We start from the raw sequence: 1,083,570 nt of genomic DNA on the forward strand, positions 1-1,083,570 counted from the left end.
TGGTGTTCCAACAACCTGGAAGAATCCTGTTTACTCTGGCAAGATAGTCTTAAAACATATAGGAAGGCCCTCCGTAATGCCAGAGCAGCTTAATACTCATCATTAATAGAGGAAAATAAGAATAACCCCAGGTTTCTTTTCAGCACTGTAGCCAGGCTGACAGAGAATCATAGCTCTATTGAACCATGTATTCCTATAGCTCTCAGTAGCAAAGACTTCATGAACAGATAAAATTTTAACTATTAGAGAAAAAATTAATCAAGTCCTGCCTTTAAGCGGTGCCGACTTTTCTTCAAACACAGGAACCTTGGATACAGCTGTAGAGCCTGATGTGTGTTTTGGCTTCTTTGCTCCTGTCAACCTTCTTCAGCTGACTTCAACGATTAATTAATCTAAGCCATCAACCTGTCTCTTAGACCCCATTCCAACTAGGCTGCTTAAAGACGTTTTACCCTTAATTAGCACTTCTTTACTGGATATGATCAATCTGTCTTTATTAACAGGCTATGTGCCACAATCCTTTAAAGTAGCTGTAATTAAACCACTTCCTAAAAAAGCCCACTCTTGATCCTGGGGTTTTAGCCAACTATAGACCTATATCTAATCTTCCCTTTCTTTCTAAGATCCTTGAGAAAGCAGTCGCCAATCAGTTGTGTGACTTTCTAAATAATAGTATATTTGAGGATTTTCAGTCAGGGTTTAGAGTGCATCATAGCACAGAGACAGCACTGGTGAAAATTACAAATGACCTTTTAATTGCATCAGACAATGGACTTGTCTCTGTACTTGTCTTGTTAGAGCTTAGTGCTGCATTCGACACCATTGACCATCACATCCTATTACAGAAACTGGAACATGTAATTGGCATTAAAGGAACCGCACTAACACAAACCGCTGGTTTGAACCCTATCTATCAGATCAATCTCAGTTTGTACATGTTAACGGTGAGTCCTCCATGCACACCAAAGTTAGTCATGGAGTTCCACAAGGTTCTGTGCTTGGACCGATTCTATTCTCCTTATATATGCTTCCTCTAGGCAGTATTATTAGGAAGCATGCCATAAACTTTCATTGCTATGCAGATGATACCCAATTATATCTATCAATCAAGCCAGATGAAACTAACCAGTTAACTAAACTTCAAGCATGCCTTAAGGACATAAAGACCTGGATGACCTGCAACTTTCTGATGTTAAATTCTGACAAAACTGAAGTTATTGTACTTGGTCCCAAACACCTCCGAGACACATTATCTAAAGATATAGTTACTCTAGATAGAGTCAGAGTTATCTTTGATCAGGATTTATCCTTTGATACTCCCATATGAAACTAACTTCAAGGACTGCCTTTTTTCACCTACATAATATTGCAAAAATCAGGCACATCCTGTCTCAAAATGATGCCGAAAAATTAGTGCATGCATTTGTTACTTCTAGGCTGAACTACTGCAATTCCTTATTATCTGGCTGCCTGAATAAGTCCCTTAAGACTCTCCAGTTGATCCAGAATGCTGCGGCACGTGTACTGACAAAAACTAGGAAAAGAGATCATATCTCTCCAAAATTAGCTTCTCTGCACTGGCTCCCTGTAAAATCCAGAATAGAATTTAAAATCCTTCTTCTCACCTACAAAGCTTTTAATGGTCAGGCACCATCATATCTTAAAGATCTCATAATACCATATTACCCAACTAGAACACTGTGCTCCCAGGATGCAGGGTTACTTGTCGTTCCTAGAGTCTCCAAAAGTAGAATGGGAGCCAGAGCCTTCAGTTATCAAGCTCCTCTTCTGTGGAATCAGGTCCCAGTTTGGGTTCGGGAGGCAGACACCATGTCCACATTTAAGAGTAGGCTAAAGACTTTCCTCTTTGATAAAGCTTATAGTTAGGGCTGGCTTGGATGAGTCCTGAACCATCCCTTAGTTATGCTGCTACAGGTCTAGACTGCCAGGAGACTTTACATGATTCGCCTCTTTCCTCTCTCCTTCTCTCCCTCTCCATCTGTATGCATTTTTATCCCATTACTGCATGTTATTAACTCAACATCTTCTCTCTCCCGTAGTTCTGTGCTTTCTCTTTTCTCTCCTCTCTCCTTCTGTCGTTTTCAGCAGGTATTTCTGCCTCCGGAGCTGCGCGGTCTGGGTCTGTGGTTGTGGGCCGCCTGCTGCCCCCGTCTTCCTGCTCGACAACTGCTACTACAGTTGTTGTTATTGGCTCCGTTACTGATGCTGACATTATTTTCCCATAGCTGTCATTCCTATTATTACTAATTTATTAATATTAACACTATAATTACTATTATGCTATTTAAAAAAAATAAAAAATTCTACGTGGTCTTTGCATTGTGCCTCCCTCTCTCCCCACCCCCACTCCCCCAAACCCCTCCTCTCTCTCTCTCTCTCTCTCTCTCTCAAAACCTAACACGGCAGCGGTGGATGGCCGCCCACCATTGAGTCTGGTTCTGTCCAAGGTTTCTGCCCTCTTAAAGGAAGTTTTTCCTTGCCACTGTCGCCAAATGCTTGCTCATGGTGGGAATTGTTGGGTCTCTGTAATTAATATTATAAAGAGTACGGTCTAGACCTGCTCTATAGGAAAAGTGCAATGAGATAACGTTTGTTATGAATTGGCGCTATATAATAAATAAAATAAACTGAATTCGCACTTTTCCGCTTTTACAAAGAGCTTGTTTTCCAGCAGCCTCTGCAACACCAGGCGAACATGGGAGACATGATCAGACTTGGACCGGGAGAAAATGAGAATATCATCCAGGTAAACGAAGACAAAGTGATTCAAGAAAGTCTTGGAAAACAGCAGGGGCATTAGTAAGTCCAAAAGGCATGACCAAGATGATCTGGCAAAGACTGAAGTGTAGAGCTGCAGAGTCTTGATTGTAGATGTGCCTCAGGTGTGCAGCAGGGAGAGCGGGAGAGTCAAGTGGAGATTAGCGGAACCATGACAGTTTTGAACACACCATGAGCTTTGCCGTCATTCTGCCCTCAGGTCTCTTGATTTTAATGAGCCCATGTTCTCTCTTCTTGCGCCACCCTCAGGACAAACTTCCTTGCCTTACAACTGGCAAAGCTCTAAGAATAGATTTCTGTTCTACAGGGGACAGCTGTGTAGTTCCCACTTAGTGTCTATGAGAGTAGGAGGGCTCCATGTTTCGACCTGGAACTACCATTATTCAACACTGCCAGAACTGGTCAGTCAGTCGAAAAGCTTATGGAAGTATATTCCAGAATTTTTTTCTATAATAATCAAAATTGAAGTCAGAGGGGATTCTTTGCCTTTTTGTGTCCAGTTTGTGTGAGCATGGTGTGTGGCAGTGTGAGGGTGTGGATTGCCCACTCACACCTTGTGGAGTTTTCCTATGCATGGGGGCGCTGCATCACCTCTCAGTGGGTGTGTGACAATGAGTATGACTGTGGCAATGGTTCAGATGATGTCTGCCCATCCACCTGCTCTCCATAGCAATTCCGCTGTACCAGTACACCAAGGTGAATCCAAATTCAATGTACCAAGCACAATTTCTATGTGAGGAGATTAGGAAGACTAAGAGATCAAGCTTAACTACGATAAGTCAACCATGAGGTCATAACCTCAAGCCTTTATTAGTGGAGGCACTAATAAAGTGAGGATTTTTTTTACAAAATAGACTTGGCATTTGTTACCACACTAATGGATTAGCTCTTAGGATACCTTTCATGGAATGGATTCCCATGAAAATTTAAAATCTTAATGACATAGTGAACCATCTAGTGCCACCAACAGGCTGAAATTTGCACTTGTCCAGTTTAGTTTGTCACAGTGTACCTGTAAAAATACTGATTGAATTCATGCAACCATGGGGTTACAATGTTACAGTAAACAGTTAATGCTAAATGTCATGTGCTAAGATGTGTATAGTTAGAATGTGAAAGCAGCAGTGTGAATGTTTTTGTTTGTTTGTTTGAAATATGCTCCAAAGCATAATGTTATCTGAATGTGTGTATCATTTTTAAAATCATAATGCATGATATATTTATAATATATATTATATTAAGGTGCATAACATTGTAATGTGATCATACAGAGCAAAGCACAAATGTCAACAATTGCTTCCAGTCATGCACAGGCTGTACAATACTGGAAAACAGGTCATATTTTGTCTCCCACAACGACAACACCATGACCAAATGTGTACAAAGTATCATCATTAGGTGGAAAAGGCTGTTATACCTCACATCAGCTATGTATTTGAGCCACTTTCACCACCAGTAACATCAATAATACCATGTCACTACACATTCCCATATTTATAAAGCTAAGTAAACATAAACCGATATTCCCAAAGGTAATTTCAGTTGGTGGCCCAAAAATCTTCAAAAGAAAATGTGAATGAATCCTTGTTTCCACCCACTACTGTAATGTGATTATTAAGAGTTGGTTCATTGAGATAAGCAGTAAATGGCTCCAATTCTCCAGTTGAGTGCCATTCATGGATGTATTATTAGAACTGAATACCAGACCCAAAGATGGCGCCTATTCATTCCAGTGAGAATTGCTCGCTTGGCACATACCCCAAAAAAGTTTTCTAGCTTCCAGGTTTACTTCTGGGGTATGTGGCCCATTGAATATGCGCAGTAGTGTTTCTCCTGCTGGCCCTGACCACGAGTTCCCGCTCAGCCCATAGACTTTACATTGTGATGACGTCATGGATGTTTAAATCGCTTTTCTCGGCTCGAGGAAAGTTTTACAAATATAAAACCTCCATGGATCAAAAAATCATAATAGAAACAGTCATAATTGACTTTGTTTGCAGTTTGAGATGTCCTGTTAACAGTTTTACAGACATTTCTTTTATAATGATGGCCTATGGGGAAAATGCTTTTTAGGCCACATGGGTATTTTACCATTGCATTACCATGGTTGGCCACTGGAAAAAATTGGAAGCAAGGCTGAGTGGCGGCGCCGTATCCAGTTCTTATTATACATCTATGTTGTCATTATACCACTGCAGAATAAGAGGGCGCAACAAGATGTAATTGAGTGTGTGCTAATCAAACGGTGAAAAAACTGTAGAAAACACGATGGAAATATAACATTTATGCTTGTTTCATGTATTAATGTGAAGAAGGTTACAGTCTTCTCATCGCTCCACACAGATCTGACAGATCACAGGTCTGCCGCTATTATTAAAATCGAAAATGCGCATAAAAACAGGTGAATAGAAACCCAGACTGCTCAGCTAGCATGATACCTAAGACAAGAAAGTAACCAACATTACCTAATGTTAAGCTGGCTACAGACTGATAAAATAATACAGCACATCACAAATATAACATTATCTAATGTTAGATCATTGATAGTTAACTACTACATACATGCAAAATGTCATGCAGGCTAATAGGCAGCCTGGGCATGTGGGGAGTGACTAGCTTTTTGAGCTAAGCTAGCAGCTACAGGCTGACAAAATGTTTTTTTTAACCCATTACAATATCACAGATCGGTAAACAAAAACAATCTACGTGCACCAGTTCAAACATAACATTCTTACTATTACTGAGACGGAAGTTATGTGTAAACATACCTGTGCACTGATTTTCTGTCTTCTCCACTCCTGCACCTTCTTCTCCATGGACTTCAAAACTCTGTCTCCTGTCTACTAACAGTGGATGTTGCCAAGCTGTCACTCCGATTGTGGCTGGCCAATAGGAATGTGTCTTACATCTTTCAGTGTAGGTCCCGCCCACGAGAGTCAGCTCAACATCAAGCAATACGTTCGGTTTCAAAAGCAAAGCTTTTGGTTTCAAAAGCAAAACCTTTCATTTCAAAAGCAAATCTTTTGGATTTGCATGAATACATTTTTAATCACAAATTTATTTTACTTGCAATAAAACATTTTTGGATTCTAGTGTCGATAGTTTTACTCTCAAACCTATTCTGTTTGAACTTATGATATAGACACAAAAGTACCCTCATAGCTGTGGTGATTGCACTTAATGCTTTGAGAATTGTAACAGTGTTTCAGACAATGTGCTTAAGCAGTTGAGGAAAAGAGTATTCTGGGAGGTGACATTTAGGCCTACTCTTCGTTTATCTGGACGGAATAATGATGTGTGTGTATGGCAAAATACAAATTCATTTGACTCGGTTTTGTCTGATATAATTGTAGTGATTGATATTATTTTAGTTTTATTCGTGACAACATTTGTGTAAATTAAAAAGAACATGCTTGGTTTTAAAATGGTGAATAGAATTTCACTTTACAGAAATCAGAATCAGAAATACTTTATTGATACCCGAGGGACAACTCTTTTGTTACAGCAGCTCACTATCACGTCAGTGCACACAGGAATAGAAGTACTAAGCAAAAAATATAATACACTATAATACAGGTCAGAAAATAAATTAAGTACCAAGTAGATATAAGTATAAATTTAAAATAAGTGTGAAGTACAAAGTGGGTTTACCGGTTGAAGATAATAATACAGTATAAAGTAATAGTGCATGAACTGTCAAGTTAAGCTTATTAAGATTATAATGAGACAGGGGATATTGCACAGCAGTAATAGAAGTATGAATAAATATCAATAAATAAAGAATTTTAAACTAAAAAGAGTATATTGCACAGCAGTATAAACAGAGAATATTGCACAATTATGTTAAATATTGCAGAAATGTTAATGATGTTGATGTCCAGTTTAATGACTTAGGGTCATATAGACTAACGCTTACATTGTTGACTGCCTAATAGCTGTTTATAACGGCAATGCAGACCTCTAAAATACATGCTAGAACGAAATCGTTCAGTTCACAGGTGTTGTAAATGCAGTAAATACATATGACATTGGCAAGCGTCTGAAGTTCTGGATGTGGGCGGAGCTGGACGTCCAACCCTGCCTTGCCAAAGCCGGTACACGGTACTACTTGAGCAGACCACATCTTCTTCATCGCAGGACTGAAGGAGAGTTTCTATCCTCAGGCCATCCGGATCCTCAACACACACACTTCACTTTAACGAAAACGTCCACACACACAAACACTTTTGAAATACTGCACACACTGTTTCTGCCACTTTCAATTGCAGACCAGGTCACTTTAGCTGTAAATACTGGTAGATTCTGGTAACTGGTAAGATTTGTATGTATATATAGTTTTTACCTAACTTTAAGATTTGTGTATAAACAGTTTCATCTTGCACTAGTAATTTTATTTTATTTTACTCTATTACTGATTTTATTGTTTTTTGATCCCTTTGATATTCTTGCACAATAACAGAGCATCCCCTTCATTTTACTGCATGTTATATCTCTGTGTATGTGACAAATAAAGAACCTTAACCTTGAGCTGAGAAAATGGTAACCTGATGAGGAAGTCATAATAGACATTTTTCAGACATTTAATATGTAATAGCAGGAAAAGCACAGGTGCAACAAATAACCATATTTATGGCTGCATTCCATCTAGGTGTCCGGTTTTGAGACAGTGGAATAAGCCATCATTAATGTTATTAGTTACACCTTTGCTTCTCTTCAATGACAATAAAATATCTGCTGTAAAAAAAGGCAAGGCAGAAAAAACACATCTGTTAAGATATGTTACTCTTTGTACTTTTGTGATAAAACCAGTAAATCAGTGACATGCGTAGTGTAAAAACAACAGACTGTATAAAATAGGAAAAAACAAAGTGTAAGAGTAGCATATGTAGAGAAAAGTCGGCAAAATGACTCATAGTTACATGGCCATATCAGCCCAAGTAAGGCTGTGTCTGAATTAAGTAATGGTTTTTAATTTTCTTCTTTCTTCTTTCAAAAGTTACATGGTCTCGCATCAAAGCCCCGACACACATATGGTACACTCACACATGTTTTCACTTATGGGCTAATTAAACATTCTCTCAGGCAGACTGTAATTGATTGACATCACTCTGACTCTTCTCTTAATTTTGTCACACCTGTTAAGGCGGAACAATTTACACCTTCATCGTTCTTTTAAATATAGTATATGGAGTTAGCTCTGCCCAACGTTAGCCTGAAATCAGCCGATTGAAAACAACTGTGTAGTCGTTTGACATTTCTGAAACAAAGAAACAAACAAACAAGTTAAACACAAATGAGAGTTTTAGTCCATTTTATTTCATGTTCAACAATCACATCACTAATTAACAAGTAATCACAATAAACACTTTTTTCCAAACCAAAAAATAAAATTAAAATTAATAGGGGGAAAAAAATTAAAATAAAAACACAAAAAACAACAAGAAGGTTCTGCAAATGACATAAGTAGTCTACCTAACACATCCCACTGTTGTTTTTCAGCATGCTCTGTATGTACAGTAGGTGTTTGTTAGCTAGTGTTACACTTGCATGTCTGGTTTGTGTGCCATTGTGGTAGATGAAGCTCTACAATGCTCCTTGGATACATTACTGAAGAGCATTTATTACACAAGCCAAACCTGAAAACTAAAGTTAGTCTTCTTAGCCTTAGACAAGGATGTTTTAGAGATGTGTGACTCTCCAGGGCAGGTTGCTGCTTTTTGAGTGCCATAAGTAGCAGCCAATATGTTTTGATATGCATTACTCGCCAATTTACAGGCCTATACATTGAGCTCTACACTAACGCTTTGTTCAGACTGCAGGCAAATCACACTTGTTTGTGGTAACAACGTAGGCGTCAGTAACTACGTACTGTACGCTGGCTTTCCAACATGGAAGCATGAGAAATGGAGATCCATCATCTCGTCCTCCAAACTATCGCGCTCTCAAGTCGCGTTGCATAACTCCTCCGTCGCACCAGAGAAACTCAGTTACAGAGGAGGCTGGTATACATTACGATGTTCTGTGCTGCAGTCACATGGTTGTATAAAGAGAAATGGATTCAGCGTTGGAGGCGGGGCTCCGTTCATTCCTATGAAAGCTGTTCAGTGGTGGTATAAAATTAACCAGATCTTCGGCATATGCTTCCGCATTGTGCAGCCCATAGAGCAAGTGCACTAGAGAATCTGCCGGCCGAGCCGACTAACTTCCTCTTTAGCCCTCTGCTAACTTGAATGGGGATAAAATTATTTAATCATATGGCTCTTCTAGACTTTCCAAACGTTAACGGAACAAATGGATCAAATTCTGATAGTGAAACAAGTCATTTTTCGCAGCTTGTGACAATCAAAACAATTGAACCACCATTTTACAGTAATGTAAGTCTATGGGGAAAAGTATTTTTGGGCCAGTGTGCATCATGTGACAGACCTGGACACTGTAATTACACGGTTTGGAAAATTTGTCAAATTGGCTTCAAAACCTGCCACACTTCCTGGGGGCTTGTGCAATCATGGCTCTGAAGCACTTCCGGCACTCTGGATTTGACGTTGACGTTGTGTATTGCGTTTGACACTTTGAAATCCGATTTGAGTGGTCAGAGTGTCCGGACTGAGACGCATTTGTAGAAATCCGATTGGAATCTCATTTATCCGATCTGATCACTTGCACATAACAGTGTGGACAGTCTGTCTTAAAGAGCTGATTTGACATACAAATATGATTTGCCTGCAGTTTGAACAGAGCCTTACTGCCTGCTTGAACAAGAAATCCCCTGTGCCCACTGTGATATATAGCATCATGTGTTTCAGGTGCATTAGCTTCAGTCCCATTCAGCTTTGTTCTTTTAACATATGAACCTGCAGAGGTCACTGTGATCTGAATGAAATGTTTACCAGCTAGTCAGAACATTATTCTCATCTCTAGACTGCGCTTGCAGGCAAGACTTAACTGTGTGTTGGCATAATTGTGCACTACAAATTATTATTTTTCAACAGTTCAACATTTATAAATGCTGCTGTTAGAGTGCTTAAATAAAATCAGATTTTATGAGATGTTAAAGGGACAGTTCACCCCAAAATCAAAACTATTGTTTTGGTGTGAGCTGAGTGCCATATAGTTCCATTATATTCAAAAAAGGCAGACATCTCTAGGGCCGATATCTCCAAAACTCGGCAACTCACACCAAAACAATCTAGATAGATAAATAGCACTACAGGTAAGAGGAAAAATATGTAGTTTTGATTTTGGGGTGAACTGTCCCTTTAAAGACTTTCGAAGTGTTGTATTGGGTTCAAATATTGTTGTGCACACCCTTGAAACTCCAGCACACAGTTGGTGAAACTGGCTGTCACAAATCAAAAGTATAATCCTTTCAACTATGAGAGTACAACCACCATGAGGTTACAGGAACATAATGATAAATACATATACAAAAGTGTTGCATCTTAAGTACAATATATCTCAATAGACATTCTTTCACTTCAGTGGCCCCTTTCTAATGAAAAAGGCAGACCTTTTCAATTTGTCATACTAATAATCAGAATAATAGCCATGATAAAACACTGGACATAAAAGCTGTTTTGAACAAACCATGAATCTCCCCACCCACTAAACCCCCCTGATGTTGTTGCTGTACTGTGTTTTGTTCTTTTTTTAGGGCCATAAAGAGTGCATCAACAACAAAATATCTATATACATCTGTGTGCAATTTCATAAGTGGTGGTAAGTAAAAACTCTGGGGTATAAGCAAAGCTAAAACTTGGCTGTGGACAGGCACAAGGACAAATTTAGCTATGTGATAGCTGTGGTACAAACAAAGCAATTCAACTATTTGATTCTCTTACTCAACCCTCAACTGGCAGAAAAGCATTCCAACATCTGCATGTGAAACATTACCACTTTCAGAAGACATTAATTGAAAGTATTGCCCATTTTTATTAAAAAAAAAAGCAACTGGATCTTTATTTTCTTATATTAAGTTTAAAGGGAATCCAATATAAAACAAAAATAATGATTCTGAATTGAACTGTGTTTTATGATGAAAAATAGAGAAAAAATGAGGGTACTGTAATTCAGTTTATTGCTCTATTCATGTCATCATGCAAAAGGTAATTCATAATTAAGTCATTTAGGATCACTTGTTCATAGAGGGGTATTTTAATTGGTAATTAAATACCACCACTCCATGACATTGAGCCCTCTTTGAGCTTTAAAGCATTAAGGTGCAATTTAGTTCTGTCAAAGCTTCTTTACAAATCATTACTAAAGTGACAACTTGAATAGAAAAACTCAGGAGTGTTTTTGTAGTTTGATGTTGTCTCTAGGGTGCAGTCAATAGAGCTTTGGTCTTAAAATTTAAAAATAACCTGAAGACCTGAAAATGAAACAAAAAGAAGATACAATTGTTAAATTTCTGCCAGGGCATTTGCCATCATCCTGCTTGCTTTTCACTGAATTTTCTTCATTTTTAATCTTTACTCAGATGAAATGAAAGAATTGCAATCAAGATGTTGTATGCAACAACATCTTCATTACAATTCTTTCAATCAAGACTGGAAGTTGTTTTATCCTGTTTTACTAGATATACTGTATGTTATAACTAGTGCTGGTGATTGAACTTTGATACTTTACTTGTATCAACTGAAATGTGTCCATAGCATCGAAAAGTCAAACCAAAGGTTGGCATCAAATGTTTGGCCAGATTCATGATCTTCACCTATTATTATTTGATTAACACATTCACAAGGTGGACAGAAACATGACTCCAAATAAATGCTAATGTTGCTCTGTCTGCTGGACGTGTAAATAGGTAATAGGCTGTTTGCTAACATGTTCGCCATAACAACTTCATATGGCGATGTCTATTTTGTGTTAAAAAAAAAAATGCAAGTTTAAGATGTCCACAAAAGTATGTTTCATATCAGTAGCAAAACTGATATTGAAAAATTCCAGAGATACCCAGCCCTTGTTATAACACTATTCTTAAAACTGAGTGAGGAAGTGATACAGTGATGGTTGACAAGTGATTAATGAGCAGAATCAACTTCACTAGGCCAATGATTTCCTAGCTGAAATACTGAAATAAAATACTACTAAAAAATCTGAAAAATTGTTAAAAATACCAATCCATGAGTAGTCCATCTCTGTATGTTTGAGCCATGGAGTTTGGAGCCACTGTATACAAATCTGCTCCTAGTTTAGAGTGGTAGAATTAAATCATGAAACTGGAAGAGGTGAAACAACAACCATCAGAAACCAGATCTTCCTGCCCATCTGCACTAAAAAATCATTTGAGTAACAACACATCAACTGTCTAGGACTGCCCCAGAGATGCACATATGATACCAAACCACAACACTTTGAGTCATACTGCACATAGGCTTTCAGCTCTGGGCATGATATTATGTAATCTGGCTATGCATTATAAAGGCAATTGGAGGCAACAGTTGAATAGATTGCTATAAGAGAAGCCACATTATGTTCCACTGCCAATACTCTAACAAGAAAGTGCCCAACACATATTAGATCTGTTTTTGTATTCAGCTGAAGCTTTAATCAACTGCCAAACATGCTACCATAACCCTCATAGAAACACCTGAAATGTGACAACAACCATGACTACACACAACTACTAGGACAGCTTGATTTACAGAATTCCCTTAAAACAGCAATACTAGGTTGCCCCTAGTGTTATATGTCTGTTTTGTCAACTATGATTTTATTTTTCTCTGAGCAGTTTTCAGTGTGAGCCTGCTTCATCCTTCATCCTCATTTATTGCAGTTTTCACGTAAGAAGGACAGGAGGCACATACGAGATACACAGCTCCTTTGACTTCAGAGACGTTTCCTATCCACAGCATTTAAACATCTTTCTCATCTCCCTCTGGACTGCAGGCTCGGTTAAAGCTTCTCTACTTTAGCAAACTCCCTCTATTGCATTTAAAATACTTTCAGGTTTCAACATGTCTTTTGCTATTTTGCCATAAATGTAAAACACACCTCAAATGCTTCTTTTTCACCCTTGTAGCAACAGCTCATTCCTCACTTTCTTCTTCATTCTGAATATCATCTCCTTCTTCACTGTGTGCCTTGGTTTACAAGAACCTGTGCGTGTTTCCAAGATTGTTCTGAGTGCTATCGGAAAAAAAGACCGCCCACTGTATTGCTTGTACAGGAAGACACGTACAATAAATAAATAAAACCTTGTTTTAAAATCAAGAAAGAGAAGAAAGAAATAAGAAAACTTGAGAAAGACAGAAATAAGATCCGAACAGAACACCAAAGCTAATTTTTACACAATTTTGTCACTCAAACACATCATCACAAACACAGAGAATAAGCGTTAAACATCCTAAAAGGGTTCAAACAGCCTACTTGTTGTCTAGCTTTTTTGTTTGTCAGCTTGTTTATGGTAAGTGATAGTGAAGAGAGAGGAAACGATGAAGCAGATGAGATGTACAATGAATTACTACGATGTTATTGAAGCAGAGAGTAAGTGGTTTTTGGGAACAATGGCCCCTAAACTCACAAGGAAATGAGAAGCTATGTGTGTGACAGAAGCCATAGGTGAGTCTGAGAGGGTTTCCACGCTGTTCATTTGACCAATGAAGTGAACGGTGCTGTTATTTGGTGTGCGGAGATGAGATGCAGGGTCAGAGACCACCACCAGGCTGTGGGTAAAGAGGATCAAAGTGATTGATTCCAGGTCAGCCAGCTTGGAGAAGGCCCAACCAAATATGTGAGAAAAGCGCCTCATTTCCCTCCACACAGATTCCCACCAAGCTTAGTCTACAGTCACTTCAGCCAAATATAGGAGGGTAGGGATGGCAACGATGGTGCATGATGATGAGCTCAGATGTGAGAGAAGAGGCATGATAACATGAAGTTGATACTGGAGTGGCAGAACTATTGGATGATTCAAACATTTGTAATGACATATATAAGATAAAAGGGGTTTTCAGAGCTAGATGGAGGCAATGATTCAATGAGGGAGACACTGCGAGGAGTCAGGTGGTGCTGGTGGTTTTGGTGTAGAGAATAGGAGGAACTGTGTGGGTGGGAACTGTTGTTGTCCTGGGGGGCTGGCCAGGTGATGATGTCGGCGCCATGGTCAGCACGAGAGCGAGCATTCTCGCGGAAGTTGAGCTTGAAAAACTCAATCTGCAGCAGAAAGGTTGGAAAGAAAGGGGCAAAGAAAATGGGATTGAGGTAAGATAGGAGATAGGAGAAGGTGGGGCGGGGGAGGTGGTGATGTTGTGGGGGATTGAGATGAGGAGGGCAGAGGGATAGCAGAATTAGATGCCTGCAAGATAAGAAGTCAAAGGATGATGGTGTGATCAGGTGCTTTGGACTGCAGACATCATGAATACAGTACAAACAGAGATACAGATTTACACTCAGTGCAGTCAAAAAGACTTTAATGATGAACAATTTGATCTTAGTTAAGGAATAAAAGTAAACTCCCACACACTGTTACCACTGGGCATCATTGGCTTTTCCCGTACATCTCCTCCTCCCGTGTTTGCTACATGGGAATCAAACCCTGCACTGACAGCAGATGAGGCACACACCCAAACTTACTTGTCTCTGGGATGCGGGAGTCCAAAGCCTGGGGCTCCCGGAGGGCCTCACTACCACAGGGAGCTCCCTCCTTCAGCCCATTCTCCTGGGCAGCAGGGCTCCCTGCCTGCCCTGGCTCGAAGCCTGGGGCTGGGGCAGCTGTGCCACTCAAAGGAGTCCCATTACCCTCTGTTGTCTCCTGGGCACCCTCAGCCTAGAAACACATAGTGTAGTGCGTGTCAGTGGGTGGGTGTGGGGATGAAACAACCTGGCTCCAAATCTCATATAACTACATTTGTTGTCTTTTGTGAAAGACAGAATATAGTTCTGTATGTAGTTATTTACAAACAATTCAGGTAGACAGTTTGTGATTGTAAAAATCTGGCAAGGCCAGTCTAAGGTGGAGGGAGATGGAAAAAATAACTGGAGTATATAACATTAAAACTGAATAACTGAATATGCCTAATGAATTCAATGATAGAAAACAAATTGTAAATTCAAGCACATCCTATCAAAAAAAGCAGATGCAAAATGTAAAATGTGTTGATTATATTAATTATATTTTTCCAGAACTGTAAAACCTTCTGCATGATCTCATATACATATCTGTAAAAATGCTGAAATGATATTATTCTACCTTGAACAAATTAAATGTAAAAGGACCTCAAGAGTTGCCACTTCTCATAGCAGATAACAACAAAACATAAACTTATCAGAACAAAACCCAGGAGAAAGCATGTAAATACACAATCAAAGAGGCCTGAATGGCTTTATACTTTACGCACAGTTCAACAAACTGTAAGAACACTCCTGCAGAAGTAAAAAAGTCTGAGTTACAGCTGTGTAGATTGAAACACCCTAAATGCTTCTCATCACTTGTACTGACTTTATAAAATCATGTTTCAATCAGTAGATTTATCAGGCAGGCTTAAAGGACAAGGCTGGCAATATTCTAGATTTTTCTTACTGTCAACAAATCCCATGAAAGGACCCAAACCAACAATATGTTAGTCTGTCTATTAGTACTTTCCGACTTCCCTATCCTATCTGTGGCACTCATCTTCAAGCCCATTGGTTCCTACTGAAGGAAGGAACCATTGGATTTGGGGCAGCAGGACAGTGTATGTGGGATTGAGTCAAAATACACTACAGTATGTGTTCATGGTAACGAAGGAACATGTCACCTAGTGCAACAGTGTGGCTAATTGATGTGTTTTAAATAGTTTTTAGACAACAATGGAGCTCTATGGCACAGAGGAATAATATATATTAGGCTTTGGATACACACACAATACTTGTTAGTGTAGTTGGTTAGGTTTTTTCATGGAATTTGTTGACAGCAAAAATAATATAGATATAATAGATATACAAAGAATATATTGCCAGCCTTGTAGTTTAAAAAGCTAAAAAAGCACAACTGCTAAACATCTAAAGACACCCATCAGTTGGAGACTCTTGATAGTAACACATCATGAGAAAAGGTGTGGGGCATTGTTTATTTAAGCCTACACAGTTCTAGAATACAAAATAGATATTGTATGCATGGTATACAGTCTTTCCAACAAAAACAAATACAAATAAGAGCAGCAAAATAACTGTTTTGTTGTTGGTATAAAGAGCATGTTTCAAAGCTCTACAAATCATTTTTAAAAATAGACTTCAGTTAACACTTATCAAAACTTATCAAACGAATGCTATTTTTAGCTGTCCTTATGATTATGCGTCTTCAGTTGGAGGGTGCAGATGGGCGTGCAAAATAGTGTGTGAAGATGAGAATGTGAGTGAAGGATGAGATCATGCAGTCATCATGAAACACAGATGGGCTGCCATAGGCTGAGGGAACCGGTGACAATATTTCTGATCAATTTGTCAAAAATGTCTTTTCTTTCTAGTTCGTAGTAGTTCGCAAGCCCATCCCACATAATAATCCAACCCATAATTATGTATCTTAAATCCTTTTTGAAATGTTTAGTATTTTTATGTAACGTTAAAGAGGAGGTATTGGCAGAAATGGAATATAATTTTCATAAGTATGTTTTCATTAGTGTATAGTCGCCTGAAAATAAGAATAATTGTGTTACCATTACCTTAGAATAAGCCGTTTATATCTCTTCCACGGAGGTCGCTATGTTGCACCGACATGTTTCTACACTAGCCCAGAACGGACAAAACAATCACTGGCTCTAAATAAGGCCTTTTGCGTTTTTCGCGGCCACCGTAGTTTCTCCTATACGCTTGGAACGGGAGGATGATCCGAGCGGTATTCAAATGGTTGCAAACTGCAATTTCATCGCTCGATGCCACTAAATCCTACAATCCTCCCTAAGTTGTTCTCTGAAGTGCTGAGCTATTACTTTATTTAAGACCAGATGCTCTTAAAAACTTTTTCAGGCTTGGGATCCGAGAGTGAAATCTGTCTCTCATTCTGGGCAATTGGTCATATGCTTACAAAAACACTGTAGACTTCTCAGTAACATACAAGCAACCATTGTAGAAATATTGTGAGAAACCCACAATCAGAAACTAGATTAAATGTGAGTAGATGTGCAGCCGTACATGTTTTATATTTATAGGAGGGAGTAAATAACACCGCAATGGTCTGCTTTTATCTGGACACATTGCTCAGTTGCATTTTATGAATATAATAATGAAAGTGAGTCATGCAAAACCTGATTCTCTTCTTCCTGATCCTGATCTTCATTTGTGATTGGCTGGCTCATAAAGTAACAGTGTGTACACAGACTAAAAGATGTCTTCATGTGTGATAATCTCACCTTGATGTTTCCTCCACCAGGTAAATGACTCACATTGTCCACGGAGCCCACTTTGGACTGAGCCTTTTCCCTAAAGCTCACTTTGTGGGACTCAATCTTCACGTCGCCACCACCTGCAGCACACATGGATAATCAGTCTGATGATCATACACATGCATGCATGGACACAGCATGTGCAAAACAGCTACAGCTTCTAAACGGCCTTCTTTACTGTAAACCAGCTAATCTTGTGTTCATATATATTATTATAAATGCTGTTGCTAGAGATGAGTATGGCTTTTGACACCAGTGATAATGCTATCCAAATCAATACACTTAATAAAACAAACCTATCATGCTTACTGTAAGCAACAAAGGTGTCCCACCATTTCCCAATTATTTTTAAGACCCTGTTTAAGTTTGATGCTTAAAATATTCACACGAAAGAAAGTCTGATTTAATAGCTCTGTATTCCAATGTGACATGGTCACTACAAAATTTGAGAGGGATTTTTAAACATTTAATATGTAGTATATATTATGGATCCACTATATACAAATGCATATACACTTAATTGCCAATTTATAGTTACACCTAGCTAAAACTAATGCAGTCTAATCCAACTGCCCTGCAATACACTGCATTGCATTATACTTGAAAAGTATTTCTAATATTTAGTCTAACCTCACTGATATAAATGGGGTTTAAAAAGTTGAATCAAAACCTCTCTAGAACATTATAACCCTCATGAAAGTAGGATTTATTGCAGGACTGTGGTATTAGACTGCATTAGTTCTAGCTAGGTGCAGCTAGTATAACTGGCAAATCAGTGTACATGGACAAGACTTTTGAGCACCATGTATTAAATAAAGTGATGGATCAGCTAATAAGTTTTTTTCCAGCTCACCAGGCTTGTGCTTGATGTTGTCCTTGGAGCCGCACTTTGACGTCACCTTACTCAGATCCACCTTCTTGTTGAGTATCTGCACCTGTCAAATGACACACAGGCCTTTTTATCATGAGTGTTTAAAACATTTTACAGGGATATGGGCCCCTTGATAGTTTCATTTTTAAGGGCTATTTCTTCTTCATCAGGATGAGCAGTGCTCTCCAAAAGACTAGGAGCCAAATCAAGTGGTGGAACACAAACTGTTCTCCATATTGTGGCAATTATGCAATGGCAAAAAACAAGACAAATTCAGATTGCAACTTCATGATCATGCTGCTTCCATTACAATGTGATGCTGCTGATCGTTAAGAATTCAGACATATTGCAAAGACTTGATTCCAGCCTATAATTTTTGAAGTGAACATAGATTTCGATGTGTAGAAAAATAATTTTAGACATGTGCTGAAAAAATGCCAGACATCAAAAGAAGAATCCCAGATTTGATCCCAAATTTACCTCTCTGCGGTACTGCTCACAGAACTAGACAATCTTAACAGAGACAGAGACAATCAGAGGCCAGTGGTGTTTGTTTGCTTGACTTTATTATTTGTTTAGTAAGTTAGTGACAGGGCAGGACAACACAGGAAGAATTTAAGGAAGCAAGGGACTGTGAAGCGGGTTCTGGGGAAGGGCTGGTACATCAGGCTTGCTAGCATGCTGTCCAATAATTCCCTTGACTTCCAAAGGTCCAACCCGAGAGCAGCACTAAGTGTTGGTGGCCTTAAGTACTGTAGCTTGACTTGACCTTTTTTAAAGGCTGACACTTTTCATATACTGCACAACTTACTCATGCTGGCACCGATAAGGACTGAGGACTCTATTTTTATTTGATAAGTTTCCATTTTTAGGAGTGAAAAATAGATGAAAACACAATATTTCATCTTTGCTCTGTTGTTCCTTCTAGCCATTTCATCAAGTCGAATTTGTCTGACTAATTGGCCGATGCATATGGGCTCTGGTTGTGGGCCAGGCAGTACTTACATTCCCTCCACCAGGAAAATGCTTCATATTGTCCTTGGAGCCCAAGCGTGAAGTGATGTGGCTGAAGTCCACCTTTTTGGAGACTATTTGAACCTATATGGACACAGCATAGCAGCAAGAGGGGAGAGGAGAGCAGAGCAGAGCAAGGGAGGGGAGAGGATGACACAAGAGGAAGTGAAAAGAGAGGAGAGGAGAAAAGAAGAGAATAAAAGAGAACATAAGAGGAAAAGAAAAGATAACAGAAGACAAGAGGATAACAAAGAAAAGAGTGGTGGAGAAGTCACCATCACAGGTAGGGTTAGAAAGGAAAGGACAGAAGGATGGAGCTAGGTTCACCTGGGCAAAATGGAACATGGCTACAAATATCTTAACTATTTTTGGTGCGCTTGATCTCAACTGCTGGGCAGTTAAGCTGTCTGAAATGGTAAATCTTGCTTGTGTTGCTATTTGAATTGTGACAGTGACAGACATCCAAAGGGACTGGAGGGTGTTCAAATGCTGTTTCACCCAAGTCTGGAGAAAAGGAATGCAGAAGCTACTGAATGCCACACAGAATCAATTTTAATGAGCACACACATGCAGCACAACATAAAAATGTTATTGACACAGATTGACAATTGACAAAACCAACATTAATACTGTAGTATAATGAGCTTACAAACCAAACCTCCAAGTTAGCTGTTACAATTGTAGTAAAACTCATTGCATATCTTCCCACTCACTCCACATTGTCACAGCTTTATCAGCTGTGGGCTCCAGCACAGTACCATGACAGTAATAATATCCTCCATGATCCCAGACCCTTTTACACAAGCAAAAGACCAACCAGCAGGAGTTGCTACTGCAGCGACAAGGACATGATCCCTCACCTGCTTCCCACTGATGAACACTGCCAGTTGTGCTTGATGGGGAAGCACCACTGCTGGGGGACTCTAGTAGTGGGCCAGTGCTTTTGTACCAGCATCATAAATTGTTATATGGAGTGAAGACTTACAGTATAATACAGTAAATTAGTGTTGAGAGAGGGTTGTGAGAGGGTTGACTGATTTTCATTTAAGTGAGACACTGCTGCTAGCTGTTTACTACTTCAGGATATGTCATGCACTGAAAGAATCATTTTATGCATTCAGAATTTGGACATGTGCCCTTAAACCCATTACATGCAGATAATAGATTTTAAAGGAAAATATACCTTATAGACCATATGAGTTTTTTGTATGTTTTATGCTTTGAATAGAGATTTTATGCTTTCTAGAGCACTGGTACCCTGGAAGTAGGGTAGAAAAGCTGCTTCAAATTGAGCCATTTTACATTACAAGATTAACGGAACCAATGGCTATCCTAAATAGCCACTGCTGAGATCTGATAAATTAAGTGAAACCAAGCTAGAATGTAGAGTGATGATGACATTAGGTAGTAATACTAAGTCATCTTTCTTTGCTTTCTAATATCAAAGCTCAAGGTAATGCCAACACTCAGGAGCGAATTCCAAGTCAGCAGTCAAGAGAAACTACAACCTAGGTCAAGGTTAATTACCATCATGGCTCTCTAACCAGGATGCTAATTAACCAAGAGAACAGGCTCCTCTGTCAGAACAAAATAAGGGGACAGAAATAATTTATGGCTCATGTAATTATAATTATATGTATTTCTGTCTGAATCCATGTTGAGAATGGCTATGATAACTATATCATAATATAAGACGAGTGAATAAATGGGTTTGAAACTCTGTACTTGTGTTTGAAAATGTGAAATGTAACAGTAAAAGATACAGTAGGTGCTTATATTACCCAAAAGCCTGGCTTTGTGCCCTCAAATAAACAAATAAAAAATATGAGAGGTGGTGAAAAGAAAATAGCAAATTATGTATAAACAGAAAAGAGAAGTGGGAGTTAGAGTATGTGGTGATGGTGGATGGTGGTGGAAAGGGAGGATGGAGAGGGAACTCACTTTGCCCTGGCTCGTTTCTTTGGAGGCGACGCCCCTGCTCTCAGAGGCAGATGACACCTGGGGAGATAAGCCCACCCCGGGTCAACAACAACACCTCATAACAACACACAGGAAGAGGAGGCAGTGCAGGAAGTGCAAAGAATTATGTATGAGGGTGGAGGATGAAAAGTAGAAAGAGAAAATGGGATTGAGATAGGGGAGAACTACATGAAAATTTGTGTCCATGGACATGCATTTTCCATTTTTTTCATGACACTCAGCACAACTTTCAAACTAATAAGGATGAACGTTGTATAAAGAGTGACAAAGTCCACATTGAAAAGAAGTTGGGGTGGATGGATGGTTCAAACGCAGGACTTTCACACAGGAATCGAACCCAAGTCCAATAGTCAATGTTGATTGTTTTAAGAAAGTAGCCTATTTGTTCTAACCCAAACCAAGTAGTTTTGGTGCCTAAACTTAACCAAATTAATCAGTGTTGATTGTTTTAAGGAAGTATTTATTATAACCCAAACCATGGTCTTTTTCTAAACCTTAACAAGTAGTTTTAGTGCCTAAACCTAACCAAACTGCGACTGTCATCTGAAATGTTTCTCAGCAAGCTTTATTTTGAAAGTCTAACCAAATGTTGCATATTTATTATTGCTATATTGACTGAAAAAAAAAAAAAACATATGGTGCAGGCATGAAAGATACTTCCAATCGAAATACATTAGTTTGAAAGAAAAATATGTCAATTTGTCAAGAAAAATATGGAAAATTCGTGTCCATGTACATGAATCATATAGATTAAATTTCGGGACTATTTGCCGTCCGAGACTGTGTTGCAATAGTAGCTACGAGCCTGACATTGGTGAGTATATTGCTATCATAACCTTAGTGCTGCATGCGACACCACTGACCATCACATCCTATTACAGAGACTGGAACATTCAATTGGCATTAAAGGAACCGCACTAAACTGGTTTAAATACTATCTATCAGATTGATCTCAGTTTGTACATGTTAATGATGAATCCTCCAAGCACACCAAAGTTAGTCACAGACTTCCGCAAGATTCTGTGCTTGGACCAATTCTATTCACCTTAAATATGCTTCCTTTAGGCAATATTATTAGGAAACACTCCATATACTTTCATTGTTATGCGGATGATACCCATTTATATCTATCGATCAAGCTGGATGAAACTAATCAGTTAGCTAAACTTCAAGCATGCCTTAAGAACATAATAACCTGGATGACTTGCAATTTTCTGATGTTAAACTCTAAAAAAACCAAAGTTATTGTACTTGGCCCCAAACACCTCCAAGATACATTATCGAAAGATATAGTTACTCTAGATGGCATTGCCCTGGCCTCCAGCACCTAAGGAACCACAGAGTTATCTTTGATCAGGATTTGTCCTTTAACTCCCACATAAAACAAACTTCAAGGACTGCCTTCTTTCACCTACGTAATATTGCAAAAATAAGGCACATCCTGTCTCAAAATTACCCGAATAAGTCCCTTAAGAGTCTCCAGTTGATCCAGAACGCTGTGGCACGTGTACTGACAAGAACTAGAAAAAGAGATCATATTTCTCCGAATTTATCTTCTCTGCACTGGCTCCCTGTAAAATCCAGAACAGAATTTAAAATCCTTCTCCTCACCTACAAAGCTCTAAATGGTCAGGCACCATTGTACCTTAAAGAATTTATAGTACCTTCTAACCCCACTAGAACAATGTGCTCACAGAATGCACAGTACTTGTGGTTCCTAGAGTCTCCAAAAGTAGAATGGGAGCCAGAGCCTTCAGCTATCAAACTCCTCTCCTGTGGAATCAGATCCCAGTTTGGGTTTGGGAGGCAGACACCATCTCCACATTTAAGAGTAGGCTTAAGACTCCTCTTTGATAAAGCTTATAGTTAAGGCTGGCTCAGGTGAGTCCTGAGCCATCCCTTAGTTATGCTGCTATAGGCCTAGACTGCAGGGAGACTTCCCATGATGCACCTCTCCCTCTCCATCTGTATGCATTTTTTTTATCCCATTCATACATGTTACTAACTCAACATAACTCTCTCCCATAGTTTTGTGATTTCTCGTCTCTTTCCTCTCTCCTTCTATCGCTTTCAACAGGTATTTCTACTTCCGGAGCTGCAGAGTCTAGATCTGTGATTGTGGGCCACCTGCTGCCCCCATGTTCCTACCTTCACAACTGCTACTACAATTGTTATTATTAGTCTTATTACTATTATTATCATTATTATTCCTATCACTATCATTCCTATTATTATTATTACTTTATTAATATTACCACTACCATTACATTATTATTTTAGGTGGAATTTGCATAGTGCTACTGTATTCTTTCGCTCTCTCTCTCTCAATCCACCACCCACCCTAAGTCTGGTTCTGCTCAAGGTTTCTGCCTCTTAAAACTAAGTTTTTCCATGCCACTGTCGTCAAACTGCTTGCTCTTGGTGGGAATTATTGGTTCTCTGTAAATAATATTATAAAGAGTACAGTCTAGACCTGCTCTATAGGAAAAGTGCAATGAGATAACTTCTGTTATGATTTGGCACTATATGAATAAAAATGAACTGAAAGATTTAATTGAATAACCGATAGAAATAAATGTCAAAAATACAAAAATAAGACCCATGTTTAAATAACCCAAAATATCATTTAAACAGCTGAGGCTCTTTAAGAGAACAGGCTTCCTCTCTGCTGTTTTTTAGTGAGGAATCACAAGAAGCCAGTGTCACATGTTAAATAGGCCTTGTAGCTACATTGCCTGTTAGTTGAGTGGTGGCCAGTGTCAGAAAATACATGAATTAAAAGCAAAACACCTGTCTAGAGGTATGAAAGCTGCTGATGAAGCCACAGTAGGACCTACCTTCCCTCCTCCAGGCTGGTGCTTCATGTTGTCTGTAGAGCCGATCTTAGAGCGGGCGTTACGGATGTTGGGGGCCAGTGCTGTGCCAGGTCGAGCTGTGGTCCTGGAGGTGGTGGTGGTTGTGGTTGAGGAAATGGCCCGGGAGGCGCGGGGCACTGGGGGCTTCTTTTCTGGTACTGTGCCAGCGGTGGAAGATGGTGTGGCCGGTTTTGCTGCTTTGGTTTGGGTGCGAGAGGCAGCAGTGGTGGAAGCAGAGCTGCGGGTGGTGGTGGTGGTCTTGGGCTTGGTAGAGTCGGCTGGAGGGAGAGTTTAAAGTGTTTCATTGCAAAACTAGATATCCATTATTTGAATGATCTCACTTAAGGAGACTGGGATAAAATGTATTTTTGTTTCTGTCTCGCTCTTTTGGTTGCAAAGACCAATTTAAAGAAATAGTTTGACATTTTGTGAAATTCGCATCCTTGCCGAGAGTTACATGAGAAGATCGATATCACTCTCATGTGCATTAAGTATGAAGCTGGAGCTAGGAGCTGATTATCTTAGACTGGAAACAGGGAAACAACTGACTTGCCTTTCTTCAACGTTCCAAAATATATCTACAAAACCCTTTAAAGCAGATTAATTCACATGTTGTATCTCATTTGTTTAACCAGTAAACAAACAGAAACATAAAAACAACAATTTGTGGTTAGGGGAGTTATGTGCTACAGAAGGTCACTGTGGCTGCAGTAAAAGTAACTTCCCATAAAACCACAACTTGTCATTGTTACATTTCCGTTTGTGGACAGATTAAACAAACAAGGTGGTGTTGATAGGCATATTTTGGATGTTTGGACACAGCCAGATTAGCAGTTTCCCCCTGTTTCAAGTCTTTATGCTAAGCTAAGCTTAGCTCCAGCTATATACTTAATGCACAGATATGAGAGTAGTATCGATCCTCTCATTTAATTCTCTGTATTTAAGTATTTCCCAAAATGTTGAACTATACCTTTAAAATCTTTAAGATGCATTCTATACATCTGGTCTGGCTGAACACAAAGAGAATAGGATATAAAGTCAATGCAAATATGCAAGTGGACACAAACAGATGACATGAAATGAGACTAAGGTGCATCAGTGCTATTTGAAAATATTACAATTTGAGTCAACCCTGAAAGATAAATGATGCAAGTTCCAGAAGGGAAAGTAAACACAACAAAGAAATGGTAGTAAAACAGAGATAGAAAGCAGACCTGAAAGGTTCAACCACAGCCTGTACAGAGGCTATTCCTCTTTTCTACCCACAAGAGGTTAAAAATGACAGTGGCAGGAAGGCATACAAACAGCAACTCTTTAAGGAAAGACCAGAGATATTCTTTTCTGACCTGTACAAGAGTGGAGATGTCAGCAATCTAAATGGTAAATGGACTGTAGTTGTATAGCACCTTTGTAGTCTTCCGACCACTCAAAGCGCTTCACACACAAAAATTCACATTCACACACTGATTGCAGATGCTAACTACTCATCAGTCCAAAGAAACTAACTAAACATTCACACACACACCAAAGGCATAGCCCTGGGGAGCAATTTGGGGTTCAGTGTCTTACCCAAGGACATGTGGGCTGGGAGAAGCCGGGATCAAAACGCCAACCTTCTGCTTGGTGGATGACCTGCTCTACCACTAAGCCACAGCCACCCAATCAGATCTTCCTTGCAGAGCAGCCACTAGCATGGCACTCCACCATAAGTGCCCACTACCCCTCTGTGAAGAAAGAGGGGCTCTGTAATGGCTGGAAAATCAAAATCAAGAATCATATAAGAACGGAACTGTCATAGTGCATGGGAACCTCAAGCAATTTGAGCTGGATGTTCTCCTTATAAAGGAAAGGGCCCAACATGAGAAATCTGCCCCCACTGACAGCATCCACACACTGGCAGATACAGACACCACCCCCACTCCCAACTGCCCCACTACCAACCAGACCCCTGAGGAGAATGAGCCCACCAGCCCAGAACAGGCCCAGGACCCCCAGCTGAACCACACCATTACTGACATGAAGGTGAAATTCACAGAGTTGGAGAGAGAGCTCGTACAATTGAGAGAACTGATCAGCCAACAACCAACCCATGACACCAGTACAGAAAGACTCCTTTACCTTCAACACAGAGCTGACCAAGCTGAGGCAGAACAGAGAGAGCTACAGGAGAGAGCTGACCACCCTGAGTACTGAGGTAAGAGAGCTGCAACAAGACAAAGAGAGCCACATGGCATGGCTGACAGTTCTGATGGAGAGAGAGAGAGAGAACTAAGAGGAGAGAGAGAGCGCTACAGGAGAGAACTGACTATGTCAGAGGAGCTTCAGGAGAGAGAGAGCTACACAGGCCCTGAAAGAGCAGCTGGACTCACCCAGACCACAACCAGGACCCTGTGAGCCCCACTGAGAGCAACCAACCCACCAAATCAACAGCCTCCCTCTACCCCCAGCTCCACCTCTAGTCCACAGACTACCCAGATCTCCCCCATCCCAAAGATCAACACCACCCCCAGCTTCATCCCCAGCCCACAAATCAACACCACCCCTCATCCCTCCAGACCAGCACAGCAGAGAAAGAAGCCAGACATTGTAATCCTCATCGACTCCAATGGCAAATTCATAAATGAAAAGAAATTTGTCCCCACCCACACAGTGGCTAAAATCTGGTGTCCAAACACCCAACATGCCATGAACATGCTGTCAGAGGAGCAGCTGGGATCCCCAGGACACATCATCATCCACACTTGCTCCAACGACCTGAGGAGGCAGCAGGAGAGAGTGCCACTCAGAGGAGTGATAGAGAAAACCTCCACCACCTTCCCCCACAGCAGAGTGATCATGCTAACTAACGAGGCACCACACTGGACCATCACCCAGACAACCCCATGGAGACCAGATCATCCTCATCTTCCTCCACACCATGGCCCACTAAGACCCCACCAGGGCAGCTATGATCCCTCTCAAGCCAGACCAGAGCCACTCAGGGGCCCCACCCCAACCCCAGTGACAGGATCTACACCCAGGCTTACTGAGTTATGCTCAGGCAGTGAGGAGAGCAGCAGGCCCAACCTTCACCACCATCCCTGTCCCTGAGCCCACCCACACACTCACTTAGGTAGATAGGTCAGGTACCACAGGAGACAACTCACAGGTTCTTATTGTTTGTTTTTGCTCTCATACAGTAAAAAAAACAAGTGTTATGTTGTATAAAAGTGTTAAAGTCGTTTCACATTAATGAAACCCCATATGTTTAATGTGTTCTTATCTCTTGTTCTTATCTCTGTTTAATGTGTTCTTATAGTAGAATGTAATTTTTTGAGTTTTAAGCTAAATGAAAGCTAAATAATTTGTTATTTCATGTTAGAATGTCCAGGGTCTGTGGTCCTCTGCTTTTGGCCTTAAAAGCAGGACCCCAGACTTCACGAAAGAGTTAGGAGATGCAGATGTGATGTGTGTTTTGCAGGAGACTTGGAGTAGAGGAGAAATTTCCACTGGTTTTCCCTTAGGCTACAGAGAGATAGTATTCCCATCCACCAAACTAAGGAGGAATGCTGATTTGGTACAAGGGAAACCTTGTACACTCAATAGAATTAATCAAAAAAGCCGAATTTTCAATTTCAATTTTTCAAAATAAAAAGAGAGGTTGATGCCACAGCATATATCCCAACATCAGAAGCCCCTTATTATAATGAAAATAGTTTTTCCATTCTTGAAGATGAGATCAATCACTACCAGGCCCAGGGAAGCGTACTGATCTGTGGGGACCTTAATGACAGGATAGGTATAGAACCAGATTCTATTAACCCATAGGGAGACAAACATATACCTGGCCAAATCAGCATTCCCCTCCCTTCACATCCCCAGTCTGTACATCGTCAACGGTCAGCTTTGAGGGGACTCCTTTGGTCACTACACACACACAGCTGTCCTCCTGGCAATAGCACAGTAGATTATAGCATAACAGACCAAGATCCCCTCTTTCTGAGAGCGTTCATGGTCAGCCCATAACACCCTTATCTGATCATACTAAAATTACACTCTACATTAGAAAAACAGTAACCCTCATGCAGCAGAACCCAGTAAACTGAACTGTATAAAACAACCTTATAGATGGACAAACAATAGCAAGGATAACTACCAGAAAGCAATCAGATATCAACAATTTAATCTCAATTAGACCATTTTCTTTCCACCTCATATTCCCACAGTAATGATGGCTGGAATCAGGTGGTAGCAATATTAACAACATATTTGACAATGTGGCAGACAACCTGAGAAACCCTGAGCTCCACCTCCAACACTGAAATTATACAGAACACTCAGAACTAAAAGGGAGCAGCATGCACAGCACCAACTTGATATAATTGAAGAGTCCATTGACTCAAATAATTTCTGGAAAAAATGGCACTTTCAGCAAACCACACAAGAAAGAATTGGCTATTCAAAATGGTGAAATGAGGAAAAACCTTTGACACCATTTCAATCTGGACATTAATGATCTCAGAGACAAGGGAAGAAGGGCTTTCTATGCTATAAAAAGTCTTCAAACATAGACATACCTCTTAGTATCTGGCTCAAAATATTTAAATATATAATTGAACCAATTTTACTGTATCGTAATGAAGTGTGGGGTCCTCTTGTAAATCAAGACTTTGAAAAATGGGACAAACACCCAATCAAAACCCTGCACACTGAGATTTTTTTAAGATCATTCAATGGATGATGAGCTGAACTAGGTCAATTTCCCCTTTTAATTGGGATATAAAACAGGGCAATCAAATTTTACAAACATCTAAAAACATGTGACCCCAATTCCTACCATTACAAAGCTCTCCATTGCCAAGAGGAGAAAATACAGAGGAGTCCCCTCAGCCAACTGTGGCAGACTATCTGACCACCGTGACTAATCAGAAACTGTCAGTGATCACAGCCTGGCCATAGAGACTGGCCGACACAGGCAGACCTGGCTGCCTAGAGAAGACAGGCAAATTCCAAGATTTTGATACACTCTCTGACCAGACTAAAATACAACATCTACTTGTAGAAAATAGTGTCAGCGCCATAGGAACAGCAACCGTCAGTGCATGTCACAGCCTAAGAGACAACAATTCATGACAGCTGTAGTTAGTCTCCTCACAGCTCACACTCTGTCTTTTGATTTACTTTTCTTCATGTGTTTTTACATTTGACACTTACGATTTTGTATTAATATATTGGTGTTAACTGTTTCTTTATTGATTCTAAACAAACATTATTTACTTCTACATACAGTAGACCTAAGACACACACACACACACACACACACACACACACACACACACACACACACACACACACACGCACACACACACACATACAGATTATATTGGCCTAGCCAATCTTCAGTCATCAAACAATCTTTCACAAACACACACACAAGCACGCATGCACACATACTCACACATGCACACACACGTGCATACAAACAAACACACACACGCAAAATACATGTTTACTGTTTTCTTCCATTTTCTTGTTCTTTTTATTATTTATTTATTTTACTTGATGAATTGCATTTTTTCCATCTCTTGAACTGTATTTACCCATAATGCTTTGGTAATATTGTTCACTCATGCCAAGAAAGCATACAGAATTGAAATTTAATTGAATTGACAAAAAGAAAGACAACCAGGCATAGGGGGGATCCTCTTCTTTCATCACAGAAAACCCTAACCAATGAAGATATTAAACCAACAACATGCCTGCAGAAAAATCAACAATTAAATGTCCATGAATTGCTTGTGTAAATTGTATGGCCTGTGTTGCTTGTTTTGTAAGAGGTCACAAACATGGTAAATATACTATACTATATACTGAAAATGCAAGGTGAAAATCACAATTTTTTTGTTTTGGGGGGGAAAGGTTCAAACAACATTTATTTTGAATGCCTTGGGGTCACTCATAAAGTCATTCCTTCCTCCTCATTTTGCTATATGTCAGCTTTTTCTTCAGAGTGCTGAGGCATGGTGAGCCATCTGTTGTCAATACTCCCTGATTGTCTTTGGTATATCGCCTACTCACTCCCGTTAAGACATGTTTAATTGAGGAAATCCTCCCACTTGCCTCCCTGTTTCTAAAGAGTAATTTGATTTGCCGTATGAACCCTTGCAGATTAGACAACCCGAGGCTGTTTCAGCAGGAGTTGCTAACTCCTGTCAACAGCAATGGGACAGTAATCCACAGACTGCTGTGGTGATGGTTTTTAACTCTCCAGGGCCTTTCAGCAATAAAGCCTCTCTCTCTCTACAAGCCTGCCCAGCGTTGTCATGTTTGGACAGTGTGTGTAGCAGTGTCAAACTCTTGCTAGCAGCTCTCCTTTTGCCAAAATATAACTAATCTGTAAAGCTGTAGGAAGAGAGAGAGTGGGGAGGCAAAACTGAGGAAAGGATTACAGAAGAGGAGAGTGATGACGTGCTGCAGTAAGCGTATTGTCTCATTTCTGGTCGCTGGTGCTTGTGTGTTACTGGTAGAGTATTTATGCTGCTCTAGCTCATCCCAGTTCATTTTGTTCGATTATTCATTACATAGGCTAATGATCTGCTATACATTTAAATGTACACTAGTTCTGCTCAAACACTCATAGCTCTCTCCTTCTTTTAGCAACTTTCTCGTTAATCCCACAGTTTACATGCTATTCAGCTTCGCTAGCTACCATTCTTTAGCTTAGCAGCTAGCGATGGCTTCTCTCTCTCCCGCTCTCTCTTGCTCAGTGTGTCAAATGTTTAGTTAATTCTCTGCCTCCGGGAGGCTGGGTGACTGTCCGAAGGAAGCATAGCCCTATGCTGAAGCCCATGGTTCACCACCAACCTGTTCACGTTTCTAACAAGTTCTCCCCACTCAGCGACACACCCGCTGAGAAACCAACTCTAATTATTGGCAGCTCCATTTTGAGAAACGTGAAATTAGCAACACCAGCACCCATAGTCAAATCTATTCCTGGGGCCAGAGCGGGCGACATTGAATCCTATTTAAAACTGCTGGCTAAGGATAAGCGTAAATACAGTAAGATTGTTATTCACGTCGGCGGTTAACGACTCATGATTACGCCAATCGGATGTCACTAAAATTTTATGTTGTGTGTACATATGTAAAAACAATGTCGGACTCCGTAGTTTTCTCTGGACCCCTGCCAAATCTGACCAGTGATGACTACCCGCTGGCTGCTGAGATGGTGTCCAGCTAATGATGTGGGCTTTGTAGATAATTAGCAGACTTTCTGAAACCTGGCTGGGTCATGAAGAATATGTTAGCGTAAATGAATCCACTCCGCCCAGTCATATTGATGCTCATATTGCTCGAGGCACCGGCCGAGGAGGTGGAGTTGCAGCCATCTTCAATTCAAGCCTATTAATTAATCCTAAACCTAAACTAAATCATAACTCAACAGCCAATTCTATTTGTTATAGTGTACCGCGCTCCTGGTCCTTATTCTGAATTTTTATCAAGTTTAGTCCTTAAAACAGATAAAATAATTTTTGTAGGTGATTTTAAAATTCATGTGGACGTTGATAATGATAGCCTTAGTACTGCGTTTATCTTGTTATTAGATTCGATTCGATTGGCTTCTGTCAGAGTGAACATAAACCCACTCACTGTATAAACCACACCCTTGACCTTGTTCTGGTATATATATATATATATATATATATTGAAATTGAACATTTAATAGTCTTTCCACAGAACCCTTTTTTATCAGACCATTATTTAATAACTTTTGAACTCCTATTACTGGACCATTAGGCAAAAAATCCTACACTAGATGTCTATCTGATAGTGCTGTAGCTAAATTTAAGGAAGTGATTCCATCTGCATTTAATTCAATGCCTTATCTCAATATAACAGAGGACTCCTATGGTAATTTCAGTCCCTCCCAAATTGATAATCTTGTTGATAGTGCTGCAGGCTCACTGCGAACGACACTCAACTCTATTGCCCCTCTAAAATAGAAGATAATACAACATCATGAAAACTTGCAAGGAAATGGCGTTTCACCAATCTAGAAGAATCTTGTTCAGTCTGGCAAGATAGTCTTAAAACATATAGAAAAGCCCTCTGTAATGCTTCAACAATTTCTTCATTTAAGCCATCAACCAGTCTTTTAGACCCCATTCCAACTAGGCTGCTTAAAGAAGTTTTACCTGTAGCTTGCACTTCTATATTAGATATGATCAATCTGTCTATAACAAGCTATGTACCACAGTCTTTTAAAGTAGCTCTCTTAAAAAGCCCACTTCAGGGGTTTTAGCCAACTATAGACCTATATCTAACCTTCCCTTTCTCTCAAAGATCCTTGAGAAAGCATATGCCAATCAGTTGTGTGACTTTCTACATAACAATAGTTTATTTGAGGATTTTTAGTCAGAATTTAGAGTGCATCATACCACAGAGACAGGTTCACCAGGTTTCACACTGGTGAAAATTACAAATGACCTTCTAACTGCATCAGACAATGAATTTGTCTCTGTACTTTTCTTGTTAGATCTTAGTGTTGCATTCGACACCATTGACCATCACATCCTATTACAGAGACTGGAACATGTAATTGGCATTAAAGCAACTGCATTAAGCTGGTTTAAATCCTATTAATCAGATTGATCTCAGTTTGTAAATGTTGTACAAAGTTAGTCACAGAGTTCCGCAAGGTTCTGTGCTTGGACCAATTCTATTCACCTTATATATCCTTCCTTTAACACTAGAACGGCCACGATGGTCATTTTGACCGTTTTGAAATTTATATGTGCAATAACTTTGAATAAAAAAATACAATCTTGCTGGTACCTGACCTTTCGTAAAAGTATTTGTATTTTTATTTGTATTTTTATTTACAATAAGTTTTATATAAATTAAACAAAAGGCAAAGAAAATATGATCATTTTTACCTATTTCGGCCATACACGGTCATTTTGACTGCAGTGACTTTCGCGCTATTCTATTGTTCTATTGTGCTGGCCCCACAGCACACACGGCTCACGGCCTTCTTGTGTGTTTTTGACGATGGCATGCTGAAACACATCAGGGACTGCACTGTGGCTGACGCACATCAGAACCGTGGTGACAGCCCATGACCTGACAATTTTGGCTGGCTGCAGATGTCAATTCAAAATACATGCTGAACAGGGCTCGGTTTCTGGGAAAAAAGGAGACGCAGAGCAGCGGTTAGTTCGTGGGAGACAGTGTGGAGCTGAAACTGGGGAGCCATTCCTGAGTAAGGGAAGAAATATTACCAGATAATTTCTTCACTTCTCTGAAACTGGCCACCGCCTTACAGGCCAAGAAGACCAGCCTGGTTGGCACCCTGGGAAAAACTAAGCATGAGTCGCCCCCCTCCGCAAAAGAGCAAGCGGGGCTGTTCAGCACAAAAGGTGTTAAATGTGTAGATGCGAAGCTCACCATCTACCAGGGAAAGCCGAGGAAGAATGTATGTATTCTGAGCTCCGTGCAAACAAGCGTGGGCATCACCGATGGGCTGAAGGCAAAGCGGGAGTCGGTGACACTGGTTTAAATATAGCGTATGCAATAATTACGGTTTACTATATGCGATGATATGAATATTGATAAATGTATAATTAAACTTTTTTAAATGTATATTTTGGTGTTATTTGTTTTTTAAAAGATATCCTAACACAATAAATGCATTAATCTCCCATTTGGGTAATTTATCATTAGAGATTATAGAGTTTGGAATCTAGCGGTCAAAATGACCGCTTACGGCAATTCTAGTAAGTTTGGAATTCTGGCACTTCTAGTGTTAACAATATTATGAGGAAACACTCCATAAACTTTCATTGTTATGCGGATGATACCCAATTATATCTAATCCAAGCCAGATGAAACTAATCAGTTAGCTAACCTTCAAGCATGCCTTAAGGACATAAAAACCTGGATGACCTGCAATTTTCTGATGTTAAACTCTGACATAACTGAAGTTATTGTACTTGTACTTGTACACCTCCGAGACACGACATAGTTACTCTAGATGGCATTGTCCTAGCCTCCAGTACCACTGTAAGGAATCTCAGAGTTACCTTTGATCAGAATTTATCCTTTAACTCCCACATGAAACAAACTTCTAGGACTGCCTTCTTTCACCTACGTAGCATTGCAAAAATCAGGCACACATCCTGTCTCAAAATGATGCAGAAAAACTAGTCCATGCATTTGTTACTTCTAGGCTGGATTATTGCAATTCCTTACAATTCCAAATAAGTCCCTTAAGACTGTCCAGCTGATCCAGAATCCTGCGGCACGTGTACTGACAAGAACTAGGAAAAGAGATCATATTTCTCCAATATTAGCTTCTCTGCACTGGCTCCCTGTAAAATCCTGAATAGAATTTAAAATCCTTCTCCTCACCTACAAAGCTCTTAATGGTCAGGCACCATCATATCTTAAAGAGCTCACAGTACTTTATTACCCCACTAGAACACTACACTCCCAGAATGCAGGGTTACTTGTGGTTCCTAGAGTCTCCAAAAGTAGAATGGGAGCCAGAGCCTATCAAGCTCCTCTCCTGTGGAATCAGATCCCAGTTTGGGTTTGGGAGGCAAACACCATCTCCATATTTAAGAGTAGGCTTAGGACTCCTCTTTGATAAAGCTTATAGTTGGCTGGCTCAGGTGAGTCCTGAACCATCCCTTATTTATGCTGCTATAGGCCTAGACTGCTGGGAGACTTCCCATGATGCACCTCTCATGTATTCTTATTCCATTAATGCATGTTACTAACTCGACATTTTTTTGTGCTTTCTCGTCTCTCTCCCCTCTCCTTCTGTCGCTTTCAGCAGGTATTTCTGGAGCTGCAGAGTCTGGATCTATGATTGCAAGGCACCTTCTGTTGCTGCTCGACAACAGCTACTACAATTATTATTATTAGTCTTATTACTATTATTATCATTATTATTACTATCAGTAATGTATTAATAATGATATTACCACTACCATTATATTATTTTAAAATTCTATGTATAATTTGCATTGTGCTACTGTATGTGTCACGGACACGCCAGGCTCCGCGATCATCCAATCACAGCACACTCCCTCATGAGAGTACTAACCACACACCTGCTCCCTATCACACACACCTGCTCCCCATCAGCACCTCCTCACCACCAGTATAAAGGCACCCTACTCACCTCAGCCAGTTGTCCGGTCTCATTAATACTAAAGACTCTTCCCATTGATGAAAAACGCCTTTTGGATTACTTCCCGTTCCTACGCCAGTGTGCACTTCCACTCCAGTGTTCCTTTGACCCATGTGTTTTCCTGTCTCAAGAGTGTGTTGCTCCGGTTCCCAATCTCCAACCCCATTCTACAAGGACGGTTTCAGTATTCCACTTGATCTTCTATACTGCTCCATCACCCCTCACTTGGCAGCATTCTGTGTACTCATTGCTGTGTTCAATAAAACTACATCTGTCTACACCTTGGTGTCTCCTGCCCTTCTGTCCGTAACAGTATGCCCACTTACCTCCTGCTCTCTCTCTCTCTCTCTCTCTCTCAACCCATCTGCCACTGCCGGATCACAGAAGTCCAGGCCTGTGCCGAAGAATGAGTCTGGCTTCCTTTTCTAACACTTTCCCAATAACTCAGATAAACAAAAACTGGAGACACTCAAAATAAGTCACTGGCGAAGATCAGAGTTCAATGCAATAGAGTTTATTCTTTCACAAGAGATAAACCCGAGCCCAGTACTGAACTGAACACACAGCTCTGTGCACTGTTATTGTATAGCCCAAAAACGTCCCTCCTTCTCTGGTGGATTCTCCACCTATTTTTCTAAGAATTATCCAACTTTTCCATGAAACAATGGTGTCATGGTTATATAACTGCTCTCCGGAAAGTACTGGAAATCTTCCTTGAGCTCGTCTTAATGGAACCAGGAAAGAACTTGATTTTTCCTGTCTCAGTTGTTTCAGACCAGTTTTCTGACACTATAATTGGGCTCTGGAAAGTACTGAAAACCTTCCATGATCTCATTCTAATGAAGCCAGGAAAAAAACGGATCCCTCCTGTCTCAGTGTGTTTCAACTGTATTTTTTAAATACTAAATAGTTTTTTTTGACAGTGTCACCTGTCAGAGGGCTCAGTAGATTTATGACAGCACAGCCTGATGCCCACCGCAGGGCTTAATGATAAGTCAAAACATCATTTAACATGAATACTGGGTTTCAATAGGAATGCTTACCCAACCTTTGGCACATTTCATCATGTGTATTAATATATGTGTCACATGACATGTATTTTTTGTTTCCAATTAAATTTTCATTTGGCTATGTTTTTATTTGACTCTTACTGTGTGCTTAAATGACAAACTACAGGCAGAGGCTGATAGTTTCTTTTGAGCGTCTCCTTTTTCTGTATGAAGTGAAGGGAGTACTGTAATACCTGTAGAAGTCTTCAGAGTGCCGGGCTTCTTCTCCTCTCCTGATTTGCTGTCTGTCTTCGAAGCTGAAACACAGATGGTGTATAATGATATGACTCAATAATTTGCAATATTACTACTGTAATCCATCAAAAAATAAACCAAATGCACACTTTACCACTTTAAAGCTCCACATAAAAATACTGATAATCAAAAACATGTGTGTGTATACAAGTATATCTGTGTGTGACAATGTCTGCCATACCCAGAGGCTTTTTGACTGCAGTGGTAGTAATGGTGCGAGTAAATGCCGTTGTGTGCACTGATGTAGCAGTTTTACTGGCTGCTGTGATAGCAGTTCCATTTTTGGTGGCAGCAGTGGATCCTGCTTCATTTGAGGCGGCAGTGCTGGCCTTTGGCACAAGGGGGCACTTCTCTGTGGTTGCCTGAGGAGAGGGAGAAAAATAAAAACATGGGAGACGTCAGGTGAGGAAAGAAAGGAAAGACAATAAATGAAGACAACCATTGTCAGCAGCAGTAAATGCTACAAATCAATAGAAAACCATCATCAACAAATCAAATGCTGTTAGGACTAAAGTGTGTCATAATACAACTTGTGTATGTCAGGCTGCTGTCAGCAGTTCAGGCAAATGTTCAGTGTTTTCACTGAGAAATTCAGCTCAAAGATTTTGACCTGATGCTTGTAAAAGGTAGAGTCCAAGGTGCTCCATGACAATTGCACATTTCATTCAGCAACATATTTCCCCCCATAATCCCTAGGATGATGCCACGCTTCACATACAGCTGAGCCATCCTGCAACAAGCTGGCCATGCTGAACTGAGTCATCCTGCACACCTGGGCGCTGAGAGGCTAAATAAAGGCTGTTAATTTATTGGTTGTGGTGGCACACTGGTTGCAGTTAAGGAGGCCACCGAACGAGGGTGATAGAAAGCTGATGGGTCTTCTTCTTCTTCATGCTCTGTGCCATCAGAGCATGAAGAAGTGAAATAAAGTAATCAAGAACTCAATGGAATGTAATAACAAAAATGTCCAGTTTTAGAGATTTGTTCTTGTAGCAGGCAAGACCTGAAGCCACAGTAATATGATATTAATCCAGTGAAACTGATCTCATAAGGCAAGGTTTTATATTACTTGAAATATTTGACCCACACAGCTCTAATCTACTGCATGAAGGTAAAACATTTTTTTTTTGGGAAAAGATTAGTTTTTTGTAAATACAAACAGGAAACATGGAGAGAGGGTTTCAACATGCAACAAAGTATCTTTTTTTGTATCTTTGCACTAGGCCACCAGAATGCCTCAGAAAAATCAAATCTTAAGATCATGGTGGCAGTATATGGAATTTTCTATAACATCATTAAGAGTTTAAACACTGTAAGTAATACCTTTATTAATGGTAAATAAATAATTTACTGATGTTGACAAGTCTCACCACAATTTAAGTATCTGGAGCTTTCGGTCGTACCACATGATCTTCCTCAGCAGATGAATTTTGCACAGACATCATAGATTGTGGATGTTAAAATTAAAATTTTGGTTCCCTTTAAGGACTTCTCATCAATTCTCTGTTCTGGAGCTTTTTTAAATCCAGTTTCTAAATTTGAATTTTTAAGTTAACAAGGACGCAATGCAATTCAATTTTATTTATATAGCGCCAATTCATAACAGAAGTTATCTTATTGCACTTTTCCTATAGAGCAGGTCTAGACCGTACTCTTTATAATATTATTTACAGAGACCCAACAAATCCCACCATGAGCAAGCACTTGGCGACAGTGGCAAGGAAAAACTTCCTTTTAAGAGGCAGAAACCTCGAGCAGAACCAGACTCAATGGTGTGCGGCCATCCGCCGTTGCCATGTTAAGTTTTGAGAGAGCGAGCGAGAGAGAGAGAGGCAGAGAGAGGAAGAGAGAGAAAGAGGTTTTGAGAGTGAGATTTAGAGAGAAAGAGAGGTTTTGAGAGGGGGAGAGAGGGAAGCACAATGCAAATACCACCTAGAATTTTAAAATAATAATAATGTAATGTTAGTAGTAATATTAATATTAATAAATGAATAATAATAGGAATGAAAGTCATAGGAATAATAATGATAATAATAGTAACAGAGCCAATAACAACAACTGTAGTAGCAGTTGTCGAGCAGGAACACGGGGGCAACAGGTGGCCCACAACCACAGATCCAGTCTCTGCAGCTCCGGAAGTAGAAATGCCTGCTGAAAGTGACAGAAGGAGAGAGGAGAGAAACGAGAAAGCACAAAACTACGGGAGAGAGAAGATGTCGAGTTAATAACATGCAGTATTGTGATAAAAATGCATACAGACGGAGAGGGAGAGAAGGAGAGAGGAAAGAGGTGCAACATGGGAAGTCTCCCGGCAGTCTAGACCTATAGCAGCATAACTAAGGGATAGTTCAGGACTCACCCAAGCCAGCCCTAAGTATAAGCTTTATCAAAAAGGGAAAGTCTTAAGCCTACCTTTAAAGCCACATGATATGATTGAAAGTTCCAGAACAGCTACTAAATGGACTTTGTGACACAATTGTTTTGTCAACCACTGTTTCCAAGGTTGTATAAATAGTTTTACTAATTGATTTATCATTTACTAACACTTTATAGATCAGTTATTAATAGGAACAACATTTGTGTTGTGAAAAACCCCTTTGGCTGGTGTTTACAACATATGCTCCCCAGATCATCACTTAACAGATTATTGTCAGAACAATTTATTAATTACTTATTAACACTTGAAGGCTTATTAAAAAGTGAGAAACTCATGACCCTTCATTAATGACTTTGTAACGTTTGTTGTTTCAAGTTTGTAAAAGCATGTGTTGTGCTAAAGGAGAACAAACAGAGACCAAAGGTATTTTTCAAAACCTGGCAACACAAAATGTGCAGCTTATAACTGCTCTATAAAGTATTAGTAAATGATAAATAAATTAGTAAAACTATTAATAAAACCATTAGTTACAACTTAACTAATAAACCAATTGTAAAGGATGCTTTATTAGAAACCCATAATTTGGTCAGACTTGACCCAAACCCATCAGGTGTGTTCTTTTAAATGTCCATGTGCAGTTTGATGAAATTCAACCTTATCTCCTCTGTTTGGAGCTGAGAGGGAAAAAGGTATCAACAGCACTTGAAGGAGACCTACAGTATATAGCCCTTTTATTATGCTGCTGGTGAGCATCCAGCATGCTGAGGTGTTGATGAAATCCTCTGTGGATCCAAGTGTGTTGTTCTGCATCCTTTGACAGACATCCTGACAAGTGAAACTTACCTTGGGTTTGACATCATGTTTAGTGATGGTGGTTGAGGATGCAAGGCGGCTGCTAGAAGTGGTGGAGGGCCGCTTTGGACCAGCAGCAGCTGTAGATGGTGCCTTGGCTATGGCTGTTTTTTTTTCTGGGGTGGAGGTGGTGGTGGAGGGTGTGGGGCGCTTAGTAGGGGCTGTGACTGAACCACCAGCAGCTGCAGGACTCGGGCGCTTTTTGGTCGCAGCACTCGGTTTGGTTGCCCCGGCAGCAGGCTGTGAAGCAGGGCCGAGACATACAGGAGGCATGGAAGACAAAATAAGGAGGGAAAGCAAAGAAGAGAAAAAAATAAGGAAAATGGATGATAACGGCAGTGGTGAAGCAGCACAAGCACCATTATAATCATAAATGGTCTAATAAAAATGTAGTGAAGTAATAATTAGCATTGGTGGCGCAGAGTTAGAGTGGGTCGCCCACTAATCAGAAGATCAGCAGTTCGATCCCTGGCTTCCCCCAGCCTGCATGTCGAAGTAACCTTGGGCAAGATACTGAACTCCAAATTGCTCCTGTGAGTGTGTGTGAATGATTAGTTTCTTTCTGATGAGCAGTTGCCACCTTGCATGGTAGCCTCTGCTATCAGTGTGTGAATAGGGTGAATGTGACATGTAGTGTAAAGCGCTTTGAGTGGTCAGAAGACGAGAAAGGTGCTATACAAGTACAGTCCTTTTACCAATTGATTGCTTTTTTAAATTAGTAATATGTAATGAGTAATTTATTAAATTTCTGGTAACACTGTATTTTACTGCCCATTTAGCATTCATAAACATTATATAAACAATTAGTAAAACGTTGATAATACACAATAACACACTAAAGTGTAGTTGTAAGCAGATGTCAGATCATTTCTAAGTGTTTATTAATGTCTACAACTCCTCCTTTGAGCCATCCGTACAAAAAGGTCTATAAAAAGTTAATGAATCCTTGATAACAATAAAATAAAATATTTATAAACATTTTAACCTGCTGTACAGCTGTTCAAGAGTTAATAGATGGTTTATAACGACTGTAAAATTGCTAAAAGCCAATAAAGAAATATCTTAATTGTTATTTTTCAAGTATTTGCCCAACACTGTCACATGATTAATTGATGCACTATACTGTATATAAAGAAACAGGAAACAACCTCAGACAGCACCCTGATGAAGTCAAAACAGATGAAAAAGTTTGGAAATAAAGCATGGAATACTGGAAGAGCTGTGCAAGGTGTAACTAACTTAACTTTAACCTTGATTCTCATGTCGGAAGTGAGTCTGTGATGTAATGTCTTAAATTATAACACAGTGATATAGGTTTTAGTCTAATGTGGTCTAGTCTGACCAATGTTTGTTTTCAGTATAGAGTCTGTGGATCCTATCAGCACTATATAAGGAGAAACATCACATACTTATAGCTCATGATAAATCCTACCTTGGCCTTCTTGTCTGCACTTGCCACATCTCTGCTCAGTGTGGCGCTGCTTCCATTAGTTGCAGGTTTTGCTTTTTTAGCCTTCTCTCCTCCATCTGCTTTTGCAGCCTTGTCCTTCTTGTCATCCTTTTTCTCCACAATCTTTTTGTCGGCCTGTATTTTGTCCTGCTTCTCTTCCTTTTCACTCTTCTTTGTTGGTTTTTCCGCTGGCTGCCCAGGCAGTTTCTCCACCTCATCCTCTTCCTCCGTCTTCTTGGTTTTGTCTGTGCCCGCCTTTTCTTTCTTGGTTTCTTCCATCTCTGCTGTTGTCTTTGTCTCTGTGTCAGCCTTCTTCTTCAGCTTGTCATAACTGGTATCAAGCTTGATGGGTGTCGGCTGTTGCTCTGGGGTCTTTTCCACTTTGTCCATGTGCTGCTCGTTGCCATCCTTCATCTCTGTTTTCTCAAGCTTCTCAGGGTTTTTGTTCTCTGTTTTTTCTTCAACGTCGGACTTTTCGTTATTTTCGTCCACTTTTTCCAGATTCTCTGTTTTCTCCACTTTGCTCTCTACTTTTTCTGTCTTCTCCACTTTATCTGTCTTCACCAATATTTCTGGTGATTCGTCTACCTTGTAAATTGTATCCTCTTTTTCTGCCTTCTGCTGCATTGACTCCACTATCTCTGTCTCTTGCTCTTTTTCTTTCCCCTTTTCTGTCTCCTCTTTTTCTTCCACCTTTTCTGCCTGTTTCTCTGTGATCTTCACTTCTGTTTCTTTTTCCTCTTCAACCTTTACTGCCTCTTTGTCTTCCTCTTTTTGTGTCTCTTTCTGTTTTTTCTTCTCTGTCTCTTTCTCCATCTTGGCTGGAGTCTCACTGCTTGTGTATTCAACCTTCAAGCTCTTCTGCTCAGCTGTATCCAGAGGGTCAAACAGGTCCACCTTCTTTACATTGTCTTCCAGCTTCTCCTCCTTCTTCACCTTCTCTATTGTGTCTGATTTTACTGGAAAGAAAGGTGATTTTAATTAGAAATCACACCAATATATTATAAATAATACCGGCAGCAGGTAGCCCAAGTACTCACTTGGTGCCACAATAACATCCTCCAGCTCAATACATTCAAAACCCATAAACTCTTCTTTGACTTGAGGCACAGCACACCCCTAATCTCCCATACATATCTCAGGTGAATACTCAGTCCACAGACACATATGAAAGAATAGGCCCCTGGGCAAAGATGCATGAAATGCCCCCAGCGCCACATTGCTCTCAGTTGTTCTGCATCTTTTTCAGGAACATTTTGCAGGTTAACCATAACTGTAAAATGCTGCCATTTGTTGAAAACAGCACCTGAGCTTCAGTATTTTGTTCACACTGGAGGAAAACAGAGGCTGTCTAACTTCTTTTCAAAGCTTCCTGCCACAGTAGTTCCACACTGGTACTTGTCTACACAGATATTACACAAAATACTGTAGGGTACAATACAAAATATTACAGAAAATCATTAAGGAAGCAGGTTATATTTTCTAAAAGCAGAGCTAATCAGCTGTCAAACAGATTTAAATTGCTTTACTAATTTTAATGTCGGCTCATTGTAGCCCAAGTATGCACTGTGTAACTGTATTATGTAGAAAAAAAAAACAGGAAAAAAACAACAGAACATACTCAATATTAAAGAATCTGGAGTAAAAAACCCCAAATGTAATCAATCTCCTTTTTTGACTAAGCTCTTTGATTTCTCAATTTGATGTCTCAATATTTGATTTGATTTTGATGTCTCAATATAACAGAAGAATCTTATGCAAAGGCAGCCCCTCCCAAATTGACCATCTTGTTGACAGTGCTGCAGGCTCACTGCAAACAACACTCAATTCTATCGGCCATCTAAAAAAGAAGATAACAAAGAAGGTTAGCTCTATGGTATAACCCCCAAACCCACAAATTAAAGCAAACATCACGAAAACTTGAAAGGAAATGGCGTTTCAGCAACCTGGAAGAATCTTGTTTAGTCTAGCAAGACAGTCTTATAGGAAGGCCCTCCGTAATGCCAGAGCAGCTTACCACTCATCATTAATAGAGGAAAATAAAAACAACCCCAGGTTTCTTTTCAGCACTGTAGCCAGGCTGACAGAGAGTCATAGCTCTATTGAACCATGTATTCCTATAGCCCTCAGTAGTAACGACTTAATGAGTTTCTTTAATAATAAAATTTTAACTATTAGAGACAAAATTCATCACGTCCTGCCATTGAACGGTACCGATTTATCTTCAAACACAGGAACCTTAGAAACAACTGTAAAATCTGATATATATTTTGACTGCTTTGCTCCTATCAACCTTCTTCAACTAACTTTGACGATTAATTCATCTAAGCCATCAACCTGTCTCTTAGACCCCATTCCAACAAGGCTGCTTAAAGAAGTTTTACCCTTAACTTAGCATTTGATATGATCAATCTGTCTTTATTAACAGGCTATGTACCACAATCCATTAAAGTAGCTGTAATAAAACCGCTTCTTAAAAAGCCCACTCTTGATCCTGGGGTTTTAGCCAACTATAGACCTATATCTTACCTTCCCTTTCTCTCTAAGATCCTTGAAAAAACTGTTGCCAATCAGTGTGACTTTCGACATAACAATAGTTTGAGGATTTTCAGTCAGGATTTAGAGTGCATCATAGCACAAAGACAGCACAGGTGAAAATTACAAATGACCCTTTAATTGCTCAGACAATGGACTTGTCTCTGTACCTGTCTTGTTCGATCTTAGTGCTGCGTTCGTGCTGCGATTCTATTCACCTTATATATGCTTTGTTTAGGCAATATTATTAGGAAACACTCCATAAACTTTCATTGTTGTGCAGATGATACCCAATTATATCTATCGATCAAACCAAAAGCCTGAAGTTATTGTACTTGGCCCCAAACACCTCTGAGACACATTATCGAAAGATATAATTGCTGTAGATGGCATTGCCCTGGCCTCCAGTACCACCGTAAGGAACCACAGGAGTTATCTTTGATCAGGATTTATCCTTTAACTCCCACATGAAACAAACTTCAAGGACTGCCTTCTTTCACCGACGTAACAAAAATCAGGCACATCATGTCTCAAAATTAGGCTGAAAAACTAGTCCATGCAATTGTTACTTCTAGGCTGGATTATTGCAATTCCTTATTATCAAACTGCCCAAATAAGTCTCTTAAAACTCTCCAGTTGATCCAAAATGCTGCGGCACATTAACTAACAAGAACTAGGAAAAGAGATCATATTTCTCCAATATTAGCTTTTCTGCACTGGCTTGCTGTAAAATCCAGAATAGAATTTAAAATCCTTCTCCTCACGTACAAATCTCTGAATGGTCCTGTGGAATAAGGTCCCAGTTTGGGTTCAGGAGGCAGACACCATCTCCACATTTAAGAGTAGACTTAAGACTTTCCTCTTTGATAAAGCTTATAGTTAGGGCTGGCTTGGGTGAGTCCTGAACCATCCCTTAGTTATGCTGCTATAGGCCTAGACTGCCGGGAAACTTCCCATGATGCACCTCTTTCCTCTCTCCTCCTCTCCCTCTCCATCTGTATGCATTTTTATCCCATTACTGCATGTTACTAACTCAACATCTTCCCTCTCCCATGGCTTTGTGCTTTCACATCTCTCTCCTCTCTCCTTCTGTCACTTTCAGCAGGTATTTCTACCTACGGAGCTGCAGAGACTGGATCTGTGGTTGTGGGCCACCTGCTGTCTCTCGTGTTCCTGCTCGACAACTGCTACTACAGTTGTAGTTATTGGCTTTGTTACTATTATTGTCATTATTATTCCTATGACTATTATTCCTATTATTATTAATTTATTAATATTAATATTACTACTACCATTACATTATTGCTATTGCATTGTGCTTCCCTCTCCCCCACCACTATTCTCTCTCTCTCTCGCTCTCTCTCTCTCTCTCTCTCTCTCTCAAAACCTAACACGGCAGCGGCGGATGGCCGCCCAACATAGAGTCTGGTTTTGCCCAAGATTTCTGCCTGTTAAAAAGAAGTTTTTCCTTCCCACCAAGTGCTTGCTCTTGGTGGGAATTGTTGGGTCTCTGTAAATAAATAAATAATGTTATAAAGAGTACGGTGTAGACCTGATCTATATGAAAAGTGTAATGAGATAACTTCTGTTATGAATTGGAGCTACATAAATAAAACTGAATTGAATTTATTTGAAGTACGTTAGGTCAAGTTTAGCCAAGAAGTCAGTTTGTGATGGATGTTTACAACTGGTAAATTTGGTAATGGTTTGACCATTCACCTTTGTTTTCTCTCACTAATAAGTTTGACTAATCAGGAGGTTGATTTACAACCTGTCTGATCATCTGCTTCTTTTCTTGCCCTTTCGGAATTCTTTTTATCAATGTCGCAGTATTTCCAACTTCGTGAGTGAGTACAATTTCATTACCAATAGGAATGATGGCCGAAACTACGACAATAAGAGTCATGTTGTATGAAACTGGAATTATCATTTAAATGGTGACGTCACCCTTTTGTGTACTGAAGCCCACACATGTATCACAATGGTGCTGATCAACTGACTTATTGGGCTTTTCCTTTCAGCTTTTATAGCCTCTGCTTTCTCTTCCAGAAGAGACATACATAAACATAGAAAGCTAAGGAGGGATCAAGACAAGGGAATTGTGGTTTAAGGCTTTGAGTAGAATGAAATTACATTGTTAGCTTGCATAACATACAGCAACCCCAGACCTGAAACAGTGACAGACATGAAACCAAACAGAGTGAACACAAATAGGTGACGATATACAAGAAAAAACAATACTGACCTAAATAAAGTCAGACAGTAAAAAAAGGGACAAACAAGGCCTTCTTTTTCTATACTGTAAACAATGAGACTCAGGGGATCAACTTGATCCTCTAATTAGGGTAGAAATTTGATATGTGGAAAGCCCGGTGAAAATGGCTTTATTAAAGCAAACAGCAGGAGGTGACACCCAACCTACCCATTCTCACACTCTTTACTGTGTGACTCTTTTTCACAGTGCTCTTCCTTTCTTTTACTCTTTTTTGCACTGCTCCTTTGTCCATTTTCCACTTTTTTATCTTGTTCATCCTGTTATTAAAAACACTGTAAGTCATCACCGTTTGTCTTCAGTGACACAATTCTGCCACTCTTTTTAACTTGATGTCATCACGGCAGACAGAAACATTATCAGGCACAAATGAAAAAAACACAGACAGAACTGTTATTAAAGTAAATAAAAACAAGAGAATGGAGGATAAAAAAACATCATTGTAGCTAAAATTATCTTCTTGTCTTTCTCTCCTCCCCCTTTATTGGTTTCTCTCATCTTAACCTTCTCTCCTCCTTTCTCTTTCAGGCTGTGGTCCATGTGCCTTTCTCATTACTCTTTTCCCCACTTCGTTCTTTCTCTCACTTTCTGTTTTTCACCCAATCCTGCAGCTTCAATTCGTACCAGAGAAATGCTGACCTAGTGATTTTCTCAACCCTTTGACCAGCAAATTCTAGCAACAAATGTGATGAAGATAGCACTAAAATCTCAGAGCAATGGGACCAGAGGGAAACACAGATATTACATGAGCTCAGAGTGTGAACTGTCTTGGAATTGTTGCTGGATTTGTTCTTAATTGGTACGTACAAATGATTTGAAGGCCCAGTACACCCATGGAAAACCACAGGTGCAAATAATAAAATTAAATATAGTCACAAGTGGAAATTTGTGGGTTTCAGCCTGTACAAAGCCGAACAAAGTCACTTCAGCTACTTTAATTCTGATTGAAGAAGGAGTGAGACCAATCACACTGATTTATACTCGGATTTGTGTTATTCCACGCACACGTTTTGCATTTGTAGCGCTCCCTAGTGGTCGATTTGAATGAAACTTTCTGGGTTTGTTTCCGGTACTTATGTGGACATTATGTGTGATTAGCCCAATGGTTATTGACTTTGGTTTATTTATGTGGTGAGCCACGCCCCATTTAAAGTTCATTGGTCAACATCTTGAAAACTAAATAAGATAGCAACAAGCTTTATAAAACTTTTGATAAGCTTCGTCCAATGATGATCCACCAAAAATTTGGTAGCAATCAGACCTGCGGTTTAGGAGGTGATGTCACAAATGTGTTTTTCAAAATATTCAAAATGGCAGAAAATCTAGTTAGGCGGACTTTAGTGGTCCAAGAGGCTTTTTTGCAAAGCACATTGAATTGGACTTGTGAGAGTCATTTGCCATGTGTTTTGGCCACAGCACGAAGGAGATGAATGACACTTTCTGTGTCCACTATGTGGCTCGAGAGAACACCCACTAATTATACGTTATGTTCTAGTATATCAAGTGTAAACCACACCATGAAAATTTCATGTATATCAAATAATGATTGTCACATAAGGCTTACTTCCTGTTGCTAGTAGGTGGCGCGATGATCATAACTGCTAATTTGCATGTAGATGTCCTCAGGCCAGGACTCTTATCGAACATGTGAAATTTGGAAAACATCTGACGCTGTAGAGCCAAGGTAGCACAGTTACAAATTTCAAAACATCAAATCAGTTGGAATAGTTACTAATTTTTGAAACTTTGAAGAACTATTTATTGCGAAGGTCTTTAGATTACACTGCCCAAATTTGAAATCAATCGGAACGATTCTCTAGGAGGAGTTCGTATGGAGCCTGTAAATTGTGAAAAATGGCATGAATTGCACAGTAAATTAAAAATGTCTGACTTCCTATTGGGTTTAGAGTATGGCTCCAAGAGGCTTTTTTTTTTACATTTAGAGATGATACATATGCCTCCTAAATTTCGTACATCTCAGTGAAACATAGTGCGAGGGCTACATCGTTGACATTTTGTAGGGGGTGCTATCGAGCCATTTTGCCACACCCATGTGAAAGACCAATATCAGACAACAAAATACAATGCTTCTGTGCCAAGTTTCGTGAGATTTCAAACATCCTTAGCCCCTCAAAAACAGCTTTGTTTTTCATGGCAAATAATGGGTTGCCATGGCAACTGCATTTGATAAAATCTCAGGAGATTCACAATATAGCATCATCAAGGTCTTGAGGCTTTTCTGCCCAAATATGAGGTGAATCTGGTTAACCTACTAGGGGTAGTTTGTAAAAGTATAGGGCCTGTAACTTCATATTGCCAGTAGGTGGTGCTATGACTATGACTGAATATTGGCCAGTAGATGTCTTCAAGGCATGACTCTTATCAAACATGTAAAATCCGGAAAACATCTGACCATGTGGAGTGGAGTTACAAGTGGAGTTTCTTTTTCATGTCGAAATTCGCCGAGTCGCTACTTCCTGTTTCATAGCGAAACATGGAAATTTGAAGCCACGCCATGGACACGCCGTTCAACTTATACTCTTTGAAGAACTTTTGATCATGAAGGTCTTGAGATTACACTGCCCAAGTTTGAGGTTGATTGGATCAATTCTATAGGAGGAGTTCATTAAAGTACAGAGACTGTAAATGACGGAAAATGGCCTAAAAGTGCCCATTCAATTCAAAAAGGCTGACTTCCTGTTGCATTTAGGGTATGGCTCCAAGAGGCTTTTTTTTAAGTCTAGAGATGATACATCTGCCTCCCAAATTTCATACATTTAGCTCAAATTTAAAGGTGGGGGCTTTGACTGTAGGGGACGCAATTGAGCCATTTTGCCAGACTCATGCATGAGACCCGTATCAGATATCTATTTCACTTTTTCATTTAAAAAAATAAAAACCATAAAGATAATAAACTCAAACATACAATAGGGACCTCGCAGGAGTTGCTGCTTGGACTCTAATTAAAGATGCAAGCAGTGATAAACGGGCCCTCGGACCTTACCGCACGTTGTGTTGAGCTGAGGATGCGGTGTTGTTGACGGATGTTGGTCGACGCGGCTCTGAATTTTCATGTGTTTTGGACACTGCATGGAGATATTGAATGTCACTTCCTGTGTCTGCTATGTGGCACTAGAGAACACCCACTAATTATAAGTTATGTTCCAGTATGTGAAGTGTGGACCACACCCTGAAAATTTCATGTAAGACTAGACAATGTACACTCAAGTTACAACAACTTCCTGTTTCACGGGGAATAATGTGTCGCCACGACAACAGTGTTTGAAGGAAACTCACAATCTTCACAATGAAGCATCATCATTGCGCGCATGCGCCAGCCTGCATGCTGCCTGTTGCTGTAGCTCCGTCTCGTCATCTTACTTTTTCCAACTTTTAGCTTTCCTTTTTCTTCCAAACTTGAGTAACTTGTGTGTAAGTATAATTTAAACTACGCTCTTTACAAAAACGAGAGTAGAAAGAGTTTTAGTACTTCACTGCTGCAGATCAGCTGTTTGGTTGTATTGTTTACACCAGGGAACAACTGATCGCGCTGAAGCCGAGCGGCATGGCGCCCAGGACACCCGATTTCCCTACTGAGATCTGGAGGAGGACACACCGAGGATGCAGAGGTGGAACGAAGCGGCGAGGGAAGAGAGAGGGGTGCAGACAAAAGAGACTTAAGAACAAGAGATTTAAGCCGTGTCTGCCTTCTCTCGTCATGGGCAACGTGAGATCACTGGCGAATAAAATGGACCAGCTAACGGCGTTAGCCCGGAGTCAGACGGAGTTCCGTGAGTGTAGTTTGATGTGCTTCTCAGACAAGGCTACACAAGGATATCCCGGACCATAACGTTTCCATTGACGGCTTTCAGACTGTTCGGGCCGACAGGGATCACACCAGGAGTGGTAAGCGGAAAGGCTGCGGGCTCGCTGTTCTAATTAACAACAGATGGTGTAACCCTGGTCACGCTACTATCAAGAAGAGTATCTGTATCCCGGACATTTAACTGTTAGCTGTGGGACTCTGGCCATATTAACTGCCACGTGAATTCTCACATGCCAATGTTGTGGCTGTTTACATCCCCCCCTCTGCTAACCCGGCATCAGCGTGCAACGCCATTCACACCGCCATAGCACAACTCCAGACTCAACACCCGAGTGCACTCATATTAATCTTGGGTAACTTCAACCATGTCAGTGTTTCAACAACACTGACTAATTTCACCCAGTATGTGAACTGTCCTACTAGAGAGGAGAGGACACTGGACCTGCTGTATGCTAACGTTAAGGACGCATACAGCTCTTCCTCCCTCCCCACCCTGGGTAGGTCGGACCACAACCTGGTTCACCTCAAACCCTGCTACGTGCCTCTGGTTTAAAGGCAGCCCGCTACCACAAGGACAGTGAGGAGATGGTCAGAGGAGGCCTATGAGACACTGCAGGAATGTTTTGAAGTGACAAACTGGGATGCACTCTGTGAGCCTCATGGAGAGGACATTGACGGGCTCACTGAGTGCATTAGTGGCTACATTAACTTCTGTGTGGACTGCAATGTCCCAACTAAGATGGTCCATTGTTATCCAAATAACAAACCGTGGGTAACAAAGGACATTGAGGACATCCTGAATGCCAAAAGGAGGGCCTTTACTGATGGTAATAGGGAGGAGGCAAGGGCAATCCAGGCTGACCTGAAAGTGAAGATCAGGGAGGCCAAGGAGAAGTACAGGAGGAAGCTGGACTGGAAACTACAGCAGAACAACATGAGAGAGGTCTGGAGCGGCATGAAGAGCATCACTGGCTTCAGACCGACTGGCAGCAGAGGAGTTGAAGTCAGCTTGGCAGGGCCAACGAACTTAATCTGTTCTTTAACAGATTCGACACACCAGCTCCTGCTCATCCCCCCTCTAACTCAGCTGCTGTCGGCCCTCAGACTCCTCTGTGTCCACTGCTCCCCCCTCCCCCATCTTCCTGGGAGAGTCCTACTCTATGCTATGGAGCCATTTTGCAATGCCCATGCGAAAGACCCACAAAATCCGTACATTTTCACCACTTCTGACAAGTGTGCAAAGTTTCATGAGTTTTGGAGCATCTTTAGCCCCTCAAAAGTGCGATTAATTTGGAGGAATAATAATAATAATAATTCCTTGCATGCCAATAGTGGTCACTGTTCAAGCCCGAATCCTAATTCTTACAAATACAATAGGGACCTTGCAGCGGGCGCTACTTGGGCCCTAATAATATTAATAATACTAAATAATAAATAACAACAGGGTCTTCACTAAAAAAACGACAAAAACGTTGTGGTTTGAACCCTAATGATGGCTGAATTCCATGTAGCTAAGCAGCTACAGTTCAAGGAACCTGGTGTTCATGCTGGCTCACTGTCACACTGTCATGGCTTACTGGGACACTACTATTACAATATATGACAATTGTCATAGTAGGAAAAACTATGACATTTATATTTATTTATTTATATTCTCCATTTAACTTTGTTTCACCTAATAGGGTAGGACAAATTACACTTTTATCATTATTCTTACTTCATGGACTACATGTCCCATTATCTAATCCTATTGTACTGTAAATATGACCACCTTCAACCTGAGCAGAGGTCTAATCAGCAAGAGTAGTAAAAACACCTCTGTGAGTGAGCACATCATTTCAGAAAACTTGTCCATTCACCAATTTTTCTCTGCTTTAGAATTTGCTTTTAGGCACCAATTAAATTCACGAGTGGCCCTGGCTTGCTGTATGAGTGATGGTCAAATGGTCTTTCTCCAAAGGGGAAAAAAGCACTTCAAGTTATGAAGTTCTTTTTACTCTTTGGTGACACAACTTACTTGCAAATTTTACGGCTGGACTGTCTTTGAAGTCCCTGTTTATTTGCCCCTAAAAGTCAATATACTGACTGTACATACAGTGGTGTGAAAAAGTGTTTGCCCCGTTCCCGATTTCTTATTTTTTTTAACTTTTTTGCATGTTTGTCATACTTAAATGTTTCAGATCATCAAACAAATTTAAATATTAGTAAAATATAACATAAGTAAACACAAAATACAGTTTTTAAATGAAGGTTGTTATTATTAAGGGAAAACAAAATCCAAACCTACATGGCCCTGTGTGGAATAGTGATTGCTCCACCTGTTAAAACATAACTTAACCGTGGTTTATTACACCTGAGTTCAATTTCTCTAGCCATACCCAGGCCTGAATACTGCCAGACCTGTTTTCAATCAAGAAATCACTTAAATAGGACCTGCCTGACAAAGTGAAATAGACCAAAAGATCTTCAAAAGCTAGACATCATGCCGAGATCCAAAGAAATTCAGGAACAAATAAGAAAGAAAGTAATTGATATCTATCAGTCTGGAAAAGGTTATAAAGCCATTTCTAAAGCTTTGGGACTCCAGCGAACCACAGTAAGAGCCATTATCCACAAATGGCGAAAACATGGAACAGTGGTGTACCTTCCCAGGAGTGGCTGGCCGACCAAAATTACCCCCAAGAGCGCAGCAACGACTCATCCAAGAGGTCACAAAAGACCCCACAACAACATCCAAAGAACTGCAGGCCTCACTTGCCTCAGTTAAGGTTAGTGTTCATGATTGCACCATAAGAAAGAGACTGGGCAAAAATGGCCTGCAATGGCAGAGTTCCAAAAAAACCCAAAAACCACTGCTGAGCAAAAAGAACATTAAGGCTCATCTCATTTTTGCCAGAAAACATCTTGATGATCCCTAAGACTTTTGGGAAAATACTCTGACTGACGAGACAAAAGTTGAACTTTTTGGAAGGTGTTTCCCATTACATCTGGCGTAAATGTAACACCGCATTTCAAAAAAAGAACATCATACCAGCAGTAAAATATGGTGGTGGTAGTGTGATGGTCTGGGGTTGTTTTGCTGCTTCAGGACCTGGAAGACTTGCTGTGATAAATCGAACCATGAATTCTGCTGTCCAAAAACTCCTGAAGGAGAATGTCCGGCCATCTGTTTGCAACCTCAAGCTGAAGCGAATTTGGGTTCTGCAGCAGGACAATGATCCAAAATACACCAGCAAGTCCACCTCTGAATGACTGAAGAAGAACAAAATGAAGACTTTGGAGTGGCCTAGTTAAAGTCCTGACCTGAATCCTATTGAGATGCTGTGGCATGAACTTTAAAAGGCAGTTCATGCTCGAAATCCTCCAATGTGGCTGAATTACAACAATTCTGCAAAGATGAGTGGGCCAAAATTCCTCCACAGCGCTGTAAAAGACTCATTGCAAATTGTCGCAAACACTTGATTGCAGTTGTTGCTGCTAAGGGTGGCCCAACCTGTTATTAGGTTTAGGGGGCAATCACTATTTCACACAGGGCCATGTAGGTTTGGATTTTGTTTTCCCTTAATAATAACAACCTTCATTTAAAAACTGCATTTTACTTGTGTTATCTTTGACTAATATTTAAATTTGTTTGATGATCTGAAACATTAAATGTGACAAACATGCAAAAAAGTAAAAAAAATAAGAAATCAGGTACGGGGCAAACACTTTTTCACACCACTGTATGTACAGTCAGTATATTGACTTTTAGGGGCAAATAAACAGGGACTTCAAAGACAGTCCAGCCGTAAAATTTGCAAGTAAGTTGTGTCACCAAAGAGTAAAAAGAACTTCATAACTTGAAGTGCTTTTTTCCCCTTTGGAGAAAGACCATTTGACCATCACTCATACAGCAAGCCAGGGCCACTCGTGAATTTAATTGGTGCCTAAAAGCAAATTCTAAAGCAAAGAAAAATTGGTGAATGGACAAGTTTTCTGAAATGATGTGCTCACTCACAGAGGTGTTTTTACTACTCTTGCTGATTAGACCTCTGCTCAGGTTGAAGGTGGTCATATTTACAGTACAATAGGATTAGATAATGGGACATGTAGTCCATGAAGTAAGAATAATGATAAAAGTGTAATTTGTCCTGCCCTGTGTGACAAACATGCAAAAAAAAAAAGAAATCAGGAACAGGGTAAACACTTTTTCACACCACTGTATGTTAGATATAGCTAGCTAGCAATGTATGCACGATTCTGTTTAAGTGAGTTTGTTTGACAGATTAGCCTCTGGCTGATCTAAAAACTTACCAGGAACTGCAGTTCTTTCTGTTTTTCCCTCCATTTTCTCACATTTTTCCTCTTGTCTCTACATGTTTATTAAGTGCAGCCATACCCTCTCGGCAAAGGCGCAAATGTTGCTCAAGATGGAAACATTTTCAAATCACATAGTCGCGTCTTTGCCTCAGTGTGCACCACCCAGGGCGAATTTGTGTCCACACTAGGTTGGCAGAAAGTACAGTTTTGCAGTGCACCATTGCTCTGCATGGGTCACAAAGCCCAGCACAGCCCCTGCTAAAGGTTTTAGCTGGATTTCAACCTGCTGCATTAGCAGAGCTGCTGAGGCACCAGGATGCTCTAGGATTGCTTAACTCTTGTATAACATATGGCTCAGGACTGCAGAGAACAATGAGCATTTGGGTGCACATTTGAAGGTTTCATTAGAATAATGATAACACAGCTCATTTAGGTTGGACTCTCCTCAAGCTTTTTTTTCTTTATTATTAAAATAAGCTCTTCAAGTGATCTCGTTTTTTTTTTTTTTTTTTTTTTTTAGAAATGTAGGTTAAAAAAGGCATGTCTGACATTTGTAAAGCTATAATTGGGATTTATTCATTTACATGACATACATATGCCTATACTTAAGAATGTCTTTGCTTCTTTTTGGGAAAATTTACACTGGTCTTTTCAGACTTTTTGCATTACACTGACCTAAGATCAGTTTATGTAAATGTTTTTCTCATCATTGACGCTACTATTGAAAAAGTTCATTATCTTTATCTTCCATAAGGAATATAAAGCAAAAAAAAAGGGGTTTAAGATGAAATTCCAATCAACTAAGGTTTCCATCCTTAATAAACTATTCAGAACTAAAATCTGAGGCCTTCATTTGGCTCCTCAAGTGGATTATGTAAATCAGCTCTTACAGATGCTGTTTCATTAAAACCCTGTCACTCTTTGCTGCACAACACTTGAAGATCTCTGGCTGGGTGGAGTTTGTCAGCACTCACAACAGCTCTCAGTAAAGTGAAGGCTACACTCCATCACTGCCCTTTGGTAGCACATCAAACACATTGGACACTTTAAAGTGGTTTGGAAGTGGTAGAGTGAAGAGTAGACTTTGTGGTTTATTGTTCTATCTGAAGTGTGAGATCCTCTGTCTTAGTAGACATATTAAGACTCAATGGCAGCTCAGTTATGATACAGTTACAGCAGTCTGCAGTGAAGTTGCTCAACCCTTTGAACCATAGAGTGTACAGATTGTTTTTTAATGCAATTTATTATTATTTGGATTAATGCTTGTATGACCACAGGTTGTTGACACACTGCTGACAATGGAAATTTTTTTTTTAATGGATTAAGCCTTATGTGTCTATTGTCTTTCCTTTTTTAATCTCCATTTGGGATGTATATGCTTTGAATCAACTACAGCTCCCACCATGCTTTGGGTGAAGATAACCATTGCCATTGAGTCAGTAAATTTGCTGTGGGCTACAACTGAGCCCAGCTGTTTTTAGCCTAAAGTTATATATTACATCATAAAAATACTACATTTTGGCAAATCTGCACCTTGGATAGTGATTCTGCTTTAGCTACTAGCAATACCTGATGGCGCTGTAACCATGACAAGAAAAGACAGACAAGAATCAACTGGTTTACTTTTGATACTCAAGAAAAACTCAAAATTTGATGATTAAGAGCTGAAGTTTGAAGGTTAATTTTTTTTTTACCTGAGTTCTAAATTGATTTATGAAAGTTTATACTCAGTGAAAATCTGCTATCACTGAAAAAACTAAGTTGCGCTTATTCCAGTAGTGTGTGAAGTCTATATATTCTAGTTTGATTGAAATATGATACTAAGAGGAAGAGGTGAAAAATGCAACAAAGATTAAAAGGTGCCCACATGCACAAATATACAAACATTAATGCAAGACATTCGAATATACAGATACATACTGACAAACATATTCACACAGAAAAAATAATGGTAATAATAATAATAAGCCCACAAGCAGACAAAAAAACAAGTATTCAAACAAATAGACAGACTGTGCTGTCTTTCAGCACTGTGACAACCATTAGCAAAAGCAAACACATGGCTACGTCCCAAAGCCATTTACTACAGCAGAACATTCAACTCAGTGCACTTGACGGAACATTATGTGACAATTATCTGCTTGATTTTGAGAGTAAAGGCGGCTGAAAATCTCCCTGAAACCAGGAAATATTATGAGACAGAAACAATTTGACATGGCAGAGATATACACACTGACTCAGGGCATATGTTTAGCGTGGAACTTGCTTTGTGTCTGTTGAAATACAAGTTGATGGACTGACCTCTGACCTCTTTTGGTATGACTTTATCTTAATCCCTTCTTTTCAAATCTGGGGGATCTCTGCTTTGTGCAGTACTTGACTTCATTAACACTCATTCTGAATTTTCCCATCTTTCTTTCATCTCTTCTTTGTCAGTGTTCCTCCACTGTTAATTCCCTCTATTCTTTATGCCCTCCCTATTTATCCAAGCAAGGTTCAATCACATCCTATACTTTCTGTTTTCCATCCTTATACATTTATTTGCATCTCTCCATCCATGTCCATCCATCCATCCATCCATTTTCTACCGCTTGGTCCCGTTAGGGGTCGCGGGTGACTGGAGCCTATCCCAGTGACTTTGGGCCTTAGGCAGGGTACACCCTGGACAGTGGCTCCATCCATGTCTTTTTCTTTATTTCCCATTTTTTTCTTTCTACACCACCCGATCCTCTTTCTTCTTTTTCTGTTTCAAATCTGCTTATCCTTATTTCCCACAACCCCTCTGCAGAGACGGAGGTCAGACCAAGCTATAGTATTGCACATGTGCAGCTCATATAATAGACTTGCACGGATTGCCTACACTACATCACTGTTTGGGGAAAACATCATATCTACATAAGGTCATTCTTTCAAGGAAAACAGTCATGTATTTTTGAGCTTATAAAAGGTTTTTACAACAACAGGAGCTACACAAATTTGACCATGACCTTGGTAAGAAAGCAAACAAGATGCATTAATACAACACACAGCCAGTGGCTATATGACTCTGCCATGCTCCTGTTTAGACTTCAGGGGGCAGAAAATAAAGATCACTGCCCCTTTAATACTCCAGTGGCCAGACTGGCAGCCTCTGCCACACTCGGCATTGTGGTGGGCAGCAAAAGCAACCGCAGCGTGCCGGCAAAGAGGAAAAGAAAGACACAAATCGACAGACAAAAAGAGGAGAGAGAAAAAGTGCGAGACAGAGACAAAATTAAACAAAGATGGTCATCATAGAAAGCACCACCGTATTAGGCCACACTTCCCAGTCAATGCCTCGGTTTTGGCTCAGAGGGGGTCAACATTTGACGTGACCCACTTTCAGCCATCTTGGCTCTGCCTGTCTTCACCAAGAATCTAATGAGCATTCGGAGCAACAGGAAGACAGAAGAAAGAGCTAGAAAGAGACGGCATTGTAGACTAACAGAAAATGAAGGAAGCATAGAGTATGAGAGAAAATGAGGCTAGACAAAGACAGAGCCTCCATCAGCTGTGTTAATCTGACCCTGCACACAAATGTCAGGTGGTGATAGACATTTTCATGCACATGAACAGACACACTCAGTCGCACATGAAGACAGCCACCTGTGTCCACAAATGCAAAACTAAGACAATATACCTATTGTCCCAGTATTAACACACTATTAAATTAATCTATTCACACACTCCGTACAGTTTGTGGCAGATCTGTATCTAAAATGGGCACGCTTGTGTTTGACCAACACAACGAGACAGATACTGCCATCATGGAATGTCAAGTAGCCTGTGGGGGGCTACTCCATTGCTGTCAACTTCTCTCAGCTTTTCATTCTCTTTTTTACTCTCTGTCTCTGTCATATTTTTTTAAGATTTTAGTTGTATACTCTGTCGTGCATTGTACCATGATTAATTTTCTTTTTCTTTTTGAAAATGTCCACAATGACTGAAAAGACAAGAGTCTAATCTATCAATTCATATATTACATGTTCATATTCACAAAACTCACAGTACTAGCAGTCTATGAAAGTTATACATAGTGCTAGTATCCTGCAAACAGGACTGTGGGCAGTAAAATGTTTACCTTCAAACTCAGTTTCTCCAAATCAACATGTTTAGCAGTCAACTTTGACAGATGGTGAACAAGCACAGTTAAATGGGGGAGACTACAAACATGACCTCCACCTACCATCCACTGTGATGAAGGGGTTAGTGCTGGAGTTCAACCCAAGGTTGGAGTTCAACCCAATATCCCCTGCAACTGTCAGTTTATTGCCATCTCCAAAGTTTACACCTGCACTAGTGTTACGTTTAGTATCCGCTTCATTGCTGTCATACTCAGCATCTTTAACCATGTTAGATTTGCTACCAGATTCCCCTTCAGTGTTGGAGCCTACAGACAGAGCAAAGCTGGTATCCATACCGCTGAACCCATTGGGGCTGGGAAGATCAGGAAGCACAATGTCACCTGGTTCCTTCTCTTCCTTAAAGCCCTCCACTGGGTCCTCTAGTGGTAACAGAGGAAAGCCAGCATTGCCATCCTTCAGTGGTGGGAATGGGGAGAGGCAGAGGTGGGGTTCAGGTGGAGCTTGCCGCAAGTCGATGTGTGTGGTGCCTGCTGCCGAGATGGTGGGCGGCAGAGTCGGGGGCTGATCTTCTGCGACAGTCAGTGAGCGCTTCATGGAGTGTGGTGAGCGACGCGGACCACCCATAGGTGACACCAGTTGGTCCAGCCCTGCCCCATCTCCACCAGGGTATTTTTCAGGCAGCTCTAGACTGGTTGGTACCAACAGGTGGGAACATTCGGACATTGCACGGCGCATAGCCTTCCTCTGATGCTGAGCTCGCCCCATAAAACAGGGCTCCAACTCCTCCTCCTCTTCTTCTTCTTCTTCTATCTCCTCCTCCTCACTGTTGTCTCCTGAAGAGCCCTTGGATAATTGTTGGACCCCCAAGGCTGCCCTGGCTCCAGGCACAATCTTGTCGCCCCTCTCCAAGTGGTTGTTGTCATTAACTCCAATGACGCAGTAGTTAGGGGCCACCTGGGGCATGGCGACCTTTGGGCTGGATTCAGCAAAACTGGAGTTGTTCCATGGTTCAGATGGAGAGTCTCCATCTACTGGAGATGCCTCCATCAGTGAGGCTCCCAGTGAGTGTTGAGGCATTGCACTATTGGGTGATGACAGCTCCATATGCCTGGCTGGGGATCCAGGAACTGGTGGCAGGGAGACCCTGCTGGTGCCCCCACATCCCAGGGCAGAGGGCAGTCTGCCTGGGGAAACTGGGGAGGGAGATGGGGAGGAAGACAGAGGGCTGTCTGGGCTTTCCCCTGCGCTGCCCAGTGATGCATTACCCAGCGAGTTGCTTCCGTAGATGCCCCAAACCCTGCCCAGCACCTTTCGCTCCGCATCCATGCTGCCCATGCCTGGCTGCTCAAAGAAGCACAGCTTGTCTTCATCTGTGAGTCCAGTCGGCACCAGAGCCCCGCCACCTACCATCAAGCCCTGAGGGGTGCCCATGTCCATGCCTGAGGGGTGCTGCCAATCCCAGCTCTGAGCCGGCACAGTGGGCGACAGGGATGGCACCTTACTCAGCTCACTGCACTCTGAGTGAGGAGAGCCAGACTGTTGATCGGAGAGAGAAGACATGCTGTCTCTCTTTTCTATTCTCTTTCTCGCCCTTTTCTTTGTTTCACAGTCTTTCTTTCTTCGTTTCAGTCTTAGGTGTCTGAAGGTAATTTTCTTCCCTTCTTCCTTTGTTGTCTTGTGCTGTTCCTTTTCGATCAGTCACTCAGGTGCGTGCTACACTTTGTGTGTGTGTGTAGTCTCTCGTGCTGTGCCTCCACTGTGAACTCAAACACACACTGAGGGTGAACTCGATGTGCAGCTCTCTCCCTAGTTCCCTCCCTCTTTTCTCTCTCTCTTTGGCTCTCTCACTGATTATTACTGTTGTCATGTGACCCACTTGTGGCTGCCAATTGGCTGCTGCCCGTTTCCAGGTCCCACTCACTGTGGTGGAGTGAGTAAACCCCCTATCCTCTAGTTCCCTTTCACCCCATGTTTTTCTCCCCTCGACCCCTTTCTTTCTCTTGGTCTGTCTCATGGTTAAACTGCATACATACACACAGCTCTGTCTTTCCCCAGGGAGGACTTAGCTGAGGCTGAGGTTGGTGCTTCGGAGGGAGAACTCAAGACCTTTCCAAACCATGCACACTCTACACACCTCCAAGCCTGCATGTACGCACACACACCCTGTGTCAGCCCTCTAGAGCAATGCAATGAATTTATCTCCATCTGATCTGTTACTACACTTTCACTTTGCTTCACACACCTTCTCTGTACTTTTAGCTCCTCTCCTTTCTCTGACCCGATGCTGTGCTTAATGTAAAATATAAAATGCTCTAGGCTCAAATCTTAAAGCCCGGGGTCTAGTCTACTGTCTCTCTGGGAATGCTTTGTAAAACCTCCTTACAAACAAGTACATGGTCCTTGATGTAAGGCTGCAGAAACCCTCTGCTCCACCATGTGCGGGTGTGACATTGCAAGAGAGAGGGATGGATCAGAAGACAGATAGCGACAGCAGGGGCCAGGAAGACTAAAGAAATAATAGTATAAACAACTGTGTGTGTAAATATGTGAGACTATGTGAATATTTTTAGATGATTGCATGTGTCTTAACAGGTAGGTCTACCTAAGCATGTGTGCAACAATAAATGCATCTCCCAGCGTTTCCAATCTAAGTGCTCAGTATAAGAGGGAAGAAGAAGAGGCGGAGATGGAAAATAGAGTTATGGGAGACGGATGAGGCGTAAAGTCTTTCAGAGACCTTGTTGTCTGTCAGACTACATCAGGTCACATGTGGAGAATCACACTCCATTACCCCCCATACGCTCATACACACACACTGGGATAATCAAACACAGAGGCTTTGCAAAATACACAAAAACATGCAAGTTCTCACACACAATTCTGACTTACTCAGATGAACACACTGAGTCAAGCCTGTAAGGATTTAACAGGAACTCAGCTTAGCATCTTGCACAGAAACACTCAATTTCCGCTATTCTGACTTTGTGAATCACACCAAAACTGTGATTTCCAATGAAATGACATGAAAGTGGCAAACTGTTACTAGAGCAGTGGTGATTGAACCAGTCTGTAGCAGCCACATAGTCACAGGTGTGCCCGGATGTGCATATGCCATCTAAATCTCAAGCTGGCACACCCAGCATAATCATAAAAAATGTATTAGTTATGTATGAGTTACCTGCAAATTTAAAAAAAAAATATTTCTTACACTATTGAAATTCATTGAAAAAAGAATAGACTAATGGACAGAGAGACTTCCCTGTCACTTGTAATGAAAGTTCAAAGTTCAAATGAGCGCAGGGTGGGCGCCACCTTGCTATTCAACTGGTGGTCAGTGACAAATCACGGCAAGCTAGCTAGCTAGCGTTAGGCCTACAGATTTAATTAAAAATGAAAAGATGTCAAAACAAAGCAAACAAGGCTCTTCTGAACACGTGTTTTTTAAGAGGCCAGGCATTGAGAAAGAGGAAGACACAACAGCAGTCAGAAAAGAGCCGTTGAGAGAAAACTCGGACACGATGCCGGGGATGTTCCTCCATCCTCCAGCTCCTCTAACACAAAACCAACCACTCCAGCCACGGCCCCGGGACAGTCAGATGCCGCTGTAACGTTAACTGTTATGGATTTATCAGCAATAGACGAACCTGCATGTCAGCCTAAATTACTCTCATTCCTGCTCACGACAAAAGCAACAGGTAGATGTTTCTCATCTGAATGGTACAACAAGTAGAGCCTACTCTTGGCTAGAATATAGCATCAAACAGGACACTGTATTTTGTCAGTCATGTTGCCACATCAACAAGGATTCTGATAGGTTTGGGAAAGTATGGTTTGAACAGTTTATCTATGTTTTCATTTGAAAAAGAGCTGACAGACAATTTGGATTATGATGAAATTATTTCATTTTATTATTATTATTCAAGACCAAGCCCCGCCGTCTTGCACTGTGATGCTGTGGTATGTAGATTACATTGCTCCTATAGTTTCCTGACTTGTAATGCGCTTTTTGTATAAATTGTGCATTTTGATGGTAGCAGTAATTTTTTTAAATGGGACCCGCTGTTGCGGCATAGTGTGTTCTTGGCTGAGGGATTGTGAATGTAATGGTTGCTTATAAATGAAGCTGAACTTTGTCACACTTTGCTATATTGTTGGATACATGATGCTTACTTAGTTTATGTAGACTAAGTGGCACACTGTAAGTTTGTTTGTTTTTGCTGTGTTGTGGCATTGTGCAAATAGCTTATAGGCTTAGCCTAAAAAAATGTATGGTTGTGTGGTTACCCTTGCTATTAGAAAATCTGATGTGATGTAGTTGCATGTTCAATGCTGCAGATGTTCAGTGAGTAGACCACTGCAGTTGCCACAACTCCAGGTTTGACATTGCTTTTATGCAACAGTTGTGCTATAATGTTTTTGGGGAAATCATTGCAGCATTAGCCTAAATTAAAAACATAATGTTAAGGCTCGCCACTGCCACCTTATTTCTTGAAACTATCACAAGTTGCTAAGCAACAGTAAACAAAACCAGCCGCCTGCAATCAATACAATGTATAAAACTGATAGAAGGCAAATACTCTGAATAATATTTTAATTATATCTTAAATTAAGAGTAAAAAAACTTATTGTTGATCTACAGATCATGTTTTACTTTGGTTCTTGCACACAGTATCTCCCACAGGCCCACCTAAATTAATATTCCTGGCTACCCCACTGGTCTGTAGGAATTAATTGTGCAACAAGGGGGTTAATGATGCGTCACTGAGCGATTTACTGTAGTTTGTGCTCAGGAAACTATAACTGAAAACCGCCTGCTTCATACATCAAGAACTTAAGAACTTATTTACCTCAACTGCAGAGAAACAGGCCTATATTAGAGAGTAAGTTTATTTCTTACTAATAAGTAAGTAAGTACTTACTAGTTTTTAGATTTGATCATATTTTAGTAAGACATCTCCTTGTTTTCTGATGGCTCCTGTTTTAATTTGCTGTTGATACTGTTTGCTGTTAATGCAAACGCAACACTTCCTCCATGTTGAATTCTTGTCTTAATAAGATAATAGTGATAATGTACATGTAAGATAATGTACAGCACAAATTCTATCAGTACAGCCACATATGACTATGTCATACTTACCACTGGTGCTTTGTATTTTTGAGGGAAATACTGTTCTCATTCACTAATTAATTCGAGCTGCTTCTACTTTTTAATTTTTTTGATCGGTCTTGAGCTACTGTCATGAACAAACTCACATTAAAAGCCAGGGAATCATCATAAGGCACAAACCATAAACTCTATGCAGGTGCTAGGAATCTGCACAAACAAACAAAAAATACCTTCACACATTGGTTTTCCTCAGGTAAATCAGAATCAGCTTTATTGGGCATACAAGGAATCTGACTCTGTTTTTTTGCTCTCAATGTACATACACAGAAATAGAAATACAGCTGAAATACAAGGACAACAAAGCCTGACAAAGGTAAACATAAGCATCCAGCTATTATGTACATACAAGTTGGTGAAAGAAGATAAATATACAGAAGAAGTATATATAAAAAATTCAATAATAAACAGCAACCTACCATGTCTATATAAAAGTCAGGTCTATACAGCGGCTTAGGTATATATTTGACAGTGGTATGCACATGTTAAAAAAGCAGTGTGTATGTCAACTATAAATATAAAATATATACAGTGTCAGATTATTACTGTGACTGTAAGACTGATGTTAACTGTTAACTGAGTGATGGCCTGTGGAAAGAAGCTCTTCTTGTGTCTGGTTGTTTTGGCGTACAGTGTTGTGTAGTACCCACCAGATGGGAGAAGTTTGAACAGGTTGTGTACAGGGTGTGATGGATCTGCACTGATTTTTCCTGCTTTTTTTACTGACTCTGGACATGTATAAGGCCTAAATGGAGGGCAGGTTGACACCAGTGATTCTTTCTGCAATCCTGACTGTCCGTTGTAGTCTGTTCCTATCCTGTTTAGTGGCCGGGGGCTATGGGCTGCATGATTTCCTTAAAACTGTGACATCTGTACAACAACCTTTGTTTATATATAAGTAGATTCCGCCTCCCCTCGTTTTCCCCGATATCTCTATTACGCAGTCCACTCGGAGGAGTTGGAAGCCTGGCATATGTAGTGTAATGTCCGGGATGTCACCAAGCCAGGTTTCAGTGAAGCACAGGGCGGCAGATCTGCAAAAGTCTGTTTGCTCTGTTGAGGAGCGGACATTTGCCAGATGTATTTATGGGAGCGCAGTCCGAAATCCCTGCTCTCGCAGTTTAACAAGCGCCCCAGCACGCTTTCCCTGATGGCAAATGCCAGAGAGAGCTGTTGCTCCTCCTCCAACTAAAAGCTCTGTAAAACTTTCCAGTTCAGTGAAAAACGGTGAAAAAGTTTGACCAGTGGATTGTCGGATGTTTAAAAGTGTATCTCTAGTGAATGTGGTCAGAGAGAGAGAGCTGAAAACTTTTAAATTTTTTGTCAAAAATTTTTTTTATATAGCGCTACTTCATAACAGAAGTTATCTCATTGCACTTTTCATATAGAGCAGGTCTAGACCGTACTCTTTATAATATTATTTACAGGGACCCAACAATTCCCACCACGAGCAAGCACTTGGCGACGGAGGCAAAGAAAAACTCCCTTTTAACAGGCAGAAACCTTGAGCAGAACCTACAGGCTCAGGGTGGGCCGCTATCTGCCTCGACCAGTTGGGTTGAGAGAGAGGGGAAAATTGGGTTATTGATAAAATACATGAATTGTGAATTGGGTTATGATAAAATACTTGTGATATACAGCAGGTAAAATAAGTATTGAACACGTCACCATTTTTCTCAGTAGATATATTTCTAAAGGTGCTATTGACATGAAATTTTCACCAGATGTTGGTAACAACCCATGTGATCCACACATGGAAAGAAATCAAACCATAGATGTCCTTAAATTTAAAGTTATGTATAATAAATGTTAAATGACACAGGGAAAAAGTATTGAACATGCTTACTGAAATTCATTTAATACTTCGTACAAAAGCCTTTGTTGGTAATGACTGCTTCAAGATGCCTCCAGTATGGAGAACCGAGTTGCATGCATTGCTGAAGTGTCATTTTGGCCCATTCTTCCACACAAACAGTCTTCAAATCTTCTATGAACTCTGATCTTTAGATCTTTCCATAGATTTTCAATTGTATTAAAGTCAGGTGATTGGCTGGACCATTCTAGCAGCTTTATTTTCTTTCTCTGAAACCAATTGAGAGTTTCCTTGGCTGTGTGTTTGCGATCATTGTCTTGCTGAAATGTCCACTCGCGTTTCATCTTCATCATCTTGGTAGATAGCAGCAGATTTTTATCAAGAATGTCTCTGTACATTTTTCCATTCATCCTTCCTTCAATTACATAAAGTTTGCCTGTCCACAAGTGGTCCTTGGCTCTTGAACAACTCTTCTGATAATTCTTTTCACTCCTCTGTCAGAAATCTTGCGAGGAGCACCTGGTTGTGGCCTGTTCATGGTGAAATGATGTTCTTTCCACTTCTGGATTATGGCACCAACAGTGCTCACTGGAACATTCAGAAGTTTTGAAATCCTTCTGTATCCAATGCCATCATGCCATACCCATCATGAGATGTTTCTTTTGTGACACCTTGGTAATGAGACACCTTTTTATAGGCCATCAGCTGGGCCTGAACCAGCTGATATTAATTTGCACTGACAAGGGGTGGGATTACTTTCTAATTACTGATTGTCTATGCTGCCTTTTCGCACCTCCCTTTCTTCATGTGTTCAATACTTTTTCCCTGTGTCATTTAACATTATAACACATAATTTATTGACATCTATGGTTTGATTTCTTTGCATGTGTGGACTTCATGAATTGTTACCAACATCTGGTGAAAATTTCATTTCAATAGCACCTTTAGAAATATAATTACTGAGAAAAATGGTGACGTGTTCAATACTTATTTTACCTGCTGTACAAACATCCTCAATTATTCAATAAAAATGTATATTCTGAGAATGCTGTGCTATATTCATAGATTCATATGCTTTATAGCTAACAAATGAATGAAATATCTGCAGGAAATGTTGAGTTTTGATGACAGTAAATTAACAACAATCAAAAAACGTCAAAGTAGACGCTACTGAAATTAATCAGTGAGTGAAAGCAGTGTTTCTGTTAAAAAGAGAAACTCAGAGACATAAAGTGGTGAGTACAACATGACTCTTCTGTTATACTGATGTAATTAATGCTGTGAACATGTAGATAATGATGAATTCACCATGTGAGCCATTATACTACAGCTAATTTAAATGTTTTTTGCCCGGCCTTTATACGCTCCTGGCTTTAATTTGTTAATTGCGGACAAGCTATTAACAAACCTCGGAGTGAGACAGAAATATACTTGAAAATAATGTATTTATAGTATTAAAGTGTTGGGATTCATGTAGGACAGGTTTGGTTATTAGCAAAAATATCAAAGATATTTATGAATATTAATAGAATTATTAATATAATCAAAATTATGAACATGGATTAATAATTACGGTGCACCACCCTGGGATCAGGGACCAATAACCAAATGTGGAAAACAGTATCAAGGTGGCTGTCCACTCTAAAATGCTGATATTTAAAGAACTATCTTATATTAATAATAGTGGACAGTGAAGGGTGAATCCGAGCACTGTCAGCTGTCACTACAACGCATAAACAAAATAACCACAGGCAACTGCTCTTTAAAGGTCAATAGAGTTTATTTAACCTCAGCACTGATTAATAATCAATAACTTCAGCCAACAACCACTATCGTCTATTCTAAACACAATAAGCATACAACAATCAGCAAGCATATAGGGTGTGTATGTTCGTGTTTAGGTCTGTCTGTCTGTCTGTGTGTGTGTGTGTGTGTGTGTGTGTGTGTGTGTGTGCGGGACAACAGAGAGGGGGGATGTGAGGAAGACTGCGGATCTGTCACACACAGATCCAAAATGGCGGGCAGGCCCGCGAAACTCAAACAAAGGGGAGAGCCAAAATGGAAGACACGCTCCACTAGTGTTGCTAGTTATGTTACCACGCTATCTGGGTCATTTGAGATGTGTGTGTAAAGGTGTGTGGGTTAGTAAGGAGGAAAGAGAAAGGAAAGCACACAGAGTAAGGCACAAGAAATCTCAAATGCCATGGCAAAGCACAATAGCTGTCCCCTTATCACACAGGAACCCAGCAGCCAACTTTCATTCAACAGCCATTACTGGACTTTGGTCTGATAAAGCACAGTTATTAGCTTCCACAGTGGCTATAGAACTCACACAGTTAAACGGCCCGGCGGCGTGGTACCAATACACAATGTAACGTGCTAAGCACGATAACACACAGCAGAAACAGGACACAGCGGCCTGCTACTTTTCACAATACTGCAAAACACTATTCACAACAAATTAAGTTTAGATGAATATAGTTATAAAATCTCTCTGCCCAGACACAAGCCCCTTACTTGATAGTGATTTAATGTGTCCTCTCAGGTTCAACTACTGACAGGGCAGCAGTGAAACTACGGAAGGAGCAGCAGTCGACTTTAAGTGGGGAGAGAGAGGGGCTCAGTGGTTGTCTTTTTCACGGTGAAGAAATGGTAAAATTTGTATCTTCCTTCTGCAGGCAAAGATTGTTATGTGGAGTATAACAATCGGGATCCAAAAAGTGTTTCAGAAAACACAAAACAGTCTGTTGCTTGTCCAGCGAGTTAAGACCATCCTAAGACCTTCATTGTTGAGCGTCTCCTGTAGTAACCAGTTACAGTGGAAAGACAGCGAATTGTCTTTGCACTCTGCTTTTATGGAGATGATGACGTTATGGCCGGGGCGCCGGGATTTCCTGCGCTCTGTTTGGCGGCTCGTCCAGCAGAAATCCAGTGTTTAGATTCAACTGAGATCTGGCGTCTAAATGTGAATTAACGGCTGGTGAAGATTTGGTGCTATTTTACTGTCTGGCCTTTGTTTTCCATTCATGCCTTTAAGTCAAGACTTTACCTTTTCCAAGTAGGCCGTTGTCTTTGTTTTCCATACGTGGTGAGGCCCAACAACAGATGCCCAGCTATCAGATGGTGTCAATATATAATTTTATGGCTACACACATCAAATACATGTCAGTATACACAAACTGTCAAAGGGACTGTTGCATATAGATGGATCATCTGAGGCTACCCAGGATGCATTTTAGGCAAAGGTCAGTATGTGATGGGAAAGTATGGGTAGGCAAGAGGGAGAGAGATGGGCTTGTTGGCCTGGGCAGAGCTTTGTATGTGTGTGTGTTTGTGTGTCCAGTACCAGTCAAAACAGCCAGCGGTTACAGGCTTGCCTGTGGATGGTAGTTTGGACTGAACGCCGGCAGAAAACAATGACTTATAACAGGCAGACAGGCAAACAGGGACAGCGCGAGGGATGGCGGGACAGAGGGTGAGGGGGATACAGACAGATGAGGGCAGAAAGGGAAACAGAAGCAGCGAATAGGGATAAATGGAGGGAATGTCTGTGAGGACTGAGTGTGGAAGTAGGGATGACAGTTGGGCATCATGGGGAGGAAAAGAGTAAGAGAAGGAAGAAATTATCAGGAGGGAGACAGAAGCAAGTACAAGAAAAAAGTAGGTGAAGGATGGAGAGGAAGGAAAGAAAGGGAGATCAGATTGTCGAAAGACGAGGAGAGGAGAAAGAGGTGAAGAAGTATGGCAAGAAGGGGAAAAGTGAAGAAAAAAGATAAAGGATGGAAGTGAGGGTAAACAGAAAAGTTGGACTGGAATGAGGGCGGTGGAGATTTGAAGTGGGTACACATGTCGCCTCCTGACACCATCACAGGACAGGACACAACAAGACACAAGGCTAAAGGGTACAATGCTTCTGTCTGGTTTGTCCACTGTATCTTGCTTTTTGCTTAAACAAACAAGAGACTCGGAAAAGTTCTCTGCCTCCCTTGAGCAGTTGCACTGAATGCAAATTAAGCACACTCAATGTTACATCAATGCACACATGCATGTGTCCTTTGAGGGCCATTAAATCTAAAACCATATCCACATCCTACCTTTAGCATAACCCTAACCTTTACCTTCTTTAATCCTAATGTCATAATAATTGTAAAACCTGAAGATTGGCCAAAATCAACCTCACTTTGCAAATACTAAATACCAACTATGAAGGTTCATTTTGAGTTCTAAGGGTTTACTAAACAAAAGCACAACTACAAATGGTTCTTAATACCCAGAGGAAGCATTGCTTCATGAAACATTAATGCACAAGAGCATTGTTTTCATTGCACGTTTTCCCACTGGAAAAAAGAGTCACAACAAGCTGGCATTGGAAAAAGGAAAAGTGGGTAGTCACTGAAAAGCAAAAGTAACCACTCTAATAGCACATTACGGGGAAAGACAGAAAAAATTAGAAAGAGAAAACCTCTCTCTGGCAGCCCATAGACAAAACTGAAAAAACAAATGTATAGATATCTATAGGAACTACAAGACATAAAATAGTATTTTTTTTGTGTCTAGTCTTTGATCTGATAACTGCTGGTGATAACATGCATCAAACCATGTGTATAGTATTAACAATATGGACCAGAGCTAAAGCTGTGAAAAATTCAAATGAGAACTCTGTCTAACATGACAAAACATTTCTGGACCATGATTTAAAAATGCAGTAGGCATGTCCCAACTGCAAATCAACTAAAAACAACTATTAAACAGCCATCAATTTGTGCTTGATAAGATACAGAATATTTAGATTTTTCTTTAGTTCACCTTTTAAACAAATACAACCACAAAATACCTAATTTATTCTGAATAATTTATGTTTATGACAGCCTAAATACAGATACAATCAAAAAATCACCACAACAGATCAAATTTCAATGACTGATTCTAGCAAAAGAATCCATCTTCTTCTTTAGAAATGTTTACGCCATACAGCAGTTGACAGTCCAGTCAATTCTATTTATATAGGCCAGTATCACAAATTTGCCTCAAACAGCATTGCAGTCTGTACAGCATACGACACCCTCTATCCTTGATTTGAATACAGAAAAACTCCACAAAAAACTCCACAAAAAATTTTTAACAGGGAAAAAAAAGGAAGAAACCTCAGGAAGAGCAACAGAGTAGGAATCCCTTTCCCAGGATGGAAAGACATGTAATAGATGTTGTGTGTACAGAATAGACCAACATAGTAAAATTACAGTATGAACAATCATGACAAAATTAGAAATAGATTGTAAACATATATGAAGAATGGATCCGGGAGGAGCTTGAGCAACTCGGTGGACAGGTATTAAAAACATGACATCTCTACAGGCAAAAATGAGACAATGCCAAGGCGAGAGACAATGCCATCCTAAGAACCCTGCTCTCTCATATATACACTGCATATGTGTTTTTATATCTTATAAATAGAGAAGTAATGCCCCATTCTTCTGAAAGTGTTCCATCTGATTTACCATGTTCATGAATGCACATCATGTAGGACAGGAGAGCTCTGTTGTTGTTATGGCAGCACACTGTGAATGGCGGGACTTTGCTTCAGGAAAGTGGCATTTTCATCACAGTGCATGCAGGTTTGGTATTTTGGTGACCTACCATGAGCTTGACTTCAAAGAAGTGTGAGGAGACGCGCAGCAGGAGGTGTGTCACTAACAATCATGCAGCAGAGTTCAGTTTTAGGGGTTGCACTTGTGCAAAACAGTTTTGGGCTATTTTTGGTTTTCCCACGTGATGCCTGTTTGACCAGGTCATCTTCAAAATTTGGAAAAGCATTTGGTGGATGATATATTGCCACAAAGTAGTGCATGCACATCCCATTATTCTATCAGGTAGGTGGGAGCATTAACTCAGTGTGCATGCGCCTTTTTATTGATATTGTGGATAATTATTTGGCCAGTTTGACTGACATTTTGAAATAAAACCTTAAAAAATATGTAGATATAAAAAGTATATACACATTTATACCATGGCCACTGAACATTCTCAGCCCTGACAGGTTGGCAGGTGTGGATTAACTTTTAGTAACTGGACAGTATAACAGGACACCTATAATGGAAGAGATTGTTCCATCCATCCATTTTCTTCCACTTATCCGGGGGCAGGTCGCAGTGGCAGTAGGCTAAGCATGGTAGGCCAGATGTCCTTCTCCCCAGCAACATTTTCCAGCTCCTCCTAAGGAATCCTGAGGCGTTCCCAGACCAGATGAGATATATAATCCCTCCAGCACGTTCTGGGTCTATCCCAGGGTCTCCTACCAGTTGGACATGACAGGAAAACCTCCAAGGGCCCAGGAGGCATCCTGATCAGATACCCAACCCACCTCAACTGGCTCCTTTCGACACAAAGGAGCAGTGGCTCTACTAGTAGAGTAGTGATTGTTCGCAGTTCTAAATTAATGCACCAGTATTACACTGTAGGTGAGGACAGCAATAGTGAGGTTTAGCTAAAGACCTTGGAAGTAGGGTTTGTGTTACCAATGATAAAAAAATGGATAAAAGGCTTCTCAGTGGGAACCATGCCATTACAATAATGAAATGTAAAACTTACCCTTACGTGGCTGTGAAAGTTGGAATCCAAAAAAGAACAGTCAGTATAAATCAGAAACTGGCTGGTGGATGCTTTCTGTTTGCAGCCAAACTGTTCCTGTGATTTACCGCTGGGTCTGATCTCAATGACTAAAGCACATTTGTGGGAAATCTTATCAAAATATCATACCATAATAATTCAAGCAAAAATCTCTTCATTGACCTTTGTAGTACTGATGAATTACACAGTGAATATGTTAACTGTTATATTCATCATTTTAAGATGAATAAACTTGATTGGCCAGACTGATTTAGAAGATAAGATTTTGTTCTAGAATTTATCCTCCTAACAGCAGCAGCCTGATATCATCATCAAAATATATAAAAGACCCATAACATTGCATTGGGTGACACAGTCCTCTATGGCATGGAGGAGTAAGCTATATCAGTGCTGCTACACAGACAATACATGTTAGTATGAACAAATCATTTTTACTTTTGGTCGCTTCAGAGGAAGAGTTGACAATATAACATAATTCCTTCATCAAATGTCATGAATATAATCCAACAACTGTAGCCTATTTCCCTGCCTGCTTGTCTACCCATCCAGTATGTCTAACAAATTATGTGCTGAATGGGTTCACAGGAGATCTGAATTTCTTTCCTTCAGTCCACCCATCAATCTATTCCAAACAGCTCCTGATGGTGCCTACATGTTTGGACTGTCACCACAGTTAGAAAGCATTTCTCCACCAAAATGCTAACCACCTCAATCACTGTACAGTCACATCAGTTACAGCATGTTCCATTCCCCAGTCCTGTCTGTCTGTCTGCATCACAAAACCCTGATCCCCCCCATAACTACATCACAGAATCACTGTCACTTTTATATATCACACCTACACAGACAGACAGACAGACAGGCGTGAACACAAAATATTTAGGTAGACGTGCTGGCAGGTGGGTAGACATGCTCAAGGCCGGGGTACTGTTGCTGCCTCTGTGTCACATCTGTCGTTTATTTTTCAAATTTCTTTTCTCCCTGTCTGCTTGCCTCTTGAAGTAATGACACCAGAGTCCCATGGGAGCACACACACACACACACACACACACACACACACACAGCCTACCAAATAGATGACCTCACTGTGTCTGACTGGTTGGCTGGCAAAGACACTCAAATATACACACACATACTATCCAAAGTATTATATAACCCCACAGGGTGATAGAAGCATTGTGCCTAATAACCTGTGCATGGCCCTAGGAGGACATACAGACAAGACAAAAGCTGTGGCCAATAAAAGGGCTACATTCTACCTTTGACTGTAACAGGAAACAGCTGTTTTCCACAATAAAACATTGAAGTTTGAACAGTGCCACACCAAAAAGCAACAGCATGGGTGATGTGTCTGTTAACTGGGGAAAAACAAATGGTTATGTTACGGTTTGTTGTGGGGGTGTCTCTTTTTAGTGCCACACTGCTTGTTCCAGGGTTGAGTCTAATTGTTACCATTTGAGACTGTGAGTGATTTGACTATCCATGCTTTAATGGATGGTGACGCTTCAGTGTTCACCGTGTTTGTGGTATTTCCGATCTTTGTTGGTAGAGATTTTTGACAGTTAATAGTAAATTTCCTCAATTTGTTTATCATGTCGCAGTTTAAGTGTCATCCACTGCATGGCCAAACAAGGGTTTAAGTTCCTAAAGTATTGGTACACAACATATAATCTCAGCAGGGGGTGTTGGAGAAATAGATGATGGAAGGAGACAGACAGTCTTTAGTCTATTTATAGCTCAATTGCATCTGCTTCGCAGTCCGTCACAGCACCCCCTTTTTCGCTAAACATCCATTGTTTCCTCTGTAGCCCCTCTTCCCATTAGTCGCCAAAGCAACTGCCTCCTGTTGCTATGGCAACTGGCTCCTCTCGTCAGTGTGCCAGCTCCAGCAATGTAGGGGGTTGAGATAAATGGTTCACAGGGTTGTTTGGTGGTAGTGGGTAGTGGGGGTATTCTCTGAAGAATCAGGGGCTGATGGAGGGAAGATGGATTATGGCACCTAAAGCTAATAGTGTGTGTGTATGTGTGAGGAGGGGGAGGGTTAGTGATATGCTACATACATCAGGGAGGGTATTCCACTATGCTAATCTACTCTGCCTCTTGGCACAGGTCAAAGAGTTTCCTCCAGTCAGTGGTGTCTTTGTATTAATTAATTAATTTGTACAGTCATCAGTCAAGAAAGCAGGTCCTTGGAAACCAGTCTAATGACGGAGAGATGAACATGGAGATCTGTACTTGGCTAATGCACAACAAATAAGTGCTGACATGGAAAAACAGGCACACATGTATAGTACATACACATGCAGACAAAGAGATAATGTTTCTTTCAGAAGCGAGAGTAAGTGGCAAATTTAGGCAACAGCATTCAACATCACCAGCTCAGCTGGGCTCAGGTGATTACCAGTGGTGGAAGAAGTATTCAAATCCTTTACTCAAGTGAAAGTACCAGTATACAATAATGTAAAATACACCAATATAAGTAAAAGCCCTGCATTCAAAATCCTTACTTAAGTATAGATGTATTTTCAGCAAAATGTACTTCAAGTATCAAAAGTTAAAGTACTTGTGCTGCAGTAAAATGGCCCCCATGACTGATTTGTTATTATACATGAGATTATTAGTTTGTAGATTGTTAAGATTGATGCATCAGTGAGTAATGAGCATTCTACTCTTGTAGCTGATAGAAGTGGTGCTAGTTTTAACTCTATATATACAGTTAGGTAGTTCAGTCCAATGGTTTCCAAGGGGTTAGACCCCTCTAAAGGGTCACAAGGTAAATCTGAGGGGTTGGGAAATATTTTATGAGAGAAGAAAGAAGAAAAAACTATGTTCTGCTACACATATTTGTATTCATTTTTAAAAGCTTTTTTCTAATCTTAGCTTTTTTGTAAAATATTGGATAATTTGACCTTGAACAGTTATTTACACGGGTCAAGATCTCTCTCTCTCTCTCTCCAACACGGCAGCGGCAGACGGCTGCCCACCCTGAGTCTGGTTCTGCCTCTTAAAAGGGAATTGTTGGGTCTCTGTAAATAATATTATAAAGAGTACGGTCTGGACCTGCTCTATAGGAAAAATGCAATAAGATAACTTCTGTTATGAACTGGCGCTATATACAGTGGAGTGAAAAAGTGTTTGTCCTCTTCCTGATTTCTTATTTTTTTTGCATGTTTGACTAATATTTCAATTTGTTTGATGATCTGAAACATTTAAGTGTGACAAAGATAACACAAGTAAACACAAAATGCAGTTTTTAAATGAAAGTTGTTATTATTAAGGGAAAACAAAATCCAAACCTACATGGCCCTGTGCGAAATATTGATTGCCCCCTAAACCTAATAACCTTAGCAGCAACAACTGCAATCAAGCGTTTGCGATCCAAAGAACTGCAGGTCTCACTTGCCTTAGTTAAGATCAGTGTTCATGACTCCACCATGAAAAAGAGAAAAAAAACAGCCCCAGACCATCACATTACCACCACCTATTTTACTGTTGGTATGATGTTCTTTTTCTGTTACTTTAAGGCTGATGTAATTGGACACACACCTTCCAAAAAGTAGTTTGCCAAAAGTCTTGGGGATCATCAAAATATTTTCTGGCAAAAATGAGACGAGCCTTAATGTTCTTTTTGCTCAGCAGTGGTTTTCGTCTTGGAACTCTGCCATGCAGGCCATTTTTGCCCAGTCTCTTTCTTATGGTGGAGTCATGAACACTGACCTTAACTGAGGCAAGTGAGGCCTGCAGTTCTTTGGATGTTGTTGTGGGGTCTCTGAATGGCTGAAGAACAAAATGAAGACTTTGGAGTGGCCTAGTCAAAGTCCTGACCTGAATCCTATTGAGATGCTGTGGCATGACCTTAAAAAGGCAGTTCATGCTCGAAAACCCTCCAATGTGGCTGAATTACAACAACTCTGCAAAGATGAGTGGGCCAAAATTCCTCCACAGCGCTGTAAAAGACTCATTGCAAATTATCGCAAACGCTTGATTGCAGTTGTTGCTGCTAAGGGTGGCCCAACCAGTATTAGGTTTAGGGGGCAATCACTATTTCACACAGGGCCATGTAGGTTTGGATTTTGTTTTCCCTTAATAATAACAACCTTCATTTAAAAACTGTATTTTGTGTTTACTTGTGTTATCTTGGAAGAATATATAAATTTGTTTGATAATCTGAAACATTTAAGTGTGACAAAAATGCAATAAAAAGAAATCAAGAAGGGGGCAAACACTATTTCACGCCACTGTAAATAAAATTTTATTTCATTGAATGAAACCATGTGAGAAGTGACATCTGAAATGTGACAAGGGGCCCCAACCGGACACTTGTTTTTTTAAGGTGTCACAAGTAAAAAAAGTTAGGAACCACTGGTTTAATCTTTAACAATGCATTGTATTGTATAAACTCATCTTTTTTTATGTAAAGTCATAATCTGAGTAGTAACTATAGTTGTCAGATAAATGTAGTGAAGTAAAAAGTTATTTTTTTCCCTCTCAAATGTAGAAAAAAAGTAAAGTAGCATAAAATGGAAATATTTACTTGTACTAAAGTACAAGTAAGAAGCAAGAAGTACACATAGGCAGCACTACTGTACATGGTTAACTTCCCAATAAAAACCCTAACTTTACCTTGAGCCACACAAGCCCGGCGGACAAAAATGATTCGATTTCAACAAAGTTCATCTTCCAAAAGAAATTATTCCTATCCTATGTTTAAAATGCGACTAAGACATTAGTGCCACAGGAAAATTAACAAAGGGCTGCTGAGATAAGACTCTTCTCCCTGTAATGACCATGAACGTTGACCAGCCGGCCAGTCTCCCCCCCAAGAGTGGGCCCTTACATCTCTGAAAAGTTGGAGCATATTTGTCAAGTAGGCATTACTTTGATAAATGGACCACATATTTGAAATCTAAACCATTAACTTCATGCCTAAAAATCAAATTTTGTGACACAATTACTGTTGAGATATGAACATTTTAACAACTTGGCTATCCTAGCCATCGCCCATCGCCTTTCCACTGCGACTCCAGTTGCTACAGGAGGTGATCTGCTTTCACCGTTGAACTTTAAATCCCTAGGTGAAGGTCTTAACTTGCTGGATGAGAAACAGATCGTTATCCACTACATAGCAATCTCATATACCTGCAAAAGGGAGATACGGCTTTAACTGTTTTCTTCACGGGAGAGAAGGATAACTGCTCTTTTCCCACCTATACCTGCATCACATGCTTGTTGATTGTTGTATGCTTTTATTGTGCTTAGAGTAAATAATAGTGGTTTATTGGCTGACATTTATTGATTATTGATCGGTGCTTAAGTTAAATAAACTCTTGTAGAAAAGGTTTCAGTCGTAGTCATCTGGACACTGTTTTCAGAATCAAGACGTTTCGAGCCGAAACGTCTTGAAACAGTGTCCAGATGACTACGACTGAAACCTTTTCTACGATACAACACTCCTGGACGAATGAGGGACTACACCGTCTTAAATAAACTCTATTGTACCTTTAAAGAGCAGTTGCCTGAGGTTATTTGTGTATGTGTTGTAATAACAGCTGGATGTGACGGTCAGTCCTCGGATTCACCCTTCACTATCCACCTTATTAATGTAAAATAGTATTGTCATTTCTAAGTGGACAAACCCCTTTTCACGCTTTGGTTATTGGCCCTTGAGCCCAGGTTGGTGCCCGTAATATTAATCCATATTAATAGTTTTATTAATATTAATAAATGTCTTTGATATTTGCTAATAACCAAACATGCCCTACCAGATTCCCAGCATGTTATTTTCAAGATGTGTGATGGCTGAGTGGAGGGCAGTGGAGCATTGCAAACTTTTTAAGTACAGGAACGACTGTGGCTGTCTTGAAGCAGGTGGGAACACTCTCCTTTGATATGTTGAAAATGTCAGTAATGATATCAACTAGCTGGTTGGCACATGTTCTTAGTACACGGTAGGGATGTTATCAGGCCCAGCAGCTTTACTTATATTCACTCTCAGCAGGATTCTTTACACATCCGCTGTGGATACTGACAGTGGCCGGATCTCTGGAGGCAACAAAGAGTAGACTTGACAGCTGACTCTTTGTTGAGGAGATCAAAGGGAGCTTAAAATGTATTAAGCTCATCTGACAACATGGCCTCGCACATGCGCTCCTGCTTTTGTAGCCTGTGACGGTCTAGATTGCTCGCCACATATCTTTGGTGTTGTTGGTGTTGAGGTCTCTCTCCAGTCTCTCTTGATGTCTCCGCTTTGCCTCCTTGATGCCAGCTTTCAGTCTTGCTCTGGCATTGCTGTAAGCTTCCTTGTGCCCTGACTGAAAGTCAGCTTTTTTGGCTCTGGATAGGGCCCTCACCTCTCCATTCATCCAGGCATTCTGGTTGGGGAATGATTTTGTCTTTGTGATCACCACATCATCAACACATTTGCTGATGTATAATGTCACTGATGGTATATATTCCTCAAGACTGATATGGTTCTCCTGGGTGGCGGCATCTCTGAACATGTGCCAGTCTGTGCACTCAAAACAGCCCTGTAGAGCTGCTGTAGCATCATCTGTCCACACTAACGTTTTTTCTGATGGTTTGCACCCTTTTACTTAGCTGGGAATAAGTAGGCAGGAGAAGCAGGGAAATATGGTCTGACTGACCAAAATGGGGGTGGGGGAGGGCTTTTTAGCTGCCAGAAATGTTTGTATATACATGGTCCAGGGTATTACTTCCCCTGGTGGTGGTGTGGACCTGCTGATGGAATTGAGGTAAAACATGGTGTAAGACATGGAAACGGATGACCAGTTGAAGATAAATCACATACGGCCGACATGATGCCTGTTAAATGCTACAATGCTATCTGTTGTCATGCTATTACTACCCTAGCCAAAAACTAATGTTAGCTACATTCTAACATGGCGCTATATACAGTGGAGTGAAAACTTATACTTGTGTTACGACGGTGAAGCCTGTGGTCTGCTAATTTCCTGGCTGTGTTTTCGAGTTCCCGAACCAGATCCACGGTTTATTGCCCAAAATTCTTCAAAATAAGACGGTGTAGTCCCTCATTCGTCCAGGAGTGTTCTATCGTAGAAAAGGTTTCAGTCGTAGTCATCTGGACACTGTTTTCAGAATCAAGACGTTTTGGCTCCCATCTGGATGTCATTCTCAATGGTGTTACCATATTCTAATATTTACAATGCTCTGAGGAAGTAGTGGCTCTCACCATTATACACCGGTAAGCTCAGTATTTAAAAAAGGTGAGAGTGCATAGGTTTAAAATAAGCAAAGTTCCTTATGCTGAATTGCAGGTGATGGGTGTAACATTCATGGGTCTTCAGACTGTGGTGGAAACGCACACAACAATGGGCTGAAGGAACTTTTTAGTTCCTTGAAAAGTAGCTCCTGGAAATAAAAGTTCCAGGTACTTTGGGTGGAAACACGGCTTAATTATTTAGTTTTAAAATCCAAAATGGATCCAAATGCTTTCCTTCTTTGATTACTAACTCGAGATAACTCTAGTGTGTGTGCACTATATGATGTAAAGGTGCTGCACGCCTGTGACACAGTTCTGCCTTTTATGTTAACATAACATTATTAATGACATACAAAATACATTTTTAGCAATTAATTTATTCAGAATCACAAAAGCTCACAATTGTGATTTATGAGTGAATACATTTTTCTCCCAAACCAATTAGTTTTGCAGGTATTTGGTCATAAAGCAAGGTATTGGACAAACCTTGACCTGACGAATACCAAATTCAATAATTTAATCCTTTTGGGAACATGAAAATCTGTAACAAATTTCATGGCAATTCATCTAGTAGCTGTCAAGACATATCATCCTGGACTAAAAATTTCCTGCTGGTGAGGATAAATTAAGAGTTAGAGGATCGCCAAAGTCATTGAAATTCATCTTCTGGAGGCCACAAATGTCTGTACCATATTTTATGATAATCTATCCAATATTTGTCATGATATCTCCCTCTAGACCAAAGTTCTTGACCAACCGTCATTGCCATCCCTAGACCGCTGCTGCTAGCGTGGCTAAAAACAGGGACTATCAAAGTTTTTGTTTTTCACTTATTATATAATGATACTAAATGGATATCAGAAAGTAACATTGCCTGGATTGCCAATTATTGAATAAAAAGAATTTCATATCCATGGCATATTTGCACCAAATTGACAAGCTAATACCCCAATTAAATGAAACAAAAGAAAACTAAATGAGGTTTTCTGTCCAAAGGTAGCACAAATTTATTGCTAGCCTACAGTTCCTGTTGTTTGGTGTTACTGGACAAAGTCCGTTCCCTGATAATAAAACAAATTCAGCTCTTTATTAAGCCTCAGGTGGCATTTCTATTCAATTCCCAGTCTGGATTTGTCAACCTGTGTCACAGCCAGACACTGCTGTAAGATTATTTTCAAACCAGTCAGCTCAGTCTCTGTCCCATCTGTTTCACTCTCCTCCTCCTCCTTTTAAAATACAGCTTTCAATTTTTATAGCAAACTGTAAATGGTGAAAGGTGCTTGACACATTTCAATACAATTTGACACACACATGCCGGGAAATTGGACTTTGCATATTTCAATGTAGAATGTGTGATTGTCTGGTACTCAGCTCAGACTGCTCTTTGATGGCACAAAGTCAAAACATTTTATCTGTCTTCACTGCTCCTCTCTCCATCTCTGTCCCCTGCTGGTTTAGGATATCTCCATGTTGCACAGACTGGTACAGAAATGCACCAGTCCCTGTCTTGTTTACTTGTTTTGCATAATTAAGATGCCGAAAGGGGAGGCCTTGTTGTTTGACAGCCTCTCACTGAGGTTTGTGCAGTGCAATCACTTACTAAAACCTACTACCACAAAAACCTAGACAGTTGCATGCCTGCTCCGTTTCTACATTTTGTAATGCTACTACCTATACTGCTCCATGAGCTTTCACCCTGCTTGTGTTCCAATTTGTTTCCTCAGACTTCCATTATAAATGAAGGGATGGACTTCAGTGCCAACAGTCTTTGCTGAATTATTGTCATGGCAACAACAAATGACAATACTGTCTGCAACATACAGTACCAACTGCCTTAAGGTCAATTGACTCAAACTGATTCACAGTGCCACTGTCCAGGGTGTACCCTGCCTAAGGCCCAAAGTCACTGGGATAGGCTCCAGTCACCCGCGACCCCTAACGGGACCAAGCGGTAGAAAATGGATGGATGGATGGATGGATGATTCACAGTGCACAGAGGAAAAAAACCAAGAACAAGGACTGGGAAAAAGTAAAATAAAAAATCATATGCTCAACGACTCAATGCTTCAGAAGAAAATATATGATCAGGTTAGGCACAGTTAAAGGCCAATGACTAAAACATGTCTTTTAATTTGTCTACTAATAGGTTCAATAGAGCGAGAAAAACTGAGAAAAGTTTAGTTTTAGGATTTTAGGGATTAGATTTGGTCTGATTTATTTGTTTGTCAACCTTCAAATCAAATCAAAGATTATTTGGATGTGACTTGACAAAAGAAGACAAAAAAAGAGTTTCCACTCGTGGATCAATAAAGTATTTCTGATTCTGATGAGGAGTAAGCCCAAATAATTTGGAATTGTTAACTCATTAAGCTAGAGAAGGTTCTGGGCCATCCAGGATTTGATGCTCTGAAGACATTTAATGAGGTTTGTTAGTTTAATTATTAGGCTCTAGATGTAGGTAAATGTGGGTGTCATCTGCATAACAGTGAAAAGCAATGCTGTGTTTTGGGATAATAACAGAGAGTATATAAATTTAGAAAAGAATGGGTCCAAGTATAGAACCTTAGGGTATATGGGGGCTGAGGATTTCAAATTGAAAAGTTTCAGAAAAGATCCACCATGAGATACTCCATTATTAATAGGTATTTTATTTTATTTCCAAACTTTGCAATAGCATGTAAAACCTGTCCACTGGTTTTTCTGCCTTTTGACAGAATAAGGGCATACAATTGTTAGTTCCCCTCCAGACACATTTTAAAGCATGTAAAAATACTCTGCTATGAATAAAAACATTTTTAACATGGTTTTCCCACATAAAAAGTTACAATTTTTAAAAAAAACCTGAAAAGGGGCTGGAAGCACATGTACTCTTTCTCCCTCATTGAGAAATTCTAGATCTATGAATGCCCCACCCACCACCGCTGCTTGTGCTAGGTTGACCGGTGAAAGAGCAGTGCGAATCAAGATGGCTAGTATTAGAGGAAACATTGGAGAGATTCAGTCATAGCCTACATATTTGAGCCTCAGTCAGACACAGACTCAGATGAGGAGTCTGTTGTGCACCAAAATCAGCGACTAGCAGGTGTATCAGAATGGTAAGTGTAGTTAGCATCTTTTATTTGTTTATGTTGTTTGTTAGCTTGTAACTGGCAGTGGCTGACAGAGGAGTTGACATATAATAGTGTACTGTAAAATTACAAATTGTTTTCTAAATACATGTGGATGCCTTTTGTTTTTTTAAGGCTTGTGTTGGTAGATTAATTGGTATTTCTGCCTGGTTATCTAAAACCCCATCCTCAGAGAATGTGGACATCCTACTAACAGGGAACAATGAGAGCCAGCTAGTTTACAGGTAGCTGCAAACTGAATGTCAATACCTACTGCAATGAAGAATGTGTAAAATAACTGATATTTATCCAACTGGAAACAATTTATCAATCAATTTCTAGAATAGAATCCAGTAGTTAATGGTGGTGCCTGCCTGTGTTGTGACACAGGTTAAACACATTTAAAGGTTTGAATATTTGTGTGCTGAATGTTGTAGAGGTATCATTGGCTTTAAAGCAAAATCCCAAGAACCAAGCTATAGCACTAATGATAAAATATGTAATTTAGGAAAGACTTTTCTCATACCCTATAAAGCTGACATTTTTTACTTATCTTGGCAGGACACTGAAAACATACTGTACATTATGGACCTACTTGTTTGCTTTCCTGCTGCCTAAACAAAGGTCAGAACATAAAGTTGCTTAACTAAATTGGAAATCAGGTCAACATATTTTCACAGAGTAAATGTTTTAGAAGAGCACAAAAGAGATTAATTATATGGGTATAGACTATATACAGTAGATCTATGGTATTCAGTTCTAGCAAAGCAAACTTTCAAACATGAAACAAGTCATGTTTTGCACAAGTTTGGAGTAAGAATCAAACCTTAATGGTACGTGCTCTATCAGGTGTGCTACCAACACATCAACTTTTTTTGAATTAAGTTTTTTTTAGCCACTTGGGGGCAGCGGAACAAGCTGTAAACAAAATGACATATTATCATCTTATAAAGTGGTTATGGTGAATGTGTTCGCAAACAATTAGCTATTTACACATCCAGCAGACATAAAGCATCATTAGCATTCATTTGGTAGTCCTGTTTATGGCACCTAACAAGTGTAAGTCTAATATTCACTGCCATTTTAGCTCTTCTTTAGTCGCCACCAACTCCTGAGAAAAATATCTGGCTCTTTAGCTGCTCCACTTTGTTCACCAGCTAGTTTCTAACTATGTCTATTTGCTGTTTGGTGCTGCGCAGGTAGTATACAGTGGGTTTTAGAGCTTTTTCACTAAAAACAGCTGCCTGCTGCTGCTGAAAGGTTGATGAGAGCAGTGAGACTGAACAACAGTAAATTGCTTGACGCAAAACCAAACAATGAGCTAAAAAGCAGCTAAAATGCTCTGTGAAGCTGAGGGAACAGCAGAGTCTGGGAATAATTCTCTGTGGGTTCGACACAACAAGTGACCCCTTTATATTTTTATATTTGTCATTTGATCATTGACTGTGTAATATAAAAATATCAGTGCGGCTTTAAGTCTATTTTATGTAATTTTAGCCAACTAGACCATATTACTAGACCATATTCTTCTGGAAGTTGTATTCAGTACACAGTGTCTTTGCATTATTTATATATACATTTGGTTTTTGGAGATGTGTTGGTTATGTATGCATACGTTTTGTGTCTACATATAACCATAGGTAGACACAAAACTAGGCACAAAAATCCACTCTGAAGCTACACCAATCCCTGCTAGTTCGACTTTACAAATACATTTGAAAATGTCCCAACCTGTCCCACATTTGTACAAATCTTTTTCCAGTTCTAAAAAATACACAATGATAAATTGTAAGTATTATGTATCTGCTTCAGTTGGTAGCTTGCTGGCTCTTTCTATTGTTAAACCGACAGGTGTGGATACAGAGGATCTACCACCACACTGTTTAGCGCTGATGTATTCCCTCACCCATGTCACACCCTTGTCCACATTTGTCTGTCTCGCTCTCAATTTTTCTATCAAGGCTTAATACCTCTCTGAATCTCCCTCTAGCTTATTCCTCAATGTTTTAAACATAGCCCTCCCTAAGGTTTATATCGTTTTCCATCTAGGCTTCTCCCTCTCTTTTTTACTTCTGTAAATATCTTTCTCATCACAAGAAGGGTTTATAAATTATTCTTATCCATTCCCTCACAGCATTCTTTTTACCTCTTCATGTTCCTTCATCAATCCCTCAAGTCTTCCACAGCATCCTCTCTTCTTCCTTTATCCTTTGCCTCTCTCTCTCTCGTGGTACATAAACAATATTTTTCTATCCCTGCACCCCTCTTGTATATCCCTCTGTTTCTCTCAAAAGTATCTGAACGCCTTTTTTGTTTCTAACTCCAATTTCTTATGCTCACCTCATGGTACTGTACTTCCCTGTATGTAACCCTCCAAAGTCTCTCTTCTTGCTCTTTATTGTGCTCCACATGCCTTCTTATAATTTGTACAAGGCTTAAATACCACTCCTGGTGACAAAGACCCACCCCTGGACACTGACAAAGGGTCTCATTACACAGGGAGAAGACAGAGCCAGCTGGGTTCAGCAGTTTGTATTGCTCTTTCTCTCTCATATGTACACACATTTATACAAGTACACAAAGGTGTACCCAAAAACACATAATGTACATCAAATCTGAAGGACATTTACTGCTGTCATTGCTTGCATGGCAGTAGTAAATGGTTGGATCATTGGTTGCAACATGCACACAAACAGCAAATACACACATGTATGGAGGCCCACATGACACACACACACATCACCGAAACATATATACATTCACACAAGACATAACCACTCTGTGTATGACAAACAGATTCCGCACAATGCTCTTGCTCAGCATCACTATTTATTAATCATACTAACGTTTTGGACCTTCGTCAAGAGTTATCTTAAATAGGTAATGCTCCGCACACTCTGTGTACACAGGTGTGGGACAATTATTCTCCTGTGGGAGTGTCTATAAATTGTGTACAACATGTGTACAATATGTCACATTATATTCCACATATGTAGCAAAAATTAAAAAAGAAAGAGAAAGGAAAAACAATACCATAAGTAGCTCTACAGAATCCTGAAACTCCTTAGAGCATGACACGCCATGGTATCTCGTCATTCAATCCTTTGGGGGATAGAGTTTGTAAATTAAATATCCAATATACTTCTCTTCTATTAAGTATTTTATCAATGTTACCTCCCCTCTCTGGCAGAGTCACCTTTTCAGTGCCCTAGAACCTAAATGATGAGATATCATGTTTGAAGTCGTTGAAATGTACTGCTATTGGGTAATCTCTATCATTTCTCCTAATGGAGCTCTTATGTTCACTTATTCTCGGCTTTAATGAGCATGATGTTTTACCAACATAGGATAACCCACAAGGACTTAACTATGCCCGGCTACGGTGGCAGCAAGGTAGCCCAGTTAGCCAAGGTAGCTACTGTAGGCAAGGTAGCTAAGCAAGGTAGCCAAGACATCCTTCTTCCCAGTAAGTCTTCCAGCTCCTATTGGGGGATCCCAAGGCATTCCCAGGCCAGATGGGATAGTTAATCCCTCCAGCGTGTTCTGAGTTTGCCCCTAGGTCTTCTCCCAAATGGACATGACATGGGGGCATCCTTGTCATTTGCCCCAAAACAACTTAATGAAAATTCTTTCCTAAGCTCCTTCTGGATGTCTGCGCTCCTAACCCTTCCTCTAATGGTGAGCCCAGGCACCCTGCAAAGGAAACTACTTTCAGCCACTTGTATCAACAATTTCATCCTTTTGGTCATTACCCAAAGCTCATGACCATAGGTAAGGGTTGGAAACACAAGTGTCACAACAGCCCAATGAAGCCAAAAGGACAACATCATCTGCAAATAGTAGTGATGCCAGACTGGGCCAATCACATCTCTTACTGGGCTGGCCCCACCCACCTCTATTCAGATTCTTTACTTAAGTAAAAGTACTAATACCACTCTGTGAAAATACTCCACTACAAGTAAAAGTCCTGCATTCAAAACTAATTAAGTATAAATATGTATTATCAGCAAAATCTACTAAAACTATCAAAAGTAAAAGTGCTTGTTGCTGAATTTTGCACTCAAGCCCTCAACTGTCTGCGTCTTCTGTTAATCATTCTATAATCATCCCAGTGACTAGTCTTGGGGCAGCTGGTAGAGTGGGTCATCCACTAATCTTAAGGTCGGCGGTTCGATCCTGGCTTCCCTCCAGCCCACATGTCGAAGTGTCCTTGGGCAAGATATTAAACCCCTCGTGAGGGCTGTGCCTTCGGTGTGTGTGAGTGATTAGTTTATTTGGACTGATGAGCAGTTGCACCTGCCATCAGTGGGTGAATTTAATTTGTAGTGTGAAGTACTTTGAGTGGTCGGAAGACAAGAAAGGTGCGATACAAGTACAGTCATTTCCCATTCCATTTAGTCTCAATAATGATGCATGAAAAAACACAACAAAGTCACAAGAGAAATTAAAATAGGACTCACCTATGGTGGAGAAGCGACCAAGGCAGCAATCATCACAGACCATGGAAAGTAAAATCAACAAAAACAACAATTACCATTTGATATTGTTTAAAAGTTATACTCTCAGGATACACACCAGGATGTGAACTGTTAATGCCTAACAACCAAGGGGAGCTAACATGAAACCAACAAAGCTTTTTCCTTCAACATTCTTTTCTAGGAGAAGTTGTAAAGAAACAGGCAGCTAGCGAGAACAGTGAAAACAGAGTTAATTGGACACCTCACCCCTGGATGCAAAGGAAACAGAGCATGATTACAGTGTTAACACATACACCTGGACAGAAGAGGAAAAGAGAAGGTTGGTTTTGATTTGGTGAGAACAAAAACTCCTGATTGGTTAGTAGTAGCACACTCTTCAACAGCAGCACTGTTAATCATGAAAACATCCCAGCAGTATATCATTGGGAATTAAGAAACTCATAGATTAAAGTCAAGCCAATCCACAGCCTCAGTTGGTCAACACTTGAGCCCATGCATTAGTCACTCACAAACAGTCCAAATTAAACAAGCCAAAAAGCCCCAGCCAAGTTTTAGACAATTTTGTCCAAACAAGGGACAATACAAATGGGTCTAATTATCCATCTAATCCTTGATGAGTAAAAGAACCCAAGCAATCGATCCTGCCCAAATTTAAATTATTTGAAATCAGTTTCAAATAACATCATGCATGACAGTCTTTATTTATTTACTCTATATTTAACTTCTATTTTGTCCATGGCTGACTGCAACCAACCTTCGATGATGGGGGTAACTGGAGGGACCATGGCTGGTTCTTCCATGGGATCAGCAAAGCTGGGAAAGAAGGGCTTAGCTGCAGGGTTAAGGCCAGATCCTTGAATTCCCAGAGGGGTGACTGATGGAGGGGATGCTTGTGGAGGGAACTTCTTAGCTCCTGGGGAGGTGGGACTCTTTACAGAGGAAGATGGGGAACGAGACTTCTTGAATTGTTTTTGGGTCGATTTGACATCTTTGTGCTCTTTGGGTTGGAATTCCTGTGCTGTGGTTTTGGGGGAGCGGAGAGGGGCTGGGCTAGGGGTGTCTAAGGACAGCCCTATGGTTAAAGGATGACATGAAGTGCTAATGTCACTGAAGTCAAATAGCTCGCTGTTGCTGCTCATGTGGGAGTCATTCAGGAGCCATGAAGCATCTGAAGGTGAGAGAGGTGGGGCTGAGGCTAACACCTCACCTTTTGGGGAAAGGCCTAGGCTTATCTGGGAGGCAGGGCTGAAAGCTGAGGTGTCTCCCTCAGGCATGTCTTGCACACAAAATTCTTGGAGGGAACTGGTGTTGTCAAACATCCCGCTGTCAACCATATCACCACCCATTGCTTCATTCTCTGGAGAGAAAGGTGGCGAAAAGACCTGGCTGCTGTTACCCAAGCTGGCATTTTCGGTATCCATCAGGAAGTCAAATGGATCAACAGGGCGAGGGGCCATGCGGAAGGAGCAAAGTGTTGCATTGTTGGTGGTGGAGGGCATAGTGAACGAAGCAGCTGTGGCTTTCAGCTCGCTGTTCAGGACCAATGGATTGATGGAAGGAGCTGTTGGGGAGAACAGGTCCTGGGACACGGGGGAAGGGACCAGGTCTTCTTCTGGGTAGACCTCCTTTTTCCAGGAGCTCTGGCTGGTGTCCATGTCTGCAAACGAGGCTTCCAGGTTTGCCTGAACAGAACTCCGTAGATCTGTCATCACCTCCTCTGTGATTTGAGAGGTCGCTGCGGACACAGAGACAAACGGTTCCGGCATCACTCCCCACTCCTCTGGAAGCTTCTTTCTGCTCTTCCCCCTCTTCCCCCGGCCTCCACTCTTCCCAAGCTCCTCCTCCCAGCCACAGTCTCCTCTCTCCCGCCTTGGACAAATCCTGTGGTAGACCTGCTCTGATGAAGGAGTGTTTTCTCCCTGTGCTTGCACCTCAGGGAGACCCCTGCTCTCAAGGTGTTCGTAAGATCCCTCATCTTTCTGTCGCCTTTTCTTCTTCTTCTTCTGTTTTCGGCCTGATCCATCTCCCTCCCTTTCATCGCCTCCAGCATAAGCGTTGCTCTCTCGGCTTGGCCAACTGTCAGGTGGGTCATCAGGGCTAACTGCGAGATGGCCTGCATGGCGACTGATCACCGTGGAGACACTGGGGGTGAAAGGGAGGTCTGTCGGTAGGCAGCCAGCCTCATCTGGCCAGCAGTCACTTAAGGAACCTTGTTGTGGGTGAAGAGGGGAGAATTTAAAGTTGGTGGAGATGGATATGTGCATTTGAATTGGTTCCCTTAGTCTAACTCAAACAGAAAATAATACATAGTCTAAAAACAATATAACAAAGATCATAACACTGAAAGTACAGAATTATTTAAATCATAGTAGCTAGTATAGTAATTTTATATTCGCTGAGATGGTGGGAAGGCTGAGAAGACAGCATAGAAGCCTCTGGAGGAATTCAATCCAAGGCCAGAAGAGGTGCGTGTTGTTCCAGATAGACGAGCCTTAATCACTACACGCTTTGTGGATATGAACTGTAGGAGTGCTTTTTCTTCATTTATCTTACACCCTTTAGTCAAACAAGCAAAAGTGTGTGTTTTGTTGATCTTAAAACATAATCAAATAAAAATCCACCCCAAGCTGTATTTCAAGTCTTAAAATTCCTTCTGCGTCAATGCTGATTTAGTGAGTGAGTTCTTGGAGGAATGACAATCAAACACATATAGACACAAACATGCTGGAGAGTAATGAATTAAATGATATAGAGAAGTGGTACTTTTGGGTGGCTGACTCACTGCAGCCTGGGGGCTAGTACAGAGTGTACGCTCACGCTGAAACTATTGAGAAGAAAAAGAGCTCTGTTTGAAATCAAAACAGAGAGCGAGAGTCAGGTGTGTGCGTTTGTGTGTAGATGCAAATAAGGTCACATAGTACATATACAGTGTTCCACATTTACATGCACATGGACAAAGAGACAGACAAACAAAAACAAAAAGACTGCTTAATGGTCCCATAGAAAGGAGGTCAATTACAGATAACCGTGCTGTAACTAAAACAGCCTGGTCTTGGGACATTCTATAATAAAGCTCAGGTAGACAAAGAGTAGAGGGGAAATTGCCCACTGAGACAGGGTTTTTCTTCTGCTTTGGCCAAGGTTTGTCTCTAGTTTTCAGTTACACACATACACACACACATACAGAAGAAGAGCTAAAGTGGAGCAGCTGTCAGGCCCCAAACATTACAGTTGCTCTCTGGTGTGCCATATTTCATATTACCAAACCCATGACAGAACTCTGCTCTCTATACTGTAATTGGGAGAGGCAGAAAAAGACATCAGCCAAATGGATCAGAATGTTAGAATTAGTCTGGGGGCACTGTATGTGCATATACTGTATTACTTTATAGTTTCAAAGATAGTACAAATTTAAAATACAAAAGAGCAGCATATAATGTGGTTCCTTCTATTCTCATAAGACGATATTACACACTGGAAAAAGCTAAGGCTTGGGGTGTTTGAATCAAGTTAGTAGTTAATAGTTAGTAAAAAAAAATAATTTTGAATCCAAAATTGAATAGTTCAGAATTAAGAAATAAACTGAATAAGAGTTTTCCTTTAGTGTCTTATCAAATACAAATTCAATAAACTGTCCCAAAAATGCTATTAATAGCTCTGGTGAAAACCGTTTAAAGAGTAATATTCAAAACAAAATTGTTCTTAGAAGCAGTGATCTATCATCTGCCATGTAAACACGTGTACTGCTACTACAGTTGTTGTTATTGGCTCTGTTACTAATAGGGACATTATTTTTCCTATAGCTGTTATTCCTATTATTACTAATTTATTAATATTGACACTACAATTACTATTCTATTTAAAAAAAGAAAATTCTACGTGGTCTTTGCATTGTGCCCCCCATTGTGCTCTGGACTGTGGCCTGAATGGTTGGTTGAACTGTCACTGGTTGGTATAGATATTCTTGGTTTAATTATTGGGAGTTCAGACAATTTATCTGCTTAGAAAATTGCAATAAACTGCAAGTACATTTAGGTGCGTAAGGGATTCATAATGCTGGTAGTCCAATAAATCTGGTAAATCTGGTTTATTCTTCTGCTCTATATCAGGGTCAGAGTCCCTTCAGGTTTTCAAAAATCTGCACTCTACATCTTGTAAAATAGGGTTAGGTTGGTGGTTGCTGCATTGTTGAGTCACCATGTGTTACCTAGGAGTTGACACACATAGAAGTAGAGAGATTATGCACACGTGTGTTGTTAGTTGCAGTTAAACTGAAGCACTGCTCAGTTGTAATGATTCAAACATTCCTGTTGTTTCTTTGGTCTCTGGTAGTTAATAGTTTAGCAGCAGGGGTGATCCAACAAACCAGATTCTGGTTTATGTAAGATCAACTGATCAAAGATCAACTGTACTAATAACTGGTAAATGACCTTTGCTGTTTGTGGTTCCCAATGACTGGATTGCTCACTGCATTGCCTCAGGGCTTTACAGTACTATAAATTCTCAAATAGTGGCTGAACATTTATTTACCTTAATGGTAGAACAAACCAGGCCTTTATTTGGAACAGGATTATATTAAATACACACCTTGATTCCTAATTTCCCCTGTTCCCTAGTTAATGTAAATATAACACTTCCATGTTTACATGTTGTTTTGATTAATTCATGATACATTTCCACAGCACTAATTCCATCAGTACAACAACAAAGTCATGTCATGTTCACTATTCTGCTGTTCTGAGTTTATTTTCTCTAACAGAAGTTTTCTGACAGAAGTTTTCATCCACTCATTGTTTCCAGTTGTTTTCACTTTGCTGTTTTTTTAACCGTCCATGAAACGCAACATTTCCTGAGAAAATGCTTCATATTAAAAGTAGGGATGCACCGATCAGATATGCTGAATTGGTATTGGCACCAATACTGACCTTAAGTGCATCAGGTATCTGCCATGAGGTGACATTAAGTACAGTTTCTTTGTCAATGTCATTATTAAATTCAAATTCAAGTTCTATGTTGTGAGCTATACAGATTTTAAATGTGGAAAGAAACCTGGTTTCAGGATGGTAGCCTGTAATGGCAGATTAGCAGACTCTGAGTTGAGGTATCAGAATTGGTATCAGGAAACATTAGATCGGTGCACCCCTAATTAAAAGTCTTCCAGTGGTTCAACAGGCACAATCCCTGCTTTTCCAGGTAGACTTTTAATTTTAAAAATCTGCAGTGTGCAAGTGTTGAGTTCCATTGACAGTATCTTAACAGCAACCTAACAAAACTGCATAATATTTCTGTTAAAAAGATAAACTCAGCAACAGTTTGGTGTGCATGACATCTGTGGTACTGATGGAAATACCGAATTTGGCCTGTAAGCCATTATAGTTCAGGTAATTTCACTCCCCCTTAATGTGTTTTACCCAGCCTTTATTAGTGGCTGGCTTTTATATATTCTGGCCAGCAACTATTAATTGATTATTTGAATACCAGTTTTTATTTGAGAATTTACAGTTTTTTGCAGAACTGTTCTTTAAGAAGACAAGAAGAAATAGCTTAAAATGAGCATCAGTCCATGTGATGAGGGTTTACATTTGTTTCATTTTATTGTATGATTTCTACTCATCAGTACCTGCTGGCTATTTGATGACAACATCCATCTCCTTATACCCATAAACCTTCAGTTTTGGGGTCTTAGAAGAGGAGCAGGCCCTGTACTTTTAGACATCTTTCCACAGGCATAACCACTCCAATACCAACCAACCGATATTTCCCCCCTTGCTCTTATTTAGTACAGAGGCACACCTGCTGTGTAGCAGTGCACCATTGGAGATCAGCTGCTGTGATGCTTCGTGCATCGTTCCACTGGCCACATAGGATGTTAGCATGGATCTACTAGATGACACAAGCCACAGCATGGTGAGAACTACAACTCCATGCTCTCTAGGATCAGATGTGCACTGAACTGGAGAGCAGGGATGGAAGCAGGGCAGGCTGTGGTGGTGGGAGGGGCTGGTCAGGGGGCTGGTCAAGAGAGCAGGCAGTAAGAGACACAGACAGCTTCTCTCTCTAGGATAAATACATACAGATATCCACACATGCAAACACACACAGACTAAACACATACAGCATATGACTAGAAGCCATGGCATAATGGCACACCCTATACATATCAGCATCAGATGTGCATTGACCTTGAGGTGGATGACTAAATCACATTGGAGCCGGAGTGTGTGTGAGGATATAGCTATGGAAAAGCAAAGACAGACAGCTGCTCTGTATACTGCACCCCTCTGTGGAACAAATCATCAGATGTAAACACCTCTTTATTCAAGAACTGTAATGTGCAAACAACGCTATGGAAGTGGCTCATATTACAGTAGTTTAAATAGCAATTAGCAGTATTTGTCAGCTATTACAGGGGTCTAGCAATTAATACTTTGGTATATGATTTTTTAAAGCAACATGAGACAACTATAAGCAGTACCCAGGAGGTCATATCATCTGTGAGCAAATTGCAGGAGGATTGGTGAAAAAAAATCTGAATTGAAATTAGTATGGAAAAAATCTTGAAGTCATGACATCATATGCCAAAAAGTGCAACACGCATAGCAGTGTTTTCAGTAGTTACATCTCTACTTCAGAGTTGAAGCTTAGGTTCAACTCTGGTGGTCTTTACCATGTGATTTAACATTTAAGTATACCAGAAACTTAAAATACCATTGTATTTCAGTTTGGTTGGGCCAGCTGAGAAAGTCTATGAAGAAAAAAAGAGTAAGACTCTCTCTTCATCACTTCTGCCCAGATGCCCCTAAGCAAGGTACAGAGGCTCCATTTGCTCCAGTTAATTGGCTGAGTTGCCTTCTGTACATACATTTCTGATTATCAAGCACAGCCTTGTTGAAGAAGAGCAGGTTAATAGTGACAAAGTTTTCTTTTAACTAGATACAAATATCTATGGCATGTGAGTTCATCTGCATGTGTCTTACCTGCTGACAGATCCAGAGGGCTGCGAGGAGCCTGGGGTTCAGGCAGCATGGGGCTGTGGGGCTCTTTAGGGGCATTTGAGCCCCCTGGGTGTGTGGGATGCTGGGGTTCCGCTATACTTGGAACCCTCTCTGCTGAGAGGGGTATAGACCCCACCTCCACATTCACCCCCATCCCGTCAGGCTGGGAGAAACCTGACAATCAAAGGCAGACAAACAGATACAGTATATAGGGTCAGTGTTGGGGGATTCTCTTAGCACTGATGCTACTGTTGTTAAAAATACACCAGCAATAATCCAAGGTGGTCAATAGTTTTTCTTTTAATGGAGAGTAGTCTTCCTTTTTAACAGAGGGTAGCCCAATGACATCATGTAATAGTCTTCCGACCCATAGGGAATCTGTCTTGTTCCTAGTAGCCTGCAACAGCACAGTGTTTAGCTATAGTAGGTTTTAAACCACTAATAAGGTGGAAAAGGATATTCTCTCTATTGGTTCATCACAACATGAACAGATCAAAGTAAAGTACTGTACATTGACAAAACAAGGATAGAGCAAGAGAAAAAGAGGGAACAAAACAATTAAAAGAAGAAAGAAGGCCAAAGAGGGCAAGGTACGAGATGAAAAGACGCAGCAGCAAGAATGACTCAGACAAAACAACACACACAATCTACACAGCTCCTGGGGATACTCTGTGTCTGTGTGCGTGTGTATGTGGTCTAAACATGTACAGTATTTGTGAAAGAAATTGTCAGAGCCTGGGTGAGATTATGAATGTGTGTGTGTGTCTACAATATGTGTTTGTTGTCTAAATACACATGAATGAGTGAGATTAGTCAAGATTGTGCGTGTGCATGAGGCTGTGGTGTATAAACTAAATTGATCGAAATTGGGTTAGAAAGTAATTTTGTGGGCATTCACTGTTGCAAGTGTCAACTGTATGTGTATTTTTATAGGAATGTGTGTGCGTGTGCGTGAGAGAGCGAGGGCAAAAGAGTGTGTGTGTGGGTTGAAGCCTGGAGCAGTAATTCGGTGGCCCAGAAACGACAGATCTCATTAAGGAAACAGTGAGAGCTGGGTATGCAGAGGTTGGCATGGTGAAAGGCATAATTCAGCCTCATAGCTCATACTGAGTGTGTGTGTCACTCTGTGGAGTACCAGCAGATACCAAGCTAGTGACAGCTACAGTTCTGCATGCAGCTAACAAGCTTTGCCTCACCACAAGCAATTTATCAGGGTGGATTTTACGACCACAGATTCAAGGCCAGTTGTTGGACTGAAGTGACATTTTTTATGAGAAAGAAAATCTAATGAGCAAAGAGATTTGGGTACTGAAATATCATTATGTTCGCTCTAATGATCCTCAATGATTGAATGTTATATGTGTTTGTATATCTGTATTTTTAAAAGGAGCTGTACGTGACATTCGCTGCCACTAGATCTCGCACTAGAGCACCAAGATCTCAGACCAAAACAAATGGGCACTATGGCCCACCAGACTCCATTGAGAAAAATAGTAATTTTACCTCGCAGATCATCGTAAAACACAATTCATTATTATTACAATATTCTGGCTCTACGCCTCAGCCAGCAGCCACAAAATGGGCAACAATGGCTGCAACGTAATCCTTGGGGACAAATTCGACCATCAAAGTAGCCTACGTCATTAAAAATGACAACATTATTAAATGCATTAAATGCAACATGACAACATTATGGAAAGGATGCCTTTAGCGATAGACCTTTTTGTTAAATAGTAAGATCCTTTTTGTTTAACCAGAAACAGCTGTTATATCTCCACCAGACGCCACCAGAGTTATCTCATTGCACTTGTAATTCAATCCAATTAAATTTTATTTATATCGCGCCAATTCACAACAGAAGTTATCGCATTGCACTGGGTAAGCATTCTATCTCCCATAGCTTCCATATGCACCAACAACACTTCTTCAGCTTCCTTCCCTTACTTAGGGGTACCAGACAGGACTGCCCCCTTTCCCCCCTCCTATTGATGATCTTTTGGTCTTTTTATCCAGAGCCGATTCTTTAATCCCACAAATGCTCTCTTGATCTTTAAGAAGTTCAGTGTGATATCAGGCTACAAGTTGAATTTGTGCAAAAGCGAACTATTCTGTTAACACAGCCGCCCTTCAGATTCCCTTGAACTCCTTCCAGTTCAGGATGGTCAATGACCAGTTTACTTATCTTGGTATCAAGATCACCAGGAAATATTCCAGTCTTTTTCATAACAACATAGAGAACCTTGTGCAAAAAATCAAATCCTCCTTTGCCCACTGGAAACGCCTGCCCCTTTTACTAATTGGTAGAGTTAATGTAGTGACGATATGTACGGTATCTGTTTCAGTGCTTGCCCCTTGTTATTCCCAAATCGTTTTTCTCAAAATTAGACAGTCTTATTTTAGACTTTGTTTGGAATGGCAAGGCTCCCCGCATAGGCAAAAACATCTACAGAAGCCCAAAAACTTAGGCTTAGCACTGGCAAATTTTCAAACGTACTATTTGGCTGTGGCTTCTATACTTGATACATGCCGCTAACCCTAACCCATCAGAAAGGGCCCAGATTGAGGAAGCCTCTTGTCACCCAGTCATCTCATCCTCTCTTTTGTGCTCCTCTCTCCCATTATCATGAAATAAGGTGTGCAATAACCAACTCGTACGACACTCCCTTAAGATTTGGGTTCAGTTCAGTTTACCTATCTCCACACTCCACTGCTGGCTGTCATCATAAATAAAGACATTCCCATTCATCTCGTTGTCCTCTGCCTGTTAGTCTGTGACAACAACGGCTTCATTGTCTTATGTTGTTTAATGGTGCATTCTGCAACTGACCTAACTCAATTCCTTAACACAGGGGTTTTCAAAGTGTGAGACTGTGGGCCTCCCCTCCGACAAAGCTTAGAAAAACGTGACCACTATTAGCTTAGTTCAATTCCTGGATGTCTATGGGATCATGTAGCTGCTACTTGATCCCATAGACATCCAGGAATTGACATAAAATAGCCTAATACTGCTGTTTGACATAATTTAAAACTGCATGTAAATATAAAAAAGGGCTGATTCTAAGTAAGAAATTGTATAATTCCTCAGAACTATGTCCAATTTAGAGATATTTAGGCAATCCTGAGCATGGTTCCCCTTTGATGTCTAATAAAAAATCTGTTTGTTAGAAATCCTTCATGAACATCGTTTTCACCTTAAGTCTCTGAGCCTCCCCTAAAACTGTCTGGCACCCCCCAGGGTAGGCCCACCTCCCACTTTGAAAACCCCTGCCTTAACACATAATAGTCCAACATATACATACAACTGCCAGAAATAGAAATGTTATCTCAATATATTTTCTTGATACAGAGTAAAACAACAACTCTCTTTTGGCTGTATTTTGTCCTTAACGTCCAAAGCTCAAATTTCAAAAGAAAAAAAGTCCTAGTCCAACAAGTCCGTAGTATGTAAATAAAGTCATTAGATGGGCAACAGATGTTTCAACAGAAAGCACCATGATGAAATTATGATGTGACACTGTTTCTGTAATGGCACATGATGATGAAGAAAACGTTTGCATTGCCAGCTCAGTTAAAAGCAAAGATGTGTTACCACTGTTACCACTACTCAGTACTTCAATTCAAACTAATTTGTGCTGCTGTTGCAAGCTAAAATTTTTCTAAGGCTAGTACTATCACTTAGTTTCAGTGGTGAAAAATAAAGGCTTGCAGAATGGATATAGTACAAGTAGTACAAATGGTACAGCATGGTGGTACATAATTCTGTAGTTTATCGTGAGTGACACACTGTGTCCTTTTTCTGATTAATTTATGTTATTATTTTTAAAGATTAAACATGATAATTAACTTTAGTTTTTTTGCTATTTGATAACCACTAATAAATAATGCAATTTGTATAGGGGCAAGTAAATTGACTTGGCAGTAGATTTCTGAAGTGAAAAAAAAACAAAAAACCTTAACATTGAACCCTGCTACTGCCATCTAAACATTTCAAATTACATTTTAAGCTCAGGTTTGTGAAGCACTGGTCAACTTAATGTTGGAAAAGTCCACTATAAAAGGGAATTATGTTTATTATTATAGTAGTGATTAGTACTGCTGCTATTATCATAGTAGTGGTACCAGCATCAGTGTTAATGCCGTATTGCTGTGTGGCAGTAAAAATATTGGAAGTATACCTGAAAAAGTTCCTATCCGGCCAGTATCCATCATTTGGGCAGGGCTGGTCTGAGAGCCTAAAGGATCTGAATGACCTGCCATGGAGGCTGGCAAGAGGGAGACAAAGAACAACAGAAAGAGAGTCATGGAAGAACAGGAAAGGGCAGGAAAATAGAGAAAAAGTGGGAAGGAAGAAATAGTTCAGGGCGATTAATGACAAAGAGGCAACGATGGATGAAAGGAGGAGAAAGGAGAACAAGAAGGGAAGGAATGGGAGGTGGTGGTTGGGCATGTGGGCATTAATAATTTAGAATGGGTGAGTTGGAGGCAGACAACAAGGAAACAAACAGAGAAAAGGTGTTGAAATCAAACTTTACTATATTTTTGGATATATGAGTACAATATTGTTCTGAGCACTGTACTGCACTAAGAAGAAAAGCTCTGGTTTTGCCCCCATGGTAAATTGTTGTATATATGTATAATTATATATATGTACACCTTTTGCCTGTACATATTACGTATGTTCTCTGCTTATCTTTGTTTAGCTTTGTTGTCTTTGATTAGTTGTATATTTATATTTGTATCTTAAGATCTATTGACAACCACAGACAAATTCTTTGTATTTGTCAACATACTTGGCCAATAAATTTGATTCTGGTTCTGATAAAATGAAAAATGATTCATTATTTTGATCTTGAGACCCTAGAGACTAACATGTCCCAGAGTTGAGATGAAGTCATTATTTTGCATGTCACATAGTAAGTCTCAAGTCTTGGCTATTAGTAAATAAGAATGAAGTCCCAAGTTAAGTTTCAGTTTAAGTCTGAGTCCTAAACCAAACCTTTGTGTGTCTACTGGTGTGCATTGCCAAACGCACATTTCCCTTCTGCTCCTGCAACATGATTGGCTGCTTTCAAATTGATTCAAAGTTGATTGGCTGCATACAAGTCTGAAGTCCAAGTGAAGTCATGAGTCAATGGTCATGAGTCAAAATCGAATCTTTAAAGTCAAGTCTAAGGGCACTAAATTCTGGTCATGTGTCGAGTGCACACATCTGTTAATAACTGTTCATTCGTTTAGATAGTAATGATTTGGGGTGGCTGTGGATTAGTGGGTCGTCCACTAATCGGAAGGTCGGCGGTTCGATCCCGGCAACCCCCAGCCCACATATCTAAGTGTCCTTGGGCAAGATACTGAACTCCAAATTGCTCCTGAGGGCTATGCCTACAGCGTGAGTGTGTGTGAGTGATTAGTTTCAGTTGTCACCTGCCGTCAGTGTATGAATGTGTGTAAATGTAGCAAAAGAGTTTCCCCTCGGGGATCAATAAAGTATTTCTGATTCTGATTCTGAATGGGGTGAATGTGATATGTAGTGTGAAGCGCTTTGTGGTCGTAAGACTAAAAAGCTGCTATATAAGTACAGTCCATTTATCATTTAATGCTAAAGCTATCTATTTCAGTTCATTTGGAAGGGTGACTTTGGAGCAAAATTATTGACCTTCGTACCTGATAAGAAGTCTGTAGCCAAGGCCTGCTGCTGGTCAAGTGAGCGTGGCCACACCTCTCCCTGTGGCTCTGGGCGCAACGCTGATGTCTGTCTCCCCACGGTCAGCTTACAACCTGCAGTGACAACATGGAGCATCGAACATCAGTTCCCCCTCTTTGCTGATGATGCACCACTATACAACTGTAATTTAATGACACAGGGCTATTGAAATCACAATCCACTGAACACAAATCCACACACACTCACAAATTACTCACACATAGGCATTTACAAAACATAAACACTTCTACATAGTGGAATCTATCACACATAAAATGCTCACATACACAACACATGTACCTGCACTCTCACCTGCTAAATTTCCTCCCAAAACCAGATATCCCAGTCCCATACACCTCAACATTCAGTGGTGTTTGCTATGTACTGCTCAGTGCCTCTGTCTCTGTCTGTCTCCACTGCAGCCTCAGCTGGCTCTGAGCTACTAACACTGTGAACCTCCAGTGTCACACACACACACACACACACACACACACACTCGCCACACAAAGAGACACACACACAAGAATGCGACCACAGTCGGAGAGTCTGGGTTTTGTGTGACGTTTCACTAGCTGTCTGGTTCAGGTTCCAGGTCCCGCCAGCTAGCGCCTCCCCTCCCACTCCTTGAATTCCCACAGCCCACTCCTTCCCTCTCTACTCCAGTAGTCACCCTTCAACTCCCAGTCTCCAACCAGAGATCCTGACTGGACCGCAGAGGCCAGAACCCCCGACTGGCAGATTTACTGTGGCTGTTTGGGTGTGGAAGATAAAAATGGAAAGAGGAGAGGAGGAAAAAACACAGCAAGGGAAAGGCAGGGTCAGAGAGGAGGGTGAAGGGTTGAATGGAGTAGAGGTTATAGGACAGCAAGGGAGGAGAAAAAAGCAGGAAAGAGGATTTACAGAATGAGTAAGGGAAAAAGACAAGGTGGAAACATCAAAATAAGGGAGTGATGAATGGAGGAAAGGAAGGAAAATGGATAGGAACAGGAAGGAAGGAAGGTAGAGGAGTAACGGAGGGAAGGGAGAAGTGGAAGAGAGAAGGAGGGAGGCACTGATGGCAACCCTTTCTCAGCAGTGCTCACAGACGGTGACACTGAGGCGAACAGACAGGACGCAACCCAAAGTAACAAACGCTTCCATATATCAGACACACACAGGGGCTATAGTAGGGTGTGCATTGTCTGTCTCGACAGGACACAGAAAGCACTCCATCGGCAGGGTCACCAATTGATTCAGAAACACTAGTGCAGTAGCACTTGTCCTTATGGTCACATTTGTGTCTGTCTGCCTGTCTTTGTGTTACTCTCTGCCTTGTGAACACGATTTTGGGTAAATAGCAGGAGACACGCAAAGTCACAGTAGACTTCTCATATGGCTAAGGTGGTCAAAACGAGTGCACCTAAATGCACTGAGCGTCTTTTGCTCTTCTTAGTTAAATCAGTGAAGCTAAAACGTTACAGGAAAACAGGTCGATGTTTCCCCCACAGTGCTGTGCTGCTGTCCAAGGTGCTGATATCAGACTAAGCTGTTTTGAAAGGGCAGTCAGGGCACTGGTGTGAAAACCTCTAACATCTCTCCCTATTTGAATCTTTATCCCTTATTGAACAACTGGGGTTGACTTGGGTAGATCACAGTCTTATTTAAAGCTGTGGCCAGAGGGTGTTTTTTTAATGGGGGGGTGGGAGGTTACACAAATGCATAACCTCAAAGCGGGTAGCTGTTTGGTAAGTACCCATCACTCAAAGAAAACATCTCTTAGCAAAATTAGCAACAATATCAATAGACTGAGTTGAAACAACTACAGAGTTAAAGTATATGTCTATTATAGTGGTACTTAAAAGAATAATCTCAGTATTTTTTCATTTGTCATACCTGTTGTAACATTGTATTCACAAAGTTAAATGCAATCTGGGAACGCAGCAACATAGTCCAACAGAGCAAGAAAAATAGGCAGTCAGAAACTAATACAGGTTTTAAACAATGTCTTAGGTTAGCTAACCACATTTGGTAGGTGAAATCATTACCCAGATTGTGCATTGTAAACATCCATCACAGTTTACAGATCTACTTCCTGGCTTAACTTTGACCTACTGTGGTTGTAGTTGTGCTCACACAGATTTCCTGTTCAATGAGGGAATTTTACCAACATTTCAGGTGTGCTCATTTTTGGTTTTGCATCAAAATAAAGTGGTTTAGATCGGTGGTTCCTGACCTTTTTTGTTTGACATACCTCCACAGCCCTACAAGATGGGCTCAAGTACCTCTTCATCATACCCCTTCTATAGATGGGATAGCTTCATCACATTGTTCAAGAAAACACAGTGGTCGTGGTGGATACATGTTGTGCTTGAGAACTGATATTCATTATAATTTAATCCACATTATATGTAGATGTTTAAATTTGGCGTCTTTTTATATTTGTTTTTTCAGTAGAAAGGGTGATCCTAAAATGTTTTAATCTAATAGGCTTTTCACACTGCATATTTGTAGCCCAGGGCTATCCTTAGCCTACTAGCCTACTATCCCTGGGTTGAATGTCTGTTGACTAATGTTTACATTCTAGAATGACACGTGATTACTCGGTTTACTTTAGCCCTGTTTCACACTGGCACCTTTTAACCCCGTGTTTAGTCGATTTTCAGGGGATAACCCCGGAAACTCAGCTAACCCTGCTCCGGTGCAGGGCTAGCAAGACCTAGCTGGTCACCCAGCTGCTGCAGCTGGGTGGCGGAGCACTGGTGCAGGCAAGTCGCGGATTAGTAGGCTGAAGACTGGCCGGTAGAGGTGCAGGCTGAGGGCTGGCAGGTTGGGGTGCAGGCTGATGACTGGCTGACAAATCCACGACTGGAGGGCCGAACGCTTCCATGAAGTACGTTACAAAACTGTGAAAGGATTGGGTGACGGGTCCATGTCGTGACCATATGGATTCTGCCCAATGGAGTGCTGGTCTGTGGAGCAAGTAGATTAAGAAGGCCACCTTGGATTGCTCGTTGGGATACAGTTGCGGCTGCATCTCTAGGACCAGGGAACACAGTAATAGGAATCTGTCGCAGTCTTCTGCTGAGCCAGAGAAGGCCGCTAGTTGGACGATAAGGCTGAAATACACCGGTGGTGGCTGGTGGTGGATGGGTGGAGAGATATCGTCAGAGACCCACCACCTGGTCCTGGAAGGGGTCTGCGGAGCTCATGGCTGTAATCCTTTTGGTATTGGTCCGATCGCTGGAGAGGGAGATCACTGGAGAAGGAGATTGCTGGAGAGGGAGATCGTTGGAGAGGGAGATTGCTGGAGAAGGCGATCGCTGGAGAAGGCGTTATGCCGAGTAGCATGGGGAGTCCTTGTACCAAACAAGGTCGGACACTGGCTGAGGTGAGTGCTGGGTTTTTATGCTGGCTGTGATTAGGTGCTGATGGGGAGCGGCAGTGTGATAGGGAGCAGGTGTGGATGATTAACCGATGGTGGAGCTTGGCGTATCCGTGACAGTGTGTTTGTGTTTTTTGGAACATGTCCCATGAATTGTTCATTCTGAACTGTTCTGGCAGAACATTTTCACATTGGAGCACATATAACCAGTACTACTGACTCCCAGTTTAACTGAGGGACCTGTTATGTACAGTTTATATACTGTACTAGCATGCTTTTCAATGTAAAAATCAGTGTTCTCAGAACTTAAGATATCATCAAGTCTACAGTTTGTGCTACATTATGTTTGGCAGAGAGTTATAAATCTGCACATTTACTAAATACTTACCTAAACCATACAAGAAACAGAAAAATGTGTGATTTAAAGCTGCAATCTGTAACTTTTGAATGTTATGTCTCGCTCAAGCATTCAGAGGTACATGAATATATTACTTCTATAGCAAAGTTGGTGTAGTTGTGGAAACTTGTGTGGCAGCCTGCTGTTTTCTGATGAATGAAATTACAAACATAGTGCAGGAGGTGTCACTGGCAATGAGCTAGCTGTAGGGATGCCATGATAACGTTTTTTGCCACCGATACAGATTGCAGATCGTCTTCGAGCCATATCAGCTGTTACTGATGGTTTTTTGTTTTGTTATAGCAGCTGGTATAGCAGTATCAAGTACTGAAAACAGTCCCTTTTTTAAGTGCTTAAAAAGTCCTTGAAATTCAAATGAACCACATAAAGCTGTCATATATTTTGTCCAAAGTTTTGTTCAAGTCATTCTAATTAAATTGCCCTCAGAAATCAGAAATCAGAAATAGCTCAGCTTCTTCTTTTTTTAAATTCTGATGCGTCACCATCTCTCCCTCTCTGACTCATCAATGGCTCTCTCTATCCTTTCTTCCTTGCCTTGATGAGCCAGTTACCAAAAACTAAATATGCCAGGGAAGTGTAAATTTAATCCAGCATGGCTGGAAACTGATCTTTATAGCGAATGGCTTTTTGGCTGCTCTGTTTTATACCAACTGCTGACTACTCACTCCTCCTAGCTGGTGTGACAGTTTAACTGGTGGTCAAATTAACTGGTGATATTCCCAGATGTGTCGTAGGCGTGGCTTGAGGATCCCTTGTCTACTAACCAGGAAATACGTACCGATTACTTTGCTTATGTAAGTAATGTATATTTATGTAGATATTTTTGATTCATAGGCTTCTCCAACCTGCAAATTAGTTTAAAGTGAGGACAACAGGTAATGACAATATAGGTGACTGTGTCGATGCCTGTTCAACACTGCAAACGTCAATAAATCGCTCAACTGTTCAATAAATCGCTCAAATGTTCATGTTGTTAGCCCTATATTGTGTCATGATCGTTTTTAATGTGTTTGTACCTACATAAAGCCTATAAGTGAAACAGTCTGAGGTATTTGTTGATGCCCAGTTGAAACGCAGTGTGGAGATCGCTGTTAGCTGTGGCAGAGTGCGTAACTTGTGATACAACATTTTAACATCGATCATGCTTTATATTCCACACTATCTGTTATGGTTTACAAAGTTGTCTCGTTGTCAGTCTTATATTTGTATCTATGTCGTCATTAAACTAACGTGAACTTGATTTGAGAACAGTTTAAACTTTCTTACAGCCTGTAAGTAAAACATACAGTCTGGAGTGTATGTTTATACCCAGCTCGAACGCAGCATGGACTGAGCTGTGTCAAAGTGTGATACTGTACGGCCAGATTCACTTGTGATACAACATCTGTAGGCTATCTACCATTGATCATGTTTCATATTAAAGTCTACAGACATTTATCTCACTTATCACAACTGTTTTCTACACAATTCAGCACACTCTTTCATCCACATTAGACAATGTAACTCGTTTTGCAAATGGGGACAGATGATGGATGCACAGGTGTAGAAACTAAAATCAGTAGGGAGTGGTACACTCTATACTATGTAAATTCGGCTAATATGTCTCAACTTTGTGGGTTTTTGAGTAAACTGGACAGTGAGTACACAGTGATTAGACAGTGAGATATAGTTATAGTTAAAACCCACAGTGCCATCATACTCTGTTACTATTGGCCTGGAATGGAGGAGGACATTTGCAAGTGGGTGAGTTGGTAATCTTCAAAATGCTGAGGTGGAATTCAGCAACTGTACAGAGGACATTACACATAATTTATAACTTATAATTCATCCACATTACATACATTCCTACCATGGAGCATTGGGGAGTGTAATGTGTATTTTGCAAATGCAGAAAGCATGTAACACTTAACTCATGTTTTCAGTTATCGTCATAACTTCAGTTATCGTCATAACTGTTAAATTATTAAACTCGGGATTGTGGGGAGGAAAGCTCAGGGGCTGATATTGATGAATGGGTAAGAAGCTTGATTCAACTGCAGACCAACATTTGGCTGGAAGACTGGGCTCCACCTTGGATGAGTTACCTGAACTCTCACAGTCATGCAGCTATATCTAGTTTAATTCACCTTACTTGCATGTCTTTACACTTCTTCTGAGCACACTGGTGCAGCTGAAAGACCACAAGAACACACTGACACCACACAAAGGACCACAGCTAAGATTTAAACCCAGAATCTGACACACATTGTCACACAATTTTAAGAACTAATATAGTATAATGATTGATAAAGATTAAGACTCTGGATGAGTGACGTGAACCTGACAAAATGTTTGACAATAATCTAAGGTCTGTTTTTTCCCCATGTCACATTGAGTGCACCACCTGCAGTATGTGGTACCACACACTACAGTGGTGTGCAAAAGTGTTTGCCCCCTTCCCGATTTCTTATATTTTTGCATGTTTGTCACACTTAAATGTTTCAGATCATCAAACAAATTTAAATATTAGTCAAAGATATGTAAACTTTGTTTGTTTTTTACACCACAGCTGGTGTGTTGCCTATGTTAAAGATTTGATTTTGGTGGGTCTAAATGATAAAAGGTAGGAAATACCTTAACTGCAGGGATGACAGCCAGTGGTCCCTTCCTACACATGGAGAGTCTGGTCAAAAGGTACCTCCTCAACCACCCTCCCTCACTCCTGGCGGCTGCCGAGTGGGTGCAGCCAGGCTCAGTGGGGGAGTGCTAGGAATTTATAGTAAAGTGTTACCTGGTCTTCCTCATAGACCCAACCCAATACCCGACCGACCGGTCTAGGGTGGCCTATATAGCGCTCCGGCTAACCGGCCCAGCACTGTGCTGGGCGGGGTCCCTGGTTGCACGTGAGGAGACGGTCCTCAACTCTCTGGGCCGGTTCATAACTCTCCTCAGCAAGTTTGGGCCACCAGACATATGGTCATCAGCTAGTCATCATCCTAAGCCTCCACCTCCCAGCAGCTCGCCTGCTCCGCCTCCCATCTGCTCGCCTGTTCCGCTGCTCAGCGGCTCGCCAGTTCCAGTACCCGCTGGATCGCCGCCGCCGCCAGCCTCGGGTTCCGAGGCCCACCCGTTTCCCAGCTCCTGGCCGTCCGCCCGAGGTGACCAGCTCCACCCGGGTCCCAGCTCCGGGCCGTCTGCCCGAGGTGACCAGCTCCACCCGTCTCCAAGCTCCTGGCCATCCGCCCGAGGTGACCAGCTCCACCCGTTTCCCAGCTCCTGGCCGTCCGCCCGAGGTGACCAGCTCCACCCGGGTCCCAGCTCCGGGCTGTCTGCCCGAGGTGACCAGCTCCACCCATCTCCAAGCTCCTGGCCATCCGCCCGAGGTGACCAGCTCCACCCGTTTCCCAGCTCCTGGCCGTCCGCCCGAGGTGACCAGCTCCACCCGGGTCCCAGCTCCGGGCCGTCTGCCCGAGGTGACCAGCTTCACCCGTCTCCAAGCTCCTGGCCATCCGCCCGAGGTGACCAGCTCCACCCGGGTCCCAGCTCCGGGCCGTCCGCCCGAGTTCCCAGACGCCACTCCGGTCCCAGCTCCCGGCCGTCCGCCCGAGTTCCCAGGCGCCACTCCGGCCCCAGCTCCCGGCCGTCCGCCCGAGGTGACCAGCTCCACCCGGGTCCCAGCTCCGGGCCGTCTGCCCGAGGTGACCAGCTCCACCCGTCTCCAAGCTCCTGGCCATCCGCCCGAGGTGACCAGCTCCACCCGTTTCCCAGCTCCTGGCCGTCCGCCCGAGGTGACCAGCTCCACCCGGGTCCCAGCTCCGGGCCGTCCGCCCGAGTTCCCAGACGCCACTCCGGTCCCAGCTCCCGGCCGTCCGCCCGAGTTCCCAGGCGCCACTCCGGCCCCAGCTCCCGGCCGTCCGCCCGAGTTCCCAGGTGCCACACCTGCTCAGACTCCGACCAGCTTGGCTTGCTCCCTATGGTGGACAGGCCACCACGTCGGGGGAGAGGGTTTTCGGCCCTCCCCCGAGCTGGCCGTGGAGGGGGGGGTACTGTCACAGTTATGCCAGGCCTCACAGCCTGTAATCACCCACACCTGCTCCCAATCCCACTCCTGCTCCCCATCAATCCCAATCACAGCCTATCCATCTCTGTGTCCCGTGTCTGTTAGTAACCGTAACACCTTCTCCATCTGTATGCATTTTTATCCCATTACTGCATGTTACTAACTCAACATCTTCTCTCTCCCGTAGTTCTGTGCCTTCTCATTTCTCTCCTCTCTCCTTCTGTCACTTTCAGCAGGCATTTCTACCTCCGGAGCTGCAGAGACTGGATCTGTGGTTGTGGGCCACCTGCTGCCCCCTGCTACTACAGTTGTTGTTATTGCCTCTGTTACCATTATTGTCATTATTATTCCTATGACTATCATTCCTATTATTATTACTTTATTAATATTAATATTACCACTACCAGTACATTATTACTATTTTAAAATTCTACGTGGTATTTGCATTGTGCTTCCCTCTCCCCCCCCCTTCTCTCTCTCTCTCTCTCTCTCTCTCTCTCTCTCTCTCTCTCTCTCTCAAAACCTAACAAGGCAGCGGCGGATGGCCGCCCACCATTGAGTGGTTCTGTCCAAGGTTTCTGCCTATTAAAAGGAAGTTTTTTCTTGCCACTGTCGCCAAGTGCTTGCTCATGGTGGGATTTGTCTTGGGTCTGGTCAGGGGGATGGTGTCAGGACTGTCCCATTGTCTCTTAAAGCGACAGTAGAACTCATTCAGTTCATTGGCCAGGCGCAAGTCTTTAATGGAGTGGGGGGCGTTTGGTTCCCTTCCAGACAGAAGCAGAGTCGTTGGCTGAGAACTGGTGTTGTAGTCTCTCAGTTGTTTGGCTTCTCTCAATGCCTTGCTAAACCTGTACTTTGACTCCCTAAACCTGTCCCTGTATCCAGTCTTGAATGCCTCTTCCTTTTGCAACCTTAGCTGTCTGAGTTAAGTTGTGAACCAGGGTTTGTCATTGTTGTAACTCACCCTGGTGCGTGATGGTACACAGCAGTCCTCACAGCCTCTGTAACCTGAAAACATCCCAGTCAGTTCAGTCCAAGCACACCCAAAGGTCCTCCATAGCATCACTGGTCCAGTGCTTTGATGGCCTCACAACAGGTTTACAGAGCTTTAATTTCTGCCCGTATGTAGGAATCAGGTGGACCATGACGTGGTCAAAGTTCCCCAGTACTTGAACCCGCTAGCTTAACCAAGAACCTCATGGCGCAGCATTTAATTGTTTATTTTTTACCACAACTCATCAATTCCAGTGTTCCTCTGTGCCCCTAGGCAGGTTTCAATGTGAGCAGGGCGTCTCACTCACACACACATCTACAAGTTTACAATAAAGTACAGGCTGTTTCTCTTCTGATTTTCAAAGCGTTACATTGTGTTTTTACTGTTTTATCTGAGTTATGTTTTACCATTCAGCAACAGGTCTTCTCCCTACAGTGTCACCCACCTTGGAAAAGGGCTTGTACAATAGAGATTAAAGGGTTGCCTATCTGAGGATAATGAAATCTCTTGGGTCTCTCTTTGTGTCTTTGTGATGGTCGGAGGAAGCTTTCAGCTTCCTGGTTTTCAACAGTATCATGTTGACTGTCTGTATTAACATTTTTGTGTTCTCTGATTTCCATCTCATTAGATACACTTCTTGGTCCTGGATGTCTCTCTTCACCTCCTGATAAGTCAGATGTTTTTCATGGTTCCTCAGGAGATGTGTTTAGGATATCAACAGGTTCACCAGGTGCTTCAGATAGACTTGTATTTTCAGGTTATGCAGAGACAATTTTTCCATCAGGTAGATATTTCTGAGGTAAGTGATCAACAAGAAACTCGTTTTCAATTGTAATTACCCCATCTGGGTCAGCAGGATTTGTCACGTCCAGTTCCACAGGGATTTCAGGTCAGTGAGGTTCTTCAACTGACTGATGGACTGAAGTAGATTATGTACATTCCTTACTAAGACCCTGTCTCAGATTTCAAGGCCTGAGGTAGTTACGGCAAATCAATTGCCTTTCTGATTTGTCAGGAATTGTTCATTCCTTTAACTTCTACAAAATATATACATATAACTTTTACAGTAAATGAATTGCTGAGTAAAGTGAACTGTGGAGGTGGGTATGGGTAGCTGTCAGCTGCCTGAGAGTGATAAACAATTTTTTAAATCCCTATTTGATACTATTGCTGTAGAAACTGAGGGCATATGTATATGTGGAGGAGACCTCAATGTGTTAATGGACTAAGACCTTGACACAACTAGTTTTAAGAGAACTAAGAAACCCATCACGAAGTTGGTGAAATATACATGGAAAGGAATGGGCTTTTTTGATATGTGTAGGGACCTTCATCCTCTGTGGAGACACTTTAGTCATTACTCAGCAACACATCCTGTTTACTCTAGAACTGATTATTTTTTCTGACAGAAAGAGAATAGGGATAGAATACAAAGATGTCAAATTGGAGTGCCTTTACCTGAAGGTATACATGAGTTTCAGACGGAAAGATACAATATGGAGATTAAACGTGGGAATAATAAACAATTAGTCGGTTGTTGAGCAAATCAAAGCTGATATTCAGAGCTATCTGGAGGAAAATAATAATGGTGAGACAGACCCAGCTATATTATGGGACACAATAAAAGCAGTCATACGAGGTAAATTGATTACAATTATAAGTAATCTTTAAAAAAAGAAAAATTAACACAATATAAGATACTTTTAACCAACCTAAGGCAACTGGAACAAAAACATAAAGGAAAAACTGACCAAAAACCACAACAAATGAGAGATGAGAAAGAAAATTAATGATCTACTCCAACAGTAAGTAGAAGACAAAAGCAAGATATTTAAAACAAAATTACTATGAATTAGGCCCTAAAGCTGTCAAGTTATTGGCAGGACGATTACGGAAACAACAGACAGAAATTATGGTCTATAAACTGCATGATCCAATAATCAACTTAAATATGAACCAAAAGAAATTGAAAATATTTTCAGTTTTCAATTTCAAAAACTACTTCAGAGAGCTCTACACTCAATCATCTGCCTCAAATCAAAATGATAGTAAAACATTCCTTCACTCCTTGGACCTACTCTCTATAGGTACAATGCAAAATGAACACATAACGGCAATGATAACTACAGAAGAAATCCAGAAAGCAATAGGAAAACTACAAACAAACAAGGCACATGGGTGGTACAAAAAACTTGAAAAAGAACTGTCCCCTCTACTCCTCACTACCTTTAATTGGATCTTGACTAAAGGTATTACTCCCCCCTCGTGGAAGGAATCGATAATTACAGTACTCCCAAACCACTAAAGGATAAGGAATATGCCAAAATTATAGGCCAATTTTAAATGTTAATTACAAGCTCTACACCTCTGTTATATCAAACAGGCCAATCATTATCAGACTATATAGATAAATACCAAACTGGTTTTGTTCCCGGTAGTCAAACATAAGACAATATCAGAAGAACGTTGCACATCATACACAGAATACATATAAATAATTTACCAGCAGCTTTGAGTAGCCAGGATGCAGAAAAGGTATTTGATAGGGTCAATTGGGAATTTTTATATCTAACATTCTGGATTTAATAAAAAGTCAATAAAATGCACCAAGTCTATCTAAATCAAACCCACAGCTAGAGTAAAAGTTTCTTTGCGAACAATGTTATGATCTACTTGAAAGATCCAGAGAACTCCTATATGCAACTTCCGTTTATATTCAGGTTACAAAGCTATATCGAAGCAACTATAGATATACTGATATCAACATAAGGAAAGATATTGAAATTATTTATCCATCCATCCATCCATCCATCTTCTTCCGCTTATCCGGGGCCGGGTCGCGGGGGCAGCAGTCTAAGCAGGGACTCCCAGACTTCCTTCGCCCCAGACACTTCCTCCAGCTCCTCCGGGGGGATCCCGAGGCGTTCCCAGGCCAGCCGAGAGACATAGTCCCTCCAGCGTGTCCTGGGTCTTCCTGGGCCGCCCCGGTGGGACATGCCCAGAACACCTCCCGAGGGAGGCGTCCAGGAGGCATCCGGATCAGATGCCCTAGCCACCTCAGCTGGCTCTCTCGACGTGGAGGAGCAGCGGCTCTACTCCGAGCTCCCCCCGTGTGACTGAGCTCCTCACCCTATCTCTAAGGGAGCGCCCAGCCACTCGGCGGAGGAAGCCCATTTCGGCCGCTTGTATCCGCGATCTTGTCCTTTCGGTCACTACCCAAAGCTCATGACCATAGGTGAGGGCAGGAGCGTAGATTGACCGGTAAATCGAGAGCTTTGTCTTTCGACTCAGCTCCTTCTTTACCACAACGGTCCGATACAGCGCCCGCATCACTGCAGACGCTGCACCGATCCGCCTGTCAATCTCACGCTCCATCCGTCCCTCACTCGTGAACAAGACCCCGAGATACTTAAACTCCTCCACTTGGGGCAAGGACTCCCCACCCACGCGAAGAGAGCAAACCACCTTTTTCCGGTCAAGAACCATGGCCTCAGATTTGGAAGAGCTGATTCTCATCCCAGCTGCTTCACACTCGGCTGCAAACCGTCCCAGTGCATGCTGCAGGTCCTGGTTTGAAGAAGCCATCAGAACGACATCATCTGCAAACAGCAGAGATGAGATCCTGTGGTTCCCAAACCGGACACCCTCCGGCCCCTGACTGCGCCTAGAAATTCTGTCCATATAAATTATGAACAGAACCGGTGACAAAGGGCAGCCCTGGCGGAGTCCAACATGCACCGGGAACAGGTCTGACTTACTGCCGGCAATGCGAACACAGCTCCTGCTCCGTTATACAGGGACCGGACAGCCCTTAGCAAAGGGCCCCGGACCCCATACTCCCAGAGCACTCCCCACAAAGCGCCCGGGGCACACGGTCGAATGCCTTCTCCAGATCCACAAAGCACATGTGGACTGGTTGGGCAAACTCCCATGAACCCTCGAGCACCCGATGGAGAGTATAGAGCTGGTCCAGTGTTCCACGACCGGGACGAAAACCACTCTGCTCCTCCTGAATCCGAGGTTCGACTATCGGACGAATTCTCCTCTCCAGTACCCTGGAATAGACCTTACCGGGGAGGCTGAGAAGTGTGATCCCTCTGTGATTGGAACACACCCTCCGGTCCCCCTTCTTATACAGAGGGACCACCACCCCGGTCTGCCAGTCCAGAGGCACTGTCCCAGACTGCCACGCGATGTTGCAGAGACGTGTCAGCCAAGACAGTCCCACAACATCCAGAGACTTAAGATACTCAGGACGGATCTCATCCACCCCCGAAGCCTTGCCACCAAGGAGCTTGCCAACAACCTCAGTGACTTCGGCCAGGGTGATGGATGAGTCCGCCTCGGGTCCCCAGCCTCCGCTTCCTCTTCGGAAGACGTGACAGCGGGATTGAGGAGATCCTCAAAGTATTCCTTCCACCGTCCGACAACATCCCCAGTCGAGGTCAACAGCTCTCCACCCGCACCATACAAGGTGTTGGTGAAGCACTGCTTCCCCCTCCTGAGCCGTCGGACGGTTTGCCAGAATTTCTTTGAGGCCGACCGATAGTCCTCCTCCATGGCCTCTCCGAACCTCTCCCAGTCCTGAGTTTTTGCCTCTGTGACCGCACGGGCTGCAGCACGCTTAGCCTGCCGGTACCTGTCAGCTGCCTCGGGAGTCCCACGAGCCAACAAGGCCCGATAGGACTCCTTCTTCAGCCTGACGGCATCCCTTACTTCCGGCGCCCACCACCGTGTTCGGGGATTGCCGCCGCGACAGGCACCAGAAACCTTGCGACCGCAGCTACGAGCCGCCGCGATCGACAATGGAGGTGGAAAACATGGTCCACTCGGACTCAATGTCCCCAACCTCCCCGGGATCTGGGAGAAGCTCTCCCGGAGGTGTGAGTTGTAGACCCTGCTGACAGAGGGCTCCGCCAGACGTTCCCAGCAGACCCTCACGATACGCTTGGGCCTGCCAAGTCTGTCCGGCTTCCTCCCCGCCAGCGGATCCAACTCACCACCAGGTGGTGATCGGTTGACAGCTCCGCCCCTCTCTTCACCCGAGTGTCCAAGACACGCGGCCGGAGGTCAGATGATACGACAACAAAGTCGATCATCGACCTCCCGCCTAGGGTGTCCTGGTGCCACGTGCACTGATGGACACCCTTGTGCTTGAACATGGTGTTAGTTATGGACAAACTGTAACTAGCACAGAAGTCCAACAACTGAACACCGCTCGGGTTCAGATCAGGGGCCGTTCCTTCCGATTACCCTCTCCAGGTGTCACTGTCGTTGCCCACGTGGGCGTTGAAGTCCCCAGTAGAATAACGGAGTCCCGGGTGGTGCACTGTCTAGTACCCCTCCCAGGGACTCCAAGAAGGCCTGGTACTCTGCACTGCTGTTCGGCCCGTAGGCCGCCACAACAGTGAGAGACCTGTCCCCCACCGAAGGCGGAGGGACGCGACCCTCTCGCTCACTGGGGTAAACTCCAACACGTGACGGCTGAGCTGTGGGGCTATGAGCAGGCCCACACCAGCCCGCCGCCTCTCCCGCCCGGCAACGCCAGAGAAATGGAGCGTCCAGCCCCTCTCGAGGAGACGGGTTCCAGAGCCCAGGCTGTGCGTGGAGGCGAGGCCGACTATATCTAGCCGGTAACGCTCAACCTCCCGCACAAGCTCAGGCTCCTTCCCCCCCAGCGAAGTGACATTCCATGTCCCTAGAGCCAGTTTCTGCGTCCGGAGATCTGGTCGCCGAAGCCCCTGCCTTCGACTGCCGCCCAGATCTCTCTGCACCGGCCCCTTACGGATCCTCCTGCGGGTGGTGGGTCCACGGGAGGACGGCCCCACGTCGCACCTTCGGGCTGTGCCCGGCCACCAGGCGCTCGCCGTCGGGCACCCACCCCAGGCCTGGCTCCAGGGTGGGGCCCCGGTAGCGCCAATCCGGGCGACGTAACTGGCCTTGATTTTAAATAATCCATAAGGGTCTTCTGAAGTTATTTATTATTATTATTATTATTATTGATTTATTTTGTAGTGTGCTGCTTCATGTGTCTTGTTTAGTTTTACTTCCTGTCTTTGTTTGCTTTTCCCGCCATTTTTGATTATCTGCCTCGCCCTGATTAGTTTCACCTGTGTCTCATTTTCTCGCCTCACCTGAGTGTATTTAAGTCTGTGTCTTTGTTCTGTGTCAGTTCATCTTGGTTCATGTGCCTTGCATTCCAGCCAATGTTCCAGTGTTTTGGATGTGCTACTTCGGTTTTTGGACTATCTGCCTGTATTTGGACTTTTGATTTTCTGCCTGCTCCTATTAGATTTGTTTTCCTGTGTTTGGATTGCCATTTCATGGTTTTGATCTCTGCCTGCCTGACCACACCTGTAAGTCTTTGTACTTTGACTTTTATTAAACCATTGCACTGCACCAGCTCTGCTTCTGCCTCTGTGTCTGCAATTGGGTCCAATTCCTTGTGTTTCCTGTTGCCTGGCTTGAACTATGATAATAAAAAATGAGGTAGACCTAGACTCAATAACATAATTTACTCTAGATACATGGTATTCCATTGTTAAACAACTAAAATTGGTAGAGGAGCTTGGACTGTTTAAAATGGGTTGCTTTTGATGGTGAATTTAAGCCAGGAAGGTCTGACTTCAGATTTAAATAGTGGATAGGAATGGCCATATGCACGGTTACTCAAAAGGGTGAGAAGTTTTCAAGATTTAAAAAACACATGATATAACAAATCAGGACTTATTTAGATATTTACAAATGAGGGACTATTTAAAAAAAATAAATAAAAAAAAAATAATTAAAAGTGAGGACGAAATACATCCTATCATAGGTGCTTGTACAACCATATGGTAATGTTATTGTCAGTGTCAATCCTTTATTTTTGTTTGATGGAATCTAGAAAGGATTCAATGTTATGTCAAGGCTAAATGGGAGAGAGAACTGAATGAAGAGATCCCAGAAAAGATATGATGTGGAAAATACACCAGACCATTACACAATCACAGAGATGGAGAGAATTTATTTGGAAGAATCAAATTCGTTACTTCATCACACCCAAAATTAAAAGTAAACAAATGAAAATTCAACAACCATGCTGGAGAATGTGACCACATGTGTTATGTCTCATTTTAGGGGCCGCATCCTTCGAAGGACACGGCATGGCCTTTATAAATTGAAGGCCGGACTGGGCGTTGTTAAATGAGACTGTCTGGTCTACCTGCCCTTACCCTAGCGTCACAAAGCGCCACTCCTGTCGCCTAGCATCCTTAAGAGCTGCCGTTGACAATCAGCACACAGCAGAAATGGAGCCAAAAATGTTAATTATAATCTCCTTTTTTTTTTTTTTTTACCATTTATTAAAAAAAAAAATGGAGATGCTTCACTGCTGCTTTTTACTCCATTACAGTTATTAGGTAACTTTAATTACTAGTTACTTTGCAGATTCAGATTATTAATACAAATTCTAAGTGAACTAATAAATTATGATGTATTATAGATTAAGCTACCCAGCCATATATAAAGTAATTAAAATGAGCTCCACCTTTACCAGCTGCAACATTAAAGTGATGAACACCACAATCAGAATCAGAAATACTTTATTGACACCTGCGGGGAAAGTCTTTTGTTACAGCTGCTCACTATCACATCAGTGCACACAGGAATAGAAGTACTAAGCAAAAAATATAATACAATATAACAGGTCAGATAAATTAAGTACCAGGTGGGTATAAGTATAAAATTAAAATAAGTGTAAAGTACAAAGTGGATTACCAGTTGATGATAAAACACATTAATGCATCAATAATTATAATCCAATAATATAACATTATTCTGAAATGGGCCATTCTACACCTTAACTTTTGGTACTTTGAATATATTTTGATGCTAATACTTGTACTTAAGCAAGATTGCGAATGCAGGACTTTTACTTGTAACAGAGTATTTTTAGTTATTGCTACTTTTACTCAAGTAAATGGTCTGAGTACTTCCGACATTAACATTGGTTAAGCTGTGTACTTTTATACAAGAGTAATGTTAACATTAGCATATCATATTTAAAATAACCTTACGTTAATATTAACTATCTGTTGGATAGTTCAAATTTTGTCATGAATCAGCTAAAACAGGTTGAGTAGATAGATACGCCATACTAAACTCTCCACACTTAATATCTAGCTATTGTTTTTTCTTTTTCTTCTTTCCCTAAACCAGCCCAGACCCCTGTACTAGGATAAACCTGAGTTCCTGTGCAGGAGACCACCCCAGATGATGTGCCACTGACACAAGACACCAGAGTCTTTATTGAGGCAGCCCATCCAGGACCAGCAGCTGCTCAGCTGAACAAAAATATACAGTTGTGTGAAAAAGTGTTTGCCCCCTTCCTGAGTTTTTTTTTTTTTTTTTGCATGTTTGTCACACTTTATTTCAGATCAAACTAATTTAAATATTAGTCAAAGATAACACAAGTAAACACAAAATGCAGTTTTTAAATGAAGGTTGTTATTAAGGGGGAAAAAAATCAAATCTACATGGCCTTGTGTGAACTGCCTTTTTAAAGGTCATGCCACAGCATCTCAAAAGGATTCAGGTCAGGACTTTCACTAGGCCAAAGTCTTCATTTTGTTCTTCTTCAGCCATTCAGAGGTGGACTTGCTGGTGTGTTTTGGATCATTGTTCTGCTGCAGAACCCAAGTTTGCTTCAGCTTGAGGTCACAAACAGATGGCCGGACATTCTCCTTCAGGAGTTTTGGTAGACAGCAGAATTCATGGTTCCATTTATCACAGCAAGTCTTCCATGTCTTGAAGCAGCAAAACAACCCCAGACCATCACACTACCACCACCATATTTAACTGCTGGTATGATGTTCTTTTTCTGAAATGCAGCGTTACTTTTACGCCAGATGTAATGGGACACACCTTCCAAAAAGTTCAACATTTGTCTCGTCAGTCCACAGAGTATTTTCCCAAAAGTCTTGGGGATCATCAAGACGTTTTCTGGCAAAAATGAGACGAGCCTTAATGTTCTTTTTGCTCAGCAGTGGTTTTCGTCTTGGAACTCTGCCATGCAGGCCATTTTTGTCTCTTTCTTATGGTGGAGTCATGAACACTGACCTTAACTGAGGCAAGTGAGGCCTACAGTTCTTTGGATTTGTTGTGGGGTCTTTTGTTACTTCTTGGATGAGTCGTCACTGCGCTCTTGGGGTAAATTTGGTCGGCCGGCCACTGCTGGGAAGGTTCACCACTGTTCCATGTTTTCGCCATTTATGGATAATGGCTGTCACTGTGGTTCGCTGGAGTCCCAAAGCTTTAGAAATGGCTTATATCCTTTTCCAGACTGATAGATCGCAATTACTTTCTTTCTCATTTGTTCCTTGACATGATGTCTAGCTTTTGAAGATCTTTTGGTCTACTTCACTTTGTCCTATTTAAGTGATTTCTTGATTGAAAAGAGGTGTGGCAGTAATCAGGCCTGGGTGCGGCTAGAGAAATTGAACTGGAAGTTATGTTTTAACAGGTGGGACAGTCACTTTTTCACAGGGCCATGTAGGTTTGGATTTTGTTTTCCCTTAATCAACCTTCATTAAAAAACTGCATTTCGTTTTTACTTGTGTTATCTTTGACTAATATTTAAATTTGTTTGGTGATCTGAAACATTTAAGTGTGAAAAACATGCAAAAAAAATAAGAAATCAGGAAGGGAGCAAACACTTTTTCACACCACTGTACATAAACACATTTTCTAAGGCTAAATATTTATGAAATTGTTGGACCTTCAGACACCCTGTATATTCCATTTCTTACGTATGTACTTTGTGGTAAATAGTTAATAATAAAATAGTAAATAGTAAAGACAGCTGTAAATTAAATAAACATGGTATTTAACAATTACTTTATTCATTCAATATTTAATAATCTTTGGTTGAAAAATAATCTCTCAAGTAGATAGAAGAGCCTCTCCATTCTCTGTTCTCCAGTGATCTCCTCTCCTCTGCCTCTCTCTGCAACCTCATGTCTTCATTTAAGATCTGAAGAAGCTCATCCTCTCTCTCTTTCTCTTAACTGGCTCTGGCTGGCTTTCCTTCTCCTCCTCTATGGCCCTGGTGTGTCCTCAGGGATTAAGGCAATTAGAACAGGGGTGGTCGTGGAATGCCTCTGTCCCAACACCTCATCCAAGAGGACAAACCACTACCAAGTTGCAGCAGTGGGTTTCCCACTCACGCCCTTTCCCTGGACACTTGCAATCCTAAGGCAGAAGAAATCAATCATGGCAGCAAACAACACCAAGCTAAAACCAAGCAGGGTTCACAACCTGTCTAAATTAGTTCACCTTGGTCCATTTATGTACATAATATGAATTATAAATTATCTATAAAATCGTCACATCTCTGTAAGCTATAAATCAACCTCTTAGTGAAGGCTTTGAGGCTAAGTAAGGCTGTAATTTAGGTCTTACAAGCTACAGTAATTGCAGCGGCTTAGCTAGCTAGCAGTATCAGTTAGCAATACTAACATCACGTAACCTATAATTTTAACAAACATTTGAGGTTTTAAGGTCCCTTGGATTTTTAAAATTTGTATCGTTAGGTATTCGAGTGAGATGAAACCCAATATTTAGATTTAAAAGGGTAATCCTCCTTGGCCTCTGTCAACATTACGTTTAGGGACGCCATATTCATCACCGCCGCGCAATGTATCTTGGGACAGGTTGGGCCACAAAGGATCCACCCGTTGGATCGTCCAAATTCAGGAAAAGAATGCCACATTTGTCAGCCGCATATGAAAGAGCCTTCGAAATGGGACAGTCTAGTCGTGCCCATTGTGACGCATTCGGTCCTTAAATGCAGCCTTCGAAACCACCCCTGAATTGAGACACAGCTATGGAACCAAACCACATACATATTTTTTGGACTTGCATGAAAACACAGCCTTTCTGGGCTACATGGAAGGAAGTAGGAGACCAATACTTGGTCAAGATTCTCCTCGCTGCCTTAAAGAAGGCTATCACTAAGAACTGGCTCAATACTGATGCACCAGATTACAAACAATGGCTGACCATTATAGATGATATCCTAGTGATGGAAGAATCTCACATATAGGTTAAAAATGAAGGAAGATTATTTTGCAAAAGGCTGGGCAAAATGGTAAATATGTAATGTTTTCTAAATAGAATGTAGATTTGTTCCTCCCTATAGGCTGTTGGGCCTCAACACCACATGTGGAGAACAAAGACAGAGGCCTGTATGTGTAACAAAAGGCCTGGACCTGCAGAAATATCGCCAACAGGCCTGTTAATTCTCACCTGTGTGCGAATTCCTTTTGAATCCAAACTCTGGATTCCTACTGGACGAGCCGCCACAGGAGGACAGGAAATTCGCTCGGCATCTTTCCACTGCAATTGTGTTGCTACACGGGACAAATCGTGTTAACTTTAAACTCCCTAGGTGAAGTCTTGACTCGCTGGATGACCAACAGACTGCTTTATGTTTGCTGAAAACGTTTTGGATCCTGAAAGAGATATTCCAGATAACAAACCTGCAGAAGAAAGATTTAGATTGTACCACTGTATTCACGGAAGAGAAGAAACTGCTGAGCCCTACTCTCTTTCCATCAAAAGTCGACTACTGTTTCCCTTCACTGTCTTAGAGGTACAGTTTTGCCGTCGAAGCCGTTAACGAACAGTGTCCTGGCCAACATCTGTACTTGAACCTGCGGAGAGTCTGCCGGATAAATCAAACAGACTGAACTCATGAAATCGCTATCACAAAGCGATACCAAGTAAGAGGCTTGTGTCTGGGCAGAGATAGAGTTTATAACTTTGTGTTATTTCATCAAAGCTTCATTGTAATGAATTTTGCTTTGCATTATTGTGGGAAATAACGGACTGCCACGTCATGTATTGCTGTGTGTTTTTTGTGCCTAGCACATCCCAGTGTGTGTCGGTACCACACCGCTGGGCTATTTACTTGTGTTAGTTTTTGCCACTGTGGAAGCTAAAAACTGTGCTTTATCAAACCAAAGTCCAGTAACACGGCTGTTGAATGTAAGTTTGCTGATGGGTTCCTGTGTGATAAAGAGACAAATATTGTGTCTTACTACGGCATTTGAGATTTCTTATACTTTGGCTTGTGTGCCTTTTTTCTCTACCTCTCCTTCTACTAACCCACATACACACACACACTTACATGCTTCACGTACACCTATACACCACACACATCTCAACCGACCCAGATGTGTTGGTAGCCTAGGTTAGCTACGTTCCACGCTATCTTTTGAACAAGCAGTGTGCATCCTCAATTTTGGTTCTTACCCCTTTGTTTGAGTTTCCTGCCATTTTGGATCTGTGCGTGACAACCTCCCACACAGTCACATCCGCCATCTTCCTCACTTCCCCTCTCTATTGTCCCACCCACACACACACACCCACGCACATATATACGGGCAGCTGTGGCTTAGTGGTAGACCAGGTCGTCCACCAATCGGAAGGTCAGTGGTTCGATCCCAGCTTCCCTCAGTCCACATGTCGAAGTATCCTTGGGCAAGACACTGAACCCCAAATTGCTCCCGAGGGCTGTTCCTTCGGTGTGTGAATGATTAATTAGTTTCTCTGTATTCTCTGTTCTATTCTCTGATGAATCAGTGTGTGAATGCGATATGTAATGTGTGAAGCGCTTTGAGTGGTCAGAAGACTAGAAAGGCGCTATACAAGTACAGTCCATTTACCATATACCTACATACACACACATATGCCCACAGTTTACTTGCTTGCTGATTGTTGTATGCTGATTGTGTTAGAGTACATGATAGTGGTAAAAAGAAAATAAGAGTTTGATATCTGATCCTGTGTTTAGTATGAACAACATTTCCAAATTATGTAAGAGTTGCTGCTGCGGCTGGGGGGGTTGCTGACCTCAGTATGAGGACGAAGTATGGCGAGACAGACTGGAGCAGCTATCAGTTTGACAGATGACCTTTATCGTCTCAGAGGCATCTGAGGACACACACACACAAACACACACACAGAGCTAATCTGCTGTAGCTGTACTAATGTAGACAAACAAATGCGCATGCACCCACATTCACCAGCATGTAAGCACACAGTAACGCATACAAGCACACTCTGAGTACACACTCATGTTCAGAGAGAGAAAGACACGCATACACACATGATGGCAGACAGACCAGAAAGTCAGACCCCATGCTTGGTGGACACTTGGCTGACATGACAGAATAAAATGGATAAATATAGCCTAGAATGAACACACCCACACACACTACAGACACACAAGTCTTGCCTAATCCAACTCATGCACAGACAAATTGTGGAAGTCGCACTGGAGCCCTGTGAGGGTTGTTCTGAGGACAGGCAGCAGATTCAGGATCAGCTGAGGAGGTGGTGCAGGGTTAGTGGAGGAATGCTGCCATTCAAACTTTGTTATGATGACATTCCCACCATCTGAAATATGACTCAGGCTATCTCTATTCCAGTGACAATTTCACCAGCTGATTACACCAGGAGGCAAAAAAAGTTTGGGAATAAAAGGTATTATAAATTATAAAAGTATCTGAGGTATTATGACATTGAGACACGCAAGTCTATTGCTGGCTACAGACTGTACTAAACTTGAGCTTTTTTGTCAGCAAAGTAATCAGCACGACATTTTCCACCTGGCGATTGAGTGAATCTTTAGCTGATCACCAAATATATTCCTTCTGCTGTTGACCCTAGGGTTGGGCGATGTCTACCAAATTGGCATATGACAATGTCCACAGTGCGTAGTGAGTGTGTGAGTGAGCAAGAAAGAGAGTGACGGTGACTTCACTCAGAGCAGACAGGTGTGTTGGCGATCGGAGCAGAGGGATAGGTTAGCAGTGAAGTTGTCTAGTGGCAGTAAATGTACAGTGCAGGTTACAGTTTGCCCATGAATAAACGCTGCAGCTCCTCAATAACCAAGATGTTCCCGTCTCTTGCCTCCCAGCTGCTGGGTAAAAATGAAGGGGGTTAGCCCCGGAGGAAAACAAGTCTTCTCTGTGCTTCCTGACCACGGTCTGAAAGCTGCAGCAGGAACGTTTAACACTATCCTTAAGATACCTCATTAAGCAGATCATATGATTATTAAAAATATTTTAAATACTAGTCATAATGGTAAACTACTCTTATGAGCTTTTTACTCGCAATGCTTTTATTGCACTTTCATTAACGAGATTTTGTTTTACTCGCCAGCGGGGCTTTTACATCACAATGTTACGATGGTAGAGGGTTCAGTGGTCGATGGACGTCAGCCATCGGCGATGGATGATGGCATCGGTCATCAGCCCAACCCTAGTTGACCCCATTTCCTTTTAAGATTAAATACAGTCTAATCTAATCTAATCTAACCATAAAAACCATGTACACACACACACACACACACACACACACACACACACACACACACACGTAGACCTCTGCTGAGGAGGTAGATTCACAGTCTGGACATGCCCACACAGTCCTAAGAAGAGGTCTAAGAGTATTTAATTTCACTTCTGTTCTTTTCACATGTATTGTTTCAGGTTAATTGATCCTACTTTATTTCTGCAGCAGGTGTGTTTACTCTGACTGACTGCTAATACCACTGCATGTTAAACAAATGTCTGCAGAATACTGCGTAGCTACACAAGGCTACCATTGATCTCGTTTTTAAGATGAGCTGTAGATGTGTTTGTTTGTTTGTTTGTTTTTTGGGCTGTCACTTTTTCAAACAAGTTCAAACTAACATATAGCCTATCTAAAATACATTGTGGCTGTGGTAACACTGGATTTCTCTCCCCATACATTGCTATGAGGAATGGAGCACAACTTCTTCACTGCCAATCACGAATCGACACTGCCTTATTGGCTTTGCTCAGAGTTCAGTCAGGTTGAACTCAAAATTGCAAGGATTACCAATGTCTAGCCAGGGTTTAAGATGGGGTGGGATTGACCTCTCATTCAGGAAATATCGATTGTTTACAGTATATTCTTGTTTATATAAGTACATGGCAAAATAATACGAGTAGAAGAGAATGAGAAATGCTGCCTGGCTATCTCCCTTGAGTGACAAGTTAAATAGTTGTGTTTTACAAAGTCAGGAAACTGTGATCTTCCACTGTTCAGCCAGTTAGAGGGACCCTCTGCCAGGCCTGGGCCAAGACAATTAGCTTGTCAGGTCAGGGCACACAAAATGTCATCACAGTAAAGCATAGGGAGAGAGTGGAAAAACAAAAGGGAGAGGAAGGATTGTTACTGTTATTGCTATTATTATGCTATTATATTTTAATAGTTTAATCCGTTCCTCGATCCATCACTCAATCTTTCCCCTTTGCTATGTCTCTGTTTTTTTTAAATTTTTTTAATTGGTGAAATAGAGTGTGACAAAAAAAGTGACATAAACATAATAGACAAAATGGCCATACATACAGACAATAACAAAGCAGCTACAATGATGAATGTGATGATATGATAGGATGTTAGTAGAGATTAGGTTGGGATAATTAATTTTTTTTTTTTGTTTAGTTTTAGGGTGGACGCTGGCCCATTGATTGTGTCTTGTCCTGCCCTGGACAACTCCCAGACCATCTGGGAGGGAGTCTCAGATTCTTTGTTCTCTGTATTTGTTTCACTTATTGTTGTTTTTTTGTTTTTTTCCCTTGAAGAAGAAGGGAGGTAGGACCCATCTAGCAGGCAAAGTGATGGGGACAATAGGATTCTGCAGCCCAAGATAGTGGAGAGTTTCTCAGAATCTACTATTCAAAGGGAGTGCAGTGGTTGACAGGCCCAACTAGCATGAAAGTAATTGCCTGTGCTACCCAAAGTGCATTGTGAACAGATGTCTGTCAGCCAATCCCATTTTAAACATTTTACCTCGGGTCCTGTGGTTTCTGTAGATAGTTTTATATTGTTGCAAATTTGTGTTAGGGTCATGGACAAGATGTTTTTGCTGATTTGAATCCAGAAATCAAGGTTGGGAGAGAGAGCTAATTCTTTTTCCCATTTTGTTGTTGGGACTGTTATTGAGGAATCTGAGAGAGATATAAGTTTATAAAGTTTTGAGATGATTTTGTTTTGAGTTTGTGATTTTCATAATCTTGTCACTCAGCTTGGAAGGTTGTAGTGTGTTGTTGGTTATGTTAATTTTGGATTTAATTATGGATTTTAATTGTTGGTAGTAGAGGAACTGGTCTCTCCCAACTGCGTATTGATGGATTAGTGATTGTATGATAAGAATTGGTTGTTTTGGAATTGGTGATGGAGATGAGTGATTCCCTTTTGGTGTCATGATGGTAAGTAAACAGGGGTGTTATGCAGTTGAAAGTCTGGGTTGTGCCAAATTGGGGTGTATCTACATGGTGTTAGTGATGATTTGGTGATTTTATTGGTTTTCCACCAGGCTGAGGTGGTTTTACATTGATTTTGTTCTAATTCTAGCCATGGGTTATTGTAGTTATCCTTTTGGGTCCATTTGAATAAATATTGTAGTTAATTTGACAAGAAGTAGCAGAGAATGTTTGGTGCATCTAGGCCACCTTGTGATTTTCCATTTTGTAATATTGAAAGTGAGATTCTGGGTTCAGTAAACTTGAGTTGTTAATGAATCAAGTGTTTTGTCTATTTGTTTTCAACTATTTGTTTGTGGGGATGGTGAGAATCATTGAAAACAAATCATTTATCTGTTGCTCTCTCTCTCTCTCAAGCATTCTTTCCATTTCTAGACTTGTCTGTGTCTGCACTATATATCTAACTCAGCATGGTTCTGCAAAAGGGTTCCCATCTTCAGGCTTGTCCTGCTGGGATGCTGCCTATGTTGAAGTAGTGTATATTTTCAAACTCTGACCTTTATTAACCTCAACTACAGAGACAACCATGCCATTATTTAGAACATGAACTCTTCCTCTGTATTTACCCATGTCTTGATAAAATCAGCTTATCTCAACGTGGACTGTAGTTGTATGATTTTCATTAGCAAGCTATGACACAGCTGAAGTTCAGCCTAGTGTCACCTAGCTTACACCATTCTTATGTTCTCTCATGTGGCTTATAGCCTGTGGGCTAGTCTGTGTCCTCTAGCTCTATAGGACCAGGAGTAAAAAATGAGACACACTGGAAGTTCAGTGGCAAATCAGAGTAACCTCCAGTGTGCAGTAAACCTCATTAAACAGAAGTCTATGCAGTTGTGCCAGTGTAGACTTCCTCTGCTAGTGAGAATATTGGCTCTTTCATCAAGTGGGCACCCTCTGGAAATAAGGCCATGGCCTAGTTTGAATCTATAAGAAGCCAGGGCATAACTTGTATGGTGCATATTTCAGGCTGCTTGTACATTAAAATTATAAATGACTATACTGTATAGTAAACTAAAAGAACTTAAGCAGAAGAGAGGTTCCCTTCTCACACCCTCAATAAAAAATTCCAAATCAACTCAGTTCATTTGATTATCATAATAGCTTACTGCCATGTAAGCTTAATACCAAACCTGGCTGTTTTTCAATGTATTTCTATCACAGATTCTGCATGGCGCCCTGTGGTTTACTTTAACAAAACTGTCTAATATGGGATGAGTCGGCAGGATAGGCTGGAATCCTGAAGCTGTCCTCCAGCTGACCCCAGCCTCTCCCTGCTCCTTTGCCTCAGCTCCTCGAACTATACACTATGAACTGGCTGGGTCAGGGCCGCTGCAGTACAACAGGCACACAATGACGGTTCACCAAAAGGACAGAATGCTATTCTCTGGTGAGGACAAACATCCAGAGTGTCCTGTTGATTCAGCCAACCCTCTACAAACTCTCGGAATGTGCTAGGCTTTAGAATATAATTCACTTTTTTTAGATGAGTCTGGTCTATATCCTTGTGGAGGTACAGAAACTGTATTCTCATAGGAGTATCAATTCTCATTCCTTCCAAGACAATCTTATGCTCTCTATACAAGAAATGCTAAAAAGAATTGATCTAATAACAAAGAGTAAAAAATTAGAAGGTAAGAGGAAGAGGGAGAAGGAGAGGCATAGTGAGGTGAGGCAAGGCAGGGTAAAATAGATCTGGAGAGGGGATTAAGAGCCAAAGGACTCCAACAGTGTTTCTTCGTTTTCAGTGCCACTGATGGCCCCGTCAGCAAAGGTTGCTGATCTCAAAATTAACTGCGAGCCATTAAGAGGCTCATCATGGATCTCCTCCAGCCATTGAGAGGCTCATCGAGGATCTCCTCCAGCGGCAAACTGTGTTCCCTGTGTTCCCGGATACGTGTCTCAAGCCTGCGGGTAGCCAGCGGCCCTTGGCCTCAGATGAAGTGGCTACTCCTGCTGATGTCCCTGTCCTGACTTCATTTCATCCCCCTTCCTGGGCATCTGTAGTTAAGGGTCAAAAAAGACTCTGTCTTCCCCTCTACGACCTGTCTGGTATCTGTGGTGCTGACATCCCACTCACAAACTCTTTCCCTCTTCTGGCTGATCTTCCCTCAGAGCCGTTCTCTCCCATCACCGGGTGCAGTCTGCCATCAGAAAATGCTCCACACCCACCAGTTCCACTTAGTCCATGTGCTCACCATCCCCTGCGTCAGCCCCAGAACTAGTTCCAGCTCTCCTTGACATCCATCCCACTGTGATAGTGCACGCTGGCACAAAAGACGTCATGTCCAGGCAGTACATTAACCTGCATTATAAACGTCAGTCTCCAGCCTCCACAGTTGAAAGCCTGGGTAAGAGATGTGTCCTGTGTGGTCCCACTCCTACTATGACCAAGAGTTCTGAATGTTTTAGCCGTCATTTTAGTCTGCACCTGTGGATGCAAAACTTTACTACTGCCACTGGTCTTGGTATTATTAGTCATTTTGATTATTTTTGGACAAATGGGGACCTGTTTAAACATGATGGGCTGCAACTAAACAGGAAAGGAACTCAAAAATTTATATCAGAATCAGAAATACTTTATTGATCCCCGAGGGGAAACTCTTTTGTTACAGCAGCTCACTATCATGTCAGTGCACATAAGAATAGAAGTTCTAAGCAAAACATATAATACACTATAATACAGGTCAGAAATAAATTAAGTACCAAGTGGGTATACGTATAAAATAAATGAAGTACAAAGTGGGTTTCCTGGTTGATGATAATAATACGGTATAAAGTAACAGTGCATGAACTGTCAAGTGTAGCTATTAAGATTATAATGAGACGGAGGATACTGCACAGCAGTAATAGAGGTATGAATAAATATCAATATCAATAAATAGGGAATTTTAAACTGAAAAGAGTATATTGCACTGGAATATTAACACAGAATATTGCACAATTATTATTAAGTATTGCAGAGATGTAATGATCAATGTCCAGTTTAATGACTTACGTTATATAGACTAACACTTAGAGGGAGGAGTTAAAGAGTTTGATGGCCATAGAGTCTTTCACTGAAGGTACTCCTTTGTTTGACCAGCATGTCATGGAGTGAGTGGGAGACACTGTCCAAGATGGCATGTAGTTTGGTGGAGGTGACTGGACTCTGTGTGGTAGCTGAAGTCCGTAGATGGTGAAGAGGAAGGGAGAGAGGACAGTCCCCTGAGGGGCCCCAGTGTTGCTGACCACGCTGTCCGACATACAGTGCTGCAGGCGCACGTGCTGTGGTCTGCCAGTCAGGTAGTCCACAATCCAGGACACGAGGGGGGCATCCACCTTCATCGCTGCCAGCTTCTCACCCAGCAGGGCTGGCCGGATGGTGAAGCACTGGAGAAGTCAAAAAACATGATCCTTGCCATGCTTGCCGGCTTGTCCAGGTGGGTGTGGATGCGGTTCAGCAGGAAGATGATGGCAACCTTAACTCCCAGCCGGGCCTGGTAGGCGAACTGAAGGGGGTCCAGGAGGGGTCTGACCATGGGCCGCAGCTGTTCCAGCACCAGTCTCTCCATGGTCTTCATTATGTGGGAGGTCAGTGCCACCGGTCTGTAGTCCTTGGAGCCACTGGGACACTGCGTCTTCGGCACAGGAACAAGGCAAGATGTCTTCCACAGAACAGGGACCCTTTGAAGACTCAAGCTCAAGTTGAAGACATGTTGTAGGACTCCACATAGCTGGGGGGCACAGGCTTTTAGCACCTCGGGGCTAACTCCATTGGGGCCAGCAGCCTTGTTTGAGTGGAGTTTCATCAGCTGTCCTCTCACCTGGTCAGTAGTCAGGCACACAGCAGAGGTTACAGGCGGGGGAGGGGGGGAGTCATTAGTGTGAAGACTATCAGGCCGTTAGCCTGATAGCCAGTTGAGGGGGGAGTAGGACTCTCCCAGGATGATGGAGGAGGTGTGTCGAATCTGTTAAAGAACAGATTAAGTTTGTTGCCCCTGTCCAAGCTGCCTTCAACTCCTCTTCTGCCAGTCGGTCTGAAGCCAGTGATGCTCTTCATGACACTCCAGACCTCTCTCATGTTGTTCTGCTGGAGTTTCATCCTGTACTTCTCCTTGGCCACCCTGATCTTCACTTACAGGTCAGCCTGGATTGCCCTCACCTCCTCCCTATTACCATCAGTAAAGGCCCTCCTCTTAGCATTCAGGATGTTATTGATGTCCTTTGTTACCCACAGTTTGTTATTTGGATAACAATGGACCACCTTAGTTGGGACATTGCAGTCCACACAGAAGTTAATGTAGCCAGTGATGCACTCAGTGAGCCCATCAATGTCCTCTCCATGAGGCTCACAGAGTGCATCCCAGTTTGTCACTTCAAAACATTCCTGCAGTGTCTCATAGGCGTCCTTTGACCATCTCCTCACTATCCTTGTGGTCGCAGGCTGCCTTTTAACCAGAGGCACATAGATAGGTTTGAGGTGAACCAGGTTGTGGTCCAACCTACCCAAGGGGAGGAGGGCGGAAGAGCTGTATGCATCCTTAACGTTAGCATACAGCAGGTCCAGTGTCCTCTCCTCTCTAGTAGGACAACTCACATACTGGGTGAAATTAGTCAGTGTTGCTGAAATACTGCCATGGTTGAAGACACCCGAGATTAATATGAGTGCACTCAGGTGTTGAGTCTGGAGTTGAGCTATGGCGGTGTGAATGGCGTTGCACGCCGATGCCGGGTTAGCAGAGGGGGGGATGTAAACAGGCATAACAATGGCATTTGAGAATTCACGTGGCAGATAATATGGCCGGAGTCCCACAGCTAACAGTTCAATGTCCGGGCTACAGATACTCTGCTTGATAGTAACGTGACAGCAAGCCCGCCGCCTTTCCGCTTACCACTCCCGGTGTGATCCCTGTCAGCCCGAACAGTCTGAAAGCCGTTGATGGAAATGTTAAACGTTGCGGCCAAACAGTTGATATGCAGCGGTGCCCTGACCAAGTAGTAGGAGAAGAAGTTCCACAGCGAAAAAAAGTACTAAAACACTTTCTACTCTCATTTTCGTAAAGAGCGTGGTTTAAATTATACTTACACACAAGTTATTCAAGTTTGGAAGAAAAAGGAAAAGTAAGACGACGAGACAGCGCTACGGCAACAGGCAGCATGCACGTGGGCGCATGCGCACTTATATGTAATCTAATTAACTTTATTGCTAAAAAGAACTAATGTCTATTTATCAGAAATCAGTCAAAGAAGCTAAGTCCTCCTATTTCTCTAACATCATTACAACAAACCGTCAAAACCCAGAATTCTTTTCAAAACCATTGAATCTACTAAAATCAATGAAATAAAACTCCAGATTGGTCATGCCACAGGTGACCCTTCTTTGCCACACTGCAAACCCCGTGCCTTGCTAAATGACTATCAGGCCATTTAATTTGCAATCTAAAGGACACAATGACCAAATTAAAGCCCTCATGCCTGGCAGATTTCATGAAAAGGTTTTTAACAGAATTGGTCCCAGTATTTTATTGATTGTAAATAGTTCTTTGTCTACTGCGGACAAAGCTGTGCACCCACTTCTTAAGAAGCCAAACCATGACCCTGCAGATTTAAAACATTTTAGACCCATTTCTAAATTGCCCCTATTATCAAAGGTTTTAGAGAAGACTGTTTACTTATGAATATCTTAACAAATTTCAATCAGGTTTCCGTTCACGCACCAAATCTGCTCTCATCAAAGTGACAAATGACCTTTTACTCACAGCTGATACTGGTGATTGTCTCGATTTGAGATCTGCATTTGACACTGTCGATCACTCCATCCTACTGGACCGCCTTGAGCAGTGGGTTGGCATCAGGGACACTGCTCTAGAATGGTTTAAATCCTATTTATCAAACAGGACTCTTCTGTGACCCCTCTGACCTTGGTGCTCCCCAAGGGTCCATCCTTGGCCCCTTGTTGTTCTGTATATACATGCTACCACTGGGACAGATCATAACTAAACACAAAATCCAGTACCATTGTTATGCAGATGACACACAAATTTATATCCCATTAAAAACCAATGATGAAAGCAGTCTCAATCATCTTCTATCCTGTCTGTCAGAAATTAAGTGCTGGATGTCCCAAAACCTTCTCCAGCTAAAGGAACTGCTGTGCAATATCCTCCATCTCATTATAACCTTAATAAGCTACACTTGACAGTTCATGCACTATTACCTTATACCATATTATTATCATCAACCGGTAAACCCACTTGGTACTTCACACTTATTTTATTTTATTTTATACTTATACTGTCACAGCCTGTCCTCACCAGCCCGTAATCACCCACACCTGCTCCAAATTACAATCCTGCCTTCAATCAGCCTCAATCACACTCAGTATAAAGCCACTCCACTCTCCCCAGTCAGTGTCCGACCTCGTTTGTGTTTAGGACTCCATGCACCAGACTATTCCTGTGTCTCTCCAGTTCTCCGTGGTCTCTCCAGTTCCCCGTGTGTTCTCCAGTCCTCAGTGTCGTCGCCGGTCCTCCGTGGTTTCTCCATTCCTCCTTTGTCTCTCCAGTCTTCTGTGGCTTCCCTCCGGTAACTTCCCCAGATCCACTACCTATCTCCACACTCTCCACTGGCTGTCGTCTGAATAAAGACATTCCCTTCTATCTCTGTGTCCCCTGCCTGTTATTCCGTGACATATACCCACTTGGTACTTAATTTATTTTCTGACCTGTATTATAGTGTATTATATTTTTTGCTAGTACTTCTATTCCTGTGTGCACTGACGTAAAGGCGAGCTGCTGTAATAAGAGTTTCCCCTTGGGGATCAATAAAGTATTTCTGATTCTGAAAATAAATCTGAAATAATTCTCTGCGGTCCCCCAAAGTCCATCGCGATTGTACAGAAACATCTTGGATCCCTGTCTTCAAATGTCAAACCATATCAGACCTGTTTTAGCTTCTCGTCATTGATTACCAGTTAATTTTAGAATTGATTTTAAGATTTTACTGATCACCTTTAAAGCACTTCATGGTTCAGCTCCTAGCTACAGTGCTTAACTGCTGCTCCCCTATGAACCAGGGCGCAGCCTCAGATTCTCGGGCAAGGTTCTGCTGGCTGTACCCAAGTCCCGGCTCAAAACTAAAGGTGATCAGGCTTTTGCAGTCACGGCCCCTCAGCTGTGGAACCTGCCCAAGGATTCTTGCTGAATCAGTGACATCTTTTAAATCACTGCTATGTTTTATTGCCAACATATCGTATCTGTTTTATCATTAGTAATTATATTTATTGTTGGGGGTTTTATTTAATTTAATTGTATTGCTGTATTTTTTACATGCCTGATTGTATTTGCCTCAGTCCTGAAATGTTTTAACCCTGATTCAACCATGTAAAGCTCTTTGTAATTTTGATTTTGAAAAGTGCAGTATAAATAAAGTTTATTATTATAATTATTATTATGAAAATCAGTGACAGACAAATGTTGACAAGTGTGTTTGAGGTTGATGAAGCTGTACAGCTTGTTATAAATCGACTTACAGAGTAACACCTTTTAAATTACCCTAGCAAATGCTAGCCAGCTTCAGAGTCAATTGAAAACTATGTTGCTGGAACGGATGTCACTCGCTACTGATTGGTTAAATTAATTGAATTAAGTAAAACAAAATGGTGGATCAGTGTGATTATCAGGCTAGATATCAGCAAACATTTGGTGTCAGTTGTCTTGGGTTGTAATCATCACATGACTACTTTTTTGTGCTCCCTTTGGTTGCACCCATGCACTTCCTTGTATTATTACAAAAAAGACAATCTAAGACATGGGTCTATTCTATTCAATTTTATTTATATTGCGCCAATTCATAACAGAAGTTATCTCATTGCACTTTTCCTATAGAACAGAACAAAAACCATTATCCAGCATATACCCTGTCTCTTGCCCAATGCATCCTGGAATAGGCTCTAGACATGTGTGGGGTACAGAAAATGGAGAAATGGATGGATATAGTCCAGAGCCAGCCAATGTGTTGGATGGATCAATGTTGCCCCTTAGACCCAAAAAACGAGCTACGAACATTTTTATGACTTTTTACTTTTTCTGATTGTAGCTTTTCCACCATAATTACAGATGTGTCTGTTAAATTAAAGCATGGAAGGTTTGGGTGTTGTTTAAAACAGAGGAGGAGGCCAGTCTGTGGAGGGTCAAGAGGCTGATGCCGTGATGGTATAAATTCAGTGTGTGAGAGGGTGATGTGCATAGACAGGCAGTAGAGAAGCAACGGGCATTGGATGTGACGTATCTGTAGTGTGTGTGTGTGTGTGTGTGTATGTTTTGTGTGTCCATGTTTCTACGAGAGGTGGGTGGTTGATAGAGCCTGCAGGTATCTTTAACAAACAAATACACAGCTGTCTGTAAAACCCTTCTTCTCCCTCCATCCTGGCTTCCTTTATTTGAATCCAAGCCTATTATGTCAGTGTATCTTCCACACCTCCTTGTCCTAGCCTGAAAACAACCCTGTTTCTCGGGTCTAGAAAGAGGAAAATAACACAGAGGCAGTCCCTTTGTGGCTATTTTAATCCCACCGTAACTTTCTCTTGACCTTCTTTACATCAGTGTTTGTTAGTTTTTATTGGCAGGATTAAGGAGTTGAGCTATGGCGAAGGATTGGATTTTCTGACTACCCTCTGTATTTTGTTCCCTCATATTTGCATTTCCAGCTGTCATGCTTTCTAGCACTCCTCAATGTCATGAATCACAATTCATTTTACTGAGCCGAGCAGGGGGGCTGCAGTTAGCTCCCACCAGCAGGGATTGTGCAGTCAGTACCTGTCAAATCAACAGATGAAGTGAACAAGTGCACACTCCAAAGTGCAGCGGAGAGTTTAAGAATCACTAGTTCCCCATGTTGTTTCCCATCCACAGCATTTCAAATTTAGAGCTCAAAGGCAAGTCTTAGGTCTTAATATTCACACACACACACTATATTCTGACATGCAAGCAAAGAGGGAGACATTTACGCAGTCAAACACACACATACAGTACATGGGAATACACAAAGACATACGCATTCACATCTTCATGTGAGAAAAGTTCACACAGATGAAAAGCTTTCTGCCTATACAGAAGACATCAGTGAAGGAGGAATTATGTTTTTCTCCCAGCCAGGGGATTAAAACTGCATCACAAAAATTTAAAGGAGATTTTCCAGCATTTCTACCAAATCACTTCTGCAAGTTAAACAAGATGACAGTGTGAGTTTATCAAATTATACAAAGATGGTGATGTGCTCAGCTAAAAGTTAGGAGTTACAGTTTATCAATAAAAAAAGGTGACAAAATAAGTAGGCTAGGGCAAGTTTGACTTTTCAAAGGCTGATACAAACTGGTTGTTTTGTCCCAACAAGTTTCCAATATTTTCAGTTGTCTTGGTCTAACATTCTAACAAACAAAATTAAGAAATAAGGTTTACGCAAGATGCTGACAGTCAGAAAACCTGACAAAAAAAGCCATGTTTCTGCAACAGTGGCTCTACAGAGTCTACAGCCACACTATCAGCTCTATTACCTCCTGCATGTGTTTCACAATAAACACAAGATATGTTTGGATCAGGCTTTCACTGCTCTTTCTAATTAATAATAAGAACTTTTACAACTTGTTTTGCCAGTTTCTAAAGGATTTGAATATGTCTGGCCTTAAATGCCACGCAGAGTATTAATACAATAAACCGACTGACGTCTATCATTCTTACTCAAGATATACAGCCATCAGCACCACTATGGCTTCTCTTATCACCACTTTTGAGGACTTGAGAAACTTTCTGTAAAAAATGCATCTAGCAGATTCTAAGATATTAATATGGATAAGTGAAAATTTTGATTTGGTGGCACTAGCAAAAAAGTCAGAGGATTACCAAAGTCATTAGGATTCATCTTCTGGGGACCCTGAGTGTCTGTACAAAAGTTCATGGAAATTCATCCAACAGCTGTTGAGATATTTCAGTCTGGACCAGTGGTGCACAAACTACATGCTGTTAAACATGTTTTCCTATTGAGCCTATGATGTAACACCTTAATACAGTAGATTAATAATCTATAAAGAATGCTGCAGGCATGACAGGAGTTCAAGGTCCTCGGATGATGTACTGTATGTCTTCACTGTGTGTGGGCAGATGCACATAATGTACTGTACTAGTGTGGGGGTCTATATATGCATAATGTACACCACTTGTCAAGTCTCCATCTCCTCTCTCTTAAATCCTGTTACCTTTTGAATTTTCTTTCACTCACCCTCTTCAACCTCTATAAGGGTAATGGGCAGCTGTTCAGGGTGAGGCTCTCTGGCAGCTGGGAAGTTCATGCATGCAAATGTCTGTTTGTGTTTTACATTTTGAAAGGTACAAGACTGAAAAGCACATCTGCTTGCACAAAGGACTTGTTAAATTCATCTCCCTCTTTTTCTCCCTATACACTCCACACCACAACTCTCTGAGCTTAACTAGGACAGTCTACCCCATATAGACTCTCACATGCAAACATACCCATGCTGACAGAGAGGATCGCACAGGGCTGGAGATTTCTAGGTGTGCAAGTTGTTGGTTTTTTAGTTTAACTGATGATGATGCATTGTAGTTTAATTAAAGCTGTAGAAAAGGCAGATGAGCTTCCGTCATACTATTTCTATTTAGTCTGTGTTTCCAGAAGCACATCTCCTTTCATGTTTGGAACCTGACTTCAGTCCGCCATTGATTTTGGAAGAGAAGCTCTAAAATACTGATAGCTAGCAAACCTCTTTAGAGAAGACAGAATTCCCTTTATTTATTTTCCTATGTGTATTATTAAGCCACAGCAAGAAGGCAAAGGAAATTACTGGTTTCTCTGTTTTCTCTTTCCAAATAAGGAAAGAGTAATAAAGAAATGTTTCGTAACCAAAGAGGCACATCTCTCAGACGCAATAGAAAATAATTTCCCTCCAGCACACACTAATCTCTAAGCTTTACACTGTACAAAACCCACCACCTCCAAAGGTTCCAGCCAGGATGACTGAGGATCTTGTTCTCTTTGAAAGCTGCTAAGAATATCTGAAAAGGGAAATAATATTGCACATAATAAAAAGGCCGCAAGGGACAGGAATAGAGGAACCACGAGAAGGGGAAAAACAGTCAGACATTAGATAAGAGGTTTAGTTAAGGTTGGTTAGAACAAGAAAGAGAAACCAAAAAGCCAGGTAAGTGTGTGTTATACATCGGTTTATTAGCACAAGGTGCAGGCAGACAACAGAGAGAGGTACGTCTATAAAAAGAACATATAAGATATCTTTGGGAACAAACACATAAAAGAGGCTGGATCTAAACCTTTGTGGCACATATACAGTAGGATATTTATATGCCTCTAAAAAGTAAAATAGTTAAAATCCATAAATAATATACACTTCAGGGTGAAAAACTGTTGTTGTGTCTGTAGCTGACCTTGACCTCTGACTCTGACCTTGACTGAAAATATCTCTATGGAGGTCTTCAATGATCGTCTGTCCATTTACAGCCATGAAAAGATCAGAGGAGTATCATACAAGTTACAGTGAGTGATGCTGTACCTGAAATGCACAGACAGATGGAAGTGTGTTCATGTACAAATCACACATTTCACACATTGAAATTTCATTCTGTTAGGGCAATGACTTGTTAGATTATGAAAGAAAATGGCCTTGTTGGCAAGCCATAGAACATTACTAGGCCTCATTCACAATTTTGTCTTAAAGGGTCAGTTCAACCAAATTACAAACCCCACCCCCCCAAATATTTCCTTACTGGTCTAACCATGCAGAAAGTTGCATATTAATGTGCCAACCATCTATTACTGCTACTAATATTGTCACTATCCTAACAGAATGGAGGTGAATTGAATTGTGTTGGTGGTACTCAAGAATGAAAAAAGAATTATTTAAATTTAAAAAAACCTAAAAACATATTTCTCTTAATAGAAACAACATCCTGGTTTTCACAGGGACTATTTCTTTAGTAGAAAGTAGTTCCAATGGAAACTGTTCTCAATGGAACGCAAAAACCTGTGTTAGGAAAACAAAAAAGGATGCCAGAATACCAATATGTTTTATATGCATATTTTGCATAATCATATGCTATTCTTTGAAGGTAAAGTTGTTGGACTAGCTTGTGGCTAACAGGACATCTTAATGATACATTCTGATAAGTTAGTTTTCAGTGAACTAAAATGTTTGATTGACTGACTGAATTCTTTGCCTACACAATGACAATATACAGCAACAGACACAACAAACATATAGCATTATTAGTAAGCAAACATGTAAGACGTAAGTAACTAAGATAAGAACTAAAAACTAACTATGCATTACAGTGAAATGTAATTGAAGGCAGGGAGAGAGAGAGAGGTATGACTTGCAACAAAGGTCAGTGGTTGGAATTGAACCGGCAACTGCTGCGACCACGCGGCATGTGCTGTGACCATTCGTCTACCAAGGTGCTCCAGCTCAGAGATTTTGAAGAGAGGTGACCATCAAAGCAGACTGATGTGTTACAAGCATTTCATTAAAAGACAAAAAAGTAAAAAAAAATACAAATAGTCCTTTGATGGGTTCATATGTGAGTATGCTTGTTTGTGTGTGTGTGTGCTGCTTGCTGGGTGTTGACAGATCCAGCTTACAGCGTTGGCAACTCAGTGTGAAAGCTTTCAGACAGGAGAACAAGGGCTAGCAGCTGGATGGTGTCTGTGCCTATGTGTATGTGTGTTTATGTGAGCACATGAACTTATGAACTTCCTGTCTGCTTCAGCGTGATAGTGAGACAGAGAGGGAGAGAAACTAGACACTAGAGGGCCTACACATGTATGTGACATGAATGATGTTTATGTTTCATGATTTTGATTTATTTGCTTATGCCACAGTAGGCTTTTAAATATGTATAGTTAAATTGAATATGTATATATTTTTGTTAATATTGGGGAAATATACTTGATTTCCAAATAATAAGTGATCAGTGAGAAACAGACAATGAGAAAACATTTCATTGGACACAGTGGAAATAAGTAATAGTGGTAATTCTGGTCCAAGAAGAAGTAAAACACCAGAAAAAAAACAAATAGAATTTCAAATGTGACTGTGTGTATGTCCAAAAACAGTTGTGTGTCAGAGACACCCAGTTTGCCCAGTGGAGTGAACCACAACCTCAGACTTTCTCCTTCATACTGGATCAAAAGAGCCGTGGATAGGGTAGATAGTGTGTGTGTATGTGGCACAGGGAGAGGGGAGAGGTGCACAGAAGCAGAAGCACAGCTGATTGACAGTCGGCTGGCGATGGAGGCAGGTTCTAGTCCTCTGAAGCATGGGTATTGGGAAAGGAGGAGACAAGAGAAATAAGGGGGATAAAAGTGAAGTACAGTAAAAAAAAAAAAAAAGGTGATGACAGCAATCAAGAGGAAGGGAAGAAAGAGTAAAAAAAGTAAAATAAGTGCACCAAAAGATGGTTCATTCAGAAAGAGACAAGAACGAATAAAAACAGAATAAGAAATGGAGAAAAAAAGAAATAAGAACATGAATATAATAAATGTGTTTATGCAAAAGGCCAAGAAGAAAAAGGTAGAATGAGAGGAAGGGATAAGGGGGAAAAAGGAAGAAAGCAGGTTAGTAAAGCTGTCACAAATCAACTGCAACTCATCTAACAAATGTCAAACACTTGACTAACATGAGAAACACCAGATTTATCCTATTCTGAGAGCTATAAGCCAGAAATTAATGATGCTCATTATTTTATATTGGTCAAATATTTGGGAAGATATTCTATTCCACAAACTTGCCATGCAGAAGCGTCATGCATTGGAGGTGAAATGCAGCGTCTCAACACATACAGTACACACTCATACATACACACATCTGCATTTGCTCTGTCAGGATTCAGCTTACGTTCTCAATTCTCGGACCCAGTTACTATTTATACCGCCTGAGTCCTCTCCCTGGGGTATGCTACAATAACAGTGAAGAATGGATCCAATGAACCTCGACAAGCCCAGATGCTCTTTCTACTAAAGTAGGCCCACCGAAAAACAATATTAGAAATACATACATGCACACATACAGCTGTGTAACCATAGTAACACAAGCTATCCATGCCATGCAAACAGTCAGACAGCAAAGCAGTGAACATGCCAACACAGACGTCTGATATGCATGCTGATCACTCCTCCCACTGTCACCAACATCCATCCCACCATACATTTCATGTACATACAAAGTACATGAAAGATGGCAGTGGGCAGGTTTGACAGCTCTATCCTTCCCACACTGCACTTGTGTGGAAAAGAGATACAGCTTCATCCAGTGCAGCTCCTTAGCAGACAATAGTTGTTTTTAATTAAAAAAAGTAGAATGAGAGACCAGGGGCCACATTTATAAACACTGCGTATGCACAAAAGAAGGCATACGGCACTTTCTAAGCAAACTTTAGGATTTATAAAAAACAAAGTTATTGGGAGAATGTGCGGTCCTCCACCGTAACGCTGACCCATGCGTAGGCACATAAACTGGAGCAATGAGAAACTGCAACTCTGATGGCAGAAGAATGAATGCCATCACTACCTACCCAGCTGGAACATGCAGCGACTAAAAACAATACAGAAACATTTATTTGTGTAAATCGTAATTTGTGTCTTGCATATCTGTGTCCCCCTCCACCTCTGTCACTACTCCACTCTGGAGGGATTCTCATATACTTTCCTGCAAGTCGCTCATCAAGGGGTTTGAGCTGCGGTGTCCCCTTTCCCCTGCCCGTGGCATAAGCACTCTGTCTGTGTAAGACTATGCGCTTCTACTTTTATGTCAGACCACTTCTTTTTTATTTCGGAGAGGGTCCAACCTTCTGAGCCAGCAGCATTCACTGCCTTTGTAATGCCCATACAGTGTCCACCAAACAATATCTTCCTTCTTGCTTCAACCTCCCCAACAATAACTTCAATCTCACACAAAAAAATTTTGTTTTTTAGCTTTTCTGTCAGATTTTGCCATCATTGTCTTCATGCAGTCAGTATAGATTGATATTAATTAGGGGGCGTTTCACTGACCATTTATAGGCAACTATGGGCATTAAAAGGGTGGGACAAGAAGCTCGCTCACGTGCTCGGGTAAACTGACCTTTACAGGAAGGAAGGAAGGATGGAAGGATGGATGGATGGATGGATGGATGGATGGATGAAGAGGAGCAGCGAAAAATCTTCCTTTAATCTTCAAGTGAATTTATTAAAGGTGGGGTTTGTGATTCTGGAGAAATCCAATACCATGATACAAAACAACACAGCAAGTAATATAACTAACGTTAGCTAAGTTGTGGGTTAGCAAACTGTCCCTACAGTTGCTGCTGCGAAGCTAACAGCCAGAGAGGACAAGACGATTTCCCAGCCAGCAAACCAGCTCCAGACAGCGATACTCAAAACTCTCGTACTATAGCTTACATCACAACAACAGCATATACTGGCAAACTAGAAAGTAAGTCCCTGGGCAAGTAATTTAATGTTACTTGACACACAAATCATGGCTGGAATAGTGTTGTGTGGCCTGGTCCGAGCCACTGTTTATTTCCCATTTACAGCGCACACACTGAACAGACAGCTAGCGTACCGTGAGAAGATATTCGCTGAATTTGACAAAAAGAAGTGTATTGCATTAGAATCGTATACCCCACCTTTAATATCATCACATGGGACTTGTGCAAGTGAGCTTCAATGGCTATGTTACTCAATTTATTAAAAGGAGTGCGATTGATATTATCAAGATGACAATTTGACAATCTCCTGTTGACAATTAAGATTAATTTTCATGCATTGATTATGCAAATGAACTAATTGATTGAAAATGAAGTCTTTTCAGGTTCTGTCTTCTCTTTTATCCTGAGCTGTAGAAAGACAGCTATGGAAAGCTGCAAAGGGTGACATGTTTAATCACAAATAGAGAGACTGACTGATTTCTGCTTCTCAGAATAAAAACATTACAACAAGGTCCCACCTCCCTCACTGATGAAAGGTGGAAAACATGTAGTCTACTTAGTAGTAGTTAATAGCTGTAGTTGATAGTTATTTTGCAGATTAATAGTTAATATTCAGAAACATATGATAAACTAAAACTAAAATATTATGCATTGTTGAATATTCAAGTACCCCAAAGCATGATGCATGTGGAGTAACAGCGTCTTTCAAATTTCTCTGATGACATACGTTTCTGTTTGTAGAAAAATTAGACTACATTGGTAGGGTCGAAGCTACCATTAAAGCCTCCATGACATGGCAGTGTGGAATGGAGTGTCTTTAACTTACGTAATGTGTGGCATTTCAGAGTGAAAGGGAGTGTGTGGGCAAGGCATAATTACAAGACGCTTTCGATCAGTATTTCCCAAACAAAATAACAGTCATTGGAGGCTTTAAAATAAGGTACCAAAGGTGGAAATTTTCGAATTATACATATATACTGTATGTAGTAGCTTTAACTAAATAATTTTAATATTTTTTCACTTTTACTGTTTAAAACAAACAATAAAACAAAAGAAGAAAGTGGCTGTAGTATATGAGAGTGTACTGTAATGAGAAACATTTTTAATGTTTCATAGGTAATTGCTATTTTTAGCATTCAATCTATGCCTTATTCTCTTCAGTTGAACTACTCAGATTGAAAAAAGAAAGAGCAGCAGCCTTGTACTTAAGAGGACATTGAAAGGATGTTGGAGAGTAGTGAGAGCCGCTCACATCCTGCTCTAAAAGGCCACTAATAATACTAAGGGTATAGACACACAAACACAGAATCGAACTGAGGTGAAGAACAACAAGAAAGCAAACAAGGTCGAAAGACAAGAAAAGACTAACAGGCCTGAATGAGGATGACCAGGCGGCCTTAGCAGACTGACCGTCAGCAGACGGAATTGTGGGATATGTCTTACCAGGCTTTTGCACCCCATGAGCTTCCTGCTCTCCATTCTCCAACGTAGTACCCACGTCTGCGAGCGCACACACACACACACACACAAACAAGCAAACACATTACTATCCATCTGAGTGCTAATGACTTGACGAGATAGAAAATCAAACTGCATCGTAATGGTTTGTACAGCGGAAATATGACAGACTGAGCCTGGAATTAAATAGAAACCACTGACCCTGACTTTTAAGGCTTTTTAAAGGGCACCTCACTGTAGTCGCTGAGCACTTGGTGTGTGTTGTCTGCCTGTGAATGTGCCTGTTCATAGCACACAGGCCCATTATGGTCAGGCTGGGGCAAGCAGAGGGCAGCACATATTGACTGGTGTCAGTGTAGGATGCTGAAGGAGGTGATACTGTGTGACATCTGACTTGCTGAATCACTGCATATAAATGACTCAAACAAACACATACACATTTATAGACATGCACAGAAATACACATGCACATATACCACACAGATTTTGGTAAATGGACTGCTTTCATCTAAAGCGCTTTATAATTTGCCTCTTGTTCACCCATACATTCACTATCCAAACACTGATGACAGTGAGCTACCATGCAAGATGCTGGTCTACCAATGCAAGCAATTTGGGGCTTGGACCCGCAGCATCTACATGCACAGCTGTTGCCACAGTCAAAATCTCCTGATCCAGCCAATTTGAACAATTTTGCATCATTCAATGATGTTTTAGCAATAAAGCTGAAAACCCCCAAAACAATTTAAAACAAAAATGCAGCAAGGTTGAAGGAGCTACCAGCCACTGCATCAACGTGCACAGCCGTTGCCATAGCAACAGTGGAATAGTTTGAAACCAACAACAGGATGGGAATCAGCCTGCCTGTGTGCTCATGCATGTGCATGATACAAACAAAATGGGGAAAAACATTGCTCCATTGTGCTACTAGTGGTCAAAACCTCCACAAGGTACCTTTAATATGACATGAGATGAAACAGTGAAAAAAGTGGGAAAGTTAGGTTATTGTGGCAGCAAAACTGAAATCCTGTAAGGTAATCAACATTAGGAATAACAACCAAATATTAAAAGTAAGGCTAAAAATATATTAAATGTGGTTAGCCTTTTAAACATGTTCACTAGTCTATAATATTTATAGAGTATAGAAAATAAATTAATTATCTATAAATGAAAAATTCATTTATTGAACATAGTGACATTTTGGTGCTATTTTGTCTCATGATAAACAATTTATTATGTGATACACTAACTTAAAGGCAGAATAAGTAGGATTTTCCTAAAAAGCAATGTATAGACTCATACAAAAATAATCCCTGTCAATTATCACTTATGACCCTCTAGAAGTGTGTGGCAGTGTCTGTATCTGCAGAGACCCTACCCTCTGCCTGCATTTTCTTAGTTTCTTAATAGTTTGCTGTGTTCGGGACATTTCTGGGCGTCAACCTTTGGGCAGTGGTGTGTAGCCCCCAGCCAATAACTGAGTGCAGGCTGGGGGTTCTATAAAAACGTAGAGACCTCGCTGTCTCCGTCTCTCTCTTCGCTGCTCTGTCTGTCTGCTGTTTGACCGACGGTGGGGCTGAGCTACACTCACGCTGTGCAGAGAGGCCACAGAGTGAACAGGATGAAGCCTGGCTTCGGCTGCATGTATTGTGGCTCCTTCACACTGGGTTGTGCGGAGGTGTGGGCGATTTTATTTGTGCTTTAGAACGTAACCACAGTGAAACAATCAGAAAATAACGTTTTATTTCTCTGATTCACTGCTTTGTTCTTGCCAACGCCGCTCCCTCTCTTCATTCATTCTCTAGCTCTCTCTCTCTCGCCAGTTGAGACGGGGAGGAGGGGCCAACTTTGAATCGTGTGTTTGCAAACAGCAACTGAAAAATCCTACTTATTCTGCTAACTTAATTTATAAGTAAAGTAAGGGTGATGGGAAAGTACAAAAAAAAACACTGAAGAAAAAAAGAATACCTTAGTTCAATCTGACCTAAATGTTGCATTTATAATCTACTGAGCTACTTAACAGTGAGTGCAACAGTGTGCACAATACATATGCAGCTATAATCGGCAGGTATGTCTGCTGTTAGTGTAAGATCATTCTGCAGTCAATACATGTGTACACATATATACAGTACAAAAAACACATTAACATGTAGGTATGCAAAAACCTAAAACCACATGCAAGAACACACACATACACACACAAGGTATGATTCATCTGTGCCCAAACAAACAAACAGACACACAAACACAACAAAAACAAGAGCACAGGACACTCATCAAACACACATCAGACATCATAGGGGCACATTACGTGTGCATCAGGGCACCAAACCAACAACTATGGTGAAAAAAAACAAAACTGTGCTTCCTCCATCTAGTTCTCCTGCTGACAGAGAAACAATAATTTACAGAGTGCCTCGCCCTGCTGTTTGGCACTCGGTGTGTCAGCATGTCTGCGTTTGTCCAAATGCACACAGCGTGCCACAGTTGATCACTGGCAACACCACTCCCAGCCCGTCCTGCAGCCGTCTGTCACTGACGGGTGCCCACACGCAGTCTGACCAAAGTGTCTGGGTAACCAAAACAGGCCCGAGAGCTGAGTCAGCCCCGGGTTAACTGTCACTTCCTTTTATCTGGTTATTCACTCAGCTGTTTATTTGATCCATCTTCTGTTTATCTATCGCCTTACTTACCTCCCTATATACCTATTTGTATGTGTATGTGTCTCTTTTTATTGCTGTATTATAGCCAACCAACTGGGCAGCTTAATAAAAGATATATCTACTCTTACACTACAAAAGTCAATTTTGAGCAACAAGGGGTGCTCATAGAATTATCAAAAAATGTTTAGCTCTCGAGATTTCATGTATTTGAGTCTTTGCTGAGTGTCATTATATTTCTATCCAGTATCTGTTCATACAATTGTTCTATTTCTCTTACAGATGAATATAAAGGCTCTTTTGAGGCTAATGTAATAATGCAAAAGTTTCTCTGTTTAGGAGGGGTTCCTGTGGTCACGCAACGCATTCTGTGGCTATTCATGATCTGTCCATGCAAAATTCAAGAGTTTTAAAATATTTTTTACTTAGTGCTCTCTCTTGTTAGTAAATCCTTTAGTATATTCGATATTATAATTCCATGTGTAACGGGATGTGCCAAAATGACAATAGTGCATTACAGGGGTCTGTGTACTAATACATGTTCTATTCTAAGAGATCTCTGTAAGTTGAAATGAAACAGTTGACTAACCCTTCTGAAAGTTGTATAGATTTGTGTTGAGCATTTCGTAGTCCTGACAGATTTCTGGTAGGTCAAAATGCTGCTAATTTGTAATTGTTTGTTGTAAATAGTACACTGTAAATATGGAGTACCTGTAGTAGCAGTTTGGTAGGAGTGAGAAACCCTTTTTGTTTGCTGTTGGACATTTTTCTCTTGTTTTTTTGGTTTAGGAGCTCAGGTTGTCAGGTTGTTGTTGACTTGTCATCATTTGTTTAAATTTAGATTTTTTTTGTTAGGGAAGTTTAGGGTTTAAATGATGAGTGAACTTTTGTTTGTGAACTTTTAGGTGATGCTCATCTCTCAAGTTTAATAAACTGCTATTTTTAAAGATAGAAGATAAGTAGATTAGCGGCCACTGCTTTGAATATCCAAGCCTACTAGTACAATTTGGGAACTTAACAGGAAAATGTGTGATGTGTACATGTATAATGATAACCCACCCCAGTTTTATTGTCCAAGGCCCTTCATGTAAACAAGAATGTGTTCTTGACCAACCTGCGTGGTTAAAAAGGTCTAGGTCATGGGCCTTTGATGATGCCATTGTGTCATCAGCTACGTATTAAACATGTCATGTCATTTTGCATTGAGGGCAACATGAAAGAAGTAATAGAGTTGTAACGAGGGTGTCACATATCCTCATTACTCATTTACTTTCAAAAGCAGTGTCAAACTGATGATGCCATACCAGCTTTTGGGGGTTTTCTGAATTGAATATGTTTTCAGTCAACAAAAAAAGTGTTTATGTTTTGTCTTTGATGCATAGCATTGGAAACAGTCAAATAGCTGGGGTGTGTGCAGCTGTACTGAGGACATTCACAGGTTTTTCTGTGCATTTAGAAAATGTGCAATTTTACTGTGGTTTTATATTGCGTATAGATAGATAGATAGATAGATAGATAGATAGATAGATAGATAGATAGATAGATAGATAGATAGATAGATAGATAGATAGATTTTTTTGCATGTTTGCCTGATACTATCAGTCATTTAGGAGTAGCTGATTCTCATCCAGTTCAGGATAGATGAAATCAGATACAGAGGTGCAGTCAAAAACATAATGTCATTCAAAAAAAGACGGACAAAGATTACTTCACTGGAACACGAGTAATCCACTGATCTCAAAAAAAGGACTCTTTAATAATAAGCCTACATGCACTGCAAGTAAAGAGCTTTTTAGCGTCTTTCAGCTCACTGTTTTGCTTTGTGTCTGCAGGATGTGTAAATAAGCATGTTTGCTAACACACTTGCCATAATAACTTTGTAAAGTGATATTACATCAAATATTGTGTTTTCAGCTTGTTGACCAAGTGGACAAAATTAATGAATTTAATGTAATTCATTTATTTCAATTAATTACAATGTCTCTGTTGTGTCCCAGTGAAAACTGTGCACACCAAGGCTCATGGATTATAATGAGTAACTACTGCATTGCTACTGGAAGACTCATTGGTGTTGAGTTTTTAAAATGTATATCTAATAGTGCTAGGGCTTCTACAGCCTTTTGGATGAGATGCGAAACATCTTCAAGAATCTAAAGCAAGTGCAGTTGCCTTTGACTGAATGACTGAGAATGTTCACAGATATTTTTTTCAATTAAAATTTTTTAGCAGTACAGACGAAGGTCCATTCAACTCCATTGTGTTGGGATGGAAGTGCAGTCTATATCTCAAAAACCTAAACACACACACAAAAAAAAACCTATCTACATGGATTGATATCAAACAGGCTGAGTGCGAAATTGTGTTTTCTTGTGAATGGGAGAAACTAACTTGTGTTTTGCTGGGTTTTTTTCATTTCAGTGGTTGATGAGATTTTTGTGCTCCTGCGCTGTCTATTTATAAATTAAAACATTGTGCTAAGTGTGAGACTTCCTGGACAAGATCTGTCTCTGACTTAATTATATTTATTTTATTCTCTGTTATTACTGTGCTTGTAGTCATGATGAATAATATCTACATTACCCATGCTCCACTGGGCTACATCATATCAGTCTCACCTGCCCTGGTGTCGTCGTTGTCCAGCAGGGGGGTGTAGTCTGTCTTTCCCACCGTCTCCCCGACCTGATCGTCAAAGGTCTCGGCTTCCAGCTGAGCCACAAAGTCCCTTTCCACTAGGCTCTCTGGGCCTGGCTGGGGAACGCTGTCCGTCAGTGCATCACTCAGACTCAGGTCTAACTCTGCCATGGCTGCACACACATATAAACAGAGGAATAAACAAGAGAACAGTAAACATGCTATCATCAGTTGAATGATGCTGTCCAACTCTAAACAAAACTATAATAAGTCACAAACGGAGAAAATAAAATAAAGAACAACTTATCATATGATTTACAGCTGTTCTACAAATACTACACATCTCTTGGAGGGGGGAATAATTTTTGTAAGAAACTGGGAAAAAAATATGCACTTTGCACTTATTATCTTGAAGGCAATTCAACAGAGAGCTAGATGCATGCAAGGGATGCGCGATGTATCGAATATATCTGATATATTTGAATATAATTGTATGTGCGATATGGCAGATGACCATATCGTTATTTTGAGATATTCATTGCGCATTTTAGTAATTTATTTATGCATTAAAACCAGGCCACGTATACAGTACATGCAGGTGACTTGCTCTCCAACTCACACACACAGTCCCAAACTAATTAATCACATCCATCAAGTCAATCGTTGTCCTAACTGGGTTAACGTCAACGCAGACGGCCAAAAGACCAAGACCATCATTACTCTGCTGCCAAAAGCTCCCCCACTGTCCGTAACCAAACTACATTGGTAGCTCTGTTTGCTCATGCTAGACCTTACGACAAGAAAAGTTCTAAATGGAAAGAGATGATAACCGCAGTGACCCAGCCGCAGTGGCCCATCACATAGCGAAAGAAAAATAAAAAAATTCATATGCATTATATATTCCAAACATTTTTCAGGTTGCCCAAACCACCAATTACCGATCGCACAGAATTGTGGATGGAATGCTTGAAATTCTAGCAACAGTGATAGAGCGGCCTATGTTGAGGGACATAGCACAATCACAAGCCATAGGGTTGGAAATTGACAAGAGCATGGATGTTAAAAGAAATAAGACTTATGTGACATAAGCTGTAGGCTACACTGAAATATCTACTTAATAAATTACCCTGATTGTAATTAACAATGAAAGAGCTATTGACAGTTCTGCGCAACGAACATGTGATAACAACATATGCAACTACGCACTCGTATCTGCCTGACTGAGGCATCGTTGTCATGTTATCAGTTTAAACGTAATTTGTCCTACTGTTCACCTCATTATTTATAAGAATAAATTTCATAACATGCAAGTATTGCTTAGTAATTACAGATCCAATTAAAAACTAGACCTGCAAGCAGTTATTAACAGGGTCCAAGCCTCCGGTGCAAGTTGCAATATGCAGCCCACGGAGGCAGTGCAAGTCGGACCTGCAGTCCCACAAGCACGATGCAAGTCGCAGGTGGAGATCAGCACAGAGATTGGAAAACATGGGCAGCTCTTTATCCTGAAGCAGAACTGGAGCGAAGAAATTAATAACAGGGATGTGTGTCCTAATGAAAAATAATAAATTCCAGATTTCAGTAGAATTTTGAAACATTATCTATTATACACTACCATTAAATGAGCTATAGGAACAGGTGTTTTACAAAATACATCAATGGTGCCTGTAAAAATCCTGACCCATTTAATTTATTTATTTCTGGAAGAGCAGGCACAGGAAAGTTTCAGCTTTAATAAAAGCTGTGTATTATCTGGCATGCAGATTGTTAGCAAGACTGTCTAATAATCCAGATGACATTCATGTTTTTCTTACTGGTGTGGCAACATATAACATTAATGCTACAACAATACACAACAGCTTTGCGAATGGTAATAACGCTTCATTGCCATATCAACCTCTAAGGGAGAAAAAAGTAAATACATTAAAAGCTGTTTGAAAGATGTAAAAATATTGGTAATAGATTAAATTTCCTATAGTATTATTTACAGAGACCCAACAAATCCCACCATAAGCAAGCACTAGGTGACACTGGCAAGGAAAAACTTATTTTTAAAATGCAGAACCAGACTCAATGGTGGGTGGCCATCCGCTGCTGACATGTTGGGTTTTGAGACAGAGAGAAAGAAAGAGAGAGAGAGAGAAAGAAGTGGCTGCTGTGGTGTAGTTGTACAGGAGATATTAATACTAGATAACATGAGGTGTTTGGGGCTATGTACAATAACTTCAGTTTTGTCACAGTTTAACATCAGAAAATTGCAGCTAATTCAGGTCTTTATGTCCTTAAAGCATGCTTGAAATTTAGCTAACTGATTAGTTTCATCTGGCTTGACTGATATAATTGGGTATTATCTGTAACAACAAAAGTTTATGGAGTATTACCTAATAATATTGCCTAAAGGAAGCATATATAAGGTGAATAGAACTGGTCCAAGCACAGAACCTTGCGGGACTCCGTGACTAACTTTGGTGTGCATGGAGGATTCATTGTTAACATGTACAAACTGAGATCGATCTCATAGATAGGATTTAAACCAGCTTAGTGCGGTTCCTTTAATGCAAAGTAAATGTTCCAGTCTCTAATAGGATGTGATGGTCAGTGGTGTTGAATGCAGCACTAAGATCTAACAAGACAAGTACAGAGACAAGTCCATTGTCTGATGCAATTAAAAGGTCATTTGTAATTTTCACTAGTGCTGTCTCTCTCTTGAAGGTCGATAGGAGCAAAGCAGTCAAAATGTATATCAGGTTTTACAGTTGTTTCTAAGGTTCCTGTGTTTGAAGATAAATCGGTACTGGTTGGGGGCAGGACGTGATGAATTTTTTCTCTAATTGTTAAAATTCTATCATTAAAAAAACTAATGAGGTCGTTACTACTGAGGGCTATAGGAATACATGTCTCAATAGAGCTGTGATTCTATGCCAGTGCTGAAAAGAAACCTGGGATTGTTTTTATTTTCCTCTATTAATGATGAGTAGTAGGCTGCGCTGGCATTACAGATGGCTTTCCTATATGTTTTAAAGACTATCTTGCCAGTCTAAATGAGATTCTTCATTTCGTTTCAAGTTTACTTTAATTTACTTTCAGTGAGTGGGTTTATGTACACTCTGACAAAAGCCAATCAAATCTAATATTGAGATAAACGCAGTACTAAGGCTATCGTTTTCAACTGCCACATGAATATTAAAATCACCTATAATAATTACTTTATCTGTTTTAAGGATTAAACTTGACAAAAACTCTGAGAATTCAGATAAAAATTCAGAATAAGGACTAGGAGCGCAGTGCACTATAACAAATAGAATTGGCTCATGTTTTCCAGGTTGGATGTAAAAGACTGGGAACAAGGCTTTCGAATGAGTTATAATTTAGTTTAGGCTTCGGGTTGCTTAATAAGCTTGAGTCGACGATGGCTGCAACTCCACCTCCTTGGTCGGTGCCTCGACAATTATGAGTATTAATATGACTGGGCGAAGTGGATTAATTTAGGCAAACATATTCTTCATGACCCAGCCAGGTTTTAGTAAGACAGAATGAGTCACTCTGATACTCTGATATTAAATGGTTCACTAGTACAGCTTTAGATGACAGAGATCTTATCTGATTAAAGAGCTCATAATACCATATTACCCTACTAGAACACTGCACTCCCAGAATGCAGGGTTACTTGTGGTTCCTAGAGTCTCCAAAAGTAGAATGGGAGCCACAGCCTTCAGTTATCAAGCTCCTCTCCTGTGGAATCAGGTCCCAGTTTGGGTTCGGGAGACAGACACCATCTCCACATTTAAGAGTAGGCTTAAGACTTTCCTCTTTGATAAAGCTTATAGTTAGGGCTGGGTTGGGTGAATCCTGAACCATCCCTTAGTTATGCTACTATAGGCCTAGACTGCCAGGAGACTTCCCATGATGCACCTCTTTCCTCTCTCCTTCTCTCCCTCTCCATCTATATGCATTTTTATCCCATTACTGCATGTTACTAACTCAACATCTTCTCTCTCCCGTAGTTTTGTGCTTTCTTGTCTCTCCTCCTTCTGTCACTTTCATCAGGCATTTCTACCTCTGGAGTTGCAGAGACTGGATCTTTGGTTGTGGTCCACCTGCTGCCCCCATGTTCCTGCTCGACAACTGCTACTACAGTTGTTATTAGCTTTGTTACTATTATTGTCATTATTATTCCTATGACTATCATTCCTATTATTATTACTTTATTAATATTACCACTACCAGTACATTATTACTATTTTAAAATTCTAGGTGGAATTTGCATTGTGCTTCCCTCTCCCCCACCCTCCTTCTCTCTCTCTCTCTCTCTCTCAAAACCTAACACGGCATCGGCGGATGGCTGGTTCTACCCGAGGTTTCTGCCTGTTAAAAGGAATTTTTTACTTGCCATTGTCGCCAAGTGCTTGCTCATGGTGGGATTTGTTGGGTCTCTGTAAATAATATTATAAGAGTACGGTCTAGACCTGCTCTATAGGAAAAGTGCAATGAAATAACTTCTGTTGTGAACTGGCGCTATATAAAAATAAACTGAATTGAATACACTCAATAATATCTCACTGGAGACAAATCTACGGTGGTGTGAAAAAGTGTTTGCCCCATACCTGATTTCTTATGTTTATGCATGTTTGTCACACTTAAATGTTTCAGATCATCAAACAAATTTAAATATTAGTCAAAGATAACACAAGTAAACACAAAATGCAGTTTTTAAATGAAGGTTGTTATTATTAAGGGAATAAAATCCAAACCTACATGGCCCTGTGTGAAATAGTGATTGCCCCCTAAACCTAATAACTGTTTGGGCCACCCTTAGCAGCAACAACTGCAATCAAGCATTTGCGATAACATGCAATGAGTCTTCTACAGTGCAGTGGAGGAATTTTGGCCCACTCATCTTTGCAGAATTGTTGTAATTCAGCCACATTGGAGGGTTTTTGAGCATGAACTGCCTTTTTAAGGTCATGCCACAGCATCTCAATAGGATTCAGTTCAGGACTTTAACTAGGCCATTCCAAAGTCTTCATTTTGTTCTTCTTCAGCCATTCAGAGGTGGACTTGCTGGTGTGTTTTGGATCATTGTCCTGCTGCAGAACCCAAGTTCGCTTTAGTTTGAGGTCACGAACAGATGGCCGGACATTCTCTTCATTAAGGAAGCGATCCCATTTTTGGTAGACAGCAGAATTTATTGTTCCATTTATCACAGCAAGTCTTCCAGGTCCTGAAGCAGCAAAACAGCCCCAGACCATCACATTATCACCACCATATTTTACTGTTGGTATGATGTACTTTTTCTGAAATGCGGTGTTACTTACTACGCCAGATGTAATGGGACACACCTTCCAAAAAGTTCAACATTTGTCTCGTCAGTCCACAGAGTATTTTCCCAAAAGTCTTGGGGATCATCAAGATGTTTTCTGGCAAAAATGAGACGAGCCTTAATGTTCTTTTTGCTCAGGAGTGGTTTTCGTCTTGGAACTTCAACCATGCAGGCCATTTTTGCCCAGTCTCTTTCTTATGGTGGAGTCATAAACACTGACCTTAACTGAGGCAAGTGAGGCCTGCAGTTGTTTGGATGTTGTTGTGGGGTCTTTTGTGACCTCTTGGATGAGTCGCCACTGCGCTCATTTGTGGATAATGGCGCTCACTGTGGTTCGCTGGAGTCCCAAAGCTTTAGAAATGGCTTTATAACCTTTTCCAGACTGATAGATCTCAATTACTTTCTTTCTCATTTGTTCCTGAATTTCTTTGGATCTCTGCATGATGTCTAGCTTTTGAAGATCTTTTGGTCTACTTCACTTTGTCAGGCAGGTCCTATTTAAGTAATTTCTTGATTGAGAACAGGTGTGGCAGGCCTGGGTGTGGCTAGAGAAATTGAACTCAGGTGTGATAAACCACAGTTATGTTTTAACAGGTGGGGCAATCACTTTTTCACACAGGGCCATGTAGGTTTGGATTTTGTTTTCCCTTAATAATAACAACCTTCATTTAAAAACTGAATTTTGTGTTTACTTGTGTTATCTTTGACTAATATTTAAATTTGTATGATGATCTGAAACATTTAAGTATGACAAACATGCATAAAAATAAGAAATCAGGAAGGGGCCAAGCACTTTTTCACACCACTGTAAATAGTCAATAAAATAAATAATATTCCTGACATCAAAATACTGAGTGAAGTTTAGAAAGAATGAAGAACACAGACAGTCACTATCAGTCCTCCCTCCTGTCCTTTGGAGGGGCTGGTTTGGGGGTGTCTCAGCCAGTAGCACAGTTTAAAAGAATTTGCCAAACTTAAAGATTCGTGGTAAACAAAGCTAAACAGACATGCAGACAGCTTTCGTTTTGGCTTGTTCATAACAATTAGCTATTAGTTTAACAAGCACACTGTAGTTAAGTAAACAACCAAACTGCGGACAAAGCAGGTGGAAATATCACTTTTCTACATTTTAATCAAGTCGTCGTCAACGTCACCTTCACCTGGTTCATCTCCACCATGGCCTCTCTCCTCTGCTGTCCGCAGTGTGTGTGTGTGTGTGTGTGTGTGTGTGTATAGAAGCTCACCCTTGGTCAAACACACAGAGGAGAGGGCAGAGAATAGCTCAACCATAAATGACAGCTAATGACAGTTAAAAAAATATGCAAGAATATTTTCCATAGACATATAATTATCTATTTTTGAATCTAAAACGGCCCTGAGCCAGAATACTGGCACTGTGCTGGAGAACTTTAAGCCCTGAAAAAAGTATATTTTAAAAAGTCAATTTCAAACCTCAACTGGCATGTATTTGGACATGTGGCTACATCTGTATGTTGTGGAGAAGCCAGTGCCCTCCTGATTTGCTCCTAACAGTCAGTGTCTTTGATGTTTGGCTCCATTCACACTGCTCTACTTTAGGTAATGTTAATATGTGCCCTGTGTGTGTGTACCCTACTGTTCTCACATCAACACAGTGCCTTGATGGAACTCACAGTGGGCCTGTTGAGGGCTAAGTGAAAGGACTAGTGTTTGACCGTGTGTGTGTGTGTGTGTGGATGACACAGCTGTCTTCTGATCCTAATAGAATTACACAGGACTCTCAGGACATGTTTGTATAATTCAACACTTGCTGCAGCTGAGCAGAGAGACAGACAGATAGGTAGTGATGTCCACACCCTCCATCATTTACGCCCTCTTCTCCTCCTCCTTGTTTTCTCCTCCCTCTCTCCCTCCCTTTGGAAAGCACACACAGCAGCAGTGACTGAATGATTGTATGTACCCGTGGTCTCGCCAACACAAGCACCGAAACATACACACACATATAAACAGTATTTCTTTGAGAACTATGCCCTATTGTTGCACAGCGAGGCTGAACACATCGCAATGGAATGCAAGGCAGCACGGACACACACTCACATACAGACACACAGAGGTCAAAACTTCTACCGTTGCCATGGTAATCGACATCCAAATGAGTATTCAAATGCTTTGTTGTTTTTATTATTATATGTGCATTACCCCCAAATAGCCCATGAAATAAGAAATAGTAATCCAACATTATTAACAGTTTTCTATCGTCACATGATATATATATTGTCTTATCGCACAGCCCTAAGTGTGTGTATATACTGCAGCTTGGTCTGCTGGAATAGTGGATTCTATATGGAAAAAAAAGATCTGCCATGTAACTCATGAACTTGACCGTGAACTTTAAAGTCCTCACATTCTTAATAGTTATAAACAGCTTTACATTACATTTGGGATCCTTTCCATTTTTCCAATTTCATTGTTACTCATAATTTTACAAAAATATAGATAAAGTATATAATAGATATTAAAAGGATAGTCAACAATATAAACGGGCAATGGAAAAGGTTAATCCATATGGACGATAACAGACAAGCTAAAAGAATATTTAAAAATGGGATAAACAACAAAGTGTATGCCCTTGATAAGGAACTTGTATGATATGTGTTTTTAAATATGGGTTTGAAGATCAATTCTTAAAGCAGGAGAAGACTGATATCACATCTCTTCAAGAGAAAGTGATTCACAAGGTTAAACACAACTAGGCAAATGAGATCTCGAGTAAACTAAAGCTGCGTACTTATTGTGAAATTAAAAAATGTTTATTTTACTGAAAATTATGTTCTTAATCTATCAGGAAAAAAGGTACATTTGTGCTCAGATTAGAGCTGGTATCCTGCCTCTTCATATTGAAACAGAAGAAAGTCAAATCTGTCCAGTATCTTGGAAAATGAGAAGCCTAACATTTTGATTTTATTGCCTTGTACTGTAAATTTGGTGATCTTTTGTTTAATGATATAAAGCATGGGTTTTAAAAGTGTGAGGTGTCAAACAGTTTCAGGGGAGGCTCAGAGACACAAGGTGAAAACGATGTTCATGAAGGATTTCTAACAAACAGATTTTTTATTAGACATCAAAGGGGAACCATGCTCTAGGATTGTCTAAATATCTCTAAATTGGTTAAGGAGATAGTTCTGGGGAATTATACCATTTTTCTTACCTAGAATCAACCCTGTTTTGTATTTACATGCAGTTTTAAATTATGTCGAATAGGGGCACCCCGGTAGCTCACCTGGTAGAGCGCATGCCCCACGTACAAGGCTGAGTCCTTACCGCAGCACTTGGCTGCATGTCATTTCCCCCTCTCTCTCTTTCTCTCCCACATTTCCTGTCTCTCTTCAGCTGTTCCTATCAAATAAAAGGAAAAAAGCACCAAAAAATAAAATAAATTATGTCGAACAGCAACATTAGGCTATTTTAACTCAATTGTTGGCAGTGATGTTGATAGGTTTTCAATGTAGTGAGTCCCGGGGACCCACAGGTGGTCATTTGAGCGGGTCCCCAGTAAAACTTATGGTTTTTGACAAATTGTAATGTTAAACTCCTGCTTGATGATATATGGTTATAATTATGGTTATTCATGTATGTTGAAAATGTCTGAAAATCAAACAAATAAAATCCCAAATCTGTAAATACACTGCAGACACACAGCAGCTGACAGAAAATGGAGGTCATATTATACAGACAAATATTAGCTTTCTGGGTGAATAAATGTTAAAAAGGGAAGCTAAAGGGCAACGAGAATGCTTTCAAGTTTCATCAGGAGTCATAACAACATTAAACACATCATGTTTAATTAGTAAAGTAGTTTAAAAACACGCACACAAAGGGCAACCATTTACAGCATACTGCCATTAGAAACTGAGTACAATTAGCTGATAATGAGCCTGATCAGCCACCATCAGTAATCAATGCATACTCACATTATTAGACTCACACTGTAAACCATTAATCAAACCAATAACTAACCATGGTCAACATCAGACACCCTTATCATACTTTAGCATTTACCTAGTGTTTCTGAAGTGGTGTCAAAACGTTAGAAAATATAGGCTACATACATTATTAGCAGTTTGAATTAAACTGAAGCTTCCTGGGAAAATACTACGCCAAACTCCCTTTAAGAAATATGACATGACATGATTAACAATTCCTTAGGTGTCCGCAAAATCACATAATTCTAGAACCACAAGATATAAGGCGTCATATGTTGACAGTCTTCTTGTCAATTTGGCATCAATATAATCCATGTCCTGCTCCCTGTAATTTCATACTTACATACTTTCCGTACTTCACATTTTGGATGTTGTTGCCTCAACTCGCTACCAGCCTCCATTGTTAAGCTGCGCTATTTTAGTGGGAGAAGACCATGGGAATGAGAGGTAAATGTTTCAAAAATTAAGATTTCTCACTAAAATACATGCTGGTTGGTGGATCAGATACACGCCAAATTAAACACTGACTTATGACACTGTTAACTCACCGTCTATCGTGTGTGTGAGACGGTATTTGAGGAGTTTTTTCGGTCGATTCCGAAGTAACTACCCGGTTTGCTGCTTCCCATTTGGAGCTGGAGAGATATGCCTACAGTAAGTACGCAGACGGTGAGAAACAGATTTTTTGACAGTGAGGTTTCTTTTGTTTATTTCTATGATTTCAACACAGACTTGTTGTTCACAATGTACTTTATTATAGCATTTTATACACTAGCATTATCAAGGAAAAAATCTGGTGCTTCCTCCGAATGTGTCAACAGTGAGTTTACTTTGTCCTTTCGGATTTTAACTCGTTAGCGATGCAGGACGCGTACCTAGCAACAACAGTGGATATGCAGGAATTGAACTAAGCTAAAGGTAGTCATGTTTTTCTAAGCTTTGTCCGAAGGGAGGCTCACAGGGAGGCTCACAGTCTCACTCTGAAAACCCCTGATATAAAGGATACAAGTGAGCTGATGGATATCAATCAGTCACATCGCCTGAAATAGTTGTTTGAAAAAGAGGCTTTAAAATTGGAAACTTATTGAGTGAATACATGGGAGTTCAGAAAGAAAACCTTGTATCACTAAGGGACTGTTGATGTTGCTTTTAATTATTAGGTCGCCTTGACTGATCTGTGATCAGCACAGCTGGAATCCCTTCTCTGTTGTACTGTAAATATTGATGTCCTGTAAAGGTGTCTTATAATCCCATGAGGGATGGGTCATTAGATGGCAGGACACTTAAATAAAATTAACATTAACAATGTAGAAAAAATGGTGGCAGCTGACTAATTTATATCGTTTTATGGTAAATATTGTTGTACTGTCCATCCCTCCTAGTGCCAATAAGATACCTAAGTGTCAGAACTGATACCAACATAATACAGCTTGCTTCAAGGACTGTGAACATGTTTTTCCACAAAACCCTCATTTATCAAACAAAAGAAGCCACACTTGGGCGGCCCTAGTGGCCTTGGGATTAAGGTGTCAACAGTGAACCGCAACGTCCGTGGTTCACATCCAGCCATGTCCCTAGGAAGTGGGCCTTGAGTTAAGGTTTTTTTTTTTGTCAAACTACTATTTAAAGGTCAATGAACCTTCATGCTCAAGCACTATCTGATTAAAGAATAAGGGACAAATATTACTAATCAGACCAGGAATTTGATGCCTACTTTGGGTTCTTGACAGTTTTCAATACTCTGTGATACACACATATTTTGGTCTGTACCAAAAAAAGTACTGACATTTCATACCCAGCCCTATATACTGTATAAAGCAGTGATAAACATTTTGTTTTACATTAAGGCTTGATAAGTTGTCATTATACTGTATAGTTTTACCAAACCTGTTCAAAGCTGCACTGCACATCCTGAACATTCTCAGACAGAGAACTCTAACCACACAAAGTGATGCTACAGTTCCTGTTTCTCACACTGATAAGTATTTATTTTTTAAATTAAATGTAGGTTTTCTTTTTTCTTTTTCAGACTGACACTGACACATTTTTGACAAGGTACATTTGACAAGGTACAGGACTAAGAGGAGCTTTCCACCAGGATTTTAGAGGAACCAAATGTAACAGGCAAAAGCCCTGCCCACGTGTCAAAGAAACAGCACACATTTCTTTCTCTGGTGGAATATTAACAGTATCGGAAAAACATGCTGACTTTTTCACACATGTAACCTCAACCTCAACTAAGCAACTGGCACTGAGAAACACTAATGATTATTCTGCTGTGAATGTGGTCATATAGTAAGAAAAAGTATTAACGTCTGATCCATGGCTGTATAAAGAGTACTGGATGCAGCGTTGGAGGCGGGGCTCCGTTCATTCCTATGAAAGTTGCTCAGTGGTGCATGAAGCCAAAAAAGTTCGACTTCCCGGTATAAAATGACCCAGATCTTCCTATAGTTTTTGCATTGTGCGGCCCCACAGGCGCAAGCGCACTAGCATTTCCTTTAACCCCGCCTCCCTCAGCGAGCTCAGGACTGCGTAAGCCGGCTAACTTTTGGTTTAGCCCTTCGATAACATGAATGAGGATAAAATGATTTAATTGTGCAGCTCTTTTTAAGACTTTCCAAATGTTATCGGACCGAATGAATCAAATTCTGATGGTGAAACAAGTTATTTTGCGGGGCTTGTGATGCTCAAAAAAATGTATCCACCGTTTTACAGCCGCTTTTTTCACAATGTAAGTCTATGGGGAAAAGTCTTGTGGGGCCAGTGTGCATTACGTGACGGACCCGGAAGTTGTAATTTCACAGATTGGCCGCTATGTCAAGTTGGCTTCAAAGCCCGGCACACTTCCTGGGGGCTTGGTCTGGTCTGCATAGTTTCTGTTTTTTCACTATCACTGTCCTCTCAGTTGTTTATTGCTTATATGCTTATTTAAGCATTAACTGTCAGTCAAACTACTTTCCTTTTCTTTGTGTTTTGCCCTGTTCATGACATACAACACAGGCCTCTCTAGCAGATTCTTTGAATTTGGCATTAAGCTAGGATTACACCATCCCTGTTATCACCCCTCACAAAATGTCTGAGGATGCACTGCTGTTTGAAGGCCTTTTCCATGTTATGTGGATTTGAATATAAGGGTCATTGAGCAACCAAAACCAAGAATATATTTCCAACTAACCACATCCCTCCATCTACCTATCCATCCATCTGTGTGACATCCAACTCTTCACCCTGCTGTATAATTCCCAGCAGGGCTCATTGGCAGCAAGGGGGATTACAGTAACCGGTTCACTCTGTACCATCCCATTCTTCCTCTTTGCACTCTATCCCTCCATCATTTCATTCATTCAATCCGCTGTTGTCACGCAATTTCAGACTCCACCCCTCCTCCCTACCACACACACACACACACACACACACACATATTACATATCTATATACGTGTTCACACATACTAACGCACACATGGACACATCTGTGTGTGTTTGGCTGCCTATGAGATACAGCACTATGAAATCAAATGATGATGTCCTACCATTTAAAATAATTGATTACTTGATTAAATTGAAAAATATTGTCAAATTGTTTGTCAAGTAATTTGTCATCCATTTTTATACTTTGTACTACTACCATAAAACTAACAATTAATAGCCCGGGCTTTTATTTGCTTCAATCACGGAACTCTCCCTGCCTATATTTGGGATAGGAGTCTATATGGGACAGGCAATTCCTTTCCACAAAATTCTTGTTCAGCAAAGATGGGAAATATCAAATTGTTTATTTAAACCAGTATAAATATTACTTGTATAAAAATTAGGCTACCATATAACATATCAATTACGAAATTACGAATAATTAATTTGATCTAGCTCCTCATGTATAGAGAGAGAGAGCGAGAGAGAGCATGCCGTATTAAAATACCGGTATCCTACCTTAGAAAGGATAAAGCCGAAGGTTACCGTAGTTATTTCAACTTAATTTTTTCATGAAAAAGCATTTTGAATCTTTTGATCGGTGGACCCTTACGGACTAAAGGAATATAAATAATCAAAGACTTTATGACCACTTTCTATTAAGTCTGGGTGTTTCCTTTGTCCAGTGTCTCACATCCTGGCCTTTCTCCCTTGTGTATCTTCGGATTTGTTAAGGTTCTGGATCTTTGGATTTTGTTTTCTCCCTCCTTGGATTTATTTGCCTGCTTGGACTGCTCACCTGGTTTGCTGATCCCTGCCTGCCTAACTTCCCCTGTAAGCTTGTGAACTTTATTAAACTGTTTGTCTGCACCTGCTCTGCCTCCTTAGTCTGCATTTTGGGTCCTATTTCCTAATAGCCTTTTGTAAATTGGACCTTGAGACGGCGCAGATAGAGGTTACAAATGATGCGCAATTCATGGTGCTATCAGCGGCCGCAATTCATTCTTTGTGAATTCACCCCTGAGACAGTTGCAGCGAAGTAGAATGTGAAGAGTTGGGGCTGATGTATTTATAAAAGAGTTAGGGAATAAAACAGATGTTATAAATTATGCTATAAAATGGCTGGCTCAACAGTACAAGCTTCTGATTTTCCACTAGGGTTGGGCTATATGACGGTATATACCATGCGACAGTAGAAATGTGTCCACTGGTAGAGATTTGGCAATACAGTTTCCACTGCGGGAGCTATCCCAGCTTGATTCTCCCATGATCTCGTGATTCTCGCGTGATCTTGTGAATCTACCTGCCTCGCAAGGTAACATGATTTGGGCAGCAGGACTGCTTAACATGAGAGCGACAGTTGGTGGTGGTAAGGCTTGTTTGCCAACCGTTGCAGAAGAAGAGAGTGGAGAAGTTGTTTTGTTTGTATGGAAGTTCCAAATAAAAGAAGAAAATAATCAAATGTGATGAAGTACAGAACGGTATGGTTATTTTAAACCATTTATTAATTGAATTTACAGAACAATTAGTGCATCGTTATATATACCGTTGCCGTGATATAAAATTACACATACCGTGTAAGACTTTGGCCATATAGCCCACCCTTATTTTGCACCCAAAGTAATACAACTGCCTTCCCCATACAGAAGAACCCTGAATAGAAGACCACAAAGACATGTAGCGTGAGACTCCCAGCTGCTGGAAAACTGCACTCCTGCTAGAAAATATTGACAATTGAAATGTATGGGCCTTGTACTTCACTCAACACAAGCAAACACTGGGCCCTTACAGTACAATTATGTTATATGAGCTGATATATGTATCCCTCAAAATAAGAGCCTCTGGTAGAAAGGCTTTTTCACTTTGAAATTCACAACTGTTTCTGGAGAGACACAGGGATTTTCGTGCTCTTCACTCCTGCTAAAGTTTGTGTTTTCTCTATAAATACAGCAGGGTAACTGGGAAACATCCAGCCAAGGGCAAACAGAAATTTCAGGTGGGGTTTGATCCCTGGGCAGCAAAGAATGTGTTTCACCATTCTTTCATCTCTGCAGTGAACATCTTCCGACCACCCAGCCAGACCAGCTGGCAGTGCGACCACCCTAAGCAGACGAAGAAGAGAGCCGGGATAAGAGCTACGCTAACCCAGATTGCACCTAAGGCTACTCCACTACCCAGCCTACTCCTGGCTAATGTCTGGTCGCAGGAAAATAAAATGGACAAAATAAGACTCAGGCTAACCCAGCAACTGGAAATCATAGACTGTTGTGCCCACATTTTAACGAACAATTAGCGGGGGGATTACGGTAGGTTGTAATCTTTCCTTTGCTCGTAAATTATTTTTCTGGTTCACACATATCTATTTTTAGGGGCAAATGTGAGTGAAATAATTACACTGTAGAGCCCAGCTGGACAATGTTCTCCAGATGTCAAATATTTATTGTTAAGATGCCGACCATATTTGGTATTTTATATCTGACCAGAGAATTCACCAGTGTTTAAATTTCCCGAGACGCAAATTTAAAAAATGCACTACAGGAACTGTATGAGGTCATCAAAAGTCACATGACAGAACAACCAGAATGCATTTTCATTGTAGCTGGCGATTTTAATCAAACAGACGTCAAAACAGTTTTACCTAAATTCCACCAGCATGTCCACACCCCCACCAGGTGAAACAATACCCTGGATCATGTTTATACGAACATTCCTGGCAGCTACAAAGCCCTCCCCCACCACCACTTTGGACAATCCGACCACATTTCACTTCTTTGCTTCTCCTGCCAACAGGCTCCCAGCTGATTAAAAGGGTCAAACCATCTAGAAAAACAAAATGAAACATACATGAAGGAAAGGAGACATAAGGAGGAAGAATTAATGGAAGGAAGGGTTGAATCAGGAAATAGTGCCAAAGATAGGAGGGCATGAATAATTTACACACTTGACAAAGTGTAGACAGATGAAGCTACAGCAGCTCTACAGGACTGCACAGACTGACACATGTTCAGAGATGCCGCCACCCAGGAGAACCACATCAATCTTGAGGAATATCATCAATAAATCATCAGTGACATCAACATCAGCAAATGTGTTGAAAATAAAATCATTCCCTAACCAGAAAGCTTGGATGAATGGAGAGGTGAGGGCCCTATCCAGAGCCAAAAAAGCTGACTTTCAGTCAGTGGACAAGGAAACTTACAGCAATGCCAGACCAAGACTGAAAGCTGGCATTAAGGAGGCAACTGGAGGCAACTGGAGACTGGAGAGAGACCTCAACACCAACAACACCAAAGATATGTGGCGAGCAATCTAGACCGTCACAGGCTACAAAAGCAGGAGTGCATGTGTGAGGCCATGCTGCCAGATAAGCTTGAGCTGCGCTTTGATCTCCTCAACAAAGAGTCAGCTGTCAAGTCTACTCTTTGTTGCCTCCAGAGATCCGGCCACTGTCAGTATCCACAGCGGATGAGTAAAGCAGCTGGGCCTGATAACATCCCTGGCCGTGTACTAAGAACATGTGTCAACCAGCACCAGTCTATGTCATCACTGACAATTTCAACATCACTGTCACAGAAGAGTGTTCCCACCTGCTTCAAGACAGCCACCATTGTCCCTGTACCTTAAAAGTCTGCAGTGTTTAGTCTAAACAACTACTGCCCTGTGGCACTACCCCCATTCTGATGAAGTGCTTTGAGAAACTTGTTCTCCAGCACATCAAAGACATCATCCCAGCCAGCCTGGACCCTCGCCAGTTTGCATTCAAAGCCAACAGATCCAAAGAAGATGCCATCTCAGACTGCCCTCAACTCAGTATTCACACATCTTGAAAATAACAACACCTATATCAGAATGCTGTTTCTTGATTTCAGCTCAGCATTCAACACAGTCACCCCCATGAAACTGATTGGCACACTTGGAACTCTGGGCTTGAGTACTTCACTCTGCAACCGGATATTGGATTTCCTCAAAAATAGACAGTTCGGATTGGTGCTCACATCTCCTCCACTCGTGTTGAACACCGGAGCCCCCCAGGGCTGTGTGCTCAGCTCCCTCACGCTGTACACCCACGACTGTAATCCCCGACATGGAGAGAACTCTGTTGTGAAGTTTGCAGATGACACTACCATGAACGGCCGGATTTCAAACAATCATGAGACTTCATATCGCAAGGAAATTAACAATCTTGTAGGTTGGTGTAAAGAGAACAACCTACTGCTTAACGTCAGCAAAGCCAAGGAGCTGATCGTTGATTTTAGGAAAAAGGAGACAAAGACATACATCACTGTCTACATCAGTGGAGCAGGTGAAGCGTTTTAGGTTCCTGGGAATCAGCATCACAGAGAACCTGTCATGGACATCACACATCTCCACCCTGGTAAAGAAAGCTCAGAAACGACTGCATTTCTTAAGGAAACTTAAAAAGGCAAAATTCCCGTACCAAGTTCTTGTTAACTTTTACAGAGAAGCAATAGAAAGCATCTTGACTGGAAACATTACAAACTGGCATGGGATGTGCACACCCCAGGAGGGCTCTGCAGTGGGTGATTAAAACCACCCAGAACTTTTGTTAACATTGGTATACATCTACCACGCATCAGTGATATCGGTGAGGTGAGGTGCCTGTGTAGAGCCCAGAGGCTGCTAAAAGACAATACCCACCCCAACCACAGCCTCTTCACCCTGTTGCTGTCTGACAAGTGATACAGAAGTATCCGCTGCTGTACCACCAGACTACAGAGCAGTTTCTTTCCTCAGGTTGTGAGACTCCTAAACTCCACCTCATCCTTTGCACGCCACCATAAATGAATGACATGGAACTTTCTGTTATGCTGATTTTGCACATTACCATTACCATACCACCTTTTGCACTACCCCCATTCCCACTACAGCAAAGTCTTGAATTTGCACCATAATTGAAAACACTCATCTTACAAAAATTGTATTTTTTTTTTGTATAATATATGGACATGCAACACATCGTTAGATCGGTTAGATTCTCCACAATTCAATCGTTCAGTTCATTTTATGGAAACCATGAGCACCGAAGTATAATTAAATCAGTTTTACAGGCATGGTAAATAAGAGAGACGGGAAAAAAAGTTGTGACTCCCTACCTTTGAAGCTGTCATAAAGTCTGAATGTATGTCCTTTCCTCAATCATTTATATTCCTTTAGTCTGTAAGGGTCCATCAATCAAAAGAATCAAAATGTTTTGTTTTTTTTCTTCATAAAAATGAAAGTTGAAATAAATAACTATGGTACCGTTCTCTCTCACTCTATATGTATAACTGGATTTTTTTCCTTTTTATTTCTTCCTTTAGTGCTACTATTAGGGCTGCCCCCGACCAAAGATTCTCCTAGCCAACTAGTAGTCGTTAGTTCAAGTCATTAGTCGACAAACGTTTATTATATTAAATCAATTATTTAAATTTATATTTGTGGCACATCAGAAAATGGTTTGAGTTCCAGGGCTGAGAAAGAATGTTACAAGTAACATTGTTAACACTGTGCTACATTACAAAGAAATACAAAACCGTAATAATGAGCCTTTATAAATTTTACAAGGAGCACAAAGCGAGCCACCTGTTGCTAACGGCAAAAGCGGTAATGTTCTAAACGTGTCGGAACAACCAGCAAGGAGACCGAACATTTTGTTAATTTATTCCAACACAGTATAACATCACACAAGGCTCGTTGTTCAAAACAAAGGAATAAATAACTTCCAACTTCCAACACAAAAACAAATACTCGCAGACTTAAGACGGTGTAGTCCCTCATTCGTCTAGGAGTGTTCTATCGTAGAAAAGGTTTCAGTCGTAGTCATCTGGACATTGTTTTCGCAGACTTATCAATACAATGGATGATGTATAATGTTACTTACAAATTAACTTGCTACAAACTCGCTCCTCTCCCGCGTCACGCCTCTCCTGTCCCCGCCTGAACACGCTGTGTTTTTGTTGTCCCTGTCACCTTGGTACTGTATTCCCTGTCGTCAAACAACCTCCGTCTGTCTGTGCTGAAAAAGGACTACCTGCCAAAAAAAGACCGCACCCGACATGAAAGTGCAGCAATACTATTTTTTAGGTCCACTAAAGGGCAATATTGGTTGGTCAGCAACTGAGTAGTTATAAAGTGCACCAATATCACTTATGGATTATTGTGATTGTACCACAGTTTCATATTTATGTATGTACAGTTGCATATTTTTATCTACTTTTACACAGGTATTTATATACAGGTAAGGTAAACAAGGTGGATGACTTTGGAGAACTATTAAGGGAGATATTGGCACAATGCAAGGTCATAACTATTAAATTATGCAATACACCACATATTATTATCATTGTCAAATGATCTAAGGTTGAATATTGTGATTGAATCCACAGATTAGAATGTGCCTTATATGTATAGTACTACAGGGGATACTTCAAACATTGACAATTTTTAGAGTCAGATGATATTCTCACCAGTGTCAGCTGATAATTGATAATATGCTATATTCTGATCATGTGCCTGTGAGACTCAAATATGGTATTTACTGTACATTAAACATGCTGCCATGATGATGATATAGCATCTTACTAATAATTTCTTAATTGTAAGTTATTCCACTCAGAATAACTTACAGAACATATCTTGGGAGTCATATTTCTTCCACTGTCTCCTCCCAGCAGTCCAAAGCTCCTGTGCTAGTGTTGTAAACACCAAGACTCCCCCGGTACTCCGAGAATCCAGTCCGGGCAGAGTCAGCTAATAGGACTTCTAAGGTAGCTAACTAGCTAATAGCAGCTAGTACAGTTAGCAGCAGTATGCTGGTAAGTGACTTCATGTGTTACAAGAGAAAATGTCCGTGTTACAACAATCCCCTGATATGTTCGTCTCGGTGACAAGGCGCAGATACCGAATGAAGTTTGGGGGGTTCAGCGACTGCCCGACTAATGAAAACCTGGACTAAGACTTTTCTCATCGACTAACAGTTTAGTTGACTATTAGGGGGCAACCCTTGTGTTTATATTCTATTCTAATCTGTGTGTGTAGCATGGAGGGGGCTAAAACTGCATTTTATTGTGCAATCCTATTGTATAATGACAAATAAAAATCCTTGAATATTGTGAAACTTCACACAGAAATACTGTTCATTTCAGCAACTCTAGGGAAAGTTGGTATGACAGTTACTGACCCCTGTGACCTGTGTGATAACTGTCAACTGCTAAGGCCTAATACCTGATCACTTTGGCAGGCTTACAGCGAAGCAAAGAGCAACAGGACATTTTAGGGATGTGATTGGATCAGGTCCATAATGAATTCAGGGCCTTAGATCAGTCCCACCTCTTATTTCCCACTCAGTAATCTGTCTAGGGGAGGATTGGAGAGTAATCTGGATAGAAAGAGGAAGGGAGGGAGGGGGAGAGAGGGACAATCCTCTCTGCTGTGATTCCTCTTTATATCATCAATTTCTGTGGCAAAAGGTATGAAAATATTGGTTTTAGATAGAGACAATGTGTGTGTCTCCCATGTGCATTGTGTGTGTCTAGTGTGTTTCCTGGGAACAATCTGCACTCAAAGCAGAAGGAAGGTTTGCAAATCAATATGCTTCATTCAAAATGGAAAACATATCATGATATCAGAGTAGTTTTTGTTGTTAGATAACAGTTTTGGAATAGCATTTAGGGCTGGGTGATAATCTAGTTTAATTTTTTATCAACATTCAGCTGAATCATATTGTGATAACATCATCTTATCAAGGTTTTGTTTTACAAATAATATGAAGAGTTTTGTTTTATGTAATGCATAACAGAGGAACAAAGTTCATCACTTTAAACATCAGTTGGAGTTGATGGAAAAAGAAAAAAAAAACCTTCCCTCAAGTCCACTTATGAGCTTTTTCCAGTGCTTTCAACTGCATCTCATTCTCTTCATCAGCAGATCAGCTATGATGGACTTTGCTCAGTTGTAATAACTTAGCAAACTCTGTCATAACTGCGTTATTACAACTCAGCAGATTGCACTAATAAAGAAGCAAATAAATGCACCTTGAGTTTGAAATTTTTTGTTGGGGGGTCATACTATTATTTCAAAGTTCAAGAATGAACTTTCAGCCTCATCAGTTTTGAACATTTAAAATGTGAACCCCTTTGGGCACAATACCAGAAAATATCCTTATTAATCTTGGGATCCAGATTTCAACCACATCACCCAGCCCTAGTAGCAATACCACATATTTAGTCTTAAATGTAACTTTTGAACGTGCACACTACATACAGGGAATGACTGAAAGGCTTATCTTTGTGTATCACCGGCATTGCTGGCTGCCAATGATTAGCAGGGATAAGAGCTAAAACAACAGTGACAGTAGACAGTGGGAAAATATCTGTGTCTCTTATGATATTATTGTAATATGGAAGAAGTGTATGCATGCACACGGTTAAGAATATAGAGCTCAATTACAGTATGTAATATAAACACAGTATAACACAAGTAGTTTTGCAATTCAGTTCTTTGAATCCTCCTCGCAGACTATAAATGAATGGACAGATCCAACACAGAGACAGACAGGCTCAAGCTAACTTGCATAACTTTGATCCTCTGTCTGTTGTGACAGTGCAACTTCATCATGAGCACCCATGCTGATTCAAGTACTATCGGGAATATCGCAACCATCATATTCAGTTGCAAGTGAACTACCTTTGTAGCAAATCTGACGGGGAAAGTAAAAGTAAGTCAGTCAGTGTAAGCAATGACATGTTCAAGAAAGTTGCAAAAAAACTGCCTTTCACTAAAAATGTATAGAAGGGGCCATTAACTACATTACTACTGTGCATTCAGCCCACTGCTTTTCGAAAGTGAGAGTTTCCGAGGAGCATCTGAAGGCAGCATTGTCCTACCCAGTACACCGTAGTTGTAATGCGTACTGAAAGATCACTCATCCAAAATCACCGTCATTTCACTACAACAAAGATTACAGCTGTTCGCGCACTAACTCCGCGATCACTGCAAACAGCGAACGTTTCCACACATAGTGAGTAAAACACAATGCTCATATTTAAACTTGACTCACCGTTAGTTGTCTGCTTTTTGACAGTTTGTCCGAAGTCTACGAGTGTCGCTGTCACCGCTACGATACGCCCACCCGAGTGTGCACTCCGCAGGCCGCAGACTAACCTGCTACTCCCCAGAGAAGCTCTGCTCCAATCACAGCTCGATGTCGGTGACTGGCTCTCATTTCATCCAATGAAATCGACGTTACGCACTGAGTGACGAAGGTGTTGTCCAATAACAGCTTCTAAATCCTTGGGCCAGCCCTTCGTCTTCATCAAATGTGCTTTTGATAGACACCCTGTACATACAATGGAGGAGTTTGACTCCTTTTATAGGACGGTTCCGGTCCAATCGCCGAGGGGAATAGGCTCTGGATACGGCCACGGCCCAGGAAGACGACGTTATAACCGCCCAGATTACTGGAATGTCACAGGGGTGACAGGAATTAGAGTTATTGTAGAAAAGACAGAGACTCCAGTCAGAAACTAGAAATTACATGGGTACATGGGTAAAGCATTAATAAGTAAATAGTTCGATCATTTAGACTGTATTATTCTTTAAATAAAATAGTCACAGCTGGATGTTTCTTCTAGCTCAAACATTTCAAGACTAATCACAATTATTTTTATAACTCCGATTATACTTTTGATAATGAGTGAAGCTAAGTGCGGATGATAAGCCAGAAACCTAAGCAACAGACATGATCAGATTGCATGTACAACTAATGTCTTTAACAAATTCTTCTGGTTAATTCTCACACTATATCCGCCAATTTCTCCCTAGGTTACAGTAAAATTACAATAACTTTCCTTGTAAAGAACCTGGGAGAAGAAAAATCAAAAGCAGTTTAATTTCAAAATGGTTCAACCTCACTTATTGTAGGTTTATAGTGACACCTTGTGACAAAAATGGCCAACATCAGTTCCAGGCTACTGTGAGCCCCTCTCTTTCTCTAGATTACTGCATCATCAGTCTGTGATGTTGAGGATTATATATAATATCTAACATTGCCAACCTCCTCTCGCCACCATCCAGGACCAAGCACTGAACCTGGGGTGACAGGGTCTCCTTCTGGAAATCTCTCCCCAAACACATCCGTGACCCCACCTACAGTATCTGTCTTGAACTTACTCAAAAGTCACCACTCACCGGCAGGCATGATGTCTTATAGCCCATTTATGACACAGCTGTGTCTGAACACTCAAAAATGATTTTTGTTGAAGGTGGACAGATATCCTTAATTTTTTCTGAATCCCTGCTGCCAGGGAGGAATTACTAACTGGGCCTAACAGGCACAGGCCAAGAGGCCCATGGGCTCAGGGAGCCTCATAGAGAGAGCATCTGCTTGAAGTGACTTTTAGAATTGTTTGTTGGAAAGCCACAGAGCTCAGTCAAAAGTAGGGATGTCCCAGTCATGTTGTTTTGCTCCTGACCCTGTAATATGGAATATCTACCAATATGGAGTCTGACCTAATATTTATTTTTATTCTATTTTTTCATTTGTATCTGTAAACAAATAGCCAGAGCCTACATGTCTACATGATACAGCTGCACAGTGCATATCTAGGCTACAGTAAACCTACATTAAAATGAGTAAAGTAATTTAAATATGTTTGGTAGCTCTGCTTTATAAAAAATATGACCTGCATCACAGGTTTCCTTTGAAGGTTTCCTTTCACATTTTTTTAGATTCTTTGCTATAGTATTTTGTATATTTGTGGAGAGGAGTGTCAGTGTGGATCTGCTGTGGTAGGAACCTTTGGGTTTCTGGTCATCTTCAGCATGAACAAAACACTCAAGTACCGGATCTGTTTCAACCAACAGCAGAACTTTAGGGTACAGTTAATGGTGTAGCACAAAATTCTGGGCCCTATACGTAAGCAGTCTCTGTGGGCCCCCTTCCTCTCTTGATCTGTGTCTCTCACGTATCTTTTGAAATTTGTTTCACAAATAATTGAGCCAACAACTGTGCACATGAATCTGTACTGGATCTGTACACATGAATCTTATGCTGCCACATACTGGCCCGACAGATATAAAACCTTCAGTTACAAACACAAGGGCAAGTTGCAGCACAAAACACAAGGGGGAGTCAAAAATACAGAAAAAAATAAGCTGCTTTTAAACAACCAAAATCCTGATAAATCTAATATCACAGATATGAAATTTCAGTTTCAGATTCTTTGTTTCCTGTATTCTGGTGACTTTTGTTGGACCTCACCAACAAACAAAAAGCCTGAACTCATAGAAACAGCGCCAAATTTCCTCGAGCCGTTAATTTGCACCTGGGCACAATATTTAAGTTGAATCAAAACCCTGGATTCCTACTGAACGAGCCACCACAGGAGCGCAGGAAATTCCAGCACTCTGGTCATCTAGCTCTGACTTCAGCCACCACACAGAGTCCTGCCACCTTCTGAAGTTTTCTGATGACTCTGCTGTGGTGGGATTTATCAGCGGTGGTGATGAGACTGAGTACAGGGCTGTGGTGGGGAACTTTGTCTCATGGTGTGAGCAGAACCACCTGCAGCTCAGTGTGACAAAGTCTAAGGAGCTGGTTGTAGACCTACGAAGGGCCAAGGCACCAGTGACCCCGGTTTCCATCCAGGGGGTCAGTGTGGACATTGTAGAGGATTACAAGTACCTGGGAGTACACATGGACAATAAACTGGACTGGGCTGAGAACACTCAAGCTCTTTACAGGAAGGGCCAGAGCCGCCTCTATTTTCTGAGGAGGCTGAGGTCCTTCAACATCTGCCAGACAATGCTGAGGATGTTTTTTGAGTCTGTGGTGGCCAGTGCTATCCTGTATGCTGTTGCATGCTGGGGCAGCAGGTTGAGGGTAGCGGACACTAACAGACTCAACAAACTGATCCGTAAGGCCAGTGACATTGTGGGGGTGGAATTGGACTCTCTGGCGATGGTGTCAGAGAGGAGGATGCTGGCCAAACTACATGCCATCTTGGACAGTGTCTCCCACCCACTCCATGACATGCTAGTCAAACAAAGGAGTACCTTCAGCGAAAGACTCATCCCTCCAAAATGCACCACAGAGCACCACAGGAAGTCATTCCTGCCTGTGGCCATCAAACTATTTAACTCCTCCCTCTAAGTGTTAGTCTGTATGACCCTAAGTCATTAAACTGGACATTGATCATTACATCTCTGCAATACTTGACATAATTGTGCAATATTCTGTGTTAATACTCCTGTGCAATATACTCTTTTCAGTTTAAAATTCCCTATTTATTGATATTTATTCATACCTCTATTACTGCTGTGCAATATCCTCCGTCTCATTATAATCTTAATAAGCAACACTTAACTTGACAGTTCATGTACTATTACCTTATACCGTATTATTATCATCAAGCGGTAAACCCACTTGGTACTTCATACTTATTTTATTTTATACTTATACCCACTTGGTACTTAATTTATTTTCTGACCTGTATTATAGTGTATTATATTTTTGCTTAGTACTTCTATTCCTGTGTGCACTGACGTGATAGTGAGCTGCTGTAGCAAAAGAGTTTCCCCTTGGGGATCAATAAAGTATTTCTGATTCTGATTCTGATTCTGACATATCTGCCAGAGCAAATGTAACATGAGCTCACCAGAGTCGTCTGGTTCCCAGGCTTACTGATTACATATTATAAGAGAAAGTGATAGAGTATTTACAGATATGGCTAGTTTTGACGTTAAACTGATGCTGGGGATTTTCAAAAACAGTCCAAGATTCATGTAATCTAGAATGAACGTGGAATATGCGCAACTTGCAATCACATGCTCTCTGACAGCTTCAATACAGCGAGCTAGCCAGACGTTTGCCATGAAACATAACACGTCAGGCATTGTCATTTTCACCTTCTCCACAATGTCATCTTAGAAAATCACCATGCTAGCTACCTATGTAATAAGCTACGTCATTGATCAACACAAACTAGCTACTGTCATCAAAGTAAAGTAAACATTACTAATCATAATTGCCTACTAACAATTCCGGCATGCTAGTTATTCATTATATTACATAACGGAAATGTTTCCTGAGTCGGACACCGCTAGCTAGTATGTTCCTAATTCTGACACATCCGGCCTGATGCATTTCCCGGTCTTTTCGCAGGGTTTCCGCTTGACAAAAGTAGAAGTAATTTATACATGTTTAAGAGTCTATATGTCAACTTTCATGTGTATATATAAACATTTAAATGTTTAATTACTACACAAAATTGACTTTGATGAGAAAAAGCCGCCAGAACACTTAAATCGCGTTTGGGTGACGCTCCTCCTAACTTGTATTGTGTCTGTATTTTCACTAGGCTGCTTAAACTGTGCACTCATATGAGTGCATATTGTAGCTAGCTTTACACTGCTTTGTCTAGCCAAAGAAAATAAAGGATCTTGTGTGACATAATCTGTAGTCGAGTTGGAGGGAGGTAGAAATGTTTAATGTATGAGGGAAAAACGTTACAGCCACGGGAAAGACGAACAAAGAAACACATAGCAATTGCTGCGTTTTTTTCCTGAAACATGACAGTACACAAAGATTTAATGAAAAAAAAAAAATCGAATCAGCTATTCAAATGTATTTTCTTGTTGTTTATAAGCTAGGCCAAATAAATTATATTCATGCACCATGATTTAATAAATGATGAAAATAATTTTGGTGTGTGTGTGAGAGAGAGTGTCTGTGAACATGTCTTGAAGGCCAGTATGTTATAATGATGGGAAATATTGGTTATATAGATTAACCTCCAACCAATATAGTATGCTAGGTTATGTATGAGGTTAACCAAAAGAGGGGGACCATCGAAGAGTACTTCAGGCTCCTCACTGCCACCCTGGAGGAGCACGAGTTGAGGGAGAAGCCCCGTCAGATCTATAACTGCGACGAGACAGGGTTTCAACTGGACTCAGCAAGGAGACAGGTCATCGTGCCCTGGGGGACTAAGCATGCATAAAGTCAGGCCCAGAGTACCAGGGACGACATCGTCCTGGCCTGCCTCAACGGATCCAGGAGGACCCTATAACAAGGAATGCTCTCTAGGGGAAGTCGCCGGCAAGGTACATGGACAGTGAGTTTTTTAGGAAGTGGTTTGTTGGATATTTTCTGAAGTTCACCACGCAGGAGGTGTGATGATGGTCATCAACCCCACCTGGATTCAGAGCTGGTCTCCACAGAGGGAGGAGGATAATTCTCCTGTGCCTGCCACCACACACGTCCCACATCTTGCACCCTCTGGAGGTGAGTTTCTCTGTACCCTTGAAGGCAGATTTCTCTGGTCCTATCCCCAGTCCACAGAATCCACCTGGCCCTCCACCTCCCAATCCCTACTTCACTCATCCCCTGGTAACATCAGGCCGGATAACAGCAGACCTAGCCCACCTCCGGGACAGGATCAACTGCACCTGCAACACTGGCAAGGGCAGGAGGAATACCACCAAGGTCAGGTTAATCCACCATTTATGGCTTTCCACTAATAAAATCTCAGGTTGTGGCCCAAGCTCGGGCCATAGGAGGCAAAGAGCAACAGCGGGCTGAAGACACCAGCCCAGCAGCCACTTCTCTACTCTGTCTGGCAGCACCAGAAGAAGAGTGCCTCTCGGGGCTGCACCTGCCACCAGCTTCAGCCTTTCCATCGCTGGCCCTTCACCCTGCTCTGCCCCCTCTTGTGCCTCCCACAGTCACCCAGCAGCACACCATCACACCATTACATTTGTATTAATTAGGACTGTCAATCGATAAAAAATAGCAACTAAATAATTAATTAATCGCGATATCTAATTTTGATAGCCTTGATGGTTTTGAAATTCAACTGGAACTTCAACACATAGGCCTGGGTATTATTTCTGTTAGTGCATATAAGAAAAAAGTATGGAAGCCCTGAGGGGAATGATGGTGATTCATTTTCTATGTCTGATCAAAACATTTTTCTCTCCTGTGTTTATGACTTAAGAACAGTTGGATTTTTCCCCCCGGGATAAGTTTCCTAAGTTCCTTAACCATAGTATTTCATCTGTGAAACAGGCAGAAAAAAAATCATCTGTGAAAGCCCTGAAAGGCAAGTGAGAATGTGTTTGTTGTTGTAATACCCATTTCGACCACAAGAGGCTGAACTGCACCACTAGTCTGAAGTCATACAGTCCCGGATGTGCCCCACTAGAAGCATTCATGCTTCTTTTCAGGTGAGTTTTAATTCTTTCAGTTGAGTTTTAATTTCTCCATGCACTCTAAACACAAGGGACATACAGTATATTGTGTGTTAGCAAGTTATGTAATATTACTGTCATGTCTTTCTTTTGACAAGAAATGTATTTGAAATGGCTCTAATGTGCCGTTAGCATTAACGGCCCAAAAAGCTTCCCAAATACTGTCACACACGATAGGCGGTGAATTCCTAGTGTTGTGAGTCGGTGTTTAATTCGGCTTGTATCTGATCCACCAACCAGCACTACAAAAGTAGTGGATTTCCCCCTAATTTTAGACCCTTCCCTTTGTTTTGCCATGATATACGATATAAGATTATAGCCGATTGGAGTAGAGTCATTTCATTTAAATAAATCATTATCAAATCATCTTTCTCTTGATACAATCTATAGGAAAAATACAGAGTGCAGAACTCCATGGTCCAAGCGCACCTGAATGTTCCATTGTTGGCCAAGTACCTGAACCTGATCAGATGAGGACAGCTTTTAAGTATTGTGTCAGAGTTGTACCTATATTTATTGATGACATAATCCAACATTTAGACAACCTGATTAATTTCACTGTATGCTATTTCTTGTAGACAAGATATTACTTAATTAAATCAAAGTCTGGGTTGGGACTCTACAGATGAATTCATTAATTTGGGTGATTGTTAACTGCATTCTCTTTTGTCCCACAATCCTGAGAGCCATTGAACGCAGCATTGGCCAGTCTGACCTGTGACCCAGATGTCACTAGGCCAATGAGTTAGCTTTGGCTACATGTACCTCAATGCATGCATCACTTTTAAGCAAGTCAACATGATAAATGATCACAAAGTTATGTGATGACACAAAAAACTGGAACGAACAAACCTCATGGTGGAGCTGTAACAAGCATTGACAATTACAAATTCAAATGGGCGTATCACATGAACCATATACAGTAGAGATGTGAAAATGGCTACACGCATGATGGACAATTTTGCTTCAAGGACCCATAGCAGCTAGCAATGGCTTCTCTCTCTCCCTCTCACTCTCCTACTCTCTCCTACTGGGTGTGTCAAATGTTTAAATATCAGATCTCTGTCATCTTTGAAACCTGGCTGGGTCATGAAGAATATGTTAGCCTAAATGAATCCACTCCACCTATTCATATTAATACTCACAATCCTTGAGGCACCGGCCAAGGTGGAGTTGCAGCCATCTTCGACTCAAGTCTATTAATCAACCCCAAACCTAAACTAAATTATAACCCATTCAAAAGCCTTGTTCTTAGTCTTTGACACCCAACCTGGAAAACAAGACAGCCAATTGTATTTGTTATAGTTTACCGCACTCCTGGTTCTTATTCTGAATTTTTATCTGAATTCTCAGAGTTTGTATCAAGTTTAGTCCTTAAAACAGATAAAGTAATTATTACAGGTGATTTTAATATTCATGTGGATGTTGAAAATGATAGCCTTAGTACTGCAGTTATCTCATTATTAGATTTGACTGGCTTCTGTCAAAGTGTACATAAACTCAATGTTTTATCCACATCCTCAACCTTGTTCTGGTATATGGCATTGAAATTGAACATTTAATAGTCTTTCCACAGAGTCCTTCATTATTGGACCATTATTTAATAACTTTTGAACTCCTATTACTGGACTACACGCCATTAGGCAAAAACTCCTACTCTAGATGTCTATCTGATATTGCTGTAGCTAAATTTAAGGAAGCGATTCCATCTACATTTAATTCAATGCTTTGTCTCAATATAACAGACGACTCCTTTGCTAATTTCGCCCCCTCCCAAATTGAGAATCTTGTTGATAGTGCAAGCAGGTTGGAACGGGTGGAGAAAAGTGTCAGGTGTGTTGTGTGATAAAAGAGTATCAGCAAAAATGAAAGGAAAGGTGTTCGAGACGGTGGTGAGACCAGCGATGTTGTACAGCTTAGAGACAGTGGCACTGAAGAAAAGACAAGAGGCAGAGCTGGAGGTAGCAGAGCCTAAGATGTTGAGGTTCTCTTTGGGAGTGACGAGGATGGACAGGATCAGGAATGAGTACATCAGAGGGACAGCTCATGTTAGATGTTTCAGAGATAAAGTCAGAGAGGCCAGATTGAGGTGGTTTGGACATGTTCAGAGGAGAGACTGTGAATATATTGGTAGAAGGATGCTGAAGTTGGAGCTGCCAGGCAGGAGATCTAGAGGTAGACCAAAGAGGAGATTTATGGATGTAGTGAGAGAGGACATGAAGTTAATCGGAGTGAAGAGGATGCAGAGGACAGGGTTAGATGGAGGCACATGATTCGCAGTGGCGACCCCTGAAAGGGAACAGCCGAAAGGAAAAGAAGAAGAAGAAGTTGATAGTGCTGCAGGCTCACTGCAAACTACACTCGATTCTCTCACCCCTCTAAAAAAGAAGATAATAAAACAAAGGTTAGCTCCATGGTATGTATAACCCCCAAACCAGCAAATGAAAGCAAACATTGAGAAAACTTGAAACGAAATGGCGTTCCAATAATCTGGAAGAATCTCATTTGGCCTGGCAAGATAGTCTTAAAATAAAAAGGAAAATCCTCCATAATGCCAGAGCAGCCTACTACTCATCATTAATAGAGGAAAATGAAAAGAACCCCAGGTTTCTTTTCAGCACTGTAGCCAGGTTGACGTATTCCTACAGCCCTTAGTAGTAACTACTTCATAAGCATCTTTAATGATAAAATAGATTTGATTTCTCTATTAGAGAAAACATTTTGGCCCTCAATGGGTAGAGATTTATCTTCAAACACAGGAACCTTAGAAACAGCTGTAATCCTCATATATTTAGACTGGTTTTCTCCCGTCAATCTTCTTCAACTAACTTCAACGATTTCTTCATCTAAGCCATCAACCTCTCTCTTAGACCCGATTCCAACTAGGCTGCTTAAAGAAGTTTTACCCTTAGTTGGCACTTCTTTACTGGATATGATCAATCTGCATCAAACATGCCCCACAGTCTTAAAATAGATATTATTAAACCTCACAAAGCCCACTCTTGATCCAGAGGTTTTAGCCAACTATAGACCTATATCTAACCTTCCCTTTCTCTCTAAGATCCTTGAGAAACTGGTCGCCAGTCAGTTGTGTGACTTTCTAAATATCATTAGTTTATTTGGGGATTTTCATTCAGGATTTAGAGTGCATCACAGCACAGAGACAGCACTGGTGAAAATTACGAATGACCTTTTTAATTGCATCAGACTGTGCATCTGTACTTGTCTTGTTAGATCTTAGTGCTGCATTCGACACCATTGACCATCACATCCTGTTATAGAGACTGGAACATGTAATTGGCATTAAAGGAACCACACTAAGCTGGTTTAAATCCTATCTATCAATCTCAGTTTGTACATGTTAACGGTGAGTCCTCCATGTACACCAAAGTTAATCACAGAGTTCCACAAGGTTCTGTGCTTGGACCGATTCTGTTCACCTTATATATGCTTCCTTTAGGGAATATTATTAGGAAACACTCCATAAACTTTCATTGTTATGCAGATGATACCCATTTATATCTATCGATCAAGCCAGATGAAACTAATCAGTTAGCTAAATTTCAAGCATGCCTTAAGGACATTAAAAACCTGGATGACCTGCAGTTTTCTGATGTTAAACTCTGACAAAATGTTACTCTAGATGGCATTGCCCTGGCCTCCAGCACCACCGTAAGGAACCTTGGAGTTATCTTTGATCAGGATTAATCCTTTAACTCCCACATGAAACAAACTTCAAGGACTGCCTTCTTTCACGTACGTAATATTGCAAAAATCAGGCACACATCCTGTCTCAAAATGATGCCGAAAAACTAGTCCATGCATTTGTTACTTCTAGGCTGGATTATGGCAATTCCTTATTATCAGGCTGCCTGAATTAAGTCCCTTAAGACTCTCCAGTTGATCCAGAATGCTGCGGCACGTGTACGGACAAGAACCAGGAATAAAGATCATATTTCTCCAATATTAGCTTCTCTGCACTGGCTCCCTGTAAAATCCAGAATAGAATTTTAAATCCTTCTACTCACCTACAAAGCTCTTAATGGTCAGACATCATCATATCTTAAAGAGCTCACAATATCATATTACCCCACTAGAACACTGTGCTCCCAGAATGCAGGGTTACTTGTTGTTTCTAGAGTCTCCAAAAGTAGAATGGGAGCCAGAGCCTTCAGTTATCAAGCTCTTCGCCTGTGGAATCAGGTCCCAGGACTTTCTTGTTTGATAGAAAGAATATAGGAAAAGATTATATTCTATATAATAATATAGAAGCTTATAGTTAGGTCTGGCTTAGGTGAGTCCTGAACCATCCCTTATTAATGCTGCTATAGACCTAGACTGCCAGGAGATTTCCCATGACGCACCTCTTTCCTCTCTCCTTCTCTTGACATTTTCTCTCTCCCATAGTTTTGTGCTTTCCCATCTCTCTCTTCTCTCCTTCTGTCACTTTCAGCAGGTATTTCTGCCTCCAGAGCTGCAGAGTATGAATCTGTGATATTGGGCCACTTGCTGCCCCTGTGTTCCTGCTCAACTGCTACTACAATTGTTATTATTAGTCCTATTGCTATTATCATTATTATTCCTTTCACTATCATTCTATTATTATTATTTTATTAATATTAATATTAGCACTACCATTATATTATTATTATTTAAAAATTCTAGGTGGAATTTTAAAGGAAGTTTTTCCTTGCCACTGTCGAGTTGCATGCTAATATTATAAAGAGTACGGTCTAGACCTGCTCTATAGGAAAAGTGCAATGAGATAACTTTTCTAAATTGGCGCTATAAATAAAATTTAATTGAATTGAACTGAATGAAGTCTGAACTGTTTTTTGTTCTTGCACCAATTTGAACCAAACTTGCAGTATATCTTTAGGGGACATAGTCAGGCATTTTTGTCCAACCCAACTGAATCACTTGAAAAACATGGGTGCCCTGACCAAACAAGCTGGGGTGCAAGCTGGCCTGAACTACAGTACAACAAACTAGCTTCAACTTACCTGCACCAAATGCATAAAGCAAAACTGGACCAGGGCGCAATCAGTCTCCTGAAAAGTGATCACCATCCTTAAGGCCTTCGAAAAAATTAATCCAGAATTGCACGTTCTCCTTTCTGGCTTCCACTGCCTCAATGAAATACAATGCAATTGAATACACCTTCAGCCGTATTATGTTTCAAATCATCAATGCAGTCCGTATGGCTTTAAGTTGTCATTCCCGTCCACATCCCAAAGGAAGTTAGGTCCAGGTTTGCTGCATTGTTGTCGACAAAGTAATCAAGCGGTCCGATATGCAACACCAACTGGGTCCAGTATGGATAAAAGTTGTCTTAGGGTTTCTCTTTTGACATTGAAATCTTGCTGTATGTACTTAAGGTGCATCATTCTGTAGCCATGCATCATCCCAGAACCCTCAATCTCTCCCATTATAAAGCATGCCACATCCACTAATTCCGAATAGTTCTTCCGTCGATATCAGAATCAGAATCAGAAATACTTTATTGATCCCTGACTGACACTTAGAGTTAAAGAGTTTGATGGCCACAGGCAGGAATGACTTCCCGTGGCGCTCTGTGGTGCATTTTGGGGGGGGTGAATCTATCGCTGAAGGTACTCCTTTGTTTGACCAGCACGTCATGGAGTGGGTGGGAGACACTGTCCAAGATGGCATGTAGTTTGGCCAGCATCCTCCTCTCTGACACCATCGCCAGAGAGTCCAATTCCACCCCCACAATGTCACTGGCCTTACGGATCAGTTTGTTGAGTCTGTTAGTGTCCGCTACCCTCAACCTGCTGCCCCAGCATGCAACAGCATACAGGATAGAACTGGCCCCCACAGACTCATAAAACATCCTCAGCATTGTCTGGCAGATGTTGAAGGACCTCAGCCTCCTCAGGAAATAGAGGCGGCTCTGGCCCTTCCTGTAAAGAGCTTGAGTGTTCTCAGCCCAGTCCAGTTTATTGTCCATGTGTACTCCCAGGTATTTGTAGTCCTCAACAATGTCCACACTGACCCCCTGGATGGAAACCAGGACAAATCCAGGACACGAGGGGTGCATCCACCTGCATCGCTGCCAGCTTCTCACCCAGCAGGGCTTGCTGGATGGTGTTGAAAGCACTGGAGAAGTCAAAAAACATGATCCTCACCGTGCTTGCCGGCTTGTCTAGGTGGGTGTGGATGCGTTTCAGCAGGAAGATGATGGCGTCCTCAACTCCCAGCCGGGGCTGGTAGGCAAACTTAAGGGAGTCCAGGAGGGGTCTGACCTTGGGCTGCAGCTGTTCCAGCACCAGTCTCTCCAGGGTCCTCATTATTTGGGAGCTCAGTGCCACCGGTCTGTAGTCCTTGGAGCCACTGGGACGCGGCGTCTTCGGCACAGGAACGAGGCAAGATGTCTTCCACAGAATAGGGACCCTAATCTCGTTCTCTCAAAACATTTCTCAAAGTTCTAGTGCAGATAACAATTCCATATTGTGAGCTAAGCAGTGAGAATATCTCTCGCTGTTGAAACCCCATATAAAGTACACCAACACCAGATTACCCACATCCATTCTCCAAGCAAATACACTCAAGGTATAATGCGTTATTAGCAAGGAAAGATGCAGCAACAGCAAAACAGTAAGTACACTTTGTTTGAGAAGTTGAAATATGTCATGTGACTGTGTACCTACAATGTAAATATGTGGAAAAATTCCAATTAGCCAACTGGGACTCAATAAGGGTATCACTATTGATTTCAATAGCCTATGACAAATTGTTTTTCCAGGTGTAATGGATGCATTTCAGATAGATATAAATTATACCAAATCTAGTGAATTTTTAGGCCATGGGGTTAAGACTATATAAGGTACAGATCTCTATATAGGCCTTTTGGTACTATTTGGAATTAAGCCTTTTAAACAGCTAGCTTGTCTGTGCCAGATTTACCCGTCCACTTCCGCAGAGCAGGTGTTCAAGCAAATGTGTTTTATAAAACATTGCTCACTGTACGTATGTAAGTATAGAGGTAGATGTTGTGTAGTTTAAGAGCTTTTTTGTTGTTGTTGTTTCTGAGGAATTAATTCTATACAGGCACGGAAGGTCAGCCAGATTCTGAAACTGATGCTACTCGGCCTTTGGCCTGAAGTTGAGGAATACAAATCTGTCAAATCAGTCTCGGACAGCGGGCAAATGTTAACATTGTGCCGATTGTAGAAGAGATGGACGATGGACTCAACAGTGATACGTTTCCTTCAAGAGAGGGATGTTGGGCAGGACATAATCAATGTGTTTTAAAGAAAAGGTATAGTGGTATTACTGACTGATAGCTGTAAAGTTGGTAATGTGAATGGAAAACTGATGAGACTTCTCAGGGGGAAATGTTTAGCTAACTCATATGTCAGGACCCCGCTGGGACCTGATTCCACAGAAGAGGAGCTTGATAACTGAAGGCTGTGGCTCCTATTCTACTTTTGGAGACTCTAGGAACCACAAGTAACCCTGCATCCTGGGAGCGCAGGGTTCTAGTCGGGTAATATGGTATTATGAGATCTTTAAGATATGATGGTGCCTGACCATTAAGAGCTTTGTAGGTGAGGAGAAGGATTTTAAATTCTATTCTAAATTTTACAGGGAGCCAGTGCAGAGAAGCTAATATTGGAGAGATATGATCTCTTTTCCTAGTTTTTGTCAGTACACGTGCTGCAGCATTCTGGATCAACTGGAGAGTCTTAAGGGACTAATTCAGGCAGCCGGATAATAAGGAATTGCAGTAGTCCAGCCTAGAAGTAACAAATGCATGCACTAATTTTTCGGCATCATTTTGAGACAGGATGTGTGCCTGATTTTTGCAATATTATGTAAGTGAAAGAAGGCAGTCCTTGAAGTTTGTTTCATGTGGGAGTTAAAGGATAAATCCTGATCAAAGATAACTCCGAGGTTCCTTATGGTGCTGCTGGAGGCCAGGGCAATGCCATCTAGAGTAACAATATCTTTAGATAATTTGTCTAGAGAGTTTAACATCAGAAATACAAATACTCAAATAATCAATAATCAAATACTTGAATATTGTTTACAATCTCGACATAAATACTAAAAAATCACCCTTTGAAACAAAGTGAACCAACATTGCACTTAGAGGATGCTTCATTATATGGTTAAGGTGGTGGGAGGGTACACCACAGCCAAACTGATCATTTCTAATTTTAAACAGTGCTCCAGGGATCCAGTTTTACTCTTGTAACATTTAATGTATTGACTATACTGTACTATTCTATAATGTATATACTAAAGATATTACCATACTTTATTTTGACATTATCCATCCCCCCAAAAAACTACCTGGTGCACCCTTTATTGAAATGCAGTGTTAACAATATGCTGATGTTGATTCTTCACTGCTTTGTCCTTGCATAGTTACTTCCTGATAATGAATGTGTATTTGTAATGTATTACCAATATATTTTAGAATGCTATTTTGGTTCATAAAAGTTACAGTACATTTCTGTCAATCAATAACAACACATTTTGTTGAGTCAGGACCTCTTGCAGAAACTTAAATGTGTGCCAATGCATTTTCCTGATTCTCTGCAGAGGTGAACCAGAAAACTAAGCAAAAAGAAAGTGGAAGTAAACATTTGCAATGTTTTGTGAAAACAGCAAGAGCCTTGATGATGAAACACTACAAACTATAATGGCCTAAATTGACTGACCCATGCTAAAGGCTACAATAAGTATGTAATCTGAAATGTTTGTAAGGCTGCAATAGTGCCAATTCTGCTATTCAAACCAACAACATACATGCAAGCTAGGCAATCTGAGTATATTTCTAATCCTATGCTTAGCTTGACAAGAAATCTGGATTTTCAAGAACAATATGAAACTTAATTCTGTTTGGTTTTTTTTGTCCTTTCAAAGACTGATGCTGGAACGGTCTTGTCCCTTGATGATCAAACATTCACACAATACCTTCCAGCACTTAGTGACAGAAACACTGTGAGCAAAGCAGCAGATGAAGCAGCAGAGTCCCGTTCATATTCAGGAAGAGTAAACCAAAAATGTACTGAGAAGAATACTAATATTCATATGTCGAAACAATTAAGAGCCAAAAACAGATGTGGCATCCCGCAAGTTACCCGTCTCTAAAAATGTTCGCTACTCAGACTTGCTCAAAATTGGAAAGGAGCATTTTTTCCCACATGGTATGTCACCAAAAGAGAGAGTGATCAGGTTGAAAGTGAAGAAGAGCAAAAGCGTGGTGGAGGACTAGAGAGTGATCAGAATGGGAGTGAAGAAGAGCAACAAAGTGGTGGAGGACTAGGGTGTGAGGAACAAGGCGAGGCTGCTGCATTGCCAGACGATACATAGTCAGTGATTCTGACAATGATGTGCAGTTTTTGCCTGTCATTGACAACAGCTATGTCACACTGAACAGCAGCTCAAGACCATGCACAATGGGTGTCTGTGTGGGTGACGGTGAAATGTCACAATCAAGGTGCACAGGGTCAATATTTTAGAGGAAATGGTGGCATAATTTAAAGACCCAGCAATACTCCAGTACCTGCTGAAATTCTGTTTAATTGATGAGAGGGGGGCTGATGCACAAGGTGTGTCTAGAGATGCATACTCTGCCTTCTGGTCAGAGTTTTTCGATGGTGCAGCTGAGGGGGAAGACATGACGTTGCACTCACTCTCACCAAAGTGAAAGGATGAAGAGTGGAGGGCTATAGGCACAATCTAGGCCAAAGGTTTTAAAGACCAGGGGTACTTTCCTACCTGCCTGGCATCAGCTTTTACTGAGGCCCTTGTATATGGGGAACATTCTGTCTCTTCTGACCAACTGTTTGAGTCCCTATATTGTACTTAGGTCAGTCAGAGTCTCATAAAATACACTAAACTATCTAAACTAAACTACACTAAACTATTTAGAACTCAGATGAATAATTAAATTAATAACTATAACCAAACTACCATTGATAGCTAGTAGGTTGAAGGATTTGGAGTTCAACTTACAGCCATCCACCGCGGTGATTCCATGAAAAAGAGAGATAGAACAATTAATCGCTGACCTTTTTATTGGCCTAGTGACATCTGGGTCACAGGTCAGACTGGCCAGTGCTGCATTCAATAACTCTCAGGATTGTGGGACAAAAGAGAATGCAGTTAACAATCACCCAAATTAATGAATTCATCTGTGGAGTCCCAACACAGACTTTGATTTAATTATGTAATATCTTGTCTACAAGAAATAGCATACAGTGAAATTAGTCAGGTTGTCTAAATATTGGATTATGTCCTCAATAAATATAGGTACAACTCTGACACAATACTGAAAAACTGGAAACTTGTCATGTCCTCATCTGATCAGGTTCAGGTACTTGGCCAACAATGGAACATTCAGGTGCGCTTGGACCATGGAGTTCTGCACTCTGTATTTTTCCTATAGATTTTATAAAGAGAAAGATTATTTGATAATGATTTATTTAAATGAAATGACTCCAATCAGCTATAATCTTATATCGTATATCATGGCAAAACAAAGGGAAGGATTTGAATTTCTCAACAACAGTGAGTAGGTCTCATTCTGCCCTCTGTGAAACAAGACAGCATCATTCAGAGCCACAGTTGCTCTTACTTGTGTATTTTATTCATTAAATAAATAAATTCACCACCTATCATGTGTGTGACAGTATTTGAGGAGTTTTTTGGGCCGTTAACGCTAACAGCAGATTAGTGCCGATTCAAATACATTACTAGCCAAAAGAAAGACATGACAGTAATGTTACATAACTTGCTAACACACAATATACTGTATGTACCTTGTGTTTAGATTGCATGGAGAAATTAAAACTCACCTGGAAGAATTAAAACTCACCTGAAACTTAGCATGAATGCTTCTTGGGGCACATCAGGGACTGTATGACTTCAGACTAGTGGTGCAGTTCAGCCTCTTGTGGCCAAAATGGGTATTACAACAACAAACACAAAATGAGCCTGAATTTTTTCCCCCCTCACTTGCCTTTCAGGGCTTTCACAGATGAATTTTTTTATTTTATTTATTTTTTTGAAAAATGAGCCTTCAGAGATGAAAAAAAATGTGCCACAGATAATTTTTTTCTGCCTATTTCACACATTAAATACTTTTTAAAAGGAACTTAAATTATCCTTGGAAATTTTTTTTCACCTGTTCTTAAGTCGCAAAGACAGGAGAGAAAAATACTTTGGTCAGACTTAGAAAATGGATCACCAGAAAAATAAATTTCTCGCTTGCCTTTCAGGGCTTCTGTACATATTTCTTATATGCACTAACAGAAATAATACCCAGGCCTATGTATTGAAGTGCCAGTCGAATTTCAAAACCATCAAGGCTATCAAAATTAGATATTAGCTTAGAAGGCCATACTGGACAATGATTTGGTGTTACTGGTGTCTAGATGTTTAATTTTTATTTATGTTTTCATTTTTCATCTTCTTATTTAACAAAATGTGTGTCATCATTTATTAAATATTTTCATGACTGTTCAATCATTTTCTCTAGTCATTTGTCTCGATTGCAGAAAATGACAATTTAATGCATGGATACTTGAACACATGAACATGTTTATAGTTATAGTATAAATCTTACTCTGCATTATACATTTAAGTTTGCAAAACTGCAAACATCAGCAGGTATTTTGCAAGGGATTGAAATGAGAAGAGAGTTTAACAAAACATCTAAAAGGAAATTAAGGAGCCTTTACTGCAAAATTAGGAGTTGTTGAAACATGTCATCTTATTTTGAAGGACGGAAGTACAGCACTGATTTTGGAACAACATAACACCCCCGCAAAAACAGCAGCGCTCAATGTTTACAGTGAGGAGATAAGGGTATCCGACTCAGGAAACAGTGCATGGTTATATTACCGGCGTTAGCATCCTTTTACCGACTCTGGTAAAGACGGAGCTAAAGTAGATTGTTAAAACGATATTCGGTTAGAAATGTAAGAGAAGTGTTTTAAGTGAAAACATTACATGATCATTTACATTAGTAGATAAAGGGACATTTTAATAGAATGTTAGCTAAAAAGTGTCCGACTCAGGAAACAGTTACGTTAGCTTACTTATTATATAGCTTACTTCCTGATCATAGTCAGGAAACACAGAAGACATGTTTGCTTTTTAGAGAATTAATAATTTAAATGAAGGTTGCTTGCCTATTATATTAATACCATGTTGAAACTTTTGTACACACATACACACACTCGGGGCATGAGGCTTAACAATTCAAAGTATTGTCCTGCAGACTTGCTGACTGCAGGGAAAAGTTCATTAGCTGTGTCAAACAGGCTTACATTTATACAAAGAAACAGGGATATCAGAAAGAACATCATGTACTGAGGACAGTATGTATTGTAATGACCATGAGAGGAAAAGTATCAGTTTTGGGGAACGAAGCAGAGACTTTAGCAACTTACAAACAGAGGAAGTGTAGGATTCCTCCACTGTCTCCACACGAAGGGTGGAATCATGTGCCAAGAGGCTGGGACCAGCCTGTGCACCACCGAGGGGAGAGCTAAGTCTAAACCACAGCTCCTCCCCACCTCTGTAGAAACCTATCAGATAGTTGTACATTCTCATTTAAAACTCTGTGTAATGTTAAGAATAGCATTCTTTTTTAGGATGATGACTACAGATTAACAGCTTGCTTACTGTGGTTTTCTGAATAGAAAAGATCCTTGTACAAGATGCTTTTGATCCTCCAATGCTTTAATTAATGCCAAATTAAGGAATAGCTTCTCTCCAGACTTTTCTTTTGCAAATAAACGAATGCGCTGACTTTCCTCCAGGACCAAAGTTCATTCTTACTTCGGGGCTAACTCCCTTCACTTTTTCAGCAGTTGGGGAAACAACAGATAGACTTTTCTTGGTCTTGAGAAGCAGCAGCATTTACAGTATAAACTGACTCGCTTTCTTATGCTGTGTTCAGACCTCCAACGCCAAAGCTACAAAACCGCCAATCGCGGCCAGCTGCAACGTCGCCGTTGAAGTGTTGCTCAATTGCTCATTGACCTGGCATAGTGTCAGCTAACTTAGCTAAATAACACAGTACCACAGCTAGTCATTGTGTGTTTAAAAATGTATGCTACATACCTGGTGCTCCATTTGCCAGCCTCTGCCAAGGTGCATTTGTTTTTGTTAATGTCGTGGTAAAAAAAAAGGATAGGGTTAAATAGCACTGGAACAACAAGTTTTTAGAAGGAGCGGAACAACAAATTGGTGGATGCTTCACTGTGTCATTGGAGCACTGAAAAATATTGAGGCCAGCTCAACGTTGGGCTTCAGTTTGTAGCTTCATGTCACCAGCTTCTATTGAAAATGACTTGTAGTCTGATGCTTTGTCGCCAGTAGTGTGAATACAGCTTTACACTTGCTTTACCACACACTTGCTACGTACACACGCTGCTGTGTCAGTCACAGCAGCAGTCCAGCAAGACTAAACAACCACTGAAGTAATGTGGTCCTCGCAACAGGTTCTGACAGTTGAGTAGAATTTTTGCTCAATGCAGTTCACTCATATAAGCGTGACAGAAATACAAAATACAAAAAAACCCTCTTTGGATCTGGACAGTTGACACAAGTCACCCAAATTGAAGTGAAAAAAAATGACATTCGCTGAAAAGGAAGTTGTTTGCATCCCTATATGTTATACAATGCAAATATGAGCTAGATTCCTGGCTGGCTGCCTTCAATCTAAAGCCATTTTCCCTCAGTTTGCTTTCTTTCTCTTTCCTTTCTTTCTTTTCTTTTTTGGTACCCTGATTTCCCTTTCTTGGGGAAAGATATGATTTACAGTGCACTTTGGTGCTGCAGCATCAGCAGCCACTAGGCTTAATTAGCTGGATTTAGAGATGAATCCCAGGGGCGGATTAAACCATTTGGTGCCTTTGTAAAGGGTGAGAAGAGCCTCAGAGAGCCTCCACTATTTATTTTATTTGATACAAACTTCAATCTCTCAACCGATTTATTTAGTTATGACACTAATTACTTAAAATAACAACATAAAAAATTGCCCCCCCAACAGTCCCACTAAATGTCATAAGGATCACTCCTGACATCATGATTTTGCTTTCAAAGAGGTTTATTGAAAGATATATTTTAAAATTTTATAAAGTTAAACCATTAATAATGCTAACACACGATCAGAACCTGGAGTTTCACCATTTCCCCCTCTAACTTTCTTCAACATTTGATATATATAGTCTATTATGAGCTTCTAGAAGCACGCCATTGCCCAGTATTATAAATCTATGTTTAACTCAGTATTCCAGGGTCTGCCATAGAGTATACACTATTAAAAAGATGAGCTATTTTCAAAACATTTGTGAGAGTTCAAACTTTTCAGTAAAATGTGTTAAAGATATGTGATTGCTAACAGATTTTTAACACCCTATGCACTGAAAAGAGAGTAAGATGTGATTCCAAAACTGCACTCAATTGTGTTGATAATAGTCAACACAGAATAGTCATTCTTCAGAGTGCAGCCCGTCCCAGCTGGTCAAAAGCAGGATTTGTAATATTTTAGGTGTACTTGATTTAACTTTCCAGGCAAGAGTGGAAACACAGCCCAAATAAGGTAAATCAAGTGCCCATTGATATTTGGAAAACAGTTAACAGTTCTACCCCTGCCAAACATGCATTACAGTGGTTTGCAACCAAAGATACAAATATACATTATAATATTGTATTATCTAGGATCACTATATTTGCAGCTATTCAGTACCCCTCTCTTCCATGACTTGGAAGTAGTATGTATATATAAATATGACTCTCCCATAACCCGGAAGAATTAAGTGTTTCACTCTAGACACAGTTTGCGAGCATACAGCAAAAATCACTTGATTTGCAGGTCAAACCCTCTCATGGCTAGATGATTTCATTGCAGCATGCAAGTAAAAATGTGCACAATATATAAAGTCTTTAGCTTCATCATCCTAATCATCATCATCATCATCATCATCATAATATTCATTTTTTCATGGACAGCTTTATCTTCGTCTGTTTTTCAATAAGGTGATTATTTCAATAAGAAATTAGAGCAGACTTTATTTATTTACTATATTTTCCTCTATAGTATTCTGCATTTCAAAGCATGCCAAAGAACTTTTTCAGTTTCTGCATAGTGCTGGCTATATGAGTGTCAGAGTTTGATTCCTTTACAAGTAGTAGAAGTTGGTATGTACAGGCAAGGAGTGAGCAGATCCAGTGTTGTGTAAACGGTACCAAACCCCCCATCCCCAAGTGCTCAAAATATCTAGAAATACAGGACCCAAGTCGGTCAGAACTCATAGAAAGTTGAACAGACCTGAAAAAAGCCCAGCAGTAAGGAAGAGGCATTAAGGAAGGTGTGTGTGTGTGTGTGTGTGTGTGTGTGTGTGTGTGTTCAAATATAAAGGGGAAAAACACTCTAACCTCCTTAAACATCCCCCTCCCCCAGCCCACAAACACACCCATTCTCCAGTCCCTCATGAATTTTTTTCAAAGTGCACCCTCTACTGTTATAATATGCAGTATGCTTTACATGAATGTATTCTCTAGCATTGAATAGTCAACTAAAGTCTAGCGTCAACAACAACCACATTCTAGTTTTGAGGTCATAGTTCTGAATGTATAGTTCAGCCAGTGACTGTTATTAAACACTCGCTTCAGTATGTGTGATGGCGAGGAGAGTGCACTTCTGAAAATCAGTATCACTTCAGCACTGTACTGTAAAAAAACAGATTCACTGATAAAGAACTTCAAGGAATTCCAGATTCACTGGGTATTTACTAGAAATTTGTAGTCAAAGATTGATTGATTGGAGGCAGGGATTGCTGGTGATAACTAAATGATGGTGATGGGTGTGTCAGCAAAATAAAGCAAATAAAACACAACAAGCAGCAGATAGGGTTCAGTAAGAAGAACTCAGTAGACTTGTTGCTTATCAGCTTTGGAAATCCATGCATTCACTCACATTACATTACAGAATGCTGAAAAAAGGGATTCTAGTAACTTTGTACCAAGCTCTAATACAACACAGTGACAAGCTGAAATCACCATTCATCTGAAAGTAATTAGAATCAGTTTTTAAAAACCACCCTCACCTTTACAATAATTCACGTTTTCCAACTGTCACTGTAAAAATATCCTTGCTTGAACTTTAAAATCACAGATAATCCAGCTGCATTTACAACTTCCATTTAAGTTTCAAATTTTCAGCCAACATAAATTTTTTTTACTCACAGAGCTGAATTACATGCGAGTTTAAAATGTCACCAATGGGCGCCGCCCCAGGAGCTCACCTGGTAGAGTGCGCACCACACATCAAGGCTGAGTCCCTTCCGCAGCGGCATGGGTTTGGCCCAGGCCCTTTGCTGCATGTCATCCCCTCTCACTCCCCTGCCTTTCCTTTCTCTCTCTAATGTTGCTATCAAATAAAGCAAAAACAGCAAAATAAAATCTAAAAAATTAATGTCACCAATAATCATTTGTTACAGCATTTGCTTGCTTTAGTTCGATACTAAAGTTACAAAGCGTGACATCAGCTGCACTGAATAAATATTGAGAATGGTTGTATGAGCGTAAAAGCTCAGGATTATAAACAAAAGAACACAAGAACATGGGGAGTAACATTTTTACACAGAAAGTGTCCACTTGCTCCACCAAAATGAGCTGTTCATTAACCCAAGACAAAGTGATAAATCATAGTGGGTACAATCCACAGACAAACAAGAGTAATCCTACAACAATAAATAAACACAATAGCTTAGACCACCAAGCAGCAAAATACATTTTTTCACAATTCTGCATTAAAGGGGAATTCCGCCAGAGTTAAGGTTTAGGATGTTACTAAATGTCACATTCCTCAAAATTTTCTTTCCTTCCTTCTGATTGGTTGGTTTTGAGTTCTGAGACAAAAGAAAATTAACCCTCTAACATCAACAACACATTCCTGAGTCTTTATTAAACATCTGCACTGTTTAAGAAAAAAAAAGTAAAAGTGCTAAAAATTAACGGATGCGATCAAGCTGCTACAAGTCTGTTGCACTCTCTATTGCACTTCAACAGGCTTTCCCTTCTCTGTTATGACTCTTTATTGTGTGGTACAGGAAAGGGTCTGTCCGTATAATTTTGTATCAGGGAAGACAATTTGAAGATGTCACAGGTTTGCCTTCATCTTGGCAACTCAAAACTAAAAACTAATAAAACTGGATGATTGGGGTACTCCAGTAGCTCACCTGGTAGAGTGTGTGCCCAGTTTACCAAGGCTGAATCCTTGCTGCAGCAGCCTGGGTTCAAATCCATCCTGTGGCCCTTTGCTGCATGCCATCCCCTCACACTCTCTCCCCCTTTCCTTTCCTATTATCAAGTAAAGGCAAAAAAGCCCCAAATAATAAAAAAAAAAAAAAACAGAAGATTTTGCAGAAATGGACACTTATGGAAAAAAACAATCTCACTTATTTCAGTAAAGTTCCACTATAAGGGGGTATCATTGCATCTGTTCTTATTATTTTGTACTGTACATCTCTGCCTGCCCTGAGATATCTGGGTAAAATCCAGACTTACACAGTCTTAACAGTGGCACCACTACACCTTGTTAATTTCCATCTCCACCTTTTGAAATTGATCCTGGGGAAAATTTGCATTGCTATTTATTCCATTTATAGATGATGGTTAGTGAAATTTAAAAGGGGAAGTGTTCTCTCCAAATGCATGTGATGGACATGCACTTTGCAGTGTTAAACTTTTGACTGTTAGATGATTTATTTATTTTAACATTAGATCAAAACTTAGTTTCATATGCAGTAATTCTTAGTATGAAAGGAATACCTTTCTCTTATTACTATTTAATTAAAAAGAAACCAGCCTTACAGTGATAGTGATATAATATTATGTAGGGAGATGAAGGCCTGGACCAAAGACGTTTTCAGTTCGCAATTTCATGATCACTTCTACACATTACCTCCCCTTGTTCTTATAAACTGGTGTTATTTGAGCAGTTGTAACTTTTGATGAACCTGGACGGTGCAGTGTGATAGATGGTCATACTTGAATCAATCATAAATCAAAGGAATTGAACTAGGCCCTTTTAGCTTAGATGACATGATAAGGATCAGATGTGTATTTGAAGACTTCAAAATGGGTGGTAATGAGCTTAAGTTAAAACTTAATAGAAAGTATTCCCAGAAACAGTGGTGCTAAAATACAATTTCTTCTTTCTGGGATCACTACTGCTGTAGTATTGAAATTTCTTAGATGACTTGTATAACTTCCTAAGTATTTTAAAACCTACATTGTACAGGCTTTTCATTCGTGCTGTTTAGATTTAAAACAGAAACACTTTATTTGCCTGTTTTAACAACCCATTAAAATCAATTTGGGGCAAAGAAAACAAATTTGTCCTAAACATTAGAATCAAGTGACCCTCTACAGTATGTGGAAGCAAAGATACTATACGCCATGCTCTGCAGACTGAAAGACTAAAAAAACAGGACAAACACACAAAAAAAGCTTTGGACCTGAACTTATCACACACATAATGAGATTAAAGCACACTCACTCATCTCTTCTTGCCTGTGTTTGCATATTGTACATAGAATAAGGGCGCATTCGGCTGGTCATTGTAAACTGGCAAACTTGTATATTTACGTATCACATGACAAACGTGTATGTACAAGGTAAAAGCATTCTGGGACTAATGAAATCTGAGGTAGCAAATTTAACTATGATAACTAGAATCATTCAACCTTTTTTCCCCCTTTATGCATGTGTTTTGATTTTTAGAAGTCAAGCAGGCCAGTATCATGTCAGTGCTGACTTTATCACTTCATAGTGTTTGATAATCAAACACAATTCTCTGTTTCTCTATAATGTCACAACTCATAGCTCATGGAATTAGTAAACTGGGATTTCCTGCTTGTTTAAATATTTATAGTTAGCTGTTTTTGGTGCACTGTTCTCATGGTAAACTTTTAAGTTTGCCAGTTTACCTGTTTGTGACACTGCCTAAGCATGCCATACTCACTAGCAAATCTGTACAATGTTTATGATAGGTCAGCTGATATGTTCATCAAGAAAATTCATGGCTTTAACCCTCCAGTTCCCACCCCTGAGGTGCAAACCAGCCAATCCAGTGTGCTCTTGGGAAGGGGGGAGCGTCAGGAACCAATAACAGAACGGGACGGCAGGTTTCCTGTTAGGCCAGCTAACTACAATTTATCAACCAGTTTGTGAGTTTATTGGAAGCGCCATGGACATATAGAACAGAATAATCATTATATCAATAGGATTTTCAGTGCAAGACATAAATGGCTACTTGTTTTGTCATTATTCTATCCGTTGTTGTCTTTTCTTGTTCTTGTCAGTCATTCAACAGTGGATACAGCAGTAAAGGGATCTTCTACAGGTTAGCAGTCATTTATGTGGGGTTGACCCAGACTGTGTTCATTAAGAGGCAGAGCTCCTCTCTGGTCTGTTTGTGGTTTTGGGTAAAGATTGTACCATGTAGAGTTCAGAAAGCTCCAGATGTTTGGGGGAGACTTATTGAAGAGAGAGACTTCAACCCTTTCCTTGACACCCAGCCTGGCTACACTCTCTCTGAGCTGTGTGTCCTTTCTTGAGAGGTTAGAGGTGAAATTTCAACGGTGAAGATACAGTAGCTGGGGTGACCTAAGGGGTTTTGGTGTTAGGTACCAAAGTGCCTACCTCATACCTCATGGCATCCAAAGTGTAATGAGGAATGATGAAAACAGGAGGAACTGCTGGATAAAACATCATTCTCGTTCACTCTCCTTCTCTTCCATCCCACTCTCCTCCCCCTTCACCTATTCCTTAGCTCCCCCCTGGGTCGGAGCTGTGTCTCTGTGGTGTCCGTGAGTGCAGAGGTGTCTGTGGTTCTTGGAGGGACAGCCTGCTTTGGGTTTCAGGATCCAGGGAAGATACTGCGATTCCAGCCTCTGGCCCAACCCCAGATGTCAGACATACAACTGAACCAAAGTCTAACCCTGCTCCTAAGATAGATGCTACTGCTGCCCCACTCCCCAACTCTAACCCTAAACCTGAAGCTACTGCTGGCCCTGAAATTAGCCCAGCCCCAGTCCCCAGTCCCATCTGCAGATGCTGCCCCAGGCTCTCCAGTGCAGAAGGGGCAAGTTGGCCCTGGCTGGTGTCGATCAGTGGGGAGTCCTGGGGTTGCAGGGAGTCAAGAGGCTTGGTTGGGAACTCTTCAAAGTCCGGGGAATCCAAGATCTGCAGAGACAGAAACTGAGAGGTCAGTGGGACTGGCTACTACTACTCTTTCTCTTATTACTATTCACAAAGTCAAATTTCAAATGTGACAAATCTTTTTATGAGGGTTGACCTCTGTGAACTGTGGTTTACAAGGGGAAAAAGTCAGTTAAGGAAATTATATTTACAATTATTTTATATTTTTTTTTAGCAAAAACCTTCACTTCTCTGTGCCTGGATGTTGTGGAAAAAAAACTGTTACCACAATTTCTGTGGTTGCAATCATGATCGTTTTTGATATGTAAATAGTTTTCACGGGTTTGAAGATCTCAGGTTTGAGTACATTGTTTATAGTTTGTACAAACTGGCCTGATATAATGCATATATACACAGTACAAAATGTCTTTAATTTGTAAAAGGCTCTCAGAAAATACATAATGTTAAACAATAAATTATTGTTGTATAATTAACCACTATATAAGCAGAGCTTGTATGATATGCTGCAAGCCATTCCAGTTGCTTATGTTAACAGTGTACTGAGATCACATTCAAATAAACTCTGTAGTCTAATGAATGCATAAAGATAAACACATAATGTAGCTACTCAGTAGAATAAATAACAATGTAAAGTTTAAGCATTAATCCAATGTTGTGTGGGTTTCAATGTTTCTAGTTTATATTGACCAGAGACCAATGACAGCATTCAGTCATCAAACACGTATCTCCACAGAATAATGTCAAATGTATCAATGCTTAACAGGACAGTAAAGTGAAGTATGCAAAGCAATCGTATGAAGGACTACACCGTCTATGCAAAGCAATCATTTTATTACTACGTGCTTCACCGGTGTTAGGGAGGCCAGGGTGTCTGTCTCCAGAGGTGTAACAGGCTTGACCAGTCTCTCTCCTGGACCTGGTCCTGGGCCAGGACCAGGGTAGGGTGAGACCTGCAAGAGTAAACATGTCTGCAGGAAGTGTAGCATTCTGTCTATATATAGCATGGGTCAGATTCTATTGACAAGCATCGTGCTTCTATGTACATACCCTGTGTGTGTGTGTGTGTGTGTGTGTGTGTGTGTGTGTGTGTGTGTGTGTGTGTGTGTGTTATTACCTGAGGTGGTGATGAGACGGCACTGTAGGCAGGAGGAACAAGTGCCATCTGTCTCTGCAGCAGCTGCATGATTGCTCCGATGTCCGTTGACATGCGACTCTCCAACCTGCACACAGTGTGTAGTAGATAATCAAAGTTTTGTCCCTGATAATGCTACATCAACAACAACAACAAATCCATGTTGAAATCATAGAAATAAACAAAAGAAACCTTGCTGTCAAAAAACCTGTTTCTTACCGTCTGTGCATACAGTGGTGTGAAAAAGTGTTTGCCCCCTTCCTGATTTCTTATTTTTTTGCATGTTTGTCACACTTAAATGTTTCAGATCATTAAACAAATTTAAATATTAGTCAAAGATAGCACAAGTAAACACAAATAGCAGTTTTTGAAGGTTGTTATTATTGAGGGAAAACAAAATCCAAACCTACATGGCCCTGTGTGAAATAGTGATTGCCCCCTGTTAAAACATAACTTTACTGTGGTTTATCACACCTGAGTTCAATTTCTCTAGCCACACCCAGGCCTGATTACTGCCACACCTGTTCTCAATCAAGAAATCACTTAAATAGGACCTGCCTGACAAAGTGAAGTAGACCAAAATATCTTCAAAAGCTAGACATCATGCCGAGGAACAAATGAGAAAGAAAGTAATTGAGATCTATTAGTCTCGAAAAGGTTATAAAGCCATTTCCAAAGCTTTGGGACTCCAGCAAACCACAGTGAACCTTCTCAGGACTGGCCGGCCAACGAAAATTACCCCATGAGCACAGCGACGACTCATCCAAGAGGTCACAAAAGACCCCACAACAACATCCAAAGAACTGCAGGCCTACTTGCCTCAGTTTAGGTCAGTGTTCATGACTCCACCATAAGAAAGAGACTGGGCAAAAATGGCCTGCATGAGTTCCAAGACAAAAACCACTCCTGAGCAAAAAGAACATTAAGGCTTGTCTCATTTTTGCCAGAAAACATCTTGATGATCCCCAAGACTTTTGGGAAAATACTCTGTGGACTGACGAGACAAAAGTTGAACTTTTTGGAAGGTGTGTGTCCCATTACATCTGGCGTAAAAGTAACACCGCATTTCAGTAAAAGAACATACCAACAGTAAAATGTGGTGGTAGTGTGATGGTCTGGGGCTGTTTTGCTGCTTCAGGACCTGGAAGACTTGCTGTGAAAAATGGAACCATGAATTTTGCTGTCTACCAAAAACTCCTGAAGGAGAATGTCTGGCCATCTGTTCATGACCTCAAGCTGAAGCGAACTTGGGTTCTGCAGCAAGACAATGATGCAAAACACACCAGCAAGTCCACCTCTGAATGGCTGAAGAAGAACAAAATGAAGACTTTGGAGTGGCCCTATTGAGATGCTGTGGCATTACCTTAAAAAGACAGTTCATGCTCGAAAACCCTCCAATGTGGCTGAATTACAACAATTCTGCAACGATGAGTGGGCCAAAATTCCTCCACAGTGCTGTAAAAGACTCATTGCAAATTATCGCAAACACTTGATTGCAGTTGTTGCTGCTAAGGGTGCCAACCAGTTATTAGGTTTAGGGGGCAATCACTTTTTCCACACAGGGCCATGTAGGTTTGATTTAATAATAACACTAGTCGTGTGTTTATGTCAGCAGGTAGACACGGGACACAGAGGTTAGTACTGAGACGAGGGAGTTTATTGAAACAGCCAGACAGAGAAAAGCAATGACAGGAGCTAAGCTAGGAAAGTCTATGGGTCTTATCTTGAAGTAGCGCTGGTAGTAAGATCCACTGGAGGAGACGGGTGACAGGAAAGCTGGGAGCTGACGAGACACACAACGGAAAAGTCCAAAAGGGGTTGTCAAGAGAAGCTGTGGTCGGGTTGAGTTCTCGTAAGAGGTTTGAGACCAGACAGTGAGTGAACCGGGGGAGTGAGACTATATAGTGTGGAGTAGATGATTAGTGGCAGGTGTGTAATCAATACTCAGGTGAGTGCGATCTGCTGATTGCAGTGGGTGGAGCTGGTGGTGTCTGTGTTGGCTCTCTGACAGTTTACTTGTATTATCTTTGATTAATATTTAAATTAGTTTGATAATCTGAAAAATTTAAGTGTGACAAACATGCAAAAAAAATGAGAAATCAGGAAGGGGGCAAACACTTTTTCACACCACCGTATACTGTATCTCTACAGCACAAACGGGAAGCAGCAGCAAATTAACAGTGTCAGTGTTCAATTTGGCGTGTGTCTGATCCACCAACCAGCACAAATTTTAGTGAGAAATCTTATTTTTTGAAATGTTCGCCTCTCATTCCCATGTTCTTCTCCCTGTAAAATAGGGCAGCCAAACAACGGAGGCTGGTATCATTGACGCAGCATAGCGGAGTGAAGTCGACAAAGTCCAAAATGTGAACTACGGAAAGTATATAAGTATGGAAATACAGTTTATCTTTATGGATTATATTGATGCCAAATTGACAAGAAGACTGTCGACATATGATGCCTGCTATAGGCCTAGAATGCCGGGAGACTTCCCATGATGCACCTCTTTCCTCTCTCCTCCTTATTGCCTTATTGGCTCTGTTACTGATGCTGACATTATTCTTCCTATAGCTGTCATTCCTATTATTACTAATTTATTAATATTAACACTATAATTACTATTCTACTTTATAAAAAAAAAAATTCTACGTGGTCTTTGCATTGTGCCTCCCTAACCCTATCCCCTATCCCCTCCCCCCACCATTGAGTCTGGTTCTGTCCAAGGTTTCTGCCCTCTTAAAGGAAGTTTTTCCTTGCCACTGTCGCCAAATGCTTGCTCATGGTGGGATTTGTTGGGTCTCTGTAATTATTATTATAAAGAGTATGGTCTAGACCTGCTCTATAGGAAAAGCACAATGAGATAACTTCTGTTATGAATTGGCGCTATATAAATAAAATTGAATTGAATTGATTGGATGACTACCCTGTCATTCAAGCTCCTTGCTATGGCATTGTCATAATTGGATGACTACCCTGTCAGTTAAGCTCCTCGCGACGCTACTTGTTGCCATGGATCGGATCAGATCATCGTCATCATGCCTGTGCCAAGAGTCATCTCTTTTGGATTCAAGAGTTTTACACGTGAAGGAAAAAGGTGAATGGCTGAATGCAAGATGTGCTCATCAAAGATTTCTGACAGCCAGACTACAACATCAAACTTTGTTCGTCATTTGAAGAGTCATTCGGATCACTAAGTGTCTGTGAGGGCTGATGTTAGCTAATGTTAGCCAGATACAATCTGTTCTCTCCCAACTCTGTAGCTAGCTAATGTTATCCTGATAACATTAGTGATATCACTAATCAACCCAATCACCAGAATAAAACGTTAAAACGGCATTATAATGTTACGTTTCTGCAAATCACTGATATGTTGAATCTCAATCTACGTTTCAATGTTGATGGTGTTGGAATACAGGTAGGGCAGGTTTGGTTATTAGCAGAAATATCAAAGAAATGATTATTATGCATTAATAAAATAATTAATATTATCAAAATTATTCATATAGATTCATAATTATGGGGCACCACCCTGGGATCAGGGACCAATAACCAGACGTAAAAATCAGTCTCAAAGGTGGTTGTTCACCTATAAATGTTGATATTTAAGGCTTCTTACATTCTCTTACATTAAAAGGGGGGGCAGTGAAGTTTGAGATCCAAGCACTGACTGTCGCAACCATCTATTATCACAACATGTACACAAAATAACCACAGGCAACTGCTCTTTAAAAGATACAGTAGTGTTTATTTAACCTTAGCACTGATTAACAGTCATTAACTTCAGCCAACAACCACTATCGTCTAGTCTAAACACAATAAGCAGTGAGCAAGCATATAAGATATGTGTGTTTGTGTGGGACAATAGAGAGGGGAGTGCAAGGAAGGTGGTAGCCACATTGGGAAGCCAAATGGCGGACAGACCTGTGAATCTCAAACAGATGGACAGAGCTAAAATGGGAGGACAAGCTCTATTTGTCTTCAAAATAACCACTATATCTGGGCCGTTTGAGATGTGTGTAAGAGAGAGGAAAGCACACAGAGTAAGGCACAGTTATTAGCTCCTACAGGGGCTAAAGCTAACACAGTATAAAGGCCCAACAGCATGGTACCGATACAAAATGGAATGTACTTAACACAAAGAAAAATGTCACTTTTCCAAAAAGCAAAGCACAATTCACAACAATGAAACTTAGCAAAAATAACACAGTTATAAGATCTATCTCTGCCCAGACACAAGCCTCTTACTTGAAATTGCTCTTGGTTAGCTATAGATGCCACAGTTTGTTTGACGTTGTCCAGCGGAGTTTCTCTCAGGCTTGGACGCTGACGAAGTTGGGTCCAATGGCGAAACTGTTCCTTTGGGGGCAGCAAAGGAAAACAGCAGCCGACGTCGGTAGGGAGAGGGGCTAAGTGGTGAATTTGCCCTCCATGAAGGGAACGGTCAGTCCGTATCTCTTCCTTCTGCTGGTACAGAATCGTTATGGGGAGTAAACGATCAGGATCCAAAAGTGTTCAGCAAACACAAAACAGTCTGTTTCTTGTACAGCAAGTTAGGACTCTTCCTAGGGAAATTAAAGGCTCATGTGAGAAGCGTCTTCTTGTGGCAATGGCAGTTACTGTGAGAGATGTGATTTAGTCCTTGTTTAGTAAACCGGTTACTGTGGAAATGCCAACAGGCAGTGTGGAGCACCAGGCTTTATAGAGTTGGTGTCATCATAGCTGTGCGCCAAGTTTTCATGCGCATCTCATCCAATAGGAGTTCATTGTCTATATTCAACTGAGATCTTGCGTTGGGTTCAAACGAGATCTCGTCACATTTTCACATTCAGGTGTGAATTAACGGTTGTGTTGGCTTGGCGCCTTCCTATTGTCTGTTCTTTGTTTCTCAGTCAAGCCTCTCAGTGAAGGCTTTGGCTTTTCCAGGTTGGCATGTCTTTTGACCCTAACACATGGTGAGGCCCAACAATTTAAAATGTTTCACGTGTCATTTAACGCTGCATTAAATGTCCATTATCAGTTGAATAATTATGTTTTATGTTGTGACAATGCTGTGGTTAAGGTCGGGTTAGGTTTAGGCACAAAAAACACTTGGTTAGGGTTAGGATATGATCATGGTTTGGGTCAAAGCAGGCTGTATTAAATCAGGTATCACAATTAACCACTCAAGTCTCCATGTTCACTGCCCAGGTGTACTTCCTATCCCGAAATCGTACACCACGGACCCGGGCCCCTTCAGCTGAGAATTGGGGAGATGCCGGGGTTTCCTCATGCAATGCTCCATGGTATTTAATCAACGACCACTGACTTTCCCTTCAGACCAAAGAAAGGTACACTATATTATGGGTTTATTGAGAGGAAGAATTTTGGCCTGGGCTGAAGCTTTTAATTCTAATCAACCCGTTTCTACACTATCATTTGACACATTCATTAGCATGTTAAGCAATGTGTTTGATCACCCAGACCACAGTGGAAATGCTGCTAAGAGGCTATTAGATCTCCGCCAGGGAGATAGAAGTATGGCTGACTACTCCGTGGATTTCCGCACCCTAGCAGCAGACACAAGGTGGAATGAGGAGGCATTACAAGGAGTGTTTGTTAAGGGGCTGAGTGAACAGTTAAAAGATGAGCTAGCCACTCGTGATGAACCTGCTAATTTTGATTCTCTTGTCTCTCTGGCCATCAGAATAGATAATCGCCAGTGTGAACGATGCCAGGAGAGAGCTAGTCACTTCCGTTCATCTGCCAACTCTCGCCCATCACCTCCACGTTCCACGAGATCAGACTGGTATCCACCAGCTAATCACGCCTTGTCACCCTCTACATTGCCACCAGAGAAGCCCATGCAGCTCGGCCGAGCTCACCTCTCCGCTGAGGAACGCAACCGGAGGAGAAACACAGGAAGCTGTATATACTGTGGTTAACTTGGTCATCTCCGGGAATCCTGCCCCGTTCAGCAAAAAGATCAGACTCACCACTAGCTATGTGGGTAGTCATGTGTCACACATCTGTTTCAACCCCATCCCTGTTTCGCATGCTATTACCTGCTACAATCTGTCACCAGACTAACTTATTTTCAGTACCAGCTCTTCTCGATTCAGGTGCCGTTGATAGTTTCCTGGACCAGGAGATGGCAAAGGGGCATGGAATCCCAATGGAGCGCTTAGAGCAACCCCTCATCGCTAACGCTTTAGATGGCAGGCTCTTGGGCCAAGTGACTCATCGTACTGTACCGATCACCCTAATCCTATCTAGTAATCACTGTGAAACCATCCAATTTAAGATTATTACATCTACTGATTCCTCGCCATCTCATCTCCATAACCCACACATCGACTGGTCGGCTGGGAAGATGGCGCCAACACTCCAGCTTCAGACCCTCCCGAACTGACTTCCATCCCTGCTGTGTACCACGACTTGAGTGAGGTTTTCTGGAAGGACTTGGCCCTTTCCTTATCTCCTCATTGGCCCTACGACTGCACCATCAATCTGCTTCCTGGGGTCACTCTTCCTTCCAAATGTTTGTATAACCTGTCTTGTCCCGAGAGGGAGGCTATGGAGAAATACATCCTTGAGTCTCTGGCAGAAGGCATCATTCGCTCCTCGTCCTCTCCAGTAGGTGCAGAGTTTTTCTTTGTGGCCCTGCATCTATTGAGGTCTGAACAACATCACAGTAAAGAATAAATACCCATTTGCCTTGATTAATGCTGCCTTCGAACCACTAGTGGGAACCACCATCTTTACCAAACTCAACTTCAGGAATGCCTACCACCTGGTCAGGATCCGCGAGGGAGATGAGTGGAAGACGGCATTCAACACACCCCTGAGCCACTTCGAATACCAGGCTATGCCTTTCGGACTCACCAATGCACCTACAGTATTCCAGGCCTTGGTCAACGATGTCCTCAAGACTTCCTCAACCAGTTTGTGTTTGTGTATCTGGATTATATACTGATCTTCACTCAGAATCAGATTGACCATGTCCTTTACATCTGTCAGGTCCTCCAGAGGTTGATCTAGAACAAGCTTTTTGTCAAAGGCTGAGAAGTGCGAGTTCCACGCCAGCTCTGTGATGTTCTTGCGCTACATCTTTGAGAGCGGGCAGGTGAAGACAGACCCGGAGAAGATAAGAGCTGTGACTGAGTGGCCCAAACCAACCACCTGCAAGCAACTGCAACAGTTCCTGGGTTTTGCTAATTTCTACCGTCGCTTCATCCGCAACTACAGCAGGATTGCAGCACCTCTAACCAGACTCACCTCTCCATCAGTTCCGTACACTTGGACCCCAGAGGCGGACTTCGCATTCATCAGGCTCAAGGAACTCTTTTCATCAGCGCCCATCCTCACTCAACCAGACTCCTCCCGGCAATTTGTGCTGGAAGTGGACGCCTCAGACACTGGTGTTGGGGTGGTGCTCTCTCAGCATTCCAGCTCCGAGTGGAACAAAACTACGATGTGGGCAACAGTAATGATCAATGTCCAGTTTAATGACTTAGGGTCATACAGACTAACACTTAGAGGGAGGAATTAAAGAGTTTGATGGCCACAGGCAGGAATGACTTCCTGTGGTGCTCTGTGGTGCATTTTGGGGGGATGAGTCTTCCGCTGAAGGCACTCCTTTGTTTGACCAGCACATCATGGAGTGGGTGGGAGACACTGTCCAAGATGGCATGTAGTTTGGCCAGCATCCTCCTCTCTGACACCACCGCCAGAGAGTCCAGCTCCACCCCCACAATGTCACTGGCCTTACGGATCAGTTTGTTAAGTCTGTTAGCGTCCGCTACCCTCAGCCTGCTGCCCCACCATGCAACAGCATACAGGATAGCACTGGCCACCACAGACTCATAAAACATCTTCAGCATTGTCTGGAAGATGTTGAAGGACCTCAGCCTCCTCAGGAAATAGAGGCAGCTCTGGCCCTTCATGTAAAGAGCTTGAGTGTTCTTAGCCCAGTCCAGTTTATTGTCCATATGTAGTCCAAGGTACTTGCAATCCTCAACAATGTCCACACTGACCCCCTGGATGGAAACTGGGTTCACTGGTGCCTTGGCCCTTCGTAGGTCTACAACCAGCTCCTTAGACTTTGTTGCATTGAGCTGCAGATGGTTCTGCTCACACCATGAGACAAAGTTACCCACCGCAGCCCTGTACTCAGTCTCATCACCACTGCTGATACATTCCACCACAGCATAGTCATCAGAAAACTGAAGGTGGCAGGACTCTGTGTGGTAGTTGAAGTCCGTGGTGTAGATGGTGAAGAGGAAGGGGGAGAGGACAGTCCCCTTAGGGGCCCCAGTGTTGCTGACCACGCTGTCTGACACACAGTGCTGCAGACGCACGTGCTGTGGTCTGCCAGTCAGGTAGTCAAAAATCCAGGACACGAGGGGGGCATCCACCTGCATCGCTGCTAACTTCTCACCCAGCAGTGCTGGCCGGATGGTGTTGAAAGCACTGGAGAAGTCAAAAAACATGCCGTGCTTGCTGGCTTGTCCAGGTAGGTGTGGATGCGGTTCAGCAGGAAGATGATGGCATCTTCAACTCCCAGCTGGGGTTGGTAGGCGAACTGAAGGGGGTCCAGGAGGGGTCTGACCAGCAACAGTTCCAGCAACAGTCTCTCCATGGTCTTCATTATGTGTCCGTAGTCCTTGGAGCCACTGGGACGCGGCGTCTTTGGCACAGGAACGAGGCAAGATGTCTTCCACATAATAGGGACCCTTTGAAGACACAGGCTCAAGTTGAAGACATGTTGTAGGACTCCACATAGCTGGGGGGCACAGGCTTTTAGCACCTCGGGGCTAACTCCATTGGGGCCTGCAGCCTTGTTTGAGTGGAGTTTCATCAGCTGTCCTCTCACCTGGTCAGTAGTCAGGCACACAGCAGAGGTTACAGGCAGGGGAGAGGGGGAGTCATCAGTCTGAAGAGGGCCGTTAGCCTGAGAGCCAATTGGGGGGGGGGGGGAGTAGGACTCTCCCAGGAAGATGGAGGAGGGGGAAGCAGTGGACTCAGAGGATTATGAGGGCTGACAGAGCTGTATGCGTCCTTAACGTTAGCATACAGCAGGTCCAGTGTCCTCTCCTCTCTAGTCGGACAATTCACATACAACGTGAAATTAGTCAGTGTTGTTGAAACACTGACATGGTTTGAAGTCACCCGAGATTAATATGAGTGCACTTGGGTGTTGAGTCTGGAGTTGTCCTATGGTGGTGTGAATGGCGTTGCACACTGATGCCGGGTTAGCAGAGAGGGGGATGTAAACAGCCACAACAATGGCATGTGAAAATTGTTGACTAGAACAGCAAGCCCGCCGCATTTCCGCTTACTGCTCCCAGTGTGATGGCTCAGGTGAGGCCTGCTATAGGCCTAGACTGCCGAGAGACTTCCCATGATGCACCTCTCTCCAGACCTCCATGAACCAAGACCCACCTCACGCTGGAGATCCATGCCCCAGGATGGGCACTCATGCCTGGGTAACAAATCTCTCCATAGGCCATGGGTCTTCCAAAGCCAGCTTTCCAAGGCCCCCTCAGGTGGCACTTAGTCCTGGGTAGACCTCCAGGAACCAAGACCCACCTCATGCTGGAGATCCATGCCCCAGGAGGGCACTCATTCCTGGGTAAAGTTCTCCCAATGTGCCCCTTGGTCTTCCAAAGCCAACTTTACAAGGCCACTTGGTGCCCCTGGTATTCCATACGCTCCTTATAATTCTGATTTGACATTGGCACCAGAGAGAGTGCAAAAAGTGTTGTCAAAAGATGCAGGATGGTCTCTGTCACATATATTCTGAGGGGATCTGTAGGCTCATTTCATGTATTTGTTCACTTTTCTGTTAGGCCTTGTAAATATGGATTCCTGAGGGAAATATAATTTCTTCTGACCTTTTAACAACCAAACTCCAATCAAGCATGAACAAGAAGTACGGCTCTAATTCCTGGGGAGATATCCAGGACTCGGGATACCCTCCAGCTGGAGGTCCATGCCCCAAGATAAGCTCTTATTCCTGGGTAGACCTCCAGGAACCAGGACCCCCCCCACCAGCTGTAGCTAGATGCCCCAGGATGGGCACTCATTCCTGGGTAACAAATCTTTCCATAGGCTCCTGGGTCTTTCCAGGCCAGCTTTACAAGGCCCCGTCTAGTGGCACTAGGAACCAGGACCCACACCAGCTAGATGTCCCTGGTACACCATTTAAAACTTTGTACCCCTGGTACTCCAAAAATTAGTGTGCCCCTGGTGTTCTGAATATTGGTCCTGGTACTCCAAATGGTAGTTCTAGTACTCCATACTCTGCTTATAATTATGTATTTGACACTAGTACTTGTAGACTTCACTGTGTACCCCTGGTACTCCATAACTGTACTTATTTACTACTACTTACTTTGACACTATTGTCTGCAATTTGTGCCTCTGGTACTCCAAACTGGGTGCTAGGACCACCACTGGCTGGAGCTTCATGCCCCAAGACAGGCATTCAATCCTGGGTAAAATTCTCCCAATTTGCCCCTGGGTCTTCCAAAGCCAGCTTTACAAGACTTAGGACTAGCCTCTCCATCTGGGTAGATAAAGGTGTCTTCCTTCAGAGGCAGCCAGGTAAAAGAAATGGTCTCATACTATCAGATGACTGTAGTGTTTCAGCAGGGACTTCATATTGTCTTTCTTTAACTGTTCGTTACAAAACAAAACACAAAAGAGCAGCAACAGCCAGACCAACACACACAGACATTCAACCAGTCATACCTGTTGAGCTGTTTCTGCAGCAGGTCCAGGCGTGTGTCCAGTTGGTTACGTTGCTGTCGGCTCAGGCTGTGCAGTGGTGCGTTGAGGGGCGGGGGGGAGGCCAGGCTGCAGCTGGGGACCTCCTGGTACTGACCACCCCCCCGACTCTCCCCCCAGAAACTAAAGATATTGGACACACCTGAGAGTGCACCTGAAGAAGACAGGTGGAGAAGGAGAGAGTGAGTGTGCGTAAAACAGTAGGCAGGCATGATTGTACAGTTGGCAAGGACAGGGGGGATAATATTCTGTTCTATTTTACCTGACAGGGCATTGCAGGTGTTCCCAGTCTTGGGGTCTCCATCAACCTCAGTGCTCTTGTTGAAGTTCATGGATGTGGCCTGAGCCTGTGGATTCTCCAGCATTACCGGTGGAGGGGCGAGTCTGGTCACAACTGACTCCTCCCTCTGTAAGAATTGTAGATCCATGACATTAACACCAGTTTTTATTGTGCCATGGTGTACAACACTGGAAACCACAAAACAATTAGTCACGATGAAAATTGTAGTTATACCTCATCACCACTGGCGTGTGAAGACACTGAACTTCGATGTGTCTCCCACTGACACTTAGGTGCCTCCTCCTGTTTTTGGTTGTTGGCTACTTCCCTCTGTCTTTGTCTCACAGACTTATGGGACTTTTTAATTTCTCCAGCATCTGCATCATCTAGACAGAGGTGTGCAAGGAAAGATTAAAAATGAGTAGTCCAGCTGGATCAGGAGTGACTTTTCAAAGATGAGCACTAGGGGAGGATTGCTAGAAAAATTCTGGCATGGACTAACTTCATTATCAAATGAAATTTACTGAAGTAATATTTCAGTAACCAGTCAGATAATTTTTTAGGTTTTTTATGTGACAGTAAAACAAATGGTTGAAATAAGAGATGAGGTACCTTTTTCTGTACGTCTTCGGAATGATAATTTACGCCTACGTAATTTGTTGAATCCTCCGCAGTTGGAGTCATCACTGCTTGGAGAGCCTGGGATCATGTTGGTCTGACATGAGGAACAGCATTAAATAGTCTTTCTTAAAAGATACACTGCAGGGATGCTATATGTAAAACAAGCAACAGTAAAAATCAGGAAAATTGGAAAATCTTTGCTTGGATACTTATATACAACAACCCAGAGAACACACATTCAGCACATGGATAGATGGTGAGAATATTAACAATAGAGTTTTAACAACAGAGCAATCATTCAAAAGGTCCCAATATTTCCAAAGTATTCACGGTGTCTGTCTGAATCAGAATTCACATATTTAGGGGTCCAAGCCCAAGTGGGCTTACGCCAGATGTAATGGGACACACACTTTTGTCAGTCCACAGAGTATTTTCTCAAAAGTCTTGGGGATCATCAAGATGTTTTCTGGCAAAAATGAGACGAGCCTTAATGTTCTTTTTGCTGAGGAGTGGTTTTCATCTTGGAACTCTGCCATGCAGGCCATTTTTGCCCAGTCTCTTTCTTATGGTGGAGTCATGAACACTGACCTTAATTGAGGCAAGTGAGGCCTGCAGTTCTTTGGATGTTGTTGTGGGGTCTCTGAATTGCTGAAGAAGAACAAAATGAAGACTTTGGAGTGGTCTAGTGGAGATAAGTTAAGCAAACTGTTTGCAAATGTTTATTCAGCATCTGTTGCATAATAGCTGAACCTTATATGGATTCAGATGTGAATTTGATACAGCATTCTAGTGAGGCTGACAGACTTTGGAGTGGCCTAGTCAAAGTCCTGACCTGAATCCTATTGAGATGCTGTGGCATGACCTTAAAAAGGCAGTTCATGCTCGAAAACCCTCCAATGTGGCTGAATTACAACAGTTCTGCAAAGATGAGTGGGCCAAAATTCCTCCACAGTGCTGTAAAGACTCATTGCAAGTTATCGCAAACACTTGATTGCAGTTGTTGCCGCAAAGGATGGCCCAACCAGTATTAGGTTTAGGGGGCAATCGCTTTTTCACACAGGGCCATGTAGGTTTGGATTTTGTTTCCCTTAATAATAACAATTTTCATTTTCATTTAAAAACTGCATTTTGTGTTTACTTGTGTTATCTTTGACTAATATTTAAATTAGTTTGATGATCTGAAACATTTAAGTGTGACAAACATGCAAAAAAAAGAGAAATCAGGAAGGGGGCAAACACTTTTGCACACCACTGTATATATAAACCCCATTCATAACTGCTTGCAGTTCTAGTTAGGAGTCCAAGCCCAAGGGAGCTGGGAACCACTAATGCAAGGCATCGCGGTGCCCAGTACTAGGGGTGCTGGGAACCCTATTGTAATTGCAAAAATCAGCACATTGTTTAATTTGTCATAGTCCGCCATGGATATAGGCCAAAAGTTTGTGATCAACCATGGAAATTCAATCTGTTACCAATATTTGTAGATCTTTCAAATTGGCTCTTAATGGATTTACTTTTTCCTGCCTTAGAGGTTGATATGGCAATGGAGCATTATTACCAGTTGCAAAGCTGTTGTGTTGTATCTAGCAAGCATTAGTGTGTGTTCTCTAGTGCCACACAGTGGACACAGAAAGTAATATTTAAACAGGAAGTTGCTGTAAATTCAGTTTACACCATCCAATCTGCCTCTAATTTCACATATTTGATAAGAATCCCACCGTGATCAAATCTACAGGCCAATAATGACGTGAAGTCATAGCGCTAGTGGCAACAGGAAGTAAGCCTTTCATGGCAAAGATGATCCAATTTGCACGAAATTTTTGTGGTGTGGTCTACACATGATATCCTTCAACATGACGCATAAAGTGTGTTGTGTAGCGCCACGTCACACTTCAGAGCCACATCAAACAGCCGGCGTCTGGCAAGGATGCTGCAGCTGCAGCATGCCCTGACGTGCATGGAGGTGCAAGGGCCTAATTATCGCTGCTTGCAGCTTTAAGTATTTTTTATTTTTTCATTGGTAAAAGTGGTACTGCAGCCTACACCGTAAGAGTTATGCAAGTGAAACTCACAGGGGTGGTATAGACCCGTGAAAACAGCTCAGACACAAAAATGACATGACCACGAGCAGGCGGCGCTATAACTCCTGGCTTTGCCTCCAGCATGCAGCAGATGGTCGTCTGCTACCACCGCTGTATAATCTGCTTGCAGCAGAAACACGCAGTAGAACCGAACTCTTTGATCGTACAGCAGCGACATGAGAGCCTGCTAGATCTCTGCAACAAAGTTTAGCGCCAATGGCTATTACACAAAGCCTGCCAGTCAACTTTAAGAAGCATGAAGCAAGTTAACGCCAAGCTGTTAACTCTGTGAGGACAACAATGACGAGCGACCGGCTTCCTCTGATCTCTACAAATGGACACTGCACAGCAAAAAACTCTTCTTCATTGGAACCACCATTCTTCCCAGCCTGGTCTGTACACGACAACGGACCACCGGCTAACAGAGCAGCAATGCCCAAAGAAACCTCTTTCACTCCCGATGGACGGTAATGTAACAACTGGGCATAGCGTAGAGTAACAGTGCATATAGCTAAGGAAAGAACTGCTTAACTTTTGTACATGTGATGTTACTGATGTGTTTTCATTGAGGTCTTATTGTTGTGATTTTCTCCATGGTTAACATGAGGTTATTACTGTAACCGTAATTCTCAGCCACTGCTAAGTTGATGTTAGTTTATGTTATCCACACAGACAGAGTCTTTGCATGCTAACTAACTCCTTTTAACTTGGCACTGTTATCCTAAACAGATCATACACATACGCCTCCTAGGATGTGAGTCCGATCTGCATGAAATTTTGCATGTGGAATCTATGGACCCTCATGATCAAAAGTTATTAAAAGAATTGATACTCCAAAAAAAGCTCTAAAGCAACAACTTCTTGTAGGTTGCAGTGAAACAGGAAGTGATGTTATATCTCCACATAGGTTTGTCCGATTAACATGAAACTTGGCTCAGTACACGAAACTGTGCACATCTATGAATCTATGGCTGCTCATGATCAAAAGTTACTAAAAGAATTTTGATACTCCAAAAAATGCACAAGTTATAAAGCAAAATCTTCCTGTGGGTTGCAGATAAAAACAGTCAGTGATGTCATATCTCCACGTAGCTCTATCTGATTAACACGAAACTTGGGCCAGTACTTTCCCATCCCCCACTGAAGCTCTCTGTAAAATTTAGCACCAATTGACCACTAGGTGGTGCTTTTGTTGCAAAATCATAAAATATGCTAAAATAATTTTACCACACTGTCTTTGAACTGAATGTTTTCCAATCTCTGTGCTGATCTCCACCTGTGACTTGCATCGTGCTTGTGGGACTGCAGGTCCGACTTGCATTGCCGCCATCGGCTGCATGTGCATCTGTGATAAGGTTGTAAACTCACATCTCGGAGGTTGAAGGTGATTTCCAGGTTGTTCCAAAAGTGGTCTGCAAACTCAGGATACATGTCCAGCACCTCCAGAACATCTTCTCTAAAGATTTTATGGAGGTCGCAGTAGGTTAGAGCCCTCACATCAGCGTTGGATTTACCTGGTCGGGCGTACAGGTTGATAGGCTCGCCGAAGATGTCATTCTTCCCTGGGAAAGGTGAAAAGAAAGAAACCCTTTATGGATGAAACACATGGATGAAAGACAGTAATGTATTTATAAATCTGATTTATACCATAGTATGATAAAAGTTCCCTCATTTCCCTTTCTTGAGAGTTGGCCGGCTAGCTAGCAACCACTGCAGGCACTAGCTTGCTGTTGTGGTAGTTAGTGGAGCTTCTCTCTGCTGCTTTGGTGCTACAGGAACAAAAATGTGAGCTGCCGTGGCTGAATCGCTCTTCTCCTGGGCCTTTCTAGGTTGTAGTGCCGGTTAGAATCATAACTAGGCTAGCATTAGCATTTAGCAGAAGCCTGGAACGGTATAGCCAAAGATAGCGTAGCCAGAGATAGCATAGGGACGGGTCTACAGATGACTCTTCTTCCAGTATAGTTCCGTCAGCTCATGTGAGGGAATCTCGCCACCTGCTGGTATAACTGCACATCACATTGCGAATTCCTTTTTACAGATCTGCTGCGGTACGAATTAGGCAAAATTCAACAATAGGAGGGAAGTCACAAATGTCACATGGCCCACAAGCTGAGAGGAAGCAATCTACAAATGTACAAAACCTGTTTCATATGAAAAAATGGATTCACAAATGTGTAAATATCACTTTACATGTATTTGTTGTGGTGAAACTATTTACATTTGTAAAACCTATATCATTTTTATGTGAAATAAAAATGTGTTTTTACAGAGTAAGTTATGCATATAACTCAATGTTTTAACCACACCCTAGGCCTTGTTCTGGTATATGGCATTGAAATGGGACATTAATAGTCTTTCCACAGAATCTTTCATTATTGGACCATTATTGAATAACTTTTGAACTCTAGATGTCTAACTGATAGTGCTGTAGCTAAATTTAAGGAAGCAATTCCATCTGCATTTAATTCAATGCTATGTTTTGATATAACACTCCATGCTCTATGCTCACTCTCTATGCTAATTTCAGCCACTCCCAAATTGACCATCTTGTTGATAGTGCTGCAGGCTCACTGCGAACAACACTCAATTCTATTGCCCCTCTAAAAAAGAAGATAATAAAACAAAGAAGGTTAGCTCCATCGTATAATTTAAAAAATTCAAATTAAAACAAACATCGGAAAACTTGAAAGGAAATGGCGTTCCAACAATCTGAAAGAATCTTGTTTAGCCTGGCAAAATAGTCTTAAAACATATAGGAAAGCCCTCCATAATGCCAGAGCAGCCTACTACTCATCATTAATAGAGGAAAATAAAAACAACCCCAGGTTTCTTTTCAGCACTGTCGCCAGGCTGACAGCTCTACTGAGCCATATATTCCTATAACCCTCAGTAGTAACGACTTCATGAGCTTCTTCTAATGATAAAACACTTAAAACACGGGAACTTTAAAAAAACAACTGTAAAACCTGATATATATTTAGACTGCTTTTCTCTTATTGACCTTCTTTAACTAACTTCAACGATTAATTCATCCAAGCCATCAACCTGTCTCTTAGACCCCATTCCAACTAGGCTGCTTAAAGAAGCTTTACCCTTAGGTAGCACTTCTTTGCTGGATATGATCAGTCTGTCTTTATTAACAGGCTATGTCCCACAGTCTTATAATAAATAACTGTAATTAAACCTCTTCTTAAAAAACACACTCTTGAGGTTTTAGCCAACTATAGACCTATATCTAACCTTCTCTTTCTCTATAAAATCCTTGAGAAAGCAGTTGCCAATCAGTTGTGTGACTTTCTAAATAAGAATAGTTTATTTGAGGATTTTCAGTCAGGATTTAGAGTGCATCATAGCACAGAGATAGCACTGGTGAAAATTAAAAATGACCTTTTAATTGCATTAGACAATGGACTTGTCTCTCTACTTGTCTTGTTAGATCTTAGTGCAGCATTTGACACCACTGACCATCACATCCTGTTACAGAGACTGGAACATTCAATTGGCAGTAAAGGAGCCGCACTAAGCTGGTTTAAATCCTATCTATCAGATTGATCTCAGTTTGTACATGTTAACGGAGAGGCCTCCATGCACACCAAAGTTAGTCACAGAGTTCCACAAGGTTCTGTGCTTGGACTGATTCTATTCACCTTATATATGCTTCCTTTAGGCAATATTATTAGGAAACACTCCATAAACTTTCATTGTTATGCGTATGATACCCAATTATATCTATCGATCAAGCCAGATGAAACTAACCAGTTAGCTAAACTTCCAAGCATGCCTTAAGGACATAAAAACCTGGATGACCTGCAATTTTCTCATGTTAAACTCTGAAAAATCAGGCACGTCCTGTCTCAAAATGATGCCAAAAAACTACTCCATGCATTTGTTACTTCTAGGTTGGACTATTGCAATTCCTTATTATCAGGCTGCCGAATAAGTCCCTTAAGACTCTCCAGTTGATCCAGAATGCTGCGGCACGTATAATGACATGAACTAGGAAAAGAGATCATATTTCTCCAATATTAGCTTCTCTGCACTGGATTAGAATTTAAAATCCTTCTCCTCACCTACAAAGCTCTTAATGGTCAGGCACCATTGTATCTTAAAGAGCTCACAATACCTTATTACCCGACTAGAACACTGCGCTCCCAGGATGCAGGGTTACTTGTGGTTCCTAGAGTCTCCAAAAGTAGAATGGGAGCCAGAGCCTTCAGTTATCAAGCTCCTCTCCTGTGGAATCAGGTCCCAGTTTGGGTTTGGGACATAGACACCATCTCCACATTTAAGAGTAGGCTTAAGACTTTCCTCTTTGATAAAGCTTATAGTTAAGGCTGGCTTGGGTGAGTCCTGAACCATCCCTTAGTTATGCTGCTATAGGCCTAGACTGCCGGGAGACTTCCCATGATGCGCCTCTTTCCTCTCTCCTTCTCTCTCTGCCTGTATGCATTTTTATCCCATTACTGCATGTTACTAACTTGACATATTCTCTCCCCCGTAGTTCTGTGCTTTCTTGTTTCTCTCCTCTCTCCTTCTGTCACTTTCAGCAGGTATTTATAAGATATTATAAAGAGTACATCCTATATTATAAAGTGTATAAAAAAGTGCAATGAGATAACTTCTGTTATGAATTGGCGCTAAAATTGAATTGAAATTGAATTATATCTACCTCTGGAGCTGCAGAGACTGGATCTGTGGTTGTGGGGTGCTTGCTGCCCCGTGTTCCTGCTCTGTTACTATTATTGTCATGATTATTCTGATGACTTCCAATGACTGTCATTCCTATTTTTATTAACTTATTAATATTAATATTACCACTAGACTATAGGAAAAGTGCAATGAGATAACTGTTATGAATTGGCGCTATATAATTAAAATTGAATTGAATTGAATATTTGCAAATCGCTCTGTATTTTTGTGGATATGACTTTACACAACACATAAAAAATACATGTTTGTGCATAGTGAAATATTTGTGGGTCATGATATACATTTGTGGATTATCTTATGTGGGTTACAACTAACTCCAATAAAAACATATATAATAAATAAGTTATATTTATATAAAACCATATTCGGCCATCATGTTCCTTATGTTCTGTAAAGTGTTGCTGATATACAGTGGTGTGTGGTCCATTAAGGGAGCTGGGGCGCCACCCCTCCTGCAATTCCAATTGGAAAATACATATTTTAATAAAAAGTAATTTTTGTTTGTCCTGGTTTGTCATAGTGTGACATTTTTTTCTTGGTAATAATGACGTTTTTTAACCAACCTCGCAACACTACTCAATTAGCTAGAAGGCTACTTGACCAGGCTGGTCATCCACCAAAAGCACACCCGCCGACTTGAGACCAAGACCCGTCTTTTTGTCAAATTTCCTCATGGTCCACTAGCTGTCCGTTCAGTGTGTGCGCTGAAAAAAAATCTTGTGTTTGTACACAGTCCTAGCTCTGTAAATGGGAATTAAACAAAGTGGCTCGGACCGGGCCACACAACACTATTCCAGCCATTCCAGCCATGATTTGTGTGTCAGGTAACGTTAAATTACTTGCCCACGGACATTCAGCTTACTAGTTTCTAGTTTGCCAATATTTGCTGTTGTTGTGATGTTTGCTATGGCAGCAGGAGTTGTGAGTATCGCTGTCTGGAGCTGGTTTGCTGGCTCTGGGAAATAGTCTCGTCCTCTCTAGCTGTTAGCTTTGCAGCAGCAACTGTAGGGACAGTTTGCTAACCCATAACCTAGCTAAGCTCACCCACAACCTAGCTAATGTTACATAACTTGCTGTGTCATTGTTCTTTATCATGTTATTTGTCATGGTATTGGATTTCTCCAGAATCGCATGCCGCACCTTTAAGTCTCAAACTAGGACACCTGACACTTCATTAATAAAATACTATATTTTTTAATTATTTATATTTTGACATTCCTAATTCCTAAACAAATGTAGGCTACAACTTAATCTTTTTCTTTTTGTGGGTGCAGTGTGTTTGTAGTCTACATTCAACCAATTAAAAGTTATTTAAGGAAACGGCCAAAATACACGGTGCTACCTCTAGGGCCGTAGCCCCACCTAGTGGAAATGTCATGCCACTGCTAACATATCGTCAGTATGTTCTTTTAAAATTGTGTACATGGGAATATTGGGTTTCATGTTAAAGTCAGATACCTTGCTGGAGGTTATTGTTGGAAGTATCGCAAGTATTTTATTTTACAAACTGCACTTGCTGCATTCCGTTGGCTTTACTTCTTCTTTGTTTCAGGACTTTCCACTGGAAGGTACGCATGCACTCTGCTCTCTGCATTTTTTCTTTAAAACACATGTAACGTTAGTGTAGTAACATTGTTACATTTTTGAGTAGCAATTTTATTTCTTTTCATGCATAATTCTGCTAATTGGGGGACTTTGTGTTGAAGTTTATTTGTGTCGCAGGGCTGCAGTGTAGCTTGCCACGCTGGAGTGTACTGTTGAGACTGTGTTTGCTAGCATGAAGCATTTAGTGATTTTACTCATGATGTTACAAAGACGCTGAGAGCACGTCCACTAGAGAAATTCTGTGAATGTTCTGTTTCTCCAAAATTGCAGGTATGTGGGTTATGTATGGCTATTTCTATTGTTACTTTTCTGATATAAATTACACTATGTTGGATAAAATTGTTTATGTAATTTATATTTTATTTATCCGTTTTGTAATGCTATTGTGCATATTTTCTCTTTGTTTTGGGACTTTACTCTGGAAGGCGCAGAGAGCATGTCCGCTAGAGAAATTTGGTGAATGTCCTGTTTCTTCATAATTGCAGAATTGTCATGGCTGTGGCTGCTGGGTGGCAAATAAATTGCTCAGAGACATTCCCTGGAACTGCATCCCTTCTACATACATAACACAATGCAGAGTTAGACCCACTACATTTAAATAACAGAACTGTGTTGTCAATTCATCCATTTTGTTCCTGTTTAGATCCCAGCTCACATTGGGCGAGAGATGAGGTACACTATGAACACCCTGTCTTTTTTGTGTTATCCTCGAATCTACACACTATTAGGAATAACACTCCTAGCAGATGGTATTACCACCGAATCCATATTTTCCAGTTGTTGAGAGGCTATATATATATATGTATTTTTCTTTTTGTACCCAAGATGGCTACCACCACGTCTCCTCTTAGTATCTCTATGGATCCCCTGGATATGAAGTAGAGGGCTGTGAGGACATCCCCAGCGTGGACCAGCGTATCACCCGGGGGTGCGTGGGTAGTCTTGAACTTCATGGCCAATGCCCTGAGGCAGCCCTTGGTGGAACCTTTAAAAGCCTTACAGTTCTGCAGCAACGTCCGGTTCAGATGGAGGCAGATATCTGCCTGGAGACACTCTGGGAAACCTTTCAGCACCTGAGGTGAGGGAGTGAGGGAGCAGAGGGAAGAGTGGGAGGGAGGAAACAAAGACAAGGAAGGAATGAGGGATAGAGAAGTAGGGGAGGATAGAAGGAGAGGGAAGACAGAAGGAAATAAAGAGCAAAAGAAGACAGGAGGTAAGTAATGGATACAAGTGAGTCCAGAACATAAAGCTAATGTCAAATAAATGTAACAATTTATGGATTCCTTAAAAGGAACACTCATGGGACATTAACACATTACTGTTATTACACCATTCCACAAATTAACATGATTTCAAACTGTATTTAAGAGGGCCTACCAGAACAGAGTCAGTATGCCTGTAGAGTGTAATTAATATGAAGAATTGCAATGTTAATGAGTTCACTGCAAGCATGGGAAACCCAAGTTCTTTTAAGCTGCAGGCTATGGGCTTCTCTTGTAAATTTCTGGCTGACTGCCAATGTCCGTTTCTCTCTTTCGACATTTGTCTCTGGCCTCTTTCCATCTCCCATCTCGGTTAAGTAGTCTTTTGCGGGCCTCCCTGCTTGTCATCTCCACCCCTTTACTTTTCTACTACATTCTTTTATCTTTTTCTATTACCTCTTTTCATCTCCCCTTACAGACCCCAAACACACACACACACACACACACACACACACACACACACACACACACACACACACACACACACACACACACACACACACGCACACCTTTTAACATTTTTCAGTTTCTGGTATGAAGGCAGTCAAATACAGAGAAGCATGGACATTAATCTAACAAACCGTGTATAACATTTCACAACACAACTCCCTTTTGTGGATTTGAATAATAGCCTACTATTACTCCCTGTACACAACAACCATTTTGTTGATTTGTGGAGTGCCAGGTACAACCCCAAAATGTGCTGAAGTAAAATTTTATAGGCCAGCTGTATCAGGTGTTCTTTTGGCTCCAGTTTAATGGTACATGTAGCAGATGCTGAACTGCTGACTTTCAAGACTACACTGTCATTGTTTATATAAAATTTTATTTTATGTAAAATGAAAGTGCCATTTGTTATAAGGGAAACTGTATTAACAACTATCTCTATCCTCTCTCTCTAATCCTCCATCTAAGACGTTCGTCTAACCCTAAAACAGAACAGAAAACATCCAACTCATCCCAGAATCGCATAAAAATAAACATACGCAAACATAAACTTCACATAGAGGTTAGAGGTCAGTTGCAAATCAGCAACCTCAGAGGATTCAGTGTCCTGCTTATCCACATGCAAAACAAACAACAGATTTCTTTTTCTTTCCTCCCGCTTTCATCACAACACTCCTGTAACATTCAGTTCCTCATCAGAGCTGCATCATTATTGTCTCCATCCTCAATCATAATAATCATTACAGAAAACATTCCCTAATCCAGTCTGCTCCCTACACTGCATGTCACTGGATCTTTAAGAGAGCAAAATAACGAGGGAATTGGAGCAGGCTGACACTGGAAAACATGTTCCCATGGATGCTTGTGGAGATATTTTTTGTAAAGTGTATTACGAAACAGCTTGCAATGCAGTGTAACACTGTAGCTGAAAAAATACTAATAGTCTTGAATCAATTTGAGAAGTATAACAATAGCTAAATGCACACTTATAGATCCATATATTCTGTTCACAAATACTACACATGATATAGGATTTGTTATAAACAATGATAGTAAAGATGACATCCACTGACTCATGCACTGCATAAAATGTTTGCATCAGCAGATTTCAAATGTGTGTCATGTTTATGATTACAGTTGTGTGTCTGCATGCGCATCTGTGGTTGCATGCATGTCTGTGTCCAATGTCACATCTGACTCAAAGCCTTCATAACACTGGTACAGAGAAATGGAAGCTGGCTGGGATGGGGGCTATGCCTGTGTGTGTAAGCAGCACCATCCTATATGCTGTGACTCACAGATTTCAGGTTGAGGTCGACTGTATACAACAAGCATTTTGAAAGCACTCCTTTAATCTGCGTGTGTGAGCATGACAGGTGCGACTCATTGTACGTGAAGAGTATATTAGTCTACATGCATGTGAACAAATTGATGTAGGTCCATGCATGTTGCAAATACTTTTACCAGTCTATTTGCACATGTTTGAGTATGTCTGTGTGCGTGTGTGTGCATATTATTAATGATACTCACATCATTCCTATTTTCTCTGATGGTGTCGGACCATGCATGCTGAGACAAAGTCTTCCAATCACCCTATTAACGTACAATGCAGGCTCAAAATACTCTTCTAGCCTTTTGTGTGTACATGTATGTATTCATGCGCAACACTCATTCATTAACATCAAAAGACTGGGTGTACACACACAGGATTTGGGTGCATGAGGATCAGTACTCACAGCATTCATGTCAATGCCGTTGGTGTAGGACCAGGCATGCTGGAAATACTCCTCCAGCCTCTGCCTGAGTGGGTTGGGGATCTGGTGGAAGCGAATGAACTCCCTAACTCTCAGCATCTGAGTGTGGTAGCGGGCTGTCCCCGAGTACAGCCGTTGGATGATGGCTGACACATTCCCAAAGATACTGGCGTACATCAGGGCTGGAAGTGAAAGACAGGGATAGGGCGAGGGTGAGACATGAGGGAGGATTTGGAAGTGTGAGGAGTGAGGAAACAAGGGAAGTAGGCAGGAAGGGAGAGAATAACATACATTAACAGTATAGGGTATAGGACCACACGGACACTTGATACACTGATATGGCATGACACATCTCTGGATCACTGTCTTCTCCATCTGAAAAGAAATATAGTATTAAGCTTGACACCCTAGGGTGATTTATTTGTAATTGGAGAAATGACAAAGAAAAGATATAGAGAAAAGAAGAGAAGGAGGGAAAGCTCAGACATGAGCCTTTCCCTCCATCTCAGATGGAGATGGTCTAATAATGAAGAATAATGAAGATATTTTACCATGCATTAGAGCTGTGTTGAAGAAAAGATTACATATTTGCACAGTATGTAGGTACAGATATATACATTATAAGTGTTCTTGTAGGGGCCTCTAAGGTTGCTTTCACACCTGTAGTTTGGTTCATTTGGTCCTGACCGGACCAAGGAGAAAAAAATGTTACATTGTTGCATTTTAGTTCTGGTCTGGATTACTGTTCACACTGACTTTTTAGAAACTAACCAAGAGTAGTAAATATTAAGTTATATATATTATATAGTGCATCATCATCGCATTATCAGGACCCACATGGGGAAATCAAATTCCAGTGACTGACACTGACGTTTTCACTTTAATGCGTCTGATGTGAATATTTATGTTCTTTGGTGTCACAACTAGCTGACAAAGAAATAACTGATTATAAGCATTATTAGTATTATTAGACTGCCAATGTACTGCATGTTATGAATAATAACATGGGGGGGGGGGTGGTAAATTACTAGACAGGCTTAGGTTGTTCATGCTTGTAAGCTTTTGCAAATCGCAATAAATCGTGAGATTGTCATTCAACCTTCTATTAAATGCCTATTAAAACCAATGGATATTCACTTGAACGATAGGACAGTATATGATAAAGCATTTCACTTGTCCAACCAAAGATTTCCGTATATTGTCAGTTATATTGTAAAGTTCTTCCAATGTGCCCCTGGGTCTTCCAAAGCCAGCTTTACAAGGCCCCTCAGGTGGTAATATTTTTGGACTTTGGCTCAGGGTGTGCCAAGCCCCAGGATGGGCTCTCATTCCTGGGTAGACCTCCAGGAACCAGTACCCCCCTCCAGCTGGAGCTCCATGGCCTAAGATAGGCTCTCATTCCTGGGGAGATCTCCTCTCCTATCTCTGTTTGAAATCCAGGAGCAGACAGCCCACGGGTGAAAGCTTTCGTCCAATCAGGTGCAACCAGGAAATATTTCCTATGTCAATCATCTATTGTGACATCTAGTGGCATGTCTATCAAGTGTCCAATGCTAGGAAGCCGCGCGACCACTTGCGTCCAAAAACGCCCCTGAGACTCGGCGCACGTGGCAATGGTGTGGACCCAATTACAGGGATGCATTGTTTATATTTTGACAGAGTAGATGCACAATTGGGGGAAAATATCATACATTTTGTGACTGCCCGATAGCCCACCACTGACATTTTAGTCCCGTCTCGTCAATGAAAACAAAACATACATTTCGTCATAGTTTTTATTATCAAAGATCTATTTTTAGCTCGTCATGGAAAATAGGTCGTTGACGAACATTTTTTGCCATAGTTTTCATTAATGAAATTAACACTGGATCGCTGTCATACACTATTTAATGGACTTAATGAACTGACAGAGTAAATGGAGTAGGATACATGCAAAGCATTTTTAATAGCTTTTGACCTATTAATCAGGGAAAATACCTGCGCTGACATGCATACCATGGTTACCAAAGGATTTGCATAAATGTATACATGGTTTATACACATCAATTATAAGATCGCTTCCTGAACAGATTTCACAATCAGCAGATGGATTTATTAGTAGTTTAGCTTTTGAAATAATGCTAAATCACATATCTGCATGTCTGCTAAAATCCTGTGGTTGGTTCGTTTGCTTTCACATCACAAGTGAACCGCACCATCAACCTTTTCAAGCGGTCTCGGCCCAGTTGTTTGGTCTGCACCAGAGTTTGATTGACAGCTTTCACACCAGACCAAACGAGACGCACTAACCGGGCAAACGGTTCGGTGAAAACTCACTAAAACTGTACCTAGAGTTTCAAATAATACAATCATTTCGAGGCTCTGCCATCAGATGGTCTCATCACAGAAGACGGCTGGTTCTGATGAGATCCAATCACAACTTGTTTGCATTTGACATGCAAAGTGGAGCAGTGAGGTAAGTAGGCCACAATAGCAAGCATGCGAAAATCACCAGTTTTGTCATTTTGGTAGCAAACAAGCTACTAGTTCACCAGTCACCAACACAGGAGGAGAAAACATTTTTTAACCAATAAACATTGGTTTGAATGGTGTTCACACCAGAAATGGACCGATCCAGTTCACTTGACACCGGTCCAAGACCACCCCTTTTTAGGCTGACAAGAGAGCAGTTGCTTGGTCCGCACCAGAGTTTGAGTCCGGCGTTCACAGTGACTCAAATGAACCGCACCAACGGGGATAAACGCTCCAGGGTTTGGTTCAACCAGACTAAACTAGACTGGTGTGATCCCACCCTAAGTCTATACAGTGGTGTGAAAACATGTTTACACTTAATACACCAGCAAGTCCACCTCTGAATGGCTGAAGAAGAACAAAATGAAGACTTCGGATGCGCTGTAAAAGACTCATTGCAAGTTATCGCATACACTTGATTGCAGTTGTTGCTGCTAAGGGTGACCCAACCAGTTATTAGGTAGTAGGTTTGGATTTTGTTTTCCCTTAATAATAACAACCTTCATTTAAAAACTACATTTTGTGTTTACTTGTGTTATCTTTGACTAATATTTAAATTTGTTGGATGATCTGAAACATTTAAGTGTGACAAACACGCAAAAAAAAAAAAAGAAATCAGGAAGGGGGCAAACACTTTTTCACACCACTGTATATGTAACCAAAGGTGGCAGTTCATTTGGAGTCGTGGCTCCAAAACTGTGAATGAACTATGGGTTGATCCTCACCAGTTTGCATTCAAAGCGTAGGTGTCATTTACACTTGGGACACTGGGGACATGTCCCCACCACTTTTTTAAATGGCTGATTTTGTCCACATCACTTTTTAAAAGCATAATTTGTTAAAAATTTTCTGAAAAATAGCTTGCAACAAGGAATGTTAACTAAGAAATGAAAACGCTTTGAGAAAGGTTCATTTGCACAATAAGAAAACATACAATGCAATGTAAATATAGAAGGAACAAATGCGCATTGTCGTAAAAGTATCGTAAGCTCTTGTTGGCCAATTTCTGCACCTCAATGAATTTGGAATTGGGCTGATGTGGCTCAGTCAAAGGGTCATTTTGCTCTGCCTCAGATTCCCCTCATTCCTCTTCTACAGTGGCTGCCTGCTCTGATTCCTCATCCTCACTGTTCTGATTTGGCCCTTCCTCCTTCACATCAGTCCTAGCACCAACTACTGCCTGCTGCAGATCCTACTGAAATAAATGTAATTGTACAATAACTGTGAGTGCCTTATGCTTTTAAAGTGTAAGATGCACTTTGTAAATTGTTATAAGAAGCCGTCTGCAGCTGATTCTGGTGTGAAATTTTGACAACATTTTAATCCAGGACCTAATTGTACACTATAAACAAAGCAACAGCCTACAATATGTGCAGAATCTTAACATTTTATAAATTTGTCAAATACTTTAAAAGTGTGAGATGCACTTTGTAAATTGTTACAATTGAAGTGTTTATATTACTTTTTCTTAAGTATGTAAATCTAATCTATAAACTCTCTGGCTCTTTCTCCTGCTCTCCATCAACACCTGCAGTTGAAACTGGCTACTGCTGATTCTGGTGCGAAATTATGAAATTCTTTTAACCCAGGGCACAATATGTACAGTACACTATAAACTAAGGGTAAGGAACAGCCTACAACATGTACAGGAAAACTGCTATTGTTAATTAGATAATAGATGTAATCAGCATATACTGTAAAATCAGAATGTAATACATTAGATGGACTGATTAATTTGCTAGCTAGCTAGAACAGCCTAAGGTTTGCTAACATGTTAAGATCATTGTGTCATATTTGCTGAATTTTACAGTACATAACAAGAATGACTTACAGTACAATGCTGCTTGCTAAAGAAGTTTCTAATGTCTCTTCCATCATACAGTTTGGTTTGCTGTAAATTTACTTCCCTTTGTCAACCACCTACTGACAGTTCAGGGCATATCTACCTGAAAGGGAGAACACCCACCCCTTCCACAGTTTGCTTATGCTTTCAGTCTCTTCAGAGACGTATTTTGTTCACAATTTTCCACCAACAGGAAATGGACAATTACATGGCCATCATCCTTAATCTGGCCCTCTGTTTTGGAGGCAATGGTTTCTACCATATCGCATCCACTCTGCCTCCAAAGCCGCAACCCATCTTCAGCAGGCCAATGAGGACATATGCCGAGGCGCACTCGACAATGAAATTTACTGCTGCATCCTTGCCACCAGTGCAGCCCTACCATGCTCCACATGTGGTGCCCCGTCTCATCCAGCCTCTTCCTACTCTATTCCTGCCCACACTAAGCCAATTTCCTTCTCGCCCCATGCTGCATCAAATGCCAACTTCTTTCCCTCCTAGGTCACCTCAACATCACCTATGTATCATTCTATAAGGGTGAGCCTTTGTCTCTCATTTACTATCAATTGCTTTTCATCTTCAATTACTAAACCAACCGTTCCTTCTCCCTGGACAGCCGTGCCAAACTCTGTTGGTTTGGTTCAATCTTCTCGCCAAATGGAACGAGATCACCTTCTTCTACAACGTACAACTGACTCACCCACATGACATCCATCTGTACACTGGCCCTGCTCCTTCTGTCGGGTTTGGGGGTTTCTACAATGGAAGATGGTTTGCGTACAATGGCCCCGGAGCTCGCAAGTGATGCCAGGTCGCTTCCTCTGCTGTCCTCGAAATCTACCCCATAATAGCCGCAGCTAATCCGTGGGGCCACGAATGGTCCCGCAAGTCCATCCTAGTATACTTTGACAACCTCGCAGACGTAAACATAATCAACAAAGTTCACTCCAATGCCCCATCTCACCTATATGTTCTCCGCGCAGCTCATGTTCCCGGTCATTCCAGTGCCATCGCTGACTCTTTTCTGTTTCTCATTTCAGAGTTCAGAGGCTTGGCCCCACCAGGGGATATCATCAACAGCATATCACCCTCAACCGTCTTGTCTTACTTGTCAGCTTGGAAGAGTTTCCGCTACCATCATGACCAGTACAACATAACTATCCATCCTTTTATCTCATTACCATGACCTGTTTTGTTATACGCCCATTTCGTAATGGCCATCAAAACACATAGTATCAAAAGTTTACCCTAGCGGCTTTAGCTTCTCTAAACTCCTAACTGGTGGCCCAGGTCTGGCCTCAAGCCATCCTCAGATAACTTCACTTAGAGGACTTCTTCATCAAGAGCCAACTCAAGTCCTCGCCGCCTTCCTCTTACCTCAGACTTGCCGTCAGTCTGCATCCACACCATCCGCTCCGGATACAGCATCCTCCATGTTGCTCAAACTGTAGAAGCCATATTCTCGCTTGCTTTTTCGGTTTCCTCAAATGCTCCAGATTCACTGCCTCTATCCTTTGCTTCGACCCTCGCCATCATGCCTGCATTTCCGACTCAACTAATTTCTCAGACAAAACCATTGTATTTACTTAAAGCAAACCAAAACCAATCAATCCAGTCAGCTTACACCCAACTTTTACTTCAAAGTTCAATCACCGCTGAATCCTTTTGAGACTTTGAGACTCCAGAAATCCCAGCATAACCACAACAGATTCTCTATGTATCTGTGAGTCCAGAAAAGATTCTGGTTCCATCAGCACTTCTGCCACGTACTCTCGTTGTCCGGCATTTTACCCATACAGTACTCTGGTCACTCTTTCAGAATTGTAACTGCCACCTCGGCACCCACAATGGCATCCCTGCTCACTTAATACAATTCACGGGCCGTCGGTCCTCTCAAGCATATCACATTCGTTCAGGTCTCAAAGATCTCAGACCCACGCAATCTTGTTTCAAGTAACTGGAGGCTTTTGGGGGTCCATCGTGCCTTATGTCCCCCACCACTTTTGATTTAATTTTTTTGGCACTTTGAGCACCACAAGCCAGGTGCCATATAGTTCCATTATATTCAAAAAAGGCAGACATCTCTACGGCCGATATCTCCAAAAGTCGGCAACTCACACCAAAACAATCTAGATGGATAAATAGCACCACAGGTAAGAGGAAAAATATGTATTTTTGATTTTGGGGTGAACTGTCCCTTTAAGGCCTCCCTTTCTAAAAGCCCAGTTTCTTCTAATTGGACATGAAGCCAAAAAAGTTAGACTTCCCGGAATCTTCAACATTTTCTTCCACATCGTGCGCCCCTTAGAGCAAGCGCACTAGAAACTCCGCCGGCCGAGCCGGCTAACTTCCGGTTTAGCCCTCTGCTAACTTGAATGGGGATATAATGATTTAATTGTGCAGCTCTTCTAGACTTTCCAAATGTTATCGGAATGAATGGATAAAATTCTGATAGTGAAACGAGTCATTTCGCAGGGATTGTGATGCTCAAAAAAAAATTATCCACCGTTTTCCAGCCGCTTCTTTCACGAAGTCTATGAGAAAAAGTCTTTTGGTCAGTGTGCATCACATAACAGTTTGGTCACTATGTCAAATTGGCTTCAAAGCCTGGTGCACTTCCTGGGGGCTTGCTTGCGAGCCGCTGAATCCAGTTCTTTTTATACACCCAGTGCTGTGAGCCTGCACACCGCCTCATTGTCTTGCCGGTGTGCATAAGACAGCTACAAGGGATGCAAACAACTTGCTTTTTTGGCGAATGTCGCTTTTTTTCACGTCAATTTGAGTGACTTGTGCATCCAAATCCGAAGAAATTTCTTTTGTGGGGGGTTGTGGGGGTGTGTGGGTGACGGACGAATCTCCTTAACAATTCCTACAGTGTATTTCTGTCACGCTTATATGAGTGAACTGCACTGAGCAAAAATTTTATTAAACTGTGAGAACCTGTTGTGAGGACCTCACATTACATCAGTGGTTGTTTAGTCTTGCTGGATTGTTGCTGTGGCTGACACAGTAGCGTGTGTGTGCATAGCAAGTGTGTGGTAAAGCCAGTGTGAGAGAGTGAGCAGCAGAAAGTGACGATGAATGGAGCGGAGCAGAGGAAAAAGAGGAAAAGATAAACAGTAAGTTGTCAGTGTGGCAGTAAATGTAATGTTATAGTGTATAATACGATGTGTCACTTAATAAATGCTGCAGCTTCTCAAGACCAAGAAAAGTCTCTCTGTTGTTTTCCCAACCGCTGGAAAAGTGAAGGAAGTTAGCACCGAAGTAAGAATCTACATCATTTTATTATTGCTGTGCAATATCCACCATCTCATAATCATCTTAAGCTAAGCTACACTTAACTTGACAGTACTCATTATTGCACTATTATTACTTATATTATTATATTGTATTATTATACCGTGCATATTTATCAATCTATCAACCTCTAAATCCACTAGCTTTTATACTTATATCCACTTTGTACTTAATTTACTTACCTGTATTATAGTGTATTATATTTTGATTTGCTTAGTACTTCTATTCCTGTGTGCATTGACGTGATAGTGAGCAGCTGTAACAAAAGAGTTTCCCCTCGGGGATCAATAAAGTATTTCTGATTCTCTGATTCTGAAAGCAAACATCTCCCCTGTGCTTCCCGACTATGGTCTGGAAGTAAGCTATATCATAAGTAATCTATATAATATATATAATGAATAACTATCATGTAGGAATTGTTAGTGGGCGATTATGATTAATAATTGTTACTTTGTAATGTGATGAAAGTAGCTAGTTTGTGTTGATCAACGACGTAGCTTATTACCTAGGTAGCTAGCTATCTAGCTAGCACAGTGATTTTCTAAGATGACATGGTAGAGAAGGTGAAAATGATAACTCCTGACATGTTGTGTTTCGTGGAAAACGGCTGGCTAGCTAGCTGTATTGAAGCTGTTAGAGAGCATGTGATTGCAAGTCGTGCTTATTCCGCATTCTAGATTACATGCATCGTGGGCTGTTTTTGAACATCCCCAGCATCAGTTTAGCGTTAAAACTATCCATAATGGTAAATACTTACTTTCTCTTATAATATGTAATCAGTTAGCCTGGGAACCAGACAAATCTGCTGAGCTCATGTTTCATTTGCTCTGGCAGATACGTCTGGCACCTCTACCATTCAAACAGATTACGACCCGTCCTGGATTTGGTCGGGCAAGTCACAGTCATTTATCTAACATGGGGTGGGTTATATACGATGACTGACAGAGTAGCGTTACCCATGGTTACTTGTCCAGTCAAGTCCTTGTCAACTTTTACAGAGGAGCAACAGAAAGCACCCTGAGTGGAATCATTACAAATTAGCATGGAATGTGCACGGGCCAGGACAGGAGGGTTCTGCGGCCAGTGATATCAGTGAGGGGAGGTGCCTGTGCAGAGCCCAAAGGATACTAAAAGACAATACCCACCCCAGCCACAGCCTGTTCACCCTCCTGCTGTCTGACAAGCGATACAGAAGTATCTGCTGCTGTACCCCTAGACTACAGAGCAGCTTCTTTCCTCAGGCTGTGAGACTCTTCAACTCCACCTCATCCTCCGCACTTCAACATAAATAAATGACATGGAACTTTCTGTTATGCTGGTTTTGCACATTACCATACCACTACCGTTGTATAATATACGTATATACTGTAAGTATATAAGTAAGTATAAGTATATATATTGTTTTTATTTTTATTCTATTCTAATTTTAAATATTTATATATATGTTCTGTGTGTTTAGCGTGAAGGGGGCTACAACTTTCAGCCCTGTGTTGTAGAATGACAAATAAATGTACCTTGAACCTCCGACAATCTGCACTGCTATTTCTGGATTCTCTTTTTTTTAGCTAAAACACATCACATTTTAAACTGGGTTTTAACTGACTTGCATTCTCTTATATTTCCTAGATTATAATATTTCTTATTATTATTATTAGTTCTATTATTTCTTATCTAAGTTTACTATTTATGATATTATTTTATTCTTACATAAAGTGCTTGAAAATGAAACTGCTATACAAATAAAGTTGTTATCATTAAGCCATATTTCCACGCTTTTATTAGATTATACAGGCATATTTTCCTTTTGGAATTACAGATACACTAGTGAGTGCCATATGAATATGATACATAGACTATAATATTTGATAGTGCACGCTCTAAACACAAGCCTCTGATGTGCTACCAACATCCATACAAAAGGAAGGAAGCGACAATCTTGCTCAGTCACTTTGCTCATTGAATTACAGAGACTACCTAACATTCAAATTGTGTGTCTTGAAGAAGACGAATGAATGAAGATAATTTCAATTTGTTTTCAACTTTTTCTTAAACTAATACTTTGTGTTACTATCCCTCCATCCCAGCTCGTAAGGCAACACTTTATGTGGAAACACAAAGTGGGAATTTTGCACTAAAAAGACTGCAACTTTGGAAAATACCCACTTGGTTTAGACAACTCAGACTGTTGAAGCCCTGTATTAGCTTCAGCTGAACATTAGAAAGCATATTTGCACTCAATGATTAAAACAGTGTTAGAAGGTATCTCCTGAGGGCCAGTATAGACAGGAAGAGTGATCACAGCATCCAAAAACTATATCAGTGTACATACAAGCATGTGAGTATTGTTTTAAGTCTATATGAATCTGAAATGTGAAATGTAAACCTACGAATCTGCGAATCTTTTAATTAAGACTTGAAAAAAGTAAGAGAGGTACGAGTGAGACGCTTCGGTCATGGGGGTGGTGGACATTGCTACACTGACTAGAATGGCAGGTGTGATGGAGCCTGAACGCAATGCAGCCGGATCTGACATTTGTAGTTAGAAACAGGATATGGAGTATTTCCATTGGTTTATTTCAGCAAGAATCAGGTAAGTTGTCAGTGAATTAAGCCATTTTTCACATACTGGGACATTTTTAAAAAACTTTATTCCACCCAGGTCTGAAGCCAAGGAACAGTTACTTTTACCATAATATCAGTACTTACATCCTATGAGCATGACACAGATAGAGAAGATCTTCTCAGAGTTGGTGTTTGGGGACACGTTTCCAAATCCCACACTGGTCAGACTGCTGAAGGTAAAGTACAGAGCTGTGACGTACTTGTCTTTGATGGAGGGTCCCGAACCTGGTGTGGAAATTTAGAGGTTACACAAATATTGTAAAATGTTTTTTGCTAAACAGAATGACAGATGGTCATTGATGATACGTATTTTCTATTCAGAATCAGAATCAGAAATACTTTATTGATCCCTGGAAAACTCTTTGTTACAGCAGCTCGCCTTTACGTCAGTGCACACAGGAAAAGGTACTAGCAAAAAAATATAATACAATACACTATAATACAGGTATTTAATTTGCTTAAAACTGAGTTATCCAGTGAAGACAGTACCACTACAATATTTCTAACCAGTATTAGTACTACATAATTTTTCCTCTCAGTACCTGGGATGGAGTCGTTGTAGTGTTTTCCCAATTGGTCCCCCAGTGTGTGGAGCCAGCCAATTGAACCATTCCTCTCTACGCTACCGATGGCATACCTGGGAAAGTTACAACATGATTGTACTGGATATAATTACTGATGTTAGCAATAAGTAGGACAGTGCTGCTACAGTAGGTACAAAAATAAGCACACTAAATTGATTTTCAAACTCTTAATAGTGTTTTCAAAATATAATTGTTTTGATTAATATTGATTCAGAAATTTTGAAAAAGTTCAAATGCTCATTTTCTGCAGTATCAGTTTCTACAATTTGACTGTGTTAGAATAAAATAAGAGTAAGATGCTATTCTGCTTGACAACACAAAGTACACCTCTATAAAAAAGCATAAGAAACTTCATATTTTTAAAGTATTGTAAATCTTATTTGATTCATCAGAAAGTCTTATGGCATTGTACCAGATGCAGGCCAGCCAGTGAGCGATGAGGGCGAAGGTGCACATGAGGAGGAAGAGGACAGCTGCGCCGTACTCCGAATAGCGGTCCAGCTTCCTGGCTACACGCACCAATCGCAGGAGACGAGCAGTTTTCAGCAGACCAATCAGAGTGGTGGTCTGATGGGAGTGGAAGGACAGAGAAAAGTAGAGATATGGTATTGTAAAACATGTTATCATATCTCCTCACAGCATTCCCACCTGCTGTCATCCTGTCCCACACACACATTTACACACACACACAGGTCATGGCCTTGTTCCAATGTGATTCACTGTTGCGGAGGTGGTAAATCCTGACTCCCTTTCATTACTGTGGGCTGTCTACACCTTCTCCTTTTAACTTGTATTCAGCTGGAGCCCTCCATGTCCCTACAACTAATAAATAACTGGCCAAATACTGCGCTGGCAGAGAGCCTAGTCCTGCTCTGTGTTTGTGTGTGCGTGTCTTCACAGTAAATAATAGTTGGCCCCTTCTGGACAGCATCAATTAAGTGAACCTTGGCAAAACTTTCATTTAGTATTTGAATGTTGGGAGTTCCTACATTCATCATTTGGCTTGGTGGGTGACTTAATCACAATATATATATATATATATATATATATATATATATATATATATATATATATATATATATATATTGTGTACTGTTTCCCCTGGTTTTCATCCTTTCATTATGTGGGAAGTACCCTCAGAGGGCTCCAGCAACAACGACTTTAACAAAGACTTACTCCTTTACATTTTTTAACAGAAAACTTGTATTGCAAACTGGATGTGTGCGCATTTAGGAGGCAGGGAAGGTCTAATGAAAAATGCTATCAGATTGCATTATGGGATATGTAGGATGCAGAGTTCTTGTTGATTTAATTTTCTCTCAATAATAATTGATTAATTGACTCGTTTCGTCACCAGCGTTTTGTACACTGCATTGAGTGATCTAATGTAGACATGTATTATTTTGAAACTCCACCACAGCTGACGCAAATCAACTTCCCCATGGAGACAATTAAATTTAAAAAAAATTTAAAACTAGACCACCTCTGCCTCTCTCTTTCTTCCTCATATTCCCTATCTTCCACTTCCCTGTCTACCTCCTCGTCTTCCCTCGTATCTTTCTGTTTACCATCTCGTCTTTATTCCATTAGATAAAGACGCTGGCATAGATGGAGGTAGATGAGCAGAATGGTAGCGCCAGAGTGTAGGGTTTGACCATAGCCAGAGGTAGGAACAAGCAGTTCCCTTCACTGCCTTGTAGACTAACACCAAGGTCTTGCACTTGAATGACCACTTATGCTGTATTCACACCAAATTAGACGTTGCGGCAATTAAAGCAGTTTAAACAATTAAACTTCATTCACTCTCTAGCTCACTCAACCACCGCTACGCTCTCTCTCTCTCTATCTCTCTCTCTCTCTCTCTCAATTCAATAGGCATTTGACATGTGATGTGTTGCCAAAGCACAGTTCTCAGTCTCTCTTCCATCTTCACGGTTGCTAAATATGAAAAAGTTCAAATGCTCCGCTCAACAGCGGAATACTACATGGTAAACAAGGTTCTTCTTCCTGTGGCCGTCTTCCGGTCTGATCACCGGCTTACATGATTGGCCACCGCATAATGTGAGTATTAATTTCTGACGGTGGCTAATCAGGTTAATTATCAGCTAATTGTACTGAGTTTCTAACAGCAGTATGCAATAAATGGTTGCCCTTTGTGTGCGTGTTTTTAAACTACTTTCCTAATTAAACATGATGTGCTTGATAGTGTTATGACACCTGATGAAACTTGAAAGGTCAGCATTCTCGTTGCCCTTTTGCTTCCCTTTTTAACGTTTATTCACCCAGAAAAAGCTAATATTTCTCAGAATAATATGACCTCCTCTTTCTGTCAGCTGCTGTGTGTTTGCAGTGTATTTACAGATTTAGGATTTTATTTGTTTGATTTTCAGATACATGAATAACCATAATTATAATCATATCATAACATCAAACACGAGTTTAACACTACAATTTGTCAAAAAACTAAGTTTATTGGGGACCCATCCAATTCACTACATCGAAAAGCTATCAACATCACTGCAATGATCATGCCAGATGAAACTCACCAGTTAGCTAAACTTCAAGAATGCCTTGAGGACATAAAGACCTGGATGACCTGCAATTTTCTGATGTTAAACTCTGACAGAACTGAAGTTATTGTACTTGCCCCCAAACACCTCCGAGACACATTATCTAAAGTTATAGTTACTTTACTCTGTGCTTTCTCATTTCTCTCCTCTCTCATTCTGTCGATTTCAGCAGGTATTTCTACCTCCGGAGCTGCAGAGACTGGATCTGTGGTTGTGGGCCACCTGCTGCCCCTATGTTCCTGCACGAGAACTGCTACTACAGTTGTTGTTATTGGTATTGTTACTAATACTGTCATTATTATTCCTATAGCTGTCATTCCTATTATTATTAATTTATTAATATCAATGTTACCACTACAATTACATTATTACTATTTTAAAAATTCTAGGTGGTGTTTGCATTGTGCCTCCCTGTCCTCCACCCCCAACCCCCTCCCCACAAACCTCTCTCTCTCTCATAACCTCTCTCTTGCTCTCTCTCTCTCTCTCTCTCTCTCTCTCTCTCTCTCTCTCTCTCTCTCTCAAAACCTCTCTCTCTCTTTCTCTCGCAAAACCTAACACGGCAGCAGCAGATGGCCGCCCACCATTGAGTCTGGTTCTGTCCAAGGTTTCTGCCTCTTAAAGGAGGTTTTTTCTTGCCACTGTCACCAAATGCTTGCTCATGGTGGGATTTGTTGGGTCTCTGTAAATAATATTATAAAGAGTACAGTCTAGACCTGCTCTATAGGAAAAGTGCAATGAGATAACTTCTCTTATGAATTGGTGCTATATAAATTGAATTGATCGATGGTAAATCATTTTTCAGAAAACTACCGTTGTTTATATATGTAGTGAGCCACACGATAGACATTGAGAAAGGCTCTGTTCCAGTCAAAGGGATTTTGAATTAGGTTTTCTTACTTCTGGTACAGAACCTGAAATTTCCGGTTTCACTCTCGATTAGATGACACTCTCTGTGTAAAATCTGATATCAGTATCAGCAAACCAGTATTTAGCCTATCTAGCACTATGTAAATACAACAACAGCATTTCTCTCTTGTTCTTTTTATCCCTCCATCTCCCTACCACTAGTCTAGTCCTCCCTTATACTTTCTCTGCGGAATATAAACAGCCAATCGTCTCTCCCTCTCTCCATCATGACATACCTCCTCTCCGTTGCGGTAGATGAGCAGGTCAAAGGGAATAGCAGCCACCATGTCGATGAGGAACCAACCTTTGAAGTAGTGCACGGCTATACGCACCGGGTGGCTCACCACCTCATCATTTGTGTTCACATATGTTGTCCTGAGAAGAAGAGTGCAAATTACAAAAAAATTATTGACATTAGTAGTTGCTATTCTATTACTTTTGACACCACACTTTTTACCACTACTACTGTGAAAATTGCTTTGTACAATTTACCATTAACTATTTTTACTCACGCCACTACCAGAGTTACTTCTTTTACAATCAACTCTAAAAACAGATTAATGAGAACAAAGCACTGGATTTTGGAATTAGACTTGCAGCATTTTTGTATTTACTACAACTAATTTGACTACTGCTACTGCTGAAGCTGTTTCTACTAGAACAAATAACACTGCTACTATTGTTACTACTACTACTAATACAATTAAACTGTATATTCATGTGTCTAAAGTCAGACCTGAAGTTGATGAGGATGTCAATAATGAACATGATATCCACTATGAGGTCCACTACATTGAGAGGAGAGCAGGAGTAACCACAACTCTGCATGGCTACCTCTTCCTGAGAGAAGAGAAGAGAAGAGGAGAGAAGAGAAGAGAAGAGAAGAGAAGAGAAGAGAAGAGAAGAGAAGAGAAGAGAAGAAAAGTAAAGAAAAGAAAAGAAAAGAGAAGAGAGACAAGTGAAAGGGAGAACATAAAAGAGAGTATAGCAGAAAAAAAGACAGGAGAAGAGAATTATAATCGAATGCTCTAAAAATAGAACAGTTCTGTATGATTACCTCCTTCAAAAGGATTAGCATGAAGGGTTTTAAGATAATTTGCATACGTATGTAGACAAAACATGAACAGTGCTTCAACACACAAATCAGGAGTAAATAAAACCTATAATAGACTTGCTTTTTATTTTACAAGAAATACATTGTCCTAAGAAACACTATCTACATTTATTTAGTCTGAATTTTCAGTGCCATAGAAATCCTCTTTGTATAATATTACTTTATTTATCACTATTTGCCAGCAGACGTTCTGTCACTCAAAGGCCAGTCTCACAGTGGTAGCCCTTCTGTTCTGCTCTGTTCATTTACTGTGGAAAGAAAATATTGATCCTTAAACCACTGTTGATACTACCTCAAGATTTCCTACATGTGCTTCACAACAAAATAATTTACATATAAAGACAGTGGTAGGCCTTTATTGTGAAACTAACTTACCGTAGGAAGTGTTAGCTAGTGCTGTTAACATAGTTAGTTAGTTTATCTAGAAAAATGTGAGAATGAAATACATTTTGTTGCATCTCTGGAAAAAGAATGTGCAGAAGAAGAGGACTGATGATAAATTGTACACATTAATGTAATTTTAGTGTATTATAAAAATCATTTTAGTGAGTTACAAAAAAGAAAAAGAAAAAATATAAGCTAATCTCTACAATAGTCGTTTCCAAGGATCGTATGTTGTATAGATATAATTTGCACAGAATTTTATGATTTGTGATTGGGCAATTTAAATAAAATTTACTTGACTTGGCAGCAGGCTGATTAATGATTCTATCACTAGATGAGACCCCACCTGGTCGTTGAGGAGGAATGCGGCTGAGTAGGGTGTCAGGATGGCGGTGTAGATGACCAGCAGCAGGATGAGCCAGTCCCACACTGCCTTGAAGGGGCTGTAGTGCAACACTGTCCACTTGTGGATGCGAGGAGCCTGGAGCTTGTACTCTGGCAACACATCTGCACCCAGAGACAGCACCTGGGTAGAGAAAGGGGGACAGAGTGTGCTTACACAGTGGCTACAATAACTGCATTTTGCAATTACAGCGATAGAGCCAGTGTCCACTGAAGATGACGAGAACGGTTCTGAAAGCAGTTTCCCTCTCACACAGATGTTATTGATATGCAAATGCACAATAATACATACATGAAGGCACATACACACACATATGTACCATATTCCAAACACATATATACAAACAAACACACACACACACACGCACACACACACACACACAGATCCTTTTCCTCCGTCTTCCACCTCACACACACAATCACACACTAGGAATGAAATCTTTGGTATTATGGAGCTGTTCTAAGTAGCTTTGCTTGCAGCAATGTATTCCACTGTCTGCATTGCACTCGCCCTGGATGAGAGCAGGAATGAATCAGTATAAAGAGGCAATAGTACAGCCTGCCTTGTGTCTCTGCTTACAGTTTTTTACGATTGCTTAAGCACAATTTTGAAAACAGGGCCCGGTTTGTCAAAACACTACACACAATTAACACAACCCTACACCAAAGTAGCACAACACTTCATCATTTGCAAAATGGAACACTTTTGTCAAAACTATTCACAACTTTATAAAAACAATATTTTGTTACCATACGAAACACACACATTTCATATGACTTTAATCTTTTTGAACCAGTTACACACTGCTGTTGCTAACCTAAAACACTTTTAGCAAGTCTAATTCTCAGTGATTAGAGTACTGTAAATGAAGTACACAGAGAAAGTGCAACTATGCAATAGTTCACCAAACACTACACAAGACCAATGCTGCAGACTGAGGAAAATATCATTGATTTCTCTCCATATACCCAAATCAGTCAACATGGAGAATCACAACAAAACATGTCCCAATTGTCATGCTACTACAGTAGTGTGCATAACACTGTTAGCTCAGCAAACAACAGACAACTGTACCAGTACAGGTTATAATTACAGTAAATAACAACAACAACAGACATAAAAAATAATCTGAAAAAACTGACAATATAGTACAGAAAATACTACAGTAAACATACTATACATTATCTCTTCGCCTAGCTGGATCTGGCCAGACAATTTCATCAACATCACAAGCAATATCCTCATTAGCAAGACAACGCGGGAAGAACCGTCTTGAATGTCGAATCCATCCTTGCACAGCTGTGGCGTTGACTTGGTCACAGGTGTCCTCCATGGCCTGAATGAGGGGTACCTGAGCCTGGGGCTGGAGATCGTAAATCTTCCACCGCCATGCAGAGAAAAACTCTTCGATAGGGTTTAGAAACGGAGAGTATGGTGGAAGGTATAGTACTGTCAACTGTGGATGGTGTTGAAACCAGTTCTGGACCAAAGCAGAGTGGTGGAATGACACATTGTCCCAGATGACAGTGTATTGGATCTGGTGCATTTCATTACCTGCTGTGACGATGTGGTGCAATCGGTCCAAAAATGTGTGTTGTAAGGGCCCATTTTGGCATGACAGAGGAGAACCCCATGCTGTGAAATGGCAGCGCAAAGGGTGATGTTACCCCCACATTGCCCTGGGACATTGATTATAGCCCTGTGGCCAATGATATTTCTGCCTCTCCTTCTTGCTTTTGTGAGGTTGAACCCTGCCTCATCAATATATATGAATTCATGCAGGATTTCCTCTGCATTCATCTGCAACAGTGAAAGACAACATTGTGTAGTTCAGAATAGGTCTAGTATATTACAGTCAATGTAAACACATAACATAACAGTGCTAAAGTGAACAATACAAACCTCCACATACTCATGCCGCAGCCGTTTGACCCTTTCTGAATTCCGCTCAAAAGGCACTCGATAAAGTTGGTTCATTTGAACCTGATGTCTTTTCAGGATGCATGCCAGTGTTGACTGAGAGACCTGATGGAAATTATTAAAAATGGCATGGTCATTGATAATGTTTGCTTGTAGTTCTCTGAGCCTGATAGCATTATTGGCCAAAACCATGTTTATTATCTTTCTCTTTTGTTCTTGCATGAATATGGGCCCCCTTCCTCCTAGTCGTTCCTGACCCTCAATCCTATGTAGAGAATAATACATGTAATTTACTGTACAATGTCACAGGAAGGGGTTTCACAAGTGCTGATATGGTGCATACAATAAGCGGCTGATTACTGTAACTGTAGAAAGATCTTCTTTTACCTGTTTTCCTGTCAAAAAGTCCTTATGACAGATGCCACTGTATATCTGCAAAGATTTGGCTGAACTCTCAGTCCAGCCTCCCTCAGCGTCAATCCGTGGTTCACAACATGGTCCACTAGTGTTGCACGAATGTCATTTGATAAGTTTAGTCCTCTTCTTCTTTGTGCACGTTCTCCTCCTGCTTCAGGTCTTCAGCGGCCTCTTCCTCTACCTCCTTCTCCTCCTCTGTGTACTCCTCCTCTCATCCTCACTCTTCTTTTGACTCCTTCCATTTTGGTTGAAGGCAGGTGAACCTACCTGCTGCATTTTTATAGTGCTTAAACCTGATTGGTGTGTCTACAATTTAACAATCATGTGTTTGTGCACCTGATGGCTGTGTTTACAGTTTTTTCTGATTGCTTAAGCACATTTTTTGTAACTATTGGCTATTTTTGCAAAACTCTACACATAAATAAGAAAACCTTTCACCCAATTATCAAAACATTGTAGTTCTCTTGCAAAAGCGAACACAGCTAGATTAACTCTTCACATCTTCGTAAAAATGGTGTTTTCGTATCAAACAGTAAACACAAGCCATCATCTACTAAGCACACAATGTGCCAACTACACACTGATGGTATGAATACAAAACACATCTGGCTTTTGCTTTCTCTGTGTACAGATGTCAATTTGAGGTCATACTTTTGTCATAGTGTCATGTAAACATACAAGGATCCAAACTTGAAGTATTGGTGTTTATTCACACTCATCAAAACCAAGACAAAGTCAGAACACAAAATAGTAATTTCACAAAAAAAAGACAATCAGCCTACATCATGTCGTCTCTCTGGGTCCGGCCACAAAATTTCGTCCACATCGCATGCGATATCCTCCAGTCCAAGGCACCGGGGAAAATATCTCCTTGAATGCCATATCCAGGCCTGACATGATGCCTGGTCAATGTCTCCACATGCCTCCTCCATTGCCTGTAAAAGGGCTACCTGTTGATGAGGATGACAGTCGTACACTTTCCAGCGCCAGGCAGAGAAGAACTCCTCGATGGGATAAGAATGGAGAGTATGGAGGGAGGTTGAGTGCCATGAAGGATGGGTGGTCTGTAAACCAGTTGCGGACCAAAGCAGCCCTATGGAAACTAACATTGTCCCATATGATGACATATCGGGTATGCTCTGGTCTCTGAACAGTGAGCATGTCATGTAAGGTGTCCAGGAATGCAATAATGTGTGCAGTGTTGTATGGGCCTATGGTTGCATGATGGTGAACAACACCATTTTTGGCTTATAGCTGCACACATGGTTATGTTACCACCACATTGTCCTGGGACATTGATGATGGCACGGTGTCCAATAATGTTCCTGCCACGTCTCCTGGTTTTACTGAGGTTAAAACCGGCCTCATCTACAAAAAGTAGCTCATGTCCCATGGCATCTGCTTCTAGTTCCATCACTCTCTGGACAAGACAAGACAAAACAAATGCAACACATCAGGCCCATGCACAGAATGGGCATACTGAGCACAGTATGCACTTCCAAATTCAGAACCAATGACACTATAGCTTACCTGCACAGTCATATCGCAGTTGCTTTACACGTTCTGTGTTTCTCTCGAAAGGAACTCTGTAAATTGCTTCATTTTTATTCTGAGGCCCGCAAGTACACGACTTAGTGCAGAAATGCTTACACTGTGTATATTTTGAAAGATGGTGCCACAGTGTAGCGGCTCAAATTAGGCTGAACCCGTTGGCCAGCTTCCCTCAGGGTCATCCCATGGTTGATGACATGGTCCACTATTGTAGCTCTGATGTCATCAGTTATTCTATTTCTTACTCTTCTTACCCTTCTTCTTTCCCCTCCTCGTCCTCTTCTTGCTCCTCCTTGTCCTCTTCCTCTAACTTCCTCTAACCCTCTCGCTTCTTCACCTCCACGTCCTCTTCCTCCAACTTCTTCATCTCCACGTCCTCTCCCTCGGCCTCCTCTGATTCTCACTCTTCTCACTCTTACTGCTCCTTCCATTGTACTCCACACAGACAGCTTACCTGTGGCTTATTTATATTGCTTGGGCTGATTGCAAAGTGAACTAATTATCTAAAACAGTTTTCACATGTGAAAGTGTGCCAGACAGTTGGCAAAATAGTGTTAATGATAGCCATACATGTGTATAATTTTGCTAGGAGTGTGTTGGAAATTTGGTAATTGAGTGTAAGAAGTGAGTTGTGTTTAAAGTTCTGCAAAAAGAGTGTTGTGCAGTGAATTGTGCCTACAGTTTTGCAAAGTGTGTGTTACAAAATTGCAAACTGAGTGCAAAGCAGTGTTTGTGCTTTTAGTTTTGCAAACTCAGTGAGTGGTTTTGCTATAAGTATTAATAGTTTTCGAAATTGTGCTACAAGAATCACGATTAGCGCTTAAGCATTCAGAAAAAACTGTAACAGATTGGCTCATAGGTGTGGTAATGTCAGTGCTTTGGAATTGCAAGGAAGTGACATGATATACTTCTGTGTCTGATGTATACAAGTGTGTGTAATGTTTTGCAAATAGTGTGAAGCTGACAATGTGCTTACAGCAAATCTAGCCTTGTGTTTTGCTCCTTGAGTGTAAGGTTTTGCTAATTGTGGGAAAAGTTTAATTTTAGTGTGTAAGCAATCGTAAAAAACTGTAGAATCACACAGTGAACTGCAGAAGCCCGGCTATTGTGGTGAAGGCAAGGGCAGAAAAAATACTGAGAATTAGAATGCAAGTGACAAATCCAGTGTGCTCACACAAACAGTGTGTGGATGTATGCACCAATACAGTTTTTTTCTGAATGCTTAAACCCTAACCCTGATTCTTATAGCACAACTTCTAAAACTATTAAATCTTATAGCAAAACCACTCACTGAGTTTGCAAAACTAAAAGCACAAACACTGCATTGCACTCAGTTTGCAATTTTGCAACACACACTTTGCAAAACTGTAGGTACAATCCACTGCACAGCACTCTTTTTGCGGAACTGTAAACACAACTCACTGCTTTACACTCAATTTCCAAATGATTAACACACTCCTAACAAAACTATACACATGTATGGCTATTATTTACACTATTTTGCCAACTGTCTGGCACACTGTCACATGTGAAAACTGTTTTAGATAATTAGTTCACTTTGCAATCAGCCTAAGCAATAAAAATAAGCCACAGGTAAGCTGTCCATGTGGAGTACCATGGAGGGAGCAGGAAGAGTGAGAAGAGTGAGAATTAGAGGAGGCCGAGGAAGAGGACGTGGAGGTGAAGAAGTAGGAGGAAGAGGAGGAGGAAGAGGACACGAAGGACGCAAGAGGGAGAGGACGACAAGGACAAGGAGGTGAAGTTAGAGGAAGAGGACAAGGAAGAGCAAGAGGAGGACGAGGAGAGGGAAGAGAAGGCTACGAGAAATTCAGCAGCGCATAATTGAGGATGACACCACCTTCCAAAACATACACAATGTGAGCATTTCTGTATTAAGTCGTGTACTTGCCCGCAACAGAATCCGAATGAAACAAATCTACAAAATCCCTTTTGAAAGAAACAGTGAACGTGTAAAACAACTGCGAAATGACTATGTGCAGGTAAGCTATAGTATCATTGGTACTGAATCTGGAAGTGCATACTGTAGTACTGTGCATGAGCCTGCTGTGCTGCATTTGTTTTGTCTTGTCCAGAGAGTGATGGAGCTAGAGGCAGATGCCATGGGTCATGAGCAGCTTTTTGTGGATGAGGCAGGTTTTAACCTCACTAAAACAAGGAGACGTGGCAGGAACATTATTGGACACCATGCCCTAATCAATGTCCCAGGATAACGTGGTGGTAACATAACTTTGTGTGTAGCTATTAGTCAAAATGGTGTTGTTCACCATCATGCAACCCTAGGCCCAAATAACACTGCACACATTATTACATTCCTGGACACCTTACATGACATGCTCACTAATGTTCAGAGACCAGAGCAGACCAGATATGTCATCATATGGGACAATGTTAGTTTCCATAGGGCTGCTTTGGTCTGCAACTGGTTTACAGATCACCTGCTCTTCACTGTACTCCACCTCCCCCCATACTCTCCATTCTTGAATCCAATTGAAGAGTTCTTCTCTGCCTGGCGCTGGAAGGTCTATGACTGTCATCCCCATCAACGCATAGCCCTTTTACAGGCAATGGAGGAGGCATGTGGGGATATTGACCAGGCATCATGTCAGGCCTGGATACGGCATTCCAGAAGACATTTTCCCCAGTGCTTTGGACTAGAGGACATTGCATGTGATGTAGACGGAATTTTGTGGCCGGACCCAGAGAGACGACACGATGTAAACTGATTTTTTTTTTCTCAGTGAAATTACTATTTTGTGTTTTGTCTTGGAAAAAAAACACTTGTTGTTTTGTTTTGATATGTGTAAATAAACACCAGTACTTGAAGTTTGGATCCCTGTATGTTTACAGAACTATGACAAAAGTATGACCTCAAACTGACATAGCTTGTGCACAGAGAAAGCAAAAGCAAATGTGTTTTTTATTCATACCATCAGTGTGTAGTTGGCGCATTGTGTGCTTATTAATGTGATGGCTTGTGTTAACTGTTTGATACGAAAATACCATTTTTACAAAGGTTTGAAGAGTTAAGCAAGGTTTATTAGCTTTTGCAAAAGAGCTAAAATGTTTTGCTGATTTGGTGAAGGGTTTTCTTATTTATGTGTAGAGTTTTGCAAAAATAGCCAATAGTAACAAAAGCCATTAGAAAAACTGTATTATAAGCTTTACAAAGATGGTATGCAATTTACAATAGTCATTAAGTAAAAGTTACACATTTCTGTCGTGTTATTTCTACACATTGGATTTAAAATGAAATAGTGAGTGTGAGGTTTAATTACTGACAAATTTAAATTTGAAGGTGTTTACATCCACATCAGATGAACAGTATTACAGCCATTTTATGCAACTCCTCAGTTTAAAGGGACGGAAAGGAATTGGAATGGAGAATATATTTTAAAATAAAGCAGCCTTTTTCATTTTTGGCTGCAAATCCTTTGTAGTCAATGACTATCTGAAGTCTGTCATCCACAGATACCATACACATCTCTTCGGCTGTCGCAGTCCCTCCTGCCTGGCCTGCCGCTCATCTCACGGTCACTTCTCCTCCAGAGCCTGCTTCGCTGCTGGAGTGTCTATGGGCTAGGCAGACAGGCCAGGTGTCTGCAGGGCGGGCTGCCACACACTGGCACACTCCACACTCCAGCCCGTTGGAGAACGAGGCAAAGAAGTTCTCAGTGTGTGTGGAGAGGCAGCCCGCTGCATGTAACTGCTAGCTGTAGCTGCTAGCTGTAGCTGCTAGCTGTAGCTGCGGTACTGGGCCAATCACATGTCGCATTAAATCGAAGAATGCTTGCGGTGATTGGCTGCAAGCAAAACCATACAAATAGTAATTTTTTTTAAATCTGGGTAAAAAAAGGATTGAATACAGGTATCGTTTGACTGGAGACGTTTTGGAGTCAGACAGAGTTCCGTGAGTGTAGTTTGATGTGCTTCTCAGAGACATGGCTACACCAGGATATCCCGGATCAATAGTTTCCATTGACGGCTTTCAGACTGTTCAGGCCGACAGGGATCACACCGGGAGCGGTAAGCGGAAAGGCAGCAGGCTTGCTGTTCTGGTCAACAACAGATGGTGTAACCCTGGTCCCATTACTATCAAGCAAAGTATCTGTAGCTCAGACATTGAACTGTTAGCTGTGGGACTTCGGCCATTTTATTTGCCACGTGAATTCTCTCATGCCATTGTTGTGGCTGTTTACATCCACCCCTCTGCTACGCCGCTCAGCGGCTCGCCAGTTCCAGTCCCCGCTGGATCGCCGCCAGCCTCCAGTTCTGAGGCCCAGCCGCCGCCGCCAGCCTTCAGTTCCGAGGCTCAGCTGCCGCCGCCAGCCTCCAGTTCCGAGGCCCAGCCACCGCCGCCAGCCTACAGTTGCGAGGCCCAGCCGCCGCCTCCAGCCCTGCTGCCCGTCGCCGGTCTCCAGCCGTGCTGTCCTGTTGCCGGTCTCCAGCCCTGCTGTCCCGTCTCCAGAGGGTCCCAGCCTTCGCCGTCGCCTCCCGTCTCCAGATGGTCCCAGCCTTCACTACCACTCCAGTCCCAGCTCCGGGCCATCCGCCCGAGTTCCCAGGCGCCACTCCGGTCCCAGCTCCCGGCCGTCCGCCCGAGTTCCCAGGTGCCAGTCCGGTCACAGCTCCCGGCTGTCCGCCCGAGTTCCCCGACTTTTGTACTTACACGTATTTTAGCTTTTATACTTATATCCACTTTGTACTCAATTTATCTTAGCTGTATTATAATGTATTATATTTTGATTTGCTTAGTACTTCTATTCCTGTGTGCATTGACGTGATAGTGATCAATTGCAACAAAAGAGTTTCCCCTCAGGGATCAATAAAGTATTTCTGATTCTGATTCTGATACTACTTGGTACTGGGTTATTTCAGTCGATACCTTAAAGGTATCGAGTACCGATACCCAGCCCTAGTCTGGACCAATAGCTGTTGATATACTTCAGTCTGGACCAAAATGCTGGGCCGACCGACTGACCGACAGACCGACATTGCCAGCTAAAATCCAGAGAGACTTATAATGGCGAGAGTTACAGTTAAGGTTTTCCAAATAATTTAACTTTCACTTAATGTTAGTGTCTCACCCCAACTGACTGGTTAAAACAGATCAGTTGCTCTTTCAGCATATGTTGCCTTTAAAATAATGCTGACCTTTCAAAAGAGCTGTCAAGAAGAAAAAAAAACATTAGCTAGATTTTCTTATCTAATTTTTGTAGTAAGGAAATTCTATAAATACTTATTTGAATTCCTTGACCTAACTACACTGCAGCATAACACACCTGGTCCTTTGAGGGCAGGAAAATAGGTTTTTACATACAGTATGTGTGTTGATGAGAAAGAGTGTTTTTATATGTATTAACTTTTTACACCCAGGCTGATCCTGTCAGCCAGACACTTCCACCTCCTGGTCTTTCATTTCCTTTCCTTTTCTTGGTCATACAATTGACCACCTCCTTAAACAACCTTATTGCTTATCCTGTAATTTACCAAACATGACACTGAACAGATAGTTTTAGTTGGTGTAAAGCTCAGAGATTTTTGAGGTCTTCATGCATCAGGAGTCCTCAGTAGACTAAATATCTGAGGGGCCGATCAGCGTTAGTAGCTGTGGGAATCTTCCACAGCCCACCATCAGCTGTGTTTTCTTCAAATGTGTTTATGTTTCAGGGTATCCTCATACAACTTTCGTATGATACATTACGAAAAGTAATGCATTAAAATTTGTGCATAATGCTACGAACGCCCAGCAACACGAGCGACCAGTGCGCCTAATGGTAAGACGATTTAAATGAGAACATTTTAGTAATCAAGTGAAAACAATGCAAAAAACTTGTTTTAAGGTGACGTGACATGATTGTTGATATGAGATAACCGTTTTGCATTTGCATTTTTCTAGATATTACATGCTTTACCTTATCTTTGAAGGTTACTAGCTTGAAGTTACTGCAAAAGGTTAGTTTGTATCCTAACTAAGTGGTTAGCATCACTAATTAGCATGTCTTTACATGGCTTTTGTCTTGGCTAATTGGTAAACTAAGTAATCACTAACGTTAGTTAAGTAATAAAACGATTAATTACACCCTGGTTTTCCCCTTAAATTTTCCCATTAGCTTCAAACTTAGCCTGTAAAAATTACTAGACAATGTTACAGCATATATTCTGTATCTGCTTATTCAAATGCTTCATTGAAGCTATAAACTCATATTGACTGAAATATTTTATTAATTCAAAATTAGGTTTGGGCCAAGCTGCATAGAGTGAGTATCTATCTATCTATCTATCTATCTATCTATCTATCTATCTATCTATCTATCTATCTATCTATCTATCTATCTATCTATCTATCTATCTATCTATCTATCTATCTATCTATCTATCTATCTATCTATCTATCTATCTATCTATCTTCACTTACATATATATTCATCTGAAGAGGAATGCTTTATCTAGTTATCGAAATATTTTAATGTCAGATATGGCAAAAGCAGTTAAGAGTGTATGCTTCAGGAGCATTAATAAAAGGTGTTTAGGAGGTGTATTGTTGGCCATGCAAAGGTATCTTATCTCAGTCAAGACCTTACCCAGCCCAACTCCAGACAGACAGGCCCTTCCGACCCTTCCACATCTATTACAACTCAACAGGCTGAACCTGATGATGTGACACTGAGCTGTTGTTCATGTTTTGAGACAGCATACAGTAAGGCAAATAAAAGAGAGCTGAATGCCTGGGATGCAGTCAAGGATGACATGATTAAGGTGTCGTTTAAATGTTCAGCACCAATCACTACCCAGTGTGTTATCTGCCTAGAACATACTAATTATAGGTGCCACTGCAGTCTTTTGTGAGGCTTGTCTGAAGAGGACTCAAAAGATCTCACTCTACCTTCCTCCACATGGAATGTAATAACCATAGCATGCACTCATACATACAGACATAACAAGATCATAGTAATTTTTAATAGATCAATTAGATTCTTTGTTTTAGCACCATGTAGTATTAACTGTTTGTGTCTTCTTGAGTTTGTTGTTTTAAAAACTCTGTTAGAGCTAGCATTCTTACAGAATGCCTGCTATGAGCCATCCTCCCTGGGATTATTCCTATAACCTGAAGGTCATGAGGCCTGTGTACATGAAGGACATGAAGGTCATTGTCAACACAGGTTTGTCATTTTACATTTCATTTACAATATATTTAATTTTCTTGACAGGTTAAGGAATCCAATCCTATTAAATGTGCAGCAATGATTTCCTTAAGTAATTCATCAAATTTGTGATGTATTTTAGAAAATTCTTATCTGTGGCTGTTTGCTGATTCCAATAATAATAAACATTAGGTATAGGTGACACATCCAAGTAATATTGCCTGTGTTGATAAGGTAGTCTTTATAGTAGTCTTTGGTTAAGTTTTTATTTTATTTCCCTTTTTTATTTGGCACGACGGTTCTGCATCGTCACTCAAAATGTATGAGAACCGGAAGCCTGCACTCTGCTAAGGTAATGGGCTGTGGCCAGCAGCAGCCAACAAGCCCCAGACAGCCTTTTCCATCCCTTTGCTAGAGCTTTTTGTTTGTCTGTCACTGGAGTGTCAGGTTTCTGGTGGGAGAATCCATATCCCAGTTTAGGCATCACCACTTCCGACAAAGAAGTTTGGTAGATGTTTGCCCACAGTTAGATGATGGGACCATGTTCTAGTTCGAACCTGGTTCTTGTTTGATTACTCATAACTGCATTTTCCATGAAATGATGGAACTGAATTGATATCTGCAAAATGAGTTCAAAATGAGTTCATTATTGTAATAATAATAGTAATAGTATTGGTGTATCAAACTGTTGCTGTGCATTTATGAAGGCTGTATGAGTATGAATGTGGAACCTTGTGTATCTTTCAACATTTGTTTTAAGAATTTGTAAGTACATTATTTATTGCCTGGTTGTTGCTGACCTAAACCCTTTCTTTGTAGCACCAGATACAAAACCAGGATTACTCTAAATGTTTGTTCCCAGGTGGATGGATATATGATAGTGACACTGGATGCCAACTTTGGCCTTGTGAGGAAGCAAAGCTCATGCCTGCTATCACATCCTGACTGCTCCAAGCCTCATGACTTGACTGACAAAACTGAGTCCATGAAACTGATTTAACTTCATTATTCCATTATTCCTCTCATAATTATCTACATTTTTCTTAAATCTTTAGGACTGTAGTAACTTCAAGGCTGAGGTCACAAAAGCAAGAAAAGAAGCTTGATGTTACAGAAGTGTTTTGAGCCTGTTGTCATAAAATTCCCCTGATGTTTGTCATCATGAGCCAAAGAGAATGGCAAGTTTATGACACGGTAAGGACATCTATGACTTTTGGCCCAGTTTTCCAGAATGATAATTCCCCTATTTGATTGTCCCTATTCATAAAATGCTTAGAATAGCATGACCCTAACACAAGTCATTCATTTTCAATCACCAAATATCATCCTCGTGGAATGTGTATGCGAAATTCCAAAATATTACTAAATGTCAAGTTTACACCATTTTATAATCTTCACTAATGTTAACAAAAAATAAACATTATCATTTTGAATGCCCTTATTGAGTATTTAAGTATAGCATAAATCGGATTTGATGCTGGAGATTGTCTGGATACTTATTGTTTACTTTTCCTCAGTATAAAGTGTTTCATCATTCACATGTTTGTGTTGAAATAGATTAGCCTATCCCCTGTATGTCATTGATGAGCAGTTCTGAAGATGTGAGGACAAGAACATACGCCTGCGAGTTATCTATGACATTGCCTGTGTTGTTGCCTCTTATTTGCATGAGTACATTTTCAAACTACTGTGTAAAACAGAATTATTGTATTGATAAAAGACTTGGACACACAAAGTTATGTCATACTGTGTTCAATGAGAAATCAGGGGAGAGCATACCACACAGTATCTCCTTGGCTGTACCAAATTTCACATTTATAGACGCAAATTTCTATGCCAGGTAATTCATAGAGACATCAGGACCTGTATGACACGTCATTCACTCTCCGTTTGGCCTCCATTTTCCTGTCTATCCACTGCATTGCTGAAATGAAGTAGAAATGCCTAAAAGTAATCTTAAATCTAACATTTTTCCCACCTGGTATTTGTCTAAATTTGTTTCAGAGCTGCACTGTTTAGGATAATATATTAGGAATATGCTCAGTGTATGTGATATTCTTCGACTTTGCTTTAATCACCGAAGTACAGCACCAGATGGCTCAATGGGTAACCTGTAAATATTCAGTGCTGGTAGTACAATGTAACCACTGTGCTTAATGGTTTAATTTTTAAAAGTGTTATATTTTCCAGAGTTTAGCTGGTCACACACAAATTAGTCAACATAAGTAAATTAAACTATGTCTTTACAGAGGTGCAGCTCTTGCAGAGATTAGACAAAGCAGAGAAAATATCAATTCTCATTCTCATTTTTGTTGTGTAGTGTTTCTGAGTGACACATGGAGAGATGGAAGAAAAATAAGATGGAGCTAGCCCAACAGAAACCAAAACCAATTAGTAAACACCTGAGGTGAATGTGTGAATGTCTTGAATATTGTAATAAGGTCACAAATATTATTAACAAGAATATTGCACATATGTTATACTTTCAAATGTTCAATGTGTTTATGTAAGACTATATGATAATTACACTAAGTGGCTTATTTGGGCAGCCTCATAATAAGAAATTGCAATAGTTCAACCTAGAAGTAACAAATGCATGCACTAGTTTTCCAGCATCATTTTGAGACAGGATGTGCCTGATTTTTGCAACGTTGCGTAGGTGAAAGAAGGCAGTCCTTGAATTTTGTTTCATGTGGGAGTTAAAGGATGAATCCTGATCAAAGATAACTCTGAGGTTCCTTACGGTGGTGCTGGAGGCCAGTGCAATGCCATCTAGAGTAACTATATCTTTAGATATGTGTCTTGGAGGTGTTTGGGGCCAAGTACAATAATTTCAGTTTTGTCAGAGTTTAACATTAGAAAATTGCAGGTCATCCAGGTCTTTATGTTCTTAAGGCATGCTTGAAGTTAGCTAACCAGTAGCTAACTGGTGAGTTTCATCTGGCTTGATTGATAGATATAATTGGGCATCATCCGCATAACAATGAAAATTTATGGAGTGTGTTTTCATTGTAACCGGTCAGGATCTAATTGATGAACTACAAAAAAGTCCATGTTTGTTTTTCTTGAGCTGTGAATTGTCCTGTCAATCTAAACCAAAAAACTTGGTTTTTGGACAATAAACACTGTTTTTGTAGAAGTTGATGTCTCAGTGACTTTCTAAAGTCTTGTCTATAGCCAGCTAGGTATAGCCAGCTTTGGTGTAATGAATAGCCTTACAAGTAACACTAACCATATTATTGTATCTGTACACTATGTTTTTTGTAAAAAGAACACATTTGTAAAAGAGGTCGTGCCCTCAATAGGTTTTCCATGTGTAAATGAAAGTTACTGCTATTCAATTTCAGTTTATAAAAATGAAAAGGAACATATTGTAGTATTGACTTTACAATACAGCTTTCCCACAATGAATTTATAGCCATGTTTTCTGCCATTGTCACAGCAGTTATTCACACTCATTCACAGCACACTTGAGAAATAAATAAAAGACTAATAAGTTACTTATTATACAATGATTTTACAGTCATAATCGGCCAGATATAGTGTGCGACATAGGTTCTTACATAGCCGTTTTTCTCATCCAGGCATGTGTAGATGAACTTTTTTCTCTCTTCCCATTGGCTGCTTTCGGTGTCAGTGATGCTGAAGCTGTAAACCACGCGATGTTCAACTTCTGTTTTGGCTAAAATAGCTGAAATAAACCAATGTTTTTACTTTTTATGTTAAATAGATACAGTGTAATTAGATATTTGATATATTTAGTATATATATCTTTTTACGGCCCTATTTATGTTTACAAGCCTACTTCACAAACTGGAAGAACTACCAAGCCAAAACCAGATTTCTAGAATACCCGCTAAAATATCTGAAATAAACTAACTAATATCTGAAATAAACTAACATCTATCTTTACATCTTAACATAGATCATCTAGATGCAGTGTAAATAGTAGTTCAGCTTGCTCGTGGTGGGATTTGTTGGGTCTCTGTAAATAATTTTACAAAGAGTACGGTCTAGACCTGCTCTATAGGAAAAGTGCAATGAGATATCTTTTGTTATGAATTGGTGCTATATAAATAAAATTGAATTGAATTGAATTGAATCTAGGGCATTTACAGGCTTGGAGGAAGGCCTGAAGTGCTTGGGTTATGGTTGAAAAGATCAACCTGTTCACATTCACAAGTGGTCAAATACTGATGCATTCCCTATCTACACAGCCCTGGAGATGTTTTGTATCTTTATTATTCTTGGTTTTGGGATTTTATATCAGCATGACATAGCTTATTCAATCAGAATCTGCCAATGCTAGCATTCAAAGAATGTATCTTGACATTTGCTCCCCCCCAAAAAAACGCAATACAGAAGAATAAAAATAGACAAAAGTAATAATAATAATTAAATAAACAAAGTAACATTAAAATTAAATTGAAATTTTAAAATCTTTTTACAGAATGTAATAGTAATAGTTCTGAAATGGGATATAAAACTTGAAATGAAATATTGACTGTACAAAGGAAATATGGACTGTGTTATGGACAAAGAAAAGTGTATGAAATATATGAAGGTGACAAGACCCAAAATTAAATGTGATGTGCATAAATAAATAATGTAACAGTGTAGGTTGAATGCAATGCGCAATATAAAGTCCAGTTTGATGTATGAACATGACAAGTGCAGGGATTAAATGAGGGATGTGAAAGGTAAAGTCCAGTTTGATAATCCATTCATTTGGCCATGGTACAAGATTTGAGTGCTTTATTGAATGACGTGGCTCAATACCTAATTGAGGAAGAATATGTTTTAAGAAAGGTGATTTCACAATTAAATATCCTCAGCCACATATTCTTGGAAATATAAAATTAAATGAGAAACTTCACATTTTTCAATCACAGGCTATAAAACGCCTTTTCTTGGGGCAAGAGATAGTGGCGTTTGGATTAAGGTTACGCCCGACCGGCAGAAATTTTAAATCAATGAAGCCCACTGACGGCAGACAGCCCAAAACACGAGTCGAACGCACCAAATCCACCCACAACATTACATACACATAGCAGTGTCCATAGCAACCACTATAGCAATGAACTGGCGAGACCTGAATGAATCTTCATAATAACTAAGGCTCATATACATTATGAGATAAGATTATGAAAATAAAATGCACATTTATGGGTAGAAATGTTATCAAAACGCTTTTTAATGCAGAAACTATCTTAAAATACTGTATTTCTCACTGTCATGTGACTTGACGCAGGGCAATAGAAAAGAACAGGAAAAAAAAACTTTATTTCTCAGAATTTAATGAGAAAAAATTCAAACTGATGTCCATAACATTAAACTATATAGCAACATAGGGACTTCTGATGTTGTACTGCACCTGCCGTCCTACACAATTTGCCTTTTGGATGATGGATTATACTCATTCACAGGCAGTAAAAGCACCTCGCTGAAAATATTGAAAGCTTAGGTGCAATATGTAGCCCTACAGTGAATTTGTGGTGCAATGAATAAGGTGGTGCATGCATCCTCCAGCTATTTCATAGTCTCAACACATCACATCAACATTATCCCAAAACTAAGCTTTCCTGTTTCTTTACCATGACCTTAGACTTACCATTACAATTTTACTGTATGCTAAAGTTTTTTTAAGTTTCACTGCTGCTCTGACATAATTCACTAATATCCGCTCAATATCCTCAACATCCACTTAGTCAAATCACCTACCAGTGACAATCCAAGGAAATTCTAACAATCTGAACAGTGGGACTGTGTGAAAAAATAGTTATGTTGTTGTTGTTTACATTACAACGATTTGTGTCTCAGAAATAAACACAATTCTGCACAGTTAGACTTTGTTTTCATTGAAGTTTTATTTATTACATTGCATCATGTTTGTTTTGGAATCATGAGCCTCATACTGCCTATGTTATATCATAGATCATATCGTAAGATAAGCAGAGCGTGCCTTTCCTACTGAATAGGAAATTGTGATAACTTAACTCCTTATCTTCAAGCAAATCAAAATTTAACATGCCAATTATGTCTCAGTCATTGCTTAGCAAACTCAGTCAAACCTTTGCAAAAGATTGTAGTTGTGACAACGCTTAATCTCTCTGTAGGCAAAAACAGATGCCCCATGTGGTGATATCTCAGTCTATCTTAATCAAGTGGCCTGTCTTATTTCTGAAAAAGAAATTTAACACTGCTCCATGGTTACATAAACTTGAATAACTCCCAATTCATGGTAAATCAGACAGACTTCTTAATTAGGGTGAACTGAACGTTTTCTTCTTAATGTTGACAGTAAAATCACCACAAAATATAAATCCTGCAATGCAGTAAATGCTACATGTTTCCTAACATTGAGGCATGTTTCAGGGTGTTGTGACACTGGCAGTGAAGGCACATGTTGCTTTTAAACCACATGCAGTGATCATGATTGGCATCATGAAAGCCACTTCTTTGTAGAGTTCTTCTTCTTGTCATCAAAATGGATGCGGCAGACACAGTACAAATTGCCTTGAGTCCTACCAAAGGACAAAGGAGGTGAAGCCAGTTAAGTGAAATCATCAACATATTCAAAGCAATGTCTCAAAGGCACAACTGTTGCCAAATGAAAATTGGGGTATTGCATGTCAATTCACCAGAACTGACACCCACCATCTCAGATCTTGCAGACCCTGTATCAGAAGATACATGCAGGTCAAAGAAGGGTTCCTGACATTGTTTTTGGTAAAAATGTTTATTGTATGTAAACGTAACACTGGGTGTATTTGTTTAAATGTCATATCCCTTCTAGTGACTACATGAAAAATAATTAACTGAGACACACAAGTTGCATAATACATAGTTTTTATATACATCATGAGTGTTATCCTTAATACTAATATTACATTATTGACTTAATATGGGTTAAGGTCAGCCATTTTGATTTCTGATATTCATTTAGCTCTCAATAAATTTGAGACTCTCAAGACTGATCTTTGGCACAAGTCATTTTGTTAAGGTGTCATAATCTTATGGTTGATGGGCATATTAGATAAATAATTGATTAATTTGATAATAATGCCACTGATTCATGGAGACTTATTAGGTTATCAAGATACAAGTCTCAGCTTACTGAAATACTATAAATATGCTTATATTTGGTTAAACAGATCCTACACTTTTTTTAAACAGTACATCAACTTAATATGCTGAGGAGCTGGCTGCAAATGTAACAACAGACAACAACTATTAATTTCATAAAACTGTATTATGTATCTTTGCACTATTGTGTTGATTTTCATATAACCAATATCAACTTTGAAATGCAGTGCAAAGTTGTTCACTGTGTGTTGAGTCAAGAAGTCAGTGGTTCCTTTGCTGCTCAATACATACACCTCTAAGTTGGACTTCTGGCGGTCAGATGACAAAATGGCCGTTTCCACACCCAAAGCCTCAAGTTTGAACACTTTCACAATATTTAGGTAAACAAGACGACCACAAAAATAGTAATTAATGAATTGTACACAAAATAGACAAAACCCACATTTAAAAATTCAACATACACTGAAGAAACAACTAATAACAGGGCTAGGCAATCTCTGTGAAAACAGTGTTGTCACTGGTGAAAATATTGTGAGAAATAAGTGTCGATTACATTAACTATGCATTAGTTGTGTTTAAGTGGATTCTAATATTCCACTAATAATTGTACTTGACTGACTACTATCTGACTACTAATGCTGACTACTAATCAACTGACCACCTTGATCTGAATAGACTAGCCCAACCAGTAGGAATTTAGTTTGAGAGGGGGTGTATAAGCCTTTGACAATGTCTTTAGTGTGAGAATATTAGTCTTGTAAACATTTGCCCCAACTACTTTTTTTTTACTGACTGCATGTGGTCTTACTGAGCATATTCTTTCATGTAGGGTAGATGTTGTTGCAATTAAGCACCTCTCATGCTTGCCTTCTCATTTTTAATAATTGCTCATTATATACATAAGCACCTCTTATGCTTGCCTTCTCATTTTTAATAATTGCTCATTACATACAAAACCTTACTCTCTCTCTCTCTTTCTCTCTCAAAACTGGCAGCGGCGGATGGCTGCCCACCATTGAGTCTGTGAATTCATTTGAAATGATGATAATAATCTAAATAAAAACACTCCACTTGTCTGTCACAATATTCTGTTCACATCACAACTTCTGTCAATCATTCTTACGTTTACAATAATACCACTAATGAAGATTCTTTCCAAACCTCTAACTTCAGCTGCTTCTGATGCTTTTTACTTTTGAGCTCCCTCATCTGCCTGCCCTTGTGTCCTAAGTACTGCTGCCTCCTATAGTATTTCTGCTTCTTGTCTTCCCCATATGAGGACCACCTGCCCTTTATATCGTTAATTTTGCCTGCAGTCTTACATTGATAAATGCAACATCAGTGTGTGAAGTACTTGCCAAATACTATCCTTGTGAACCCCTAGTGTAAACAGGGCCACTGTGTACAACAACAACAAACCTTTTAGTCTAACAATTAAAAGTATTTATTAAATATTGTCTCTAAATTTGTCCCTACAAATGTCCCTCTTGTGTGTAAAGTTTCAGCATTGAGGGCTCAGAAGAAACACAGGTTTCCAAACCAGTAGCTGACCAGTTCTTGATATTAATGGTAAATGGACTGAACTTATATAGCACCTTTCTAGTCTTTCTAACTACATATCACCCTATTCACAACTGCTCATCAGTTGAAAGAAACTAATCATTTACAGCAATTTGGGGTTCAGCGTCTTGCCCAAGGACACTTTGACATGTAGGCTGGGGGAAGCTGGGATCAAACCACCGATTGGTGGACGACCTGCTCTACCACTAAGCCACAGTAATGGTGAACCAACATGTGTCATTTCCTCCTTAAAAAAGGATTTCAAAGTTTCCCTCTGCTTCTGCATCTCTGTTCTCTCTTGTTAAGTAACAATAAACAAAGAAAAAGCTAGTCAGCAATAAATCAGTAGTAAAAAAGACAGTGTTGAGGGTAAGTGTGTATTTTGCATTCCATACCATATTTCTCATACACACTAGCCTAATGCTTATAGATCAGCAACTGTAACGCTTACCTCTCTGAGCCACCTTCAACCTGAATCATAACAAACATAACAAGAGAAACCTGCACAAGACATATTTGAGGAAGGGCCCACTCTATGCAGCTTGGCTCAAACCTAATTTTGAATTGTTCAACATAGACATAGTGCATGGTAAGTAATAAAACAAACTTACCACAGCCCTGGAACTGACAGGGACACAACTGGGAATTGGAGCTGTAAAGGAAGACGACATACATCATGTAAAGAGATATTATGCAGGCAGGCAGGCAGACCTGTGCTTTTGGGTTTTATTTTTCAAGTTCAAGGTTGAAGACAACAATGAATGTTCATGTTAGCCTACGTCATTGCTTACTTACAAAAATACAACAGAGCCACCACAGCCCTGATAACACCACAGGTGACAAGTGTCTTAGTAAAGGAACAGCCCGATTAAACTTGCAACCTAAGGTTCCTCATGCGGGATCAAATGCAGCCATGCTTTGTTCAAATTTGAAGCTAATGGGAAATTTAAGGGGAAACCCAGGGTGCAATTAATCATTTTATTACTTAACTAACATTAGATGTGATTACTTAGTTTACCAATAAGCCACAACAAAAGCTAATATTTGTGTAATAACATCAACCTAACATCACTGAAATCCTCAAAGCAGACACATAAAAACATGCTAATTAGTCATACTAACCGCTTAGCTACAATACAAACTAACCTTTTTGCAGTAACTTCAAGCTAGTAACGTTACTGCAAAAGATCAGCAAAGCATGTAATATCTAGCAAAATGGAGTGCAAAACGGTTATCTCATGTCAACAATCATGTCACATCACCTTAAAACTATTTTTCTGCATTGTTTTTGCTTAATTACTAAATTATCACTGTTTAAATTAGCTTGTTTAAATCGTCTTACCTTTAAATACCACCAGCTGACGGCCATACTCGGTTTTGCACTGCAGGATCTTGCGCAAGTGCACTGGTCACTTGTGTTGCTGGGTATGTAGCATTATGCACGAATTTTAGTGCATTACTTTTGGTAACATATCATACGAACCATTGTATGAGGAACATTGTTGCATATTTTTAGTTGAACAGATACAGTCTTAACTATAATACATGCAAAAGACTGAGGAGGTTAGAAAGGACATACAACATACATTGTGTTTATCACAGTTATCAAGATGAAAAATGTGACTGGAACAAAGCGAAATAAGTTTTATACTGTATGCATCAACTAAAACATTTTATTTCACACTGCTAGAAACCGTGACCATTTTTATTTCTGTCCCCGCCTGTCTTTGATCATTGAGTAGTTGCATGGTTTTTATGGTTTAGTTTTGTTCAAGTGTCAACTTGGGTTTCTGACTTTGTGTTGCCAAAACCTTCTATTGCTTCAGGCCCTGTGCTTTGCTGATTTCTGATCAAAGGATCACCTACAATAGCCCACTGTGGACAGTTGCTACATTTACACATAAATATCAAGTTTAAAAAGTGGATAGATTAAATACAGAAAAGGGTTATCGTTTACTTTATTAAGGGCAAGATATCCCACAAATATCTAGCTTTATCTCAAGTATCACTAACAAATCTGTATCCAGACATGCATACATTAACACATGTTTACAAGTGTGAGCAGACACAAACACTACTTGCAAACACACACGTGCAAACACACCCACACACCCCTACAGTTCAGTCAAGTACCCCTCTCAGCTGTGTGTCCCCTTCTGGAGTATCTTGCGGGTTATTTTTACCCATCTGTGTGAAACTAAAAAACACTGCCACAAGGACTGTTAAAAGTGCAGATGTCAAGACACATTTAAGTGCAGATAGGGTAGAGTTGTATTTGAGGACAGCACTGGAGGGAGAAAACTTGGTGCAACTGGGGGGGCAGTTTACAGAGCTGACCGCCTGTGTTATGAAGACGATATGTTTTTCTCACTTCACCCACAACAAGCTGTTTCTTCCTGATGTCAGAATGGAATCCCCGGTCCATCAGAAATCAGCGTCATCAGAGAATTCTGCACATCATCTTTGCTGGAGTTTGACATTTATCCCTGAAACTGAAGGGATTCACCTGGACTGCATTTAACACACTGGGTTTAGCTCAGTTTGAGTGTGTTGAATTTTCTCGTTTCACTGCTTGGCTTAAAACTATTGAAAACATGTATTTTAGTGGCCATTTGAAGTGGCCACCAAAGTTGGCTGATGCAGTACAGGCTACATGCAGACAAAACTTCTGTACTACTACTACTTCTGTAGTGTCAGTTCTACTTTATATGACACTGTATGCTTTAGCAGATAAGAGGGCAAGAGGAGATGACTTGCTACAAGATATAAATCAAATTTAAACCCAAAATGTCAAGACAAGAGGGTACATTTGTTTCCAAACACAGAAATCCTTAATATTAGACAACACTGTGGGCACCAAAGATAAAAGTTTGGATTGAAGATTTAAAGAAAGATGGAGAGATAAAAAGATACACAATATATAGAGATTAAAAAGGAAATGACAACCATAGATGGTCAAGTGTTTTGCATCTTACACATCATCTGACGAGATTTCTTCCTAAAAAACTTTTCTCAGTAGAGCTGATAAGAAGATAAATTAAAGAATTTGTCTAAGGGAATAAGTGTCACAATTACAAAGCAGCACAAAGAAGGACAAGGTCATGGTATTGAGTCTGAAGTTGAAGACTCTGAAGGTGATGACTCACCTTTTTACAGGCAACAAAGTTTAAATACCACACATCCACACACACACACACACACACTCACACACACACGGGAGGTGTTCAGTACAGCTGCAGTCCTATGAAGGGCAAGCCATAGCCAAAGCCACTTCCATCATTAATCTTCAATCAAATCTTCTCTTTGTGAAGAAGACTGAGACACAGGCACACACAACTCCAGAGGTATACACAGAAAGTTTAGAACACAAAATTGCAAAATCAAAAGCTAAGTGAAGCTGGAAAGAAAAAGTGCACCTGAACAACGCACTTACTGTATCTTATTTTTTATTATTTATTTATTATTATTTTATTATGAAACTGTTTCTTATTTCTTGAGAGAGAATTTGCAACAAAAGTAGAGGTGTCACTTTGTGAAATGTGCCAAAAAGCAGAGATAATGTACATCATCACAGTTGATGGACATCCAGAAATTTTACAGGCAACTTGTAACTACAGTATAACACTACTAATTGTTGCAAGTCAGATGTGTCTGATCAAAAAAGGTACCAGACAGAATTTAGAAAATGTCTAGACGACCCAACAACACCTTCAGCTCTCTGTAGTTACACTGTGGCTTTTATCAAAATTGACACCCTCCATGTTGAAAACTTTGCGGGTCTCAGAGGGGAGCGGACAAAAAAAATGACATGGTGTGAAGTTAATGGCAGCTGAAGGCAGTCAGGCAGCATGCAACATCCATCTGCTTAGTAGGGGTGTTGATGGTTTTGGGAGGCTTCCATTTCTCACATTGTGTGAGATTCATTTGGCAGGGATGCTTGTGTAGATGGGTGTAAACTTGAAAATAAAAAACAATTACAGTCCAAGCATGGAGAGAAATGGATACAGAGACTGAAGACAGAATAAAAATTGCCCCTCTGAGCTCAGTTATAGTGATATTTTTAGCCAGACATTATTACCATCTTTTCAATTGGCTCTTTGTTCCAATTTAGAGTAAAGGAGTTGGACTGAGGAAATTTTCAAACAACTGTGTTCCAACAGCTCAAAGCATTATGGGAGTGTGTGTCATATGAAAAGCCCTCTTTACTTCCTGTGGCGTTGTATCAGCCACAGGAGAGTTGGTCTAGTTAAAAAGTGTTAGTTATTTTGAAATTTGAAGCACAATGTACATTTCTATTATTTATGTCTAGAAAATGAACCCACATCCCTGAATGTGTGAAACCTCATACACATATGCAGACACATGCTCACGCTTTCATAAACATGGACATCAAGCAACACTAACAGAAACTTTTCACTCAAATCCTGCATGGTAAACTGGATGTTGAATTTTTTCAACAGGAGATCAGTGATTACCGACTCAACACATACATGCATACCAATCCCTTCTGCCAAAGCCTTGAGGCATCAATAGAGGAGTCTACTACTACTAACCTCCTATCAGCGTCTCAGTTTGCTGGAAAATAAAAGTGACTGCTCATTAGACAGACTTGAGTGCACCTTATGTGTACTGTATGTGATACACACTTTGGCTCAGTATGTTTACAGTATGTACAGTATGAGAAGGAGTGTGTCTCAGTTTGTACATGTTAACGGTGAATCCTCCATGCAAGTTAGTCACGGAGTTCCACAAGGTTCTGTGCTTGGACCGATTCTAGTCACCTTATATATGCTTCCTTTAGGCAATAATATTAGGAAACACGCCATAAACTTTCATTGTTATGCGTATGATACCCAATTATGTCAAGCCAGATTAAACTAATCAGTTAGCTAAACTTCAAGCATACCTTAAGGATATAAATACCTGGATGACCTACAATTTTCTGATGTTAAACTTTGACAAAACTGAAGTTAACACCTCAGAGACACATTATCTAAAGATATAATTACTCTAGATGGCATTGCCCTGGCCTCCAGCACCACCGTAAGGAACCTCAGAGTTATCTTTGATCAGGATTTATCCTTTAACTACCACATGAAACAAACTTCAAGGACTGCCTTCTTTCACCTACGTGACATTGCAAAAATCAGGCACATCCTGTCTCAAAATGATGCCGAAAAACTAGTCCACGCATTTGTTACTTCTAGGTTGGACTATTGCAATTCCTTATTATCCGGCTGCCCGAATAAGTCCCTGAAGACTCTCCAGTTGATCCTGAATGCTGCGGGACGTGTACTGACAAGAACTAGGAAAAGAGATCATATTTCTCCAATATTAGCTTCTCTGAACTGGCTCCCTGTAAAACCAGCTTAGAATTTAAAATCCTTGACTGAAGATGAGGACTCTAAGCACCCAACCGGCAGCAGCAGATTGCCACCCACTCTGGGTCTGGTTCTGTCCGAGGTTTCTGCCTCTTAAAGGAAGTTTTTCCTTGCCACTGTCGCCAAGTGCTTGCTCATGGTGGGATTTGTTGGGTTTCTGTAAATAATATTTTAAAGAGTATGGTCTTGACCTGCTCTATAGGAAAAGTGCAATGAGATATCTTCTGTTATGAATTGGTGCTATATAAATAAAATTGAATTGAGTTGAATTGTTTTTGTTTGTTAATGACAAAACTACTGAGAGAGCACTAGAGGTGTCACAGTACACACAATTCATGGTTCTGAGATATCAGTGGAGAGAGTGAAACCTGTGATCAAAGCCCAAGGTATGTTTGAATTGTATGGGCAGAAACCAGAAACACAACAAAAAGCACAAATTCAGCTCGATTTCTTGTTCTGTTCTTACTGACAAAACAAATGTACCACTCAATGTTTGTTTTCAGTGGTGGGTGGGCCTTCAGTGCCTTGCCTCCTTGCTTCTCATTGGCTAGTGTGCTCTATCAAGGGGTGACTGTAGCTTAGTAGTGGAGTGGGTCGTCAACCAATTGCAAGGCTGGTGGTTTGATCCCGGCTTCCCCGAGCCCACATGTCGAAGTGTCCTTGGGGAAGACACTGAAACCCAAATTGATCCTGTGGGCACCTGCCATCAGTGGGTGAATGTGATACATAGTTGAAGCACTTTGAGTAGTCGGAAAAGACTAGAAACTATAAGTACAGTCCATTTACCAATATGTTTGCACTGTAGTTTTCAAAATAAATATTCTACCTCTTTGCCTTTAGACAGTACAATGTCAACACACACATATATATATATATATATATATATATATATATATATATATATATATATATATATATATATATTTTTTTTTTTTTTTTTTTTTGCTGTAACTAACACGCAAAAACCGTAATGCTCCCATATAGTGGATCTAAATGTCATGCGTGGATCATCCAGTTCTGGTCTCTCATTTTTGTTTGCCATCTGGAGACAGTGCCACTACATGAGCTTGACTAACTGGGTCTGAATACTACAAGTTTGAAACAGGAAAAAATCTGGGGGTGTGGAGTTAGAAAGAAGTGAGCTCTGTAGCTCTCTCCTCATCTCTGCTTGAGGCTCTAGGCTACATTAGCCGCTACTAGCATAACACACCAAATTCCTGACCCAACTGTCAGAGGTCGAGTTGCATTGTGGGTAATGTAGGCAGCAGGTTTTGACAAGGATGGGGAATGTGTGGAATAAAAAAGACAATGTCTCTGGTTCTGCTGCATCGATTTTGATCCTTTTAAAAAAAAAATGTCCATCCTTATGTTATAGGGGTGCAATACTAAATTGGTAGCGTACTCTTTGAAAAGCTCCATATGGCAAATAGCTCAAACAACTCCCTGTAATGTAAAATGGTTGCTTGCACTGCCCATAACCCAAAGATTCAACACAACCCTCTTTTAACTCTTCACAATCTTTTGTCTTCATTCCCTTTTTAGTGATAAATTTGTAATTTATGCAAAAACTAAATTTCATTGTAATGTGGATATGGGAGGTAAATATCATGTTTATCTTTTTACAATACAATTAAAAAAACTTGTTAAAAGTGTTAATGAAAATCTATCTTTGAGGTCTGTAGAAATGTATATATATTTTCAAATAACGTTGTGTATTGCTGTTAATGGGTGCAGGTACTGAGTGTTGGAATGTGTGCAATGTCTATGTGAGAGAAAGAGAAAGAATTAGTGTGTGTATGTGTGTACAGGTGCAGATGTGTCATCAAAGTCACTAATACTACTGTATGTATGCATGAACTATAAGTACAGTGTATTCTTGAATGTGCAAGTGTACATTTGTGTATGTACATTTAAGTGTGTGTGTGTAGTTATATAGAGAGAGTACATAATCAAGGCCAGTGAGCCATGCAGTGCAGAAGTGACAGAACCTCACACACACTTCCTCTGCTTTGTGTGTGTGTGTGTCTATGTGTGTGTATGTAGCGCACTGCCTCAGGGCAAAGCATGAAGTTACACCACCACTTTTACATAATATAGATTAGAGATGGAGGCAATGGGAGATGAAGAGAGAGAGAGAAAGAGAGAGAAAAAACAAAGAGCAAAAAAGAGAAAGAGTGTGGAAGAGAGAGCTAGTGGGCAAGACAGAGAAGGATGGAGAAACAGAGCCGATGGGAATGAATATAGAAAGTGAGAAAAAGACTGAATAAAAAGAAAGTGGTGAAAGAAAAATAACAATAACAAAACTGGAAAGGCCCGTGGAGGATGGGCAACGTGACACTGTAGTCAGATTGGAATCGATAGTGATCATAGTTGAAAGAAAACATTGTTAACTGTGGGCAGGAGACACAGTGCAAACTTTCATTTTCCCCAGTTGTGATGCTTGGAAAGCCTCAGCAAGCACGGTCAATATTTCACAATGAGCGCATGCGCCAACGTGCATGCTGCCTGTTGCCGTAGCTCCGTCTCGTCGTCTTACTTTTTCCAACTTTTAGCTTTCCTTTTTCTTCCAAACTTGAGTAACTTGTGTGTAAGTATAATTTAAACTACGCTCTTTACGAAAATGAGCGTAGAAAGTGTTTTAGTACTTTTTTTCGCCGTGAAACTTCTTCTCCTTCTACTCGGTCAGGGCACCGCTGCAGATCAGCTGTATGGCCGCATTGTTTACACCAGGGAACGGCTGATCGTACTGAAGCCGAGCGGCATGGCGCTAGGGACAACTGAGATCTGGAGGAGGACACACCGAGGATGCAGAGGTGGAACAAAGCGGCGAGGGAAGAGAGAGGGGTGCAGACAAAAGAGACTTAAGAACAAGAAAATGGACGAGCTAACAGCGTTAGCACGGAGTCAGACGGCGTTTCGTGAGTGTAGTTTGATGTGCTTCTCAGAGACATGGCTACACCAGGATATCCCGGATCATAACATTTCCATCGACGGCTTCCAGACTGTTCAGGCCGACAGGGATCCCACCGGGAGCAGTAAGCGGAAAGGCGGCAGGCTTGCTGTTCAGGTCAACAACAGATGGTGTAACCTTGGTTAACATCAAGCAGAGTATCTGCAGCCCGGACATTGAACTGTTAGCTGTGAGACTCAACACCCGAGTGCACTCATATTAATCTTGGGTGACGTCAACCATGTCAGTGTTTCAACAACATCAACCCCCCCCCTCTCAAAACACGGCAGCGGCGGGGGTGGCCTTCCACCATTGAGTCTGGTTCTGTCCAAGGTTTCTGCCCTCTTAAAGGAAGTTTTTCCCTTGCCACTGTCGCCAAATGCTTGCTCATGGTGGGATTTGTTGGGTCTCTGTAATTAATATTATAGAGTACGGTCTAGACCTGCTCTATAGGAAAAGCGCAATGAGATAACTTCTGTTATGAATTGGCGCTATATAAATAAAATTTAACTGAACTGAATTGAATTTAACTAATTTCACCCAGTATGTGAGTTGTCCTACTAGAGAGGAGAGGACACTGGACCTGCTGTATGCTAACGTTAAGGACGCATAAACTGGACATTGATCATTACATCTCTGCAATACTTAATAATAATTGTGCAATATTCTGTGTTATTACTTCTGTGCAATATACTCTTTTCAGTTTAAAATTCCCTATTTATTGATATTGATATTTATCCATACCTCTATTACTGCTGTGCAATATCCTCCGTCTCATTATAATCTTAATAGCTACAGTTATCTTGACAGTTCATGCACTATTACTTTAAACCGTATTATTATCATCATCAACCGGTAAACCCACTTTGTACCCACACTTATTTTAATTTTATACTTAAATCCACTTGGTACTTAATATATTTTCTTACCTGTATTATAGTGTATTATATTTTTTGCTTAGTACTTCTATTCCTGTGTGCACTGACGTGATAGAGAGCTGCTGTAACAAAAGAGTTTCCCCTCAGGGATCAATAAAGTATTTCTGATTCTGATTCTGAACTGGTCAATATTTTATACATAGTGAAACATCACTGCTCATTCATGCTCATACTCAGTATTAGAAAGAACCTGTCCTGGCAAGCACAATTTTCAAACAACAGTTAAAAAAAGCTCATCAAAATTTCAGAGGCTTCCATAAACACACTGAACTCGAGCCTGTCAGCTAAATGGACGAATCCCATCCTAACCCTTTCTCAGACTTATTCCAACACTTACATTTGAAATAAAGATCTGGTCGAGTTTTTTTTTCACCTTACAACATTAATACACAAACTGCTGTGCAGGCATACTCATGGACACAGATGAGGGCATAAGGTTGACATTGACCTGTAGCTTTATCTTTCACCAAAAGACTAGCATATTAATAGATAGTGTCGGCTGAAAAATTGACAGTCAGTGGACAGAACATCCACTGCAGTGTGGACAATGTAGAGGAGAAAGAATACTGGATTATTATACTGTGATAAAAATTAACAAATGCATTTACATCCACAAAAAATGATGCTACTATAATGTCTTCTAACCTTGAATTCAATGCTGTTAAATCCAAAGAGTCCCAACTGTTTTTAAAATGAATGAGACCAACTCTTACCAAAAGGTTGCTGGTTTCAAAGTAAAAACTCTCCTGATCTACAGCAGCGCTGCAAACGCCTGTTAGATCTCTGCAATAAAGTTTAGTGCCACAGAACCTGCCAGCTAACTTTCAGAAGCACGAAGCAAGTTAATGCCAAGCTGTTAACTCTGTGAGGACAACAAAGACGAGCGTCTGGATCCTCCGATCTCTACAAACGGACACTGCACAGCAAAAGACTCTTCAATGGAACCACACACGCTAAGTTGATGTTAGTTATGTTATGCTCCTCACAGACAGAGTCTTTGCATGCTAACTCCTTTTAACTTGCCACCATTATCCTAAACAGATCATACACATACAGCTCTAGTTTGGCCCTTAAAGACAACCACACCCGGCGGAGAGAAAGTTTAAAGCTCCTGCTGCACATGCTTTCCACGTACCAAGACATACGGAGGCAGAACAAAGAAATATACACACATTCTTTTGCTTGATGCAATGTTAGATCCAAGCAGCCATCTTGGACGTGCACACACACACACACACACACACACACACACACACACACACACACACACACACACACACACACACACACACATCCCTTCGTTCTGTAGTTTAGTATTTAGAGTTAGACTTCACATTGTGTGTTTTTGCTTTGTTTATCTTTTAAATAAATGCTTGTGTATAATTATGCTGTCTTTAATGTTGCAAAAGAGTGAATAATTTGCCAACTTCTTCTATGTTGGACTCCAAATCCTTCAACCTACTTGCTATTGGTAGTAATTCTGGTTATAGTTATTAATTTAATTATGAATCCAAGTTATCAATCCGAGTTCCAAATTGATAGTTTAGTGTATTTTATGAGACTCAATCAATTAATTGATTCTTTAAGAAGAGTGGTGCCCCCAAGGAATTTATTCATTAAAGTTATTTATGATTATCTTTGATAATTCTGATAGCCACAATTAATTGATTGCACCTACAAAAGTGGGTGCCCCCCTTTAACTATTGTAAATCACAACACCACAATCCACAATGTATGATGGCAATATAGGGATTAAAGTAAATCAAGGTGACTCTCTCCTCTAGACTATAAGGGCAGCTGCAATGCATCTGTATTTTTCATGTTTCTAGGTGAAATACAAAGTAAACAAAAAATAAGGAAATAGGGAATAATAATCCCCTAAGAGAAAGTCGTTTTGGAATTTTCCTGTCCCTGTTTTGCCACAAAGCTGCTCCATTTTTCCCCATAAGGGCACCTCTTGAATCGGTTTCTAAATCCTCTCCGCCAAAGTAGGACTCTTCTTCTTCAGCACTGTTCTTTTTCTTTTTAGATATAAAAGAGACTTACACTTATATACATTTGTTTCTGAGCCTGTCATCAAATGACCTGAAACCAGAGGTCATTTGAATTCACATCAAAAATCTACTTACTGTATTAATAATTCAAAACAAATAGGTTATTGACACCTGTTGTGTAGTTTACAGCTGTAAAGTTTTGGAGGCAAACTTCAATTATCCCTCAAAAACAAAAAATATTTCTATCATTGTACCTGTTTGTGCAAGGTATTCCAAATTGATTAATTGATACTTTACGATAGGTCTTCTATTTCACACTGACAAAAACACTAGCTGGCTTCTCATTTCTAGCTGATGACCGTGGATTTTGTCGGTTGAAACTAGCTAGTATAATGTAATGCTAACACTAACACTCAATGAGTTGGTTGAACACTGTCTGCAGCTGACTTTTTAATATTTACACATTTCTGTGTGGCTGATGATTGGTTGACTGAACATGCTGCTGCTCTCCCCCACTCACTGACTGAACACAGTCAGATCAGAGAGCCACAGCCACATGAGTGCATATTCACTGAGAAATATTGGCAACTCTCTTAAAGTGAGAGGAGTCTGCCCAAAAAGTCGCTAGATTTGTTTGCCAGATGCTGCGAGAAAGTTGCTAAGTTGGCAACACTATTCCTAAACCAAATAAAGAGTAGCCAAAGTCGTTATTACTCTAAACCCTGATATAGTGTCTTGACTTCCACAGGGTGGATGTTCCAGTCCAAACAGGTATTTTTCTAACATAACCTGAATGCCACAAAAACATGTAGTTAGCTAATGACATGCCACTTGCCTTTGGAAATAACACTAAGTTAGATTTCCACTCTAAGTAGTAAGCATGCTAACGTTTTCAGCTTACTTTACATTAGATAAACAAGAGTTTAATACATTCCTTACACTTTTTCTGTTTTGTTTTGGTTTTGTGAAGGCTAAAATACACCACCCTCCTAACTCTTTTTCAAAGCCTGACAGACCTGCCATGCCTAGTGCTGGTTGTTAGGCTATGATTGGACAATAGCTGTTCGGGGGAGAGGTTTAGAAAATGGTCAAGTATAAGGCAATCTAGTGTCATAGTACTTTAGTGTCAGAGACTGGTGATGACCAGAGAAAAACTTTGTTTCTACAATGTCACTTTTCTTGACTATCACCTACAGAACAACCTGTGTATGTATATTAGTTTATATACTGTATGAGTGTGTGTAGAAGCATACTGTATTTTGTTTGTATCGATGCTTATGATTATGCATATGTATGGGTATGTGTGTGTATCAGTTTGACGTCTGCCTGCCGCTATGATTGGCTTCCTGGCTGACCTTTTTATCTCCAGCTTTGACAGTTCCCATTACAACACAGCAAAGGGGCATATTTCCTCAGCCCCAATCTCTTTCGCACCATCTCCCTCCTCCTCCTTCTCCTCCTCCTCACCCTTCTTCTTCCAATATTCATCAGGACAATCAGTGCTTAGGAAGGTTGCTCCCTCTCGCTCTGGATATCTTTTTCTTTCCATCTCTCTTTGTCTTTTTTTTCCATATCTCTTCCATGATGTCATCTCACCCCATCTCTGTTACCAAAAGATGCCAAAGTCAGCAAAGTTTGTCTTGCATGTGCTGTCAGGGTGGATATGCAAGATCATATCAGGACTATGAATTTTTATACACTGTAAAGCCTAATTTAATTGTTATATAGACTATTTGATGACCATCAAAGAAACAAAACTCTGCGCCATCAGATGATCAGATCTTTTTTAACTCACCAAAGAGATAATTTTTCAAGCCAAGCATACCCAGGAACAATAGGCATCTAATGCAACACAATATACTGTATGTGATGACCCACATGTCATCCTTTTGTTTTCAAAATGCTGAATGCTGACATTGGCTAGGAAATATATTATATATGTTGCTTACTTTTTTTTAATAATACAAAATATAATACATGAGATAACAGAGGATTTGCAACTATGAGAAACATGTAGTCCTATTTAAGAAGAAGTACTTTATAATTCCCTGCCCATCCATGGGCATCACGCTGGCTCAGGCGTCATCACGTGATGACGCCTGAGCCAGCTCTATTCACTGAATGGAGACTGTGAAAGTTCAGAATGCTTGTAAGTGGACCTTTGTGTTCACCATACTGTTTCCAAAGGTCAAGAATGAACATCCTTGGTCAGATTTTTAATAATTCTTCAGACATCCTATTAATGCTATTTTCCAAGCCCTGTCTATAGTGTATAAATACTGTAGACAATGCAATACATAATGTTCTATTCTGTACACCATGAGATGTATGTTGTGAGAATATTTTATAATTTTTATAACTGCTGTGACACTATGACTTTGACCCCTTACAGCAACCTCTTCCACTGTCCCACAGAGAGGTCAGGAAGGAAAGTGGGGCAGAATATGGTGGAATGGATGGATAAAAAGATTCGGTCCAGTGCTTTCCATGGATGGATGGTCTCACTGTCTAAATAAGAGCTGCTTGACCTAGCAATCATCATGTACAATTCATTGTTAGACAACTGTTTTGCATATGTGCAGCCATCACACAGAATCACCTAGTGTGTGTATAAGCAAGAGTTCACAAATTCACAGTGAAAAACATAATTTTTGCACGACAGTGAACAGTTACTTAGCTCACTTTTGAGGACTAGCCCTAGCCCTAACCCTAACCTAACCCTGGCCTTAACCACAGACCCAAAAATCAGCTTTTTACCAATTGGGGACATGGCTTTTGTCAATTGGACAAGTCGTCCCCAATTAACTGGTCTTTAGCCTGAAATGTGTCTCTGAAGGTAACCAAAGTCAGAACACACTCACTACAGGCATAAAGGCACACCACACACACACGCATGCACACACACACACACACACACACACACACACACACACACACACACACACACACACACACACACACAATGATGCTCACATGTCCTGTGGTTCCTTGGTACATTGGTATAAAGCTCATCTCTTTGTCTCACAGCTCATTGCTTCACTAAGTACCATTCTAAATCCCAGATTATTATCTATTCACTGATACCGACGCCCAGAAACACTTGGTGCCGATCCGCACACACACTGATTCACACATTTTTCTAGTGTTCATAGTGTGGATGCATGAACGTACATGTGCATTTATGAGCCTGGAAAATCCGATTTAGCTTTTGTGAGAAACCAAATCTAAGAAACAGAAGCTCTGATAAGCTGTTGTGTGCATGAAAGAGGAAATGACATTGAACTGCAATGGTAGGGTAGGAGGAATGGGGAAACCAACATCAGTTAGTGTTTTTAGGAATTGTAAAGCAGGTGAGTATGAGACTGCATTCCAAAAGGCTACACTCACATCCATCTTAAAGTTGGTTGAAAGTCAGTGATAAATATTTTTAAAAATCTATTTTCTGTAGTTAAATTCATTGCCAAATGAAGATTCCTAATCTCCCTCGTGTCATTCAAAATGCCTCTGAGGTTTGTATCAACAAAAAACAGGAAGGTTGCAAGAACAGCTACTTGTATGTCTCCAAAATAAGTAAAGTGGCCTGGAGATTGTTCTTTGGAGTTTTGAAAACTGCAAAAAATGACTAGAAAACTGCACTATGTGCCTAAAAATGTGTGCGCCTAAAAAGCCAATATTTACCTCATTAGTCAAGAGGATGTGCTCTCACCAGACAAAGTTTCCTCTTGACTAGTGTTGGGTATCAAACCTCAATATTTTTTGAGTACCGACCAAAATATGCCATACCATATACCATAGCTTTGAGTATACAAAAGTGTCAAGTATCAAAATATGGGACTGAATGCTTGGACAAATTCTTAGGCCTGTTTACTTATTCTTTGATCAGATATTTCCTCATGTAAATTACGTCACTTTCCTAACTTAATTTTATTTAGACAATTATCACATATGGGTTGAGCAGTGGCATATTTTGTTAATTTAAAAAGGGCTAAAAGTTACTGGCATGATACTGAAATTTTTCTAACAATACCGAGCCTACTCTTGACTTTAAACTCTTTTCTTTTATCTCTGCAAAGGTCAGACATTCTTGTAAAGCTCAGTTACAAAGTTTGTAAAAGCCAACCTTTTATAATGCAGCTTTCTTGTAATCAAATCTAACGCCTGTCTCTATATCCTGGTTTCCATATGTTAACTTTAGAATAATAATAAATGCAATTACACCTGTCAGTGGTCTGACTACCTTTAGTTTATTCACGGAGCATAAACTGCACTTTTTAAGAGTAAATTGATTTTTAAACCACTCAGATCATGTGTGGCATAACTGAGTTTCACAAATTCATGAGATCATGTGGTGAGTTTAAATGTGGCAGAGAATGACAGTGGAATGAGTCATTTTAGTGTTGAAAAATCTACTGGAGTGTTTACAGTTTAGGTGCTGCTACTGTTTGGCACCAGCTGCAAAAGCAAGGGAGAACCTTTTGATACTTGTTTCACACATATTATGTAATCTTCCCATATTCTGTATCTGTAACTGTCTTACGTCAGATGGCATAAGACATGACAACAACCACAGTCTTACTTTACTGAGGATTATCTTTGCTGTATCTTTCTCGCTTTTACTTTTGATATAAAAATGTAACAGCTGAAGATTATCAATCACTTTATGTATGGCAACATACAGGAATTCAAAGCCCTGTAAATTCAGGCTAACCCAAACAACTATTTTCACAGAATGACACAGCAGAAATTCATATTACTAAAACCAGTTTGGGAACTGTTTAGAGGTTCAGGAAGGAATTTTCGGCAACAAGTTAGAGTTAAGTTAGAATGGCTGCTCACTCAAAAATTCAGTACGTGGGTAGTTGCATTTATCCTGCCTTAGTCCTACAACAACCTGAAGGGCAATACTCAATTCTTCTATATAATTCCACTTGGAAAAAAAGTGCAGCAGTAGTTCAATTATGTAGCAAGAAGTGGATGTCTACAATGGCTACTGACTGTACACACTAACAGACATACATCTCAGAGTTGGCAGGGGGAATAATGTGTCTTTGCAAATTGCTTCAGGCATGGTGTAAAGTACAAGACGTATTGGAGTCAGGGAACGCCAGAGTTACACTACCTTACCCTCCCTTGGCGTCCCAGCATCTCTACCTGCTTTAGGTACCAGGCTTTGCATTGTCTCATTGACGTGTGAGTACTTATATGAGGACTGTGAGTACCTGGACTGTTATGCGTTTGTCTGCAGGGTACTCTTCCCCATCAAGGCTCTAAACGATTGTAATTATTCTATGCCAAACTAACTGAGTCTAGTTGTTATAGTTTTGAAAGTGGGACTCTTGCAAAAGTTTAATTTCACAATAACGGCTAAAATAAAGGCTATCAAAATCTGATCCTTTCTTTACTGAACTTTACTGTGTTTTTATACAGTCTATAGTTTTGTCCACCTCAGATGCTTGTGTTGCAATTGCTGCTCTCCTTAATGACAGCCGGGCTCTACAGTGCGAGCATTTCACTGCATATGCAAGTGAAAATTAAAGTGTGTGAATGTGGAAAAATTCTTTAGTCACACAGGTGACAGACACCCGGGGTTGGCAAAATACACAGATTCGCTAAACTCCGACTGTAACAAATCTAATTATCTCCATCCATCCATCCATCTTCTTCCGCTTATCCGGGGCCGGGTCGCGGGGGCAGCAGTCTAAGCAGGGACTCCCAGACTTCCTTCGCCCCAGACACTTCCTCCAGCTCCTCCGGGGGGATCCCGAGGCGTTCCCAGGCCAGCCGAGAGACATAGTCCCTCCAGCGTGTCCTGGGTCTTCCCCGGGGCCGCCTCCCGGTGGGACATGCCCAGAACACCTCCCGAGGGAGGCGTCCAGGAGGCATCCGGATCAGATGCCCTAGCCACCTCAGCTGGCTCCTCTCGACGTGGAGGAGCAGCGGCTCTACTCGAGCTCCCCGTGTGACTGAGCTCCTCACCCTATCTCTAAGGGAGCGCCCAGCCACTCGGCGGAGGAAGCCCATTTCGGCCGCTTGTATCCGCGATCTTGTCCTTTCGGTCACTACCCAAAGCTCATGACCATAGGTGAGGGCAGGGCGTAGATTGACCGGTAAATCGAGAGCTTTGTCTTTCGACTCAGCTCCTTCTTTACCACAACGGTCCGATACAGCGCCCGCATCACTGCAGGCGCTGCACCGATCCGCCTGTCAATCTCACGCTCCATCCGTCCCTCACTCGTGAACAAGACCCGAGATACTTAAACTCCTCCACTTGGGGCAAGGACTCCCCACCCACGCGAAGAGAGCAAACCACCTTTTTCCGGTCAAGAACCATGGCCTCAGATTTGGAAGAGCTGATTCTCATCCCAGCTGCTTCACACTCGGCTGCAAACCGTCCCAGTGCATGCTGCAGGTCCTGGTTTGAAGAAGCCATCAGAACGACATCATCTGCAAACAGCAGAGATGAGATCCTGTGGTTCCCAAACCGGACACCCTCCGGCCCCTGACTGCGCCTAGAAATTCTGTCCATATAAATTATGAACAGAACCGGTGACAAAGGGCAGCCCTGGCGGAGTCCAACATGCACCGGGAACAGGTCTGACTTACTGCCGGCAATGCGAACACAGCTCCTGCTCCGGTTATACAGGGACCGGACAGCCCTTAGCAAAGGGCCCCGGACCCCATACTCCCAGAGCACTCCCACAAAGCGCCCGGGCCACACGGTCGAATGCCTTCTCCAGATCCACAAAGCACATGTGGACTGGTTGGGCAAACTCCCATGAACCCTCGAGCACCCGATGGAGAGTATAGAGCTGGTCCAGTGTTCCACGACCGGGACGAAAACCACTCTGCTCCTCCTGAATCCGAGGTTCGACTATCGGACGAATTCTCCTCTCCAGTACCCTGGAATAGACCTTACCGGGGAGGCTGAGAAGTGTGATCCCTCTGTGATTGGAACACACCCTCCGGTCCCCCTTCTTATACAGAGGGACCACCACCCCGGTCTGCCAGTCCAGAGGCACTGTCCCAGACTGCCACGCGATGTTGCAGAGGCGTGTCAGCCAAGACAGTCCCACAACATCCAGAGACTTAAGATACTCAGGACGGATCTCATCCACCCCGAAGCCTTGCCACCAAGGAGCTTGCCAACAACCTCAGTGACTTCGGCCAGGGTGATGGATGAGTCCGCCTCCGGTCCCCAGCCTCCGCTTCCTCTTCGGAAGACGTGACAGCGGGATTGAGGAGATCCTCAAAGTATTCCTTCCACCGTCCGACAACATCCCCAGTCGAGGTCAACAGCTCTCCACCCGCACCATACAAGGTGTTGGTGAAGCACTGCTTCCCCCTCCTGAGCCGTCGGACGGTTTGCCAGAATTTCTTTGAGGCCGACCGATAGTCCTCCTCCATGGCCTCTCCGAACCTCTCCCAGTCCTGAGTTTTTGCCTCTGTGACCGCCACGTGCTGCAGCACGCTTAGCCTGCCGGTACCTGTCAGCTGCCTCGGGAGTCCCACGAGCCAACAAGGCCCGATAGGACTCCTTCTTCAGCCTGACGGCATCCCTTACTTCCGGCGTCCACCACCGTGTTCGGGGATTGCCGCGCGACAGGCACCAGAAACCTTGCGACCACAGCTACGAGCCGCCGCATCGACAATGGAGGTGGAAAACATGGTCCACTCGGACTCAATGTCCCCAACCTCCCGGGATCTGGGAGAAGCTCTCCCGGAGGTGTGAGTTGTAGACCCTGCTGACAGAGGGCTCCGCCAGACGTTCCCAGCAGACCCTCACGATCACGCTTGGGCCTGCCAAGTCTGTCCGGCTTCCTCCCCGCCAGCGGATCCAACTCACCACCAGGTGGTGATCGGTTGACAGCTCCGCCCCTCTCTTCACCCGAGTGTCCAAGACACGCGGCGGGAGGTCAGATGATACGACAACAAAGTCGATCATCGACCTCCCGCCTAGGGTGTCCTGGTGCCACGTGCACTGATGGACACCCTTGTGCTTGAACATGGTGTTAGTTATGGACAAACTGTAACTAGCACAGAAGTCCAACAACTGAACACCGCTCGGGTTCAGATCAGGGGGGCCGTTCCTTCCGATTACCCCTCTCCAGGTGTCACTGTCGTTGCCCACGTGGGCGTTGAAGTCCCCCAGTAGAACAACGGAGTCCCCGGGTGGTGCACTGTCTAGTACCCCTCCCAGGGACTCCAAGAAGGCCTGGTACTCTGCACTGCTGTTGCCCGGCCCGTAGGCCGCCACAACAGTGAGAGACCTGTCCCCCACCCGGAGGCGGAGGGACGCGACCCTCTCGTTCACTGGGGTAAACTCCAACACGTGACGGCTGAGCTGTGGGGCTATGAGCAGGCCCACACCAGCCCGCCGCCTCTCCCCGCCGGCAACGCCAGAGAAATGGAGCGTCCAGCCCCTCTCGAGGAGACGGGTTCCAGAGCCCAGGCTGTGCGTGGAGGCGAGGCCGACTATATCTAGCCGGTAACGCTCAACCTCCCGCACAAGCTCAGGCTCCTTCCCCCAGCGAAGTGACATTCCATGTCCCTAGAGCCAGTTTCTGTGTCCGGAGATCTGGTCGCGAAGCCCCTGCCTTCGACTGCCGCCCAGATCTCTCTGCACCGGCCCCTTCACGGATCCTCCTGCGGGTGGTGGGTCCACGGAGGGCGGCCCCACGTCGCTCCCGCCGGGCTGTGCCCGGCTGGGCCCCGTGGGGAAAGGCCCGGCCACCAGGCGCTCGCCGTCGGGCACCCACCCCAGGCCTGGCTCCAGGGTGGGGCCCGGTAGCGCCAATCCGGGCGACGTAACTGGCCTTGATTTTAAATAATCCATAAGGGTCTTCTGAACCGCTCTTGGTCTGACCCGTCACCCTGGACCTGTTTGCCATGGGTGACCCTACCAGGGGCATACAGCCCCAGGCAACATAGCTCCCAGGGTCATTCGGGTACTCAAACCCCTCCACCACGTTAAGGTGGCGGTTCAAGGTTCTAATTATCTCTCCTCTCTTATTAGCAAAGATCAGTGTACAAAACATTCAGCTAGCAGATCCTCATTTTTAGCCAACGCAAGCCGTTGCTTTCACCGGTTAAAATGATAAAATTTAACGTTAATGTAATTCTGTGAGTAACTTGATGGCAGGCCAAAATAAAACTTGACTGTTGTCTGGTTTGTGTGCTTTCTGCAGGCCGATGTCTGTACTCTGCCACAGATTGTTTATAAGGTTAAAGAAGCTCCACTCTGTAACACTACTGCACAACTGAAAGTGTTTCTGAAGTCCCACTAAGTCCAACAGAGTCTGATAGTGTCATGTCAATTTCAGAAGAGGCATTCTCCCAGCTTATCCATATCCATATCATATCAATAATTTAATCTTATCAACTTAGTTGATATTATAGTTTTCAATCAGGACCTTCAGTATTTGGAAGTAGCTCATGAAAAGTAAGGTGTGCCAAATTTATAAGCAAAAAAAAAAAAAGGCAAAAAAACTACTTACCAAATTTACCTGAATGACTAGAACATGATCAACAAAATGATTGCAGGCTTCTAATTGACTTCCATACCAAATGTAGCCATTCCCAAAGCCTCATTTGGAGATGTTAATTCCTGCAGTCATTCCACTAAAAGTTGTAAATTTAGGAAAGGGAACTCTTTGGATGTTGTTGTGGGGTCTCTGAATGGCTGAAGAAGAACAAAATGAAGAGTCTTTGACTAGGCCTTTGACTAGGCCTTTGGAGTGGCCTAGTCAAAGTCCAGACCTGAATCCTATTGAGATGCTGTGGCATGACCTTAAAAAGGCAGTTCATGCTCGAAAACCCTCCAATGTGGCTGAATTACAACAATTCTGCAAAGATGAGTGGGCCAACATTCCTCCACAGCGCTGTAGAAGACTCATTGCAAGTTATCGCAAACGCTTGATTGCAGTTGTTGCTGCTAAGGGTGGCCCAACTAGTTATTAGGTTTAGGGGGGCAATCACTTTTTCACACAGGGCCATGAAGGTTTGGATTTTGTTTTCCCTTAATAATAACAACCTTCATTTAAAAACTGCATTTTGTGTTTACTTGTGTTATCTTTGACTAATATTTAAATTAGTTTGATGATCTGAAACATTTAAGTGTGACAGACATGCAAAAAAAATAAGAAATCAGGAAGGGGGCAAACACTTTTTCACATCACTGTATGTTCTGTTATGTTCATTTATTTTTACTGATTCAATTTTCTCAAGCTCTAAAATCAACCTCTCTCTTCTTCAATGTGACACAAACAGTTTAATGCATGAATGTAGTGAGGGATCAAAGCTGTTATCTTTAGTGACTGGTTTTAAGGAGTAGGTTGTGCACACTGCAGTATAAGATGGATGTTTCTATTGTGGATCTCTGTTCAAAATGAGCCTTACAGTATCAGTTCTCATACACTGACTCAGTTGTTTTCAGGAGGCAAGAACTAAGTTGGGGACAAATTTTCTGTTGTGTCCCAGTTAACCTGTTTACCATTGTTACACTTGAGGAGCACATGTGAAGGCTGTTCATATACAGCCTTTACATGTGCATCAGCATTTATCATCAAAATTTAAACTAAAAAATAAATAATTCAAGTAGCTCATATGTGATAGTAGCTGATAGTTTAGCTAATGTCTAGTTAACTTAGGAATTGCGACTGTCTCTTTATTAGAAATATTAGATGTAGGGCAGTGGCTTCACTTTTTATTTGGCCCTCGTTGTTCTGCTGGTTAAGCTGATAGAAAGTGACACATTTTAGCCTTGAGATAGTCCAGGCCAAAGAACAAACCAACAACAGCATGAGTGGACTGATATCAACACTTGAGCAAAAGAAGATCCAACTTTCAAATGTTCCCGTTACACCACTGTATTTCTTCAAGGAATATGCTGCTGATTTGCAACTTTGCAAAATACTTTAAAGCCTTACTGGTTGAGTTTTGGTGAAGATATTCTTACTGTCCAACTACCACAAACTAGACTGTGAGTGCAACAAGCTAACTCACTAGCTTCAAAGTTCTTTTGTACTCAACACAAAACGTCAGTGAATAAAAGTCTCGAATTCAAAGTTCTTCATTTGACTGTTTAATTATGAATCTCGAAACATAAAAAATTTTAAACTTAGGATCTTTACTTTTCTTACAAATTAACTGTGTAGTTCCGTGTAGGTCAAAAGACTGTGTTGCTCCAAAGTCCAGTGGCTTCTGACTGTTTCGCAGGGTTCTATTTCTTTCATACTAAATCTAACAGCCAATCAAATTGCATTATACTAGATCACTGGCTAACTGTTTACATTCCAATTTCTACGTTTCACTTGCAACACAAGTTTTTCTCAGATTTACAAAATAAACTCAAAATATTATTACTTCCATAGAAATGCCTTCAACACTAGACAGATGGGCTGCCTCCGCTCTTTACTGTATCTGTGAGCTTATATCAATTTATACCACCGCAGAGAATTAAGTGTAAAATTTAAAGGTCACTGTAACAGAATCCAGCCTTGTTTTCTGGTGAAGAGATACAAGAAAATCTGCCACTAAATATGACATAAAACATTCAGACTGATGTAAAATCTCCAACAACTCCATAAAGCCATACATTTTTCTGAAATGTCTTCAAGCAGTGTGCTGATTGAACTTCATAGACAACAATCTTGGTTGTCTAGTATCTAGCACTGTTCTTTAAGCTTATAAAAAAAGAGGTAAATTTTTTTTTTTAACATATTCTCACAAATAATTTTCAATAAGTTTCTTATGCTAGTTCCTTCTGTTGTTACAGTCTTGTCCATCTTAGTCTAATACACAATTTCTTCCCCCTACACAGACACTTATTCCTGCACTTTGTCCTCTCCCTTTTTACTTCTCCAGAAACTTTCCTCAGTCACCTCATTTGTCCCTCTTTGTCTCACCTCTCTCCCTTCGGTGGGCAGATGTCGTGGGTGCTCACTCGCCTCCCACCCACGGCGGCAAGAGAGTGGCAGGCCGGGTGGGCGCGGCATTAGAGCAGCTGGGCAGCAGGAAGGGATGCAGCAGTGATCAGTGGCAGCAGCTTTGATGAAGGTCGACTGGCGCAGGAAGACGTTGAGGAGCTTGAGCAACGATAGCAGGACCATGGTCCTCAGCGGCAGCTCACGGCGGCAGGGTCAGAGTGGCCCCCCAAGTGTCCGTGACTGTCCACCGCACAAACCCACGCCGAGACTTCACTATGTGGTGTTGCGACGATGATGAGGTCACGGTGCAGAAGCAGCCCAGAAGGCGTAGTGTGGGATATACTAAGTCTCATGCCTGGAGACGCTGTCAGATGTCACATGAAAGAGGGGTGATCACTCTATTCCCCTGCTTCCTCGAAAAAGCTCCACTTCTTCATTCTTCTTTTTCCTCGTAGGTTTCTTCTCCCTCATGCTCACAAATGGAGGGGAGTTGCAGTGGTTCGGTAGCCTGTTAAACATCAACAGCTTCCACGCCGATGCAACTGAAACTCCTGCCTTCTGTCTCTGCTCTGCCTTCCCTGTTCCCTCTGCATTGCTCAGATCAGTCCTCAGCTGGCCAACGGTTCCTTATTAAACCACCACCGGCATCACTTTTCTATTTTTTTTTTACAACATCTCAATGAGTTTCAACAACCCCCCACCCCCTACCCCACCCGGCTGCAGGCTGCCTGGCTGTTAACTCCTCTGGATCGTTGAACAAATCAGCATGCAATAGAGGAAAAAAGGAGGAGGAGAAAAGAGAGACGAAAGACGACAACATGAGAGTCTGTGTCCATTAGTTGTAGATGGAGCTATGATGCCATTTAGCTGCTGATGGGATGACTACTACTACTATTCTGAAAAGAGAGTGGTAGAGAGAAAGCGAGGGGGAATTACAGAAGGAGAGAATGAGTAGAGGAGCTTATTCTGGGAAGTGTTTTGGTAAAAGAAAAAAAGATGCTCTGTTAAGGATAATCAGAGAGGAAGTATTAGAGAGAGAGATACAGACAGAGGGGGGTGATAGAGGGAGAGATAGAGAGAGAAGAAGGAGAAAATAATGGCATGTATATGCATACACAGACATTGTTAACAGTGTTGTAGGTGCTGGTATTTTGTGATGATAATTTTATTTTGTTCAGCCTACATACAGGGGCAGGAAAAAAATAGTGGGCACACCTTACAATATTATGTAATCCAGTGCAACAATGCTACAACTATGGGATCGAACATAATGAACATGGAGCTGAATCAAAACCTTTGAGAGTGTCAACAAAAAAATTAAGGACTGTTGTATTGGATTAGATTATACTGTGCAGGTGTTCATATAATTGTGTCCATCCCTTATGTACTGTATGTGACAGAGACACTGTCTTACAAACAGACAGCCATATACAGTACACACAGAAAGAAAATAGATACATAGAGACCATATCATACATATTATGTTCATATTTTCGATTATACCAATATTTTTAAAATGTAGTCATTGATAGTTGATATTTTGATAAATATCTTAATATTCTACCATTGTAATTTCAAATGTGTCACCCATTTTATACTAGAAAAAAATCGGAACTTATTTGCACACCTGTGGATCGACAGGTGCGTGGGAGAAGAGAGTGCCAGGATCCAGCGGATCATCCCGAGACATAGGAGATTAGCAGAGGCGTCACTTTCCTAGAGGCAACTCTTCTATGGATAGTGTTTTCACTGATTTCACGTTCGACAGTGAGTCTCTGTGGTGGTCCCTCTCACGCTGGTCATTTTTTAAATGCACGCAGAAGGAACAACAAAGAGGCCAAAGAAATGCAGGAGAGTCAAGCGGTCACCAAAGAACAAGCCATCCTTGGACACGCAACTTCACAAAGACACAGTAATTAACATTTCTTCTAAGGATTTATCGAATGACCAGGGTCTGTCATTTGTGCCCACCAGTGGTGTAAAAGTGGACTTGTTCAAGTGTTTTAGACAGATTAAAGTGAGACATTTCTTTTCCAAAAACCAGACACCAGGTCTTCCCCCACTCCTTTTAGAACTAAAAGTACTTTTTACAAAAACACTGGATTACCAAAACTGAACATCATTTCTTGTATTGGCAGCACCCTATCCGCCCTGTATTGTATACATTGCCTAAAATACACAAATCACTGTCTGATCCTCCAGGCCATCCCATAGTAGCTCAGACTAATTCATTACTGTCAGAGTTTGTTGACTTCTTTCTTAAGCCTTATGTCCACATCCTACCAGTATATATTAGAGGTTGCACTGATTGTATTAATAATATTTCAGGTCTTACTGACTTGACTCGATGATGTTCTTTTAGTCACGTTTAATAATGCCAGCCTTTACACAAATATACCACATGATGGTTTGGAGGCTTTACACTTCTATCTTCAGAACTGGGACGATACAGCCATTCTACCTAATCAGTTTATCATTGATTTAGCTACTCTTGTCATGAAGTAATATTTTAACTTTGATGGGAATTTTCTTTTTACAAGTTTCTGGGATGAGCATGGGCTCTATTTGTGCGCCTAATTACGCAAATCTATTTGTTGGCTTTTTTGAGAGCAATTTTGTTTTGAGCCCTGAGAAAAATACACATTTGCCCAAAATTTTGAAATGGTATAGATATACTAAGGATGTATTTTGTCTGTATCAAGGTGATGCTGATGAATTGCATGAGTCCTAATTGAATAGTTTTAACATTAATCCAAAATTTACAATGGATTACAGTGATGAAAAGGTAAATTTTCCAGATATGTGGGTCATAAAAAACAATGACACCTTATCCACTACATTATACCGTAAGGAAACTGATAATAATACTCTTTTATTGGCAAGCGGCACCCCACTCAAGAGAGGCCTCTTTTAGACTAAGAAGAGTATACAACACCACTGAAGACTTTATGGATAAAGCTTAAGACATGGAAGCCAGATTTGTCCAGTGAGGGTACCCTACTAATTGGATTCATTAGGCTTATGAGATTGCACTGAAAACCCCCCAGCTCGGAACTGTTGGAAAAAAAAGAGTTTTTCTGTGACCTGCATCAACTCTTATTCTGCTCACTCGCATGCCATAAAATCTATTTTTAGAAAACATTGGCACATTTTGAAATCAGACCCTGAATTACCCCGATTTTTAAAGATCTGCCTGTTTTTGTTAATAAACAAAAAACTTAAAAGACCTACTGGTTCATGTTGATTTTGCACGTCACAAACCCATGGAACCTAGAATCTGTTAAGCCCCCTACCCAATGGCAACTACCATTGTGGTAACTGCGCACAGTGCAACAACAATTTTTGTCATCCTCACACTAACAAAGTTTTCTCCTTAGAGTGTTATTATTATTGTAACTTATGCCTCCACACATGTTGTGTACATGCTACATTGTCCACGTGGGATGTAGGTAAAACTACTAGGAAGCTGAAGCAACATATAAGTGAACATAAAAGCACTATATGTAGGAATGACCAAGATTTTCCTGTAGCTGTACATTTTAATGATGAAAAACATGACATTTCTACTTTATGCTTTTTGGGTATTGAAAAAGTCAGCCCACCACCTAGAGGTGGCGATTTTGACCTGCTGTTAAAGAGACATGAAGCCTTCTGGATCTTCACTTTATAGACCTTGTCTCCCAAGGGCTTGAATGATGAACTTCTGCTTGATGTAATGTTATGAGATGCTCTCTGTGAGTTTTTCGGACTTTGTACTCATCATGGTATGATATGGTCTTTTTATAGGCTACTGTATGATATGGACACTGTTTTCAGAATCAAGACGTTTGGCTCCCATCCGGAAGTCATTCTCAATTGGGAATGACTTCCGGATGGAGCCAAACATCTTGATTCTGAAAACAGTGTCCAGATGATTCTGACTGAAACCTTTTCTACGATAGAACACTCCTGGACGAATGAGGGACTACACCGTCCTACTGTATGATATGTTTTTTTAAATATTGTCTTTATTAGCTTTTTCATAGATTGTATACATATATACTATAATTTTCTCTAATTCAATCTCCTTTTTTTCCTTGTCTACGGACAGGCTCGAGAAGATATTTTTAGCTGAGCTGAGTTGGGCTGAATGAAGCCTGGTTGCTGAAACCAGCCACCTGTGACAGCACCCACCTGTCACTCAAAGCGGTCATGTCCCTAATTATGCATAGAATAAAGCCTTATAAGCCAATATAATTTAAACGGGTGGATTCTATAAAAATGTAACCCCATACAGTTTTCATGAACAGGGAAATTAGCTATAGAGACCAAAACAGTTTTTGTACCAGGCTGTAATAATGTTTATTTCTGCTGTGAAGTTGGGCATTTTAAATATGGGGGCTTATGGAGATTGACTTACTGTTGGAGCCAGATTCATTTTTCAACCCAGGAGGATGCTGCTTGGTTTTTTCCCCAAAAGGAAGGTGAGTCCCCACAATGTGACTGTGATAACAGGTTTATATTCCACACACACACACACACACACACACACACACACACACACACACACACACACACACACACACACACACACACACACACACAGTTGTACCAGGAAAAAGAGATGTAGGAAAAGAGAAAAGAAAAAAGTGGGTAAGATGGAGGAAGTGAGAGATGAGAGGAAAGGAGAGGAGACAGCATAAGGAAGAAAATTAGAAGACTTGAGCCTGGCTGGTTCTTTATGTATGGGGGATAGGTTGCTTGGATACAGTGGAGAGAAATTCCAATCTAAATTTAAATATGGAGAGATGTAGAGAAGAAGGCTGGTGTGAGATGAAAGAGAGAGAGAGGACAAAGGAAAGGTGAAAAAATGGAGAGAGATGAGCAATGAGAGGTGTAGGGTGATGAAATAGGGCAGAAAAGGACAGTGACCATGAGAGAGGACAGTACAAATGACAGACAGAATATACTCATATAGATACATAGAGTAGATACATATATGGAAACTTTACTAAGCAAGAAAGCTAGAAAGACAGAAAAAGAAAGAAAGCGGTTGAGGGTTAAGAAGTAAAGCTGTTATAGCTAAGTTCATCAAACATGTATTGCCATCACAGCCAGCAGCAAATTCTTCTCTTTTTTCATTTTGTATAATCGTCTGTATGCATGAGTGTGTGAATGTCTATGTGTGAACATTTCTGAGTTTCAGGTTCATATTGGTATGGTTACTTACACAAAAACTACTAAACTGCTAAATGATTAGCGCTGCTGCTTTATAAAAAATCTCCCCATACGCAATAAACTTGCTATCTCTACTTTAAGCAGCCAGTCAGACCATATAGCTGCCTGTATGTGCCTCAGCATTAACAGGCCCCCCTTTCCTTATCGCACAGCTATAGAGCTATTTTTTCAGAAGACCAGGAGGATAAAATGCTCCCAGGATGTGACTTAGGCTTCTTGTTAATCGACACTGACCTCTTTTTTGCATAATTTTGATTTGACATGATTTAATTTGACGTTATTTGTATTGTATTATATGTTCAATAAAAGTGTATATTATGATAAGTCTTGAAGCATTTTACTTAACGTAATTTGACATCTACTGTGTACAAATATGTGTTTAAAGCTCTTCTCGTGTCAGCGGACGTGTTAAATATCGTCCGGCGGCGCAAAATAAAACTCACGCGCTTCAGCACCACTGCTGGAAAAAATCCAAGGGTAAACACTGGACATATAAGCAGGAACCTTCTCTAAAAAGGTTACCATTTAAAATGCTTTTGCACATACATACCATGCTTTTCTCTGCCTGTTTGTTAGTGCAGAGCAACAAATCAATGGCGGCACTGATGAATGGCTGTGGTTTCCAAATGAAGCATTGCATGATGCTTTTCGATATAACACTGAGCTGTGCTGGTAATGTTTCTACAGGGGAGCCAGCAGCTCCCGTCCCTGGCTGGGAAATCACAACACATTATGCGGCTGCATCACTGGGCACTGGGGAAGCTGAAGAAGTTTCAGCACAGTGCTTCTCTTTTCCTCTCTATCTTTGTCTTATTGCCTTTGTGCTCATTCATTTTCTTTACATGTTTATTTGTTTTCAGGAGGCTCATTGTGTTTGTCATTTAACATGCTCTACCGGACTTCTCTCTGATACTCGGTGATACCCTGATCTAATGCCCATTTGCAGAGCAGGGGGATGGCTCAAAGGGGAAGTATAAACTGTCTAAATTGTTTGCTCTACCATGATTGGTCGTGTTCAGCTAATGACAGGAGATCTAAATGCATTTTTGGTAAATGTCCACCTGATGTCTACATTAGTCATTGCGAACCTGCTCCCTCAAAAGGTCGATCTCAGGGGCATCACTTGAGTTATCAGACTAATGGAACAGCACTTAAGATGGATTCCCCAAAGGGAAATAGTAAGTGGAGGTTGATGAAGGCTTGTTAAAATGAAACAGGGACATCATTAAAAATGGTTGGAGCCTCTACCAGCATGCATTGTGTGGACAGCAGGGAGACAGACATCCTGAACAAGCCAATCCATCACAGACAGAGCTTTTGATAGGAGTGTAAGCTTAGAGAAGGCCTGTACTCAAGACCCAAGCCAGGAGATTGATGATAATGGATAATATATAGGGGATAATTGTTTTTATGACACCCTTATTCAGTCTGTTAGGTGTTATATCCAGAAAGCAGGTTAGAGGATTTCAGGTGAGATATCCATGAGTGCTTGGGTGGACATAGGATCAGATGAGTCAAGATTAGAGTCTATGGACAGGAATAATTTAATCTCTTATGTTTTCAACTTTCTTTGTGATAAAATACAGGACTTTTCTGGTGGTTGAAGTGGATTTAAAAGTCTATCTATCTAGTCTAAGTAGTGCTAAAAGTAATCTTGGATTTTGGGTGTTGTCAGAGATCAAATTAGAAAAATACTTCAGCTACTGTTATCCTTAACTGCAGCATTGAAAGTCTACTTCAAATCCGTCATGAGGATGTAATGTCTGCAAGTCCTCAAATTCCTATCATCCCCTACATCCCCTCTTTACAGTATAAATGTGGTCATTCAGACAGAGACAGGCAATGGTAGATACTTTGGTCATGGTTGTAAAATGTCCTACAGTATCCACTGCAGTCTGATGGGTATCAGTGAAAGCAGGTGTATTGCCTTACAAAACGGAGACCAAGACAATGAGACAGTAATCCATTGCATCCTGCATCCATTTTCTTTACTGTTGTATCAAAACCATTTTATGCAAGCAAAACCACAAGTATGTTAAAGGACAAAAAATAAAACTCACTGCCTCCAGACCACACAACATGGCTCACTCAGTTATGTCAGTGTCAGTACTACACATTAAGTTGATGGACGAACCGTGTTGCACCTGGATGAAATTGTCCATCATGGACCGTCGGTGAATGAGCAAATGACCCCCCCTTAATATTCTTGTGCTGAAGGAGGTATGTGAAGGGCACATCTTCTTAAGACAGCTGTACACTTTCATCTCATGGCCAACATGGTTAAAATCACGTTGTAACCCATCCCATTTGTTTGAGTTAAAGAAGATTCTATGTGATAAGGTACTTCTAAGAATATTAAATAAAATGTTTAATATTGCTTGTTATTGCTGATTTCAAGTGGAACTTGTCTACACTCTCTTATTTTGTGACAGCTATGCCCCAAATTTACACCTATGCAATTTTATTTTTCTTCTCCAATCTAATAACCAAAATCATTCAGTTCAGACCAGGAGGCAGAGTTGCAGTTACCCACCCAAAACTCCTTAGTGATGGTGTCTGCCCCCCGACCACTTAAATAAATAAAATCCAAAATTAACAGAAGAGGAGTTATAAATAAAAACCTAAACAAAAACGCTGAAATAGCACAACAAAATAGGAGAATTAAACATTAGCTCTCTGTCATCTAAAGCTGTACTAGTGAACGATTTAACTGAAACCTGGCTGGGTCATTAAGAATATGTTAGCCTAAATGAATCTACTCCACCCAGTCATATTAATACTCATATTCCTCGAGGCACCGGCCGAGGAGGGGGAGTTGCAGCCATCTTCGACTCAAGCCTATTAATCAACCCTAAACCTAAACTAAATTATAACTCATTCGAAAGCCTTGTTCTTAGTCTTTCACACCCAACCTGGAAAACATGAGAGCCAATTGTATTTGTTATAGTGTACCGCGCTCCTGGTCCTTATTCTTTTTTATCTTATTAGTTTTTATCTGAATTCTCAGAGTTTTTATCAAGTTTAGTCCTTAAAACAGATAAAATGGTTATTGTAGGTGATTTCAATCTTCATGTGGACGTTGAAAATGATAGCCTTAGTAATGCGTTTATCTCATTATTAGATTCAATTAGCTTTTGTCAGAGTGCATTTAATACAATGTTATGTTGCAATATCAGAGGACTCCTATGCAAATCGCAGCCCCTCCCAAATTGACCATCTAGTTGATAGTGCTGCAGGCTCACTGCGAACGACACTCGATTCTGTTGCTCCTCTAAAAAAGAAGATAATAAAACAAAGGTTAGCTCCATGGTATAACCCCCAAACCCGCAAATTAAAGCAAACATCACAAAAACTTGAAAGGAAATGGTGTTCCAACAACCTGGAAGAATCCTGTTTAGTCTGGCAAGAAAGTCTTAAAACATATGGACATACCTTGGAAACAGCTGTGGAGCCTGATGTGTGTTTTGGCTGCTTTGCTCCTGTCAACCTTCTTCAGCTGACTTCGATGATTAATTCATCTAAGCCATCAACCTGTCTCTTAGACCCCATTCCAACTAGGCTGCTTAAAGATGTTTTACCCTTAGTTAGCACTTCTTTACTGGATATGATCAATCTGTCTTTATTAACAGGCTATGTACCACAATCCTTTAAAGTAGCTGTTATTAAACCGCTTCTTAAAAAGCCCACTCTTGATCCTGGGGTTTTAGCCAACTATAGACCTATGTCTACCCTTCCCTTTCTTTCTAAGATCCTTGAGAAAGCAGTCGGCAATCAGTTGTGTGACTTTCTAAATAACAATAGTTTATTTGAGGATTTTCAGTCAGGGTCTAGAGTGCATCATAGCACAGAGACAGCACTGGTGAAAATTACAAATTACCGTTTAATTGCATCAGACAATGGACTTGTCTCTGTACTTGTCTTGTTAGATCTTAGTGCTGCGTTTGACACCATTGACCATCACATCCTATTACAGAGACTGGAACATGTAATTGGCATTAAAGGAACCACACTAAGCTGGTTTAAATCCTGTCTATCAGATCAATCTCAGTTTGTACATGTTAACTGTGAGTCCTCCATGCACACCAAAGTTAGTCACGGAGTTCCACAAGGTTCTGTGCTTGGACCGATTCTATTCACCTTATATATGCTCCCTCTAGGCAGTATTATGAGGAAGCACTCCATAAACTTTCATTGCTATGCAGATGATACCCAATTATATCTATCGATCAAGCCAGATGAAACTAACCAGTTAACTAAACTTCAGGCATGCCTTAAGGACATAAAGACCTGGATGACTTGCAACTTTCTGATGTTAAACTCTGACAAAACTGAAGTTATTGTACTTGGTCCCAAACATCTCAGAGACACATTATCTAAAGATATAGTTACTTTAGATGGCATTGCCCTGGCCACTAGCAGCACCGTAAGGAACCTCTGAGTTATCTTTGATCAGGATTCATCCTTTAACTCCCACATGAAACAAACTTCAAGGACTGCCTTTTTTCACCTACGTAATTTTGCAAAAATCAGGCACATCCTGTCTCAAAATGATACCGAAAAATTAGTGCATGCATTTGTTACTTCTAGGCTGGACTATTGCAATTCCTTGTTAACCGGCTGCCCGAATAAGTCCAGAATGCTGCGGCATGTGTACTGACTAAAACTAGCTATTTTCAAGCTGCCCGAATAAGTACCTCAAGAGTCTCCAGTTGATCCTGAATGTTGTGGCACGTGTACTGACAAGAACTAGGAAAAGAGATCATATCTCTCCAATACTAGCTTCTCTGCACTGACTCTATGTAAAATCTAGAATAGAATTTAAAATCCTTCTCCTTACCTACAAAGCTGTTAACGGTCTGGCACCATCATATCTTAAAGATCTCATAATACCATATTATCCAACTAGAACACTGCGTTCGCAGGATGCAGGGTTACTTGTGGTTCCTAGAGTCTCCAAAAGTAGAATGGGAGCCAGAGCCTTCAGTTATCAAGCTCCTGTCTTGTGGAATCAGGTCCCAGCTTGGGTTCGGGAGGCAGACACCATCTCCACATTTAAGAGTAGGCTTATGACTTTCCTCTTTGATAATGCTTATAGTTAGGGCTGGCTTGGGTGAGTCCTGAACCATCCCTTAGTTATGCTGCTATAGGCCTAGACTGCCGGGAGACTTCCCATGATGTGCCCCTTTCCTCTCTCCTTCTCTCCCTCTCCATCTGTATGCATTTTTATCCCATTACTGCATGTTACTAACTCTAGTTTTGTGTTTTCTCGTTTCTCTCCTCTCTCCTTCTGTCGCTTTCAGCAGGTATTTCTGCCTCTGGAGCTGCAGAGACTGGATCTGTGGTTGTGGGCCACCAGCTACCCCCGTGTTCCTGCTTGACAACTGCTACTACATTTGTTGTTATTGGCTCTGTTACTGATGCTGACATTATTTATTATAGCTGTCATTCCTAGTATTACTAATTAATTCTACGTGGTCTTTGCATTGTGCCTCCCTCTCCCCTCGGAGGATATTGCACAGCAGTAATAGAAGTATCAGTAATATCAATATGAATAAATAGGGAATTTTAAACTAAATTATTGCACAGGAGTATTACACAGAATATTGCACAATTATGTCAAGTATTGCAGAGATGTAATGATCATTGTCCAGTTTAATGACTTAGGGTCATACAGACTACCCTTAGAGGGAGGAGTTAAAGAGTTTGATGGCCACAGGCAGGAATGACTTTCTGTGGCGCTCTGTGGTACTTTTTGGGGGGATAAGTCTTCCGCTGAAGGCACTCCTTTGCTTGACCAGCACATCATGGAGTAGTTGGGAGACACTGTCCAAGATGGCATGTAGTTTGGCCAGCATCCTCCTCTCTGACACCACCGCCAGAGAGTCCAGCTCCACCCTCAAAATGTCACTGGCCTTATGGATCAGTTTGTTGAGTCTGTTAGCGTCCGCTACCCTCAGCCAGCATGCAACAGCATACAGGATAGCACTGGCCACCACAGACTCATAAAACATCTTCAGCATTGTCCGGCAGATGTTGAAGGACCTCAGCCTCCTCAGAAAAGAGAGGCAGCTCTGGCCCTTCCTGTACAGAGCTTGAGTGTTCTCAGCCCAGTCCAGTTTATTGTCCATGTGTACTCCCACGTACTTGTAATCCTCTACCATGTCCACACTGACCCCCTGGATGGAAACCGGGGTCACTGGTGCCTTGGCCCTTTGTAGATCCACAACCAGCTCCTTAGACTTTGTCGCATTGAGCTGCAGATGGTTCTGCTCACACCATGAGACAAAGTTACCCACCACAGCCCTGTTCTCAGACTCATCACCACTGCTGATACATCCCACCACAGCAGAGTCATCAGAAAACTTCTGAAGGTGGAAGGACTCTGTGTGGTAGCTGAAGTCTGTGGTATAGATGGTGAAGAGGAAGGGAGAGAGGACAGTCCCTTGAGGGGCCCCAGTGTTGCTGACCACGCTGTCCGACACACAGCGCTGCAGGTGCACGTGCTGTGGTCTGCCAGTCAGGTAGTCCACAATCCAGGACACGAGGGGTGCATCCACCTGCATCGCTGCCAGCTTCACACCCAGCAGGGCTAGCCAGATGGTGTTGAAAGCACTGGAGAAGCCAAAAAACATTATCCTCACCGTGCTTACCGGCTTGTCCAGATGGGTGTGGACGCGGTTCAGCAGGAAGATGATGGCATCCTCAACTACCAGCCGGCTGGTAGGCAAACTGAAGGGGGTATAGGAGGGGTCTGACCATGGACCAACGCTGTTCCGGCACCAGTCTCTCCAGGGTCTTCATTATGTGGGAGGTCAGTGCCATCGGTCTGTAGTCCTTGGAGCCACTGGGACGCGGCGTCTTTGGCACAGGAACGAGGCAAGATGTCTTCCACAGAACAGGGACCCTTGAAGACTCATGCTCAGGTTGAAGACATGTTCAAGGACTCCACATAGATGGGGGGCTCAGGCTTTTAGCACCCCGGGAGAGAGAGATAAACAATAATTTCTGTCACTTTTTAATTGATGGATGATTGATGGTGACCTTTGATCTTTGATTAAAGATCAAGGAATTAGGGCGTCCAATTTTCCTCTGTAATACCATCACCCCTAAAGACAGTTTGAAATTGGCATGTGAAACTCCTCACACACAGAGTAAATAAAACCATACGGCTGCCTAAGGCAATTCTCAATCATCTATACATCCTGTGTCCCTAAAAGGATTAATGTTTCCTGCTCTTTCTGAAGGCCCTTTGTATGAAGACAGATCAAGGAATGTCTCTTTTATGGCCTTAAGGCATATTGAATGCATGTCAGCCAGACAACACTTTCATACACACTTTGTACAAAATAAGATAAATTACCCATAAAATCTGGAACCTGGGGACCTTTACTCACTTTTATGTTGAAAAAAGATTATACTGTAAAGTTTCACAATATCATAAGGGGAAATTACAATTAGTGTCTTTAACACTGAGCCTGATGTCAAATGTACTTTGACATTTGTAAGTTTCTGTGTGAAGCTCCGTGTTGGAGGTCTGGATAATAAACATCTCAAATGACAAGAAATTAAAATAAATGTTAAATCTCAGAGGCTAATCTCTGTATCAAACACACACACACACACACACACACACACACAGGAACCAGAGAAGGTCAAGAGGTCAACCCTTGTTTTCACACAGGACCTTATAAAGACAGGGGTACCTAGTGACTGTGGATATGAAAACTTGGGCTGTGTTATTATGATTGATAGCTTGTGCTGCGTACACCCTGTATGTAAGATGTTTGTCTCTGTACAGGTCTAACTCATGCAACATCTCAGGCCAGCAGCTGTTCTGCACCATAGACTGCAACTAATTAACAATTAGATAAGAGAATGTGGGAGGAAGTGTATGCACATGTGTTGGCAGGCCGGAGCCGGCACCCTGTTGATATGGGTTGTTTGATCATTGCAAGGGAGTGACTCGCATATCCTCACTGACCAGCCGCTCTGATAACACCCGAGAATGAAATGCAGCGCCTGGAGAGGTCTCTGTGCTGTGTCTCCCGATATATCTGTATTGTTTGATTGTTTGTATTGTTTGTAATATTTGTGGGAATATAAATACTAGTTAAAGACATTTGTAGGTCTCGTGTGGATCCCCTCTCATCAACCAACTCGGAGAGAGGTTAGCTTACCTCGACATGACGTAGACAGATGACAAAGGGAGACACAGAGAACAGGACTTCTGAATCTGACAACGGAGAATGGCTCAAGCATCTGGTAAATTACCTATATCTTTAAAGCTAAATTTTACGCGTTTAAACCTTTAGGCAGAAACATAGGGACTTTTTTTCATTCTTTGCAGTGACTCTAAACGGAGGGCTGAACCTTCAAGCAGAGGAGTCTGGTAAGTATAGGTCTACATTATGTATTTTTAATACTGAAATATCTAAAAGACTTTTATTTCCTCATCTGTGCTTTCAGAGGACATGGTATTACCCGTTGAGTTGCTAAATTTTTTTTTACCAGTTTTTTTTTAACCTAAAACTTACACTGAATATTTATCAAAAACGTATTTTTCTCAAGCTAGATCTGTGGGGCGATTTGGACCAATATTTCCAAGAAGGGCCATCATCACAGCCACAGGGTGACACAACCGGGCATGCCTCAGGCCGTCAAAACAAACATTCTCTAGAGGCTGTCTGGTTAACGGGAGGAGATCCAGGGGATGTGATACCGCATCAAAATTTTGAAGAACAACCGCCATTTCACCAGGAGTCTGTCTCAACCACTAATCAACCGCTGATGGCCGTGGAGAGGTCTAGGCCTCAACCAGCGGACAGAGATCCAGGATTCTCATCAGGTCGCAACCACAGGAGAACCAGTTCCAGTTCTGAGAATCCACACCTGAGATCCCGCGGGGGTTCCAGTGAAGGATTTCCATCGGCACGCTGTAAGTCCATTTGCTTTTTTAAATTGTTTTACAATGCATTGTGAGACGATTCAATCACGCTGTATAAATGTAATAATTACCCAGAAGGGAACACAATGTACCTTCCTTTTCTCTCATTTTACATCATAAGCATACACGGAAGGTTTTGTATGTGTGAAATTAAAGTTATAGTGTTTCTCATAAGAGTTATCATGGTGTTTTTTAAATATATAGAGATAAGTTGTATGTGTGAAATTAAATAGGTTGTGCTTTGAAATGTAATTTTCTACAAAGCTGAGTCTCCTAAGGTATATTTGACTGTGTGCTTTTATAATCTATTATTGGCGTTGGTTTGAGTTATATCTCTTCAGTGTATATATATATATATATATATATATATATATATATATATATATATATATATATATATATATATATATATATATATATATAAACTCTGTCCTTCACCCTCCATGGTGGTCTCATCCTTCGAGCTCGGGCCTCTACCAGAGGCCTGGGAGCTTGAGGGTTCTCTGCGCAGTATCTTTGCTGTTCCTAGTACTGCACTCTTTTGGACCGAGATGTCTGGTGTTCTTCCAGGGATCTGCTGTAGCCACTCCTCCAGTTTGGGGGCCACTGCCCCGAGTTCTCCGATGACCACGGGCACCACTGTTGCCTTCACCTTCCAGGCCTTCTCCAGCTCTTCTCTGAGCCCTTGGTACTTCTCTAGTTTCTCATGTTCCTGTTTCCTGATGTTGCCATCACTTGGTTTTGCCACGTCAACCACAACGGCTTTCCTCTGCTGTTTGTCCACCACCACAATGTCAGGCTGGTTCGCCATTACCAGTCTGAATCTGGAAGTCCCACAGGATCTTAGCTCGGTCATTCTCTACCACCTTTGGAGGTGTTTCCCATTTTGACCTTGGGGTTTCCAGTCCATACTCAGTGCAGATGTTCCTGTACACTATGCCAGCCACTTGGTTATGGCACTCCATGTATGCTTTTCCTGCCAGCATCTTACACCCTGCAGTTATGTGCTGGATTGTCTCAGGGGCCTCTTTGCACAGCCTACACCTTGGGTCTTGTCTGGTGTGGTAGATCTGGGCCTCAATTGCTCTGGTGCTCAGGGCCTGCTCCTGTGCAGCCATGATGAGTGCCGCTGTGCTGTCCTTCAATCCAGCCCGCTCTAGCCATTGGTAGGACTTCTTGATATCAGCCACTTCAGTTATGTTCCGGTGGTACATCCCATGTAGGGGTTTGTCCTCCCATGATGGTCCCTCCTCCAGCACGTCTTCCTCTGTTCCCCATTGCCTGAGACATTCCCTGAGCACGTCATCTGTTGGGGCCTTATCTTGGATGTACTTGTGGATCTTGGATGTTTCATCCTGGATAGTGGCTCTCACACTCACTAGTCCACGGCCGCCTTCCTTACGGCTAGCATACAGTCTCAGGGTGCTGGATTTGGGATGGAACCCTCCATGCATGGTGAGGAGCTTTCGCGTCTTAATGTCTGTGGTCTGTATCTCTTCCTTTGGCCACCTTATTATTCCCACAGGGTATCTGATCACTGGCAGGGCGTAGCTGTTTATTGCCTGGGCCTTGTTCTTGCCATTGAGCTGACTTCTTAGGACTTGCCTTACTCGTTGGAGGTATTTGGCTGTTGCTGTCTTCCTTGTTACCTCTTCGAGGTTGCCATTTGCCTGTGGTATTCCAAGGTACTTGTAACCATTCTCAATGTCTGCTATTGTTCCTTCTGGGAGTGAGATCCCTTCTGTGTGGACTACCTTCCCTCTCTTTGTCACCATTCGACTGCACTTCTCAAGCCCGAATGACATCCCAATGTCAGAGCTGTAGATCCTGGTGGTGTGGATCAGTGAGTCGATGTCCCGCTCGCTCTTAGTGTATAGCTTGATGTCATCCATGTAGAGGAGGTGACTGATGGTGGCCCCGTTCCTGAGTCGGTATCCATAGCCAGTCTTGTTGATTATTTGGCTGAGGGGGTTCAGACCTATGCAGAACAGCAGTGGGGACAGAGCATCTCCTTGGTATATGCCACATTTGATGGATACTTGTGCAAGTGGCTTGCCATTGGCCTCAAGGGTGGTTTTCCACAGCCTCATCGAGTTTGCAATGAAGTCTCTTAGAGTCCTGTTGATGTTGTACATGTCCAAGCATTCAGTGATCCATGTGTGCGGCATTGAGTCATATGCTTTCTTGTAATCAATCCAGGCAGTGCACAGGTTGGTGTGTCGGGCTCTGCAGTCTTGGGTGACTGTTCTGTCAACCAGGAGTTGGTGTTTGGCTCCTCTGGTTCCTCTGCCAATGCCCTTCTGTGCTTTGCTCATGTATTGATCCATGTGTCCACTTATCTTAGCCGCGATGATGCCTGACATGAGCTTCCATGTTGTGGAGAGACAGGTTATTGGCCGATAGTTGGATGGGACTGTACCTTTGCGGGATCCTTCAGGATCAGGATTGTGCGCCCTTCGGTAAGCCATTCAGGGTGCGTCCCATCTCTTAGCAGCTGGTTCATTTGTGCTGCTTGGCGCTCATGGAGTGCCGTGAGCTTCTTTAGCCAGTAGGTGTGGATCCTGTCAGGGCCCGGTGCTGTACAGTTCTTCATACCTGAGACTCTTTCTTGGATGTCTGTCGCTGTGATGGTGACTGGATTCTGTTCAGGGAGGTTGCTGTGGTCCTTTATCAGAGCCGCCAGCCACTGTGCATCGCTGTTGTGTGATGCCTCCCTCTCCCATATATTTTTCCAGTACTGCTCCGTTTCCAGCCTTGGTGGGTCTCCTCTGCGGTTATTACCCTGCCATTGAGCGTACACTTTCGCAGGTTGAGTTGCGAACAGCCGGTTTATTCTTCTGGCTTCATTATCTCTCGTGTCTCTCTTTAGGCGGCTGGCCAAGGCTTGGAGCCTTTGTTTGGCAGTTTCGAGTGCTTCAGGTATGAGCATCTGGTTTTACTTCTTGGGTACTTGCTTTCTCATTGCACCTCCCTCTGTCAGTTGGCCTCACTTCTCTCCGGGCCTCCTTGATTTTTGCCTCCAACCTTCGTTTCCATGGTGGGTACTGTCTCTCATGGCTCCCATTGTTGCTCTTGTAGCCAAGCATCTCTAGGATCACTGCTGCTGAGGCGTATATCAGCTCATTGGTTTCAGTGATGGTTGTGGTAGGGATCGCTCTCAATGCTGCATTCACATCTTTTAGGAGCCGTTGTAGTTGCCGTCGGGGTTGCCTTGTATTCATCCTCGCCATGATCTTATCTTTCAGGTCGGTCGCTTTCAGGTCGGTCGCCTTTCTGCTATACTTGGAGACAAATGAATGCTGCATTTCAGCATTAGGTGGCTCCCTGACCCCAGTTTCCACCTCAGCTTCTTTAAAAAAACAAATAATTTTTTTAAAGCATTTTACCACTGTAGTGAGGACCTTTTCATGGGGGCGCTATTGGGTTCGTTTCAGAATAGACTAGTTTATAGTATATAAAATGGACCTTCTGTCTTTAGCTTGTAGTTATTCTTTGCTACCATTTTATGTTTTAGTACAGACAAATAATGTAATAATATATCAGTCTTGAAGTGTTCCAAAATTAATGTTGTGACCATTGATTAGACTGCTGTACAAAAATACACATGTACTTTTAAAATACAATTACTGCTTTACCAAAGTGAATCAAACTTTAGCAATAAACATCAGTATCATACATCTTCCAATAAAGCTGCAATGAATGCCATCTCCAGTGTACACAACTAGATTTATTTTGATTTGTTAACTGAGACACAACTCAGGATGTGCACAAACCAACAATGGTGGAAGAAGTTTTACTTAAGAAAAAGTACAAATACCACACTCTGAAAATACTCCACTACAAGTCCTGCATGCAAAACCTTAAGTAAAAGTATATAAATATTATTAGCAAAATGTACTTAAGGTATCAAAAGTAAAAGTACTCATTCTGAGGAAAAATGGCTGTGCTAATTGTTAACTACTACTGCTCAGAAAAACACGTAATCCTCTAGTTTATCAGAAAAAATCACATTCAAAATCAACACATCTGGAGATACATGCTTTTCACTGGACAAGAAGTGTATGAAAAATTCTAATCTGCAAAGTAACTAAAACTGTCAGACAAATGTAGTGAAGTAAAAAGTATAATATTTGCCTCTGAAATGTAATGGTGTAGAAGTATAAATTCCATAAAAAATAGAAATACTCAATTAAAGTACAAGTACCTTGAATTTGAACTGTATCCGCAAGTACAATACTTGAGCATATGTGCATAGTTACATTCCACCACTGTTAACCAAACGGCATTAGAAAACTAACAATGTTCAAACATGCCAACTACTGGCTCAACCAGACATTAAAAGTAGAACACAGAAATTATAATGCAAAATTAAGTCTTCAGAACTGAAGTTGATCTTCGATTAAGAGTCACAATTGTGTTATACACAAAGTTTTTAACATCCTTCCAGGATCTAGATGAATAGCATTCTTCAAAAAGTTTGTTGTTTGTTGTCTTTCACAGGTGAAAGTCTCATATCGACTTCTGCTCGTGTCCCACAGAGGGGAAGAAAACAAGGCAGGGAGGTGGATGAGGGTACGTTCTTAAAAATAAGGGTGCGGGCCATTTTAAATATCTATATTAACACACAGTTGCTTCCATTAACCTATACTACAATGCATAGTATGAGGTGTCACTTTTGTCACTCTTTTGACTCTGTTCTTGTTTTTCAGATGGAGGTTCTGAACCCCGTGAGGATTGGAGTTCAGATATAGATGGTGAGTTAAATCGCTTTTATTATTATACTATTGCCTTTTGCCAAAAAAAAAATCCCCTCCTGGTTGTTTTTCATATTTTAATAATTCATCAGTAGTAGTTTCAGTGCAATTTGTAGCTCTTTTGAGATGGGTAATCCATCACAGTACATATTTAGTGTTCTTTTTTGTGGCAGTTTAATTATTGTCCCCCGGTGATACATTTGTGAACAAGAACTATTTTGTAACGTTTGTAAACTTACAGTTTTGATCTCAGAAAATTTAAGAGTTAGCAGCTAGCTGTCAGGTCTTGGTGGTCAGATTTGAATGTCAGCGCTTGAATACAGATGAACCTTCATAACCATTATACCTGAGGTTTCACTGACTAACAGGAACTAATGTTTGTCTGTTACTGTTGTAGATCAGAGCACAGGACCAAGCCTGGCTGAAAGACTCCCACAGAAGAAAAGAGGAAAAAAGAAGGCAGTGGTGAAAGAAAGAGGTAAGTTCTTTAAAATTGGGCAAAAAATGCATAAACTTCAAAGCTAAAGGTAGGTGCTTTCTGTGACTGTGTGCTAGCTATGCATGAGCCAAGTCAAGAAATCTACATTGTGGTCTATGTACTGGATGTTAAAGAATCTACATTTTCTTCTTTGTCATCTGTAGAAGGACCCAAAGTACAGTTGAAGAGGCCATGGAGTGAAGCAGAGAGGACTGCTGTCAACAACAGTTGGGAAAGTTTATGGCAGAGCGGCGAGTTCCAGGTAAAGAGGACTGCGTCAAATGCATAATACAAAAGAAATCCTTGGATCAAAGATCCTGGAAGGATGTTAAAAACTTTGTGTATAACACAAATGTGACTCTTAATCGAAGATCACCGTCACGGAAACTTCGTGACCAGGGTTACACCATCTGTTGTTAACTAGAACAGCAAGCCCGCAGCCTTTCCGCTTACCGCTCCCGGTGGGATCTCTGGCGGCCCGAACAGTCTGAAAGCCGTCGATGGAAACGTTATGGTCCGGGGATATCCTGGTGTAGCCATGTTTCTGAGAAGCACATCAAACTACACTCACGGAACTCCGTCTGACTCCGGGCTAACGCCGTTAGCTCGTCCATCTTATTCGCCAGGGATCTCACGTTGCCCATGACGAGAGAAGGCAGACACGACTTAAATCTCTTGTTCTTAAGTCTCTTTTGTCTGGACCCCTCTCTCTTCCCTTGCTGCTTCGTTCCACCTCTGCATCGTCGGTGTGTCCTCCTCCAGATCTCAGTGGGGACTTCGGTTGTCCCTAGCGCCATGCCGCTCGGCTTCAGCGCGATCAGCCGTTCCCTGGTGTAAACAATGCGGCCAAACAGCTGATCTGCAACGGTGACCTGACCGAGTAGCAGGGGAAGAAGTTCCACGGCGAAAAAAAGTTCTAAAACACTTTCTACTCTCATTTACGTAAAGAGTGTAGTTTAAATTATACTTACACACAAGTTACTCAAGTTTGGGAGAAAAATGTCACCACTGTACAGTGTCTGACTGGCTTTACGGCCTGTAAGTTTTTTTTCTTGAACTACAAGACAAATAGTCAGTGTGAGGCTAAAATAAAGGCCAGGAGGAGAATTGTGAAGTACAGTTTGGATTATAAGTAGCATCTGCAAATAGAAGGGAACCTTACATTATCTTAGTATAGTATTTGTACAGTTTTGTCATTATTTATTACCCATTTAATAGGTATAATGATTAAACTTTTAAAGTAATTACAGCTACTTTAAACTACTTTGTTTACAACTACTAAAAAAGTAGTTGTAAATACAACCATTAAAAAAGCAAATAGCATTGTCGCTGGCACAGCACATCAGGATTCATATTTAGTGTAATGTTACTTCCCCAAAGTTGAGCTACAGTACATACTGTATATTTATATACAAATTAAAGGAAAAAACAACATAAAATGTCTTAGTAAGGTGTTGGGCCACCACAAGCTGCAGCAGCAACAGCTTCAGTGCTACTTGTCATAGATTTTCCAAGTCTGTGAACTAATAGATGAACAGCATTCTTCCAAAAGATTTTCCTTAATTTGGTGTTTTGATGATGGTGATGGAGAGCACTGTGTAACTCATTGCACCAAAGTCTCCCATAGGTGTTCAATTGGGTTGAGAGTGACCTATGCAAAAGTATCTAAATACATTGTGTTTCTCCATTTATCAAGGGTTTTCCTTTAATTTGCCACCTGTCTGTCAGGAAACTTATTTCTGGCCTCACAACATCCACAGGCCATTAAGTAGTGGTGGTGAGAGGGTGGTATCATGTCAAAATGTGACATTACTGCATACCCTTTTAAGAGAGAGATTGGAGAGAGAATTATAATTTTTAGCTCCAAATGATCCTGTTCTAATTTGGGAGTCATTACAAATTTCAATTAGAGGCTTCAAACAGAGACTTAAGACATGATGTGTTAAACATACAGAGAGGGGCAGCATCTTCAGCTCTGAAAATCTGCATCAAACTCATTTAAAGTGATCAGCATGACACACATACACACATTAATGAAAATGCATGCATATTCACAAACTCATTATGTATGCACCGGCATGTAGACTCAAGGCACCCAGGCATGTAAACACACCTCAAAATGTACATGCACACATGAACACACTGGCAACTTTAACATGCAGCCTGTATGCTCTCTCTCTCTGTGACACACACACACAGTATATAAATAGATTTATATGTCAAAACATTGCTTGTCACATTTCCTTGTATTATGTCTTAACAGACAGGCAGGTAAAGGAGAAGGCGACGGTTGTAGACATACATGAGGAGCAGTACAAAAAGTGTTGCAGTATAGAGCCCATGATCAATCAGAGGAATTCATATTCATCATTTTACACAATCAATTAAAGATTTATGAAGCAGAGACTGAGCAGATGCACCAACCCCAAATGCTGAGCAGTTAAAACTTTTAAAATCTTTTACTAATTTTTTTTAGCTCTGAGCTGAAGGAATGATAAAGACATAAAGATATACTTTTAATTATATTACATAAGATATATATATTATATATATATATATATATATATATATATATATATATATATATATATATATATATATATATATATATAACCTCCAAAGGAATATTGCATATAGAACCTGGGGTAGATACAGAAATAACATTGACTCAAAAAACAATATAGATAATAAAAAGAAAAACAATAATGTAATGTGTTATCCAACCACTTTGGAGCAAAGTCATATAGCCATACACAGCCATGGACACCATATTATGTGTAGAAATTGTCTTTTTTCAATATAATACTAAACCAACACCCACCTTTTGTTGTCTGGTATGAACCCTAATGTTGGTGGACAATACAGGAATGTAATAAAGTGCACAATAAAGTTATTCAGTCAGTATAAACAACAATTTCCACTGATTTCAATGTTATCCTTGTAGCCCTTCCTGCTGTGGGCTGAACACCAGCTGTGCAACTTTATATTGAAAAAGGTGGAGATTGATACAAATGCAGAGTACTTCCTTGAAGCTATCTATGGTGAGCAGTTGAGCAGTCAACACTGTGTTAGAAGAAATTGTGTGAAGAATGAGTAGAACAGAATTAGCACTTGAAACCCTGCCCAAGTGCACCTGGCCAATTATTCTGGGGCCAGACATCTGATGGTTGGTGTCATAAAGTCAGAAAATTGTGAGGATGCAAAACACATTCAAAAAGGAGCTCTCTGACAGATTCCAATGTTCTGATCAGCACTTTGTTGGAAACATGCAGCAGCTGATGCACTTTTGGAGGAAGTGTCCATGAAATATTAAATATTTCATATTAGACATGTGTTTAGAATGCTGAATACAGTAAGCCAGACAAGAAGAGGAGGAGGTTGGACAAGGAAGGGACCAAGATGCCTTTTACTTCTCTGGGAGTTCACTGAATTACAAACCGCCATCCTTTATCACAGACAAGAAGAAACACCCCCCCACATAATTCATGTCAGGTCTTGCTCGCACATTTTACCAATTTTACCAATTACCCAAATAAGGAGAAAGAGAACATTGCGAGAGTGTATTTATGTGTGTTCACTCATAAATATTCCCTAAAAAAAAAAAAAAGAAAGTTGGAGTGAGTTGAGGGTATTGTTGAGAGGCTAACACTTGTCAGAGATGCACATTTTGTCGCGGTATGACACACATCGTCTGTTAGGCATTTTAAGCACGTAGGTGGATGGCTTTTTAGCGGAGTGTTTGTTCCTGGCTATTGCACTGTGTCTCATCATGTGATGTAACCATGAGTTGATAACTTAGCTAAAACACAAAAAGTGAATGAGCAGTGTTCGGCTCAGCTGCCTACTCTGTGCAGCTCATCCTGTATGTCCTTTTACTGGCTAGAAAGATGTACACAATGTACTAAAATGATGTTATTGCTTTGATACAAGTTACACACACATACACACAAATATTCATGCATGAACACAGAAATTACATTGTTAGCTCTCTTCCCTCCCTATCAGTCAGTTACATTTTCAGCTAGATGTCAGATTTTATGGGTTTACTTGATGGAAAAACTGAAGCCAATCAATACTGTAAGTTATTCACTTGTTTTTTTAACTGGATGCAGTGCCAAGTGTCAATCAGAATCCATTTAATTCGAACAAATCCAACAAATATTATGATAATTCCATTCACATAGTACAACCATTTTGGCGAGGACAACCCTGATTCATGGCAAATATCTAGCTGAGCTTGATGGGCCCCGATATTATCCTATGGGGCACCTTACGGTGATGGATAGCCCCACCACACTTTGAGTCATTTGTCACTTTGATGAATGGGTATAGCATGACTGGCAGCCGCAACAGCGAACCTGAGTCCTGTTACTGAGGGTGATAAACGGCTGCAGTAGCGATGCTCCTTTGCGACGGGAGACCTTGGCCAACAACCAGGGGTGTCATAGTGGAAAGAAAAGCGGGAGGGCCCTCAAAAAGCCTGGAATGAAAAGTTTGTTTTTGTTTGCAATTTTTTATTTCTAAGTAATCAGTGTCATAGCTAAAGTAAAATTGGATGAATAAATTGGTTGAGAGACTGAACTTTGTTTCCAAAAGAAAAAAGAGGAGGCTCTCTGAGGCCCCTCTCCCCCCTTAAATGAGTCGCAACATGGTTTAGTCCGCCCCTGCACTAGGATTCCTCTCTAAACACTGCTAATCGAGCAGAGTGGCTGCTGATGCTGGAGCACCAAATGATGAAGTCAAGTCTTTCCCCATGAAAGGGAAATCAGAGCACCAAAAAAGAGAAAGAAAGGAAAAATAAAGAAAGCAAATGGATTGAAATCAGCTTTTGACTAATTTCTTTCAAAAGAAAGGTGAGCACAACTAACACATTAAGAATGGTTTAAGCTAATATCAGTAGTTGTTTAGATTGAAGGCAGTCAGCCAGAAATCTAGCTTGGGGCATATTTGCATCGTATAACATAAATTAATCAGTATCATAAATTAATCAGCATCATAGCTACAATGTCATGTGACATTATAGCCTATCCATCAACATTACCTAGCAAAGCTTAACAACATGAAACACATGGCCCTCAGTTTCAGAAACAGCCACAGAGTGGAGCAGCAGCAGGTCCCTCATTTGTTACAGAGGACGTGAGACAAGATGAGCTCATGAAGTGGCTACTCAAAGTTATTACAAGCAATCATTTGACATTGAGCTGTAGTGGACCTTGCGGTAAAGACAGTTCAACTTTAGAGCCATATTTAGCCCCTTTCCCGTAAGCTAGCATGATATGTTTGGTATCAACAGATTCATTGCAATTTCAAGATTCATATGATACCACTGGCTATCTTAAAAACTGCCTTCAAAAGACAGTAATGTGCCAGATGATCCACTATCATTTTCAGAGGGTTAAAAGTAGGCTAAGTAAACCAAGAACTAAGGAAACAATAATTCCAATTTTAAAATTATTGTGATCAATGAGTTATAGTCTAATTAAAATATAACCTATGGTTCTATTTACAACAAAAACTACAGCAGTACATACATGGCAGCAACACAGGTAGTGAGACCTAACCAGCAACACAGACAGATAGAAACTGGAGCCTTTTAAACTGTGTCCCTGGTTGACTACATTCAATGCTTCCATTAACAGGTGCTCTCAAAATACTATCACATGTCACATGGCTAACTTACCATAGACAATATAAATAATATAATTTAACATCTAATATTTATAATGATCTTCTTACTGCTATAATTACCCCAAAATAAACACTAGATCGGGGGACCTCCTCAGACATCATTCCCCAAGGTACTCAGGAGCAATTACCACTATTACCTTTACAAGGTATTGTCTACTGCTTTTCCTCAACAGATATCAGTCTCTCTATTATGAGGACATTACATTTTTGCCTCTTGACACAATGATAGTCAATTTTGTAAATCTTAGACCTGTTGGTCACATTTAGGGACACTGCCCACACCATCTTGTGGTGATATCACAACATTACACCACTGTCAGTGAGAGCAAAATGTCTGGAATATCAGCAAAAAACTTCTACCCCAGTTCCCGAAAGAAAAATGACCCAGGTAAAAAATCTATTCAAATTATATGAATGAAACAAATGTATTTATGTACAATACTGTCTCTATCATCATATGGGGATTAAAATTTTACATATTTTAGTAATAGTATCACTCTAGGACATCAGTAAATGTGAAGCACTCGTTTGAGGACATTGGGACTATATAACGTTATTTTTTTTTCTACCATGTGGTTAGCAAAACATGGGAATATTTAGATGGATCACATTAGCATTGAAAAAACAACAACATTTGTCTGTGTGTGTGTGTGTGTGCGTGTGTGTGTGTGTGTGTGTGTGTGTGTGTGTGTGAGCAGAGTAAATCATGGTAAATCATAGTAAATAATACTACAATATGGTTTATCAAGGTGAATCATGCTAGAATCCTGGTAAATCATTCTAGTAAATATCAGCTATCGGCAGATAGGCCTACTCAAACCCCAGCTGGATCTCTAATTTTTTTACGTTATTACAGCGAAACTTTCATTGTCAAGAGCAGAACAATTGCTCATGGCAATTGCAAACAACTCTGAGGTGGAGGACCTCTCAGATGGGGAAGATAATGATCCTGCTGTGGACGAAGTCATTTTACAAGATGTTGACCTCATGGATGAGCATCCTGATTTTTCGCCACCTGATTCAGGAGATGATTCCGGTGAAGAGTACACACCACCTGATGCAGCTGAAGATACTGACTCTGAGAATGAAAGTCAGCCAAATCATCCACAAGTGCACAGGCGTGGGCGTAAACAACAGCATATTGAGAATGATGAGCTGGATGAGGAAGATCAGAGACATGGAGAGCCCAGACCAGAACCAAGGAATGCTGGACGTGGAGAACGCTGGCGGTCTGCTCCATTTAGACCAAATTTGGTCCAGTTTCAGGATGGAGATGATGGACTGAAAGATGAGCGAACAGGTTGGCAGCCACTGGATTATGTGGAGCAGTACATTGACTCAGACCTGATGAAACTCATTGCTGACTGCACAAATGCCATGTCACTGGGTAACAGTGGGAGATCTCTCTCAACTTCGGTAGATGAGATTTATCACTTTTTGGAGCAGCAATCTTGATGTCTTGCGTGCCTTATCCACAGATAAGGATGTTTTGGTCCAATGCCCTACAAATCCCGCCATTAGTAACACAATGTCACGTGATCGCTTCTTCAAACTTAGGAGCCATCTGAAAGTAGTTATCGACTATGATGTATCAGAAGATAAGAGGAAACCGACAAATTCTGGAAGGTGAGGCCTTTTATGGACCGTATACTTACCGGCTGCCGCCTTCAGGTTCGTCCAAAATGCGTCTCAATAGCGAGCAGATGATCCCGTTTACAGGGGCCTGTCCATTCCGACAATACGTGCCACTAAAGCCAAATCCAGTGGGAATGAAGAACTTTGTGCTGGCATCTGTGGATGGACTCGTGCTAGACTTTGAAGTCTATCAAGGTTCAAAACCCTGGCTTCGAAGGTTCAGGACTCAGATGGATTGGGTCTAGGAACACTAGTCATCAAAGCGTCTTTCCGAAACCCTCACTGCTGGCACACAAGTGTATTGTGATCGCTTCTTTACCACCATACAAGCAGTTGACCACATGCTGAAGGATGATATTTATCTTACTGGTACAGTGATGAAGGGCCGAGTCAAACAAGCAATGAACAAGTTACCCGATGACAAAACCCTGAAACACCAAGGGAGAGGTGCCGTCTCCACAGTAACCAGGGCAGATGGGAAACTATGCGTGGTCAAGTGGTGCGACAACAAGCCAGTTGTGATGCTCTCCACTGTTCACTCAGAGCAGCCAGAAGATACTTGCCAGCGGTGGTCCAAGAAGGGAAAAAAAGTATGTGACCGTGACAAGACCAAGCATCGTGGCGTGAGTACAACTCAAAGATGGGAGGTGTAGACATGTCAGATAGAATGATGAGCTACTACCGAATGTCTGTGCGGACGAAGAAGTGGACAATTCGCATGCTGATGCATTTCATGGATCTTGCCCTTGCCAACAGCTGGCTGCTGTATCGCAGAGATAACCAGGAAAATGGCACCCCAATTTAGCCATGTTTCTGGCTGTTTACATTTTATGTAGGCTTTACACTCTGATGTTTACATTTTCAAATAAACTGTGAAAATGTGTCAAATTAACTTTTTGTACCAATGGAGTCTATGTGTGTCATACAGTAAGATAGACCCACTGTACTGTATGAGGACATTCATTTTTGAGAGAACTACTTATTGTATTAAGCTGAAATTTTGAATTTTGACTAATTAGGACCTTCTGGCCCCAACAGCAAATAATATTTCAAAAAGTTATGATAGACCCACTGTCCTCACATGAGGACATCTTTTCTGCAAAAACTACTTCCTGTACAAAAACAAATTTTAGGTATTATACTTATTAGGTCCTACATATCCCAAATAGCAAGAACAATTATAAAATGCACACCAGGCAAACTCTCGGGTCTCAGGAGGCTATGGTAATAACTAACAGTAGGCCTATATCTTTCAGTGAGTGGCGACACTTTATGTCTGCTAGATCACCTGACTCAAAATACCCAAGTCTTACCTGACCCATGTGTGAGTAGGCTTATTAAAACACTGCATCTTATGCAATTCTTTCTTCTTTTGCTTTATCAGCTGCAGTGTTCTTCTATTTGCAGGCAGATGGTTTTATCAACTACATAATCAGCTACTATTTGACACAATTGGAGAATGATGTAAGTATAAATTTAAACACAGGAGAAGGTCATGGTTTGGACTGTAATTAATGTTTTGTTTTTTGTCTTCACATCTTCAAGAAAATGAATGAATTAATAAATACTTCCAACACAACTTTGGCACACTCTTCTTTCTTAAATTTTACAAGCTAAGCTTTCAAGTAAAATGTTTCACTCCAATATAAAGGTGACCATGAATAAAATATGTGATGCGAGTCCGAAAAGACACGTAACGGAACAGTCGTTTGTGCCCGTTGGATATTCGTTGACACACAGCTAAATTAAACTTGACAGTATTGTCGGAGCCTAATCTAAGTCCACTCTCTTTCAGGCAGAGCCGAGTGCCCACCCCAGCATCTGCAAGAAGACAACACAATCAATCACGGTTAAAAATGTTGAACACGTATACTATAAATACATCAAATAAATACATCAATAAATACTTGATACAAAATGTTCTGTGCAAATCTTGCTAATAAATTGCAAAATATTGCTACCCAAGTGCAAAGTGGCATTATTACCGTGCATATATATATATAGTTGTTTATATATATTATAACAAGGCCAATATTGACAAGGCCAAAGCCATCAGTCACTGGTAACGAATCGCCCTTCCTTACAGGCTCACAGAGACAGAAACTGACATCTGTTAGCCAGAACAACCAAGCTCATATGTAAGCACTGTTCAGGGGAGACACCTCCCTCTGGTCATGGCAGGTTAACAACTGACCTGCTGGCAGACAAGGAGACAATTCCTGGAACAAGGAATACTCCTTAAAAAATATGTGATGGGATTAAACCCAAAGATGAGTCAATTTCAATGTCCTTGAGTGTGGTTCATGAAACATGAAATTTCAAAAATGTGGCTTGAGTATTGGAAATCATCATATGTATCTGTGTATATATATATATATATATATATATATATATATATATATCGGAGCACTCGGGGCAGTGACCCCCAAACTGGATGAGTGGCTACAGCAGATCCCTGGAAGAACACCAGACATCTCGGTCTAGAAGAGTGCAGTACTGGGAACAGCAAAGATACTGCGCAGAACCCTCAAGCTCCCAGGCCTCTGGTAGAGGACCCGAGCTCGAAGGATGAGACCACCCGCGGAGGGTGAAGAACAAAGTTTTTTTTTTTTTAATATATATATATATATATATATATATATATATATATCTTTCCAGAATCACATACCCCACCTTTAAGGGACTTATTAGGGCAGTCTGATAGTAGGGAATTGCAATAATCCAGCCTAGAAGTAACAAATGCATGGACTAGTTTTTCTGCATCATTTTGAGACAGGATGTGCCTGATTTTTACAATGTTACATAGGTGAAAGAAGTTGAAGTTTGTTTCATTTGGGAGTTAAAGGATAAATCCTGATCAAAGATATAGCTCCATATTGTCCAAATAACATGAAACTTGGGCCAGTACTTTCCCATGCCCCACCGAGGCTCAGTGCAAATGTTGGTGCCAATCGGCCACTAGGTGGCGCTTTTGTTGCAAAATAATGAAATATGTTAAAATTATTTTTCCATACTTCTTTTTCTGAGTATTTTCCAATGTCTGTTTTGATCTCCACCTGCAACTTCTATCGCGCTCGTGGGACTGCAGGGCCGACTTGCATTGCCTCCGTGGGCCATGTTGCGACTTGCCATAGAGGCTTGGACCCCGTTAATACCTGCTTGCAGGTCTAAGTATTATTAAAATGTTCCACATTCCCATTCCCAATTTGAAGTCGGATTCAACGGGACAAAGAGGCAGAGATGTTTGACAAGTCAGAGTCAACTACAGCAAGTAACTGTGTGTGTGTATATGTGTAAGTGTGTGTGTGTGAGAGAGTAAGAGAGAGAGAGAGAGCTGCCAAGGACAAGTTGTCATCATCAGTACAATGTGGGAGGCAGCTAGACTGACTATTGTTTGGATCCTAAGGGAGGGTCTCGGCTGCTATCATTGCATGTTTGTGTAAGTGTTGTGTGGGTTTTATTGTATTTGAGTGTGAGGGAGTCAATAAGGAAGCAATAGAGAGAGAGACTGTATTGTATTGACTGTACTGTAACCTGTCTGTGTATGTACTATGCATTGTGTCTGTCACCTGCATGTGTACACAGAGCAGGATGTGATGGAGAGTGAATAAAGCTCGAGATGCACAAGCAAGTGTCGGTAGCAGCTTCAGTCCAGCCAGTCTTTGTGTGTGGGTGTGTGTGTGCGTGTGTTTGGTTGTTTAGTGCCTTTTCCTGTTCCAATCACCACTTTTTATCTCTCATTGGGGGGGATGCCTTGGATGATGAGACTGCGAGAAGCCAGTTGCTGTCTGTTTACACACATACACACAGGCTGAGCTGTTAAATAAAATAGCAGATATATGAGGCTCTGCACCATTGAGCTGGCACTATCAACAAAACACACAAACATACACACCTCAAACCCCAGAGACATGGACTAAGACAAATGCACACACATTTTGAGATGAGTTACCTGCCATGTAATTAAATCATGTAAAATGAAGATGGCAGCTGTAGTGCAGCACAACAACATAAACTATTGTCAGTGTAAACATATAAAGTATAAGGGTGGTATAAAGCTCCATTAACATATATTTTTATATTACTAATAAATCAAATGACTATGTGTAATGAAGAAAGGGGTCCCCCACAGTGACAGGCCGATAGAGAATTATCCAACTTCTTTTCTGCCAAATGTACTATTATATATGGTTCACTTTTACTGCCCTCATCGGCCCAGTTTCAAGCTGCAAACAGCTGTTTACAGTTAACAAGGATAGTCTACAGCCAGAACAAATAGACAAACAGATAAGCTAAATGCTAATGTCATCATGCTAACATGCTCACAATGACAATAATGACATGCTGATGTTTAGCAGGTAATATTTACAATGTTCACCATCTTAGTTTAGCATGTTAGCATGCAAACATTAGCTACTTGGTACTGAACACAAAGTACAGCTAAGGCTATTACTTGTATTTGGTCATAAACCAAAGTATTGGACAAATTGATCACGAAAATTATTATAATTCATCCTGAGGGGAAAATGAATGTGTGTACCAAAATTCATGGCAATACATCCAGTAGTTGTTGAGTCATTTCACTAAAAACCACAAACGTCAACCTCCTGGTGGCGCTATAGGAAAAATCAGGGGGTCAGTGAAGTCATTAGATTGATCCTCTAGGCACCATGGATATATGTACCAAATTACATGCCAATTTACAGTTGCTGAGATATTTCAATCTGGATCATGGGGTGGACCAATAGACATTGCCATCTCTAGAGACATGCCACTAGCATGGCTAAAAAACTCTACTTGCCCATCACTAAATGGTAGACAAAGTTAGAGCTAAAGAGCTAGTAAATGTGGGACTTAAATTCATCGTGAAGTCAGAATAACAACTCCAATAACAACTTCTGTGTCTACTGGATGTGTAAAAAAGCAACAGTTTGTTAACACTTTAGCCATATCAACTTTATAGGGCGATAATAGGCCAGGGGTGTGTGTCTGTCAGCTTCTTCTGAGGCTTCAAGTAAAACCAAGTTTTCTAAATTAGCATATAATACAAAGTCATCAAAATAGTTTCACTCTTAAGGCAACAGTAATCTAGAAAAATATTTAAATGTTGTAATGGCTTCAATTAGTTGCAGTGTGCACTAGATGGCTGGCCAAACATCAGCATAAATTGCAATTGAGTGTCACATGATTGATCACATTCTGTGTCAATTCAACCTTTATTGGAGGATGTGGTGTGGACTGACACCTTGTAAACCCACAGTGCTGTTTTTACATGCTCTCCATCTCACTCTCTTTGCAAAGTCAGAAAACTATTACAATCATATCGCCGCTGGAAAACGCTTATTAAACCTCTGTCAAGGAAACAGAAGCGTGGCGGACTACTCAGTGAAGTTTAGAACATTAGCTGCAGATTCAGGATAGAATGAGGAGGCACTCATAGGGGTGTTTGTGAAAGGACTGAGTGAACAGTTAAAAGATGAGCTGGCGTAATCTTGAGTCTCTTGTTTCCTTGTATCAGGATTGACAATTGCCTGCACGAATGATACCAGGAGCAAGCCAGCCATCCTCTTTCTCACTCCTCATGTGGCATCACTCAGTCTGCTCCCTTGGGAACAGGACTCCAAACCTCGCCCTCCAACCCACTCACCCAGTCTCAGAGACCTCTTGAAGTCGTACCCATGCAACTAGACCAAGCCCGAGCGTTTCTGCAGAATAAGAGCCAGTGAGTATATTTACTGCGGCCAGAAGGGACACTTTCTGGTCACCCGCCCTGTTCGACCAAAAGAATAGGCTCACCAGTTTACAGTGGGGGTTCTGGTGAGCCAAAGTCATCCCCCAGCCCAAATTTCACCTAGACTACAAATCCAGGCTACACTCTTGCAGCAATCACTGCTCTCTGCCTCTATTAGCCCTTACTGACTCAGGGGAAGAAGGAAATTTCTTAGACAAAGAATTGGCTATTCAGGCAGGCATTCTCACTGAGTCACTTGAGGTTCCACGAAAAGCTAAAGCCCTGGATGGTAGACTTCTGCACAGTTCCCGTAACCTTAATTCTGTCAGGTAACCATAGAGAAAACATTCAGTTCAAACTAATCTCTTCCCCGGTGCCCCCGTTACTTCTGGGTTTTCCGTGGTTGCAACAACATAACCCTCACATTGACTGGTCCACTGGAAGAGTTAGAAGTTGGAGCTCTTTCTGCCTATCCACTTGCCTACAATCTGCCTTGTCCCCAGCAGAGGTCACTGCTCCACCTCTCAGACCTGAACCTCTTGATCTGTCCAACATCTCTGGTGAGTACCATGATTTAACTGAAGTATTCAGAAAGGACCTGTCATTGACCCCCCCAATGACTCAATGCTATTGACCTCCTTCCTGGCGCATCTCTTCCCACCAACCGACTGTACAATCTGTTTCAGCCAGAAAGGGGGGATATGGAGAAAGCCCTCCGTAATGCCAGAGCAGCTTACTACTCATCATAGAGGAAAATAAAAACAACCCCAGGTTTCTTTTCAGCACTGTAGCCAGGCTGACTGAGAATCACAACTCTATTGAGCCATGTATTCCTATAGCCGTCAGGAATATGGCTATAGCAACTTCATGAGCTTCTTTAATAATAAAATTTTAAATATTATAGAAAAATTCATCACATCCTGCCCTCAACCGGTACCGATTTATCTTAACACAGGAATCTTAGAAACAGCTGTAAAACCTGATATATATTTTGCTCCTATAGACCTTCTACAACTAACTTCGACGATTAATTCATGTAAGCCATCAACCTGTCTCTTAGACCCCATTCCAACTAGGCTGCTTAAAGATGTTTTACCCTTAGTTAGCACTTCTTTACTGGATATAATCAATCTGTCTTTATTAACAGACTATGTACCACTTTCCTTTAAAGTAGCTGTAATTAAACCTCTCCAGGGGTTTTAGCCAACTATAGACCTATATCTAACCTTCCCTTTCTCTCTAAGATCCTTGAGAAAGCAATTGCCAATCAGTTGTGTGACTTTCTAAATAACAAATGTTTATTTGAGGATTTTCAGTCAGGATTTAGAGTGCATCACAGGACAGAGATAGCACTGGTGAAAATTACAAATGACCTTTTAATTGCATCAGACAATGGACTTGTCTCTGTACTTTTCTTGTTAGATCTGCATTCGACACCATTGACCATCACATCCTATTAAAGAGACTGGAACATTCAATTGGCAATAAAGGAACCGCACTAAGTTGGTTTAAATCCCACCGTAAGGAACCTCAGAGTTATCTTTGATCAGGATTTATCCTTTAACTCTCACATGAAACAAACTTCAAGGACTGCCTTCTTTCTACCTATGTAACATCACCAAAATCAGTCACATCATGTCTCAAAATGATGCCAAAAAACTAGTGCATGCATTTGTTACTTCGAGTTTCTACTATTGCAATTCCTTATTATCAAGCTGCCCAAATAAGTACCTCAAGAGTCTCCAGTTGATCCTGAATGCTGCGGCACGTGTACTGACAAGAACTAGGAAAAGAGATCATATTTCTCCAATACTAGATTCTCTGCACCGGCTCCCTGTAAAATCAAGAATAGAATTTTAAATTCTTCTCCTCACCTACAAAGCTCTTAATGGTCTGGCACCATCATATCTTAAGGAGCTCACAATACCTTATTACCCGACTAGAACATTTCGTTCCCAGAATGCAGGGTTACTTGTGGTTCCTACAGTCTCCAAAAGTAGAATGGGAGCCATAGCCTTCAGTTATCAAGCTCCTCTCCTGTTTGTTTCTCCAGTTTGGGTTTGGGTTTGGGAGGCAGACACCATCTCCGCATTTAAGAGTAGGTTTAAGACTTTACTCTTTGATAAAGTTTATAGTTAGGGCTTGCTTGGGTGAGTCCTGAACCATCCCTTAGTTATGGTGCTATAGGCCTAGACTGCCGGGAGACTTCCCATGATGCACCTTTTTCCTCTCTCCTTCTCTCCCTCTCCATCTGTATCCATTTTTATCCCATTACCGCTTGTTACTAACATCTTTGATCTTCGATCATTCGACATCTTCTCTCTCCCGTAGTTTTGTGCTTTCTCGTCTATCTCCTCTCTCCTTCTGTTGCTTTCAGCAGGTATTTCTACCTCCGGAGCTGCAGAGACTGCATATGTCTGGATATGGTTATGGGCCACCTGCTGCCCCTGTGTTCCTGCTCGACAACTGCTACTACAGTTGTTGTTATTGGCTTAGTTACTATTATTGTTATTATTATTCCTATGACTGTCATTCTGACTATTATTCTTAATTTATTTACATTAATATTACCACTACCATTACTTTATTACTATTTTAAAATTCTAGGTGGTATTTGCATTGTGTTTCCCTCACCCCTGGAGAAGTGGAAAACTGCATTCAACACACCCTTGGGACACTTTGAGTACCTGGTAATTCCATTTGGGTTGATCAATGCTAAGAGACTTTCTCAACTGTTTTGTTTTTGTGTACTTTGATGTAATTTTGATTTATTCCAAAGACAGGTCCAGTCATGTGTCCCATGTCCACCAGGTTCTCCAGAGGCTGCTGGAATAGGCTTCTCTTCATTAAAGCAGAGAAGTGTGAGTTTCATGCCAGCTCAGTGAGTTTTCTGGGATACATCATTGAGAGCGGGCAGGTGAAGACGGACCCCGAGACGATTAAAGCTGTGGTTACAAATGACCTTTTAATTGCATCAGACAATGGACTTGTCTCTGTACTTGTTTTGTTAGATCTTACTGCTGTGTTCGACACCATTGACCATCACATCCTATTACAGGGACTGGAACATGTAATTGACATTAAAGGAGCCGCACTAAGCTGGTTTAGAGCTGCAGAGACTGGATCTGTGGTTATGGGCCACCTGCTGCACTCGACAACTGCTACTACAGTTGTTGTTATCGGCTCTGTTACTAATACTGACATTATTTTTCCTATAGCTGTCATTCCTATTATTATTAATTTATTAATATTAACACTACAATTACAATTCTTCTATTTAAAAAAAAAATCTAGGTGGACCACTTCAGCCCCCCATCTTGATCCAGCCCGACCCCTTAGGGTCTCTGACATAGGTGTAGGGGCTGTGGTCTCCCAGCGTTTGGCCACTGACCAGAAACTCCATCCCTGTGCCTTCTTCTCCCGTCGCCTCTCCCAGGCAGAATAGAATTATGACGTAGGTAACAGGGAACTACTGGCGGTCAAGTTAGCATTGGAGGAGTGGAGGCACTGGTTGGAGGGGGCAGAGCAACAATTTGTACTATGGACTGATCACAAGAACCTAGCCTACATCCAGTCAGCTAAAAGACTCTACTCCCATTAAGCACGTTGAGCATTGTTTTTTGGACGCTTTAACTTCACTCTCATTTACAGACCCGGGTCCAAAAATATTAAACCTGATGCCACTCTCCTGTCAACACCACTCCCAAGACAACACCTCCAGACCAGACACCATCCTTCCCCCGACCTGTGTTTTGGCAGCCGTCACCTGGGAGATTGAGTCGGCAATAAGAGAGGCCCAGAGGATCAAGCCAGATCCCGGGTCCCTGACTGTTCCCAGTGGGCGCACAATTCCCGCTTTGCATGTCACCCTGGGATAACCCGTACTCTCTCCCGGCTCAAACGACGCTTCTGATGGTCGATCATGGAGGCAGATACCCGTGCTACCTAAGCTGAGCATAGTCAAAAGTGAATGAATGAATGAATGAATCAATCAATCAATTAGAATGCAGCCAACCAGGTAATGCATTAACACCATCAAATCCTCCTTGGAGTACTTATGATTCTCTGTTCTCCTGCCTGACTACCTGACATTTATTAAACTTTTAAAAAGACCTGTATCTACAACAAAAAGTAGTAGTAGTAAAAAAACAGCCTTCCTCAAGGGAGGTCACTCACATGCTTACACACATACGCACATGCAATAACACCACAGCACAAGTAAAGAGCAAAGAAATAGTTAGACACAAAAGAACAGAGAAGGGGATAACTCACATAATATGAGAAAGATGCTGCATATATGAGAGAGAGCTACTGTGTGCATTGTGTGAGACGGAGGTAAAGAAATAAGGGAGGGTGAGGAGAGGAGACAGCTGAATGAAAATGAAAATAAGGATATGAAAATGAACTGAATAGCAAAACTGAAATTGAATTTTTTTTAATTTTTTTTCCAAATTAAAAAAGGAAAAAAGAAAGTAAATATGGTAAATGGACTGTACTTATATAGCACCTTTCTACTCTTTCTGACTACTCAAAGTGCTTCGAAAGGAAGCAATATGGCAAGTGGGACAAACAGAAAAGCCCTCCAGTCGCAGGCCTCCAGTCAGAACTTGTCAAAAATTTCACACACTTTCATTCACACACACCATCCTCCAATGCACCATTGCTTGCAATTATTTAATAATGTCATGCAATTAGTGGTGCTTTTTTAACAAGTTCCAGTTTACTTTTTGATTATACTGCGTTATTGATACACAGGGTGGATGGAATGATTGTGACACCAAGATGGATTCTCCATCCTCCTCCTCTGAGTCAGCTCCCTGAATGCATAAGATAGATCACCAAGACTGGTAATGGTGTTGTATTCCACAACATACAGTTTCAGTTTCATTCACAATACCCCAAGAACACTAGCAATGCATAGCTTAATTGCAGTTTTCTGTTCATAAGTACCAGCATTTACAGTATACGAATATATGAAAATACAAAGTGAAAAATTCTGTTTAATGATCAAGGTAAAGCTCATGTACATAATGGAAAAGAGGGTCCACCCTAGGACTGCAAAGAATGACAGGAGTCCACTCTTTGATGTCAGATAATGATAGACGTCTCCTGTTAAATGGCATGGAGTGACATTCACACTCCAGCATGGATGCATAAGGACAGAAAAAGACATAAGCATAATAATAAATTCCTATTCTACTGTACAACTCTTCCTGAACCCAAAGCCTCAAGTATTTCACAGTTTTATCTATACCGTTTGAACAAAATCATCTGTAATAGTTTTCATGAAATTAAAATTATTTTTGACTTGTTTTTGCTACTAGATATTAACCAGCTTTTATGTGGGTCGGCATCTGCTTTTCCCAAAGATGATGATGTTTGAGATATTCTTGTGGTTGAACAGCTAACTGTCACATGTTCAGGTTTTATAGTGGTTGTAGTTGCATTTGTCTTTGTGTGATTTTTTATGTGATGTTAAAACTGAAACTTTAAATGTTTGAAATGGGACTCTCATTTTGTTGTGTTGGTAGATGTGATACATTAAAGGTGTTTTTTGGGTAGAATTTTAATTCTGGAAAGGCAAGGAGGATGGTAAATAATATATCAGTTGGTCCTATCAAAAAAAATAAAACTGATTGTAACTGGTTTGATAGAGTTTTAAAATATAATTTAAAAAGTATTCTTTATATGACTAAAACCTAGATACATGAAATATAGTGTATAACTTCCCTCCACAGAGAACTGAGGGGACTTTTCCTAACCTTCCAGTTAACAAGACCTCGGGGTCAAGAAACAGGCCTGCAGGACTCAGGGAGGATGAACAACAGAATGTTGAGTGCCAAGTGGTGATGAACCTAAACCAATTTATTAATTTATGACCTGCTTTCGCAGGTCATGAATGATGAACGTGAACATACATTTATATTACCAGTAAGTTGAAATGCCAATTCTGCCGAACACAATTACACGGAGAGATAGTGCTGTGTGCCCCCCAGCCGTCTTGTGCATCCCCCTCATGGAGAGGAGAAATGCACATTCCTTTGACACTTGTCATAATAACAGATGTCGTACCTCATTGCCATCTATGAACACTGTCTATCAGCTTAGTGGTCAATGGATGATATCCTGTGTATTCATAAAATGTGTTTGGTATCCTTCAGCAGCCAAGTAAGCCACGCTTTCAAAAATGGGAGAATCAGAAATGTGCAGGATTTTATCAATTTGTTGGAAAGAAATTGGAACAAAGGAAAGCATTAAGACAGGAGAGATTTAGGGATGGGAGGTGTAAAGTTTTGTGCCATTGGATCTTTTGCAGAGAGTATAAAAACAAAAACGCTCAAAGATCACCCCCTTCTCTTCCCTCAAAGACAGAGGGATGGGTTCTGGCCGAGCTGCCATGTGGGACCAAGTGCACCCGAGAATGCCCGAGAGCTCCAGCTCCAATAATTCATTGCTTGATCTGGTATATGGTGGTCCTCATTCATTAATTGATTGTCTATTGCTGTTTTCATTGCTCATTCATCGTTGCATTTATTCATTTGTTTGTATGTCTGTAGTTATTAGTTATGTGTGTAGTTAGTAATTCAACAAACCTTTCATTGATAAAGAATTTGACTAGTGTAACATCTTGTCTACTGTGTTTCTGTTTTATTTTGACACTAACCTCTCATTTCAGTTCTTGCCCTTCGGACTTTTCTCATTCTTTGGATTATTGAATTTTGCCTGCTCCCTGTCTGATTTGTTTGCATGCCTCGGACTGACTTCCTGTGTATGACTGCCTGGCTCTTCAGTAAAGACTTGCCTTTTGAACTTTACTCTGTGTCCTGTGCTTTTCTCGGCTTGAGTCCCTATTCTAACCAGAGTCACTACACGTAGTGTGTGTATGAAGTATCACAGTCACTGTTTACTAGCCAAGAACTCCAGATTGAGACTGAATTAATTCATCAATTGAATTAATTAATCATGTTCCCTGTTCTAAGGGTGGTGCCCCAAGGTGAATGTAATGCAAATTTAATTATTTTAATCAGTATAAACACTGATTATTTCTGTTAGCTGAAGTTGAGTGCAATCACTCTACATCTTTTGTACCAATTCATGTGTTTATGATACATATTTTTGGTGCCTCTTAAGGTATTTACACTACATATTTTTGGTGCCCCATGTGAGGCTCATTATGGCATCATATTTTGGTACCTTATTATTCCTCATATTCACTTTAACTGAATGCAGTAACTAATGATAATTTTCAGAATATGTGTCACAGAGAGATGTTTAAATGTTAAACATTAAAGTTAAATTATCGTTATTTTAAAGACATGAGGAAAGCCTTTGTACCGATTCAGTTTGTGTTTACTGCACAGTTTCACTGCAGGCTATGGAACTCTTTGATAGGTAGACAGGGTTGAAAGTCCCCTCTTGGCAAATTTTCCCAAAAAATTTAAAAAGCCTATTTGTACTTACTTCACGAAAACAGGCCTTAAAAGAAAATGTTCTATTCCATTTTTGTTTATTTCAAAATGACCAAACATAGGGGTCCATGCTTGGTCGGTGTAGAATGAGAGTCCACTGTTGGTAATATAGGAATGTAGACGTGCGTGTGAGTTTGTAGTGTAGTGCAATGAGGATACAATTTAAGGCAGAAGGAAGTCCTGATTTATTTGTCCAAAGCTACTGATAGCTGCGTTCAAGGGAACTGCTGGTAAAGGTGATGGATGGGAATTGTTTGCACTTCCCTTCTCTCTCTTTCTCTCTCTCCCTCTCTTTCTTTCTCTCCCTCTCCATGATCAGCCACTCCTGGAGACAACTAACCGTGGGCAAGAAAAAAGGAGGACTGGACAATTAAAACAGCAATTTGTCTTGGAAGCGATTACTGATTTATTTTGCCTCACTATAGTCCAGTATAGAGGCTGTTTGTGCTGTGCCTCAGCTGGGACATGAATTCAATTAAATTCAATTCAATTTTATTTATATAGTGCCAATTCATAACAGACGTTATCTCACTGCACTTTTCCTATAGAGCAGGTCTAGACCGTACTCTTTATAATATTATTTACAGAGACCCAACAAATCCCACCATAAGTAAGCACTTGGCAACTTGGCACTGCTGTGTTCGTTTTTTTTTGGGGGGGGGGGGGGCACAGTGCAAATACCACCTAGAATTTTAAAATATTTATAATGTAATTGTAGTGGTAATAATATTAATAAAGTAATAATAATAAGAATGATAGGGGAATGTAACGGGATAAAAATGCATACAGATGGAGAGAGAGAGGAGGAAAGAGAAAAGAGGTGCATCATGGGAAGTCATGAAGGAAAAAAACTAAATGTGTCTGGTGTGGAAACAGAAAATTTTGTGCGCTTTTGTGTGTAGTTCTCTAGATAGTTAAAATATGTAAGTGCCACCAAATACAGTAATGCTGCTCAGCAAACTGAAGTATGTATACGTGGATTTATGCTAACATACACACATACTTTAATGTGTACAGGTGGGAAGCACATATAACCCGTGTGTGTGTGTGTGTGTAAGTAATTCTACCTCCACTGAAACAAATCCACACACGCACAAACACGTACTACTTACTACTATAACAGTGTGTTGACTGTTAACACCCTGTCAGCCACATGAGGTCAGAATCAGTACAGTCAGTAAAACAGGTTGTGCTCTATCTACTGGACAGTAAAGAGATAATGCATGATATGCTTTGTGAGGGATTTAACCTGAACTCAGGCAGCAAGAGGTAAAATTAGGAAAGGAAAGGTAAAGTGACTGAAAGTAAGTTACAGAAAACAAAGGCAATGACTTTATACATGAAAGATTTATTACTCACACTACTAACAACACACACACAACTAATAGACACATAAATGAATGGATAAATGCAACCATTAATAAATGTTATGAATACCGCATTAAATAATAATTGAATGAGGACCAGTATACCAGATAAAGCAATGAATGAAATGCACCGTTCAGCAGCTGAGAGGTTTTGGGAAGCACATGTGAAATATTTTACGATTCCATATCATGATTATATTGAAGGAAGATCCCACTCCTGACCTAATGCTAAATTACTTTTAGTAATCTATTACCATCAACCCCAAATATCACAGGAAAAGTATAGTTTCACCTGGTGGTTCAGATAGTCAGGAGTTAAGTTGCTCTGGAAGGGACGAGGGCAGCAGATTATCCGTGTTGATTCTCTCTGGAGCTCTCGGGCATCCTTGGTCCCATGTGGTGACTCGGCTTGAGTCAGTCGTCTCTCTCTCTCTCTGCAGGCGGCTGGGGCTGGGGCTGATGTCAATGGCTCAAAACTTACTCCACTCACCCATGCTGTTCCTGGCTTACTTCTTTACTTACTCTAATATCTTTCTAAAGAATTAATAAAGTTTGTTATCAGTTTAATTCTCCCATGTTTAAAAGCGTGACACTTTCTGCTGCTGAATGATACCAGACACATATTATATGAATAACAGGATATTATCCACTTAAGTAATTGATCCTTGTTCCCTGTATGGGTTATTAATGAAGTCCAGATATCATCCTGAGGGTGGATTAGTGAGGGTCATAAATTGGTCCATTGTCACTTTTATTGGCACCTCTCTGAGTCTTGCCGGGGGTTGGTTTTATGACCCAGAAGAATGTGAAGACAGGGGGCAGAGTTCCTCACAGAGCTGATCCACCCTACAGAAAGCTCCCTCCAGTATTTTACATAAAGAGAACAACAGTTTTCACAAGCTGAGTAGTACAATTAAACTGAACCTCCTTTAAGAATCATTCAAAATGAGTGTGAAATGGTCCAATTTTAAAATACCAGTGTAAAAATAAAGTATAAATATAACAACTTACTGGTAACACACCAGCCATTGCTATTACTAAGTAGTGATGTTTCTGTGCTTAGAATCAAAAGTCAATGGACACTTCCACACTTGTGCCTTATGTAAACACAGTCATTTGTATTGATGAACCAGAGCTTGCCAGTGTCCCATTGCACACAATCTGCTCCTGCACCCACATTCTCTGTCAATACACACATGCGCGCATGAGCACAAGCACACAAACATATAAATACACATGCACAGAAACACATATAATACATATTGTCAACACATTTATGATGTTATTTAACACTTAAAGTTTTTTTTTCTCTCAGCTGGTTTCTTTATGACATCCCTTTAATCAAATGACATTTGGCATATGTACTTTTGTTGTAATAAATGAGTGGTCCAGGGTTGCAGCATCTGCCAGTATTTTACATAAAGAGAAATATTGATAAACTAGGATTTTTTCCCTTCTTCTCCGCTTTCATTTTCACCCCTTTTCTCTCTCTCTCTTTCTCGATCTCTCCCCCTTTCTTCTCTGTGTCTCTCTCTCTCAATATCTCCAGTGTTTACAGAGATGGTGAATGGAGGGCTTAAATGGCAACATTTGAAGAACGTCAGCAATAGCCCACCTCAATCTCTCCTGCTCTTTTTTCATACTCACAGAAATACAAATAATGGAGGGAATAAAAACAGAACGTATGTGGAACTGTGAGACACCATGTTTACTTGATTGCATTGCCTTGCCAAAATTGGAGTGTCCTGCTTCACACTGTTCTATTAGTATTGCCCTGGACTGGGTCTACATCAGCTGTTGGGTTGACGGAAGAGAGGAGAGGTAAAAAAAGGAACAGTGTAGGACAGGAGAGCTGGGTTCAGTGCACTCTTGGACCCAATGTTCCCAGATGCTTCAGTGCAGATGTCTTGTCTCTCTCCAGAGATGACATTGGACACAGGGCCAAACACATGGAAACACTGCTCGCCCAGGGACCAGTTACACACACACACACACACACACACACACACACACACACATACACGTATACACAGGAGACGCTCACATTACAGTAATCACTGAAATGTTACACAATTCCATTTTTTTAGAATGTGCATATTGTTAACATTAGTAAGTAGGTTTGCCAAACTATCAGGTCAATGGTTTTCTATTTTGCAGCATTTTATTACTTTACCCATTACATTTTAATTAGTAGGTAAATTAATGAATTATTATTTTAACTTATGATGACTGATCTATTCTCCGTGAAAGGAATCATTTATCTACATCGGTCCAATCTCAGCCTCGGCACCCCCCAATGCCCTGTCATTGCATTACTACATATCTACTTAACGTACTCCCAAACATCTCAAACCATTCATATTATTAGCATTACCCATTGCCAAAAAGGTCATTACTGAATTGGAAGGCAGAACTATCAGAACAGAAGGTATCCATATCCCACTGGCTTAGTCTACTCACAGACTACCCAAATTTAGAAAAAATCCCAGCATTTCTGAAAAACATCACATCCTATAAATAACACCTGGTCCCCCTTTTTCTCCAACGCTCATTCCTCTTTCTTTCCATGAATGGCTCCTAGTGTATGATTTACATCAGTATAATATTTCTAAGTATTATTATTCTCTTCTACTTTTACTTATTTTTACTATTATCTTTTGCTTTGTACAATGTACAATTACCTCGGTTTATTTGGTCCTGCCTTGTTGGTCTTATTTGTTTAGTACAAATAAGCTTTGGCTTGTTTGTCTTGTATGTCTAATGTCTTTATTATTTATATGGTAATATGCTTGTACAAAGAATAGTGTATGTGTATTGTGTAATTCTGTATAAATACAAAATAAAAATAAAAATCTACATCGGATCACAAGTCTAGAGTGTAGATCATAATTGCAGTTCAAAACATATTCACCACTGGTTACTTTTTTAACTGTGACCAGCAGCTCTATAGCTTGTTCTGTTGGTTGGTCGGCCCACAAACATTTCTCCACTCTTTGGAATCCACAGTTTTCTCCCTAGGAGGCTGAAATTTGCCATGGAGGTCAAGTGTCAAGTGTGAGGTTGTGTGTGTGTGAATGCATGCACACATGTGTGGTTGCAGCTATTGCAAATTCGCTCTTGTTATATTGTATTTTAGGCCATGTAGACGTGTTTCTAATCTCCTCTGCACACTCCCAGACTTCATTACCTATGATTTATGAGCACATTTAGATTCAATTGTGCCAAGTTGTCACTTTCTCACTTTTGAGATACTAGATAATTACTAAATAGAGTTAATGTTGAAGTCGCTGTCGCTTTCAGCAGGTATTTCTGCCTCCGGAACTGCAGAGACTGGATCTGTGGTTGTGGGCCATCTGCTGCCCCCGTGTTCCTGCTCGACAACTGCTACTACAGTTGTTGTTATTGGCTCTGTTAATGATGCTGATATTATTCTTCCTATAGCTGTCATTCCTATTATTACTAATTTATTAATATTAACACTACAATTACTATTCTACTATATAAAAAAATAAAAAACTCTGCGTGGTCTTTGCATTGGAAATGACGAAGACATTAACCATTTATGTTTTTTTCAGCAAATGTGCAGCAATAATTCAATTAGGGATGTGCCAGTCCAAAAATGTCATAGTAAAATTGTCTTTGTGTACGGTATTAACTTGACAATTGATTGATGGGACATAAAAACTTCAAAACACTTTATGAAATCTTAATAAAAACATATTAAAGGTTCTTTCAGAACAGTGCATGTGCAACTCCTTTAAGAACTATAAATGTCCAATGTGTTGTGTCCAAACAGAAATGTAATGACTAATGGAACAGTGTAAAATAAAATTATATGAGGTGGATAATTGCTTTGTCAGTCTATTCTAAATGTATATTAACAGACATACCACTGTCTGCAGAGCACAAGTGAAGAATTCCTTTTGCGTTCATTAGAGCTGAAACGATTAGTTGATTAATCAATTAGTTGACAGACAGAAAAATAATCAGGATAATTTGGTATTTTGATCATTTTTATTTAATAATTAATTGTTAAAGTAACATTCCCCAGTTCCATCTTCTAAATTGTGTGGATTTGCTGCTTTTCTTTGTCATATTTGATAGTAAACTGTATATCTTTAGGTTTTGGAGTGTTGGTCAGACAAAACAAGCAATGTAATATCTTGGGCTTTAATAAATTGTGATGGGCATTTTTTCACTATTTTCAAACCAAATGATTATTCAATTAATCTAGAAAATAATCTGCATAATTAAGTTATTGTGAAAATTACTGTACTAAGAAATTAAAGTATTTTATACTCATCTGCATTTGCTGAGATATACAGTGGGCTTGTAATGTCAGTGTTGCATACAGGCAAAATGACTTAGGATGGGCAGAATATATCTGTTTACAGGAATGGTAGCTGATATTCTTATCCAGTGTTCCTCACAAAAAACAATCACCCTCCGGTCCTAGACACCTACATCACAGACAACCAACAGTGATGAGGCCAAGGGTCACATGTACCAGAGCTCAGACCACTTATGAAAGCAAATTCATAGATACATCTGTAATACACAGCACATGTATTTCACTGATTGCTTATCCTGTCACATGCACATAGACACACACAATCATCTCGTACTTGTCACATTCTAAGGCCTCCATCACACTTTAATTTTCTGATTGTGTAATCTGCCCCTGAACCAGATACATACACATTCACACACAAATACACACATACAAAGGCACCGCTCTTCCACTCACCTCCTGAGCCACGAGAGATGAGATACGGACAGCCCTTCGGACCCTGGCATTCCTCCCCCCCTCCTGGAGGCTATCTCGCCCACTGAGTGACATCTCGCTCATCTGGTCGGCCCAGGAGCCCCGGCCCACGGACACAGGCACGTCCCACCGGGCATCCCCACTCCCTCCCCAGCTGCCCCCCCGCACTCGCCCGCCATCCGCAGTCCCCAGTCCTGCCACTCCGTCAGCCGTCCTCCTCCCTCAGCTCTCCCCAAGACACGGAAAGGGTGCAGGCAGAACCACAGTTGGCACCGTTACCGTGCCCTAGAGGCCTCTTCGTTTCTTCCTCACCCTCCTCTTCCTCGCCCTCCTCCCCCCTTGATCGTGGTGTCACTGGTCGGCCCCCAGTGCTCCAGCAGTGACAAAGAGTTGGATCCTGGGGTTCGTCCAACTCATTCTCTGTTCTCTCCTGCTACTCTGGTGTCAGTCTAGCTTGCTCTTCCTCTGTTTCTCTCACTCTTCTGTTGGTCAGTCTTTCTTTATCTGTCTGTATCTCAGTTAGTATCTTGGGCTGGTAGAGAAACAGAGCTCGTATCAGATCCACAGCTGTAGCCAGTCTGACTGAGCGCTTAGTCAAACTGCTGCTGCTGCTGCTGCTGCTGCTGTTGAGACTTCTCTCTGCTCAGCTCTCGCTCCCTCCCTCTCTCTCTGCTTCGATGTTGAAGCTCTCTCACGCTTCCTCTAGACAGGATCTCCCTCCCCCCTCATTCTACAGGATCTCTCTCTCCTAAGTGAACTTGCTCTTTATCTAGGATTTCCTTTTGTTCTCTCTTTCAATACACCTGATCTCTCTTTCTCTCTCTCTCTCTCTCTCTCTCTCTCTTTCTCTCTGGGGAGTCTCTCTGGTGCTCTTTTCTGTTGCTTGGTCTCTCTTCACTCTGTCCAATCTCTACCACATGAATTCCTTTCTTTTCCCTTTTTCTTTTGTCACTCTCCATCTCTCTCTCCCTATCTACAAAGTAAATATAAAAGTACATTGCCAGTTATTACCTTTCGTAATATACCCATCTCCGATTTTACAGTTCTTTGTGCACTCTAAAATCAACCATACAAACTGTATGTATGTTTCTTTCCTTGTTTGTTTCTTCCACTTCCCAATCGTAGTTTGTCCCTCATTTTCTTTTTTATTTCTGTTTTTTATTTTCTAGGAGTCAGACCAGGTCCATTTTGTTACTCTTTATAGGCAATTTAAACAGCACAGTATTGATTCAAGCTAAAACAAGTCCATTAAACTATGACATTTGATGTACTATCGGTTGAACAGTTGAGTGCACATCCACTAAACTTCGGTGGGATGGATGCTGGATACAAAAATATCACAAGAATACACAACATCACTAATAAAACTTGACGGACTTAGTTTTGTAAAATTTACTGTATATACTGTTGCACAGGAAGAGGTGTGTTTTCAGCAGAAGCAATAGTCATTTAGTTGCAATAAATGGAAGCAGTAAATAATATTTATCAAGCTCATGAGCCACTACAGCTGACAAAAGTGTCACAAGTCAGCACCAAAGATAAAAAAGAAAACTTTTGTTCCCACTTTACTAACTTTATTTAATAAAATGTTTTTTAAAATTCACTTTCTGTTCTGTTCATTTCCCTTCATCCCCTCTCCCTCTCTTTAATTCTCAGCTTGTGTCAGTACTAATTGCTATGTAAAGAGCTCCACCCCTCCCTCTGTCCATCCTGCCAGCCCTTGCAAACTCTTAGCATCCCTCTCTCTCTCTTTCTCCATCCTCTCATCCCCTTCTGTTTGCTTCTCATTACTGAAAATACTGCTGGATTAGTGTGTGTGTGTAAGAGTGCATGTTTTTTGCCATAAACCAGTATTCTGCTTCCACAGCTTTTTGGGTCTGTATATCACTTTCTTCACCTCCCTCTCTGTGCTTTAATTTTTCTCTCTCAATTTCACTTCAGTAACTTTAGTGCCGAAATATAACATTCTCAATCTGATTGTAGATTTGACCAAAGTAATATCTGTCCTCACTTAGATCATCAACACAATCAGCATCATTGTTGTTGAAGCATATGAGATCAAAAGCAATTGAGCTGGCGATAGCTTGCTAACAGGCTGGCTTGTGTCATATCAGCCAATCATTGGTCTTTAGCAGTAGCCATTCTTCATATTGATTTGTTGTGAGCCTCTCTCTATGATGTAGGTTATGATTCATACCAAATGATCCTGGCTTCTGCTGACCTAGTTTGTGTGTGTAGAGGTGTGTACATATTTGTGTGTATACATATGTGAGACATGCGGTGAAACAATGACACTCAAATTTCTGATACCAAACAAGCTACATAATATATTGTAAGCACAATACTGCTGCTAATTAGATCCACAACTTTCAGAATTGGGTTGATTCAAGAGAGCTGCTACACAACCTGTACAATATGGGACTTCATCTTTAACTTAGATATTTGGGTCTGCTTTGCAAATCTTGCAGCTTACAGGGATAGTGCAATGTTTTCCTTCACTTATACTTCCATAATTAATAAGGATATGGTTTGATGGCATAGCTGTACAAGTGGTAGCGGAGGTTCTCATCAGTTCATATAACTTTGTTGTTTATGTCTTTAAACCAAACACCCCTGTTGGTCCATCCAGGCTGACAGCTCATCCTTCCACTAATCTGAATGGATCTCTATGTCTCTTTCATCTGGGAGGCTTCATAAATAATAAACACAGCAGCAATGCGGACCTATATGCCTACACAGGGAGGTTTCTTTGATAGATGAGACAAAGTTTGGCCGTTGCTGCCACTGTAGATATGAAGTGTAACACTGAAATACATAAAAGACCTTGACCAAGGATTACTCAACATACTAAAAAAACCAAATCTGAGCTGATGTTTGACCCTGCTGCTCCAGTGACTCTTTGTGTTTATGGGAACCGAATACTGCTTGTGTGTTGCTTATGTTAGACACTCCATTTTCATATTTTCTTTCCCCATTCTTGCCTGTTTATTCTGTAAACAAAGCCATATTTAGATGATAAAATGAATCTCACTTCTCACAACGCCATCCAAAACATCTCCAACTATAGACATGATGGAATTATTTCAGATGACACATAACTGCAGGTCCTTTTCATAAGTTTCAGGCAGAGGCCAGTACTAGTGCAGTCAACACACTGCATGATCTAAAATCAACTGTTTATATCATGCCTTTAATATCCAAACAACAATCATTCAGTAGTGATGAAGGCAATGTCGGAAATCTACGTGTTAACATTAATTAACATTCTCCACCATTTAACATGAAGTTAGAATTTTAGTTTTACACTAAGCCATCCCTCTTGATTAGTCAAGAGATAATGCACACATTAGCTTTGTGAGGGAATTAACCTGAAATCAGGTAGCAAGAGGTAAAACAATCCAAAGTGACTGAATGTAAATTACAGAAAACAAAGGCAGCGATTTTTATAACATTTAATAGCTACTGCCTCTACAAACAACACACAAACAACCAGGGGGGCACAATGCAAATTCCACCTAGAATTTTAAAATAACAGTAATGTAATGGAAGTGGTAATATTAATATTATATTATATTAATATATTAATAATAATAATAGTTTAGCAAGGAGCTAAACAGATACATTTGTAGTAAAAAAGGCTGTATGGAAACACTCTAATTCCATAAAATGAGCTAGAAACTGTTTGTCTGTGGGTGTTGACAAGTGTGTGTTCACAGGATGGGAGCTTATCAGTGTAAAGTACAGGCAACTTAAGAATTTGTAGGACTAATAGTAATGCAAAATGTTGCAAAAAATTTATATAGTGCCAATTCATAACAAAAGTTATCTCATTGCACTTTTCCTATAGAGCAGGCCTAGACCATACTCTAAACAATATGGAGCAAAATGAAGTTTAGATTATATTTAAGGTACATTTGTGAACAACACCCCATAGTTCATCTCTGCATGTGCATCCTAGCAAACACACAACTAGCTGCAGTTAAAGTGCCATGTAACAATGAACTGGCTCCCTATCTTTTCTTCTACCCTATTCAGTCATAAGTGCCTGACAGACATTTATCATTTGAAGTATGCACTTCTCCTCTCTCCCTCCATCCTTCCATCTCTCTCTTCCTTCCTCTCCACCAAACTTGAGGCAACGGCAGCTCTTTTGTTCTCATACAGGTTGCTGAGCGGAATAAATTCATCTTTAATCACAGAGATTATGGTGGCTCCCTGCTCTCTATTTCCACCATGTTCAGATGCTTCTTAGGCATCACTCTTCCACAGGGCGGAGACAGAGAGCAGACTTATTAGCTATCATAACAATTAGAGAATTAGAATAAAGTGCAGGAGGTGACCAAATCAGTGCCACATCAGTGATGGTTGAATCAATCTTGAAATGAGGGAGAGGACGTGCACAAGATGTCCTTCAAACAATACATACATCTGCTGCTCTGCAAGGAGACATTGAGGTGTTTATGTGTATGTTTGTGTCACATGTTTTGCCATTATACAGTGCAACATTCTCCTTTACAATTGAATAAAAAACTTGACGTGACTATGTGTATTTGTGTTATCTCTGCTCTGAAACCACATCAAGGGGGCTGACGAAGAAGTTAAACATGGATGGTTGGAATTCACTTTTAGTTGTGTCAGGACATTGAGTTCAGGTGTTTCCATTATTCCAAACCATAGCAGAAAAATTTATATTTGTTTAGGTTCACATATCCACTTTCTACATTTTGTAAACAGAATTCTCATGGACCTACAAAGTAGCTTGTTGACTGGACAGAGTTTTGTAAACCTGTGTGTTGCATATGTACAGCTGAGTGTGTGTGCGAGCAGGCTTGTTCTGCCTGGGGATACTGAATAGATGGTTTTGTGAGAATGCTACATTGCTGTTAGTGTAGACACACTTGGACACATCAATGGCTGTAAATAAGTAGAAAAAGATGTGCAAAGCAGAATGCAACTCTACACTGAAGGACACAGACGTGAAAATCAGATCATCAGTCCAGTCTGTGGTTTGCCTTTAGTCAATTTGGCTATGCTGGGTTTTTTGACCATCATTTTATCCTTGTACCAATAAAATATTGTGTTTTGGGGTCTCTTCTTGTATTTGGTTTATATACATTTCCACATTAATAGGCAGAATTGCAGTTGACTGAGATCCACTGTTAAGCTTTTCAGTATGGCTTTTTTTCTGTACACCTTCAAATCTCACACATCGAACTCCCTCACACTCAACTTGGTGTGAATATGCCTTCAGACAGACTTTTGGAGTAGGAATGCCCTCAACAGAATGAGCTTGCAGCTGAGATTTGTTAAAAACAGAGTGAAAGCTCAGCAAGTTTACCCAGAGTGAGACTAAAGCTTTCTCCACTACAGCCATGTAAGTTTACATTTCTGGTCTTGTCATTTACCTTGCCAATGACGTGCCCCGATTCTTCTATACAGAAAACTGTGATAATTGAGTCACAACGGCTATAATGTAGAAATGGTCTCTAAGCTGTTCTTCTTCTTTTTTATAAACAACACAAGGCACCAAATTTCTGCACAGTAGTGATCGGAGTTGGAGCCGCGGTATCAAGGTCCCATCCATACACCTGGCCAAATCAATCGTGAGCAGGGCTCAGCTGTCAATCATGATGTGAAACCCCATTTTTATAAACAACACAAGGCACCAAATTTCCAAAGTAGTCTTCAGAGGTATTCCTTGGTTACACTGAGTAAAGAGTAACACTGAAAGGACAGGTGCCCATTCACAGATGGGAGTAAAGGTGAGGGTATGCTCGAAAAGAACTAGTTTGTATGACATGCCGTTCAATTCATAGACTGTATATATAGATGGATGACTCGTCTCGACTTCCTCCCACTGTACAAAAATGAAGCCAAAGTATTCTGTAAAGGTACAGAAATTGTCTGACGCAGCCCCTCCCAATTCTGACGTTAGAAAGGTGTGGGGTTCCAGGCACTGTTTGAATATCTGACAAGCACTTCTGTCGAGGCCTACTGACACCATAAATTGGTGATCGCACAGAGATGTGCTGCTATAAATGCATCGCCAGCAAAACCATTGTTTTCCTATGGTGCGTCTGGTGTGTGCTCCTCTCTTGCGCCACACATTTCGTTTTTCTAGCGGTTTTTAGACGCTCATAAAAGTTAAAATATTCTCAACTTTTCCGTGCAAAGCGTGGAGCCGCACTGCTCATCAATGTCAAACTTGGCCCAGGCAGCCAACCAAATCAAGCAAGAGGTGGCCTTTACTATTTAACCACTTTCTTTCTGTTGCTTGAGCAGCTAGGTGAATCTCTCTGGTGAGTATAATGTGTTTACTATGCCGATAAGTTGGACAGTGAGAAAGCTAAGGAGCACCAGCTGTTTTGGCTTTTTTTGTAGCGGCTGCGTCTGTAGTGGTGCATCTCTGTGTGATCATCCCTAAAGTCAAGTTTTTGAAATGTGCTTGCAAGTCAGAATACACATTATGCAGGGCTCTTGCTCTTTCTCTTCTTTCTTTAAACAAAATTTACCCCGTGTAGGTGGTAAATGCTTAATTAATTTCTCTGCAAGAAACAAGAGAGAGAATTTATGCCTGAACATGATTTTGAACTTCATGTTGTAAAGTTCTATCCAGCATTCCTAACTCACCTTCTGTACATTGCATTTGGCAAATGGGACTTGGCCTCAGAAGTAAAAAACTCGGTCTAACCACTGACTGTATGACATGACAGCTCCCCAAAAGTGAAGCCAAAACATCTCAATCACCCTCTGGTGGCTGGCTGCAGTATAGGTCATAAACCCCACTCCATCCATGTTAGCGGATGGGACATGGGCCAAACAAAAAAATCTAAGTATATATAGATACTTTTTTCTCAAAGATGGTTCCTGACATTTTAGGTAGTTCTTATCACGCTGATGTTTGTTAAAGTGTTCATTTTTCTGATAAGTTTGATTTTAATTAGTTATTTGATGCTATAAAAAGGGGGTCTCACATCTAACCAACACCAGCCTTGTGTGCTCTGCCAAAGGCCAGGATGGGATGTTACATTTTGCATAAATAAGCAAATCTCTCTCTCTCTCTCTCTCTCTCTGTATTTCTCTCGCAGTCATCAGCAGGCAGTTGCTACTACTATGTTACCATTCCCCTACACAATGGATCAGGCAGCCATATTCAATTAGCTCTGGGGGTTGATTTACACAAACACAATGGATGCATCAGTTACTGCCTTTCTGGCTTGTCAATGCCCCCCTGGGTGGAGACTGTGAGGGGGATCATGACAAATGATGTGACAGTAGCAGTAGCAGCCATCAGACAGGTGTGTGCATGTTTGTGTGTATGTGCAGCAATCAGGAAGGAAGTGTGTATACGTGTGTATGTCAGTGGTGGAAGCTGTGTGTCATTGCTGCATGTTTGTTTTATGATGATATGAGTATACATGTCAAGGGACAAAAATGAAGTATGACGGTGTTGGTATGTGTGTGTTTGTGTTTTGTTGGACAGATGCACCAATCCATTGTGTTCCTGCCTCCAGAACAGCCAGTAAACTCCATTAATTATTGCAATGATTAGATTTCCAAACAAATGTCTTGGAAGGACCTGGTGAGGTTAAACCTTTTGGAGGGAGGACTCCCCAGCCTAATTGACTGTGTAAAGAAAATTACTTCAACTAGAATTTATTTCAGTGTCATCAGAGTTTTATGGCACAATTTTCTTTATGGTGTCAAAAGGCGCAACTTGTATTGATTAAATGGGAAACTTGTCCTCAAATAACTTCGGACCTCCTTAAATTAGATTTCATCAATGAGGCCTGGGGACAGACATTGCAATTTATGGATTTTTTGGATGGCTTTCATTATTAGGTTTTCATATATCAGTATCAGACATTAGTGAAGGTGGTTGTGACAGAGACCCATGTGCTCAGCATCGGAGATGTTACAAACAGTAGCAGTAAGGAGTGTGAGTGGAAGATCGCCAAAAACAGCCTCTCCCTGTCTGTTAGTCCTGAGCAAGACCCTAAACCCTTACTCCATGCACATTAGAGTTGGATACCATTCACATTTGAACCGATACCAGTACCGGTACCTGGAATTTGGTACCGGTACCCAATGGTAACTTTTTTCAGTACTTTACTCTTTCTGTAATGACAAAAATGTAATTTCAGTTGTAAAAAATAAGTACAAACTTAATTTATAGTTTAGTCATCCATGGAGGGTAAGTTAACTTCTTCCTGCTGGCTGCAGGTGTGCTAATGTTAGCTGCGGCTGCAGGGGATTGGGCTTTCAGACTATCAAACACACAGAAACAAACACAGTACCCTCTTCAGCTTTTAGGTATATTTTGTGTTTGACCAGGTGTTTCCACAGGTTAGACGTGTTGCCCTAGCCAGCTTATGCAGTGAGTGTTTTCTGCCTCAGGTTTTGAAAAGTCTAACTACACTTGCGACCGCTTTCAGCTTGCCATTGGCCTGACTCAGTAGCCCTTTTTTACACAGAGATCCCGCAATACTGGCGTAAAGACAAGCCGTCATTATGCCTGCTTTGCTTTTTTACACTGAAACAAACAACGCCGGCATAATGCTGCCCCAGTGTGTGATTTAGATAGCAGAAAGTACTCCCTCAACTTAGGCAGAACTGATCGTCATAGCGATGCTGTTCCAGCAGTTAGGAAACAACACACGGGACTTTACATTGGTCTTGAGAAGCTGCAGCCTTTATTCACTGACAAACTGTAATCTACACTGTACATTTACTGCCCGATTGACAGCTTCACTGACACATTCACTGTCACTCTCTGCGCTTGCTCTCTCTAGTTCAACCGCACACTCACTACGCACACGTGTCCCTTTAACTTAAGCAAGCAGCAAGGGTGACGGAGTCTCGCTCTCTCTCTTTCTCTGTATACTTTACTCTCTCACCCAGATGCGCTCTCTGGTACCAAAATTTGGCACAGATTGTTTTAACATGAATCGGTACTTGGTAGTACCAACGTAATTCTGTTCTGTTGCACATGGCTGCCCTTAAACTCTGTCCTTTCTGTTGAAATGTGTACATTGGTGGGATATAATGTCTAAGGATACGTCCACACTGGTTTTGCATGGATGGAAGACCAAAATGTAGAGAAAAAGACAGATTTTCAGATTTAGCTGGTTTAAACCACCTGCATGGTTCTTGTGGCGTACTAGCTTGTGTACGCACTTACAAATCTCGCGGGTGTGCATATGTTTTTTTAAATTTAAGACATCACAGTCTGCAGTTAGCGCAGCTGCAGACCATGATGTTTCGTCCACAGCTCCCACTACAGTGTTGCAGAATAATGGCAACTCCCACAAGAACAAGAGTGCAACTCATATCAGTATGTAGACTGTATTAATTGTTGTTGAAGAGATGGTGTGCATATAGGGGAGGGGACTATGCTGAGCAGACCAAGCGGAGCCCTTTAGCATGGACATGGTCTTAGTATGCTACTTCTAATGAAAACTGAATGCTCACAAAAATTCCAAAGACATGAACCTAGGGAGCAGTTAGCCAGAGGTGGTCCAAAGTATGAAAAGGAACAGATTTCTTTCTATTACATTGTGTTTAACAGGCCAATACAGTACTGTCAATTCTCACAAAATAGGAAATGAGACAACAACCATTTCATTAGAATGATGTACCTCATATATCCAGTTCAGTGAGTAGAAGGACTGGGTAATAGATTAAAAAAATCTGACACAGGTGACTTACAGTGGCAAAAGACAAAAAATTAGCAGACATATTGTGGCTGCTTGATATGAGGTGGTTTAAGGCTATTCTTGGTGTTCAGTTTGTCAAACACACACATACATACAGACCAGCCGGCCAGACATCAAAGCAGGTGAGAGAACACCTCCCTCTCTTGATGATCTCCGATAACAAATGACGCCATTACTTTTCCTCTCCAAGGCTTGTGTCGGTGTCCCACTTAATGTTTGCATACTGCTGAGGTAGGCAGTGTTGCCCCCCCCCCATGCCCCTATGGCCAAGTTACATGTCTTTGTATAAATGTAACGACGATTAATGTCAAACTGTATGCCGACATTGTTCAACTGAAGTCGGGTATGTCTGTGAATACACTTCAAATATTTATGAGAGCATCACCGGAATGTGTCGATTAGCGGAACCAGACAAAAACAGACTGGAAAGCAAGTCCTTATCCCCACAGCGTTCAGGCAGCCTGTCACTGCAGGTTTGGACTGTGCCAAATCAATGACTAATGCTATAGGAGTATTTATCGCTGCAGATATGCGACCATACTCGGCCTGTATAAACGAGCACAAGCTGCAGTTGTTCAGGAATTATTAACAGGTCAATTCCGGCTCCATCGCTGATTGCGGCCATTCTAGACAGTGCTTGTGATTCCACCAGATGCGGCACAGTGCATCACAGAAGCGACTCACCGCTGCTTGTCTATTTTTGACGGAAGCCGCGTCAAGCTGCAGAGACCAGATCGAACCGGGCAGGAAGTCAGACACAGAAACGCATAGAGCATCTGGTCAATTTTAAAATAAAACACCCTGTGCAAAAGTTATTTTTCTAGATTTTTTGTTTTCCCTGCTGTACTGAAAACTTAACGAACCGTGACCCTAAAACCAAGGTACATAACAAATCATGAATTGTGTGTACCATAACACACCTTAAGGGCCTTCCAGACCAAGAACGGTATGTGAGCATCCACACTGATGAACGATAATATTCTGTAAACAGTAGCCCCAAGTATGCGCTGCACGCTCCAACTGTGTCACTGACTGGGCAGTTTAGGAAAATGGATATTAATTACCTGTTACTGCTGTACGTTGTGCAGAGAAACAAAATGAAAACCAGAAGGATATGGCTTCAGGAAATTCTTCAAAGACGAGAGGAGTTAGGAGAATCCAATACTCTTACAGAGTTGTCGTCTTGTGAAGACAAATTTCATTCTTACTTTCGTATGAGTCAACATCAATTTGAAGGTATCCTGGCGATCGTCAAAGAGGACATCAATAAGGACCAAACAAATTTCATAGAAAGACCCCATCAGCGTCAAAGACTGTTTGGCAGTATGTCTCAGGTAAAATGACGTTTGTCTCAGGTAAAATGATGTTTGTCATTGTGTAATTTACAGTCTAATATTACGTTATATAAGCGTACAACAAGTTGTATACCACAATAGCCAAGACTGAGTGATTAGAGTAGACCATCTAAAAAGTGTTTTCTAAATGCCATTAATTAGCTTACATAAAAGAGGTAGGCTACAGTTAGAAACCAATGTTATAAGCGCTCCTGCAACATTATTTTGTAGAAAAATGTCCCCGAAATTAAGCTAACTGATGGCACCCAAATTGAACACTGTCATTTCAGAGGATTTGGACCAAACTTCATCTTTGTTTGAACCATAATTCTTCACTCTTATATACATCATCATATGTCATAAGTTGATTTTTTTTTTTTTTTAGAAAAATCAATACTGAGGACTTTTTTCTATCATTCTTTTGTACCTAATAGCAGCAGCAATTAATGATTACTAAATTCACTGGAATAACATTACTAAAAGATAAAGAAACAATAAAATACACTGTAAACATTTTTTTACAGACATTTACCATAAATAAATACAGATTTTTTCTTTTTTCATAATGCAAGAATATACCTGTAAATTACAGGAAAACCACCTTTTTCAATAAATCTGCTGTAAAAGTTCAGTCAAAGTCTGTAACTTTAAATTATAAGAATCCAGCATTTTATAACACAACTGTACAATTGTTTTTACGGTTTTGAGTGTTAATTTAGTAGTCATCAGTGTAAAAACACAGACCAAAAAAGTTAGTTTACATTTATTTTCCTGCTTTGTGTGAATCTATTTAAAATACAATGCCTGTTGCAACTTAACAGTTATTTTCCCTTTTCAAACATTAAATGTAAAACAAATTCATTAAAGTTCCACAATCAAAGAAATTACATAGAGATATCTTTCCAATACCTACTGATTGTATATTTTTGACAGGGAAGATATCTTTCCTGTCAAAAATCCCTATGCTCTAGCACAATAATTGTTTTTATTATAATGCACTGGTCTTTCATATACACACACAGAAACACCCACTGGGAATACAATTATAAAGGATATTTTGATTAAAATGATGAGGTTCAAACAATTCAAATAATTTAATAATGTCAAGCTTTTCAGTAATTCATGACCCCTCTCTTTAAAATAAGTGGTAATTGTAATATCAGCTCAAAGGTATATTAGTCTTATATTTGGCAGAATGAAACTTTATTGTAAACCATAGAAAAATTAGGTCAGGAAACAGTTCTGTGTTGTGATTGGACAACATCATGGTTGTGGGGACCTTTCAGTCAATGAATGCCCAAGAATTACTTGTTCGAATCTGAGCCAGCTGCGCCAGAAGAGTGGTCTGAAGAAGGAAGATACTACCTGACAGCACAGTAGTCTGTGTTTACGTGTTAATGTTTAGCATCAACTAAAGGTAATATCTTTGTTTTACTACTTGTCAAATATCCGCTGCATTGCTGGGAGTGAAAATGGCTTACTTTGTTTTTAGTTACTTTATTATGAATAATGGCGTTCTGATGTCAAGCTAAGTGATTTAGTGCAAGCTAACAGCAAGGTTAAGCTAAGTAGTTTAAGTGTACAGATTTAAGCTATCAAAACAATACCAGAGCTGAAGTGTTAACCCCTTTAACTAGCTGAGGGATGTTAATCTTAGAAATTCAATTTGATGGTGCATCTGTTAAGTTCAGTACAGACAAACAAATGTTTCTTGGTTTGTAGTGGTCATTATTGTATTATTGAGCTTATTTAGCATGCTAACTGGCAATAACAGTAACAGTGAAAGATGCAGTTAGCGCAGTGTGAAGGTTGGAATGTTAGTATTAGTGCTACAACTTACACATACTATGATTCAAGGCTTTTTAAGAATCTGTAAAATCTTGTTACTAACAGACAACACAAAGTGCAATCCACCATCATAACATTGTGATATAAAAGCCCCCCTTTTTGGCGAGTAAAATCTTGTTACTGAAAGTGCAATAAAAGCGTTGCAAGTAAAAAGCTAATAAGAGTAGTTTATCACTATGCTTAGTATTTAACATATTTTTTTGAATCATGTGATCTGCTTAATGACGTAACTTAAGCATAGTGTTAACCCTTCCCTGCTGCAGCTTTTAGACCGTAGTCCGGAATCACAGGGAAGACTTTGTTTTCCTCCAAGGCTAAAGCTGATGCTAACCTCGGGGAAAACCACCTTCACCTTTATCCAGCAGCTGGGAAGCAAGACACAGTAATGTCTTGGGTATTGAGGAGCTGCATCGTTTATTCATGGGCAAAGTGTAATCTAGCCTGAGAATTTACTGCCACTAGACAATTTCACTGCTAACCAGTCCCTCTGCTCCGATCGCCAACACATCTGTCTGCTCTGAGCGTAGTCAACGTCACTCACTCTCTCTTGCTCACCCACACACTCACTACACATTGCCCTGTTCCTTAAAGAAGCCATGCTACTTGTTTAACAAATAGGGAGGAAAAGTAAAGAAACACCAGGTGAGTAGTCCATCCCGATATGCCAATTTGGTAGACATCGCCCAACCCTAGTTAAAGTTTTATCTTTTCACAGACAAGGCAGTAGCCACTGGTTGGATCATTGAGAGAAGCCACCCACAGTGTCCAAAGCCTGGAGTTATGGAATTTTCTTCCTTATGGATGCCTCCTAAGATGACTGACATCTTTCTCAGAGTTAATGTGTTATGTGTTAAACTGTTATGTAGTGACGGCTAAGGGTGAGTGAATTGAGACTGAATTCAATTCAATTCAATTCAACTGTATTTATACAGCGCCAATTCATAACAGAAGTTATCTCATTGCACTTTTCCTATAGAGCAGGTCTAGACCGTACTCTTTAAACTGAAGAAAACTAAAGTGCACAGTGATGATGAACATTGACATATCATTCTATGAGATATTTGATGTGAGCATTTCATATAATTTCAGCCCCTCACAAATTGTTGATAGTGCTGCAGGCTCACTGCGAACGACACTCGATTCTATCGCCCCTCTAAAAAAGAAGATAATAAAACAAAGTAGGTTAACTCCATGGTTTAACCCCCAAACCCGCAAATTAAAGCAAACATTGCGAAAACTTGAAAGGAAATGGCATTTCAACAACCTGGAAGAATCTCGTTTTGTCTGGCAAGATAGTCTTAAAACATATAGGAAAGCCCTCCGTAATGCCAGAGCAGCTTACTACTCATCATTATTAATAGAAGAAAATAAAAACAAGGTTTTCAGGTTTCTTTTCAGCACTGTAGCCAGGTTGACAGAGAATCACAGCTCTAGTGAACCATGTATTCCTATAGCCCTCAGTAGTCAGCTTCTTTAATGATAAAATTTTAACAATTAGAGAAAAAAATTAATCACGTCCTCCCCTCAACCGGTACCGATTTATCTTCAAACACACACAAAGTGCCTTAGGCAAAGCCATTAGAAATGAAACCCTGGCAACCCCCAGCCAAAACCACTTCCTGGCTCCTCACAGCCAGTCTCCCATGTCATTGTGGGGGATGAAGCCTTTCCACTCTCATGTAACGTAATGCGCCCCTTACCTAGAAAGGACCTGGACAAGGCTAAGAGGGTGTACAACTACAGGCTATCAAGGGCCAGGAGGGTGGTTGAGAACTCATTTAGGATCCTTGCCTCCAAGTGGGAAGTATACCAAAGAAGGATTAGATGATCAGAATGTGATGTGTGTGTGAAGTGATAAAGGCCACATGTGTCAAACTCAAAACCAGACACCAGAGAGTGTGGCAGTTCCTAGAGCAAGTGGAGCAGTTGAGAACCTACCACTGGGTGGGAAGCATCCATCAAGGGAAGGGAAGCATTTTTGATTAGAGAGGCCTTCAAGGACTATTTCATGTGCACTTCTGGAGCAGTTCCATGGCAGCAGAATGCCTGCTTTGGAGTGGCTCAGTAGAGTGAATTTACTGAATAGTTTATTTATTGTTCATGTTATTTAGAAATATAATGAAATTTAGAACGCATCATAATAATTATTTTTGTAGTTAAGCAAAATTATTTAACTACATTGACTGTAACAGGCTGCTTATCACCTCAATTTACTGCCATTGTTAAAATATCTTAATGCCTTGTAATGTTTTATTGGCTCTTCATTTAGTCTGTTAAAGAAACACTAAGAACATTCTGAAAACTTTTATGTACAAATGTTATTATCATATACAGTCATTGGGACAGAAAACTGTACTCCATGCCATTGTCCCAGACAGTTGCCTGAGAAGATGAATGCACCTCCATTTCAGCCCTATGGACAAGCTCATGGATTTTAAATTCAAGCTCAGCCTTGGTGAGTTCTGGAATATTCCACATAGAGGTAGCCATCGACTTAGAAAATGTGTCAAGCTCATCCTCCTGCTACTGTTTCCTACTTTTTAAATACACCAATATAGCAGTGTCAAGGCTAGATGGAGTACTGGCAGCACAATTTTTGGAAAATGAGTTGGGTGTAGATGTCCCTGGTTCTGCCCTTTTCTGCCCGTGCGGTGCACTGACTGTCCCTCATATGCCTTCTCATCCTCATCTGGCAAGTTACCTGATAATTGAGTTTTGGTCATGTGGTTGCTATATTTTACAGTTGCATGTGAGAAGAAAATTCTTGTTCTGTGAGGTCCTTATTAAATAAATGTACTCCTTACGAGTATAATTTGTACCACATCAGATTTTTGATTATTGATCACAAATTCAGTCCCTGTACTGGAGGTGCAGGATCATGAATTCCAGTATTTATATGGCTTTACAAATGTTGTTGGGTCTCCACTCTTGTTGGCTGTCTTCTTTCTGCTAAGATGATATGAATCTCTGATATTGGTCCACTTCTTTTGCACACTGTCACATAGAAAAGTTTAAAATGACCTTTACAAAACATGTAGGGCCTAGTTCAATTAAATTAAATTCAATTTTATTTATATACACATTCAAATGACCTATATACACATTCAAATAACCTGCATGTACATAGCTAGCTATTTACTTAATAATCACTCAAGAAACAACACTGGACCTGTCACAGACACACCAGGCTCCCCTTCACTTCGCACTTCAGGCTCCCCTTCACATCGCACTCCCTCTCCTGAATATTAATGCAAATCACCTGTCACCTATCTCACACCTGAACGTAATCAGCCACTCTACTCCCCTATATAACCCAGCTCCTCACCACAGTCTGTGTCCGGTCTCGTTTATGACTAAGGATAGAACGCTAGTTCCCCTAAATCATTAAACACCTTGGACTCCCTTTTCCTGAGCAATCTACTACCAGCCTCCAGTACCCAGAACCTCGTCTCTGGCTCCTTCGTGCTCCTGTTCTCCGTGTGTGACACTCCAGCTCCAGTCCCCGTGTTTCTCCAGTCCTCCGTGAGTTTACCAGCCACCAGCACCCAGTACCTCTTCTCCGGCTCCTTCGTGCTCCTGTTCTCCGTGTGTGGCACTCCAGCTCCAGTCCGCATGAGTCTCCAGTCCGCCGTGAGTTATCCACTCCAGCTCCTGGTCTCGTGTGTCTCTCATCTTCCGTGTGAGTCGCCCCAGTCTCCTGGCCCGTGTGGTCCAACTCCTCTGTGCTCCGCCACTCGACTCCAGAACTCTGCACCTCCATTCAAAGGACAGTATACTTCCTTCCACTCACTATCTAAGTACTTGTGCTTCAATAAATTATATCATACACTTCCTTGTGTCTCCGGCCAGTTCTGTCTGTAACAGGACCAAGAAGCTTTTTATTTATTTGCTCTGCTTTCCTCCCCAATAAATATCATTTTTAGATATTCTTTTAAAAGATAAATAAAACTCCAATAAGAAATAACGTTTACTTCGTCATGTGTCTGTAGTATTATGATGTTGTTAGATTAATTATCACTTTTACTGTGAAATGTAATAGCGTAAACACTTCCGGGTAGTGTTTTTATATTAGTACATTTTAAAATTTTATCATGTAAGACAAGTTCTTTGTACTTATGTTCTTCTGTGTAGAATTCAAGCACTATTATTGGAAAGTTTATTACATATTTTGTGCTTGATAGAGACTACTGTGATAGCCATGACGGGTTCATAAAGGCTAGACACTTGTCATTGGGGTATCTGAGGTAATGCTAGATAGCCTACCAGCTAGCATTAACTATTCATAGTCTCCTTATCTCCGTTAATAATAATAATAACAAAACACTTACTACTGATTCCAAGGGTGAGCTTGATTGCATCCCAGATGTCGTTCTTCTTGATAGCATCTTTATAAACACTGTTTATCAAACAGGGGTGGGGGTTTTTGAACCTCAATGATAATTCTGTCCACAATGTCATGTGCCATTTAAAATGATGCTGGATGGATTTTAATTGGCTGTCAGTGTTTCTATCATTCATCAAATCGCTCTGAAAGTGATCCCAATGATATTGTTCGCCAATGTCTTTGTCGTTATAGTTGTTGTGTGGACATCTACTTCAGTTAGAAGGATATATTATTTAAAACAATATATTTATAGGTATTGTTCTAGTTATTGCTTTTGGTGTGGACGGCCCTTAACATCGAGCCATTCTAGGATGACACAACTGAGTTAGTTGAGCAGTGTAAACATACATATTTGTGCATAAGTGTGTGTGGGTGTGTGTTCAGGGAATGTACGACACCACTGTGAGCAAACTGGATGCAGAGGTGACACAGGCGAGGTTGGCACACACTCCCTCTTTTCACTGACTCAACTTTGTATTCTGGCAAGCATTTGGTGTTCGCTCAGCCTTGGGAAACATCAAGTGGTTCTAAATTGTCCCCTATCACTCATTGGCTTTATCACTGCTGCATAGATAAGTAAGTAAATAAATAAATAAATCGATAGATAATCAACCTTCATTGACTTTGATGGTGTGTATAAACTGTCAGGTGGCAACAGACGGGTGGGGAATTACAGAGGCACAAGTGTGATGCACAAGGCAGGGACAGGCAATGAAAGACCCCCAACAATCCCTTCACCCTCATGATGTCCGTAGTGAAAAGGGTGAGATATGGGATGAAAAAAGGAGAAAGGACGGATTCCAGAGTGAAGAGTGATATCTGGGTATGGGGAGAGAGGGAGGGATTGGGAAGGGCAAGTAAGAGGAGGATGGGTTGGTGAAGGAGAAAGCTCCAGGGAGGCAGGGGAAGAGGAGGTAGAGGTCAGGGGATGGCTGAAGGCGATGGGCAGGGCACGTGGAGTACGGGAGGGTGATGCACGTGGAAAATGCCTGGAGCAGGATGGCACAGCCTGAAATTCAGGCTAGGGTGACGTGAGCAAGGAAATGAGTAAAGCTCTCCCCTCTATTCGTAATGCTGAGGTGTCCTTGTGCAAGGCTCTAGGGAATGGAGTTCAATGACGGACATCAGAAGGCAGCTCACAAAAGTTGGTGGAACTGTATAAAATGTATTTTTAGCAGACTTTTCCTGGATAAATAAAAGTTTAGAAAACATACACAACACAGCAATGACTAATGAGACAGGAAGAGAGAATCTGCTGACGGTGACAAAACCACAAAAATAAAACTAGAAGTTGATCTACTATCCTGCCAAAGATGAAGGAAGAAGACAGCGAAGCATCAGATAAGATAAGATGAGACAAAAAATGGAATGAAAAACAAATAAAGGGGTGAATCTAAACTGAACTGGATGTGATGAAAGTATTTTTTAGATTTTAAACTCTATGAGCATGCTCTCCCCAACTCACAACTCTGGCTACAACTTGTCTTACTACTCTAATAAAGTAGTAGGACAATGAAAATAACCATCCTTAATCTAGAAAGTTAAGGAGTGAAAGGAAAAGTCTGGGAAACGGAGGTACATTGTTTTAAGGGGAGGAGAAATGCTTGGGCTTGGGAGACACACACACACACACACACACACACACACACACACACACACACACAGGGCTTAAATCTTTTAATTAAAGGCACAGTATGCGATTCTGGAGAAATCCAATACCATGACAAATACCATGAAATAGAGCAAACAACAGCACAGCAAATAATGTAACTAACGTTAGCTAGGTTGTGGGTTAGCTTAGCTAGATTGTGGGTTAGCAAACTGTCCCTACAGTTGCTGCTGCAAAGCTAACAGTCAGGAAGGATGAGACGGTTTCCCAGAGCCAGCAAACCTCCAGACAGTGATACTCACAAATCTCCTGCTACTATACTCTTTCAGTTTAAAATTGCCTATTTATTGATTTTTATTCATACTTCTACTACTGCTGTGCAATATCAACCGTCTCATAATCATCTTAATAAGCTACACTTAACTTGACAGTTCATACACTATTACTTACTTACTTACTTATATTACTTATTACTTATATTATTACATTGTATTACTATACCGTACTTATCATCAACCGGTAAATCCACTTTTTACTTTACACTTATTTTAATTTTATACTTATATCCACTTGGTACTTAATTTATCTTGCCTATATTATAGTGTATTATATTCTGATTTGATTAGAACTTCTATCCCTGTGTGCACTGATGTGATAGTGAGCAGCTGTAACAAAAGAGTTCCCCTCTGGGATCAATAAAGTATTTCTGATTTTGATACTATAGCAAAGGTCACAACAACAGCATATCTTGGCAAACTAAAAAGTAAGCTGAATGCCCCTTGGGCAAGTAATTTAACGTTACCTGACACACAAATCATGGCTGGGTCTCTGTAAATAATACACAGTGTTGGGTCTCTGTAAATAATATTATAAAGAGTACGGTCTGGATCTGCTTTATAGGAAAAGTGCAATGAGATAACTTCTGTTATGAATTGGTGCTATATAAATAAAATTGAATTGAATTGAATGGCTGGAATAGTGTTGTGTGGCTCAATCCGAGCCACTTTGTTTATTTCCCATTTACAGAGCCAGGTCTGTGTACAAACACCAGATTTTTTTTCAGTGCACAGATTAAACAGACAGCTAGCGGACCGTGAGGAGATATTTGCTGAATTTGACAAAAAGACGTGTAGTGGATTGGAATCGCATACCTCACCTTTAATGAGCATTTCTGCAGTGCGACAGGCCATTATCAGGGCCAGGGGTCCATGTATTGGAGCAATAACCAGAGGACAGTGAATTATATATATCTTTGAAAAAAACCGGGGGTCAGACAACCCCACTGTAGTTAGGAACAGCACGATTTTATGCTCATAGCATTCTTTAGCCACAACCTAGCTAATATAGTATACTTAAGCAGTACAAAAAGTGCCACACTTGAGGTGAGAAACTCATGTTTTTAATACATATAAAACCATTTGTTTCTGGTTATTTGGCAATGGTAAATCTGTAGTATGCCAATTTTGTTCTAAAATCCAATGCTTTCAAACAGGTCATAGTTAGGATTTACTCAATCTGTGGGTTAGACCGCAGGAGTTGGGATTAGGATCTGCCTCAAACAAATAAATATGATTAAAAGGAGAAGTATAAAATAACAAGAATAGAAATAGAAATACAATAGAATAGAACCAGAAACAGATTGAAGTGCAGTAAGAGGACATTAGAAAAAAGTTGAAAGGAAACTTAACAACTTAACAACTTAACAAAGTCCAGGGCAGCCTCAGACAGAACTGAAGGCAAGAGAGAAAAGGTAGGTCTTTAAACTTGATTGTCATTGGTGGAACAGGACTTCATGTAGTATGCAAGGCTGTACCGGGAGCCCGGGAGCAGCAACAGAGAAAGCCCGGTCACCTTTGGTTTTGAGGCAGGAGTGAGGGACTGAGAGGAGTTGTTGAGGATGATCTAAGTGACCTGGTTGCAGAATATGGAGTTAGCAGACAGTAATATATTGTGGAGTTAATTCATTTAAAGCTTCAAAAACAAATAGTAAGATTTTAAAGTAAATTTTGTATTTCACTGGTAACCAAACAGGAGTGATGTGTTGTATTTTCTTTGTTCCAGTTAAAAGTCTAGCAGATGCATTTGGAACCATTTGGTGTCGAGAAAGGGTGGAATGGGTCAGCCCCACATACAGGGAGTTACAGTAATCAAGCTGAGAGATGATAAAAGCATGGATAACTGTTTCCAGATCCTTATGAGATAAAAACGGCTTTATGTCATTTAAACAGTTAAGGAGGGTCATCAGTGAGCGTTTCAAAAGAATGTCACGGTCGATTGTGTCGAATGCTGTGCTGAGATCGAACAGGACTAAAATGACACAAGAACCAGAGTCGAGAGAGAGAAGGATGTTGTTCTGAACCTTCAGCAGAGCAGATTCTGGGCTATGCCGCGCTCTAAAACCAGATTGGAATTTGTCAAAAATGTTGAAAAAGTTCAAATAGGACGAGAACTGCGAGACGACCTCAGACAGCTGGGAAGACGACACTGGATGAAACTGCTGGAGGTGGCTAGCTGCGTGATGTGGCTCTGTGGGATCAAACACTGGAAGTGAGATGTGAGATCTTATGTTATCAATTTTGTCAGTGAAGAAAGGCAGCAAGGGTAGCAAAGGTAGCAGCAGCAGGATTTAAGATGGAGTTAACTGTATTGAACAGTATTTTAGGTCTGTGAGCATTTTTATTAATTAGTTCACCATAATATTGTGCCTTAACTGTTTTGACAGAGCTTTGGTAAAGCTTTAAACAATGTCTAAAAATCTCATATGAGACCTGGAGTTTCTCATTTTTCCATCTGCGCTTTGCCCTCCTACGGTTAGAAGGGCAACAGATGTGAATGTTAAAATCACCTAAGATCAACAGTTTATAAGAACGAGAGGCCATAAAAGACAGAAGATCAGAAAACTCTTGAATGAAATTACTTGAACTTTAGTTGGTCTGTACACCAAAGCATAAAAGGATGAGGATAGACATATTAATCTTTAAAAGTTGCACCTCAAAAGTAGAAAAGTCATCGACGGGCATAAATCTGCATTTAAAATTGTTTTTAAAAATGGTGGCTAAGCCACCTCCACAACCAGTAGTCCTTGGAGAATTTAAGAAGTCTCAGAATTTAAGAAATCTCAGTTACAAATAAAACATCCAACTGATGAGCAGTTAAATAGTCATTTAAAATGAAAGACTTGTTTGATAGGAACCGAGCATTTATTAGGGCAAGTTTGACTCGGGGGTCCGATATTTGTTGTGCAGCCCACTCAGACGACATATTTCCACAGCATTTTAACGGAATTACATATAGGCCTGCTTAAGAATAGGGTAGTAGGTCTTCTTAGCCACAAGGGGAAGCTAGTGTGGCATGTAGGGGCAGGAGAGGTTTGTCGGTGGAGACCTGAAGTGACCAGAGATGGATGAGGATGTGTGGAAAAAGGCTGTGCTTTCCAGAAAAAGTTAACTGCAGACTGCAGCCAGGTGTGGAAGCTCAGAGTGTGGCTAAAATGACCCATGCCGTGGTTGAGTGGGGGGATGGGACTGGATATAAAGAACCATTTGTTATGGACCGTGAGGGAGTCAAGGAGTTTGATGAAGTCTGATGGAATGGATGGAGAAGGGTGGACAGAGAGAGGGGCTGAATCATCATCAGGTCGAGGATGTCAAATCTATTATCCAGCTGTATGCCATGGTTCGGAGGTGTGCGAGAGGACCACTTCCCTCTCTTGCTACAAGCATTAACCAGAGACCAGGGTTCATGGTGGGAAAGCGTAGAGCTGGCCGGGGCTTTAGGTATAGCACTGAACTGGACCAAATGATCGAAGACCGGAGGAGAAGTGTGGAGATTCTCTGTTCCAACTCTGCATCTTATCAACAAGACGAGCACAGACACACAACCAGATGAGGAGGTAAGTAAGCGTAGCCATGGTATATAGGTGAGGTGGCTGAGGAACAGAAACAGATCTTAAGATCTGTATAAGATAGAAGTAGAGTTTACTCGGAGAGACATGGGCACCGCCATCTTTCAGGTTGAAATGTAAGTCAATGAAGAATAATGTCAAGTATGATGTACTATATGCTGTTTGTCCAAGCCTTGATAACAGTGTTGTTTTACAGTTGCAATTCTTGTGTCCAGTGTCGTGTACATAATGCCTTTCAGAAGTTAGAAGTGACAGGATGAAGTCCTGTAGTGACTCTATAGTGGTAGGCTTAGTGGTAGACCGGTTGTCCACTAATCGGAAGGTTGGCTGTTCGATCCCGGCTTCCCCGAGCCCACATGTTGAAGTGTCCTTGGGCAAGACACTGAACCCCAAATTGCTCCCAAGGGCTGTGCCTTCGGTGTGTAAGTGTGTGTGATGATAGTTAGTTTCTTTGGACTGATGGGCAGTTAGCATCTGCCATCAGTGTATGAATGTGATATGTAGTGTGAGGTGCTTTGAGTAGTTGGAAGACTAGAAAGGCGCTGTACAATCCATTTACTATTTACTTCCTGCGGCAGCTGAAGAAATTCAACCTAACAATGATGGTGGTCATCAGTGAGTGCATCCTCACCTCCTCCATCACTATCTGGTACGCTGCTGCCAAAGACAAGGGTAGACTGCAGTGTATCATTCGCTCTGCCGAGAAGGTGATTGGCTGGAATCTACCTTCTCTCCAGGACCTGTATGCCTCCAGGGCCCTGAGGTGAGCAGGAAATTGTGGCAGACCCCTCCCACACCAGACACAAGCTGTTTCAGACACAATCTCACACCACAAAAACAGTTTCTTTCCGTCTGCAGCCGGCCTCGGCCCCGGAAACCACTGACACTGACTCATTATACCACTCCCCCGTAGTACAGTAATAATGTAAACTTTTGCACATTCCCATGTAAATACTTTGCACATTGCACACACTGTTATTTAAATAACATATCGTCATATTGTACATATTCTTTATTTTATCATTATTTTCTTATTTTTTTAAATATTATTTAATATCTTATTGTCTATTTTATATTTATGATTCTTGACCTGCAGTACTTGCTTTATCTTTCTGTATACTTCTTTATATTTTTACTATGTTTACTGTCAGGCACCAAAACACCAAAGCAAATTCCTTATATGTGTAAACCTACTTGGCAATAAAGCTGATTCTGATTCTGATTGACCAGGGTCGCGCGCTTGTGCCGGCTGGGCCAGGTGTTGTCATTTGCATTCATATACTTGCGTGGACATAGTCCACTTGCGCCCTTCGACTGAACACAGACAAGTAGAGACTCAAGAACAAGGCCAACAAAAACAGCCCTATTCCAAAACTAAGCTTAGCACACAGTACCTTTTAATCCTCTTATTTAAGTTTGATACAACCTTAAAAATCACTTTAAAATACACTGGTTTTATACATTCAGGATTAGGAAATCATCAATGGCTTAGTCTTTTATTCGAATTGTAGTGGACTATGCTGCACATTGAAAATTTTGATAATGTAGCTTTGCTTGCAAAGTCTGGTAATATTCCTCCAACTCCAGGTGATCATGTGGTACATGGTGGTGAAAAGCTGAAACATAAATAACTTATTTCACTTTTCCTAATCAGTTGGAGTTTGTCGCCTTTCCTACACTAAGGCACCCAAGTATTAATGCTTAAAATGCTCATGTCACACATTTATTTGTCTATCAAAATAAAACATTTGAGTATTTCCTGTAGCCATATAACCACTTCAGCTGAATCGTTGGTCATCTTAACTAACCTAAAGCATACACTTAGAAATAAAAGCAAAATGCAGCCTCAGATTGCACAAATTATTTCATCAAAATGTTGCTCACAACACAAGATCAGAAAACACGACCACATCATGACAAAATATTCACCCCACATCGGCTACAAACACACACACCGCTCTTTCATGCACACATCTGTAACTACACAGGCGCTCCCTTATTCTCTCTCTGAACACACGTTCTCATCTCTTTTTTTGTCCATTCCATAAGACTTATTTAGTTATTAATGCAAACATCTGCAGTTCCGGACATATTTGCATTAACCTTTTGTCCATTTTAACGGTTCATCAAGGTTGTGGGAAACTAGGGTTGGGCATCGAGAACTGGTTCCACATTAGAACCAGTTCCAAAATTCAGATACCAAAGGAATCATCAAATTTTGATTCTGCTTATCGGTTCCTAAACAAATTACACTTGCGCTAGTTTCAAATAAACAGTATACTGCAAACACCTACCATATATCTACCAGGACTTGGCTATCCGTCTGTGTCTATAGTCATGTGAATTGAATGCATGCATGTCTTCCCGTCTCCTAATGCATTTGTCTTATTAAATCGTGAATTAACCTACTCAGCCACTGCTGAGTTGCTTGGCTAGCAGGTGAAAAGCACAAATTGTGTGATTGTCTTGTAACAATCACCTTAATTTAGCAAAACGCTTTACAAGGACAGGGTTGGACTCCTCTATCATTACAGTAAAGTAGTTCAAGAAAACCCCCAAATATTCAAGAAACCAGAAAAAAGAAATGGACAAAACATATCAATGCAAAGAATTAGACTATATTGTTAAAACCATGCAATCAAGTTATACATAAAGCATCCCTTATTTCTCCCAAACCCCTATGAAAAGTTAATTCAGTCCGTATTGGCACACAAAGAGCTCTATAAACCATGAACACAGCATCCTCTTGTGCTGTCCACACAAACGCAATTAACCCTAGAAAATTTGCCTGTATGGTCTAAAAATCAATGAGTGTACCATGTTTGACGTGTTGCACCGGCCTCCCTCACATACTTCGTTCTCTTCAGTCAACCCTCAGCCAACAACCAGCACCTTGTCGCAATCGATTAAGTGAAAATTAAATAACATTTGTCTTAACAGAGAGACAGCAAACTAGTTATACTTGATCAAATTGCTAAGAACTGTGTCAAATTTGTGCAAATACTGTAATTATTTTTTGATGAAGATGAAAGATGGCAGTTGCAGACTGCTAATAGTAGACTGCTCTAGCTAACAGCGATTCCACGTGACACTCCATTCTCCTTAGAGACAAAGGGAAAGATGTCAGCGGAGAAAGTTGAGAAGTGCTTGGACTTGGACGAATCAAAAGAACAACTGATTTTATGTTTAAATATGTAATGTTAAATCCTGTGGGTTAATGTGATTTCTCACGAGTATCTCAAAATTTAAGAAATTTCATAATAAAAAACCTGCGCTGGAGAAATGTCTGCCTGAACCCATTATCATTCTGATATAGAGGAAAAGAAATGCTCTGGTTTGTTTACATTTCTTTAAACCAATCACAATCGTCTTGGGTGGTGCTAAGCCCAGGATGCAGCGGCGGTGCCATTGCAAAATAGTAACTCACAGATAGCAGAAGAGGAGGAGAATTCCGAGTGGAATAGTTGGCCAATGGCAAGCTTATACCCACAGCCTACTTCCTGTGAGTCCCTTCCTAATAAATGCCACCACAGATGAAATTCAGTGAAATTGAGTAGTGACAGAAGCAGTGATCCATCAGCAACGTTAGTACACTTGTCATCAAGACAGGGAGATTACACACACAGGTACAAAAAGTCCAACCAACAGCTCTGATGCTGTAATCCAACTGTATAACCTTAACATCGCCTCTCAGGTTAATCCAACTCATTGTTTTACCATCAACCTCTACAAATTGTTGGTAGTGGGTAATTCATTACCAATTATTTATGTCACCTGTTCTCTATGTTTCATTACAGCGGCAGAGACAACACGATGACTGAACTTGCTCATTAGTACAATGAGTCTGTGTGTGTAAGGGTGTATATATATGCGCATATATGCAGGTAAACTGGTTGCAGGGCCATGATAATTAATCACACACAAATGCATGTACACACAGATGGATACTGGACCCTTATTTAATACCTTCTTTTCTATTCATCAAAGAAGCCCAATTAGTGGCTGTAGTTGGATTTACGAAAATAAAACTGTAACAGCAATGTTTGTGTGTGTGTGTGGACTGCGACTGTAGTAGATTGATACATAGTGTTAATTGACGTGCATGTTGCCAGGTAAGAAATAGGTAGACTAAACACACGTACATTAGACCTGTTATCTTTTAAGAAGTAGCAAAATCTATGATTTGTCAGCCATTATATTGACCAATGTAATATTGGAAAGTAACTTAAAATCAAAGTAAATTTAAATTCTCCTCACCTGTTGTGATTGTGAAAATATTAACTAATTCCCATTCCAGCAGTTGACTGACATTTGTCATTTTGTGACTGACATTTGTCAGTCAACTGCGGCAGACTAAAACATCACATCTGTGTGGAGCGATGAGGAGACTGTAATCTTCCTCAAATTAATACATGAAACAAACAGAAATGCGATATTTCCATTGTGTTTTATACTTTGTTTTTTATTGCTTGAGGTTCAACTGGTGCTCTTTTAATTACCTTATCTTGTTGCGCCCTCTTCTTCTGCAATGGTTTAATGGCACCCAACTGGAGAATTGACGTCACCTACTGCTTATCTCGATGAATCAACTGCTAATGGTAGTGGATGGATTCATTCACATTTCTTTTGCTGATTTTCTCAAAATTAGGTTAAAATTTGTCATATGTTTGGGTGGAAACCCAAGAAACGTTGTTCATGTACCACAATTCCAGACTTTTACCCTTTAACATTCAATATTTAGGAGGACCCATTGTGCTGTTAAGTTTGTATTCCGCTCAGACACTAAACAATGCTTTTTGTTCATGTTATTTCAACAACTGCTAAGTGTGTAATTAAATTACAAAAAATCATGCTGTAGGGGTTGCTATCACTGCAGAAAAATAAATAAAACATATATTTTTTTTTTTTGGTAATGACAATTTTGATTGACTAAATACATGAGTGAAAATAAACACCAAGGATTTATACACTGATTTCTTAGGGAAAAAATTCTAATTTTAATTTTACTTTGAAAGTGTTTTTTGTCATATTCACAGAGGTGTCAATTAATTAGACACAGATATTAGAAAAGTACACCTACAAAACCAAATGTTCACTCTGTACTGGTAGATTCAGAATACATTAAACCACATCCTTCAACTTACAGCTTTAACTTTAACCAGTTAAATATATTTTATTCATCTTTTTACCATCTTCACAAAATCCCCTAAATGGTCTACTGTAAGAACACAAACACAGTCTCTAAAACACAATGACAGATGGGATTTGACAGTTCACTTTGGGTGCCGCGTCAGGTGGGGATGACCTTTTAAAACGACAAACAGAGGGAGAAAGGGAGGAATAAAAAGGGACAGAAAGAGTGAAGAGAGAGAAATAATAGAGAAAGACACCCACAGAGAGCCGCTGAGGCTGTGAGGGATTTGCTCTTTTAAACTGTGAATTGGTGGTCTTTTAGAAATACCACCTCACAGCCAGTCTAGTGGAACAAAGTACTTTCAGTCTCATTATTCTGTTTTTGTTTACACTGCCTCTCTATTCAAGTCATTTTTACTCCAGTCTTTATTCTATTCAGGACAATCAACTCACTTTGAAAGAACCAGTCAATGTGGCAGGTGGTTTCAGGGCTTCTACGGCCAAGTCATCATTAGTAAATCATTACCTCATTAACAAGTGCATTCATTTTGATACTTTCAGTTACCATAAACACAGACTACAGAGACCCCTCTAACATACTTAACATCTTTACATTTAGTGCCTGAAGGTTGGATTTAATAAGACAGCTGCTTGATTTATTTAAAAAATTGTTATGTGACACAGAGCATCTTATTTTGGATTGCAACTTTGTGTTTTGAATATATTTTCTCTAACTATCATTATCAGTCAAAGCAACAGAGTTTTTGGAAATGTATTTAAACCCCATCTTTCCACTCTAACGTTGGTGCTTTCAGGAGACACATCACGTGAACTGTCAACTCCCTAGGTGAAGTCTCAATTCGCTCGACGAGCAACAGACTGTTTTGTGTTTGCTGAACACATTTTTGGATCCTGAATGAGATTGTTATATTCCACATAACAACAAACAAACCCGCCAACGTCAGCATCCAAGCCTGAGAGGACTCTGCTGGATAATCCAAATGGACTGACGCATTAAATCGCTGTCAAGAGCGATCTCAAGTAAGAGGCTTGTGTCTGTTACGGACAGACCACCGGAGACAATGGTAACGTGACTAGAGAGTTTATTGCAAACACAGAAGTATATAGAGAGGAGTAGATACTGTCCTTTCTCTTACGGATGGCGGAGGCGTGTGGGCACCGGGGCACCACACACCGAAGACGGGGAACACTCAGGAGCTCCGCACACAGGAGACAGACGGGAGCCAGGATTAGGAGCGGCACACTCAGGAGACGGTAGATCGATAGGAGCTGAGGTTTAGAGTTAAGTAGCGAGAATAATCCAATATTCGTAGTGTTGAGTCCGTGAAACATACACAGGCAGACTGCTCTGATCTGTCCTTTGTAGAAACGAGACCGGACACTGACTGAGGTGCGGAGCTGGGTCTTATAGGGAGTAGGGTGGTTGATTATGTGCAGGTGTGCTAAAGGTGACAGGTGCTGGGAATTAATAATCAGGTGAGGGAGTGCAGAGTGACTGTGATGAGAATAGTGGCTGGTGAGGCAATGACAGGTTGTAACAGAACCCCCTCTCCACGGCCAGCTCCTGAGGGCGAAAGACCCCCCCTTCCCCCGACACGTGGCCTGTCCCCAGGACCAAGCCGATCCGGGAGCTTATCGGAATCCGGTGCGTCGGGCGGTCGACCAGGAGCTTGAGAGGCGGCGGGGCGCGGAGCGACCTCGGCGGTCGACCAGGAGCTTGGAGAAGGCGGGGCGCCGGGGCGACCTCGGGCGGTCGACCAGGAGCTTGAGAAGGCGGGGCGCCGGAGCGACCTCGGGCGGTCGACCAGGAGCTTGAGAAGGCGGGGCGCCGGGCGACCTCGGGCGGTCGACCAGGGGCTTGAGACGGCGAGAGGCCGGAGCGGAGACTGAGAGGCGACCTCGGGCGGTCGACCAGGGGCTTGAGACGGCGCGAGGCCGGAGCGAGACTGGAGAGGCGTCCTCGGGCGGTCGACCGGGAGCTTGGGCCGGGCTGGAGATAGACGCGACCTCGGGCGGACGACCAGGAGCCTGGAGACGGCGAGGCCGTCGCGACCTCTGGCGGTCGACCAGGAGCTTGGAGGCGGCGGGAGGCCGGAGCTGGGACTTGAGAGGAGTCCTCCGGGCTGGAAACCGGAGCGGATTCTGGCGGCTGCTGACCTCCGGGCAGAAAACCGGAGCCGAGACTGGAGAGGAGTCTTCCGGGCAGGAAACCGGAGCGGACTCTGGCCGGCTGCTGACCTCCGGGCAGAAAACCGGAGCGAGACTGGAGAGGAGTCTTCCGGGCAGGAAACCGGAGCGGACTCTGGCCGGCTGCTGACCTCGGGCAGGAAACCGAGCCGAGACTGGAGAGGACTCTGGCGGCTGCAGACCTCCGGGCAGGAAACCGGAGCGGACTCTGGCCGGCTGCAGACCTCCGGGCAGGAAACCGGAGCGGACTCTGGCCGGCTGCAGACCTCCGGGCAGGAAACCGGAGCGGACTCTGGCCGGCTGCAGACCTCCGGGCAGGAAACCGGAGCGGACTCTGGCCGGCTGCAGACCTCGGACTGGAATCCGGAGCGGACTCTGGCCGGCTGCAGACCTCCGGACTGGAATCCGGAGCGCGGACTCTGGCCGGCTGCAGACCTCGGACTGGAATCGGAGCGGACTCTGGCCGGCTGCAGACCTCCGGACTGGAACCGGAGCGGACTCTGGCCGGCTGCAGACCTCGGACTGGCATCCGGAGCGGACTCTGGCCGGCTGCAGACCTCGGACTGGCATCCGAGGCGGACTCTGGCCGGCTGCAGACCTCGGACTGGCATCCGGAGCGGACTCTGGCGGCTGCAGACCTCGGACTGGCATCCGGAGCGGACTCTGGCAGGCTGCAGACCTCCGGACTGGCATCCGGAGCGGACTCTGGCAGGCTGCAGACCTCCGGACTGGCATCCGGAGCGGACTCTGGCAGGCTGCAGACCTCCGGACTGGCATCCGGAGCGGACTCTGGCAGGCTGCAGACCTCCGGACTGGCATCCGGAGCGGACTCTGGCAGGCTGCAGACCTCCGGACTGGAATCCGGAGCGGACTCTGGCAGGCTGCAGACCTCCGGACAGGAATCCGGAGCTGACTCTGGCAGGCTGCAGACCTCCGGACCGGAATCCGGAGCGGACTCTGGCAGGCTGCAGACCTCCGGACCGGAATCCGGAGCGGACTCTGGCAGGCTGCAGACCTCCGGACCGGAACCGGAGCGGACTCTGGCAGGCTGCAGACCTCGGACCGGAATCCGGAGCTGACTCTGGCAGGCTGCAGACCTCCGGACCGGCATCCGGAGCGGACTCTGGCAGGCTGCAGACCTCCGGACCCGGCCGGAGCGGACTCTGGCAGGCTGCAGACCTCCGGACTGGAATCCGGAGCGGACTCTGGCAGGCTGCAGACCTCCGGACAGGAATCCGGAGCTGACTCTGGCAGGCTGCAGACCTCCGGACCGGAATCCGGAGCTGACTCTGGCAGGCTGCAGACCTCCGGACCGGAATCCGGAGCGGACTCTGGCAGGCTGCAGACCTCCGGACCGGAATCCGGAGCGGACTCTGGCAGGCTGCAGACCTCCGGACCGGAATCCGGAGCTGACTCTGGCAGGCTGCAGACCTCCGGGCCGGAATCCGGAGCTGACTCTGGCAGGCTGCAGACCTCCGGGCCGGAAACCGGAGCGGAGCCTGGGGACACTGGCGACTGGCGGACCTCCGGGCCGGAAACCGGAGCGGAGCCTGGGGACACTGGCGACTGGCGGACCTCCGGGCCGGAAACCGGAGCGGAGCCTGGGGACACTGGCGACTGGCGGACCTCCGGGCCGGAAACCGGAGCGGAGCCTGGGGACACTGGCGACTGGCGGGCCGGCGGCGAAGGCTGGGACCCTCTGGAGACAGGCGGCGAAGGCTGGGACCCTCTGGAGACAGGCGGCGAAGGCTGGGACCCTCTGGAGACAGGCGGCGAAGGCTGGGACCCTCTGGAGACAGGCGGCGAAGGCTGGGACCCTCTGGAGACAGGCGGCGAAGGCTGGGACCCTCTGGAGACAGGGCTGGGGCGGCGGCTGCGCGCCGGGGCAAGAGGCGGGCAAGAGGCGGCGCGCCGGCGGCGGGCGGCTGCGCCTCAGGGCTAGAGGTAGGCGGTGGTGGCGGCAGCTGCGCGCTCAGGGCTAGAGGCAGGCGGCGGCGGCTGGCAGACAGGTTGGGGATTCGTGGATGACCATAGGTTGGCGGGCCAAACTCCTGGCAGAATCTCGCCAGGAAGAGGTCCAGAGAATGGAGAACTGCCTCTTCCTTAACCGCCAGGATCCGGCCCAGTGCAGTGCCGGACCGGCTAGCCGAAGCACCACGAAGGCTACCTGTGTCCGCTCAGGCGGGAACTGATCAGGGTGTAACAGGAACGCGAAGAAGCACTTCGTGAGGAACTCTTCGCAATTTTCCACTCTACCGGAGAAAATCTCCCGACTGTAGAAACTCGTCCACCGCAATAAAGGGACTAGGAGGCTGAGGATATATCGTTTGGCCAACTCCCAGGTGAAGTAGGGAAGTTTTGGCCGTCATCTTTGTTCACCGGTCCGGTCTTCTGTTACGGACAGACCACCGGAGACAATGGTAACGTGACTAGAGAGTTTATTGCAAACACAGAAGTATATAGAGAGGAGTAGATACTGTCCTTTCTCTTACGGATGGCGGAGGCGTGTGGGCACCGGGGCACCACACACCGAAGACGGGAACACTCAGGAGCTCCGCACACAGGAGACAGGCGGGAGCCAGGATTAGGAGCGGCACACTCAGGAGACGGTAGATCGATAGGAGCTGAGGTTTAGAGTTCGTAGCGAGAATAATCCAATATTCATAGTGTTGAGTCCGTGAAACATACACAGGCAGACTGCTCTGATCTGTCCTTTGTAGAAACGAGACCGGACACTGACTGAGGTGCGGAGCTGGGTCTTATAGGGAGTAGGGTGGTTGATTATGTGCAGGTGTGCTAAAGGTGACAGGTGCTGGGAATTAATAATCAGGTGAGGGAGTGCAGAGTGACTGTGATGAGAATAGTGGCTGGTGAGGCAATGACAGGTTGTAACAGTGTCTCGGCAGAGATAGTTTATAAATATGAGTTATTTCATCATTTCAAGCTTCACTGCTGTGAATTGTGCTTTGCATTACTGTGGAATATAATGGACCGCTGCGTCCCATATTGCTTGGTGTTTTTGTGTATTCTAATAACTGTGCTTTATCAAACCATCAAACCTCCATGTTAGCTCTCTTCCATTGCTTGAGTTTCGCCATTTTGGATCTGTGCTTTACAACCACCCACCATCTTCTCTCTATTGCCCCCCCAGGGACCTTTTGGAGGGTAAAAAATGTCCCCGGTACTTCATTTAGACCCTGGTCCCTGTGATGGAAAATTAGTTCCTTCAAAGGTTCCTAGTCCCTGGGGAGAGTTCCTGCGGTCGAAACGCAGCTCAAGTGAAGACAGTGCTACGTATTTTGTAGAAAACGTAGGAAGGTGGTTGGGGTAGATGTTGGGTGTACAAAGCAGAGGACTTAACTATTGGAGACAGTTGGTTACATCCTGAGTCCCACATGTGGTTAGGTTTAGACAACAAAAAGACTTTGGTTAAGCTTAGGAAAAAGATAATGGTTTGGGTTGAATGTTAATAAATTCGACGCATCCTATCTCGAGCTTCAAGTTACTGTTGACAACCCCACTCTTGATCCAGGGGTTTTATATATTTATATGCTGCTTTGCTCCTATAGACCTTCTACAACTAACTTTGACGATTAATTCATGTAAGCCATCAACCTGTCTCTTAGACCCCATTCCAACTAGGCTGCTTGAAGACGTTTTACCCTTAGTTAGCACTTCTTTACTGGATATAATCAATCTGTCTTTATTAACAGACTATGTACCACCTTCCTTTAAAGTAGCTGTAATTAAATCTCTCCAGGGGTTTCAGCCAACTATTGACCTATATCTAACCTTCCCTTTCTCTCTAAGATCCTTGAGAAAGCAGTCGTCAATCAGTTGTGTGACTTTCTAAATAACAATACTTTATTTGAGGATTTTCAGTTAGGATATAGAGTGCATCATAGCACAGAGACACCACTGGTGAAAATTACAAATGACCTTCTAATTGCATCAGACAGTGGGCTTGTCTGTACCTGTACTCTGTACCACTGACCATCACACCCTATTACAGAGACTGAACATTCAATTGGCATTGAAGGAACCGCACTAAGCTGGTTTCAATCCTATATATCAGATTGATCTCAGTTTGTACATGTTGACGAAACTAACCAGTTAGCTAAACTTCAAGCATGCCTTAAGGACATAAAAAACTGGCTGACTTGCAATTTTCTGATGTTAAACTCTGACAAAACTGAAGTTATTGTACTTGGCCCCAAACACCTCTGAGACACATTATCTAAAGATATAGTTGCTCACCTAGGAAATTCTAGGTGGAATTTGCATTGTGCTTCCCTCTCCCCCACCCCCTCTCTCTCTCTCTCTCTCTCTCTCTCTCTCTCTCTCAACCCAACATGGCAGCTTCGGATGGCCACCCACCATTGAGTCTGGTTCTGCCCAAGGTTTCTGCCTGTTAAAAGGAAGATGTTTCTTGCCACTGTTGCCAAGTGCTTGCTCATGGTGGGATTTGTTGGGTCTCTGTAAATAATATTATAAAGAGGACAGTCTAGACCTGCTCTACAGGAAAAGTGCAATGAGATAACTTCTGTTATGAATTAGCGCTATATAAATAAAATTTAATTGAATTAATGGGAGACTGAAAAGTGCTAACTCGTGCCAAATCCTACACAGTCCACTTCTGGGGCCAGATTTAATGCACTTTGGAATGATGTTAAAGCATTTCAAAGCAGGCAAAAAGTGCTGATGATTACGACATTAAGCATCACATTGTTTGTTCTTTCCCTGGAAAGGCCCGCTGTCAAGGGGTTGGTAAGCAGGCTCATGGGACACTATTACAGTATGCTAGTAAACACCCAAACACTGATCTGTAAGTATATGTCTCCAGTCTCTGGTGTTGTCAACAATAACAACCTCCTTCATATGTACAATGTGATGGCGGGGATCGCCAAATGAATCAGTGGGTTCATTCTACCGTCCTTGCTGACTAAGCTGATAAAGTGGGGACACAGAGCACAGGCTATGCATGCTAAGCAGTGTCGTGATTGAGGCATAAGAGGGAGATTCATTGAATGGGAATTGGCTGCACAGTGCACAACCCTGAGATTTACTTTCTGCTTTTGTGCATAATAATACAGTATACATGGAAAGAGAATAGGACAAAGTCAGGGAGGAATTCAGGTGTTTAGAGAGCAAAAATGTGTAAATGTGTGAATCAACTATTTATGGAATTATGACATATTAATATGTGATGAGTTAATTAAGATGTCTTTTTGATCGTAAATTATACAAATGTCAGATTAAGAAAAAGTATTAGAATAACCAACAAGAATATAGTTGAATACTTTGTGATATTATATTGTTTTATCCACATTGACTCCATGAACTCAGCAAGAAAGTTAGCAAATTCATAGTTTTTTACTTTGGAACTCGTATAGCCAGGTTCAAAGTACTGACAGTAGATAAAATGAGAATTTCTGCTTAAGAGAATCAATAACTAATTAATAAAAATTCTTTAGCACACACATGACTTAATTAAAAAGCTTATACAAGGGCAGTACCCAAACTGCTTCTACTGTAGCAATGCTACATGGGAGTAATTTGAGAATTTGCCTTATGTCCTTACAGCCAAGTATGTACTTTAGTTTTCAAAGCTAAAACTACTGAGGATTAAACATGTCAAACCTTTCTTAAAGTGTCCTTGTTTGTCATTACTACTTGGAAACCAGCAGACAAAGCAGCAAAAATCTTTTGAGAAATTATAAGGAGCTCCATAAGTATTGGCTCAGCAATTTCTGCTTTTTGGCTTCATTATGAAATGACTTTGACGGTGAAGTCAAGCAGAATGTTAACTTGAATACAAGGGTATTTTCCCTGGTATCTCTCCAAACATTTGGAAAGCTTTTCATGTGATATAATATTTGGAAAACTGAGAAGTTTCCACAAAATTGAAGTGAGCTGAATATTTGATATCAAGAGAGGATTTATAGGAAATATTTAGCACACTTAACTGTAAATTTGACGAGAATCTATGGACAGATTCCCAGCTCCCATGATGCTCTGCAGCAGGTTATGACAGGACAGACATGACATGACACGCTGCTACGATGCTGACACGTTGCGTCACAGTTGCAAGAAGGTGCCGCAGATGGCAACCTCGGTACTCTCTGGTACTTTTTCAGTTTTTGTCTATTTGTTCAGTTTTCAGCGCTCCCTCTCTGATCACATTCACCAGAGAGGAACTTTTAAACATCCAACAATCCACTGGTCAAACTTTTTCACCATTTTTCACTGAAGCAGAAAGTTTTATCAAGTTTCATTTATTTATAAGTTTTATTTAGTTGGAGGAGCAGCAGCTCTCTATGGGATTTGTAGAAGACGGCGACTGTGATAGCGGGATTTCGAACTGCGCTCCTGTCAATCCATCTGGCAAATGTCCACTCTCTAGCCAACAAGATGGATGAACTGCTGCTCCTCAACAGAGGAAACACAGACTTTTGCAGATCTGCCGCCCTGTGCTTCACCAAAACCTGGTTTGGTGAGCACATCTCAGACTCAACACTACATTTGCCAGGCTTCCAACTCCAGAGAGTGGGCCACGTAACAGAGCTATCGAGGACAGCGAGGGGAGGCGGAATCTGCTTCTACATAGACGAAGGCTGGTGTACAGATGTCACAGTTTTAAGGAATTCATGCAATCCTCTCGTAGAGACCATTTTCGTAGACTGTAAACCATTTCATTCACCGCAGGGGTTTTCCATGTTCATTCTGGTTCATTCTACATCCCACTTCAGGCCTGTGTTAGTAAGGTATTATAACACCTTGCTGACCAAATAACTAACATAAACATCCAGACTCCCCGCTCATTGTTCTTGGGGACTTTGACAGAGCAAACCTCAGCCACTAACTTCCAAAATACAGACACATTGTCCCACCAGGGATAAAAACACACTGAACCATTGCTATACTGTGATAAAGGATGCCTATCACTCTGTCTCCCAAGCAGCTTTGGGACTCTCTGATCACTGTCTTGTTCATCTTTTCCTGACCTCCCCACTGACCCCCCACCTGCACCCTGGATCTATGAGGAGGATGTTTTTCAGCTCTTTCAGAGAGAGAATATCAGGAAGACACCAAGCCTGTATGAAGTCCCCTAATGCTTTAAGTGCCCTGACATTTGTGTTCATGAAATCCTTCAAAAGACTAGTGTTGACCCACCTGAAGGACATCACAGACCCCCTGTTGGACCCCCTGCAGTTTGACTACCAGATAAAAAGGCCATGGGATGACGAAGTCACCATGGGACTGCACTATATCCTGCAAAACCTCAACTCCCCTGGGACATATGCAAGGATACTGTATGTGGAGCTGAGTGTTCAACACCATCATCCCAGAAGTCCTCCACTCCAAGCTCACCCAGCTCACTGTACGAGCCTCCATCTGTCAGTGGACGACAAACTTCCTGACAGACAGGAGACAGCAGGTGAGGCTGGCACTGGCCAGAAGAGTGCATATAGCTGTGTTTAGATGCTGGTAAAGCAGATAAGTATTTAGCTGTGTAAATAGTAAATAGGAGGTGCATGCATTAAAATCTTACAACTGTGTTTAGCCTAACATATTATACATATTTTGTGAACTGACAAATATTGATGCATAAGGGTAATAGTAGCAAAGATGAGATGTTTTTACTAGAACATATTAGGGACGGAGGAGCTGTAGAGACGCAGGGAGTGAGGACACATTTTTGGTTGGAACGAACCTACTATGATGAAGAGGGCATAGACAAATTAATCCGTACCGTAGGAGGAGTCAATACGTAGATGGTGGACTGCAATAGCATTGGCACAGGTGTTGGAGCTGCTGTCCAATGATCCTAGGGCAGTAGCTACAATCCCATTGAGTCCAGTATTTAGAATACCAGAGGGGTTTGGGATAGCAGGGCAAAACCGGATAACAGCGAATCCATGGCTGCGTGTCACCATCATTCCGAGAAGAGTGGGAGACAGGTAAATTGGGTTGCATTGTCAAAACCCCTGCAGACGACAGGGCAGAGAGGCTAGAATTTAATCCCACAAAGGTGAAGAAATATAAAGTATTGATAAGAACCAGGCAGACAGACGAAGAGCCAGAAATTCCTAGATCACTAACCAGCTGTGCAAGGCAGGGCTAGATGGGAGCAAAAATGGTAAAGGGAGGTGATGTGGCTGCACCAATGGCATTAGTAATACAGCACCCAGATCATAAAAAGCATATTTAACTCTGCATGAAAAAGTGCCATGAACGAATCAAGAAAGCTGCGATGACCAAAAGAAGCCTGCGAAGGAGCCTGCTGCGATGAAGCTAACATAAAACATTATAAAGCAAAAGACACAGAAGGTTTTCTGGCTCAAAAGAGTTTTTCTAAATTATTTCGCCCTCTGTTCTCTCTTCACACATACACAAATATGCAAACCAATGTAACACACAATCACTCAATATTGGACAGTTAGTGAAGACATCAAAATTTGTGAGTTTGTCATAAATGTTGGGGGATTACCGTCTGAAGAAAAGCTGCAATTGTCTGTGTGTGCATCCCTGAATGTGACTGTGCATATACAATTTTTGGATGTACAATATTTGTTTTATCTCTTGGGCGCATTATAAAGATTCTATATTCTGAAGCTGCTGTGTTGAAGGATGTCTTGTTGCAGTGCTGCTCTGTTGGTATATACCATGATATTTCTGCAGGACTCAAGGTCATGGATAATGACTTGGTGTAAATATCAGCCTCCGCTTCCATTCCCTGGCGGCCACTGAGGAGCCAACACTGAGCTAATCTCTGCAGAGGGTCTGTAGTCTCAAGAGGACTTGCTGTACTGCAGGTAATCACATTGGTGTGTGTGTGTGTGTGTGAGAGAGACAGAGAGAGATGTGACAGATCGAGTCAGCTATTGATTTTCTAGTCACAGCATTAACCTTATGGTTGATTTAGAAAGTTCACATTTGTGTGTGCATGTACGTGTTTGTTTTTGTGATATAGAAGAGAAAAATGTTGTCAGGGAGCCACTGGTGGAGCCAACTGGTGGAGCTAACAGCAGGTTCACACACCCAAACTGCTTTATTATAGTACAAGTGCTTTTACAGTAGACAGTCAGCGAGAATACATTGTATAAAGTAATGGAAACTAGCTTCTGGCTGCACTGTGGGCTGCATGTGTGTATGCTTGTGTGTGTCAGTGACAGAGCACCTCAGTGCCTTCCCTGGTTCACTCCACTGCCTCCTGAGATGAGCCCATTCCCTTGCCTCGCCCTACCCCTTCATGCCTTTTGATGGATTGGTCCATGGTGGGTCCCTGACTGATTCACTAACCCGATCTGGATGCAACCAAGATCTTTATTTTCAGAAATTTTAATTTACTATAGCAGTGGTGACCAGAACTTAAAGAGAATTGACTAAACTTTTCCTAACTTTCCTGTTTCTTGACCCCTGGGTCAAGAAACAGCCCTGCAGGACTCAAAGAGGATGGTCAAAAGAAGGTTAAGTGCCAACTGGTGAGGAGTTTTAATCCTGAAGTTGCAATTTATGACAGGTCTGCATTGATCTGATAAGGGATTTCACTCCCACAACTTGGTGATGCTCTACTGCTGAACAACCCATGTACTCAGGGAACAATGAACAAAGGAACTGATTTTGTAATGCAAAACTGAATGTATGCTAATTATAATATTTCTATAATCATTTATATGGTATGTTTTGTTAAAAATATATGAAAGTATTAAACCTCGAGTCAATATGCTCATTTGGAACATGCTGATGCTGGAACAATATAAACTGAACTAACAGGAACAGTTTACACATATCCACTACTCGTCCAACTGCTCGTCCTCACTGCTGCCCTGCGCCCTAGAGACTCAACTGCCCAGCACCTCAGAACTGTCACCGGTCCTGCCTGGTCTCCAGTCAGCGGACCAGTCGACTCCTGTTCCTGGCCTCCAGTTGACATCCTGGCAGAGTTCCTGCGCGGCGGTCATCAGTCCCTGTGTGGCAGCCATCTCCAGTCCCTGTTGAGCTGCAGCTGCGCACTGAACTCCGTTAGGCAGCAGCTGCCCCCTGAACTCTCTGGACTGCGGCACACTCCTGCTGCTGCTGGATTGCAGCAGCCACGTCCTGCTCCGGATGGGCCGCAACCATCCCTTGCTCCTGATGGGCCACTGGATCACAGCAGCCATTTCCTGATCACCCCAAGCGGCAACTTCCGTGTTCCCTGGCATCACTGATTCCACCGACTACCCTACCAGTCTCTGCGTCGCCAGCCTCCAGTCCTGCTGTTCCCCGCCACTGGCCTCCAGATGGTTTCCGTCTTCGTCTCTGGTCTCCAGTCTGGCCTCCAGAGGAGTTACGCCTTTGTTGCCAACCTCCTGAGTTGCTCTGCATGTCTGGTCATCACCCGGACCTGCTCAACCCTTCAGCCCTGCCTCCGGGGCGCCCCGTGCTCTTCTGTCCTGCCCCTAGGCTGACTGCCTGATATCATTCACTTCCATGCAAACTTGTAATTGTATGCACCACCTGAACTAAAGGGTAATTTAAGCCCCTGTCTGTAGGATTTGAACAACTTTAGTGACTCCTAGTGGTGGCATTAAAAGACACACTGACAGGCAGCAAAAATCCGATCTGGGGACACTGAAAATTAAGGCTAAAAGCAACACATACACTACAAAGATTTTCACCAGAATTGTCAAATTTTTCTACAAAACTTAAACTTATCCCATCACAGTAATTTGAAAGATACTATATTAAAAAAAGTATGACTTTAAGTTATATCCTTCTTCCTAAAAAGCATTTGCCATCAGCAGATATAAATCTTCCTTGAGCAGTGCTCTAAAAGCTTCCAAAGAACTTAAGTAGGTGCTATGGGTGTTGTGGTGTTCTATCTTAAAAGCTGTGTAGGCCTGTGGGGTATCATCAGCCTTACTGATGCCATCAGCTGGTACACATTGTATTTATTAGCTGTTTCCTGACACCTTGACCTGCTCCAAATGAGGGTTAAACTAAATGCTTGAGACTGGAACAATGCTTCTGTAATTTTTTTGGAGTAACCTTATTCTTATACTGTAAGTCAGTTAAGATAGCACACTGATTGGAGCAAAGGTACGTTTGGTCACTTGTGGTACATAATTACACTTCAATGCAGTAATGTACTTTTATGAAGGTACAAATGGTCAGATTTGTTTCCTATAAATTACATACTATTAATTTGCAACAGCAAATACATTATGAGGGAAACATAATGGTGCTGCATTCCATTTTTCCTCAACATAATGAGGACACTTTCTTTTTTTTTTATGAAATGTCCATACAGAACATGTCTGCAAAATGTTCACTGACAATGTATTTATTTTTCTTACGGTAGTGCATCCATCAAAAGTTACTGTATGTACTTCCAGCAAGTGGAGTGCAAACTTTTGAACTTTAAAATGTACAACTCTGTTCATTCTTTTTTTCAATTGACTGCCTTTCTGTTTTGTCTTTTTTCCAGGTAGTGTTTTCCCTAAATTCGCCCTGCCTTCATTATCCAGCTAATCTACGTTGTTTTGTATCATCCAGAAATGCACCCATCCATTTCCCATAGAACAAAATTGTAAAGCACCTTTCCTTGTCAGACAAATATTTGCTTTGGTAAACATAGATCTCCATTATCAGACATGTATCCACACCATAACTAACCATGGCAACCACGTATGGACATACATAATCAGGGTAAATGACAGACCAATCAATAGTGTTGAGCTGGTACAGATAATGTACTATATACAAGCATGGATATTATCAGAGTAAAATGTTTGTTTGTCTGTCTGTACTTGTAAATATATCAACTTTTATAAAAAAAACTTGTTCTGTAAATAGTTCTTTTACTCATTGCTGGAGTAACATTGGTCTGAAGCTCAATTCTGAGGCTGTTCTGTAAATAGCTTTTCTAATAAATAAAGCAACTTCTGATCAACCCATATCAATTTCAGGCTTAAATGAACAACTTCTGGTTAGTCACGCCCAATTCTGATTTAATGTCGGGTTTAAGCCCTTATTATTATTATTATTATTATTATTATTATTATTATTATTATTATTATTATATTATTATTATTGTTGTTGTTATCGGGACCATGTGCCCTCTTTGATTCAATTACCTACTATGATGAGGAAGGGCAGCCAGGCAGGGAAGGAGGCAGGCCAAGCCCACACCACTGTGATTAATGGGGCCAGGGCCAAGGAAATGGGTCATACAGAGAGCAGAGGAGGATGACAGAGAAGGAGGGAAAAGAGGGGAAAAAGAGAAGATAGAAAAGAGGACGTAATAGGATAAAAGGATAGATGAGAAAGGAGAAGCAGTACAAAGCATAGAAGAGAAAACGGGATGACAGAATTCAATTCAGTTTTATTTTTATAGCACCAATTCATAACAGAAGTTATCTCATTGCACTTTTCCTATAGAGCAGGTCTAGACCGTACTCTTTATAATATTTACAGAGACCCAACAAATCCCACCATGAGCAAGCATTTGGTGACAGTGGCAAGAAAAAACCTCCTTTAAGAGGCAGAATCCTTGGACAGAACCAGACTCAACCAGCCTGAGTGTGAACTAGAGTAAATGGACTGTACTTGTATAGCACCTTTATAGCACTACTCAAAGTGCTTCACAATATATATCACATTCACCCCATTCATACACAAGCTCATCAGTTCAAAGAAACCCATTTATTCATTCACACACTCACACACCGAAGGCACAGTGGGGCAGTGTCTTTGGGGAGCGCCTTGCACTTCGACATGTGGGCTAGATCGAACCGCCGACCTTCCGATTGGTGGACGACCCGCTCTACCACTAAGCCACAGCCGGACAGATTCAGTTAGCCAGTCCCTGCTAAGCAGGTACACACAAACACAAACTCACACTTACACAAAAGGATCTGGTTGATAATGAATAGGTGAAGAATGTTGTTTTCACATAAAAAAAATATTGTATTTTATTGTATTGTAATGGGCTGTTCTTTCTTGCAGCCTTTTAGATTATATTTTATTGGTTCCTTTATACACTATGTGTTTAAGTCTTTTTTGTTCTACTTATCTCAACATTTTTTTTTACTCTCTTTCATCATTTGGGTGAAAGAACTGAACTAAACCAGTACCTCAAAATCTAGTGAATGTATCATACTTAAAGCCCGTAAAACTTAAAAGGGTAGAAATAACAACTTGTTCTACCCAAACAACAAATAATAAAACTAATATTTAATCTATGTTGTTAATCCTGGAAGATCTTATCTAAAATCAATTGTGATTGTCCTTAGGTCCCCATCGTGTTATTTCAAAGAGACACTACAATTTACTTGAACCCAACTAAAGTTATACAGAGCGTTACAAATGGCCAAATCAATGTCGTTTGAATGGGGTGGCTCCCAGCAGCAGAAAGGAAAAAAAGATTAGTCTGATATAGATAAGTTGCTGGAGAATCAGCACATTTGTTCAACAGGGACATTCACTTTTGACACTCCTGCATTAACACAAACATTAATGGATTAACTACTAAATTATTATGAAATACTTCCACTGGGCAATGTTCAACAGATTTTACTCCTTCACACTGGATTAGTTCCCCAAACATCTGACATTGTGTTACTGACACAAGATCTCTGAAATATTTAGGAGAAACATCCAAATGGGAGCATGTAATAACAGAGAGGATGGATAAATGGTAGACAGATGAAATTAAGCTGTGAGTTAAATTAAGTGGAAAGATCTATTTCACCTCACTGATGTTAATACAGTGGCCCATCTCAGCAGCATGCAGGATCAAACTCTCTTTATTGACTGATTGACTTTACATCTTAAGGCTGTGAGCAGGTGATATAACTGGTACTGTAGGTGATCTTTAAAGGCTATCCATGCTAGTAAAGCCTGGATTGAAGCATTTTACACTAACCCTTCTCTCACACCAAATGTGCAAGTGCAACATTACAAAAACTAGGCCATTTCTTTAAATTGATAGTGTAACTGTGCTCTCCTACCAAAGTCATAGGGGCACACCCTGCAGTTCCACTAGGTTGTGCAGCCAAAGTTCAACTAAATTGAACTTTGACTCCACAATACCTGTCCAGTAGTAGTATTTGGAAGTTGTGACAGTGTCAGTTTCAACATAGAGAAGATTTGAAGAGAGTTTGTTCATTCCTGGAGTAATGTTACCTACTCTCCTGTCCACTAGAACTGACTTAAAAATCCAAAGCATAGCAGAAAATATCTGAGAGAATACTGAAATACCAGGTTAGAAAATTAATATTGTGAACATTACATTCTGTAATAGTCAGATGAATCTTAGCTGCTTTATATGATGATAAATGCAATTAACTTCATCATACACTCTACCACAAACAAAGTATGTGCACTTTTGGTGTGAAAGACTGTTAACACTGCGAGCAAAGAAAAAATAGAGCTTACAGCATCGCATAGGTGAAAAATCTGTTACATGATTTGTTTCCCACTGAGGATGTCTGTCAAAAATGCACAAAATAAGCTAATCAGGATAGGATTATTATCACTATGTACATCTGTGATCTACACAATCGATCTCAGTTTGTACATGTTAACAGTGACTTTCCTCTTTGATAAAGCTTATAGTAAGAGCTGGCTTGGGTGAGCCCTGAACCATCCCTTAGTTATGCTGCTATAGGCCTTGACTGACGGGAGACTTTCCATGATGCACCTCTCTCCTCCTCTCCTTCTCCATCTGTATGCATTCTTATCCCATTAATGCATGTTACTAACTGGACATTTTCTCTCTCCCATAGTTTTGTGCTTTCTCGTCTCTCTTCTCTCTCCTTCTGTCACTTTCAGCAGGTATTTTTGCCTCCGGAGTTGCAGAGTTTGGATCTATGATTGTGTGCCTCCTGCTGCCTCCGTGTTCCTGCTCGACAACTGCTACTACAATTGTTATTATTAGTCTTATTACTAATACTATAATTATTATTTCTTTCACTATCATTCCTATTATTATTACTTTATTAATATTAATATTACCACTACCATTACATTATTATTTTAAAATTCTAGGTGGAATTTGCATTGTGCTCTCCCTCCCCCCATTCTGTCTCTCTGCCTCCCCCCTCCTCTCTCTCTCTCCCCCTCTACCTCTCTCCCTCTCTCTCTCATCCCAACATGGCAGCGGCGGATGGCCACCCATCCTGAGTCTGGTTCTGCCCGAGGTTTCTGCCTAGTTTTTCCTTGCCACTGTCGCCAAGGGCTTGTTCATGGTGGGATTTGTTGGGACTATGTAAATAATATTTTAAAATAAAGAGTACGCTCTAGATCTGCTCTATAGGAAAAGTGCAATGAGATAACTTCTGTAATGAATTGGAGCTATATAAATAAAATGTAATTTAATTGAATACAATCACCTAACAAACCCTGTAGAAACTAGTCCCATTTGAACAGGACTGAAGACAGTCTCAGTCTTTATCGTAGATAAACGTTGCTTCAAGACACTGACAACATGCTTTCCTTCTTAGTGGGTCATTGAACTCACATAGAGGAAGCACTCAATCAATTTGAGGTATTGAGGCAGAGCCACTGAGCAGGCAACTAAATTACAATCCTGCAGGTTGAGTGCATCACATGCTCCCAGACTCTACTCTGTTCCTGCCCATTTAACTGACAGAGCAAGGCACTTCAGCACATGTGCATTTCTCACCAAAATATTACCATACTGTCACACTAAAAACTCCTCCCCGACGACAATGATTAAAAGGGAAGATGGCAATTTTAATGCAAAAAGAAGACTATTTAAGATATTCATTGCAAACAGGGAATTGGTTACTTGAGCTATGGAGTATGGATGCAGGCTCAAACTTCAAATAGCCTAAATAAATCCTATTTCCTTTGTCTTCTTGCCATAAATATAATTTCTCTTGGTTGATGAATAAAGTCTATAACATGTGTGGACAAGAACAAGCATAGAGGTTTAAAGTATCTACAACTGCTGCAATTTGGACTCATGTCTAGAATAGAAAATTCAAGTTTTGCTGTCGAGACACATCACATCATGAAAATTGCAAGTACTACTGTGTTATTCAAAAGCTGTGACACAAAGAAGTGAAAAACCCAAACAATTAGCACCTTCAGATGTCTTTGAAACCATCCACAAGCTGAAACAGACCTACATGGCTGGATAAAGTACTCTCTTCCAGGTAGACTGAGTGACGCTCTTCTTTTTGGAGACGATAAAATCCCTCATTTCCACTAATTTCTGTCCTATTTATCAGACACAACCCTGCTGTGGAACGTTGCCAGAGGTGCATCTCCCTCTAAAACAACCACAGTGTCACATTAGCCCCAGCCCCACTTGCGCTTTGTCAGCAAAAAACATGTGGCACAGCTAAAAATACCTGCTTTTGAATCATTTACGTCATACACTATTTAGAGACCTCATGCATACCCATGACCCTATGCAAATATGTATCATCAGACTTTGACTAGCAGGAAATTCAAATAATGGGGTAAGAGGGGCTGTAGCCTGTGCAGCTCTGCTATATTGTACACTAACAAACATTCAATTCAGTTCAATTCAATTTTATAGCGCCAATTCATAACAGAAGTTATCTCAGTGGGCTTTTCCTATAGAGCAGGTCTAGACCGTACTCTTTATAATATTATGTATACATAAATGAAGCAATGAATGAAGCATTGACATACAGGGAAAATAAACTCAAAGTCTCTGTTATATTTTCTTAATCTTGTACCAAAACATGGTTTTAAGTTTGCAGCTGTTTTCCCCAATGCATAATTAAGGTTTTATTGTAATATTGCTTGCTTGTTTTTACAGCACAAGCCTTCAACTCACTTCATATTTTCTTCACTCACATAACTTCAAGGATCTGAAATCAACTACTGTAAGTGGGTTGCCACAAAGTTTGAGTGGCACATCATTTAACTGAAAGAGTTAATCTCCACAACAAACTGGTGATGGACAGGCTGACATATGAGGTTAGACAGGAATCTCCATGGACTATGATGTTTGCGGATGACATTGTGATTTGTAGTGAGAGCAGGGAGCAGATGGAGGAAAATCTAGAGAGATAGAGGTCTGCTCTGGAAAACAGAGGAATGAAGCTTAGCCACAGTAGGACAGAATACATGTGTGTCAATGAGAGGGACCCAGGTGGAATGGTGAGGTTACAGTGAGCAGAGGTGAAGAAGGTGCAGGACTTTAAGTACTTAGGGTCAACGGTTCAGAGCAATGGAGACTGTGGAAAAGAGGTGAAGAGGCGAGTAGGTTGGAACGGGTGGAGAAAAGTGTCAAGTGTGTTGTGTGGTAAAAGAGTATCAGCAAGAATGAAAGGAAAGGTGTTCAAGACGGTGGTGAGACCAGCGATGTTGTACAGCTTAGAGACAGTGGCACTGAAGAAAAGACAAGAGGCAGAGCTGGAGGTAGCAGAGCTTAAGATGTTGAGGTTCTCTTTGGGAGTGACGAGGATGGACAGGATCAGGAATGAGTACATCAGAGGGACAGCTCATGTTAGATGTTTCGGAGATAAAGTCAGAGAGGCCAGATTGAGGTGGTTTGGACATGTTCAGAGGAGAGACTGTGAATATATTGGTAGAAGGATGCTGAGGTTGGAGCTGCCAGGCAGGAGGTCTAGAGGAAGACCAAAGAGGAGATTTATGGATGTAGTGAGAGAGGACATGAAGTTAACTGGTGTGAGTGAAGAGGATGCAGAGGACAGGGTTAGATGGAGGCACATGATTCGCTGTGGCGACCCCTGAAAGGGAACAGTTGAAAGGAAAAGAAGAAGAAGTTAATCTCCACAATAGCAACCTGAATGTATCTACTTACAAAAATGTAGAATGTACACATGAGACATGTGGTGACCCCAGTGCAATTTATTAGAGGCAGTGCAGATGGGAAAGAAACTAGGAGCCATGAACTGGCATGTGGACAATATAGGGACATAAGGGACAGAGAAAAAATTTAATGAATCATGTACTTTATATTTTTTTGCAGTGTCAGTTCTTATACGATATATATAATAAGAGATATATGTCTGTAGATGTCAAAATTGTCCAGTTGTTGAAGCTCAAAATATTTGCTGTCTAATTCTATTGATGAGAAGAATCGGTCTGCTATCTGGACTTAGAGAAAAGCCATTGAGGATATAAAACTAATATAACAAATAGGGAAAAAGTTCCATCTATGTATGTCAACAAAAACAAAATCCCTCTCAACCATGCAGAAATTACTATGATGTATGACCATTTTGGAAACACATTAAATATATTAAAGTTTACAGAGAGTTTTTTGAACCCATACTGTAACTGTGCAAGCAACTTCACTGTACAGTGGAGAAATGTGAAAGATGGACAGCCCAGAAGGGCACATAGTGCTCTAGTACACACACACACACACACACACACACACACACACACAAAATATATACATAGAAACTTTCAAAATTCATTTTCACATCAAAGAAAATGATGCACACAAACACACACAATCAAGTAGAGCAAAGACACAATTCTCCTGCCTCCTCCACAGTGATCTCCTCCTCTCATTTCCTGTAAAGCAAGCTCATTAAAGAAATATACACAACCTACATTCCATTTAAAGGACCAGTGTGTAACATTTAGGAGGATCCATTTGCACAAACGGAATATAATATTCATAAGTATGTTTTCATTAGTGTATAATCACCTGAAAATAAGAATCGTTGTGTTTTCATTACCTTCCTCGGAGGCCATCATGTTGCACTGCCATGTTTCTACAGTAGCCCAGAATGGACAAACCAAACACTGGCTCTAGATAGTGCCTTTCGTGTTTTTTTGTGAGTTTTGCGGCCATCATAGTTTCTCCTACACGCTTGGACGTGAAGGGTGAGGCGAGCCGTATTCAAATGGTTGCAAACTGCTATTTTACCACTAGATGCCACTAAATCCTACACACTGCTCCTTTAATGTAATGTAAGTTTATAATGGCATAACAAGTGTTCTATGATAAGTGGCTCATTACAGTACCTTATATGAATACTCTATATGCACATAGCTCAGAATGTAAAATATAATTGATTTTAAACCATTACCACCAAAAAAAAAACAACAACAATTTTTTTTTATTATTTATGTGGCTGTCAGTCTTGATGAAATACACTGGAGGAAAACACTATGCGTCTAAGTTTCAGTGCCTTAGCAGGGAGAGGAGTGGAATGCAATGGCTCAGAACAACTAATCAAATAAATAATTATAATTAAGACTATGCCACGCCCATTCACAATTTTTCCACCAGGGTGCTCAGCGTTAGACTTGTGATACTGTCATGAATTGTTTGTCCCATTGTCAGTAAAATACTTTGGAGATTATTACCCAAAATGTTTGACTTTTTATATGCTACTTAATTGGTACTGAATCTTGTCAAAGTACCACAAAGTTCACAAGAGCAGCAAGAGTTTTGCTAGCTACCGTTCTTTAGCTTAGCAGCTAGCAATGGCTTCTCACTCTCCCTCTCACTCTTCTGCTCTGTGTGTCAAAGGTTTAGCTCTTTTTCTGCCTCATTTAGTAAAAATGGTACATGTAATAAATGTATCTTATTTGTAGCATTGGAGGTGAGGCTTAATTAATTGGAAACGCGGTTCCGCACCATAGGAACTCAATCATTAGCTGCTGTAGTTAGCCAGCGCCCAGTACCCGGAAAACCAGGGAGGCTGGGTGACAGTCCAAAGTAAGCATAGCCCTAAGCAGAAGCCCACGGTTCACCAACAACCTGTTCGCGTTTCCAACAAGTTCTCCCCACTCAGTGACACACCCACTGAGAAACCAACTCTGATTATTGGCAGCTCCATTTTGGGAAACGTGGAGTTAGCAACACCACCGACCAATTCAATTAAATTTTATTTATATAGCGCCAATTCATAACAGACGTTATCTCATTGCACTTTTCCTATAGAGCAGGTCTAGACCGTACTCTTTATGATAGAGACCGAACAAATCCCACCATGAGCAAGCATTTGGCAACAGTGGAAAAAAGAAGAAAAAACTTCCTTTTAACAGGCAGAAACCTTGGACAGAACCAGACTCAATGGTGGGTGGCCATCCGCCGCTGCCGTGTTAGGTTTTGAGAGAGAGAGAGGTTTGGAAAGAGAGAGCAAAAGAGAGAGAGAGAGGTTTAGAAAGAGAGAGAGGGTGGGGGAGAGATGGAAGCACAATGCAAATACCACCTAGAATTTTTAAAATAGTAATGATGTAATGGTAGTGGTAACATTAATATTAATAAATGAATAAGTCTCCCAGCAGTCTAGGCCTATAGCAGCATAACTAAGGGATGGTTCAGGGCTCACCCAACCCAGCCATAACTATAAGCTTTATCAAAAAGGAAAGTCTTAAGCCTACTCTTAAATGTGGAGATGGTGTCTGCCTCACAAACCCAAATTGGGATCTGATTCCACAGAAGAGGAGCTTGATAACTGAAGGCTCTGGCTCCCATTCTACTTTTGGAGACTCTAGGAACCACAAGAAACCCTGCATTCTGGGAGCGCAGTGTTCTATTCGGGTAATACAGTATTATGAGTTCTTTAAGATATGATGGTGCCTGACCGTTAAAAACTTTTATTTTTAAATTCTATTCTGGATTTTACAGGGAGCCGGTGCAGAGAAGCTAATATTGGAGAAATATGATTTCTTTTCCTAGTTCTTGTCAGCACACATGCCGCAGCATTCTGGATCAACTGGAGAGTCTTAAGAAACTTATTCGGGCAGCCTGATAATAAGGAATTGCAATAGTCCAAACTAGAAGTAACAAATGCATGCACTAAAAATACTTTTTCAGCATAATTTTGAGACAGGATGTGCCTGATTGAAGTTTGTTTCATGTGGGAGTTAAAGGATAAATGCTGATCAAAGATAATTCCGAGGTTGCTGGAGGCCAGGGCAATGCAATCTAGAGCAACTATGTCTTTAGATAATGTGTCTCGGAGGTGTTTGGGGCCAAGTACAATAACTTCAAGGCATGCTTGAAGTTTAGCTAACTGGTTAGTTTCATCCAGCTTGATCAATAAATATAACTGATTATCATCTGCATAACAATGAAAATTTATGGAGTGTTTCCTAAGAATATAACCTAGAGGAAGCATATATAAGGTGAATAGAATCGGTCCATGCACAGAACCTTGTGGAACTCTGTGACTAACTTTCGCATCCATTCAGGACTCACCGTTAACATGTACAAACTGAGATTGATCTGATAGATAGGATTTAAACCAGCTTAGTCCGGTTCCTGTAATGCCAATTACAGGAAGGTTAGATATATGTCTATATTTGGCTAAAACCCCTGGATCAAGAGTGGGTTTTTTAAGAAGCGTTTTAATTACAGCTACTTTAAAAGATTGTGGTACATAGCCTGTTAATAAAGATCATGATCATATATCCAGTAAAGAAGTGGTAACTAAGGGTAAAATGTCTTTAAGCAGCCTAGTTGGAATGGGGTCTAAGAGACAGGTTGATGGCTTAGATGAATTAAACGTCGAAGTTAGTTGAAGAAGGTCGATAGGAACAAAGCAGTCAAAATATATTTCAGGTTTTACAGCTGTTTCTAAGGTTCCTGTGTTTGAAGATAAATCGGTACCAGTTGATGGCACGATATGATGAATTTTTTCTAGTAGTTAAAATTTTATCATTAAAGAAACTCATGAAGTCATTACTACTGAGAGGTATAGGAATACATGGTTCAATAGAGCTATGACTCTCTGTCAGCCTGGCTACAGTGCTGAAAAGAAACCTGGGGTTGTATTTATTTTCCTCTGAGTAGTAAGCTGCTCTGGCATTACTATATGTTTTAAGACTATCTTGCTTGACTAAACAAAATTCTTCTAGGTTGTTGGAACGCCATTTCCTTTCAGTGTGTTCCTGATATGGATATCGGGAACCCACTAACAAACTGTTTTTAAAGTCACATGCATTGAAATTCAGGGATCTGGTGGAATTTAAGACTGCACAAACAATGCACAAAGCAAGAAATAATTTACTTTCTGGCAATATACAAAAGATTTTCTTGGACAGAGAGGGGGGTTATAACTTAAGAGGGAAATTTTATTTGAAACAACATTGTGTTCACACCAATCTTAAAAGTATGTGCATATCAATGTGTGGGGTGATTTTGTGGAATTAAACAAAGCAAAAATATCAAACAGTTTAAAAAGATGTACAAAGAAATTATTTTTGTGAGGTACAGCAATGAGGAAGGGGAATGTAAAGCATGCTAATTGTGATATTGTTGTTATTGATTTTCTTTTCTTTTCCACATTCTTGATTGGGTAGTGTTGTTGATAATGCATGAAGATAATGAACATAGTTCATACTTCAAATATTGTAATAATACTGTTTATGCCATCGATCACTAACAACTAATGTTTTTTAATGTGCTTATAGTACATGTTCACATGTATTAGAGCTGTGATGGGTGAGTGTGAAGTGTATATCTTACTCTGTAGCTAATCAAGTGACACCTATAGGGCATGACCATAGTCATAGAAGCTGTGAGTGTCAATAAAGTGTGTACAAGTGCATCCAAGTGTGCAATGAGGCATGATCCCAGTTTATCTCTACACTGTTCAGTGGTCTACTCAGCCCTTCATGCCTCTCCAAACACTGAATAAGACCTTCCTCTTTCTTGGCATCCTCTCAGCCACTCCTCCTCATCCATCCATCTATCCAGCCTCCCTTATTAACTGGGTAATGTGTCAATCACAGGTCACCTGCACTCAAGTCAGTATAAAAGCTAACATACAGGCAAGACTGTAAGAAAAAAGGTTTACATCAATTGTTGAAATGATTGATGAGCAGATAGTGCTAATGCCAACTAAGAATAGACATTGAAGAATATTACATTGAAAGGCAGCTGGTGCATTTACATTGCAGCCATGTACTTGTGCACAAAGCAACAGAAGTCAGCATTCATGAGCAAGTGTGAGTGCTAGCAACTTGGTCATAAATGAGCGCAATTGGCAAAAAACAACATGTTCAGAGCAGGAAAGGTGGACAGCGGCAGAAGCCATTCCAAATGAGAGAGAAAATCTGCATGTCTTGTTCATGGTGTCAGATGTTTTATGGAACACTTAAATTATTCAGTCTGGTTTGTTGTTCAACATCTTCTTCTCTTCTCCTCTGAGGGATTGCTGAGGCCTGTCATCACACTACCTGATGTTGTGCTGCCATCTTCAGGCCTGATTTGGTAATGCAGGTGCTCTTACAATAACATAATACCCTCTGAACAGTTGATATCAGGCATTTACCACACAGATGAAAGAGTAAGAAGGTTGGAACCACTCAGATCAGTTGTTGATTTAACAGATTATTTATCTCTCTGTAGTTGAAAACGCAGCGATAACTGAATTCAGCTGCTGTAGTCTACTGAAAACCAGCAGACTGGACGGGAAGGTCAGAGGGCAGATGGAAGTAGTTCTTCAGGGGACATATGGGACATCAAAACATAAAAACATGTTGTGATGTTATTATGAGTTCCTGACTTCTACACTTCCTTTTCTTTCCCTATTAACCCTGATGTGAGTTTTCTACTTTAAAAAGAAACAAAAAAATCCCAACTATAATGTTACAAAAGAGAGTTTTCATGTTAAATATATGCAGATATCAGATATATGCAGTGAAAATGCAGCTCATTTTGTGTTTTTGGAGAAACAGCTGGTGCTGTTTCCTCCATCTGCACTATAATATAATTACTGTATGTAGTATAGGTTAATGCACATGCATGCATATATACACACACATACACACTCATATCCACTGTGGGTTATGTTTTGACCTTACCACCTGCACATCACATACTATGTAGCATGATTGCATTAGGTTTATATTGTGTTGCATCATCAAGTTTGGATTATTTTCTGTTGATGTTCCTGTTCTAACTTAGAGAGAAAAGAGAGCACGATGTCTCACTCACACAATATGTTAGAAAAGATTCATATTCCTCTTTAGTAACTCCATGCAGACTGCCATCCTAGCAGAGAGCTTAACTTAATCTTTTCTGCTCTTTGTCTATCTAACTCCAAACATGGCTTCCAAATATGAGAAAAAGACAAAAACACCAGGCTGACAATTTGGGATTAAAGGACTTCACTGGCCTCATTTTAAAGTCTGAATAAAAACAAACTTGAGAGTATCTCAGACAGTCTACAAAGAGATAAACTAGACACCGCATTTGCTTGCAAAATAAAACACTATAAGCCATCATTTAAGCAATCAAAAGAAGATAATTTGGAGTCATTCAGTGTTCCAACCTAGTTGTTTTGCAGTGCAGTATGCATGTATGTAGATTTTTAAAAAGTTATTTTCTGTTGAGTATAAAATACAAACATAATAGTGTTTAACAAAGATCATTTATATTAACATACATGTATGGGAGAATAAAATGTGTAAGGACATCAACAGTTGAAACATTCAAGGATCGAGGTACATTTATTTGTCATTCTACAACACAGGGCCGCACAATGAAATTAAATTTGTAGCACCCTTCACGCTACACACACAGAACATATATAAAAATATTTAAAATTAGAATATAATAACAATAAAAATAAAAACAGTATATACAGTTAATTATATACATATATGTATTATACAAATGGTAGTGGTATGGTAATGTGCAAAACCAGAATAACAGAAAGTTCCATGTCATTTATTTATGGCGGAGTGCAAAGGATGACGTAGAGTTGAGGAGTCTCACAGCCTGTGGAAAGTAGCTGCTCAGCAGTCTGGTGGTACGGCAGCAGATACTTCTGTATTGCTTGCCAGATGGCAGCAGGGTGAACAAGCTGTTGCTGGGGTGGGTATTGTCTTTTAGTAGCTTTTTGGCTCTGCACAGGCACCTCACCTCACCAATATCACTGATGCTCGGTAGATGGGTACCAATGATTTTCTTGGCGGTTTAAATCACCTGCTTTTCTTAAAATCTAGCTACTTGGTTTTGTTGAAGTTAAGCAGTAGGTTGTTCTCTGTGCACCAATCTGCAAGATTGTTGATTTCCTCCTGACATGAATTCTCATTGTTGTTTGCAATCCAGCGAATGATAGTAGTGTCGTCCGCAAACTTCAAAACCGAGTTCTCTCCATATCGGGGATTGCAGTCGTGGGTGTACAGCATGAGGGGGCTAAGCACACAGCCTGGGGGCTCTGGTGTTGAGCACTAGAGTGAAGGAGTTGTGACTGCCAATCCAAACTGTCTGTTTTTGAGGAATACCAAAATCAACAAACAGCATTCTGATGTAGTTGTTGTTATTTTCAAGATGTGTGAGGGATGAGTGGAGGGCAGTGGAGATGGCATCGTCTGTGGATCTGTTGTGGAGATGGCTGGGATGTTGTCTTTGAAGTGCTGGAGAACCAAAGCACTTCATCAGAATGGAGGTGAGTGCCACAGGGAAGTAGTCATTTAGACTACACACTGCAGACCTTTTAGGTACAGGGACAATGGTGGCTGTATTGAAGCATGTGGGAAAACTCTCCTGTCTCAGTGATATGTTGAAAATGTCAGTAATGACATCGACTAGCAGGTAGGAACATGTTCGTAGTACACAGCCAGGGATATTTTACAGGAGGAAAATGCATCCTACTGTATTTCCAAATATAAATCAGAGAAACCAAGGATAATTGAAAGGACAAAAATAATAATTGAAAAAATAATTGAAAAGCCAACAATCTGATTTTATCCTGCAACAATGTCAAGAGCCTTTTTGATAAAAGAAAGCCTGGGAACCAGACGAATCTGCAAGCTCATGTTTTATTTGCTCTGGCATTTGCATGTTGGTATGGCGATGTCAGTCTAGATAAAACACAGATATTTAAGAATATCCAATCATCATTAATTTTGAAATACAGCATGACAGAACACCAGATGATTTATGATGGGCTTTTGTAAGCCGTCACTGTTTTAGGGATGTGAGACATCATCTTTGTCAGACAGCTGTAAGTTTTTAAGTTTATGGCACATTTCTTTATAATATAATTGTTTCCCCTGCTGTTCATCACAGTCATATGAATCCTGCAGGAGATATGGGCTTTAATAAGGAACTGATTAATCTACAGGCAGCTAATTGACAGTCAATCAAATTGGCAGTCAATCTGAGACATATCTGCTGAATACACACGCATGCATGCACATACAGAAAGTGTAAAGCAAGTAAGGAACTCAAGAAAAACAAAAAAGGAAAAAATGTGTAGAGTGAACAAGAGTGTCATTCACCTCTAACAGTAGATTTGAGATAAGAGCCACATTTTGCCACCTTATAAGGCAAAGATATTTATGAATATTAATGCAATTATTAATATTCTAAAAATTATTAATATTGATTAAAAATTACAGGGCACCACCCTGGGATCAGGGACCAATAACCAAACATGAAAAAATCTCTCAAAGGTGGCTGTCCACCTAAAAATGCTGATATTTAGAGTACTATCTTACATTAATAAGGGCAACAGTGAATGGTGAGATCCGAGGACTGACCGTCGCAACCAGCTGTTATCACAACACGTACACCCAATAACCACAGGCAACTGCTCTTTAAAAGACACAATAACGTTTATTTAACCTTAGCACTGATTAACAATCAATAACTTCAGCCAACAACCACTATCGTCTAATCTAAACACAATAAGCATACAACAATCGGCAAGCATATATGGTCTGTGTGTGTGTATGGAGGTGTGTGTGTGTGTGTGTGTGTGTGTGTGTGTGTTCGCTCTATTTGTCATCAGGATAGTGTGCAGCTTAGCTGGTTGTGCTACTACGCTGTCTGGGTCGTTTGAGATGTGTGTGTAAGTGTATATGTACGTGTAAAGGTGTGTGGGTTAGTGGAGACGAAGGAGAATGAAAGCACATAGACTAATGCACAAGAAATCTCAAATGCTGTGGTAAAGCACAATAGCTGTCCCTTTATCACACAGGAACCCGGCAGCAAACTTTCATTCAACCGCCGTGTTACTGGACTGTGCTCTGATAAAGCACAGTTACTAGCTTCCACAGTGGCTAAAATAACACAGTTAATGGTCCAACAGCGTGGTACCGATACACAATGGGACGTGCTAAGCACGAAAACACACAGCAAAACAGGACACAGTAAGTTAAGAACTTCCTAGAAAAATACAAGTTCAATGTTGAGCGTCTGTGACCGAGGTCACAATGGAAAGACGACAAATGATCTGGGCTTTATAGAGTTGATGAAGTCATAGCTGTGCGCCAGGATTCCCTGTGCCGTGGCTGGCATCTCGTCCAATAGGAAACCAGTGTTTTGATTCAAGCTCAAATGATCACATCTTAGCATTAATGGCTAGTGGAGATTTGGCACATTTCACTGTTTTGGCCTGTGTTTTCCATTCAAGCCTCTTAGTGAAGGCTTTAGATTTTCCAACTAGGCCGCTGTCTTTGTCTCCCCACACGTGGTGAGGCCCAACAGGCTAAAGAAACCTCTTCTTTCTCTGCTCATCTGACAAAGACTGTCAGACTCAACACACTCTGAAACAAGGCAGAATAATGCTCTCTGATGGAGCCTAATAAATCTGCTCCTCTGGAAGATGTCTTCCTCTCATAAAAAAAAAAACGATAAAGCTCTTCTCTGACAACAATGACATCCAAAAAGAGGTTTTACAATCTGAGGTTCATTCTTTACTTGTGGTTGTTTTTTTTGCAACAGCACCTAGGTAAAACGAAATTGTGATGAAATCAAAGCAGACTTTCCTTCTCTCCAGAAGACCCATATGGTCGCTTTTTCTGTGTCTCCTCAACTAAATTACTTGCCCAAATGCTGTTTTAAAATGTATGGAATTACAGTTTATTTTTTTTATTTATCATTTTGGTCAGTTCAAGATATCCAGTGCTCCCATTTATTTTGCACTTTACTGTATATTCTATTTCATACAACCAAAATGCAACCAGCTATAGGAAGCGGCATTGTACATGGTGTTCCAGTAACCAGGTGTTGACTATGTAAGACAGAACTTCAGACAGAACATCTATGGAGAGGTAGCTTTGTCAAGAGCAGTTAGTGTGAAGGAGGTGATATGTTTGCAGCCTGTGAGAGAAGAAGACACTACAGAGAACAGAACTACAGAAGTGACTCTGTAGTTCTGAATGTGGACGGGAATGGGAGAACACAGGCCTGTGAGAGACTGAGGAAATTAAAGCACTGCTTCACAACATGTCCCATATGTCTATTTTCTAAGTCAGTTACCAGTAATTCATCTTATAAGAGCTCAGTCAATCTCATTCTCATTCACTTGAGCTGGTGCTACAAGCATTATCTGCCAAGGAAGACTTGTCAAATTACAATGAGTGGAAGTAGCCGGCAGGAGCTAAGTTAATTATGCTAACTTTGTTACATATCTGTCCGACAGCACATAAACACATGAATATTCTTTGCATGTAGAAGTGTATACATGTGCACACACATTTCCAATACTAAACTTTCAAGTTCAGTATTGGCTAACTGCTGCAAAGAACAGAAAAAGCTCTCTGACAGAAAAAACATATCAGCAGCCCAGATTCATTCAGACAGGCCAAAACCCTCACAAATAACACAAGAACAGCCAGCACACACTCTACATATGAACTCTGTCCTACCTGGGTGACTTTCTCAGTGACGTTGTGCGTCCGGTCAATGAGTTTACAGGGAGCTATGATGTCCATCTCCCCGGTGGGCAGGGCGATGAGTGGGTCAGGTTTGAAATCTACAAAGTTGAGGGTGATCTGAGGGATTTTGGAAATGGTGCGGTACCGCATGAGGTCTGAGTCCGATGTGGAGTTCAATATGTTGGACTTACTGTTTACTGCACCTGCAAACACACAAAGCAGTAAGGTAAAAATCAAAGGGGACAATAGAAAGGGTCATCTGTTTTTCCTCGTTTCACCTTCCTCACCAGTGCTGCTGCTGCCCAGCCAAATACTCGCTCTCTGGTTCTTCCGGCTCCAGTCAGGCCTCATGGCTTCGATCTCATCTACAGAAGAGGCGCGACGCATGCTGTGGAAGCTCTCCCGTGAGTGGCTGTGCGACAGAGAGTAGTTAGAGCCTGAGGCGTCCGGGTTGATGCTGAGGTGGTGGTGAGGCGCTACGCAGGGTGACGACTGGGTGAGGGGAACCACCAGGTGGGCTCTGTGGGGAGGAGGAGGAGGAGGTACAGGAGGGTCAGAGCCCAGTAAGGTGTGCTGGTCCTCCTGGCGGTCTTCTGGCCAACTCTGTACAGCTGATCTAGGAAACAAACTTAATGGGTATTAACAGGATATTACAGATTTGGGAAAGTCTGTCATTGAATTTGATATTTCAGGTTAAAGCCATGTGATGGCAAATGTCTAAAAAACCCTTGAGCAAAACAGAATGCCGCTGTTTTTAACTGACAGTGACCTTTGACCTCACTGTAGGAGGAATAGGGACAAGATGATTTCCCTGTAGGAAGCATTTACAATTAGTTTGCTACAAGGAGCTTTACATGTGAAAAATAAATTAAAACAATAAACACAATAAAGTGAGAACAATCCACATACTAAATAATTACACTAAAATGAAGGCATTGTGAGATAGTGTGGTGTATTCTCATTTCATAGGATTTTCATTTGCACAATATTCATGACAAAAAGTCAAAATTGGAAGTTGAGGAAATCAGTATCAAATCTAAATAAATTGAAAGTCTCTTAACAAAAAGATTCCACACAAACCAGACAAACATGCATCAGACTTGAGGATGGCAGATTATTTTTGTTCTAGCACCATCCTCAAATGGCTATGCATATACCCTTTTATAGGACTGTTAAGAATCGTTCAGGATTGCATGACATGTTCCATAGAAACAGCATTTAAAATAAGCCTCTGCTAACCCATCTCTATATGTCCCGAACATGCCCTTGTCAAATGTAATCCACAGGTCCTACCTGCCACTTCCACTGATTTGCTCCTGGTGGGCTGGTGGTAAAGGGGGAAGGGGCAGGAACTCCCCCAGGCCTAAGGACATGTGACTGTGATGGTCTGGGTGCAGCGGCAAGGGTGTAACACTGGGGATGTGACCAGCCTCTGCGTCGTCCAGAGACACTTTACTGTTTGACACGGAGCGCAGCAGGGGAAGACGCAACTTGAACCCTCGTGGACGGCCTGAAGGAGAGAAGGAGGATGGAGGAAAAGACTCATTGCCTGCAGAGTGACAGGTGGACTTCCAATATTAAACTGTGTCAGGAAGGAGAAATGGAGTAGGAAACTGAAAGGAAAGTGTGAATCAAAGAGAGAAACCAGTAGAAGTAGGATATGGGAGGATATTCTAGGTAGTGGAGGTCATTCGAGGAGAAAGGGATATTTGAACTGGATCATGCTGAGTCTAAAAGACCTTCAAAATACAGCTCCAAAAACAATCTCCTGGATTTAGCCACAAAGTTAAAAACAAGAAATCTGATTGAGAGAGAGACTTGATTCCAAATATTATCACTGTTCTGCCTTCAGGTTTGGTGAATTAATGCCCCCTCCTGGGTCTCTTAGTTTTTTAGTTTGACATGCAGTGTGACCCAGAACAGGAAGTCGGCCATTTTAGTTTTCAGTACGCATCCACATTTTTGCTGAATGGTCTCAATAACCATCTTGCGCAATCCTTCCTTTGTTTAGGCTGTCGTAAGCATCGTCTGTAAGTATTCGGTTAGCACAGACCATAAAACAATATCTGGATGGTATTTTTGTGAAGTATATTTTATAAAGCCTCATTTCTGTTTGTTAGCAAACTGTTAGCTTAACCACATGCCATGTCTACTGTACCTTAATCATAAGATAGCCTGTAAGAGGTATCTACAATATGTTAATGTGTCATTGTCATTTAGTGTCCTTGTTGACTTATCATTATATATCGTAGAGTTAGAGAAGCCTTGAATTTTGTAATAGGTTCTAGCTCTGTATTTCTCTGCTCTAGCATTAGCATATTCAGTAGCTGCTATACTGTACACTTGAAGCATTATACTACAAATGCATAGTAGCTATGTGGAGTTTACACTGCAGCGTATAATTTATGTTCTACAGTTTCCCTCCTATTCATATATTAAATGAGGGTGCCACCCAATATAGCACCAGGAGCTTGGACGCTGTATCTTGACTCCCGTATTCATTTTTATGTAATTTTGGCTTACTGCTGAATTGTGTAACTATGCACACATGCAAGGAAAGCAGTACAGCACTGTCCTACTTCAGATGCTGTTCCCTAGGGTTATCCCGCTGGAACATAAAGTGCAAGTTCATGTTTTGTTCATTTTGTAAAACCTGATGCAACACAATTACCCAGTTTTCACAGGAATACAATTACTTAGCAAATTCAACACACACCTTGCCTTTCTGCAAAATGAAATTAACAAATGATCCACGTGAATTAAAGTGATGGTTGTCACTTCTCACCCACTGAACATATTAAGTCCACTTCAGTTATTGAAAAGGAAATGTAAATAAAAGGCATATTGGATTTGGATTTAAGCACTAAACCAGTCAAAATATTCATTTTCCAAAATGATGTGTCAGTCAACAGGGCAATGTTTATTTATTTTTTTGTTTTCTGCTCAGTCTGTGTACCTATTGTACTCATAACTACTTCTTTATTAATCCTTACTGTCATTTATTGTCTTCCCCAAGTTTGTTCTGATGATTTTTTTGAGCTTTATATTAAAAAATTTAAATAGATTGAAAACATACTTGACTCAAATATATTTAATGGTTCAGTAGTGAGTGCAGGACAACAGGGATGAACAAGAATGAAGGAAAACCTGAAGTCTCAGGTAAAACATGTCAGAAAGTGTCTCTTCTGTTGCTCAAACTTGACTTGCTTAGCGTAGAACAGAGAACAACATACAAAGAAGTAAGGATATTCAGTAGCTACCGGTGACAAGCCAGGTGGGCAGGCGGTGGTTGAGCTCCTCTTTGTGGTCTCGGAACGTCTCCTCTGTCATGACCTCGAAGTTGAGGATGAACATGATCACCATGCCATCCTCGTTCTTCACTGGCACCACATCCACCATACACAGGAAGCAGTGACCTGCGTGGGAAGAGAGATAGATAAAGCTCAGACAGACTAATTGTATTTGGTGGAAGCTTTTATCCAGGAACTCTTACAGCACCAAAAGTGTATATGTTTGGTGAAGTTAGTTGAGGTAACAGCACAAGCATGGACAACAGCAGAATTGCTTCTTTACATACAACACACAAGTTAATGACTGAAATTCTACATAATAAATCTGTGTGCAGAAACACTTTCATGAGCAGTCACAGATGCAAACATGCAGGTCACACTGAATGTGAGCATACAGCATATGCACTAATTAAATGTAAATGGAGTGTACTTGTATAGAGCCTTTCTAGTCTTCTGACTACTCTTCACTGTATATATCACATTCACCTACTGATGGCAGATGCCAACTGCTCATCAGTTCAAAGAAACTAACTCATTATTCACATTCACACACCAAAGGCACAGTCCTCGGGAGCAATTTGGGGACACTTCGACTTGTGGGTTGGGGGAAGCAGGGATCGAACCTTCCAATTGACGACCCATTCTACCACTAAGCCACAATCGCAGAGGCCGACTTTCACACACACGCACGCACGCACGCACGCACGCACGCACGCACGCACACACACACACACTTTTTCATTCTCTCCTTATTAAATGTGCATCTGTGCTTAATCAGCTCACACACACTCTTCCATATGACGGCAGGCTAATCTGCCACATGAAAGCTAAAACAGCTAAGTAAGCATGGCATTAGACTACATATGACAGAAAGTGGCTGGGAGTTTTCTACGAGGTCTATAGGGCCAGATACACGTATATACCAGCTAGACTGGAAGTCAAAATAAGTTGGTTTGAGCATCAAAATACACATGTACACACACACACACACACACACACACACACACACTGACACATGAAAAAGGCATTGTCATCTTAATTTAAAAAAATGCAAAAATCATATAGGAGTCGTAGAAGAGGTTTCAATCGTAGTCATCTGGACATCAATAGAATCAAGACGTTTTGCCTCCCATCCAGAAGTCATTCTCAATTGTGAAAAATGGTCTGAGAATTCAGAAATTTAAGCTAATCTGTGTACTTAAATTTCTCAGACCATATTTCACATGGGAGCCCCCCCCCGTCCTAATAACAATAACTTTATAAAACCAAACTACGAAGAAAAGCATCCAGTTTGCAATGTCAACATAAAGGTTCATGCTGTGCATTAACTTTTTGAAATTTTAAGAAAGCTGTTTCGTTTGTCACTGTAATCCTTGTGCTAATATTTGTTTCCTTCAAGCATGGACACATTGGTCACTGCCTAAAATGGCCTTTTGATGTTAAATAGTTCCTCGCATATTTCCCAGCATACCTGGCTCTGATCCGTCCCGTCTCTTGCCTGGACAGTGATGGTCAGTGACCGGCTCTACAAATGGCAGCCATAGCGGTTTTGGCAGTATGGAGTATTTACAGCCAACACGGTATGTTGTACAACCCAACATACAGTGTTTCTACTGCATGCCTGCCTTACTCATCCAGTCGCCTGTCATTCATCTAACATCATCGCTGGAAGTGGGACGAAATCCGATTGGACAACAGCATAATCCCAGCACAGGAGGGGAAAAAAATATGAAACACAGGGAAAACTAAAGGATTACACCATCTGGCCATATCTAGCAGCGCGTGTGTGTATGTGTGTGTGTGCATGCATGCTTATGTGCACATGTGTTGGTAGATGCCCAGACTCATGTTCATTCATAAGCTATTGGGTCATTCCCATTCATTAACAGCTGCATTTGCACATTTGCAGCCTTTTTTATTTGCTGAAGGTGTTGCTGCATCACGCTTAAAGCTGCTTTACACAGCTCTGCAGCCATCTGCCCAGGCAGTGGAAACTTGCAGACATGCAACACAATTTTTCAAACTGTTTTGGCTATGTTTATATAACAAGATTTTGTCACAAAGAGAAGTGAGAATGACAGAATCTAAAGATTTGATATCTTTGTCATCATCAGTGTAAGCAGGAACATGAAACTGAAATCATGTTTCATGAATGACCTTCTCAGCTTGATCCCGAGAAGGTCATTCATGCTTTCATATCATCTCGGTTATATTATTGTAATACATTTTATCCAGGGTTAAGCAAAAAAAACAAACAAAAAAAACTCACGTCTTCAGCCACTAAAAAACACAGCTGCTCTGCTTTTAACAAATACTAGAAGATCATAGAGATCACATCAGCCCTGTTGTTAGCCTCTCTTCAATGGTTACCAGTATGTTTAAGAATTGATTTTAAGATTTTACTAATTACCTTTAAAGCACTTCATGCTTTAGCTCCCAGTTATATTACTGAACTGCTGCTCCCCTATGAGCCAGAGACCCTCAGATTCTCAGGTAGGGCTCTGCTGGCTGTTCCTAAGTGCCGGCTCAAGACTAAAGGTGACCAGGCTTTTGTAGTCAGGGCCCCTCAGCTCTGAACTCCCTGTTTAAGGATCTGAGGCTTGCAGAATCAGTGAATCACTTCTCAAAATGTATCTTTTTAATATAACTTGTTGTTAATGCTAGCACACCATTTTATTTTCAACATGTCTTATCTGTTTTATTATTATTGTTTCTTATCTTATTGTTGGGTATTTTATTCCATTTTATTTTTTACTTGTTTTAATTGTCTGATTTGATTTGCCTCATTGCAGTCCTAAAATGTTTTAATCCTAGTTCAACCATGTAAAGCACTGTGACTTTGTTTTGAAAAGTGCTGTATAAATAAAGTTTATTATTCATTTTTATATTATTAATGTATTATATAAAGCAGGTTTGTACTAAAGGAAACGTCAAACCAATAGCAGACATGTTTTGGGTTTTATTAACTTGTTCTGTGTAAAAATGTAAACAGTTTAAGTGAAAAACTTTGTCAAACAGATTAAATTGCATTACTGGACTCCCTCACTGATTCTAATCACTGTCACATGAACAGTAATTAGAGGCAGATTTCCAGTGCTAGTCCTCCCTCTAGAGGGCTTTCATTTTAGATCCCATGTTGCCAGGTAGATTATATTCTTGGAACTGTTGTACATGTATTCATGGAAGACCATGCCTTAGAAACACTTTGGTATTATTACAGGCTGTCAGTCCCAGACATTGAACCAACAACTCTTCATTTACTCTGCAGTCACCCAAACCAAACTATAAAAGCAGCAAGCTGTGAGTATGTGTATTGTGTATTTATGAAACAGGACACAACGATGTGTGTTTTGTGGATGACAGATGTGATTTGTACAAACACACACATCTGCATGTATGCACACACAGTACAATGTAGGATTAAATGTCAACAAAAGGGGATTTAATTTCAGTTCATTGTTTTAATACATTATAAGACAGCGTATTTATTGTAAATTCTTCGAATGACTGCAACGCTCACTCGGTTATGTTTCACTTCTCTGATTGTGTGTGTATATGCAAGTGTGGGTTTAATTTAAATAAACATATGTACAATAATCATACATGCATGAACGCGTTGCATGCATACATCAATGCATGAGTGCACTGCACAGTGTGTTCTACTGTATTGTAGATACAGTCTTTGTAGAAACATGCACACATAAGTGGGTGTATCTGAGTGTGTGTGTGTGTGTTCTGAATTTGGCAGTGGTGAAAATCAAGGATTAAGCCTACATATTTTAGGCACATCAGACCTATTTGTTGTTGACCATCATACCATCTCTGTCTATTGTAAAAGATTTCCCCTGAGAGCATCTGAAATTAATTGAGCTCTGAGGTTAACAGGGAAAATTCCATTACATCGAAATGCTCCCCTGGATGTATTCCAATTCAGCATGTACCATCTGATAATCTGATTCAGTGTTGCTGATTTACAAAGCTCTGGGAGATTATCACAATGCACTAAAACACATTCAAAAAAAAGTACAGAGTGCAAACTGCTGTCATGTGATCATACAACGCAGTGTATTCAACTAAAAGACGAAACAGACTACCAAACTTTAAATTTAAAAGACTACTCAGGTTTTTGGTGGAGGCTGACCATTACTTAAAGGGTCTTAGATAGCTCTGTCTGGTGTGGATGTTAATGATTTAGCAATTGAGTAAATCAGAAACTGAGACTATGTATCAATTGTAAGGCTGGATTATTTGGGGGACTGGTAAAATAAATCTAAAGTTTGATTTGATTTCTCTGACATCCAGACTTTGTGTGCAACTTGTTACATTTTTGTGACATTTTTACTATGGAGCATATCATAAATCTGTCATTTCTAATGATGATTGATAATACAAAATATTATTATCTATTGTATATTAGGGGTGGGACAAATAATTGATACAACAATATATCGTCACTTTTATTCCCATGATGCATAATCGATACACTTGCACCGAGTATCAATTTTTAAAAAAATTTAATTTACAAACGCTGTAGCCTGAGATATATACCCCCATTTTGCCCACTGACATTACCTTACTAGAATGTCATTACTTCATGTCTAGTAGAGAGAGTGCCAAATGAAAATGAGAACAGCAATCAACTAGTTTCTGTTGGGATTTACAATTGTAACCCATGGGGACATAAAAGCTCCCAAATATCATGTTGTCTTTAGAGCATCATTACTCCTCAACGGTTAGAGTTGGAGACATGCCATTTTTTCTGTTTAACTACAGAAATTAAGCTAACCGGGGAGCCCCTGTTTGTCCATGTGAGTAATTTACTTTACCGTTAGTAAGACTAATATGAAAAGTTGGAAAAAATGTGGATAATCTCACCCTCTGCCTGGCGCATTGCTCATTCTTTCTGTGTGTATATCAATCAGTTCTTATCCACCATCTTTGCTGGTGATGTAAGAGTCACATGTCTGAATTGGACACTCCTATTGGCTACAGTGGATGACGTTCCAATTGGAATGTCAGATTCAGAGGCTAGGCCGTGTGTTGTTTTGTGTATAGTAATGGGTCAGGAGCAAAGCAGAGAGGAAAAGTTTGTACTGAAACAGAAGAGATACAGACAGATACAAAGTGCACCTCAGGTGTTGGAGCTTATTTTTCAAGGAGATGTCAACAAAAATGACCACAATGACTCTGCACCTGAGTGGTGCTATTCAGAGGATGAGAGGAATTTCACTGATGTATGTAATCTTTACGAGGGCAACTAAGTAATGCTATTATGAAATAAACACATTGTGATGTATTATGTAGGCTACAGAGTAGAGAAATATGATTTTGGATTGCAGATATATTGTTTTTGAGCAGGACACCATTTCTGCTGTAAGCTATCCAGACAGACCTACAGTGTTAGGCCTAACACTGTGTGTGCGTATGTGTGTATTTTCCCTGTCCTCTGCCTTATTTCACCGAAGCACCTCAGCTGCAGAAGCAGTGAAGCAAAACCAGATCATGCTTGGCCTTCCCCAGCACAAGCTCATCAGATGTACTGATGCTGATCATATAAACACCACATAGATATAAGATATTATTAGTGAATTCGCTCAACTGCTGTCTGAAACTTTAATATCCATGTCTGCTCTGGGACTTAAGTTAAAAGACTTAAAGGTTTCAAAACTAATCATGTGCTTTGACTGGAGCCGCTCATTCTAAAGATCATACACTTGATCTAGTTTTATCCCATGGTATAAAGATTCCCCATGTCAAATGTATAGATGTCCATATATCTGACGACCATTGCCTTATGTTTAGCATGTTGTTGCCTGTAGCCCACTACCTACAACTAGATCTAGAATTTTTAATTTCTCTTCTAGAGCTGCATATCCAGGGCCACCCACCCTTGAGAAATGTGAAGAATTTCTTTCCTTCTTTACTCAGAAAATCGCAAATATAAGGCGTTTCATTTCTCCCCCAGATTCTCCAATTATTGGATTCTCCAATAAGAAGCCCTATGCAGTTTCTCTCTGTTCATTTAATACAATCCCTCCGTCTACACTGACAGATATGGTTATGAAAATGAAACCCTCAACTTGCCCTTTTAGACATTCTACCTGTAAAATGTCTAAAGCATGTTTTAACAGTTTCACCTTCTACTTTACAAATTTTAAACTGCTGTCAACAGGCTGCGTTCCTGAATTTTTTAAAAAGGCCCTAGTTCAACCACTTTTTAAAAAGGCCGTCACTTGATTCCTCTGATCTTGACAATTTTAGGCCCATTTCTAAGCTCCCATTTTTAGTCAAGGCTTTAGAAAAGGTTGTAGCAGATCAACTGCTAGCTTTACTTCATGATAATATATTTGAAAAATTCCAATCTGGTTTTAGAAAAAAAAAACCTCAAAGTGCACTTCTCAAGGTTTTAAATGACTTATTGCAGGCAGCTGATGCTGACCATAAATCCATTCTTATTTTCTTGGATCTAAGCGCAGCATTTGACACCAATGACCACGAGATCCTCTTAGACCGTCTTGAAACCTGGGTGGATATCGGTGACACTATTCTGCAATGGTTCAGGTCCGACCTAACAGACAGGCGTTTCTGTATCAGCATCACTGATGCCAGGTCAGCCGCAACATGGGTTCACTGTGGGGTGCCACAGGGTTCAGTGCTTGGTCCATTCCTCTTTTCTATTTAGATGCTCCCTCTTGGCCACCTTATACAAAGACATAATATCATCTTCAATTTTTACGCAGATGATACTCAGATCTACCTAAGCTGTGAACCTGGAAACAACTATCAGAAAACTGTCAACCTGCTAACCTGCCTTCAGGTCACAAGTGGATGTTACAAAATGTCCTGCAGCTAAATGCTGATAAGACAGAGATATTCATCATAGGTCATGATAGTGCAAATATCAAACAGTCTTTGCTCTCTATCCCATTCAATAACTCAGCATTGCAGAAATGTTGGTGTCATTTTTGATCAAAGACTCAGCTTAAACATGAGACAACATGTTAATTCAGTGGTTCAATTCTGCTTTCATCATCTCAAACATTTCAAGCATTAGACCATTTCTTTCGACCAAAATCTGGAAACTGTTATCCACACCTTCATAACTAGTCAGTCAGACTTCTGTAATTTCTTGCTCTCCGGCATCAGTAAAAAAATCCCCTCCTGTCTCAAGATCCAAAACTCTGCCGCCAGGATTTTGACTCGGACTAAGAAACATGATCACATCACTGCGATCCTGGCTTCATTATACTGGTTACCTGTTTTCAGAATTGATTTTAAGATATTATTGATTACCTGGTTGTTTCTAGGTCCAGATGTGTACTCAAGAGGTGATAGAGCCTTTGCAGTTAGGGCTCTGTTACTTGCTTAAAGGGACAGTTCACCCAAAAATCAAAAATACATATTTTTTTCTCTTACCTGTAGTGCTATTTATCCATCTAGATTGTTTTGGTGTGAGTTGCCAAGTTCTGGAGATATTGGCCGTAGAGATGTCTGTCTTTTTTGCACTCAGCTTGTGGTGCTCAAAGCGGCAAAAATATACATTTGAAAAACTCAACAGCAATGTCTCTTTCCAGAAATCATGACCCGGTTACTCAAGATAATCCACAGTTCCTACATGAAGCTGCTCACAACAAATCTGTGGATTATTTTGTCTCTCTCTCTCTCTTTCTCTCTCTCTCTCTCTCTCTCTCTCTCTCTCTCTCTCTCTCTCTCTCTCTCTCACTCACTCACTCACTCACTGACTCACTGACTCACTCACATCCTTGATTACAATGGTTTCGCTCAAAACTAATGGAAATGCGGACAGGTTCCTTAGATGCCTTAGATGCCAAGAACCAGAGGTAATTTGGTGGAAAAACACTATGGGTGGAACAGTCCCAGTTCCTTTGGAAGAACATTGGAAGGCAGTCTGTTCTCAGTCCCGTCAGAACAGGCAGTTTAGAAGGCAAATTTGAATATTATTTTTAACTGAAATTATGCACAATTGACTTTGGTTAAAGAACTTTAAAAGAAGACATTGTCATGTGTTTGACCATGTAGGGTTATGTAATATTGACCTTCTCAACAGCAGTATAATAATAATATAAAACAAGATGTGTGTGTAGTATCACATTTTTTTACACGAAGACTGCATCTAATTCAAAGTTATTTTATTTCAGTTTTCTTTAAAACGTGGAGGCAGTGTTAAACAGGCTAGGCCTACATGCACTTTATTTACTTACTTTATTGCTACCTCAGTGTTCAAAATATGAATTGCACAGATATATTGTGGGCAACATATCGTGATCATATTGTGAGTATGTCTGCGATTCCCACCCCTACTGTATATAGTCTATCAAGAAGGATTACAATATTCTAGATCTATAGTATCACAAAGATGGTTTTAGTATTATCTTTGACCTCCTTGAAAAGGATTAGGATCCATCTTCAATCCAAACAGCTATATTTTATACGTGTGGATTAAAAAAAAAGATTGAATTACATAACAACTGTGCCTTACATGCCATAGGATATTCTGGGTCAAAGTTTTGCTGTATTTAAACCACTCACTCAGTTCATTTGGATTTACTGAGGTTCTTCACAAACTGACTGAACTGGTATAACTGAAATTAGGAATCTAGCAGGAATAAAGGATAGATGAAAGGATGTGAGTGAAGGGAAGAAGAAAGGGAGGAAGGCAAAGACAAAGCCTGAAAGAAAGTAAGGCATGGCGTTTAATTAGTCTAAAAACCAGTGCACATAAAAAACAGGCACATGCACGTGATACAAGCGCACAGAACAGTATCCGCAAGTGGTTTTACTGGTTTAGCACATTATCTTACCACCGTGTATAATATATGTATATAACTGTATACATTGTTTTTTATTTATGTTATGTGTGTGTAGCGTGAAGGGGGACTACAACTTTAATTTTATTGTGCAGCCCTGTGTTGTAGAATGACAAATAAATGTACCTTGAAAGAGGAACAGCAAGAATGAAGGGTGAAAGGGAAAAAAAAACAATTAAGAAAGGTCGGTTAGCAGTCCATTCAGACAGGCTACTCATTCTACCTATTCAGTGAGAGGGAAACTGATTGAACCTTCTAAGCAGACTGTAAGGGACATTATTGCCTGGTGGGTTTAGAGGGACATGGAGGGAAGGATTAGCTGTTCAGGAACATCTTTCTTCCAGTTTAGCTGGAGATGAGAGAGGATTGGTGAACAGTAAACAAAGATTTGGCTGCCCACAAGTAACCTGATGTCAGACCAAATAACACCCTGAAGCTGAGTAATTCCTCCATTGAAAGATCTCCCAAAAAGGTCAAGGAGGAGTTAGCATCTATCTTCTCTTTTTAACTCTCTTTCCAACCTGAGAAAGATAAACAGACACATAAACCAACACGTCTCTTTTCAATCAGTCTTCCTTTTCTGCCACAGAGCATCTGCAATGTACTGGATTAGAAAGTAGTATCATAATCTCTGCTATAGAACAAGTAGATAAAAGGAAAAAAGATTAGCGTTCAATCAACCAGCTCCTCACTTCTGTACTGAGGTGAAGGGATCAGTGGGGCGTGCTTAGAGAGTCAGAGATAAAAATAAAATAACCTTAACACTAAAATAAAATAAAATGTCAGGCATTTCAGAGTTGTATATTTGCACTACACAGGAATATAAGATTTCTTATTACAGCATGCATTTATTATTATATATTCTCATATGGATATCTTTTAACAATCATACTATAGCCAAAATTATGCAGTTTTAGATTTTCTTAAATCATTTTATCATGGTCTAATGCTCATTTTTAAACTAGGACTTTATTGTTGTTATTATCAAAGTGTTTCTGTTTGTCTCTTTAATTACTTTTCCTTTTCTAAATACTATTAGATAGAAAGCCATAGCACTGGACAAAAAAACTGAATAGTGAAGGAATTGTGCATGTATATGTTCATGCAAAGGCGAAATGTTTAAATGAAGATGTAGAAGAGTTAATATTGAGAATACAGCATGCATGCACACTAATACTACATCCAAGTCAGACTGGAGGTTGTTCACATACAGCATACAGGCACTTGGTGAGTGACTGATGTCAGTCACATGACATTTCAGGAAGCCAGAAGCATCATTGTCCATCATCACATCTTGACTGCATGTACTTTTACTGAATGCTGATGGAAACAAAGGACTATTTTCAAAAGATTTTATCGTATGACACAAATTCAGCATACACACCAAAATACTATATTAATACCATCTGGAGCTTTGGGACTTCCTAGCTATGCAACCACTCCTCCTAGTGGACAACATGTTAGAACCACAACTATCTCACTGTAAGAAGCTTTACAAAAGACAATTTTCTTTGCAAAGCATATACAAATTACTTTTTGCCAACAACAAATTCAAAATGAGTTTATTTCTCAGAAACTGCAGCATTGCTATTTTTAGCTCTTATAATTTCCAAATTGATGTCAAAGAGAGTGCCACTTACATAACCCACAGCAGTTCCGACTTGAAAACTATGATTGATTGATTTATTTATTCTGTGAGAGTGCTGGAACAGTACATATCTGTATTTCTATTAAGACAGGGATATCATATCTGAAAACCATCAGCTCATGGTTACTGTCCATCACAGACAAAGGGAGGGGGAACATATGTCTGCAAGAGCTTGAGAGATGTAAGAGGATGAGGATGTGAGCTGTGTTTCCTCTCAGCTATTCTGTTCTGTATCAAATAGCCCCCCCCACTTCCCCTTTGAGAGAGGGAAATGGAAGAGATTGAGAGTCTCATTCACATACACACTGTACTCCACTCCATTACTCTTTGGAAGAAAAAAAAAACTACTATATCCACGGCTTTAAATATTCAACAGGCTGGCTGCAGGCCAACTGGCGAAGCTTGTTATGTTCCTGGCTATATTCAGAGCCAAAGAAATCCTGCATAAATTCAAAACACTAAGACCAAGCTGACAACTGCACTTCCATAATTGCTTGAAAGTGTCATTCATCACAAGGAAAATATAATGTACATAGTTGAATTAATTATTAATGACAATGGGTGACTTCATGATATACAGTAAATTTCAAACAGAGTCGAAATGCCAAGATAGATTGTGTTGACAAGTAAGTGCACCGTCTTAAAACTGTAACTAGATGTCAGGGCGATTGAATCAGCTACAGAGATACCATGTGGGGATTGCAAGAACTGTGATTGGCTTGTTTTCTCCTACAAGTTTCTGATGCTGGTGGAGATTGTTGACAGTGAAGAAAACATTAAGAAAGTTGAAGAAAGACTCAGTAGTCTTCTGTTTTTCAATAACACACATCTAACAAAGCATCAAACCCTCTGCTTACTATGATCCCCATAGTAAGCAGAGGGTCACAGTGAATGAATTAAGGTAAACACAGAGATTTTGCTTTTTCTGTTTTTCCAATGCAGAGCTCGTAGCTCTTGGTAAGTGATCAGCAATTCTACATTCCATTGTAGGATAATTTGAGTGAACTATATATGGATTTATATGTCTCATTAGACATTCAAACAAGATGTCAAAATGGCAAACATGCTATACAGGGGACTATATAGTGAATAGAGAATGATTTTGGAGACAGCCTAAGATAAAGGTCCGAAGCAAATCAAAAGTTTTTCCATTTTGTGCAGAAAGTGTACAATGACAGGGTGGAATAGTCATCATGAGTGGATGGATATACTGTGCACTGTAAATTAAATGAGAATGGGAGGAAAAGACACTTGTTGTTGACGCTACATGTTGCTCTGGCCTTTACTCACATTGTACAGAAGATTCACTATGCAGTGTGAGAAATTGTTGAAAGATACTGGCCATAGAATAGGATGCTAATTAGCATGAGAAAAGGGAATTTCGCCTTTGACATGAAGAGTAATGATTCTAGTTTAATTAGTCACATCAACATGCCCTGACCAACTTTGCCTTGAATCATTCTTGTGGGGAATCCCTTCTGCATCCTAAGCACTATCCTCTTACCTTGATAACTTTCTGAGGTAAATTTTAATTCAACTGTGTTATTTGCTCTGTATAATTATTGTTGTTATTGGTTCTAGTAATTATGATAATTGTAACACCCACTCGAGAACACGTACATTACGGTAGAGCATGTTAAATGATAAATGAAACATAAGTATCATGTTATCAGGGGAAGGGTCCTAAGGGCTTTAATGAGCTTGTTCTGCACCAAGGTTTTTTTAGTCTACAGGCTGAAATTTTACTGAAGATTTTCTCTGTTCTATGTACAGCATTGAAAACTGGTCCTAGTAAACCACTAGGTGGCAGGGCACAACAACTTTTCTCTTGTTATTCTTTAACAGTTTTTTTTTTTTACAATTCCTAACTCACATTTCTCTATACCGACTACACCATTTTTTCAAAACCTCTTCACACAGTCAGCACAACAGAAGTAAGTGTGGACTAAACTGTGGATCACTTTTCATTGCTTTCACACAAAATGCATTCAGTGACCACATCTTTCAAATTTTATGAACTGTTTTCTCACTCAAACTCAACCACCACCAAAACTCTGCGTATTTACACTCCTCCATATTGCACATTTTCATACTATTATAAAAACTGTTAAACATAACTAAAAATAAATTAAATAATATTAATAATAAATATTTATATAGCGCCAATTCATAGCAGAAGTTATCTCATTGCACTTTTCCTATAGAGCAGGTCTAGACCGTACTCTTTATAATATTATTTACAGAGACCCAACAAATCCCACCATGAGCAAGCATTTGGCGACAGTGGCAAGAAAAAACTTCCTTTTAACAGGCAGAAACCTTGGACAGAACCAGACTCAATGTTGGTTAGCCATCCACCGCTGCCGTGTTAGGTTTTAAGAGAAAGAGAGAGAGAGAGAGGTTATAAGAGAGAGAGAAAGAGAGAGGTTTTGGGGGAGGGGGAGGCACAATGCAAAGACAACGTAGAATTTTTTTAAATAGTACTAATGTAATGGTAGTGGTAATAATAATATTAATAAAGTAATAATAATAGGAATGATAGTCAAATGGAATAATAATGACAATAATAGTAACAGAGCCAATAACAACAACTGTAGTAGCAGTTCTCGTGCAGGAACATAGGGGCAGCAGGTGGCCCACAACCATAGATCCAGTCTCTGCAGCTCCGGAGGTAGAAATATCTGCTGAAAGCATCAGAAGGAGAGAGGAAAGAAACAAGAAAGCACAGAACTACGGGAGAGAGAAGATGTTGAGTTAGTAACATGCAGTAATGGGATACAAATGCATACAGATGGAGAGCAAGAGAAGGAGAGAGGAAAGAGGTGCATCATGGGAAGTCTTCCGGCAGTCTAGGCCTATAGCAGCATAACTAAAGGATGGTTCAGGGCTCACCCAAGCCAGCCCTAACTATAAGCTTTATCAAAAAGGAAAGTCTTAAGCCTACTCTTAAATGTGGAGATGGTGTCTGCCTCACAAACCCAAATTGGGATCTGATTCCACAGAAGAGGAGCTTGATAACTGAAGGCTCTGGCTCCCATTCTACTTCTGGAGACTCTTGGAATCACAAGTAAACCTGCATTCTGGGAGCGCAGTGTTCTAGTCGAGTAATATGGTATTATGAGATCTTTAAGACATGATGGTGCCTGACCATTAAGAGCTTTGTAGGTGAGGAGAAGCATTTTAAATTCTATTCTGGATGTTACAAGGAGCCAGTGCAGAGAAGCTAATATTGGAGAAATATGATCTCTTTTCCTAGTTCTTGTCAGTACACGCGCTGCAGCATTCTGGATCAACTGGAGAGTCTTAAGGAACTTATTTGGGCAGCCTGATAATAAGGAATTGTTGTAGTCCAACTTAGAAGTAACAAATACATGCACTAGTTTTTCAGCATCATTTTGAGACAGGATATGCTTGATTTTTGCAATGTTGCGTAGGTGAAAGAAGGCAGTTCTTAAAGTTTGTTTCATGTGGGATAACGCAGAGGTTACTTACGGTGGTGCTGGAGGCCAGGGCAATGCAATCTAGAGTAACTATATCTTTAGATAATGTGTCTAGAAGGTGTTTGGGGCCAAGTACAATAACTTCAGTTTTGTCAGAGTTTAACATCAGAAAATTGCAGGTCATCCAGGTCTTTATGTCCTTAAGGCATGCTTGAAGTTTAGCTAACTGGTTAGTTTCATCTGGCTTGATCAATAGATATAACTGGGTATCATTGTTATTTCATAACAATGAAAGTTTATGGATTGTTTCCTAATAATATTGGCCAGGGGAAGCATATATAAGGTGAACAGAATCGGTCCAAGCACAGAACTTTGTGAAACTCTGTGACTAACCTTGGCGCGCATGGAGGACTCACCGTAAACATACAAACTGAGATCGATCTGATAGATAGGATTCAAACCAGCAACCATTTTCTGATGCAATTAGATGGTCATTTGTAATTTTCACCAGTGCTGTCTCTGTGCTATGATGCACTCTAAATCCTGACTGAAAATCCTCAAATAAACTATTGTTATTTAGAAAGTCACACAACTGATTGGCGACTGCTTTCTCAAGGATCTTAGAAAGAAAGGGAAGGTTAGATATAGGTCTATAGTTGGCTAAAACCCCTGGATCAAGAGTGAGCTTTTTAAGAAGCAGTTTAATTACAGCTACTTTAAAGGATTATGGTACATAGCCTGTTAATAAAGACAGATTGATCATATCCAGTAAAGAAGTGCTAACTAAGGGTAAAACGTCTTTGAGCAGCCTAGTTGGAATGGGGTCTAAGAGACAGGTTGATGGCTTAGATGAATTAATTGTCAAAGTCAGCTGAAGACGGTCGATAGGAGGAAAGCAGTCAAAATATATTCCAGGTTTTACAGTTGTTTCTAAGTTTCCTGTGTTTGAAGATAAATCAGTACCGGTTGAGGGCAGGACGTAATAAATTTTTTCTCTAATAGTTAAAATTTTATTATTAAAAAAACTCATATAGTCGTTACTACTGAGTGCTGTAGGAATACATGGTTAAATAGAGCTATGACTCTCTGTCAGCCTGGCTACAGTGCTGAAAAGAAACCTGGGGATGTTTTTATTTTCCTCTATTGATGATGAGTAGTAAGCTGCTCTGGCATTACGGAGGGCCTTCCTGTATGATTTAAGACTAAACGAGATTCTTCCAGGTGTTAAAACGCCATTTCCTTTCAAGTTTTCGTGATGTTTGCTTTAATTTGTGGGTTTGGGAGTTATACTATGGAGCTAACCTTCTCTGTTTTATTATTTTCTTTTTTAGTGGTGCGAAAAAAAATGCATTAACTCCTAAATGGGACACTGAGCGACTCATATCATTCCTTGATTACCTCTATGAAAGACTTGTGCCAGGTGAGGAAAGGGGGCAGGTGAGGTGGAATCCAGAACAGGGGATGTGGCATTTCACCATTCTCCTCCAGTCACAGAGTGGTTTATAGCCCATCCCAGGATGGTATCACTCTTCCTTCCATCTTATTCTGTCTTTCCCCCCTAGAGGAATTCTTGTCCTCATGGGGATGGAAAGTTTATGACCACCAGCCACATCATCAGATGTCCCACTTGGATGCAATGAATGCTGGATGTCTGTCTGTACATCTGCAGAAGACTGCCAGGGATGGATCAGCCATACAAAAAGATTCTTTTCCAGGTGTTTTGCAAGAGAGGACATAAGGTGTGATGTCGATGAAAACTCGTGACCAAATGCAGAAGACAGGATTGGCTAGCACTGTGTTATTTATATATATATGTAGCTCTCCTCTGCATGTATGTATAGTGAATATGTATAGTTTTCTATTGCATTACTGGAATTACTTTAGTTTAATTTGTGCACTTTGAATTACTCTATGCAAAAATGGCAACAAAGAAAGCCTATTGAAGCATATTGCAACATTTACTCTACGAACTGAATATGAAATGACCACAAAGAGTCACAAAATAGCTACAAAGAGATGCAAAATGGCTACAAAGACACACAAAACTACCACAAAGAGAAACAAAACGACCACAAAGAAACACAAAATGACTACAAAGAGATGGGAAACAACCACAAAACGACCACAAAGAGAAATGACGTAGTAAATTCCATTAAATGTACCATGTGTTAAGTATAAATTATTAATATGTCATATAACTAACTTGTGCACTTATTATATTGACTGAATCTACACAGAAAACTAATGTTACATGACAAATTATGCTGTTGTGGATAGCCAGTTGTAGGTGAAAAAGTCTTTTAAAATATGTTAAAACATACAAAGTGTGTAATGTGTTTGGGGTTTTCCGAATGCCCAAATATGGAAAGCATGTAACACCATTGTTTCCAGGAAAAGTACGAGTCATTTTTAAGAAAAGTAGGTGGCGAATCCACCAGAGTAGGAGGGACGTTGTGGACTATAAAAGACCGGAAATTGCTCTGGTTGACTTCTTGTAAAAGACGGTATAGTCCCTCATTTGTCCAGGAATGTTCCATCGTAGAAAAGGTTTCAATCGTAGTCATCTGGACACTGTTTTCAGACTAAAGATGTTTCGGCTCCCATCCGGAAGTCATTCTCAATTGTGAAAAAAGGTCTGAGAACTCAGACTCAGACTTTTACTCTTGTAAAAGAATAAACTATATTGCATTGAACTCTGACCATCTCCAGTGAATCATTTGGGTGCCTTGATACTCTGAGTTATTGGTAAGTGACCAATAGACCCAATCTTTGGCTCAGACCTGGATTTCTGAGGCCCAACAGAAACAAAATGATAACGAAGAGATGCAAAACAACAATAAAAAGATTTATTATGGATTTGTATCTCTTTCAGGTTGGGTGTCTTGCTCTGATGTATCCGTCCATGTTTTTGGACATACAAAACAAGTATTTTAGAGCAAGACCGATATATCAACCAAGCGGATATGTTGGCTGATACATTACAAGAAATGCCAAAACAGAAATGCCAAAATTATGTCTGAGGTAATTTAGAAACAGTATCCCTGTTATAATTTGGCCACCTGAGCACTGACAAGTTAATTTTATTCAACAGGAAAATGTACAATTTAAGCCAAATTTAAGGGGTCCGTATGTTTTTAATATTTAGTCTACCATCTTTGAAATAGGTGGAGTGGACAAAATATGTTCATGTTGAAGAAAAGAGATTCGGCAGATATGCCGATATCTGACTTTTATAAAAACTCTATTATCGATATCGGTATCAGCCTCAGAAATCCAGTATTGGTTGGATTGTAAAATATATCAAAGTGTAATAATTACAATGATGAGTTTATAAAACCACACATAAAGTAGAAACATATGGAGATGAGAATATAGACACCGACATGCAAGCACACACACACACACGCACAAAAGGGTACAACTGTGACAGCATAGGAAGGTGTATGAGTGCCTTCATGGCTCCTTGACTGTATGTGACAGTATGATAAGGACCAATGGCCAGGCTGTCTCTGCCAGTGACACTGGGTGAAACTGTGGTGCCAAACACATACAGCATATTCGGCTAGATGTCTCGTTCACGCCACTCTGCTCACGTCACACACACTGCTATTAACAGATCTGGCCATCTACACATATGTACACAGGTAGACACACAGATTACATGTCAGGAGGGTTTCAAAGCACCAGCACTACATGCTATGAAAACAAAAAAAGGTCAGGAGACATTGATATGCTGAGGTCATATGCAGTTAAAGCTCACATGAATTAACTCACTGTTCAATTACACTTCCTTCAAGCTTATAAGACACAAAATGCAAACAGGGGGAAAAAAGGACTGAGAGGGCATTTTCACTACACTTCTAATTTTAATTTTTTGCTACAGGTGGCCAACTTTAGAAAGTGAAATAAAATTATTTTTATAACCATTTTCCAGACGTTCATTTGAGAAAGAAAATTCACACATCGTCGGGTCTGCCTGGAGGTTTGTGGATCTCATTCTGTTCAGTTCTTTATAATTTCATCATAGAGGATGGGAGGATCACTGTGACTCTTTTCAATCACCATCATTTCACATCAGAATCAGAAATACTTTATTGATCCCCGAGGGGAAACTCTTTGCATGCACATTAAACTGTCCAATGATACTATGGTCAGTATACCAGTGCACACCAAGCCAAATTAATATAAGCCTCCTCCTCTGGTGGAAACCTGGTGAAGTTTTAACTTCCAGGACATTAAAATAAATCAATTATAAATGTGTAGAAACATTCTCTGTACAAGATTTAGTACGACGTTGTCGTTGTCGGGTTAATTAAAGCTCCATACACCTCTATCAGCTTGGCAAATGTGGATTTGATCAGGAAGGGCTCATTAGCTCATCAAGAGATACTTGATGTTACAATTCTCTTGGAGAACCTCTTCAATTAAAGAGACTCTGGAAGTGAAAGTGACTTATTTCACAAGGGCTGCCTGTAATTTGCTTTATTCCTTTCAACATGTTTCATTGTGTTAGCAGCAGGTAGTGTGCATGCATGTACTGTATGTAATGTGTTTGCATACAATGAGAAATTTGACGAGAAAAAAAAACATCTTTACAACATACATTTTTTAACACACTGTCCTGAAAGTAAAGATGTTAGACCCAAGATGTAGTTTGAGCCTGTTTCAAGATAAATGCTGTCAGTAACAACCACCCAACATTTATTTAAAACTCAATGTAATGCTATGTATACAGCAGGATAAAAAATTTTATCAAGAAAACCACAGTGGTAGATTGCAATGTATGCCGCTTAACAGTCAGTGTTGAACAGCAATAATGTTGGAAACAACAAAACTGACATTATGGTCTGGTCATTGCATGTTTTCTCTACACAGCACTCCCATGTGTAAAAAATAAATATACACACTAATTAACATCAAAGATATCAAGCACAGCAGGAATTTGTAAGTAAACTAAAGATTTGGACTGTGCAATGCTGTTAATTAGTATATTAATAATGTGAATGGCATAAGCAACATAAGCAATTTGACTATCCTTTCCGCACAAGTAAATGTCCTGTCATTGACACATTTGACTTGTTAATGACTTATCTATTGAGAAGAAGGTAGTGCCAGAATGAACTAATGGTGCCAAGAAAATATTTAAATATGGTTGATATAACATATCAATGGCTTAAGAGTGGCCAAGCTGGCACAGAAGTGCAAAGATGCACAATCAAGGACATACCCAAACCCTTCAATCAGGAATATTACACATGATACATTACCATACAATATTTAAAGGAGTCATACTTAAATAAGATACAATATACACTGTATGTTCATATACAACGTGTACATTATATTTTACTACATAACGTGATTCTAACAGATTTTTGCCCCATGTCTCATGGTGTGGCCTTAATCTGTATGTCATGTCAAGTCAATTTTAATTATATAGCTCAATATTATAAATCACAAATATGTCGATATGTCAATATGTCATAAATCTGTATGTCAATCTGTACACCAATCCATCTGTTTTTCCAAGACTTTGGTCCTGAGCACGATGTCTTAAGCAGGTATTTCTGCCTCCGGAGCCGCGGGGTTTGGGTCTGTGGTTGTGGGCCGCCTGCTGCCCCCGTGTTCCTGCTCGACAACTGCTACTACAGTTGTTGTTATTGGCTCTGTTACTGATGTTGACAGTATTCTGCCTATAGCTGTCATTCCTATTATTACTAATTTATTAATATTAACACTATATTACTATTCTACTATATAAAAAAATAATAATTCTACATGGTCTTTGCATTGTGCCTAACCCAAACCCAAACCCCTCCCCTCTCTCAAAACCTAACACAGCAGCAGCGGATGGCCGGCCACCATTGAGTCTGGTTCTGTCCAAGGTTTCTGCCTGTTAAAAGGAAGTTTTTTCTTGCCACTGTCGCCAAATGCTTGATCATGGTGGGATTTATTGGGTCTCTGTAATTAATATTATAAAGAGTACGGTCTAGACCTGCTCTGTAGGAAAAGTGCAATGAGATAACTTCTGTTATGAATTGGCACTATATAAATAAAATTGAATTGAACTAGACTGCCATGCAATTTGATATAGACACTTGTGGCCCCTGAGCTTTCCACTAGCACCACCATCACGTCAAAACTTAAGTTTCACCAACACTTTGGCCCAAGAGGCCAGATAGCATGACATTTCCTGTCGATATTCATTAGAGGTGGAACAATTAGTCAATAATAAAAATAAAAAAAATTCAAAAGCAACAGATTAAGTCCTTTTATAAGCAAAGATGTCAAAATTCAGATTACAGCCTCTCAAATGCAAATATTTGCTTATTTCTTAGTATTATGATAGTACATTGAATATCTTCGGGTTTTGAACTGTTAGTTGGACAAAACAAGCAATTTCCACACGTGGGAAATTATCAGACATTTTTCCACAGACAATTTTTGGAGATTTATAGACAACATAATGAGAACATAAATGGCACATTAATCAATAATTAAAAAAAAAAAAATTACTTGCAGCCTAATAGGAGAGTTTTTTTTTTTTTACTGACAGCCATTTTATTAATTTTTTTTGTTGTGCTTCTTGGTGGATTGCCTTCCACGCAACTCTGATCAACTTATTTCTAGATTCAGATTCAGCCTACTTTCACGAGTGCCATATTTTCCCAGATTCACTTCTTTTCACGCAGCGATTATTAATAGTTGATATTGTCGTAGTGTACAATCTACAAACCCACAGATGCAGAAAATGAAAGGAGAAGTTTAATTGACCAAGTCACTCTTTATTTTAATAAAAGTAATTGCAGTGGGAAGGGGAATCGTTCCCCAGAGTGGAGACTTCTGCGCCGTTCACAATAGCTCTGGGGAAGCAGCGATGGTACAGGAGTGGAGGCTGAGACAGCGGTTACTGGCCTGGCTCCAGTCGAGTGCCGTGTGGATCTGGACCGGCAGACGGGCCTGTGACGCAGAGCAGGCGGTGGAGTGTTGGCTTGGGCTGGCAGCGGATCTGCGATGTGGAGTAGGGGGTGATGTGTGGATCCGGACAGACAGCAGACTCCGTGGTGAGGAGCAGGTGGTGTAGTGTAGGTCCTAGAGGTCTGGCTCATAGATGTGGCTTGCAGAGACAGAAAGTCAGGCGGCAAGGCAGAGTGGCTGGATAGGAGGGTAGACAGGCTGGAAGAAATCCGGAAGGGGACAGGAGCCAAGAACACTGGCACAGGATTATCGTGACGCAGAGGAAGAGCAGGATCAACAAACAAGGTAACAGGTAATGCTAGAAAACATACTTAACTTTTCTTTAAGCAGCTCGCCATGATGTAGTGACCGTACAAGTGTATGGAGACAATCTGGCCCTGGTGGCGTGGGAGAGCCTGGTATTTGAGCTGTGGAGACTGATGATTGATTGATTGAAGACAGGTGTGCCGGTGATCTGCAGCAGGTGGGGAACCATGGAGCCAGACCAGAAGAGATACACACACACACACACACACATCTAAAGACGAGCCGAGGACACACAAGAAACACAAGAAGAGGAGAGCACAAGAAGACACACAGGGATGGGGAGGATAGGGTGGCCGACTATAATACATATTCCTGGTAACCTGCTGACAAAACGACAGCATCAGGCCAAAATCTACACTTGTACACAGGAAATATCCAAATTTTATATGCAGATTGCTATGACATCATGATATGATGATCCTCTAACGCCACCCAAAGGACAAATTTGACACGTACTTTGTTCATCCCATTCAACACTTTGATATTGTGGGGTCAAACAGACATTGTAACCTCCATGGTCATCTTGTTTTTCATATGGGACTACGTAGACAGTGGCAGGTGGAAGAGTGATAGGGAGAGGAGAAAAAACAAGAGGGAGAAGACAAGTTTCATTTCCTAGACTGCAGTTATTCAATATGATGATGATTCCCATCCTCCTCTGTCCCTGTCTGCCAGACATTCCGGCACTCTCACTGTTTAAAGAGAGAAAGGAATGTGGCGGACAGGTACATTAAAGATTCCTGAGGATGAACCTAAGAGAGTCAGATAGAGATAAAGATGACTTCCCGAGTGTTTCTACTTGATAAAAACATCTCACAGCTCACAGTTTGAGTTGTTATTCAACACAGAACATTCACAGATCAGAGAGGAACAAGGTAACAGAGTTCACAGGCAAGAACACAAATCCAGAGCAGCACAAACCACACAGTAAAATCACAGACATGCTGTATACACAAGCAGGAGAGTGTGTGGAAGTGTGTGAGAGATAACTTCAGCAGGGCAGAGGTGGTGGGAATAGTGCCAATTGGAGGTCAGTTGAGGTGATTTGAATAGAGGAGAAGAGCTTATTTGACTGGAAAATTCTACATTGTTTTCATGGTCCTTGACAAAGATAAGTGCACATGATGGGCACTTGGCAGACATGACTCGAGGGATTTGCATAAAAGCAAGCAAAAACTTAAAATATATACAGTATCTGGTATGGTAGGGCTGTATGTTTATGGCTTAAATAAATGTATGTAAGTCTACTATATGTTGTATTTAAGAATGAATGAATTAATTAATTAATACATATATTCGTGTACACAGATCTGTTTTTCTTTAAATGGTGATCTCCCACTCCATTTTCTTTGCTGTTATTCCTTTGTGTGCACTTTTCTGCCCGTTATGTTGCCCTTTCCGTCTCTCTCCTACTCCCTCCCTCTCTCTGTCTTTGAATGTGGTTATGTAAGATCTCAAGATTTCTCAGCAGTATAGCCTGCTGGAAAGAGACAGGGACAGGGGGAGGTGCAGACACCTTCAAAAGATATACTCTGGTGTACATTTTCAGCTTTCCCAAGCCTTTCTTTCCTAAACAGAGCAGGAAGAAGTAAGCACCGGTCTTAACCCCACAACCACCACCATCCACAAAAGCAGTGCTAATTTCCAAAAGGGGGATGAAGCTTGTGAATGCACCACACATCCACTGCTGTTTGCTGGCATGCTCATTTACCAATCGGCCTCTTCAAAACACAATCAGTAATTGTCTCCTCTGTATGGAGCTAAGCCACTTTGAAACACAGTTTGTAATTGTTGCTCTGTGGTTTGGCTAAGCAGCGAGATAAGTCTTTTTGGCAAATGGGCAATGAAGCTTGTTAACTGTAATGAGCCAATTGCCTGCATTAGAGCGTGAGGAAGACAGGGAGAGAGGAAGTTGTGTGGCTTTCTACATAACAATAGTTTATTTGAGGATTTTCAGTCAGAATTTAGAGTGCAACATAGCACATAGACAGTACTAGTGATAATAATAAAATTACAAATGACCTTCTAATTGCATCAGACAAAGGACTTGTCTCCATACTTGTCTTGTTAGATCTTAGTGCTGCATTCGACACCATTGACCATCACATCCTATCACAGCAACTGGAACGTTTAATTGGCATTAAAGGAACCACACTAAGCTGGTTTAAGTCCTATCTTTCAGATCAATCTCAGTTTATACATGTTAACAATGAATCCTAAGACCAAAGTTAGTCATTGAGTTCTGCAAGGTTCTTGGACCAATTCAATTCACATTATTATATTTATTATTAGGAAACACTCCTTAAACTTTCCTTGTTATGTGGATGATACCCAATTATATCAATCGATCAAGTCAGATGAAACCAATCAGTTAACTAAACTTCAAGCATGCCTTAAGGTCATAAAAACCTGGATGACCTGCAATGTTAAACTCTGACAAAACTGAAGTTATTATACTTGGCCCCAAACACCTCCAAGACTCATGATCTAAAGTTATAGTTACTCTAGATGGCATTGCCCTGGCCTTCAGCACAGCCATAAGGAATTTTGGTGTTATCTTTGTTCAGGATAGGTCCTTTAACTCCCACAATAAACTTCAAGGAGTGCCCTTTTTCACCTATGTAACATTGTAAAAGTCAAGCACACCCTGTCTCAAAATGACGCAGAAAAACTAGTCCATGCATTTGTTAGGCTGGATTATTGCAATTCCTTATTATCAGGATGTCCGAATAAGTCCCTTAAGCCTCTCCAGTTGATCCAGAATGCTGCGGCACGTGTACTGACAAGAACTAGGAAAAGAGATCATATTTCTCCAATATTAGCTTCTCTGCACTGGCTCCCAATAAAATCCAGAAGAGAATTTAAAATCCTTCTCCTCACCTACAAAGTTCTTAATGGTCAGGCACCATCATGTCTTAAAGAGCTCATAGTACTCGATTACCCCACTAGAACACTGCACTCCCAGAATGCAGGGTTACTTGTGGTTCCAAGAGTCTCCAAAAGTAGAATGGGAGCCAGAGCCTTCAGTTATCAAGCTCCTCTCCTGTGGAATCAGGTCCCAGTTTGGGTTCGGGAGGCAGACACCATCTGCACAATCAAGAGTAGGCTTAAGACTTTCCTCTTTGATAAAGCTTATAGTTAGGGCTGGCTTGGGTGAGTCCTGAACCATCCCTTAGTTATACTGCTATAGGCCTATAGCATGGAAGAAAAGTAGCATCAAATATTTGGGTATTTGCCTGGGTGATAATAAAATAACTGAAATACTGAAATAACAGTGAACAAGAACTAAGGAGGTTTAACAGAAAAAGTACAAGGGAAATTAAATAAATGGAAATGGTTGTTGCCAGTGGCTTAATTAAAAAGTTGCAAGCCATTTTAGTAGACTTTTTTTTGGGACAGATTACATTGGGTACCTCAAGCTGTTCTTTTCTTGCCTAAGGAAGAAGGGGGACAATGTCTGTTACATATTGAAAGTAGAATGGCAACTTTTCGTGTTCAGTTTATACAGAAGTATCTCATAACTAGATGTAAAAATATCTTGTTTGGAAGGATGTTGTGAGTACTATTCTGAGTAGAGCAAATGGGCTTGGAATTGATGCTGCTTTGTTTTTAATGGATGTTAATTTTTTAAACTCCATTTTACAAAGGGGTTTTTAAAGCATGGAATCTGTTTAAATGGAAAATGTTTGAGAATGCTTTTTCTGTTTCTGTTCTGGACCTTTGCTGGATGTAAAACATGTTAAAGGTGTTAATTTATATACTGTTAATGGCAAGGTGTTGTATAAGTGTTGTGTTAAAGCTCTCAACAAAAGCAAGTTAAAGGGGAAAAAAGACTCAGTGTGGAGAAGAAAACTGGAGGTAACTTATATTAACGAGGGCTGGTGAAGTTAAAATTCAGTTCAATTAAATTTTATTTATATAGCACCAATTCATAACAGTAACAGATACATTGTGTTGAGACAAAGATCTTGTACTTACACCGTGTAAAATAAAGTTTTTTTTTCCAAAATGCGCTCTCTCTCTCTCTCTCTCTCTCTCTCTCTCTCTCTCTCTCTCTCTCTCTCTCTCTCTCTCTCTCTCTCTCTCTCTCTCTCTCTCTCTCTCTCTCTCTCTCTCAACCCAACCGGTCGAGGCAGATGGCCAACCACCCAGAGTCTGGTTCGGCACAAGGTTTCTGCCTCTTAAACAGAAGTTTTTCCATGCCACTGTCACCAAGTGCTTGCTCGTGGTAGAATTTGGCTGCTAAATCAGCTGTGGTAATAAGGTGACATGAAGGGTAGTTTACTTGGTAGAGCGTGTACCATTAAGGCTGAGTCCTTACCGCAGTGGCACATGTTCGATTCCAACCCGCAGCCCTTTGCTGCATGTCATCCCCTCTCTCTCCCAGTCTATCTCTGCAGCGGTGAAAAGCAAATGCCCCCAAAAAATATAAGGAGCTGGTGACAATTCTTTATTGGCATGGGAAACATATACATAAACAGAAGAAATGTGCTATTAAAATATATACAGATAAGATGATAATAAAATTTTTTAGACTTGCAGTTAAAAATACAAATAAGTGAAAACTATATAAACATGGCAACATTTCATCATCGCTCTCTTTAATTAAGGATGAAGGAACACTTTAACATACACCATCCAGCACCTGCTCCCTAATTTAAAGGGAGAGCTTCATACACTGTGGGAGCTTTGTTGCCTTGGTAACAAAGGGGGAAAGACTGTCTCACAGAGAGTGAAACAGAAACTAGGGAATAGGGACTACTGTCAAGGTTTGAGAAGTAAGGGCTCAGTGGAACGTAGTGTTACAGTGCTGCTGACATGCAAGTGCAGTGTGTGTGATACTTTATTGCTGACTGTCACCAACCATCGGTTTGTAAGCTGTGTGATAGAAACCAGAGTGTAAAAGAGAGCCTGAAGCTCATCTGTTGCAGCTGTTAGCTTGATGTGTGACTGGGACAGACACTGGCTTCTCCATCTATTTTCCATCTATCCTCCCCTTCCTTCAGCTCCTCCTCTATCTGTGGCCAGAGGGTGAGGCTAACATGACTGATATGTAAACCTCCACATCTATCCAGCTCTGCTCACATTTACATGTTCAAACACACGCATGCACACACACATACATACACACACATAAAACAAGGACTAACAAAACCTGCTGTGTCTCGCAGTCTGGGGAAGTTTAATTTGGATGGAGGGCTCCATTGGCAAGGGTATACATCAGAGCCAGGCCTAATGAAAGCCCAGCTACAAGGACTTGTCTTAGTTCAGTCAGGACCACTTTAGTTTTAACTTTTATTTGATCTGCAGTTAGATTTGGCAGTATGGCTTTGTTCTGGGACCTTCCCTGCCCTAAGTGGAAAGCTTAAGGCAGGAAAAGAGCAGCAGCAAAACCGCCCAGGGTAGAGAACAGAGCAGGCATCAGTGACAACAGAAATTACTTTGATTAGTCAGACACGGCTTGATGGGCTCCAGTTGTTGTTACATGAATATTTGTTTATTACGAACAAATCTGTCGACAGAGAAGCAATGTGGCAGCATTATGGACCAATTTACCATAAATTTCTATTGCACCCCTCATAAATTCTATCACACCCATAAACCCCTTAGTCACCCCAAATTCTCTGACAGCAATACAAAGTGCTTTACACAGAAACTTAAAGGCAGCATTAAAAATGTTTTGGCCACTTGGGGGCAGCGGAAACAACATTGACATATTATCATCTTTTAAGTTGATATAGTGAACTTGTTAGCAAACATTTACTTATTTACACATCCACCAGGCACAAAGCAACATTAGCATTCATTTTGAGTTGTATTTCTGACAACTTGATGAATGTAAGTCCAATATTCACTGTATTTTCAGCTCTATATTGGTCTTCACAAACTCCTGAGGGAAATATTTGGCTCTTTAGCTGTTAAATGCTCCACTATGCTCACTAGCTGGTTGCTAACTGTGTTTGGATGCCATTTGGTACTGGGCAGGATATGGAAAGTATGCTAATGAGAGCAGTGAGAGTGAATGAAAAAAAAAAAAACTTTGCTGAAAGACGCTAAAACACTCCATAGAGCAGGGAGAAGTGACTTGGGTGATAATTATCTGTGGGTTAATCAATAATAGTTTTCACATACTGTGTGTATGTGAAAACTATTATCTTTTGATCCAGTGTTAATGTAAAAATATTGATTTAAGCTTTAAAAGAATAAGACAGAAAAACAGTAAGAAAAGATTGGTAGGTGGAACGTAAATCAGAAATACTATCTGGGGACAGGCTGTGAAGGACTTTTAAAGTATTGAACAAAATCTTAAAATCAATCCTACAGTATTACAAACCGGCATTCTGTGTAAAGATATTCAAGGGGATGTAAAATCTATATCTACATCTTTTTCTATATCTGTTCTATGCTTTCTCCTTTCTTCCTTTGTGTCTGTCTCTTGTTTATGGGCACAAGGTATACTACCTTTCCTCTTTCTCTATCACACATCCATTTGTATGCCTGTATGTGTGTACTGAGGAAATGTACCTGTGCATGGTTTATATATATATGTGTAATGAACAAACCAATCCATAATTGCCCTCAACGATCCACAAACCATATCTATGGTGTGTGGCTCATTAGTTTGATGAATATGATCGTTATTCTAATCAATAAATCACCAGCTAATGAGCCAGCCAACCAAGCATGGGAGCACACAGACTTGAACAAATTAAGCACAATGCAAGCATACAGCTGGAGCTTTACTGCACACAGCTATTGTATAAAGTTATTTAGATCCTTTTGCTGCTGTGTAAAAAAATAACAATGAACTGCCTGTGTCAAGGTTTTATTTTTGGATAGTTCACCTAGCCTTAGCAATAATCTTGGACTGTCAAGTAAAGCTAGGGCAAGACAAACCATGGCTCAAGGTGAGGTAGGCTTTAGAACTGCCAACATCAGAAAGTAAATCCATGTGAGAGCTTACCTTGCTATACATGAGTGTCAGGATGAGCTCATACTGTCTTTAACTAAGTGTCAGGTGTAGCCATAATCTAAAAATACAAAACTATTTCCATGTATGCTTTTGAATGGATCGGGGAGAATTATTTGCAGGAAATCCTGCAGTGCATCTACATACATATCTAGAAATCTGAGTCCACCTAACATTCCCTAATATAATAATTTATAGCTAGCTTGTATTTCTTTAAACCAATCACAATCGTCTTGGTCAGCGCTAAGCCCAGGATGCAGCGAGGGTGCCCTTGCAAAATGGTAATACACAGACAGCAGAAGGGGAGGAGAATTCCAACTGAAACAGTTGGCCAATGACAGGCTTATACCCACAGCCTACTGCCTGTGAGTCAGACTAGGAAGAGAGAGAGAGAGAGGAGGTGTAGTGCTATTTGATTAAGTACCGGAGCGCACCTACGATGTTTTAACGGGTATGCGATTCTCCAGAATCCCCCTGAATGTTTGTGGGCAAGTAATTTAACGTTACCTGACAGACAAATCATGGCTGGAATAGTGTTGTGTGGCTCAACAGCTGGCGTACCATGAGGAGATATTTGCTGAATTTGACTAAAAGACATGTGTTGGATAATAATAATAATAAAACTTTATTTATAGAGCACTTATCAAAACAAAGTACAAAATGCTTCATGAAAAGAGAAATAAAATACCACAGTTAATGATAAAATATAAAAGAAATAAAATACATAAAAGCAATAAAATAAACAGACAGCTCAGGTAAAATCAGGATATGCTTTCCGATAAAAATGTGTTTTGAGAAGAGACTTAAAAGAAGACAATTTCTTCAGGCAAGTTGTTCCAGAGCCTCTGGGCCCTGATGGCAAAAGCTCTGTCCCCCTTAGTTTGCATCCTGGACTCAGGAACAGACATAAGACCCCTGCCCAAAGATCTCAAGCTATATGAAGGTTCATGAGGGATTACAAGGTCTAAAATATAGTCTGGAGCCAGGCCATGAAGAGCCTTAAAAGTAATCAATAACATCTTCATATCAATCCTAAAACAAACAGGGAGCCAATGTAAAGAGACTAAAACAGGTGTGATGTGATCATACTTCTTGGTCCTGGTTAAAAGCCTAGCAGCTGAGTTCTGTACAGTCTGCAGTTGTTTCAAAGTTTTTTGATTAAGACAAGTGAAGAGACTGTTACAATTGTCAAGGCGTGAGGAGATAAAAGCTTGTACAACAGTTTCTGCATCACTAAGATTTAAAATAGATCAGATTTTTGCAATGTTTCTGAGGTGATAAAAACATGATTGGACAAGTTTAGTGATATGTTGCTCAAAACATCAATTGCTATCAAACAGGACACCAAGATTTCTTACAACAGGCTTGATATGTTGTGACAGGTTACCAGTAGATGGCAGTATTTGTTTAGTGATATGTTGGGGCCCAATAACAAGGATTTCAGTTTTATTTGAGTTAAGCTGTAAAAAATGTATCGACATCCAATTTTTTTTTACATCAGACAGGCAATCCTGCAGAGAACTCAGCGTACTAAGGTCAGTGGACTTGACAGGGACGTACAACTGTGTGTCATCTGCATAACAATGAAAAGAAATCCCACCTCTGCAGATGACATCACCCAAGAGAAGCATGTATGAGGAGAACAGTATTGGACCCAGAATTGAACCTTGAGGCACAAAGTACTTGATATGGGAGAAGGATGACAGTTATTAGGTTATTAATGCTGACACAGAATTTCCTGTTGGACAAATAAGATGAGAATCAGTCTAGCGCAGTACCAGATATGCCCACCCAGTGCCTCAGTCTATCTAAAAGAATGCCATGATCAATTGTGTCAAAGGCAGCACTTAAGTCCAGCAGCACAAGAATTGAGCACATGCCTGCGTCTGCCTTCATTAAAAGGTCATTAGTGACTTTGAGAAGGGCTGTCTCAGTGCTGTGGTGCTGACGAAAGCCAGATTGGAAGTTTTCAAAGGTATTATTGTTTTCCACAGCAGCAAGAAGCTGCTTAGATACAAGTTTTTCGAGAATCTTCAAAATAAAAGGCAGCTTGGAGATTGGAGGATAGTTGTCCAGGAGGGTGGGATCAAGCTCAGGTTTTTTTAGGACTGGCTGGACACAAGCAGTTATCTGGGACACAGCCAATAGACAGCAAGCTGTTAAAAATAATTAGTAAAAGGGATACCATCCATAACTTCCAATAAAAACCTAGTTGGGATTTTGTCCAGAGGGCTGGAGGATACTCAGAGAGTAAAGACATGATGTCTGCGAGGTCAGGCAGAGTAACAGCAGAAAAATTGCTCAAAGAATCCCTGAGCGGGTTATCCACATCGAAAAAGGCAGGGTTGGGGGTGATACCAGATCTTATTAACTCCACCTTTCCAGCGAAGTGCAAAATAAACTTTTCACAATCAGCAGAGGCACAAGGAGAGGCTGGGTTAACTAACTGATCCACAGTCTTAAATAGGAATCTGGGGTTGTGCTCATGGGCAGAAATAAGTGCAGAGAAATGACATGCTCTTGCATCCTTCACCATCCTATCATAAAGGAGTAATGGCTCTTTCATAGCCACAAAGTGCACCTGGAGACCTGATTTCTTCCATCTGCATTCTGCTCCTCTGCATTTCCTTTTACATCTTCGAATACTGTTATTTAACCATGGCTGTTTTCTAGTCCTTGAGTTTGATCTATTTTTCAGAGGAGCTAAGAGATCTAAGGTTAGAATCAAGTACCTCCACCTTTAAGTTGTGGCCCTATGGTTGTGGCTCATTTCGAAGGCTTTTTAAAGGCTATTCCTACAGTGGCAAGTTTACAGACATTAGTCAACTATAACTGACCATGCGATCAAATAGAAGACTGACTTTATGAATAGTTTCATCATGTTGAGAATATTATGCAGCAGTCAGCCAAACATCTAGCTAAGTAGTATGTAGTATGTATGGATCTAGTAGGTTGTAATTAGTGCAGCATTAATCAATAAAACGTTAGGCAAATGAACACAAGTAGTTTGTTTTGAATGATTTAATTTACTTACTTGTGCCGAGCAAATTAAGCCACATTTGAAACATCCATTCTGAGGAAAAGTTGCAGTGCATGCAGAGGTCAAGCTCATCTAATAGGCTAGGCTATGAAAACGGAGCTAAGCAAGCTTTTATTTCCTGCAGGCATTGTGGACGCAGCACAAGCTGGCCAAGTTTAACAGGCTGGCTTTGTAATGTTTCTTTGCAAATGCATCACAAATAAAGAAATCTTCAAAGGAGTGAATGATGAATGAAATAATGTTTTGCTGCCTTTTCATCTTTATTAGTTAACGTTAACTAGCTATAGACTGCTGCTCAAAGGCTACCGGCAGCTACCAGGCAACTTTTAAGGTGGAATCTTTTGTTGCATGTTACTCAATGCATGAGATGACGTCGTAAATCAATCAACACACCTTAAATGTCAATATGACAACTTTGACAATGCCATTTGTTTTTATTTGCTCTCTTGCATGACATACACAATGCAACATCCAAAAAAAATGAATGCCTTATATTTTGATTAATGAATTCAATGCCTTTTTAGACTTTTTAAGAAACTGCGGGACCCCTGTTTTTTTAATCAGGAACTGGATGGGACAGGAGTCATTCTTCTGAGATTGGGGTGACACAGGATTTGTTTTTAACTCTGTCATGGGATTGGAACGGGACAGGAGTATTTTTGTGGGAGTGGGATGGGACAGGAGCTAAGTGTCATCTGACATGTTGAGCTAGTATGAACTAGCCAGCTTGTGATTAATTTACAGTCTGACAGCACATACAGAAGTGGATCAGTGAAATTAATAAGCTAGCCAGTCCTGAGTTTGGTGTGGTAATGGCAGTGAAACTGTGACCAACATTTCATTATTTTCTCCAGGTCATTTTCTTGCTGATGTCAAAGGAAAGAGGCATGCAAAATCAGAGGCACACTAACATCCCACAATTGGAATAGCACTATTCATCTAATCTAATACTACAGCCACAGTAGTAGAGGTAATACAGATATACGTGTGTAGGAACAAGAGGAAGGGTAAGTGGAGGCATGAAAATAGATTGAAAAGGGATCGTCAGAGATCAGGCTAGAGGGATTAGGGGAGAAGATCAAGTTAGGAAGGGGAGGGCTATTTCAAGCTTTTGTAGAGGAAGGCAGGAGTGACCTTTCATTCCTGTTTTTTGGGCCGGGAGAACCTTTAAGTGTCAAAATAATTCTTTCACACAAAGGACATTTTTTTTACAAGGGTCATTTGATTAGAGCAGAGGTTCTATATAGAAGAATAAAGCCTCTTCTAGCCATGAGGTCAATAAACTTCTGATATAGTTGATTTGGGAGCTCTTTGTACAGTAACACTGAACAGATTCATATTCACCAGGAACTGCTCTATCACTGACCTCTCTGTAACTCCTCTTCATGTCTCTGACCACTTCTTCATATCCTACTCTCTACCCCTCTCTCACTTCTCTCTCCTTCGCGACCTTCGCTCCTTGTCTCCCTCCTCTCTTGCCTCATCTGTCCTCTCAGCTCTCCCCTCACCTCACTCTTTCTTAATCATGCCTCCCGACTCTGCCACAGACACTTTTTACTTTGTCTTCTTCTATGGACTCTCTCTGTCCTCTTACCTTGGCAGGCTCACCCGACCCCTTCAGCTGCGTGGTTGTCTGACTCGTGCGTGCTGACAGAACCACCCTATGGGCAGCTGACCGAAAATGGTGGAAATCTTCCTTGTCCAACCTGGAAAAAACTTTTTTTATATCTTCTCTACCCTCCTTGATCCCCCCACTCCCCAAGCTCCCTCTGCCCTTCTACCGAGCGACTTTGTTAACTACTTTGTAAAAAAAGATAGACGACCTCCTTCCTTTCCTCACCCACCTCAGCAATACCTCTTTGACAACTGGTCATTTTCCCAACACTCTAAAAGCGAGAGTGAACCCTCCTTTAAAGAAACCCAGTCCTTCTGATGTAAAGAATTACAGGCCTGTCTCTCTTTTTCCATTTATTACAATAAACATTAAGGGTGCTATCTTCGCTGCTAGAGCAGCCTCCCTCTCCTCCATCATCATACTGTTGGACCTTTCAGCAGTGTTTGACACAGTCCTCCTCTCCACCCTCCAAGAACTGGGAGTCTCAGGCTCTGCATTCTCCCTGTTCACATCCTACCGCAAGGACCGCACTTACAGGGTAACTTGGAGAGAATCTGTGTTTGAACCTTGTAGCCTCACTACTGGGGTCCCACAGGGTTCTGTTCTGGGTCCCCTCTTCTTTTTTCTTTACACCTTTTCTCTCTAGTTGTCTTGTTAGATCTTAGTGCTGTATTTGATGCCACTGACCACATCACATCCTATTATAAAGACTGGAACATTCAATTGGCATTAAAGGAACCACACTAAGCTGGTTTAAATCCTATCAATCAGAGCGATCTCAGTTTGTACATGTTAATGGTGAGTCCTCCGTGCACACCAAAGTTAGTCACGGAGTTACACAAGGTTCTGTGCTTGGACCGATTCTATTCACCTTATATATGCTTCCTTTAGGCAATATTATTAGGAAACACTTCATAAACCTTTATTGTTATGCGGATGATACCCAATTATATCTATTGATCAAGCCAGATGAAACTAATCAGTTAGCTAAACTTCAAGCATGCCTTAAGGACATAAAGACCTGGATGACCTGCAATTTTCTGATGTTAAACTGAAAACTGAAGTTATTGTACTTGGACCCTGAAAATAACTCAAATTATGAATTTAGATAGCAGCCTCACTGTACTCTTCCAATGTGTATTTAACTCTAGTTGGAATTATATTTAGCAACTGTATTACTTAAAAAAGTAACTGTCATACTGCTGCATTTTAAAATGTAAGGTGTGGTCTGACTCACCGAGTTGCTCACTGAAGTGACATAGTACTATCCAAACAGTGCTGATGGCACTGAGTGGGATGATGAATAAAATAGTTAAGCAGGGAGACCTGCAATGGCTTCACAGAAATAATAATATAGTCAGGCAAGGAGGTGGAGAAGAGTAAGATGTTTTTTGAAAGCATCTGTCTTCTTTCAGCAGTTTTCGGTGGTTGGTCATGACAGATGTACTTCTAGTTATGTTTTTCACTTTGGACATGACATGTTTTGTGGTGCTTCCCTAAGTCAACATGTCTCACTGTATCCAAGAAAAATAATACAGAAAGATTGAAGCGCTTTTAGTGGTCGGAAAACTAGAAAGGCACTATACAAGTACAGTCCATTTACCATAGCTTCTGCTGAGTGTTGGCACATGAGGTTTGTTATTGTTATTATTAAGCAATGTTTCAAGTTTATGGTGATAAATATGGGCTCTGTCTTCCATTGGACTGCAGTGAGATATCACTGGACTATGTCTATACACCTGATGATAGCACTGTAGTGAGTGTACCTAGCCAAGGAAATTACTATGGCCTGACCAGCAATAATAAATCACAAATATTCACAGAAATACAATATCTGGGGCGCCCTGGTAGCTCACCTGGTAGAGTGCGCACCCCATGTACAAGGCTGAGTCTTTACCACAGTGGCCTGGGTTCGACTGCAACCCGCAGCCCTTTGCTGCCTGCCATCCCCCCTCTCTCTCTCTATTCCTGTCTCTCTTAATATCAAATAAAGCCAAAAAAAAGAAATACTTCTTTGCTTTCATGGCACACACTGATGAACACAGTTAAGAATTCATCTTAATATCTTTAGTGAATAATGTGCAGTCAAAGCCAGTGTCCTGTGTATTATAAAAGTGAACTTTTTTCATAGTACTAGAAAGTACTAAGAGAATCAGATTTCCCCACGACTCATGCATTTTTAGCAAGTTACACTACATTTTTAATATGTTGACTTGTGCAGTGAAAGCTGTACATTTCAGGAACAATATCAAAAAGACAGACAACAAGGAGCATTTATAACGGGTGTGTAGCATAATAATCTTTTGATAATCTGAAAAAGTACATTTCTGTTAACTAATGAAAGAAATTCTGTCAGAAACACTGATGATTTACTCATTTATCATCCTAACCTTCACTTTGCAGTTGTTTTGTGATGTGATTGTTTAATTCAAAGTTTTTTAACTAAATAAACAGCATCTTGGGAAGCATTATCTGTAAAAACCCCAACAGATGCCACTGCCACACAGCCATCTTAGTGCATGAACTGGCAGGTGGTTATGAACAAACAACAGGTGTTTGAAGTTCAACAAAAAGCAGCAGGCAGTGATACAGTACATGTTCATTGCAGAGTGCCATAATTTCCCCCTCCACCAATTCTGCTTTTTTCTCATCTAGAAAGAGTCATATCGTCTCGTTAGCGCTAAACATGGCCGGCTGCTTTCACAAGCTTAATGATGATAGGGGTGGAGCTGCGTGACCTGACCCTGACCTCTCCAGACTGTTTTCCATAGCTTTTCCACTCTACTGTGCCCAAATGCAGCCAGCCAGGAATTATCCAGTACCACTCAATTTCCTCTCAAAGGAACATTTATTTCAAGTTATTTCTCTGCCAAGGGAGATGTTTAGTCCACTTGAACATAGTTTGCATAAAATCCTACCGTTATTACCGTGTGCTTTCAACATTTCAACCTAGGTCCTGACCCTTGTCAAACACAGTGACCCCTCGAAAAAACAGTATTCAGCGGCTTGATGGGGTCATTATTAATCTACTGGTGAGAAGGAGATGATGTCGCCAGTGGGAGGGCATCTATCTCACGCTGCTATGGGAAGGGGCTTGATCCCTGACAAAAGAAGAGGCCATTAGGAGGTGAGCAGCTTGACGTCTTCATGAAGCTCAGGCCCATAGCAATTATACAGTTATTACAATGTCAATGATCGTGCTACAGGCTATCACATTCACACTGTCCCTAAATATATACAGAAGCAGCAATTTGATCTGAGCAATTAGAGGCTGATTGCAACGCTAAGATGAAGTGTGCCTGCACTCCTGCTCCTCTGTCCAATTTTTATTCAACTCAGCCTCTCCCTCTCCAGGGTCCTGTCATTGGCTCTCTCTGTCTCTCTGCATTCCTGTCTTATAGTGTAGTCACCTGAGACAGTTTTAAAGTGATATTACATCTGCTATGCCTGCAACAATCTCACAATTCAGTGCCTAGCTCTCCATCTCTCATTCGCTGTCTTTGAGCGAATGACCACCCATAATGTTTTTTAAAGAAAACTTAAGTAATGTGGCTGTTGTGTCCTCAGGGCTGGAGCACAACAGAAAAAAACGAGGATGCAGAGAACAGGTTTCAGGCATTAGGTGTGGACAAAAAAAGAAATTTTTGAAGTGAAGATCAGTGGAAATGTGCATATTTTCTTATAAATGTGCAAATACATCTATTGACAGTTTATCATATATTACATACACATTACTATAGAAACATGGTCGGTCAGGATGGGTCTATGTTGGCTGTGTGATCCCAAAAGTGGCAAAAACCTGCTATACCTTCAGCAATACACAATGCCTTTCCTGACCACCCCAAAGACCCCAAAAGTTGTAATGTGTTGCCAGCCTATTTCTCTTCCCCACACTTTTGAAGTTTTGAAACAAGACACACTGAAGTAGGCTCATTACAGTGTGCAACCTTAAGAAAACCTCTATGGCAGACTGATAAGCTTAGCATTAAAAGCAGCAGTGAGGCCTCAGTTACTCAATTAAAAAAGCAGCTGCTCATCAACCTGCTTGACTGGGCTGGTCCCATTCTGTCAGTCGGCCTGTCTCTTATTGGGAATCTGATACATGGTGGTAGATATGGTGACAACTGAGGGAGTTGCCATCCCCAATCCATCCTTTCGCCTTTTTTCTTGATCCCTCTATTCCTATTCTGCACCCCCTCCCTTGCTTCTTTGTCCATTTATTCACTAGTTCTCTGATCAATAAGTTTAACACTCCTACCTTTTTTTCTTGCTTCCTCTTCGATCTTTGCCCTTGTTATTGATTCTTTTCTCTAACCTGTCCTAGGATCTCTTCACTCCTTGTTGCATACTTTTGTTAGCTTTCCATTTTTCCTTCAATATTTCCTTCCATTTAAGAGAAGATAATTTACTGTCTTACTTAATATAGACTACAATAGGGCTTAATGAACATGCAGACCCCTTGTCACAACATTACAGATACTGTTCACTGAGCAATCTTTCTGGGTAAATTTGTGTGTGTTTATAGAGTTTGACTTGTATTTGGACATTGTAATTATACATTTAATACATTTTAAGGACTTTGAAACTTAGTGTTATAAATCTTAAAGTACAAGTAAATTTTATTTAAATTTCTTAAAAAATATATTGTATAGCCTTTATTAAGTCCTGTATATAAAACCTAGATTTTAAGGGATCACAGAGTGTCAGGCAGTTCATGGCACCCACTGTCCATGTACTGGATGTAAGGTGATGTCCTTTAATCAGTAGTCAGTAGTAACTGGGAATACCCCCACCTTAACTTACAAGACCCATGTTGTTATTTCATTGGCTAGGATAGGAAAAGTGTAAATGAAAACTTTCATGAAAATGTGCTTGATATTTATTCATAACATCTAAAACTTTAAATGGATATACCATATATTTTCTGCACCATATAATTCTAAAAAGATAGGTGTTGCTATACTAATACATAAAAATGTTCCATACCAAAACAAATAAACAATTAATTGATAAACTTATCAGGAATGTGAAAATAACAGTAGCCAACATTTATGGGCCCAGTAACGATCAGATTTCTTTCTAATAGTATTCTCTCACCTTATGACTTGAGCAGGAGAAGACAATACAATCTTCAACCCAAATCTAGGCCGATCAAACACTGGAAACAATTACAAAACCTGACACTGTAAAACAGTATATGAAGGATTTAGGCTTTATCAAAGAACCCATAAAATAGAGAATATTCCTATTACTCATCCTCCCACCAAAGTTACTCCAAAATATATTACTTCCTAGTTAGTGATTCTGTTATATCCCAAATTGACAACATCCAGTTATTATTTCAGACCATGGGCCAGTCAACTTCGACCTAGTGCATGAAACAGACCAAAGGCGTTCAAGTAGGTGGCGTTCAACACCTCATTCCTAACAGACAAAGATTTCAACAATTTCCTTTCCAGAGAGTGGACATCCTTCATGGAATTGAACGACTCTCCAGATATATCAACATCTGTACTTCGAGAGACAGCAAAAGCAGTTCACAGAGGACGTATCTTATATTCTACAAATAGGAAGAGGAAATGGAACAAGAATTTGAACTCAAACTAAAACATGAATTCCAAACTTTCCGACTCCCCCACTGAGCAAAGTGAAATACAGAAAATTAAGTTTCAGCTTGAAAAATCAAACATCAGAAGACACAATTTATTATGCGAAGAGCGAGACTGAAATTTTTCAAACAAGATGACAAAACAGCTAAATTTCTCACCAATGATATTTTAAACAGATGTGTAGGTAAGATGTTAACCATGTTTGTAAGATCTCAGATTGTTATTGGAGAGACTCTCCAGGTATGTGGAGGAGCAGGAGATGGGGGAAAGTGAGGGGGAAATGTCAGTGATTTTACCAACAAAGAATGATAGAAAATTGTTGCACTTCTCACTTGAAAAGAGCAGCAGGTGATGCAGGAGTAACAATATTACTAATAGTATCAAATACAATTTCAGGATTGTGCTAACTGCTAGACACAAGATTAGAGAAGTAAGTAGTTCTGGCATCCTTTACTGAATTATTGAAAGTCATTAAAACTTATTTTAAATAAAGATAGTGAACATGTAATAGGATGGATTTCCACAAGCATTCGACTCTCCTACAGTCATGCTGAAGAGAGCGAATCCTGTCATTTATCCAAGGGGAGGAATTGATCAAAAGAGCAGATCTAGTTTTAATAGGGGCCATTTTATCCAGTGCTGAGAGGCAAAAAGGTGGTTCAAGAAGCGAGAACTAACAACACGATGACAGGGGCTAGGAATCTAAAAGAGAAAAAGGTTTATGAACAACATGTAGCATGATCTGCAATTTGCATGTGGACAGAGCCATTAGCGTCAATGGCAAAGGGAGGTGGATGTTATTTGGTATTGCATTGTATATGTTTGTATGCTAATGGAGGGTCTTACACCGGTAGGTATGCAGAACTGACAAATTGGGCTCAATGACAATTAAACAAGTCAGCTTGTTTTTTTGTTATTGCTTTTAGTCTTTCCATTGTAATGTGCTCAGATAGTAGGTGAAGCCACTGGGATACTGAGAGGTTGCATCTATTTTTCCAGTTGAGTAGAATGGGTTTTTTTAGCTTTTTTTTTTAGGTTGGCAAATTACTCACTCTTGTGCAACATTAAAGAAGCCAGCATAATTATACACAAGCATTTATTTAAAAGATAAATAAAACAAAAACACACAATAAGACTAACTCTAAATACACTAAACTACAGAAAAAAATGTGTATGTCTGTCTATTTCTATGTATTTTCTGTTTTTACCTCTGTCTGTGTTTATATACTGTCCCTTTGCACCAATAAAAAAAGTACATGATATTTATTTTGTTGGATGGTTTACCCACTTTTCCCTTCCCTGCTGCATCATGGGGTGCAACAAGAGATTGGTTGTGATATATGTTAATGTCCTGTAAGTGATCCTGCCTGTGTATGAAGGGGAACTGTAATCCTGCCAGCAGATATCATAGGTCAGCCTGCCAGCGTGAAAATGGCACTGATAATGGTGACTCCAATTTCAAAGCAGCAACTTGACCCTCTTGTCTATGCTTGATGAGTCAGGGTACTTTTAAGACTATCTCATCTCCCTGCCTACGCTCCTCACTGAGTGACAGGCTCAGAAGGGTGTGCATGCGCCAGCATTAGCCGAGTGAGCAATCTCTGTGTCATCATCCTTCACCGACGTAAGCGAGCTGCCGCTGCCAACTTGGTGCTTGCTTGACGAAGGGCTAAGTTGGCACCTGTCAGTCAGTGGGCGGCCAAGTGTGGCGGCCTCCATTAGCCTGGCTGACAGCTCCAGCCCTTGGGCATCACTCACTCCCTCACTTCATCAGCTTTACGCCACCCTGCCAGCACTTACTCAGGGCCTTTCAGCAGCGCACGCACAAGCACATGAATGCACACATCCTTGCCGAGGGCCATTCACCTTGGACTCTGCCAGAAAGTAGTGACCTGGAGTTGTGGCTAGAGCAAGGCATCACCTTGACAACTTAGACTAACTCTGACATCTGCTCCCTCCTGTCACTCCGTCCTTCTCTCTTTTTCTTCCAAGACATCTTTTTAATCCATCCCTCACTCCATCTCCTCCTCCACACTCCCTCCCTCTTGTCCTCTGAGGTCCATGGTTAATTCATGTAGCACTTGGCTTTGGGACTGGTAACCAGTAGCCACTCATTTCACTGATTCAACTTGGCCGAGCTTCAAGGTTGAACAGGGTACACATTTATCTGAGACCTTCTGGATGCTCAAAGCTTGCCAGACCTCACTGTTCCTTTTCAACCTCCATCGGACCTCACCACTTCCTCCCTATCTCTACCTGTTCCTAAAAGTATTTTTTGGAAAGACCATCTTTATTTGGAAAGACCATCGTTATTGACCGAGGTCTCTGAACAGCCCCTGTTTGCCTGATCCCTGCCTCATCTAGTTAGTTGCTCAGGGCCACAGAGGTAATTTCAGATCAATATTACATATACTGACTCAAAATTCACAGCGCCACTGAGCAGAGGGCAAATACCTCTGTAGTGCTGCCACAACTGCAATCCCACCTCTCTCAGTGAATCGATACATTTCATCGGCCTGTAAACACCTCTGACCTCTTATGACTTAAATGGCCATGATTGTGTCAGTGCATGTAAAAATTTCAGAGCAGTGTAGCAATCCTGAGGGTTGATTTATGAGGAAAGGAGAGGTACTGATGTAAATTGGAAAAGATCTAAGGTCAAGTTTACATGTTTACGGATATTTCTGAAAACTGATATTTTTCTCCTACATTTAAAAATAAAATTCTGTCCACACAACCTTTGTTTTACAAAATAGCTCCGTCCACACAAGAATGCAAAAACGATTCCAAATGCTCAAGCATGCCGGGCCAGTAGGTGAGAAAATAGTAATAGTAACCATAGTTTCTGGCAGACTTGAAACCGCGGATGCTGAGGTTGACCAAGTCATATTGGGCGTAGCAGACGCCTCTGCACGCTGGTGAAGTGGTGCAGCAATACTAAGTTAAGTTGTAAACTTGTAATTAGACCTAGCAGTGCCAACCAAACATAAACAGCCACTGTTGTTGTTTCAGGTGCATGCTCATTACACACAAAGCAACAATGGACATGTGTGAATTGAGGTGATGACGTCATCGTTTCCCAAACGATAAAAAATCTCAGTTTTACTGACCTTAAAACTCTTGTGGACGAGAGGCGAAAATGTAGAGAAAAATTAACTTTCAAAAATATCCGCTTATGTGTGGACAATGCCTAAATCAAGGTGTTTTGACAGCTGGCGTTTGTACATGTGAACTGAATCAAATGAATGAATATTCAATTCAATTCAATTTTATTTATATAGCGCCAATTCATAACAGAAGTTATCTCATTGCACTTTTCCTATAGAGCAGGTCTAGACAGTACTCTTTATATTATTTACAGAGACCCAACATATCCCACCATGAGCAAGCATTTGGTGACAGTGGCAAGAAAAAACTTCCTTTAAGAGGTAGAAACCTTGGACAGAAGCAGACTCAATGGTGGGTGGCCATCCGTCGCTGCCGTGTTAGGTGAATAAAAAAAGAATACATAGCAAATGGCTTTGGTGATTAAGGAATCTCTAGTATTTTCTCATTTCTAAGCATGTATCCACTGGAATCTTTTTTTCAGTGCAGACGATTACCTACTGTAACCTGTACTCCAGACTACAGTGAAAGAATATACTAGTTTTAGTGCTCAGCCCAAAATGTTCTATAAAGGGAAACCTTGTGATTTAACAAAGTATAAAAAAATTATTTTAAAATCATAATCACTGAAACTTTCAAGTTCATGTTTGTAGAAGACTTGTACACAACATCTACCTACCATTCTTACCAAAGCATCTTGTCATTTTGACTTCTAAAATTACATAAAAAGTATATGTATCATTACAGTATGCAATACAACATCAAAACTTCATCTTTTAGTAGCTGCTACTAGTGCTTGACGTGTGTGTCTGTGTGTGCGTGTATGAGTGTGTGTGAGCCCTGTCCTTCTGTCTGATCAATGGGAACGTGTTAATGAGTGTTTACTCAATGGCTGACTGGACCATTAGGGTCCAGTGCTAACCTCCTCTGTCTGCTACAATTACTGATGCAATATATCCCGCTGGCCTGCCACAGACACACACACACACACACACACACACACACACACACACACACACACACACACACACACACACAGTCATAGACAGAAACACTAGCTTTTTACATTCCATCAATCTTCTGAAATACATAAACACATTTTGGATGAACGATAAACAGTGTACACATGACAAGCTTTTTGTTATTCATAGTGATTAAACATCTGATTGTTAGAGTCAGGAGAGAGTTGGTAGGCTACCAAGGGTTCTCGTTAGTCACAGACACACATACACTACCTACACACTCATCCATTGATTTTCATTGTTTCATACCATGACTGAAGCAGGAAAGTTTATCCAGGTGATTCAAGTGTTTATGTTTTTTAAATGTAGACATAAAATGTGAAGACGTCAGTATTTTTTTAACATATCTGTCTCTTTTACAACCACACCTTGTATGTATGTGTCCCTTAATGCTACACAGTCCTTTTAGAATCATTAAATACAGCTTACAGTGTCATCTCCTTCACATGTGTGTTTGTGCGTGCATGTATATGGACATTTCTCTGCAGTGTGCATCTGTGTCAATTTTTGGTGCTGCTGACAGAAAGAAGAAGAGAAGATAGGAGAGCGATAACAAAGCAGAAGAGAAGATAGGAGAGCGATAACAAAGCAGTGTGACAGAAAACATGACAGGATGACTGAAGTATCTAAAAAAGTCAGTGAAAAGTGTGCGCACGCAGTTTGTGTGTTTCATGCATATACAAAGAGCTCTCAGAAGGAAAACTGAATTACGTGTACAGTAGATTTGTAGACTCAACCTGGGGGTTAAAGCAGAGCGAGAGACAAACCACATCTGTGTTTACTATATCAAACAAACTGAAAAGCCAACTGTAGGTGTGAAATTATTAATGGCAGAGCAAATGAAAGGAGACAAGTATTTTCTTGTTCTTTATATTTACCAACTGTCTATCCAAAAGGTTATCGCTGGCCATTACCATTCAGCTCAGCTGAGGTCTGGCCATCGATACCCAACGGCACAGTGTAAATGTCAAAATATGGATGGCTAAATGGCTGCTCTGGCCATAAAAATGAGGAGCTGCTCTAACATGCCTGCTGGAGGGAATGTTTCTTGGTTACTACCATCTATGCAGGGATAATAACACAAACTCTGGAACAAAATGACCTACTAACATGAAAAATGCAGTGTGGCCGAATCAAAGAGTTAAAACTACTGTTTTATCTCTCATTCTGTGTTAAAAACACACTGCCATATGTTGTTTGATACCTGATTTGAATTTAGACAAAACTTTAATTATTTAGAATATTTGACATTTTCATTTAATGTGAGGAAAAAAAATTATTTTGAAGGAGGAAATGACTAGAGAGCTGGAAATGTGCATGCATCTTAACATGCTCAAAATGCATCTATTAACCAGGAAAAACAGGGCATTAAAAGCACAAGGCCAGGACTTTGAAAGATGGAAATTTTCCAAGAGAGACACTGGTTGAATCCAATTTCCCTCTAGATTAACCGACTGCTCGTGCAAATTATAATTCAAGGAGACAGTGATGTGATTAGAAAGAGCTTATCCTCTCTCGTATGGCAATTTAACCAAGACAATCAACAAGTAAGGACATAAGTGCCTACAAACTGTTTGTCAAGCTTTTAACTGCACATTTTTATTAGTGCATGTTACCTCAAATAAAAATATTATTGAAGTGCCTACAAACTGTTTGTCAAGCTTTTAACTGCACATTTTTATTAGTGCATGTTACCTCAAATAAAAATATTATTGACGACATTGACTCTGAACACTTAAGAGTGTGATCTAAATCTGGGCATTATATGGAACAGCATGTGCAAGGTGTGAACCAACACACCATGCACACGCATTGCAAACATAAATGGATTGGCTCTGACAATTGAAAATACAACCTGTACAGCGTGTTTGTTAGGCCACAGGTAAGAAACTTCACAATGAAGTTGGAAGTTTTGGAGTTTAGTCTTACAACATATGATTTCTTCCCCTCACCAGATGAAATGACTGTTCAAAGCAGCTGCAAGCATTACTGAGGCAACAACACCCTGTCATGGTTTCAATTGCCTTCTACCAAAGAGTCGTAAAAGATGGAATAATAAATACAGGTGGTACAGCATCACATGTAATATTACCTTCCTTACACTTGTTTTTAAGACAATATCCCCTGCCAACATTACTTGCTTTATATTATGTATGAAGAAAACAAACAACATGCGCACATAACTATCAGGTGTGAATGCACAGGTCTTATGCTGATAAGCCAATTTAGGACCATTTTACCAGGTGTACAATGGAGCCTTTGAGGCTTGGACAGTGACTTACTGACCAATCAAGGGCCACTGCTAATGCTAATGTCTCAGTAATATCAATTGGAAAAGGGAGTAGCAAAATAAAAAGCATATATATCTCAGGACACTTTCTTGCTAGATAATGAATGAAGGTTGGTTAGTTAAAAAAAACACAGATTTGCAGATAATGCTGAAAGCACTGGGGTTTGCAGTTTAATGAAAATGTAGAAGTGCACTGTAGCCAGGCTGACACAGAATCATAGCTCTATTGAGCCATGTATTCCTATAGCTCTCAGTAGCAACGACTTCATGAGCTTCTTTAATGATAAAATTTTAACTATTAGAGAAAAAATTCAAGTCCTGCCTTTAACCGGTGCCGACTTGTCTTCAAACACAGGAACCTTGGAAACAGCTATAGAGCCTGATGTGTGTCTTGGCTGCTTTGCTCCTTTCAACCTTCTTCTAGTGCTGCGTTCGACACCATTGAACATCACATCCTATTACAGAGACTGGAACATGTAATTGGCATTAAAGGAACCGCACTAAGCTGGTTTAAATCCTATCTATCAGATCGATCTCAGTTTGTACATGTTAACGGTGAGTCCTCCGTGTACGCCAAAGTTAGTCACGGAGTTCCAAAAGGTTCTGTGCTCGATTATATTCTCCTTATATATGCTTCCTCTAAGCAGTATTATTAGGAAGCACTCCATAAACTTTCATTGCTATGCAGATGATACCCAATTAAATCTATCGATCAAGCCAGATGAAACTAACCGGTTAATTAAACTTCAAGCATGCCTCAGGGACATAAAGACCTGGATGACCTGCAACTTTCTGATGTTAAACTCTGACAAAACTGAAGTTATTGTACTTGGTCTCAAACACTTCTGAGACACATTATCTAAAGATATAGTTACTCTAGATGGCATTGCGCTGGCCTCCAGCAGCACCGTAAGGAACCACTGAGTTATCTTTGATCAGGATTTATCCTTTAACTCCCACATGAAACAAACTTCACCTACATAATATTACAAAAATCAGGCACATCCTGTCTCAAACTGAAGCCGAAAAATTAGTGCATGCATTTGTTACTTCTAAGCTGGTCAACTGCAATTCCTTATTTTCCAGCTGCCTGAATAAGTCCCTTAAGACTCTCAGTTGATCCAGAGTGCTGGGGCACGTGTACTTACAAGAACTAGGAAAGGAGATCATATCCCTCCAATATTAGCTTCTCTGCACTGGCTCCCTGTAAAATCCAGAAGAGAATTTAAAATCCTTCTCCTCACCTACAAAGCTCTTAATGGTCTGGCACCATCGTATCTTAAAGATCTCATGATACCATATTATCCGACTAGAACACTGCGCTCCCAGGATGCAGGGTTACTTGTGGTTCATAGAGTCTCCAAAAGTAGAATGGGAGCCAGAGCCTTCAGATCCCAGTTTGGGTTCAAGAAGCAGACACCATCTCCACATTTAAGAGTAGGCTTAAAACACTCCTCTTTGATAAAGCTTATAGTTAGGGCTGGCTTGGGTGAGTCCTGAACCATCCCTTAGTTATGCTGCTATAGGCCTAGACTGCCGGGAGACTTCCCATGATGCGCCTCTTTACTCTCTCCTTCTCTCCCTCTCCATCTGTATGCATTTTTATCCCATTACTGCATGTTACTAACTCAATATCTTCTCTCTCCCGTAGTTGTATGCTTTCTTGTTTCTCTCCTCTCTCCTTCTGTCACTTTCAGCAGGTATTTCTGCCTCCGGAACTGCAGAGACTGGATCTGTGGTTGTGGGCCACCTACTGCCCCCGTGTTCCTGCTCAACAACTGCTACTACAGTTGTTGTTATTGGCTCTGTTACTGATGCTGACATTATTTTTCCTATAGCTGTCATTCCTATTATTACTAATTTATTAATATTAACACAATTACTATTCTACTATTTAAAAAATAAAATAAAATTCTATGTGAGCCTCCCTCTCCCACCACCCCCCTCCCCCAAACCCCTCCCCCCTCTCTCTCTCAAAACCGACCCGATGGCCGCCCACCATTGAGTCTGGTTCTGCCCTCTTAAAGGAAGTTTTTCCTTGCCACTGTCGCCAAATGCTTGCTCATGGTGGGATTTGTTGGGTCTCTGTAATTAATATTATAAAGAGTATGGTCTAGACCTGCTCTATAGGAAAAGTGCAATGAGATAACTTTACTGTTATGAACTGGCACTATATAAATAAAATTGAATTGAATTGAAGTGCTCTTTATGTCAAAACTCAGATCTTTCCACAGCACACGCTTCAGTGAAGAGCACTTATTAGAAATAAGTCCTCTATATAGCTCTGTGTCTAGCTAGCATCTTGCTCTCTCTCCCTTTTTACTTGTCCTCCCAGTCAGTGTGCTCAGGCACTTGAGCAAATAAGTTACGTTCCTAATTACTATGCAGTTTATTTACAACAAAGCAAGATAATGTGGAATACCTCCATTTGCATAATAATGACAAAGGGGTCTAAGAGGAGTTGGCTTTAAAGAGCTCATCAAGGGGGAATAAAAGAAGAAACAGATCAAAGCCAATACAGTGTGGCTGCATGCTTTGATCAGCATCAGCTGAAACATGTTAAAACCACTGGGATACTGTGTGCGTCAGCCTCTACTATTGTGTCTAACAAAGTGGATTCCTGAGATGCTGTGTACAATCACTGAACCAGCTGTTAGTGGTCAGTAAATAGCAGCAGTGCTCGTTAAACAACAATATCATGAAAAGCACACCCTAACATCTCAAACTTTCAGTATAGATACACAGAGAGGAAGCAGGTGACAAGTGAATATGTTTCATCACCCTGCCTCACCTCTGTGTGTTCCTATCCTCATTTTTTTGACAAGTTTCTGCAGTGGAAGATAGAAGCCAGATGGGCACCTCATATTGTTTATAATATGGAGAAAGAAAGAGACTTCAGTAGATGTCATGTTTGGGATAATTAGATCGGGGCCACGAGTGGCTCAGGGGCTGACTTTCTGTAAGCCAGCAGGACGTTGTGGTTGATGCCGTGAGCAATAAAGTTGCAACAAGTCACTCTGCAAGAAAAGACTTGTCGCTTTCCCCCCATTTCTTGTCTTTTTCAGCTCTCAATGACATTTCATTTTCTGTCTGTCTCTGTTTCACTCTGTCATCCCTGTTTCAATCTTACCATCAACATACAAACAAGGTTCCTTTTAGTTCACTTAATTTTCTTGCAGTTTTATTCTCACAGTTTATGTTTAGGTGTTTTTTTACACATTTCAAGGGGATTCTAATGACCTTTTCCTCTTTTATTGTGGGATGTTTCCCAAATAACTCCTATGCTGAATCTGTCCCCTGTTCTCCTCACCTTTCCTGTTTACTCACCATTTTTCACTCTTGATGTTTGTTTGCCTTCCACTTCTCTCTCAAACCTTCCATTTATATCACTCTCATTTCTCAATCAAATTCTGTTTAACCTCTTTGGTCTTTGGTATTGGTATAAAAGTCCAAGAGCAATATTGCCATAGCAGGAAGATGAGTGCCATACATTCTGCCACAGCCTCCCTCTCACCATCTTCCATGTAAAAGAGTGGACTGTAGGGGGATGTGCTGAGCCTGGTGGAAGCTGAATGTATCATCCTGAACTGTACAATTAAATCAGAGAGTGGCAGAGTGAATGGGCCCCTCCCCTGGAGGGCAGCAGATAAAAAGTATGGCTGCTCCGCTGGGGGAAAAAACTCTGTGGTTTATGGAGGTCGTACTAAAGCACCGAGAACAGAGAGACAGAGAAAGTCCAACTGTGTGACAGGCCCACCCTGTCCTCACCTTTAACAGTCCCTCTGTCCCTTTAAATGTTACACACACTCACATCGCTCCCTAACACAATTCAACTAAGCAGTCCTCCAACAATATCACCTTGGAAAACGTCTTTAAGTGATTTGAACCAAGTTTAGTACCATTGCAAGATGAAAGTGCTAAAACTGCTAAATTGATATATGAGGCCAACATGTTGTTAACTTCCATAATGCCCTTCGACTGTTCACACATCTTTCACATGAAGAACCAGATACATTCACTCCAGTAAAACAATTAAATACAATGCTGATATTTATGGACTGAAGGTATAACTTATATTTTATGCTAGTACTCAATATCTTTAAATTTGACCATTTTCATGTCTGAAAATGCCCCTAAATGACACACTGTCAATGTCATAACTGTACTCTCAGCAGTGTAAGTCTGTGTAACTGCATTTAGAATATTGCACAATAAAGATCTCCACTGAAATCTATAACAACAAAGTATATGCTTATTGGTGTAGTGTCATAGTTAGCCTCTATGTCCTCCCTGATACCTGTGTGCTCCAGTATGTTTTCCCCTCCTTGTGTTTCCTGGCTGTCCCCTGTTCGTTTCCTGTGTGTGTGTGTGTGTGTGTGTGTGTGTGTGTGTGTACGTTCTGGTCTGGCTTCCTGATCTCCTGCCTGCTGCTGATCACCAGCACACCTGTCATCAATCACTCATCAGTCTCCACTGCATTTCTACCAGGCTCTCCCACACTAGCAGTGCCAGATCATCGCCGTACTCTTGTACGACAACCACGTAATGGCTCTTACCTCAACTCCAGTTAAGTGATTAGTTCGTTTTCACTTTTTGACTGTCAGTAACTTGATTCTGTCTTTGTCATTCTCAGTATTCGCTGCCGGTGATCTCAGCCACAGTCTGTCCTTGGAACTCTGCCAAGTTTTGTCTCTACACCCATTGCCACGCTACACGAGCTAGCTGCCTCACCTACCCTGCCAACCTCACCTCCGGAGTCTGCCGCCAATCGGATCCAACCCACCATCTCCACGGGTCCACAGCCTGGACGGTTCAGTTCCACTCCACCAGACTAGAACCGGCCTCATCAGTCTCCCTCCAGAACGTCACCGCTCCTTCCTCGACCCAGACCGGTCGAGTCCTCTAAAGTGACCGTGAACTTGATGGTGAACTACGTCAGACTTCTGCACAGATATCAAGCACTACTTCTTAATAAATCTGTTGCTAAGATACCCAGCTCTGTTCTGTTGTGTTCTGCATTTTGGGTTCAGTAATCGTACACAAAGACATGTAGTCTCTGCTGAAATGACATTTTCATCAGTTCAGGTTGAGGACTTTCCACAGATGAGAAATGTGGTCTCAGTTACATATTAATGTAAAATCTAATCAAACTTCATCATATTGGAGATGTTCATTCATTTTGTTTCACTATTCTTAGTCATATTAACTCTCTCTCTGTCTCTCTCTCTCTGTGTGTGTGTGTGTGTGCCGGCCACAGCTTGAGGGGAAACCACTGTGGTATCTCAGTGTACAGAGTCAGATCCATCCAATTCAAATGGCTGTGAAATTGGGTTGGAAATGAGCTTACGTGTTGAACGAGGTGAAGTAAAAATCGATGTAGTGTGTTTGATGGGGTTTAACGATAAGCTGCTCTTGTGGAACCTAGCACTTTGGAGAGAGTTGCTTATGAAGGGAGAGTCTGTGGCTCATTATAGAAATGGCCATGCAGTAATACCTAATCACCCATGACATTAAAGTTTGCCCATTCTGTAATAAGTAACTAGTTTTACGTTCATGCGATAAGTTTTTCTATAAGTAGTAGTGTTTCCTTCTAATTGCAAAACCAGTTGTTTGCCAACTGCCAATAAACCTCAAAGAAGAAACAAAACCAGTTGCCTTGGCCATCTACAAGAAAAAATGGGGGAATGTGGGATATCGTAATATCGCTGACAGCAGAAACAGCTTCTTCTCTCGGAGCAGAAACAGCTGATCAGTCATGTGAGTGAACTCAAGCGAGTGGTTTTTTTTTTTTTTCCTATTTTGCCGCTTCCATCAACCTTTTCTAATGCGATACTTCAAAATGCACATAACATTACGTTGATGGAAACACAACTAGTGTTACATTCAGATGGAAAGTCATGCGTTTATTATGTGAAGTGACCTGTAAAAGCCCTTTGAATAAAAAGATGTATAATGCTTTGTTGTAAATTTATGAGGATCAGACTGAGTGGGCTACATTTCCTCAAAATTTTGCTGTCTGTGTAAATCTGTATTTTAATTTTGTCTACTCTCTTCCTTAAGTTTACATTTTACATCATAATAAATCAGTAATACAGAAAAAATGACCTTAAATCCTGTAGTGTGTAGCCCTATCAGCCTGTTTCCCCTTCTCAATAGCATTGCTTCTACGTTTCGCTTATTCCCAGCATGCACTAGGAGCTTTCCTTTACCCCATTAAGCCTTGTTGGAGAGATAAGGCTGTGAGTGAGCTCTTCTGAACTCCCAAACACACACACACACACACACAGGTTACAAGCTCTCCCCACGGAGGCCTTGCTGTTGTCAGGAAGAGCATAAACATACACATTTGACCTCCCCTGGCTGGTTTTGTCAGTATGTGTGTGTGTTCATCCTGTGTCATTTTGTTTTGTCTTGTGTGGTCTCTCTTTCTGTCTCTCTGCAACCCCAGTGCTGTTGTTTATCCTCTTTATTGCTCCTTCTGTTACCATGCTCTGAAATTCTGTTTTAGGTGCACAATAATCCATTTCAAAAGAAACATGTAAAATATAAACTGTAGGAAAATATATTTTAGTAAAATGATGAATGTTTGTCCTTTTCACAATTTCATGATGCACATCTTAACATTCCACAGTACGATGCACTTATTCTACCAAGGCAAATGAGACACTGATGGGTGCATAGCAAAAAGGCATAAGGAGTTGAAACTTGAGGTTGAGGGTTTAAACAATCAGTAGTTAACTTTGTTGTACATTAAAAATCATTTTTTCCCCAAAAAATGTTTGATATTGATACATACATAATGTACAAAGATTATATTTAACTGATATATATGAATACTGAATCCAATTATTATCCAAATATTTATGTAATTTATTGTAGCTGATAAAAGAAACTCATTAAACATAAGTGGAAAACAAACCAGGCGACGTTGGCATATTGTTGGGATAATGTCACAGCAGTCGCTTTACAAAAGTGTGCCCTCACAAATCTTTGAGCAGAAGAAGACAGGGAATTAAGCTGACACAAACAGTTAAATGAATATCTCAACAAAACAACAAAATCACACAGCATGACATATAAGTTTGTTTTTGGGAAAGGAGAATTTGGCTGATAGAGAGACACACCATTTAACAGCATGACATCCCTTCAGGCAATTTGCTTGTGTTTGTTCATGCGCGTGCCTGTGTGTGTATGTTTGAGTTGGGCCCCTGCAGCTGTGCGAGGATGTGTATGTGTATATGTCTGTGCAAGAATGTGTATGTGTCTGCATTTGTATGGCTCCACATGGTGACTCATGGGGGATAAGTCGCAATGACTGAGGGGCCACTGAGAAATGGACGGTAAAATATGCTCATAGACGGGAGGAGTCGAGAAGATAGAGGGTGGTAATTGCCAGTGTGCAGAGGAAGATGGACATTAACAAGAGGAAGGCCTCATCATTAAGGCTTACAATGTGTATGGGTGGGAGTTTTGGAAAAAGGGGGGAGAAGGATAAACTGGCAAAACAGGGTGGGAGCTGGAAGAGGTTATAAAATTTCCCAGGGTTGGGCAGACATGTTCCACATTGTTATAAAATATACACCAATTTAGTATCGTATAAAAATAAAAACAATGACAATAATGAACTGGAAGCGAAATATCCTAGCATGATTTTAGCTCCAGAGATGTCCATTCTGGGCATTCTGAGCAGCACAGGAATAGTGGCGGATATCATGGAGCCCTATCACCCCATCTCTTTTGAGTCATCTTTTTCTTTAAGTCTCTTTTATTATTTTGTCATATGTATCAGGAGATAATCAAGTCTAGTTGTGCTGCCCTCTGGCGTTTAGTTATAGTTTCTAGTCAGACTCGTTTCAGTGACGGACCTGTTAGAGCAACAGCGCAGAAATCAGTCACGAGTCTGCTTCATTACACAGCTTGGTCAAATATGTGTCTGTAAGTAATTACACGTCAGAATTGTAGTTCTTGTATGATGTATATGTTTACATTCAGTAATGTATTTTACTACGTTCGTGGCTGTTTTCGTTTTCTCGCGTATGCTCCTTTGTTTTTTCTGACGCTCTGATGTATCTGTTCAGCAACGGGCATCGACACTTCGCGTCAGATTAATTAACTTAGTTGGTCAGTTTTCATCTGCTGATTTGCATAGATTATGCATGTAACAGTGTAGCAGTTAGTTTGGTGATATGGAGAATATTGTTTAATTTTACTGAGTTACTGGGTAACTTTATATTTGATTGTAATAGACACAACAGACGTTACACTTTTGTAATGTTTATTTGTCCTTTTTATGTTTATTTTTCTAGTCTTACAGACTTAAATGGAGAAAAGATTAAGAAATAAAACTGAGGAAGAAAAAAGAACAAAAGATAACACATCAATCCTCAAAATGACAAATGGAGTTTCTCTTCTTCATTGCTGTTAACTATCTGTCTAGCTGTACAAAGCAGACGTCGTACATGCAAGGGCAGAATAGTAAGAAGACACAAATGCACAGAAAGACACGAAAGTTCATCACGAAGCAGTTCAACTCTCTACACTGATTCAGCGTTGCTGACCCATCGTCATCCAAGCAACCAGGATGGATGAACGGAGTAACACAGAAGAAATGCATCAGTCCTTGGTGACTAGATCCATCGCCCAAGCAAGTAGCAAATCATCAACAACAAGCTCTGCTGCACTCAGAGCTCGAGCCAGAGCCGAAGCTGCTCGCATGCAGGTTTCATTCGCTCAGAAAGAAGCAGAGATGATGGTCGAAGGAGCAACATTAAAAGCAAAAATGCACATTCTAAAGAAAGAAAAGGAGGCAGCTACAGCCGCCGCAGAAGAAGCAGTGTTCGTGGCTGCTGTGGAAAAAGCAGATCTAGACTCTCGCCATGACATTGACTTACCACTCTTGCCATCCAACGCTGCACAACGGACAAGTGAGTATGTTTGGCAACACAGCTGTAGTGCATCAGAACCCATATCTATGCACACATCTTTACAACCTGCTGTAGAAACAGTCAAACAAGAAATGAGTAACCTCAGAATCAACAATGAAGATTCTCATCAACAAATAGCTCCTAAAAATATGAAACCTCAACTAGCAGTGGACACAACTCAACATATTCCTGGAAACGTTCCTTCTGTGCAGACACAGAAAAAGAGATATTTAGATCCACATGTAGATGCAACTGACCTGAGACAGCCTGCACTGCAGAGGCGGGACCCTGTCAGCTCTGTGAAGCATACAGCAGCCACGCCAGATGTTGCAAAATACCTAATGCGAAGAGAAGTGGTTACATCTGGTTTAACGGAGTTCGATGACCACCCGGAAAGCTTTTGGGCATGGAAAACTTCCTTTCAAAGCGTCATTGAGGAACTCACCTTAACTCCAAGAGAAGAGTTAGACCTCTTGATTAAATGGCTCGGGCCAGCGTCTAAGGAACAAGCAAAAAGAATACGAGCCATACACAGCCACAACTCAGCTGCAGGGCTAGACATGGTTTGGCAAAGACTAGAAGAGACCTATGGAACCCCAGAACATGGGGACGTGATGGGGACATCACCGAATACACAATGAAAGTGCACATATTTGGCAATAGCCCCTCACCATCAGTTGCCATTTATGGTCTAAGGAGAACTGCACAAGAACATCAGGATGAATACGGCACAGACAGTAAGGAGTTCGTCATGAGGAATTTCTACGTGGACGATGGATTGATGTCAGTTCCGACAGAAGAAGAAGCTATCAGCCTTCTGAAGAGGACTCAAAAAATGTTAGCAGCATCGAACTTAAAACTCCACAAAATCGCTTCCAATAGCAGCAAGGTCATGTCAGCATTTGCTCCCGAGGACCTTGCAAAAGACTTAAAAGACCTCGACTTCGGTGCAGATCCTCTCCCACTTCAGCGGAACCTTGGAATGATATGGAATCTGGAGAGCGACAGTTTCGGTTTCCAAGTATCCCATGAAGAGAAACCGTTCACAAAAAGAGGCGTCTTATCAACCATTCAGAGCCTCTATGATCCACTGGGCTTCGTAGCTCCCATCATAGTTCAAGGAAAAGCTCTTATCAGAGAACTGTCGTCCAAAGAATATGATTGGGATGATCCTCTCCCATCAGACAAGCAAGAGTCCTGGAAGTTGTGGAAAGAGTCTCTCCTGGAACTAGAGAAGCTACACATCAAAAGAAGGTATGTGCCTATCCCTCTTGTCTCATCTCAAAGTCGAGAACTCTGTTTATTCTCTGATGCTTCCACTCAGGCTATTGCTGCAGTAGCCTATCTGCGTGTCACCAATGTTGGAAACCAGTGCCACGTAGGATTCATTATGGGCAAAGCGAAGTTAGCACCGCATCCAGCCCATACTGTTCCGCGTTTAGAGTTGTGTGCTGCTGTCCTGGCAGCCGAGATGGCGGACACAATTTGCTGTGAGATGGACATTGAGATAGATAGCAGGATTGTTCTCGGGTATATCCATAACACCTCCAGAAGATTTCATGTTTATGTTGCTAATCGAGTCAATCGCATCAGGAAATCAAGTCATCCACAACAATGGCAGTATGTTGCCACCGAACAGAATCTGGCGGATCATGCCACCAGACCAACGTCTGTTGATATCCTCAGGGCCTCTAACTGGTTCTCAGGCCCTGAATTCTTGAAAAGCGGCATTGAACCTCCACAAAGCAACAGCTTTGATCTTGTTGACCCAGAACTTGATGTTGAAGTTCGGGCCCAGGTTGCTGTCAATCACACCAAAACTACAGAAGGTCAGTTCAGCTCTGCATGTTTTGAACGATTTTCTAGCTGGAAGAGACTGCTGCAAGCCATCATAAAACTAATTCAAGTAACAAGAACATACGCCAAAACTCAAAAAGTGGACGCCGTTGATGCACGTTGGCAAGCTAAAACTGTAGTCATTCGTTGTGTCCAGAAAGAGTTCTATAGAGAAGAGTTCAAATGTTTGGGAGATGGGATACAGCTCTCAAAAAAGAGTCCACTGAGAAAGTTAAATCCTTTCATCGACAAGGATGGACTCCTTCGGATTTGAGGACGCCTTACTAATGCTGACTTACCCAGAGATGAAAGACATCCTGTTTTACTGCCAAAAACTCATCACATCGCAACTCTCATAGTGAGACATTACCATGAGGAAGTTTTCCATCAAGGTCGCCATCTTACTGAAGGAGCCGTCCGGTCAGCTGGAGTCTGGATAGTGGGAGGTAAACGTCTGGTGTCTAGTGTCCTCTATAACTGTGTGACCTGCAAAAAACTGAGAGGAAAGTTAATGGAACAGAAAATGGCACCACTACCAGCTGACAGACTCACTGCAGAACCCCCCTTTACTCATGTCGGCCTGGACGTCTTTGGGCCATGGAGCATTGTCACTCGGCGCACTCGTGGAGGTAGCTCTGAAAGTAAGCGATGGGCGGTGTTATTCACATGCATGAGCACGAGAGCGACACACATCGAGGTATTAGAATCCATGTCTACTTCAAGTTTTATAAATGCTTTACGACGATTCTTTGCTCTCCGTGGGCCGCCCAAACAGCTTCGCTCTGACAGAGGCACAAACTTTATTGGAGCGTGCAAAGAGTTGAAATTCAACACCAGTGATCCAGAACTGACAAGCTACCTTGACAAGCAAGGATGTACGTGGACTTTCAATTCTCCCCATTCATCTCATATGGGAGGTTGTTGGGAAAGACTGATAGGAGTAGCACGTCGTATTCTAGAAGGGATGTTACTGCAATCTAACACGAAACACCTCACTCATGAAGTGTTGACGACACTGATGGCAGAAGTCGTGGCCATTCTAAATGCCAGGCCATTGATTCCAGTGTCATCTGACCCTGACAATCCGTCTATATTGACACCTGCAATGATTCTCACGCAAAAGATGATTCCAGTGACAACGCCTCCAGGTGACTTTGATCATAAGGATCTTCACAAAAATCAGTGGAAACAAGTGCAGTGTCTGGCTGAGAATTTCTGGAAACGTTGGAGACAGGAGTATCTGGTGACTCTGCAGAAACGTCACAAGTGGACTGATGACAAGCCTACCATACAAGTGGATGATGTAGTTCTGATGAAAGACAGTCAGGCTAAATGTAACGACTGGCCAATTGGACTTGTGGTAAAGACATTGCCTAGCAAAGACAACAAAGTCTGCAAGGTTGAAGTTAAAGTTGTGAGGCAAGGATCAACAAAAACTTACATCAGACCCATCTCGGAACTTGTTTTTCTTATGTCTAAGGACTCATGAGATGAAGGGCATTCTGATAAATTACAATAATGTTCATAAATGTAACTACTGATAGATTGTATTTTCATTTGGTTGATAGTCTTTGAGTAATTAAAAGATGTTGATAGTGGTATAATAATATACCAGGCGAGGGGTGTGCTGCCCTCTGGCGTTTAGTTATAGTTTCTAGTCGGACTCGTTTCAGTGACGGACCTGTTAGAGCAACAGCGCAGAAATCAGTCACGAGTCTGCTTCATTACACAGCTTGGTCAAATATGTGTCTGTAAGTAATTACACGTCAGAATTGTAGTTCTTGTATGATGTATATGTTTACATTCAGTAATGTATTTTACTACGTTCGTGGCTGTTTTCGTTTTCTCGCGTATGCTCCTTTGTTTTTTCTGACGCTCTGATGTATCTGTTCAGCAACGGGCATCGACACTTCGCGTCAGATTAATTAACTTAGTTGGTCTGTTTTCATCTGCTGATTTGCATAGATTATGCATGTAACAGTGTAGCAGTTAGTTTGGTGATATGGAGAATATTGTTTAATTTTACTGAGTTACTGGGTAACTTTATATTTGATTGTAATAGACACAACAGACGTTACACTTTTGTAATGTTTATTTGTCCTTTTTATGTTTATTTTTCCAGTCTTACAGACTTAAATGGAGAAAAGATTAAGAAATAAAACTGAGGAAGAAAAAAGAACAAAAGATAACACATCAATCCTCAAAATGACAAATGGAGTTTCTCTTCTTCATTGCTGTTAACTATCTGTCTAGCTGTACAAAGCAGACGTCGTACATGCGAGGGCAGAATACTAGTGAAAGAATTATTCTGGGATGAACACTGGTACACACTGAAATAAATATGTACATTTTGGGTGTATATTCATTTTTATAGTTTATTCAGAATCAGAATCAGAAATACTTTCAACCAGCAAGGGACAGTGTAAGAGGGGACCACTGCAGTAGCGATGTTTTAACCTGATTTGGTAGAGTCATGAAATTTTCTTTAAAAAGATTTTTGAATTTCCGTGTGACTGCCACTCCTAAGTAAGTGAATTGTCTTTCTTCAATATAAAATGGTATGTCATTGTAGTTTAGGTCAAATGCTTCTTTATTAATTAGGAACAGTTTACTTTTGTGTAGGTTTATCTTGTTTCCTTGTAGGGATTTAAACTGGTCAAGACACTTTGTGCTCCATACCCCCCCTCCAAATACTGGCAATGTCTACGCTGTTAAGAAGAGCAACTGCAAGCAGTTCGATAGCTAGATCGAAGAGGATTGGACTTGTGGGCACCCTTGACAGGTTCCATGGCAAAGGGCAAAAGGTTGAGAAAATGTACTGTTAGTTTGAACTGTGGGAGATGCAAATAATAATTTGAATCAGATCATAAGACCAGAGACATCTGGAGTATTATTGGTTTCAAGAAAAAAGGTGATTCATAAAAACTACCCATACAACCATATCCCAGATAGCAACTGTGTTGAACAGTTGCAAACTATTCCTAACTCTTACTAATCCGTACATACACTTTACGGCAATTTTAGGCCTCAATCCCGTATTGGTCAGTCTTCGAGATAAATTAAATAATAATAATAACAGTAATAATAATTAATAAATAAATACATTAAATAAAATAAAAAACCCTTTGTCCTTCACCCTCCCCGGGTGGTCTCATCCTTCGAGCTCGGGTCCTCTACCAGAGGCCTGGGAGCTTGAGGGTCCTGCGCAGTATCTTTGCTGTTCCTAGTACTGCACCTTTCTGGACTGAGATGTCTGGTGTTCTTCCAGGGATCTGCTGTAGCCACTCCTCCAGTTTGGGGGTCACTGCCCCGAGTGCTCTGATGACCACGGGCACCACTGTCGCCTACACCTTCCAAGTCTTCTCCAGCTCTTCTCTGAGCCCTTGGTATTTCTCTACTTTCTCATGTTCCTTTTTCCTGATGTTGCCATCACTTGGTATTGCCACGTCGACCACAACGGCTTTCCTCTGCTGTTTGTCCACCACCACAGTGTCTGGTTGGTACACCATTACCATTCTGTCAGTCTGAATCTGGAAGTCCCACAGGATCTTGGCCCACTTTGACCTTGGGGTTTCCAGTCCATACTCCGTGCAGATGTTCCTGTACAGTATGCCAGCCACTTGGTTATGGCGTTCCATGTATGCTTTCCCTGCCAGCATCTTACACCCTGCAGTTATGTGCTGGATTGTCTCAGGGGCCTCTTTGCATAGCCTACACCTTGGGTCTTGTCTGGTGTGGTAGATCTGGGCCTCTATTGCTCTGGTGCTCAGGGCCTGCTCCTGTGCAGCCATGATGAGTGCCTCTGTGCTGTCCTTCGGTCCGGCCTGCTCTAGCCATTGGTAGGATTTCTTGATATCAGCCACTTCAGTTATGTTTCGGTGGTACATCCCATGTAGGGGTTTGTCCTCCCTCCCATGATGGTCCCTCCTCCAGCACCTCTTCCTCTGTTCCCCATTGCCTGAGACATTACCTGAGCACGTCATCTGTTGGGGCCTTATCTTTGATGAACTTGTGGATCTTGGATGTTTCATCCTGGATAGTGGCTCTCACACTCACTAGTCCACGGCCGCCTTCCTTACGGCTAGCGTACAGTCTCAGGGTGCTAGATTTGGGATGGAACCCTCCATGCATGGTGAGGAGCTTTCATGTCTTAACGTCTGTGGTCTGTATCTCTTCCTTTGGCCACCTTATTATTCACGCAGGGTATCTGATCACTGGCAAGACTGTTTATTGCCTGGAACTTGTTCTTGCCATTGAGCTGACTTCTTAGGACTTGCCTTACTCGTTGAAGGTATTTGGCAGTTGCTGTTTTCCTTGTTAACTCTTCAAGGTTGCCATTTGCCTGTGGTATTACAAGGTAATTGTAAACATCCTCAATGTCTACTATCGTTCCTTCTGGGAGTGAGACCCCTTCTGTGTGGACTACCTTCCCTCTCTTTGTCACCATTCGACTGCACTTCTCAAGCCTGAATGACATCCCGATGTCAGAGCTGTAGATCCTGGTGGTGTGGATCAGTGAGTCAATGTCCCGCTCACTCTTAGCATATAGCTTGATGTCATCCATGTAGAGGAGGTGACTGATGGTGGCCCCATTCCTGAGTCGGTATCCATAGCCAGTTGATTATTTGGGTGAGGGGGTTCAGACCTATGTAGAACAGCAGTGGGGACAGAGCATCTCCTTGGTATATGCCACATTTGATGGATACTTGTGCAAGTGACTTGCCATTGGCCTCAAGAGTGGTTTTCCACAGCCTCATTGAGTTTGCAATGAAGTCTCTTAGAGTCCTGTTGATGTTGTACATCTCCAAGCATTCAGTGATCCATGTGTGTGGCATTGAGTCATATGCTTTCTTGTAATCAATCCAGGCAGTGCACAGGTTGGTGTGTCAGGTTCTGTAGTCTTGGGTGACTGTTCTGTCAACCAGGAGTTGGTGTTTGGCTCCTCTGGTTTCTCTGCCAATGCCCTTCTGTGCTTTGCTCATGTATTGATCCATGTGTCCACTTATCTTAGCTGCGATGATGTTTGACATGAGCTTCCATGTTGTGGGGAGACAGGTTATTGGCCGATAGTTGGATGGGACTGTACCCTTTGCGGGATCCTTCAGGATCAGGATTGTACGCCCTTCGGTAAGCCATTCAGGGTGCATCCCATCCCTTAGCAGCTGGTTCATTTGTTCTGCTAGGTGCTCGTGGAGTGCAGTGAGCCAGTAGGTGTGGATCCTGTCAGGGCCCGGTGCTGTCCAGTTTTTCATACCTGAGACTCTTTCTTGGATGTCTGCCACTGTGATGGTGACTGGATTCTGTTCAGGGAGGTCCTCTCTCAGAGCCACCAGCCACTGTGCATCGCTGTTGTGTGATGCATCCCTCTCCCATATACTTTTCCAGTACTGCTCAGTTTCCAGCCTTGGTGGGTCTGCTCTGCTGTTATTACCCTGCCATTGAGCGTACACTTTCACAGGTTGAGTTGCGAACAGCCGGTTTATTCTTCTGGCTTCATTATCTCTCGTGTACCTCTTTAGGCGGCTGGCCAAGGCTTGAAGCCTTTGTTTGGCCATTTCGAGTGCTTCAGGTATGGGCATCTGGTTGTACCTCTTGGGTACTTGTTTTCTCATTGCACCTCTTGCATCTCGAGGATCACTGCTGCTGAGGCGTATATCAGCTCATTGGTTTCAGTGATGGTTGTGGTAGGGATCAATGCTGCATTCACATCTTCTAGGAGACTTTCTGATGGTACTTCACTTAGCCGTTGTAATTGGTGTCGGGGTTGCCTTGCATTCATTCTCGTCGTGATCTTATCTTTCAGGTCAGTTGCTGCCTCGATCAGCGTGATTGCACTTGGGGCTTCGTACCCAATCTCCGGCTGGGGAGCCACTGCTGGCTCCCCTCTGACCTGTTGTCCTGGCTCCCCCTTGCCGTAGCATTTGTGTTGTATCTCGTCAATCTCAAGTTGTGATAGCAGTTGCTGCTTGTGGATGTTGGAACACTGAGCTACACTGAGCTGTAAGCCTTGATTGTGGGTTTCGAAATAACCATTCATCCCAACCACTATCATGGATAGTGCGCATGCGCCAACGTGCATGCTGCCTGTTGCCATTGCTTCGTCTTGTCATCTTACTTTTTCCAACTTTTGCATTTACGTGATAGTGAGCAGCTGTAACGAAAGAGTTTCCTCTCGGGGATCAATAAAGTATTTCTGATTCTGATCTATTCTAAACACAATAAGCATACAACAATCAGCAAGCATGTAAAGTTGTACTGTGTGTGTGTGTGTGTGTGTGTGTGTGTGCGTGTGTGAATAGAGGTGTGGGTGCAGGACAATAGAGAGGGGGGGAAAGTGAGGAAGATGGGTGGTCGTCACACACAGATCCAAAATGGAGGGCAGATCCGCGAAACTCAAACAAAGGGGATGCAAAACACAGTTCACAATAAATGAAGCTTAGATGAAATAACAAACAGTTATAAAATCTATCTCTGCCCATACACAAGCCTCTTACTTGAGATTGCTCTTGATAGCGATTTATTGCGTCAGTCTGTTTGGATTGTCCGGCAAAGTCCTCTCAGGCTCGGATGTTGACTGCCCAAACTGTTCCTTCGGGCGGCAGCGGAGGAAAGCAGCAGTCGACTTTTAGTGGGGAGGGTGCGGGGCTCAGTGCTTATCGTTCTCTCCATGAAAAATATGGTAAATCTGTATCTTCCTTCTGCAGGCAAAGATTGTTATGTGGAGTATAACAATCGGGATCCAAAAAGTGTCTCACCAAACACAAACGCTATGCTACATCAACGAGCAATTGAGCAACACTTCAACGGCGACTTGACGACATTGCAGCTGGCCACGCTTGGCCGTTTTGTAGTTTTGCCATCGGTAGTCTGAACACAGCATTACAATGGAAAGACAGTTAGCGACTGGTGTGCTCTGCTTTTATAGAGGTGATGACGTCATGGCCGGAGCGCCAGGACTTCCTGCGCTCATGTGGCAGCTCGTCCAGTATGAATACAGAGTTTGGATTCGAATCTCTTCAATCTCTGCCCAGGGCTGCGTTTCATTAGTCGCTGACTTCCCCTTGGCACTTGCCCTCGGGGGAATCCCCATCATAAGTGTTGTTCCATTTGTCTGAAAAACTGAAGCATACTTGGTGAGATCGAGCCTCAGAGGGCTGAGGGAGCGATGGAACGATGGTCACTCAGAGGTGTATATCACTCACAATGCTTTGCAGTTATGCATTTGGTGCAAGAAAATACATCCATGGTTAGGTGGAAGTAGTGTAGGCTACATAAAATTTCTGGTGCCAAGTTAGCAGATAGTTTCTTAAGAAAATCTCATTGATAGCTTGATATTTTATTTTTACTATTACTACTACTACTCCTACTACCACAGTCTTTACTACTACTACTACAACTACTACTACTACTGCTGCTACTACTACAGTCATTAATACTGATGCTCCTGTCAACCTTCTTCAGCTGACTTCGACGATTAATTCATCTAAGCCATCAACCTGTCTCTTAGACCCCATTCCAACTAGGCTGCTTAAAGACGTTTTACCCTTAATTAGCACTTCTTTACTGGATATGATCAATCTGTCTGTCAATAGGCTATGTACCAGAATCCTTTAAAGTAGCTGTAATTAAACTGCTTCTTAAAAAGCCCACTCTTGATCCTGGGGTTTTAGCCAACTATAGACCTACTGTATATCTAACCTTCCCTTTCTTTCTAAGATCCTTGAGAAAGCAGTCGCCAATCAGTTGTGTGACTTTCTAAATAACAATAGTTTATTTGAGGATTTTCTGTCAGGGTTTAGAGTGCATCATAGCACAGAGACAGCACTGGTGAAAATCACAAATGACCTTCTAATTGCATCAGACAATGGACTTGTCTCTGAACTTGTCTTGTTAGATCTCAGTGCTGCGTTCGACACCATTAACCATCACATCCTATTACAGAGACTGGAACATGTAATTGGCATTAAAGGAGCCAGATTGATCTCAGTTTGTACATGTTAACGGTGAGTCCTCCGTGCAAAGTTAGTCTTCAAGGACTACCTTTTTTCACCTACCTAATATTGCAAACTTCAGGCACATCCTGTCTCAAAATGATGCCGAAAAATTAGTGCATGCATTTGTTACTTCTAGGCTGGACCACCGCAATTCCTTATAATCCGGCTGCCCAAATAAGTCCCTTAAGACTTCTCCAGTTGATCTAGAATGCTGCAGCGCGTGTACCATATCATATTTCTCCAATATTAGCTTATCTGCACTGGCTCCCTGTAAAATCCAGAATAGAATTTAAAATCCTTCTCTTCACCTACAAAGCTCTTAATGGTCTGGCACCAACATATCTTAAAGATCTCATAATACCATATTATCTGACACTGGGCTCCCAGGATGCAGGGTTACTTGTGGTTCCTAGAGTCTCCAAAAGTAGAATAGGAGCCAGAGCCTTCAGTTATCAAGCTCCTCTTCTGTGGAATCAGGTCCCAGTTTGGGTTTGGGAGGCAGACACCATCTCCACATTTAAGAGTAGGCTTAAGACTTTCCTCTTTGATAAAGCTTATAGTTAGGGCTGGCTTGGGTGAGTCCTGAACCATCCCTTAGTTATGCTGCTATAGGCCTAGACTGCTGGGAGACTTCCCATGATGCGCCTCTTTCCACTCTCCTTCTCTCCTTCTCTCTCTCTCCATCTGTATGCATTTTTTGTCCCATTACTGCATGTTACTAACTCAACATCTTCTCTCTCCCGTAGTTCTGTGTTTTCTCATTTCTCTCCTCTCTCCTTCTGTCACTTTCAGCAGGTATTTCTGCCTCCGGAGCTGCAGAGAGTGGATCTGTGGTTGTGGGCCGCCTGCTGCCCCCGTGTTCCTGCTCGACAACTGCTACTACAGTTGTTGTTATTGGCTCTGTTACTGATGTTGACAGTATTCTGCCTATAGCTGTCATTCCTATTATTACTAATTTATTAATATTAACACTATAATTACTATTCTACTATATAAAAAATAATAATTCTACGTGGTCTTTGCATTGTGCCTCCCTAACCCAAACCCCTCCCCTCTCTCTCTCTCTCTGTCTCTCTCTTTCAAAACCTAACACGGCAGCGGTGGATGGCCGGCCACCATTGAGTCTGGTTCTGTCCAAGGATTCTGCCTGTTAAAAGGAAGTTTTTTCTTGCCACTGTCGCCAAATGCTTGTTCATGGTGGGATTTGTTGGGTCTCTGTAATTAATATTATAAAGAGTACGGTCTAGACCTGCTCTATAGGAAAAGTGCAATGAGATAACTTCTATTATGAATTGGCGCTATATAAATAAATAAATAAAAACTGAATAGTACTATCACTACTACTACTGCATTCTTTACTACTAATACTACTACTACTACTACTACAACAACAACTACTACTACGACTACAGTCTTTACTACTAATACTACTACTACGACTACAGTCTTTACTACTACTACTGCTAGTACTACAGTCTTTACTACTACTACTGCTGCTACTACTACTACTACCGCTACTTCTGCCACTACTACTTTACTACTACATTTATTACTACTACTACTATTTTACTACTACTAGGCCCTACTACTACTAATAATAATAATGCAGTATTTACTGCTACTACTACTAGTACTACAGTCTTTATTACTACTACTAGAGTCTGTACTACTATTACAACAGTCTTTACTACTACTACTACTACTACTACTACAGTTTTGTCACTCACTATTCTCACAGGTAACGTTAGCTTAGTTAACAAATATTATGGTGCCTAACGTTAGGGTTACACTCCAGGTAACATTACATTATCTGTGAAATATCTTTTTTGCACTCCATTAAAACACTGTAGTTAACTCTGTAACAGTTAAGCATGGACACAGAAAATAAACTGCAACTGGCAGTTTCGATCATTTATTCAGTTAATGATAGCTTAAAAAAGAGGCAACATGCAAGCACTGCTGCTGATTAAAACTGCATTCATGCCTCAGTATTCTGTTCATGGAGAAAAGAAGAGAGTGTTTGTTACATAGACTGTATAAAATGGGTTGCTACAGGTTGAGCCTTCCTCTTTAAGACGGAGGAGTGCTGGGTACCAGGGCTGTGGTCAAGCTAATGTTAGCAGCTCAGCTTTGAGAGAGACACTTCTGCCCCCGGTGTGTGTGTGGAACCATGTGTTGTTATTGTTGATATTTCCTGAGATCAGTAAGGAGTCCATGCACAATATACCTGTGCCGTCTACATTTTTCCTGAGCTTGACTGGTTCTGGCTATGCATACTCACTCTACTGAATGGAAGGTAAACGTGCTATGGAGTAAAGCGAATACAGATTATCACCCAAACCAAAAACTGATTACCTCAGCTTCAAACAGAAATGAGGGTGTATTAGTGAAATCTTTTGGTCAGAATGAAAACCAGTATACTTGGCACACTGTGGCACATGGTTGTGTCATTTCTGGTCTAATTTTGGGGAAAATCTCATACATATCTTGAGACAAGAGACCAAATATTGAACCATCTGGTTTTTAGCCATCCTGGCCCAATGTCAAGGTTACTGTATTGCCTGCCATACCATAACCATGTGCAAGACTCAAGAATGATGTAAATGAAAACTTACAGTGTGCTAACAAGGTGATGGAGGGTGTGCTTTCTAACTGCTGTCTTTTTCTCTCCCCAGAATGAGGCCAGATGTATATATAGTGCACCTAACGAATAAGGGCCGTGAGAGACTGAAGGAATGCATGGTGAGTTGCTTGTAAAACGTGGTTGACTGATGTACTGTCACTCTCAGCCGCACCGTCACTCTCAGCAGCTGAAGTCTGTAGCTCTTTCATAGTGTTTTGTCTCTTTTTCCTTCACTAGTATCCCAGTGAATATAACAGTGCTTATTGGGGTGTCCAAACACTTTGATTTTACTTTTTACCATTTTATTTATAACTGCATCTGTATTTCTTCTTTACATGTCTAACGGGCCATTTGTGAATGTACAATTTTCCAGAACACGTGTTAAATAATGTGCTAACTTCTGTTTTAACTGTCTTGCTTCCAGTCTCTAGCTGCACTTATCTTTTAAACTTGCATTGTGTTCTTTGTTCATGGGGCCCCTGTTGTATTTTACCCAACAGAACACAGACACTGAGGCCAGCAGTTCCATGGAGCAATGTGTGATGTGGCGTGTGTCATGCAGATGGATGGTGCAGAGCCCGAGCCTGACCCAGAGGACGCCGGTGTCCTGACAGGAAAAAATGGAGGTCTTCAGTGGAATGGGGAGCATTGTGCTTTCTTTCTTTGGACTCTTGATTTATTTTGACTGATATGCTACTCATCAGCGGTTCATTCAGGATTATAGCCGGGTGATTTGTCTTAAGAGCCCTTTCTCCTGGACCCCGGAAGCTGAGGCGGCCTGGATCCGTTTAAAGGACCTTTTCACATCGGCTCCCATCCTCATTCAACCCGACCCCTCACGACAATTCACTGTGGAGGTGGACGTGGAGTGTGTCCTGCTTTTGGGACCCCAGTTCGGCCCTCCGACAACAACACATTCATACTCATCCTCATCCTCATCTGCCCCATTCCATGTGATGATGTCTGAACCATAGGCTTAGAAGAAAAGAAGTAAAGAAAACAGAAAATGGATAGCCGTAGACCTAACAAAATTGTCTTATAATATTAGGCCAACTTATTTGATTAAGTCCACAGTTTGAATGTAAAAAGGTCCACAGTTAATTTTTTATCCTATTACTTTAGCCCAATAGCCCATTGTCCATACTTGAGTCTCACATTTTTCTCTATTGTTGCATTTCTTCATCTTAAGTCATATTCTTAAGAAAGAGACGGCTGCTTCTTACGGAGCCTCTTGTGGTGTTGCAAAATTCATTCTCTCCTCTCCTCTCCTCACCACAAGTGCAAGAGGGTGAGGAGAGGACTGATGGATAACGAAGCTTGGTTTTAATATCCAGTTTGTGCAGTTGTTCTCTCAGATGCCAGAATGCCTCCCGTTTCCTCTGTAGCTGTATCGAGATGTCCGGGGTGATTCTGATTCAGTCAACTCTTTGCACCACTGATGACAGAAGCGTGTTGGTAGCTGTTTGGAGATTTGGAAGTTTGTCTAGTTTGCTTTCCAATTCATCATCTTGCATTTGCTCCAGCTTGCATGTCAGCCTGAGATCTTGTAAAGTTAGGCATTGCAGAAGATTTCGGTATCCATCTTTCTTGACTTGCCATAGGTCCACGTTCATATGCTATTTCCATCAGTGCAGCATTTTAAAGCAATCAGTGCCCACTTGACACCAGGCCCCACCAGTTGAATATTCTCTTAGCTGTGGTAGCACATAATGCATGGTCACTGCTATGTCTTTCAGAAGGAGTCATTGTACCTATTTGAAGGGGAATGCATAGTCAGGTAGAGGCAGTTATGTGCAGTTAGAGTTTTGATGTAGGCTGTTCACCTTTCTTTGTATTCCCAAAGGAGCTGCAACGCTGAATCATCATTTCACATAGTAAAAAAAATCTTCATCTGTCTTGTTTGCTAAAATGACCTCTGTCATATATTCCCAGTGCTGCTTACTGCTACAGATTTAATACAGAGACAAGGTTAGGAGTCAAAACTCACATTTTAATTTCAGTGTGACTATGCCATTCTCCAGAGTCGCAAGCAGAAATCAGTCTGTCTCCTAAGTTAACTGGGAGGAGGACAGCAGTACAATGTCCTGTACAAAAAATATAACAATGCACAGTCAGGATGTGTATTTAGAGTCTTTAGCTAGTGACCCCTGCAGGCACTTGCTTGCTTTTGTGCCTGTCTGTGGAGCTACTCTCTGTTGTTTTAGTGCATGGAGAGACTTGACTTGCTGTCAAAACACCCCAAAGAAGGACTTGCCACGCTCATAGCTTATGGAGTGTACGTATATGTACTTCATAGCTTCAAGCATCTTCATTTAGGGTCCCTCATTGGCCCCAACCTCAAAAAGAATAGCCACATTAATGTGTCAGTTTTTGTTGTGTTAATTTGTAGAACTATTTCGTGTTAATACTACAAAGCTTTACAAGTTAACACACATTTTAATGTAGTCTAAAAAAGTAATCTCTAAGATGTTACACAAATAGCATTCCATAACAGCTCACATCCACTAGCGTGCGTGTAACAAAAACTAACCAATTGCAGCACAGTAGGGCAGGACTTGAAAAATGGGTGGGGAAAAAAAATAACTCTTCAGAACTCACAACCTAATCCATTTTGTTAATTGCATTGGTTGTATCATCTTGTCAACCCAAAGGCACAGGTTACTGAGATGAGAAAACAGGCAAGTCATGTAGGTTAGTTGTAAAAGCTGACGAGAGTAACTATGCCCATTAAGCGTTTTAAGCCACAAGCCAGCCTGTGATTCCAATCATCGTTCCCCTCGTTATGCATCTCCCAGCTCCTCATTCTTCGCCCATGTTTCAGATGACAACTCAGGGATTTGTGAGTTATAACTAACCAATGCACATGCTATTTTATTTGGTAGCTTGCACGAGCAAGTGAAGCAGCCACTTGTTTTAATGTTAGGTCACTAAGCTCCAAAGAAAAGACTCAGGCCTGCATTGTTTGGTTTTGGTTTAAAGGACACTATTTTAATTTGGTGGCAGAGTGACTGTTTTAAACTTCAAAACATGCACATTTGATAGCTGAATTAAAATTGACTTGATAAAACACTCCAATGGACCAATGGATGATACAACTATCAGGCTGGTAGTCATCATGTCAGTAAAATATGATCTGGACAAGTCATTGTCATGTCCATCAATGCAAATAAGACCCAGGTTTTTTTTTTTAACAAATGTTTCCTTTAACTACACAGAAGTATATGATATAGCTTGTGCTTGTCTTGAAGAGATATTTGAGATGTTATATTTGGCCCAAACCTGTTATGTACAGTATGTGCAGGGCTCAACATTAAGTATTGCCGATTGCTCGGGGAAAGTAAAATGCCACGTTGGGCAAGTAAATCTAACAACTCACTTGCCTGATTGGTAAAAAAGAATAAAACACATTTTTTGCTGGCGCTGATGATGGAAGTAGCTAAGGAGGTTGCCTTCTCATCTCTCTTGAGAGTTGCACATGCACAGTATCAATCGGGCACTCGTGAGTAGAGATGGGTACTGAAACCTGGAATTAAATGGGCCCTGGGGTTAAATCATTAAAGACCGTAGTATTATCACACTTGCTGCAGCCTCTCTTGCTGTTTGTGTCGGGCTGAGCTCCTCCACACACACACCCACACACAGAGCGCAGTCAGCAGATCTGAGAGGCCGGGATGGAGATTACTCGAGTTGACAACAATTACGCTCGTTACTGTAGGTAAGTACAATAAAACCTCTGCGAGTAAAAAGCAATACTTGCCTGGTTGGGCAAGTGGGGGGAAAAGCACGTAATGTTGAACCCTGATGTGTAGCTGCCTGTTTCTTTCTGAATTATTTTTACATTCCTTTTACCAACACTGATAACTGCTCATGATGAAAAACTTGCTTACATTTTTTAGATCGAGCATTGGAACAAGGTATACAGGGAAGAACAGGCACCCAACAGAGAGTCAAGTCCATCAAGTAAGTATGAACTGCAGTATATAAGACATTAGTTATAAGATATTAGTTAATTTTAACCACTATTTCTAAACCTTACATTGTGATTAAGTCATTTCCCCCACTGGTTATAGAAAAACAGAGTAACTTTTACTTCTGTCTTCCTTCCTCTGAGCTGGCACACTGAAAAGGGAATAGACTCTTTTCAAAGACATGTCATCATCATCAATCCTTTATTTAATTCTCAGGAGAACATTGAGAGTAAGACCCTCATGACCCTCAGACATGTCATAACAGGGTAAACGCAGCTGCAGTTAATATAATCATTGACCTTTTGTGGTATGTTTTGATTTTACTTATTAATACATATGTATAGTTAGGATTCTGAATTAATAAACAGTTTGTACACATCAAAATTATACGGAGCTCCCAGGGGTCAGGAAAATACTGTGGAAAACAATATAAAACTGAATTGGAAAATGCAAGCTAAAAAACAACAGACAACACACCTGTTTCAAAGGGGAAATCATTCGATCCCGGCTTCCCCCAGCCCACATGCTGACTTGTCCTCGGCAAGACACTGAACCCCAAACTGCTACTGAGGGTGTGTGAGTCATTAGTTACTTTCTTTGGACTGATGAGCAGTTAGCATCTGCCATCAGTGTATGAACGGGGTGAATGTGATGTGTAGTATGAAGTGCTATGAGTAGTTGGACGACTAGAAAGGCTCTATACAAGTACAGTCCATAGACACATGGAGAATGCCATTTTTAGTTTTTCAATTCCTCCTGGGGGGGAGCTCTGAAGAACTGTTTGCGAATAATTGGTTGATATTGTAAATTTACATCTGAATACATTCGATAAAAGTGTTTTAGAATCAATAGTGGTATGTACTTTATTTGTAATTAAGTTTACAACCCAACTTTTATGTAGAAATCTTGTAGATGTATCAACTTATTTTGTATTTCTTCAGTATGTTTTCAGTTGACGATATATTTAACAATATTCTTAAAGACACAGAAAACACTGCTCCTGAACTGCCTGAAAACAACTCCCGTAACGTATCTACTTCACTATTTAACATGTGTCATAGTGCACGAATTGAGCAGTTTCCACAAGTAGCCTACACCTAAATATGAAATTAAAATAACTTCAGATATTATACCCTCCAGGCATACAATAAAGTTGTTAGTGTGATGTAGAGACAGTGCACAGTTAAAACGTTACATATAAAAGATAAATTTGTTACAAATAACTTACCACTCTGAAATGTCTTGCTCCAGTCTCGGTTGTGAATCTGGTTCGGGTTGTTGGAACATGTACGGCTGAACCATAACAGCTGAACCGAAGCCATAGTTACTGGCTGAAGCGGCTTTGTTTTGGATCACACTGCCTTGTCAGGACCCGGCCTACTCTGCTTCTGATTGGCTAGTAGTCCTTACCTAGGTACTGCACACGTGCAACTCCCAACAAAGATCGAACAGACGTGAATTGCCTCACTTGTTAGCTAAAACGGAGCATTCAAGACACAGGGTGAAAAGAGGTGCTGCAAAAAATTTGGTGTTTTTTGAAAATTAAACAATGTAAACCTATTCTGGTACATCCACAAAATATAATTATGAACCTGAAAATGAGCACAATATGACCACTTTAAATGTATTTCATTTAAGGTAATACTGTAATTCTACAAAAACTAAATCATTACATATTGCATTTAGATTGTACTTTTAATGGTTTTCAACATTACATATTTAAACATGAAATCTAAACACAAACGCTGCAAGTTAAAGTTTGAAATGATTTTAATCTGTTTTATACAGTATTTTTAAAGACTTTTCATTTTGTCTTCCAAATAAAACAGATTTTACAATCTTGAGCATGTGTTAACACTTTATTGAAGGAGTTTGATCATAATTCAGGGGAAATCTGTGAAATAACAGTTTCTCTGCAAATGAAAATTTCAGTAAATTTAGTACGACCAGGAACTCTTGGGACTACAAAGACACAGTGGGTTCAGGCGAGACAGAACAGGAGGGGCGTCAAGCGGTAGAGGAGCGAGAGAAAGGTAAGGCATCAGTCAGTGCCCACCTCCGGAGATCTGAGCAGGGTTTACGGCGGGGTCAACCCCAGGGTGCCAGGAGTAAAACCCGGTAAGAAAAGCACCTCAGTAACGTTACCGTGTCTTTGTCGTCGGAGTCCTGGTTGGAGCCGCTGTTAATCACCTCGGTACTGTATACCGTGTCAGCCCTAAAAATCTCCTCTCGGCTGTCCAAAGCTTCTGGCTAGCAGTGTAAACAACATCACTCAGCCAGTGCTCTGAGCTCCTAGTCCGGGCAGAGTAAGCTAATAGCAAGCTCCATCCGGAAACTCCGTAAATCACCGAGAGTTGAGGCAGAGCAGCCGAAGGGTATCAGAGGGAAAACCAGAAAATATTTTCTCCATAAAATATGATCTTTTTGATGTTGCAAATGGAACTGCTGTGATGCAAGAAACATTTCAGACTTGATCTGACAAAGTATCATCATCATCATCATCATCATCCAGTTTCACTAAAATCAATGAATAAAGTTATAAAAGTTGTGTGTTTTTGTACAGTAATCTGTGAGGCTCGGCCCCCAGGAACGCTGCAGTGTCTCGTTTTTCAACCTAACCCAACCTAACCTCTTGTCTCATTTGTGGTCTGATAACCAGTAAATTTGTTAAATTCAGTGCCCCATATTGCTTGTTTCACCAAAATCAGTGAATACAGTTATAAAGTTGTGTTTTTGTACAGTAATTCAGTAGTCAGTGAGGCCTAGCTGCCTTTCTGCCACAAGTGGACTACACACAAGAGCAAAGCAGCAGATGTTCAAGCAAGTGATGTCCTAACTGAAGACCTGTCTTGATGAGAGCACTGACAGATTACATTTTCATTTTCATGTTTAACAGAGCGTGGTGACAAGACTGGGGGCGCTGTTTCCCTTGCATATGAATATTCTCAACTATACAGCAGGATAAGTCCTTGAAAATGAAATGTCAAATGCAGTTTTCATTTTCATTTTCATTCTTAAATATGGCTTGCATAAATGGAAAATCAAGTTACATTGTTTATATTGTATTTTCATTTTACAAATTGAAATCAACATTTGAATATTGTCCACTGTACAGTGGGTTACAACTTTAATAATTAAATGTCAAACAGCTTTTCCATTTTCATTTTAATATGGTCATATAATGCCCATATAAGTATGTGAAAATGAAAATGAAAATTGGATTATTTCATTTTCATTAACACCTGAATATGTGGAAAATTATAATGCTATTGTGGAATTACATTTTCATTTTCAAGTTTACATTATCAGATTTGAATATAGTCTCAAATACGCTTCCATACCTGTTTCTCCAAGCCTAAAAGAAAAAACCTGCCTTGTCTCAAAGGAGGTTTGAGCAGCAGTGGCTTTGAAATACAGAACAGACCAAACAGGCATGGAGAGGAAAGTTTGGCAGGAATATGAGATTAGAGTGCTGCATGAGACTTTGCCTCTCTGTATGAACAAGCATACAACTGTACTTGTGTGAATTTTAATGTGTGTGAGAGAGAGAGCGCAAGTGACAAAGAAAGAGCATTGATCCAACTCCAAATAAGAGATCGTGAGTGGAAGATAGGAGAGTGTGAGAGCAATTCAGAGAGTGATCAACGACCCCCTACCAGCTATAATTAACTGGCAGGACACCAAATCTACACTACCATGACATACGTGTGTTTGTGTAACAGTCATTAAATGAAGGGGAAGAAAAGAAACAGCAGTTTGCTCCTTCCTGCAGTCCAAGCAGACTGGGCACAAACATGGAGAGTGTCATCTTTGTGAGCAATTGCAGAGAAAGCCGACACTGCCTAGGACTCTCATTAATATCAGTATCTGGAACAGTTACTGTGTTTTACCAGCAACGGCTGATCTGATGGCTCAGCTATGAGGCCTGTAACCCACTAACTACCTGTCAAATACCAATATGGTGGCCAGTTAGAGTGAGGACAGGTTTTCCTAGCTTTCAAAGCTCAATATATTTAATTGGCCACACTTAATATCATATACAGTGTTTACTCTCTCTTTAATTAGATTGATTCCAGTCTTCTAGTGAGAAAATGCAAATAACGTTAATTGGGAATTGTAACAACATTTCTCTCTGCCTCTCTCTGTTTGTCTGTGCTTCAATACACCAAGCTAACTTGGCAAAGTGTTTAATGAATTGTTGAATTAATTTAATTTAATCTCCACTCTATCACATTGTTGTCACCTCTAGTCACTTGGTAGATGATATGAGCAGGCTGTGTATGTTATGTGTCATATATGTCATATTGTTCGCCCACTACTGGCAAGAGTGGCTTAATCCCTCTTTTGAAGCAAAGGTCTTCTTTCCCTCCCTGCCACAGCAGAGGGGTGTTCTACGAAGCAAGATTAGTGGCTTAGCCAGCTATGTTGAGCCTAAAGCCAGAGTTTTCAGTGTTATGAAAGCTGCTCTCTTTTAACCTGGCTAGATCACCATGGTAACCTATGCTGAACACATAACCTGCTCTGGAGGAGGTTATGTTCAGAGTTTTGGCTTAAATCGGCTGGAAAAAGCGCCTCCCTTTCTCTAATTCTTTTCCTGACGATATTCTCTCTGAGCGATATAGATTCTCAGCTGAGGGAATACGTTATGTGTAAACTTGTTGAGCTGTATGTTAGTAATGCCACCAAATGAAGCCGTGCAGTTACAGTAGGCCTGTCGCAAACTGTATGCATTGCGTTGTCATGGGAAACTACATGCATTCAGTTGGTGAGGCAGAAAATCTGTAATATTAGCACGTTAGAGCACAGCTCATGTTAGAAATAAACAGGAGAGTGCACTGACTGGTAATATAAATATATTGACTTATTCTGCCAGCATTCCTCTCTTGCCTTATTTGCAACAACAGTTTTTATAGGCCTATTATTAGCCATAGCTCTCCATTATAACGACAAGAGGAACGGCTTTGTCTTCAGTTTATATATCCTTGCTTGGAGGGGGTATAGGCTAGGAATCACAACAATGATTTAATAAACAGCCCTGCTTCTACATTACAAAAATGATTCCATTGAGTAGGGCTTTGTGGCCCTCTAGTCTATTTCTGCTGCTATTGAGCAGTCTCTGCACAAGACTGTTCTCAGTCATCTGAATCTAAAAAAGGCCACGCAAGGAAAGATAGAAATGCAGAGCAATAAAACCTTTAACAAAATGCTTCAAGTAAAAATAACTGCAAAGGACAATGTAAAAGTTTGTTTTCTTTTAACTTTATTAATGGTGGGTGTTGCTGAGCATAAATGATTTCTGCCACTTTGGTGCCTTATATAAGTCACCTTAGCACATTACAACTGGTGGCTGTGGGACTACTCATAATAATGTAAAACAGAAAATATGAAAGGAACAAGCCTTTCTAAATGTATGGTAATACATTTACTAAAAATACTATTTATAGCCATAAACAGCTGAGATGTTACATGACGTGTTAAACTGGTTTCTTGTTATGCAGCTTCATGTGAAATACGTAAATACAAATAAAACAGTACTTGAAAAAGGACAAAGCTGAGCTAACACAGGTACAGTAAGACATGAATTTCAACATCGAGTCTTCTCTACACATTTAAACAGCCTTTTAAATAAACACTGAGTATTTTTATTTGCTGGTCCCAAGTCAGCCTCATCTGGATGCAGACTCTTTCGGCCAATCATGGAAGAGAATAACATTGACTCTGGGCATCATCTGTTGCCATGCCAGCGCTGAGCTGCTCCGCCAAGCTCAGTAGTGCCTAGTATATCAGTATATCATGCATTTATAATGTGTGATAGCAGACTGAGTGTGTGCATGTTTGTGTGGATGTCTTCCAGTTCAGAGTCCATTGGAAATGAGCTGATGGCATGAAGAGTTCCCACACAGCACTGAATGTTACTGGGTTAAGCCAGAAAGTCTCTCTCTCCTTCCCTCCCTGCTCATTTGTTTACAGGCACTGATCACTCTCCTCTTGTTATGCCCTCCACAGTCAAAAAGAATCTCTCTTAAGACCTCCTTATCTCCATACCTTCTGCCTCTCTTTTTACATCCCTACATACCATACAACCTCTTGACCTACCTTCCTCCCTGCTTCCCTATCCAGTTCTTGTCTACACACCCCCCCATACTTCCCTACATAAACCCTTATTTTCTTCATCTACCTTTCTCTCTATCCATTCATCTCTTTACCTGCCATCTTCCCTCTCTCCTTACGTCCCTTCGTTTAATTGGCCAGAGTGGGTTTGCAAAGCTTTTCGACAATCTGACAGGCACTTCTGACATAGTATGTGAGTATACTGGCAGCTTGACAAACATTTTATCTGTAAGCTGCCCACAGTTCACAAATTTGGTGACTGGAGTAGCTTGGGCTCCAGTTCCTTTTCTTAAGGACACCATGATGGTCAACATGTTAACTGAAGTGATTTCTCATTCATTTTTACAGTATCACTGTCATTCACTTGCACAGTTTTGATCAGATCAATCACAAGTAGGTTCTGAAACCTCCAAGTTTATGAACCTGTCATTACTAGAAAAATAGGGTCGAAAGGAGGAGGTTAGGGTGGATGGATAGCTGTAAAAAGTGGTTAACACCAAATGATCAGATCTGGAGGAGGACACACTGAGGATGCAGAGGTGGAATGAAGCAGCAAGAGAAGAGAGAGGGGTCCAGACAAAAGAGACTTAAGAACAAGAGATTTAAGCCGTGTCTGCCTTCTCTCGTCATAGGCAACGTGAGATCAGTGGCGAATAAACCACAGCACGTGCGTCTGCAGCACTGTGTGTCGGACAGCATGGTCAGCAACACTGGGGGACTGTCCTCTCTCCCTTCCTCTTCACCATCTGCACCACAGACTTCTGCTACCACACAGAGTCCTGCCACCATGAGAAGTTTTCTGATGACTCTGCTGTGGTGGGATGTATCAGCAGTGGTGATGGGACTGAGTACAGGGCTGTGGTGGGTAACTTTGTCTCATGGTGTGAGCAGAACCATCTGCAGCTCAATGCAACAAAGTCTAAGGAGCTGGTTGTAGACCTACGAAGGGCCAAGGCACCAGTGTGGACATTGTTGAGGACTACGAGTACCTTGGACTACGTATGGACAATAAACTGGACTGGGCTAAGAACACTCAAGCACTTTACAGGAAGGGCCCGAGCAGCCTCTATTTTCTGAGGAGGCTGAGGTCCTTCAACCTCTGCCGGACAATGCTGAGGATGTTTTATGAGTCTGTGGTGGCCAGACTCAACAAACTGAGCTGGACTCTGTCGGTGGTGTCAGAGAGGAGGATGCTGGCCAAACTACATGCCATCTTCGACAGTGTCTCCCACCCACTCCATGACGTGCTGGTCAAACAAACAGGAGTACCTTCAGCGGAAGACTCATCCCCCCAAAAAGCACCATCAAACTCTTCAACTCCTCCCTCTAAATGTTAGTCTATATGACCCTAAGACCCTAAGTCATTAAACTGCGTGATTAACATCACTGCAATACTTGAAATAATTGTGCAATATTCTGTGTTTAATACTGCTGTGCAATATACTCTTTTGAGTTAAAAATTCCCTATTTATTCATATTTATTCATACTTCTATTACAGCTGGGCAATATCCACTGTCTCATAATCCTCTTAATAAGCTACACTTAACTTGACAGTTCATGCACTATTACTTACTACTTATATTATTACATTGTATTATTATACCGTACATAGTTATCATCAACCGGTAAATCCACTTTGTACTTTACACTCATTTTAATTTTATACTTATATCCACTTTGTACTTAATTTATCTTGCCTGTATTATAGTGTATTATATTCTGATTTGCTTAGAAGTTCTATTCCTGTGTGCACTGACGTGATAGTGAGCAGCTGTAACAAAAGAGTTTCCCCTCGGGGATCAATAAAGTATTTCTGATTAAGGCTACTGCCATTGAAGACTTTGTAGATGGCTGTGGGGTGTACTTTAATCTACTCTGTTCCACGCCTGACAACCTAACTGTAATAGAAATAGGGAGAAATACAAGCACCAGGGTTTCTATTCCAGGGACACAGTTGCAGGGCTCAGCAGAGCTACTAGACACCCCATGCCAACAACCATCAGCACCCCCTGCCCTCTTTATTTGCTGGTAGAGGAGGGGAGAAAAATCACAGCAACAAAGAACAGCACCATCAACCTACAGGAGGGAGGCAGGGCAATGATGGAGAAAGATGTGGAGTGACAGCTATCAAAATGTGTCAGTGTGTAAGTTTGCAGGCGAGCATGTGTGAGGCGTATAACATGCCATTAACAAGATTTGTTCTCTACCACGCAGAAAGCCACAAGGTCTACACACACATTGGAGTGTGTGATTGTATTCCCATACAGATGGTTGGTGTCACACAGTGTCATACCTCGACTGTAATTCTATTTTGATTTAGGATCGCCCTGGTTGCAGAAAATGGTTTCCATTACCTGAAGAGCCTGACATGTTCTCTCCAGACCCTGGAGCTTCACACTGCATGTGTTGCTCTCAAAATCAGATAAATAAATTGGGATTCATGAATTTGTTTAGTCTCCATGGAGTGTTTTGGACTCACATTGAATAAATCCTGTTTCAGAGAATTCATTAGTATTGGATAAAGTGGGGAGGGTAAATGATGTTTCAGATACTTCTCCATCCCGCCAAGAAAATAATACTAAATCCATATACAGAGAATTGATTTCTCACCCTCTTTCAGAATGCTTGGTTCCAATCTGTGTGCTGTAAAATGCTTTACTCTTTGATGTTGTTATGAGTGTAAACTTAGTTCTCGGCCACAGATTCATGTCTGGCTCATTCAAACATCAGTCAGTAAAAGCAGTTCGAATGTATACATTTTTGTAATGATACAGCGCAAAGTGGTAATCGTGTGGAGGTATTTTCCCACCTTTGGAAGACCAGTATGAGCTAATGGGTTTAAAGGAAACATCAGATTAAGTTTTCCAAAGTTTGAAACATGCAAAAGTAGCATATCTGGAGACAATTGAAAACACATTTCTTGGCAGGTCATAATGTTGAGAGGAAAGTGGGGAGGCTGTGCAGTGCCAAGCTCTGGCCACAATGTCCACCCACTGCTTTCTCTCTACACACACACATTGCTCTGGGGTATGACTGTTGGATGGCTCTGAGCCTGGACAATGGCAGCAGGTGTCTGCTGGACAGAGCCAACGGTCATCCCCAATTACTGGCAGACACAATGTCTGTGTGTTTGTGTACATGTGGAAGCACATGGCCATGTGTGTGTCTTGTAAAAGGTCCAGGGGCTTATAGAGTTGCTACTGTACTTTTGGTTCATCTCAACACCCCCAGGCACCTGCCATCAAGATTTGCCAGCTGCTGCAAACACAAATCTGGTACAGATGGAAACAGTGACAAACGTTTTGCCAACCGCAATCCCTTCTGCACACAGTAGCAGCCATTTAAAATGATCAAAGTGCAGTGAATTTCCCTCAGACAGCACTATCCTGATTTATTTTGCATAAAACGTGGAGGCCTTCATAGAAATAGGTAAGAACCCAGTCCAGCTGAGTACAACATCTACCCAGGGCAGGACAGATGGCTAAGCAGTTTACCATTTACCACAAGTTCATGTACTTCACAAGTGTACTGTATATAAAGAGATTAATAACACTACAAGGAGTTTGTGTCCACTAAATGGCATATGTTCTCAAGTGAGAAGCTTATGTGACTGGCAGAGATGAAGCTTGATGCTCTGAGACGTTCCACAGGAAAGACAGAGGCAGGCCACCATAAGTCTCTCATTCAAAATTTATGTCACAGGCAATTAAATGCGCAGAAACTAATTCAGAAGGCACAGCAGACAGGAATTCTGGCAAAGATCAAAGTCAGATGCAAAATTGAATGTTTGAAAGAATAAGACATCTGTCTCCAACAGTATCCTGTCTCTAATGTTCACTGGTTGTTTTTCCTTTATATAACTAATTTAATAAATTAAATCAAATAGTGGTAAGAAAAATGTGAATACAATTTTACACAATAAGAATGGTTTATGACTTTGGGCAAAAATCATCAAGCACACGACCAGCAGCCAGTGTTTCTCCTGCTGCCGCCACACCCTCACATTGACCACAGTCAGCTGTACTGAGCCAGCTATTTACCTTCAACCTTCAGTACTATCCTCTCTCCCCCACAGCCATTCCCAGAGCAATTTGATCATGTGCCAACCTGCTATTTGCCAAGCTGCCAGCCATGCCGCCAGATGCCCTCCATCACTGACCATTGGGTCATGGAGTGATGCAGAGATACAAGCCCCTGACGGGTGTCCTGTTACTGGGTTGAATTCATGAGGACAGCTTGGAGGCTCAGTGGAGCTCTGGTCCATTAGTAATGTCAGGGGTGCATCTGACAGTCAGTATCATACAATCAGCACTTCGCTGCCATGGTCCTTGACACACCAAAAACGCACATCAAGACAAGACCAAGACTAAGGGGATGCAGTAAGATATACATACATGCGTGATCTCTGCCTCCATATCTGTCTCATTCTTACCCCCACTGGGACTGAGTTGAAGGGTGAAGGAGAGAACATTAATGAAAAGATGAAGGAGGAGATGAAGCCAGAAGGCAGACAGAGATTGACAGCTGCTGATCTCTCAGGAAAGAGCCAAGACAGTTTCAACAGTGAGGAAAGAAACTTTATCTAGTGAGCATTCAGGGATGCATTTTACTCTTTGGAACTTACTATTGTTTCTCTGCAATATTACCCCAAACTGCTGACTGGCTTGAATTGCAAAGCATATGCTGCCTAGCAACCTCAGCTTATTTAACACAGAATCAGTGGCTTCACTGGCACAACATTTTTAGATGGGGAGCTCTGGAAACAGTACTCCACTTAGGAACACAGATAACAAGTAAGGAAGACAGCTGGCAGCTCCAGCACACTGGACTAATGCTACACGCTACTATTTAATGTTTTACCTCAATATTCAATTTTTCATGTGTGGGATTACAGCAAGCATTACTGGCATTGCAACATGTTTTTTCATAAATAAATAAATAGTAAAGGAAGACAATTTGTCTTTTTATATTTGAGTGCAGCTGGAATTGTGAAGTTGTGAAATTGAAAAAATGAATTTACTATCTGTATAAGATCTGTCAGTAATGTTAAGTAGAAGTCAGCTTGTCAGGTTGAACATTGAGTGTGGCTTCCCTCCTATTCTCCCTAAACCTGAATCTTCTTGGAATTGCATGTCATTTATTGAATTAATTCTCTTCAAACACAAGTCACAACTTCTTACATTCATCTTTGACTTTCTCTCTGAGAGTGCTGTTTGCTTTGTTAGTATTCAACATTTTAACAAAGGGGAATGAGTGAGTTTAAGCTGACCAGTTAAAATTCAAACTGTGACCCAATATGGAAATAACAGGCACACTGTGGGAGAGTTTTGTTTGTTTTAAATGATTAGATCTGATCACAGTCTTAAAATTATCTATTTCAAGTTGTCCTTTTTAGTGTTGTCATCCCCTTCTCTCCCTGTCCATCCAAAAAACAAACAAACACACAGTAGTTGTTACAGTACAGACAGGCAGGGGACACCGAGATGGATAAAGAATGTTCTTTATTGAATAACAGCCAGATATAGTGGGTATGGAGAGAGGGAAGTCTGTAGGAGGGAGATTGCTGAAGACAGCAGAACACTGGAGACAGGAGACCGCTGGAGAGGAGAAATGCAGGAGATCACTGGAGGCAGGGAAAATAGGCGTAATGCCGATTAACATGGAGTGTCCTACTCAACAACGAGGTCAGACCTAGACTGAGGTGAGTGCAGGGCTTATATGCAGACTGTGATTTGGAACTAATGTGGAGCAGGAGTGTGATTGGGAGCGGGTGTGGATAATTAGTGGATAGTGGAGCCTGGAGTATCTGTGACAGTACCCCCCTCCACTGTCAGCTCCCGAGGGCCGAAAACCCCCGCCGACGTAGTGGTCGTCCTCCACCACGGGGAGCGGGTTGATCCGGGTGGCTGGCCGGAGTTTGGGCATGTTTGGGAGCCTCGGACGGATGACCCGGAGCCTGGGCAGGTGTGGAGCTGGGAGTCTCGGACGGACGACCAGGAGGTTGGACAGGAGTGGAGCAGGGAGTCTCGGACTGACGACCCGGTAGCAGAACCAGGGTGGAGCTGAGGACCTCCGGTGGATGACCCGGGGACTGGCCTGGCGCGGGGCTGAGGACCTCCGGTGGATGACCCAGGGACTGGCACTGGAGGCGGCGGCCATGGTGCTGGGGCTGGAGGCGGCGGCCGTGGCACTGGGGCTGGAGGCTGGAGGCTACGGAGCAGGAACTGAAGGTGTCGACGGGGCAGGCAAGCGGCTGGCCGGTGGAGCTCCGGTGCAGGCAAGTTGCGGATTGGAAGGTTGGAGATTAGCCGGTAGAGGTGCGGCTGAGGACTGGCTGCCGAAGCCATGACTGGGGTGCCGAATGCTTTTCTCAGGTGTGTTGCGAAATGGCGAAAAGATTGTGGGACAGCCCCACCTCTCGACCAGATGTTTGCTGCCCAGCGGAGCACCGGGCCGTCGAGCCACGACACCAAGAAGGCCACCTTGGATCACTCGGTGGGGTACTGGTGTGGATATAGGCTGATGACCAGTCATCAGCTAAGCCTGAGAAGGTCTGGAATTGATTAATCATCCTGGTAGCCAGAAGGGTTGAAGGAGTGTATGAGGAAGCACTGGTGGGAATGACTGGTGGTGGATGGGTGAGGAGATATCGCCGGATAACATCCTCAAGGTCCGGGAAGGGCTCATAGGGGCTCAAGGCTGTCATCCTTTCAGTAATGGCCCGACCTTCTGTTACAGTACAGACGGGCAGGGGACACCGAGATGGACAAAGGATGTTCTTTATTGAATAACACCCAGATATAGTGGGTATGGAGACAGGGAAGTCTGTAGGAGGGAGATCGCTGAAGACATGAGAACGCTGGAGACAGGAGAAACACAGGAGATCACTGGAGGCAGGGGGAATAGGCATAATGCCGAGTAACATGGAGTGTCCTAGTCAACAACGAGGTCGAACCTAGACTGAGGTGAGTGCAGGGCTTATATGCAGACTGTGATTTGGAACTAATGTGGAACAGGAGTGTGATTGGGAGCAGGTGTGGATAATTAGTGGGTAGTGGAGCCTGGAGTATCCGTGACAGTAGTAAAGCAATTAACTCACATTTCCCTGATCACTAGAAAGATCCAACAGATGGAAACACTGTAGAGACTATGTGATTATGCAATTACAGCTAACAAACACTGAGCATGTAGTGACAGACTGGTATCCAACAGATGCATGGCAACAAAAACACACTCACACATTTAAAGTCAACAGTGAGGGAGGAGAAGCCAGATGCTGCCTTATTAAACCCTCACACTGTACACCACAGTCACACCAGTTCTACCTTTTTCTCTCTTTCCAACCCTTTCTTCTTGTCTTTGAAGCTGAACACTGAGCGGCGGTTACTCTGATGTGCCAGGAGGGTGATGACAGCCGACATGGCATCAGGATGTGGTGGAAGTTTTTTATAAAGACTATACAAGGAACAAGGCGGAAACAAAATGACAGAGACAGAGAAGCAGATGTAAAGAGAGGAGCTGTGAGAAAAACACGACAGAAAGAGAGAAAGAGAAGGAGCAATAAAGGGGATGATATGAGATAAATATTCCGTCTGTTAAGGAGACACAGAGGTGGGGAGAGTGTGACAGTCACACAGGGATAGACAGAAAGAAGCGGAAGAGAAGGTAAAGATGGATTATTGTTGTTTTTCCATTAAGGGAAGGCAAAATGTGGAAGTGTAACAGCTTTTAATCAAACATATTTGCTCTGCATAACTGTGCATTACCACTACAGGGTGAAAAATTATCTCATCATGCCAGGAACACTCTGTAAGCCTCACTTCCTGTATCAGTCTGATCTGATTTAGCTAGGAAATTCATTCAAAGTGACAATTTTGTCTTTTTCCGAGAGGATACATAAACGCATTAGCATGAAAAAACTACAGCCCATTGTATTCTCATTTGAAAAGCACTTTGAATAATCTTAATAATCAGGTTTTTGTTTTTTTTCCAATATACAAATAATGATTGTTAAACTCATTTAAAAGAGATATTGGAGGTGGTTTAGAATAGTACCGCGCAACAAAAATACCTTTAACATTTTTTGAAACAGTTGAAAAATGTTTGCCATAAACTTCTTTTTCATGAGAAAATTTTAAATGAACACTGAAAGAGCAAAGGCTTGACTTGGGTCATTTCAAAGTGAACTGGCCGAGACTTTTGAAAAGAGAGGAATGTTCCTCTATGAGTGAGTTCAGCACCAAGGACAGAGGTTAGAGTCAGAGTGGAGAAAATGACAAACTTGCTGCAGTGAACCATTCAGCCTTCAGCCAAGTACCAAATTACCACAGCCAATCACAACTGAGGTGACTGCTCATACTCAATACTGATAGCATGTCCCTAAACTGACACTTCACCTGGACAAGGTCAATTCAGCCATCAGTACTACCACTCGTGGTAAAGAGTGGACTACTGCATTTGTAGCCTTAAAACATAATCCAGCCAGGACCTTTGTAGTTTGTAATCTCCCATGTGTGTCTTTACAGTAAAATTATCTAACAAAATGAAGAAAAAAACATTCATAAAATTTGATAAAAAACAATATCTCCTCCATTCATAAATCAAATAACATGACAGGATGTTTTTTTCATAATCATCATCCTCCTATTGACTACATTCTCTTGGCTGTGCAACTTGTTTTCATTTCCTTTTAACATCTCCTGGCTTTGCACAATATTTGTTAGCCACTAATTTAAAACCTGTGCTTGAGTGCTTGTGTTTTACACAACAAACTTTGGGCAGTATCCTCATGCTGTGCAACACGAGAGCCTGCCTTTGTCTTAAGATTACTGGTTAGCGCACCACTAACCAAGAGTAACCAAGCTTAGTTAACTTTAAAAGCAACAGGATCAACAAAGCCAGTTAGCGCTGAGAGGCTAACTCTGTAAGGAGAACAAAAGATGTAGCGACCGGTTACCTCTGACCTGCAAAATCGCTGCACAGCAAAGACTGTATTGGAATCACAATTCTTCCCCACCTGGCTCATCCACAACAGAATCACCAGCTAACAAAGCAGCGCCAAAGCAACCCTTCTCCCTCCATGGACTGGTAATGTAACTTAACTGGGCACAGCATAGCGTAACAGGGTACACGGCTAAGCACAGGACTTCTTGATTGTCAATGTACATGTATTGATTTGGTTTCAGAATCAGAATCAGAATCAGAAATACTTTATTGATCCCCGTAGGGAAACTCTTTGTTACAGTAGCTTGCCTTTACGTCAGTGCACACAGGAGAAAGTACTAGAACACGATATGATACACTATAAACACTATAAACAGGTCAGAAATAAATTAAGTATCATGTCGGTATAAGATAAACTAAGTGTCGAGTACCAAGTGGGTTTACTGGTTGATGATGAAAGTAAAGTATAAATACAATGTAACTAATTATGTAATAAATAATAGTAATAAGCGGAGGTGCATGTACTGTCGAGAGTAATTGAGGTATATAGTATCAGTAACAATAAATAAGAAAAACTAACAAGGGAAAACTAATATTGCACGGGAGTAGTACACAGAATATTGCACAATTATTATTAATTATGGCGGAGATGTAATGCTCAATGTCCAGTTTAGTGACCTAGGGTCAAACAGACTAACCCTTAGAGGGAGGAGTTAAATAGTTTGATGGCCACAGGCAGGAAGGTGGGATGAGTCTTCCGCTGAAGGTGCTCCTTTGCTTGACCAGCACGTCATGGATGGCGTGTAGTTTGGCCAGCATCCTCCTCTCTGACACCACCGCCAGAGAGTCCAGTTCCACCCCCACAATGTCACTGGCCTTACGGATCAGTTTATTGAGTCTGTTGGCGTCTGCTACCTTTAGCCTGCTGCCCCAGCATGCAACAGCATACAGAATAGCACTGGCCACCACAGACTCATAGAACATCTTCAGCATTGTCCGGCAGATGTTGAAGGACCTCAGCCTCCTCAGAAAATAGAGGCGGCTCTGGCCCTTCCTGTAAACAGCCTGAGTGTTCTTGGTCCAGTCCAGTTTGTTATTTAAGTGTACTCCCAGGTACTTGTAGTCCTCCACAATGTCCACACTGACCCCCTGGATGGAAACCGGGGTCACTGGTGCCTTGGCCCTCCGTAGATCCACAATCAGCTCCTTTGACTTTGTCGCATTGAGCTGCAGATGGTTCTGCTCGCACCATGAAACAAAGTTACCCACCACAGCCCTGTACTCTGACTCATCACCACCGCTGATACATCCCACCACAGCAGAGTCATCAGAAAACTTCTGAAGGTGGCAGGACTCTGTGTGGTAGCTGAAGTCTGTGGTGTAGATGGTGAAGAGGAAGGGAGAGAGGACAGTCCCCTGAGGAGCCCCAGTGTTGCTGACCACGCTGTCTGACACACAGTGCTGCAGGCGCACGTGCTGTGGTCTGCCAGTCAGGTAGTCCACAATCCAGGACACAAGGGGGGCATCCACCTGCATCGCTGCCAGCTTCTCTCCCAGCAGGGCAGGCCAGATGGTGTTGAAAGCACTGGAGAAGTCAAAAAACATGATCCTCACCGTGCTTGCCGGCCTGTCCAGGTGGGTGTGGATGCGGTTAAGCAGGTAGATGATGGCGTCCTCCCAGCCGGGGCTGGTAGGCGAACTGAAGGAGGTCCAGGAGGGGTCTGACCATGGGCTGCAGCTGTTCCAGCACTAGTCTCTCCAGGGTCTTCATTATGTGGGAGGTCAGTGCCACCGGTCTGTAGTCCTTGGAGCCACTGGGGCGTGGCGTCTTCGGCACAGGAACGAGGCAAGATGTCTTCCACAGAACGGGGACCCTTTGAAGACTCAGGTCAGGTTGAAGACATGTTGAAGGACTCCACATAGCTGGGGGGCACAGGCTTTTAGCACCCCGGGGCTAACGCCATCGGGGCCTGCAGCCTTGTTTGAGTGGAGCCTCATCAGCTGTCCTCTCACCTGGTCAGCAGTCAGGCACCCAGCAGAAGTTACAGGTGGGGGAGGGGGGAGTCGTCGGTCTGGAGAAGGCTGTTAGCCTGATGGGGAGGGGGGAGCAGAGTACTCAGAGGAGCTTGAGGGCTGACAGCAGCTGAGTTAGAGGGGGGATGAGCAGGAGCCGGTGTGTCGAATCTGTTAAAGAACAGATTAAGTTCGTTGGCCCTGTCCACGCTGCCTTCAGCTCCTCTGCTGCCAGTCGGTCTGAAGCCAGTGATGGTCTTCATGCCACTCCAGACTTCCCTCATGTTGTTCTGTTGGAGTTTCCGCTCCAGCTTCCTCCTGTACTTCTCCTTGGCTTCCCTGATTTTCTCTTTCAGGTCAGCCTGGATTGCCCTCACCTCCTCCCTATTACCATCAGTAAAGGCCCTCCTCTTGGCATTCAGAATGTCCTTGATGTCCTTTGTTACCCACGGTTTGTTATTTGGGTAACAATGGACCATCTTGGTTGGGACATTGCAGTCCACACAGAAGTTAATGTAGCCAGTGATGCACTCAGTGAGCCCGTCAATGTCCTCTCCATGAGGCTCGCAGAGTGCATCCCAATTTGTGTCTCATAGGCCTCCTCTGACCATCTCCTCACTGTCCTTGTGGTCGCAGGCTGCCATTTAACCAGACGCACATAGCAGGATTTGAGGTGAACCAGGTTGTGGTCTGACCTACCCAGAGGGGGGAGGGGGGAAGAGCTGTATGCATCCTTCACGTTAGCATACAGCAGGTCCAGCGTCCTCTCCTCTCTAGTAGGACAACTCACATACTGAGTGAAATTAGTCAGTGTTGTTGAAACACTGACATGGTTGAAGTCACCCGAGATTAAAATGAGTGCACTCGGGTGTTGAGTCTGGAGATGTGCTATGGCAGTGTGAATGGCGTTGCACGCCGATGCCGGGTTAGCAGAGGGGGGGATGTAAACAGCCACAACAATGGCATGTGAAAATTCACGTGGCATATAATATGGCCCGGAGTCCCACAGCTAACAGTTCAATGTCCGGGCTACAGATACTCTGCTTGATGGTAACGTGACCAGGGTTACACCATCTGTTGTTAACCAGAACAGCAAGCCCGTCGCCTTTCCGCTTAACGCTCCCGGTGTGATCCCTGTCGGCCCGAACAATCTGAAAGCCGTCGATGGAAACGTTATGATCCGGGATATCCTGGTGTAGCCATGTATATGAGAAGCACATCAAGCTACACTCACGAAACTCTGTTTGACTCCGGGCTAACGCCGTTAGCTCGTCCATTTTATTTGCCAGCGATCTCACGTTGCCCATGACGAGAGAAGGCAGACACGGCTTAAATCTCTTATTCTTAAGTCTCTTTTGTCTGCACCCCTCTCTCTTCCCTCGCCGCTTCATTCCACCTCTACATCCTCGGTGTGTCCTCCTCCAGATCTCCGTGGGGACATCAGTTGTCCTGGACGCCATGCTGCTCGGCTTCAGCGCGATCAGCTGTTGCCTGGTGTAAACAATGTGGCCAAACAGCTGATCTGCAGCGGAGCCCTGACCGAGTAGCAGAAGAAGAAGTTCCACGGCGAAAAAAAGTACAAAAACACTTTCTACCCTCATTTTTGCAAAGAGCGTAGTTTAAATTACACTTACACACAAGTTACTCAAGTTTGGAAGAAAAAAGGAAAGTTAAAAGTTGGAAAAAGCAAGACGACGAGACGGAGCTACGGCAACAGGCAGCATGCGGGCTGGCGCATGCGCACTAATGCGCATTTTTTTCCTCAGTTTTTCACTGAGGTTTTCATCTGTTACATGCCACATGCTAAGTTGATGTCAGTTATGCTTCATACAGACACAGGGTCTTGCATGCAAACTAACTAACTCTTTTCTAACTTAGCATCGTTATCCTACACAGATCAAATACATATACCTTTAATTGCCCTTAAACATAGCCAGATGAAAGAAGAAATTCAAAGCTCCCGCTTCACTGTACTTTCTTTGTTTTTGAGCTAACATGTGTGTTTATGCTCATGCACGTGGAATATACAGAGGCAGAACAAAGAAACATACACACATCTTTCTGGCGCACACCCAGACATGTGTGCCCTCACACACACACACACACACACACACAGACACACACACGCTCCCTCTCTCACATACACACGCACACACACACACACTCCTTGTGTTCTTTAGCTTAGTGCATTTAGTTAGATTATATATTGTGTGTTTTGCTTGCAGATGTACATGCTGGTTTCTTTAATGTTGCACAAGAGTGAATGCTGATTAATTCATCTAAGCCATCAACTTGTCTCTTAGACCCCATTCCTACTAGGCTGATTAAAGATGTTTTACCATTAATTAGCATTTCTTTACTGGATATGATCAATCTGTCTTTATTAACAGGCTATGTACCACAGTAGCTGTAATTAAACTGCTTCTTCGAAAGCCCACTCTTGATCCTGGGGTTTTAGTCAACTATAGACCTATATCTAACCTTCCCTTTCTTTCTAAGATCCTTGAGAAAGCAGTTGGCAATCAGTTGTGTGACTTTCTACATAACAATAGTTTATTTGAGGATTTTCTGTCAGGGTTTAGAGTGCATCATAGCACAGAGACAGCACTTGTGAAAATTACAAATGACCTTTTAATTGCATCAGACAATGGACTTGTCTCTGTAGATCTTAGTGCTGCGTTCGACACCATTGACCATCACATCCTATTACAGAGACTGGAACATGTAATTGGCATTAAAGGAACCGCACTAAGCTGATTTGAATCCTATCTATCAGATCGATCTCTGTACATGTTAACGGTTAACATTCACTCCTATTATTACTAATTTAATAATATTAACACTAAAATTACTATTCTATATATTAAAAAAAAATTCTACGTGGTCTTTGCATTGTGCCTCCCTAACCCTATCCCCTTCCCCCCAATTTAATTAGTAATCACAGTTACAAATGAATAATTTTGTATATTTTATGAGACTAAATAAATCATTTTGGCTATCGTTTCCCTTCTTTCGGGGGGTTCCCCCGAGTAACTTTAACATTATTTAAGGTAAATATATATATATATATTTAATTATCTTGGATAATTCTGATAGCCTCATTGCACATAATACATACATAATTGTACATAATTTGGTGCAGAAGTCTTCAGACCACTCAAAGCGCTTCACACTACATATCACATTCACCCCATTCATTCACTGATGGCAGGTGCCTACTGCTCATCAGTCCAAAGAAACTAATCATTCACACACACTCACTCGGGAGCAATTTGGGGTTCATGACACTTCGACATGTGGGCTGGGTGAAACCAGGATGGAAACCCTGACCTTCCAGTTAGTGGACGACCCGCTCTACCACTAAGCCACATTTAAACCATTTTAATGCCCAACAATGCTAAAGAAAAAGTGATTAAAAGCAATTGGTTTTTAATGTGAATACCTCTGTGTATATTCCCATAAAAACCCAAATGCTATCGTTTTCCACAGTATGTGAACACATTAAGTTTGGTAAAGAGAATAAGCGCCCAGTCAAAGTAGAAGCAAGTTGAAAAGTTTTCATTTTGCCATTTTATCATCTACAGAATCAAAAGCATTCCCTCAACCCATTAAAGACTTATGAAGACAACCCTGTCCAACAAGCCATGCAGTGATGGTATAAGATCCTCAAGGATCAAAAACTCAGTGTTTCCCCCTACACTTTGTAATAAATGATCACTCTGTCTCTGGATGGGAGCCATCTCAACATGTTGGTTGAGATACTAATATGAGCCCACAGTTCGTCAAATTACCTGTCCCTGTCAAAACACACTCGCCAGAGCTACTGTCTTAGCCATGATGTATTTGCACAGATGATATGTATTGAGCCAAATCAATTACATACACTCACAACAAATGGTGCTAAAGCGATGATGTTGATGTTGAGTCTCAACAGAAACAGGGCTTAGGTTCACAGGCGTGTAAGTGACAGGCAAACACGTACTCCTGTGCCTGGTAAATATCTGCTGTTTGCCAAAAATCTTTGAAAAAATCCACTAGGTTCTTTATTAAACCTGGATTTCAGTAGAATGATTTTAATGACAATGTGGCTCAGGGGGTGGAGCAGCTATACTGATATGGTCAAATATAATCACATACAATACACACATGACTGAAAGGCTTATCAGAATAAGAGAATCAGAAATACTTTATTGATCCCAGAGGGGAAACTCTTTTGCTACAGCAGCTCACTATCACGTCAGTGCACACAGGAATAGAAGTACTAAGCAAAAAAGTATAATACACTATAATACAGGTCAGAAAATATATTAAGTACCAAGTGGGTATAAGTTTAAAATAAAATAAGTGTGAAGTACAAAGCGGGTTTACCGGTTGATGATAATAATACGGTATACGGTAATAGTGCATGAACTGCCAAGTTAAGTGTTGCTTATTAGGATTATAATGAGACGGAGGATATTGCACAGCAGTAATAGAGGTATGAATAAATATCCATATCAATAAATAGGGAATTTAATTTATATAATTTAATTTATAATAATTTATTCAGTATCAATAGATAGATGGACATTGATGCAACGATGTGTGCTGCATGCAGTGTTAACTAAATCATATAACAATATAACACTCCAATATCTCAGCATCGTTTTCCTTTTTCTATTTATCAAGTAAGACAGGGGATACCACCTACGCTGATCACCTAAAAACAGAAGTTTAAATTAGCTGGTGACTCAGTGAGCCTCTACAATCCCTACAGTCCTATGTGGAGCTGATGGCAATGAGACACGTCTCATTATGTGGAAAATCACACTAGCCCAGCCGATTTAATGCCAGGCAATAAGACAGTCGCGCCGTCTTTCAATGCAATTTAAATGTCTGCGAGACGATTGTAAACAACAGTGGCACTTCAGAGATCACGACCAGAGTAGAGCAAATTAGACAACTGGCTTTTCAAGTCTGTATCGAATGCTCTGTAAAGTTTTAATCTGCCCATGGAGAGGCGGGAAGAGGCAGTTTAGAAAAATACATCATAACGCAAATGCTGGCCACCTTTTTGTCCACATACACATAGTCCCCTTGTGCAGACATAAATACATGAGCATAAAAACTGCTCCTTCTATTAATTAACCATCCTGCTTAAAGTGAGAGAATGGGTGGTAAAAAAGTCATTAAAAACCAAGAGCAAACATTATCTCCGCACTTAAATGCAAATAAAAAAACATCATTAGAGGAAACAACCGTCCTGCAAATGGAGCTGGCTTCAACTAGCTCACCAACCCAAAATTGTATCCTGACCCAAGATCAGAATGGTAAAAAACCAACAGGAGAGCCGTCAGCGCTTAAATGATTCATTAACTGTGAAATATTAAGGAGCTGTAAATCAGGGTGGAGAGGAGAGGGAGGAGGAGACCAGTAACTTAAACTGAGCTGACGAGCCCTTGGCTAATGAAAGAAAAGAGAGACAAAGAGAGTGAAAGAGAGAGAGGAGAGGAAAGAGGCAGAGAGAGGAAGGGACAAAAAGGACAAAATATGAGGAAGAGAGAACAAGAAAGAAGACTGAAAACCTGAAGGTATCCAAAGCTAGTTTAGGGTAAATACTGAAGTAAGGGGCTAAACAGGAAGTGTGCACACACATCCACCCTCATATATTTCTGTCATGTACATATCGGCATGACATCTTCAAATATGGACTGGATGACTATGTGCCATTACAGTAAAGAATCCGCTTAACCATTACATCTGTCTACATGCCTCTTTCTATGGGTCATCTCAATGTTTGTTAATGAGAATAATATTTGTAAATGTTTTACAGTATGTTTTCTCATATGTTGCTATACCTGAATGATAAAGACCCAATGAAAACCATGTACACAGCATTTTAAAGTGGTAATCCCTGAATATTTTTTTTTTACAGCAACTCTGGTTTTTACAATTCTCGTTTTACAGATTATGTATCAATCAGTGTAGCTAGTGTTATGACATCTCATCCTTGGGTTTACTTTTCTGTTTGTTCAGTCATGGCTATCACTGTTCATACCCAGTTATTCCTCTAATAATTCTGCTTTTGCTGCCACTGGAAGCATAAAACATGTTGATTTCTGTGTGCCATGAAAGTTTTTTTTTGGGGGGGGGGCCCTTCAAGACAATGGGTGTTTTGTATAGGAAATGTCAGAGCTCTTTTGAACTTGCTTACTCAATTATTTCATTTGGCAAAAGCAAGCAGGAATAACAAAATGAATTAATTTGACAGTGTCAAGGATTGCTTTTAATTGCACTATAAAAGCTTGTTAAAACTTTGAAATTAAGCCATCCAACATTCCTGTTGCACTCTCACCTAACCACACACATTCCCTGCCTCCACAGAGGTCAGAGCATTAGCTTTCATTAAAAAAGGCAGAGAGGACATACAGGAGAGTCTGCTATGCACAGTAATAGTGTACCAATAGCCAGTCGCAGACCTGGAGTAATCCTGCTAAATCCACAACCACAACCCCAGCCAGATCCAGAGGAAAGAGCCAGCTGCTCAGGCACCAACTGGATGAGACACAAGAGTTATTGGATCAGAAAAGAGCAGAGAGAAGAGAAGAGAAGAGAAGAGAAGAGAAGAGAAGAGAAGAGAAGAGAAGAAATCACATCTAAGAAAAGAGGAGAGGCCTCGAGCTGCACAGCCACACAGTCTTCAGCACTGACCATACCAGCTCATCAGAGCAGCTCTATTGAGCGCACAACCCACGGTGGGAAATATGCCTTTTATTGCTGTGACACATCGCTTTCTCTATCATCCCTCACCAATCATAACCCCTGTCAATGCAACACACCCAAAGGCTAGACCTGCTCAAGGTCCTCAGAGCCATATTCCAATCATTTCCTCCTTGTCTGTGGCACTGGTGTACAGTTAAAGTTTCAGCCTTTTCAGTTTTCTCTTGTTATTTTGCTGGATCATTCCATGATTAGTCTTGTCATACACCAGTACAGAAAGTAGGACTGGGTGTCGGTACTCGATACCTTTTAAGGTATCGGCCAAAGTAACCCAGTACCAAGTAGTATCGAAACTTCTCCAGTCAAACGATATCTGTATTCAATCCTTTTTGTACCCAGATCTAGAAATGACTATTTGTATGATTTTGCTCACAGCCAAACACTGCAAGCGCTCTTCGATTTAATGCAATGTGTAATTGGCCCACTACCACAGCTACAGCTAGCAGCTACACAGAATCTGTGCTGGTGGTGTCGAGCATGGTGTACCCTATTTGACGGAGTTGGCAGTCCACCCTGCTGGTCCTGCGGACACCCGGCCTGTCCGCTCTGCCTAGCCCAGAGACACTCCAGCAGTGAAGCGAACGTGAGAGGACCAGCAGGCAGGCCGGGAAGGAGGGACTGCTATAGCAGAGTTCGATGTGTTTACTGGGGAAACTTCAGCTCACAATCTGCTATCAGCACCACCACTGGCTGTTTGTGGGGTTTTTTTGTGGTTGGTTTGTAAAACAGACACAACCAGAGCTACACATAGCCTAATACAACCTCTATGCCTGACTCAAACTGTTAACCCAGTTCTTCAGAATGATCGTTTCCCATTACGGCTTCAGGGAAGGAGTGACCCAGAGAGGAGCATCTGCTGTATCAGCACCATCACTGCTGGCTGTTTGTTTTACAAGGCAACTGCAAGAAAAACACAGAAAACCAGAGCTACAATTAATGACAATAAAGCACAATGACAAAGATCTATATAATACTATCTATATAAACTGTTAACTCATAGTCTGTCAGAATAAACGTTTCCTATTACCCAACACTTGTTGTGCTGGCTCTCTGTATATAGGCTACACTTCATTAAGTGAGTTAAATAACACTTTCAAAATGTATTTGTGTAAAAATAATTTGGATGGGGAGGAGTGGGGGCATTTTACGCAACTGAATGCTTCCATTCACATGATTGGTATCGAATGAACAAGGGAAAAAAGGGATCGAATGAAGTACTCTATCCTATCGGTATCACTTTAAGGGTACTGGTATTGCTACTTGTATCGCAATTTTTTAAACGATACCCAGCCCTAACAGAAAGTCTGATCAAGTTAGAAACATACTTGTTCCAGTATTTTCCCCTTCCCTGGTGTCTCCTGTTTTCCCCCTCTCTGTGTCTGCTGTGGGCATGGCGCTCCTCTGACACTCTCTCCTGGCCGCCTGGTTACCTGCACACCTGGCCGAATTTCTGATGCACCTGCCATCTGTCAGCTCTATCAATTCAGCAGTACTTCAACCCTGTTCTTTCAGCCATTCTTCACCAGATTGTTGTTTCAGCCAGTTTGGTATCAGCTCTGTCTCGGCCGCTTAGTATTGTGTATGCTAAGTTTCTTCCAGTGTTTTTACCTGCAATTAACATTTGTCTCTTCTGCTTCAGGATCATTGCCTGCACTCCTACCTGCTTGCCTTCTCAGCCTACCATGCTCACAGCCAGTACGCCATTGTCTGCACTCCTGCCAGCCAATGTGTGGTTTGGAATACATTTGGGCTGTTTATAAAAGACTGTCTCACATTTAATTAGGTTTTTGTGGTGCAATATTCAAGAGATTGTCCTCTAATACAAAAGCTGGAAGAACAGACTGTAAGCTACATTTATTCCCAATGCTTACATTGAAATGTAAATGAACATGTTTATTCACTGATGAAACTCTCATGACATGTAGAATAAATCACAATTGCACCCAAAATGAAAACTTCTCATCATCTACCTTATGTGTCTTTTCTAAGCTGTCCAACAATTCTGTATTGTTTGTTGGGTAGTTACTGTATGTGCAATTTGTGAAGACTGCTTGCCTTTAACATATCAGACAAAGTGAGGATTCATGGAAGAGCTCATGTAGAAACAATAACTTAATGTCTTGCACATCAGTCTCGGATATGTTAAGCTGCTGACTGTCATCAAATTGACAAAATGAAAGATTTGTTCTTTCTGCTGAATGACTTTGAACTATGAATCTCACTTTCCATCACATTGACATTTTCATTTTCCACTCTAGAAATAGATTGTGTTTCTCCTTAAGATGTGCTGTTTCTATCTGTGAGCCTGCATGTCTGCAAAACATCAGTACAGCATTGTAAATGGCCCAAAGTTGAGTCTGCACTGGATCCCCCTCATTACCCATTATTTGGGTAATGAGCTGTATCATCAAGAGCTTTCAAAGCAGCAACTGTCTGACAACACAAGAAGTGACAGCTACCTCTTTATACACACCACAAATCAACAATAATATAATCTACAAAGCAGCAACATTTTAACACAACTGGCCTGTAAGCCAATCAACCTAGTTCAACTAAAACACGGCACGTGTAGTGAGAAGCAATTTCTGTACCTATGCGCTCCACTCTCATCTTCTTGATGGCGAGCTAACAGGGTTTCAAGGAGACAGCCAGGAAAAATGTGACTGCATCGTTATTCATCAAGGACAAGATTGGAGGAGCAGGCGCTGGGACACAATGTGACCCAAAGCCTAACTCTCAGGACCAATGTCAACCAAGCCACTACACAAACACAGACATACACACACTGCTTTGATCTACAGGGGCTGAACTCCAAGTAAAAAACACCTCAACTCTTTCTTGGGTCAATTAACTGTCAACAACAACACACATGTAAACCCAAGTATTTACAGCACATCTCTTTTCTACATATCGGATTTTCTACCCTTGTTTCAGTTCTTGCTTTTGTTCCCTCTGGATCTTATTAAAGTTTTGCACAAGTGCAGCAAACCTCACAACAGCTGGACAGGCCAGCAGTGAGAAGTGGGAGGAGTGTGAAATAATGACTGACACTGTTGCCACCTGAAGGAAGATAAAACTCTGATATTGCAGGGTGTTTGTGAATTTTAAGAACTTGTGCCGTCCAAAGAATTTTATTCCTATTGTTGAGTGAGGCCATCCAGTTTCGTTGATAGATGACCCCTGGCACATAAACCCCCGCCCTCTTGGCTGCACTGTGGAGCCATTACACTGAGATCTATTGGAAAGCTGGCATTAAAAATTAATGGAGTGGCTCTGCACCCTTTTAATTAAGCAGGGTGTCTATTTAGCTCTGGTGGCAACCATATTAAATGAAAGCCTACTGTCATTAATCAGAAAGTCAGTCTCACATGCATGCGCACACCAGTATACCAGCATAGCTCAAGGACAAAACATATGTGCATGCTCACACACATACCACACAAACATACACTTTCTATCTGTCTTTGACTGACCTGATTCCCAGCCCACACAGCCTAACCCAGCTCACAGCCCTGCTCAGCCAAGCCAAGATAAACCAATTTTAAAGAGTTTGGTCACATGGTTTGAGAGGATTCAGTTTATTTGTTGTTTTTTCTCTCAGCACTTAATCTCATGTCTTCAAGATCCATATGCAGCTATGGCAATAGTACTGTTCATTCCTCTTTACCTGGATGTTATGAGACATTGTCAAGGTGTAACACAAACATAATTTGCAAGACAACTCAGGTGGCACCTGTGGCTTAGTGGTAGAGCACGTCACCTACTAATTGGAAGGTTGGCGGTTTGATTCTGGCTTCCTCCAGCCCACATGTTGAAGACACTGAACCCCAAATTGCACCTCAGGGCTGTGTTTTGGTATGTGAATGATTAGTTAGTTTCTTTGATATCTTCTCTGTATTTTATTACAAAATATGACTTTATAAATGAAGGAAAAAGGTATATTATTTAGAAGAAAATGGTAAAGGTATTTTTCAGAAAAGGTTGAGATTTTGATATGCACTATGATAATGCAGGCATACAGGCATGTAATGATTTAAATTATAGCTAAATCATTTTATAAATTCAGGACACCGCTGTTGTATGTTAAAGGTAACCTTTGAAGTCATCTTGTAAACAAACAAAAGTTATGTTGACATTCAGTGTTACCAAAACTCTGACCAAAACTCATTGTGTGGTGGTGTCCTAGTGGTCAAACAAACATGATGAATGCATTTTCTTCCTCATAAAACATTTGCAAATTTTAAACACTTTAAATCCTGTATTGTTTATATAAGGAAAATGAACATAGTGCTACTAGAGGTAAAAAAAAGAAACTCCATAGGGTACTTTTAACCAGCTGTGCTCAACTTGGGGGTTAGAACTCTCTGGGGTCCATGAGATGGTTTCTGGCGTAAGTAAGAAAACATTTCTACAAATAAATTTCTTTTTTATCATGTCTTGACGTTTCTATAACAGCTTTTTTGGCATGAAATACAGAATAGTTTAAAAACCTATAGGCCTGCCTTTATGATAATAATACTAAGAAATTTAACATGGAAAAATCTTTAATCTAAGGTTTACAAATTGGCATCACTTTCTTACAAGGGTTCCCAAAAAAGTTTAAAAATGCAGGTTATGTTTGAGTTCAATCTTAACTGGTAGTTCAGTCTTAACTAGTAAGCCAAGCAGCCTAATATTACTATATTCTCTTTAAAAGAGATGAAACATACAGATCAACTAAGAAAGTATTCTAAAAGATGTTAAGTAATTACGTCTATATAGCACCATGTGGCTACAGAATCTGTGCTTGTGCACTGATCTCTGATCAGTGTCTGCAGATACAGCTTGTAACAATGTCCTGCACGCATTGAAAAATTAGCTTGTTGGCACCAGGAAACCAATCAAGTATCCGGTATCTGGCACACATTATCAAGATGTAACCATGTAAAACAGGGCTACAGTGTAAACACAAAGTTAGGCCAGCCTATACTGACTCAGAACTACAGCTGTGTTCAGTCTGTTCAGGACCCATCCAAGCCAAACGGGGACCCACCAGAGGCCTCTGATCCACAATGCAATCTCATTTCCTCTGTTCCAAGATACATCAGATAACATTATTACCATGGCTATAACCGTGAATTAAAAACAGTCCTGTTGTGTACTGCACAATGCTGGGCTCTTAGTACAGCAACCAGGTAAAGTGAATTATCCACTGAAATGGCACATCATCTAGTGATACTATTGACACAACCTATATTGTGGTGACCTGCCAGCAGCTGCTTTGATAGGGGACCTCCATGCTTTCTCACTGAGAAAGGCCCATCAGTGATTTAAGTCACATCTCACTTGCTTTTGCTGGAGCAGTTTGGCAGACTTTACCTGGTCATGTAGACGCACATGCTGTTCTCATTCACTTTTCATAGTTATACCTACGAAAACTAATGCACTATGATTTGTATATAACCCACGTAATCGGGAGCCACGAGGCAGTTACATTTATTTTTAGGCGCAACCTCTAGCGGCCTCAGTAATTATGACGGGAGCAAAGGAGGAAGTCAGATGAAGAAGTATGTCAAAGTCCATGTACGGAGGTAAAACAGGACTTTCACCCGGGAGACCGGGGTTTGTGTCCCGTGTGAAACCAAAAGTCAACATTGACTTATTTTAAGTTACGCTTACTTATTTTAAGTTACACAACCTACGTAAGTTAAGTCATGTGATTTACGTTACTTACTGTGAGTTACTAAACGTAACGTACTTATTTAACCGTAACTGTGAGCTTTTCCAAAACTTAACCAAGTAGTTTTGGTGCCAAAACATAACCAAACCACGACCGTTTCACAACGTTAACCACGTGTTTATTGTTACCATGACGAGAAAGGTCCTATACGCCTGTTGCTGGACATTTGTAGGATTATGCACAAAAAATTGTGCATAACGTTTTGTAAGATATGAGGATACGCTAAGACGCAAGAGATGAAAGTGGGAGGAGTCATAAGAGTGGGAATGGGAAATCATAGTTTTTAGAAAAGACAACACAGAATAGTCAACTTAGAATTATTTACCATATAATCAATGGGCAGGAGGTGTTGAGAGGCAGATAGAAATAATAAGATAATAAGAATTGAATTGGCTAGAAATAAAGGGAAGGGATATGAGGGAGCTTCAGAGGAGGTTCAGTGGAAGAGGGAGAACAAGGAAGAGGGCAGATAGATAACCTACCATCAACAGCAGGAGAGTGCTATAAAATGTTGCCTATCAGCTGCTTGTTGCTTGTTGTTGTTCATTTACAGCATCCATTATCATCAATTAAACTGGTGGCCTGGAGGTTCGCCCACACACACTGCATTCAGTCAATAAATGTTCCAGGGAAAATAATTAACTAATTGGAAACAGTCAGGGGTTTACATCAGGAGAAGGAAGTCAGAAGAAATGGGAGAGGAACAACAGAAGAAGATTGGCTGTTAAACAGGAAGGGTGAAAGAGAGTCACAGTATAGAGTGAAAGAAGAGTGAAGAGTGAAAGAAAATATGAGCAAGAAAGATTGAAAAGCACACTGAGGGAGAGAGGAGTAGGAAACCAATGAAGAGAAAAGGGTGGAGAGGAGGAAGGACAGAAGGAAGTGTGATAGAGGGGAGTGAGGAAGGAGAGAAACAGCTTTGTATTAAGGACAGGAGGCAGACATCAGAGAGATAGCAAAAGGTGGAAATCAAGGAAGAATGAGAGGACGGAATGACACTGTAGGAATGAGGTAAAGAGTCAAGGAGAGGCAGGAACAGAAAATTACACCTGCATAAAAGGTAAAGAGATAAAAAGAGAGGAAAGACAGCATGAAAAAGTACAGTGATGCTTACCTATAGCCGCATAGACTTTTTCATAGATAATAGTTTTCTACCTAATTTGACATCATCTGCCTATCAAAGCATCGGTATCTCATACCATTCACGTCTTCTTCTTCAACTAGCTTTCCCAAATTCAAATTTTACCAGAAAGCACTGGAGATTAGACCCACTGTTATTAATTATTGCTCACATTTCCACTCTGATTCATTTCTTTTTAAGCACTAATGTAACAGGTGACTTATCCAGTAAAACCATATGGGAGGCCATGAAAGCATATTTAAGAGTAGAATTGTTTATTTTGTTGCATTCAAATATTAATACAGTTTTAAGTTTAGATAGACAATATGCAAATTGTCCCTCACCAGACTCATGCTTAAAACTTCAAACAGAGTTCGACCTTCTCTCTTCTTAACAAATTGAAAGTCGATTACTAAGGAGTAAGAGTACATACTACAAACACAGTGGAAAGCAGGAAAGCAGGAACAATTTTGGCTAATCAGTTTGCTGAATCCTTTGAAACTGGCTCACTCCCCTCTTCAGACTGTACTCCCCAAAATCATCTCCAATGATTAAAAATGGGTTAAGAAAAAATCTGCACTCATTTGTTAACATCTGATGTTGATTTAATATTTTTAATATTTTATTTCTGATCCTGAATCTCTTTTCTCTATGGATGCAGAAAAGGCATTCGATAGAGTAGAATTATCTTTTATCTATGACTTTAGAAAAATTTGGTTTTGGATTTAATTCTCCTGAATTAAATTATTATACACTTCAGCCTCTGTTTTAACAAATGGTCAATATTCCAATACTTTTGGGTTGCATCACAGGACTCATCAGGGGTGTCCTATGACCCCACTCCTTTTTGCCATCGCCATAGAGCCACTCTCAATCCCTATCCATAATAATCAACAGATAGCTTGCGTGTGGATGGGGGGTAACAAACATAAAGTTTCTTTGTATGCTAGTGACTGACTTTTATTCCTCTCTAAGCCAAATCTTTCTTTAAGACCCTTCATTATCATTATTATTAGAGTCAGTGTGTCGGTGGGGCCTTGGTGATGAGGCCAGCTGAAGATGGGAAGAAACTGTTTTTGAGGCATGAGGTTGAGGTTGCCAGAGGGGAGTGTCTGAAACAGTTTGTGGGAGGGGAGGGTGGGAGAAGAGTATAGGGGAAAAGACGCAGCCTTTGGGGGATCCTTTGTTAATGGTCCGGGAGTCAGAGACATGTTTCCCCAGCCTCACGTGCTGCCTCCTGTCGGACAGGAAGTCTGTGATCCACCTGCAGGTGGAGTCGGGCTCGCTAAGCTGGGAGAGCTTGTCCTGCAGCAGAGCCGGGATGAAAGTGTTGAAGGCAGAGCTGAAGTCCAAAAATAAGATCCTGGTATAGGTTCCTGATAAGTCTAGGTGCTGAAGGATGAAGTGGAGAGCCATATTTACTGCATTGTCTAGAGACCTGTTGGCTCTGTAGGCGAACTGCAGGGGGGCCAGGAGTGGATCTGTGATGGATTTGAAGCACAAGGTGCTCAAAACGACGCTCAGAGGAGGGCAGTTGTGGAGAGGCCGAGGCCCCTGCTGAAATGGGGGAGGTGGAGCTGTTGGGCTGGAGCTAGTCGATGAAGTCACAGGGATGGTGTCAGGACTGTCCGATTGTCTTTCAAAGCGACAGCAGAATTCATTCAGTTCATTGGCCAGGCACAAGTCGTTAATGGCGTGGGGGGCTTTAGGTTTGTAATTTGTGATCTGTCTGAGCCCCCTCCAGATGGAAGCAGAGTCATTAGCTGAGAACTGGTGTTGGAGTTTCTCAGAGTACAGTTGTTTAGCTTCTCTCATCACCTTGCTAAACCTGTACTTTGACTCTTTTAACCTGTTCCTGTCCCTACTCCTATACGCTTCTTCCTTCTTGCCTCAACCTTAGCTGTCTGAGTTTAGCTGTGATTTTTCATTGTTGTAACTCACCTGTCACAGTCTGTCATGTTCTCTACAGCCACTCCCCTTCACTATGCACTCCCTCACCTGAGCACTGATTCCATGCACCTGTCACCTATCACACAACTGTACTTAATCAGTCACTCTACTCCCCTATATAACCCAGCTCCTCACCACAGTCTGTGTCTGGTCTTGTTAATGATTAAGGATAGAACGCTAGTTCCCCTGAATCATTAAACGCCTAGGACTCCCTTTTCCTGAGCAGACTACTACCAACCTCCAGTACCTAGTACCTCTTCTCTGTCTCCTTCGTGCTCCTGTTCTCCGTGTGTGTCACTCCAGCTCCAGTCCCCGTGTGTCTATAGTCCTCCGTGAGTCTACCAGCCACCAGTACCCAGTACCTCTTCTCCGGCTCCTTCGTGCTCCTGTTCTCCGCGTGTGGCACTCCAGCTCCAGTCCCCGTGTGTCTCCAGTCCTCCGTGAGTTATCCACTCCAGCTCCTGGTCCCGTGTGTCTCTCGTCTTCCGTGTGTGTCGCTCCAGTCTCCTGGCCCGTGTGGACCGACTCCTCTGTGCTCCGCCACTCGACTCCAGAACTCTGCCACCTCCATTCAAAGGACAGCATACTTCCTTCCATTCACTATCTACGTACTTGTGTTTCAATAAAATATATCATTATCTTCCTTGTGTCTCCGGCCAGTTCTGTCCGTAACATCACCCTGGTGTACACAGCAGTCCTCACAGAAGCTGATGTAGGACATCATTGCTTCTGTGATCTCATCCGTACTGTTGGTAGCAGTCCTGAAAACATCCCAGTCAGTACAGTCCAAGGAGCATATGGAGATTTTTCTTTCATTTGAACCTTTTATTCATGGAGACAAGGGTGTCTAAACATGCCTGCTCTTTTGCAGCAGTGACCTACTTCACATTCACACTATAAAACATTCACATCTGTTTGCTGTCACATACAAACACTACTGTTGACCACTGAGCAAACACTGGAACAGTTGTGTGTTAAACATGGCAACAAGAAAGAAAGTGAGCAACACAGATTAGGCTAGACCACAACAGAGAGGGAGAGTGAGAGAGCACAGAAAGGGACATAAATTCAAATCAATTGAATGTGTTAATGGCCTTCCTAATTATAACCAGACCTGCCATTAGCAGATGCTGGCTGACGATCTGCCACAGTTGGATAAATGCTGGCTCTACAGAGCCTGGAGGGCTGACAGTGGCTTTACACATGTACACAGATTCACCAAACTTCCAGGAACATCTGATTGCTGTATTACACACATATGCACAGACACACTCTCACACAGTGTCACCACCTCTGCAAGGGCCTTCTTGGCCTTTTCTTAAACTAGCGAGATGAGTTATGTGTCAGCTTGTGCTGGGACACCACACACAGCAGTGGCACTGATGGTCACATTAACCTTGGTCTTCCTCTGAGAAAGTTTAAGGTGTCCTGCTCCTTTCCCTCCTCTGCTTTCACACACTTTTAGCGGCGTTTAGCGACCCAAAGTACCTGAAACTTTTATTCCCAGGAACTACTTTTCAAGGAACTAAAAGGTTCCTTCAGCCCATCGTTGTCTGCGTTTCCACCGCGGTCGGAAAGGTGAGGTTACACCCATCACACAGCTGCATAACTATTGTTTTAACTTATTAAAGTGTAATTTCCCCCCCAAATTCTGCTAGCTCCCTCCCTTCCAGCATATTTAAAAATGCAGTAGAGGACTGCACAGGACAAGCACTGTAGGGGCGTGGCCTCATATGTGCTGCAGGAGGTAAGGAGACACACGACCAGAGTGAGCAACTCACAGCTAACCAGCCATGGGTAGCTGCTGTCAGACTCTCTGTGTCCACGCTTGAAACACACTGGAGCTTTGACAGTCAGAAGAACATTCATGGCACTTCATGGTACCTGTGTTGTAGCTGAAATAGCGTTACCAGCTCCGGTGAGTGTCTGTCTGTGAGGGAGTGTCAGTACGTAGCCATAGCCCTTCTGTTTATCATTTATCATCATCAAGGGAAAGCATGCAGTCCAGTGATGCTTCTACAGCTGTCAAAAGAACAAGTCCGAACCATTATGCCAAAATTGAAAAATACTAAGTAGAGGGTTAGCAAAAGTTAGCGTAAACGCTTGTGAATGATGCGTCTCGATCTGCATATATTTGAAAATGAGCGCTGTTTCACAGACTCCCACTCAAAGGCGGGGGAGGTAGGCCGGCCACATCTGATTAGAGGGTGTTAACAATTTTTTAAGTAAGAGTTAACAAGTAAGAGGCTTGTGTCTGGTCAGAGATAGATGTGTGTTATTTCATCTAAGCTTCATTGTAATTAATTGTGCTTTGCTTATTGTGGGAAGTAATGGACCACCGTGTCCTGTTTTGTTGTGTGTTTTCGTGCATAGCACATTCCATTGTGTATCGGTACCATACTGTTGGACCGTTTAACTGTGTTAATTTAGCCACTGTGGAAGCTAGTTTCTGTGCTTTATCAAACCAAAATCCAGTAACATGGCTGTTGAATGAATGAAAGTTTGCTACCGGGTTCCTGTGTGATAAAGGGACAGCTATTGTGCTTTACAACGGCATTTGAGATTTCTAGTGCCTTACTCTGTGTGCTTTCTTTCTCCTTTCTCTCCACTAACCCACACACATTTACACATACATATACACTTACACACACATCTCAAACGACCCAGATAGTGTGGTAGCATAACCGGCTAAGCTGCACTCTATCCTGAGGACAAAGAGTATGTCCTCCATTTTGGCTCTGCCCTTTTGTTCGAGTTTCGCGGGTCTGGCCGCCATTGGCTCTGTGTGAGACAAAGACCCATGTGGTCATGTCCGCCATCTTCCTCGCAGCCCCCATTCTCTATTGTCCCACACACTCACACCTCCACGCACCTCCATACATACACACACACAGACCTTATATGCTTGCTGATTGTTGTATGCTTATTGTGTTTATATTAGACGATAGTGGTTGTTGGCTGAAATTATTGATTGTTAATCAGTAAGGTTAAATAAATGCTATTGTATCTTTTAAAGAGCAGTTGCCTGTGGTTATTGTGTGTACATGTCCTTCACTGTTCACCATTATTAATGTAAGATAGTACTTTAAATATCAGCATTTTTAAATGGACAGCCACATTTGATTATTGGTCCCTGATCCCAGGGTGGTGCCCCGTAATTATTGATCCATATTAATAATTTTGATAATATTAATAATTTTATAAATATTCATTCAAATCTTTGATATTTTAATATGTTTTAAATACTGAGCTTACTGGTGTATATTGGTGAAATTGACAGCCACTACTTCCTTAGAGCGTTGTACATATTAGAATATGGTAACAAGCATTACGTTTCTTTGTACATATATAGTAGTATATACTTGTTTTCAGATACAAGAACAGCCACTATAATAAATAAACTTTTTGTCCCACTGCGACAACATTAAAACAATATCATTTTGTACGATTTAGCCAAACACACTGACACACTCCAAAGGTTCCTAGTCCCTGGGGAAAGTTCTTTTGGCGGGAACGCGGCTTTTGTAGAGTTAAGCTTGACAGAGAGCTGGCCTCTGTCAAGATTAGTGAAGCGGAGGAAAAAGGTGGAGAAATGTTTGATGCTAAGTGCTAGAGCACATGGATGGGTGTGACCATTAAACAAAAACATAGCCACAAGTAAATCTGTTTGTTAAACAGAAATTAATGTGAGTTAAATCTTCGGCTAATTTAAAATTCAAAGAAAAGTCACTCAGGTGTTTGTTCACCTGAGTGTGCTGACGTGCTGCAGTAAGCGTATTGTGCCATTTCCGGTCACCGGTTTGTTTTACTACTAGCGTATTTCTGCTGCTCTAGCTCATCACAGTTAATTTCGTTCAATAATAATTGTTCATAATAGTGATTAACTATCTGCTATAAACTTACACTAGTTCTGCTCAAGCACATATTGCTCTCTCCTTCTTTTAACAACTTTCTTGCTAATCCCACAGTTTACACGCTATTCAGTTTTGCTAACTACCGTTCTGTAGCTTAGCAGCTACTGATGGCTTCTCTCTCTCCTTCTCAGTCTCCTGCTTTCTCTTGCTCGGTGTGTCAAATGTTTAGCTATTCCTCTGCCTCCTTTAGTAATAATGGTACATGTAATAAATGTAGTTTATTTGTAGCGCTGGATGCGAGGCTTAGTTAATTGGAAACGTGGTTCCGCACCATGGGAATTCAACCATTAGCTGTTGTAGTGCGGACCGACCAGAGGTAGCTCCTGTTAGCCAGGGAGACTGGGTGACTGTCTGAAGGAAGCAAAGCCCTAAGCAGAAGCCCACGGTTCACCACCAACATGTTCACGTTTCCAACAAGTTCTCCCTACTCAGCGACACACCCGCTGAGAAACCAACTCTGATTATAGGCAGCTCTATTTTGAGAAACGTGAAGTTAGCGACACCAGCGACCATAGTCAAATGTATTCCTGGGGCCAGAGCGCGCGACGCTGAATCCTATTTAAAACTGCTGGCTAAGGATAAACGTAAATACAGTAAGATTGTTATTCACGTCGGCGGTAACGACTTCCGATTATGCCAATCGGAGGTCACTAAAGTTAATGTAAAGTTAAAGTCGGTGTGTACATATGCAAAGACATGTTGGACTGCCAAACCTGACCAGTGATAACATGTTTAGCCGCATGTCTTCATTCCGCCGCTGGCTGTCGAGGTGGTGTCCAGCAAACGATGTGGGCTTTGTAGATAGATGGCAGACTTTTTGGGGGAGACCTGGTCTGATTAGGAGAGATGGCATTCATCCCACTTTGAATGGAGCAGCTCTCATATCCAGAAATCTGGCCAAGTTTATCAGAGGACCAAAACCATGACAACTCAGAGTTCAGACCAGGAGGCACAGTTGCAGTCCTACATACTTCTCTGCGCTTCCAGAGCAGTTACCCACTCAAAACTCCTTACTGACGGTATCCGTCCCCCGACCACTTAAATTAATAATATCTAAAGTTAACAGAAGAGGAGTTATAAATAAAAACCTAAACAAAATGCTGAAATAGCACAACAAAATAAAGATCTGATGTTTAAGAGTCCACATTTAATTTGCCTGTCATCTAAAGCTGTACTAGTGAACGATTTAATATCAGAGTATCATATTGACTTATTTTGTCTTACTGAAACCTGGCTGGGTCATGAAGAATATGTTAGCCTAAATGAATCCACTCCGCCCAGTCATATTAATACTCATTTTCCTCGAGGCACCGGCCGAGGAGGTGGAGTTGCAGCCATCTTCGACTCAAGCCTATTAATCAACCCTAAACCTAAACTAAATTATAACTCATTCGAAAGCCTTGTTCTTAGTCTCTCTCACCCAACCTGGAAAATACAACAGCCAATTCTATTTGTTATAGTGTACCGCGCTCCTGGTCCTTATTCTGAGTTTTTATCTGAATTCTCAGAGTTTTTATCAAGTTTAATCCTTAAAATAGATAAAGTGGTTATTGTAGGTGATTTCAATATTCATGTGGATTCAATTGGCTTTTGTCAGAGTGTACATGTAGCCACTCACTGTTTTAACCACAACCTCGACCTTGTTCTGGTATATGGCATTGAAATTGAACATTAAATAGTCTTTCCACAGAATCCTTCTTTATCTGACCATTATTTAATAACTTTTGAACTGCTATTACTGGACTACACACCATTAGGCAAAAATTCTTACTCTAGATGTCTATCTGATATTGCTGTGGCTAGATTCAAGGAAGCGATCCCATCTGCATTTAATTCAATGCATCAATATAACAGAGGACTCCTATATTAATTTCAGCCCCTCCCAAATTGACCATCTAGTTGATAGTGCTGCAGGCTCACTGCAAATGACACTCGATTCTATCGCTCCTCTAAAAAAGAAGATAATAAAACAAAGAAGGTTAGCTCCGTGGTATAACCCCCAAACCCGCAAATTAAAGCAAACATCACGAAAACTTGAAAGGAAATGGCTTTTTAACAACCTGGAAGAATCCTGTCTTAAAACATATAAGAAGGCCCTCCGTAATGCCAGAGCAGCTTACTACTCATCATTAATAGAGGAAAATAAAAACAACCCCAGGTTTCTTTTCAGCACTGTAGCCAGGCTGACAGAGAATCACAGCTTAGTAGCAACGACTTCATGAGCTTCTTTAATGATAAAATTTTAACTATTAGAGGAAAAATTAATCAAGTCCTGCCTTTAACTGGTGCCGACTTGTCTTCAAACACAGGAACCTTGGAAACAGCTGTAGAGCCTGATGTGTGTTTTGGCTGCTTTGCTCCTGTCAACCTTCTTCAGCTGATTCGACGATTAATTCATCTAAGCCATCAACCTGTCTCTTAGACCCCATTCCAACTAGGCTGCTTAAAGACGTTTTACCCTTAATTAGCACTTCTGTATATGATCAATCCATTTTTATTAACAGGATATGTACCACTTTAAAGTAGCTGTAATTAAACCGTTTCTTAAAAAGCCCACTCTTGATCCTGGGGTTTTAGCCAACTATAGACCTACTGTATATCTAACCTTCCCTTTCTCTCTAAGATCCTTGAGAAAGCAGTCGCCAATCAGTTGTGTGACTTTCTAAATAACAATAGTTTATTTGAGGATTTTCTGTCAGGGTTTAGAGTGCATCATAGCACAGAGACAGCACTGGTGAAAATTACAAATGACCTTTTAAATGCATCAGACAATGGACTTGTCTCTGTACTTGTCTTGTTAGATCTTTGTGCTGCGTTCGACACCATTGACCATCACATCCTATTACAGGGACTGGAACATGTAATTGGCATTAAAGGAGCCTCACTAAGTTGGTTTAAATCCTATCTATCAGATCGATCTCAGTTTCTACATGTTAACGGTGAGTCCTCCATGCACGCCAAAGTTTGTCATGGAGTTCCACATGGTTGTGTGCTTGGACAGATTCTATTCACCTTCATCTAGGCAGTATTATTAGGAAGCACTCCATAAACTTTCATTGCTATACCGATGATACCCAATTATATCTATCGATCAAGCCAGATGAAACTAACCAGTTAACTAAACTTCAGGCATGCCTCAAGGACATAAAGACCTGGATGACCTGCAACTTTCTCTGTTAAAGTTGCAGGGTTACTTGTGGTTCCTAGAGTCTCCAAAAGTAGAATGGGAGCCAGAGCCTTCAGTTATCAAGCTCCTCTCCTGTGGAATCAGGTCCCAGTTTGGGTTCGGGAGGCAGACACCATATCCACATTTAAGAGTAGGGTAAAGACTTTCCTCTTTGATAAAGCTTATAATTAGGGTTGGCTTGGGTGAGCCCTGAACCATCCTTTAGTTATGCTGCTATAGGCCTAGACTGCCGGGAGACTTCACATGATGCACCTCTTTCCTCTCTCCTTCTCTCCCTCTCCATCTGTATGCATTTTTATCCCATTACTGCATGTTACTAACTCAACATATTCTCTTTCCCGCAGTTCTGTGCTTTCTTGTTTCTCTCCTCTCTCCTTCTGTCGCTTTCAGCAGGTATTTCTGCCTCCGGAGCTGCAGAGTCTGGATCTGTGGTTGTGGGCCACCTGCTTCCCCCGTGTTCCTGCTCGACAACTGCTACTACAGTTGTTGTTATCGTCTCTGTTTATGATGGTGACATTATTCTTCCTATCTGTCATTTCTATTATTACTAATTTATTAATATTAACACTACAATTACTATTATACTATAAAAAAAAATTCTACGTGGTATTGCATTGTGCCTTCCTAACACTATTCCTTTCCACGAACCCCCCCCCTCTCTCTCTCCCTCTCTCTCTCAAAACCTAATACGGCAGCGGTGGATGGCCGCCCACTATTGAGTCTGGTTCTGTCCAAGGTTTCTGCCTGTTAAAAGGAAGTTTTTTCTTGCCACTGTCGCCAAATGATTGCTCATGGTGGGATTTGTTGGCTCTCTGTAATTAATATTATAAAGAGTACGGTCTAGACCTGCTGTATAGGAAAAGCACAATGAGATAACTTCTATTATGAATTGGCACTATATAAATAAAATTGAATTGAAATTGAATTGTTCACTGCTAATGTAATGAAGTGCAGAAGATTAAAGTTTAGGACCAAAGGCTGTGCAAAGTCTTAATTAAAGGCTCGAGTTGTGGCTTTACCAATTACATAGACTGGTAAATCTTGGTAGGATGCATTAAGAAATGAGGGTGTAATGAAATGCATGTTCTCTGTACAAGCTTGCATACTGTAGATGTGGGTGCGTGCTTGTGTGTGAATGGATGTGGTTCTCATGCACTTACGCTCAGTGTTCCTCAAGTTTGTGTGTGTCCATGTATGTGATTATGTACGCTCCAGTCATCTTGAAGTGTGACATGGCTGACCTCTCATGCGGTCCAGCAGACAGGGGGATTGATCGAGTGTTTCCTCTCTGCTCCCCGAAGCTTTCTGCTAGCTTACCAAGAGCATTTGAGCCGTACACCGCTAGACGTGCTCTCAACAGCTGGAAACTCAGGAGGGCAGGACACACACAGTTGCCAGATCCATGAAAATCAGGGAGCTCATAGGAAGTGTGAATGCCTTTCCTGCCAACTGTAGAAGCTAAAATAAGCCCATGAAGACCAGCCTCATATATACTGAACATTATCTCAAGTCTTGAGGGACTTTTTTTTAATCAAGAATGAACATGATCAGGAATTTTCATTTATAACTTTGGCCATGTGTTTCTCATATATTCACAATGCAGATAGCAACTGTGATGCCACAAACTTACAAGTGGAAAATGATGATGATGATCATTATTGATGATCTATAGTGCCTTAAGTTTTTTGTTATTGTAGTTTTTTATGGCTTGGGGTCAACTATTCCACAATTACTCACATCCATTCATTCAATATTAAAAATTATAGAAGCACAATCAAGTGTTTGCTGCCTCTTTCTGACAACTGTTATTATCTTTACAAGAATGCTCCTCAAGCTCCTGTTTGGCAGTGCAGAGCAGACACAGGGAAAGATAATTCTGGCCAGCAAACTCGTTTTAAGTATTGCAGTTAAAAAACTCCTTTGATGGGTCTGTCACAGTCTGTCATGTTCTCTCCAGCCACTCCCCTTCACTCTGCACTCCCTCACCTGAATATTAATTCCCAGCACCTGTCACCCATCACACACCTGAACGTAATCAGCCACTCTACTCCTCCATAAATTCCAACTCCTCACCACCAACCCACCATCTGGGTCCGGTCTCGTTGGAATGAAGGACAGAACTTTTACTCCTGCCTCCATTCCTTCACGGACTCACCCACGAATCTTTGATTTGATTACTGGTACTCCGAACTTCGATCCTGACTCCTGTCACCGCCAGTTCCCTGAGTGTGTCGCTCCAGCTCCAACTCCAGTGTGTCTCCAGTCTCCCGTGTGTGTCGCTCCTGTTCCCGGTCCAGTGTTCATCTACTCTACTCCAAAACTCTTCTGTCACCAGTGAAAAGGGACGGTATCATTAACCCCTTCATCCATCCATATTTCCTGTGTTACTCAATAAACTCTCTCAGTCTCCTCACCGTTGTCTCCGGTTGATCTGTCCGTAACAGGGTCGTTTAAGGTCTGCTTCAGTAGTGGCAACGTGTTAGCTGTATGCTGCGAGGCGGGCGCAAATAAAAAGCTCTGAAATCCGACAAGGCTTTGTTTCAGCTACAGAACATAATTTGTTTAAGACACAAATGATGTACTTGTATATTTGCAGAACAGCAAAAAGAACAAATAGACTACTGATGTTGTATTAAAAATTTCTCCTTATGTCAGATAAATTATGATGTAACTATGGGGTTTTGTTTAACTTTGTTTAACAGAAAAAAGGTCACTTCTTTATTACATGGATTGTGCTACCTTACAGTATATGTCACAGAAATGAATCAGAAATGCTGCAATATGTTTCAGTAGGCTTTCTATCTATTGTTTTGTCATTTTGGCATAGAGTAATACAAAAGTGTACAAAATGAAACTAAAGTAATTCCAGTAACGCAGCACAAAACTATACATATTCACTATACATACTTGTATAGGACAGCTACAGATATAGAAATATAGCAGTGCTAGTCAACCCTTTGGGTTATGTAGGTTTCAGTGACGGATTGGCCATCTGAATGCCAGAAGGGCTGCCTGACTATGGGCTGCTCGGGCCGCTCAGGATGGGCCATCAATTCATTGATAAAACAAAAACAACAGTGTTTTTGTTTTGCATCGTCAGCCCACTTTGATTATGCACCAGTGTGGCTGACTGGCCCATGCGAGTGGGCTGCCTGCCCATTGTGGTTGGGTATTACATCTGTCAGCCTCTCTCTCCAGTTCATTCTACCTGGGCCATGTCCCTTGCCCCCCTTTAAGGGGTGACATTACACGGATAAATAGTGGAGTGGAGCAAGATGGACAAATAAAAACAGAAAAACATAAAGGTAGTGCCGAAAAGTTGAGAGAAAAGAGGTTGAAGTCCCTTGAGGCCGATGCAGCCAAATGTTTTACAATAACAAATTATTCATTTGGCACTCTTACCAGTCAATCATCTCTGCCTAGTGAGCCCTGGCAGCAAAGAGGAGAGAGAGCAGAAAGAGCAGCCCAGTGAGCCCAGCGATAACAGTTCAACTGTTAGTCAAGGATTTGCAGCTGAAGCCGTAAGACAGAAGATGATAGAGATAAGATAAGGTTTGGGTTTGGCTAGCTGGCTATTTAGCTATATCAGGTGCCTTTTGTTGAAACATGTTCAACTATTGCAGGTGGTCCGGTTTGAGTCAAAAAAGTCCAGGGCCATTTTTCATTCCCAGTCTGGCACTGGTAGGTTTTGAACACAAATTTAACAGTTTTTATAATAGTACATAAACATGTTCAAAATGGACTGTAAAAACACAGTTTGGTCGTGGTTCAGCTTGAGCAAGAAAACAGTTCATGAATTTCTAAAGATGTGGTCAGCGAATGCCTTTTGTATCAAAGCAATGAAAAGTTTAGTCCACATTGACTTCTGTTGTGCTGACAAAGTGAAATCAGTAATGAGAAATGCATTACCAATTGTAAGAAACTGTAAAGTGGTTTGAAGCACTGTTGGGATTTACAATGGTTAAAGGGGCACCAAATTATGTAGGTGCAATTGATAAATTATGGCTACCACTCTCCTTAAAGAAGAGAAATGATAGCTAATAAATTGATTAATTGATAGTAGGTTGAAGGATTTGGAGTTCAACATATGAGGTTGGCAAATTATTCACTCTTGTGCAACATTAAAGAAACCAGCATAATTATACACAAGCACTTAAATAAACAACGCAAAAACACACTATGTGTTTTAATAAATACACTAAATTATAGAACAAAGGGTGTGTGTGTGTTTGTGATCCAAAATGGCTGCTTGGATCCAAAATGGCCGACTGAGGCAGCGGCCACATGGTTAGAGAGGTAAAGAAAGGTCATCCAAAATGGCGGCTAAGGCCATATGACGTTAAACAAAAAGAACCAATTCAAAATGGCAGCTGAGGCCATGATTGATAAAGAGTGTGGCTATGTTAAAAGTCAAATTGGAGTGTATGTGGGTGTCAGTGTAGGATAATAGTGCCCAGTTAAAATGAAGCCAACCTGGAAGTGACAAAAACTGCATCGAATGGCCACTTGAGGCTGGCTCCAAAAGGGAGTCCCCAGAGTCCCCCATGTTAAAATGCTTGTTTACAGCCTGGCACAAAAAAATGGTTTTGGTTTACTATAGTTAATTTCCCCCTTCATGACAACTGTGAGGGGGGAAGTCACCCATTTAAATTATGTTAAGGCTTGTAGTTCTGCATTATTAAGGGCATGTCCGCTTTGAGTGACAGCCGGTGCCGTCACCACTAACGGCCTGCTGTCTGCTAGCTGCCCAACACCTCAGCTCAGCGAGTCACCGAACTTGACCTCTCAGCGGTGTTTGTGCCTTTTGGAGACTTTTTCATGAAAATATCTGAACAATAATGTGGCTTGCTGTGCGGTTAATTGTACCAACAGACCGTCCAAGAAGCCTGTGCTCCAGTTTTTTCAGTGAGTGAAATTCTAGTGTTTTATTTACTGTATGTTATATAATTAGCAGGTATTGGTGTCTGCCCTCACCATCCATGGCTTGTTAGTTAATTAGCCAGCTAATGAATTAGCCTTGGGTTAGCCTTCAAGCAAGACGCCCAGCTGTGCTAACGACGCTAACTTAACGGGAGCGTAAGTTAGCCACAGTTATTAAACCGGCATGCACCAAAATCAAAACATAACAGAAGTGTTAGAATTTAGGGTGATTATACTTTTGAACAAATGGCGTCTATGTGAGGTAGGAAAATAAAGGTCCACCTCGTTAGTTAGCTAACGTTATGTAATGTTAACGTTAAACTTACCATACAGGCAATGTAACGTTAAAGTAATGTTAATGCTAGACTTGGCTAGGTACTGTAACTGTGGTCGGAGGAGGGAGCTGATGCAGATGCTGATTAGATTAAGTGGCTGCACCTGTGCCTGATGAGGACTATAGGGATGGACGAAGTGTTGAAAGGGAGAGAGTTGAGGTGGATACATTGTTCAGGGAAGTGGCGCTTGGTGCGGACAGCCAAGCCTAGCAGAGCACTTGTTGCTTGAGGCGGGTGCCGTTCGCATGCCGGTTAGGGCTGCCGGCGGTGAAGACAGGTAGCTGGGCTGTAGGGCGAGGTTGAGTTAGGTAAGGTTAAATGAGTAACTTTAGTATTAGGATGTGTGAGGCCCCCCTGCTTAGTCTACTTGTGTGTGTTCTTTGTCGGTAACTGTGTCTACCCATGTTGTCTTTTGAGGTGCCAGAGAACTGATTGCAGTATCCAACCAAATCTGGAGCACCTGGGCCCAGTGCTCTACAGGTCCCAACTTCCAGCGTGGCTCACTCTCTTCCCTGTCAGTGCCTGCACCCTATTGCTTTGCTTAGCATTTTGTTTTACTTTTACTCCACAACACCTTGTCCTACTCTATCCACACACACATCCGCATGAACACTAACACTAAATAACTTGTATTTATTGGCATTCTGTGTCTTTTTCTATTTTTGTCATGGCCTATGGGCCTGGTTATGACAGACGCTTGAGGAAATTTACAATGCCTAGGCAAATGTGATGTGTACTCCACGGTAAAGAGGTTGAAGGCATCACTTGTTTCACAAGACAGAAATATTTTGCCAAATTATGACACTGGGTTATTATCCCTAGGTTCTATCATTATACTTACTGTTACACATCTTTTAATGTATTTCAAATGTACTTAAGTCATACAAAACTTGTAAATTTGCAACCTTGCAATATTGATGTTTTCATGAATGCAAGATAGTGGTGCTCGTGTAGTGTTACATTTTTGTTATAAAAAATAGATCAGACTAAATATACTTTAGAGTAAAAGCACATTCTTAAAAAGCACATTCATCAGTTTCCTATGGTAACTGGAAATATAGTGGTGATCTAATCTTTTAACAAAATACTAGAGGAAGATGGTATTTCTAAGTTAACATTTTGCATAGATCTTAGCAGAAAGTAAAAAATGAAACGATAATCTTATATGCTTGTTTTGTTTGCACATTTCTTTAAGACAAATGTGGAACATTCACTAAGAAACTATATTCTTGTGAAAACAATTCTCTGCACACTGAATAGTTTTGTGATTATGGGAGGAAAATAAATTAGTTAACTGTAAAGGGTGGCTGAGTTTTTCATGTTTACAATACTGTCACATCTGTAGAAGGAAATGGAACAAGGTAGCAACACTTCAAAATATAGATGACAGTGTAACATATTTTGTTGTTGTTCTTTTACATCAGACAATGAAAATCAACTGTCAAAAGTCAAGTAGCCAAGACTGGTACTTAAGAGTTTATGCTGTGTGTAGCAGGCGTGGTGGAGGCATCACAGGTGGCCATGACCTCAACAAGGACTGAATGAAATAAACATCTTGTAACAAATATAAAAGTGTTCTTTCTTAATTGTCATATCTCACACAGCACTGTTGGTAGTAGTACACAAATCAAAATCAAAGTAGCAGTGTGGGGAGTTACAATCTATCTGTAATCCATTATGCACAGACACATCCGCACTGAGAATCGAACTGCAGATTTTTGAATTTCTTGTTTGGTATAATTCCTTAATAGGAAAAAAAGTGGCAATAATAATTATGACTATGCAATCACATGTAGGTAACGTTAACTTAACGTTAACTTATTAAAAGTAACATTTTAATCAAGTGACATCCAAATAAATGACTCGTAACTAAAGTTATGTGAAAATCTAAATTCAGGTTAATTGATTTTCTTTCATTTAAATATTGTGTACTATAATCTCAATAACAGATAAATCATTATTTCAAGTTTTGTATAGTTTTAGGTTAACGGGGTGGCTGGAGGTAGAGAGGGTCGTCCACTAATCAGAAGGTCGGCATTCAATCCCGGCTTCCCCCAACCAACATGTCGAAGTGGCAAGATACTGAATCCCAAATTGCTCCCGAGGGCTGTGCCTTCCGTGTGTGAGTGTGTGTAACTGAATTAGTTTCTTTGTACTGATGAGCAGTTAGCACCGGCCATCAGTGAATGTGTGTGAACGGGGTGAATGTGATATGTAGTGTGAAGCGCTTTGAGTGGTCGGAAGACTAGACTAGACTAGGTACCATCCATAGACCGCCAACCACATACTACAGGGTTAGCTGGCTAGCAGTGCAGAATTGCATATAGCCTAGCTTCTTAACCTTAGCTAGCTTGGTAACTTTGAGCTAGGTGGGTGTGTTTCAGGAACCAGGCACCTCAGCTCCACCCACACGCCACCTTTTTGCCCATTTTTGATTATCTGGGGGTTGGGTCGAGTGACACGCTGCCCACTTTAAACTTCAAAACGGCTCTTCAAAAACCTATGGGTGACGTCATGGACACTACATCCATGATGTCACCCGTTTATACAGTCTATGGTGAAGCATAATAACTAACATCAACTTAGCATGTGGCTACCACATGACCTAACATCACAACAATAAAACTCAATGAACCAAATCAGTACATATACATACACAAGAGTAACACAGTCCTGTGTCAAGTACACTGTTAAGCTATGTGAAGTTATGTAATGCCCAGTTACATTAAAAAATTAGCTGGCAGACTTTGTGTAGTAGCCGTTCACACTAACTAAACTTGTTACAGGGATCTTAGGCAGGCTTTCGCAGCGCTGTTTTAGATCAGAGAGAGAGTTCAGTTCTGCTGTGTGTCTGCTCCAAGCAGGACACGCTGGAGGACAGCTATTGCTGTCTGGCTGCAGAGAAGAGACCAAGAGGAGAGAGAGCTTGCTTACTCTTGGTTAGCAGTGAGCTAAGAAGAAATCTTAAAACAAAAGGTAAGTGCTTGTGTTGCAGCCTAATCCTTTATCCTTTCATCTGTGGATCTGCGCCGAGCAGACCACGCTGAGGATCAGCGAACCATCAGGTCCGGCGTAAGAGCGAGGAAAAAAGAGAAAGAACAATGGCTGCTGACCCTTTTATTGACTTGGTGACATCACAGGTCACAGGTCAGACTGACCAATGGTAGCTGGAGCCTGAGTGACCTAGCACCTCACCTGGGTGTGAATATCTGGAGGATTGTGGGAGACTGAGTTCAATGGCTCTCCTTTGTTTACAGAACAAAAGAGCATGCAGTCTCCTAAAAAGTTCAGTTTAAGTCACAAACATGAAGATGTTCATGATGAACAAATTCATCTGTGGAGTCCCAGTGGTCCCAATAGCACCACCTGATCCTTTGATCTTTGCAGCTACCTCTACATCCTGAGTACAGATATGGTCAAATCTAAACAACTGTGATTTTATTAAACCTCTAAAAATATGTTTGGGATGAAAACTGGTTTTATGAATAAAGGCATGTCTGTCAGTGTCCTTAAAATAGACTTTAGTGGCTAATCTTTTAGTATGTTCCCTATAATTGCAGGAAAAGACACTGGTGTCCAGAAATGTAACTTTCTCATACTGTAAATTATGTTTCAATTTGATTTTAGGATGATGCAAGTTCAACACAGCCAGGACTTCTTTAAAAGGATTCAACTGAACTGGTCCAGATACCAAAAATGTTGTCTAGGTACCGGCAATACAGCAGGGATAAGTTCTTACATTTAATAAATGCGGTCTGTTCCCATTCTGCAAGATATATATCTGCATAGACCAGGGAATACTTCCTCCCCATTGCACACCCGCATACCTGAAGATAATGCTTGCCATTAAACTCAATGTTGCGTGTTAAGGTCATTTCTAACAACCGGAGGACTTCTTTATCCGGACGACAGGGGTCCGGTATACGTTGGAAAGCCTCGGCCACTGCCTTGAGCCCTAAGGTAGTATCTATGTTAGTGTAGAGACTGTCAAAGGTTAGGGTTAAGGTTAGGCAAGTAGTGGTTATGGTTAAGGTAAGTCTCCAGGAAATTAATGTAAGTCAATGTAATGTCCTCTGAAGTGATGGAAACACAGGTGACAGTGAGTGACCAACAGATGGAGGACGAGTGAGCAGCTAGCAATGTGTGTGCATCTGTGTGCGGTGTGTGTGTGTGTCTGTGTGTGAGATGGACAGTGAGAGAGAGAGAGAGAGTTGATTAGCTCGTGTTTGATCAACTGTTGTTCATAAAATCAGACCAAATTTTTGCTTTTAGACGGGTAAGAAAAAACATATGTTAATGACATTACACTTTATTAGACAGCAGACAAGCAGTCACAACATTTTTCCTTAGTGGAGCTAATGTCCTGTGAAGTAGACATTTTACTTTAATTAAACTAATGCTTTATTTACTTGACAGGCAGACAAGCACGACTGTTGTTTATGTATAAGGGGATAGATGATTTTCAGATAAATCAAATCAGATAAGAATTGCGCAAGTAAATTTGATTTTTAACAAATGCTGTCTTAGATGAGATTTCTATGGTTACATGAGATTTCAGCCTACATTAAAAGAGATAGGCTACAACAGAGTGTAAGACTGGGCATTGCAGGCTTTAAAGTTCAAAAAATTACTTTCAATTGCTATTTCAGACTACAAGTGTGCAAGATTGCCGTGTGGAGATTTAATATTTTAATTCAGTTTGCAACTGACTTTAGAGCACTTTAGATCATCAAGCAAGAAAGAATGGAAGCAAGAAAATAAAACATAATGAGCAAGACTGCAAATTCAAAAAATCAGAAGAAGAAACACTGGAGGAAAGAGGAAGAGATCAAGGGACCACAAAACACACCTGTGTCAGAGAGAAAGACTACTTAAACTAAGTTTATTTCATAAATGTTTATAGGCTACATTTCATAATATTACTATAATAGTTTTGCCTCACTTTTCACAAAGGCTCTGGATCGCTGTCAGATGATGACCTGTCAATCAACCCAGGACACGTCGCTCAGTCCTGAAACCTCTCCTTCACTCAATGCATAGAGCAAGTCTAATGCCTGTTTTGCATTCATAACGCTCTCTCTTATCCAAATTGAAGAAGGTTAGCCTATGATTTGGCACAGTTCTATCACGCACAGTAGTATATAAAAAGCGACAATAGAATGTTTATCTAAACACCCAAAATGAATAGGACGAAAATGACTGCATTCGCTATAGGGGTACATTTTACATGTTGGGGCTTATAGGTATAAATGCCCATTTTTTAAAATCTGGCTTTATCTTGACAATTTTTAACAATAGGGGGTGCTACATAACACACTTTTAGGAAAAGTCAAAGACTGGGGGACTTGAATATTGAATTAAAATAAAGTTACATATAATCAAAAAACAGCAGCAGGTAAATTTTACCATTGGCAGTTCTAGTATTAATATTTCTCGAGACATAGACTCAGACTAAAAACCAAAAATTTCTACCCGCTACAGGAAAAGTCAGAGGATCACCAAGTCAATAGGATTCATTCTCTGGGGACCATTAATGTCTGTATAAAATTTAATTTTAATTTATCCCATAGTTGTTGAGATATTTTAGTCTAGACCACAGTGGGGGATCGACCAACTGGTCGACCGGCAGACAATTAGCATGGCTAAAAATTTGACTGCAATTTTAGGCAAAAAGGGGTGGAAAACATCTTTAACATAACTTTAAAGTTACTTAAGTTGATATTTATGTGTAATTGTTCATATTTATAGTGGAACATTATGATTTAAGAGGTTTTATTATTTGCTTCTTTCTCCCTCTTACCTAAACTTAATTTCCCAGAATGCTTTGTTTGTTTATTCTGTAACAGTGGCCAGGGAGCCTGATTTAATGTCTACTAGGGTGAACTCTTAATGTTGGAGATGATTTAGAGAACCTGTCTCTAAGGCGATCATTATCTCTATCCCACAGATTGGTGATATTGTCACGGTGACAGAAGTGTTTAATTTTTCTTTAACCATCTTTAAGTCTTATTATTACTTATGAATACATGTATGTGAGTGGCACAATTTGTCCAATAAGAGGCAAATATCAAATATGAAAAGTTATAATATCGTATTCTTATTTTTGTGCTTCCTGAAGGAATATATTGGCTAAAGAGATTGTCCAAACCACTGCAGCTGGGCTTTATTCACCAAAAAAAAAAAAAAAATCGCCTGAAAATCAAATTTCAACATGGGTCAAGATTCCCAGAGTAAACTTAGCATGCTTTCAAAAAAAAAAAAATCTAAATGTCAAGCATGAAGTCGAAAACAGAAAGCAAAGAGGTTTTTTTTCTGGTCTTCTCTGTGAAAAATAATTATCTAGGTTTTATTATATGTTTATTATAGTTTTTGAGAGAGAGAGAGGTTTAGAAAGAGAGAGCGAGAGAAGGAGGGGGGTGGGGGAGAGGGAAGCACTAAAGAGGCAAAAGAAGAGAGGGGAAGTGAGAGGAGGAGTCTGGGGGAGCAGAGGATTAACAAGACTAGGTCGAAACCTAGTATGTGGTTGGACCATGTATGATCAATGTGCTGCTTAGGATGTAATTGATCACTGTAAAGCTTTGTTTATGCTCGAGCAGTGTCACCGGCAGAATCAAATTTTTTACAGTATATTCAACCTTCGTTTCATTAGAATACATTTGTTGTTCCTAATGCTTGACTTCTGTCTTTACAGGGATTGTATAATGGCGATAAAGTATGTCCATGTATGTTTACAATTAAAGGGCCTGTAAGCGATGCCAACATTTTTGCTAACTTCCTGTCCATTCTTGCAGACTAGCACTCCCCTCCCTCCTCCCCACGTCTCCATCCCTCCCCCTCCTTCAACACATGAACGTGCAGCGGTGGTCGCCACAGCACCTTGATGACCGGATGAAAAGCAGCCAATTCCGAGTTCTAACAACATTATTTGCAAACATGAATAGAGCAACTGGGAATTGTTCATAGTGATTTTAAAACCAACTAGCCAAGTTTGCTAATAGCAACTTGCGAGCAAGTTATTTGAACTGTCAATCACCCAAGCTATGAAGCTGCAGTCGTCACTAAGAACTTGTTATTTGTGTAAGTAATTTCTTTCTATCACAGTTCAAATCAGTCAGACCAACCAAGAGGACATGGTGGGGGAAGAGTGAGAGCTGCTGGCCTGGGAAGAGGTAGAGGCAGAAGCACCTTCGGCCTGTCTGTGGAGGAAGCACTACGTGTGCAAGGCAGCCAGGGATATGATCCACAGTTGCTGCATCCGGAATATTCGGAGCGTTTTACACAGGCTTTCGCCTGAGTAAGGTGTAGGCCTAACTGACATAACACTACTGACTGACACTACTGTCACTTGTGCTGATTTTTTTTAAAACTTTGTTTTACTGTAATATTATTGTTATTAGTATTGTTATATTTCAAAATGTATATAATATATAAAAAAAGTTTTTACATTCACCCCATTGTAGGTTTGGTTAATTTTTTTGCCACAGGAATAACAAGGTTGAGACTATTATAATGTTTTATTGTGTTGATAAAGTTGATATAAAATGTTTTTTTTTTTAATCATTCATGTATTCTGCTGGGGTCCAGGGTCTGGTAGGTGTAAGCCGTTCCTGGGAGCGCTGGAATAGATAGCTTGGCCTGTTCGGCCATGATCAATCACACTTTAGCGATGCTGCCTGTCAAAGAACGTGCAGAAAAGACCGCCTCTTTGTAGAGCTCTCTCCCGATTGGATAAAGTGGGAATGAGATACCAGAAAATGTATTTTCTGTTTTGTGCACAGCAGAGGGACTCGGAGACCTATGTTACTGATCAAACACTCTATTTCAGTGATGGCTGTCAGAATGCAGAGCTATTTAACACTTATTTTAACAAAAAGATTACGCTAACAGCACCTTTAATTACAATTCTTCCTTGGCATTGAGAAGCTGTATAGTGTGCACCCACATTTGGTCTATGGTGTTCTTCTGGTAACACTCATTGACTTCTTGCTTCTTTACAGAATGTTTTGTTTGTTTTCCCCCTGGCATTTTGGAGAATATTGTAACGGATAGCGTTGTGCACGCTCGTAGCTCACGCACCATCTTCGGAGGCCCGCACCAAAGTGTCTCGCACGAGCATAAACAAAGTTTAAAAGCCTCCTGAGGACATAATTGAGGACTGTCCGCACCTCGCTGTAAAAGCCTCGTGGAGACATAATTCAGGACTGTTCATGCCTATTCCATGGAAGTTTTTATTACTTGTAACCCACCAAAGACAATCCACAAATATGTACCATGACCCACAAATATTTCACTATGCACAAACATGTATTTTTGTATTTGGGTTGTATAAAGTCATATCCACAAAAATACACAGTGATTTGCAAATATGCATAACTTACTCTGTAAAAATGTATTTTAATTTCACATAAAAATGATATAGGTTTTACAAATGTGAATAGTTTCACCACAACAAACACATGTGAAGTGACGCATTTGTGGATCCATTTTTACATGTGAAACAGGTTTTGCATATTTGTAGATTGCTTCCTGTCCTTGTCTGCCATGTGACATTTGTGACTTCCCTCCTATTTATTTGTGGAATTTTGTCCAATTTGTACGGCATTAGATATGTAAAAAGGAATCCGCAAATTGAGGTGCAGTTACTAGCTACACCAGCAGGTGGAGAGATTCCCTCATGAGCTGACGGAACTACAGTTTGTACTGGAAGAAGAATCATCTGTAGACCCACCCCTACTCTGCCTCTAATTGGCTATACCATTCCAGGCATCTGCTAAACACTAACGCTAGCCTAGCTATGATTCTAACCGGTGCTACGACCTAGACAGGCACAGGTGGAGAGCGACTCAGCCACAGCAGCTCACGTTTTTGTTCACGTAACACCAAAGCAGCAGAGAGAAGCTCCACAAACTGCCGCAACAGCAAGGTAGTGCCTGCGGGGGTCGCTAGCCAGCTGGCCAGGCATGCTCAGGCATGCTGTGAGCTGGCTGGAGCTCTCTCAAGTGACTGGTGTCATACACAAGAGGCTTTTATTTCCCTGTTGACTGATGGTTTGTTTAAATATAAAACAACACGAATTCCATTGTAAAATGAATGGGAATCTTGGTCACTCGACTGACCAATGATAACTTCATCACTCAATAAGTCAGGGACAGACTTTCGCATCTATACTGCTGGCCTCGCTTTGCTGCTGTCCAGCCACAAATGGATGGTGAAAGACAGCCTTGTGTAACGGTAAGACATAGTGCAGTTGGGCGGGGGGGATTGGTTGAGGGCAATTAGGAGAAACCATAGCCATCACCCTTATTAGACTGGTTGGTGGGGGAGGAGGAAGGGGGGAAGCAGAGAAACAACAGACTAAAGTGGGAATGACAGAAGAGAGGAGAGTTTCAGTATAGGAGCTGTGTGGAGTTTCACTCTGACCATTGTGCCTCCTGCTTAGAGTATCATGTGGTTTCTGAATGTCATAGGTCAGTTTGTATTTCCCCCCTCCTCTCATTCTGTCATTACCACAGATTTGTCTCAATCAACCTTATTGGATCATTTTCTTTCTCCTATCCTTACTCCTTTCCTGCCTTCTTCTGTCTTGATGCTCTTCACTTAACCATCTAACCCCTCCTTCATTTTCTTTGCTTTAAAAAAATATAGTTCCTCTCAGTCTGTTCTCAATCCTTCCGCCGCTCTGCCTTCCTTGTTCTCACCTCCGTGAAGATTAGAGGATATCTTTGTTTCTCTTCTCTCTCCTCTTGACATCTACAGAAACCACAGGGGGAAGACAAGCCTTGAACAACTTTTAGCTTTTTCTAACTTTACTTTTTTTCTCCTGTGCTGGAAGACAGCTCTTTGACAGGACTCATGTTGCGTGACCACTTCCTGAGAGCACAGGGGTCCGATAGGGATTTGGAAGGAACCAGATTACTAACAAAAAAGACAAGGTTTCTCATAAAAATGATGTAGAGGTTTTGCTTTAACCTATTCAGTTTTATGTTATGTTGCATATGGATGATAGTCACTGTTAAGAACATATCCATGTATTTCTTTTCTTACTGTGACTAATAAGCTCAATACTTGAATGGCCCCATTAGCAAACAGCTGTTATGTATTTGACCTTTAGTCCCATTTTATGTACAATTGTTTCAAAATTCTCAAAATTTCAGAAGGAAATGCTCTTTCAACTGATGGCTTGTTAGCCTTTCCTAAGCCCTCAAGACTGCGATAAAGGGCTACTCACTGAATTGACATGTCAATGTTAAACACACACCCGTCTGCAAATCAATCAATTGCAAGTAAAGGGAGACGCAGCTCATGTAGGTGATGATGACAGGACGTAGGTATGTCATGTATAGTTCTGCAGTGCACTTGCATAATTGCAATGTAAAACCAAAACTAACTGGATCAAATGTATACAATGTAACAAAAACACAAACCTTGGTTCAGACCTTGGTTTGGACTCTCAGGTGTGAAAAAGCCCTTGGTCTTGGATGTCAGAACTTTCCCCCGGCACAGGAATGGTCTAGACCAGACTTCTAACAGGAACTTTAGCTGCATTAGCACAAAATGTAACTTTGACAAAATCAAACAGACTATGTCTCAGTAGATAGAGAAGCAACAGATTTTCATACCAAACTGTAATAAATTGGAAACAATCGTTTCAGTTTAAAAAATGTATTCATCAATCTAGAAAAATTGGTATGGTTTTCAAAAATGGTTAGCACCTTTCAAGCCAAGAGTACAGGTGGTGAGTATTTGATACTCACTAGTATCTAGTTATAGTACTAGAAGATAGATTTTTAGTTGACTATTCCTTTAAACTCTCTGAGACACCAAATTTTCATTGCTTCCATTTGCTTGAAACAGCACACTCATGATACAACAACACATACTGTCTAACATACTGTATGATGAAGAGTTACAGACTAGACATAAAAATGCATTGAAATGCTAAACCCATTTAAAAACTCATCTTTTCTGTAAGAATGTAGGAAAACAATGCTTTACTGAAATGTTAGTGTTTGTGTTAACGGATCTCGTTTCACACATAATTAGAACAAGGAGTGGCTACACCAGGGCTCCAAACAAATTTTTTTCACCACCGTCCTGGAACCATCCCAAAAAATAATTTTAACCGCCCAAAAATGAATGTAAACCATCCCAAAATCAAAATATTGTTTCTTTATTTTGTTAGTATCATCTATAGTTGTTAGTTGTTAGTGCATAATAAAAACACCATTGTGAAAATCATTTCTAATAATAATTTCTTCAAGATGTTGAAGAAATTGTTATATTTATTTTGCTCCATTCAGAGAAATAGGTTTAAAACAAAGCCTAAAAAGTTATCTGTTAACCGTCATAACCAGAATTTCAAAAACTAAATAGGACACGATTCAGTAACAGCAGTGGTGTTTACGTCACCATGAACACACGGCCCATACAAACACAAACAAGTCAAGGGAGATAAGACAGAGAACTGATTGTCATTCAGGCTTACATAACATCATATTGTGAACATTACTGTCCATGCTGGTAATTATTTGTCAACTAGGAAAGCTACCATGGCTTTTGCCCTGTAGGCTGACATTGTTGTTTGTTTTGTCAGATGACAATTACATGGTTGCTGCTACTGGCTGACAGATTACACTCCATTTAAACAGTTTTCATGGCCCTCACCGTTAAGTGGTGCACCGGTGCACTGAAATGGAGCGGACCCAGTGTTTAGCTCCGTTAGCTGTAAACACACCGCAGGACTCTGCTGCCCACTGGCTGCTAACAGCTAACTAGCGCTCCTCCTGACGATTTCAGCATGGATTTGTTGTTCACAATGTAGCATTATCAGGGAAAAAATAATATACACCAGAGAGCAGCACTGAAGAAGATGAGGAGGAGCCACTGGTACCCGTTAAAACTCCACACCTTTTCTTTGGCTACTGCAAGAAAAGTAACAAGAAGAATGCAGACCATCACACATCCTGCAAAGATGAGGTCATTCGCTACATACAGGTGTGCTCTGAAGAAGTTGACTGTATGGATTTCTGGAAAAAGCATGCAAAGGTCTTCCCAAAGCTTTATCTTGTGGCTATGAAAATGCTTGCAGTTCCTGCCACCAGTGCACCAGTGGAGAGGGTATTTAGTCATGGAGGCCTTATAATGCACTCTCACTGAGCCAGACTTAGTGCAAAAACACTGTCAAGCTTGATCTTTTTGAAATGTAATCATTCTGCTGCATAAAACTTTCTTGCTCTTAGGCTACTGAAGGACACCTAGAAGCCAGAAATATTTTGTGGCCCAGACCCAGTGTATTAAGAGAAGAAGAAGGTTATCATTCTCATCGTTTGGATTGTTTTATTATTTTATTATTGCTAAGCTACATGTCATAAGTTGGGCAGTTGGTTAGAATTTATAGAAAGTTTCCAGCCACTAAGTAAATAAATAATTGATCATTCTCTAGCAAAAGGAAGTGAACTGTAGTGTGTTAATATTTTTGTGGACTTACAGTATATTTCACATTATTTGGCAGCAAAAGTGTTTTGCAGTTTGCACTAATTGGGAGGATGTTAATTATGGCGCTGTGAGGTATAACATTTTTTGTATTTGTTCTTATGGCCCCACAGAGCAAAATACAGTTATTAACTTTAAAGTAAAGCCTTCTTGGTGTTTTTTGTCATATTGCAATAGCATGTTTACACTGATTATATACCAAACAACTAATCAAAGCTGATACTGTATGCTAATAGATAAAGGATTCATAATAATATATTACATGCTTTGAATTCCTTATATATAGCTATGCCGTGTTCTAAGCAGCCTGGATGGAACGCAGCAGGTGATACAACACTCATTATAATCACAAGAGACTTGAGACTTGACTTGGACTCTAGCTCAAAGACTTGGACTCTAGCTCAGAGACTTGTGAGCATCTCTGAAACACGCACACCAGCACTTAAACACAGCCATAAGCAAATAGACACACATAGTTACTCAAATAGACACTCACATGCGCACACACGCACAGTTAATTCAACTCAGTGATCAAGGATATTGATGTAATTGCCCTGCAGCCAGCCAAGGTTCATGACCAGGTGAATAGATTCAGGTGATCTCTATGTCTGAAACCAGCTGGATCATGCTTGTCTGTGTGTATATATTGTGTATATATATATATTATTCCAAAATAATCAGCAGCTATATTGATAATAAATATAATTGGTATTTGCAGCCGTAATAAAGCGCTTGACTATTCAGACTAATACAATACATGTACTGTCAAACAGCAAGTGCTGGGGACCAGTTGTCCGCAGCCACAAGGTATTTTGTGTTCGAGTCAGGCGCTCACTTCTTTTTCCACAACAAAAATTCTCCTTCAGGAGTTTTCGGTAGACAGCAGAATTCATGGTTCCATTTATCACAGCAAGTCTTCCAGGTCCTGAAGAAGCAAAACAGCCCCAGACCATCACACTACCGCCACCATATTTTACTGTTGGTATGATGTTGTTTTTCTGCAATGCGGTGTTACTTTGAAGCCAGATGTAATGGCACACACAAATTCCAAAAAGTTCAACTTTTGTCTCATCAGTTCACAGAGTATTTTCCCAAAAGTCTTGGGGATCATCAAGATGTTTTTTGGCAAAAATGAGACGAGCCTTAATGTTCTTTTTTATAAGCAGTGGTTTTCGTTTTGTAACTCAATCAATGGGCCATTTTTGCCCAGTCTCTTTCTTATGGTGGAGTCGTGAACACTGACCTTAACTGAGGCAAGTGAGGCCTGCAGTTCTTTGGATGTTGTTGTGGGGTCTCCGAATGGCTGAAGAAGAACAAAATGAAGACTTTGGAGTGGCCTAGTGGAGATATGTTGAGCTAACTGTTTGTGAATGTTTATTCAACAACTGTTGCATAATAGCCGAACCTTATATCGATTCAGATGTGAATTTGATACAGCATTCTAGTGAGGCTGACAGACAAAGAAGAACAAAATGAAGACTTTGGAGTGGCCTAGTCAAAGTCCTGACCTGACTCCTATTGAGATGCTGTGGCATGACCTTAAAATGGCAGTTCATGCTCGAAAACACTCCAGTGTGGCTGAATTACAACAATCTGCAAAGATGAGTGGGCCAAAATTCCTCCACAGCGCTGTAAAAGACTCATTGCAAGTTATCGCAAATGCTTGATTGCAGTTGTTGCTGCTAAGGGTGGCCCAACCAGTTATTAGGTTTAGGGGGCAATCACTTTTTCACACAGGGCCATGTAGGATTGTTTTTTTTTCCCCTTAATAATAACAACCTTCATTTAAAAACTGCATTTTGTGTTTACTTGTGTTATCTTTGACTAATATTTAAATTTGTTTGATGATTTAAGCATGACAAACATGTAAAAAAAATAAGAAATCCGGAAGGGGGCAAACACTTTTGCACACCACTGTATATTCCTAATATTTCCCCCTCTAACCTTAGATCATATCCCTCAAGATCCCCCTTTCCTGTGTCTACTGCTCTGCAGTCCTCTCAGCTTTCCTACTGTCTTGATAAAGAAGCAATATTAACTTTGATGCCTGCTCTCCATTAAAAATTTGAGAACTGAGGCAAAGACAGAGTGGAAGACTCTCCCTAGCCTCTGTGTAATATGAACCCTAAGATGCAGGGTCCTAGCTGTCTGTGGTGAATAATGCATGGATGGGGCCCCAGGCAAGCCACAGTTCTCATGTGTGGTCACTGTGCTGGGGCCAGAGGCCTTGCAGCGAGCAGCATTAGGATTTCATCAGACATCAAGGGTTATCCGTTGATCTGAAGTCAGAGGGTGAGCTGACCACCACTAGGGTTTCACCTTGCACCAGGGCATTATCTCGCTGACATAGAGTCAGATTCAAGCATGACGGTGTGGAGTGTCCCTGGATTTAGGAAAAGTGGTTTGGAATGCAGGCAGAATGCCCTCAGGAAATCAATACGGAAGGCCAGAGTGGCCATGTCAAAGCAGGCAGGAAGGTGATAATACAGACGCAAACCATTTCTATTTTGGCCCCGTTATCACACTGTGAATCCCGTTTGCAGTGGTGCAGCTGAGGCTACTAGAGATTACAACTGAGAAATTTTGCCTAATGGTTATGGTGATGACTGTGGTGTTAGTGGCACCAGTGCATTTTATTACATTTTGAGAGTAACAATAATCACTTAAGAAATAATGTCAGTGCCAACACATGAATGAAAATTGGACTAGAATCGTGTGAGATGTTCATCTTTACAGATCTTTAATCTGCCTCCTGAGCTGATGCCCTTGCTGGATACATATGCATAATTGCTACACAGAGAATCTTTCCAGATGTAGATGGAATCAGTGAAGAATATAAGGTTGTTGATGTTTCCTCTTCTGTTCTTGTTGATTAATGCAGTTACCTCTTTTTTAGAGTCCTTTCTGGAGATTATTTGAAGGAAATTTTGCAAAATGTCCCACATCTTTAGGTCCAAGTTTTGAGTTGTATTCAGGAGCTCATCTTTTGATGCAGCTACACTCTCTCTCTCTCTCTCTCTCTCTCTTTTAATGTGTGTGTTTTTAAACTACTTTCCTAATTAAACATGATTTAAACTACTTTCCTAATTAAACATGATGTGCTTGATGTTATTAATCTGAATACCGTTATTGTTCCTTGTTGCTTTTAATTTTTTTAACAGCAGCTTAATTGGTCATAATTGAAGGCTCTATATTGCAGAGATGGCCTTTTCAGGTGTTAATTAAATGAAAATGTTTCTGCCATACCTCCCCTTTCCTGCGTCACTAATCTTGAACCCCCACCTTTAACTAGGCGCCCTTCACCCCTTATCAGTGGGATATTTTACCAAGATTTTAAAAAAATGACCCTTATGAGTTGACTTGCTAAGGGAATAGGATAATTTTGTACATTTAATGAAAGTTATACACAACAGAATAAGCACTTTTATATTTTGATTTTGGCAATTCAATTAATATGCTTATTATTCATATTTATGATATAGAATTGGATGCTGTCAATTGAATATTGCAATTCGGTAGCTGATTCAGTGACAAGCAATGAATGACTCCCCATTAGGTGTCTATCAAATATTCTACTTCCTTTGTGCCTCGGTAGCCAAGTGGTTACAGCACATGCCAAAAAACTGCAATGTTGCCGGTTTGATTCCGGTCGGTGACCTTTGTTGCATGGTAAACCCTCCTTCTCTCTCCTCCCATTTCCTGTCTGCCTATTCACTATCAAACTGTCCATTAAAAGGCAAAAATGCCCCCAAAAAATCTTTAAAATAAAACTAATTCCATTTATCTTTTAATTACAAAGACAGATGGATAAAATAAAATGTAATTGATACAATGATGTATGTGTATTAGAGTGCAGTGTATACTCAATGTCAGGGTTTGCCAAAAAAAAAATAAAATGTATATCTCAAAAACTACAACAAATCGTGTACAGCAAAAATAAAATATATTGTAGTTGTGTTCTTTTGTTTTTGCCACTGCTCAGTAGTCACGCCTTTTATCTCCCTCCTCCTTTCCATTACCCTCTACTCTGTCCATCAACTGCACTTTCCATTCTCTCCCTCTGAATAGTGCTACATTAAGTCCTAATAGCATTGGAAAAGACACACTACCCAATAACGTGGGTCTGTGCAAGAGCCATTTATCCTTTCCTTGCCCCTTAAGTGCTCAAATAAATATCACTGCAACAACATTAAACGTGATTGGCTTGGTATTCAAAGCCTAAGCAAGGGTGGAAGAAGTAGTCCCCATTTCATCAACGTCGACAGATGTTTGTCATGGTTTTGTGCGTTTGGAGAATCTTGCCGACCTAAAATTTGGCAGTGTTTTGCGGCAACCACACTGAGTAAGTAATACTGTCACTGTCATTCGACAAAGTTACAGTATGTATTCAAACATGGCCATTTCAGCAGATGAAAATGAAATGGAACTACTAATGTACACACAGAAACGCACAAATGCATTAGAACGCCTATACACACATATTGCATGGAAAGGCAAATAACCATACTATAACCAAATAACATACTGTAAACACACAAACGTACAAAAAGTACACATAATCTTTCACACACACACACACACACACACACACCGGTACAAACATACCCAAAAACACATGCAGGGGTGAAGCAAAATAATGATGCACATGTTCAACATCATTAGTTATGTTGGGCTGATAAACATCCCCCTAACAGACTTTCACAATGATATGTCAACACCATCAGTCAACACTGCAAACATTAGACTCTGGCTCTCAGTGGGGTTCAGAGCAACACCAGCCAGCCAACAACTTAAGGTATTTGCCTCTGCTGGCTTATCCCAAATGATCTAATAGGTCCAGTGTGTAACATTTAGGAGGAGCTATTGGCAGAAAAGGATTTTTTTTTTAATATTATTTTTTATATATATAGATTTATTACCCTGTACACAGCCCTCCTGTTTCTTGGTAGTCTTGTTGGTGCTAATTAGCCATGTGTTAACATGCTCTTGTCTTGTCCACTACTTTGAGTCCATGGTAAAGTGGTGCCATTACCACATAGTTCATTCACTTTCATGTTCACTTCTAACCGGTGGATTTTGATTTCCAGCGCTGCAATTTTCTGTATAAGTTTGTGGAACTCGTCCGTTGAGAAGGGAGGCATCTTGTTGCTAATTAGCTTTAGCTAAGTATCCACTCACTGTAGTACAGGCTTGTGTTGTTGGTAGGCCTCACTCATGTAGTACTGAGGAGGTCATAAAAGTGCTGAAGATATGGCAATAGCTTACTTTATCTGAATACATTTTAAAGTTTTATTGCACTTACATTAACGAGCGTAGTTGTCATCAACTCGAGTAATCTCCACCCCCTCTCTACTCTGTTGGTCGCTGACTCTGTGTGTGTGTGTGGGGGCTTGTTTTACTATATATACTATACTAGTATATATACTGTAAGTACTATAAGTTTTTTGACAGCAAGGTTTCTTTTGTTTATTTCTATGATTTCAACACAGATTTGGTGTTCACAATGTAGCATTGTCAGGGAGAAAAATAGGGTGCGCCCCCTTGGACACGTCGATAGTGAGTTTACTGCGTCCTTTCAGATTTTAATGCATCAGAGACTCAGGGCGCCTACCTGAAGTCTTTCTCAATGTAAGTAAACTGAGGAAATTCAGAAAGCCAAGGCCTGGTTCATTTTTTGTGGAATAAGTTGCTGTGTGAATAAAATACATGGCTGCTGCTCAGGGTCTGAAATTTACTTTTCAGACCCTTAAGTTTTCTTTTTGTCCACAGAAATTCTATCTGCCACTTTTGAAATCTATGTGCTAAATAAAGGAATCACACTTAGATAATTTAGACATCATTTAAAGGTGGGGTATTTCTTTTTCTCTACTATGCTTATTTATGCACCAATATACTAAAGCAAATCCCTTGTATGTGAAAACCTACTTGGCATTAAACCCGATTATGAGCTGGTTGTTTTGGGTGATAAAGCCTGGCTGTTATTTTGGAACAATGCAGGCGGCATCTTTGCTGGAGGTTTTGCGCAATTCCAGAAGGAACACATCGTCTCAAACTGTCAACAGCACTTCCCTGTCCACCAAAGTGGTGGATGGCCTGACAATTTTACTGCCCACTGCCAACAATTTACCCACATTTGGCGGGTGGTGGGTGCTAATTTCAGACCCTGCTGCTTCTGTCTAGCACCAAGAAAGTTATACATAACAGAATCCAAAAATGGCTTTTTCACATGCAGCATTGTGTTTAGTCCCGAAAAATCCATTTTTTGCATGTATGTCACACTTAAATGTTTCAGATCAACTCAACTCAACTCAACTCAACTTTATTTATAAAGCACTTTCTACACCACAAGTGGAACCAAAGTGCTGTACACAAAATATAAAAAAGAAACAGAAAAACAGAAAACAAACATATGACTTACACACCTACAAAGCATTGTCAAAAGCTAAAGAAAACAAATAAGTTTTAAGCGCACTCTGAAAAACACCCAATGAAGGACAAGTTTTTAGAGACAGAGGAAGGTCATTCCATAGCCTAGGAGCTGCAACAGAAAACGCCCGATCACCTTTACATTTTAGACGTGAACGTGGAACCACAAGACGCAACAGATTATTTGAGAGCAGAGATCTGCTGGATTGACAGCGGCTGATTAAATCAGTAACATACTCAGGGGCTAGACCATGCAGAGACTTAAAAACGTACAACAGTGCTTTGTATTGAATTCTCTATCGTATGGGATACCAATGTAGTTTAAATAAAACCGGAGTAATGTGTTCTCTCTTCTTAGTACCCGTTAAAAGTCTAGCAGCTGAGTTCTGAACAAGCTGCAAACGGGAGAGAGAAGCCTGACTCACACCCAAATACAATACATTACAATAATCCAAACGTGAAGACACAAAGGCATGAACAACCTTCTCCATATGATTAAAAGTAAGAATAGATTTCAATTTAGATATTGATCTGAGATGGAAGAAACTATTCTTAACAACAGCATTGATTTGCTGCTCAAATTTGAGCTCAGAGTCAAAAATGACACCAAGGTTCCTCACGCTAGACAGTTTTTTCCCAGGAAACAACCCCAGGCAGTCAACATCCACACACCCCTTATTTCCAAATAAAATGATCTCAGTCTTATACTCATTTAATTGGAGAAAGTTATTTGCAAGCCAGCACTTAACTTCTTACATTTCTCTTTTTAAATGAAGGACGCCTGTTCTCAATCAAGAAATCACTTCAATAGGACCTGCCTGACAAAGTGAAGTAGACCAAAAGATCTTCAAAACCTAGACATCATGCCGAGATCCAAAGAAATTCAGGAACAAATGAGAGAGAAAGTAATTGAGAGCTATCAGTCTGGAAATGGTTAAAAAGCCATTTCTAAAGCTTTGGGAGTCGAGCGAACCACAGTGAGAACCATTATCCACAAATGGCGAAAACATGGAACAGTGGTGTACCTTCCCAGGAGTGGCCGGCCGACCAAAATTACCCCAAGAGCATGACGACTCATCCAAGAGGTCACAAAAGACCCCACAACATCCAAAGAACTGCAGGCCTCACTTGCCTCAGTTAAGGTCAGTGTTCACGACTCCACCATAAGAAAGAGACTGGGCAAAAATGGCCTGCATGGAAGAGTTCCAAGACGAAAACCACTGCTGAGCAAAAAGAACATTAAGGCTCGTCTCATTTTTGCCAGAAAACATCTTGATGATCCCCAAGACTTTTGGGAAAATACTCTGTGGATTGACGAGACAAAAGTTGAACTTTACATCTGGTGTAAAAGTAACACCGCATTTCAGAAAAAGAACATCATGCCAACAGTAAAACATGGTGGTGGTAGTGTGATGGTCTGGGGCTGTTTTGCTGCTTCAGGACCTGGAAGACTTGCTGTGATAAATGGAACGATGAATTCTGCTGTCTACCGAAAACTCCTGAAGGAGAATGTCTGGCCATCTGTTCGTGACCTCAAACTGAAGCAAACTTGGGTTCTGCAGCAGGACAATGATCCAAAACACACCAGCAAGTCCACCTCTGAATGGCTGAAGAAGAACAAAATTAAGACTTTGGAGTGGCCCTAGTCAAAGTCCTGACCTGAATCCTATTGAGATGCTGTGGCATGGCCTTAAAAAGGCAGTTCATGCTCGAAAACCCTCCAATGTGGCTGAATTACAACAATTCTGCAAAGATGAGTGGGCCAAAATTCCTCCACAGCGCTGTAAAAGACTCATTGCAAGTTATCGCAAACGCTTGATTGCAGTTGTTGCTGCTAAGGGTGGCCCAACAAGTTATTAGGTTTAGGGGGCAATCACTATTTCACACAGGGCCATGTAGGTTTGGATTTTGTTTTCCCTTAATAATAACAACCTTCCTTTAAAAACTTCATTTTGTGTTTACTTGTGTTATCTTTGACTAATATTTAAATTTGTCACATTTGTCACATTTGTCACATTTGTCACATTTTAGTGTGACAAACATGCAAAAAATAAGAAATCAGGAAGGGGGCAAACACTTTTTCACACCACTGTAAATACGGTCAAATCTCACAATTCTTTTATTTTTTAAACAGCTCCAAAACAGCGGTACCCATCGCCAAAGTTATTTATCATGTCAGCAACTACTTACGCTACTTGCTGTAATACGGCACATATGTAATAAAAGTGACACTTCTACAATAGCTTTCAAGAGCTCCCAGGGTAAAAAGTGTGAAGACTGCAGGTTGAATCCAAATCTTGGGTTCTTACTGGACAAGCCCCACAGGAGTGCAGAAAACTCCTGTGACACAGCAATGACATCATCAAGCTTATAAACTGCAGTGTGTCAGTTTTGCCATTGCTATTCCACTGCAAAACAAGTTGCTACAGGAGGTTAATCAATGTTGAACTTTAATTTTCCCTATGTAAAGGTCTTAACTTGCTGGATGAGAAACAGACTGTTTTTGTGTTTGCTAAACACATTTTTGGATCCTGAAGGAGATTGTTATACACTACATAGCGATCTCATATACCTGCAGAAGGAAGATACGGATTTAACCATTTTCCTTACAGGAGAGAAGGATAACCAATACACCCTGCTCTCTTCCCACTAAGTCGACTCCGCTGTTTTCCTCCTCTGCCGCCTGAGGACCAGTTTTGCTGTTGAACCCGCCGACAGAGCGGCCCCTGTCCATGCCTGCCATTTTGGATCATCCGGTTCGTTTATTGGCCCCTGATCCCAGGGTCGTGCCCCATAATTATTCATCCTTATTAATAATTTTAGTAATATTAATAATTTTGTTAATTTTAATATATTTGCTAATAACTAAACCTGTCCTACCAGATTCCCAACACCATCAACATACTGTTTTGAAAACTCTACTCACACAGTGCTGTGGTGATCTCTCTGGTTCTCTCTCGCATTTGATGTCTGCCCTGTAGGTCTATAACAGTAGACAGGGGCTTCTTTAAATTGCAGCTACTTTTGCATTTTGTAGCTGATGAATCTATACATACTGCCCTGTGTATTGCTATCTACATGAGGGAGTACATAAATATGTGAGTGAGCAAGCCTGCAAAAACACAAGAGAGCCAGTGAGAAAGCAAAAGAGTGACAGAGTGATGAGGGGAAGGATGGAGAGATGCTGGTCTGATCGGGCTGGACCAATAGAAGGAGGTAATGAGTGACAGTTCCGAGCTAATGTTTCAGACTATTTCCTTGGGCTGTATCACTTGGGAATGAGTGTCTGAAGTAATTCTAAATTAAATGAAACTAATACGACTGCAAATAAGCCAGGCCCACAATACTAATGTACTGTATGCAGCAACAATCAACATATTTCAAGGATACTTTTTAGAATATTTTGAGGATAGTTTTTAGAATTTAGATTTTAGGCATTAGATAAAGTTTTTTACAATTTCCAAAATTACATTTCTCTATGCGAGTTCAGTTTTTCAAAACTCTTCACAGTCAGTAAAGCAGAAGTCAATGTGGACTATACTGTGGGTCATTTTCATTTACACAAAATGCATTCAATGACCACATCTTTCAATTTTCATGAACTGTTTTCTCACTCAAACTCAACCACCACCAAAAGTCAACATTCCATTTTGCACATGCTTACACATTATCAAAACTGTTAAACTTCCGTTCAAAACCTAAAATAACTAAAAAGGAATTTAAAAAATTAAAATACATGAACTCCAAACTGGGACACTGAGTGCCTATTTTTATTCTTTGATGACCTCTATGAAAGAGTTGTGCCCGGTTGGGGAAAGGGGTCAGGTGAGGCACCAGTCTCTTCCAGTCTAAGAGTGGTTTACAGCCCTTCCCAGGATGGTGTCACTTTTCCTTCCACCTTACTCTCCATTCTTCAACCCCACAGAGGAAATCTTTTACTGATGGAGATGGAAAGGTTATCACCAACAGCCACATGATCAGTGTCCCTCTTAGACACAATGAATGCTGGATGTCTGGATATATCTGCAGAAGATTGCCAGGGATGGATCAGGGTTGGAAAAAGATCCTTTCCCAGGTGTATTGCAAGAGAGAACAGAAGATGTGATGTGAATGAGAACTTGTGGCCAAATGCAGAAGGCAGGGTTGACTAGCACTGTTGTATTACTATATCTGTAGCTGACATATACTGTACAAGTATGTATAGTGATTATGTGTAGTTTTGTATTGCATTAGCAGAGTTACTTTAGTTTAATTTTGTGCACTTGGCCACAAAAAATCTATTGAAGCATATTGCAACATTTCTGTGAAATGTACTGTTAGGTAGCACAATCCATGCAATAAAGAAGTGATCTTATTTCAGCCCAGTATCACGCCAAAGCGTGTAATAGCCCCACCGGACCACTAGAGGATATCATGTCAGTGTCACGAGGACCAAGTCCTCACAGAAGCAATTTCCTCAGTCAGCAGGATGTCATTATCGTCAGTGAAACATCTCTGCTACAGTTCAGTGGTGAAAGACTCACATCTACTTTGAACACTCAATACTTTCCATGTAGCTTCATATGCACATAAAACACATATACATAAGTGCAAACACACGTGTCTATCTGCACATACAAACAGAAACAATGTACAAAAGGATGCACACACAACACATACCTTATAATTTATATATCCCATTCTAAATGGCCTCTTGTTTAATATAACATATTACTCAATTTACTAGTCTTATTCTGCGCCAATGCTATTTCCTCTCTGCATTCAGTAGCATGAAGGAGCAATAGCAACTAAGAAAGCTAGGCCATTTGAGCGTTTGCACCTTGAATGAGAATGAAACACATCTGATGGACATTAGGGCTCATACTCCATGGCGAGGGTTGATTGACAGGCCCTGATGGACTGGTGCCACGCAGGCAAATTAAGTAATAAAGCTATAAGAATGGACCCGCTCCACCTATTACTGTCTCTAACACGGCTCTGTCTATCACTCTTGATAAGATGAGTGCTGTGTTAGGTAAGTCCAACCGGCACCATGGCAGGACCCATAAGTCTCCTCAGATTTTATGGAACAGTTGCTAAAGCAAAGCCTAAAGCAGTGTACTAGAGACAGGCTATTGTATGCACTCTCCTACCAGCAAGTCATCATACAGAATGATGTATTCATCTAAAAATAGGTATCACCCATCAGGGATGCAATTGTTCTATAATTCAACCCGAGCCAATAGGTGACAGAAGTGCCACGAGCTATACTAAAACATAACCAGTAGCATTTCATGCCAGGCGCCACTGACACCAGTGCTGAAATGATTAGTTGATTAATTCAGTTAATACACAGAAAGTTGAACAGCTATTTTACCTTAATTGGCTGCAAACCAATCAGAAATAAGTATTAGAGTACCGCACTTGCAGACTATCCTTGCTCAGAGATCCTTCATACCTTCCAGTATAGCTCTGTAAATAATTGTGATATGATAGTTGTGTCACTTGTTCTTTGTCTAACAACTGCCACAGACACAAAAGGACGAAAACGAAACAAGAAGGAGAACGAAACTAGTATTTTACATTGCCATGATATAGGGAAGGTTGTACATCAGCAAACAATGCCTTTGCAAATTAAGCAGGGTTATGTGTTGTTACTTGTTATATTAAGTTATTTTACTGTTGCAGGTTTAATCTGATATCAGGAAACACAGGCAGGTTTCTGTAACTAGGTCAGCAGGCACCATATGTGTACAGTATCTGAGTACTGAGATATATAGGATATTTGTAATCACTACATATACAGTAAGATACATACTTACAGTTCAAGCTGATTTGACCAGTTGTATTACTTGGGTCCATTGGTTGTAGAACAGGCTTCCACTGTGTCACAGATATGGACCAGAAAGCAAGATGGACAAGTGCTGCGTAGGCTGACAAGACCATAAGGGATGGAGGTAGACTCACTACACCTATTAAAAGGTACAGTGTGTAGGATTTAGTGGCATCTAGCGGTGAAATTGCAGTTTGCAACCATTTGAATACCACTCGCATCGCCCTCCCCTTCCAAGCATGTACATGTTACAAACTGGACCTTTAATGCCAGGATTCCACCGGGCACGGCTCTATGACGTTGCGTCTGCAACCTGGTTTTGTCCCATCCTGCAAGCAGCTTCATACCCCACTGGGAGCATTTCAGAAGCAGAACGGTTTGCATGCCCGACGTTGTAGATTTGGTCCTTTGTCCTTGACTTTTGTGCTTCTGCCATGGGTAATTAGCCTACGTAGTTAAATGTCCTCTATTTTTGTCTTTTTGAGTTGTGTTTTTTGTTGATATACAGCCAACAATCAGCACAGGGTGTTTTATTTCGAAAATTGACCGGATTCTCTATGCCGTCATCTGCTCTGTGGATTGTTGTATTGCTATGTTGAATATGTACAATGATTTGAAAAACTGCAATATTATTTCATGGCATGCATGATTTCTTTTTAGATAAGATTAACTTTATTTCAAATGGGCCATAGCAAACGATAAAGACATACATACATAAAATTATATCAATGAAAGGCAATTAATTATTTAAAATGAATGAATCAAACTAAAAAAATGATAACCATAATAGCTACAATTGTCATGGTTTTGGGTTTGTGTTCAGTCATTTCCTGTTTTATTTTGAAATATTCTCCTTCCCTCATGTATCTTTTAGTTTTGCTTCCTGTCTTTGATTGCTTGATTGCTTGATTGTTTTCACCTGTGTCTCATTGTCTCCCCTAGCTGTGTGAATTTAAGTCTGTGTCTTCCTTTGTTCTGTATCAGATCGTCGTTGTACTTGTAAGCTTCCTGACCCTAGTGTTCTGCGTTTTTGGATTTATGCTTCTTGTGGACCTTGTTTATGGACTTTGGATTTTAGACTGCCGGCTCCGTTTTTGGACTTGTTTTCCACTTTTCTTGGTTTCTCTGGTTGTGACCACTGCCTGCCTGTTACCCGAGTAAGCCTTATACATTTCATTTAAAAATTGTCCTCTCCCTGTTTCCCAGCTTGACACTTAAACGATCTGACCAACATTATGGACCCAGCAGACTACTTCGAGGAAGAATATGAGATGATTAATGACCTGATGTGCCTCAGGGACATATGGGACGTGATCACTGATGACCTCCACAAAGAGGTAATCATTTCCCAGGTCCAAGCAAGATTGGTGACATTGCGTGGGCTGAGGGAATCAATCCCTGACTGGGTCACAGACTTTCTTGATACCCAGAAACCTCAGTCTTCACTCTGGCCCGCTAGCAACCAGTATTTTAGCTTCCAGCTTCAACCCCAGCCTGCACTCCAGTCAGTTAGGCTGGGGTACATTAGCCTGCAACCTACAAGTCCTGAGCCAGCTCAACCCATGAACCCATTTGAGGAAACTCACCTAGCTTTTGGAGGTCCCTGTAGCCATCAGCTTGGTGTCCGCTCTACTAGCTACCAGCTGTCATCCCTGCCTGCACCTCAGCCTGTTCCAGAGTCACCTTCTGGAAAGTCCTCCAGAAGGAAGAATGACTCCCATCGACATCATACCTCTCTGCTGCCCAGCTGCTCGTCCTCACCACCGCCCAGTGCCACAGAGACTTAGCCACCCAGTGCCTCTGAGCAATCATCAGTCCTGCCTGATCCCCAGTCAGCGGCCCGGCCGATGATGCAATCACGCGCAGGAGCTCTGATCTCTCTGAACTCCACCAGAATGGACCGGTGTTCACAATAATTCCTGTGTTTAACCACAGATTGGAACACAATCATGTTAACGGAGTAATACTCATCAGACATCCGATGACTTACTATTACTGCAGATGTTTTTTCTTAAAGGAAAGACACTTGCCAAGGAACTAAATATTGAGTTAGAACAGTGACATTAAATAATCATACACAGTAATTAAGATTAACTCTCAAAACAGAAGCGGTCTGGCCTTACATTACTGTTAAGTGAGACCCACCCTGGGTTCAGCAGAGGGGAAAAAACCCAGCCATTATAAACTCTTGGATTCATAAGATATTTGTACCACGGATTTGTAAACTGAGTACAGATTTAAGGTGAAGTCAGATAATTTGGGCCACTTTTTGGAAGATTACCAAGAAAACCACCTACAATTCTGGACTACCTTAAGTGTTACCTTTTAGAACTTGTCATGAATCTCTGCTATATTTCTTTAAAGAAATTGTGTTGCCAAGTAAAATACTTTAATAACTCATCAAGAACTCCTACCTCACTCTGACGACATGTTCAAGTAAAATTGGATCACTGACAGTTAAAAAGGACACCAAGCAATTCATCTTAATTGAAGAAGAATTGTATTTCATGTTATTTTATATTATTACTATGATATACTTACTTTCCCCGTCACTTGCCTCTCTAATGTTGATTTTGGCACATTCCATGCCCTTGCCAAAAACCTAAGTTTTGGCCTCTGTCCTGTCCTGTGTCCAGCATATTTATTTATCGCACCCTTCTTTCTTTCCTCCCTCCACTGATTATACTTTCCTCCAATGTTTCTGCCATGCTTTTCCTGTTCTTTTGCTGCCTGTTTCCTTGATGCCATATTGTCTACAATGGATATTAAAATTGTTAATATTCCCTTTCAAAGAACAACATCCCAGCCAGCCTGGACCCCCTTACCAGTTTGCTTTCAGAACCAACAGATCCACAGAGGATGCCATCACCACTGCCCCCCACTCAGTCTTCACACACCTTGAGAACAATGTTGTTTGTTGATTTCAGTTCAGCATTCAATCTCCCCCATGAAACAGATTGGAAAACTTAGCACTCTGTAATTGGATATTGGACTTCCTTACAAACAGACCCCAGACAGTTCGGATTGGCGGTCACACCTCCTCCACTCTAGTGGTCAACACTGGAGGCCCCCAGGGCTGTGTGCTCAGCCCCTCCTGTTCAGGCTGTACACCCATGATTGCAGCCCCCAACATAGACAACTCTGTTGTGAACAGAGTGGTGATAGTGGTGTCTCTGAGACACATTATTTAAATATATAGTTACTCTAGATGGCATTGCCCTGGCCTCCAGCAGCACCATAAAGAACTTTGAGTTATTTTTGATCAGGATTTATCCTTTAACTCTGCATGAAACAAACATCAAGGACTGCCTTTTTTCACCTACGTAACATTGCAAAAATCAGGCACATCCTGTCTCAAAATGATGCCAAAAAATGTGTGCATGCATTTGTTACTTATAGGTTGGACTACTGCAATTCCTTATTATCTGGCTGCCCGAATAAGTCCCTTAAGACTCTCCAGGTGATCCAGAATGCTGCGGCACATGTACTGACAGGAACTAGAAAAAGAGATTACTTTTCTCCAATATTAGCTTCTCTGCACTGACTCCCTGTAAAATCCAGAATAGAATTTAAAACCCTTCTCCTCACCTACAAAGCTATTAATCATGAACCATCATATCTTAAAGATCTCATAATACCTTATTATCCGACTAGAACACGCAGCAGCATTTCTGCCTCCGGAGCTGCAGAGACTGGAGCTGTGGTTGTGGGCCACTTGCTGCCCCCGTGTTCCTGCTCGACAACTGCTACTACAGTTGTTGTTATTGGCTCTGTTACTAATACTGACAAAAAAAATCTAGGTGGTATTTGCATTGTTTTAGGTTCCTGGGAATCAGCATCACAGAAAAACTGACATGGTCCTCTCCCATCTCCACCCTGGTCAAGCAAGCTCAGAAATAGCTGTATTTCTTAAGGAATCTGAAGAAGGCAAAATTCCTGTGCCAAGTTCTTAACTTTTACAGAGGAGCAATAGAAAGCATCCTGACTGTAAACATAACAAACTGTCATGGGATGTGCATGGACTGGACGGCTCTGCAGCTGGTGAGTAAAACCGCTCAGAAGATCATTGGTACTAACCTACCGAGCATCAGTGATATCGATGAGGTGAGGTTCCTGCGCAGAGCCCAAAGACAGTACCCACCCCAGCTACAGCCTGTCCGTCCTGCTTCCATCTGGCAAGAGATATAGAAGTATCCGCTGTCATACCACCAGACTACAGAGCAGCTTTTTCCCTCAGGCGGTGAGACTCCTTAATTCATCCTCAACACTCCACCATGTAAAATAGTTTTCATTTCTATGACTTATTATTTATTCACTGATCTACTGTATATAATTTTCCTGTATCTTGTAATATAATAGTAATAATAAAGAATCACACATAATTCAATTATTAAAACACATCTTTGAACATTAAAACAACTGAATAACACTAACATATTTGATTTAACCATATTTCCTTACCTCTTTTAAATAACTTTATTTGGTTTTTAAATAACCTACACTAGCAGCATTTTATACCTGGAAGTATCTTATCTAAGTAAACCCTGTTGTGATAGCCGGAGGACCCAGTGTGAGTATAATTAAGCCACCCACAACTCTCTATGACAAACTGTTCAAACATTATTAGGTGGGGGGCTGAGAGGTGGGAGCTGGGAGCTATGAGATAGGAGGTGGGAACTAGGAGATGGGACATGGGAGCTGGGAGATGAGAGATGGGAGGTGAGAGCTATGAGGTGGGAACTGGGAGGTGGGAGATGGGCGCTATGAGATCAGAGCTGAGAGCAGCAAGGTGGGAGATGAGAGATGGGAGCAATGATGTGGGAGGTGTGAGATGGGAGCTGAGAGCAGCAAGGTGGGAGATGAGAAGTAGGAGGTGGGAGCTAGATTTGATTTGAGTCAGACTTGAGTGAAAAACTAATTATGAAAACACAGTGATTTGGATGTCATTGCTGTGATTAGTGATTAGTACATTATGGCACACCCAAACCAATTCAATGTTTGTTACATTTGGGTACTCGCCAAAATATATCGTGACAGTCTGATACCTGTACAGGGAGCTTACCAACCAGGGAAGATATACCAACCACTCCATGCACTGGATGCTGGGAACCCCCAAATAGAATGTAAAATGTTTAGTTTTCCCAGCGAATGTTTTTTTTTTTTTAACAGTGCTGTGGTGTACAGGCAGGACGTGAACATTGTATCAATAAATTACAACACAGCAACTTGTTCATGTGTGGGCGACAGCTGACAGCACTAGTCGTGTTTGTGTGTGCTCGTTATGTGCAGTTTGCTAGAGGTTGGATCATCCACGGCAGTCATTGACGCAGGGTGCTAACCTCTTCAGAGAGGCTGCAGGTCTCTAAGTGCTTTGCTTAGTTACCGCTGCTAGGCAATCAAGAGTCCTCTCAGTCGTACAGGACAGCCTGCTCTGGGCTCACTGCATTATCACTGCACAATGCTGATACTCACATGTCTAATAGACACTGTCACCTGCTAGTTCTCAAGACCCACAACACACTCACACTTTTCATAATGCTTAGGGGTGTTATCAGTTCACATTCACGCAAGCTGGCAAAACTAATGCTTGGAAATGCAGGAAATAAAAACTAGTGTGTGCAGACACACACTAACTTGAGTGCTACCCAAAAGAGGGAGACTGCTGATTTTTATACAGTTGAGATAAAAAGCATTGCATTGTTGACACAGCCTTCTGACTTTGGAACAGAGATGATTTGTTGTAGTCAATATAGCCACGATAAAGAGGTACAGAGTGTGTGACCTGTGATGTAAGAGCATGATAAGAAATGTGGAAGACAAAAGTGGAAACTTTTTGGTGACAGCCATAGAGATTTTATAAAAGAATATATACACTCCCTGACAAAAGTCTTGTCGCCTATCCAAGTTGTAGGAACAACAAATAATAACTTGACTTCTAGTTGATCGTTTGGAATCAGAAGTGGCTTATATGAAAGGCAAAGGCCTCTAGATTATGCTTATTTTACCAAAATAAAATCTTATCATGCCTTGATTTTTAATTATTTTATTAGGAAAGAAAGGTCAGACTTTGCTTAGACAAAAGTCTTGTCATTTAAAAGAAATAATGTACAGTACAGAACATAAAGTCATGGTGCAGTGGAAAAATAATTAATATTGTGTATGACTCCCATGAGCTTGGAGGACTGCATCCATACGTCTCGGCAATGACTCAAATAACTTATTAATAAAGTCATTTGGAATGGCAAAGAAAGCATTCTTGCTGGACTCCCAGAGTTCATCAAGATTCTTTGGTTTCATCTTCAATGCCTCCTCCTTCATCTTACCCCAGACATGCTCAATAATGTTCATGTCTGGTGACTGGGCTGGCCAATCCTGGAGCACCTTGACCTTGTTTGCTTTCAGTAACTTTGATGTGGAGGCTGAAGTATGAGAAGGAGCACCATCCTGCTGAAGAATTTGCCCTCTCCTGTGGTTTGGAATGTAATGGGCAGCAAGAATGTCTTGATACCTCAGACTATTGATGTTGCCATCCACTCTGCAGATCTCTCGCACACCCCATACTGAATGTAACCCCAAACCATGATTTTTCCTCCACCGAACTTGACTGTTTTCTGTGTGAATCTTGAGTCAATGCGGTTCCGATAGGTCTTCTGCAGTATTTGCGATGATTGGGATGCAGTTCAATAGATGATTCATTGGAAAAATCAACCTTCTGCCACTTTTCCACAGTCCATCCTTCCTGCATGCTGTGGGCCTTGGCAAATGCAACACGATTTTTAGTTGTCTTCTGTTTAATGCTGGTTTCTGAGCACTAATTCGGCCATTGAGACCACTGTGTGACAGAATTCGACAAACTGTTCTTGTAGATACGGGGTTTCTGGTGACCAGTTGTACTGTAGCTCTGCTGCAGTTGAAAAAGGGCTGGCCCTGGACTGTCGAACCAACAAACGGTCCTCTTGAACAGTAGTCTTACGGGCCTGCCTGACCTGGGCCTGTCATGAACTTCACCAGTTTCTTCAAATCTTTTTCTTATCCTCTCCACTTGACGTTTAGATACATTAAAGATGTCTGCCACCTCAGCAGGAGACTTGGTCTTCAGGCTCTTGATGATCAGCACTTTGGTCTGTGGTTGAATCTTTGGCATGCTGTCAGAGGTCAGGATGCATTTCAAATGAAGGTTAGGTGTGCTGGGGTTCTTCTTCTACACACCTGGGAATGTGTTAATTACAGTATTTGTCACAGGTGATGCTCTAATCTGTGATTGGTTGAATCCTTTAAAGATGTGACAAGACTTTTGTCTAAGCAAAGTCTGACCTCTCTGTCCTAATTAAATAATTAAAAATCAAGGCATGATAAGATTTTATTTTGGTAAAATAAGCATAATCTAGAGGCCTTTGCCTTTCATATAAGCCACTTCTGTTTTCAAACGATCAACTAGAAGTCAAGTTATTATTTGTTGTTCCTACAACTTGGATAGGCGACAAGACTTTTGTCAGGGAGTGTAGGTTAATATATATATTTGGGCTATTTTTATGTATTATCTTTATGTATTCCAATTCTGATAAATTAGAACCAATTCTTATTTGAGGAAGTGCTGATACAGTAGCTTCAGGGTGTTCCCAGGTAAGCAAGGATTGAAGCTAATGTCATTGTGATCTAAACTGTATCTCCTTCAAACAAAGTTGAAATTCTCCACCTGAGTTGTCCATAATTAAGTGGACCCTTCAACCAAGGAAACGACAACATAGTGTTAGAAGTTGGCAGGCAGGGAACAGGGAAAGGACCCAAATGCAGACGGAGGCAACACAATGACTAAAGTGATTTATTTGAAGCTTACTGGCAGATACAGGTAGGCAGTCCGGTAGACAGGCGGACAGGTACACAGGCAGGCAGGCAGGCAGGCAGGCAGATACAGCTCCAGTTGGCAGGAAACAAAAGAGCCAACATAGCAACTGGGATGAACTGATGAACAAAGGAATCACACAGACTATATACACAAGTGAGGGAAGGATAACTAGACACAGGTGAAACTAATCAGGGCAGGGCAGGCAATAAAAACTGGAGGGAAAAGACACAAAGGCAGGAAATAAAGCACAACACACAAGAAGAGAGGTGAGTATTACAAAATAAAACAGGAAATGACTAAACTCAAGACTCTCAAACCATGACACACTCTTTTCTAGTGCATAGTCCAATAAGAGTTAGGTGCTCTGGGCATTCAGAGCTTCTATAACAGATTGCAGGTAAACATGGGGAATGAGAAGGGATGTTCATATTGCACTGAACTGAAAAGGCATAACTGCTCATTGATGTGTATTGGGTGATCATGTCCTGACCATTGGACAGTTAGCGTTAACACATCTTTAATGTGCCATTTCAGCTTAAAGGCTCCATCTGTCTGTCCTTCCTCCTGACCTCTGGCTGCTTGTTTGCCAAACATTTTTGCTGGCCAAATATAATTCTTTGAATACCACCATCACGTTTGATTGTCTACAACAATTAAATCATCACAGTTGATTGCCTTGCCTTGTGAAAGCCATTTCTCCATACTCCTTTTTAACACGAGTGGAGTGTCAGTAAACAAAGAATACCAAAGCCAAAGCGAGTACACACATTTGTATGCAGTGATGTATTGAACAAGTTCAATTTATCTAATTTTGCTTTCATTGTAAGTATGCCACCTGTCCGTGTGTGTTTTCTCTAAAATACATTAAGTTCTGTTTTGTCAAGGTATATTTCAGCAAGCAGAGTTGAGTCTGACAGTGTTTGCCTCAGTGTCTAGCTAAATACTAGCAAATATTTAATATATTAATATAATATTTATACAAAAAAAACTTTGGTTTGAGAAATAGAATCTTAAGTATTAAGCAAGATTAAATCAAAGGGCTGTAAATAGAAATTAGCAGACATTGCCCATACATGAAGTTGTATATATGATTGTTGAATCATATAATGATAATATAAAAGCATAATAATGCAAGTACACCCTTCAAAGAGCAATGAACTGAGCTGCCTGAGCCCCGCCCATGGCGAAACTCAGACACAGGGAGCAGACGACGAGAGGACAAAAGCAGCGTGACCAGAAATGACTGCAAACACTGTCTCAGACTCAGCATAGATTTTTTACTGTTACATTTGGTTTAGGTGCTGTGGAAAAAAATGCTCAAGCATTGTGCCCAAGTCTTATAATGCAGGGAAAACATTGCTGTCTATTCTGGCATCATGTTGGCTAAAATGTTGGTGACATTCTTGGTTCTCGCATGTAAACACAACGGGCAATATCATATGATGTATGGTTATAACCTCGATAATTTGGCTGACCTTTATAAGTTGATAAAGGTATTATCATGACAGGTCTATGCATTCATTACAGTCAGACGGTGTAGTCCCTCATTCGTCCAGGAGTGTTCTATCGTAGAAAAGGTTTCAGTCGTAGTCATCTGGACACTGTTTTCAGAATCAAGACGTTTCGGCTCCCATCCGGAAGTCATTCTCAATTGTGAAAAAATTGGACGGGAACTGGAAATTTAAACTACTCTGAGTTACATAAGCCCTGCCCTCAGGAAGGAATTCCTTCCTGAGGGCAGGGCTTATGTAACCAGCCAGCCATCATCGCCTAGTTCCCCGGCTCCTGGTGTTTCCCTCTACACACCTGGTGTCTCTCCATATTCACAATAAACTGAAACTATTCACTCTATCCCTCTCTGTGTCCGTTGTGCTTTTGGGTCCAGATTCTCCATGTACTACAACATCTACACTGTACAGCAGGCCTAATCACGCTAACCAGAAATACCTACTATCTCTGACACCTTCTTCCATGCATCATGTTTCTTGTTTATGTCACGATAGACAAACAATGACAGGTCATACAACTCTGGGAAACTGGCGACCTTAACAATCAGTTTCTCCTCAATTGTCAGTATGGAACAAATATTTGCTAGGAACTTCGGTACATAGGGAGATGTATACAGGGGGAAGAAAATCAAATCCCGATCTGCAATTGGTTGCTGCTTCAGTGTGTCACTGCGAATTTTCCTAAAGTTCAGCTCCACTCAACTTCAACTCGTCGCTCTGGTTGCTGGCATCGCACCACCTAATGCTGCCGCAGTGTCGGACGCCTCTTGTCGCCAGCTCATATTGAAAATGAACCTTCGTAGCTCATGAAGCTTCTGGTTGTGAGCGCACGGTAAAGATGACCAGGCTTTTGCACCTCTGGAACTCCAGAGGATCTGAGGCTTGCTGAATCAGTGACTGTTAAATCACGTATCTTTTCAAAAAGCCTTTTATTAATTCTAGCACACCATTTTATTGCTAACATGTCATATCCGTTTTATTATTAGTATTTATCTTTATTGTTGGGGGGTTTATTTCTGTTTTATTTTATTTACCTGATTCTATTTGCCTATTATTATTATTATTATTATTATTATTATTATTTATTGCCTAATATAATCCCAAACTACGTTTTACAGTGCTGTACCTAACCCTAATTTGAAAGTTAGCAAATGTTAAAAAACAAGACTTACAGTGCACAGTCCACGTTTTGGTCGAGCTGAACATCTGACGAATCCGTGTCCATTACTCCTGTCGGCGGCAGAACCAGAAGCTGCTGCTGATGATGGACCTGATGAAGCAGCTGTGTGTACTAAACCCCCTCCCATCTCTCTCTCTCTCTCTCTCTGTCTCTCTCTCGCTCTCTCTCAAAACCTAACACAGCAGCGGCGGATGGCCGCCCACCACTGAGTCTGGTTCTGTCCAAGGTTTTTGCCTCTTAAAGGAAGTTTTTCCTTGCCACTGTCGCCAAGAGTACGGTCTAGATCTGCTCTATAGGAAAAGTGCAATGAGATAACTTCTGTTACGAATTGGCGCTATATAAATAAAATAAAATTGAACTGAAGTGTACTGAAGGAGCCACATCAGCTATCAGTCTCAAATGGTCCTGAACTCCGTCATATTGCCGGGAATATAATCCTCCGGTCTAAAATATGTGCTGCACATGACCGCGTTTTTCGTTACAGATGCAGCAATAAATTGGATGTCCTGACAGGCTGGACTTCGTGCTACCATGATGAAAAATGGTGAAATGCAATGTAAAACTACTGAAAAAAGACAGATTTACTAAATTACAACCGCTCAGACTGAGTACCACCTACCGCAAGTTGAGCGGAGGCAGTCGGGGACTCCCTTTTGTTACGTAATATGACGCATTTTTTTAAAAAGAGAGCATTTTTAGGAGCATCGCTCAAAACAACTACTTTTCCGAATTTTGCCCTTATTTGTGCATTGACTTTTCAAATGGTCATTTTCAGGGAAGGATTGTTGTGATTTACAATGCTTAAAGGGGGGCACACACTTGTGTAGGTGCAATCAATTAATTATGGCTATCAGAATTATCGAGGATAATTATAAATAACTTTAGGGAGCACCACTCTTCTTACAGAAGAGAAATGTCAGCCAATTAATTAAATGAGTCTCATAAAATACACTAAACTATCAATTTGGAACTCAGATTAATAATTAGAAAACTATTAAACAATTAAAAACTATAATCAGATTTGCTGCCAATAACTAGTAGGTTGAAGGATTTGGAGTTCAACATAGAAGAGGTTGGCAAATTACTCACTCTTGTGCACACATCATTAAAGAAGCCAGCATAATTACACACAAGCATTTATTTAAAAGATAAACAAAGCAAAACATACAATATGCAGACTAACTCTAAATACACTAAACTATAGAACAAAGGGTGTGTGTGTATGTGTGTGTGCGCAGGTCTGGGTGCGCGCCAAAAAGAATATGTGTATGTTTCTTTGCTCTGCCTTCGTATTTCTTGCGTGCACAAGCATGAACCCACATGGTCAGAAACAAAGGAACATGTGAAGCGGGAGCTTTAAAGTTACTCTCCGCTGGGTGTGGTTGTCTTTAAGGGCCAAAATAGAGGTGTATGTGTATGATCTATTTAGGATAATGGGGCCAAGTTTAAAGGAGTTAGTTAGCATACAAAGACTCTGTATGGAGCATAACCTAAACCAACATCAGCTTAGCGGTGGCTGAGAACTATGGTTACAATAATAACCTCACATTAACCATGGAGAAGATCACAACAATAAAGAGAGGTGGCTTTGGTGCTGCTGTTAGCTAGCAGTCAGTCTGTTGTAGATGAGCCAAGCTGGGAAGAATTGTGGTTCTGCTGTGGAAGCGTCTTTTGCTGTGCAGTGTCCGCTTGTAGAGATCGGAGGAAGCCGGTCGCTCCGCCTGTGGTTGTCCTTTACAGCTCGGCGTTAACTTGCTTCATGCTCCTGTTAGCATGTGAAGTTAGCTGGAAGGCTTTGTGTGTGGCGCTAAACTTTGTTGCAGAGATCTAGCAGGGTGTCATGTCGCTGCAGTAAGATCAAAGACTTTGGTTCTGCAGTATGTTTCTGCTCTGAGCAGAGTACATGGCGAAGCCAAGAGGAGAGAGTTCAGGTGGGTGTCTGCTGGTGAGCATGCCACACTGAGAGGGAGACAGCCATGGCTGTCCGCCGCAGTAAAGGATTCCAGGAGAAAAGAGAGACAGAACAAATGATCGCTGACCTTTTTATTGACCTGGTGACATCTGGGTCACAGGTCAGACTGGCGGAGAATGCAGTCTCCTAACAAAAGTTCAATTAACACTCACCCAAATGAATGGACTTATCTGTGGAATCCCAACAGGATAAATATTGTAAAAAAATTCAAACTGCAAGTTGCTCTTTAAGGATCACAGTTTGAAAAGATTACATTATCCTGAACAGAAAACACATAGAATCGTCTGTATTCAAAGGATTTTTGTCATCTGTATTAACTCTTACACTAACTGTTACAGAAAGGAAGTGTCAAACAGCCATCTCTTGAAATGGTGACATCCATGAATTGATCTAGCTTATGATGGCTGTCTTCATAGCCCCTTGATACAGACAACATGTAACCCACTCTGTCACATCGTTACGGGCTGATGGCGCACAATGTTCTCTCTTCCCTGGTGAAGGGGCAGAGAGAGACAGAAGAGAGAGAGTGAGGCTAAGCAACTAGAGCCGAGATTAAATAAGGTAGAGAGAGACAAATAGTAAGACAATCAGACAGACTGAGATAAGAAACAAGAGGTGAGTTTGAGAGATTCAGAGACAAAGAGAAGGTTGTAGAGTGCAAGTGTAAGAGAGAGAAAAAAGGGGAATATCTATCCAGTTAAAACAGACTGCTGCTTTATTCACTCCCCTTCCCCATCTACTATTTTTTCTCTCAGAACAAAGACACCTATGCCCTCTTGGTGTCCCCCTTTACCGGTCCCTAGTAACCATCACATTTCCCTGTGAACCAAAGGCCAGTGAGAGGATTCATAGCCTTACCAGGTAATACCCAACTGGGGCAGTAGCCCATTCTGTACCAAAGCCTCTACATGCTCAGTGTATGCGTGCATGTGTACACGTTTCCTATCACAATTTACCTGGAGAGCATGATTGATTAAGTTGGTAAGCAATCGGAGTCAGACAATTGAGCGTGAGAGCGAGAAGGGAGATCCATCATTGTGAAGGCTCATGCCTAAGATTGGCACTAGATGAATGGGCTCAGATGAGGCATGTGTGTGCACATTGTGTGTGTGTGTGTCTGTGCAGTGTGTTCATGCATGTGCATGCATATGTGTGGGTCATGGCTACATAGTCCCACCATTCCAAGTAAAACACACACCTGCACACTCATTGCTTTGGTGTCTTTTCAAGATCAAGGGAAAGGCTATTCTTTCTTTTTCATCTTAGCCTTTGAGAGAGGAAGGAGGAGCGAGGGAGGGGAGGAAGGAGGCAAAGCAGACAAGAGGAGGTGGCATTGTGTTTCCTCTCTGTGTGCATTATGGATGAGGTGTGTCTGTGTGTCTTTGTGAGCTTGAGTGTGTGTGACTATGACTGAGAGAGAGGAGTCACCACGGTCACACCTGCCCACACACACATACACACAAACATCCTTTCTGGGCATATTTTTTTATTCATTCAGTATCTTTAATTGAGTACAAATCAATAAGGATTTTACTAGTGACAGAAAGCTTTGGGTCAGCACAAAGACAGAAAAGTTTTGATGTCCAATGTAAAACAATGACAGGAGGCACCAGAAGCTATAAATCCTTTACTTTTACTCACAAGCTACAATATATCCCTTACATGCACTAGACTATAGTATAAACCTAGACACAGTGTCGTCAACAAGGAGATGTGTCCAGTGGAGGAGCAATGCCAAAACAGACATTTCTCCATCCAGTTATACAAGTGTGTCCCATGGTTACTGTGAAAACTTTGTGAGACTAGAAGGTACTGAGAAAGTGCAAGACTCCACTAAAACCAAATTATTTTCCTACTTGCTGTAACCCACACTGATCACTTTACTTTACTCGACGTTGCGAGCATACCAGTATTTGGAATCAACCTTTTATCTCCTTGAGATTCATAGCTACAGCTAAATACTGTAAACCATGGCCACAGAAAATACTTGTTTCTGTTTGGTTGGTAAGTGTCTGTTAGTCTTTTATATCAAACGTAGTTCTAGACATCATTTTCACAGCAAAGGAATTGGCAGAGGATACACCACTTGCTTCATGTCATCTATGCTATTCAAAAACTCATATTCATCTGTTACACACATCATCATGTGTTATTTCTGTCTAATCCATTCAGACCACTACCAAAATATTTTTTTTTCTTGTGCAAAGTCCTGTCTGTCAACAAAATTTCATGAAAATACATACATTACAAAATCCCTTAGACTTTGTTTTAATTAAGAATAATGATTTCCTTAACTTTTATTTCTCCAAAGTAGGTTGTCTGCACACTTTTTTCCAGTGACACCCTGCATCACGATAATACAGTTTAAAGGTCCAGTGTGTAGGATTTTGTGGCATCTAGTGGTGAAATTGCAGTGTGCAACCATTTGAATACCACTCGCATCACCCTCCCCTTCCAAGCGTGTAGGAGAAACTATGGTGGCCGCAATAAATGCGGCCCTATTTAGAGCCAGTGTTTGGTTTGTCCGTTCTGGGCTACTGTAGAAACACAGCAGTGCAACATGGTACAAAAGTACTAATGCTGCATCAAACAGTCAAGAGGAATCTACAAGGCTTTGGGCAGAGCTAAGCTGCTACATTAAGTATACAGGAGGTATAGTCAGATTTTTCCTTGCATGAAAAGTGCTGGGTGCACTTTGCAACACAAAAAAGGGCCAGAAGACACTTCACACATTTGTTAAATGCATGTGATATTGTTTGGAAATGTGTGTTGCTTTGCTGTGCCAGGCTTATCTACCCCTCACTGACCACTTCTGTACCACTAATTCTAATTTATGGATGTTTGATCAGATTAGTTGTTGCTTTGAGAATGGTCATTACATGAGTCACTTCCGTAAAACTATAAACTACAGTGCTAGAATATTTTAGTTAACATAATAATTTCTATTTGGTCTAGAATGGGCATATTCAAGATACTGGATTGCATATGCCAACAGCAGTTTTACAGCTACCAGCCCGCACTGGCACAAGACTCTTGCTTGGCATTAAATGTTGTTGCCTCCAAAGCCTTTAACTATGTGTTGTTAGCATGTTGGACTCTCGTTAAGATAGCCAGTGGGACACAAATGACACCTCTGTAATTATATATACAGGGCTGTATCTTTTTACGAAGTACTTTTGTTTAGCAGATCCCTGGTGTGTGTGTGTATGTGTGTGTCCACATCTCCAGTATAAACAGTGGAAAGTGAAATGTGCTGAGGGGACAGTTGAACTGGCAAAGCACTCCTCCTCCTCCAAGTATCACTAGAGAGGAGACAGCTGGCGCCATCTTTCTGTGTTCCTCCCGCTCTCTTTTACTTGCTTTCTCTCACCACCAACACTTTCAGATTATGTGAGAAATACACTTTCTGACAGTCATTGTTTCTCAATTCAATTCAGTTGGGCTTTAGTGGCATGGGAAACAGACGTTAACATTGCCAAAGCATGGGTGAAATAAAAACATATACATAAACAGAAGAAATGTGGTATTAAAATACAGATAAGTAAGATAAGTAAAAAAATATAATAATAATAATAATAATAATAATAATAATAAATAATAATATAATGTTTCTCTCTCTCTCATTCGTTGTTTCTCCCATCTCTCAGCTACTGGGTTTTCCTCACTTTTCAGAGCTCTAATGTTTTCCTGCCTCTCATTGTGCCCTTGCCCTCTCTCTCTCTCTCTCCCCTTACCTCCTCCTGCTGCTCTGGTATCTGTCTACAGGTGGAAAATGTCCAGCAGATGCTTTGGCTGTAGCCCAGGGAGTTGCTAACTTTATTACCATGGCAGGTCTTTATCACCATGGAAGCCGACGATCCCTGTGGTGACCAGCGTCCTGTTACCTTAGCCTGGTCCAGTTGGCATGTGTGTAGACATAAATAAACTCTTGCCATTGGAGAGAATTGTCCAAGGGCTTCCCCCTTTTACTTTCCTCTAAAGTGCACCTTGATGGTAGTGATCTGAGAAGCAGAGGGCTTGCGCTAATTGATTTTAGGCGCAAGCCCTCTGCACTACCATCAAGGGGCAGGTGATTGATAAAAAGTTGAATTTTAATTTCAACACAGAGATGCATTGTAAAAAGGGCCGGCAACGACTGTTCTATCTTCGTAAACTGTCAAAGTTCAAGGTGGATAAGACCCTAATGACCCTCTTTTATAAATCCTACATTGATACTATATTAACATTTTCTGTAATCTGCTGGTATGGCAATCTCAGCAGCAAAAACCAATTGCCCTCGGGGAAAAATAAAAGTTGAAAGTGGAATGTTTGAACTGTAAAGTTTAATTCAGTTCATGAAAATGTTACAAAACTGCTGTTATGTTTTAACTTTGAAGTGAGTTTTATATCAATGTGCAGATGCTGATTCAAATAGTTTTTTGAAGGTACTCAGTTGTAATCTAACCACAGTTATAAATTAGTCTTTTGTTAATACAATCTGGAAACAGCCTGAATGTGCCATACTGCATTTTCTACACTTCCATGCTCATCACAACAAGAAATCTGAACAGACAAAAAATAGAATATGGACTTATCAGTAAACAGTAGTCAGGTCACTCACACGTAACACCTCACACATAAACATGAGCTGGTGGGTGCCAAATGTTCTGTTCACACCACACAAACAGATACTGAGGCCAACTGACAAACAAGTACATTTTAGTTTGACAAAACCATTCAAACACCTAAAAATTTCAGATCCAAGCACACTCAAATACATACACACACACACAAGTCCCTTCCATAGTCCTCTTTCCATCCCAATACATGCAAACTCACACAAACACAGCAACTAACATGGCATATACTCTTCTGACTTCTTTATCTTTCTTAAAGAACCCAACCACCACTTCCTTCTCCAAACAAAAGGTATATTTGGTGCAGTCCATCATCACATTTCTATGACTACATTACTGTCACCTCTAACTTTTATGTAAAATAACACACAAACGTTCCCTCCTAAACACGTACAGACACTGTGCCATCTTTACACACTAGAGGATCTCCTCATTGATCTCCCATACTAGTCAACAGGCAAAAAACAGGTGCAGACACCCTCTACTACATCCACACAAACACCTCTCAAATCATTCTAACACACAGCTTTTTTTCCTACCATCTTTGCGGTAAAGGTTGATCTCCACTTTCCTCTCCTCTGACCCCAGCAGGGCCTGCGCCATCTGGGCGATGGCCAGTCGCTTGGTGTCAGGTCCATACAGGAAGTTACAAGTGCATGGCTTCTGCATGATCTCAGCACGTGAGAAACCACACAAGTGGCAGAAGCCATCATTGCAGAAGATGATGGCACAGTTCTCCACTCTTGCATTGGCTATGATGAACTTACGACCTGTGGATGAAATGAGAAAAGTTTACTTCAGTTTTCACAGAGACAGCAACACCAACATCCAATTAATGGTACTGAAGTGTAGGTGACAGAGGAACAAATGAACAAATTAATGAATGGAAAAAATTGTGAAAGACTAATAACAATATAATGAGTCTTTGAGGAGAAATGTGTCATTAAGAGTTTACCCTTGGTCAAAACTGGATGTAATTGCATAAAACTTCAAATGCTAAACACGGCGAGGGGCAAAGCATTATGCTCTCTCTTGCTGATTTTGTATAGGGCTAATGATATGATACCAAGAGACCATTTTACGGTCATCCGAGACCAACAATATTTTTCTGAAACAAACAACACATTTTCCCTGGTCCTTGCAGAAGACAGTTTTGTCTAATTTGTGTACCTTTGCTGCATCCAAATGTTTACAAAAGTAGATATGTGAAGTGTGCAGTAATTCCCCTTCCCTTTGCACTGTACTTTACATGCCATTCTGATCCATGTACCAACATGTACATATATGCATTTCATTACATTTATGTACCCCATAAACTGTGAATATGCAAAACAAACCCAATTTCTATATGATTGCTGATAAATGCTGTTCACAAAAGCCACAGCAGGTCATCCGTTTCCAAACCTATGCAAAGAAGCTGTAAAGCAGAGGTCTCCAACCTTTTTTTCTCTGAGAGCTAATTTGACAAAATGAAAGTGGCCGAGAGCTACTCATGTTTTATATTATTAGGAACATTTATTCACATAGCTGATCTCCACCCAAACCAGCTGAGTAAGCTTCTTTTGTGTGAACATTTACAAAGTGTTGATATCCAACCCTCACATTTTGTTTAAAAAAATCTTAAATTCTGTATGCATTTCTTTACATTTTTAATGTGCTAAGCTCACACTAATAACAAATTCACATCATATTAATGTCATAGAAAACAAAACAATGTTATTACTTATTTTACTTTATGTTAACAATGTTATTACCTTATTTTCTGTCTGTCCACATGTCACTATATCACATCACTTCCCTTCACATTCCCTTCATCATCTGTAGTTCACATGCATGTGTAACATGCATTCAGTCTTTTCTACAGTTAGTGAGATGACTGGCACTGCATAGAGTCAACTATCTAGTTGACTCTATGCAGTGCCAGTCGGGTGTATGCTGGAGTGTATCCCTTTAGGTTCACTCTTATGGAGTCATTTAAATGTTCATCTGTCAGTCTTGTTCTGAATTTAGATTTCATGACATTCATGTCAGAATAAGCTGCTTCACAAAGGTATGTAGAACCAAACAAAGCAGACATTTTCAGAGCTGCTTGGTGAAGGTTCTTATTGTTTTCTGGCTCTACTGGGTTCCATAAATGCTGTGAATTCTGTGATTTTAGCTGGACGTCATTTTGGAGGTTTATAACCTCCATCTTCACAGGACTGATATGGAACACCTGGTCTCACCTATGTCCACCTTTATGAAGGGGTGGCAATAAATGTCACACAGGGCTCAAGTTTCTCAAAGTCACTGAATCTGTCTGCAAACTCCTGCCCAAGCTTGTGACAATAGGTCACAATACTTGTGTACATTCAAAACGTCGGCTGTCCCTGTATGTCTTTCCAACATCTTTGAGAGTGAGGCGAAATGTTGAAACCTTTTGTTTTTCACTTGCTGAATATAAAATGACAGTTTTGCTTTGAACGCCTTAACAGCACTGATCACACACTTGTCATTCACATTTGTGAAAAAAAACTCACCCACTCACCCAACCCATTCCTCATGAAAATAGTATATTTTTTTACTTTTATTGGCCTGGCTATTTTCTGCAGTCATTGTCAAATCTGTGTGTGCTTGCTAGCCTGCTAACATTGCTCCTCGCTTCAGCATACAGCAAATATCTTTATATATTTGTGCTGTCAAGTTCATACAAGTTACCAACTGATGCATCCTCAGTAAAATGGCTGCATTGAGAACACTCGAGAATTTAACCATTCTTGGCGAAATGCGAACTTGTGTATTGGGACCATAGACTGTATATAAAGATGGACGACATGACAGCTCCCCAAAAGTGAAGCCTTAACATCTCGATCACCCCCTGGTGGTTGGCGGCAGTGTTAGCGGATGGGCCATGAGCCAAACTCACAAGGTCACAAGAACACAAGTACAGACAAGAACGCAGCTTGAGAAACTTGACAGCAGTGACAAATGACTGGCAAATAATTATTTTGTGTCAGAAGGGGGGTGGGATGTCTGTGAATTTGATTAGATAGAAATTTAAACAGGTTTACCAAGTGACTTTGTGCTATCAAATATATGTACATATTCTTTGAATCTTAGCAAGCCACTCAGAAACAAGTAGCGAGTTACTGGGAGCTTGTGAGCGGTGTGTTGGACCCTGCGTTCCAAATCACATACTTATTCTTTACATACTATTGGGACCATTCCTAATATTACTATCTATTGCACTGATCACCAGTAGGCATATTACCCCCTTTCTCACATAACTCTGTGGCTGTGGCTTGGTGGTAGAGCAAGTCATCCACCAATCGGAAGGCTGGCGGTTCGATCCTGGCTTCCCCCAACCCACATGTCGAAGTGGGTAAGATACTGAACCCTAAATTGCTCCTGAGGGCTGTGCCTTGTGTGAATGATCACACAAGGCTGGTAGCATAATTATGTTTCCTTCTAATAAGTAAAAAGAGTAATAAGTAAAACAAAATGCTGTCATGAATTACAGTGTCTGTCAGTACTTAAAAAAAAATTAATTGCGCACAAATACACTCAATACAAACTCAAGAGTGATGATGTTTGATGATGTCTGTGAGATCATACTTCACTGGAATGTACTTGGTATTATTGAAATTAATACTGTAGTATGGTGTATAATCAACAAGCTTTTCAGCATCGATGAAAACATTGGCTTGAGCTAGGTCAGGAACTTCTACCTCATAAGCTAAATAATGATCATTCCACCCAACTGTAGAGAGAGGTTGGCATTCAAAACAATACACTGAAGCATTTAAAATATAAATGTTTTTCACAAGTGCAAACTCTGGAGTATCATTAATGACATTAGAAATAACCAAAGATTTTCCACATGTATGCTTATTTCCATGTTCCATAATCCACTGTACCGAAACTATATGTTCAACGTGCTCTATTCCTAAGAAGTCCTTAATCTTTCCTTCTAGGTAGTGAACATTTTTCACCTCAGAGGCTGGGCCCATGTCAACTTCACTTGAACAAATTGGATGTTTCTCATGCACATTCTGACTACATTCATAAAGTTGGTTGTGCTTCACAAGAGACTTACATATATTTTTAAAACTACTTTTCAAAGCCCACTGCTTAAAAAAGCAATGCTTTGACTCAAAGCGCATACACATATGCCTCACTGTAGGACCAAGTGCCTTAATCTGAGAAGGAAGATGCAGCAAGTAATGCTGTTTAGGTATAATATTTGCATCTGGAAACAGTTCTTTGAAATGTTGTAAATGTTGCTCTATTAAAAGCTTCAGCTTTGAAAGAGTTGAGAGAGCAATAATAGGATAAGAATATGGAATATGGAAGTATGGAATCAATAAAAATTAAAAACAATACATGAGTACATGAATACTTGAGTATACCAGAACAAAATATAGGTCATTCATAATTGTACTTATTGTACTGTTATGAAGTGAATTTACCATCAATGGTGTATTGTGGCCAGAGCTGTATATTCAATTCAATTATATTTATATAGCGTCAATTCATACCAGAAGTTGTCTCATTGCACTTGTCCTATAGCGTAAATGGTAAATGGACTGTACTTATATAGCGCCTTTCTAGTCTTTCTGACTACTCAAAGTGCTTCAATCCTAGCAGGTCTAAACCGTACTCTTTATAATATTATTTACAGAGATCCAACAATTCCCACCATCAGCAAGCACTTGGTGACAGTGGCAAGTAAAAACTTCCTTTTAAGAGGCAGAAACCATCGAGCAGAACCAGACTCAGGGTGGGCGGCCATTTGCTGCTGCTGGTTGGAGGCAGCGGCAGATGGCAGCAGATGAAGGCTCTGGCTCCCATTCTAGTTTTGGAGACTCTAGGAACCACAAGTAACCCTGCATTCTGGGAGCACAGTGTTCTAGTTGGGTAATAGGGTATTATGAGCTCTTTAAGATACAAAGGTGCCTGACCATTAAGAGCTTTGTAGGTTGAGGAAAAGGATTTTAAATTCTATTCTGGATTTTACTGGGAGCCAGTGCATAGAAGCTAATATTGGAGAAATATGATCTCTTTTCCTAGTTCTTGTCAGCACACATGCCACAAAGTATTCTGGATCTGCTAGAGAGTCTTAAGGGTCTTATTTGAGCAGCCTCATAATAAGGAATTGCAATAATCCAGCCGAGAAGTAACAAATGCATGAATGGCATGCAGTCCTTGAAGTTTAAGTTTGTTTAATGTGGGAGGAAGGAATGTGAGCATTAATATGAATGGGATTTATTTAGGCTAACATAGTCTTCATGACCCTGACTGGGTCACTTATTTTGTCTTACTGAAACCTGGCTGGTTTCAGTAAGACAAAATAAGTCAATATGATAATCTGATATTAAATCACTAGTATAGCTTTAGATGACAGAGATCTGATGTTTAAGAGTCCATATTTAATTCTCCTATTTTGTTGTGCTATTTCAGCATTTTTGTTAAGGTTTTTATGTATAACTCCTGTTAACTTTTGATTTAATTAATTTAAGTGGTCAGGGGGCAGACACCATCACTAGGGCTGGGCGATATATCGATATAAAAAAATATATCGATATATTTTAGACGCGATAGGGAATTAGACCATATCGCATATATCGATATAGTTCAAATTTGCGCTGCTCCCCGCGCCACCGCCCCTCCTCTTCGAGGGGGGCAGGCACAGAGCCACTCTTCAACAAACATGGAGGAAGCAACTACGTCTGCGGAGCGCGGAGGAATTGGTTAGTAAAAGAAAAAGCAGTGGCTCAGTAATTTGGAGATGGTTCGGATTCAAAGTATCAGATGAGCAACAACATCACGTTATTTGTAGGGAGTGCAATAAACAAGTTACAGCCAGGGGTGGAAGCACTACAAATCTTTTTCACCACCTAAAACAGTGGCACAAACTGCAGTACGAAGAGTCTTTGAAACTGCGCGCTGCAGAAGCCACAGCCGCAAGCCATCGACAACCTGAAAAAGCTCCAGCCCCGAAACAAAGCTTACTGCAAACTTCATTTTCCCGCAGTGTGCCTTATGAAAAGAAAAGTGTCAAGTGGTGTACTATAACTAAAGCGGTGTCCTATCACATTGCTAAAGATATGGTCCCCTTTGCAACTGTGGAACAAGTCGGATTCCAAAAGCTACTGAAAACTATGGACCCGAGATATGAGCTTCCCAGTCGCAACTACTTTGCACGAGAAGCACTGCCACAAATGTACACTGAAATCAGACAGAGCCTTGCTGACCGGCTCGCTAACATGACCCATTTTGCGTTGACCAGCGATATGTGGTCGAGCAGGACGTGTGAGCCTTACATGAGCGTGACAGTTCACTTCATTCAAGACTGGGAGATGAAAACAGCGTGTCTGCAAACAAGTTATTTCCCCCAGGATCACACCGGTGAGCACATAGCTGAGGCCCTGCAGGACGCAATTGCAAGCTGGAAACTCCAAGAAAAGTATCTGGTTGCTATAACAACCGACAACAGGAGCAACATCGTCAAAGCGGTTGAGCTGAACGAGTGGCTGAGGATGCAGTGCTTCGGTCACAGATTGCACTTGGCTATTGGTGAGTGCAGTGTTGTAAGGAGTATTCAGATATTTTACTTTAATCAAAAACATATTAAAATGTTAGTTTTTCCTTATTTTCCTTTCCTTCCTGTCCTATTGTTATACAGTATTTATTTTTACATTTTATTGTTATTTGAACAGCTGAGCATTATGAACCAGGTGAAAAAACCTGTTTACTATTTATTCATTTGATTTTGCAACTGTTCACTGAAATGGCTGGTTTCAATAAAACTACTTGTGACATCATATTTGGCTTTGACTTTGACTGAACATTTGCTCTCACTTTGCAGAAAAAATATCGGGATATATATCGTATATCGATATTCAGCCTAAATATATCGGGATATGACTTTTTGTCCATGACTGCAACTCTAGGTTGTCATGGTTTAGGTCCACTAATAAACTCGGTCAGATTTCTAGATATGAGAGATTTATCTACAAAGCCCACATCATTTGCTGGATACCACCTCGATAACCAGCAGCGGAAGGAAGACATGTAGCTAAACATGTCATCACTGGTCAGGTTTGGCAGGGGCACAGAGAAAACTACGGAGTCCGACATTGTCTTTGCATTTGTACACACGACTCACCATTCATTTTAGTAACCTTCGATTGGCGTAATTTACTCCCAACGTGAATAACAATCTTACTGTATTTAAGCTTATCCATAGCCAGCAGTTTTAAATAGGCCCCAGGAATAAATTTGACCATGTCATTCACTTCATGTTTCTCAAAATGGAGCTGCCAGAAATCAAAATTGGTTTCTCAGCGGGTGTGTTGCTGAGTAGGGAGAACTTGTTAGAAATGTGAACAGGTTGGTGGTGAACCGTGGGCTTCTGCTTAGGGCTATGCTTCCTTCAGACAGTCACCCAGCCTCCCTGGTTTCCCGGCTCCTCTGCAGCTGCCAGGGGACAGCTAACAGGAGCTACCCCTGCTAGGGCTGCACCAGCTACTTGGGGCTGGCTAACTACAGCAGCTAACAATTGAGTTCCCATGTTGCAGAACCGCATTTCCAATTCACTAAGCCTTGCCTCCAATGCTACAAATAAACTACATTTATTACATGTACCATTATCACTAAATGAGACAGAGGAATAGCTGAACATTTGACACACGAGCAAAAGAGAAAGAGAGAGAGAGAGAGAGAGAGAGAGAGAAAAGCCATCACTAGCTGCAAAGCTAAACAATGGTAGCTAGCAAAACTGAATAGCGTGTAAACTGTGGGATTAGCGAGAAAGTTGCTAAAAGAAGGAGAGAGCTATTAGTGCTTGAGGAGAACTAGTGTACATTTAAATATATAGCAGATAATTAGCCACTGTAATGAATAATCAAACAAAATTAACTGGGATGAGCTAGAGCAGCAAAAATACATTACCAGTAACACACAAGCACTGGCAACCGGAAATTAGACAATACGCTTATCGCAGCACGTCAGCAAACAGAAAACACCAGACAAGGCGTGTTTCCAATAATATTATATTAATAATCGTAGAAAAGGTTTCAGTCGTAGTCATCTGGATGTTTTTAGAATCAAGACGTTCTGAAAACAGTGTCCAGATGACAACGACTGAAACCTTTTCTACGATAGAACACTCCTGGATGAATGAGGGACTACACCGTCTTATATTAATAATATTATATTAATAATCTTATGACTAGTAAATGTCTTTTTTCTGCAATTCACCTTAATGCCAACTTAAAAGTGTGTGCCCATAGGTTTGCATATGTGTGTTTATAATTGTGGTCAAAAGTTTAAACCGCAGCTGCAACCTTGGTAGCTGGTCTCCCACAAAGCTCTGATGTGTGTCTCTCTTTAAACCACTTACTGTAGAAGGATCCATTTAGCTCCATGGCCTCTGCTCAATGTCACTGGATGATCTTAATGTACTCAGAAAGCTGCCTGAACACATACACACAGAACACTTGCACATACTCCCTTACTCAGCACACTGACTCTTTTCTTGCAGTACATTGTGAATAAACTACAAGTCTCCGGTATGTGCAAGGTGAATCTCCTGTGTCTTGTAAGAACACTTACAAACAACATAAATGTGTGCATGTGCATAAGGCCTCTGTGGATGTGTGATTATGTGTGTGTGCATCAGAGTGACAGTGTGTTAGGCTGATAGATGGCCTCCACTAAAGAGCTTTAAGCTTCTGAAGATCCCCAATGTTCCCTGTTACTTTCACTTAGTACTGGGCCCCACAGTTAGGAAGAAGACACTCATAAATAGTCACATTGATGGCTAGAGGTAAGGCGGAAAGACTGGTGAAAGAAAAGGGTGGGTGAGAGGATGAAAAAGAAGTGAAACAGAAGCAAGATAATGAATGAAGGGAGATTTGGAGAAAAAGATAAGGCAGATTTTGGATAGAGGGAAAGTGATCTGTCCAGGGACAGAAGGCACAGGAAGAATCTGACCACATTTCTCAGCAATTAGCCTGCATAGCAAGTAGATGTACTGGACACTGTGGTGAAAAACCAGTCACAATTTCTCCCAGGCTTTGTCAGAAAATTTAATTCTGTGGCTGTGAATTCAGTTCAATTCAAAATAACTTTATTTATACCTGTATGGGCAATTATATGTAGCAGCTTGCCATTCAGATGAGCAGATACACACAAAATAGATAGAAGAAGAAAGAAAGGACACTATAAATCACAAAGCTAAAACAATCAGAGGCTATAAGCTTAGAAAATATATGTGGAATTGGTAATAAATACATAAATTAATAAATAAATAACTTTAAAAAACAATCTAAACAAATACACAAAGTAATGAGGCCTTACAAAGGCATACACAATGACCTATCAATAATTGAGAAGATGGAAAGCAGAGGGGATAAAAGTTTTATTTACAGACAGGTTGAGCATGAATGGCAAGCATGATACATCATTACAAAGTTTGCAGTTTAAGATCTTAAAAAAAGCAGTTGGCTCTCAAGAATCACTGGTATCTCCAAGTTTCTGGGTGTATTTCCTGCTCCAAGAGGACACTATTCACCACTATTTACAGTAAATAATATCCTCTTGTTTTGAGAACAGATCAGATCAGAAAAAAATTTAGAGAAAATGCAAATGAGCTACTGATTGGCCTTCAGGTTAATTAGTAAGACAATACAATGTTAAAGTACAGTGTAATGCTAAAAAGGGACATTTTAAAATCCAATTTCCACAGATGTTTTGCGATATTGATTTACTTTATCCAGGTTTTAATAACTTTTAATATTAAAATCAAGCACATATAAATTATTTTGTAGCAATACAAAACTGTAATAGTGAACACTACTCATGATATATAATATGTTCTGTTATGGCTACTTGAAGAAACCCCTGTATTCTGTCTTCCCACATTTGTTTACTTTACACCAAAGGAAATTATAATTTGGTAATTGCTTAGTTACTATCAATTATCTGAACCTATATCATTGTGTTAACTGTCAACAATGTGCAATACGTTGTGCCTTTATCTTTCTTTATCTTTCCATATCAGAGTATTGGAGAATTAATCTTAAAATTTGTTCCAAGATAACCAAAATATCTGCAACTTGACAGCTACTCTGAATGCTCAGTTCTCCAAAATGCAACCAATGTTGGCTATAGGCCATTACTTTCATGTTACCATTCTTTGCCTACTATATATCTGCAGAGTTTGATGTTGACAAAACAAATATTGGTTGGAAAGCTGTAGCAAAATTATTGAGGAATGTAAATAAACAGCCACATTACGATGGGAACAACCACATGGAATCATCTCTCCTGTTTTTGTAATGCAGGAGAGTTTATTAAGTGTCTAAACCTACTATGCGGCAATACAGCATAAGAATGATTGCAAGTGCAAGCTGAATGCAAGTATTGGGCATGGCTACACATGAGAACCATATCGTAAACCTTAACCATATATGGAGCCCAGTTGCATGTGAAGTTCCATTCAACATGTTGTTGCACCTCATCCTCCAGCAGGCATCCAAGAGTGCTCATATACCCATCATAGCTTAAAAAAGGCAACTTCAAACAATTTTCAGTCAATATTTTTTGCATGATTTTGAAAAGGATGGATCATAAGGCTGAGAGTTTTGGACATTTAAGAGGATTCAGGATTTCTGCTCAATATTGCACTATTTCTGGTTCTGTCTGCTGAAGTTTTCAACAAAGATAACACTCACTCAGATGGTCTCTAAACACATTTGAAAGTCACTAACAAGGCCACATTTCAAGCAAGTCTATTATAATGAGAACAAACTCTTTGAGAGCCAGAAAACATTTTTTCAGTAGAAGACTGCATATGGGAGGTGCACATCAGAGGTTTTTGTGAGAGTCTTGGATAAAGGACAGGATTGTGACTACTAGGCTTTTTTAGGTGACATAAAGAACTTTAATTTAGCGATAAGATTACTGTTGCAGTGAACAAGGCATGCAGGTCCTTAATGTACCTTGGATCTAAAAAAAACAGCCTGACACTTAATAATAATTTCCATTCCATGTTAGGAGATCCTCAAAAAGGATGCCGGTCTCCCCCAAGGACTTCAGGCCGTGAAAAGGGAAGAGCACCTCATTACTGCAGTGAACTCTGAGAGACTTTGTTCCTGTAATTGCTTCTTGCTCAGTATGTCAGACTTAAGACTTTGATCACAATGTACCTAAAACACAGCGCCAGCTCCTGGGAAACTGGGTTTAAAATTTTGGTGAGAGGTAAAGGATAATCACTGTATTTTGTAATGTGTTTGCAATGTTCAGAATGTTTCTGGCATCAAAAAAGGGATGAACCAGGTGACACTGGAATGACTGAACTGACTAAAAATAAGAATGCTGACACAATTAAGCTTAATTTGATAAATCAAAGATTTGCAATGGATCTCAGTTGATTTTAATTGTTCTACTTTTATTTATGAAATGTTCTATGGTGGTGTGCACATTCATTCAATAAATCTATACAGGCCCTGGATGGCGCAGCAAAAAAACATGACAAGTGGAAGAATATTCAATATACATGCCATACCTAATAATAAATAATAAGGTGGGAACTCTTACAGAGGCCCACATCACAATCAAATTGAATGATGCTAATGTACCAATCAGTACTATGAGTACTATTCAATACATCAGGCTGTGCCATCGTAAATCTATAGGACCAGTAGGATTGATCAGGCAGCTTGATTCACTAACAATACAATCACTACAATCTGTCAGAGCCTGTTGTTTTAAAATTATGAAATACATTCTTAAATACGAGAACCCTGAAATGTATTTCTTGTATCTCTCTGTTCTCGTGGGAGACAAACTGAAAGGGCCTGTTCAGATATTCATGGGAACAGTGGAGATCGGTTGTGTGGATACGCTTGATAGCCTGCCACCATGAATTAGCAGCAGCAGCAGCCCTCAGAGGATCGTAAAGCTTGATGAGTTTGTCTGGCTGCAATGAGCACAAGGTTATACAAAGGCAGAGATGTGTGTATATGAGTGTGCGTTGTACATTTCATTTTCCAGCCTTTGAGTAAGTGGTTTTCAGTCATTGATAATGGCCAAGTAGATGTTTTTTCCAGCTGTTTAAGTCTTTTAAAGAGACTGATTCCTTTAGAGTGCATGACAGCTTAAGATGAGGCATGCATGGATAAATATAGTCATTCTTCAGACAGACACACACGTAAAGAAGATATATAACACAATCTTGATACCAACATATGGTACATGCTAAATAAAACAGGAACACAAAAAAAGAGGGAAAACAAGCACAAATTCGGTCCAAAAATAAAAATACCTGACATTAGAAGAGGAAGGAGTGTGTAGAGATAGACAAGTATGGATGTAAAAAGGAAGACAGACAAGAAGAGCAACAGGAGAGACAGCAGATAGTGTGTGAAAACCAGCTGTCTCAGTGTTAGTGCTGCTCAGTGTTCAGGCCACAGCTGGACAGCAGGGGAAGCTGGCATTATTCTACCAGGGAGGGAAGTCAGGTACTGTACTATTACACAGCAGGCATTCAGAGAGGAAAATGCAAGAGAAGGCAATATTTGGAACCAGCGGACAAATTAAACAAGGGTAATGGTAGGCAGCTATTCACAGCAAGTAAAGTATGCACACTTCTCTCAAAGGTGCTTTCTAATAAGTCGTAGTATGGTAGTGTGAATAGGAAAAAGAGTAAATGTGTAAGTGTTTAAAAATCTACCAGTATATGGAGATCCAAAGTGTTCAATATTAAACTAATGAATAAATTAACAAATTAAGACATTATGAAATCATAACGTGAATAAATACATGCAAAATATATAATACAATCATGAAAATATGAAGTATTGCAATATTTTCTCAGAATCAAGCTCATTGTTATAATATATTATTTCATTCTGCTACTTTTTACAATAACCAAGTTTATTACAGGTAATTTTTTATTATTATCCAATGGGTTTTATTTCAAAATGTCCATTGTGCTAAATATTTTTTCCCAATGACCTTTCTATTTTACAATACTCCTTTTTATCACAGTCTTTGTCTGTCAATCAAGCTAAACAAGGCAGAACCTGTCACTGACTGTCCACTCATTCAGACCGAAAGCAACAGTCATATGAACATTTACTCCTAACCCGTTCTCATTTCCAGATCGTCAAATACCGACATTTTGTCACGCCCCTTAGCATCTCATACAGACGCACAAGGTACCCTGTATAGTCTGTATAAGATGCACCGGGCTTTCAATTAACTCCAATGTTAAACCATCCGCGGCAATATTAGACATTCATGGTACATGTCCACAGGGGCGTTTTTGGACGCGAGGGGTCACACCGCTTCCCAGCATTGGATGGTTGATAGGCGTGCCACTAGATGTTATGATAGATGATTGACAGGTGCTCTCCTTCCCTTAAACACAACAGGAAACACTTCCTGGCTGCACCTGATTGGACAAATGCTTTCACTCGTGGGCTGTCTGCTCCTGGATTTCAAACCGGACCAACATGGCGGCCTGTTTGGAAATTCTTATATTATGAAAATAGTTCACCGAAATCTGTTTCTAAAAACATTTGAGGCGAAAAATTAGTAGAATCTGTCTTCATTTTAAATCGAGTGCAGAGGCAGCGAGCTGCGAAGGATGCCCTTGATTTGCATAAAGTAGCCTAGATTCAACTTTGCAAATGAGGAGCGGCCAACATGATGGCCTGTCTCTCAAAACGTAATGCTGCCAGAATGCATTGCAGGGCTTTCTACATAGACAATGAATGGAAAGTGTGGAAATGACAGATCCTGTCGACACCATCAGAGGAACTGCTCCGGCCGTTCTTTCACTCCAATATTAACCTGACCACGGTGCTATAAGACACTGTGAGCATCAGTCCCACTGTTAATTCCCATGTTAAGGTTTTCTATCAATGATATCCTCAGCATTTCTCAAAACTGAATTAAACTAAAACTAAAGCATAAAAGTGTCCTTGATACTTCAACAGTATGATAGATTAATGTTCCGGCAATCTGTTTAGATTATTTCTCCTTTGATTCTGAGAAATAATTAAACACCAAATGTATTATTTACATTTGAAAGAGTTTTAGAATAATTAAATGTTCCTCCGAGCGTCTAATATTGCCGTGGATGGTTTTACATTGGAGTTAATTGAAAGCCCAGAGCATATGATACGCCAAGGGGCGTGACAAAATGTCGGTATTTGACAAGCTCAGAATGAGAACGGGTTGTTATTGCATAATGTCATATTTATTTTGTTAATATAGAACACTTTGGGTCTCCATGTCAGTGGGGTCAGATAATTCCACTTGTTTATAGTGCATGTTCCTTTGTTTATGGAAAATAGTCACTATCTTGAAGCAGATTAATGCATTACAATCAAGGAAATTACAAAAAAACATTAACATTTAACATTCAGTTATTTCTTTCAACAATATGTGCATATGACAGAACTTATCTATTGTATTAAGTATAACTTTAGGAAAAGATTGTAGTTTTAAAAAAAGCAAACAGTAATTGTTGGATTGTAACCCCATCCACCACCCCAACCTCCACACCCTCACCTCCTCCGTACTACATAAAAGGCACACTACTTCTATTGCCACTGAATCTTGACAACATGTTGCATAAATTGTGAGGTGCAAAATCATTCAATATAAGCATAATATCTGGATGTTTTTTCAGATGTGAAGGATCCCCCTCTTGTAACATTAGGATAAAGGTTAAATTAAATTAGGATGAGGTTAAAAAGCACTAAAGAGGGCAGGTAGGCAGATTTCAGTAGGCTACTCTTCAATCAGTGCTAGTTAATTTCATTATCTGAGCTCCAGCTACACTCAACTAGCCCCCAAAAATCTATTATCCATAATGTCTAGTTAATATACTATTATATCTATTATTGAGAAACATTAAAAACCAGCATATTTGCCCTGGCTACAAGTGCTCTTGGATTGGGTTTGCTGGGTCGTACCTGTCCATGTCATCTTACCTCACGTTTAGTTAATAATATACATTGTTCATGATCATGTTACCCAATCAATCTGTGATATTGTCATTGGAACTTCACAAGATACTCTCATTGTTGAAAAATATGGATTGCAACATAATAAATATGTGCCCCACACACATAGTAAAAACAGCAGTCTCTGCTTTTGGTGACATCACTGACCACATCTTGATTTCTTACTACATTTTCCTTCTAATGAGCTTTTTAAGCCAGAGAGGAGGGAGCTGATGGAGAGGCTGATTAAAGATAAGCTGCTGCTGCTCAGGAGGAAAACACCATTTCATATTCCCACTGACACAAACACACACATAAACACAGATTCATGAAACATGCACACATATAAGATCTTAGACGCACGTAGACGTTCACACAGACCCACCAACGCAGACTGAATAATTCACTAATACCAGACCTTGGGGGCTCTACAGTCTGCCAGTTTGTGTGTGTGCATGCTATGTGTTTGTATGTGTGTGAGTGTGTGTATGTGCTTGGAATCTCCCTGAGTATGCTGCATAGGCGGATAAGAAGGGAAGCCCATGTGTTAGAAGTCAACACACTAGCTCTGTGCCTGCCTGTTACAGAGACAGAGAGATAAAGAGAGAGTGAGTGAGATTAAGGACAACGGAGAGAGAGAGACGAATGGAGAAATAAACAGGAAGAAAAGATGAAATAGAAAGGAACATGGACAGGCTGAAGAGATTTTTTGTCTCTACCCATTTCTAACTGTGCAATTGCCATGGAAACTGAAGATTTGACACAAACATGCTAAACTCTCAAACACAGAGAGCTGACACACAATAAATTCAGACTAAATGTGGGAACCTTTATATGCTAGACTGTTTCTTATTCTTATACCAGCCAGCCCATCAGTGTCCAAAACACAAACACGGTTTATTCTCAGATTTCTATATAATCACAAATCAATAGCAGCCTACAGATACTGAACCACTACTAACTGATACAGTGGTGTGCAAAAGTGTTTGCCCCCTTCCTGATTTCTTTTTTTTTTTGTATGTTTGTCACACTTAAATGTTTCAGATCATCAAACAAATTTAAATATTAGTCAAAGATAACACAAGTAAACACAAAATGCAGTTTTTAAATGAAGGTTGTTATTATTAAGGGAAAACAAAATCCAAACCTACATGGCCCTGTGTGAAATAGTGATTGCCCCCTAAACCTAATAACTGGTTGGGCCACCCTTAGCAGCAACAACTGCAATCAAGCGTTTGCGATAACTTGCAATGAGTCTTTTATAGCGCTGTGGAGGAATTTTGGCCCACTCATCTTTGCAGAATTGTTGTAATTCAGCCACATTGGAGGGGTTTCGAGCATGAACTGCCTTTTTAAGGTCATGCCACAGCATCTCATTAGGATTCAGGTCAGGACTTTGACTAGGTCAAAAGTCTTCATTTTGTTCTTCTTCTTCATCTGTCAGCCTCACTAGAATGCTGTATCAAATTCACATCTGAATCCATATAAGGTTCAGCTGTTATGCAACAGATGTTGAATAAACATTCGCAATCAGTTTCAACTTATCTCCACTAGGCCACTCCAAAGTCTTCATTTCGTTCTTCTTCAGCCATTCAGAGACCCCACAACAACATCCAAAGAAATGCAGGCCTCACTTGCCTCAGTTAAGGTCAGTGTTCATGACTCCACCATAAGAAAGAGACTTATGGCATGGCAGAGTTCCAAGACAAAAACCACTGCTGAGCAAAAAGAACATTAAGGCTTGTCTCATTTTTGCTAAAAAACATCTTGATGATCCCCAAGACTTTTCGGAAAATACTGGTCTGACGAGACAAAAGTTACATTTTTTGGAAGGTGTGTGTCCCATTACATCTGGCGTAAAAGTAACACATTTCAGAAAAGGAACATCATACCAACAGTAAAATATGGTGGTGGTAATGTGATGGTCTGGGGCTGTTTTGCTGCTTCAGGACCTGAAAGACTTGCTGTGATAAATGGAACCATGAATTCTGCTGTCTACCAAAAACTCCTGAAGGAGAATGTCTGGCCATCTGTTCGTGACCTCAAACTTAAGCAAACTTGGGTTCTGCAACAGGACAATGATCCAAAACACACTAGCAAGTTCACCTCTGAATGGCTGAAGAAGACCAAAATGAAGACTTTGGAGTGGCCTAGTCAAAGTCCTGAATCCTATTGAGATGCTGTGGCAAAAAGGCAGTTCATGCTCGAAAACCCTCCAATGTGGCTGAATTACAACAATTCTGCAAAGATGAGTGGGCCAAAATTCCTCCACAGCGCTGTAAAAGACTCATTGCAAGTTATTGCAAACGCTTGATTGCAGTTGTTGCAGGTGGCTCAACCAGTTTAGGGGACAATCACTTTTTTACACAGGGCCATGTAGGTTTGCATTTTGTTTTCCCTTAATAATAACAACCTTCATTTAAAAACTTCATTTTGTGTTTACTTGTGTTATCTTTGACTAATATTTGTTTGATAATCTGAAACATTTAAGTGTGACAAACATGCAAATAAAATAAGAAACCAGGAAGGGGGCAAACACTTTTGCACATTAGTGAGCAAAAGGCCTTTACATCTGGACATTCCCATATTGCATGTACATTTCCACTAAATTTATATTTACCATTACCCATTTTATAGAGTACACTGCTATATGAGCCATGTGCCAGTGATAGTGTGCATTATACAGTACTGTAGCTGTCAACCAATCCAGCTTCCAGCTGTCAGCTCACAGGTGGGACAAGTTCCTGTCTGAGTCAGAATGCTCCTGATTACCCAACCAGTCGAACTCTACTCCAAGCTCTCTCACAGTGTCAGACAAATAATTACAGTACTTCTAACCTTCATCTGGTTTGCTTGGCTTTGCAAAAGTGTTACAGTATTTCCCCAAAATGAAAATGCTGCCATAGCACAACATGTCTCTCTTTCCAAAATGTACTGCTGTACATTGTGTACACTGCTGTGGAAAAGAGCTGATGTCATCAGTGTGAGACAGCTGACAGGAGGATGGGGGGTCCTGTCATGTTTTGACAGCCCAAGCATTTATTTCAGTCCACTTAGGGATTATATTTTGGAGCAGTTTCTTGACAGTGTGTATAAATAAAACATTTCTAACAATTTATTTACTTATAGTGAGAACAATGGAATGAATGTCTCCAAAACTTTCACAAACACACTGCAGCACCATTTACGACCCTTTGGAATTCCGCCGGGGGAGTTTTGAATAAAACTTTGCTCAGACCTCCAAATTTGGGTAACTGGCTTTCTCCCCTCTCAAACAGTAAAGGTGCCAATTTGGACACTTACCAGACAGGAAAAGAACTTTTCACCCCTGAGGAAATATGTCTTGTCAAGCTAAAGGAGCAACAGCAAAATTTAAAGACAATAAATGTACTCTCTTGATTAGTTTAACTGAAGGAGGAGAGAGTAAACATACAATCTTTCTCCTCCTTATCTGTCACACACACACACACACGCTATCTTTCTTCTCACCCCCTCATGTGGTCTGAGATAATGGTTACCAGTCACCTATCATAAAGTCCTGAGGAAGTAACACTATGATATTCTTTTTTTTTAACCCAAGTCTGAATTAATGTGAATTAGCTATCTAACCAATCAGCAACCCAGCTAATATTAATCAGCCTGGGCTCAAACCACTTGAGCTCACATCTTTGCGTATCCTAGTTTGTCTAGTCATCCTAGACATCTTTCTTTAAGTTTTTATTTTCCTCCCCTAAAGTCCGCTCACAATTTAACCTTTTTCTTAAACAAGCCTTTGAGTGCTTCAGTGTTAAACGGAAGAGTCGTTTCCTTTTGACTTATCTTTTTGTATCACTAAGCCTCGCAATTTTTATAGCACGTCATTTCCTTTTTGTTTGTTTTCATCTAGCCAAATGAATTACTCAAGCCTAGCTGAAGAAGTAAGTGTAGCCAGATACATTTTACTCAACATCCAGCCAACTTTGAAAGTAAGAACTTTCTGAAAGAAGTCTACTCAGAGTCTGTGTTCTAACACAACAAAGTTTAGAACTGAAGAAACTTTGAATTCTGCATCTCCCTGGGAACTGTCCCATTCTGTGGTGGAGTCATGAACACTGACCTTAACTGAGACAAGTGAGGCCTGCAGTTCTTTTCAAATTGTTGTGGGGTCTCTGAATGGCTGAAGAAGAACAAAATGAAGACTTTGGAGTGGCCTAGTCAAAGTCCTGACCTGAATCCTATTGAGATGCTGTGGCATGACCTTAAAAAGGCAGTTCATGCCCGAAAACCCTCCAATGTGGCTGAATTACAACAATTCTGCAAAGATGAGTGGGCCAAAATTCCTCCACAGCGCTGTAAAAGACTCATTGCAAGTTATCACAAACGCTTGATTGCAGTTGTTGCTGCTAAGGGTGGCCCAACCAGTTATTAGGTTTAGGGGGCAATCACTATTTCACAAAGGGCCATGTAGGTTTGGATTTTGTTTTCCCTTAATAATAACAACCTTCATTTAAAAACTGCATTTTGTGTTTACTTGTGTTATCCTTGACTAATATTTAAATTTGTTTGATGATCTGAAACATTTAAGTGTGACAAACATGCAAAAAAATAAGAAATCCGGAAGGGGGCAAACACTTTTGCACACCACTATATATATATATTTCATTTTTTGATACTTTTCTTATATGTTGTGATTAAAGCTGCAAATGGAACATTATCTGTTGATACTGCCATAAATAATGTGCCTTAGATCTACTAGTCCTATTATTGAAAGTATAGCTTATATCCCTAATTGAATACCACAGCATGTAATGTTCAGTAGGGTTATGGGTTAAACATGCAGAGAGTAAGACAGCTTTTTCTGATGTATATTTACCACTTTTCTGGCATAATTATTAAACTAGGCATGATAGCCATCTTAATCATAATGTGTTGCTTTTAAGTAGATGGAAATGTGATAAAAGCATGTAGAAATGCAGAAAATGGTATTAAAATCCTTTGATTTCTCTGGGGGAGGACCCCTAGACCCCCGCTTTCAAACCGATGTTACGCCCTTGCCAATATGCATCTGTGACGTAAAGTCATGTAAAATCTTTGCAGCTAAAGATCTGTTAAACTAGAAGTTGATTCTTACTCTTATGTGCCATAAAGCAACTACAAAGCAGTAGTTCTCATTTGACCAGTGATGGTCTTGTTTGTTCCCAATGATTTTACTTTATATTTCAAGTTGCAGATAGTTTCCTGTAATCCTCAAAGGCATGAATGTTGCCTGGTAGAAATGCTCCTTTCTAAAAGCCTACTGGTATCTGCCCAGGAAAAGTGTTGTGTGGTGACTTTGGCGTTGTGGTCACATTTGAGACCGCAGGTCACATGACACCTCTACATTAATTACAAAAGATAATTTGTCAGTGTCACAGACATTCAAAATGACTCTGAAGCATCACAAATTGAAACATGAGGTCCAACATACAGTGAGTATTTAGTAATTTCTTGCCTAGTAAGAGCCAGCCAAGAAACTGAAACTTTTTCACTGAATGTGCTCACAGAATAGCTTATATTTGAACAAATGGGCCAAATGTTTGTATTCCTAATTCACTGTTAAATGCATGCATCCATGGTATCGCTACTGTAACTAACTTAAAATCATTTTAATGGAAATAAATATGGTCAGGAACAAATCCCATGCAAATGCAATCCAAAGGTCACCTGACTCAAAGCTTGGATTCCCTCCTTCCACACAATTTGTGATTCAGTCAAGCAACGTGGCACTTTTCAGAGAGTACACACAACCAACAGTTGTTGAGTGATAATCCCTTAATCACTGCAATCCTTAATGGGCTGTTTCACTCTGAAGTGTCTTAGGCTACAGTGTGTACTGCATCTGCCTCTGCCTTAATGAAGTTATGTAGATTTATGCAAATGAGGTCTAATCCCTGGAATGCTGGGGACTCTGGGGTCTTTAAATCGGTTAGCTGGCCTTTTCTGTGTCACCGCTCTTGGAGTGGCAGATATGGAGGATATTAATTTATAATTAAACTTAAAAAGAAAAAAGAAATTGAAAAGACTAATTTAAAATGGAAAATTATCATTTGAAAATGGAAAATGACAATGAAAACAGTGAAATTTAAAATGCAAAAGCTTAAATGGAAATGCTCAAACTGAAAGCTAAAATTGTAAAGATGAAATTGAAAATGGAAATAAGAAAAGGTAAACATCAAATATGAAACAAAAAATGGAAAATGGAAAAAGGAAAAGGTTAAATAGAAAAAAACATTTTTTGTGCATTTGAGCTTTATCATTTTGCATTTCACATTTAAAATATTATCTTTTCCATTAGGCATTTGGCATTTGGCTTTTCAAGCTGTATGTAAATAAGGAGGTGTGGCCCAAAGGCTGGAGGGAGGGTTTGAAATGGCTGGGGCGCAGAGGCTCCTTATGGACAGCAGGGGGAGCTGCCTGCTAAAGAGCACAGTGAGTTTGGCAGAGCAGTGTGAGTCCAAACAAGAGGAACCGCACTGTGCCCTGCTATCCACATTGGCTGCTAGCAATGGACGGGAGGATGTCTGGACATTTGGATTCAGTCTGTTTGATGTTGATTTGCACACTTCAAGGCGTCTGTGGGTAGCCATGGCAACAGCAGAGCCAGCTGTTTTTTAAGCGGTATTTGTATCACCGCCATGTTGTTATGTTTTTGTGTATAAACAGCATACAGAGATATAGTCAGAAAGAGAAGCTGCTCATCTCTTATTTTCACAACTTCCACAATATCACTGCTTATAGTATTACTGTGGATGTGTAGTTTTCATATTAGATCAAAATACAATAAGCAAAATAAAACATGGTAATTATAGATCAAATAAAAATATAAAAAACTGTACAAGATAAAATAAAATACAAGACTTTAATAAAGTGTCACTGTGTCTGAGTGAGAGAAAAAGTCCTAAGTCTAGTGGTGTGCATTGATCCAGTGGTTATAGAATCAGCTGTGTATTTAACATCTAGCTTGTACTGTGACCCAGTGAGCACTTCTAGAAACACAGCGGCAGACCGCTGATCCAAAGCTGTGACACCAAGTGGTCCTTCACTGTGATGTTCTGGTGAAACATTTCTCCCAAATTGACCATCTAGTTGATAGTGCTGCAGGCTGACTGCAAATGACAATCGATTCTATCGCTCCTCTAAAAAAGAACATAATAAAACAAAGAACGTTAGCTCTGTGGTATAATCCCCAAACCTGCAAATTAAAGCAAACATCACGAAAACTTGAAAGGAAATGGCATTCCAACAACCTGGAAGAATCCCGTTTAGTCTGGCAAGATAGTCTTAAAACATATAGGAAGGCCCTCCGTAATGCCAGAGCAGCTTACTACTCATGCAGTCAATGGCCTTGCACCTTCCTATTTGTGTGAGATTTTGAGCCCTCACCGACCCGGCAGAGCTCTACGATCTGCTGGGCAATATCTGCTGGAGGTCCCCCGGTCCCGGTGCAAACAGTGGGCCGACCGTTCTTTTGCAGTGGCCGGTCCGAAACTCTGGAAATCTCTGCCCATTGACTTACGTTCCATCACTGACCAAACTGACCATCACTGTTTGTTCAAAGCCAAACTTAAAACCAACTTATTAAGAATAGCTTTTAACACTTAGTGACACTTATCTTTATCTTAATGTTGTAATGTGCTCTGCTGACCTATTTGTACTTGTATTATTATTTGTTATTATCATTATTATTTTTTATCTTGTTTTTAATGTTGTACAGCACTTTAGTTCAGCTTTGGTTGTTGGAAGGTGCTATAGAAATAAAGTTTGATTGATTGATCATTAATAGAGGAAAATAACAACAACCCCAGGTTTCTTTTCAGCACTGTAGCCAGGCTGACAGAGAATCACAGCTTAGTAGCAACAACTTCATGAGCTTCTTTAATGATAAAATTTTAACTATTAGAGAAAAAATTCATCAAGTCCTGCCTTTAACTGGTGCCGACTTGTCTTCAAACACAGGAACCTTGGAAACAGCTGTAGAGCCTGATGTGTGTTTTGGCTGCTTTGCTCCTGTCAACCTTCTTCAGCTGACTTCGACGATTAATTCCGCCGCCGCCGCCGCCTGCCTCCAGCTCTGAGGCCCAGTCGCCGTCCGTCTCCAGAGGGTCCCAGCCTCCGTCGTCCGTCTCCAGAGGGTCCCAGCCTCCATCGTCCGTCTCCAGAGGGTCCCAGCCTCCATCGTCCGTCTCCAGAGGGTCCCCAGGCTCAGCTCCGGCCTCCAGCCTGGAGGTCCGTCCGCCTTCGCCGTCCGTCTCCAGAGGGCCCCTCCCTTCGCCGTCCATTTCCAGAGAGTCCCCAGGCTCCGCTCCAGCCTCCAGCCCGGAGGTCCGCCAGCCGCCCGAGTCCCCAGGCTCGTCTCCGGCTCCCAGCCCGGAGGTCCGTCAGCCGCCCGAGTCCCCAGGCTCATCTCTGGCTCACAGCCCGGAGGTCCACCAGCTGCCCGAGTCCCCAGGCTCGTCTCCGGCTCCCAGCCCGGAGGTCCGCCAGCCGCCAAGTCCCCAGGCTCGTCTCCGGCTCCCTGCCCAGAGGTCCGCCAGCCGCCAGAGTCGCCAGCCTCCTCTCCGGTCTCCCGCCGTCTCCAAGCTCCTGGTTGTCCGCCCAAGTCAGCGACTGGTCGTCCGCCCAAGCCGCTCCGGTATCCAGCCCGGCCCAAGCTCCTGGACGGCCGCCCGACGCCGCTCCGGTATCCAGCCCGGCCAAAGCTCCTGGACGGCCGCCCGACGTCCATCCATTATCTGTTCATTCTCCTCGTGTCTCAATAAACCATATCAGTATCTTCCCTGTGTCTCCGGTCTGTACTGTCCGTAACAGTATATGTGCAAACACCTGAAAATCTGGCTGCAGGGTGTGTGTGAAACTGGCCACCTGTCAACAGTTTAATCTACCATTCTTTATCAATACTCACGATATGTAACAAAGTGTAAGTTAGCTAACCATGAATAGTCAATTAAAACCTGCTGTGATTAACGTTGGTTACTTGCTTAAGACTGAACTAGCCGAGACATTTTAGTATAGATATGTGCTGCAACATTAGTTAACATTAATCCATTTTGGTATATCCATGAGTAAATTAGATGTCTGTCTGCTTAAACCGGTTAAATTATATTAGCCCAATCAGCTGGTCTTCACTGTTAGCCAGCATCTCATGGCAGACCCATATGAAAATAGTGCAGGCGAAGACGATATTTTTTCTCAGAGCATATTGCTCCCGATGTGACTTGACGCTGCCTGTTTATTGTTTGCAAGTGGCCATGGTATCAACGTAACGTTAGTCATGCATGCATAATATAGCTAGTCGCTAATGTTAGTCTTGCTGTCAGACCGATAGGGAATTGCGGTGGAGTTGTTAATGCTCTTTCCACTGGTGACTTTGTGTGTGAGGCCACATGGACTGAAATGTTAGAACACTTTCATCAAGTTGAAGTCATTGCCTTATTGCCTAGTCCTCCCTCCGACCTTGCCCCCCCCCACCTGCTCAGTTTTCTCTGTTTTCATTGCTGTGTGCTCAGTAGCAGTCAGAGATTCCCCTACTGTCCATAAAGAACCTCTCCACCCCAGCCACTTCAAACCCTCCCTCCAGCCTTTGGGCCACGCCTCCTCATTTAAATACAGCTTGAAAAGCCAAATAGCAAATACGAAATGGCAAACGCCTAACGGAAAATGGAAAAGATAAAATTTAAAATGTCAAAGGTTAAATACCATATGGAAAATGGAAAAGATAAAATTTTAAATGCCAAATGCCAAATGCAAATTGATAAAGCACAAATGAAATTTGCCATTTTCAATTTCATCTTTACAATTTAAGCTTTCAGTGTGATTATTTCCATTTAAGCTTTTGCATTTAAAATTTCACATTTTTCATTGTCACTTTACATTTTCAAATTATCATTTTACATTTAAAATTTCCTTTTTAAATTTCCTTTTTCTATTTAAGTTTAATTATAAGTTTAATTATGGCCTGATTATTCCTAGTAGTGTAATAAAATAATATTTAGAATTTTATCTCTTTTAATTGACTATTTGGACTTTTAATTTGAATTATGACCAAAAATATCCTCCACCGCTAGAGGAGTCATGGTGAAAGAGAGAGGGAATCCGAACAGGTGAGAGGGAGACAAAGAGAGAGTCGATGAGAGAGGTGTGATCAAGTTTTAGAAGAACCCGGGGGAGGGACACTTGATGAATGGGAGGACCAGAGTGAAAGGGCAGCTGCCAGGAGATAAAGCAGTGACAAATATAGGTACAGGCAAAGGACTGAGAGGAGAAGGACAGGAAAATACTGAGAGCTACCACAACCTTGGATTTCAAAAGATAGAAGGTGATAAACAGGCACTCCCACACACTTTAACTTTGCAGCCATAATAATTAGAGCACATATTGATTACAACACCCATATTTGAAGATGATAAATTAAGTTTGACTGTGTAAGATTATAATTAAGTTATTTTTTTGCTGTAACATTTCAGAACTTCTATTCATTTCTAGACGGCAGCGAATGAAGTATTCTCTCAAGCCCTGTTTGCATTACTTATTACTGTATATACCTGCATCAGCTATAGACATCTGTTTTAGATTGCTGCAGCACTGTATGGACCAACGTTTTTTAACATTCAGTGCCAAAGTTTTAAATAGCATTTATCACTACACTATCTGCACATGGCTACTACAATATGATTCAGTAGGATCATGGTTATGGCAAATTAACCTGGCCAAACAAGGTCTGCGTCAGGTGTTGGGGAACCAGGGCATCGAGACGACAAATGGGCTACTGGAACAAGACGGAAATGGGCGAGATGCGATAATAAGGCTCTGTTGGAATGCTACTACTCCAGTAACCCTAGTCAGAGGGGTTACATGCGAAGGATGTGGGATGAATGGTTACTTCGAAACCCACAATCAAGGCTTACGGCGAAGCAACTTGTAGCTCAGTGTTCCAACATCCACAAGCGGCAACTGCTATCACAACTTGAGATTGACGAGGTACAACACAAATGCTACGGCAAGGGGGAGCCAGGACTACAGGTCAGAGGGGAGCAACCAGCAGCTCCCCAACCAGAGACTGGGTACGAAGCCCCAAGAGAAATCACGCTGAACGAGGCAGCGACTGACCTGAAAGATAAGATCATGGAGAGGATGAATACAAGGCAACCCTGACGCCAACTACAACGGCTAAGTGAAGTACCATCAGAAAGTCTCCTAGAAGATGTGAATGCAGCATTGAGAGCGATCCCTACCACAACCATCACTGAAACCAATGAGCTGATATACGCCTCAGCAGCAGTGATCCTAGAGATGCTTGGCTACAAGAGCAACCATGGAAGCCATGAGAGACAGTACCCACCATGGAAGTTGGAGGCAAAAATCAAGGAGGCCCGGAGAGAAGTAAACCAACTGACAGAGGCTGAGAGAGGTGCAATGAGAAAGCAAGTACCCAAGAAGTACAACCAGATGCCCATACCTGAAGCACTCGAAACTGCCAAACAAAGGCTCCAAGCCTTGGCCAGGCGCCTAAAGAGATACACGAAAGATAATGAAGCCAGAAGAATAAACTGGCTGTTCGCAACTCAACCTGCAAAAGTGTACGCTCAATGGCAGGGTAATAACAGCAGAGCAGACAAAGTATATGGGAGAGGGAGGCATCACACAACAGCGATGCACAGTGGCTGGCGGCTCTGAGAAAGGACCACGGCAACCTCCCTGAACAGAATCCAGTCACCATCACAGCGGCAGACATCCAGGAAAGAGTCTCAGGTATGAAGAACTGGACAGCACCAGGCCCTGTCAGGATCCACACCTACTGGCTAAAGAAGCTCACTGCACTCCATGAGCGCCTAGCAGCACAAATGAACCAGCTGCTAAGAGATGGGACGCACCCTGAATGGCTTACCGAAGGGCGCACAATCCTGATCCTGAAGGATCCCGCAAAGGGTACAGTCCCATCCAACTACCGGCCAATAACCTGTCTCTCCACAACATGGAAGCTCATGTCAGGCATCATCGCGGCTAAGATAAGTGGACACATGGATCAATACATGAGCAAAGCACAGAAGGGCATTGGCAGAGGAACCAGAGGAGCCAAACACCAACTCCTGGTTGACAGAACAGTCACCCAAGACTGCAGAACCCGACACACCAACCTGTGCACTGCCTGGATTGATTACAAGAAAGCATATGACTCAATGCCGCACACATGGATCACAGAATGCTTAGAGATGTACAACATCAACAGGACTCTAAGAGACTTCATTGCAAACTCAATGAGGCTGTGGAAAACCACCCTTGAGGCCAATGGCAAGCCACTTGCACAAGTATCCATCAAATGTGGCATATACCAAAGAGAGGCTCTGTCCTCACTGCTGTTCTGCATAGGTCTGAACCCCCTCAGCCAAATAATCAACAAGACTGGCTATGGATACCGACTCAGGAACGGGGCCACCATCAGTCACCTCCTCTACATGGATGACATCAAGCTATACGCTAAGAGCGAGCGGGACATCGACTCACTGATCCACACCACCAGGATCTACAGCTCTGACATTGGGATGTCATTCGGGCTTGAGAAGTACAGTCGAATGGTGTCAAAGAGAGGGAAGGTAGTCCACACAGAAGGGGTCTCACTCCCAGAAGGAACAATAGCAGACATTGAGGATGGGTACAAGTACCTTGGAATACCACAGGTAAATGGCAACCTCGAAGAGGCAACAAGGAAGACAGCAACGGCCAAATACCTTCAACGAGTAAGGCAAGTCCTAAGAAGTCAGCTCAATGGCAAGAACAAGGCCCAGGCAATAAACAGCTACGCCCTGCCAGTGATCAGATACCCTGCGGGAATAATAACGTGGCCAAAGGAAGAGATACAGACCACAGACGTTAAGACGCGAAAGCTCCTCACCATGCATGGAGGGTTCCATCCCAAATCCAGCACCCTGAGACTGTACGCTAGCCGTAAGGAAGGCGGCCGTGGACTAGTGAGTGTGAGAGCCACTATCCAGGATGAAACATCCAAGATCCACAAGTACATCCAAGACAAGGCCCCAACAGATGACGTGCTCAGGGAATGTCTCAGGCAATGGGGAACAGAGGAAGACGTGCTGGAGGAAGGACCATCATGGGAGGACAAACCCCTACACGGGATGTACCACCGAAACATAACTGAAGTGGCTGATATCAAGACGTCCTACCAATGGCTAGAGCGGGCCAGACTGAAGGACAGCACAGAGGCACTCATCATGGCTGCACAGGAGCAGGCCCTGAGCACTAGAGCAATAGAGGCCCAGAACTTCCACACCAGACAAGACCCAAGGTGTAGGCTGTGCAAAGAGGCCCCTGAGACAATCCAGCACATAACTGCAGGGTGTAAGATGCTGGCAGGAAAAGCATACATGGAGCGCCATAACCAGCACTTTTGGAGGAAATCTCTATAGAAGAAATCAAAAAAGCAATCATTGGTCTCACGACAGGGAACACCCCCAGGGAATGATGGGTTTTCAGCAGATTTTATAGGAAATTCATAGATGATCTTGCCCCAAGACTATTGGTCGTCTATCGAGACACTCTACAAAGAGGCGGGTAACTTGAAAGCATGACGTCGGCGGTTATTACACTCCTGCATAAAAAGGAAAGAGATCCACAGCAATGTGCTAATTACTGCCCTGTATCTCTAATTAATGTGGATGAAAAAATTCTCCCCAAAGTTTTAGTAACCAGACTGGAAGAGGTGGTCCCATCAGGATCAGGTGGGGTTTATGTGAGGCAGGAGCTCTGTAGACAATCTTCGCAGACCATTACATATTATGTGGAAGACTAGAAGTTATGACACGGCTATAGTTGCCTTCTCATTAGATGCCGAGAAAGTGTTTGATAGAGCGGAATTTCCTTTTTTGTTTTATACTTTAGAAAAATTTGGATTTGGACCATTATTTAGGAAGTGGGTGGAATTAATGTATATCAGTGGGATTATGTCATCCCAAATCAGGCTAAATCGTGGTGTAAGTCAAGGATCGCCTCTGTCACCTTTAATTAAAGCCATTTTCCTGGAACCCTTGGCTATAGCCTTACAGAATAATACAAATATAGAGGTAGTGCTGTGTAAATGGTTGATGCTATCTACCTGAGCATAATGTGTATTTTGACCAGGTATGTGATGTTTGTGTTATGTAGATCTCCTAGGGTGTTGGGGGGGTTTGTTTTTGTTTGTTTGTTTTGTTCTCGATGTTCTGTGTTGGTTGTCTGGCTAGATTTGAATTTTGTTGCTGACTTCTTTCTTTCAGTTGTTTTAAGAAAAGAACATGGACAAGAAAAAGACTGGACAGACCTAGAAAGAAGACAGAAGACATTGGGGGGTATGGAATGCACCCCACCTTTAAGCGGTCCATGTGTTCTGCTCAGAGATATCCTACAGAGACTATGCAACTTTTGTTGAATTGTGGCCACAATTGGCTATTACAGGATGATTGTTGAGAAGGAATTTTCCTAAGGTTCCTATGTGGGTAGAAGGTAGTAAGGTATAGGTCATACACATGTCACGCTTGGGGGTCACTTGCAAACCTAGAAATGGAATGACCTCTGTCTCTCTAGCAATAGTTGAGACTCAACAGATTGGCTGACTGTCTCCTTTTAGAAAGTGCTGCATGTGACTTGAATGACACCCAACGTAACTCACCAGACAGTTATGCTGCCATCTACAAGTGTACAAGTACAAGTGTACCACTCTTGACTGACTCCCTGGTGATCAGAGGTGGCTGTGGTGTACACAATATCCATACTCAAGTAGTCTACAGCTTTTTGTTCCTCCCTGTCTCTCTCCTCCACTGCTACCTGAACAACCTGACGTGACTAAAATATGACATAAGTGTTAGTGCGCATGCGCCAACGTGCATGCTGCCTGTTGCCGTAGCTTTATACCACATTATTATCATCAACCGGTAAACCCACTTTGTACTTCACACTTATTTTAATTTTATACCTATACCCACTTGGTACTTAATTTATTTTCTGACCTCTATTATAGTGTATTATATTTTTTGCTTAGTACTTCTATTTCTGTGTGCACTGACGTGATAGTGAACTGCTGTAACAAAAGAGTTTCCCCTCAGGGGTCAATAAAGTATTTCTGATTCTGATAAGGAGTGAGGTAGAGATGATTACAAATGATTGGGTGGCGTATTAACATGATTATAAATTCAGATTGAGTATTGTTAATATTCCCTGACAAAGATGTGCAAAAAGCTGTACAATTTAAACAATACCATACTGGTAATTACCAAATAGTTGTTTATTCAATTAATGCAGAGTGTCACAGCCTGTCATGTCCTCATCAGCCCATAATCACCCACACCTGTTCCTAATTACACTCCTGCCCTTAATCAGCCCCAATCACACCCAGAATAAATTCACTCCACTCTCCACACTCAGTGTCCAAGCTTGTTTGTGGATAGGACTCCATGCACCAGACCATTCCTGTGTCTCTCCAGTTCCCCGTGTGTTCTCCAGTCCTCCGTGTCATCGCCAGTCCTCAGTGGCATCTCCATTCCTCCTTGGTCTCTCCGGTCTCCTGTGGCTTCCCTCCGGTAACTTCCCCAGATCCACTCTACCTATCTCCACACTCTCCACTGCTGGCCGTCATCATCAATAAAGACATTTCCCATCCATCTCGGTGTCCTCTGCCTGTTAGTGCGTGACAGAAGGTTGGACCGAAACCGCTAAGATGACAGCCAGCATTTCCAATGACCCTTTCCTCCACCTGAGTGGTCTGGCTGAACGTTACCTCCTCAGCCTCCCTTCACCTCCTTTAGCAGATGCCGAGTTGGTACAGCCTGGGATCTTCTCGGGCTCTGTGGGTGACTGCAAGGAGTTTCTGGCGAGGTGTGGCCTGGTTTTCCTTTTGTACCCGTCTCAGTTTCCGACTGAGCGATCTCGGGTGGCCTTCAGTGTGCTCCGGCTGGCCGGCCCGGCATTGTGCTGGGCGGGATCCCTGGCGGCACGGGAAGAGGCGGTCCTCCACTCTCTGGGCCAGTTCTTGGCGCGGTTCGTCCAGGAGTTTGGCCCGCCAAATATGTGGTCGTCAGCCCATCTCCAACCCGTTTGCTCGCCTGCCTCCAGTTCGAGGCCCAGCCGCCCGTCGCCGCCGCCTGACTCCAGTTCCGAGGCCCAGCCGCCGCCGCCGCCGCCGCCGCCGCCGCCGCCGCCGCCGCCGCCGCCTGCCTCCAGTTCCGAGGCTCAGCCTTCGCCATCCGTCTCCAGAGGGTCCCAGCCTTCGCCGTCCGTCTCCAGAGGGTCCCAGCCTTCGCCGTCGGCCTCCAGCCCGGAGGTCCGTCAGCCAGAGTCCCCAGGCTCCGCTCCGGCCTCCAGCCGGGAGGTCCGCCAATCGCCTGAATCCCCAGGCTCCGCTCCGGCCTCCAGCCCGGAGGTCCGCCAGTCGCCTGAATCCCCAGGCTCCGCTACGGTTTCCAGCCCGGAGGTCAGCAGCCTGCCAGAGTCCGCTCCGGCTTCCAGGCCGGAGGTCAGCAGCCTGCCAGAGTCCGCTCCGGTTTCCAGCCCGGAGGTCAGCAGCCTGCCAGAGTCCGCTCCGGCTTCCAGCCCGGAGGTCAGCAGCCTGCCAGAGTCCGCTCCGGTTTCCAGCCCGGAGGTCAGCAGCCTGCCAGAGTCCACTCCAGCTTCCAGCCCGGAGGTCCGCAGTCAGCCAGTCTCCGCTCCAGCTACCAGCCCAGAGGTCCGCAGTCAGCCAGAGTCCGCTCCGGCTTCCAGCCCGGAGGTCCGCAGTCAGCGGCCCTCGGGAGCTGGCCGTGGAGGGGGGGGGTACTGTCACAGCCTGTCATGTCCTCACCAGCCCATAATCACCCACACCTTTTCCTAATTACACTCCTGCCCTTAATCAGCCCCAATCACACCCAGGATAAATTCACTCCACTCTCCACACTCAGTGTCCAAGCTCGTCCAAGACCATTCCTGTGTCTCTCCAGTTCCCCGTGTGTTCTCCAGTCCTCCGTGTCATCGCCAGTCCTCAGTGGCATCTCCATTCCTCCTTGGTCTCTCCGGTCTCCTGTGGCTTCCCTCCGGTAACTTCCCCAGATCCACTCTACCTATCTCCACACTCTCCACTGCTGGCTGTCATCATCAATAAAGACATTTCCCATCCATCTCGGTGTCCTCTGCCTGTTAGTGCGTGACACAGAGCTGTTGCATCTCATTTCATTGGATACTAACTATTCAGTTCATACATATTTCAAGTATCCAAATATTGATGATGACTATTGTATAAGGTGTTTGCACAGTTAATAGATAACCTTTATTTTATATTAATGCTCAGAGAGGAGTAACAGACCTGTTTATGTTATAGGCCAATTAAATCCCGTGTACATGCGCAGTCGTGAAGATTTTCTTTTGCAGCCCTGTGACATGCCTGGGCCCCCCTTAGGTCTGCTCCGTGACCTAAGTTCTGCTCCCAATTTTTCTTCGCCGTGCAGCAGTCAACAAGTGAAAAACAATGAAGAAGTCGGTGTACCGGCTGCCGGATCGGCTACATCCTCCCCTCGGACCGTCACCCCCGCTGCACGGCTTGCCTCTGCGCTGTCCATGCTAGGCTAGTGCTCATTCTGCAGGCCGCTTGCCACTTTTGTGCTCACTTGCCTGCAGAGGAGCTGCAGTGGCGAGCAGACATATTCATGGTGCTCTATGTTGAGGGGGGCAGTGACGGCAGCTGGGCTGACAGGGTGGATCCCTCACCCGGTCAGTCACTTGGCCCTCTTCACCTTCGAGTTCCAAGACATCCTGGAGGACTACTCCGACGGTGGGCATGAGTCCGATGGCTCGGTACCCTCCATCTTGGGTTCTCCCCCAGGCTCTCCCACCTCCCTGTTGAGTGGTCTCGAGTTTGATGATGGGGAATCCGGAGCCCGGTGATTGCGGCTTTCTCCATCCCCACCACGGCCAGGAGCCCCATAGTAGCGGCTCTCTCCTTCTCCGCACACATCTGCTAGCCATATGCCCGTTGCTAAGGGCCTTTTTGAGGACTTACCTGACATCATCAAGAAGGTAGCAGATCTGAGAGGCAGATAACTGAGAGTGACAGTGTCCATGAGGCTATGGAGATGGGTTGTCCTGTTGTGCCGCCGCTAGAACAAAGCCTAGCTAGCATCTTGCTTCCGAAGGCCACTTTTTTGGCAGATGAAAGCCCGCGTTGCCATCTCCTCAGGACCAGGTTTATGCTCGCCTCATCAATCGCTCACATCAATGTGCCGCTCAGGTGGCTGCAGCACAGAATAACATCACTCTGCTGTCCTCTGCTGTCTCTGCCATGGCCATCAAATCCAGGGCTTTCTCCCTGGAACTAGCCACAGATATCAGGAAGGCTATGACAGCCATCCTGACTCTTACCACAGCTTCAATGGTGGCTTTGTCCAGAATGATGGCATGGCAGACAATGATGCAGCGTAACATCTGGCTTCACATGTCTCAGCTTCCCCCCAAATCAAAAGTGTTAAAGCACTTTGCTCCTCTACTGACAAACAGACATGTTGTAGTAAGGATGGACAAAATGACAGTGGTGGTGTACATCAACCGTCAGGGCAGCGTGTGTTCAGCCTGTCTGCTGTGGTCACAGACACCCACTCCATCACTTGTTCAGATGTTGTGGGACAGGTTCGGAATGCGAAGATGGATCTGTTTGCCTCACAAGAGAATGAGCAACGCACACTGTGGTTCTCCATGAACGCATGAGACGACTCTCCACTGGGTGTGGATGCTTTCTCTCACCACCCGTAGCCCAGACCTCTCCTTTACGCGTTTGCCCCAGTTCCCCTGATTCCTCGCCTCTTAGCGCACATTCAGGAGGAGATGCTAGTGATCATTATGGTGGCACCAGAATGCACAAACAGTCTTGATTCCTGACTGTGGCTAGGAGAGTGACCTATGTGCGCTGCCAGTATAGCCGTCCTGCCCACTTGTCTCAGTACGTTTTGTGCACAACGACAGACGCAGCCGCTGTTCATTCATTACAGAAGGCACTCAAGGTGTGGCTCTGTCTAAACAAAATCTGTCTCACTGGCTGTATGATGCCATCACACAAGCCTCCAGTGCAGCGGGAGTGGAGCCTCGGCAGGGTGTCTGGGCGCACTCCACGAGAGCCTTATCCTCATCCATGGCCCTCCTCAGAGGGATGGCAGTGACAGACATCTACGCAGCAGAATCTTGGGCTTCTCTGTGCCCTTTCATATGTTTCTATGTGCGTTTCTATCTTAATGTTTTCTCAGTCATCCCTGACTCATTCAGTCCAGCAACAAAAGTGCTAGATGACAGATGGCGTTGTCAGATCTGGCGCTTTAACACACATTCCAACGACGCACCTCTAATCCCAACATCACGAATTAGTGGGCTGTATGAGGGACTGTTACGGTACGTAATCAACGGACTGTTTACCATGGTACAGCCAGTGCCTCCCTGCCTTATTACGCTTAGCATTTACAGGGTAGTGAACTGGTGTATATTGTCTGCTTATGGATCCTGGTGGGCCACAGTGGGCATTGACTACATCAGCTTCGCCCTTAACCCAATTACGACAGCTCTCAGAGGGCAAGCCTATACGACATAGAACGTTAATTACGTATTGTAACTCCAGATTCTATGAGTATAGGCGTAGCCCTCTAAGACCCAGGCCCCCTGCTCCACCAGCATTGGCTGAAGAAAATGCTGATTTTGGGAGCAGAACTTAGGTCATGCAGGTGATATATACTGCAGGAGCAGACCTAAGGGGGGCCCATGCAGGGCACAGGGGTGCGAAAGAAAATCTTGACGACTGTGCATGCGCGCAGGGATAAACCCAATAGCGACAACTCTTAGAGGCAGCCTCTGCAGCAAACAAATCTGTGATTTTTGCAAATTTGGCGACATCTGCATCTAGAGCCTTCATTTTTTTGGCCCACAACATCTCTGCACCTCCTTTTTTGTATCCATCAATTGACAAAGACGCCTTCTTTCTTCCGCAGATGTTTGGCTATGAGTCAACATCTGACACAAGAGGAGGGGTGGGGGAGGCCCAGTAAGAGATGTGATTGGTTCATTTTCTATAACAACACTTGGCTGGCCCAATGACCCACTGCCCCCATTAGCAAAAAATAAATAAATAAATATATATATATATATAAAACGACAGGCCCCCAAGGTGCTTCAGCCCACCGGAAAAATGCCCAGTATGCCAGATTACCAGTACACCGCTGCTAAGCTGCCTACTGTAATGCAGGGGAATCAGTCTGTTTTCAAGGTGTTACAGCTAGAGCTATTGTTATGGACTTCAGTTGTGAAATCTTTGCTATATCATATCTGTATTGCACATTCTGAACATTTCTGTCACCCAACACGACAGCTGCTCCAAATCAGGTTATAATGTGGCCATTCTGTATAACTCTAATATCTTTGTTCATAGAGCCTCGCCTTCACATCCACCTACATTGCTCCCTTGATTGACTTTGACAATAAATATACCTGATTGTGAAACACTAGTGATGCTGATTCAAGATATGTGTTCTGGGACCCATGATTTTGGTTTTATGACATCATCTAGTAAACCTATCCAACATTCAGCTCTTGTTATCCAAGCTATTGAAAGCCATTTTCTTGTCTTCATTTGGCTATTGGAAAATGCGCTGCACACACAGATGTTGGGCCTCACCATGTGTGGAGAACAAAAAATAGAGGCCTGTATGTATAATGAAAAGCCTCAACTAGGAGATATACCGCCAAACCCCCTCAGGCCCGTTATCGTCCCTATAAACTCATAGCATACCAGTCGCGACAGGGGGTGACTTGACTCAACATTGAACTTGAAGTCTTAACTCACTGGATGAGCAACAGACAATTTTTGAATCCTGAAAGAAATTGTTATATTCCACATAATTTCTTACCTTCAGAAGGAAGATTTGGATTTACCGTTTTCTTCACGGAGAGAATGATTCTGTATTCTTTCCAGAGAATTAAAAGTAAAATTAAAAGTATTTAACATAAAAATGCTGTTGCAGTGTACTTATTATTTAGTTATTTTCATTCTTTAAAAGTCACCAGAATGCAGGAAACAAAGTCTCTGAAACTCAAATTTTTCTTGGGACAGTGGGGACTGCAAGAAGTGTGATTGGCTGCTTGTGTTTTACCCTAATCAGTAGTATTCTCCTTTTCACACACATCTAAAAAAGTTATCTCCACTGCATACCTTCTACTCACCGCAATTGCCAGTCTTAATGAATTATTAAACATAAACATGGCAATTGCATTTAAATACGGCTTTAATTTGACTGCCACTACGGAGACCCAGGTACTTGTGTGAAGAGTGGGCGGTAACCCAGGTGAAGCTGTTCATTATCAGGTCCAAAGAAGAAGAATTCATGTCTCGTGTCATCTTAACTTCTAAATTGAGTTGAATGAAAGACAAATAATCTAGTCTCAAGCTCATTTATCTTGAATGATTGAAGTTTCAATGTTTATCTCAACTGTTTTATACTAGTTATCACAGTGTTTTGTAGTGGCTGGATTTTTGTGCTAGTTTCAAGAAAGTTATTTTTGCTTCCCCCACCAGGCACCAGAGAGATGGAGAGAGGGAAGGAGGAAGAGAGAGAGAGAGAGAAAACAGGTTGTCAATGAGACAAAGAGCAGACAGAAGGATAGAGTGAGGACAGTGAAAGTGTTTACAAGCTCCAAGAGTTTACAAGTATGTGTGTGCGCTCATGTCCGTGTGTGTTCTTTTGTGACCCACTTGGTAACATGTGTGGATGTATGTGTATGAATGAGAGAAAGGGAAGAAGACAGGAGAAGAGAGAGAGTGTCTGAGCAAGAGACAAGATTTCACACCAATAAAGTGCAATCATGAGGCACTGACTCACACCTGACCTCAGCACCAGTGTAGCAGTGTTGCTGTGTTTACACCCTCCGAGTAAAACAGATGGAGCAGAGAAATAAAACTAACCACCGTAAAAGACCCTAAATCCTGTATTTATTCTGTAGTGCTACAGTATAGCAACTATGGGAGCCTTTATGAAGAAGAATTTTGATACTCTTTTGATACTTTCTAAACATCTGGAGGACGACCATGAAGCTGTAGTAATGTACTATAGGGAAAAAACTAAACGATGGCTACATTTGTTCAGTCACTGCCACAGCAGGACAAATCCAACAAGCAAGCCTGCAGATGAAACCCTCAAATGTCTCCTCACAGCCAATCCATGTGTGTAAACATATGTTGCTGTGTGTGTGGAACATTTGCATGCATTCAGCAGCACTTACATGACTTTTCACAAAAGGCATCGCTTCCTCCCTGAAGTGGGAACATCAAGGCTCTGCACCTTATGCAACGCTGAGCTGAGCTCATCAAATCACGAGGAAGCACATTGAGCTATAAACGCTCAGGTGGCCGACCTGCTGTTGCAGGCAAACAGGCCTGTTTGACTGACACGAGCTGAAGAGGAAAATTACAGAATGTTGAAGGCAATAGGAGCACTTATCTTGAAACTTTACAAGTTATTACACTTTAAATTTATTGTCAAAATTGTATACATGCTACATTTTGCTAACACATGATGGAGTTGGTGGTGGTATACTGTAATTCTACTACCAGAATGTTGTTCTGTATTCCTAGAACTTTTTAGCATTGCTACTTTGCAGGTCTTGGTTGGATACTGTAATTCTGTCTCTGTATTGTAATTATTCTGTCTACTCCACATGTGGTACCTAGTGCATTTCTGTCAATCCAGAAATAGGGATCCCCATGTTGCTATGTTGCTTCCTGAGATTTCCTCAATTTCTCCTGTTAAAGGTCCAGTGTGTAACATTTAGGAGGAGCTATTAGCAGAAATGGAACATAATATTATATTATATTCCATTTCTATATATAAAAGTGTTGGACCTCACCACGTGTGGAGAACAAAGACGGGCCTAGTTGGAAAAGGGAAAGCCTTAACTAAGAGGCCTGAATGGAAAACAAAGGCAGTAAAAAAAAAATTGCACCAAATCGCCCCTAGTCATTAAGCTTGAATCCAAATACTGGACCTATTGGACGAACTGCAACACAGTGCAGGAAATCCTGGCGCCTGGCCATGACATTATCACCTCCATAAAAGCATAGCGCAGAGACAGTCAACTGCTGCTTCCCTCCACTGCCTCCCGAAGGAACAGTTCCACCATTGAACCCTCTGACAGCGTGGACCAGGCCACGTCAGTGTCTGAGCCTGAGAGGACTCCACCAGACAAATCCAAATGGACTGCCGCGTTAAATCGCTGAATTAGCTATGTGGAGTCTTTCAACATGTCTTCAACCTGTGTCTGAGTCTTCAAAGGGTCCCTGTTCTGTGGAAGACATCTTGCCTTGTTCCTGTGCCGAAGACACCGCGTCCCAGTGGCTCCAAGGAATACAGACCAGTGGCACTGACCTCCCACATAATGAAGACCCTGGAGAGACTGGTGCTGGAACAGCTGCGGCCCATGGTCAGACCCCTCCTGAACCCCTTCAGTTCGCCTACCAGCCCCGGCTGGGAGTTGAGGATGCCATCATCTTCCTGCTGAACCGCATCCACACCCACCTGGACAAGCCAGCAAGCACGGTAAGGATTATGTTTTTTGACTTGCTTTCAACACCATCCGGCCAGCCCTTCTGGGTGAGAAGCTGGCATCAATGCAAGTGGATGCCCCCCTCGTGTCCTGGATTGTTGACTACTTGACTGGCACTTGACCACAGCATGTGCGCCTGCAGCACTGTGTGTCAGACAGCGTGGTCAGCAACACTGGGGCCCCTCAGGGGACTGTCCTCTCTCCCTTCCTCTTCACCATCTACACCACGGACTTCAGCTACCACACAGAGTCCTGCCACCTTCAGAAGTTTTCTGATGACTCTGCTGTGGTGGGATGTATCAGCGGTGGTGATGAGTCTGAGTACAGGGCTGTGGTGGGGATCTTTGTCTCATGGTGTGAGCAGAACCATCTGCAGCTCAATGCGACAAAGTCTAAGGAGCTGGTTGTGCACCCACGAAGGGCCAAGGCACCAGTGACGCGGGTTTCCATCCAGGGGGTCAGTGTGGACATTGAGGATTACAAATACCTGGGAGTACATATGGACAATAAACTGGACTGGGCTAAGAACACTCAAGCTCTTTACAGGAAGGGCCAGAGCCACTTCTATTTTCTAAGGAGGCTGAGGTCCTTCAACATCTGCCGGACAATGCTGAGTCTGTGGTGGCCAGTGCTACTACTCAACAAACTGATCCGTAAGGCTAGTGACATTGTGGGGGTGGAGCTGGAGTCTCTGGCGGTGGTGTCAGAGAGGAGGATGCTGGCCAAACTACATGCCATCTTGGACAGTGTCTCCCACCCACTCCATGACATGCTGGTCAAACAAAGGAGTACCTTCAGCGGAGGACTCATGCCCCCCAAAAAGCACCACAGAGTGCCACAGGAAGTCATTCCTGCCTATGGCCATCAAACTCTTTAACTCCTCCCTCTAAGTGTTAGTCTATATGACCCTAAGTCATTAAACTGGACATTGATCATTACATCTCTGCAATACTTAAAAATAATTGTGCAATATTCTGTGTTAATACTCCTGTGCAATTTACGCTTTTCAGTTTAAAATTCCCTATTTATTGATATTATTTATTCATACTTCTATTACTGCTGTGCAATATCCTCTGTCTCATTATAATCTTAAGAGCTACACTTAACTTGACAGTTTATGCACTATTACTTTATACCGTATTATTATTATCAACAGGTAAACCCACTTTGTACTTCACACTTATTTTATACTTATACTCACTTGGTAATTAATTTATTTTCTGACCTCTATTATAGTGTATTATATTTTTTGCTTGGTACTTCTATTCCTGTGTGCACTGACGTGATAGTGAGCTACTATAACAAAAAAGTTTCCCCTCAGGGATCAATAAAGTATTTCTGATTCTGATAAGGAGTGAGGTAGAGATGATTACAAATGATTGGGTGGCGTATTAACATGATTATAAATTCGGACTGAGTATTGTTAATATTCCCTGACAAAGATGTGCAAAAAGCTGTACAATTTAAACAATACTGATTCTGATTTTCACATGCCGATTGACATGTCTGGTAATTGATTTTTTAATGAGAGGTGAGTGGGAAGGTAGGGAGGCGCAGGCAATCTCACAGGTGGAGTGACATGCGGGTGCGATCCTGTGAAACTGTCGCGGTCATTCTCGTCGCACGCACGCGCCCGCCCGATGCCAGAGTTGAATTGCCTTGAACTTTTTTTCGATGCGACTTTTTTTTGTGTGCTGTGCAAATCAATGGACGAGAGACAGATTCTTGCAGTTCAGTTTCAGTTTCCTGAAATATATAGGCCTCATAAACAGGAGGGCTTTCGCATGGCAGAGCATCAGCTCAAGACTGTATGTATCAGGTAACGTTATGTATAATTTTAACTTCAGCTAGGCTAGAAAGAAAAAACAGTTGAACCGGCAGGGATACAGTAATGCCCAGAAGCGGTTTCCCTGGTTACCACGCATAGAGCGCCTGGCGTTTACTAGCGGAGCGCTTCTCTGCCTGTCTACTCACATGAGGAGCACAGTGCGACCCCGCGGATCCAAGCGAGTACTCAGGCGGAGTGTCGCTCCCTGTGTGAAAAGACCTTAAGATGGAAACATGATAGGAGTGTACTGAGAATAGCAAGCTAGTGTATTAGCTGAAGACCCATAATTAGCCTTGGACTTGTTGGGCGAGCCTACCCAGTATGCCTGCCTACACAGCAGCTCACGTTTTTGTTTCCGCAGCAGCAAAGAGAAGCTCCACAAACTGGCCAGTCACAATAACAATACACCAAAACACCCCAGAGGAGATATAGGCACATAATCACAGGTTCCTGCTTTTTTTTAATAATGGACATTTGTGTTGTGATACTTAAACAAACCATCGGGGAAATAAAAGCCTCTTGTGTACCAGACCAGTCTCTTGAGAGAGCTCCAGCCAGCTCACAGCGGGGTCTGTGAGTGTGACTGGCAGCTCTGCTTCCGTAAATTGCTGAAAGTTGAAGCAGAGCTGCTAGGCACACTCACAGACCCCGATGTGAGCTGGCTGGCACTCTTTCAGGGTAACGAGACTCAGGCTAACTATGTATGAGGTGTGGATAGTTTTTCGTGCCACGGATTACCTACCAAAGGAGACTGTCGTATGACATCTACCTGTGGATAAATGGTAAATGTACTTATATAGCGCCTTTCTAGTCTTTTCCGACTACTCAAAGCGCTTCAACTACATATCACATTCACCCCATTCACACACTGATGCAGGTGCCATCAGTTCAAAGAAAGTAAATCACCCGCACACACACCAAAGGCACAGCCCTCGGGAACAATTTGGGGTTCAGTGTCTTGCTCAAGGCCACCTCGACATGTGGGCTGGGGGAAGCTAGGATCAAACTGCCAACCTTCTGATTGGTGGAACGACCCACTCTACCACTAAGCCATAGTCTCCCTGGATTGGCTACGCCATCGCCAGTGTACACTGTACAGTTATAGTTTTTCATTATAAAAGTTGCTGTAAAAATACTTCACAGTATAAAAATAAATTAAATTTTACACCAAAAAACAACAGTAAGGAAAGTAAAGAAAAATAACAAAAACAAAAAACAACTGAAAACTGAAAACTTTGATCCACAATAACTCAAAACCCCTCAGACTACAGATAGAACCTGATAATTCTAAGGCATCAATTAGGTGAAATTCTGCATTGTATCACTGTTATAAAACATGCTGATACTGCATCAAATGCTATACTCTTAAACAGGTATTGGAATACTGAAATTACTGAAATAGAAATTATTTCTATTTCTTAAAGACGTGGGTGAATTTTGCTGTGCCGCTTTCTGGTGCGACCAGGACTTTTAAGTGTTTTTTATGGAGCTTTACTTTGTTGGGAAAATGGAAGAAGGATAGAGGGTGCCATATGTTACATGAACAAACTACAAAGCCCTCTGAGATAAACTTGTGATTTTGTGATATATAAATAAACTTGACTTGTCTTGGGGTTTACACCTGATAATCACAATGACCCTTTCTCAAAACTGCTTATGTTTTATGCATATGTTGACCATTTATGACTGCCTGTCAATTCCAGGAACAAAAAAAGAGCTCACTCTGCCCTCTTATGCAGGACATTAAAGGATAGGGCTGGTGTTGTTCTCTACTATGGTCTTCTTATTGTCAATAAATCCCATGAAAAGAAAACACCAACAATTTGTTAGTGTGCCTGTTTCTGACTTCCCTACCGTGTCTGTGGCATTCAGCCCCAAGCCCTAGTTACTAGTGAAGACAAAATTCTTTAAAAATATAAATGTAGTGTAAGTCATAAAACAGCTAACCAATGTAGTTTTTAGCAAATGTTACTCAAACAGGAGGAAATTAGTTTGGAACTATTTTCAGCTGTGGATTATTACACATTTGGTGCATTATTTCCAGCAGCAGGATGGTGTATGTTGGATTTATTCCAAATAAACTACTTTGTCCATGTCCACATGAACATCTGATTATCTGATATTGTGCCCGTAATGAAGGAACATGTCGCCCAGTGCAACAGTGTGGCTCATTCGTGTGTTTTTAATAGTTTTTGGACAACAGTGGAGCTCTATGGCACAGAGGAATAAGATATATTAGGCTTTGGATACACACACAATACTTGTTAGTAGGATCTTCTCCTCCACATTTATTACTCCATCTAAACCATGCCTCATTTCCCTTTTCCCTTCCAGTTAGCCTAAAACTGGAGCCAATCACTTGTCAGTGGATTGGTACATGGTAAATGGACTGTACTTGTATAGTGCCTTTCTAGTCTTCCGACCACTCAAAGTGCTTCACACACTACATATCACATTCACCCACTGATGGCAGATGCTAACTGCTCATCAGGCCAAAGAAACTAACTAATTATTCACACACCAAAGGCACAGCCCTTGGGAGCAATTTGGGGTTCAGTATCTTGCCCAAGGACGACATATGGGCTGGGGGAAGCCGGAATCGAACCACCGATTGGTGGATGACCTGCTCTACTACTAAGCCATAGCCGCCCCAGTACTGTATTGTAACATTCAATATAATGTATGATATACTGAAAACTATTTCTAAAAGATGGAGAATGTGTGTGTGTGTGTGTGTGTGTGTGTGTGTGTGTGTGTGTGTGTGTGTGTGTGTGTATGTGTGCATGAGGGTGGGTGGGTGGTTGGAGGTGTCAGGGGGGCAGTTGCCATGGTGATATGGTGTTTGTACTTCAGCTGTAGAATGGTAACATCCTCCCGGAGGACAGTGTCTTTGAGGCTTGTAATTGGGCTAAGTCTCCTCTAAGGAGCGCCGAACAGACAACAACACATGACCCAAAAGGTTGCTGTGACCTAATGTTGAGGCCAAATGTGTTGTTAGTTGTTGTCGGGGAGGCACCCAATCTGTCTGTGCAGTCTAATCTGTGTGCAGCAGCATGGCTATCAAACATGGATGATCACAGTACAGTAAACAGAGTTACATGCAGAGAAGATCAGTGTACAGTAAACAGAGAAAGTCTGAAGTCCGGGGATAGCAGTGGATAAAATACATGAGCTGGTAACCACTAGGGCTAGATTGTTTGAGGACTAGTTCCCATGCATGCTGCATCTACTGATCTAACTACTTCTTGTTTTAATAAGGTGAAATCTAATTAAATTTTTTTTTTGTCCAAAGAAATTCAGGTTGCATTTTATTTTACGGTACACCAATAAGATGTAATAAGCCATACTTGGTATCAAATTAGATCTAGAAACTAGAAATAATGTTCTTTATTAGACAAACACAGTTATACCCTAATTAGACACCATACACCTAAATTATGCTTATAATGCCGTATTAGACCCAAAATATATATTACTCAGACACTATTATACCAAATTGTACTCTAATTAGAAAACAAATAGGAGATCCTAATACACAATTTTACAAGATCATAGTCTAATTAAATCAAATACAATACCATATCAGATCCAAAATATGCTACAGTTATTTGCACTGTTCTACCCTTACTACCAAATTATGCTATATTAGACACTCCATTTAATGCTGCCAACATGGGTCAATGATAGCTTAATTAGACAACACAGGCTGTAATTAGACACATTTAATGCCATATAATAATAATAATAATAATAATAATAATAATAATAATAATAATGATAATAATAAACTTTATTTATACAACACTTTTCAAAATTAAAGTTACAAAGTGCTATACATGGTTGAATCAGGGTTAAAACATTTCAGGACTGAGGCAAAAAAACAAACCAACAATAAAGATAATTACTAATAATAAAACAGATAAGACATGTTGGGAAAACAGAGTACTAGAATTAATAAAAGGATTTTTTGAAAAGATACATTTTGAGAAGTGATTTAAAAGATGTCACTGACTCAGCAAGCATCTATTATATCGGACATAGCCTTTATATTAGTCGCATACCTATTAATAGTTCCGGAAGAGTAACAACAAGCGGGAAGTGGGTAGAGGGAAGTTCGGTTGTACTGTATATATGAATGTATTTATTTATTATATATAACATTTAGTAGAATTTATTAGGTTTTATTTGGATGTGTAAACTCACCTCTACCCACTTCCTGCTTGTTGTTACTCTCCTGGAACGTTTTGCAAGCCCCCAGGGAATTCTTTTGCCCAAACAACCAGGGAGAAGGAGAACAGGCAGAGGTAAATTTGTGCATGACTCAGGCAGATTTCAATTTACTATTACAATTAGCTTAATATGAGTCTTACATTATACTCCTCAATTAACAAATATTTTGCTACTATTGAGTCATAAATCAAAGCGTATTATTTGCTCATTCAGAGGTGAACGACGAGGTGAAACAGCCCAGCATCACCCCTGTGAAGCAACAGACCTAAGCGAACTGCAATACACAAACAGTCAATCAATGAGTACATTTGTGAAAATACCAAACACGCCCCGAAAAGACTTCCGCAAAGTACCGGTGTATCCTTGCTCATATCTTCTCTGGCAAGCCTCCTCTCTCCTTGAGATGCATTTTAGGAATTGAGATGTACTTCAAGATGGCGCGCTGAGATTGATTTCCAGGTCACAGGCAAGAGGACGGAGGAGCGAGGAGACAAGGAGGCACAAAATTGAAAAATGAGAAGAGCAGACGGTTGGAGCAGGACTCTACAAGTGTTCCTTTTGTACTCACAAGTTGTATTACTGATTTAAGATGATTAAATGTGCGATCAAACTTTCTGCCGTTCACAGTTTGTTTAGCACCGCGGAACGCGCTGTTCTAACCACATTCCTTAATGTAATTTCACCTTGATATTAATTATGTTTTTATCGGGTACACCCAATTCAACTGCTATAATCGTGACATGATATTTACAAGTGCAAACAGCTGCTAACGTCAAAGTATTATATCAACAAGAACATTCTCTTCTCAGCACTAATTTACTGTATTTCATGTTGTCATATAGTCTATTGCCCATTATGTAGTCTGCAAATATTCCAAAAGTATAGTCGTGATGACAGTTGCAATTGGGGCTGTGGGCTACATTTGAGATCAGTTTTACTTTGTCAGTGTGTTTGTGTGTAGGCCTATGTAACATACTGTAGCCTATGTAACTCAATCACATGTATAATAGACTATACTGTATACCCCTCAATCATCTATATAATATACTGTATGTCACTTTATTTGTATAGTACTTTTCATACAAACATTTATAGTGCTTCACACAATAAAATATATAAAGGCTATATACTGTATGTGTGTGTGTGTGTTTGTGTTAAATAAAATAAAAATATATGACATCCGTACATTCTTGTCACATTATGCCACATTGTGAATTGAATTAAAAGAAAAATATAAGTTGTCATGTACACTATTATACTTATCTGACAGACATCATACAGCAGTAGGCTATAACAAAACACGTCGCAAAGCAAGGATATCTCATTTTGTTAAATGCCTGTTGCCTCAACTCCTCTCTCTCCTGTTTCTTCCTCACCTCCTCTACTCACATCTCTGGTGGGAGTAACTACTACGCGAGGAGCAAGGATGTACAAACTGAGAAATGAGAAAGGCCTTATGTCCACAATAAAAATTCAACAGTGATTTTTTTAAACACTGGTGTGCTGCCTAAATTTGTTTTGTTGAAACAAACACCCAGGACACAACTGAAATTCAGTGCAGGAGAAGAAACTATTCTGAACTTGATTGTAAGACCATTTTATAAATGAAGTCCCAGAGCTGGTTGATCAAATTATCACTGTGTCTCAAGAACATTTACAACAGGATTTATCCTTCCTGTCACACAATATGCCAGGTGGAAATGGTCTCCATGTGATGTGTGGTGACAACAGATGCCCATAGTTTGCTCCTAAATCATCTCCTCTGAGGCCAAGCATCAAGTATCCATAGCTTGTGATCTTAGTACATTATTTTAAAATCATTAAAAGCTGTCCTAACCTGGAAAAGAAATGTCTCTCCCATGCTTACTCTAACATGAACATTGCATGAGATGGCTTCCATCACGTACTGTAAAGCTGTATAGCTGAACAAACAGGATAGGCCTACTCTTGATTGTTGTGCAGATTAAATTCACACAGCCTCCATTACAATAAATAACCAACAAAGGATAATAGACCTAAAGAATAAATGTGCAGTGCACTACTTTGTAGAAGCCCACACTCTTTCACAAACACTTGTTTACTCAGCTTTGGATGACATGAGAGGAGTGGGCTCAAGTTTCAGTGATGTGGAGCAGTGGAGTCAAAGTGGTCAAAGTTCTGAAGAAATACTCAGCAATATTGGCAAATCTGTCCACTGCGCTGCAGTTTAATCAATAGAGTTTGCTGTATTCTCAGTTTAAATTTCCGGTGCTTTTTACTTCAACAACTCTGGATGTCTAAACAGCTGCTAGTGTCCACTGATGTTCCTCCTCCATGTTCATCAGTTCATTACCCACAGTCATTAGACACCATGTCATCACCATCATTATGAGGGTTTTTTGTCTTTATTATGGAATCAAACAGAATAGTTTTGAGAGCAAAACTATCAACACTGCAATCAAAAAAAGTTTTATTGCAAGTAATGTTAATTTGTGATTAAAAATGTATTAATGCAAATCCAAAAGTTTTGTTTTCGAAAATGTTTAGCTATTCCTCTGCCTTCTTTAGTGATAATGGTACATGTAATAACTGTAGTTTATTTGCAGCATTGGAGGCAATTCTTAGTGAATTAGAAACACGGTTCCGCACCATGGGAACTCAATCATTAGCTGCTGTAGTTTGCCAGCCCCCAGTAGCCTGTGTGGACCGACCAGAGGTAGCTCCTGTTAGCCGGGAAACCAGGGAGGCTGGGTGACTGTCCGAAAGAAGCATAGCCATAAGCAGAAGCCCATGGTTCAACACCAACCTGTTCATGTTTCCAACAAGTCCTCCCCACTCAGCGACACACCCACTGAGAAACCAACTCTGATTATTGGCAGATCCATTTTGTGAAACGTAAAGTTAGCGACACCAGCGACCATAGACAAATGTATTCCTGGGGCCAGAGTGGGCGACGTCGAATCCTATTTAAAACTGCTGGCTAAGGATGAATGTAAACAGTAAGATTGTTATTCACGTCGGCGGTCCTGATTACTAAAGTTAATGTTGAGTCGGTGTGTACATATGCAAAGACAATGTCGGACTCCATAGTTTTCTCTGGGCCCCTGCCAAACCTGACCAGAGATGACATGTTTAGCCACATGTCTTCATTCCGCTGCTGGTTGTCGAGGTGGGGTCCAGCAAACGATGTGGGCTTTGTAGATAAATGGCGGACTTTTTGGGGAAGACCTGGTCTGAATTGGAAAGACGGCATTCATCCCACTTTGGATGGAGCAGCTCTCATATCTAGAAATCTGACGGAATTTATTAGTGGACCAAAATCATGACAACTCAGAGTTGAGACCAGGAAGCAGAGTTGTAGTCCTACACGCTTCTCTGCGCTTCCATAGCAGTTACCCACCCAAAACTCCGTAGTGACGGTGTCTGCCCCCCAACCACTTAAATTAATAAAACCAAAAGTTAACAGAAGAGGAATCATACATAAAAACCTAAACAAAAACGCTGAAATAACACAACAAAATAGAAGAATTAAATGTGGACTCTTAAACATCAGATCTCTGTCATCTAAAGCTGTACTAGTGAACGATTTAATATCAGAGTATCATATTGCCTTATTTTGTCTTACTGAAACCTAGCTAGGTCATGAAGAATATGTTCTACAAATGAATCCACTCCGCCCAGTCATATTAATGCTCACATTCCTCGAGGCACTAGCCGAGGAGGTGGAGTTGCAGTCATCTTCGACTCAAGCCTTTTAATCAACCCTAAATCTAAACTAAATTATAACTAATTCGAAAGCCTTGTTCTTAGTCTTTCAAACCCAACCTGGAAAACACGACAGCCAATTCTATTTGTTATAGTGTATATATAGCTCCTGGTCCTTACTCTGAATTTTTATCTGAATTCTCAGAGTTTTTATCAAGTTTAGTCCTTAAAACAGATAAAGTAATTATTGTAGGTGATTCATGTGGACGTTGCCTTAGTACTGAATTTATCTCATCATTAGATTTATTTGGCTTTTGTCAGAATGTACATAAACCCACATAGTGTTCTGGTTCAGACCTTGTTCTGGTATACAGTGGGTACGAAAAGTATTCAGACCCCTTTAAATTTTTCACTCTTTGTTTCATTGCAGCCATTTGCTAAAATCAAAAAAGTTCATTATATTTCTCATTAATGTACACTCAGCACCCCATCTTGACAGAAAAAAAACAGAAATGTAAAAATTTTTGCAAATTTATTAAAAAAGAAAAACTGAAATATCACATGGTCATAAGTATTCAGACCCTTTGCTGTTACACTCATATTTAACTCACATGCTGTCCATTTCTTCTGGTCCTCCTTGAGATGGTTCTACTCCTTCATTGGAGTCCAGCTTTGTTTAATTAAACTGATTGGACTTGATTAGGAAAGGCACACGCCTGTCTATATAAGACCTTACAGCTCACAGTGCATGTCAGAGCAAATGAGAATCATGAGGTCGAAGGAACTGCCCAAGAAGCTCAGAGACAGAATTGTGGCAAGGCACGGATCTGGCCAAGGTTACAAAAGAATTTCTGCAGCACCTTTTGGCTGTTCCCTTTCAGGGGTCGCCACAGCGAATCATGTGCCTCCATCTAACCCTGCCCTCTGCATCCTCTTCACTCACACCAATTAACTTCATGTCCTCTCTCACTACATCCATAAATCTCCTCTTTGGTCTTCCTCTAGACCTCCTGCCTGGCAGCTCCAACCTCAGCATCCTTCTACCAATATATTCACAGTCTCTTCTCTGAACATGTCCAAACCACCTCAATCTGGCCTCTCTGACTTTATCTCCGAAACATCTAACTTGAGCTGTCCCTCTGATGTACTCATTCTGGATCCTGTCCATCCTTGTCCCAAAGAGAACCTCAACATCTTAAGCTCTGCTACCTCCAGCTCTGCCTCTTGTCTTTTCTTCAGTGCCACTGTCTCTAAGCTGTACAACATCGCTGGTCTCACCACCGTCTTGAACACCTTTCCTTTCATTCTTGCTGATACTCTTTTATCACACAACACACCTGACACTTTTCTCCACCCGTTCCAACCTGCTTGCACTCGCCTCTTCACCTCTTTTCCACATACTCCATTGCTCTGAACCGTTGACCCTAAGTACTTAAAGTCCTGCACCTTCTTCACCTCTGCTCCCTGTAACCTCACCGTTCCACCTGGGTCCCTCTCATTGACACCGCAAGGGGGCACAAGCCAGTGTCTTCTTGTGCCAGTCCCAAGTCAGGATAAATGCAGAGGGTTATGTCAGGAAGGGCATCTGACGTAAAACACATGCCAAATTAAAAATGCGAATCGTGAAAATGACTTCCAAGAGCACAATGGCCTCCATAATCCTTAAATGGAAGAAGTTTGGGACAACCAGAACTCTTCCTAGACCTGGCTGTCCAGCCAAACCAAGCAATCGTGCGAGAAGAGCCTTGGTGAGAGAGGTAAAGAAGAACCCAAAGATCACTGTGGCTGAGCTCCAGAGATGCAGTAGGGAGATGGGATAAAGTTTCAGAAATTCAACTATCACTGCAGCCCTCCATCAGTCATGGCTTTATTGCAGAGTGCCCTGACGGAAGCCTCTCCTCAGTGCAAGACATATGAAAGCCCGCATAGAGTTTGCCAAAAAACACATGGACTCCCAGACTATAAGAAATAAGATCCTCTGGTCTGATGAGACCAAGATTGAACTTTTTGGCGTTAATTCTAAGCGGTATGTGTGGAGAAATCCAGGCACTGCTCATCACTTGCCTAATACAATCCCAACAGTGAAACATGGTGGTGGCAGCATCATGCTATCGGGGTGTTTTTCAGCTGCAGGGACAAGACGACTGGTTGCAATTGAAGGAAAGATTCATGCGGCCATGTACAGAGATTTCCTGGAAGAAAACCTCTTCTAGAGTGCTCAGGACCTCAGATTGGGCCGAAGGTTCACCTTTCAACAAGACAATGACCCTAAGTACACAGCTAAAATAACAAAGGAGTGGCTTCGGAACAACTCTGTGGCTATTCTTGAATGGCAGAGGATCCCGAAATCCAGGTGTGAAAAACTTGTTGCATCATTCCCAAGAAGACTCATGGTTGTACTAGCTCAAAAGGGTGCTTCTACTCAATACTGAGCAAAGGGTCTGAATACTTATGACCATATGATATTTCAGTTTTTCTTTTTTAATAAATTTGCAAAAAGTTCTACATTTCTGTTTTTTTTTCTGTCAAGATGGGGTGCTGAGTGTACATTAATGAGAAATAAAATGAACTTTTTTGATTTTAGCAAATGGCTGCAATGAAACAAAGAGTGAAAAATTTTATACTTTCCGTACCCACTGTATGGCATTGAAATCGAACATCTAATAATCTTTCCACAGAATCCTTCATTATTGGACCATTATTTAATAACTTTTGAACTCTTGCTGTAGCTAAATTAAAGGAAGCCATCCCATCTGCATTTAATTCAATGCTATGTCTCAATATAACAGAGGACTCCTATGCTAATTTCAGCCCCTTCCAAATTGACCATCTTGTTGACAGTGCTGCAGGCTCACTGCAAACAACACTCTATCGCAATTCTATCACCCCTCTAAAAAAGATAATAAAACAAAGAAGGTTAGCTCCATAGTATAATCCTCAAACCCACAAATTAAAGCAATCATTGCAAAAACTTGAAAGGAAATGGCATTCCAACAACCTGGAAGAATCTCGTTTAGTCTGGCAAGATAGTCTTAAATAGTAAAAACTCCTCTGTAATGCCAAAGCAGCCTACTACTCATCATTAATAGAGAAAAATAAAAACAACCCCTGGGTTCTTTTCAGCACTGTAGCCAGGCTGACAGAGATTGAGTCATGTATTCCTATAGTCCTCAGTAGTAACGACTTCATGAGCTTCTTTAAAAATAAAAGCCAACTATAGACCTACATCTAACCTTCCCTTTCTCTCTAAGATCCTTGAGAAAGCAGTCACCAATCAGTTGTGTGACTTTCTACAGAACAATAGTTTATTTGAGGATTTTCAGTCAGGATTTAGAGTGCATCATAGCACAGAGACAGCATCAGACAGTGGACTTGTCTCCATGCTTGTCTTGTTAGATCTTAGTGCTGCATTCGACACCACTGATCATCACATCCTATTACACAAACTGGAACATTTAATTGGCATTAAAGGAACCTCACTAAGCTGGTTTGAATCCTTTCTATCAGATCGTTCTCAGTCTGTACATGGTGTGTCCTCCGTGCACGCCAAAGTTAATCACAGAGTTCCACAAGGTTCTGTGCTTGGACCGATTCTATTCACCTTTATATATGCTTCCTTTAGCCAAAAACTTTCATTGTTATGCAGATGATACCCAATTATATCTAAAGCCAGATGAAACTAACTAGTTAGCTAAACTTCAAGCATGTCTTAAGGACATAAAAACCTAGATGACCTGCAATTTTCTGATGTTAAACTCTGACAAAACTGAAGTTATTGTACTTGGCCCCAAACACCTCAGAGACACATTATCTAAAGATACAGTTGCTCTAGATGGCATTGCCCTGGCCTCCAGCACCACCGTAAGGAACCTCAGCGTTATCTTTGATTAGGATTTATCCTTTGACTCCCACATGAAACAAACTTCAAGGACTGCCTTCTTTCACCTACATAACATTGCAAAAATCAGGCACATCCTGTCTCAAAATGATGCCGAAAACTAGACCATGCATTTGTTATTTTTAGGATAGAGTATTGAATTCCTTATATTTAATAATCCTTATATTCCATATTTCTCCAAACTTAGCTTCTCTGCACTGGCTCCCTGTAAAATCCAGAATAGAATTTTAAATTCTTCTTCTCACCTACAAAGCTCTTAATGGTCAGACACCTTCATATCTTAAAGAGCTCATAATACCGTATTACCCCATTAGAACACTGCACTCCCAGAATGCAGGGTTACTATGCTGGGTGGTTCCTAGAGTCTCCAAAAGTAGAATGGGAGCCAGAGCCTTCAGTTATCAAGCTCCTCTCCTGTGGAATCAGATCCCAGTTTGGGTTCGGGAGGCAGACACCATCTCCACATTTAAGAGTAGGCTTAAGACTTTCCTCTTTGATAAAGCTTATAGTTAGGGCTGGCTTGGGTGAGTCCTGAACCATCCCTTAGTTATGCTGCTATAGGCCTAGACTGCCGGGAGGCTTCCCATGATGCACCTCTTTCCACTCTCCTCCTCTCCCTCTCCATCTGTATGCATTGGATCTGGATCTGTGGTTGTGGGCCTCCTGCTGCTCCCGTGTTCCTGCTCGACAACTGCTACTACAGCTGTTGTTATTGGCTCTGTTACCATTATTGTCATTATTATACCTATGACTATCATTCCTATTATTATTACTTTATTAATATTAATATTACCACTACCATTAAATTATTACTATTTTAAAATTCTAGGTGGTATTTGCATTGTGCTTCCCTCAGACCCTGCGCAGGTGTGCTACCATTGGACCATCCCCCATGTTAAAAATTTTAAAATCACCTACTGCTCCCACCTGTAGGCAGACTCACCCCCATCAGAGATGAGTGTAATGAATATGTACAATGTGCCGAGATAATAATCCAAATTTAATTGTTAATGTCATGTAACACATTGAGTCAGATGTGGAGACTTTACATTAATGTAACATGTAGTGTAGTGTTATTTATTTACAGTAGTGTAGTGTGATTTACAGATAATATAAAAGCATTTACATTGGGAAGGATATTGGGAAGAATAATCATATTTTATTATTACAATATTAAAATATTAAATACTAATAATGTCTATTCATCACAATAGTTAATACATTTTGATATTTACATTACATTATTTTACATACAAATGTAAAATAGGAATGTTTTTCCATTCACTTGCTGATCAGGAAATGGAGGAAGATAGCGATGTTCCTGAGCAGGCAGGCTCGCTGGGGATGGTGTGCCGCTGGGGGCAGGCAGCCGGTGATTGTGGGCGGCACAAGAGAGGGCAGAGCAGGCTGACGGACCAGCAATGGAAAGGCCAGAGTTGGTGGCAGGAGCAGCCCCAAGGGGCACTCTTCTTCTGCATCTGAAACGGGAGCCGGCAGGCAGAGTAGAGGAAGTGGCTTCTGGGCTGGTGTCTTTGGCCTGCTGCTGCTCTCTGTCTTTTCTGGCCAAAGCTTGGGCTTCCCGTCTTGCAGTACGGTCCTCCGACTCCTTGATGACATCTGACATTACCTGTGCCGTCAGCACCTGGGGATTCCTCCTGACCTTTCCGATGTTACAGGTTTGGTTGGTGTTGGACAGGATGTGGGCCAGATCCGCAGTTATACGACCTGATGCTACTAGTGAGGTAGGGGGTGGAAGAAGGGTGGGCAGCATCAGGTGACAATGGAGTTAGTGGAGCTGGTGTGGGGGATAACAGAGACTTGCAGAATTCCTTGCCATGGTCAGTGATGTCTGGAGTCTTGGTAACAAGGCGATGGTGGTGCCGCTCCCTTAAATTAATTCGCCAAGTTTCGCTAAGCACAGTCTTTGGTTTGTCCAGATTATGATAGTTGAAAATGGACAGAGCCTGGGCCACAACCTGAGATTTTATTAGGAAAGCTGTGACTGGTGGAGTAGCCTGGCCTTGGTGGTATTACTCCTGCCCTTGTTAGTGTTGTGGGCGTAGTTGATCTCGGCCAGGAGGTGGGCCAGGTCTGCAAAAAGGTAAATCACCAGGGCTTGATGGCATACCTCCTGAGCTATACTTAGCTTTTTGGGACCTTATCAGTCCACTGCTTCTAGATATGTTCCATCTTTCAATAGGAAAAGGCGGTTTGTCCAGGGATGTCTATATAGTGGCGATCTTCTTGCTCCTGAAAAAAGACAAAGACCCAACAGAATATAGTAATTTTAGGCCCCTCAGTTTGTTGAATTCTGATGTGAAAATACACACTAAGGTACTCTTTGCTGCCTTCAAACTCATGTGTCATCGCTGGTTCACTGCGACCAGACCAGCTTTAACAAAGTTGCGTCTAGCCTCTGACAATGTCAGTTGCTTCACTTAATCAAGCAACAATAGACATCAAAGCCCCAGCAGCTGTTTTATCCCTTGATGCAATGAAGGCATTTGACTGACTTGAATGGCCCTATCTGTGGTCTGTTTTGGAGGTGGAGGGTTTGGTGAGGGTTTATCCAATTGATAAAGGTGCTACAGTGGTGTGAAAAAGTGTTTGCCACCCTTCCTGAGTTCTTGTTTTTTTGCATGTTTGTCACACTTAAATGTTTCAGATCATCAAACTAATTTAAATATTAGTCAAAAATAACACAAATGAAGGTTGTTATTATTAAGGGAAAACAAAATCCAAACCTACATGGCCCTGTGTGAAATAGTGATCATCTCAATAGGATTCAGGTCAGAACTTTGACTAGGCCACTCCAAAGTCTTCATTTTGTTCTTCTTCAGCCATTCAGATTTTGGTAGACAGCAGAATTCATGGTTCCTTTTATCACAACAAGTCTTCCAGGTCCTGAAGCAGCAAAACAGCCCCAGACCATCACACTTACTTTACTGTTGGCATGATGTTCTTTTTCTGAAATGTGTTACTTTTATGCCAGATGTAATGGGACACACACCGTCCGAAAAGTTCAATTTTTGTCCACAGAATATTTTCCCAAAAGTCTTGATGATCCTCAAGACTTTTGGGAAAATACTCTGTGGACTGACGAGACAAAAATGTAACTTTGCAAACTTCTGTTATTAAACTAATATATGTGTGAAAGGTAATAATGTTTTTAATCAGACAATCCGAATATAATTGTGGGGAAAACCCAGGGGAAAACCCAGCCTGAACTGGTTGAAACAGGTTCAGCTAGACACTAGTTGACTCAATCTGGGGGGACAGGAAGGGGCAACCCACTTGCCCAAATAAGGTAGACGAGATATCATTATATCCAGAAATGATCCGAAATGTTGTAGGTAGGGAAATTCCCAGTAGGAGGGAGTATATATACTTATATACTGTAAAAAGATAATGCAGAATCGCTTGACTGCAGTTTGGCTATGGGGTCTGCTAGGGTTTAGTTCTTGTGAAAGAATAAACTCTATTGCATCGAATGCTGACCTTCTCCAGTTATTCTGTTTGGGTGCTTTGTGACTCTGATTCATTGGTAAGAGTGTTGGAAAGGGGTCCAGACTTAATCTCCCCCCCCCCCTCTCAAAACCTCTCTCTCTCTCAAAACCTAACACGGCAGCAGCCACCATTGAGTCTGTTTCTGCCCTCTTAAAGGAAGTTTTTCCTTGCCACTGTCGCCAAATGCTTGCTCATGGTGGGATTTGTTGGGTCTCTGTAATTAATATTATAAAGAGTACAGTCTAGACCTGCTCTATAGGAAAAGTGCAATGAGATAACTTCTGTTATGAATTGGCGCTTTTAAAGAAAATTTAATTGAATTGAAGTGAATCAAGGTGAGGAAGAAAGGAGAGGGCCGGTGACGAGTCAGAGAGGGAGACTCTGTAAAGCATCTTGAATTTAAAGAAAAAGCTGAGTGATTTCTGATTCTGAGCAACTCAATTACAATGCTTTGATGAACAAAAATTTGGTCAAAATATAAGAAAGCGTTATGTGGCTCATTTGAAATTCAAGGACTTTTTAAGCACTTTTGTTAAAAAAGGGCTATTTTTAAGGTATTCCACTACTTGATTCTTTAATACTGCTATACCAGCTGCTATAAAACAAAAAAAAACAATTGGTATTGGCCGTCTATGGCTCATAGATGATTAGCAATTGGTATTGGCGGCAAAGTTCCAAGTGATGTAGACAGATGGTCAAGCTGGCCTAACTCACTTCAGGCATGTATTTCAATTATAAAAATGAATGTATTACCCAGAATAAATTTTATTAGTTCAATGATTCCTCTCTCTCCCCCTGCTAGCTACTAGGATAAACTCCATACAACTGTTTCCAAATTCATTTGGAAAGGGAAGCATCCTTGCTTAAAGTCTGCCACTGTCCAGTGGGGAAGATTAGATGGTGGTCTGGCAGTGCCGAAGTTTGAATTGTAATACTGGTCTTTCACTCTCAGACCTTTAGTCACATGGTTTGATCCTTGAGCGGCTGTTTCATGGCATACATTGGGGGACAGAATGCATCCTTGGTCTTTGGTAGATGTTATATTTCCGAATATTTCTAGCAGGCATTGTCAATTACATTTTCGATTATAACTCAACTGCTCCTGGTCTCGCACTCAGTTGAAAGGTTTTGTAGTGCTTCCTGCAGATGGCATCTCCATTCCCCGATTTTAAACAACAAGAGTCTGGTGACTGGGGGGAGGCCTGTTACCTCCTCTGCAGATGGGTTACGTTCCTTTCAGGACATTAAAAACAGCTTCAGGCACATCTTTCTTCCTTTATTTACAGCTTAAGACAACTCTCAAGGTGCACGGTGTACCATAGCAGCACCTTTTTCCCATAGGAGCATGACACTTCATGAATTTATTGTTACAAAAAGAGGATCTAAAGGTATGGTGTCCACCTTATACCAGTATTTAATTCCCATTAGACAGAATATGGAGAAGGGATGTCCAAGAATTGGAGCATAATTTTGACTGGGGCATGGTATGGGCTAATATTCAATTGGCCTCTCGGAATCCCAATCATCAACAGATTAATTCTAATTCTGTACACAGAACTTACCCGACCACTCGCAAACTTTCTCATGAAAGTTATTGATGATGCCTCGTGCACCCTGTGCTCTTCAAAGACTTCCGGCACATTTCTTCACATGATGTGGAAATGCCCGCCTGTTGTCCACTTCTGGCAGTATGTTAATTCCAGACAGTTCAAGACAGTTCTTATTTCAGAGACAGTACCTGCGACCATACCAGTTTTGATTTTGATTTCTTTGCTCCGGGTCCCTAAATATCAGAAGCGTACAGTGCTTTCAGGTTTAACAGTCGCTAATTAAATGATTGCAGTGCGTTGGAAACCCCCACACACTCTAACCTTCAGACAATGGGTTCTAACTTTTTTTGACGTTATTTATGCGGAGTTATCGGTAAATCGTATAAATGGGGTTAAAGAGGTGAATTTGAATATATGGCTCACAGCAGCTGAAGCATTGAAGGGTCTCTTGTGATTCCTTTAACTGTCATGATCTTTTGCTGTCTGTTGTGTATTTGATCTACATTCACTGTCCTTATCCTTGATTATCCAGTGATTCTACACTAACAGTTCTACGGGTCCTGGGGTGGGGGTGGGTTGTTTTTGAATTTAATACATTTTTTTATTTTATTAATTGTTTTTTTAATTCACATTTCTTTTGGGGGGTGGGTAGACTGAGGGTAAGTCCTGCTATGGGGTGTTATGTTCTATGTTTCTTTGACTGGTATGTCACAATGTGTTCAATGGCTGTATATTGTCTGTGTATATATCCTTGAATAAAAAGAAAAAGATTAGATCAAAAGAAAAAAGTAATGAGTCACTGGAAAACAGTTGGAAAGCACTGATGCAAGGTTATCTGCCTCTCAGTTGTTGGTTATGTTCCCCTGTAACACTGAAGTGCTCCTCTCATAAATAATCATCCACCACCCAGAGAAGCTTCCTGCCACATGCTGAACCAATGCAAATCTGCTGTAAAGAAAAATTGAAGATATGAACAGTGGAATGAGTCAGCATCCTTCCAGTGAGCAGTCAAATATGTTCACCTTTGCAGTGCGATCCATGCTTATCAGGATGGAAAAATAAGTTCTGCAGAATTAATGTTAATTACCCAACTCCAACGTCAATTATTCAACTGGACTGCACTTGTGTGGAGTTGCTTTTCAGCACCTCTGTGTCAGGAAAGAGAGTGTTTTTGCACCAAATCCACCTCTATAACACCTTGTTTGAAGCTCTGCTGCTGCCATGACTCTTGGGTGTTACAAATGCAGCAAGACATTACTTGCTGTTCCAAAGCAGCCCTGTGAACTGCTCAACCCAAGAGCATGTGGTGAATGGTAGAAGGCAAGCAGCATTTTTTTCAGCATTTAGAAAGGGGTACTTCAAGAGTTAAAGTTTGGTTTTGAGTTGTGTTTCTTCCCAGGTATACTTCACTTCAGCTCTTATCTGCTCCTGAGGGGAGTACTTGACATTAAGATTCCTTAAAAACTGCATGTAAATCTACAATAAATGTCTCTTGCATAACCTTGACTGTCAAAACCTGAACTGCCGAAATGTTAACGATACATATCCTCCACTTTTACTATCATCATTCCTCATCTTCTTCATCAGCCCTGAGGTGAATTTCCACAGGAAATGTGCCGTTGCCGCTGCTGAGGCATGTTTGAAGTCTGGACACCAGTTCACAGATGGAAAAAACATTAATGATCCGCATCAAAGATAACACCGCCGCAGGGAAGTGAGGACAGATGAAGCCTGTATATTTTGAAATATAGGCAGCTTCAAATTTCATGCCCCTGGGCTCTATGAAAAATTTAGTAGCTTAGATATGATGTTTGTTTTTGTATCTTATAACTTACTGCAGATTAATTGATAGGATAGGTTTATGGAGGCATCCAATTGTTCCTGTATTAAAACTATTTTACATATCCACACCAACTGAGCTAAAGATAATCGATTCCTTGCCCCCAAAAACATCTAAGTGTGTAATTTTTTTGCAGATTGCTTTTTTCTGACTAAATCAGCCAAGACAGCAGCAGCATCAGATACTTAGGGTGACATTAAATCAGAAATGAATGTGGTGGAAAATAACCCCCCCTAAAGTCAATCTAAGTAATTAGCACACTGATGTTATTATGATGTGATCTTTAAAAGGAAAAGTCATGTTTTTTTGAGATTTTTCCTGATTTCTGTTTATATTTTCCTTCCATTATCACCAGTTTTATCACCTCAGCTGCTATAACATCACTGCACCACCATGTGACTTGTCAAAGCTATTAATCACACATCAGCAAACATCATTATTGAGGCTAATTCTCGAAAAATGTCATCTGAAAGCCTACATGATTAGAATGCCATTTTCAAACAGCTTATGTGTCAACATATCAATTGTTAAAAATTGGCCTTGACAGAAAAAAATAAAAGGCTGCACGATTATATAAATTATCTCACAGAAGGTAAGAAAACAATTATCTTACTTTGACTGTCGAATTTCCTGATGATGGTGTCCAGGAAGGTGTTCTGTGGAGCCACATGGCCCCTCCGGACCGGCATCTTTGCTGCGGTGGCCCCGGGACTTTGAGAGACTTTGCAGGAGTTTTAATAATATCACACCGAGGCTGCGTTTCCAGTCCCCGCAGCCGAGCGCAAGATGCTTACTGTGCTCCCGAGACTCAACACTGGTTCAGGGGCCGAAGTTATCCGGGGGCCCAAGTTTTCCCAAGTTTGTCAGAAAGACTAAAGGCTTGTGGTGGATCTCCAGGAGAAAGTGAGGAGAGGAGAGTTCTGGAAAGGAGGCGCACTGGTCGCACGGTAGAACTGAGTCGTTTCTAGCCTCCAGTTTCCAGGTTTAGAGGGTGTTTGTTTCTGTCCCCCGAGGGGAGGGCCGCCTGTCAGGTGATATTTCTTCCTGGTCTCACACTCGGTGGATTACAGCAGTCCTCTCATCCTGCACTACAGCCCGCTCCTGTAAAGCAGACAGGGCGAGCTTTCCGACGAGCGTCGTTGGAGCCATAGTTGGGGCGCTGGGCTGCGCGTTTTTATTTGTTTCATTGCACCTCCTCTCTCTGCCTCTGAATATATGTGTGTTTAACTGGGGAGAGAAGGAACACAATGATGATTAAAAGAAAACAGCAGGGCGCAGATCCAGACCGCAGCTTGAATCGTAGATCGGTGCTATTTGAGGTGTTCTCTGTATCTCTCCTCCTCGCTGTGCGCTCTGCCGGATGACTTCAGCTCCACCGTCGTCTAGCTGCGCCTCTTTTAACCCTTTGCTCATCAGGAGCTGAACTGCTCACTTTTTATGATAGGCTAGATGAAGAACTAGATGCGCTATCAGTTAAACAAATTCTCCGCATCCCCGAAAAGAACAGTTTAAATTACACATGAGGTTCGCAACATAGGGCCTGGGGACTCTTAGTTGCTACAAAACTATCACTAATGAAGTTATTATTCATCTGACAAAAAAAATAATTTGTTACATTTACAGGAAACTGGCTTAAAATCGACACCCTATGTAAGACCAATTACGGTTTAAGCATTTCTGATGCAGTTGGTATCAGATAAAAGAGGAACGTGCTTTGTGTCACACCGCAGGTTTATCACATACCTGCTCTGAAAAGTTGCGGCCAAACTGCTGGTGTTGACAGGTGTTCGGCTTTGGGCTAAATTACCTAATGTATGGGAGGGTACTCCCACTGTACTGTTCTGCTCTGTGCAAAAATACTATTTCCATGTCCCACAAAGGCACATTTACCTGCACTGAAGCTTCTCCTGAATCAGTGAATTTCATGTAAATATGCCGAGGAAATGTTTGTGCGGTTGTGATGCTGCTTTATTGTGTTTCAGGGTTGGATGGGGATTCACCACTCAGCTACGTCATACCGCCGGGGTTCCCCTCTTCAGTCATGCTGGGGACGACGCCTTCAATAACTGTCGGATATTGTGGTTCACGCTTAAGCGCACATCGATGATTGACCAGTCCTTTTTAGATTTCTGCAGCTGAAATCTAAAACCTAGTATTCCAAATTACCAGGAAATTACACTTGATTGTACACATTAACTAACTAATATCAACATATATATTAAATTAAATCACCTTACATTATAGCACAAAAAACTTAATATCATCAAATGTATTGAACATCCATGCCTTAAATTACATAAATTACTTTGATGACTGGCTTTTTTTTTGGCTTTCAAATGAGATAATATTTTTCTCTTTTAATTTTTCTTGTTGCAGAATGCTGAGATAATACTTATTCTCTACACATTGGCTACATTTTGTGATGACCTTCAATTTGTGTTAAATTTGTGGAAAGATTTGACTGGGTCCATTGTTTCAGTGTTGAGTTTAGGGAGCAGAGACCATGAAATTCTCCAGTCACCATTTGATGACTTTGACATTTGACTAAAATGATGCAGTTTATATGCTGATTTCCATGCTCCTAATAGGCTTCTCCCAACCCTAGAAGTACTTGTGCCCCTTCATGTCTGGTTGGAAACATTAACAAAGCAAAGACTGTAGCAAAAGCAGTTTTTTGGTGACTGATGCTTGATTTTGGAAATCAAGCAAAAATGGTTAACTTAGCCAGCATCTATGTAGGCTATAGCCTATATGTGGAACAGTCATACCAAGCAAGACGGTGTGTGGAACGTTTTTCATTTTTATTCAGGAAATCAAGCAACCAATGTTATAGATATTGTTTGAATCCAAAAGTTGTGATGTATGAAAATATGTGTGCTACAGGAGTGTTTCTTTTTCTGACTGCACTTGAAGGCAGCAGCAGACAAAGCTCTCACCCTGCATGTCTGACAACCTCACGTTTTCTCGGAGTCCTTTTATATCCGTCAGAAACAGATTTTTATAATGAAAAGTAACAGCGCGCACAGCTCCAAATCTTAAACACACGTAGCAAGGATCAAAACAGAATACCGGAACTCACAGATAAATAGTCTTCCCGTTCATTGTGGGCAATTTTTGTTCTTTTTTGCCCACATTAAACAAGAAGACTATTTATTTGTGAGTGCCGGTATTTATTACATTTGTTTTAACAAGATTTTTATATCCATCTCAGGGATGTAATAGGCCTTGACTGCGTAAAATTTCCTTGTTTTTAGTTCTGTCAGATAGAGGCCTAAAGGAACACCGTTGCTCGCTGGATGCATTTATCAAAATGACCTGCAAAGCATGAATGCATTAATTTTTCCAGCGATCAGTGTTCTAACGATTGGTTTGACATGATAAATAGCAGCCTTGTAGTTAGACGAGGCCTGAGGAGCTATCCATCAAAATGTGCCATTTTGGTATGAATGAAAAATGCATCAGTTTTTTGTCTTATTACATCCAGCAGTGTTTACTACAGCAGCTGAAAGCCAGAGGAGGGTACTGGTCAGTCTTCCCCTCTCAACTCCCTTATTTAGTCAGGAAAAGAGAGAGGGAGGAGAGCAGAAAGGAGGGGAGGAGAGAGGAAACCAGGAGGGGAATAGGAGAGGGGAAGGAGGAAAAGAAAAAGGCAGACAGTTTCTTGTCATAGATGAGACAGATCCCAGTCTGTCACTCTTTTTGTATTTTCTAGTACTCACACATAGTGTACATGCACAAAAACAGACCAATAGAAAGTTGACTATAGTTGCTTAAGGAGTTCTTAATGTATTTTTCCTTGCACAAAATGAATAAACGTATGAATAAAGGAAGTGAAAAATCCCCACTCTTCACTTTGACACATCCATTAAAAGCGACATCTTTTTATAATGAATAAACAGTTCAGCAGCAAATTAAACTCTGTCATCAGAAATATCACAAGTATAACATATCCAGGGAAACATTATTTATTCTGCACAAAATAAATAATAGGAAATGCCCACACTTTCATATTTGGAAAAAATCACAATTGCACATCATTCATTTATAATTGGCTTATATCTGGTACTACTGAAACCATAGAGCTTAACCTTTAAGTTTGGAAGTTGGATCTAAAGGTGGGAAGCTTGTGTTAAGGCCCGACACAAACAATTAAAACTAATTTGTGGATGCTTCAGTATGTAACTCCTGTTTAACAAAATAAATGTAGTGATAATATTCCTGATATTTGTCTTGCATCTTAAAATAAAGGAGTTTTGGAAGGTTATTGTGTAATATGAACTTGGAAATTTTGATTATAAATACTCAAAAGTTTTTATTTCACTTATATGTATACTCTCCCAATCTTAATTTGAGAGTGTATAAGTTTACATATATGTGTACATTACAAGCAAAGCTACTTATTGCTCGGAACTAGAAAAAAGTGATAGGCCAAACACAGTTGGCACATTGTATGGGATGGGAAAATATATCTGTAAGTGTTTATGAGGAAATCTGGAACCATTTATTCTTTATTTAAAATATGGTGATCTCATGAATGACACACTGGGTCATAGTTGAATATAAATTTATTGGCATACCTTACAAGGGGTTAAAGATAGGCTCTTATTTTGTACAGGTCAATACTGTTGATAATCTCTTTCTTCTATTTTAAAACAATTAAAGTTGGGAAAAAATTTGGAAAATGGGAGGGATGGGGAGTTTTGCCACATTCTGCTGGTTACTGTGATGATAGAAAATGGCATGGCCATTTTTTAAAACAATTGATAAAAAAAGATTATTAAAGATACAGACAGCCATGTGTAGAAAATGTTTATTGATCAGTCCATTGGAACTGTACTGTAAACTGCACCATGTAAGAATATCTAACAGGTTACAGTAAAATCCAACGTAAAGAAGACTGCTGGTACATATACATTTTCTTAAAACATACAAATGAAACATACTTTAATGTATAATAGGTCTTACTTGGATTGTATCATAGGTCCTTTAATATTACCATAAATATACAGTAGAACAAGGCTGTACAGGCTGAAGCATAAACAAAGTTTCAGAACAGGGACTCTATGAGCAGTAGTAGCATCCAGTCATATGATGACTAAGGACTACAGAACAATGTGTACATCAACAGGGTCTCAGGACTTCATTTTTCCACTCATCCATTCAATGATCTGTCCATCCCAAAAATCTCCATCCATCACTCAGCTGGCTTTCACTGTGGTGATCTCACTTGGCTTGGCGTTCATGCTTGTCCTGCTCTCGCTCTCTCCAATGCATACACACATTCACACTCAGACACACTCAACATACTCGCTCAGCGTCTGGACAGGTCACCTCCTGTAAAGAGGAGAAACAGCAAGACTGATGGAATCATAACTCTACTGTAATATTCTGTAATAACTTCTTAACACATTCATCAAAAGGAAAACTGCTTCCTCTGCAGGATAAAAGATAGAGATCAAGTGTCTCTAAAGCATTTTATCTTCATTATGAATTGCCTGAATCAAAGTATATATAACAAAATCCCAACAGCAGTGGAAAAATGTATCCATGTAATGCATATCAAGTCTTCTGTCTGTAATAAGTGTGTGTAAGTCAGAAGAGAGAGCAGCAGATGAGAAATGAGAAAACTTAGTAGTGGCAGTTAATATGTGTAAGTGCGTGTGAGAGCAACCACACACTATCAAAGATTGATCGCCATAATGACCGAATCCGTCAGACGTGATGTCCGTGAGTCTAGTGCTGGGAGGGAATATGAGCTGGGGGGATGTTCTGTGCCGTATGTGGCTACATCCAATTAACCAAGGCAATCAGCCACGTTGATGAATGGATTAGCACATAATTGCTTCAGAGGTGGGATCCTTGATTGAATTATTCATGGTGAGCAAAGGCAAATGTATGCTTTGCTAAGATTAGAGTGTGTGTGCCTATGTGAATCTGTGTATGTATGTATGTCAGTGACCATGTGCATGTGTGTGTGTTTGTGTCTGCCTAGTGTTAATGGAAAGACAGAGAAATTGTACTGAGAGAGGAAGAGACAGACATGACAGTTGAGTGTTACAGCCATATACTGAGCTGCCTTCTATGGGGTAAAAATTTCAAACTGGTTGCAACACTGGCCACACTCAATCAGTGATGTTACAGCAGGTATTTTTCGTGGGTACAATCCAAAAACTGACGAGCACATTGCCAGTTTCAGCATGTATGCATGGTATCCATTCCTCTTCACTTTGGTACATAAAACAGCACATGCTGCTTATGTCTGTTGACTTAAATGATGGCTAGTGCGGCAAGTGAACAAAATACCACGTGTACCCAAAGCATGGTAAATAATAAAGACCAGTGAGCACATGCCGTATATTTCACATGACTTGTCACCTGTCAAAAGACAAATTCTACTTTGGTTGCAATGATTGTTGCATTGTTGACCTTAGCTGCAGATAGTGTGGCAGATGCCGTACTAACATTTCTTGCTGTTTGATTATCAGCTAATGATTCACAACCAAGGGTATGTGTACCCCAGGTGTTACTTCTGCATTTGCAAGGGGGTATTTGGAAAGATTGTGGAGTAACTCAACTAATTTAAACAGAAAAAAAATGAAAAAATTAGAAAAAAAATGAAAAAATTAGATTTTTTTAAAAGTGTTTAGAAGGAAAAAAAATACAGAAATAGGATTACAAATTGTCGTGAGGCTGGTCTTTATATTTGATATTATATTAGTAGATTAGTATATTTATTGCCACAATGACCAATAAACTACAGGCTACAACAGGTTGATAGCACATCCACCCACACCTCCAACCAACCAGTCAGTTGTAACACCTGAACACCACCTGCTGTGAAAGTCAAAATAGCTAAAGGTAATGTTCAGTTTCTGCCACTTCAAATGGTAGTAGTGCAAATGCAAACTTGACCAAATGTACTGGAAAAAAGAGAAAAAGTGACCAAGCCTAAACATTGACAATTCGATAATGTCTTGTATTAAAAAAATCTGTAGTGATATCCACTTTTATGGTGTTGATGAAGGGGCACTACATCTTATAGGACTGTGGGGCTGTGTAGAAAAACTGAGCTAATGTAACGTCCTACGTGGACCTGCCGCCTCGTGCCACCTGCACTCCATTTCAGCAGGTTTGCATACCATTGGCAATACATAACAGGCAGCACACTGACACAACCAAAATGACCACAGCCCCTTTTGAACACCTGCTGTGACATCACTGATTTGGGTGTGGCTCAATCGTGAGAAAAGTTGTAAAATACATTCTGTAATTTTTATTTAATATTTTTTAATCAAACTCCCTGACTTTACCTGTTTGGAACATGCCTAGCACTTCCATTCCATTCCTCTGTTTCTGCTGGGAGCCTGGAGTGTGTAAACACGTGTTGTGCAAACATTTTTTCCATATATTTAAATGCTTGGTCCTCAGAGTGACATGAGAGATGCACATGCAAAACCACTCAGCCACATTCATTATTCCCCACCTTGGCAGCTGGTGCATTCGCAGCTGTGTATGACGGGCAGGACGACCGGCTCACTCTCTCCGCTTTCACACTGCAGGCTGAGGAAACGGACTGGGTTGTCAGGGTTCAAACGGTAACTACAGCACTCGCAAACTGACTGGAGGTAGGGCTCCTGTAGAGAAGAAGGGAGGAGAAGAATGAAGTAGGAGGAATAAAAATTCTGGAAGAGGATGAGTGAAGCAAAAGGAGGAGAAGAGGTGAAAGGAGAACCAGAGGGATATGGTTGAGGGGCCAATTAGGAGATTGGAATATGATGAGGAGAGGGTGACATTACAGGGGAAGTAGATTATTAGAGAATTTTGAAGATGGGAGAGAAGAGGAAAGTAGGAAAAAGAGAGATGATGTGTGAAAGAGGAGGAAAATGTGAAATAATATTAGGGGTGCAAGTTCAACAAAGAAAGGGAAAAAAAGGAAGATATGTTGAAAGGAGGTGAAAGGGTATTGGCAGGATAGATATAGGAGAGAGGAAGCAGGTGGAGAAATTAGAACCTTCACATTAGAGCCTGACCAATTGATCGGTCAATATCAGCCTATCGCAAATACAGTATATCGGTACAGGGGTATATGTTATCCGTTATGAGCCAATATAAAACTGTTTTCATTTCAGTATATTGCGCAGAAAGAAAGGCTTGTGTTAATATATTGGTCTCACTACAAAATGTATCCAGCAGAGAGCGCTATCACTACAGTGGCAAGCAGTGTAACATGGGACAGAAAAAACATCTCTCAAAAACTGCATCATGCAACTAAAATACAGCTGGTCATGAAATGTAACAGCCACCTCACTAATGGTTAAAACTATAAACCAGCATGCGCCAACATGCTGCCTGTTGCCGTAGTTCTGTCTCGTCGTCCAACTTTTAGCTTTCCTTTTTCTTCAAAACTTGAATAACGTGTGTAAGTAAAATTTAAACTATGCTCTTTACGAAAATGAGAGTAGAAAGTGTTTTGGTACTTTTTTCGCTGTGAAACTTCTTCTCCTGCTACTCGGTCAGGGCACCGCTGCAGATCAGCTGGTTGGCTGCATTGTTTACACCAGGGAACAGCTGATCATGCTGGGCGTTAGCCTGGAGTCAGAAGGAGTTCCGTGAGTGTAGTTTGATGTGCTTCTCAGAGACATGGCTACACCAGGATATCCCGGATCATAACGTTTCCATCGACGGCTTTCAGACTGTTCGGGCCGACAAGGATCACACCAGGAGCGGTAAGCAGAAAGGCAGTGGGCTTGCTATTCTGGTCAACAACAGATGGTGTATCCCTGGTCACATTACTATCAAGCAAAGTATCTGTAGCCCGGACATTGAACTGTTAGCTGTGGGACTCTGGCCATATTACCTGCCACGTGAACTCTCACATGCCATTGTTGTGGCTGTTTACATCCCCCCCTCTGCTAACCCGGCATCGGCGTGCAACGCCATTCACACCGCCATAGCACAACTCCAGACTCAACACCCAGGTATACTCATATCATAGTGACTTCAACCATGTCAGTGTTTCAACAACACTGACTAATTTCACCCAGTATGTGAATTGTCCTACTAGAGAGGAGAGAACACTGGACCCAGAATAACATGAGAGAGGTCTGGAGCGGCATGAAGAGCATCACTGGCTTCAGACCAACTGGCAGCAGAGGAGTTGATGGCAGCTTGGACAGGGCCAACAAACCTAATCTGTTCTTTAACAGATTTGACACACCGGCTCCTGCTCCCCCATCTAACTCAGCTGTTGTCTGCCCTCAGACTCCTCTGAGTCCACTGCTCCTCCCTCCTCCATCTTCCTGGGAGAGTCCTACTTCCCCCTCAACTGGCTCTCAGGCTAATGGCCCTCTCCAGACTGATGACTACCACCCTCCCCTGCCTGTAACCTCTGCTGTGTGCCTGACTACTGACCAGGTGAGAGGACAGCTGTTGAAACTCCACTCAAACAAGGCTGCAGGCCCCGATGGAGTTAGCCCCGGGGTGCTAGTCTTCAAAGGGTCCCTGTTCTGTGGAAGACATCTCCTTGTTCCTGTGCTGAAGACACCATGTCCCAGTGGCCCCAAGGACTACAGACCGGTGGCACTGACCTCCCACATAACTAAGACCCTGGAGAGACTGGTGCTGGAACAGCTGCGGCCCATGGTCAGACCCCTCCTGGACCCCCTTCAGTTTGCCTACCAGCCCCGGCTGGGAGTTGAGGATGCCATCATCTTCCTGCTGAACCGCATCCAGGGGGTCAGTGTGGACATGGTAGAGGATTACAAGTACCTGGGAGTACATATGGACAATAAACTGGACTGGGTTAAGAACACTCAAGCTCTGTACAGGAAGGGCCAGAGCTGCCTCTATTTCCTGAGGAGGCTGAGGTCCTTCAACATCTGCCAGACAATGCTGAAGATGTTTTATGAGTCTGTGGTGGCCAGTGCTATCCTGTATGCTGTTGCATGCCAGGACAGCAGGCTGAAGGTAGCGGACGCTAACAGACTCAACAAACTGATCCGTAAGGCCAGTGACATTGTGGGGGTGGAGCTGGACTCTCTGGCGGTGGTGTCAGAGAGGAGGATGCTGGCCAAACTACATGCCATCTTGGACAGTGTCTCCCACCCACTCCATGATGTGCTGGTCAAACAAAGGAGTACCTTCAGTGGAGGACTCATCCCCCTCAAAAAGCACCACAGAGCACCACAGGAAGTCATTCCTGCCTATGGCCATCAAACTCCTTAACTCCAAATGGTTCCACTTTAGTTGAGTCAAGGGAATTATTCATGACACTGTTATAAAAGCATTTGACAGTGTAATAAACTTACTGATATCTTTATGACAAGTTCAAATGGTTCCATTTTACTTGAGGTCAAGGGAATTATTCATGACACAATTATAATGGTCTCATAACAGTCATTGTCAAAACCAAGCACATAGTATAATGTAATGTTAACACATAAAGCTAAATAGTTTCTTTAAGTTTGATAATTAGGCCTGCTATGTCATATAGGGATTAGGGTATATGTTATAAAGTTACCTGTTTAAGAAAGCAGAATACCTTTGCAAAGGCATATCGGTGCAAAATCAGTGCTCAATCCACATAGAAAAGGTCTATTTTCAGCTCAAAAATTCACTATATCGGCCGCCATAGTGGTAATCGGTGGGTTCATCACTGTGAGCGACACCTTTCACATTACCCATAGGGTAAGTAAATGTGAAAATATTGATTAGTGTAGCTTTAAGCTCTTTGTTCAATACTGTAATACAGAAACACTACAGACACACCGGTTTAAAGCTTGATCGGCCATGACCGGTCAGTCTCACATATCCGATTCTGTGACGGTCAAATTTACATGAATCCTGCGGCGCACAATGGTTCACGTCATGCGCACAGCAAGTAACCTACTGTTGTTACAGCCACACACACACACATTAGCAATTTGTAATACCTGTAAGACCAAAATAAGCCGTGTTTCCCACACATAGAATTTTGTTTTGATGTTGATTAAATTAATAAGAAGGTGGATATTATTATGAAAATCCGTTAAGCAAAAGGAGATTGAATTCCACGCTCTTGTGTGCGCTTTGAGGCACTGAAGCGAGATGGAGTGAGAAAAAAACTTCCGTCCTCCAAGCCAGGAAGAGCGAATGCCCTCTTCCTTCAGTTAGATTTTTGTCTGAAAAAAAAAAACTTTGCTAACTAACAGTCAACTGAACGTTGTTCTGTGAGATAGACTTTTAGATTTAATGGGACTCTGCTCGGTGAGTTGAACTGTTTCTGAATGAGAAACTGTTAAGCTAAACTCACAACAGTGATATGCTAGCGGTTAGTGCCGTAAACTAAGCAGGTGTTACCTGTGAAATTGTAAAAGCTGGATTTTCTAAAAGATGTAGTTAGCCGGTTGTAACATTGTATGTAAACAATACAGGTTATATGCACTTGGTAGAGTGTGTATGCGTTCGTGCGTTAAGAGAAGATGCTAAGTGGTTTGAGACTAACCCAGACCTCCAATTTGATGGCCTGGCTTTTCCACTCCCAGATACTCCGATGAAACCTCCAACAAAAAAAACCCAAAACAAAACGTGACAACAAAGAAAATCCTGACATTCTTGGAGCAATCCACGGACTATCTGAAAAACATGATTTCCAGAAAATCTCCGCCATATAAAAAACAACAGACTTAAAAACAGATGGAGAAGCTAACCTCGACAGTCCAGCAGCTTACGTTGGCTCTCAATCAACAGAAACAAGCAGAAAATAGCAGAAAAAAGCAGACAGCTATTGTAGACTGTGAGCGTTATAGCCGAAGATTCATGGCGTGAGAGAGGAAAATGGAGAAAACATCAGAAGCAGGGTCATTGATATCCTTGGGAAAGTGGCTCTCAAAATCCGCAACAGTCTGAGGGAGGCGACATCGTCCATCGCATCGGGCAATGACGACAAGACGGTTAAAGTAGATCAACTATCAGGACGATTTGCAATACAATGTCAACTCGTGATGTGGTGTGGAAGGAGGCGAAAGGCTCAAAGTTTCAGACTAAGGATCACAGAAGTATTATCCCCAGAAGATAAAGCAGCAAGGGAAAAACTTTGGCTGTTAGTGAAGAAAACAAGAGAGGAGGGGAAGAAAGCTTCTTTCCACAGCCCTTTTGTCTTCATAAATGGAAAAAAGGTTGACTGCTCAGAGGTATGGCAAAAGGAGCGTTTATTAGGTCTAGAGCCAAATGGCTGGAGGAAGGGGAAAGGAACACAAATCATTAACCGCCCTTAATATTGATGGAGCTCCTTCTAAAGATCCAAAGTTAATTTCTGATTTTGACACCACATTTTATGGAAAGTTATACAAATCCAATTTTAATGCATAAGATTGTGCAAGTTTCCTGGAAAAACTTTGGACCAATATCCCTTCAATTGATGAACATTTAAAATCCAAATGTGACTCTGACAGCTGTGTCAGCTAATGAAATTAAAAGAGACATTACTTTCAATGAAAAAAGGTAAATCCCCTGAGATCGATGGTCTATCTGTTGAATTCTATATACACTTTTGGTATCTTATTCAAAACCCATTACTTTCTATGTACAAAGAATGCATCAGTTGGGGAGAGATGGCAGCTACATTGAAGCAAGGCATTATATCTCTTAAATAAAAAACTGGCATCCTATCACTCTCAACTATAGATTACAAGATCTTAGCCTTAGTATATGCAAACACATTAAAGAAAGGGCTAGACCCTATTATAGCTGAAACTCAAACAGGACTTATGAAAAACAACATCCATCCATCCATTTTCTACCGCTTGGTCCCGTTAGGGGTCGCGGGTGACTGGAGCCTATCCCAGTGACTTTGGGCCTTAGGCAGGGTACACCCTGGACAGTGGCCTGAAAAACAACATATTAGTTGTAATATAAGACTCATCTTAGACTTGTTGGATTATGCAGATGCAGTTAATTCTAAGGCACATATTTTGTATTTGGACTTTAATAAGGCCTTTGACACAATTGAGCACAAATTTCTTTTACAATCCCTCAAGGCAGTTGGTTTTGGTAACACAGTTGGTTTTGGTAACAACTTTATTGAAATTGTCAGTATGTTTTATAAAGATATTAATAGCCCCGTTATTATTAATTTAAATACTTCCGAAAGATTCCAAATTAATAGAGGGGTCAGGCAGGGTTGCCCTATTGCTCCCTTTTTATTTATTTTAGTCACTGAATTATTGTCAATTTATATTGTTTTGGTCAGGAGTTAAAACTGGCAGATGATACTATGCTTTTAAAAAAAGACAAGAATCAATTATGTGACTCTATTAATTTGAATAACCAATTCTGTAATGCTTCAAGTCTAAGACTGAATATGTCCAAATGTGAAATTTTGTCTCTGCGCGACTGTGATGATTCTGTCATTGGAAGTATCCCAGTAAAAAATTCCGTTAAATATTTGTGAATATCTTATAGCTAGACAACATCTAATTTTCTCAAACAAAATAAAAAAGACCAAATCTATTTTAAATATTTTGGCTTCAAAGGGATTTGTCAATTCTAGGTATAGTTCTCCTATCAAAAGCTGAGGGCCTAACTCACTTTGTGTATCTATCTTTGTCCTTATTTATAAATGACTTGTTGATATAGTTAATACCTTTAAGGTTAACTGGTTAAAAATTGTCTTCAAAATCCTGATTCAGATTGGTATTTCATCCCAGATTACATTTTCAACTAAATTGGAGGCCTTTCTTTTCTTTTAAAGTGTACATTGACATGATTGCCAATCAGATTGTCAGCAAGTTCCATCAGCAAGCCCTTTTAGCTTGGAAGTTAGCTTTTGTCCACAATTTCTCACCTCACAAAACACTTCTCTGGAACAACTGCAATATATTGATGAGAAACAAATCCTTGTTCTTTCCTAAATGGTTCCAGAGAGCTATAAATCATATCCTCAACCTTTTTGATGAATTTGGTAATATGCTGTCCTATGAACATTTTATGTATGTACACAGTTTTCCAATTCCTTTCAGATAATTTAATTCTATAACTCATGCTAATCCAAGTGGTTTAATTTAACTTGTGAAAAGCCATCTAAGTCATTGTGAGAATAAAATAACCGTCACGGACATGCCAGGCTCCACAGTCATTCAATCACAGCACACTCCCTCACCAGAGTACTAACCACACACACACACCTGCCCCCTATCACACACACCTGCTACCCATCAGCACCTCATCACCACTAGTATAAAGGCACACTACTCACCTCAGCCAGTTGTCTGGTCTCATTGATACTAAGGACTCTTCCCATAGATGCTTTTTTTTGGGCTACTTCCCTGACCTACGCCAGTGTATGCTTCCATTCCGGTGTTCCTTTGTCCAGTTGTGAGTTTTCCTGTCTTCTGTGTGTGCTACTCCGGTTCCCAAGATCCACCTCCATTCTACAAGGGACGGTATCAGTGCTCTGCTAGTTCTTCTATACTGCTCCATTAACCACCACTTACCTGCATACTGTGTGCTCATTGCTGTGTCCAATAAAACTCCATCTGTCTCCACCTCAGTGTCTCATGCCCTTCTGTCCGTAACAATAACACAGCTTTTGCTGATGCTGGATGGAATTGAACTAACATATAGAAAGCTCAACAATAAGGATATTTGCTAAAAAGAAAGAATAAAACTGTAACTAGAGGACTTTTTTTTTTTTTTTTGGAGAGCTCAAATTGAGGACATGACTGGAGAAGGGCTTGGCTTTTACCTTTTTATAAGTACCGTATTTCAAACAAGGCTAAGGAAGTACATTTCAAAGTTTTACATAAAATATACCCTGCTAATTGTCTTATTGCTACATTTTTGTTTACAGACATTGATATTTCATGTAGCTTTTGTAAACATGATATAGAAACAATCTCTCACCTGTTGGTACTCAGATGAATTCATTCATTTTAGTGATCTTTCATTAGGAGACTGCACGCTCATTTGTATAGCAAAATCCCGAGAGCATTTGAACTCAGCATTACAAAATCCAGAGAGTATGGAACGTAGCGCCCATAGGTCAGTCTGACCTGTGACCCAGATTAAAAGGGATCAGTGGTCATTTGTTCTCTCTTTTTTTCTCCGCTCCTCGCTCAACGATCGGACCTAAGAAGGACAAAGAACTAGGCTGCAACACAGGCACCTGCCTTCCTTCAGAACTGAACTCTGATCTTACAGCAGCGATGCAAGGGCCTGCCAGCTAAACTTTAAAAGCAACTAAGGAAGCGCCAAGCTAATTGTAAGGAGGGCAACAGACAACAGGCCGGATTCCACCCATCTGCATAAATGGACACAGCACAGCAAAGGCTGCGGACTGCAGTTCTTCCCTGCCTGGCCTGTACACAACAGACGGACCACCGGTTAATAGAGCAGCACATCCAAAGCAACCTCTTTTTCCCTCCCACGGACGGGTAACGTTACTGGGCATAGCATAGAGTAACAGTGTATATAGCTAAGCAAAGGACTGTTTAACTTTTGTACATGTGATGTTACTGATGTGTTTTCATTGAGTTTTAATGTTGTGATCTTCACCATGGTTAACATGAGGTTATTATTGTAACTGTAGTTCTCAGCCACCGTTAAGTTGATTTTAGTTTATGTTATGCTCCACACAGAGAGAGTCTTTGCATGATAACTAACTCTTTTTAACTTGGCACCATTATCCTAAACAGATCATACACATACACCTCTAGTTTGGCCCACATGCTTTCTTGTTTCTGAAACATACGGCATCCGAACAAAGAAACACACATACATTCTTTTGTTTAGCGGCATCTTAGATTCAAGCAGCATCTTGGACGCATGTGCGCGCACACACACACACACACACACACCTTTGTGTCCTTCAAATCCTTCAGCCTACTAGCTATTAATGGTAATATTGGTTATAGTTATTAATTTAATTATTAATAAGAGTTCCAAATTGATAGTTTAGTGTATTTTGTGAGACTCAATCCAAAATGAATTGGCTCATTGGTCATTTCTCTTCTTTAAGAGTGGTGCCCCCAAGGACTTTGTTCTTTAAAGTTATTTATGATTATCTCTGATAATTCTGCCATAATTAATTGATTGCACTCCACCACCAACTCCACCTTGCGGCCAGCCCAGGTCTACACTGCACCACCTGCTCCTCGTCTCACGGACCAGTCTGCCTGTCCAGATCCACGCGGCATCTAACCCGAGTCAGACGGGTGACCACTGCTTCAGTCTCCATTCCGGAATCATCACTACTTTCCCTGAGTTACCGAGTACAACACTGAAGGCTTCGTTCCGAAGAACTACACAGCTTCTCACTAATCCTGCTGACATTCAAATAAAGTGTGAATTGGTTGTAAAAAGACTTCTAGTGTGTTCTGCATCTGTGGGTTCGAAATATCGTACATTACGACATATTATTTGTTACTATGTTAATCCAAGTGATGGCGCTCTTGAATATCTGATTAATTTCATTATTGTATATGCAAAGTTTTTTATTCACAGAAACAACAGAAATTAGCTAAATCTAAATCATTGCCTAAGATCTCACAATTTCTCATAGAAGTCTCTATTTAGATCACTCAACTTATTGAACAACAAAAATATTAAGTTGTTGGAAAATTATGGAATTCTTTTCCCTGCAATCTCTGGCTGAACGTCATTCTATCTGTGTACACATATACTCCTGATTCTTATATTTTATTTACCTGTCTTTATATTGTCACTTTGTTTTAATTTGAATTTGTTAGTCTATATTTGATTTTTATGTGCTGCTCTTATTTACCTGAATGTTTGTATATTTTCAATCTTGTCCAACCCCCCCCAAGAAAAAAAACTCCACGCCACTAGGTGCATTTGTTGAAAAGTGGTCAAATATGCAAAAATTATTTTTCCACACTACTGTCTTTGAACTGAATGTTCAGCACTGAGATTGAAAAACATTAAATCTCAGTGCTGATCTCCAATTGCGAAGTGCATCGCGCTCGTGGGACTGCAAGACCGACTGCCTCCATGGGCCACATGTTGCAACTTGCACCGGAGATTTGGACCCTGTTTATACCTAGTTTTGTTTGGTTCTTTTATTGTGGGTGTAAGTGTGTAGTAACCAAGTTAAAGGTGACAGGTTGTACTGAACTTGCAATAATTTCAACATATGTCATCAAACTAAACCTACTGAGTTGGTGTCATTAATCAATCATCCTGCTTCAACAGTCGAACCTGGCATTTTGTCCAACATCCAACTGAATACTGAAATTTGTATTCATGGAATTGGGTGTTACACAGGTATATTAATAGCTGGCAAATTATATTTGGTGACCCATTTTAGCACTTTGCAGAGAAACACAGATAGATGTTATCTGATATTAGGGCTACGTTAGAAGATGCGGACAAGGTGGATATTTTACAAAGCACTTACACTGCTGAAAGTCAACAGAACAGACAGAAGAGGTGGGACGGTGCAAGTCGGTGTATGTGGGGGCCACCTACCCCAGGGGCAAGAGAACTGAAAGGAAAAGCAAGTTGAGCAGATTAAAGTAGTTTGTGAGTAAACACTAAAATAAGGTGGAGAATTAAGTAGAATTAAAATGGTGAACTAAGAAATAACCTACTAGAAATAGTGTAATGTATTCTTTCAAAGAAAATATACAAATATAGGCCTACCCCCCGTCCCCGCCAGAATTACACTGTATTATTATACTGCAATTCATTTTCAGTTGGATTTTATTTGTACAAAAAAGCTCTGTCCAATAGCCTAACCTGAAGCACTTTTTTATTTTGAGATTTATTTGAGTGAGACTGAGAGAAGGTCATTTAACCTGGTGCAGTTTTGGAGAAACTGTAAAAGTGATTTAATAGTCAATGTTTTATTATGAACATATAATTGAATGGACCCCAGGAAGAATAGCTTATGCTGGTGTTATTGGGGATCCTAATAAAAAAGAAAGAATTTTCCATTAAAGAAAAGTAAAAAAAAAATGTTTGCGTATTCTGCCAATTATAGTTGTTAGAAAGAAAAAAAATTGGAATTGGCCAAAATCGGAATTAATCTAATTAGTGCAGGCAGAGACCTAGGAGGAGAAAGATTGTGGAAAAGTACAATGGATGGTAGCAGTGAATGATAGATAACAGGAGAAGAAGGAGGTGAGAGGAGGGAGTCCAGGATCAAAAACTCAAAAGCACCTTCAACTTCTAAATAGCAGTTATTAGTGCTTCACACTTTGAAAAGTCCACAGTGTGTGTGTGCGTGTGTATGTGTTGTGCCTGCATGCATTTAATACTTCAGCTGGTTGGTGGGAAAGAGCATGTGATTCCTGTGAATACATCCCTGCTTCTTCCAGTCCTGCTGATCAATAAAAAAGGAACTTCTCAACGCTGCCTAGTCACTGGTTACCATCCCTGGTTGCTACAGTAACAGGAGGTAATGACACATTTGGCTGAGCTGATGTTTAATTTTACTAATCTGACTGAATATTTTTACAGTGGAGATGTATGGATGCCAAGGAAGGACAAAGTCACCATGGTGATGAGGTGATAAGCTTGTCTTACAAGGATGAAAAAGTGAAGGCAGGGAAAAAAAAGGAGAAAAAGAAGCAGATAGAATCACTAAGACTCTACATGTGACCCCTGCACAAGACTCCTATTCAAAACATCTATATTTAGATCACTGGTGACTCAACTACTGAATTATGTATTTTTGTTTACCTGCATTCTTGTCATCTATGTGAACTGTGTAGGCTTTATAAGTAACTACAGTTGACAGAAGTCAGACTGTAAGAGACTATTAGCTGTACCCTGCTTGGGTGCCTTGATGAGGCAGGTGTGACCAGCTTCACAGGACAACATGTTTGACTTCACTTTTTGCAAAGTTTTGCAAAACTCTGATGCCAGGTCATGCTTCAGGAGGAAAACAGATGGGCAATTTGCCCTGCAAAGTGATAGCTATATCACTGTGCAGGCAATAATCATGATTATTTTCTCATATTGTAAACAAAATAAACAAAGGAAGGAATATCTTTCTGTATGTATGTCTGTCCTTTGATTTTCTAGACAACCATTCATCCGATCGACTTCACACTTGGTGGATGTATTGAGGACCCGAGGGAGTGCAGTGTCGAATTTGGAGCAACTTGAACATGCGACACATTTAATATGAATAAACTATGAATAAACAAGCGAACAGTGATCAGCTCAGCTCTGTGTCTGAGCACGGAGCAGCGGGTTGGGGCTTAGGGCTCTGAAAGATCAGAGCTGCAACATTACAGCAAGTCAGAGAAAAGTAAGAAGACAGCGAAAACACGTTTGGACACGTGACACATACTTATGTTTCCTAGTGTCTCCGTCATCAACAAATCTCCCGGGTTCCCTTCCACGGAGGCCGCCATGTTGCACCGCCATGTTTCTATAGTAGCCCAGAATGGACAAAACAATCACTGGTTCTAGAATGGGCCTTTCGTGTTTTTCGCAAGTCTCGCTGCCACTGTAGTTTCTTCTACACACTTGGAATGGGAGGCTGAGGCGAGCAGTATTCAAATTGTTATATTGTTTTTATATATATATATATATATATATATATATATATATATATATACATACAGTATATGTATGTTCTGGGTTCTGGTTATGTACATGTTCCAAAACTCTGTCTGATTTGATGGCTCAAGGATAGAGCTCAGCTTTTTTTTATGCCACTCATCATCCTGTGAGCGGGTTAGCTGTTAGCACTAACAGTGCTTTATTACAGCCCGCTACCCTGTAGTTACCCTGTAACTAAATGTAACAAGGGGAGAACTAACAGTGCTTTAGATTACAGCCTGCAAACCCTTTAGTTACCCTGTAACTACTTGTTACAAGGGGAGAACTACCACCGCATATACTGTAACTATAAATTCTCTTCCTCCCAAATGTCCAGATTATTGCTCTGTAGGTCATACATACCCTCTATTAATAGAATAGATGCCCAGTAGTTAAAAATAGCTACAGTATAACTTCTTTGTAAGAGCCTGAATTGTTACCCCCTTATTCCATAACTTCACATCTTGTTCCCCAGTACCTACATATATGTATTGGTACGTACTGTACTGGTACACCGTTACTACAAAAGATTACACTGTAACTCTGGTGTAATTATGCTGTACATTGTGGACTGTAATCTAAAGTGTTATCAAGAAATCTTGATTTTTGAAACGGTTCTCCTCTCATTCGGTCTTCTCCCACTAAAATAGTGCAGCTAAACAATAGAAGGTGGTAACAAGTTGAGGTGACAGAAATACAGCTGATCTTTACGGATTACATTGATGCTGAAAGAAGAAGACTGTAGACATAGGACACCTTTTATCTTTTGTTTCTAGAGTTATGTGTTTATATGGCATAATATTTTCCCCAGAGAGCATAGGGAGCTTCCGTTTAATTCAAACTACTAATACTGGATGTATTTTATTTTATTTTTTACGTTTTGTCACCACTACAGAAACACTAGGTAACTACTAAAGTATAATAAGGTTGTCTGATGTTAATTAGTTAATTAGTTTGTTGATTTCAGCTCAGCATTCAACACAGTCTCTGGGCTTGAGTACCACACTGTAATTGAATACTGGACTTACTTACAAACAGATCCCAGACAGTTCGGCTCACACCTCCTCCACTCTAGTGCTCAACACCGGAGCCCCGCAGGGCTGTGTGCTCAGCCCCCTCCTGTTCACGCTGTACACCAATGACTGCAGCCCCCGACATGGAGACAACTCTGTTGTGAAGTTTGCAGGTGACACCACTATCATCGGCCGGATTACAAACAGCGATGAGACTTCATATTGGGAGGAAATTAACAATCATGCAGAGTGGTGCACAGAGAACAACCTACTGCTCAACATCAGCAAAACGTTGATTTTAGGAAAAAGGAGGTAAAGACACACATGCCTGTCTACATCAGTGGAGCTGAGGTGGAGCAGGTGAATAGTTTTAGGTTCCTGGGAATCAGCATCACAGAGAACCTGACATGGTCCTCTCACATCTCCACCCTGGTCAAGAAAGCTCAGAAATGGCTGTATTTCTTAGGGAAACTTAAGAAGGCAAAATTCCTGTGCCAAGTTCTAGTTAACTTTTACAGAGGAGCAACAGAAAGCATCATGAAAACTGGAGACATCACACACTGGCATGGGATGTGCCGGAGGGCTCTGCAGCAGGTGATTAAAACCACTCAGAAGATGATTGGTACCAACCTACCGAGCATTAGTGATATTGATGAGTTGATGTGCCTGTGCAGAGCCCAAAGGATACTGAAAGGCAGTACCCACCCCAGCCACACCCTGCTGCTGTCTGGAAAGAGATACAGAAGTATCTGCTGTCGTACCACCAGACTACAGAGCAGCTTCTTCCCTCAGGCTGTCAGAACCCTAAATTCATCTTCAGCACTCCACCATGTAAAATTGTTTTCAATTCTATTACTTATTATTTCTATCACTTATTATTTATTCACTGATCTACTATACTATATCTACTATAATTTTTTGAGTAGCATTTGAGTAGCATTAACAACTAAAACAAAATCTCATTATATAATTCTGTGTTGTAAAATGATCAATAAATTTATGTTGTATCTTGATTCAGTGTACAGTTTTAATAACTCAGTACTGTTTTTCAATACACTGACTCCTACTTGTTGATTGTATACTGTTTTGTCTTCATACAAAGTAATGGTCAGTTATTGTTATTGAACCATTGGTTTTGGCCTTGGTGCCCTACATTGTGGCTGTGATGTCTAAATAAATGTGTATTTATCGAAGGACAAAGTGACCTTACCCTACAAATGACTTATTTCCAGGCCTGGAATCTGAAAATGTATTAGGATTACTGTGATTGGATATTCTTACTCAGGAATTTGATGACTTGGAAATTGCATAGGGCCTAACTGGAAATGGCTAAATGATGTGCATAATAGTCAAATAACGTAAGAACTACTGAAAATATTAAGTGTGAGTGTACTGTACCCACTCAAATGATCCGAACTGAAGGCACAGAAAATAAACAATCTGAAAGTCCAATATGATCGATCCACTTTATATTCGGATGCACAATTTTTCAAAAGCTCTCTGTTATGTATCTTATTTTTAAATGCAGCCCTCGTTATACTTAAAATGAGAAATGATTTACTATTACAGTACTTAACATCTGTGTGTAATAGACAGCAATACCAAGCAACTGCCCGTTCCGAACGGGCACTGCACTAGTCTAACTATAAAGGAAGGAATCTCTCTGTGTGTATGTATGTCTGTCATTCGATTTTCTCGAGAACTGTTCATCCGATCAACTTCACACTTGGCAGGTGTTTTACTGAGGACCCAAGGGAGTGCAGTGTCGAATTTGGTGTAATTTGGCCAGACGGTGGTGTTTTGGTCTAACTTTTGAACTGTAAGTCTCAGAAACCAAATGTTTTTTATCGGATTCTGTGTGTCCAGACTATCCATGTAAGAAATGCCCATTTGCATCTAGGTCATTTTTAATTTTGTCCAAATCTGTATTTCGCTACTCCTCCTACAAATTTTGAGCAATTGTCACCAAATGTGGTACATCTCTCGACAACCGTTCATCTAATCAACTTCACACTTGGCAGGTGTATTGTGTATGAAGTTGCTTGGATGAGCGGTTCTGGAGAAAGTTTCAAGCAGCAATACTGGAAGCCAAGCAATTGGGCCATTCCAAACAGTTAGTGGCTTTGAAGGAACAAAATTCTTTAATGCTTTTTTGGCACTTTGTATCCACATGTTTATGATTTAAGTCTGGCAGACATTCCTAATTAAATGAATATTGCAGAAACTCCTAACTGTAGGGGATGAAATTGCACTATATGATTAAAAACAAGTGACTGTGCAGCCTCGATGGGCAATTTTCAAACGATTACAGCCAACAGCTTTTTTCGGTTCCAGTTCTGGTCCCTTTTAGTCCACTTTGCTGCCTGTATTAATCTTTATTGTGCTACCAGTTGTTACACATGTTGAAGTCAACACTTGTCAATGTTGCCTCATGTTCGGAGAGTAATGTGTTCTCTGTGTGTGTGTGTAGATGTCTCTTCTCCGTACCTCCAGGATGACATCAGTCCTGGACAGACAGCGTCCCCTGCAGAAGCTGACCTCCACATTATCAAGCCGACAGTATCCCTTAGTGATGTTCCTGACCTGCACATAGCGACGACACTCTGGCAACGGCTCACCTGACGGAAACAGAGATGATGAAGAGGAGGGAGGAAAAGGGGCAAAATGAGATATGTATGTGTATAGTATGAGATATGAGCATATAGGAGAAAGGGGGAATACAGAGGGCAAGGAAAAAAGAACATGAGAAAGCAGAAGCAAAAAATTAAGAAAGTTTTTTTTGTATTTGCATGAAAAAGGAGGAAAAAGAAAGGAATAGACAGAGCCAGAGAGTTCCATCCAGAGAGCACAGTGACATTGCCATGCTCCCTCGCAGCATGTGACATTTCCTCCACTGGGAGAGAGACTAAAATCCCAATGTAGGTTAAGTAATGTAATCTCTCACTAATTGGGCACTGCTGCATTTGATTTTTAGTCTCCTATAAAATGAACTTTGGAACATTCAAATCCAATGAGTGGTTTGGAAGTGTTGACATGGAATAAAGGGAACCATAGTGATTTTGTATGTTTGAGATTTGTATGTTTTACAAGTAGTATTTCAATTGTTCCATTTGTTTTACATTTCCACAGATGAAAAAGCATTACTAAAATATAAATATGTAACACAAAATATGTAACGTAAAATAATGCTCTCAGGTTCATTCATTTATTCAGGGAATTCAATGTCTACTTTTTACACCGCAAATATACCTGTGACATACATTTGATTTCTGAACACAGTCTCTAAATTGATTTGTGGATTTTATGATGTGTTTTTCTGCATACTGTATGTTGTACTAACCTGGAAACTGCTTTCTACAGACTGGACAGCAGCTGCCTGGTTCCTCCACCTTGACTTCCCCCTGAGAGAGAGATAACGTGAGTTTGTTTCAATCAGTCTCAATGAAAACAGACAGGAGTGTAATACAACAAGGGATAAACAAAAAATCTAAATTTCCAGCAACCTGTCAACACTCAGTCAATTTATCGGATAGTTATGTTTGGGCATAACAACATTCATTATGCATTTCATTCAACATGTGACAATGAGCACACATTGTATATATGGTACACATTTTTCAAAAGGACAACAACCAATACTAGAGACCAAGAAATCAATTCTCCAAAAGAGGAAAATAGCACACCTGGGAATTGGCAGAGGACGGGAAAAAAAAACCCAAAAAACAAACTAAGGTCCACCCAGGTGAAGCAGTGCCACTCGGATAATATACACAATAGAAGTTTAAAAGTCAATAATTATCTAAAAAAGAAAGGGTTTAAACCGAAACATTTAAAATAGCTAGACCATCTAATACAGTAGGTCTACAACAGCTTAATCTAGTTTAAGACTAAGGGTCCTATTTAAACGATCTATAGCGCATGGTGTAAAGTGCATGGCACAAGTGCATTTAGGGAGTATCCAAATCCACTTTTGCTAGTTAAAGGGCGCATAATCTGGGTGCAAAGTAAGGCACAAGGTGCATAGGTGTGTTTTGAACTTAACATGAATTAAACCAATCAGTGTCATCTCCCATTCCCTTTAAAAGCCAGGTGCGCCTGCACATTGCTATTTAAATGGCAGATGAATGGCACATTATAAAAACCATGAATCAATAAAAAGCAGAGAGAGAGAGAGAGAAAGCATGCTCATGTGGATGAGCGAGAGAGAGGGAGAGCGTGCGAATATCGACAAGTGTCGACATGATATAAAAACATTCTTTGATCGTGAAGCCCACTGTTACTCTACAATTCTGTGGTTTATCAGTGAAGTGTATGAACTACACTGCAGACTGCAGTCTCTGCTAACAGTGAAAAATAGACATGTACAGTGGATCCGCGTCTGTGGAGCCACGGAGAGCAGCCTCGGTAATACACTCTCTTTACTTTTTGTGTTTTTGTTTATTTGTTTAGTTTTCTGCTCTCCCTCTCTGGTCACATTCACCAGGGAGGAACCTCTAGACATCGGACTATTCATTGGTCAAACATTTTCCCTGGTTTTCATCAAATTGGAAAGTTTTACTGAGTTATTAGTCGGAGGAGCAGCAGCTCTCCACGGGATTTGCTGGAGACGCCCATGTGGGAAACGAGCCGGAGCGCTTGTTAAACTGCACCAGCGGGGATATAAAACTGCACTCCCGTCAATACATCTGGCAAATGTCTGCTCTCTGGCCAACAAGATGTACAAACCTGGCTTGGTGAGCACACCCCGGACACTACACAACATCTGCCGGGATTCCAACTCCTTCAACAAACGGCATAGCAGCGCTATCGAGGGAAAACGAGGGGAGGCGGAATCTGCTTTTCCATAAATGAAGGTTGGTGTACAGATGTCATAGTTTTAAGCAAATCATACAGTCCTCATTTAGAGACTATTTTCATAGACTGTAAACCTTTTTATTCACCGTGGGAGTTCTCCTTGTTTATTCTGGTTGGTGTTTACATCTCACCTCAAGCCTGTGTTAGTGAGGCGTTACAACACCAGTCTGACCACTAACCATCCTGACTCCCTGCTTATGGTTCTTGGGGATTTTAACAGAGCAAACCTCAGCCACAAATTGCCAAAATACAGACAGCACATAAGTGTCCCACCAGGAATACAAACACTGGACCATTGTTATACTGCATTAAAGGACGCCTATTGCTCTGTTCCCTGTGCAGCTTTGGGACTCTCTGATCACTGTCTGGTTCATCTTCTCCCGACATACAGGCAGAAACTAAAATCTGCTAAGCCTGTGGTCAGGACTGTGAGGAGATGGACCAACGAGGCAAAGCTGAAATTACAGGCCTGCTTTGACTGCACTGATTGAAGTGTTTTTGAGGCTGCAGCCAAGGACCTGGATGAACTCTCAGACACTGTGACATCTTACATCAGTTTTTGTGAGAACATGTGTGTGCCGACTAAAACCTTCTGCACATACAACAATAAACCCTGGTTTACAGCAGAATTCAGGCAGCTTCATCAGACCAAGGAGGAGGCCTACAGAAGTGGGGACAGAATCCTGTATAACCAGGCCAGAGACACGCTGACGAAAGAGATCAGGGTAGCCAAGAGGAGCTACACTGAGAAGCTGAAAAACTGGTTTTCAGCCAATGACCCTGTGTCAGTGTGGAGAGGCTTGAAGGAAATAACCAGCTACAGGAAACCATCCCCCCACAATATGGAAAATCACCAACTGGCTGACAACCTGAATGTGTTTTACTATAGGTTTGACATGCTCACATTCACACTCCTCACCCGCTCCAACATCAAATAACCACCTACACCCCATGCCACCCCCTCACCCCTCCCCACTGACCCCCCATCTGCACTCATCTACACATACCTAGCCAATAAAGCTGATTTTGAAATGTCCTGGTAATCTATCCAATAGTTGTTGAGATATTTCTAGACCCAAGTGGTGGGCCGAACAACATTGCCATCCTAAGAGCCATGCTGTTACCATGGCTAAAAACCAAAACAGTTAAAAAAATTATATTAGGATACACCAGTAGAAAAACTGTGTGAACTGACTGTGTTAAAACATAGACTATGTAACATCAGTGTCCCAGTCTTAAGGACCACAAAGGAAATAAGCCTTTGGGCTTTATTGTTATTTTATCCTTTTGATGATTTGGGTATCTTGGACATCTCTGGCTAGAGGGGCCACTCATATATTAATGATCAATAAAGAAGTTCAATCAATAAGTCCTCACCACCCAGAGCATTGCTGGTTTTCATTCTAGCCAGTCTAGGATTGATTGAGACCTGGGACACCATGGGTCATGAGGACCAGGGTTGAGATCCAGCATAGAGGAAGAAGAGGAGAGGAGAGAAGAGGCAAAGAGACAGAATATCAGACAGAGAGGCAGGCAAACAGCAAGACAGACAGAGACCAGCTAACCAGATGGGAAAAGGAACAGGAATTAAAAAGGCAAAAAGTGAGACATAAAGACCAAATATAGCGAGAGAGCGAGACAGTGACGTAAAGACACAAAGGACATAGACAGAGGGAGTGAGGAAGAGAGATCCAGAACAGTCCAGAGAAAAGCAGGGTGTCCCATGGTGTGTCTGTTTGAGAAGAGCTGCTGTTAGCATGCAGAGTCACACACAGTCTGACAGCAGGCTTCAGCACCCCCACCAACACCAGCCTCACCCCGAGGACTTCTCATCCTACTCTGCACTGCCGCCAGCCTTTCCTCAGGCATGGGGGGAGCCCACCCACTTAAAGGGTGGGAAATCACAAAGAGGACAAAAGAGGTCCTTTAAGTTAAGAGGCTGTGTGTGTGTGTCTGCGTCTATGTGTGGGTCTGATGCAGCAGGGGGTAGAAATTGTGTGAATTGTAGATTCCTGGTTATTTAGGGAAGGGCACTTGGCATTTAAAGTTTAGTCAGATTTGTTGGCTACAGACTGTGAGATAGAAATCAGAGTTCTATTAATGTGTCTGGTATAGAAAAAAACAAATAAGAGGAGTCAGTGTTTGAGAGGAAAACATCCTGATAGCTTTTATCACCAGATATGATAACAGAACCTTCAACCCCATGAAAAGGGGCTCCCAGCAGAGCAATGGAGATTTCAATTTTGAAGCAATGTACTAAAACTGTAAGCTGGGTCATAAATAACAGAGAACACTGACAGTAGCCAATTCTCAGGAGAGGGAACACAGTGCATTAAATGACCTTTTCATATTGGCCAGGATAAGGAGTACTTTCACTGAGGCATAACTTAGTGCAGCCGGGGGAGGTGAGGGATTTGAGAATGCAAGCAGAAATAGTTACACAATTCTGAGCCCCTCCAGAGACACAGTGCACTGGCATAAAGACCTGCGGACACCACAGGTGGAACACTTTGTAGACCTTCTACAGGCTGTCTACTTTGTGGAGCTCACTGTGCAATCAACCTCTCCTTTAAAGTTCTGGATGTCAGCAGAATTTATTTTTACCCTGTCCTTTATATGGCAATGGTGTTCTAAAGGTATAAATTCAGCTTACTGTGTCAAGGATGAGGCAGTTGATTTTTCTACTGTGACTTTTCTCACCTTCTCACCATGGAGAGAAGATTTTTTATAAATTAAGTCTGTTCATTAGTGGTTTCTGTCTCCACCCCATTAATGTTCTTCAGAGCACAATGCCTTCATTACCTTAAAAACAGTGTGTTCTGTGGATTATCCAGAGTAACAGGGACATTGTTTCTGGAAAGAGTTGTTGCTGTTGCCACTGTCGCCAAATGCTTGCTCATGGTGGGATTTGTTGGGTCTTTGTAATTAATATTATAAAAAGTACTGTCTAGACCTGCTCCATAGGAAAAGTGCAATGAGATAACTTCTGTTATGAATTGGCGCTATATAAATCAATAAAATTGAATTGTTGATTTTCCTGTATGTGATTTTTCAATGCTGTGAGCTTCACAAATGAAATTCCATTTACCTTCATTGTTTAAGGATGGTGACAGAAATCTCAGAGACAGATATGTCATAACATGTCAACAACATCTTTTTTGAAAACAACAACATGATGGCAGCCTCAGTGGGATGCCACAAACCATGTTTATTTTAACGTTGTCATACCATTCTCCTCTATTTCTATCTGAAGCAGGACTAGGTAGAATCTGTATTTATGTGGTACCAAAAGACAACCAGCTGTTAACCACTCACAGGTGTATGACAGAGCACTGTCTGCGAAACGAAGGCAGAGTAATTTTTTTCTGTGAAGGCTGTCACCATTAATGACAAGCATGCAATGGCACCCATAATCCCTCACGCATGACAATACAATTACCCAAACCATATGCAAAATGTAGCTGCTAAAAGTTAATTGATGAATTTAATTTAAAATCTACAGAATATACTATATTTGATATATAATGTGCTTAAAACCAACTAAATTTCAACTTTAAATGCAATTGTGCTTTACATATTGTACATGGTGCTATAAATTTTGCAGAATAGGTTTCGGCTTTGCCAAACAGTGGATATGTTGCATTGGAATGAAACTCAATTAAGCTTAATAAGGAAACCAGGTTTCAGTGTTTCATGTGAGGTAGAGGGGCACAGTAAATGATAAAGAGCAGGCTTGTGGGAGGATCCGATAGGTATTGATCTACTTCAGCCAGCAACATGCAGAGAACATCCCACACACTCTTCAAAGAGCAGAACATTTTCAGCCTCGCTCAGAGTAATTGAGTCGTTTGTGACCAACAGAGATGCTGTGTGAACTGTACTACCCCGGGGTAGCAGTGGTGGTTGAATGAACTGATGTGTTTGTCTGGGAGACTGATCGTGCCTCTGTATGTGAACCTTCATCTCTGTTTATCTGTGTTTGGATGCAGTAGGTGCACACACACCTACAGAAGAGCAAATAACTGGGACTACAAACACAGCTTTATCAGAATCTACAGACAATGGTGAAGTCTGGAGTTTAGAACTGTATTTTTTACTTTTTAAAATCATTATTATTGTACATACACAGCTGTTAGCCCAATTCAGTGGTTCCCAACCTTGTGGTCAGGATGTCCACAAGGGGTCAGAAGATAAATTTAAGGGATACTGGGATAATTACCAGAGTAGGAATCTTCTCTCTAATCTTTTCCTTTTCTCTTTTTAAATACACTAGTAGTTTCACCTCTTTGGGCCTTTAAAAATATCCAATTGAAACACTCTGATAAGGGAAAATCACGCTTCGATTGAGCTGCCCCCAAGTCAGACATCGCTCTGTAATGAAGAGTTGGAAGTAGACAATGTTTAGTATTAAGGGGTTATAAGCAAAAAATAGTTGGGATCCACTGGCCTCGTTTGCTACAAAACCCAGCATTTGTGGTTTGAAAGACACCTGATGCAAGGACAGATCAAAAATCTCTTTGCAAGAGCTACACCGTACAGACTGGCTGTGAGAGGGATCTACCTTGCAAAACTGGAGACACAGAGACTGTTTTGGTGACTTTTGGTGAATTGTCTTGTTGTGGTATTGCATACTGTATATGTTCAGTACATGTAATTTGTCCTTGGGTCTCTCTTGTTAAAAAGAGCTTGATCTCACTGAGACTAACTGAATAAATAAAGCTTAACTAAATAAGTAACTTAAGGTTGGGCAAAATGATGATATATAATATACTATGAAATGATAGAGATTTGTCAGCTGGTAGAGACTTTGTTACACCGTTCCTGCTGAGGTAGCTATCCCTCTTGGGCCATTGAGAGCAATGATGCAAGCAAGACACCTTTGAGGCAATATTTACAGGATTTTGGCTTAGTTATTTAATCTATAAACTGTTTCTCAAGTGATTTTCCAGAAAACTGACAACATCATGATATACAGTATATTACTACTGCAATATAAAATGACATTCTGTGATTTAGTCATATTACCCACCTCTAGTGTCTCTGAATATAGGATCTTGGAAAAAAGTGTTAAGATACCTACAGATTAATTGACTATAGTCTCTCTGTGTAGGTGCTTATCAATAAACATCACATTCTGTTCTGATGTCAGTTTACTACTGAGTGTCAGTGTGTGTGTCTCACCTCATCACAGTGGAGTGGCAGACATCTTAACTGGCACAGTTTTTTCCCGTTCACACAGCGACATGACAGGCAGCCCTCCTCCCACTCTGATCCTGCCTGGCTCGCACACACACAAAAACACACACAATATTTATATTCACTCACCAGACCTCTGAATGCAGGTAATATGATGATGCCTCAACAGTTAGTCTTCCCTTAATGCACACTCACATTACTGTCTCAGTCAGTGCAGGTTTGATGAAGTGCAACTGGTCATAGCTCAGGATCTATTTGTTCAGTTAATCCACTAAAGCACTGACTGTACCCTTGTGCATAATTTAGGTTATGGAGGCCCATTATGAAGCTGTAATTATAACAACACATAATACAGACTACATTGTATATTTTGTGTGTGTGTTAGCTATGGGAATCATTAACAGTGCTCAGTTTTTACTTGTAAAAAAGCACCCACTAGGAAGTGCCTTTGTGGCTCACACTGAGCCAATAGTCATGAGGTAGTTAATTAAAAAACCATTGAGGATCTTTATATGGACATTAGTCATCACTAGCTGACAGATACAGAGAGAGAGAAACAGAGGTGACAGGCAGAAAGAAAGAGACAGATAGGAAGAATGTCTGAGGGGAGTAGACAAAGGAAGAGAAAGAGGAAGACTGAGTGAGAATGGGGATAAAGAGAAAAGGGATGAAGAAAGCGAGAGATTGAACACGAATCTAATACGATTGATTCTAATAATCATGCAGATGTTGAAAATGATTGCCTTAACACTACCTTTATCATATTATTAGATTATATTGGCTTTTGTCAGAGTGTTTATAAACCCATTCACTTTTTTAATGACACCCTTGACCTTGTAACAAACATTAAGAAAACTTGAATAAAAATGGCATTCCACCAATCTGGAAGAATTTCATTTAGTCTCATTTAGATATTCGTCAAACATATAGGAAGGCCCTCCGTAATGCCAGAGCAGCCTGCTACTCATCATTAATAGAGGAAAATAAGAACAACACCAAGTAGCCAGGCTAACAGAGAGTCACAGCTCCATTGAGTCATGTATTCCTATAGCCCTCAGTAGTAACAACTTCATGAGCTTCTTTAATGATAAAATTTAAATTTTTAGAAACAAAATTCATCACATCCTGCCTTCAACCGCCAACGATTTATCCTTAAAGACAGGAACCTTGGAAACAGCTGTAAAACCTGATATATATTTAGACTGCTTTTCTCCTATTAACCTTCTTCAACTAACTACAACGATTAATTCATCTAAGCCATCAAGATGTCTCTTAGACCCCACTCCAACTAGGCTGCTTAAAGACGTTTTACCCTTAGTTAGCACTTCTTTATTGGATATGATCAATCTGTCTTTAGTAACAGGCTATGTACAACAGTCCTTTAAAGTAGCTGTAATTAAACCTCTTCTTAAAAAGCCCACTCTTGATCAAGAGTTTTTTTTGCCAACTATAGACCTATATCTAACCATCCTTTTCTCTCTTAGATCCTTGAGAAAGCAGTCACCAATCAGTTATGTGACTTTCTACACAACAATAGTTCATTTGAGGACTTTCAGTCAGGATTTAGAGTGCATCATAACACAGAGACAGCACTGCCCTATCCTATCTATCAGATCAATCTCAGTTTGTACATGTTAACAATGAATCACATGCACGCCAAAGTTAGTCTCGGAGTTCCACAAGGTTCTGTACTTGGACCGATTCTATTTACCTTATATATGCTTCCTTTAGGCAATATTGTTAGGAAACACTTCATAAACGTTCATTGTTATGTGGATGATACCCAATTATATACATCGATCAAGCCAGATGAAACCAATCAGTTAGCTAAACTTCAAGCATGGCTTAAGGACATATAAACCTGGATGACCTGCAATTTTCTGATGTTAAGCTCTGACAAAACTGAAGTTATTGTACTTGGCCCCAAACACCTCAGAGACACGTTATCTAAAGATATAGTTACTCTAGATGGCATTGCCCTGGCCTTCAGCACCACTGTAAGGAACCTCTGAGTTGTCCTTTAACTCCCACATGAAACAAACTTCTGCCTTTTTTCACCTACGTAACATTGCAAAAATCCGGCACATCTTGTCTCAAAATGATGCAGAAAAAGTTGTTCATGCATTTCTTACTTCTAGGCTGGATTATTGCAATTCCTTATTATCAGGCTGGCCGAATAAGTCCCTTAAGACTCTCCAGTTGATCCAGAATGCTGCAGCACATGTACTGACAAGAACTAGAATATTAACACTACAATTACTATTCTACTATTTAAAAAAAAAAAAAAAAAAAAATTCTACATGGTCTTTGCATTGTGCAAACACCATGTGGAAAAGTGCAATGAGATAACTTCTGTTATGAATTGGCGCTATATAAATAAAATTGAATTGAACTAGGAAAAGAAATCCTATTGCTCCAGTATTAGCTTCTCTGCACTGGCTCCCTGTAAAATCCAGATTAGAATTTAAAATCCTACTGCTCCCATGTTCCTGCTCGACAACTGCTACTACAATTATTATTATCATTATTATTCCTCTTATTATTTTTAAAATCCATGTGCTGAATTTGCATTGTGCTACTGTATTCTCTCTCTCTCTCTCTCTCTCTCTCTCTCTCTCTCACTCTCTCTCAATTCAATTCAATTGGGCTTTATTGGCATGAGAAATGGCAGATAAGTAAGATGGGATAATAATAATAAATTGTAGACTAGCAGTTAAAATACAAATAAAATTTTCTCTCTCTCTCTCTCTCTCTCTCTCTCTCTCAGAGGTTGGAGAGAGCGAGAGAGAGCTGTTTCTCCCTGAACTTTTTCCTTGCCACTGTGGCCAAGTGCTTGCTCATGGTGGGAATTTTTGGGTCTCTGTAAATAATATTATAGAGTACGGTCTAGACCTGCTCTATAGGAAAAGTGCAATGAGATAATTTCTGTTTTGAATTGGCACTATATAAATAATACTGAATAGAATTGAATTATTAGAGGGGAAAGAAATAGAAAGAGAATGTGAAGAGAGAGAGAAAGGCCTGAAGAAGAAAAATCAAGAGGGGGGATTTGACCTCTTGTCAGTGTATGATTCAGTCTTATAATCCTATAATATCTCCACCATAAATAATTTCTGGCAGGCTTGCCCAGTTGCGGTCCCTGTGCTGGCTTTCTACAGCACTTCCTACATAATTGATGAGGCTGAGGGCTGGAGAGGCATTGTGGTGTCATGTGGCCCGCGGGCCAAGTCACTCATCTTCTAATAGGCCTTTATGAGTAAATAACACAATGGGAGTGAATGGGACGGAACGTAAACACCGTGCTAATGGTAAGGTTCAGACCACTCCACAATGAGGCAGGCACAATGGGTACAAGCTGCCAAGTTAGCTGGACAGCAGATGCCTGTTTACTTTCAGTGTAAGCCAGTGTGTATGTGTATGTGTGTGTTTGAGTGAGTGTACCTCCCGTAGGATGCCCTGGTCATGGCAGGGGCATAGGGCGGGGATGACACACACACCCCCCATGTTTCGGTAAAGCCCCTCCCGACACACGCAGCCCTCGGTGGAGCGGCTGCAGTTGACGGGAGAGGAGTAAATATTCTGGCAGCTCCTCTCGCACAGCAGGACCTCCTCCAACATGCTCCTTCTCCACTGCTCCCCGACAGGGCATGCTGTGAAGGAGGAGGAGGGGAATGTAGTGAGATGAATGAAAAAAATGTGTAAGGGAGTAGAGATGAAAATTGAAAGGGTAGGGAAGATAAGACGATACTAAGATACTTTAATGATTAATTGGTGGGGGAAAGGCAGTATGGGAAATCAAAAAGGGGTGGTGACAGAAAATGAGTTCATCCGAAGGTACAATATCAATCACACTTAAAATTATTTTTTCAATGTTTCTCTGTCTTGCTGTGACATTCAAATTGCATTTAAACATTTTATAACCATAGTAAATGAGTTTAAAGAAAATATTTGCACATCCAACTGGCTTTGATGCAGGTGCGTTGGAAAATGTCACTTCCATTCTCTGAAAAAAGAAAAAAATCCTGCACACTGTTCTCCCTCTGCATCACTATTTATTAATCAATCATTCGTCAAGAGTCCATAGTAACCATAGTAAATAACACGTAACACCAATTGACCAGTCGCTAAACCCCTCCCCTGGACAGCGATTATCCAGTCATAGCTTAGCAAGCATAACTAGACACAGTAGACCTGTCAAGCTTTGGATTTTGCTAGATTCCCAAGTGGGAATGTGGTAAGAGTGCAGAACTGCATTAAAAGAGTAACAACACCCAGTATAATTATCCCACTTGCACTGTCAACAAGTGGTGACAATGGGTGAATCCCAAGTCTCTTATTTGTCATTTCCTCGATCCTCACTTGAACCAGAAGTCGTTCTGGTCTGCCATCTTGAAGACCGTTCCAAGTCTCTTATTTGTGCTCTGAGTAGCGAGGATCGAGGCATGAGGAGGGATCTCTGAAGAGCGAGGATACACAAGAGCAGCCGTCACGGAAGTCTTTTACTGTAGACATGCGCCCTTCTTGGATATCAGTTACCTATTGATTGGACGCTGCAGCCAATTGAACTGATCTGATACATCACAACACCACTGAAGTTTCAAACCAGAGTGAAGACAGATAACAGATTAAACTCAAGTGTATCACTCCCAAATTTTATATTTGATGTGTTTTCTGAATCACCATCTAGTTAAAAATCTGTGTTAATTGTAGGTCTGAACAACAAAAGGACCACAAACAACTTTCTTCATTTATTAGAAAGATTTTTCTTTTCATGATCTGTTATTTATTTCCCCCATGGATACAATTAAAGTTAGAGAGAGAAGGAGAATCTGTCTGTCACCAAGAAACACTTTTTACATAATTTATTGTCATTTCCATTCAGTCACATGTGAGGCTGATAATTCCTGAGCGCTGGGTTTGATCTGAGTTATACCGTAGCGTGTCCTAATTTGATGCGAGCAAACGTCTAGCAACACATCTTCACTACAAAAATGTTAGTACGCATGCGCCAACGTGCATGCTGCCTGTTGCCATAGCTCTGTCTCATCTATTCTGATTTGCTTAGAACTTCTATCCCTGTGTGCACTGATGTGATAGTGAGAAGCTGTAACAAAAGAGTTTCCCCTCCGGGATCGGGAAAAGTACTTCTGATTCTGATTCTGATTCTGAAACCTAAATAAGGTGGCAGCTGGCTGGAGGGAGATTGCCAGGGAGCTCAACGTAAATGACCATCGCTAATAACAACCTACTTGTCATTTCTAGTAAAGAAACATTGAAATATCATAATATAAAACATGTGTTTTCTGTTTAAAAAGTACAAACGTAAATCTTTTACTTGAGCGGTTAACACCTCCAGTCTGATCTTGAGGGCACAGCTGATACATACGTGGTTTGTTTACATGACAACAGACAATATTTAACTGATTCAGTGTGGACAGAGAGTGCCAGATGTTATTACTCGATGCGATTGTCGGATGCTTGCATTCAGTTAGGACACAGTGCATCATTTAAATTTTGCCTGAAAGATTTAGCCTAATAAATAATTTCCAATGTTCTAAAGACACCATAATCATATTCTGGGTTATTCAATAATTAATTCACAATCAGAATATTAATAAATACAGATGCAAATAATTTATATTATTTAGGCCTAAATAATATGAGGACATTCTGCCAGTAGAAATGATTCCTGTGCCTCTGAGCAGGACAGGACACAGTATAAATACAGAATACGGGTTGTTATTCATGTGCAGGTGTTTGTTAAACAGGTAACAGGCCACAGAGAGAAAACACTGCTACTGGCAGTGATAACTGTGGGCCTTTATTAGTTTTAGCACAGTGCACATGTGTGCAAACACAAACTCCATCAAAAGTCTCTACAGCTGCTAAAGCCGCCTGCCAGCTGATCCAGCTGTGATTAGCTGCCGGCGTCATCAGAAATGGACATCGCTTCATGTGATGCTTCAGAGGAAAGGAAGTCTCATTTCTCTTAAAACACATTTCTTCATTTCCTCGCTCTTTGCATGGTTTGCATGGCATCTCTCCCATGCATCCCCAGTGGGAGGGACTAGATGCAAGGAAAAGACGCAAGTGAGGGAAACATGGATGAAATTGAGAGACTTGGGATGCCCCTGTGCTGCAGTGATGTAGCATGGCATCACGCAACAGTAGGCCTACATCACAGCTGAGACCATGCTACAGTACAATCACATGGAGCTGTGATGTTTTCACCCCATAGAGGCCTGTACAGCTATGTTTTCCCTCCATCAGATAAAATCTAGTCTAGGAGGCAGACTAGGAGGCAGTGTTTTCAACCAACTCATGAAGCTTACGTTATTTTAATTAGCTAGCTAGCTAAAGCTAATCAAATCTACCAGCAACAGTTGTCACTTCAGCTGATAAAAAATAGACATTCACAGGTTAGAAATTAGAATCCTGCTTTTGTCTACCTGTGTCTGAAATTTAGGACCAATTGGTCCAAAAATTACTAGGAATTTAAAGCTGTAAATCCACTACTGTTATCACTGTAAAGTGCTTATGTGCTGTGCGAGAATGGAAAGCTTGACAAGCATACCAACAGTAACTAAGGGGGGGCAGGACTTAGCGAACTGTCAATTTTGCTTTTACAAGAGGCTCACGTGCCACACAGCCAGAAATATTGTTGTTAAAACATCCCCTATCTCCCCTCTTCTCACTCACCACAGTCAGGGGCCATGCAGGTCATGGTGCGGTGGTCAGGGCCCTCACATGGGGCCCCTTTGTACTGGCTGGGCTGCTGGACAATTCTGGTTGAGCTCTGTTGCCCCGTACCACAGCTTGCTGAGCACGGACTCCACTGGGACCAGCTGGACCACTCACAGTCCACTGCAGGAGGAGAGGATGGGAGAAGAATATAAACACATTTAGGCCAGTGTTAGTTTTACCTTCATTAACCTGTAGCAGTAAAGCAGCATATAGAAAATATTTGTCATCTAAAGACTACTCCTCGGCTCGCCTAAATAAAACTAGAATTACAGGTATTATGCCCACATTGCTTTTTATTAAAGCCATTTGTTAACTGCAACGCCTACTAGAAATAATGCTGAAATAGGCAACGGAACAAAACCCCAATGTCAAAATAAGATGATGCACAAGGTCTCTTTGAGAAAACAGAGCATTAACGGGAAGGTGAGATGGAAAAAGAAGAAGAGAGATAAAGACAGGGAAAGCGAAAAGGAGAAGGTAAGAAAAAGGACTCACACACAAAAACCAAATAAATGTTTGTATCATTCCTTCTCTTTGAAAGAGACAGTCACTGTTGGGCGTTAAAGGAAAATTCCAGTATTTGTCAACCTGGGTCTCATCCTCATTTTTATCCATTATGACTATTGGTCATGATAACATTTATACTCATCAACTCCTTTGCGGAGATTTGGGAAACACAGACTCAGAAACAAGAACAAAGTGAATTGGGGGCAATAAGTATGAGCCTCCTACAGCTTTCCAAAAACACTTTAACAGAAATAACCTAAAATAATTCAAATCCCTACAACTGCTGTAGTGACTTGCATAGCACTGTGATCTTCTTACTGGTCAACTAGCAGGCAGATTTATCTGCTGTATTCATGCAGGCAGAGCGGTTTCTAACCTTCAGTTATCAAGCTCCTCTCCTGTGGAATCAGATCCCAGTTTGGGTTTGAGAGACAGATACCATCTCCACATATAAGAGTAGGCTTAAGACTTTCCTCTTTGATAAAGCTTATAGTTAGGGCTGGCAGCGGCGGATGGCCGTCCACCATTGAGTCTGGTTCTGTCCAAGGTTTCTGCCTCTTAAAGGAAGTTTTTTCTTGCCACTGTCGCCAAATGCTTGCTTATGGTGGGATTTGTTGGGTCTCTGTAATTAATATTATAAAGAGTACGGTCTAGACCTGCTCTATAGGAAAAGTGCAATAAGATAACTTCTGTTATGAATTGGCGCTATATAAATAAATAAATAAATTGAATTTCTGTTAGTGTGAGAATGTGGCTCAATTTCGATTTAGCTTATGTGCATGCTAGAGAAGGAGTAGCAAATGTAGAACATTGTTCGTGTCTGCAAGGTTCCCAATTGCAAAATTAAGGACATGCTGTACAGTTTTTAATACAATGACACTATACAGTAAAGGGAGACTAATTTCTCCACAATTGCTATGCTGTTCACTACAAGAGCCACAAGGATTGCCAGGGGCAACTCAGAGACAAGTGTTTGAGAGGATTTTTATTAAAAAGACTGTTTTTATTTAATCTAATTTCAATATTTATTTATTTAGATTTTTTAAACTATCTCTTTTGTATATCGTTTCATTTACACTAATCACTATCGACTGTTGGAAGCAACACTCCTTCAACACTCCAATCAACATTGTTCTTGCCAGAGTCTGGGTTTCCCAAATATCTCAAATATCAAAATATATAAGTGTGGAATAAAATGTTATCATGATCAAAAGTTCTCAAAATATGAGAATAACTCTGAGATCGACAAATACCTGAATTTCCCATTAAGCTCTGTTAAACACTGCTCTCTGCGAAAAGGGATTTCACTACGACCACCAAGGCATTTCCAAATCTAGACAGATAAAAACCTAGGTCAAATCACAGAGCTATTTACACTTTCATGTCTCTTAAAAGGATATGATAGGTTGCACTTTTTGACGCTGGTCCTTTAACTGCTAAAACAGAGAGGCCCTATAAAGTGCAAGACATGCATTCTGTTAGAACAGATGTGACAGAGCATCACTCACCATCACAGAGCTCAGAGGTACAGTTGAACACGCCTCCTTGGCACACACTGGAAAAAAGTTAGAAGAATAATCAGATGAGTGAAGTAATATTACGGAAAAACTGTAAGGTTGATATTATCTAACACTGAACAAAGCAATCATGTTACACAGCTGAGCCCATCACACTATATTAAATGAGTATCAAAACCACTGTGAGGGAGATTAAATGATTTACGGTATGTCTGCTGCATGCCAGACTATCTATTACAGCAGATATAATGGTACCTAACTTGAATTTTGTTTATTGTATAGTTTGACTATGGAATTAAACTCTGCCGATGCTCCACAACACAAATAATTAATTCAAATATGATTTGAGTTAATTTTTAATTTCAAAATATCATTGTCAAATTACTTGTGATACCTTGGTACATTTATCATAAATAAATCAGACCATGGTCAACCTGGCAGTGGTACTGCTTGTGCTAGTGTTTCTTAAAGTCAAGACCATACTTCCCATAAACCCCTGTGAATATTCTTGCAGAGACAGTTTGTTACTTCTATCCTGTGGTCAAAGGCTTTCACTTTTACTTCAGTAAAATTTAATAAATATGTTGTTTTTATAGGACTGTTGGGCTTTACCACATGGCCAGCTGTTATTTCACACCTGGACGCAAGATTTCAGTTGAATCCAAACCCTGGATTCCTACTGGACGAGCCACAGGAAATCCTGGCCCTCCGGCCATGATGTCGTCACCTCTATAAAAGCAGAGCGCACAGGCCGCTCACTGTCTTTCCATTGTAACTTCATTTGCTTCAGGGACACATCACGTGATCTTTAACTCCCTAGGTGAAGTCTTAACTTGCTGGACGAGCAACAGACTGTTTTGTGTTTGATGAACAGATTTTTGGATCCTGATTGTTATATTCCACATAACAATCTTTGCCTGCAAAAGGAAGATACAGCTTTAACGATTTTCTTTACAGAGAGAAGGATAACCGCTGAGCCCCGCTCTCTCCCCACTAACAGTGGACTGCTGCTTCCCTCTGCTGCTGCCTGAAGGAACAGTTTTGCTGTTGGAGCCATTAAAGGTGGGGTATGCGATTCTGGAGAAATCCAATACCATGACAAATACCATGATATAGAGACAAAAAGACGTGTATTGGATTAGAATAGCATACCCCGCCTTTAACAAATGGTACCTGGCCACGTCAGTAACCGAGCCTGAGAGAATAGTCCAATGGACTGATACCTTAAATCATAATCAAGAGTGATCTCAAGTAAGATGCTTGTATCTGGACAGAGATAGATTTTATAACTGTGTGTTATTTCATCTAAGCTTCATTGTTGTGAACTGTGTTGTGCATTATTGTGGAAAGTAACGGACTGCCGTGTCCTGTTTCTGCTGTGTGTTTTCGTGCTTAGCACATTCCATTGTGTATCGGTACCATGCCGCTGGGCCCTTTAACCTTTTAGTTTTGTAGCCACTGTGGAAGCTAATAACTGTGCTTCATCATACCAAAGACCAGTAACACGGCTATTGAATGAAAGTTCACTGCCGGGTTCCTGTGTGATAAAGGCACAGCTATTGTGTTGTGTGGTAGCATAACTAAATATGCTCCATGTCATCTTGAGGACAAATAGAGAGTGTCCACTGTTTTGGCTCTCCCCCTTTGTTTAGTTAGATTTTACTTTTACTTTACTTTTTCAGACTTTTTTAATGCCACTTGGAATTAAATTTAAGACCAATTTTAGGATAACCAAAATTGAAGGAAAAAAAACAAAACATTAACCGAGATCAATTACTTGTGGTTAGGGACAATTTTACCAAAACATTTATTGTAAAGCATGCGCACGGTTATGTTGTGGCTCGTTTGGAAGGTTATGTAACCGCTGTTCCAACGGTGGAAAGTTTACATACATTAGTTAACTATAACTGACGACACAATCAAATGTTAGACTGACTTTATGAATAGTTTCATTGTGTTGAGAATATTACGTGGCAGTCAGCCAAACATCTAGCTAATTAGTATTAGGCGATACCATAGATGTATTAGGTTGTAATTAGCGTGGCATTAAGCAATATCTTATAGGTGAATGAACACAAGTAGTTTGTGTTTTGAATTAGTTCATTTACATACTTGTGCCGAGCAAATGAAGCCGCATTTGAAACATCCATTCTGAGGAAAAGCTGCAGTGCATGCAGAGGTCAAGCTCATCTAATAGGCTAGGCTATGAAACTGGAGCTACTGGTAAGCAAGCTTTCATTTCCTGCAGGCGCTGTGGATGCAGCACAAGCTGGCCAAGTTTAACAGGCTGGCTTAATGTTTCTTTGCAAATGCGTCACAAATAAAGAAACCGTCAGATACGATAACGATGAATGAAAGGATGTTTTGCTGCCTTTTCATCTTTACTAGTTAATGTTAGCTAGATATAGATAAGAGTAGCGCATCCGGGTACTTTGCCCCTGCATCAAGCCCCCGCACCCTTTTGGGTGAAAGCAGCACCTCTAATTTGACTGGCGGTAAATGCTAATTCCGAGGTCTTTGCCAACTTAATAGCATAAAATAAGAATACTGTATTGCTTTTTAGCTATTAGGAGTCCAAATCCTATGGTCAGTCAGACAAACAATTATCCTCTCTGTGGATGGCCTGAAGCCACAGAGTTCTTCTTTTACTGTCCTTCACTCTTTGGGGGAAAACAAGTTAGTTGTTAGTTTTTTTGTTTGACATGCAAAATGCGATGTAGCAGCTTTTAGGTATGGTGCTACTAGTTTTTTCAATTGCCGCTGCCACTTTTACAGCGCTTTTCACCCAAAAGGGTGCGTGGTCGTTCTGAAGACTGCTCTCATCTATAGACTGCCGCTAAAAGGCAATCGGCAGCTCCACCGGCAACTTTTAAGGTGGAATGTTTTCTTGCATGTTACTCAATGCAGGAGTTGATGCTGTGAATCAGTCAACACACCTTAAATGTCAATATGATAGCTTTGACCATTTAATTTGTTTTTATTGGCTCTCTTGCATGACATACGTTATGCAACATCAGAAAAAAACGATTCATAAAATTCTGCTTCCCATGTCTTAGCATTTTTAAGACTTTTGAAGACTTTACATGCTTGCTGATTGTTGTATGTTTATTGTGCTTAGAGTAAGTAATGTAAGATGGTACTTTAAATATCAGCATTTCTAAGTTAACAGCCACCTTTGAGTTGTTTTTTGTTCCCTGATCCCAGGGTGGTGCCCTGTAATTATGAATCCATATTAATAATTTGATAATATTAATACTTTTATTCATATTCACAAATATCTTTGATATTTTGATAATAACCAAACCTGCCCTACCTGAATCCTAGCAGGTGTTGAGGTATAAATAATGGAAGCCAGGAATAAATGCCAGGAATCTACTGTTTGATCTTGGTTGCAGCCTGAATAGGTCCATCATGTGTTTTAGTGAAACTGGGTTATGATGGAACCTGTACCAGTTACCCAGTAGTTTTTACAATATTTAGGAAACATTTAAATGAAACATGGTCATAAACTTTGAAATATTTGACTTTACAAATTGACATGGGCCACCTAAATGCACAAGTACTATTGGTCTGTGTGAGGCTAGACTTATATTCTGGGAGGAGGCACAGGTTAAGCCTGGCATTTAAGTCCCCTACGACCCTCCTTCATGGACCATATCATTCAGATCCAGCCACTGAGCTAGGACACTCAAATAAAGGTAAAGGACAGTCTGGCTTCTCACAACATAACCCTGCTGGCCTAAAAGAAAAAAAGGTTAGATCAGTGAGTGAATGACTGAAACCGTGTGTATTACCATGTGTTGCAGAGTTGCTGAATGGTTGTTCCAGGTGGCAGCAGAGCTTCTGTGAATTCCTCAGCACTGACATTCCAGCTTTGGTAACCAGTCGGTAGGGACAGCAGTGAACAGGGACAGTCAGCATGGGACACACAGGAGCCTTCATGCAACACCTACAGTATGAGGGACACAGTGAGACTGGGAAGTTTCAGATCTTATCAAGGGTAAAATAAAATTCTATCACACACACACACACACACAAAGGTGTTCAGACCTGTCCCAGAGGGCAAGTGCACCCAGGGGTGCAGGATCCAGGCAAACATTGAGTGTGTGGCCACAGGTCCTCACAGGTATATGGACAGGAACCTGAACATTCACTAAACACCTGCCCGCTGGGACACTCTGCAACACACATAGACAAGTGAACATACAATGAATTACATCATGTCTCAGATGCGTGTGCTTATTTTCTCTACCCATACTTTACAGTCTATGTCTTCAGAACAGATCGGCTCAGTCACATTTGAGGTCACACTTTTGACTACATAACACTGCAAATAAACTAACTGTACCACTCATTAAAGTTCTTATGAGTTGCTTGCCAACCACTTTATTTAACTATAATACAGGAATTATATTGCTTGGTAGAAATAGAATATGTAAATGTGCTAAATTTACAACTTTCAATGATGTGTGTCTTTGTATTACCAGGCAGGCAGCTGTTGGTGTTACAGACAGTGCGCTGTTCAAGCGGTCCAACACAAGCCGTCCCACCAGGCTCTGGCTCTCTAAGGACAGTCTTGTTCCGCATTGACAACCCACCACCACATGTGGCGCTGCACTCACTCCAGGGTGACCACTGACTCAACAAACATCCCACTGGACAGAGAGAGAGGGAGGACACAGATGGAGAATTGACAGGCGATGACAAAGAAAACTTTCAGTGAGTTAAATGTGCCCTTTTAACACTAGGTTGAATTAGTATGATGCAAAAATGTTTGGGACATTCTCAATTATGCATGTGTGTACTTGTTCCATGTCAGACCTGGACATGACAGCAGATCACAGCTCTCTGTCTGCATGGTGTCAGCACAAGAAGGACCACCCTCTGTGTCCTGGCAGAGGCGTATCCTTGTTCTCTGACCACGCCCACAGGAAGCTGAACAGGAGGTCCATGGGCTCCATGGCTCATAAACTGGGCAGGGAAGCTTGGTGCACACCAAAGTGCCATTCTCACACACACTGCAGATGGAGTGTTTGGAGAGGAGAGATACACGCTTGATCTAGAGCCAAGTATAACAGACCTGAACAGGCTATAAATCTGAATGACATCCTCCACTAATATTACAGACCAATTTGTATGAACCTTTCTCAGACTGTCTCAAACAAGCTCAAACTTGTCATTTTGACTTTTCACATCTTAAAATAAAATGGACACAAAACCGTTCTCACCAGGTGTTACAGTCCATGGAAAGCTCCTCTTTAGGGATGAATTCCAGCGTCCCATTGCCTGATGGGATACCACAGCGACACTCTGTCACTGACACACAGTGGCCATCCTGTAAGAACTGTCCCTCTGGACACCGACAACCTGAGAAATGATAGAAAAATGCAGAAAAATGAGAAATATAAAAATAACGAAAGATATTTTGCTGGCTGATCCAGTAAGCAGAGTCTTTTAAGCTACTGTTCATGTTAGAAGTCAAACATTACCTGGGTGACAGGCTCCTTGGAGACACTGCACATGCTCCCATAAATCAGTGCAGCTGCGAGGACATTGATTGGCACAGCTCTCTTGGTAGGTCCGGCCCCTATCCTCACAGCGCTCACCTAGGAAACAAGAAAAAACAAAAAATCAATCTTTCCCACTCTGAATAAAGAGATAAGCAAAGCTTACTGTGTGTGCTGCAGAAAGTGATTTACTTTTTTGGCTTTTTTGCCATTATTAGAGAGGGACTGGAAATATTCGATTGGCATGCAAAAAAAAGGTCTTTGCAATAAATGATCTGAACCCACAACATCATTTTTTTGACCTACAAATTGATGATTGTTAGTACTAGCTACTTCCTTTGTGTTTGTGACGGTATGTAACTATCTAAGTCTAGTGAGTTTTAAACAAAGGAACAGTTGTACCTGGACAAAGTCCTGTGTTGCAGCTCTGGCTCTGTGTCTGTTGGCTCTTACAGCGGGGTCCTAGAGGAGAGGCCAGGGGCTGTCTGTAGCGCTGCCTGACTCCACCACTGCATGGCTCTGCACAGGCTGTCCAGGCGCTCCACAAACTCCACTGACACAGATCTGGAAGGGCAGAATAATTATCATAACCACCATCAACTCATGACTGTATTTATTATGACGACTGCTGTAATAGCTTTAATTGTTATAATACTCAATACTCAATATCAACGATAACAACAGCATATTTGTTTATGGACTTATGTACAAGCTTCCTTGAGCTGGTGAGATCTCTGATTTACATGTTAGAGATTAGAGTTTGTTCTATTTATTCATAGTAAATAAAACCTCTGTTTATCCTCACTGAGCAGTTTATAGATATCTGGACTAACTATGATGAAATACAAGACTACAGTACAAATATTTGACATCTAACCTAAGGTCCATTGGGCACGGTAGTAATTCAGAGCCATATCCAAAGGGGAAGGGCCAGAGAAAAATGGAGGGATAATAAAGTTAAGTTCAGGATGAATCATTCTTTGCACACACACACACAACACCAAATCCAATCAACCTTATGTATTCCCACATGGACACCAAACTCTTCCTTTCTTCAAATCCATTTTCACTCCTGAAATAATGACAATAGGTGGGCAGTGGGGATGCACAATACCATTTTTCATGATGGATACTGATTGCAAGCTCTTAAGTGATCTACTGATGGTTACTATTAATCTGAACTGGCACACAATAAATATTCACAGAAATATCGATGAAAACCTGGTACCACTTTCTGTTCCAAATGCTCCCCAAACCATATAATAACAGTTATTGTGATCCAGTTGTAATGGAAAACTGGGTGTGACCTTCTGGCACTTTCCTAATCTGGTTTGAATCTTACTTGCAGGACAGAGACTACTTTGTGTCGATTGATAATTAGACATCTGATTGAACAAAAATAATCTGGAGATCCCCAAGGCTCCACTCTCAGGCCTCTTCAGTGCAACTTCTACAACCATATCCCATTACCTCAGATTATAGAAAACAAAACATTTTACCATAATTATGTGGATCACACACAGATTTACATAACGATATCACCAAATGACTATAGTCCCATGCAACCAGTGAGTAACTGCAATTAACAAATCAATGATTTGAAGTGCCAAAATTTCCTATCGCAATCTTGTTGTAGTCTGTCCTAAATTTTAACATCCACATTAACACAATCCCAAAATCAGCCTACTATCATTTTAAAAGAAAAAGATAGTGTCCAGTCCAGTTCTCAGTCTTTGCACTGGCCTCCTGCATGTCAAATAATTGATCTTTTACTGAATAGTTTAGGGCTAAAATACATCTCTGATGTAATGTCACCTCTCTGGCCTTCTGGGACAGGTCTGCTTACTTTTCCAAGGGTCAAAACTAAAAATGGAGAAGCAGCATTCAGTTTTTAAGCACTGCTCCAACTCTCAGTTCTTAAATATTAGGATAAAAACATTAGTCACTGGTCTTTACTGAATTAAGTTCTGAGCTATTTTTTTCATTTTGTCATATCTCACTGTACTGTAACTGTACTGTCATTTTTTTCTTCTTTTTCTTCTGTTTTGTTCAATTTTAGCTTAAATTTAGCTTTTATTCTTTAAAATCCTGTTTAGATGTGTCTTTTTATATTGGCTTGTGTCTCTTATACAAATTGTCTGAACACCTTTTCATGTCTTATGTATAGTACTTTGAATTTCTATGGAAGTTTTTATTGGAGTTTGTAAACCCCAGTAGACAATGTGTGTTGTGTAAAGTCACATCCACAAAAATACAGAGCAATTTCCAAAATGCTTAACTTACTCTGTAAAGACGTATTTTAATTTCACATAAAAATTATATAGGTTTTACAAATGGAAACAGTTTCACCACAAAAATATATGTAATATTTACGCATTTGTGGATCCATTTTTACATGTAAAAAGGGTTTTACACATTTGTAGATTGCTTCCTGTCAGTATGTGGGCCACGTGACATTTGTGACTTCCCTCCTGTTTGTTTGTGAACTTTTGTCCAATTCCTACCGCGGCAGATCTGTAAAAAGGAATCTGTAAATTGAGGTGCAGTTACTAGCTAAACCAGCAGGTGGCGAGATTCCCTCACATGAGCTGACAGAACTACAGTCTGTACTGGCTAAAACAAGAGCCATCTGTACAACAGGAGACAACAAGTAGAAGGACAACACCCAGCTGGCTTCAACCATGAGGTGAAAGACAAGGTGGAGCATCTTTATTTAACCCAATGGTCGTGATTCAGGATCGGGTTCATCATTGTCATCTCCAGGTGAGTGTTCTGTGCTGTGCTTGCTTACTTACTGCAGAACCTACAGTTTGCTAATGCTAGTGTTAGCTAGCTGTGGCAGTGGTGTACAAGCTAGCTCAGATTAGATTATTTAGTTCAGATGCAGAGAGATTTTGTATGCGAGGCATGAATAGCAGCAATAGAGGCTGACAGCTGTAAACATGCATCACTAATGTTAATGTTAATGGATATGACTACACAAAAATACATGTTTGGGGATGGTGAGATATTTGTGTATTATGGTACACATTTAGGGGGGGGGGTTCTAATAATAAAACGCTAACGATAAAATTCCACAAATGTGCAAAAATATAAATGGATCCACAAATGTGTATATATCACTTTACATGTATTTCATTTTTATGTGAAATTAAAGTACGTTTTTACAGAGTAAGTTATGCGTATTTGCTAATTGCTCTGTATTTTTGTGGCTATGGCTTTACACAACACAAATAAAAAAATATGTTTGTGGATAGTGAGATATTTGTGGTACACATTTCTGGATTGTCTTCTGTGGGTTACAACTAATAAAGTCCAATAAAAACTTTCAGAAATTTTCTTGTTGTTGTTTTCTATGGTGCCATGCTTGTCTAGCTCTGACTAGTTCACTGTTGTCTGCATACAATCTTATGATGGGAGCAAAGTATCGAACTGTTGTAATATGCTGAGGGGAACTCGGGAGGAGCAAAACTGTCCCAGTCATTACTTTCTCTCACTATGGAGTTAAGGGAGCAACTGGAGCTTGACAAAGGCTAACTGAGGAACTGACTACATTTCTGGACTGAGATAAAGGACTCACTCAGTTCAGAGTGAACCTCTTTTTGTCCTCTTGGACAGACACCATTACCTCTGCAGATGTTAGCATCTGGACAGAGCCTCTCCTCGACCAGTGGCCTCGGACATTGGCTCTCCTCCTCCTCCTCTCTAGAGATCGGAAGACCAGAATCAAGGTCCAAACAGGCTCGGAAACGGCTCTGGATTGAGACCATCTTACTTCCACTGATAACTCCTGCTTGGGAGGTGCTGTGCTGCAGGGAGGAAGAGGGTACACAGGGAGAACAGGGAGTCCATTCTGACCACTCGCTGAGAAGGACTGAAAGAAGAAAAAGCATGGTAACAGGATGATGGGATTATTCAATCAGGAGCTCTTTATATTACTCCCATTACTCTGCTTTTTTACCTTCACACTCTCTCATGTCACACTGCAAAGTTCCATCATGGCAAAGGCTGGAGGACATAATAGCCACACAAAAAAAAAAAGATTATAATAACAATATGTCAAACTGAGTCACAGATCCCAAACAAACAGACAAGAATAGAGCAAACAAGAAGTGGATAAAAAGAGAAATAGCAGAGAATGATTAAGATGCAGCAGAGAGGCGCAAATACAGTGGTAGCCATGGCAAAAGTCCCTGATACTGTATTTATCCTGTTTTAATGCAGTGCAACATCACAATTAAAATACAGCTGCATTAGGCCCACTGCCATGGCTCCATATGTTTTCAACAGCCAGGGTCTAACCAGGTACTACAGCCTATGGTGACCGTGGCCCCCTGTGGGACAGTGACAGGTGTGGGTCGTTGTCCTGAAGCTTGGTGCTGCAGGTGGACGCAGCCACACTCCTCCGGAGGAACACAGCTACCATTCTGCTGCAGCAAGCCCTGGAAGGGAAAAGACACAATTCACAAAAAAGTAGAACTGATGCAATGGTAGTGTTTTTATTTGGGTTAATTTGGTTTTAACATGAAGGCCAAAAAGATGTGCAATTAAACCTAACAGTTATTTTCTCCTGTATCCACAGTGCAATTTTGCCTTGTAGTTGTAACACACACATATATATATATATATATATATATATATATATATATAAATATATATATATACATAAATACATATATATACATAAATACATATATATATATATGTTGCTAACTACAAGGCAAAATTGCCTAATTGTAAAATATATAACATTTATGTTGTAGCTAGTAATTCTTTTAACATTTAAAGTGGTTAAAATCAATTATAGTATAATAATAATGTATCAATTGACAAAGTGAAATCAACTTGGCAATGTGAAAGGGGTCGCTCATAGCGATGAACCTACAGAGAATTATCAGCTCAATCTGCAGCTCCTCTCATCTTTACAGAGCTTTATAGTGAGCTTCTTACTGTTTTGGTTCACTCACTGCTCTCATAGCGTCGTTTTTGGCCACAGCAGGCAGCTGTTTTTAGCTAAAAAGCTCTGATAAATCCATTGCACAGTACCTGCTCATAGTCAACATAGTCGAGCATTTATGGAGATAATGCTTCTGCATAACTGCTGGATGTGTAAATAAGCTAATTTGCTAACAAGTTTGCTATGTCAACTTGAAAGGTGATGATATGTCAATGTTGTGGTTATAACTAGTTTTCGCTGCCCCCAAGTTGCCAAAGAAATCAGTTATTGCAGATTTTCAGGTTCAAGTATTCGATGAAACATAATTGTAATCCATAGTTGTTAAATTATTTTTGGTAACTGGTATGTTTTACACCTCAGGTGATCTGTTTTGTGTTTCATATTAAATAATCTCCCCTCCCTGCTGTATGGGCGTATCATCAGTCTATTAGAGAGGATTTTTCCAGTTTTTGCAATAAATCAAAGCTGGAAGCTCCCAAACTGTGCCAAACAACATTATAAAATTGTCGCAACTCATATCAAAGTGATGTATTAACAACAATATGCAGCACAGCATATTTCACTTTCTAAATTCATGCCAGTATATTTTTGGTCTCATACAGGTCTCATATTTTGGTTATATTATCTGGTCTCATACAGATACACTAGTCTCGCAATATGCAACTATTTTTACATGCAGATTGCAATGTTTTCAGAATTATTTTTCTAAAATGTTTGTCACTTGCTAATTGGATTTAAAAGCTCTACATTGCAAATATATAGTTTGTAATAACTGTTAGGAGAAGGAGCAGAACTTTTTGACCTGAGTGTATTCAAGTGTGTTCAGGTGTAGAATTAAGATCTAAATATAGAATGTGCTTTGCAACTATGATGTGTGAAACATGTCAAAAAACAGAACATATCACAAATATCAGCTTTGTATTACATATTTCATATATTACGTATTTGATTAAATTGTCTAAAACTGTCTGATTCACATTTGTCCTCAATGGCCAGCAATCAAAAATGTACCTTTACAGTATCAAGATTAGTTTCACCTGCCATGTTAATTTTCAAAAACCACAGTCGTGAACACTGAAGACAATTCAGGTTTGCTTTATTGTGAGTAAAAGAGTGTGAGTGTGAATGTTGATGTTAACATAGTATATCCTGTATACACTATAAAATAGACTAGGTCTAATGAAATATTCACCTGTGGGCAGTAGCAGCCAGGTGTACACTCCCTGACATCTAAACACAGATCTCCATGGCCCCGCAATACACACTGCTTCTCACAGGGCGCACCACATGCTGAGTACACAAATGGGGCTTCACAATCTACAAACATGAGAAAAAAAACATGAAGTAGATCGTGGACAAGAGATTTGATGTTGTCAATCAAACACACAACAAATTGTGACCAAAAAAAGAAAAGGTGCTTGATTCCCAGTGTGTCCGTTTGGGCCCCAATCTGTTTATTTAAGGGCGGAAAAGAAAATTCAAGTGCACCTAGAGCATAAGAACAATGACAGGATCACAAACAGGCCTCTTTCTTCATACAGATTCATAAATATATATACTTTTTACCATGGTTGTTAACTCACCATAACATTGACTGAGATTGCATGTCCTGATCTGTGTTTCAACTGGAGTGCACTGTTGTCCCCTAGTTGCTGGGGAGAGAGCTACACGGTAGCGCTGCTGCCTCTGAGACACACAGGAGCACTGAGACCAAACACTCCACTCTGACATGGGACATCCTGCAGAAGAAAACAAATCAACCAATCTGGTGCTACACGCAGGTTTAAACAAACACTTCATGTTATTTTTGATTCACAGAATCTGTGAAGCAGCACTTAAATTTGTACTCATGTGACCCAGAGTTGGTCCTGATGAGTCTATTGCTAAGTTAATAAGTATATAATGGATCTGTTTATACACCAAACATTAGGCTATTCTCTTTTACAATACATATACATCTGTCTTCCTGGCATCAACTACTTAAGTACAGTTAAAGCAGAAACAAAAATTCAATTAGGAACCATGGTGATCTGACACTAACAACAAATAGTCCGATAATATCAAATCAATCATTTGTTTAATCATTTGCCCAATTTAGCTAAGGACAGGGCTGGAAAATATTTTTTTATTGAATTATTGAATATCAATCCAAACTAAATTTACCAAATCCTCAATAAATATATAATCTCTAGCTCATATAAATTGACTGAGGACAGTTACAGCATCCTACCCACAATTTAAACCAAGCATTCAGTAATTAATCAGGACAGACAAGTAGGCATACAGTACACAAGGAAAGATTGTGCACTAATGTATTTAAAAAGTTATATTTATTGTTATCAAGGTGAATATGAGAATGTATTGAGCTATAGATTTTAGGCCATACTGTCCACCCTTAAAATACATACAACATAATATTGCTTGCCAACATTTAAATATAATAATAATTAATATTAATTTGCTGTCTGCAACACACAGTGTTCTTTATAATGAATATTGCCTTGAGAGAAAATGGCGCACACACAATAAAAAGATGCTCCTAAAAAGACTATTTATTAAGTAATAGAGGTATTTTCACAGATGATTGATTATCATCTAGTATGTTGGGTTACTTAAGTGTACCCCTGTTTCATGTTCATATATGTGTACATATTGACACAAGTGATAGGCTCGACCTGGGATTTACACCTGGGCAGAATCAGGTGAAGTCTATACTGTATAAGAACCTTCTTGATCACATGTTGAATATTACCTGATGAAGACTTATATCGAAACGTTGTTATTTTACTTTACAGTGCCTCCTGCTATTTGACTCTGACCAGCATCAGTTTTCCAAGTTGACCACAACCAAAAGTAACATTTGTTGAGTTTTGTCTGTATGTACCTGGACAGGGCTGTTTGTAACACAGTTGGGTCTCCTCTCTGTTCCTCTCAGCCTCGATCTCAGCGGGACACTCTGCATCTCCTCCCTCCTCACATAGACACACCCTCCGCCGCACCACAGAACCCGCACCACAGCTCCGGGAACATGGTGACCATGGCAACCAGGAGCAAAGGTCATCTGTAGACAAAAGAGTCCATATGATCAGAGCAAATAAGATTATACATACAGTTCATACAGTATGTATCGAAATATCATAACTGGAAATAATTATCTGTTTTTTGGTAATAGACAGATACGTAAGATGGCTACGGTATTTCTGAACAAACCCAGACAGGGAGGAGTGTGACAGTCCTGTGTTTCTCTCTCCGGCCCACTGCAGTGAGACCCATTGTTACGTGGAGGGGGATTGATACAGGCACGGGTTCGAACCTGTGTGCCCCGACCACAGGTCACTGAGCAGTCAGACCACACTGACCATGGGGTCCAACCACCATGCACTGAAAACAACACACAGGATTTGGTCATTCGACACTTACCTTTCAAGGCAACTTAGCAGCATACCAGTCTACTTTTTTACAACAAGGTGAAAATAAATACACATCACACAACCTAAGATTTTCCCTGTACTGTGGTCCCTGTCACAGGTCAAATGAAAATGTGTATATTGTCTGTACATCTTTCATTAAAAAAGAGAATGCACAAATATTCATTTACTCTTTGTCTTTAAAATTAATGCAGTGACCCACCTCTGCAGTCAATGTCTTGGCAGTAAGCTCCCTCTGGGGTGCACGTGCTAGGAGGCAAAACAAATTAGACAGTGTTTGAAACACAAAGTGGAATCCTTTAAATTCTCATTTCCTTGTCAGTGCAAACCCTTTATCAGCAAAACATTCTTCTCCTCCGTGTTTGCATCCATCTCACCATTGTTTACACTCGCCCTGCAGCCAGGTGTCTCCCACACTGACCTCCTGGTCGTCATGGAGACAGAGAGGTGGGCAGGTTCCTGGGTTGCAGGATTTATGCTGGACTTCCTCAAACTGGCAATCTGTTCCTTCAGTCTCAGGGATAAGAGACCTGACACACAACAATGGCACAAAACAGTATGTTTCTGTTTCTGGTTAACTGTACTGTGTATTTCTCATTACAAAGACATACATTTCCCTGAGAGGGTGGGAATTATAGTTTTCAATTAATGAACAAAAATGTAATAATAAAGGTCTTAATAAGTGTAAAGTTGTATTTATGAGTTTCTTTTCCTCACCTGTATCTGGTTCTCTGGCCCTGCCCACAGGAAACGCTGCATGAAGCCCAACTGGACCAGGAGCTCCAAAGGCAGGTGGCCTGGCAGCTGTGATTGGTGCAGACGAGTTGTCCATCAGAACAGCTGCAGTTGTTACAGTCCACCTGATGCCAGCTGCCGGCTGCCCAAATCTGTCCCAGTGAGTCCACACAGTCACACTGCCACAGCTGCACACACACCCCATCCTGCTGCAACTGGCCTGGACACACGCATACACTAGTTATTTAAACTGTGCGCTATGCTAATGAACAGAAATGAGGGTTTTATTAGTTTCATTACATTGCAGAAGCTGGTTTAGGGCCATAGCTACCTCTGAAATACAGGCCACCAAAAACCAAACAAAAATGTACTTCAAATCCACAAAAAAAAGTCACTTCACTAAAACAGCAAAAGACCTCTAGCCATATCTAGCCTTGCAGATTGTTTTGGTTTTATTTGTCCAGGTTTTGAGATATTTATTTCCCTACATGAAGGTCTGAATGCTGCCTTCCTGGAAAATAAATTCTGAAGCCATTATTTATTTATTGGCCTAAAATCTGTCAAATTTACAATACAAAATATTTATAGTTATAGTATATAAAATAATTATTATTTTATTAATTTTAAGATGTAAACTCCCCAGAGTGCTGAAACCCCCAAATTCCCTGAACAATTACAGAGAACATGAGCTGTGTCCTTGATGGAAGCTATAGCCCTGGTTCAAGTGGAAACTATTCACACTGAGGTCTGTAGATTATCCAGACTAATCAGGACTTTTTTTGGAAATAGATGCTGCTGCTGATTTTTTCAATGCTGTGATCAGCACAAATTAAGTTCAGTTCACCTCAATTGTATTGGGGTTAAGGCAGAAACCCCAGAGACACATATCTGAAAACCTGGAAAAAATATAACAAAATTCATCTTCATGGCCAGATATCATTATATACAATGTTATAATTTAGGTGAACTGACCCTTTAAAAGGTTTATTTGAAGCCGATGTAAACACTGTAATAGTGACAACAGTCATTACTAACTTTGGGTTAACAGCACCCAGGCTCATTTAGATACAGTTTGTGCACACATGCACACACACATACACTATATGGTGCTTATCTTTTGAATACCAACAGACACAGAACCTTTAGGGAAGAATCACTCTGAAATGCAGTCACACACACACACACAAACAGGCTTATCTGTTAATAAAATGATAGCCTCAGTGCCTTTCGGGCAGCGACAGCCGGGCTGACATTCGGTGTTGCCCTGGCACTCTATGCCCTGCTGGAGGTCTGTGCAGCGCTGTGGACACTGGTTGGCACATGACACGAACTCCTGGCCTGGCGGGCACCCTTTCTCATCTGACAATACAAAAACAGAAGGTCATGAATTTTCCCATGGTGCTCCAGGCCTTTTCCTCACATAACGTGCCTCACCAAGAATGCTGATTACAGGCTGTGCTGACTTTTTGAACAGAAAGACTTACCTAGAAAAATAGCCATATGCTGAATAAATGAGCATTTGTCTTTGCACAGGATGAACTATCCTCGGGGTCATGGCAATCTAAGCTCAACAAGCATGTGTGTGAACATGTTGGGTCTGTCTCACCACAGGGTTTGGTGTTGCAGGGTTTGACCTGGTTTTTCTCTCCATCACACTTCTTCCCACTGTTCTTGGGTGGAGGGCTTGAGCAGGAGCGAGTGCGTATGGAACGCCCGCCACCACAGCGCTTATCACAATGGGACCAGGGACTCCAGCGAGACCAGCCTCCATCCACTACAGCATCCACACACAAACAAACATGAACATAAGCACAGACATAAAATATGAAATACATTTATAATACAAAAAGTGTTTTTGCATGTTTTATACTATATACTACAAATCACATATAATTCACACTAAAGAATCATTCCAGTTTATTAAAATTGGCCATAATTTCTATTGGTTATAATATCAATGTACTTACCAAAGAAATTGATTGCAGCAATTGACTTGATTGATACAATGGTATATTATTATAGATTGGAATAATGGCCAAAACTATGGGGCTTTTTTCCTATCTTTATTCAAGAGCGTGTTCTTTCAATTTGAGAGCATGACTCATTGAGTTCACGTTCAGATTGAAAGACCATGCTCTTGAATGTTCTATATACTACAAGTGTTGCTGAAGTTTTGACCTCTTTGAACTTTTTTCCTTTCTCCATGCACCTTGGAAGTAGGTGAAGTTGTGCCAGAAACCCCTACTCTGCTTCAACTGTCCAAGGACCCCAGACCCACGGGGAGCCGGAAGACTCCAGGTTCACCATGTGGCAATTACTTTGTGGTCATTTCATAAATTGAATTAGTCCACTAAAGCACAATATAAAATTAAGCTAAGTGTTCAATCTGGAAGACGGACTATCTTCATGCTTATCTATTTATTATTTTCCCTTTCTCTCTCTCTGTCAGTTCCTGCTTCCAACTCAATCAGCTGACTTCATTCTTTCAGTTAAACCAATCAGACTGGACACACGGCAAGACCTCTGTGAGCCAATCATCTTGTTGTTGTCAAAGTTTAAAACTGTTCCTTTCTCTGCTGCTGTCAGCTGTAATTTCAGTGTCAGATCGATGCAACCCTCCTCCATCCCATTCACCTCCGGTTTTCGTCACAACCAGTCTTCCCAGTTAGTCCTTCTGGTGAGCTTATCAGAAGTCCCGCCATCCAGATCTTTAGACATTACTCTTCACCCTTTCACCCCCACCAACACTGTCTAGACTCTGATTGTCTGCTAGGTAAAATTATTGTATTATTATTGTCTGGTGATGGGCGAGAGCGATAAAACGGCTGTTTCTGGTTAAACAAAAAAGATCTTACTGTTTAACAAAAAGTCTAGCTCTGTAGCGATGCTTTTCATAATATTGTATATAAATAATATTGACACTTAGAATAACAAGCTGAGCTTTTCAGTGGCAAAAAAATGCACTTTTAGTGCGTGGAGCCAGAATATTTTGGTGAATTAAGGGTTTATTTAGACCAAACCAGAGTTGGTGATTGTTGGAACAGTGAAAAGTCTAAGGGTTTTGATGAGTTTTATTTTGTTTATGTCCAGTTTGAATGAAGTGTGTTTTACAGTGATTTGCGAGATAAATATACTCTCAATGGAGTCTGGTGTGTTGTAGTGCCCATTTGTTTTGGTCTAAGATGCTGGTGCTCTAGTGCGACATTTAGTGGCAGTGAATGTCGCTTACAGCTCCTTTAGGAAACACCTGCATTATTACCTAGTCCTGAGTTAAAATCTAGTCTTAAGGCCTCTATTATTTATAGTATGTAATGTGGTTACATGGTGCGCTTTACTCAATAAATTTGTGCTTAATCATGTTATCAAAAATCAATTACTAATTCTCATTACTAATACAAAAAACAATCCACAGAGTGTGGGAGAAATCTGAGAGTGGAGAGAGGGGGGCACATAGGAGAAGTTTGCCTTTAGGGCTTTCTGGCAGAAAGGCTGTCTGCCATTATTTTTTCCTAAACCTAACCAAGTAGTTTTGGTGCCTAAGCCTAACCAATCAGTAAAGCTTTCTGACAGAAAGCCCTGAGGGCAAACTTCTCTCATGTGCAGATGGGGGGCACTAGGGGCCCACAAATAATTTGTGTCCCAAGTGGGTTAATCTGGCCTTGCAAGGCAGTCATTGGTGCAGAAGGAAGGATTAGAAAATTCTGTACAACATTACTACTCAACAATAATGTAAATCTTAACAGTGATGATTACAGACGTGGTTCACTGTAAACGTTGTAAGTCTCTACTGCTGGATTTCCATCAGCTATTGAAATGAATATAAATCAATTCATGTCTGGAAGGTAGGTAAAACACACTCAAAAACTGAAACACTAAAGCTTGACAATCCCTTCATCGCTGAAGACAGGATGTATAGTAACAGACATACATTAAAAAAATTTTAATGGGTTGAATTGAAAGTTGCAGATTGACTCTACATGCTAATAAGTTGGCTGACCTCTGCAGGGCCTAATGTTACAGAAGCGATGCTCCAGATTTCCTCCCAAGATGTCTTCACACCACGAGCCGTTGGTCCCAGGGCTGAGGAAGGTTCGTATCCTCTCCTGCTGACCCACTCCGCAGGACCGCGAACAGGAGCTCCACTCCCCCCACTCTGTCCACGAACAGTTCCTCCACGCACAGTCAGCTTCTACACATACCTTGCCTCCATCTGGGAACATATTACAAAAGACATAAGACATAAGATATAGTAGTTGAATATCTTAGTCTAATTAATTGGGACGTTTTGGTTTAATTGCTGGTATCTCATCTCATTTTCTATCTCTTATACCTGTCGTTAAATTCTACTTTAATTCACAGTAAACCATTTGTTTACGGTATTCATAGTAATGTCGCAATATTTATTAATTAAAGTGAAAACTGTACACAGAGTTCAATTTAAACTCAGTCAGATCAAATGAGAAGTTTATTAAGGTTATTTGAAGCCAGAATAATGGCTGATACAAGAGACACACAGACACACAGTTCACACAAACATACAAACATGGTATAATTTTGTCTGGATGGTATTACCGTTTGTTTGTGCATACTACTGTTTACATCCTTTGTTGGAATAAAAACTTTCTATAAAAACTATTCAGCTGGCCAATGATGGTAGTGTCATCTGCAAACTTCACAACAGAGTTCTCTCTCTAGTGTTGAGTACTAGAGTGGAGATGTGACTGACAATCAGAACTTTTCATTCACAACTGGGAACGACAGTGCTCTACTATTAGCAACCAGAGTATTGGTATTTGTGTTCCTTTCTCAAAACTCAAAAGTAATTATTTTACAGACTGACAACCAGTAGGCATTTGAGGGGGCGAGGGGATGCCATCCCCCTTGTTAGCAAAATGACCAAAATCCAAATAACTAAACATTATTTCAGAGTTTCAGAGTTCAGTGCTTGAAGGCAGCAAAATATAACGGTGGTGATGGTTTGTGAAATTCATGTTTAACTGGTACAAGGAAAGATCGTACCTGTGGTCGTACCTGGACACTGGGGAAGGTTACAGGCCTTCTCTTGGTGAGAGCTTCCAGAGCAGGGAGGTTTGATACACTGTCGATTACGGAACTTCATGGCCGGGCTGAGAGCATCAGTGCAGGTCTTAGTGCAGGGACTCCATAATGACCAGGGAGAGAAGCCAGCATCCTCATCTAAAGAAGATGGAGGAGGAGAGAGGATGAAATAGGGAAAAATCATTTAAATGTTTGGGGGTTTTTGTCTCATGAGGGAAAATATGGTAGCAGACAGGGTTTAAAATAAACTTAACAAAAAAAATCACAATACCATACCATTACCATACAGACAAATAAATTGCGAGACCAGTAGAGGAGAAGGAAGCATGAAAAGACGTGAAGCAAAAAGTACTTTACTACTACTATACTGTAAATGAACAACGGAGAAGACTTTAACTGGTATTAAGCTTTGTATGAAGGGATATTTTACCTGGTAAAACTGGTTCTTCAGTAGGACCAACAATAACTGCCAACAAGAAGCAAATATTCAATAATCAGTATAAGCTCCACCATTTAGTATTGTGCACAAACAAGCACTTGGCAGTATATACTATCTCTGTTATGACTATTTATAATGGCTGCAAATAAAGGATACAAAATAGCCCTTTATAATTAAAGATAAAGAAATTAAAGAATATTTATGATTAAATTCAATATATACACATTCACAGTACCAAACCAATCTCCCTCACTGATACTGCTGGTCATTGTAAAGTGTCATTCTTTTCCTCCATCCCTAAACACACCGATTACATACAGTACCTACTCTACCTAAACTAGCTCCTGTACCTGGGCAGTCAGGGGCCTGGCAGTACGTGGTTTCCTGCTGTGGTCCTTGGCAGTCTCTCCCTCCGTGGGCCAGGGTAGGCTGTGTGCAGGTCCTGGTACGAGTCTTCAGTCCCAGACCTCCACAGAACAGTGAGCAGGGGCTCCAGGAGCCCCAGGGTGACAAACCGCCGTCAACTGGGCAATGCTGCAAGGAACAGTTCCACCTGCCATGTTCACAGCCACTACAGGGAAAAGAGGGAAAGAAGAGTGAGATGATGGGAAGGTGACAGTTTTAAAGTTAGAAATGTGGACTTGGGGCCATAATTGTGCAAATTCATGGTACAGTGTGTGTTTAATTTGATATGCAACCGGAGTGCTTCATTTTGATACTTTTTAAGAAGGGATACCTTCCATAAAATGTTTTTTAGATATTGTACTACAGATACACTCTTGTCCACTAATAGTAGACAGTGTGTGTAGTAGGCAGTGAGGGACTGTATTGAATATAGCGCAGCTGCAAATATTCCCAAGATTTTCTGCTCACCAGGTGCTGCAGTCATGGACCAGTGTGTCTCCAGACTGAAGTTCCACTCCCTCAGAGATGTTATGGAGGAGCAGAGATGAGACTGGTGTGACAGAAACACTCTGCAGAGAGGCCAGAAACTCTTTGTCCACCAGACACGGACACTCCTGAAACACACACATAAGAATCACATTGGACAAAAAACATTTCTTTCAGTTTTGAATAACAATTTCAATGGCACATTCATTTTAGGACATCACTGTAAGTCTGTTGGAAAACTTGCAGTGAGTACCATCACAATTTATTAAATTTACTGAAACATTTTTGCTCATTTGACATTGTTTGGGACCATCAACTTTTTGTCCTTTTGTGTTGCAAGCTTTAAATGTTAGCGTTATTCAGATGCATGATATCATGAGTCTATCAGAATGCTAAAGTTACCCAGATGACAGGGAACCCACCTGCATGCAGACCCCGTGGTGTTGGTAGGTGTGCGGGGGGCAGTGGCAGCCTTCCTCGCAGCCATCAGAGTAGCAGCCCTCCCTGCCGCTGACCTGAGCGCAGCTGAACGGACAGCCTTCACCTCGTTCACACTCCCTGTACAACCTGCCAGGAGGGCAGCCCACTTCTGCACAAAAACATGATGTCCGCAAAGAGACACAGACTTAATATACTCAAAAACAATCTGCAAATGTGAGCTTTTCTGTAAGGTTACCCTGGATCTTACAGTTAAAATAACTTTGATGCCATAGCTACAGGTATTCTACAGGAAAGCAGGACTCACCAAGGCAGACCTGGGTGTTGCAGGTCTTGCTCTGGCGGCTGAGGCCGCTGCAGGGTGTAGAGCTGCACAGACGAGAGCGAGACTGCTGTCCTCCACCACAGCTGACCGAACACACAGACCACTGAGACCAGGGTAGCCACGGCCCCACAGGGTCTGGAAGCAAAAACACACTAAGATACCTTCTTATCTTATATGTTGCTATCTTATATGTTTTTGTCATGTATGATCATTGCCTATTTTTTCTTGCTTGCTTGCTTTTTATTTTGAAGCACAATGAGTCAACGCCTGCCGTATGAAATGCTATATAAATAAACTTGACATGACTGAGATGTAAAGACACAACTGCATAGTAGGTAAGGACTTTGTTTTTTAAATTACCAAGAGAGATAAAAGCATCTTTTTTTTCAAATGGTAATGTAAGAAATTAACTCCTCTTTTAGATTTCAGTAAAGCTGAGAGAAAGACATTTTTTTCCAAGTTGTGTTTGAGTCTAAAATCTCAAGTTCTAAGTTGGATTACCCAGACAGGACTACCTGTACACAGGTGTGTGTTGCAGTCTTTCTGCTGTTCAGCGACTCCCAGGCAGCCTCTCCCACCGCTCTGAGGGGACGGGTTATCACACTGGCGTCTTCTGAATTTGACTCCTCCTCCACAAGGAAGCGAGCACTCATTCCAGGGCCCCCATTGGTTCCAGCCACCATCAACATGACAACCAGGAACTGATTGACACTGAAGAACCCCAGCCTCGCATGAACTGAGATGAAGTCAGAAAGATGACAAATTACATTATACACACACATATATACACATATACTGTATATATACATACATATAAACAATTCAATTCAATTTTATTTATATAGCGCCAATTTATAACAAAGGGGAGGCACAATGCAAATACCACCTAGAATTTTTAAAACAGTAGAAATGTAATTGTAGTGTTGATATTAATAAATTATGTATAATAGTATATAAATATATATGTGTGTGTATACACTTCTGTGCCTTCTCGTTTCTCTCCTCTCTCCTTCTGTCGCTTTCAGCAGGTATTTCTGCCTCCGGAGCTGCAGAGTCTGGATCTGTGGTGGTGGGCCACTTGCTGCCCACAACCAACTGCTACTACAGTACTACAGTTATTGGCTCTGTTACTAATACTGACATATATTTTCCTATAGCTGTCATTCCTATTATTATTAATTTATTAATATTAATACTACAATTACATTTCTACTATTTTAAAAATTCTAGGTGGTATTTGCATTGTGCCCCCACAGGAAGAAATCAGGAAGGGGGCAAACACTTTTTCACACACACAGACACATATATATATATACAGTATATAAACATATTTTAGTACAAAAATCTAAATGTTGCAGAGCTGTTCAGTCGTACTGTACCAGTTTTTGCAGTCACTGATGATGCTGTCTCCTGGATTTGCAAACTGCCAATCTGATCCACCAGTCCACAACCATGATGAATCTGAATCACTGGAATCTTGCCTGCTGAATGTCATTACTATATCAAAGACAAAAATCTATTGATTAGACCAACCTCTGCTTACACAGTTTATCCATACAATGTAACCACTTCCATTAGCAATGTTCACATAAATAGATTGTGGATCTAACCAGTAGCAGAGCTGTTGTGGTATTTGCAGCGACAGTCCTCCCTGGCCACACAAACTGCATCTTGCAGAACCATGTCACCCGGACAACCGCAGGTCCGTCTGCACCCGGGGGAGTCCAAGCACTCTGTGTCACCATGGAGATCTGAACAGGAGCGAGGACAGGGCTTCCCACAAGGCCATTCTTCCTGGCCTCCACCACAGTCTGCAGTAAGCAGGAGAAAGTAAAGTTTCAAGAGTATAACACATACAGTGGGTTTTATGGTCTAGTATGCTTTGACAGAGTTTGAAGCAATGTAAAAGCAAACTTGAAACTAGCCAGACTAGACAAGGGAAAAATGGAATCCTCCAAGGACTGAGTTCGAGTACTGCTCCCCAAAATGGAGATGTTTGTCAGCCTAATGAAATGAGTGGCCAGTGGAAACTAGAAGCTATCAAAGCTGGAATGACAAACCAAGAAGCTTCTTGATTGTGTGTTAATAAATGAAATGCATTCCTGAATTGGATGATAGATGAACAGCAGTTGGTTGAATTCTCTTTTGTGCATCGCAGCAATGCAGGAGCCTGTCACCTTGCTGTTTATCAGTAACCCCTGTTACCATTCTGTGGGAGTTGGAGATGCACAGGAACATGGGAGAGCAAGGAGAGTTCAGCCAAAGCAGAGAGTTCATTAATCTTCCCTTTCAGCCAGCCATTTCATTTTAACAGGCCTTTTGGCTTTTTTTATTCAACTCAAGCAGTCTCTTTTCTCTCTCCCTGGCTTCACCACCAGGGACAGATATAGAAATGTTAATGGGTGCCACCTTGTTTTTTGTAAGGCCTCTCTTAATTTCTTTCCACATCCTCACCAAATTTCATTCTTCATTTCCTCATTTTATCCTCATTTTCACCCAGTAACCTCCCTTTGAAGTAGGACGTGAATGCTTTTCAACATGAATCCACAATTAATATACAATACTTTATTATGCTGACCTGAACAGACAGTGATGTTGTCATGGCAACCGTGCCTCTGCCTGCTCTCTCCAAGACATGGCAGGCCACCAAATTTGGTTGGAGGACTGTTACACCCCCTGGTGCGTGTGGACAATCCGGCGCACCCATCACACTCTGACCACGCAGACCAGGGACTCCACAAACCATGGACTAGAGGGAGAGTGAGGAAACAAAGAGAGCAATGAAGAAAGAGACACAAACAAATTATGTGTGATATTTAGGAATTAAAAAAGAGTAAAGATGGGCATAACAAGAAGTCATTTATATATTTGTTTACATGTACAGAAGGACATCAAAAGACAGTAAGAAGACTCGTAGATACAAAGAATAGAAGTATCAGAATCAGAATCAGAAATATTTTATTGATCCCCGAGGGGAAACACTTTTGTTACAACAGCTCACTATCACGCCAGTGCACACAGGAATAGAAGTACTAAGCAAAAAAATATAATACACTATAATACAGGTCAGGAAATAAATTAAGTACCAAGTGGGTATAAGTATAAAATTAAAATAAGTGTGAAGTACAAAGTGGGTTTACCGGTTGATGATAATAGGTAGGAAGGATAAAATAGAAAAGATATGAAGGATAAATTAAGACAAAAACAGGAATGAAAGATACCAAAATGCAACTGTCAAGGCACTATGGAGAAGGAGTGACTGACTGAGAGATCTGGAACCTGTTTTCATTCTCCAGTCACATAAAATATTTGTTTCTTGGGGCTAAATAATTCTAGCAAAAGAATTCTTAAATTTGGTCAGTTAGCTTAGCTGAGGTTCTGTCATTAGGAACCAATGATAGTGATGATGAGTGGTGGCATCTTACCTGGACAGAAAGTGATGACAGTGCAGGGCTGTCTCTGTATTTGTACTCCGACACCATTGTGTATTTCCTGTTCTCCAGAGCAGGCCGCTCCTCCAGCCTTGGGCTCAGGACAGCCACAGCTCCTGTAGCGGGACACTGACTCTGCCCCACAGGTCCTGGAGCACGGAGTCCACTCTGACCACTCACACCAGCCACCTGACACTGGAAACACACAGAAGGATGCAAAATCTATATTCATGGACCTCCCCAGACATAATTTACCCATGCAGATTTTCTTTTAATCGTGAAGTCAGAAATAAAGAAAGTTCATGTTTTTATTGTTTTTGCATGAGTGAGTTTAAACGTTTGTCAAAGAAAAAATGACTGCACAAAAGCTAGTTAAAAAATTTAAGTTTGATATGTTGTTTATTGATCATGCATAACTTCCATTTATTTCCACATATAGAGACTTACAGCTGGTCTTACTCACCTGGGCAGGGGTTTCTGGTGCAGTTGAGCCTCCCACCCTCACAGGTGCTGAAAAAAAGAGGAAATACCAACATAATTATTTTCCTGTCCCTTCTAGATGTTTCTCTGTTAAAGATAAATGTGTTGTGCATGCATGAACAACAAGTGCTTCTTGTGTGTGTATTATTCTGACCAGTTGTTACATTCATCAGGGGCTTCAGTGGTCTCCCCTGGTTCCAGCCTGTGTCCAGTGCTGAGGTCCAGGCAGGAACAGTCTTCTCTTTCTACACAGACTGTACCATTAGCAGACAGGACCTTTCCCTCTGTACAGTAGCACCCCGGCTCACACTGCCACTCACAGTGCTGAGGGACAGGAATAAAATTCCCTTATCATCACCAAAATTCTTAATTTTTATTCACAAAGTATGACTTAATGTTAAACCAGTGGTAATGGGTGGAAACAGGAGTCATGTTCAGTGTGAAACTCACAGCCAGGTCCTCACAGGAGCGAGGACAGGAGGGACCACAGCTACTGAACACTGTGCCTGGGACCAGTGAGCATGGCGCCACTAAAAACACACATAATGACACACTGACAAAACACTGACATTGTATCGACTGTACTGTGAACAAAACTAAATATGCACATGTAGACCATGCATACTCACAACCTCACCTCACCTAACCCCACCATTTTACACACTCTGTAAATGTACCTGGACAGTGGACACTGTTACAGGCTACGGCCTCAGTTCCTAGCCCCTCACAGTAGCTCCCCTCTCCCTCTGGACTGGGACTGTCACACTCTCTCCTCCGGCTTCGAACCCCCCCACCGCATGACTTGGTACACCCCAGCCACTTACTCCACTGACCCCAGCCACCGTCACCTGGAAAGAGCCAACACATCATGATGAAATAGTAAAAACACACACAACCAATTACATGGCAATGTCAACAACACTGTAAAACAAGAGTTTCACATTTTCCTTTATATTTTTGTATATGTCAGTCACAATATTTAAAGATAACTTTTCATTAAAGAATAGTGAAGAACTACTTGAATCTGAAATGTCACCTTGTGGACTCATCTAGATGACATGGGCTTTAATTTCTCAGAATAAATTATAAAAAGATGTGACCAGTATTTTTATATTGTGTGTTTACTGTCATCAATTTGTTTATTTCCTATGAACACTCATCCTGTGTCTGTCCAAATAACATTTTCCTGGCAATCAACTTATACCAGAACAATAAGAAGTAATTCCAATACATTTAAACATTTAAATATCAAGTGCCAATCAATACAAATTGACACAAAACAAACTCACGGTCACATGGAGTGGTGATGCAGACTTGGTCCTCTCTGTGAGGTCCCAGACATGGCAGGCCACTGCCAGAGCGCTGGGGGCTGGAACAGAAACGGTACCGAGACTGGAGACCCACTCCACACGACACTGAACACTGACCCCAGGGAGTCCACAATGACCACTGGCCATCAACTGGAGAGAGTGTGTGTGTTTGTATGTGGAGGAATAGAACATGAAAGATACAGTGTGGAACAATGAGGTAAAAGAGGACAGTAGCAGACAATTGTATGTGACTCATATTACATTTTTATGTTTTGCATCAATACAGCTTAATTGTCAATCATAAGGGTTATTTACATTGGCGGTGAAAACAGCTTCATTGAAGCTGTTGCTGTCTTAAAGATAAATACAATGACTTTTTGCCTACCATTGCAGCTGACTTGAGAGCAGTTTACCAGCCTCCCTGCTTCACATGTACTGAAAAGTGAACAAGTTAAATCATAATCTAATCTCTTCTTTATATACTCCTGGTAGAGCATTATGGCTCATGCAACAATTAAAGAATAAAGTCAGCTTTACTTACCAGTTGTTGCAGTCTGTGGGCACAATGTCTCCTGGTTTGTACTGCTCTCCATCCACATCACAGCGACAGTTAGACTCCCGCACACATACACCATCCTGGAAATACGAAGGACCAAAAACAATATGGCTGTGATTACTGTAAATACAGTAAGATTGTTATTCACGTTGGAGGTAACGACTCCAAAGTTAATGTTGAGTCGGTGTGTACATATTCAAAGACACTGTTGAACTCCGTAGTTTTCTCTGGGACCCTGCCAAACCTGACCAGTGATGACATGTTTAGCCGCATGTCTTCATTCCGCCGGTGAAGTCGATAATTGGCGGACTTTTTGGGGAAGACCTGGTCTGATTAGGAGAGATGGCATTCATCCTACTTTGGATGGAGCAGCTCTCAGAGTTTATTAGTGGACCAAAACCATGACAACTCAGAGTTGAGACCAGGAGGCAGAGTTGCAGTCCTACACACTTCTCTGCGCTCAGTTACCAACCCAAAACTCCTTAGTGACTGTGTCTGCCCCCTGACCACTTAAATGAATAAAATCTAAAGTAAACAGAAGAGGAGGTATATATAAAAACCTAAACAAAAATGCTTAAATAGCATAACAAAATAGGAGAATTAAATGTGGACTCTTAAATATCATATCTCTGTCAACTAAAGCTGTACTAGTGAACGATTTAATATCAGAGTATCATAATGACTTATTTTGTCTTACTGAAACCTGGCTGGGTCATGAAGAATATGTTAGCCTAAATGAATCCACTCCGCCATATTAATATTCCACGAGGCACCGGCCGAGGAGGTGGAGTTGCAGCCATCTTCGACTCAAGCCTATTAATCAACACTAAACTTAAACTAAATTATAACTCATTCGAAAGCCTTGTTCTTAGTCTTTCACACCCGACCTGGAAAACACGACAGCCAATTCTATTTGTTATAGTGCACCGTGCTCCTGGTCCTTATTCTGAGTTTTTATATGAATTCTCAGAGTTTTTAGCCTTAGTACTGCTTTTATCTCATCATTAGATTGGATTGGCTTTTGTCAGAGTGTACATGAAGCCACTCACTGTTTTAACCACACCCTCGACCTTGTTCTGGTATATGGCATTGAAATTGAACATTTAATAGTCTTTCCAGAATCCTTCTTTATCGGACCATTATTTAATAACTTTTGAACTCCTATTGCTGGACTACACGCCATTAGGCAAAAAATTCTTACTCTAGATGTCTATCTGATATTGCTGTAGCGAAATTTAAGGAAGCACTTCCATCTGCATTTAATTCAATGTTATGTCTCAATATAACAAAGGACTCCTATGAAAAAACGATTCTATCGCTCCACTAAAAAAGAAGATAATAAAACAAAGAAGGTTAGCTCCATGGTATAACCACCAAACCCGCAAATTAAAGCAAACATCATGAAAACCTGAAAGGAAATGGCATTCCAACAACCTGGAAGAATCTCGTTTAGTCTGGAAAGATAGTCTTAAAACATATAGGAGGAAAATTAGTGCATGCTTTTGTTACTTCTAGGCTGGACTACTGCAATTCCTTATTATCTGGCTGCCCGAATAAGTCCCTTAAGACTCTCCAGTTGATCCAGAATGCTGCGGCATGTGCACTGACAAGAACTAGGAAAAGAGATCATATTTCTCCAATATTAGCTTCTCTGCACTGGCTCCCTGTAAAATCCAGAATAGAATTTAAAATCCTTCGCTCACCTACAAAGCTCTTAACAGTCTGGCACCATCGTATCTTAAATATCTCATAATACCACATTATCCGGCTAGAACACTGCACTCCCATAATGCAGGGTTACTTGTGGTTCCTAGAGTCTCCAAAAGTAGAATGGGAGCCAGAGCCTTCAGTTATCAAGCTCCTCTCCTGTGGAATCAGATCCCAGTTTGGGTTCAGGAAGCAGACACACATTTAAGAGTAGGCTTACGACTTTCCTCTTTGATAAAGCTTATAGTTAGGGCTGGCTTGGGTGAGTCCTGAACCATCCCTTAGGTATGCTGCTACAGGCCTAGACTGCCGGGACACTTCCCATGATGCACCTCTTTCCTCTCCTCCTCTCCCTCGTCTCTCTCCCGTAGTTTTGTGCTTTCTCGTTTCTCTCCTCTCTCCTTCTGTCGCTTTCAGCAGGTATTTCTGCCTCCGGAGCTGCAGAGACTGGATCTGTGGTTGTGGGCTACCTGCTGCCCCCGTGTTCCTGCTCAACAACTGCTACTACAGTTGTTGTTATTGGCTCTGTTACTAATAACACGGCAGCGTTAACCACCATTGAGTCTGGTTCTGTCCAAGGTTTCTGCCTCTTAAAGGCAGTTTTTTCTTGCCACTGTCGCCAAATGCTTGCTCATGGTGGGATTAGTTGGGTCTCTGTAATTAATATTATAAAGAGTACGGTCTAGACCTGCTCTATAGGAAAAGTGCAATGAGATAACTTCTGTTATGAATTGGCGCTATATAAATAAAATTGAATGGAATTGAATTATATATATATATATATATATATATATATATATATATATATGTGTGTGTGTGTGTGTGTGTGTGTGTAGGCTTGTTTGTGTTCAGCCACCCCACCCACCTGCTGGACAGTCCCATGTGGACACTGGCAGCCTGGTGTGCAATTCCTGCTAAGGTCCATTGTGAGGTCTGTACATGACACTGCTCCCCTCATACACTGCTTCCACTCCTGGCCTGGAGGACACACCCTGCCATCTCCTGACAGAGCAACAGAGTCCAACCAGATATCAATGAAAACCCTCTCAATGTAATCAAAAACAAAAATCTGAATGCATAAAAAAGTGAACAACTTTTTTTAAATCGAAACTGGACATCCAATGTTGTCCAATACTGATATGACAAAAGATCCTTGATGCATTGAAATAACACATATTTTGACTAGCAAATTCTTGAATCCAAAACAATATGTAGAGTCTCATTCATTAATCCGGCAATGAAATCTTTAAATGCTGATGTTGACATAAATTATGCAGAAATGCTTTGTGCCCTCTTTTTTCTTCTATCCTTTTTTCTAGCATTTTTCACATGCTTCACAAAGGATTTGATATATTATAATAAACATTCCCATTTTTTGTTTTTTGTAGTTCCCTATGACAACATTGAACATTTCAATGAATTGTCCATGATTTTCTGTAACTCTGTTCAAGCACTTTCAAGACCTTGAATTGTTTTTCTTACTGACTTATTATTGTTGTTTTCTTGTGCAAAAACACAATTTAATGTACTGTAATAAATATGTGACAGAAGTTGTATAATACATTCTGCTGTCTTTTTGAAAAGTACCCACTGATATTAAACATGACAATATGTTCTTAGCTGAGAGTGTAGGTCTTGCTGTACCACATGACTGCAGGTTACAGGCGCTGAACTGCTGAGCGGTGCCGTGGATTCGGATGGGCCCACGGGTTCGGGTCCTGTAACCTCCTCCGCACGTCACTGAGCACTCTGACCATGCACTCCATGGTTTCTTTAAACCTTTGGACACATCACAACTAGATTAACTTCCTATATATTTTAATCTGTGGTGTCTTTTACCTTTCAAAACATGAATTCTAGTACATTACAACATTAGCAACCAAGTACTTCTCCACACCAAAGCAGGGTTCAATGCTGCAGGTATCGATCCCAACTCTGTCTCCTTTGCAGGGACGACCCCCAAAAGCTGGAGGAGGATTGGTTCCCGAACGATACCGCCTTCTCACACCAACATCACATGTTCGACTGCAAGCGCTCCACTGGGTCCAGGTGCTCCAGCCACAGTCCACTGAGAAACACACACAGGATGAAAGAAAGAGAGAATGAGAGACAAATGAGGAGAGAAGAAAAGACTTAAGGACAGCAAGAGACCAGGAGGGAGACAAGTAAATGTACATTCAAAACTGCAATTAATAGTTAATAAAAGCCACTCACCAGGGCAGGAAGCTGTTCCGCACTCCATTTCTCCATTAGTGCAGGTACTGTTTGAGACACACAATGTAAAATCAAGAACAACAAGACATTTAATTTAAGAAAAATTCAGTACATTCCAACACCCAACAGAGGTGTCATTTTGTCTACTTTTTAAATTAAAACAATTTGGACACAGGTCAAAAGTACCAGTAATTGCAGGCTTCAACAGGCAGGGTGGCACCGGCTGGGTGTAGTTGCCCCTGGTGGTAACACGGGCACTGTGCCAGAGGCACACAGGTGCCGTTGAGCAGGTAGAACCCCAGGGCGCAGTAGCAGCCGTCGTAACAGGTGGTGGCACACTGCACCTCTGTGGGGGTCATGTCCAAACACACCCGCGGACACGCACCACCGTGAGCCTCACACTCTGCTACTGTCATGTACACCATGCCCTCTGGACACACACCTGAGAGGAGACGAGCGGAAATAAGGACTGAATATTGCACATGCACACACAGGCATTTATTGAATGGGGAGGATAAAATCACAGGAACAACTGAAAATATAATGCAATCCAATACAAAAACACTTTTATTATAGAGTAATATTCACTCATACTATTCCATGGCCCTCCATAGCTTAAGTAATAAGAAAACATGATGCAGTACCTGAGCAGGGGTGGGAGTTGCAGTCTCTTGTCTGTATGTGTGGCCCAGGACAGCTGCTGCCCCCATGCTGTGGAGAAGGTGAACTGCAGAATCGCTCTCTTGTTTGGACACCAGAGTCACACTCTGATGAACACTGAGACCACAGTGACCATGCTGACCAGCCACCATTCACTGAAAGTATACAACTAAAATCAGCTTTTTAGTCTTCTTCTTTACCCTAACACACATCATTTGTGTAACAAACAGATATAATAGATCAATTATGGACATTGTGGTTTCTGTGTGTGCAGCCATATCTGTAATACCTGGACAGTGTACAGTGTTACAAGGCTCTTGCTCCTCGCTGTCTCCATTGCAGGCAGAGTCCAGGTGTGTGTGGTTGAAGCTTGTGAGCGTGTGGTTGCAACTGCGGAATCGTCGTCTAATTCCAACATCATCTACATGGTTGAAACATGTCTTACTGCACTCTGACCAGCTGGTCCATTTACTCCAGACTCCATCTGGTAGCACTGCAGAGGACATGGTCATCATATCACCCTTAGGTAATGGGTATGCAAGCGACTTACAAAACTAGGATACTGGCCTGAGACTGAGCATTAAAGTGTTTGAAGAACGGCTTTACTGTAAATGTTGCTCATGAAATTGTTCTTCATACTTCATACTTATAAAACTGGCTTTATTATACTGTAAAGCCCACTACAATATAACATCTACGGTAAGTGCAGAGAAGCCCACATGCTATTCAAAAATTAAGGACAAATGGGTTTTTATATATTATATACATTAATTTTAGTGCAATTATTTTTGGTCCTATACATAAAGGATTTGTTAAATTATAAACCTAATGTTACAAATGAAAAATGTCTTGATAAACTTCTGTGTGAAAGAAATCGCTGATCTCTGTTAGACTTATCTTGGAAAAACAAAGGTAAAACCATACAGTGCAACAGCATTAGTGTTACTGTTGTGTGCCTGGGGTGTGAGTTGGTATACCTGGGAAGCAGGGGCTGGAGCAGTGCCGGGCCTCCGTGGAGTCTCCTGGACAGGGCTGGATTCTGACTGCTCCAGCTGGGTTGACTGGAGACCTGAGGAGACAAGTCAAGGCATTAAGACTTCTGATTCAAATTTAATAGGTGGTGTGTAAGCAGTTAAAAACCATCAGTCCATAACTGATAAGTGCATTAAGACATTATTTAAAAGTTCGAATGAACTTACAGCACCAATACCTGTAGCGAAACTTGCTTGTTGCAGCAGCAAATCAGTGAATGATACAGCAGTGAAAAAATAGGAATTATACTGCACTATTAGGGGTGTAACAGTACATGTATTTATCCCAAACCGTTCAGTATTGGATGGTTGGTTCGGTATGCCCTGTGACCCAAACTGTCAAAACAGTCTATTTATATCTGCTACTCTCACGCGTGGATTCTGGAGTGCTAGTTTTTGCATGCAAAGTTTTGTCAGTGTACCAGTTGCTGTCTATCGATCAGCTGCAGCATGCTAGTCAGCCCGGTTAGTCAAGCCCATGTAGTGTTGATGCCTTCGAATAACAAACAAAAATTAAAGCTGCAAGCAGTGCTGAACGGGCCCTCACCTCCCTCCCGCCTCGGGGGGGAGCCACAGCCGCAGTCTTGTGACCGGAGGCCGGCTGACACCACTCTGAATGTTCATGTTAAAAACCTTTTTAGGGTCCTCTGGAAACTTGCGGTGTCGTTTTGTGTATTTGCAATGCATTTGTGTATTTTGTTGTGTGGTGTGTATTTGTTGTACATTTGTGTATTTGGTTGTGTTGTGTGTATTTGCAGTGCATTTCTGTATTTGGTTATGTTGTGTGTATTTGCAGCGCCTTTCTGCATTTTCAGCGTGTTTTCTAAGCGTGTTGTCAAATTGATTTTCTTGCTCATATTTTGTCTATTTGCATGTGTTTTCTTAAGTTACATTGTGTTTGCCCTTGTCGGCCCCCATATATTAGAGTGCACAAAAGACAGCAAACATAGGAAGTACAGAATAAGTACAAAATGATTTATTAAATTAAACATAATCACACTTCTGTTGTGAAAAGGGGTCTTGTGGAAAGTGAAATGAGGCTGAGATAAGGCCTTTGATAGCTGTTCGAGTGTTCCAAAAAGTGAGGTGCTTTTCAAACCTATTGAATTAAACACAGGCTCACCTGTAGCGTTGGTGTAGCCCCAGACCACAGGTTACATCACATGGTGACCATGACGACCAGGTCGACCAATGACAGGTCGCTACACAACTGGAGGTGTCACAAGTTACTTGTCCATCTCTGCACACACTGATGGAGCAGAAAAATGCATTAGCTTTTTTTTGTTTTTACATCTAGATGTGCTTTTTTTTTTTTTTTTTTTCAGATCAGTAGCAACACACAATAAGGCAGCAGTCCAGTGGTCAAGTCAAGACACTGCTGGGAAGAACTTTTTCTATCAACTGAAAAATATGACTCCTCCTCAGAAAAAAACTGTTTTATGACATGAAAAATAAACTAAAAATACTTTAGCATAACTGAAATTATGAGTGTTTTATTAATTAAGTAAAATTTAAATTAGTTATCATTTCAGAAATATCATCAGTTATGACAAACAGGCTCACTTTCAAAGTAGAAAATAAAAACTGAATGAGTCTATGTCTCTCACCATGTGGTACATTGGTCCCTGCTGACCGTCTGTCCTGGCTGTAGTGTTTGACCGTTCCAGAGACAGACACATTGGCTGGCATTCACACATCGCCCACCCTGAAGGTACAGACCATCAGGACAGCGACACCCTGGAGACGACAGAATTAACGTCTTAATCAGCATTTCAGCTAACAGTGAATGAGCCTTAGTGAGCTACTGTCGTTCCAGCAAAATTATCCCTGGCATTGCTTCAATACAGTTTTGTGGCTTTTAAAAATGTTTTTCATTATTGTCTGAATAATTTAATAGAGCATGTGAAATTGCCAACGCACTGAATCACAGTCAGGAATCAATTAATAAACAACAATGTCATTCAGTCTTACTGGAAGTTTCCAGTTAATTATTTAGTGCTCATATTTACTCAACTTAATGTAAGTGTAACAGCAAGAGAACTGTTTGATTTTGGCAACACTAACTCAAAATTATCGACAATTGTCACAATGACAATTAACACTTTCTCTTCAGCATATTTGAAGCTACAGTATGTCCAGCTGGGTTCACTGGACACCTGAGGAGACAAAGTCATACAAGCATACAAAGGAGACATTATTATGAACTTGCTTGCGTTATGTGCAATAATGGATACTGAACGGGCACAAGGCTTGTACTTCACGGTAGGAGACCATTTCAATGTTTTGCATGGCACTTCCTACTCAAGTGCAATATATCTAGTGTTATGAATTAAACTGTACAAACAGTACAATGTAAAAATACAGTACTCCAAACTATTCATTCACTGTGAAATTCTTAGAAACATACCCAAAGTTACCTCAATCTCTCGTATCTACATGACATTATAAAGCAAACAATGACACGATTCTACACACTTTACACACTTAGGTCCAAAATGACACCTCATCAACCTCCTGTGTGTCCTACCCAGTATACATGCTGCAGTGCAATTGCTGGTCAAGCTGAGATGTGAGCAGGTAGGAGGACAGGGCTCTACCCTCCCATCGTGGCAGTCTGCCTCAGTAACCAGCACCATGCTGTTGACACAGCCTGAAAAAAACAATCAGGGAACGGACATAACTCAGGCTAGAAGAGAATAACTGAAGACTTTAAACACCAACAACAGAATTGACTGTTTGAGTATGAGTCACCTGTCTGTGTGCCGATGTCTTTGATGCAGGGCTGGCTGTTGCAGCTCTGGCTCTGCAGGGTCATGCCCTCACAGTCCCGCCCACCGTTCTTGGGAGGAGGAGCAGAGCAGGTTCTGTTCCTCTGTCTGACACCGCCTCCACACTGAGCGTCACATTCTGACCACTCTGTCCACTCTGACCAGTGACCATCAACTAAGAAAGGAGACAGGAGAGAATGAGATAGAGATAACCATTAAATCAGACACCGGGTACTTGTGAAAGATGTATCCTATTTGACATCAGGTTCAGAGAACAGACCTGGACATGCTCGAGGGAAACAGGCTCGACTGTCGAACTGAGCTCCACCACAGGCCCCTCCCGGCAGAGGTTCCCTCAGTATGTCCCTCTGCCGGAACAAGGAGCCCAGACCACAGGACACACTGCACGCACTCCACGCTGTCCACGGGGACATGATGCAGTCCACTAGAGGAGAGGAGAGGAAAGGTAAGGAAAAATTATGTAACAAAAATATAGGAATTGCCTTTTGCGTTCTGTCTTTTTATCATTTTTGAGGTAGGCATATATCTTACCACAGTCTTTCTCATCCGATCCATCCACACAGTCCTTCTGAAGGTCACATCTCCGGTCCAGGTGAATGCACTCCCCACTGTCACAAGAGAATTGCTTGGTAGAGCAGGGGCTGGGCACCAGGGGGCCCTGTGGAGTCACCGCTGGTCTGGCTGTGGTGCCTGGTAAGACATGGGAATACAATAACAGAACTTTATTCAGGAATACCAAATTAATTATCACTTATTTCAAAGAATTTTCTTTCATTTCACATATTTTGTATGTGTGTGAGATCCATCATGAAACTATATATCTTCAGTATCGTACCAATATCATCAATACCAACTTTTCTACATTTACAGTGTAAGTAATTCTAATTCCACTCTTCATAACTTCCACTAGTCTGCCCTCTGACAGGTTGTCGATGCATACCACAGCGTTCTTCATCTGACCCATCCAAACAGTCCCGTCTGCCGTCACACACCTGCGCCGAGTCGACACAGCCAAATGGCCGGCATGCAAACTGGCCCTCCACGCAAAGCACTCTGGGTAGGCCACCATCATGGGGGGTTGTAGCGATCCAAGGGCCTGTAAATGAAAATAAAATAGAGGTTACAACATAGGTCTATTCTGTATAAAGTGTTAATCCATGAGTCGTGTCTGGTTGGGGGACCCTTGGGTAGACAGATGGTCTGGTGGTCCAATGGTCTAATCATTTAGGACTAAAACAATGAATGAATTGATCAAAAGTGTATTGCAAACAGACACTTCCAAAAGGGGACCCAATAACAATGAGTGAAAAGTAGATTTGATCAACAGCCAATTGTACCTGTACTCGAGGTTGTAGTCTTCTGAAGTCCAGGTTGACCTGTGCCCCCTGGGCTAGCCACACCAGGAAGGCCACCTTGGGACCTGGTGGTATGGAGGCCTGGGGCGCCTGTTGTAGTGTCACCATGGAAACCTGGTCTCCCTGTGAAGCTGGTCTGGTTCTGCAGCCCTGGAGAGCCTCTAGTTGGAGCTGTACCTGGAGAAGAGGATGAGGAGAAAGAGACATAAACAAAGACAGGCATGGATAAAGGAAAATGGAACACAAGGGAGTCAGGAAGGTGCTGTATATTTTTTGACTAAATCAAATGTAAATCGTTTTCAATTTTTTTTCATTTTCACTTAAACATATAAGGAGACTAACAATTGGTGGTGTGGCATGACTCAAAGGAAGATGAAAAATATATATGACAAAATATCGCTCAGCTCTCACCACAGTTGATCTCATCTGAATGGTCCTTGCAGTCCGGTCGACCATCACAAAGCACAGAGACAGAGACACACTCTTCACTGTGCTGGCATGCAAACTGGCCTGGCTTACAACTCTGCACAGTCACTTTGCCACCACCAGAGGGAGACGTGGTCACACTGCTGGGGGTCACCAGCTCATCTACAAGAGAAGAAGGAAAGGTTGTTTCATAAAAACACTGATGTGAAGTAGGTTGTACATCCCAGTACTAGTTCTGTAAAACAAAGAACTTATAGATGAGCAAGTATGCAAGAGGAATTGAGTGCTGAGGATTCTGATTGCTATCATTTAGTTGTGCATTTAGTCCAATTCCTCACCTCCTCTGCAGCCGAGGATCTCCACACGCAGGTAGAAGGTGTGTCTAAACTCCACAGGGATGATGCGCAGGTAGCGAGCTTTGACCAGCCAACTGAGCAAGCGGGTCACAGGGGTCCTGCCCACCATCCGCACCTCAAACACCTACACCACAATCAAGAGGAAACTTCCACGTGAGCACATGCAATGACAAGTTGATGACAGTAATGTTTTGGATTTTGTTTTTGCTACCAAGTATGAACACATTGATGAAACGTTTCATTATATGAGGATATATGTAATTACAGAAAACACTTGATGTTAAATATGACTCTAAATGTCCAATTTACTTCAAATACCTTAGCAGGACCACCAGGCTTCTCAGCATAGTCTGTGAAGAGGCTGCTGTGCAGGGCGAATGCCAAGCGGTATTTAGTGAGGTAACCCCACATGCGTTCACTGCCCTGAGTCACCACCCCTGATACCCACGTGGGCTCCAGGAAGTCCACCTGAAAATATGGATGGAGATCTGTAGGCAAGGGGCTCCATCCAGGCTCCATAACCTGACTGCACAGAAGATGACATGGTTTGTTGTTTTTTGTATGCTTTATATTCTCTGTTTCAAAAAATGACCAGCAAAACATTTAAATGGATTTTAAGTGCATGCAGAAAACCACATCAAATGTTCAAATGTACGCTTTAGGGGCGACAACCATACAAAGATCAGATCACTCACACGTTAGGGGCGATGTTTAGTCGTCCAGCATCAGCAGGGTTGTTCTCACGATGTGAGGATGAGGTCAGCTGACCATATCGAATTCTCCCATCCTCCAGTCCAAGGGGAGAGGAGCAGATGCCTGCAGAATATGATTAATTTTATAATTTTACCATCCAACAGAGCCAGTTTGGCAACTGAACACTTCAAACACAACACATTAAAACATTTGGTCTGCAGCAATATTTGAATTTTTTTTTATAAGAAACGAGGCTGCTGTTCTCAAAATGTCCACAAAAATATATCCAACCAAACTGCATTTAACACTCACCACGGTATCCTGAGCCACCATCCTGTGAATACATTAGAAAATAAATGAAGTGTATATTGATATATATCTATATTAACACCTGTAATCTTTGGGTTTTGTCTAATTCTGTCTGCAAGCAGTTCTATTGCGAGTGCAAGGAGGGCCGGGAAAAGAGGGCAGCCCTGTCTTGTACCCCTTTCCAAAATAAATTCCTCAGACAACAATTTTGACTTGAAAATTTACATTTTCTAAAACTTTAAACAATTCAAGGTCAACGCAATCTTTATTATCCCCAAGCTGAAATTTGTTGCACAGCCAGCAGTAATACAATGATCACACCAATCAACACACAAACAAGTCACACAAAATACATAGAATTACATAATGTTCAATTCAAGATGATCATATGCTTTTTCAGCATCACTAGTCATCACTGATAAATCTTTCTCTAAAATTAAACGGTATCTATTTTTTAATTAACACTGTTTGACTCATATGTATCATATCTGGTAGAACCTTTGCTAATCCATTACTCTTAAATTTAGATTACATTAGAAAGAAAATAAGTGAAAATAAGGACATACTGAGGGATAAACACCAGTGACACAGAAATGCAGAATTTGGAGGCACTGATGATTAATTGAAGTGTTTTCTTACCGTTGGTGTTATTGCAGGATGAGTGACAGCAGGCATGGATGGAGTCCTTAGAGGAGCAGGGGTGGGTGTGGTTGGTCTGTAAATGAGCAAATCAATGAAGAGGAGAAAATACCAAAATTCCTTCTTGATAACTTTACAACACCAAGAAAGAATGAAAGAAAATCTGGATAAACAGAGATGAGACAAAAAGTATGAAGCAGAATGTAGGAGTAGATTAACAACATGATGTATCAAATACTACAACTATTACCACTGCTACAAATAATAATAATGCCCGCCACCTGTCTGACTGGGTAGTGATGTTGCTGTGGGGATGGCAGCCGGTTTCATCCTCTCCTTTGGGACAGTGGGGGGTCCCATCACAACGCTGCCCTGCCTCGATGCAACCCCCTGGTGGGGGGCAGGAGAACTGACCAGCAGGACAGCTGCGTGGACTGGTGGGTGTACGGGATGGCTCCGTACCTGCAAGTCGGTAATGGTCAGACTATGTAAGAATGATTTCTATATTCAGTTTTGGTATGTGTGACATACAAAGCCCATAAAAGAAAACTAAAAAGGAGCAGGATCAAATGCTAGACAAAAAATGGCTAACAGTTATTAACCTGAGTGTAAGCTGGTTAATAACCTGAGTGTAAGCTGAGTGTAAGCTGGTTCACATCCCAGAAAACACTTTAAAATTGCATGGTTCTTATACAATAAATAAAACTAAGCTGTGTTAGGTTGAAAAGCTCACCACAGTACATCTCATCTGATCCATCGCCACAATCATTGACCCCATCACATGCAACTCCCAGCGGACCTGCTGGCACACAGCGACCATTTTCACATTGGAACCCCTTCTCTCTGCAGCCACCTACTGGGGAGACTGGGGAGGGAGGAGTGGGGGTGGTCAACCAGTGGTAACCTGGAGGAGAGGAGAGCATTTGAATCACATTTTTATACAAAATCCTGTAACACCAGCAAAGTGGTATTAAATTATCTACTAACCATTTCCACAGCCCATGATCTCAAGTCGAAGATAGATGCCATTCTGGAAGTCGTGTGGCAGTAGGCGGACAAACTGCGCCAACACCATCCTGTCCAGTCGTGTCTCTGCCACCCCTCGATCATCATGGTTACCACGAAAAACCTGGAGGGAGAAACTATTTCAAGATCTGAAAAAGCAATGGCAAATGGCCTGTGGAAAGTGGTATGAACTTGGTTTGATGTCTTGGTTTGAACCTTGGCTCTGGGCCGGGCATCAGTAACAAGCTCTTTGTAAGTGTACCACTGTCTGCCATCCTGGCTGAACTGGAGGTAGAAGCTGGATGTGAAGGTGCCAAACACACCACCACCTTGGGTTAGCAAACCTACAGAAGGGTAGAGAGATATACAGTACATAATCTCACATAGGAATTAACTTTTAATACACAGTACACTAAACCAGTATTTCAATCTGTACTTGTTCTAAGGCATCAATGTTTACCAGTGATGTTGTATGGTTTCAGCAGATCTATCTGTAGGTAGGGGCTTTGTGTGTTGCTAGTGTGTCCCTCAGGGCTCCGCTGTGGTAGGTCCTTATACTCATCAGGTTCTGGACTCCAGCCCTGCAGATAAATGTTTTGCAGACTATACCTTGTGTTCATGTTGCAGCAACTATGCTCACAATGACAATGTTAACATACAGATATTTAGCAGGTAATGTTAACATGTGCCATCTTAGTTTAGCATGTTAGCATGATGAACGTTTTTTGCTAATTAACACTAAACACAAATACAGCTGAGGCTGATGGGAATGTCATTATGGGATAGATAGTGATAGTTAATGACTTGCAAGCACTCACGTCATCAAGACAGTTATATGATTACAGAGTTGGTCATGTGAGGATTTAAATACTGTGTATTGACAATATAACACCATATCGATTAAATTTGGGTTTAATTAAATTTAACAGCAGTCTTTGGCTCCTGTGAGGCATCCAGAGTTATTTGGTTTTCAGGCACTTCTGTATTAAGGCTAAGTGCCAAGTCGGATATATCAGAGTTTTTAGAGAAACCTGTATCCCCAGTTGTAATTATGACTTGGAAGTTGACGTGAATACTATTTACAAGTCAGAAATCAAGTTACAATAACTCAATATTAGCATTAGTTTTACAGGTATTTCGTAAAGTATTGGACAAATACCTGATGATGGCGCTAGAGGAAAAGAGATTACAATTCATCTTGAGGGGGACATGAATGTTTGTACCAAAGTTTAATGGCACTCCATCCTTTAGATGTCAAGACATTTCACTCAAAAGCAAAAGCTTAATGCTGCTGGTGACACTAGAGGTAAAGTCAGAGGATCACCAAAGAAATTCAGATTCATCTCCAGGAGACCTTGAATGTGCTAAATGCCATGGCAATCCATCCAATAATTGTGCATAGTATAAATCTATCATTGGGCTTGGTGTACCTGGAGATCCCTATGGGGGTCCCACCCATGGAGGCGACCTGCCTCTGGGGGGTGACCAGTCTGCTGTGACGAGGCACTGAAACTGGAGGCCGGGAGAGACTGAACACCCAGAGGAACCCAACACTTATCTGAACAGAAGAGGAGGTGAGATTCCATGAAAATGACAATGAGTCAAAATAGATAAACCATTGGATAATAATCCTAGATGCTAAAAAAGCTAAACATGCTCTACTTCTACCTGTGAAACTGCATGATCATATGAAAAAGACACTCACCTCCAGGATTAAGTGGATATGTGGGAACTAGAGGTACAGTGCCCTCTGCTGGCTTTGAGGTCACGGTTATAGGGCTAATTGTCACAAGAATCGTGTCATTTCCTCCTATAGAAGTGTTGTAGAATAGAAAGATTAATGTCGGAGAACACTGTCGCAGTGTTTGAAACAATGAACTGGACCTTATGTTTGGAGTGCTGCAATTTTGTTGTTGAGGGACAAAATGAGTAGGATCTTTATATAGCTTTTATTTTACTTATCCTCTTTTCATCTAATTCTTCATCTTCAAAAGCTCTTTATGCATCTTTTTAAGTTTATACAAAAATGAAAATAAACTACTACTGGTACTCTTTCCAAATTCTGGCACATCTCTCACATTAGTGATCACTCAGTGACATGACACATCAATAACCATGGAGTGCAGTTAGTTGTGTGTAATTGGTGAATGCTAATAATTTTTAACAAGAAGACATTTAACATCTGATTTTACCTTGGCAGTAACAACACCTGTCTCCCTCTCCAGGCACCAGACTTTGGCCCTGCACAAACAAACAAACATGCAACTTTTGACTTGTGACTTGTGGTTTAGGAAAAGCAAAAGATGCAGAGGAAGCAGAGCTGTGGATGACGGGGACAGTGTGCATTGGATTGTTTACATGAGATAAGACTGAAACACACACAGGCACATACTCAAATAAATGTGCAAATGTACCAATGTACGGCACCATCCCCCCACACTGTGCAGGACCATCAACTGGCCTATGACCTGAATGTGTTTTACTGTAGGTTTGATAAGCCAACATTCACACCCCTCACCCACTCCGACTCAGACATCACACAACCAACTTTGCTTAGAACTTCTATTCCTGTTGTGCATTGATGTGATTGAGCAGCTGTAACAAAAGAGTTTCCCCTCAGGGATCGATAAAGTATTTCTGATTCTGACTCTGATTACCCTGTAACAATAAAACATCCACTTACCTACAAATTATATATTTACAGTATAAAATACCCACATGTACATATCTTTCATCACTGTCAAATATATATCCTAAATTCTGTGCATACTATATATAGACATGTATACATGCATATACTTCATGTATATCCATTCAATATTTATTTCTTATGCACTATTTGCATTGTTTACAATTTACAGAAACACTTGACTTGTATATAGACATTGTATGTTGTTGGTCATTGTTGCTTTTAATATATATTTATATATACACACCTATTTTTTCACCTACTTGAATGTACATGTTTGTTTTATTTACCTACCTTTGTTAAGCTTTGTTGTCCTTGTTTTTAGCTGTATATCAATTTCTGTCCTCCTGTAAATTGTTCTTGGAACTGTGTGTAAGTACAGTAAGAGCAACTTAAAACCAAAATGTCCTTGTATGTGTACATATACTTGGCCAATAAAGCTAATTCTGATCATATTTCCATAAAACATGGGCACATACTCAAGCAGCATATACAGTTAGGTCACTACGGTGTAGTCCCTCATTTGTCCAGGAGTGTTCCATCGTTAAAAGTAAGTGCACTCATATAAATGTGTAAATACACATAAGACACACACACACACACACACACACACACACACACACACAATTCTACTCTTACCTGTGGGCATCCACTGACAGCGTATGGACAGTAGGGGGAACACTGCACAGTAAGGTTGGGCAGACAGTGACATAACTGGCAGTGGTCTGACCTCCATCTGTCTCCCACAGCATGGGACTGACCCTGGTACTCACACTCATCACAAGGGTCTGTCTGGCACCTGCACACACAGAGACACATGGTAAAATGCTTTAGATATCTTGTATACAAAGCTAAGCATTTGCATTTAGGTTAATGCTGAATGATGGATCAAGTCCAGAAAGGAAGGGGGCCGGGGCAGAATGAATGTGCACAGTAAATTGACATGACAATTCCATTTTAATTCCAATATAAGCATTGTCATGATGGTGTCACTAACAGAGAGGGTGGGTCACCAAAAACATTAATATAGCTGTAAATATCCACAATAGATTGGAAATGTGGCCAGTACTTTTCAAGAAAACTTTGCCAAGTGTTGGAGAAGGTAAATTTTGACCTGACTGAGGCACAAGTCAGAAGGTCAGTGGAGTCACCTACAATTTTAGGTATAATCCTACAGGGACCATGGATATCCATGAGCAGAAGTGTAGCAGTGTAGAAGATGAGTAGTAAAAACAGTAAAAGTAGTTAACAGTCCCATGAGGAGAGGGCTACATACCGACGGGCTTTCCTGTAAATTCCTCTGCACGTTCTCCCGTCTCCATGCTTGGTGGGGTTGTTTGGGCTGCGGAACGACCACTGGACACTCTGAACACCACAGGGCCCCAAGCACTCTCCCCACTCAGACCATGATGACCAGCCACAGTGCACTGCAGTATGACAAAGCTGACTGTGTATGACTGCTCAGACTTTAATGCAGTTGAAGAATGATACCCAGTATGTGGGTAAAAATTAACTGTTGATTTGATGTTGACCTTGAAACAACAGAGTCTGTGTATTTGACAGACTCACCTGAACAGTCTGGGTTAGGCTGGCATCTCTGAGGCCTTCCTCTCTCACAAACACAAATCTCACAGTCCACCTTCATCTGCTGACCTGGCCAGTAGAGCACAGCTGCCACCTCACACACACAATCCTCTGGTAACACACACTGTTGCATATGGTTCATCACCTGGCCCTCTGGACACCAACAACCTGAAGTTAGTTGTTTGTGAGAGAAATGTAAAAATTAACATGGCAATTTCAAAATGGCAAGAGGCAACAATTTATTTTAGAACACAAGATATTCCAGATTCCTCCTGACTGACCAGGGGAGCAGGGTGCTGTTGGTTCACAGGTTATCCCACTGCTGATGTGGGCACAGGACACTGGGCAGGGAGCACAGTTATGTCTCACCAGCCCAGTGGGACAGCTGGTGTTGGCACATCCATCGTCAGGACAAGGCTCTGGAGTGGGACAAGGAAGACAAAAACCTTCTTTGCTACTATGCATGTTGATCAGACTTTTTTGTTTGATGAGCTTGGAATTTTTTTCAATTTTTGTTTTTCGTATTTTATCTCATTCCTCTAGTGGTAAGACATGCAGATAGTTATGGTTTTATTTGTCCAGGTTTTGGGATATCTATCTGTGAGATTTCTACCTCCATACAATGTAGCTGAATGGAATTTTGTTTATGGTGTTCACAGCCAGTGTCCGAAATTAACTTTTTGACTCACCGGCCAATGGGACTGGTAGATGAAAAAATCCACTGGCCAAGCATATTTTTTACAAGCCAAAATACTAAATTGCCTTTTTGTGTCACACATACATTTGTTTCAGAACATTTCATTGAGATAATAAGGTATTATTGAATACAAACTTAAAGAAGAGGCCAGAGCAAAATTTGAAGCAAAATTATTTTAATATATAACGGTTAATCAATTCAAGCCCGAATACAACTAAAGAAGTCTTAATCTCAAAATTCTACTGAAGTATTTTCTATTAAATGTGCTTAAGGATCAAACATAAAAGTAATAAGTCAAACACAGGACCTTCTACACAGGAGGCCGAGGTTTGTTTCCCTTGAGAAACCAAGAGTCAATGTTGATTCTTTTAAAGGAAGTAGTTTTCTTTCACGGCACTGTTTAGACGCGCGTAAAAACACATATGGTAGTATCAGTGTGTGTGTGTGTGTGTGTGTATGTCAAACTCAGGCACAAACAGCAGAGGACAGAAGCAGCGCTCCTGTAAATGACACCAAAACGCGGTAGAGATAGCCAGATAGCCTTCCGAGATTACCATAGCCATACGGAAAATCTGCCCACCTTTGGCGCTTGGCAAGTGTTAATTTCGGACCCTGCTCACAGCAATGAAAAATTACAATAAAAAAAATCCAAAGCAACTTATCTTTCCTGAAACAGAGTCTCAGTTACTCTGGAAAATCAGTTTTCATTTGAACTACTTTCTAACAACAAAATAGTCTTTGTGAAAACTGTTGACAGTGTGTTGTCTTTTTGGGGATTTGGGGTGAACCAAACATTTAAAGTGAACACTTTCTTCCTCAATTATTGTACAAGCAGCTCAACCTTAGTTTACAGACAATTCTTACTGATTTCCATGGCTAGGTTGGATGGTCCAGGGAGCTGGAAACAGTCTTGGCCTCCGTCGCGAGGAGGGATGCAGCCTCTGTGTCTAACCTGCACTCCACCACAACTGCTGGAACAGTTCGACCAGCTCACCCACGATAGCCACTGACCATCCACTGGAGGGTAGAGGAGAGAGCATCACATTTTAGTAACAAACTATGATTTTAAACTATACATTAAGATTGTTTAAGATTGTTGACTGTTTATCCTGAAAATTATTTATTTTTTAGTTCATGTCCACCTCCTTACCAGGACAGGTGGTGTTGAAGCATTGCTGCCTCTGGAAGTCCTGTCCCCGACAATGGCGCAGTGGGTCGCCTTCAGGGCAGGTTCTCTGCCGGCTCTTGGAGCCTGTACCACAGGAGGTAGTGCAGGGACTCCACGGACCCCAGGAGCTCCAGCTTCTACAGCCCTGTTCATCAGTGGGGCCTCCAAGTGGTGCTAGTGAGGAGTCTGGGCAGTCTACCACACCATTACACACCTAAGTAATAGTGCAGATTTAGTGAACAAGATGGGTTGAATGTAACTGAGGGAGGATAAGAATAGTTTTTGCTGCTTTCAATATTTGTTAATGTGAAGAAATGCCAAAATGTCTTACATTTGATGCATGCTGATGATGGCTAACCAAGATGGCTGTTAATTAGGCCATTTCACTATATCTGATTCGTGTTTTGTTCGTTTTTAAAAGCAATCACTTTAATTCAAAAAAGAACAACAATATTATCAATATACATCATTTCTAGCCCTCCTGTGCCTGTGAGGAAATCCTGTCCACATCCACAGATTCACTAAAGGGCTAGTGGAATATGATGCAATTATGCAATGCAACAAATTCCTCTAACTTCATGGTACAAAAGAGGAAATTCTTTCCTTTTTCTTCCTATTAAATCACCCACTGCCAATTAAATGCATATCCACCACCAGCAAGTTTGGCTTGCTGGTGGTGGATATCAGGTTGGTAGTCTTACCATGTTAAAGGGGACACAGGATCCATCCATACAGGTGAATTCAGGGCAGGTGACAGTGGTGTTCCTAATGCCAACGGGCGCAGGTGAGACCATTTTATCTGGACAGAACAAGATTTCAAAAATATTATTAAACATACCAGAGATTACAAGATCCATCACCATCAAATTTGTGAATATTGGAGACTGGGATGAACACTGCCACTGAAGTTTCCTTCCTCCATTACTTCTTTGATTCCTTTTTTATTTCCGATCTTCCCTTCTTTGAACATTTTGTCAGGTCTTATGCAGTCCCTTGTTCCATCTCTTCACTCAATCCATCCTCACTTCCATTCTCACCTCTCTCTTCTCCTTATCTCGTGAGAACTCACCACACACCAACTCATCGTCGCCCCGTGGACAGTCTGGAACGCCGTTGCACACTTGTGACATGTTCACACAGGTGCGGTTGTCACATGGGAAGCTACCTGGACAGGGAGGTATCTGAGTAGAGCCTAGACAACAGAATTATTGTCAGTGTCCATTAACACATCTTTAGACAAAAACAGTTTTTAAGGCTTGAAGAAGCTTTTTAAGAATCTCATGGGTTCCCTTAAGGCTCAAAACCCATATTCTTGTCATTTTGTGCCTTCACATTTTTATTTACAGTAACTTACCACAGTTGTCGATACTCTCGTCCGAGGCATCCTTGCAGTGTGGGGTCCCATCACAGAGCTGCTGGTAGTCTACACACTGGTCCCCACTGAGGCAAGGCACCTGGCCAGGGCCACAGGAGGCAGTACACTGCTGCTCATCACTACCATCCATACAATCTGTTTCCCCATCACAACGCCAGGCCTGAGGTACACACTGCCCACCAGTGGCACAGCTGAATTCATAGGACCTACAAGCTGGAGAAACAGGGGTGTTTAAGAGAAACAGTGGATACTCAAATCTCCTCCTAAATCTCTAAATCATGACTATCATTACCTGAAGTGGCCATAGTTGGGGTGACAGGTGAGGGTGATTGTGTTATGATAACAGTGTAGCAGTTGGTTCTGTTCTCATCCTCTCCACCTGGACAGTCTGGTGTTCCATCACACATCTTAGTGGTGGCAACACATGTAGCGTCACTACAGGCAAACTGGTCAGGAGCACAGCTCACTGCCATACACACACAGGATGAAAGTTGATTACTGATTCAAACCATGAAGGATGACTTTGGGCAAAAAAATATTTTGCTAATACAATTTTATATTAGTATATATTAATTTAATATTTATATTATTTGGAGTTATGTTATGAAACAGCCAATGCTGTGTTATTATTTGTACCTTTACTTGGACAGACAGCTTCATCTGTTCCAGAGGGGCAGTCTTTGTGTCCATCACACACTCTGTCTGCAGGCACACACTGGTCCCTAGGGCACTGAAACTCCCCTGGTGCACACACACACCTAAAACCAGCCAAAACTTTTAGATAATGATGACATCATGTGGTGTAATCCATCATTCATTGGATGAGTGCTGCTATGAAATTAAATAAAAAAATACAATCTGTATGTTGTGACATACAGAGTATGTATAGTATTTGCAAATAATTCTCATTATTTGATGTAACTTTCTTAAAATATTGTTGAGGGTCTGTGACATTATTGGCATTCAGATAATGTGAACTAGAGTATGATGAAGATGAAGATGAAGTGTCAAGATTTTATGTTGTCTAAATGCATTAAAATCTGCATCCTTAACAGGGCAAACTCTGCAAAGCATATTTATAAATGCCAGTCCATTTCACCACTGAAACAGCAAAATTCAGCAGAACTGAAAACACACCCCCTCTCATCACTGAGGTCCCCACAGTCATCATGTCTGTCACAGCGGTGGAGGTAGAGAATGCAACGTCCTCCAGCACACAGGAATTCCCCTTCCTCACACACCACACCACAGTCTGGACCAACAAAAGTACAGGTCATCACATAGTCACATATATATCGTACAGAAAAGTAATCATTCGAGTATGGCCACATGTAAAAACACAGAAAGCAAGACCCACCAATATACCAAATTGTTAAAAGAATGCAGTGCTTGACAAAATTTGCTGAAGTAGTACCTTGCAGGATAAAGTCTACAAATAACAATATCTGTCTTGAAAAAGTAATGTTGATAGAGTACCATGTTTGATAGTTTGTCAATAGAGCTGACTTTGTATATGGAGTATATGGCTGGATAGAGTGATAGATTACCTTGCTCATCAGACCCATCAGCAAAACCACAGTCCAGCCGTCCATCGCAGACACGGCTGGCTGGCAGGCACTTTCCACTGGCACACTGAAACTCCCCCGGTGGGCACAGGGGTACAGGGGTGGAAGGTCCACAGAATTCCTCATCTGATTGATCAGCACAGTCTGGGTGGCCATCACAACGTAGACCCAGGTTCAAACATGGTCCACTGCAGGGTTGGGGTCAATTCACTTTAGGAATTGCATTCTAGCATTGAAGACTGACTTTTTCAAATATAACTAGAATTACCGCCCCACGGTTGTATGTCTCCGCCAACCAGTCAAGTTGTAGTTTACATCCATGTGTGTCCAGACTTGTATAATATATGTAGTGAATACTTGGAAGGAATTGAATAAAAAGGTATAAAGTGTATTTTTTGTCTACTTGATTACTATGGAAAGATGGATTCTTATAGTATACTGTAGTTACACAAAATGTGGTGCTTTTGTTTTCTCCTGGCATTTTTAGATGTGAAGCCTCTCTATGAGCTGTAGGTGACACTCACTCACTCACAGGGTCCCGATTAGCTAGGCGCACTCTAATACGTTGTTTGCAGTTACGTGATTACGATGATGCTCAAAATTCAGAATGAGGCAGAAAATGAAAGGCAGAATGGATGAGATGGAAGAAAACCCGTACTATGCTAGTTTATTGTTTACTCATTGTGTCATCCCAGTCAACGTGTGTGAAATCTGGAATTCCCAATTCATTCTTAAATTATGCATGTGTTGATGTTTAGCATGTAATTTCACATTAGCATGTTAACATTCTGGGGTGTAGCTAGTATGTAATGTTTAGGTTAAAATATGAGTGTGATAATATGCTAGCATGATTACACTCACATGATAAACGTTACATGCTTTGTTCAACATGCCGGGGTGAAGCCTTTGAGAACACATTTCCACATTCAGATAACATTATGACTTGGAGCATATTTCAAACAAACAAAAAAAAAACATTCACACTGCTGCTTTCACATTCTAACGATACACATGTTAGCACATGTCATTTAGCATTTACTGTTTACGGTAACATTGTAACCCCATGGTTGCATGAATTAAATCAGTATTTTTATAGGTACACTGTGATAAATTAAACTGGACAAGTGCAAATTTCGGCCTGTTGGTGTCACTAGATGAAAAGTTAATGGTTTACCAATTCTTTAGGATTCATCCTCTGGAGACCATGAATGTATTTACCACATTTCATGGGAATCTATTCCATGAAAGGTGTCCTAAGAGCTAATCCGTTAGTGTGGTTACAAATGCCAAGTCTATCTCGTAAAAAATGCCTCACTTTATTAGTGCCTTCACTAATAAAGGCTTGCGGTTATGACCTCATGGTTGACTTATCGTAGCTGAGCTTAATCCCTTAGTTATCAGTCTTCCTAATCTCCACACATAGAAATTGTGCTTGGTAAATTAAATTTGAAATCACCTTGGTGTGCTGGTACAGCGGAACTGCTCTGGAGAGCAGGTGGATGGGCAGACCTCATCTGAACCATCGCCACAGTCATCCTCGTTGTCACACACCCACTGAGAGGGGATGCAGCGCCCCCAAGCACAGGTAAACTCTGATTCCAGACAAGGAGGGGAGGGAGAAGGGCAAGCCACACCCTCACACTGCCACACACCATGCTCACAGGAACTGGACACACAAAGGCAAAGAATCCCTTCTGACTTCAATTTTGATTATTATAGAAAAAAGAGTGGAATATACTTTCATAAGAATTTCGATTGACTGACCAGTTCTGGCAGTGTTGAGTAATGCTAGTTCCAGGTGGAAACATGGAGCCCTCCCACTCACATGGACACTGAGTGGGAACTATACAGCTGTCCCCTGTAGAACAGAAAACTATTCTTAGAGCGAAGAAAGAAAGTTTGTCCTGAGGGTGGTGCAAGACGAGAGAACATGGGCTCATTAAAATCAAGACACTTTCTTTTGGGCCATCTTGTTTGCAAATTTGATATTTTGTCCTGAGGGTAGAAATGGTGTGTCCAAAACAGGAAGAGTTCATCTACTAGAGAGCATGAATGTGAAGTGAAATCTGCCCATTATATTCTGATATTTTGAAAAGGCTTTGGGAGTCGCCAGGGAGTCACCACAATGCATTCTCTGGGAATTATATATACATTGACCAATTCCTATTAGTTTTGCAGATACCTTGTCATGCTCCAAAGTTAAGTAGAATGTCTGATCTGACTAAGGAACTAAGTGAGAGATCAGTTGGTCAAAAAAGCATGATAAATCATCCTCTGGGCAGCACAAATATCCACACCAAATTTCATGGCAATCTGATCATTTGTTGTTGTGTTATCTTCCTCTGGACCAAAGCGGAGAATCTGACTATCCATAAATGACAGAAATATGCCCATAAATACATAAAAATGTTCCCTCAAATTTATTAAATTTGTTAAATTTGTTTTACCGTGTCGGACCATGCCAGCAGGGCAGAAGCAGCCTTCCACACAGGAAAGAGCACCACACTGGGAATGTGGACTCTGCTGAACACTCGGACATGAGGGAGAGCAAGCTGGACCACAGGGATCATACACCAGCCCATTTTCACACTGCAGAGCTGCAGAATGAGGGAAACAAAGAGAAAAAATAAAGGAACACAGCAAGACCAGGACAGAAAAGGTTACAGAAAGACAGTAAGACAGGAGTAAAGGTGCATGTGCAGAAGATTGACTGTGTGAGTGTGGGCGTGTGTTTGACATACGACAGAGCTCCTGGGACCTCCAGCGGATGTAGACCCCTCGGCGGTTACAGTCTTCAGCATAGACAGCAATGGCTGTACAAACACACTCACAGTCCCCACCTGAGTCACAGCTAAAACACACACACAAAAAATAAAATAGTATGGACTGTTCACGTCATTAGTGTAAGTACACAATTTCAAGATCAATGATGTTAGATGATGATTAAAGGGTGATTAGGATACTTTATGCTTAGGATACTTTAGCCATAGAAACTACCCTTACAATAATTTCTACTCAAGAGAACCCTGTACAGTTATTTTGCACTAGTGCCAATATTTTGATGCTATGCTCTGTTACTGTTTGTGTACCAGCATGCATACAAAGAAGCACATGCATGAAGCACATGCATGCCAAAAATGTACATCAAAACAACCAGTAACAAGAACAGTTTCTACCCACAGGCCATTACTCTGATGAACACTCAGAACACCAGTCACATTGTGTCAGGAACAATCCCTGTACAATAACCCTGTGACACAAACATCCACTGTACCTGTACATTTATCTCATTTTATGTAAACATTATCACTTTTAAATCTACGCACGCTTTGCACGCTTTACTGTATTTACTGTCATATCCACCTACCTCATGGATATAAAGCGACCTGTAACATTAATCATATTTATTTCAGCTCCATTTGCACTGTGCACCTCTGCACCATTGCAATTGTCTTACTGTTTACAAATGTTACTGTTGTTTTTTTATACTTTTTAAATATATATATATATATATATATATATATATATATATATATATGTGTGTATATATATATATATGTGTGTGTATATATATATACATATATATATATACAGTGGATATATGTGCAATAAGATAACTTCTGTTATGAATTGGATTATATAAATGAAATTGAATTGAATTGAGTGGTGTGAAAAAGTGTTTGCCCCCTTCCTGATTTCTTTTTTTTTTTGCATGTTTGTCACACTTAAATGTTTCAGATCATCAAACAAATTTAAACATTAGTCAAAGATAACACAAGTAAACACAAAATGAAGTTTTTAAATGAAGGTTGTTATTATTAAGGGAAAACAAAATCCAAACCGACATGGCCCTGTGTGAAAACGTGATTGCCCCGCCTGTTAAAACATAACTTAACTGTGGTTTATCACACCTGAGTAGACCAAAAGATCTTCAAAAGCTAGACATCATGTCAAGATCCAAAGAAATTCAGGAACAAATGAGAAAGATAGTAATTGACATCTATCAGTCTGGAAAAGGTTATAAAGCCATTTCTTAAGCTTTGGGACTCCAGTGAACCACAGTGAGAGCCATTATCCACAAAAGGGCGAAAACATGGAACAGTGGTGAACCTTCCCAGGAGTGGCCTGCCAACCAAAGTTACCCCAAGAGCGCAGCAACGACTCATCCAAGAGGTTACAAAAGACCCCACAACAACATCCAAAGAACTGCAGGCCTCACTTGCCTCAGTTAAGGTCAGTGTTCATGACTCCACCATAAGAACAAGACTGCTGCCACTGCTGAGCAAAAAGAACATTAAGGCTTCTCATTTTTGCCAAAAAACATCTTGATGATCACCAAGACTTTTGGGAAAATACTCTATGGACTGACGAGACAAAAGTTGAACTTTTTGGAAGCTGTGTGTCCCATTACATCTGGCGTAAAACTACCAACAGTAAAATATGGTGGTCGTAGTCTGATGGTCTGGGGCTGTTTCGCTGCTTCAGGACCTGGAAGACTTGCTTGCTCAGTGTCTCTACATTTATGCAGTGTTTTTCTTTTGCTACATGTACCACATGTTAATTTGCACTACCTGACTATTTATTTATACATATACTGCATCATTTACACTCCTATACTGCATCATTTGCACTCCTATACTGCCTCATTTTCACTCCAGCACTATGTACTGAATACTGCAATAACTCATCTACTGCACTGTTAACTATTTCCATAAATTGCACTACTTTATGTTCATTGCACTGCTGTTCTGCCCAATCCAATTCATTATTGTACATATCCATCAGTATACTTTTGTTTATAGTAATGCCATCTGTATATACTGTCCATAGTACCACTTGTAAAATATTTTCATTATACTGCTCTATCCTGAATTTATGCACACACTTTATATCCTGCACTTGCTTATTGCACTTCTGGTTAGACCTAAACTGCATTTCGTTGCCTAGTACTTGTACATGAGTAATGACAATAAAGTTGAATCTAATCCAATCTAATCTAATCTTGTATGTGTACACATACCTGGTCAATAAAGCTGATTCTGATTCTTATGTACAAGGATGGAGAAATTCACATTTGCATGCATAATCCCAGTTGGTGGCAGTAATATACCAATAAAAGACGAAAAGGAGAGTCTATGCCAGTTTAAACCTTAACAATGTAGATTTCAAAACATTCAATAAAGGCTTTACAAATGTTTTCTGCGGTAGGAAATGCATTCAATATGTTTTTTAGGAATTTTAAGTATAATATAGTAGTAATATAGTATACAGTATAAGACTGAATGTAAATGAATGAGGTTTAGCAAATGTAGCCTGGTATGCAAAACAAGCTCATGAGATTGTTGCAAAATATTGTCTATCAGCAAACAGTCTTACTTCTCATATACGTGTGTTTATTCCCATGTATGGAAAACAATTGCAATGTCCTGGAAGTTATGAAGAATATCTGTGAAATCAGTGTATGGAGCAAGAAATACTGATAAAAAAACAGCAATTTCTTCTCACTGAAGCATTTTTTTGCATAGAGCGCAGGTACTGTACATAGTAGATTACATATTTTTAAAAGACAATTTTGAGATACTCAGTGTAGATTAGTGCTGTCACTCACCCACAAGCATCAAAGACACACCAGTCATAATACTGCTGGAATGGCACCTCAGGGTGGCACCGAGAGAAGAGCTCCTGAGTCAGGACTGCACACCTTTTCCTGGCCCAGGTCACCCTGTGGGGGTTCAGCTGAACAAGACAAAGAGAGATAAGTTAGTTTTCTTCTGCATGTGTGTGTATGAGAAAGACAGCATAAAAGACAGTTTAACATCAAAACTGGATTTGCAACATTGTCCAAGTAAGTAACTAAGTCCAAGTCTAATGTTCCTGCAAGTGTCAATGTGTGTGTATTGTACTTACAACACACGGGTCTCGGAGGTCCTGGTCTGCCACGTCAGGGCAGGAGGGACTGACCTTCCAGGAGTTTCCAAATAGCTCAGCTGTAGACTCCACGATGCCCTGCCGTGTCATAAAGTCATTCTCTGTGTCCCCATCAAAGTCACCACACAGGCCCCCGACCCGACCGCGCAGGTGGGCCGCCAGACGCACATACACACGCATACCTGGAGACAACATGTGGAATGACAACAACATTACCACTGATTTGTTAATTAACCTGTATATACAGCCACAGACATAAGCAATGCTTGGACAACTATTTGCCTCTACAGTACATTTCTACAATAATAATGGATAAAGTTCAGTATGAAAATGTAGAAGAATAATATTTTTGGCAATAATAATAAAAAACATACCTTGTCACAGGGATCTATGAATAAACAAATGAGAGTCTACAGAGACACCTAACCCTGTCATGAAAGGGCTGAGTGAGAGATTATTTAAGGTTGCAGATGTTGATGTTGTCCTACCTCCATCCCATAGCAGAGTGACCCCCAGTCGGGAGGAAAGGGAGACATATAGGCCCACTCTTTCCAAAGTCAGACCACTGCCACTGTAAGACTTTGGTAGACTAACTGGCATCCCATTTACTGTCACAGCTTTACCTAAAGGACAGAGACAAGACAGCTTACCTCAAGCAACTATTTCCTAAAACATGTGTGGTGCCTATGGACCCCAACTTCCTATCGTCAGCCTATGCTTCCCTGTAACACCATCCCTCCTACCTCTCAGCAGATGTATGATGGTATTTCCCAGGCTGAGGGTGACCGACTTCGTACAGGTGACCCCAGTGCTCCCACAGGGCACATTCTCTGCCATGACACTGAACAAACCACTGGTCTCCCTCACCAGCACGTATTGGCAGTCGCCCAGGAAAGAGTAACAGCGGCCGTCGAATGTCACATAGTGTGGGTCACCAGTTGCCACGCACACACCGGCACAGGTGGACTGGCTGCAGTGCCAGCGGCGCTCCTTACAAACACTGCAGAAATTAATCAAGTATAATGAAGATAGTTAATGAAATGTTATAGGGATGTGACGCAATGAGACAACAGCATACATTAACTGTTACCATGTGTTGCAGTCTTTAGTGATGGTGTCGTTGCTGTAGTAAAGTCGACCATTATGGTGACATGGGCACTCATCTGGCAGAACACAGTGATCACCCTGAGGTAAGACATAATATACAATAATGTTAGTCAAAACTAAGCCATATGGGGTCATAAGTGTCTATCATCTGTGTTTCCACTTAATTAATCAAACACACTTAAACCTTTTTAATGTCTTATTTTCTGTTCCCCAGTACATTTAATCGCTAAAGGTGAGATAAATGAGCTGACTTTCAGGCATAGTTCAAACTCATTTCCTGTGTAAGCTTGAGGGTTTGCATGAAGACAAATTTCATTCCCCCAGAAACCCACAACATAAACAGATGATACAGGGACCCGACTTCAATAACTTCATGAGTCACAAACATGGATGTATAAAGATAACTGGATACAGTGTCTTATAGTGAAACGAATCATTTTGCGGGGGTTGTGACACTCAAAAAAAAATGTATCCACCATTTTATAGCCACATCTTTCACAATGTAAGTCTATAAAAAAAAGTATTTTTGTGCCAGTGTGCATCACTTGACAGACCCAGAAGTTGTAATAACACGGTTTGGCCACTATGTCAAATTAGCTTCAAAGCAGGGCACACTTCCTGGGGGAAATCAGGAGAACCACAGGTGGAACTTATTACATTAATAGTGACTGCATTATATTTAGCTTTACCAGCTGCAGGGTCTTGGTATTGATTCACTGTATGGCTTACTAGAACACTGCAATGGAAGAGAGCCACTGTTAATGATATGAACTACACCTGTGCTCTACCTGATATGACAAGTCAAAATGACTGCTGTGAAAAAGGTCTGTAGTCTTAACATTTTACTTTTCAAAAAGATATCCTTTTTCCTATATCCACTCAGAAAACTAAATTTGAGTTTTCACCCACTAGTAGTACAAAGCCCTGGGGACACACACAGCCAGACAGGGGCTCTCTGCAGCTCGACTGTGCAACACTGGACCCCTGCTGTTGACCAGGAGGGTCCAGGCTGGAGCAGGTGAGAAGGCAGGAGCGTGGAGAGTAGACCAGAGAGCCCGGACACTGGTTCACCTCCTCACAGCGCTCCTGAGTGCAGTTAAACCGCCCCTGCTCACACACACTGTGAAGGTAAGAGGAGAGTGAGCAGAATCAGAATTGACATCCACTGAAAGGAATTAATTTTATAGTTAGTGTCAGGTGGACATGAAAAGCTCCTTAAACCCGAGCGCCCCCAGTATCGGGGGCAGCAGCGTGATTAACATGAATACCTACATAAGCTCGGTTAAAAGCTGATGTTAACCATTTTTACCTAAATGAAACACCAGTCAAACAGCAAGCAACTGACTGAAAGTAGCAAAAAGCAGTCTCTGCTTGCCTGTTTGTCTGAAAACAGCACTATTAATATCTTTTATTTCATGCTATTGACACAAACAGCGACCCCCCAAATTAACACTGAGACTCCAGAAATTACAACAGTATAAATCATATAACTGTACCACCAAAACTCACAGCAAAGCCTTAGAGGAAATACTTACTTAGTACATTTACAACTACGAATTGTGTCTTATCTTTGCTGTTTTTGTAAACAAAAGTTGTGTTTGATCGCCTAGCTAAATCCAACAATAATCACTTCTCCAATGTCCCTGTGCCGTCTTGAATCCATTTCAGCCAGTTTGTATACATTTGCATTGCATGGAGAAGGATTGCGGATGGTAGCCTCAGCCTTCCATGCGATTACATGGTCTATGTCTCCATATGGTGGCTGAATCAAGTACTGACATCAACCAAACTAATTTCATCCTGTTTGTCTGGCATAGAAGAATCAATAGATATGTCCTGCTTGACTCTAGGCTTTTCTATTATTCATTTATCTGCCTGTATAGCATGGAGTGCTGGAGTCACATATGAATATTGATCAATATTTATTGTGTAATATATTTCAATGTTTTAGGGACATTTATGTTATTTGTAACATGGCTATATGGAAATAAATAGTGTTTTGAAGTAAAAGTCCCTAAACGGTCAAAAAGTAAACAGTAAACATGGCCAAAACATGGAGACCGCTTAAGTATATATTTATTAATTGTGTCATAAATGTTGTATTTAAGTGTATTTTCATCACATTTACAATTACTTTTGTAGTCAAGCAGGAGGAGAATACATCCAGCTGCATTATTAGCCACTGGACCCTTGTTATGATGGTTATATTGCTTTGAAATTTAGGTTTTATATTAGGCGAGGATGAAAATCTTATTTTTTTTCTTTATTTCATCTCCATTTACTCTGGAATGGTAATAGAAATAGGTTTACTTTACAATGGATTCATATTCTTGAGCTTATTATCTATCAGAGGAGACCAGATATATGCATATAGGCCTTATGGTTGAGGAGCTATTGCTGATTCATTTTGGGTATGTTACTCGTTTTGTTCCCTAGAAATAGGGCTAGGGTTTCTTATTTAAAGCTTGTAATGAATGACCATGTTTCAGCAAAAACCAAGCTTTGTATTGAAATATCATTAGTCAATAAATAACACAAGTGGAATAACTGCAGTCAATGGAGGCAGGTTGGCACAGCAGTTATAGAAATCTAGAGCTCAATCATGCAAAAGTACCCTTGAGCGTGACACAGATTCTCTGCTGGCTAAAGCGAGTTTACTATGGATCAAATAAAGTTTCATTTTACAGTTACTAAACTCTAAAGAGTAGCTGTGAATTGTAACAACAAAATGTGCTATGAGGTGTGATGAAAATTATTTCACTGGTCTCAACAGCTAAGGCTTGTCATTCAAGGTGAATACTTACTGTTCTAATGTACTGTACGTCATATTCTATATCAGTGTAATAATTATCCCATCCAAAGTTCACATTTCCTCATAACAATTAATCGGGTCAATGGTCAGTGCAGGGACACATCTCAGCAGTTACAACACAATTAAAATGAGTCACGAACAAATAGGACAATGCGCAGCCACACACATGATAAAATCAGAGAGAAACAAATTAATCAGTAGCTTTCTGGTACTACTGTGACTGCTCTGACCCAGTCATTAATAGATGACTCACACCCATAGAGTGATGATAACTGTGGTTATGTGGTGAAGAGATACAATGAAATCAACCTATCCTGTATCAGGGAGCAGGAACATAGAGTGATTTCATCAGAGCTCTTGCACCACCAGGGACTCACTGGATATAACATGCTCTCATATACATATGCAGTTTGCATGTCATTCAAACACACATTACTCTCATTACACTCACGAAAGGCTGGAATTTCTTTAAGTAGGGATTCAGCTTAAAGCTATTAATTGTAGACTTTTTATGTGATTATAGCATCATTCAAATTACTCTGAATGCTACCATTAGGAGGGGAACCAAGTTGGAAATTTCAAGGACAAAAAATTATCATTCACTTATGTTATTATGAAACAATAGCACACAAACACGCTCTGTCACAATGACCCCTGGTATTCCATATTGTCCTCAAAAGCAAACAGCGAGAAACACGATTTGTTAGTGCTTAGCAGACTATATTGGATATTCAATAAAACTATTGAATACTATTGAAACTATCTATTTCAGGGATTTAAGACTTTATCAGCACTTGATCTGAGTAGATTTAGTCACCCCATGGGATCAAGGCTCCCAGAAAAATACCATAACCATACTCATGAAACTGTACCACTATTACATTGTAGCTGCATCAAAGCTGTGCTCTACCGACAATGGAGAAAACATGCTTACTCCCTCTGATTCTTTATCACAACTGCCACATGATAAAAGCAGCATGAAGATAGCCATAAAAGAGAAAGGGCTGTTTTTATGATGTGCTGTAAAAGTATCATCTATGCAATTGGCTTGCGCTGAATTAACCTCTCTCAGGTTTAGTATGTCTGCTGTCCTTGTTGCAAGAATATTGCATCTGTGCAGTGATGTTAATATTTAACTTAAGTGAAATTCTTCCATTAAGAGTCAAAGGTTCTGTGACATGAGCTGAACTAAATAGCAACTAGAAAACTTTTGGTTGTGGTTTGGTTATACTTGTATTTTCAGTTTGGCTTTTTATATTTTGATTGTACCAAGTAAGTTGGATCATATTTCCAGCAAAACCTGATTGAACAAATATTTTGAACCTAATATGTACAGTGTCAGTCAAAATGATCAAAAAGAAAATGTGTAGCAAAAATGTGTCAGTAAGAAGTTGAGTATTTTAGCCAGGAAGTACCAGATTTGAACAAATTTGTGATATCCTAGCCGCAAGTTCTTCCCTACTACATACCAGGTATTACAGTTGTTCTGAATAACAGACCCAGGCAGGTACGTCTTGTCTCCTTGCACACAGGGACACATATTGATGGGCACACACTGGCCCTGGTGGTCCTGCACTAGTCCTGGTGGGCATTGGCAACCTGGAACACACATCCTGAGACCAATTCCACCACCATCATCGCAGCTCCAGCCCTCTGAACAGGATCCTCCACAGGCACGACCACATTCCTGATACACCTGACCCCCCGAACACTGGACAGCTGGGAAGACAGGAGAGGAGGAAAGGTTTTGAAAAAGGCAGCATAGCAGGTTGGTACAGTTTGCAATTATTGCTTTAAAAGTTAAAACCTAAAGGACACTAAATTCTGTTATGGGTTTCTCAGTTTTTGCTCTAGCAAAAAGTTTCCATTCTGGGGCATATGTTTTTGTAATTACCACATGAGAGGGTGCACATGGGCACAAATTCCTAATTGAAACTTAGATTTAATATACTGCTGCCAACATTGTTAAAACAGCTAAACAATACAGGCAGACTCATTAGCTTTAAGCCTCCTTTCCTCAACAAAAGAGATCAATTCCCCATTGGACTTCACTAGGCCAACAAACTGAACACTAGGCCAACAAACTGAACACTGGTCTGGATGTCTGAGCTGTTTCTGGATTTGCTGCTGGTGCCACCAAAGACTGGAGGGGATAAAATATTTCAAGTGATGAGGCTCAAGCCAAGTGAAGTCACAAGTTAGTGATGTTAAAGTCAAAGTCAAGTTATACTGTGAGTCTTTTTTGTGTCTGATGTCTGACTTGGGTCCAAGTCATGTGACTCCACACCTGAGTAAAAAGCCACAGTTGCATGCTGTATTTGTTGTATCTTGGACCAATCATAATCCTATCAATGGTGTCTGAGATTACAGGACAGATGAATGAACAAACAAATAAAATGAATGCAATGATGACCAGTAGAAGACCAATCTGTAGTTCCTTCCCCTGATTTTCCTAAGAAGAACACACAAATACTTTGGACATTTCTACATACTCCATATTACCTTAGTAACCAGTAATGAACATCCTGAAACACCACTCAACCAATGGCCTCCCTACTTACGGCAGAAGGTCTTATTGTGCCAATGGACGGCTATGCCCTCCTGAGCGCATTGTCGGGAGTAGGCAGTGAGAATGGTGCAGTGACAGACCCTCTGTGGAACGCAGCCACAAACCTCCGACAGACAGAGACGGAAATAGGGCTCCCTCTCCACCACGTCATGACACACCTACAAAATCAGACAGGTAGGAGCATGTGTGAATAAAAGAGAGGGAGACAGAAAAAGATGAACTCACTCCTGAGACAGTAGGAGATTTAACACACTCAATGCAAACTACCTGAAAGATGGGGCTGTGTATGACAGAGCACACTGTCTCTGCGTACTGTCTCCTCTGGGTATATGTGGTGCAGGGATCAGATGGAGCTCCTCTAGGTAGAGTACAGTGCTCTGTTGTGAATTTTCCTGCAAATGATGACACACTGTTCTCCACGTCTCCTTCTGGGGTGGTAAAGTCATCATGCTGGTTCCAGGTCAGCGTTCCACACAGGCCACGCACCTTGAATACAGCATGTACACTTTTCAGCTAAACAAAGGAACATTTCCACACACTGGTAGATCTGAAGTTTCTGTGACTTTTGTTTTGATCATAGAACTTAATTTTATGGCCATTTTGCATCCCTCCCCTGATATAGTTAAATATAGTGCAGCATGTCTGGAAACTCAAAATGGCACATGCGCAAGTTCTACACTTAAAATTCAGTTTGAACCAATAAGGAACTCAAAAACGCCAAAGTGAAAGAACCATATGATGTGTGAAGGTCACCTTGTTTGCAAAGCCAGGTTGCAGGGTGATGATGACCAAAGGTCCATCTAGGTGCCAGAGCAGGTGGGCTCCAAAAGTCTGGATGAGGATAAATGAAGAGGAGGCCCTACGCACAACGAGGTCCTCCGTCACCACAGGCAATAGCTCCCTCTGGCCATTCAATGTCACTGTACCTGGAAGTAACAATGCCACCTGTAAGCAATCTGAAGGCTGTGAACACATTCAAAAAAACAAATTCTCACAATAGAAAGGATATTTTTTAGAAGTCCTAGCCGGTAACTTAATCAATCAATCAAGTCAATCAACTTCATTTGTCACAATAATAGTAATCATACAAGGTACAATCACAGTGAAATGTAATAGTATAGTTATTATACTATAGTTATTATTACTTATAGTCATTCTTTAAATTAAATGTGTTTTTCAAAAGAACTTAAAGCCCCTGTGTGTTGAATTTGAAAAGTTTATGACTTCAGGTTGACTGCATCACTCAGATTCTCAGATTTTCTACAAACAAAAAGCTAACTTAATCTTAAAGCTAAGTTACTGATATAAAAATACAAAAGTAGTTCAGTTGAGAAATCATTTTTGGATGTAAATTGATGTACATTCACCTCTAGATTAGGTTTAAAGCAGCATTATTTTACTTTTTTTTCAGCCAACTTGCTCCACTGCCCTTGGGGGCATTTGCACATCCAACAATCACAGCAACATTATCAAAATTCACTCTCTTTTAGCTCTGTTTTGCCCTCCATCAACTCCTAAGAGAAATATCTGGCTTTTTAGCTAAATGTTCCCCTATGTTCAACAACTAGTCATTAATTTTGTCTGTCTGCCATTTACAATGGGTTTATCAGAGTTTTCTTTTTAAGTTGTGGGACTTAAAATCAAAACAATGAGCTGAAAGATGCTAAAAAAAAGCTTCACAGAACTGAGGGGAACTGCTGTTGTGTCACTACAAGTGACCATTAGACATAAATCATTTTACCCACTGGTAATTGAAAAAAAATATCTGTGAAGCTTCAAATTTGAGGACACCTTCTCCCATCCACAGATCTGTTCCAGGGCAACCTGTTCTCATTCCGTCGTCAAATACTGATGTTTTGTCACGCCCCTTGGCGTGTGACGCACAAGGTACCCTTTATAGTGTGTATGAGAAGCACCGGACTTTCAATTAACTCCAATGTAAACCATTTGTGGCAATATTAGACACTCAGAGGAACTGCTCCGGTCGTCCATTCACTCCAATATTAACCTGTGGCGCTATAAGACGCTGTGAGCATCAGGCCCATTGGAGAACCGAGGATCTGGAAGTATTTTCCTCACTGTTAAATCCAATGTTAAGGTTTTCTTTAAACGATATCCTCAACATTTCCCCACACAAAAACATGAAAGTGTCCTCAATAATTCAACAATAATAGTTTAATGATCTACTGATCTACTGGAACAAGACATTCATGGACTAGAGCAGAAAATATGGAACTGTTAGAATGCTACTATACAAGCAACCCCAGTGAGAGTGGCTATACGGATGCTTCGTAACCCAACATCTACACTGACAAGAAACAACTCCTAGCTCAGTATTCTAACATCCGCAAGTGCCAACTGCTATTACAACTGATTGATGAGGTACAACAAACATGCTACGGCAAGGGAGAGCCAGGATGACAGGTCAGGGGGAAGATATCATCATCATCCCCACACTCCGAGATTGGGTGCCAAGCCCCAATAACAAGCCCTGAGATTGACGATCATGACCAAGCTGGACACCTGGCACTCCCAATTACAACAATAACGATTACCAAGAGAAGCAAGAAAAGATGGAGGTGGAGAATAAAAGCAACAGTGGTGCTAGGGGTAATTGGGAGCACTGGGGGCAGTGACCCCCAAACTGGGGGAGTGGCTCCAGCAGATTCCAGGTACAACATTTGAAGTCTCTGTCTAGAAGAGTGCAGTCCTAGGAACAGTGTGAACACTGTGCAGAACCCTCAAACTCCCAGGCCTCTGGGTGAGAGGGGGATTTTTTTTTTTAATGAAATATTGACTGTGCAAAGGAAATATGGACTGTGCTATGGACAAAGAAATTAAGTGTATGAAATATATATAAGTGACAAGAGCAAAAATTAAATGACATGTGCATAAATAATGAAATTATGTAACAGTGGAGGTTGAATGCAATGACAAAAGCAATATAAAGTCCAGTTTGATGAAATATATGAACATGACAAGTGCAGGGATTAAATGAGGGATGTGAAAGGTAAAGTCCAGTTTGATAACCCCTTCTTAAAAAGGTGATTTCATAATTAAATATCCTCAGCCACATATTCTTGGAAATATAAAATTAAATGACCAACTTTACAATCACAGGCTATAAAACGCATTTTCTAAACAGAGATAGTGGCGTTTGGATTCAGGTTACGGCCGACTGGTAGCAATTTGAAATGGAATGAAGCCCACTGACAGGAGACAGCCAACACGCCAAGCCCACACACAACATAAGTGCGCGAAGCAGCGTGCATAGTAACCACCATAGCAACGATCTGAGACCTGAGAGAATCTTCGTAATAACTAACAAAACTAAGGATCATATACATTCATTGAGCAAAGATTATGAGAATAAAATGCACATTTCTCGCTATAAATGTTGTCAAAACGTATATTAATGCAGAAACTATCTTAAAATACTGTATTTTCAACTAAGAATAAAAGGAATGTCCATCACTTTGGTTTTCACAAAAGAAACTTGGCAGTCACATGATGTGGTCGCAGGCTAAAAGAAACGAATAGGATGAAAAAACTTGATTTCTCAGAATTGAAGGAGAAATAATCTAAACTGATGGCCGTAACATTAACCTATCGTGTTGTTGAATTATCACTTAGACCACTTTTGGTGTTTTAATTTTGAGAAATGTTGAGGATATCATTGAAAGAAAACCTTAACATGGGAATTAACAGTGAGGAAAATACTTCCGGGAAGCAGGTCCTCAGTTCTCGAATGGGAGTGGTGCTCACAGCGTCTTATATCACCGCGGCCAGGTTAATATTGGAGTGAATGGACGGCCAGAGTAGTTCCTCTGGTTTACATTGGAGTTAATTGAAAGCCCAGTGCACCTCATAGGGCCCTTCTTATTTCTCAATTTTGTGCCTCCTCTTCTCCTCGCTCCTCTGTCCTCTGCCCTCCTGCCATTTGTAGTCCTTCACACAATAAAATATATAAAGGCTATATACTGTGTGTGTGTGTGTGTGTGTGTGTGTGTTAAATAAAAGACCAAAGGATGACTGTATCTCTGGTGGGAGGGACTACGACACTATGGAGGAGCGAGGAGAGGAATCGAGGGGGTACAAACTGAGAAATGAGAAAGGCCTATACAGAGGTTAAGTGTACCATGTGCGTCTGTATGAGATGCCAAGGGGCATGACAAAACATAGGTATTTGACGACCTGGGAATGAGAATGGGTTGTCCGGGGAATACTGAAAATTAATGGGCAAAAACAACATGGAGACTTTTCACCGGAATAATTTCATTTCTGTACGAACAGAAAGTTATGCCATCAGAATCAGTTTAAAGATGCTATGATTAAAAAATATTCTAGACATAGGATCTTTAATGTTAGTCAAGTTTACTGTCCCCACTGTCAAAGTGATAAATGATAACTTATGTCTGCAGTACTGACAGGCATTTGTAGTCAGGTCAGAGTGTATAACTAACTAACCAGTGTCTGTGATGGTGACCGTGGTGCGGAGTGCTGTGACTGACATCTCAATTAGACAACCCAGGCCTCCTCCTCCTCCTGCTGTGCACTCTCCACAGCGCACACTCACCACTAGCTTCCTGTCAACAAAGTCCTGAACACAGACATAACATAATCACAAAAGAGAAGTGGCTGCCACACACACAAATGCATCTCATAGGGTATGTAACTGTGTGCATGGTTGCATTTTATGCATCTCACCTCGACAGCAGTGAAGGGACAGTCTCCTCCCTGTAATGAATACTTCTTTTTGTCAAAGGTGGTCACCTGTAGCACCCCCATCAGGCTGCACTGGGCTGCGCACTTCTCCCCAGCACACTGCCACTGGCCTGCTCTGCACACACTGGGAGGATTAAGAGTGAAAAAGTAAAAAGAAGGAAGGAGACTCAGAAAGAGAAGAATGGGCGAAAGATATAGAGGAAAACGAGACTTAGGAAACACACAAACAGTTTCCCCTTACCAGGTGTTGCATCTCTGCTGTATCCTGTCCCCTGACTGGTAGGTGCGTCTGCGATGGAAACAAGGACAATCGTCTCTTTTTAGACAGAGTCCCTGGTGAAGGTAGAGGCCCTGCGGACACTCACAGCCCCCTACACACTCCTCCCTGCACTGTCTCATGGCTGCAGCAGGCCCAAGGGGCTGGGGAGATGCACAGCTGGGTGGACAGGAGGAGACACAGTCCGAAAACACCTGACCTCTGGGACAGACACGATCTGGAAAGACAGAGTTAAAGGACCATGCTAGTGGTTTTGCATGTCTTAGCATCATATATTCCTGCTGAAAGGTCTGAAGACTGTGATTGCTTACAGAGAGACAATACCAAATTGTGTTTTTTTACTGCACCCATACATGTTTTCTTATTGTTTGTCTTCCAGGTTGGATTCTGCAACAATGCAGCTTTTGAATGCAATGATATTCTGCAGCAGATTCTAAATTTTAGTAACTAAAATAGGAACTTCCATGAACTCACCAACAAGGAAGAGTTTTCAAAGGAGGCCCTGCTCTCAACTACATTATCAGGCAATGATCATTTATGTCATGTGTCTAATCTAAAATCACAGCATCACAGGTCTGAAGCCCTTTGCTCACTCAGTCAGCAGGATACTAAAATCATTTCATTACCACATAGGGCAGCTGTCCTCCACATTATGATGACGTGCTGCTGGGCACACTCTCGGGCATAGCTGGCCAGGGTTTCACACACTGCCGAATCCCTCTCTTTGGGTGGCAGGCTACAGTACAGGTAGAGACAGGTGTCTATGTACACTGCTGGGTCCAACTGAAAGACACAAAGACACAAACTTGTCACTTCGGGGTTATTCAACAGTAAACCTGCATCAAAGAGCATGCAAAAATAATTTTGATACAACCACAAGTCTCCAAAGTCAGAAATATACAAATCCATGCGCATGAATGTGGCTTTAATCAACAGAAATGCACAATATTGATTACGTAGGCTTACTGAGATACAGAATTAATTTTTGTGTGCAATTATAAACAAAACAGGCATGACAAAATGCATGAACATTATGCACTACAATATGTTATCATATATATAATGAGTGCAGCATTAATGAGTGACAAGTAAAGCCAGAGAGAGGTAGACTATAGAGAAATAGCCATATCTTAAATCATAAATAATTAACCAAAATTGTATTACTCTCCTACATTCATGTGTAAGATAATGCCAGAGTGATTTCAAAAAGATTCCTAGGCAATGTTAAATGTAAGTTAAACTAAAACTATTAATTCATTCTGCTACTTAGTGCTTTCCATGTAGTCGTTACAATTCAATAGTCTCCAAAGGGACTACCATCAATTGATGAACAAAGAGTTAGCAAAAATTGGTAATGCCACGTGACTGTGATGCATATCAGGGGTGTCTGACCCGGGGGTGGCAGTGTGTGAAGGGGTTTCCCAGCAGTCGGTAACACATTGACTCTGCCTGCCTGCGTAAGGCCGGGTCTCCTGAGACATCACAGCTGTGACCGAGCTCTGCCGCATCGCTGCAGCCCTGAGGGAAGCATGGGACACAGAGAGACTCAATTACCGAGGGTGCATCTCATAAATACACTTTGCCATTTATTTTAAATACAGTAGAAGTGTCACCGAACTCTGCATTCACACCAAACACAACTGCAAAACTAAACTAAAACTATGTATCTGTATATGTACATAGTTTGTTGATATTTTTCCTTTTTGTTGGTAGCTGACATTTTGGATCATATTAGCAACAAAATGATGTCGTCGCTTTCAGCGTGTATTCAGAGAGCACAAATATCTCATGTAAGTGTCTCAAAAAGAAAAATAATAGTGGTAACAAAAAGCCATAATGTTGCAAAAAAGTGAAATACTCATTCAGTGTATGCAGTGCAGTACTTCATTCTGCTGGTCAGGAACTTTCCATGAGTTGCCGAAGCTGGCAGCATACTGAGACACAGTTCCACCCATTGTGGTGAAATCATCTATGGCACCAAGACACAAATAGGTTACTAATGCATTGCAAAGGTATGTGAGCATTTAAACTTTAAACTAAAAAAAAGTTAGGGTAAGCTAAGTGATATCCAGAGAAAATGGGGAACAAATAACCTTGGGTCGAGAAAGTAAAAAGCAGTACCTGACTATATGGTGACTCTGAGTGTGTGTGTGAGTGTGTATGTATATGAGTGCGCTTACATCTATTCTCACTTGCACTTTACTCACCATCAGCATTGTTGTTGTAGACTCCACAGAGCCCCCTGGTGGCTGCCAGGTGCTCAGCGGTCACTGTCAGGTAGACTGTGTTGGTCAGGTCAAACTTCACTCTCACCCCCAGGCCGCTCTCCACAAACACAAAGTCCCCGAGCCAATGAACACTCACTCCTGTAAGAAGTTAAAAAAAAAAAAAAAAAAAAAAAACCTGGTTGTTTTGTTGCAAGTTTCTACTTTTCTGCGCAATATTTCGGATCAACAACATTTCATTTTGTAAGGTCACTGAATAATATTTCTAGTTGAGGCAAAGAAAGCTATCACCCAGTATGCACATCCATCTAACCATCCATCCATCCAATTACTTAGTCAATGGATATAAGGAATCAGGAGATAATGTAAAAATGTAGCTAATTATTGCAAGTACATATACACCAAATGATGTTCTGCTTGTATGTAAATTGGAAACAAATATGGATTCACATAAAAACATACTGTATTTTACACTGTACTCTCGAATAGATGACACATTTTCTTATGTTTGTTATTTGTTAGATTTATAAGATCTTCTGTATTGACCCAATAGATGCAACAGACATACAGTGGTGTGCAAAAGTGTTTGCCCCCTTCCTGATTTCTTATTTTTTTGCATTTTTGTCACACTTGTTTGCATGTTTCAAACAAGTTTGTTTAATGTTTAAATTTGTTTGATGATCTGAAACATTTAAGTGTGACAAACATGCAAAAAAGAAAGAAATCAGGAAGGGGGCAAACACTTTTTCACACCACTGTACATATACACAGACCTAGATCTGTTGGTCTACCTTCCAATAAGATGTGCTACATATAAAAGAGTATTAGAGAAACAGGTAAAATTATGCAACAAGACGCTTGAATTTAAATATCAATTTATTAAGAACTAAAATGTTTAAAATATAGATTTTTGATTTAAGGAGGATCTTATCTTATTTTAACCAAGTGTCATATTGCCCAATTAACAATATCAGACAAGAAATGGAACTAAGAGAAAGCTTTACTGAATGCTGAAAATAGTTTACCATTTTGAAAGAGTGGTTCTCCATTTGAAACAGGGAGGTTGTTCAGCGTTAAGTTCCTGTGATGAATTGAAACCAAATCTAGACCCAGCATCATCCTCAAAGCCTGAAAGCAGAGGGCCACAGACACATTAACATGTATGTACACACATACAAAACCAGCAGACATTTCCATCAGTGCTTTTCTAACAAACAGCCTTTTTTATTGTGCATTAGCACATCAAAGCCACAGGCCAAACTGGCTTTCAATGGCACCCAGCTAAGCTCTACAATGTACAATTGTTTAATTATATTATCTAGTGCTACATTATGGCTAGTGGTAGTAAGTATAGTAAGTACAAGAATATGCCACTAATAATACCGCTTCACCATCATCATCGTCGTCATATTTCTCACCTTACGGCAGTCTCCTCTCCCGTCACAGACTGTACTGATGTAGACTGCCCAGGTGCCATCAGTAGATGAGGCCAGCAGGTAAGTGCAGCTTCCCTGGAAGTGGAAGTGCTTCCTGTCAAAAGTGCGATAGTGGGCTCCACCCCAGGACATGCAGGTGGCTAAGCTTTGAGGCATCCTGACACTACCCAACAGACCACCACGTACCAAAGGGGAAGACTGGGAGTCTGGAGAGGAGGGAGAGGTAGTGTGTGTAATTTATCCCTCATGTGATGTTGTCATATGAAATACAAGCAGTGAGCAACTGCAGACTTCTCAGTGCATAAATAAAATGTAAATATTTAAAAGAGAAATTTGGACGTATTTTGAGAAAAAGATAAATACATTAAGTACATGTCAGAAATTAATGCTTGAACTACATCCAAAACAGATAGGTAGGTCTAGTATGTGTATGTGCATATGTGTGTGCATGTTCTCGAACCAGGAAGGAGAGTGTAGGTGCAAGACAAGCAGGTCTGGTCAGAGGCATTCTTCCAGCTCAGCCCCCACAGGCTGCTGCAGCACTGCTCCATACGCATAAGGGAGGAATTATGAACTCCAGGGAACTCCTCACAACTCCACGTAGAGTAACACTGGCCACGCACACCCACACCTGGGAGGAAGAGGAAAATGTTAGAAAAAGGATGAAGGAAGTAAATGGAGGGGGAAATGGTTAGGGAGAAGGAGAATGAAAAAAAATTGAGAAGAAAATGGGACTGCAAATTGAAATCCTGGTATAGTCACTGTATTTAGAGCTTTAAAATGACAAATAGTGAGAGGTGTGTTTCATTAAATTCAGAATAGCTGGTGAAAGTTTTGGATCTTGAAAGAAACCATTGAAAAATCATTGTTAGGTTGTTTTCTATTCTACTTTGGTTAATTTAAAGTGTTTTTTAGTGTTTTGTAATCATTTCTTATAAGTGATAAAATTAAAATAAGTTTGAGCTTTGGGCTTGGGCAACAACCTTTGATTACACAAGGGAATAAAGAAACAGATAAGACAAGTAAGAATGTCATACACTGCTATTCTTCATTGAGTAATACATTTACAGTAGTACTTAATTTGGAATGACAAAACAAATAAATCAACAACCAAACTTTGGAAAATATGCATGCAATATAAATATTAAAACATTAAACAGAAAGAAATCAAACTGGATAATAAAATAACAACATTTTGCTGTGCAACTAATGTCCGTTTGCTTTATAAGTTTAAATATATCACACACAAAAGTTCAGATTGGTTATTTTTTAAAGTTTTACTCATTACAGTAATTTTCCACCGTATCAGCAAATTTGTGGTATTTTAAATCATGAAGTATTGCTTGTGCAATGTTTCATTTCATATGTAAAATATGCATGATGCATGCATACTGTACATAGAAATGATTTGTTGGTTTCTTGTCCTCACCCTCAGAGCAGTGTGGTCCGCCCCAGCCCTCACAGCATGCCCTCACTGTCTTGTTCACCATCTGGCTCTCCATCTCTGGGGGTCTGAGATCGACAGACACATCAGGTGAAAAGTCAATATATTCACAGTACTGTACGTATTCATTGTTTCTAACAGTATCCAAGTCAACAACGGACAACAGACTGACAATTACACAACTTTTCACTTACTTATACAAGAAACAGGATGCCTTGGGGCCCTGTTGTTTGTAGTATAGTGCGATGCCATCATCATCCCCATGCTTGACACGCATCCTGTCCACATCTAGCCTCCAGCCCTGGGTGTTATACTGATACACCTCAGAACAGCTCACTTCATGCTGTAGACGTGGGGACAGGACTCGCTCCACTTTCTCCTCCACCATGTGTTCACACCAGTGTCTGGAGCATGATACATAGATTTAATTTCCTCTCTAATACTTCACTAAGGTACTTGCCTAAAGTTTAGTTCAAGGTCCTGAATTCTAAGGTCAAGAAGGAACTTCTGCTCTCTACTTGTATAAAGATCCTCATTACAAAACACATACCAAGACAGCAACAGACAAAGTTGGTAAGCAATGTGTTAGTGCAATCATAAATAGTTATACAGCATATTTTAAAAAGGCTGCAATTAGGTCCTTTATTTAAATAAAAAACCCCACATACATTGGAATTATATTAAAATATCATCAGTAACTATGTTCTTAAGTAAAGTCCCTCTCTGCATCTTTCCCATCTTCCTTGCCTCTATACCGTATTATACTGTCTACAAAATGTGCTTAAACTGGTCTGAATCATACTCACCCCATTCCCATCACTGTCTGCAATCCTAGCAGAGTCAGTAGTAATGTCATGGTCCTCTCCTGAATGCTTGTGCTTAAAATTCCTGTAAAAAAGTTTGGATGCAAGTTTTTTAATATTCATAATTTCTAATTAAACATCATAATATCAATTTTAAAACATCACTGTAGCCTTGAAGACTCAAAAATAAAAAAAGCAACATTATTCACAGCTGAAGAAATTCTTCCTGACATTTACTAATAAAAGTCAGGCAGGTTTACAGCCTAATGATAGGACCAATCAAAAGATTGATTATAATGTGTTATCATTGTGAGTGATGAAATAATCCAAAATTGAATTGAATTTATGCACATTTTTATAATCCCACTACTACAATTTCTACTACAATTAACAAAAGGTGCACTTACCTTTGAAGTGTTTTTGGGAAATCTTTGGATTTGTGCCATAAAACGTCCTTGGCTTGTTAATCAGTAGTTTTTGTGTGTTCACTGTCCTTTTTTTGTCACTATGTTTCTTTTTGTTCTGTCCAACAGTATGTGATACAGTCCTCAGTGAAGTGATACTTTGCCTTATGGGGGTAGTGGAGCCCCAGATGCAGGGTTTTAAATGCGGGGGGTGACTCATGGGATGTACAGTAGCATCTGAACCTGCTGCAATTGGATATAAGAGGCAAGGTCACAGCTGGGAGGGCAGGCATTGGTCACCGGACCTCTGACACACACATCCTCTGAACTCGCCCATCAAACATTACAGGACACTGTAGGTGATGGCGGGGGTGGTGGAGCCTCAGCCACAGAATAAAGAGATATTTGTCAGAGCCTAATCCTGTAAAAAGAGGTGTTTCGGGAAAGATGATAGGGCATTTATTCAATGAAGCGTGTCAACAGACATGGGGACTGAAGGCTTTTAGACTCACCAATATCCCAAGTCTGACCTCCTGACCCCAGAGCGAGGAGGCTCAAACACAGCTGTCACCACATTACAACTTAGCTTGAGCCCGGAGGAGAGGAAGGAGCAGCTGATGTCAACAAGTGTTTGCTTTAATGGTATTAGTAAAACAGTGTGTCATAATTGCATTGCATTTACTTTTCCTCCATATACACCCAAGTTAACTTTCATCAACTTTTCTCAGAAACATTGGGTTTCTTGATAAAGATAGCAATGAGCTGAGTCACTTTGTTAGTTCAATGCTTCATCATCATTCATGGGAATTCAAGTGTGAGAGGAGCTAATTGCTAATGTCAGCATGCTAACATGCTCACACTGACAATGCTAATGTTTAGCAGGTATAATGTTTTCTATGTTCTCCATCTTAGTTTAGCATGTTAGCATGCTAACATTTGCTAATTAGCACTTAACACAAAGTACAGCTGAGGCTGATGGGAATCATTAGTTTTGAAGGTATTTGGTCATAAACCAAAGTATTGGACAAATTAAAATTTTGACCTGATGATGGCACTAGATGAAAAGTCAGGGCATCCCCAAAGTTATCACAATTCATCCTGTGTGTACCAATTTTCATGGCAATCCATCTGATAGACATTTCACTGAAAACCAAAAAGGAAAAGTCAGGGGATCACCAAAATTGTGCCAATCCATGTGGTACATTACTGGAAAAGGTCAAATTTTGCTCTGCTTTTGTTGTTAGATAAAAAGTCAGGGGATTACCAAGAACAGTAGGATTCGTTATCTGGGGACTGTACAAATTTCATGGCAATACATTGGGAAGTTTGGGCTTGGACCTCTGTATTTCTAAAACCCTGGTCACAGCCCTGGCACCAAGACCTAATGTATTATATATGACTGACAGTGAACTATAGAAATGGCAACAATACATTTTAACTGATTTGCCCACAGTATACATTAAATAATACACAGCACTGGCATGCAGTCACAGGGTGAAATGCAGTGACTGTCTACATTGTATTACAGCCCTGAGCAGTTTCATACAATCGGCATTGACCAGCTTAACCAGCATTCAACAAGCAATTTTTCTAGATGAAGATTGCTATTGATGCCTAACAAGCCCTATATACTATATAAAAAGAATATACTGTTGAGTTGCATTAAAAAACACTTTAAGCGATTTAACCAAGAGTTAAAGTTTATTTTTCATAATTCTAATACTATATTAAATATACAGATATCTAATTCACAAGTAGAAGAAATAACTCAAAAATAACAGAAAAAAATGTTTGATAGCAAAGTAAAAGTAGATCACATATTTACTTGGAACAATTGGAGCTTAAAACAGTAGTTATTCAAACTTTTTTTATTTCTCAAGTGATAAGTCTTTAATGGTTAACTTAGATTTGTAGTTTTCACTTGGGACTGATATAGTCTATCCCTTGGAGCAAATTAAAAGGCAAAGTTCATCCGTATACAATAAATGTATTGCAGGTTGTAAAACATCAATCAAAATCAATGTCCTTCTACAATGTTATAAAAAAAAAACCTGGAGAAAAAAAAAGCTCTGAACTGTACTGCTGAATTACACACATTGGGTGATGCTACAGTAATCCACAGTATTCTTCTGTTCTGAGTAGCTCTTCTAGAGAGCCAGGTGCTTGTGGCTAATAGCACCTTAATTATATTTGACATTAATTTTTATTGCTGAATTTACAGTTTTCCATGCATCAATTCCAATCTGCAATTTATTTGTATTTTGTACTGCAATGTAGCTACACTGTAATTTTAATTCTCTGTCTCATTCGCTTTTTAAATCATATTCACATCTTTTTATATTGCCTTGTGTTTCTTTTCTTAATGCCTTTTATGTCTTTGAATTGCCTATTTTTTGAAAGGTGGTATGCAAATAAACTTGTCTTGCAGGATTATCTAAAAAGAGCAACTCTTATTTCATCATATTTACAACCCACTGTTGGCCAATCAGCCTCTGTCACTGCAAAGTAGGAAGTTAAATATAAGTAGTAGTCCCATGATCCTTGTTTCCATAAGAGAGTTTTGTTCAATTGCTGAAGAAGGAGGAGTGGACTGATCAGCCTTGTTTTACAAAGTGCATGAAGCAGGAGGACAACTACAGGTACAGTAGCTTGGTCTATTTCTTGTTACTGATACTGAGCTGCAAGTGTTTCTCAAAGAAGCATGGAACTACTCCAAAGTCAGTACATCATGTATCACAACATTATTACATAAGTGCTATTATGTAAGCATGTTATAAAATCTAATTAATTCTGAAGAATGTGACAAATTGCATTGAGAACTTGATGGGAATTTTGAAAGTGACATGAGAGTCCAGTTTATCTCGTAAGTGTGCAGCACAAACAGTGCAGGAAGATAAACAGAGAGCAGCGAGAGGGACAATGTTGACTGTGAGTGTGTTATAGCGGAGGATGATACATACTGTTTGTGTTCCTGTGGAGATGTAGAGGATCAGACTGATAGATAAATAAATAAAGGGAACGAGGAAGAATTGCTTATCTATCTGTGAAGAAGAAGAAGAGGAATAAAGGTGAGTCAAGTAGGGAAATTGCCCTAGTTTGATTCTTTAGTTTATAAGAAGGGGATGAATCTAAGAAACAGGCTATAATATAGTTTGGATAAATTAAATTAAATTTGGATAAGTAGAAAGCTCTTCTTTCTGAAACTCCCTATGTCAAACTGCTGAATACAAGATTTGGAAGATTTTAATTTGTTTCAAAAAATAAACACTACTAAATGAATTCACACAATATATCCTGTTTTTCTCCTTTATTCTCTAAATTCATGCTGGATATTATTTTCTCCTTATATTACAGCATGCGGCTTCTCTGTCTACTGCAGCTGGTCTGCTTGGCTGGTTGTAGTGCTTCCAGATCAAGAGACTGGGCTCATCATGGTGCCCCCATGTTTGCTGACCTCACAGTACGTGAGATTAAAGCTGTCCGGGCCTACCTGCATGGTATTCCAGACTTGGAGCTCACTGATGCTCGTAGCAAAACGCTGAAGAAGAACAGCATTCTACTGATAGAACTCCATCTGCCAAGGAAGCATGAAGCCCTGAGAGCTCTGGACCGTGGACAGGCCAAACCCCCACGTCAAGCCCGTGTGATCATCCAGTTTGGGAATCAGACCAAGGCCAACATCACTGAGTACATTGTGAGTCCTCTGCCATCCCCAAAGTCCCACAAAGTCAAGACGTTCAAGGGGGATATGCCTATCCGGTTTGAGTCTAGGCCTATTTCTGCTGTAGAATATGACTATATTACTGAGATCCTTGAGAAGATCACAACTAAGGCTCACAAGCTCCTGTTTGAGACCACAGGAGGGTTTTCCTTCACTAACTGCTCTGACCGCTGCCTGACGTTCTCAGACATAGCCCCCCGTGGGCTGGGTCCAGGTGAGAGAAGAACATGGATCATGTTGCAGAAGTTTGTGGAGGGTTATTTCATCCACCCAGTGGGGTTTGAGGTACTGATCAACCACCAGGACCTGGATCCAGAAAAGTGGACTGTTGAGAAGGTCTGGTACAACAGCATGTACTTTGACAGTGTTGAAGAACTGGTAGAAAAATATGAATCAGGAGGTGTGGAAAAGGTCAAACTACCCGATCATGATGTCAATGACCTCTACTCCACCTACATCCCCCGGGGTCAGAGCAACACTCCCACTAATATCCATGGGCCGAAGCTTGTGGAGCCGCAGGGGTCTCGCTATCACGTTGACCATAATTTCGTCGAATATACTGGATGGTCTTTCGCCTACCGAGTTCGTTCATCAGCTGGACTTCAAGTCTTTGACCTCCGTTTTAATGGAGAAAGGATTGCCTATGAGATCAGCCTCCAAGAAGCTATTGCCATCTATGCTGGTGATACTCCTGCTGCCATGCAAACAAAGTACATCGATGCTGGATGGGCAATGGGCACCTCAACCTATGAGCTGGCGCCTGGAATCGACTGTCCAGAAATTGCCACCTTTGTTGACCTTTACCACTACTTTGACACAGACAAACCTGTGCGCCACAAAAATGCACTTTGTATTTTTGAGATGACAACTGCTATGCCTCTGAGAAGACATTTCAACTCCAACTTCCAGGGGGGATATAACTTCTATGGAGGGCTGGAAAACACTGTGCTGGTGATGCGGACAACCTCGACGGTTTACAACTATGATTACATCTGGGACTTCATCTTCTACCAGAACGGAGTGGTGGAGGTAAAGGTCAGCGCTACCGGATACATCCACGCCACTTTCTTTACACCTAATGGACTTCACTATGGTACCAAGGTGTACAACTATGTGCTGGGAAACTTGCACACACACCTCATCCATTATAAAGTGGACTTGGATATTGGTGGTGAGTACTATGGTACAATCACCTAGATTTTAAGGCACATTTTAAAGCAATAACTCTTTATTGACCATCCAGCCCAGTATCCTATGAATTATGGCCATAATGGATGATTCTGCACCTCACGATTTATGTCTAGTGTAGCATGTCCTTTATGTAGCAAGGTGGAAAGTTAGGGTATAATGGGTCAGACTTTCACATACAGGAAAACAAGGTTCACATCCTGTCATAGCCCTACACTTAACATTTGTTTTTCCATCAACTGTAACTATAATCTTTCCCCAACGTTTTAGTTGCCTAACCCAAACCATACCATAACCATAATTTATTTGCCATAACCACAATTTTCTACAGATATGTAGAAACTGAGAATTTAATAAATGTTGCCACAGGTCATAAAAAAACTTTGGCAATAAATATAACATTTTGCAGAATTCTCCAATATTGATGTTCATTTTTGGTGATGGAGTTGGTAAAACCACATCACAGAATATTTTACAATCTCTATACTTGAGAAGCAAATGGGTTACAAGCATACACCCAATGTGGTCTTTAAAGAAAAATGGTGACTAACTATTCCCTTAACGCCAATCTTTATACATTATGTTTATAGTGTTTTGAAGGTAAGTCAAGGAAAAGCAAAGCAAGACAAATTTATTTGTATAGCACCTTTCAACAAGGCAATTCAAAGTGCTTTGAACAGTATTGGCAGTGAAATGAGATGAAAGAAAAGGACACACTCAAACTTAGCTTTGACCAAGTCTTTTATTGATTGCCAGTCCAGATAAAATGGCTTTCTGGACTTTACCCCATCATAAAGAAGACAGTCTTGGCCTATCAACCCAGTGCAACTATTCTGTTGAAATGTGTGATCAAGGCAATCTGTGATCAAGGCTATGTGCCATGCATAAGTCCATAACTTAATCTTGTAAAACCTTTCTGTCACTTCTAATACTTTTAAAGTATATTCAACTTAACTGCTCAAAGAATTAGCAATAGAGACTTCTGATGCTGGGTTTGCACCTGTGCTGGGCGGCACTGTCGCCTCACAGCAAGAAGGCTGGATTTGAACCTGCCGGGCAGCTAGGGCCTTTCTGTGTGGAGTCCGCATGTTCTCCCTGTGCCTGCATGGGTTTTCTCCAGGTGCTGCTGCTGCTTCCTCCTACAATCCAAAGACATGCAATTTAGGTTAATTGGCGACTTTAAATTGCCCATAGGTGTGAATGTGAGCGTGAATAGTTTGTGAATAGTCTATCTCCATGTGTCAGACCTGTGATTGACTGACGACCAATGTCAGCAGGGACTTGTTCCAGCCCCCCCACGACCCTCCAAAGGATAAGCGGGTATAGCTAATAGATGGGTGGATGGACTTCTGATGCTGAAGTAAATGTATAGTGTCTCAACATACTGCCTATACCTTGACATCTAACTTCTCCTGACAAATCTTTAATTTCACTGTGATACAGGTCGAGACAACAGCTTTGAGACGATAGATCTGAAATTAGTCAACTTCACAAATCCCTGGAGCCCGAAGAATTTCATCGTCCAGTCCAAACTCCACAGGACTGAGCACAAGACCGAGCGATCTGCTGCTTTCCGCTTCGGCAAAAAGTTCCCCCGCTATGTGCACTTTAACAACCCCAATGAGAAAAATAAATGGGGGCACCAGAAGGGCTACCGTATTCAGTTTAACTCACATGCCCACAGTGTCCTTCCAAGAGGCTGGAGAGAGGAAAATGGCATCAGTTGGTCAAGGTAATAAAATATTTCCCCCTTATGTTGCTAAAAAAAATATATGAAGTAGGTATAACTTGGGTAAAATATTTAAACCCAAGATGCCATTTTTTTATGGTTGCCATCATTCAAGATGTTTTGTAATGATTGACCCAATGCAGGGGGTTGAAGAGGTTAATCTCTGGATTGGGAGTTTGGTTAGAAAGTAGAGTTATGATTTGGGAGTCAACAGAGGTGCGGCAAACAGTAGAATGCTTTTAACTTTTAACTTTGTTTTAACTTTTGTCACCTAATAGTGGATCACCTTTGGGCTATTAAGTGTTTGCACTTTATGTCAACTTAGGAAAACTGTGGATGTTCCTTAACACCCAGGGGGGTTAACTGGTAGAATAAGCTCTGTTTGACTGAACAAGAAAACATTTTTAGTTGGACAAAATTAAAATAACAATGGCCCACTTTTGAAATGACAAACTGATTCATACAGAGAAACAGCACCTCTCAGTCTGTCATTTTCCAGTCACAGTTACAGATAGTATTAAAAACTGATTGACTGGTGAACTGTCTCTCTGCAGGTATCCTCTGGCTGTGACTCGTCATAAAGATAGTGAAGCCACCAGCAGCAGCATTTATGCCCAGAATGACCCCTGGGAACCCGTTGTGTCCTTTGAGGATTACATCCGCAACAATGAAGACATAGTCAACCAGGTAAAGTAATGTAGTATATAGTAATATTAATATAGACACATCTACATTCTCTGTTCATGTATGTCACGCATGTGCTTATAGGATGAAAGTCAGGAGACAGTAGTTTTTCCCACAATGCCATCTACTGAAAAATCTAACACACATAATTTCAAACTTTTTATTAACATGATTTAAATCTATGATTTGATCTATTGTTAATTAACACTGTTAATACGTACAGATACTTTGAAAATAAGTGAGGAAAAGTTTATTCAGAACTTTATTGGATCATAAAATATCATCTTATGATCACCAACCACGCTAATAGTTCAATTAAAATTTTTGTTAGAGATTTGGCAGGTTAGTGATGATTAAAGAAAAATTACATGCACAGTCCCTGTTTTACTGGTGCAAGGAGTCACAAGTCACTAATGGACAGCATCCTGATGTTTCAAATGGATTCTTAGAAATGTGGTTTACATTTGGGGGTGGGGTGTTTTTCTGAGAGGTTTGCTCTCCTGTGTGCAGGACCTGGTAGCCTGGGTGACAGTTGGCTTCCTGCATGTGCCTCATTCAGAAGACATCCCCAACACGGCAACACCTGGTAATGCAGTGGGCTTCTTCCTCCGACCCTTCAACTTCTTTGACGAAGACCCTTCACTGGCATCCAGAAGCACTGTCATCGTCCGGCCGGGCCAGGACGGCAAGCCCAAGGTCCAGAGATGGGTACCAGAGGTCATAGGTCACTGTGCCATGGACAAGCCATTCATTTACAATGGCACTTATGCAGGAGTCTAGAGTGTTTTTTGGGGTTTCCCCAAATAGTATTTTAGCACAAATAGAATTTTTGCTACATTTAAGTAAATTGCACAATGAGGATCTCAGATTAATAACAATCACTTGAAATACATATAGTCAGATTTAATTCTCAGTAATGTCTAACAATGTCACAACTTTATGAGAATTTTGTGCAATATCTTAAATTTGACAATCTAAATCCATGTTAAAAAAAGGAGAAGAACATTCTAGATGTAGGGTTTTACCTGCTTTATATTGTATATTACAGTATATATAATATTATAGCTGGTCATATATAACTTAAAATCCAAAATTTTTTTAATATAAAATGATTTTGCTGCAGACTCTACACATTGTGCATTCTGAATCGCATGCATGTCTGACTTAATGTACCACGCCAAATCAAACCACACATGTAACCTGGCAGGGGGAAGGGGAGATGTTGTGGGGTATGGGGGGCCTTGAGAGCTCCTGTAATCCCATGTTGGGTCTCCATGGCTGAGGTTTAGCAGCAGCGAGCATCCAGGATGCAGGATGCTCTGTATCCGCCTTGCTTGTGGTAAACTCCTGGCCCTCAGCATGCTTTGCTTGCCCCCGGAGCGGGAATGTTTTAACTGGAAAGACAACAGGCCTTACAGGGCAAACAGCCTGATTCCAGATCCTTCCCTGCAAACAGTGCAGGATACCTCCTGGCTGCGCCATTGCCCCTGGAAACCTACCTTTACATGCAATGTGACACAATGTGCAGAATATCAACAGCACATGTAAATGCTTTGTCCTTATCCTTTGTCTTATGTGCACATTCCTAACATAGCAATGTCACTTTACAGTTCAGTTAAAGGATTTAATGAAGTGCCAAATAAATCAAACTGTTTTGATCATATTGTATGTTTCGGATTTGATTTTGATTGAATTTTAATTTTCTGTAAACAATGATTAATACACACAGGCCGTTAGCCAGCAAACTAATTTTAACTGCTGAGGAGAGAGGTGGATTTTGCAGTGGCAAAGTTGGTTTGTGTGAAGGGTAAATAATGAGTGTTTTTGGAGTGGGGAAAAGGAACCCGGCCAACAACTGTGTTCAGGTTTTTCACAATCTAAAAACCCATTTTACAAGTGTGTACTGATGTTTTATAGTGCACATGGTAAAAGAGGGATAATATGAAAGCTATGCACGCATGAATGAATGGACAGGGTTAGAGGAGAGAACGAAAAACAATGTGAATTGGGTAACAAGCATTCCTATAGCTATTCCCAAGGCAATAATGGTCTTGACGTCACAACTATAGGAAAGAAGTGAACACAACACCATTTATTCATTCTAAGTTTTACGTGCACAAAAACATCCAAATAAAAGTGTGAAATTTTATTTCACAGGGGACCTATTATGCTTTTCCTCATGTCATATATATAATGTTACAATGTCGGTTGTTTATATTAAACATGGTCAAAGTTTCAAATAATGAGGTAAACGTATGTAAAAGTAATCCCTGTGAGCAAGAAGCTTAGGCTTCAGACTGCCCTGAACACTAGGTTTCCAACGTTTTTTTCTACTTTCGTGCTGCGCTGACATCAGCCTAACTCAGATGTCACGGTGATCGGTCATCTGCGCTCATCTGTATCAAAAATGCTCTATAACATTTCTAAACCATCTCTGTCTGTATTGATGACTTATTAGTCTTTACTGTTTATATAATTTTTTTGTCAATAAAGAAATAAATAATTATTTTTAAAAGCTCATCTGCACTCATGATCTGCTCCAGGCGCAGCTTGCCTACGAAGTACAAGGTTGAAAGGACAACTAGCTGCACAGCTAACGGCAGCTAACGTTACAGTTAGCAGCAGTTAGCGGCTACTTTAAAGCTATGTGTCCATCAGGAAACTCCATAAATCACTAAGTTGAGGCAGAGCACCTGAAGGTAATCAGAGGGAAAACCAGAAAATATTTTCTCCATAAAATATGATCCAGTTTTGCCAAAATCAGTGAATAAAGTTATAAAAGTTGTGTTTTTTTACAGTAAGCAGTCAGGCCCGGCCCTCAGAAACACTCCGCTCGGCGGTGTCTGTCGTCTTTCCAACCTAATTCTTGTTTCATTTGTGGTCTGATAAACAGTAAATTCATCCAACTCAGTGCTCCATATCGCTAATTTCCAAGCTGAGCAACTGTAACTTACTAGCACACCGGGCAAGACAATGATGCGATGGTGCAGGTGTATAAAGAAAACTGGTTACAGCTGCTCGATGCCCCTCAGCAGGCTTCCGGGAAGTTGGCCAATCAATAGAAAGTGGGCTTTTAGGGAGGGGGGCGTGAAAGAGACAGGAGCTAAAATGGCTTGTTTCAGACAAAGGACGAACTGAGGGGCTCCATAAAGGGCCACTATAAAATAAATAAGGATTTTTTTAAACTGTGAATCATGCAAAGCTACTTTAGTGAAATTCCAGAATAAAAATATAGAGCTGGAAATTAGCATAATAGGTCCCCTTTAAAGATAGTTTTAAAAAAAGATTACTACAAAAGGCAATCTGCCAAAGAAGAGAAATAATGTGACAAACAACATGTTGATATTTCTACATTACTACAACAAATATTTCTACAAGTAGAGGATGAGAAACTCTTCCTGGGCCTGATTAAATAGCCTGTAAACTTAGATGGTGATTTGTTGCCACCTAGTGGCTTCTTGAATAATTGTTTGGTCTAGTCAGATCATCAATTGATGCTGAAAATCCAACAGCCTATTTGTGGTGGACACGTGCCAAAATGTGCTTTGAAAATTTTATTATTCAGTTATTAAAACTAGCGTGCATGTTTTAACAATGATGCTCATGTTTGTGTGCTTTCTTTGTTATCATTAGCAGATGGCAAAGGACCATGTTGAATCATAGATACAAGGTAATTTATTTATCATTTTACCACACAAGGTTGTATAATGAAATGAAAGTTTGTAGTCCCTTCATGCTACACACATAGAACATAACAGATAATCAAATTTATATTAAAATAGGGTAACATAAAATATAAACAATTAAATTATAAACAATATATTCAGTTATTTATATACATAGCCTACACGGTTAAATTGGGATTTGTTATGTTGTGGGGCTCTGTGGTTTTAGGGTTGCCATGGGTGCACATGTGTGTGCACATAGACTATAAAATTTGATTGATATTATTTGACAAATTGTAAATAAAATATAACAAGGGGAGACAACCCCCTGCTCTGAACACTAAAATACTAATCAAAGTCATTCTAGATAGGCCTACTGTTGGCAGTGCCATGCGCAAAACTACAGCTGATGACAATAAAACCTTTCTGTAAATGCACTCTCCTGTGTATCTGTATCAAATATCAAAACATTGTTTAAACAGATTATCAGAGCAGCTGACCTTCTTTTATTAAACCTGTCAGCTTCTGACCTATTATTCTCCCTGCCTTGCCATCCGCCCTAAGCAAAATTCTGCCAGCCCGTGAGACAAGTAAACCATTTGCCATTGCCACACAGTCACAGTGACACCCCAGTGCTCCCAAAATTCTCCCTCCTTTAAAACAATTTGCTCCATCTGTCGTTCTAAGAATAAGTAATCTATTCAGAACAGAATGAGGTATAAACAAACAATATTTATTGAAGACATTTTCTATAGAATCTTAAGTAAATAAGAGAAACAGTAACATAAATAAGAAATTGTAGAAAATATAAAATGTAGAAAATATCTAAATATAACTGTCAGGGAGCCAACACAGACACCACCAGCTCCACCCACCACAGTCATCAGATCACAATCACCTGAATACTGATTATACACACCCCACTGCACTATAAAGCAACACTCCCCCAGTTCACGCACTGTCTGGTCACAACGCTACCATGAGATGCTACCAGACTCACTTCTCGACAGAAGAGCTCCACGTATTCTGGCTTCCCCTCAACCTGTCTGTGTCCTCGTCACTATCAATGAACAGAACGGACTTCTACGACAGATAAGACTCTCATAGACATTTCTAGTTCTTGCATAAGTTGTTTACTACTTTGCTCCTCCTGTGTACAACTACTACTGTGGCAATAAACCTCCATCGCATCTGCACTTACCTCTGTGTCCTGTGTTCATCAGCTGACAATAACACTGAGTTTTGGCTCTGCTGCCTGCTGCCAGTCCTAGCTTTGGCAATACAGTGTAAACATAAGCCTATAGGCTGTGACTGCAGCTTTATGTCTCAAGAGTCACAAATAAAACCTATACAGCTGTGTGGCTCCCCCAGATTTCCTTATATACATTTTCAAATATAAAATACTATTGAATGGTTGTTCTTTGCTGAAAGAGAGAGAGATAGATAGATAGATATATAGATATAGATAGATATAGATATATAATATAGATAGATATAGATACAGTATACATATATATAAAGCTTACACAGTGGCTAAAACTAATACAATTAAATGGTCCAACGGCATGGTACAGACACAAAATGGAACGTGCTAAGCACAAAGAAAAACACACAGGAATTGTGGATTCAGATTCAACTGAGATCTCATGTTAGATTCAACTGAGATCTTGCACCTGGTTGTGAATTAACGGCTGGTGGAGATTTGGCGCCGTTCTTTTGTCTGGCCTTTGTTTCCCATTCAGGCCTCGGGTCAAGGCTTCAATTCAATTCAACATTATTTATATAGCGCCAATTCATAACATAAGTTATCTTATTGCACTTTTCCTGTAGAGCAGGTCTAGTCAGTAGTCTTTATAATATGATTTTACCCAACAAATCCCACCATGAGCAAGCACTTGGTGACAATGGCAAAAAAAAACCCTTCCTTTTAACAGGCTGACTCCAACCAGACTCAATGGTGGGCGGCCATCTGCCGCTGCCGTGTTAGGTTTGGGGCACAATGCAAATTCCATTTTAAAATAGTAATGATGTAATGGAAGTAGTAATATTCATATGAATAAATTAATAATAATAGGAATGATAGTATTATTATTATTAATTTATTGCTATTAATATTGATAATGGCATTCGTATTATTATTATTATTATTATTATTATTATTATTAATGAATAATTAATAATAATAATTCATTTTGGAAATTTGGAAAAGGTAGGAATTTGGAATTTAGTGTGAAGAAAATACAGGAGGCTATTGTTAAAAGAATGGTCATTTAAGTGGGGATTTAAATTGTCAGTAGACAAAACAAAGACAATGTTCTTTACATGAAAAAGAAATGACAGTCATTTTAAATTAAAATTATATAATCAAGAATTGGAGAGAGTGAAACAATTTCAATTTCTAGGGTTGTGGTTTGATGAAAGAATCACATGGGCAGTACATATTCAATGAGATGTCTGGTGGTAAGTGAATGGGGGTAGAGCGATTGAGAGCATTGAAAACCATCTACATAGGATTAATAAGATCAGTATTAGATTATGGGTGTGTAGTGTTTGGATCTGCAGCAAGTACATCTCTCAGAAAGTTGTACAACAAACACTATATAGAATTCAAATTATGGGGCTAAAATGACATTTGTATGCATACCAGCACATATAGGAATCAAAGGAAATGAAATAGCTGACAAGTGTGCAATGGAAGCCACAAAAATGAATCACATTGACATTACAGTACCCCTTAGTAAAATTGAAATGAAAACCACAAATAAGGATAAGCTGAAAGAAAGGTGGCAAAAGCAGTGGGAAGAAGAGAGAACAGGAAGGCGGTTATACAACATTAAAAGAAAAGTAGGAAAGAAGAAACAATAATATCCAGGCTACATTTTGGTCACACAGGATTAAACAGCACATTATGTAAAATAGGAAAACATAATACAGGAAGATGTACATTCTGTGATCAAGAAGAAACTTTAGAACATGTTATGATTTACTGTCCAAAATATGATGCTGAGAGAACTGATACTGAACCTTAAAAAAATAAAGATGAGGTTTGATTTATGTGATCATTTAACAAAGAAGTTCTAGAGATAAGTGTTATCTATTGTTGTTTCATTATCTTAGGAGAATACATTTGCTAAAGGGAATATAATTATGGTGTTTTTATTTATTTTTTTATTTTATTATTGATTTTTCTCATTTTCTTTTCTTTTATTTAATAATTAGTGAATGTGTAGTTAGAGTCCTGATCCACACTCCATTCCAGTTGGTGGCGGTAATGCACCATAAAGTTGATTGCCAACCGCCATAAAACTTGAACGAAGAAGAAGAATGGTGAGTGGAAGCTAAGGAGAGAGAACAGAGAAGAGTAGAAAGGTAATAGTATATGCTCCTCTGTCTTTGACTAAGTTAGTACTTCACGATAGCACACCGGCTTTTAAGTCCAACTCTATAAGTGCAGCAGTTTCCAGCATCTTGCTAACTTTGTGTTAAGCTGGGCTGCTACTGTGTTACGGCGGTAGCGTTGGGAAACTTATATTAGACTGTATTCGGAACCGCCTACTACATACTACAGACGAACGCAGTATGTACTACATAACGTTACTGCTTACTGCTTTTCATAGTAGTATGCAGTATGAAACGGTTGAATCGATTTATTTTGCAGTATGCAAGGCCAGGCTTAGTCGGTTTACGGTTTTGGAAAGCGGAATTAAACAATATCAATTAGAAGAATATAACCACTTATAAACATTTTTTCGAATTTAATCTTGTCTAAGGAGAACAGTTCACATTTGGATTAGGCTACAGCCTATCCGTAACGAACGCATCACTACATTTGTCCTACTAACGTTACCCATAACAAAGCCATAACGTTTAAGTTAAGATAAAAAAAAACTGTTGTTGTGACCATAGACTGTATAAAACATGGACGTAGTGTCCGTGACGTCACCCATAGGTTTCTGAAGAGGTTTTGAAGCTCAAAGTGGGCGGCGCCGGGCGTTGCTGGCTGTCGCCATCTTGGCAGTGCGTAACTTTGACCAACTCCCGGATAACCAAAAATGGGCAAAGAGGTGGGGCGTTGGTGGAGCTGAGGTGCCTTGTTACTGAAACACGCCCACCTAGCTCGACGTTACCAAGCTAGCTAAGGCTAAGAAGCTAGGCTATATGCTACTCTGCGGTGCTAGCCGGCTAACCCTGTGGTATGCGGTTGGCGGTCTGTGGATGGTACCCTGATGGTACCTAGTTGTCGTCCCAGTTTACTTTTGAGGTAAGTTAACCTGAAACTATACAACAATAATGAATGAAATAATGATTTATCTGTTATTGAGATTATACTACACAATATTTAAAATGCCTCAACATTTTTTAATATATAATTATGGTAATTTGCAACACTACATTCTGTCGACACTTGCAGAAATATGGCCAGTGTTACCGAGAATTAGCGTAGTTTACTTAATTCATGTCTAATGAACAATTTGAAGCAAATCAATTAGCCTGAATTTAGATTTTCACATAACTTTAGTTGCGAGTCATTTATTTGGATGTCACTTGATTATAACGTTACTTTTAATAAGTTAACGTTAAATTAACGTTACCTACATGTGATTGCATAGTCATAATTATTATTGCCACTTTTTTTTAGCCTTTTAAGGAATTATACCATACCTGCAGTTCGCTTCTCAGTGCGGATGCGTCAGTGCAGAACAGCTTAAGAAGAAAGAAAGCACTTTTATTTTTGTTACATGTTGCTTATTTCTTTCAATCCCTGTTGAGGGCATGGCTCCTGTAATGCCTCCACCAGGCCTGCTACACACAGCATAAACTGTAAGTACTAGTCTTGGCTACTTGACTCTAGACAGCTGATTTTACATTTTCTGTCTTCAAAGGCCAACAATAACAAAAAATGTTAGACTGTCATCTATATTTTGAAGTGTTGCTCCCTTGTTCCATTTTCTCCTACAGATGTGACATAATAGTATTGTAAACATGAAAAACTGAGCCACCCTTTTTATAATTTTCATTACCTGAAGCATTTATTACACTACACAATTTATTTTCCGACCATAATCACAGTGTTGATCTGCGAGGAAGAGCAACACTGGATGTCTTCATCATCCACTGTGGCGGCAACGGCATGGGGATGTCAGCAGCGTCAATCTGGTCAACATGATAGAGGAGGACTTGCACCAGCTTCACCTCCAGCACCTTGTCACGAAGATCATGTTTTTGTCTGTGACCCAAAAGGTGCCGGTGGAAGGCTGGTGCTAATCCAGTGAAGCTCAACAAGGCCAGGATATTTGTTCATAGTGTTATAGCTACATTTCGTAGCTTAAATGGTGTTATGATTGAGCACTCTCACATTAGACATGACAGTCTTGGGCTCTTTTTGAAAGATGGAGTTCATTTCACACCTAGAAGAAATTATGTTTTTAAGTACAATAGCTAATTGCCTTAAAGACCACTTCCAAACGCAGTGAACTGCTTACAGTTGGCAATGTCACTGCTTTTAAATTTGGCCTTTAGGGCCCATTTTATTACACCTAAACATAGCCCTGACCGTCATGGCTAATGTTGGGTTTATTTTTTATGTTAATTATGGTTGTTAAAAAATAACATCTGTATCCATAACACTGTTACCACCTCTGCTCTTCCTCATTCCTACAATCCCACCCTTTATCCCCTTTTCACCCTACCACCCCACCACCCCATGGACTCTGCAGCTCTCTGGGCATAGCCATTAACTAGACCCAGACCCAGTTTGTTGATTTTATTTTAATAAATGTGTTTACTTTTACATTTATAGTTAGTATATATTGTCCACCTTTTTGTTTTTTATGTCCTTTCTTATTAAAAAAACATGGTTCATATTTGAAAAAATTCTATTTATATTTGTACTCCTTTTGTCTTTATTACTGACTAAAAATGTTAGATTTCACATTTAAATCTGACTTACCTGCACACTGAGTAGTTATGAATCCCCCTGGGAGGTATCATTTATTTGCAACGTTGCAAACTCTGAGAAGGTCTTCCTCAGGTAAATACACAGGTATTGATTCTGAGGCTTATATAGTGAGGCAAAAAGGAACAATCAGCTGATCGAATGCATCTGTAGCAAATAGGTGCATTCGATCAGCCATGTTTTTTTTCTTTTGCCTCATTATACAGTATTGGCCTCACAATACCTGTGCAATACCCACAAAAGGCTTCTCAGAGATAACGAATGAATGAAACCTCCTAGGGGGCTTCAAAACTATTCAGTGTCCAAACAAAACCAGCACATAACATTATCTTTTCATTTTTTACTTTCTGGTAAGATCTATGGAAAATGTTAACCTATAAATTAAAATTAAAATTTTTACATTTTCATTTATAACTATTAACTATTATTGTTAAAAGTTAGATCACCACTATATTTCCAATTAACATATGAAAGTGATGAACGACAGCTTTTAAGAATGTGCTTTTACTCTAAAGTATATTTCGTCAGATCCATTTTATATAACCAAAATGTACCATTACACAAGCAAAAGTTTAATAAATTGAAATTATATCTTGCATTCATGAAAACATCAATATTAAAGGTTAAAATTTACAAATTCTTTTGTATGACTTCAGTACACTTGAAATAAATGAAAAGATGTGCAAGACGACAGTAATTATAATGATAGAACCTATGGATAATAACACTGTCATAATTTGGCAAAATCTTTGTCTTGTGAAACAAGTGATGGTTTCAACCTCTTAACCATAGAGTACACATCACATTGGCCTAGGCGTTGTTACTTTCCTCAAGCGTCTGTCATAACCCGGCCCATAGGCCATGACAAAAACGACACAGAATGCAAATAAATACAAGTTATTTAATATAATAAAGAAAATAAACTGAACTGTAACTTTGGAAATGAGGTGTGTTAGTCAGTGAAATCAATTTTGTTCATGTGGATGTGTGTGGATAGTGTAGAATAAGGTGTAGTAAATAAAATGCTAAGCAAAGCAATAGGGTGCAGGCGCTGACAGGGAAGAGAAGGAGTCACACTTGAAGCTGGGACTATATCCTGTAGAGCACTGTGCCCAGGTGCTCCAGATCTGGTTGGATACTGCAGTCTGGCACCTCAAAAGACAACATGGGTAGACACAGTTACTGACAAAGCACACACCCAAGTAGACAGGACACGGAAGCGCTGCCTGCTTCCTTTTCCCAAAAGGAAGCTGCCTGCTTCAGACAGAGTGCACAGCTCACGCTCAGCACTAATAGATTTGGCTGATGATTATTTTTTCCTCGTGCCACAAGCGAATCTGGCAAGAAAACACACAGATAATCTATTATAAATGATATAAATTGATATTATATATGATATAAATGATCTGATTTTGATAAATAATATCCCATGCTTGCCAACCCTTTTGATTTCTCTGCCCCTCTCCCCGCTGTTCTCCTGGAGTGGTCCCCCCCACCCCACGATAAAATATCAAGATCTGCCCATCCACTATATTTATTAGACTTATTCCACATATTTGTCAGTTGTCTCTAAACAGAGAGCAAGAAAGATGGGCAGACACACAGGCCTATGCTACCAACGCCTAGCTTCTTAGCCTAGCTTCTTAGCCTTAGCTAGCTTGGTAACGTCGAGCTAGGTGGGCGTGTTTCAGCAACCAGGCACCTCAGCTCCACCCACACTCCACGTCTTTGCCCATTTTTGGTTATCCAGGAGTTGGGCTGAGTGACGCGCTGCCAAAGTGGTGCCAGCCAACACCGCCCACTTTGAGCTTCAAAACGGCATTTCAGAAACCTATGGGTGACATGATGGACACTACGTCCATGTTTTATACAGTCTATGGTTGTGACCATTCCAGTCCTTTGTACTGTGGGACACAGTATTGCGAGGTAGACTGGTCTGGTCAAGGCCCCAGGAAGCGTGCCAGGCTTTGAAGCCAATTTAACATAGAAGCCATACCATGTAATTACAATTCTGGGTCCGTCACATGATGCACAGAGGCCTGTCAGTGCCCGATCTGTAGCGGCTGCCCGACCCGTTCTGTAAATGTGCAAAACAGGTCCTCTAAGTAAAAGAAAGTTGGAATTATTCATCATATTCAATCATTGGAAATTTAATAGTTCACTATTATGTAATAGGAAATTTACTGAAGTTATAAAAAAGACCTGACACTTGTCAGTGCCCGATACGTGCCAACACCACCTGCCTGATCCATGCTGCACATATACGTACTTATTACTGACCGTTTTGTACCACGCATTTGAGAACATTTTACTTGACGACAGCTCATGGATGTATAAGCCACCCAGCAAGTTTTTTAAAAAACATTAACAACACAATATTATAGTAGAGATCGTAATAGAAAACTCTGTATCAGAGGATTACACTGTGATTTCAAAATAATGTATTATTTTTTGTATTATATACTGTGATGTATATTTACAACAGCTTTCATAATGACACACTATCTGGAACATGTATTTTTCATATACTAAATGAATTATATTGATTGAGCACAGAATTAAAACAAAACAGAATTACGTTGTTTTTTTAATGTTTTTAATTACAAACAAAGTATGGATTATCTGATCATACATGGACCAAACTATTACATTTCCAGTGATTAAAAAACATTTTGTTATCTTGAGTGTGAGTATGATTGAATGATCAGTCATTCACATCACGAGTAATTTTTAACAGGCACATTTGCGGTAACCTCCGTTGACTGACAAAAGTATTTTTGGGCACTGACAGGGCCTTTTTTCCATAGGTTTAGTCTGTGTTCCATTCCACAGTGTACATAAACAGTACTCCCTCCTCCCTGTTCAGGGAATTTCGGTTAAGGGAACTTCCTTCGACAAAATTCCTCCATTCGGAACATCCTGCAACGTCACCAATGCAGACTTCACTTCCTCTGTGCGTTGAGTGAGTACTCAACTGTTTGTTAGGTTACTTATTTTTCTAACTACAGCAGCTAACATTAGCACTAAATGTTTGTTGCAATATTGAAGTTACAAAGCTATGCTAGCCACCAACGTAAGTTTAGCTTGCTGGTAGTTAAAAGTCAACAACGTTTCCCTAGAGATATTGGTGTGTTTGATTTATAGATTATTTGAGCATTGTTGGTTTTAGGTAACTTAACCACTTATATAGTCACATCAATAATTATAATGTTAGTTACAACAACAATGCTAAACTCCTTTGTCAGCTCCATTGATTGTTTTTAGCGCTCCTGCGAGGTGCATTGACTGATGGGTAATCTTGTCAACTTCTGGCGAACTGATGAACCGTTGTTCACGTCTTCCTTACACAGTTCAGTTCCCTTTTGAACTGAGCATTTTTTGCTCTCTATGGTTTGGAATCTTACTTAACATGGCTGAATACCCTGTAGAGTCCACTTAGCAGGGCACTACTAGGCGATTGGAACGCAGCCTCTCATTGTGAAAGAAGTGGCTGTAAAATGGTGGATAATTGTTTTTCAGTGTCACAACCCCCGCAAAATGACTAGAAATGTCTAGAAGAGCCTCACCATTAAATCATTTAATCCCCATTCAAGTTAGTGGAGGGCTAAACCAGAAGTTAGCCACCTCGGCTGGTGGAGTCCCTTGTGCGGTTGCACTATGGACCCCACAATGCGGAAGATCCGTAAAGATGCAGCAAAGGGTTCTAGCTGCTGTATTACTGCTGTTGTAGAGGTTAACGTATGTATCCATATTATATTTCATAACCATATTCTCTGTATTAGATTTTTATACTTTTCATTTAATTGTCCTTATTTTGAACTGTGCTCTTTTTGAGAATAACAAGCTATATAAGAGAATGATGACTTGTGTAACACATGGAAATTGGAAGGTTGACAACAAACATTGAAATCTCCTGATCGGCTACCAATCGACCACCATAATCTGACCAACAGTCTCTTTTTATGATTTAAAATTTTCATTTCAACTACATGGGGGAATAAATTAACCAGCAAAACACTTTACATACATGACACCATTGACCATCACATCCTATTACAGAGACTGGAACATTCAATTGGCATTAAAGGAACCAGACTAAGCTGGTTTAAATCTATCAGATCAATCTCAGTTTGTACATGTTAACGGTGAGTCCTCCGTGCACGCCAAATTTAGTCATGGAGTTCCACAAGGTTCTGTGCTTGGACCAATTGTATTCACCTTATCAGAATCAGATCAGAATCAGAAATACTTTATTGATCCCCGAAGGGAAACTCTTTGTTACAGCAGTTCGCCTTTACGTCAGTGCACACAGGAAAAAGTACTAGCAAAAAATATAATACAATACACTATAAAACAGGTCAGAAAATATATTAAGTACCAGGTGGGTATAAGTATAAAACAAAAGTGTGAAGTACCAAGTGGGTTTACCGGTTGATGATGATAATACGGTATAATAATACAATGTAATAATATAAGTAATAAGTAGTAGTGCACGTACTGTCGAGTTAAGTGTAGGCTATTAAGATTATTATGAGACGGTGGATATTGCACAGCAGTAATGGAGGTATAAATAATATCAATATCGATAAATAGGAAAAACTAAATATTGCACAGGAGTATTACACAGAATATTGCACAGTTATTTCAAGTATGGCAGAGATGTAATGATCAATGTCCAGTTTAGTGACTTAGGGTCATACAGACTAACACTTAGAGGGAGGAGTTAGAGTTTGATGGCCACAGGCAGGAATGAGTTCCTGTGGCTCTCTGTGGTGCTTTTTGGGGGGATGAGTCTTCCGCTGAAGGTACTCCTTTGTTTGACCAGCACATCATGGAGTGGGTGGGAGACACTTTCCAAGATGGCATGTAGTTTGGCCAGCATCGTCCTCTCTGACACCACCGCCAGAGAGTCCAGCTCAACCCCCACAAGGTCACTGGCCTTACGGATCAGTTTGTTGAGTCTGTTGGTGTCTGCTACCCTTAACCTGCTGCCCCAGCATGCAACAGCATACAGGATAGCACTAGCCACCACAGACTCATAAAACATCTTCAGCATTGTCCGGCAGATGTTGAAGGACCTCAGCCTCCTCAGGAAATAGAGGCAGCTCTGGCCCTTCCTGTACAGAGCTTGAGTGTTCTTAACCCAGTCCAGTTTATTGTCCATGTGTACTCCCAGGTACTTGTAATCCTCTACCATGTCCACACTGACCCCCTGGATGGAAACCCGGGTCACTGGTGCCTTGGCCCTCCATAGATCCACAACTAGCTCCTTAGACTTTGTCGCATTGAGCTGCAGATGGTTCTGCTCACACCATGAGACAAAGTTCCCCACCACAGCCCTGTACTCAGACTCATCACCACCGCTGATACATCCCACCACAGCAGAGTCATCAGAAAACTTCTGAAGATGGCTGGACTCTGTGTGGTAGCTGAAGTCCGTGGTGTAGATGGTGAAGAGGAAGGGAGAGAAGACAATCCCCTGAGGGGCCCCGGTGTTGCTGACCACGCTGTCTGACACACAGTGCTACAGGCGCACATGCTGTGGTCTACCAGTCAGGTAGTCCACAATCCAGGACACAAGGGGGGCATCCACCTGCATCGCTGCCAGCTTCTCCCCCAGCAGGGCAGGCCGGATAGTGTTGAAAGCACTGGAGAAGTCAAAAAACATGATCCTCACCGTGCTTGCCGGCTTGTCCAGGTGGGTGTGGATGCGGTTAAGCAGGAAGATGATGGCATCCTCAACTCCCAGGCGGGGCTGGTAGGCGAACTGAAGGAGGTCCAGGAGGGGTCTGACCATGGGCCACAGCTGTTCCAGCACTAGTCTCTCCGCGGCCATGTGGGAGGTCAGTGCCACCGGTCTGTAGTCCTTGGAGCCACTGGGACGCGGCGTCTTTGGCACCGGAACGAGGCAAGATGTCTTCCACAGAACAGGACCCTTTGGAGACAGGTTAAAGACATGTTGAAGGACTCCACATCGCTGGGGGCACAGGCTTTTAGCACCTCAGGGCTAACTCCATCAGGGGCCGGCAGCATTGTTTGAGTGGAGTTTTATCAGCTGTCCTCTCACCTGGTCAGCAGTCAGGCACACAGCAGAGGTTACAGGCGGGGGAGGGGGGAGTCATTAGTGTGAAGAGGGCCATTAGCCTGATGGGGAGGGGGAGCTTGAGGGCCGACAGCAGCTGAGTTTAGAAGGGGGATGAGCAGGAGCCGGTGTGTCGAATCTGTTAAAGAACAGATTAAGTTCGTTGGCCCTGTCCATGCTGCCTTCAACTCCTCTCCTGCCAGTCAGTCTGAAGCCAGTGATGCTCTTCATGCTGCTCCAGCTGTATGCATCCTTATTGTTGGCATACAGCAGGTCCAGTGTCCTCTCCTCTCTAGTAGGACAATTCACATACTGGGTGAAATTAGTCAGTGTTGTTGAAACACTGACATGGTTGAAGTCACCCGAGATTAATATGAGTGCACTTGGGTGTTGAGTCTGGAGTTGTGCTATGGCGGTGTGAATGGCGTTGCACGCCGATGCCGGGTTAGCAGAGGGGGGGATGTAATGGCAGATACTCTGCTTGATAGTAACATGACCAGGGTTACACCATCTGTTGTTAACCAGAACAGCAAGCCCGCCGCCTTTCCGCTTACCGCTCCCGGTGTGATCCCTGTCGGCCCGAACAGTCTGAAAGCCGTCGATGGAAACGTTATGATCTGGGATATCCTGGTGTAGCCATGTCTCTGAGAAGCACATCAAACTACACTCACGGAACTCCGTCTGACTCCAGGATAACGCCATTAGCTCGTCCATTTTATTCGCCAGCGATCTCACGTTTCCCATGACGAGAGATGGCAGACACGGCTTAAATCTCTCGTTCTTAAGTCTCTTTTGTCTGCACCCCTCTCTCTTCTCTTGCCGCTTCGTTCCACCTCTGCATCCTCGGTGTGTCCTCCAGATATCAGTGGGGACATTGGTTGTCCTGGGCGTCATGCCGCTTGGCTTCAGTGCGATCAGCTGTTCCCTGGTGTAAACAATGCGGCCAAACAGCTGATCTGCTGCGGTGCCCTGACCGAGTAGCAGAAGAAGTTCCATGGCGAAAAAAAGTACCAAAACACTTTCTACGCTCATTTTCATAAAGAGCGTAGTTTAAATTATACTTACACACAAGTTACTCAAGTTTGGAAGAAAAAGGAAAGCTAAAAGCTGGAAAAAGTAAGACGACGAGACGGAGCTACGGCAACAGGCAGCATGCGGGCTCGCATGCGCACTACTATATATGCTTCCTTTAGGCAATATTATCAGGAAACACTCCATCAACTTTCATTGTTATGCGGATGATACCCAATTATATCTACAGATCAAGCCAGATGAATCTAACCAGTTGGCTAAACTTCAAGCATGCCTTAAGGACATAATGATCTGGATGACATGCAATTTTTTGATGTTAAACTCTGACAAAACTGATGTTATTGTACTTGGCCCCAAACACCTCAGAGACATGTTATCTAAAGATATAGTTACTCTAGATGGCATTGCCCTGGTCTCCAGCAGCACCGTAAGGAACCTCGGAGTTATCTTTGATCAGGATTTATCCTTTAACTCCCACATGAAACAAACATCAAGGACTTAAGACTTTCCTCTTTGATTAAGCTTATAGTTAGGGCTGGCTTGGGTGAGTCCTGAACCATCCCTTAGTTATGCTGCTATAGGCCTAGACTGCTGGGAGACTTGCCATGATGCACCTCTTCCCTCTCTCCTTCTCTCCCTCTCCATCTGTATGCATTTTTATCTCATTACTGCATATTACTAGCTCGACATCGTCTCTCTCCTGTAGTTTTGTCCTTTCTCATTTCTCTCTTCTCTCCTGTCGCTTTCAGCAGGTGTCTGCCTCCAGAGCTGCAGAGACCGGATCTGTGGTTGGGGGCCACCTGCTGCCCCTGTGTTCCTGCTCGACAACTCTTGCTACAGTTGCTCGAGGTTTCTGCCTCTTTAAAGGAAGTTTTTCCTTGCCACTGTCGGCAAGTGCTTGTTCATGGTGGGATTTGTTGGGTCTCTGTAAATAATATTATAAAGAGTATGGTCTGGACCTGCTCTATGGGAAAAGTGCAATGAGATAACTTCTGTTATGAATTGGCACTATATAAATAAAATTTTATTGAATTGAACATACAGCATGTGAGCTAATAGAAATAAATTTAGTCCAAATTTAACCTCCTGTCATTCACTATTTGTGCACCGTCAGATATCATAAAACAGGCAGCAGAGTTCGCTCTCTGATACCTTTTTAAATGATTAAATTGATTCGAAAATGTATGAGTGTATGAGTGGATTCACTGTAAAAAGGGGGGCCAGTGTCCCTCGCGCTCACATTGGTCATTAATTTAGGCTTCAACAACAAAAGAAGTTTTAAAATCCATCAGTGATCCAGCCCGTGAAAGAACAGAAAGTACTGTTGTTCCTTGCTATCATAACATTTTTGACTTACCACTGTTCTCTTTCTCACTCTCTGCTCCCTCTCGCACACTACGTCCCAAATATCACGTGACGTAGCGCATGCATCGTTGTTCTTTCCGTAAATGTCTAAAGCCGTAAGGAACATTAATCTAAAAGTCACCATCACTTTAACAGATAGATGAAACCAGCTGCACAATATAGTAAAAAAAAATCATATTAGGATTATTTTGACAGACATTACGATTGCGATATGATTCATGATTAGTGGGAATGATCATTTTTGCATCACAATTTTCATTTTCAATGAAAAAACTATTAAAATCATGATGCTGTGACATTTGTTGGGGTCTGTACCAAACAAACATGTTTTCTTACACCTGGAGAACAAGATGTATAGGCCAGGGCATCTCTGCAACACTACAGTACTTATAATATATTATAATTCTGTTTTGTCATTCATTTTACCTATATCAAAAAATTGCAGCTTCTACGATTTGGATATTGCACCTAGCCATATTACAATTTTGATAATATTGATTAATTGTGCAGCCCTATACAACAACAACAACAATTAATTGGCAGTATGCTACTTAATGGCTAGCAGCATTGTATCAAGTCCTCTGACCTTAATTTCTCTTTTTCTGTTTTTCTCAGTTGAAACGGACAGACAAAGACAGGATCAGTATCAGAAGTGATTGAAATCTTTCAGTCGGTTGGATAGTCTAAGAAAGCATGGACTCACTCACACTGCAGAGAAACTACCACTGTGAACAATGTGGCAGCAGTTTCAGCCAACTAAATGCATACAAGCTACACCTGCATACCGAAACTGAAGAAACACCATACTGCTGCGACCAATGTGAGAGACATTTCAACAACCAGAGTTCATACAGAAAACACCTGAGTGACCATACTGGACCATACCAATGTGACCAATGTGGAAAGACTTTCAGTCACTCAGATGTTTACAAGAGACACATGTGTGTCCAAACTGGAGAGAAACCATACCAGTGTGACCAATGTGAAAAGAGTTTCAGTTATTTATGTCATTACAAGAGACACCTGCGTGTCCATACCAAAGAGAAACCATACCAGTGTGACCAATGTGGAAACAGTTTCAGTTTGTTAAGTAGTTACAAGGACCACCAGCGTGTCCACACCAGAGAGAAGCCATACCAGTGTGATCAGTGTGAAAAGAGTTTCAGTCGCTTAAGTAATTACAAGACACACCTGCGTGTCCACACTGGAGAAAAGCCACACCGGTGTAAACAATGTGGGAAGAGTTTTCGTTTCTTAAGTGATTACAAGAGACACCTGCGTGTCCACAGTGGAGAAAAGCCATACCAGTGTGACCAATGTGGGAAGAGTTTCAGTTGCGCAAGTCACTACAAGAGACACCTGTTTGTCCACACTGGAGAGAAGCCATATCAGTGTGACCACTGTGAAAAACAATTTTCTGAGTCTAGTGATTATAACAGACACCTACGTACCCACACTGGTGAGAAACCATATCAATGTCAACAATGTGGTAAGAGATACACTCATTTGAGTAGTTACAATCAACACCTGCGTTGTCACACTGGAGAGAAACCATACTGGTGTTCTCGATGTAAAAGATTATTTGCTTGGCCAAAATCCTTTAAGTTACACCGTTGTGTTGATGTAGATGAAGAGAGCTTTGACTGAGTGTAGGAGTGAAAAAGTGTGTTTTTCCAGCTCAAGAAATGGTGGTGGAGTCCGCCACTCCTGTGCTGTATTTGGATTGCCTACCTAAACTTGAGGGATTCCCAAGAAAATTATGCATGCATGTAATCCAGCGTAACTATATCTAATTGAAAACAGCCTCACTGTGTACTGTTCTCTCTCTTAACATCGCATCAGAGCTGTATTAAGTTACTGCTAATGCAAACAGATCCCACTGCCACTGCTTCATATTAAAAGTGCTCAACTAGCGAAACACGGGGTGGCTTTTATTGTGAAGCAGCCACAGGAAGCGCAATGTGTCATCATGCTTAGCAATGATTGCCATTGTTAACCAAAAATGCATCTACTAGGGTTGCAGCGGTTCCACAGTATACCGTGGTGGCATGAAAATTGACGGTTGTCATAACATATACATTTGCTTATGTACGGTTTTGAGTTCTATCATATTAGTGTTATTAAAAAACATATATTAGTAAATAGGTTTATATCAAGTTTCATGTCTGTCAGGACATAATATTTTGTGAAATTATAATAAAGCGTTTGATCGACCAAAAACTCCTTCTGTTTTCATGACTTTAAGGGTCACTGTAACTGATAATAATAATTGTGTAATACCATGCTACCGCGATATTTTCTGAATACGGTTATTATACCGTTAAAATCTCATACCATTGGACCATTCATAACAACTGTAATGTGAGTGGTTTTGACAGACTTTCATAACCACAGATATCCAGCAGGGGCTTCTCTCAGCAGCATACATTAATGGTCATTACTCAGAATTCCCATAGAAACTGACATTGGAAATAGTGAACAGCAGGTACAGTTTGAGTATTGAACTTAAACCTATTGAGCACACCTCATTGTTTTCGCACATCATTTCTTACTAGAAATAATTGTCTTGTTGCGGACTTATTTTATTATTATTTCTATTCTATTAGTACTTCTATTCCTGTGTGCATTGACGTGATAGTGAGCAGCTGTAACGAAAGAGTTTACCCTCTGGGATCAATAAAGTATTTCTGATTCAGATTCAGATTTTAGCCTATTGCATCTTTGTTTACATTTTGGCACACCTGTATCATGAAAAGTCCAACTGCTTTGGCTGCCAGCAGTCCCTGTTCACACTACAATCACGTGGATTACTCTGACACCGAAGAAAGATCAGAGACAAGATCGGATGAAGTTTAAGGAGGATGTTTTTAATATGATTTCTCGATGGATTTATGGACGTCTATCCTTGAGGGACATCGGAGATCCTGACACCATCTCTGTAAAAAGTAAATTCTACTGATGATAACAACGTGAAAGACAACATTTATGGCACATTGGCATATGAACATTGGAAAACAAATGACTGACCTAACCATTTAGGTTCTTAGTTTATCAGGGATTCTCAATTATGCAAGAGCTGTCAACGTGCATTTTTTTTCACAATTCTTGGTGTTTCCTGTCAGGTGAAATTGCCATTGTGGTGTATTATATGTATTTTATATATATTATGTGGTGTGTATTATTGGAGTCATTCAGCTTCTATGTCAGCACTTAACACGAGCACACACACACACTCACACAGTAGCTATGTTTACAATCAAATATTTTACATTTTTGATGTAGCCTACATTTCTTTTTTTTTTAAGAAAAGTGGTTGCACCGAATTAGTTTCGGGACATGTGTAGGTGCAAGTTCAAATGTACAATTATTGAATGTTTAATCTAAGAGACAAGAGCCTTTTGCACCTTTTTTATTGTAAAATATTCACTGCTGTCTAGGTAAATGTTTTTTAAAACATGCTTGTTTATGTTTTAAACTGTGGTAGAGGAAGTATTCAGATCCTTTTTCAGTAAAGGTACTAATACCACACTGAAGAAAAAAAAACACATTTAAAATGTTACTTTAGTAAAAGTGTGTAAGTATAATCAGGAAAATCTACTTAAAGTATTAAAAATGTAAAATGTCCCCTGTGACTGTTATACTATTATATATTATATAATTAGATTATTATTACTCATGCATTAATGTAAAGGCAGGATTTTACTGTTGTAGTTGGTTGAGGTGGAGCTAATTTTGAACTATTTTGTATCGGACTGCAACTAATGACTATTTTCATTATCGATAAATCTGCTGATTGTTGCCTTCTTGTTATAGTTTGAGGTTTTTCATTTCCTGTTTTATTGTGTAGTATTCTCCTTCCCTTGTGTGTCTTGTGGTTTTACTTCCTGTCTTTGTTTGCTTTCCCTCCAGTTTTGATTGTCGAGAAATACACACAGCAATTTAACAACCTCCTTGACCATATATGGGTTTTCCTGCTGGTGGTGGGGGCCTTGGGAGCCAAATGGTTCCAGCACACACGCACACACATGTGCGACACACACATACGCACACATGTGCACATGAAAATATGTGTAGTTTATACATTACTCTTATGAATCAAGTCTACATCTATTTTGTGCTTTTGTCTCCATCATGGCTGATCTGTCATCTTTTATATTTTTAGCTTCCCTGGCTGTCACTGACTGCAGATTAACCCAGCTGTGATTCAAGTACACACACATTGTACAGACATTTACTGTTACACACAGTGACTTTTTGACACAAGTCCAGATGTAAAGTGCACTCATATTCTCTGTCTGTCTCTGCACACATACACACACATGTCTGTCCCTTATGAATAGTGCAGCCTGTGGGATCTCATTACAAACAGCGTGCCATCTGCATGCAGACAAAAACAAGGCCCGTTAACTTCTCCTACCTCCTTTATAATCACTAACTCTCAGCTTCAGTCGGTCATCCCCTGTGGGCAATGTTTTTCGCCAAACAACCTTTGATTCATCATAGCTGTTATACACATTATCTTGTATAGCAGTTATAGACATTATGTTGTATAGCAGACATTCAAAGTTATGGTTTTTCAGGCTTTAACTTTAACATACAGTACATTTAAATAGGAAAATAAATCATCAATTTATCCAGCTAATCTAAGTGGAACGTGAGAGAAATAAGCTTTATACCAATGATCATATCATTTGATGTAGAGTAAAAAGGTTTCTCTGACTTTTCATGAGCGAAGAAAAACTTGTTGTTCTTTTTGGTAACACTTAATTTTAACCCCCGCTCACATTTGGCATTCATAAGCAGTTTATAGACACTTAATAAATGGTTCACACCACACTATATTATAGTTGTAAGCAGATATATGGACATTTTAAGCGTTTAATGTATTTCTCAATATTTGCAACTTCTCCTAAAAATATGTGTAACTGGTGTATAAACAGTATTACAGTGTCTAATGAAAGATCTGTTAACTGTTTATACATATGTAAAGGGCTGCAACTAATGATTATTTTCATTATTAATGAATCTGCCAATTATGTTTTCGATTAATCGATTAATCATTTAGTCTAAGAAACCTAAAAAAAATAGTGCCTATCACAAAAGTCCAAAACCTAAAGATATTTCATTTACAATAATATATAATGAAGAAAAGCAGCAAATTCTCTCATTTGAGAAACTGGACTCTGAAAATGTTTGGCATTTTTTCACAATTTTTACTTGTTACATGACTGAAACAATTAATAAATAATCAAAATAGTTGCCTATTATTTTTCTGTCGATCAACAGCTCTACATATGTACAAAAACATTGTGTACAACATATGTACAGCAACTGACAAATTCTTTACTCAATGTCCACTTACTAGATTTCTACAGGATTTTTCAGCTGCATCTCGTGGCCTTCATTAAGGATGGAGTTTGCTCAGAGTGAGGAAGAAGTATTCATAAATGAATAAATACTAATGAATAATTAATAAACATAATAAGTAGGGGGGAAAATATAAATACTTTCATATTCATAAAAGTGACTTGATTATGATTATATAATTAACACTATGCTATATTATATTGTCATCTATTTAACTGCTAGTTACAGAAGCCTCACAAGAGGAGTTTTAATTGTTGACAAACACATTAAGAAAAACTTTAGAAAGTCGTTATATATGCTTATAACTACATAACAAATGGTGTTGTAAACCATTTGTTAAACCATCAATTATTTAAATACTGTTTATAAATGTTAAAAGTCCAGTATGTAACATTTAGGAGGAGCTATTGGCAGAAATGGAATATAATATTTATAAGTATGTTTTTATTAGTGTATAATCACCTGAAAATAAGAATCATTGTGTTGTCGTTACCTTAGAATGAGCCGTTTTTATCTACAGACGGAACGGGTCCCCTTCCATGGAGGCTGCCATGTTGCACCGCCATGTTTCTACAGTAGCCCAGAACTGACAGAAAAAAATAGATGTATTCTTGATTTTATGATACACAAAAAAGACCTTTCTAATGTTAAACTGTATGAAACCGTTTGAGTCTTGGGTACTGAGGTGCTCTCCTAAACACATGTAGGTGTGGCAGCTGGGCCTCTGCTCCTCACAGCATGTCTGTCTCTCTTACATCATCTTCCCCTCTGAGATTTGTTCAGACTACAGAGCCGAGGATGTGCCACTGATGACCCACCACTGTCTGTTGTGGGGGACTCACTTTCACCAACACAGCTGGAGCAGTCTTTAGGGGGCCAGGAAGTGGCTGCCTTACAGTAAATGACTGCGATTGCTGCCATGGAGAAAACTTTATCAAGCAGTGTAACTGCCTACCCACTTTGGATTTAGAAATCAGGAGGAAAGCAATGAAGTAGTTAGGGACATTAACATGAACAGGTTGTATGACACATTCACTTCATCATTTCTGAGCCCTTAAGAGACTGAATTTGCCCTTAAGAGACTGAATTTGAAGTGCTTTGAGTAGTCAGAAAGACTAGAAAGGCGCTATATAAGTACAGTCCATTTACCATTTACCAATTTAAAGGTAAAGAGGGACTATGAGCAATGCTGAGAGTAGACTCATCTTAACAATATTTTTACAGTTAAGAAACTAGACTGATACAAAAATACAAACTTGGTTTAACTGCGGAGATAACCTCTAGATTTGTTAAATGTTAGATCTTATTCTCATTCGGGATTACAGGGCAATGACAATAAGTAGGATTACAACCTTAGCTTTGTCACAGTCTTGATTTTTGAAATTGATCATTGAAAACAATAAACGAAGTCAAGAGGGCTAAATGTATCTCACTCAAGCACCCTGACAACAACAACTTCACCCTGCAGCCAATTTGTTCAGTTCCCTCCCAGTGGACAATCTCTGTGGCAACAGAATGAGGGGAGACTGTTTGTAGACTGTACTGCTGATCCATATTTCGAATGAGTCAAGACTAATGCGTATTACAGTCAACTGCACAAACCTGCTCTTTTCTGTCACTCTATTCATCAGGGGAAAGTGTAATGACACAATTCCAAATACTAATCAAGCATTAGTTAAGTGATTTTTAAAAATCAAATTTACAATATGAATATAATATTCATGTTTTTTCATAGCTGATGTAGTTAAGCAAATGTACTTTTTTTAAAAAAAAACACTATTGTAACAGGAAGTTTACTTTAGCACTCTCTTCTCCAGTGCAATAATAATGACCTGTTGCTATACAGGATTCTATTCTATTCTATTTCTGCAAGGAAAAAACAACCCAAAATAGATGGAAAATTAGACATGAAAATAAAAAGACTCATAATGAGTCTTAAAGAAGTGATTTAAGTGATTTATGAGATAAATTAAAATTAGAGATGATACATCAAAATTACAGTATGAGATATTAATTATTTTCCTGGCAGAAATGGGCCTCCATAGTATTCATTAGTATAATCTTCAAAGTAAATTTTCTCCTTGACACATTCATACTATGTAAGAGAATCGTAAATGAATGCTTTGATCACATCAAGCCAAGTCTTTCATTTACTGTAAGAAATCAGTTTAATGTCACAGTGCTTTTCAAGAGCATTACAGCACATATATGTCAGTTACAGAACAAACATATCTCATTTTCTTTCCATTATCAGTTTTACTGAAGGCAAAGATGAGGATGGCACAAAGATGAAGTCTGACATTTGTCACCCTGAACACTTGCAGCTGTGGTTGTGCTGTAAAGGCCACATCTGTTCTTACCCAGCTTTAAAAAAGTAATCTGCATTTCATTTTGTCCAGCCTGTAAGTCATTCTGAACTGAGGGGATGAGTTTAGCTGCGGATGAGTAAAACAACATGGAAATGGAGGATTACAAGTTACTTTGTCAGCCCTGTATTTTAGTCTTACAGCCTGAGTGTGCTGCATCCACCCTTCATACATTCATCCAGACTGAAAAAGACAAGAATATCTACACAAAGAAGTGTAAAAATACATTATACACATAAACAAAATGCATAGACCTTCATTTGTGCTGACATTTGTAAACAGAACTTTGTATAGTAAAGCACTTTCCGGTGACTCTTCATTCATTTTAATCAGGAGCTGAATTGGACTGACTTTAACTACTCAGCACAGCCAAACCCAACCCCGCAACTCCACCCCCACTTACCCTACCCTTACCATCCAACTGTCCTGCCAGCTGTCTATTTTAGAGGTCCATGAAACACCCTTCAAGCAATTACTGTGTGCATTTGGATTTCATCCAAAACATTCTCTCTTAAGCAGTTATGGATAGCTGAAAAGTAAATGGCAGACTATTTGACATGGTTTATGTGCAAATTGAGATGCTTGAATAGGAAATGGCTGGGGCACAGAGCAAGACACCTAGAATAAAAGAGATGCAAAACAAATACAAATGAAGCTTGCATTTCTGTGGTCATTTTGCATCTCTCTGTGGACAATTTGCGTCTCTTTGTGGTCATTTTGTGTCTCTTTCTGGTTACTTTGCGTCTCTTTATGGTCATTTTGTGTCTAAGCCAACTACCTATAACCTTCTGACCCTGGTAGGGGCAGCACAAGGTGGCCAATCAGATTCCAGAGGTCCATGCCACCCACGGCCACCCTCTTGCCCCTCCCTTAACAACAATGAGTAGGGTGTCCCATCTAATAGCTTTATGGGCATGGTTTAGGAATCTTTCAGTGTATGACTCTTCACTTTATCAGTATTCATTCAATAATTTATGCTTTATGCTAAACCACAATCAAGTAACATCGGTTTGATAAGTAAGGGAGACACAATAAAGTGTCTGGGAGTCCTCCCCCAGAAAAAAAGGACTTCAAAACTATTTTCTGCATTTCTACATGCTTTTATCATATTCCCAGCTACTTAAAAGCAACACATTATAATTAAAATGGCTATCATGCTTAGTTTAATCATTCTGCCAGAAAAGTGGTAAATATACGTCAGAAAAAGCAGTCTTACTCTCTGCACAACCCTACTGAACATTACATGCTGTGGTATTCAATTAGGGATATAAGCTATGCTTTGAAGAATAGGACTGGTAGATCTATGGCACATTATTTATGGAACTATCAACAGATAATTTTCCATTTGCAACTTCAATCACAACATATAAGAAATGTATCAAAATATGAAATATATACAGTACCTCTCAAAAGTTTGGGGTCACTTGTTATATTGATGTTTTTCTTCTTTCCTTCAATAATGCAATTTTAACATAGATAAAAACAGTATAATTATACACCAAATGCATCATTTACATTTGAAAGAGTTTTAGAATAATTAAAAGATTAAAACTTCGGGGATGTCCCCCCCGTCCCTAGAGGATGTTACACCCAAGCTAAACCATATTTGTATTTACCATGATACCACTGCAAGGGTTGTGTCTGAATCCCAACCACAAAAGGTCTTCAGTCTGACCTACTGACCTGAGATTTCCAGTTACAGTTTTGTCATGGTGTGTTCCAGTTGTTCAATGCTTTTTACAAAGCAACAGGTTGTTGTAATCTCTGTGAAGGGGGTATGTTTTCAACCCTCTCACTTTGTTTGTCTGTCAGAGTGACGTGTGAACGGATTCCCCTTGAATTTGGCGCACAGATTTGTCTTTTCCCAAGGAACAATTAAATTGGGGTCTTGATCTTGGATTTCCAGCACCAGATGATCATCTGTTTTCTGTGAAACCAACAGAGATAGAAACTTGATTCAAAGTATCCGAATTCAAAGCAGATATTATGGTGAAACTAAAAGCTTAAATGCAAGAGATATGCTGTTGTTGTGTGTATTGACAATTTGGATGATGTTTGAAGCAGTGCCCTATACTTTCTAGTGTGTCAAACTGAAAAAGCTACAATTTTGTCCTTTGGGGAACAGGGAGTTTTGAGACCTGCTACTTTATGTATCAGAAACTGCCTGGAAACATGAGAGGTCATCCTATCCTGAGATATTGACGAACCATTTATTCTAAGCCTTAACATACTGAAGTTATTATGGCGAGGTGTTGGCAAATGACTAAACCCTAACTAATTTTTAAATTAGAATGATTTATTGACTTTCTGTGGCAGGCTATTAATAGTGGAGGATGTACAGAGTGAATGTTAATTACCCCATCATTTTGAGACCATTAAAGAAGCTTGTTATGATTTTAGCGTGACATGCCAGTACATGTGCTCCATTGTGACAGCAGGGACATGCGCTATTTTAAGGAGTATTCTGTTTAGTGGCATTGTTTTGCTAGTTGGCATACCATGTTTCAAAGTCATAAAGCAAAAATAAATATATTTCAGATGTAGGCCTTCTTCAGGGTATATTTGGAGTTACAGTATATACTCAAAAACATACAAAAAAAGAAAAAAAAGGAAATGTAGTTGTACAGGTGTGTCATTAATTCAAAAACATTAATTCATGTATTAATATAACAGTATTAGGAAGTGAGTTTTTCCTTTTTTCAGTATAGCAATTTTATATAGTCTGAAAAATATGCTGAATTATATTTAGTCTTAGGTCTATATATGATGTTTTAGAGTGCTCCCTTAACAACAATTTTAGAACTCGCTCATCCCACAATTAACAAAATTCAACCACTCTGATTTGCTTCTGGGGGTGATTGACAGTGTTCCTTAGCCCTCTCAACCAATGAGCGAAGGCCGAGGGCGGGCACGTCTATACTGTAATCAATCCTCTGATCAGTCCGTCAGCGTCTGTCCCGTTGTACGCTGTCCCGTGCGTTCGCTCTCATCGAGTGTGAACCGCCGGACGGTGTGTCTTTCCTCCATTAAAAGTGCAACAAAGAAGAAGGAGGGACATGGGCGAAAGATTTGTGGTAGTCCCGGTGGACGGAAGAGTGGGGGTCGCTGGGGAGGGGGAACACACGGACGCAGTTGTCTCTGACCCCGCACCGGACACCGGCAGCAGCTGCGGCGGTGGCACAGTGGTGGAAAAAGAGGCAGGGGAGGACTCCGTGTTCGAGACGCAGGACCCCAACGCTGTAGTGCCTATCCTGGAGTACAACAGGGAACCCAACAAATACGGTAAGACAGCTGCCCGTTACAAACTCCGTGCCCCACTTCTTATCTCCTCTATCTACCAGAGGATTAGCCGTCGCTATTCACTTGGGCTCTTTTTGTGCTCCTGTAGTTATGTAATAAAGCCGGGGCGTCATTACCCCAAAACCGAAGCTGTGGCAAATTAGATACACCTATCGTTAATATGAGTCACAAAAAGTTTTGCACAGTGCTGTAAAACATTCTCTGATTAAGTTTTTGTGAAAATGTCACAAAACCGTCCACTGAGAACATTGGCACATAAGCGCACAAAGTACAGATAATGCTCTCGAAGATTTTGCTAGCTTAAACGATAAAACGTTAAAATAGCCAAAGCATTAACGTTATATCAAATTTTGCCTCACCTAATTGAATACGTCTTAATGAGCAGTCTATGTTGAACTCCCTGTACATTTCCCCTTCTCTAACTTGAAAGAACCATAGTTTCTTCTTTTATCATAAGAGTGCAAGCAGTGTCAAGCGCTTTTTATGTTTTGTTTTTACTACCACACCGGGATATAAGAATAGAAGCGTGAATTGATGTAACTACGTTTGGGCACTTGTTGTACCTTTTTTAAATAATGGAGCGAACCCAATTTCAATTTTGAACAATGGAGAGCACAAAATAAACAATAGGAACTTAAGGTAGGCTTAAGAAGTCTTAGATAAGATATCTTCTTATTTAAACTCCTGTTATTTAAATTCATTATAGTGTTCAAATAATGATCATACAGAAAAGTAAGGTGTTACTGTGGTATCCTGTGTGGTCAAAATGGTATCATTAGCTCACTATGGGCTTCCATTTATAAAGGAACTTTTAACTTGATACATGACATGATATTGCCATGGATATTTCCTTTTAAAATCCATAAGGTTACTGTTGTTGTTTTATCATTTAGAGTATGTCTCTCTCTCTCTCTGAACTATAATTTGGCTGCAGTCTTTATTCTCAAGCCTTGTTCGACCAGTTGCTCATAAACAAGGTGCTTCTATAGCAACAGGTTGAGGGTTAGAAGGTGCTGGAACAATTGTCTGGCACACTGGCCAAGCAAGCATGCTAAATTACAGTGTGCTGATGGCTTAGTGTGTGCATAGACAATCTGTTTGTTTTGTTTGTATTGACTGGTAATTGTTAGAAAACAGATTGTTGAGCTGCTAAAATGGGTCACTAGTTGTGGTTTCTTTTGAATATAGTTTGTTTTAATAAACATGGGTCACCACTTCTGTCACTGACCGATCATTTAGATTCACACAGGCTATTTCATAGCACAGAAAAATTGAAAAAAAATGGAAGACTGTTATCACGAAACAAATGGAGGTTTTGAGTCATAAAAAATGGAAAAATATGGATGACATATCTATCTATCTATCTATCTATCTATCTATCTATCTAGATAGATAGTGTGTGTGTGTGTGTGTGTGTGTATATGCATAATTATGTCTTCCCCATGATTTCCTCTTCTGTGATAGAAGGACAGGTTGGCACCTGTATTCAGTTTTAATGCATAGATTGAATTTCATTCTAAATCAGATTAAGTTACTAAGAAGAAAATTGGTGTGCATGTGCACCCATCCACTTGGAGTAGCGTGTGTATGCAGTGCTTTGTCTTGTCACGGCCTTTGCCTTGCAAAGCTAGCTCAGCAAGACAATGATACTGCATATTGTGTGTGAACGTTCATCAGCAGACATTTTAATCTCCTGAGTATTCGTTACATGACTCTGAAGAAGATTGTATCCCCTCTGTAGAGACATACTCAACTGGGTGGTGGCATAATGAAAGAATGTGGCTTTGTCATATGATTAGAATTATGGTGTTTCTACTATTTGTGTTTATTAACAGTTAACAGTTAATTAAGCCATTTAACCCCATGGGGAAATGAGTCCTCTTCATTTGACCCAACTTGAAGACGTCCCTGTCCTTCTCAGAGGATGAGAATTTTCTCTTTTTGCTTCTTTATTTTGCTGAAAATTGAATATCCTTGGGTTTTGGACTGTTTAAGGTGTCACTTTGGGCTCTGGGATGTTGTGATGGGTATTTACTACTTTTTGACATTTTATAGACTAAACGATTAATTGAGAAAATAATCAATAGCTTAATCCATAAAATTAGAAAATTAAACCACCTTCTACTTGCAGTTGAACTAATTTTTAACATCTTTAAGTGCTGGCTAAACTGGATAAATCAAGGAGGCAAAGCGGAGAAATCAGCAGAGACTGGAGAGAGATCTTAACACCAACAACACCAAAGATATGTGGTAGGCGATCAAAAACATCACAGGCTACAAAAGCATGAGCGCCCCCATCATATGTGTGAGGCCACGTTACCAGATGATCTAAACACATTTTATGTGCGCTTTGATCGCTTCTGCAAAGAGTCAGCTGTAAAGTCTACTCTGCCTCTTCAGGACCGGCCACTGTCAGTATCCACAGCAGATGTGAGAAGAATCCTGCTGAGAGTGAATATAGCTGCGTTTCCACCACAGGAACTTTCCCCAGGGACTAGGAACCTTTGGAGGAACTGCATTTCCACTGCAGGGACCTTGGTCCCTGTAAGTTCCAGGGACTTTATTTTATATCCCAAAAGTTCCCTGCTTGGGGGGTAGTACTTTCCAAAAGTACAGGAACTTTCGGGATGGGGCTTGCGCTGAACATTTCTGATTGGTCAAGCTCTGACCTGCGGAGCAGCAAGTGGTTTGACCGTCTGGATCGATGCGTTACTGGGTCACAGGCCAACCTTCTCTGGCACAACGACTCAGCTACTGCGCTGTTGGAGGCCATTGTGGAAGACGTGGAAATGGATGACCAGTCGGTTGAAGGTAAATCACATACGGCCCACATGCACATGATGCTTGTTAAACGCTATAAAGCTAACTGTTGTCATGCTGTTGCTAGCCTAGCCAAAAGCTAACGTTAGCTACATGCTAACGCCAGCTGCTAATGTTGTAGAATCGTGGTGTTCATTAAGTCAAGGAGTGGCTAAATCGATCGTACAAAATGATAACTTGTTAATGTTGTCACAGTGAGACACAACATACATTTTTTTTCAACATGTTTTTCAGATGAAATGGACAGGTACATTGTACTGCAGGCTGCAGGGACTAGTGTGTTTACTCCTGCGACCAACAGCAGCCCTCGTCCCATCCCTCCTTCTGAAGCACGCATACGCTGTATTTTGCACATTTATATTTCTACAGATAAATAAATAGTTGTGGAACTAAATGTGTGTCTAGTGGCTGTGCATATATAGGAGTATATAGTATATATAGTACTATTTACTACTATAGTATATATACTACTATATATGTAAAAAGACATGTAATGCTTATGCTTGTTGTGTTAAATTCTTATATTCACGCTCTGTGGAAGTAGTGGTAAGTACTAAGCTAGTAAGCTCAGTATTTAAAACAGGTGAGAGTGCATAGGTTAAAATAAGCAAATGTCCTTATGCTGAATTGCAGGTGATGTGTTTAATTAGTTAAAACAAGAGTTATGCAGCTGTGTGATGGGTGTAACCTAATGGGTGTTATTTGCCTAATCTTCGCGGTGGAAACGCACACAACAATGGGCTGAAGGAACCTTTTAGTTCCCTGAAAGTAGTTCCTGGGAATAGAAGTTCCGGATACTTTGGGTGGAAACACAGCTTATGAGTAAAGCTGCTGGTCCTGATAACATCCCTGGCTGTGTACCAAACACATTTGCAAATGAGCTAGTTAGATGCTAGATGTTATTACTGACGTTTTTAACATATCACACAGGAGAGTGTCTAGTCTAAATGACTACCGCCCCGTGGCTCTCACCTCCATTCTAATGAAGTGCTTTGAGAAACTGGTTCTCCAACACAGAAAGAGGAACATCCCAGCCAGTCTGAACCCTCACCAGTTTGCATTCAGAACCAACAGATCTACAGAGGATCATCTCCACTGCCCTCCACTCTTCACACACCTTGAGAATAACAACACCTACATTAGAATGCTGTTAGTTGATTTCAGCTCAGCATTCAACACAATCTCCCCTATGAAACTGATGGCAAACTGGATATTGGACTTACTTACAAACAGACAGTTCAGATTGGTGGTCACACCTCTTCCACTCTAGTGCTCAACACCAGAGCCCGCCAGGTCTGTGTGCCTAGCCCTCTCCTGTTCACGCTGTACACCCAAGACTGCAGCCCCTGACATTGAGACAACGCTGTTGTGAAGTTTGCAGATGACACTACCATTTTTGGACAGATTTCAAACAACAATGATACTTCATATCGGGAGGAAATCAACAATCTGGCAGAGTGGTGCACAGAGAACAACCTACTGCTTAACATCAGCAAAACCAAGGAGCTGACTGTTGATTTTAGGAAAAAGGAGGTAAAGACACACCTTCCGTTACAGAGGCACCACCTTTTAGTGTTTTTAGAGCAAGTTCTACGTACCCAGCAAGCTCTTCGAAAAGATTCTTCTTTCATTTTTTACTTCATCATGACAGCTTTGTCTCAAATGAAGCCCCTAAATGTTCTGGATAAAGCAGACTGATTGTTGCCAGTTATCTAAAACATACAGAAAGAAGGTCACTGGTATTTTTTGTTTTGTTTTCTACTGTAATGATAAATGGACTGTCTTTATATAGCGCCTTTCTAGTCTTCCGGCCACTCAAAGCGCTTTACACTACATGTCACATTCATGGCTGTAGTGGCTACAGATGTTTTTGTAGTAATGACATGCTAGACTAACAGTCCGTCAGCTGTGACTTTATATCTGCGCTGTGACATCTTTCAGAGCGCACAAACACCATAAACACACCTGTCACCTGCCCAGCACAGTGGTGTTAAACCAGAAACACTGTGGCTACACCTTATTTTTATACATGGGCTACACACAGTAACCACATTAACATTGTTACTAGCCTCCATGCTGCTTTCTACTATTTATTAACTCTGTTTTCCCCACGTCTACTGGCGATGTGAAAGGAGTCAGTCGCCTATTTTTAGCGGGTTTATGCGTGTTTAAAAAACCTGCATATATGCGCTAATTTTGTACAAGATTACATTTGGATTTATGTGCGATTAAGCAGGCAGTGAAAGATAGATGAGGTTCTACAGGCATAAGGGTCTCCAAAAGGTGTTCAACTTGATGTGACAGTATGCATAGAGAAACTGTCAATCTATCTCTCTGAAAGTTCACACATTGGCAGATCATTGTGGTTGGGAAACACTATTTAGGCTTGTTGCTGAACAGTCATATGGTAGGCTTCGTACTACTACCACTACCTGTTGCAGCTGAGGCCCTTTGTCAATGCTTCCTCTGCTCAATGCTAATGCAGTGGTGTTATCTATAATTTTCATCATTTTGAGATCTTGGTGGGTAGATTCTTTGCAGAGAATCATAGAAAGAGATACACATATGAAATCATTATTAGTAAGAACACAGTGATGCAGCAGTTTAAAATTTTATGTTTTTGCATACTATTAAATTACAATGCCCCAGACTAGGGTTGGGTGATATGATGGTATATACCGTATAAGAAAACATGGCGGAGGAGAGTGTTTTCCTATACACATACAGTGTGGTAGATTAGTTAAAATACAAAATCTCTGATTTGTGTTTCAGGTTGTTTAAACTGCTTTTTTACTGTAACATCTCTTAGAGTGACAGAGATGTATGGAATTAGATCAGTCTCACTAATAATGACTGCAGACAGAAGAATTCACAAATATATTTCTGGATTTATATATAAGTGACTCTCTCCACTAACATATTTTTCTGAGTCGCTCTCCTCCTGGGCCCGTCTAGTTCGTAGCACCTAGCTAGGCTTTAGCAGACACCTGGAACAGTATAGCGAATCAGAGGCAGAGTTGGGGCGGGTCTTCCTGCAAGGCATCCATGGTTTAGTCTCTCCATTAACGTGAAAAAAAAAAAAAAATGCATTTGTGAATTGAGCCACTTCAGGGGAGTCTCAAAAAACCCACACACAAATGCAGTGAAGTTCACAAATGAAAGTTTGTAAATGCAGTTTCAACAGTTTGCATGTAACTGTAACAACATGAAAACTGCAAATTAAAATTTTTAAATACTATATATATTTGTGAAATTTTGGTACATTTATTTAAAACAAGAAACATTTGTATGCATTAGAAACACATTTGTGAACATTATTTTTTATTTGTGGATTTGTTTTACATTTATATACAACAAGTACAAGTATTTTTGTGGAAAGAGTCATTTATATATAAATCCTGAAATACTTTTCTGAATCTTTCTGTGTGCATTCATTAATAGTGAGAATGATCGAACTCCATAGAGATGTCAAGGTCTTGCGGTCTCTTTGAGCTTAATACATACAGTATGTGTGTGTGTGTGTGTGTGTGTGTGTGTGTGTGTGTGAATGTCTGTGATTGTTTGATGTGTTTTACTACCCCTTGGCTCCAAATTACCTCAAAAACAGAAAACTTGTGAAAATGTATGTGAAGGATAGTTCAGAGAATGGGACTGTTATTCAGGTGGAACCTGAGGTTACATGGTAAATACAGTACAGGGATTGTTAGTGATTTGAGGTGGGTCAATCTTCAAAACGTCCTCACCACACAGCATTATGTTTGCATGCATGTGTTTGCATTCATGTTTAAAAAGGCATGCACCTTGGGCTATCATGTGCTACCCTCTGCTTTATTTGGAGCCCAGCAGTCAGCACATAGACATCAACTGGGCCCTGGCGTCCACTATATCTGCTCCTGCTCCTGTGTGGCCTCCCAGTCCCTCCTGCCAGTCCTGCGCAGGGTGTTTGTTCCAGTTGCTCCTTATTTACACGCAACACTCAGGAGAAGGGGTGTGTCCCTCGCTGGTCAGACAGAAGGGTTTTCAGAGAACTTTCCTCCTGTTTTGGGAAATGCACACAAACACAGTTTAGCCCAATCCTGGAAATGGCCTTTTCATCAAGTAATATTTTTAAATTGGCCATTTGTTTTCAAAGGTCATCAGTGGTGTCATGCCCTTCATCCAAGGGCATTATACCAGTTTAGCAGTATTTTTACTACCATAATGATAATGCAAGATAACCTCTCTGATGTACACATTTGTTAATTAACCTTGGGAGAAACATGAGTATGTCAGTGTCAATTTCAACTTTTATTCAACCCTGACCCAAAGGCATGCAGGGACACATCTTTCTTGTCTTACAATTCTTTTTTATTTATTTTTTAAATATACTTTATTTTTTCTGTTTTATAGCACAATAAACACGAGTTGAATGAATAGTACACTTTCATTCACATTCACTTTTATGTTTCACAATTGCATTTACTATAGTTTCAGTTGTCAGACTCTTCATTAGTCAGGTATATATCCCATTTAGTACAATACTCTTCTCCCTTTTATTTCTGTAATCTTTAGCTGAATGTCATATGTTCCAAACTGTATATGCTGTTTACAATATCTATCCATTAGTTCAGGGTGGGAGGCTCTTAAAGAAGCCAGCGTCTTGTATTTGCCTTCTTGCTTGCTACCATGAGAATTTTTAGTAAATGTTTGTCTCTGATATCCAGTTCCTTAGATATGTTTCCTAAATAGAGAGACAAGTGAACACAATATCAAATCCTAATATACTCTTAGTGGCGGCTTGAACATCAGCCCAGAAGGGCTGTAAGATGTGGCAAGTGATCTGCCATTAAGTGCCCACATTGTCTTCAGCATTGGTTCTGAAGTCCACTTTGTTTTGATTTGATTTTTGGGATTATGAAAACCCTCACACAGTTCTTCCAGCAAAAGTCTCTCCAACGTTGTGTGTTTGTAGTAGTCATCTGGGTGTAGATGATGAGAGTCCATTCCATTCCTGGACAGATTTCAATGTCCAGTTCTCTTTCCCACTTTTGCTTTATGTAGTTGGTTGAGTTGTTCTTCATCAACAATATTCTTAGGTACAGGTCCCCAATAATCCGTCTGGTGGGTTTTGAGTTGTGTGCTTTAATAAACATCTGTGTAACATCACAGGGTTCTTCCTTACTCGGTCCCTTCACCTCTTGTACATAATAGTGCAGCATTTGCAAGTAACTATAAAAAACTTTTCCCCAGCAGCTGGGAGGTGAGACACGGGAACATCTTGGGTATTGACAAGCTACAGCTTTTATTCATGGGCAATTTGTAACCTACACTGTACATTTACTGCCACTAGACAACTTCACTACTAACCTTTCCCTCTGCTTCAATCGCCAACACCTGTCTGCTCTGAGCGCAGCCACTGTTCACTCTCTCTCTCTCGCTCGCCCACACACTCGCTACACACTGCCCTCTTCCTTAAAGGAGCCACTCTATAGGTTATAGGGAGGAAAAATAAGGAAAGACCGGGTGAGTAGGTGAGGATGGGCTGGGAATGGGCTCAAATGTGCGGGATGTTTCACTGTGGACAGTCATATGCGGCTGGGGGGCTGGGGGCGGGACGTCCACCAATCAGAAGGTCAGCAGTTCAATCCCAGCTTCCCCCAGCCCACATGCCAAAGCATCCTTGGGCAACACACTGAACCTCAAATTGCTCCCAAGGGCTGTGCCGTCAGTGTGTGAGTGTGTGTGAATGCTTAATTAGTTTCTTTCAACTGATGAGCAGTTGGCACCTGCCATCAATGTATGAATGTATATACAAGTACAGTCCATTTACCATATGCCAATTCGGTAGACATTAACCATTCCTAATCTAAACCATATTTTTCGGACATAGACTGGAAGTCTACTAATTCCCCATCCTTTACTAAAGAAGAATACGATGTGATTCCATGGCTTATCCATTGTCTATATCTTAAATCTTGGGATGCTCATTAAAAATGTTGTCATATGCTGGCCATCCACGTAATTTTATCTCTTTCTGGATCTGAAACCTCTGTACAAAGTCTAACCATATACCCAAAGAAAAACAAACTCATTGATTCTGGATATCAAATAAGTCTTTGATATAGATGGACAGCCCAACAAAGATTGTACAAGTCTACCTAATATTGATACTTGCATGTCATACAATTCTTGAGTCACTACACAACCCTGCATTATCCCGTCTAGCAGTTGAAAGTTTTCGCCAAACTTTGTTGTTTGTCATTCATTATAAACCCCTGCTTTAAAGGTGCAGTGAGTAAGAATTGAGACTACTCTGTCGAATACATACTCCATAAAAATAGAGGGCAGCATTTCACATGTCAGGCCATAACTGCGGCTAACTGCCATTAGCTGTGCAGTTAACTTAGGAGTCCTAGCACAGGAGCTTTGGACCGCCGGGAGGAGGAGGTTTTCAGCGGGGGGTACACAGTGGGGAATGCTGGTGGGCACCGGAACGGGCACCAGAACTGGAGCCGGGCGAGTGGGCAATGGTACCGGGCTCAGCAGCCTCCCAGTGAACACGGCCGGACCGGGACCGACGGAGGCCAGTTTGACAACACCTTCTCCAACCTGGACTCTGACTCCGGGGACAACGAAACACAGCGGGGACAGGAGAGGCGTCAGGCGGGAGAGGAGCGAGAGGGAGGTCGGGCATCAGAGAGGCAGTGACAGTGTGTAGAGCCTTCAGTAGATATCTCTGCAACACAATTCAATTCAATTTTATTCATATAGTGCCAATTCATAACAGAAGTTATCTCATTGCACTTTTCCTATAGAGCAGGTCTAGACCGTACTCTTTATAATATTATTTACAGAGACCCAACAAATCGACAATGTGACTTCTTTGACATAATGTCAAAACTGTTATATCTTCATATTCTGTTGATAATTTTAGTTAATTTTTGAATGTTTTAAACTCTTAAATCTCTTAAATTCTTACACATTGCACCATTTAAAGATTTGAATCTTTAAATGGATCTGTATTAAATATCAACATTTTTTCATTGGCCTTTTTGTGCCTTTGTGTCATAAAACCTTTGATAATTTGACAAATCTTTTTTGTTTGTAAGAATAGTTAAATAAATAAATAAATAATGCTACACAATAAATATGCTCAGTATGTGAATGAAAATTAGAGTGTTGCCAAAATGGAAAATTATTTGGGCGTACTGAGTGACACTGTGTGGCAAAATACACAGATTCGCTAATCTCCAACGCTAACAAATCTGTTATTTCTCCTCTTTCTTATTAGCAAAGATCAGTGCACAAAACATTCAGGTAGCAGCTTCTCGTTTTTAGCCGGCACTGACCATCACTTTTGCCAGTTAAAATGGCAAACGTTGACGGTGGCAGATAATTAATGTTAATTCCATGAGTAACTTGATAACTGGCCAAAATTAAACTTGTCTATTGTCTTGTCAAAGTGCTCTCTGCAGCTGGTGTCTGTACTTGGCCAATGATCAGTTGTGGAGTTATATGTTCTCTCTTTAACTGATCGCGTCACGGCAGTTTTAGTTGCATTCTCCAGTTAAACTTTCATTCATATAATAATTTACACTTATGAATAGTTTATGTAATAGTTTTGAATCAGGACCTTCAGTATTTGGATCAAGTAGCTTGTGAAAAATATGATGTGCCAAATTTAGAAGCTACAGCTGTTATTTCAATGTGTCAGATACATATTTAATCAATATTTAGGTAAATATAAGTATCAGACTTATATCGGACTTACTGGATATGGAAACTGTAATCAACCTGAAATCTTGTTCTTATCTGTTCTAATGCTCTGTACATAAAAGTGCACCGAGTATTTATTTCAGACACACAAAGCTTTGTGGTCAGATTGATAACAGTAACAATTTTCCAGCAGCTGAAAGCCACTGCTACGGAACAGACATTGAACAGACGTTGTAGGAAAAACTACATAACATGTTTTTCCCCTGGAGATTCTCTACTTTTGGTGTTGGTAGTCATGGGGTTTTCCAGCTCTTGGTCAGCAGTATGTGTAAGGCTAAGTAAGGCATTTACTGTGAGTCATTTTGGCCTTATTGCCTTTGCAATTGCAATAAATACTGTTGTAGGAAAAAATAAAGCCAAATGAGGCCTGTGCACAACAAAATCTATCTTTGAAATGACATCAGGAGCTGGCAAAGAATTGTTGCGTAGACTCAGTTCAACAAGCACATACACCGAGTGGACACATAAACATGAACAGATGATATTATGTCTTCGAGTACAATATCGCTGCAATAAATGCTACCATTTTTAATTTTGTGATGTTCATTTTTGTTGATGCCTGAATTATTTGTTCAACTCTGGCAAATTTTGAGGTAGTAAATTGTGGTGCAATATGTATGTGAGTTGGTCTTGCAACTTACAACATAATGCAAAACTGTGAATAACAATAACAGACAACAACAACAAATTACCATAGAGTTGAATCAGCGCCTTTCTGTTACTGTCTCAACAGAAATTAAGCATTAATTTTACGTTTAATTTCTACCTTATATTGTTTAGATGTTCATGTTATTGTGTCGACCCCAGGTATATGCAAAGAGAAAAGACAGCTACGTACAGTAGGTACAGTAGTTCCTTGGTAGTGGCATCCGTGGATATCAAATGTCAGAAATGCATAGGGAGACATGTGAGTATCATGTTCGGGCTGTTCTGAAGAATGAAGAGCCTAAGGATAACCTTCTTAAACCCACCCCTGTCACAAGCTGCCTAAATGACTGCAGTACAGTCAAAGGCCAGAGATGAAACTGATACAGCGGAAGCTTCAATCATTTCCAGCGTCTCTCATGACTTGTACTGAGCTGTCTGCCCAAAAAGGAACCGAGCTGACAAAACGCTTGAGTCAGCTTCTGTTTTTGCTAAACTTGCTCACTGGCTGATATTAATGTCCAGTTACCTGGCATATTAAGAAAGGGAAAAGATAAAACTGTTCTTACACAAGAACTGGCAACAGATTTCCATGATATGCCTGACTTAATTTTCAAGCTCAGTTAACTGTGTATGGCGATAGATTTGTCTCAGTATTATTTGTGTGAACAGATCGACAATCTGTGTGTAAATGTGTAGTCTGTAACTATAAAACACCTTCCACAAATACAAAAAAAATTCTAAACTCACAAAAATATTTAGCAAATAAAACGCATCTGCAACTGCACAAACAAATTCCACATATAAAGGTTAAAGGTTTTCTGAAACTGTCACTATATCCTGTCAGTAGTACATGAGACAGATAATATGTAAAAAATAAAAATTAAAATAAAATTCATCAGGTTCCTCTGGCTCCTCCTAGTGCTCATAATGACATGTCATTTGCAAGAAAAAATTTGTGTTGAAATCATAGAAATAAACAAACCTTGCTATCAAAAAACCTGTTTCTTACCATCTGCGCATATACTGTATCTCTCCAGCACCAAACGGGAAGCAGCAAACTGGGTAGTTACTTTGGTAACTCAAATACTGTCTCACACACACACGATAAACTGTGAATTAACAGTGTTATGAGTCGGTGTTCGGCGTGTATATGATGCACCAACCAGCACATATTTTAGTGAAAAATCTTAACTTTTGAAATGTCTGTCTCTCATTCCCACGGTCGTCTCCCACTAAAATAGGGCAGCTAAACATGCTGGTAGCGAGTTGAGGTGACAAAATCCAAAATGTGAAGTGCGGAAAGTATGTAAGTATTGAAATACAGTTTATCTTTATGGATTATACTGATGCCAACTTGACAAGAAGAACTTGCGTTGTGTTTCTAGAGTTATGTGTTTTTGCACACATGTAAGGAATTGTTAATATATCATATTTCTTAAAGGGAGTTTGGCGTAATATTTTCCCAGGGAGCTTCAGTTTAATTCAAACTGCAAATACTGTATGTAGCCTATATTTTTTTATGTTTTGATACCACTACAGAAACAACTGCTAAAGTAGCCTATGATAAGGTTGTCTGATGTTGACTGTGGTTAGTTATTGGTTTGATTAATGGTTTACAGTCTAATAATAATGTATGTTTATTCATTACTGACTGTGGCTGATCAGGCTAATTGTACTCAGTTTCTAACGGCAGTATGCAGTAAATGGTTGCCCTTTGTGCGTGTTTTTAAACTACTTTCCTAATTAAACATGATGTACTTGATGGTGTTGTGACTCCTGATGAAACTTGAAAGCTTAGCATTCTTGTTGCCTTTTAGCGTCCCTTTTAATCCTTTATTCACCCAATAGAAAGCTAATATTTCTCTGTATATTATGACCTTCTCTTTCTGTCAGCTGCTGTGTGTCTGCAGTGTATTTACTAGGGGTGTAACGATACACAAAATGCAGACATGAAGACATTGTAGTAGTGCTCAAGCACTTTGACCATATGCTTAAATTTTGTATTCCCCACAACACATAGACTGTCTATATAGACTGAGTATGGTCGCATATCTGCAGCGATAAATGCTAAATGACATGTTTGAAGTGTTTCCACAGACATACCCGACTTCAGGTGAACAATGTCGCCATACAGGTTGACACTCATAGTTGCTCACCGTAACTAACCGGGAAACCGCAATGCTCCCAGCTCTGTGTTTGCCGTTCAGGCACTACACTACAGGCGCTTGACTAACCTGGCTAACCGGGCTAACCTGACTAGCATGCTACAGCTGATAGACAGCAAATGGTGCACTGCCAAAACGTTCCAGGTAAAACTCACGCTCTAGAATTTCTGTTCCATGCATGCGAATAGTCGACATAAATAGACTATTTTGACAGTTATAGTTTGGGTCACAGGGCGTACTGATCCGAGGAAGTCGCATACCGAACGCCCTGTACCGAACAGTTTGGGACAAATACATGTCCCGCTTATACCCCTAGCACTTACAGATTTGGGATTTTATTTGTTAAATTTTCAGATACATTTTCAACATACATGAATAACCATAATTATAACCATATAACATCAAATACGGGTTTAACACTACAATTTGTCAAAACACACAACTTTTATAGTGGACCAACTGAATTTCCCTGGGATGCACTCAAATGACCACCTGTGGGTCCCAGGGACTCACTGAAAAGATTTAAGACCACACGGCTTGACAATGTTGACTTCTTAAGAAGCAGATCCTACTTTGGGCATGAAGCAGGCACAGCTCCGTCTTTGCATTTCCTATTTATAACAGACAATAAAAATTATATATTTACCTTTACCTTAATTTTTTATAGAGAATCTTTATAGAGATTGCTGGCTTGCTAAAGGTAAGCAAAAAATCATCAGCATACATATTTAATTTAAAATTGCATCCATGGAAGTTCACACCGTGTCACCATGTCACCACTGGAGCAGATTGCACATGCTAATGGTTCGAGGGCAACGATGAGCAGGGGGCTGACCGGGCAACCCTAACGCCTCGTTGTAGAGGGAAGTGTTTTCACAAATGCCTTTTTGATTCAGAAATAAAAACTGAATTCACAAATGCCTCTTGGAAAGTTGTAAATGTTAGGCTTTTCATGTATTTGTAAATTACTTTAATATATTCACAGATTTTTTTTTTATTATTTGTGGAATTTTTTTGTGTATTTGCAGATCTGTTTTATATTTCCAAAATATTTACAAATAGTTTACAAATCTTTTTTTTGTGGAAGGTGTTTTATATTTACAGATTACACATTTACACACAAATCTATCTCCATATAAGTGTAACCACAAAAGTATGTTTGTGTAATTATCAGTTTTGAAACCAAACTTCCAAACAATTTTCATCATTAGCGTTGCTTCCTTTCATTGACTGATCCATTGAATTATTTATTTATTTTAGATTCCAGTGTCCAGTCTCCTGTGAACTTGGTCAGTTGTCTGTGCCATTTAGTGAAAACCGTTTGCAGCTGCGATTCAGAGTGTAAATGAAACATCTTGGGCCAGATATAATAACGATGCATCTGCACAATTACCGCTATTAATTATGCTTTGATCATCTTTCTGACGTTTAATAATGATGATTGAGATGTCACTGCAGATGATGGTTTATAGGTACATGTGATGAATTAGTGGTACGGTCACTATAAATAGCCACAGCTATGGGTAATGGTCATGCATAACAACAGCTGCTCTGGTACTGTTGGAATCTGTTTGCACAATTAAAGGCTGCAAATCAATCATTGTGCTCCAGTCTCTGATTTTCCTTTGGGGGGGTTCTACATCTGTACATCATCTGTAATGTCAGCACTAAGTTTATTACCTATTTGCAAGTAGCTCTAAACTGGTAATGGAATGGTAGTCTAAGTTGTAAAAACTTGAAAAAAGTTTAAAAGAAATATAAAGTGGTAACACGTTCACCTTCAAAAGAGAAGAAAGTATCACCTGAGCCTGTTGTGTCGAATACAGTGTTTAATGGATGACCGGCAGGCAAGTGTGCTGTTATCTGAGATAGTTGAGGTGTGGCTGTCCATGTGTGCAGTAAAATCATTACAGACTTGATGTTGCCTCAAATCATGCAGAGAGTGATGTTTACCTTTCCTTAGCTAATTTATTGTGGTTTATCTTGACTTTGAATAGCTGATTGTGACTAGTGGGATCATTATCGTCACCTCAAGTCTTAATTAAAGATTTTTCATAGAATTGCTGCAGGCTAGAGTTCACCTTCAGCACCTGGCTAAGGTGTCCTTACAGACCAATAAACAAAAGTTATGGAAATGTTTCAGAAAGGAAACTCAAAGCTTCAGTCACCATTTCGCAGTCAGACATGAGTTTTTTCAAAGGGGACAGTCGGAAAGTCTGACTGAATATGATGGCTGGCATTGTTTCCCCTTAGTTTTACTTGAGTCAATACTCAGAAATTACCTTTCCATTTGCCAGTTGACACCTGATTACACAGGTTACTGTTAATACTGCTACGTGTTTTTGATTGATGGTACTTGGCTGATTTTATTTCAGCCTGTAAATGTGTACAAATTATAGAACAAATGATTTGTCCATAATTTGTCATGATATTGGTGTAACTGGTGTATTTCCAGATGTGATCAAATGGGGGCAACAGAGGGTCATTATTAGTCTTCAGTTGTCTGCTGTGTCATGAGAGGAAACTAGTCAAATTCAAAAACAGAACATCAGATTATTTTGTATACTCAAACTGCTGACAGTAACGGTAACAGACATGTTGCTTAAGGATTCGGCCTATTCACTGAATGTGACAGTTTCAGCTTTCAAACAACTGTGTAATTTACATATACTGTAAATTAGACAATCTCATACAGACCAGCTGTACACTACCTACCCTGTTCCAAAAGGCAGAAGTAAACAAGCCTCTGGTAAAGAGTCAAACGACACAGAAAATTTTCTCAGGAGATGTTGGAGTTAGTGGACCAATCCTGAGCTAAAATACTGCAGAATATTGGTTTTGCATTTATCAGGTGACAAAAACAATATTACTCCAGTGAGAGGCCCTTGTTGCTGCACTTCTGCTGGATGTAGAAGTGATGTCAGGTAATTTTCTACTAACACTTGTGCCATAACAGCTTACAGTGTAGTACAGTTAAGTATATATAGTTATATATATAGTTTTCTTTTGTCTGCCCTCTGATCAGTCAAAAATCATGCAATGCAGTTTTAAGAGCAGGAGGAAGTAATAGAGAGAAGGGAAGATGCCATGTGACAAAGGCCATGACACAAACTCACGTGACATGATGAAGAGATGGTATTCTAGCTTGTTAGCCACCATGATTTCCTTTATATTTTTATTTATGCAATTGTTTGTTTTACACAGCATCATTCAGCATATTGATGTTATGGACAGATAGGCTGGAGACACCGATATGGCAACAGATGGATATTTATTGGAATACAGCACTGAGCAGACAGGTATGCAGGTAAGTTCACAGCCAGAAGATGATGGACGGAGATGAGGAAAACCCGCTGGAGTAGAATGAAGTGGAGAACACGCTGGAGAAGAAACACGCTGGAGTAGAATATAGGAGTCATGGAGAATCCTATGGAGAGTCCTTGGTAAAAACGAGATCGAACAACTGGCTGAGGTGAATGATGTGCTTTTATACTGGCTGTGATTAGGTGCTGATGGGGAGCAGGAGTGTGTGATTAACTGATGGTGGAGCCTGGCATGTCTGTGACATAACCCCTCCCTCCACGGCCAGCTCCCGATGGCCGAGGACCCCGCCGACGTGGTGGTCGTCCTCCTCCACGGGCAGCAGGTTGATCTGGGCGGACGGCCCGGGGGTTGGGCATGTGCGGAGCTGTGAACCTCGGGCGGACGGCCACTGGTTTGCAGGCTGATGACTGTGAGGACCACCTAGAGCCAGGCGGGTGCCCCAGTATGGGTTCGGAACTGTGGGCTGCTTCCCTAGCACCAGTGAATAAAGCCAAAGGATACAGTTGAAGTCCTCCGCCAAGCCAGAGAAGGGCGCTGGTCTGGCCTTGGGCGTGGCGTAACCGGTGGTGAAGGAGCGATTGCGGATGTGATGGCTGGTGTGGGTGGATTGGTGTAGAGAACCGACAGAAACAATCCACCCTCTCTTGAATGGAGCTCAAGCTGTACTCCTATGGTGTGGTCTGATTTTCTGTTACGGACAGATAGGCTGGAGACACCGATATGGCAATAGATGGATATTTATTAAAATACAGCACTGAGCAGACAGGTATGCAGGTAAGTTCACAGCCAGACGATGATGGACGGAGATGGGGAACACACACTGGCATGGACTCTAGGAGTAATGGAGAGTCTTTCAAAAAGCAAGATCGGACAACTGGCTGAAGTGAATGATGTGCTTTTATCCTGGCTGTGATTAGGTGCTGATAGGGAGCAGGTGTGTGTTTAACTGATGGTGAAGCCTGGCGTGTCTGTGACAACTGATCCTCACAGGAAAGTTCCTTCCTCCTGTCCCCTGGGTACAGTACTGATAGAGGGCACTATCACTTATGGTGGGGATTTAGTGTATTACTTGCATGCTCTTGAGCAGGGCAGATGGGTGATGTCACAGACATTTGAAATGACATTTTCTGACTTTGCTACCTTGTTGTAATTTTATTTTTTCCTTTGTCCTAGTCCTGCAGAACAATGTGCACTTATTTTTAAAGATTCAGTATTTACAATAAAAATGTACAGTATATCAAAAATGGACAAAACATTTTTTGAAACTGATAATATGGGCACCTTGCAACACAACACATTAGAAGTGTAGATTATTGCCATCTTGTATTGGTCATATTAAAAGAATGGTCAATACATTTTGGAGTAACAACAGGTTACATCATAGGTGTTGTGCTTTCAGATTACATTAATTGAATCTAGACAACTAACTGTATTAAATGGATTTCTCTCTTTCTTGTCCTTTTAAAATATTGAAATTATTTTATTTATTTTTTGGGCCCCCAAACATCTCTTCACAGTCTAATAGATCATAGAGCATCAAAACCATGACAGAAAAATGGAGTAATAAAATGAAATGTTGAGTTAGATGTGAGGAGGATAAAAATCATAGAGTTGTGAGGCTAACCAACAGGTGGAATTATCTCCATTTTTGTTAGAAAAAAGGAAGTGTCCATGTGAAGAAAGAGTTAAGTTCCTGTTGACACCCTGTGTGTTTCTCTACTGTGGTTTATAGTGCTATTTGTACATTATCTTGTTCTGGTTGACTAAATCACCATAGATATGTCCTTGATTGGTATAGACACTCTGGATACAATACAATATTGGGGAAAGTCACTTGTTAGGCAGTGATTAAGAATCTCACACACAGGCAGCAAAATTTCTACTATACATTAGAAGGTAGGGGACTCTGGTGTAGTTAGTCCACTGTGAAAATGTATGATATTATATTGTGTCAATTTTTAATGAGTTTCACAAAGTAGTGCCTCTGTGAAGTCTCTTTTTAGTATTTTAAAATTTGATTATTTTCTCTTCTTATGATTATCTTAGCGCAGCAGATGAGTCTAGAATGAAGTTATGCAATAAATACCCCTGAGTTCCTGTGTTTTCATATTGTGTGTTGGCTGTGAGAAATTGCATCAAACATGACATGGTGAAAAACTGTCTGAGAACTGCTTATGTCACAACATTTTAGCCTAGTTTTCAGTCTCAGTCTCTCATAAAAGGAACATTGTCCTCCTGGCCTGGATGCACTGTTTGTCCCTGAGAAGCAGTCTGACTGTCTGGCCACTTAATCAGCGGATGCCAGTTACATCACTGCTCATCCACTGAGCAGGGAGTAGATAAGTGCTCTCTTTGTTACCTTAGCAGCACCATAATACTTTGTGAACATTGAGTTGTCAGATCAAGGTATTGATTAATGCCTTCCTTTCACCAGAAACATTCCCTATGATTCTAGGTATGGTAGCTGCTTCAGACAGTATATTAGCTACCAGTCGTATTTACTAAACTCTTGATTTGCATGTAGCTTGTAGCCAGTCCCATATTTGCAACCACACCATCTTTCTCTTATATAGTGAAGTACAGATTTCAGATGTGTCCCTGAAATCCCCCAAAAATGTTCCTTCTTGTTCCTAATTTGAAATTAAGCAATTATTGTTGACAGATAAAACAAGTTGAGTCTAAGGTTTTACAGGTGGACAATATTTATCAGTGTAGTGTTTTAAAAAACACTTTATAATTTGCCAGGGGACCACTATGTTTCCCTGACAAGCAATATGGGGGAAAACAGAACACTGGCAACCAAACAGTGGCATGGGTGAAATGTTCAGAATTGACAACAAGCTAAATTTGCCTATTTCAATTCGACAGAAATGTAACTGAAAGGCTACTATTTGTATATAAGTGGGTTGTTGTGACAGATTGGGATAAATAAATAGTATATGGTAGTAAACAAATCATTGTAGTTGGTCCATTCCACACGAAGCCTGTTTATGGGAAATATAGCAATATAACTAACCCAGTGCCTAAAGATTTCAAAGTTCCATCAAGATGTTTCTGTAGTCAAGGCCTGGATACTTCTGTCAAAACATTTAGGAACTCACTTAACCACAGTAGTACGAGATGGAATTTTCTTACTCTGGATCAGTCTTTGTATATGAACACTGAGCCTTGCATAAGTTGCAATGCTTTCCTGTCAGGTGGTCACACTGCCTGCCCATCGCTGTCTCTATAGATTCTTTTGCCTTCTGTTCCACCTCCTCCCTTTTCTACTTCCTGCAGCCCCCACCCTTCCGTTGACTGTATTGATCGTGTGTGTCATCATGTTGGGGAACTAAAGGGGGAGAGTGTAAGTTGTTCTGGGTGGGTCTCCAAATGTTAATCAGCCAAATGAGGCTCCGGGGCTGTAGCATTATGAAAGAACTGGTCATCTGCATCCACTGCTGTGGCTTTTTCCTCAAGGAGGGTTGCTTTTAGCATTTCCCATCCCACATGGGTGTTGTTTACTTGGGGTGAGATATAATACCTCGTATCACTTTCAGTGCACTCCTTACCTTGAGGAAATGACTCATTGTTGTTGGATTAGTGATAAGGTCAGCCGATGGATTTGAAAATGAGCAGCAATATGCTGCTGCTGCTGAATGATGGTAATACACAGGCTACACTGCTCGATGTAACAATTTAATTGGGTGGTAGAAAAGTGAAAAAGAAATCACAGGAAAGTTATAGTATTTGAAGAAATAGACAGATGAGGTGACCATTTTTTATTCTCCTTCCCCCTACATACTCCATGTTGAAAAAATTGTTATCCTCTGAACACATTTTCTCAGGCTTTGAATCTAACAACAGTCCCATAATTCTGCACCTCATATTTCCAAGGTTGCTCTGAAGAGATAAGAGCATGAAGTTGACACTTGTATTGATTCACTTACCTCCCCACACTATGCCTCCCTCAGTTCCCCATACCCTTCTCTGAGTGTATTTTCGCAGTAACATACAGTACACTGATAATGAGATGTACATGTAATGTAGAAGTTGAACATGTGTGTTAGCATGTGCATGCACGTGTGCTAACCCTCTATAGGGGGTGTGTGTTTAGAAGGCCAGTATACGTCTTTAAATCAGCCCTGCCCACTTCTGACTATGCACATAGTATCAAATAACACTGCATAGGAAGTGAGGAAATGTAAACGTGTGTATTTGTGCACACGCAGACGTTCCTCAGTGGAGCAGCTCTGGATTTCCTCCTCTCTTTGGCTGACATTGCTGGCTTTTGTTGTGTGTGAGACAGAGTGACATTCCTGGGCAGAGGATCTGCCCTCAGGCACAGAAAGAGCCATATGTATGCTCTCACACACTGCATGTCATGTTTTCTGCAAGTGTGTGTACTGCCCCCGTTGGGCGTGTTCTTCCTTATTTGGATTGTTGGTGCAGGGGGAGGGAGGAAGGGGGGGGGTCACATGGGTGTACAGCAGAATCCTAGCGATAGGAACAAAAACTCAGAAGTAAGACCCAGTGTCTGGAGAGTAAAGTACACCAAGACAGTAAGTCTGAACGAAAAAACAAACTGAGAAGAACAAGAAAGAAGAGTGAGCTGTTGGACAGAGGAAGAGACACAGTGGAGCAGCAGAGCAGAGAGGGAGGGAGAAGGAGGAGAAAGAGATAAGAGTGTGACAAACAGGAGACATTGAGAGGAAGCACATGGTGTAAAAATGCCCACCAACTTCACTGTGGTCCCGGTAAAGGACAACACGAGAAAGGCAATAGAGGGCAACGAGGAGGATGACGTGGATGACAACAATGTGCTGAAAGAGGAAGAGGAGGACGCCACAGGTGAGATCAGATGTTTTTTTTATCTCCGTCAGGTGGGTGATTAATGCAAATATGTAATGCTAATTCAAACTTTATATCCTTAACAAATTTACAGATTTTTTTTTTTAAGTGAGACTCGACCAGTCTTTCCACTTTTTTAAAGTTTGAAACACATCTTAAAATTTCTGTTGAGACAGTAGATTGAGAAGTAGTTCTGGAAAATTCCAGACTTTGCTTACAGTATCCATTGCAAGCTAATAATTTGGCTTCATTGCATGGGTTACTGTTGCTTATATTTTTTTCAGAAAAACTGTTTATGGGCTGTGTGTGGGTAGATAATGTGTAGGGAAGACAGTGAATTTTAGGGAAGGCTTGTTCATTTTTCAGCAACTGTGTGAGATCCGGGTTTTCCTCACACCACTGCCCATCAAGGGAGTTTGACATGAATTTTGTTCCATGCCAGTGTTTCCCCTTTGGTCTGAATCTCTTGTTTTCTGAGTATTTCACCTGCCCCCTCTCTTAATAAATAATTTATCCTTATTCTATTCTGTTCTATTTTTTTCTATCTCTCATTGTTTCAGTATACTGCCAGGTTTCCTAGTGTTGTAATAACAAATACGGGACAAACATAGATGCTCTAATTGGGACAACAATGACTTTATAATCTCCTAACATCTCTCTGTGTTGATTACCATTGATATGCAACCTCCGACATGACTCACCCTCTGAAGACCTTACAGTGAACTTTAGTGTGTAACAAACAACAGGATAACAGAACTTTTACACAGTGCCTTGGCTCAGGCATGATGCATATTTCCATCTGAACCCTGTTGGACAAAGTTAAAATACATATATGAACTTGAATAGCACTTGTAGGTGTATTATATGTGAAGTTCAGCAAGTCTGTCTCAGTTATGAATTAGAAATCCATGACTGTACTTTGTGAAGCCTGATATATAGCCTGTGTACATTGAGCTGACAGTTGGCCGAAGGCCAGCTTTGTGGACTTGATAACAACAGGACTTGATCCTGACACCCAGAATTCATCTTGCAATAGTCATTCTATCTAGACTTGTACATCAGTGTAACATTTGAGATTTGGTCATGGAACAAAACGTTCTCTCTTCTCTCTGGCTTCTGCCAACAGTATCAACCTGATATTAACCTGTCTGAAGGCATAACGCCAGGGCAACATTTTGAACCTTTTTTTGTTTTTTCAGAATATTCAACACGGAGAGGTCATAGAGTGCATATTTAACAAACTTCTCTCTTTCACTCCATGTTTTGCCAGACTGTTGTTAGTGTTGTCTCTGACAATGGCTGTAGTGACAACAATTGTGAGGGCAGTATGATATGTCATAAATGGCTTGCACTGGATCTGTAGCCACAAAATGATGTGCTATAACTTGGCTTGTAGAAGCATCAGGACCACACACTTTATTTTGTTTACACTGATACTGTTTTAAGGAGGATATTTCTATTGTCTACATTAATCCACAGGTCATCTACAATGTATTCAAGCCTATGTTCACCAGACAGAGCAGAGGACTCAAACTGTAAAATATTTGTAAATTTTTGTCTGATTTGCTGAGAACCTGATGGCTTCAATATGGCCAAATGATGCGGAGAAGGCTGCGCGGACTGGGAAGGGAGAATGGTTGAAGGTTTACCAGTGAGGGTCCTTGATTGCATAAGTATTGTTGGCTCATGAGCATGTTGTGTAGGGAGGACTGAGTCAAATAGCAGTCACTGTTATTGATTACACTGCTGGCTTGTTTCCCGTTGGCTGAGTGGGGAGAAGTGAGACCCCACCCCCATGTAATGTACTCCAGTTCTTCTCATTCAATCTGAATACCCTCTTTGTCCTGCCTTCCCTTTCTGGTTCTAGGTTCTGTCTCTATTTCCATTGCTTATTTCCTTCTGAAAATTATGTTGGTCCTAGCTAACTCTGCATCTCATGAACCCGTAATTTGGATGTCCAGTTTAACTTTTGACACATTTATTTAATACTCATTTAATACTGGTGGTACAGCATCAGGTCAGTGAAAGCATAGGGCAGATAATGTCAAACCTCTGTCCCTTTTGGGTGTTTTTGAGTCAGCGCGTTCTACCTCTATCTCACACGTTGCCATTGTTATGCCTTCACGCTGGCGATAGCCGTGGCCAGAGGCATTATGTTTTCAGGTTGTTTGTCCATCTGTCCCATTCTCATGAACGCGCTCTCAGGAACGCCTTGAAGGAATTTCTTCAAATTTGGCACAAACGTCCATTTGGACTCAAGAATGAATTGATTAGAATTTAGTGGTCAAAGGTCAAGGTCACTGTGACATCACAAAACACGCTTTTGGCCATAACTCAAGAATTAATGACCATATTTCACAGTTGGTCAGACAATGAGTTGGTGACACTTTTGACTCAAAGGTCAAGGTCACTGTGACCTCAAAATGACCTTGACAAACACGTTTCTCAAGAATTGATGTGGTAATTATGACAATATTTCACACAGATGTTGGGATACAATGATGAAGTGGTCATTTTTTACCCAAAAGCTCAAAGGTCAACTTCACTGTGACGTCATAATGTCCTGGAAAAACACTTCTGGGCCATTAATCAACACCATAACTAAGGAACAGAAGAGAAGATTGTGACCATATTTCACAGTTGGTCGGACAGTGAGTCAAAGGTCATTTTGAAAATGGGTTTTTAGCCATAATTTAAGATTCAATTGGGCGATTCAAGATTTCACACACATGTTGACTAGGGCAACACAATGAGTAAAGTGTCAAGGAATCATGTGACTGCAAACAACGTATTGGAGTGCGCCTAGCTAATCGTGATCCTGTGAGTGAGTGAGTTTCACCTACAGCTAATAGAGAGGCTTCACATCTAAAAATGCCAGGAGAAAACAAAAGCACCACATTTTCTGTAGCCATACTCTTTAATAATCCACCTTTACATAGTAATCAAGTACATGTGTACCTGTTTATCCAATACATCTATGATAATCCTTAATTTAGCCAAAAAATACACTGTATACCTTTTTATTAAATTCCTTCCAAGTATTCACTACATATATTATATGAGTCTGGACAGACATGGATGTAAACTGCAACTTGACTGGTTGGCGGAGGCATACAACCATGGGGCGGTAATTCTAGTTCTAACATGAAATATGTTAAAGCTTAGTCTTCTGTGTAAGTGAAACAGTATCTGTTTTACTCCTCCTAAGTCAGTCAGTCACACAAATGCAAACTTAACCAAATATTACTAGCTCAAGCTTCCTGGCCTGAACCTAGCTGTTTTCAGTAGCTGATGCCTACACTTTCCCTTTCCTTACACACTTTCAAGACAAGTCACTAGATTTTTAGAAAACCATCAGCCAGTTTGGTGTTGACAATGTAGTAAAACCGTTTGTGGTGAGCCTGTCCCATTTTGTCCTCTTTAGAACAACACAAAGTTAAGTTCTATGTTTAGCTGTGGTGTGGAGGGAAAGTAACAAGTGTTCAAATAACAAAGCCAAACTGTACATGCCAACATGATATCTTGGCAAATTCAGTGATATTTGTTTCACTTTTCCATGTTAATCCACATTGAAATTCAATATAAGAGCTTGTCTTGTCCTTTGCCAATAAAACACTCTCACATTAAGCAGTGTTTTTGACCTCGGCTGCACTTTTTAAAACATTTCTAACCCGCTTCATTGTTTTTGCAGAAGTCTGATCGTGCCAGTGCACTGTAGGTCTCACTGTGTGTAACCAGACTGAAAGTCTCTGTTTGAATGTGTACTGCTGAGTACTGTAACTAATCTATGTTAGTTTCTCTGGAAATACCAACTTTGTGGTGATCTGTCTTGAGTGTGTGATGTTTCTATGTTCCGAGAATTATTTGTTTTAAAAATCCCTTCATCACCTTATTGTACCCCTAATTTTTCCATTGGTGATTCCATTTTGAAAATAAGGATTCCACGTGACACAAGGAAATTGTTAATTTGAGGGACTCAATCCATAACTTTTAGATCACACTGCCTTATGCTGAAGTTGTTCCTTTTTTGCTTTTAAAGTCTTTTATTAAGGCTTATTTTCAGTTCATGTCATCTAAAGCTGATTCGTTAAACAACTATTAGAAATTGTTTAGATTAATAAAATCCACAAGGGCTAGATGTATTTTTCTCTTCTGCATAGGGCAGACAGATTTTCGACAGAACAGTGTTGCAGAGGGGAGTGATCTGAATCTCTGTGGGAGTGGGTGAAATAGGATGGTGTGTGAGTGAGACCATACATAATGGTCAAAAACTGTGTGGGACTGATGCGGGATTGAAAAAGCAGTGCTGTGCAGACCTCTAGTATGGACTCCCCAAGTGTGAATGTAAGCCCTAACTTTTGCCATGTTAGTGCCTTACTCTGTTCATTATGCTACACAGGGAATCCTACTCAGACATACGGACAAAGCTGCACAAAGCCACACCTTATGACACAAAGAAGGTATGATGTTGAGCTTATCAGAATCAGAATCAGAAGAATCAGAAATACTTTATTGATCCCCGTAGGGAAACTCTTTGTTCCAGTAGCTCTTCTTTACGTCAGTGCACACAGGAGAAAACGATATTATACACTATAAACAGGTCAGAAATAAATTAAGTAACATGTTGGTATAAGTATAAGATAAACTAAGTGTCGAGTACCAAGTGGGTTTACTGGTAGATGGTGAAGTACAGTATAAATACAATGTCACTAATTGTGTAATAAATAATAGTAAAAGCGGAGGTGTATGTACTGTCGAGAGTAATTGAGGTATATCCGTAACAGTAATAAGAAAAACTAACAAGGGAAAACTAATATTGCACTTGAGTAGTAAACAGAATATTGCACAATTATTATTAAGATGTAATGCTCAATGTCCAGGATGGCTTCAGTAATAGTAGTATAAGTGTTGGTAGTGGTTGGTTTTGACCCACTAATAAATCACTTGTTTACAAAGCTAAATGTGGATATGTAACCTTATTTCAGTGTTGTTTAAGCTGAAACTAAGCAGGTGATCAGACCAAGTGGGTGTTGCTGCCTCTGTCCATTGGTCCGTTTGCCCATCTGTCCCAGACATGTGTTTCCTGTTTATTTCCTAGGCAGGTCTGGTTCTGTTCAAAGCTGTTGGCTGTATGTGCCTGTCTGTATTTTTATTTCTCCTTCTCTCCCTGTGTTGTTAACTCTCTAAGCTCCAATGCTTTTGCATACTTCCCAAATTGCTTGCTGTATTTTACAAGCATCACATGCAATATGCTTTCAGCTATCATACAAATTATGGCAGTCTCAGGTCGGGGTTGGAATGACATTTTTTAAACTAGTTTCTTACGATCTAGGTGAGCAACACATGTTCAACTGTGACTGGATGTGAGAACCTAGATCCATTTTCTGGGTGACTCATCCTTTTTCTGTCTGAAAAGAATAGTTTATCCAATAACGGTATTTCATTCATTAACATTAACTTTTTTTTCCTTGTACCATTGTGTCAAAACTAATAAGTTTGTCCACAACTAATAATTGAATCTCTAACCTAATCACTCTTGTGTATATTTGTGTATCATGTGTATATTTTTCCTCCAAGACAGTTTTTGTCTTTTGTCTGTCAAAACATACATTACTGCACTAAATCCTTGTGCCTAGTTGCTATGTGTTGCATTAGCCTGCCAAGCTAACATCAGTAATGGTTTAAATAAAACAACAATTTGCCAAAGGGGAGCTTCTCAAAATCCCCAATGATAACTCCTTCAGTGTGGGAACATAACGACCTGTGATCATGTCTCTACATAATTATGTTTTGGGTTTGAACTGTAAAGTTTACATGGGAAAGAAGCTCTTTACCAGCAAAGTTCATCTGACTGATATTGGGCATAGGCTAAGTTGAGCTTGATATTGAAAGCTAAGGAAATGTATCATGAGATAAGAGGAATGATTTATTAGCTATTATAATCTACTTGCACATCATTCTGTATATTGCAGTTCCCAGATGGTTGACCTAAGCGAACATACTGTATCTTTTTTCTCTTTGAAGAAGAACTACGTAAATGTAACGTTGGTTTCAGTCAGGTCAGGTCTCATAATTTGGTAGTATGATGGTCAGGTCTTAAAATCACAGGTATAGACCTGGTTCTTGTCCCAGTTTTATGCCCTTGCTGACCTCTAGAAGTAGTTTGGAAACTCTGCTCTAGGTTATTTATACTGCAGCATGTGTCCAACCTGAACCTACAATGTTGCTCAACTCTGTGTGTGTTTGTGTTGGCCACATTACTTAGTTCTGCTTGTTCCATCTGCAACACAGCAACACACCCTCTTGCTCCTGTGTGTGTCTTCACTGTCCCCGGAGTCCTGGTCAGAGCCGCTGTAACTCACCTTGGTACTGTATTCCCTGTTGTCAAACTCGCCTCCATCGGTCTTGGATGCTGTTCGTGCCTGGTCCGGCCGTGTTCACTGGGAGGCTGCTAAGCCCAGTTCACTTGCCCGGCTCCGGTTCTGGTGCCCATTCAGGCACCATTCCCCACTAGCATTCCCCGCTGGGCCCCCCTGCCCGGGCCTGAAAACCCCCTCCTCCTGGTGATCCAAAGCTCCTGTGCTAGTGGTGTAAACACCAACATGCCACGGTACTCCAAACTCCCAGTCCTGGCAGAGTCAACGAGCAATAGGACCGCTAGCTGCATGGCTAACTGAGCTAACTAGCTAACGACAGCTACAGTTAGCAGCAGTTAGTGGTTACTCTGGTGATAAGCTGTCTCCATTTGTTTGGAGTATGAATTTGACAGGTGGCCAATTCGTACATATTGCACCTTTTAATATAGGGGATGGTGGGAGGTATTTTTACAAATGAAGAAGATGGGAATGAATGTCCGCTCACTATTTCTGTACTCCCAAAAAATGCAATTTATTTTGTATAAACGTAAAATGTCTGGATTCTTTTCTTTAGGAGGCTAAACCAGTCAGAGGACTGCAAAACTGTGTGCAGCCATCAATAGCAAAGCTCAGCAAGGTGATGATGTTGGGGCCAGTGAGGTCAGCTATACTTCTAAAGTTGGCAGGGATTCAATGTCACATTCAAAGACACTTTAGCAGAGAAGATATTTTCCAACACAGAGTTTGCATCTGGCTACTACATGGCTTTTTGGCATCATAACTATGATGCAAATCATGGTGAGAGCATCATAACCTGCATTGCTCACATCACAAAATTTTTGGCTCCTTACCGGTGATGGCGCTGATAAACAATTAGTAAAGAAACAATAATTTCCTCCTAATTTGCTGGAGATGTTGTGTCTTTCCTAAAACAGATAGCTGTTTATGTCCAAAACCACCACTATGTGTATATTGGTGTGCTGTAGTGCCTAAACTAGTGTCGCCTCACATTTGATAATGGAAATGTAAGCACATCAGTAGCACTGACCCAACACTTAGCTGTGGAGAGTAAGACTTCTAATATCCATTGTTGGTGACCACATCTGAGGGTGGGGACATTTTATAGCTATTAATATGTAGCTTGGTTCTAACCAGATTTTCACCAGTGAGCTACTTTAATCATGTTTATTGGTTTGCTTAAGATTGGAACAGCAAAGTCACAAACAGCAAAATAACACCCACTATGTGCAGAATTTAAACTGATGAAAAATGGTTTACCAGTCAACAAGTCCCAAAAGTTTAAGAGCTCCACGAGTGGAACATCTTACAAACGTGCTGGTGGACATAACAGCGCTAAACACCAGTGAATATTTGGTCTCAAGCATTATGTAAAGATGACAAAAGAGGTCTGTAACAGACATCTGAATTGTTAGGCTTAGAAACATAGTCAAAAGAAAAAGAGCTGGAGGAGTTTCCCATGTTTGTACAGTCTATGAACCTATGTAAACAAAAGCCAAATGAACTCTGAGGGCCACACACAAACTACAGCTAACTGTGAAAGAATAAATAGAGAGAAAAGAGTGAGCCACAAAAATGTGTGTGCTTATTAGTTGAGGGCTTATCAGAGACACCATATTGAGACCAGGGAACCAGTGGGGAGGAGATCACTAAACAGGAAATAGGAAGCAGCAGTCAGAGAAAGTAGGACTGTCTGACTAAAACATTCAGTCAGCGGAAATTACATTTTTCACTTGGCCAAATGGTTCAAGATTGTACACTACTTTTTAGCTTTACTCTATATTGTTCTTTATTTCATGTAGGAATTTAAGGATTTCGCCAGTGGCAGACAATGAGAATTTTTAATCAGTTGCTAGACATCTCCTCCGACAATAATTTGATGTGTCTGGATTTTTTATGTCCTTATCTCTGCAAGCCTCAAAGCTGTCTTTGGTATTTGGTCAAACTAGTTTTGTAGCTTTGGGTTCCCCAACCTCCAATGTCTCAGTGAAGTTTACATTTTAGCTTAAGTGTTTAGTAAATGCTTGAGGCTCAACAGGGGTGGCTCTTATTGCTGTGAATGTCTTTGTTTTTCCTTTTTAAATATGTAACACTAAGTATCAGGTACAATTGTTAATTTTTCAGTGCTGGCCTTGATAAACCAAATGTTCTGTGATTAAAAATCATTGTCATGTGCTAGTCTTTCATTCTCTCCCTACATTCCTAAAGTAACTATCTTCTTCCCCTTTTCTCTTCCCTGCATTCATTCTTCACTCACTGACAACACACATCCATCAGCATATTACACAGAGACAAGGGACAGCACAAAGTCCACTTTGACTAATATATATATATATATATATATATATATATATATATATATATATATATATATATATATACACACATAGATACATTGGAAATGTATTGGAAACGAAATTATAACGAGAGAGCTGTTTGTGGGTGAATGTATATGGATGCTCAAGGTGATTTTTCATACTCATACTCTAGTAGTACAACCAACATCTGGTTCCTAGAGCCCATTATATCCCTCAAAATTGCGTTTTCTACATTTAAAGTGGACACTGGGGGTTAGAGAAGGGTCTGGTGTGCTTCAGAATGAAATCCTAGAATTTAGCTTGCCAACTACAGCTAAAATTCATAGTAAAAGTGTGATGAGGGGAGGTTTGTATGTATGTGCACAGTCTTTCCTTCAAATTGTGAGATTGTGACACTATCTGGAGAAGGGTGGACTAACTTCTGTGTGTGTGTGTGTGTGTGTGTGTGTGTGTGTGTGTGTGAGTGTTTTTCGTGTACCATTTTCGGCCATACAAGCAGGTCATAAAAAACGACTTTGGGTGGAGACTGCTTAGTTTTAGGGAAAAGGGTTTGCCTGCCTGTCACATGACCATGATTCATTTGCACTTTAGGTCAGAACAATTGAGAAGGACTTGGTGAAATAACCAAATGCTATTTCACTGTATTTACTTGTGATGACATTTGACCTTGCAATTTAAAGTACAGATGGATGGCAACTATGTCTAGAATTACATTACTCTTGTGTACCAACCAATACATTTTCATTGGTTTCTGTTACATTCATAATTCTCACTATTTGTAATTAATACGTTTTTATCTAAACATGCTTTTGATGCTCTTGATTGTTTGTTTGTTTGTTAAATCATAGCAAAGTACCATGAATTGTGGAAGTTTATTTCCATTTGATGTGTTTTTGGAACATTTCATTAACTAGCTATAGAAATGAAAGAGAAAAGCAAAATTGCATGCACATTAGATTTTGGATAAAATTAAGTAAACCTGGGGGGGGGAGTGAAATGTTAGGAAGAAAAAAACGTGTTCTGATTATTATTATTACACTAAATGATAGATAATAGATCTAAATGTGTCAAGAAAGAAAAGGAAAAATAAGAGTTTGGGAATAAACAACATTTCCGACAAATAAGCAATACATTAGTGTTGCTTAATTTTATGTTTAATTCTTCCTTGTTTGTCAGTTTCCTGCATTCATTAAAACATCAGAGAATCTCATCAGAGAATTTATTTGACATACTGTATGCTGCTTCTAGTAAATTGCCAAGTATTAAGGCTCAGTACCCATCTTAGCTCAAAAACAGGAATATTGTGTTTCTAAATATCTAGTCGTGGCAGTGGAGTGACTTTTTTAAAAAGCACCTAATCTGTGCCAGCAATGTACTATTTTTTTTCTTACCCATCTCATGCTTAGTGTTTACACACGGAGGATTCAGGTGTAAGCGGCACCAAGTAACATTAATCCCATTAGCCTTGGCTGACCCCTATTCTCTCCCTCTTTCTTTTAATTTCTGATATACTCCCACACTTTCAACCTCAACCACTTCCATATACAGTACATTTTCTCTTCTAATATACATGCACAAGTTCAATTAAGATTTGATTTGACTAGTTAAATTTAAAGTTGCTCCACGATGAAACATTTTTGCACCAGTCGACACTTGAGCGTGGTCCTGTTCCTCTTAACAGTCATTTAACTCGTGTCAGTCAGATACATTTTCAACAATTTCTCCCCATCGTAGTATGGATGTCTTAAAGTTTCCAATAAACTCTCAACCCTATAGACACTAGTACACGCTGTCAGTTACCCTCGTCTCTCTGTCCTTTCTCTCCCGCCCATGCTGTATGTTGCATAACAGACAGTGTTGTTTACCTAAAGGGTTTAAAGGCTTAGGACATAATAAAGTGCACCACGCAGACACTTATGCACACACACACACACACATACACACACAAAATAACATAACAGCAGCCATCTGACATCAAACCAAGTGGAGCTTGATACTACTAAATCCTTCTTACTATGTGATTTGATAGTCCCTCTTTAAGCTCTGCCTTGACACATCTGTCAATTTAATGATGCTGGCAGCGGATGTTCAGTTTTGTCTTCACATGGTGGGTGAAAACTGGGTTTGGCAGTTTTTGAATTCAAGTGGTCAGCAAGTTTTTTCTCAGGTAAATATCAAGTTATTAAATTATTAATTATAAATTGCTTTCAGAAATCCAGTATTGTCAAAAATGTTTTAGTACCCAGTGAGTCAGTGATCACAGGAAACTTTGTGATGACAGTCACAACTCCACACATAGGCGGCCCCAGAGCCATGCTTTGCCTGTCTCTGCTGAATGACCAACAGCCAAAACGGCTCAGCCTGGTGAAGGACACTCACCTGACTGACAGGCAGCCAGTGGCCAGAAGACTGCAGCAGAAATTGAGCTTCTGTGTTTTATAAAAAGTTCAGGATAAGCCTAATCTGGTTAAGTGATTAGTGCCCTCTTCACATGCTCTTAGACGGACAGATTAATGGACAGCCAAGACAAAGGTAGACAGCAGAGTACTAGGTTCACCAAAGCTTTAGGGTAATGGCTAGAGCAGAGCTTGGTCTGCCATTGTCTAGTCCATTTGTGGGGCTGTGGTACAGTCTTTGCTCCTTCTAGCTTTAGATTAGGGGTACATAATACAGACTTAATGATGGTGCGTTGGACTGTTAATTTATTTGTTTGTTTTCTGACAATATTAAACAAATGTTGTTTAATCAGCAGAAATTACAGTCTGCAAAATATAGGGTTTACTTGAATGCTTTGATACTTTATTTGTTTCCATGATGATCAGGTCAGAAATAAGTATTCAAATCTTATTCAAATTAAATATTATTAACAATAATAATAATTAAAAATAATAATAAAAAGTGTTCATTTTTTTCCATCAGAGGGACATTCACATATACACATGGAAGAGAAACATAGTACATATTCATTCATTAATTTTATTCAAAATGAAACTATATACATGTGTTGTTGTACCTGTTACTTAAAGAGTTTTGCATTCGTGCTTTATGTGTTGAAATGATGAAAATCAAATAATTGTGATAATCAATGAATCTCTCCAGACATTTATCAAACAATAATGCCAAACCTTCTCTGGTTCTTTTGTCAAAATTCAAAACAAAACAATTTGAATACCTCTACCTGGCCTCTGGGAAATTGTGACGTGCGTTTATTGCAATTTGTTTTAACATTTTATAGACTAAACTATTAATTTATTCATCAGAAAAATAGTCAACAGACTAATGGATTGTGACAATAATCCTGAGTTGCAGCCCTACCTATATGCTTATGGGGTTACCGAGTCTTGGTTAAGTCATTTTAATGGTGTTATTATAGTCAACATTAAAACTATTTCCTGTGATTGCATGGCTCCATGCCAGTATCCTATAAAATACAGTATGTTGTCGTAGCCTTCAGCTGTATTGTCCTATGTGCTCGCTATGCTTTGCTGATCGATTGACCATCTCCACCTAAGGCACCCTGGAGGTCAGTCAGGAGGTCAGATTGTAAATGAAACTGCTCGCTCAGGCAGCACCTGCAGTTTAAAATAGTAAACAATTATTGATTCAAAATGATATACTGTACAGCTTTTACTTTGGATGGCAAGTGTTTTTCTCTGCTTATTCAGCACCACAAGCTCACAAATGTGCTTTACGTGAAAATGTTTTTTCAGCTTTCTGTTTCATCTCTCTTATTTGTCCTACATGTGTGTGTACATCCATCCATCCCTCTCCTGCCACAATCCCCTAAAGCTGTTCATTTCACTACTGCTTTCTGCTTCCCTCACTTTCTTTGCTCCTCCCCCTTGTGTGTGTGTGCATGTGTGTTTGTGTGTGTAGCAGGGATCAGAAGCTCAGGGAGGTTGAGGGAAGGGAGGTGTGTGCGTGTGTGCAGGTTTGTCGGTGGGAGGATGAGGGTGCTTTGTGATGCATGGCTGATGTCGCTGACATTGTCGTCACAGGACACTTTTCACACACACACACACACACACACACACACACACACACACACACACACACACACACACACACACACACACACTGTCACAGAAATAGCTGATCCTCACATTATCCACACAGCACAGGCAGCATTCCTGACTTCTGCATCTCACTAGCAGTATCTCTATACTTTGGACCCCCATTACTGGTGTTCCCCAGGGACCACTAGTAGGACCCCCTCCCTTCCACCCCCTTTTTCAGCCCCGCTCCTCAGAATGGAGCACAGGGGAGGGTCTCGACGGAAGGGTAAGTTTTTCTTAACTTAAGTACTCCTTCAGTTGCCCTTTAATGGCACCTCTATAATCGAGCTAATAAATTGTGACTATGTTAGGGATATTTGGTTACGTATGTAATGTTTTTGTTCTCTATAGCTGTTTTTTCTTTTTTATAGGATTGGTTTGTAAGGGTTATTGTTGTTTCTTTAGCTTTCTGTAGCGCACATGGATTTGAGGTAGTTTTTTGTCTTGTATAATGATTCTCATTAGGATAAATTGTTCCATCAAAGACAAATGTGGCTTTAATGGAGGCATTAGTGTGTTATCTTATACTCAGGCTTATACTAGATTTGGTGTGAATTGTTTAAGTTGGAAAAGTATTAACAGCAAATGGCTTTGTGGTGCTTCTGTTGTTAGGGACTCATTAAGTCAAAAGTCATGATATTTGAATGAGTTGTGGTTCTGTATGGATCACTGGGCAAGGCATGGAACTAACTCTGGCAATTAGAGTTGAGAAATTCACCCTAAAAATGTATGCACTGTTGGTGCTAAACTGGACCTAAAGGAACTGATTTTTTACTTGCAATTTCTGGACTCCCTACAGTTCTCTCTTTTTTAGCTCCCTCTTTCAGTTTTTTCTTGGTACAAGGAGCCATGGGCTAACTCCGGCAGTGTTAGGCAGCTTACAGCGTCATCACAGTGTACAGCTTAGTGTTTATAAATAGGATGCATGGTCATTTATTACCACAGTGACCAGAGAGGCTGAGCTTAACCATTAGCACATCCTCAATGTCCGTGTACCTGCTGGAGAATCTGTACCAATCAGTAAGCAGAGTGCTGATGAAGTCTGATTTTAGACCAAGCTTCTCCACAGTTTCTTTAGCCAGGGATGTGATCACAAACACAAAGCACTGAGAATAATGAGAAAAACTGAAGAGGGTGCTTAACAATGTGACAATCAGTCTTTCACTAACGACAAATGACAGACTGACAACTGCTTTCTACTGTGCAGTGCACTGTGGCAGGGTCAGGGAATCCCACTCCCTTATGTAACCTCACTGACTGTGATGTAAAAGAATCCTCATTAAATATCAGATGGGGCAATCTAGCATGCATCAACAATGAGGATTTGGATTTTGGATTCAAAACCATCTGCACTTCAAACTGCTTTATCCTGCAGTGATACCAGGACTTTGACCAAAAAAATTGTAATGGTGGGGAATTGTTCACACTGGTTCTTACATATGTATGCGTACCTATTTCAAGTAAATTTAAGTAGAGCCGAGTTTTTTATTCATTTCCTGACAATGCTCACAGCATAAAATTGGCCAAGAGCTTCTTTCAGTAATGATTATTTATTAAGTGTGCAATCAATTAGAGGTAGAGTGCTCAATTAAAATACATAATGATGAGTGAAATGAGCCACATCATATTAGGTTCCTGTCAAACTGCTTGTCATTTCTCCTGTTTCTCTGCAGAATTATGCTTTGGTTGAAACATGCAATCAGAATCAGAATCAGAAATACTTTATTGATCCCCGAGGGGAAACTCTTTTGTTACAGCAGCTCACTATCACGTCAGTGCACACAGGGATAGAAGTTCTAAGCAATCAGAATATAATACACTATAATACAGGTAAGATAAATTAAGTACAAAGTGGATATAGGTATAAAATTAAAATAAGTGTAAAGCACAAAGTGGATTTACCGGTTGATGATAAGTATGTACGGTATAATAATACAGTGTAATAATACAAGTAGTAAGTAATAGTGCATAAACTGTCAAGTTAAGTGTAGCAGATTAAGATGATTATGAGACAGTGGATATTGCAATAGGGAATTTTAAACTGAAAAGAGTATATTGCACAGCAGTATTAACAGAATATTGCACAATTATTTCAAGTATTGCAGTGATGTTGTGCACAGTTTAATGACTTAGGGTCATATAGACTAACACTTAGAGGGAGGAGTTAAAGAGTTTGATGGCCACAGGCAGGAATGACTTCCTGTGGCGCTCTGTGGTGCAATATTCGGAACAGTTGACAGTTGACAAATTCTTAGTATATTTATCACTAACAAAAGTAATTAAATAAATGTCTATAAAAACTTTAACTGAATTGTCTCCAAGTGAACTGATATGAACTTTGCTCGGCAGTTTGCATAGTTGTCATATTTTTCAGCTTATCAAACTTTGGGAACTTTGGCAGAAGAGGATGTTTTTACCAGAGGGGTTGATTTAATCTATGTTAGTTTGATGTATAACTTCTAGCAATGTCACATTTTTAGGGGTCATTTAATGCGCTATAGCGCAGGGACACTCTCCTCACCACCTGCAGAAGTGGAACATGTGCACACACACACAGCTCTCGCCATCAAATACACCTGCATTCATTCATCAACAATTACACAAGAGGTTTCACCCATCTCCCTCTTTATTATAGACAAACCTGTGGGTTACTCGGATTCTGTATTCAGTCTGGCGTAAACCGTTTGATAGTGTTGCCATGAACTTATGACAAAATTGCACAAATCATTACAGCTGGCTAACAGGCTCAATATGATGAGACAGTAATCAATTGCATGCAAAGCTGACTGAATCACTTCTTATATTGGTCAAATGATAGTACACAGGGCAGCTTTAAGACATAAGTGCCCGTTTACAGTACATGCACCCTATTTACCAGCAGTCACTGAAGAAGATTCGCTGCAGTAGCATGCATTTGGAGTTGCGTTTTTACCCCCTCGCAGTTGTAACTCTCCTTTTAGCTCTCCAACAAAATATCAGGCTCTTTAGCTGCTAGATGTTCCACTTTTTTCACCAGTTTGTCACTAACGTTGTCTGTCTGTTGTTTAGAGCTGGGTAGGAATTTGTTTCTTTTGGTTTATCAGAGCTTGTTGAGAGATGGGACTGGTGAGAGTGAACACTACAGGCCTCCAAGGTCTTGTGATCTTTTCTTTTTTGTCTTTTCTGTGAATGGTTATTTCAGAAATTGTGTTCACACCTATAGAAAAAATAGTCAGTACAGGCATTCACTGTCATCAATGTTGATGGCTGGAAGTTTAGGCAGAGTTATACTGTTCAGTTTACCATTTACAGTACAGAGAAAGGATCAGGATCTTGTCTGATCTTAGTTGTTTGAAGTAACCACAGTAAAAATATGAGCTATTCATGGTAAATAAGAGGACTTGTAATCTAGGTTTTCCCCCATAATTTTATAAGATATAGTTGGCTGAGGCAACTTGCTTTGGTTGGTATGTTGGTTTGAATGCGTTATGTATAATTCCAGGAATGTCATACCACAGGACATTAGCTACTGGTTGAAAGTTATATTTTGTTGTGGAAAAGGGGGAAATTGTGAAGCAGAATGTGTCTACTCCTTACTCCTGTCATGACCACATTTATTAAGTAAGAAACTGTGACTGCATCACGTTTTTAAAATGTGTAACTTTAACCGAATTTTATTGTTCAGATGCAAAAGACGATTGATGGCCTTGTTTGGCCTAGGCCTTGATTGTTAGATTACCTTTTAATGACCACAGTGATGTGGGTGTGGTGTTTTGAGTTTGGACAACACTATGTAACACATGCAAAATAAGAAGGGGAAGTGTTGAGGAGAGGGCATACACAATAAAGGAGATGCAGTGTAACCCTGCATGCCCTCTTTTACTGCCAAACAGATAATTCACCCTACGCAGTGGGAAGAAAGGATTCTGTTTTTCAGTGCGGATGTGTGTGCTAATTTTAAGTAAGGTGAGTCTGCACACTCTGAGGTCTTCAATCAAACATTGTCTACACGAAGACTGTTGACTCCACTCAAATACTGTTTGCTAAAAAAAAACCAAGTACACTGCGTCAGTGTAGTTTTAGGTTTGAATGGATTCAACCTTTGCAGTTGTTTGAGTAGTAATGGAAGATTCTCTACAGTGGCAGTTCCACTTATTTATGTGTAAGTGTCCACATGCCTCTATCATAAATCGATTCCACATCAGGGTATGTACATTACAGTGCACATATAACAGAATCACAGGGTTAGTCTGATGCGATATAGAGCCTTTTAGCTGGAGACATTGTTGGACTCTAAGGATTGGACATTTTTTGCATCCATTATTAATTTCACTTGAACACACACGTACACACACTCCTTGCAGCTTTCATTGTCAGTGTTACTCTCTTCCCCTTTCATTCTCTCCTGTAAACCAGGTGCATATTTGCCAGCATTTACATAATTTAGTCCTTATAAACAAGTTTGTCTGTGCAGTGCATTTTCAGCATTCTTGAACTGACATGAGAACAGCTGATGTTGGGACTTTGTGCAATGCAGAATGAGTAATAATGTCAAAGAGCAGGCTGCCATCTTTGCAGTATGTACCTGGTCAGTCATCATAACTGAGTGGGTGGACGGGGCGGTAGAAATTATTTTAGCTCAGTATGATCTGAAGCTTTTCTCCCCCAAATTCCAACCCAAACAGAGGGATAGCTTATGGCTTTTTGATAGCCTAAACCAGACTACTAATCATTTATTTTTTTATTTTGTGATGCTGCAGCAATATCCAAGTGGGCAAACCCAGGTTGTCCAGATATTTGTAAGTCTGATTTAGTGAGAGGATGTAAATAGGCATTTCCAGGAAGCAGAGCAAATTAGTCCAAGATAAATGGCAACATGTGTAATGTGCACAGAGGCTAACATCTGTTAACTAGGTCAGAGTCTTGTACTGCTACTGTATATGAATATGGACCATGTCCCCCAGGGCTGTTCGCTACAGCACACCAAAGCACACTTACGAGGATATGTAGACAGACTGACAAACATGTATGACATAGGTCATCTTCATCTTCCATAGCATTCCCCTAATTTCTTTGTCCCTGGGCCTTTTTCTTTAGTACATAATCTACAACAGTGACTGTAGTAATTGCAGTATTTGGCACCTACTGGGAGTATTTGTGGCAGCCGGCATTTGCCTAGTTTGGATTGGTGATGTGCAAGTACAACTTGAGGTCACTGGAGTATTTAATGACGTGGAGGTGGAACAAAATTTGCTGCCACACATCTGCTATTTTAGGTATTTCCATCTTAAAGGGGCATGAGATCCCAGCTTTCATTGACTGTAACAGTGTTGCTAGGGGGTGATGACATTTTTATTCCACATTAGTGAAAAAACAATTAAGAAACAGATATAAATAATGAAGCAGAGAAAAATTAAAAAGAATAATACCAGTATAATGTTTTTTTCAGATGTCATTAATGCCCATGTCTCAGTTTGCTACTGTATTTGCAACAGAAACTACTGCTATCTTTTCTACTTCTTGTATTAAATACTTAATGTTTTGTGTTCTTAAGAAATGACTGTGCATTAGTGCTTCACGAATCGCAGTTATTCTGTGGATAATAATTGACATTCTGATTAATAGCAGATGGGTTGCGGGTGGGTGAAATAATACATCATTAATGAGGAAAATATTCATGACATTCACAGTGTGCACATTAATGCACAAGGCACAGCAGCGTAACTTGATTGATTATTTAAAGACACACCAACAGGATCGGTTAGGATCTAATGTTAATTCATGTTTTGTGTGTTATTCTACACATCCAAAAGGTCACACACACAGTCCAGGTTCGTACAGTTAAATTGTTTGGAGTAAAGCAGCCATCCTCCTGATAAATCCTGAGCTCCATCAGAGCTCTCTAAAAAGAATTATTTCAGAAGCTAAAATTTTAATTCTGTCTTCTCTGGAGAGTTTCCTCTGTCCTGTCAAGTTTATAATTACAGTTTTTAGTTTTGCTGCTTAAATGTCCCACGATATTTGCTGCAGTGACATTACTACGTGCATGGAAATGTTTAAAATTACTGAAAGCAGCCACTCTAATCACTAAAGGAAAATCACTCAAACATTCAAACAGCAATACAACATACAATAAAGAAATCACATGGAAAGCTTGCTCGACATTATTTAAAAGGCAATATAGCCTACAGGGACCAGTACAGGTGGAGTGAAATGTCCATGTGGGTGCCGATCTCTAAATCGGAGAAAATAATTCGTTCTGTGGGTGGCGGGTGGATGATTTATGCGTACATGCTGATTAGAATGATGTCAGAGCCAATCCGCGCATCACTGCTGTGCGTCCCCAGGTAGAAGTTGCCTCCAACCTGTCTGAAGTTTGCTTCTTTGAGGCAACCAGAAACATACCTCAGCACACATTAAACTAGGGCTGTAACTAACAATTGTTTTCATAATCGATTAATCAATCAATCAATTATATTTTTGATTAATCGATTAAACATTTAGCCCATAAAGTACCAGAAATTTAAAAAAAAAAAAAAAAAAAATGCCCAGTACAAGTTCTCAGAGCCCATGGTAACATCTTTAAATTGCTTGTTTGTCCGACCAATAGTGAAAACACAAAGATATTTCATTTACCATGATATAAAACAGAGCAAAGCAGCAGCAAGTTGGAACCAGCAAATATTTGAAATTTTTGCTTGATTTAACAACTGTGTTTTATCGATTATCAAAAATAGATTAATCAACTAATTGTTCCAGCTCTGCATTAAACATAATAATTATCCGAAGAAGTCGTTTTAGGAAAAAACTACATGTGCTGTCCAGCATGATAGATCATGTCTGGCAATGCAGCAGTAATCAATTTTTAATACGTTTTTTTCAAACAGCGGGAGCCTTTAAGTTCAGGAGGCAGACCTCCAGTACAACATACGTTCTGACTGTGGCTTTGTAAGTTTGAGAGTGCAGTATTTTTTACTATAATTTAAACATCGAAACATATAGTTTGATCACTGTGTCACAAAATATTTCCTTAACTGTGTTGTTGGACTTGTTGTGGCAGGTGTAATATGACCATTACACCTGGAGTGATTTCAATGATTCTGTTAAATTCCTGATTGACATCTAAACCACCTTGCACATGGACATATTCTAAAAGCAGAAACCTCACCTGATTTGGAAACAGTAATGCCAGTTTTAGAGGATTTAGCTAGTGTCATTTAAGACAATGATTACGTGTGGTGTGTAGCATCCTACCAAGCTAGGTGATAACGGTTGATTCACCCTTGGCTGCATCCTTGCAGTACAATGGTCATTGTCTTAACTTCATTCTCCGTTATCCCAGCTTATTGAAACACTGTGCCCTCACCTAATATGTTCTGCTATCCCACTCAGACTGTGTTTTAAAGAGCTACACAGAACAAGGACAAAGTGACTTTCCTTGCGATTAACACCAGGCTAAGCCACACTGCAAGCCTTTAATTCCCCTGCAACTGGATCAAGCAGTAAAAGTTACCCATGAAATCACCACAGTTGCCAGAGTTCACAGTAGGCAGCTCCACTGATGAATGAAGAAGACCTGGCAGATAGCCGTGGTCAATAATGGACTTGGTTGTTGGTTCTATGGATCATGTAGACAAATGGTTTAAATAAGAAAAAGCCCTAAATCTAGAGCCATTAATGTTTTGGATATTTAACACAGCACATTTTCATGTATCTGCACCCCAGCATCCCACAGTTGTGCATTTTTAAGATGTTCATCCTTTAAAAGCAGAATTCGAGGATGTCCATAACATTTTCACTCCTCACAGTGCCTTGTAGAACTGAAACGATTTGTTGATTAATTGATTATTTGGTCAACAGAAAACTTGATCAACTAGTTCCCCTCCAGACACGTTTTAAAGTATGTAAAAATACTCTGCTATGATTAATATTTAGTTTAACATGGTTATCCCACGTAAAAAGTAATTTAAAAAAAATCTGAAAAGGGGCTGGAAGCACATCTATTCTTTCTCCCTCATTGAGAAATTCTGGATCCGCTGGATGTTAGGTTGACCAGTGTGAGGTTGACCGGTGCCAGTGAGAACACAGATGTGGGTGAGAGACATGTTCTTATTATATATCTATGGTGAGAGAGTGGTGCATGTCAAGATGGCTAGAGTATACATGTTTGAGCATCAGTCAGACCCAGATGAGGAGTCTATCGTGCACAAAAATCGGTGATAAACAGACATATCAGAATGGTGTAGTTAGCATCTTTTATTTGTTTATGTTGTTTATTAGCTTGTTAGTGTGTAATTGGCAGTGGCTGACATTAGTTAGTGGTTAGTGGTTGTGAAACATACAATAATATTTGCTACAATGTTACAGTGTGTTCACATTGTTATTACATAACGTTAGTAGATAGTTGAAGGAAGCTCCAAGGTCCGGTTTACATCCAAAAACCGCACACTCTACTATGTTTGCTGTCAAAACTTTCACCATGCAAACTTTTGCTATCTCTTCTCACCATGGAGGCATAAAGAGAACTGGATACAGCGTCGGAGGCAGGGGCCCGTTCATTCCTATGAAAGCGAGAGGGGTCGGATAAAAGGCGGGGTTGGATGTCCGACCCTGCCCTGTAACTGTTCTGATTGGATTGCCCTTTCCTTCCCTAAAACCACTGTGAGTCCACCAACCGGGATTTCAACAGTGATTTCTAGTTGGAAACTAGGTGATATTCGGCCTGACCGACCTCTTTTTGCCCTCTTTTCAACCAGCTGAAATGCGCTTACAACATCTACGTGTCACAAAACACACATTTGTTTAATCATTTTGATCATTTGTTCGGTTGTAGGTTGACAGAGTATTGATTAGTGTGAATCCAGTCATATTGCACTGGTAGGCAAAGATTTAATTTCAACTCATTTTGTGTTACATATAAAATGTCATGTATGGAACTATGTAGGCTGTGTGCTGCCAACAAGAAGCTTCCAGGACATTATAATGGGAGAGGTTCTGTACATTAATGTAAAATAAGGTCAGGTATATAAACGTATATAAAAAGCAAAGAAATGTCTACATCAGTAGGAAGACAGTGTGGATGAGTGGGTTAAACGTAGGTTTTTCCATCAGGCATGAGGCATTGGTTTTGTTTATATACTGGCTTTCAACTGAGAAATTTGGATGTGGTTTCTAAGTTAGGCTCCAAAGTGACAATATTATTTGCACATTGTAGAGTATAAAAAATTTCACTATTGCAAATCCTGTTGAAATGTTCATTATGTTTTCATAGTATGTAACAGCAAAACATTTGCGAGGTCGCTTGGTTATAAAAAGCTATATTTAAAATATATTTATGCATTTAATTAGTTGAAAGTTGTTTTAAATATAAGTTTCCATTATATTTAGTTGAGTAAAGATTTGTATTCAGTAGGATATCATATCATACCCTGCCCATCGGCTGTCCAGCCCCGCCTATATCTGACCCCACACGTTATAGATGAAAGCTGACTTCCCGGTATAAAATTACCCGGATCTTCTGCATCGTGCAGCCCATAGAACAAACACACTAGAGGCTCCACCGGCCAAGCTGGCTATCTTCCAGTTCCACTAACTTGAAACGGGAATAAAATGATTTAATTGTGCGGCTCTTCTAGACTTTCCAAATGTTATCAGACCAAATGGATGAAATTCTGATAGTGAAACGAGTCATTTCACAGGGTTGTGACGCTAATAAAAAGTTTCCACTATTTTATAGCCACTTCCTTAACAATGTAAGTCTATGGACATAGTATTTTTGGGCCATTATGCTTCACGTGAAGGACCCGGAAGTTGTAATAACACGGTTTGGCCGCTATGTCAAATTGGCTTCAAAGCCCAGTGCATTTCCTGGGGGCTTGGTACTGACAAGTCAGCGCTGCGCTGGAGATGTCAGGTTTCTTCACCGGTGGCATTGCGATTGGCTTTCGACTTTGTGACGTATTAAATTTAGCTTGCCCGGAGTACTTTTGAATCTCAGATTTTATGGAAGTGTACAGACATCTCACCCTTCAGTAGAGGAATGTGAAAACACCTTTCTAGTGACAAACTTTGCACAGATACAAGTCAATAAAGTCAACGTCTGACATTTTAGGGGACTTAAACATAAGAAAACACATTTTTGAGTGGAGTTACTATAATCGTTTGAGCCATTTTTCAGGTGAAAATGCCATACATTCCCTGGTTTCAGATGCTGAAATTTGAGGATTAGCTGATTTTCTTTGTAAATTGAATGTCTTTGGATTTTGAACTGTTTATCAGACAAAACAATTTGAAAAGGCAATTTTTTCCTGACATTTTATAGCTAGATAAATAGATTATTCTTTAAAATAATCCACAGATTAAGCAATAATAAAACGAATAAATGAGTGGATCTTCCTCCTGCTTAGTTTGGATATTTTTTCTTTCCTAAAACAAACCAAATGAATTAGTGTATACAAAATACTTGCATTATAGTTATTCGCATGTGTGAATGTATTTGTGCTTTCAATCTAAGTAGTATGACATGATGAATTAAACCAAGACAGCTTTTCCATCTTTCATATGATGGAGGAAAGAGAAGCACACATGCTCACACAGATAATCTTTAGCTATCACATTTGTCTAGAAATAAGATCCCTCACTGTTTACACTTGGACTTGACTGCAGCATGTCAGGTATCTTAGCCCTTACACTCTAAGCTGTCTGTTCATTCAAAACATTTGCTCAGTGCATTGCTGTGTAGGTTGCTGGCCCCAGCATTAAAGGCCCGACGTGGTTCATACAGTTTTGTGCTAGAATGTTGTCTCTGAAGATGGCTCGGTTGCATGTGTGACGTAAATCGACTGCAAGGCAGAGACTCCAAAGTGGCTTTGGGGCATTTATTCTTTGCTGTTTTCAAAAAAGAAAATACTTGTTGTGAGCTGCAGTTTCATGTAGGAACTATCACTAGAAAGAAAATATTTCCTACATGAAACTGAAACAACAAGGTCTGTGGATTATCTTGAGTAACCGGGTCATGATTTCTGGAAAGAGACACTGCTGTTGAGTTTTTCAAATGTATTTTTTGGCGCTTTGAGCACCACAAGCCGAGTGCCATCTAGTTCCATTATATTCAAGAAAGGCAGACATCTCTATGTCCGGTATCGCCAAAACTCGACAACTCACACCATAATAATCTAGATGGATAAATAGCACTACAGGTAAGAGGAAAAATACATATTTTTCATTTTGAGCTGAACTGTCCCTTTAATAATGGTTGGGAACTGTTAGCAGGAATTATTTGCACAGACACGTAATTTATTGTTTTCAGATGTTATCATCATGGCATCTGGCATGTTTTCTGTGCAAAAGCGTCTTGGTTACAAAAACAAACCAGGGATGTTGTGAACCGATCCACAGTATCTGGATTGGGCATGACTCAGACATTTTCTAATGGATCATATTGGCTATATAAAGTTTGATCCATTTCGATCATTAGTTTGTTTTTTATTCATGCTAGAGTTGACAAGAGCCTGTCAAAATCCTGTCTAAACCCTCCTGCCACAGCAGATCCACATGGTCACTTCTCTCTCCACAGACATACAAAACACTATACTATACAAACTATTATTAGGAAAACACTGATGCACTGTATGTCCTAATGCAGAGCTAGATAAATTGCTTTATTATGTATAAATGTATGTACTTTATGTTGCACTGTGCAACGATAATGGAGAAATAATAATTAGAAAATATTTTTTTAAAGTACTGGATAGTAAAATATTGTATATTTAGCATTAAAGCATGTGGATAGGGTGATTGAGACATCTCTAATTCAAACATTGACAGCCTTTGCTTCATCAGTGTAAAACAACGAAAGGACCTGCAGACCTAAGACCATGACAAGGATTATCCTTTGAGTGAGCTGTCAACCATATTCTTGTAAATATGGTTGACAGTGGAAACAGTGGTGTGTATTTCTTTGCCAGCCACCACCCATATTTTGTTTTGTTTACCTGACATGTTAAACCTACACTACTTGTAAAGAAACAACTGTATTGTGTTTCCACAGGTGATGGTGTCCCAAAGGAAAACAGTCCCTTTATCAACAACACAGACAATGACAAAGGCAACAGCTACGATGGCACCAACATGGCCCTTTTTGAGGTAACCGTCCAGCAGTTTTCATCATCAACAACTTGATATAGCACTTATACACAGGGAAGGGGGATGTTTTACTATACAAGAAAATGTAGCAGTGTGATTTGTTTTAGTAAGATGCTAAAGGCCACGAAGGAGAAACCCCAAAATGTGGGGTAGAAGCTGCAAATACATCAATATCCTTTTTAAGTAAACATTCACTGCCAAAACTATTTCTGCAGTTTAAATTAGAACTAGGCTATGGAGCTCAAACCATTCATTAATGCACAGTATGCTAAAGCATCAGGGTAAGCTGTGGTGAACTAAATAAATAGTACACAAGGAGGTGAAAGTACCAATCTTCTCTTAGCTCAACAATGCATCAATCAAGAGTTTATTTGCCATAAAAGCTGGTGCATTCCTTCAAGTTCATTCAGCTGAAGCTTTGCCAGGTGCTTTGCTCTGCCATTTGGCCGACCTTGCCACTCTGTGGTCACTGGCCCTCGTATAGGATCAATTAGGCACTGCGGCTTCTGTTTTCCCCACTGTGTATGAAGCAGACCCAGCCAGGCTATTCTAAGTTACTTTGAACAGAAATATTTCGCTGTTCACTTTGATCCTGGAAGAGTTTGTCCATCTAAGCATATGGTAAATGACCACTGAAGGCAAAATTAAAATTGTAAAAGTAATTAAAGAATATTGTTTTAGATGTTGTCAACATATACCTTATGTGACTAATAAACTAAATAATTTGGGAATAAAGGAATCCTGAGTGGGGAACATGAAGTTTAAAACAAATGATAAGCTGAAAAAATTTGTGATCTTACTTTTAAAAATTGTTTCTCTATTGCAGGAGGAGATGGACAGCAACCCCATGGTGTCATCTCTCCTCAATAAACTGGCAAACTACACAAATCTCACCCAGGGGGCCCAAGAGCATGAAGAGGCTGATGATGATGAGGGGCCCAAGAAGAAAGCTGTTAAGGTACAGAGTACCTTGTTTTATACAATGTCTGGATTGGAGCTCCAAGGTGGAGTTGTCCACATACAGTACTGTTAGGTACTGTACAGTTGCATATTAACAGTTGTTCTTTTAAGCCTGCTGAACTATGAAGAAAGAGAATGAAACAAATGACAGGGCTTCATCAGTTATTACATAACAGGGTCTTTATTATATAACAGGGTCTTTGTCCGATGAAGTCCTGTCATTTGTTTCATTCTCAAATCTCTCTGGGTGGTATGCAAACTTTATTTTCTTCTCCATAGCATTTTTTGTTTTTGCTCACCCTTTATGCCTGCTGTGAAACTTTATCAATGATTTGCAATAAATGAAAAAGTCAAACCATTTTAGACACAGCAATATTAAAATGTTACTATATGAATTATTTTTTATTTTTTCACTCTGTATTATGTCGTTGATTTAATTCAGTTCAATTAAATTCAGTTTATATAGCACCAAATCATAACAGAAGTTATCTCATTACACTTTTCCTATAGAGCAGGTCTAGACCGTAGTCTTTATAATAGTATTTACAGAGACCCAACAATTCCCACCAAGAGCAAACACTTTGGTGACAGTGGCAAGGAAAAACTTCCTTTTAAGAGGCAAAAACAATAATAATAATGATAGGAATAATAATGATAATAATAGTAATAAGACTAATAATAATAATTATAGTGTGGTCGTTGAGCATGAACATGGGAGCAGTAGGAGGCCCGCAATCATAGATCTGGACTCTGCAGCTCCGGAGGCAGAAATACCTGCTGGAAGCGACAGAAGTAGAGAGGAGAGGTACAAGAAAGCACAAAACTACGGGAGAGAGAAGATGTCGAGTTAGTAACATGCATTAATGGGTTAAGAATGCACACAGATGGAGAGGGGGTGGAGAGAGATGCGTCATGGGAAGTCTCCCGCCAGTCTAGACCTATAGCAGCATAACTAAGGGATGGTTCAGGACTCACCTGAGCCAGCCTTAACTGTAAGTTTTATCAAAGAGGAAAGTCTTAAGCCTACTCTTAAATGTAGATAGTGGTGTCTGCCTCCCGAATCCAAAGTGGGATCTAATTCCACAGGAAGAGGAGCTTGATAGCTGAAGGCTTTGGCTCCCATTCTACTTTTGGAGACTCTAGGAACCACAAGTAACCCTGCATCCTGGGAGCACAGTGTTCTAGTCGGATAATAAGGTATTATGAGCTCTTTAAGATACGATGGTGCCTGACCATTAAGAGTCTTTGTAGGTGAGGAGAAAATTCTATTCTGGATTTTACAGGGAGCCAGTGCAGAGAAGCTAATATTGGAGAAATATGATCTATTTTCCTCGTTCTTGTCAGTACACATGCAACAGCATTCTGGATAAAATGGAGAGTCTTAAGGGACTTATTCGGGCAGCCTGATAATAAGGAATTGCAATAATCCAGCCTAGAAGTAACAAATGCATGGACTAGTTTTTGCCATCATTTTGAGACAGGATGTGCCTTATTTTGCAATGTTACGTAGGTGAAAAAGGCAGTCCTTGAAGTTTGTTTCATGTGGGAGTTAAAGGACAAATCCTGATCAAAGATAACTCTGAGGTTCCTTACCGTGCTGCTGGAGGCCAGGTCAATGCCATCTAAAGTACCTATATCTTTAAATAACGTGTCTTGGAGGTGTTTGGGGCCAAGTACAATAACTTCAATTTTGTCAGAGTTTAACATCAGAAAATTGCAGGTCATCCAGATCATTATGTCCTTAAGGCATGCTTGAAGTTTAGCTAACTGATTAGTTTCATTTGGCTTGATCGATAGATATAATTGGGTGTCATCCGCATAACAATGAAAGTTTATGGAGTGTTTCCTAATAACATTGCCTAAAGGAAGCATATACAGTATAAGATGAATAGAATTGGTCCAAGCACAGAACCTTGCGGAACTCCGTGACTAACTTTGGTGTGCATGGAGGATTCATTGTAAACATGTACAAACTGAAATCGATCTGACAGGTAGGATTTAAACCAGCTTAGTGCGGTTACTTTAATGCCAATTAAATGTCTCTGTAATAGGATGTGCTGGTCAGTGGTGTCGAATGCAGCACTAAGATCTAATGAGACAAGTACAGAGACAAGTCCATTGTCTGGTGCAATTAGAAGGTCATTAGTAATTTTTACCAGTGCTGTGTTTGTGACATAATGCACTCTAAACCTAACTGAAAATCTTCAAATAATGAGTTGTTCTGAAAGTCACAATTGATTGGCGACTTCTTTCTCAAGGATCTTAGAGAGAAATAGTTGGCTAAAACCCCTGGATCAAGAGTGGGCTTTTTAAGAAGAGGTTTAATTACAGCTACTTTAAAATACTGTGGTACATAGCCTGTTAATAAAGACAGATTGATCATATATAGTAAGTGCTAACTAAGCAGCCTAGTTGGGATGGGGACTAAGAGACAGGTTGATGGCTTAGATGAAGAAATCGTTGAAGTTTACACTGTTTACAGGAAGTGTATAATAAATATAATACTTTCTCATAGAAAAATATTCCCTTTGCAAGTTAAATCTTGCAAGAGAGTTATTACAAATCCAGTCAGTAAGCTTGTATTGCTTCAATAACCGTTTTTGTGCTTGAAAGTAAAAACTGAATAATTTGACTCTTAATAATGAATTTTATTTAGAAACAATGCTTCTGAATATTACCAGTGAACAAACTGAATCTGTAGTTAGTTGTCTTATTTTAAAGCCTATATTTTATATAGAGCACAGTCTCTTTTTTTTTTTTTACTAAATATCTGTAGGATCTGTTGACCCTGTTTGTTGAGTCAGAGAACAGCGGTAAAAATCTGTTACATTATTACGATGTTCATTACGTTATTATGATGTATTAAGAAATATAACTTTGGCAGTACAGCAGCTACTATCTCCTATTTATGAGTCAGTACAAGCCTGTGTGTTGCCCTTGTTCCACAGTCCATTCGTGCTGTTTCTCCTCTAGGATCCTTCGATGCTCATGTTCTGGTTTCTTAAAAAAAGAAAAATTAAAAGTAGTCACAGTGCTGCCATGCGGCACAGAGATGCTTCTGTAACCACAGCTTCAGTCCCATGCCAGTTGCTCCATCCTGTCCCCTGCATGGAAATAGTCCTCGGGCACCTCCCATTGGCTTGCAGGAACATCTTGGTAAAGAATTAAGCTGACAGCATTGTCGCCCCTCTTGTCTGGACCAGTGGGTCTAGTGCTGTACATTTGGAGATAGATGACTAAAAAGGTAGGTGCTTGTCAATCCGAGGTCATCAATTCAACATTTTGTGTTTTGTGTCAGAAAAGTTTAATATATTCCTGTTGCCTGTGCCTTTTTAGATGTCGTTGCGAAACTACAGTTTTTCGCAAGGAATGCTATCTTTTGGGGTGGAAGCATTGAAGGATTTTCAACATGTTTTGTTACTGGTTACTCGATAGCATAGAGTAGTTTATATAAATGATGCCTATGTCACTGAGTTGTAAATCTTAAATCCATATCAAAACTCAGCTCATTTTTATCAATCATTCATGTTTTTAAGAACATTAAGCATGATCTTCATATTGCTAACAGTAGCAGCTTTTGCGTTGCAAACTGAGGATTTCCCTGTGCATTTATGATGTTGCCCTGTCAAAGAGACTCGTGCTGCTGGTACGATATGCAAAAACCTAACCTGCATTCTGCTGAGGTGTGGCTATGGCTTTCGTTACACAGCAGCTGGAGTTGGTTGGGCTTGACGTCCCGGGGCAGCTTGTACACAACCCAAAACCTGTCTGGTCTCATGTGGTGTGAGACTCTAACCCATTACCTAGGGGACAATAGGCCAGAAGAGATGACAAATCAACTTCAAAAAACCTCCAGAAGCCAGTAATGGTGGATGGTTGGGTGCGAGTCTAGCAACCTCACTGTAAAAAACAAGTTTATGCTACAGAAACTGCAACAACTTCATTAAACAAAAAAGCGGTCCCCATGGAAAACCCCCTGTCAAAGATTTTGCCTGAGTAAAACCACAGCTTAAGTCATTATTAACCATGGGGAAATGAATCAGGATTTTCACCACTGTCTCAGTTAAAAATACTGTACATGTATGTAGATCAGATGCAGTGTTGATGCAAGTTGTTGACTGCATTGTGTTGTGATTCTGTTTTTTATTTAATCTTAAATAACAGCACTTTAGTAATTAAACTGTATAGTTATGCTTTGTCCATTTTGTTGCAGCTCTGACAATAGATTTGTTTCATAATTTTATTTTTGTGGGAATAGTCTTAACTGAATTGACTCATACCATGTATACACAATGGTTTGGTCTCCTTTCACTTCCCCTTTAAATATGCCTTCATTTCCCCCTTATTCCTTCTTTGTCTCCTTCTCTGGTCTTCATTTTTTGCTGTTCATATTTGACAACATTGCTAATTCTCACCTCATGTTCCTCTCCTATCTCCCTCCTTCCCCTTTCTATCCCTGAATCACCCCCCACTCGCACGCACACACCCCCATTAATCTCTTTTCTGCTCTGTTGTCTTTTCTCTCCCATCTCATTGCCCCCACCCCACCCCCCACTACAGAGCCCTCAGATGGGGACCTTCATGGGTGTATACCTCCCCTGCCTCCAGAATATTCTGGGGGTTATCCTGTTTCTGCGGCTTACCTGGATTGTCGGCACTGCCGGCATCTTGGAGTCCCTGGCTATTGTCTGCTTGTGCTGTTCTTGTGTGAGTACTCAACCCTCATGTCATACATAAATCGCCTCTTTTTACTCTTACTATACTTTATAGTAGTAGTATACTTTAGGGGCAGCTGTAGCTTAGAGGTAGAGCGGGTCGTCCACCAATCGGTAGGTTGGCGGATCGACAAACAAAACAGATTTCGAGGCAGAGCAGAGGCAGTGTAGCAATTTATTATAAGGAAAGGCTTACACGTAAAGTCAGGCAGGCAGAGGTCCAAATCGGGAAGGCAGTCCAAGACAGGCAAACAAATCCGACAAGCACAAATGGAACAGACGAAAAGTCCAAACTGAACATATTGGTAACTACATGCAAGTGCAAATGACGAACTAACACTGCATAAAGGAAAAACTCGGACTAAATACACTTAGGTAGGGGAGACAATGAGACACAGGTGCAATTAATTAGGGCGGGGCAAACAATCAAAACTGGAGGGAAAAGCAAACGAAGACAGGAAGTAAAACAACAAGACACACAAGGAGAGGAGAACACTTGAAAATAAAACAGGAAACAGGACAAAAACCCAAAACTATGACACATAATAGAATGCTCTAATGGTATGACATGATCATGAGTTATCTTACTATTAGTAACTCTTTGTTTTCTATTATATCATCATACTGTAATGTTTATAATGTGAAATAAAACTAGATACCATGTGGGATTTTAGTAAATGGAATCTCAGTCTTGGCCACATTATTTTTGAGTGATACAGTTTCCAGAACATGTATAACTTAACCTCACTACTAATTACTTTCTTAACAATATCACCCAGATCTTCACATAACTGATACTGAGGTGTTTAGTTTGAAATTTCAAGCAATTTAATTTAGTCAGATTTGCTGACTTCTTAATGTGGACCATTAAAGACTTATGAGACACCAAAGGCAAATTAATTTAGTTATTTTGATGATGACTTGTACTTTCAGTGATGTATTGGTTAACTTTGAGGTCCATGGAATGCCATGATTTTTGGTTAATGCAGATCTGCTGCTTGTTTGGGCCTGACGGGGCCTCTGGCTGTAGTTGAATTTCTTCTAGAAGCCCCTAAATTCCACTAAGTTTCCAAAAAGGCAGGTGCCTGTACTCTAATAAATGTATCCACATGATTTATGGGAATTGTGTGGTAATTTTCCAAGTGTGAGGACATGCCTCCCAGTACTTTTTTTTTTTTGTTGTTGCTGTAAATGCTTTAATTCATTAGTGGTCAAGACATGCTAGTGTATAGCTCCTTAGGGTTTCAGTGGAAGCCGGAGGTAAAATTGTCAGCAATTTTTTTTCCCCCAGTAGAATTACATCAAACTTGAGGAATATATGGCATCAGTGACATCATACATCAAATGACGATGAGGATCAAATCATCAGCAAATGTGTTGATTATGTGGTGATCACAAAGACAATAAAATCATTCCCAAACCAGAAAGCCTGGATGAATGGAGAGGTGAGGGCACTACTGAGAGCCAAAAAAGCTGCTTTTCGGTCAGGAGAGAATGAAGCTTACAACACCTCTAGAGCAAGACTGAAAGCTGGCATCAGGGGGGCAAAGCTGAGACATCAGGAGAGACTGGAGAGAGCTCAACACCAAAGATATGTGGCAGGTGATCAGAAACATCACAGGCTACAAAAGCAGGAGTGCCCCCATCATGTGTGAGGTCACGTTATCAGATGAGCTAAACACATTTTATACTCTTTAGATCTCCCCAACAAAGAGTCATCTGTAAAGTCTACACCACCTCCAGAGGACCAGCCACTGTCAGTATCCACAGCGAATGTGAGAAGAAGCCTGCTGAGAGTAAATATGAGTAAAGCTGCTGGGCCTGATAACATCCCTGGCTGTGTACTACGAACATGTGCCAGTCAGCTAGTTGATGTTATTACTGACATTTTTAAAATATCACTGTCACAGGAGAGTGTTCCCATCTGTGTCAAGACAGCCACCATCGTCCCTGTACCTAAAAGGTCTGCAGTGTCTAGTGTAAATGACTACCACCCTGTGGCTCTCACCTCCATTGTGATGAAGTGCTTTGAGAAACTGGTTCACCAACATAGAAAGAACAACATCCCAGCCAGCCTGCACCCTCACCATGAAACTGATTGGAAAACTTAGCACTCTGGGCTTGAGTACCACACTCTGTAACAGACCCCAGACAGTTCAGATTGGTGGTCACACCTCTTCACACCTCACTCTAGTGCTCAACACTGGAGCTCTGTGTGCTCAGCCCCCTCCTGTTCACGCTGTACATTCATGATTGCAACCCTCGACATGGTTTGCAGATGACACTACCATCATTGGACAGATTTCATACAACGATGAGACTTCATATCGGGAGGAAGTCAACAATTTTGTAGTGTGGTGAGAACAACCTACTACTCAACATCAGGTGCTGGTCGTTGATTTTAAGAAAAAGGTGGTAAAGACACACATCCCTGACTATATCAGTCGAGCTGAGGTGGAGCAGGTGAGTAGTTTTAGGTTCCTGGGAATCAGCATCACAGAGAACCTGACATGGTCCTCTCACATCTCCACCCTGGTCAAGAAAGCTCAGAAACGGCTGTATTTCTCAAGGAAACTTAAGAAAGGATTTCTGTGCCAAGTTCTAACTTTTACAGAGGACCAATAGAAAGCATCCTGACTGGGAACATCGCAATCTGGCATGAGATGTACACGGCCCAGGACAGGAGGGCTCTGCAGCAGGTGATTAAAACCACTCAGAAGATCATTGGTACCAACCTACCGAGCATCAGTGGTATCGGTGAGGTGAGGTGCCTGCGCAGAGCCCAAAGGATACTAAAGGACAGTACCCACCCCAGCCACAGCCTGTTCACCTTGCTGCCATCTGTAAAGAGATACAGAAGTATCCACTGTCATACCACCAGACTACAGAGCAGCTTCTTCCCTCAGGCTGTGAGACTATTTAATTCATCCTCAGCACTCCACCATGTAAAACAGCTTTTATTTCTATGACTTATTATATATGAACTAATCTACTGTATATAATTTTGTACATAACATGTTTTTGAGTAGCATAAAGGGAACTACAATCAAAATCTCGTTATACAACCCTGTGTTGTGAAATGATCAATAAATCTATCTTGTATCTTACTCCAGCTTGTCTGCCACTTTAAACCTGACGGCCAGCAAAGAGCTGTCCTTCTCCCTGCTCCCCTCTTCCTCCTCTTGCCTTTGTCCTCTATTCTCTCACCTTCACGCTCTCTACTCACCCTCTTTCTTTCACCCTTTAAGTTTTAACTTTCATGTCTTTCTCTCTTTTCTTTTTTTTGTACTCCCTTCCCTTCTCTCTGCTCTGTCCTTTCTCTCATCTGGAAGCACTATTAGGTAATAGGCTGATGTAAATATCCACTGCCACAATGACTGATTTCACAGAAAAGTATCCGTTACCAATCAACAAGATTTAGAGCATAACCTCCTAAGAACAGCCTAATTGCTAGATTAAGCCCTCCAAGTATTAAAGAATTGTTAGGTGGGCATGAAAAAAAGATGAAGGAGGCTTATGTTAATTGTCATACTTAGTTCTGAATGGCTGATAGCTGCATCACAACCTCCCTTGTTACAATACAACATTGAAAATTAACTTCAGTAAATACTGACTATAAAAACAACTCACATTTCAAAGATATATCTATTCTGATGTTGCTGTTCCTTACTGTCTTCTCTCTGCAGACCATGCTGACAGCCATATCCATGAGTGCAATCGCTACTAATGGGGTTGTGCCAGGTAAGACTCTTTGGTACATACACAAACTTTAACAAGGGATGTATTATAAATAAAGAAGAAATTATTAAGAGGTAAGATTATTGTTGATTATTGTTTCTAATGGGGATAAAATGGAGTAATAGGAATTCATAGGCTGATATGCTCTAGCTGCAGCTGGAGTGTTTCCCAGCTTTGCGTATCAAATAGAATCCACCTTTTCCTTTCTTGTTTGTTGATTTTATGGTAATTACTAACAGATATCGTTGTCTAAGAATTTCGGGCATATAGAATTTTTTTAGGTTACAGGGCTTGACCAAAACCTTGACAACAATTTTCCTTGTTTAGTGTGTCCATGGATGTATTAGAAAATCCACAAGTGCTCCTTAGTTCCTGAGAAACTGACTTGATCCCTGACCCCTTTTCTCCTAGCTGGAGGCTCATACTATATGATTTCCAGATCTCTGGGCCCAGAGTTTGGTGGAGCTGTAGGTCTCTGTTTCTACTTGGGCACAACCTTCGCTGGCTCCATGTACATCCTGGGTACTATAGAGATTCTGCTGGTGAGTGAACACTGTGCACAGAATACTTCTATAAAGTGGCTATCCTCTACTGTTTGCTCCAACTCACTGTATGTCCACCAACTGTAAATTTTATTCACGTGCAGGGGTTAAAACTTAAATACAGTTGAAATAATAAGTTCATATCCTTTTTTCTCTGTCTTTTTTTTTTGTCTTGTCGTTCCCTTCACCCTTCCCCATTCAGACCTACATCGTGCCTAGAGCAGCCATCTTTGTTGCAGAGAAAAAGGAGGATGAGGTGGATGCCCTGCTAAATAACATGCGTGTTTATGGCACATGCTGCCTAGCACTGATGGCTGTAGTCGTCTTTGTAGGGGTGAAATATGTCAACAAGCTCGCACTAGTCTTCCTGGCCTGTGTCATTCTCTCCATCCTTGCCATCTATGCTGGAGTTATCAAGACCATCTTTGAGCCACCGGACTTTCCGTGAGTCCAGTATACAATAACATCCAGTGTTGTGTTGAACCATATGATGCAAAAATAGCATCAGACTAGATTTGTCAGACAGCCATAGTGGTTCATGAAGATGGCATTTCAATGTGCAGTAGTATTTTTATCAGTTTTTGTAGTTTCATTAGTGTGTCATTTTAAAATGTCTCACTCTTATCCTCTCTTCCTCCACACAGCGTTTGCATGTTGGGGAATCGCACACTGCAGAACAATAACTTTGACCGTTGTCTTAAGACGGAGGTTATAGACAACGTGACGGTCACTACCAAGCTGTGGAAGCTGTTCTGTGACGGGCCTGAGCTCAATGCCACCTGCAACGACTATTTTTTCAACAACAATGTGACCAAGGTGCAGGGTATCCCGGGACTGATCAGCGGAGTCATTTCAGGTTGGAACACGGTGTTTCCTCTGGAGGTTTTAGTTACAGTGTGCTAATGGTGGTGGACTTTTAAAACAAGGCTCCCTGAACTATTTGCTATATAAAAACTTTTAACTTTTCTTTTATCTACACTTATCATGCTGAACCTGCCAAATTGCACTTTGAAATGGAAAGGCTTGGACAATGTTTGTTAAATACTAACATCTCAATAGGAATTTACACAGTCATGGACTGCAATGTTTTATTGAATACAGTGCAAACTCAGAACATTCCTCATGTTATGTAACTGCTGGCCATGACAAACTAGTTTTACTCCAAATCTTCAGTGAAGCCTCTGGGGCAAGTGTGTGCAGGTGCTGAGTGATTTCATATGTGATTATTTTACTCTCTCGGCTTCCTTCTCTTTTGTAGAAAATATGTGGTCAGAGTATGGCCCTTTGGGTATGTTGGTGGAAAACAAGAAGTTGTCATCTGTTGGGGGTAGTGATCCTGCCCAGGACATCTACTTGCCCTATGTAGTCAATGATATCACCACTTTCTTCACACTGCTGGTTGGCATCTACTTCCCATCTGTCACTGGTGAGACTATGAGAAAAGCGACACACCCACACACTATAATGTGGGAATTATTTGTGTACGTGTGTAGTAGTTTTTAACTTCCATTATGGAAAAAAAAATTGCAAAGCATAGTTTTGTTTCATTTCAAAATATTTCATGTTTGATTTTCTGTTGTGACCCCCCTTCTAGGTATCATGGCTGGTTCAAACCGGTCTGGTGACTTGCGGGATGCCCAGAAGTCCATCCCCATTGGGACCATCCTGGCAATCGCTACCACTTCCATCATCTGTATCCTTAAACGTTTTTGTGACACTGATACCAGACAATCTAGTTACACGGCTAGAACTGTAGATTAGAAAATGTTTTTCTAGCTTACTCAGCTAGGCCCTCAAATGGTTATATAGATGATAGGTATTATGTTGCCAGATATCACTGCAATGTTATCTCTCAGTTGCCACAGTTGCTGGGTTTATAGGCTGTTGTCAGGAATACTTTGTTTTGGTGCTAGAGTGTGTCTAAAGCTTTACCGCAACATGAAAAGGAGAATACTTTGTCTATTCAATTTACTCTCCTGAACAGTGCTTTCCAGACGTCACCTGTGTGGTGCTATTCGGCGCCTGCATTGAGGGAGTTCTGCTTCGAGACAAGTAAGAGTTTAACACAGACCTCATATTGTAAAATACTGTACAGATGTTGCGCAAAGTATGTTAAATGGACATGTTTTTATAAAAGATAATTTTATAAAAGGAATTGCAAGAAAAACAGTACACATTTTGTATCAATTAGGTTTTGTTAGTGGCCTCAGGAGGTGGGACTGAATTTGACCCTTCAGGCACAATCCTTGGAAAATGAAGGCTCGCAAGCTACGCTAGCTAATGCTGGAAGCCAGAAACAAACATGTATGGTACATTGTTTGTTTGATAACCTAATCAAAGAAGACATTTTCTTGCAGTGGCCTGTCTAAAATGAGCAGTGGTAAAAGTTACTATATTCTGTTATGATCAAGTAGTTGATAAGCTGACAGCGTTAGCTAACACTAGCTAGTTAGAAAGTTGTCCATACAAAACATATGATGGATGGAGTGTGAGTTGTTTGTGTGCCCCCCTTATAATACTGTGAAGTGATTCGCTGAATTAAAAAGTGATTGACAACTGGTTCAGGCAGAGTAATCGGTAGTTTTTGACTGACAGTGGATTGTAAGCCTCTGACTGGCCAAATTAAAAAATTATTGACAGTTACCACGCCCTCTCGAAGTCTCCGGTCTGCAGAGATACAAACTGGCCCTGATCTGGCATCATGACATGAAATGGTGGTTTCTTGATTGAAAAAGCGATTATCCAATGAGCGCGGGGGGGCCAACGATTAGCCAATCAGCGCCACGGGCATGACTAACACCGTTGTCTCTTGTCAAGTGTTGTCAAGCTGTGCGCCGGAACCAAGGAGGAGTAATAACAACAATGGCGACCGCTATAGACAAGATAGACACTGTCAGTGCCCAGTCCATACTGGCTGCCCAGTCCATCTCTCAATACTTTACGATCTCCCCAGCCTGTCTCTGGTTCTCAGCCCCAAGCCCGTTATCTCCTGTTGATTAAAGACTTTAGCAAATATTAATCAAACAAGCGGAAATAATGCATTTGTTGGGGTCTTTCTCTGGCAGCAGGATGGTGTATGTAGAATCAACACAAAATAAACTATAGTGTGTGTTCATTGTAATGAAGGAACCCAGTTCAACAGTGTGTGTGGCTTATTGATGTTTTTTTAATTGTTTTTGGACAACAATGGAACTCTACGGCACAGAGATTAAGATATATCATTGTTGGTTTTGGTCTTTTCATGGGATTTGTCGACAATAAGAAAAACTAAGAATATTACCAGACTTATCCTTTAAGTTAATTGAAATTAACTATTTGAATTTATGTCACATACCTACAGGTTGTATAGCTGAATAAAAAATTTTTATCCAAGTAATGTATATGATTGTTGTTGCATTGCAGATTTGGTGACTCAGTGAAAGGGAACCTTGTTATAGGCACACTATCGTGGCCATCACCCTGGGTTATTGTGATTGGCTCATTCTTCTCCTGCTGTGGGGCTGGGCTGCAGAGTTTGACTGGTGCCCCACGCCTGCTGCAGGCCATTGCACGAGATGGCATTGTACCTTTCTTACAGGTTAGACACACACAGTCAACACAAATACAATCAAAGCAGTCTTCATCCTCGTGTGCTAATCTTCAGTTTTCACACTTGACTGTATGTGTGTTAGGTGTTTGGTCATGGCAAAGCTAACGGAGAACCTACATGGGCTCTGCTGCTGACTGCTGGGATCTGTGAGATCGGCATCCTCATCGCCTCCCTGGACGCTGTGGCCCCTATTCTCTCCATGTCAGTATCTGTTTGCATAATCACATTGCATACTTTCCATAAAATCAGATCACCAGATAAAATGTATAATCCCTCAATTATTTGACTTCTTAAAGACACTTACAGTAGGTCATAAAGTGGAGATTTAGATAATAACCGAGTAATATTTTTTGACTTATTGTCTTCCTTCCACAGGTTTTTCCTCATGTGCTACTTGTTTGTCAACCTGGCCTGTGCAGTTCAGACCCTGCTGCGGACGCCTAACTGGAGACCACGCTTCAAATACTACCACTGGTGGGTGATGAATTATTCAGTCTTGCAAGTATATTGTCTCTCTGCAGTTAACTTTCTATTAGGGGTGGGCGATATGGCCAAAATCTTCTATCACGGTACATGTAATTTTATACGGTAACGGTATATATCACAATACAGTAATTGTTCTGTAAATTTAATTAAGAAATGGTTTAAAATAACCATAGCAAACCATACTTCATCACATTTGATTATTTTCTTATTATTATTTTATTTGGAACTTCCATACAAACAAAAACATCTCCTCCTGCTCTGTATTTACAATTTCACTCTCACGTTTTCATGTCACTCTTTTCTTCTGCGGCAGTTGGCAAACTAGCTTAGAGGTACATTACCGCCACCAACTGTTGCTCTCACATCACATGAGAATGTGGTAAGCAGTCCTGCTGCCCAAATCACATTACCTTGCAAGGCAGTTGGATTCACGAGATCATGCAAGAATCGTAATATCACGAGAATCCAGCCCTGATTTGCTACATAGCCTGCCCCGAATATATAGTGAGGACACTAAGGGGTAGCTCCCGTGGTGGAAAAGGTATTGCCATATCTCTACCGGTGGACATATTTCTACCATTGCACAGTATATACCATCATATCGCCCAACCCTATTCTCTATATTTACTTTCTTACAGTGGATATCTCAAAACACTGCAGTTTTAACAATTTGTAAGGCTTATTTCCCTTGTCAGGGACCTACTGTTGAGATGACTGAGGCTTTCCTTATGAAGATTTTAGGACACATGCCAAGAATCACACACACACAAACACCATCACAACCACAGATGCACCTGTTCAGTGTGGTTTGTGTGATGATGGCCTTTACTGAGATTACTTCCATGACAAAGGCTGAGGACAATACAGGACGGCACTATTGTTAGCAGTGGATTTCATAATTTTACTTTAGTTCTAAGCCTCTCAGCTGTCCATTCTGAACTGGTTTCATTTCATTAAGACATTTCCATGAATGTGCAGAAAGCCTGAAACAATTGTTCTGTAAATGGATGGGTTGTGTATTTTGTCCTACAGGGCTCTGTCCTTCCTGGGAATGAGCTTGTGTCTTGCTCTCATGTTTATCTCCTCCTGGTACTATGCTATTGTGGCCATGGTCATCGCTGGCTGCATCTACAAATACATCGAATACAGAGGGTAAGAATGACTTAGTATGCAGTAATTTTGTTCATAGCTATACAGTAAATCCTTGACAAGGAAAAGTTCAACAGAAGGTAGGCTGGAAAACTGCGCTGACAGAAAAGAACCTGAATCAAAGCGGGGAAAAAGTTAAATGTACACCAACAACTGATAAATTATGTACAGAATATAAAATGTTTTAAGATACTTACATGTGATCAGACATTTTGACATTTATTGCTATACCTGAAGCATTCAACAAATACAGCTTTAAATGCAGATTGTGCACCATTTTAATATCTGAGCTGCTGTGGAGGACAAAAAAAACACACCAAACAGGTGTGAAAATGGTGTGAGACTGTTGAAATCCATCCATTGGCATTGGTTTTTATCATTCTGTGTGTGTTCTCATTTTTTTGCTTCTTGTTGTTTAATTCATTGTCAATCATTTGTTGGCTTTAGGGCAGAGAAGGAGTGGGGAGATGGCATCCGTGGCCTTTCTCTCAATGCAGCACGCTACGCCCTCATTCGCCTTGAGGAGGCTCCACCACACACTAAGAACTGGAGGTACAGTACATTGTGTGTGTGTGTGGGTTTGTGGGTGGGTGCGTTGTGTGTGTGCGCGTGTGTTTCATATGGATGTGGTTACAGCTGACATAGTGCCACCTATCACTGTTGGGGTGGACAAAAGAGAGACAGGAATAGACACAGTGGGTGCATTTGATTAATCTCTTGGTCCTCTACCTAATCTGACAGAAAAGGTTGATGAGCCAGCAGTGGCTGACCTTGCAGACTGCCTGTCCAAGAAAGTTTACCTTACTTTCTTGGCATGTTCAGTGTGGATACTCTTCTTAGGGTTGTGATGTTTCCAATTATACAGATGGTTCTCATTGAAGGCAACTGTTTTCTGGACCTCTCTGTTAGTTTTGTGTTAAACACATGTACTGTAGGACTGTAAGGTCCCTATTCAACCCCAGTTAAGGTCTCCCCGCATAGTTGAGTGAGAAACAATAATACTGTAATAATGTTGCTACACCTACTCTAAAGAAATAATGAATGCGCTTTACACAGAGGTGTTACTTTACAAGGTAGCTGTATTAAACTATTATAGCCCTTGGAAATGTGTGACTATAAAGAGATTTGTTTTGCTTTGTACACATAATAGTCTTGTAACATTTTTTAACACAAAACTATTTGTTGCTGTTTTTTAACCTTCTGAGATATAAGGATTAACCAATCTGTCCTGTCCCTCACCACCTTGTAAAGCAATGCAATCTGACTTTGTCCCCCCTCTCCTTTTTCTGCTGATGTATCCAGGCCTCAGTTGTTGGTGCTCTTGAACCTGGACTCAGATCAAGGAATCAAACACCCTCGTCTGCTGTCCCTTACCACTCAGCTGAAGGCAGGGAAAGGCCTAACGATAGTGGGAAATGTTTTAGAGGGAACCTATCTCACCAAAGAGGCAGAGGCCAAGAGGGCTGAGCAGGTACAGTGGAAATGCATACACTGACAGACAAGCACATGCAAAATGCAAATGCAGGCACATGTATATTGTCATTTATGTTGATGCTGCCCGCAACTCTGCACTCACAACCCTGTTCTACCAAAAGTGGGATTTCATGGTCACTGTTGCTGATAACATACCAAATGTGTTTTATACTGCTTAATTTATTATCTGTCCATCCATTGCTAAGCATTATAGTCAAAATCAACAAATTGATGTGTTTCTTTTTGGGCAGTGTTTAAAATTCACTGCTGGACCAACAGGCAAATCTGTTGTGTCTGCCAGGTTAGAACAGGCATTTTCCACCCGAACCGCAGATGAACTCTGCCATCTACTGGCCAAAGTGAGCAAGTCATTGGATTTTTTTTGCAACCTGATTTGACTGTGTCCTTAAAAGCATTTTAAATCAGTGGATTACTTTTTCTGCGAAAGCAATCATGTGCAGAAGCTGAATTCCAGATTACACAGACTGCTGTATTGTTTAGACCCATCATTATAAAATGTCCTGGATGGATACTAATGAGAGTGCTGAATGTTAATTTTCAGGTAGGGGTTAAGCTCAGTCAAGGAATCAGTATTATTAAACGGGGGAATCTTTGCCATTGAGTAGCCATGGCATCTTTTTCTCATGTTTTTCTCAATAGTCAGTTCTGTATCAGTATTATATTAATTTTCTTTCCTACCTCCTTCATACTTTGTGTTTGCTGTTTTTCTGTATTTCTCTGTCTAGAACATCAAGTCGTCCATGTCAGCAGAGCGAACGAAGGGTTTCTGTCATGTTGTGGTGTCTTCAAACCTCCGAGATGGCTTCTCCCACCTCATCCAGTCTGCAGGGCTGGGAGGCATGAAGCACAACACAGTCCTAATGGCCTGGCCCGGGACCTGGAGACAGTCCAATGACCCGCAGTCGTGGAGGAATTTCATAGGTACAGAGTGGGAGACAGTTCAAAATAAATTGTACATACGTTAGGTATAGAAATGTAAAATCAGATGAACACTGTGGACAGTTAAAGAAAACTTCTTGGAAATTGATTTAAGAAATGCATAGGAAGTAATGATAATACATCTTGCCTTACATATTTGTACATCTCTTTATGTAATCTTTCCACTGAGATCGCAATGACTTAATGTCTCATAGACAACACATATTGATTAATAGGCCATGTCTCTCATAGACACTCTCTCTCTTCCTCTATCCATCTAGAGACGGTGCGGGAGACCACAGCTGCCCATCAGGCCTTGCTTGTGGCTAAGAATGTGGACAGTTTCCCCACCAACCAGGACCGCCTGGGGGAGGGCACCATTGACGTGTGGTGGGTGGTTCACGATGGAGGCATGCTGATGCTGCTGCCCTTCCTGCTGCGACAGCACAAGGTTGGTGTGTGTGTGTCTTGGATTGGGTTTATCGCTGACACATTCTTAACCCTTGCAAATAATTTTTAATATTTTTCATTCTTCTCTTTATGTTTGTGCCCAGACTCCCTCTTTCATACTCACCTATCTATCCTAAAATTCTCCCTCTTTGACACTGACGTCACTTTCTTCCCTCCTCCTTTCCCTTTATTTCTGCTTTGCCTCAATAATCCATACATCTATCCCTGACTGACGGTCTGACTTGTTTTTCCATTCGACCTCCTTCCTTAATAACTGTATCTTTCCCTCCTCCAGGTGTGGAGGAAGTGTAAGATGCGTATTTTCACTGTGGCCCAGATGGATGACAACAGCATCCAAATGAAGAAAGATCTCCAGATGTTCCTTTACCACCTGCGACTGGATGCAGAGGTGGAAGTGGTGGAGATGGTGAGACTTTGTTTGATATAATAGTACTGCATTACATCCTGCACTGGTAGTGATGCATCACTACATTGGAATCAGGCTGATAGTCATCTAATACAGTGGCTTCATATGTTGAAGATGTTGTTTATCAGGAATACAAGGTAAAAAAAAAAAAGAAAAACTGTGTTTCTCTGTCAGCTACGTTCACTTGGCCAATACGTTACTTTATGCTACAGAACTGTAACTGTAATTTTTCTGTGTCAGTATTAGAGTACATGAGTTTGTCACGCTGAACAGTGCCAGAACCAGTTAAAACCCACTTATTTTGTACTCTTAATGGGGACATTTTGTACTCTTCAAGGGCCAAGAAGTTTTATCCATGAATGTTTTATAAAAGAACAATATTTATTTACTGTTTTACAGTTGTTATTATTTATATTGTCATCTCTTTGTTGACAAGATATTTATGATTTGGATAAAATCTGGAAGTAAGACAATCCTCTACCAAGAATCAATGAATAGACTTTGATATTTATTTTAAATCTGGGACTTTAGTCCTTAGTCTGGTTGATAAACAGTAAAACAAACTTGAAAGACAAACACAATTGTTAAACTGCTGTGGAGGCTGCAGCTTTGCAAGTTGGAGAACTGTTCAGCGTTGGCAGAGGTTTTGCGTTAGGAAGTTTCCTGTTGCTCCAAATTGTATTGATAACCGTGTTTCTGTCCTCTCCTGTGCAGCATGATAATGACATCTCAGCCTTCACCTATGAGAAGACACTGGTGATGGAGCAGAGGTCTCAGATGCTGAAACAGATGCAACTTTCCAGGACTGAGAGGGAGAGAGAGGTAATGTATACTTCATCTACCTGAACACAACCCTGTACTTACTTGCTTTGTCTCTGAAGTTGCATTCCAATTCAATACAAAAGAATGCAGTATTTTTATGATGTGTCCTAGATTAGATACTAATAATATTAGCTCATAAATACTTTCAAGAAGATGGCATTTATTGTTACTGAATGTTGTTTGCATTTTGCTCCCTGTTAGTGTGTTAGTGTTATCATCACAACCTATCTAAGTAGCTTTAATATCATACAGGTTAGATTATACAGTATGTAAAACAAGCTCTTTTATTTATTTCAATAAATAACAGACTCCAAAGTTAAATCTAAACAGTATTTTAGTCAATCTGGCCTACCGTTGCGTCATATGACAATTGCCCCCTTTCCTTATTCATCTGCCATTGCCTCTCCGGGCCATGCCACACCGCTCAGATTCAGAGTATCACTGATGAATCGCGTAGCTCAATCCGGAGGAAGAACCAGGGCGCTGCCCAGAGCACGAACCTCAGCCAGCAGTCCTCACCGATGGAGGACACTCAGGAGGATGAGGTAGCCGATATTGTCAACCCACTGTCCCTCACTGCTAGACTCACAGGCCCGTCTTCACAAAGCTGGATCTTTGGCTATAGTTGTCGCTTGTCATTTGACTGTTTTAATGACTTTTATCATCATCGTGGTTTAAAATCTGGACTCTGGAATCAGATTTTACTCCCATATATAACAGATGTCAAAAACAGATGTGCAAGGGGTCAGTCATACATTTTGATCCCATTTTTCTCTAGTGTGGACATCAGACTGTAATGTGTATACAGTATAATCAATCCACAGATGGGAAGGAAGGATGGAGGAATAGTAATACTGCTATGGTTTAAAATGATGTCTAAATGTGGGCATAGTTATTATTGAATTATTTAAAGACTGACCTTTTAAATAAGAAGTGAGTAGAGGTTCTCACCAAGGCTCTAAGTATTTGTTTAAATTATAAAATGTTCTCATTTGCTGAAGAGACTTACTGTTGTGAATGCTGGCACTGATTTTTTAGAACAGATCTTCTCTGTAACAGAGTTGGAGTTACTATACTCCATACCATGCTTCAAATGTCCAAAACATGTTTTAGCGTCACATTAAGGCCCGTGCCTAAAGTCAGTGTGGAACTGGAAAGAGAGGAAAATGTTTTGTTCTCTGGATAAGCCATTGTGCTTTTTTTACCTTCTCAGTGTTGGCTTATCCATAGCATCAGCTCATGGCTGATTTACCATGTTCATACAATTTACTAGTACTAGTTCAGTGTACTTAGATGATGAGTAACCATGTTACATCAGAGCTAAAGCTGCTCTGGAGCAGCTCCAGCTGGTCAAAACCATTTGTTCTACATAAAATGCAAACAACACTGGCAAACAAGCTCAAACAACAGCCCAGAAAGAGAAGCTGGTTCATGATTACAGATAGCATCTTGTACATCTGACAAATAAACTACTAGTCCAGACTGGCCCACTAGTAGTGCTACTTACTGTAGAGTCATTGAGAGCTGCTTTGTGAATACCAGCCAGTTGCACCCTGAAACTCCTGCCCGACTTCCCATTACCTCCATGATCCCACCTCATCCCCCAAAAATGTGAGCGGAAAGAGTGGACAGTATTGTCTCAGAAACCTGAAAATGATGTATGACTTTTGCACAGTGAAAAAAATCGGCAGAATTGTCCTGTTGTCCTTAGATCTTAACTTTAAAAGCTTCCAACATTTTTGTCAGCTTCACTTGTACTGCAGGCTCATATCTACTTAAGTTTAGTTGTTCTTTGAGATGAATGCTAATGTTGGCATGCTAACAGAGGGTCAGTGCACAAAGTACAGCTAGACTGTAAAGCTAGATGAAGTGGAGCCTGAGTCTGACATGTTTGAAAAATGGCCACTGTAAAGAGGATAAGCTCATTTGATTATAGAGTATGTAAGTACTTTTTCACCCAGTAGTGGTTTATAGTCACCATTCTGACTTGACAATACTGTGCTCTCTTTTTTCATTTTAGCTTAACCATAGTCAACACCCCAGTCATTTCCATATTGATATCTCCCACCCTCCTGCTATTCATACCTGTAACTGCTGTCCATACTGTACAAACAGTCACAGCTAGTAGTCAACAAGTCAACAGGTAGAGGAAACTTCCAGAAACTGAACAACCACCCTTCAAAGAAGAATGTGCATGTTATTTAGCACATTGCCCCCATCTACATTTAAGGACAATGAAGACATTAAAAATTTTATATTTTAATCAGGAATCCCTAAATATGTTACATAGTCAGCCTGCTGTTTTATCATTTATCAAACATGAACTGGTGCTAATGAACACAGAGGCCATTATCCATAGCTTTATGATGACAGATGCTAATAAACCCATAATTTATTGATATCCTTTGTCACTGGCTATGGTTAAATATAACTGTTGACATTGTACTCTGTAGCACAGACACAGAAGTGAACAAAGTTGTTGTCAAATGTAATGAAATCAGATTATATTTTTTTCTAATACTCTCTGCTGTGCTGTATTATTCCTGCACTATCCCTGCATTATAGACTTATATACCTGCTTTATCTGCTTTATATTTGTTTAAGTAACATATGTTGAGTATTTGTAATAATTCCTGTACAATATGAACACTTGGATGACATGATACTATACCTTCCCAGCCTGATTCATTTTGACCACCATTGCTCTTTTCTTGTCAGTCACCCATAAATGTTGTGTTTCAACCCTTGTCAGGACCTTCAGTCTGCCCAGAGAAACATTGTCTTGTGATGCCCAATGTATATTTGTTCTTTTATGGTCCATGTGTGTTGTTGTACCAGGTTTGTATTATTCCCATCATTCTCTAGCATAGTTTCGCCTAACTTTCATCAACTTGTAGAAGGAAAGTTTTTGGTTTCCCTTCTTCCTTGGTCCCGGTTTGTAATTGTCCATCCTGTTTGCTTTCTCACTGGCCAATCTGTCACATTTTTCACCATTTATTCACCTCTATTTTTGATTCCTTACTCACCTTCCCAAATTTTTCTTCCTATTTCCCTCCTTTAATTGCTTTCTTTTGTTTTTCTGGCATTATCTTGGATTCTGAAATCTCATCATCTCCTTGTCATCCTCTCAGTGTTCCCTAATTCCTTATCATCCTGGCTATTCTTTTGTTGCCACCTTTCCTCTCTTCTTCCATTTTGTTTATTGTGTTTCATCTCATCTTTTCCCTGAAGCATCTCCTGGTTTATAATCGTTTTCCTCACCCTTCTCTCGCCCTCCTTTCCAGGCACAGCTCATCCATGACAGAAACACAGCATCTCATGCCACTATAAATGACAAGGCCGACACTGGGCCCGAGCGGGTTCACATGACCTGGACCAAGGACAAGCTCTTCACAGAGCGTAATCGTAACCGAGAGTGCAATGCCACCGTGGCTGTACGCGACCTGTTTAACATGAAACCGTAAGTATACGTTTGTTTGAACACCACCCTAAAAACAACCTCTGTACATTTGTAGCTTAAGAGCTAAAAAGAAGTAAAAGTGAAAGTTCTGCACTGTAGATCTGTAACTTTAAGGTCTATTCCCAATTTAGAGGAGTGTCAAGTCTACTGTATATGCTACTGAAAAATACTGTAAAGGTGGTAGTATAAAATATGATGTTATTGCATATGCCTTGTGAGAGACGTTTGCACAATTTTGAATTGCTTTTCACAAGTTTTAAATGTCAAAATGTATGAAGTATTAGAAGGATCTGAAGAGTAAACCACAGCACCTGTAGTACTGACAATACTTAGGATGGTGCCAAAGCCTCAGTACAGAATGACAGCATGTGTAGATGTAGTAGTAATAGTAGTAGTAGTAATGAGCCTGACAGGGTGAAATGGGACAACTGTGCATGGCGTGTGCATTCAGGCTGCATTTGGTGTGTGTGCGCATGTGTGTACACTTCCAGCCATTTCAGTCTTAGTGCATGGCCCGACCACGCAGACCACATGCACACCTTTTTGCTGTTTAGACTAACACCTTCTCATCCCATACTGTCCATACTATCAGTGTGTGGACTTCATCAGGTGTGTACCAGTCCCCATATATTGGCTTATAAAGTTTGTGATTCAAAGTAGTCATTGTAAACATATTGTAAAGTCTCACAGGACAGGGAGAAATGGAGGCTACTTTTGCCTCACACACACATCAAACGGCTCCATGTCACTTTCTCTGGTTTACGTGGGTCACCTTTTGGTGTCCCGATGAGCCGTTTGGGACAGTTGGAAGCATGCAGTCTGGTGGAGAGGGTAGGAAAGCTGATGTAGGATGCATCTAAGCCTGTTTTTGTTGTTCTGTCCCATTTTTCTCCTTCTAGAGAGTGGGAGAGTCTGTAAGTCGCATTCTCTTTGCCCTAGGCCGTATGTGTGTACTGCTGCTGTGGTGAATGTAGCTTTGTTCAGTGTCCTCCAGCTCTGTGTATGTATGTCTGCATCCCCGTATGTTAGTGGAAATGCCTCCATTGATTTAATTTGCATGTAATATTTATGACATTGTCCGTATGCATGAGCAAATTTGCTTTCCATTTACCTTTTTCAAAGTGATTAGCAAATAGAAACAAATGTTCATTTGGTCTTGAAATTACAATATAAATGCTTGTCTTATTCAGTAGAATGGAAAGCAGAATTTTGTGAAATTGTCTTTTTTTTCTCCTTAAGGTAATTTGGCTTCTGGCAGTTGACTTCATGTGCTTTATTGCTTTGTGATCTAACATTGTGAAGGTGATGATAAAGAGGCAACATTTAAAGAGATAGGCGAAGGAAGATGCTATTTTTGACAGTGGTAACTATTATTAAACAGAATACAGTTAGTTTGAAAGACTACAGCATGTATAATTGGCTACGACAAACTAAACAATATGTGGGAAACTGCATGTCCCTTTTGTCTTAAAATGCTGCCTCTTTATTTGGAATTCAATACGCTTCAGTCCCTTAATAATGCCTTGTTTTCTTAGTTCTGTTTGAGGCTAACATATAGAAGGCTATAACTAAAATGCAACTTTTCTCCTTGACAAAATGTTATTAATATATATGACTATGTGTTAAACTGGTGAAGTACACAGTGTATTAGTGATGTCAGAAAAACATCCTGTTACATTAGTCTTTCTATTGTATAACCATGTAAACAGAAGACTCCTGAAAAGGAGAGCTTGTTCTCAATTAGTTTTCTGGCTATACTGTAAATAAATGTTTTATTCATTTAAAGAGGAGGGCAGCTCCTATTTAACCAGGAGTGCTACCATATTGCTACAATAGGCCGTTTTCACAGAAAACATTTTGACATGTCACAGTACGAAAAGCACAGGTGTAAATCATAAAATGATGGCTGAATTCCATTTAGCTTCTTCAATTTCAAGGTCCTGGTATTGTTCATGCTGGCTCACTGTCAAGGCTTACTGGGACAACAAAGCCATCGTTTATGTTATTAGTAACACCTGTGTGCAGATAAGTTACAGCTGTATAAAGACAGTTTTCTTAAATTAAAGACCTTAAACAAAACCTTGAAAGGTGGTCTAATTTGAAAATGAATTTAATAGGTAAGATGATGTGGTTGCCAAAAATGTCTATACATATTTCAGACCATACCTATTACTCCACCAATTTTTTTTTATAAGAAGTGAACTTACTTCTTTCTTCCTTTCTTCTGGTCTAATAAAGCTCACAGATTAAGTAGAAAATTAATTAACTATCCTCGAGAGGAGGAAGGCTTAAACCTTCCAAATTTAGAGTTTTACCATAACGCAGCTCAAATGTTTTATATTGACTATATAATTAACATATACAAATGAGGAACCGTGGATGGATTGAAAAACATTTATAACAAATGGAACAAAGATCTTGGCATGATAGCTGCTACTAATGAAAATGTACGTCTAATTCAGTATAAATGAATGACAAGAATATATTATCGTAGAGACAAAATGTTTGACAGATAAATGTTTAAAATGTGACTTCCTCATACATGCCTTTTGGTATTGTGAGAAAATCAGAAAAACTTGGGAGAACATTGAGAGATGGATTTCAAGAACTTGTAATTGTAAAGTCACATTCTCACCAGTGATTTGTCTCTTTAAAATGTTGGGAAAATAAAATACCCAACTGGATGGCAAATTCTTTTTTGTCATTAGTCAATATGATTTTGGAGCTGTTTATTTCCATTTTTTCTCAGCTGTGTGTAGCTCTTCCATTTCCTTTATGCATTGCATTTTGGGAGAATAGTGTGCATTGAGCACACTGAAAAATAGATCCTATTTAGTCTGCATACTGTCTGCTTTGAGTATAATTTAGAGACAGACAGAGACAAAGAGAAATTGCACTGTTACTGCAGCTACTTCACATGAATCACAAAAAGCAAATGAAATAGGTGAGAATCAAGTACAATTAAAAGGCCAATTCTATACAAGAACTAGACACACTAAATTAAATATAAAAAAAGAATAGTGTGAACACAGTACATACTCAAAACCTCCTCAGACACAATGTGTAGTGGGAACTGGGAAATCTATGGGGCACCTTTGTGTGCTGTGAAAAAGTAGTGTGAGGCCAGCATAAAGCTAAAAGAGCCTTAGATTACCAGAATCAAAATCTCTACAGACCACCAGTATACAGAGAGAAAATGTTTTGCACAGTGCAAGTCTAGTTTTACATTTGATGAAGTTAGGAAGGCTACAGTACAGTTTTTGCACTGGTCTCAAAAGAACTGAAGAAGTCCCAGCAACCACGTAATATCATGGCTGTTTCCCCATATTATCACTAATTAAATTTAAGGTTCAGTTTAGTTAAGTCTGGTTGTTAATGTTTTCTACAGTGCTGTCCTTTCTCACTGTGAACTTGTTGTCAAACTAGGAACCAGTCAAATGTTCGGCGGATGCACACAGCTATCAAGCTGAACGAGGTGGTGGTCAACAAGTCCCAGGGAGCTCACCTGGTTCTGCTCAACATGCCTGGACCACCAAGGAACAGAGGAGGGGACGAAAACTGTATCCTTAAAGCAGCTATAATCGATATTTTAATAACAACAATGTAAATGACAATTTAAAACAATGTAAAGGGGTCACTTGTCATGATGAACCTACCTACAAGTTCACCATATCAACTTCAAAGGTGAAGATATGTCACTGTTGTATTCTCAACTTGTTTCCACTGCTCCCAAGTGGCCAAAAGAATCAGTTATTACAGGTTTAATTACTACCATTCCAATTAATTCTAATGTGTAGTGTAGTGAATGCTCACTGTGATGGACAAGAGTTTTTCCACAGTAGGAATGAGGGTGGAGTGGAGGGAAATAATATGTGGTACTGTACTGCTCTCTGTTTATGCCTCTGTATGTTTTATACCTTGACTGCTGTCTTCTCAGACATGGAGTTCCTGGAGGTTCTCCTCGAGGGTCTGAACCGGGTCCTGCTGGTGCGAGGCGGTGGCCGTGAAGTCATCACCATCTACTCTTAAAAACAACTCTCATACCCCCCCGCACACATGGGCTGTTTTCATGGATACCAGTCACCTGCATTTTCGGGGAAGAAGCCAAATTTGTTTTTTTGAAGGGCGGGGTTTGTTGAAAGGCGGGACCACATGTGATTGACAGATGGTCTGAAGGACCCAGGATGAAGGAAACAGCATTGAATCAGTTGACTGGCTGAGAGTGCGAGCACAGTGTGTGTCCACGCTGGGCCACAGTACCCCTGCACATGGAAGATAGCGCATAGAGACACTTTATATTGTTCATTTAACTCTGAAAACATTGTTATGTTCTGTTACATTTTCATATTCTTTCCCTCTTGTGTTGATGTTGTCAAGTTACTGGCACTCACTGTGTAAAGATAAGCAAAGAAGTGAATGTGTGTTGTTGATATGAGCCTCGTAGTCTTTCCTGTTGTCTGGTGTGCTTAACTCTGTGAGGTGCAGAGACGTTTGCTGGACCTGAGAAAAACATGCGCAGAGAGGACAAGTTACAGAATGGCTTTAATCTCAGTGTAGAAAGGTCACTCATAACAACACATACTGAATTTTCAATATCAAATACAGTTTGGTGATCTGTATGGTTTGCATCACCATTTGTACTAAATGTTTTCATTTAAAATAACTTCTAAGAAACTGGTTTAATTCTGAACTACAGAAAGGGCAGAACAGTCTGTTTAGAAGCTGCTAAAACATCCTGGTTAGGTTGTAGAGCCATCAATGTTGTACAACAAGGGTTGTGTGTAGCTGAAAGGTTTTCTCTCAAGCAGCATTTGTAGTTGCAGTGTTCTGTGGTTGTTCACCTTGTTAATTATATAGTGAAGGGCCGGCCGGGAGGATGCTGAACATGCACCAGATATTGGCTCACCTTCTGTCAGGTGGGTAGGAGCATTTCAGATATCAGGTACTGATACTTGACCATTGGTCAACATGTCCCACCCTCAAAGGACCCTGTTGTTTTAATTGGAAATAGCCATAGTTAATATTCTAGGACCCTTTGGAAGCTTTATAGAATGACATATTAAATGTACATGTATACATATTTATGGTGTCCGAAGTAGTGCTCAATTGGGAATAACTATCCTAACTAATCCAAGGGCTGTTTGACAGTGTGCAGTAGGTTAATGACATAGAAGAATCTGTTCGCACATTAAATCTTTAACTTGTCCTCAGAACTGTTGCCATTTAACAAAGTCTACTTTTTAAAATGTAAAAGCACAAATTGGCACATATGTATTTGTATAATTCTTCCCATATTGACGTAGTTACATCGCTGTTGACTTTGCACTTCCAATCTTTCAGCACTTAATTCATTGTGTATTCTCACCTGGTTCTGTTGCCTACAGTGACACTTTCTACTGGTCAATACACCACTACATTCTGAGATAATGATAAATGACGTGAGGTCATGAAAAAGGATGCAGACAACAAGTAATTCCATACTATTTAATACTTTGTTTCGGTGTTGTTTTTATAATATTTTACCAAACATAAATCTTTAGGCTTTGAGTCCCAGACTGAGTAGATGAATTGTTATGAGCATGTGTAGGAGAAAAAGTGCCAAAATGTCTACAAAAGATACTGTGGAAGTATTATTAATGCATCTCAGAGCATGGCCATATAATAGCTACTGCTTTTTACAATGACAATCTCTAATCTTTGGAAATCCTAAAAAAATGAAAAGCACAATCATTTTTTCATAATAGAGCTCCCTGACAGATTTTTTTTCAAATTCTGCATATGAATAAGTGAGCAAATGCAACTAATGGTGCAATTTCCAGGGCATTTCAAACCATTCAACATGGGCCAAATGCTGCAAAAATAATGACTTTTTTGTCAGAGGAAAGAAGGAAAAACAGATTAAACCTTTCTCATGTGTACCTCCACAGTTTCTTTTTCAAATTAGCTGTGCAGTATTTTGTAAAGCAGAAAGTCATATTTTCCTGCAGCTCTTTGCAGGGGAATGAAAACTTCTCACTGTCAGTTATGCAACATTCGTATTTTGTTGTGTTTTGTTTAGTTGTTGATGTATGCCTGTGTAACTAAATAGTTATTGTCTCTGTAGTGTTTGTTGCATTATAATTGATCTTCTGTTTTAAGTGTTAATTTTCAGTGTGATTTTTATGGAAGGAGGCAGAAAGCACTTGTCAAGTTTTTGTTCAAACCCACCAGAAACACAATATGCACAATACACAGGACTGAAAACCCCTCAGGAGACAGTGGCACCCTGGACTCAAAGTATTAAGAAACTTGAGTGAAGCAATCCAGGTACAAATGAATGATTTAAATAACTCTGTCACTATATGAAGTTCAAACTATTTCAGTTTCCTTGTTCAGTTTTATATTTTAGCCACCAAAGATGTAACATAATTCTGTATAAATAAACCTAAATAGTCTAGTTTTAAGAAGTCTGAAACATTGAAAGTTATGAAGATAAATTATTAAAGAAGTTTCTTGTTACTGAGCTGAATAGCAGTAGCTGTGCATAAAGAAAACATAAAATACATGAAACCCTAAGCAGATGATGCTAAATAGGAAAAAAAAAGTTTCTGGAGGTAAATAGGATTGTCAGCAATGTGTTTCACAGCTCTGATGTTTGAGGTGACTAGAGAATGTTATCTACCTCAAGGCGTCACTAAGGCGTGGCTGAAGAAATCAAATCTTGTTCATTCACATCTCTCTTTTAGAACTGATGTTACATATGGATTCGTGAAAGGAAAAAAAGCCTCTGCTATGTGAGAGGACCAGCAGAATTGTGTGGATGTGTGTGTGAGTGTGTGTGTTCCTGTGCATACCATTGAAGCTGTTTGTGTTTCTGCTATTGTCCGACTCAGCTAGCAGGCCTCGGTCACAGGCTGGAACAGGAAGTCACTTGCGGGTGCACATATAGAGGAAGGTAGCCCTGTAAATTGTATTTGTGCCTCTCTGAGTACTTATTAAAAGTGATCAAATAAACCAAAACCTGTCTGCGTCCTGATTCTAGTCACACACCAGTCACACTGGTTGAGCGAAAGCCTCATTATTTGAGAAGCATGTTAGTTTTATCATTATTTACTTACAGAAATATGTCCACCCCCCCACAATATTCATTAATCAAAGGTCTCATTCTAAGCCATTAGGGGCTAGTGGCCCTACTAATGTCACTGCTATGACTGATGTCATATTGCAGTTACACGGTTTAAATGAAATGTGTGTAAAGCAACAGGATCAGGTATCTATCTTCATCATTTCTCAACAAATTTGAATCTCATTGGCAGCTCATTTTTTGTGAATGTATTTTCTTGATGGTTTTTCTTTCCTAGTTGGCATACTCTGAATCAGCTCATCTGGCACTTGTTTCTGCTGGTTATCACCTGTGTAGCATTGTAAATAATGTGTGTGTGTATGGTTTCTGTACAAGGGCCTTGAAGCTCAGAACCACCCTTTACTGATTACTGTTAGGTATGATTAATTACTCAGACCAAGCCTGGATTACCAACTGGGCATCTGCCCCAGGCCCACAAGGGCCCTGAGAGGTGGCTCTCGCATTTTGACCTAATCTTGAGGCCCTGTCTTATATCAAAATGAAATACCTTTAATATTTCAGTTGATATTATGCTTACATGCTGCATATTCTTAAACAAATGTATGTTTAAACAACTGTGCAAACGAACTGACTTAAAGTAAACCTGGGGCAGGGTAGTATTCCAATTTAGTAATGAGTGGCAATAGCTTAGTCTTTAGGGACTTGGCTTGGGAACTAGAAGGTTGTTGGTTCGAGTTCAGCACAAACCATGGTATGGGGTGTGGACTGGTAGCTGGAGAGGTACCCAAGAGTGATTAATAAGGTGGTAGTTCTAATTCTAGTAATACTTAAAGATTATTAGAATGACTTCCTCATAAATTTGAGATAGAACAGTTTAGACAGATTTTTAAGATTTGTAAAAATCTGTCTGTGACTGTCCTTTTCCCTCCTTCCCATTTCTGGCAAATGTTATTTCCACAGTTAGATTAGACTGTTCATACAGCTGTAGACATACAGTAGAGGTTCCCAACCTGGGGATCAGGAACCTTTTCTCTAATCTTTGCTTCTTTCTTGTGAAAAACTGTAGTTTTACCCTTTCATGCCTCGAAAATTATTAATATGAATCTGAGAAGGGAAAATTACTCTTCAATAGAACTGTGTGTCTATACACACGACCTGTGACAAGAGGTCACAAGGCGATATAGCTTCATCTTGCAAACAAAAAAGTAGTTTTTGTTGGATTGCGGAGTGAAACTCCTGTTGAACAAAACAAACTCAGAGTCACAGTAAGAGAAGGTGTATTGCTGGTATTCTGAACAGTGGTGAATGTGCAGACTAATAGTCACATTGGTGGAACAACATTTATCCACTAGAAGGCAGCCTTGCTTTCCCTTGAAACTGGCTCCATGCTGCAGCTTGATGGCAGTGACGGATAAGGAGATTTATCTCTGAGCCAAATCAAGCACAGGCATATTTTTGTATCAGATGACTTCCAGAAATATAGTTCCAAATGCAAGTAAACAAAGTGATATGTTTACAGGCCTGTACTAGTCCACCCACATCGCCTCTCTCTCATTGCAACAGGCCGTCAGGTTATCATCCAGCCCCTCTGCTGTGGTAGGTGTCAGCCTCCCACTGCCCCATCTGCACCTCCCCTACAATAAGCTATCCAGCACAGACAGGCCTGACCCTGACTGGTCACATGCTCTGTCTCACACAAACAAACCATACCAACATCTGATTCAATTAGAGCGTAACCATGACCGAGAAAAAGAGGGAGAGCAAACCAGAGACTGTGTTAGAACATGATGCTGTTCATGTTTACAGAATTTATAGTTCATCCTTTACAAGTTACATCAGCTGGCATTTACACATTACCATTATTATCAAGATTATTGAATATGCAGTTGTTATGTATAGTGCAGAAAAACGTACTGACTTCTTTTAAAAGCTAATAGTTGGGCTTATCATGGGCTTATGATAAGATGTATTGCTGTAACTTAAGGAGGAAGTTATGTATCGCTGATTGCAACAACTCTCTGGACCTGAATCCTGTTACCAAATAACCCAGTGTTCAAAAAGGCTTCAGCTGCTGGTTTATTTGATTATGGTACAGTAGCAAGGAAATGGTCACATTCTGCCAAAAACTCTCTGACAAGCACACCCTTGAGTTTTGTCCTTGATTGACTTTTGACCTCCTGCAGCCTGTGATTGCCTTTCACCACTTTCTCTGCAAAATTTGTCAGTCCTAAGCACTGTCTGTCTCTCTAATGTTTGCTCTGTGCATTGTTGAAAAAAAAAATAGAAGAGGCTGGATGTTGACAGCACGACCGGACACGTGTGTCGAAACAGTACAAATGTGTTTTCTCATTGATTCTCAGCAGCAGCAGCAGCAGCAGCACTACCACTATAGACAAAAATCAGTGTAATACTGTATGCTCGCTCCCATACTGATTCAAGCTATGACATTCAGCTTTTTCCATCCACTGAAATGTTGTTGATTAATCCCATCAGCTGTGGGCCAGCAGAGGTCCTGCCAGGTAAAAGGCTGACATTTGGATGTTTTGTGCAGGGACCAAGCAGGTGGACAGAAGGATGCAGGCTTTCGATTTCTAAAAGTTGGGTTTTATATATCAAAAAAAGAGAGAAAAGACAAAGTAAAAGTGAATATTAACTAAATTGAACCCTAAAATAGATTAACTAACCCGAACTAAACACAAAATACAGACCAAAACAGAACTGCGATAAAACAATTGACTTAAACAAACTGACCTAACTACATGAGGAAGAGAACACACTGGCCGGCCAAACCATTATGAAACACGAGGGGTAGACAAAACACAATAACTACAATAACTACAACGCTGTAAAACATTTTAAGCTGGTTCAACTTTAAAACGTAAGTTAAAGAGTTAACTGACCTAGATGACGTCATACGGTCATTTGCACGTTGATGATGTCATCACGCATTCATTTGCATACATCTCAGTGCAGTAAGGGAAACCTTAATTTAAGACAAAAACTCACTACTAGGACATCATGTTTTTGAAGTAAAAAAAATAAAAAAATAAAAACAAAAAAATCTACAAAGGGAGGGAGGAGGGAGAAGATCAAACAAACAATTTAAATATTTACAACATGTAGTAACATCTTAATCCAGATAGAAAGAGTGAGAGAGAAGCACAAACAAACTATTTAGATATTTACAAGCTATAACGTCCTAATCCAGAGATCCGGAGAGAAAGAGCAAAGCTGCCCCACACGCCGCACACTGACTGCCTGCACACAGCACAAGAGGAGAGGGAGAGAGACACTGTTGGAATGAATGACAATATAATATATTTTAATATATTTCTCGCCTTTTCCCTGATGGTCTGAGTCGCTAAATTTGTCGCTAGTCACTTAGAAATAAAGTCACTAAGAGGGTCCGACAGGTTAAATCTAGTGACAGAGTCGCCAAGTTGGCAACACTGAATTCAGATCCTGCCCCTGGTTTTGTGATCAACAGTTGGTGGTAGTAATGCGCCAACAATAGCAGTGAAGAAGAAAACTGCTAGCAAGTAAACATGTAAAGATTGTTGGATTTCAAATATTTTAAAAATGTTTTTTAAATAAGGAAATGCACTCAACACATTTGTTAGACCAGGATACACAGTGCTTTCTGGTAAGTAACACTGAACGTAAACATAACTTTGTTCATAAGAAAATTCCACAGAGCACTTTTAAGTTCAGTCAACAAAGTGTTGTCACAATGACTTATGTTGTAAAATTTGCTCCCCAGTTAAAGGTGGGGTATGCGAATCTAATCCAATACACATCTACTCACGGTCCGCCAGCTGTCCGTTCAGTGTGTGCGCTGAAAAAAAAACCTCTGCTGTTTGTACACAGCCCTGGCTCTGTAAATGGGAAATAAACAAAGAGGCTCGGACCGGGCCACACAAGCCACTCCAGCCATGATTTGTGTGTCAGGTAACGTTAAATTGCTATGGTGCACGAGCATCCTTGAGTGACGTGCATGTCTGGGGTAGGACATGTCGAGTCACACCTTCCTTTCACATCCCCTCCCCCTCCCAAGACCATCTGTTGATCCCCAATATGGGCACGGATGTTGTTAAATTGGTGTAAGTGTTTTTTGGGAGTGGCTTTGACATGGTACAACTACATAGCGTCGTTGTGGGGGCAGATCCTATACTAAATAGTGACTGTGGGACAGCGACTGCGACTGAGATTTTGCAGGACTGCTGGACAACGGCTGCATCTCGACTGAGTGACTGATTTGCCGTGTTTCTTTTCCATTTTGCACTGATTCAACATCTCCAAAACGACGTATAAATCTTGCTGATTTGCTTATGGCTCCTAGAAATTCTTACTCTAAAAACCTGACTGATTTTCTGGATCAAAAGGCATGGGCTCCACGGTATGAATGGGATGTGGAAGACTTTAGGGTATCGGGATACTTGTTTGACCAAGGAGCAGTCTATCTTTACACAAGAGAAGCTGACGAAATGTTCCTTCGTGGAACTACAGTACACATTTGTTTTTTTTTTTGCCAGACTGGGATTATTTCAGAAACAAAATTTGTAAAGTAACTCGAAAGGGATGTATACAGCACAGTGGGATGGATCTGTGTCTGGAGAGACCTATCGTGTAGAAACAGACATTGAGGTCTTACGAACCTGAATCCTACATATTTTTCAGACTATGCATGGATAACTCTGTTATTCAAAAGTCTCGGAGGAGCACCCCTGGCGAGGATAAACTCTACCCCCCCCCTTACATCTAAAGCATGGGAGAAATGGTTTACCACTGGTTTTGTAGTCCAGTGGAGTGATTGGGGGAGAATGTTCGATGTTTTCTCACATATCGATGCATTATTCAGATGGTATAAGCCCTACAAGTGCTATGAAGGTCTCAAAAGAAAACTTTTTGAGTCACTGATAAATGAGCAGACTCCCGAGGCTGATAAGGAGAATAAACCAGAATGGGCAGACCCTGGCATATGGACCCCTTTGCCCAGACCAGTACGGCTTCATGAACTCAAATATTTCAAACATCTCCCGTTCTAAATATTTGTTCAGAAGGATACGCAAAAAAAAAGAAAAATGTAAATGTTGAACATTTTGATTGTTCAAAATTTAGCATATGTTTTGTACAGGTGTGAGGCCTTATGCATGGTGTGATGTGCCTAATTATTTTCCAAAATCCCAGGAAGATGGCAGCGTTAACTCCAAGCATATGTACTGGACTGTCTTGGGATCATTTTGCTTCTATGTACAAGACATTGCTGCAGCTACTTTGCAGAAATGTTTGATGAACCCGTTTCTCATTGCAACACTAAAAAAGATAACTGCAGTGGATAATAGGGTGAATACTGTAGTTAAGGATTCTCTGAACATTTGGAAGGTGAAAAATACTGCAGAATAATGGAGAGCGTATCTAGTCTGCAAGACTATGTCAAAAAGAAATATGTTGTGTATAAGGTGAGAAGTTTGCTGTGTGATGCTGTTAATAATGCAGTATGCGACACCGATAGATGACTGCTGTCCTAGATTTGAAAAGCAGACTGAATGTGTTACACAAGTGACAGAGGATTGGCATGCTGTGGTACAAAGCAGATAAATACACAGATGTGAAATCTACTCTAGTCAATGCTGTTGATTGTTTTCCTTAATGAATTCCACATGGGTTTTGTTTTTGTACTTTTAGTATTGATCTGTGTGTGTTGATGTTAAACAGAAAGCAACATGTGTATGTTGATACTGTAATGCAATGTTTAGTAGAATCTTTGCTCAGATTTTTTTTGAAAAGTGTATACCTGTAAACATCATTGTCTGGTAAGATAAGACTGTTGATGATGTAAACATGCCTTGAAAATAAAATACTGAAACGCTGACAGCAAGTGTTCATTTTATGACAACAGCCATGGATGAGGTTATGAAAAAGATATGCTATGCACCAGAAAATGCAGGGGGATATGGGGGTAAACAAAAGCTTAAAATCGCTCTATTTGACAGTACAGGTATTCACTGGGCAGACTCTGATATAGAAAACTGGCTCTTAAAACGCTCTAAAGACGCTTATACTCTTCACAAAACGGCTCCTGTACATTTTAAGAGAAATAAATTGCAAGTGAACACAATATATTGGCAATTCCAGTTAGATCTAGTGGACACGTCAGCTTATTCTTCAGAAAGCGATGGGGTACGTTATTTATTAACATGTGTAGACGTGTTTTCAAAATGTGCATGGGCTCGGTGTTTGAAAAATAAAAGTGGTGGATGTTGTAGATGAAGCTAGAATACCCCATAAAATACAAACAGACAAAGGAAAGGAATTCTTAAACAAAGAGTTTGAAACATTGATAAAAAAATAATTATTCACTTCACCACATCAAATGAGACAAAGGCCTCTGTTGTCAAACGGTTCAACAGGACTCTGAAATCTAAAATGTGGTGTTATTTAACATGTAGACATATAGACACGATGAGGTATTACAGGGGACCTTCTATGAATCAGAGTTGCTGAAAGTTATTGTGGATAAAGACAAAACGTTTAAAATAGAAAAGATCATATCTAGAAAGAGAAGACAAGGTCAAGTATGGTACTAGTCAGATGGGTGGGCTGGCCAGATAAATTTAACTCTTGGATTTCAGAAAAACAGGTAATTTCAAGCGTACTACATACTGAGACTACTGACATGGATGGGGAAGGGTTTTTTGTTATGTTACCTAGCAATTCTTCTACATTATTTTACCCCAACAACACAATAGCAAATTTCAGAACAAAGCTACTCAACCCTTTTCAATTTAAAGTACCTTATGAAGTGGGTTTCATAGAAATCCTATATCCAAAAAATATCTATTATTATCTATGAGCGATATGGAGTGCATCAAACTTTGTTACAATACCTCAGAATGTGATAATTACATCAGGTTGGAATACCAACCAGGGGATCACCCTGAGACTAATTATGCGCGGTAGTAAAGTCATATTAATGGGCGACAACGTATACAAACAAAGGTGGCTCGATTGCTTCAGTTTTCTCCCAATGCGTTTGTCGAGAGCTCCTGAAGCGCTAGGGTTTGAAGATGCCAAAAAAAGCTCTCTCTCACTTTTCAACACTGCCAAAAATGTATGTCCGTATCCTGAGATACTTTTATGGATATGACAACATGTCATATGTCAGGACAGCTTTCACACAGTGGTACAATACAGTGTATCATGGGGTGTTTGATTTCCAGGCAGAGCTTCATGGGATCACTGAAGTTGTGTTGCGTAGAGCGTACATTGTGTACCCTGAAGCATTTGTCAAGTGTACCAAATCAGATCCTTTTGATGACACCACTCTTGCTTCATGTTGCATGGCTGTGTTTAAAACAATTCCTGCTTCCTGGCACACTGGCATTGACGTATGATGGTGCTTACATCAATCAATACAAGTCTTTCTCTAATGCATCTATACAGCAGCTTGAATTTGAGACTTTCAAAAACAAGATAGAAACTCGGCATGCCCTCAATCATGGGGCAGAACAATTCGGTCCAAATCACGTTGATGGATTTTGTGAACGAGACAATGTACGCACGACCTATGAGTTTGCTGGTTGTCCCAGACATCAAAATTCTGTAAACAGTATTGCATTCTTTAAAGTTTAAAGAAAAATTACAAGCTCTTAGACACACAAACACTCCACATACGGGTGATGTGGGAATGCGAGTGGAAACAAACCAAAAAAAAGAGACCAGATTCTGCAGGACTTTTTGAAAAGTTACGATATGCCTGAAAGACTCGACCCGCAAAAGGCACAGTTCGGTTGTTGCACCAATGCATACAGATTACACTTCAAAGTTGCTGTTGGTGAGAAAATGTATTATGACTTCACATCATTGTATCCAATTGTGCAGGCCCATAAAAGTTATCCAACTGGACATCCTAAAGTAATCTCCTGTAACTTCAAGCAGATTGAAAATGACTTAATGTACAATGCTACCTCCCTGGGGATTGTATCACCCTGTAACAATAACCTAATGTTTCCTTTGTGTAGAACATGTGCAGAGATTCAAAACCAGACCAGTGACATCTGTGATCCCCCTCAGGAACTTGGGTCAGTATTGAATTGCAAAAGGCTGTAGAGAAAGGTTATGTTGTCACCAAGATTGATGAGGTATGGAATTTTGCAGAGAAGAGTGATGATCTGTTTAAAGTGTATGTAAAAACTTTGCTACAGCAAAAACAGGAGGCTTCAGGTTACCCTAGTTTTGCAAAAGATGAAGAATCCAAAGCAAAATACATACAGGACTATTATGATAAAGAGGGGATTTGTCTAAATCCAGAAAAAAAAAAGCTGTTAAAGCTATGCAAAATATCACGCTGTTGCTTAATTCCTTGTGGGGCCATTTTTCGATGCGTGAAAACCAGGCTACATGTGAATTAGTGACACACCCTGAGCAATTTGCCTGCTACATTTTTTTGCGAGTATGATGTCAAGACACTTTACATTTGTATCTTGTGTTGATACAGAATGGCATAGGCTGCTAAAAAAAAAAACCTAAACAAATACCAAGTCATGCTAATAGCCAGGCAGATGTTTCCTGAGCAATGTAAATTTTTTATGGAGTGTTTTGATGATGCTACAAGAGTTCCTTATGGGTTTTATTGATTGATTATAAAGCCAAGACACTCGATCATCTCTGGCTGAGAACTGATCTGCTTTCTGACCTGCCTGTTGTGTATGTGTCTAAGAAGAAATAAAAGCATGTCAGAACGCATCTGAAGAAACATTTGCATGGAGCATCTCCTTCTCAGAGAATGAATATCATTAAATCTGCATCCCCAGACTTTATTTTGACATTATGCGAGATGGCATACAATGTTTTAAAAAGAAAGGTACCTTTAAACAAATCACAGTATTAACAACTAAAAAGAAGAAGGCAGGGATTGGACTAATTGCTAATAAAAAGATGTGTGTGTCAAAGAAAAGAAAGAAGTTGATTAACCAGTCTAGAGGATTTCTCTTGCCTCTCCTGAGTATTGCTGTGCCCCTTATATCAAGTCTTATTGGTTCAAGACCGAAATAGAAGACCATGGAGTATGCTCTAAATGTTTTTCTAGAGCCTCTACATCAACTTGAAGAGGACAAACACATGCACATGAGCCTGCGGAAAATTAATTGGATCATGATATTAAAGGCATTTTGGAGCAGAAAACTGAAGGTATTCAAAATATTCCATCGCATTGCAGAGATTTCTCACTATGGTAAAGCAGTGAGAACGGGATCAGAATACTCTAACTTTGTCTATCCCAAGTGGATGTGATTGAGGGAATTTAAAAAAAACAACATTCCAAAAAACAGCAAGAATAAGGCACAACATATTTTGGACAAATTGTTAGCCTCAAAGAACATTATTTTATGTACTAAACAAGGAGAATTTCTATTTAATGGAAATATTATGAAAGGGTTGCATGTGTATGATTTGATAAGAAATGTGACTGCTGCTCACAATGTGCTCGACAGTCACCGGCCGACAGGATGGAACGAATACTTACAATCATTTGCTATGCTGAATGTCCCTTTATCAGCTGTACCAAATCATCAAGTCAAGAGAAAAATTGAAGAGTTTAAGACAAAGACATCTATTACCCCCACTCCTCTTATTAGCAGAAGCAAATGGCTAATAGAAATTGAAACAAGTCCTTTTTTATCTCCTAAAACACGTTGAAAACTGACTGGATAAAATTTTAATTGTATATCTTGTTTTTAAACAAAGACAAAGAAACAGACATTTATCATTGCAGTTGTTTATTTAGATCTACAAGGCAATAACAAAACTTATTGTACATGTATATGTTTACATTTTATTCAACATATGTTCTTCAATAAGATCAAATAGATCATCATAAGATAACCCTTTATCCATATGGCGAAGAAAAAAAACCACAACACATCTTATACCTGTTTTACAGAATGTTGCACAGACTCACAATTTCTATTTAAGAAGAATGATGAAAATGATTCTGGAAAATCTGAATATGTGCGTGGGTTCCCAAAACTGTCAAAGAATAACATCCCATATCCCGCTTATTAATGTAAATAGCGACCCAATGCTGACCACTCAAGTAAGAGGGATCCGTATTTATCACTAGCATGGCTGGCCTCTTTTTAATAATTGATTTAGGAAGTTGATCTTCTTTAGTAAGTGATTTAGGAAGATGAATTTCTGACAATTCTATTGTATTCATATTAGTTGTTTAAAATTAGAAATCATAGAATCAAATGTAGCATAGATAACCACATTTTGTTTGTTGAACAGGATTTCTAAAACAAGCCTCTAATCTGATATTATTATTATCGTTTTTTATGAGAGACATGTGATCACAGCTGCCTTCATCAGGGGACAGGTTAATGCAAAACAAACTATATCCTCTACCAAATTTGTCACAGGTTATGGATACAGCAGCCTGCCAGCCATCAGCCTGCACCCCAGCCTGCTGGCCCCCAGTTCATATACCTACATACTCACCTCCTACGTGCTAGTCTCCAGTCAGCATCTCAGCCTGCAAGCCAGGAGGCACCTCACTCTGTTGCTTTCTCGGCGCCTTCCGGGAAACGCTCCAAGAGGAAGCATGGCTCCCACAGTGGCTCATCTGCCCAGCTGCTTGCCTGTACCGCGGCTCAGCAGTCCAACTGCTCACCTGCCCCGCTGCCCAGCTTCTCGCCTGCTCTGCTGCCGCCTCCAGTCCCAGAGCCATGGCGGCCTCCACTCCCAGCGCCGCGGCAGCGGCCTCCAGTCACAGCTGGATAGCAGCAGCCATCACTCCCTGCTGGATCGCAGCAGCCCCCAGTCCCTGGACTCTTTGCTGGATCGCAGCAGCCCCCAGTCCCTGGGCGCCCTGCTGGATCGCAGCAGCCCCCAGTCCCTGGACTCTTTGCTGGATCGCAGCAGCCCCCAGTCCCTGGGCGCCCTGCTGGATCGCAGTAACCCCCTGTCCCTGGACTCTTTGCTGGATCGCAGCAGCCCTCAGTCCCTGGGCGCCCTGCTGGATCGCAGCTGCCCCTTGTCCCTGGACTCTTTTCTGGATCGCAGTCGCTTCTTTTCCTGGCTGGATCGCAGCCGCCTCCTGCCTGTTGGACCACAGCATGCCGCAGAATCATCTGCTGGGTCGCAGCACTCCACTGAATTCTCTGCTGGATCGCAGCAGTATCCTCCTTCTCTGCCGGAGTGGCAGGCTCCGGGTTCCCAGACATCACTGGTTCTGCCAGCTCCTCTACCAGTCTCTCCATCGCCGGCTCCCTGTCCTGCTGCCCTGTTGCCGGGCCCTGATCTGGTTCTCCGGCCTCCAGAGGGGTCCTGTCTTTGCTGCCGGCCTCCAGAAGGGTTTCGTCTTCGCCGCCGGCCTCCTGTGACTCTCCGTCTTCGCTGCCGGCCTCCTGTGACTCTCCGTCTTCGCCGCCGGCCTCCTGTGACTCTCCGTCTTCGCTGCCGGCCTCCTGTGACCTTCCTCCTGTGCCACCGGCATTCCACCAGGCCTCCAGATGGTGTCAATCTTCATCGCAGACCTCAGGAGATCAGCTCCGCACCTGTCCAGCCCCCGCGTCCGTCCAAAGTTACTGTACATTACTGTACTTTAGAGCCTTGGCATGAGCTAGTTCAACAGCAGGAGATACTGTGACCTTTTTTACAGACAGGCTTGCAGATAGAATATTGACTTGAAAGTCATCTACAGTGTTAAGCATTAAATCAAATTCTTTCTTAGCTCTTACAAATTTTATCTTAACATCAACACCCTTTATCATTAACTTGTCCTGAAAAAACAAATCAGAATGTAAAGGAGCAATTAATTCTACCACACAGCCTCCTTCTGTATACCCCATTCTCTTAACAAGTTCTTCGTTATCTCCTCCAGCTGTCACATCCTCCATATGTCCTGCAATGTCGATGCAGAATAGTCCAGATCCAAACTGCAGAGTATCCTTCCCATAATTTAAAAGACATTCTATAATACATTGATGAGAATAGGTGTTTGATGACTGATATGAGCCTATCCCCCAGTGAAATGTCCACTTGTAAAAATATTGTACAACCCTGGTAGTTAATAAATACGCTGTTAGCTTTAGTGATCTTAACACGTGTATATAGAAAAGTATTATTCAGATCCAGATAGTCCTCGATGTTTGGCGGGACAAAAAATTCTATTGGTGCTGAGTCCAAAATGGCTGCTATAGGGGGGATTTCGACGTAGGCACATTTCTCGATACTTATTTGTGTCAAAGGCGTCATTAATAGATTTAATTCCGATTGAACACATTCTTTCAACATATTATGTACCAAAGCCATTCCTGCTAGAATATATCTCTTGTCTTGCAATGTTTTGCCGACTTTCTCGTGTATTTTTTCTTGTCTTAGTATCGCTCTTCTTATTTAATATTCGGCAACGCCTCTTTGGTTGGGAACTCCCCCTTTGTCCAGGTGGACGTTTTATTGGTCGATGTGATGTTGCCATTACTCCTGACCCCTCTTGCTGTTTGTTGCTATGACTCATGATGTAGGTGATAATATCAGAAACAATGTTTTTAGCTGCTGTCTTTAAATTCAGTGTTGCGACGATAAATCTTTTTTTGAGCCAGGGAAACGCTATTCTAAACAAGCCACGAAAAATACCCCCAAGCCCACCTGCTTGCGCTGTATAGTACGCAATGTATTTGTCCGTATTGTGCAAATACAGTTGATACATTTCAATGCTGTCGATGTGTGTTTTTCAGCGCCTAAGATAGTGTGGTCTGTTGTACATCCTTGTGATCATACGATTGTTTGGTCCTTCACTATGTGTGATTTTTAAAAGAGGCACATAACTGTGTCCTATGGTTTGTTATTCTATAATATCAGAATAGACAAAAATGTTGTACACTCTCACATTAATATCGGCAGGATGTGGTGGCGATATACACATTGGGTGATATATGATCCTTGTCGATTATAGTGTCCTCAGAGGTTTTAAAGACTTCTCCAGGTATAAATACCAAGTTTTCCTTTAAACGTGAATTCCAGGTCTCTCAATGGTAAAACAGACACTCTGTTTGTGATGGTATTGTAACGAAGTTTGATGTACTCCATATCGCTCATAGATAAGCAGGTGTTTATTTCTGTTATTAACTGTGACATGGTTGTGTAGAATCCGAGCGTCGTGGTTAGACAGGCCTGCTTGTTTAATTTTTTGTCGAACCCAACAAATTCTGCTTCTTTTGATGAAAAGTTTGTCCAGGTTTTTGGATATAGGATTTCTATGAAACCCACTTCATAAGGTACTTTAAATTGAAAAGGGTTGGGTAGCTTTGTTCTGAAATTTGCTATTGTGTTGTTGGGGTAAAATAATGTAGAAGAATTGCTAGGTAACATTACAAAAAACCCTTCCCCATCCATGTCAGTAGTCTCAGTATGTAGTACGCTTGAAATGACCTGTTTTTCTGAAATCCAAGAATTTAATTTATCTGGCCAGCCCAGCCATTTGACTAGTACCATACTTGACCTTGTCTTCTCTTTCTAGATATGATCTTTTCTATTTTAAACGTTTTGTCTTTATCCACAATAACTTTCAGCAACTCTGGTTCATAGAAGGTCCCCTGTAATACCTCATCATTATAATCTTTTAACCTATAAACAGCCCTTGGTCGTAAGCAACGTAAGAAAGCACATGCAAATAGACAAAACACAAGCAAATTAAAAAAAGATATGCAGCATTTAGAAAACAAGCTGCAAATACAGAAATGCTCTGCAAAGACAAACAACACATCCATATACAGCAATGCGCTCCAAACACAAAACGACAATGGAAGCGTTTCCAGAGGACACTAAAAAGGTTTGTGACTCATGATACTCTGTGTCTCTGTGTTTGTTTTGTATTGTTTCTCCACTTTGCGCATGAGCAATCTGATCTGCAGTGTGCACTTACCTCGTGGGAGGACGCAGATTGAAATAAAAAGTAGGTTCATCAGTGATGACAGACAGACTGTAGTCTGTTGTCAACGTTGGCATGACCAAGTGCACATAAATAGTGTTTCCTACTGTCTGCAAAGTTTTTCCTGCATTAAACCCACCAGTGAGTTTAAGCATGGGAGTGTAGACTGTTATCCTGTGATGCACTGTGTGGAGACAATAAAGCTCACTGATTTGACATGCTAAGGTCGTACAGTGGCATCTTGTGACCACGGTCGTCAAAGCAGACGAAGCTTCACATCGAAGCTGAGGTTATCTATTTATCATTACAATGCTTGGCCTTCTGTAGCCTATATGTAGCCAATATTTCTGGTCTTAATAATGCCCATATGATCATCATGCAGGCTACAGGTCGTCTGTCAACACTGGCGGTAGGATAGTACACTAAATTTCCTCACAAATCATTAAAATTACTGATAGAATTCCACCTTTTCGCTCTGCAAGATCTTGCGGGGCACATGCAGCAGTCAAATTCACTTTCAGCACATGTGCAGAGTAGAGCAGTAGCAGAAGTCAGAAATCCACAGCATAAACATAAACGGATAATACACCAACCCGACAATAACTTCATGAGTCACAAACCATGGCAACAAACTTGGCAACAAGCATGCCCAAGCCATGTTCAGCACTTTTTAGTGTCCTCTGGAAACACTTCTGTTGTGGTTTTGTGTCTTTGCAGCACGTTTGTGTTTTGGTTGTGTTGTGTGTCTTTGCAGCGTGTTTTCTAAATGCTGCGCATGTGTTTTCAAATTAATGAAGATGCTTTTTAAATGTGCTTATGTTTTGTCTATTTGCATGTATTTTCTTAAGTTTTTAAGTATTTGACCTTGTCAGCCACCGTAGAAAACTTATAAACTTGTGCAAAAAACTGTGTTGGCTGTTTAATTATAGAAGTTTCCTGTAACTAGATTAAAATAAGATGTGAGGGTGAGAGGACTTGATATTATCAATGATTTTAGTCTGCTTGTGTGGCTGTGCAGACATGTTACAGTACACTGCAGCTTCAACAATGGCTGCAGGTCATTGTACATGTTATCTTTATTAAGATCTTTAATCTTCATGACCAAAAAATGCAACCAGAATTAAAGTCACTTCAGTTGCCAAGTGCAGTAATCACAGGCATTTTTTATATTTATTATTGGACATATTCTTTGATTTAAAAGATTATTCTAGTCATTTCAGGTCAATACGTACTAGAGTAACTGCTGTGGCAGAATCCTGAGTGAGGCCACAGTGTGCGAGGTGACCGCTCTATTAAACCCAGAGGAAGATGTTGTGGAGTATTGTTGCACACAGTGGACTCAGCCGTGATGATCCTCTCTTCACTTCAAAGGCTTCTGATCCCTGCTGCAGAATGCAAAGTAGCTCAACTCTATCATATCTAAAACCTTAAAATGTCTTTTCTGTTGACAGTTTCTGTCTTGTTGCATCCTGTCAGGCTGTGTTACACAGTTGGAGCCTATGGAGCATAAAGGGTGCAGTATACTGTAGAGTTAGGGGTTCAGTTCCCTGTGCAGCTGAATGAGTAAAGCTGGACAGTAGAGCTCGTGTTAGTAGGCTGAAGTGAAAGTCTGCAAGAGATAAAGATTCAGAATGAGGTTTGTCTGGCAGAAATACATGGCAACATTCAGCAACCAGGATAAAAAGGCAGAAATATGCATAAAACATTTTTTGGACCTCTGGAATCTGTTAATCTGAAATAGCACCTTTCCCTTAAATAAATTTTAGAAGTATACAAAGACAGTTCTTCACCAAAATATTTTCCTACAGTTGTGAATATTACAGTACATAAATGATGAGATAAAGAAAATATAAAGTACAGCAAGTGCACTTTAACCTCACCTGGGACATCATAGGAATATATTACCGGCTACCTAATTCTGTCCAGGAGCCAAAGGGTTAAACTGGGGAGGAGCGCGTGGTAAGAGCTACGTCAAGTGACACAAAGATAGACAGAAAAAGACCGGAAATTGTCCAAGGTTTCCCTTACAATAAAAGTGTAGCATGTGTAATGATAACACTACAACTGTTATTATTATTATAGCTATATTATCATCATCAATATTAGTATTGATAATTAATAGTAATAAGAAAAAGAAGAATTAGACTTGCAAGTATAAAAGGATCCAAGCACCTTGATGCAATTCAGAATAGAAGGCTCACCGACCCAGAGTGTTTGGAAAGCCAAGGGCATCGCTGAATAGTACGGAGGATGAAAAATTACTTATCACCAATAAATAAATAGATAAATACAGAAATAATAACATGCAGAGGAAAAGTCAAAATTAAGTGGTAGGCTATAATCTAGAAAATGTATAAAAAATTTATAAAAAAAGTAACGTATCTGTCTTCTAATGATAATTAGAGAGCTTATGATGACCATCACACAAAAAAATGTAATGCACTTTGTGTGTCATTGTGTTCATGTAATGGAGATGGTTGGTCGCTCAAATTGTGATTTGAGGGTCTATAATGGAAACAAAATAAAAAATAAAATAAAATAAAACTGCATATCAATGTATTTTTACATTCCTACAGTTTTGTGAGATTTTGCTTTATTAAAAAAAAATTTCATGCCCCATACATGGGCTGCAATGGTGGCAAATATTATGCTTGTCAATTAAGCTTTAATTTTGAAAAGTCTCTGCCAGTAGCGCTTCCTGTCACCGTGTTCCTGTCTCTGACATGACAGCGCAGGTCTGAGCTGCAACATCAATAGCAGCCTTCAGCGTAAGAGTGCTGCCGCCGCTGCTGCTGGATCCTCCGGGGAGCGGACAGAAAGAGACGGGGGGTGTTTCTGTCATCATGCCGTCAGATAAAGCACCTTTCTGGCCCTCTTTTATTACATCTCGCTTTATCTAAAGGGAGAGTCCTGCTGGAAAAGGAATAACAACCCTAAGAAGGAGGTGACATGCCCTTCACTTCTTGGCGCATTCAGTGCGCTGATCGCTGTCAGACGTGGACGAGGTAAAGACCGGAATGGTGCGTTTGAATTTGTCTTTTTAACGCTGAGGAAGCCTGGCTCGGTTTTCCATCTGTTTTTTTTTTTTTTTTGCATCATTTCCAGTTGGAATAACGACATTACATGTCCGATCGCAGAATCGGAGCGACGGGAAAATGCAGCACAGCGGGTGTGTGGTTGCAGGTGGATGGCCAACCTGACGGTCCCAGTCGCCGCTTCCCTCCCGTTCAGCCACCGCTGCTGCAGCAGCAGGTCTGGCTTCATCCGGAGCTGTAAAACAAACTGAAAACAGAGAGAACCAGATCAGACATATAAACCCGAGCCATGCTTCCAGGGGTCGGCGTGTTCGGCACCAGCCTGACGGCCAGGGTGATCATCCCGCTGCTGAAGAATGAGGGCTTCGCCGTCAAAGCTCTGTGGGGCCGGACGCAAGAGGAGGCGGAGGAGCTGGCCAAGGAGATGAACGTACCGTTTTACACCAACCGGATCGACGACGTGCTGCTGCATCAGGATGTGGATCTGGTCTGCATCAACCTGCCGCCGCCTCTGACGCGGCAGATCGCAGTCAAAACACTGGGTGAGTCCTGCTGCTGCTGGGCGGATGTTGCGGCCCTGCTGTGGTGGGGTGTTGATGGTGGGTGGCAAGCTGACAGAGGCCACCGGGCCACTGATACTTTCCCACGTCAACTTTGTGGGTTTATTGTCCTGCAGTGAGCGAGCAGTGATGTTGGAGTTGAATTAATAGGTGTGGCTGGGGATGAGGGCAGATTGATGCCATGAGCAGCATCATATGTCTTCATTGTCAACATCCCTTCTTAACAATGAAGCTGCCCTCTTGGCAGACACATGTGAGGGTGCTGCTGACCTTAAGGTGGAGTCAGGATTGCAGTTGAAATGCTCTTGAGCAAGGTCCTGGACTTGTCCTCAGGTGCAGCAGTGTGTGTGCAGTAGTTGTAGAGTAGAAGAAATAATTTATCATTCACTCCATGAGCACAGGATTTTTAATTTGACCTTGTGACAGGATGTTGTACGAATGGAACATAACTACAATTTGTCTTTACATGTCCTCCCTTTGTGGTGGTGATGCATTGTATTAAGAGAGGCCTGACTGTCTTCACTATTGCCACTAAGGAAACAATCCTACAGCAATAGGCCTACTGCATGTGGGTTAAATCTGAGTACATGGGGACTCCCCCTAAAACAAAGTCCTTGGTCCAACACTAAACTTAACTTGTGTTAGCGAAACTGACAGACACAGAAGCCCAAGAGAAGAGACCTGAATGCAGGAAAAGAGACATACAAAGAGAGGTTGTTCTAGTTTTAATCTGGAGCAATGCAGTTTATGTTGGAGATTGCATTTGGGAGCGGTGGAGCTGCTGTGAAAGAATGGTGGCAAGGACTACTGAGCTGTACTCTACACAAGCTTTATTTACGCCACAGTTTGGCAGCAGAACTCAGCTGGCAGTAAGCTCTTAATAGGTCAGGTTCGTGACTGAAAAACAAATGGGTCCAAAGATGCTTAGCATCAATGGAGGAACTGGGTTATATCTGGAAACACATATCGGATCTTACCTACAAAACTGTTTGCAGGGGGAGTACAGTAGGGCTGCAAGTAGAGATGATATATTATTGATTAATCTGAGATTTTTTTTTATTTTTACAATGAATCACTTATTTTATAAAACACAACCTATAAATTGCTTGTTTTGATTAACCAACCATCCAAAACCCCAAATTAAGCAGCAAATCCTCCATGTGCGAAGCTGGAACCAGTGAATGTTTGATATTTTTCCTTGATAAATGACTCAAATGATTAATCGCTTATCAACATTGTTTCCAACAACATTTGTTGGGATTTAGGGCAGGTTTGGTAATTAGCAAATATCAAAGATATTTATTGATATCAATACAATTATCAATATCAAAAAAAATATTAGGAGTTAATAATAACAGGGCACCACCCTGGAATCAGGGGCCAATAACCCAAACCATGGATGCAGTCTCAAAAACGTACTTAAAAATTTCAATATTTAATAATTATTTTACATTTATAAGGTGAACAGTGAAGGATTGAATCCAAGCAATGACCGTCACATGCAGCTGTTATCACAACACATATGCTACATACTTTACAATAGAATTTATTTAACTTTAGCAACACTGATCAACAATCAATAATACTTCAATCAATAAACATCTATTGTCCAACTACATCTACTACAACAAGCATAAAGGCAGCAAGCAAGCATGTGGCACATGTGAATATGTGTGTGCGTGTGTGTGTGTGTGTGTGTGTATGAGTGGGTGAGTGTGAGAGAATGAGAGGGATAAGAAGGAGAGAAAGCAAGATGGCGGATGTGGTCATGCGAGTGGCTACGTCACCCGAGAATTCAAGATAGCGGGCGGGACCGCGAATGTTAACAGAAGAAATGAGAAGCAAGATGGAGGACGTGATTCACACATCTCTGACAACAAGATGGCGTGGAGCCAAGCAGAGTTATCCTACCACGCTACTTATGCAGTTTAATGTGGGTTCATATATGGCTTATATATTTATGTGGGTTAGTAAAAGGAGCGAGAGAGAGAAAGACGTAACGAAGATCCTAACTGCGGCGAGGTCTGTTAACCTCACAACGATAAAGTAAAGCTTACACAACAATAATGCTTAAGTTACAGTAAGACACTATTAATAAACTGTCTCTGTCCAGACAAAAGCCTTTTATGTGAGATCGCCTCAGGTAGCAATTTACGTGTGTTTAGTCCGTCTGGTATGTCTGGCGGAGTTTCCTCAAGCTCAGACGATGACGGGTCAAGGTACCGCTTCGTCGGCGGGTTTAACGCTAGGCTGGTCTTTGTATGGCAGTCGAGGAAACCGACAGTCGACTTAATTTAAAGAGAGTGGGACGTAGAAGTTATCCTTCTCTTTCTCGAAGAAAACGGTTAATCCACATCTTCCTTCTGAAGGCAAAGTGAGGTCGCCAGTTGCACAGCGATCTTTCTCAGGATCCAAACGTGTTCGGTGAACACAAAACAGCCTGTCGCTGTCCAAATTTCCATTTTTTTCTGAGCACTTTTAAGGACTACTCATCCATGTCGGCTTAAAAGTTTATCTTCAAAGTTCATTCATGACCTGGGAAACAGCAGTTGACAAAACAATCTCACCTCAAGGCCCATTTAGTACGAGGGACGCACCATTCTGATCCGCTGGATCAGTACGGACCTTATTAAACGGATCAGGTTATCGTCCATGACGTGACCGATCCAGATATAATACAGTCTTCATCAATGTCATTATAAAATTCAGTGTTTCTGCAATGAGTAAACTTTTCAGCCATGGTGGGCCTCAGACTCAACATACCAATCCCTTGCCTCATGTTACCTTACATAGAAATGATTCCAGTGAGTCCCTTGCAGTGGGGTACACAGATTTTGAATTAGGAAAAAAAGAGTTTATTGGTATCAGATGGGGAATTAGTAGTAGCTGATTTATCGGAATCTGTATCAGGAGAAAAAAAGTTGGATCGGTACGTTCATTTAGTAGTTGTTCTTTCAATCATTACACATGATCTTCATCACCATATGGAAAAAAATTATCATCTACAATTCCATGACTACTGGGCAAACTCTATTTGCTGGTGAAGCTCAACTGATACGATCCAAAGCGCCAGAGTGGCTGCTAAATGGACCTAGTCAATTACAGTTAGTGCACCTTTGTCACCTGCTGTTTCCTAGAACAAACTTTGAAGCTCACTAATAGATTCACATTGCAGCTGCAGCATCTGTAGTGCAACATCTGCTGTTAGTAATTTTACTGAGATTTATCTTCAAATGGTATAAAGCTGAATACTCCAAATATCGGCAAAATAGGTACGTATGAACAGGCATATCCCTGATACATCACATTTTCATGAAAGATCCTGTTGTAGTAAGAACTGTCATTACTACTTTCTTTTGACAACACTCTATTCCACAGTATCGATGTACTATAGAGACTATGATCCAAAGTGAAGTGAAAGGATAAAGGAATGTGTGGTTCTAATGATCAAGGTTCAAGCTAATTTCATAGGTGTTGTAACAGTAACAAGTTCCTGATGAATCTATCTGAATGTCATGGTATGTCACCAGACTTTTTGATACATAGTACATGATGTTTTTGATTGTCATAAGTTATCATAAGTTTTCCTCATGATCAGCATGTTAAGTTTGAATTAAAAGGGTCACAAACACTTCAGGCTGTAACCTGGTGTATATCTAAAGGGCTTCCACATATTGGCATGGTTTTAAAAGTGTCAAGATAAGGCCTCTGTAGCACCATTCATTTTTACACTGCTGCCTTGTTTGCGCATTGGCTTCAGTAAATTCTGTGGAATGGCAGTGTGCTAACAAGAGGGACAGGCCTGACGAACAGTAGACACGACTACGCTAATGTCAATATATACTGTACATGCGCGCGCTAATAATAGCATGCATGAAAACACACACTGACTCTCTTCCCTGTTGATTAGGAAATACAGTAAATCTCTTTTTTCATCCTGTTGCTTGTGAAATCCAAATGTAGCCCTGTATGAAAGTTGTACAAGCCAGCTGATCCTGAGCCAGAATCATTAATCATGTCCCAGTGAACTTGACTCAACCTGCACACCAGCCACTGCAACTTGTCAATGGCCATTCTTTCTCTCTTTCCTCTTGGCTTATTTCCTCACAGCGGCATTGTGTGAGTGCAGCCTGTTCCTTCCCACCTACCTCTCTTCCTCAGCCAAGTCTGGGTGCAATCCTATTTGCATTCTGTTGAATGACAAACATAAAACAGTGTTAGCAAATTCTGTTGAACCTGGTTTCATTGATCAGACCAAGTCAGAACACATGCTTTTGAGAGTGTGCACTTTTAGAGTTCACTATGTACCTGTCAGGGTACCTTATTGGGCAATAGTCAGTTAAAAGTATTTATTGTTGTCAGTATTTATGTCTGTATTATGTTAATATATAATATGTTGCACCAGTATAATCATGTAGGGTCGTAACCAATGATTATTTTCAATATGGATTAATCTGTTGTTTATTTTTTTGATTAATCAATTAATCATTGTATGTATGAAATTTCAGAAAAAGTGAAAAATGCTCATCACAGTTTCTCAGAGCGCAAGTTGACGTCTTTATATTGCTTGTTATCTCTGACCAACAGCCAAAAACTCAAAGAGACTCAATTTACAATGAATTCAAGATACTGGAGAACAACATGGAAATATTGTGCAGTAGTTCAGTCTGAAAAAGTAGAAATTATGATTTGGTAAAAAATATATATCCACATATTTCTGTGGATATATTTAATAAACACACAAAATAGGACTACAGATTGGTGTGATGCTGACCTTAAGTGTATTTATTGTTGCAATAATCAATAAACTAGCAGCTACGACAGGCTCCAACCAACCAAGCCAGTTGTAACACCTGAACATGACATGCTGCAATTATGAGTGACTGAAAACTAGCTAGGACATGAGCAAAGATGTTAAAATAGATAGCTCGGTTGAAACGGTTGAAATGTCCAGCTTTGCTACTCCAAGTGGTGGCGCGAATGCAAATTTGCCTAAACCAACTGAAAAAAAACTAAGCATAAACCTCAACAATTCTAGGATGACATGGTCTTCTATGAAAACAATATTGTATTACCAGTATATTTGTGTTACCAAATATACTATATATTTGTTGCTGTCTAATGAAAACATTGTATTTTTATTTTCATATTCTTTTATTATCTGAAAAATCAGATTAAGATCAGAAAAGTAAAAACAGGGCTGTTTTTCTGAGCTCATTAATATGCGAATAGTTGATGTTTTAGGAGACACATGTTTTTTACAGGACAGCGACAATGTTACATATTTAATGCATCTACATTTGAAGAGATACTAACAAAGTAGTGTTTTTTTTAGATTTCTGCATCTTTCCCATAACTCTGTTACGGTGTAATAAAAGTCCAATAAAAGTCCATTGTATAGTAAGTAGACACATGGTGGTAAGGTTGTGAAATAAAATGAATCTATATTAGACGTATGTATAGACCATTTGACGTCAGCCAAAATGTCAGTATATTGCATCACTAAAATGCATGACATCGCCCAAAAAGTCTTAAGCAACCAGTGACTGGTCATTGACCAGAACAGCCAGCAGTGTGAGAATGCAAAACTAATTTCCTCTTCTGTCAGGGTGTGTGAGCTGATAGTAATCTGCCTGTGGCTGGCTTATTGCTTACCTCATGAGCTAAGTTGGTAAGTGTGATCAGACTTCTTCAACGGAAGAATGTGAACTGTGTTATGTTCTGTCTTAATTTGTCTTTTAGCCCATGTAAATTTTAAATAGAGATCCATGCAGGGTTAGGCTGAATATTTCTTGAAGTCATTGCTATTTATAATTTTGCAGGTGAAATGCAACTATCTCAGGTAATTTGGAATTTCCTTGTATTGTGCCAGCAACTATAACAAAAAAGTAACCTAAAAATCGTAGCACATAATATTATTAAATCAAAATGAAGTGTTATTTGGCTTGTCTCTAGACCATACTGTATGCTGCCCTTTACTTCCCAAGCACTTCCAGGCAAAAATGTTGTTGGACGCAGGGGCGGGGAGGGGTGGCACGGCCTCCCCTAGAATCTGGTTGGCCACCCCTGGTGCCCCCTCTGCAGATTCAGACGGTGATAAGTAGTTGCCTTATTAGTATCAGGGATGGATTATTGAACAGGCTTAACAGGTAGAGGCCCAGGGCCCCTGGACCAGAGCCTCTGAGTGAAGTGACTCTAAAAAATTGTTGTTATATAGATAGGTAAAATGACCCTGGTTGGATGAGTATAGAATGAAATGCTAACATTAACCACAGGGACTTAGAGTGATGAGGAAAGTGGAAAAACACTGGTACAAGTCAACAACATGCTCCACATGTTGTTCAGGTTTTACTAGAGTAGACTCGTCCCCTCTACCCAGCAGACCTGTCCTCATTACAGCAAACCAGTCAGTCTTGTTGAGCTGCATCTCTCCTTGACTTTTCTCCCCCTCCTTTCTCTTTCTTACTACTCTGGCATTCCTGAAGCGTCTGATGTCACTCAGGCTTTCTTGGTGTGTTGGGAAACCAGTGGCAGCAGAGGGAACCTCACACTGTCTGCTTCCACACACACAAACACACACACACACACACACCATTCTGCTCTCAAAGACAGACTCGCATGAGCCTGAAGCATTTCATGGCCACCAGCTTGTGAAAGTGTGATTTCTTAAAGCAGAGAAGATTGAAACTTCTTTGGTCTGTTTTTTTCAGATCCATTCGAATACATTAGCATTTCCAATATACTGCAGCTTGAGGAATTCATACTGGTTGCTGCTGGGTCAGAGCCTTACATAAGATACATTTTAGTATGGTAGATTGCAAGTTTCTCAGTAATAACGTGTGCAGTAGAATTAGTCATACTTTACTGTATCTTAAAGCAGTAGTATGTTTTCAGAGCTGTTGTTTCTTTTTGGAATCAAGGTTTGTAAAAATATAAAAAAATATAGCCCCAGCTTCTTATATTATAGGATTACAGTATTGTTTCTGTTTCTGTTTTTTGTGTTCCCAATACAGAAAATATGCTTGAGAATAACATAAAAACTAAAATCATAACTCCAGGTCCACTTTCTAGCTTTTTATAGAGCTTTCAATCACAGCTTATGGTCTTCCTCAGCGGATGGAGTTTGCTTTGTTGTTATGGAGATAGGTCATTTTCATCATGTTGTCACAGAGATAGCTCATCTGCTCAATTTTATCTGCCGAGGAGGACCACAAGATATGTCTGAAAGATCTGGAAAAGCTAGTAAGTTGACCTTTAGTCTTTCTTTTTTTGTCAAACTACTGAAGAGTATGGTAGAAAATAAACAGAAAGTGTTTTTTTGGTGGCCAAAAACTATTATACTGGATGTACTGTACTGTATGTCTTTTTTTCAGGGTTCTAAATGATTTCAAATTATTACATCTCATTGTCATTTATGTTTAGGGCTGTAGTGATTATTTATTGATTAATCTGAGTATTATTTCTCAATTAATCAATTAGTCAAGTCAAGTCAAGTCAAGTCAAGTCTGCTTTATTGTCAATTCTTCCACACGTACATTACATACATACAGAGAATCGAAATTGCGTTGCTCTCAGACCCCCGGTGCATACAGATAACACTAACAGTAGAGCCTAAAATCTAGATCAAATATAAAATATAAGCTAAAACTATACAATAAGGGAATACAAAAAAGAGACATAATAAAAAATAAAATAAAATAAAAATAGGTTGACTAAAAGCAGCGCAAGGCACATGGCAGATAAAGTGCAAACCAGTGAACAAACAGTGCAGATAAAAAGATAGAGCTTAGATTAATCATTTGATCTATAAAATGTCTCAAAATAGTGATAGATGCCCCTCCTCCGCTGTGTGTTGTTGGGGCAGCAGCTTGTGTGGGTGTGTGTGTGTGGGCCAGATGCTGAGAAAGAATCTGAGTGCTGAACTGAAATGTAACACAAGAAAGAGTTTCAGGTGCACTTTCTGTCCCTTTGTGCAGTTTTGTTTTGATGGTGGAAGGAGGAAGTGGTGGGAGAGGAGGGAGAAGAGCCGTTCAGCTCAGCTCTGTGTGACCTGTAGAGTTTTACAGTGATGAGCAACAAGTGTATCTTTTTATAGCAGTAAACATAACTTCATGACGTTTGAGTAAAATCCCCTTAATCACTTTGTTCCATGATTTATGAGATTGTGAAATTAAAAATATTCTGTTATTACATACAAAAAAATATGTAACACAACCAGAAAGGAGTTGAAAAGGTCAAGCAGCACTATAGACTGCAATAATGACTGATCCCACATGACCACTGAATAAGAAACCAAATACATTTTAGTGTGTTGTCTGCATCAAAATCATGGGTCTAATTACTGATAATGAGCCATTTTGTTTAGCAATATGGTAGGGTCAATTCAACTATCTAGACCAGATACACACACACACTGCTGTTGAAAGGCTTCCTCAAAGCTTTTTAAAGTATATCCAAAATTAATTTGATCTTTCTCTCATGTCAACGATAGAAGCTATCAGGTATCAAGTCTGTGTGTGCTGAGCTGCACAGCCAGACGCTTGCTCATCCCTGCCAACTGGACCAGACTGTGCTGTCTAAGAATAGCATCTAATGCTCATCACACTCCAATAATATTTTGAAGAAAAGTAGATGTTTGGGTAATTACCATTCTCCATTGCTTTATAAATGTTCACCCATACCCTTAAAACTGCACTAATTGATATTTTTATATGGGTCAAATGTGTAATATGTCGTAGTGACGAACCCACAGCTGTACGGAGCATTTTAGCATTTTGTTTAGCTAACTTTACCGTGTTGGTTCATTCTCACCACTCTCATCTCTCATCAACCTCGTTTTCTGATGCAGCTGTTTTCTGCGAAAGAGCTATGAAAAACCAAATGTAAGCTATCTGCACAGCACCAAACAAAAGACAAAGTTAGCGACTAGTTGAGCTAACGGTGAACATAGTGGAGCATTTAGCTGCTAAAGAGTCAGATATTTTCCTTAGGAGTTGGTGGAGACCAAAACAGAGCAACATTTTGATTGGCTATTGGACTTAGATTTACCAAGTAGCCAAATGAATGCTAATGTTATGCAGTCACTGCTGGATGTGTAAATATGAAACTGCTAACACTTTCACCATAACAATAACTAAGTTGACAATATGTCACCTTTGTTGTGTTTTTAGCTTGTGCACCAAAAAAATCAATTAATGCAAGTTTAAACCTACACTACCTGATTTTGTTACGGCACCTGATAGTGTCTCCCAATTCCTTACCAGCTCACTCTCTGTGTCTTGATACTTAACTCGAATGCTATTGGGTAGATGTAACACAATCAAGGAGGGCATCTTTAAGTTACCTCAAGACGGGCTGTAACACAGTAGGATATTTCCTAGCTTACATGGTTACTAACTTGGTTATTTCACACAAAAAACAATATCAAAGAATTTAATGAAAGTAGTGCCAGTCTTAATTTGAGAAAATAGATAAAGATGTCAAATGTAAGGAGGTTGATTAATGTCATGGCTTTCTCAGTATGAGTTTATCTTGACAGCTCGGCTGTCATGGAAACTTTAAATTACGTTGTGACATCCAGTACTTTACCTTCACCCTAATGAAAACCACCTGTGATGAACTGCCACATGGAACATCCCTGGCACACTGACATGGAACTTAAACCCTGTTTAATAGTTGTTGTTTTTTTAAATGCAGTGTTTAAAGCAAATTCTCTCCCAGGCCAGTCCCAATGCCACACAACATTAAAAATAATACATGAATTAACTGAGAAGAAACTGACATCATTCAGACTGTAAAAACGTGTATAAAACCAAGTATTATAGTGATTTATTTAAGTGTCTTGTCATCCAGATGACACCTAATCTGGGTGAGAGTAAACAGTTTGTAGCAATGGTTCATCAGCACTCTGATCAGCTCTCAGACACCTGCTCTGAAGGGTCACCCAAAGGCAAAGAGCTATTTATAACCTGACTGCAAAGGACAAGCAGGCATCATCATAAATACATATTCCCACCACTGATGCTCTTATGCAACTGCATTTCCGACCAATGATGAGCTCTTTGGCAGCCCACTCAACTTTTTTAAAGGGCTAGTAGACCCAAAATGTACAGACTGTGTGATAATACTCCAAGAAAACTGGTAGAGATTAGAAAGTTATACTGTAGCCAGCTGTTTTTTGACAGATATTTGACAGATAAATTGAAATTTGAAGTCTCTTCACTTTTTGTGTGACAAACCATGGCACCTATGTCACCTATACGCCTGTATCTGGCCTAACAATGATAAAAAAAGTAATTTTGTAAGTATTCTTGGATATTCCTAATGGTATTTTAGAGTTTGTCATTAACTGGAAAACGATAAAAACATGTTGATGACTCATCCTGCACTCGGGGGCGTATACTAATTTAGCAACCAATAAAATAAATAGATGCTTAAAAATAAATGCTTTCTCGCTTTCTTTCTTATGTGAGCAAAAAGCTAAGGCTTCGGACTGCTCTGAACACTAGGTTTCCAACATTTCTTTCTACTTTCGTGCCAAGCTGACATCAGCCTAACTCAGATGTCATGGTGATCGGTCATCTGCGCTCATCAGTGGTGGCTGGCCAATAGAAGGCGCTAGGGCGCCACCCTCCTTGAACCCTTGAACCACAAAAACACCCATTAATAATAATAATAATAATAATAATAATAAATTAAACAAAATGTCAATATTTGTGTATTTGAAATATGGAATGCACCCAGTAATAGATAATCATGTGCGCAACATATATGCTTTTACTACATGTCCCCTCTGCCTGTCTGCATGTCTCAACAGCTCTGGGGCGATGGACAAATCGCCCACAGGAGGCGGGTCTGAGTAGCTGTTTAGCCAAAGATATGAACGTATGACAAAATTTAGCCAGTCAGCATCCTCAAATCTAATCCGAAAAGGGCGATTATTTTATCGCCTCAAGCGAGCCACTGCTAGTAGGTCAGGACCTCTACAGACGCCATTTTAACTACATGACAATGGCGAGTGCGATCACTAACTTACTCCTCCAAGACCCAACCCTAACTCAGGAAATTCTCTCCTCCAAGATTCGTTTGAAAGGAGAACTTTGGCAGAGAAACTACAGGTGAAAGAGCTTGGCCTAGATCGACCTGACCTCGCAATCAGACAGCAGGTTAGCGAAAAATGGAAGCAGCATATGCAAGGCTTCTCTCATAGCTGGTACACCAGAGAGGTCTGGCTAGCTGGATGCAGTCATGTAAATGCCTTATTTTGCTTTCCGTGCTTGCTTTTTAAAACAATGGGGACAGATCCAGCATGGACAGTTACGGGAGTGAGGGAAATGAAGCACCTGTTTGAGAAAGTAAGGACACACGAGAACACCAGGGCACACATGGATAATTCTGTCAAGCTAGCCATATTAGGCAGAGTGAACATCGCTACGGAGCTGGACGATGGCCACAGGATTGTGGCACAGCCCTACCTAGAAAATTTTCCACCAGCCGCCACTTGCGCTCATCTGTATCAACGACTTCTTTGTTTGTACTGTTTGTATTATTTTTTTGTCAATAAAGAAGGCACAGCTCACCCACAAGGTCTGTCATTGTTCGACTGCTCTGCACATAGCTGAGCGCTAAAGTGCAGTGTGGAGATGGGTTTGGCTATAGATACTATAGAACTACTGCTTACCGTAATGGCTACCATTAGGTCTGTTAGCCGTGCAGCTAGCACTATTAGCTAGCTGACTGCATGGACTGGGAGCTCGGAGCCCGGCCCAACGGCAGCTAACGTTAGTTATCAGCAATTAGCGGCTACTTTAAAGCTAAATGTCCTTCAGGAAACGTCATAAATCCCCAAGAGTTGAGGCAGAGCAGCTGGAGGACATCAGAGGGAAACATTTTCTCCATAAAATATGATCCATTTTCACCAAAATCAGTGAATAAAGATATAAAAGGTGTGTTTTGTAGAGTAAGCAGTGATGCCCAGGCCCCAGAAACACTCCGTCCGGCAGTGTCTATCATTTTTCCAACCTAATTCTTGTCTCATTTGTGGTCTGTTGGCCAATCAGAAGAAAGTGGGCTTTTAGAGAGGGGAGACAGGAGCTAAAATGGCTTGTTTCAGACAAAGGATGAACTGAGGGTCTGCATAAAGGGCCAATATAAGAAAAAGAAGGATTTTTTAAAACTCTGAATCATGCAAAGCCACTCTAGTGGAATCCCAGAATATACATACAGTAAAGTGCTGGAGCTTTAATGTAATCAGGCTTGAAAAGGCTTTCCAGACCATAAAGAAAGGCTGCATCACCTCCATTTTCTTCAGTTTAACTTCTCTTGTATTCATCAGTCTGATGGATTAGGGCCTTTGGGTCAAGATGTGTTTCCGAGCGGGTTTGGGCCAGACAAATCAACAACTGTTTCAGATGAAGTCAGCCAGGGGAATACCACAGATAGAGAGGTACACTGCCATTCCCAGGCCTTCTTTCTCAGTGTCAGCGCTTGTTTTTTTCATCACAAAGTTTCCCACTTGTTCACATTCATGTTCTCCTGGATGTCCATTAGTATGCTAATGACAGCCTGGGAGTGTGTGTGTGAATGAGCGTACGAGAGAGAGAGAGAGGAAGGGATGGAGAAACGACAAATAGCAGTAAGGAAGAATAGCAGAGAGAAAGCTTGTCTTCCTGTGAAATTGCCTTTGTGAGTCAGATGAATGGCTGGATGGGGGAGGCTCCACACTGTGCTGACAAGTGAGCATTCCTGAAGAAAACAGGGAAAGTAGAAGACCTCCCCATCTCCGCCCCTTCAAAGTGATGCTTTTCTACTGCATGGACCTATAAAGAACTGTTGTGTGACGGTGAACTTGGGGTGCAGGCTTTGGATGAGGAATCACATTGTGTTATTAAATCTAGGGGCAACACAGAGAGGGCAAGCTTTTAATATGGAATTATTTCTAATAAATAGGAATAGAATAGGATTGGAGGCAGGCTTTCAATAAGGAATAATTCTGCATTATTAGACTGGAGTTTTAAGGAGGATTTCTTTTCTATTATTAAATTTCAGCAGAGGAATGACTGCTTTGTGTATTTGGGTTAATCCGTAAATTGTGGAGAGCTTTTTTCTTTGCATTTTTGCCTTTATTTTAATAGTAGACAGTACAGAGGTCACAGGAAAGGAGGAGAGAGAGAGAAAGGATGACATGCAACAAAGGTCCCAACCAGACTTGACCTGGGGACATTGCGATTACATGGACGGCGTCTTAAACCTCTAGTCCACCAGAGTGCCCTAAAATGCGGAGGGCTTGAAATAAGAATTTATTTTTAATCTAATCAAATTTTTTTCCACAATGTCTGAACCTCATGATGAAAACCTGCCTCTAGTTGGCAATGATGACATTTACAAGTTTAACCTGCTTGGATTGCAGTTATTACCAGCAATTAGGGCTGAATGATATGGTTGAAATAATTATCATGATATTAACAGGGATATTTTCTACAAATTAAAAGGAAAAACCAACATACTGTAAAGTGTCTTAGTAAGGTATTGGTCCACCACAAGCCTCCAGAACAGCTTCAGTGCTCCCTGCCATAGATTCTCCAAGTCTGTGGAACATTACTGGAGGGATGAACACTATTCTTTCAAAAGATATTCCATCATTTGGTGTTGTGTAATGCTGAAATTAGACTGTGAGACAATTGCTTGTTTTATTCCATGTAGTGTGTCACTGTGAGAGAGAACCAAAGCAGCAGCTGGGAAACCTCACAAAACACAGATGTCCGCTGCCTAATATGACAACGTCTACCGCATATTCTGTGACATTGACCCATAGGAGGGCAGTGCGCTCTTCCATGCACAACTATAAACTAGCAAAGCAGAAAGAAGAATGACATTTTATTTCATTCAGTGAACCTGTAACCATGACTATGACCGTCAGGTCAGGACCATTATACTGAATTAATCGCACCTGCTCACCCACATACTCACCCTCTTTATAGCGACTGGGAAGGAAAAAGACCTACACCTACACTTCTAAATGACAATGAATTGTTCCAGCTTCCATTTCATTCGTAAAACTGGTATTACATATGTAAGCATTAATTGTTGCCGCTGTCAGGTGGTCCACCTTCCCGATTATCTATGTACGTCAAACTACGATTAGTCGGCGTGTAATATGTAGTCTAGCATATCTCTTGGCCAAGTCACAGAAAGAATTTATGACTCCTTGATTGCCGTATCTGACACAGTGATCATCTCAAAAGACAAAAATATCAAGTAGTCTGATCCCGGCATAGCATCATCCAAATTCTCCCATAGCTGGTCAGTTGAGATCTGGTGACAATGAATACCATAGCATGATTCACAGAATTTTTATACTCATCAAACCTTATGTTGAAGCAACATCTGTATGTTTCAGGGGTTTTTCCTTTAATTTGTTACCTGTCTGTATATCACGGCTATGGCTAATTTATGCAAAATCACATATGAGTAATCAAACTGATGTTTAAAGCAATGAACTGTGTTCCACTGTTATGTTACATGAGACCTCTTCATATGCGTAAAACAGAAATTAGTAGAACAATAACACGATAAGAACATATGTTATCATGATATGATTCAGCTGAATAGTTGAATAATCATTTTCAATTAGCTCTAAGCCCCTCCAGCAATGATAAACACTTTATTACTATATTTTATGGATGAATTATTGCTTATAATAGAGACAAATGTTTCAGTCTAATACTTTGTGGTAGTAGCAGTTTTTGTTTTGGTAAACTTTGTTGCCTCTGTTCTTCATCAGTGTAGCTATTATATCATGTTATGACATGCAGCTGCATTAACTTATATACTTTATGCTTTTCCACCTTAAAACTGATGAGACTGTTAAAACACACCCACTTACTATCTCTCTCTCTCTCTCTCTCTCTCTCTCTCTCTCTCTCTCTCTCTCTTTCTCTCTTTCTCTGTGTGTGTGTGTGTGTAGCTGACTGAGCTAACTGTGGCATGCCAAAACAAAGATACCTGCGTAATCAGCTATGGTATTGGGAAATCACTTGTGAAATATTTTCATCTTGCACAAACACATTGAGTAGTGTGCGTCTACCAACATGTACTGTATTTTCCTCCTCTGCCACACACTTCTGATCATTTTCTATAATGCATTACTGACTGGTGCAGTGTGTCATGAACTTTATCTGGCTCTTTATTTTCTGTCCTCAGCTTATCCTGTGTATTCCCAAGGTGAAGCTGTTCCATTGTAGGCTTGCTCAGATGTCCTTTATGTGCCAGTGTTCAGGAATAGGCCTGTCTGTGTTTCTTAATTGGCCATCAGGGACTGAGGACAAGAGGCAGCTGCAGATCTGAGGGCAGAGAGGCGATGCTACTGTCTGTCAGGGCCTCTGATCAAGTGGCCTTGTTCTTCCCCTGGTATTCTTTCAGATATTTGTGCTTTGTAGGATAGGATGTGAATGATGAGAAACACAAAAACATTTAATATATGATGTGTGGATGGATTTAGCATTTATAGACAAAGTTTTAAGCTGCAGATTAAAGCGTTATACGGCTTTACAGTCAAACAGCTGCAACAGGAAGTGATATTTTGGTATACCGCAATGAAGTGTGTCACGCTTCCTGTTGTGTGTACGGTAGATGGAAACAATGTGTTTGTGTGACATTGAAGATTCTTCTCAATCACTTCCTGCTAATGAATGCAAAATGTAATGTTTCATCATTTTCTTTCTCTCCGAGCTCATGTCCAAGGGAATATAATCTACCGTCAAAGTCAGAGATGGAAGGATGGAATGATCGACTGAGCAGGTTTTGTTCCCAAAGAGAGACTGACACCCACCCTTCTCTCCACTGCATCTCTCCATTTCTAAAATATCATCTTGGTTTCAGGTTCATGTTCCTGAATGGCTCATATCTTTTTCCATACTTCTTAATTTTGCCACATAGAGTGTCCAGCTTGTTGTAATGCATGACTCAGTGATACTGTAGCATAGGGCAAAGTATGTTCCTGCAGTTTTCCACTGACTCAACTAGCCTGTCAGCTAGTCAGCCACAGGGATCAGGAACACAAACAACAAGGAAACAGGTACATCTCCCAGTAGAAATACATAATACTTTTTTAAAATACATTTTTGCAGGTGCATGAAGCAGCCACCTAAATTATAATCTCTAGTGTTTAAAGGAATAATTTAAGCTAGTTGCTAACTTTGTCTGTCTGTGTTTGGTGCTGGGCAGGTAGTGTATGGCGGGTTTATAAGAGCCTTTTAGAGCTGTAAACAGCTGCCTGCTGCTGCTGGAAATAATGCTAATGAGAGTAGTAAGACTGAACCGGAACAGTGAATTTACTGTAAAACTAAAACAATGAGCTGACAATGAGCAATGAGCTTATATGTAGTCATTTGATCCATTCTTAATATAATAACATAAGAGCAGTTTTAAGCATGGAGCTGGAGTCTGGACTTGGTTGGCCTAGCTTAGCATAAAGACTGGAGGCAGGAGGAAAAAAGTGAAAAGGACCAAAGTGGAAACTTACCAACCTCAAAAGTTCACTAATTAACATGTTGTATCACCTTTAATTATTCCATTTACAAACGCAAAGCTATTTCCTGGTGAACAACAGGGGGGTGCAGTGACTGCATCCTGAAGTCTTGTCATCACAGTGACGTTGCAAGGTGTGGTACCATCATGCCTGTACAGACAGGGAACCAAAACCTGTGTTCACTGTATCTGGCAATCTATTCTGTAGCTGGAGATGCTGCACAGAAGTATTGGGCAAATGGATAAACTATTGTTAGTCAAGAAATAGTTCTAGGAACTTAACCTAAAACCATTTTTTTAACAGTTTTTCATCTCTGTTGGAGTACAGATTAAACACACGAGGTACAATGTGTCAGTAAGTGAGCTTTAGAGGTGTTAGTTGTTATTTTTGAACTTTGGACAGAGCCACGCTAGCTGTTTCCCCCCGCCTCCAGTCTTTATCCTAAGCTAACCACATCCTGACTCCAGCTCTGTACTGAACACAATTGATATAAATTTTCTTATCTAAGGCTGGGGGTAAAAAACAAATAAGCATGTTTCCCAAAATGTTGAACTATTCTTTTGACAGAGATGGTCAGTAAGCCTGCATCTGCCTGGCCCACCTTGTCTCTTCAATCTCAATACAATTCTGCAGGGAGCAGGAACTTGAATTTTAGTGACAAATATCTTTAGAAGGCATGAAGTAAGGGCATGCAGACATGTACTTCAAGGAAATTTCTAAGAACATTCAACCTGAGGACATCATAGTGAAAATCTAAAATAATAATAATAAAAATCATAAATAAACAGTGCCGAAATTATAATGAGAAGCCTAGAAATGAAGCAGAGGTCAGTTCATATGGCCGGGATCCGCTGTCCTCTGTCGCAGTATGATGATGAGCAGTGAGATTAGATTTCTTAGAATTGCTGATGTGTCGTAGTGTATGTTTTAGTGATGGCTACATACTTACATGAGACTTTGATGAGTTCATAATGAAGCAGGTCAGACTCCACCTCACAATCTTTTTAAAGTATTATTTCTACCAACTGTATAATGGCATGCTTGTTTGAGTTCTGCATAGAAAACCCTGACACTGACTGTACAGTATACTGTCTACCAAGAGTGTAGACAGTATACTGGTTGTTTGTTCGCTGCACAGTCATTGCAGAAGTGTTTTGCATTTTTCACCTTGTTTATCTCACCCCAGAAGAGCTGCACATAAATGAATCATTGTATCGGTGCCCTGTCTGCTGTTAGCCAGCCAAAGTGAGTTATATTCTCCAAAGCAGACAGGAGACAGCCAGCCAAATCCTATTGTGGCAGAAACAAATGGCCAAAAAAAGGTATGAAAGGCAGTATTTCAACTTGTCACTCTGTCTCAAAGGGCAGGAATGTGTCAATAGTTGGTGGAGGTCATCTCAGTTGATTTATGTAACATCATTGTTGATCTCAGTCTCATGTTAGTGGTTTGGGCCTTCATACTGTTATGTGTCATTTCTCAGTAGTCACATTGTAAATGGGCAGCATTTCCAGCAAACATTGTTTATAGAGACAGGAAACACTGTTTACTCTTGGCCATGATATTAGTGACCCCCCAAAGAATACATTTGACATTTTATTTGATAGTCTTATCAGAATGATGTGTGTGAAATTGTGTCCTTTTGTAAAAAAGATTTACACATTACTGAATTAAAACGGGTTGCACCACACAAACTAGTTATAATGTAAGTGTTTACTAAGTAGAGATTTACACATCACTAAAGTGAAATGGTGTTAACTCAGAAGATTTTAAACAGCAGCCTCAAATTACAAAACATTATGCCAGTATTGTTAGCATCAGATAAGTTAGCATCATTTCCCAAACTGCATGAATACTACAAACTCGGAAACACACATATTTCTTCACATATAAATATAATAGTAATACCTACATTTATAAAGGATTGGAAGTTAAGTTTAAAATATGGTAAAACTGTTGTTTTTGGCAGTCATGTTACAACTTTCTGTTCATGGTTGCTTGGTGCTACAGATGTTTCCTAGCAACCGATTTACACATTACTAAAGTAGACTAGCTATAAAGTAAAGTAGATATTTTTTAGGTTTTAATGGTGCAACCTGATTAAGTAAATCACTAGTTTTTGATACCATCCATACCATTTTAACTGGTGCAACCCAATCCACAAGTCTTCAGTATGTGGGCTTTCCTCCTCCATACTGATATTTACAATTAACTGTTCTGTCACCAAATTCAATATGTCCTCCATTTTCCTCAATCTTCTCCTTTCCTTCTGCTCTACTTTTCCTCTCTTGACCCCGGTGACAGACAGAGAGCGAGGGGTGTCATTAGAGCGTTAACACCAATCCAGATTCAACCGAGCATCAGTGAGTTTCCTCTCCTCCCCTCCTCCTCTCTTTTTACTGAATTAAAGAGGGAAGTTCATTTTTCACCATCCCTCTCCAGAGCGGCCCTGACAGTGAGGTGGATAATAGCGGAGCCTCACTGGCACACAGCTGTTCAGAGGGAGCATCTTCACTCCGTGGTGAATGCGATTCAGTGAAGATGTCTCTATCCATTAGTTTGTGCCTGAAGTGCCTCAGGACATGAATGGTTATTAATAAGCACGTACTGTGTTTTATTACAGTGTCAGCTCATGGTACAAGTGTTTTTTTTCTCCCCTGTTCATGTCAGTGTTAGTTATTGAGGATCTTCTCAACATGCTAAATTTCCTGGCTGCATGTTGTGACTAGTTGCCCCTGAAACTTTAACTTGTTAAATTAAGTTCAAAATGTGGATTTTGCCTTTATTCTACTTGTTGTGCTCTCTGTCAGCACATAGTATGAAGGTGATAGGCTTAGGAGTCAACTGAATAACAATCACATGCGGTGAGTCACGTGCTCCCAGCTGTGTGTATGGGAAAAGTGCATTATTTTTAAGTGGCCAGTAACTATTAGCTCTCTGCTGCTCATTAGCATTCAGAGCTTCCTCCCATCACCTCCTTCATTCATTCCTCAGCAGCCTCGTCGACACAAAGATGCCCTTCATGGCCCTGACAGAAGCCATCAGAAAAGAGGGGTTGAACTCACCTCATGTTTATCAAAGCCTGACTTTTCCCAAATGTCCAAAACGTTTTCACCTCTTATTGAGATCAACTGAAACAGCACCCTATTTTCCTTTATTGCTTCTGAATTCAGATCCATAGAGAATTATGGAGAACATGATGGAATATGAGGATGCAGGAGGGATAATTTAGTATGAAGACTCAGTGTGATTCTGTATGGATCTAAAGACAATGTTATGTTATAGTTTATGTAAAAATATGGTACACCTTGTGAGCCTTAATGATACAGTAGAGCTCTAAAAGTGGAAAATAAATGCAATCCATATTAATTTAGACTCTGTAGATTTGCCCCCATTTGCCCTTAAAAATAAAAGTCTGGTTAGATAGTAAGTTAGTTTTTATTCTCGTATCATTTGCCCCATCCCAAATGGGTTTACAAAACACCACTGTTTGTCAGCCATCCAAAATACTGCAAGACATCTTCCAATAACAAAAGCCAAAAGAAAAACAACTATTATTCCAATATATATATGTACATTGTCTCAGGGAATATAGCAGATTTCAAGCTATTTGTTTACTTAAAGAATGAAAAAATAAATTTTTGCTCCATGTGTAAGTTTTATCCTGAAAAAACGTTTTGGTTCATAAGTGAATAACAACTCCATCTTAATGCATTGTCCATATTTAAATAATCAGTTTCTATGAGTATCTCACTAAACAAATATTGCATTGTTCCTGGTAAAAAATAAGTTACAATAGAAAACAAAATAGAACTTGTTTTGTATATTTTTGAGAAAACCCATTGGACAAATCTGCTTTTCTACTTGTAGACTGACATACCATCCAGCTTTATAAGTGGTAAAATGGATAGATTTCAACTGGGAATATAGAGATCCACATTTCTTAGATAGATTGTATATATTGTGTATGGTCAGTGTACAAGAAAGACTTACCAACATCTTTTACCTCTCGTCTCTTTTGTAACCCCCAGGGTAAAGCATCACATAAATGCCAAGTCAATTTTGGTGCTTCAAACATGCAAAGCTTCCTACAGTGCAGCTACAGTATACACTTAAATATATTGATATTGATACTCTGTGCAATATTCAATCATCTATTATTTACGACCCCCCCCCCCACTGCTACTTTTAATATAACTTACTTTGCCCAAACTCTGTCTCCAGAACATTAGGAGCAGTCATGGCACTGTTTCTATGGGACAAAGAATCACTTACCTATATATTATTGATGACCGCTGGCATTCTTAGTAGGTGTTGTTCACTGCAGCTTTCCTCAGACATGTGCGCAGTCTTGTGGCAAATTACTCACACATTGCAAGGCTCTATTTATTTTTCCCCTTGTAATGGTCTGACATTTATTCTGCGGTGCTAATTAATGTATTGGGACACATACAGAGGAGTAAGCATAGGTAATTTTCCCAAAGCCATAAGAACTCACCTCAACCAATCATTAGTATGTAAACAAGCAGAACTTCTCTTTGAATCACCTTAATTTGGCAATTACAGGAACAAAAACAAGTAGTGAGTCTGGACAGTCTTTGCTGCTTGACCTATACCAGACAAAGGCAAATTCTATTCTGATAGTAAAATGCAAATTTAGTCATTTAGTCTTTAGCCCCTTTCACACTGTCTTAACAGTCCGTCTGCTGTGTGACTTTATAGCTGCTCTGTGACATCTTTCAGAGCACACAAACACCGTAAACACACCTTTTACCTGCCCAGCATGGTGCTGTTAAATCTTAAACACCGTGGCCTCCATGCTGCTTTCTACTGTTAACTAACCCTGTTTTCCGGCGCTTTCATGATGTCGAACGTGGCACATCAGAAAAAAACAGGCTTGTTTACTGGCAATGGAAAAGGAGTCAATCACCTATTTTTAGCGGCGTTACCCGTGTTTAAAAAAACCTGCATATATGCACTAATTTTTGTGTTAAAATGGTATTTGTAAGGAGGCAGACAGCTCTGTCTTTGGCAGCCATGTTTTATTTGCCTCAGTTGTGTGTGTTACCATAAGAGCTGTGAGGGAAAGTGTGCTGATTAGGGTGCTCAGAAAGGAGGGGTAGCAGTTCAGCTCAGTTAATTAGGATCTAAAAGACCACAGGGGGAGGACTGATCACACACAAACACACTCACATTTGCCTTTGCATGAGGTGTGTTTAAAGAGCAGCAGCAGGTCAGTTTTTACGATACAAAGTGTTTTTGTTGCTCAAATACAAAAGCTATTGTATTAGTCTCCATTTTGCAAATTTGATGTGCAGTGCGTCAAATGCACTGTTCATGGGGCCCACTAACTGGTTGTCTTACCACTTTGGCAATATGATCCATCTATATTGCTAGATACCACTAGAGGTAAGAGAGGTTTTTTGTAATTTGGGTGAACTGATCCTTAAAATACATTCTCAAAAATACCCTGTTTTCATTATCATAGTCTACATGACATTACAACAAACCCTGCTGTAGCCAGCCCATAGCACTGTTACTAATGTTAGAAGGGTCAATTGGTTTTTGCAGTTTAAGATGCTTCAGGAAGTTGTTACTGAATCATTCCTAAAATGATAATTTCCTAAAATCTAACAACAATTTGTGGAGAAAGTAGATCTGGGTAAGGTCATATGTGAATGTTCTCGAGAGCTTCTCTAACCTGAATGCAGCTAACTGTTACTTGCTGTGTGTCTATGCTGACTTAACAGCCTTCTAAGTGCTCACCCATCATTAACATGTGCTTTTAGTGCATGCATTAGGAACCACGTGGCCAGAAGCCACTCCTTTGGTTACTGTCAATCCCAATTGTAGCCAGCGAGCCAGGGGTTAATGGCAGCACTTAAATACATTTAGGAATGCTAAACTCCTTGCAACTCAAGGGCATTAGCTGAAGGGGAACGCTGGCTGAGTGTTAGTCATCATTCATAGTTCTGCTGTGCACTAATGGATCTTAAGCTGCAACACAGACAATACAGACCCTAAATGCACTCTGCTGTTGTTTTATCATTCCTATCTGTGTGTTAGATGTAGTCCATTTGGTCGCTTTTTTGCCATAGACTGAAGACTGTATGATGACTGATTTACTTGAACAGAAGGAAACACACAATCCCGTCATCTGTCTGATAGCTCTCAAGTACGACTGAATTATTTGAGGAAAATATCTAACTGTAATTGTTCTGACAAATATTGCGATTGTGATTTCAATTGTATTTTTTGTAAATTTAATTAGAGGCCTGTATTTGTAGAATACATTGTATTATGACATGATACGTTTATACCAAGCATCATCACAAACTTATCTTGTGTCTACATAAAATAATGCAGTTGCTTGTTGTTGAGGTCCTCCTAAGGTTTTGTTAAACTAGTCAGTCAGAGAAATCACATATACTTGCCTAGTTTTCTATAGAAACTAATTTAGCTGTCATTTATCAGGATGTTATGTTGGTGGTATACTTGACATTAATTAGTAATATTCAAATTAAACAGTGACATTCATAAGTGTCATTGTAGTAAAGACTGTCCCCCTCATAACTTCATTGAAACAGTTAAAAACCCATTAAACCTGGCAGCAGATGACAAACTCTTCTACACTGACTGTGTGTTGCTGCATAACAGCGGAGGGTTGTGCCTCTGCTTTTGCTTCAGCAGCAGGAGAAAGACAAACATCACTGTTGTAGGATGATGGTAATGAACAATTTTAAATCTTCAACTGAGCTGCAGAACTGCTGAACTTTCCAAACACAGCATGTTTACATCACCTCAGGGTCATAAAATAAGCTCTGTGAGGACTCTCACAGAGAACTATTTCCCAAACATTTGACACTGTTGATCATGCTATGCTCCTACAGAATCTATGTGATATTGGTTTTGATTATACGTTCTGTAAATGGTTGCAGAATTATCTGTTTTATGGACAGCAATGTGTAATTTTGGGAAATTATCATTCTGAATTACTACCACTGTCAAAGGGGGTTCCATAAGGTTCAGTTTTGGGTCCTGTCTTGTTCACAATTTATATTAACAGTATTGCATCTGCTATAATAAACTGTAGATCCCATCTTTATGTGGATTTTACAGTTCTGTATTGTTGCAAATAGGCTACTGCACACTACAACAAGCCTTTGACAAATTGCAGGATGCATTTTTTAATTGGAAATAAGTCCTGAATGCAAGCAAGACTAAATAAATGCTGTTTTCTAGAGCCAGAGATATTGTGGACAATAGTACATATTACCACTATGAATGGACAGCGTATTACGAGATAAAAGTCCAGTCAGACATTTTAGATTTAGCGGATGGCCGCCCACCATTGAGTCTGGTTCTGCCTGAGGTTTCTGCCTGTTAAAAGGAAGTTTTTTTCTTGCCACTGTCGACAGCTGCTTGCTCACGGTGGGATTTGTTGGGTCTCTGTAAATAATATAAAGAGTACGGTATAGACCTGCTCTATAGGAAAAGTGCAATGAGATAACTTCTGTTATGAATTGGCACTATATAAATAAAATTGAATATGATCTCCTTTCCTAGTTCTTGTCAGTACATGTGCCACTGCATTCTGGATCAACTGGAGAGTCTTAAGGGACTTATTCGGGCAGCCTGATAATAAGGAAGTGCAATAATCCAGCCGAGAAGTAACAAGTGCATGGACTAGTTTTTCGGCATAATTCTGAGACAGGCTGTGCCTGATTTTTGCAATGTTACGTAGGTGAAAGAAAGCAGTCCTTGAATTTTGTTTCATGTGGGAGTTAAAGGAAAAATCCTCATCAAAGATAACTCAGAGGTTCCTTACGGTGGTGCTGGAGGCCAGGGAAATGCCATCTAGAGTAACTATATCTTTAGATAATGTGTCTCTGAAGTGTTTGGGGCCAAGTACAATAACTTCAGGTTAACATCAGAAAATTGCAGGCCATCCAGATTTTTATGTCCTTATGGCATGCTTGAAATTTAGCTGACTGATTAGTTTCATCCGGGCTGATATAATATATATATGCGGGTATTATCCGCATAACAATGAAGGTTTATGCAGTGTTTCCTAATAATATTGCCTAAAGGAAGCATATTTAAGGGAAATAGTATTGGTCCAAGTACAGAACCTTGTAGAAATCTGTGACTAACTTTGGTGTGCATGGAGGACTCACTGTTAACATGTACACAATGAGATCGATCTGATAGATTTAAACCTGCTTAGTGTGGTTCCTTTATCGGCAATTAAATGTTCCAGTCTCTGTATTAGCATGTGATGGTCAGTGGTGTCGAAAGCAGCACTAAGATCTAACAAGACAAGTACAGAGACAAGTCCATTGTCTGATGCAATTAAAAGATCATTTGTAATTTTTACCAGTGCTGTCTCTGTGCTATGATGCATTCTAAATCCTGACTGAAAATCCTCAAATAAACTATTGTTATTTAGAAAGTCACACAACTGATTGGCAACTGCTTTCTCAAGGATCTTAGAGAGAAAGGGAAGGTTAGATATAGGTCTATAGTTGGCTAACTATATTTGAAAAGACTGTGGGACATAGCCTGTTAAAAAAGACTCCTTATATCATATCCCATAAAGAAGTGCCAACTAAGGGTAAAGCTTCTTTAAGCAGCTTAGTTGAAATGGGGTCTAAGAGACAGGTTGATGGCTTAGATGAAGAAATTATTGAAGTTAGATGAAGAAGGTCAATAGGAGACAAGCAATCTAAATATATATCAGGTTTTACAGCTGCCCTATCATGCTCCACATGTGGTGCCGTGTCTGACCCAGCCTCTTCCTGCTCTATTCCCACCCACACTAAGCCAATTTCCTATCCCAATTTTACTATCAATTGCTTTCTATCTTCAGTGAATAAACTAACCGTTAAGATCTCAGACCCACTCAATCTTGTCTCAAGTAACTGGAGGCTTTTGGGGGTTCGTTGTACCCGGGTGCTACGGCAGATTCCCCACCAAAGTTTTCCTACAACACAGCAACAGATGAAGAGTTCAAGGTTCGCTCATAATCTTTTGTTTTTGTTAAGAAATCATTTAAACGAATCTGTTGACGGTGTGATCCTTGCTAGTGAATTCTTAATAAATGCTTGTGGATAATTATGCTGGTTTCTTTTGTTGCACAAGAGTGAATTCTGCCAACCTCTGCTATGTTGAACTCCAAATCCTTCAACCTATTAACATTAATGGTAACTTTGGTAATAGTTATTAATTTAATTATTAATCAGTTCCAAATTAATAGTTTAGTATTTTATGAGACTCAATCAGTTAATTGGCTATTATTTTCCTCTTCTTTAAGAGTGGTGTCCCAAGGAACTTTATTAATTAAAGTTATTATTTATTATTATCTTTGATAATTCTGGGAGCCAAAATTTAATTGATTGCACCTACACAGTTTGGTGCCCCTTAAACCATTGTAATTCCCTACACACTGGTCCTCATTCAGTTTATCATTTATTCATTTATCCGTTCATTTGCGTATCTATTAGTGTGTGTGTGTGTGTGTGTGTGTGTGTGTGTGTGTGTGTGTGTGTGTGTGTGTGTGTGTGTGTGTGTGTGTTGTTAGTAGTGTTTAGAATCAGAATCAGAAATACTTTATTGATCCCCGAGGGGATCAGCTGTTACAGCAGCTCACTATCACGTCAGTGCACACAGGGATAGAAGTTCTAAGCGATCAGAATCCACTATAATACAGGTAAGATAAATTAAGTACCAAGTGGATATAAGTATGAAATTAAAATAAGTGTAAAGTACAAAGTGGATTTACCGGTTGATGATAAGTATGTACGGTATAATAATACAATGTAATAATATAAGTAGTAAGTAATAGTGCATGAACTGTCAAGTTAAGTGTAGCTTATTAAGATGATTATGAGACAGTAGATATTTAATAATAAATGTTTTACATATAAAGTGGTTGCTCTTTTTTTTCTACAACTTACTTTAAGTTTCTTTATGTATCCGTTTCTTATTTTACCTCTTGCTACCTGAGTTCAGGTTAATTCCCTCAGAAAGCTAATTTGTGTGTTATCTCTTGACTGACCACCAAGAGAAACGGTTTAGTGTAAAACTGAGATAAACTTTGACTACATGTTAATGGTGGAGAATAGAAACTGCTGCTGTTTCCCTATGTATTTTTACTACATATTTTGTTGGAGAATGTTAATTAGACTACTGCTATTTCCCTACACATATTTACTACACTGTGTTCATCCATCATCGCTATCAAGGTTGCTATTTACATACTAATTTCAGAATGGGAACGCGTGGCAGTCACACAATACAGCCAAATTAGTGAGCAGGAAGTTTGTTTTCTCTGATTTACATCCAGCCACAGAGCTATACGCTGGTGAGAATGTATAGTTCTTCATGTCTCTCTGTTCCACCCCCTCCTCACTTTGTAATTGCTTTAAGGTCAATTTAATTTGGGATAATCAGCAGAAAGATGAGCCTGGCCTGTCTCTCCTCGTGTCTACTCCGCTGTACTGAAGCCAGTGCTTACACAGCTTTTTTACATTATTATAACCAATGTTTTCTACTCTAACACATGCAAGACATCATTAATTTGATATTATATCAAAACCACTTGCAAAACAGACTAAACCATTCCAATCCCAATTTCTGTTTGTTGCTTAAGAGTTTGGACACTGTTGGTCAAGTCTTGAGAATATTTGAGCTAGTTTTTGTTATCAAGCAGACCACACAAAGCAGATCTATTTTGTAATGGTGAATTAGTAGTCTTTCTTTGAACATTTGTGAATGCTTCGCTTGATTGCACCCTTACTGGTTGTGTGTTTGTGATTTTCAGAGCTTTTCCACCTTCTCCAGCTAAATAGACCAAGCTAATTACTTTTCCAGTGCTTGGTGGTGGAGGATGCTTTGTGATGTTTCAGGCCCACTCGCTTCCCTTTGTCTGATCACAACACTGCCACACACAGTATAATACACTTGTGTAATCATGCACACATCCCAGCATACACACACACACACACACACACACACATAAACACTCACATACTCGAGAGCCTCAGACTGTTCCAAAGCAGACAGGCAAACGGCTGAGCGCCTGAATGCACTGTTAGGCTCTTCCCTTGCATCCACTGGGCTTCTTTGAACCTGTGTGGAAATTTCTGTACAGATTTATTGTGACTGTGCAATAGAGGCTGACATTTTTTGGGAATCCTGTATCACGGGATTCCTGTGGGATTTCCGCGGAATGGGAGTCAATTTCACTATTCATCACGGGACTGGGACGGGACAGGAAAAAAGTCAACGGGAGCGGGCGGGATAGGAATCATAGGTCAGTTTTTATATATAAATATGCTGTTCTAATATGAATAAACACTATTTTCGGATTTTTTTTTTATGACGGGAGTTATTCTTCCGGGATTGGGTGGGACAGGAATTTTTTTGTGGGAGTGGGACAGGACAGGAGTGAAAATCCACTCCCATGTCACCCTCTACTGTACAGTTGTGTCTGTTGGCTAGGAGAGTTCAGTTCATTACAACTCGAGAACCTCATCTCATGGTCATCATTCAGCGATTGGAGCAGGCTCATATTAAAGCAGTATTAATTTATTTTTTAGCAGCAGTGGCTGCATAAGCTGTAAAGGTCCAATATTCATTCTCCATTTAGCTCTGTTTTGGTCTCCACCAGCTCCTGAGAAAAATATCTGTCTCGCTGCTAAATGCTCCACTATGTTCACCAGTTAGTTGCAAACTTTGTCTGTCTGATGTTTGGTGCTGGGCAGGTAGTGTACAGTGAGCCAAAAACAGATGCATTATTGATATAAAAATATTGATCAGTGCAGCTTTAAAGTAAATCGGTGGAAACGGCTTCTGCACGTAAACTGCAACTGCATGCAAATCATGAATGATGTGTTCACAGTGTCTCTTCAAATCATTTCTATCAGTATGTAGGAATCTAAAAACTCCTCCCTGACTTGTCTCCTCCTTCTGACCCTCGCTCTGCAGGAGCACATGCACGGCACAGCGTGGCAGATGGCTATCTCTCCCGACCAGTTACCGTAGCTTTTCTATTTCTGGCATCCTTATGCGGAGGGCCTATTGTGTAGGCTGTCATGATGAAGCACTCGGCATCCTTCTTAATCCACCTGGTTTTCCTCTTGCTGTTGCCACTGGGCCCCATTAAAGATGGATTTCACTTAATTGTTGCACGGAAAAGCATGGTCTTGTATGCAGCTGTGAACATTCATGATTTGTTTCCCAAAGAAAAAAGAAGGGGGAAGGTGTTTGCCTGTATTTGTATTCTTAACAATTCAAGGCCATCAGAAACGGTCAACTAACCAACGGTTTCTTTAATCTTTTAGACAAGTCAGACGTATTGTATCACAGTTGCCATAGCATGTTTCCATCCTGCCGTGATGAAATGTACAACAATAAATAATGAGTAATTGCATGCTACACAAGCTTGCCTGTCAAGAAGAAATCTGTCAGCTTCGCCCACACTTACACCCAACCTCACCTTCCTGCATAGCCATAACTTCCAGCCTTTCCTTCCTCAGCATTACCACTCCTGCACACAGACACTTGAGGTGTGAATGCACATGCAATGATATCATTCCCTCAGCCACACACACACACACACACACACTTAAAGTGTGACGCAGTGATAGGCTGTCAAAAGCGGCTGGCTGGCTATGCATTTGTTATTTTCATTCACATGAACTATTATGAAAAATATACATTATTGAATTAAATGATAAGCATATTTTGCATACAGTACTCAATTGTATCAGGGGGGCTCCCCTGTGTAGGTTCTCAACCAAAACTATGTGTATACATAAAGAAAATATGGTAACACTTTACAATAACGCCTAATCAAATGTTATAGAGTAGCTAATCAGTAGTTAATGATTAGTTAATTAAGAAACGAGTGAGGAATGAATCAGGAACAACTTGATTATTGATTAATCATTAATTAAATTAAATTCAATTTTATTTATATAGCTCCAAGTTATCTCATTGCACTTTTCCTAGAGAGCAGGTTGGATTGAGAGAGAGAGAGAGAGAGAGAGAGAGAGAGAGAGAGAGAGAGAGAGAGAGAGAGAGAGAGAGAGAGAGAGAGAGAGGAGGGGGGGAGGGAGAGAAGGGACGGATAGATGTTTCTACGGTTCCTGTGTTTGAAGATAAATCGGTACCAGTTGAGGGCAGGACGTGATGATTTTTTTCTCTAATAGTTAAAATTGTATCATTAAAGAAGCTCATGAAGTCGTTACTACTGAGGGCTATAGGAATACATGGCTCATTAGAGCTGTGACTCTCTGTCAGCCTGGCTACAGTGCTGAAAAGAAACCTGGGGTTTGTTTTTATTTTCCTCTATTAATGATGAGTAGTAAGCTGCACTGGCATTATGGAGGCTAAACGAGATTCTTCCAGATTATTGGAATGCCATTTCCTTTCAAGTTTTCGCAGTGTTTGCTTTAATTTGCAGGTTTGGGGGTTATGCCATGGAATAACGTTCTTTGCTTTACAGCACTATCAACAAGATGGTCAATTTGGGAGGGGCTGAAATTAGCATTGGAGTCCTCTGTTATATTGAGACATAACATTGAATTAAATTCAGATGGAAGTGCATCCTTAAATTTAGCTACAGCAATATCAGATAGACAGCTAGAGTAGGAGTTTTTGCCTAATGGCGCGTAGTCCAGTAATAGCAGTTCAAAAGTTATTAAATAATGGTCCGATGATTAATGATACTGTGGAAAGACTATTAAATGCTCAATTTCAATGCCATATACCAGAACAAGGTTGATGGTGTAGTTAAAACAGTGAGTGGGTTTATGTACACTCTGACATTTTCAACGTCCACATGAATATTGAAATCACCTACAATAATTACTTTATCTGTTTTAAGGACTAAACTTGGTAAAAAAAAAAAAATTCAGAGAATTTAGATAAAAATTCCGAATAAGGACCAGGAGCACGGTGCACTATAACAAATAGAATTGGCTGTCGTGTTTTCCAGGTCGGGTGTGGAAGACTAAGAACAAGGCTTTCGAATGAGTTATAATTTAGTTTATGTTTAGTGTTGATTAATAGGAGTATTAATATGACTGGGCGGAGTGGATTCATTTAGGCTAAAATATTCTTCTTGACCCAGCCAGGTTTCAGTAAGACTAAATCGTTCACTAGTACAGCTTAAAAGGACGTTTTTTCTTGCCACTGTTGCAAAGTGCTTGCTCTTGGTGGGAATTGTTGGAGTTAAATATTACAGTCTAGATCTGCTCTATAGGAAAAGTGCAACGAGATAACTTCTGTTCTGAATTGGCGCTATATAAATAAATTGAATTGAATTAAATTGAGTAATGAGGGACTACATAGTAACTACTCAGTATGGTGCTCCACTTTACTTTAGACACAAAACAGTAACTAATGTTTAAGTAATTGTTAATGAATGAGTTGTTACTAGTTTTGTGCTGTTCACCGGCTGGTTAGTTAGAGTTAATCAGGAACCACTCATGAAGAAAGTGGTCAGTATGATCGATTCACAGATATTATAATGAACTAATCATTACCTAATGATTCATTAATATAGGATCTCCCAGTCTGTTCTCTAGTAATTCATCATTATCTACTATATATTCCTCTATTAGGAATTATTAGGGAAGTAATTATTAACAATTAATCAATAATCAAGTTGTTCCTGATTCATTCCTCACTCGTTTCTTAATTAACTAATCATTAACTACTGATTAACTACTCTGACATTTGATTAGGAGTTACTCAGCAACTGACCATGAACTAATAGTTCCTCATTAGTTCCCTCACTCATTTCTCAATTAACTAATCATTAACTTTTGATTAGTTACTCTGGGACATTTTATTTGGAGTTACTCAAGAACTGACAGTTAAGTAATAGTTAGTTCCCCATTCACTCCTCATCCATTCCCTAGTAATTACTCTGAATCTTGTGTACCTTATTGTAAAGTGTTCCCGAAATATGCATCTGATTTCTATCGTCAGATTTCTAAAGCTGTGTGCACGCATTCTTTCTCAAGGTTCTTTCTTTTAAATCTCAATCATTGTAAAACAGCGAACCTGATTTCCACAGTTAACCATAAATGGGTGTAGTGACATCCTTAATCACCTGTTTGCATATCAATACTTCAATGAAAAGAACAGCAAAGTAACACAATTTCACCCTTTGTGTTGCATCAGCAAGGTTCTCCAACAGTGCCACAGTAGCCATCATTACACTTGACATTAATTCATCACATGTAAACCATGCTATCTCAGTCATCATCATCAAGATGATAAAATAAATAAATATGTATAGCATAAATCCTTTGATAGTCATTTTACAAATCGCAAAAACTCGCAGCCTACAAAAAGAATCTCACGATCAACCTAAACAATGTTATTATTATGAGATTCCGTCTCTCACCTTATCTCCACTTTATCGTATCACCCTTGGCTCCCTCAGGAACCCCAGTGTACATTGTGAACACATTACCACAGCACTGTGGTTGTTTTTTTATAGATACCAGTTTATGTGTGGGAAGTGGTGTATGGTTTTGTGCATATGCACATATGTACATCTGGCCCCTGGAGTTTCTCAGAATTAAAGGGTCGGTTCCCCAAAAAATGTTCTCACTTCCCATATGTTGTGATATCTGTCTCTGAATCGATGTCGCTAAATAATCCACAGACATTCCTGTAAACAGTTTTCATTGGAACTACTTTCAGCTGAAGAAATAGTCCTTATGAAAACTATTGACAGCAAGCTTTGGCCACTCCCCAAAGCTCATAACCATAGGTAGGGTTGGTTTTGCTATTTAATGTTTTGAATGTAATTTTTTCCATTCCAAGCACGCCAAACAAAATCCCATTCACCTCTATTTTATTGAGGTGGTGGCAGAAATATCAGAGACAAATATCTAAAAACTGAAAAAGTTACCACTTGAGGTAGGTGGGAAAATATATTATTTTTGTAATTTGGTTAAACAGACCCTTTAAAGCACAAATAATAATTTAATGTAAACTATCTTGCCTTCTGTCTCAAACAGAATATTAGTACTTGTCACCTTGACCTAGCAAAGCTTTGTTTGTTTTCAAGAGCAAAAATAAAATCAAGAGCTTTTTGCTGGTAATGTGATTTTTCATAAATGTCACCCCTTGCACTGTCTGCCATTGTCAGAATCTATTTTCACTGGGAAAACAGCACCCTCTGCATGTTTTTTGCTGTAAACCATTCAGCAGATTTCCTGACGAATCCGACCAGGCTGCTAATCTTGGCAGTGGTCTAATTTGTTTAAAGTTACTGTACAATAGCTGATACTTAATGCTGTAATGATGTTAATATGCTACACACGGCACATTTAATGAAGAGCCAATTAGTCATCTGTTCCATTCAATTAATTATAATGCCTCTCTTTCCCTCTCATTCTCCTCTCTCTTTAATGAGATTAAGGAATTAAGTTGTGTTTTTCAGTAGGTGATCATAATTAGAAAATACGTTAGCAAATTATTTAACAGTAGTGACTGTGTAACCAGTTGCACTTGGATTTGTTTGAAGAGTTTTAGGCCTCACGTCTGTGAGACAACAGGATGTGATTTCAGTCTGTGGGGTTAGCTGATTCTCTCTGACAGGATGTCAGTAGTCTGCACATCAAAGGCGTCTGAAGGCACCTGAAGGCAAGCAGGCTGCCACCATTCACTGCTGCTGAGGGAAGCACTTCTTCTAATCTTAGAAAGCAGAGTGATGTATATGAACTTTGGTCGGGTACCACCTGTTCTGCAAAATGTCTGTGATGTACTTGATGCTTTACAAGATACCTCATGCTTGCTGTTTTCCTCCTTCTCTGCTGTAAAAAGAAGAACAATATTTCCAAAATATTCCTGCTTCAATAATGAGTTTATGGTGACCATTTCTGATGCCTATAGTACCAAACTATAGTAAGGTTTTTAAATTCATCCATTTTCATCTATATTTATAATTTTGCTGTAATACTTAATAATATAATAATATCTTAATACATAATATCTGTAGGATTGCTGTTGTCCTTTTCACTTCTCCTGCAGGATATCTCTCTCTCTCTCTCTCCTTCTTTAAAGTCTCTTGGTTAGATATGTCCTGTACATTAATTATTGATGTTGGGGGACTGAGCTGCTGTGCTGAAGTTTTTTTCTGCTCCATTACTGCTCTCCCACTGGGCCAGGAGCTTTACCTGTCAGTTGAGCTCCACTTTGCCCTTACAATCACAGTTAGTTTAGCTATCTCACTAACCCCAGCCCAGCCAGTGTCAGGCTCTTACAGTATAGCTATATCTGTTAACGCTGGTCTAAATAACATGAGCCTTACTATCAGTGTAGTCCCAGTCATGAAGCTTTTAAGGCCCGTTGCTGGAATATCAACCTTATATCTTTAGGCAAAGAAATTGGAAGTTAGGCTGTCATCCTATTGTTTGGTTGCTACCAACATCTGATCCAAGTCCTATATATTTTGTATTTTTGGTATATATCATATTGTACACATAAAAATAATGTGAGCTGCTGGTATCAATAACCAGGAATATGACTGGGAGTGAACCAGCGTTAATACAACCAATACTGGGGCAGCGGGTTGACCTAGACTGTAGGAAGATCCCTATAAACTCCAAGACTACTGCTCTGTCACTGGCATTTGACCTCTCATGAGAAGGAGCAAACAAAAAAGAGAATTTTCCTACAGGGATCCATGAAGTTAATCCATAATTCCACTGCTGCCAGAAGACTTAAAAAACACTAAAAATTGTCATATCATTATGGCAAGAATATAAAAAATTTATGCAGAATTAGTGGAATTGTCTACTAAATTTCCAGTGTTTTGTTCCATCCATCCGTTTTCTGCTGCTTATCCATGTCACGGTTGCTGCAGGCTAAGCAAGGTAACCCAGATGTCCTTCTCCCCAACTAGTCCTACAGCTCCTTCTAGTAATCCCTAGCAAGTTCTGGGTCTGCCCCTCCCAGTACAAACATATCTGGAAAACCTCTAAAGGGAGGCGTTCGTGAGGCATCCTTATCAGATGTCTGAACCACATTAAGGTGCAACTCCTTCCGGATGCAGGGGTATCATTTAAACAAACGAGTCCTTACAACGTGTCATTTATAGCTGTTCTAAATGCCCACACTCAAAGGAGGGGCGAAAAGCCTGCCACTATAGAGTGGTGTGAGACGTGATAATAGTTATTTGGGGGGATAACAGCGTAGACTTTCAGACAAAGTATTCGTGTTGTTGCACTTGTTTGACATACAAAAAGTGACATAAGTAATTGTGTGACAAATTAATAAAGCTTGAGAGAGAAGTTCAAACCTGCCTACTGTACTTTACTCACCTCCAGTCCAGTACAGTCCAGTCACAGTGCTATTGTCAGTTTCTGACGTCGGTAATGTTTTGGGGGAAGGGGTTTCAGACGCTGGTCAAGCATCCGCCAAGCACGTTGGTTGAAGCATACGGAAACCTTTCGAGTTAACCCAGCCACCCACAAAGGAAAATCATTAAAGCGACTCATATCCACAATGTCATTCTTTTGGTCATTCCCTAAAGCTCATGACCATAGGTGACCGTTTGAACATAGATCGGCCAGAAAATTTGAACTTAGGCTTTCTTTTTCACCATGACAGTCCAGTACATGGTCCACGTTACTGCTGACACCGCAGCAACCACCTGTCGATCCTGTATTCCATCCTACCCACAAATGTTAACCAGACTTGGGTTAGGGACTCACTCCCAGTGTACCATGGAATCAGACTTGGAGGTCATGACTCTCATCCTAGCTGTAGTGATGATGACATAGAGCCAGTGAACTGGGTTCATGTGGTAACGGTGATGTTGTCATATCACTCTCCTGCTTCCCAACAAAGAATATTCTGTAGTTTTTGTCTTTCTTCATTTGTGTTAAACAGTTATCATATGGGAACAGCTTTGTGGGTCTTTAGGGAGGGAAAGGTTATGGGAGCATCACTTAATACACATACACTCTCTCTTTTTATGGCATTCTGTCTCTCAAAGTATTTTCCGCATGAACTGCGGAAAGTTTGTTTTTCCATTTCATATTTTCATTTTTCTCCCTTATCTCTCTGTTCACGGTCCTTTCATTCCCCTTTTTTGTTTTACTCTTATCTCTCTGTTATCTATTTCTCCTTTCTGCTGCTGCTTTACCAAATGTCACTTTATATTCCAACTATTGGTTTACTGTAGTAGCTGTTGGGATTTTACCTCATGCTCAGGTGCATCCATAATCTATTAGACACATGCACACACAAAACATCCTATCACTGTCTTAGGTAGGCTGTGGCTGAGTAGCTCTGATGACTCAACAGGCTGACCTGTCTAAGCCAGCCTCGACCTTTCAGAGCTTTGTATGTGAGGAGCGAAAGGTCATTGTTGATCTGAAGAGGAGCTTTTTTAATCTCTATAAAGGTCACACAGAGCCTGAGATGACACGTCAGTACAGTCATGAGTTGGAATGAGTTCAGTTGTCTATGGCTTTAATGTTATATAGCTTAAGTAATTATGATTGTGGACTTTGCTGAAGAGACTTATATGTATTTTGGCCAAATCATGAAGAGAATTGCTGTGGGAGAGTGAAATCTGCCTTCAGGCATTTTAGTAGCTAGCCAAGGTATTGTTATGTAAAGACATTGAGCTCAATATGAGTGCCAAAAAAGTCAGTCAAGAGCATTTAGCATTTACCCAGAAGGGCCTTACCCAGGACAATGCATTTTTCCAGTATCTGCTGGTGTGTTGCTGCCCAAAAGCAGGGGACGGGGGTTCATTGTTGTTGCTTGGCTCCCTGTGTCTGCAGGGTTTGGGTGGTGGGTGGGGGCTGACACGGCGCTCCTCAGAACTGGGTCAGAGGGATTAATTTCCTAGCCTGGATGATTGAAGCTAATGGCAGATTAGCATGGGAAGTTTCACTTCCAAAACAGCCCCTCCACCCACAACCCTCAGCCTCTGGGAGTGAAGCGGCATGCTGCTTTTCCGGGGGCTTGAGGAATGTGTGTGTAGAGGGTTCCCCTACATTGTGTGTACATATACTTTTTCTCTGACTCCGTGCTCACCATGTGTGTCCATAGCAATTAGAAGACATTGTGAGCTAACAGTGGCAGAAGTGACCACAAGAACACCTAGATGTAACATTGGTCAAAATAAATCCTTTAGATGTAATAATATCCTGGTTTAGCCAACCAATATTTTTCTGATTTGATTTGCATAATGTTTGAAAGAACAAATAGGCTAACACATTCTTCATCTTACAATGAAAAGTTGAATTCAGAAGCTATAAAATGCGCCTTTGCTTAATTCAGTACATTCAGGGTTTTTGCTGCTACAGCCCTATTGGTCTGGTATAACCAGTAGTTTATGGCGGCTAATGTTAGGTTGGGCAGTGCTCTTCATCAGAGGTGGGGAAGTTAACCGTATATTTGCTAAACCAACCTGTTAGCATTCATCCTTGAAACCTTCTCTCTCATAAAGCATACACTTTGAAAACAGTTCAGATAAAGTATAAATCTCACCTTTGGTGTAGATAGCAAACTTATTGTAGATATTGCTGTATAATCAGAATCAGAATCAGCTTTAATGTGTCCAGGGTGGGAGGGGTCAGGATCCTGGCATAGGTTCCTGAAGACTGGAGGGCCATGTTTACTGCATTGTCTACAGACATGCTGGCTCTGTAGGCGAACTACAGGGGGTCCAGGAATGGGTCTGTGATGGCTTTGAGGTGGGACAACACCAAAAGACTTCATTACCACAGAGGTGAGGGCGACGGGTCTGTTGTTATTAAGTCCTGCGTTTTTTGGGGACGGGGATGATGTTGGAGGATTTGAAGCAGGCCGGCACATGGGATGTCTCCAGTGAGGTGTTAAAGATGTCTGTGAACACTAGAGACAGCTGATCAGCACAATGCTTCAGGGTGGATGGAGAGACAGAGTCTGGTCCAGTTGCTTTGCGGGGGTTCTGCCTCCTAAAAAGTCTGTTAATGTCCCTCTTCAGGATGGAGAGAGTCATTGTTGCAGTAGGGGAGGGGGGAGCCTCTGGGGTGGGCAGTTGTGGGGAGGCGCAGGCCCCTGCTCAGGTGGGGGAGGTCGTGCTGGTGGGCTGAAGCTGGTGGATGGGGTCGCGGGTGATGGAGTCAGGACTGTCCCATTGTCTTTCAAATCGACAGTGGACATTACTGAGTCAGTTTGCTGACTTTATGACTCATTTCTAGTTGTGCTACTATTATATATGCTCACTTTAGTTGTTGTTTGAAGAAAATCCACCATTACTTAAATTTAAACAACTTTGATGCATAGTAGCATGTCTCCATCAGTACTTGCAATCCAGTCCAGTAAAAAGGAAATGCCATAACAGAAAAGACTGTCTGTCTCTCTTCATCTTACTGTCCAGCCTCTTCTCGCTGTTGTGTCTGCATGTTTCTGGCACCAGTGGACCTTTTAATGTGCTGGAAGTGATTTTAATTAGGTTTCATACTGTGTCTTTAGACTCTTTCTCTCCTCCCTTCTCCATCTTTCCTACACCTCTGTGCTTCTCTTTTTTATCAACCTTCCATCAGGTCTCCGATAATACCAGCGAAGCCTGTCTAAAGCTTTCTGAGCTGTGCAGTCTTACCATACACCACACAGTTATGACTGCAACATCTTGCATGCCTTGCTATGCCCTTCTAAATTGCATTCAGGGATCCAGATTTTGTCCTGAGATTCAGCATTCTGGTTATTGTTTTATGGTTCTGTATTTTGATTGTGGAAATAGGTTTGAATGTTAGCATTAATCTGGTCATTTTAGCAGGGTAGCAGCATCAATAAGGAGTCTCCCTAATATTTTATTACTCTTTATCCGAAAAGGTTTTAGAAGAGCATGTTCCCTGTTAGCCTTAGTCTGAGGACAATACTATACAGTAAACAGTACATATATGTTGTGTCTTTTTGCAAGAACCCCCTTTTGCCAAGTTCCCGTGGCCCAGAAAGTTTAGGAACTCTCGAGTCAGCTATACTGGGAGTTGCCACATTTTGCAGCTCTTCATTGTTTCTTCAGGGGATGTTTTCATGCTCAAGAGGATATTATGTCTGCGAGTGTTGCTAAAGCCACATTACTTCTCTCTCTCTTCCTTTCATGTTCCTTACCTCCTCTCTTCATCTTAACATTGACAGTAAAGAAGAAAACAGTACTGTCAAAGCAATGAAATTCTACTGCAAAACAGTAAAGCTCAGTTGGCTCATCCTAAACTGTCTCTCCTCTCTTTTATAAGGTATTGGAAAGAACGTCATCTGCGACCGGACAGCAACGCCTCTGGATGCCTTCCGAATGATGTCAGCAGCCCAGTATTACCCCAAGTTGCTGAGCATTATGGGAAATGTGCTACGTTTCTTGCCGGCCTTCGTTCGAATGAAGGAGTTGTTAGAAGAAGGGTACATCGGGGAGCTTCTAGTCTGTGAGGCCCAGGTATGACAAAAATGAATGCTTGTTTTTGGAGATGGAGATTTTTCTGTTGCTTTCTTGCCATTTACGATAACAACATGACAACAATGACAACAATGTGATACTTTCTCTTTGAGAGTTAGAGCAGCACCCACAGAGCTGGCAAGGAATCAGTGTTTTGCTCTAAGGCACTTTAGCAGTGTACTTTCTGATTAATTTTTTTGTTTTAATTCTCCTGACAACTGTCCACATTCAATTTAAAAAAAGAATAATACGTTATCAAAATAATTTTGTCACAACTTCTCCTCTTTGCCAGGTCCACAGTGGTAGTCTCCTGGGGAAGAAGTACAACTGGAGCTGTGATGACCTGATGGGAGGTGGTGGTCTGCATTCGGTGGGCAGTTACATCATCGACCTGCTTACGTTTCTGACTGGTCAGCGTGCAGCAAAAGTCCATGGCTTCCTCAAAACCTTCGTCAAACAAACGGATCACATCCGGGGCATCCGTCAGATCACCAGCGACGACTTCTGCACGTTCCAGATGGTACTGGAGGGAGGCGCCTGCTGCACTGTCACGCTCAACTTCAATGTGCCCGGTGAGTTTCGGCAGGAGGTGATCGTTGTGGGGACGGTTGGGAGGTTAACGGTCATGGGGACAGACCTGTATGGACAGAAGAACAGCAGGGGCGGAGAAAGCAGTGGAGGTCCTGAACTCCTGCTCAAAGACACCACGCCTCTTGAGAAGGCTTCCTTACCGGAGAAGGCCTTCAGTGACATTCCGTCCCCGTATCTCACTGGAACGATCCGCATGATTCAGGCTGTGCGGCAGGCCTTTCAAGACCAAGACGACAGGCGGACATGGGACGGGAGGCCTCTGACAATGGCTGCTACCTTTGAGGATTGTCTTTATGCTCTTTGTGTGGTGGATACCATCAAGAAATCCAACCAGTGTGGAGAGTGGCAGAACATTGTCGTGATGACAGAGGAACCAGAGATCAGCCCAGCCTATTTGATCAGTGAGGCCATGCGGCGGAGTAGGATGTCACTCTACTGTTAGCATCCAGCTGATGTGCCGACCTCATCAAAATGGCTGAACTCCTGTGTTACCATAAAAACTGGAGGTGGCACCAGAAAAGCCTTGGTGTTGTTGGAACATCATTCATACAGCTACCGGGTTCAGTTCTTACATTCATCACTGCTTCATTTTAATACTGTCAAATCTGTATTGTTACTGTTACAGACAGAGAGGTTACCCTGCCTCAGCAGTAGAGGAAAAGCAATTTATTTATAAGGAATCATTTCCTGTTTTTTTCCTTTTGACAGAAGACTTGAGTCCTTCCAGGAAGATGCACTTGTAAATCAAACTGATTCATTCAACAGAAAGACAAGATAAATTCCTACAGTGGAGGCAGATCAGGGAGTGAAACTAATGCTATTGTGTTCTGCTTCTCTTCTATACGACTTGGTCTGGAAGACAACACCTTACGCTTTGGGTCCAAACGAGGACAGCCAAGGAAGAACGATAGTCCTCTCAGTTAAAACTGTGCCGCTGTATTGTTGCTATAATCTGAAGTACTTGTTAGTTTTACCAAGTGAATGTTTAAAAGAATCAGTATGCCTGATAGCTTCAGTCTCTGTCTGCTCTGTATGTGTGAAACAACAAAGAAAAAAAATCAATAGTTTGGCTGGTGGGGTTTTCAGAGGGGTTTACCTTCTGGTTTATGTATGCAATATATCCAGGCTGTAGTCTGCAGCAGAAATACTTTTATCTTCCAGCCTGGAGTAAAGGGTTAAAATACACTATGGTATGCCTTTATGCAGCTACAGTAGCCTGTGCATTAGTTTGCGAGTCCTGTATGAGTGGCCAGTGCAGTAAGACTTTGATGTTCTTCTTATTTATTTCATACTTTTTCTATTGTCATGAAGCATGGCCATGAAATACACTGAATTCTGTGTGGTGTGTGCAAATCTGTACTGAGTCTTAAGTGTGGATATTAATACAGTCTTGCACTAAGTTGCGAGTAAATGCAGAGCAATGTGGGGGTTTTATCCTCATATTGCAATGCAATGGGTCACACCTGCATCAAACTACCGTGATTTAGCATTTAGCATGCCTTGTAAAGCTTCTTTAACATGCACAGGTTTGTCAGCATGTATAACATGCAAGTTCAGTTTGGACACACACCTTGCAGCCAATTAACTGTGAAGCACAGTGTGGTAGATAGTGGAATATATTAGCATTTCTTTCAGTTTCTGTTAGAGGTGTTAAATGTTAAGGCTGGTATTATTCTGTTTTTCTTAGTGTCAGCAAAAATCTATGAAAAGACCAAAACAAACAACACGTTAATCCGTGTCTCAATTGTTTTTGACTTCCCCACTCTGTCTGTGGCACTCAGCCCCAAGCCTAATGATTCTTATTAAAGATGTAAATCTTTAAAGCTGCACCATCCATATATATTTTTTACATTTTTAATGGGTCAAATAACTATGTTTAATATGAAAGGTGTCACTCATAGTGATGAACCCAAAGAGAATTATTACCTGACTCTGCAGTTCCCCACAACTCAACTAACGTTTTAGTATATTTCAGCTTATTGTTTTGGTTTTATGGCCCACAACTTTGCTGTTTTGATTCACTCTCACTGCTCTCAACCTCATTTCCAGCTACAGCAAGCAGCTGTATGAAGTGAAAAAGGTCTGATAAACCCATGGTATACTACTTTACAGCACCAAAGACAGACAAAATTAGCGATCAGCCAGCGGACATAATGGAGCATTTAGCAGCTAAAGAGCTGAATATTTCCCCTCAGGAAAAACAGAGCTAAAAGAGAATGAATTTTGGATTTACATTCATCAGGTGGCCAGAAACATGACTCCAAATAAATGCATTTGTGGCTCTGTGTCTGCTACACGTGTAAACTGGCAATTTTTTTGCTATGCCATGATTGATACAGGTCACAAATATATAGCTTTGATTAAAAATAAAAAAAGACAAATTTCCTAAAACAGCTGGGCAATCATTTTTAACTTATGTTACTCAATAAGGAATGAAGAGAGCATTTATCAGGAGCTATTTTCAGCTATTGACTAATGCACATTCTCTGCTCTAGTAAGAAAAATAGAGAGAGCCAATGAAGAAGAACAAGAGCAAGAGTAAGACCAAAAGGAGGGATTTGACATAAGCATCACAGTTTTAAATCATATTGTGATTCCAATTGAAATAGATGTTTAGTGCGATTTTATGATGTATTGAGGGGAAGCTGATCTGTGATGCATACAAATTCACACCTATGTAGGTTTTACAGTATTTGGATATCATTTTTGCCCTTCGTTGTGTTTTACTACGAAAGCTAAAAGAAACCATTAGAAAGAATTAGCAAATACAGTTTGACTTAAGGTTTTATTATCATTTTTTTGATGCATCTCTGTTCCCCTGTGTGGTTTCACTATCTATGTGCTGAAATACTATCTATGTGACAACTACTGAAAAAGTACGTATGAAAATATTCTAAAAAAACAATATGCATTTGTCTAAAGGAATAAACAACTGCTGTATGTATTTTATTTGTAAAAAACAAGGAACTGGAACATGTTTTGATGTGTGTTAAGGTATTTATTCTTTGTTTTTGCTGTTGAAGTTTTGTGGACTGACCTGTGTATTTTGGAGATTAACAGACTGAGGCCTTGGAGCATTTAGCTTCTTATAGTTCCCCATCTATGGATTATTGACCAAAATACTCTTCTTTTAACACTGTTATGAAAAGCTTTATGTTTGCTCTTTAGATGTACCATAAATCATCACAGTCATAATCAAAGAAATCATAGTACCTAACAGTAATGTCTGACCCCGTTTAGTGTTTTCATTTAACATGTCACACCATGGTTTGCTGAGGTCAGGACACATTACAACCCATGCTGTGGTGCGGTCAGGGACACAGAACTTTGTAACATTTACTGAAGTTAGAAATTTTAGGGAAAAAAATCACCCCTGCTAACTAGTCTGCCTGAAAAAGCTCTGAGTCCGACATTGATAAGCTATCACTCTTTAAGATAACCCAAGTTATATTATTGCCCCTTGTGTACCAAGCACCTTATCAAATCTGCATATAGACTTTCCCCCTTTGTCTGATAACAGTTTTCAAAATATAAATTCCTGATTTAAACCTACACAAGATGTTCATAGGAATTCCCTCTTCTTGTTTAGTTCATTATTTTTCCTCTGACAAAAAATCTTTTATGATAAGCGGCATGAAGGGTTAGCTGAAGATTTATCAGCGAGGAGGCCTGAATTAATGTCATGATTTAAACTCAAATTTAGGTCAAAGCAACCTCAGTCAAAGGGCACTAAGCAGACATTGGAAAGGGAGGTACTGTATAGGAAAAAGGAAATAGACAGAACTGATCCACGATCCACAGTTCCTACATTTAATCATCACAAGGTTGTTTTCTTTCCCTCATCAGGCCTGTAAACATACTTTATTACTGTCTGATTTATGGCTCTGTGCTGGAATAGCCTCGGCTGTTAAGTCCTGTTGAGTCTGATTTGGATGTAAATTATTTCCCACTGGTTAACTGATAGACGTGTACAAGGAATTTAAGGTGAGAGACCGGAGTTTAAACCTGCATCTAACATTAGGCAAGCAAACATGGCTTCTGTTAACTTTTAATGAAATCAAACTTGGTGGGTTTGCTTTGCTTCAAACATAAAATACTAAGTAACTTATATAATTTATAAGTGTATTGATTTATGTGTTGAATTGAAAGTGAATGAATTACAGTGATGATAGCAAGGAAAGCTGACTGGAAATGCTTGCCAAGTTTGTACCCCGAATCCCCCTTAAACCTTTAGAATGGTTTAGTCCACTGGTATAATACCTTGCCTTCCACAGAAGAAAGATCATACCATTATGATATACAGGGTACACAAAACAAATTGAAGGTTACCCTTTTGTTTCCAGTAGCTTCATCAGTAGGATCCATTTCATGACCTAGTTATAGTATGTAATGTGGTACTGATTACAGTCAAAATTCAACAAAGTTCTGTGTAATTTAGTAAGTCCAATTAGCTGGGTTGAGTTTATTGTTGATTTCCAGAGAAATGTCTTGAAAGATTCCATTCTTCAAATACATTGAATTGTATGTTTGTCGGTTGACAAATTTTACAGGTTTGCATGCTCAGTCTCAAGATGACACTATCTTAGAATTAGGAATTAACTGGAGGTGTACCAACTGATCACTTTCTTTATAATTAGTACCAAATTACACGGTTCTTTCCAGTAAACCTCCTAGACAACTGGTGAAAAAATGTTTAAGAACCAACAGTGACTCATAACATGGCTTAACCAGGCCTTCTTGAGTTCTTTCAAGTGTCTGAAACGTGGATTTACTCTCAGTTGTATAGTTATGCTAACTGGAGGTTTATTCATGTCCACACAGACCCGTCTTCCTCCATGGAGACGCAATTAGCAGCAACAGCTCAGCAGACACATCTTCAGCCAGCTGCCCATGCTAGCTCTGTGGTAAATGTTTCATTAGAATCTGCTTCAAATTAAGATCACAAGACCAGAAGGCTTTTCATTTCAGCCAGTGCAGATACCTGGCAAACCACTGAAACGCAATTTACTCTTTCTTTGGTGACAATGATGCTGACAATGATAGTGATGCAGGGCCAATATTCTCACATCACAACCTTAATACTTAGAACTCTTTACTGCTTATTAGTGAAGCATCTGCAAAGGCTTGTTAGTGACATCAACCCCAGCTATGCGTAGGTTCAGACTCGTCTCTGCATGGAGTTGCAATGGGCAGCAGTCCAAAACAGATGAGGCAATATCTGGGTTCGGAAGCTCTGAATATTTAATTAGTGGAATTTTAATGAGTTGATACAGTACAGTATGAGGATTTCATACATTTTAAAAACTAGTCAGCAGCATCAAATGTTCATTTGGCTGATTTTCTTATGTTTTCTTTTAATTGTTGAATCACTGAATATTTCAGAAATGTATTTTTATGCTTATTGAAAAAAATGTTCAGACATCAAATTGATGTTGGGGGTTATTATGCTGGATCACCATTGCAACAATGTGGACAGTGAAGCACGCTGTGCTTTATGGACTCACTGATCTAGATTGTTTGTTGCCAAGAACTGTTTTTTTTTATCATTTAGCTTGCTGCTTGTTGCCGGTTAAGGACAAACCGGCTCTGTGCTTCAGAAAAAGGCATTGCAGAAAAATAAACAGAGGTGCCCCAGTTCCAACTTTGCACTTTGACTGCCTTGTTTGCCGACAGTCGTAATTATGAATTGCTTGTTCGTACTTTGCCAGCATTCACAAACTGTTCAGGAAAGGCTTTCCCGTATTAAGGGAGAGAAGAGTGGAGGTGGGGGTGGAGGAGGTGGGGTAGGGTGAAAATTGTTCATTTTGGAGACGAACAACCTCAAAGAGGCACTTCTTCTGCCCTTGGAGGCCGTTACTTAGCAACCAGAAGCCACATTGCCAAAACTAGGTCCTGTCTTGTTTTTTTCTCTCTCTTTTTCATTTTCACTCACATAGTAACATTGAAATTTAACAATACTAACCTGACTTATATTACTTATATATATTACTTTTATTTCATGTATCTATTTCATTGTCTATTTTCTTCTATTAACTAATATTGTTAATCACATTATTTTGTTCATGTAATTCCTTTCATTCAGTGTCTGTCATAATCGGAATTGTGCTTTGGCACCACATGTCAAATGTCATGCCAATAAAGCCTATTGAATTGAAATTGTAACACGCTACCCTCACTCCTCAATATGTCTACACACCTCTTTCTTTTACACGTTCTTCCTCCATCTCTGCTCCTCTTTCTCTGACTGACTGGTCAAAGGATGAGCTCTTAACAGGAGTTTTACAATCAGTGTTGAGAAAGGTAACGTTTTTTTTTAAATCTGCTATTCATGGATCTGTCGTTTCACATTTTTCACAGGATAACTCTGAAGACCAGTTTCTCCTCTCTCTCTCTCTCTCTCTCTCTCTCTCTCTCTCTCTCTCTCTCTCTCTCTCTCAATCCTTCTTTCTTTCTATTGTGAGTCAGGTTGAAGCCTGGAGGACAAGCTCACTGGTGCTTCTTCAGACCTTCCGCCCCAAAACATTTCCTCTTCTCTTCTCTTCTCTTCTCTCTCTCTCTCTTCTCTTCTCTTCTCTTCTCTTCTCTTCTCTTCTCTTCTCTTCTCTTCCCTCCACATGCTTTTGGAGCCAGGACAGGAGTAACCTAGGCAACCCCTTTAATAAAAACTAATAACAGACAGGACACAGGTTCTGAATGCCTTTCCTCAGCTGGTTTATGAATGCTGACTCCTGCCATGTCTTGCTGTACCCTTAACTTGTTCAAAGAAAAACAAATATCCATCTTGATGCTGTATTGTGACTATATCCAATATTTATTGTTGTATAGCCTATGTAGGCCTATATTGTGCATGGACCTCTGTACATACTGTAGGTAATTTGAGCTCACAAACGCATATTTATGGGTCTTAATCTAGAGAATGTAGGAATAATTTATATTTTCTATCTGTTAAGGATGATATGCCCTTTTTAGGAGGTCAGTCGGTGTCACAGAAATAAAAGCCCCCATGAGTTCTCTGCTTGCTGTAAAGTGTGATGGTGCACTTCCGTTAAATGACCCTCTCTCCGCCCTCTTTCTTTTTTGATTGTGACTCCTGTCTCAGTGTTTTACTGTCTCATCTCCCTGCACCAGTGCTTAGCATTGATCGAATGTGTGGGATTTTGTGTGTGTGTGTGTGTGTGTGTGTGTGTCTGCAACATGGTTTACGGCTTCAGCATTTGTAATGTGTAATGCTGCAGTTTGTATGGAATAAAAAAATATGTACATCCATAACAGCTCTAATTTCATTTTTTCATGCATGTGGTTTTGCCTGTATTCAAATTGTGCAAGATGAAAGAAATCTAAATAATACAAAAGCACTTGCTATTGCTCAGATTTTTTTTTTGTTTCATGTTATTATAGTAATAATTTTCGATGGGATGATATACCAGCTCCTCCTTGGCTGCACACAGCATATTGAAAGCTTCTGCTGACCTCTGCTGGCTGACATAGATAAAGTTGAAGAGCTGAAGTGAACATAATGTTGCATTTTGGGGTAGCAACATTGTTTCAGGAAGCAGCTACATGTGGCACAATACCAAGGGTAATGTAAAATTTACTGTTTACCATCTTTAAATCAATTAACTTCATGGAAAAAATACAAGCATGTGCATAAATCTCCAAAGCAAAGCAAAATTGAAAGTTTAAACCTGCAACAATTGATTTGCAACCCTTCTCACATTGTTTTCACATTGTCATTTGATTCATTATGGTGTATTATGATAGAAAAATGATGACCCTGGGTAGTGTCTCACAGGGACATTTTATGGTCTAAAGGGGCGAAAGGAACCTGATTGAGTTTGGGTCTTGATAGTGAGTACAGTGAGCATCAGGACAGTGACAGCGAGGAAGAATGAATCCACCAATCAGTTTTGAGAGTCAGTTCTGTAGGTTTCATCATTCTGGAGCCAGCACAAAGAAACCACACATTTAGCTTTTCATGGTCATATTAGAACAAGAATGATCCATATTTGCCATTGATGATAGTTTGAACAGCATTTTGTATAAGGTGGAATAGGGTAGAAGTAAAGCATAGGAGAGAAAAACATGTAGCTGTACAAATATATTGTGGGGACCATATGTATGTTCTAATACAGCATGTGCATATATTGCGTGCTTTCATCTAATAATTGTTCTTGGTGTTTTTATAGCCACATAAATGGGATATCTGGCTGTTATCATTCTATCACACAAATTCTGTGACACCAAGCGGGCACAGTGACTGCATCAACTTGTTCAATTGCTATGAATTTAACAGGGAAACCAGATATGACGTTGATTCACCTCATCACTGTGTCTCTAATTGAGTTTCAAAGTTCATTCTTGACCTTGGAAACAGCAGTTGACAAAACAATCTGATCCCAAGGCCCATTTAGTGGCTGTTCTGGAGCTTCCCATCACGTCACCAGTGGCGGAAAGCCACTAAGTACAGCACAGTAAGTGACTAAGTACAGTAATGCATTGTCAAAGATTAAACTAGTGGTTCCCAGCAATTTTGGCTTGTGACCCTTTATAAAAAAAAAGCTGTGTCTAGTTGGGGCCCCTAATCACAATTCAGAGGTCTAGTTGTTAGCACTTCCCCTCTAAACTTCTTCAAAGATGTTGTGACCCTTTGGAGGGGCTTGACCCCTAGGATGGAAACCACTGAACTAAACTACCCAACACTAGGCCTATAAGGTAGTGAAAACTAGCTCCACCTCGACCAGCCACAACAGTAATGCATGCATTCATTTACAGTATGAGTGAAAATGTGATCTTTTGTTTGTTTGTGTCAGTGCAGTCTGAATGGGGACTAAACCTTTTTGGTGTAGTGGTTTAAGTAATGCTACTAATCCTTAATGCATATTGTAGTCTGCTGTAGTGTCTATATGAAAAACAGAGGTTGCTGTTTTCCTCCAGCGCAGCACCTACCCATAGGACTGGGATGAGTCTGCAGTTATTCACAGTCCACACGACGGCACCACAGACAGCATAATAGAACAAGAGGTGTCATAGTTCCCTCTTTGGTGATGAGTGACAGCCTCATCAGGCTCTCTCAACTCATTCTTTTAAGTGTAGCTGTGGATATTTGTAGCTCGGACCCGTTTTTTCTTATCAGTCTCCACAATACTTGATGCAATTAGACCAAATCTGGAATTTTCCTTTCTAAGAAGCTACATCTGATTGTATAGCTGTCCGACCTAGCTCTGCAGGGCCAATACACACACTACATTCTGTCTGTCTTCAACACACTCATTCTGTAATGAAATGTGTGTTCTATTTTCATGACCTGACAACTTTCACTGGTTGATTGAAAAGCTGCATGCGTGGACAGGCAGTGACGCTAAGAGAGTGTACAAGGCAGACAATAGGTCAGATCATTTTTATTTAAATCTATTCACCATCATGCCTCACTATATTATTCGTTTTTCTGAGCAGCTGATGTCTGTTACAGAACAAAAGTAAGGTACTGATATACAGCATGTACCTGTTGTTGCTGCTTGTCTTTGCACAAATGTCAGGTCAAACTCTTGTACAATTTACTTGACAGGTACAATGAACCATTTTGCAAGAACAGGTGGGCACAATCTGATTCAATTTTAATTCAGTTTAAGTCCATTTTATTTATGTAGCACCAATTCATAACAGAAGTTAATATTAATATAAATAAAATAATAATATGTTGGGAACAACAACAACAACAACAACAACAATAATAATAATAATAATATTTGTAGTAGCGATTGATGTAAGGGAGAATTCACATCTGCCCTCCTCCACTAGCTGATTTACGGTGTAACTGCATTGACTGACCAGGAACATTTGACCCTTTCCATGAAATAGAGCAACCAAGAGAATCCAGGTAAAACTAAAAATCTATTTCTTTGAAACCAGCTCTTAAATCTATAGCTGACCTTGACCTCTGACCGCCCTGGACACTACAAGCAAAAAGACCCTGTCTACACTGATCAATAAACTATCACATTCATTCTCAGATCCTGAACCATGTGACTCTTCTATTCATACGACATGCTCTCTAAACCAATCATCAGTGCCGCACTTATCACAGCTGGATGTGTGTTCATTCTGAGCATCAAAGTGAACGCCTTGCAACTTTCTTTAGTTTTCTGAAGTTCTACCTCATCTTTTATTTTTGCCTTTTTTGTTGAGCAGCTGATCGTAACCTGTGCGAGTATGTATCAATAGAAAGTGCGTTTTCAACAAAAGTAGGCTATGGGAGCTTTTGCAACAATACAAAGCAATATTTCAAATCTAGTTCATAGTTTTAACTTTATTTTGAAGACAAAGCGCGTTTGAGTCTGCCTTACTTTACGCAGCTGAAGTTCTGATGCGCTGTGTCTGCCAGGTTCAGGTGCGCCAACGTTAACATTTTAAAAACATACTTGAGCACCACTTTAACAAAGCTTCCTCGTAGGCTGAAACTTCCCTGTTAGGGGCGCGGCCTCCCCTTTGGCTCCCTGCTGGTTGAGTTTCTGCAGCCAGCCGTCAGACTGTAACGGGAGGACGGAGCGCTCCATCCATCCACAGCGGCGGAGATGGCGGACCCGGCGGAGTGCACTATCAAGGTGGTGTGCCGTTTCAGGCCACTGAACAGCGCAGAGCTGGCCCGGGGAGACAAGTACATCCCGAAGTTTAAAGGGGATGAATGTGTGCAGATTGCGGTGAGTGTGTTTGACTACGCACAGCTCTGGGGTCAGAGGATAAACTGAACTCAGCGCTCCACTTCTTCCACTTTTCAATTATCACTAAAAAAAAAAAAAGATGTTGAAGTGTTTAACTGTATTCATTATAATGCGGACAGTTGTCCTTAGTTCTGGCTTTAAAATGTATCTTTTGTACCAAACAGGCCTTTAACAAAAAAAGTGAATTTAAATGTCAGTGCTTTAAGCCATGGTTGTTGTCTACGTGGAGCATTAGACCAAACTTAATGCAACATTCTAACAGTTTAATATGACTTGACATGCTATGTTAGCAATAAGCTTAGGCGAAGCTGACAGAACCCAGCTTAGACTGGATGTTCAGCTGAGCCTGAAAAAGTCTGGTGAAAGTTGAGCCTTCTGAGGTGACGAGATGAGTTTGAAATGTCCCAAAATGGACATTCAGCCCTGTGACTGAAAGACTAAAGGAATGAACGAGTGATTTTGTGTCTTTATTATGCGGTCAAACACAATGGGTTTGAGAGCAAAACTTTCCACGCTGCAATCAAAAAACCGATTTGAGAGCAAAACTACAGACACTGCGACCAATAAATCATTTTTTATTCCAAATAAAATTAATTTGTGATTAAAAAAAAAAAATGCTGTTGAGCTGACTCACTGTGCGGGACCTACGCTGAAAGATGTAAGACGCGTCCCTATTGGCCAGCCTGAGCGGAGTGACAGCTTGGCAACATCCACTGTTAGCAGACAGGAGAAGACAGAAAGCCAGTGCACAGGTATGTTAACACATAACATCTGTCTTAGTAATAGCAAGAATGTTATGTTTGAACTGGTGTAGGTAGATTGATTTTACAAATTATCTGTGATATTGTAATGGGTTAAAAAATACATATTGTTTTGTCAGCCTGTAAGTTTTGCTGCTAGCTTAGCTCAATAAGCTAGTCACTACAGTTACATGCCCAGGCTGCCTATTAGCCTGCATGGCGCTGTGTATGTCGCCGCTAGTTAACAGGACTATTTGTCTTCAACAATCTAACGTTAGTTAATGTTATATTTGTGATGTGCTGTATTATTTTATCAGCCTGTAGCCAGCTTAGTTAACGTTAGTCACTTTCTCGTCTTAGGTGTCGCGCTAGCTGAGCTGTCTGGGTTCCATCCACCTGTTTTTTTTTTTGCGCATTTTCGAATTTAATAATAGCGGCAGAACTGTAACCTTCCTCATATTAATACAAACATAACAAACATAAATGTCACATTTCCATTGTGTTTTCTCCATAGTTTTTTCACTGTTTGATGTTTGATTGGCGCTCACTCACTTACATCATCTTGCACCCTCTTATTCTGGAGAACTGGTGCCACCTACTGCTTATCTCGATGAGCTAACTCCTAATAATCACATTATCAGTGGATGGAAACAACGCAATCATTTGCATTTTCTTTTGCCGATTTTTGGCCCACCAACCGAAATTACCTTTGGGAATATGGCTTTGCGGTTACTTAGCTTTATAAGAATGGGAATGTGTACTGACACTGTATTATTGATGTTACTGGTGAGAGATAAAATATTGCTTGTTGGCCAGTATTGTCCTGCAGTATTGTACAGCTTGTCAATGACCGGAATCAATTGTTAATAACATTTATGCTTTGCTCTGTATGATCACATTACAATGTTATGCACCTAAATATAAGCACATTATGATTTTAAAAATTATTTCTTGTAGTTAAATCCAGTTTTATGACTTTACTGTAGATTGTTTTCCAAGCTGGCACAGAGCCTAATCATTTGAATGGATCGTCATGCACCTGTGCAGCAGGCAAAGTGCTATACGTCCATCTTCTGGCCATGCTGTTTCAGAGTGCTCATTACAGCACGATGCAGGTGAAGGCAGTACCACCAACTATGGCCTGCACAAGCACTCTGCAAACATGGCATCGGCCACGGACACAGGTAACTTTGTGCAACATTGTGTAAAACCCTGACAATAACTGATGATATATTAAAGCAAGACATTACTACTATCATGGATGCTTGTTTGTATCATTCTCAGGATGACTGATCAAGAGCTCACTGAACGGTGTGGAATACTTGACTTATTGGAGCCACGAGATGGCTGCATGGCAGACAAAGGGTTCACCATTAAGAAGATGCTGGCTGACCGTGGGGCAAAGCTGATCATACGCCCCTTTAAAACCACTTCAGCAAAGAGATGCTCTGAAAACACAAGCCTTAGCTTGGCTTAAGGTTCTTGTTGAAAGAGCAATCAGAAGAGTTAAAGAATATCATATCTGGGACAACACTCTTCCTCTAACTTTGTCCAGGACAGTCAACCAGCTGTGGACCAACTGCTGCTTGATGACCAACTTTCAGGGACAACTTGATTTGAAAGGCCACATACCTGTTGTATAGAGTATGAATGTGTTATTGTTAAATGTTGTAGCCCCTAATGAATTATCCTTTAGACAGTGGTGCAATGTAAGTAAGTACATTTACTCAGGTACTGAAGTACAGTTTTGACATACTTGTACTTTACTTGAGTATTTCCATTTAATGCTACTTTATACTTTTACCCCACTACATTTCAGAGGCAAATATTGTACTTTTTATTCCATTGCATTTATTTGACACTTATAGTTACTTTTCTCAGAAAAAAACATGAAATACTGATATGATATGATGCACTACCGTGCTACTAATCTACCCAGTGGTACACAAGGTATCTAAAATTGGCTCCACATTGATGAACTACATTAACATCTTCTTACACGTATTTGTTAGTGAAAAAACAGATTAATATAATATTCTATGATAAAATAACATTTTTAAAAGGTACCATTCTGCGTACTGTGTACTTTATTGATTCTTCAAGTAAATTTTTCTGATAATGCTTATGTACTTTTAATAACTACATTTTGAATTCAGGACTTTTACATGTAATTGAGTATTGTTAGACTATGACATTTCTACCTTTACTTAAGTAAAGGTTTTGAGTACTGTCTTTAGATACACAAAAAGTACGAATTCATGTTTGATATAATGTGTTGATTGATATGATGATCAGCTGTAGGTAAATGTAACTACAATGAGCTTAATGCTCATTAGGCCAAGAGTGTTTAATTAGTTCATTTTACCCATTTACCATGTTTACAACTGTCTTTTATGTAGTTCTGCAGTAATACAAATACAATAATACAGTAACTGTATGGTAAATGGTCTTCTGACCACTCAAAGTGCTTCACACACTATATATGACATTCACCCCATTTACACACAGATGGCAGAACAGCTCATCAGTACAAAGAAACTAATTAATCATTCACACACCGAAGGCACAGACCTCAGGAGCAATTTGAGGTTCAGTGTCTTGCCATGTCCAAGAACACTTCGACATGTGGACTGAGGGAAGCCGGGATCGAACCGCCGACCTTCCTATTGGGGGCTCTACCACTAAGCCACAGCCGCCCCTATACAATTGTGTATATATAGAACTTGTCAAGAACAGTCACTCATGTGAGCTAAAATAATAGTTTTAATGTTTCTTTCTACATTGTTTAACAAGACCAGTTCCAATGACAACTAGACCTGCAAGTAGGTATTAATGGGGTCCAAGCCTCTGGTGCAAGTTGCAACATGCGGCCCATGGAGGCAGTGCAAGTCGGACCTGCAGTCCCACGAGCGCGATGCAAGTCGCAGGTGGAGATCAGCACAGAGATTGGAAAACATTTAGTTCAAAGACAGTAGTGTGAAAAAATAATTCTAGCATATTTTATGATTTTGCAACAAAAGCGCCACCTAGTGGCTGATTGGTGCCAAATTTTGCACAGGGTCTCAACGTGGCGAGGGAAACTAATGGCTCAATTTCCGTGTTAATCTAACAGAGCTATGCGAAGATATGACATGACTTCCTGTTTTGACTGCAACACACAGGAAGTTTTTGCTTTATAACTTGTGCATTTTTTGGAGTGGCCGATTGGCGCCAAATTCTGGTCTGGTCTGAATTGACCATAGATTGTAGCGAGGCAAACTTTTTTCACACATCAGTGGATGTGCTATAAAAATTTCAGCTCTTTAGGACGTACGGGTGATTTTTATTTTTTGGAGTTTGGAATGTGAAATGTCTAGAAATTTACATTTGTAATAATAAGCCACGCCCAAATCAATCATTACCAAATTTTATGTGACAGCTGAGTCATGACCCTAGATCGTGCAAACCGAATTTCGTACAAAGCCACGAGCCAATTGCGAGATATAAACGTTTTGCATTTGTAGCACCACTTAGCGGCCGGTTGGTGCCAAATTTTGCACAGAGCCTCAGAAGGGTGTGGGAAAGTACTGGCCCAAGTTTCATGTTAATCAGACAAACCTTTGTGGAGATATGACATTACTTCCTGTTTTACTGCAACCTACAGGAAGTAGGATAAGTAATACAGCACATCACAAATACAACATGAACTAACGTTAGATCGTTGAACACAAATAGGCCTGTTAACTAGTAGCGCCATGCACAACGCCATGCAGGCTAATAGGCAGCCTGGGCACGTAATGGTAGTGACTGGCTTATTAAACTAAGCCATAGCTACAGGCTGACAAAAAAATTTTTTTTGAACCCATTACAATATCACAGATCGTTAAACAAAATCATCTACGTGCACCAATTCAAACAAAAAATTCTTGCTATTACTAAGACTGAAGTTATGTGTTAACATACCGTCTTTCTCGGCTCCCGCTCCATCTCCTGTCTGCTAACTGTGGATGTTGCCAAGCTGTCACTCCGATCGAGGCTGGCCAATAGCGTAGGTCAAATTTTGATTTGAGTGTCGATAGTTTTGCTCTCAAAGCTATTCTGTTTGATTGCAGACACAAAAGTACCCTCGTACTCGTGCCAGACACTGGCGACAAATTAATGGCAAAACTTGGAAAAATTAGTGGAGAAACAAATGCAGGGTTTTCCATACAGGGCACAAGGGCTCACTGAAAGGTGTGATGAGTATGAAAATGATGCTTTTGGAAGAATGCTGTTCATCCAGAGTTCACAGACTTAGAGAATCTGACAAGGAGCACTGAAGCTGTTCTGGATGCTCGAGATGGAACAACATACTTACTAAGTACACTTTATGTTGGTTTTTCCTTTCATTTGTCACCCATCTGTATTCTGAAGTTTATTTAATATAGGCTAAGTTTTTCTGATACGACATATGGCAGGTGTTGTGTCAGTCTTTCCCTGCTGATCATTATGGCTGCGTACAGATTATTAGAAAATATTAATTTCCTTGGCAAACTATAACCCCTGATGTTCATGACCACTGAAAATAAAAAAAAGGCTGCTTTGTTCTGACTCCAAGTCATAGGCTAACTGATAACCATGATAAGACAGCATTAGACCAGGCCTCAGATATAATAGTTTCCTTTTTTCCTCCAGTATTTAGTCAAAGTAACACAATGAACATCAGGATATCATAAACATTTTTTGGACGGTTGCATTCCTCACTGACAATGGGAAAAGACTATTAATTTGTTGCTGTTGCTGTTATTTAGCCTGTGTAGTATTATGCATTATTTAACTGGGTTTGCCATCATTTAATTTTGACAAAAAACTTAAGGTCCACTTACTAGCTTTTTCCAGGGCTTTCAAGTAGATGGAGTTTGCTCTTTTGTCATGGAGATAGCTCAGTTGTCATCACATGACCTAAGTATGAACTTGAATGACTGGACTGTACAGAGACAGACTGTATAGTTTATCTCACTAACCTGCAGACCTCTGCTGCTGAGCTAATGGCATCAACATCTTACCTGTCTGGCTGGCAGCAGGGACTGCAGGTTGTAGCAGTGCCTAGAAGCAGATTCTACTGCATAACTGTACTGGGCAGTCAGTAGAGCACTACGCCAATAGGATGACTCATTTATTGAAGATGGGCCTGACAATCAAAGTATATTTCTGTGTTTGTGTTCAGTGTCATAGACTAGCATTATAATTTCTTCCGCAACTGCATTTAGATGAAGGACTTGTATTGCAATGCAAATATCATCTACTTATAACTGTTGTTCGGTTGTGTGTAGCAGCCAGTGGGAGAGCAGTATGAAGGCCACTCACTCTTGTTGATATTGTTGGGTTGTCTCAGTATTTCTCTGGATTTCTTCTTACTCTGTCTATACAAGAGATGGAGCTCAATACTGAATTTAGTTAACTTTTCATTCTCATGCCTGTTGAGTCCAGCTCTCCTATAATTGTTGCCCTTTTCAATGTCTGTTGGTGTCTCATGCTGTCTTCTGTATCAACTTGTGCTGCCTAATGCAAGATGCAATACTACAACATGATCATTATGTCCCTGAGTCCCAGACATAAGAAGTGTAAATCAGATGGATTGTCTACTCTACCAAGTGGTTTATACCAATCTATTCCTCTCAGATCTAAGATACACAAACACACTCTTTACACCAGGCATTTACAGTCATCTAACATCCAGATTGGATCTGATTTTCTTTCCCTTACCATATCAAAGATTGCTTTAATATTTATATACATTGACTTATTTGTTCCCCATCAAGGAGCATGCAGACAATACATTTGTTACAAGTATGTTATCAGCACAGATGGCTGCATCATTGTTGATTTGTTTTGCATTCACTTTCTGGGTTTGATTGTCATTTGTGGATAGGAAGGACACTGATTTTACGCGTGTGTTTTCACTTTGATTTCATGTGTTCGCTCTGTGTGAATATCATTCAATAACAGGTGCAAACTGTGTTGAAGTGTGCAGTGGACAGTGTTTTATCAGTAGGCAGCTGAGCTACATTAACACTGACTGAGAAAGTAAAAGCATCAGTTTTATTGCTGATGAATTCAGCTTTACATTTGTAAGAAGAAGAATGTAATTTCTTCTTTCAAAAGTTTCATGCTCTTTGGTTTTATAAACTAAAATAAGCTAGTCACAGCATGCTAGCTATTGTAGTCTTTCATTGATAAAGCACAAGTTAAAACTCAAAGTACATCCCATGGTCTGTACTTTATCCTCACATATGAACACATATGAACCATACATTAACAATAAAATAGTTTAATAGTATGAACTATACATTAAGAATAAAATAGTTATTGCACAGTGTATATTGACATACATCCCATGGTCTCTACTTTATCCTCACATATGAACTATACATTAACAATAAAATAGTTATTGCACAGTGTATATTGACATACAGTATACAGTATATGCTGTTATAGTATTCTCACCATTTTTCTGACACCAAATATTAATCCCTGCTTTCATTTTGTGGGTATATACTGTGTAACAGATTATATTACCGTAACACTATCTACCCACCACCTCTTTTATTCTAAAGGTCAGAGATCCATATTGGTAGTCTAACTGTTATCATGAGCCCCCCCCCCCACACACACACACATACACACACACACACAGTTTATTAATCTGTGCACATGGATTGCCAAACTGAGCTCTTACTTATCAGTTTTAGGGGACAGAGCGTAATTGTACAAGTCATAATATCCCAGTCGAATATCACAACCTGCCTAGTTGCCTATTGCTGTGTAGCAATATGGAAATTCATGTTGGCATGTGTTACTGGTGATCATCACTGCCATCTCTTCTTCACAGGGTAAACCGTATTACTTTGACCGCGTGTTCCAGTCCAATACAACTCAGGAGCAATTCTATAACGCTGTGGCTCAGAAGATTGTCAGAGGTAAGATGTACAGTAGAATACATATGTAGTCTCAGTAGCTGACACACTAAAACCCTGGAAATACAAACATAAACCTGAATACTAAATGGGTTATTTCTTTGTCTTGATGTGTACAGATGTTCTGGAGGGCTACAATGGGACAATATTTGCCTATGGACAGACATCCTCTGGAAAAACACACACAATGGAGGTAATATAAAGTATTAGCTGTTGCTTTTTCCACTGGACAAAAATACTAAAATAGTGACTGAAAAGTCTGGAATTCCGTTCTGTCTTGTTTATGCTTTTTCATCAAACTCTTTAACTCCACCCTCTAACATCACTGCAATACTTGAACTATTGTGCAACATACTCTGTTTTCAGTTTAATATTCCCTATTTATTGATATTTATTCATACTTATATTACTGCTGTGCATTATCCACGTCTAATAATCTGGTTAATCTGCTACACTTGACTTGACAGTACTCATTATTGCACTATTACTTATTATTTATATTATCACTTACACTTATCAACCTATAAATCCACTTTTGTACTTTACACTTATTTGAGCTTTTATACTTATATCCACTTTGTACTTAATTTATCTTAGCTGTATTATAGTGTATTATATTTTGATTTGCTTAGTACTTCTATTCCTGTGTGCATTGACGTGAGAGTGAGCAGCTGTAACGAAAGAGTTTCCCCTCGGGGATCAATAAAGTATTTCTGATTCTGATTGAATTGTCTCCTAAAGGGGAAACTCCATGACGCAGACATGATGGGAGTCATTCCCAGACTTGTTCAAGACATCTTCAACTACATTTATTCCATGGATGAGAACCTGGAGTTTCATATCAAAGTATGTTACCGCCTCACTCAGGTGCTCAAATGCTTTTAAATGTCAACAAGTACACGTCATAATGTTGGTTAAGTCTCACTGGAAGCTTTTGCTTTGCAGGTTTCATATTTTGAAATCTATTTGGACAAAATTAGGGATTTGCTGGATGGTATGTTTTGGGTCTCTTGTGGCTTCTTATCATTATTATTCAGCCCCTGATGCAAACAACATGATTCATTCTGACATGTTTACTTTCCTTCTCCTCCACAGTAACAAAGACCAACCTTTCTGTACACGAGGACAAAAATAGGGTGCCCTATGTCAAGGTGCGACCCGTGGGGTTTTATTTTTATGTTGAGAAATGTTATTTCAGATGCAACATTAACATGGAGGGATGAAGAGACATGGCACTAAAAAACTAAAAAGACTAAAAGAAATGAAGTAATAAGATCACTCTCTTCATAACTTTCCCTCTGAAAGCATCAGCCTGATACAGTATGTCATGGTCTCCTCAGCTAATAATTGTCTCTCTGTAAAGCCAGCCTGCTGCGGGGCTGTTGAACACAGCCTTTCCTTGTGATTGCATGTGTCCCCAGGGGTGTACCGAGCGTTTTGTGTGCAGTCCTGAAGAGGTCATGGACACCATAGACGAAGGCAAAAACAACAGACACGTGGCTGTCACAAGTAAGTTCATACACTGAGCGCCTTTAGTGCTGCTGCCTCTCATGGGTTCAGCCTCACTGAATCTCCTGACTGCAGCAAGACTCCCATCAGCCAAGACATTGTCTGTGCTACTGAGAAAGAAAAGTGAAGTGAAAATAGGCATGGCTCATAATACACACTATGTAATGTCAATAAATATTTCTAATCCTGGATTCTAATCCTGGCTTAAACTGTAGCTAGTTCTTTAAAAATACATGTCACACAATTTTCTTTCACATGGCTTTTTTAAATCTAATATTTTCTACAATGAAAGGTTTGTCATTATCTAGCCACAACATACAACTGTGTCTGTATTACAATAGAACATTAGTTTACAATTCTTAGTGCCAGCATTTATCCAACAAGAAAAGTGTTAGGGTTCTTTGGGCAATAAAATAAATGACCCAAAAATGATTTATGTGTTATTTATGAATCAGCGATTCATTATAAGCCCTATTTATACAGGATAACTTTTATAGAGTAAGTTGGACTAATGTAGTCATTTCCAGAGCTTCTCTGTAAACACAACACAAAATTGAGACAGCAGAAATCCAAATACCCTGACTTTTAGTCCCGAGTATCGGTTGCGCTCCAAAAACGCTGAATCCTACATTTCCCATAATGCAATTGGATAGCATCTTTTATTAGACCCTCCTTATCTGGTAAACACCCATGTCTTTCAAATTCCACACCTCCAGTTTATAACACAGGCTTTGTTTTAAAAATCTGTAGTCTCCAAGTCCCTGCTCATATAACCCTGATGACATCACTATGACAAATCTCTTCCAGAAACACAGAAGACATTATACAACTGTTTTAACAGGCAGAGCACCATGACCAGTTAACCAATCTTCATGTGTAAAATTGGTGGAGTGTCCCTTTAAGGCCATATGTAGCTCAATATTATGGTATTGTCACTGTATATGCTGATATGCTGCATGTGACATTGGCAACTCATCAATGTATCCACTTCTTTCTACAAACACTCACTTCTAGAAAATTCTTGAATTCTATTAAAACAGGTTAAGACATTCTTACTGGAATTGCAGGATTTTCCACATGTTATAAGAAGATAAGGTTTTTGGGACTGAATTATACACAGAAATGACTTGATTAGCTGTTAATGTGGTTTGGACTAAAATAGTTGTATTACGTAGACTGATAAACCTATTACAGCCCTTGAAAATCATTGAGAAATGAATTTGTTTATAACAATAGCATACTAATTATTAATACTATTATTATCATTATTATTAATACAACATTTAAATAATTCGTATTATTAATAAATAATACTAATAATGTACAATTAGCACAATGCTAATTGTGTTTCTGTGTGTATGTGCTTGTTTGTGTATGTGCACATCTGCATGTCAGACATGAACGAGCACAGTTCCAGGAGTCACAGCATCTTCCTCATCAACATCAAGCAGGAAAACACTCAGACTGAACAGAAACTTACCGGCAAGCTCTACCTCGTCGATCTGGCTGGGAGTGAGAAAGTATGTTTGCATCCCGCACTCGTCCACCGCTCTCTGTCTTCCTCTCTTTGCCTCTGTACCTTCACAGTTTTTTTCGGCTTTCAAAAACCATTTGCTTCTAAATCTTAGACCTCAACCAGTAATATGGAGTAGTTTTTGAATAGTTTTTCTATTCAGAGTTCCCAGAGTGGGAACCAGACATTGTAATTACTTCTTTGATGTTTTATACTTACATAGTCCCACATAGTTGACTTTCTAGAAGTGGACAATCCTTTACTCTAGTCTGGTTCCAGCCTCATCATAAGAACTCTCCTGTGTTTTGTGTGTTTCAAAGGTGGGTAAAACTGGAGCAGAGGGCACAGTGCTGGATGAAGCCAAGATGATCAACAAGTCCCTGTCTTCACTGGGAAATGTCATTTCAGCTCTGGCAGAAGGCTCGGTGAGAGAGTCAGCACTTCCTGGGGGATGTTTGGTTTTCAGAGGGATTGGTCCTGTGCTCCCATTGTAACCGCTATTAATTTGCGTGTTTAAGAGGGAGAATGTGATTCAAAATGAATAATTAGGATTTCCACAAAGGAAAAAGATGTAAACACTGGCTACAATTAATTTGTCCATTTCTTAAAACGAATGTAAATATTTTTAATAAGGGCTGATAATATGATCAGCTGAGGTTCTTGTAGATATATTTAAAATAATGAGTGATAATAATGTGTGATCTATGGATTTCCAAAATAATGGAAATGATGACATTATGCCATACTCTGACAAAGTATACCTAAAATTAAATATGGAAATATTCATGGCTGATCTCAGTAGGAACTCCACGTGTGGCCTGTGGATTCTAATTTGTGTCCTCTGTCAGAGCTATGTACCATACAGAGACAGTAAGATGACCAGGATCCTGCAGGACTCCCTAGGAGGGAACTGTCGGACCACCATGGTCATCTGCTGCTCACCCTCCTCTTTCAATGACGCTGAGACCAGGTCCACACTGCTGTTTGGACAGAGGTATACAAATACATGCACACACACACACACACACGGAGAAATGATCAAATCTGTATACCACACTGTATGGAAATTTTTATGTAAGGTAACATGAGGTCAGGGATTGCTGTGGTGCTAAAAATCGATGGCCTGCCATAAATAAATGGAACTGATAGTGGAAACAAAGAATTTTATAATAACAAGTAAATTAAATGTAAATCCATATCTACGCCGATAACAATCCAGCGTATCAGTACATCGCTACTTTTTGGCAAAACTAGTAGAGATTCTATTGTTTCCAACAGCCCATTTGTGGTTTTGCACAACCAGTTATCACCCATAAAAAATATTCCATAACACACTGTAAAAGTACAAATGCTATCTATAATGCATGTCAGACATTACATTTCCATCGCAATTGTAGCAATTTAAAAGGGAGTTGAGGATATGAGATGAGAAGTGTAGTAGTTCTGTGAAATTATGAAGATAAAATTAAACATTTTCACAACAGGCACTTTCCTGAAATTATTGGGCACACAGACAAAAAAATAACAAAACACTTGCCCACCACTGCAGAGGTTTCCACAATGGGCCTGTTCACGTGGGAAGCCAGTGAGGGATCATGTTCTTGTTGCTGTAGCAGTGCGTCCCAGGGATTCACAGAGGAGGTTCGATCACTGTGTTTTTTAAAGACTAGCCAGGTTTTCTGTTTCTCCTTGTCACCTTATTTTGCTACTCTAAGCTAACCACCTGCAGCTACATATTTAGGCAAGAAAGCAAATATTCCTGGAAAAGCTCCTTACTGGTGACTTCACCTGTATCAGAGAAAACACATGGTTGTCAATGACCTGAATTAGCCTCTTAATGATAACAGGCACCATCTTGAGGAAAAACAGAGACGGTGAAACTGCAGCCTGTCAGATGGCTCTGCAGTGAAACCAATCTATAAGTGGCCAGGCTGGTGATATTCAAAACTTTGAATTGCTGCCATTTTCTCACCTTCCTGTTTCATCAGGGCAAAGACCATCAAGAACACAGTGTGTCTGAATGTAGAACTGACCGCAGAACAGTGGAAGAACAAGTGGGAGAAAGAGAAGGAGAAGAACAAGACACTGAAAAATACTGTCACCTGGCTGGAGACTGAGCTCAACCGCTGGAGGAATGGTGAGAACTACACTGTCCAATAACATCTCACATTTCTATGTGCTACATATGCTACATTATGACTTGGTGTGAGTCATTTAAACAGAGGCAGATGACCTTGAAGGGACTATATGCTTATCTGGAAATGTGTAGAAAAAGAATGTCTGTTTTATGTTACAAATTATAGCCATAACACAAAAAGTCCTCATCCTGATACATACTCACTGAGATTTGGGATATATTTTAAGAATAATTGAGGATAATTTAGCCTACTTGTTCATAGCATATATTTTATATTTCTCAGCTCCTGTCCCTGCTCCAGCTTATTTCCCTAGTGTATTTTTAAAGAACTGATGAGAACTTTCCAACTGAGGCAGCAAAATATGTCCTGAAATATAGATTTTTAAAATGAATACAGTTTAGGAATCTTCCATATGCTAAATGAAAGATGATCATTACTTTGGTTTATAATGGTTTGGATGAGATGAAAATAGCTAAAAAATAATGATGAAAAACACTTTTAGAAGTATCCTTGAAGCATTCTCGTCTTAGTTTGTTAGAGCTGAATCACACACTGCTCCTATTTTGGGCTTGGAATGGTCATGCCTATATAAAGAATCTTTTGTTTCCATATTAGCAATGCCATGACTTCTGGTGTAGATCTCTTCAAAAAATGTGCACGATCATGTCTGCCTTCCACTAATCTAAAGAAATGAAAGATCTAGAGTTGTAACAGGTCTTCAGGGAGCAGACACATCACAGACACCCACAGAGACTGGAACTGATGTGTCTTTCTGCTGTCCCCTGCAGGAGAGAGTGTGCCAGCGGAGGAACAGTTTGATAAAGAAAAGGCCAAAGCAGAAGTCCAGGCCCTGGACAGTGCGCTCAACAATGATAAAACAGCACCCAAACCTGCCCTCAGCACCCTCCCTGGAGTCAAACTCACAGATGCAGAGAAAGAGAAGTATGAGGCAGAAATGGCCAAGCTCTACAAAGAGCTGGATGACAAGGTGAGGAAAGATCCACTATACACTGTTTGGTTTACTGAGTGTATCTCTGTTACATTTGCTGAGTGTTCACACCTCTTACAACCTCTAAGAAAGTCTAATCTTTTTGTACATGCTTATGGTGTACACACACCAAGCATGCTTGTGGCAGTGTATTGAGGGAGTGTTTATGCCTGTAGCATGGTTTGTTTGGTCATGTCAGAAAAATGTCATTGATCTCAGGTGGTAGCAATTAATCACACTAAGACCACTTGAAATTGTCTAAATTGGACAATACATCAATGTCAAGTACTATGATGCATTAATACACAAACATAACAGAGATCCTAAAATGTTAAATGTGACTGAACAAATCAGACTTGTGCCATTAATAAATCAGTCACAACAATATCACATATATAACATAAAACTATGTCTGAACATTAATATATTATGGTAATAATGTTATTATGCTGCACATGACGTACATTTATCCACTGCGTATGTAGTGATTTCTCGAGTGATATATGACTATATGCCATATGGTAGATGCCAGTACATGCAGATAGATTGGACTTTGACTTTGGCTTTTGACTTAGAATGACTCGATATCCTGCCCAAGCTCAAAGATTATGATGTAAAAAGTGTGCAGCAAAGTCATAGTCATTTTTCTGACAATGGATTTACTTTGAATCAATCAGCCAATTACGTTGTGTAAATTTGAGGGAAAGGTGAGTTTGGCAGTGCAAACTAGCAGACAGAGAACAGATGATCACATTTGGATGTAAAGACTCTGCTGGTCCAAAAAACAGTGTTGGTATTAACTTTGTTGAAGGGCACATAATTACTTGTTTAATACTCCAAATACAAAGTTTAGGACTTGGACTTGACTCGGGACTTGACTTAGGCCTTCATAGCCAAGACTTGAGACTTTATGACATGCAAAACAATGACTTTGTGTCGCCTCTGCTCCACATATACCGTTGCAATAGTGAAACAACATTTGTCAGAAAATAATATAAGTACTTACTTAAAACATTACATTTCCAGCAAAGAACTTTGACTTCTGTCCCAGGCACTACCAATGAATATACCAAGTAAATAAACCAAGAAATCTGCCTTTCTGAAACACAACTAAAATATTTTAAAATCACCCGACGACAAGAAAAGTGTTGCCCTTTAATCATCATATATTGAGCAATAAGATTTAAACTAGGATCCCTCTTCAGTCTCATCTAAATCATATAACAAACAAAGCCATTCCTCTACAGGGAGACCATTAAACCTGTCTGTTTCAATAGCTAATGGTTGTGTTCCTGAACAGAACTGTCCACACAGAGATTTTCAACTTTTTGTTAAATTCTGCTTCACATAAAAGCTGTTTTTCAATTTTTGTTTGAACAGTTTCACCTCACTAGTCCAGGGACGTCAATGCAAAATGTTACAATCAACGTCTATTCCGAAGCCAGATCATCTCACATTTATGTCTGACATATTAATAATGTAAATAATTTATGACATAATAATGTTAAAATGTAATATTACACATAATATTTCTAATTTGATATCTAAATGTTGCTAATATTGCTAGCATTAACTAAATTTGTCTCCATACTATTCATACTCTCATTTATGTGATGCTTTGAAAGCTTGGCCCGTCTTCTATGTAGTATTTCTATTGGCCAGCAGGTGGTGGGCTCCTGTATTATAGTATTGCTTGTGGTTGTAGTTGAAGTAAATGAGTGATGTTTTATGTTTCTCTTTTCCTCTCTCCTCTCCACCATCCTTCCCTTCCTCCAGGATGAGGAGATCAACCAGCAGTCTCAGCTGGTAGAGAAATTGAATCAACAGATGTTGGACCAGGAGGAGGTGACAGAACTCCCCCCTTCCTCTCCCTTCCCTTCCCTTCCCTTCCCAACTCTCCCACTGTGTCTCAGCCCTCCATTTGTTCCTATAAGCACAAATCCAGTCTGACAGCTGATAACAGACCATTAATAGCCCTGCAGGAGAGGTCAGACTGTAACTCACCCTTAGCAAGCAACAGTTGAAACTTACAGATTGAACACATGAGGTTTTTTAGCTGTACAGAAATGTATTTTGCAAATCCTGTTATGAATTTCACAATTTACTCCCTTTTCACCCCCTTCCTTTCCTAGACTGAGTATCACTGTCTTATATTCACTTCCTACCCCCACCCGTAGCTCTTAGCATCCACCAGCCGTGATCACAACACCCTGCAGACAGAACTAAACCGGCTGCTGGCAGAGAACGAAGCCTCCAAGGAGGAGGTGAAGGAGGTGCTGCAAGCCCTGGAGGAACTGGCTGTCAACTACGACCAGAAGAGTCAGGAAGTTGAGGACAAAACAAAAGAGTTTGAGGCTCTCAGTGAGGAGCTGAACCAGAAATCGGTACTTTTTATTTTACCTTTGGAAATAATGACACTGATTACACATGATCACCTTGTAAGGTGTGTATTTATTTATGTTCTCATCCACCACCAGAGCTCCTTGGCCTCCATTGACTCTGAACTCCAGAAGCTGAAGGAGATGACCAACCACCAGAAGAAGAGGGTCACTGAGATGATGTCATCATTACTCAAAGACCTGGCTGAAATAGGCATCGCCGTGGGAAGCAACGACATTAAGGTTACCAGTCCTGGTGATGATGTACTGTTTCAATTTCGGAAACATACTAAAAAAATAAGAATAAATTTACATTTTGGCAGTGCAACAATGGCCTGTTGAAACTAAATTTACATGCTGATTTCAGTGACATTACCGGCTTGTTCACCATAGTAGCTGAAAGATCCGCTGCGTGCATTACATGTGTGCTTTGGGCCAAATGCTTCCCGTTTATTGTATTTGTTTGCATCGTGTTCCTCTAATGTAAAATTGTATGCCCTTTGGTCTGCTCATTTGCAATCCATTCATCATCATCAAGTATCCAGGCAGTGCTCAAACAGGGGATGGATTTTTGTAGGGCTGCAGCAAACAATTATTTATATTGTCATTTAGTACATTCATTTAGTTTATAAAATGTCAGAAATAGTGGGAAATGCTCCTTTTTCCGACCAAGGTGTCTTCATTAAATTGTTTGTTTTGTCCAACCAACAGTCCAAAACCTCAAAAAATATTATGTTTATTACCACAAAAAACTAAGAAAAGCAGCAAATCCTCTCAACTAAGAAGCTGAAACCAGGTGATGTTTCGCATTTTTGCCAAAAATGGCAAAATAGTTGCCAATAAATCTTCTGTCGATCGACAAATCAATTAATTGATTTTAGCTCCACGATTAATCATGTAGCTTGTTTAGTAATTATTAATTCCATAAAATGTTAGTAAAATGTAAAAAATAAAAATAAATCAAGTTACATCTTTGTCCAACGAACAGTCCAACCCAGTAAAACCCAAAGCTATGAAACAGAGAAAAGCAGCAAACCCTCACATCAGGAAAGCTGGATCCAGCAAATCTTCAGCATTTTTTCTTGATAAATGACAAACAGGTGATTATCAAAATTGTTCAAACTTTCTGTCAATTGAATATGTTCTAGTTTTATAGAGCAATATGATCATGCAAGTATGGAGTGAGTGTCTCCTCTATCCAATAATAAACCCATCTGCTGTAGAGTGATATTATGAACACACCTCGAGTACAAGTAAGTATAGTAATCCAATTTTGATAATTGATACATTTGTCATTCATTAAGCAAAAATGGCTAAAGTTTTGTTCCAGTTTATCCAATGTGAGGATTTGCTGCTTTGCTCTGTTTCATATCATTGTAATTTAAAAATCTTTGGGGGTTTTTACCTGTTGGCCAGACAAAAGAGAACAAATATGTCATCTAGGGCATTTTCCCTATTTTCTTACAGTTTACAGACCAAACAATTAATCAGTTGTTAAAAAACATTTATTTTTTCCTTGAGTTTTCTGTTGGTGCAGCTTGGTTATTGTAGATGGAACTTTCTGTATATTTAACTGTAATGTTTAGTCAGTAGTTTCCTGTTAATCATTGGTTGGTTTTAAAGAAAATGTTACTTACTGTTAGTTATAGCTGTAAAGATAAAATAACAAAAACACAACATGAAGCACATCTTCTAAGGCCTAATTACTGTGTTTTTCTGACCTCTCAGCAACAAGACAGCAGTGGTCTCATCGATGAGGAGTTCACAGTGGCCCGTCTCTACATCAGTAAGATGAAGTCAGAAGTGAAGACGATGGTGAAGCGCAGCAAACAGCTGGAGAGCGCCCAGGCCGAGAGCACCCAGAAGATGGAGGAGACGGAGATAGAGCTGACTGCCTGCCAGCTCCGCATCTCCCAGGTAACTGCTGCTTACCACTACTGCCTCTGTCATCATGGATACTGATATTGTCACCATAGTGACAAATATGGCGGTTAATTAAAATGGCAGATTATGGTTATCAATCAAACAGCAGTTTAACAAGCTGATGGGTTTTTACATGTCTAACACTGTCATTGAGTTTGTGAGTGATCTTTTTCATTTTCCTGTTGGTGTTCAGCATGAAGCTAAAATCAAGTCCCTGACAGACTCGCTCCAGAACGTGGAGCAGAAGAAAAGACAGCTGGAGGAAAATGTGGACTCTCTCAATGAGGAAATAGTCAGGATCAAAGCCCAAGGTGAGCACAACTTATTATGCAGTCATGTAACAACATCCAGCATTAACCCTTTAATGGTCTTCTCTAGAGCGCATTTTAAGTTAAATTTGTTGCACTTAACTCAACCTGACTGAGCCATCTCTAGCACTCGATTGAAGTATGCTAGGCCCAGACCTGTTCAGACGTCTTTCCTTTAGGAAGTTAGCCACAGAAAAGTCGCACTTGGCATGTGTCATGTTTATGTTGGAGGTTTTTTTGGTTTAATTTATTATTTTCATACTTTTTTTTCAAAACTATTTTCATATTCCAAATTTACAGTTCGTGATAAATACAATTTTATTTAATTTATAAAAGTAAACAAAAGAAAACAAAAAAAGGGAAAAAGGGAGATATAGCATACTGGTTGGACACTGCACACATTTATAGACGTTAAATACATTCACATATATATATGCGTTTACCCATACATATATGTTCACACACAGACACACTCTCTTCCTCTATCAACTGATACCTTCCATTTATGCCTTTTACTACAATTTTTATTCATGACAGTACCCACCAATTTTTTTACTACTTTTTTGTCTGTAGCTCCATACATGGAGCTATAGCTATACACACAAAGAGATGAAAAGAAAGAAAGAAAGAAAAGTTAGTTTAATTTCCGAGGGCTTACTGAGCAGAATCATGTAAAAGAATACCCCCCAAAAAAGTTTTTTAAAAACATGCACTACCAATCTTTTTAATACCTTTACCATTATTGGTAAAGATATTATTGCTGGGTGAAGGAGAGGAGGAGCGCACACCAGTGTTGGAGAGGTGCCAACCACAACAAAAGTACAGGTGTGGTGGAAAAATGGTTGCACTCTCGTAGTCACAATGCAGAAAATAGTTAATTAAGGCTACCGACGTTTTGAAATGAATGTCTTCTTCAGGGTATTATTACTAACAAATCTTTACAAAAGCTGAATATTTCTATGGAATTCAAAGTTTTCTAATTCTAAATTGTTGTCAGTATGATAAATATAATGTTATTCCATTAAACGTTTGTTGAAATTATCATATCAGGAGGTTTTAAATGAAAATATAGTTATTGATGACAGACAGAACACAGACTAATTTAAGCATAATAACAGTTGTGGACATCTTCACTCTTATCACTGGAGGCAGTGACACTTTTGCCCAAAGTTTGTGTCTAGATTAGCGATGGTTTGTGGAATACCACAAAAAGAGGCTAAATCACCCAAAAAATGTTGCGCTGTTGCACCAAAACACAGATGAGCAAGTCTGATGTAGTTCTACAAAGACTGGACTGCATATTATATGACTTTCTGTTATTTTTATTTGACCACTAGTTCAATTTTAGTGTTATTTATTCACACATTGCTCTTGTCCATAAAAAGAGATGTATCATTTAAAAAAATCTTTTACTGTAAATCTCTACTGTTTGATAGAGGCTCAAAATTAAAAATTGAAACATTATGTAGTTATGTATTATGTTTCAACTTTTTCCATTGCTTTTTCCTGGTTTGGAACATAAAAGGTTGCAGCAGTTGTAGCAATATTCACAGAATGCTAGTGATACCTTATCAATTTCACTTTTGTGATTTTTTTTGTCTCCTTTTAGAGAAAGTCAACACCATGGAGAAGGAGAATGAGATCCAGTCTGCAAATGAAGTCAAGGTACTTTACCACTAAGCTATCCCTTACATGTGTGGTCTCCAACTAGAAATTATGACTATAGCTGCATGCTTATGTGTCTTCAGGAAGCTGTGGAGAAGCAGATCCAGTCTCACAGAGAGGCCCATCAGAAACAGATCAGCAGCCTAAGAGACGAGTTGGACAACAAGGAGAAACTCATCACAGAGCTGCAGGAGTAAGACACAACAGCATCATCAAACGCTTCTCTCTCTCTCTAAATGTGAGTAATAGTTCCGTACTGATACTGTTACTGACATCTGTGTAGTCTGAACCAGAAGATCATGCTGGAGCAGGAGAGGCTGAGGGTGGAGCACGAGAAGCTCAAGGCTGCGGACCAGGAGAAGAGCCGCCAGCTGCAAGAGCTCACGTAATGCCTCTACATATAATCCACTGCAGCTAGTTTCCTATTATACTATATGCATTAACATCCATTTTACTTTCTGCAGGGTGCTGCAAGACAAGCGGGAGCAGGCCAGGCAGGACCTGAAGGGACTGGAAGAGACTGTGGTCAGTTACTGGCAATGTCCATTTAAAGCTGTATTAAATTAAAGGCCCAAATTAGAATGACTTCCGGATGGGAGCCGAAACGCCTTGATTCTGAAAACAGTGTCCAGATGACTACGACTGAAACCTTTTCTACGATTTGCCCAAATTACAAAAAAAGAACGTTTTGTTTTGATTTTAAATACAATGGAGGTGAATGGAATCTCATTTAATTTTCATTTTTTCAATTTTAGAATTAACAAAGTGACGTTTAAAAAATTCAGCTGCAACTGGATCAGTGGAACAGTGTCCCATTTACTCCTGATAATCCAATATTTCAGTGCTGTGGGCACCAGCAAGTATAAAAAAAGAGTTGGCACACCCAAATCTATCAGGATGCTCTTTTAATAATAGTTATCAGTTTCTATGTTTAGCACAAATGAATAAAATGTAGGAATGTATTTTCTATGCCTTCGTCTGTGTGCAATAGTTATTCAGCTTCAGGATTGAAGCTGTGTTCCCAAATTCCTACTACATACTAATTCTAGGCCAGTTTTGAGAGTGCACACCTTAAAAACGCTGTAGAGAGGTTATGCAAGCAGACCAGTTTTATAGATATTAACTTATATTAGGGAGTCGAATGGGCAATTCTAAAACAATACCAATACCAGCACAACCTTCATAAATCATTGTAGAATAATCACAAAAATCACAGTATAGAGAAAGTGGAAGTTATCCACAAATTGAGTAGACAGGTCAATTCTTCATTTAGGCTATATTAACTGGAGTCATGGCATTTCATGTGAAAATCCAAAAAGCTCTCTAGAGTACCACCTATATATGATAGGATCTATACCAATATGCTGGAGATGGGTGATTGCTTTCTCTAAAATGACGAGCAATAGGGGAGAGGATGTAATATCATGCCATCTGATGGCTAAATTATGTTCTGAGATTCTTCTTCTTCATTTTATTGTTGGAGCTGTGAGAGTGTCGTGAAATTATATTCACTACACCTATATTTGGGTGGAGGCAAAAGTCTCAGGGGAGGATATCTCAAAACCTGGATGAAAATTTGGGTGAACCAAGCGCTTAATATCCACAGACTGTTCTTTTCTCTGAGCTGGGTTTCCTTGCCTTCACACAGGCCCGAGAGCTGCAGACACTCCACAACCTCAGGAGGCTTTTTGTCCAAGACTTGGCCACTAGAGTCAAAAAGGTAAAAGTCCTGACAGTATGTACATATCATCCTGTTTTTTGAAAAATGTTGTTGGTACATTATAACTGTAATCATCATCCTGTGATCTGGTTTTGCGTGTGATTTAATCTCTTAGTGTAATGTCACATGAGCTCTTGTTGCCCCAACCATGGCATTTACCTGGAATGAGACAAACAGATTCATATTTCACTCATACACCAGCTGCTCGCCATTTAATTTGCACCATGATGAAATGTTAATGAATCCAGGGAACACAACAGAAAGTGTCTGCGATAAGTAGGCCATTTGATTCTTCAAAGGTAGCAGCTGTAAATTAGGGACCCAGGCCCTCTGCGTGGCGCTCATCTCCAGCCCTCAGGCTGAGGCTTGATGAGAAAAACATAGGCAAAGCAGGCTTTCCTGGAAGCAGGAGAATATGCTATGGTGTTGTACCCATCTAAAATCTACTCTACTCATCATTTAGCCACAAATGGGATGCTTTGGATTCAGGGGTTTTGATTACAGACATTTTTAGACACAGGGTTGGAAGAACTGAATGCAACAAATCAGTTGTACACACGTAGATTGATAAATTAATGCAGAGGTAAAACATGGATTGAAATCAGTGTGCAGATAAAGCTGTGTGTTGTGCTTGAGCAGAATGCTCAGATGGACTCGGATGACACAGAAGGCAGCGCTGCCCAGAAACAGAAGATCTGCTTCCTGGAGAACAACCTCGAGCAACTCACCAAAGTTCACAAGCAGGTAAGAATATGTCCAGACACGCAATTACCACAGTGCTTCCTCCCTAAACTAATCATAGAAGTTACTTTCACAAGATTCTCTGTCATCTCCCTCTCTTCTCCATCTTTGTGTGATCTGTTGTCGCTTCTGTAGCTGCTACGGGACAACGCCGACCTTCGCGGGGAGATTCCTAAACTGGAGAAGCGCCTGCGGGCCACTGCTGAGCGGGTGAAACCCCTGGAGGCCGCTCTGAAGGAGGCCAAAGAGAATGCAGCCCGCGACCGAAAGCGCTACCAGCAGGAGGTAGAGCGCATAAAGGACACCATCAAGCCCAAAAACATGGGCAGGAGACCCTCGGCACAGATAGGTAGGTAGACACACACACACACATACAGTATATGGAACTATATCTTAATAATAATGTGGTAATATGCAAGTCAAAAACTGTAAAGTACAAATAAATTCAGTTTAAGAGGTTTTTTAACAAGTCAAAGACGGGCATCAAATCTTAAATTAAAGGAATAGTTTAGCATTTGGGTAGCATGGGTTTAGCATGGGTAATAGATAAATAAACGTTGTTTGTCAAGAAATAGTTACAGCACCTAACTCCCACTAAAACCACAAATTGTCATTTTTATTGTCATTGTCATTTCTGCTTGTGTACCGACTAAACAAAGGAGATATAACATGTAAATTGGTGCGCTTTAGGTGTTTGGTGTATTTTCTAACTTTGAACAGAGTCAGGCTAACTACTTCTCCAACAACTATTACGTGCTCTTAAGCAGGCCTGCAGGAGATTGGAGCTTAAATGTCAAAAATCAAAACTGGAAGTTTTCTACCGTGCAGCCTAAAACAGCCTATTTCTCTTGCTTAATCAGTAACAATAAGCAAAATCCCAGATACTTTTTGATACTGTAGCTAAACTTGATCAAAAGCAGCCATCTGTCAGCTGCTCATTTATGGCTAATGACTTATTAGATTTTTTCTGTAGTAAAATAGATGAGATAAGACATAAAATGACTTCCTCATCTCCAGCTACCGCTGCAGAATCGGTCGTATAATACTCACATGCTGAATCCCAGCTAGTCTCAGTTCTTACACATTTTGAAACTATCTCTCTTGAGACACTCTTCAAAACCAACTACCTGCCTCCTTGACCCTCTTCCAGCTAAACTTTTTAAAGATCTCTGGCCATCTCTGGGACCTACAATGCTTAATATTGTTCATTTATCACTTACAACTGGCACTGTCCCAACTAGCTTTGAGACTGCTGTGGTTAAACCTTGATCCAGGATCTCTCAATAACTACAGACCAGTCTCTAACCTTCCATTCTTTTCAAAAGTATTAGAAAGAGTTGTGTCTCAGCAACTTTCGGCTCACATAAGTAACAGCAATCTTTTTGAACCTTCTCAATCTGCCTTTAGGGCCTGTCATTCCACTGAAACTGCACTGACTAAAGTGGTGAAATGATTTTATGCTTACCACTGATTCAAATTCCACTTTGGTACTTCTATTACTGGACCTCAATTTTTGATACCACTGATCACGTCATACTCCTAGATCATCTCAAAAACTACTTTGGCGTCTCTGGCCTGGCTCTCGCATGGTTAAAATCGTATCTTTCTAGAAGAACACAGTGTGTTTCTTGTAATAACATTACATCATTATTTGCTGATGGCTGATTTGCTCTTGGCCCTCTATATATATTACACCTCTTGGCCAAATTATACGCAGTTTTTGAATTAATTTCCCCTGCTACACTGATGATGCTCAGTGGGAGGCCCTTCTCCTATCGTGCCCCTTTTCTCTGGAATAATCTTCCTGCTGACATCAGACAGTCTGACTCTGTTGAGGCCTTTAAATCTAAGCAGAAAACTCTTTTTGCTTTAACTTTCAATTAGTACTTATCCTTCCATACTTCAGGCCTCATTACCACTTTACTTCCGGCTATTCGGTCTCACTCTCAATGAATCTATTAACATTTGTACTTATAGTCCTCATTTGAATCGAGGGTCTAAGGACAGAGGGCGTTGTATGCTGTACAGATTGTAAAGCCCCTTGAGGCTAAACAAATAAAATTGATTTGACTTGACTTCCCCCTGTTTCCAGTCATTATGCTAAGCTAGGCTAACTGCCCCCTCGCTCTAGCTCCAAACTGAACACACAAATCTGAGAGTGGTATCAATCTTCTCATCTAACATCAAAAAGAAGGCAAATAAGCTTATTTCCCAACATGCCAAATAATTCCTTTACATTCAAAGAAATGAGAACTGTATGTATACTGTGTGTGACCCATGGTATCTCTCTGTGTCCAACCCAGCCAAGCCCATCAGACCAGGCCAGCTGCCGGGAGCCTCTCCCATGAACCCCGGCGTCAACAGGTCCAACCTCATCCAGAACAACCAGCCTGCCGGCATCAAGGGAGGAGGCAATGGCAGGTAAGAGAAGAATACACACTCTTCTGAGTCTGTATTGTGTTCTGCTTGACAGTAGCTGAATAAGTGTACTAAATTACTCAGTTATGATTAGCTAAAGACGACATTCTGAGATTTTGTATTTTTATTCTTATATATTCCTTATCCAGGTAAGACATCCAAAAAGATACCATGTAAATGCAAGGGGAGATTCAGCTTCATTCCTTTTCTCTTCTGTTTTCCCCTACAGCTGCTGAGGATGGAAGCATAGCCACCCAAACAAGAAGCCAAAGCCCCAGACCCAAAGAAGTTTTCATTCCAAATATTGAACTTTTACCTGGAACCATTGCACCATTCTTCCAACATCAAAGTGTGTATATACTGTATATAAGTATGGCCTGTACTGTGCAGTCCTTCAAGCCTCTAGCGCTACAAAAAAAAAACTAAACACATTATTGCCTTGCAAAATCAACACATAATGCGACAAGTTGCTTTGTTAACAGCAACTTCTAAACATGTCAACATGAATGTACGTATCAGACCTAGATGGACCCCTGAACATAATCATGTCATGCTGGACAGTAAAGAGAGAGCACTGGTCCTGTTTCTCTATGCTTTGTTTTTAAATTTTCTCAGGGGATTCCTTTAGTTTTAGCACAGCTTGTGGATTGATTTTTTTTTAACTGTACTTATTATAAACAGAAAAATGCACTGTAACCATATCAGTATGTGGAATTTGCAGTTTAAAGCAGCACCTATCCTGTCCCACTGTGTCTGTTACTGTGGAGAACAACCAGAGATCTCTTCGTGGCACTCTTCTGCCTATGCATCATTGTTATATGCAGATGATTGTAACAATCTGTTTTAACCATTCAAAAGTTTATTTAACCACATCTTGGTGGTTCAAAAATATGCTTCAGTTTGTTTCGCTAGGTGAGTATGAGCTGAGGCAGACAATATTTAGCTGAACATCTCACTTCAACACACCTGTAGAGCAAGTGTAAGCATGCACTGCCTTATTTTTTGTCTGACTGGCAGTGGTGGAAGAAATACTCATATCTTTTCTTTAAGTAAAAGTAGCAAAACTGCTAGTCCTACATTCAAGATTTCACTAAAGTAAAAGTACAAAAGTATTAACAGCAAAATGTACTTAAAGTATTGAAGTGAAAGTACTTATTGGGCAAAATGGTCCCTTTAAGAGACTTATATTATTAGATACAGTATATCGTATTATTGGAATATTATTACTGATGTTTTAACGTAGCAGCATTTTAATGTTACAGCTGGTGGAGGTGGAGCACAGTTAAACTACTTTATATACTGTTGGATAGTTTAATCTATAGCAAGGTATCATATTTTATAAATTGATCATATGTTTTGTTTGCAAAATCTTAATCTGTAAAGTAACTAGTAACTCTAAATAAAAAGTACAATATTTCCCTCTGAAATGTAGTGGAGTAGTATAAAGTAGCACAAAATTTAAATACTCAAGTAAAAGTACCTCAAAATTGTACTTAAGTACAGTACTTGAGTAAATGTACTTAGTTACTTCCCACCACTGCTGACTGGCTTTCCATCACTGTTCTTATTAATGGCTATTGCTTGAAACTATCTGAAAAGCCATTAACTCCTCAGCTTCCCAGAGATTATCTGACACCGGAACAGCACTCTTGTCTTTGGCTCAGAGCAAGAAAGGCACTGGGAATAGATAGATACTTTGTTTGGTAAAACATGAATTATGTTTTGTTTTAAATGTCGCTAATGTATCCAGACTGAGCTGGAAATGCTTGAATTTACAGTAGGTAAGTGGATGATTGATGCTTACCTTGTAACTGTTATAGTATCTGTTGTACTAGCCTTATTAGCGCTCTTACAACTTACACTAAACAAGTGTAATGACATCCTATTATTGTACAGAATATAAAGTTAAAGCTTCTAAAGGAAAATTTACTACACTAACTAAAAACTTTTGAATGGATCAGTTGTTTTTGTCCTTTAAACTAAAGGCGCTTTTAAATGTTTTGCTGAAATGGACCTTTCAAATGCTTATTATGCTATTCACGTTCATAAAATGAACATACCACTGGTATTATTGATGGCTTAATGTTGAGAAGTCATAGAAACGATTGTGTAAGTGCCTGTGCAGTTTATCTAGGTTACAACAGCACTGTACCCTACATGTATGCTAGAAAACTCTCAGCAGACCAACAACCCTGCAGTCTGTTTCCACAAGAGTGTTCTGTAGACTTGGACCTCAACTTTGTACTCTAGTAATAGATAATAAATTTAAATTGGAAACCTAACTGTGGTTCATTTATTTGCCTACCATGGAAGGATTTGAATAGAGTCAGAGGGGTAGTTTTTCACTGAAGGAGCAAATCAACATTATGAGTCTAAAGTGTGGTCCAAAAAAAAAAACACTCCATGCTAAACACAAGTTTGAGTTTCTACAGTAGGCAATGACTTTTTAAAAAAAAGATTGTTAACTTGTAGAAATTGGTTTATGGTTTTTAAAAATAAATTTAAAAAGCCTTAAAACTACTAATTAAAACCTATTTTGAATGAAAATGAATTAATTCCCTATGATATCCTGACAAAAGCATAAGTAAATAATGAGCTCGGTATGGAGTTTAATTTTGATCATTGTCATATCCCAAAACATGAACATTATAAGTCCTTAAATTTCACCAAACAATACTGGAAGTCTCTGAAATCAACAATGCACATGTCTATCACTTCCCTCTTTACACCAGCAGGGTGTGTTTTCCACACAAATATGCTAATACAATGTGAGAAGGGATGTGATTCAATTACTGTGTAGACGTTCATACATTATTCTAAAATAATGGAGACTTGGAGTTTTGTTACCTGAGTCTAATGTCAGTCCTTCTATAGAGTGCCATTGAAGACTTGCTGTGTTCCTGGATCATCCAAGCACTAAATCAATCATGATCCTGCTTGGATGGTGAAACTCCCTGCTGAAGAGAGGGGGAGCATCCTTACATGTTTATCCTACACATATTTCATTATGTTATTTGGCTTTAAGAATATGAAAATGAAAATCCTATATTTTGAAATAGGCATTCTTATAATTGTAGCGCTGACAGACGGGTGGGGTGGGAGCGACAGACCAGCGTCTACTGGATTAAAGACCACAAATGCGTCAAGCTAAACGAAAACACACTGACTAAAACCGCATTTTCCTAATGTGCCTTCAAAATAAAACAAACTATTGCCGAAATGTGAAAACCTATGGGTGGATGAAAAAATAGCATTTAACAGTACCAACATTTTATCACAAATGGAGACAATACCTTTAAAATGTATTATAGCACCATTTAATATACTGAATGCATTCAACAGCCTTTTGCATTTTTAGACATTTTTAGACTTTTTCATGCTTTCATTTAATTCAAAAATTATAATCATTAGTAGCAACAGACACCAACATACACATTGACAAAGGTTTCCTGTTTCCCCTTAACCAACTATATAGGACTATAGGGAAATTTATGACCAACGTGTCACCCAAAAGAGAAGATAACTGAAAAGAAATACATTTTAATGTACTACACAACTATTTTTTGCATTTCATTGACTATTTCCAGCTGCTCTGCTTTAATTCCAAGCCCCAACTAACAAAACATGCAAGACAGGTTCGTCAACTAGGCCTACAGCCTTTACTTTGAAGGTTCTGACCGGATATGCCGTGTGTTGCCGCATCGAGCTTGACAGCGTGCAGAGAGGCGGGGGATTGCGAACAGACAGACTAGAGGTCTGCTGCGGACTAAGGCGGAGAAGGCGACGCTGAAATAGGTTCGAAAAGTTCCTCTTAACTACCTCAACGTTCGACGCAAAACACAGAGAGACACCACTGGAGTTTTTGAAGGTTAGTATGTTTCAGTTTTGTGTGGTGCTTTTCCGTCGCCTGGTCAGCGAGAGGCTATTGGTTTCTGTCGGAGTTACTTTGTTGCTATGCACGCTGTTGCAGATCGGAGGGTTTGTATCCGAGTGAACCTGCAGTGCTTTTGTTCAAGCACGAAGCCTCTGGAAATTGTCACAAAAATGTCTTTCACCGGTAAAATAACCCGAATACGAACATTGGTTTTTTTTGCTCATGTTTGTTTTAGATATTTTAACAGCTGGGTAATTAAACATTCCACGTGATAGCATCAGTCTGTGTGGACCGCAGCTACAGATTAGTTGAGTTTATTTTCTCGCGGTGTGTTTGGGTATTCGTCCCCGGGGGGCTTTGGCTTTCTCCGGCAGTCACGTCCATATCCTTCCGTCGCTCCTGGGAGTCCTTGGTGACGTCGAGTCAGAGTCCTTTGTTGTGAATGCACATGGATTAAACTCATTTGTGTTGTATTTCTGCGGTCTGTGTTGGGCTGGCAGGGACCCTGCCCCCACCTATGCCCCCCCACCACCGCCACCCGCCCTAGGCATGCTCTGGCCCCCACAATTTATAGACACAAGCTGCTTGTTTTTAGGGCTTTTACACTGCATAATTACAAAATAAGTGTTTTCATGCAATGCATATCAACATATGCAGCAAATAACCCGCATAGATGGAGTGAAATGCAGCAGCAGCACATGCTGGAGTGGATGCTGCTCGGCCACATCTGTTTTGAATGAAGCATAAGGACAAAGGCAGTCCGACTCTCGGGGTGTTTTGCTGCTACAGTGGCTGGTCTGCAGATGTATGCAGAAGCACATGTCGTGATCTCAATGCATACCTTGATTGTCTGCCAGCTATACCCCTGATTGAGTTGTAGTTTTGAGTGCTATGTTATAGTGCTTTGCCATATTGCCATTTATACAAGTGTATTTTGTAACTAAATGACAAGATTTCGAAATGTTCCTCTTAAAGCATTTCAGTACAGAACCATGTGGGCAAGGGGCTCAAACATCTTTTTTTATTAACAATTCTACCAGAATAGTCATGGTTAAGATTTTTCCCAGGGATGCGCATCTGTCATCAGAGTTTTGTTATTGGTCGAGGTTTTCTATAGAATTTCATATCTGTCTACAGAGAAAATAGAATCCATTTTTATTTGCAGTTACGTCTGGAAACAGGAACAACAAAAAATTCTACGTTATCAATGTCATGGAAGATCAGGTAAAGTATTGAAGTTTTAAAACACTTTAATTAATGGGGGGGGGGGCGTAATGTTTGGCTATAACAGCATAAACAAGTGACTTGAGTACATACAGTAAAACCTGACATTTTGTTATTGACACCTCGGGCAGCACTTTGGGAATCGATCGGTGGTTTTCAGATAGTGTGGCTTTGGTCCATAGACGGTTGGACAGTAGTTGTTCAGTCACTGCTGCGCTGAGTTGTGCCAGCCTGTTTTCTAAACATGATTGGCATCCTTTGGGTCTCCACAGAGCAACAAGTTGACTAGCGCACTCCTCTGAGACTTCACTTTACTCTGACACCATGTGGCGACAGGAATCAATTGCAGCGAAATGTACTCTCTCTGGTCCTCTGCCAGAACTCTGAGACACCACAGCAGTCGAAAGAGAGCGGGGGGGAGAGTGGAGATGTAAATGTCTGCTGTATTGCGTATGAGGAGTCAGTTTTAATTTATGGTTAACAGTAAGTTTTTGTCATTGTGCCCCCGCCCCCGCAAAGGTGAGTGATGTCATGCTTGATCTCCAGCCAGCTTCTGTCTGGTTTTTGAGGTTTCTCAGGGTTTTGACATGTCTCTAGAAAGACAGTATTCATATGCTTGCTTTTTCCAGCTTGCCAGTTTAGTAATCAGCTCTTTGACCCTGTCTGGGAAACTGTTTTGGTTATACCAGTGTATATTTTGGAGGCTTAATCTTTTGGATAAGTGTCTCCAACTTCATATGCTAATGATATGAAAAGGGCAGTTGCTGGTAATCGGGCAGACAAAATTATCTTCGGACAAACAACAGCATGATTTTCTCACACTCCGGCACCCTCATGTCACTTATTACAGGTTTTATCCTTTATCTTGGAATGCAGTATACTAGGAATGTAATTTTTTTTTTACATTCAAAGCATCTATTGAGGTTTAAGAATGACGCTTTGAATGTCTGTCGTCACCCTAAAAAAAAAAATCCTCAATTTGAATAAAGTGATTCATTGATTCATTGATTGATTAAATGAGTTAGTGAGAGAGCAAGAGCAGCAGTGGTCGAGCAAGCTAGAGAGTGAATGAAGAGAGGGAGCAGCGTTAATGAGAACAAAACAGTGAATCAGAAAAGAAATGTTATTTTCTGATTGTTGCACGGTGGTTACGTTCTAAAGCACAGATAAACATGGCCACACCTCCGCACAACCCTGCGGGAAGAAGCCACAATGACGGATTTTGTGTGAATGCAGCCAAAGCCACGCTTCATCCTGTCCGCCTCTGCTCTGTGTGTGTGTGTGTGTGTGTGTGTGTGTGTGTGTGTGTGTGTGTGTGTGTAGCTCTTTATACATCCATGACACAGACAGAGAACAGAGGAGAGAGACGGAGACAGTGCTGTAACCTGGTCGCTACATTTTTATAGAGTCCTGACCTCACATCCTGCGCGCTGCAGAATGAATAGACATGTAAAAAAAAAAAAAAAAAAAAACTTGCTGCGCAGCATTCGAATGTTGATTTATAATTCGAATGTCAACATTATGAATGAAGCTTCGAAGCTTTTAACTATTTGGTACAGCCCTACAGTATACACTGCTAAAACTCACACCAGAAACACATTCTGTATTTATTTCAGTGCAGCAACACTGTGAACTCACTGTGAGGAGGTTGGGATGGTTGCTGTCATGCAACATCATTGATAGTGGCGTATTCATGTATCATGTTAATGACTTGAAGCTGTGACAGACTCCTGACTACATCCCTGGCACTTCTGGTGATGGTGCTAACTGTAGATTGTGTCTGTGTGGCGTTAGAGATGGGGTTACATGAGGAGCATTTGTGACCGATTCCCAACACTCATTCAAATACACCCACAAATTAAAACAGACAGTGACTGTTCTTTGAGAGACAGTCATTCATAAAGGCTTGGACATGTGTGTGTTGACATCATGGATGAAGCTTGTACAGCCCCGGACTGGGATGCTGTCAGGGACACACACTAAAAGCCCTGGCATGATGCAACACTGTGTGCGTCTTATCTGTAGTTGAAACAGATCAAATAGAAACTATTTAAGCCCATTATGAACATGCAGCCCATCTCTCATGGGCTTCCACTCTGGCCCAGATGGCTCTCACCACCGTAAATCTATTCTGGGTGTGTAGCTGTCAGTCTGAGATTCAGAGTGTGTCTACATATTTCTTTACGTAAGGATGGGCCCCTTATAGAGGCAACGTGTTCTCATGCACCTGCTTTTACCTCCTGCACTTCCAGGATGTCAGTCCACGGCGGCTGCTATTTCAGGGAGGAAGAAGGAGAATTTGATATGAGGGTGGCAGCGGCTCGGTAGAAGCTCCTCTGCTGTGGGAGCGCCCCGGTATTTATTTAGGTTAGCTGACGAAGGGAGACTCTCTGACAGACGGATCAATGACAGACCCCATCCCAAAACAAACCCTGGAGGAGTGGCAAGGGCTCAGCTGTCCTGTGTCTCACACACTGACTGTGTATGACATATCGAGAAGATCACCCTAAGCTTTTTAAAGGTTTCTGACTGTGTCTTGTAACTGCATTAATGCGTAATGATGCCAAACTGGGACAACAGGACTCAATAAAACGACACACTTCATTTTTAGATGCAGTCTCTGAGGTAGGCATGGGACGATATAAAAATTTCATGTCACGATTATCCTGGCCAAAATAATTGCGATTCACAATGTTATCCCGATAATCATAATCATAATCAAATATGCTTAAAACTCTTAAAATGGCACTAAAACATGCTGGAATCACTTTACCTTACATTTTGTTAAGAAACATTTTTATTGCATCACAGATAGGATACACATCTTTTTAGTGAGCATCCTTTTTAGTGAAAATCAAACAATCTTAAATAAGGTAATCATACACCAAATGGTCCCCCTCCATTAATAAAGACTAAAAAAAAAAAGCAACTTTGTGTGAGTCTGTACTTTCTTACATGATAAGGCCTGTATTTTTTAAGTTAGGCTCTTATTTGTCACTTCTCTACCATGATGTCAAATGGTACAGACAACAATTGCAACAGTATAAATAATTTACCCCTGACTTAAGAAATACAGGAATTATCCTTTAATGAAAATAATGTCCGACTGGCATTGGTACTGGGCTTTTCAAATAACTCGTGAGGATATTCATGATTATTACGATTCATGATTATCCTGATAATGGAAATTCTCCACGATGAACTTATCTTGAGTTTTTTTTTTTTTTTTTCATCCCAGTCCGCAATAAAATAGTATATCGTCCCATCCCTACTCTGAGGGAATGTATGCTCCTTGGAGTCATTATAGTCATTGGATCTCATGCAGGATCAGTGTGTAGGGTCATGTTGCCATCACCTTTAGCTCTGCAGAGGGTGATGAGGTTACCAGGCTGCAGTGGTATTGGTTACAAGAGCAATCAGTGTTGACTGTCTGTTGTGGTTTGTGATGATCAGAGGGATGAGTTGCCATGTGGTAGTCTTTACTCGACTCACCGATAGAGTATGTCAGACTGGACGTAGATCATGTCAAAGTGTGAGTGTGTTACAGCACTAGGACTTTGTGATTGTTGTAATCAGATGAGTAATAAGATGGGATGTAACAGACTCAGAGGTTTGTATGATTAAATGGGAGCATGTTTGTGTGGTTTTGCTGGGTGTATAGCCGCTTTTCCACCCAAAGTACCCGGAACTTTTATTCCTACTTTTCAAGGAACTAAAAGGTTCCTTCAGCCTGTTCTTGTGTATGTTTCCACCGCGGTCTAAAGATGCACGAAGATTAGGCAAATTCACCCATTAGGTTACACCCATCACACAGCTGCATAACACTTACTTTAACTTATTAATCACATCACCTGCAATTCAGCATAAGGACCTTTGCTTATTTTAACCTATGCACAATCACACCTGACACCCCAGTGCTCCCACTACAATCCTCCCTCCCTTTAAAACAGTCTGCTCCATCTGTTGGTCTAAGAATAAGTAGAACTGCAGAATAGAATGAGGTATAAACAAACAATATTTATTAAATAGAAATGTTTCTATAGAATCTTGTTTTGATGTGAGTGATTATTAACATTAATAAGAAACTGCAGAAAATATGTAGAAAATAATAAAATATAACACTGAGGTTTGGCACTGCTGCCTGGTAATTAGTCCAGTCCTCACAATATTATACAATTAGCTTTGGCTATACAATATAAACATAAGCCTATAGGCTATGGCTGCAGCTTTGTCTCAAAATAGTCAAATAAAACCTATACAGCTGTGTGGCTCCCCCAGATATCCATTTATACATTTTCAAATATATAATACTATTTATACTATGGCTTGGCTAAATACTTGATAGTTGTTATTTACTGAGAGATGTGCATCCATATATATACAGCTAATCAACATTTTAAATTCAATATTTAATCAATAGTCAATGTCAATCCATCTTGCATTAGTGCAACTTGACTGAGTTGTTGTAACTTGACTGAGAGACTAGATAATCACTCTGTCTTGTTTTCACTGTCACTTTTGTCAGGCACAACACAGCCCTGGAAGTGGCTGGCAAGCAAGCAAGACACAGACAGACCAAGAGATGCACTGCCCACTTAGGTTAGCAAGACAGACTGACTAGAGAGAGATGCACTGCAAGCTAGCACATCAACATAACGTTACTGGCTTCCAACAGCGCTGTAGCTCAGCCGCTGTGCCAAAGAAGACTGGCCTGCGACCCAGCAAGGCATTGATCCAGACGTTCAAACCACTTGATGATCTGCTGGTCGGAGCTTGAGCAATCAGAAATGTTCAGTGCAGCAAGCCCCACCCTGAAAGTTCCTGTACTTTTGGAAAGTACTACCCCCTTCGCTCAGGGACTTTTTGGGAGGTAAAATAATGTTAATTAATTTAGACCCTGGTTCCTGTGGTGGACCAGGGTCTAGGTTCAAAACAAAACAGTTCACCTTCAGTCTCCCCTCCACAAACATAGGTCCTTCTCTCCTTTACATATCCAATCTGTAAGGGAGAGAAAAAGCTGCTAGGTGAATGGATGGATGGCTAGATGGATGGATCTGTTAGAAGGATTTGTTCCTCGTCCCTGGGGAAAGTTCCTGCGGTGGAATTGCAGCTTATGTTCATGTGTCTGAGCTTGCTAAAGGTCTTGTGCCTTAAAAATATAACTTATGCCATTTAACTTAAAATAACCTGTCTGTCTTATCTCGTGCAGCCCGTCAGTTCCCCCAGTCAGACATGAGGAGCCCTCCAGGCATGGGTTGCTGAGCAGCTGAGGTTAGAGTTCAAGCGCTCGTTCCTGCAGTCATGGCTGACAGAGAGGGGCTGCCCACCGCCCCTGGCCAGGTCTACATCGAGGTGGAGTATGACTATGAGTACAAGGCCAAAGACAAGATGGTAACCATCCGCCAGGGAGAGTGGTACATGCTGGTGAAGAAGACCAATGAGGACTGGTGGCAGGTGAGGAAGGAGGAGGGCACAAAGGCTTTTTATGTGCCGGCACAGTACGTCAGGGAGGTGCGTCGGGCACTCATGCCCCCCCAGAAGCCCACCTTGAGGACCAAACCCACCGTTTTGGATATCTGCCGGGCATCCAATGAAAACCTCAACAGACCCCAGCCGGAAATGTCCAGCTTTGGGCGTCCGTCGCCTTCCTCTACCCCGTCGCCATCCTCTGAACGTGTCACACCACCGGTTCTGCCCAAGGATGCTAACCAGAATGTGGGGAGTCCCCATCACTGCAAGATGGTAGCTGAACTGGTACTTCTTCACAACAACAACAACCATCACCACGCCAACAATTCCACATTGCCAAGGACACGGGCAGACTCACCTCCCCTTGTGGGGAACACCCACAGCAAAAGTCCAGACAGTGACAAGACCTCCCCACCAAGCGACTTGCCAGGAGAGGGGCTGAACAAGCTCCACAATGACTCTGAGTCTGGGGATGAGCTGAGCAGCAGCTCAACAGAACACTTGCAGGTAAGTTGCTACTTTACTTATTTTCAAATGGTGGCCTTCCAGGATCTGCTTTTTTTGTAGTTTAAGAGAATAATCGATGCAAAGGTTTGTAGGGTGACCGAACACAATGCAAAGTAGCTCATTTAGTTCTGTCTCTGCTGCCTTCCAAACAGGAAATTTGGGGCACTGACTCCTTGAGCACCATTGGTTTTGTCCTTCATTGTAATCTCAATTGTGCCTTTTGTTCCTTTTTTTTCATTCCATTCTACCTGGTTTTCTCATTTTGTTGTCTTGGGCCAGCTGCAGATAACTGCTCTTGACCTCCATCCGATTCGTTATATTTGGTGTTCAGAGATTGCATGTCCTCCACTCACCGTCTCTTGCAGAGCTACATTCATCAGCCACTACACCACTCTACCTCAAACAATTTTCTGCCTCATTTGCCAGATTTGACTAAAGCAGCAACAGTTGCAGGTGCTTATTAAAATCTTCTACTGTTGCCCTTGAAGCAGAATTTGTCTAGCTTGTACAGATGTGCATTTTTTGGGGTGGGGGTGTGTGTGCGGGCTGTTGCAGTCGGGTCATTAAAGACTAAATGGTCTGTTCACAGCTTCACTGTTAAATGAAGGGTTCTGTAATTGAGATTCTTCAGGCACATTTAATACAAGGAAATGCCAAATACAACTGCTTGGTTGTGTAGTTTTGTTGTGCTGTGCTGCTGTTGCTTTTGCTTTTGCTTTTTATAATTGCTGATGTCCTTGTACTACAGGAATTTGTGCAACAATATTATTACACCCAAAACTAATGCTTTGAGGCAGATCATTTCTGCATGGGGTTTGGTATCTGTATAAAGTTGCTAATTCCTATGTCGGAATCCATTCCTGATGCAGGGATCCAAACTTCCTGAAGCCCCTTACAAAAACATAAATCAAATCTCCCTCCCCCTGTCCCTGCAGTCCCTAGACTGATAACTCAGGCCTCCTCCCACCTCCATGATATCTGTCTCATCACTCTGAGTCAGGAGAATGGAAGAATGGGTGGAAGGCTGCAGCAAGCAAGCAACTGGGGCTTATCCTCCCTCGTCTGCAGCGGAGGTAGATCAGAGTAGAAAAAGGAGGAGATTTCTAGACAGTGGAAGTCCAAGCTGCACTGCTCTTCATGAGCCATTTTTGGGGTGGCTGTATCTAGGCAGGGTCAGCTTGTTTGAAGGCTCCAAGTGCTGCTTGTGTTCTTTGTTCCACAGGCTGCAGCAGCCTCCTCCACCATGGAGTGAACAAAGGGAGACAGGCTTGAATAGAAACTAGGTCATATCTGCGGAGGATCAGTCTGTTGCCCCCAGTCGCCCCGCCGTGGGGACCACTGTGTGAGTGTGAATGCCATGTGTAATGCGCCATGCGGAAAAGAAAGGAAAGTGAGAATGGATGCACACTAACACAGTTTACAACTTCAGAGCCCTACATGCAAGACAGCTAAATGATTTGTGGGTTGGAATTGACATACCTCAAAAGCCACCATTAAGGCGAGAAAAAGGTTGTTTTCTGTGTTGCTGCCTGCCTTCACCAACCTTTTTTGAATTAATTTCACGCTTGTCAAAGCACATGGGCCAAAATAAACACACATTTCACTCTCTTCCATTTACATTTGCATCTAGCTCTTTGGGGTGTTTTTTTGTCAGGCTATAGTAGTGCTGGAGGGACAGATAAGAAACAGCAGACAGGATTCAGCCAAATCTCTCTGTGGTTGCAGGGGCAGGTGGAGCCCAGTCCCTCGCTCTTTGTGTCTTTGTGGTGTTGTGTTAGTTTGTCCTGTTTGGCCTATTGCCAGACAAGTGAATGACCCTGCAAAAAACCCAATTCTTTCAACTCCCCTACTTCCACTGCTTCCTGTCATTGCTCAGAGAGGATCATTTTGTGACTGCTGTATTGTACGAATTGATTTTGGAGAGTTAGTGCTGAGAGCCTGATTTGATTTATTGGTTAATATTTGTCTTTTTAACATATATATAAAAAATGATAAGGATTGCCTAAATTTAGTTATTAAAGAATTGCGAATAATACATTGTATGAACTGAGTAGGAAATTTTACAGTTGATAAATAAACTTGTCAAAAACATTACAGTAAAACACTTCAAATAAATGTTCTCTAAGTGGAAACCTAATTTTAAGGGAAATTGGGAGAAACAGTAATGGAAAAAGAAGGCAAAGCAAAACAACAAAGAACTGCATGATGCACAGCTGCAATCTCATTTCTGCTCACCAGTACAATGCTCTCAATTCTAACAAGTGTTGAATGCAAGGTTGACTGCAGTAATTCTCAGCCAGACCAGAATCGCTTCCTCTAATGCCGCCTAGTTTGATCAGCACAGCGCAGGAACTATGCAGGAGAGGCACTCTGCAGTGTGTTGGGATTTACTACTGAACTATGATAAGGACACACTCTGTGTGCAAATCTAAAGTTTCCACATCACAGATGATGATCATGTTAGATGCCAGTAAAGGCACTAAAACATGAGGCTTACAGTTAGAATTGTAAGACTCATAATTTCTCATAATTCCAGGTAAGGTGTATTGATGAAAATGCATCAGTAATAATGGTAAGTAACAAGTATCTATTGATAAGAAAAAGCAGGAACCACTAGCACTTAAAGGGGTACTCCAGTGATTTAGTATTGCACTTACAATAAATTGAGACAGATTAAAAAATAATTGTCAGAATGAATGCAGGATAGGCAGAGATATCCTGGCTTATAGTCCGAGACATATAAAAGGAAAATGAAACAGATCCAAAAACGCTGGATCCCACATTTCCCTTAATGCAACTTAATAGTATTTTCATTAGACCCTGCCTGGTAAATGCCCACTTCTTTGAAACTCCACATACTTTACACCAGGCTTTACACCAAAAATTTGTAGTCTGCAAGCCCAAGCTGAAATAAGGTTATTCAGACTCAGACTATAGAAATCTCCCTACAGAGCCCATTATACAACTGTTTTCAAGGCTTATGTAGTAGTCCTTGTGACAAGTAAACTGAACTTGATGTGTAAAATCATGCCCCTATAACTAGATAAAATAAAGATGCTGTTTCATTTTGCTCTAGTGCTGACTTGCCATTTTTCTGTAATTCATTCACCAAAACAGTTCACCTTCAGTCTCCCCTCCACAAACAGGTCCTTCTCTCCCTTACATATCCAGTCTGAAAGGGAGAGAAAGAGTTGCTGGATGAATGGACGGATGGCTAGATAATGGATCTGTTAGAAGGATTTGTCGCTGACATGCCTCCACTGGAGTGCCAGCTGGCCACCTCTAATTGATTAGATTTGATCTCTGGGTGACGATTAACGCCTCTGTCTCTCCATGCTTTCCATATGTAATTTGCTTACCTCAAGGCTCTGGCAGCAGCCGACTGCCAGTCCACTCCCCACCTCCTCAACACCACGAGGGGTTGCTGGAGTTTGTGGTCCTCAGCCATCTTCCTGAATCCTATTTAGTTACCAGGTCCTGCCCCCTCCCCTCTCCTCTAAAAGCACAGCTTCTATGTTCTTAGGGGATTGGCAAAATAAACCTCTTTTCCTCACTTGAACCAGTGGGATAGTGTATTTCCTAAAAGAATGTGGCAAACCATATGATTTAAAAGCCTGCACGTAAACGTATTGGGTTTCTCTATGGCTATTCTGTTTTTAAGACACTGCCATTTCGCCTATTTCAAAATTCATGACCACACAGAGTCTCAATCACCACAGAGGAAGTTATTTTGAGTTGGGTTAATTTAGAATACTTTTACTCATATCTTCTTAAAAAATGGGGAAAGTCAAGACTCGTCCTTTGATGGGAAATGGCTCCTTTTCTTTCCAAAGCACAGTGACTTAATGAATGGATGGAGGCTGCTTTGCGGGATTGTTGTTTTCCTTCTCTGAGATGTGTCACCAAGGGGAAAATTTGGTAGCCCTGGATGTGTTTGTGTCCGTGGCTTTGCACCGTGGAGCCAGCGGGCTGCCCACCGCTCACTCACTGTCTGACTATAAAGACCTTGAGAGGCCCCCACACCCCTGCCTTTATACCCTTTCACACATCACACTCCAAACAAGGTATCAACCACTGATTGACCCTGCCTTTCTTTCACAATTCAGACACATTTAGCTGTTAAGTAACTCCTCATAGTCTGTAACATGCAGCGCTTCATGTTAATAAAACCAGTAATTCCCTGAGATTACAAGCTGGATCAGTCACTCCCCTAAAATAAGCCGTCTTCCAGCATCGCATGTCTTGTTTCACAGAAATGTCCTCGAAAGTCTGCTTTAAGGATGCCTTTAGCCACAATGACACAACTAGCTTGTAAATATATCCGGACGGATTCTCAAAGGTTTTAAAAACAAAAAGAAACAGCTGAGTCAAGGTCACAGTCTGTCTGCTTTCACCCTGCTGTGTGGTCTTCTTGAAGGAGGGGGCATAGCGAGACAGGGACAAAGTGCGAGGTCCCTGGGGTCTGATAGCGCCGCTGTAGCCCCTGTGGGATGGCAGAGACTCGGGGACAGGAGGCCAGACCAATATGTTTTCATGTTTGGGTGAATCTGGAGATTAGTTGTAGCCTGTGACCCGTAAACCTCCGAATGACTGCCACGGCGAGATGAATGACTTGAAAGAGCAACATTACAAGGCCACCATTAAAGATGGAGGAGAGCATTAAAACAGGATGTTATGAATGTCTGAGCGTCTGTTGAGATATACTTGAATGTAGATGGATTGTTCATTGTGCGATGTTGTTTCTTTCAACATGCGCTCTTTTGCTTGGTTCTGCTAAGTTGTATGTTTGCTGACTTGTGCAACAGAGCAAAGGCTGAGAATGTGTATCAGGGGCTTAGCAGTACATTGAAATATGCACTGCATAGACTGCTATGTGGGGGTAGTTGGGACTCCTAAGTGCACTTTGAAAGTGTATTCACTCCTAGAAAGGTTTGATCAATTTACTGCTGCTATTTTGGTGCAGTGAATTGGATCGTTATTGTCCAGCGACGTGAGTTTTCTCCCACATGAAGCGGAATGTGTGTATTGTTCATATAAAGGATAGCATGGTGGCTGATGAGAGCACATACAGTGCATACTGCATACAATGCTGATACAGAAAGTCACTGAACACATACCAACACATTTGTTTTTTTGAAACTTTTTATTTACAACCTATATTATATATATATATATATATATATATATATATATATATATATATATATATATAATATTATAACAATTTTGTAACACAAACATAAACACATTCTTTATGTGGTTATTATTGCTTTTAGTATTATTTCTATTTTCTCTCTCTCTAATATTACTTCACTTGTAAACACAGTACAGTGGTCTCTGGGTTTCCCCTGTATAAATACCTACAGCAGATGGTGGTAGGCACGCCCCCACTTTGGAGAAGCAGACAGGAGTACCAGCATGGAAGCTAAGCAATGCACTGGTCTGGACAGGGGCAGCAGCAAAATGTATTTTAGCCACATAAAAAAAGGCCCACCTAAAAAAAAATGTATTTCAGTGTTAGCTATATTTAGAATATTTTCACTGCTTCACCTTGCTGTCAGACGGGAAACTGAAACCGTTATATCCATCTGTGCTCTCTTCAAGGCCACCAGACTCCATTGACAAAAACAGTAATTTTATCTTGCAGAACACGGGATTTGCTGGTCCACTGCTGCCTGCGAGGTGAAATTGCTGTTTTTGTCAAAGGAATCTGGTGTTGGCTTTGGAGAGAGCGATATAGGACTTCAGGTTCCCGTCGGAAAGGGTTGTCTGATGGCAAAGTAAAGCGGTGAAAATATTCTAAATATAGCGTACACTTAAACTGATGTTGTTGGGGTTTTTTAGGCGGTTAAAATACATTTTGTTGCGGCCCCCGTCCACAGCAGTGTATAGCTTAGCTTCCGTGCTGCTGGTGCTGTCTGCTTCTCCAAACTGGGAGCGTGCCGACCGACGTCTAAGATTGGGTCTGATTGTAGATCTGTTTTTTTTTTTTTATAGCTTCGGTACTTTCGATGCCATCTGTTATCTAATTAACAGAGATTGTATCGTTTTAAACACGTGGTATCGAAAAAGTCGAAGTATCGATACTTTTCACATCCTTATTCCTGTCTGTTGCGCCCATAATCTGGAGCTCTGCTGAGAGTCTTAGTCCCGAACCAGCTGAAGAGGAGGCCCCTGCCTGTTTTCCAGTGCATACTTGACATTCCTGCCTCAGTGCCTACACACACACTCGCATACAGTGAGGCAACAGGCAAACTAAGTCAATGAAGGTCTGCTTTCCCCTCAAAAGTGAAGCACTGGTCCTTTCCGTATCTAACATTAAACTTGAGCAAATAGTGCATGCTGTGTTCATGTGAGTCTGCCCCTCTCTGTTTGTCTGTCTGCCTATCCGCCTGCCTGCATTCTTTCTACTTCTCTTTCCTCTGTCTGGGCCTTTTAGTTTCTCTTCTACTTTTCTCGCTCACTCTGTCTCTGTCGCTTCCTCTTCTACTGTCAGCCTCGTATTCCACTTTGCTGTCTCCCTTCAACCTTTCTACTGAATGATGTGGTTGTGGTGATTTTTTTTCTTTCCCACATCCATCCTGATCCAGGCCTCTGTGATAGAACAAGAGGATTAAACCCACAAGTCCTGAGGGGCTGAGCCTTCAAGATGACCACAAGAGCTGATGTTTACAAATCAGGCTCTGGGTTAAGCAGAATGGTGTCTGTTGTGTAAGGTGCACGATTTCACCATTTTAATTCCTTCCATGTAGGGCTGGGCAATATATTGAATATATTAGAATAATAATTACATAAACAGGGACTTGATTAATTTTCTGTGGCAGCAAACACAACACACAGCTGTCCAGTAACTATTATACTATAACCCAGTGTCCGAAATTAACTTTTTGAAGGGGACTGATAGATGAAAAAATCCACCGGTCAAGCATATTTTTTACTGGTCAAAATTATAAATTGCCTTTTTCTTTCACATATACATTTGTTGCAGTACACTTCATTGAGATTTCATTGAGGTATTATGTTGAATACAAACTTAAAGAGCAAAATTTGAAACAAAGAAGTCTTGATCTCAAAAATTCTACTAAAGTATTTGCTATTAAATGTACTTAAAGATCAAACGTAAAAGTAATGGGTCAAACACAGGACTTTCACACAGGAGACCGGGGTTAATTTCCTGTGTTACACCAATAGTCGACATGATTGTTTTATGGAAGTAGTTATTCTAACCCAAACCACGATCTTTTCCTTAACCTAACTAAAGTAAAGTAGTTTTGGTGCCTAAACCTAACTAAACTGTAACTGTCACCTGAAATGTTTCTCAGCAAGCTTTATTTTGAAAGTGTAACCAGACGTTGCATATTTATTATTGTCAACTTGACCGCGGAATGAGAATGTGTTGAAAACTACTGCCACGGTGGGCCGGCAGGTGTATTACACGCTTTGGCGTGATCCAGGGTTGCAGCAGCAAACCGGCAGCAAGTGATAGTGTAGCGGAGTATCTGATCTCCTGTACGGTAAACAGTGCCACGAAAGTTCGAGCGCTTGAGAAACTGACCATCTCACATGTGTGGTACACAAATAGGAGCGTGTGTGTGTCAAACTCCAACACAGACAGCAGAGGACAGAAGCAGTGCACCCGTAAATGACACCAAAACGCGGTAGAGACTCTCAGCATAGTTTATTACATGGCTATTTTGGTACATACATTTACCCGCCAGTGTGGCGGATAGCCTTCAGAGATTTACTCGCCAAAATCTACCTGCTTCATTTGTAATTAAAAGAAGTTTTTAATTCAATTTATGAAAAATGCATGTTCCAGATGGTATGTCATTATGAAAGTTGTAATATATAATATAAAAATAATAAATTATTTTGAAAGCACAGAGTAATCTTCTGTTATAGAGTTCTCTATTTTTAACTGCTACTATTGTGTTGTTAATAAACGCTGGCTGCCTCTTCATACATCCATGGGTTGTCATCAAGTAAAATGTTCACACATGCGTGGTACAAATCAGGCAGTAATAAGTATGTGCATGCTCAGAACCATAGACTGTCCACAACGGATCGGGCAGCCGGTGTCGGCACGGATTGGACACTGACAAGTGTCAGGTTTTTATAACTTCAGTAAATTCCCCATTGCATAATAGCTATTACTATTATGCTATTACTATATACTAGTGATTAAAAACTATTTTGTTATCTTGGTTTGAAAGATTTAGTTTTAGTCTTTTGAACAGGGACATTTGAGGTAACCTTCTTTGACTTACAGGACCTATTTTGCGCATGTGCAGAACAGATCGGGCAGCGGTACGGACCGCGCACTGACAAGGCTCACTTTCACATCAACGCCACTGGCTACCCACACGACCCACCCCTTCCTTAAAGGGGAAGGCTCGGCCGGGACTCAGGTGCAGTTGAGCTGTGGGTGTGCTAACCAGAGGTGGAAGAAGTATTCAGGTCCATTACTTAAAGTGGTCATATTATGCTTTTTGGCTTTTTCCCTTTCCTTTATTGTGTTATATATCTTTTTTTGTGCATGTAATAGGTTTGCAAAGTGAAAAAGTCCTAAGTCCACCCCAAAGGGAGTTACCCTCTTCCACAGAAAACACTGCTCCATAGCCTACAAATATTGAGATCTTATTTATAAGCCATATCGCCCAGCCCTATTTCCATGATGTGTAGATTAAAGGTGAGACAGATGCGATGGTTTACTTGCATTCCATTTTTTTGCATTGCTTATATTTAGGTTTTAGTTGTAGATTTCTAATAACAGTAATTTTGAATTATGACAAACCATTGATTGTCATTGCTGTCTGTCCAACTACTATTGACTTTAGTTTCACATATTTTCTATCCAAAATACATAAATGAACACAAGTAATGTGATTAAGGATGCTGTTTACCTCTGTATTTTATTCTTGGCACACAAAAACCCTTTTGAAACAAATCATCATTTGATACTCCCATGCCAATGAAATTGTTGAAGCTGGGGTAGCAGCTACTTACTGCTGCAACAGGCAGGTCGCATTGCACAGTGTCATTTCGGATTAAATCCCTCCTAACTCCGAACTGCAATGATTACTCTGGCCGTCCGAAATAAAAAATAATGAAATGCATATTAATTGTGGATGACATAATTTTTGTAACCTTAGATTAAAGGCTAATATCTGCTAGATATATCTATTTATGGGCTTGGTCACTCAGAAAATTGTGCACTAAAATCAGTTCACTTAACTCATCAAAACGATTTCATTGAAATGAAGTCATTAAAGGTGCCCTGGGGAGTTTTCTTGTAAACTAACAAAAGCTATGTGTACATTTATTGTTACTCATCAAAACGCATTGTGTGTATCCTTAAGATCTAACAAACGTGTCGAGTGCATTTCCTTCCTCATAAAACATTAGCAAATTGATTTGTTAAGTATTTTAATTCCAGAGTTGTTTACATACATGTTTACTACCAAGCCATCTTCTTCTTCCCTGTCTTTGTTGGCACATTGCAGCATATCTTGGCGTGTTACCTCCACCTGTTGATCAGTGGAATAGTGTGACACCATCAGTACTGTGTATCGGATCACACGTGTGTGTCCTCGTGTGTGTGCATGAGATAAACAAAACGGGGACCCTCTCGTAGAAAACCAGCTCCACAGTGCTACTAGAAGTCTAAAACTTCTCAGAGAACCCTTTGAGTAAATTAAATGCATGTGGTGCTTTCACATAGTCAGCTTTGAACATTGACAAGCATATTGGCACCATTGGCCAATTGCAAACCATCTTAACAATGCTGACCTTTGATGGAATGTACAGAACTGTATAGTCCAAAATAGAGAAAGCATCATACTAACTGTCGCACCATCCAGTTTTATATGATGACAGATTTATATAACAAGAAGCTACACCCTGTATCCATTTTCCCACAAACAAAACTAATCACAACCAACACTATGATATAGGCTGGTTTTAGGCTTTTACAACACTGCCCACATCTCCTATTTGGTCATTGATTCATATACTTTAGGTCTGTTGTGCTCATGTATGACCTTCAAGTAGTCAGTATGTCACCAAGCTTCCAGCACCGCCCATTTTTGCAAAGACGCACAAATTAATTTAGCTGTTTCACTTCCTGGCATGTCTGGGGACTAACTCTATTACAGCCACATATCTTCCCCAAAATAGACCAATGTCCAGAACACAGACACAAAATTAAGGTGGAAAAGCCTGTCACATGACTTCTTCAGTTCTTTGCAGCTCTACCAAGTTGAGGTAAACTATAAGAATTTGTTTACCAACTGATCTAAAAACTGCAGGAGCTTTCATGTAACTTAAGAACACAGTTGACAGTGGAGACACTTTGTTATTCAAGGCTTCCTCTCTCTCTGTCTACCCGCTCTCCCTGTTAGCCTGTGATGCAGCGTGGCGTTTATTCACAAAGCGGATGACGGGGATACATCACCTATTTAATTTACTCACTCTCTCTCTTCTCCTCACCCCATTGCTCACTGTGGTTTATTCAGTCCCTCCCCTGTCGTTCGCTGTCCCCCTCTAGGGGCCTGGCTCACTACTGTAGCTCGGTGGACTGGGACAACATGTACCCAGAGAAGGTAAGAACCTCTAGCTGGCCTGCTTTTGATAGCACAGTGATCTATTTACCTTGTGCTTCCTCCCCCCCAGCCTCCCTGGATCTTTCCCTGCCCTGACTTTTCGGGACATTGGTTCCAGTGTAATTTCTTTCTAACCACCAGAGCCCCTTCTGCCTGTGACATTTTCGATTTGAAACATTCAGACTGACAGCACCAACTGTTGTGTGCACTATTATGAGTTTGATATGGTGTTGGGCACGTGTGGGTGTTCTTGTGTGGGATTTATTTAGCAAATAACTTCACCGTCCCCCGCTGTGTTATCGACAGAGGTCCGTGTTTGCATACAAGGGCACTGGGCATTCATTGCATAGTTACATAACTGATCTTCATCTAAGTCAAGGGTATTGACAAACATAATGTGTCTAAAAATAATTACACAAAAAATTCTGATCTTTCATGTCTTTATTGAACACAGTCATTCAACATTCAAAATGGCAGTGGAAAAAGTAAGTGAGCCCTTAGAATTAATAACTGGTTGACCCCCCCATGGCAGCAATAACCTCAACCAGGCGCTTCCTGTAGCTGTGGATCAGACCTGCACATCGTTGAGGAGGAATTTTAGCCCATTCTTCCTGGCAGAACTGCTTTAGCTCTGCCATATTCTTTGGACGTCTCATGTGTATGGCCCTCTTCAAGTCAATCCATAGCATCTCTATTGGGTTGAGGTCTGGGCTTTGATTTGGCCACTCCAAAAGGCGGATTTTGTTTTTCTGAAGCCATTCTGTTGTGGACTTGCTCTGGTGTTTTGGGTCGTTGTCCTGTTGCATCACCCACCTTCTACACAGTTTCAGCTGACATACAGACATCCTCACATTATCCTGAAGAATTGTCTGATATACTTGGGAATTCATCTTCCCCTCAATGATTGCAAGCTCGCCAGGCCCTGATGCAGCAAAGCAAGCCCAAATAATGATTTTTCCTCCACCATGCTTTACAGTTGGGATGATGTTTTCATGATGATGTGCTGTGCCCTTTCTACGCCAGATGTAGCGCTGTGTGTTTTTTCCAAATAGTTCAATCTTAGTTACATCAGTCCACAAAACATTTTGCCAATACAGCGGTGGAGTGTCACTGTGCTCTTTTGCAAACTTCAGGCACGCAGCAATGTTCTTTTTAGTAAGCAGTAGCTTCCTTCGTGGTGTCCTGCCGTGGATACCCTGCTTGTTCAGTGTTTTACGTATTGTAGACTCATGAACAGAGATGTTAGCAAGTTCCAATGATGCCTTCAAATATTTGGCTGTCATTCGGGGTTGTTTCTTTACCTCATTGATGAGTCTTTGTTGTGCTCTTGGTGTCTTCTTGGTAGAGTAGCAACAGTCTCAAAGCATCTCCATTTGTAGATTGTTTGCCTAACTGTAGACTGGTGAATTTCTAGTCTTTGAAATAACTTTGTAACCCTTTCCAGCTTTATGTAAAGCAACAATTCCTGATTGTCGCTCCTCTGAAAGCTCTTTTTGGCGAGGCGTGGCTCCCATAAGCGTGTTCTTCTTGTGCAGAGCAAACTCCAAAAGTTTGAGGGTTTTTTAATCAGTCAAAGTAGCTGTAGTCCACACCTCCAAACGTATTATCTTAACAAGACTCCAATTAGCTTTTTTGAGGTCATTAACTCAAGGGTTCACTTACTTTTTCCACTGCCATTTTGAATGTTGAATGACTGTGTTCAATAAAGACATGAAAGATCAGATTTTTTTTGTGTATTTATTTTTAGACACATTATGTTTGTCAATACCCTTGACTTAGATGAAGATCAGATCACATTTTTTTGACAAATTTATTCAGAAAACGAAATTCTTTGGACAGCCACCATGGTCTGGGGAACTTGTTCCCTTAGTATCTCTTACAAAGCTGTCTGTGTTAGATGTATGTGGCTAGTGGTATTGCTTTCTGGGTATAAAAGTGTTATAAGTCAGCAGAGCACTAAAGTGGAGCACCGTCACTCCCCACAGTCCTTGGCTTTGTGTTTATTTCCTTCTCCTTGTTTTCGCCTACACTGGTGTTTTGCCTGCATAGGGACTGACTGAAATTGAAAATTGCAGCAAATCATTGATTGTCATTGCTGTCTGTCCAACTACTATTGACTTTAGTTTCACATATTTTCTATCCAAAATACATAAATGAACACAAGTAATGCGATTAAGGATGCTGCATGTAACATCCAAGCGGCAACCTCCTGGGCTGAAAAATTAAGCCAACGTGGAAGTGCCAAAAAGTGCAGTTCCTCGAATGGCCACTTGAGCTCCAAAAGCAAGTCAATCTCCATAAGCCCACATGCCACTGTCCAACTTCACAGCAGTAATAAACATGTTTAAAGCCTGGTACAAAAAACGGTTTTGGTCTCTTTAGCCAATTTCCGCATTCATGACAACTGTACAGGCCAGGGGTGATTTTCATATAACTCATCCATTTAAATTATATTAAGGCTTACATAATGAAGGACGTGGCTGCTATGAGTGACAGGTGGATGCAGTCACAGGTTTCAGCAATCAGGCTTCATTCGGCCCGCCTCAGCTCCACCCACACTCCACATCTTTGCCCAATTATAAATTAGCCGGGAGCCGGCGGAGTCAGGCACTGCCAAGATGGCTTTGGCGGGAGCCACCACACTTGAGCTTCACACTGGCTCTTCCAGTGTTTCCCACAGAATGGCAGTGTAACTGTGGCGGGGACTAGTATTTCTCATTTCACCATTTCAATTCTACTTAATTCTCCCATTTATTTTAGTGTTCACAAACGACTTTAATCTGCTCACCTTGCTTTCACTTCTCTTTTCCCTACACATACACGCACACACCTACACACACAACAGCAGGTGAGCTGCGTGTGGAGGCTTGTTGATGATTACGTAGCCTGTGGTAACAATCGAAACCAATGCAGTACCGAATGACATCGGCACCAACAGGTGCACTTATGAGCTTTTAAATGATCAGCTTGTCGTCAAACAGCTTCAGGAGTTCATAACGAATTGATCATTTAAATCAGCTGTGTTGGAGCAGGGAGAGGTCTAAAACATGCAGGATAAGAGAGGTTTGGGAAACTCTGGTCTATTCCATCCCTAACGCCAAAGTCTCAAAAGTCAACTTTACGAGTGAGTGTTGAGCAGTTGCGTAGAGATGCTCAAGCTCGTGCGGGGCCACATTTGTGCACACGGAGCAGAAATGGTCCCTCATGAGGATACTTTTCCGCTTGAGGATACTGTTCTGTGCGCTCGTATCATGTGCAGAGAGAGAGAGAGAGAGAGAGCAGGGCAACAAGAGGCTAGGCGAATCAATGTGCTGGGAAAAAAATAGAAAATCAATATGTGGCGGTCAGTGTTGATATTGTTGCGGGCCGCCACAAATAACTGAATGTATGGGAAACACTGTCTTCAGAAACCAGTGGGTGATGTCACGGAGACTGCGTCCATATTTTATATAGTCTATGGTAACATCAGAGGGGATCCTGTGATGGTTCTTTATGAAATTACTCTCCTTATGGAAGAAATCAAAGTGTAACTGAGTTCAGCATGGGGGTAAATCTCATCTGTTGTGTAATGAAAGTGTATCTTTTCTATTCTTTCACCTTCTTGTCACACTCCTGTTGCCCTCAGTCATGTGTCTTTGACATGTTTTTTTTTGGATAACAGTGTAACAATACAGCACATTACTGCAGATCAAAGACAGTATTTGTGAGCCATCCAGTACTCTGCTTTCACTGCTTTCCTCAGGAGAGGTACAGCTGCTACTGGTTGCCAGCATGTGTGAGGACTGGTGGAAGCATCGGAGCGTAGGCGTCTTTGAGCATCAAGGGGCATGTATTGTCTCTGTCATATGCCATTGCTATCGCTAATTACTTGCTGTGGCTGCCAAAGAGACAAAGAATGAGCTGTGAATTGATCAGCGCTGAAATAGTTCCACTAGCGGCGGTCTTGCCAGAGGTCATTTACTGTGAAAGGGAGACTAGAATTGGTCTGTCACCTCATCTATCAGCTGTTGGTGTCTGCTTAGAGTGTACAGGCTTGTGGAAAGGTGTAGAGGAGTTACTGAGGTGTGGTGTCAGGGCTCCAGACAAACATTTTACATTGGTGGCATTGGTGCGCCTAACTTTTTCATTTAGGTGCACCAGCACATCATTTAGGTGAGCCCAATAATACATTTTAATCGTTACCTTTTTTGGGAGGGATAATATATATATAGGCTAATATTTGAAAGAATACATTAATACATTACCCTATTTCTAGTAAGTTTTTTTCTTATTTCATCATTTTAATTCTACTGAATTCTCTACCTTATTTTAGTGTTTACTCAATTCAGGTCAAGTTTATTTATATAGTGCCAATTCATAACAAAACTTATCTCACTGCACTTTTCCTATAGAGCAGGTCTAGACTGTACGCTTTATAATATTATTTACAGAGACCCAACAAATCTCACAAACTCACAAACTACTTTAATCTGCTCACCTTGCTTTTCCCTTCAGTTCTCTTTTCTCTACACACGCACATACTTACACCTCCGGCTTGCCCTGCCCTGCCTCTTTCTGTTTCTCTCTCCCTGTATGCGTCTGATTTGTTGACTTTCTTCATCAATAGTATGTTTTATAAGGTCGCCCAAAAACACAACTCGCGTTGAGATTGTCCACTAGTTAATCAATTGCGGATGGCGTTGTTTTTTTTATTTGAAAATGTGCGACCAATGAAAGTGTTTAGTTGCACTTGACAGATTATTGGTTGCACCCTGGGGCCCTGGGTGTGATGTATGTTTAACCTCTGCATTCTGTGATACTCAGTTTATTGATCTTCTATCAGTGGAATTAGTTTTATTGTTGGATGCGTCATTGTGTTTTATCATCAGTTCTGGTTTTGTGGGTCACGTGTATGCTAGTATTTGAGAATGTGCTACTCTTACAGTCCTGTAACAGCCCCATGATTTTTAGCACAGAATTAACTTTCCAGAAACTGTTTTTGTCGTCAGAACTTTCCACTAGCAGCTGTCACTGAACAGAGATACTACAGTGAAAAACAAAGGGGATACAGTGAGAGTGCACACTATACCACTGTGGATTATTCTGGATCTTTCTGCCAGCGTTACATCTCTATACCCAAACAGTAATTTCAAACAGCAAATCCAATTTTAACGCAGCATCAACATATAATTGCACTCAGGTGGGCTCTCAGCTCAGTAGGGAGTCTGCCAACCAAGCTATGCCTTTTATGGACAGAGTACATGTCTCTGTACATTTCCTCAAAGCTAGCCAGAAATAGCTCCCAGGTAAAACAGCCACACTAGGAGGCTGATCACTTTTCTCTCTAGTACATAGAAGAGTCTTCCATGGCCAGCAGCCTTTCAGTGCCCTTGTATTTGATTGGCAGAGAGCCACTCTCAGTGTCCCTTAATGGATATGCCAGTAGTAACGGATGTCTAATGCCTCATTTCCACTGCATGGTACGGCATGGCTCAACTCGACTTGCTTGGAACCGTTCTTTTTTGGTTTTCCATTGGCAAAAGTTGTGAATAATAGTGTGTTAATAGTGTGAGTGCCAATGCTGTCGTCCAGCCATAAGCACCTCTTTCTATTGACTTAATACATTACTTCCCTTTTTGACTTATTTTGAAGCATTAACGCACCAGTTATTCAAGCCACAAATTCAGAAATTGGACCAAATTATAAAAAAGAACTCAATGGTAACACTCATGTTTTAACTTGAATTAAATTAAAAAGTCCTTGAAATTGTGTGTTTTTAAACATGCAGCTGGTCTCAGATTAACACACACCTATTCTTGGACATGCCAGCTTTTACATAACCTGTTTACAGAAAGACAAACATAGTAATCTGATCTATGTGAATATGAAAAAAAGTTTTGGCAATTAAAAGAGATTATACTTAATCAAAAAAAATCACAATTAATAACTTGATTATAATAGACTTGGCTAAGCCAGTATCACTTATCCTGTAATTTCTCTGTCTTGTGTCTGTGGAGGAACAGACAGTGTTTACCACTGATGGAGGTTACATAGGCTAAATCCATTCTGCTAATATTTCCACAGTGAAGGGTCACCAGATAGCTTAGCTCATTTGCCCCAGGTCCTGCTAACCACCTGCTCAGACAGGCATACCTCATTAATGCTTGTTCTAGAAGAGGATAGACTTTTAAATTACCTGAATGATGAAAATTATGATTGTTAATTGTATATCTGTACATGAATAACACACTGCATGTATCTGGTGAAATTTCCTGTATTTTTTCTTATCACAGAAAAAAAATACCGCAAGTGTGTAACTGTTTTTTTTCTGTGAAATGACTGCGACTAAAAGTTGTTTTACACACAATGGATTAAGCAACAGAAACAGACCAGGCCAGAGTGCCATAATCATCTAAAAAGTGTTATAGGCTTCACTGGGTAAGCTTCATGCACCAGCAACTGTGGGGCAGAGGGGCTTAAAGGTCAGCCTGAGCCTGGACAGACTGCCCCCACCTCTATACACATGCACATACTAGAACCAATCTTCTTACATATCTGGATTAAGGGGTTGTGTACAGTACATTCCTGGGTTAACCCCCCCCGCCCCAACTCCTGTTCATCCCACACCAACATGTTCCAGCATTTCTCATCTTGTTGAACAATGTGCTTATTTGCTCTGTGCTATTGGTCTTGACCCTGATTTTGGTGTGTAGTATGTAAGGGGGGGATTATTGCCTAATTCACAAATTCATTCTTACTTGTATCTCTCGCTCAAAGCCCCTGGTGGTAATTGAAAGGCAAGTAATCAGTCCTCCGTAGACTACATCCACACTACTACATTTTAATTTTGAAACGCATACGTTTTGCTGCGTTTACACCTAGTGTCCACACTACTCCGCCATTTTTGAGCCCCTAAAACTGAGAAGTTTGGAAATGCTGCTTCCCCCGTTTGCGCTTTAAAACTCCAAGGTTGCGGTTTAGTCTGGGCGGCAAAAACAGAGGCTTTTGGAAACGGTGGCGTGGCCACCCACGTTCGCTTCTTGATCTGGTCTTATCAGTCACAACGTGTTCCTTCCCTGATTCGCCATGCCCCTATCATGTAACCCTTTTCCGGAAGAAAACAAACACAAAGCATGGCTAATACAACATGGCTAACAAATGTTACCGACCTTGTTGTCTATGTTGCAGCTGTTATGCAGTTAAATTCTACATTTTATAATGCTACTGCTGCCTACATGTGCAGGAGGCAAGTTATTATTAGAGCGATTTGTGACAAGACATGATACGGTGGAGTATTTGAGTTTGTACATTGACGGAATGGATGTTATATTGTCTATATTTAGAAAGACACAAAAGGACTTTGGAAATACATTGATGGAAAAGTTCCCAGTGTACGTGAATGGTCATGTGATATGTGTTTTCAGCCGTGTTAGTAAGGGCAGAGAATATTTCTGAAATGGTGCTGAAACGGTCGTCTGGACGGAGATCGTTTTAGTATTAAAATGCCGTTATTAAATGAAAACGTAGTAGTGTGGATGTATCCTAGAAGTTGGGGGTTATGTGGCTGCTCTGTGTCCCAGGCCAGGGCCCCCTCCCGGTGGCCAGTAGAGAGATTTGTTGTTGATCTACCAGCCAATCCCCGGGCTCTTGAGCCCCTATTGATCTGAAATGAGTGGGTGTTTGCAACCATGGTGACACATTCAAATTCGACGGCAGCCACTCCAGTGCCTATTCGGTTGCAGTGCTTTGGATATGTTTAGCATGCTCTGTTTGAGATGGTGTTTGGGTTGGTGTTTTGATGATATCAAAGAGGAAAAAAACTACTTCACACAAAGATCCTTAAATTAGGGAATAATTTAACCATTGTTATTTCTCATCATAGTAGTAATGTAATGTAGTGAGTCCCCGGGACTCACAGGTGGTCATTTGAGTGGGTCCCAGGACAATTGAGTGGGTCCCCAGTAAAAAAAGTGTTTAGGGATTGGTATCATTATGATTTTATCGATACTACTCCTATCAATACTTTTTCATTAATAAATAATTGCTTTTAAAAATATATTTTCTTTAAAAAAATATTAAATTCAGAAAAGGATTAGAATTTAATATTTTAAATATAACTAAAAGTTTCTACAGCAGCAACAGTAAAGTTTACAACAGCAAAGTCACTATATAAACTCAATAATATCTCACTGGAATCAAATGTAAAATGTCAATAAAATAAATCATATTCCTGACATCAAAATACTGAGTGAAGTTTAGAGAATGAAGAACACAGATATCAGTCAGTATCAGTCCTTCCTCCGCCTTGCTAAACCTGTACTTGGACTGGTTAAACCTATCCCTCTCTCTACTCCTGAACGCTCTTTTTCCAACCTTAGCTGTCTGATTTTAGCTGTGAACCAGGGTTTGTCATTGTTTAACTCACCCTGGTTCGTGATGGTACACAGCAGTCCTCACAGAAGCTGATATAGGACGTCCAAGTCTCTGTGAACTCATCCTGTCTGTTGGTAGTAGTCCTGAAAACATTCCAGTCATTACAGTCCAAGCAGGCCTGAAGGTCCTCCATAGCTTCACTGCTCTACTGCTTAGATGTCCTCACAACAGGTTTACAGAGCTTTAATTTCTGCCTGTGTGCAGGAATCAGGTGGACCATGACATCAACATGTATTTGTTGTTCACAATGTACCATTGTCAGGGAAAAAATAGGGTGCGTCCGTCGATAGTGATTTTACTGCGTCCTTTCGGGTTTTAATGCGTCAGAGATGCATGACGCATTTATTCGTAATTTAATTATATTCTCGATGATGACAAAATACAGTAAAATATTTTTGGTTTAGAACTCACAATAGCCATTGAGCTCTCCTCGCATGATTTTTGGCTCTCCTCATACTCAACCGGGTGCTTCTGCTTGAGGTGGCGAAATAAGTTTGTTGTATTGCCCCCTTTTGTCATTACAGTCTCCATGCATATTACGTATTACCGTGTGTGGAGGTGGGTATGGTTAGCTTTAAGCTGCAGAGGGAGAGGTGGGGGAGTTGCTCAGGTGAGCAGCATCAAGGAGAGATAATTGGCGCAGCTGAACCCAGTGAACTAATTATTCTCTCCTTAAATACAGTAGCAGGCTGGACTGTGGGGAGAGGCGGTTGGAGAGCGGATGGAAGAAGAGCCAGAAAAGAAAGCAAGAACGACCAAAAATAAAGAACCTACACTGCAACACTGGTGTCAGCGTGGTATCTCAGGGCCAAGACGAACTCTCGGTAGCACGATTACGCTACACCGTGGTATGCTGTACATCGGATCTTTTATAGCCAAACCACTTCCACACTACTGAAGTCGCTCCCCTGTTTTGGAACTAATTCCACCGCGGAGCCGGTAGCAATGTTACTTTCGCTTTTTGCTTGTTGTTGCTGTGCGTAACGGTATGAGGTCATTACGTCAACAAGTTGGAATCTTGCCATTACCGCCATGATTTTTATCATATTAAAAATTATACAGATATTATCGTGTACAATATGGCCCACCCCTAACAATACAACACTTAATTATTTAAACTTTGTTTCTGAGAAATAAGTTGTTTTTTTTAACTTTTCTAAGCTGGAGATTATCTCATCGGTTCTCTAAAAAGTACATTCATTAGGTTCTGCTCCTTGTTGGCAGTGCACATAACAGAATTTTGAGCTTGCCAGTAGGATGTTTCAAGTCAATTTTATATCCCCAAATCACAAATTGGCCTCAGGGCTTTACAATCTGTATGGCATACAACACCCTCTGTCCATAGGCCCTCTACTTACATTTTGTGTGTAATCTTGTACCTTTGACATTTTCTCAAAGAACCAAACATTGTCTGATATAGGTGGTCATCTTTTGTCTTGTTGAATTAATTGAGAGTTTCATGCCAAGTGGCCACCTGTCTGTCACCTAACATTGTTTAATCAGAAAATGATAGTGATATTTACTTGAAGTTCCCTGAATGCCTGAAATAACTGCTCCCACAATTCTATTACCCAGCATATTCTTGTTTCGGCCATTGCCAAACTTACATTTTAAAATCCTGAGCTTGTAAACTGGATGCACTGCCAGATCTCTGTCCTGATCAGGAAATGGCAATAGGTCTCATCCCAGCTCCTTTGAACCATCTCTGGGCTCATTTGATCCAATGTCCCTTAGTTACTCCGACACAAACCCACTGACCCCGTTTGCTACTCCCATCCAACCCAACGGCACCATTGCTCCAGATCCCTGTCAGCACCACTCAGCAGGAGAGGACCACCCCGTGACTCAAGTCTACAGAGTGCCCCAATTCCTGCTGTGCCTGGTGCACATTCTGCCATGGACCACGGATGGTTTGGCGAACAGAGTTGCCTTTACGTGCCATTGCCGGCTCAACAAAACAATAGCACCATTCTCACTAATGTGGCAAGACATGCCCAGTAGAAAATGAATTGCTTTCTACACAAGCAGTTACCCAACCAAGACCCTTTTTATGGGTCACTCAGAGGATGAAAGGGAACAAGGTAGCCCGCTTGGAGATATTAGAGCCTGGGAAAGTGTGTTCGTATGCGGCAGTTGGTTCTGTGATGGGACTTTGGAGCACTGTGATTATTTAACTTGATCTTACGTGTGTTTTTCCAGAAAAATTACCATACATGTTTTGCATTTTATTTTTTACGCCTGTAAGTTCTTATTTCTTGTCGAAAATATAGGTAGTGGGATTCTGTGAAATCTGAGATCAAGTGCTTCTTGCAGCAGGTATCACACAGCAGCAGGTGGGTGTCCGATCACCAAGAATATGTTGATGTGTAAATCAGGAGTTGGCAGGCAGTCCAGAGTTCAGTATGTGGTCATGTTTTCAGGGTGACATGCAGACCAGTGGCCAGCTGATGATGCAGTTAATTTTTCTAAAGACCCCAAGCATGTGACTGGGCAGTATAGATGACAAGGCAGCCTTCTCTCTGACAGGGAGTGTACACAACAATGGCTTTACAGTGGCTGGTCCGCTACTGGAACTTTTCTCTGGATGGGTATAGAGAGGGATAGGGGCACAGAGAGGGGAGGGCTGGCTGGCTTGGCAGTCTGCGAGTAGTGGGCCGAGTGACCCATGACCCATACGAACCGGACACAATGCATCTTTCTGTCACTGCGCGCGTGCACACACACACACACACACACACACACACACACACACCCCTAAGTCATGGTATGTGGGCCAATGGGTAGATGGGCTTCAGATTTAAATATGCCCTTTTAATTGTGTGTAGCCCAGTAGCCCACGTTCCTATGTTTCTTGGCCTTGTCACCACAGGCTATAGTCATTATTATTCATTAATCTACAATGACAAATGGCCATCACAAGTAACCAGAGCCCAAAAGCAATGTCTACTTATTTTATCTGAATAACAGCCGAATAACCCAGCATATTCAGTTTAATAACAGAAGAAAACAAGCATATCCTCACATTTGACAAGCTCTAACCAATACATGTTCACTATTCTTACCTGATACATATGGAGAGAAATTAGACTCAAAATGGTTACAAATATGTATTACATGATCTACAAATGAAATATAAGATTTACAAATGTGTGCAATGATTTGTGCGTAATTTGGGTACTCACAAATGCATGTTCCAATCCACACACAAATACCGAGGAATTTGAACTCATGTAAAACTGTTTTAGAAATACACACATCGCATCACATCTGAATAATAATGTTTTTACTTCAACTTCACAGTTCTGATCATTTTTGCTTTCAAAAAGCTTCCTGTGTACACAAATGTCTAAAAATATTTGTGATATTCTTTTGTATTTATTAACAGATTGTTAAATGTGTGCACACGGATCACCTGATATGCACAGATCGCCTGATGCGCACGAAGCAGGTTACATTTGCATGTGGAGTTTTGAGACTCTTCACGGTCTCCAGCTCCACACAGATCCACAAATGCATGCTGCGTTGTTGGTGTTGGTGGAAAACTGGGATATCTGGGCTTTCGGTGAATTTGTGTGTAATTTCAAAGTGGGAAAGACGTTTTTCTAAATAGACAATAGCTCATAACCCCTCGATTAGAACACATACATTTACCAACTGTAGACTCTATACAGTAGCCTATAAATATATGGTTTAAATAAGCTACGGCTAGGTGGTGGACTTGTTCTTCTGCTGGGAAAACAGCCAGTCCATGCAAAAAGCAGATGCCCTCGTACACATTTGTAAATCTTTTCATTTCTAGATTATGTAATACACATTTGTGACCATTTTGAGTCTAATTTCCCTCCATAGATACATGACTAAAATGTCATTATTATCAATTCATTTCCTGTCAGTTGACTACTAGTCAATGAATTGAGTAACCATTTCATCACCAATTAGGTCACAGACTTAAATGATCTCTGATTAGAATTTACAATGTAGGCACGCACAGCCTTGAGTTGTTGGCACCAATCTAATCAATTAAATACAGCAAGTGTTGTGTTTAGGGTTGCGATATGTTTACATTATCAATTAATCTGTAGATTATTTTTAGAGCTGAAACTATTTGTTTATTAATCGATAAGTCAGGTATGTCTTCCATAAAGATGACACTACCTCTATACACATGGGGAAGGGGGGTTACTTTGTGGTTGGAGCACCAGAATAATGATGTTCACAAGATGCTAACAGTTTCTCTACATCGACGTATCGCGGTGTTTGCCAAAGATTAATTGCAATATTACTGAAATTGCAATATGGCTAAGTGCAATATCCAAATCATATCAAATTGTTTTTGAAAAAGGTTAAATGTGTGACAAAACATCATTATAATGAACTACTGTAGTGCTGCAGAGATGCCCTGGCTTACAAATCTTGTTCTCCAGATGAAAGACAACATGTTTGTTTGATACAGACCCCAATAAATGTCACATGATGATATGATTTTAATAGTTTTTTCAGTGAAAATGAAAATTGTGATACAAAAATGATCATTCCCACTAATAGTGCAATCGTTATATCTGTCAAAATAATCACAGTATGATTTCTTTACCATATCGTGCAGCCCTAGCCCTGACCCCATTGTCTGATACCACTGTATTTCTAAATGTTATTTAATTATTGCATACCCTGTAGCAACAACTGCACCCTATCCACATAATTTGTTCTGCTAGGCTTCAATCAGCAATAATTTGCAAATACTCCATATGTTTGAGTGTTAGACTACTTTTTAGGAGGACGACTACCAGAATAGAAATCTGTGTTTTGTAAATATGCAGTTTGTTGTTCCCCGAAGCCTCCTCCTGTGCTGTGCCTGAGGTGGAGTAATGGAATGAGTTGTCCAAACCCCACCTGTGGTTCTATTTCTGCTCAGGTAATTCCATTTCCTCATTTGCCGTGAATGCAGCCGTCCCCTCTGTAGGAGGTCTGTGCTGTTAGTCTCTGTCAGCCCAGATGTACTGTTACTGTCTGCTGGCCCCCAAAACAAACCACTCTTCTCACTCTTCTCTACTCTTCACCCTCATTCCCTCCTTCATCAGGCTTCCCCTTTCCTTGTATCCCTTCTCTTTTAGCACTAATTTCTCACTACGAAGGCCACCACTGCTGTGACCTCTTATCTGTCATAATCCTATCCTATCTATTGCTTCTGCTCTTAGAGTATTGTGATCAGTTACACCAGGGTGTCCTACAGATCCTGTGTTGTCTTTTAATGGAAAGATGTTTTACTTAGCAACCACAAAAACACATTCCAACTAGGTGTGTTCATTCTTCTGATGTTTGCTTGAATATATTTGAATCTACGTAGAGTAGCTTGCTCAGATTGTAGTTAAAAATTTGACACCTTCCGGCCCATGTTCTAAGAAACCTGTCTACCTCAAGCGGAAGCACACCACTTCCTGTGTCTGTCGGTAGTTGTGTGTGTGTGTGTGTGTTAACAAAGACTTGCTGGTTTGAGGGTTTTGTCTGGGAGGAAGTTTCTATTTCCCTGTGGGTGGCTATAGCTTGTTGAAGTGGTACAAGCCACCCCTCAGCGCTCAGTTCCACCACAGATTCAGTCAGCGTCCTGGAGAGTGTGTTACTGATGGGTGATCTAAATAATGAAGCATGTGGTCATGTGCTAATGTGCATGCCTACGCACACGCTGTATACCTCTTGCAAACGCACCCTACAGCAACACACAAAGTGTTAAAGGGTTATGTTGGATTGTGGCAACAAAGGAGGAAAAAGGGAGAAATGTGTGGAATTATGCCACTTGAACCTCCAGGGTGGCAGTGTGGTGCTTATCTGGGTCACATTCTGGAGAGAAGGGTCATTAAATTTGGAGCATTAGAAATCAGCTACATGAGAGCAAACACACACTAATGCATATGCATGGTTCAACCACAATCACACAGTGACACAAAGTCTAAGCTACACACTGACTCACACCACGGCCATCCTTTTCCTTATTTTGCTGCTGTACCTAAAGCTGAAATGGCACTGTGAGATAAAAGCACTCCGCGCTGTGTGTTTGATTTTCAATTAACCTGAATCACTGAGGTTAATACCCTGATGTGCTGCAACCGGCGTTCTCTGCGGCTCCAATGCGCTCCTTCTCTGTTCTTCCCAGTAATGAGTCATCATCTGTTTGAGCACTTACATACAAACTCATCACCTTCTGTGAAGAAATAAAGCAGAAACCAATGCACAGACATGAAGATAATAAAAACTCAGCCTTGACTATAATGACCCTTAAAGGAAGGTTGAACAAATGCTTTATTATATTTCACAAAATATTGTCCTGACAGACATGAAACTTGACATAAACTTGATTTTTTTTTTAACAGCACTAATACAGTAGAATTCAATACCATAGATAAGCAACAGTATGTTCCTATTTTGGCGCGGCTCAATTTAACAGTATCTTTGGGCCTTAGAAGTTTACAGGGTGACTCGTGGTAATGAAGTCTTTTAAGTGCCTTGTGTTATCCCACATCAAATCCATCACTGACCCACTCCTGGACCTCCTGCAATTTGCCTACAACAGGTCTGTAGATGATGCAGTAAACATGGCCCTCCATTTCATCCTCCAGTACCTGGACTCCTCAGGAAGCTATGTCAGGATCCTGTTTGTGGATTTTAGCTCCGCCTTTAACACTATCATCACAACTCTACTGCAGGACAAGCTCTCCCAGCCGTGTGTGCCTGACTCCACCTGCAGGTAGACTTCACAGACTTCCTGTCTGACAGGAAGCAGCACGTGAAGCTGGGGAAACCCATCTGACTCCAGGACCATCAGCACCGGTTCCCCTCAAGGCTCTCCCATCTCCCCTCCACTCTTCTCCCTGTACACCAACAGCTGCACCTCCAGTCACCAGTCCATCAAGCTCCTGAAGTTCGCTGATGACACCACCGCGGATGAGTGTTATTTTTGTGTGGCATTGTGGCATAGAGTCAAACTGTACTACTTTGGACCCATTTAAGTAAAAAAAAAAAACAAACAAACATAAAAAACTTTAACAACACTGTGGCACTTTTCTGTCATCAAACAGTACTGCTAGCCTTTTGGTCTAGAGAGTGAGACATACCAAACCGGGGCAATTCAAAATAAATCGGGCAGGTTCCAACTTAACATTTTTTCCCCAATGGCCCACTTGGCCAGTACATCAGAGTTTACTGGCCCCTTGTATATTTTCACTGGCCGGCAGCCAAAAAAAAATGAAAATAACTTATTTTCCATCAATAAATAATTAAGTGGGCTCTATATTGCAACACTTACAGAAAAATTTAATTTCAATCATATCAGAAATCAGAATCAGAATCAGAAATACTATATTGATCCCTGAGGGTAAACTCTTTTGTTACAGTAGCTCACTATCACGTCAGTGCACACAGGAATAGAAGTACTAAGCAAAAAAAAATAATACACTATAATACAGGTCAGGAAATAAATGAAGTACCAAGTGGGTATAAGTATAAAATTAAAATAAGTGTAAAGTAGAAAGTGGGTTTACCGGTTGATGATGATGATGATAATAATACTGTATAATAATACAATGTAATAATACAAGTAGTAAGTAATAGAGCATGAACTGTCAAGTTAAGTGTAGCCTATTAAGATTATAATGATATGGTGGATATTGCACAGTAGTAATAGTAGTATGAATAAATATCAATAAATAGGGAATTTTAAACTGAAAAGAGTATATTGCACAGCAGTATTAACACAGAATATTGCACAATTATGTCAAGTATTGCACTGATGTTAATGATCAATGTCCAGTTGATAATGACTTAGGGTTATTTAGACTAACACTTAGAGGGAGGAGTTAAAGAGTTTTATGGCCACAGGCAGGGATGACTTTCTGTGGCGCTCTGTGGTGCTTTTTGGGGGGATGAGTCTTCCGCTCATAATATCCTTACACTCTTAAGACATTAGGTAAATATTTACATTTTAATCCAATCGAAGAGTACAGAACAGTACATTGTACATATTCCGTTGTTGTTATCCGTTCTTGCCTGATGCAAACGACAATTTGATAGTGAGGCAGTCCACAAATTTGGCAAGAATGGAAACAATAAATCAAATACCCCATTCCAGGCACTCTGTTTAGAAAATAGCAAATAACATCATCATCTGATGCCAGTCACAGCTAATGGAAGTCACACCGCTTGTCTAAACAAGCCGTGTTGTTTGAATAAAACTGACCACTATGAAACATTATGACTTATTTTGTCTGTACTTAGGAGATTTATGCAAGAAACAACTGCCTGCCAAAAACCCACAGTGCTCGACATTAGCTCCCGATACAGTAAAGTTGACATTAGCTAGCATTAGTGTTGGCGTAGTGTTTCCCTACCATTAACGTTAGTCGTTAATGTGTTTTCTTGCTGTAAACAAATCTCATTGCGGATTATAAAAACAACTTAGCGATCCCACATCCACTCCTTAAAGAAGAGCGATCGTCTTTCATAAGCGCACCAGTCCACGACAGACCAGAGATTGGTCAATCAACTTGCTCTGCATAAACCTTTCCTGGCCCTGGGCCATCTGTTATGTGGGACCCTGTCAGGAAATCAATATAGGACTGTACATTAGCAAGCTAGGCAGCTTTTTCAAGTCGCCTCCCTGTGTCACTCCCCAGTCAACACTGTGGAGTCTTTCCACTTCCTGGGCACCATCATCAAACAGGACCTCAAGTGGGAGCTGAACATCAGCTCCATCACAAAGAAAGCCCAGCAGACGATGTACTTCCTGCGGCAGCTGAAGAAATTCAACCTGCCATGATGGTGCACTTCTACACCTCCATCACTGAGTCCATCTTCACCTCCTCAGTCACCATCTGGTACGCTGCTGCCACTGCCAATGACAAGAGCAGACTGCAGCGTATTATTCGCTCTGCTGAGAAGGTGATGAGCTGCAATCTGCTACCTTTCCAGGACCTGTACACCTCCATGACTCTGAGGCACAGGTGTGAATGCATGAATTCACATACTGATTGGCAGATGTGTAAATTTTGTCTGTGACTTCACATATGTTGATAGGGGTGTGTGAATGTGTTTAGCACCATATTCACTGCAGCAAAACTGAGCGTATGAGTTTCATAATTTGTGATTCGTAGTATAGGATTTGTGCACCTGCAATCAAGAATTTGAGAAGGTGTAACTGTTGTGTTTGTGGGAGAGAGAAACATTTCTACAAGATGGCAACTCCTAAAGCATTTTTCTCTGTGACTTCAAATTTACTGATACACGTGTGACTATTTTCTACAACTACAGATTCCGCTGTCACAGGTGCTCAGTTGTTTTGCTCCAATAATACCTTCATACTTCAGTACCAATAACCAAGACTTCTGTTTTGTCCTGGTTGAGCTGTAGAAAATTCTCTGCCATCCATAACTTGATATCTAAAATACAGTTTATAAAGGCATCTATTGGCCCTGAGTCATCAGGAGACACGGCAATGTAAAGCTGTGCGTCACCAGCATAGCTATGGAAATTTATGACGTAACTCATGATGACGTTTCCAAGTGGTAGCATGTAAAGGTTAAAAAGGGTAGGACTTCAAATTGGACCTTGAAGAACACCACAATTAATTTTATAGAGTTTCGATGAACATTCATCTATGATTACAAAAAAATCTTGAACCAAAATTTTAACCAATTATAAACAGTACCAAAAAGGCCAATCAGATTGTGAAGTCTACCTAAAAGAATCGAGTGATCTACTGTATCAAAGACTGCGCTTAAGTCAAGTAGTACTAATACTGAAGGTATCCATATCCATATTAGACCTGAGGTCATTTAAAACCTTGGCTAGTTACAACTTTGTAATCAAAAGTTGTGTTTGATCGCCTAGCTAAATCAGAAATACTTTATTGATCCCCGTAGGGAAACTCTTCCAAAAGTAATCACTTCTCCAATGTCCCTGCACCATCTTGAATCCATTTCAGCCTGTTTGTATACATTTGCATTGCATGGAGAAGGATTGCGGATGGTGGCCTTAGCCTTCCATGTGATTACATGATATATGTCTCTATCTGTTGGCTGAATTGAGTACAGACATCAACCAAACTAATTTCATCCTGTTTGTCTGTCTTAGAGGAATCCATAGATATGTCATACTTGACTTTAGGCCTTTCCATTGTGCATTTATCTGCCTGTATAGCTTGGAGCGCTTCAGTCATGTATGAATATTGATCAATATTCATTGTGTTTACTATATTCCAATGTTTTTGGGACATTTGTTATTTGTTACACAGCTATATGGAAATAAATAGTGTTTTGAAGTAGAAGTCCCAGTAAACAGGGCCAAAACATAGAGACCGCATGAGTATATCTTTATAAATTGTATCATAATAGTTAAATTTTAGTGTATTTTCATCACATTTACAGTTACATTTGTAGTCAAGCAGTAGGAGAATACATCATGCTGCATTATTAGTCACTGGACCCATGTTATGATGGTTATATTGCCTTGAAATTTAGATTTTATACTAGGCGAGGATGAAAATCTTATTTTTTTTCTTTGGTGCATCTCCATTAATGGTAATAGAAATAGGTTTACTTAAAATGGATTCATATTCTTTAACTTATTATCCATTATTAGATTATAATTATTTTTTATTGTTTATTTATTCTATTATTTTAGAAATAGGGCTAGGGTTTAAGATGTTTTAATATTGTCTTAACACAAACAACTGTCCAAGAATATTGCCAAAATAAAACAAATTTGATGCACATTTTCAATATTTAACCACTTTTAATACACAATCATGTTGGTTCTCAAAAAGTATTGATGTCCAAAATACAGCCCTAGTCTATACAGTTTACCTCTTATCCTGTGCAGTTTTTCATTTCATGTTTTTAACAGACTCCTGGTTATGGCCTGTTGATCACAGTCACCTTGCTGAATTGTGCCCTCCAGATGATGACTGCTGGGATTACGGTCGTGGTGGTGGCCTTGTTACTATCTATAGGAAGCATTTCAAATGTAACCTCATAGCTTGCAATGATTTTTCCTCCTTTGAAGTGCTCATGTTTACTTGGTGGCCCCCTCCCGGACATAATTTCTGTTATTTATTTCCCCCCTAAACCAGCTGGCTCCTTCTTGTTGGAGCTCCCTGAATATTTATCCAGTCTTGTTTTAAATTATGATAGAATTGTTCTTTGTGGTGATTTTAATATTTGAGTTGATTAGTCTTCTAATGACCTTGCTACTGATTTTTTTAAATATCACTAACTCACATGTTTGTATCTGATCATCTATGCATTGTTTTTAACTCTGAATTACAGGCTGCTAGTACACGTGTCCTTAATGAGCATAGTGCCTCAGAATTTGGTACACTGTTCAATTCTCTTGGCAGTGTGTTTCCTGATTCCTCCTACACAAACGATTTGGTTGATTCTTTTAACTACCTGTGTTCTTCAACCTTAGATCTCACAGCTCCTCTGAAAAATAAACCAAACTCAAAGACTAGAAAACAGCCATAGTTAGATGACAGTATTTGAAGCTGTAAAAGGAAATGCAGAACAGCAGAAAGCAGATGGAATAAATCAGTTCTCCAGGTCCACTTTGTGGCCATGAAAGAGTTATTAGTCCTTTTTATAATAGGATGGTGAAGAATGCAAGAACATGCCATTTCTCTGTACTTATTTCTGCCCATCAGTACAACCCAAATTCCTATTCAAAACTGTCAATCAGTTAATTAAACCAGCCTCTCCTAGTGCCTCTGCTGATTGTGAAAAAGTTTTTATTGCACTTTGCTGGTAAGGTGGAGTTAATAAGAGCTGGTATTACCCTCAATCCTGCCTCTTTAGATGTGGATCACCCCCTCAGGGATACTTGGAACAAATTTTCTGCTGTTACTCTTCCTGAATTGACAGAAATCATGTCTCTTATGAGAGTATCCTCCAGCCCTCTTGATATAATTCCAACTAGGTTTTTATTCAAAGTTATGGATTGTATTGCACCCCATTTGCTAACTATTTTGAACAGCTTGGGGTCTACTAGTTGCGTCCCAGAACACTTTAAAACTGCTTGTGTTCAATCAGTCCTTAAAAAAGTCCTTAAAACCTGGGCTTGATCCCACTCTCCTGGATAATTATCATTCAATCTCTAAACTGCCTTTTATTTCCAAGGTTCTTGAAAAAAATTGTATCTAAGCAGCTTCTTGTTGGAAAACAATAGTACCTTTTGAAAAGTTTCAATCTGGTTTTTCTCAGCACCACTGCACAGCAGAAGAGACAGCCCTTCTCAAAGTCACTAATGACCTTTTTATGAATGCCAACACAGGCACATGTTCATTTCTTGTGCTGCTGGACTTAAGTGCTGCTTTTGACTCAATTGATCATGGCATTCTTCTAGATAGACTGAGGCACTGGGTGGGTGCACTAAACTGGTTCTCATCTTATTTGTCCAATAGGAAGTTCTGTGTCGCCATTAATAACTTGATGTCATTCTCTTCCCATATCAGCTATGGTGTGCCTCAAGGTTCAATTCTGGGACCAATACTGTTCTCCCTATTTATGCTCCCCTTGGGTGATGTCATCCGCAGACATGGTATTTCTTTTCATTGTTATGCGGATGACACACAGTTGTACCTCCCTTTCAAGCCCACTGACTTTAGTATGCTGACTGCCTGTCTGACATAAAAACGCTGGATGTTGATCAGTTTTCTTCATCTCAACTTTAATAAAACAGAAATCCTTGTTATTGGGCTCCAACATATCACAAAACAAATACTGCCATCTACTGGTAACCTTTCACAACATATCAAGCCTGTTGCAAGAAATATTGGTGTTCTGTTTGATAGCAATTTATGTTTTGAGCAACATATCATTAAGCTTGTCCAATCATGTTTTTATCACCTCAGAAATATTGCAAAAATCTGATCTATTTAAAATGTTAGTGATGTAGAAACTGTACATGCTTTTATCTCCTCACGCCTTGATTATTGTAAGTCTGTTCACTTGTCTTAATGAAAAAACTGAAACGACTGCAGACTGTACAGAACTCAGCTGCTAGGCTTTTAACCAGGACCAAGAGGTATGATCACATCACACCTTCTTTAGCCTCTACTTTGGCTCCCTGTTTTTTTAGGCTTGATTTTAAGATCTTATTGATTACTTTTAAAGCTCTTTATGACCTGGCTCCAGATTACATTTTAGACCTTTTAATCCCTTATGAACCTTTATTTAGTTTGAGATCTTCAGGCAGGGTACTTCTGTCTGTTCCTGAATCCAGGATGAAAACTAAGGGGGACAGAACTTTTGCAACTTACTTTTATCGTAAAGTATATCCTGATCTTATCTGAGCTGTCGGTTTATTATTTTATTTATTATTTTCTCGTATTTTGTCTTTGCCCTTCATGTATTTTATCATTCAATGTGGTATTTTATGATCTCTCTCTGTGAAGTACTTTGTTTTGTGCTGTATATATAAAGTTTCTTCTTCTTCTTCTTACATTTGTTTGTGTTTCTGTGCCCACTTCTTGTAGCAGTGTCTGAATGTCAGTGTCACACCTCAAGAATTTTACCATTACACACAGCAGGCACAAACATTCTCACTGAGGCTACGTCCACTCTAGTCTCTCATAGCAAGACCTATCTCCACACTTCGTTTTAGCGCTGTGCCAGTGCTGGAGAAAGGTCTGGCTGAACCCATTATCATTCAGATATAGGAGAAAAAAAACGCTCTGGCTTGTTAGTATTTCTGTAAACCAATCATAATCATCTTGGGCAGCGCTAAGCCCAGGATGCAGTGACAGTGCCCTTGCAAAACTGCAGATCGCGGAAGGGGAGGATAATTCCGACTGAAATAGTTGGCCAATGGCATGCTTATACCTGCAGCTACGTCCACACTGTTTTTCACGTTTTCATTTTAAAATGACATTTTAAAACGAAAACGATATCTGTACATACAAGTGTTTTAGCACCATTTCAGAAATAATCTCATGGGCATGCGCGTGCCAGTGTAAACAGGAACGATTGTCTACTCTGCGATTGGTTTCTTAGTTGCAGAAAATACTACAAACGAAGAACAGCAATGGCGAAAAGTAAGACCAGAGATTTCTTTGCTTGGACCGATGACGAGGTGGAACTGTTACTGTTACACCTTTAATTTGTTATCCATGTTGAATTAACCGCTGATAGTCATGGCTGATGTCGTTTGTTTTCTTCCCGGAAAAGGGTCACGTGATAGGGGCGTGACGAATCAGGGAAGAACACGTAGTGACTACTAAGACCCAATCAGGAAGCGAACGTGGGTTTCTGCGTCATCATTTTCAAAAGTCTTCGTTTCCACCCATCCAGACAAAAACGTAATCCTACATTTTTCAGACAAAAACAGGGTCAGCAGTGTTTTCAAAAGTCTCAGTTTTAGGGGATGAAAATGCCAGAGTATTGATGCTAGGCGTGAATGTAGCAAAAGTTATGCTTTTTAAAACGAAAACGTATTAGTGTGGATGTAGCCTTTGTGGAGGTAGGAGTCTTTCTCTCACCTGGCTCCTCATGGCAAAATCATGACGTTCCTGTGACAGAACTCCTCCCACCAATCTGCCACTCGACTAATGAGGTAGATAATGGATCTAATGAGTCATTTTCCTCGTCTTTTTAAGCTGACCTTTCCATTGACAGACTGGGAGGAAGCACTGAAAGGGGGGTCGGATCAGCTGTGATCACGTTTTCACACACAGCTGGTGGCAGATTTACCAGAACTCCAAAATCTAATCTCAATAATCTTCTTCCAACACTTGTCAAAGGAGAGAAAACAAAGTGGTTTTTGGCAATTTGATATTTGCTTGTTGGATGTTATTTGCTGTGTAAAATTGGGTTTCAAATGGCTTTTGTTGAGCTGTTTTTGTGTTGCTCAGACACTGCTGAGATTAGGCCCTCAGAGTTGTTTTTGGCTTATTTCTCAGTTACATTCAGAACAGTTGAAAGTGCAGATTTCACTGCAGCATCTGCCGTTGTAACTGGAGCGTGTGAACCACAGATTTTATGACCCCAGGATCGCGAACTCTGGCCTTTTAATGGCCTGTTGGGTGAACTTTGAGCATGGCCACCCGTCAAGCAATCCACTATCTTTCTCTTTCCACTTCTTCATCTGGCTCTGTATTTTCTGTCACTCTTCCTCACTTCATGCTTTTCTGTCTCTCTCCCTATGTCTCTGAGAGTCTCAGGTCATTCAGCTAATGAGTGCTCCTATTTAAGGCGAGCACCAAGGCCCTAAATAGATCTTATAAGATCCTTTAATCGGCTGCTGAGACCTCTTCTGTTCTGTGTGATGACAGTCTGGATGCATTGAGGCTGTTACAGTAGCCACCACCTGCCATATCCACATACCTGCTCGGGACCCCCCAGCCCCGACTGGACTCATCTCTCTTTTTGGACCATGTTTTCATATCTGAGGACCCCACACTACATTGTGAGTAGCTGTTGTTCTGCGCTTTCCAAAAACACGCTTAGTGAATGTGACTGGCAGGGTTTAGGCTACTTGGCTGAGGGAAAAGTAGAGCAGGTGTTAGTGAGTCTTGGTTCTTGTTATGGTCTCTGGTAATGACTGCAGAGCTGCACAGACAAACTGTGTGTCTGATTTAACTGTGTGCATTCCATGTGATTATTATGTGGTTATTGTCGGTGGTGGAAAGCTAAGTACACTTACTCAAGCACAGTTCTTAAGTACAGTGTTGAGATTCTTGGACTAAGTATTAAGAGTATTTCCATTTACTGCTACTTTATACTTCTACTTCACTACATTTCACAGGCAAATATTGTACTTGTTACTCCACTACATTTATTTAACAGCTATTCTTACATTTCAAATTATAAGTTTCATCCTGAATTGTCTTATAAAATATGATGCATTGTTATAAATTAAACTAACAACATATACAGGTTTCCTGTTTACAGACTTCTGGCATGCCCCCGGACCCTCTAGGGGGATTCACATCTTTGCCACCTTTTTCACCCCATGAGTTTGTATCCCTGCATAAGTGATTTGATTTCTCCTCTGCCCTGACACACCCGGCCTCCTCTGGAAGACTGAGCGGGTTCAGCCATGTTGGCTTTACCCTCTCCACTCCCCACTCTCCACGGTAACCGTCTAGTCTACCTACTGTGGCTTCATTATTTTCCATTGCTCCAGTCCAGTTCTCCTCTTCTCCCGTCAGTGTCAGCTGCTCAGCTGTAGTGACTGGAGGCTGACTGGCCATTGTTTTCCTCTGTACCAAGAGCCCTTTTGTCCCACGCTGGCTCTGCACCTAATGTGGCACCGCATCAATAGACCTCAGGCCTACTGCCACCAGGCCCCCTGGGTCGTCCCCCCCCCAATCTAATAACAATACTAGAGCTGCAACAAACAATTTTCACTCTCCATGAATCTGCCAGTTACTTTCTTAATTAATTAGTTAATCGTTTTTTCTATAAAATGTCACACAGTTGTAAGAAAAAAAGGTCTAATATAATTTCTCAGGCCAAAGTGTCATCTTCATCCCTTGTTTTATCTAAATAACAGTCCAAAACCCCAAATATTCAATTTACTGTCATAGATGTCAAAGAAAAGAAGCAAATCCTCACATTAAAGGTCAAACCAACAAGTGTTTGGCAGTTTTGTTGACAAATTACTGAAATAATTAATTGATTATCAAAATAGTTACACAAGTTTAACTACATTTTTCAGTAGCGTGGTGGTAGCGTTGCTGTTTTCTGAATCAAATAGCTTTTCAATAGCTTAGCTCTTTTATTGATCAAGTAGTGCGGTTGTGTCCACACAAGCTATATTCTTCAAAGCATTTCTGAAGCTCAAGCGCAGCGGAGCTTTCTGCTGTGGTGAGATAACATTGACTTGGTTTGAAGTTGGTTCAATGTAAAAAAAAACAACAAAAAAAAACAATAGCTTTGATGTAGTAAGGTACTTTTGCTATGTTGCTGTAGTACATCATAGTATGTTGTCTTGTGATGCTGGTGCATACAAATATCCTTGTTTGTCCCCCAATATGGTTAATGATTGATAAAATTGATTGAATTAAATCAGTTTACATGTAGTGGGGGGCATGAACTGTTTTTGGCTTCTGATGGGGGGCATGACAGAACAAGAAGTTGCAATGCTTTATCTATCCACAGGAGCAGTGATTATGGAAGCTGAAACGGTTTAGTGCCATCAGACTGCTGTGACTATTTTACTTACTTACTGCTGCAGGAGATTTTAAATGACCCAGTGCACCTGAAATCAGCTGTTTTTATCATATTTGATGTGTATGAGGGAGTGTGCTTCCCACACAGAGCATACTTTTCGTGAAGCCCACCTGGAACTCGCACACCTAAATGTAGTGCAGCCAGTAAGACAGGTGTTTGTTTCATAGAATTATTTTATTATTCCTCCAATGTCTATCTGATGTCAATTAACATGTACACGTGCAGAAACAGGTAGACCTATTTTGACAGATTTGTGTTTGAATGTGAATGCTTGGACTTAAATAATGACACAGAAATCAGTTTTTCTTAAGTGCAAAGTGGGGAAGTAACCCCAAAACTGCAACGAGTGAAATAATGAATGACTTGTATGTATCACCCTCTGTGACCTGGATTGTTGTCTTGATTAGAGTTTGCGTCCTCTGTTTTTAACTTTGCCACAAAGGCTTTGGTGGAAGTAAACACCATTGCATTTTTTTGTTAGATGTACAGATCTGATCTGTTTTATTTTTGATGCCTGTCATAAGCTTTTAGGCCCAGGCATGAATATCGAGGTGGCCTCTGTTGCAAATCCTTGTTTACAGGTGCTTTCCCAGTATAGTGTTCTTTTCCCAGCAGCCACGCAAAGTAGACTTAACTATCTGATGATTCAAATTGAATCAGATCCTTTTTTTTCCACTGCCAAAGTGTCCTTGCGCAAGACACTGAGTCTCTGCCAGCTGACTCTGAACTTTGACCTCCCTGCAGAGGGTAGTAAGACATTTCTCCAATGTGGATCAATAAGAGTGCATTAATTCAGTGTCTCCAAACTGATGTGACATAGTCTGTGTTCCATAAAAAGAACACATGTAATCAGTGTGGTATCAGCAGATAACATAGGCTTTAGTAATCTGTGAAATAGTTATAAGCAGTGAAGAAATATCACTGTTATTTAACATGTTGATATTTCAGCTCTGCTGCAGTTGACTCTTGATATATTTTAGCCATTTGTACTATGAAGACAGTAACTTGATCTGTTTTTGTCCCAACATTCCCAATTTGATGTGCTGATGTGACTGTAGTGGGAAATGTTTTGGATCCTGAGGAAGTGTACATTCACTTTCCTGGCATCAATTGCCTAACACCCCTTGTTTCATTTTTATCATTGATTTGTTTGTCTTTTTATCTTTTATGTATTCAAGTTTTTCAACTGATACCAGCTTGAAATGTAATGTTAGTTTTAGTTCACCATGCCATGTAATCATACTGGCAGTGGAAGTGCATGACACATCCTGTTATTTTCCTCTCAGCTGCTCCGCATTTATAGAAACTACTTGACTAATTTGATCTTAAGTTGCCGCAGATGATAAAGGCACACATGCGCACATGCTGGTAGTTCTGCAAGAGATGTAATTATATTAGCAACATGTTTACAGCAGTCATTAATTCATCAGTCCAACACAGAAACTTCACTACTGCATGAAATCTGCTTCTTCTGAAATCTAATCCATTAATAAGGAAGTAGTGAGGGCTCTTTGTTCCCTGTATAAGTGATAGTTTTTCTTTACATGAGGCTTGTGTGCTTTTAGTGGTTTTGTTACACATGGAGAATGTGTGTTTGTGTGTGTGTTGCACATATGTAAAAAGGGATATGTGGACGTGCTTAAAGGGGACCTACTATGCATGTAATTTTTGTCTACTCAGATGTGTAATTACCTATAGACACAAAGTAGTCCCTGTCCTTTAAGTAGGATTCAAACCAGTTTAAAACTGTGCCAGATAGTCCCACCCAGTTTCCTAGTCGGTCTAGTAATATGTTGTGGTCGACCGTGTTGAATGCAGCACTGAGATCCAATAATACCAAGACTGAAATTCTGCCACTGTCTGTGTTTAAGTGGATGTCATTGAAGACTGTGGGAGGACACCTGAGAGAAGAGACATGTTGACAATTTGTAGAAGATCTGAGGCCATGCAATTAGAAACATTTTTGGAAAAGCCTGTTGGCAGAATATCAAGGCAGCAGGAGGAGGTTTTCAGATGTTGAATAATGTCCCCCAAGTTTTTATGGTTGATAGGATCAAATAGTGTCATGCTATTTGAATTGATTTTAACTGGACACAGGGACAACAAAGAGTACGGTCTAGACCTGCTCTGTAGGAAAGGTGCAATGAGAACTTCTGAAATGAATTGGTGCATATAGCATTGAATTGAACCCATATCCTGTATCTGATATGGAGGCACTGACTGCACTCCATATCACATTTTCAAAATTTTGTCAGTGAAGAAGGAGGCAAATTCATTGCAGGCCCTGGTAGATAGAAGTTCAGAGGCTTCTGACACAGGGTGGTTTGTTAGTCTGTCGACAGTATCAAACAAGGCACGTGCAGTGTTATAAGCTCCCCTTATATACGGCGGTCAGGTTTACTAGAAATGATAACACAGTAGGCGATGCACATGCATAGTACTTTTAGACTTACTGATATTAACTCAGTTAAATGGATTATGGAAAGCATTGACGGTCAGGAGTTAGAATAATTGAAATGGAGTTGTACTGGTTGCACTAATATGGACTTTATTTATGTCGTCTTTATGAAGTCCAATATGTGAAATATAATTCACCAGCTAACTGGCAATAATTGTCCAATGCATTGGCAAATATACACTGTGTGGCCAAAATATGTGTACACTATGAGGGGAAATCTTAATGCTCCAGCATGCAATTTTTGATGGTCTTTTAGACAATGGTCTTTTCAACATGATCAGGGCTGCAACTATTATTTCCATTATCGATACAGTTAAAAGATTAATCCAGAAAATAATGATAAAAATAAATCCATCAAAGGAATGAAATGGTTTTCCTAAGATATTCAATTGTAGAAGACTAAGGAAACTGGCAAATATTCAAATTGAAGAAGCTGTAGCCAGAGAATTTTGGCAGTTTTTCTTAAAAAAAAAAAAAAGAAAAGAAAAACAAACTTAAAACGATCAATCTGTCGATTGACTGATCGATTAATCGACTAGTCGTTGCAGCTCTAAACATGACAATGTCCCGGTGTACAAAGCCAGGTCCATAAAGAAATGGTTTCCCCAGATTGGTGTGGAAAAACTGGCACGCGCCATATCCAACATCTTTGGGATGAACTGGAACTCTGACTACGAACCAGGCCCTGTTGCCCAACATCAGTGTTGGACCTCACTAATGCTCTTGTGGCTAAATGGAAGCAAATCCCTGCAGCCAGGTTGCAAAATCTGCCGGAAAGCCAGAAAACCAGAAGAGTGGATGCTGTTGCAGCAGCAGATTAATGCTGATGGTTTTGGAATGACCTGTTCAACTATCACTATCTCCATGGGCGTAATGTTCAGGTGTCGATTTACTTTTGGCCATTTAGTGTCTAACCCTGATGAACCCTTTATTGTTCATATATAATGTTACTTGTATTCAAAGATGATTTTAATATTCTATAAAATCCCTTATTTTGAATATTTTGCTTTTATGATTATTCTAGATGTTAACATCCCATTTAAAAGGCGATTGAGAGTTTCTGTGGTGGAGCAGAGGAAAATCAGGGCTCACTCCATCCTTCGCTCTTGGCCTCCTACAGTTCTCAAAACCCCTCTGAGAATCTTTGTTTCCACATAAACAGAGTAGATTAGGATGAAGATTTGAGGGAATATTAATAATCTACTATAAACCACAGCCAGCTGCATTCCAGACCACTGCTAAAGACAGAGCGAGAGCTATCGTATAACGAGCTGTCACAAAGTGTTTATGTGTTTTTAAGATGCGGTTTGTGCTGCCTGGTAATGTATTCAGTAAGGTACAATAAGATGTGTTGTATCCATTGTAAAATAATGTTATACTCAGATTTTTTTCTTCAGGTCTTCAGGTATAAATGAAAATGGATTTAATGTGTCAGTTGGCAGGACTGAGACTAGTTTTCTGTGTGTATGGAGACCTGTCTCCACTGTTGCTATTCTAGTGTTGCTTTTGAGAACTGCTATACTGCATGTGGGTTGACCCATTTAGGCCTCTTGTAACGATCCTGTGACACTCTGCTCTGTATGGAGTGAAAGCTGAACTTTTCTGCTTGCCTCTCCATATCAGACCATGATGTTATTCACCATTCTAAACAACAAGTGGAAATTGTTCTGCTTTTGATGATTTTATCTAAGCTTGCTTTGGTGTAACACTGACCCTGTGGTTGAAATGATGCTTCTTCCTGCATACCTTTACAGTAGAGGTCTTCAATTCAATTCAATTTTATTTATATAGCGCCAATTCAGAAGATAACGATGAGTGCAATGAGATAACTTCGGTTATCTCATTGCACTTTTCCTAAAGAGCAGGTCTAGACCATACTCTTTATAATATTAATTACAGAGACCCAACAAATCCCACCATGAGCAAGCATTTGGGAACAGTGGCAAGGAAAAACTTCCTTTAAGAGGCAGAAACCTTGGACAGAACCAGACTCAATGGTGGGTCACTGCCGTGTTAGGTTTAGAGAGAGATAGAGAGAGGTTTGGGGGTGGGGGGAGAGGGAGGGAGGCACAATGCAATGCTTCATGGGTGCAAACTTTTGGACTCAGTCTGAAACACACTATAGGTTGTCACTTTTTGAAAAAATCAAGTGTGGGTGTGCTGCTGTTGCTTAGGGGTTCAAGTCAAGCTTGGCACCTTTGTTGGATCTCTCTCTCTCTCTCTGTCACTTCCTGTTGTCTCTACTGTCGCTGTCTAATAAGGCGTAAAATGCCCAAAATAATATAAAAAATTATAAACCCACATAACGTAATCATAAAATATGTTAGGGACTTAACATGGTTCTGTTCATTTTGCTGTTGCCTCAATTAAGTGACAAGCTAACAGATTACTTCAGATTTGTGGAGTCCAAAACCCCCCAAAAATATTCACTTTACTATAATGAAACAAAAGGGGGGAAAAAGCAAATCCTCACATTTGAGAATCTGTAGCCATCAAATATTTGGCCTTTCTGCTTCAATCAAAATAGTTGCAAAGTAATTTTCTGACAATCGATCAATCGACTGATCATTTTAGCAGTACCTTGAAGGCCTCCACTGTACAGGTCCACACTGCTTTTACCTCCTCTCCGCCCCGTCCGACCAGCCATTCAGCACCCAGGGAAGTGATCTAGTGTAATTAGCTTGAACCAATCTCGCTGAAGGCATGAGTGCAGGATTAGTCATTAACTGGGGGCTTAGCTGTCAGCTGTCAGCCACAGAGGAATGCTGTTAAGTCTCTGCTTCAGCCCTGTGCTCCCTGCCACCAAGAAATATAGAGAAATAATAATTCTAGAAGCAAAATAGTTCTTAAAATACAGTGGCACTGTCTGCTGTTCCGTTAATAGCCAGAGCCATGGGTGGATGGATCAGGCACCAGCTGTAAATGTCTCTGTCACATATGTAGCCTGGGTGTTGCTCTTTTCATGTCCTGAAGGTGATATTGCTGTAGTTATGTCAGGAAAAACTGACCTGAAAACAGTGTGCATTGGCATTAATTAATAAGTTTTCATAGTCAAGTGTCAGAATTTAATGTGTGATGTTATGTGTAGTCAGCAGAACAGACCCTGTGTTTGTTTTGGCCCTGCAGTGGGAGAAACCCCAATGGCAGTGAGTTTAAACATATAGAGTCTATAAGACCACTTGAAATGAGTAATAAGAGAGAGATTTGGCAATGCCAGTTCCATTAAAGAAATTGAATTTTCCTTTGGCGCGTCGCTGATATTCCCCCCCAAACCTGTCCATGACTAAACAGAACAAATTGATGCTGTCAGGGTGCTGGCAGGTCATTTGACTTCTGCAGCCAAAATTCGTTTGTGGGGCTCCTTGCCATTCAGTCTTCTCTCTCAGGAGTGTACCCAGAATCCATCACATCCTGTTCTTTCTTTTTATTGGATAGTTGTATGGGTAACAGATTGCAGTGCTACTCTGTCATTTGTCTCACAAGTCTGGCTGTCTGTCTCACACTTCGATCATAGTGCATAGACGCTGGCTCGCCAGTGCTGTGTGGTGGATCTGAGTCCAGGTTTGGCAGAAAATGAAGAAAAAGAGGAGGTCAAGAGGAGGAGGGTTGGGAGCACATCACCCAGACTGGACAGACTACTGCATGGATCAGTGACCTTTGACCCCCCACCCCCCAGAGGAGAGAAATGTAGAAGTCTCTGCATAGCATGGCCATGTGCACATGCAGTCTCTTTGTCTCTGTTTGACCCTCTCACTCACACACTTCTTTTCTCTCAAGTGTTTCTCAGAGGAAAGACCTAGTCATACCACCATTTAACTTTGTATTGAACAAAATGGTGTACAATGGTGAACATAATGCCAGAGGGAAGTAAACAGAACAGTAGAGAGAAAATGGAGAGAAGCCCTAAGAGTCATGGTGTCTGATTCTGTCTTGCAAGTGTGCATCCTCTCTCTCACTCACACTCACACACACATACACACACACACACACACACACACACAAACTCTAGCAGTTGTATGCTCATGTGCTGCACAGACCTGGTGATATTTGAGATACACGCACACATTCTTAAACACCTTAGGAATGTCTCCACATGCTTTAAAGAGAGGAACTGGACTAAAAGGAGATGTCTGGCTGATTCGGGCTCATCTGTGTTTGCTTTCACGCTCCGACTGGAGTTTAGCTCCAAATAGAAGCTAAACCCCGTCCATTGGGTGGCTATAAAATAACCATGCACGTGTTGTCCCAGATATGAATTGTTTGATTCCCCCACTCTAGTTAAGCTCACTTACTGACACACTCATACAGAAGAATTTGTGGCTCAGTACAGCAGACTGGTTCTTTGCCAATGACAGAGTCTCCCCATATGCACATGAGACTGCACATGCGGGGTAAGCCTGCAGCTTCCCCCATCCTCTGCTCATGAACATTTCAGGAGGAAAGAAAATCTGATTGGAGAGGCAGTGCACGGTACAGTAAACCCCTTCTGTTACTCACACAGAAGACGTGAAACAGCAGAGATGTTGTTCAGTCCTTTTGAGTTTGTAAAAGTATCTGAAATTATGTAAAATAGATCATTTTGACACAAAAACTATGCTGTCAATTGCAGCTTGTTTTCTACGCGATTAAACCATTTTGTGCTCTAAACTAGTAAAGTGCCCATTTCTGCAGCTTCTTTGTCTGTAGTATCCAAGCAGCAGCAATGTCTATTAGAATAGTTACTGTCCATCAGGCTACTAGGTTTATCAGAAACAGTGTATTTCCACAGACACAAACAGACGCCAACCGAGTGCTATCAGTTCAGGACCAAAAGGTTAATTGCTCTCGTCTCTGTCAGGTTGTGAGCCTCGCCGAATCCTCTGATCCGTGAAATGAAAGTAGCTGTCGTCATCCTGACGAGGGAAAAGATGCTGACTTACTTTCATTTAAGGGTTTCTCTAGATTTTTTGTGCTTTCACTCACAAACCCTGGTCATGTTTTGCTGACCTGTGTATGTGTGAGAGTTGCATTTGTGAGTGAAGTCAATATTCAAATCCCATTTTTAAAAACAAAACAAAAAAAACAAACATGTTTTCTACCAACACTCACTATTCAATCTTTTTTTCCTAAGCTTAATATCAGGTCTTTTTAAACACGATGTGAACACAGTACAAGGCTGGAACTGGTTGCTAAGCAAAGTGTGTAGTGTGTGTGATTGTAAGCATCTGTTCTTGTGTTCATGTTGATACATTTCTGTGTCAGTCTCTGCTTGTGAAGATGCCACAAATGTGATGATGGGGAGTGGGCGAATGTTGTCTGATGACCAGTGAGGTGGAAATGTAGGTTAATCTGGTTATATGGACACAACCATCATCAGCATCATGCTTCCTGGAGGAGAGGGAGAGGGGGGGGTAAAGGGAGGCAGTCGGGCGTTGGCTCAGCCTGGGAGGTGTCAGAGAAAAAGGGAAAGAATGGACAAAGAGGTTTGGTGCATGATTATCTGAGGATGCAGCGGAGGAAAAGGGCAGGGAGTGTTTGCTCTGTGTGTGTGTGTGTGTGTGTGTGTGTGTGTGTGTGTGTGTGTGTGTGTGTGTGTGTGTGTGCAGAGAAAAGAGGGTTAGAAAGGGGAGCAGAAGTGAGAGATGAAGAAGGTGGGGAAGAGGTCAGCGGAGAGATGGGAGGACTGAGGACAAAAGAACAGAGGGAGCGGAATGGGTTGATAATTGTCGAGGTTCATAGACAAAACAATTGTTTTTGGCTGGTCACCATTATTAGCTTAAACCTATGGCATTTTACACTGCATAAATTAACTTTTTCTCTACTCATTGCTTAACAAATAACAAATTAATTATACTCTTTCTTACTAACCAGTGGTTTAAATCACTGCATCTTCAACTGAATACCACGGTTAAATTTCTGTGTAACTTAACAAGTTGTTGTCAGCTCCAGTAACTTAACGTTCATTTCACCTGTCTCTCCTCTGCTCCGCTCCGTGTGTGTGTGTGTGTGTGTGTGTGCTAAGCCTTGCCCTCGGTGAAACCATAGACTGTCACCCATTGGTTTGTGGACTACCATTTTGAAGTGGTGGTAACGGTATTGCCAACACATACTACCATAGCACGGTATATACCGTCCTGTCGCCCAACCCTAGCCTCCTCCCCTCTAACCCCACGGTCCATCTTCAAACACTCTTCGTGCTTGTCGACCATGTCGCCATGGTCATGGATGCAGCTCCGTCAGTCACCTTGCCACCTTTCCCCGCCAACCCATCACACATTTTTTTTTAACCTGCTTTCATCAAATTAAATTACACAATCACATGTAACGCAGTTAGGGGAAATGCACACATGCTCTGAGGTGTGACATTGATGCTACCATCTGTGACGGAAGATAGAAGGACCCTTTAAACTAAACAAAAGAATAATTATTTTAGCATTACTGCTGTGATAATGTTACCATGGGAGTCATACATTTTTTCAAGTTTTTAGTCTGCAGCCTTTAACATGAAATGTGGTCACCTTTTAGATTACATCTGTGTGTGTGTGTGTATGTGTGTGTGTTCAGGTCTGACTAATTCTTCCACATGTATTTGGAAAGCTATTTATTTAGCACAACTCACACTGAGGTAGTTTCAAAGTTCTGTACAAACAGTTTAACATAAAAAGGAATTAAAAACAAACTAATCAAACACATTTAGATCAGAGAGGCTGTCGAAGAAATGTAAAGAGACTGTCCAAGTCATATAAGACAAATTATTTGAAAGAATATTAAAGAGAATATAGAGAGAAATATATGTAGACATAGACATACGCTGCAAGTTTATTAACTACACCCAATAATCTACCCTCACTGATATACTGTAAATGTGGTGGACAAAATATTAGAAACACCTCTCAATATAATGCAATACAATGCATCAGCACCACAAACTGCAGCCTCCAAAATAATCCTGCAGTTGAATCAACACCTATCTAAAACTGTTTCAACAAAAACAGAACATTATAACCTTCATGAAGGGAGGATTTATTGCAGGATTGTTGTATTTCTTTTCACTAGGTTTACCTAAAAAACTGGCAACTGAGTGTATATATAGAGGTAAGCCTAATATAAAAGTAAATGCTTGAAGTTAATCAGATCTGGGACACACCTTACAATCTCTCGCAATTTGTTCTACAAGTGTAGTGCATACTAGTACTTATAGCTCAACTGATACTAGATTTTTAGGACAACATACCAATATTGATATTTGAAAGTTTTAAAATCGTCTGATAATAACAAAAAAAGGATACCTCTTAAATTTTTTCCTTTCTTCAGCTAATACTCACTGATATATCTGCCTGCCAGTCAATTTATTGGTCTAGTTATATTAAATAGACCTTCACCAATCTTTCGTTTTTACTGGTACTGTCCTGTAGGAACAGGAAGCAAGCCGGTTCCTGAGGATCTAAAAGCGGCAGTATGCTTAAAACCAAGTGCTTTTCGGATTGTCTAACAATGTCTGAAACAGACATTGGAATCTGACATCCAAATCAGGTATCTTTTTATGTGCACAACTAACTGCAACACCACAAGTGTCTTTAAGGGGGAGAATGTCCAAAAGTGTGCGCTGTTGTCATTTCTATTTCTTTTGACATGTTTTATTACTTAGTTCTTTTCAAGCATACTGAACCCTTAAGAGGTTTGGGAGTTTGATATTGTACCAGCATATTATTGATATATCTTGGGGCTAAGCCATTTAGTGATTTATATACAGTACAAGCATTAAGATTTACTATTCCATGACACACTAGAAGCCAGTGTGAGGTCTGGAGAACTGATGTAATGTGTTTTACTTTCTTTGTCTCTGTCAGGATCCTGGCAGTAGCAGCATTGTGAATAAGCTGCAGATTCTGAATGAACTGCAGCAAGATGACTGAATTACATTACAGCTCTGTCCAAGATGACAAAAGAATAATGTGTTTATGCTGCTTCTGTGTTGAGTGCATGGAGTATGGCTCTGTGCATACTGCTGCACAGATACTAATGTCTCAAAGTGCAGCATGGAGATGGTGCAGAGTGGGCTGCCATGTGTGCACTGAGAGAAAACCCTCCCCCTCACAATACTCTCCTCATGGCCAGATGCATTTGATGGAGACTCCCACCCACTCACCAGCGCGCCTGCTTCTTGTCCGCCCTCCCAACCCAAGAGAGACACCTAGTGGAGTCAGGGTGCAACTACAGCCCCACATCCCTGCTGCCCTCATCCTGACCTGCACTGCTTTACACTCACAATAATTTACGGTGCGAGCCGCACAGGCATTTTCTAGTGATTTTACAAGTGGGACAGGAGGCTTGATAGACTGGAGGAGGGGGAGGAAAGGAGAAACACAGTAGTATTCCCATCATGGTGATAAACACAAGGGCTACAAGTAAGCTGTGTTCCACGCAGTAGAGCATAATCTCATCGGGCTCCATTAGCAAGCCAATTCTCATCAGTTCTTTTGCTTTTGCCGTGTGCGTCTGTTCCCCTCTGCCTTCACATACTCCATTAGACCTCTGAGTTGAATTAATCACACATTTCCATGCTGGGTGTGCCTACACGCTCTCCGTGCTGCATAATGCATTCTAATGCAGTTTGTGGGGATTCTATACTGTACTGGCTTGTAGTTGGAAAACTCATTAATCACAGCCGTGCAGACAGACTGCTGCTGCTGCTATTAAGACCGTAATGCATTCAACAGCACATCTCTCCCTCTCTCCTCACTGCATCCATCCCTCATGTACACCTCTCTCCCCCTAGCTGTACGAGCGATCCCTCCTGCCCCCTCAGGTCCTTTCTATTTTTAATTACCTGTGAGAGACCCCAGGTCTCAATCCCCTGCCTTCCAGCTCTCTGCTACATCTCATTCACTTCAAACTAGCCAGGAACCTGCCTATGAGAATACAGTTAGACAGACATAGAGAGGACTGCGAGTGCATTGTGAGAAGGACTCATCTCCACTGACCACAGATATGGATGTGTAAATGTTGAGTGAGTTTTTTCATTGTTGACTGTTGTTATGAGAGTGCATGAGCTGATAATATCTAGCGGCCAGTTTTTAGCTTATTACAGATATACCTGTAACTGCTGGTAAAAGGTAGAAGAAATTGCAGTACAGAATACCATAGATATGTTTTTGAATAGATATTTTAGATTTGGAGTTCAATCTATCGATATAAATAATAATGTGAAAAGGCTGTCATTTAGCTTGCATCACATATAAATCAAACCAGAACCATGTACCAGAACATGAAGAGTAAGTTAATACAATAAGATGACAGTCATCAGTGACAGTCTATTTTACATTGAAAGGTTTGTGTATTGTTGATAATACAGGCTTGCCCACATCACGGTTATTATAGTTCAGTATAGTTCTGATTTTTTTCTTTAAAGTTGCATTAAATTTGCATTGAAGCGCAACAAGCTATAAACACAACACATACATATTATTACCTCATAAAGTTGTTATGGTGAACATCTTATTTACACATACAGCAGAAAGGAGCAACATCAGCGTTAATTTTGAGTTGTGTTTCTGGCCACCTGACAAATGTAAGTCCAATATTCACTCTTCTAATTATTATATTATATCTCCACCAGTTCCTGAGGGAAATATGTGGCTCTGAACCAAAACAGTAAAGTTGTGGGCTGTAAAACCGAAACAGTGAGCTGAAAGAAGCTTAAACACTCTGTAGAGCTGAGGGGAACTGCAAAGTCCAGTGATAATTCTGACGGTTTGTCATTATCAACAATCCCTCCCACATCACACATAGTTATTTGATTAATATAAAAATATTGGTTAGTGCAGCTTTGAGTTTTATAGGCTGCAATTTTCTTACTTTTCTTATTTTTGATATTTTTTTGTTGTTTGTTAATAGTAATGATACCTAGTGAAGTGAAGCTTACTGTTAAATTGACAAGTATATTTGCTGTTTATATTATAAGTTTAAGGTATTTCTATCAAAAAATGTCATTATGACATGTGAAGACTGAACGAAAACCCTTGCAGGTAGACATCAAAGAAAGTAGAGAAAAGACTTTTGACACATCTTGCCTTCTTTAGGATAAAACAGTATTTGTGTTAAAAAAACGAATACCTGCCGATATCTCATCGGATTTTAAAACGTTTAAATATTGATATCAGTGTCTGCCTCAAAATTCAGTATCAACCAGGCACTAATGCAGAAAATGCCTCAACCAGCATTTACTGTCTGCAACCTGTATGAGACTAGATATGGGTTTATGATTACATATTATCTATCTATCATGGATTTTTTGTGGTCAAAAATAAAAGCCTCTTAAACTTCCTGTTAGTGATTATACGTGATTATACAAATGAATAACGTACTGTTATGTTGAAAGAGCTTAGTGACATTACGACACATAGTTGAAAATAGATCTTTAAAAACGGCTCCTTTTTTATAGTATGATTTACACTAATATACCTCATCACTTCTTGATCTCAGCCTTTTACTTTCTGCTACATTCTTTTCTGTCTTGCTTCCTCTTGCTATGCCCCTCAAACTGGGCTCAACTTTGCTAATACACTGTTGCCTTAGCACTCATTTGTTCAGGTGAAAGATGAGAGTAGGACGAAGCGACTGCACAGTACTGATCAGTGGTATTATCTTTCCTCGACAGTCTTGAGTTTCTCTGTTCTTGTGTGTTAAGTGTAGCGGCCAGGTTAAATATAGAGCCTGGCCTCTGGTGAAACAGTCCGGACTGCCAGTTTGTCTGTCAACACGTCTGTCAGTGCCCACTTTGACTAAAACGCACAGAAACACACTCTGATAGAGGAAGCTCTGACTTTTTCATTGTCATTTCCTGTTGTGTCAGATGGGTTTGTGTGCTGTGCTACGTGTTTGTGAGGTAGAAAGATCCTGTTTCCCTTTACCTCTGTCACAGTCAGCCTCAAATTCCCTCCTCCCTTCAACCGGACTGTTACAGAGCCAAAAGGACAGAGAGGAAAAATGGATTTTATGTGTGTGTGTGTTGGAGGGAGGTGAAGCCACAGGGGTCAGCGTGCGTCCTGTCACACTTGATGGCCGCCTTGCATCGCCATGCGCCGTGCATTCAGTACGTTCAGAGGTTACAGGAGAGCCGGGGAGGATGATGATGAGGTGTTTGTGTGCAGCCCCGGATACAAGGTGAAACAACAGATAGGGACCTGAAATGAGACATGATGGAAATGAAAATACGTGGACTTTGTCTAAAAGTGTCTTGAAGGTGATATTTTTACCATGGCAGGTATCTTTGCACTGTGTCTACTCTTAGATTAATATAGAACAGGGGGTGTATGCTTTGCCAACAGATGGATTTCATATTCAGTAATAATTAATTTCCTGGTGTCCTTTTCCTCACACTGTCCATTTATAGTTTGAGAACTTTCCATCAGACACTGGCAGGCATTGCCAGCTTTGTTCTGTTTAAACTGTTAAATTGAATTCCAGGTAACATTAATAAGATCCTAACAAAAGTTTGCCTGTCTGAAACTAGCAGATACTATGTGACTGCTGTCTGCCAGTAAAACACTTGATGTTGAGTTCAGTTAAACATTTACTGTAGAAAAGTGCCTCTGCTGTGTGCTGCTATTCCAGGCCTGTGTTGGACTTCTCTCTCAGCATATGGTGCACATTGCATAAAGCTTTTCTATACAGAACAATCCATTTTTGCAAAAGAGGGCACCCATTGTCTCTTGGCATCACTTCTATTTTGAGTTTGTTGCTTAGTTTCAAGGGAGCAGTAAGTCATATATTGACTGGGTCGATGTTTTTGGCCGGCTGTAGTTTATCAGTGATATCGCTGTATTTTTTGGTCGATAATGTTTGAGATCATTTATAAACTGTGTCTCCATGACATAGTTTGTCCACCAGAGACCACTGACAAGTTTATTTTTCGACTGTTGTTGCTCAGTATTTATCTTGGTCACAATTCTCTAATTTAAAGGATCCTTTGAAAAAATGTTTCTGATGTTATGTGTTTATTTTAGAGGTCTTAACGTAAAACTGAGACCTAACCCTTTACCCAAGATCCAAATGACCTGTCTGGAAAATGTCAGAGGATCACCAGCCATTTTGGAGCTTGATCCATAAGTCAAGAAGATAACTCAGCATCTGCTGCTTCAGTTTTGAAATCTGCCATCTTGGCAGCTCCTAACTTTATGGTGGTGCAATACTACTAAATAGCTAAACTACCTCTTTAAGTACAGTTCAAGACATACTCCCCATAAAGGCAGCATGAATAATATGAAGTTAAATGATTGTGACACGTGCAGTATGCATGTCGACAGTGGGCCTGTGTTCCTCTGCACAGTAATGGGCCGTGTGCACACTCCGCTCAGTCCAAAATGATTGTTAAATTACAGTCTGAATGAAAGTGGAGACCGCAGGAAAATGTTTTGGTTTCTGTCAAGATGGACATTAAAGCTTTGTTAATTACTTGTTCACCGGATACAGTTCAGTCTGTCTGGTGTGAGTGGAATCTAAATAGATCTGACCCCAGCCTCTCTCTCAGGCCGCACTCAATCATCTGCATTTAGACTTGATCATTACCACGTTATTCCCTAAAAACCCAATTAAATCTGCATCACACTGGCTCCATTCTGTTTGTGACTGATGGGTCTGAACCTGAGTTCAGCCAAACCATCATCTCTCAGCGGTTTGCCTCCATGTTCAAGCACTTGCTGTGTGTTGGACTGAAACTGAGAAACAGCAGGTAAACCTAACTGAAAACAGCAGGACAATACTGAAGCCTTTCCTCTGCTCCCGCATTTGTGCAGGATATTAAATAATAATATATATGAGAAATATTCCTGTTATTCCAAGACCAGCAGGAAGTCCCATCTGTGTCCTTAAAAAAAGTTCAAATCCTCTGACTGAAGTGCATTTCCCCCCGCATTCCTCACCTGCAACAAACAGTGGGGAGAGGTTTGGTGCTAGCACAGCCTCTGACATCAAATTCTTTTCTGGTCCGGCATTCATCTTCTCTGTGTTTTACAGAATGTTTGGTGCTGGATATCCTCTAGAGACACCCAAGGCTGGCATCAGTCTCAGAGACTCAGCTTTGCTCCAAAACCCCAAAATATTTTTCAGAGCCATTCAGAACAATGTTAAATGCTCTGAGCTGTAGCCATGGAAACATAGCTTTCTGGCTTTTGTGGAGTGACCTTCAGATGCTGTCAAGTTTTCGAAGACCACTTTTAAAACTGTCTTTGAAGTGTGTCTGTGCTGATATTGTGAGACATTTGTGATAAGTTTATTGCATTGACTGTGCGTAAGTTGTTGTTAAGTCAATAAAATTGTAGTGAGTCCAGTCAAGTATATTCAGAAATTTCCACCCTGAAGTTATAATGTGGAATAACTTCAGTACATTTTGATCCATGGTCTCAACACAAAGCATGCTGTTTAATAATGAATAACCCTCTTCTTTAGTAGTCTAATGCTACTCATTGAGTGTTCCTTATCAAGACTTGAAACCAGCCTTTTGCTCGGAAGGTACGCTGTATCTTATCTCCCCTTTTACTTCCTCTTAACTTGTCTTTGCTGTCTGTTATGCAAATTCTGCTTGTTTCCCCATTCTTATGGTCTTTATTTGGTAACACTTTATTTGAAGGTGGGTGCATAAGACTGACATGACACTGTCATGAACAGTCTTATTACTGTTTGAGATGTCTTTGTTATGACAACTTGACATTAACCAAGAAAACAGGTTCAATCCCTGCAACATGCATGAAACTATCTGCTCACTCGTTGCAGGTTTCTGTATCTTCTGTATCAGCATGTCAGGGAAGTGGACACATTTAACAAGAATTTCTTCTTTTTCTTTTTTCTTTTTTTTTTTTTTTTTTTTTTTTAAAGTTTGAGCTTCATGTGAAATCTCTGCTTCAGTCCTGCTGTTCCAACTAATGAACCCTTCCTTCAGCCTAAAGATTTGGAAAAAGTCATCCATGCTCCCCTCAACCACTGTAAGGCCAAGTTCAGGCCAACACAGGGTCAACTTTAGCTACAATGCAGTGTCATCCAGCAAGGCACTGCGTTGACCAATCAAATACATGCAAGCATACATTTCTGGTAGATTATCTTGTTTACTTTGCGATTGCCGTGTTGAAAGATAAAATAGTTGCCACGGTGATACCTTGAATTTTAAAATCCTGTCAAACCACTGTGCAGTGTTTTTGCATCTAATAAGTCTTCAAACATATTATCTGTTGTTATGTTAATAATATAATGTTATTCTCTCCAACTGCACTTCCTGTGTCTGGATCGATTTATTGTGTCACTGTTTTCTGCCTGAATCCCTGCTAACACCTTGATCATCTGCCTCTGGAAATCTTGTCTAGCTCAGCTCAAGCTGGTCCAGAACTGTGCAGAAAGGCTTGTAACAGAAGCTAGGCGTAGATTGCACATCACTCCAGTTTTAGCTTCTCTCCATTGGTTCCCTGTCACTTATAGGATTGCATTTTAAAGTTTTATTCTCAGCATACAATGCATACATGGTCAAGCCATTCTATACTTATAGTCATTTTGGCCTCTGACCTCTGGGAGGAGCCTAATTTCATCAAAGCAGGGATTTCTGTCTGTTTGTGATCACTTTTAGTGTTAAGCCTTGACCGTTGAACAGACTCCCGCAAAGCCTCAGAGAAGCCATATCAGTAGCCATCTTTAAAAAGCATCTTAAAATGTTTGCCTTTGCTTTCTCTTGATTTTATACCTTTTTATTTTGTGTGTTCAATACTTGAATTGTTCTTCTTTTCATATATTGTCTTCTCTGTCTCTTCTATCACCTCTTTTCTTCCTGTAAATCACTTTGTATCTTCTGTTTTGAAAAGTGCTATATAAGTAAAGCTTGCATGCTAAGACCAGTAGCCCTTTATGTTCATAGCATTTGTCTTTGGCCTCTGAGTAGACAGATAAATTATTATGTAACTGTACTGAGTCCATCTGGTTTGAGGACCTGATTAGAATCAGATATGGTTTTACAGTATCTGCAAGCCACATGTGGTCTGATTTGATCTGCAGCTGCATCCTGCTGTGCAGACTCTGAGAGAGACTCATAATTCACTGCCTCACCTTCATGCTCTTAGAGTAGTTGGGTTTATGTACAGCAGGTCTGTTTTTTTGCAGCTCCATGTTTATGATTTTAACTTTTAACAGCTCAGCTTGTTATATTCCGTAGTCCAGTCCAGGTTGTGATAACTGCTGGTTTCTGTGCTGGACAGGACCAACATTCCTACAGATACTTAGATCTCAGCAGACTCTGGAGTGATTTCAGGGCTCCTTCTGGTTATGGAATTCCTGGAATATCATTGAATTTTCAGAGGAAAATTCGGACACTCATGAAGTATGTGAAGAAGTTAGGGAATATCAGCTGAAAAACAAGACAAAGTAGAATGTTCAGCTCTTAAATAAAATCCTGAAGAGTTATATAGCATTGTGCATGATCTGACCTTTCTCCTTTCCTCCACCAGACAACATCACCTACAGGTCAGGGGCGGTCCGACTCGCCGGTCTACACCAACCTCCAGGAGCTGAAGATCTCCCAGTCCAGCCTGCCGCCCGTCCCCTCCAGCTCCCCTCTCCACATCCTGGGTGACTGGGAGACCCACAAAGACCTGAGCGGTAGGCATTTCTACTATAACCGCGCCACCGGAGAGCGGACCTGGAAGCCGCCACGCACCAGGGACACCAGTGGCAGCACCAGTGGCAGCACCAGCAGTATTCGAGGAGACAGCCAGGGCACAGCAGAGAGTGAGGTGAGGGATGCTTAAGCCAATTGAAGCCATTTCTTCATGTAGTCTTGCATGATATATACACTGTAAAAAAGTATCCTAATTATGAGACTATGTGACTTCTGTAGGTCTGATCACATGCTTAAACCTTCAGGTATTTAGTTTGTACGAGAGGAAAAGTCTAAGCTGAAGCCACAGTTGTGGTGGACCTAAACAGTCTGTAAATGGACTCTCTGGCCATCAGTCTTAAAGGGAAAATTTGCTATATTTTATGTGGATGTCCAGTCAGTGTTGATGGTAAATGTAGTCAGTTGAAGCAATAAATTCCTCAGTGAGTGCTATATTGACAAGCAGAGTTCAGCAGAGCCATGCTGGCAGTGCCTACATGTACCAGGATGCATTGCGCATGAGCTTATGATACCCACACTCACCCAGCAGGCTTCTGTATAACAACAAAGCTAACCGGGTCAATCTGCACTTCTACTGTGAATATCACCACAATAACTGCTTCTAAACCAAAAACTTCCACATTGCAGGCAGAGACTAGCTTGTAGTTCTTCCTTGCCTCCAGTGATGTCACTATCTTGTCAAATGACATCACTGGTGCAGGAAGAACTACTTGGCAAACTCAGCTTTCTCTATCAGTATAGCACTCACTGAGGAATGTATTGCTTTAGTTGACTATATTTACTATCAACACTGACTGGACAGCCACATAAAACAGCAAATCAGCAAATTTTCCCTTTAACTAAACTGTGGTGAAGGTGTGGTGGACCTCAAAGGACTTTTAAAATGGTGTTGTGGTTACTGAAAGTTGGGAAACAAAAGTGCCTTTGACATGGTTTCCTGTCAGGTTACATTCTCCTGCCTAACTATCCAACACTGCCCCCATGTGGTGGTTTGGTTTATTGCAGTATTATGTGAGGGAGAGTAAGAATGGCTAATTATATATAGTATTATTGGAATATAATCAGTGCTAAATTGATGAGTCAATCAACAGAAAATTAATCAACATAAATTTTGGTATTTGATTAAACGTTTAAGCTGATTCCAGTTTTCTTAAATTTGAGGATTTGCTGAATATCTTCAGGGGCATTTTTCAAAAAATTTTAGCTGGTCATGGTGGAACTATTTATAAGGGAATAGTTTGACATTTTGGGAAAGATGCATATTTGCTTTCTTGAAGAGAGTTAGATGAGAAGATGCCTCATGTCTTTACAGTAAATATAAAGCTAAAGCCAGCAGCTAGTTAGCTTAGCTTAGCAAGACTGGAAACAGGAAGAAACAGCTAGCCTGGCTCTATCCAAAGATATGATAATGTGCCTATTAGCATCTCTAAAGCTCACTCATTAATACTTATTATACTGTATCTTGTTTGTTTAATTCACGCAGAAACCAAAGTGTAAAAATAACAATTTGACAGAGCCAGGCTTAGTGCTTCCAGTCTTTGTAACGTTGCTGCTAAGCTAGCTAAGCTAAGTGGCTGCTGGCTCTAGTAATTACTAAATGTAGTGTAGTAAAAGTTAAATATTTGTCTATCTATGTATAGTATATACGGGCATACAATGGAAATAAAGTAAAGTAAAAGGGTTGTAATATCTTCATGGGCATATTTGTTGTGTGTGCTAATGAACCACATAAAGCAAGACTTACGTATGTAACTATGGTTCTATGAATTCTGGATGGCTGCCATCGGCAGTGCTTAACACTGGATGTTATCTGTCTCGCACACGCGCAGGTCTTGTATTTAATATCAACAAAGTCACATTTGACCTGGGATTAGGGTTGGGTACTGAACTCGCTACTTTTAAGGGTACCAACCGAATTACGTCGGTACTACAGAGTACCGATTCACGTTAAATTTATCTGTGCCAAATTTCAGTGCTTGATAGCGCATCTGGGTGAGAGAGTAAAGTATAGAGAGAGAGAGAGAGAGAGAGAGAGAGCGAGCGAGACTACGTCACCCTTGCTGCTTGTTCAAGTCACAGGGACATGTGTGTGCGTATTGAGTGTGTGGTTGATCTCTGTGTAAAAAAAAAAAGGGCTACTGAGTCAGGGCAATGGCGAGCTGAAAGCAGTTGCAAATGTGATTACACTTTTCAAAACTCGAGGCAGTAAACACTCACTGCATAAGCTGGCCAGGGCAACACGTCTAACCTGAGGAAACACCTGGTCAAACACAAAATATATCTAAAAGCTGAAAAGGGTAGCCTACCGTGTTTGATATTCTGAAAGCCAAGTCCCACACAGCAGCTGCAGCAAACATTAGCACGCCTGCAGCCAGCAGAAAGAAGTTAACTTAACTTCCATGGATGACTAAACTTTAAGCGAGGCAGTAAGGTAAAATGTTCTAAATATATAACGATGTTGAAATTGTGAAGTTTACAACTGAAATAACGTTTTTGTTATTAAAGAGAAAGTAAAGTGCAGAAAAAAGGTACCGTACTGGTATCAGTTCAAATGTGAAAGGTATCCAACCCTACCTGGGATGGCGTAGGACGTAGTGGTGGGCGATAGGACCTAAAATGTATATCACAGTTTTGGTGGTTTTTTTACGATGACGGTATTATGTCACAGTATTAAAAAAAATAAAAGGGATACTCCACTCAAAATATGATTGCACCTCTTTTCACTCTCATGGCAATGTAAGGGAACATATCTTAAGAAAGGAAAAATTATTAAAACGTTATGTGTTTATTGGCTCCAAATAGGAATGAAAATGAGGTATAGGCCTAATTGTAGGAACTTGTGGATTCCCCGCTCCAAGGCCTGCTGCGTTGCTGGGCCAAACAGCTCCCCCGGAACTACAGGGAGAATGTGGAGGGCCCTCCGGCCTGGCTCCGGAAGTGGGGGCTGGGCCAATCATACCTGGCGCTGAGTCAGGTTAAGTGTTGACATTAGCCTGCCAAGCTTCCTGGTCATAATGGAGGCTCTGGATGGAAGCACCCACGCCAGAGGATTGCAGGGACTGGGACAGGGCTAATATTAAGTGGGAAAGAGGGTTTCCAATACGGCCCAAGCGTGCCACCGTATCATAACATTTCACTAGAAAGTAATCCGTAATGCGACACTGTGGCATCCTCATCCCATCCTGGTGGGGTAGGGATCCTAGTCCACCCGGGTTGCAGCCCCCCTGCCTGGAGGTGACTGAAGGTTAAGGAGCAAATCTTTAATCTCAGCAAACTCTGAGGCTAGTTTGTTGACTTTAGCTGCCAAACAATCCACTTTCTTGGCCTTTTTCCTAGGTGGGGCACCTTCAGGTGGGGAGCAACTATACCTACTCCGCACATTTGAAGCTACACCTGATGGAGGCAGCTGGCCTTCAAGCTGCAGTCCTTCCACCTCAGCTAGTCCGGCTAGCTTCAGTTCCTGCAGCATGAAACTGCATTGACTGTCAGACAGCCCCTCCCCAAGAGAATAAGTTTCTCTGGAGCGGAAGCACTCGTTAGTAACAGAGATCAGGGTGAGTTTCTGAAACTCAAATCAAAACAACTCTCTTAATAAGACACTAGTGAACTAGTACTGCTAACTCGAAAAATGGGGAGCGAATAACTTGCCTCTTTAAGGTAATGGCAACTAGGCACCTCTACAGCAATCACAACAACGGAAGTTCTACCCACAAGCGAAGCCACTTACTGGGGAGCCGTCACTCTTTGGTCAAAACTAAGGAGGTACACGCTTCAACGAGCAAAAACACTCGTCAGGGAGCAATATATTACATACTACAACTAAGAAGTATGTCTTCCACTAATGGAAAAATAAACAGCCCGGCACCGTCTACTCCGATGCAAGCTTGCCGATCACTGCCAGCGCAAACACTTAACGCAGTGACAATTTACTTTAAAGGAGACCTGAAAACTGGCTTCTCTTAAAAGAGCCACTTATTTTAACTCCAACAAAGGGAGAGCACTTACCTCGCCAGCCTAGCTTCAGAGCTGGCCAGACACCTGTGTTAGCCTATCCGTAACGTTAGGTGTGGCGAAAACACCGGTCTAACAGGTAGGCGTTAGGAGCGTAGCCGTGATTGTCTAATTGCAGCCCTTGGATAACAAAACCGTACCGCCAACCATGCGGTTGCAGGGCTTCTAGCGAAAAGTAAGTCGGCTATCTTCTTTCTTCAATTCAACCTGCATTCGCAGATTACCTACGAGAAGATACAAGGGACATCTTTCATGATGAGGTGGGTTTATACATACGCTATCTCTTGTGCCCTACGTCATTCCAGGTCACATGTGACAATGAGACGATAACAGTGTTAAGCACTACCTCTGGCAGTCAGGAAGAATGAAATAGATCTTATATCATTTAGCCCTCCGTCTCTTTCTTTTTCTCGCCTACATAGCCGCTGTCCTCCGAGGAAAACTGTCACAGCACCCACTCAAGTCAGTCTGACAGCCAGTACGGATCGCCCCCTAGAGGCTGGTCTGAGGAGCTGGATGAACATGGACACACTCTCTACGTCTCTGAATACACACAGGAGAAGGTGCAGTCTCATGATTAACCATTCTTACTTCTAGATGTGTCTTTGATAGTTTGGGGTTTAATTTCATTGTTTAACTTTCAAATGTCATTTGAGAGTCACCCCTGCAAATTATATCTGCATTAAATATGCTTGTTTTCCCTTTTCTTGGATGCTGACTAGTGTTTGTGTTTGCAGTGGATAAAACATGTGGATGAACAAGGTCGACCCTACTACTACAGCGCTGATGGGTCCAGGTCAGAATGGGAACTGCCCAAGGTAAGATTATCCTGTGAACATTAAATGTCCATGTGCTTTTGTCTTCCCTATTAAATTGTTCATACTCAATTTTAAAGTAATCCCCTTCTCTTGAAAATGGACAATCTTCTCACATAACATCACCTATCAGCACCACCCAGTAACACACTTTTGTGTGACTCCTCCTCCCCATGGTGTGTATTCTTAAGACTGGTACTGTTAATGTAAGTGGATGAGTGTCTGAGGAGCTCAGACAGGGGCCAAGTTTGTGTTGAACTCTGGGTGACGGACTATTACTGGCTCTTTACCTGCTAATCTGGTGAGCTGATCAGAATAGAGCAGTCCATTCTCAGGGTGAATGGACAGTAGTGCGGACATGGATATATTCAGTGGACTATTGAAGACAATGCCTGGGCTGTAAGAGAAGTCCCTTTGTCCAATGGTGCTGTGGAGAGTAAAAGGAGAGGTAGGGGCAAGGAGAGGAAGGATACTTAGGTGTGCTAGAATAACTCTGTGATGTCTAAACTTTAGCTTTCTTCTCTGTCTCTGCAGTACAATATCTCCCCTCAGTCCGGTGAGGTTCCCAAGAGTCGCAGTCTGGAGAGGAAGCCGCAGGATCCCATTGTCCTCACCAAGTGGAGACACAGCACCTACGTGTTAGACCTCAACGACAAGGTAAGACACAATGACGATGGCAGAATTCAAAATCTGAGAACTAATGTGGTTACACGGACTGTTGGGTCTGATTGGTGTGGTAACAGGCACTCTTGTTGCTGCAGGTTTTCTGGCAGGCTTTTCATGTGGTCTTTCCATTACCTGTCTTATTGGCAGTAAGTTTAATCCTAGAGTACTAATGACGGTTTCAGATCAACAGAGGAAAAGGCTTACAATGGCTTAATTAAGCAGGTTTACCCCTTGTGTTTTAAATGTTGTTGTGAATGTTGTTATCAGACAGTGAAAACCCACCCAAGTTTCTGTTTTGCCTTGATTCCAGCTAGTTTCTGTACAGATTCAGCTTGTGGGCTAACTTCCACATCCATTACAGCAGACATAATGTCTTAAAAGAGTGCTCTAGTGATTTAGGGTTGCACTCCTATAAAGTTGTGGGACTTAAAAGAGACAAATCAAAAAAATGAATGGTCAAAATTGAAGCAACAGAGGCTGAGATATCCTGCCTTTTGGTCCCTGGTATGAGTCAAGCGCCAGTATGTTTTTGCCAGACCCTCCTTGTGTTATGTGGCCAGGTGGGAGTCATGGAGGAAAATCAACACAATATATATATGAAACAATCTATTAAAATGTAAAATATATTTCAAATATGAAGCAATAGTTGACATTTTCATATATGTCTAATGGACATCAAAGATAACACAACATTGTTCAACAGGTAATCAGGCTAAAAACATATATAAGTTATATTCACGTATCTCTGCACAAAATCAAACAACAAAATTGCACTGAATCTAAGCAGCTTATTTAGATTAGATTGTCCATGGCCTGACACCTGTCCTGTCATTTTGCACTGCATTAGGCTACACAGTGATATATGTGTCTAACTGATACAATGTCCAATGTATAAAAACTGAGGGGACAAGGACAAATGTAATCAATGTGATAACCTAACAATATGAATATGAAGGAATTAATTCAGTATTTGCTCATTTGCTATTTGTTAATTTATGCACAAATTCTGAATTATTTTCCCAAATGTAATGTTTCTCTACCAGTGTGCACCATACCTCGTGCTCTGTTAACAGTCAGTTACCTGACACTCCCATTAAGGAATAACCCTTCTAAAACATCTCACCTTACAAACTTTATATTTATATTTTACTTTCATATTTTATTTTCGGCATCTTTGTTACTTTAGGTATTTCATTAATTTCTTCTTTTTAACTCTGTAAAAATGGTATAGGCAGTGCACTTGAAAAGCAAAAAAGACAACTAAATGTAGCATACGTTTAATGTTTATTGGGGGACATTTAAATAAGACACCAACTGGTCTCAATGACACCAGTCAAATAAAAAAAAAAAAGTCTTTAGAGTGAAAATATATTGTAGGCTAACTCTGTGGCGGTTTCGTTGCAGTTGTCTTTCAAACTCTGGCGGTTCACTTCCGACCCACACAAGAGGAGATTTCGTCTCTCTCTTTACCGTGATAAAGTTGGTACCACACAGAGTCTATCCTCTCCGGCCCTTTCTCTAATCAACAGATGATCTGTATTGATTCACTGTCAGTGTGTCTGTAGAATGCCTTGTTAAATAACTGTGGTGATGTGACAATCAAAGCCATGTGTTCACTTAATCAAAGGTGTCTGATTTGTTATCGTGGATAAGATAAACAGGAAGGAAGCAGCATCTTGGAATTAATCTCTGCCTCTGAACACTTTCCTCAGAAGCTCAAAAGCATGTTGTCTTTAACCTAAATCCTAACTTGCCTTCCCTTCATACTTATCTTTTGATGACCTACACTAACATCCAACACAATCTTGTGCTTCCTTCCTAGGTTCGTGATCCATTTTCTTCTCCTCACTAATCTCAGACCGGCTGTCTTCATGTGTCTTGTTGTTAGCTCGTAGATTAGCAACTCATCATGTTGTGCCTCTTGTTGGTAGGAGTGTGCTCCGGCGCCCAAGCAGAGCTCTCCAGACTCTGATTCCTGCCCCTCATCTCCTAAGCACTCCTCGACCGTTAGTATCCCAGCTTGCACTGCATCGCACCACACTTATCATCCTGCTACAAACACGTCATTCTCCTCATCTTCTAAACTCTCCAGTTCTGCATTGCTTTTGGTTTTTCTCATCTGCTGCATGCCACATATCACATCTAACTGCATCAAATCTAACACCACGGCAAAACATTTCTACCAGCAGAAATGCAGCAATTTTGACCCTTTGTAGAAGTGTTAGGGTGTCCTCTGCTGGTGATATTTGGACATAACATTAAGCAGCACAGCCATTTCCAGACCCCAACATTGTCCTATTTGCTTCTCAAGCTTCAGGGTGTGTGTATGGATGTGTGTGTATTTTCATGCATGTATTCTATCAGGTTCTTATCTGCGTCTGTGTCTTCCTCCTCAGCCCTCAGAGAAGTGTGGAGTCCTCAATGTCACCAAAATCACAGAGAATGGAAAGAAAGTCAGGTAGGAATCCAACGGGTCTACATGAAACGTACTTTTAAAAAAAAAGAGAGAGAGAGAGTTGTCTGAAATCCGAGACCCATAATGTCTTTGTTTTATTGTGACATACAGGAAGAACTGGACGTCCTCGTGGACAGTGCTGCAGGGTTCCTCCCTGCTCTTTGCAAAGGGTCAGGGAGGTAGCACCAGCTGGGTACGTATCCCATCAGCCCCTAGAGGCTCGTGTTTCTGTTAGGTTTCTGAGCTTTTTAAGCATTCCATTCATCTCTGTGTTATTTCTCTCCTCCTTATTTCTGCACCTGTCTTCATTGCCACCTGTGCTGTGAAATTTGTCATCTTCTCTTTATTGCTTTTCTCCCTCTCCTCTGTTCTCCTTTTTTTCCTCCCTGAAGTCTTACTACCGCAGTGGCTCCATCCCTGAGCTGCTCCTCACTCTCCTTAGCAACTGGAAGCCCTCAGTCAAGCCCCGTCCTGCTGTCTTCTATGTGAACTGTAGGCCTGTGAAGGCTGCCGCTGTATGTCCCCTCTTTGCATGAGTTGCTGCTCCTGCCTGTCTTTCATTCTTTCGTTCACTCTTGCTTCAGCTGACTGAGAGAGTGGTCTTAATGCGTGTGTGTATGTGTGAAACTTACTTCAGCTGATCCTAATGTAAAAAAGCTTAGCTGCTCTAATCAATATCTTTACATAAACAGTGGATCAAATGATTATATATAATGTGAAAAGGGTTGAGATAATGAACTCACAGAGAATTATCACCCGACTTTGCAGTACCCCTCAGCTCTATGGAACGTTTTAGCGCCTTTTAGTTCATTGTTTTAGTTTTACAGCCCAAAACTTTGCTGCTTTGGTTCAGTCTCATCGTTCTTATTAGCATAGTTTTCAGCCACAGCAGGTAGCTGTTTTCAGCCGAGGCTCTGATAAACCCACAGACAGTACTCAGCACAGCAGACAGACAAAGTTAACAAGTAGCTGGTACAGTGAGCGTAGTGGAGCATTTTGAAGCTAAAGAGCCAGATATTTTTCTCAAGAGTTGGTAGAGACCAAAACAGAGCTAAAAGGAGAGTGAATATTCATGACTCCAAATGAAGGCTAATGTTGCTCTGTGTCTGCTAAATGTGTAAATAGGCAACAGTTGGCTAACATGTTCACCATAACAACTTTATAATGTGATAATATATGTAAGTGTTTACAGCTTGTTTCACTTCCCCCAGATGGCAGATAAATCAGTAATGCATGTATAAGTTGGATGGAAAGATGAAATTAAGCCTCAAAAGCCCTTGAAAGGTTGTGAAGTAGAATTTCACTAGGATTTATTTTCTTGGTTTAGCAAGTGTCAAAGTGTCTGTGTTGTATGCCTTTTTTAGATACCTGGTATTAGAGAGATGATAATAGAAAGAGTGGGCAAAGGACATGCAACAAAGGTCCCCAGCTGGACACAAACCAGGGATGTTGCTGTCCATGTTGCAACATCCCTGGTTTGTAACCCTTAGGACACAAGGGCACCCCTTTACCAGTGTCTAACTCCAAAACATGTCAATTTAGATTTAAAGCTGTGTGTGATAACCTGGAAGCAGTCTGAAGTCAAAATTCACAACTGCAATCGGTTGCACTTTTGATGACATTAGACAGGAATGATGGGGTTGAAACACAAGCAGAATGGTAACAACAATTATCATTTATCATTGTATAGATTTATCAATGGTTATTACAAAAATCCATAAGGTTCCGTGTACCACTAAAATTTTGCATTACACTCTGTAGGATTCAACTACAACACTGGCAAAAACTAAGTTGAAAACGTGAAAATCACAAGACCTTGAAAGTCCTTGAATAGCTAGATAAAAAAGTTTGTCCAGGAATCTAACAAGAAGCACTGTCTATTAATATGCACATGATATGAATGACAACAACTAACAGTGTTTTTGCTTTTCTTGTAACACAATACTAAAGATGTGTGTGTGTGTGTGTGTGTGTGTGTATATACATGAAGAGTTCCAAAATGAGATTCACAAGGTTGAAGAATGTGAAACCTGCTCCAACAAGCATTGTAGTAGCTTTAGTGTCTGTGCTTTTAAAAACACTGAGAACACAGTAATACACATCCCAAATAGTTGTGTAACATTTTTAAATTAAACTCCATCTTTCTGATTTCTTGTTTTTAACATGAACATGTCCTCATGACACAAAAATCCTCCTAAAACAACATGCCCCTGTTATATCATCTTTGTGTCAGACTTGGACTCTCATACTGTTTCCTTGATTCCAGAAGTTCGGCAGCAACCAGTCGAAGCCCGAGTTCACTGTTGATCTGCGAGGGGGGTCAGTGGAGTGGGCCTCCAAGAACAAGTCAAGCAAGAAACACGTCATTGAGGTATCAAACACAGTGGATCTGCTGTCAAGTTTCACTGTAGAACAACCTGCGCTTTATACGTTTTAATGTGGTGGTTTTGGTAAAAAGTAATGTTAAGTTTTCCTCCCTCAGCTGAAGACTCGTCAAGGGACAGAGCTGCTGATCCAGTCAGAGATTGACAGTGTCATCAACGACTGGTACCGGGCCCTCACAGAGACCATCAACACACATGTGAGGAGACATCTTTCATTAGCAAAGCAGGGGATACGTCTTTTATCCGGACTCCCTCATTTTCATTTCTTCAGTCCAAACCAGAGTGAAAAGCTTAGTTTTTCCACAATTGCTATGTCACATTTCTCTAGTTCACTTTTTCAGAACTCTTCACACAGTAACCTTTACTGACATGCAGCTCAGCACAACAATTCATCTCACATCCAAAATGCACTAATGCAACCAAAACACTTCATACAGGATCAACTCGTGTACCCGAACACTGACAATCTGTCTGCCAATGGTAACACTTTGTCACTCATTGCATATTAACCATAAAAATCACTAACAACAGGTAGCATTGCAATTAGTGTCCCTATTGTTTTTGTAAAAGTATATTTTATTTATTTAGCATAAACCAGGATTCTGGTACAAACAAACATAAGGTCACTTTTTATTGCATGGATTGTGCTACCTTATAGTATATGTCACAGATATTAATCAGAAATGTTGCAATTTTATTTATTTATTTATTTATTGAGTAACACAAAATGAAACTAAAATGATTCCAGTAATGCAATACAAAACTATACATATTCAGTATACATACTTGTATAGGATAGCCACAGACATAGTAATACAACAGTGCTAGTCAACCCTGCCTTGTGCATTTGGCCATGTTCTCATCCATATCTCGCCTTATGTCCTCTACTGCAATACAACTGGGAAAGGATCTTTTTGCATGTCTGATCCATCCCTGGAAATCTTCTGCATATATGTCCAGAAATCCAGCATCCATTGTGCCCAAGAGGGACATCAGCTCATGTGACTGGTGCCGATAACCTTTCCACCTCCACGAGGAAAAGATTTCCTCTATGGGGTTGAGGAATGGAGAGTAAGGTGGAAGGAAAAGTGACTCCATCCTGGGATGGGCTATAAACCACTCTGACTGGAGGAGAATGGTGAAACACCCCATCATCCCATACAATTACAAAACCTTCTGGATTCTGCCTCACCTGCCCCCTTTCCTCACCTGGGAGACAAGTCTTTCATAGAGGGTATCGAGGAATGAAAATAAGCACTCAGTGTCCCAAATTGTAGTTTATGCATATTTATTAGGGCCCAAGCACCGTCAGGTGGCGAAGGCTCTATTGAAATGAACACATCTATATGACAATATTCAGTTATTGTCACAGCGCCACCTACTGGCAACAGGAAATGGCATGTTTTACACATTGATTTACTCCAGCCAACAGGTTGAGTTCATCCACTTCACGTCAGAAATGGACTTAAGACCTTGGTGATGCTTCATTGTAAAGATTGTGAGTTTTCAGCAAACGGCCTTGGCGTGGGGGCACGGCTAATTTCGATGCTTCGCCATGACACAGAAAGCTGTTGTAACTTCACTTTAAATTGTCCAAGCTTCCCCAAATTTCACATGCTAGATAAGAATCTAGGCCTGAACACATCCACATCCCCAAACTGAGTCATAGTCATAGCGCCACCTACTGACAACAGGAATACACCCTTCAAAAATGAAGCCCCAGCGGTTTGATGTACATGTACAAAATTTGGAAGGCAGATGTAAGATGCCATCACCAACAAAAAAAAGTCTCTCAGTACCACGACCTAAACCTAACAGGAAGTTGGCCATTTTAAATAAATTTTCATATTTTTGTCGATTCATAGGGGCCATATTTTAACAAACTCGTCCTAGACCGTTAATCTGATCAACTTTAAACTTAGACAACATACAGGTTGCAGATGAAAAGTTATCAAATGCTTGAGTTTTTGTCGAACAATGTGGCAATGTGGGGCGGCGAATTTTGATGTTTCGCCATGAAACGGGAAGTGGTTGTAACTTTATTGTATATGGTCCCATCTGAACCAAACTTGACATGTATGATAAGAGTCCCGCCCTGAACACATCTATATGACAATATTTAGTTGTCATCATAGCGCCACCTATACAGGGTTTTGGTGGTGGTTGAGTTTGAGTGAGAAAACAGTTCATGAAATTTGAAAGATGTGGTCATTGAATGCATTTTCTGTAAAAGCAATGAAAAGTGATCCACACTGACTTCTGCTGTGTGAAGAGATTTGAAAAAGTGAACTCGTAAAGAGAAAACTGACAATTGTAAAAAAAAAAAAAAAACAATAATAATAATAATAACTTTGCAGCAGAAATAGCTGAATATGACCAAACTACAGTTGAGACTAGGATTTTCCCACCATTCTATGCACGTGTCTTTCTCTATTTAATGTCACCAGATCTTAAACACCTGATCAAATATACCACAGCAAAAGGTGTGAACAGGCTGCTGCAAGCTTGGTTTGGTGTGAATGGGCCTTAAGACTAAAATGAGTCCAAGCTGACTTAAATCTGAATGCATCTAACAGTACATATTTGTGTCTCCTCCTACCCAGGCCTGGGAGTCAGATGAGGCCATTGAGGAGGACATGCCTGAGTCTCCAGGAGCTGAGAAACAGGACAAGGAGAAAGACCACCGGGACTCCAAGAAGTACAGAGGTGAGACCGATAGAAACTGCTGCTGTCCCTACAACATATTGTATATATGTTTATTGTTAGTGTCTTAAAGGGAAAACCCGAACGGCTTCCATATGACAACAATGCAAACGCTAGCTCAAAGATGCTCTGGCTAGCTGCTGCAGTAACATTAATAAAGTTCCACAAAACATGAAAAAACTGTTACCGGCATCCAACATACTACTCTCGTTATTTCATTGGCTTCAAATGAGGCTTAACATTCACACAGTTTCTCTTGACTGTCCCTCAATATTACAACATTAGTCTAACACCTATAACGTTAGCTGATTACTTTGTTGGCCAAAACATAGCGTTAGGTGACAGAAATACTCATCTGCCCTCTAAGCCCTGCTGGTCTTGGTTGTCTTTTCCAGTTTATCTTCAGGATCATGAAGAAAGTCTCCAGCACACCTCTGTCCAAATGAGGAGTAAAATTTTCATACATAGCAACGCACACATGGGGCATTGGTGTCGGCGACATCATCTAACAAAAACTGCCCATGCTGAAATTCATTGCAGCAGAATGATTCAGTTTCTGTTGGGATAGAAGGGCAATTTGAGCAAAGGCACCACCAGTCGCTGTTTGCTCTCGGCAGCTCAAGTTCTGGATGGTCCCCGCCAGCCATATCTTCTTGCATGGCTAATGCAGCCTCTGCCTCTCTCTGCTGTATTTCTTTGGCGTCAGCAAAAACACTGTAAAATGTATTCTTGTCCTTATTTTGGGATGCCATTTTCGATGTTAGAAACTAGTTTGTAATACATGCGAAGACAACAAAGAAGATCTGTTTTTGTGTGGTATCTAGAGGCACAGAAGCTAGAAATCCAAGCTGAAATCGCTTGTAGTTCTTCCATGCCTCCAATTACATCACTGGATGCAGGAAGAACTGCTTTGCGAAGTTAGCTTTCTCGGTCAATGTAGCATGCACTGAGGAATTTATTGTTTCAATTAACTACATATACCATCAAGACTGACTGCACATCCACTTAAAATGTGCCAAATTTTCCCTTTTAAAGAAATACACTCATATCCTGCCTGTGTTCCTCAGTGATGAAGACCTCTGTGAGTATGGACTCATCAGACCAGAAAAAAACCAGGATGAAGCTCAAGAAGTTTCTGACACGTCGACCCACCTACCAGGCTGTCCGAGACAAGGGCTACATCAAAGGTATTCAGACAGAATACAGTACAGGCACTAGCTCCACGTTTGATCATTTCTCACATGTAAATATGTGCCACTATTTGAATATGTAATAACAGACTGTCCTCGGTCACCTTCCACTGGACAGATGAAAGTTAGAAATGAATATGTTTTTGGTAATTCACAGATCAGGTGTTTGGCTGCAGTCTGACCAGTCTGTGCCAGCGGGAGAATACATCATTGCCCAACTTTGTCAAAATGTGCATCGACCATGTGGAGAACACAGGTATGAGCCAACACACATCTGACTGTTTCATACTTCTCATTTCCTTTGTTCTCATTTTCATTCAAAAACCACGTCAATAATCATCAGTATAAACACAGGCAGAAAAAAATGTGAATACAATATTCTGAAAGGTTAAAAGCGCAGCAATCACCTTACCTGTGTTATTTTTTTCTGTTTACCAGTAAGTAACAAGCTGTGTAACAAAGCTGAATTGACAGTGTCATTGTAACGAGCTTCAATGCAAAAAACTACTGATTTGTTCAGTGACACTGCTAAACACCTCTGCTGTATCTTACACAGGCCACAGATAGGTCACAAGTGAATCCATTTTCAGCTAGATTTACATCAGTTCACATCAAAAGTACAAAAACAATACTTCACAAATTGTGTGGGGTGAAACCCCCTGATAAACCTCTCTAAGATTAGACCAAAACATATTTGAACTCAACTCCCACTCACTGGCTTTTCCTCGAGCTTTAAACCACATCACAAAGATTTCCCTCAGTGACTGGTCATACATGCTGAACGATGGGCAGTCACTGAGGAAAACTGTGATGTGGTTTAAAGCTCTGGGAAACGCTAACTCTAGGCAGCCCTATTGAATCGCAGTGGAGCCTGTTCAGCCTGGTGAATCAGTGATTTCACGCAATGCAATTTTTACTTACACTTGTGGTCAAAAGTAAATATTATAAAGAACATATGTCATGGCAATCTTGAGTTTCCAATAATTTCTACAAATCTTTCTGTGATAGAATGATTGGAGCACATACTTCTTTGTCACACAAAAACATTCATGAGTTTTGGTTCTTTAATGAATTTATTAGGGGTCTTCTGAAAATGTGAACAAATCTGCTGGGTCAAAAATATACATACAGCAATGCTAATATTTGGTTAAATGTCCCTTGGCCATTTTCACCTCGATTTTTGGTAGCCATCCACAAGCTTCTGGCAGGCTTCTTGAATCTTTGACCACTCTCTTGACAGAAATCGGTGCAGTTCAACTAAATTTGTTGGTTTTCTGACAGGGACTTGTTTCTTCAGCACAGTCCACATGTTCTCGTTGGGGTTAAATTCAGGACTTTAGGAAGGCCATTCTAAAACCTTAATTCTAGCCTGATTTAGCCACTCCTTTACCACTTTTGATGTGTGTCTGGGGTCCTTGTCCTGTTAGTGCACCCAACTGCGTCCAAGACCCAACCTTCTGGCTGATTTTAGGTTTTCCTGAAGAAATTGGAGGTAATCCTCCTTCTTAATTATTCCATTTACTTTACGTAAAGCACCAATTCCACTGGCAGAAAAACAGGCCGAGAGCATAATACTACCACCACCATGCTTGACAGTTGGTATGGTGTTCTTGGGGTTAAAGGCCTCACCTTCTCTCCTCCAAACATATTTCTGGTCATTAAGGCCAAATTAAATAGCTAAATTTTAGTTTCATCGGACCACAGAACTTTCTTCCAGAAGACCTTTTCTTTGTCCATGTGATCAGCAGCAAATGTCAGTCGAGCCTTAAGGTGCCGCTTCTGGAGAAAGGGCTTCCTTCTTGCATGGCAGCCTCTCAGCCCATGGCGACGTAAAACACGCTTGACTGTGGACACTGACACCTGTGTTTCAGCAACTTCTAATTCATCACAGACCTGCTTTTTGGTTGTTCTTGTTTGACTCTTGACCATCCACTACTTATTGCTTATATTATTACATTGTATTATTATACTGTAGTATCATCATCAACCGGTAAACCCACTTGGTACCTCACACTTATTTTATCTTATACTTATACCCACCTGGTACTTAATTTATTTTCTGACCTGTTTTATAGTGTATTGTTATTGTATTATATTTTTTGCTAGTACTTTCTCCTGTGTGCACTGACGTAAAGGCGAGCTGCTGTAACAAAGAGTTTCCCTTCGGGGATCAATAAAGTATTTCTGATTCTCATCCTGACCAATTTTCTCTCAGCAGCAGGCGATAGCTTGTGTTTTCTTCCTGATCGTGGCAGTGACCCAACTGTGTCATGCACTTTATATTTACAAACGATTGTTTGCACAGTTGATCTCGGGACCTGTAGCTGCTTTAAAATGGCTCCAAGTGACTTTACTGACTTGTTCAAGTCAATGATCCGCTTTTTCAGATCCGTGCTGAGAGGTAGCGGTAGTGCTTCCAGTGTGTTCAGCTGCATCTTTTTAACAGGACATGAGGTGATGCAAGGAAATGCTAAATGCCTGATCAGTCAACCTTTGTTGGTGCTGTTTGTTTGAGGTCAGCTCAGCATGTCAGTGTTCGGATCTGCACTCGCTGCTTTTGTCCCTCTAACCCTCCTCTCATCCTTCTCCTGCAGGTCTCAGTATTGATGGCTTATATAGAGTGAGCGGGAACCTGGCAGTGATCCAGAAGCTACGCTTTGCTGTAAATCATGGTAGGACTCCAGTCGCCCTCTGCTCCAGTCTGCTGGCTGACCGCTAACATGCCCAAAACACTACCTCCTTTTTGGATACTATACTGGTGATACAGTTCACATTTACTGACATGTACTGGGACATGTACTGACCTCTCAGCACACAGAACACACATTCTCTACACACAGATATGTTGATACATGAGATTTTGCTGTAGTAAACACTGAATTGTAAACAATCACCATCACCCTGTCTTGTTGGACTTCCCTCCCTCCATCAGATGAGAAGGTGGACCTGAATGACAGTAAGTGGGAGGACATCCACGTCACCACAGGAGCTCTCAAGATGTTCTTCAGGGAGCTTCCTGAGCCTCTCTTCACATACGGATCCTTCAATGACTTTGTGAATGCCATCAGTGAGTAACTTGATTCATTGTGTCAAAGGACCACTACTCAGATACACTATGACAAGGCATTTAGAGTACAACATTTGTGTCCCAAAGTTTGCCACAAGATGGTGCTCTGCACATGTGCATTCATTGACTGGCTGGCTGTTTCTCTGCTTCAGAATGCTCCGACTACAAGCAGCGAATGAATTCAATCAAAGACTTAATCAAGAAGTTGCCAAAACCCAACCACGACACAATGCAAGTCCTCTTCAAACACCTGCGGAGGTAAGAAAAGACACAGTCCAACACACACCCACCACATACGTACTTGCTTGGATTGCTCTATTGACCTTCATTGGACAATGTAACTATTCTTCTGATATGGTCACGACAACATGTCTAACTCTTGAACCCAACAGTGACTGAAGTGAGTTTCATGCACTCAGATCATAAATGGCACTAAGGATGTCTTATTTATTCCAACTCCTGTTTGACTCTGTGTTACCTTTCCTCAGACTGATCAGCCTGTGGGCGCAAACAAACTACAGCCAGGTTTAATGCGTAGTCTTAGCCCACTGGAGCCAGTGGCAATATCATATGTTCACAATGACATTTGCCTAGGTTTCCAATTTGCATTTATATGGCGCTGTGTTCGCTGCAATTCAGTACCTATGAAGTGGTGTTTCTTGAGGAAATTTATAGTGTGACATTCAGTATATGGAGGTCTACGTATATCAGCGGGCGGATTTAATCTTTTTTTTTTTCTCCCTTCCATGAATATGTTATTGTTTTGTGCATCTCCATGCAAGGATGTAGATTCTATTTAAAAAGGCTATTATGTTCTAGCCTGGAGCATTCAGTAGTGTTAGGCTTGCCTCAGCCCTCGATCTCAGGCCCTAAAGATGTGCGTAAAGAACATAATGTTTTTCTAGATGAAACCCTGAAGCTGCACTGAAACCAAAGGATTGTCAAACAAACACACTAACCTAAAGCCATTTATGTCACATTCCATCTTTAAATGTGCTCATGTTCTTCTTCTCTCTCCCCCCAGGGTGATTGACCATGGGGAGGCCAACCGCATGACCACCCAGAGCGTGGCCATCGTGTTTGGACCCACGCTGCTCCGGCCCGAGACCGAGACAGGCAACATTGCGGTCCACATGGTCTACCAGAACCAGATAGTGGAGCTTATACTGCTTGAGTACGAAAGCGTCTTTGGCAGGTAGAGGCATGCACTCAGAAGAGGACGCCAGGCTTTTCAAACATAGACTTCTTTTCCTTTTTCCCCCCTTTCTTTGACTGAACTGACCATTGCTGTGGACCAAGCAGCTGGGAGAAAAAAATCAAATTTACAGGACAGTTTACAAAAGTGTTGCACTTACAGAAGTTTTGGAGATGAATTTAAAAAAGGTATACAGATTTCACCCACTTTTTCAGTTGCCATTCCTGCTGCGATAGCGGGTTGGACAATGGACAGTGTTTCAGAGTGATGCTGTGATGACGTCCATGTGATTTGGAGGATTTGAGTATTCAGGTGTTTTCACATACACTGGATCCCTGAGGCCAGTAATTTGAACTTCAGAGCGGAGCCGGTGGCACCCTTTGCCTCCTGGTGGAAGCTGACCAGACTTTGACCGGATTGCGGCAGGGGGGGGTGGCATTAAAAGCCAAACCGACGACCTCATCACCTCGCTGAAGGAATGAGCTGAATCTGAACTGAATAGTTTTTCTGCGTCGTGGAGGTTTGTTTGTGATATATAACCCGGGTGTGGTTTCAGATCAGGTGGAAAAAATAATCAGTGTTATGTTAACAGACTGTCTTTTGGCACTTGGATGAACTGGAGTTACAGATCGTGTTCCCAATTCCCACAATCCCACTATCCTTAGCGACACCATCACCCCCGTCCCTAACCCCCACTTCCCCCTTTCAGCCAGTGTTAAGCATTGACCCTGTGACATGAGCGTCCTGTGACTTGAATGATGGAGGACAAGCCCTCTGTTTGTGTGTGTGAGTGAATTAACCTAAATGGAATAAAACCTGAGCAGAAGCACCCTTGTCTTGCCACTTTGTGTCGTGTAGTCTTGCGTGCTTTGGTAAAAGTTTCCATTAAGCTGCCGGGGGTCATCGTCTGTGCTCCTTTATGAACTTCAGTGTTGGTTTCTTCAGTAGCAGGAAATGTCACTGGGGTCTTGGTGTTACTGGAAAACAAAGTGATTTCTGGGAACTAAAATGTTTTTAGTGAACTGTCTCTGACTGTCGGCTTGATGACCCTTCTCTTCACCTAAGCTAATATTAAAGAGTATGCAGAGAAGGGAAACTGAGAATATTTCAGAGGTTGATGTGTGGAGCGTATGGGTGTTAGAATGCAAAGAAGAGCCTTTAAAAAGCAGAGCATATGTACAGTGACAAAAACTAGTTGTTAAAATGTGTTATAGTGACTGAGGTATGTATGCTTTGATGGTGAACTAGTGAAAGATGCTTTTGATTTAGTAAATTTGAATTAAAACATGACATGACAAAACACAGATTGTGGAAAAAAATACATGATCGACTGTTACTTTGTTTGAAGGTGTATCTGGATTGTTTGCGCGTGGTCAGCTGCACATTTTGAATGTAATTTTCAGGCTAACTGCTGTTTGTGAAATTGCTATGTCTAATAAAAAAGACAAACTAAATGTTCAGCCTCCAAAGTGTGTATTCTCTGTCAGAATGTTAAGTTGAATGTTCAGGGTGGACCAAGACAATAAAGAAAGAGAGGTGAGTGCTGTTTAACCTTCAATCAACTCTAATGCTTCACCTTTCCCTCGACTTTAATTACAGAATTGAATTAATCTACTCAACACTGATATCCTGGTTATTGAATTGAGTGATTAAGCTTTCAGGTTTCAATCAATTATATTCCTACCTGTTAATTATGAAATGAACTGCAGTATATTTCTGGAGATTTCTCCAATGCAGCACAACTCTGCCGCTCAGCTTCCATTAATCTGATTTCTCTGTTCTTCGAAGGCATTTTTGTCATTACTCCTCAGGTCAAACTTGGCTGCAGACCTGAAGGGTGTGGATTAATTGATGTCTAATTAGGTAATTGCCACAGTGCCAGTTTTGATTAAGAAGCACAAGGCGGAGCGAGTGCTGAGCAAAGCAGAGCTGTACTGAGCGAAAGCCTCCATTTAGCATTCCCTTTATTTTTACTGCAGGGTGTGTTTGTGTGTTGGGATATCTGATGTGGCCTCTGCTTTAGCATCCCCTAGCATCTGCAGAATTGCAGTTTTATATGGAAGCCCATTTATGCCAAAAAATATAAATGTTCACCTTAGGTTAAAATTAGAATTAGTCAAATATATGAGATACTAATTAATTATTATAAGATATCCAAATGTTCCTTTTTAAGTCAAAATCATGATAGTCAACATTTTGACTTCCAAGCCTAAATTGTTATAGGTTGACAATTTGACCTTCTGATAGTGCGCTCACACCAGAAGCTTCATGAGCTTGCTGTCTGCTTGCTGCCAGCCCTCGCCAGGGAGCGCGAAACTCCGGGAAACTGGCGACCGCGACAATCAGGTTGTCCTCCTTTGTCAGTATGGAACAAATATTTGCTAGGAACTTCAGTACATAAGGAGTTTACAGGGGGAAGAAAATCAAATCCTGCTCTGCAATTGGTTGCTGCTTCGGTGCGTCGCTGCTAATTTGCATAAAGTTCAGTTCCGCTCAACTTCAACTCGTCGTTCTGGTCGCTGGCATCGCGCTGCTGCCGCATGCGCCTCTCGTCACCAGCTCCCATTTGAAAATGAATGACTGCTGGCTATTTTTGTAGCTCATGAAGCTTCTGGTGTGAGCGCACAGTCAGGCAAACCAATGAAGTCAATAGTCAGAGACAAGTTGAAATTATGAGTCAGAGTTTTGACCTATTGCCTCATAATTTAACTTACCTCGTTATTTTGATTTAAAATGTCATAATATTGACTTGGTTTCTCAGAATTTTGACTTTTTTATAAATTAAACCTTTTTGTCACATAATTTGAAATATAAAACTGAAATGTTAAATTGTGTATGGGACTCTTCGGTTTGCCTACGGTTAAGAGTTTTTGATCCTACGAACCTACCACTAAAACTATGCAAGAAGTTCTGTCATAGCTAAACACATGTGACTTTTTAACTTTTCAACCTTTTTTTCCCCCCTTTTCCTGGCAGTAATTGGCAACCATAGATTCTGAGGACCCAGAATGGAAGTTTTCATCCAAATCCCAAGGTTTGTTTTATGTGTATTTACCACCAAATGTGCCCTTCTCCCTCCTCCCTCCCCTCTCTTGCCTACGTGTTAATTTACTGCAACAGGTTTGACTTATACCTCAGCTCTGGCTCTGTTTTGACAGGACGGACCACCTTGGATTCAACAAACGTGTCGGAGGTAGGCAGCACTGAATCATGTGCCCCGTTGGAAACCACATGCCATTAAAACTGAGGCGCAGGGAAGAGGGCCCCCAGTATTTCCAAATGAGAAAACAATTAGATCATTTCTATAATTCATGGGTGCGGCCACAGCTCAGGCCCGGGGAGGCTTTGAATGTTTGAAGTGCTCCATATGCCTGCTGATGGTTTTCAGGCCTGATCTGCTCAGGGCTGGCCCGGCCTGCTCCGTGGAGGCTGAGGTGTGGGCAGGTAATGGGAACAGGCCATTATGGAGAATGAAAGATTTATGGGTCTTCAGTGCCCCCTCATTTGCAGGTGGTCTGTCGGCAAAGTGGCTGGGTGAGGAACAAAATTGTTGAGAGGTTTTGCCACTGCGGTAAAGCCCCCTGTACTTTACCCACTGCTTTTTACTCATATCTCAGTGAGCAAATGGCTGCTTATCCAAGGGATGATGCCGTTAGTTTGTGATTATAGTGCAGAAACAGCATTTTAGAAGACACTTCCAGCAGTTACGGAGCAATAATATCATTCAGTTGGAGTTGTGTTTCTGGCCACCTGATGGATGTAAGTCCAATATTTACTCTTCTTTTAGCTCGGATTTGCTCTCCACCAACTCTTTTGAAAAATATCTTTATCTGCTAAATGATCCACTATGTTCACCCTGCTGTTTGGTGTGCTAGCACACAGTCAGTTTGAGCTTTTTTGATGAAAACATCTGTTGGCTGCGGCTGCAAACGAGGTTGATAAGAGTGGTGAGACTGAACCAAAACAAAAAATTGCAGGCTATAAAAGCAAAATAGTAGCCAAAAGCTGCTAAATCACTCTGTATAGCTAAGGGGAACAACAGAATTGGAGGATAATTCACTGTGTGTTCGTCACTCCAAGCGGTACCTTTCACATTATACATAGTCATTTGATCCATTGTTATAAAAATATTGATTGGTGCAGTTTTAAACAGTTTAAATCAAGTTTCACTGTTTAATTGATTATCTGGCATTAGTCGGCGATGCTAATAAAGCATTTGCATATGAGAGGCTACATGTGATCTTTCATTTGACACATTAACTGCTTTTACAGCCCAATATACAGCTTCAGCACCTAGAGCCTCTGCCTATACCCCCACCTCCAATCTGAACAATTGGTCTGTCAGGACAAATTTTCCACTGTTGTACATCCATCTGACCGTCGCAAGGCCCTTTGCTGCACTGCAGCTAGAGTGATGTTGTGGCAGTAGCATAGCACTGACCTGTTGCTGGTCTCTGATGGCAACTGGGCCCCTCCTTGGCCCCCACTGGCTTAGCAGGGCTGATGTGCTATTAACCTTTAGGCAACAAATTCAGGAGCCATATTTACAGAGGGTCCATGTGGCTCATGTTGCTGTTGAAAAATGCAGAAATGAAAAAGTTTTACTCCAGCTATTCAGTATTGCATTAAATTGGGATACCCCCAAGAGGCAGATTACAAAAAGAATAGTCAAAATGAATGAAGCTTTGGCCGAGAGAGCCTGATTTGTAGGGTTATATTCCAAAAACAATGGATGAATTATGAATTCTCATAATGCAACTCAATAGCGTATTTTGTTAGACCCTCATTGACTGGTAAAGGCCTACGTCTTTTAATCTCCACACCCCAAGTTCATATCACAGACTATCTGTTAAAGATTTGAAGTCTCAAACCTAATCCTAGAGAACCCTGCTGACATCACAGGGTTATTTCCTCAGACATTAAAAAGCCCCTTCAGAGCTATGGAAGATATACAACTGTTTTTACAGGTACTCCTTGTGACAAGTAAACTGTTCTTCATGTGTAAAAATGGTGGAGTGGCCCTTTAAATGTCTCAAAATAATGAGCGCTACAAATGTAATTCCTTTAACCTCAATTGTATTGGGGTGGAAGCAGACATCTCAGAAACAGGCATATCAAAACCTGGAAGCATAAAACCAAAACTATCTGCATGGCTATATACTATTAGAAGTAAGTGAGAAAACGTGTTATTTTATCATTTGTGTGAACTGCTCCTTTAAAACTAACTGTAACAATATCGAATCTAGTGAACTGATCGTGCTAATATAATGGTAAAATTCAGGGGAATTAAGCTATTTCAGCAAAACCCAAGAAGCCTTCATACTTCCTCCACTCCTCTCTCTGCATGATCAAAGATTGCGTGAGCACTTACAAGCATAACATCATGTGCAAGAAGAAGAACCGGTTCCAGTTGCAGAAATAACTAATTTGCTGGCGCGCTTTAATTCAGAGCCATCCTTTTTCAAAATGTGCTGTCATAGCTACAGCGCATGGCAGACTAGGCTGTGTTCTCGCATGCATGGCAATGCTAAGTAAGCGTGTAAGTATTCCAAATGTCAGCCCGGCTCGACGTTGTTATTAATGAGCTTCAGGCGGCAGGAGTGGATCATTTTCCATGGAAATTCAATGCATTTTAAATAGCAGTGGATCGACAATCCAGGCCAGGATTTACATAAGGTAATTGCAGGATGCTGAAAGTACCTTCTTGCTGGCAATGGACTTTTTCCCTCCTTACCTTCAGTAATACAATCAAGTCCATTAAGTAGGCAATAAATACAAGGCAAGACTGTATGAGCGCTCCATGACAGATAATGGCACCTCTCCAGAATATCTATTTATTTACCCTTGGACAGTTACAGCTGTTGTTCTAGCAGACACACACACACCTATAGTCTGAGTTAGCTTCCTTTTCGTCTTCACCTGCTAAAGAAGAGTTGTTATTTTTTCCTGCTATGATTGAGTACTGAAACAGGCTGGCTGTTAGAAAAGGAGGGCATATAGGAGAATTGAGATGAGGCCCCATGTTACACCTCTCAGAGGCCTACCTGCAGCAGCTGCTATGGGAGTCTGGGGAAATTAAGTGTAGATAGAGAGTGAGAACACAAAGACAATAGTGTCATGTTGTATGTATGCAGAGGTGGAGGGGGACTTCAATCAACTGAACACTCCTACTGTTGCTAAGAAAAAAACCCACAATTCTTCTCTGGGTTTGTCAACTTGTGGTTATAACATCTTCATCCAGGCTGGCTAACATTAAATATACTGTCTTCCTTTTCCATGAAGTGGAGTACCATGGGCCTTAGGTGGTAGTTAGCGTCTGTAGGTCTCTGACACGGCCTATTCTGCAGCTCATTATGATGGGCTTACCCTCCTTCCTCTGCACAAACACACTCTTTCCCTGGAGACGCTGGGATTATGTGTTGGTGGCGTGTATGGGTTTTGGGGCCGTTAAGTGATGATTACACTCGGAAAGTACTCTGTGAATTAGTTTTGATTAAGACTGATGGACGAGGTACAGCCGATAGCAAAAGCAGAGGTTTCGTGTTTGGAAATTCTTGTTTGGAGCAACAGTGAACTTCCATCCTGGATAGAGATGTGAGGTTGCGGTTGGCCATGATATGAATTGACAGTGAGACAGGAAGAACTAGGTGCTCTGATTAATATGAAAAGGGGGGTGGCTCTCTGTTTTTTTTCTCTGTCTCATTAACACTGTTGGCTCCAGAATCTGTTAGCTAACAGCGCATATATTCCCCTGGTGGAGCCTTTCTCCACTGAGGCTGTAATTAGGACATTTCATCCACAGCCTTTTCAACACAGCTGTCTGACTGGAGGAAAGGCCCCGCGTAATTACAGAGGCCCTGGGCCACCGACACTGCCGGGGGGGGGCTACACAAATCACAAACAAGAATTTAATTTAAGGATCAACAGCCTCACACGTGGATGTCACATGAACATTTCTGATTTGAAAGTAGAAGTTTTCTTTCTCTCACTGCAGGTAGACCTTTGGGAGGGAGGGCCAGACTACTTTGCCAACTCTCTCATAAGCTCATTGGATTTGCTCCCGTGCCAACGTCTTACTTAATTAGCCTGCACATTTTACGGGCATAAATCGCTTTTACATCACTGCCAACGGAGCGCACCGCAAAGTGGGTCGATCATATATTACGTTGATCCTCCTTGGCGCAGTTAAAGCCATATATTACATTTGAATTTGTCGAAGAGCTGTGGGCCCCTGGCATAATTCTTCTTTGTTGTGCTGTCAGCGCTAATCTCTCCCTAGAGGTCTCCGCATCAGCTCTCTCCCTTTTCTCTCTCGCCGCTGCCCCCAGTTCGGATAAGTAAAGGGACGCAAGGATTGAGGCGAGCCAGGAGGGCACCCACACATCTCTCCATCACCCTACTGCCCCTCCCAACACGTAAACCTGCCTCCCACCTTCCCCTCACTCCTTCATCGCAAGCTCCGGGGCTCAACTTTTTGCATTTGTGATGTACATGACACATTTTGAAAAATTTGCCAGCACCATCAGAATCAGATCTCTCTCTCTCTCTCTCTCTCTCTCTCTCTCTCTCTCGTTGCTTTTATATCTATCGCCTTACAGATTCTACACTCAGACTGAAAATGTAATAAATTTTAAAGCTGCACCAATCTACACATTACACTATTTTTCTATAAACAATGGATTTACTGACTACGTGTAATGTGGAAGGTAGAGACCATATTATAGACTTTCTGCAGTTCCCCCCAGCTCTACAGAGCTTTTTAGTGTCTTTCAGCTTATTGTTTTGGTTTTTCCAGCCTGCAACTTTGATGCTTTGGTTGACTCTCACCACTCACCAGAAACCTCTAAAAGCCCACTGTACACTACCTGCTCAGCACCAAACAGCAGAGATTGATGGTAACTAAGTACATTTACGCAAGTACTGTACTTAAGTACAATTTTAAGGTACTTGTACTTTACTTGAATATTTTCATTTTATTCAGCTTTATTCTTCTACTCCACTACATTTCAGAGAGAAATATTTATATTTATTTGACAGCGACTTACTTTGCAGATTGACATTTTACATGCAAAACATGTGATCAGTTTATCTGATACGATGTGTTGTTATAGATTAAACTACAGTTTATAAAGTAGTAAAAATTTACCACACTTCCACCAGTTACATTAAAATTCTGCTTACATAACTCATCAATAATAATGATCCAGTGATAAATAACACTAAAAGGGCCCATTTTGCATAATGAGTACTTTTGCTTTTGATACTTTAAGTACATGGCACTTATGTCCTTTTACTTAAGTAAGAGTTTTAACTAAGGACCTCTACTTGTAGCCGATTTGCATTGTGGTATTAGTATTTTTACTTAAGTAGCGAGTTCTTCTTCCACCACTGCCAAACAGCAGACAAAATGATCAACTAGCTGGTGAACATAGTGGAGCATCGAGCAGCTAAAGAACCAAATATTTCCCTCAGTAGTTGGTGGAGACCAAAAGCAGGTTAACAACTGCTACAAAAGGCCATTACACACTCTTGGCTTAGGCAGCTGCATGTACATAATGTGTCCATGAAGTCTGCTCCTTCCAACGGAAGGTTTAGTGTCCCAAATCAATGTTCACTGAAACTGCAACTTTGGAAAGCTGCCACTGATATACAATTTGGTCAGTCAGCAGAGAGCAAGCAAGATTTAATGCTTAATTACAACTTCATTTTTGTTTTTTCCGAGATGTTCCTGGAGCTGAGTCATCACTCCCTACAGTTATTTCTTCCCCAGCTGTGAGTACTTCCTTTATTTCCTTTGTGCATTGAATTGTGGAACAATACAGTCCATCAACAGTACATTAAAATACCACGCAAGTTTAGTCTGCATGCTGACATCTTTGAGTATCCCTGAGGTCTGCCTTAGGGTTTACCGATCCCTACATCTGTTGACACTTTTAAACTAAATCTTAAGACACACCTTTTTAACATTAAAGTTTTTTACCTACACATTATTTAATATTGTCTTTTTAATTTCAATTTATCCTATTTTATTACTTTTATCCTTGTTTTATTGTAGATGTTTATCATTATTTGCTTTTATGTAAAGCATTTTGTGTTGCATGTTTATGTATAAATTCTGATATAGAAATTAAGTTTACTATTATTATTATTATAACTTAATTTAGTCACTTTGCCGATACTCAAAACCCAATGAGGATTTGTGACAAAATAATCTCAAACTCAAGGTCCACTTACAAGCTTTTTCAGGGATTTTAACAGCAAAGCATGGTCTTCATCAGCAAATGGATCTGGCACTGGTATAGGTATATGGGGGTGGGTGGGGAAATGGTCTTTGACTGTGTTTGCATGATAAGAGACTTTTGGTTCTGTTTGCATTCATATAAATCTTTGCCATTTTTGTTTCAGATCATGCATTTGTATGTCCAATCAAACCTCCCAACGCAATGAAATTCATCAGGAATTTCTGCAAAAGAATAACCTTTAATATACAATAAACTTTGTCTGATCCATAGTTCTCTGTCCAGCTTTCTCCCTGCTGTGTCTCTCCTCTCCCACTAGGGTGTAGTGAAGAACACGGATTCACCCTCTTCTCCGCGACCCAGATGCATACCTGCTCCAGGCTGCACTGTTTATTCTCCTTGGATTAACTTCCCCAAACGTCCACCCTCCTCCTCCTCCTCATCTTCCTCCTCCTCTCCCACCTCCACACAGGGAAGGAAAAACAACAAGAGACACATGACACATGGCAAATCTGCTCTGACTGAGCTTGTAAACACACACACACACACACACACAAAATCAAGCTTTTGCCACTGTTCCTCTCCGGCCCCCTCTGCATTAGCATGGAAGTCATCCATATTGATGCTTGGTGATTCATGTACTGCCAGCCTCTTTGTTTTATCTTTTTTTTTTTCTTGCCTCCTCGCCCTCTTTACCCAGGCAAAGCTTTCTGGGGACCAGGGGGGTGATTAAGGCGAGGAGAGATGGAGGAGTGGTTGACTGTGGACCCCAGGGTGGTGGGGGTGGAGGCAGGTTTGTAGCCCCGGTCCCTCTGGTGATGAGGTGGAGCCTAATTGATTTGTCAATGTGGAGCCATCTGGCACAGAAAGATGAGGCTCCAACCTGTTCTCCTTCCTGGGGGGGGGCGGGGGCATCAGAAGAGACGGGTTGGTTTACAAACATATACACATAGACAGACACACACACACACACACACACACACACACTCCTTTGGATTTTATGATCTCTTTCTTATTTTTCACTCAAACACTCACCTTTGATGAGGACAAAGTGTCTTCCTCTGATAATTTACACCTATTGAGTGTACTGGTTCTGTTACCCCTGGGCTCACAATGCCCCTCAGCACACGCCCAGTGAATGATGACGGGGACAGGAGGCATGACAGAGCCTGTCGGGGTGGACCCCCAGCCAAAAAGGAAACGCACACATCTCTTAACCCTCATACAGGAGCCCCGTCGAGGATCAAAAGGTCAGGGATGTTGATGGACGCCGGCACAGAAACGAAGCCTCTGGTGTCTTAATGAAAAGCGCTTGAGGAAATGGGGACAGACAGAGACAGAAGGAGAGAATAGATGCTGCCTGCACTGATTAGGATCCCTCCTCATCATCTCGCTTTATTCCTGTCCCTCTATCACCCTTCCTCTGACTGGGAGCCTTATTTCTAGGGTAATTTTAAAGGTTATGATAAGAAAAGCAAATGAGTGTGTCTATATGACAGATACTCTGAGTAATGATAGGAATTAGCTTTAATTTTTGTCATTTTAGTGTAATGTAAACACAAAAATCACTGTCAGAATCTCTGTAACCTACTCTCATTGATACTGAGAGAACATATCTCTACTGAAGTGTGAAAACCTCATAATTCAAATTTTGGCACTTTTCATGTCATTTTAAGGAACAGGGGGTGAGATGAGCCACTTTGGCATCCCTGGGGCAAGGTGATGATGTCTCCAAGAAAGATTTGTACATGTGTTTCAAGAAGTCATGCATCACTGGAAATATTCAGATTATTTCTAAAATAAACACAATCCGACTGGCTCAAGTTGCCCAAGATGAGAGGGAAGTGTAGTTGAAGCAGAAATTGCTTTGAAAACACTTACTGACATGCAACTACAAAACAGGCAGTGAAATGTTAGTGACACCTTAGCTTGATGTACATTGGAAATACACTTTAATTTTGTAAATGACACCTGCTTGTTCTCTCTTTTCTGAAATTGGTGGTCCTTTAAAGCTGCACTAAACAATATTTTTGTATGAACGATGGGTCGTAGTGATGAACCCACAGAGAATTATTACCCAACAACTCTGTAGTTCACCTCAGCTCTACAGAGCATTTTAGCATCTTTTAGCTCATTGTTTTGGTTTTGCAGCCCGGAACTTAACTGTTAGGTTCAGACTCATTGCTCTCATCAGCCCCGTTTCCAGCAGCAGACAGCTGTTTTCAGTCCAAATGCTCTGATAAACCCATTGTACACTACCTGCCCAGCACAAACAGCAGACAGATACAATTAGTGACTAGCTGGTGAACATAATGGAGCATTTAGCAGCTAAAGAGCTTCTAAAGAGTTATTTTTCTCAGGGCGAGGTAGAGACCAAAACAGAGCTAAAAGGAGAGTGAATATTGGATTTACATTAATCAGGTAGTTATGAACATGACTCCAAACATGACAGTTTTAAATCAGGCCTGTGTTCCAGTGGTCCTGAAGTGCTGAAACTAGTAACTCTGACCATGTCATGGTTCACCTGATTCCTGCATACAGGCAGAAATTAAAGTACTATAAACCTGTTGTGAGGATATCAAAGCAGTGGAGCAGTTAAGCTATGTAGGACGTTCGAGCGTGCTTGGACGGTACTGACTGGGATGTGGGACGTCATGCATCAGCTTCTGTGAGGACTGCTGTGTACCATCAGGCACCAGGGTGAGTTATAACAATGACAAACCCTGGTTCACAGCTAAAAATCAGACAGCTAAGGTTGGAAATGGAAGAAGCGTTCAGGAGTGGAGACAGGGACAGGTTTAACAAGACGGTGAGAGAAGCTAAACGACTGCACTCAGAGAGACTACAACACCAGTTCTCAGCCAACGACTGTTCTTCTGTCTGGAGGGAGCTCAGACAGATCCCCTACTAGTTCAACTACAAACCTAAAGCCCCCCACTTCATTAACGACTTATGCCTGGCCAACCAATTGAATGAGTTCTACTGTAGTGAGACAATGGGACAGTCCTGACACCATCCCCCGTGACTCCATCCACCAACTCCAGCCCACCAGCTCGACCTCCCCCACCTCAGCAGGGGCCTGGGCCTCTCCACAACGGCCCACCCCAGAAGCTCCCCCCTCCCCTACTGCAACAACAACTCTCTCCGGTTCCCCCCAAGGCTGCGTTCTTTCTCCTCTACTCTTCTCCCGATACACCAACAGCTGCACCTAGAGTCACCAGCCCATCAAGCTCCTGAAGTTTGCGGATGGCACCACCCTCATTGGGCTCATCTCTGATGGGGATGAGTCTGCCTACAGGTGGAAGATTGACCACCTGGTGACCTGGTGCAGTCAGAACAACCTGGAGCTCAATGCTCTAAAGACAGTGGAGATGGTTGTGGATTACAGAAAGAGCCCAGCCCCACCCCACTGACACTGACTTTCATACCCACCCAAACCCGGTCCAGCTCAAGTTCCACACTGTATGACACACTTTTGAGAAAATATTAATTTTAATTTTCTTATCAAACACTGAAATAACAATCATCTTTAAGGTGATTAAACTTCCACAGAAAGGGGGTAGATGCATATTTTTCTTTTAAGTATCTAACACCCAGTGTGGGAAAGATTGAGTAATTGAGAGAGACGAGCTCACAACACTCAAAACACACAAGCACTGAGGTTTGACTCGGTAAAAAGTTATATATTTGATCTGCAACTGTGTATTCAAACTCAAAAGCACTCTTAAAGTAATGTGGCGTGTGCTTATGGCCAGGCAAAGCAGCCTATTTAATATGTACATTTTTCACAAAAGTGGAGGTGCATTAATATTACTTGGTCTCTACTCTCTGCTGTCACATTTCTAGCTCTCTCACCCAAGTGAGGGAGCAGTGCCACGGCGTGTAGCGTGTATGTCGGACCTGACATTAGCTAACGTTAATGTAAGGTAACTTTATATACATTAGATACATTGCTTTATGTGGCCTGTCTCGTCATTGTTTATCACAAGCAAAAACATAACCTAGGAACAACAATGTGTCACCACATAACCTGTCCCCTCAATCTCTCACAAAGTTAACACTGCTAACATTAGCTACATCCCTTAAAATATGATAACTAAACTATGAACCTTGCGCACCTAGCTAGGTGGCAAATAGCTGGCATGCAACTGAAACTAGTGCCCTGAAACATATATACATAAACATGTAGCTAATATGTATAGCTAATATTCGCTAAATCTTATTGGGTGAGGGGTGAAGAAATTTCTTTGAGTGCGTGTGAAGGGAGGCGGAGAGGCGACAGCTGTTTTAAATTTTTTTTTTAAATTTCAAATTGGAAATGAGTCAAGTTATTGGTTGCATTTAAAGCAGGACGTTTCACATCCGATCACAGTAATTATGTTAATAAATATTATCATTTTTTATAATATTTTTAAATATACTTTAATATCGTATTGTCAATTTTATATTAATAATTTTGACCTGCAGTACTTGCTTTATCTTTCTTTATATTTGTACTATGTTTATTGTTTTGCACCAAAATACCAAATCAAAATCCTTGTATGTGTAAACCTACTTGGCAATAAAGCTGATTCTGATTCTTATTCATTGTCCAGTATTTTGGCTTCATAATACCTGAACACAAAAATGTAGGAATTGTCTTATTCAACATCTAAAATTTCATTGTGATTAAAAAATTTTTGTCTGTTCACCTGTTGAGTCTCACAACACAGAGACAAGAAATGTAATTAGGGAGATGGTTACTGGGTACTGCCTAACCTTAACCCTTACCTTAACCTAATTGTAACCTGTACCCTAAATCCAAGTCTTAACCGTCAAAAAGCAGTCTATACCCATGGGGACCTAAAATTTTGTCCCCACGTTGACACAAGTCCCCATGGGTTAGTGTGCATTCAGGTTAAAGTCCCCACTGGGATATAAAGAATATGAAACTCTCTCTCTCTCTCACACACACACACACACACACACACACACACACACACACACACACACACACAAATACATGCATGCATACATACATACATACATAGGATATGTGTTGTGTTAATGTTCATATTACTGTTATTGTCTGCTGTCCAAATATTTGGATATATTATGTTTCGATGTGTTGGCAACATTGTTCTTGAAACTTTCATGCCAGTAAAGCCCTTTGAATTTAATTGAATTGACACACACACACACACACATATATATATATATATATATATATATACAGTATATATATATATGTATATACAGTATATATATATATATATATATATATATATATATATATATATATATATATGTATATATAAAGATTCATGCAACAGCAATGCAATTATTCTAATTCTCTGTCTGTTCTTGCTCAGACACAACAATTATGACACCCTTAACAGGACCAAGAGGTACGATCACATCACACCTGTTTTAGCCTCTTTAGATTGTCTCTTTGTTTGTTTTAGGATTGATTTTAAGATCTTATTGATTACTTTTAAGGCTCTTCATGGCCTGGCTCCAGACTATATTTTATACCTTTTAATCCCTTATGACCCTTCACGTAGTTTTAGATCTTCGGCCAGGGGTCTCCTGTCTGTTTCTGCCATCAGGGCCCCGAGGCTCTGGAACAACTTGCCTGAAGAAATTACTGTAGGTTGTCTGAGTCAGTGTCTTCTTTTAAGTCTCTTCTCAAAACACATTTTTTATCGGACAGTATGTCCTGATTTTACCTCATCTGTCTGTTTTTTTTTTATGGTTTTTATATTTTATCATTCACTGTGGTATTTTATTTCTCTCTTTGTGAAGCAAGCTGTACTTGTTTTGATAAGTGCTGTATAAATAAAGTTTTATTTTTTTAATAATCATTTTATTATTATTATTATTTATTCATAAAAGAAATCCCATGGAATAAAATAAAAAAAAAATTTGAACTTAAATTACCACATACCTTGTGCTCACAACCAACTAAATCTGTAGTTTATAAGGGGTGGTTCAAATCACCACTTTTCTCTATGTGGTTCATCTATTATGTGAGAAAATTCTACCATCTTTTAGCAAGAACGAGAAAACACTTTCAAAAGCCACTTAAAAAATGCATTACCATCAAACCAAAGCCCCACTGTGACTCTTAGTTTCTCACTTTTTTTGTTGCAAGGTATTCACCCCAAACTGCTATGAAATTATCACAAACAAGACTCCCTCTTATGTCTCTCCATTTTCTATCTCTAATTAGCAAACAGAGACTCCTTTCATTACGTGCACTTTTTTGCACTGTTATGTAAAACGCTCCGGAGCCTCCAGAGCCAGTGTCTTAGACACAACAACAGCAGCTGAGCCGGAGCTGTGAGTCTCTGCTTTTAGCAGAGGGAAGGAACACCAAAACTGTTGATAATGGATTCGAAACAACAGGTGCTGTCCAAGCCTCTCGGCTAGCTGGAGGAGAAAACCACATATTTCAGGGTGAAGTCTGTGTGAGGAGGAGAGGAGTGAATGGACAAAGTCTGTGAGGGAGTGAATCGAGTGTGTAAGTGTGAAGAGGTAAATGGAGGACAGAAGCACTCCTGCAAAAACGCGAGGCGTTCCGTTCACGTTGCGTCTTTTGCACGCACAGTCATTATTTTCAATTGAGTCGCGCGGCAACGGCGCGTAAAACTGAAAGCGACATAGTGAGTAAATGTAATTAGTTATTTTCACCCTGGCTTATGAAGACATGTGTTTAACTTATTTAATGCACACAACATACTGTAACAGGACAAAGTAGACTTGAAAGAATCTAAATAAATCCTATTTATCTACAGTTGGTGGCGGTGACGCGCCGCATTTCTCTCCAATCCGCCAATAAAATACAAAAGAAGAAAGTGAGCAGCTAAATCAGTAGCTAATCTAGCTAGCCTCGGCATGCTAGTAACCAGCCTTGGAAGCTAATGACAAGCCAAGCCAGTAGCCGATTCAGTGGGTTGCTAGGTTAGATGCATGAGTTACCACCTTGGTCGAATGAATAGTTGGCTTCTCATTTCCCACCACCGGCCTCTCAGTTACCAGCGCCAGCTTATCAGTAGCTGATTTTGGGAAGGATATAGCCCCTGCCAACTTCTCAGTAGTCTTAATTTTGTCCCTGCGCCATATGAACATCCCCTCGTTTAACCTCTGCCCTAATGAAACATGCACATGCACACTGATCTATATCTCCCAGCAGAGTCAGACAAAGGCCAAGGTTAAAGGTCATCTCTACTGAGGCATGTACACCTGGGGAGGAACCAAAGGTTGAGCACAGCGGGATGCAGGTAGTGGACACATTCCTAATAGGAGCGATGGATGATGAGGGGGGGCTGCAAAAAGGTGCAGAAAAGAGATGGGCAGAAAGAAAACCTCTGAGTGTCGAGGCAACCTAACGGTGAGAGGGCTGAGAGCTAGTTCATCTGAGTTTATCTGTCAGTTGCTGAGTGATTCACAGCCCCGTACCACATCTGGATGACTTTTCTCATCTCTCACTGGTCAAGAGAGCACTTCTATCCTCAGAGACAGGGCTGTAGCAACCATTTTAGAAAAACTGATATCAAAAAATATCAAACCGTAGGTAACAAAGGACATCAAAGACATACTGAATGCCAAGAGGAGGGCCTTTACTGATGGTAATAGGAAGAAGGTGAGGGAAATCCAGGCTGACCTGAAGATGAAGATCAGAGAGGCCAAGGAGAAGTACAGGAGGAAGCTGGAGTGGAAACTCCAGCAGAACAACATGAGAGAGGTCTGGAGCAGCATGAAGAGCATCACTGGCTTCAGACCGACTGGCAGCAGAGGAGTTGAAGGCAGCTTGGACAGGGCCAACAAACTTAATCTGTTCTTTAACAGATTCAACACACTGGCTCCTGCTTATCCCCCCTCTAACTCAGCTGCTGTCTGCCCTCAGACTCCTCTAAGTCCACTGCTCCCCCCTCCTCCATCTTCCTGGGAAAGTCCTACTCCCCCCTCAACTGGCTCTCAAGCTAACGGCCCTCTCATGACTGATGATTCCCCCCCTCCCCCGCCTGTAACCTCTGCTGTGTGCCTGACTGCTGACCGGGTGAGAGGACAGCTGCAAGGCCCCGATGGTGTTTGCCCCGGGGTTCTAAAAGCCTGTGCCCCCCAGCTATGTGGAATCCTTCAGCATGTCTTCAACCTGAGTCTTCAAAGGGTCCCTATTCTGTGGAAGACATCTTACCTCGTTCCTGTGCCAAAGACACTGCGTCCCAGTGGCTCCAAGGACTACAGACAGGTGGCACTGACCTCCCACATAATGAAGACCCTGGAGAGACTGGTGCTGGAACAGCTGCGGCCCATGGTCAGACCCCTCCTGGACCCCCTTCAGTTCGCCTACCAGCCCCGGCTGAGAGTTGAGGACGTCATCATCTTCCTGTTGAACCGCATCCACACCCACCTGGACAAGCCGGCAAGCACAGTGAGGATCATGTTTTTTTGACTTCTCCAGTGCTTTCAACACCATCCGGCCAGCCCTGCTGGGTGAGAAACTGGCAGCGATGCAGGTGGATGCCCCCCTCGTGTCCTGTATTGTTGACTACCTGACTGGTAGACCACAGCACGTGTGTCTGCAGCACTGTATGTCGGACAGCGTGGTCAGCAACACTGGGACTCCTCAGGGGACTGTCCTCTCTTACTTCCTCTTCACCATCTACACCATGGACTTCAGCCACCACACAGAGTCCTGCCACCTTCAGAAGTTTTCTGATGACTCTGCTGTGGTGGGATGTATCAGCAGTGGTGATGAGACTGAGTACAGAGCTGTGGTGGGTAACTTTGTCTCATGGTGTGAGCAGAACCATCTGCAGCTCAATGCGACAAAGTCTAAGGAGCTGGTTGTAGACCTACAAAGGGCCAAGACACCAGTGACCCCGGTTTCCATCCAGGGGGTCAGTGTGGACATTGTTGAGGACTACAAATACCTGGGAGTACACATGGACAATAAACTGGACTGGGCTAAGAACACTCTTTACAGGAAGGGCCAGAGCCGCTTCTATTTTCTGAGGAGGCTGAGGATGTTTTATGAGTCTGTGGTGGCCAGTGCTATCCTTTATTGATATTTATTCATACTTCTATTACTGCTGTGCAATATCCACCGTCTCATAATAATCTTAATAAGCTACACTTAATTTGACAGTACATACTACTTATTACTTATATTATTACATTGTATTATTATACCATACATACTTATCATCAACTGGTAAATCCACTTTGTACTTTACACTTATTTTAATTTTATACTTATACCCACTTGGTACTTAATTTATCTGACCTGTATTATAGTGTATTATATTTTTGGCTTAGTACTATTCCTGTGTGCACTGACGTGATAGTGAGCAGCTGTAACAAAAGAGTTTCCCCTCAGGGATCAATAAAGTATTTCAGATTCTGATTCTGAAAATGTGCAGTGGGTCAAAGGCTAACAGTTTCTTTTTTTTACAATTGATAACATGCATTCTCAATACTGAGTTTGCTTTTTCAAAACTCTTCACACAGGTAGCACAACAGAAGTCAGTGTGGACTAAACTGTGGATCATTTTTCATTGCTTTGACACAAAAGGCATTCAAAATTCCTGAACTTTTTTCTCACTCAAACTCAGTCACCACCAAAACATGTTTACATACTATTGTAAAAACTGTTAAATTTACATTAAAAACCTACATAACACAAAATTATTGTAAATTAGACTGTAATTTGCTACATTCTGTTACATCTACATCTAAAAAGATTTTTTTTTAAATGCATAAACTCCAAATCTCAACTGTGGCCCTGTGCATCAAGCTGATTGGTTGATCCAACTTCCATTCGGGAGGCAGGTTTGAAATGGCACACTGTTCAGAAAACTTACTGTTACACCTAAAATCCTATAAGCATAAAAGAAAACAGCCACGCAATCATCTCAGAACAACACCTGTGCACGCTCAAACTTTTAGTCAAGTCTTAAAGGGACAGTTCACACCAAAATCAAAAATACATATTTTCCCTCTTACCTGTAGTGCCATTTATCCATCTAGATTGGTTTGGTGTGAGTTGCAGAGTTTTGGAGATATCAGCCGTAGAGTGTGTGCCTTCTCTCGAATATAATGGAATTAGATGGCACTCAGCTTGTGGTGCTCAAAGCGCCAAAAATTTGACCAAATCATGACCCAGTTACTCAAGATAATCCACAGACCTTGTGGGGGCGGCTGTGGCTTAGAGGTAGAGCGGGTCGTCCACTTATTGGAAGATCCCTCCAGCCCGCATATCGAAGTGTCCTTGGGCAAGATGCTGAACCCGAAATTGCTCCCGAAGGCTGTGCCATCGGTGTGTGAGTGTGTGAATGTGCATTAGTAATTCTTTCTGACCAGTTGGCACCTTGCATGGCAGCCTCTGCAGTGTAAAGCGCTTTGAGTGGTTGGAAGACTAGAAAGGCGCTATATAAATGCAGTCCATTTACCATTTACCATTTGTTATGAGCAGTTTCATGTTGGAACAATTTCTTTCTAACAAACTACACAAGCCAAATGTATCACCACCCAGAAGGAAGCGCGCATCTACTCATGAGAGACGAGAGGCTTGTGCTCGAGACAGCACAGGATGTAAACATTAATGGCGTCTTCCTCGGCTGAGCTGTTATGTTAGCTAGCTTAGTGGTGCTAGGTGAGCTAGCAGTTTTGCTGCACGCTCCTTCTGCGTGGTGATACGGATGGCAGGTGTAGTTCAGTTGATAAATGCAGTAACCGGTAGCTCCTTCAAACTTCGCTACATTTTTGTTTTAATCTGTTATTTATTTTAGCTTTATTGCTGAATCATCATTCAATGATTTCTGATTGGATTTGATTTAAATGGTTAAGCCAAAATTGTTCAAATCGGAAGATTTTTACTATGGTAACGGCTGCGTGTGCAGATGTTGCTGCCTGTAGCTCCTTCAAACTTTTTATCTGCAAACACGTATTACCTATGACAGTGATACATCATCGGAAAAGGAAGCTGGGGTTTGGATTAAAGAGCAGTGTAATGTAAAGAGATGTCACACCTTTTTATGGTCTTATCCACCGACCTCCGGCAGCCAATCAGGTGGCAGCTTTGGAGATGACACTTGAAGGTCCAGGCTCTGAGGAGGACGGGACAATGGGATTACACAGCACACACACACACACACACACACACACACTCAGCAGAGACACAGGAGAGAGGAGAAATTGATATTTGCGTGTGTGCGTGTTCATGCATGCTTTCCTGTGTGTGTGGAAGAACCAAAGCATACAAGAGTGGGTAGTTGGGTGAAGGTGTGTTACTTACAACATAGTGCGGTGTGTGTATGTTTGTGTGCAGGCAGGTGGGTGGTAGCTTTTCAACGAGTAGACCATTTAATTGAATTCTGTGCAGCTCCTTGTTATTCTAGTCATGACTGAGAGCCGCTCCATGTTGTCCCAACAGTGTGGGAGGGCCGGCCGTACCTGCAAACACTGGCTGGTTTGCACTCCGTGTGTGTGTGTGTGTGTGTGTGTGTGTGTGTGTAGGGGCAGGGGTTGTGAGGTGATTGTGGTTGCGCTGGTGTTTTTCTAGCGCAACTCAAGTCCCAATGTGGTAATGAGGAGGGGAAGTGGTGAAAGTCAGCCCTGAACCTCACCCTGAAAAGAAAGCACGAAACTGCCAGAACATTAATACAAAATATATGTAAGTGTGTGTTTGTGTGTGTGTGTGTGAGAGAGAGAGATAAAGAGAGAGTGAAAGTGAGAGAATGTGATTTGAGAATGAGTGCATGTAATGCTATCAACTCATTGTCCTTATTACAAAGCAACCCAAACTGCACAAGAGGACAAAATAACACAGTTACTAACACACATTCACTTCAGCAATAGAGAAGATATGCTGTCTAATGAAATGAATAGAGTCTCTAAGCAATTACAAGCTTAAACGATGATGCATAAATTTCATTTATAGATAGATTTCACCAGGGCTTATCTCCGAAAAACACTGTAATAGGATTCAGCTGGAAGGCAAGAGAAGAAAGATGTGTGGACAAGGGTGTGTGTGTGTGTGTGTGTGTGTGTGTGTGTGTGTGTGTGTGTGTGTGTGTGCAAAGGGGAAGTGAAGCTTCATTTGTGATTGAGGTGATTGGTAAAAGGTGACCAGGATTCAGGATAATGACTCCCTGCAAAACAAGGACACCTAAAACCTTAGTGAATCCCAACATTGTTTCCGATTGGTTTCATATTACTGTAGCTGAAGGGTAATTCTCCAAGGAGATGTTTAAGGTACGAGCTAAATACAGCACAATGACAATCCAATCAACCCTTTGCTCCACCCACCCACCCACTCAAGGATGTTCTCTCTGACCTCCTCAATTGTTGACCCTGGAGTCCTTTGACCGCTGCCATTGGATACACACTTGTGTTTTGTACATGTGTTGCAGATTTTTTATTAAAATCAAAGGAAACGGGATGATAAAAGGCGAGGAGTCACTGTTCAAAAGTGGCAGAAGCTTGAAAATCTGTACAGGTATTATTAGGTAGAATTTTACTGGAAATGCCTTAAAGCAAGCCAGATGGGTATTAGCATCCCTTTATGCTTTTGATAATGAGCAATTAAATTGATTTCAATATTGGACTGACCAATAGCTTTTTTCCCTCTACATTTCTTATCATATGCATCTCTTGTGTTGTGTTTTATGTTGTGCTTTTTTATGTAATGTTGTGCTTTTTTGTTAAGCTTTGTTTCATAACATAAAAAGCATAACATAAAACACAATACAACATAACATGTTAGGCTATGTTATGTCATGCTTTGATATGTTATGCTTTTTATGTTACACCATGTCATGCTTTTTTATGTTATGTTATGTTTTGTATGTTATACTTTGTTGCATAATATACCAAAGAATAACATTACATAACATAAAACAATATACATTACATGTTACATTGTTATGTATGCTTTTTTATGTTATGCTTTTTTATGTTATGTCATGTTATGCTTTGTTGCAGAATATACTAAAGCACAACACAACATAAAACATAATAAAACATTTTTAAAACAATTTTATGTCATGCTACATGTTGTTATGCTTTTTTTTGTTATATTATGTGCTTTTTAATGTTATGTAATGCTTTGTATGTTGTGCTTTGTTCCATAATAAACCAAAGTATATCATAACAAAACATGTTATGTTATGCTTTATTATGTTTAATGTTATGTGATGTTGTGTTAATGTACACATATAATAGGAACTAGTGCATGTACTGTATGATAAAGCCAAACTCATTGCTATGAATTTCTGACTAATCTGTGGGCTTCTTAATTATTCACCAAAGAGAAAGTCAATCAAAAACAAGTCCACTGATTATTGAGAGTAACCAATTCATTACATTTTTAATCATATATTTGCATATACTGATAAGGTATATGTCTTATTATATATACAAGTGTAAACCATAAGTCATAGCATACATGGAATCTTAATATCCAAGTAACTGTAAGAAATGTTGTAAGATTTGGTCATCAAGAGTTAAAAACATGTATCAAGAAGTCATGTTTTGATTGTGACTTGAATGTGTAATTGTTCCTTTGACAAGTCTATTGGTCTGTAAATACCAGCAATATATTTAGAATGTTTTCCTGTGTCTCACAGGTTATATTCCTAAATAAATTGATTTTTAGTTACGCATGAGCGTATGCTGACCAGCATGTTAAAAATGGAGCTCTGAAACAGCAATTTGTCACATCAAGTGGCATATTAACCTGCCTGTTTACACATACGCACACAGTTACACACACACACACATAGTGTCTCTGTGTACGTTCTGCTATTTAGTGCTTGAGTAAATGAACATGATATTTAAGTGACTGCTATTTCCTGAGCGCAGGCTTTTCTTTCCTCCTCCTCCTCTCGGCTTTTCTCTAAATTTCCCCAGGGAGCTTCAGCCCCCTGGGTTTGGCTCGGTGTCAGAGTCCCGGCAGCCATGATACTTCATCAGGCTTTTGCACCATTATTGGCAAGAGCACTCCATATCCTCTTAGCAGTTATAGCTTTTCAATTTTCCTTTGAAATGCTGAGCCCAGCAGAACATATGGCAATATCTTGGCTTTAAGTCTTTAAGTCCTGGATTGGACTGGAACCCTGTAAAACAGCCCCAAATCTTGAACATGCAGCCACAGGCTACACAGTCTTTGACCTTTTGGGAGTTTTAGAGTGGCTGCTGTGACCACTGTTAAAGACATTTATAATAGACACAATTACAAGATGCTGTTGGAACAGTTTGACACAGTAATGTTATGGTGTGAGCTGTCCTATAAACCATTATTCTACCACCAACCCCCTCTTCCAAGTGTCTCTGGGGACCCATTCAACATAATGGCAGGGTCAAAGCTTCTCTGTCACACTGTCTTCCCCCAGCACACACACACAAACACACTCTCCTGCAAGCTCAGGTAGTTACAGTTGTACAATCGCTGAGTGCTCGCACTCCATCCACAGACAATGAGAGGCTTTTGCAGGTTGAATCTCATCCCACTCACACCTGCTTTCCCTTAAAACAAAGACACCAAATCAGCCTCACCTTCTTAAGACTTGAGGACTTTCCTGAAAATGTCCCCAAAAGCCCTCCTTTGGAAGCAAAGCGAGTCAGTGCTTCTGGGAAGACATAAAACATCAGAGGGAGATTTTCACCAGCTATTGTATCATTTTCAGCTCCTCAACACACTATGGATTTTTAGTCCATTCCATTACTAATTCATGCTGGCGGAGGGGCTGGGGGGGCGGGGGGCAGGAGGAGGATTGACCCTCCTGGAAACATAATCTGGATCAATAGGCATACTGGATTGAAAGGGGGGGTTCTGATCACTGAGGGGTATGTGCAGGTCCTTTATTCATATAGTCAAATATTGGAGTTTGGACAATTTGGAGTTGCAAAATCAAACAATGCTTTCCATTATTTTTTTCTTTTCTTCTGACCTTATTAAAACTGAATATAGAAAACTATTGAAGTGGTAACGCTTATCTTTGCCACAAACTGGGCTAGCAAATTTGGTGACAATTGTGTGAAAATTAGCATAAAGAATTGTTATTACACCAATAACCTATCTCATGTTTTATATGTTGTATGGGCCATGCACGGACAAATATATATTCCTTTAGTTCATGAAAACTTAATTCACAAAGACATCTACAGGATGTTATCTTGTATAGAGACATTACTTGTTGGGGTCAGTTATAGACTCTATAGGGGTCTGACTCCCTGTTAGACTCTTATGAACAAACTGTGATGAAACTCCAATAACACAAATCCAAGTAGACTAATCTGGGATTTGGGAGCGTAGTGCAGTGGAAAAATCCCTGTTAACACCAATCACAGATATAGAGCATATGAGCAACGATTGTATTTACCCATGTTTGTCAGCATTCAAAATCATGTTCATGAGAAATCCTCTTAAAATTAGGAAAATTCATTAAGTATCAAGCTGATAAAACAATGTTAAGTATGTTTTTTTGAGCCGGTAAAGTAGGCCTGGGGACTCCAGGACTCCAAACTGAACATTAGGCATAAACATTTAAATTATGTTCTGAACTTTTTTGTTTTTCGTTTTATTTTTACATTTTTGAAGTCATCTCTTATGGGATTTTATATTGTAATATTTACTTGAATGTTGCAGTGTAAGCTACAACTTCATGTTGTGTGATTTTAAAACTCTCAATAACAATATAACAAACCCAGTGGCTTGTAATTGATGTATTTTATTGTGAGATGGGGACTCATAAAAAAAATGAACAAAAAAAGAAAACAAACAAAAAACAATCACTATAAAAAAAGATGGGTGTTAAAGGGGGGAGGGGCATATAAAAGCAGGCGTGGTCTTGACACTGACATATAAAGTAACAAATTGGCACAAATAAAAACATAAGAACATACGTCAATATTATTTTGGCTTGGCAAAAATGACTTGTGTGGTTAATGATAATCCTTCAATAAAACAGCACACACTCATGCTATTAGACATACTATTAGTTTTCAAAAGTTCAGTAGCTTCATATTAGAGAGGGGAAAGAAAACTAAACTAACATGAGAATGGATGCAGAGAGGTCACAGCTTCCAATTTTCAGGCTTGCAGGGTGCGAGTTTCTTTTTTCCCAAGGAAAAACATCATTTTGTTTGTTCAAAAAACATACTTCAGTATGCTGGAGTCTAATTTTTCCAGGCTTGTAGTTATTTGCCTTTGAATCTTTTTTTCCATACTAAAATATATTATCGTATTAATACAAACTACAGTATTGTACACTACATAGTGTAATAAATAACCATAAAGAAATATAAAAAATAAGACACATAAATATAAAAGTTCTCTATGACTAAACAGACATACCCATCTCCTTGGGGGTGGGGATAATACTGCCATTGCTGAAAACATACAGTACACACACTGAAACAGAACATAAAACAACATAAGAGACAAAAAAATAATACTGACAGGTAAAAACATTGTTGAATTAAACTCCTGGGATTCATATTTGCCTACATTTTGTTACCTGAAGAGACATCTGAGCGTTTCATGGTTTGTTAAACAAGTGCACTGAATAAGCTTTAAAAAGGCAGGACACAGTTAACATTTAGAAATCATACTTCATCATCATCCATTAGAAAACATGTGCATTGTAATTCTTTTAGCCGCTCAGATTAGAAATAAAAGCAACTTATCTAATATCTATGATACATGAATATGTGGTAGGCTAAACTCTTCAATCTCAGGTGTGGTGGCGAGCCAAAGTCAACAGTATTCCGGCTTATTGGTTGATCTGGGATCCGGCAATACCTGATCAGAGCTGCTAAGCTTCAACAGCAATATTCAATGGCACTTTTGATATGCATGTTTCTTGTGTTTAAGTTAGATTTTTTGCATATGGCTCGGAGTAGGGGGTAGGTATAGGGAGGGTCAGACAGTTTTCTACATCCCCTTTCTGTTCGCTCTGAACATTTAAAGCAATCATTTTTTGGGAAAACACACTTATTTGGTTTGTTGCCGAGAGTCAGATGAGAAGTTCGATACCACTCTCATATCTGTCCGGTAAATATGAAGCTACAGCCAGGAGATGGTTAGCTGAGTTTAGCATAAATACTAGAAACAGGCAGAAAGAGCTAGCCTGGCTCTGTCTGGAAGTCAGAAATACTCTGGCATGCATCACCTACTAGACTGGAGTGTGGAGCAGTAGATAAGCAAGAAATAACTTCTAGCTTTAGCAGCTTTAGATTAAGCTTTGGCTAGCTGTTCCCCCCTGTTCCGGTCTTCAAGCTAAGCTAAGCAGCTGTTGGCTGTAGTTGCAGATTTATTGGACAGATATACGAGTGGTATCGATCTTCTCATCTGACTCTCACCAAGAAAAGGAATGAGCATATTTCCCAAAATGTTCAACTATTCCTATAAAACACTAATTTGTAAAAGAAACTTTGACAACAATGTGTCTGAAAGTCTAAAAGGTAAATGACCCGTCCGCTCTTCATTGTTTTTCTTCTTAAGGCTCACAATCCAATCAAAACAACATCAAAAAGAAGTGTAATGCTAACATCTGCTAGCGTGATGGCGTGGTATATCTAGTGCGGTAATACTGAAGGGTAGACAACACAACTCAACTGCTCAATCCATAGGTAAACCAAGCCACTTGTAGTGCACAGGATTTTTCAAATTTTCCTTCCAACTTAATAAAATACTGACTTTTTTTTTGTTCATTGGCAATAAAAAGGTATAGAAATATCTCCCAACTGTACAGCTTTTAAAGGTTAAAATATGAGTGATAAAATTAGTAACACTGATAGAAATGACCCAAGGTGTTTTAGTAATAAAACATTATCTAAAACGTGTCGGCTCTAGCTTCCAAAGTCTGTGTAATGCATTTCCTTCGTTCGTTAAAATTCATGTTCGTCTTAATTTTTTCTTTACAAATGGATTCTGACAGCGAGAAATCTCTCTCCTGTGGAAAAGTCACTAGTATTTTTTCAGGCACACCTGGATTTCTACACAGTAGTGAACTGAAACTGAAACTGAAAGTGTCAGAGTGACCAGACATCATCTCCTGCGTTCTTCCTCTGCGCAGGGAGAGGAGGACTCTGATTGTGTCTCATGGAGGGGTCTGACTCCTCTGTTTGTCAGTATCTACTTTCTCCTGCAGCATCTAGTTCTAGTCTTCAGAAACCGTGTTCCTGTTTGTTTCGGCTCCACTCTCCTCTGAGACCTCCCCCTCTGTTTTCCCCTCTTCCGTCACCCCTTCTTCTGTATCCATCGCCTCCTCTTCCTCCATCTTGACTTCCTCCTCTTCCCGAATGCTCCCGAGCACCTCCTCCTGCCTTGTGTCAGCCTCCTCTTCTTCCTCTTTCACGTCTATCTCTGTCTTCTTCTCCTCTCCCCGTCCCTCCACCAATACTCTCTGTATCTCCTCCTCATTCCTCTCTTCATCCTCCTCTTCGTCATCCCCTCCTTCGTCCCCTATCTGCACCACCTGGATGTCATCCATGTCCACCGCACCTTCCTCTTCCTCCTCCTCCTCATCTTCCTCACTCTCCTCATCCTCTCTGGTGCTGCTCCCTCGCTCGTCCAAGTCCAGCTGGGAGGGGGCCAGGCGCTGCCTCTGCACCCGGCTCAGGGCCTCCATCTCGGCCTGGGCCTCGCCATCCTCCTCGGGGCTGTCCCGGCCTCCGCCTTGGCTCTGCGTCTCCTTCTTACAGTAGGAGTAGCGGTGATTCATGTGCTGGGAGTAGGAGCCCGAGTGGGAGAAGCGCTTGCCACACTTGTCGCACTGGTATGGCTTCTCCCCCGAGTGGAGCCGCATGTGTTCGATCAAGTGGTGTTTGTGTTTGAAGGCCTTGCTGCAGATACCGCACTCGTGAGGTCGCTTCCCTGCAGAGAAAGAGAAAATAAATATATATGAACATCTCTGTTTAAAAAAAATAAAATGAAAATGCTGTTGAGTAAAAAAGCACATACATGGGAGGAAAACAATAAACAATACAGTGCAATCGCAGTGAATCCGCCACATTGTTGTGTGGAAGGTTGAGAGCCCCTTACAGGATCTATCATCAATGTATCCAAGGAGAACATTTCAAAACAATACAACAAAATCACAACTATTGTGCTTGAAAACCTTCAAGGAAACTTTATCCAGGCAGGGAACAGCTAGTTTCACCTAGGATGAGGTCATTTGGAGCTGAAAACTATGGTTGCAAGCCAAGTATCAGAGTAATAAAGAAAAAAAAAAGACAAACTAAAACGCCTCTGAGAGTGTTGACCTCCACTTGGCCATGGAATCATCATCTTGGAGCAATCCAAATCACTACCAGATCTCGCCTCTTGCAACATTTGGTGCTTCACATGAGAAGCTGGCAGTGCAGAGGTGGGGAGTTGGCAGAAAGAAATTCTCAGACCTCTTCTGTGCATGTTGAGTAATACCTGCTGGAATGGAGGTGTCCACCCTTCTTTACACCGTAGCTCAAAATCCCCTTTTGCTCGTACTATGACTCATCTTACCCAGGACCCAACAGTGAGTGATGGTGAGACAAGTTCCGGTTCTGCATTTTTTTAAATTTAGAGTCCATCTGTTATTTTTGGCTGTGTTCGTGTGTAGGCCTGGGAAACACATGAGAGTTTGTATTTACCTGTATGTTCGTATTTGTGTCTCAGCAGCGAGCTGCTCTTCTGGAAGATCTTGTCGCACAGGTCGCAGGCGTACATGCCGCTGTCCGTCTTCTTCATCTTCTTCCTCTGAGGGCCTGAGTCGGAGTCGTTCTGCTCCTCTACGGTGGACACGCCTTCTGAACCCGTGTCCTGCTTCTCCTCCTGGAGAATATGAGAATTCACAGATGGGAATTCAAAGTGAGGTTTTTCTGTTTGTTTTACAGCAAAAAGAAAATGAATGACTCAGAAAAGTGCCAGTACTAGTGAACAATTTGTGCCTGTGCATTGCAGTAAATGATGCTGTGTCATATCATACTCATAGTTCTCTCTGGAGGCAGTTGTGAAATTAAAATCATTCCGAATTTTCTGGCTATAGGTGAGCAACAACGCTTAACCAATCTTTTCCTTTCCGGCCCGAAACATTTGTGATGAGCACACCTACAGTTTTCTCATGTCTCTGGGCTGATAAAAACTGCTCCACTGATGCAGTGAAAGAGGATATGAGGCAATATTAAGGAGAAGATATATACACAGGGCTCTTTTTTAATAGGCAGGTCTATGCCAATCCACTTAACACAAAAGTATAATACAACATCAATAAATCAATGAGGCAGGCAGAGGTGTGCTGTTTAAACAGATTCAAGCAGATCAATAGAGGCTCTGCAGTAAAGTACAGCTTCTTGCCCTCATGGTGACAGCCCATGAAGATCACTCACACACCCAGAGATATCTACATCCATCATTAAGGGCCCATTAGGGCTATTATTTTTTCTGACATTTCTATATATGACTTATTGATTAGCTTTTGGATGGTTTCAGACTATCTATCATGTTCTGGTGGTTTTGAACAATAAAAAGTAATGATCTGGGCTGAAGGGTTTGACTGATCGCTCCAAAAAGAGAAAAGCCAACTTGATTCCAATCCATTTGCTACTCAAAATGGCTACCAGATTAGACACTGAATCATTTCCTGCACTCTGTAAATCAACTGGTTTACAAAATAAAAGTTTTAGAGTCAAACCTGTTTGCTGTGGCTGACCTCCAATGACACTAGATGAACAAAAACTAACTCTAAAATACTGAGGAAGCTAATAAAGCTGAGGAAATGTTAAAATAACTTCCTCCCTTGTACACAGTAGGCCACACAGTAACTGAGGAGTACAGACAGGGTGAATTAAAGTAACAGTTTGACATTTTGGGAAAAATATGCTTATAAGCTTTCTTGGTGAGAGTTAGATGAGAAGATTCTCATGTCTGTACAGTAAATATGAAGCTAACGCAGCCACCTAGCTTAGCTTGGCACAAAGACTGGAAACAGCTAGCCTGGCTCTGTCCAAAGGTAACAAAATCTGCCTTTCAACCCCCTTTACATTTGACTAATTAACAAGTTTATATCTCCTTTGGAGTATCCCCTGGATTTCTGGTAAACTCACAGTGTTGAAAAAAGAGTGACAAAATAGTCCTGCACATTAACCACTTTTACACTTGGATTTTTGTGTGGATTAAACAAAGAAAGCTCAACTGTTGCTAAATTAGGGGACATAAATGGTTGCGCACCTTCACTCCGTTGAGGTGGATGGTTTCCTGCGTCTCGGTCCCCGCAGGGCTGTTTGCTGTAGTGGTATAGGTGTAAGCCAGCTGGGGGATCAAGATAGTCGGTTTGTTGTTAGTGGCTAGTGCCCTTAGACATTGCATTGTGGTCACAATGTCAAGGGGTTTCGCACTTGGCTGGCTGGCGTACAGTGCGATGGGGCTAGCGCCAATGGCTGAGAGTGGCGATACCTCTTTCTTTGTGCAAGTTAAGTTTAGGGGTTCATCCACATTGGTAGAGCCAGAGGAAGGGGAGGGGTAAACACAGGCTTTAGCTACCACTCTCTCCGCTTCCTCTCTGGCGGGCTTTGGCAGCGACAGGTCTAGGGGTCCCTCAGTGCTCTGGAGAGGCTGGGCTGGGACGGGACCGCCAGCTGTCAGGTTTAGTGGCAAAGGGGAGGCCGGCGAGCTATGAGTGCCATTGACCTCTGCTGGGGTGGCCTCTGTAGGGCTGTCCTGGGTCACAGAAGGGCTCATATTGGCTGTGTCCTTTCCTGGGACCAGAGACACCACACTGTTAGCTTCACAGGTGTCCTCTTCCTCTGAGGGAGGTGTTGGAGCACCCAGTGATATCTGACCCTCCTGCATTTTGTCAAACCACTTCTTAACCACATGGATTGGCAGGCTGACTGAGTCAGAGATCTTGGCCAGCTCATCCTTCGTGGGCTCTGCATTTAAGGCAAAGTAGGCCTTGAGCAGGGACAAGAGGTTCTTGGGCTGGTTGCAGAGTCCTCCCTCTGACAGCAGGGCAGCAACAGCAGACTCAGACTTATCCAGGCCTGCTCCGTTCAGCCTGACACCATCCTTCTTGCAGTGCTTGAGGGCGTGGAGTGCTTCCAGCCCACCGGGACAGTTATCACACAGGAGACAAGTTTTAGTGGTCTTCTCCTCTTTTTCTTTAGTCTCATTGGGCCTGGTGCCTCTTATGGTAAGATCTTCTGGGAGTTTCTGGGACTTGAAGGTGTCAGTGGTGGTCTGAGCTGGTGAGATTGGCTCAGACTCTTTCTTCAGGTTTTGGGCTGTGAGCTGGTTGGGGTCCAAACTGTAGTTTATAATGATTTTTGCATTTCCATCCTGACCCACAATAGGCAGACTGATGGCTGAGATGAGTTGCTGCTGCGTGGGATGGAGCGTTCCAGTGGTTAACCCCGAGTTCACCTGCCCCTGGCCTTTGGCATTGCTTTCCAGCACCTGGCGAATGACGTTACCGTCCACCGCCACTTTGAGAGCATTCTGCAGGTCTGCCAGGTTGATGCTGATGGGCGACACCAGCCCCACAGTGGGTAGGACCACTGCCTGCACTGTGCCCTGCAGAGGAGCTGCAGCACCTCCATTGAAAATCCCACCATTCATGGCGGACACAGCTGAGGTTGTTATTACTGTCGGCTTGTACTCGTAGTCCAGTGGCTCGGTCTTGATCTGGTTGAGGGGCAGCTGCTCTTGCAGGGGCTTGCTGTGCTCCAGCTTCTCTCTAATCTGGGTGCGGAGGACTGAGGGCGGTGTGGGCAGCACTGGTGATGGACCCTGGGTCTGGGTTTTGGCATTCCCCAAGCGTGGTCTGCCGTTAACTGAGATGACACTGATGCACTTCTTACTGCTGATGTGGGAGCTGTATGAGCCTGAGTGGGAGAACCGCTTCTTGCAGTTGGAGCACTCATAGGGTTTCTCTCCTGAATAAAGCCACAATGTGTGTAACAGAGAGAGAGAGAGAGATAAAAAGAGGCAGGGAGAGAAACAGATTTCCATTAGTAAATTAAGCTAAATGAGCAAGGTAGGCTATGAGCAGTATGGCAGGAAAAAGCTCTAATGCATTTCAATGATGCTTAAATGCTGATGTAATGGCACCATTGGGAAATGCCCTTCTCTAATTGCTGTCCCATAATGCCAAAAGAAACACAATTATGGCACATTAAGGAAGAGCACACAATGGACTGAAACACGATAAAGAATATCTAAAAACAGGGAATTGGCTTAAACATAAATAAAACATAAATATTGGTTCAATGGACACTGACACATCTGTGGCCAACAGAGAATCATGGCAAAGACGTATACACTGGACCTGCTCACGTGCACACACACAACAACACACACACACACATAGAATGCTGCCATGGTGACAGGGGTTGTCCACTCACCGCTGTGGATGCGTAGGTGCTCCTTCAGATGGTGCTTGTATTTAAATGCTTTGCCACATTCAGTGCACTTGAATTTACGATTGCCTCCCGACTGTGTGATGTGTCTCTGTCAGACGAGGGGAGAGGGGACATTCAGTGAGCTACACAATGAAAACACAACCTTTGAACTGCTACTAATTCATGTCACAATGTCATTAATCAATTGAGGGCAAAAGCTCATGTTTATTTATCATGTTTGGAAGCGAGCTGCCAAAGAAACAGGACTAAACTTCCATGTAGGTTTGCATAATTTAGAATCACTTTGTCAGTGCATAATTACTACAGCACTACAGAAGTAGTATGCTACTGAAACCAATCACAAGTAATCCAGTCACACTGAGTATTTGAAAAACAACATGTCTAGTGTAGACTGATACATATAAATAGTAGAATATTAAACGGAAGCAGAGAATATCTTTAATATAAAATATAAATAAATAAATATAAATATACTGTATATATAAAAAGTTTTTCACTACCCCTGTTTCAGACAGTCTTTCAAAATGTTCATGTTAGCAAGTATACTTCAGTATTATAGTACCAGAGCAGTAGTATGCTCTTAAAAGAGGATTTAAGGATTCACAAAGCACCTCGCTGCATTAAGTATTTAAACCCAACAAAGGGACGTATGCTAAAAATGGCATTTCCACTTACAACTTAGAACACTAAGAGCAGAAAAAAATCATTGAATGTGTTTTATCAGTATCCAGTCCTGACTAGTTTGTCAGTCAGTTTTTACCTGATCCCGTCCGCTCTTGTGGACCGTCATATGCCTCTCCAGTTGAGCGCGGTATGCGAAGCTGTAGCTGCACTCGGGGCAGCTGAAGCTCTCTTCGGTCTTCTCGTGCCGGTACTTGATGTGCTCCTTCAGGGAGCTGTAACGCTTGTAGCCACGTGCGCAGTACGGGCAGGTGAGCAGCTGAGAGAACGAATCAGGAGTTCCTGGGTGAAAAAAAACACAAGAGGAGAGTGTTATAATGATATATGTGAGAGTGAAGGGGGAGGAGAAGAGGGGGTTAAAACACATGGTCAATAGGGAGGCTCTTTGATGTTACACAAGGCCTGCCACAGTGACACTCCTCTGCTATTTCACCAATCAAAGAGAGATCCTCCCCCACAGGTAAACAGCACCCAGGTAACCAAAAAAAATAAAAGCTGATTAGTGATCCGTAGTAATGCCTTCCTGACCTTATAAAAGTAACACCCTGGGTTGCCAATGTAGAACTGGATTTGTTCTTCTTGCTGACACAAAGCACAGCGATTACAGCTTTCACATGCATGAAATTCCATCATTGATAGCCTATTGTGCATTAGAAGCGTTTCCAAACACCCACGCATGTAAGGAAAAGTGAGCTTGTTAAACAACAGCCATCTGCCTAGATCCAAGCTGGTTAACAGAGGGTCTCAGTTGCCTGGCTCCCACACAGGTAAAGCATTACTTTGTTAACAGGTGATGTATTAAGTTCCCCTGCGGGACAGGTGAGGGCCTCGGGATGGGAATGCACACATATTATCGCCCAGGTAGCTGTGAGTCAGAGCTCGCACAGACGTGACAAATTTACTCAGGTGTTGCTGTTTCTCTTCCTCCCCATCTCCCCCCGCCCCTCCCCTCCTCCCTGTCTTTTTTCCCTCTGTGGTAGCAGGTAAAAGCCAAAAGCACGGGAGCAATAAAGGCTCCAGTGTGCTGCACTTAACAAATAGCGGTGTGAGTAATGATGTCGGAGAGTGGCGTTAATGGGGTGGAGTTAACACCTGAGGTGAGACAGGGAGCAGGTAGAGCCGTCCCCAGGGGGCGAGTAATTACTGGGTGGGTTCAGTAATAGTGTGAGAGCTCAGTGACTGTGAGCTCTGGAGTGGAAATAGTGGTGTGTGTTTCAGTGTGTGTGTGTGATTTAGGGACACTACACCTTGCTTGTGTGCACTGCTAATAACGATATGAATGGCATTTAAAGCAATTAATGCACTAAGCACATACTAATATTTCTGGAAAGGGATGCACGCACAAAAATGAACTTGATAAGAGTGTTTTTTATAGTTTTTTGTATAACATGAATGAGCTGTGAATGCTGTGTGGTGATATCCTGTACCGTTCTCGTCATGGACGCTGGTGTCAGGGGTGCCCTGACGTTGAGGCTCGTCCTCTGGGGCCTCTGGGTAGATGACGGCCGTGTCTCCTTGCTGGAGCATCTCCTCCACTAGGGCGTCTGTGCTCACGTCATCCTCACCGTCTGACACACAATCCTCCTTCACTGTGAAGGGACAAACACGCACTGATAAGAGTCAAAAGGAATTATCGATTACCCCATTATTTGAAGACTTACATGTTTTTCTATTGATGTAGACTGTACATATGAAACCTTAACCTTTGTATATGAAATGTGGTAATCCAATAATGTCACAGTGAGTGTACCCAAACCGAGCCCTTGATCATGACACGTTCACCAGCCTGGAATGAGGCATGTGGCGCCGGGAGAAAAAAAACAACATCCTGAATGCTGTTGTTCACAATAGGATGAGAAAACTAATTAGCATCAAAAGGCCACAGGCTACTGTATGAGCATCATGCTCTTTGTAAGAACTGAATGGCAAGCCTCTATTCACAATGTTAGGTAAGGTACTTGTTGAGACTGGGACTGATAATTAGGTGATGAATCTTGTCCTGATGTATTGCAGCAGATAGATATCATGCAGGAACAGATGCATGCACACATGCTCACACACACACACACACACACACACACACACACACACACACACACACCATGGCTTGGCCTTCAGACTGAGCTCAATATCCCAGCAAGTGAGAGCCTGCATGTGGAAGCTGAGCATGTTCTTCCTCTACATCACATGAGCCAAGCCAGCTAGTCTAACGAGCAGTAATTACAAAGCTGCGGCTTATAGGAAGTGTAACCTGAGGATGGAGTTTAGGATGCACGAAAGCTTCCTTCCCTCTTTCCGTCTCTGCTCTCCCAGAGCTTCCTGAAGTGGATAACGGAACCAAGTATAGCGTGTCGGCGATTAAACTGAGTATTATTCCTCTACGGATATGTTAGTGTGCCTATGTGTATCATTACAGAGAATAATTACAAGGGTGAGCTATCAGCTAAAAGCAAAGTTAGACTACTGTGGATACTGTGGTAGTGTTTACTGGGCAGATGTTTTACACTCCCCCTGCTTAGCGGAGATTTGAGAATTGTGTTTTGTGAATTGTGTGTGTGTTGAAAGATGGGGCCAGCTGTGTTCTCCTCGGAGATGGTAACAGGTGTAGCACTTCATGACTCACTGACGCACAGTGAATACCAGTACTCTTACATACAGCCCTGCTCTGGCTTCCTCTGGTGAACCTTTACAAAGCCAATATGAGTGCAGTCATTTGTTGCTATGGTTATTAAAGACCATGCCCTGTAAAAAAAAAACCTGGGAGAGATAATACAGAGAAAGAGGCTAGACATGTTTGCCACATTTGTTTTATGATTTTTCATCTTAAAGTAATAGTTTGACATTTTGGGAAATACACTTGTTCACTTTCTTTTCAAGAGTTAGTTGAGAAAATCGATACCACTTTTACATCTGTGCAATAAATATGAAGCTAAAGCTAACAGCTGGTTATCTTAGCTTAGCATAAATATTGAAAACAGGGTGAAACCACTATCCTGGCTCTGTAAGGTAAAAAAAAATAATTAAAAAAACGCCTACCAGCTAGCCGTTTCCCCCTGTTTCCAGTCTTCTGCTGGCTGTAGCCTTATATTTAACAGACAGAAGTATTGAAGAAGAAAGCAAATAAGTGCATGTCCCTACTTGTCAAAACATTCCTTTAATTGTCTCATATTGTTCACAGTTCTTTGGCTGTTGAAAAGACATTTTAAAACGCGTTGCATGTGGGAAAGTGCTGATCTGACTGTGTTTATCTCCCATTCCCTGCTAAAGGCAGCATCCAAACACGCAAACAAACCTCTAGGCTACTAAATGTTGAGCATGTGTGTGAAGTAGAGTCCCAGGGGGATAGTGGTGCAAAGGTATGAGAAGCTGTTGTTTTTGCTCCTTGTGTGTGTTTGTGTGTGTGTGTGTGTCTCGGCTCTTTGTTAAGTACAGCGCAAGGCCAGAAGGGTTCACAGCCTCTCTGAGGCGGCCCCATATTATCAGGCTGCTCCCCTGACATGAAACATCACACAGGCCATTTATGTGCTGACGCAGGGATGTGAATGCACCACTGCACAAGTGGAAAATCAGTTCAAAAGCCCCAGCATGAAAGCCCAGTGAGGTTATAGCAGGACATTCTGTTGCAATTCTGATCTAAAAAAAGTAGTTTGTTCTTTGTTTATTTTACAGCGTAACCTAACTATAGTACGTCTTAGAACAAAATCACCAGACCACCCACTCTCTCCTATTCTCTTTCCTTCGCTCTTTTCTCATCCTTCTCTGCCCACATCGCTGCAACATGATACAACAGTATCCCATGATGCAATTACTGCCCTGGCCAACCTTTGCCCCCACTGCTTCCTGTGGTCGTGCATCCAGACCCGTTCATAGATTCTATCTTGGATGGGAGAGACATATCAGCGATAAGGATTTGCACAAACAGCTCAAATATTCCACAATCATTAGTAAAGATGTTACACTTTATCTCCCATCAACAGGAGGTAAGTCTAAGCATAGATGTGAGGTATTTCCAAATCTAGAATGATTTGCTTATCCTTGGTGCTAGCAAGCATTTGTCCTGTGTGTCTCTTCCCAGCTTGCTGAAGATTCTTTAAGTGGCTCAGTTTTAACATCACATCGTGACATAAGGCACACAGGAATGTAGGTGTTCCTGTGTGTTCGCAGAGTCCCTGCTGCACAGATGCTCCAAATGGATTTTAGACCAATGCTAAGGAACAGACCCACCGTGGGGTGCACGGTGGCAGAGCGGCTAAAGCTCCTGCCTCCCAATAAGGAGATCGTGGGTTCGTGGGATCGATTCCCGGACCAGACCAACATCACACAATCTCTCTGGGTGGAGTCTGCATGTCCTCCCGTGTTACCGTGGGTTCTCTCCGGGTTCTCAAAGACATGCATGTGTAGGTTAATTGATAACTCTAAATTGCCCGTATTGAATGAATGTGAGAGTGAATGGTTGTCTGTCCTTGTCTGTGTCTGTGTTAGCCCTGCGACGAGTTGGCCACTGTCCAGGGTGTACCCTGCCTAAGGCCCAAAGTCACTGGGATAGGCTCCAGTCACCCGCGACCCCTAACGGGACCAAGCGGTAGAAAATGGATGGCTAAGGAACATCAAATATCATCACTGCACGTCAGGCCAACAGTGAGGAAATAATAAGTGTCATTGTGCGTGAGAGCCTTGCAACTTCGCTGTTGGCTGGAATAATGCAGTACAGCATGAGTGCCCATCACACATCACTCAACAAACAATCAGCTCATCTTCTGGTGGCCTTAGGCTATATTTCCATGCAGTTAAATATGGAATGCCTTTTCAGTCAATATAAAATAAATAAATAAATACATAAATCCATAAATAAATAAATATGCCTATGAAATAAATAAATATGGTTATGAAATAAATCCTGAAATAAATAAATGAGGCAATAAATATATAAATGAGTCAGTATAGTTCAATGAATAAATAAATAGGTTTTTATGTAAAAAGGATGTTTTTCAAAGGACTACTTTTATTTATTTGAGGGGACTTTTATTTCCAAATGCCACATTTATTTCCCAGCTCTTTTTATTTCCATCTGTTATATGCAAATGAGTGGGGCGTGGTTATCTCACAGATTCAGACCAAAGCAGCAAGACCGAACACAGCCTCAATACAGTACTGAGGTGGTTTCCATGCCGGGTTTGGCTCCTGGCATACTGCTCTGTCCCAACTCTCTGTTTCCTGATGGACAGATAGCTTTACTTGTTGCTAAAGTATGTTTTTATTTATTTATTTAATATTGACTGAAATGGCATTCCAACCCAGTTAAACCCAGTCTTTCGCTCTCATTAACTGCCATTGCAGCCTCACGATATCAAAGCTCTCCATCTCCACCCTGCACATTGTCTGAGATTTAATCATGCTCTATAACTCATCAAACATAAAGGAGAAGCCCTCCTAGGTCAACACTCTCTCTACCTTTTCCTCCCCTGGAGTTAGTCAGCCTGTTCTTATAGGAGAGCAGGCTGTAGTTTACTGCACCAACACTGGGCTGTTCCACCACTACATGATCATTTAGGAGTGAATGAGTAATGACAGCAAGCAGGGCGCCCATGATACCATATAATCAAGAGGAATGATTCAGAACACGAAAAACAGTGAGAGAGAACGGGAGCGTAAAAAAGAAAAGGAGGGGAGAAAGAAGAGGAAAGAAGAGATGGCAAAGCACTGAAAAAACACCTTTCAGTTTTGGATAGCTGCAGTCTCAGGAGAAGCGGTGTCAAGGTTTTAATTTGAAGTAAACTGGGCTACGCTGAGGAGAAGATTAGTGGGTGGTGGTCACTTTTCAAGGCCGCACCAGAGACGTCTCTGTTCTTAGGAGTGAAACCAACAGAGGAATGGATGAAGGGATGAGAGATGAGAGACAAGAGACGTGTGTTTGTTTAAAGGACTGCGGCTTTCTCCGTGTTTTATCAGTACGATCCAGAGTGACAGCAAAGTATGTATGACGTATGAGGTGAGGGCTAGAGACAGTGAGAGAGCAAGAAAGAGAGGCGTGTGTGTGTGCGTGCACATGAGTGAAGGCAAATGAAAATATGCCTGATCAGGCATAACTGTGGAGCGCACCCAGCTCACTGAGCTGTTTCAGTGTAATTCATGCTTTTGAAGTGTTTAATGTTCACGAGCCCTGGCCAAAACCAATGACATTATTCTTCCTCCAACTTTCCCTTTATGCAAGGAGGTACAGCTGGAGAGCAGTGATGAAAATGACAGCATAGTCTGGGGAATAGGTGGCTACACTGTGCACAGGTCTGTGGTTTAAGGATGTACATGTGTTTGTGCATGCACAACCGAAACCTTGCAACTGAAACTGACTGAGCTGAAACTGAGGTCAACTCATTGGAGAGGAATTTCTAAAAATCCCTCCCTAAACTGAAAGTGATTGGTCGGTGGACATTTTCACATGATGACCTCTTGCTAAATCAAAGCCCCACTCAGTTTCATACATCTCTCACCCATTAAAAAATCCGGCCAAAATCAGCAAAGAGCAACACCCTAAAAAATATTCTTGTGGCTGAATATCTAATTACATTTCATAATGGGCTTGTCACAGTGTTGCACATACTGCACTTGGCACAGGCCCGAAACTAACAGCGTCACAAATGCACACACACACACACACAGATTTATATGTGCAGGTCAGGAGAGCAACGCAGAGGCTTTGGGCCAGGTTGAAACACCAACATCCTTCAGCACCTGCAATTGTTATTTTGAGGTGGGGTGTATGTGTGTGTGTGTGTGTGAGTGTGATCTCAGCCTTTCCTGTGATAGTAGGCTGCCTCTGATGTCACTTCCACACAGTTTGAGGTAAATACGGCGGCCCCTCTAATGCCCACCAGCGCCATAAAGTTCTCCACTGGCTCTTTGGTTGTGAGGCTATTTTCTGTGCTTGAAGGTCTCTCCCTCTGTTGGCATTGTCTTTGTTTAATATCGTGCTTCCTGCCGTAGTTGGAAACCCACCCAGTGTAGTACCTGTTTCCCTACACTTTGTGTTTCACAATGAGACAAAGCCTGGTACTTAACTGTGCACAGATGTCAGCGAAACATTTACTAACTTAGCCTGCATCACGTCAGCTGAGGTCAAAAAGAGACAGCAGCAGTCAAACAGTTGATGCCGTAACAAAAAATTAAGAGGCTGCATGACAAATTTGCAATTATGTGATGGAGGCATTTGTAAGTAATACTCATCTGAGCAGATAGGTAGAACGTAGAACCTAACGATGGCATGATTGACAGTGAAAGGAGACACTTCTGATACTTGAAATGAAGTGAAAAATCTGCAGTGTAATTTAGATGATACTAGTGACATGAAAGACACTTTGTCTTGCCTCAATAAACTGGCAGTTGTCTACAGACAATTCTGGCAAAGAGTGAATCAAGAGCCGTTATCCCCCACTGGCATCATTTTTCACATTCTAGAAAAATAAGGTTTTAAAGCAGAAAATAAGATTAAATGAGCACTTGTGCTGAACTTTTCCGCATTTCAGAAAAGTGGAACATAAGTCACAGAACATTGCGGAAATGGCGGGTAGGAAGATGAAGATGTGTATTTGCATGATTCAGTGTGGATGTCTGATGATAATAATGCGCCCTATGAGTGTGCGTCTGGTCTCACCTCCGTCCCAGCAGCGCTCCCTGGGGTGCTCGTCGTCTGGCAGGGTGCTGTCGCAGTCAGCTCCGTCCGCCAGGCTGCCTTCCTCCTCCACGATGTGCAGCTTGTCCTCGTCATCTGAGTCTGACCCGGCCTCCACCACATTATTGTAGTTAGTCACTGCACAAGGAGACATGGGGGACAGAGGTTAGAATGGCTGGTCAGATTATGTCTATTTTTGTTAATTAGTCTTTAAAGGAGAGTGAACAGGTTACACACATTTATATAAAGCTTTCATAAAGATAATGTGAGGTGTACTGTATGTGCTTCTTGATTTTGAGCACTGAATGTGAAGGGCCATCCGTCGGAGAGGTTAATGTTATGTACCATGTCATTTAAATGTGAAAACTATTGAAAGGAATGGTTGAAGGAGGAGGGGTAGGGACCTGGAAACACCAATTAAATAGACTGTGGCCTAACTTCAATAGATGAGATGAGATTTAAAATGATCCCCATGGGGAAAGTGGGTTGTTAAAGCAGGAGAGAATAAAACAGCTAGGGCACTAACAACGGAGTGAATGGAGGGCTAGTAAATATACTGCAACTGATGGTTTTGATGCCTTAATGTAGTAAAATGTGAGAGAAAAATATGAATCCACAGTGAAAACAAACTCCGGAACAACAGGCTCCGCGTTGTAGAGAAACAGAGAAAATTCACACTTGCAGACACACATACAGTACCAGTGTGTGAGATCATTAGATTTCAGGCTGAAGTGGTGTGTGCTGTGTGGGAGTCGGTGTGACCTGGTCGGTTGTGTTATGGGCTAAAGGAGCCAGGAAACACAGAGACAGCCAGCCTACAGAGAGGGTTATTACGGGGAGTAAATTTTCCTGACCGACTGTCTGCTTCAGATGTGTGTGAGTGTGTGTTCCTGTGTCTTCTTTTCATTTCCACCCAGTTCCTCCATCTCTCAATTCCGCCTGTGTTACTTCCACCCACTATACACCCCCCCATCCCTCTGTTCCACTGAGAGAGCTACAGATCCTCTTGGAGGCCAAATCAATTCTCCAGTGAGAGCAGCCCAGTCAGCAGAGGGCCCAGACTGCAGCACTGAAACTACCTCTCCAGCTACTTTATCTCACATCATGCACACTGCACACAGCGCGTGCACATACACACACACCACCTGCATTCATTCTCTGAATATGCACTGCCAGTACAAAGCACCTGAACATTTTTTTCTCTCTTCAGTCACCCCAACCCCACTCGCCCACCTCTTTCTGAAGTAGCTGCTTATGTTTTTTTGTCGGGAGGAGGCGTATCTGGGAGAATCATGATCCTCCGTTTCAATCAATGAGAATTGTTTTGGTGAGGTCTCTCCCTTTCTCTCTGCATTGTGTAGGTCATTACAACCGGTTGGTATTCACACAAACTCGATAGACTTGCAGGGTTCAGGAAGGGGCGGTGGGAGGAAGGAGGTGTGGGGGTGGAGGGATGAAAGGTGGCGGAGGAGGAGTGTGAAGCACTGTTATTTGGCGAGCCATTCGCAGGGTCAACACCGCTGAGCCGCAACTGCGAAATCCTATCGGGGTTCATCAGGAGAGTTATTTCATTCTCAACCTCTTTCCTCTCTTCACACTATTCCTCACTACACAATATTATCTTTTTTTCCCCTTTACCATGATGTGACCACCTCCATATTGTAGTTTTCAAGAGATACATTGAGCTCAGTCAGGGGTGACACACATCGTTTGTACCTGGATTGCTATCCAGGCTGCATGCTAGAGTCTATTTAAGGTTCTTAACAGGCAAGCCAATATAACAATTGAGCCACAAAACCGGGATCCCATTCAAATAAACTGATAATTAACTGGATTTATATAGCATTTGAGACTGTATAAACTAGTCTGTCCTTGTTCCTCTCTCCCTTGTCTGCCTTACGCCACCTCTCTCTCCCTATCCCTGCCTCTCTTTTCTGTCAGCGCGACTCTGCTAGGTGATGTATTGTCTGTTCAGCAGCCAAAACAGGGTGCGACACTTCATTCTGAAACAGTAGGTGCTTTAGGATGAGTCTGAGAGGCTGTTTAGGGCCACAGCCACTCAGGTGTGGAGCTGAGGTCAGCGATTACAACAGCAACACTCTCTGCCGGCAGTGTCAAGAGAAAATGATCAAATATAAAGCTGTAGAGAGAAAATCAATGTGCTGATGTGTGCAGACGGGAGGTGGCAACGGCCAGCGGGACAATAAAGGTGGAAGCTGGGAAGTACAGCAAAGGTTGGTGAGAGAAAAAGTAAAGGATTGGTGGTGTTGGTGGTGTGGGGGGTGAACAGAGACGGTCTTCCTGTGCCAAATGGTTGGCGGTGTTGAAACAATAATTTGTGTTCCAACAGGAGATGTAACACCTAGCATCAACAAAGGCTGCAGTCCCTTCTGGCTGACCGGCTGAGCATTTGGACAGCTGGCCTCATTAGCGCTAGCATGTTAGCACACAACAGGAGGACAACTCCTACACAGCTGAGAGAGAAAGCATTGGTTGGTGGAGGAGGTGAACGGGTTACTTCTGAAAGTTTGCTCTTCTCCATAGGTTATAGTGTGTTGAACACCTGTGAAAATAATAGCCTGAAACCATGGCTTTGGCTTTTAGTTAGTCCGTAAACCCTGGCCATAGATCACACCTTTACAATACATGCCGACACTGAAACATTCTTATATCGATTTGGGTAATAGGACACAATCAGTGCGAGCTCAAGAGCCTCAACGTAACATGATTACAGCTATCCACATCACATGATAAGCCAAGCCTTTACCAGGGAAGACCTAATGCATCTGGCTCCCAATTCCAACTGTTGCTGATGATGGTAGCAGACAAGCTGATGTGAAATGAAAGCCTCTCAGTGTGTTATTTACTCTTCACCTACACATCTTTGCAACATGCTACAGGTAGGCATATGTGCTGTAACTGGCAATGGCTGGAGTTCCCCAGTAATACCTTAATAAATGACTGAAGCTGAAGCTGCTTGAATTTCTCCACCCTCACCATCACTCGTCACCCTCTTTCCCCCTTGCAAAGTTCCCAGAGTCTACTGAAATACAGTGCCAGACAGTCCATGTCAGCCACACTTAAATATGCCTGCTGGAGAGAGGGCTGTGTTGTTATGACACCTGCCAGGCTGTATCAATTACTGGCAAAGGAATGGGTGACTGGGTGGGTTACTCCCAAAACAGGCCCAACATTACCCCATTGGAGGTTATCACCTTGGCAGACAAATCATCACTGATCTGTCAGCACAGAACATGAAGTGCCATATGTTCCTTGACACAGGTTAATTTTGTAGATTCTGTCCTGTAATTGTGTAAACTTGCTGGCACTTATTTTGGGCTCACGCTATTTGATGCTGGCCTGATTGATGAATAAGACACATTTCAGGAACTTAAAATCACTGTAGAGGCGTACTTGTACAACAGCAGATGGCTTGGTTTGTGCTTTCATACACTGAGGCGTGCCAGATAGGAATGGCAGTATCTCAACCTCTGTGGGAGTGAGCTATCTCTGTGCTTTGACGCCCTCAAGGTGTGAGTGACTGGCTTAATAGCTGAGCTTTAGATGAGGACACAGAAACATATATAGCCTGTTAACAAACACATTACCGTCTGAAGTAAGCTTTTATCTTGATTCATTACCTATAAGGACATCTGTAAGGAACCCAAACCTATATGTCTTATGTGCAGGCCAACAGCCCCATACCAAAATGTTTAGGAAGTATGTCTGGAATGCCCAACCAAAACACCTTTCCCTGAGTTTGGCTCTTAAAGAGACAGATCAAAGGGAGTGGTCTCTCCCTGCTACTAATTTCAGTCAACTGACTGACACATATCCTGAGGTCTACTGTTGTTCTGCTTGTGATTAGACAGATTGACTAATCTCTTGACTATTTGTCTGCCTTTTTACCCTTCTTATGTCTCTATATTTAGCCTTGGTACAGGCTCCCTCTTTGAGGTACGCCACTTATCTCATTCAGACCTCAGGGCCAGTCAGGCAATAGTGGAACTACCACAGGCATCCTCAAAGAGTACAGACCCTGCCGTCACAGAGTCTGCCCTTGTGGCTCTGCAGTGCCATTTTCTCAGGGAAGCCATCCACTACAAAAAAGCCCCAGCTCGAAACAAAGTAAAACAAAGCCGTGCCATTCAAAACCTCAAGTATGCCGTCTCAAGGTGAGGCGCCTCATTCAGCACTGAGGTAAATGCTGCTGGTTTTGTCAAAACAACAGCCTTCCTCCCACAGAGTCAGGAAGGTCAACTCAACTGCCGATAACAAAACAAAAGAAATGGGAATTTTTCATGGTTAGCTTGTTTGCAGGCTGCCTCAAACTTGCTAGGCCATTTAGGTCAGGCAAAGGTAGTTTGGTGCCAGTAGTTAAGACATATAACTGTGGACACATAACAGTATCCCTTCACACAGTCAGTTAGCTGTAGAGGGCACTAGGGGTCCCAAGAGACTGTTTCCTAGCAAGTTTAGCCTTGCCTAGCAGCTAATGCCAAGTCTCTCCACCACAAGTGTCTGCCAACCATACCAGAGGAGGCCAGTCACATCTAAGACCAGTCATATCCTGGACTGTTTCTCCATAGATACACAGCACAACATGCAGCTCCAAAACATCCCAAAACAACACCAAATGACTCTTACTCATTCTTCTAAGTTAAGCTGAGAGAGCAAAAAAGCAGAACCACTAATATGGACTTGAAGTAAAAATAGCATCAAGTAGTCCTGAGAATTAGTCACTTTTGATGCAGTTCTGTATTTATTTGTGCCACAACTACTATAGATGTAAAATGTTCAATTGGTAGATTCAGGAAGCAAATTTAACTAGGGAAATAATACACGGCTAACACAGACAATTGGTTAGGATTATCCCATCAAAGTCAAAGCACTTCAACAACCTGTGGAGCAGAGCTCTTCATAGGAATCATTTCAGAGGTGAGCTAGAAGACAATGGCCTCTAGACTTCCTAATGATGATCAAGGTTTTAGCACGTGAGCTAATGGGCCTCCGCGGGTCACTCATCTCACATCTGATGAGCACTTTCCATGATAACACTAATGCTAATGAGGGCACTATTGTTCTCTTAATCTGCATGATGACACTTCGACGTGTAAAGGAAATCAGTGGGTGTTAATGGGTGTTAGGAAAAGCAAAAAAGACTTAGCTGCGCCTCAGAGACTGTGGAATGCTTTTCAAAAAAGAAAATTATTAAACCTTGCCTATTATGTGCTTTGCATATTAGGCCATGTGCCTAATATTACTCAGTGTTAGTCCTAATAGTGCTGCTGCACCTAAATGACACCCAGAAAATAGACTCTATTCCTACTGAGGGGAAGTCACAGGCTGTTCTGGGTACGAATCATAGTGGCAGGCAATGGCATTTCTCTCCGGGGCTAATGAGCATGGTGATGAGCCACACACATTCTATTACACTGGGCGTCCTCTGAGAGTTGCTGCTTCTGGCTACTATCAGCTCTTCTAAATAAGGCCAGGTGGGCTGGTAGGGACTGGAGGGTTCGATCTCACCACACACACGCTCACACAGAAACAATCCACAGCAATGCCCTGGCCACCAAGTTTACACTTGTCTCCCAACCTATGTTTATGTTGGAGGTGAGACAGCCCCATCCACGGTAATAACAGTGGAACACCTAAGTGAGAGTGAAGAGTGTGTGTGTGTTCTGTATGTTAAGCCATTAAAAGGCCTCCTTGGCGTATAGAGGGATTTCAAGCATTATGGGTGGTCACATGACCTTGGCTGCATATCCTTCACAGAAGACCATGATGAATTATTAAACGATTAACACATTCGCCTAACACAAAAAAAGTCCTCAAAACTGATGCCACCCTACAAAACTCCCACAAACACATGCACCTAAACCCTATGCTACCCACTTACACTATCTCTGGACCATCCCTCTCTCCCTTCGTCCATCACTGAAGAGGCCTGCTCCAGTTCTCCAACACTCAGCAGGTCTGCAGTGAGAGAATGCCTACCAAGTCAACCAGTCCAGCTATAGACAGTATAGGCAGGTGACTGAGAAAGCAGTGATGTAGAAGGTGGGTGAGGGGGGAAAAAAAAAGAGTGGTGAAGAGAGGAAACATCTGCTGTGGATTCTGGTAAGCCCAGAAAACCTGCAGTCACGCTTCTGACAACCACCTTCCTTTTGCTCTTTCTTTAACCACTCTGCCCCCTTTTTTATGCTTTTTTTACGGTTGATTTGTCACAGTTTTTTCCCCTTTGTCTCAGTCAGTGCTATCAGTTACCAGGCCTATATACCAAGTAATAACAAACTATGTTACCTGAGCTCTACCATGTATTTGGCTTGATATTATTCACTGAAGGCTGCACTGGAAATCACCTTGAACACAGAAACAACACCAAAACAGCAACACAAATATTTAGCCGGCACAGGAAACCATCAGCACACACCTGGGTAAACTGTTGTTTCTCTTCTGTAAGCGGCTGTTTCAAGTTAAGTGCAAAATCTCTCTAATACAAGGCAGGCAACCAAACACAAACCTGGCTAATGTTGCCTTAGCCTCCGTCAAACCTCATTGTAGTGTTGCAGGCAGAATGAAATGTCCCTGTCACCTCTGCTGTCAGACTCCATTCAGGCTGCAGTTACAGACTGATAGGTTTTGAAATCTGCGTAGTGGCATAATGGTCTTCTTCCCTTTTGATTTTGCCAGTTTGTGTCTAGGGTTGACATTTTGAGTGGAGGTTCTGTGGGGATATTATTAGAGCAAGTGCCTAAAGGTATTCAGCCCGTTTAAATGTAGTCAGTTACATCAGTAGCATCAAACTTCATTACATAGCTTGTTTCCTTTTCCCTAACCACTTCAGCACTAATAACAGCAACATGACTGGGTCAGCAGATACTGTTTGAGCCCACACGTGTGAAAATCATTCACTCATGCATTAAGGCTAGACAATAGACAAATGTATCCAGAGGTGTGATAATCATTTGTCATCAGCAAGTGGCAGGCCAAACTGTTGAGCCTGTTCTATGTGTTGTCAGAGAACAGAATCCAATTTCACAGCTTGATCCAGGTTCTGTCATAGATACACATGGGTCAGACGGCTGAGCGCTTCAAAGCTATGGCTAACACGCTACAAATGCTACCAATCTTTTTTATACCTGTTAGCACTGCACTTTTTCTTTTTTTTTACTGCACAGGATCATGTTTTCATTTAAAATTAAATATAGGGATCTTAAATACTTATTTGCACTAATTTGTACATTCTTTATGAACAAACATAGATCCAAAAAGAATCTAATCCATCAATTTTTGTTATTTTGACATATTTTCAAAAATCATGTATGATTGCATGGCATGGTTTTAGCTTCCACACTGTAGGATTGTGGACTAACAGCTGAGCTGGGGCATGTTGAGGTGTGTGTTTAAATATATGCAATGAGCCACAACAGTGTTATCCAACCTGCTTGTGTAGTGCAGGTCTATATTAGGTTAGTGTAGCACAGGGCTGTTGCATTTTAGGAGCAGGTGACTGGACATTCCTGCCTGTATTAGGCTTGACAGTTTACTGTGGGGGAGTACAGAGCTGGGAGAATTACACTAGCCTATGAAGAGGGAGGAAGGTACACTGCCAAACAATTCTCCAACTGGAAAATCTCATTAAATCTTGCTTACCTGTAAGTATACCTTACAGGCATCAGTAAATTCAACCCAACACCTTAGTTTATTAAGGAGACAGAACATCACCGTCATAGGCACTGTCACATATTTACACTCATCAGTTCTTCACTGTAGTCGAGACTGTGTTTGTTATGTAGATTAATACAAAGATTACCAGTCAGCAGCGAGAGATGTGCGCACACAAACACACAAGAGGGCAGAAAAGGTAAACAGAGGGGAACGATGGCAAGGTGGGAGGAGAGGAACTGCTAATGGCTTAAAAAGACAAAGCTGGCCTGTCACATTCGATGCTCATCTGAACTGATGGCTGCCCCAGGGAGGGAGTGTCACAAACTGTCAGAGAGACTGAGAGACAGAAAGACAGAGAGAACACAGAGGAGAGACGGAAGCTGGGAAAAGGAGTCATAAAAGGTTGAAACGAGGGTGGCTGCTGAAAGAGGAAAATCAAGTGAATAATAAAATGAAGGTAAGAGACAACAAGGAAGTGACAGGAGGAAAGAGAGATAGAAACTAAAAGAGTGAAGGCAATGGACATGGCACAATGGAACATTTGCATTGGTGTGTGTGCATTCTCTGGTTGCCTGCGCCTCAGTAAAGGTCAGCCGTTGACGCTGTGGCTCTGCCTGACAGATGTCTCAATGAGGGGACAGGCCGTAGGGCAACAAGCAGTGCACGCACACACACCAACACACACACACATTTGTACACACTTGTACACACATTCACGGACAGGTGGAAGTGCAGAAATAACCCAGAAGTACCTTTTTGTTTATTGGTTATGTCTAATTTTACAACCGTTGCAAGGTCCCCATTTATAGCAACAGGTCAGCACACCTCAGTGAAGCCATGGCCAAGATCCATGTTGACAACCTACTGTGGCTTAACTAATTCTGACACTAACACGCAAAAGTGCAGTGAGAGCTCTTCCTTTTTGTAGAATATCCTCCTCTTTGTGGCATTTTGACAACAGCTGACCACTCTCATTTCTCCAGAATATCAACTCTGTCACAAGACACCCGAGGCCAAATGTCCTGGACTACCCCTGACACGCACAACGCATAATCAAACACACTGCCTGGGGCTATTGCTCAGTTGTCACAGTGGTTTCTTGTTATTCATGTGAAGCAGGGAGTGAAAGGGGTTAATGCCGTAAACTTACATCCACAAAAGTTCTTTTGTCCCCTGAGTCCTCAACCAACACCCCCCCACATCCTTTCCTTTCTCCCCAGGCAAAGTGGCTTTTCCCCATGTGATCAGGAAGGGTTAGCCTGCTCTCCCCACAACACCACCCTCAAGGGTGACTAAAGCTGAAGAGTAGTCAACCAGTACCGCTCACATCATTACCCTGCTGTTACATGGCCATGAGGGTGGACTACAGGCGGCATGTCAGATGGACAGCTACAAAAATCTGTCTTGTTAACCAGGCGAGAAAAAGTGGGTACATGTGTGTGTATACATGTTGTAAGACTTCACCTAAAGTGTGTACAAGGGGGTCAAATTAGTCCACTGGGCCCCTCTCCCAGCTCAACACCTTCTCACTTCACTATGACTAACATGTAAGCTATGATTTGGAGAACAGGGGCGGACATATGAAAAATCACAGGCTGAGTGAGCAGCGCCGCAGTTAATGCACCTATGGTGCTGATTGGTGAAATGGCTGAGGCAGCAGGTAAATGCAGGCCGTCATGTATTGATGTATTGATGGGCCCGCTTTTGTCCATTACACCCAGAGGTGCTGTGATGGTGCGTGGGCGTGTGTTTGGTTGCCACTGGCCCGGGAGACCGTTAGTTTCGCTGTGTCAGAATTCGAAAGGGAGTATCGACAGTCCAGCTGGGGCAATCCATAGGCGCAGATCTCTCACTCCCCTCTGCCATCTATAGTAATGGGTCTACAGTGAGTCAAACACTGCTGCTGTGGGACTCTTGTGTACTCTGTTACATCACCTCGCTTAGTGTATTCAGTATTGTAAACAGGAGAAAAATTAACTGCTTTTGAATGTGGAAGGGGAACACAAGTGAGTCAGCCAGACTCCAATGCTGAATTGAGTGATTATGTTAGATAGTTAGACTAATACAGGTGCCAACCAAGTAATAATGTTACTTTCTGACTGTATAAAAGTTACATACAGCCTGTCCTGTCCTTCATTCAGCTTAGTCATGTTCTTTTCTGTTCTGATCAGATGTTGGTGGCTACTCCCTGAGGCTGAACGATGGAGGCCAGACCAGGGTTTCTCGTATGCAGCAGCCAACAGGGTGGGACCTCGATTACCCAAGCACACTGCAGTCATTGGACCAGATTCTCGGGACTATCCCATGTGATGTCACCCATAATGTGAAGTCATTCAGCAGGGAACAGCCAGATGTTTTCTGGGATAGAGCCTCCTCTCTTTTTCATCTCAAGTATCCCCAAGTATCCCCAAGTAGAAACACTTAAGATGCCTATCTGATAACAGTTTTGTCTTAGGGGCAAAACCTACATCTGTAAAGATTATGGCTGTCTATCTCTACACTTGGTAACTGTGAGGAGAGTGAAACATTTGATCAGAACAACCTTTCCCTTTTTATTCTACTAATATTTTCTGGCGAACTTGATCCCAGTTTTTTGATGTATTATATTACATACTACTCCCTGTGGGAAAATGTCCTTTTTGCTTGTATTCTTCCAGGAAGGCCATATTCATAGGGAGTCAGTGACTTGCTCAAGGGCACATAGGCAGAGTTTCACCAAGGACACCCTGTAGCCCTAACCCCTGCTTGAGGGCAGCATACATCAGTGCTGATACCGCCAGCCACATTGTTGTTGTTATCTGTTCTTGGTGCATTTCCTGACCTGCATCCATCTAACGGCTCATCACAGCTATACAGTTCTAAGGGTAGGACTCTAAGAGCTAAGGCAGTTTGGAATAAAACCAGCATGGATAGAAGAGGTGCTTGCTCTTTGTTTCTCTGACACTTTGGTTGGCTGAACTGGGTCAAACTGAGCTGTGGTTTGCCCCTGTGAGCTCCCTGTAGTTCAGGGGGAATTCCACTGGGCAGTGCGTGACCCTGAACACTGGCCTTCCTGTTTGACTGCGGTAATGTGCTCTGTAGCTGAGAGGAAGAGGAAAGAAAGACAGATCTGTCCAAGGACTAGCTCTTCTTGTCACACCACCACACCAACATGAGGGTGACCTGCGTTGATGGTTGTGTTAGAGCTGACTGTATATATATGTGTGTGTTTATGTGCACTGGTGTGCAGCTGTTGTCAGACAGATCAGTGATAACACTCTGGCTTTTAATAAACTCAGCAGGAGTGTGTGTGTGTTAGTGTCATAGTGTGTGTGAATAGCTTGCTGAAAGGTCCTGGGCGTGTGATTGATGGGAGCTTTAATCCAGTAAACACATGTACACACACAATTACACACACGCACACACACTGGAGGTGGGTGGAGAGAGGGGTGGTCATATGCAGCAAAGCTCAGCTAACATTATTCATCCTGTGTTCATCTGTGTGAGCTGAGTTCACCGTACCCCATATTGATGAGCCAGGCGGTGTGTATCAGTCACTTTATTTACATGGCTATACACACACAGGAACACACATTAAAGAGCAGAGAATGGAGGCAATTTAGATTATTTTAGCTCTTTTTCTTTTGTCTTTCTTCTTTTTTTAACTTCTTATATCCCGGACTTCTTACATTTGTTATCTGAATGATGGGGTGATTAAGAGAAAAGAAGGCTGGGAGAGGGCGGCTGAGAAGGACAGAATGTAGGGAGAGAGCAGGCTGGGAGGAGGAGAGGTTATTTTGGAGTCTCTGAACTGTAATCACCACCTACAGCTGCTTCCTCCCAGGTGCTCCAACTGGACATCAACAGAGAGAGGGAGGGAAAAATGTAGAGAAGGGAGAACAGAGAGAGAAGCTGGCTCTCCAGAGGAACAAGAAATACTTGTGTAGTAGAGGTACTGGTGTTTGTCTTGTTTATAATTAGCCCCAATTTCCATTTATCACTACATAACTAACCTTAACCGCATTCTAATATCTCCCTGTTTTCCACCACAGACAGATTGCAGTGTGTTTCCACAGATCTTCTTGTAGTGAGCCCCTGCAGGCAAGGGGAAGCTTTATCTTAGGAGTAGAAGGAAGTTGAAGGGGATATCACAGAGCTGACACAACACTTCCAGTCCCTTACAGAGGAGACAGGATGGTGACTTCTTTCAGAGGAAGCTAGTCTGGCTAGACACACACTGCTCCACAGTGTGGTCTATGTGGTAACCTGGTCTACACATTACCTTAGTCATTTACTCTCATTACATTTATTTTGCCGAAAAAATTAATGCATAAATTAATTACCATTAGCTGATTGTATAAATGTATGTAGAGTACGTCATGTACAATGTGCCATGGAGATGTGTGTCTAAGTTAATCTGATAACCTAACACTGTTAACTCATTAGCTGGCTCACTTCATCCCAGGACCATGTAATGAGCTGATGAGTCCTGATTTCTTCAATGGCCGCCTTAATGTCCAATTGAAATGGGTTCAACATGCAGGACACAGCAAAAACCTGAAGTCCTGTGGTGGAGCTAACATCTTAGCAGCTTGCATGAGATCTGCACGTCCAAATTATATAAGAACTGGGACTTTATGAAGACTTACAGGGTGTGACTCACAAGCACACAAGCGTGTATGTATATGAAAGCATAAAAATAACCAACAAATGAATTACCACTAATGCTTCACCACAGTGCTTCACCTATGATGCATGTTTTAAAAATCTTCCACTATGAAGCACAAACACAATCAATCATACAGCCGCACCCACTCACAGTTATAAGTGTTGCTGTGTGAAGCCTTAGAGGCCAGAAAATACATCATACAGTGGCTTGCATGCGTTACAGGAAAAACCTTCCACAGTTGCGCACCAAGCGTCTTGTGTTCAAATAAAACCCCTCCATATGGAAGGTTGCGGGCGCGTCCTGTAAGTCATCCATGGCAGCCTCCCATTATTGTCCAATAAAAGCAGTTGGCGCCATGTGAGCTACACATGTCACCACCAACAGCCTCACTGTCTGCTGCATTTCCAGCCTGCACATAGTAACACGGTGGATCCACCAACAAAAGTGGATTAATAAAACCACTATAGTGAATACACAAACATCCAGCACAGACTAGATTACAGTAAGAGATAAAGAGAGATGGGGATGGAAGAATACTTGAAAGACAAATGAAATCAACAATGCAATCTCATGTATAGTGTATAGGAGACATAGGGTTTAACTCTGAATTACCAGCATAAACTGACAAAACAAACAGCAAAGGAAAAGACTCTTAGGAAACCATGATTTTAAGCCTCAAGTCAAGCCTACTTGAGTCATTACAATTTTTTTTTGTAGTGTGACAACATTTTACCTATCAACATAGAAAAACCCAAACTCACACACTGACATGCCTGTGCACAGACACGCATCCCATAAAACCATTAACCCATTCATGCATAAATAAAACTAGCGGCAATGATACAAAGAGTAGCGCTGAAAAACCACCAAAGGTTAATTGTGCTACACTGTCATCCTGTTAAAACCAATGCTCCGGGCCTGGCCAAACAAACCTGGCTGATAAACACGGCGGTGGCATCAAAGCCTTACAGATTATAGATTACCATCAAATCAGCCCGTGCACTGCTGCGATGGACAGGCACCTGCCACTTTACTGTAATGCCTCTTATCCACGAGGCTGGTGATTAGGGCAGGAAACGTGTGTGTGTATGTGCGCGTGGGGCTGGACCTCTATACACAGTAGCTTTTCATTAGTGAGAGAGGTCTCCATGAAACAATGGGATGGTGGGTGATATCTGAAAAAGCTGGACTGGTTTTTTTTTAAGCTCCCTGATGTTTGCCTGGCTGTGTGTGAGTGTGTGCCAAACATGTTTAGATGCCAGCTTTTTCACACACATCTGAGGGTTAATATACATCTGGTCTGTAGTTATCTATGTGCATGTTTTTTTTTTTTGTGCAGCTATGTATACCATTTAACCCCAGTGCCATGCTGACTATAACTGACTATTATTAGTATCCAGTGTTTATTTTTTATATACAGTGTTACAGTGGCACAGTGCCATCCTCACCCCTCCTAAAACATACTGTCACAGTAGTGCAGTTTGCTGCCTCTCTGCCCCCGTCACTCTCCTCTTCCAGCAGCAGTATGAGGATTAAAGGAAAATCCTGACCTCCTCATCCACCTCTCTTTAATGCCTCCGCGTGGAGGAAAGTGAGTATCATTTTAAATGGCTCCTCCAAAACTAACTGGCTGGATTAGTGCTCAGGTGCTCACAAAATCCCCCGCCCACCTCTGCTGAACATTCAAGAACATCACATTTTGTGTACACACACCGGTGCACCCAATGACACACGTTCCCCACACTCAAACAAGTAAAAATGCAGGCACATGCAAAGATGCACTAACACACAAAAGAATCTCTCAGTTTCAGGCATCAATAATCTTTGTTCCTACAGGTCTCCAACCAATTGTACCATTTATGTTAATTGATTGAGATGCAGCCAAGCACGGTCCAGTAATGGTTAAGAGAGACAGAGAGAGGGTGAGGATGACAGTCCACAGGATATGCTGATATTCAATTTACCTGACCCACACACACACTTCCCTACACCCTCAAAATTCCACCAGCGGGGCAGAAATGCTCATTCCTGTCTGTCTTGAGTTGCTAACATAGCACTTTTCTCCATTTTCATCGTCATTCTTAACCTTTATCTCACTCCTCTCCTCCCATCCTCCTCCTCTTTATCTCTCCTTTTTTTTCCAAACAGGCTCCTCACAGGGAAACAGTTGTAAAGGTGGGAGATGCTGATATTGTTTGGCCTGTGTGTATGTGTGTGTGTGTACTCTGCATGAAGGGAGCCTAGAGGCTTATATCCTTGGGAAGATTTTGGCATACTGCCAGCTAAATGGCACTGCTGGAGGCATCTGTGTGCACATGTGTGTATGTGAGTGTGCATGGTATTGCATCTGTTTTACACTATAAATATTTGAAGATGATTGCAAGCTTCCTCAAATGAGGATTTCAAGGTTTTTACCTCCTTTTTATGCCACTTTGAAAGTAGCATGAGACCAAATTTACAACAAGAAAACAATTACAACTGTAGACCTATTGGAACATGGATCTGAACTGAATACAGAGTGGGCTGAATTCTCACTGGTCTACCAAGAAACATTTTTAAGACCTACAGAGCTAAAAAAAATCAATTGAAGAAAATGTAAGACATCAGAAAAAGACTACTCAAGACTTACAGACTATTTTATATCTATACCCCTGTATTGTATTTGTGTCTTCCTACAGCCTCACCATATGGTCTGTCTTGTCACAAACTAGACTCACAGGTATCAGGAGAGACCCAGCATGCATATTTCATTCACGCCCACCTATTAGTTACGTATGGAAGACTAGGTATGTACACTCGCACTGCGGCCGTTTGTCTTTCTAATGGAGGGGGAACAGCAGCGACTACAGGCAGAGAACAACTCTCATGCTCCTTTAATGGGAATGAATAAAGGATGAGTCGAGGCTCAGACACCAGGTTAAGACGCTGTTTAGCACCTCTGGCCCAGCGCCCAGTGTTGGAGGCAAGGGTGGAAAGAGGGAGAGATAGTAGCGGGAGGTAGGCCTGTCACAATAACTACTTTTGTTGGACGATATACTGTCCCAGCAATAATTGCAATAAACGATATTACTGTCATTTTAAGGGCATTTGCATCACATTCCATCACATTCATTTGCATAAGGCATTGGTGTTCCGTCAGTTGCAACAAGGGTGAGAGATAGAGAAATCTTTAGCCAAATAATCACAAACTAAGCTACAGGGACATTGTATATTTGAAGTAAAAAAGTTTTTTTTAAAAATCTACAAAGGGAGGAAGAAGATCAAATGAACTATTTAAATATTTACAAGCTATAGGAACACTCTAATCCAGAGATCCGGAGAGATCACACGGCGGTGTCGGCAGAAGAGCCGAGGACTGCGATTACTCTGAGCAGCATGCATGGGAATAAATTACAATATAATACACGGATATATTTCTCGCCTTTTCCACGATGGTCTGAATAGGTCGCTAAATTTGTCACTAGTCACTTTTTAGAAATAAAGTTGCTAAGAGGGTCTGAAAAGTCGCTAAATCTAGCGAGAAAGTCGCCAAATTGGTGTGTGGAGAGAGGAGCTGCCTGAGCCCCGCCTACAGTGAAAGTCCACACAGAGGGCAGATTGTGAGAGGACAAGAAAAGAAGCAGCGCGACCAGAAATGACAGCAAAACGTAACTCAGCATAGTTTTGGCTTATTCGTTATGAAAAAAGGCTTAACCACTGCGCCCCAAGTCTTATAATGGTAGGGAAAACCCTGCTGTTTTTTCTGGCATCATGTCGGCTAAAATGTTGGTGACATTCTTATGTAAACAAACACGCATGTAAACCCAACGGGCAATATTGAGGTCAGCAAAAGTGATCGAGGTCATGTCCGTATATCATACAATAAGTCGATAACGTAATTATCGCGACAGGCCTAGCGTGAGGACAAAGAGAAGAATGAGAAGAAGACATCGGGTAGAATATCAGGATGCATTGATGAACTGTTGATGAACTGGTGAATGATAGAATAGACATATTGCTGGCTTAAGTGTAACATGGTGTTAAGAAGAGGACATTGTGGCAAAAAGGGGATTTTTTTCCACAGTAAACTCTAGCAGGGAAGCAGTTAAAACAGAGACAGCTTATTGTTGACACTGAGTCTGGTTCCATACGCCTCCACAAACCTCTTCTCTTTGATCCACCTTGGGAGAAAATGAAAGACATTGAAAGAGAAAAAAAAAAGCAAAACAAGGAAGAACAGGGACCTGGGAAGAATGCATCTAAAGCAGTGCCTTTAAGAAAGTGCTGGTTTTGGGGAGACGATAGGAAGGTGGATACTGTGCCATGGCAGCGCAGCTTACTCAGCTATGTCAACGGTCATCCACTGGTAGCCATTGTGGGCTGAGAGAGCAGAACAGGCTGTGGGATGGAGATGGCTAAACCTTCCAGTCTGCTACCTCAGACAGATTCATAATGGCTGCCACTTGACCTGGGTTGCAGCAAGTAGAAAGACCTCATGGCAGCAGCCGGCAGCACCTGTGCTCAACAGTCAAATCACCACACCAAAACAACCCTAAAGGATTAGACCACTACTGAGGGTGGAGTTGAAGGGCGTCTGAAGAAGCCACAGACAGAGAGACCCTTTCCAAGATGCTTTTCTGCCTGCACTGGGACCAGTGGAAAGAGGACTATAGCTGCTGTGTAGGCCAAACCATTTCATACATTTACAAAAGTAAATGATCTTTAGCATTGTACCATCAGTATAGACAGCTTTTCAAAAGCTTCATACAACACCTGACAATTATGTTTACAATACAATACTGAAAATGCAGATAGGTAGCAGTACAATAGTAGAGTTACTCCTCATATCACAAAAAGTGGTAACAAAGTGTTAAGTACTGTTTGTTGATAATGTCAGCTACCCAAACTGTACAGCACTTTTTCCGCAAAAAATGCAGACCAGTGGGAACGCAGCCTCCTGCACTTTCAAGCTTTCGAAGTCCGGGGAGTATTTGAGGAGCTGTGGGTGATGGCTGGTGCCATGTGACATGGTGTGAGTGCATCTTATTTTAGAGCGAGAGGTTGAGATAAGGTGTTAAAAGTAGGGGAGGGAGAGGAATGCTGAGCTGTCCATGTAAGCCTCGATGCACGGTGGATGTCATCTCCCCTCCCAGGTTTAATTCTTTGATTACAACCGCTAAAAGATCTCCCCTGTAATAGTCTGTCCTTTTCATTGAGTGATCCTGACCTCTGCAAATGCTCTCTCTCTTTCTCTCTCCTCCCTCTCTGTCTTCTTCGCTCTCTCTCTCCGTGTCCCACACAGCAGTTTATTTAGCTCCCATGTTTACATTCCTGTTCAGGCAGCCTCTCCCAGGGGAGGATGACTGGATCTGAGTATTCTGGCTGAGCCCCTCTCTCTCTGATGTTTTGAGTCAGTTACATGATAGTTACTACAGATAGTGGTGGCCGACACATACAAGCTTACAGTCAAGACTTTGGCTATTTTGCACTGGCTAACAAAGGAATATGCATATACGAACATGAAATCAGGTTTTAAGGAAATGCCAGCATGCAAGATGAGGATTTTGAAATCAACAGTACAGCATCAATCAGAAAGTTGTTGCTCAGACCTGGCAAAGAGAAGCACTCAGTAGATCTCTTTCAACAATGAAACCTAAATGGGATGTCCGTCTCTCAGCTATCCTGCAAGGTTAGTGACTATGGGCGGGGCTGGGAAAGGCTAATTGGATGGAGCTATAGGACGTCCTGAGCACTCAGGTCCCCGGCACTTCACTGGCCTCATCATTAGACTGACTGTCTCCTGTGGCCTCCGGCAGAGTGCTGTCTGCATGCCCTAATGACCGCTGACTCACTCAGCACGCAGCACCACCGCCACATTAGTCTAGCCCAGAATAGCCCCAAATAAAGAGAGATGAGGAGTTGGGATGTTAGGCGCCCCTACAGTCTTGTAAGACATGCTTTTGTTGTGTTAAGTTCAGTTCTATTCTATTCTCACCTGTGTATGTGTTCAATTCAAGTCTCACTGTGTCTATTCTACACTATTTAATTCATTTTAGTATGAACTCAGTCACTGTTGTAACAACCTTGTTGGTTACCTCACCAAGTCCTGCCTGTGTAGAATTGTTATGACTAAGTGATGTTAGACACTACTGGTTAATACAGGAAAACTATTTGAGTGTCCACATAGATAAATTAATAGCCACTGAAGATGATTTTTGTCATACATTTGTTTTTTCTGACAAGTCATCAAGTCATGACGGAATGATTTAAAGACTTTCAATTTTTCAAACACTGAAAGTATGTTAGTGAACCACGATGAGGACTGAGCTCATTTTACAATATAAAAAAGTGTTTTTTCAGTGACAATTATTCAGAGTTCACAAGAAAGTTGTTTACCTAGTTGATGTGTCTCAGCATCGGCTGCATTCAATTATCAAGAGAAGGAATTAATTAACTAATTGATGGGTTTGGACATAATTTTAATCTACCCATGATGCAGTGGGTGGTGTAGGTAGGACTATCAGTGTTGTTTGTATTGATTGAGCAGATATGCCACCTGTGAAACATAGCATTTCGCATTTCTACAAAAGCAGTGAAATCTCCCTTTTTTGCATTTTCACAAATAGAATGAAGAAAACAAACAATTTCTGATTTGTGTTATGCCACGCACATTTGTTGCCCTTGCAGCGCCCCCTAGCGGCCGATTTAAATGAAACTTTCAGGGTATGTTTAAGGTACTTAAGTGGACATATCCTGGAAGTTTTGTGATGATTGGACGAACAATGTCTGATTTATAGTCCGATTTGTGTTATGCCACGCCCATTTTTCTTTACATCTGTGGCACCCTCTTGTGGTCGATTTGAATGAAACTTTCAGGGCATGTTTCAGGTACTTATATGGACATATCCTGTAAGTTTTGTGATGATCAGCCCAACGGTTGTTGACTTTGGTCTATTTATGTGCTGAGCCACGCCAATTTTGAAGTTCATTGGTGAATACTAAAAACTAAAAAAGACATCAACAAGCTTTATACAACTTTTGATAAGCTTGGTCCAATGATGATCCACCGAAAATTTGATAGAAATACGACCGATGGTTTAGGAGGAGATGTCAAAAAGGTGTTTTTCAAAAAATTCAGAATGGCGGAAAATCTAATTAGGCAGACTTTGGTGGTCCAAGAGGCTTTTTGTAGAGCACATTGAGCTGGGCTTGTGTGAGAAATTTCAAGTCATTCGGACGGTGTGAGGGGCCTGTTCAAAACTGCATTTTTGAGCCTTAATTACAGCGCTACCATGAGGCCGATTGGGCTCATATTTCTGTGGAAGCACATGCACATCATTTCCAGTTATTTAGCCATGTTTCGTGTTTCTAGTTCATTCCAGCTCACAGGAATTTGAGCTGTGGCATAAGACAAATAATAATAATAAGCACAAACACAATAGGGTTTAAATATTTTCCAAAATATCTAACTATTCCTTTAAGTGCCTGAGCAAAAATAAGTTACTGAGCTTTGTGAAACAATATAGAGCCTGGCTCAGCAGATAGCTATGGGTTAACCAGGCTGTAAAACCCACATGATGGAAGGACAGAGGACTCCTCTGTGTTCAACTGACCATGGGGGGCAGGAGGAAGCGGGTGAGCGGGAGGGATGGAGACAGGGAGAGTTTTGTACTGTTGTCCTTCCAATAAGATAGCAGTAAATGTCCTCCAGCAACACAGCTTCCCAATCTAACAAGTGTTTAGTTCATACTGTAGGTGGGAAAATAAATTGAGTTTGGAAGATGGACAGGACAGTCCTGACAGAAAAAAATAAAATAACATAAAAAAGGCAACTGATAATAAAAGAGGAAAGACACAGTTTTATATTTTCTTAATGTTCACCTGTGGGTGAATGTCTGTGTACGACAGAGAGAGAGGACACATCTGCTAGGGATTTGGGACAGGGCGATTTCACCTTCTGTCAGGAGAGAGAGAGAAAGAAAGAAAGAGAGGGGGAGCGAGTGTGAAAGAGACATGGCCTGTCTTAGATACACCAACTGAGTGCAGTATCAGCCAAAAATACTCCTCCTAACAAGTCAATACTGCGTATCGATTACTTCTGCGCAGGGCTTATGCAACATCACCACCTCAGTGTACAATTATGATGAAATCACTGTGTGCAGGCAGGGGTTCACAGCAACCTTCTTGCCCTGTAGAGACGGAAAAGCAAACTCTCAATGTGTGCCACAGGGCCCAGAAATCAAACGGCAAAATGTGAACAGAGATTCACAGCAACATGGAGCTGAGGTGGATCTCCAGTTAAGGAGGACAGAGTGACAGAGTGGAGCCAAAGTGTTGGTGAGACACTTCTGAGCGAGATGCATTCACCTATACTCATCTCCTCATCCCTCCTCTCCTCACCTGCTACTCCTTTTCCTCCTGCTCTTAGTCCACCATCAACTCCTCCCTCTTCTCCTCTCCTGAAACCCAATGCAGCACCATTTCCATTGGGACTCTGATGTGAGCTCGGAGACGGCCGCGCTTAATCAATAGTGCTAGGTTGCCAAGACAACCTTGATTTCCTGTCGCCGCTTTTGCAGAGCGCCGGTGATTGCGCCGGGTGTCCATTGCACCTGCCACCCTCTCCTCCACCTCCTCCTCTTCCACTGTCTCATCAAGCGCTCCCTATCACTTGTCTCCCTCCCTTCCTCCCCCGCCATATATCCACCATAGACAAAAGAGGAAGACAGATACACAAAGGCAAAACGGATTAGATCCAAGAGGTTTGGGTTTGATCAATCAAAACACAGTATTGAGTGTGAGGCCACATGTACACGAACACACATGCATGCAAACACACTTAAACAAACATACACACACTGTCATCCCTAACAAAAGTGAGCAGTGACAGCTATCATATCTACTTTGGAGGGTGATGTCATTGCACCTGGGGAGCGTTTACTATCAGACCTCCTCACACACACACACACACACCCTCCCCCCTTGCCTCTCTCTCCTACAGGAGGAGTTGGCACCTGTTTTTTTTTCATTCATTATGGAGAGCTCATTAATCGTGGCTGATAACGAGGACGTGGGACAGGACATGATTAAGGGGCTCTCTCTCCTTTAGCTGGGCGCCCTTGGGGATAAACAGCCTAGGGTGTGCGCGTGTGTGTGTTTCTGTGTGGGCCGCATGTTAATAAAGGTAAAGGACACACACCCAGTGCTATCTCTAGGACATCTGTGGGATAGGATACTACATGTTTTCACTTTTTTAGAGTTTATAGCCACAGTCAGTTTAGTCACTTGTATCCCACTGAGAGTCTTCACCTATGTCTGTGCATTAATCCATCCTCCCTTAAAGATCTAAGTTTGTCTTTATAAAGATTATCTTAATGCTACAGTTTAATGCTGTGGGAGATGGACCGGGGACTCAGAGAGAGGAAGACTTATCTCTGTGGAGTTTTTTTCCCCACTTTTGCAGCATGTGAGGATGGTGACTCCTGAGCTTCCCAGCACATAGTCCCTCTCATAACTGGGCATAGAGACACACACACACACACACACACACTTCCTGTCTCTTCAGCTGTTCCTATCAAATAAAGGCAAAAAGACTGTTTTAATAAAAATCTGTGCTTTTGAAGGAGCCTTATTTTCATGCATTATCTAGTCATTTGTCAATTCAATAGTGCGTCAGGCTGAAATGGAGTCACATTAGTTGCGAGAGTGAACAATATGTATGCTAGACTGAGACTAATTTCTCAGTGTCACGCATGCTGTAGACTATGAAATTGTTGATTGTAAGTTAAGAGAGTAATATGATTTTCTATTTGCTAGCCTGTGCTTTGTGTGTGTTTGTGTGCATGTTTGCCTGCATTCTTGGGTCCAAATTGATCTGCTTCAGACTTTGATGTCACTGAAACATCCATAAACAATTTCAGACTGAGAGTTGATGTGATTGTGAGAGACCAGTTTGATGCTTTTTTTTTATAAAGGCTGTGCATAATTTTGGTACAAGGTACTGTTCTGGGTCAAACTTGAGTGTTGCAGAGTACAAGAACAGATATAGTTCATGATTATCTGCAAGGCTTTGGAAGCACACACATATATGGACATTTATGAAAGTCACGCACACAGTGGTAAGTTGATCGCCACCCATCCACAAAATGTGCTTTCTTATAACAAACTGACAGGTGGCCGTGCTTAAGGGTTACTTGCAGTTTGATGACAAATTCATTTTGATGATACTATTTGTTTTGATCATTTGGCTATCAAAAAAGTTTTTGATAGGAAAATTATATATACTCCCTCGTCTCAGTACTAACCTCTGTGTCCCGTGTCTGTCCGCTGACAATACCATTATACTATATACTGTGTTGGTTTTTGAAACATCCATTTTGACCTGGTACATACAGAAAAAGGCGTAGTTGTCTATTTTGTCAGGTCATCACAACAAACTAAATATCAGGAAAGTACACAAATGCCAGAAAGAGGCTATCAAATTTGTTCTTGCATACCTGCATGTTTGGTCAAACAAACAAGTATTATATAATACTGAACATAAGGTTAGTACAGGCTGGGAAGCACAAGCATTTAGCATTGCAGGCTCTGGTACATCAAAATAGAGGATAAAATAATAAACATATGTTTGTTTCTTAACAGGTCAGAACTGACCCACAAATGTAATTCGTGTAACTGAGCCATAAACACAACAGGATGTTATGACGTTCCAGCCAGAGAGCAGAGATCAGTCTGTACATGCATAAGGGCTTTGTAGTTCAGCAATCGTTTAGTCTTACACACACATTAAATCCAATCTGTCTGGACCAGGACCCTAATCCCCTCTCCACGGCCAGGGAGACAAGCAGACAGTAATCCGCCATATTTGTATATTAATAGCCAGAGTCTCAGAGGGGGCCTCTCTATATATCGTAATGTATGTTTTATTAGTTGGTTAATCTGCTTGTGGATCAGAGAACCTGGTCCATTTAAACCTGGGTTTTAATAAAAACACAGCCAGCCCTGCCTGAGGGATAAGCTCCCCAAGGACAAGGGAAAGAGCATGCCTGGGTTCAATAGACTCATCATCAACAATAAACAGCTTTACATCAATGTTATCTGTCAAGGGGCAATATAATTGATTGTAGAAGTGGAAGTGGAATTCAGTCCTGGGCCTCTGCCCTTTCCTATGAAGAGGGGTAGATAAAGCCTGACCCAAATATAAGCCTGCACCCTTGTTACCATAATGCACGCCTCAATCAACTCTAATGCTTTTTCTGAGGATGTACTTTAGAATCACTGTGTGTGTCCATAATAATCCACATTGCCCTGAGAAATTCTCCCTGCCTTCCTGAGGAGTTGTCCCTCAGACACTCAGGTGGGACAGATTTGGTTAAAATGCCGCTCCACGTCAGCAGGCACAACCAGTGGAGTAAAGAAGAGCACAGGGGTGAGATTCCTTAGGATCTGGATCACGTTGGAGTTGTCCGCTCACCTCTCAGCCTGTCTAGACGCTGTGTCACTGCCACACCCCACCGGACATCTGTCCTGATTCAATAGATTTATCAGACAGCCATTCGTTTACAAGGGCATTGCTTTAAATTAGCTGGCGAGTCGGGGAATGATGGAGGTGGGCCGGACAGGAGGCCCATTACAGCCTAAGGGACACTGTCCCTTTTGCTTACCAATGGTCTACGGTTGCCAGCGGTCACAATGATGTCTGTAATCATTGTGATCTGCAACTGCAAGGGCTGTGGACAACTGCTGATGCAATTAAACTGGCCTATTCGTGATTTTCTCTTTAAAATATTTTACTCTAATACAGAGGCATGTGGCATCAGTTTTATGGTAGGCATCAATCAAAGGGACTTCCATTGGGTAAACAAACAAACAGCTTTTAAACATCTGGTTAGGAGAGATAGAGAGAGAACGAGAGAGGCACCCTAGGGAGATGTGTGGTTTTCCTCTGAGATCTGTTGATTAGGAGGAAGGACGGAGGGAAGGGCAGAAAATGAAACAAAAAAGGAGAGGAAGCGCCTCAGAGACAGTTCACACTCAGGTCAGATTTCAGGTGGAGGCCAGGAATGCACTCACAAACCACGCTTAACACACTGAGCCACACAAACAGAAAGACACAAAAAAACATGGCCTTTAAATGCATTACAGCCAGACCATGTGACTCTCACGGGGTAGTCTCATGGGAGCATCCCCCACCCCTGATCTCCCTGATGGACTATAACAACAGGAAGTCAGCTTGTCCTGCAACATCACACCACACCTACAGATAACTGCTCCCTCTTTCACACACAGTACATATTAACACAGAAAAATTCACAGTCACACAGAAAGGCACAGAGGCACCCCTTTCTTGGACCATTCCAGCCTCGCTCATCACATTACATTAGCGGCAGCCATTTATCAGTCATCACAGTTAAGTCTAAGTTTAATCCCTCTAAAAGTGTGCTGTGTGGTACAGAAGAATCAATGGCACGCTGCCCACTTCTGCTGGCGTCGGTGGCGAGCGAGATGCGCTGCAGCCTGGCACTGAAACAAGGAGAGACCAAGGCTGGCAGGGGGTGGGCTTTTCAGTGACTGAATAGCCCTTGTTTATCTAGGCCCCTCTGGGAAGTCAGGACACTGCAGTGAATAGGAGCCAGTTAGCAGCGATGGCATAATAAGACTAGGGGGGAGGTCATTGAAATTCAGCACAGACTACTGTCAAGACAAACCACCCATGCCAGCTGTGGCAGCGACTCAAAGGAGCAAGGGAGTGTTTTCTATGGCATTAGGTGACCAAAAGAGTTTTGATGTGCCATTGCTTACTCATCAAAAATACCAGATGAGAGGTGGAATCTTATGTTGAAATGAAAAGGAGGGATCTTTCAAAAGATGGGGAAACTGTTTCACTAAAGCTGAACAAGAGAGGCACACAAATGTGGCTAATTTAAGTCATGAACTTCCTCAAAAGAATGACACTGACAAACAGAACTGGACTATTTTCTCTTTAGGCCTATGTGTCATACTGTGTCCAGGCACTCTTTGCTCTTTATGGGCAAGTCAGAAGTAACTGGAAGCACTGGGAGTCATTGGGTCGACACAGTCATAGTGTTCTTCAGCCCCTTTTCCAAGTCTCAACAGGATAGCAAGGTGCTCTGCAGAAAAGAAAACTGACCTTTCATTCCCAGGCTCACCATTGAATTTACAGAGCCAAATCTTTTTAATGTGTCTGAAAAGAGATGCTGTTTTTCTTTGCCCTCTGTGTGGTGTGAAACAGACGGGTCTACAGCTTAGCAATAGCGTTGATTTTTTCCAGGCTTTCATGTTTTCTGCCCCGGTTTGTGGTCTCCGCAGCCCCTGATGAGGAGCCTTAAATAGTCTGCCACAGGTGCTGGGGGCCGGGTAGGTGAAGGAGGGGGAGCAGGGCCGCAGGAAGCCTCTTGTTTTCACAGAGATAAAGGGCTTTCAGGTTGCATCCTGGGCCGTAATCTCTCACAGACTTCCTGGTTTTGTTCACAGTGAGGCAAGAGAAAATGACAAACTAACCTTCGCCCTAAGAAGCTGATCGATAGCTTCTGATGAGACAGGATGTCGCTGGATTTGAAGAGCATAAAACGACAAAGAGACAGCCCGGATTTGATTTTGAGCTGTGTTCATTAATAGTCCTTGATCAGGGCTGATTTATGGGTTCATTTATTCAGAGTGCTGGTTCATTACTGATGATGATTATAAAAGTGTGCATTTAATTTCTTTCCTGACCTCTTCATTTGCTTTTAAAGCACAATTAACATTGTTCCAAGCTCTTACATCCTAATTAAAGAAAAGATAACGCTCCTTTCCTTCACATTCAAGTTCCTCCTTAACCAGTCACTTAGTGCTGGCCTTGTGTTTAAAAAGACCCATTTACTAGAAATTTGCATGAAAGGGGTTTATTGAAAAGTATGCATTGAGAAGCGCAAACTTCAGAAGAACAGGCAACACATTCACAGATTCACAGGAAAAAAAAAACCTCACATTCCTCCTCTTTTCTCTGCTGCTCTTACATTTTCTCTCTCTATTCTGAACATGTCCTTCTTGAGAGGGCCAGCATTTGACCGTGAGCCACACCCTGTTCTCCTGCCAGAGGAAACTTTCAATCTCTGCTTCTCTCCCTCACTCTGACTGTAGCTCTCTCGTACTTTGTCAGGTGTTATTTATGAGAGCTGTATAGCTGAGTTGCTGCATGCCTACAGCACCTGCTGGTGTTGGAGAATCAGAGCCAAGGCAGCTGCCAGAGAGAGGAATGGGAGACAGAGAGATAGCAAAAAGGAAAGAATACATAGGACTCGAGAAGAAGCCAAAGAGTGAGACACTTATGAGAAAAGGAGAATTAGAGGGTCACAGAAGGAAAGTGGAGTGTATGGTGGGGCAAGAGTCTATGGCTTTGCTGATGTTGTAAGCACACTGGCATGCCGCTAACAGATCATACAACTAATGATGGGTGTTATGATGGGAACAGTAGGACAAAACAAACAAACAATAGATGAGCAAGCACTAATTAATAGTGTCGTACAACTCCAAACGTGATCAATTAAAGGCCATGCTTCATTGACTTGCAGGCAAAAGCGCCGGCGCCAGTGTAACGAGAGAGGGGAGGGCCCTGTCAGCATGAGTAAGAAGACAGATGTGCAATCGCCTGGCTATGGCGATCCGAGGGTATCTACTCCCTTCTCTTCACTACCTACTACACACACATTACACCCACACATGTATTTATGGAAAGTGCTCGGGGAGGCCCCAGTATGTTTTGGCTGTAAACACCTGAACGCTGGCAGCGGTGAGCTGAGCCAGGACAGGAGGGCTGAGACAGGTCAAAGGTCACTGGCTTAATTCCAGTTCCCAGAATCATAGAGACCTGGTGTAAAAAAAACCTGCACTATGTACTTTGCTCTAGAAAGCTGTCGATCATGTATCAAAGGTGCTTGTGGGGTAGACAGCCTAAATTTACAGGTTGGTCAACAAGAGCAAGAACACAATGCCAACCCTATCTCTACTGTACAGAACATCAAATCCAAAAGGTTAAATGTAACATTAACTATTTAAGCATAGAGCACATGCGCCAACGCATGCTGCCTGTTGCTGTTGCTCCTGCTGTAACAAAAGAGTTTCCCCTCGGGGATCAATAAAGTATTTCTGATCTGATCTGAATACTTTGGAATAGTAGACAGAATAGTGACACTCAGGTAGTAGAAGTGAGAAACATATGGAGTGATGTAACTAGGGAATAAACAGTTTATAAAGCACTGTAGATGACTTCATCATTCAGTGACACGTATTTCTCAAACAGGGGCCAGCCCTGTTGAATCTCTTTAAGCAGGAACTTAATGAAACCTTCGAGAAAGGTAACTGTATGAAAACAAAACATTGTTAGGAAATACAGTAAATTTCTATAGTTACCCGAGGTATAGAATTCTTTTTTTTTTTTGTTTGTCTTTGTTTTGATCTGTTTACTGCTCTAAAGACATGGTATCAATTTAGTCCAGGCTGCATATAACATTATTCCTATGTCCTTTGCCTTTTGTTCATGCACTGTTTTGTATTTTTCATTCACGAAGGCATACTGTAGCTCCTTTCTTATAACAGCGTGTATAACAGCGGCTGCCTCCTTCGGTCAAGTCACACTAGCGGGGTCATGGGGCGCTCAACAAAACGCTCATGAGTTAAATGGGGCAATGCAGATGCTCCATGCCTCCCTCTATTCTGCCCTCCCTTCTGTTTTCAGGCTGGCCATTCTCCTCTCATTAATCCTGTGTAGATGCTTATCCATGTTGTGAACATATCAGCCGGCCTTCTCTCTGACTAACAAACAGGGTGACTAAGGTTTTTTTTTTGTTGAGTTGTCACAGGGCTAGCCTAGCCTAGCTAGTTCAATGCATGGGCTTGGGGACAGAGGGGCACTTGATTTGTTAGTCACATCACAGCCAGGCTGTGCAACTGGAATCAGTATGTGAATATGAATGCGTACACCCTCAGGAGGGTCATTATCAGTTCTGTGTGCTATGGAGAGGAAAATCAATATGGTCATCATAACGGGCTGGCAAAAAGCCAGCCACTAGGCTGTGTTCAAAGCACAATACATGGCAGCGGATTACTCCTCATCTGATGTCATCTAATTTCATCCCTGTAGACAGAGACACTGTGGGACTATACAAAAGGTCAAGCACATTTAAAAGGGACTAGACATCCAACATCTAGGTCAAAAAAGACAACAAGATTATAGAAAAGACACACAAACTGACAGTCAGCTGGTCTGAAGTGAAGCTACAGCAGAGGTTTGCACTGATGAATTTTTGCCACAAACACAAGCTGGTGTAAGAGCCCCTTACCGGGCCCGCCTTCTGCCTATTGTGTCAGTCCAGTCTTTTTCATTAACCGCTCCACTGAGGACCACAAGGAGGGGAGGGGATAGATGGGTGGGAAGGGAAAGAATGAGGTGGTGGTGATGATGGGGGGAATAGGAGGGGGTCTACAGACAGACCCAAAGGGACTCACTGTGGACCTGAAGAGCAGCCACCAAATACATGATTAAAAACACACATCAACAGGCAGCGCTGGGCACACCGTACACAATATTTACCTCCACCTGGATGGCAATTTAGAGGTAATCTCTCCCTCAAGTATACACACTACTAGAGAATATTATCTCTCACCCCCATACTTGTGGGGAGGGGATGAGTAGGCGGGAGAGACCAAGAGCGAGCAAGGGACAGTTAAGGTAAAAGAAAAGAAAACATAGTTGGGAGAGTTTGTGAGGTTGAACTCATCTTGCAAACACACCTGTCTACCCATGACTCACTGCTTTGGAGTCAGGAGAGAAGAGGAGGCTTTTCTGCTCAGTTAGCTTTCATGATACACTTAACTGAGCTCTACTCCCTACACTGCACTGCAACAAATACTTGCCTACACCACTTTCTGTGTCAGTATCAGTGTTTAGGGTCAAGGCTGTCAGAGCTGCAGCACACCAATACAACTCACTCAACAACAACAAGCATGTCAGTATGGATGCTGTTCCACATGTTAGGTCACATCAAGGCAGCAGTTCTGGCTACTACAGTACCTAAATGATCTTTCACGCTGCAAGAAGCAGCCCAGGCTGCTATTCTCGGGGGCCATGTTTTGCTCCAGAGCAACGGTTGTGCTTTGGTCCAGCTCACTGAGCTGATGCGTCCCACCGCCTCATCCTTGTCCCTATCCCCAATATTTTTGTCCTGTCAGGGAGAGTGTTGGCGATCTGTGGATCGTCAGTTAGGAAGCCTCCAAGGTGTGCGGCCCCCATCACATTGTCCTGTCATGCAGATGGACCCCTCATGGCCCATGCTGGGGATTTGGGGAAACTCCTGCCTGCTGTGCCAAATTAAGCCTTCACCCTGACATTAAAAACAGCACACTGGGTAGCACACATTGCCACTTTAAAATACACGGGACATAAATGCCACAGGGATGCGTTGGCGTTAACATTGAGGCGAGCAAGCGTGACGCAGACATAAGATACATTTCCAAGACAAAAATGTCAAACAGAGTGCTGCAAAGCAGGCCCTTGAGGGACCAAGGGCTGCATGAGAGAGGGATTTGATGAATTCTGCGAACGTTCCACAGATTCCTCCCTCGCGGGGACCTTTGGGAAAAGAATGGGTCATATGCAAATGTCATGCACAGTATGGTGGAGAAGTTTCCCACAAGCCGAGTGTGAAAAGGGCTCTCCCTCCCCATGCCGGGCCCGCTGAATGGGCCTTTTCTTTTGCCACTGAAAGTGTATGAGGTAGAGCAGGCAAACTGCAAAGGTAACTAGGCTCTTTCTCCTCAGGCTTTCTCACTACAGCCTGAACACACAATGGTTCATTTAAGCATTCAGCCACACAAACCCCAATAAAGCACATCCAAGCGCAGTTAAGGGGGTTACTGAAACTGACTCTGAGTTTAAAACTCCTTCTTTATGAAGGGAGAGCACCTTTTTATAGGCTAATGCTCTCAGCCTCCATGGGAGCAGCTAATCATTAAGCTGCCTTAACAGAGGTGGGAGTGTGGTCGTACATCACATAATTTTAATTCAGCTGAATGGTCAGATGAGGACAGGCATGTTGAGGGATGAAGCTTAGCCAGAAACTAAACTTTTATTTCCAGATGATTAATAAAAAACAAACAAGTAAAATGTTGTCATCTTTATCTGTATGGGGTCTAAAATTATTTAGTTATTCAGTTATTTATTGCTGATGTATGTTCCAAGCATAACACACAGCTAGTTTTGACCCTAAAATCCATACAGGGCTGGGAGATAGCTGCCATGTGTGTCATGCTTTTCATCTGCCAGCACCAGTCCCTCAGTTGTCACCTGTTGTATAACTCTTTAGTCACCTCAGCCACTTCTCACAAACTCTCTCCATCCCCCCTTTTGACTCCACAGGGAACGTGGAGCCCACAGTTTAAGGGGTCAGAGAGGAATGGACGAAGAGAAGGAGGGTGCTGAGAAAAAGCTGCAGCTTGAACATCCCCCCCACCCCCACCCCTCCTCCTCTCTTCCCCTTTCATTGAACAGACTTAAACACAAACACAATTGGACATGCTGGAAGCCTCACAATGGCACAGGGGGGGAAAGTGAAGTCATACTCTAGGCACGCATGGGTACCTAGGTCAGGGGGCAATCAACAGCACCCCTGGCTACTGTGTCTTAACCTCCCGAAATAAAGGACAAGCTCTGGAAGGAGGAGTAAGAGGGAAGAGACAGAGAGAGTGGAGGCAGGGGGATTTTCTTCTTACTTGGCACTCTCAAATTAAGCTGCTGAGGAAGTTGGTGAAAAGCAGTGCGATAAATGAAAAGTTTCCTCCTCTGCTAAACTCTTCACACAACAGGGATGGACCTTTTAAATGTAAACAGATGTCTTTTAAAACACTGAAGTGGCATGTGGAGCTACAGAGCCAATCCCCACCTCCTCCGAAGCCTCCACTATAGCACAAAACATAGCTTGTTTCACCAAACAAAGTGTAGCTATAGCTAAACCATTGTTTTTTATTGTTTTCCCACAAACTTAAGCATGTGGTTGTATTCAATAGTTTCTAGACAGGGTGAGTGAGTCCAGGGCACTAAGTATAGTTTAAGTATAGTTTTACCAGGCCAATTAACATGCTCTTCAACATTACATGAGTAGTTGCCAAGTGCCAAGCCCACAACCTCATTTTCCTTATTTGATGGATGATTCATCAAGGTACAAGCGTGTGCCAGAGTATGCCTCAGAAAGAGAGAGGGGTGGAGGAATGGAGAGAGAGAGAGAAGAGAGAAAGACAGATTAGGGGATGAGACAAATTACCCTTATGATATTGTCAAATAAATAGAAATCCTAGCTACCTGTATGCACACTCATTTCAAGGTGTCTCCAAAACACTGTTCTGAAGACATCAGCCCCAGCTCCTGAGCATGGGTGCAAAGCTGTCCCAACACAGCCCTGTTTATTTTTTGCAAAGAATGTTAACACCGAGCGCATTCCTCTATTCCCAAATTGCTGTGTTAAATTACCATTGCAGGGAAAGGCTGCTATTCCTGAGGGGAGCTGACTGGGGAGAAGCGACAAAAGAAGCTGCAGTACCCTGCAGATTGCAAACACCTGTCGTCCTCCAGCCTCTTAACACCTCTCTGTTTACAGCAGGGAATGGGGCGCACCTTGATCTCAGCTCCCCCTGCTAGCCAGGGACCTGGCAAAGCCACTGACCATAACAAGCTGGGCATAACTTGAGGGCTTGCTTAATTATAAGAGCCCAAGCAATGGCTATTGAAACATTTTTTCACCATAAAAAAGTAGCCACTAGGCTGGAGTTGGTTCCTGTGAAGACAGCAGCCCATATTAAAATGCTTAACTTGTTAAAAATAAAAAATAAAAATGTAACAAAGCCAAGGTTATGACAACATGCAACAACACCAGCCTTCAATCTAACTTTACTGAGGAATTCCCTTCAGAAAGCAGAGATGTTGATTTACATGACAGATCACCAGCCTTGTCAGAAGGTGGTAGGAAGTGAGGACTTAAAAGCAGACCTTGACGGCTCTTTGAAGCGGATGCAAATGAGGCGAAGTAACAGGGAACACATCTGTTTGGTTAAGGATGAGACTTTAAATATCAATAAGGCTGTGCCATTATTGAGAAACATTTAACAAAACCCCGTTAAGTTAAAGGGAGGGGGGGGGAGCAACAAATGAAGTCTCTCTATAGAAATATCCACACCTTGACAGTAAGACCGTTATCTGAGGTGTGTCCGCACCTTGCACACATTTAACTGCGCACACGCTCCAGAGACGAAATGCATAGCTGAGCACACCACACAAAAAAAAAAACCGAGAAGACAGTGGAAAACATCGATAGCACCCATCAAAAAATATGCCACTCTTCACATCACTCATCAGGTATCCATAGAAAATTCATACGACGGCAAACCCGCACAAGAAAACACCGTTCGTCTCCTTTCCGCCCACGAATTACTGTTTATAGCCCCACAGAAAGTAACGGCTTTTACTGAGCGAGTTCGTCCATCCCATATCTGACGGTACACGTTTGTTTTGACAAAATAACACTGAATTTCCTGCATTACCCCAGTTCCTTTAAGCTACACTGGGTGGCACAACTCACGAGCATGACTAGTTGATAGACAACACATGTTGTCAGACCCGCGACAAAAAAAAGCTTGCTTTCACAATAAAATTATTAGAAATAGTAAATGCTGTAAATTGCCGGTAAATTGTCGGTCTACGGTTTCACAACAGCCCACGACGTAAATAGCCTACATGGAGAGATGTAGCAGGAAAACAGACGTTAACAACTCGCAAAAGTGCTATAGAATTACCTTACAATTAAGCAACATTAACATTGACGTGTGTTATAAAACAGGAGATTAATCTAGTGACAAAGTATCCTCGAAGAGAACCCTATAGACTACTTTGTAACCAACAATATTTTCCCACCTCAGTAAGGTGGGTGAAACTCCGTTGAGCTTCGCATACCGAAACGCAGATTATGTATCCACTTGTAGCCTATTATTCATAGCCTATACAGGCGCTTTATTAAAATAAGCAATAGAGAGAATAGACAAGAAAAACGGAGTGTTTAAAGGTTCGCTCGCGTCCACGGTCGTTCAAGAATCAGGATTCCCAGCGCGCGACTGAAGAGGATCCGCTGTCCTTATATGGGCTGCGCTCGCCCTGCTCACACAAACAGCGCGTGAGATATTCCTCGTTCTACTGAACCTCTGTTACCCGATCCATGTTTCTACTAAGCTTTCTGTCATTAGTCTTCTTTACTGTCAAAGATCCTTGTTAAAACATTTAACGTGAACGGTATGAGCAGCACAGAACTAAAACACTGTAAATAGTTGGGAGGATGAAGGAAAGAGAACTGCTCAAAACGTGCTTCAACACAACAATACGCATTTCTTCCCTTTTCTGCCTAAAAACATTATAACGGTGTCGTCGATAATATAAACCTAATATAAAGCACATGGCAGGCAGGATTAAATCACACAAAATGCGTTTTGTCAGCCCGTTTAGTGCAGCAACAGTGTCCTATCGCTACCTGCTCCGAGTGAGCAAAAGAAAGAAAGAACAAACCAAACAGTTGTGTCCCCTCTTTTTCAGAAACATACATGATGTCCACGACGTTTTCGACAAAAGCACAGCTATATCTAATATTTATTCAGCCCAAATCGTTAAAGACAACCAGTCTGTCGAGGTCCGCAATAACAATCAGGTAGCCCACAGATACAGGTCCGAGTTTGGCGGTGGGCTCAAAAACTCGACAGAATGTAACTAAATCAATGAATAAAGAGTGTATAAAGAGGGTCAAAGTGTATTAAAATTAATAAAGAGGTATAAAGTGGAGACAAAAGCTGGTCCACTCATAACAGGGTGAGGTGCGTATAACGGTCTCTGGTGCAGCGAACCGCTAGGCGGAGGGAGAGACGCGGCCCAGGTATAACGGTACACCACATAGGGCTGTAATACAGCGCTCACTTGCTACTTCCCAGCACTTTCAGTTACTAAAAAACAGACTTATCGGCTGCCAAACTTTTCGGTGAAATTACCGGGAGACAGAACAGCCTCTAGACCGTTTCCCCGAAAGAAAAGCTGCGCGTTGTACTTTTACTCACCGTTGTTCCTCCTCGGGTTCGCCTGCTTTCTGCGCTTACACCTGGGGCCATCCGCCATGATCCTTTCGTTGAGTCTAAATGCTGCCTGAGAGTCACCTCCTCTCTCACCCCTCTCCCCCTCTTCCTCCTCCTCCTCCCTCCCCTTCACCTCCCCTTCTCCGCACCTGGTTTACGACACTCAGCTTTACGACATCACCTTCCCGCACCTCCCCGACCCACGCTGCCAGTACCATTCATGCTAAGTAGCCTACTGGAAGTGAGAGGGATGGCTGCATGTACACTGTACCTGCCCAGCCTTTTACTAATGTGTCATGTATTTAAAACACAAGATGCAACAATTTCTTTGAGTCTTTTTGTAGTAGTAAAAGGTATATGCCTAGGTGATAGTGGTTAGGGGTTGTGTTAGTTTGCATTGTTTATAACATCACAAACTACCCACTGTACTTCATATAGTTTGTTTACCTGAACAAAATGCAGGTTGGAAATTTCATTTATATATTTTTTGTTTGTTTGTTTGTTTGTTTTATTTTGTCCAAAAAGAAATGATTTTTGAGGTAATGTTGTGCTGTATTTGGCAATGCATCACTTTTTTTCTCTTACACACATAATTGGTTGAAGATTGATTACTCTGTGACATAATCCGTGTACATTATGTCATGATAAACACCTTCAAATATGACATTTTGCTACCCAACTTGATCCACAGACCTGTTGTTTACGTGCCATGTATGTGTCTGTGTTTGCCCCGTGTGTGTGTGTGTGTAGCACAGTATCAGCACAGCAGACAGTGTGCGTGTGTGTGTGTGTGTTAGAGAGAGAGGAAGAGGTCATGAGACTGTCATCACTGAATCAATCCTCCACCTAAAGAAAGACCCTGCTGTTCTTTTGAGCAGAGCTCACTGCAGCGGTGATGAAGAGGAGGCAGACAAACCTCCACGCACAAACACACACCACTTATCACATTAGGCTCTGTGTAAATAAAAAAAAAAGAAAAATCCAGGATCACATGTTTGAGGTGAATTCTTCTGGAAACCACCAATAGGAAAGATGAAGTTTATAAACTCAGCACAGAATGAAATGATGCTCGAGGTCCGATGACATGCAATTATAGGTCAGAGGAGCAGCAGTTGCTGCGAGGCTGTGGCTATTCTTGCAGCAGATGACTATAAGGTTTCTGGTGCCCGGACCTCTGGTATGTGAGATGTTGTCATCATTCAGTCCATTGTGGCAGCTAGACTGTGGAACCCAGTTTTGCCTAAAGTTGGTTGACCTGTAGTGTCAAGACAGACTGTTTAATGAGGCCATGACAGTTTGTAATCACTGGAAGTGATTTAAGAAGCGAGCAGAAGTTAACACTTTGACTTCGGTCTGTTTACAGGATATATTTGGATTACAATTCCAAGATGTCATCATATAAGCATAAACTAGATATTATGTCACAAGCATATAGCCTTGATATAAATCTACCTATCAAGCATTTAGACTTAAGGTAACAAACTCCTCATTGCTGGAGAATCAGCTTATCATTCAGCTACATGTGACAGCTTGTATACATTGGCTGGCAGATCTCTGGGCTGAATAATTCAGTAGCAGCAGAGCAGTCCAGCTCTCAGGGCAGGCTGCCCAGACAGAGAGTAATAGCTTTAGCATAAACAACACCTCCAAACTTGCTTCAGGTGGCCTTCTCCACCAATAGACAGCCTGCCTGAGAGGGACATGGCGAGGGGAGGGTGCCCAGACTCTCTCTCTCTCTCTCTCTGCCTTCCCTGATGAAAAAGGCCCCAGAAACAGTCTACATCAGCAAAGATCAATGATGAGACACTCAGCTAACTGTGCAGTTGTAGCGGTGTTCCCTGCACACCGAGCCTGGAAAAATAGGATGCTTGGTATCCAATGGAAAATCCGAGCTTTCCCATTTTTCTTGGATCACACTGCTATTAGCATGAAGTCATTTTTCAGCGTCTGTGGAAAACAAAGAATAACAATTATACGACCACTACTAATATGAAATAGCCTGAAGACATCTCTGATGTGTTTCAGAGGAACTGGAGTAAAACAGGGTGATTTATCTTCTCGCAAATCTTTGTGTGTTTTGTACTGGAGCAAATTCATACACCAGCAAATGAGAAATACATGGAGCTGCTTATGTTGTTAGATACACACAGGTTTCCTGATGACCCCTACTATGCTTTGGATGAATGCAGGGTCAGAGAAGTCAATTACAAGACATTGATCTAATTTAATAAAACAGCCACACTAAAACTAATACCTCAGCTAATAAAGACAGAGGCAGTTTTTTTTTTATCATGAATGCCCTGCAAATTCCCCCCATAGGGGACATACAGGTGCTATTCACCTGAATAATGACAATTGCAATAAAACTGAGATACTGTCTTAACTAAAGTGGGCCATGAAATACAATCAAAGGCTGACTCCTGCTCTTCGTATGGGGAGTTGAAACTGAGGCGAGGCGGGGGGAGAGAGTGAGGGATAAGCAGCCATCCTCCACTACATTAAGGGATCATGCTGCTCCCTGAAAATGAGTATTGATCCTCTTAGGTCCAGGATCGTTTAGGAGATTAATGTGAGTAGTGGTTGAGCTCCATGGTGCTCCACGCAGGACCAGGGGATCAGCTCAGTGGGACTGCCGAGCCAAAGCAGCCTTTCGGTGAGTGGGGACAGATGGGCTGGTTTGGGGGTCGTGCAGCTCTGTCCCATGCATCCAGCCACAACCCCACTAGCTCTGTGCCATCTGGGCTGTCGGCTAAGAGAATCAGCTGGATGTCTAGGGGTCAGAGGGGGTGGGTAAGAAAAAAGGGGAGAAGACGAGAGGGTGTAAAATAGAAACAGTCTGGGGGAAAGCAAAAGAGCTCAGAGTTACAGATGCAGGCAGGATGGGTGGAAAGAAAGCAAGCGAGGAAAGGAGCAGAGGAAACGAGAGTAGAAGAGAGGAACAGAAAGTGCAAAAGGAGGACGACGGGAAAGGTACACTCTGCCCTGCTCCAAATAGAGAGGAGAAGCAGGAGGCAGTGGCAGTGATAGAAAGAGACACAGCAAAGACTAAACTGCTTAATCTCTCCCAAGAGACAGCAGCTAAATGTGAGGTCCTCCTCCTCCCTTTTCCACAGAC

General features: G+C 41.0%; 10 protein-coding genes and 7 long non-coding RNA genes across 64 annotated transcripts; 11 read left to right on the top strand and 6 right to left on the bottom strand.

Annotated features, from left to right (window-relative positions):
* Positions 1–8,188: 8,188 nt before the first annotated feature.
* On the bottom strand, positions 8,189–170,699 carry LOC122866573 (microtubule-associated protein 4). Of its 16 annotated transcripts, XM_044176373.1 has the most exons (20): positions 168,329–170,699; positions 165,152–165,301; positions 155,155–155,270; positions 146,560–146,748; positions 141,270–141,326; positions 99,162–99,275; positions 97,676–97,762; positions 93,483–93,674; positions 87,260–88,714; positions 41,024–42,000; positions 39,583–39,831; positions 36,544–36,724; positions 36,302–36,364; positions 23,865–24,160; positions 20,989–21,045; positions 19,039–19,131; positions 18,016–18,097; positions 17,130–17,242; positions 14,377–14,569; positions 8,189–14,098 (listed from the first exon to the last, which is right to left on the bottom strand). In XM_044176373.1, exons 4-20 carry the CDS (start codon positions 146,744–146,746, stop codon positions 14,091–14,093), a joined length of 4,404 nt encoding a protein of 1,467 aa, XP_044032308.1. In that variant the 5' UTR covers positions 146,747–146,748; positions 155,155–155,270; positions 165,152–165,301; positions 168,329–170,699; the 3' UTR covers positions 8,189–14,090. The 16 variants fall into 16 exon arrangements, with proteins under 16 accessions (XP_044032308.1, XP_044032309.1, XP_044032312.1 ...); XM_044176374.1 differs by lacking the exon at positions 155,155–155,270; XM_044176377.1 differs by lacking the exon at positions 141,270–141,326.
* Positions 170,700–188,596: 17,897 nt separating this feature from the next.
* kcnh2b (potassium voltage-gated channel, subfamily H (eag-related), member 2b) lies at positions 188,597–604,126 on the bottom strand. 5 transcript variants are annotated; one of them, XM_044176390.1, is made up of 22 exons: positions 603,360–604,126; positions 544,146–544,376; positions 386,557–386,712; positions 384,590–384,806; positions 383,584–383,816; positions 383,288–383,499; positions 235,576–235,755; positions 234,468–234,571; positions 233,968–234,106; positions 230,665–230,819; positions 230,211–230,305; positions 229,753–229,893; positions 219,378–219,577; positions 216,753–217,005; positions 210,986–211,179; positions 207,528–207,630; positions 207,150–207,301; positions 206,898–207,042; positions 206,600–206,789; positions 195,851–195,956; positions 195,585–195,686; positions 188,597–194,760 (listed from the first exon to the last, which is right to left on the bottom strand). In XM_044176390.1, the coding sequence occupies exons 1-22, from the start codon at positions 603,433–603,435 to the stop codon at positions 194,344–194,346; spliced, it is 3,801 nt and encodes a 1,266-aa protein (XP_044032325.1). In that variant the 5' UTR covers positions 603,436–604,126; the 3' UTR covers positions 188,597–194,343. The 5 variants fall into 5 exon arrangements, 4 of the variants coding, with proteins under 4 accessions (XP_044032325.1, XP_044032324.1, XP_044032326.1 ...); XM_044176389.1 differs by having other exon boundaries at positions 383,584–383,912; XM_044176391.1 differs by lacking the exon at positions 195,585–195,686 and having other exon boundaries at positions 383,584–383,912; positions 603,360–604,125.
* LOC122866586 lies at positions 238,765–278,617 on the bottom strand. The gene is made up of 2 exons (XR_006375756.1): positions 278,496–278,617; positions 238,765–239,389 (listed from the first exon to the last, which is right to left on the bottom strand). It is a non-coding gene; the product is annotated as an uncharacterized LOC122866586 (long non-coding RNA).
* LOC122866584 lies at positions 252,534–260,050 on the bottom strand. Of its 2 annotated transcripts, XR_006375755.1 has the most exons (4): positions 256,672–260,050; positions 255,941–255,981; positions 253,341–253,360; positions 252,534–253,207 (listed from the first exon to the last, which is right to left on the bottom strand). It is a non-coding gene; the product is annotated as an uncharacterized LOC122866584 (long non-coding RNA). The 2 variants fall into 2 exon arrangements; XR_006375754.1 differs by lacking the exons at positions 255,941–255,981; positions 256,672–260,050 and having other exon boundaries at positions 253,341–255,932.
* Positions 435,920–436,433, top strand: LOC122866581. The gene is made up of 2 exons (XR_006375751.1): positions 435,920–435,979; positions 436,071–436,433. It is a non-coding gene; the product is annotated as an uncharacterized LOC122866581 (long non-coding RNA).
* Positions 604,127–607,542: 3,416 nt separating the features above from the next.
* On the bottom strand, positions 607,543–715,831 carry sspo (SCO-spondin). Of its 3 annotated transcripts, none has more exons than XM_044176369.1 (117): positions 715,676–715,831; positions 715,272–715,353; positions 714,660–714,869; positions 714,451–714,533; positions 713,482–713,652; positions 713,004–713,227; positions 712,611–712,713; positions 711,568–711,726; positions 711,244–711,329; positions 710,753–710,878; positions 709,987–710,143; positions 709,325–709,577; positions 709,066–709,207; positions 708,826–708,958; positions 705,112–705,284; positions 704,626–704,844; positions 704,351–704,516; positions 703,259–703,508; positions 699,887–700,097; positions 698,961–699,055; positions 698,614–698,870; positions 698,359–698,493; positions 697,850–698,052; positions 697,551–697,678; positions 694,684–694,793; positions 694,390–694,539; positions 693,707–693,800; positions 693,399–693,608; positions 691,925–692,130; positions 691,515–691,629; positions 691,014–691,135; positions 690,670–690,843; positions 690,357–690,590; positions 690,072–690,194; positions 689,704–689,801; positions 688,985–689,216; positions 688,699–688,851; positions 687,419–687,556; positions 687,123–687,305; positions 686,830–686,980; positions 686,193–686,352; positions 685,057–685,105; positions 684,570–684,674; positions 684,295–684,422; positions 683,325–683,445; positions 683,081–683,208; positions 682,847–682,988; positions 682,593–682,763; positions 682,141–682,321; positions 681,860–681,935; positions 681,224–681,245; positions 680,914–681,034; positions 680,537–680,744; positions 680,201–680,342; positions 679,848–680,024; positions 679,419–679,613; positions 679,022–679,177; positions 678,613–678,771; positions 678,341–678,505; positions 678,044–678,235; positions 677,820–677,942; positions 676,900–677,029; positions 676,416–676,541; positions 675,239–675,330; positions 674,551–674,754; positions 674,246–674,416; positions 673,788–674,043; positions 673,602–673,648; positions 673,285–673,455; positions 673,032–673,166; positions 672,253–672,389; positions 669,666–669,760; positions 669,510–669,559; positions 669,104–669,274; positions 668,492–668,662; positions 668,265–668,344; positions 667,969–668,138; positions 667,798–667,844; positions 667,329–667,529; positions 666,482–666,652; positions 665,514–665,714; positions 665,283–665,400; positions 664,419–664,639; positions 663,886–664,038; positions 663,563–663,729; positions 663,123–663,268; positions 662,600–662,820; positions 662,241–662,276; positions 661,784–661,948; positions 660,750–660,962; positions 658,359–658,526; positions 657,977–658,111; positions 656,735–656,972; positions 656,395–656,547; positions 656,220–656,266; positions 655,800–655,970; positions 655,474–655,650; positions 654,173–654,328; positions 653,782–653,906; positions 651,935–652,074; positions 651,594–651,640; positions 651,261–651,506; positions 648,035–648,196; positions 647,615–647,731; positions 647,354–647,492; positions 646,947–647,143; positions 646,610–646,780; positions 646,176–646,303; positions 645,920–646,074; positions 642,117–642,163; positions 640,057–640,221; positions 636,799–637,007; positions 633,343–633,438; positions 626,648–626,708; positions 625,795–625,925; positions 610,230–610,380; positions 607,543–608,080 (listed from the first exon to the last, which is right to left on the bottom strand). In XM_044176369.1, the coding sequence occupies exons 2-117, from the start codon at positions 715,319–715,321 to the stop codon at positions 608,058–608,060; spliced, it is 17,169 nt and encodes a 5,722-aa protein (XP_044032304.1). In that variant the 5' UTR covers positions 715,322–715,353; positions 715,676–715,831; the 3' UTR covers positions 607,543–608,057. The 3 variants fall into 3 exon arrangements, with proteins under 3 accessions (XP_044032304.1, XP_044032303.1, XP_044032305.1); XM_044176368.1 differs by having other exon boundaries at positions 661,772–661,948; XM_044176370.1 differs by lacking the exons at positions 711,568–711,726; positions 712,611–712,713; positions 713,004–713,227; ... (3 more) ...; positions 715,272–715,353; positions 715,676–715,831 and having other exon boundaries at positions 661,772–661,948; positions 711,219–711,329.
* On the top strand, positions 648,345–660,840 carry LOC122866583. The gene is made up of 8 exons (XR_006375753.1): positions 648,345–650,395; positions 655,525–655,645; positions 655,853–656,056; positions 656,418–656,573; positions 656,765–656,912; positions 658,970–659,050; positions 659,202–659,277; positions 660,758–660,840. It is a non-coding gene; the product is annotated as an uncharacterized LOC122866583 (long non-coding RNA).
* LOC122866587 lies at positions 699,709–703,407 on the top strand. The gene is made up of 3 exons (XR_006375757.1): positions 699,709–699,801; positions 699,890–700,105; positions 703,322–703,407. It is a non-coding gene; the product is annotated as an uncharacterized LOC122866587 (long non-coding RNA).
* Positions 715,832–718,161: 2,330 nt separating the features above from the next.
* On the top strand, positions 718,162–724,657 carry aoc1 (amine oxidase copper containing 1). The gene is made up of 5 exons (XM_044176414.1): positions 718,162–718,311; positions 719,027–720,564; positions 722,025–722,313; positions 722,865–722,997; positions 723,505–724,657. The coding sequence occupies exons 1-5, from the start codon at positions 718,289–718,291 to the stop codon at positions 723,772–723,774; spliced, it is 2,253 nt and encodes a 750-aa protein (XP_044032349.1). The 5' UTR covers positions 718,162–718,288; the 3' UTR covers positions 723,775–724,657.
* A 5,310-nt stretch (positions 724,658–729,967) lies between these two features.
* Positions 729,968–742,875, top strand: LOC122866580 (putative zinc finger protein 833). Of its 8 annotated transcripts, none has more exons than XR_006375750.1 (2): positions 729,968–735,577; positions 740,479–740,532. XR_006375750.1 is itself a non-coding variant. In XM_044176417.1 (2 exons), exon 2 carries the CDS (start codon positions 741,788–741,790, stop codon positions 742,739–742,741), a length of 954 nt encoding a protein of 317 aa, XP_044032352.1. In that variant the 5' UTR covers positions 729,969–731,480; positions 741,710–741,787; the 3' UTR covers positions 742,742–742,875. The 8 variants fall into 8 exon arrangements, 7 of the variants coding, with proteins under 7 accessions (XP_044032352.1, XP_044032353.1, XP_044032354.1 ...); XM_044176417.1 differs by lacking the exon at positions 740,479–740,532 and adding an exon at positions 741,710–742,875 and having other exon boundaries at positions 729,969–731,480; XM_044176418.1 differs by lacking the exon at positions 740,479–740,532 and adding an exon at positions 741,710–742,875 and having other exon boundaries at positions 729,969–730,920.
* Positions 742,876–751,757: 8,882 nt separating this feature from the next.
* Positions 751,758–828,282, top strand: slc12a7b (solute carrier family 12 member 7b). Of its 8 annotated transcripts, none has more exons than XM_044176394.1 (26): positions 751,761–752,109; positions 798,445–798,539; positions 799,366–799,497; positions 804,060–804,206; positions 807,901–807,955; positions 808,364–808,494; positions 808,697–808,938; positions 809,139–809,350; positions 809,753–809,920; positions 810,089–810,187; positions 810,489–810,546; positions 811,897–812,071; positions 812,166–812,284; positions 812,459–812,557; positions 813,602–813,721; positions 814,166–814,270; positions 815,021–815,189; positions 815,938–816,133; positions 816,412–816,581; positions 816,876–817,007; positions 817,722–817,829; positions 818,258–818,374; positions 821,114–821,289; positions 822,189–822,203; positions 824,716–824,849; positions 825,227–828,282. In XM_044176394.1, exons 1-26 carry the CDS (start codon positions 751,884–751,886, stop codon positions 825,316–825,318), a joined length of 3,492 nt encoding a protein of 1,163 aa, XP_044032329.1. In that variant the 5' UTR covers positions 751,761–751,883; the 3' UTR covers positions 825,319–828,282. The 8 variants fall into 8 exon arrangements, with proteins under 8 accessions (XP_044032336.1, XP_044032330.1, XP_044032329.1 ...); XM_044176396.1 differs by lacking the exon at positions 751,761–752,109 and adding an exon at positions 773,289–773,669; XM_044176400.1 differs by lacking the exon at positions 751,761–752,109 and adding an exon at positions 786,492–786,642.
* A 17,277-nt stretch (positions 828,283–845,559) lies between these two features.
* On the top strand, positions 845,560–892,725 carry gfod1 (glucose-fructose oxidoreductase domain containing 1). Its single transcript, XM_044176415.1, has 3 exons — positions 845,560–845,859; positions 884,672–884,865; positions 885,158–892,725. The coding sequence occupies exons 1-3, from the start codon at positions 845,607–845,609 to the stop codon at positions 885,896–885,898; spliced, it is 1,188 nt and encodes a 395-aa protein (XP_044032350.1). The 5' UTR covers positions 845,560–845,606; the 3' UTR covers positions 885,899–892,725.
* A 2,829-nt stretch (positions 892,726–895,554) lies between these two features.
* Positions 895,555–921,727, top strand: LOC122866576 (kinesin-1 heavy chain-like). Its single transcript, XM_044176402.1, has 26 exons — positions 895,555–896,153; positions 903,765–903,852; positions 903,969–904,042; positions 904,591–904,695; positions 904,795–904,843; positions 904,945–905,000; positions 905,271–905,358; positions 906,754–906,878; positions 907,192–907,296; positions 907,720–907,865; positions 908,860–909,008; positions 909,798–909,997; positions 911,774–911,842; positions 912,175–912,381; positions 912,475–912,618; positions 914,104–914,292; positions 914,492–914,609; positions 916,216–916,271; positions 916,355–916,464; positions 916,555–916,656; positions 916,736–916,796; positions 917,920–917,991; positions 918,631–918,735; positions 918,868–919,081; positions 921,036–921,153; positions 921,380–921,727. Exons 1-26 carry the CDS (start codon positions 896,028–896,030, stop codon positions 921,384–921,386), a joined length of 2,883 nt encoding a protein of 960 aa, XP_044032337.1. The 5' UTR covers positions 895,555–896,027; the 3' UTR covers positions 921,387–921,727.
* On the top strand, positions 896,164–898,974 carry LOC122866582. The gene is made up of 3 exons (XR_006375752.1): positions 896,164–896,926; positions 897,901–898,098; positions 898,199–898,974. It is a non-coding gene; the product is annotated as an uncharacterized LOC122866582 (long non-coding RNA).
* Positions 921,728–924,851: 3,124 nt separating the features above from the next.
* arhgap12b (Rho GTPase activating protein 12b) lies at positions 924,852–1,006,482 on the top strand. Of its 9 annotated transcripts, XM_044176404.1 has the most exons (20): positions 924,852–925,018; positions 931,458–932,224; positions 986,373–986,657; positions 990,976–991,116; positions 991,291–991,371; positions 991,903–992,025; positions 993,439–993,513; positions 993,966–994,040; positions 994,431–994,492; positions 994,601–994,682; positions 994,882–995,004; positions 996,756–996,860; positions 996,972–997,070; positions 999,477–999,579; positions 1,000,644–1,000,763; positions 1,000,924–1,001,022; positions 1,003,361–1,003,438; positions 1,003,699–1,003,833; positions 1,003,986–1,004,091; positions 1,004,858–1,006,482. In XM_044176404.1, exons 2-20 carry the CDS (start codon positions 931,550–931,552, stop codon positions 1,005,030–1,005,032), a joined length of 2,742 nt encoding a protein of 913 aa, XP_044032339.1. In that variant the 5' UTR covers positions 924,852–925,018; positions 931,458–931,549; the 3' UTR covers positions 1,005,033–1,006,482. The 9 variants fall into 9 exon arrangements, with proteins under 9 accessions (XP_044032339.1, XP_044032342.1, XP_044032340.1 ...); XM_044176407.1 differs by lacking the exon at positions 994,882–995,004 and having other exon boundaries at positions 924,853–925,018; positions 996,759–996,860; XM_044176405.1 differs by lacking the exon at positions 993,439–993,513 and having other exon boundaries at positions 924,853–925,018.
* A 1,295-nt stretch (positions 1,006,483–1,007,777) lies between these two features.
* On the top strand, positions 1,007,778–1,018,737 carry LOC122867004. The gene is made up of 3 exons (XR_006375842.1): positions 1,007,778–1,008,062; positions 1,008,187–1,008,221; positions 1,013,751–1,018,737. It is a non-coding gene; the product is annotated as an uncharacterized LOC122867004 (long non-coding RNA).
* Positions 1,018,738–1,029,963: 11,226 nt separating this feature from the next.
* Positions 1,029,964–1,080,580, bottom strand: zeb1b (zinc finger E-box binding homeobox 1b). 4 transcript variants are annotated; one of them, XM_044176656.1, is made up of 8 exons: positions 1,080,441–1,080,580; positions 1,045,982–1,046,137; positions 1,039,761–1,039,922; positions 1,038,413–1,038,615; positions 1,037,635–1,037,740; positions 1,035,464–1,037,166; positions 1,033,888–1,034,068; positions 1,029,964–1,033,132 (listed from the first exon to the last, which is right to left on the bottom strand). In XM_044176656.1, the coding sequence occupies exons 1-8, from the start codon at positions 1,080,496–1,080,498 to the stop codon at positions 1,032,417–1,032,419; spliced, it is 3,285 nt and encodes a 1,094-aa protein (XP_044032591.1). In that variant the 5' UTR covers positions 1,080,499–1,080,580; the 3' UTR covers positions 1,029,964–1,032,416. The 4 variants fall into 4 exon arrangements, with proteins under 4 accessions (XP_044032591.1, XP_044032590.1, XP_044032592.1 ...); XM_044176655.1 differs by having other exon boundaries at positions 1,039,761–1,039,943; XM_044176657.1 differs by lacking the exon at positions 1,080,441–1,080,580 and adding an exon at positions 1,079,260–1,079,389.
* Positions 1,080,581–1,083,570: the final 2,990 nt, after the last annotated feature.

Source organism: Siniperca chuatsi, linkage group LG19 (assembly GCF_020085105.1).
Source record: "Siniperca chuatsi isolate FFG_IHB_CAS linkage group LG19, ASM2008510v1, whole genome shotgun sequence".
NCBI classification, from domain to species: Eukaryota; Metazoa; Chordata; class Actinopteri; order Centrarchiformes; family Sinipercidae; genus Siniperca; species Siniperca chuatsi.

Bases quoted from the DNA above. Each gene is read 5' to 3' on its own strand.
- aoc1 (XM_044176414.1), top strand. From the start codon at position 718,289: ATGAAGCAGGAGGACAACTACAG. The intron at 718,312-719,026 runs GTACAGTAGCTT...CTTATATTACAG, and splicing joins AAGCAGGAGGACAACTACAG to CATGCGGCTTCTCTGTCTAC. The intron at 720,565-722,024 runs GTGAGTACTATG...ACTGTGATACAG, and splicing joins AGTGGACTTGGATATTGGTG to GTCGAGACAACAGCTTTGAG.
- slc12a7b (XM_044176394.1), top strand. From the start codon at position 751,884: ATGGGCGAAAGATTTGTGGTAGTCCCGGTGGACGGAAGAGTGGGGGTC. The intron at 809,351-809,752 runs GTTGGAACACGG...TCTCTTTTGTAG, and splicing joins GATCAGCGGAGTCATTTCAG to AAAATATGTGGTCAGAGTAT. The intron at 817,830-818,257 runs GTAATGTATACT...CACACCGCTCAG, and splicing joins GGACTGAGAGGGAGAGAGAG to ATTCAGAGTATCACTGATGA.
- LOC122866576 (XM_044176402.1), top strand. From the start codon at position 896,028: ATGGCGGACCCGGCGGAGTGCACTATCAAGGTGGTGTGCCGTTTCAGG. The intron at 909,998-911,773 runs GTGAGGAAAGAT...CCCTTCCTCCAG, and splicing joins ACAAAGAGCTGGATGACAAG to GATGAGGAGATCAACCAGCA. The intron at 916,465-916,554 runs GTAAGACACAAC...ACATCTGTGTAG, and splicing joins CTCATCACAGAGCTGCAGGA to TCTGAACCAGAAGATCATGC.
- gfod1 (XM_044176415.1), top strand. From the start codon at position 845,607: ATGCTTCCAGGGGTCGGCGTGTTCGGCACCAGCCTGACGGCCAGGGTG. The intron at 845,860-884,671 runs GTGAGTCCTGCT...CTCTTTTATAAG, and splicing joins GATCGCAGTCAAAACACTGG to GTATTGGAAAGAACGTCATC. The intron at 884,866-885,157 runs GTATGACAAAAA...CCTCTTTGCCAG, and splicing joins TTCTAGTCTGTGAGGCCCAG to GTCCACAGTGGTAGTCTCCT.
- LOC122866580 (XM_044176417.1), top strand. From the start codon at position 741,788: ATGGACTCACTCACACTGCAGAGAAACTACCACTGTGAACAATGTGGC.
- sspo (XM_044176368.1), bottom strand. From the start codon at position 715,321: ATGACATTACTACTGACTCTGCTAGGATTGCAGACAGTGATGGGAATG. The intron at 708,959-709,065 runs GTGAGATGCATA...GTCTGTGTTCAG, and splicing joins GTCCCTTCACTGCTGTCGAG to GACTTTGTTGACAGGAAGCT. The intron at 668,345-668,491 runs GTACATTTACAG...GTGTGTTTTTAG, and splicing joins TAACAGTGTCCACTGTCCAG to TGGCGCCATGCTCACTGGTC.
- zeb1b (XM_044176655.1), bottom strand. From the start codon at position 1,080,498: ATGGCGGATGGCCCCAGGTGTAAGCGCAGAAAGCAGGCGAACCCGAGG. The intron at 1,039,944-1,045,981 runs GTGAGACCAGAC...GACTCTTATCAG, and splicing joins GGAGCGCTGCTGGGACGGAG to TGCGTGTTTGTCCCTTCACA. The intron at 1,038,616-1,039,760 runs GTACAGGATATC...TTTTTCACCCAG, and splicing joins CAGCGTCCATGACGAGAACG to GAACTCCTGATTCGTTCTCT.
- LOC122866573 (XM_044176371.1), bottom strand. From the start codon at position 146,746: ATGGCAGAGTTAGACCTGAGTCTGAGTGATGCACTGACGGACAGCGTT. The intron at 21,046-23,864 runs GTAGGTCCTACT...TTATCTCCCCAG, and splicing joins ACCAGCCTGGAGGAGGGAAG to GTGTCATCTGCCTCTGAGAG. The intron at 17,243-18,015 runs GTGAGCTGGAAA...TGTGTGCTGCAG, and splicing joins CAACATCAAGCACAAGCCTG to GTGGTGGCGACGTGAAGATT.
- arhgap12b (XM_044176404.1), top strand. From the start codon at position 931,550: ATGGCTGACAGAGAGGGGCTGCCCACCGCCCCTGGCCAGGTCTACATC. The intron at 991,117-991,290 runs GTGCAGTCTCAT...TTGTGTTTGCAG, and splicing joins CTGAATACACACAGGAGAAG to TGGATAAAACATGTGGATGA. The intron at 1,003,439-1,003,698 runs GTAGGACTCCAG...TCCCTCCATCAG, and splicing joins ACGCTTTGCTGTAAATCATG to ATGAGAAGGTGGACCTGAAT.
- kcnh2b (XM_044176389.1), bottom strand. From the start codon at position 603,435: ATGCCGGTCCGGAGGGGCCATGTGGCTCCACAGAACACCTTCCTGGAC. The intron at 384,807-386,556 runs GTAGCTACTGAA...TCTCTCCTTCAG, and splicing joins GCCCACCTGGCTTGTCACCG to GCCGTCCACGAGGGTTCAAG. The intron at 195,687-195,850 runs GTAATAACACAC...TTACTCTTGCAG, and splicing joins CCGTCTCATCACCACCTCAG to GTCTCACCCTACCCTGGTCC.